Source organism: Schistocerca gregaria, chromosome 1 (assembly GCF_023897955.1).
Source record: "Schistocerca gregaria isolate iqSchGreg1 chromosome 1, iqSchGreg1.2, whole genome shotgun sequence".
Taxonomy (NCBI): Eukaryota; Metazoa; Arthropoda; class Insecta; order Orthoptera; family Acrididae; genus Schistocerca; species Schistocerca gregaria.
The window spans coordinates 829,250,845-830,138,636 of NC_064920.1; the positions used below are offsets into that span (position 1 = coordinate 829,250,845).

The 887,792-nt window shown below is 38.9% G+C and overlaps 2 protein-coding genes across 2 annotated transcripts; one reads left to right on the plus strand and one right to left on the minus strand.

The window, feature by feature from the left end:
* Window positions 1-12,726: 12,726 nt before the first annotated feature.
* Window positions 12,727-693,795, plus strand: LOC126271938 (cilia- and flagella-associated protein 251-like). Its single transcript, XM_049974362.1, has 22 exons — window positions 12,727-12,892; window positions 29,746-30,037; window positions 49,725-49,871; window positions 49,954-50,057; window positions 120,254-120,408; window positions 174,476-174,588; window positions 191,654-191,771; window positions 218,505-218,640; window positions 285,865-286,028; window positions 286,133-286,249; window positions 295,895-296,003; window positions 329,094-329,236; window positions 329,566-329,717; window positions 353,416-353,612; window positions 353,695-353,815; window positions 392,221-392,310; window positions 400,259-400,393; window positions 493,984-494,075; window positions 524,801-525,035; window positions 588,760-588,991; window positions 635,140-635,291; window positions 693,308-693,795. The coding sequence occupies exons 2-22, from the start codon at window positions 29,837-29,839 to the stop codon at window positions 693,359-693,361; spliced, it is 2,967 nt and encodes a 988-aa protein (XP_049830319.1). The 5' UTR covers window positions 12,727-12,892; window positions 29,746-29,836; the 3' UTR covers window positions 693,362-693,795.
* Window positions 693,120-778,720, minus strand: LOC126271930 (uncharacterized). Its single transcript, XM_049974349.1, has 6 exons — window positions 777,496-778,720; window positions 777,271-777,415; window positions 738,961-747,239; window positions 721,329-722,475; window positions 716,236-717,137; window positions 693,120-694,748 (listed from the first exon to the last, which is right to left on the minus strand). The coding sequence occupies exons 2-6, from the start codon at window positions 777,302-777,304 to the stop codon at window positions 694,263-694,265; spliced, it is 10,848 nt and encodes a 3,615-aa protein (XP_049830306.1). The 5' UTR covers window positions 777,305-777,415; window positions 777,496-778,720; the 3' UTR covers window positions 693,120-694,262.
* Window positions 778,721-887,792: the final 109,072 nt, after the last annotated feature.

An 887,792-nucleotide genomic window follows, 5' to 3' on the forward strand; every position in this document is an offset into this window, starting at 1 on the left:
TGCTGGACATGCAGACCGCGTGAGACGACGCTTCATCCAGTCCCAAACATGCTCAGTGGGGAACAGATCCGGAGATCTTGCTGGCCAGGGTAGTTGACTTACACCTTCTAGAGTACGTTGGGTGGATCGGGATACATGCGGACGTGCATTGTCCTGTTGGAACAGCAAGTTCCCTTGCCGGTCTAGGAATGGTAGAACGATGGGTTCTATGACGGTCTGGATGTACCGTGCACTATTCAGTGTCCCCTCGACGATCACCAGAGGTGTACGGCCAGTGTAGGATATCACTCCCCACACCATGATGCCAGGTGTTGGCCCTGTGTGCCTCGGTCGTATGCAGTCCTGATTGTGGCGCTCACCTGCACGGCGCCAAACACGTATACGACCATCATTGGCACCAAGGCAGAAGCGACTCTCATCGCTGAAGACGACACGTCTCCATTCGTCCCTCCATTCACGCCTGTCGCGACACCACTGGAGGCGGGCTGCACGATGTTGGGGCGTGAGCGGAAGACGGCCTAACGGTGTGCGGGACCGTAGCCCAGCTTCATGGAGACGGTTGCGAATGGTCCTCGCCGATACCCCAGGAGCAACAGTGTCCCTAATTTGCTGGGAAGTGGCGGTGCAGTCCCCTACGGCACTGCGTAGGATCCTACGGTCTTGGCGTGCATCTGTGCGTCGCTGCGGTCCGGTCCCAGGCCGACGGGCACGTGCACCTTCCGCCGACCACTGGCGACAACATCGATGTACTGTGGAGACCTCACGCCCCACGTGTTGAGCAATTCGGCGGTACGTCCACCCGGCCTCCCGCATGCCCACTATACGCCCTCGCTCAAAGTCCGTCAACTGCACATACAGTTCACGTCCACGCTGTCGCGGCATGCTACCAGTGTTAAAGACTGCGAGGGAGCTCCGTATGCCACGGTAAACTGGCTGACACTGACGGCGGCGGTGCACAAATGCTGCGCAGCTAGCGCCATTCGACGGCCAACACCGCGGTTCCTGGTGTGTCCGCTGTGCCGTGCGTGTGATCATTGCTTGTACAGCCCTCTCGCAGTGTCCGGAGCAAGTATGGTGGGTCTGACACACCGGTGTCAATGTGTTCTTTTTTCCATTTCCAGGAGTGTATGTAATTCTTGTATTACTTGTGTCAACTAAACTTGTACTTCCCGGATTTCTCTATTGTGTTACGTATTAATTTGATTTTGATTAAATTTCCTAATTTGTTCATACTTTTCTGTGCCAGTGAAGGCTGCAGGTATATCAGAAGATTCCAGTGTGGTATCCTCGGCTAAGGGTCAACATATGCAACGTTCCCTTGGAAAAAAACTTTATGACAGCGCTGGAAAACCTATACCGGTACATTATTTGAGTTTTAAACAGCTGAGCAAAACTGAACGTACTCAGACATTTCTCTATTTACTTATTCTGATCAACACTAAACTGACACACATTATTTTTAGTGCAACGCAGTCTGACTTTCAATAATCCCTACAAAAGAATGGCCCTGATTAAAAATAGCATATACCTTTCCTGAATCACTTACCTCACAAAAATCTTCGTTACTCGAAGTACTGCAATACAGCGAGCGCCATTACTGCCAGGTAAATAAAAGATTCTAACTACTGAAGGCACTAACTACTGATAGGCATAGTTAGGAAATGAAAGATTCTGGTAGAGAACAAACAATGTATTTACCTTAACAATGTTCAAAAGTCAATATATACACAGGGTGTTTCAAAAATGACCGGTGTATATGAAACGGCAATAAAAACTAAACGAGCAGCGATAGAAATACACCGTTTGTTGCAATATGCTTGGGACAACAGTACATTTTCAGGCGGACAAACTTTCGAAATTACAGTAGTTTCAATTTTCAACAACAGATGGCGCTGCAAGTGATGTGAAAGATATAGAAGACAACGCAGTCTGTGGGTGCGCCATTCTGCACGTCGTCTTTCTGTTGTAAGCGTATGCTGTTCACGACGTGCAAGTGTGCTGTGAACAACATGGTTTATTCCTTAGAACAGAGGATTTTTCTGGTGTTGGAATTCCACCGCCTAGAACACAGTGTTGTTGCAACAAGACTAAGTTTTCAACGGAGGTTTAATGTAACCAAAGGACCGAAAAGCGATACAATAAAGGTTCTGTTTGAAAAATTTCAACGGACTGGGAACGTGACGGATGAACGTGCTGGAAAGGTAGGGCGACCGCGTACGGCAACCACAGCGGGCAACGCGTAGCTAGTGCAGCAGGTGATCCAACAACGGCCTCGGGTTTCCGTTCGCCGTGTTGCAGCTGCGGTCCAAATGACGCCAACGTCAGCGTATCGTCTCATGCGCCAGAGTTTACACCTCTATCCATACAAAATTCAAACGCGGTAACCCCTCAGTGCCGCTACCATTGCTGCACGAGAGACATTCGCTAACGATATAGTGCACAGGATTTATGACGGCGATATGCATGTGGTTTACTGACGAAGCTTATTTTTATCTGGACGACTTCGTCAATAAACAGAACTGGCGCATATGGGGAACCGAAAAGCCCCATGTTGCAGTCCCATCGTCCCTGCATCCTCAAAAAGTACTGGTCTGGGCCGCCATTTCTTCCAAAGGAATCATTGGTCCATTTTTCAGATCTGAAACGATTACTGCATCACGCTACCTGGACATTCTTCGTGAATTTGTGGCGGTACAAACTGCCTTAGACGACACTGCGAACACCTCGTGGTTTATGCAAGATGGTGCCCGGCCACATCGCACGGCCGACGTCTTTAATTTCCTGAATGAATATTTCGATGATCGTGTGATTGCTTTGGGCTATCCGAAACATACAGGAGGCGGCGTGGATTGGCCTCCCTATTCGCCAGACATGAACCCCTGTGACTTCTTTCTGTGGGGACACTTGAAAGACCACGTGTACCGCCAGAATCCAGAAACAATTGCACAGCTGAAGCAGTACATCTAATCTGCATGTGAAGTCATTCCGCCAGACACGTTGTCAAAGGTTTCGGGTAATTTCATTCAGAGACTACGCCATATTATTGCTGCGCATGGTGGATATGTGGAAAATATCGTATTATAGAGTTTCCCAGGCCGCAGCGCCATCTGTTGTTGACAATTGTAACTACTGTAATTTCGAAAGTTTGTCTGCCTGAAAATGTACTGTTGTCCCAAGCATATTGCAAGAAACGGTGTATTTCTATCGCTGCTCGTTTAGTTTGTATTGCCGTTTCAAATATACCGGTCATTTTCGGGCATAACGCTACTCGCTGTTCGCATCCAACTGCCCAACCCTACAATAGCGAATATTCCAACAATGCCAACCAGCCACAGATAGCACACAGCACAGTCAGTGATTTTCATACAGAGCGGTACGTGGCGTTACCAACATAAAAAACCCAAGTAGTCTACGTACACTTAGAGCTAGGCTAATGGGTGGGAAGGAAATCCGAACTCTTCTGGAAAGATCAGCCCAGATGCCGCCAGAGGCGGGGGAATTACAGATTCTAGGATCTTTCCCATGGTATTCACAAGGCTAGTGGGCCTGTTGTTAGTAGGAGCCATAGGGCTTAGGGATGGCAATCAGTTTGGCCGGCTTCCACTGTGAGGAACAGGGGATAGTGGGAAGGGGGGCGGGGGAGGTCAGTTGTGAGACAGTAGTTCAGGATGCTGGTAAATGAGACGAGTGGTTTGCATGGGAGCTGACAGAGTTGCTCATTCAAGATGCCAGCCAAACATGGGGCCAACTGCCCATGCTTTTGCCAGAGGATCTACTGGACTTTCACCGGAGACGTAAGGTAAGGGGCAGTAAGAGGTGGCCTTTTGGCCTTTGTCTGAAAGTGGTAACAGCTGCCAGTATATCATGTTCATCCTTGAGGTCATCAGGCATAAGGTCCTGGACGAGCAACTGGTTCTGAGCCTCAAATGCATCGCCAGAGTTTCAACCATATGGAGGGCGTCATAAGTTAAGCTATTGACAGTGCGGATAGGATAGTTGGTCTTCACTGCGGAGCGCTGTAGAGCTCAGACAATAGCATATTCTGATTTGTATTGGAGGAGAAAGGCAGACATCTTGTCCTTTAATTGTTCTGTTTTCCAATTGGTGAGGGCTAAGTCCTGGGATGTTGGGGGTGGCCGGTTCATGGTTGGCTTCCTCCTTGGAGGGCAGTAGGACTTAGGACCGTTTGGTATAGAGGCCAACCCTTACAGGAAGCCAGATGGTGGGGGTCGCAGGTGATGCCGAGACAGTGGGAGCATGTGGGTTTTTCCGAGGCTGGGAGTTTTCAGTCTACTGATGCAACAAAGCTGGCACATTTGACACATTAAAAAGGCAGTGAACAGAAATTGCTGTTGTGGCAGATGGAGGGGCTGTTGTGGCCTTCATATGACTCAGTATGCACCTTGGTACACAGTAGACACCTGATTTGGTAAATGCATTCGACATATCATCCTCTCCTTATAAGGAAGGCAACATAGGTGGGCATAGGCATAACTTCAGGTATCAGGGTCCCTCTTGTTGTATTGTTGGACCAACGGGGCCAGGACCGTCAGATGGAGTAATTCATCCCTGACCTCTGTTTCTGTAATTTCGCAGGAACAGTATTTGATGATGATTTTTGCTCTTCTGTCAACAGAATCCTGATTAGTTTAGTAATCCATAGCTGTCGACTTCTCAAAGTTGAGGGCTGGAGACAGTCGTTCTTTGTGTCAAGCAGGTACTTGAAACAGTCTTTCTGGCTAACTGCTCGCAGTTGGCCTGCAATAAGGCGTTGCAGTTCAGTGTTCAGTTTAATATAATATGTGGGATTGTAAACGACGATAGGAGGGATCTTCTCCTTTTTTGGTGGTTGTGGATTCTGAGACTGGTGGTTAACGGTGTTGACTTTGTAGCAAAAACTGGCGCGGAAACGCATACGCATGGCGGCCCTCACAGGAGCGTCCTCTATCGAAATCCTGCCCTCTACATATACGGTGCCATCTGTGACTCGCAGGCGCATGCGTAAAGATGAAACTATATGTTCACCCTCTGCTGGAAACCACTCTCTCGTCGCTAAAAACAAACGTCAGATGTCGCCAGACGTGTCATTATGAAGAAATTAAAGAACTCAACGGGTCTCAAAGTATGCTTTCGTTCCACATTCTTCTATGGACTATTTCAGCTTAACAATGCCCGATCCAAAGAACACACGACGTAAATAAAAGGACTCCGAAGCGCCCCGTATCCACACAATAATGTTGCACAATTTTTCCTGAAGGGCAATAATGTTAAATGTCTACGAATGAGATTCAAAGGTTGCGTAACATACTATTGAAATATTTTGCGCTGCCCACAAATATTGTGTCGTCTATGGGTAGTATTGGTAAGTAAGTATAAAGTCTCTCGTGTGGACTATGGATATCTTTTTTTTTTGTTGTTGTATCTTATGGGACTTAACTACTAAGGTCAATCAGTCCCTAAGCTTACACACTACTTAACCTAAATTATCCTAAGGACAAACACACACACCCATGCCCAAGGGAGGACCCTAACCTCCGCCGATACCAGCCGCACAATCCATGACTGCAGCGCCTAAGACCGCTCAGCTAATCCCGCGCAGCTATGGATATCACTGCGTTTACTGCTGACATGTTGTTGGAAACGAGTTCAGAACAAGCCCATAGAACTTCATGGTTACAGTAGTGCAGCGAACTGTATAAAAAATTGCTGGCATTGTGTGATGTTAGGGCAGATGAGTACAAAACCAGAAATGATAAGAGTGAATAGTGTGATCTGTTGCTCAGAAAATAAGGGGAAAGTCCACATAGGACGACGTTTATTAAAAAGAAATAATTAATGGAGAATTATGAATAGAAGTAAATATATAGATAGTGATCAGTGTGTATAAAAAAATGGCTCTGAGCACTATGGGACTCAGCTGCTATGGTCATCAGTCCCATAGAATTTAGAACTACTTAAATCTAACTAACCTAAGGACATCACACACATCCATGCCCGAGGCAGGATTCGAACCTGCGACCGTTGCAGTCACACGATTCCGGACTGGGCGCCTAGAACCGCGAGACCACCGCGGCCGGCGAGAGTGTATACATTACCTACTTGAATATAATAGTTTAGTGGACGTATTATTGCACGCCACGATTCCGTAACTATGTATCCAACGCTTTAAGTGAAACTGCACTTATAATTTTATATTCTTCGAAAGCACTCCCAGTTGCAATGTAATGCAGCGGAATTGATAAATTCTGACTTTGTGGAACTAGGTCTCTGCTTGTGGTGTTTTGTTTCTGTGATCATGAGTATTTGAGTTGTTGTTGTTGTGGTCTTCAGTCCTGAGACTGGTTTGATGCAGTTCTCCATGCTACTCTATCCTGTGCAAGCTTCTTCATCTCCCAGTACCTACTGCAGCCTACATCCTTCTGAATCTGCTTAGTGTGTTCATCTCTTCGTCTCCCTCTACGATTTTTACCCTCCACGCTGCCCTCCAATACTAAATTGGTGATCCCTTGATGCCTCAGAACATGTCCTACCAACCTATCCCTTCTTCTGGTCAAGTTGTGCCACAAACTCCTCTTCTCTCCAATTCTGTTCAATACCTCCTCATTAGTTATGTGATCTACCCATCTAATCTTCAGCATTCTTCTGTAGCACCACATTTCGAAAGCTTCTATTCTCTTCTTGTCTAAACTATTTATCGTCCATATTTCACTTCCATACATGGCTACACTCCATACAAATACTTTCAGAAACGACTTCCTGACACTTAAATCTATACTCGATGTTAACAAATTTCTCTTGTTCAGAAACGCTTTCCTTCCCATTGCCAGTCTACATTTGATATCCTCTCTACTTCGACCATCATCAGTTATTTTGCTCCCCAAATAGCAAAACTCATTTACTACTTTAAGTGTCTCATTTCCTAATCTAATTCCCTCAGCATCACCCGATTTAATTCAACTACATTGCATTATCCTCGTTTTGCTTTTGTTGATGTTCATCTTATACCTTCCTTTCAAGACACTGTACATTCTGTTCAACTGCTCTTCCAAGTCCTTTGCTGTCTCTGACAGAATTATAATGTCATCGGTGAACCTAAAAGTTTTTATTTGTTCTCCATGGATTTTAATACCTACTCTGACATATTCTATTGTTTCCTTTACTGCTTGCTCAATATACAGATTGAATAGCATCGGGGAGAGGCTACAACCCTCTCTAACTCCCTTCCCAACCACTGCTTCCCTTTCATGTCCCTTGACTCTTATAACTGCCATCTGATTTCAGTACAAATTGTAAATAGCCTTTCGCTCCTTGTATTTTACCCTGACACCTTCAGAATTTGAAAGAGAGTATTCCAGTCAACACTGTTAAAAGCTTTCTCTAAGTCTACAAATGCTAGAAACGTAGGTTTGCCTTTCCTTAATCTTTCTTCTAAGGTAAGTCGTAGGGTCAGTATTGCCTCACGTGTTCCAACATTTCTGCGGAATCCAAACTGATCTTCCCCGAGGTCGGCTTCTACCAGTTTTTCCATTTGTCTGTAAGAATTCGCGTTAGTATTTTGCAGCTGTGACTTATTAAACTGATAGTTCGGTAATTTTCACATCTGTGAACACCTGCTTTCCTTGGGATTGGAATTATTATATTCTTCTTGAAGTCTGAGGGTATTTCGCCTGTCTCATACATCTTGCTCACCAGATGGTAGAGTTTTGTCAAGACTGGCTCTCCCAAGGCTGTCAGTAGTTCTAATGGAATATTGCCTACTCCTGGGGCCTTGTTTCGACTCAGGTCTTTCAGTGCTCTGTCAAACTCTTCACGCTGTATCATATCTCCCATTTCATCTTCATCTACCTCCTCTTCCATTTCCATAATATTGTCCTCAAGAACATCACCCCTGTATAGACCCTCTATATACTCCTTCCACCTTTCTGCTTTCCCTTCTTTGCTTAGAACTGGGTTTCCATCTGAGCTCTTGATATTCATGCGTGTGCTTCTCTTTTCTCCAAAAGTCTCTTTAATTTTCCTGTAGGCAGTATCTATCTTAACCCTCATGAGATAAGCCTCTACATCCTTACATTTGTCCTCTAGCCATCCCTGCTTAGCCATTGTGCACTTCCTGTCGATCTCATTTTTGAGACGTTTGTATTCCTTTTTGCCTGCTTCACTTACTGCATTTTTATATTTTCTCCTTTCATCAATTAAATTCAGTATCTCTTCTGTTACCCAAAGCTTTCTACTAGCCCTCGTCTTTTTACCTACTTGATCCTCTGCTGCCTTCACTATTCCCTTCCTCAAAGCTACCCATACTTCTTCTACTGTATTTATTTCCCCCATTCCTGTCAATTGTTCCCTTATGCTCTCCCTGAAACTCTGTAAAACCTCTGGTTTAGTCAGAATATCCAGGTCCCATCTCCTTCAATTCCCAGCATTTAACATTTTCTTCAGTTTTAATCTACAGTTCATAACCAATAGATTGTGGTCAGAGTCCACATCTGTCCTTGGAAATGTCTCACAATTTAAAACCTGGTTCCTAAATCTCTGTCTTACCATTATATAATCTATCTGAAACCTTTTAGTATCTCCAGGGTTCTTCCATGTAGACAACCTTCTTTCATGATTCTTGAACCAAGTGTTAGCTATGGTTAAGTTTTGCTCTGTGCAAATTTTACCAGACAGCTTCCTTTTTCATTTCTTAGCGCCAATCCATATTCACCTACTATGTTACCTTCTCTTCCTTTTCCTACTCTCGAATTCCTATCACCCATGACTATTAAATTTTCGTCTCCCTTCACTACCTGAATAATTTCTTTTATCTCATAATATATTTCATCAATTTCTTCATCGTCTGCAGAGCTAGTTGGCATAAAAACTTCTACTTCTGTAGTAGGTTTGGGGTTCGTGTCTATCTTGGCCACAACAATGCGTTCACTATGCTGTTTGTAGTAGCTTACCCGCATTCCTATTTTCCTATTCATTATTAAACCTACTCCTGCATTACCCCTATTTGATTTTGTGTTTATTACCCTGTAGTCACCTGACCAGAAGTCTTGTTCCTCCTGCCACCGAACTTCACTAATTCCCATTATATCTAACTTTAACCTATCCATTTCCCTATTTAAATTTTTTAACCTACTTGCCCAATTAAGGGATCTGACATACCACGCTCTGACCTGTAGAACGCCAGTTTATTTTCTCCTGATAACAACATCCTCTTGAGTAGTCCCCGCCCGGAGATCCAAGTGGGGGACTATTTTACCTCCGGAATATTTTACCCAAGAGGACGCGATCATCATTTAATCATGCATTAAAGCTGCATGCCCTTGGGAAAAATTATGGCTGTAGTTTCCCCTTGCTTTCAGCCATTCACAGAACCACAACAGCAAGGCCGTTTTGGTTAGTGTTACAAGGCCAGATCAGTCAATCATCCAGACTGTTGCCCCTGCAACTACTGAAAAGGCTGCTGCCCCTCTTCAGGAACCAGACATTTGTCTGGCTTCTCAACAGATACCCCTCCGTTGTGGTTGCACTTACGGTACGGCTATCTGTATCGTTGAGGCACGCAAGCCTGCCCACCAACGGCAAGGTCCATGGTTCATGGAGGGGAGGGGGGGGGATTTGAGTATTCATAGTAATTTTACGAGTAGTGGGTGCAATACACTAAAAGTTCTCTTTTTGATAGAAATCAGTTTGTCAGTTTTGAGCCGTATCATGCCTCAAGAATGGAATTGCCAAGCGTCCCGGTATATCGCAACCGTCGCCGTTATGGACTTTTTTGTCCTGACACCCGAACATGACTCAGTTTTGTTCCGATTTCGCAAAATACTGTTATGAGCTTGGCTCAAGTACTGAAGTATAAAGTAAGAGTACAAGTAAGGAATAATGTTTCGATAATTGAAATAAGAAATATATTAATCGACACTCAAAGATGTCTGAATGAAAGAGAGACTGCCAATTTTATTGGCATGCAAACCAAGATGAATTTGAACAAATTAAAGAATGAGGATCCTAACAAAGAAAAAAATAATTTCCTTTTGAAATTTGAGGAAGAGACATGGCTTTCTATGCCATAGCGTTTCATTACTTAGAGAAATGGGCTATTTCTTTTAATAAGTATTAAGTGTTTGATTTGATGACGCTATCTGAAACGCCAGGTTGGGTGATGAATGAAAACAATATTCTATACCTGACTAAAATTGCTGTAGAGTTTTAAGATGTAATGTTAGCGACAGCCCCGCACAGTGTACAAGTCCGGCACAATCACCCCCCTCCACACCAATCCATATCCTAAGCTCCGCCCATGATCTGCCGCATGTTCCAACACCTTTGTATCACAGATATGCCAGTCATAGTTAGAAGGAAATACAGTTTTTCCGGTACCATTATGAAAAGAATTAGAAATATGTTCATTGAATATGCGACTTGAAACATCATCAATAAGAAAGAGAAATAAAAATGGTATCCACACTGCCATTTTTATTTCATGAGCTTTCATCTGTACTATATCAAAAGATCTGATATTTGTTAACTGCAGTGAGTGCAAATTTCCATCACATAGCGTAATGTAACAATTCTGTTGGGAAATATTAATTGGTAGTATCGCCAAGGATGCTATCCATTATCCTGATTGTCTAAAGTTAGTGTTGTGTACAAACAAGGCAAAGTTGGTTTGTTTCTGATTACCTCGTTAAGACTAATGGGATAATGTAGAAATGCGTAATGCAAGCAGTCAGATATGTATACAGCGACATTCTTCATTAATATTTGCCTCTGTAATGGGTGAATTTTTACTTGTCATCTCTTATGACTGCTTGCTTATAGCAGACACGAGATTACTTTGAGTTCTTCTTCAGTGTTTGAGAGCTTTAGAGCTGCCTATTGTTAAACACGTGTACATAATTTCGTCAGTGTCATTCCAACACATCTTATCGTACTTTAATATCTGTTAGGTATCAATTTTGACAGCAGTTGACCACAACAGTCAAGATTAGGTACCTTGTGTATGATAACTTTATTGAAAGTGCATATCTATGTTTCATTTTGACAGTATTACACAAACTGCTGAGAAGTACTAACAGCACAACACTGCTAGTATCAACAACCGCGGTGAAACAAAAAACGATGAACAAAAACACGTCAGTGACGAGGACTACCAAAGATCATATTGATGCGCTCTTCCTTGGTGCGGGGGGGGGGGGGGGGGGTGGAGGTGTGGAGAGAGGTTAAATGGGCGGGGCTTGTGAAAATTTCCGGGGCTGTCGCTAAAGTTTCCTGATTTCAGGCGGCAGTTGTTTTCAGCAATATGTGTACGTGAAGAACTTTTCACAAACTAAGCGTGACTCGGAAGACTGGAAGTCTAAACACTTCTTGTAAGAAAGGTGGATTTACTTTCTTAAGGGAACCGAAAATCCTGAACGCAAACGCCAATTGCTAAAATTAAATGAGTGTTTGTTTTTTATTTCCGCTCGCAGCGCCACTGAGGGAAGAGTATTTTCGCTGATGTAGACCAAGTGCACTGATGAAAGAAATCGACTGCTGCCAGGGACTGTGGAATCAATCCAACAGTGCCAGTTTAACTTCAATCTGACTTGTCTGGAGTTTTATAAAAACGTAAAAGAGAAGAAAGACTTTCTGAAAATATTAAATCTTCCGAAAAATATGATGTACCAACTACTTCTACCGCAACAAGTTCCAAACAGTTGTGTTGTAAATAAAAAGTAATTACAGTAAATAATTTTTTTTTTAATTTCATGTTTACACCCCCACACAGAGTATTCCGACGACGTCTCAGCTAGATGTGGCAATCCTACTCAAGAGCTAAATCTTACACGTGACACAAGAAACATTATATCCCTTGAGAACTGACAGTTATTCACTCAATATTTGTAAAACAACAACAGCAAAACAGCAATCATACAATTGCTAAAGCCATAATATTGTCCATGTAGTCGATTTCGGTTATTTACGTCACATTGACATAGTGTTACGTTACTATGACATAGGGTTCCCCTTACCTAGCTTGAGATGAAAGCTACCCATTGTCTCAATGTGGACAGCGAAGTGATGCTACATTTAGCTAAGCGAGGGGTTTAGCTACGCCAATGTGTCATGTAATGTATCAAGTTGGATACACAAAAAGTCAACCTCAATTCTCTCAATAAATTTTCGTGAGTGGTTTTTGAAGCTCTTTGGCCCAATCAGTTACCACAGCAGCAGCGTCTTTACCGTAAATAATCCGAACCACTAAATTATTGCACAATTTTATTGGGCAGTGCAGAGAGAACGCGGATTATATTACACAATATTAATGTGCAGTATTATTGGCCGTCCAGGAGCCGCTTACGTCTAGGGCTCATGGTTGAGTTTGAAGAGTTCATCTTTTCACTGTAATGCAGTGGTATCATATTTTAATCGTTTTCCGTTCGTTTTCTTTTTATGTCGGCACTGGTCGTGGGGAGTGAATTTTAGACCTTTCTCACAAGTCTTTTATGGTGATGCATATCCATTAGTATGTATGACTAAATATGTAGATTACCACAACAAATGATGCCGTAACAATCACCCAAGGATAAATTCTTGTGTAATCCCGCAAAAATAATTTGAGCTCCGTCCTAGTTTTTCTCTGTACGGTATAGTGCTCAAATCGTATACCGAGTGTTTTTTTTTTTTTTTTTGTTCATGATATTTAACATGAAAACCTTTTGAAGGGTAATATCCCGAAAATAAATTCAAGACTGCTTCCTTGGCTCGCGTTAGCCTGTTGTCATAGAAACCCATGGAAAATTGAAGTGTTAGTGGTCGTTCAACTAGTTGTGGTGCCAATGTTTGGTGGTGGTTTCATGTACCGTACGAAGTTAGAGTACGACAACGTGTATTGCGTTCTTTTTGTCATTAAGAAAGGGTAAGGAGTTAATGCTGCCCTAACGCAGCTGTTTTAACACAGCACCTGAAGCAGCAATACAGTGCAGCTGCGTATTTTCGTATTCGCCGAATCAGGGCAAATGACAAGGATCACTGCAATGTGTCTTTTCAACGCTAGTGTTTTTAACAACGATTCCGAACGTTTGAATGGCACTACTAAACATTACATTTAATGTGGAATTTTCACTTGGCATAAATTTTGTGCGAACTACGTAATCATCACTTGGCATAAATTTTGTGCGAACTACGAAATTGGTTCAGAGCAGAATTTTCACTTGGCATAAATTTTGTGCGAACTACGTAATCTTCACTTGGCATAAATGTTGTGCGAACTACGAAATTCGTTCATGGCAGGATGTTTCAGTGTTTTCGGGTTACGATAATAAATGTTTGTCAATGCCACGTTTAGTAATACTGTGAAGCATAATCATTGCCATAATCTTTTTACATTACTTACAGTTTTTGTTAACCCAAGGGAACAAGTCTGTACACGAGATGCAAATTATTTTAAACATGCTGTACCGTCATAGGACCTATAGCTAGTGGGCCTACAATCCTTAATACTAATATCAACAGCCACAAGTTTCTTCAGTAGCGCTACCAGACAGACTACCAGTCGTTGACATTACGTGAATTTTCCAAGGAAAAATATTTAATTTTCTTTTCATTTAAACCTATCACACCTAAATTTGCATTTGCGAGATTAGTTCCTTTTTACTGGGACATTATTTTGGTTTAACTTTCACACTTATGTGTCTCCTTCTTCATTATTTTGGTGTTGGGGGCCAGTTTAATCTACTTTTGAGTTGTCACGGTTGTCTGTATTGACAACCTTACAGACCAGAAAATATGAAATTATTCATCTTTCTTTCCGTACATCAGAGGTAGATCTTGCATAATATAGATGTAACGAAGTTTTTTTCATACAATTTTTTCTTGCTTCGTGCCAACCCTGCGAGTTTTGGCAGATCTTAATTTGTGGATAAGATTTTCGAGTAATGTACAACATGAGTAATGTACAACACGGCACATGACGAATTTTCCTCATTCCAGTATGTGTTGTTGAAGATGTTATGCATCCACTTAATGTTCCATGTAGTGAGGATGAACAATTTATTTATTTCTAGGCTTATTGGGATTCAATGGTATGTTTTGTCATATCAATTACCCTATAGCATACAAAGACACCAATATTAGTGGGTTCAATAAGTAGCTTAGAATTAGAAGTAATACTAGTACTGTTGATGCCATTCCTGTGGAAAATTTCCTAGTATGTAAAGTAATATGTGATGCATGACCATTAAAAGTGCCATCAGTGAAAATGATAATTATTTTTCTGTAAGGAAATTACATATGAAGTAAATTTGATGTGAATTCAAAGGAAATGGTTCCAGTAACTCAATCAGTTCCCTACACTCTATTGCTTTTGTATATCAACATTTAATATGCCATTCTCACTCCAGTATTTGGGTGGGATCCTGAAATAACACTTTACCAGTTAGTCAACATACACAAAAACTTAGGTGATGCCAGGTGTAGTGGTTGATACGAGCAACTGTAAATGGAACATGTCTTTATGGTCACTTTCACTTGCCACCATGCATCATAAATTATAATAATGTGGAATGAGTCATTCTACATACATATCACAATTGTTAAATATGGCTGCATTCTAAACATTTATAAAATTTTCCTTTTTTTCTCTGTAAAATATGTGAGATAGTAATTCTACCCACCATCTTTTACACACTACAGTTGGAGCCTAGTAGAAACTCTACAGAGTAAGAGGAATTGTCAGGGAGAAGCTTTTTAAGTTTGTTTTCAAATTTTACATTGTTATCTGTCAAACGTTTTATATCACAGGTAAGTATTAAAAAAATTTGTTGCAGCATTACACATTCCTTTCTTAGCTAAAGACAACTGTAATGTGGAGTGATGCATGTCATTTTTGCTTTTGTTACTGTAATTATGAACATCATTGTTCCTTTTGAACTGAAGTGGATTATTTGCAACAAGCTTCATGTGAACAAATATATGCATCTATACTCTCAAAACCACTATAAGTTGCACAGCAAATGATATATCCCATTGTACCATTTATTAGGATTTCTTCCCATTCCATTCACATATGGAGTGCGGGATGAATGATTGTGTGAATGCCTTTGCACGTGCAGTAATTATTATAATCTTATCCTCATGATCCATATATGAGTGATACATAGAAGTTTGTAGTATATTCCTAGAGTCATCATTTAAAGCTGGTTCTTGACACTTTGGTAATAGACATTTTTGGAAGAGCTAATGTCTATCTTAAAGAGTCTTCCAGTTCACTTCTTTCAGTATCTCTTTGAAACTGATTCATGGATCAAACAAACCCGTGACCTTTCATGCTGGCCTCTCTATACGTTCAATATCCCCTGTTGGTCCAAGGTATTTGTGTGAGATGGCTGGTTCCAGCAGTGACTCATTGATATTATAGTCATAGGATACTACATTTTCTCTTTTTGTGAAGTGCAAAATTGTACATTACTGAACATTTAAAGTAAATTATAAATCTCTGCACCACTCTGAAATCTTATCAAGATCTGACTGAATATTTATGCAGCTTCCTACAGACAGTACTTCATGATACGTAACTGCATCATCTGCAAAAAGCCTGAGGTTTCTGTCAGTATTATAGGGACCCAACATACTTCTCTGGTACACATCTGAAGTTATTTCTACATCCAATGATGACTCTCCATCCAAGTTAACATGCTGTGTCCTTTCTACCAAAAAGGCCTCAATCCAGTTCTCAAATTTCACTTGATACCTCATATGATTGTACTTTTGACAATAAGTATAGGTGTGGTACTGAGTCAAATGTATTTGGGAAATCAGGAAATACTATGATTCCAAGCTTCCATTATTTCATGTGAGAAAAGTGTGAGTTGGGTTTCACATATGTTGTGAAGCAGTAGTCAGAATGTCCAACACATCAAACAGAAGTCTACAAGATAATCATGGCTGTACACCACATATTACCCTTACAGCATATTTTTGAGCAATTAAGACTTTTTACTTAAAGATGTGTTATCCAAGAACATAAATCCATATGACGTTACTGAATGAAATATGCAAAATATGTCAGCTTACTGCTTTGTCTCTCCTCAAGATTTGCAGTGATTCTAAGTGCAAATTTGACTGAACTAATTCATTTTCAGACTTCCAAAATGTGCTTTAACCTGTTTAAATGGCCATCTATAAGAATAACTAAGAACTTTGAAGTTTCCACCATAGTTATTATTTCCTCACCATGTGTTGCACCTATCATTGGTGTAGTACCCCTAAATGTGCAGGAATCAATCTGTTGTCTTTTTAAAATTCTCAGAAAACCAGATATTTTTGAGCCTATTGTTTACTATTTCTTCTGTTTCTGTGTCTATGCTTTGATGGTCATAATACCTTTGTTATCTGCAAAAATAACCAATTCTGTTTGTTATATATTACACAGAAGATCATTTCAATATCTGAAGAACAGTAGTGGACCTATGATTGAACCTTGGGGACCCACATATGTGATTTCTCCTCAGTCAGGATAATGGCCATGCCTACGTTGGTTGAATTGCTAAGTACAGTTTTATGCATTCTTTTGGTTAGGTATGACATTATCAATCCCATAAAAATTTAATTCATATAGCAGAATGTTGTGATTCACACAGTCAGATGCCCTAGACAGGTCACCGGGAAATACCAGCTGGCACTATTTTAGTATTTAATGCTTGTAAAATCTGGTGGGTGAACATGTAAATGGGGTGCTCAGTAGAGCAACTCTTCTGAAACCCGAAGTGTTATTTCTGAGGGTATTATTTTGCTTAAGTGAGAGATTATTCTAAAATACATCACCTTCTCATTAATTTTGTAAAATGACGTCAGCAGTGAAACATGTCAGTGATTAATGATGTCGCTCCTATCACCTTTCTCCATGAAAAACCAGTCTCAGTATGGAATTTGTCGTGTACAGTTATTCAATGATGGATTTCACTTATTTAAGCTCTGTTTAATATATTAAAGCAATTTGGAAGATACTGTTAATTCTTCAGTTAAATAATTTTATTATGAGCAAAATTCTCTGTATTTTTAAAACTGATTATATAACATGTTGAGGGTTAAGCCATGCTTTGTCAGTCATGCACCACCTTGTACCTTGAAACTAAAGGTATTTTACCATGAAACGGGTGATATTTGCAAATGAACCAAGTTTCTTTAATGTCTAAATAATTATCTCTGTCCTGAAAATGGAAATTTGTGTTAGTTGCCAATAGCTTCTATTTCAAAATGTAGGCCCACTTAATGTGTAACTGGTTTTTGATAAAACTTCTTATTAAATAGATTCCATTTAAAATTATTTATGTCTAGCAGAATAATAATGTAACAGACAGATGATTAAATAAAATACTGACAAGATTATTTTGATTACAATAGAGTATTTGCTCCCATGTGTGTGGCCATATTGTATGTTGGAACATTTTTTCACATTTGGGAAAGACTTACTTTTCTGGGGTAATCTTTTTAATGTCAGAAAATGCGTGCCATCATATAAAAACAGAATAAGAAAAAAATGTCAAACTTGTATTATGGGACTGGCTAGAGACCAAAGTCTGAAAATTACTCCAAGGTTTAGCCCTCTTCCATTGTAATAGTCACTCCTCTTCTTTTTCAGCATTGTCTCAGGACCACTCTATGAACTTCCAGATGTCTTTCCTTTGTTTTTACAGAAGCAAGAAATAAAACTTTATTTTTTTTTCTTCGTATTACTACAAGCATTCCCTTGGTTGGCTGGTTGATTCGGGGGAAGGGACCAGACAGTGAGGTCATCAGTCCCAGTGGAGTAGGGAAGGATGGGGAAGGAAGTCAGCCATGCCCTTTCAAAGGTACCATCTTGGCACTTGCCTGAAGATATTTAGGGAAATTATGGAAAACTTTTCACTATGTTTTTTATTATCCAAAAGTTGCAACAAAAGAAAAGGCAGTTGAAGTAATGGGATTTCACTCCACTGATTCAATGAAAGCTAAATTTGTTCCAATAAAATGATATATTATTTGCCCCATTCTGTTATGTGACTGGCAAGGTGCCTTCAGCAGAGCTACAAGCTGATGGTTATAGAATTCTGTATAAATTTCCACAGAGTATTTTAGTAAAAGAAATTTAATGTTTTTTGTCAATAAATTGTAGTTTTCTTAAATAAAAGATTGATAATTATAATCATAGAAATGTGTGTTTCACTGATGTTTAGCTTATCAACATTTTAAAAATCATGGAGTTTTAAAGGGGGTCATTGAGATCCCTTTACAGGGGTCATACTCATACTGCACTACACCAACATTTATCTCAGGACCATTTTGCACTTGTGTATAATAAAATAAATTTAAGGGGTCAGTGTAACCCCACAGGATGTGGTAACATAGACTCATTTCAATTACTTTTTTTTTCTACCAATTATTGAAAAATATAAGACACACAGTGCATTAGGGGTGTTTGTATAGAAATAATGCAGAGTAATAGAAATCATCATCAATAGAAATTGATATATGCAAGAGATATTCTACAAAAACATAAAAAAGGGTCAGTCTTATCCCAGATGACACTGTCAGTATCTCACATAATATGAAAAAGTTCTTATTATAATACTGTCTTGTTGGCCATGAGCTAGTAGTTGCCATGGGTATCATTAATAATTGATATGGGGTATCAGCTTATAGATCACATTCTGTAAGTCTTCCTTTATTTCTACTACACAAATTGAGGCATATTTGCACAGAATATGTGGGTGTTTGTAGTACCCAGAACAAGAACAGTAGTAGACTGAAAAGCATATGTTTGAGCCAATGCTTGATGCCCAAATGTCAGTCCTCAGATTAACTTAACATAACAAATGTGCCACAAAGTTATTGACTGTGATTCATAATAAAACTGTCTCATATTTCATACTTTGTATGTATTAAGAAAATCACAGGAGAAGCACTCTAGAAATACGTTCTCTCAAACATTCAGTTCAAAATTACTAAGAAAGTGATATGGATATGGTTGCTGAGGCATAGCAGATAATGCTACCATATTAAAATCATCCAAAGTGACACTTAAAAAAATATTTTCTTGTTGGAAGTGGTGTTACTTGATCTCCCAAATTGGTGAACATATGAGACTGTGATGATGCAGTCCAACACAGTGACAAGTGTATGTATACCATGTGTGAGCCCAAACTGAGTTTATAGCATAACTTTATTACTTTAATGCTAGTTTAAAGAATGTTACATATTGTGGCTTTGATAGTGTCTTTGGTATTTCTAAATAGATTTCCATTCCTGCAATGTTAAATGAATATTTGTGAATTGTGCTAGTCCCACTACAGTAGTCAATAATTGCATCTTGTATGCAGAGGCTATGATTGCTTATTGAGGGCAGACAAGAAGAGTGAAATCTTAGGCACAAATCAGTTGAAGTGACATTTATAAATCTATAAACAAACTACTGATTAGCAATTACAAAATAAAAGACTGTTATGGGTTCAATAATTTTATTATAATGTGTGTTGTAGATGAAATCAGAATGTACTGCCAAATGAAATCCTAGATGAAAGAATTTTTCCAAAATGAGCTATGACTAGCATTACACTGAGGAGTATGAAAATAGTGAAAAGAACTCCTAAGAAATATTGAATGATGTCATTTTGCATATGGCTGTTAAAAGAATCTTCTCTGATAATAGTTTTGATATTTAGTCATTGCCAAGTATTGTGGGATGCTAAACCTCCCTCTACAACATTAACTTGTGACATGCTGGAACATAATTCACAGCAGTCTTACTACCAAATATGTATGTGGAAGTATTAAGTTTACCCACTCTTCCACACACCATGCGAGCATGAACAATCCATCTAGCACAATGACAGCAATCAGCTAGCATAAAACTAAACACTACATCCACAATATACACCAAGGAGAAATGACCATCTAGCCAATTTTGTGGTGGGATATGGTAATCCATCTACCACAATGGCTAGCTGACAGTTTCATTTTAGTGTGTGTTATGGATGTATTTTTTTTTCTTTTGAGCTAGATGATTGCTGTTACTTTTCTAGAGCTACATGACTTTGTGCTCATATGAAGTGTGGAACAGCAGGTGAACTTATACCTCCACACATACTTGTTTTCAGATTCTGGGAACTATGTTCCAGCATGTCACAACTTAATGTTATAGAGGGGGTTTTAATATCCTACAGTGCTTGATTAAACATCAGAATGAAAATCACAATAAGCCTTTTTAGCAGCCACATGTGGAATGACTTCACACAATGATTACACTAAATCTGTGGACTTAGTTCTCATAAAATACTAAGTAATTATGATCCTGCTGTCATTGTACTACTCATATCCAGATCAACAGGAAACTGTATACACAAATAAATACTACCAGTATATTGAATTATTTAGGATTAAAGGAGATGACTCACCTAAAAGCAGAAGTGCTGCGTTGTTGACAGCTACACACACAAAAGGTACAGCGGTTTACTTTGCTGGCTTTTGGAATGGGATTCGCTTCTCAGGCTGTACAACACACACACACACACACACACACACACACACACACACACACACACACAGATATATGCCTGTCTCCCTATATTGTGCTCATTCCACTCAAATGTGTGTGTGCATGTGGTTGTTTCTCCTACAGCTTGAGAAAGGAATTCAGTTCCAAAAGCAAGCGAAGTAAAGTTCTGTAAACTTTTGTGCATGTATCTGTCATATCTGTTGACAATGCAGTGCTTCTGCCTTTAGGTGAGTCACCTCCTTTATTCGTGAGTAATTCGTTATTCTCAACCAGAATTTTCCCTTACATTATTTTACTACCAATATGTTGCTATTTCAAAAGTAACAGAAGCTTAGATAAACAACAGTTTGGTTTTAAGTCTCAGCAATAAAATCAACTGAAATCTTGATAAATGGTATTCATGAATGGTTTTAAGTCTCATGTATCAGCAGTAAAAGCAATTTAAATCTTGATAAATAACATTTATGAAGGATATGATAGAGTTAAGCAAAGCTTTTGAGTCTGTGCCACATGGTACAACAATTAGGAAATTAGCCTTTTATGACATTCAAGATAAATCATTCAAATTATTGAGTTTTACATAGCAACTGACTGCATCTACTGCACCAAAATAGGCGGAAATCAAAATTAAGCAATATGTAAAGAAACGTTCCTCAAAGTCTGTTCTTGGACCTTTCCCATTTATTGAGCATGTTAATGACTTTTTGAATTGTATGAGGGTAAGTCAATTATTATCCACACTTTAGTTAAATTTTTTTGTATTTTGGTAATACTGTCATTTTATGTTGATGATGCATGCTTTGTTTATTTGTTATTATATCTTTGTAATTTTCAGGCGGCTAGGTTAGTTTTGTTATTGCTGCCGTACTGTTAATCATGGTTGCTCTGCTGTTTATTTGCACCAAAGAAGAGCAACTTTCAATGATCCATTTTTTGTGGTCATAAGGTGTATCAGGGGCCGAAATTCATCGAAGACTTTCGGTACAGTATGGGAACTGTGTTTTGCCACAACGGAGTGTCTTCAAATGGATTGAAAAATGCTGAAATAGTCACACAAGTGTTACGCATGATGACGGAGCCAGACGAACATTTACTGCCACAAATGAAGAAACCATTGAAGGTTCATGTGAAATGATTCTCTTAGACAGGTGATTAACTATTGACAAAATGGTACATTGTCTGCAAATTAGTCATGGTTCTGCCTAGAAAATATTCCTCAACAGACTTAGGTTTTGTAAAGTTTGTGCAAGATGGGTCCCAAAACAACTCACACAGTTGCATAAACAAACACACTTGGACATTTGGAACAAAACATTTGGATCATTATGGTAATGAAGGGGACAACTTCTTAGACAGGACCATTACTGGTGACGAAACATGGAATCATCATTATGAGCCAGATAGTAACGGCAGAGTATGGAATGTAAACATCCAAGTTCACCAAGCAAGAAAAAGATCAGAACCTAACCGTCCGCAGGAAAACTGATGCTTACGGTTTTTTGGGACGCACAAGGTCTATTACTGGAACATTATGGGGAAAGGGGCACAACAATAAACAGTGTACATTACAGGAAGCCAGGCTGAAGCCTGCAATTTGAAGCAAAAACCAAGGATTGCTGTCAAAATGTGTTGTGTTGTTGCACGACAATGAAAGTCTGCATACTGCTGCTCACACTGCTGAAACGCTCCAGAAACTCAAATTTGAAATACTGGATCATCCTCCATATCGTCCCAGTCTTGCCCCTTCTGACTATCACTTGTTTGGTCCACTCAAACAGGCATTAAGTGGCCGTCAATTTGCCTTGGACAAATCAGTGAAAGGAGCGCTGCATTCCTGGCTTGCAGTTCAGCTGAGAACCTTCTTTTATGAGGGAGGGCATCAGGAAGCCTGTACAACGATGGACCAAGTTTGTTGAAACACAAGGAGAATATGTTGAAAAATGATGTTCTTGGAAGTTTCCTATTTGATTATAATAAAATTTTATAACTACTTTGAGGAAAATAATTGATTTACCCTCGTATAACATACAGTAGTATACTTTATGCTAATGATGATGTAACACTAATAACAACAAGAAGTAATTTGTAAGATATTCCAGAGAACAAGTAAATAATGCAAGAGACTAGTCATTTGTGGCAGGCCAACCATTTCTGCTTTAGCCTATCAAAAACATAACATGTTGTCTAGGAACTGTTGATCATCAAAAGTGACTATGAAATAGTGAAATTACTGGGACTGATGACTGATCAAAACCCCTCTTTGGAAGAACAAACATATTGTCTCTGCAGCAAACTGGTATTTTTTTTAATTGTATAAATTAAGAACAATATGAGCAAACAGCTATTATTCTGTTGCATCCCTTGAAGTTTTCCCATCAGACAGATTATTCCATCATCTTTCAGTCATGCATCCAGGACGCCATTTCATTTTCCAATATTTCAGATGATAATGCTACAGGCACCAAGGTGAGTTGGCGACTGATTTAAAACCACGTGACACAAATGGAATAATTGCACATGCATCAGAGGTAAGGCAATTGCCACACAATTGATGAGTCTATGATGCCTGGCATTCCAACATATGTGTGCATTTTAATAATGAGACTCATAATTCATAAGCACTGTGGATTTGCTGACTTGGTTCTTGCTGTGTTTTGTACTTAAACGTATGAAGTTTTATCTGTGACTGATACTCTTGAGCTGATTGTCATACCTCTTATGCACATACATTTGCTCCTCAGTATATTTATGTCGGGTGGATTTAATTCAGTCACCATCAGAGATAGCTGCACAGTTATCAGTCTGAGTGTCAGAAGAAGAATTAATTATGTGTTGGATACACACCTGAAAGATGATGGAATATTATTTTAATGTATTTCACTTTTTTTTCCATTCCCATCAGCAATGTGAAAGTTTTCTATGGGAAAATTGCCCAGGAACTGAGTATATTTTCACACTGCAGGAGAAAGCAGTTACAGTACTGGTATTAACATGTAGATAAACCTTCAAAAACCATTTTAAATCCCTTAATACAATAATGTCACCTACATTATGTGTACATAATTATTTAACGTCAGTCAGAAAAAATATAGAGAAATTTAACATGAGATGTGCACGTACACAGCACCAGAAACAGACACTGTCTGGAAATCCCTCTAGACTTTTACTAATCCGTGTTAACAATAAGTACCTAAGTGTAAAATTTTTCAAGTTGTACACATTAAAGAAATGAGAAAGGTGTTAGAAAGTTGGCTACAATGTAAAGAATTTTATTCAGCTGTATATTTTGGAAAATCAATAATTTTAAAATCAAATAATGGAAAGTCCAGGACAGAATAACAATATGTAAAGGAAAGGATTGCTACTCACCACATAAAAGAGGCACTGAGCCACAGAAAGACACAATGGAAAAGAGTGATAAACATTTAAGCTCTCAGACAAAAAGGTACTTCTCCTGATATAGAAAACACACATGTTAATACAAGTGAAACTCTCACACACATGGGCACTGTCTCTGGATGCTGGGGCTCAACTGCTGACTGCCACTTCATCTGTCATTGTCAGCATTATGCTATGAGTGGATGATGGGGCTAGCGAAGAGGTGTGGTGTGGAGAGGGGAAGGGATGGTAGGGTAGGGGTAGGGGAAGGTGCTAAGCTGCCTGTGGGAGCGTGCAGGGACAGGTGCAGAGTCAGAAGGCTGTGCCTGAGGGATGGAGAAAGCCAGAATGGAAAAGAGAGAGTATAGAAGGGCAATAGACTAGTAGGTGCATTGGTGGGACAGGAGGTGTGCATAGTGCTGGAGCGGATCAGGAAAGGGTATAGGTGAATGGATGACTGAGCCTAGCATAGGTCGACAGGAGGAAAAGTGGGGGAGTGGGTCGTATTTATGAGAAAGAAATAATGTAAGGATATATTGCAGGGAGAGTTATCACCTGCACAATTCCGAGATGCTGGCATTAATAGGAAGAATCCAGGAGACACAAGTCATTCAAGTGAAGCATATTGTGTTGGACAGCATTTTCTGCAACTGGGAGAGCCAGCCATCTCTTACCTACAGTTTGGTGGTTGCTACTTACGCAGATAGATAGCTTATTAGCTGTCATGGCCATGTAGGTAGCAGCACAGTGGTTGCAGCTTAATTTGTAGATTACATAGATTCTTTCACAAACATCCCTCTCTTTGATTGAGTAGGAGATGTCTGTGACAAGAACGGAGTAGGTACAAGCGAGAGCATGTATGAGACAGGCGTTGCATCTAGGTCAATTGCAGAGATGTGAACCATGAGGCAAGTGGGTTTGGAGCAGGGATGGAGCAGGAATGAACAAGGATATTGCTTAGGCCTGATGGGAAACAGAATACATGTGTCAAGAGGTAGTCAAAATCCTACTGCAGAAGGTGATTCACTTTCTTCAGTTCTAGGTGGTACTGAGTCAATGAGATGAGTGCTTCTTTGTGGCCAGACAGTGGGCATTGGGAAGGTAGTAGGTGACTGGAGAGGCAAGGTACAAGAGATTTGTTTTTGGACAGGATTGGAAGGGTATTTTCGCCTGTGAAGACCCGTGAGACCCTTGGCATATTTGGAGACCAACTGCTTATCACCAAAGATGTGATGAGCTTGGTTGGCAAGATTGTACAGAACAGACTTTGGAATGGGTGGTAGCTGTTGAAGTGGAAGTATTGTTGGTGGTTGATTGGCTTGTGTGGATGGAGTTTATGACATATCCATCATTGAGATGGAGGTCAACATCAAGGAAGCTGGCTTGTTGAGGAGGAGGATAAGGTGAAATGAATGGGGGAGAAGGTATTGAGGTTCTGGAGGAATTTGGATAGGGTACCCTTACTCTAGGTCCAGGTATGAAGATGTCTTCAGTGAATCTGAACCTGGTGTGGGTTTGAGATTCTGTGTGGTTAGGAGCAATTCCTCTAAATGGCCCATGAATAAGTTGGTAAAAGATGGTGTTCTACAGGTGCCCATTTGTTTGTAGGTGACGCCTTTGAAGGAGAGATAATTATGAATGAGGATTTTGTAAGTCACCATGAGCAGGAAGCAGGTTGTAGGTTAGGAGTCAGTTGGGCTTTGGGAAAGGTAAGATCAATAACAGCAAGGCCATGAGCATTGGGAATGTTAGTGGAGAGGGAGGTGACATCAGCTGTGATGAGTGGCATGGTGGGTGGTAAAGGATCTGGGACTGTAAGGAGACTGTGGGGAAATTGATGGTGTCTTTAATATAGGAGTGTGGGTTACAGGTGATAGGCTGAATGTATTGATCTGTGAGAGCAGAGATTCTCCCTTTGGGGGCACAGTAACTGTCCACAATAGGGTATCCTGGGTGGTTGGATTTATGGACTTTAGGAAGCATGTAGAAGGTAGGAGTACTGGGAGTGATGCAGATGAAGAGAGAATAGACTTGGGGGAGAGGTTCAGGTATGGACTTAAGGATTTGAAGAGGGGCTAGAGATCCTGCTGGATTTCTGCAATGGGGTCACTGTGGCAGGGCTTGTAGGTGGATGTATCTGACAGCCACTGTAGTCCATGCACCAGGTGGAGCCTTTGTTGGCAGGTATGATTATAGTGTTGAGATCAGCTTTTAGACAATGAATTGTGTTTTTTTTTTTTCGAATGATGGTGAGGCCAGGTTGAAGGTTAGGAACCCCTCTGCTGCCCTCCTTTCTTTACATATCTTCATCCACTGGCTTGCATGCCATTATCATCTTTTTATTTATTTTTCTCTTTGATCTGAATGTGTTTTCATGTTGATTTTAGTTCATTTTCATCTTTCACCATAGACCCTACTGCCTAATATTTTAACTTTTCCCCCCATATTCCTGTGTTTCATTCATTTTGTGTTTTTTCCCAATGTATATTTACGTGTTTCTTGTGCTCCAATATGGTCCTTACTCCTACCATCTGCACCAGTACAGAAAAGTTGCTTTATCCCTAGCTCGAACCCAGTCCTATATACTGTTCCTACATTTTTGTGTAGCTCATGGAAACCCCACAAGCTGCCTGACCATCAAATGACCCACCTCTGTCCACTACCCTTCCTTCCACAATGGCCTCTATCTGTTCTAACTCCATCAGTCTGTAGCCCTCACCAACCTAATCTGGTAAAACTGTATAAATCAGACACAAACCTCCTTGCAATACCCATACCCCATCCATAAAACTGTCTTGCTCTGTAATCTCAAATTCCTGCATTCCGTCAGCCAGAATGAAATGTTTGCTCTCTAGAGCAGCTTGCACAACACTACCCTGAAAAACTCTCCAACCTGGTCACCTTATACTACCACCTTGGACTATCACTATCCACCATGTCCACAAGAGCCTCTATCACACCTTCCCTGCACCCTCTATTAACCAACAAACCTTTCCTTGTAAACCTACATTTACCATACTCTCATAAGCTTTCTCCCAGTGCCACAGAATCCAGAACCTCTGACTCACTGAAACATCAGTCCTTATCATCTGCTGCACTTCAATGTTCAGTAATGCTGTGCTGGTTAAAGACCTGCTCGCATTCTCTTGGTTGCTACAGGACAAATTTTTCTCACCTACCCTACAAAATCAGACTCAATCTGAAACCAGTAATGAAGACTGCGGGACTCATTTCACACATCCATCTATCTGTGATTAGTACCACTGCCTACTAATCACAACCTGTTAACTTTCAGGAATCTCCTAACTTTGAGTCTTTCCTCACTATCAGTCCTTAAATCCCTCAACTTGGATACCAACATTACATCTGGAGTAAGAATTACAACCCACCACCTAAAAACTGATTCTGTCCTTAGAATCCTACCTGCTGGCTAAGTCTTAGTCAGACTCCACCACTGTAGTTAAGAACCACAGGGATTACCTGGTGGAGAGACACTCCCATTTGTCTGATACGTCCTTACCACAGTGATTGCATTCCTGAAATCCAACAGGATTTACAGTCTCTTTTCAAATCCTTAAGTTCATCCCAGAACCTCTCCCTTGAGTCTCTCTCTCTCTCTGTCTCTGTCCTCGTCTCCACCACACACAGAACTCCCACCTTCTACATACTTCTTCCTAAAGTTCATAACCCCCTCCCCCAGGATACCTCATTGTTGCCAGTTTCTGTGCACCAACAGGGAGAGGTCTCTTCTCTCATGGACCAACACTATTAGCCTATTACCCACAACCTACACTTCTATATCCTCCTCCACAGACTCTCCACAGTTCCTGTTCCTGCACCACTTAGTGGCCTGCTCATCACTGTCAATATCACCTCCCTCTACACTAACATCCCCAATGCTCATGGCACCCTCCTATGCCAACCTATTCATGGGCCATCTAAAGGAAATGTCCCTAATCACCCAGAATCCCAGATGCTGCAGCTGGTTCAGATTAATTGACGACATCTTTGTGATCAGGACAGAGGGTGAGGATACACTGCTGACATTTCTTTGGAATCATCTCCCTCATTTGCTTCACATTGTCTTCCTGAAGCCAACAAGACACATTCTTTGATGCTGACCTCCATCTCAAGGATGGCTACATCGGTACCTCTGTCCACACAAGCCAAACAACCACAAACAATATCTATACTTCAACAGCTGGCACCCATTCCACCCCAGGACGTCCTTTACATGCAACCTTACCACCCAAAGTCATCACATCTGCAGTGATTAGCAGTCGGTCTCCGTGTGTGCCAAGGCTCTCAAGGTATTCACAGATTGAAAATATCCTCCCAATCTTGTCCAGAAAAAGATTTCCTATGCCTTATCTCTCCAGTCCCTTACTGCCTCCCTCGTACCCACTGTCCAGCCACAAAGAAGCACTCATCTTGTGACTCAGTATCACCCAGGACTGGTGAGACTGAATCTCCTTTTCCAGTAGGATTTTGACTACCTCTCCATATAGCCTGAAATGAGGAATATCCTCTCCACTATCCTCCCCACCCATTCTACTGTGATGCTCCACTGCCCACCGAACCTAAGTAATATACTTGTCCATTTCTGATCCACCCCTGCTCCCAGCCCCCTTGCCTCATGGCTCATATCTCTGCGACAGACCTAAATGCAAGACCTGTCTCATACATGTTCTCACTTGTACCTACTCCATTCTTGTCACGGACATCTCCTACCCAAACAAAGAGATGTCTGTTTGTGAAGGAATCGATGTAATCTGCAAATTAACCTGCAACCACTGTGCTGCTACCTACATGGCTGTGATAGCTAATAAGTTGTCTGTCTGCATAAGTAGCAACCACCAAACTGTAGCTAAGAGATGGCAGGCTCTCCCAGTTGCTGAATATAATGTCCAACACAATATTCTTCACTAGAATGACAGATTCATATTTTGTGCCTCCTGGATTCTTCCTATTAACACCAGCATCTCTGAATTGTGCAAGTGGTGACTCTCCCTGCAATATATCCTTATATTCTTTGTTTATGGTAAAAGTGCCCCAACCCCCTTTCTCCTCTCAACCTTTTCTAGGCCCTGTTGTCCATTTGCCAATCCTCTTTCCTTATCCACTCCAGCACTATGCACATCTGCTATTCCACCAATGCACCAACTGTCTATATCCCTTCTGCACTTCTCTCCTTTCTGCTCTGGCTTTCCCCATCCCTCCGGCACTGCCTCCTGACTCATCACTTAGCTGCCCTTCCTGTCCCCACATGCCCCCACTGGCAACACAGCATTTCCCCCACCTTTATCCTGCTATCCCTCTCCCTCCCCATCCCAGAGCTGCTCCTGAAAGCTTAAAAGTGTATCTGCTTATCCAAGCTTAAATTTTTATCAGTCATTTTCCAGTGTGTCTTTCTGGGAATGGGAATGAATGCCTCCTCTACATAATAATTTTAAAATATTTTACTTAAGTAATAAAACATTTGTTTGTAATAAAACATTTGTTTTATTGTTATTTAAGTACTTTCTGTGCTGATGTATATGATAATTCTAATGAAGCATGAGATTACTGAACAAAACAGATACTTTGTATGATTGTATTAAAAGTCATGAAAGCTCGTAATTATGATATTCTACAGTAGAAACATATTTTAGTAGCTGCTTTGGGGAGTAAAAGTAGAATAAATTAACCAGCATGTGAAGCAAAGTTTTTAACTGTTTGTGTCAATAGTTATTTCAGCTGCTTTGATCTTTTTGCCATTACTTGCAAGTATTCATACATAGTGTTACAATCTTGCCATACAGTAGATTCTTATAATTTCCTAACTACTTAACCACTCTACATTTGCTCTTCTTTTTTTGCAGATGTAAAACAAATTGTTATTCTGGAGTATAATATTCCCATATGACAAACTGATTTACATTCTTCCAAGTGGAACTCACCTATATTGCAAACATGGAGAATGCTGAATGGGACCTTTCAGAAGACAAACAAGAACATTCTGCTGAAGATCTCAAACTTCATAAATCATCATTGCAGATTATTGCAACAGCCTCATCCATTAGAGAATCTTATGAGAGAAGAAGCCCTTTTCGCAGTCAACATACCACACTAACATCACTACCTCCTGAACCAAAAAAGATGTGTTTACCTTTTGTAAGTTTTATTCTCATACAAAAATATGAATTAAAAACTACTGTAATTAAGGAGGAATATGCTCCAGTATATTGTCTTCTATTCATATTGGTCATATTACATGGTAGTGTATGTTATTTTTTAAAATATTGGTGTAACCTTTAGTCATTTTCAATCTGTGGGAGTCATTTGCTGATCTTTACATCCATTGTTAAATATCTGAAGTGACATTAATTCAGCTTTAAACTTCCACAGATATCAACAACTTTGGAGCCTTGTTAATTGTTTTGGATTTTATTTCTGATTTTTAGCACCTGTGGTTTATATCTGCTACATTTGTATATAAGAGGGTGGTACTTGTTTCTACTTTGTGAAGAAACATGTAGAAGTGAATTTCAGAAACTTTACTTATTGGGTTTGGTTTCCATGTGAACGTGAATGCCTGGATGCTAATGCTTTTGCCAGTGGTAATGTGAGCGCATTGCCAAAATTTCTTAATGCTTTAGAAGAGGTCCTATAAAATATGAGTACTGTGATAGTTATTGAAGATTTGATGAATTTCCTTTTGGCTGGCAAAGCAGGCTTAAGTGATACCTCTTTCTCCCTGTGCTTTGTGCTGTACATAAACTATATAATGTAGCACTTCATATTTCTTTAAAAATGCATTAATATTGATTGTGTTTGATGCTAATTTTCAACTGTTGCAGTGGGTGCATGTTTGTTTTGTGCTTGATCAACTATTGGCCTTGATTTAAGTTACATTTTCTAACAGGAACTAAACATGTTGTGATCATTATTTCCTATTCCAAAAGTCCTCTATGCTGATGAAGTAATTTACAGGGTCCTACTCATAGAGTTTAAAGAGCTTGTCAATTTTTCACTTTGATTTTGCAGATCTTTATGTGTACATTGTTGTTATTTTTTCAACAACTACTGTACATTAGAACCTCTGTTTCCAATTTCATTCATATCATTCTCAAGGAAATAAAGTTGGTTCATTACCTACAGACTAATATGTTCTTTCAACAGTCTGTTCCATCTAGTTTTCAGAGAAAGCATTTATAATAATTGTGCCAGTGTGGCACCGGTGGCCACAGACAATGGTCATATACTGTGTGATCAAAAGTATCCAGACACCTGGCTGAAACTTACAAGTTTGTGGTGCACACTATTGGTAATGCTAGAATTCAATATGGTGTTGGCCCACCCTTAGTCTTGAGGACAGCTTCAACTCTCGATCAGGTGCTGGAAGGTTTGTTGGGGAATGGCAGCGAATTCTTCACATAGTGCTGCACTGAGGAGAGGTATCATTGTCGACTGGTCAGGCCTGACATGAAGTTGGCATTCCAAAACATCCCAAAGGTGTTCTATAGGATTCATGTCAGGCCTTTGTCAGGCCTCTGCTGCAGGCCGTGCATTATGAACAGGTGCTTGACCGTGTTGAAAGATGCAATCGCCATCCTAAAATTGCTCTTCAACAGTGGGAAGCAAGAAGGTGCTTAAAACATCAATGTAGGCCTGTGCCCGTGATAGTGCCATGCAAAACAACAAGGGGTGCAAGCCCCCTCCATGAATAACAAGACCACAGCATAACACCACCACCTCCCAATTTTCCATGAGTTGTCATTCCACACAAGGTTTTTCCACTGTTCAATCGTCCAATGTTTATGATCCTTACACCAAGTGAGGCATCGTTTGGCATTTACCGGTGTGATGTGTGGCTTATGAGCAGCCGCTCAACTGTAAAATCCAAGTATTCTCACCTCCCGCCTAACTTTCATAGTACTTGCAGTGGATCCTGATGCAGTTTGGAATTCCTGTGTGATTGTCTGGATAGATGAATGCCTATTACATATTACAACCCTCTTCAACTGTCAGCAGTCTCTGTCAGTCAACTGATGAGGGCAGCCTGTACGCTTTTGTGCTGTACATGTCCCTTCAGATTTCCACTTCATTATAATATTGGAAGCAGTGGACCTAATGATGTTTAGGAGCGTGGAGATCTTGTCTACAGACGTATGACACAAATGACACTCAATTACCTGACCACATTTGAACTCTGTGAGCTACACAGAGTGCCCCACTCTGCCCCCTCACAATGTCTAATGACTACTGAGGTTGCTGATATGGAGTACCTATCAGCACAATGCACCTTATATCGTATGTTTTGGGGGGGGGGGGGGGGGGTGTCTGGATACTATTGACCACAAAGTGTATGTGTTTGTCTGCATGCACACATTTGTGTGTGTGTATGTGTTTTGTCAATTTCAGAAGAAGGCTTTTTGGCCAAAAACTTATTTGTTTAGTGGTCTTTTTGTTGTGCCTGTCAGTGACTCAATATTCTTCTGTCAGTAATTTGCACCATACAAAAGGTAAACCACTAAAAAAACATGTTCTTTAAATATCACCAATGTTAAAGGATGAATGTGAAGTACAAGTTAGAACTGTACTGATTCAAGCCATATGATGTAAGCATAAGTCTAGTACACAACATCATTCCCAATAGAGAGAAGGTCCAAGCCTGGGCTTCCTTCACTCATTGACATTTAATTTGCTGGAAAGTTGATTACAATATACACTCTACTGCAGAGTCAATGATTCAGTCTGGAAGCCACCTGTATGTTGTAAGTCACCTTCAACCACTCTCTCTTAGTGCTGTTAGTCCATCAAATTATGCAAGAGAGCCTCTATTGAAAGTAGGAGACAGGTGCTACCACATTGGCACTTCAAGGGAGGCCATGAGGTTTATTGAATTGCTCAGTTGCTGCATTCTGATGTGTGCTGGGGTCGATTCTTATTCTTCATGATGGCATCAGACCTTGGAATATTTCGCTACCTGGTTTGTCCTTCTGGCTCTCTCTGGCAGCCTCAAAGATCTTTGTAATATTGATACAACTGAAAATTGTTGTCAGTGGTTGCTTGCTTGATGTATACTATAGAGCTTATGCTTTTAAGTGGTCTCTTCTACATTTATTACCACTTTGAATGTTGCAATGACAAGTCTGGTTGTACATTACTCTGATTGCACAGGTTGTACATTACTCTGGTTGCACAGGATGTGAAACTCAAATCTCTCCTCAGTTCACTCATAGGACAATATAGCTTCCATGATGGAGTAGCATAATAAACAGTGGTATTTAAATCCACAGATCAGTGGCCTTCGATAAACTTTCCACACAGTCAGGTTAATGGAGCAACACTTAATAAACACTACACAGCATCAATTCTTAATTTAAGAAGCAACTGGTTATTTCTGTCCAGTGATTTGACATGAGGCATTGCACATATGATAAGAAACCAGTTAGCTTATGTCATGCCAGCCAGAGAAAGATTCCAAAATCAGATACTGGATCATAAGGCATAGCCAGTAGCAGAAATAGATCACAATTTAGTAGTGATGAAGAGTAGGCTGAATTTTAAGAGACTAATTGGGAAGAATCAATACACAAAGAAGTGGTATACAGAAGAACTAAAGAACGAAGAAATACACTTGAAGTTATCTGAGGCTTTAGATACTGTGATAAGGAGTAACTTGTATGCAGTTCAGTTAAAGAGGAATGGACATCTCTAAAAAAGGCAGTCACAGAAACTGAAAGAAAAATATAGGTACCAAGGGTAACACAAGAAATACTTCAGTTGATCGACGAAAGAAGCAAGTACAAACATATTCAGGGAAATTCAGGAATACAGAAATACAAGTTGCTTGGAAATGAAATAAATGAGAAGTGCAAGGTAGGTAAGATGAAATGTCTACATAAAAATGTGAAGAAATTGACAATGAAATGACTGTCAGAAGCCAAATCAGTCTTTGGTGAAATTAAAAGAAAGAATTGTAACATTAAGATTGCACTGCAAATTCCACTGTTAAGTGCAGAGGAGAGAGCGGTGGGTGGAAAAATGCCTCTATGAGAACAGTTAAACATAGTGAAACAAACCAAGATAGGAAGTGCGTAATGAAATAATACTGTGAATATATTCAAATTTACAAAAATAAACAAGAGAAGATTCAAGTCTGCAGGTGTAATTTTTGCTGTTACAAGAAAGTTTGTTACGTTATCAAGATAGTGAAATTTTTATAAACTGTGGACACAGTGTCAATATAAATCAGTGCATGTACTAGTGAAAACCTTTCAAATAAATGTGTAGTACAATTTTGAACTATATGTTTAAAGTGCACAAATGAAATGGAAATGAAGACACAACAGTACCATGATGCACAGTATGTAAATTGGTCAGTGCATAAAATGGTACAAGGAAATAAAGAGGACAAAATAACCCAGTAATGTGAAAGACGAAATTTTACGATTGGATGCTCCAATTGCACATCTTACTGATAGTTTGAAGGCTCTAAAAGAACAATTAAACTGTATGATTGTGACAAACAGTACATTGATTCGTTCAGATGGCTGCAAATGTGGACAGAATTTGTAGAAAGAAAAACAAAACAGTGACATTGCTGAATGTTCCAATAATTGTGTTACATCACATGTCCCAGTAAAAGTAAATACTGCACAAACAGAAATGCAATTAGCAGGGAAAGGAACCAGGAATCAATGTAATATAGCTATGCCAGAAACTAAGGTTCTTATGTTGACTGACGAAAATTGCAGAAACTGTGCAAGCCTGTTAAATGAATTGTCACAAGAAATGCTCTCTCTAAAATCCTTTGTTAAACCAGGTGCATTATTTAACGAAGTTACTAGAGAATCAAACACCTTGGAAAAGAAGACACTCTAATAGTTTGTGCTGAATCAAATGACACCAGAAACTGGAAGATGACCTGTAATTTCAGAAATGCTGTAGAAGAGTTAATCAGGAATACACACAGGGACTGTGTACAATTCCATACCAGCAAGACAGGGTACAGACAAATTATGTCATATATCAGTTGAACAAGTACAGTTTAAAAACCTGTGAACAATACAATCATGTCACAGTACTTTATGTAAACAGGTTCCTAAGAAGACAAGATTTCACAAGGCAAGGATTGCATGTAAACAAAAGAGGAAAAAAGAAACTGCAGTTACCACCATGCCAGAAGTAGAAAAACCCTCTATAGAATCAAAAAATCAGAAAGATGGACAAAATGGACCATCACATTCCAAAAGCGAGATTGTCCATACTGAACTAAGAAAAATCGAAGCAGGTGCAGCATTAACAGCAGTACTGGAACAAGCAACATCATCACCATCCCAGTCAACAGCAGAACTACAACCACTGTTGGCAACAACAGCAGAGACACAGTCACCAGTGGCAGCAGCATCCCCAGAATCATTATCATCAGAAACACAGGCGACAAGAAAAGAATCAACACCAATAACGGAAAATGCAACATCAACATTGAGCCACTCATCCCCTTAACAAGAAAAGAACTTCACCACCATGCCATCTGAAGGAACAGTCAACATTGGAAAACCCATCAAATAGTTGTATACTGAGGAAAAGGAAAGCAGCAGTTCCACCCTATCTCAATGATTTTTTGCTAAAGGGCTACAGGAAAACCACAGTAAGATAAGTACAAGTATAATGTTCTTCAATATTAATGTGCAGTCTCTTAAGAAAGGTTGATCACTTGCTAAATACATAAAGATCCCTTAACTTCAGTTGTGTAAATGACAAATCCACAAGACAGAAAGCATGTCTAGATAACATAATTTGTAATTTTCATCTACACAAAATGGAATTCAACACAATAAAGCTAGTTATCTCAGATGATGAGGGACTATGGCTCAGACAACTCTTAACAGTAACGCAACTGAAACTTCCACATACTGTAGAAAAATTATAAGACCAATTAACGAATCAAAGCTAAAGATGATAAGTAAATTGAATTTACTAAAATTGGATAAAATAATGACCACTGCAGGTGCAAATGAATCTACCAAAAAATTTCTAGAACTGTTAACTGAAAATTTTGAATCATGTTATCCTAAACGCTGCAAGAAAATATCAAAGCAAAATCATTACACCAACCACAAAATCAAAAAGGCTGGAAAACCCCACATGTAAGTAGAATAAGAATCATAATGCTACTCTATCATGATAGGTTCAAGCACAATAATGCTGACAAGGAAATGTACATGAAAGTGAAAAAAAATTACAGGTCTGAAATGAAGGCAGCCAAGTGCAAAGCAAATGATACATATATACTGAACTCAGCAAATAAATGCAAAGCTGCATTAGAAATTATTAAAACAGAAACTAAGTGTGATGATAAAGTATACCAGACACCAATTCCACCTGATATTCTAAAAGCACATTTTGTCAGCCCTGAATCAGATAACAGCATAATGGAAAATGTGAGTAAGGCAGAGGCACTGCTGCCAGAAAGGAACAGTAAGCAGACAGACAGCTTTCACTGGACTTGTGTATCTGAGAAGATGGTCAATGAATGAGCTAAGCTCAGTAATTCTAGACCAGAGGATTACTATGGTCTCTCAAATTATGTTATTAAATATATCAGAAATCAAATTGTAACACCACTGACTAAAGTAATCAACAAAATTTTAAATGAAGATAATTATCCAGAATGTTTCTAAATGTTTGCAGTTAAACCAGTACATAATAAAGGAGATACAGCATCACCAGATAACTATTGACCAATATCACTTATACCCATAATATCAAAAATATAGAATACTGCATGTCTAAACAGATGAGTCAATATTTTGAACGTAATGATATACTCACCTCCTCACAGTATGGTTTCAGATTCAGCCTTTCTACAGTCAAAGCAGTTGAGAGTATGGTAGCAAACATATATACAATTGTTTTGAAAATAAAGATATTATCTGGGCAACACTGTTGGACCTCAGGAAAGCTTTTGATATGGTCTCCCACAATATTCTCATAAAAAAAACTCTACAAGTGCAGAGTGGGAGAGAATGCTCTATGTCTCATGCAGTCATACTTGGACAATAGAAAACAGATAGTTAAGGTAAATAATCATATGTCAAGAATGTCTTCCAGTTGTAAAGGGTGTACCTCAAGAATCTGTTCTTGGACCTTTCCTTTTCATTATTTATATAAATGATTTACCTGCAGTTGTATCCTGTGATGCAGTGCTATATGCTGATGACAAAACACTCATCACATGTGATAGTAATCTCGAAAATGTGCTACACAGCATGGGAGTGGCAATGGAGAAGTGCACTAGTTGGTTTGAGGCAAATGTACTGCAGAAGAATGATAGTAAAACTGAAGCTATTGTATTTAGTCTGAATGCTCCCAGTCATGATAACAAAACAGTAAAATTACTAGGATTTCATATAGATGAAAAGCTCAGCTGGGATAACCACACAGGGAAGATATGTGGCAAATTGGTATGTGCCATATATCTGCTGTACAAGATGAGGAGCAGTGTCAGTAAAGAGATTTTGGATTCTTCCATTCGCACCCGAGTTATGGAATACTATTATGGGGCAATTCCGTAGGCTCAAAATTAGTGTTTATATGGCAAAAGAAAGCCATAAGGTGCATTGCGGAACTTAACCCTTATGAATCACGTCGAGATTATTTTAAAAAACTGAATATAATGACAGTGCCTGACTTGTATATTTACAACTGCCTTGTCTTCGTTAAAGAGAATCTGAGTTGACTTTAGGAGAACAGTTCATGATCATAACATAAGAAGTGGATATACAATTAATATGCCATGTGCTAGGCTTGCAAGGACACATAACAGCTGCAGATATCTTGGTCCTGTCTACTTCAACAAAGTACCGGAAAATGCCTACATAGAGCCAGTAAATTTAAAGGTGGATCAAAAGTAGAGTAATTTACTATGCCCAAGATTTCCTTGAGTATGTGACAAATGACCCATTTTCCTTATGAGAATGAACTATAAATTAACTGCAAACTATACATATGCCACACTGTGCAACTATTTTATTTCTGTTTCATGTACTTATTGTTAATTATTTGTTTGATTTTTTATTTGTCATTCACTGAACTATGTAGTTCATTTATCTTGTAATTGATCTATTAGGGAACTTCTTGTTGTTATTGGCATTTTCACAAATATGTATTGTATCAATCTTGGATTATTATATTGTAGGTAATAACATTTGTCTTGTCAAAGTTTATATTATTATTATTGTTATTATTATTATGTTAACTCTGACGACACCAATTGCATATAAATATACTCAATGGTTGAATAAAACATATGTATTTGTATATATGTGCAGTAAATTTCATCTGATGTGATGGAACAAGAAACAGAAGTCAATATAGAAGAGCCAGGACATCTAGCATCAGAATCAGAATTTAAAAGAGCTTTGGATGACTTCATATCAAGTGAGGCAGAAGGTATAATAACATACAATCAGAATTTCTAAAATCGTTGGGGTTAGTGTGTAGAATGTATAGACTGGCAGTATATCAACAGACTTTTGGAAAAACATCATCCACACAAGTTTGAAGACTGCAAGAGCTGACAAGTGTGAGACTTATCACACTATCAGCTTAACATCTAATGTGTTCAAGTTGCTGACAAGAATAATATACAGAAGAATAGACGACAATCAGTTTGGCTTTAGGAAAAGCAAAGACTCTAGAGAGCCAGCTATGATGTAGCAGTTGATAATGGAAGCAAGGTTAAAGAAAAATCAAGACACATTCATAGGATTAGTTACCCTGAAAAAGCATTCAGTACTGCCAAATGGTGCAAGATGTTCAGAATTCTCAGGAAAACAGGGTTAAGCTATAGGGAGAGACAGGTAATATACAAGAGCCAAGAGGGAATAATAAGAGTGGAAGAGCAAGAAGTGCGTGAAGTAAAAATGGTGTAAAAAGGGATGTAGTCTTTCAGCCTAAATTTCAATCTATACATTGGAGAAGCAATGATGGAAATAAAATAAAGATTCAAGAGTGGCATTAAAATTCAGAGTGAAATGGTATCAATGATGGGATTTACTGATGACATTGCCATGCTCAGTGAATGTGAAGAACTCCAGGATCTGCTGAATGAAATAAATGGGTACAGAATATGGGTTAAGAGTATATTGAAGAATGGTGAATGTGATGACAGGCACTAGAAATGAGAAAATTGAGAAACTTAACAACAGGATTGGTGGTCAAGCAGTAGATGAAGTTAAGGAATTCTGCTACTTATGCAGTAAAATAAACCACAACAGACAGGGCAAGGAGGACATAAAAAGCAGACTAGAACTGAGAGGAAGTGCATTCCTCACCAAGAGAAGTCTACTAGTATCAAACATAGGCCTTAATTTGAGAAAGAAATTTCTGAGAATGTATGTTTGGAGTTCAGCACTGTACGGTAGGGAAACATGGACTGTGGGAAACCAGAAATGAAGAGAATCAAAGCATTTGAGACGTGGTGCTTCAGTAGAATGTTGAAAATTAGGTGGACTGATAAGGTATGGAATGAGGCGGTTCTGTGCAGAATTGGAGAGGAAACGAATGTGTGGAAATTACTGACAATGAAAAGGGACAGGATGATAGGACACCTGTTAAGATATCAGGGAAGAACTTCCATGTTACCAGAGAGAGCTGTAGAGGGTAAAAACTGCAGAGGAAGGCAGCGACTGGAATACATCTAGCAAGTACTTGAGAATTTAAGTTGCAAGTTCTACTCAGAGATGAAGAGGTCACCACAGGAGAGCAGTTCGTGGTGGGCAATATCAAATCAGTCCAAAGACTGATGGGGAAAAAGGAAGAAAAAAGCATGATCTTTATGAACACAATGCATTGTTTTATGTAAATGATTACCTAGAACAGATTCAGAACAAATCTCTACTTGTGGAATCATCATATGTAGTCGTTACACATGTAAATAACCAATGTCAGGCTATGTTATAAGAACTTGCTATTTAGTGTGACTCAAATGATTACTGAGTGCAGATTTTCATGCAGAATTTTTACAAAGAGCTTTTAGTAATGTGATTTCTAAGTGTAGATTTTCTTCACACAGGTGTTGCTAATGAGTTTTCAGACTGTGGACTGGCTATTTCAGGGTGGTGCTGGTTTGTAAAGATTGGCATTTGAGCAAAGTGCTGTCCTCAAAACTACATAATCATTTGACAAATGGCTGGGTTAGATTTTACTCTTTTGAATCTATTGTGTACTAAGGCAGTAATATGGTTTGTGAAATGTGTTATGGGTACAGTGCTGTTCCTTACAAAGCAAAGCATTGTGTCTAATACATCACTTCCTGCCAATGGTTCTACAAAACACAATGTTTTAATGGGCCGTTCTGTTCGCAAATTTATTCAGACCAACTTCCTGGGGCCTTCCAGCCCAATAACCTGTGAATTAATACTTAGAGTAGTTAACTGCGGTTCAGTTAGTTCACTACTTAAGATAGATGCACCTTGCTTCTCTACTTCCCAGGTGACTGTCTTCACTAGCAGGAATGTTGCCACTCTAATTTCAGCTAGACCCCACCTAAGGTCAGGTTTGGCTTGCTGCATTGTCAAAAGTCTAATCCCAAGATCACATAGTAACCATCACTAACCCAGGACAAGACTTCTACACATTGCTTAAAAAGCAACATCCCAGCATGAAAATCTACCATTAATGAACCCAGAGACTCCACCTCACTATACCTAACTCATGTAAATTACAATATGAAGCATTTGATCACTTCTGATCCATAAGGTCCATACTTGCTACCGATGCGACCACCCCTGTGTCTAGTAACAACTTGTGCTTTCTAACCTTCGCTATTCCTACTGTACTGTATTGTACTGTAATTATGGATCTGCATCCATGTTAGTTTCATTGAAATTTATCAGGAATTCCATGCAGTGGACCTGGGGTTCCCTTTTGTGTTTAACAAGTGCTTATTCATTTCCTGTTTCCCCTTGCCATTTCCGTAATCACATTAGTGGTGTCCAACCACACCACATCCACCACACTGAGGTTGGGGTCATTGCCTCTGCATATGTTCCATCATTCCCCATCTGGGTGCATTTGTAAGGGGCTTGCCATCTGATATGTCAAGAAAAGTGAGAACTAGTACCCCGAAAGATTTATACTCTGTGGTCAGATTAGCCATGGAGTTCGAAGAAACTGATGCTGGATAAGAGAGGAGTATTCTCCACTGATATGACATCATGTTAGTGGAGAATACTCCTCCATGATTCAACATTATTGTTACCACATCAGTTTCTTCAAACTCTGTGACTAATCTGACCACAGAGTATAAATCCTTTTGGGTGCAAGTTCTCACCTTTCTTGACACATCAGGTGGCAAACCCCTTAAAAATGCATCCAGTGCCCAGTGTTCAATTCATGGAGTATGGCTCTATTTGCCTTATCACTCACCCCTAATTCATGTGTCAGCACATTCACTTTCTGTACTTTGTCCACAAAATTCTCTCCCATCTCATCATGCTTCTTTGACAGAGTACCAACAGCTCATAAAAAGAACTCACACTGTTTTATTTCTTGTACCATTGTAGCAGGCCTTTTTCAATTCTCCAAATGTCTGTACACCTCTTGGAACCTCTGCACATCTGAGATATGTTTTGGCTTCTCTAACCAACTGTAACTCTGTCACCTGTAATAAAAGATGCTGTGACAACTCCATAGTAGCTGTTCCCTGCATGTTATCCAAGAAAGACACTACGTCATCAGTTGACTTTCCAGAGAAGGAGATGATCCAACTGGCTGTTGTTGATTCTAATAGAGATTTCTCAGTTGAAGCCTGTTCATGAGTCTGTATTACATGCTCTCAATTGCACCATTTCATTAACCAATGCCTGAAGTGCCCCTGACTAGTGACACCATGCATTTGAGACTCTGCCATAGTGGGACCTTAATTTCCAATACCCACCAAGGAACACAAAATACACTCCCAGCAAGCCTTGTGACAGAACACAAACTCACATCTTATGCCTTATTGTCATCTGTTTTGGCTGTATGAACTGACTAGCCATATGGCCATATCAGTGATGATTAACACAAACTGTTGGTACTGACTACAAACAAGGTGCCAGTTGTCTGGAAAATTACAATGACCACATCTTATGACCTGTAAAGAATGTTCCTTTGCCCCATGGAATTGCTAAAGATCAGTTGGTTCCCCTGGCTGTGCAAACATAACCCTCAAATCCTTGTGCATCCCTTGCTGAGACTCCATACCCTCTACACATAAAGCAGGGAAACAACCACAGAAACCGTTTACTCACTCACTGCTTGACAAAACTGCATCCTGTGGTTGCGAGACCATGCTGTGTCGAGGTTGACTGCACCCACTAGTGTTCATAGAAATAACAAAGCAAAGTTTACTGTGTTGAATTGACTATTCAAGTGTTATTAAAATTTAAATAATCCCTTAATGGAATAAACATTATATTTGAAGATAAATATTACTTACTTGCCAAGTCAGTTTCAGTGTCTAGGATGGCTCCTACATAAACTTTAAAAATACTTGGTCCACATTTTTTCAAATAACAAGTCACTGGAATATTGTATAGCTTTTTACCACAATCTCCATTTATTTCTACTGTCTTGATATACTCTTTTAGAACAGCATTTCTTAAGAATATACACTGTGCAACATTTTTAAGAAAAAATGGACCTGGTAGCAGTGGATGCTTACGAGAATTCAGTGGACATTCACTTCTCTGGCACCATTCACTCATGGCCACATTTTGCCAACTCAGGTACACACTGCCAAGTGGGGTAAACAGTGTCAGGAAAGCAGGTCACAGATGTCAAATGACCATCCCGTCAATGCAACCGTCCAATATCAACAGCATTGTCAGTAGACTGTTTGAAGGAACATAGACTTAACACTAGACTTAAATAATTTGGTAGGCATGTAGGACCATCGTCATACTGATTTTCGATTAACTGCTTTGCTATATTAGTAAAGTACATGTAAAACTTTTCAGCTACCTCTTTTGGATATGAGTGTCTGTTATATTCAATTTGAAGACAGATATTTTGTGAAGTTGACTTTTCTGTACCAGTTTCTGCTCTAATAACCTTCCATACAGCTTTCATTTTATTGTTTGCATTTGAGATGTACTCATCATTTTTTTCATTTTTTGGCTTCTTTTATTACCTTGCTGAATATTTGGGTGTATTTTTTCACATAATTTCTGAATTCTGGAGTAGTATTTCTGTGCTTAATAAGTCAGTGAAGAATTTTTTTCTTTCTACTGGAAATTATGCCTTTCGTTACCCAACATTTATTTTTTACTATCTTAATCCTCCTTTTTTTTCATTGGAAACGCTATATGAAAGTAGTGAAGGTATACATTGTGGAAACTGTCGAACATGCTATTTACTTCAGTTTTACTAAAGACATTGCCCCATGTTTACCTTGACAGCATAAAATTAAACACTCTAATGTTGTCATCACTGAAGTCTCTTTGTTCAACTATTTTAGCTTTTGGTCCACACTTAGTCTCTGATTTCAGTTCAATAGACAGGAGCTGAGCTTCATGGTCACTGTAACCCATATTTATAACATTAGTGCTATAATTTAGGTCACATAGTCTTATAAAAACTTGGTCAACTGCAGTTTTTCTATCGGAAGTAATTCAAGTTGGGGACCTTACTGTGTGTTTAAAACCAAAACTATTGACTATATTTAACATTTCATTTCTATGATTTCAATCTTGTAAAAAGTCTACATTTACATCTCCACAAATAACCACTTTCTTTCTCTCACACTTTATATAATTTATCAGCCTTTCAAAATTTTAAATGATAATTTCCCAGTCCCCAGACCTATATAGTGTTACAACCAAAATATTAACATCTGTCAAATCAACAACACACAGCTCAAAGGCTTTGTCTCTTGCCAAGCTTTGATAATTTTCTACTGCAGTAAATTTTAAATAATCTTTTACAAAAATAGCTCCTCCATCACATGTATTATTGTTTCTACAATTATAACTGGCAAGGTTGTAACCCGGAATCACAGTTGACATAATCTGGTCTTTGACTAACCAGTGTTCAGTTACACATAGAATATCAATTTTTAGTTCAAGATTTACTAATTCAAACTGAAATAACTTATTTTCTAGAGATTGAACATTAGTATAGTTATTAGCAGATGTATTTACCCATGATTGACTGTTTATCTTGCAATTTCCCTTGTTCACTGTTTTTGTGCGATATTTGAGTCCTTGTCATTTGATGTGAGTGCAGGTAACTCGGACACTGATGCAGTGGCCTTCAGCTTATATGTTGCTTGCTTCCTCTTGTTAATAAAAAATCCTTCTGGTGATATGGCTGCTTTGTGTTCCTAGTAGGTGATGTTTTTGCAGTTTGCTTTTGGGAAGGCACTCTTCTTGTTCTGTGATAACACCATATGAAGTCCTTTTCCTGCATTGTTGCTATTCTTGGCCTTTAACATGTTTTTTGGCTGCCTGATGCTACTGCTTTTTCAGGTGGTGATCTTGTTTCTGCTGAAGCTGCTGAAGTTTTTGTTTCTAATATTTTATCTGTGATTGTAAAACTGCCATTTGCTTTTGCATCTGTGTTCACTTCACTATTAATTGTAACAGCATCTCTCAAAGATCCTGTTGGGAAAGATAGGCCCACAGTGATTTCTACTGACTGCAGTGGTTTAGCAGTGTCCTGTTTTGTACTGATTCAGTTTTTGCAGGAAGTGGGATTGTGGTTTTCTTCACAGCAGTTTCACCTTTTATCTTCCTCAGTATCTCCGAACACATTTCCCTCTTTCCGCTAATATTTCTATGGAGACCATATCTTGTGAAACACTCCCTCACATCACTATTTATGTCTATAAAGATAGCATTTGGGAAGCTTTTACAGATCTTCTCAAGCTCAGTGTGGGTGGTAACTCAGTGTTTACAGATGACTTTGGTATTAAGTCATGTCTCAATGGGAGGCTGACCACATAAAAGTTTACAAGAGATAGTTTTTGTATTTCTTCCTTCAGAGCTCTCATTGCATGCTCACTTTCATTATGATACACGTCATTTGAGCCACCAATTACAACATAATTACTGCCAGGTGTCACTGTTTTTTTCACAGGCTTAATGATACCAGTTATTTCTGTATCTGGTTGTTCGCTTCTTAGTATGTATACGACACCCCTGCCATGACTATCTGCCAAAACAAACATTTTAGGTTCCTTGTGTGACCTACTTTTGATTTCGATATAACAGAGGGAAACATTCCACGTGGGAAAAATATATCTAAAAACAAAGATGATGGGACTAACCAAACAAAAGTGCTGGCAGGTCGGTAGACACACAAACAAACACAAACATACACACAAAATTCTAGCTTTCGCGACCAACGGTTGCTTCTTCAGGAAAGAGGGGGTAGGAGAGGGAAAGATGAAAGGATGTGGGTTTTTAGGGAGAGGGTAAGGAGTCATTCCAACCCCGGGAGCGGAAAGACTTACCTTAGGGGGAAAAAAGGACAGGTGTACACTCGCACACACACACACACACACACACACACACATATACATCCGCACATACACAGACACAAGCAGACATTTGTAAAGGCAAAGAGTTTGGGCAGAGATGTCAGTCGAGGCGGAAGTACAGAGGCAAAGAAGTTGTTGAAAGACAGATAAGGTATGAGCGGCGGCAACTTGAAATTAGCGGAGGTTGAGGCCTGGCGGATATCGAGAAGAGAGGATATACTGAAGGGCAAGTTCCCATCTCCGGAGTTCTGACAGGTTGGTGTTAGTGGGAAGTATCCAGATAACTCGGACGGTGTAACACTGTGCCAAGATGTGCTAACCGTGCACCAAGGATGTTTAGCCACAGAATGATCCTCATTACCAACAAACACTGTCTGCCTGTGTCCATTCATGTGAATGGACAGTTTGTTGCTGGTCATTCCCACATAGAAAGCTTCACAGTGTAGGCAGGTCAGTCGGTAAATCACGTGGGTGCTTTCACACGTGGCTCTGCCTTTGATCGTGTACACCTTATATTGTGTGTGTGTACATTTTCATTTTTGAAGAAGATTTCGGCATACTGCTTTATAAATTCTATGGTTTCATGTACATGCAGGTATGGAATTGGAAGGTTTTGCAGTTTTTTGGAGAGTAGCCTGCAAGGTTTTCTGTGTGTTGTACATTCTGTGATAATTATGATTCTTTTTTGCATTTTAAATTCCTTAATACTGTTAGAGAGGCTCGCAAGAAAATGACTGCATATTTCAGAAATGACTGAACATTTGCATAATACACTCATTTTAGGCAGTATTTGCTGCAGTGGCTTTCAAGGATCATTGTCACATAGCAGGAGATGCTCAATTTTTTGATGAGGTTGCCAATATGGGTTTCTCACCTGACATTATCCAGGACACAGAGCACAAGAACCTTTGTTCAGTCAGTTATATTTACAGCTTTTTTGACAACTGGCTATTCATAGGTTGTGGGACCTTTTCCTTCACCTTATGAAAGTTTTTCCTTGATTTATGATTAACTTATTGTGTGTGTGTGCCATTCTGCTATGCTGTCTGTTATCTTTATCATGTTTTCAAGTAGTAAGTTTTCCATTATGGTATTGATGAAAAAGCTTGTGTCTTTGGCAAACTAATAAGACATTTGACAATGTACATTTGTTTGTAGATCATTAAAACATATGAGGAACAGCACTGGTGCCAATATTGATCCTTTGGGAACACCATATTTCATCCCATGGTAATCCAAGTAATGGTTTGTAATTTTTTTGCACTTAATGTGATGCATTTCCACTTTTTGTCTACATCCACAAAGGGATGATCTGACCTGGTGATTATGTTTGCTTGTGATGCCTAGTTGATATAATTTCTGTAGTAGTGCCTCATGATCTTGATACTGAGTGTCTTCAGTAAGTCAATGCATAAACTGGTAATATATGTACCACTGTCCACTTTCTGGTAAATTTCACTCAGAAATTCAGAGACAGCTCTTTCTATACTCGTGTCATGCTATGGACAGATCCCAGTATTATAAATTTTATGCCTTTTTATTATTTTATCATGTATAAAATCTACACTGTTTCATTCTTAAGGTTTTTATAAGAGTTAAAAGTTCTTTTTTACTTGTTGGGTACTGATACAATAAGTTATCGGAGCTATTGTTCTTAATTATGGTGCATTTTGGTTATTTGGGATAACCTTACTGAATAGTTGCCCACATATATATTTAAAAATTGTTGTAGAAGATATTTGCTACTAACCTTGTGTCTGTTATTGTATTTTTATCTTGACATAGCTTCATATTGGCACTTCTGGTAGTGACATATCTGCCTGTTCTTTTAACTATTTTCCACATAGATTATATCCTGTTTCCAGCAGATTGTATATATTGTATATATCTTGTATATACAATGTTGTATGTATATATTGTATTCAGTGACTTTTTAACCAGTGTCTTGTATTTTCTGTAGTAAGCATGAAATTCATCACAAATAAGGCAAAGATAGATTGCTACTTACTGTAAAGATGATATGTCAAGTTGTTGACAGAAACAGTGAAAAGACATTTACACAGTAGCTTTCTGTTACAGCCTTCAGCAAAAAAGGAAATATACTTGGAAGGAGAAACAGCATTGGTCGTATATTTTTGTTTTATTATCCACAAAATCGATTTTCGGTCACTTAGTGACCATCCTCAGTGCTGTAATATACAATTTAAATTGGTAGGCACTGGTGTCAACAAGCTTAGAGCGATCACATAAACATTATAAGTACACTCCTGGAAATGGAAAAAAGAACGCATTGACACCGGTGTGTCAGACCCACCATACTTGCTCTGGACACTGCGAGAGGGCTGTACAAGCAATGATCACACGCACGGCACAGCGGACACACCAGGAACCGCGGTGTTGGCCGTCGAATGGCGCCAGCTGCGCAGCATTTGTGCACTGCCGCCGTCAGTGTCAGCCAGTTTGCCGTGGCATACGGAGCTCCATCGCAGTCTTTAACACTGGTAGCATGCCGCGACAGCGCGCACGTGAACCGTATGTGCAGATGATGGACTTTGAGCGAGGGCGTATAGTGGGCATGCGGGAGGCCAGGTGAACGTACAGCCGAATTGCTCAACACGTTGGGTGTGAGGTCTCCACAGTACATCGATGTTGTCGCCAGTGGTCAGCGGAAGGTGCACGTGCCCGTCGACCTGGGACCGGACCGCAGCGACGCACGGATGCACGCCAAGACCGTAGGATCCTACGCAGTGCCGTAGGGGACCGCACCGCCACTTCCCAGCAAATTAGGGACACTGTTGCCTCTGGGGTATCAGCGAGGACCATTCGCAACCGTCTCCATGAAGCTGGGCTACAGTCCCGCACACCGTTAGGCCGTCTTCCGCTCACGCCCTAACATCGTGCAGCCCGCCTCCAGTGGTGTTGCGACAGGCTTGAATGGAGGGACGAATGGAGACGTGTCGTCTTCAGCGATGAGAGTCGATTCTGACTTGGTGCCAATGATGGTCGTATGCGTGTTTGGCGCCGTGCAGGTGAGTGCCACAATCAGGACTGCATACGACCAAGGCACACAGGGCCAACACCCGGCATCATGGTGTGGGGAGCGATCTCCTACACTGGCCGTACACCTCTGGTGATCGTCGAGGGGACACTGAATAGTGCACGGTACATCCAAACTGTCATCGAACCCATCGTTCTACCATTCCTAGACCGGCAAGGGAACTTGCTGTTCCAACAGGACAATGCACGTCCGCATGTATCCCGTGCCACCCAACGTGCTCTAGAAGGTGTAAGTCAACTACCCTGGCCAGCAAGATCTCCAGATCTGTCCCCCATTGAGCATGTTTGGGACTGGATGAAGCGTCGTCTCACGCGGTCTGCACGTCTAGCACGAACGCTGGTCCAACTGAGGTGCCAGGACTACATCCAGAATCTCTACGATCGTCTCCATGGGAGAATAGCAGCCTGCATTGCTGCGAAATGTGGATATACACTGTACTAGTGCCGACATTGTGCATGCTCTGTTGCCTGCGTCTATGTGCCTGTGGGTCTGTCAGTGTGATCATGTGATGTATCTAACCCCAGGAATGTGTCAATAAAGTTTCCCCTTCCTGGGACAATGAATTCACGGTGTTCTTATTTCAATTTCCAGGAGTGTATTTGGTCAGTGGTCATACATGTGTTCAGTCAAAATCACTACTGTAATTTATCTTACTGCTAGTTTATGTGATCACTCTAAGCTTGTTGACACCAGTGCCTACCAATTTAAATAGTATATTACAGCACTGAGGATGGTCACTAAGTGACCGAAAATCGATTTTGCGGATAATAAAACAAAAAAATACAACCAATGCTGTTTCTCCTTCCAAGTATATCCATTATCTGGTCGTGGTGCGCAGTATACTCCATGGAGTCACGAATCAATAAAAGGAAATACACACACACACTCATTCATACAGGCAAGCACACCTGACACCCATATGACCACCATATCTGGCAGCTTGGACTGGAATGGCATTGCGCATATACTCCATTCCTTGTTTCCTTAGCTAGGTGCCTGTATTTTGTTCACTTAGCATTGATTCTTCTTTAACTAATTCTGTTTGCATTGTGGGTTTTTATTATTGTATGTAAAATGGTATACTGCCCACTATGGTCAATAAATCCCATATTTATGGTTCTAATGTGGAAGACATTATTTTCTGCATTATAAGTATTTGGTCAATGGTGATACATGTGGTCAGTCAAAATCACTACTGTAATTTATGTTACTGCTCTTGGACAAGAAAAGATTTAAGTTTGAGCTTGCTTGCTTTCTTGTTCCAGAATCTGCATTGGTGTTTTGGATACAGTGTGAACAAACCAGTATTGAACCTTACTACAAATGTGCAGTCATACATCTTCTATGTTAGTTCCAATGTTGGTATATTATATGATTATATTAACAAAGAAATGAGATTTCTCCAAGGACATGTAAGTAATGATTACTTATAACATGGCTACAAGCTTTAACTTGCACTATATCTCTAATGAGCAATATGTATGTTTACTTCAGATAAACCATATCAGTTCATTTGCTATTGATGCAAAAGGCAGGTGGATTGCAACAGCTGATGCAGGAAAGGACAGTGCAGTTATAATATGGGAAACTGAGAAATGGTAACATCATTTAAAATGAGTTGTAATGAACATGTTAACATTTTAGAGGTTCTAGAAAAAAACTTAAAATTTCTGATTTCCCTATGTGTAAATATCATTTTCCTCCTCAATATTTGTATTTAGTTTTTATTGCTGTAATTTAGTATCTGTAGACTTAAATTAACTCACACTCATTGTTATGGCACAATGCAACAATATCACTAAGGTGTAACTAGTTGGGAACACCATTACCCTGGGAATTCAGATACATTTGAGAATTTTAGAAAACTAAGTGCATGGAAAATCTTCTGTTTTATAGTATGTAGGTTTAAATATTTCATTTGAGTACTGTCTATATATTTAGGTAAATGTAATGTAATGGCAAACAAACAGCATCCAGGTGCCAAACAACCATTTTTCTTTTTGTTGAGTTAGCCTTCACTTGCCTCCACTTATGCACATGTGCAGAAGGTATAAAGTTTTTTTTATTTGAAACATTACTACACTATTGTTAATGACAGTTTGCTCTTATTGTAGCTGGTGATAATTCCAAAATATTTATTAAAACTAGGACAGTTCTTATAGAGGACACTTAATATTCTGATGTCCACATCTGGTTAGATCCACACAGAAACATTCCCAACAATGGTAGAAGGACATACTGGCACAGAATTTGTCCATCCACCATATTCTAAATGCAACTGTCTTCCATTAAATAAATCTGAGTTCCTTAGTGAAGAATTTGTGGCAGCATAACATCTCTAACACAGTAAAAGGGGGAGTGCTAGCCTTTGAGACAGTGGGAGTTAGTATGCTCTGTATGCTCATAACAGTTACATGAGTTATGTCTATTGTGCTTACCAATAAATAGTGTTGAAATTATATTTCTATGCTGTGTCACTATTCTGATGTCACACTGCTGCTACCCCATTTCCCACAAGTTTTTATGATCATGGTGGGCAAATGGCTGTTCTAAAGTGTCTTCATCAATCATGTTTAACTGAGAAGAAAACACAGTATATATGATACCCTGTTCAGGGAGTATTTATAGAATGGAAAATGGGAAGAAGGTTACCAAGGACACACAATAGACAAGAAAGTTTATTTTTTCCTAAAAGTGAACACAGTTTTCATTTATAAAACGTCAAGAACATGGGCGCATTGATGGTTCAAGTGCCTGAAAACGAAAATTTGAGTTATTGATAAAATTCAGCAGTAAGTACCAAGGCCAGTAACATATATTCTGTCACAAGCACCAGAACAGTGGGAAACAATACTTACAGCTGTTACAAAATGGTGCTTGTGTCCAACACTCAATCAATCAATCAATCTCTTTATTCATCCGTTAACAATATACATTGTATGGATGTAGTCAATTACAATATAGTTTCTGATATTTTATGTGTTGCAAAAACTTGCATAATAAATCCAAATATTTTACATCACTTTATATAAATAATCTTACTTTCCCCTATTAGACAATTACAATATAATTTCTGTTATTTAATGTGTTACAAAAATTTGCATAATAAGTACAAGTATTTTACTTCACTTTATATAAATAATGTTACTTTCCCATATTTAGATATTCTTCAATGTTGTAAAAACTGTTTCTTATTAAAAATTGTTTAAGATCTACTTTGAATTTATGACATTCTTTAATTTTCTTTATTGCAGCAGGCAATGCATTAAAAAGTATTTTGGGCTGGTAGTTGACACTTTTTTGGTATAGTGCTCCTTTGTGGGCCTCTCTGTGAAAATCATCTCTATTTCTTGTTTCGTGTTTATGAATCTGATTATTTACTGTTGAAAATTCCAGGTGAGTTTTCAGAAAGCAGACACATTCATATATGTATAAGCTAGGAAGAGTCATTATTTGAAATTCTTTAAATATTTCCCTGCATGACATTCTACGGGGAACCCCTTTCATTATTCTAATAGCCCTTTTTTGAAGTTTGAAAGCTTGTTTTGCCATACCTGTATTTCCCCAGAAGATCACACCATATCTAAGCAAACTGTTCATATAAGCATAATAGGCACACAGCAATGATTCAGTGTTGCAACAGTCCCGAAGCATTCTAAGCACATAGCAGCATTTACTTAGTTTTTTACACAAAGCTTCTAGATGCTTTTCCCATCTCAAGTGCTCATCCACCCATATACCTAGGAATTTTGTATGTGGAGCTTGTGCAATAACATAGCTCCCTAGCTCAGCTTTTACTGTTCTTCTAGTTTTACTTTTAATATTACTGAAATTCATCAATGCTGTTTTATCCTTATTTATGATCAACGCATTATCACTAAACCATTTTCCTGTCTCATTTATTGTCCTTGAGACACTCTGTTGTAGATTATCCTCGGTGGATCCTTTTATGAAAATGCTAGTGTCATCAGCGAACATCACCGTTTCTGCCACTGTCAGATGCTTTGGCAAATCATTTATAAACACCAAGAACAAAAGAGGGCCTAACACGGAACCTTGGGGCACTCCATAGCTAGTTTTTTTTAAGTCAGAAAGATACTCTTTGCCTTCATGGTATATTTGTACTTTCTGTTGTCTATCCGAGAGATAAGACTGGAACCATTCGAAGGCAAGTCCCCGGACCCCATAAAATTCTAGTTTCATAAGCAATAAATCATGGCTGATTAGATCAAACGCTTTAGATAAATCTAAGAATATCCCGCAGCTTAACTCATTCTTGTCCAAGGCATTTAGGACCATTTTCATGAATTGGAAGACTGCCGTTTCTGTGGACCTGTTCTTTCTAAACCCATTTTGAGCATTAGTCAGTATTTTATTTTTATTCAGAAAGTCAGCTAGCCTTTCATACATTACTCTTTCTATTACTTTAGAGAAACCTGACAATAATGACACTGGCCTATAATTATTTATGTCAGCTGTACTATCCTTTTTGTGTAGTGGCTTTACTATGGAGAGTTTTAGTTTTGATGGGAACACCCCTGTCCTGAAAGAAGTATTAATAATGTCAGCTAGGTTAGTATCTATACTGGTAGAACTGTGTTTGATTACCTTGTCTGGAATTCCGTCAATACCACAAGACATTTTATTTTTTAGTTTATTAATAGCATTTCTAACTTCACATTCTGTTACTGGGTACAGAAACATCGTCTTTTCACAAGTTGGTACTTTTATGTTTTTGTTGTTTGAATTGCGTAGACCTTTAATTAGGTTCGGTGCTATGTTCACATAATGTTCATTGAATATATTGGCTATCTGTTGAGCATCTTCTATCACTTTCCCCTCACTTTTAATTTTGAAGTTATGGGTCTTGGTTTTACGTTTTCCTATGCTATTGTTTATAACCTTCCAAATAGATTTTGATTTATTGCTTCCCTTGTTAATGTATGAATCATTGCTTAGCCTTTTTGCTGCCTGTAAAACTTTCCTATAGACCCTTCTATATTTCCTATAGTATGGTTTAATTGTTGTATTTATTCTAGCATGTTTGCTTAGGTTTCTAAGGGTGATTGCTGACTTTTTAATCCCTTGTGTTACCCATGTTTTTGTCTTCTCACTAACTTTAATTCTTTTTAACTGGAATGCCACATCGTAGCAATATTTATAATCAGTAAAAAAACTGTCATACTTTTTGTCTACATCATCAGTTTGTTCTACGCCCCACTGCACCCTTTTTAGCATACTATTAAAAACCCTTATGTTGTTTGCATTAATAAGTCTTCTTTGTACATATTTTTCAGTGATCATGCATTTCTTAGTGTTCTCATTCCTTATCATCATTTTTAAAGCCATATGGTCAGAAAAGCCTGTATCTATTACTTCAATATTGTACTCACAGCTTTGTTTGTTGGTAAATATCTGATCAAGTGTTGTTCCAGACCCCTCCCCATATCTGGTAACATTGATGTTCCAATGAAGAGCCATGTGCCAATTCTCTGTTTATATCTTGGCATGCTATTGTGTGAACTGCTGACAATGGAAGTAGCTCTGTAGTTTGTTTGCAATGATAGGGCATTGCTGAAGTAATTATTACAGATAAATAAAAACCAAAATTCCAGCCTGTCCAGTGGTATCTGCAATACAAGTTCCAGTACACAAGGTAGCCAGGAGGGTTAACACAATCTTGTAGAAGAAACTGAACTTCAAAGGGAAATATAGCATTAAGAACAATTTGGATTTATTTAACAAGTTAACGGATGTTAAGGTTCCAAAAAATGCAAAATAAGTTATTTTTGATGTGCACAGCTTATTCATAAGTATTCCAGTGAAAGATTGTCTAGATATGGTGTCACAATCATTGTATTCATACAACATTAATCCAGAAGAACAGCTAAGCATTGTTACTACAGTCGAATGTTGTTTGAATCAAAATTATTTCTGTTTTCAAGGGGGCTGTTATCAGCAAGCAGATGGTCTGACAATGGGCTCACCTTTATCCCCCCTACTATTAGAAATGTTCATGGACAAGTGGGAGACTGATTTTCTTAAGAGGGAACCACTGGCAAAACATGTTGTGTATTGGTATAGATCTGTTGATGATATTATTTGTGTATGGAAAGGTTCCAACAGACAACTCCACAAATTTGTGAAATTATAAACCAGTGGCGCACTAATGTAAAGATCAGCATGGAGTTGGGAGGGGGGGGGGGCAGCATAAATTTCTTGGATATTAGCTTCAAGACATGAGACAAAAGCCACAAATTTAAAATTTATTGAAAAGACTCCTTCACTGACACATTCATCCCAGCTTCCTCCCATCATCTGACAGTCTATAAATATGCAGCATTTTACCACATGATCCATCATCTCCTTTCTATCCCTATGTCTCAAGAAGACTTTGACCAGGAAATTAATACAATAAAAACAATAGCCACAAATAATTAATTTGACCTCAACTTCATTGACAAAATTCTAGGCAAAAAGATGAAGAAGCCAGCCAGGTCCCTACTGTCCCCAATGAAAAACAAAGACAAATTGGTAAAGAAATGGTGCAGATCACCTTTTAATGGGAAAACATCAAACAGACTAAGTAACATTTTGAAGGCAAAGGGTTTCTCTGTGGTTTTCTGTGTCCCTCAGGCAGTTGCCTTGTTCAGTGCAAAAGAAAAATGACCAGCCATCACAAAAAGTGGGATTTATAAAATATTACATGTGTCAGCCTTGGTGCATTGGACAGACAGGGAAGTCAATCTGCACAGGCTTAAAGAACATCATAAAAGCTGTGGATTGAAGAACTCTCATTCAGCCTTTGTGGAAAGTTGCCTTAACATTAACTACAATACATAATAGATGTTCAATTTTACACACAGAGGAAAAGGATGCTAAACTCAGCCCTTTAGAAATTTTTGAAGTAAAGAAACAGATGTGTACATTACCCACACCTATTATTCAAGAAGCAAACCCAATTCAATTATTCACCTCCTTTAGATGAAATCACAACTTCAGGATAGAAGTAAAACTTTGGGCCTCATTCATTAGTAGATAAAAATTTCTTGGTTGATGCCTACCTGTATTCCTAGGTCTGTTTAGTCATGATAGTATAACTGCTGAATTGTATGATTCCATATGCAATTTGTCAAAAATTGTCGTTGAAGTAATTTTACATTAAGCCAAGTATAGATACAAGAGGAAACTGAGATGACTATCTTTGCTTATCATCATTTTTATCTATGTATTATCGTCTTTGGTATCAGTAATGTACTTGAAAATGGTCTTATGGACCAAAACCTAGGTTGTGCAGCAACAGTAATAAAATTTGTGAAACAAGGCTAAAAATAGTGTTTGTTTAGTTCATTTATAACTAATACACAATATTACAAAATAAAAAGGACAACTGGGACAAAAAGGAGGAAGAGAGGTGAAGGAATTGCTCAAAGTGAAAGGAAGAAACTACTCAGTGGAGAAAAGGAACTCACAAAGGCAATATTATGTTTTTCAGCTAAATTTATCATAAAGCTTGGAACCAACATAAGTGATATTAATGTATTTTAATGCATTTAATTTATTATTGAAACAAATTTCTATGAAGAAAAGTCATCATTCTGAGTATGAGGTTATTCATCTCTTGCTCTCTCTCATGATTTTTACTCCTCACACTTCCCTCTGTTCTAAATTGGCAATTCCTGGATGTCTCAAAATGTGTCCTATCAATCCATCCCTTCTTCTGATAAAGTTGTGCCACAAATTTCTTCTCTCCCCACTTCTATTTGGTCCTTATTATTTATGTGATTTGCCCATCTGATATCAGGGTGTGTACCACCCGGCACTATGAGGATGTCTGGGAAAAACCCGGGAATTTTTTAATGTGAGAGAAAACAGGGAAAAACCCGGGAAGTTTTTAGAATTCAGGGAATTTTTCTTTGTTTTAGTTTTCTGTTAAATTTTTGTAATTTTGACTGGTAAGAACTAACGTTCTAACAAAGGATATTACTGTATCCCACTACTGCAGAATAATACATCAGCAATAAAACGAGAGAAAAAAATGAAAATAACTTAAATTGCAAAGGAAATGTGCTATAAACAACAATGACACACAGTGCTCATGCAAGCATCTGCCAACAGCAAAGTGTGTCAAAGGCTTCAGGAATACTATGCAATGCTTCATAACAACAAATTGCCTCCGATGAGCATGAAATCACAACTGTTTACATTAGATTCGTTTTAGCAGTTATGAGCGGGCTCGTGCACACGCGCAGTTGAGTCGCGTTTGAGTAGTACATTCTCCCACATTTGGCTACAGGAATGTGGCTGTTGGCTGTGCAAGCAGTGGCAGCAAGCAGCTAGATGCCACCAGGAGAAGGGGCACCAGATTCATTTGCTTGATTCATATTCTTCATAACTTGTTTCACAAAATGCCTAGCATCCAAGCACATTGATCTATCAATTATTCATATGATTTGACAGGTCCCCAGCCACTTAAGTTTTATTCTGGAAGTAACGTGGAAAACATGTTGTACGAACATGTAACAACGCCTAACCACGGAATAATTGTGGGGTAACTAAACCTGTAATTTTGGCAGGTGAACAAATTTTGACAATGGCAGGAATAGCTACAGAATTGGTGATGATTGTTTGTTTGAACGAGGAAGGAGAAGAAACGGGGACATCACACAAATTATGGAAGAATAAGATGATTCCAAATGTATATAAAATTTTTGAAATAGTACATTTTGATCTCTTGCTTGAGAAACTTGTGTGTATGAATTAAATGTGAAACTATGAGTATTTCCTAAGATAAAGCTTTTGGCTTGCAGTAGGCCTAATAGGCATTCAATATTGGTACTTTGTGAATTATATTCTGTAGTGTTATAACAATGACCATTTGCGCCAAAACAGTCTCATTTATTTGGTGTGTGTTACAAAATTGCTGCAATGTTAGAAAGGCCTATTTTGTTTTGTCTAGCAGACAGTGACAAAATAGATATAATCAGATCAAGAAACCACACCAGTCTTCGCTATTATTTGTATTAACAGCTTTTTCAGTATTAAATAACGACATTTCGATTTTTCATGTAGCAGAATGTTTGACGAACTTTGACGAAGTAATAGATCCTTCGCAGAAAGGAAAGCACGCCATGTAAAGCTGTAGCAAGATTAGAGAGAAAAAAATGTTAGGAGCTAAGGATTGAAGAAATGTATACTTTCTTGCTTGTCTCTTGTCTTAGTTGGTTTTATGTATCCTATAATTAATTTTGTCACACAAAACAGCAAGTTATCAGCTAATAGGCCATAAAGAGTGCAAATTTTCTGAAGAGTTCTTGTTCTCCCAATTGCAAATAACCCCATCCACTTCAAAAAGGTGCAGGCTGTCAAACCAGCCGACTGGGAGCAGGCAGGGCACCACAGGACATTTCAGTTTCCACTGTCCTGAATATAGTTTGATGGCATCCATTACAAAATGTACACGTTTCAGTTTCACACAGTGAAATACAGTGACGTGTGATAGAAGAATGCTGTATGAAGAGGCGTAGCACTGCACTTTGGCATGCTTAAGACCTAATAACATGTCTTGCATTTCCTCGAACACACGTGTTTTATGTTTCAGACTTTTCAGAAAGATGTGCACTTCAAGATAAACATACTTTTGAAAATTCGATGTTTTTTAGTATTGATCTGGGGCTGGTGCGTAGAGCAGTCTGAGTTATAGTGGGCAGTCTCCACATGACCCGTGTTTACATTTAATGATTTTTCTGTTTCCTCTTTGTTTACCCTCATGTCAACTGAAAACAAAACAGGTATCTGTAGCCTGGAGCTATCAAGTGAATTAAAGTACATTCACATAATTACGGAAGGCCAAAATATGTTATTAGTTTCAGATTTTATTTTATTTTCACCTTTCTGACAGTCAAACATTAATTGCCTTGCAGAACAATGAAGTTACTTTTGTCTGTTCGCTAAAGAAATGTGACTTTCTTTAACCTTTCTGCAGAGGCAGTTGCCGCTCGGAGTGGCCGTGCGGTTTGAGGCACCATGTCACGGATTGCACGGCCCCTCTGACTGAAGGTTCGAGTCCTCCCTCGGGCATGGGTGTGTGTGTTGTTCTTCGATTATGTTGGTTTAAGTAGTGTGTAAGTCTAGGGATCGCTGACCTCAGCAGTTTGGTCCCTTAGGAATTCACGCACATTTGAATGTTTGCAGAGGCAGTCAATGTATTTGAAATGAAATGTTTAATTCCACAGTACTGGCTTGTTTCAACTGTTTTTCTGCATTTCAGATGCACGTTTTCATCTTCTAGCATGTATGGCATTATGCCATAATAAAAAACCAAACATGATATAATACAGTACTGGTGCTCCAAGAAAATTTATATCCCGAAAACTACATTGAAAAGCTTAACATCAGGTCGAGGTCTACTTCAGTGGGAATATGGACAAACAAATGTGCACTTTAGATGTGCACATTTTAGTATGGTTTACGAAATTCCAATTCTGTTGGAGTATCCTCTGATGTCTTGTTTCTTTAATGACATAATGTATGATCTTTCAATGTTTTACATGTACGTACATACAGGCTTCCTAAGTCATGGTAGCTCCGAAAGCACGGTGTCGCTTGTTATCTGTGCTCTCTGGCAACTGCTGAAATGAACCTATTTATAACAGGTCATGGGAGAATATTGTGAATGGTGATTTGAAAAGCATTACTTTCAAAGTAAATATCCTTTTGTGTAAGTTGAACTATGTGCGAGAATGTACGATGAATTTCTTAAATCACGGAGCATTTGACTCTCATTTAAAAATCAACTCTTCAATGATGAGCCACTGCGAAGAATTTCGAAACCTGAAGATTAGACATTTATGTCATTATTAAAAATTTTACTGGCACATTTGTGTGATATGTCTTAAAGTGTAACATGCGCAAAAAAGATCAACATTATATGCGAAAGCTAAGCTTCTCTTGCAGCTTATTAACCTTTGAGACCAATATCATATGTGAAAGCTTTACTTTTCTTGTAGCAATGCTATGTATATTAATTTAAACTATTACTTTCGCTGTTTGTGTATTCGTGCATCTTAGCAGTGATGTTGCTGGTGGATGAGTGCATCACGTGACCTATGCTCTGAATATCAGCTGTCATCAGCTGGCGAGATCACGTGACATGAGCTATGACTGGCTTACAAAAGCGCATTGCAATCTCGATTTCAATGATTCGGAAAGTAACATGCAGTGTTTGGTGGAATTCCAATGTATACTTGTGTAATACGAAAATACTCAGCTTACATGCTGCTGCATATCACAGATATTTGCAAAACGTGTCTTTTTCCCTGAGTTTTATTTTCTAAAGTGCCGGGAAATTCTACGCCTGTGTATAAAACCATAACCATTCAAAGCATTGATAAGTTTTGCAGTTGCAATGGAAAATATATTGCCACTTAATGCAGAAAAAGTGAGTTTTTACCTGGGAGAAAGTGTATTTTTAACCGGCAAATCCAGGAAAAATCTGGGAATTTTTTTCTCTTGTCCATGTATACACCCTGTAATATTCAGCATTCTCCTGTAGCACACATTTCAAAAGCTTCTATTCTCTGTTTGCCTAAACTGTTTTATCATCCATGTTTCACTCCTGTGCATGGTTACAGTCGATACAGATACTTTCAGAAAAAACTTCCAGATACTTAAATAAATCTATATTTGATGTTAACAGATTTTTCTTCTTCAGAAAATTTTTTCTTGCCAGTCTTCATTTTATGTCCACTCTACTTCAGCCATCATTAGTTATTTGGCTGCCCACATAACAAAACTCATCCGCTACTTCAAGAATCTCATTTTCTAATGCAGTTCCCCACAGCACCACCTTATTTAATTTGACTACATTCCATTATCCTTGTTTTGGTTTTGTTGATGTTCATCTTACATGCTCCTTTCAAGACACTGACCATTCCTTTCAAATGCTGTTCCAAGTCATTTGCTGCCTTTGACAGAATTACAATGTCATCAGGAAACTTCAATTTTTTTATTTATTCCATGGAATTTAATTCCTATTCTAAATTTTTCTTTGGTTTCCTTTCCTCAATTTTCAGACTGAATAACATTGGGGACGGGCTACAACCGTGTTTCACTCCCTTCTCAACCTTCCACTAAGTCTATAAATGTAGGTTTGCCTTTCCTTAACCTATCTTCCAAGAGAAGTCATAGGTTCAGTATTGCCTTGCATGTTTATACATTTCTCTAGAATTCAAATTAATCTTCCTCGAGGTTGGTGTCTACCAGCTTTTCCATTCTTTTGTAAAGAATTTGTGCTATATGCACAACAGGTATTACCTACTTTCCTTGGGACTGGAATTATTCTTCTTAAAGTCTGAGGGTATTTTGCTTTTCTCATAAGTCTTGCACACCAGATGGAAGAGTTTTGATATGGTTGGCTCTCCCAAGGCTATCAGTAGTTCTGATGGAATGTCATCTACTCCCGGGACCTTGTTTCAATAGATAACTACCTGCATGGAATCATTTACTAACCTGCAAAGACCCAAGTATGGTGATTTAAAAATATTATTATATATATTTGTAAATAAAATAGAAAGAAACTTCCACATGGGAAAAATATATTAAAACAAAGATTCCAAGACTTACCAAGCGGGAAAGTGCCGGTAGATAGGCACAATAAATAAAACACACAAACACACACACAGAATTTCTAGCTTTTGCAACCAACGGTTGCTTCTTCAGGAAAGAGGGAAGGAGAGGGAAAGACGAAAGGATGTGGGTTTAAGGGAGAGGGTAAGGAGTCATTCCAATCCCGGGAGCGGAAAGACTTCCCTTAGGGGGGAAAAAGGACAGGTGTACACTCGCACACACACACACACACACACACATATCCATCCGCACATACACAGATGTGCTCTCATTGAGAAATGGAAGAGGCTAGCCGTGTGTGAAATTCCAAAAGATTTAGTTCACCTCATCACTGAAGCGATGCACACAACACCATTTACAGTGACTGTTAAGCAACATTTTTTACAGCTTTAAATTAGCTGCTGTACACAGCTTTGAGTGCTGCAAGTTTGGTCAGCTCTCAGTGCAATTGAAGAGTTCAAGGAACATTACATCTTGAAGAGTAACATGAGGGCTTCTACTCTTCAAGGGGTGCAGCTGGAGATACTACACTGCCAACCTAGGTTGTCTGAAGAAAAAAGAAAGGATTTAGCTAAAATGATTCCATTTGTAAAAGAGGAGAATAAGTGGTTTTACAATAACCTTGAGAAATGGATGAAAGTGGGCATAATGACACTTGTGTCATTATTTATGTTAAAGCCATTGCGTAGAGAATGTCTTATTTTCTTCAGATGTTGTATAATTTTATTCTTAAACGAACTAACATAGAATAAAGACATATATATGACAAGAAACTGGTATAGTTTCAGTGTTAAAACTAATCAAGAGCACAGGAAAATAATGTGCTTTGTCCGCATTACAAAATTGTTCCGTAGAGCAATTTTAAAGTTTGAAACCAAATTTCATGGCACTAATGAAAAGAATTACTGAATACTAAAGTCATTTGGAAGGATATGTTACATATATTAAATATAATATTAATTGATACCTTAAATACTTAAACTGCAGTTTTATTTATGTAATATTTAAAGTAATGACATGTACTACAGGGGAAAAATGTGCTACCTATACAGGGTAAACCATCAAAAACTTGCACCGCAGATAATGTGGAAATGGAAAGAGCTATTGATGTGTGATTTTCACAGAATGGATTGGTAGCCAGAGGCTTCTATTGTTAGTCGATCAATAGGTTGTAAAAATACTTAGAAAGCATATTTTTTGTGCAAACTTACTTTTTTTTAAAAATGGAACAATGCATAGTGACAAAAATAAATTAAAAGTAGGGTAATTTAGAATGTCAGTGGTGTTTGTTGCAGGTTTCTAGTGTGAATCATTTACGAGATATTGTATTTTGGAAAGTTCTCACACTGACACTTGTACAGTACCTGTGGAAGTACACACTAACGAACAGCACAAGTGCACACACTAGTTACGTGGATTCTGACCAGTAACAAGGCAGTTGACCATCACAGGTTATGTTCAAAATGAACACTGGAAGTGGCAATACATTCTTCCAGTCTGGTATGAGACACCTGCTGCACACTTGCTACCATTTCAGTGGATGTGTCCAAGTGGGCTCCAGTAATACATCACTGCATATCATTAGGTGTAGTTGGTACATCCTTACAGACAGCATTTTTCAGCTTTCCCCTCAGAAAAATCAAATCTTGGGAATGGATCAGCCAAAGTCCAGGTCTTCTGTGCCCAGTCCAGAGATCTGGAAACTATTTGTGAAGATATGCTGTAGTACTTCATCCATTATAGGTTGGGCAGCCATCATGTTGGTACCACATGTTCCTTTTAGTTTGCAGAGGAATGCCTTCTAGAAGCTGTAGAAGATGGTCTGTTAGGAGTCTGTGATACTAGTCCACGTTCAGTGTTCTGTCTATGAAAAATGGGTATATGACACCACACATTTACGCCATGGATGCTGATGTTCTATGTGATGAAGTCGATGGGGATTGTCAACAGACCAATAGAGCTTGTTTCGGCAGTTTACTTGGCCATGATTGGTAAATGTGGCTTCATCACTATATAGTATACATGAAACATCTGGAGTACCCTGTCGTATGGCTCATGTAAAGAAGTTAACAGGACTCTCATAATCATTTACATGAAGCTCTTGATGGAGAGAGATGTGATAGGAATTGAACCTATATCAGTGAAGAATATGTATGACACGTGCATGATACATGCCACTTCCTTATGCAGCTGCACGGGAGTTAATGCGCAGATCAACTACAACAGCAGCAAGAGTATTAATTTCCCTCTCTTCTGTCATCCAGTATTTCCCTTTGTTATGTCGTGTAGGTATTACTATCATTTTCACCTAAATGGTTGATAAAATAATTTGTGAGATGTATGATATCTATTGGGATATCTTTCTGCATGCACTGCACAAAAATAAACTGCATTCTTCCTACATTATCCATTCATAATGAGCATGTCATCTTTTCCTGCATTGGTAATCTCCATCATCCGCTCATGACCTACCACTTGAACTGTCACACACTAACTGACTAGCAAGTCATGATATACTCAAGCAACACACAAGCACACTTTAAGCAAAAATAACAACATCATGCCTAGCAAGTACACAGGCTGAATGGCACAAACAGGTCTCAGGGTGGAAACCTTTAAAAATACGATATGTTATAAATGACCCACACTAGAATCCTGCAACAAACATCACTGACATATAATCTACTTTTAGATTGTTTTTGTCGATGGGGATTGTTACATTTAGAAAAGTGTAAGCTTGCACAAAAAAGTGCTTTCTAAGTATTATTACAACCTGTTGATTGGCTAACAATATGAGCCGCTGACTGCTAATCCATTCTGTGAAAACCGTACATCAGTAGCACTCTCCATTTCCGGGACATTTGTGGTGCGAGTTTTATCTGATTAATCCTGTATAGAGCAGAATCCATTGTAACATCTGTTGGTGTTGGGTTAATTAGGTTAGAGAATTCCCTCCCTAGGCCCGACAAGACGCCTCCTGAGATGCGGCAAGGCAGGAGTAGGCAAAATGCAACAGGGAATAACAATATAAATGTGCTAATAGTAAACTGCATGAGCGTGTATAGAAAGGTCCCAGAACTGCTCTCATTAACAAACGGTCACAACGCCCATATAGTACTAGGGACAGAAAGTTGGCTGAAACCACATGTAAACAGTAATGAAATCCTAAACTTAGATTTGAATGAATACCGCAGAGACAGGCTGGACAGTGAAGGGGGAGGCGTGTTTATAGCGATAAGAAGTGCAATAGTATCAAAGGAAATTGACGGAGATTCGAATTGTGAAATGATTTGGGTGAAGGTCACGGTTAAAGCAGGCTCAGACATGGTAATTGGATGTCTCTATAGGCCCCCGGGCTCAGCAGCTGTTGTGGCTCAGCACCTGAAGAATAATTTGGAAAATATTTTGAGTAGATTTCCCCACCATGTTATAGTTCTGGGTGGAGATTTTAATTTGCCGGATATAGACTGAGAGACTCAAACGTTCATAACTGGTGGCAGGGACAAAGAATCCAGTGAAATATTTTTAAGTGCTTTATCTGAAAACTACCTTGAGCAGTTAAACAGAGAACCGACTCGTGGCGATAACATATTAGACCTTCTGGTGACAAACAGACCCGAACTATTTGAATGAGTTAATACAGAACAGGGAATCAGCGATCATAAAGCGGTTACTGCATCGATGATTTCAGCCATAAATAGAAATATTAAAAAAGGTAGGAAGATTTTTCTGTTTAGCAAAAGTGACAAAAAGCAGATTACAGAGTACCTAACGGCTCAACACAAAAGTTTTGTCTCAAGTACAGATAGTGTTGAGGATCAGTGGAAAAGTTCAAAACCATCGTACAATATGCGTTAGATGAGTATGTGCCAAGCAAGATCGTAAGAGATGGGAAAGAGCCACCGTGGTACAACAACCGAGTTAGAAAACTGCTGCGGAAGCAAAGGGAACTTCACAGCAAACATAAACATAGCCAAAGTCTTGCAGACAAACAAAAATTACGTGAAGCGAAATGTAGTGTAGGGAGGGCTATGCGAGAGGCTTTCAATGAATTCGAAAGTAAACTTCTATGTACTGACTTGGCAGAAAATCCTAAGAAATTTTGGTCCTAGGTCAAAGCGGTAGGTGGATCAAAACAAAATGTCCAGACACTCTGTGACCAAAATGGTACTGAAACAGAGGATGACAGACTAAAGGCCGAAGTACTAAATGTCTTCTTCCAAAGCTGTTTCACATAGGAAGACTGCACTGTGCTTCCTTCTCTAGATTGTCGCACAGTTGACAAAATGGTAGATATCAAAATAGACGACAGAGGGATACAGAAACAATTAAAATCGCTCAAAAGAGGAAAGGCCGCTGGTCCTGATGGGATACCAGTTCGATTTTACACAGAGTACGCGAAGGAACTTGCCCCCCTTCTTGCAGCGGTGTACCATAGGTCTCTAGAAGAGCAAAGCATTCCAAAGGATTGGAAAAGGGCACAGGTCATCCCCGTTTTCAAGAAGGGACGTCGAACAGATGTGCAGAACTATAGACCTATATCTCTAATGTCGATCAGTTGTAGAATTTTGGAACACGTATTATGTTCGAGTATAATGACTTTTCTGGAGACTAGAAATCTACTCTTTAGGAATCAGCATGGGTTTCGAAAAAGACTGTCGTGTGAAACCCAGCTCGCGCTATTCGTCCACGAGACTCAGAGGGCCTTAGACACGGGTTCACAGGTAGATGCCGTGTTTCTTGACTTCCGCAAGGTGTTTGGCACAGTTCCCCACAGTCATTTAATGAACAAAGTAAGAGCATATGGACTATCAGATCAATTGTGTGATTGGATTGAGGAGTTCCTAGATAACAGAACGCAGCATGTCATTTTCAGTGGAGTGAAGTCTTCCGAAGTAAGAGTGATTTCAGGTGTGCCGCAGGGGAGTGTCATAGGACCGTTGCTATTCACAATATACATAAATGACCTGGTGGATGACATCAGAAGTTCACTGAGGCTTTTTGCAGATGATGCTGTGGTGTATCGAGAGGTTGCAACAATGGAAAATTGTACTGAAATGCAGGAGGATCTGCAGCGAATTGACGCATGGTGCACGGAATGGCAATTGAATCTCAATGTAGGCAAGTGTAATGTGATGCGAATACATAGAAAGATAGCTCCCTTATCATTTAGCTACAAAACAGCAGGTCAGCAACTGGAAGCAGTTAATTCCATAAATTATCTGGGAGTACGCATTAGGAGTGATTTAAAAAGGAATGATCATATAAATTTGATCTTGGTAACGCAGATGCCAGACTGAGATTCATTGGAAGAATCCTAAGGAAATGCAATCCGACAACAAAGGAAGTAGGTTACAGTACGCTTGTTCGCCCACTGCTTGAATACTGCTCAGCAGTGTGGGATCCGCACCAGATAGGGTTGATAGAAGAGATAGAGAAGATCCAACGGAGAGCAGCGCGCTTCGTTACAGGATCATTTAGTAATCACAAAAGCGTTACGGAGATGATAGATAAACTCCAGTGGAAGACTCTGCAGGAGAGACGCTCAGTAGCTCGGTACGGGCTTTTGTTAAAGTTTCGACAACATACCTTCACCGAAGAGTCAAGCAGTATATTGCTCCCTCCTACGTATATCTCGCGAAGAAACAATGAGGATAAAATCAGAGAGATTAGAGCCCACACAGAAGCATACCGACAATCCTTCTTCCCACGTACAATACGAGACTGGAATAGAAGGGAGAACCGATAGAGGTACTCAGGGTACCCTCCGCCACACACCGTCAGGTGGCTTGTGGAGTATGGATGTAGATGTAGATGTCGATATCCTTATCATACTCCATAAAAGATTGCCCTCTAATAGGCAAAATTACTTTCACTGTCTTAGAACTTAGTAATTCTTGTTCTGGGCTGAACAGAATTCACAAAACATTCAAGATTCTTGAATTTCTTGTCCAATAATGCCACCACAAAATGATTGGGCCCCTTTTCTTTTAATATCTTCAGTAGATTAGATTAATACTTGTTCCATAGATCATGAATACGACACTTCGTAATGATGTGGAACGTGTCAGGTTAATAAAAGATGTCTGTACAAGAAATTACATTACACAAAATATTGCATGACACTAATGATTAAGTTTTTTTTTTTTTTTTACTTAGTTTATATCTAAAAATTCAGCCAATGAGTAGAAGGAGTTGTCATCTAGAAATTCTTTTAATTTATTTTTAAATGTTAGTTGGCTATCTGTCAGGCTTTGATGCTGTTTGGTAGGTGCCCAAAGACTTTTGTGGCAGAATAATTTACCCCTTTCTGTGCCAAAGTCAGATTTAACCCTGCATAGTGAAGATCATCCTTTCTCCTGGTGTTATAGGTATGCACACTGCTATTACTTTTGAATTGGGTTGAATTATTATCAACAAATTTCATAAGGGAATATATATACTGTGAGGTTACTGTGAGGATCCCTAGATCCTTAAATAGATGTCTGCAGGATGACCGTGGGTGGGCTCCAGCAATTATTCTGATTACACGTTTTTGTGCAATGAATACTTTTCTACTCAACGATGAATTACCCCAGAATATGATGCCATACGAAAGCAGTGAATGAAAGTAGGCATAGTAAGCTAATTTACTGAGATTCTTATCACCAAAATTTGCAATAACCCTAATAGCATACGTAGCTGAACTCAGACGTTTCAGCAGACCATCAATGTGTTGCTTCCAGTTTAACCTCTCATCAATGGACACACCTAAAAATTTTGAAAATTCTACCTTAGCTACAGACTTCTGTTCAAATTCTATATTTATTACTGGAGTTGTGCCATTTACTGTACGGAACTGTATATACTGTGTTTTATCAAAATTTAAAGAGAGTCCGTTTGCTGAGAACCACTTAATAATTTTGTGAAAAACATCATTTACAATTACATCACTTAGTTCTTGGTTTTTGGATGTTATTACTATACTTGTATCATCAGCAAAAAGAACTAACTTAGCATCTTCATCAATGTGGAATGGTAAGTCATTAATCTATATCAAGAACAGTAAAGGACCTAAGACCGAACCCTGTGGGACCCCGTGCTTGATAGCACCCCAGTTTGAGGAATCAGCTGTTGTTTTAACATTACATGAACCACTTATTTCAACTTTCTGCATTCTTCCAGTTAAGTATGAATTAAACCATTTGTGCACTGCCCCACTCAAACCATAATGATTTAGCTTATCTAAAAGAATTCCATGATTTACACAATCAAAGGCATTTGAGAGATCACAAAAAATACCAATGGGTGATGTCCGGTTATTCAGAGCATTTAATATTTGATCAGTGAAAGCATATATAGCATTTTCTGTTGAAAAGCCTTTCTGAAAACCAAACTGACATTTTGTTATTACTTTATTTTTACAAATATGGGAGGCTACTCTTGAATACATTACTTTCTCAAAAATTTTTGATAGAGCTGTCAGAAGAGAGATTGGGCGGTAGTTGTTGACATCCGACATATCCCCCTTTTTATGCAATGGTTTTACAATGGCATATTTCAGTCTATCAGGGAAAACACCCTGCTCCAAAGAGCTATTACATACGTGGCTGAGAATCCTACTTATCTGTGGGGAACAAGCTTTAAGTACTTTGCTGGAAATGCCATCAATTCCGTAAGAGCTTTTACTTTTCAGTGAGTTTATTATTTTACTGATTTCAGAGGGAGAGGTTGGTGGAATTACAGTTGTTTCAAACTGCGCAGGTATGGCCTCTTCTATTAATAGCCTTGCCTCTTCTAGTGAAGATCTAGATCCTATTTTCTCCACAACATTTAAAAAATGATTATTCAAAATATTTTCAATTTCTGATTGTTTGTTAGTGCACTTGTCATTCAGTTTTATTGCACTAAAGTCTTCCTGTGCTCTTGGTTGCCCTGTTTCCCTTTCAATAATATTCCAAATTGCTTTAATTTTATTATCAGAGTTACTGATCTCAGACATGATACACATGCTTCTGGACTTTTTAATAACTTTTCTTAGTACCGCACAATAGTTTTTATAATATTGAACAATTTCAGGGTCAGTACTCCCTCTTGCTGTTAGATACAGTTCTCTTTTGCGGTTGCAAGATATTCTTATTCCTTTAGTTAGCCAAGGTTTTTTATATGTTTTCTTGGAATTATGTTTAACTATTTTCTTGGGAAAACAATTTTCAAATACCCTTAAAAATGTATTGTGAAATAAGTTATATTTCAGGTTTGCATCGGGTTCCTTATACACTTCATCCCAGTCTAGCTGCTGTAGGCTTTCCCTAAAGTTTGCAATATTTATATTGTTAATTGAATGCACTGCTTTGAAAGTCTGATTTATTATACTGCATGGAGCTATGTCATGTACTGTAACAAGCTGTGCACTATGATCTGAAAGACCATTCTCAACAGGATAAGCATTTATGTCCTTAAACTTATCTTGGTCTATAAAAAAGTTATTTATCAATGTACTGCTGTTCTTTGTTATCCGAGTAGGAAAATCAATGACGGAGCTCAAATTGAAACAACTGAGTAATACTAAAAGGTCATTCTTCCTATTACACTCTTTCAGGGAATCAACATTGAAATCCCCACAAATGATAATTTGCTTCCCCCTGTCTGACAGATAGCACAACAAAGCATCCAAGTTTTCTAGAAATAGCTGGAAATTCCCTGAGGGGGACCTATACACTGTTACAATTATGAAAGTGCCATCATTTAGTTTAAGTTCAGTGGCACATGCTTCCATATGTTGCTCTACACAAAATTTTTTAGTTTCTGAATTTTTTGCACTGTGGAAGCTTTTGACATATATGGCAACTCCTCCTCTCATCATATTATCTCTACTTACATGTGCAGCTAATTTGTACCCATTGATGCTAACCTTTTGCATATCAGTGACAATGTGATGCTCAGACAGGCATAGTATATCTATTACATTCTTGGTTTCTATATCTCCTAAACAAAGCAGAAGCTCATCAATTTTATTCTTCAATCCCCCAATATTTTGATGAAATATACTAACAGTATTTTTCACTTTACTTTTGTGAGTATCTTGAACTTTTTTAATATCTTTTGTACTTTTATTCTTCAATCCCCCAATATTTTGATGAAATATACTAACATTATTTTTCACTTTACTTTTGTGAGTATCTTGAACTTTTTTTAACATCTTTAGTACTTGCCTGGCTGAGTTTCCCACTGGACACTGATCTTACACTAAAAAGAGTTTCCACCATGAGATGTAGTTCCTCCCCCCTTTAAATTTCCTGCTAGTAGCCCAGCCAGTTTACCCTTCCCTTTCCTGTTGAGGTGTAGGCCATGTCTAGTATAGTCCCACCTACAGAGTGAATCAACAGGAACCACACCAATGTGTGACCCTGCACCAGATCCAAGTAGCCGTTCCAACTCCAAATTAACTCTCCTGGCAGAAGAGGTCAAATGAGGTCGGTCGTGGCGCTCCAGAACCGACACAAACCCGACACTGGTATGATTTGATGCCGATGCAATCTTTGCCAGGTCACACTTTATGCTGTACCCAGGATCTCTGTCAATACTGTTGCCCGGCCCACCCACAATAACCACGGTGTCTTCCTTAGTAAAATCTTTACATAGTGAACCTAAATCCTCTGTAACCTGCCCAAGTTCAGCACTAGGTTTGAAAAAACTTGTGACCTGGTAATCCAACCCTAATTCATCCTGCAGAAGTTGGCCCACACCCCTAGCATGCGAACTACCTAGCAACAAGACTTTCTTTCTCTTTGCAGACTTCCCTACATTCTTAATCAATTTGCTGCTGAAAGCTTGTTGAGCCCTGTCTACATCTACTTCTGTGAGAGGCTCATCAGTTTCTGACTGAGGCAACAGGTCAAACCTATTTTGTACATTAATAACAAAGCTGTCAGAAGAATTTCTTGGCCTGTTCCTCATGCCTGTTGCCACTTCCCACCCCTGTTTACCCTTCTCCCCCTTTAACCTGCCCAGTTCTCGCCTAGCCTCATCTAACTCACCCTGAAGGGCAGCAATTTTCCCCTCCTGTTCCACAATCTTCCTATCTCTACTGCATAGCCTACAGAACCACTGATGAGTCTCGCTCATTTTCCCAATTCCCACGCCACTACAGTCGCCCCAATGAAAAAAGTTACTACATCCATCACACCAGACCCCGGAGCTAACGATCCTACGGCACGTCAGGCACTTTACACTCATGGTACAAATCTATTTTAGTGACAGAAAGACAATTAAGTTACCGGAAAACAATGAAAATACGTGTACGAAAAATTAGGCCTACTCGCGACTATGTAAACAGTAGTTCAGAAATTTTTTACTGGAAATTACTTAAGAGATGACGATACTCTACAGATATAAAGGGGCAGCAAACGTATTTAGCACACTAAACTATCAGTAAATGCACTTAAGATTGCGGTATGAAGTTTAATCTGAAAACTCAAAAGTTCGGCCTGGCCGCGATATGTAAACAAAACGAATCCTTAAGTGGCATTTGAAATCTGATGAATGTTGAAAGGGTAACTGCCTTTTGTAATAGAGATCATTAGAACTTATGTTTGGTAAGCACAAATTTCTTTGTAGTCCATGCGGATTGCTCCTGCCTCAGTAGACTTTCCACTTCTTAAATGAGCATTTCTATTTCTGAAATAAAATGTTTCAGGTTTCGCTTTGTGTCCCATGCAAGCAATGGTGATCTTATTAATTTCTTTCAAGGCTTGTTCCTTCATGTCATCATCTAAATTTTCAGATACCCATGCACTCAGCACTTTCATCTCAGCAGTTTATTTATCTCTGGTTGAGATAAAAGTATATTGAATTTGGTGTTCAATACTATTCTATATATTTCATATGACATATCAATATTTGGGTTTATTTCCTGGAATATTTTATGCATTTTGTTACTGAATGTTCCTTTGGTAGACACAACTACTTGATTTTATCATTGCTGTGATCTACCATTAAATGAATCATTGTGATCATAAGCTGACTTTTCCATTTCTGCCTTAATTTTCCAAGACCTATTTCCATGTTCACCCCTTCCATCATGAGGAGACTTGCTTAACTTAGTAAATTTGTGAACTGTCATTAATTATTGCTTTGTTATTTCTTGTACTGCCATGAAGGCTTTTCTACATAAGGAACTTCATACACAATCTTGTCATATTTCAATATCACTCTGTAGTTCAAATTACACTCTTGAAGCTGTGCTTCATCTTCATTCAAATGTGATCACCTTTTGTTAACTGGAAATATTGTAATGAGGCCTGTCATATGCAGTTCTCCATATCATTAAATTTTCTTGTATTTGACCTTTTTTCAGCACTTACTTCTCAAGACTCTTTAACTTACAGTTGCAGTCTTCTCCTGGTTCGTGCAACTGGATCCTTAATTTCTTCATGACTGTAGGCATTCAAGCTTTTACTCACCAATAGAATCTGAACTCTTTTGCTTTTCATGCTGAGATGAAAGTTCTTGTCATTCAGTATAAATAATCAACTATAAGATCTGAAATGAATCACTTACAATACATGCATTACTAAATTGAATGCCTCAAACTAAAGAAAATATTTTTACTAGTACCAACAATGCGCAATATTAGAAAATTCTCTGTTTCTTGCTTTAACATTGTTTTCTAGCCCACAAAGAATCTAAAACCTAATACACGACATTGAACAAAGCACATTTATTCCCAATATTGAGAATCATTAGCATATTCTTTCCCTGCATGCCTAATCTGAAATGAGTTATAGAACATGGATTTTTAGTATTATCACACCAGTCAATTAACAATATTAAACAATATGAAATCCTACAATTCATTGCATACATAATTCACTTTTGAAGAAAAAAATGGGCAAAGTACATTTTTTCATGTATTCTTCATTTGTGTTGTGATTCCAATATGCCCTTAATAGTTGCAAACACTTGTTCATCTTTGCAGCTGTGAAACACATCTCTTCTACTGCAACAAGTATTCATGCATTCATAGCTCTCAAGCTATGCATTTTAGAGCCCATGTTTATTAGACAGTTTTTTCTTGCTTTAGTCCATACCAGTTACTTCCAAAATACTGAAAATAAAGTGCTAGCATCAGAAGTGATTTGTTTTACAGTATAAAAGATGGAGAAGTGCTCAGCTGTTAAGGTATGTATTTTAGAGCCCATGTTTACTGGACTTTTTTGTGATGAATGAACATTCCTGTCATCCCTGAATATTGAAAATCCTTCCTGGGACACCCTGTATAACCATGTGCTTGGGAAATGTAATGCTTGTGATTTTACATTTTGCAGGTCACCATTGAGTAATTGGGAAATTTCATGAAAAAATTTGATGGTTTATTGTACTGTCAGTTAGACAGAAATAGAAGTTCACTAATTTGTGGTGATTTTAATGTAAATATCTTTAAGGAACCTGTCAGCAAAAGTTACCCACAGGTGGTGTTAGCCATTTACAACTTAGTAAGTAAAGTAAAGCAGTCATTAGTCTGAAGATTGTTTTGACCATAACAATGCTCTATGACCTTTGGACTGACTTACCCAGCCATTAATAGGTGGGCACATAGCTTAACACTGATTCCAAGCCATGGTGCAACTTGGAATTATTCACATCCACAAACATTGTCTGATGGGAAAGAAATGATAAGTGACAGATAAAAATCATATGCTTGACTGAGGATTGAACTCAACACCTTTGGATGGTGGGCTATGGCACTTTACCTCAGAGCCACCAGGTCCACCTGCAGTTTTGTATCACTCACAGATTTCCCTGTACCACTTGATCAAGATAGTAATATGCTTATAGATAATCCATCAAGACAAAAAACAGAAGTTAAGAAATGCATGCCTGCCCTGTGCTAAATCAATTGTCAGATTATGATTTATTTATAAATAAATTTTCATTTTTTAATTATTTATGTCTATGTAATGGTACTAGACAAGTTTACGTGAAGTTTGAAAAATTACAAGTTTCAGAAATGCATAATTACATGCACACATCAGTAAAATAACTGCTTTCTTCAGAAATAGACTCTAAATTACAAGCATCTAAAAAAAATGTTGACGTATGACATAATGACCAAAGATTAAAATCAATTTATGTTTTCTGATCATTTTTTACATATTTGCACAGTTACATACGAAACATTACATTGATTTTTTGCTTCAAAGTTTTCTTTTACACAGTATGGATAAGTTAGCCCCATGAACTGTTGCAAAATGCTCAAAGGAAACAATGAGGCTGATGGATGATAAATGACAAAACAATTGAGGATTTTTATAAGAACTTAAAAAATGTTGACTGGGACAAAATTTGCAATGATTGTAATACTGACTCTAAATTCAATAAGTTTTTAGCAAGCTTTTATCAATTTTTAAAAGTAGTTTTCCCAAGAGCATAATTAAATGCAATACTGTGAATTCATTAAATAAACCTTGATACTACAGGTAGCAGAGTATCTTCATGATGAAGAAGGACCACATACAGAATTTCCAGAGCAAGTAATGTTCCACAAATGCTTTCATATTATACACAGTACTGTAACATATTAAGAAGTGTTATAAGAAACCTAGATTGTGCCCATTTTGGAAAGTGACAGGATAAAATCGGTATGGAGTATTGTTAAAAGAGAGACAGGGAAAAGACCATAAAAGATGACATTATTTCTGTTAAAAAGAATAAGAGCATTGTAAAATATGTGTAACGGATATCTGTAATGATTCTTTCTTAAAAGTAGATCAGAAAGGTGATGAAAATAGTACTGCAGATAGAGCAAAACATTACACCAATGAAACAATATAAAGGATATGTAGCTTAGTGAAACAAAAATTAATCTGATCACCAATGAAACAATATAAAGGATATGTAGCTTAGTGAAACAAAAATTAATCTGATACCCCCATCTGAAATAAAGAAGATCCTAATGATTCTAAAAAGTAAAATTTCTTATGATGAGGATACTATCTCCAATGAGACACCAAAAAGTTGTAGCCCCATAATATGCAATATTCTTAGTCTCTTCTGTAATGTATCATTTATTCTCATCATTTTCCCATACAGAGTAAAATATGTCATTGTTAGGCCTCCCCATGAGAAGGTTGATTTCACAGATGTCGATAACTATTACCTGTTGTCACTCCTTAATTAGGTAGTTAGTTAGTTAGTTAGCTAGCTACATTTTTCATAGATAATTTGAACAATTTTTTAATGAATTGATGTGGAATGAGGCAGTTTACAAGATATGTATGTATAAATGATTAGTTTGAAGACTGAATGTACACATTTTTCAGCATTACTCATGCAACTACACTTAAAAACTAGAATTTTTTACATAAAAATTCATCTGTGGAATAGAAGGGGTTGTCAAGAAGAGATGATTTTAGATTATATTTAAAACTTGCTTTACTACCTGTCACATATTATGTATTATTGGGGAAATTATAAAAAAAAATATTGATGCATGTTGAACTCCTTTCTGAGCAACTGATCACTTAAGTAGTAGGTAATAAGGATCAGTTTTTCTTGCAGTGCTGTAGGTTTGAACTTTACTAGGTTTTTCACATTGTGATGGGTTATGTATGTTGAATTTTGGTAGTAGATATGTAAATATATCTATTAGGAGGTTGATTCATTATTTTCTAAAATTATTTTTCTATGGTTTTTGAGGATGTAATGTTTGTCACCCACCTATGTGGTGATGAGATATTTAGCCAGCCACAGTTTGGATGTAAAAAGAGCCACTCTCTTTTTATGCATCCAGGAATCACCTCACAATAATACAAGATTTGTCACCATGATACAAAGAAAATATATTGCTCAAAATATACATATACAAAGAATGTATTGGGATGCTCTGCCGTTCTGGCCTCAGATGGGTCAGTTAGGACTGACTGCCATGTCATCTTAAATCAGTGATGTCATTTGGTATGGAGCACACTGCCTTTTCAGCCATTGTTGCCTTTGCAGACCTTGGAGTCACTGTGTCTAATTCAAATAATTCCTGTCAGCTGTCATCACAAAACTGAGTGGACCCTGTTCCAGTTGCCCTATCAAGAAAAAATCTTTGGTTTTACCATGAATAGAACCTGAGTACTCCACATGGCAGTCAAACACACTGACCATGTTTTTTTCTTTCTTTTCCATTTTGTTTGTTGTTGGTTGTTGTGTTTGGTTGTTGCGTATGTCACATGACATCCGTTCAAGTTTGTTGTTGATCCTTTCTCTCAGTTTTTTTTATTACAGAGGCCAACCAGCTCTCCATCCGAAACCATTTAGCTATGGAGACAGTTATAGAACATCTAAATATAGTTGTGCAAGGGTAGGTGAGGCACTGAGCCATGGCCTTGCTGAAGGAATCATTCCAGCATTTTCCTGAAATGATTTAGGAAAATCATGCAAATCTAAATCCTATGTCCAAACAGTGTCAACTCCATCCACCTGAATATGAGATCAGTGTCTTATCAACTGCACTGGCCTCTATTTTATGATGTTCTGTTTAGACAACTATATATATATACACTCCTGGAAATGGAAAAAAGAGCACATTGACATCGGTGTGTCAGTTCCACCATACTTGCTCCGGACACTGCGAGAGGGCTGTACAAGCAATGATCACATGCACGGCACAGCGGACACACCATGAACCGCGGTGTTGGCTGTCGAATGGCGCTAGCTGCGCAGCATTTGTGCACCGCTGCCGTCAGTGTCAGCCAGTTTGCCATGGCATACGGAGCTCCATCGCACTCTTTAACACTGGTAGCATGCCGCGACAGCGTGGATGTGAACCGTATGTGCAGTTGACGGACTTAGAGCGAGGGCATATAGTGGGCATGCGGGAGGCCGGGTGGACGTACCGCCGAATTGCTCAACACGTGGGGCGTGAGGTCTCCACAGTACATCGATGTTGTCGCCAGTGGTCGGCGGAAGGTGCACGTGCCCGTCGACCTGGGACCGGACCGCAGCGACGCACGGATGCACGCCAAGACCGTAGGATCCTACGCAGTGCTGTAGGGGACCGCACCGCCACTTCCCAGCAAATTAGGGACACTGTTGCTCCTGGGGTATCGGCGAGGACCATTCGCAACCGTCTCCATGAAGCTGGGCTACGGTCCCGCACACCGTTAGGCCGTCTTCCGCTCACACCCCAACATCGTGCAGAACGCCTCCAGTGGTGTCGCGACAGGCGTGAATGGAGGGACGAATGGAGACGTGTCGTCTTCAGCGATGAGAGTCGCTTCTGCCTTGGTGCCAATGATGGTCGTATGCGTGTTTGGCGCTGTGCAGGTGAGCGCCACAATCAGGACTGCATATGACCGAGGCACACAGGGCCAACACCCGGCATCATGGTGTGTGGAGCGATCTCCTACACTGGCCGTACACCTCTGGTGATCGTCGAGGGGACACTGAATAGTGCACGGTACATCCAAACCGTCATCGAACCCATTGTTCTACCATTCCTAGACTGGCAAGGGAACTTGCTGTTCCAACAGGACAATGCACATCCGCATGTATCCCGTGCCACCTAACGTGCTCTAGAAGGTGTAAGTCAACTACCCTGGCCAGCAAGATCTCCGGATCTGTCCCCCATTGAGCATGTTTGGGACTGGATGAAGCGTCGTCTCATGCGGTCTGCACGTCCAGCATGAACGCTGGTCCAACTGAGGCGCCAGGTGGAAATGGCATGGCAAGCCGTTCCGCAGGACTACATCCAGCATCTCTACGATCGTCTCCATGGGAGAATAGCAGCCTGCATTGCTGCGAAAGGTGGATATACACTGTACTAGTGCCGACATTGTGCATGCTCTGTTGCCTGTGTCTATGTGCCTGTGGTTCTGTCAGTGTGATCATGTGATGTATCTGACCCCAGGAATGTGTCAATAAAGTTTCCCCTTCCTGGGACAATGAATTCACGGTGTTCTTATTTCAATTTCCAGGAGTGTATTTACTGAGCATATAATAAAAACTTTAAATTACAGAATAGACTAGTTTAGATCTTCTGAAGTCATTTAATGAAGCCAATCATAGAATTTCATTAGAGAAATTAAGTTTTTATAGATTACACAGCTCAGTACATGGCTGGGTTATTTTATTTTTATTTTTATTTTTTTATTTTTTTATACAGAGTGGGTTGCTCCTTCGTGTGATGGGAAAAAATTACAATAATAGTCCAACAAGGTTTGTTAATTAGTCTACAACTGTTCTTCCTTTATGTGAAAGATTTGCCATTTTGTTTGAATCAGGAGGCAGAGTTAGTCATGTTTACAGATTATACAAGCATTAATAGTGTACTTCAGATGTTCTGAGAAGTTGTGGTTTCCACCTCACACACAATAATTCAATGACTGATGCAGCCATCTACTTAGATTTTTGTGAATTTTGCTGTCATGTGCACTTGCTGCCTGGGATCTAACCAGACTGCGATCTATTTTTGGTCTCTTTCCATAAATTATTACTGATTTCAATAGCTGATGTCCATTATGCCTGATGCTGCTTTGTTGCCTGAGCCCGCAATGATGTTCTGTGACACACAAATTGTCTCAGTGTTTCCCAGCTTTGGAGGATGCAATGACAAACGAGATCATAATAAACTGAGTCCACAATCACAAGCCTTGTTTAAACGGAAACCTATATCCTTGTTGAATAGGTGCTGCAGTAAAATCAAGAACACCTCAGAAAGATGTTTAGATTGAGGCAAGGAAATAGAAGCCAAGTATCACTTATCTACCTTATACTGGCCCAGTACCCAGAAAGATTGGTTTTGTGGCATTGTCTATTTTAATAAACTAAGCTGTCCCATAAAACTTGGCATTTGCACTGTGATGCTGGCCTCATTGTATTTCTTGTCATTATTATATCCAAGGCAGTGCTCAACAACAGCAGGTTTATTTGGTAATTTTAGTTGGGTTTGTTGCTGATGTTCCTGGCATGTCTTCTTGACTGCTCTGTTAGCCAGACCCTTGCAAGAAATGCCGCATTTCTGTAGAATGAGATACACGTATCTTTTCAATCCTCAGTTTATCTTTATAACATTATAAAGAAGACTTTTTATCTTAGTTACATTGAAATACGCTGGTTGCCACATTTTCATATGAATTTACTGAATGAGGTAGATGAGTGATACTTGTCTCCTCTTCTCTTCCTCTGTCTCACTTCCAACTACCTTCTTAGTTGAAATTAGAATTATATTAATACCTTCTGCTGCTAAAGGGCATTGACATATATCAACAAGGACAGGTGAAAAATGTGCGCCCCAACCATGACTCGAACCCAGGATCTCTTGCTTACAGGGCAAACGCTCTATCCATCTGCGCCACCGAGGTCACAGAAGATAGCGCGACTGCAGGGTCTATCTCGCGCATACCTCCCGCAAGACCCACATTCTCACCTTGTTTGTCCACACACTACATTTGTAGTGTCTCACCCAAACACACTCATTACTTGTGGAAGACATTCTTACCAAGTCCCACAAGAGTTCGGGGAATATGTGTGCATCCGAACAGAAGAAGAAGGTCAGGGGCGGCATTGCCAGAATTATATATGTCTTCCATGAGTAATGAGTATGTTGGGGTGGGACACTACAAATGTAGTGTATGGACATGCAAGTTGAGAATGTGGGTCTCGTGGGAGGCATGCATGAGATAGTCCCTGCAGTCATGCTATCCTTTGTGCCCTCGGTGGCTCTGATGCATAGAGTGTCTGCCATGTAAGCAGGAGATCTAGGGTTTGAGTCCCAGTCAGAGCAAACGTTTTCACCTGTCCCCTTTAATATATATCAACGGCCCTTAGCAGCTGAAGGTATTAATATAATTCTAATTTTGTTCTATACAGCTGCAGGTCACCAATGGTGTCTGTTTTTTCGGACATGTCTGGAAGAACAGACACCATATCCATATACGTATACCTTCTTAGATGCTCTTGATTTTGACTACAAGGTCCTTTCCACTTAATGATCTGAATATCAATTTCTTTGGAACACTATTTGTAGGCATTGTATTTTATCTATGAGCTGCTCCATGAATGAAAGTGTTTGGGCTCTATTAAACAGAGTCTTTAGCACCAATTTTTTTTGTGACAGATAGTAATAACTTAAGGCATGGAGATAAAAAGTCAGTGAGCATCAGTTTTAAATATTCTCTGACCAAGGGGTCCTTCCTTTTTTCTCTTAACTAACATCTGGCATGTTGAAGAAAGGTAGCGGGTGCACTTTTTCATGTTTGATCATGAATTTTATATTATAAAGTATAGAGTTTAAATATTCGAGGGACTCTTCAAGTTTTCATTCTCCATGTGATCACATCACAAATTTGCTGCACACTTACCAGTATCACTCACTACCTTATGATAATCCAGTATATGGAAAGATCAGTAAATTCCTATGAAAATGTGGCATCCAGCATATTTGATTCTAACTAAGATAAAAAATCCTCTTCATAATGTTATAAAGATAACCTAAGGCTTCAAAAGACAGGTGTATCTCATTCTATGCAAATGTGACATTTCTTGCATGGGGCTGACTAGCAGAGCAGTCAAGAAAACATGCTAGGAACATCAGCAACAAACCCATTGATTTCAACTTGGCAGAATCTATTAGCTTTGCTGCAATGTATTCTGTATATGGGTTCATCATGACAGGCAATAATGGACCGCCCATCGCTAAGCCATCAATTTGTTGCTAATATTTTCCATTGAGCAGGAAATAAGTTGACACCAGAATGTGCTTAAATATTCTGTGTAAAAATTGTTGAACTTTTCTTTGATTAGTTCCAAGGCATCAGAAAATGGGACTCACTATAGTGAAACTGACTATAGTATTCATATTGCAGAGTTGAAACTGAGTGGAGTGGTGTACAACCTCAGTCCACTCAGTCCAGTTGTGAATGTGGAGTTTGTACTTGTCCACATATTTTCCCAGAAAGCATTTCAGATATTTTTCCAACAGATAAGTGGGTTTGGAAATAGTATTGCCTATAGTTCTTAGAGGAATCCCTTTATTGTGTACCTTAGGAAGGCCATATGGTCATGGTGGCACCATTGGTCACATTCTAACATACTTAATGATGTTACGTGGTAAGCCTGACTCACTGAGAAGAGTCATCATATTCCTCTCAATTTTATTCATAGAATCAACATGTAACTGTGTGAAAGCAGTGCCATTCAGTAGATCAAAACTGTTGGTATGGTAGTCAGCATTTGACATTATGACTGTAGCATTGCCCTTCTTAGCTGGCAGATTTATGGTTTCCTTGCCAAACAACAGATGCCTCAATGCTTTACATTCTTCCTAGGAGATGTTGGATCTTAGCATTGCTGGCTTGGTAAGTTCTTCACAGGTTTTACTGTGAACCTCTTCCGCTGCTTCCAGAGGGAGGTAAGCTGCAACATGCCCCACAGAACTGATGTAACCGGGCACTGGTAGAATCTTTGGAATGGGCATGAAATGTAGGTTTTTAGCAGGGATCTTTACTGTATCCTCATCTAGATGATTGTCACTGAGATTAATGATAATACATCAGCCTGCAGCTTGTCTTGGCTTTTTGTGCAAGCAAAAGAATTTTGCTTTCTGGTTTGCAGACATCTTCAATTACATTGATTCTGCTTATGGTTATATTGTATTAACAACCTGTATCTAAAAATGTACAGGGAATATGGCTAACATGTAAAACTGAATTTGGAGAAACTGTATTAAAGTGAATTCTAGCATTCATCTGGTGCCATGAATTCTCTCTTGTACTAGTGCCAGTATTGTGTGGCACATCATTGCACTTGCCACTGATGTGTTATTATAATACTTGATTTTAGTGAATGTAGGTACAGTTTGTTCATCTTGACACCTGTTACAAAGTTCAACCTTCTGAGAAGTCAATCCCTCTTCTGGCACAGGTTATCCAACATCTGTGTGCTGTGGAACATTTCCGCTCTCTGGAGTTATGTGATCATGAAAGTTTTCTCGGTTTTAATGATTAATGGTGTGCTTACAGGTGTTCTGCTGAGTTGTTGTTTCCATTTCGTGCACAATTTTTTGACAAGCGACTTAGTCATCTTCTTCAGGGGCGCACGAGTTTTGTTGCTATGTGTACTCACTACCTGGACTCCAAATAGACTGTGAACTATAGTTGGCCTTGTACCACTACTTATAGCTGAGTTCAGCTGCTGACACGCAATATGCCCCTTGATGCTGTTCTGTTTTTTCAGAGCCCTCATTGGTATTCTGTGAAACACTAAGACTCTCAGCATTTTCCAGCTCTGGTGGATGTGATGGCAGGCAATATCTTTGAAATTGAATGCCAGACTCCAAGCAGTCTTAAATTGAAACCTCCATCTATGTTTATTATGTTTCCTGGTTCCTTAATTATGCTGTCCCAGAAATTTTGTGTTTGCACAATGAAGCTGATCTCTTTGTATTTCATTTCATGATTATATTAAAAACAAAGATTCCAAGACTTACCAAGCGGGAAAGCGCCGGTAGATAGGCACAATAAGTAAAACACACACACAGAATTTCTAGCTTTTGCAACCGACAGTTGCTTCTTCAGGAAAGAGGGAAGGAGAGGGAAAGACGAAAGGATGTGGGTTTTAAGGGGGAGGGTAAGGAGTCATTCCAATCCCGGGAGCAGAAAGACTTACCTTAGGGGGAAAAAAGGACAGGTGTACACTGGCACACACACACATATCCATCCACACATACACAGACACAAGCAGACATTTGTAAAGGTAAAGAGTTCGGGCCCGAACTCTTTGCCTGTCAGTAACTTGACAAGTCTTCTTTATGGTAAGTGGCAGTCTGTCTTGTCCTATTTTCAAATACTCTCAGTTTCAGCAATATTCTGCATTCCACCATGCGACATTGATCATTTTAAACTGAAACTTTAAAAGCATTCAGAATCCAAAGCAAATAATTATACCAAAAGCAAACTAGCAAATATATCAATGCAATGCTGGCACACACATCACCTGAACTCCACTGACCATCTACTACTGACCTGACAACCTTGTTAGGCGCTTGGGGCCAAGAAACAACAATCACTACTGTTGAAAGCAGTGAGCAGCAATTACTCTAGAATGCTGGACTTGGCTAAACCAGCAATAATGTAATAGACACTCTGTGATGAAGGGGATCGGCCGGTTTATGACCAAATTTCACAAAGAATGACATTATTTTGATGTGGGAGGATATAGCATCCTCGCACATCCTTTGACCTATACAAACACATTTTTCCCAGAAATTTATGGCGATGTAAAGTTACCATCAGAAATTAATCAATACATAAGGGCCCCAGTAAATAGGAAAGACAAAACATATATATAATACATAAAGTTGAATTAACAGGCACTTGAACTATTTACTTAATGGATGTCACAAGATGATAATAAACATTAAAACATAATTATGTATGACATTCCTGAAAGATTTCTCATACAAAGTTCAAGGAAGTGTTGGTGCAAAAGGATGAAAAATACAATTATTTTGAGTAACAGGTATCTGTGATTAAGAACAGTAGTAATGAATGTGAATGCCAGTATTAATTAACAGGTATATTTTATTTTAGTGTGCAATCTCGTTACTGATCCAGCACAAAAAAACAACTGCAGGTTTCAATTTTTTTTTAGAATGGTAGCTAGCAAAATAATGAAATGTGTATATTCACTAATCAACTATTCACTAATTGCAATTAAGTCATTATTATTAGTATTCCTGCTATTATTATTTTTTGATAAGTGAAAGGAAATCAGCACATCTTGCTCTATTTTGACCATCATTCATTAAGCAAGTTGGGTTATGATTAAAAAAATGTACACCAAGCTGTGTGACTTTTCTCATTTGTGTTATTATGGTAGACACATAACAGCTTCTTGCATACTAGCAGAATATAAGTTATAACAGTATTAAATAAATGTATACAGAGTAGTAGTTGTTGTTGTGGTCTTCAGTCCTTAGACTGGTTTGATGCAGCTCTCCATGCTACTCTATCCTGTGCGAGCTTCTTTATCTCCCAGTACCTACTGCAACCCACACCCTTCTGAATCTGCTTAGTGTAGTCATCTCTTGGTCTCCCTCCACAATTTTTACCCTCTACGCTGCCCTCCAATACTAAATTGGTGATCCGTTGATTCCTCAGAACATGTCCTACCAATCGATCCCTTCTTTATGACAAGTTGTGCCACAACCTCCTCTTCTCCCCAATCTATTCAATACCTCCTCATTAGTTATGTGATCTACCCATCTAATCTTCAGCATTCTTCTGTAGCACCACATTTCGAAAGCTTCTATTCTCTTGTCTAAACTATTTATCGTCCATGTTTCACTTCCATACATGGCTACACTCCATACAAATACTTTCAGAAATGACTTCCTGATACTTAAATCTATACTCGATGTTAACAAATTTCTCTTCTTCAGAAACGCTTTCCTTGCCATTGCCAGTCTACATTTCATATCCTCTCTACTTCGACCATCATCAGTTATTTTGCTCCCCAAATAGCAAAACTCCTTTACTACTTTAAGTGTCTCATTTCCTAATCTAATTCCCTCAGCACCACCCAACTTAATTCGACTACATTCCATTATCCTCGTTTTGCTTTTGTTGATGTTCATCTTATATCCTCCTTTCAAGACACTATCCATTCCGTTCAACTGCTCTTCCAAGTCCTTTGCTGTCTCTGACAGAATTACGATGTCATCGGCGAACCTCAACATTTTGATTTCTTCTCCATGGATTTTAATACCTACTCCAAATTTTTCTTTTGTTTCCTTCACTGCTTGCTATTTATACAGATTGAATAACATCAGGGAGAGACTACAACCCTGTCTCACTCCCCTCCCAACCACTGCTTCCCTTTCATGTCCCTCGATTCTTATAACTGCCATCTGGTTTCTGTACAAATTGTAAATAGCCTTTCGCTCCCTGTATTTTACCCCTGCTACCTTCAGAATTTGAAAGAGAGTATTCCAATCAACATTGTCAAAAGCTTTCTCTAAGTCTACCAATGCTAGAAATGTAGGTTTGCCCTTCCTTAATCTAGCTTCTAAGATAAGTCGTAGGGTCAGTATTGCCTCACGTGTTCCAACATTTCTACAAAATCCAAACTGATCTTCCCCGAGGTCGGCTTCTACTAGTTTTTCCATTCGTCTGTAAAGAATTCGCATTAGTATTTTGCAGCTGTTACTAATTAAACTGATAGTTCGGTAATTTTCATATCTGTCAACACCTGCTTTCTTTGCGATTGGAATTATTATATTCTTCTTGAAGTCTGAGGGTATTTCGCCTGTTTCATACATCTTGCTTACCAGATGGTAGAGTTTTGTAAGGACTGGCTCTCCCAAGACCGTCAGTAGTTCCAATGGAATGTTGTCTACTCCGGGGGCCTTGTTTCGACTCAGGTCTTTCAGTGCTCTGTCAAACTCTTCACGCAGTATCATATTTCCCATTTCATCTTCATCTACATCCTCTTTCATTTCCATAATATTGTCCTCAAGTACATTGCCCTTGTATAGGCCCTCTGTATACTCCTTCCACCTTTCTGCTTTCCCTTCTTTGCTTAGAACTGGATTTCCATCTGAGCCCTTGATGTTCATACAAGTGGTTCTCTTATCTCCTAAGGTCTCTTTAATTTTCCTGTGGGCAGTATCTACCTTACCCCTAGTGATATAAGCCTCTACATCCTTACATTTGTCCTCTAGCCATCCCTGCTTAGCCATTTTGCACTTCCTGTCGATCTCATTTTTGAGATGTCTGTATTCCTTTTTGCCTGCTTCATTTACTGCATTTTTATATTTTACTCCTTTCATCAATTAAATTCAATATTTCTTCTGTTACCCAAGGATTTCTACTAGCCCTCGTCTTTTTACCTACTTGATCCTCTGCTGCCTTCACTACTTCATCCCTCAAAGCTACCCATTCTTCTTCCACCGTATTTCTTTCCCCCATTCCTGTCAATTGCTCGCTTATGCTCTCCCTGAAACTCTCTACAACCTCTGGTTCTTTTAGTTTATCCAGGTCCCATCTCCTTAAATTCCCACCTTTTTGCAGTTTCTTTAGTTTTAATCTACAGTTCATAACCAATAGATTGTGGTCCAAGTCCAGATCTGTCCCTGGAAATGTCTTACAATTTAAAACCTGGTTCCTAAATCTCTGTCTTACCATTATATAATCTATCTGAAACCTGTCAGTATCTCCAGGCTTCTTCCATGCATACAGCCTTCTTTTATGATTCTTGAACCAAGTGTTACCTATGATTAAGTTGTGCTCTGTGCAAAATTCTACCAGGTGGCTTCCTCTTTCATTTCTTAGCCCTAGTCCATATTCACCTACTATATTTCCTTCTCTCCCTTTTCCTACTACCGAATTCCAGTCACACATGACTATTAAATTTTCGTCTCCCTTCACTATCTGAATAATTTCTTTTATTTGATCATACATTTCATCAATTTGTTCATCATCTGCAGAGCTAGTTGGCATATAAACTTGTACTACTGTAGTAGGTGTGGGCTTTGTATCTATCTTGGCCACAATAATGCGTTCACTATGCTGTTTGTAGTAGCTTATCCGCATTCCTATTTTCCTATTCATTATTAAACCTACTCCTGCATTACACCTATTTGATCTTGTGTTTATAACCCTGTAGTCACCTGACCAAAAGTCTTGTTCCTCCTGCCACCGAACTTCACTAATTCCCACTATATCTAACTTTAACCTATCCATTTCCCTTTTTAAATTTTCTAACCTACCTGCCCGATTAACGGATCTGACATTCCACGCTCCGATTCGTAGAACGCAGTTTTCTTTCTTCTGATAACGACATCCTCTTGAGTAGTACCCTCCCAGAGATCCGAATGGGGGACTATTTTACCTCCGGAATATTTTACCCAAGAGGACGCCATCATCATTTAATCATACAGTAAAGCTGCATGCCCTCGGGAAAAATTACGGCTGTAGTTTCCCCTTGCTTTCAGCTGTTCGCAGTACCAGCACAGCAAGGCCGTTTTGGTTATTGTTACAAGGCCAGATCAGTCAATCATCCAGACTTGCCTCTGCAACTACTGAAAAGGCTGCTGCCCCTCTTCAGGAACCACACGTTTGTCTGGCCTCTCAACAGATACCCCTCCGTTGTGGTTGCACCTACGGTACGGCTATCTGTATCGCTGAGGCACGCAAGCCTCCCCACCAGCGGCAAGGTCCATGGTTCCGGGGGGGGGGGGGGGGGGGGGGGGGGGGGGGGTATACAGAGTATACAGGGTGATTGTAATTAAATTAGCAGTTTCAAAACTGAAAAAAAAAAAAACTGCTGGTCAGAATGACAGCAGATTTGAATGAAATATTGTCAGAGAAGGGGGACATATTATGGAAACAAAATTAATAAAAAAATTAATACATTTTCTCGCTAGATGGTGCAGTAAGTTTCGTAATGTAAATGGGTTCTGCTGCAAATGGCAGATGAATCACAATATGGCTGCTATGTTTCCCATTAAATAAACTGTACTGTGGAATGTGTACAACTGCTTAAGTTTGGCATTTAGCAGTCATGACAGTGTTAGTTAAGTAAGCCCATCCACCATGAAAGGCCATGTTACATCAGATGGGGAAAAAAATCAGTTTTTACGTGTTCCATGGTCATAAACTGCATAAAAAGCAACAATGAAATCAGTTTTTAGTTGTCATAAAAGTGGCTCAAGACATGTTCAGCATACTGTCTACTGTTGAGATCAAGAAGCAGGATGTTCTACAACAAATTGAAGTGTCTCAGGGATCATGTTCAGAATGCATTGCACAATGCATGCCTTCAATTCACGATCATTTGTAATCAGAGCACTGAACACTGCATCTTCCAGATAACCCCCTAGACCAGGCTGTAGGTATTCAATGGCTGATAATACTAGCATTACCGAAATGCTGTTGCAGTAGCTGCTTCACTGGGTGTGCAATTTGCAGAGGAGTGTAGTCTTGCATAAAAATGATCCTCACCACGCATATGACCCTACAGTAAATGATGCCATTGATCCACTGCCCACAGTTACCTTTGTAGAATAGAGCATTACTGGTTGATGTGGGAGTAGATTCTCCATTGCCCATATTCTTCAGTTCTGTGTATTGATATATTCTAGACAATGGAAATGAGCTACATGTGTTTACAGAATGTTCCATAGCTATTCATTGTCCATTACCATGTGAGCAAGAAATTCTAGAGTGAATGATTGTGTGACTGGCATGTCATCATGAAGCAACTCCTGAACATGGGTAATTTTGTGCGGATAGCAATGCAGGATGTTTTGTAAGATTTTATGCATCCTACTCACAGGCAAGTCTGAAGTCCTACCAATTCTATGTGCACTGATCCTTGCACGCCACAGCTCGACCCCTCCTGCAATGATGTGTCCACATTTTGTACTGATGTCAGATCAATTGTTTTCCCACCTCTGCCACATTGTAACTTCAAAAGAATCAGTCTTTTCGAATTTTGTAACTGTGTTCTCCAGACCCTTGGCTGACATCAGACCAGTGCCTTTTTTCATAGCCTTGAGTGTCCAGAACTTCTGCAGAGCTTCTGGCACACAGTAACCATTCTTGTAAAAGAACATTACCAGTACACACACACACACACACACCTTTTTTTCATAATATTCCATTAGAATTTGGTGATATTGTGAGCAGTGGTTCACTCTTTTTTTATTTTTTATTTTTTACAGAGTTTTGATACTGGAACTGTAATTATAATCACCCTGTATATAAAAATCCCAAGTTAAATACATAAATGCTAATAATTATTAGATGATCCAGAGATAGAAATAAAAAGTATAAGTGAGCAGAACTATGTCTGTGGGAAACAGCTTACAGATCCAAGTGCATAAACATGGTAGTATTAGAGATATCCTGGTGTCCACATTCTGTATTGTGCTGTTCATTCCTAGTCAATCACTGTGTTGGTGGTTGCTCTGCTTTATAAAAAATCCTGACTGGCAGTACGTCGCATGAATTTGAAGATATGCCGTGTTGACCCTCTCCATGTAACTATGTTGACAGACAGATGGCCCCCATGTTGCCTGTTGTGAGGACACAACTGTGCAGCTAAATAGGTGCAAAGTAGTCAGGTATCCCACCTGGTTCATGACTTGAACACTGCTCAGCAGAAGGTACATCAACTGTTGTGTAGCGGCTTAGTACTGATCCCATGATCAGTTGTCTGAAATCATGATGCCTAGGCGATGTACCACTGCATGCTGGCATCTCACAAACACAAGGAGAGAAAACATATTTCAGTATCATGCCAAAATGAAACTCACACCACCACAACATAAAACACGCAAATAAAAGCAACATGCAATCTGGTTTTAAAACTGTACCAAGACAGATCTTTAAATATACCATTGCCAAGTCTACTATGCATCGCCAGTCCTAAAAGACTTCCTTTGTACACACAAAATATGTTTATACACTACTTCATTGTTACTGACAATACATCAAAGTAGTGACAGGCAGCAAACTCAACCATTTCTTTGTACTATGTCACTGGGAAATATGCTTCAACAGTCTGTCACCAACTAATATGAGCATACTCTTAGATATTCTTTAAAAGTACTATTCCTTTTCATTCTCTTCCATATGCTGATGATGCAATTTAATGTTCACAACATGGTGAAGTCCAAAACATATTTTGACATTACATTTTTCCAACTCAGAAGAATTTGGATGCATTATTTTCAAATTCTAAATGGTCTCATGTATCCCATGTAATAATCCAGAAATTTCGTAATTTTGTCCTTTGCTGCTGAAGACTAGAAACGTGATTGTATCAGAACATCATATCCAAATTCATACACAGTGAGTTGGACTAAATGGTGGTGTTTTAGTTTCCTTGCCTGTGCCATCTTTTCCATTGGCTCCAAGCCCGCTATTAGTGTTTCTTCAGTTGTCAGTTCATTTTATGATGGGAAAAATTAATAATCTCATCAGAAATGTTGTCAGGGTTTTTGGCATCTGAAATCATACAGGTTGCCAGACCAGTACTATCATGAGCCAAACTATTCATAATATCTTCAAACTCAGGCAACTTATTAATCCAATTCTTATGTTTCTTTCCACAGTATGCTCAGAAGAATCTCCCTAGCTTTCGCATTATATATTCAAAATAATTAATGGAAAATCTCATATAAAGATGTGAAACAAATACTAACAAAGAGATAGAGGGGCTGGCCAGTACTTACCTCAGCTCAGTACAGCCGATAGATACACAAAAATCAACCGAAAATTTATGTTCCTAGCTTTCGGAATAAATGTTCCTTCATCAGGGAGAAGAGAGGGGAAAGAAAGGGAAGAAGGGAAAGTGGATTTAGTTACTCACAACCCAGGTTATGAAGCAACAGGGAAAGGAAAACTGGGAGGGTAGCAAGGATGGAGGCATGGTTGTCAGAGGGAAGCCAAAGATATTATACTGTAAGTACTGTGCCAGCTTCAAACCAAAAAGGATGCATACAGAAGTAAAGAGGTATATAGAATAAAGATGTAAGATGAAAAGATGCACGAATGGCTAAAGAGGAAAGAGAAAGAGGAGAAGACTGAAGAGTAAATGGGAGTGAGGTTGTTTAACGTAGGTTCAGTCCAGGGGGATGGCGGGATGAAAGGATGTGTTAGAGTGCAAGTAACCTGGGTTGTGAGTAACTAAATCCACTTCCCCTTCTTCCCTTTCTTTCCCCTCTCTTCTCCCTGATGAAGGAACATTTATTCTGAAAGCTAGGAACGTAAATTTTCGGTTGTTTTTTGTGCATTATATATTCAGCCAGTTTAGACGCTGGGCAAAACATAGATGTAGCCATATGCCGGATCTTCTCCTCTTTAGTGAATGATTTCTCTACTTTAGAGTGAAATTGTGGTCATTATCTGACATGATATATTGTAGCCGAATGGTATCTGAAAGGTATTTGGAAAAAAATCTTCCTTCAATTTTTTAAATACAATTTAGCAGCCAGCTTTTCTCATCAGAAAGAAGTAAACAAATACTGAAAAAAAAATTCCACCACTATCAATATTCATGAGTAAATTCCATGAGACTTTGAAAGGGGTCCATTGAGGTGTAAACCAATAATTTCATATATTGTTTGTAGAAGTTTATTGTGCATTAAGCCTTTATATTTCATTGTAGACACCTTGGTACATTGACATCAATCACATTCTTTTATAATGTTTAACACTCTACGAGACATGTTATCAAAGATCACATATTTACACGGTTTTAATAAGCATTTCTATGGATCAAAATGTGTGAAACTAGTATGGATATTTTTAATCAAATCATGAATATTATGTTCTGGTATGCAAAGCTTCCATTATTTTGAGTTTAAGTCCATTCTTTGGTCTAAGACATTATGAGGAATGAAGTAGCAGTGCAAAATTTTAGTCTCTGCTTCAGGTTGATACATTGTTTTGATTGTTTATGATATCTCCTCTGCTTTAATGTTGTATATAAACCTACAGATTTTTGACACTCTATCCACTCCTCACATAAAACTAGTCTTCATCATTTTGACACATGGGGTCTCGGTGCAAACATTTTTTAAATGTTACAAAATTCGTGACTAAGCATGAGGTACCACATTTTTCTTGCAAGCAATGTACGGTATTTCAAAATTGAATTACTGGAGAGTGAGGGCCCATCTGCCTAGAAGACTATGTATGTTGGACAAGGAAGGATAATGCCTTATGATCTGTTTGTTCAATAGTACGTCATCTGAGCAGAAAATAGTGGAACTGGTCAAAGCCTAAAACAAATTCGAGAGTTTTGTGATCCATCATCATGTATTTTATATCCCATGCTGACAAAACATGTCTTGCAAACATGGTCCTGCAATGTTGTTCATGACCATTTTCATCGACAGTTTGATACAAATGAGATACAAGGCCAAATTCACTGGCATAAGTCCCAAGCAAAATGATTTATTAAGCTCTGGATGACGCAGCAGTGAAGCTTCTGTGAGTTGCTTCTTGATATTCTAAGAGTCACTTCTTGATCTCCTCAAATTCTTCCTGTTGGTTGTTTCCCTGTGTCTAAATTGAATTGTTCATAGATTTTGAACTGGTTCTAATTTCTTTATATCTGAAACAATTCTTGCTGACGAGGTGACGTGGCCCAAGAATTGTGTCTTCTTCCTCACAAATTCCAGTTTTGTTGATTGAGTGTGATTCGAACCAATGTAAATGTATTCAAAACTTTATCTAGTGTGTCTGCTCTCTTCCCACAGTTTAGACATAATAAAAACATCATCAACATACGTTATTATGTTGTGCAAATATTTCTCCCCAGGAATTTCAGCCAAAGCTCAAAAACATACTGCTGATTACATGTTTAAAGTGAATGGCATATCATGTTTGATTTCCTTCCACACAGCTTAATTTCTAGCTAGTGGTACTGAATATGATTCCATTTTGAATGATTTAAGTGAAAGCACCTTAATTTTACACTGACATCCCTTCGTCAGTCCAGGTTTACTTGCAAATACTGCTAGAAATTTTCTCCTGTAGGACGTGGGAAAATCGGTCAGGTCATCGATTTTTTCCTGAATTGTTGACTTGATTTCACAGATTTTTTTCCTTTTTAACTGTGGTCACATTATCCATCATATATACTGGTGCTTCTATTCCATCATGATCATCTTCTTGATACCCTTTCTCCAACTAGTTTGAGAAAAGTAGCCTCCAATTCCTCATTCTTGTCACAAATACTTAAATGTCCTTTTACAAAGCCAATACAGCATTTTCTCTCTGTCAGCCAATCATCACCAAAAATTTAAGCCACAGTCAACACTGTGATATCAAAGCATCTTTTTAAAATCTTGCACCTAAAGAGTGTTTGTGCAGCAACATCATGACTTCTATGATTTGTTGTGGTGACTTTCTGAGGTGTGATTAAAAAGTAAGAGTAATTTTTTAATTTTGTGTGATTCATACATTCAATTTTCATCTCTTGATCTTGTAGTTACATATGTTCTTAATGTATATTTGCATTTTCAGCTGTTTTCAGTATTATTTTATTGTTCACAGTTGAGTGCTCAGTGAATTTTTACTTTGGAAAAAGTCAGATCTAAGAATTTGCATTAAATTTTGCTTAAAAAATGGAATAAAGTGCAGCACTTCATTTGAACTGTTGGCTGTGGCTTTTGCCAAACCTACTATGAGTAAGACAATAGTTTAAGAATGGGATAAGTGTGTGGTGTCGATAGGTCATGTCGACCATAGACAACATTAATCTTTGGGCCTCAGGTCACTCTTCGAAGTCCCCATGTTAATTCAGTGTGTTCTTATACCTTGTACTGTGTGTATGTGTGTGATAATTGTCAAAATATACATATGTGCAAATATTAGTGGGGAAAGTTTATTCTGTATACCACTGTTTGTATCCTGTTCCCATACTGTTGACCCCAAAGTTTCTATGTTTTCTGCAACTTCCATGCTGGGTGTTGTAAATCAACAGGTTATGCGCATGCTGCCATGTCCACCTCTCCCAACTCTTTGTTTGAAGATTTGGAAGGCCAGCTATGACTGCCGGGCTCCTTCAATCCTTTGCCAATGGCTGGCTCTCCATTACTCCATAGTGATTCATTATCTCAAACCACAGTAACCTCAAACTTTAATGTTCTACAACGGCTGAGTGCTACACCGTTAACTCAAACAATGGACTTGGATTTTGTTTTGCCAGACTGTGCTCACCAACATGTGAATTGTTAAATGCATAACATTCAGAACTGTGTACCTACCAATCGATCATATAATGTTGAAAGCAATCTACATTCGCACATGTACTTTGACTCTCAACGGGCTGCAACAACAGTTACTGTCGTGCCTTGTGCATTGCCTCCATTCGTGCAAAATGCACCCAGCCACAATCAATCACGACTTGTTCCTGTTTTGCCCATTTGCAGACTAATGATAGACATTTTCATTTGCAAAATTCTCCTTGCTTATCCCCAGACCTGTTGCCCAAATTTTCGACCATGTGGCTTTGAGTAAATCTTTCAGCATTTCGCCTTCCAGGGATATCTTACCACACCGCTGTGATCTTCCGCAAGTTCCGCCAGTAATTTATAGTCCGACCCCATTTTGGCGTGTTTTCAATGTGCACCGAGAACTCACACTTCTATCACACGAGTTACCGAACCCCCCACCCCCTTCCTCCCCCTCCCACTGGCAAGGGGCTTGAGTGGCAACCACTCAGCTGCTCGTCTCTCCTACAGCTCCGCATGTGTCTGCCATCCAGCCTTCCATGTTATTTTTGAGGTGGGCAAATTAAAATCAGTACCTCTAACCTACGGTCCAGTTTACGGGACCCCTACACATTTGCCACAACCACTCATTCCTAGGGTACCGATGGTGCCAGCTGTGTCATGTTTTCGCCACATATCAAGGACAATGCAACCCACCATTGCTGTGGACGTTCTTGCCAGTAACACACTCACGCATACTGTGCCGGCCTGTTGTACAGCCTGTCCTGCCATGGACCAGCTCGTTTTCCAAGGGACACCAAAGCTGCCTTCATCCTCTCCTCCAGGTGTTCTGCCAAAGCTGCCACCTTTATACAGAGACAACCCTGTATCTTGGTTTGTGCTTGTTGAGCATCTTTTCGAGTTGCATCACATGTCTGATGACACCTCTAAATTCCTGTGTCTCATCACACACCTCCATGATCAGTCGGACGCGATCTACTCCTCTCACCACCGCCTGTACTGAAGCATGAGTTTGTAAAGAAAACGATCATGGAATGACTCGCCTGATCACCACAAGAATTAATATTCAAGATCTTGTATGATGAACACCTGGGGGACCGAACTCCATCACAACTCTGGTGCCGCCTTCATTTACTTGTGAGTGAGCATACCATGCCAGACATCACTATGGGTGGTGTGGTCTGCCAAATTGCCTACTGACCTACAGATCCACCTGTTACCATACTCCTTCGAGTCAATTGGCTCTCATCTCCACATTGCAGACCAACTGTATTCATTGCTACGACAGCACCAACCAGCTCACCACTCACCGCTGGTTGCTTCAACTGCTCCTGCTTACCGGCTGTCTGCTGGCAGAGGCAGGGTTCACTCCACCTCCATGCCTTCTACATCGCCTGGCAGTATCTGCTCACTCTCTCCATTATCCGAGCACTCCAGGTTCTCCCACACAGTATACATGCCAGTATATATGCCGGAACAAATCAACGAGGACAAGCCTCCTCCACTGCTGCAGTCACCACCACCGCCACGTCCGGCTCATCTGTATCCTACTGCTGGTACAACAAGATTTTCGATGATAATACCAAGAAGAGCCGATTACCTTGCCAGCACCTAAACACTGACTGCAGGACCTAAAAGACGCCGAGTCCTATGGGGAACCTCACAGGCATCCTCATACATTGCACTCCGTCCACTCGCCTGTCCGACCGAGGGTCGTTTGTTCATGACTGAGATTTCGTCACAGGTCATTTTCTTAGTCGACATTGGTGCTGACGTGTGTATAATACCTACATCATCAATGGCTCCACCTCCCCCCCCCCCCCCCCCCCAGTCTTTTCACTGATGAAGTCACTTCTATGAGCTGTCAATTCATCAATGTTACAAACCTCAGGCTCTGTCAAAATTACGGTGCACCTGTCTCCTTCACTGTGTTTCCCGTGGACTTTCTACAATGCCGACATCAATGAACCAAATCTTGGTATGGATCTTTTATGCCATTACATACTCTCTCCAAATGTAGTTCAGGGCTCAATGCTACACCATCCCACTAACACTCAGATACTGTGCTCCTGCACTTATGTTCCACATTCTATTTCTCTTGCAACATGTGAGTTAGTATGCAAGTGCTCCACCCATGCTGGTGACATTGTGACCTGCGTCACTAATCTACTGTCAGAATATGACTCAGCGGCACAACTCCGATTCGCATCCGGTTGGCTCCGCATCCCCGACACATTCGCCGTGTTCACTGCCATATGTGTTAAGACAGTGCTTCTAATAACAGTCGCGTGCATGATACGCATGGGCAGCCGCCCCATGGGTTGATAAACATTCCCCCTCTCTCGCACACCAGTCATGTGACTCGGTGGCCATCGCTGTTTGACACACATCACCAACGCCGCTCTCATCTGCACTAGGTACAAAGTGCAAGGTTTATAGCAGACAGTTGCCATGCATTCCGATCCACTCCGTGCTGCGCATGCAGCTGCCCTCTCCAAACAAGTGCACGCCATGCTCACATACGAGACATGTGACTTTCGTGCTGCCTTTTCCCATGCCTCGTTGCATCCTACCTGTCCAAAAACTTCATGTCAGGACATTGATCAGTCTCATATGCAGTTCTCAGTTTCTTCCATCACTGATGGAATGGCATACAAGATAGTTACCACTGCCGGCCCTCCTATTAGGCACAAGGTGAGACACCTCAATCCTATTAAGTTGCACACAGCCCAGTAGCAAATTAATGAAGGTATCCTGCAACCGTCAGACATCAGCTGTTCTTCACCGATCCACCTCATCCACAAACATGATGGTTCTTTCCAAATGTGTGGCAACTACAGACATTTAAATGCTAGTAGTGTCATGGACAGTTACCCCGTGCCTAACATAAATGACTTCACTCATATATTACCTTGCAGTACAATCTTCAGTGTTATTGACTGTAAACGTGCCTACCACCAGATTCCTGTAGCGCCAGATGACATCCCTAAAACCACTATTATCACGCCGCTTGGTTTGTTCCAATACAACTTCATGGCATTCAGCCTAAAAAACGTGGCGTACATGTGGCAGCACTTCACTGACTCCATCTTATGACTGTTCGAGTATTGCTTCGCATATCTGGACGACATACTCATTTTCAGTAAGTCAGCTGAGGGACATGAAAACCATTTATTGATGGTCCTTCAGAACTTGAACTCAAATGACGTCAAGGTCAACAAAGAAAAATTCCAGTTGTATGAGCCTTCAGTCACTTTCTTGGGTTACACCATTTCCACTGACGGAATACAGCCTCCCAAATCTCGCATGCACACCATCACTTCACTGCAGACCCTGGCTACTTACAAAGAACTCCCAACATTTCCTGGGCACAATAATTTACTATCATCATCACCTGCCTTCTGCCGCCATCGTGCAGGCCCCCTTGACAGACTCACTGTCGGGTAAATAGATTTCAGGACTTAAACCCATTCACTGGACTGCACCTATGCTGGAGGCTTTCAATGCATTAAACACTTCTTTAGCTCACGCCATGACACTCACCCACCCCGACCCCTCAGCCAAGTTGTTCATCACTACTGATGCCAGTGACATCACAGTGGGAGCAGTACTACAGCAATGCAAAGCAGACACGATTTTCCATCTTCATGTCTTCTCTAAAAAGCTATCAACAGCTCAGAAAAAATACTCTACTTTCAATAGAGAGAACACCTTGCAGTCTACGAGGCCGTCAAACACTTCCACCCCAACATGGAGGGTCGCTCATTCTTCATCCTCATGGACCACAAACCACCCACAGACCCCCCTCCCCCCACCCACTCTGAGGACCCTCCCCTTGGCGTTTCCGTCACTTTGATCTAGTCTCCCAATTCACAACTGACATTCACTACATCAAAGGCATGGACAACATCACCACAGATTTTTTTTTGCGGATGAATACTATTTCATGCATCATTGACTTATCCAACCTGGTCCGCCCTAAAAGCCTCCGACGAGGAATCTCAAGCTCTCTCGTCATGGACCCTCAAACATCCCTTGTGTTTACTAAAGCTAAATTCCCCGGCATTGTGGATTAAGTGTGGTGCAACTCTTCTACCGGTACCTTACGCCTGTTACTCCCCCCCCCCCCCCCCCTCCTGCTCTGACAGGCCTTTGATTCTCCACATAACCTCAGTCACCCTGGCATCCACGTCACTACATGGCTCGACTCCGAGCTTTTCGTTTGGAAAAATATAAAAAGTGATTGTCAGACCTGGGCACGCAGCTGTGTCCCCTGCCAATGCAACAAAATCTGCCATCACCGCACCCCACCACAGGGCAAGTTTGACGTCCCTCCAGGATGATTTCGTCATGTATATATTGATCTTATCAGTCTTCTTCCACTGTTGAAGGGCCACAGATACATTCTATCCACAGTTGACCACATGTCCCATGGGGTAGAGGCTGTCCCCATACCTAACATCACTGCCAAGACTGTGGTCAAGGGTTTTATCTCCTCACATATTGCTAGGTTCGGTTGTCCGACCACCACCATCGCCGACCAGGGTTGGCAGTTTGAATCTTCCCTGTTCACCATTTTATGTAATGTCTGCGGCATAAAGAAAATTCACACCCCAAGGTTCCCACCCACAAAACAACGGGTTAGTGGAATAGTGGCAGTGCACTCTAAAATCGGTGTTCAGGTGCCACGACTGCCTCTGGTCCAAAGCACATCCATGGGTACTGTTGTACTGCTCAGCCTCCATTCAACTTTCAAGCCCAACTTACAGGAAACTATCTCAGAATTTGTTTTTGGAGAGAACCTCATCCTAGCAGGGGAACTCACTCAGCCTCAAGTCCCTGAAGACTTCCCCCCTCTCCGGATTTCATAAGTCGCATGCGCACCCACCTATCAGCCATTCCCCACTGGACACTGAGGTGCCAGCCACTCTCAACACTTGCTCCGATGTAATGCTGAGAGACAATTCAGTCTGGCAACCTCTGCAGCCACCTTATCTCAACCCATTTAATGTCCTCCGTCGGGGCGATACATTTTCCGATATCATCATCAAAGACAGTCCGCAAATTGTTTCGTTACACTGACTCAAACCAGCATTCATGGACCCCGACAACCCTCTGCTGGCTAAGTCTGATTCTCCTAATGACTCTCCCACCAGTCTCCCTCCCTCCGTGGAGTCCGACAATGTTTCTCCTAGGGCCATCACGCTGCTTTGTTCACCCAACACCTCCCCGTCACCTTTCGCGGGTTTCTCAGGCACGTGAACCTCCACCCCATTTGTGGGTTTTGCTGCTACCTCATCGACTACACAGACACCCTCTCCCATAGTCACCCTGCTCTGCAACATACCCCCACACTGCATGGATAACATTTCAGTCATGAGCCTTGATGACAGTTAAACGTCAGTGTTGTGCATAGCCTTACTACCCTCCCTCGTGAGTGTGACCCGATGACAATTCATGCCTTCATCTCGCCAGATGGCTCACTTAGGATCCAAGCTTGCCCCACCTACACCCCGTCATCTGCCATTCAGCCCGTCTGCTCTCGGGCTGGGTGCTGCATCGTCCATCCTCGCTGGCTCAGTGACTTCAAGGTGGACCTGCTTCCTCCCGCTCCACCTCTACACCCTGCCCCGGTCAGGGTGGAGGTCCTGGTTGCGCGTCTACCACCCTCTTGTACAGCCACCAACAGCATCTCAATGTCCACATCGTCTTCCCTCAAGACTCACATGTAGTACTCCGTACTGCGGAAAGGGGAGGGTGGGGGGAAAGGGGGGGGGGGGGTTGCTGAGTGGCGTTGAATAGGTCATATCAACCATACATGACATTAATCTTTGGGACTTAGGTCACTCATCTGAGCCGCCATGTTAATTCAGTCTGTTCTTATTCGTTGTACTGTGTGCACGTATGATAATTGTCAAAATATATGTGTGTGCAGATATTAGTGGGCACAGTTTATTCCGTATACTGCTATTCATACCCTGTTCCAGTGTTTCAAAGAGGGCTGAGAAGATGTTGAAGATGATATCCATCCTAGATACCCTAGCGCATCAATTAATAAATTATTGCTGACAATGTGGTAGAACTAAAGAGAATGCATTTTCAAATTGCTGAATTACCATCATATAGCAGCAAAGTTTGTTCAAAAATTATTGAATTTTGACCAAAAATGCAAAAACATCACTCAGAATTTACACTGACCCAGCAGGTCTAAATAAGGCTGTAATAGGTGAGAAACATGGATATACAGGTGTGATGTTGAAACCCGGGCTCAGTAATCCCAGTGGAAACTGCCCGAAATTCAAGTTATATCATATGTATAGGTTATTCTCACTGCTTTCTTCAATTGTAATGGGATAGTGGATCATGAGTTCCTGCCTTATGGTTGTATGGTCAATAAGGAATACCACGTGGAAGTTATGTGCTACTTGCTTGAAGCAATCCTAAGAAAACAAAAAACAACCAGAATTGTGGCAAAACCACTCATGGAAATTACATCACAGTAATGTTCCTGCTCACACCTCAATGCTTCTATTCCTGAGGCTGAAGAGAACCACAAAAGATGTTGTTTTGCCACTATTGATAAGATAAAATCAGAATCACTGAAGGAGCTGCATACTAAAACAAAAAGTGAATTCCAGAACTGCTTTTAGCATTGGGAAAAGTGCTGGCATAACTGTGTTATATCGGAGGGAAATTACTTTGACAGGAACAAAGTTGATGAATAAATAAATATTCTTTAAGAAAAACAAAATTTCTTGTTACTGTTTGATCACACCTTGTATGTACACTTTTTATGCAGACTACTGGTACTTTTTTTTTTTTGCTTCAAGAAGCTGTTCATATGGATGAAACGTCATTTTCAGAATCTAAAACTGCTGCAGTTACATGAACAGTTACACTGAGCTCAGTTACTAGAACTGAAACATGATCTATAGTTTGACAATCTTTCAGTAGTTAAGCCTTAATATCTTCAGTATGACATGTAGCCACTTGAATTATCAGAGCTAACCCAATAAATTGTTTGCATGTTCTGGAGCTGGTCTTGTCCAAAACTACCTATAGTTTAGTGGCTTTCGCTCATTTTGTCCATGTCTCTCATCCATACCTCAGAGAAGTAAATGAACCTGAAATCTTCTATCTTGTACCACCTGCTGCTCCTGTCTATAAAAATTATTTGCCTCCTCTCATAATTCAAGAAACAATCATCATTGCATGCATAATTCTGCTGGTTATCATCATTTCATGCATCATTATATCTCAGTCATGTGTCATTCTGATTATTCTATGGTAGTGTGGAAAATTATTGTAATGTTGTGTTTCACATCACAGGAAGTGTGAATTTCCACTTCACCATGTGTTCTTTCATGGTCATAAGGGATCAGTGACTCACAATAGCTCATCAACACCATCAGATATTCATGAGGCTACTGTTTTCTTACTTTCCATGGTAAATGTTTATCAAAATTGTCATCAAATAATTGTTGCTAATGAGGTCACCCAAGTCACTATTCTGTTTCCCGTGCATCTGAATGAAGTTATGCATTGATCGTTTATGGCGATCATAATTGTGCTTTAAAAATAATTTTTCGTTGCTGCTTCATTGTTTCTCCCATGGCAAATACTAGTGAAGAAACATATATTGAGTGTGCAAATATAGTATATTGACCATCCACATGGTTTTCCCATGTAATAGCACCTGGACTCATATTTTGAACACAAATATCAATATTTTATGACTCATGCGCAAAAGCAACTCTTAGGTTGTTTCATAAAACCAACTGGATGTACATCCTTGGTGGATAAAACTTTCACTGACTTTACAGGTTATCAACAATAACATTTGAGCATCAGCCTGAACCATGATTTTCTTGCATGAGCATTTCTTTTTCTTGTTGGATTATTAAAGCTTTAAACATGGCTACGTTGTCAGCGACTGTTACAAGGTAAAATTAAAACAACTGCAGCCCTCGGTCATGAAAATGAAGTCTTTTTGACCTAGGTTTCAGCCACTTCTAAGAGTGCCTTCGTCAGAAATAAAACATTTAAAACTGGCATGTCAAGTATAAAATAAATATGAAGCGATAACACTTTAGTCACAAAATATTAAAATAGAAAACATACAGACAGGCCTCTAAGGGCTGCACCACATGACGAGCTGTGGTAGCATCAGACTGAGGCACTCGTGTTAGCAATTGTGGGCAGGTGAACATTATACCAAAAGTTCCATCTACTAGCTGCAAATACAAACTGACTACTTAACATTCCAAAAATAGACAGTTGAAATGTGTAATACATGATGTAAGAGGTAATATTTTATCTGACAGCAGCAGAAATGGTAACAATTTGTCTACATAAAAGCTTAGAAGTACAGTTTAAAGGCTGAAAAATGCCATTTCAGAATTACAAAGGGAGCTGCATAACTCAGCCAATAGCAAAATGGTATAACATGAAATGTAGTTAATATAAACCATTTAATGAAAAAACAGTTATGAATCGACTTAGATAGAAAAAATATTTTGGTAAATTTATGAGGAAACACAAAATCAAATATCAAGTAACAGCCTTGTACTGTTGAGGAAGCTTTTATTATGCAATTGCAGCTGCTCATTAAGAATGAGGCCATAATTTCGAGAAAGGTGTTTAAAAATTTCTAGTTCTTTGAGAACATAGTCTATGCCCTTTCTTCTCAGTGTGCAAAAAAGGCATGTCCTGTTTGTCGTATGTAGTAAGAAGAGCAGGTGTCGCAAAGAATCTTGGATAGACACCAGAGTTTTTCAAATGGAAATGGGCCAATTTTAAATTATGAAGAAAATTTGTTTTCAAACTATTATTGGTTGAAAAGGCAACATGACAGTTGTACTTACTATGAAGAAGACATTGGATCTGATAGGAGATGGGGCCCAACAAAGGAATAAAGAAAAACTTCTTCTTTAGGCTGGATTCAATGATAGAGGTTCTGAGTGTAGTAACTCTTTTTACAGTTTTCTTTTTAAGGATGTTATCAACTATGGCATGTTCATATTTGTTATTAGCTGCTATTGTTTTGATTATATTTGTTTCTTCCTTGAATATTTCTTTCAAGAGTATAGAAATATCTCTGTGAATAGCAGAGTGGAAGAAAGCTTTCTTATGAGATTGTGGGTGCATAGAAGACGCAGGTACGATCTGATCAAAATACGTTTCTTTACGAAAAACATGAAATAGGATTTTATTTTCTTTTGCTGCATCAAATCAAGAAAATTCAATTGATGGGCCTCGTTTTCGAGTTTGATGGTGAAGGATATTTTCTTGTGAATTTCATTGAATATATTGAAAATACGGTCAATGCCATCAACAGGTCCTTTGTAGATGACTATAATATCATTGACATATTTGAAATAGGAGAGAATGCCTAGTTCTGTAGCTGAGAAACAGTTGAAGAACTTTTCTTCCAGAGATCAGCAACGATAGCAGCTAACGGATTTCCCATAGCGAGACTGTCGGGTTGCTGATACAATTTTTCATTAGACGCAAAATAGTTGTATTTGACTATGATTGTAATTAGATTCATAAAGTCAATGATTTGTTCGTCTGAAAGTTCTTTTTAGAAATGCCTTGAATTTTTTCCAATGACTGTGAGCATTTCTTGTACGGGGACATTTGTATGAAGATTTTTTATGTATAGTGAAAACAACTTGGTATCTGGGCTGCATTCTAAATCTTTTATTTTATGGATTAAGGCATGACTATTGGGGATTGAATAACTGTTCTTGAAAAAGAACAATTTTTTCAGAGTTTCATGAAGAAATTTGGATAAATCATGGTATGTGCTATTCATACTATTAGAAATCAGACGTATTGGATGGTTAGGTTTGTGAATTTTGAATTGAGAATGAAGTTTTTGGGGCTGAGGGTTCATGTTGATAATCATTTTCTTATGGAAAGGTTTGATTAAAATTTTTGTGTCACTTATAGCTGACCTGACTTCTTTTTGTAATTCTAGAGTCGGATCCTCATGTAGCTATGAGATATCATTTTTGTTAAAAAATCTAATGTTTTATAAATATATTCAGAATTGTAGGCAATAACGAAAGAGCTCTTTGGTCAGGGGGGGAAATTCCACACTTTCTAAAGCAATTGATTGCTGTCACTGGAACAGCTGCTTGAAGAAATGCTTCATTCAAGAGTGCACTTATTCGAAAATGTTTAATAGTTCTTCCTGGATTATAGTAAAGAAATTTTTCACAAGCATGTGTGTAGAAGGTTTTTAAAGGTGACATGAATGCTGTATCCAAAGGCTAGAGCTTGTGGCTACAGTGTGGGGCCAAGCATACAACAGTTGTGTGACTTCCTCTGGCCTTATCAATGGTACCTATGTTCTTAGTATAGATAGAGTGACCATCTAAGATTAGTAGAACTGGATCTTGAGCAGTTGGCTTTGAATGTTTTTAAAATGTTCAAACCAATCCAAAAACCTTTCACTCAGCATTTAACACCAGGGTGACACACAAATTTGGTTCCTGGCAGAGCTCCATTTTTAAGCTCTACTTTGAAGAAACTGCAAAAATGTGAGAAATTAAGGAGATGGGACCTGGATAAACTGAAAGAACCAGAGGTTGTACAGAGTTTCAGAGAGAGCATAAGGGAACAATTGACAGGAATAGGGGAAAGAAATACAGTAGAAGAAGAATGGGTAGCTCTGAGGGATGTAGTAGTGAAGGCAGCAGAGGATAAAGTAGGTACAAAGACGAGGGCTGCTAGAAATCCTTGGGTAACAGAAGAAATATTGGATTTAATTGATGAAAGGAGAAAATATAAAAATGCAGTAAATGAAGCAGGCAAAAAGGAATACAAACGTCTCAAAAATGAGATCGACAGGAAGTGCAAAATGGCTAAACAGGGATGGCTAGAGGACAAATGTAAGGATGTAGAAGCTTATCTCACTAGGGGTAAGATAGATACTGCCTACAGGAAAATTAGAGAGACCTTTGGAGAGAAGAGAACCACGTGTATGAATATCAAGAGCTCAGATGGCAGCCCAGTTCTAAGCAAAGAAGGGAAGGCAGAAAGGTGGAAGGAGTATATAGAAGGCTTATACAAGGGTGATGTACTTGAGGACAGTATTATGGAAATAGAAGAGGATGTAGATGAAGACGAAATGGGAGATACGATACTGCGTGAAGAGTTTGACAGAGCACTGAAAGACCTGAGTCGAAACAAGGCCCCCGGAGTAGACAACATTCCATTAGAACTACTGACGGCCTTGGGAGAGCCAGTCATGACAAAACTCTACCAGCTGGTGAGCAAGATGTATGAGACAGGCGAAATACCCTCAGACTTCAAGAAGAATATAATAATTACAATCCCAAAGAAAGCAGGTGCTGACAGATGGGAAAATTACTGAACTATCAGTTTAATAAGCCACGGCTGCAAAATACTAACGCGAATTCTTTACAGACGAATGGAAAAACTGGTAGATGCAGACCTCGGGGAGGATCAGTTTGGATTCCGTCGAAATGTTGGAACACGTGAGGCAATACTGACCTTACGACTTATCTTAGAAGAAAGAATAAGAAAAGGCAAACCTACGTTTCTAGCATTTGTAGACTTAGAGAAAGCTTTTGACAATGTTGACTGGAATACTCTTTTTCAAATTCTAAAGGTGGCAGGGGTAAAATACAGGGAGCGAAAGGCTATTTATAATTTGTACAGAAACCAGATGGCAGTAATAAGAGTCGAGGGGCATGAAAGGGAAGCAGTGGTTGGGAAAGGAGTGAGACAGGGTTGTAGCCTCTCCCCGATGTTATTCAATCTGTATATTGAGCAAGCAGTAAAGGAAACAAAAGAAAAATTTGGAGTAGGTATTAAGATTCATGGAGACGAAGTAAAAACTTTGAGGTTCACCGATGACATTGTAATTCTGTCAGAGACGGCAAAGGACTTGGAAGAGCAGTTGAACGGAATGGACAGTGTCTTGAAAGGAGGATATAAGATGAACATTAACAAAAGCAAAACGAGGATAATGGAATGTAGTCAAATTAAATCGGGTGATGCTGAGGGAATTAGATTAGGAAATGAGACACTTAAAGTAGTAAAGGAGTTTTGCTATTTAGGAAGTAAAATAACTGATGATGGTCGAAGTAGAGAGGATATAAAATGTAGACTGGAAATGGCAAGGAAAGCATTTCTGAAGAAGAGAAATTTGTTAACATCGAATATAGATTTATGTATCAGGAAGTCGTTTCTGAAAGTATTTGTTTGGAGTGTAGCCATGTATGGAAGTGAAACATGGACGATAACTAGTTTGGACAAGAAGAGAATAGAAGCTTTCGAAATGTGGTGCTACAGAAGAATACTGAAGATAAGGTGGATAGATCACGTAACTAATGAGGAGGTATTGAATAGGATTGGGGAGAAGAGAAGTTTGTGGCACAACTTGACTAGAAGAAGGGATCGGTTGGTAGGACATGTTTTGAGGCATCAAGGGATCACAAATTTAGCATTGGAGGGCAGCGTGGAGGGTAAAAATCGTAGAGGGAGACCCAGAGATGAGTACACTAAGCAGATTCAGAAGGATGTAGGTTGCAGTAGGTACTGGGAGATGAAGCAGCTTGCACAGGATAGAGTAGCATGGAGAGCTGCATCAAACCAGTCTCAGGACTGAAGACAACAACAACAACAACTTTGATTCTTCACCTAGGGAAGATTACAAATGGGGGAATGGAAGTTCTCCATGCAGACATGCACTCTACAATAGTCGACAGCATATCTCTATCTGCTGAAGTAGTGGCTCTAACTTGTCATCTTCCTTTGAGTGCAAATACTGTTCTGGGACTGAACTGTCAGAATACTTTTTTCGTCTGCGTTATAAATATGATGAACAGGATGAAATCATTTATCTTGTAATGTTTTCAGGATATCAAAAAACTTGTCTATGTTCACCTTGCTAAACACTTGTGCTCTAGCCATAGAGATAGATTTTGGCTTCCTAAATGTAATATTAGGATGCCATTCTGTAAAGCATACCTCCCAGTATTTTCCTGCCAATTTAATGCTATTTAGTTACACTCTGCCAACTGGAATGCTAATCACCGCATGTCATTCATGGTAATTCCATAAAATTAACTTGCATTTCAAAAATTTAGTAAAGGATTTCATGCTCTTGTTCTTCACTGACCACTGCCCTTAAGCTGCCCACAACTTATTACTGACAACTGTGTCTCTGTTTTTCTGTAGAACTCTTCATTTTAGCTTATTATGTGGAATATTGAATTGTTTTTCTGCTGCTGAAAAAGGCATGTTACTATTTTTATTATCAAATTGCCTTTTGCATTGCAATAGGTTCCCATATTTGTTGCTCTGTTTACCGGATGGATTTTCTTGGCATCTTGAAGCTTTTGCAAACCCTTGCAGAAGAGCAGAGTAGCGGATGTTAGTTTTGTGGAACGTTTAATTTCAGTTGATTATACTAAGCATAAAGTATGAAATTAGCTAATTCTTTTTGGGATAAACAGACAGAAAATGAACTGTTACGAGTAGTGGTATCTGTATGGAAAAGTGGCCACTTTTCCCGATGTGTTGTATGCCCAGTTTTCCCAATCGGATGCCATGTTTGTGTCAGTGGTTCATACACAAAACAATACAATTGAAGGAAACAACAATGACTTGTATATGTAAACCAAAAGTCATTGTGTGAACTGTAATACCACAAAAACCTAATGCTCTACATAAAAGTGAAGCATCTAAAGTAATATGAGTGACTTACCTTACATCAAATGATTGAAAGACATATCCATTTTCACAAAAAGATAATGGAGCAAGCTTCCTTTGTCAGCATTACTAACAACATTAATTGTGTTGATTACACCTAGTTTGGCTGTGTCTAGCTAGGAAGCAGCACTTTTGAAGACATCAAATAAGCAATGTCCACTTTTCCCAACTTGGCCACTTCACCCTTCTTTCCCTTAGATCTGATTCTATCTGTTGATAATATGTATCATCTAGTTTTTCGTTCAAATTTTTGCCCAATTTTTTTTATTACTATCTACACTTATTTTTGATTATCAACCTTCAGTTCTCACAACAATTTCAGTATCGCATTATCCTTTGTACATTTGCAACACAGTTGTTGTCTACTTCTGTTTCCCATGATTCACTGTCTATAGGGGAATTTAAATTTTCATTTTCTGATAGTTAATTCCGATCCATTAATGAGATTCATTGCAAGACCATCCTGATTAGTGCTGTCCTCCCATTAATTACATCATCATTCTCAGTTTGGGTAGCTGTTGTTATTCAAATATGGATACTGCAAAATGAAAAATTGAGGAACTGCTAAAAATTGCAAATTCATTCGCCATACGTCGACACTGTAAATCAGGCTTTGGATCTGAAGATTTTTGCAGGATGTGACATCTTTGTCACCAGTCTTCATATATAAAGTGTCTGCTAGGTGCACTATTGTATGACGATTCTGCCTCTCCACCCCAAGAAGTTAACAATACATGTATTTCACATACAGATACTTTCAGGAAGTGGATAATGAGAGATTTGGTTGAGAACAGTGATTGTTAGTGGATCATACACTATACAGTATGTTACCATGCTCATTCATTCAAACACTTTTCAGTACACACAGTTTTAGCAATATTCAGCATGCTGCTATACAACTTTGATTATTTCATACTGAAACCGTAAAAGCAATCAGAATACATCATAAGTAGTTAACAGCTAAAGCAAACTAGCAAATATGTCCAAGCAATGCTGGCATACCGATCATCTGAACTCCATTGTCTGTCTAGTGCTGACTTGACCACCATGCTGTCTGCTCATGCCAAGCAACAATGATCACTACTACTCTAACCATTGTCATTGGACAGTGCTGAACTCTAAACCAGCAATAGTTCCATTAATGTAATATCTACACTGTTGTGAAGTAGATTAATATGTGTAGAACCACATGCCCAAAGAATCATAAATATATCGATGTGAGAATATATACAATCCTCAAAAGGTATTGTTATGTGTATGCACTGCTTGGACTCCAACCAGACTTGGTCTCATGCCAGTATTTATAGCTGAGTTTTATTGCCAACACACATTTTGTATTTTGACGCAGTTTTGTTTTCCAGAGTCTGCTCTGATATATTATGAAATGCAAATTATTTCAGTATCTCCCATCTCTGATGGGTGTAATGACCAGTGACATCTTAGACTCCAAGCCTTGTTAGGAAGTTCACCATACAGAGTAGTTGACCTTTTTCTGACGGAACTTATCTAGCTTGTGTACATTGCAGAACATCTCCTTCCCGTAGGGAGAACTGACATCATCTCTCAAGTTTTCTCAGTATGACTGATTAATTGTGGTCCTCTGGGTATTTGCCAAGCTGTTTCCATTTTGTGCACAATATTTTGGTTACTGACAAAGCTGTCTTCTTTAGATACTTTGAGTTTTGCTGTTATGTATTCTTGCTTCCGGACACCAACCAGACTGTGTACTATTTGTGTTGTTTTTATTGACATGTAGACTGACAGAAAACTGAGTTGTTAGTTACACATGGTTAACTTATCTAAGAAGCTCAGTTCTGTCTATTTTGTATTCACAAAGCTGCTTCATTGTTTGGACTTGGAGGCATGATTGCTTACATGACTTACATACTTCCTCTCATATTCTTTTGGGGAAAGAAGCTAAGACCAAAAGGATATACATTCTAAAGAAGTGAGCAATAAGAACATTATATAAAGTTAAAACAGAACATTTTACAGAGGCTACTTCAGGTTCCTTGGTGCTGGAAACTGAAGGAAACTGGAGGAAAGTAGCACCTATTAGCCTTTCCATGTATATTTTTTCATAATATTCAGACTCAAAGATATAAGTTCTGATTTACTTCTAACTTCTAATGTCCATATTAAAAAGGTTTTCCACTTTTTCTCTAGATAGCTAATAGTGTTCCATGAAATTGATAAAGTTACATAACAACCTAGTGTGATCCAGTTGATAAAAACACTACTGAGTTGTGTTACAGAAAGAATGGTAGATTTTATCAAAATGGTGGATTTCACCAATGTAACTTTATTCCTTCCAAGATATTAATCTATAATTCAATGCCGAATGTTGCCAGCTCTTTAAAATGCAACACCATGAAGGATAGCGAATAATGGAATTTTGCTTATTATGTGTATAGAATGTAATAGGAAGAATACATGATAACATTTGTAGGTGAGCTGGGGAGTAAACAGTATAAGAAATTTAGTACACAAAGCTGCCACCTGGCCAAGGAGTCAAATTTTTTTTGGATGACAAATTCCACATTCCATATTTACAGTACAGTCTCAGGGTCCTCTCCAGTGTAAGAAGCAAAATTGTACGGGGGTATACCATTGCCAGAGTTTACCAATAAAAGTGCCTGTCAAAGTCTCTTTGTGACCCATGATCAGATGTTTTCAGTGGATGAGAAACCTGGAGAATTTTCTGACCAGGGCAACAGTAAAACATGCTCTGCATCAAGGTTGCTCAGGGCAGCACAAGCAGCATGCTGTCTTGCTTTATCTTATTTAAAGATGTCACAGGCACCTCAAAGATGGGGCACAGCCCCTAGTCTTTACATATCAAATGCAGTGCCTGCTGCCCTAATTACTGGTTATGTCTACTGGAGTTCATCATGCTATGAACCCAACAGCATCCAGTAACTTCATGCCAGGTGCTGGACCTTTATGAAGATGACAAATGTGATCTCTCTTTGGAAATTCCACACATAGATACATATATTGTCATGCTGTATGCAGAACCAGAACTCACCTGGAAAGATGATGTGGTGCAAACCCATATCCAAAATTGCCATTGGCACATCACTGTCAGTGTTTCTCTTTCCAGTGTGCCTCCCATTGCTGCCATGTCAGGGGAAACCACATCAACGGTCGCTGTGCTGACAGCCCATAGTGTCCCAAATGTCACTGCACTGTCTTCGTATGTGCCCATTTCCTGACTAAGCGTATGTACTTTATGATCTTGCGTGGTAGATTTAAACTGCTCATCAAGCACTTATACACTTCTGGAAATTGAAATAAGAACACCGCGAATTCATTGTCCCAGGAAGGGGAAACTTTATTGACACATTCCTGGGGTCAGATACATCACATGATCACACTGACAGAACCACAGGCACATAGACACAGGCAACAGAGCATGCACAATGTCGGCACTAGTACAGTGTATATCCACCTTTCACAGCAATGCAGGCTGCTATTCTCCCATGGAGACGATCGTAGAGATGCTGGATGTAGTCCTGTGGAACGGCTTGCCATGCCATTTCCACCTGGCACCTCAGTTGGACCAGCGTTCGTGCTGGACGTGCAGACTGCGTGAGACGACGCTTCATCCAGTCCCAAACATGCTCAATGGGGGACAGATCCGGAGATCTTGCTGGCCAGGGTAGTTGACTTACACCTTCTAGAGCACGTTAGGTGGCACGGGATACATGCGGACGTGCATTGTCCTGTTGGAACAGCAAGTTCCCTTGCCGGTCTAGCAATGGTAGAACGATGGGTTCGATGACGGTTTGGATGTACCGTGCACTATTCAGTGTCCCCTCGATGATCAACAGAGGTGTACGGCTAGTGCAGGAGAACGCTCCCCACACCATGATGCTGGGTGTTGGCCCTGTGTGCCTCGGTTGTATGCAGTCCTGATTGTGGCGCTCACCTGCACGGCGCCAAACAAGCATACGACCATCATTGGCACCAAGGCAGAAGCGACTCTCATCGCTGAAGACAACACGTCTCCATTCGTCCCTCCATTCACACCTGTTGCGACACCACTGGAGGTGGGCTGCACGATGTTGGGGCGTGAGTGGAAGACGGCCTAACGGTGTGCGGGACCGTAGCCCAGCTTCATGGAGACGGTTGCGAATGGTCCTCGCCGATACCCCAGGAGCAACAGTGTCCCTAATTTGCTGGGAAGTGGCGGTGCGGTCCCCTACGGCACTGCGTAGGATCCTGCGGTCTTGGCGTGCATCCATGCATCGCTGCGGTCCGGTCCCAGGTTGATGGGCACGTGCACCTTCCACCGACCACTGGCGACAACATTGATGTACTGTGGAGACCTCACGCCCCACGTGTTGAGCAATTCGGCGGTACGTCCACCCGGCCTCCCGCATGCCCACTATACGCCCTCGCTCAAAGTCCATCAACTGCACATACGGTTCACATCCATGATGTCGGGGCATGCTACCAGTGTTAAAGACTGTGATGGAGCTCCGTATGCCACGGCAAACTGGCTGACACTGACGGCGGCGGTGCACAAATGCTGCGCAGCTAGCGCATTCGACGGCCAACACCGCGGTTCCTGGTGTGTCCGCTGTGCCGTGCGTGTGATCATTGCTTGTACAGCCCTCTCGCAGTGTCCGGAGCAAGTATGGTGGGTCTGCCACACCGGTGTCAATGTGTTCTTTTTTTCATTTCCAGGAGTGTATCTGGCTGGAAACTTAGAAAATGTATTGAAAATATAGGCACTGCAAGAGAAAAACCAATTGTATGTGATAAGTGCTACAGTGAATACGAATTTTCTTCATAGTACTTAATGATTTTCCCAGTTTCTCAATTATTTTAGGTATAGGACCACATCTTAATTGTTGCTTTCATGTTGACCATACACACTGTTTGATTTTTCAGATTGATTTTGCTCATTTTGTAGGCTGTGGATTCACCATTTTCACATTCAGTTTATAACTGCAGATGGCTTGACCTATTCCTGTGCAATAATACAAAAGAGGAAATCAAAAGATTAAATTCAGTTTCAGAATTTTTGGATGTGTGTACTGTAAGAATTTGAAATTGCTTTAGAGTTATGAGTCTGACTGAATCATTAGTCATGGTCTATGATCCTTTACATTCTTCTCAGGTTTTTCTACCAGTATTTGGTGACAGCAATAGTTGCACTGTTTTGCAGCCGTAGATCCTCAAGGACAAAGATAAGAAGAGAATTTGAGCTGAATGTCACATATGTATCTTCAGAAATACATAAATCCAGATAATATTGTATTGTAGCTAATAGCAGTTCCTGAAGATGGAAATGGTAGTGAGGTACCTCACTTAGTCAATTTTTATTCATTGATGTTCATATAATCTTCATCATAATAATGTAACCTCAAATACTAATAACTGCTAATAAGGAGATCATCTTACATATTCTATACATTGGGATCGTTTGCTATGTGCATCCATGATTTTAAGGCTATCTTCAAATCTTGCATTAGGTTGCATTGTTGAACTTTTTCATATCTCTTTGGAGTTACCTACTTATTTTACTAAAAACAGTCCATGCATTTTTTACTCTTCTGTTTATTTCTTTCCCCGCCCATCTTCTCAGTGTCTGCAGTCACCCAAAAAACAAATACTTATCAATTATTTCTATAACTCTGTTGTTTATTTATACAGTTTTCTTTCCTGTGTGTTGAGTTTTACTATATTTGTTGTATTGTAACTGTTTTTCAGCAGTACATTTATCCTATTCTACTACGTTACGTTTTTCATTTATTTATGGTTGGATTTGTCTAATGTTTGCAACCAGTACAATGTCACAGACAAAAACCAGGTAATGCAGATATGTTTTGTTAAGCCTCAATGTTACATATGATGCATCAGAAGTATCTGTACTTGGGCATATTTTATTTATACGCAAATGACTTGATGTCTATACAGACTGTCAAAATATTATTCCATTTACAGATGACGCAAGTGTCTTAATCATTGTTAAAAAATATTGAAACACTACAGAGTATGTTAACAGGAGCTTTGCATCTGAAATTGGTTTAATGAAAGTAAACTGATTGGGAATAAAAGCAAAACTGAGACATTAAAGCTCCACAACCCAAGAAGTAAGATTAAGCAGAACGTAAATATACAGTGGAATGAAAAGAAGTGCATTCAGTATCAGCACATAATTATTAAATAGAAGTGCTACTGTGAGATGAACCTAAACTGGAAGTCACATGTTATAGAACTTATTAAACATCCAAGCTCTGCAAATTTGTGTTACGTGTTTGCCAGATTTTGCAGATCAAATGTCAAAAAGTGGATTTGGTTTTCTAGGAAAAAGGCGTGTGCAGCTCATGTTGTTGTTGTTGTTGTTGTCTTCAGTCCTGAGACTGGTTTGATGCAGCTCTCCATGCTACTCTATCCTGTGCAAGCTGCTTCATCTCCCAGTACCTACTGCAACCTACATCCTTCTGAATCTGCTTAGTGTACTCCTCTCTCGGTCTCCCTCTACGATTTTTACCCTCCACGCTGCCCTCCAACGCTAAATTTGTGATCCCTTGATGCCTCAAAACATGTCCTACCAACCGATCCCTTCACGTAGTCAAGTTGTGCCACAAACTTCTCTTCTCCCCAATCCTATTCAATACCTCCTCATTAGTTACGTGATCTATCCACCTTATCTTCAGTATTCTTCTGTAGCACCACATTTCGAAAGCTTCTATTCTCTTCTTGTCCAAACTAGTTATCGTCCGTGTTTCACTTCCATGCATGGCTACACTCCAAACAAATACTTTCAGAAATGACTTCCTGATACATAAATCTATACTCGATGTTAACAAATTTCTCTTCTTCAGAAACGCTTTCCTTGCCATTGCCAGTCTACATTTTATATCCTCTCTACCTCGACCATCATCAGTTATTTTACTTCCTAAATAGCAAAACTCCTTTACTACTTTAAGTGTCTCATTTCCTAATCTAATTCCCTCAGCATCACCCGATTTAATTTGACTACATTCCATTATCCTCATTTTGCTTTTGTTGATGTTCATCTTATATCCTCCTTTCAAGACACTGTCCGTTCCGTTCAACTGCTCTTCCAAGTCCTTTGCCGTCTCTGACAGAATTACAATGTCATCGGCGAACCTCAAAGTTTTTACTTCGTCTCCATGAATTTTAATACCTACTCCAAATTTTTCTTTTGTTTCCTTTACTGCTTGCTCAATATACAGATTGAATAACATTGGGGAGAGGCTACAACCCTGTCTCACTCCTTTCCCAACCACTGCTTCCCTTTCATGCCCCTCGACTCTTATGACTGCCATCTGGTTTCTATACAAATTGTAAATAGACTTTCGCTCCCTGTATTTTACCCCTGCCACCTTAAGAATTTGAAAAAGAGTATTCTAGTCAACATTGTCAAAAGCTTTCTCTAAGTCTACAAATGCTAGAAACGTAGGTTTGCCTTTTCTTAATCTTTCTTCTAAGATAAGTCGTAAGGTCAGTATTGCCTCATGTGTTCCAACATTTCGACGGAATCCAAACTGATCCTCACCGAGGTCCGCATCTACCAGTTTTTCCATTCGTCTGCAGCTCATAAGTATGGCATAATTATCATATGTGGTGTCCACTCAGCATCCTGTCATAGTACACTCTTTAATCTCTTAACATACTGATTTTTTTTTTTACAAATTATATTCCAAAAAAATAGTCATAAGGTTACCTTCCATTCAGAAAGTGGGTGCACTCAGCAACTGTTATGTGGCTTATAAATTATAGAGTGCAGCAAAAAGTCGTCCTTTTTTAGATTTAATTACGCAAATCCAGATTTCGTCTAGTGGCTAGCCATTATCAATGCACTATTTTCTATTCTCGATACATGTAAGTCCATGTTGTTTGGACATCAGTCACATTTCTTTGAGTAAATATCTCTCTCTCTCTCTCTCTCTCTCTCTCTCTCTCTCTCTCTCTGTGTGTGTGTGTGTGTGTGTGTGTGTGTGTGTGTGTGTGAGTAGTATTTAAAGAAATGTGACTGACACCCGAATAACAGGGACTTACATGCATTGAGAATAGAAAATAGAGCATTGAGAGTGGCTAGCCACTAGCTGAAATCGGGATGTGCATAATAAAATCTAACAAAGGACGACTAATTGCTCCACTCTATAATTTATAAGCAAAAAAATTGTATTTTTTTATTGATGAAAAGCATAGCCAGCTGGGGTGGCCAAGCGGTTCTAGGCGCTTCAGTCTGGAACCGTGCGACCGCTATGGTCACAGGTTTGAATCCTGCTTCGGGCATGGATGTGTGTGATGTCCTTAGGTTAGTGAGGTTTAAGTAGTTCTAAGTTCTAGGGGACTGGTGACATCAGACGTTAAGTCCCATAGTGCTCAGAGCCATTTTGAACCAAAAACATACTGTGATGAATGACATTAATACAGACTTGTTAATATAGTTTTAAAAGCTGCAAATGTTGAGTTAAAAATTTTCAAAGCTCATAATTAATTCCTCGATTATAATTGGGTACTCCTCTTTGTCTAAAATATCGTGAAACATACAATCATTTTTTGGTTTCTGTCTCTATATGCAGTTGCACCATGTATTTGACAGTGGTTTCCTGTGAATGTGAATCTTGGAGGAGCTGGTTTGGGCATAGTGGACACATTTATCTCACACCACTGATGAGCACCTGTCAGTCATCTGATAAACTGTTGTCACTTTTAGTCTCTAATGAGGTAACATCACATTTTTCTTCTCTTTCATGGCTACTATATTCAGTGTCAAACTCGGCAGCACTATAGCCATCCATTTCTGGAAGCACTGCCTTAAACGTAATACAGGATAGTGGCCTAAAGTGCATATTTTGTTTTTGAGTATCCAGGCACATCTGGTAGCAACCACTTCAACCAAAACGTAATAGCCAGGCTATGGGTGCTTTCTATCAACCAAACATTTCACTGTTAGAGCTGAAACGAATGTAACCAAAGTTTTGTTTTTTCAAAGGTCTATTCTTAAGTTGCCTGAGTATACACAGGATTAAGCTTCTGTCAAAATAATAAGAACAAGATAAATCATGAATTTATTAATGGGTTATACAGCTGTGTATAGTGACAAAGCCCAGGCAGTATGTTTGTTCTCTTTATTAAGTCTGTTGTCAACAGTTCATCATGTTGGATATCAAATATAGGTTTCATAATCCCCTACCTGTGACTCACACTTTTGTGGTACAGAAAGGAATAAGGTAGTCAGCCACAAAACTCTTTGATGACCTACCCAGAGATGTACAGAAGGTAGTATGTAGTATTAACTTCAGATACAAACTCATATCATATCTGCTGACAAAAATGTATGTGTTTAAGAAAGAGGGAGAGAAAAAGACTTTACCTACATAAGTATAAAACTCTCTCTCTCTCTCTCTCTCTCTCTCTCTCTCTCTCTCTCTCTCTCTCTGTTTGTTTCTGTGTGTGTAAATAACATCATCCACAAAAAAAAAGAATGAAATCTTTGCTGGCTTTCAGAAGAATCTTTTAATGAATTATATGCATGCATGTACACACACACACACACACACACACACACACACACACATTGTGCCAGCTGAGTGCACTATGCTAGGACTGCAGGTCAGCAGATACACTGGGACACAACTCAATGCTTCTACTATTAACTAAGTTGTCTCCTTTACTCCTAAATCATTTATGTTGTACCAGAACTTCCTTAGCATCTCTCTTTCATTGTGTGTGCATGTGTGGGTGGGTGTCTGTGTGTGTGTTTTCTGTACACCAGACAAGAATGCACAGTCTATATGGAAACTGTTTATGACAGTGAAAAATTAAACCGTGTGTACCCAATGAAAATTTGGGAAAAGCAATCATCACCGAAGTTTATCTGTCGGTAAAGAGGGAGGAAAGGATTACATGTAAATGAAAGGAAAAATGCAAATGAAATTGGTGGAAATTAATTTTGAGAAAAGGGTAAAATTAATAAAGAAAGTAAATGTGCGATCGTCACGTAAACAATTAATTGGCATTAATTAGAAATTTGAGATTTGGGGAAAATTACGGTCGCCAGTACTATGGACAACTACTATAATAACTGCACAAAAAGGTTATTGCACATATAATTAGCACTAAAAGCATGGCAACTGAAGGTTGACACGTGTTGTGTGAAAACTGAAAGTTTGTCAGAAGTAATAAATTTCACTACACTCTGACTTAATTTAGCAAAAGAATTAATAAAACCGGAAAATTGAAAGTTAATTTAGTGACTGAAATTAATAGTGAGATTTGTTTCTGAAGCACTACCTCAACAATCATTTCAAAAGCTACTTGAATCTACGCAATTTAGAAATAAGAGGTTTAACTTTGAACTTGAATTAAATGATTCTGAACAATTAACAATAGTAAAATTTAGTACATACCAAGTTGAGCTGCAGTCACAGGTAAGCTAAAAGATGGTAAGAAAACTTGCGCTCTTAATTTCTGCTTGTGTAATCTAAATATTGTAGCCAGCTATGAATGCTTTAACTGAACTTTGAAATTAAAGCAGTGAAATGGAATGATATTACTTTAATGCTGGCATATGAATTTCAACGACACTCGGGTTCATTCCAGAAAAGGAAGGGACCCTGCTTGGTAATGCAATTGGGACAATGAGCAACAAAGGTTCATGCGAAGTTGCTGTATTTTTGTGATGCAACAGTTTTAAAAGCTGAGGTCTGCCATACAGTTCTAAAACTTTACGTGCTTCAAGTCTTTCTTGTTGGTTGATTGAAGGTTTGAAGCCGTCGATCGAGGAGGTGGGGACAGTCACTCATTGTCGGCCGTCGCTGTTGCAGAAGCTGGATGTTGGCACGCCTCCTTCTTGACACGTTCACCAGGCGAAATGGGCTCTTGATGTGCACCAGCTAATGCTTCCCGTCCGCGACACCATGTCAGAAACTATCATAGCAAGTTGAGCGCAATTACATGCTGCCAAACCCCGAAAGCGTGGCAACTCGCAGGAGCGTCACACGACACACCTGCTCAACCGCACTACTCCAGCCAGACTCTGTCTGCTCTGCCCGCTCTCCACGCGGCCGAGTTCACATTCCCAAAGATCCTAAACACTTTGGTTCTCCACACGACCTATCGATGTAATCGTTCGATAGTATAGTTTTCCCTAGCCAAGACCCAGTGTAAATATACAAATAATATTTACAAAACAAATCAATTATGCATCGATATATATATATATATATATATATATATATATATATATATATATATATATATATATATATATATAGTAAAACATTTACACAACTACACGACAGACAAAGGCTTTGAATTCGAGGAAGTAAAAGGACAGAAGATAAGCATAATAATTCTACAACTAAAAGGCAAGTGGTTGGGATGTTCACTCCATATCACTAATTAAAAAGGCATCAATGTTGTGGTTAAACCAATTACATATCTCAATAATTGTTGTACCAGAGAGGGTATGTTTCTCAATGCATTGAAGAGGAGGGTTGTCAGACCAGTGCATAAAAAATGATTGATCCTTTTCTATTGAGTCATCTGACGATGCTCCTCAAAGGAACCACCTAATTACCATTTAGTGACTTATGCCAATTGATATGGTGACGGGAGGATATAACATATTTTTCAACACATGAAACAACCGGATTGTCCAATACATAACCTGCAAACCAATACGACTGATTCCTACATCTAGTACATTTTTGAGTAAGCAAGACTTGCACGTGGTTAGTGCTTTTTCCACAGAATAAAGTCTGCTGACAGAAACCCAACATGTATTTTGAGAAAAACGCTACATCACAACAGCTGTCTCAGTATTTTTGCACCTAATCTGTAGCTATCTAGAGGAAGGAAAGAATACTGTGGTCATATTTTTACATCTCACAAAAGCTTTTGATCTGATCAACCATGCTCTTGCATTGCAGAAACTGAGAGCATGCAGTATCATACACTCATCTCTTGAACTCCTGACTGTGTACTGGTACCTAAAAACTGCAAACATTAAAAAAATACATTATCAAAATGGGTTGAGAAAAATCAACATTCATCTATGACTGAAACAGTAATCCAGGGTGTGCCCCAGGAGTCAATGCTGAGACCATTTTTTTTCTTATGTGTGTAAATCATCTTATATAGGTGCTAATTCCCATGTGATGACTTGTGCTGATTGGACCTGTCTTCTTATTGTGTATGACAATGGGGAGGGTATAACAGACCACAGTCCATATAATAGTGGTTCAATCTGGTTCAACAGATTGCCAAAATCCATAAGAGCACATGCTGGGATCCATTTCAAACAAATTAAAATTTTTTTATTGTAAATAAATACTGGTTTTCACTGAAAGAATTCAAAGCCGTACATGTTGTCTATCAACCTTTTTAGATAAATATTGCATGTATTGTGACATCTTACACAAATCGATATACTACTACACCTTTGTAAACTATGACATTTGCAAAAGTCATGTGATCAATATGTGCAAGAAGAAATGTAAATAATTAAATAAATGCTCAAGTTTGTGATCTTAATTTGTTGTTCTTAATTTGTTGTTAATATTTTGGACAAGAAATATAGAAGCATAGTTTTTTGGTATTCATATTTTGCTGTAATACCGAATTCTTTTGTGATTTTTGTGTACAAAGCCAATCACATTTCAGTTGCTATAATGTTATGCTTAGTTCTCTTATTTGCTTTTACAGTGTTCCTATTCTTACACTCTTTGACCCTCATGGTGAATATGGAAGTAGAGTTGTAGCACTCAGCCACAATGCAAAATATCTAGTAAGTGTTGGTGGTGACCCAGAGCAAACACTTGCATTTTGGGTATGGACATATGGCAGTGAGTATCCTGAAGGTATGTTGGAAAATACTTACTAAAACAATTGTTCTTGACATACTAATTAGACTTGGTAGCCACTTCTTGCAGAAGATCTGCTTTGTTGTGCCCTATGGTTTTCACTGTCTTCAGAGGGAGACACTAACATGGCAATATTCATCTGTGGCACAATAATGTGGAAGGTGTCATGAAACCTACTAAGAGAAAACTCCTTATATTCTGTATGTTTATGTACAAATGAAAGCTGACTTCTTGTATTTCCATCATGTTTGAGTAGAATCACTTGTATCAGAAACATTTGCTTAAGAAACAAATCTAAAAACTTCATATAAAATTCAAAGAAAATTGTTATTTTGATTACATCAAAATTTATGTGTGTAATGACATATTGTGTATTTTTGAATACTGAGTGCTATGAAAAATGTGTTTCATGCTATAGCAGAAGTAGTAATCCATATCAGTAATGTTTGAGAACATGTCTCTCTGAAGTGCAGCAGCTCATTTATTATTTAAAACTGAATATGAAAATTCATGACCACAATAAACCTTTTTTATATAATGTTAGCATTTTTGATCTGTTTTAGACCATTTTCAGACCCACACTGTCATGGTAGATGGTGGCTGTGAATTGAGCAGGCACTACATCTCAACGAATGATGTAAGCAGTTGAGGTGTAGCGTCTGCTTTGTTCATAACCACCACATACCATCGTGGTGTGTGTCTGGAAATGGTCTGAAACAGACTGAAACCAATAATTTTATATAAAAACAAAAAAACAAAAAAAAATATTGCTGTTGTGACTGATCATATTCATTTGTAAGCAATCTATTTTGCTTCATTCAAATTTGGCCATTGTATTTTTTTTTCCATTTCCCCAATTTTCAGTGTATACCTACATGAATAATGGTATAGTTTTGATAAATTTTAGAAGTAACATATGCTGTGGATAAGGTAGTCTATAGTAAATCAGAATTTGCGGGCTACAGTTCCTGCGGCATGTGTTATATTATTTTAAATTTACCTTCCTCTCCAGCAGCAATGTATATTGTCTCCATTTTTGTACATTTCAACTATTTTTGATTTTGTTATGTAATTTTGTTAGTGAATGTAACTTGGTACAAAACAAAGCTCCAAGCTTCAGGTAATCAACAAATTTTATCGAAGGTTTTTCTCTTGTCACAACAGCAATATTGGTGTTGAAATTTAGCTGCTGCAGAAAGTAAAGGTAGTTGTAAAACTGAAATTAAATGAGAAGCAGCAACATCAGTTTAAAAATATTTGTTTACTGACATGTAAAACATTGCACCAGGCACAATGCAAATACTGTCCTTGGGCACATGATGATTTAGTAGCTGAATGTTGCTCTGACTGCTGTAGCTAAGTTGGTCAGAGCACTGTCACTAAATTGGATGTTGATGGGACTATGTGTGTTGGGTGGGCTGTCAAAGGATACGTATCCAACATACCAGAGGAATCTCAGTTTCTATTATATCTTGAGGATATGGCCCATCGATGAGATATATAATGCATTTAGCCACATGTTCACTTGACTGTGAGTGACATGTCTGTGGTAAAGTGCATTCTGCATTCATTATAAAGTTCCACAATTTTTAAACTGTTAATGAGCATAACCCAAATTTTAAAAAATCATGACTCAAAATCCCAAGTACCTTCAAGGGAACAGTAAATTTCACGTACAGTTTTTCTCTTGTCATAACAGTGGTACCAAAGGTACCTCATGTAATTACTCCCCGGTGGATACCATCTCCTCCACAAGAAGTGCAAGATATATCTATCTGAGGACATGCCAGTGGTAGGAATATATGCACAAGTGAGAATTCAGCTTATTACAGCCAACCACTAACCAAAAAGTCTGAGGTGTTGTTTTCTTCTGAAACAGGAATCGAATCAGCAAGATACACCTCACCTGTTGGCTAATCTGTTGTTTCCTGTGTTGAGGGGAGGCAAATGTAAATGGATAGCAGCTTGTTAATTGTTGGCTGTTCAGGTGTATGGCAAATAATGGTAACTCTTAAGATAATGGCAGTAAGGGATGGGAAGGATCACCTCATGCAATCAATGTATATCCCTGCCATAAGGGTGGCCATAGCCAACAACAAACCCGACCTCCCTCTGCAACTCTCAGGGAAAGGAAAGAAATGTAGTGCAGTCAGATTTTTCCTTTCAAGAAAATGACGGATTTCTAGAACTGTTGGAACTGGCTCCTTTGTGAGGCTAGTTACAAGAAGCCACCATTTGTCTTCCAGAATATTAAAAATATTTCATACCTCCAGATCTGCCTGTTGCCTTCCTACCTCACAAACTGTCCTGTGGATGACCTTGCTGTGGAGTCCTCTTTCAACATGTTGAACAGGCTGTTCTGGCAACCATTGAGGGAACTATGTGCAAAAAACTGCAGATTGTGTTAAAACAAGTGACATTTGTTTGTAAGGTCTCTACATTCACACTTTGTTCATTCCAGTTTTTGGCAGAGAAAGTTGAGAAGAGCATCCTTCTTATGGGGTATTAAAGAAGCTCACAACCTACAATATTGGTCATTGCCCCCCTAACTGATGAAGACCCCCCCTGTCCCAGAGGTGAGTGAAAGGCTTGAACCAGAGGCTTTAAGGATTACGTGGTATGTGAGACTGTGAATTCCTGGACGCGCACCACAGGTTTGGGAACTGTAGGACGCCCTAAATGGGTCAGGTCTGTACTACAACTTAGAGACTCACACCCAGGTAACTGAAAGTATGTTTTCCACGCAAGGAATTTCTAGATAAGGTGACTCTCCTAATAGTCCCAGTAACGTTTGCTACAGCAGACCCCAAAGTACTAGTGTGGGATCCAAAGAAATCCTCCCATTCCAACCCTTTTTAAAATCATAGGGATCAACTGCAAAAGTATTCACAACAAAGTAGCAGAGACTGAAGCACTCATAAAAAACAGTGGATTTCACGTAATACTACACACAGAAATCTGATTAAGATCCAAAATTGATAGCAGCAAGGTTTTTGGGGTAAATCTAAGTGTATATGAAAAAGATAGAATAATGAAAAATGGAGATGGTGTGTTTATTGCATACTATAAAAAACTCTAATCTAACCAGACAAAATTGAAGGTGCATACAAGATTATTGGATGGGACACAATTCAAGGGTGAACATAACCACATAACTGAATATTTCTGTTGACCATCAGACTGACCCTCAAATGTAACCAAAAACTGTAGAGGAAACCTCAGCTTGTAAGTGTATGTTCACCAGTCAAACTGTCATCACTGGTGGAGTCATCCTTCATTCAACAATGAACTGGTGTAATTACAGTTTTACAAGTGGTCAGTACAAAAACATCGCGTGAACCTATGTTAAGTCCCATATCTGAAAACTAGCTAGAGCAGATAGTGCAGAAGTGCAGCATGATGAAAATGTATTGGATCTGACCTCTTTCAGAGGGCCACATTTAAACTGGTGTCAGTTACCATGAGGTTTTAGGAGCAGCAGTGGTCACTAAATTATAAAGTGAAACTAGAAGAAGTAGAAACATTTATACATTCACCAAAGTAGGTAACAAGACCTAGCAACATACTGCAACAAGGAACTTGAAACATTCAGTTCTGAGCAGGAGATTGTTAGAGGAATTATCACTGGACATACATGGTGTCTCGAAAAAGGCATGTTATAACCTCAATGTGTTACAGCACCCAAACTAATTAAGATATTCACACCACATTTGGCTTACATGACAACCAAAAAAATTTTTGTTTGGGTATGTTACAGATTGTTGTGAGTCAAGCAAAATCACAATGATTCAAAAAAGGGTTAGTGTTGGACTGGCATATTCAGATCAAACTAGACAACACTGACACTGCAATGCCACAGCCTCCTATGTCTTGATTTATTCAATGATGTAAAAATTTTGTGTAGTAGTGTGAAGCCGATCACAGTGTGAATATCTTAATAGTTTGGATGTCATATGTGGTGACAGTGGATCAGTGCATATCACAAAATGTAATTGTATGATCCAAAAAGCACCTCCTTGAACCTGGACTGACACTGCTCCAATCCTTCTCCCCTAAAGTTACCTTGGCCGAAATTTTAAGTTAACTGGAAACTGGAACACTCTACTTTTCTTCAATTTGGCTGAACATTACATACACACATGCCAGTAATTACCCAAAACTGTAACATTACAAATGATCACCAAATGGCCCCAAATTGAACAGATTACCACTGACAAAATATTCTTGAAAACAACCTGAACAACTCATGATGTGTTTCTACCTGCTAATGCGAAGGCTATTGATGAGATAGAGTACAAAATTCATTGGTTGAGCACAATAATTCATATGAGATTAAATGTTTAACAACAAAATATGCAAATATAGATAAACACATACAAACTACATGAAAAGAAATTGAAAGTCTTTAACTCTTATCTCATTAGTAATCGTAACTATTGTTTGCAAAAATGACTCTGTCAGAAATTTACTGGTTTGTAAAGTTATTACAGTTATGAAAAGAAATAATTACATGAATGAAACCAACCTTTAACTGCTCTTCTGAATGTTATTGAATGTAAAGGCGATTAATATTACAATGGAAAATCGATGATGGAAAGTAACAGTATTGTGAAGAGGAAAGTTGCCACACACCATATAGTGGAGATGTCAAGTTGTAGCAAAAAGACTGTCACAAATATAGCTCTCGACCAGTAAGGCCTTTATCAAAATTAGGCGTGAATACACACATACACACACACACATACACGCAAATGCAACTCACACACACACACACACACACATGACTGCAGTTTCAGGCACCCAAGTATGAGTGTGGCCTCAGCTGCCTGAGACTGCAGTCATGTGTGTGTGTGTTGTGTTTGTGTGAGTGTGTATGTATGTGGTCATGTCTAATTTTGACAAAGGTCTTTCTGGCCCAAAGCTACATTTATGTGAGTATTTGTGTTGTGCCTGTTTGCAACTTGGCATCTCCGCTATATGGTGAGAGGCAATTTTCCTTTACACAACACTGTTGAATAATACTGCAATATCCAATTTACGATTATACAAAATGAAGAGTTTTTACATCATCGATTAGAATGATGTACATTAAGGTTTCTCTTAGCCAATATTCCTTCAAACAGTTTCCACTTACTTGATGTTGCCAGTGAGTTGTCGATGTCCATGTCGTTAGTCCATGATCCTTGAGGATGTGATTCAGTAGTTGATGTTGTCTTGCTGATATCCTTGATCATAAGTGCCAGTTGTGAATGTAACAGGTATGCTCAGTGCTTGCAGAATTAGCTCCAATCTGTGTATCTGCATAAAACAACAAGAATAAAACATGCTTCTTTCAATTAAAGTGTGTCATATCCTGACATCATAATAGTCAGCTGCAATTTTCAAATTTATGGAATGCAATTGTGGTGTGGCACTTTTCACAGTATATCCATCCATGCTATGACAGTGAATCAAGTCAATTGTATTGTAAATCATTAATCTTTGGTTTAAACAGAGAATTAAGTGTCTGTGCCATTGTTGACACAAACGCTTCAATCTTGCCATGGTCAGCACACCATTCATTAGTAGTTAAAAGTTCTTTGCATCAATACACAACAGTAAAATGTGTTACCATGTTTTCTTAGGTAGGATCTTATCCATCACCAGCATTAGAGTTGACCCTGAAAAGATAAGAGGAATTAAGGAATATAGATCTCTGAGAAATCATAGACAGTTAAAGTCTTCTGGGTTTGTCTAATTTTTTGTTTTACAAATTTTCTCTCTGGACAAGTGTTCAATAACCCATGTTTGAACAGGTTGTTAAGTCCTAATGTAGCTATTTTGTTTGGAAAGCTGAGTGTCAAAAACCTTTTAGTCATTTTAAGGAAGATTTGAATGAGGTCAGAATGTTATACCATCCTCACCTTAGTTGACCTTTCTGTCTAGGAACTGACTCTAGTGTATACAGTAATGGAGTACAATTGTTTCAAAATTTTGGGAATGATGAAAAGGAAGATCATACGAAAACAGTCTTTGCAAACAGCTCACTGACTAACTACAGTAGAAATTACAGTGATTGATCATTAAGCTTTAGTGATAATTTGGAGATACAAAAAGTTCAGAGATAGTCCATGATGAATCAAAACTAACATTTACACTGCTCATCAAGCACTTATACACTTCTGGAAATTGAAATAAGAACACCGTGAATTCATTGTCCCAGGAAGGGGAAACTTTATTGACACATTCCTGGGGTCAGATACATCACATGATCACACTGACAGAACCACAGGCACATAGACACAGACAACAGAGCATGCACAATGTTGGCACTAGTACAGTGTATATCCACCTTTCGCAGCAATGCAGGCTGCTATTCTCCCATGGAGACGATCGTAGAGATGCTGGATGTAGTCCTGTGGAACGGCTTGCCTTGCCATTTCCACCTGGCGCCTCAGTTGGACCAGCGTTCGTGCTGGACGTGCAGACCGCGTGAGACGATGCTTCATCCAGTCCCAAACATGCTCAATGGGGAACAGATCCGGAGATCTTGCTGGCCAGGGTAGTTGACTTACACCTTCTAGAGCACGTTGGGTGGCACGGGATACATGCGGACATGCATTGTCCTGTTGGAACAGCAAGTTCCCTTGCCGGTCTAGGAATGAAAGAACGATGGGTTCGATGATGGTTTGGATGTACCGTGCACTATTCAGTGTCCCCTCGATGATCAACAGAGGTGTACGGCTAGTGCAGGAGATCACTCCCCACACCATGATGCCGGGTGTTGGCCCTGTGTGCCTCGGTTGTATGCAGTCCTGATTGTGGCGCTCACCTGCACGGCGCCAAACACGCATACGACAATGATTGGCACCAAGGCAGAAGCAATTCTCATCGCTGAAGACGACACGTCTCCATTCGTCCCTCCATTCATGCCTGTTGCGACACCACTGGAGGCGGGCTGCACGATGTTGGGACGTGAGTGGAAGACGGCCTAACGGTGTGCGGGACCGTAGCCCAGCTTCATGGAGACGGTTGTGAATGGTCCTCGCCGATACCCCAGGAGCAACAGTGTCCCTAATTTGCTGGGAAGTGGTGGTGCGGTCCCCTACGGCACTGCATAGGATCCTATGGTCTTGGCGTGCATCCGTGCGTCGCTGCAGTCCGGTCCCAGGTCGACGGGCACATGCACCTTCCGCCGACCACTGGCGACAACATCGATGTACTGTGGAGACCTCACGCCCCATGTGTTGAGCAATTCAGCGGTACGTCCACCCGGCCTCCCGCATGCCCACTATACGCCCTTGCTCAAAGTCCGTCAACTGCACATACGGTTCACGTCCACGCTGTCGCGGCATGCTACCAGTATTAAAGACTGCGATGGAGCTCCGTATGCCACAGCAAACTGGCTGACACTGACGGCGGCGGTGCACAAATTCTGCGCAGCTAGCGCCATTCGACGGCCAACACCGCGGTTCCTGGTGTGTCCGCTGTGCCGTGCGTGTGATCATTGCTTGTACAGCCCTCTCGCAGTGTCCGGAGCAAGTATGGTGGGTCTGACACACCGGTGTCAATGTGTTCTTTTTTCCATTTCCAGGAGTGTATTTTTTGAAGAAACTTAGACTAATGTATTCACAGTTGAGGAGGCAAACAGTGTTTATGCAAAAATTTGAATTTGAAATCAAGTATGTCAAAAGTACACAGAACAAAGTAGCAGGTGAATTATCCAGACAACCACTGGGAGAAAAAAGGTGCGACAAAATGTAGATAGGATCATGTAAAACTATTTTATATAAAAGGAGTTCAGGGAGAGAAGAAAACAGGAGGAATTTGCAAATACATGAGAAACCATCAGAATGATGGTGACATAAGGAGGACAATAAAAAGGGAAATAGATAAGCCAAATAACAACAATAAACAGTTGAAATACTACAAGGTACATGATATAGTTTTGTTCAGTTGATCTAATGAAAATTCAGAAGATTGGAAGGTGTATTAGCTGAGTGAATACATAGATGATATAATTGTTTATGTACATTTGTGTTTTGGACATGTAGTTGCTAAGAAATATATACAAAAACTAAGAGAGTGTGTAGTTCTTGACAACGTGATGAGGAGGGTAAGTACTCATTTTAAACCTGTGACAAGTGTCAGAGAACCAAGGTTACTAATCAAACTTGTAGGCTTCCCATGCAAAGTGTTAAACTACATGATTTGAGTGAATTGTTGGCAGCCAATTTTTACAGTTCTTTGCAGAACATGAAGGGAGCTTTTCCCTATTTCACTGTAGTGTTGGAGGTATTCTCTAAATTTATAAAACTCTATCCTTTGCATAAATCAACTGACAAAGTGATTCAAACTAAATTAGAAAAAGACAATTTTGTGAAATTTGGCAAACCAAAAACCATACTTTCTGATAAAGGGTCACAGTTTGCATGTAAAAGATGGGAGGTAGATCTCACCTGCCATGGAGTAACAGTAATATAGACAGCAACATCTTATCCAGCTGGAAATCGTGCAGATGGAATTAAGTGGTTGTGCCACACATACTGCATCAGCATTCACAGCTCATTGGGAGATGATGTTGAGAATATTGAAGATGTAACAAGTATGTAAACCATTATGTAACAGGATTTATTCCTTATGAGATTATGAAGGGAGAAAGATCTTTGAATTTTGTAGAGGAAAAACTGGCTTTCCCCTTTAGAGATGAAAAGTCAAAGAAGAAATTTAGACTTAAGAACATAGTGGATATGAAACTGTATAAGGTTAGAGTGACGCAAACAAGGTGAATGCATTGAGAGCAATAAATTTTCAGTGTAAAGCTTGGGATCCGCAAGGAAAAATGAATGAAGGTGTAGGGAGTGCATAATTTTATTTTTTGAAGTATAAGCGGAATCTCAATTTTTTTGAGTTTATGTGGCCAGTTAAGGCAGAGGATGTTTAATAGGTTTCATAGCATGATCAGTGTTAATTTAATAGTAGTCAATGTCTCTTAATTTGTTTACAACATGAAAATGAAAAAATAATGCTAGGAAACATAAACATAAAAGTATATAATTTTCAGTTGATTGCATAGGTTCGTAAAAGCAAATAGGTTGAAAGACTGCTTGTGTCATGAAAAAAAGTAACAACAATGATTTCTGTAACTCTTTTTGCTACAGGAATAAGTACACAGCAACAGGGACTTCATATGTGATTCATATGTGATGAGTCAAGAAATGAAAACCTACATAAAGAACTAAAAATAAAAATACTAAAAAGGTGATTATTTGGGGTTCTACACAAATTATCAATTTTATTATGTTTTGTATTATGCCAATGAGAATAGATGAAACTAGTTCTTTGCAGACTGTGTCATGTTACTTCTGTTATTGGTGGGCTAATTCAGGAGCAATGAAAAAAATATTCTTATGTGTATCTCTTATGATGACAATTTGTATATGATGTTTGTTTATGCTCAAAAGATGACAGTAGTATTTTAAGTTATTTCACTTACATGAATACATGCAGTACACAAACAACATACTTTATCTGTGTTTGATAAATCTTATTATGAGAGTGTCCGAGAGAGCAACACATTATAAAATGGGGGCCACATGGAAAGATAACACTATAGGGTGATATACAATCTTTTCCTCTTTCCTATATTTTCTTTTACTTCTTTCCTGCTTTCCTTTCATCATACATTGAAAGGATTATTTCAGAATGAGTTTTGTAAATTTAATTCTTGGTGTAATTATGTTTCTGTTTACGTAAAATAGTTGTTATGAATGTGATTGCCATTTCCAATTTTTCTTATGTTGTATACTTTATTTGTTAACATGTTATTTAAATTTATTTTCTATGGACAGAGTAGCATGAAACTGTGATTTTGTATAAAACTGTATAATGATGGAATCAGAATCTCTAAAAGTGTTATGTGATGTTAAGCCTGTGGGAGATGTAGAAATACATTGATACATCAGTAGAGAAGGCATCAACAAAGAGTCAGCAGCAAGAAGAAGTGAGTGGAGGTGATTGTCGTACCATGCATGTACTGCAGCACACTGTGTTGATGCCGGTAAAAAATATCAGTGTTTGGACAGTGCTACATTTATGATCTCAGTATATACTGCTTTAAAGAACTAGTGAGTATACTTTTCATATTGCCCATTTGCCAGAACTGTATTCCGACTCATTAAGCATAAAACTTTGATGTGCAGACCAGTCAGCTATGTTCACACCGTAAAGATACTATTTTTGGTTGTAGACAGCACACTCCATTTAGTGCATACCTTGGACTGTGGAATGATAGCTTGAAAAGCCTCTTCCAACAGGTTACAATACTCTTCCAATAGGTTATTCACATACATCATTATTTTGGAACTCGTCTCCAGTCCTAAAACTTGGTTTAGTGCTTGTATGACCAATGACACACTAATATCAACCCAAACAGAATGGCAGTACATTGGTAATACTTTCCATTCACCAAAAAGGCAGTATACTTCCTAAAATCGTCTGCAAATGGTACTTACCAGTAAACACTTGTCAAATCAAGATTTCTCATATAATGCATCTTGTAGTATTTTTTCAGTATCTGATCCATATTCTCTGGGTGATCAGTCTCTCCACTCACTGTTGTGTTCAACATAGTAGCATCTATGACCACCCTGACATTATCATCCTATTTGCACACAATGATCAGTGTACTATTGTACTCATTCTTACTCTTCTTCTGTAACACAACACTTCATCATTCTCTTAATATTTTTTTACATTGCTTCTCTGAGGGCAAATGGTAAGGAAAAGGATTTTTCCCAAAAAATTCCTGTGGTTTCACATCTAATGTACCCTTAAAGTTCTTAACATCACCCATTTCATCATAGAATAACTCTCTATTCACCCCTAAAACTTCTCTCAACTGCCCTTTCTGTTGCTCATTCAATCCTTCCACTTTCTCCAATTGGTTCTTCAATTCTTCCATTATTCCTCCCTCATCTCCACTACCACCAAAGTCTAGATTCAGTTCTAAATGCTCAACATCAACACCTATTGGCATCAATTTTATTTTTAGGTGTCAAACTAAATTGTTATTATCCATTGCTGTCCCATTGAAAGTTATTTCTGCTTATGACCCTTCACTACCAGAACTGATAAAACTGTCTCCACAATTGACCTCTGCTTTTCATTCTATTAACCAATCCATCCTAAAATAATATCTATAATCAGACCAGGTATCACAAAAAAACTGGAGACCAGACTTATGCACCCAAAGTCAAACTCCAAAATACACTATTGGCCATTAAAATTGCTACACCAAGAAGAAATGCAGATGATAAACGGGTATTCATTGCACAAACATATTATATTAGAACTGATATTTGATTACATTTTCATGCAGTTTGGGTGCATAGATCCTGAGAAATCAGTACCCAGAACAACGGACCTGGCCGTAATAGCGGCCTTGATACGCCTGGGCATTGAGTCGAACAGAGCTTGGTTGGCGTGTACAGGTACAGCTGCCCATGCAGCTTCAACACGATACCACACTTCATCAAGAGTAGTGACTGGCGTATTGTGACGAGCCAGTTGCTCGGCCACCATTGACCATACGTTTTCAATTGGTGAGAGATCTGGAGAATGTGCTGGCCAGGGCAGCAGCCGAACATTTTCTGTGTCCAGAAAGGCCCGTACAGGACCTGCAACATGCGGTCATGCATTATCCTGCTGAAATGTAGGGTTTCACAGGGACTGAATGAAGGGTAGAGCCTAAGGTCGTAACACATCTGAAATGTAACGTACACTGTTCAAAGTGCCGTCAATGCGAACAAGAGGTGACCGATACGTGTAACCAATGGCACCCCATACCATCACACCGGGTGATATGCCAGTATGGCGATGACGAATACATGCTTCCAATGTGTGGTCACCACGATGTCGCCTAACACAGATGCGACCATCATGTTGCTGTAAACAGAACCTGAATTCATCGGAAAAAATGACGTTTTGCCATTCGTGCACCCTGGTTCGTCATTTAGTACACCATCGTAGACACTCCTGTGTGTGATGCAGCGTCAAGGGTAACCGCAGCCATGGTCTCTGAGCTGATAGTCCATACTGCTGCAAACGTCGTTGAACTGTTCGTGCAGATGGTTGTTGTCTTGCAAACATCCTCATCTGTTGTCTCAGGGATCGAGACGTGGCTGCACAATCCGTTACATCCATGCGGATAAGATGCCTGTCATTTCAACTGCTAACGATACGAGGCTGTTGCGATACAGCACTGCGTTCCGTATTACTCTCCCGAACCCACCAATTCCATATTCTGCTAACAGTCGTTGGATCTCGAACAATGCAAGCAGCAGTGTGACGATACAATAAACCGCAATCGTGATAGGCTCTTCTCCTCCTTACACGACGTATCACAACAATGTTTCACCAGGCAACACTGGTCAACTGCTGTTTCATTTGCATATCACAGCATCTTCTTACTGTCATGTCATCTTCGCAGTGTAGCAATTTTAATGGCTAGTAGTGTAATTTGATGCTTAACAGCTTCATTCAGTTTACCCATAGCACCAACTATTAAAATCTCCAATACTGACACATCCATTATTCGTTATCATCCTTCATACAATTACAAAATTCTTCAGCAACTGCACTGATTTGACTACCACTGTCCAAAAGAGCTTTCTCTTCCTGACCATTCATTTTTATTCTTACAAACAGTTGTCCAGCTTTAATGTCATCAACCTCTTCTTCCTCATGTAACAAATCTCTCTTAATATTGTCACGTTCCCGATCTGTACAACCTAACTTCGAACTTACTCCTTCTCATGACACATTTTGAATTGTGCATAAACTTCTTTCCTCTTCATTAGAAGTTGACATTTCCTTATTTTTTAACAGTGATGAAAATATTAACCTTCTTCTCCAGATTTGCATTTGTATCATTGTTCACAGTTTCAGATATGCACCCTTCTCCTTCCTTATTATTTTCCTGCAAGCTACAATGAAACAGAAATTCATCTCTTGTATCCTTTCTTCTTCTTCTTCTTCTTCTTCTTCTTCTTCTGCTTCTTCTTCTCCATTACAACTACTTTCATCACTATGTTCTTCTTCATTGTCAACACTTTCAATTTGTATCACTTCGTCTTCCTCTCTCTCACCTCCCTTCACCTCTTCATACTTTTTAACTCCATTATACATTTGGGAAAACATTTACATACATGAACCCACTGGCTCTACATTACTTCTACAATTAATTTCAGGTGCAATCTCCTCAATTGCCAAATTCTCACTTCCACGTCTTTTATCACCATGATTAGTATTATCCATGTTATATATAACTAAACTTCATGTCTCATCATGGCAACTTGTAACATTGGTAGGCCCAAGTGTTTGACGTGCCCCAGCATGGGCCCTCATTGTTGTGGGGTACTGTTTCCCATCTGAAATTCTACTCTGCTATCAGGACCTCTACTCTTAGCCCTGGAACTGATTTGCCTTCGTCCTCCTCTACCTCTCACATTTACTTGGTTTGCTGTGTTAGTTTGACCTTGGTTCTCATGGTACCACTCAGAGACTCTCTTTTCATGAAACAAATAATTTGTTTGCTATCTGTCTACACCTGTCATTCTTATCAAAAAAGTCTTTATTATTTTTATTATGCTCTGTCAGTTAAGATATTTTATTGGGAGGTGACTTCTATGTTAGCATCTCTCCAGTATTCCTGTCACCCCAAGTACTGTACAAATGTTTCACAGTATTCTGGCATACTAACCCTGTTTCTCCTATCATAACACAGAGCTCTCTTAAAATCTTCTATAACATCACTTTGTTTCTCTTAGAACCAGTAATCTCCCAGAAAAGCTGACTCAAATTCCTCAAAAGTTTCACATTTGTCAGGCACATCTGGTTCCTGATCCAAACTTACTCCTTTTAACCAAGCAAAGGCCCTCTTTAACTTATCTTTCTCTATCCAGTTTACAGTAAACTGATCTCTCATATGATGTATAAAAGAGAATGGATGTACATCCCTTTAGGATAAAAAAGTATGCTATTAAAACTACTGCCATCTCTCACATGTACTACCAAAGCTGGAGCAGCACATCTTCTACCTTGTATTGTTCTCTCCAAACTCCTTTCTGTATTCTCAGTCACAGAAGTGGTCCTTTATAACGTCTTCCATGTCCATCTAAGTCTTTTGGCTATGTTCCTGTAAAACTCGATCGCAGTAATCCTGCACTTCTATTTCTCTTTGTTCACACTTTTCAACTTGGTCTCTACATTTGTATTCAAGCATTTTACTTGTTCCTTTGTAAAAATCTCAAATTTATTTTGTTTTTCATTTAACTGCAATTATGTTTCTTTATATGTCTTTTGAACATAATTTTATTTATTTATTTATTTACAGGTCAAATTCCATAGGACCAAATTGAGGAGCAAATCTCCAAGTTCATGGAATGTGTCATACATGTAATTGCTACATAAAAGTAGTAATAGATAAAAATAAAATGTTTATGAACCCAAAAAAGTCAGTCCATAAGTTTAAGTAAACACAATCAACAATAGAACAAGAATCAGCTTAATTGTTCAAGGAACTCCTCAACAGAATAGAAGGAGTGACCCACTAGGAAACTCTTCAGTTTCAATTTGAAAGCACGTAGATTACTGCTAAGATTTTTGAATTTGAGTGGTAGCTTATTTTGAAAATGGATGCAGCAGTATACTGCACACCTTTCTGCAAAAGAGTTGAGGAAGTCCTATCCAAATGCAGGTTTGATTTATATATTTTGAGAGGTCACTGTCTAAATATCCAGACTCGTGAACAGAGTTTGACAAGATTCGTGGACTTACACCACTTATTGCCTGAACTGCCCATTCCTGAGCCAAAAATATCCTTTTAGAATGGGAAGAGTTACCCCAGAATATAATATCCTATGACATAAGCGAATGAAAATAAGCAAAGTAGACTAATTTTCATGTTGAATGATCACTCATTTCAGATACTGTTCAAATAGTAAAAATGACAGCATTAAGTCTTTGAATAATATTTTGAACGCTGGCTTTCCATTACAGTTTACTATCTTTCTGAACACCTAGAAATTTTAACTGTTCAGTTTGACTAATTATACACCCATTCTATGAAATTAAAACGACATTTTTTGTTGAATTGTGTGTTAGAAACTGTAAAAACTGAGTCTTACTGTGATTTAGCATTAGTTTATTTTCTACAAGCCATGAACTTTGGTCATGAACTGCACTATTTTAAACCATCCCAATGTTGCACACAACATCCTTTACTACCAAGCTAGTGTCATCAGTAAACAGAAATGTTTTAGAATTACCCATAATATTAGAGGGCTTATCATTTATATAAATAACAAGACTGGAAGAGAAGGGAGAACCGATAGAGGTAGTCAAGGTACCCTCCGCCACACACCGTCAGGTGGCTTGCGGAGTATTGATGTAGCTATAGATGTAGAAGTGGCGCCAAAACTAATCTGTGGGGTGCCCCCCACTTGACCATATTCCACTCAGATCCTACATCACAGCCATTCTCAACATTGTGAGTAATGACCTTTTGCAGTCTGTTGCTAAAGTAAGAGGTGAACCAGTTGTGAGCTACTCCCCGTATTCCGTAATGGTCCAACTTTTGGACAAATATTTTGTGATCAACACAATCAAACACCTTAGTTAAATTTAAAAAAAATCCTAGTGTTTGAAACCTTTTGTTTAACCCATCCAGTACCTCACAGAGAAAAGAGAATATAACATTTTCAGTTGTTAAGCAACTTCTAAAGCCGAACTGTACATTTGATAGCAATTTGTGTGAAATAAAATGTTCAATTATCCTTACATACACAGCCTTTTCAATAACTTAAGCAAACACTGATGGTTTAGAAATAGGTGTAAAATTGTCTACATTATCCCTTTTTCCCTTTTTATAAAGCGGCTTTACTACTGAGTGCCTTAATCATTCAGGAAACTGACCATTCCTAAAGGAAAAATTACAAATATGGCTAAATACAGGGCTCACATGTGCAGCACAGTACTTTGATATTCTGCTAGGCCCTCCATCATAACCATGAGAGTCCTTAGTATTCAGTGATTTAATTATTGACTTAATCTCCCACTTATCTGTATCACAAAGGAGTATTTCAGACATCAAACTGAATGAGGTGGCGCAGTGGCTATCACACTGGACTCACATTCGGAAGGACGACGGTTAAATCCCACGTCCGGCAATCCTGATTTAGGTTTTCCGTGATTTCCCTAAATTGCTCCAGGCAAATGCCGGGATGGTTCCTTTGAAAGGAACCCCGTCCTTCCCTAATCCGATGAGACCGATGACCTCGCTGTCTGGTCTCCTCCCCCAAACAATCCAACCCCCTCAGACATCAATCTTGGAAAGGCATTTGCCAAGAGAGTTATATGATTCCCTGTAGAAGCTAAATTTTTATATAAATTACCAGCAATGCTCAGAAAATGATTGTTAAATACTGTACATATATCTGATTTATCAGTAACAGAAATATTTATACTGCGAACTGACTATATTGTCAACCTTGTGCTGCTGACCAGACACTTCCTTTACAACTGACCATATGGTTTTAAGTTTATCCTGTGAATCAGGATAAACTATGTACTCTTTGCCTTCCTAATAACATTTTTAAGCACCTTACGATACTGTTTGTAATGGGCAACTGTAGTTCGATTGTGACTACTTCTAACAGTTCGATATAATTCCCTCGTTGTTCTACATGATACCCTTATTCCACTAGTCAGTCACTCAGGGTGTCTATTACTGCTAGTACTCCACTTAGAACATTCTAATAGAAGGCAACTCTCAAAGAGCATGAGAAATGTGTTACGGGAAACATTATATTTATTATCAATGTTATCGCACTGTAAACATCCTGCCACTCTTTTTTTCTTTACAAGGTTTAAAAACTCTCAATTTCTGTTGGATTAACTTTCCTATGTAGTTTTTAATTACATATACATTTGTTTGAGTACAAAAGCATTTTAATGTTAAAATTTGTGCATCTTGGTCTGAAAGGTCATTCACACTTATACTAACAGAATGCCTATCTAGTAATGAAGAATGAATAAAAATATTGTCTATGGCTGTGCTACTGTTTCCCTGCACCCTAGTTGGAAAAAACACAGTCTGTATCAGATCATAGGGTTTAGGAGAACTGCCAACATCGTTTTTCTTGCACCATCATACACAAAATTTATATTGAAGTTGCCACATGTATTTAATTTCTGGTACTTCCTACAAAGTGAATCAAGAGCCCTCTCTAGCTTGAGCAGAAATGCCCTGAAGTCAGAGTTGGGGGACCTATAAACAACAACAACTGTAAGTTTAGTTTCTATAAATTCAACTGCTCCTGCACAATATTCAAATATCTATTCAGTGCAGTGCTGTGATAGTTCTATGGACTCAAATGGAATACTGTTTATTACATACATAGCCATTCCCTAACCCTGAAAGGAACTCCTTGAAAAACAGCGAGCTAATCTGTATCCTGGTAAAGGAAGCCTCTGAATTGTCAAATTATTTAAGTGATGCTCCGACGTACCAATAATTTCAGAGTCAACACCTATAAGCAGTTCACTAACTTTATCTCTAATACATCATATATTTTGATGAAATATGATAATTACTTCTCTACTTGTAAACATGACATCACCTGAAGGTGAGCCCTTAGTTAGAGGGACTTACTTTAAGCAGGTATACCTATCAGCTGACTTCAATCTAAAAAAGGCGCTGCTCTAACACCAACTACTACAGGATTTTTTCCAAGAGTGATCCTCCGACCACCCACTGCACTGTCACCTATAAGCCTTGCCAGCCTCCCCTTCCCATACCTATTGAGATGCATGCCATGCCTAGTGAAACCTGATCTGCTGATGGACCCAACAACAGGCACCACTGAAATGTGACCCATGTCCTCTGCCATCAGGGCCCTCTCCAGCCCCATGTTAACGCGCCTAACAGCCACATTAAGATGAGGCTGATCATGGTGCTGAAACAGTAGCACGAAATGCACTTTAGTGCCACCAGATTGAGTAGCTATCTTTACCAGGTCACTACCCACATCATATTCCCTGTCCCTATCAAGAATATTCCCTGCTCTACCCACTATCACTACCTGATCCTTGTTTGTAAAATTTATCAAAATCTATACTTACCTCCCACATAAACTCAGGCATCATCCATCTCCTGTTGTAGAGCCTTCAAGCTTTGTTTGTATTTTTGATCTAGCTCCTTTTTTTACTCATCTGTCATTTTGCTGAAAGTTTCTATTTGCCCACTCAGTTCTTTCATCAGTTCTTTGTGCCCATCTTCCATTTTTGCTAAATGCAATTCAAACATACTTTCTGCTCCTCCAATCTCATATACTTTCCTTTTGACACTTGGTTCCAATTTAATGGCTAATCCTGTTTCTACATATTCCATAGAAGGCTTTGTATCATTACCTACCACTTGTTCACTTCACCATGTCTGGAAACTAGCTACCCTTTCATTCTGTTTAATCATAATTTTGTAGACTCAGTGAAATGAAAAAAAAATCTGAGGTCCCACCAAATTTCACACTTCAAATCAAAGATTAATAGATTTGACAACACAGTAATAAAAAGGCACTGTCCTGTCACTACATGATCGCCATATGTAGCAATAACAGAGCAGAGGGTATCTCAAAATGTAACTGTATTATCTGAATTTATTAAAATCTTTACTAACCTCCCACTTAAACTCAAACATCATCTAACTCCCATTGAAGATCCTACAAGTTTTGTTTGTATTTTTGATCTAGCTTCTTTTTTGACTCATCTGTGTTCAACAACTTGGACTGACATTACTCCCATCCATCTCCCCTAAAGTTAATTTTAAAAAATTGGAACCAGGAATATTCCACTTTTCTTCACTATGGCTCAGCATTACATTCACAAGTACAAATAATTACCCAAAAGCTATAACATTATGAATTACGAATGGTCACCCATTAGCCCCAAATCAAACAAATTACCACTGATAAATCATTCTCCTAAACAAACTGAACAACTCATGACATGATTCTACCAACTGATGCAATGGCAGTTAATGCATAGCATGCAAAATTCAGTGCACAATTCATTGGCAGAACACAATAACTGTAAATATACCATGTATGGTTGGTTTTTGCAGAATTAAGTCCAATCTATGTATCTGCATACAACAACAAAAATAAAACATGCTTCTTTCATTAACATGTGATGTATCCTGACATCATAATGTTTGTTACACACTTTAGCTGCAATTTTAAAATTTATGGTATGCGATTGCTGCATGGCACTTTTCACAATATGTCTGTCTCCACTAAGAAAGTACATCAAGTCAGTTGTACTGTAAATCATTAATCTGTGTTTTAAACACACAAGTAAGTGCCTGCTGTACAATTGTCTACAAGATCACTTCAATCTTGCTGCGATCAGCATACCATACATTCACAGTTTTATTCTTTGTATTAATATGTTGTTGTTGTTGTTGTGGTCTTCAGTCCTGAGACTGGTTTGATGCAGCTCTCCATGCTACTCTATCCTGTGCAAGCTTCTTCATCTCCCAATACCTGCTGCAGCCTATATCCTTCTGAATCTCCTTAGTGTGTTCATCTCTTGGTCTCCCTCTACGATTTTTACCCTACATGCTGCCCTCCAATACTAAATTGGTGATCCCTTGATGCCTCAGAACATGTCCTACCAACTGATCCCTTCTTCTGGTCAAGTTCTGCCACAAACTCCTCTTCTCCCCAATTTTGTTCAATACCTCCTCATGTGATCTACCCATCTAATCTTCAGCATTCTTCTGTAGCACCACATTTCGAAAGCTTCTATTCTCTCCTTGTCTAAACTATTTATCTTCCATGTTTCACTTCCATACATGGCTACACTCCACACAAATACTTTCAGAAACGACTTCCTCACACTTAAATCTGTACTCGATGTTAACAAATTTCTCTTGTTCAGAAACGCTTTCCTTCCCATTGCCAGTCTACATTTTATATCCTCTCTACTTTGACCAACATCAGTTATTTTGCTCCCCAAAGAGCAGAACTCCTTTACTACTTGAAGTGTCTCATTTCCTAATTTAATACCCTCAACGCCACCCGACTTTTGTCGATATTCATCTTATATCCTCCTTTCAAGACACTATCCATTCTGTTCAACTGTTCTTCCAAGTCCTTTGCTGTCTCTGACAGAATTACATTGTCATCGGCGAACCTCAAGGTTTTTATTTCTTCTCCATGGATTTTAATACCTACTCCGAACCTTTCTTTTGTTTCCTTTACTGCTTGCTCAATATACAGATTGAATAACATCGGGGATAGGCTACACCCCTGTCTCACTCCCTTCCCAACCACTGCTTCCCTTTCATGGCCCCCAACTCTTATAACTGCCATCTGCTTTCTGTACAAATTGTAAATAGCCTTTCGCTCCCTGTATTTTACCCCTGTCACCTTCAGAATTTGAAAGAGGGTATTCCAGTCAACATTGTCAAATGCTTTCTCTAACTCTACAAATGCTAGAAATGTAGGTTTGCCTTTCCTTAATCTTTCTTCTAAGATAAGTCGTAGTGTCAGTATTGCCTCATGTGTTCCAAACATTTCTACGGAATCCAAACTGATCTTCCCCGAGGTCGGCTTCTACCAGTTTTTCCATTCGTCTGTAAAGAATTCGCATTAGTATTTTGCAGCTGTGACTTATTAAACTGATAGTTCAGCAATTTTCACATCTGTCAACACCTGCTTTCTTTGGGATTGGAATAATTATATTCTTCTTGAAGTCTGAGGGAATTTCACCTGTCTCATCTTGCTCACCAGATGGTAGTTTTTTGTCACGACTGGCTCTCCCAATGCTGTCAGTTGTTCTAATGGAATGTTGTCTACTCCCGGGGCCTTGTTTTGACTTAGGTCTTTCAGTGCTCTGACAAACACCTCACGTCGTATCATATCTCCCATTTGATCTTTATCTACCTCCTCTTCCATTTCCATAATATTGTCCTCAAGAACATCGCCCTTGTATAGACCCTCTATATACTCCTTCCACCTTTCTGCTTTTCCTTCTTTGCTCAGAACTGGGTTTCCATCTGAGCTCTTGATATTCATGCAAGTGGTTCTCTTTTCTCCAAAGGTCTCTTTAATTTTCCTGTAAGCAGTATCTATCTTACCCCTCATGATATAAGTCTCTACATTCTTACATTTGTCCTCTATCCATCCCCGCTTAACCATTTTGCACTTCCTGTTGGTTTCATTTTTGAGACGTTTGTATTCCTTTTTGCCTGCTTCAATTACTTAATTTTTGTATTTTCTCCTTTCATCCATTAAATTCAATATTTCTTCTGTTACCCAAGGATTTCTACTAGCCCTCGTCTTTTTACCTACTTGATCCTCTGCTGCCTTCAGTATTTCATTCCTCAAAGCTACCCATTCTTCTTCTACTGTATTTCTTTCTCCCATTCCTGTCAGTTGTTTCCTTTTGCTCTCCCTGAAAGTCTGTACAACCTCTGGTTCTTTCAGTTTATCCAGGTCCCATCTCCTTAAATTCCCACCTTTATCGATTTACAACACGAAAATGTGTTACCATGTTTTCTGTTTCATTCCACAATCCATGGTATGCACTAAATAGTTTGTGCTGTCTATAATCGAAAACAGTATCTTTACGGTGTGCACATAGCTTACTGGTCTGCACATCAAAGTTTTGTGCTTAATGAGTCAAAACACAGTTCTGGCAAATGAGCAACATGACAAGTATATTCACTAGTTCTTTAATCGTGGTGTATACCAAAATGATAAATGTAGCACTGTTCAAACAATGATATTTTTCACCAGGATGAACACAATGTGTAACAGCACGTGCACAGCATGATGATCACCTCTATTTGCTTCTTCTTGCTCCTGACTCTTTGCTGATGCTGTTTTTTAATGGGCTTGAACACAATGTGTAGCAGTACACATGCAGCAAAGTAATCACTTCCATTTGCTCCTTCTCACTCCCAAATCTTTGTTGATGCCTTCTCTATTGACCCACCAATATGATTCTACATTTCTCATTCACCTTGTGATGAAGCAAGCTGGGATCTTTTTACTTCCTCTCTTGTTTTACCATCTGCCTCCTTAAATCCATTTTATCATTTTTGACTAATTACCATTATCATACATGAGTATAATCTGCATTTTCATAAAAGAGAAAGATTGGCCTCCAGGCGTAAAGAATATAGCACCAGATCTAATTTTGGGCTTAGTTTTGTGTATGTAACGAATTTCCCAATTTATTTTCATTATTCATAGTTAACGTCTTTTGTTTTAGGGTGAAATCAGTAACTGTTCATGATTTAATAGCTATTATTGACTTATAAACAAACATAAATTCTGTACTAATTATAAACATTTGGAAGAAGAACTACTAAGATTATTAAAGTATTTATTTGGCTCTATTTGAAAATATATTAGCAAAGGAAGTCCTTAATTGATTCCAATGTAATTACCAGTTTTGTTAAAAGTATTGTTTGTATAACTATATGTGTTAATTTCATCATTTAAACAAGAAATGCAGCCTAACCTTTGTAATAGAAGAAACTGTTAAAAAGAAGGACGATTTCGAGGTATTCAGTTAATTGAATGAGCTATGTTTTAATTGTAATTTCTGTAATGTAAACATTCAACAGTGTGTAGTTTCAGTGTCTATTATTGTGAGAATTTACAAAGGCCCAATTTGTGGTCCCAAGACAGTCAATCGATAGCCAGTTTTCAGACGAGGAACCTGTATTGGTTAGGTCAATAATAATGCATCAGCTAAACCATGAAATAAGTGTAACACAAATAAGCCATGTGTTAAATAATGACTGTGTCTGTTCAAAAGTGCCACACATACCATAGTATTCTGCAACAACTGTGTGGTTAGATTTTTATTGCTCATAGATATTCAGCAGTGAACTATTGCTGAAATATGCTGACATTTACCTTAAATCTGTTAATGAGGCTTATCAAAAGTTAACCAATAGTGAACTGGCCATATTAACTGTGTAATATTTGTGAGTAGTGAACAGTGAAAGTAAAGAACTGTGAAACGCAACTGTGCAATTGTTGTGCTACATCATTTACAGTAGTCAGTGTTGAACTTCCACGCCTCTTTTTCAGTCAGTATAACAACACAGAACATTGACACCTAGGACTATCAATGAAAAAATAAAGCAGGCGAACGTAACAACCTCTCATACACCTCACTTGTGTTGGATTATTACTGCTGTTCATCGAGTCAGGTCTGTGCTTCATACTGCTCAACAACTACCATTTGCTGGTGGAGAAATTGACTGTCTTCTGGCAACACCACATTGCAGAGTGCTGCCAGCATGGACATCAATGTGGAAGACAGCAACAGGACCTCATGGGATTCACATTCCTGTTCAACATTCAGGTACCTTTGGTGTTGAAATCTACAAAGGGTTAGGTGGGGAAAGTTGTCAGCAACCCTGGCACCTGGCAGGTTACCATCCCCAGGCAAGGCCATTGCCCAAAACAAAGTATGCACACTTGCTGCTGAAATATTCTCAGTCCCACTCAATAGTTTACCCTTGATGGTCCCTCTGCAATGTATCTGGTGTTGGGAGTTGTGTGGTTGGCTAATCTCCTCCCTAACCCTTCATAGATTTCAACACCAAAGGTACCTGAATGTTGAACAGGAATGTGAATCCCATGAGGTCCTGTTGCTGTCTTCCACATTGATGTCCATGCTGGCAGCACTCTGCAATGTGGTTTTGCCAGAAGACAGTCAATTTCTCCACCAGCAAATGGTAGTTGTTGAGCAGTATGAAGTTCATCAGATGAAGGCCATCATCTTGAGTGCATCTTTTGCTAGATCATAATGTGTGCTGGAGCATCTAAGACGTAGATTCACTACAGTATCGTAATCATAGAATTGAATGCTATTATTGTGAAGCCATCAGTCCCAATGAAAGGTTCATCATGAGAGCTGGAGAACTGGGGTATTTAAAGAGAGCTAGAATGAGGCTATTTTGCAAGATCATTTCATAATGACTGCATATGTTCCCCTTGTTCAGGTATATTCACTTCGTTGGCGTTGGACATTCCTCACTATGAGGTGTTATGAAAGAGATTTTCTTGCAGTGTGTCTTATGAGCTAATGAATATAAAGAATAATCTTGAACAGAATTACCTCCTGAATACCGGCAAGCATGGATTCCAAAAACATCAGCCATGTGAAACCCAGTCCACACTTATCTCAGATGAAATACTGTAAGATTTGGATCAGGGCAGTCTGGTAGATGCAGTATTCCTTGTTTTCCAAAAAACAATTGACTCTGTACCACACCTACCCTCATGTGGCATATCAAGTGAAATTTGTGGCTGGATTGAGGACTTTTTGGTAGGGAGAATGCAGCGTGTTATCTTGGATGGAGAACCATTGTCACATGTAGGAGTAATTTCAGCTGTGCCCCAGGGAAGTGTATTGGGACCTTCACTGTTCATGTTGTATATCAATGACCCTGCAGACAAAATTAATAGTAACCTCAGACCTTTTGCAGATGATGCAGTTGTCTATAATGAAGTACTGTCTGAAAGGAGCTGCATAAATATTCAGTCAGATGTTGATAAGATTTGAAACTGGTGCAAATATTGGTAACTTGATTTAAATGTTCGGAAATGTAAAATTGTGTACTTCACAAAACAGGGGACATAGTATCCTATGACTATAATATCATACAAATTCTTGGGTGTAACACTTTGTAGTGAATGAAATTGAATGATCGCATAGGTTCAGGTGTGAGCAAAACAGTCGGTAGACTGCGGGGAAGTGCAATCAGTCTACAAAGGAGATTGCTTACTAATCATTCATGCAATGGGTTCTAGAATATTGCTCAAGTGTATGGGACCCATACAAAATAGGACTAACAGGGATATTGAATGTATACAGAGATGGGCAGCATGGATGGTTGCAGGTTTGTTTGACTGATGGGCAGTATCACAGTGATACTGAAAGAAATGAACTGGAAGACTCCTGAAGACAGATGAAAACTATCCCAAGAAAGTCTATTAATGAAGTTTCCTTACTGTGGGGCCTGCAGCATATGTTTTGACATAGTAGGTCATTATGTAGAGAACTGGAAGACAGTATGCTACTTGATATTTTATTGTAGTGCATAAGCTTATTTTGGCTTTATTGCCTTCATCGTACATATCCTGAAGGAGATGGACGTATGCCAACTTTGAGTAATCTATTGTTGCTGTCTACAGCTCTTTGCTGTAATATTATTTTTGGCAATGTTTTAAAGTTGTTCTATAATTTGTTGTTGCATGTGTATTATAATAAATTTTTTACTATCTGACAGTTGTAGAAATTCACATTTGACAGCTAGTTGTTTACCCAAAGATTTGAAGAATAAACTGCAGCCCCTACGTATCACTCACATGGAGATTGTGAGGATAAGATTATAATAAGTAGTGCAAGTACCGAGGCACTGAAACAATCATTCTTCCTGTGCTCCTGCTGTTAATGGAATGGGGTATAACCCTAATGACTGGTAGAATGGGATATACCCTCTGCCACGATCTTACGGCAGTTTGCGAGTATAACCGTAGATGTAGATACGTTTGTCTTGCTTCCTTTGTTTTCTGTTACAATCTCCTATCAGCTGAATGCGTATGCTCACTCAGCAGACAGTGTTCTAATGTATCAATGACTTAATCCACTTGTGACATGCTAGTTCGCTTCCTCCTTCTGTCTCTGTCTCTGACAAGGCTTGAGTTTGCCTCTGGCAATGTGAATGAGTTTTAATAATTTTGACTATTGTGTGTCATAACATATCTTTTCTCCTTTTTTTTTTTTTTAAAAAAAACTCATCCCAAATTTTCACTTTCTTTCGTGTATTACTAATTAGTCTATACTTCGTCTTTTTGTTCTGGTTGCATACACTATTTACACTTGCCACCCACTTAATTTGCTTATTAATAGTTCGTAATCTTTCCACAGGTATGTGATAGATAGTTGCCTCATTTGAATGACGTATCTTATGCTTTACTCACAAGTAAGTTGTGCAAATGAAGATTGGAACTGAGATTATGTTTGTCATTAATGCACTGAAAATTATTGTATTTTGTCTACATTTCTCATGATACTGTATCACATGTTGCATTAATTGAGAGACGTAGATTTGTCCTTTTTCTGACTAATCAGTCTACAGATTCTAACAAAGTGGAATCTAAGGTTCCATTAATAAAAGTTAGGTTCTGTTTAGGTAATATGTATGGAGGGGTCCTCTGGCCAATACAGCATTGATTGGACACATTTATCATTGTTGTGCCCATGATGGTACCTGGAAGCTGAAATTATCTTCATTTTATTTCTCATATAGTTCCATTGCTTAACAGTTCATTAGCCTGTAATTCTTGTTTCACTATCCTGGTTGGTTTACCATTTTTATAACAAGTGATAATTACTGTTTAAGAGGTAAATATGGAGTAAATCCAGTGACCTCCAATTTTCTGGAATATTGGTGAGGAGCTAAAACTTCTTCTTGCATTTTACTGCTTCCATATTCCCTAAGAACACCTACATTTCACATGACAGGTTATTCATTTGTATCACCCTTGTTGGACAAATAACATTTTCTCTAATACAATATTTTAAATCTGCTACAGACATAATAACATGAGCATTTCTCCATCTAGAAACTAATATCATTCATGAGTTTATATTTGTATTCATTTCTCAATTGTACTGTTTAAATTTTTGGTTTCTTCTTTACCTGCTGTTCCAAAAACAGTTTTCAACAGTTTCCCTCCTGCAACTAACCAACTCATTTTCCATGTATTAGTGTTTGTGGTACTACTGCTGTTAATTTTTTGAACTGAGGGCTAATTTCTCATACAAGAGTTTTAATACCTGAGAGAAAAAGAATCCTCTCCCTTTTTATATCAGCACATAAATTCAAAACGTGACAAGTAAAGAAAATTAAGACTAACCTAACTAGCAAATAACCTATTTGTATTTGACATGAAATAATTGCAATTTCCTAGAACATCATGCAAAAGGTACATTTCTGTGACATTTCTTTTTCCTTGCTAACTCTTCTTTTTCTGCAGCAGTTGAAGGAATCTGTAACACTGCATCAATCTCACATCTAAGCAGTTTGACTTTACTTATGTGGACTTGAGATCCTCTAGTTGGCAACTGTAATTTTACATCGACTGGCAAAATAATTTTGATAAGATGGTAAAGTTCACAGAATTTCATTAAAGACTTTTGTTTTGCTCTTCAAGACATGTGGTTAAATAGTAATCCCCACTGTCCTATTTTATATTGTGGCAGTTTTCTTGTATGTTGCCCAATACATTCTTGCTCCTTTAAAGCTTTTTTATTAGGACATCTTACACTTTGCCAAATTTCTTTCAAATTCTGCACAAAATTTTTGCCTGGTTGACCCTTGAATGCAGTTTAGGTTAAACTACATGAATAGGTGATGCCATTTTTCACCAGTATATTATCTTGTACAATGAATAAATCAGTACCAGTATGAACTTTTGAATTATTTGCACTGACGATAAAGCTTAAATATACATCCCAATCTGCACACTGTGTATTTGCATAATGGCTTAACATTTTGGATAAATCACAGTGAACTCATTCCATTCATCCAGTCATTTGAGAATGGAATGGGCTGGTAGGTAACTTCTCAATTTTCAGCAAGCAACATAACTGTTTTAGTAGTTCAGATACTAAATATGTTTGCTGGTCTGCAATAATGGTTTCTGGCATGTCAGATTTCAGTAGCCAATTGTTTACCATGACCTCTGCTATCCCACTTACCTTCTAATCTGGGATGGTTACCACATCTAAATATTTTTAACACTGATTTAACTTCATATAAGCTAAAACACCCAGTCATAACAAATAAAATTGTTTGTAACCTTTGGTAGTGCAGATGGGATGCAGTTTCTTACATATTGTTCTACATCACTGAGATATGTTTTCCACAGAAATCTGTCAACTACATGCTCTTTAGTCGTTTCTTTCCCTCCATGACCTGATAAGGTGTGGTCACATACTTGACCTAATACTTCCATTCTCAGTGCTGCACGAACTACACTTTGTAGATCTGCATATCAAGCCTTCCTGTGGTTTAAACTGAGGTCGTGTTTGGAACAATTAATACTTACTGTCAGCTGATTGTGCTTTTATCTAATCTGCCTGGCTTCCTGCTACTACTTCTAAAACTGCTATCTTCATGCTTAGGATATCACCATTTGTATTTTCAATTCCTGGCGTAAGAATTACTTCATAGTCAACCTCACTTAATTTTAATGCTCATGGATCCTAGTAATGATTTTAAAGACATGTGTTCTATTATCACTTTGAATTTCTGACCACATAGCTAAGAAACCAGTGAATGTTGCAAGGGGGAAAATGGAGACACAAAGCCGCCAGATGGGGAAGCTGTCGGAGATATCGCTAACAATGAACAGACAGTACAGATGAACAAGTAGTGGACGATAGACCCTATGACCGAACAAGACACAATTCGAGGCAAGCAAGCAAGCACTGGGTACAGACATGGCAAGACAACAACAATGGAGGAACACTTCAAACAATGACAGTATGTATATGGAACTGGGACACAGTATGACCGAGATGCTCACGTGAACTACAGTGAGAACCAGACTGCCAGGGTAGCACCATGCGGCTGCCTAAACACATGACCATGGGAAACGTGATTATCCGCAGACTTCATGTGGTACAGAGACTGGCGCACTCACGTGGTGAGGCTCGCGATACAGGTGCACTAGAGTGCAAAGACCTCTAGTGGGTATCCAGGTCCATAATTTTTTGTGTGCATTCAGCTTCTGTGCCTTCTGACACTAAATCCCTTCCCCCTACCCCTTCCCCAAAAACCTGTGTGTAGGGGCGGAAATGCCCCAGACAGTGCCATACTGGGTGGAAGTAGAGAACAGAAGCAGACCCTATGTCATCGATAGCCAGTGGTGGGGTGGGAAAGTAGGCCATGGAATCCATCAAAATGTCACCAGAGGGCAGGGCATTTCACAGCGCTCTGATCCTTGTGGATGCGGGAAGGAGTGCTGGCATGGCTGCAGGGAGCTGGCACCTGTCGGCACGGGGGCTGACTTGAGGGCCTCGTGCACACCAGCAGGAGGCAGGGGTTGGAAGTCCAAAACCCACCCTAAGTCAAACTGAAACAGAGAGGGACGGACCGAGCATAGATGGTCAAGGTGCTGGAACGTTATGGCAGTGGAAACATCCTTAACTTCATCAGAAATCAAAAAGTCAAACATAGTTAAAGCACAGAGTTCGAAAATGTTTGAGGCCAAGAGATGGTCAACCACCAGTAGGGTCAAGAGCCGGGGAACATGTTTGTAGGTAGCCTGGATTGAAAACTGCTTCCGGAGGGGATATAACTGTGACCGTATGTGACTAATCACTGAGAGGTGAGAGACAGCTCCGAGGAAACCAGGCATGTATATGTCACCAGACTAATCAAGGAGATGGTGGACCACATATCGACCTGGAAAGGAACATCCATGTCAAAAATGTGGAGCGTGAGGAATCAATGAGATGATTGATTGCAGCATGTGCATGGCATCCTGATGCCCCATAGATGAGGGGCAGGAGCAGGTTGAGAGGCTGTGATAGACAGATCTTTCTGACAAAGCATGCACATCTTCCAGTGATGGGGCAGTCTGCACAAGAGTGCCCTGGAATGCGCTGTGGGCAAGATGGAAGTGACCCATGTGACTGCCGATGAGGGGAAACTAGTGACTTCCAGGCCATAGAGACGTCAGACGCGGAGAAGTCTTGATATACATTGGTCTCTGTGGGCTGTACCATGCTGACGGCTTGAGGGAGATGCCTGTGGGGAAGAATCTACTGCTGCCACCTCTAGCCTTGCCGTAAGATGCTCATTCACCGTTTGTGTGATTTCAAAGGAATGGGCTATGCACAGAATGTCTCCCAGTGTGGGTTTATCGAGTTTCAATGCAGCCATGTGGGCTTTGGAATCAGGTGCTAGTTGATGACAACATCATGAATCAAGCAGTCCGCATATGATGCCTTGCATTGGTGCAAGTGATATCACATTTTGGCTGAGACCCTGCAAGTCTGTGAGCCAAGAGTGGTATGAGTGACCAGGCTGTTTATGTTACTGGTGGAAGTTAAGCCAAGATGCCATGACATGGTACCACTGGGTATAGTAGTCAGTCAGCAGCACACATGTCTTATCAAAGGAGAGAGCCACAGGGTCTGACAACGGTGCCAACATACGGAGCAGAAAGAACATGTCTCATGATGTCGAGGACAAGAATAATGACCGGTGTTGGGAGTCATCCATGACCTGAAATGCTGTGAAATGTTGTTTCAGGGAATGGAAGTATGTTTCCCAGTCTTCCTTGGTGTCGTTAATGGGCAGAAACGATGGCACATGTGGGGAAGCGAGAAACCAGGACGCCCGGGAGCTGATGCAGTAGGTTGCCCCGCGCCCTGACTTTGTACATCAGCAACTGCAAGGATTGCTGTAAGACATCTAACAGGCATTGCTGTTGCTGCATGGACTGCTGCTGTTCCTCGAGGAGACAGACCAACTTAAACAACTTAGCCTCCATACTACCAAACCTTTTACCTCATTGCCAAAATTATAGCCGAGCGACTGGTGAGTGGTTCACCATGGAGAATCGAGACCCAAAGTCACCAGGTGGGGGAGCCACCAGAGGTATCGCTTACAATGAACAGACAGGGCAGATGAACAAGCAGCAGATGACAGGCTCTATGACAAACCAGGACTCAATATGAGGCAAGCAAGCAAGAACTGGGGGTAGGCACGGGGAGACAACAACAATGAAGAAAAACTCCAAACATCGACAATATGTACATGGAACTGGAAACGGTATGGTCAAGATGCACAAGCAAACTATGTTGAGTACCAGACTGCTAGGGTAGTGCCATGTAGCTGTATAAATACATGACCATGGGAAATGCAATTGGCCACATACTTCACATGGTACTTGCATGGGGAGACTCGTGATCCAAGTTCACCAGAGCACAGACACCCCTAGTGGGTATCCTGGTCCATACCCTCAGGTGCGTATTCAACTTCTGTGCCTTTCGATACCAGATAAATGGCAGTGAAAATAGGAGATTCCAAAATAAAGGCAAACATTTCTTTTTCAGTTGTTGAATTATTAGTTTCAGCCTTATTCAACATTCTGACTTAAAATACAACCCAAAGCATTGTTGGAGGAATTACACAAAAGTATGAATTCCTGTTCAAAGTCAGGGAATATTAATACAGGATCTGATATTTATATCTGCATAAGTTTTTTGAATGCTTCTTGATACCATGTTGTCCCTTTGCAACTAACACATTTTTGTAGCAGCTTTGTTAAAGACCATGCAATTCCAGTGAATCCCTTCACGAACTTACAATGATAACAGCATAAATGGCTATTAGTTAGTTATGTGTTCCATTGATCGATAGCACGGAAAACCATTAAGATGTGGAACGTGTCAATAGCACAAGAAATACAAGGCAGGTTTCACCGAGCAAGTCTGGCCCATCTTTCAGTAATCCCACCATGCAGTTGCTAAAACCAAAATTTTAACAGCCTTTGCCTGACAGCTATCTCAACTGCTGCAACACTCTTCCACATATTCTCATTGATTTTAGTCTGAAATGGTAGTGGAACTACACTACCACCCTGCACGAGAAGACCCAGCTGCTTGGGCTTCACATAAGACTGAGCTATAACAGCATATCACATCAAGTTCCTGTTGTATGGGTGTCTAGCAGTTGAACCCACAATGTTCAAAGTGTGCACTTAACTTACAAACTTTACTTGTTAGATTTCTTCTTATGCTATGAGATGGCCTTATTAGTAACCTTTTAACAGTCTGTTAGTTCCTTTGGAACACACATCACATCATGCCTTTATACTTCTACATTGTGCCAGTCATGTGCCTGTGGCTTCAAATCCTCTTAAACTCAAGAAAGAGATTTATGATCATTGCCCACACTACAGTATTCCACATTCACACATTTTTATACTCTAGGGATCCAGTCTACTGGAATCTATGCTGTTGCTGGATTATATAGATAGATGGAGGCTATGCACAACAGAATTAGAGCCACTGCTGCATTAGGTATCATGATGCTCAAGTTTATGCTCATTTGCCATTGCACTTCCCTAAAGCTGTGTCAACTGCTTTCCTGAAATCTGTCCTTCTTTAGTGCCCATTAATTGGTGCAGGGAATGCATCAGGTCTGATTTAAATGTGATAATCAGAGAGGTTAGATTCTGCTTAAGGAGTACTTCTAGCAGTTTGTCAACCTAGTACAACTGTGGCTGTGTCACAATCAGTAGGGTAATTTCCATAACAGTGGCTGGTAAATGGGAGGTTGGCACTGTTATGTCACACTTTGTTCTCGTAATCAATAATCTACTCCCCTCTCAGCTCCATTCATTGTGCTCCCCAAGCATTCCATGCTTGTAGCAGCTCATGGCTACCACCATGTTATCACTTAATGGAGAAAATCCATTGTAACCCTGCTTGCTGAAATTAAGGTTTAGGTCCCACAATATTCCTTGGGCCGTCATGTCCAATTGCTTAAAAATAACTGCACCATGCATGTGCTCACACCACTTCTAATCACCTGGGCTCAAAATACTGTAATCTTCTCCCTCCAACAACACTGCCATTCCTCTTCCATCACCACCACATGCTTAAGACCTCTTGCTGCCATTGATTCACTGACGTCGTTTTTCCAGCATCTAGCAGGTGTACTGCACTTTCTTCTTTGATGTGTAGTCCATTGTCTTGTCGTACACCTTTTGGCCATCTTGTATCTGGCATACTCTGTAAGTGACCATACCAGAATAGACACTTCCTTTCTATGTAGTCTAGGATTGTGCTTCTGACATGCATAACCTGTCTGATCCTATCATTTCTAGTATGATCGAGCCTGAAATATCCACAACTCCATCTCCAGAACTCCATCTCGACAGCCAGCATGCAATCTTTTGCCTCTGAGTTTATTTCCCGCAACTCTTCACCATATGTTGTGATACTTTCAGTAATTGTGTGGTAGATGGTATGTTTTGTTCTGTGCATTATATTTTTGCTCCAGAGAATACCATTTAGTTGTTTTATGGCTTGCTTGCCCTGACCAGTTTTATTGTTTATATCATCTATACTTCTACCATTGGACATTAGTGTCACTTCCAGCTACTTAAAAATTATGACATCCTTTAACAGTATCAGCACTGAGCTGAAAGTCATTAACAGCATTTTCTCCCACTTTCAGATATTCTGTTTTAGATACGTTTATGACAAGACTCCATTTTTCATGTTCTTCTTTTAATTTGGAGAACATGTAATTTGCATCCTACTCATCTCCAGCTACAAACACTTGGTCGTCAGCAAAAAATAAAGTGAACAAAATCTCATAGTCTATATGTGATACCCATTCCTCCGTATTTCCTTTTCCAGGATTTCAGTGCTTCCTCTAGGTAGATCTTAAAGAGTGTAGGGGTGAGTGTGCATCCCTGGCATAGTCTCTTTATCACCTCAAACTCTTGAGATAGTTGATTTCTCATTTTTATCATTGCCGTGCAACCTTGGTAGAGGAGTCTGAGAGCTCAGTGACACGCCATTATCAATTAGACTTGTCCATAGTCTGTTCTGTGGTACTGTATCATAAGCTTTCTTTTTGGAAGTCTGCAAAGACAAGGTGGGTTGTAAGGCCCATTGCTGACCTTTTCTCCACTAGGTTTTTGAGTGTAAATACTCCATCAGTACAGGAGTGACCAGAACTGAACCCTTTTCCTCTTCAGATTCAGTTATTTCTTCTTCTATCCTCTTTTTTAGGGTACAGCCATAGACTCTCACCATGGATGGCATCACACTAATACCACGATAGTTTGCACAATTTCTCCTTTTGCCCTTCTCAAATATTGATGCAATTGTTGCCTTTTTCCACTCCTTTGGGGATTCATCACCTCTAAGGCATTTGTCAAAAATTACTGCTAATATCTCAGAGTTTTGACAGTGCTGCTTTAACCAGTACTATATAAATTAATCCTAGACTTGGTGACTTTCTGTTTTTCATGCCATTAACTGCATTTTGGGCTTCCTTCAGTGTTATTGGTGGTATGTTATCATTACTGATTTCAAAGTCTAGTGGGTTCTCAGTGAATGCCGCTCATTTCTCAGTTAGTGATCCTTGGTAGTGTTGTACCCATTCCTGCATGCTAATTGGGTTTATATATGCTTTATCTTTATTCTGTGTTCTCATTGTTTTTAATACCTTCCAGGCTTTATTTTCTGTAACATTTGAATTGTGCATGATTCCTCACTTCTGTGAAAAATAACCAGTACGTACAATCACAACCAATCACTCCTCAGCTCTGCAAATGCAATAGGGCAGTAAAATGTTAAACTACGTCTACTATGCTCTGCTATCAAACTCAGCTCTGACAGGATTTCCTCTGAACTTTGTGCAACCGTGGCAAGTATGGCCATGGAGATAATAGGATGGGACTCAGGTGCTCATGCAGTATGTGATGATTAGCTTCCTGTAAACTTGCCGTTACCACTCATACATCCGATATGTGGTCTGCTATTGATTGTAACAATATTGTCATAGCACACAACAGATCCACCCATGCTTGCATGATTCTGAGGTCTTAATTTACAGTGATGTCTTATGCCTTTCATACTCCATTATCTCACTCATCAGCTACCGTACCATAGTATCATACTGTACTTGTATTGTTCAACACTCCACTACTCAACCTTTGATCTAACTTGTTGTTCTGTCTTTTCCTTGTGGTGAGATGAAATATGTCTGTGTGTTAATTTTGTTTAGGTAGGTAGCATGTAGAGAATTTCCTACTGAGTGTGCACTGGTTTTATCTGTGTACAGAGCTGGAGCAATACACTCAAGCATAGAACATCCCCAATGCACAACAGCAATTGAGCATCTCCATCTACTGTGAAGGGGTTGCTTATAATTTGGGATTATGGCTTGGTGGTGTTTTAGAATGCAGAGAAGAAGAGGCACAGACTTTAATGACAACCTCCAGAAGCAGCTGAATGAAGCTGAGAAGAAATGTCATTTACTTCTTTTATGTTCTGAGATTCGTACTGGAGATGATGTTATGATTAAAAAGAGATCTGTTGATCTGATGGAATTGCATTTTCATTGAGACATATGAGTCTCAACTTTATCTGCAATAATGACAGAAGCTGAAGAAATGAATTAAATTTTGCGTGCTGGCTTGGAATTGAACACTCGTCTCGTGCTTATTAGGCAGATGTGCTAGCCATTAAACCACCATAGCAGCATAGCTAATACAATTGCTGAAACTACCTTGGCCCAATGTCTTCCCTAAAACAAACTTCAGTTCCCACCTTCAGCCTATGATCCCCTTCTTAATTTGTGGGTATTGAAGTTTGTGTTAGGGAGGGCACTGGACAAGGGTAGGCTATGAAGCTGTGTTAGTTGTGTGGCTATGGTAGTGTAATGCCTAGGATATATGCCCACATAAGCAGGAGACCTGGGTTCAAGGGCCAGCTGTGTGACAAATTGTAATTCATTTCTTCAGCTTCTGATATCAAAAATAAGATATCTGTTCTCCAAATGTTGTAATAGGTACATAAGAGCAATAAACTATAAAACATTTCTTTAAATAGCAGTTATCTCATTTTGTAGAATGTTGGCATAGATGTGAGCTCTCTTATAGTCCTTGACCCTCTGCAGATGCATAAGATGTGCAAGGAATGGCACTGCATAGCAGGTTCACAGCTTCAAGAAACTATGAGAAGGCAACCATAAGAAAATAATCAAGTTAAAAGCTCATGAAGAGCATCAGGGTGACAGATCATTAGTGAAGTTGTTGACTCACTTACTACCCTTAACTTGAGTCCTAACACAACATTTTGGTTCAATTCCATGACTCGTTGGAGATGTAACACTTCATTTTGGCGCTCAAGAGGAAGGATGTGGATAAGAGGCACTGAAATAGAAGATCTTCTGCGTTAATAAAAAGAATTTTCAAGAAGTCACAGAGAACATACAATGTTGCCTAGAACCAAGATAAACAGCAAAGAAGACATAGGTGAGCACACATAGTGTTGCCCAATGTAATTACAACGTTTAAGAGGAAGTAATTCCATGATTTGGTAAAAACCAAATAAATGTGAATTATCACAGTGGAAAAGTTAAACAAGGTTAGTTGACTGTAGCAACCAAGTCAACAAAAAGAAGTTGACATTACTGTCGACATGTTAGTCAAGAAACATTACACTGTTGAAATGGAAGATTACATGTGCTGCTTCACAGGCTATGAGTGCATCAGCAATCTCCAAGAAGGACTGTGGAGAAGCTGATCAATGCAACAGCAGTGCAGCTTTTTTCACAGGCTGCAGCCGGTCAGGTAACTATTGAATAATTACATAGCAGCTAATTGCAACATTGATTCACCCAGCAGAAGCATGAAATGTACCCATTTAATTGAGCTGTTAATAGACGTAAGCAAAATTTGCTTTGCTGGTGATGTATTTGTAAAGTGTTGTCTGTATATTTTCAGATATTTTGTGCTGGCCTAGAGACAGATTTCAGTGTTCTTGAGTATTTACATATTTGTTTTTACTGTGTGCCATCACCACATGCAAAATGGATAACAGTCTGTCAGAAATCTTAAAGAACTAGAAGATTTGTCAAATAGTTGTAAAACTCAAGTGGATCTGTTACAGAAACTACACACATCAAAAAATGTTTTGCACCACCTTGGTTCCGAGAGTTCCCAAACCTTTATAGAAAATTGGAATGGAGATCAACATAAACATCATTTCCACCCTTTTTATAGCTCATGAAAACATTGCATGTTGTACAACCATACAGTGAGACCTTCACAGGTTGTGGTCCAGATTGCTGTACACACCGGTAGCTCTAATACATAGTAGCATATCCTCCTGCACTGATGCATGCCGGTATCCATCATGGCATACTATCCACAAGTTCATCAAGGCACTGTTAGTCCAGACTACCCCAATCCTCAATGGTGATTTGGCGTAGATCCCTCAGAGTGTTTGGCAGGTCTTGTCATCCATAAACAGCCCTTTTCAATTCATCCCAGGCATATTCGATAGGGTTCATGTATGGAGAACATGCTGGCCACTCTAGTCAAGTGATGTTGTTATCTTGAAGGAAGTCATTCACAAGATGTGCACTATGGGGGCATGAATTGTTGTCCATTGAGACAAATGCCTCACCAATATGCTGCCAATATGGTCACATTATTGGTCGGAGAATGGCATTTGTGTATCGTACAGCCATTAGGTGCCTTTCATGACCACCAGTGGCATACATTGACCCCAAATAATACCACCACAAAACATCAGGGAACCTCCACCTTGCTGCACTCACTGGACAGTGTGTCTAAGGCATTCAGCCTGACCAGTTTGCCTCCAAACACATCTCCAATGCTTGTCTGGTTGAAGGCATATGTGACACTCATCAGTGACGAGAATGTGATGCCAATCCTGAGCAGTCCATCTGTACCATGATGCATGGTGTCATGGTTGAAAAGATGGATTTTGCCATGGATGTCAGGAGTGAAGTTCATCATGCAACCTATTGCACACAGTTTGAGTCATAATACTAGGTCCTGTGTGTGAATGAAAAGCATTATTCAACATGGTGGCATTGCTGTCAGGGTTGCTCTTAGCCATAATCCATAGGTAGCAGTCATCCACTGCAGTAGTACCCCTTGGGTGGCCTCAGCAAGGCATGTCATCGACAGTTCTGTCTCTCTGTATTTCCTCCATATCTGAACAACATCGTTTTGGTTCACTCCAAGACACCTGGACACTTCCCTTGTTGAGAGCCCTTCCTGGCACAAAGTAACAATTTGGACACAATTGAAGTGTGGTATTGACTGTCTAGGCATGGTTGAACTACAGACAACACGAGCCTTGTGCCTCTTCCCTGGTGGAATGATTGGAGCTGATCGGCTGTCAGATCCAACCGTCTAATAGGTGCTGCTCATGCATGTTTGTTTACATCTTTTGGTGGGTTTAGTGACATCTCTGAAGAGTCAAAGAGACTGTGTCTGTGGTACAATATCCACAGTCAGTGTCTATCTCCAGGAATTCTGGGAACTGGGGTGATGTAAAACTTATTTTGATGTGTGTATAACAACTATCAAATACTAGTGAAGCCCAAGCAGGGCAGTTAAAGAAATTAGAAGCTCTAGATGATTTTTAAAAAAGGGAAAGAGCTAAAAACTAATATCACAAACCATGGCCAGGCATTAGATTAAATAAAATTTCTTGTGTAGGCATGCTAATAGTAAATTTGCCCAATAATTTACATTTTTAATTAAATAAATGATGTAACCTGATAAGAAAAAAATTAATGAATGGTTTAAAGAGATACATGATGAACCTAAGATGTTAAACAGTCAAATATGAGACACGCAAAATTGAGTAGATGCATTGGAATTTAGTAGGGAATTGATTAAGGTAATGAGTGACACAAATGCCTTGACTAGTCTGGAGGAGCAACTACATGAATGAATCAAAAGTAGACAGAAATTTTTGGTATACTAGCACTATCACCAGTTCTTTGGGCAATATTGTAGTACACCAGAAAGAATTTTTGAAGTTTCTATACTTCCAGTTTTTTTGGAGCAGTTTAAAGAAGTGTCACACAAAGGATGACTGATACCATTAATTTCATTCTTAAAAGTTTGGTATAGGAAGCTGTAAACTAGACTTCTGAATGCAGAAATAGGTTTATGACTTTGAGAGAATTTGAAGTAGCACCCAAATGTTAATATGCATGCGCTAGTGAGGATACTGAAATCCACACTGTTTTTAAGTCTTATTTTAAAGATATAATGAATACGATTGTGACTATTTGAGCTGTGAGAGGAGATTTGGAGTCAGTACATGTCATAATACTAAGGTGTTTTTGTGTTTGCCACTCCCTGCACCAAGTGCCTATCCGCTGCAGATCTTCCTGCATTTTGCTACAATTTTCTAATGATGCAACTTCTCTGGATACTACAACATCATCCGCAAAAAGCCGCATGGAACTTCCAACACTATCTACTAGGTCATATAAATATTTTGTGAAAAGCAATGGTCCCATAACACTCCCCTGTGGCACGCCAGAGGGTACTTTAACATCTGTAGATGTCTCTCCATTGATAACAACATGCTGTGTTCTGTTTGCTAAAAACTCTTCAATCCAGCCACACAGCTGGTCTGATATACCGGAGGCTCTTACTTTGTTTATCAGGCAACAGTGCAGAACTGTATCGAACGCCTTCCGGAAGTCAAGAAAAATAGCACCTACCTGGGAGCCTGTATCTAATATTTTCTGGGTCTCATGAACAAATAAAGCGAGTTGGGTTTCACTCAATCGCTGTTTCTGGAATCCATGTTGACTCCAACAGAGTAGATTCTGGGTTTCCAAAAACGACATGATAGTCAAGCAAATAACATGTTCTAAAATTCTACAACAGATCGATGTCAGAGATATAGGTCTATAGTTTTGCGAATCTGCTCAACAACCCTTCTTGAAGACTGGGACTACCTTTGCTCTTTCTCAATCATTTGGAACCTTCTGTTCCTCTAGAGACTTGCGGTACACAGCTGTTAGAAGGGGGGGCAAGTTCTTTCATGTACTCTGTGTAGAATCGAATTGGTATCCCGTCAGGTCCAGTGGACTTTCCTCTGTTGAGTGATTCCAGTTGCTTTTCTATTCCTTGGACACTTATTTCGATGTGAGCCATTTTTTCATTTGTGTGAGGATTTAAAGAATATAATGCTTGCTTCTTGTATGTTTCTTGTGGTCTGGAATGTGATTTTCATCTTTTTTGCTTGTGTTTCTTTTCTTTTTTTCTCATTATTGTTTGTCGTTAGCCATTCACCTAAATCTTTGAATGAATTGACTTTCTTTACTCTGTTTTGATTTATGGGTAGTGTCTCCGGGCAATTTTTTTTAATATTTGTTATATAGTCTCTCTTTGTGAAGGAAATTTGTAAAGTGACTTTTCTTGCTTGCACAATTAGGTTTTCTATTTAGACTTTTGCATTTTCTGGTGTATGTGTGATCATGGCAATGTAATCTGCAAATGCCAAGCATCTTCATGGATGTTACCCTTCCAGTTTCCTAATTTGATCCGTTTGACATTGGATTTTCTCCACTCGCTAATGACTTTCTCCAGGGCACAGTTAAAAAGTATAGGCAACAATCTATCTCCCTGCCTGGCTTCTGTTTTTATTTCAAAGCAGTTGGAGAATTCTCCACAGAACCTGACTTTAGGTCACTGTGTCTCTGATAATGTTTGTAATTTTTGGATCTAAATCAAATTCTTTTATAACACTGATAAGGGAATTTCTATTAATGGAATCATATGCCTTCATGAAATCTACAAAGGTAGCAGTTGTGTCTTTGTTTCTCAGATTTCTCATTTCAAGGACAGTTTTTAAATTCCAGATCTTTTCAGCACTTGATCTATTTTTTGGAAATCCCCTGTTTGTAGGTCTAGTGTCTGTTCTGCCTGACTGAGTAGTGCTTTAGATAGAATTTTACTCACATCAAGAAAAAATTTGCATCACCTTGGTTGCAAGAGTTCCAAAATCTGTGCAGAAAATTTGAATAGACATAAACATCATTTCCACCCTTTTTATTGCTCATGAAAACCATAAATTTCATGTTGTAGCATCATACAGCAAGACCTTCAGAGGTGGTGGTCAAGATTGATGTACTCACCCGTACCTCTAATACCCAGTAGCACATCCTCTTGCATTTATGCATGCCTGTATTTATCATGGCATACTACTCACAAGTTCATCAAGGCACTCTTGGTCCTGAAGGAAGTCATTCACAAATGTGCATGATGGGGGTGCAAATAATCATCCATGAAGACAAATGCCTTGCCAATCTGCTACCGATATGGTTGCACTATTGGTCGGTGGACGGCATTCACATATCGGATAGCCACTGTGGCACCTTCCGTGACCACCAGCGGTGTAAGTTGGCCCCACATAATGACCCCCCTAAACATCAGGGAACCTCCACCTTGCTGCACTCGCTGGACTGTGTGTCTAAGCCTGACCAGGTTGCCTCCAAACACGTCTCCGACCATTGTCTGGTTGAAGGCATATGTGACACTCTTCAGTGAGGAGAACATGATCTTAATCCTGAGAGGTCCATTTGGCATGTTGTTGGGCCCACCTGTACCATGCTGCATGCTGACATGGATACAATATCCTGTGGCTGCACAAAAAGCATTATTTAACATGGTGGCATTGCTGTCAGGGTTCCTCTGAGCCATAATCTGTAGGCAGCAGTCATCCACTGCAGTAGTAGCCCTAGGGTGGCCTGAGTGAGGCATGTCATTGACAGTTCCTGTCCCTCTGTATCTCCTCCACGTCTGAACAACATCGCTTTGGTTCAATCCAAGACACCTGGACACTTCCCTTGTTGAGAGCCCTTCCTGGAACAAAGTAACAATGTGGATGTGATTGATCTGTGGTATTGATGGTATAAGCATGCTTGAACTACAGACGACACCAGCAGTCTACCTCCTTCCTGGTGGAATGACTGGAACTGATTGGCTGTCGGACCTCCTCCATGTAATAGACGCTGCTTGTGCCTGGTTGTTTACATCTTTGAGCAGGTTTAGTAACATCTTTGGACAGTCAAAGGGACTGTGTATGTGATACAATATCCACAGTCAATATCTATCTTCAGGAGTTCTGGGAACTGAGATGATGCAAAACTTTTTTTGATGTGTTTATATGTTTCTGGCAGAAGTGATAACACCCCTATAGTTATTGGGGTCTGATTCAGGGCCGTTCTTGTGTAGATGGTTTATGAAAGCAATTTTCCAGTCTTCCAGCATTTTTTTCTCCCTGATTTTATTATTATATTTTTCAGTTTAAGAATGATGTCGTTATCTAGAACCTTGCATAGCTTTGCCTTAACCCCATTGTCACCAGCTGCCTTTTTGTTTTTTTAAGTTCTTTTAAATCCAGAGCCATTGAATTTAATTTGAACACATTTGAAGTGTCTGTTAAACAGACAGCAATTTTTTTACAAATGTCTGCTTGTGTCTGTGTATGTGCGGATGGATATGTGTGTGTGTGCGAGTGTACACCTGTCCTTTTTTCCCCCTAAGGTAAGTCTTTCTGCTCCCGGGATTGGAATGACTCCTTACCCTCTCCCTTAAAACCCACATCCTTTCGTCTTTCCCTCTCCTTCCCTCTTTCCTGAAGAAGCAACCGTCGGTTGCGAAAGCTAGAAATTCTGTGTGTGTGTTTGTGTGTTTTATTTATTGTGCCTGTCTTCCGGCACTTTAGTGGTAGTGTGCTTGACAAAATACAATCTTATTAAGCAGATGTCACTCATATCATACACTGTTTATAATTTTTTTTAAAATGATATAAATTTTGACAATTTTATTTCTGATGAGGCTCAGAGAAATCATTGTCTGTGATATTAGACAGAGGAAAGCTGAAAAGCCTTGGCACATTATTTTGTTTTTCATCATGCAGCCAGTGGTCTTATACCTCATGACATTTTTCAGCTTAGTCATTTCTTGCAAATGAGCTACAGCATGTGAGTGTGATTGTGAGGACAATAATGTTCACCATTTAGGAGTTGAATTCTTATCTTCTTCTTCAGAATGCTATTTCTCTTGGCCACTTAACAAATACTCTGCAGTTCTTGGTTTGAAATAAAGATTCTGCAGGATACTGTGCTTTGGCTCGTCTTTCCCAGGTCTGTGAAGCGCAAAATAACTTTTACATTCAACTTTCCTGTCAATCAAGTCCACGCATCCCTTGTTATTGTAGCAGCTGATTACTTCTGGACCAGGGACCTGATTGTATCTCAGATCTTTCTTTGACCACTTTTTACATTGTTTCATAGACTTCTTCCCAATCTTGGTCAATGCAGTTATGGTTGGCTTTTGATCATATCATTTTACAACAGAAATTAGTCTTCTCTTAGTTTCTGGTCAGCAGAGCGGTGTTCTTGATTTGCAAAAATCTTGTTTGTTGTCATGACTTCATTATTGTTCCAAAAATGACCATATTAACATAGTACCTACTTTGTTTACAAAAATAATAATAATGTGTCAGATAATGCCATTGATCCACAATCACAACAAGAAATTTATTGGAAGTTACAGAAGATAGTCACCACTGATGCCTAAGAACCATGCTCAAAAATGTGACACAAACATGTGATCATTGTTTAGCTGATTGTGTCCTTAGCACAATATAAATATCTCTGAATGTGCAATCTCATACAAAAGCCACTTATAGTTATCCATGCACTTTATTAATTATGATAGTGAGGGCTACTTTTATTGGGAATTGTTCTCTTATCATTTGGAAAGACATGGTTGGATCAGAGGAGGTGAGGTTCATGCCGGGTATGAGCTGAGTTCGGTTTTATCAGAGTGGTGATGTACTTGTTTAACTGAGTTACCACTAATCTTGCACCATTAATTAATCCTCAATTAATGTTAAGATTTCTACTTAACATAATAGTAGCATTTTTCTTTTAAAAACAATTAATGATGGGGTAAACTGGATGGATTTAAAAAGTTTAAGATTTCTAAAGGGTAGAACTGAATGCTGTTTATTTCTTCAAATTAGACAAAATCAGAATTGAGTAGACCTCTGCCTCTCCAGGTAACCAGCTGCAATTGACATATTTATTAATTGTTGTACACACATCATCTTTTGCACATAGAATCACTGTTGAATAGAATTGCAAAACAGTTTGTTCATTGACTTCCATATCACTGAATATGGTGGTAATAGGACTATTGTAATTACAGTGTTTAGGAATTTTGGCCACTTCATTGAATTATTCTGTTTGATTTTCTGTATCACCATTACCAAATTTAAGTTACCATTCATTGAAAATGGGGTCACCATTTGCCCTCATATTTCAAGGCAGCTTTTGAATTTCAAGATGAGATTATGAGGGTGATCATTTAATTATAGTTTCAACAGTGACTGTTCTATTGACATGTCTGACAAGAAGTGATACTCAAAAGAAGTCTCTAGCAAACAGAATTATTTTGCTTGCACAATGGAGATTGTTTTCATCATGTCCCTTAAAAGTTAATTGACAACGTTTAGCACATCTTTGGAATCTTGTCCCATATCATGAGATGAGAGTCATGAAAAAGTTGTGCATCCTTGGTTTCAGTGTGAATTTATGAGACCAATGAGTTCAAAGTGTGTACAGGTAGTGTGAAAATTTAATGATGTGCATCCCCCTAGTAGGAGACGGGCAGTGATGCCTGGCCACACAACTATTAAAACAATCTTTTTTTTTTTCACTTCATAAAATGTGACACAAAGTTTTGTACACAAATGTTTTACCACAGGCTTCTGGTACATTAGTGAAGTAAGAAGTGGGAATCTTATTTCTTACTGGATGTAACACTTCCTCACCCATTGCCTCCCACTTTTCATTTAGCTTTTCATTCTTCATTTAGCTTTGCCATTAGTACATTCTTCTTCTATGGTGTAGGTTTCTGGTGTATGTTGTGCAGTGATTACAACAGGTGTTAGCCAGTTGCATCATTGGTAAGATTTGCCATGATATTTAAAAAATTCTTTAATCACAAATGCTTTTTGATTTTAATCATTTGCAGTACCAACGTTAGTATGGCTGGTTGGTTGGTTTGTGGGGGTTGAAGGGACCAGATTACACAAGCCATCGCTCCCTTTTTCCACAAGTATAAAACACTCATTAGGAAGAAAAGCAAGGAGCAGAGATGACAAGGGATGACACAGAACAAGAAAGACAAAGATAAAGACCAGAAAAGAGGAATTATAAACACACAGAGTGTTACAGTGGTTGGCCGACCATGGAAACAAAAAAACAAAAACCAACCACCAAGAGACACACTACAAACCCCAATCTAAAACTGTAGGCCAAAGGCCAGACTCAACACAAGAAGTACACAAAGCCTCAGATTGAGTGATAAAAGTCCCCTGCGCTAATAAAACACAAAACTAAACCTGCCATGACAGCGTCATTTGTTAAAAGTGTAGGGAGCAGATCAGGTAGTGCAAATGTCTGCTTGAGTGCAGTTGAAAGCAGACAGTCCAACAAAATGTGGACCACTGTCAATGCTGCACCACAGCGACAGAGAGGTGGGTTCTCATGGAGCAATAATTAACTGTGCGTCAGCCAGTTGTGACCAATGCGTAGCCAGCAGAGTACAATGGAGTCCTTGCAAGGGGTCCGCAAGAAGGAGCACCACACACCGGTCATCTCCTTGAGGGTGTGCCATTCAGCACTCAAGCACCAAGGACTTTTTGCCACAATATTGACTGGAGATCACATTCTGGAAGGCCAATCTCCAGGGCCAGTGTACTGATAGCCTGTTTGGCCAGCCTGTCAACATGTTCATTATCCGGGATGCAGACATGACCTGGGATCTACAAAAAAACCACGGAGCAGCCGCAACGGGCAAGAGTATGGATGAACTCCTGGATAGTCAACACCAGACGAGAATGAGGTAAACACTGGTCGATAGCTCGTAAACCGCTGAAGAAGTCATTACAGATAAGGAAGGACTCACCTGAGCTAGAGCAGATATACTCTAGGGTGCAAGAGATGGCTACAAGCTCTGCAGTGAAAACACTGCAGCCTTCCAGCAATGAGCATTGCTCAGATTCTTCCCCAAGAGTAAAAGCATAATCAACTCGACCAGCAACCATTGAACCATTGGTGTAGACTACGGCAGAGGTGGAAAACATGGCAAGGATGGAAAGAAAGTGTCGGCGGAGGGCCTCAGGAGGGACTGAGTCTTATGGTCTTTGTGACAAATCCAGCTCACACCATGGGGGTATACGTATATGAGCCCATAAAAGAGGTGGGAGAGGGAAAAACTCAAGCCCAGAGAGAAGAGACTGGAAGCAAATCACAATCGGACACTCTGACCGGGGCCGCTGTTCAGGAAGATGGACAACAGAGGTGGGGAGCAGGAGACAGTAATTTGGTTGCCTGGGGCAAGCTACAAACATGTGCAGCATAAGCAGCCAGTAGTCATTGGTGCCGGATCCGCAATGGAGGAACACCAACCTCTACAAGTATGCTGTTTACAGGGCTTGTGCAGAAAGCTCCATTTGTGAGTCAGGTCAAGCAATGAAGTATGGGGTCAAGCAACCAAAATGCAGAAGGTGATCCAGAACCATAAGCCAGACTCCCGTAATCAAGACAGGACTGAATCAACGCCTGATACAGTCAGAAAAGGGTAGACCGATCGGCACCCCAGCTGGTGTGACTCAGGCAACAAAGAGTGTTCAGATGCCGCCAGCACGATTGTTTAAGCTTTCGAATATGGGGGAGCCAAGTCAACTGGGTATCAAAAAGCAATCGCAAAAACTGATTCGTTTCCACCACAGCAAGAGGTTCACCATCAAGGTAAAGCCATGGCTCAGGGTGAACTGTGTGACACCGGCAGAAATGCATGACGCAAGTCTTGGCGGCCAAAAACTGGAAGCCGTTCATTATGGCACAAGACTGTACCTTGTGGATAGCACCCTGCAGCTGCCGTTCAGCAACTGCAATTCCAGTGGAACTGCAGTACAGGCAAAGTCATCAGTATGCAAAGAACCTGATACGGATGTTCCCACAGCTGCAGTGAGCCCATTGATAGCAAGTAAAAAGAGGCAGACACTCAGAAAGAGCCTTGGAGGACACCATTCTCCTGGACTCGGGAGGAACCAACTTGTAAGCGGAAGGGATGAAGCGACAGAAAATTTTGAATAAAAATCAAGAGCAGGCCTTTAAGACCCCACCCATGAAGTGTGGTGAGGATGTGATGTCGCCATATTGTATCGTATGCCTTCCACATGTCAAAAAAGATGGAAACCAGATGCTGATGGAGGGCAAATGCTGTATGGATGGCAGACACCAGGTAGACCAGATTATCGGTGGCAGAGCGTACCTGATGGAACCCACCCTGAGACTGAGCCAGGAGGCCCTGAGACTCAAGCAGTGAACTCAACCTCCAGCTCACCATGCCTTCGAGCAACTTGCACAGAATGTTGGTGAGGCTAAAGGGATGGTAGCTGTCCACCTCCAGTGCATTCTTGCCACGTTTCAACACTTGTATGATGACGCTTTCCCACCATTGTGAGGGGAACTCACTCTCAACCCCGATATGGTTGAAAAGGTCTAGGAGGTGTCGCTGGCTGTCCGTTGAGAGATGTTTGAGCATCTGACAGTGGATGCGATCCACCCTGGGAGCCATATAGGGGAAGCGGCTAGAGCACTTTGGAATTCCCACTCACTGAATGGAGTGTTGTATGATTTGGGGTGGTGCATATGGAAGGAAAGGCTCCAATGTTCCAACCGCTCTTTCAGGGAGCAGAACGCCAGTGGGTAATTCATACAAGTGGAACTCTGAGCATAATTCTCTGCTAAGAGTTCTGCAATTGTGTATGATTCAGTACAGTCTGCTCCATTCAGGGAATGCCCAGGTACGCTGATGGGAGTCTGATATCCACAGAGTCACCTAATCCTGGTCCAAACCTGCAATGGAGAGGTGTGGATGCCAATGGTGGAGACACACCTTTCCCAGCATTTCTGCTTCTGTTGGCAAATAAGGGTCAGGCCCGGGCATGGAGCCGCTCAAAGGCAATGAGGTGTTCCAGTGATGGGTGTCACTTATGACGTTGGAGGACGCGCCTGCAATCTCTAATTACCTCAGCGATCTCTGGTGACCACCAAAGCACAGTGCTCCCCTGAGGGGACCCGGAAGAACAGGGAATTGCATATTCCACTGCAGAAATGATGCTTCTAGTTATTGTGTGAACCACCACATTAATGACGTCATTAGAAAGAGGCTCAATAGTGGCAATGGAGGCGAATGAGTCCCAGTCAGCCTTATTCAAGGCCCATCGGGGGTGGTGCCATGGCAGTGACAAAGCAATGCAGAAGAAAGGCTGAAATCTGATAAGTAGTCAGAGCTCAGCAAGGTGGGATGTTATCCAGCTTGTCACAGGCTAGCAGTGTCCATGACTGGGCTGGGGAGACCATCTGCATCAAAATTGACCCGCTCTGCATTTTGGACAATGCCACCACTTCCCCAAACCCATCTTCAAGATGGTTGACAAAAAACTGGGGCTTCATTGCCTGAAAGGTCTCTTCATCAGTCCTGCTGCAAACGAGGTACTGAGGCAAATACGGATCTTGAGACCTGATCGCCTGATGGTCCTCCCATGGTGTAGCCAGGGAGGGGAACAATTGGGAATCATAGGTCGCAGCATCAAAATTGTTCCTGACATGTTTTCAGACAACTGGGGCCAAGTGTCCACCAGCCTGATTCGATTTAACCTGTTTCATTGCGGCTCATCGATCCTGTTGCGTTCCACTCTGACCAGGGGCTCTCCCCATGGGTGCCACCCATCCTCAGCAAGGGCCATTGCCGGGAGTCCTGGTGCCCCAGAAGGATGGACACCTACTCCTTGGCATATGAGGGGAGGTCTCAGCTCTGGCATCAGCATTGTGATGCCTGTGTTATCAGGGGTCTGCCACCAAGAGGGTATATGACAGCCCCAGCACAACAGACTGGCTACCGCACTGGATGTTGGGTGCTGAAGTGGTCCAGAATTGTCGTGGGCACAAAGGATGGTACGGCACAGGAGACAAGAAGTAGGCAACCCATAAGACATTGGGTGCAAAGCCTGCTACATGACAATGTGTACCGTGCAAGATCTTGGTGCACGATGGATAGACAAAAAAACATGACATAAGGTGTCCTTCCCCAAATGATATGCACTATCAACAGAAATTTGGAAAAGGTGGAGGTCAAACCTGAGAGGGGACCACCACAGAAAAGCTGAGAAGTTGGAAACTCTCGTTCGTCGCCTCTGACGACAGGCAGGAATACCTCGGGCCAATTCTAACCCCCGATGCCGCAGGGGTTTTTAGTATGGCCATGTTGGTTAATGTTACAATGCCAGATCAGTCAGTCATCCTGACTTTTGCATGTACAGCCACTGAAAAGGTTGCTACTTCCCTTCAGGAATGATGTAGAGATCACACCTATCCGCAGATCCCTCTCTGATAGGGTTGCACCTGTGGGATGGCTGTCCCTATCACAGACGCATGAAAGTCACCCTCCCTTGGCAAGGTTCATGGTTCATAGAGGAATGAATCACCTTTAGTATATTAAATTTTTGTGTTTAGTGATATGTAAATCTTATGTATGTCCATGTTTAGAGTAAGCTGTCAGTCTTTTTGATCACATTGAAATGTTACTATCGTAACTGTAGTTATTCATGAGACCTTGTAGTTGTAAGTTGTTCATGGATGACTGGAGGATGTAAAATGATGTGGAAATGATGTGCTTGTTTAGGCATGAAATCATCTTTGTGAATCAAAGTTGAATGTCTAAATGTGGGATTGAGTAGGTATTGCTGCCAGCAAATGGACACAGTAAACTGTAATAGAGGCACTTTGATTAGAAAGTTTAGTATTTATTTCCTAAATGGAAGAATGCAGCAAGGAACAGGGAAAGTTGATGTAGTAATTAAAGTTAGTAGTTAGAATGATGAAAAAAAGAAGAAATGTGAAATAAAGAAATGGTACATTGTTTTTAGTGAACTATATGTCTCCTTATTTAAAACATCTCTTTAATGTAAGTTGTTATGGAAAGGCCTTATAAACTATTAGGTGCATAGTAATGGGTGTGAGAGTATTGTTTAAGCCTTGACCATCAGTAGGGTATTGATTAAGTTAGAAAGTTCATAAAATGTAATGCAACAATCAATAGAATATTTTTACTAAACTTTCAAAGTGTAGATGATGTAGCATTACAAATGGTCAAAACTACTATTAGTGATTTGAATAAGCTCAGAACCTTAAAGTATCAGCAAAATTGGACATATTACACTATCTGCTTGAGATATTCCATTTTGATGTGTGTCATTTTTTTCAGTTCATGAATTTGTCTCATTTGCTTCACTGTTATTGAAATGTCGCATGCAAGTGTTTCAGTGTTGGTAGCATGTACTTGGAATTTTTGTAATTTATGTTTTTTATACTGCAAGAGTACATTTCTTGTCATTAGAATATTTTAATGTACCATGATTTACATTACTTATTTTAATTTATACAAAATTTACATGATACTAATGCACAAACAGCAATTTCCAATGTCAATGCATATATTTTTGTAAAAAGATACCTCATGCTGATTGCATATAAGCACATATATAAATCACATAATCATATTATTACACATTTAGTACAAAATATTGTCACTGTAATATGCTTAAAAGCGTTACATATGAGGCACTCCATCCCAAAAAAAAGTGCCTGACAGCATTCAACAACAACAACTGTCAGTGGGAAAAGTTTCTCTTCCATTTATTTGCAATATTACAGACCATATTGAGAATGTTCTGGCCAGGTTTCAAGTTGAAACAATCTCAAGACTCACCAAGAAGATTAGTGAGTGTTTAAGATCGGCAAAAGATGCTGGACACCCCTTAGCATCTCTTAGGGTGTATAAAATTATGTGTAGCTGTGTGAAAGTTTACATTGGAACAATGAAAACAAGTGTCAATACCCGCATAAATGAACACAAAAGGAACTGTCAACTAGGAAATACCAATAAATCAGCTGTAGCAGAACATGTTTTTAAAGATGGTGATCATCAAATAAAATTTTGTGAGATGAGCGTGCTAGCCAGGACATTTCATTACTATGCACGTATGGATAAAGAAGCTATTGAGGTTCAGAAATTCCACAATAATTTTAATCAAAAAGAGGAAGGGTTAAAGTTAGACAACATGTGGTAGTCAACTTTGTACCAATGATGTGACAATCGATTTCCTTCAATTGAGAATAATGATGATGTTAGTCAGAGAGGTACTTACAGTCGGCCCCACAAGACATATGGTGCTGCCTTCTATGTGCTCTATACAAATGGGACCTCCGTGGCCTGGCAGCCAGTCATTGACTCATCTTGGAAGATGTCAGGAAAAAGAAGTTTTAGAGGTCAACCATGGCCTCCCAGCCCAGAAATTATAAATAATGAAGATGCCGGCTGTGAAGGCATACACATTGTTCTTCATTTTTAAGAGCATCATCTGTAACACTGTTATTTAAGTTTCCTGTTGCTTTTACACGTGAAATTTGACATTTCCTCACTGTTTTGAATATATGTGTCCACTGTTACAACCCATTTCAAGTGAAACAGTTTGATATATATGCAAAACTAAAACTGAAATAAGTTTGTAGCACATACTATTAATAAAACCACATTGTAAACAAAGGAATAAGCAAAGATAATCTTCCTTACATCTTGCCAGACTCATTGCAATTTGTTTCAATTTTTCGCATACAGAAGGTGTGGATCACAGCATAGAAACACAGGGTGTGGCAGGTGCAGACACCCAAACATATTTTCTTAAAACATATTTATAGCCAGAATTTGATTATAAAACTTTGCAATGATATTCTTAAAGAAATAATCTGATAAATTATGTAGTAAAAAAAATCGAAATTATCCTCAATTTTGCCCTGTGCCTGCCCTTAAGTCAAACATGTAGTTATAAATCTATGCTGCTATACAAAGACAAGAGGCTTCCATAACTCTCAAAAAACTCTTCACTGATTTACTTCAAATTTTTACAGTATGCACCAATAAACATTTGGACAAACATATATAAAGATCATAAGGTGTTAGCAAAAATCTTGAAACATTCCTTACCAGTTTACTTCAAATTTTTAAACAATATTCCAAGAAACATTTTGAATATATATTCCTTTTACTGATTTACTTCAAATTTTTACACAACTAATGAACATTCCGACATTCTAATAAAAATTGAACAGATATAAACTATAATTTTTATTAAAATATTATTATTAAAAATTTTGAAAGTTGTTGAGTGACTTACTTCGAAGTTTAGCATGACACTTCCAATAAACATACACAGAGTATACAGGGATGTAGATGTAAATATTGTGATATTATTGGTACCATCATATACACCCAGTTCTTTGTGTTAGTTCTTCCTTCTCTGTGTCTAACAGTCTTCACACATATGCAATATGTAACTTAGTACTTGATACCTTCTGCACAATGAAGTGGACCCACCTGCAGGTATAGTCCCTTTGTTTTGTGTCTGCTTCCTGGGGGACAATAAACATAAATGGTCTCCTTGTGCCATATGTTCTTAAAGGTATTAATCAACATAAAAATATACTATGTCTAATTAATTATTGGTCCGCAAATTAAGTAAAGAAACATCTTCATTTACATCCCTAACTCCCTGCATTTTTTAAAACAACTATGCATAGGTTTTCTGTTAAAACAGACTGTGAGAAAGGCAATGCTTTGCTATGCTGTCAGTTTTAAGTGTGATTGTAGATCATTTAAAGACGAATTGTTTCTCCCATATGTATTTTTGCTCCTTGTATATGATTTTAAACAAAAATTGTACACACAACAATGTGCTGTTTTGTTTTATTCCTCAGTCACTTTTAACAGAAAACTGGAAAGTTGTATTTATGGCTTTTTCTCCCGTGATTAGAGTACTACTGTGGTGTCTGAATTTTCTGAGTGCTTTTAATACTACCTGTCTGAAAAATATAAACTGTGAAAAATAATGTCATTGACTACTCTCCCCGCAGATCCAGCACCTGGAAATGTCTCTCTCATACACCATGTAATAACAATGACAAGCAATTCACCCATTAATTTTAAAGTGACTTCAGTTACAAATAACTTTTTCTTTGCAGTAGCAATACACAAAGCTACAGGACAAATACAGAGAGGAAGAGGTGATGGTTTTATGTTACCATGTTTCCTCCCATGTTTGTGCAGTGCCTTGGCTGTAACACCATGAGTAGGGAATGCTTTGTGGTGGATCAGTCAGTGTGATGAGGTGTAAGTTACTTTTGATTGTCCTTCTCCCAGTATGGTTGTCTTTTTTCTTGTGTAATGGTTCAACTATTCCATACCATGGCTGTGCATGAACTTATTCTTCTTGACTTTGTATCCAGGCAGGGTGAGGCTGAAAGAGAGTGTCTTACTACTTCCAGACATTGAATGACAAACATATTGTCAGCCATAATCTTCTATATTGTTTCATTCATTTACATCAATTATGAAGACAGATCCAAAGATCGAACACACTGATCTCTAAACCTGATTGCATGAGACCTCAACTTCAGATCTAAGATTTACAATTTTCATTTGTCTTGAGAATTTACATTGTCCTATGAACATTTTCTCTGAGCTGTTCATGACACTTTCAAGGAGAGTTACCAAGGCATAAATCTACATCCAGCAAGTGCTATCACACTCACCATGCTGTGCCTTGCTGCTGCTGTGTTATGTCACTGCATATATACCAAATTCACAGATCAGATGCGCACAGAGGATTTTTTTCCACAACATAAAATGATTATAAGGGACACGATAACATTTCATTAGCATGAGCGTTCTCAGTGGAACATAGTCCATTCTCACTAATCCCCCATGTTGCACTGCAATGGACAAAGGAGGGGGGCGGCAGAAATGGACAGAGAGAAGGAGAAGGAGGAGATAGACAGAGAGAGGGGGAAGAAGAGATGGAGAAAGACAGGGGGTGACAAAGATATGGACAGAGAGAAGTGGGAGGAAGTGATGAGAGAGGAGGGAGAAGTAGGGCATGGACAATGAGAGTGTGAGATTGGGGAGGAGGAGATGGTCACAAAGAGGGTGGGGAGGGGGGGGGGGGAGAATATTAGAACATATGTCCAATTCTCATGTATATTTAGCAGTTACAAAGCACTGCCTGGCTCACTAGTATGACATATTTACATATGGTGTTCAATTCTGAATTTTAGTTTCCTGAAATGTTGTGCAGATACTTTTTAATTTTTGTATAGTGATATTTAAATTTTGTAAATAAAATACCATTACACAAAGTCCTATCATTATGATTAATTGTTAAATGAATTTATTCCCTTTTACAGGCAGCTGTCAACTGGGAAATGATCTGGGTGTTGTCAAGAATGTTACATTTCGACCTAAGAGAAATGAACATTTCCTTATCACAGGTGAAAATGGTGTCACATTTATGACATGGGTAAGACCAATATTATGAAAATCCTTCAAGTTGTCATTTGTGAATTAAAAACAGATAAATATCTATCATTTTACTTTTAATTTTTCAATATATACAACACTGTGGAAAATTCCTTATAGACTACCTAATACAGAGAGAAAAATAACAACTCACAAAATGATAATGGTTCAGTGTATGTTTATGGAACAAATATTGTAGTAAAGCTCTGCAGAATTTGGCCATAACAAGAATCTCATTTGGCCATAACAAGAATCTCTGTAATCCTGAACCTTTATGAACATCAGCAAGTATGACTTCATCCTGCAGTACAAAACCTACAAGAGATATACAAATTTTTAGGATTTTCTCTTCAGAGAACTCTCTTCCTGAACTACTTGTTTTATCCCTAGCTATTATGGACAAGAATCATAATTAACTTAATCTAAGAAGTGGTGCAACCCAATGATAATTTTCCGTTATATGATACAAATTTACATCAAAAATTAATTTTATTCTCTGAACTACAGGGAAGGAATTTAAGTAATTAAATAGTCAGTGGGACACATTTTAGTGTATTACATTTATGTCCAATAGAACAAGATCTAGACTGAATAGTCACCACAATGGGACCATAAAATGGCTCCATTTAAAAGTAATCACCACACACATTAAGACATTTGTCCCACTGGGAGTCAAGATGAACAGCTCCTGTTTATTATAACATGGTTGGTCACTGACAGATCCATGCAGAACCACTCTTGCACTTTTTGGTCCAAGTCCAACTGACTTACATGTATGTCTTTGTTCAGGTCGCCAAAGATGTGAAAACCACATGGTGAAAAATCTCGGCTGTATGGAGAATGTTGCAGTACTTCTCACTGAAATCGTTGAAGTGTAGATCATGCAACAGGATTATTCTCTCTGGCAGCATTCCAATACTCTGAGGGCAAAAAGCAGGGCCAACAGTGGAAATTTCCGACATCTTGTCCTGCCAAAGGGATCAAGAGGTCTTCATACAGGTTCTGGTAAGGTCATGATGACCTCCTTCAACTGCAGGAGTCCTCTGCTCATTGGGTTCCTCAAGTGCGGAAGCACAATTAGTGCACAGCCCTATGAAGACACTTTGCTGAAACTCTAGTGGACCACAAAATCAGAACACTCTGGAAGGCTGTTGGACAGGATCATTCTACTGCACAGTAACACGTGCCATCACATTACCAATTGGATGAAGGTTACATTTTAGTGATCTGATCTGGAACCACTGCAACATCCTCTGTACAGCTCAGATCTTCCACCATACAATTTTCACATCTCTGGCAACCCGAAGAAAGACATGCATGGACTTTGGTTTCAGTTGCCTGAGGAAGTGCTAGAGATGAAACAGAAATTGATAATGTTATCTCCCGGTGAGATAAATGTCTTAACATGTGTGGTGATTGATTACCTTTGAAAGTAACCATTCCATGTTCTGTTGTGTAGTGTGTGCTGTTTTCATTTTACTGCCCCTCATATTTACCAGGAAAGGACAAACGTAAAACTTAAACAGAATTTTATAGCAAGGAATAAAATTGTAATATAAATTGCCTAAAATATTAAGAGATTACTAAAACTTACAAGTGGACCCTCCATGCTGTAAATCGCAGATTTGGTTGTGCTTCAAAAATGTTGTAGAGGCACTTACTCTGAGTGCCTGGCTATCTGGTTTTAGCGATGGGCCTTGGTTTTTGAGAAAATCATTGCGCACTATCTACACCCGTACATCCCATATATTCTGAGCAAGTGAGCATAGTACAGCATTAGAGGTTCACGGCTACCATGCTGGTGTACATTTTTTTTCCAAAATTGACCAAATTTTTCAATTTTATTTCAAAGAATATCAACAAACAGTGTAAGGTGTGCAGAAGTATAAACATATATTTAGACATTAACTTTTTATGTCATACAATATTACAAAATCTTATTTTTTATCGTCCAAATTGCTTGATATGCCAGAACAATATTGTGGGTGATATTCATCATACAAACAACTGAAGCACAAATTTTCGCAGCACCATGCCCATTTTATGAAAGCAACTGTCTTGCAGGCGCATGGTTTCTTCATGAACGATACTAGGAAACACAATTCTTTTGCATTCAGGAAGATTTCTCTTACATCTGCTAATTTCAATGCGAACCATGCATATCTAATCATGCTTTCAAAATTAGGTGTGCTGAATTTATGTAGGATTAGCGAATGTAATTTTATCAAATCTTCCCTAGAAGCCACCTCTCTATTGTCTTTCATCAACTTGGGAGCATTCTGAATAATTTTCATGAAGATTTTCACCTGTCGGTAAAAATAAACTTCGCAGGGCTGGCAATAAGCAGTGCACTTTGGTGGGACCACTTTTAGGGTACAGGTGCTCGCTGTACTTTCATCAGTGAATAGATGATTCTATAAAATTGAATCGGTTTGCCCTCCCAGTGAATCGATAATGTACAAAAATTTCTTCTGTCCCACGTACGGAAGAATGACATAACACAAAAATTTTTCTTACACCAGTTTCATGTACTTCTCAGATTTCGGGCAGGACATGACTACATTTCTGTATTTCCCAGTTAATTCATGTACTCGTTTTTGAACATTAGGACGAAATTTTCTGGACAGTTCTTGCATACATAAATGGGCAGAGATCGAATTCAGGTAATACAAGAAGCGACTATTGTACGAACATTTGGAACTCCAACTGCGAACCACAACCAGAATGATTATGTAAAAAATTAGTAATTGAATATATCTTTATAATTTTGCACACCTTACACTGTTGATATTCTTTGAAATAAAATTGAAAAATTCAGTCGATTTTGGAAAAAAAAAGTGTGTGCCAGCAGCATTTGAACACGGTACCTTCAGCGCAGTAGCCATGAACCTTTTCCACTGCACCACACTGATTTGCTCAGAATATATCTTAATGTTACAGGTATACAAAGCAATGCCATGAACTTCAGAAGCGATTTTCTCAAAAACCAAGCCCCATCGCTAAAAAACCGGATAGCCAGGTACTCAGGGTAAGTGCCTCTACAACATATTTGAAGCACATCAAAATTTACGGTTTACAGTATGGAGGGTCCCCTTGTAAGTTATTTAAAAAGGCTGTAAAAAGTGCTAGGTAAACTATACATTCTATACAGTTAAGGACTACTTAGATGACACAGAATAGGTAATAGGTGAGATATTTCCTGGAAAATCTGATACAGGAGCTCTGCAGTTTTTTATTACTACACCTTATCTTCTTTCTGAGTTCCACACTGAACTTGTTATGGAGGGCTGTTGACTCAAATTTTGTGGCAAGCAAATAGAAAGTTGTGGTACACAAAATGGAAACCAAACATCATCATCATGATCCTGTTGCCAATAGATAGTGTGTGTGTGGTATGTGCAGAATTACTGTTGTGAAATGAGCAGTCAAGCATCAGCTTTTTATGATATAAAATAATATGAATATGGTGTGTGCAGCAATTGGTCCCGAGAAGAGAATGAACAGTGTAGTGGTAGCTTTTTACACTATGAAATAACTACTTTGCACAAATGTATGAACAAGACTGTATTGTACACTAGGCTTAAATAGAATGAAGTTACAGTGGCCTTATATTTGTGAAGGTAGAGGTTATATTTTTCATGATTTCTTTAAATAACGATGTAAAGGCCATGATGTTTCGTACTATAAGGCCCAATGCGATAGCCAACTATTTGCCCATCCATGTCCAAACAAGACCTGTAAATCTATGAATACATACTTTTCTGCTGTGATACTAAGACAGGTCCAATATTTTTGTGAAATTTATCTGTGCTGCTGTTCTTACGTAAATATGTTAGCTTCCTCTTTCTAATGTAAAAAAATTCACTAACATTGTCATCAGTAACACATAAAAATATTTGATTTTATTCAGGATAAGCAGCTTGTTGTCTTTAGACATGGATGTAACAAAATGGAAAATTTTCAAGTAATAACATAGTAACAGAATAATTTGCACAAGTTGCCACTTTCCTGGAACTCATAGGTTTTGAGGAAGTTTTCAATTCAGTTTTGATAGAATCTGTACTGACAGTCCATGAGAAATTATCCATTGATTATTCCTATTTTAGTATGCTAAAGAATATATATCAGTTCTTCAGCTTCCATTAGATTCAAGAAGAATAATGAGGAATTCAAAATTGAAAGAGAAGTTAGCAAAAAAGTTTCCATATAACCTAAACTATTGTTGGTTGTTCTGCAGGAACTGAAGGAGCAAAATCTGTTATTGAAAAACATCTAAACCCTGTAAGCTTGACAATGGCTTTTTGCCTTTTCAGTAATAAATAATAAATGTAAGAACTTAACTTATGGGACTGCAGCCAGGTGACATCTCTGACATCCACTGATATTTCAATAGAAGCACACCCTGTCATTTTCTAGACACAAGTGCGATGAGAGAGCACTGTGCAAGCAAATTTAAAACCTCAGTATCCTTGGCTACACTGACCAAGAACCTAACATGGTATATGCAGAAGGACAACAGACGACACACACACACACACACACACACACACACACACACACACACACACACAAACTCTGTAAACAAGCCGTGGCACTTCACAGCCACAGATTACCAGAGTCCGAAGTTATTGGTAGTGAACAATAATTAACAACAGTTGAGCACAGAGCATTATCTTTGTCAGTGTGTTATTTGTCCAGAGAAAGAGCAAGACTTCAGACATAAATTAAGAGAAAACTGCCTTCTGTTTATAAGGTCACTTGCTAATTTAATCTCAATTTTTTCATTCATAAACCATCCCAGTAGCTGAAATTGTACAGCACAATATATGTATATTACATTTCACGGGGCAGTGGTACCAAAGCATTGTTTTGCAGTAGCAAATTTGCTCAGCTGTTATATGCATGTGTAACATTTATGCTCAATACACCAATCCTCCATGGTCTTCATGGTTTAGCTGATGTATGACATGCCAAAACTACAAGGGAAATGGTAGACACCCCACATATGTGAACATTCATCCATTAAGGACACTAAAACAATACTAATCTTAGATGGTAGTCAAAAATACACTTCACACCATGTTCCCACAAAATATGAGGAATCCAGTTGGAAATGCTACCTGTGTAAGGCAAAAAGACCATAGACTTAGTGCTACCTAATTATTTCCATCACCCATCTGATTCACAGTTGGTTGGTGGTGCAACACATGTGTGTTTACTAGAACAGATCTGGCAAAAGATGAGTTTGAAGTGTATTAGCTCACAACCTTCCAGGGTCTATGATGACATGCGAACTATGAAGCAAGGTATGAAGCATCCCTTCACAATGAGCCTAACTATTAGCCTGAAGATACAAATCATTTTCAATTGGCTTTCAATAACTGATGAGTCCCAACATACCATCAACCTACTTCCTGACCAACACATCAAGAAATGAAAGGCAGACACCCTTTTCCACCTCCATTGTGAAGTAAATATCCAGGCCAACTGAATTAATATGTTCTAAAAAGTTCTTTAAATTCTCAAACAATGGAAAGTCCAGGATGGAATAACAACACTATTATAAAAAGGATGGTTTGCTACTCACCAAATACAGGAGATGTTGAGTCACAGACAGGCACACTGAAAAATCTGCTATACATTTTAACTTTTGGCCAAAATGCATTCTTCTTATGTAGAAAACACACATTCACATAAGCACAACCCACACGCATGACCACTTTCTGCTCCCAATCGTAACTTGATCTGTTCAAAATGGTTGAAATGGCTCTGAGCACTATGGTACTTAACATCTGAGGTCATCAGTCACCTAGAACTTAGAACTACTTAAACCTAACTAACCAAAGGACATCACACACATCCATGCCCCAGGCAGGATTCGAACCTGCGACTGTAGCATTGATTAAAAAGTAAGTGTATGTCAATAGATATCAAAATAGATTCATTAATCCAAAATAGGCTTAACTACAATTAACTGAATGAGAGTAAAAGAGAGATGGGGTGTGCACATGTCAAAATATTAGCAGTTGTTGAAGATCTCAGCTGGCTACATTCCTGTACGTTGGCTGAACATTTTATATGCTGAGAGAATCTCAAGTTTCACTTTCTTTACCTATGTGGGGGGAGGCGAAGTATCAGTGTTTTCAGAAGTTAGACAAATTACACAGTAGAAGAGAGAGATTGCAATGTGCACTTTCACTTTTGTTATGATGTCAAGACCATCATTTTGTTTGAATGTTTCCCAGAGTTATACACACAGTAATTCTCCTGCTGATAATCACATCAAGGAGTGTGGTGGTTTAGCTCTTAATTCCAAAATGATCGATTATAGTTACTCACAATAGGATTTTGTCTGCAGGGACTTGATTTAGCTTCCTTTGATGAGTGTTTTGAAAATCCCATCATTTTCGTAAGACTGATTGTATGGTACATCTTTGTCATTGTCAATGGGAATTTTGTTCTGTAACTGCACAGCATTCAGCTGAGTTTGAACTTTTCCAAGACTTGGAAAAGTAGATGTTCTGTGATGAATATAAAGGAAAGAGATTAAGATCACAGAGTTTTATTCGATCTGGAGAAAGGTTTATACTATGGTCTAATGCCTAAATTGTTTATTTAATAAGTTCTGTTGAACAGGCTATTTTTAAACTATCTGCAGATACTGTCAAGGTTGTTAGGAAAGAAACATGACATGTTGACTGAGCATGTTCCCCAAGTGTAATATTACAGTAGCTGAGAGGACTGTTTTGTGTTCCCTCATGCTGGATATTGATATTGTTATCTTGCCTGCTTCAATATTACTATTGTATAAGCAGAATTACATTCAAAAGCTGCAGTGTTCATTATCTGAGCCAGTGTATCACAGCTTCAGTACTGATCCAATTAAAAGGATTGAGAGGAAGACTAACAACACACTGGAAAAAGTTCCTTGTCATAGGAGACTATTCAAAGTCTTAATTCTTATTGTGATGTCCTCTCCTAGATTTCCGGTACTTCTGAAGATCCACAAAGAAGTGGCTCCTCTTAGGCATATTGTCCGTAAGACTGGTGCAGCAGCATACCATGTAGCAAAACTCATTCCTGTGCTGTTGAGACAACTAATACGTCAAAGTGTACATCACATTAAGAACCTTGTGGATTTCTTATATCAGTTAGGGGATTGTGTTTGAATGAATCTGATATTTTAGTATGATTTCCTATGATCTCCCTCTTCACTCACATTCCCGTGCTTCATTGAGTTAGGTTTTATGTTGAAATAATAAACCTGATTCTTGACTTTCATTTACTATTTATTCAGTATGTTCTGTGAACAGCCAGATGGAGTTGTAATGGGGAACTCTTTTACATCTATTATTCCGTCTATTTATGGAAGATTTCAAGGAATGTGCATGGTGTTGGCAGCATTTCTTAGGTTGTCTGACCTCAAGGAACTGGGAATTTAAGCAGCTGTTTATAATATCTAAATTCAGTCCATCCTTATATTCACTTCACAATAGTGATGAAAAAGAATGGTTTCCTTCCCTTCTTTGATGTATGGTTCAGAAGGAGTGTTGATAGTACATTTGTTGAAAACCAACTCACACAGATTTGTGTCTTCAGGCTGATAGTTGTCACCACCCTGCTCTGTTTGAAGTGGTACTTCATAACTTGGTTCATAGGGCCCATGTCATTCCAGACTCTGAAAATTTATTATCTGAGTTAGTGCACTTTAATGTCATCTTATGCCAGATTCATTGTAATGAAAGACATATCAGATGATTGTTGCACTATAGACCAACTGTGAATAAGATGAGTGGTGAAATTAATGAGGTCATGCCTAAGCCATTTTGTGTTATGCATGTAATATTTCCAACAGAATTGGTTGTATTGTGCAGAAACATGGTGTGAAGTGTGTTTTTTGACAACCGCCTAAGATTACAGTCCTTTTAGTATTTGTAAAGGATCATTTTTGTTGTGGCATGCCGTATCTTGGTTGAACCATGAGGTTATCGAGTATATTGAGCATAAGTGTGCAAGGGTACAGACATTTATATAGTTCTTACATATCAAATCTTGCCCATACTCATCTGTAACAGACCAGAGACCACAGGTGGCTCAAGGATGCCTCCTCTTAGTCTGCATCTAAATCTGTACGTTGTAAACCAATGTGAAGTGTACGACAGAGAGTGCATCCCATTTTACCAGTTATTGGGGTTTCTTCCCACTCCATTCACATATGGAGCATGGGAAGAATGATTGTTTGAATACCTATGAGCATCAGTAATTATTCTAATCTTATCCTCGTTATCTCTATGTGAGCAATACATAGGGGGTTGTAGTATATTCTTGAAACTTTCTTAACAGACTTTTGTGAGGTAGTTTACGTCTGTCTTCAAGAGTTTTCTGGTTCAGTTCCTTTAGTATCTCTGTGGCATTCTCCCATGGATCAAACAAACCTGTGACCATTTTTGCTGCCCTCTGACTGACTATGGTTTTGTGTGCTTCACCTATATAAAGACCTGTGTATAAGATAAATTATAAAATGGTAAAATATTGGACTACTACATTTTAAACATTAGAAGATAGAAAAATGAAAGATAAAAAGTACTGTAGCCATTGAAGTAAATTTGTTTCACCAAAATATGTATGGTTAGTAAATGACAAAATAACAAGTACTACTTTCTAAGAGGGAAGTAGTAATGTGCACAAGGATTCCCAAAGTCTGCCAAGAATTTTCATGGAAGTGACTTTGCCAATAGGAATAATTAACAAAGTAACAGAATATGTACGTGAAACAATACCTGCTTGGAAACTGAAAAACCAGGGCTATGAAAGTATGGCACTGAATTTTGGAAATAATATCATTTTTATATCAGAACATGCTGAAAAACAACAAAAATTTGGTAGGAATGACGTTTGAAATACTAAATTTACAGAAAAACTTTAATGTTTGCTCCAAAACAGAGAATAAAGGCTTTCACATAAATCACGCCAATCTAGTAACAAACAATTTTTAGTAGGGTAGAGTTCTCATGTCTTGTGACCTCAGCTGGAATCCACAAGCAAAACAAAGTTTCCAGGTTTATTACAAAACAATATCAGCTTTATTTCAACAGACATGTAAGTCTTGTATAAAGATTATGAAAACCTTCTCAAATTGTGTGAATTGTCTCTTGTATTTATAGAAAACTGAAAAATCTAGAAGTTGTTCATGTTGTGCTGACTACTATCACTGTTGAGTGAAATAAGAACAAGTACAGACATACAGCAAGGGAACGGCAGTCTGTTAATCATAAGCACTAAGGTCCATAAACTGGCAGATACCAAGTCTTGCACCTGAGGCCATGAAGGCCAAGTCATTGAGACAGAGTATTGCTGACTGATAGATTCTCTTTGTTATGTCAGAGGTATATATATTAAAAACAAAGATTCCAAGACTTACCAAGCGGGAAAGCGCCGGCAGACAGGCACATGAACAAAACACACAAACACACACACAGAATTACGAGCTTTCGCAACTGGCAGTTGCTTCGTCAGGAAAGAGGGAAGGAGAGGGAAAAATGAAAGGATGTGGGTTTTAAGGGAGAGGGTAAGGAGTCATTCCAATCCCGGGAGCGGAAAGACTTCCCTTAGGGGAAAAAAAGGACAGGTGTACACTCGCACACACACACACATATCCATCCGCACATACACCATGTACTGGCAGGTTATGATAATGAGGCTAACAATTGTTTGATGAAGAAATAATAACGTGTAAACCTGTGGGAAGCTGCTAAAAAATGATCGGTTTTGTGGGAAAAACGGGAATGGAAATAAAACGAAAGTTGTTGGAAAAAAAAAAACTGAGATGGTTGTGTAATGGGTGAAAGGAACTGAAGCTGTGAAATAGTATTCACGAGTTTACACGAAATGTTTGTAAACTTGGAACAATGGATTTTGTAGCAGCGGTTATGTTGAAAGCGTTGAAAATTTTAGGTTATGGTTTGGAAGTAAATTACGTATTATTGAGTATAATTAGGCAGGATAAAATGTATGGTAGATTACGGAAAAATGGAAGATGAATACAAAGTGGAACTTCTTGTACAAACGAAAAGAGAAAGTAAGACGATAGAGAAGATTTCGAAATGCAACAGAGACAATAACAAACGTAATTGTTGGGTTCAAATTAATGACGATGTAAATAAAACAGAAAGAAACTTCCACATGGGAAAAATATATTAAAAACAAAGATTCCAAGACTTACCAAGCGGGAAAGCGCCGGCAGACAGGCACATGAACAAAACACACAAACACACACACAGAATTACGAGCTTTCGCAACTGGCAGTTGCTTCGTCAGGAAAGAGGGAAGGAGAGGGAAAAATGAAAGGATGTGGGTTTTAAGGGAGAGGGTAAGGAGTCATTCCAATCCCGGGAGCGGAAAGACTTCCCTTAGGGGAAAAAAAGGACAGGTGTACACTCGCGCACACACACACACATATCCATCCGCACATACACCATGTACTGGCAGGTTATGATAATGAGGCTAACAATTGTTTGATGAAGAAATAATAACGTGTAAACCTGTGGGAAGCTGCTAAAAAATGATCGGTTTTGTGGGAAAAACGGGAATGGAAATAAAACGAAAGTTGTTGGAAAAAAAAAACTGAGATGGTTGTGTAATGGGTGAAAGGAACTGAAGCTGTGAAATAGTATTCACGAGTTTACACGAAATGTTTGTAAACTTGGAACAATGGATTTTGTAGCAGCGGTTATGTTGAAAGCGTTGAAAATTTTAGGTTATGGTTTGGAAGTAAATTACGTATTATTGAGTATAATTAGGCAGGATAAAATGTATGGTAGATTACGGAAAAATGGAAGATGAATACAAAGTGGAACTTCTTGTACAAACGAAAAGAGAAAGTAAGACGATAGAGAAGATTTCGAAATGCAACAGAGACAATAACAAACGTAATTGTTGGGTTCAAATTAATGACGATGTAAATAAAACAGAAAGAAACTTCCACATGGGAAAAATATATTAAAAACAAAGATTCCAAGACTTACCAAGCGGGAAAGCGCCGGCAGACAGGCACATGAACAAAACACACAAACACACACACAGAATTACGAGCTTTCGCAACTGGCAGTTGCTTCGTCAGGAAAGAGGGAAGGAGAGGGAAAAATGAAAGGATGTGGGTTTTAAGGGAGAGGGTAAGGAGTCATTCCAATCCCGGGAGCGGAAAGACTTCCCTTAGGGGAAAAAAAGGACAGGTGTACACTCGCACACACACACACACACACACACACACACACACACACACACACACACACACACACATATCCATCCGCACATACACAGACACAAGCAGAAAATGTCTCTTTCCTGACGAAGCAACTGTTGATTGCAAAAGCTTGAATTTTGTGTGTATGTTTTTGTTGGTTTGTGTGTCTATCGACCTGACAGTGTTTTCGTTTTGCAAGTCACATCTTCTTTGTTTTTAGATATATTTTTCCCACGTGGAATGCCAAAATTCTTGAAACAGTTTCTGCACTTTTCAGAGGTATTTCTTCTTAAAATGGTCCTAATTGTTTTTTTTAATGTGAACACTCGTTTTATGTCTTGTTTTTTGAGTTTCCCAACACAGTCACTCCATACTGTAAGTATGGTCCAAAAAAGCCCATGATACACTGTACACAGAAGGTTCTTGCTTGAATACTGTGATAGCTGCATCATTAAGAATATGACAGAGCTCAGTTTCTTACAGACATTATTAATATGTTTTTTCCATTTCAGTTCATTATCCACAAGAATACCTAAGAATCTAGCAGATTCTACTTCTTCTAGCCTTGTTTCATCAACATCTAAATCCATGTCTATAGCCTTTTCCTTGTTTTTAAACACTGCATACATAGTCTTTTTTTAGATTTATAACCAGTTCATTTTCCAGCAGCCATTGAGCTGTGACATTTGCAGATATGTATGCTCTTCTCTCAAGCTGTACCATATTTTGGTCACTATGTAGTATTGTCATGTCATCAGCATACAATATTTTCTTTTCTTCCTCCTCAACACCTATATCATTAACAAACACATTAAATAACAATGGCCCCATTACCGAACCCTGCAGCACTCCATATTTGATGGATTTGGTTTCTGATTGGTACGAGTTTCCTAATGCTACATACTGCTTGCGGTTGCACAAGTATGATTTTATCCATTCACCTGGTTGCTCCCAAATACCGTAGTTGCTTAATTTTTGTATCAGCATTTCATGGTCAGTGGTGTCAAATGCCTTTGAAAGATCCATAAACATTGCAGAGACAACCTTTCTCTCATCTAAGGACTGTAAAATGTATTCTGTTAGACTGGCAATTGCTGATTCTCTAGATTTACCCTTTCTGAAACCATGTTGTGAGGGTATGAGAATGTTATGTTTGTCCAAATAGTTAACTAATCTATTATGCATAAGCATTTCTAGGATTTTTGAGAAACCTGACATCAGTGAAACTGGTCTGTAGTTGTTGGAATCATCCTTATACCCTTTCTTGTACATTGGCACTACCTTCATTATCTTCAGTTTTTCTGGAAAAATTGCATCTCTGAAAGAACAGTTTGCTATGTTTAGCAGTGGTGTTATTAGCTGGTACAGTCAAGAGAGTTTTATGGTGTGGTAGCTGTCTATATCCCATCCATGAAAAAGGTTCCCATTTTTACCTGCTTTTGACAATACAAGGGCTGGGAAGCTTCACCCTCTAGAAATTTCTAGAACATTCCAGAACATTTTAGTATGTTCCACAATGTTCAAGAGTATTCCAGAGCATTCCATAATATTCCAGAATATTCCACAATGATAAGGAATGTTCAGAAATAGTCTGGAACATTTGGGAAAATTCCAGATTCAGGAAAATAGCAGATCATTGTGGAACATTCCAGAACACTCTTGAAATTTGTGGAATGTTCTGGAACATTGTGGTATATCCTGGAATTCACTGCTGATGGATCTATTCATTGGTAGGGGTATATGAAGCAAGACCCATTGTGGTTCAAACACCAGTTGCTTATAAGTGATGAAGGGAGTAACTGAAAAAGTAGTGCATTGAAGCTAAACTTATAATTGGAAAGTACAAAGGACCCACAGTATTTATCCTATCCCCAGAATGCCACTGATCTCCACTGAACTGCCATTCTAATTTAAAAGGCTGCAATTTCCAATAAAAGTAGTGTACAAATTCTGGAAAGTAGTGTACAGTTTTACAATTAACAAAGCTCAAGGACAAACATTAAAATATTGCAGCCTGAAAGACTCCTACATCTCTCAAAGTCAACTATACACAGCTTGCTGTTGAGTAGGAAATTTAAAAAAATTGTACATGTATACCCCAGACAACAAAATGAAAAATGTTGTTTACAGACAAGTATTTTAAATAGCTAGAAAATATTTTAAATAAAAATTTTTTACTGCTTATATTTTAACATGTATTGTAAATAGTTGGAAATGTTTTCAATATTTTTTTTACTCTTATACTTTAAAGTTTACCCTTTAATTCCAACTACCACACAATCACATATCAACTCCCTGAGTGAATCCAGGTACCCAAGTTAGTTCCCATGTAATGCATATGATGTTTCATATTTTTGTTGATTGTTCTTCCAATTAAGTGCTTGCCTTAAAAATTGTCATTGTTATCTATATGTTACTTCTAAGTTTAGTTAACTACAAATTTTAAACTGGCTTTAGAGGACTGTTCTAATATGATATCTTCATTACTTAAACCATTTCATAGTTTTACAGTATTTTTATGTAGTTTTACAGTGTTTTTAACTTTTGTCCTTGATGGATAACTGAGTCTCTGTCCCTCTTTCCAGCATAAATCATGTAGTTAAACTTCAGTTCAAGTAGCAAACAAACATCGCAATGAATTTTAGAAATACTTTACAATTTGTTGGGGTAGTTTCATAGAACCAATACAAGAAAATAAATTCTTATAAACATATTTAACAAATCTTTCACTTCTGAGATACAAGTGGAAGAACATTTTATAAAGTTCTTGTGTCAGAAAGAGGTATGTTAACTTGTATACACTCAACACTTTCTTCAAAATTCTCAGATACCTCAAAGTTGTTTTGTATACTACAAGATACATCTTCTATATTTACAATAACATATGTAGTATGCAATCCACAGTAAAATGAGTTGTATGGAGACTAGGTATTATTTCCACACCTCTCCCATCATTCTTAGTCCAAATAGCAGTTGATGTATAGTAAAAAAGACTGTTGGCATTGCTCTGTGTGAGCCTGGATTTCTTTAACTTTTTGTCATAGACTTTAGAAAACCTTCCTTTTTGACTAAGTGGTATGTATCCTGAATCATTTTAGGCTTTTGTGACTAATGCTCATCATTTCATAACTTCTTACATCTCCCACTGCAGTGTATTTCTGAGACCCTCTCATTCTAATTAAACAAAAACTTAATAACTTGTGTAGCTTCTCTTTGAATCTTTCTCATCTAAACTCAGTATGAATTGCAGGACAATTAACAGTACTTAAGACCTGGTTGAGTGAAGTTATTGAAGGTGACCTATTTTGTGTGTAATTTACACTGCCTCAGGATTCTTCCAATAAATTTGAATTCCCACACTAGATTTGAGAGGTTGCTCCACCTTCAATTGCTCTGGCCAAGTACTTATAACTGCTTTAAGAATGCAATTGACTCTTGTGAGTGACCATAATTCTGTAATCAAATGAGATTAATTTTTTCACATATTGCTCTATATTCACTATGCCCTTGAATGTGATTTTCTAGGTGATTTGGAAGTTAATGTGATTTTTTAAATGGGAACCTGAATATTTGATGCAAGGTTTGAAAAGATTGGCAAATTTTACATATAAAATGATACATTATTCAGGGTCATGTCAAGGTTTAATCGATGTCAAATAAGGAAATATGTTTTTAGTTCTAGTAAGGATTAACTCAGAACACAGGAGAGATACAGCAAAATATAATGGCGTTTGGAAAGGACATAAGGAGTCATGTATCATTACCAATACCATGACCATAATTTTAAAGGTAGTTTTTGAAGGTCATTGAAAGTTGAGTTTTGTTTCATAGAAATCCATATTTGTGCCATCAGATTTGGAAAGAACAAACACAGATTTTAACTTTAAGTTTTAATTAACATTTTATTTGCAAAAATAAATACATCACAGTGTAAAAATGTTATTGTGGCATTTGTAAGATGGATCTTCAAGTCATTGCATGAGTACCCTAGCTCTCATTCCTTGCGGTGCTCCTTCCAGTTTGTATCTAACATTGTATTTTGCTGTATCACTCCTCTTCTAAGTTAATTGCTACTAGAACTAAAACCATATTTCCTCCCATTTAAAAGAAAATCACTTTACTCTCCAAATCACCTTGAAAATCACATCAAAGGTCTTGGCCATTAGTAACAATATGTGACCCTCTTTGCCACTTACAATTTTTATCTAAAACATTTTTCTGTATCTCATCTCCACACTGAGTTGTTCCCCATTATGAATTAAAGTGGTCCACCCTATATGTTTCATACATAAGACATATCTGAATATGAGTTTCTCATTCAGAAATCACATGAGAATGTTGGTCATTTGTGTACAAATTATGTTGTACCTCATGTAAGAAGGAGCAATGTCTACCAGCATGTGCAAAAATTGTTGTTTATTTTTTCAAAAAAATTGTGTCAAGTTTGGATGGGATCCCATGAAACATGAAAATATTAAGCTGATGGTTTCAGGAGGACCACCTGCTCAGTGCCTGCAGGATCTCAACAGTTTTAAAAAACTGGCAGTAGGTAGGATATGTTTTAGTCAGCCTTGCAGGACTGTGGAGCCACAACATGTTCCTTGAGTTAGGAAATGCACTTGTTTGGAGCAAGACAAAATATCTACCGGGACAAAGCAATGATGACTGGAGCACTGTGGACTGTTGACAAAGACAATTGTCTTGGATTCCTTTGAGAGTAGAAAATCCACGTGCAACATAGACACAGTCGTGTCATCACATTGTCTTTTCAGACAAGCCTCAATTCTTGTGGAGGCTCTGAGGAGAAAGAATATCACCAGATTGTGTTTGTCAATATCAAATAGGCCCACCATCAGGTGTGATGGTAGGGGGTGCCATTAGATGCACAGCATGATCACCCCTGATTCTCATAGCCAGTAATCTGGATGGGAGGTATTAAATTCCTGAAATGTTAAGGCTGGTGGCTGGCTGCGTGTTCATGGTATTCAACATTATCCTTCGATAAGATAACTCGAGACAGCTTGTTGCCTTTGCTATCTTGACCTAGTTTGATATGGAATGTGTTTGGCTATTTCCCTGGTCAACATGTTCTCAGAGCCATTGAGAATATCTGGTCATGGAGTTCTAAGAGACTGGCATATTACCTCTTGTGTCATTACAGTTAATCAACTATGCCACAGAGCTAAAGCAACTTGGAAATATTTTTTACCATTAGCTTCAAACAACATGAAAGTATTATGGAGATGCTTTGGTAATTCAAATGGGAATCACTGGTGAGAAGACGATGTTCTTCTGAAGGAGCACTAGTTAGAAAATTTGGAGAAGCAGCACTTGAGACTGACTGCAAAATGATTCTACTGCCACCAGTGTACATTTTGTGTAATAACCATGAAGATAACATTAGAGAGGTTAGGACTCATACAAAGATACACTTTTTTCACTCTGTCTATTTGTGAGTGGAATGGGAAAAAATGACTAGGAGTGGTCCACCACAGACCACATGGTGCATTATGCAGAATGTATGTAGCTATAGACATGTCTGCATACATCATCCAAGCTGAGCATGACTTGATACCCAGCCAGCTTAGTGCTGTTGTTGCCATCAGTTGTGGAAGATCTGTGGATTATGTTTCCCACCATGTATAGCGAAAAATTACCTACAAATTTTGTCATTTATTCTTCTGACTGTCCTGTCTTTATGTGATGAACAAAATTTTGATATTTTCTATCCTTCCTGGCGTTACAATTTTAGTGGTCACCAATGTATTAATTTTGTAACTGATGTACAACATGTTTGAAATGCTTATGGTCTTCAATGCTGCAGGATGGCAACATATTGAAACAACATACACCCACAATGCCACCATTCAAGCAAAGAGGGCATCTTGTGGAGTCTGTGTACTTACCTAAAACAAGACTGGCTATCACTGCTACCACCAAAGGTAATTTTTCCAACTATAAACACTACAAGAAGTGAATGAAATTTAGAACAAAAATAGGATATATGGACATTCTAGTGGTTACATGCATTATAAAAGTTTCTAATCTTGCATATCAAAGTGTCGAACTGAGATATTGTTTCAGGATAGCAGTTACTGTAAGGAAACATCAAAACACTTCATTTTAGGTGCTGCAGAAAATACTTTGTTGCACTGAAAACAATATTATGCAAGAGGTGTATTCTTAACATGCTCACCTGTAACTTAATGTCAGTGATAGGATTTGACATCAGCTACTGTAGAATTATTTCCTAATCAGTTTGAATGACTTAAGGCAAACACTAGAGTTCTACTTTTATAAGGAGTTTGCTGTGCCATTATTGCCACACTCCCATACTGAGAGCCCTTCTTTGAAACTGAATATATCTTTCAGTGACACAATTATATCTCAATGAAACTGTCATTGAATCTCTAGAATGAGAATGAGATAAAGAAAATATTCCATCGCTGTAAGAAACAAAATAGAAGGGAATTGCTAGAAAGGAGAGTCATTAACTTTATGTGTCACAGCAGCATAAAAATTGATACATTTGTACTGGATTTTGTTAGTCAACATGTGTTTTCCTTCCATCGCAACAGTTCGAAAACAAAAAAGGAATACACACTTTTTTCAGGTTTTGTTTGTAAAAATAATATTGAACATGGTATTATAAATTTGAGATTTGTTGTTTATAAAAAACTTAAATGTAGCACTATATTGTTTAAAATTCAACCTAGGATTTAAACACATGAACACAAAGAATGAAAAAATATTTTTCTGAATAAATATGTAATGGTTGCAACAACTGAACTTGTCACAAAAAATTATGTGTGTTGTAGTTTCATTGGATGGGTATTAAAGTTGCTTGAATGTCAATGCCAGAATACCAGTACAAACTGTAATATTTATTATAAAATTCAAATATTTCATCATGACCTGCTGTTGTTGTTCTCATTTTTTTCTATTACTTTAATTATATGAGAAATTCTTTTACTTAAGAGAATGCTAATGTTTTCACTGACTATTATAAGGAATAAGAGTTCTTCCAATTAGTTAGTTATTGAGAAACACCTTTAAAGTGCAATTCAAAAAATTGTTTTACTGTCTACTAAACATTTAATTTACAAAGTGTTTGTTGTTGTTGTGGTCTTCAATCCTGAGACTGGCTTGATGCAGCTCTCCATGATACTCTATCCTGTGCAAGCCTCTTCATCTTCCAGTACATACTGCAGCCTACATCCTTCTGAACCTGCTTAGTGTATTCATCTCTTAGTCTCTCTCTACGATTTTTACCCTCCACTATGCCCTCCAGTACCAAATTGGTGATCCCTTGATGCCTCAGAACATGCCCTACCAACCGATCCCTTCTTCTTGTCAAGTTGGGCCACAGACTCCTCTTCTCCCCAATTCTGTTCAATACCCCCTCATTAGTTATGTGATCTACCCATCTAATCTTCAGCATTCTTCTGTAGCACCACATTTCGAAAGCTTCTATTCTCTTCGTGTCTGAACTTTTTATCGTCCATGTATCACTTCCATACATGGTTACATTCCATACAAATACTTTCAGAAACGACTTCTTGACACTTAAATCAATACTTGATGTTAACAAATTTATCTTCTTCAGAAACGCTTTCCTTACCATTGCCAGTCTACATTTTATATCCTCTCTATTTCGACCACCATCAGTTATTTTGCTCCCCAAATAGCAAAACTCCTTTACTACTTTAAGTGTCTCATTGCCTAATCTAATTCCCTCAGCATCACCCGATTTAATCCGACTACATTCCATTATCCTCGTTTTGCTTTTGTTGGTGTTCATCTTATACCCTCCTTTCAAGACACTGTCCATTCCGTTCAACTGCTCTTCCAAGTCCTTTGCTGTCTCTGACAGAATTACTATGTCATCGGCAAACCTCAAAGTTTTTATTTCTTCTCAATGGATTTTAATACCAAAGTGTTTATAGATTCAAATTTCCACCCTTTTATGTGCTCAAGCTATGTTCACTGAGTTGAAGTGCAGATGGTTTTTTCTTCTAGTACTGTATTTGTGAGTCTCTGTTACTCCAAACTCAAATGAATAGTTAGTAACAAATTTCAGCTCACTAAATATTGTGTGAAATCATTAATATGTCCATGTGCTTAGTTCTATAGATGACTGTTGTTATTGCATATAAAAGTTTGTCAGGAAATATTCTCTGACTGATTGGCAGGGTGACACAACGAACATCTCTTTAGCTTGCAAGCAGCATTAAATTTTGGTATTTTGCTGACTAGGAAGCAGGTGTATGTTAATTAGAGAAGTTGCTACTCACCATATACCAGAGAGGCTGAGTTGCAGATAGGCACAACAGAAGACTGTCAGCAAGTAAGCTTTAGGGAAGAAGACCTTCATCAGAAATAGACGATGTACACACACACACGCGCAAAAGCAACTCACACACATAACGACAGTCTGTGGCTGCTGAGGTCAGACTGCAAGCAACATCTGTTAGGGGGAGAAGCAACCATTTCGAGGGGTAAAGAGGAGTCTGGGGCAGTGAGAGGGAGGGTTGAAGGCATGAGGGGTGGGGCACAGTAAAGTGTTGTTTGTGGGAGTGTTCAGGGATGACGTGGGGAGAGAGTAGAGCAGCTAAGTGCGGTGCAGTCAGGAGGTTAGAGAGAGGGCTGGGGGTGACAGTAGAAAAGGAAAGAATTAAAAAGACTGTGGGTGTGTTGGTGGAATAGAGGACTGTCTAGTGGTGGAATGGAAACAGGAAAGGGACTAGGTGGGTAAGGACAGTGCCTAACAAAGGCTGAGGCCAGGAGGGTTATGGGAATGAGGAATGTATTGTAGGGAGAGTTCTCTCCTGAGCATTTCTGAAAATCTGGTTTTGATAGGAAGGATCCATGTGGCACAGGCTGTAAAGCAGTCATTGAAATGAAAAATGTTATGAGGTAGGTCTATTACAGGGATATGAGCCCTCAGGCAAGGGGTTGGGAGCATGGTTGTGTAGGGATGGGCCTTCAGTTGGCAGTGGAATACCACTGTGGGAGGGGTGAGAAGAATAGTGGGTAGGACAATCCTGGTTTCATGGCACGATGAGAGGTAGTCAAAGCCCATTCAGAGAATGAGCTTCAGTTGCTCTGGTCTTGGGTGTTACAGGTTCATGAGGGGGATGCTCCTCTGGGGCCGGATGGTGGGACTTTCAGAGGTGGTGGATGTCTGGAGACATAAGGCATTGGTGATTTGTTTTTGTTCAAGGCTGGGAGGGTAATTAGGGTCTGTGAAGGCTTCAGTGAAACCTTTGGTATATGTCAATAGTGACAGCTCATCACTACATGTTCAATGCCCACAGGTGGCTCAGCTGTGTAGTAGGGATTTCTTGGTATGAAATGCATGGCAGCTGTTGAAGTGGAGGTATTGCTGGTGGCTGTAGTTCTGATATTGATGGAGGTACTGATGTAACCATCTTTTAGGCAGAGGTCGACAAGAGGAAACGAGCTTGATAGGTTGAAGTGGACCAGGTAAAGCAAATAAATGAGATGGTGTTGAGGCCAGGCGAAGCAAATGGAGGAGATGCTTTTGAGGTCCTGGAGGAATGTGGATAGGGTGTCCTCACCATCCACCCAGATCATAAGGTCTCATCAATATATCTGAACTAGGTAAAGAGTTTGGATTCTGGCCCATGAATAGGTTGGCATATGATGGTGCCATGAAGGTGCCCATAGCCATACCCTGGATTTGTCTGTAGGTGATGCCTTCAAAGGAAAAGTAATTTGGGTGAGGATATAATTAGTTGTGGTGACTGGGTCAGAGGTTGTACACTTGGTATCTGTCAGACATCGGGAAAGGTAGTGTTCAATAACAATAAGGCTATGGGCACTAGGGATGTTAGTGTAAAGGTAGGAGGCAGCAATAGTGATGAGCAGTTCACCATGTGATAAATGAACAGGATCTGTGGAGAGTTGTTGGAGGAAATGGTGGTGTCTTTTATATTGGAGAGTAGGTTGCAGGTAATAGGCTGAAGGTGGTCTGAGAGAGCAGAGATTCTCTCGGTGGGAGCACAGTAACCAGCTACAATAAGGCATCATTGGTGGTTGGGTTTATGGACTTTAGGAAGCTTGTAGAAGGTAGGGGTGGACTGAGTGGTAGGGGTGAGGAGAGAGATGGACTCCAGGGAGAGATTCTGGGATGGGCCTAAGAATTTGAGCTGAGACTGGAGCTCCTGGTGGATTTCTGAAATTGGGCAAAGTTTGTAGGTGATGAACCTGATAGCTGGCTGTAGTAAAACATTTTATTCCTTTGACCTCATCTTGCGAAGTGGAATCCATTGGTTTTTTTATGACTATCAGTCCTTCTTGTGTCTAAAGTTTACAAGTGTGCCAAACAGTTGGAAAATAATTTGAGATCTCAGTATTTAAAGACTATTGCATCAGGCTATTTATTGCTGCTTTGTCCACTGTCTCTGCAGTGTGAAGGTGCTGTCCCACCATTCCCAGCACAGCAGTTACCAGAAGCATCCAGCTCTCCTACCAATACATTTTACAACTGAAAACCTAATCAAATATGCTTCCAGCTAAAGTGCTTGGCACATTGAATTAATCAACATCAAATGAACAAATACAAAGTTAATAATGGATTTAAGGTGAGCTGCGATCTAACATAAATCCAACGTCAGACAAGCCCTGATGCTTTCAACTCTACACAATGGTCCATTACTCCTGCTTATTACTTTGAGACTTCTGAGAAGTCAAACAAGTAACTCTACTGTGCTGCAGATTAATCTGCAGCACCTGAAGCCTCCATATTGCTGCCATTATTGCTTTTGAGATCTTTGATTAACCTGATGGTGACCTGCCAGACCCCTAAAAACAATTTCAGGTCTTGCTCTCGCATCACCTTCAGGGACTTCTCTCCAACCTCCAACACCAGGGTTCTTTCTTCCAGTACAACCTTCTGGTTGATTACCCTCCAATCCTCTGTCGAGACGTTTGGGTTTGGACCCCTATTTTCTTGAACAAGGTCTTTGGAGAGACATCCTTATGGATCTTTGGTACCCATATTGATACCTTTGTGATCTTAAGAAGGTCAGCTGTCATCTTGACCAGCAGCTTAATGTCCTCCCACAGGGGTATCATGGGCACCTTGTCCTTGAGCCACTTCACCATATGCACCCCCTCACAGACAAAAATGAAGGACAGAAATTGGGTCCTGTCCCAGTGTCCCCCCACCTGAATCTTTTCAGAGAGGGCCATCTGCACGAGCTCCTCCTGCTGCAAGGTGATGCTTACCAGTGGGTAGCTTTCTTGGATAACTGCCATCCTAAAAACTGAGACTGCAGAACTACAAGTCTGTTTCCCCATCTCTTGCCTCAGCTTTTTCTGGACTCGCTTATCCTGAGAGGAGGGAGTAATACAATCCTCCCTTATCCTCTTGTTACCTGTCTTCAACGTTGTGGGGGTCTGTGCATCCCCATCTTGTGGGTCTTGGGCTCAAGTCCTCTTAATTCCCTCCACTTTTGTTTGAGAAGCCATTCTTTTTCTTCCTTTTGTTTCTGTTGACAAGGCTTTAACCTTGATCTGGTCCAACTTCTCAGTTACAGTTCCCACTTCTTGCTCAGGTCTAGACCCTGATTCAGTAGTGGGAGCGCATTTCATTGGTCATTACCCCAATGTTCATGCTACTATAGAATGGCCAAATTCTGTGAACTAGTTCTTTCTTTCTTGTTTATGATTTTCAGTTTGCTCATTAATTCTTGCAAACTGGTCCTCATTATCTTTAAACTGTTGATTACCCATTTTTATTAACAAGTAACCTGGTACTTATGTCATTATTATGGTATTATTTTAATAATGCATATGAATCACCAGTCTCTTTTTTCTGTTCTTTTGGTTCATCACTAAGGCTTTCTTGTTCTTGTTTCACAGCACTGCTTAACTCCTCCATGTCTGAATTACCCCACTATTTCAGATTCCTGTTCAATGACTGTCATTGCACTGATTATCAATGAACACTTCATTATTAGAAGAAAAGAAGAGAAAAATGAAGAAAATGTTTCTAGTACTTAACTTTGTTGTCAGACATCAATGCTGTTAATCGTACACCTCACTCTTTATTTTTCATCCTTTTTTACTTCATGAGTGTGAGCTCCTTTTGCTGTTATTGTTGCTGTTTTGTAATTGTTGCTCATACTTGGCTGCTTGTCCATATAAAATTTTCACAGTATATACATATTTAATCTGGAACAAGAGAAATAACCCAGTACATTACTCGCATTTCACTTTCAGAAAATCCTGGATGATGCCACCATATTAGTAAGTTACTAATTTGGGCAGCTGGTTCACATTTTTACAGCACTTGGCATGCTGAGGTAGTGACACACTGCAGAGAGAGATAGCAACAGTAGAATCTGAATAAATGGTTTTCATAATACTCATCTTTTATTCTTCTTCTTTGTTGTAAGTTGAACGCTTTTAGTCCATTCTAATGTATATCTTTTTATACTGGTCTAGAGAATGTTTGGGTTTATTCTATTTATTTATTTATTTAACCTGATCAGATTAGAGCCATCAGGCCCTCTCTTACATTGGACCAGTGTTCCACACATGCAGCATTTCACACATCAGAGTTACATCATGACCATAGTTTAAATGAGAATATTAGCTTACTCTAGTGACAATATGAATAAAGAGTAGTGACTAAGACCTAATAAAGTAAATGTGGCAGTATTTTTACAACAGGTGCTATACATACAGATTATGATAAAAGCAATAATAAGCAATAATAATAACAGTAAAAAAAATCAAATAATAATAACAAACATGAGAAGGATTGGCAATAGTAATGAAGGTTTGTGCAGATGTACATAATATCTTGGTGTGTAAAGTAGATGTTTACTAGTTTAGCGTGTTTTGGGGACTGGAGATTTAAGGAGGGGGAAAGAGGGAAGTAATGAGGTGAAGTGCATTCATGTACAGAGGAAGCCATTACTGTTGCTTAAGTAGATACATCATTAACTGTTTTTTGAAGCTGGACATGTTTTTAATTTCTCTAACATAACGAGGGAGGTTATTCCAGAGTCGGGTTCCTGCTACTGTAAAGGACTTGGAGAAGGTGACTGAGCGATGCAGTGGAATGGAGAGGATTTTATTATAATGGGAACGTGTGTTTCTGTCATGTTGTTCCGACATGAGCGTTAGGGACGAGGAGAGATATGAGGGACAGTTTACATTTATAAGGCAGTAGATGAGACAGAGTGTATGGAAATCTCTGTGTTTGTCTGCACGCAGCCAGGACAATTTTGCATTTGCTGGTGAAATGTGATCAAAAAGTCGAACGTCACAGATATATCGGACGCAGTCATTCATGACCAGTTCTAGACGTCGGGAATTTTCCTGAGAGAGGCCTTGTAGGATAATATCGCTGTAGCCAATGATTGGGAGTATAAGCGTTTGTACTAATTTCTTTTTCAGATCGAAAGGGAAGAGTTTTTTATATTTTTGTAGCACATGAAGGGATGCTGATGCTTTTTTGCACACTGCAGTTACGTGCTCTGTCCAATTTAGATTTTCATCTATTATTACTCCCAAACTCTTTGCTTAGGGAGGGAAGTTAATATTTGTTCCATTTAGGATAAGAGGTGCTAAGGATTCCCGATGTTTTGGGCTAATGAGCTTAGAGTAACCAACAAGTACCGCTTGGGTTTTAGATGGGTTTAGTTTTAGATCTATGTCCTGTGCCCATTTTGACAGTGCATCGAGGTCAGTATTGAAATTTTCAATAGCTTTCTTGAGATTGCTTGGTTTCGCACTTAGATACAACTGAAGGTCATCAGCATACATATGGTATTTGCAATAGGTCATAACCGATGACACATCGTTGACATACAGAGAGAAGAGTATAGGACCTAATACTGAGCCTTGGGGAATGCCTGACACTACCTGCCGCCATTGTTATTTTATATTCCCAGATAGGATGTGTTGCTGACGAGACGTCATGTATGAGTAAAACCATTGCACTCCACTTGGTGAGAAATTTAGACCGCTAAGTTTGGCCAGTAAGATGTCGAAGTCGACAGTATCAAATGCTTTGCTGAAATCTAAGAAGCAAATGATAGTCGCTTCATGTCTGTCCATGGCAAGTTTCAGGTCATCTGTCAACTTTATCAGAGCAGATGTTGTGCTTTGATGTTTACGGAAACATGATTGGTATTCGTCTAGTAGGTTGTTAGTAGTGAGGTAGATGGTGAGCTGGTCATGAACTATATATTCTAAGGCCTTTGATAGTGCAAGAAGAAGGCAGATGGGGCGGTAGTCAGAGGGTGCTGTGGCTATGTCCTTTTTAGGCAGTGGCTTAATTTGTCCCAGTTTCCAGGCCTCAGGGAAAACACTTGTGATTAATGAATCGTTGAAAATGTCTGTTATAGAAGGCAGTAGTTGGTCTATAATAAGTTTTACCATCTGGATAGTGATACCATCATGTCCAGTAGATGCTGATCTAATCCGCATTATGGCTTTCTTGACAGTACTGCAAGTGACGTGCTGTAGATAGAATTTTTCTTTGCTACAGTCGTTCAGCCCCATGAAGTAATCAATGATTCTTCTTTCTTTCTTTCTTTCTTTCTTTCTTTCTTTCTTTCTTTCTTTCCTTTCCCCCCCCCCCCCCCCCCCCGGTACAATTTTGGTTGTAGGTGACGTGAAGAATTGGTTTAGTTCTTCAGCTGGGACCATGTGATTTTCTGCAACTTTTATTTTGCCTAAACCGAGACTACGAAGATTTTTCCACAGGATAGCTGGTCTACATCTATTGTCAGCTAATGTACGGGCATGTCTGAGCTTAGCGTTTCTCACTGCTTGACTGACTTTGTTTTGTTTCTGCTTGTATACAGCATGATTTTCAGGTGTAGGGTGTATCTTGTATGCTCGATGTGCAGCATCTCTGAGATTCATGAGCTGTTTTAGTTCATCAGTCAGCCAGGGTGCAGGTTGCCTCTTTACTTTTCTGGTCTTTATTGGAGCATATTTGTCATACAGTTGAGTAATTTTGTTAGTGAAATCCTGGAGTTTGTCGTTTATGTCCATGAGGGGAGTAGAGGTCAGCCCCCAAACTATTTCTTGTGCCTCAGTTTCGAGTTCAGGCAAATTTATGCATTTGAGGTCTCGGTGTGTAGACAGTTTTTGTTTCTTTCTAGGACATTCTAGTGAATATGTCATGGGCAGACATGCCAGGCGCAGATATTTGAGAGGTGCGGATTATTCTGTTCGGAGATTTCGTTGCGAATATATCAATGAAAGTGTGACTGGTAGTTGTGTGATGAGTAGGTGCCAGCTGAAGAAGCGTCATATTTGAGGAAGAAAGCATCCTCTTAAATTTCCCAGTGGAAGGACTATTGCACAGAAAATTAATGTTAGTGTCACCTGCTATAATTACATAATATGAACACTGGTGGACTTCCTTGTGTTTAATACTTATATTTTCAGTCATTTCAGTTCACCACAAAAATCAATATCATCCAAGATCCTGACGTAACACACATAACTTGTAGTCCATCCTTGTACTTACAATTTGTATTAATAATTACCTCCAACAGCATGTATCAAAGAAAGTACTATCATGTATTGACCTATTTGTGCAAAATCATCTTTTGAACATACATTTATAAATAAAATACAAATAATTGCTTATCTTTTTAAAAAGTCAATAATTATCATTGTAATTACATTAAGTGTTTATATATATTGATATTTATAGATTTTCATATAGCTGTGCTGTAGTGGATTTCAGGGTTTTGATTCCTCAGTTTGGAATCGGACATTTCATATGATCCAAGATCAGTTAGTTAATTTATCTCACCACAAGCAGTTTTATTACACTAGACAACTTGAATTATCATAACTGAAGTGATACTTGTTAGCCTCATTGTGAGATGTGATTCAGGAATGATTAATCTATATACTTTCATAAGTAAAACTGAATAGACAATCTCTGACCAAATAATCCATATGGATATGTTAACCAGAACACTACTTTTAATTAAAATTCTCTTTAATCGTGAGAACTGAGAATAATAAGACCTAAGTATGGCAGTTTTGTTACCACTTACCATTAGAGCAGGCATTGCATATTGCCGGCTTGGTACTCTTCAATGACTAATTGCCAGAAATGAATCACGAAGTGAATAGTTTCTTACCTGAAATTACATACATGCACTTCTCATAGGAATTTTGCTTTTCAGTGCTCTTTACACCTTCAAGTTTAAACCTGATCTTGCTTCTGGTATCTGTATCTCATCATTGTTGCTACTTTGTGGGAAAAACAGGTGAAAATGCCATCGGTGTCATTTTGTTTAAGGTGGATCTTGGATGTGAGGTGCACACATGCAAATGCACATTCTAGATCCATACATTGCAAAATGAGACATGTATTACCAAGCAGTAAGAACTGAAATGGACAGCTGTTGCCTCAAGCAGGTCCAAGTTGAGCCTCTTAAGTAGCCTATCTGTTCACATCTCTTCTGCACAGCACCTTTTTGTAGATGTAACCCAGTTTTGTTGGTCTGAAGCAATAACTAATTAAATTTCTGCAATATAACAGGTATATCATGTGGAAATTCTAACGAAGTCTATAGCACATGACTCCACTGCTTACCTTTGTTACCTGTTTCTTTGCCACTTCTGCCCAAGCTCTCTTTCTTTCTCTTCCTCTTTTATTCAGTAGTCTCTTATCACAATCATAGTTCTAATCTGTGTGTATCATTCATTTCTTTTCTGCATAGGAATTGGGGTGGATGTTCACTGGTAGAGGATTGTGGGTTGTTGCCAATAGTATAGCCATTACTCATATACCAGTAGTGTTTATTGGAGGCTGTGCCCATGTCAGGCAGGTGCTGGAGCAGCAGGCATCTTTCTCTTGGTCTTCGGTGCATGAAGCATTGTGGTGATGCAGCCTGGCTGTCACTATGCCTAGCTCACCACAGGAATGCAGTGATCTCGCAAAATCTGTATATTCAGGCTGTTGATGGTGCTGAATCAGCTGCAGTGCAAGGAGGCATGGCTTGTCTTGGCCATAGGTGAAGTTGGCTAGCTGGTAGCATTTGGTTCTGGTGGGCACCCAGTGGCTTAGTGGCTGGGAGAGCCTCAGTTCGACACACAACCCCTCAATGCTGCAGCTGTTCACTGTCATGTGGTCTTGTCAGGATGATGGGGATGTGGTATGGGCTTCTAGGTGGAAGTCAACACAACAGTGGATGCTGACTGGACAACTCGGTAGTTCAGTGATTAGCATGGTTGGGTGGCCAGTGCTAATACAAGCCAAAGAGGAAGTAGCTGCTGTAAATCTCACATATGGCATGTGCCAAAATGGTAACAGGCTGGTCACTGAGCAAAAGGGTGGGTTGCAGTACTTAAGCAGGCACCATGGCACACTGTCATACCATCACTATACAGTAAGTAGCCACCTGCAGGAACGTCTCTTGTGTTGGGCTCAAATCCTTACATTCTTCCTCTCTTGGAAGAATTCAGGCCTCTCAGTTCTCTCTGCTGCTATACCAAGTTAAATTTTCACAGTTCATTCAGACCCATGTTGGCCTACATTATACAAGGGAGTGCTATGCTTCGTCCTAACTGGTGCCAACACTTCTTTTACATTGGTGTGCAAACCTAAGGATGAAAGTAACTTTCATGTGATGTGTCACTGCCAAGTTATGTAGCTTAATGAAACTTGGACTCTACATAGAAAGAACTGCTACAGTATAGTACAGAAAGCAGTTGAAATATATACACAAAGAGGCCAATAGAAATGATACTTTTATTCAACTATAATTACCAGAAGTCACAGTGATACATAATGGTCCCCTGGGCATTAAAAAGTTGTTCTTAATATGGTTTGTGATCACTGCAGATGGAAATGCATGCTCTGCACCATGCCCCTGTGCTGGTCATGAGATTGGTAAGGAGTCTTAGGTAGGACATTCCTATTCCCCATCAGTGACATTGAAAACTGCTGGATTGTCATTGGCGTATACGTCTTCAGTATATCTTCCCAATGCATCCCACCCATGCTCACTGGGATTTAAGATAAATGAGTGGTACAGGCCAGTTTATTTCCTGAATATCCTCTCGTTCCAAGAGCTCCTTCACCTGTGTTATTCGGTGATGTCGCACATTTTCATCCATAAAAATGAAGTTAAGGCATAATGTACCCATGAAATGACGCATATGGGGAAGGAGTAAAGTGTCAGAATAGCCTTGATTAATGCATATATGGAGTTCAAAGATTTGGGGGTCAGTGCACCTATGCAACATTATGCCTCCGTACACTGTAACACCTTGACCACCAAAATCATAATGTTTGATAGTGTTCCTGGGTCATTCATTACATGTGTCCACCTCTCGCATATGAGGTTATGTCAAGCATTGTTGAACATGGTCATTTTCGTGGTCCAGTTGTTATGGTTTGGGGAGGCATAATTTTGTATAGTGACCTTCAGATCTTTGAACATGGTACATTCAGCAGTCAATGTTACTGTGACACTGGCACTGTTTCCTCATGCAAGTCTTTTCAGCTGTATTCAGCCCTGACTCCATTTTTATTGATAACAATGCATGACTGCATTGAACAGCACAGGTAGAGGAGCCCTTTGAATGACTTGATATTTGGCAAATGGACAGGCTTGTCCATTCTCCTGACTTAAATCCCATTGAGCACGTGTGGAATGCATTGAAGAGGTGTACAGCAGGACTTACACACGCATCAGTGACCATCCAACAGTTGTCAACCGCACTAGTAAGGAAAGGAAAGCCATAGCTTGAGGACCCCTTACCAACCTTGTGGCCAGAATGAGGGCACATTCCAGAGCATGCATTGCCATCTGTGGTGACCAGATACCCTATTAAGAACCATGTCCTGCCTTTTGTAATGTTCAGGAGAACATCATGAATTGTGGTGACTTCAGTGTAATTACAGTCTTTGAATACTCATTTCTGGATATCTCATTGTGTATATCTTTTAATTACCTGCAGTACTATCCTGAAGCAGTTCTTGCTATGTACGGTTCAAGTTTCATCAAGCTTTGTTACTTGACAGTGGCCCATCATGTGAAAGTTACTTTCCTTCTTGAGTTTAGCACACCAGGTATGTGCCAGTAGGTGGAAATTAGGTAGGGCTAGGGTCTATGCAACTCTATGCTTGAGACAGCAGTTGATGGTGCCTATCATTAACAAAATTATGACTGTAACTGGCATGAAGTTTCCACAAGTGATAAGTCTTCGCTGATTTTTGCTTCATCAAACTCTGACCATTCTGTGTGGCTGGGGTCTAAGTGGGTGAGAAATGTTGAGACCAGGGTGGTATTCAGATAGGCCAGGTTCATTGTAGGGAGAACTGCAAAGGGAATATTGGATAGGTAGAGCAAGTAATAGGTAGTGTTTAAGGGTATGGTTCCGGTAATGGTGTGAGGTAGTTGAAAATAGGGACCAAAGTTAGTTAGTTAGTTGTTTATGTGTTCCGTTGATCTATCGCACTGTATGGTAGCCATTGTTATGTGGAATGTGTCAAGTGCACAAGAAATACACATCTGAAACAAGATTTAAAATACAAAGTTAAAGATTAATATTTCTATTATTTACCTCATTCCCTTAAATGGCGCATCATGCATATACTAAATTTATAGATTTATTTATTCCTATTCAAGAATTCATCTATGGTATAGAAGGAGTTGTCAAAGAGATATGATTCCAGTTTATTTTTGAAGATATTACTGATGTCTGTCAGACATTTTATTTCATCTGGTAATTTGTCGAAAATTTTTATAGCAGCATATTTTATCCCTTTCTATGCCAAAGATAGGTTGAGTAAAGGATAGTGTAAGTCTTTCTTTTTTCTGCTATTATAACCATAAATGTCACTGTTGTTGTTGAGAACAAATTTCGTTAGTGGGTAAATGTACTGTGAGGCTATTGTAAGAATTCCCAGTCTTTTAAAAATTCATTCTAACCACTTTCTTTTGAGCAGTGAATACTTTTTGTCTGAATGTTGAGTTATCTCAAAATATTATTCCGTATGACATCAGAGAGTGAAAGTGTGTAAAGTATGATAGCTTACTAGTTTCTGTATCCTCAAAATTGGCAATTATTCTGTTTGCAAAAGTTGCTGAATTCATTTGCTTTAGAAGATCTAAAATATGAATTTTTCAATTAAGATTCTCATATATATGTACACCCAAAAATTTAGTGTGCTCCACCTGCTGACTTCTGTTGATGTGTTATATTTATTGAAGGAACAGTACTTTCTGAAGAAGAAAATTAGATGTATTGGAGTTTAGAGCAAGCCCATTTGCAGAAAACCAGTAATGACTTTTCCAAAGGCCTTATTTGTATCATTTTCAATTGGAGTTTCTTTTACCGGATTAATAATGATGCTTGTATCATCAGCAAACAGTGTCAGTTCAGCTTCCTGTTTCAGATAGGAAGAGAGGTCGTTCACATATGTCAAGAACAGAAGGGGACCCATGATTCAACCCTGTGGAACACCTAATGTAATTTCACTCCAGTTAGATGAAGTGGCAAACTTATTTACATCACTTGACCCATATAAGGAAACTTTTTGCTTTCTGTTCTGTAGATATTACTTAAACCACTCATATGCTATTCCATTTATACCATAGAATTGTAATTTCTGTATCATAACGTCATGGCTCGCACAATCAAATGCTTTGGACAGAAAATTCCTATTGGTGACATTTTACTATTTAAAGACTCTACTATGTGGACAGTGAAATTGTGTATTGCTGTCTCAGTGGAACAGCATTTTTGAAATCCGAACTGTGATCTATTAAGTATCCCATTACTGTTGAGACAGCTAAACACTCTTCAGTGCATTACTTTCTGGAAGATTTTTGAAAATTCTGTAAGTAAGGATATGGCCAATAATTATTGACATCTGTGGTGTCTCCCTTTTTGTAGAGAGGCCTGGCAGTGACATATTTTAACCTGTCTGGGAAAATACCTTGAGTTAGAGATGCATTACATATGTGACTCATAACATCAGCTGTAATTGCTCCACATTGTTTTAATATCTTATTAGAGATGTCGTCTACTCCAACAGAACATTTATTTTTTGAAGATTTAATAATTTTATTTATTTCACAAGAGGTTGTTAGGTGAAATTTAATCTGACAAATTTTTTTCAAAACAGACTCTTCCATGTACTACCTGGCATTTTCTTTTGAACTATTCTCACCAATTTTTTCTTCTACACTTAAGAAATGCTTGTTAAATACATTAGCTACTTGTGTGCTGTTGGTTAGGATGGTGTCATTCTCTTTAATAGTAATGCTACCTTCCCCAGTGGTTACTTTTCCTCTCTCCCTTCTAACAACATGCCATATTGATTTTACTTTATTGCACAAGTAGTTTTTTCTTCCCTAACGTACATATTTCTTGATTTCCTTACAAATTTTCTCAGTATGATACATAATTTTTATAGTGTAAAACAACTTCTGGATTTTTTCTATTTCTTGCTGTCTCATACACTTTAATACCTGTAGTAATCCAAGGTGTCTTTGAAAAGTGTATGGTTTTACATTTAGTAATTTCCTTTGGGAAACAATGTTCAAAAAGGGATATAAATTTATCAAGAAATATGTTGTACTTATTATTAGCATTTGGTTCATTATTTACATCTCCCCAATGAACATTTCTTAAGCTTTCTCTGAAGTGCTCTAAAGATACCAGGTTCAGCACCCTCACACTTTTACTTAATAGTTTCTGAACTGTACACCCTGTTAGGTTTTGTAAGTTAATCAGTTGTGTATCATGGTCTGACAATCAATTTACCACAGGGAAAGCATGTGTTTGTTTTACATCCTCTTTCTGTACAAATACATTATCTATTAGCATTCTACTGTCTTGAGCTATACGTGTAGGGAAATTGAACACTGATTGTAAGTTATATGTTGTAAATAACACTTCTAGTCACTTTTCCTATCATAATTACTTAAAAAGTTTACATTGAAATCACCACAGATTACTAACTTCTTCTTTTTGTCTGACAGACAGCGTAAAAGGGAGTCAAACTTTTTTATGAACGGCACCCAGTCTCCTAATGGGGACCTGTACACTGTTGCTAATATCAATACTACATTATCTAGCTGAAGTTCACATGCACATACCTCAAAGTACTGATCAATATGAAATTTGCTTACCTCTACAGTTTTGCATTAATACCCTCATTTTATGAAAATGGTGACTCCTTCTTTATCTATCTAGATCGACAAGTGTAATATGCTAAATTATACCACTTACACTGACACTAACCATGCCCACAGTTACATGGTGTTCAGACAGACAGAGTATATCAATCTCATTCTTATTTTTGAGATCATCTAAACACACTAAGAGCTCATCTACTTTGTTTTTTATTCCCCTGATATTTTGATGAAGCAAGTTGATACTGCCCTTAGCTTTGCCCATATATACTGTACAAGAAGTTTCTTTTATTCTATTTATCTTGATTGTCATCTGTCTGGACTTTGGCTTTAACCTAAAAAACCTGTCTACCTGGACCCATTAACCACAATGATCACCCCTTGTGTGACTGTGGACCCCCTTACAGTTTCTGCTAATAGAGAAGCTAATTTATTTTTCCCCATCCTATTCAGGTGCAGGCCATGTGTAGTGTGTCTTCACTTACCAATAGCATTTACTGTCATAGCACTTATGTGAGATTTTGCCGGTGTCTGGGGGATCCTGTTCAGCTCAGTGTTAACATGCCTTACAACAGTGTTTACCCAGGGCTGATCATGGCACTGAAAGACCTCCACAAACCCTACATTTGTGTGCTAAGTTTCTGCTCCTATTTTTTCCATGTCACTCCTAATACTGTATCTTGGATTCATAGCCAGGCTGTTTCCTGCTCCCCCAACTATAATTACCTGATCTTCCTTCTCAAAGTCCCTGCATAGCTGACCTAAGTTTTCTGTCACCCAGCTAAGGCTAGCACTTGGTTTCACAAAACTCGTGACCTTGTACGCTGCACCTAATTTCTCCTGAAGCTGCCGGCCCACATCCCTCCCATGACTGATGCTTATAAGCAAAATTCTTCTTTTCCTGTTCTGGTTTGATCCCAACCTGTTATTTTTCTTTCAGCTAATATTCTGCTTCAACATATTTTCAACTACATCTGAATGAGGCCCTCCCTCCACTTCAGATAGCAAGCCAAACTGATTTACTAATTGAATTTCTGGAGTTTTTTCTACTGTTTCCTTTTTTCGCTTTTTGCTTGCTACCTTTTTCCAGTCTCCAGTCTCTTTTTCCTCCCTTAACCTACATAATTCCAAGTTCGTGTTTTCTACTTCAGCCTTAAGGGCACAATTTTTTCCTCCTGTTCAGCAAGTTTTCTATTCTTTCTACATAACCTAAACTGTCATGGAAGTGCCTCATTTTCTGCCCTCGTTTCCTCGCTTCTACATTTGCTCCAATGAAACCATAACTTACAGTCTACACAGAACACCCCCTCTTTCAAATTTCTACAGCAACCACCATATTTGTCACACATGGTTTGATAGACAAACTTAACACAAAAGCAGAGAATAAATTGGGACAAGACCATAGAAGTTTCGTAACCTGTAGCCTACTAATCCATAAATAAACACTAACGTAAACAAACTTTTAAACTTACTTCTGAAGGTTTTAACTACCTAAACTCTGTATGGCTGACATGAGTTAATTTGACTTTGAAGCGAGAACTCTAGTCAAAAATGAAAATCTACACTCACACGAAATTTACACCTAAAAAACTTAAACAAAACTAGTGATTACCGGCCGTTTAAGAAATACTTAATTTTCAATCTAAATACAGTCAGAAAAGTGAAACCTTCAATAGATAGCCTAGAGAAGAAGTATATACACTAGTAAATGTAATATTAACTAAATTAGCTCTTATTTCAATATTAACCACTTAACCTAGCGAGAGCTTCATATATGCGCGTGTGCCTAGCTGCACAGATGAAACACAAATCCATTCCAGGGAGCTTTTAGTTCACGGAATAACCACTGAGGCTGGTGTATACATTCAAATGGTACTGTTTTGAAGGTGATGGTGATGAATAAGATCCAGGTAAAGTTAAGTTTATTCATAGGTGTCTTCCAAGACCTTTTGGGTGGCAGCTCATACTACCTAAATCCGCACTTTACTGCAGGAAAACGCCACCTTTATGCTCATTTACAAGACTCTTGCCTAAGTCCCATTCCTTCTGTGATCTGAATATCAGTAGTTCTTAACCCTTTAGCTGCTGCAGCTGCTCATCCTGCTGGCCGTGTCATGAGCGCCCATGAGGTCGCCTAATCCATTCACCTGTGCTAGTAGCCATCTCTGCAGGCTTCTATCTGTGCCTGAGCTCTTTCCTTGGTCAACCTCACCCTGTGCTGAGTATTTCTGGAGCCAGGGCAGTCACAACCATCTGTATGTCTGAGTGTGATCACCGACGTCACAAATAAACCCAGTGTATCTGGGTACTTATTGCATAGCTTTTAATCTGGAGATGAATTGCTTGACAGACATAATGTACACTGAAACTGCTTGTGCTGCTAACATGTGGCTTCTCATCAAAGGCTTTTTTCATTCGCAGTTAGTTGTAGTGAATCATCATAAGGTGTCTGTATACATCTGAGTTTTATTTGACATACTGATACTTGATAAATCAGCTTTTAGTACATAACTTGGGATGTAAAGGCTGGAGAATCCGTAACAATGATACATTGACGTTTATCTGTACTACCACAATAATTCATCTACAAACAACTTTTGTGGGAAGTGCCTAGATGACGAGACACACTTTCGAAGCTAATCACAATATTTTGAGCTCATTAACCCAACAAATTATCCCCAGGAAAACTTCAAAACCAAAAAGCCAATGTTTCCGAATTCTTTTTGTACGGGATGCAGTTGTTATATTATACAGTAGAAATAAATGATGGTATATAAGTTCTGTTGAAGAGTTCTATAAGGAAATTCTAAAGTTTCTACATCACCTGATTAAATGTCACATTTAGTTCCTAATAACCTTTTGTGCTACAAAAATGGGTGAGTGTGTGCAACTGACCATTGTCTAATGAAGTTAACCTTCATTTATATATATACAAGGTATGTCCACAAAGTAAGTTCCATTTGGTTATATAAAACAAACGTGTACAGATACAGAAATAATATATATTGTACAAAAATCTACAACTGTTAAACTACTTTTCTATGTAGCTTCTGAAATTTTGTAGGTACTTGTCATAGTATGGCACGAGTTTTTGTATGCATTCTTCATAGAACATGTTCTTTCAGCTCATCAGCATCATTGAAGTATTGACCACCAAGGACAGATTTTAGGTGTAAGAAGAAATGAAAGTCACTAGGAGTGAGGCCCGGGCTTTACGGAGGATGTGTGAACCAGTTCATCAGTAACCACAGATGGGTGTCCACTTCGTTCTTCATTGTGCATTTGATCACAACCTTAATTGAACAATTTGACCCACCTTCTTACCATTGAATCAGTCATATCAATTTGTCTGTAAACCTCACAGATTTGCCAATGAATTTAAATTGGTTTAACTTTCTTTGCATTTAGAAAACGAATCACAGATCTGATTTCACACATGGTGGCATTTTAAATTACGTCTGACATTGTGAAGAAGCACTACAAATCACATGTCGACAGCAGCGATCTGAAAATGGAGTACACGTCTTCTTCTTGAGTCAGAGTAACTGCATGCTCAGAACTATGATTATAGTGCTGCCGCAGATAGAAATAGAAACGGAACTTAACTTTGTGGATGACCCTCGTATCACACAACACACATAACATCTCTCTATATAAAAATGTACTCTTGTATGTTAGTCTCACTAAAACTCAAAAATCTTTTATCCAATGTGGACAATTATTTTTTTGTTGCATTTGTGTAATTGTTAAAGCAAGATTTGTTTGGAAGAAAAATTTGGAAAAACTGCCTAGAAAATTGATTGTAAAATTCTGGAAATACTGAAAGAGCTTTTTTCTATGGGATTTTCATGAATTTTGTTATGCACGATTGAAACGATTGATATGAGTAATTCTCTGTTTATTTTGTTCATTATGGTCTTGGGCTTGAAGCATCCAGTCTGTGTTTGTCAGCACAGACTGGATGTTTCAAGTGTTCATACATAAGGTGTTTGTCACCAAAGTATTTCATCTGGAGAGGCTCTTCAAACTCAGTAATTCTCAATTTTTATTTATTTATTTTTACTTTTATTTATTATAATTTTTTGCACTGGTATATTTCCCATCTTTCATTTCATACAGGCTTTCTATCGGCAAAGTCGAAATTAAATTTTTTTAAAAATAATTTTTATATAATTTTGTCGGAAGCAAGGGCTTAATTTCATCTTCCAGATGTAGAAACTTGGCTAAAAGTTGTTCTTTGTTTGGTATGTTTCAAAACAAGGTACAATCATGGGGTATGTTGCATGTTTTGCATTCATATTTTGTTACTTGGTGCACATTCTGTTTCGAGCAGACTGTACATCTATGCCATAGTGTGTGTTACGTGGACTGGTCACTTGGAATGTCATTTGAGAGGTGCCTTCCAGTAAAGCACATAGAATTCTCATCATAAGATTGTCTTCCTTTCCTATCTCTTCTCCATTCTGTAGCAAATTTTTCCACAAGTTCTCATGCCAGGCATAAATAAAAATCTGCAAAGGGTATTTTTCTCCCTGTCACCGATCTGTGAAGAGTGTGAGCACTCAAAACACAAAGGTCCACAACATGTACCATTTAGCAGATTTATGCACAGTTCCACCTGAGCTTAATAGCATGTCAGAGTGGTCTACTGGAACCATACTTGCACTTCAGCTTCATTAATTTCTTGCCATTCTTCCTGTTTTTCTTTCCTGTGTCAAACATTTATGTAGTGTTACAGGTAGTCAACACCAGCACTTCTCTCTTGTCCCACCACTTCATGGCAGGCATTCTGTCACCTGACATAAATTCAACTTCTCCTCATTTCAATTCCTTCTGTAGCTTCATCAAATTGTGCCTGTTGCCACTTACAGTACTGCATGCTGCTGTTGTGTGGTTGTGAGCCAGAGGAATAAGTCTCGACTTGTATACCAATTTTCAAGTTACAGGGTATGTTGACGTTCACAGTATGGCTTCATTAGTGTTACCGCTATATCGCCGGATTTCCTCAAATTACTGACTAAAGTTTCTATTCTTGTGCCTGAATATACAATAAAATTCAAGACTTATCCAGTTTTACAGTCGCACAACACAAATGTCTAGGTTCTAAATCTACTTTGTTTCAGAGGAATGAATTGTTTAAGAGATAAGTGACCTTTGAACAATAATAAGCATTTATTGACACAAAGATTTTTGTATGAATTAGATGCACTGTGGAACACCATACAAACTGTATCAATTATTTTCCTAATTTCAAAGAAACTGTCATATCCATGATTGGCAGAATTGTCACTAAAATGCAACATTCTTAGAAGTAACATAAAATGGTCATAGGATAAGCTTCACTGAAAATTGGTTTGCTCAGAAGTAAATCTCTGAACAAACATTCCCTTATTATCAACTTTCAAACATGGGCTCCAAGAAGCCAAATACCAATGAAGCAATACAGTTCCTCAAAACCAATATCTTTCCAGGTAGACAGTCTAGAATGAACTGGTTCCAACATATCTGCCATGGTGAAAGTAATAAAATTTATAGCACTTCAAACAAACTGATTTTACAGATTTTCTGATTGAAATAGCATTAAAAAGGATAGAAAGCTTGAATCAGATGCTAGTTGGCAATTATGTCCTGAAGATGAGTCATCAAATTCATGCAGTGCTGAACTGAAATCACGCTTTTACCAGTCAAATTTATTGTTAAGGCATGGTCTTTTATGGACTGATTCATCTTCACTTTCAGAATCTGAAGAAGACCTATCCTGGTGAGCTCTACTATGTGAATGCGTATTACTACCAGATTCTTCTGAAGGGTCATTATCATCACTACAGTCATTGAAGATGCCACATGCTCTGTCACTGTCACTCCTCGTGAGTATCTCCAACATCTGTTCATCAGTGCAACCACGCTGATGTGCCATTTGTTTCTGGTACTCAAATGTGATAGCACTGTAAAAATCATGGTGAATAAGTGGAGAGCTAAACGACACCACAGAAGCAGAATGGTTGATGATCACATGAATGAGCTAGCATGAATGCCAAACAGCAACTCTAAAATCCGACTCAAATATCGCTGAGTGGCTATAGACGTTTATGGGACCACAGGTAGCAGAAATGGCTGACAGTAAAAGCCATCATTAGGACTCAGGTACCAGCCAGCCCATGATGGTCAATGCCATCTGCTGTGCCCATGGGAAATACCATTCCAGCAGCTAATGATGTCCACAGTGCCTCCAGAAAGGTGAAACATGATGAGATTTCATGTCTGCAGTTCTCCAAGGATTAATGTAAACAAGCATAAATGTAATCATAACATATACACATGCATATCCCCAATAACTATTAAAATATGCAGACAAATTTTGCATAAGTATTGCACCATGTGGGAAGAGGAAATACCCAGTTAGTTGCCAGAGCACCTCATGACTTTAGGGCATAAGTATAAGCAGGAGAAACTCAGGTAACTCATTAATTTCACTGGGTCTTATCTCTCTTCTCTCACACTTCCTTTCACTCTTTAGAGGAACCTGCTGGTAACTGAGTGAGGGTTTCTGGAGCACCCTTAAATCTGTAGGCTCATACCACATGTTCCAAGGTGGTATGTTAACTTTATATTAACCAGTGAGGTCATTGTCTGATAAGGCCACTGGTATCACATAAGAGATTTCCTCATTTTGTGTTCCTTCTTGTTATTCCTGGGGCTGTTGTATTTGCTTTCTTAACATAGTACTGTATGTCACTCAGTTTCTTAGCAAAATTGCCTGCAGTTAATATATCTACGTAAAGGGGTGGTTTACACAATTTGGAAGGGGAAGGCATCGTATTATCTTAAATATCCTCATACAGTGAAAACCCCATACTTTTATGCTTCTGTGAGTTATAGCCTGCTACAACATATGGTAATATAGTGTCCCAGTCATTATGTGCCTATTTACTTAATAATTTTGCATTTTCCCTATCATTTTGTGCACACATTATGAATTCCTCTTGCCTGTGGATGTAATGCACTCGTTCACAATTTCTGAATCTGCAAAGTCTATATCACTGTTCTATTATCTCTGGTGTGAAACAGATACTCTGGTCAGTTATTGGGAATATTCATTGCGAACAATAAGCAAAAATTAGACAATGCATAAGGCAAGGATATGCTTTCTCCTCATATATTCAGTGCTTACATCCAGGAAACTAAAAGCCAAGTTCATGGAACTACTGGGCTCAAGATCAAAATTAATAGACAAATGGGCAGAAGATAGATGTTCTGCATTATTCAGATGATATTACTGTGGTCATGGAGAAGAAAGAAGATCTAGAGAAGATCCTCAGCACAGTGGAAAGGATTTTATGCAATCAGCATGGGATGAGAATAAACAAGTGGAAGACTGAAGTGGTGATATGCAGTGCTGAAGAAGAATATGAGTGTCTAAGAATAAGAATTAGAAAAAAGGAGTCAAGAGTGATAGGGGAATTTAGCTTTGTGGGTAAAAGGATCACAGTGGATGATAGAAGTTGGAAATAAATTGTCAACAGAATAGAGAATGCCAAAATTGCATTTAATTTGACAAAGGACTTACTTACCTGATAGAATATCAGACTGTAAATACGGAAATGGATCATGAAACCATTTGTTGATAGTGTAGCCCTCTATGAGTGTGATACTTAGTCAGTAGAATTACAAGAAAGAAGATGACTACGAGCCCTGGAGATTTGGTGCTACATAAAGATGATGAAGATCAGCTGGAGAGATTGAACTACTAATGAAGAGGCACTGAGCAAAGGACAGGAAACCAGATCCCTCTGGAGGCACATCCAAACAAGAACAGATAAACATATAGGACCCATTTTTAAGACACAGTAACATAACTGGAACAACTGCAGAAGGAGCTATTGTAGGAAAGAATTGCTAGAGATGACCAAAGATTTCATTCATGTAGCAGATTATGCATTATATGAGATATGCTTCATTGGCAGGAATGAATAGCACACACATCACAGACCCTCATAGATTCCAATGAAGTGGAGGTAAATAACACTGACCTTGGTTTATCTGATCACAATGCTATTGTGCTTACCATTCCCCCAATGCATGTGAAAAAAACATCTTGCCACACTTATAAAAGAATTTTTTCTAAAGAAAACTGCACACATTTTGTTAACTGTCTAACCAATGAAAGCTGGACAGGTGTGAGCTCAGAATTAAGTGCAAATAATGCATATTTATACTTTTTCTTCTATATTTATGAACACAATTTGAAATGTGTTTCCCTAAGAAGTTAGTGAGGTCCAAGTCCTCTTAACAAAAAGCACACAAACTTTGGATAACTACAGGCATTAGGATTTCCAGTGTAACCATGAAAAGACTGAACCAAGAAATTAAAACTTGCTCAGATCCACAATTAGTAGAATATGTAAAAACATACAGAATAATATACCAAAAGGCAAAGTTGCTATATAATGACAATTAAATCAGTAACTCAAGGCAACAAACCACAAACTATATGGGACATTGTAAGGAATGAAACTACTACCTTATATATAGAAAAGAAGGAAATGGCAAACTATATGAATAACTATTTTTTAAATATACCACATTCACTAAACTTAAACTTAGGAAAACAAAAATAATACATGCTCCAAGGATTGCCTGCAGCATGAATATTCCTTCAACAAATGAACAGGAAGTAATTAGAGTGATTAGAAGCTTTAAACCAAATATGGCAGCAATTGTTGCTGAAGTTCCAGTTTCAATCATAATAAGGACTGCAGTGCAGATTGCAAAACCTTTATCACATATTGTAAATTTATCCTTTACTGAAGGTGTGTTTAAAAATGGAGACAGACATAAAATAGAAAACTATCGTCCCATATCACTTCTTCCTGCTTCCTCCAAAATGTTAGAGAAACTTATGAAATTGAGAGTCACTAGTTACCTAGACAATAATACACTTTGGAATAGTAATCAATATGGTTTTTGAGCAAAACGAAGAACAGAAACTACAGTCATAGACTACACCCAAGAAATAATTAAAAATTTGGAGAAAAACAAAAGTGTAGTAGGAATCAATTTAGATCTACCTAAAGCTTTTGATATGGTCTGCCATGAAATCCTCCTTGATAAGCTGGAAACAGTAGGTATTAGAGGAAGAGTTAAAATGTGGTTTGAATCATATCTCAAAAACAGATCTCAGATTGTAGAGCTCACCCATGTAAATTCAAATAAAAAAATAAGGTTCGTTTCAGAATACAAAAGAAGTTTCTTTAGGAGTACCCCAGGGCAGCATCTTAGGGCCACTACTCTTTCTCATATATGACAATGATTTACAGTTACAATATGATACAGCCAAAATTGCACTATATCCAAACGACACAAGTCTGATAGTGAGCAACTGTAAAAACTCATTACAGTCAACTACTGACAAAATCCTAAAAAGTATTGAGACTTGGTTCAGTGCAAATAAACTTACACTCAACGCAAAGAAAACAAATTACATACAGTTTGGTAAAATGATTTCTGATGAAGACATTAATCTAGAACTGGATGACAGACTAACAGAGAGAGTGCATTTTACAAAAGTGTTAGGAATGCATATACATGAAGCTATGAATTGGAAACACCATGTAAAATTTCTTATATACAGACTTAACTGAGCCTACTTCGTACTGAGAGTTATTGCAAATGTTTGCACTCTAGAAAGCATTAGAATGGCATACGTTGGATACTTTCATTCTGTTGCCTCATTTGGAATAGTGTTCTGAGCCAGCTCGAAGTCTAATTTGGAAGACATTTTTATTTTACAAAAACGGGCTGTTTGAATGATTACCCACAGTCTGACACAAGCTCACTGCAGACCTCTTTTCAAAAAGTTAGGAATACTTACTCTGCCATCAGACTCTATACTTAAATGTGTACTCTTAATCAAAGCTAATCTAAGCAATCTCCACACAAATGCAGACTGTCACAACTATAACACAAGGAACAAGAATGACATAGAACGAGTAAGAAGAACATGAACTCAGAAGCGTGTAAGCCACATGGGAATTAAGCTCTGTAATGCACTGCCTCAGTACATTAAAGATTTAAAGGACAATACAAATTTTAAATTGGAACTTAGAAAATTTTTAATTGGTAAATGTTGCTACTCAATAAATGAATGTCTTGAAGATCAAGAAAATGACTTCACAAACTAACCTCTAAATTTTTCTATCTTCATTTGTCTCAGCTTTTATTATACTTTACCATCTATAGTACTAGTAATATATTGTTACTGAGAAACAAATTACTATAAACCATTTATGCGGAGAGAAACTGTAAGTTTGCTGTCATTTATTATAGACAATTTCATTTAGTACATTCTATATTTTAATTTCTGTGTATGACAAATCCAATTGTAGACAATTTCATTTTGTATTCTATATTGTTAATTTATATGTATGACAAGTCCAATATCATTTATACGATGACACGGATGCTAAATAAATAAATAAATAAAAATAAGAAACATTATTTTTTTCACAGGAGTTGTCATTATATGGACTGATGCAGAATGTTCAGAGTCTTCTTATTCAGAGGAACGAACCACAAATGCTATGGAATTAAAGAAAATCCTTCAGTTGGAGAAACATCCTATTACAGTTTTAAGAGCTGTTGACAAGTATGTAATGAGATTAATGCCGTGAGAAAAATTTTTACATTCCTAATCTTCTTGACCATTGTATTTTAACAACATTACAACAATAGAAATTTCAGAGTAAAATCAACAAAATAAAATGAGTAAAAGTACCCACTAATGTGCAATTAAGACTGTGCAACAATGTAAATGTCAGTTGCATGAAACTAAGTAATTCTTATTGGTTGCATTCTACTGATAACAAATATCACAAATAAAATTGAAACTAGCTCAGGTTTTCATCCATTAAGAAGAATAGAACATGTTTCAGAGTAAAATCAACAAAATAAAATGAGTAAAAGCACCCACTAATGTGCAATTAAGACTGTGCAACAATGTAAATGTCAGTTGCATGAAACTAAGTAATTCGTATTGGTTGCATTCTACTGATAACAAATATCACAAATAAAATTGAAACTAGCTCAGGTTTTCATCCATTAAGAAGAATAGAAGACCATTTTTGCCTGAGTACCTTATTTCAGTTAGTATTGCAAGTGATAGTGTCCATAGTTTACCCTTATGTTTTGTTAATATTTTTTACATAACATGAAATATTTTGTAAAAAAAATGAATCATGGTCAAGGCTCTAAACACTTGAGGTAAAAGTTCCCATGATGATGAACATAAGACAAATAGAGTGTCATTGTTGGTCCACATAACTGAGAGCTTTTCAGACACAAGAAATTTGATGAAATATTGCATGGTTATGAGAGGCTGTCTGGAAAAAACTAAAAAAAAGTGTTTGCTTCAATTTCTTATGGAATAAGAGAACACAAAATGATAACAAACTTTTGAAAGAACTGTTATTTATGTGAAGATTAGCCGTGCCATGTTTCTGAATTATAATGCCTTCACGTGAATTTTGACTTCTTCCCTGGAAACTTTGGAGGAGTTTCTGATGAACATGGTGAGTTATTTCATCAGGCTATTGCAGTCATGGACAAGAAGTATGCGGGGAAGTCACCTCCTGCTAGTTTGGCAGACTGCTGTAGGACTACTGCTAGGATGGTTCAGTAGAGGCAGCTTATAAGTGATAAGCCAAAAGAAAACATCCAGCCAATTTATAGTCTTGACAATTTCTGTAAAAAAAATAAAAAAATAAAAACTTTGTAAGTTTCTTTAGACTTACTTTATTAATTTTATAAGCTAGTGTTTACTGCATTTTGTCAGAGTAAGTTTCAATTTATTTGAGTATTTTTTCACTTTTGACATTCACCATTATTAACAAATTTCCTATACCAAACATTTCTGAGGTGTATTGCTATGTAAATAGTAGATAAATATGTATATTGGTGATATAAAACAGGACACATATTTCTGAAGGTTGGGATGTTTGTCTGCTGTATTTGACAAAAGTTCAGAGGGGAAGGAACATCAGGTAATTACTGTGATTCTGTGGTTTACAGATTTGCAATTACCAATTTTTTAGTTGGAGTACAATTCCTCTCTATGATCTTCTTTTTTCTTTTCATTTACCTCAACTCCTATGCAGTCTGGCCTCTGTTGGAGATAAGATTTGTGCATATATAGGTTCAACAATCTACCAAGTAACTGAAGTCTGTTCTGAAGACATGCATCTATTCTTCCAACTCATACAGCATTGGAAACCCTCATATACAATTATCTGCAATTTTTCTTTGTTAACTGCTTTGAGTGTTATCAAAATTATTGATAGCTCAACATTCATTCCCCAACAGGCTTTAGTGCAGACTCTCCAGTGGAATTCACTATTCTTTTTTCTCATGACACTGTCCACTGTCAAGGTGCATGCTATTCTGTGGAGTGCAGTGCAACTGCATGAAATAAGCATCAAATCAGCACATTCCAGAAAGCTTGACTAGACTGCAGAGTTGCACCCTTCTTGTAGAAACACTGCATCCATCACACTCATTAACACACTCAAAAATTACAAATTTTCTGCACAATGTGCATACCCAAAACCCTCTAAAACCACTAATAAAAATTAACTGTATGTTTGGCAAACATGATTCACAGGTACTTTTAACATTATGCAATGTTTCACTTCATGCAAGTGATATATTACACTTCAAGGGGAATTTAAGAATTTGGTTTAATGGCCATATTTTGTCACATTATGTCTAAGTAAAAGTATAATGAATATAATAGAAGGAAACATTCCACGTGGGAAAAATATATCTAAAAACAAAGAAGATGTGACTTGCAGAACGAAAACACTGTCAGGTCGACACAAACCAACAAAAACATACACACAAAATTCAAGCTTTTGCAATCAACAGTTGCTTCGTCAGGAAAGAGACATTTTCTGCTTGTGTCTGTGTATGTGCAGATGGATATGTGTGTGTGTGTGTGTGTGTGTGTGTGTGCGAGTGTATACCTATCCTTTTTTCCTCCTAAAGTAAGTCTTTCCACTCCCGGGATTGGAATGACTCCTTACCCTCTCCCTTAAAACTCACATCCTTTCGTCTTTCCCTCTCCTTCCCTCCTTCCTGACGATGCAACTGTTGGTTGTGAAAGCTTGAATTATGTGTGTATGTTTGTATTTGTTTGTGTGTCTATCGACCTGCCAGTGCTTTCATTTGGTAAGTCACATCTTCTTTGTTTTTAGATATAAAAGTATAATGAAAAGGATAGTTGCTACTCACCATATAGTGGAGGTGCTGATTCACAGAAAGGTACAATGGTCGAAAAGGTAGCTTTTGGACAACAAGGCCTTTTCAAAAATAGACACTGTACACACACACACACACACACACACACACACACACACACACACACACACACGACCACAGTCTCTGGCAGCTAGAGTCAGATTGTGAGCAGCAGGGCATTATGGGATAGGCAAATGGGTGGAATGTAGAAATCAAACAATTGAAAATTCAGGTTGACATATCAACAATGTAAGGAAAAGATAGGCTGCTACTTACCATAAAGGTGACATCCTAAGTTTCCGACAGTCACAGTGAAAAGACACTTACAAATTAGCTTTCAGTCACAGCTTGCATCAGAAAAGGAAACACATACACACAGGCAGGCACACCTTACACAAATGTGATTGCCATCACCGACGGCTCAGACTGAAATGCAATTGTCATGTAGAATGTAAGCAGCAGTCTGGAGGGGGCGTGGAAGTGGAAGGGGTAACAGTGTATGGGTGGGAGTAGAGAAGAGTGCTGTCTGATGACGTGTAGATGGATGAGACTACCAACAGTTGCCTACATGCTGACAGTCTAGTCCCTGCCCCCCAGATTGCTGCTTCCATTCAACATGACAGCTGCTGTAGATGATGTTCAGGTGTGTGTGAGGAGTGGTTGCTTGTGTAAGTGAATGTGTGTGCTTTTCCTTTTTGAAAAAGGCTGTGGCCAAGAGCCTTATAATCATGCCTGTCTTCAACTTAATTTGTCATCTTCACAGTAAGTAGCAGTCTATCTCTTCCTTACATTGTAAATCTAGAAATGCTACACACACACAAGTAGGTGCAAATATGTTTGGGACAAAAGAATTGAAGACACTGAGTGCGAAGGTAATGTTGCTCTAGACTCATGTAATAGTTTGAGAAGTAGTTGGAGACAGTGCTAAACTTCATGTATAGAACCATAGTGCTAAAGTTTTATCACCATAGGTGTTGCCAAAGTGGCAGAGTTCCACAGTTATATGGACACTGGAAGAAAACTGGCTGGTTGGAAGACAAACACTTACTGAGGCTGGTTGTGGTCAGTAGTGCATGTGACAAAGAAAGTCTTTCACTAAAGAAAATAATTAAAGGAGATCGAGTCCTTGACAAGCACACCATTTTTAAATTAATATTTATGAGGCAATTTGACAAGTTTTGAAAGCACTGACACTTTTTTAAGTGTCATATTTGTAGAACATGCATTGATAATAGTTTTGGCTATTAGTACATGATGTTTATTAGTGGTATGTCAAAAGAAGTAATTTGGAATAGATAACTTTTATCAGATTTATTGACATCCTTGGGAGAACCATCCAAGACAAAACTATCCCATGTAGCATATAAGGAATATGAGACAGAAAAAATACCCTTATACTTGAAGAAGAAAATAATAATCTGAGTTACAAAGGAAATTGTTGTTAATAAGTGAGAAAATCATTTACAGAAGAATGGGAAGATGAAGTGGATCAGCTTTTATTCAGAAGAAATATAGGACATGCAAGGAATTATTGACTTAACAAAGTGTCTTAGTAGATGTATTGAAAAATGGCAAATCCACATTTGTAACTTTTCTGTGTTTAAAGTCAGCTTTTGGCAATATTAGCTGGGCAACATTCTTCAAAATTCAGAAGGTAGCAGGGAGCAAAACATTATTAGAATTTTTAAAGAAACAAGACTGATGTTATAATAGACAAAGGACATGAAAGGAAAACAATAGTTGAGAATGGAGTGAGACTCATTTGCTGCCTATTCCTATTTGATTCAGTCTATACAGTAAGCAGGCTGTAATGGAAACCAATGAGAAATCTGGGAGGACAATTAAAGTTTGGAGGGAAGAAATAAAAACTTCAAAGTTTGCTAATTCTGTCAGAAATGCAGTTAATTGTAATATGTATTCTGTAAGATGAACATCAACAAAAGTAAAAGATGGGTAATGGAGTATAGTTGAATAAAATCAGATGACTTGGAGGACATTAGATTAGGAAATGGTACACAAAATGTAGTAAATGATTTTTGATATTTGGTCATAAAAATAATTAATGATGGCAGAAGTAGAGAGAATATAAAATTCAGACTGAAACAGCAAGAAAAGCATGTCTGAAAAAGAGGAATTTATTAATGCTGGATATAAGTTTAAGTGTTTAAAACTATTTTCTGAAGATACTTGGGGTTTAGCCTTGTGCAGAAGTTGTAACAGAGCAAGTTTGGCCTATCTTATACCACTCCTGACACCAATAATTTCTTCTGCCTTTTCTGATCCTGCTTTGTTAATAATACATTTTCAATAGCTACTTGAAATATCCAATTGCATATTCAAGGTGGAATTCATAAAAACAACTTTATTATTCACCGTGTAATTTCCTGATTACTGATGACAGTGGTAGACCTGTAGCTTGTTCACTTAGAAATGTTTTGTCTAATGAAATATTAGTGATTTAGTACACATGCAAACATGGGAAGGTGAAATATTTGGTTATCTAAAAGTTTTACATTTCTTGATTGAGTACTGTTTTGAAAGCCCTCAGTCTAGTCTTTTCAACAAATGTTTTACTATTTCCAAAAACTAAATAGTGCAAAACTTATTTATATTTAGAATTTTAGGGCCTTAGAATGTTCCAGTTTTAAAATGTAATTATTTCCAAATTTTAGTACCTGATTCTTGGACAGCTGAAGTTTATATTTACAATGCCAGTTACTCATAGCAGTGTGGAGTTATATAATACTCTGCCACCTGTGAACTTGGTAAATGAACATTATAAAATTTGGTTAATTGATATAACTTACTGATCTGTATCACATATTCAGGCACCTGAAATTTTAAAAGCTTATCATAAAAAAGACAACTTCCTATGTCAATAAGCATGACTAGATTGTAATTTAATTGTTGCTGTGTTGTGTACTTTATTTAACAAATGTTCATCTGGTTTATTAGTAGCACGAGTACAATCAAAGAAAACTATTATGAGACTTAAGAGGGACAAAATCAGGTCAATAAAGTTACAAAGTGATGCATGAATTGTAAACAGTTCAAACAATAAGTAAATGGAAGCTTCTTAGACATGATTCTATAGAAGAATGTTACATATTAGGTAGGTAGATCAAATAATTAATAGGTAGACTTTTTGTTGTTGAATCACTGTGATAATTGAGGGAAGTGTGAATGTAAAAAATGTAAAAGGAGATGGGCTTGAGTACAGTAATCAGCTGTCAGTAGATGTAGCTTGCAAGAGTTATGTAGAGATGAAGAGGCTTTCACATGATAGACTTTTTTTCATCATCAGTTACCTGAGTGACTTGATGCAGTCCACCATTACTTGCTCTCCTGTGGTGGCGTCTCCATCTTAGAGTAGTGTTAACACCCAACAGCCTCATTTATTTTTTGGATTTATTCCAGTCTTGGTCATACCCCACACTTTTTCCCTCCACAGCTCCCTCTAGTACCATGAAAGTTATTCCCACATGTGTCAACAAATGTCTTATGATCCTGTCCTCTTCTCTTATCAGTGTTCTCTGCATATTTCTATCCTTGCCTAATTTTCTTCACCGTTCTGTAGCACCACATTTCAAAAACTTCAACATTCTTCTTCTCAACTTCTCTCACAGTCCATGATTCAATTACATAAAATGTGGTCATAAATTCCTTCTTCATATTAAGACCAGTGTTTGATAGTAATGCACTGCTTTTGGCCAGGAATACCTTCTTTGTTTATGTTAGTCTGCTGTTTATGTCCTTGCTTTATCTATCCCACATTACTTTGCTTCTAAGGCATATCAGAATTCCTACACCTTGGCTGTTTTATGGCCCCCAATTTTGACGTTAATTTTATCACTAATCCCACTGCTGCTACTTCTCATAACGTTCTTCTTTCCTCAATTTACTCTCAGTCCATATTCTGCACTTGGTAGACTGCTTACTTTGTTCAGTATATGTTGTATTTCTTTCTCATTTCCACTGAGGATAGCAATGTCCCAGGAAATATCATTGCTATTCTTTTCTCCTGAATTTTAATCCCACTCCTGAATCTATCTTTTATTTCTGTCATAGCTTCTTTGATTTAGGAAGTGAACAGTAGGGGAAGAAGCAAACATCCTAGTCTTGTGCTATTTTTAACCCAAACACTTCATTCTTGGTATTCCATTCTCATTGTTCCTTCTTGGTTCTTATACATCTACATAACTACTCTGCAGGTGCCTGGCAGAGATTTCACCGAACCCTCTTCAAGCTATTTATGCACCATTCCACTTTTGAACAGCATGTGGGAAAAAATGAACTCTTAAATCTTTCCATACGAGCTCTGATTTCTATTATTTTATTAGAATGATCATTTAGAGGAGAAAGTTTGTGCTTGTAAATCCATGTGAAGATCCCACTGCAACAAGAAATACCTCTTTTTAATGATTACTATCCCAGTTGCCTTATCTTATCTGTGGCACTGTCTCCCTTATATCAGGACAATACAAAATGATCTGACCTTTGAACTTTTTCAATGTCCTCTGGCAATTGTATCTGATGCTGATCCCAAACTATGCAGCAATATTCCAGAGGAGGACAGAAGCACAGTGTAGGTAGTCTGCTTTAGTAAACTTGTTGCCTCTTCTAAGGGTCCTGCTAATAAATCACAGTCATTTGTTCACTTTTCTCAAAACATTATCCGTGTGATCATTCCAATTTAAGTTATTCATAATTGCAATCCCTAAGTACTTACTTGAATTCACAACCTTTAGTTGTCGAAGGGAGTTTCTTGGATTCTCTCCTAAATCATTTTTATAGATCAGGAACAGCAGAGGATGAATGGGGGACACCAGATATCACTTCTGATTTACTCAGTAACTTGTCAGTTACTACTAACTATGACCGTTTTGACTTGTAATTATGAATTTAGTCACACAACTGAGCTGATAGTCCATAGGCCCACAATTTGATTAGAAGTAGTTTTTGAGAAATGGTATCAAAAGCCTTCTGAAGATCTAATTTGAAGTCCCCTGTAAATAGCATTCATTACTATGAGTGAATAAAGAGCTAGTTGTGTTACACAAGAACAAAATTTTCTGAATATGTGTAGGCTGTTTGTATATTATTGTCTTTTCCTACAGCTTAAACTTATTTTCCTGAGAATTTCATGTACCTCGCACCATTTTACATTGCCAAATGCTCTTTCTAGGTCAACAAACTCTATGAAATTGTGTTGATTTTTCTTAAGTCTTGTTCCCATTATCAAAGTTCAACATCAGAACTGCCTCTCTAGTGCATTCATCTTCCCTAAAGCCAAAATGATCATCATCTAACAGGTCCTCAGTTATTTTTTCCATTCTTCTGTTTAGTATTCTTGTCAGCAACATTGATGTATGAGCTGTTAAGCTGATATTATGATATTTTTTGCACTTGTCTGCAATTGCTATCTTCTGGATTTTGTGGGTGATACTTTTTTGAAAGGCAGGTGGTATGCCTCTAGTCTCAGATATTCTATCAGCAACTAGATAGTACTTTGGTTGATGCTTCCCCCAGTGATTTCAGAAATTCTGAAGAACTACACTCCTGGAAATGGAAAAAAGAACACATTGACACCGGTGTGTCAGACCCACCATACTTGCTCCGGACACTGTGAGAGGACTGTACAAGCAATGATCACACGCACGGCACAGCGGACACACCAGGAACTGCGGTGTGGGCCGTCGAATGGCGCTAGCTGCGCAGCATTTGTGCACCGCCGCCGTCAGTGTCAGCCAGTTTGCCGTGGCATACGGAGCTCCATCGCAGTCTTTAACACTGGTAGCATGCCGTGACAGTGTGGACGTGAACCGTATGTGCAGTTGACGGACTTTGAGCGAGGGCGTATAGTGGGCATGCGGGAGGCCGGGTGGACGTACCGCCGTCTCCATGAAGCTGGGCTACGGTCACGCACACCGTTAGGCCGTCTTCCGCTCACACCCCAACATCGTGCACCCCGCCTCCAGTGGTGTCGCGACAGGCGTGAGTGGAGGGACGAATGGAGATGTGTTGTCTTCAGCGATGAGACTCGCTTCTGCCTTGGTGCCAATGATGGTCGTATGTGTGTTTGGCGCCGTGCAGGTGAGCACCACAATCAGGACTGCATACGACCGAGGCACACAGGGCCAACACCCGGCATCATGGTGTGGGGAGTGATCTCCTACACTGGCCGTACACCTCTGGTGATCGTCGAGGGGACACTGAATAGTGCACGGTACATCCAAACCGTCATTGAACCCATCGTTCTACCATTCCTAGACCGGCAAGGGAACTTGCTGTTCCAACAGGACAATGCACATCCACATGTATCCTGTGCCACCCAACGTGCTCTAGAAGGTGTAAGTCAACTACCCTGGCCAGCAAGATCTCCGGATCTGTCCCCCATTGAGCATGTTTGGGACTGGATGAAGCGTCGTCTCACGCGGTCTGCACGTCCAGCACGAACACTGGTCCAACTGAGGCGCCAGGTGGAAATGGCATGGCAAGCCGTTCCACAGGACTACATCCAGCATCTCTACGATCGTCTCCATGGGAGAATAGCAGCCGGCATTGCTGTGAAAGGTGGATATACACTGTACTAGTGCCGACATTGTGCATGCTCTGTTGCCTGTGTCTATGTGCCTGTGGTTCTGTCAGTGTGATCATGTGATGTATCTGACCCCAGGAATGTGTCAATAAAGTTTCCCCTTCCTGGGACAATGAATTCACGTTGTTCTTATTTCAATTTCCAGGAGTGTATTTTCTATGGCTTCCATCTTATTTGACTACAATTCTTGTAAAGCTGTGTTGAGCTCTGGCTGTAATACTAGGTCTTCTATGTTATCCATATTGACTCCCAATTTATCTTCTGTCGTGTCATCAGATAGTTCCTCCCGCTCATAGAGGCCTTCAGTATACTCCTTTGAAGATCTCTCTTGAACATAGAAGTAAAGGATACTGTGATAAGTTGCAAAGCTTTTCCAGCCTCTTGATGGGAACAAGTACTGCAGTTAATTGATACACCCATAGATGCATCAAATTGTATCCCTGCATGTTTTTTCCCATGTCATTGCCTTCTGTGTTGGTTGCATCTAACTTCAACATAGCTCTACTCAAAATTTTATCCAGGTAAATAAACTTTGTCTTATCCCTGGATTTGTCAGACAGTGCAGATTTTCCACATTGTTTAAAATTGGCAGGATGGGGGAAGTCAGATTGTTGGTTCTCCTTCACATCGTGCCCTGTCTCCCTTCAAATGAACCAGATTCTTCTTAGTATCTTCCAGCGATCTTCTCTTGTTGGTAAACATAGATTGTAAAATTTGGTATCCTTCATCTAATTTCATATGTTATGCTTTCACTTCTTCATAATTCTTGTTCATATGAGCCAGGTTCAGCTACAAGGAACTGTAACTATTTAGCAACTATTTGGTTTTTCTAGTATTGGCAGTCTACTCAGTATACTTCTTACTGCCACTGTGCTGTTAGCATGGTAAAGTTCACCATCTGCAAAGCCAGGGGGGAGGGGGAACTTCACCCAATAATGGTTCATTGACCTCTGGAATTGTGAATATCCATGTGAAAGGCACACATACACCAAGATCTATTGTGCATATGGTCATGCCATATCATTTGACAGGTGTGCTATTTGGAGCTTGCAGCTGCAGAAGAGACTCTGTAATTTTTGACTGAGCTATTGTTTTCAGAATGGTGCTCACCTGTGTGCCTGTGTTGATGAGGAAGTACTTGTTTATCTTCTTCTTTAGGATGTGTAACCTGCAGTTGTCCTGAGAAGGTTAAGCTAAACTTGATTAACACACTCGTTTGGAAAGCAGGTGCTCTTGAAATGTGCTGTGATCTGAAGCAGGTATTGAAAGTTATGCCTGGAGCTGTAATGACAATCTATGTCCAGGGATGGTCCGGTTGAAATGGAGGCAGTTTAGATTGAGAATGCCATCTTACAGAAATGTCATGGAGAATGTGTCCGTTTGGCACTAAGTCTTATGATCCGAGGGCTTTGGCATATGCAACTCCATTTATCATTCATGGTGCAGAAGAAAATCCAGAAATCTTCTTGTGTAACCCAGATGACTGTGCTCTATGTGGTATGAGAAATGGATTGAACTGCTTTGCTCCCAGCAAAGAAGCACAAAGGAATTGATGTGAGGCATTGTCATGATGCTGTGAAACTGTAGGAAGAACAGAATTTTCCTCATGAAAACTGTCTTCTATGCAGTAACAAGACTGGTATCATTTGTAAATTCAATCCAAGAAATAGGTTGCGATACATGATGTTGGTACAGTTGGTTTACCAGGTCATTGTCACATGTGGAAAGTGAAAGATAGTCACTTTCTGGTTTCACTGTGTACACTGTATGCTCACCATTGTTGGCAGGATGTTGAGGGCCACTATAAATATCTTTTGGTCGGTAGAAAGGTCCAAGTAACAATTGCTCATTATATTAAACCATTGTTATTGTGATGTACTCCATTGCACATTTCTGTGTGCTTATCACAGATCAGCAGTGTATGAAATCCTTATAAGAGGGTATCCAAATAATAAGTGCATGTAGAAGATCAAAATTAGGATGATTTATTGCATAATTCACCAGTTCACATACAGAGAAAGTTCACATAACAAGGACACAAAGAACCACCTGACTCTAAGTCACACTCCAAAGATAAAACAAAATGCAAAGGAATTAATCACTCTGAAATAGTTCTGCACTGTCAATACTGTTAAGCACCAATGTTCCCATGAATCTATATGCTCTCTCCTGTCCATTTAATGGTGGAATTCTTCTTGTGCTCTTAGAGTGGATTCCTCTCCTTTAGTTTCACTAAAGACTGTTTTGACTTTTCTATACACTATATATCTCCTTCCGATGACCGTTTCTGTCTCTGTTTCTTCACATTTTTTGTGCAGCTATTTCATTTCAGCTTCCCTTCACTTCCTATTTATTTCATTCCTAAGTGACTTATACTGCTGTCTTTTCCTTAGCGTATTTGTTCTTCTTTTGTTGATCAGCTGAAATATTTCTTCTGTTTCCTGAGGTTTTTTTGCAGTTACTTTCTTTGCAGCTCTATCTGTCTGTTGTAATGTCTCTTCCTGCTATAAGTTATATGAGGATTCTATTAAGTTTACGAAGTTAAATTTCATAAAGCTATCTTTCATAAAACCTTGTAAGAAACAAGTACAAATAAGCAATATTATATTTGCAGGTTGCCAAATTAAACTATAAATTCTGATTGAAAACGAGCGCCAGGCTCCATACAAATAATATCAGATGTGTTAGCGCAATAAAATTTATGCAGAGAGGCACCTGACCTATAATAAATTGTATCACTCAAAATAGTCACTTTGTGATCAAACAAATCTTGTGATTTGATGCTAATTAATTTTGATAGTATTTTTAAATAAGTTCTTCTGCTCCGGCTTTGTCGTATTTCCTGTGGATATAAAAAGTTTAAATGTGCAGTGTAATGGTGGCCAGCTTCCTCAGTTAAAGATAATCACAGCTAGCTGCCCAGCAGCTGCAAAAAATGGTACACAAACTCTTGTGTTATAACAAATGTGGCATGGGTTCCTTAAATGATTACCCTGCACTCCAGATTAGCTTATTATATTTTCATAACTCTTTTACACATCAATTATGTTCTAATAATTAAACAAGAGGAAGACAAAAGCTATCACAATACAACCGTACCTTCTGCACTCAAACAATAGCTAAGACCCAAGGAAACATCAGAAGATGACTAAGTTCATTGTCTTCCAGTCCTTTCATAATATAACAAAGATTATAGTGTTCAGTTCTTTAGTTTACACATATGATCTTATATCATGGAGAATAATATCTTTCTTCTATTATCAGAATCGATAAATTGTCTTTAAAGTTATTTCGTCACTTTGTCCATATCACAATTAGGCATTAAAGTTCACACGACATTACGCATGTGTAGTTCTTTTGTTGTTATTTATATTGTTCATGTCAAATGTGTGGAAAGGGACACTATATCACTCCCTGGGCTACAAGGAGTATACTTATAAATATTTGTTCCTTTTGGACCACAAGTCTCACTTTTAATTTGTTCATTTGTCACATTCACTTCACATTACAGTTCCTTTTATATATTATGGCGGGGATAGGTATATTACAGCAGCTCTTCCATTTGGACAAAGGCCGCAGGGAAACCCCAGAAAAACCTCAGCAGAGCTATTGATCTTTACCCACTACACAAATTTCAAAAGGTGATCATACATATTACATCATTATAAATATGTACATTAAAAAAAGAAATAGTTTTCCTGCAAAAGATCACATACACAGGGTTATATATGAGTGTACTTTGAATTTTATTCTGTTGTTTCTGAAAATCATTCAAAAGATTAATCGGCGAATTTCTTGTTGCATGTAGGTGGTGTCACTGGCATTTTATTGTGCCGTTGCGATGTCTCCTGCCCATTGTCAAGTAGTATCAGCTGGAAACTTTGTTCTTTTTCTAGCCTCTTGAGCTTGATGTGTCGGCATTGTTGCATGGTTATATATCGATCGCTCGCGTAGTCAGAACAGGAGAAGATGTTGTCTAGTACTGGGCATGCAACAGTTGTACATATGTTATAGTCATGGATTTTATTTAGTGCTGTTGCTGTGGGTAGAAATTGGTTAATAGACAATATTGTGTCATCAAGGCACAGGCTGTATCACTTGTTAGTATCAGTGTATTTGCACTTACGTGTGCTGCATTGTGTAGGAGACATGATGCCTATAAAGCACTACATATCCCTGTCATCACCACTTCGCATGAAATTTCAATGCTTCTCATCTTTTTATTTGATGCTGGTCCACTGTAGTGGTTGTCATATAAACGTTCTACTATGCTGTTGACAGCATCGTATATTTATTGGCGCACTGAAGGTAGCGTCCAAATTTACAATATTAATGGCACGGTTCAAACACACACTGTACACAGTTTTGTGTTTTATACCATTGTACATATAGATCTTTGGCCAATGTCTGTACCTCGTATGGCTAACGTAGCACAGCACATAAGTGTTCACTGTCCAAGGTTATCACCAATACATTCTTGAAAGCTCACACTGCATTAGCAAATACCAACACACTATTTCAGTTCCTGTTAGTATTGCTTAACATATGACTTTGACAAATGGCACTACATGATTCTTGGTTTTGACACAACATAGTGACACAAATGTCTGTTCATACATGAAACATATTACAAGAAATTTTATGAATCACACTGTACTGCACAGTATATCTTTGCATACAGTTGATGATTACATCATACATGTAATGGATCTGGCCTGACTTAGCAATATGTGAATCCTCAATATGAGCAAAATTGGTCATTTGACATATTTAATTTGTAACTAGGACTGCTATGCATGTTCTTGCTTCATAAACTTTGAGCATAAATGCGTATCCTCAGAAGATGTTTGAAGCTATTTTATGACAAACTCTAATGTTGAGCTATTATCTACTCTCAAATACTTTTGTCTTATGCCTATACTTTCTCTTTTATTTTTCAAAGTACAGCACCACAAACGTCACATGGTGTGCACATAATAAAATGCATATACCCTGTGTAAACATTTTCACATGACTTTAATAATATTTAGTGCATGAATTGAACAAATATTTAACATGAAACATATTAACACTTATCTTTTTTAAGTCTACTACTGTCTGAAAGAATCAAAACAAGATATAATCATAAATTATATTTTGAATAAAATTTATTCTTGAACTGAGGATCCCTTATCTTCCTTCTACTCATTGAAATGATGCAGATGTAGTTACTCATTGTCACATGGACAAAATATCTTACTTGTTCTCTCTCCAGGCATAATAAATTTCTTCAAGTCTTTATAAGGATATAGTCCTTTGATTTTCCCACTAGTCAAATCAGCTAAAAGGTAACTACAATTGTGCAGAATTTGCACAATTCTGAAAGGTCTGGCACTTTTTATTCTTCTTTATTCTTCTTTGTGATGAGCAATGGCTTAGGGTGATTCCTTATCAAGACTAAGTCATTTACTTGATATGTGACTGTTTTTCTGACTGTTTTTCTTATCATCTTGTCATATTGAACCTTTCGGCGATGAGCAACTCTGGCCATATTGTTGATTGCGTCTTTTATCCTCTCCTCTTGAGTGGTATCCTTGTGTGGTAGTTTCCACAACGGAGTGATCCAATCGTTTGGCTCCGAAGCACTGAATTCATTCGGTGTATATCCTGTTGCTGGGTGTGGCAAATTGTTGTGGATATTTTCTAATAAAGGTATTAACTCTGGCCAATATAGTATGCTGCTGGTGAGCATAGGTTCGGACAAATGTGTTCATTTCACAAAATATTCTTTCCACGGGGCTGGCTTCCAGGTGGAAATGTGCAACTAATCTGTGCTTTATTTCCTGGTCATGTAGAAATTTCCTCCACAACTGACCAGTGAATTACTTAGCACTGTCTGTGATAATATTTTGCAGTTTTCCTGTGTGTGGTAAGTAATCTTTTAGCACACATTGCAGCATCTGTCTGGAAGTAGTTGCTTTCATTAGCAACAATTTAATGTATTTTGTGAAGGTGCCATAAAATGCTAATATATACTTCATTCCACCGTGCCGGTCCTGCGATGTCTACTGACACGATTTTCAGTGACTATACAGGAATAATTGGATGTAATTCTGTTTTATTACTCTGATTGTTGGCTTTAGCTTTCTGACACAGGTCACATGTTCTTAGTATATTTTGAACTGTATGTTTAAGATTAGGAATGTAGCAATGTCATTGAATTATATTTACACATTTTAATATTCCAACATGCCCCCAGGTGTAGTACGTGTACCAGACAAAAGTTTGTATGTACTTGTACAGAATATACACACACCAGATTTCTGAGGTGATGTCATTTTGCTGATATAAGATGTTATTTTCTACTTTATACCGTAAGGTTTCGTTGCTGGTTTGCCCTGTTTTCACTGAATGTTTTATTTTTATCCTGATAGGGTCTTCGTCTTGTAGCTGCACATGTGTAAATATTCGCGACGGTGTGGTTGTGACATCATTAGTAGGATCTTATATTCTGATGCTCACTCTATCATTTCCACTACTTGTGACATGCCTACAGGTGGACAGGATGAAGCATCAGCAATCACATTATCCTGTCCTTTTATATACATTATTTTCAAATTGTAATCCTGTAATACTAATGACCATCTGGCTAGTCTGGCATGTAAGAGCTTGCGAGTTAGTAAAAAACTTAAAGCTTGATAGTCACAGAATACTTTAATTTGTTTACCATAAACATAATAATGAAATTTTTGTAAGGCCCAAACTACACTTAGTGCTTCCAATTCTGTAACTGAGTATGCTCTTTCACAACTGTTGAGCACTCTGCTGGCAAAAGCTATGACTATGATTTCACTTTCTCCATTTACCTCTTCAGGTTGAAATAAACATGCTCCTAAACCATTGGATGAGGAATCAGTAGCTATGCCATAGTCTATGGTCATATCCCGATGATATAACAATTTAGCATTTACTAATGTCACTTTAATCTCTTTGTATGCTTGTTGGCATTTCTGGGACCAGTTCCAGATGGTGTTTTTATGTAGTAAGTTAAGCAGTGCTTCATTGTTGAGCAGCTGGTTTGGTACAAACCGGCGGAAAAAAGAAACTAATCCAATAAATGATTTTAACTGCTTCTTATTGGTGGATTGTAGGAATTCTTTGATTGCTTGTAACTTCAGTCCTTTGGGCATTATTTCTAGAGGTGATATTACATGCCCAAAAAATTTAAGATGATTTCTCTGTAATTTTGACTTGTCCAAATTTGCTGTTATCCCTGCTTCTGATAACTTATTTGATACTCTTTTCAAGATTTCGACATGCTCTTCTCATGTGGGTGTGGCCACTAGAAGATTGTCCACATAAAGAGTCACCTTTTCGAGTAAATCCGCGCCTAGTGCTTGATTCAGTGCGGTAATAAACACACCTGTTCTTACATTAAGTCCAGAAGGCAATACTCTAAACTGATAACTTCTTCCATTAAAAATAAAGACTGTATATTTTCTAGACTCTTCAGTTAATGGGATTTGCTAATAACTGCTTCGAAAATCAATCAAGGTTAGATACTTTACACCGCAGAATTTCTGCAGTTGTTCTTCTGAACTTTCTGGTCTTGTTATAACAGATATAACAATCTTATTTATGTTTCTGGCATCTAGGGCAAGTCTTATTTTCCCTCGGGGCTTGGACTACCTTATGGTGATAATGATGGTTCTATTATCCTCCATTGTAACATTTTCTGGATTTCTTTGCTTACTGCTTCCTTTTTCGTCAATGGGGAAACGTCTCTATGTCATACACATACACTTTGATGGTTCCAGGTTTTTCAGAAAATACGTTATTGTAGTTATTTAATAGCTGTGTAAGCTGTTGACGTTGAGATCCGGTTAGGTATTCTGATTCTTGCACCTTACAGTCGAGCGTGTCTGTCCAGCAAAGTGTTACAGGTTCAACTATATCTGAATAATATTCCTCTTGCCCTCTTAAGTCACTGCTTACTTGGAATATGGGCAGTGCTCTGCTTTTCACCTGTATGCTCTGGCAATTTTAACCAAGAACATTTTCAGTTCACATAAAATCCAATACAATCTGTCTATTGCCATTCAGTATGCAAATCTTCCCACTTGAAATGTATATCTTTGCTTTTGTCACACTGAGGAAGTCGCTCCCCAAGATGCAGGCTACTCTTAATCCCTTGACCACAAGAAAGTTACATTTAATAGTATCCTTCCCCAGGAATAAATCCACTAGCACTTGGTACTGAATGTGTTGCGCCTGTGCACTAATCGCTCCATTGACATGACAATTTTGTACAGGATATGTGGGTAATTTGTGGTCCTGACTCAAGGTTCTGAATAGATCGTAGCTCATTAAGTTGGTAGTGGCACGGGTATCTACATAGACTTCTATCAGAATCTCATTTATCTTTGCTTTCATGATAGTTTGCAGTCCATTTGTTTCTGTTTCATTACATTTATGATGTTCCATTAACAAACTATACTGTCCAACTTCTATGAGTGCCCGGTTTATCAGTTAATGATAAAGTTATGAAAAGGTCATCAGTCTGCTCCTCTGAAAATCTGTAGACACTCTGTGTCTGTCTGACCACGATGTAATCCAGCTGGTGCCTTTCCATATCTCCAGGCCTTTTACAAGTATACCTCCTGATCTCATTGTTTTTTAACAGTGTATTGGCTGTTACCAGTTGAAGTTTGCAGCAGAATTCTGTTAGTCTTTCTCCTCTCTCATTTCTACTACTAAGCTCTTCTTCCCCCATTGTCCTGTTTTCTATTTCTCCCCCTACTACGGTGTTTCACTCACCCATGATTATTAGAGTTTCATCTCCCTTTACATACTGATTTACACATTCAGTATCCTCATAAACTTTATCTCATCATCTGCTGCTTGTGATGTCAACATGTAAACTTGAACTATTGGTGTTGGTACTGGTTTCTTAGTGTTTGTCCTGCTGAGAGTAATTCTATCACTGAATTTTTTCAAAGTAATTCTCTGTTCTCTCTTTCATTTCATAATGATGACCATTTCCAGTTACACCATTTTCTGCTGCTCTGGATAATACCTATCCAGAAATATTTATCTCCTTTTCATTCCATTTCACTAATACCCATTACAATTAGAGTGAGCCTTTGCATTCCGCTTTTTAGATTTTCTAGCTTCCTTTGCATGTTCAAAATACTGCAATTACACACTTTGACATGTAGAATGGTACTCTTCTGTTAGCTATTCAGATCTTTTTCTTGGTCACAACCTTCTTGGTAGACCCTTACTTCTTGGGGATATTCTTCTCTATTACTAAGCAGTAAAATGTTCACCCAACCCTAGTTGCAGGTTGCATATCCAAAAACTTCCAGAAATAACAAAAATTTTATTTTTATGTTTCATAAACTTATTGATCAAATTTAAATTGGTATGATAAACTACTCATTAAAGTTTTAACAGAATAATTCATGCATTAAAGTTATAAACTGTACATATTTCCTGATACAGTGTAATTTACAGCTCACACATTACCCAGACTACATTCATCCAGTATTTGAGACCAAGAACATATAGTGTCTTTCAAAAAGATTTACACATAGTTTCAAACTGACTGCAAAGAAAATTTGTTGCTGATGTCTCCCACAAACTAATGAAAGGAAAGAACTTACCACTTCTTACATTTACATAAGCAAGTGCATCTCACTCACACATGGCCACCATTTCCAGCACCTTGAACTGGCATTCATGTGTGCATGAAATGTGCTTGCTTATGTGAATGACAATGTATGTGTGTGTGTGTGTGTGTTTCCTTTTTTGAAGAAGGTTTTGAGCAAAAGCTAAGTGTGTAACAGAGTGTCTCATCTTTCCTTTTATTTTTGATATTCCAACCTGAAGTTTCCATTGTTATACACACATATTATAAAAGCACTCCATAGGTCCATAAAAGCATGCATGTATTCAAATGCAATGTTGTATCAAAATTTCAATGCAATTGGTGAGGAACTTTCAGAGATTTAAGATTTTGAACAAATGGACATTTATGTTTTTATTTATGTAGATATATTAAAGAAATATGTAGCTTATGTCTGTCTGAATGCTCATTAGAGCATTGTGTAAAGATTTAAAATAAACTGAGAAAGAACATTTCATATTTTTGGAAAAAATGTTAAACAACCTTTCATCATTATATATTAGGGTAGACATGTATACACTACATATTTACATATTTTATTTGTCTAAAAAATATGCAGCCTATGTCCATCTGATGTTTATTATTATAACATTTAGAAATTTGAAGCAAATTGCTCAAGTAATTTTTTGAGATTTTTGAATACAATGTTTCCCTTTTATATCTTACATATATTTAAAAAATATATACAGCTTACACCTGCCCCAATGTCTATTAGAGTATTGTTCAAAAATTTGAATTGAATCAATCAAGAACTTTTTGAGATTTTTGCTAGCTCTCTTAAACAGTGTCTTGTCTTTGTACAGTAGTATGGATGTTGGATATTTCTGGGGACGTTGAAGACCAAGCAGGTTACTAAGCTGAAGCCTGGGAAATTTTTAGGGTTGATTATGGGGCTGCATGAGACTGATGGATGGGATAGTGACTGGTGGTACCCTCAAATGGGAGCAAGATGCAAGTAGCATAGATGGTCATATCATATGGTGCTGATGATGTTATTCCAAATGTTGGACAATAAAGATTTTGGTCAAAGAGATTAGATTAGGGAAATTACTGTAACAGGGTAAAAAAATCTTGCCAAACTCCAAACCAGCAGTTGCATATAAAAAATATCCACATATGAACAGTATTATTACACGTGGCCATCCTGGTAATACTTAAGAAATAGTGAAAGCAGAAAATATGAAAATGTTTATGAAAGATATGGTGAACTATGATTTTCATTTCCTCCATTGAGATGGGTATGAAACACTAGGCAGGATTTCAGGATTTTCTCTAATTTCATTTTCCACTAAATTCCTCCCTTGTAGTAACATTATTCTCCCCTTTCCCCACATTTTCTGTTAGAAGTGAAAATAAAAAATGTACAATGTTTGTAGTTTCATTTCCATGTATTCATCAAAATACCTCTGAAATTATGAAACAGTTTCTGTATGCTGCTTTGCATGTGTACAATGCAGTTTTGTAAACCTCGTTATTGCAGTGCTTCTTCATAGCTCTATAGATGGCTATTATTTTCAGATATAGGTATTTGTGCTTTGCTGTTGAAAGCTATCATAAGTGCTGCCAGGCATCCCTTAAGTAACAGTAAAGAATAAAAGTATTAAAACTTCATTTAAATAATGTTGCATTTTTTTCACACATATCAGAGTTTATGAAATCATATCTCCTGAACTATGTGTGGTACCATGATATAATTTATTGGTGCAATTAGAGGCATATTTATTACTGTCTACAAAATTTATTGTGGGGTAGCACACAATGTGGCAGGTTTTCACACATCTCGTTGTTTATGACTCACCAAGTTTGGTTGAAATTAGTCCAGTGGTTCTGGGGGAGACATGGCACATACACACATAGCCATTTTTATAATATTTGTGGATTAGACAAGATATTAAAACCAGTGAATTGCAACAGCATATTAACAGGTGTGAAATTACCTACCAAAATCAAAACAGAGTATCTCGTCATTTATTACACTGTACTGCTATTGGTGCCCTACAAGTATAAGCAGTTCAACACTGTACAAGGGAAACAATCCCACCAGCAGATGGTGTGTCAGTGAAAGTATTGCCTATGTAGTGAAATTGGGTTTGATGACTACATGCTCACCCAAGCATAGCAGAATCGCTTCCTAGCTGTCAGAATGTTGATATGGGTGACATTAGGGATAAGGTAATGCCAGGTTCATGGTGATGTTGAGGCCAGAGATTCATATCATATGTTGAACAGTTCATTCTGTACAGTAAAGCTGCCCAGTGTCCTTAGTCAGAAACTGTAGAAGTGGTGGTATACAACATTAGCAGTGCTTGTAGCCACTGGCTGAGGCAGTCTTGCACAAGCAGGACATGTTTGCACAACCCACAGGAGAGTAACTGCTAGCACTGCTTTCAGCTGGGCAGGTGGTGACTAGTCATACTCAGCATGACCTAGGATGAAACCAGGATCTCTGGAGATGATGGAATGCCAGGTGCTAGATGTGCTGAAGAGCTCCATTGGGGTGGGGCCAGCTTGATGCATGAGAGCATCAGGTTAACTGGGGTGGGCAGACCTGTGACTGCACCTAAAAGCTGGTGTAGACAGAGGAGGCTGCCAGCTGTTGTTGAAACTGCATCAGTGTTGAAGCAGGAGTTAATGTCAGGATAGAAGTTGAAGTGCATCATCGCACTGGTGATGGTCACAGAACTCCAGTCTGATGTCAGGATGGAAGAAGTCCAATGTCAGGTATCAAGAGACATGTTCACAATGCTAGTCCCAGTGCAAGAAATCTTCCACTAGGCTGTGCTGTTGTGGCAAAAAAGCGCTGCTTGTTGTCACGCATACCTGAAAAGTGCTGCTACAAGTGTGGCATGTAGAGGGGGCAGACCTTTTATAAGGCAGCATTCTGTTTGCAGACCCTGAGGTAACAGAACTCCAGTGCCTGTTGCTAAATTTTCATAACTGATAGTCCACCATGGACCGCTCAAACCAATGGTACAATCTCCTTGGGATAATTCACTCCTCCAAATTAATAGTCTACTGCTGAATCTATGAAATTACTATAATTAAAAGATTATTTGCATTGCTACTTTCGCATACCTGTTACATACAGTAGGTTGGTTTTTTTTTGTTTTTTTGTTTTTTTTTAATTTGTGTTTTCAAATGCTGCTCTGGCAGAATGTCTTTTGGTGCACAATACTCACTTCCCACATTGTGGGCAAGCCATTGTGTTCATAGCTAATGGACTGGGAGCCAGACAGGCCACTAGTTCCCGCTGATAGTGTATAAAGTTGATGCAATTTGCGACAAAGATTAAGAAAGTTCATGAGGACAAAATACCCATCTCTATGACCCATTGACGTTACCTTTTTCAGTACTGTTGAATATGATGAAATAATTGTTCAGTGCTAATATACAAGCATGTGCAGCAGACAATGTGCTAGGTCCAAGACTGTAGTCTCTATTATAGTCACATAAAGCCAAAATGTTGCTCCTGAAATGTGGCACTGGGCTCTGTTTAACAGTAACCCACTGTCAAATAGTTCTATACACTGTGCTCCAATTGGATGTTCTTGCTCTCTGAAAGTAGCTATAACTGCAGTCACACTGTGCACTGAGTATACCCTGTTTTGCAAGAATGAGCTATGGACATTGCTCTCTTTTGTATGGGCCAGTGGCAGTCTGACCCACCATGACAGGATACATTATAACCAGATGCCTCTGACATCAGTGTGGCTCTTCTGCTGTCATCAATACATGATTCTTCCAGTTAGAAATAATCAGTAAAATATCTGTTGCTCAACTAGACATAAATTTCCCTAAAGTACCCCATTTTACCAGATGTAGATGTATCATATAACACTCATATCTTATGTTAGTATCTATCACCTGGGTAACCTTATCAGTACATGGAGTATATGGAATGGTCTGTGTTTACTTCTTTTGTTAAGAGGTGATAGAACAGTGCCAACAAGCCTTCTTCTCAAGTTATAATTCAGGCATAATGGCTAACAGCATGTGCCTGGTGCAGCAGGGCTAGCAATTGTGGCAGTGGGAGTTGCATTGAAGTGAGCTGCCGTTGCTTTTCATGGTGTAACACTCCCTATTGCTCCACTACCTCTACTCAGACATCTCCCAGACCATCAGTGAATGTATGCAAAAGTCTTGTGAAGGCTAACTGTGTATCCAGTAGTTCCACTCATTCTTGTATGATGCTCAAATTGTGGTTTACTATACTAGTTATTTTCTTAATGTAAGTTGTTAGTTATACAGCCAGTCCTCGCAATAGCCTTGTATTATTTAACACTCCTTGCTTTAGAATCATCAGCTGGTTAGTGTGCCACACAGCCAGAACTCTGTTACTGCTTGCACAAAAATTAATGTCTCACTAACCTGCCTCACTTTGCTGCCACTAGTGGTCTTGCAAACCATGTTTAGTAATCTGCTTCCTGCATCTGTCTATTCCCATTTTTGCCTTCACATGTTGTGCAGCATGCGTGCATGGCCTGCTACAATGGTCTCACAACTGATAATAAGAGGCACAAAATACATGGTATTCATCATGTACTTCACTCATTTCCAGCTATCTGCTGGATTACTTCCAGCTTCATCCAGCCTCTGAACCACATTTCTTAACACCTAGGTATAATATGTTAGTGTCAATGTGCATTGATGAGTGAGTTAGCTGCATGTTCCATGGATCATTTTGCATGATAAATCATAATGTTGTGGTGCAACTCATTTTACATTAACATCACAAATTAATTGATAAATATGGCTACATGCTGAATGTTTATAAGTTTTTATATTTTTTATTTTTAAATATACAGATATGAAATTTATATTCCCCACCCACCAACCCTTACATATTACCGTAACTGAAATTCTTCCATGGAATAAAAAGAGTTGTCAAGGAGAAACTTTTCTGCCTGTCAGACATTTATATCATTGGGTAGATTATATTACGGCACTGTTTACCCCTTTTTAAGACAACCTTAATGTGGAGTAATTATTGTCATTTTTTTCTTCCGGTATTCCCCCCCCCCCCCCCCCCCCCCCCCCCCCCGCACCAATGAACCATGGACCTTTCCGTTGGTGGGGAGGCTTGCGTGCCTCACGATACAGATAGCTGTGCCGTAAGTGCAACCACAACCTTAAACACTAATCAAACTGGCCTTACTGTTCTGGTACTGCAAACGGCTGAAAGCAAGGGGAAACTACAGCTGTAATTTTTATTGAGGGCATGCAGCTTTACTGTATGATTAAATAATGATGGCATCCTCTTGGGTAAAATATTCCAGAGGTAAAATAGTCCCCCATTTGGATCTCCCATGCCTACTACAGTACTACAAGTTTATATGTCAACTAGCTCTACAGATGACGAAGAAATTGAAGAAATGTATGATGAGATAAAAGAAATTATGCAGGTAGTGAAGGGAGACAAAAATTTAATAGTCATGGGTGACTGGAATTCGAGAGTAGGAAAAGGGAGAAGGAAACATAGTAGGTGAATATAGATTGGGGCTAAGAAATGAAAGAGGAAGCCACCTGAAAGAATTTTGAGCAGAGCATAACTTAATCATAGCTAACACTTGGTTCAAGAATCATGAAAGAAGGTTGTATACATGGAAGAACCCTGAAGATACTAAAAGATATCACATAGATTATATAATGGTAAGACAGAGATTTAGGAACCAGGTTTTAATTTGTAGGACAGTTCCAGGGGCAGATGTGGACTCTGACCACAATCTATTGGTTATGAACTGTAGATTAAAACTGAAGAAACTGCAAAAAGGTGGAATGCAAGGAGATGGGACCTGGATAAACTGACTAAACCAGAGGTTGTACAGGGTTTCAGGGAGAGTATAAGGGAACAGTTGGCAGGAATGGGGGAAAGAAATACAGTAAAAGAAGAATGGTTAGCTTTGAGGGATGAAATAGTGAAGGCAGCAAAGGATTAAGTAGGTAAAAAGACAAGGGCTAGTAGAAATCCATGGGTAACAAAAGAAATATTGAAATTAATTGATGAAAGGAGAAAATATAAAAATGCAGTAAATGAAGCAAGCAAAAAAGAATACAAACATCATAAAAATGAGATCGACAGGAAGTGCAAAATGGCTAAGCAGGGATGGCTAGAGGACAAATGTAAGGATGTAGAGGCTTATCTCACTAGGGGTAAGTTAGATACTGCCTACAGGAAAATTAAGGAGACCTTTGGAGAAAGGAGAACCACTTGCATGAATATGAAGAACTTTGATGGAAACCCAGTTCTAAGCAAAGAAGGGAAAGCATCAAGGTGGAAGGAGTATATAGAGGGTCTATACAGGGGAGATGTACTTGGGGGCAATATTATGGAAATGGAAGAGGATGTAGATGAAGATGAAATGGGAGATATGATACTGTGTGCAGAGTTTGACAGAGCACTGAAAGACCTGAGTCAAAAGAAGGCCCTGGGAGTAGACAACATTCCATTAGAACTACTGATAGCCTTGGGAGAGCCATGCCTGACAAAACTCTACCATCTGGTGAGCAAGATGTATGAGACAGGCACAATACCCTCAGATTTCAAGAAGAATATAATAATTTCAATCCCAAAGAAAGCAGGCGTTGACAGATGTGAAAATTACCAAACTATCAGTTTAATAAGTCACAGCTGCAAAATACTAACGTGAGTTCTTCACAGGCAAATGGAAAAACTGATATAAGCTGACCTCGGGGAAGATCAGTTTGGATTCCATAGAAATGTTGGAACATGTAAGGCAATACTGACCCTATGACTTACCTTAGAGGGAAGATTAAGGAAAGGCAAACCTACATTTCTAGCATTTGTAGACTTGGAGAAAGCTTTTGACAATGTTGATTGGAATACAGTCTTTCAAATTCTGAAGGTGGCAGGCGTAAATTACAGCGAGCGAAAGGCTGTTTACAATTTGTACAGAAAGCAGATGGCAGTTATAAGAGTCGAGGGGTATGAAAGGGAAGCAATGGTTGGGAAGGGAGTGAGACAGGGTTCAATCTGTATATTGAGAAAGCAATTGTTGCTCCTATTGAATGCATTTTTTTTTTTTTTTTTTTTTTTTTTTTTTTTTTTTTTTTTTTTTTTTTTGCAGTCTGTCTAGAGGTAGTGGTCATGTGTGTATGAGGTGTGATTTCTTTTGTGAATGTGTGTGCATTTCTCTTTTCTGAAAAAGGCTTTCACCATATGCTTGTATGCAACATTTTTTGTTGTAGTTGTGCCTGTCTGCAACTGAAAGTGTCATCTTTACTTGAGTAAATGGTTTAATGAAAAATATTGCATGCCAAATTAAATGTATCATTGTAGTAGACAAATTGAAAAATGTGCCAAACAGTCGAATGTAAAACAAAATCTATGTCTTATTGTTTATGGGAACTATTGTACATTGCTTTTAGCATGATATGTATAAAGAACAGATTTTACTTTCTCCTCATTAATTATTAATCTCTATATATAAAAGGTGTTTCCTGACTGACAGACATACTCACTCACTCACTCATTTAATCACTTATTATCACCCAGCCCAGACTGCTAAGGATAGAAATTGGAAATTTGGAGAGCGTGTTGATCTTATATTGTGGGCATCATTTAAGAAGGAATTTTTGAAAATTCCACCCTTGAGGGGGTGAAATAGTGTCTGATATGTTTAATGAAAATATTTCATTACAAAAGCATTTTAAAGCTAAATCTATGAACATTTGAATTTGGCTTCTTGGTTATAAACGAAAAAAAAAAAAGTACACTACTGGCCATTAAAATTGCTACACCACGAGGATGATGTGTTACAGATGCAAAATTTAACCAACAGGAAGAAGCTGCTGTCATATGCAAATGATTAGCTTTTCAGAGCATTCACACAAGGTTGGCACCGGTGGCGACACCTACAACGTGCTGACATGAGGAAAGTTTCCAACCAATTTCTCATACATGAGCAGCAGTTGACCAACGTTGCCTGGTGAAACGTTGTTGTGATGTAAGGAGCAGAAATGCGTACCATCACATTTCCGACTTTGATAAAGGTCGGATTGTAGCCTATCGCGATTGTGGTTTATCGTATCATGACATTGCTTCTCGCGTTGGTCGCGATCCAATGACGGTTAGCAGAATATTGAATTGGTGGGTTCAGGAGGGTAATATGGAATGCCATGCTGGATCCCAATGGCCTTGTATCATTAGCAGTCAAGATGACAGGCATATTATCTGCATGGTTGTAACGGATCCTGCAGCCACGCCTCGATCCCTGAGTCAACAGATGCCGATGTTTGCAACACAACAACCATCTGCATGAACAGTTTGACAATCTTTACAGCAGCATGGACTATCAGCTCGGAAACCATGGCTGCAGTTACTTCTGATGCTGCATCGCAGACAGGAGTGCCTGCGATGGTGTACTCAACGATGAACCTGGGTGCACGAATGGAAAAATGTCATTGTTTTGGATGAATACAGGTTCTGTTTACAGCATCATGATGGTTGCATCCGTGTTTGGCATCACTGCGGTGAACACACATTGGAAGGGCGTACTCATCATCGCCATACTGGCGTATCACCCGGCGTGATGGTATGGGGTGCCATTGGTTACACATTTCAGTCACCTCTTATTCACTTTGACAGCACTTTGAACAGTGCATGTTACATTTCAGATGTATTATGACCTGTGGCTCTACCCTTCATTCGATCCCTGCGAAACCCTACATTCCAGCAGGATAATGCATGACCGCATGTTGCAGGTCCTGTACAGGCCTTTCTGGATACAGAAAATGTTCGACTGCTGCCCTGGCCAGCACATTCTCCAGATTTCTGACCAATTGAAAAGGTCTGGTCAATGGTGGCTGAGCAACTGGCTCGTCACAATACGCCAGTCACTACTCTTGATGAACTGTGGTATTGTGTTGAAGCTGCATGAGCAGCTGTACGTGTACACGCCATCCAAGCTCTGTTTGACTCAGGGCCCAGGCATATCAAGGCCGTTATTACGGCCAGAGGTGGTTGTTCTGTGTACTGATTTCTCAGGATCTTTGCACCCAAATTGCATGAAAATGTAATCACATGGCAGTTCTAGTGTAATATATTTGTCCAATGAATACCCATTTATCATCTGCATTTGTTCTTGGTGTAGCAATTTTAATGGCCAGTAGCATACCTATGTCTCTGTTTTTGAAAACTCAGCAGCTAAGACGGTGAAATAGGGCCATACTCATTCACTGGATCATCATTTCCCAGTCCAAACTGTTGTAGATAGAAACTTGAAGTTTGGAGAGAGTGTGGAGCTTATACTGCATGCATTGTTTGAGAAGGGACAGCTCAGAAATTGACTCCCAAGGGGCTGAAAAAGGAGATGAAAAACTTTTTGAAAATATTTCAATATTAAGGCAATTCTGAAGCTTGAAGTATGAAAATTGGAAGTATTTCGTTGTTGTTATTGTGGTCTTCAGTTCAAACACTGGTTTGATGCAGCTTTCTATGCTACTCTGTCGTGTGTGAGCCTCTTCATCTCTGAGTAACTACTGCAATCTAAATCCTTCTGTATCTGCATACTGTATTCATCTCTTGGTCTCCCTCTATGATATTTACCTCCCGTGCTTCCCTCCAGTACTAAATTGGTGATCCCTTGATACCCCAGAATGTGTCCTATGAACTGATCCCTTCTTCTAGTCAGGTTGTACCACAAATTCTTCTTCTCCCCAATTCTATTCATCACCTCCTCATTAGTTACATGATCTATCCATCTAATCTTCAGCATTCTTCTGTAGCACTACATTTCAAAAGCATCTAATCTCCTCCTGTCTTAACTGTTTATTGCTCATGTTTCACTTCCATAAATGGCTACATTCCATACAAATAAATATGTGATCAAAAGCATCCAGACACCCCCAAAAACATCCATTATTAATATTAGGAGAATTGTGCTGCCATCCACTGTCAGGTACTCCATATCAGTGACCTCAGTATTCATTACACATCATGAGAGAGTAGAATGGGGAGCACCGGGGATCTCACGGACTTCGAACATGGTCAGGTGATTGGGTGTCACTTGTGTCGTACGTCTGTACGTGAGATTTCCACACTCCTAATCGTACCTAGGTCCACTGTTTCTAATGTGATAGTGAAGTGGAAACGTGATGGGACACACACAACACAAAAGCGTACAGGCTGACCTTGTCTGTTGACTGACAGAGACCGCCAACACTTGAAGAGGAATTCCAAACTGCTTCAGGATCCACTGTAAGTACGATGACAGTTAGGCGGAAGGTAAGAAAACTTGGATTTCATGGTTGAGCTGCTCGTAAGCCACACGTCACACCAGTAAATGCCAAACAATGCCTTGCTTCGTGTAAGGAGCAAAAACATTGGTCAATTAAACAGTGGAAAAAACATTGTGTGGAGTGATGAATCACAGTACACAATGTTATGATCTGATGGCACGGTGTGGGTATGGCGAATACCTGGTGAACATCATCTGCCAGCGTGTGTAATGCCAACAGTAAAATTTGGAGGTGGTGGTGTTATGGTGTGGTCATCTTTTCCATGGGGGGGGGGGGGGGGGGGGGGCGCTTGCACCCCTTCTTGTTTTGCATGGCAATATCACAGAACAAGCCTACATTGATGTTTTAATCACCTTCTTGCTTCCCACTATTGAAGAGATATTTGGGGATGGCGATTGTGTCTTTCAACATAATTGAGCGCCTTTTTTCATAATGCATGGCCTGTGGCAGAGTGGTTATATGACAATAGCATCCCTTAATTGACTGATCTGCACAGAGTCCTGACCTGAATCCTGTAGAACAACTTTGGAATGTTTTGAAATGCTGACTCCATGCTAGGCCTCGCCGACCACCATCGATACCGCTCCTCAGTGCAGCACTCCATGAAGAATGGGCTACCATTCCCCAAGAAACCTTACAGCACCTGATCGAATGTGTGCCTGCAAGAGTGAAAGCTGTCATCAAGGCTAAAGGTGGGGGAACACTATATTGAATTCCAGCATTACTGATGGAGGACACCATGAACTTGTAAGACATTTTTAGCCAGGTGTCTGGATACTTTTGATCATATGGTGTACTTTCAGAAATAACATGCTCAAACAAGTCTGTACTCAATGTTAACAAATTTCTCTTCTTCAGAAACGCTTTTCTTGCCATTGCTGGTCTACATTTTATATCTTCCCCACTTCAACCATCATCACTTACTTTGCTTTCCAAATAGCAAAATTCATCTGCTACTTTAAGTGCCTCATTTCCTAATCTATTTCCCTCTGTATCACCTGATTTAATTTGACAAATTCCAATATCCTTATTTTGCTTTTGTTGATGTTCGTTTTGTGTCTTCTTTCAAGATGCTCTTCAAGTCCTTTGCTGTCTCTGAAGGAATTACAATGCCGTTGGCAAATCTCAAAGTTTTTATTTCTTCTCTCTGGACTTCAGTTCCTACTCCTGATTTTTCTTTTGTTTCCTTTACTGCTTGCTCATTATACAGATTGAATAACATTGGGGATAGGCTACAACCCTGTCTCATTCCCTTTTCAACCAGTGCTTCCCTTTTGTGTCCCTCAACTCTTATAACTGCCATCATTTTTCTGTTCAAATTGTAAATAGCCTTTTGCTTCCTGTATTATACCCCTGCCACCTCTAAAATTTGAAAGAGAGTTTTGCAGTCAATATTGTCAAAAGCTTTCTCTAATTCTACAAATGCTGTAAACATAGGTTTGCCTTTCCATCTGAGCTCTTGATATTCATACAGGTGGTTCTCTTTTCTCCACAGGTCTCATCAATTTTTCCATAGGCAGCATCTACTTACCCCTAGTGTATATGCTTCTACATCCTTACATTTGTTCTCTAGCCATTCCTGCTCAGCCAATTAGCACTTCCAGTCGATCCCATTTTTCAGATGTTTGCATTGACTTTCACCTGCTTCTTCTTCTTCTTCTTCCTTGTGCATGGATCACTTAGGACCACACGTAATCAACATTCATTAGCCTTCCTTTTCACCCAGTATTCCTTTATACGCAACAAATGGGCTAGTTTTCATTGTGCAGACCACATATGTCAGTTAGTTTTTCTCCCTTCTTCCTCAAAACCCAGTGTGTTTGTGATTTTTCTGATTTCATTTCTGTCATGTAGAGTTGGAGACCCTAATTCTATCAGGTCTTTTTCTGTCTGTTTGTACCAGTTTGGTCTTCTAGTTCTGTTCTTTAAAAATGTATGGATTTTGTGCGTTAACCTGTCTGAGTCCATTCTTTCTAAATGCCCCATGAATTGGATTCTTCTCATGCACATTGTTTCTGTTATTTTGGAGACATTTTTATATACTTCTGCATTGGGTTTTGGATAATGCACACCATCTTTAGTTTTTGGTCCTAGGATTTTCCTCATTATTTTATGTTCTTTCATTCCTAATTCCCCTTTTAGTGTTCTGCTTCATTTATTGCATTTTTATACTTTCTCCATTCATTTATTAAAGTCAGTATCTCTTGTGTTACCCAAGGATTTCTACTAGCCCTTATCTTTTTACCTACTTGATGCTCTGCTGCCTTCACTATTTCACATCTCAAAACTACTCATTCTTCTTCTAGTTTATTCCTTTCCTCTGTTCTTGTTAACTGTTTCCTATTGCTCCCTCTGAAACTCTCTGCAACCTCTGGCTCTTTCAGTTTATCCAGGTCACATCTCTTTAAACTCCTACCTTTTGCAGCTTCTTCAGTTTTAATCTGCAGTTCGTAACTGACAAATTGTGATCAGAGTCCACATCTGCCTCTGGAAATGTCTTAATGATTTAAAACCTGGTTCCAAAATCTCTGTTTATTTCGCCTACAATAATGTGTTTACTGTGCTGTTCATAGTAGTGTATCCACTTTCTTCTTTTTTTTATTCATTATGAAGTCTAAACCTGCATTACCCCTATTTCATTTTGTATTTAAAAGCCTGTATTCACCTGTTCCTCTGGCCACCGAACTTCATTAATTCCCTCTATATCTAACTTTAGCCTATCCATTTCCCTTAGTTTCTAGCATTTGTAGACTTAGAGAAAGCTTTTGACAATGTTGATTGGAATACTCTCTTTCAAATTCTGAAGGTGGCAGGTGTAAAATACAGGGAGCGAAAGGCTATTTACAATTTGTACAGAAAGCAGATGGCAGTTATTAGAGTCGAGGGGTATGAAAGGGAAGCAGTGGTTGGGAAGGGAGTGAGACAGGGTTGTAGCCTCTCCCTGACGTTATTCAATCTGTATATTGAGCAAGCAGTAAAGGAAACAAAAGAAAAGTTCAGAGTAGGTATTAAAATCCATGGAGAAGAAATAAAATCTTTGAGGTGCGCCGATGACATTGTAATTCTGTCAGAGACAGCAAAGGACTTGGAAGAGCAGTTGAACGGAATGGACAGTGTCTTGAATGGAGGGTATAAGATGAATATCAACAAAAGCAAAACGAGGATAATGGAATGTAGTCGAATTAAGTTGGGTGATGCTGAGGGAATTAGATTAGGAAATGAGACCCTTAAAGTAGTAAAGGAGTTTTCCTATTTGGGGAGCAAAATAACTGATGATGGTCGAAGTAGAGAGGATATAAAATGTAGACTGGCAATGGCAAGGAAAGCATTTCTCAAGAAGAGTAATTTGTTAACATCGAGTATTGATTTAAGTGTCTGGAAGTCGTTTCTCAAAGTGTTTGTATGGAAGTGAAAAGTGGACGATAAATAGCTTAGACAAGAAGAGAATAGAAGCTTTCGAAATGTGGTGCTACAGAAGAATGCTGAAGATTAGATGGGTTGATCACATAACTAATGAGGAGGTATTGAATAGAATTGGGGAGAAGAGGATCTTGTGGCACAACTTGACTAGAAGAAGGGATTGGTTGGTAGGACATGTTCTGAGACATCGAGGGATCACCAGTTTAGTATTGGAGGGCAGCGTGAAGGGGAAAAATCGTAGAGGGAGACCAAGAGATGAATACACTAATCAGATTCAGAAGGATGTACGTTGCAGTAGGTACTGGGAGATGAAGAAGCTTGCACAGCATAGAGTAGCATGGAGAGCTGCATCAAACCAGTCTCAGGACTGAAGACCACAACAACAACAACAACCTACCTACATGATTAAAGGATCTAACATTCCATGCTCCAATCCGTAGAACACCAGTTTGGTTTCTCCTGATAGTGATGTCCTCCTGAGATCTGAACGGTGGACTATTTTACCCTAGAGGATGACATCATTATTTAACTATACAGAAGAGCTGCATGCCCTCTGGAAAAATTACAGTTGTAGTTTCTCCTTGCTTTTAGCCATTCGCAGTACCAGCACAGCAAGGCCATTTTGGTTGAGGTGACATAGCCAGATCATCTGTCATCCAGACAATATTTCATTGCACAAGCATTTTTGAAGATAAACCTATGAAGACTGATATTTGACTTAAAAAAAGAGTATTTCACTGCTTTTGGAAATTCAGCTTGTAAGGGGGTGAAATACAGGGTGAAATGTTTCATGAAAATATGTCATTGTGAAAGCATTTTTAAAACTAAGTCTTTGAAAAATAGTGTCTGACTTGTCAATTGAAAATGAAAAAAATCATGTTTCACTGTTTAGGGAAATTGAATCCCTAAGGGGGTGAATTAAGGTCACACTGATTCACTGCTTCATCATGGCCCATCCCAAGCTGCTAAGGATGGGAACTTGAACTCTGAAGAGGGTGTGGATTTTATGCTGTAGGCATCATTTAAAAATACCAATCCTAAGGAGGGCATCAAAGGCTTTATGAAAATATTTCACTATTAAGGCAATTTTGAAGCTACAACTATGAAAACTGGTGTTTGGTTTCTCAGTCAGAAATAATATGTGTTTCAGCATTTTTAAAAATTCAGCCATTAAGGGAGTCAAATAATGGGTGAAAGTTTTTTTTTAAATAAATCATTATTTAAAAAACTACTAAAGCATTTAAGGCAGCATCTATAAAAACTGGTATTTGACTTCACAGTTGGAAACATAATATGTGTTTCATTGTATTTGGAAATTCAACCCCCTAAGGATGTGAAATATGGTATGAAACGTTTTACAAAATAATTTCATTATAAAGCACTTTCAAGATAAATCTATGAAAATTTTTATTTAACTTATCTGTTAGAAATAAAAAGGCGTGTATTTCACTGCTTTTGGAAGTTTAGCCCCTACAAGGATGAAATTGTGTATACAAATTTTTAAGGAAATATTTATTTACATTAAAAACAATTGAAAGGTAGGTCTATGAAAATAGGTATTTCATTACTCAGTTAGAGGTAAAGAAATACATGTTAAGGGATGAAAGTTTCTATGGATATATCTTCATATGAGCTCAAAAGCCATGATGAATAAAAACTTTATACTTCAGCTACTACAATCCTGTTTCGGTCAGAAGTACATTCGAAAAAGACCATGCTTCTATGCACTTAATTAGCATGGAGAGTTTAGAAGGTATTGCAATTTGTGAACAACATAAAAATTTGATTTGAGCAAGCCATACAGTCGACACACACAATGCAGTGGGCACTAAGCCAGTCTCTGTATATATAAGGCAATGTAGTGACTTACTGACTCATCATTGCCCAGCCCAAACCACTAAGGATAGACCCTTGAAATTTGGAGAGGGTGTTGATCTTATATTGCAGGCGTTGTTTAAGAAGGGATTTTTTGAAATTCCTCTCGTAACTCTTCTAAGGGGATTAAAACTGGGATGAAAGGTTTTTGAAAACATGTCACTATTAGGACAATTTTTATGCTAAACCTATGAACTCCAGTATTTGTTTTTTAGGTCAGAAATAAAAAAAATACGTGTTTCAGCATTTAAATTTAACAGCTGTGGATGTAAAATATTGGATGAAAGTTTTTTTTTTTTTAAAATAAATAATTATTAAAGGTCTGCTAAAGTATTTTTAAAGCTAAATAAATGAAATTGGTATTTGACTTCTCAGTTAGAATTAAAAAATGAATTTTTCAGTGCTTTTGGAAATATAACTGCGAAGGCGAGTGTTTTTATGAAATATTTCATTATGAAAGCATTTTTGAAGCTAAATGTATGAAATTTCAGTTTGGCTAACGGGTTAGAATTAAAAAAAAAAAAGTCTTTCACTGTTCTTGGAAATTGAACACTTATGGCTGTGAAACATGGGACGAAAGATTTTATGGAAATATTTCGTTATTCAAGAATTTTTGAAGATAAATCAAACTTGTATTTGGCTTCTCTGTTAGAAGTAAAAAATTAAAAATTAAAATAACAAAAAATGCATATTACTGTTTTTGGATACTCAACTCCCAAGGGATGAAATAGAGGAGTGAAATGTTTTATGAAAATATTTCACTGTGAAAGCACTTTTAAAGCTATATCTATGACAGTTGGTATTTGGCTTCTCAATTAGAAATGAAAAAAAAAATACATGTTCCACTGTGTTTGGAAATTCAACCCCTAAAGAGGTGGAAAAGGCCTGTACTGATTCACTGACTCGTCATTGCCCGGATAAGGATAGAAATTGAAATCTAAGGAGGGTCAAATGGTGAATGAAAGACTTTTCAAAAATATTTTGCTGTTAATCCAATTTTGAAGCTAGAACTGTGGAAACTGGTATTTGGTTTCTCACACAGAAATAAGAAAATATGTGTGTTACCACTTTTGTAAATTCAACCACAAAGTGGTTAAAATAGAGGATGAAAATTCTTAAGAAATTATTTTGTTGTATTTAATAATTGTTGAAGGTAAATCTATGGAAACAGGTAGTTCACTTCTCTATTAAATATCAAGAAACGTGTGTAAGGGGATTAAGTTTCTATGGAAATACCACAACAGGAACACAAAAGGCACGATTAACAAAAACCTTGGACTACAGCTACCAGAGTTGATTTTTGGTTGAAGTACCAGGTGATCAAAAAGTCAGTATAAATTTGAAAACTGAATAAATCATGGAATAATGTAGATAGAGAGGTACAAATTGAAACACATGCTTGGAATGGCATGGGGTTTTATTAGAACCCAAAAAATACGAAAGTTCAAAAAATGTCTGACAGATGGCGCTTCATCTTATTAAAATAGCAATAATTAGCATAACAAAGTAAGAGAATGCAAAGATGATGTTCTTTACAGGAAATGCTCAATATGTTCACCATCACTCCTCAACAATAGCTGTAGTCGAGGAACAATGTTGTGAACAGCACTGTAAAGCATCTCCGGAGTTATAGTGAGACATTGGCGCCGGATATTGTCTTTCAGCATCCCTACAGATGTCGGTTGATCATGATACACTTGCGACTTCAGGTAACCCCAAAGCCAATAATCGCATGGACTGAGGTCTGGGAACCTGGGAGGCCAAGCATGACGGAAGTGGCGGCTGAGCACACAATCATCACCAAACGACCCACACAAGAGATCTTTCACTCATCCAGCAATATGGGGTGGAGCACCATCCTCCAAAAACATCATACATTCCAGCAGGTGTTTATCAGCCTGGTTAGGGATGATGTGATTCTGTAACATATCGGCGTACCTCTCACCTGTCATGGTAGCAGTTACAAAACCAGAGTCACACATTTCCTCGAAGAAAAAAGGCTCGATAACGGTAGATGTGGTAAATCCATCCCATACCGTGACTTTCTCATTGTGCAATGGAGTTTCCACGACAGTTCTAGGATTTTCAATAGCCCAAATTCTGCAGTTGTGGTCATTGACAGACCCTCGGAGCATGAAATGTGCTTCGCCGATCCACAACACTTACTCAACCAATCATCATCTTCCACCATCTTTTGAAATCCCCACACCGCAAATGCCCTCCGCTTCACTAAATTGCTAGGTTCATGATGCAGATGGATTTTGTATGGATAGCATCAGAGGGTACACCTCAGTGCCAACCAAACAGTAGTATATGGAATGCCAGTGTGACATGCGACTGCATGAGCACTGACTTCCCCATCCATTGATGAACCCACTACAGTCTACATTTTTTCCTGAACTGTCTCAGCAGCATTACGCCTTGTGCTCGGTCGGCCACTACGGGGTCTATTGTCTGATCAACCCGTGGCTTCGAACTTCGAAATCATTCTCGCCACAGCTGCATTTGTGAACGGAGCTTTACCTGTTCAAATCCCCTTACTATGGTGATAGGATCGTAACACTGAACTAGCACATTCCCCTTTCTGATAATACAGCTTCACTAAAAGTGCCTTTTCAGGTAATGTCAACATGATGCAACTGCTGGCGCATCTGATTCTCTCTCTAATTACAGCTCCTTTTATACACAATTGTCATGCGCAGTCACTGATGTTTTGCTATCCAGCGCCATCTGTCTGATGTTTTGTAAACTTTTTTTTTTTTTTTGTTCTAATAAAGCCCCATGTCATTCCAAGCATGTGTGTCAATTTTTACCTCTCTATCTACATTATTCTGTGGTTTATTAAGTTTTCAAATTTATACTGACTTTTTGATCACCCAGTACAAGCAACAAAGACCATGCTTATATGATGTTAATTAGCATGAAAAGTTTAGGAGGTGTGGCAATTTGTGAACAACATAAAAATTCGATTAAAAAAATAAATGAATAAAATCAAATCTGTGCAGAGCATACAGTCTACCTGAATGAAGAAACAGGCAATAAGGTAGTTGAAAACAAAAGAAAAAGTACTGTAATAAAGTGCTGAGAAAACATTTCTTTCAAAGCACTGTGTTTTTTTTTTCTTTTTTTTAAACTTTAATCTCCATTTCCTTGCTTTGACCAAGGTACACTCATTGATTATATCATGACCAAGGCAAATTTATTGATTTTATCAATGAAAGTAGATTTAGAAGCTGTTTTGTAGTCCATTGACAAGATAGCTTTATTTGACAGTCATCTTCACCTACATTATACACTCCTGGAAATTGAAATAAGAACACCGTGAATTCATTGTCCCAGGAAGGGGAAACTTTATTGACACATTCCTGGGGTCAGATACATCACATGATCACACTGACAGAACCACAGGCACATAGACACAGGCAACAGAGCATGCACAATGTTGGCACTAGTACAGTGTATATCCACCTTTCGCAGCAATGCAGGCTGCTATTCTCCCATGGAGACGATCGTAGAGATGCTGGATGTAGTCCTGTGGAACGGCTTGCCATGCCATTTCGACTTGGCGCCTCAGTTGGACCAGCGTTCATGCTGGACGTGTAGACCGCATGAGACGACGCTTCATCCAGTCCCAAACATGCTCAATGGGGGACAGATCCGGAGATCTTGCTGGCCAGGGTAGTTGACTTACACCTTCTAGAGCACGTTGGGTGGCACGGGATACATGCGGACGTGCATTGTCCTGTTGGAACAGCAAGTTCCCTTGCCGGTCTAGGAATGGTAGAACGATGGGTTCGATGACGATTTGGATGTACCGTGTACTATTCAGTGTCCCCTCGACGATCACCAGAGGTGTACGGCCAGTGTAGGAGATCACTCCCCACACCATGATGCCAGGTGTTGGCCCTGTGTGCCTCGGTCGTATGCAGTCCTGATTGTGGCGCTCGCTTGCACGGCGCCAAACACGCATACGACCATCATTGGCACCAAGGCAGAAGCGACTCTCATCGCTGAAGACGACACGTCTCCATTCGTCCCTCCATTCACGCCTGTCGCGACACCACTGGAGGCGGGCTGCACGATGTTGGGGCGTGAGCGGAAGATGGCCTAACGGTGTACGGGACCGTAGTCCAGCTTCATGGAGACGGTAGCGAATGGTCCTCGCCGATACCCCAGGAGCAACAGTGTCCCTAATTTGCTGGGAAGTGGCGCTGCGGTCCCCTATGGCACTGCGTAGGATCCTACGGTCTTGGCGTGCATTCGTGCGTCGCTGCTGTCCGGTCCCAGGTCGACGGGCACGTGCACCTTCCGCCGACCACTGGCGACAACATCGATGTAATGTGGAGACCTCACGCCCCACGTATTGAGCAATTCGGCGGTACGTCCACCCGGCCTCCCGCATGCCCACTATACGCCCTCGCTCAAAGTCCATCAACTGCTCATACGGTCCACGTCCTTGCTGTCGCAGCATGCTACCAGTGTTAAAGACTGCGATGGAGCTCCGTATGCCACGGCAAACTGGCTGACACTGACGGCGGCGGTGCACAAATGCTGCGCAGCTAGCGCCATTCGACGGCCAACACCGCGGTTCCTGGTGTGTCCGCTGTGCCGTGCGTGTGATCATTGCTTGTACAGCCCTCTTGCAGTGTCCGGAGCAAGTATGGTGGGTCTGACACACCGGTGTCAATGTGTTCTTTTTTCCATTTCCAGGAGTGTACATTAACTAAATTTCCTGTCATCTTTGCTTTGCTAAAACTGCATTGAAAAGATGTTTCATTCACTGGGATTGTCACAGATATTTTCAAAGCTATTTCAATATTTGGAGAAACTTTTTGTAACACATACTTTGAATAAAAACTTCAAAACATCCCAAATAGAAGCTTTGGCAGTGTTCTTCATCATCTGTTTGTACTGGAATTTGAGAGCCACTATTTGGTTAACAAGCTCACTTGACTTGACTTAATTCCTTTGGCCCCTATGGGTTCATAGGGCATCCAGGATAACTCGCCATCCGTCTCTGTCTTTGGCCATTTGCCTCAATTCTGTCCAGGTTTTGCCAACTCTTTTTGCTTCCCCTCCACTGTCTTCTTCCATGTGCCCCTTGGTCTTCCTCTCTTCCATGTTCCCTGAGGATTCCATTCCAATGCTTTTTTCTTGATGGCTCCATCTAGTTTTCTCAAGGTGTGCCCCAACCAACACCACTTTCTCACACGTATCTGGTCTTCTATAGGTATCTGGTTTGTTATTCACCAGAGCTCCTTATTACATATTTTTTCTGGCCATCAGATATTCATGATTCGTCGAAGTCATCTATTTATGAATCTTTGTAACTGGGATGTTATCTTTTTATCCATTTTCCAACTTTCACTGGCATACAGGATAGCCTTCACAATTGTATTAAAAATATGGATTTTTGTTTCGTACGTGATATTTCTATTTTGCCATATTGGATACAATTGTATGAAGGCAGCATTTGCCTTTTTAATGTGGTTTTTCACATCATCAGAATGGACAGGGACTGTGATTGCTGTGTTCTGATGAGGGCTGACTTGGCATCCCTTCGCTCACAGCTGCAATCGGCGCTGACTTCGGTCACGCAGCTTGAGGCTGTTGCCAATGGGCACTACTGTGGGGAGCCAGACTTGGGTATCATGGGGATGTCAACCTCGTCCCGTCTGTCCCCAGATTGGTCTGCCGCTGTGGTTGCCCCGGTTGCTGCCCGCAGTGGGGCTGAGCCCTCGCCTGTGGTTGATTGGGAGGTCGTTCCAAGGCGTGGCAGGCAGCGAAAGGCATCCCCGGAGGCTGATCAGAAAGCCTCCCCGGTGCGTCTGACAAACCAGTTTCAGGCACTGTCTCTGGCTGAGCCAGATGCAGCTGCCTGCCCTGTTTCAGAGGATCATTCTCAGCCTTCAAGGTCCGGGCAATCGCAGAGGGTGGGCTTACTGGTAGTTGGGAGCTCCAATGTTAGGCGCGTAATGGGGCCCCTTAGGGATACGGCGGCTAAGGAGGGGAAGAAATCCAGTGTGCACTCCGTGTGCATTCTGGGAGGAGTCATTCCTGATGTGGAAAGGGTCCTTCCGGATGCCATGAAGAGCACAGGGTGCAGCCAGCTGCAGGTGGTGGCACATGTCGGCACTAATGACGTGTGTCACTTTGGATCTGAGGAAATTCTCTCTGGATTCCAGCGGCTATCTGATTTGGTGAAGGCTGCCGGTCTTGCTTACGAGATGAAGGCAGAGCTCACCATCTGCAGCATCGTTGACAGAACCGACTGCGGACCTTCGGTGCAGAGCCGGGTGGAGGGTCTGAATCAGAGCCTCAGACGGTTTTGCGACCTTATTGGCTGCAGATTCCTTGACTTGCGCCATAGGGTGGTGGGGTTACGGGTTCCGCTGAATAGGTCAGGAGTTCACTACACTCAGCTGGCGGCTACACGGGTAGCGGAGGCTGTGTGGCGTGGACTGGGCGGTTTTTTAGGTTAGAAGGCCTTGGGAAAGTGCGGGATGGGCTGCAATGTCAAAGGGTGCTTGGCAATTACAGGACGTGCTTGGATCAAGGAACAGTCAGAATTATAGTTGTAAATTGTTGTAGTTGCGCTGGTAAAGTCCCTGAGCTTCAAGCGCTAATAGACAGCACAGAAGCTGATATCGTTATAGGTACAGAAAGCTGGCTAAAGCCTGAAATAAGTTCTGCAGAAATTTTTACGAAGTCTCAGACGGTGTTCAGGAAAGATAGATTAGGCAGAATTGGTGGTGGAGTGTTTGTGTCTGTCAGTAGTGGTTTATCTTGTAGTGAAGTCGAAGTAGATACTCCGTGCGAATTGGTATTGGTGGAGGTTATACTTAACAGCCGAATTAAGTTAATAATTGGCTCCTTCTACCGACCCCCACACTCCGATGATACAGTTGCGGAACAGTTCAGAGAAAGTTTGAGTCTCGTAACAAATAAATACCCCACTCATACGGTTATAGTTGGTGGGGACTTCAACCTACCCTCGGTATGTTGGCAAAAATACTTGTTCAAAACAGGTGGTAGGCAGAAAACGTCTTCCGAGATTGTCCTAAATGCTTTCTCTGAAAATTATTTCGAGCAGTTAGTCCACGAACCCACGCGAATTGTAAATGGTTGCGAAAACACACTTGACCTCTTAGCCACAAACAATCCAGAGCTGATAGAGAGCATCATGACTGATACAGGGATTAGTGATCACAAGGTCATTGTACCTAGGCTCAATACCATTTCTTCCAAATCCATCAGAAACAAACGCAAAATAATTTTATTTAAAAAAGCGGATAAAGTGCCACTAGAAGCCTTCCTAAAAGACAATTTCCATTCCTTCCAAACTGACTATGCGAATGTAGACGAGATGTGGCTCAAATTCAAAGATATAGTAGCAACAGCAATTGAGATATTCATACCTCATAAATTGGTAAGAGATCCCCTGTGGTACACAAAAAAGGTCCGAACGCTATTGCAGAGGCAACGGAAAAAGCATGCGAAGTTCAGAAGAACGCGAAATCCCGAAGAGGGGCTAAAATTAACAGACGCGCGAAATTTGGCACGTACTTCGATGCGAGATGCCTTTAATAGGTTGCACAACGAAACATTGTCTCGAAATTTGGTAGAAAGTCTGAAGAAATTCTGGTCGTACATAAAGTACACAAGCGGCAAGACGCAGTCAATACCTTCGCTGCGCAGTGCCGATGGTACTGTTATCGACGACTGTGCCGCTAAAGCGGAGTTATTGAACGCAGTTTTCTGAAATTCCTTCTCCAGGGAAGACGAATGGAATATTCCAGAATTTGAAACACGAACATCTGCTAGCATGAGTTTCTTAGAAGTAGATATCTTGGGGGTTGCAAAGCAACTCAAATCGCTTGATACGGGCAAGTCTACAGGTCCAGATTGTATACCGATTAGGTTCCTTTCAGATTACACTGATACTTAGCACTCATATACAACCGCTCGCTCACCGATAGATCTGTACCTACAGATTGGAAAATTGCGCAGGTCGCACCAGCGTTTAAGAAGGGTAGTAGGAGTAATCCATTTAACTACAGACCTATATCATTGACGTCGGTTTGCAGTAGGGTTTTGGAGCATATTCTGTATTCAAACATTATGAATCACCTCGAAGGGAACGATCTATTGACACGTAATCAGCATGGCTTCAGAAAACATCGCTCTTCTGCAACGCAGCTAGCTCTTTATTCGCACGAAGTAATGGCCGCTATCGACAGGGGATCTCAAGTTGATTCCGTATTTCTAGATTTCCGGAAAGCTTTTTACACCGTTCCTCACAAGCGACTTCTAATCAAGCTGCGGAGCTATGGGGTATCATCTCAGTTGTGCGACTGGATTCGTGATTTCCTGTCAGGAAGGTCGCAGTTCGTAGTAATAGACGGCAAATCATCGAGTAAAACTGAAGTGATATCAGGTGTTCCCCAGGGAAGTGTCCTGGGACCTCTACTGTTCCTGATCTATATAAATGACCTGGGTGACAATCTGAGCAGTTCTCTTAGACTGTTCGCAGATGATGCTGTAATTTACCGTCTAGTAAGGTCATCCGAAGACCAGTATCAGTTGCAAAGTGATTTAGAAAAGATTGCTGTATGGTGTGTCAGGTGGCAGTTGACGCTAAATAACGAAAAGTGTGAGATGATCCACATGAGTTCCAAAAGAAATCCGTTGGAATTCGATAACTCGATAAATAGTACAATTCTCAAGGCTGTCAATTCAACTAAATACCTGGGTGTTAAAATTACGAACAACTTCAGTTGTAAGGACAACATAGATAATATTGTTGGGAAGGTGAGCCAAAGGTTGCATTTCATTGGCAGGACACTTAGAAGATGCAACAAGTCCACTAAAGAGACAGCTTACACTACACTCGTTCGTCCTCTGTTAGAATATTGCTGCGCGGTGTGGGATCCTTACCAGGTGGGATTGACGGAGGACATCGAAAGGGTGCAAAAAAAGGGCAGCTCGTTTTGTATTATCACGTTATAGGGGAGAGAGTGTGGCAGATATGATACACGAGTTGGGATGGAAGTCATTACAGCATAGACGTTTTTCGTCGCGGCGAGACCTTTTTACGAAATTTCAGTCACCAACTTTCTCTTCCGAATGCGAAAATATTTTGTTGAGCCCAACCTACATATGTAGGAATGATCATCAAAATAAAATAAGAGAAATCAGAGCTCGAACAGAGAGGTTTAGGTGTTTGTTTTTCCCGCTCGCTGTTCGGGAGTGGAATAGTAGAGAGATAGTATGATTGTGGTTCGATGAACCCTCTGCCAAGCACTTAAATGTGAATTGCAGAGTAGTGAAGTAGATGTAGATGTAGATGTAGATCTCCGGCTCCACCATCTTCGATCACTATACTACCCAGATAAAGGAATGAGTTGACAGTCTCCACCCACGGCTCACCTATTAACAGTGGCACCCCATGTTCCCTGAATTTACTCTCATTTCCTTTGTTTTGCCTGTATTTATATTGAGGCCAGCAGTCTCTGCTTCTACTTTCAGTGAGTTTAATTTAGCTTGCATATCAGTCAGCCTTTGAGCTAATAAAACTATGTCATCTGCAAAATCCAAATCCTCCAGACGTTCATGGGTCCCCCACTGGATTTCTCGTCTCCTGCCTGCTGTGACTCTTCTCATAACAGAGTCTAGAACAAATAAAAAAAGTGTTGGTGATAAAATGCAACCCTGCCAAACTCCAGTTGTTGCTTTACTGGCTCTGTCATATTTCCCTTGTGGAGTACACAATATTTGTAGCCATCATATAAATCTTTTATGATGTTTAAGATCTACTGTAGTATGCCATGCTTCCGCAACACCTGACAGAACACTTTATGTTTCATGGCATCGAAGGCCTTTTGAAAATAAATGAATTCCAGGCACATGGTTGCTTGGAATTCTTTGCTTTGCTCTAAAATGATCCTAAGAGTGTTAATAAGATCAAGACAACTGTGTTGTGCCCTAAAACTGGCATGTTCATTATGCAGTCACTTCTCAAGGGATTCTTTAATTCTGTTAAAAATAATTCTAGTAAGGACCTTACTGGGCACTGACAACAATGTAATACCACGCTAGTTGTTACAGTCTGACAAATTTCCCTTTTTTGGGAGCTTTACCACCAAACCATTTTTCCACTCCTGCGGAGATTTCTCTTCAAGCCAAATATACTTCAGCAAAAGATGGAGCATTTTAACAGTACTTTCAATATCGGCTTTTAAGAACTCCAGTGCTATTTTGTCTGGGGCTGGAGCCTTTGTATTTTTTAGTGTTTTCAAGGCAATCCTAAGTTTGTCCATTGTTGGGCACTGCAAATTTATATCTTGATCTTCTTCAACTTCCTCTGGAACATCTCTTACCTGTTCCTCTTGGTTGTCTTCACAATTTAACAATTCCTTGAAGTGCTCCTCCCATCTCTGTAGCTGTGACTGTTGAATTGTAAGCATCACCCCATCCTTGTTCTGAACTGGTTCTTCGTGTCTGAAGTTCTTCATTGACAACCGTTTGGTAATATTGTAGAGCTCTTTCAAATTTCCTTGTCTTGCTGCCTCTTCTGCTAATTTTGCTTGCTCATCTATCCACCTCCTTTTATCTCGACGTAGCCATATTTTCACTTTTTTGTTCACCTCCGTGTATTCTTTATGTGCTTCTCTCTTCTGCACACTTATCGTACAAAAATTTAACTTAAGTTTTATTTCTTTCCTGTGACTGATTTCATCCCATGTATGATCAGAGATCCATTCCTTTCTTTGATGTGCCTTAAATCCTAAGGCTTTTCCTCCCACATCTAAATAACTGTCTTTGATTTTTTGCCAACAAGTTTCAATCTTCTCTTCCATAAAGTTTTCTTCAGAGAGGACCTGGAATCTGTTTTTTAGTTCAAGGGCAAATATTTCTTTGATATGTTGGTCTTTTAACCTTGCCACATCTATTTTCTTGCACCTGTCATTGAGGTTGGTTCTGTTTGCCACTATCTTCAGTCTGAATTCCACCAAAACTATGTTGTGGTCACTTCCTGCATCTTCTCCTCTTCTATTTCTTCAGCTGTATCAATATTTCTGCTTTATTTGGCACCAAAATTAGTGTTATATTAAAAAAAGAAAAAAAGTGATACAATGCTCTCGGATATTAAACGTTTCTCATTTCACTTACTACTCTCCCAAATAATTCGAAGCAGTATAACTTAAACATTTCCCTCTACTCCTCAGTTGGGAGAAATCAGTAAAAATCAAAACCCTTCAATGAAGTAGCATATTTGCTTCAGCACCTGGTCACCAACCTTTGAGAGCCCACTGTACGAAGCAAAGTAGTGCCAAAAACTTTGTTACTGAACATGAGCTAGCTGTGTGAACCACACACAATTTTGACACATATCGCATATGGCATTCCAGTAGTGTAATATCTGTTCAGGGAAATGAAGATTTTAAGTTCTGTGCCACATTTTTAAAAAAAATAACATAAAACCATTACCACTTAGCAGCTGTTTTTAGGCTTAAATTTTATGTGTGAAAGTTAAGTGATTCAAAGTGTAATTAAGTAAGTACATTAATATTATATTTATATTAGAGAACTATAGAGCATAGTAAATAGGGAATTATCTTTATTTAGTGAAAGCTTAAATAGTAGGTCTATATTGTAAACAATATGAGTGTGAAGTGTTTTAGCTGCTGTGTTAGTACTGGGGTGCTATGCAGCTGCTGTGACAGATCGTTTCACTGGTGGGGAATGCAGTGGCATGGAAATTAGGGAACAAAATGAGAATCTTCCTAGGTACTGTAGAGTGTGTTCACGTGATATGAAAATATCAGAACAGGAGGGGAAGATTAGATCCCATCAAACTGAATTAGATAAAGCTAGGGAGGAACTAATTAGGTTAATGGGGGAGAAGGATGAAGGGAAGTGGTAGCAGGAAACGCAGGCTACAGAAAGGGGACAGTATCTTATAGTTTCATTGTCGCACAAAAAATAGTTTTGCCCTGCTGCCACAGTTAAGTAATGAAGAGACTCATGTGGATGTAGTGTAGCTGATCCACAGCAGAATTCAGTTACGAAACCTGTTGCTTCAGAAATAGTAGGAAGTAGTAAGAAAATTCTGCTGTTAGGTAGCAGTCATGGAAGAGGTGTGGTCCAACTTCTGCAGGGAAACTTAGGTGCCAGCTACCACGTCACAAACTTTTTCAAGCCTAGTGTATCTCTCAGCCAAGTGATAGTGGGCATAGGATCTTTGTGTAAAGGTTTCACCAGGGAAAATCATGTTGTAATGCTGGGTGCAGCAGGGAACAGTATCAATATGGACCAGAGCTACAGTATTGAGAGTGACCTGGTAAAAATAGGATCAGTAAAGAACAATATTAACGTTGAGTTTGTGCCTGTTTTCAAGCGGTACGATCGACCCCAGTTGAACAGCCCTGTGAAGAGTGTCAATAAGGCAATAAGGAGTTGGATTGACTGCTTCAGGCTGGTGCTGCTGTCAGGGATTGGTTTGATTCCTGTTGACACTGATAGTAGGTGGGGTTTTATTCCTCATGGCCTGCATGTCATTAGGATATGGAAGGATATACTGGCTAGGCTGACAGCAAATTCTTCAAGGGGGGGGGGGGGGGGGGGGGCACTGCAGCTCATGGAATAGTTCTTTTTTAGTTTAAGCTCATTATCTACACATTCAATATTGAAACAAAATGTATCTGAAAATGTTGTGAAGACAAAAAAAGTAAAGTAAATTTACTACATCAAAATATCAGAGGTTTAAAAAACAAAATTAATGAATTTCACATCTGTTTAGATGAGCTACAATCTACAAATCCTGTTGATATTACTTGTATTTCTGAACACCATTTAGATAGTGAAATTTAAATGCTTAATATTGAAGGGTATACCTTAGCTTCAAAGTATTGTAGGGAAGAGATGGAGAAAGGAGGAGTTGCTACTTGCATTAGAAAGGGTCACAATTATAAAAACATTGACATTCTTAAATACTATAGTGATCAGCATTTTGAAGCATGTCCCACACAAGTAGAAACACACAAAAGAAAAATAATTATAGCCACAATATACATGGCTCCAACTGGTAATTTCCAGCTATTCACTAAACAGCTTAATGCAGTATTAAATTTCTTAACTTTTTAAAATAATGAACTCATACTAAGCGGAGATTTTAATTAAAATTTTCTGTAGGATACTTACTCAAGATCCATACTAGAGTCTCTTACCATTTCTTATAACCTCATTCCCTTAGTACAGTTCCCAACCAGGGTTATGGGTACCAGAAGCACTGCTATTGATAATATTTTCATAGTTACTGCCACACTAACTAACAGCAATTAAAAGTATAAAAAACTGTTTGACGAATGCAGACAGGAAAGATGTATAGAATTCACCCGGAATAAATGAAAAATATAACTGTTTCTCTAATATGGTCATAGATCACATTGAAAACTACTGCTCTAAGAAAGTAATCAATGCATAATACGTTAAATGTTTCAAAACCTTGGATTACAAATGGAATAAAAGTTTCTTGCGAAACAAAAAGAAGACTCTACTTATATCAAGGAAAAACGATGACAACAAAGCTAAATCACATTACAAATTATATTGTAAAATTCTAAACAAAATAATCAGAACCTCAAAATGTATTTATTTTCAAGAAAAGATCATGTCTCTAATAAAAAGATAAAAAGTATATGGAACATAGTAATAAGTGCAACAGGAAAAACTGATCAGGCAAATGAGGAAATATATTAAATGTGAATAATGAGTTGATTAGAGATACCTCCAAAATTGCAGACTCTGCCAACAACTTGTTGCTTTCAGTAACAGACAACTTAGTTTTGCATAGTTCCTCAGAAGATAGCTTAAAATATTTAAAAAATGAATTTCCACAGAAGTTTCACAAAATTCAACTATATCCTACCTCACTGAAAGAGATTTCTAATATTATTAGCTCTCTCAAAAACAAATTTTCCAGTGGTTAAGATGAAATCAGCACTACCATCATTAAATATTGCTCCTCAGATCTTTGTGAGATACTGAGTTACTTATGAATGAATCCCTCCACAGTGGTACTTTTCCAGATAGGCTTAAATATGCTATTGTCAAACCATTACACAAAAAGGAGACAATTCATAAGTGGAAAACTCGCTTCTCATTTCACTACATTTTCAAAAGAGTTTGAAAGTTTTATGTACCATTGATCAAGCTATATTCACTTTTACAGATGATATATTAGAATCAATAAATCAAAAGTTATTACGACAGAATATTCTGTGATCTGGCTAAAGCATGATATCCTTATACAAAAGTTATGAGATGACTGGAGTAGCAGGCTAATGGTTCTCATCTTATCTTATCTTTTAAATAGAAAACAGTGTGTTTCTGTATCAGGCTTTGCACATAACAATAGTCATTCAAAATATGAAACCATCAGACAAGGGGTGCCCCAGGGCTCTATTTTAGGTCCCTTGTTGTTCCAATTATATACACTCCTGGAAACGGAAAAAAGAACACATTGACACCGGTGTGTCAGACCCACCATACTTGCTCCGGACACTGCGAGAGAGCTGTACAAGCAATGATCACACGCACGGCACAGCGGACACACCAGGAACCGCGGTGTTGGCCGTCGAATGGCGCTAGCTGCGCAGCATTTGTGCACCGCCGCCGACAGTGTCAGCCAGTTTGCCGTGGCATACGGAGCTCCATCGCAGTCTTTAACACTGGTAGCATGCCGCGACAGCGTGGACGTGAACCGTATGTGCAGTTGACGGACTTTGAGCGAGGGCGTATATTGGGCATGCGGGAAGCCGGGTGGACATACCGCCGAATTGCTCAACACGTGGGGCGTGAGGTCTCCACAGTACATTGATGTTGTCGCCAGTGGTCGGCGGAAGGTGCACGTGCCCGTCCACCTGGGACCAGACCGCAGCGACGCACGGATGCACGCCAAGACCGTAGGATCCTACGCAGTGCCGTAGGGGACTGCACTGCCACTTCCCAGCAAATTAGGGACACTGTTGTTCCTGGGGTATCGGCGAGGACCATTCGCAACCGTCTCCATGAAGCTGGGCTACGGTCCCGCACACCGTTAGGCCGTCTTCCGCTCATGCCCCAACATCGTGCAGCTCGCCTCCAGTGGTGTCGCGACAGGCGTGATTGGAGGGACGAATGGAGACGTGTCGTCTTCAGCGATGAGAGTCGCTTCTGCCTTGGTGCCAATGATGGTCGTATGTGTGTTTGGCGCCGTGCAGGTGAGCGCCACAATCAGGACTGCATACGACCGAGGCACACAGGGCCAACACCCGGCATCATGGTGTGCAGAGCGATCTCCTACACTGGCCGTACACCTCTGGTGATCGTCGACTGAATAGTGCATGGTACATCCAAACCGTCATCGAACCCATCGTTCTACCATTCCTAGACCAGCAAGGGAACTTGCTGTTCCAACAGGACAATGCATGTCCGCATGTGTCCCGTGCCACCCAACGTGCTCTAGAAGGTGTAAGTCAACTACCCTGGCCAGCAAGATCTCCGGATCTGTCCCCCATTGAGCATGTTTGGGACTGGATGAAGCGTCGTCTCACGCGTTCTGCACGTCCAGCACGAACGCTGGTCCAACTGATGCGCCAGGTGGAAATGGCATGGCAAGCCGTTCCACAGGACTACATCCAGCATCTCTACGATCGTCTCCATGGGAGAATAGCAGCCTGCATTGCTGCGAAAGGTGGATATACACTGTACTAGTGCCAACATTGTGCATGCTCTGTTGCCTGTGTCTATGTGCCTGTGGTTCTGTCAGTGTGATCATCTGATGTATCTGACCCCAGGAATGTGTCAATAAAGTTTCCCCTTCCTGGGACAATGAATTCACGGTGTTCTTATTTCAATTTCCAGGAGTGTATTAATGAGCTTCCATATGCAGTGTCACAAAAAGCAAATTTTGTCTTATTTGCAGATGGTAAAACTATTGGTGTAAAAAACAGTTACCGTGATCTCACTGAGCAATCAGCTAATCAAATATTTGTAAGTATAAATGGGTGGTTCACAGCAAATGGATTGTCACTGAATTTTGACAAGAACCAGTACATACAGTTTAGTACCTCACAAAGAATATCTGACCCTATAAGTATAATGTATTCAAACAATGAAATTAAAGCTGTTGACAGTGTCAAATTTTTAGGGCTACAAATTGACCCCAACCTAAATTGGAAAACTGACACTCTAGACTTAATGAAACAAATGCCTTACTTCAGCTACATCTGCAGCACTCATGATAGCAGAAATAGGTGATTTAAAAATGAAGAAGTTAGTTTATTCAGCCTACGTCCATTCACTAATGAGTTATGGAATCATCTTTTGGGGAAACTCCTCTTGCAAAGAGAACATTTTCAAAATTCAGAAAAGAGTCATAAGATTTATATCTGGTGTCAGTCCTAGATCATCATGAAGAGATCATTTTAAGAAACTTGGTATTCTAACTACTACTTCTCAGTACATATACTCATTGATGTCCTTTGTCATTTCGAGCATGTATCTTTTATGCAAAATAGTGCAAAACATGATTATAATACCAGAACCAAAAACAATCTGTATAAGGACTGTAAAAGCTTAACATTAATACAAAAAGGAGTCACATACATAGTACTCATATATTCAATAACTTACCAGAGCATATCAAATATCTTGTAAGTGATAAAGATCAGTTTCAGAGTGAATTAAAGAACTTCCTGTTGGCCAACTCCTTCTACTCCATTGATGAATATCTTCACAAGTATTATAGCTCATAACTCTGTCTGCATTAGAATTTTACAGTATCCATGTGTCTGAGTAAAACAAAACCTTTGACTCTTTCCACATCCCAGAGACTCCTATCCAAGGGATCCTTGGCAAACAATAAATGTAATGTAATGTAAAAAACCTCAAGTGATGTAAGTCCAGTACAGTCATTTTTTATGATGCTTCTTGGGTGAAATGACACTGTACCATTAGCATTAATTTACAGTGTCAGCCTGAGGGAAAGGCTACTTCTCAGAGGCTGAAAGTAGGGACATGTAGGGCAGGAGAATTTACATAATATGCCAGAAAATTTACAACCTATCTTTCTTATATTTACCTACTTAATTTTTGTGCCTCCTCTGTTCTTATACCCATGACAGGTGCATGTTTTGCCATGGCCTTGGTATGGCCCTGCTGTTAGTATCATCGTTTTCCACCATCTTATATGTATTGGCATTAAGCTTGCCAGTCCTGTACATAAAAGTCTCTGTGCACTCACCCTGTTTTTCCTTTATGTGGCACACTGAGTAATTGCTCCTGGTAATATCTTTAACTATTTTTCATTCTTATATCACTTTAAAAACTTGTCCTCAGAATCCCTAACATCTGATCCCCAAACCCTCATCATACTTCACATGTCTTCTCACCTTCCACCAAATGTAACTTAAACAGTTGCAACAATTGTCCCCTTGACCAACATCCCAAGTTCATGGTTGTTCATACATTGTCTGTAAACATTAACACATCCTCTCCTACTTTAGCGAAGATAGGAAGAAAATAGGGTAGCAGTAGGAGTATCTAGGATGGGTAGTAACATATTGGGTGAGGATCTATACTTCCTTAGGGTACCTGACTGCTAAGGCAAGTCCATGTAGTCCACCCGCTTTTGTGCCATCTGATTTAGAAAGGTCTAGGACTCCCTAGACCAATCTTCTCCATCCCTGATTGGGATATAGCTAAGTATTTGCCTACAATCAAGGAAAGGAACTAAAACCAAAACCACCAATGTGGAAAATAGTGCATTGCACTCACCATGCTGAAGTCACTTGCTAGTTTCTGACAGCACTTCTGATGCCATAATAAAGCAGCATGACTTGTTAACCATTGCATAGTCAGCTAAAGATATCAAGATGGACACCTCGGCAAGCACAGAGACTTATATGTCAAATTTGGGTGTCTTCAGGGAATGGGTAATGTCAGTCTGTGGCGATGGTGAGGCCAGAGATCGCTCTCATATGTTAAACATTGTCATTGACAACTCATTCTGTACAGTCAACTCAGCAAGTACCCATAGTAGAGAAATTCTTAGCTGGCATTGTGTGATATCAACACTACCAGTGGCATCTGGCTGGAATAACCCACCAGACATAGGCTTCGTCAGCACAGCTCACCGTGGGGTAACAATTGCCAGTGCCATTATCAGGCTGAGAAGTGACGAGTCACACTTGGTACAACATGGGGCAAACCCTGGATCTCTGAAGATAAGAGTGTTAGTTTAAATTTGGGTGGCTGGTCACATTTTTACAGTACATGGCATGCTGAGATAGTGATACAGTGCAAAGAGAGGTTGCAACAGTAGAATCTAAATGAGCAGTTTTCATGATACTCGTCTTTTATTCTTCTTCTTTGTTGAAAGTAGTAGGCTTGAGGTCCATTCTGAAATGCAATTTTGTTTACTGATCTAGAGGATGCCCAGCTTAATTTTCTTTAAATAAAATGAACACGGTGGAGTATCTGTTGTTGGATAGATATATTTTCAGTCCTTTCACTTCCCAATACAAATCAATTTCAATCAACATGCTAACACAACCCACATAACTTGTACTCCATCCTTGCTCTTCAAACTTGTATTACAAACTATCCCAAGATAAAGATTTAGCTCTAACAACATCTAGCAGAGAAAATACTGTCACGTATCGATCTATTTTACAAAACCATCTTTGAAACATACGTTTTTGAAAATAAAGTATAAAGAATTGTTTATCGTTGCTTATCTTTTTAAGAACTCCATAATCATCATCATAATTACAGTAAGTGTTTATATATGTTGACGTTTATACATTTTCATATAGCTATATGGTAGGGGACTTCTTGGTTTTGAGTCTTCAACTTGGGAATTGGTCATTTCAGATGATCAAACATTGGTTAGTACATTTATTTCATCATAACCAGTTTTATTACAATACCCAGTGAATCTCATCTTTGGCTTAGCTGGAGATCCAGGTATAATTGTTCAGGCCATGTCATTGTGGCAGAGAAGCCTAATTATTTCTTCATTATCAGATACTTCAAATGCTCTTGCATACTTTGGTTTCTGGCTGATATGACTGAATTTTGCCAGCAGTGATGTGTTGATATCTATGTATGGTACTTAGTGATAGTACTAGTCCAAAACTGATCTTGCAAAATTTATACATCTCTGCACTGGGACTAAGGTTCCACAGAGTTGTGGTCTGCTTGTAAGTTTAATGTGGGAAAGAGTAGATTTTATTTTACTTTTAATGTTGTAAGGCTAATGTTTAATTTCAAACTCTTACTTTATTAAATAATGTGGGAAAATATATAAATTGCTTATTAGGCCAGTGAAATGACAGAGTAAGGTGCCAACAATGGACATTTCTGACTTTTTCCAGTGTGCAGAAGCCTCTCTCTCTCTCTCTCTCTCTCTCTCTCTCTCTCTCTCTCTCTCTCTCTCTCTCTCTCTTTTAAAAAGGTCAGTATAAGCTTTTTGGTTTGAGTGGGAATTTTTCTTGCGCCAGTTACTGTCACCTGTCTTCTTGATTTATGTTAATGGTATAAAATAATGTTCTCCAAAATTTAAAAGATATTGTGTGTACATGATAATGTTCATTGAGAGCAAACACAAAACCTGTGACAGTCTAGAGGTACCAAAAAATGAATGGAGTTTAGCATGAAATTATCCACAGAAAGTGTCATTGAAAAAAAGGAAAAACTGGATAAAATTCTAAGGAATCACAATCTAGGACAAACTCAAGTGTGAATTGCATATTGATTCCTTATTCTGTAAACTATCTAAAAACACATTATCCTTAAACATGACTAGCTATAATTGGAAAGATATGTACCTGCCAAAACTGTAAATTACTCACTGTTCTCAACAAATTTGAGCTATTTAGTAGAAATATGGGGTGTAACAACATAAGTAAACCTAAAATGTTACTAACACTGCAGAAAAAATGAGCTGTCAGAATTGTTTGTGGTGAGAAATCGAGAGAATTATATCATAATCTGTTTCATACATAAGGTGTATTTACCATTATAAGAGCATTTATTTCAAAAGCAATATTACTTGTAAAAACACTAAAACCAAACTTTGCTGTAATCTGTGCCAGCTACATACATACTATCAAATTAAAAGAATTTATGGCGTCGATAACTCACCATCAACCACGTAAAGCATGATCTTTGAACTCTAATTACTCTGACAAGCTACCTTGTTAATGTTCCAGTCAGCCTTTGTTCCTTGTACAGTGTACATGTGTATCTTCCTTCATGCTGAAATATATGTATGTATAGACATTTATGGGAACATTTTGTTGCGTGTACAGTTATCCGTATTCCTGTTTCCCATATTGGTGACCCTGAGGTTCCTACGTCTTCTGTGACTTCCCCACTGGCTGTGTTGAATCAACATTCCTGTTTCCCATATTGGTGACCCTGAAGTTCCTACGTCTTCCGTGACTTCCCCGCTGGCTGTGTTGAATCAACAGGTTTTACGTTCGTTGCCATGGCTGCCTCACCCAATGTTTTATATGAGGTTTTGGAGGCTCAGCTACTACTACCAGGCCAATCCAATCTCCTGCCAACAGTTGTTTTGCAGCTAACATACAGATTCGCGATCTCAAATGAAGTTAACCTCAAATTTTGCAGCTCTACAATGGCCGAGTGTTACGCCGTTACCTCAAAAAATGGACTCAGGTTTCGTGTCACCAGACTGTGCATGCCAACATGTGAAAGGCAAAATGGACAATTTACAGAATCTTGTAACAATCGATCACTCATGTAGTGTTCAAAGGGACCCAAATTCGCACACATGCTTTGATCCTCTATGCGCCGCAACATCGGTTACAATAGTGCCATGTGCATGGCCCACCGTTTGTGCAAAATGCATATGTGGTCAACTGCTGTCAAGCTATGCCAGTTTTGCCATCCTCACAATTTAATAACGGACATTTTTATACATCAAGTTCGCCAGGCTCAACCACCAAATCGATTGCCCAGTTTCTTGACCACATGGGATCAAGCACACGCAATGGTGCTTCACCATTCAGGAACATTGTACTACAACAATGTGATTGCCAGCAGGTTTCACCAGTGATTTATGGTTCTACCACACGGAGGGGGCCCTGATTCCAACCACACAGTCGCTCGCTTCTTCCACAGTACTGTCTGCACCTGCTGTGCCAGCCTTCCTCGTCATTTCCGAGGTGGACAGTTTAAGTACTGTGTCATTAACCTCCGGTCCAGTTTATGGGCGTACTTCACACGCTGCTCCTCCATTCGTTCTCACAGTACCAACTGTGCCTGCCGCATCATGCTTCTGTGACTCATCAGGGACATTGCAACCAGTGGTTGTTCAGGACATGTTTGCTAGTAACACACTCACACCAGTAGTGCAGGGTTGCAGGACAGCCTATCGTGCCATGGGACTTCCAAGATACACCGAAGCCACCCTTCCTCCTTCTCAGCCCCCTCTGGCCATCTGTCGAAGCTACCTCCTTTATATGAGGACAACCCCGTTTCATTGTTCACACTTGTGGAGTATCTTTTCGTGTTACATCAGGTGACTGATGACAACTCTAAATTTCTATGTCTCGTCACACACCTCCATGACCATTTAATTTGTGACCTCCTCCTTTCGCCATCGCTGCCGCCAAAATATGAGTTTGCGAAGAAGAAAATATTGGACCGACTTGCCTGATCCCCACAGGAGTTAATAATCAAGATACTATATGAGAAACATCTGGGGGACCGCGATCCATCACAGTTCTGCTGCCACTGTGCAGGCCCCGCTGACAGTCTCACTGTCTGGCAAACAGACTTTGGGCCTTAAGCCAGTCCGTTGGACTGAACCTATGCTAGAGACTTTCAGGGCTCTAAAGACAGCATTAGCTCACGCCATCATACTCACCCACCCTGATCCACATGCCGAGGTGTTTATCACTACGGACGCCAGCGACATCGCGGTCGGGGCAGCATTATAGCAATGCAAAGGTGACGCTGTTTCACCCCTTCATTTCTTATTAAAAAAAAAAACTGCGTAGAGCACAGAAGAAATATTCTGCTTTTGATATAGAATGTCTGCGGTCTTGACCCACCCCCTTGGTGTTTCTGCCACTTCAACCTGGTCTCTCAATTTACTACAGACATACAGTACATCAAAGGCATGGAAAACATCCCCACCGATTTATTTTCACGGATCAATACTGTCTCACGCATTGTCAATTTATCTGACCTCGCCCCTCTCCAGGCCTCTGCTGAGGAATCTCCAGCTCTCCTCACAGTTCCTCAGACATCGCTTGTGTTTACCAAAGCCAAGTTCCCTGGCGTTTTAGCGTCACCAAGTGTTTTGTTTTCAAAAATGTTAAGCAGGATTGTCAAACCTGGGCACGCAGGTGCATTTCCTACCAACATAATAAAATTGGACACCACATCTTTGCCCTCCTTGGCAAGTTTGACATTCCACAAGGACGTTTTCGTCATGTACATATCGACCTCATCAGCCCTCTGCCACTGGCAGAGGGCCACAGATATTTCCTCTCTACAGTTGACTGCATGTCTTGTTGGGTGGTAGCTGTTCCTTTACCCAATATCACAGCAGAAACTGTGGCCAAGGGATTCGTCTCATCATGGATCACTAGGTTTGGTTGCCCATCCACCATCACCACCAACCAGGGTTGACAGTTCAAGTCTGCACTTTTCACAATTCTATGTAACCTCTGCAGTATCAAAAACATTCATACAACAGCCTACCATCCGGAAAGCAATGGTTTAGTGGAACAATGGCATCACACTCTTAAAGCAGCTCTCAGGTGCCATGACTGCCTATGGTCTGAGGTGCTTCCTTGGGTGTTACTTAGTCTCTGTTCTACCTTTAAACCTGACTTACAGGGAACCACCTCTGAATTAGTTTTTGGCGAGAACCTGGTTCTACCTGGGGAACTTATCCTGCCCCAAGCACCCAAGGATTTCCCCACCTCCCCAGACTTCATTAGTAGAATGTGCACCCACTTTAGACACGCACAGCTACGCCTGCCTGTCAGTCATTCCCCTTCAGACACTTACGTGCCAACCGCACTCAACACATGCTCCCACATTATGCTTAGGGATGATTCCATTAGACAACCCCTGCAACCCTGTACCTCAGCCCATTTGAAATACTCCTGAGGGGTGAGACGATGTTTGACATTTTGGTTAACAATCGCCCACAGACCGTTTCGCTACACAGGCTCAAGCCTGCTTTCATGGACTCCGATGCCCCTCTGCCATCCCAGTTAGACCATCCGGATGAATTTTCCATTGCTGAGCCCAATAATGTGTTAGCTCATTCCATCATAGGGTCTTCTCCTTCTGATGATTCGTCACTGCAGTTCGCGGGTTTCATAAGCATCTCGTCATCAACTCCATGCACAAGTTTGGATGGCATTTAATCTACTAGAGAGACTTGCTTCCTGACTTTCAACCGTATCGACCACATGTTGATTGTCACTTTCGATGAATGTGTGCTCGTGCTCCTTACAGACACTGCAGACTCAACACTCAACAAGGAACTAGATGTCAAAATACTGCATAACCTGTCCCTCCCCTGTGAGTGTGATCCATCAAGAGTTCGTGCATTCATCTCCTTGGATGGCTCAATCTGCATTAGGGGCAGGTATGCTCACATGCTGCACCCCTCCCCACACCTCTACTCTCGGGCCTGCCAATGCATCGTCCACCCCAACTGGCTGTCTGATTATGATGTGGACCTGCAGCCCATCACTGCACCTTCACACGCCGCCCTGACTTAGATGGAGCTTCCAACGCCTGCTGCCTCACATTATTGACTCCAACGCCAATGCCCACGTGACCTCATGACCTCCCCTCCGGCCTCACAGGCCATACTCCATGCTTCGGGGAGATTGCGGCGGGGGGGAGGGGGGGGGGGGTACCTATATGGGGTCAAATAGGTCACATCAACCACATAAAGCATGATCTTTGAACTCTAACTGCTCTGATGAGGTCCCATGTTAATATTCCAGTCAGTCTTTGTACCTTGTATGGTGTAGGCTTGTATCCTTCTTGTGCTGAAATATATGTATATATAGACATTTATGCAAACAGTTTGTTTTATGAGCAATTATCCGTATTACTGTTGTAGACTTGCATCTTTCTTGTGCTGAAATATATGTATATATAGACATTTATGTGAACAGTTTGTTTTATGTGCAATTATCCGTATTCCCAGTTCCCATAAATTATATCAGAAAATCCATTGTTCTCTCAAAAAGAGTTCTGTCTTCCTCTAAAATAAACAGAAAGGCACTCTTTTGAAAATATTTCATTACCATAGTATTTGCTAATTCACAAGTATTCTAATGATGATGACAAAAATCAAACATTGTAACACTGTTCTTTCACATTTACCAATGTACAATGTATTTTTAAACTCAAAACTGTAGTTTTATTAAATCTAAATGCCAATATCCTTACATGATGTATTCAGAAGAATAATCCGTATGTGTTCCTGAAATTGTATTTCTGTATTGATTGTATTAATTGCTCAGTATGAAATAAATTTCATTATGATTTATAGATTTAGAGTGTAGTAGTTGTAGGTTTTAGCTAAGCATACATGATGCTGAAATGAATGACTTGATTTCACCCACTAATACAATCTTTGCATGGGAATAATTTTTTGTGTGTCCCTGTCTAATTCATTTTTTGGGGACTCTAAATCTACATGTTAAGATAAAAACCAGAGAAAATATGTAAGGAAGAGGAATTGAAGGAAAAAGACTGATGGGGTTTATGAAAAGGGGAAAGTTCAGAAAAGTCACCCAGAGCCCTAGGTCAGGAGAGACTTACCAGACAGGACGAGAAGGAAAGACTGATTGTTGGGACTGCATTAGACAAGATTTGAAAATCTGGGAGCTTCAAGTTGTTAGAACAGTGTAATACACAAGATAGATTTTTCCCACTCCATTGGCCAAGTTCATTCCAATAAAGCACCGAATGTTTGCTGTAAGTTGCTAACAAAGAGATTGCACTGCATACTTACATAAAATTAAATTTTTAAATATTGTTCCTAAACTTTGTCAGATTATGTAAGACTATGAAAAAGTTAAATATTGTACATCTCAAGATGGGGTACTAATTAGTTATTTTTTAAAAAAAATACACATTTTAGAAAATTCTAAGAGACATACAGCATTAACAATAGAAAGTTTTAATTCTGGAATTAGAACAGTTTATCATAAAAATCCCATGATAGAGATTTTCAGGAATCTAACTCTTGTACTTTTTGAATTATTCCACTTTTTTGAAATATTAGAAGCACATAATATTTAAATTACAAAGTTCTGCTTCTGGAATTAGATTGAATTTATCATAAAAACATATGATAGAAGTTTCCATGAAGATATGTCATCTACTTTTTGAATTATTAGAGAAAACCAATTTTAGTGCCTAAATTTTGTAAGACAAATTAGATTAATTCATCTTTGTTATTAATCTACAACCCAAGATGAGTGCACCATGTTCTTAATATGTAATGACAAAACTGCACCAATTTCAAGATCATATCATAAATCTTCAAGACACAGAAGCTAAAACTGAAACAGCTGAGGGGCCACAATTTACCTTTGGTTCCATGTGGTAAACTCTAGATTTCAAAGGATCTCATAGAACATAAATAAAGTACAGAGATACTTATAGAAAAATTTGGATTAGTCTTTGTTACGGCATAAAGTCAAGTATCAGTGTGTCAGTCGGGAATGAGAGAGGAGAGAGGGCTGTGAAGAATACGTCAGCCAATTGCACGCTGACTGACCCCTCTCCAGGATGAAAATGTGGCAGTGGCCTCTATGTGAAGAGAACATAAGCGCCATGCCTGACTGGCTGCAGCCCAGTTCTACAAGAAGCTTGATGACCAGCGACCTTATAGAAGTGTCAAAGCTCATTACTTTGTTCATACATTCTATGTAGCTCAAACTTGAAATTGTTATACTGAGGGACATTGATTATTTTGCTTGTTGCCCTTTGCTTGCAATACATCTGTTTAACACAAAGTTAAGTATTGTATTTTTTCCTTTAGTAATCAAACTTATTGATATGATTTGCTTCAATTATTGTCTAGCGATCCAAGAAAGCAGGTTTCCTAGACACTCCATATTTGATGACTAGGCAGAATTCAACATTTGGCAATGAGTATTAAGAAGAACGCAGTGCCTAGCTACCATGGATTTTCTTTTCTGTATTGCTGGCACCTTAATTCTACTTTGACCTTTCTTTGCAGGGGTGTGTTCACTTGCTTTAACAGCATCTCTTTTAGTGTTTTTGCTACTCAGTGTTTTCAGGTGGGCATTGCAGAAATTTTATTTGCTGGTGTGCTTATTTTTAGTGCTTGCCTTATTTGTTTATTGTTGTACCTGACTTCTTTACATTATTCATAGAGTGTCAGAACAGTTTATTTTAGTTTAGGCAAGCTGTGAAGTGGACCTGTGAAATGAAGATTATGGACAGTATTTTCTCATCACTTTCTGGCTGTCCTCACAAATATTTTTCTGGCCCTTGTAAAAGGCTGTAATATCTAAATACTGCACAAGACTACCAAAAATTTCAAATTATAGATGAGAGAACAAATGACTTATGTTTAGGCACCACCACACAAGATATTACTAACAAAACATTGTGCCTGAGTTAGAAAGAGTGGAGAACTAAGTGCATTACATGCCTTGGGTGGGTAGGGGAATACACGGGCCAGTAGATAAAAGATACTTAAAACTAAAAGAAAGTGCAGAAAGGAATATTTATTGAGAAGGAATACTGAGTCCAAAGAAATTAATTTAAATTAAAATCAGGTGGCTGGTGCAAATCCAGGACATGTTGTAAAGCTAGTTCACACCTGTGGAGCTCTGAGAAATTGGTATCTGGGGGAAGAATCCAGATGGCTTGTGCAGTGAAACAGACACACTGCCTCCCAGAGCAATGATATCTCATGATCTCAAGAGCCAGTCACAATAATACATTATTTTCAACCTCTCATCTACATCTACACCATGAAAAGAATAGTTGCTACTCATCATATAGTGGAGATGCTGAGTCACAGACAGACACAACAAAAAGCCTGCCAAACAAAGCTTTCAGCTGCACAGACTATCATCAGAATTAGACAACACACACAAACACACACACACACACACACACACACACACACACACACACACACACACACACACAGCTCACACACATATGACCATAGTTTCTGACTGCGAAGGCCACTTTTGTTGGTCGAAAACTTTGACAGTCTTTTTGTTGTATCTATCTGTGACTCAGCATCTCTGCTATTGGTGAGTACCAACTGTTATTTTCATGATATTGTCAGTATTCCATTCTGGATTTTCCATTGTCTGATTCTACATCTATATATAGAGCTTGCAAACCATTGTGAGGTGCATGGCAGAGGGTATATCTCATTATAGCAGTTATTATGGTTTCTTCCCAGTCCATTCACACATGGAACGTAGGAAGAACGATTATTTGAATGCCTCTGTGCATGCAGTAATTATTCCAATAATATCCTCATGACCCCTATGTGAGCAATACATAGAGGTTGTAGTATATTCCTAGAGTCATGATTTAAAACCAGTTTTTACAGATTTGTTTACAGATATTCTAGTGATAGTTTATGTCTATCTTCAAGAGTCTTCCAGTTCAGTTTCTTCAGTATCTCTGTGATATTCTCCCATGGATTAAACAAACCTGTGACCGTTCATGCTGCCATTTTCTGTGTATGTTCAATATACCCTGTTAGTCCTATTTGGTATAACTCCCACACACTTGAGCAATATTCTAGAACCAGATGCACAAAGATTTTTAAGCAATTTGTAAGCAATCTCATCTGTAAATTGACTGCATTTCCCCAATATTCTAATAACAAACCAAAGTTTACCACTTGTATTACCCATGACTAAACTTACGTGAGCATTCCATTTCATATCCCACAAAGTGTTACACCCAGGTATTTGTATGAGTTGGCTGACTCCAGCAGTGACTTACTGATGTTACAGTTAAAGGATACTTTTTTTTCATTCTGTGAAGTGCACAAGTTTGCGTTTCTGAACATTGAAAGTAAGTTGCCAGTCTTCCACCACTTTGAGATCTTGACAAGATCTGACTGAATATTTATGCAGCTTCTTTCAATTGTACCTCATTATAGGTAACTGAATCATCTGCAAAAAGCCTAATGTTATTATCCATATTGTCTACAAGATCATTAATATACAACATGAACAACAAGGTTTGCAGCACAATTTCTTGGGGCACATCTAAGTTATTTCTACATTTGATAATGACTCTCAATCTAAGATAAAGATAATGTGTTGCTTCCTTCCTACCAACAAATCATCAATCCATTCACAAATTTCACTTGAAACCCCATACGATCATACTTTTGACAATAAACATAGGTGTGGTGCTGAGCCAAATGCTTTTCAGAAATCAAGAAATACTGCATCTACCTGACTGTCTTCAACCAAAGCTTTCAGTATGTAACGTGAGTAAAATGCAAGTTGGGTTTCACAAGATCAATTTTTTTGGAATCCATACTGGCTAGCATTGAGGAGGTCATTCTGTTCGAGGTGCCTCATTATGTTTTAGCTCAGAATGTGTTATAAATTTCTACAACAAATCATTGTCAGGGATATTGGACGGTAATTTTGGAGACCACTTCTACTATCCTTCTTGTAGATGGGTGTGACCTGTGCTTTTTTCCAAGAACTGGACACAGTTTTAACTTAAAGACCTTTATAATACATTATAGTTAGAAGAGTTGCTTACTTAACTGCAAATTCTGTATAAAAACTTTAAGGGATTTCATCAGGTTCTGGAGCTTTGTTCAGTTTTAATGATTTCAGGTTATTTCTCAACTCCACTGATGCCAATACTGATTTTACTCATCTTTTCAGTAGTACAGGGACTGAATTGGGGCAATTCTCCTGGCTTTTCCTTCGTAAAGGAATGTTTGAAAATGGAGTTAAGCATTTCAACTGTTGCCATGCTACCTTCAATTTCAGTTGCTATCTTATTCATTAGGGACTGGGCACTGAATTTGGTGGTACTAACAGCCATTATATATGACCAGAATTACTTTGGGTTTTGTAAATGATCGTTTAGCAATATTCTGATGCAGTAATCATTGAAGGCATCATGCATTGCAGTCTTGACAGCCAAATGTGTTTCATTCAGTATCTCTCTATCTCTAGCCCTATGCTTTGTTTAACACTGTCTACGTATATAAACAACCGTATCATGCTCACTGATACCAGTTTCAATGTGGACATCTTCAAAGAGGTCAGATCTATTTGTTGCCATTAGATCCATAATATTTACTATGTGAGTAGGGTGCATAACTCTCTGTTCTAAGTAGTTTTCAGAGAAGGCATTTCGTAACGTTTCACAGGATATATTATCAAGCCCACGATGAAGAAAACTGTAATTTTGCCAATTAACTGTCACATGATTAAAGTCTCCACTGTGTGGGTGGGAAACTTATATGCAAGTGAAGTAAGGGTTTTCTCTAAAAGTTTTTGCTTACATCAGGAGATGAGTCTGCTGGGTAATAGAAGGATCCAATTATCATTTTATGCCTACCCCTGATACTGAATCTTGCCCAAACAATCTAACATCCATCTTCAATTACTTTCTTTGTAGATTTGAGTTTCTTGTCAGCTGCAACAAATATGTAACCTCCCTTTCCCATTTGCCTATCCTTTTGATGTACACTTAAGTTTTCATCAAAAATTGTTTGTTGTCAATTTCATGTTCCAACCAAATTTCTGTACCTAGTATTAGTGGGCTTCCCTGCTTTTTGTGAGCACTTCAAACTCTGGTACTTTGTTGTGCATTCTTCAGCAGTTTACCATTAGGATTTTTATACTCTCACCTATGGAAGGCATTTCTTTTGCTATTACACTGATACTTCTGGGTCCCTGCAGCTATCATTATCTGATTTGGATGGAGAGTTGCCTAATCTAGAAAACACTGGAGTGCACCCTACACACAGTCAGCCACCTGAGTAGCAGCCTCTGATGTGTAGTGCACATGAACTGAAGTTTTCTCTAAAGTTTTCACATACATCAGGAGATGATTCCGGTGGGTGGTAGAAGGATCCAATTATCATTTTATGCCTACCCGTGATACTGAATCTCGCCCAAACCCATCTTGCAAACCCGTTTAGGGAGACCCTACAGCTCTCAATCTGGTGGCAGAAGTCCAGGAAGTCGCAGCCTAGCTTGCCACAGGAACTTTCAAGTCCCTAGTTCAGACTTCAGAATCAAATGGGCCTGATCAGTTCTGGGGAAAATTCTGCAGAATTTGAGCTTCATTGAAACCTCTTACACAAGGCTGGTCTTCTCAACCTTCTCTGCCAGTAGCTGGAATAACCAAACTACGACATCAGAGTCAGAACACAGACATCATTTGTTCCAATTGTGCCAGAATCTGAAGCTGGTTTCACCCTGTTCCCTCAAGTGCTTCTGGAATAGCCTCTTCAACATGTTGATGAGTCTCCTGCATGCACCTGATGTCCTTTCCTGTTCCTTGCTGTCATTCCCCTAGGGGTACCATCATTCATTGTATATTTCAACTATCAACAATTAATAGACACTTTGACTATATCCCCCTCCTGAATTTTCAGTATTACCATAGGTCTCACTATAAGCCCTAAACCTAGATTTAATCATGCTGCTTTGGTGAAGGGTCTACTTTCCTTCACACATAATGTCAGCTGGAAATATTACTTTTGCAACCCAACCCCAAAACCATTCCAACAGAAAACATGACATTGGATCCTGCTGTGAATAGCTCCAACCATGATCCCAACTTGATACACAACCACTTCCTCAAAATCATTTCTTCCAAGCCTTCCAAGAATTACAAACATCCAGCATTGCTTCACAACCATTCCACAGATCTCTACAACATGACCCTGTCCTCTGGTAAACTTCAGGCTCATTGTTCCCTAAAAACTGATGACCCCATCATTATCCTCCCAGCAGACAAAGGACAACTGTGGTACTTGGCTGAGGGAAATACATAACAGAGGGTCTCCACCAGCTGTCTGATGCCTCTACATACAGATCTGCCATCAAGAACCCATGTCTGTGATACAAACTGACCTACAGTCCATCCTTAAAATGTCAAGTCCTCACAAGGACTAGCACCTCAATCCACAGAACTTCTTACCTCACCCAAACAACCCCCCATCCCTCCCCCACCTTTCACCTTCTTTCTAAAATCCACAAACCCAATTGCTGTGGCCATCTCATATTTGTTCGTTTCAAAGCATACACCATGTGTGTATTTGCCTTTGTTGATTAACACCTCCAATTTATAGTACAGAGACATCTCTCCTATATTAAAGACACTAACCATTTCTTAGATCATGTGAAATCTGTGTCCGTCTCATTCCCACCACATACCTTGCTTGTGGCCATTGATGAAATCTCCCTGTGTATCAACATCCTCCATGTACATGGTCTGTCTGCTACTGAATATTTCCTCAGTCCGCACCCACCAGATTCCAAATCTATGATTTCCTCCCTGCTCACACTAATCAACTTTGTACTTACTAATAGGGAACAGGATGGCTCCTTACTATGCCAGCCTTTTCATGGATCATTTGGAGGGGGGCTTTCGTGGGATCCATAAGCCGTCAGCACATGGTATGGTTTGATACATTGATGATGTCTTCACCTATGGACTCGTTGTGAGGGTGGCCTGTTAGAATTCTAGAAATCTCTAAATATATTCATCCAATTAAATTTCATTTGCTCCTATTCTGAATCCCAGGTCACTTTGGTTTATGTTCATGTCACCCTCACTGAAGGTCAACTACACATTTCTGTTCACATTAAACATATTAACAAACAACAGTATTTACATCATTTCCATGCCATAAATTTCCTCCCATACAGCTTTGATATTCAAAGCAAGCGTATTTCTTCACATGCAGACCCTTTACCAGAAAAAAACTTAGGAATACTCTTAGCACACAATATTATCCACATCTTGAATGTACTAATCAACTGCTTAATTTCTGTTAATTTCGTTGGTCTCAGCATTTCTTTTCAGTGACTATGTCTTTCTTCAATCTCTTTTCATTTTTTATATTTTTTTACTGATATGTTTATTTTTCTACCACCCCACCCCTTCACCCACACCCACCTATACCACATAAAATGCACTTAGCTTTCCACTCTTATTAATTTGTGTGCAATCTCTGTCTTGTGTTTTACCCTGTCTTCCATCTTTAAGCTCTGAAGTTTTAAAAAAATTTGTGCACTTCTCCATTTTGTCCCATCTGGTAAGTCTGCACTGACAGAGGTTTCTGGGTGAGCTTAACCAAATTCTCGCCATTTCCTAAACCTCACCAGTACTTTTTCTTCATCCCTATTCCTCCCCCTTCAACCCTTCTGCCAAAAGAAGGAGCCACTGGCTCTGGAAGCTTGCAAATTTCAGTACCTCTATATGTGTATTCTCCTGCTGCTGCTTGGTGAGTAGAACTTTTATTTATCCAATTACATTTTAACAAATAGAAAACACCTAAGTTGTTGAAAAAAGAAAATATCTACTAATTTGCAAATCATTCAGTGAAAATTATGACCTGGATAATCAACTCAAATACTTTCATGTTATTTATGGATACATGTGTCAATGTTGCCTTTTTATTGTGCTATTAATATTTGTTTCAGAGTGGTTGTGACAGGAAATACAAAGGGTCGTATCTCTTTTTATGACCAGCAACTGAAAATCCTTTACTGGTGCCACAAGTTCAATCTTGAATCCATAACAGGCATAAACTTTCATCTCCGCTCACGCTATCGCCATCTCAAAGACCAGTCTGTGTTTGATGTAGGTTAGTAATGAAATTATTTAATGATGATTACAGTTTTTGCTCATTAAATTTTTTTCACAATTACATGTGGAATCTAGAACTTACTATTTCATTTTTTCCCGTAGGGACATCGGAGCACTCACATGCCAGAATTTCAAAAGGAGATGATCTTGATGAACAAGTACTTTCTCGTGATGCAACCCTTCAAAAAAACCCATTCATTATTCGTGAATTTGTTGTTTGTATGTGTCTTCTATTTATAATGGTTTTTTCTTTCTTTTTTTTCCAAAAGTGCAGCTATCAGCTTAAATGAGTCATAAAATAAAAGTATTAATAATATCTGGAACAGGAAAGAAGTGTTTTCTTCAGATTCATATGTGTGCTTAAATCTGAAACTGTAGGTATTTTCTAATGCTCCTCCATTGCTGTAGATGTGGATAACAGGAAAAGGAACAATGCGAAGTTCCAAACAATAGTAAATGTGGAGAGAAAACAAGGAATAGTGTAAAAACGATAGGAACACAACGAGAAATAACATAAAGGACAGTTCATACTTAATGAAAGAAAATGAAGTAATGAGGCAAACATAGATCATTACAGAGCAAAAAATATGATGCAGTTAGTAAATAGAAAATTGAAAACTATAGAAAAGAAACCAAAAATGAAAAGATTAGCATGAACAGTACTTAGTTTCATTTGGAGATCCAAATGTATCTTAGTAACCCAGTTTCCACTTCTAGAATTTAGAATCATTGATATTAAGAGGGAAAAACCAAATATTAATTTTCTTTTTTTCCCCTTATTTTGTTATCTGTTCTTCCCTGCCTTATTTTTCTCATTAGTGTTAACACTTTTCCTGAAGCTTTCCCATATCCTTTTTGGAGACACTTTTATTTTGTTTGTATTTTCAACTTGGTATTTTGTTTGCATTTGTTTCCTGTCAATTTAGCTACTATCTTGAAGTGTATGTGAAGTGATACTAAGCTTTTAATTTTTTAATACTTTTATTCATTTATTACTCCATGTGATCCATTTGCAGTCTGAAGTTTGATGTGAATTGTTTCTCTTGCAATAACCATAATAGCACTGAATAAAAGGATGGCAGAGAGAAAACCAAAATACAAAATTCTTTTGTCCAAAGTTTTAGCTGAGGAAGTTGGTAACTTGCTTTCTCCTTACAGTCATAATACAAACAGTAAAATAGCAGACATCAAAACAAGTGACAATGGGACAGAAAACCTAATAAATTCATGGAACAGAGGAAAGCTGACTAGAACTGATGGGGTACTTACTCCTCTTCTAATGGCAGTCTACCTAGGTTGTTGGAAGAACAAAATATTTTGAGGTATTGGATTTTGAAAACAATGATGATGTGAAACTGAGCTGACTCTGTCCCCAGAAGACAACAGATACTATTTCCCAGCTACTAGCTTCTGTAAGGCTTTAATACGATTCCACATTGTCATTTAATGAGTAATAAATGAACGTGCAGAATATCAAATTAGCTTTGTGATTGGACTGAGGAGTTCCTGGTAGAAACGCTCTTTAAAAAAGGCTCCATAAAGGAATTAATCAAATAGTGTGGAAATCAGCAGATGTTATGTACATGTTCAGACAAACAAATGATTACAATTTTAAAAAAAACTGGATGATTTACTTGAGAGAAAGAGCTTCACTAATTGAGCAACACAGTAATGCATGAGATTACTTCTGGGCCTGATGCAAGCAGTTTTTTGGCTTGGCATTGATTGATAGAGTTGTTGGATGGCCTCCTGAGGAATATCATGCCAAATTCTGTCTAATTGGTATGTTAAATCATCAAACTCCCAATATGGGTGGAGGGTCCTGCACATAATACTCCAGATGCTCTCAGTTGGTGAGAGATGCGGTGACCTTGCTGGCGAAGGTAGGATTTGACAAGCAAGAAGATAAGCAGTAGAAATTCTCACAATGTATGAGCATGCATTATCTTAGTGAAATGTAAGCCCAGGATGGCTTGCCATAAGGGGCAACAAAACAGAACATAGAATATCATTGATATACCATTGTGCTGTAATGGTGCCGTGCACGAAAATCAAAGAAGTCTTGCTATGAAAAGAAATTATGCCCCATACCATCATTCCTGGTTGTCAATATGTATGTTGGTCAACAGTCAGGTTGGTATCCCACTGATGTTCAGTGTGTCCCCAGATACATCTTTGTTGACCATAGGGGCTAAGTTCAAAGTCAGACTCATCATTGAAGACAATTCTACTCCATCAATGAGATTCCTGGCTGAAGATGTGTCTGTAGACACCCTAGACAGATGGGGGTTATCAACTTGAATGTCACCTGCCATACAGTGTAATTTTTATTTGTCTTCTGATGTAGATCCTTGTATTTCATTCTTCACATGAAGGAACTTCAACTGTAAAAATAACTCTGGCCATGCAGCAGGGGAGTTTTATAAGACCATTACTGTTAACTGTATAGTTAGGTAGTTAGTTGCACAGAGTGATTTTTCCTGATTTTTTTCCACCATGAACAAACTCAAGGGATTGATTGATTAGAGGATATGGAACAAACAAAGTCTAATGAACGTATTTCCAAAAATGTGTGGTTTCCATGTAGTAGCCATTTATTCAATAGTACTTTGTAACAGAGGCTGTGATTTGATACGTGCTGTGCCATGCAGCCCCATTATGCATGGTTTCTTCCTACAGTGTGGTAGGAGCAAAGATTACAATAAACTTTCACATTTACTTAGCTTATCATGTTGAGATGGCTCCAGTTCTTCTTGTCTAGGAGTCATATCTTGAAGCTGAAAATCTAACATCAGGTCCTCATGGTTGGTTAGAACAAAATACATGTTGCAGAATTTTTTACATAAATATCTTTTCCACTGATTTTCTCACATTTTAGTATATCATACAGTATTTTGATTTTTCACATTAACAAAGCTGACATTACATTGCTGACACCTATTATACAGAAATATGTCCACCACATCAGAGGCAACCTTATGACCCTCTTACTCTGTGAAAATAACAATATTCCAAAAGATTAACAATTTTTCTTGACAAATTCCTACTAGTTTTCATTACATTACTAATTTCAATTATTATTTCATAAATGAATCCAGAAATAAACATAGTAAACAGTACAGGAATGTGTAATTAATAATAGAAATTTTAAATGTGCAAATAATTAATAATTTCAAATGCTTCTAAAAGAAAATAATTTTAAATTATATTTAAAACTAGTACTTATGGATTACAACATTGAAACTAAAATACTTTACAAAGTAATTCCTTTACATAAATTTTAGCTTGAAATATAACATACTGTATATGAATCATCCTCTCCGTTGTCAGGCACTTCATACAAAAGATCACTTTCAATTTCATCAAATGCTACATCCACACTGTCTTCTCAAGGTTTTATGAACTTTACAGGTATCTTAATATTACTCTGGTTACTCATGTTGTCAGATAAAGATTGAACACACTGAACAGATTCCATGTCACAACTAAAAGCACTGTTACAGGAGGAACAAAAAAACACATTAGTGTCAAAATTACACTTCCTGCTTAGAGCCTCTATCACTTCATTCCACCAATTGGTATTCAAATTCTGACTAATCACAGATAACTTATTCCAGAACACACCTTTACCTAAGTTATCATCAATCTCATCCCAAACAAGCTTCAAAGTGTGTGTTCACCTTTGTTCTGCAGGCTCACAGATACTTCATATTCACTGTTTGCATCATTACTTAGCTTGACATTAATGAAAAACTGTTCTGACTAGACTGGTATTCCATGACCCTCACTTAGAACATCACATATATATCTTACCTTACTTGTATTGTCAACATCATTTACAAATAACCTGATACTCAAAATCATATTCATCTAGAATTACCTCATCAATAACATTATTAACAACACAAGTCTCATCTCCATCAGAGTCACTTACCTCACCAGCATTCATTTGCTATAAGCCACCAGTCTCAGACATAACAACCTCAGTTACTTCACAACTCTCATTCACATCTACATAAAAAATTTCACCTAGTTCAGATCCAATAAGGTCATCACCTGATTCACATATATTAACAACACTGTTTTCCACCCAAGAGAAGAAATCATTAGTACATACTACTACAAAATTCTCACTACTCTCACATTCTGGTTAGTGGTTAGCACTTGCATCACCATAATTATCATAGTATCCCAGAACTTTTGATCAAAACATAAATGAGAAGTCTGATGATAATTCTGTTCAATTTCAGATACATGTGCCATATCATTAACACTGTTATTAATGTCTAATTGCAAGTGCAACTTTTGCTTCTATCCCTAATCATTTTCTTAACAAGCAAACAAATGAACTTCAAAAATAATTTGTACTTATCTTTCATTTATGACGTCCCTGGTTGTAGTTGTAATTTCCTCCTCATTTTCAGATCCAGTCCATCATTATTTGTAGTGAGTCGTCACTGTTGGTATACAAATCCTTTGATCTTCAGTTTTACTCCAAATTATCGAAAATTTATTCATACAAAAATTCCAAAAGACAATGAAATAAAACAATTTCTACAACAGACAAAACTTCATTATTAGTCAGTTAATCCTGGATAAGCATCTGCTTGTGAACCCCCCCCCCCCCCCCATATATTCTTCCATCTGTTGTCCACATTAAACAATGCCCAGTCCAAGTAATTAATAAGTAAAGTTTTTTATGAAGACTTGAGAGGAGCGAAGATTACAATAAACATTCACGTTTACTTAGCTTGTCATGTTGAGATGGCTCCAGTTCTTCTTGTCTAGGGTTCTGATTCTTGAAGCTGAAAATCTAACATCAGGTCTTCATGGTTGGTTTGAAATAAATAAATTGGAAGATTGTAAATACGTTATATAAAATTGCAACCAGTGACTGGTTGCAGTTTTATATAACTTATTTACATTCAATAAACAGTCACAGTTCTAAAATATCCATAATGGATGTGCAGAATTTAAATATTGTTGCAGAATTTTTTATGTAAATATATTTTACACTGATTTTCTCACCTTTTAATATGTCATATAGTATTTTGATTTTTCACATTTGTTGTTGTTGTTGTGATCTTCAGTCCTGAGACTGGTTTGATGCAGCTTTTCACGCTACTCTATCCTGTGCAAGCTTCTTCATCTCCCTGTACCTACTGCAACCTACATCCTTCTGAATCTGCTTAGTGTATTCATCTCTTGGTCTCTCTCTATGATTTTTACCCTCCACGCTGCCCTCCAATACTAAATTTGAGATCCCTTGATGCCTCAGAACATTTCCTACCAGCCGATCCCGTCTTCTAGTCAAGTTGTGCCACAAACTTCTCTTCTCCCCAATCCTATTCAGTACCTCCTCATTAGTTATGTGATCTACCCATCTAACCTTCAGCATTCTTTTGTAGCACCACATTTTGAAAGCTTCTATTCTCTTCTTGTCCAAACTAGTTGTCGTCCATGTTTCACTTCCATACATGGCTACACTCCATACATATACTTTCAGAAATGACTTCCTGACACTTAAATCTATACTCGATGTTAACAAATTTCTCTTCTTGAGAAATGCTTTCCTTGCCATTGCCAGTCTACATTTTATATCCTCTCTACTTTGACCATCATCAGTTATTTTGCTCCCCAAATAGCAAAACTCCTTTACTACTTTAAGTGTCTCATTTCCTAATCTAATTCCCTGAGCATCACCCGACTTAATTCGACTACATTCCATTATCCTCGTTTTGCTTTTGTTGATGTTTATCTTATACGCTCCTTTTAAGACACTGTCCATTCCGTTCAACTGCTCTTCCAAGTCCTTTGCCGTCTCTGACAGAATTACAATGTCATCGGCGAACCTCAAAGTTTTTACTTCGTCTCCATGAATTTTAATACCTACTCCAAATTTTTCTTTTGTTTCCTTTACTGCTTGCTCAATATACAGATTGGATAACATTGGGGAGAGGCTACAACCCTGTCTCACTCCTTTCCCAACCACTGCTTCCCTTTCATGCCCCTCAACTCTTATTACTGCCATCTGGTTTCTGTACAAATTATAAATAGCCTTTCGCTCCCTGTATTTTACCCCTGCCACCTTTAGAATTTGAAAGAGAGTATTCCAGTCAACATTGTCAAAAGCTTTCTCTAAGTCTACAAATGCTAGAAATGTAGGTTTTCCTTTTCTTAATCTAGCTTCTAAAATAAGTCGTAGGGTCAGTATTGCCTCACGTGGCCCCAGATTTCTATGGAATCCAAACTGATCTTCCCCAAGGTTGGCTTCTATCAGTTTTTCCATTTGTCTGTAAAGAATTCGCGTTAGTATTTTGCAGCTGTGACTTATTAAACTGATATTTCGGTAATTTTCACATCTGTCAACACCTGCTTTCTTTGGGATTGGAATTATTATATTCTTGTTGAAGTCTGAGGGAACTTTGCCTGTCTCATACATTTTGCTCACCAGATGGTACAGTTTTGTCAGGACTGGCTCCCCCAAGACTGCCACTAGTTCTAATGGAATGTTGTCTACTCCCGGGGTCTTGTTCCAACTCAGGTCTTTCAGTGCTCTGTCAAACTCTTCACGCAGTATCATATCTCCTATTTCATCTTCATCTACATCCTCTTCCATTTCCACAATATTGTCCGCAAGTACATTGCCCTTGTATAGACCCTCTATATACTCTTTCCACCTTTCTGCTTTCCCTTCTTTGCTTAGAACTGGGTTTCCATCTGAGCTCTTGATGTTCATACAAGTGGTTCTCTTTTCACCGAAGATCTCTCTAATTTTCCTGTAGGCAGTATCTATCTTACCCCTAGTGAGATAAGCCTCTACATTCTTACAATTGTCCTCTAGCCATCCCTGCTTAGCCATTTTGCACTTCCTGTTGATCTCATTTTTGAGACGTTTGTATTCCTTTTTGCCTGCTTCATTTACTGTGTTTTTATATTTTCTCCTTTCATTAATTAAATTCAATATTTCTTCTGTCAGCCAAGGATTTCTATTAGCCCTCGTCTTTTTACCTACTTGATACTCTGCTGCCTTCACTACTTCATCCCTCAAAGCTACCCATTCTTCTTCTACTGTATTTCCCCCCCCCCCCCCCCCCCCATTCCGAATTCCAGTCGCTCATAACTATCAAATTTTTGTCTCCCTTCACTGTCTGGATAATTTCTTTTATTTCATCATACATTTCTTCAATTTCTTCATCATCTGCATAGCTAGTTGGCATACAGGCATGTAGTACTGTCGTAGGCGTGGGCTTTGTGTCTATCTTGGCCACAACAATGCATTCTCTGTGCTGTTTGTAGTAGCTTACCCGCATTCCTATTGTTTTATTCATTATTAAACTTACTCCTGCAATACCCCTATTTGATTTTGTATTTATGACCCTGTATTCCCCTGACCAAAAGTCTTGTTCCTCCTGCCACAGAACTTCACAAATTCTCACCGTATCCAACTTTAACCTATCCATTTCCCTTTTTAAATTTTCTGACCTACCTGCCCGATTAAGGGATCTGACATTCCATGCTCCGATCCATAGAACGCCAGTTTTCTTTCTCCTGATAATGACATCCTCTTGAGTAGTCCCTGCTGGGAGATCCGAATGAGGGACTATTTTACCTCCGGAATATTTTACCCAAGAGGACGCCATCGTCATTTAATCATACAGTAAAGCTGCTTGCCCTCAGGAAAAATGACGGCTGTAGTTTCCCCTTGCTTTCAGCTGTTTACAGTACCACAACAGCAAGGCCATTTTGGTTAGTGTTACAAGGCCAGATCAGTCAATCATCCAGACTTGCCCCTGCAACTACTGAAAAGGCTGTTGCCCCTCTTCAGGAACCACACATTTGTCTGGCCTCTCAACAGATTCCCCTCCATTGTGGATGCACCTACAGTACAGCTATCTGTATCGCTGAGGCACGCAAGCCTCCCAACCAACGGCAAGGTCTATGGTTCATGGGGGGGGAGGGGGGTTTTCACATTTACAAAGCCAAAATTGCATTGTTCGCACCTATTATACAAAAATACTTCCGATCATGTCAGAAGCAAGCTTTCAACCCTCACACTCTGTGGAAATAGCTATATTCTAAAGGGTGTACAACTTTTCTTAACAAATAAATTCCTGCTTGTTTTTGTTATATTATTAATTTCTATTATTATTTCATAAATGAATCTAGAAATAAAGATAGTAAGCAGTACAGAATCGCATAATTAATAATAGAAATTTTAAGTGAATTTAAAATGATTGAAAATTTTAAAAAAAGAAAAAAAATTAATGTACGTTCCGAACTAGTACTTATCAAATATAATATCAAAACTAAAATATTTTATAAATTAATTCCTTTTCGTGAATTTTAGCTTGAAATATAACGTACTGTATATAAAATTGTATGAAAGTTTTCAGAATAGCAACTGCGATAAAATTGACATGTCCGAAATTTGAAAAATAATACTGGTATCAACAATTACTGTTGAGGAATAGTAATGCTCAAGGAGGCTTCCTGTTACACTCTCCACATTGCCATGTAATACAGGGTACAGAAAAAAAATAATTTTTTAAATTAATAATACCATGGTCAGTACACACCTTTTTAATATATTTATTATGTTATATATTACATTTTTAGAGCCGTATGAATGAAGCCTATAGTACAAATTCCTTTTACGAGCAATATGAACAAAGCCTATAATACAAATTCTTAGAATTTTGAGACTGATGTTATTTATTGCAGTGCACTTTGCAAGTCTTCTTTTGAAACTGTCAAAAACACAGTGCTCATTGTATGTGGTTTATTTACATATACCCTTGATTTACAGTATCCCCACCCCGAAAAATAAAAAAAAATAAAATAAAAAAAAACCTTGTATATCCCGAGAACATTGTAATTTTTGGCTCATATGAGTCACAAGTGTGAGAAATTAAGCACTCTTGGAATCTAGCCCTCAAAATGTCCATCAGAGTACTATCCGTGTAAGTAGTTACCTCATATTTCTGAAGCCACACCATGTTGTTATTCTTTTTTATTTTCTTCTTAGATCAGGTATGAGGAGATTTTCAAGTATTGACATGTAATGCACTGCAAGCACCATCACTGCTTGTTAACCATTCCTCCTTAAAACATCAAGGCTGTCTCAACGAGTATGGCCTTATTACACACTCCTTCATGATTCAGACCCACATTTGTCAATTTGTAATTATGGAAAGGACATTCATGAATGTCCGTATACTTTTTATCTGACCAACAGTGGAAGCTCTGATTGGCAACATAACCAGATAAATGGAGAAGTGGTGTGTTGGTCACCATGAGAACTAAGTTGTCAGTCATTGCATCAAGCATTTTTCCAGTATACATAACATATTTAGTGTAATCTTAATCATTTAGTTGCATTTTGTAAAGTTGAAAACAGCAGTTACAATGAAGTAATTGTCTTAAACTGTGATCAGAGAGAGGCATAACTGAAATATGTTTATAGGAGCTGAACAGCACTGGCAGGTCCATACAGTGTCTTTTATTTGGTGTTCTGACATAGTGGATGACCTACATGTGTTCACGTATGACATTAACATGCAATGAAAGAAGATATACAGTAGCCTGACACTGACTGGTTGCTTTATTTCTTCAGTTTCTTTCTGCCATTTATTTCTGCCATGCTGGCTAAACTATACAATATGAATAATAGGTAAAATAGTATAAAACGGCTTATATGTTTTAGATATTGAAGCATTACTTTAATGTTTCTTAATAACGTACATATTTTGTTTATATGACATTTTTGAATTTTCATTGAAATCAGTTTTTACTTTATTTCCTTAATTGTGCTCCATACTGTAACCAGATAATCATTTTTCCTTTCTTTCTTTTCCATGAAAGGCACAGAATCTGGCCAAGTTGGACTTGTAAATGTTATGAGGAATGCTTGTGAGTTTCTCCTTGATAGATCAGTAGGAGTCATATCATCCATGGCAGTGCATCCTGAGAAGTAAGTTACTGTATTTTGTTATGTTAATAGTGTATCGATTTCCCATCACCTGTATACCGCATCATCTCCTCCTCCTCTTTCTCAACTGCTCTATATTTCTCTCTCTCTCTCTCTCTCTCTCTTGCTTCCAAAGTTTAGAAGAGAATCAATGTCTCAGCTGACATTATTTTCATTTTTAGCATGTATATTACTTGGAATCATCATCTTCAAGGTGGAGATTATATTTTATTTAGTTTCTCCATAGCTCTAAATGATCAGTAACTTGCTTGATAGGTTCCTGGGAATTATGCTGGATAATATTGTAAAAACCGCTCAATATTTCAGCGAGACAAGTGCCCGCCATCTTCAGGTTCTACTGTCACGTTGCTGAGAAGCTCGCGAATTTATATGTCGGGTATCTAGAACAGCGCAGGTGTAATTTCTGAGAACCTATCAAGCAGATGCAGCACTGGGAAAGCCTCAAACAGCACATTCAGAAACTTGTTTTTTTTTTTTTTTTGCTTTTTCTGGAATATTTTTGAATATATGTTAAGCAAAGGTCAAATCTAATTAAAACCTCTTATGTAGTGGGCAACATCTGTATTTTTGTATTTTTATTTATGTTTTACATTGAATCATCACATTCCATGTCATAGTAATATGAAATTACCACAAAAAATTTTATTCACCACTCATAAGAGAGTACACTTTAGAGAGCTGAATTGGGTGAAAAACTGGTACTAGGCAGTCATGTAAACCTCCACCACTGACATAAGCCATGTCAGTGAAGTAATGTGTTGATGCCACTCAGTTGTATGGATCCAGTGCAGTAAAAGGGGTTGGTGTGAATTCATGGAAGAACAGTGGAAAGGGAGCTGTTGTGTTTGGATGTGCCCATTTTCATGCTATGAATGGGGTTGCCTGATTTGTTGGTGTGCCAGTGCCGACTGTCTAATGTGTCTACAAGGAACAGTGTACCATTCACAGCCAAATAACACAGCAAAAGAGCATGGTTGTAGAAGGAATCCAATTGGTAGGGACAATAGATAAGTGACATGCCTTTCCAATGTCAATTGTTGTCAGTGAACTCATGTTCATCTCAGCCAGTTTCTGAGTGAACATTGTGAAGGGATCTGTTCAGTGGGCATTTGAGTTCATATTTCCTACAAAATGCCATTGCTCTCACTGATACATCAACTGCATATTTTCAGTTTCCCAAATAACACAGAAACTGAACAGCAGCTGATAAGAGAAGCTTATAATATTCCAATAAGCCATATTTTGACTCTTTTTCAAATTATGCAAGGCCCAGATGACACTGACAGCTCAATGGGGCATCTAACACACAGCGTACAGAGAACATAGTTCAGGTTAGAGGTTGTTCTGCTATGTTTCATGGGTACTTTTTGTACCATGACTTGAGTCCATTCATACAGATTACTGTGATCATAAATCAAAATGTGTATTTCAATATTTTTGGTAACTTAGAGTTCTTCAACACTTTTGTGTTAATGTGATGTGGATAGCCCCATATTCAAAGGTGACAACAGCCACTTTCACAGGGCAAGAAGTTCCCATTCCTGGACTGATAAATGTTCAGTCTCCCTATTGCACCTCAGATGGTCCGCTAAATCACTCAATCTTAATCTCATAGATAATGTCTGAGATCAGCATCTCTGCAGTTTGACAGCTGTACAAGAATGTAATCAACAGTGACTGGCTTAAGCTGGGTATGGTATACCTGAAGGACATTGTTGACAATGTTCCTTGCAAACCTGAGGCCATTATCAAGGATAGATGTGGTATGACACAGTTTTGACTGTGAGTAACTAATTTTTTGTCTGAAGTGCTTATCATAGACATGATTCACTGAAAATGAAAATAAGGTATTCATTTTGTGAGATTAAACATGTCTCTTTTAGAGGAAGAAGGCTTTACAGGCAGAAAACATACAAGTTGGCAACAAGTTATAGCCAAAAATGTGTGCTAATATTGTGTTATAAGATGCATTCTAACACAATCTGAGTAATTGGGGGTTGGGGGGCAGGGGCACAGAGATGCTTACTACTTACCTACGTATTTCCATCTTCTATAAGTAGGCATTAATATTGTAAGTTTCAGCTCTTCACATATTTCTTGACATTATCAGACTGAAAAAAATGGGAAATAAATATGGTCTCTATAAAGCCTCCTTAGGCATGTCCATAACTATAAGAATGGCTGTTTCTCAGTCATTTAATAATAATGAACTCTGTTTTTATAGGGCAGATACTTCTGGATAGGTGTGAGGTTACATTATAATATTGTACACTCAGTACATGGAAAAGATCTATGACTGTGCAAAAAAATTAGGGTTAATTTTAATATATGTTGTGCTGTATTGCTGCTATGTCACAGTAGTGAGTGTGGAGACACTCATGTAGGAGTATTCACTGGATCTGGGCCACTGTTAAGAAAATATGTTGGATTTCATAAAACCATTCAAGATAGTTTAAAAAGATTATGTAGAACTAACTGGAGAATTGTTGCTTTTGGCAGTCATATGTTGATTTTCTGTCATGTGTTAGTGATCAATGCCACAAAGAGTTTCTGATCCCCAGCTTTTTATTGTTACTTGTACAAAATATGTCAACATAATTTAAATTTCATAGTAATGGAGCCATTGAGACATTGTTTTTATGCCCACAACATACATTCAGTGATACAGATACAAAGTCACAATAAAATGGCCATAACTGTTGACTCATTTAATATACATATAATTGAGTGTTCATTGTTTCTGACTGAAATTCAGTGGGTCTGGGTTTGATTCCTAGTACTGCCAAAGATTTTGCCTTAGGTGGGAGGACTGGAACTGGGTGCACACTACCTTGTGAGGCCAACTGGAGGGCTATTAGACTGATTAGTAGTGGTTCCAAGGTCAGGAAACCCAACAACAGCCTGGAGAATGGTATACTGATCACATGCTCCTCGACACTGCAATTGATGATGCCATTGGCAGAGGATCACATGGCAGTCGGTTGGGCCCAATTGACCTGCCTAGGGCCAGAATGTAGAACTTTATCTTTTTACCTACTATCTTGCAGAAGTAGGAAAAACACACACATTCACACTAGCACAGCGCATGTAAAAATGGCCACAATTCTCTCTGGATGTGTTCCCTTGATGTTGTTGTGTGTTAGAATGATAGGTGTGTAAAGCTGGAAAACATAAAAATGAAATTATCGAGTTGCTGCACAGACTTATTGCAGCTTTTAAAGATGAACTAAATTCCTTAAGAGGAAAGTTGTAGACTCAACGGTGAAAAAAGCTAATATGATGATGAAAATGTGGATATAGTAAAGAAATATATTTATTCTTAAATCTTTAAGTGACACTGGTAAGTTTATACCACTGGTCTTAAATGATACATATGACTTTATTCAGTGTGGACAATCAATTGTATAGGTATTAATACATTCACAATAGTTTCTGTGATAAGGATGAGTACTATTTTTATATTTGTAAGTCAGGAGGCTTGAGATATCAGCAAACAAGTTCATAATGGTTTGAATATTTTCCAGTAATCTCTTAGTCACATGATGCTAAAGCTGGTTTGCATTTGTCACCTATAGATTTAATCTCCTGATGTTTTCCAATGTAAACAGTGGTAACTTCAATTCACAGTATTATTTTCTACAGGATAAAGTATAAAATCAATAAGAGAAATTTTCTTCTGCACTGCCAATCAAGTAAATAGATTATTGTGAATCCAGTTCCTTGTTACTTCCAATTTTACTGATTATGTGATGTGAAATGCTTCTTTTAATGAAGAATGAACATTTCAGATGTTATTTTTTCACAGATTATCTGGAAAATGTTGGCTGCTTAGATAATATAAATTATTTCTGCTAACAGTGCAAATGTAGAATGATTACAGAAATTTGGGACAAGATGAAGATAACTTATGCACACATTTGAATGTAATAGGCATATTAATTAAACAATGGAATGTTCAGTTAGGGATGTCAGCATTATTCCCTTTGAAGGGAAGATACACAAACAAATCATTGGCGCAGCCATGGGGAGCTGCATGGCATCCCCATGCCAAAATTTTTGTGGGCTGTCTACAGGAAACCTTCCTAACCTCCTGAAACCACAAACCACAGTCTGGTTCAAATTCATTGATGATATTTTCACGATATGGACTCAGGTCTAGGACACTCTATCTCATTCTTGCACAACCTGTACATCATCTATTTCATCAACCTCTCTTGAACCTTCTCAATGCAGCTCAGTACCTTCTGGGTGGACATTGACCTCATCCTCTATGATGGCTCCATCCACACCTTTGTCCACATTAAAAACCATCAACACCAACAGTACCTGCATTTCAACAACTACCATCCCTTCCACACTTAAAAATCTCTCCTATATGGCCTGGCCACCCAGAGATGGGGCATCTGCACTGACAAAACATCCTTTGCCCAGTATGCTGAAAGTTTCACAAATGCCTTCATAGAGAGGCACTATTCCCCAGATCTAGTCTGCATACAGATTCATGTGTCAGATCATTCCACATCAAAACACCCACCAATTCAAAGATTTGTAACACTCTATTTCATATTTTCAAAAAACTTTGCATATTTGCATATACTTATAACATACACACTTCTGCAAAATCTTTTTGGTCTCAGACTACAACTTTGTTTTACATTGAATTTTTTAATGTAATTGTATTCTGATAACCAAGCTCTGCAAGAATGTCAATGCAAAATGGTACTTATCTACATAAATGCTCATAACTCAGGTGTTTATAAGGTTTTGATTTGGATTTTTTTTCAGAAGTTAAGTAGGGCATATAGTTAACAAATGTCCAGTTATTGAAGCAGTGAAGTTACAAAGAAAATTTAAAAAAAGGATTAATGTATGTCAATATTCAATTTCAGAAAAATTGTGAGGATGTGAAAAAATGCTTACATCACATTTATCCTACCTGCTTGGAACCTGATTTTGGTCTTAAATAATCACCTAGATTGCAAGCTTGCAAATAAAATAAAAAACTTAATGGGTCTTCTGCTAATTGACACGCATTGCTGAAATCAAAGTACTTTTTGCTGTGAAGAAAAAATGTCATTTTAAGTAAGTCCATCCACTCACTGTCTCACTGCCTCAGACACAAGGGTATCATCAAATTAGCATATTTAAGTATAGTTCATTCTAAGCAAACAAGTTAACTTTCAGTGTGCAAATCTATTTCCTTCCATTTGACTATTACAGTAATTTTTTAAACGCTATAACATATATGATTTATGTGTTCAACCAATCACCTACTCACAGTCAAAAAAAGTGTTCTTAGACAGGAGTAGCCTGTTTGAAACCTTTATGGGCATGAAAAGGATGCAACAATTGATGAAATTCATTGTTGAGAATAACTGACATGCAAAAAGCAGTCTATTTGGACTAAGTTGTTCTTTGTCTTTCTGTGAGACTGGTCATATCTGTTTGTGGTGTGACTCTATCATTCTATTTACATGAAGTCTCTTTTAAGTGATCTAGTGATCAGTTAACTGCAGTGGAATATGTGAGTTTATGCACTGTTGGAAAATTACCAAAAACACCATGTCATTTGACAACCTATGCCTTAGTAAAAACTCTACAAAAAAATAGAAGAGCTGAGGGAAGACCGGCAAGATTTGATATTCCTGCAATCCAATATAAGCCTTCCACAAGATCAAGAAAGTGTTACTATATGTGGACATCAAAGATACTATTATTTAAAAGTTTTTGAAAGTCATCAAAGAACTTGTTGTGGTCCTTTCATAAAACACAAACAAACAGTTAAAAAAATCTTGTCTTTCTCTAAAACATTAAGTGCTAAAAGAATCTACATGAAACCAGACAAAAACTGTGCACAACATGTTGTAAGATTTGTGAACAGAAAACTGACATCAGCGATAGAAATGAAAGTGATGTAGATGACGCAGAGATGACATTTCACAAATCAGAACTAAAAGGTAAATATATTGAGGATGCAAATAAAACTTTACATGATCTGAAGTGCTCTCCCTTAAAACTTCACTCCATTCAAAATCACAGCAGGCTGTATATGGAAAAAAGAAGCTAAAAAAAGTGAAGCATGTTTTGGAAAGAAAAGTGTGTCGGGCACTATATTGCAGTCTTGAAAATTCTGATCATAGAGAAGCAAAATATGGTGACGGAATGGTTAAGAAAGCCAAAGATTTTTATGCCATGATATAATTAATGAAGCAGGAAGTGGCTAGTGTAAGAGTACCTGAAAAAATTCAAATTTTAATTGTAGCTCCACCCTCTTAATCAAAAGAAAACATAATGTCAGAATTCAATGGTAGTGAGTATGTGATTTGACAAGTGAGGAAACTGAAAACAGAACTGGGTATTTTATCAGTTCCTAAACCATAAAGGGGGAAAGTAATGCTGATGAAGTGCTAAAGATTGTCACTGATTTCTACCACAATGAAGAATATACTCAAATGTTACCAGGAGCAAAAGACAAAGTTAGCATTCAGAAGAATGTGTATATGTAAGAAAAGACTCATTCTTTGCAACTTAAGAGAACCATACTCTGGTTCTAAATGGAAGAATCCAAACATTAACATTGGTCTTTCTAAATTTAGTTAGCTGTGACTGAAGTGGTGTATTTTAGCTGGTACTGCCATCACTCATTCAGAGTGTGTTTATGCTTTTGGATGTGGAACATAATGAAGAAACAGAGAAAGAGCTTATGAAATTTCTTTTATGTGACTCTGAAAACTATGACTGCATATTTAATCACTGTAGTAATCACCTGAGTGGTGACAAACTGTCTGAATTATTAAAAAAGAAATTCAAAGATGCTGATGATGAAATTGAGTTCAGCCAGTGGATAAACATAGATCATCGGGCAGAACTGGTAAAGCAGTTTTCAGCTGTTAGTGAATACATAGACTTGTTGTTAACAACATTACAGACACTTAAACCACACTCATTTACATCTAAGTGTCAGTCAAAATCATTGAAAAAATTGAAAGGAAATCTAATCCTGGAAAAGCAGTTCTGTTAATGGACTTTTCAGAAAAGTAGAGTTCTATAATTCGGAATGAAATTCAGTTACCACTGGACAAAAAACAGCTGTACAATATATGCTGTGTGCGTTTATATGGTAAATGAATAAAGTAAATTGGTAATAGTGAACCACTGCTTTATAAGTGATGATATGGAACATGATGTAGGATTTGTAAATGCTGTCCGGAAAGAATTGGTTAAATGGCTGTCAGGGCATTACCCACAAGTGAAGAAAGTGCATTATTTCACTGATGGATGTACTGCTCACTATAAGAATAGAGAAGGCTATAAAAATTTGTGTGAGAACAAAAGCTACTGCTGACTATAAGAATAGAGAAGGCTATAAAAATTTGTGTGAGAACAAAAGCTATTTTTCTATGGATGCTGAGCATCCCCTTTTTGCTACTAGCCATGGTAAATCTGTGTGCAATGATTTGGGAGGAATTATAAAGTCTATATTGAAAGAGCTAATCTTCAGATAGTGGATGATGTACAAATAACAACAGCACATGGTGTTACAATCATTTCTGCAAAGCTAATGTTGACCATTTTTTTCCACTTCTTAGAGAAAGTCAGTGTAGATTTCCTACACAGGAACCTCCAGAAGAGATATTCAGCAACCCGTACAATACCTACTACCAGGAGTTTTCATCATTACAAACCACTTTCTTGTGATTCTTTAAAGATTAGATGAGTAACTTCACCTGAAAAGCCTTCCTTGATTTTTTCATTCAGTGAAAATGCCCACAATGGACATATACTTGTACTCAACAAAATTCTTTTATAGCAGCTGCATATGCCTTCATCAGAAATGTAAGTGATGAAGAAGGAGATGTTGAACTAATTTTTCTCCGACCACCTGGACCAGCAGTGTCATTCCTTTCATCTGAGAGGCAAGACTTGTTTTGTGCCTCTGGAAAACATTTTATGTGCTCTTGGTGTAATTAAATCAACATCTTTAAGTAGAATGTCTTACTGTAGTGAAAAAGATAGAAGTTGACAGGATATAATCAGTCACAGTGGATTGAAAACAGAGATGCTCTTAAGATTTTCATTGATAGTTTCAGGGATCATCAATGCTGACATGTACATTTTAACCCTTTCGCAGCTACAGGGGCCAAGTGTCCTGGTTGCCTGGTCTGCTGACGGGAGGAAATGCAGCATGCGTTTGGCCAGGCAGGCGACAGACTCAGCCCTGGGGTTGCTGTAGACTACGGCCACTGCAGGCTTCTCGCACATTCCGGCATGCACAGAACCATTGTTCAGTAATGATCTTCCTAAAAACAGTATACCCCGTATGGCCACATTGGTTTCAGTTTGTGATAACCATGAAAGTGAGTTTTGAAACTAACCAACACTATCAGTTATATGTTTATTATGGGTTGAAAAACAGTTGGTTTAAAAAATGATGGAAATTTTTTAGTAGTAATTCCTGTAACCTGAGACTTACACCATGGATGTACGTGTCTACAACATATTACAATTTCATTAACATGGAACAAATGCGTTTCAAGATATATAGTTTTAAAGTGAGTAGTGCGCAGCAAAAACACTCAAATCTCACAAAATTCTTGCTACTATCTTAAATAAAAATAATTACAGAAATTTAAAACCAAATTGTGTCATGTATCCGGACTCAGAGTTAAACAAAGAATATATCTGGATAACTCATTTTGTGATAGGCCCATGGCTTCGTTTGTAATTAAAGCCTAAAGTCTATTCTCCACAGTATGAAACCATGTAATAATCATCTACCTTCTTCTTCCTCACCCTGGAAGTGACCATCTTTAATCTGCAGTTGGAAACAGCTTTCTTCATTGGTTTTCCATTGGATCACACTTTTACACATTTGACTATGAAATTTATCAATCAACTGATGCAGTACTTCCAAATGGTGTATTGCTAGTGGTACTTTCTGTTGCTTTTGTATTTCAAAAATAGTTTTTGCATTAAGCACAAACAAGTCAGTCAAATGAAAGAATACTTTGTTGTACCATTTCACTGTCTTTCAGACAGCACTGTATAGAAGATAACACCATGTCTGCCTTATAAGCTGCACCCATTGACTTATTATATCTGACAACACGGGTAGATTTCAGTTTGTTTTGGCATGTTCTTTGTTCTTATTTCTCTGTCTCCACAAACTCTGATTCATTTATGGTAGAAAGCATCATGACTTCATTCTTGTCCATCCATTTTAGTGCAATTAATGTTCCACAGGACTTGAACTGTATTTCCCCATTATTCAGCTTGGTAGATGTTTCTTATTTTTGCATACTGTTCCGATGGCATTTGTATGTTTATCATGGAGCCACATGAGTAATTCAGGTCTTGAATACCAACTGTCTAAATAAATGATATGACCTTTGTTGAGGTATTCCAATAGCAAACTGATGACAACATCGCCTGATTTCCCCCAATCAGCATTTCAAGATTCTATTTCTGTGGTGGCACCAGTGTAGACAATATAATCCAAAATATCATTGGTTTGTATGTCACAAAGGACACAAATTTTAATGTCAAAATGGCTATGTTTATTTGGTATGTACTCCTTAAATCTGAGCCTTCCTTTGAAAAGTAGCAGACTTTTATCAGTCACTAGGTTTTCAAAGGGTACTACAGCCACGTGGAATTTATTTTTTGTGTGATCTACAATGAAAAAAATTTTTACAATAATATCTTGAGATGCGGTAGGATTGTCACCTTAGTGCAATAAACGCAGGGTAAACTTGTACTACAAGTCCCTGGCCATTATGTCAGAAAATATTAGTGTTTGCAGCAAAGTCTCTTTTCAACCAATATTCATTCACGTACTAGGACGCAATAAAATTCTGCTGGCTGTATGTGCTTCCAGCGTGCTAATCTCCTGGATACTGTTGTCATTGTTTCAGTAATAAATTTGTAATAATTATTGATCTGTGTACAGATGACAGAAATGAATTCCATGGACATGAAGTACTAGGGGGAAAAAAATATCTAAATGACTTGCTGACTCTTTAAAGTCTGCTTTTAACCTGCTAAATGTATTGACAAATGGTGTCGTTTCATCACTGGATGATTCTCCATCCAGTCATACTTTCTTTTTCCTGACAAAGTTTTACTTACATCAACTTCTTTTCCATATTCAGAGAAAGAATCTTCTGTTCATGATGTCGAGGATTCAGAAATTCATCCAGACACGTCCAACTCTTCGTCAGAAGAAAGATCTGAAATAACACTACAATTTTCATCTTTACTATTCATAAGAATATTCGTAATTTCCTTGTGCTATAAATTGCATTCAGAGGTGACAAAGGCTGCACATATGAACTCTGTTGTCTCATCAAAGCGAAAAGAGGACTGGCCAAATGTTAGACTCGTAAGCAAAAAGGGCCCAGAGGAGGTTAAAACTAAAGTGCTTTCCTACATTACAAAGAAGACCAGATAATGACACTGTAGTCAGAAATGCAGAAAACATTGATTAGCTGTTCTATTGTGTACATTTAGCTGCTCCCAAGCTTGGGCTTATATGATAGCCATTATCCATCTGGATGTTCTGCCTGCTGGGTGTATATGAATGCCCATAGCTACCTGGACTTCCCGCCCACTGGGCATACATCTATGGCTGTAGCCATCTTGCCTTTCTACCTGCCGAGCATACATGTACGCCCGTAGCTGCGAAAGGGTTAAATTAACACTAGTGTGCCTACAATAATTGTTGTTTGAATATGCTAATTTGACACACTAAATAAAGTTAACCCATGTAATGAAAATATTTCAATTGCATTTATAACTTTTCGCTCTGTTATTTCATGAGGAAACCTTACTACATGTTGTCAGTTTACATAATTTGATTTGGATGATCTTCTGAACAATGATGTGATATACGTTAAATGAACATCCAATATCTATCAAAACTCAGGGTGCTTCTTCTTCTTCTTCTTCTTCTTCTTCTTCTTCTTCTTCTTTTTTTTTAACAGGATCAGAGTTTTGATAAAAATAAATCTTGTATCAGCTGTCAGAAGATGTTTTACTCATTTAAAAATTATTGCTTGGACCGCAAGAGTTTATGTTGATTTTCTACACACATCAAAAAAACTTTTGCATCAACCTGGTTCACAGAACTCCTAAAGATTGACGTTATCTGTGCATGTTGTATCACAGACACAGCCCCTTTGACTGGGCAGAGATGTCACTAAACCTGCCCAAAGATGTAAACAACCATGTATGAGCAGTGCGTATTAGATTGAGGGGATCCGACAGCTGATCAGTTCCAGTCATTCCACCAAGAAGGAGGTACTCAGCTTATGCAGCTTATGCTGTCTGTAGTTCAACCAAGCCTAGATGGTCAATACCGCAGTTCAATTGTGTGCACATTGTTACTTTGTGCCAGTTTGGGCTCTCAACAAGGGAAGTGCCCAAGCATCTCGGAGTGAACCAAAGCAATGTTCTTTGGACATGGAGGAGGTAAAGAGAGACAGAAACTGTCAAGGACATGCTTCACTCGGGCTGCCCAAGGGCTACTATTAAAGTGGATGACAACTACCCCTGAATTATAGCTCGGAGAAACCCCGACAACAATGCCACCATGTTGAATAATGTTTTGGATACAGCCACGGGACGTCATGTTATGACTCAAACTATGCGCAATAGGCTGCATCATGTGCAACTTCACTCCCAACATCCATGACGAGGTCCATCTTTGCCACCACGACACTATGCAGAATGGCACAGATGAGCCCAACAACTTGCCGAATGGACCTTTCAGGATTGGCATCATGTTCTCTTCACTGATAAGTGTCGCATATGCCTTCAAGCAGACAATCATTGGAGATGTGTTTGGAGGCAGTCCAGTCAGGCTGAAGACCTTAGACAACCTGTCCTGCGAGTGCAGCAAGGTGGAGGTTCCCTGCTGTTTTGGGATGGCATTATGTGGGGCCGACATATACTGCTGGTGGCCATGGAAGGCACCATAATGGCTGTACAATACGTGAATGCCATCCTCTGACCGATAGTGCAACCGTATTGGAAGCATATTGGCAAGGGATTCATCTTCATGGATGACAGTTCGCACCTTCATCATGCACATCTTATGAAGGACTTCCTTCAGGATAATGACATCACTCAAGTAGACTGGCCAGAATGTTCTCCAGACATGAACCCAATCAAACATGCCTGGGATAGACTGAAAAGGGCTGTTTATGGATGATGTGACTCACTAACCACTCTGAGTGATCTACGCTGAATCGCTGTTGAGGAGTGGGACAATCTGCCTTGATGAACTTGTGGAGACTATGCCATGACGAATGCAGTGATGTGTCACTGCAAGAGGATGTGCTACTGGGTATTAGAGATACTGGTGTGTTCAGCAATCTGGATCACCAACTCTGAAGGTCTCTCTGTATGGTGGTACAACATGCAATGTGTGATTTTCATGAGCAATAGAAAGGATGGAAATCATGTTTATGTTGATCTCTATTCCAATTTTCTGCACGGGTTCTGGAACTCCCGGAACCGAGGTGATGCAAAAGGTTTTTTTTATGTGTGTATATCCCCATAAGACAATAAAAGTTACTAATTTTTTTTTTCGGATAAAGATAGGTCTCTTCCCTGACATCTGGGGAAATATGACAGTGGTGTGTTGAAAATAAGATACTTTCTGTTATTGTTATTAATATTTCTGTCTAAAGTAATGCAAACCAAATGACAAACTTCATTTGTGGCATTTACATTTGTAAAAAAGATCCCTTTTTTTCCCTTCAAACTACATAAAGTACATGGAGAAATTTTGCATTGACTATTGCCATGCAGAAAGTAACAAGCAGAAAAAGTTTCACGTAAAATTGAAGCAGTGGGTTTCAGGTATGGATTATCTTACTTAGAATTATTTTTCCATCACAACACAAAGTATTGTGATTTCAGATTTATTTCTGTGTCTGTCTGCAGAAAACCCATTAATAATTTTATTTTATTACAATGTGTGCTGTCTTGAAAATTATTTAACACCAATTATAAGTTTCCACCAAGTCGAAGAAATGTGATATCACCATTTTTCAATGTGTCTGTACTTTTTCCAGAAATTGGAAAGTGACACATATTAATTTTTTGTATTGTTCTTTGTAACTTTACTCCTTGAATAATTAAATTTCTGTTAAGTATGTGCTTCTTGTAATTTATGAAAAAATCCAAATCAAAAGCTTCATAAACACCTAAGTTATGGGCATTTATGTAGATAAGTGCCATTTTGCACTGGCATTCTTGCAGAGCCCAGTTAACACAATATCACTACATTTCAAATTTGCTGTAAAATAAGTTTTAGTCTGAGAGCAAAAAATTTTGCCCAAGTTCTTATGTTCTAAGTACAAGCAAATCTGTAAAGTTTCATGAAAATATGAGATGATGTGTAACATGACCTGCACGATTTGATGTGGAATGACCCTGCCATATCCCTCCTTCCCCCAAGACTGTTACACATCTTTACATGTTTTCCCTATAGCATCAGAGGCCAAGCTACCTGTGAAAGCAGACATGGCATATACTACCCCTGTTGCAATCATTGCACAGCTTTTTATATTGGTATGACTACCAACCATCTGTCCATCAGGATAAATGGCCACTGCCAAAGTGAGCCAAGAGCAGGCAGAACTTGTGGCACTACATGCAAGTGAATGTAACATGCTTAATTATAGTGGCTGCGTCACAACCAGGATTCTCTGGATCCTCTTGTGCCACCTCTCGCTTTTCAAAACTGCACAGGTGGGAGTTATCCTTACGGCACCTTCTCTGCCCCAGAAACCATCCCAGCCTTAACCTAAAGTAACCTACTGTCCTCACACCCTCCACCAACCTGTCCTGTCACCTTCTCACCCACGTTTTGCACTGCTCTCTGCCAGTGCACCCATTGAGCTTTTCCCTTTGCTCCTCTCCTTTCTGATCCCCCCCCCCCTCCCCCCTGCCTCTACCTTCTTCCCCAGCCTCATGACTCTGCACCTGGCAGCAGCTTTGCAGCTTTTATACTGCCATCTCAAGTGTCAGCATGCTCTGCCAGGCAGAGCTGATTCTTTTTACCCCATCCATACCCTACTATCCCTTCCCCTTTCCCTTCCCAGCCCCTATCCAGATTTTTCCTCCCACATGATGTGTTTTGGTTGCTTTCTAGATTGAGTGGGTGGAGATAGCACTCATGTATGTGTGGCATATGCTTGCTTGTGTGAATGTATGTGTTTTTTTTTCTTTTCTGAAGAATGCATTGGCTGAATATATGTATGTAACAGCTGTTGTGTAGTGCCTGTCAGCAACACAACATGTCATCATTACAGAGAGTAGCAGACTATCCTTTTCATAATATTTTTGTTATTATTAAAGGGATAGATTGCTACTCATTGTATAGATGAGTTGTAGACAGGTACAACATAAAGACTGTTAAACATATAGATTTCAGTCAGAGCCTTCTTCAGAAAAGCAAACAAACACACTTTCTCACAGGTAAGCATGTATCATGCATACAAGCCCACTATCTCCAGTCACTCTGATCAGAATGCAGTGGTGTCACTTCAAACATGAGCAGCAGTACAGGGAGGATGGGAAAGTGGCAGAGATAGCAGAGTATGATTGGGGGAAGAGGAGTCTGTGATACCTGGTGTAGCATGCAGGGACTTGATGGTAGCAGGACAAAGCTGCCAGAAGCAGAGTTACAAGGGTCGGTGGTGGGCTGGGGAGGGAAATGAGGAGTGAAAAAGGAGAAGGGCAGAGAAGGGGAAAAAGGGCAGTTAGTAAATTGGCAGAGAGCTATGCACAGTGGGGATGAGGGAATGTGAATTTGTAGGAGGTGTAAGACAGATCGGGTGGAAACTGTTGCGTGGGAGGTGTGGGAACTGTAGGTTACTGAAGGTTGAGCTTGGAATAATTTCAGGAGCCAAGAATGTACAATCAGAATATCTTCCATCTATACAGATCTGATAGCTGGTGATGTAGGGGAGAATACAGATGGTCTGGGTTGTGAAACTGCAATTGTAATCAAGCATCTTATGTTCAGGTGCCTGTTGTGCTATAGGGTTCACTGACAGCCGGTTGGTAGTCATACCAATATAAAAAGTTCTGCAATGATTGCAGCAGAGCAGAATATAACAAGGTTCCTTTCACAAGTCGCCTGGCCTCTGATGGCGCATGACAAGCCTTTGACATGACTGGAATAGGAAGTGCTGGGTGGGTGGATTTGGCAGGTCTTACATCTGTGTCTTCCACAGGGATCATATCCCTGTGGAAATGCCTTGGGATTGGAAGTGGCATAAGGATGGAATAGGATGTTGTGCAGCTTGTGTGGATGATGGAACACCACTTTAGGAGGGGTAGGAAGGTTCTTAGGTTGCATGTCGCTTGTTTCAGGTCGTGATGATAGACAATCAAAACTCTGGTGAAGGATTTGGTCAATTGTTCCTGTCTGAGCCGGTTATGAGTCACAAAGGGGACTCTCCTTTGTACATGGATGATTGTGGGGGGGGGGGGGGGGGGGGGGGAAGGATTAGGATGTGGGGATATGGCATGGGAAATCTGTTTGCAGACTATGTCTAGGGGAATAGGGCCTCTCTGAGAAGGCCTTTGCGATACCTACAGTATAGTGGGCAAGGGAGTTTCTGTCAATGTAGATATGTCATCCATGGGTGGCCAGGCTCTGGGGGAGAAAGTTTAAGGTGTGGAAGGGATGGGAACTGTCAAAATCCAGGTATTGTTGATGGTTGCTAGGTTTAATGTGGACAGATAGATACATAGATGGAGCCTTCGGAGAGGAGGAGGTCAACATCCAGGAAGGTAATATGCTGGGTTGAGGATGCAGGAAGTTGTTTGGAGAGGTATTGAGGTTGTGAAGGAATGAGGACTGTGTGTCTTGGTCATACCATATGCCAGCCTCTCATATACTAGCTCTCCTGCAATTATTGCACATACTAACTTGAACAGTTTTATTGATTAATACATCCAAAGAGTACAAGCTGGCATGTATTTCATTGTTGGATTTAATAAGACATTTTGTCACTTACAGGTTTAGGCAAATAATTTGGCAGTCCTCTGTGTGTTACTTACACTAGCTTGTATAAACTTCTGTATCCATCTAAGAAGATAAAATACTTATTCCATATCCTTGTGAAAATAGTCCAAACCTAGCTAATGCAACAAATACATGACTTTAATTTATGTGCTATAATGTGCGGGGAGTTCATGAATTTGCAAACAGGACATGTAATTACTGAAAATCTTTATTATACGTGTTTACTGTCCACAAGGATAAACAGAAATAACCCAAAGCTCGTTCTGTAACAAACATAACAAAAGACAAAACTAATCAAATATAGAAACATCTGTGAATACCAAAGAAAGCACATTGAGGTAACAATATAATTCTTAACATGCCCCCTCACTTTTAACAACCATGATATTACTGGAGAGTGAAGTGAATACGCTGAAAGTTCTTGACATATAAAAGGAAACTTTATGTGAATTTGCTTTGTCTTTTACTGGGTTGAGTGCTAAAATTCCAGCAGACTGATTTTCGTGGGTTCTTTGCTACTTCAGTGAAGTACATGCATTCAGTTTCTGTTGATGAAAGAGCACTGGCTAACTGCTTACATGGCCTGCCCGGTTGGCCATGTGGTCTAACGCACGGATTTCCGGGTGGGAAGGAGTGCCTGGTCCCCGGCACGAATCTGCCCAGTGGATTTGTGTCGAGGTCCAGTGAACCGGCCAGTCTGTGAATGGTTTTTAGGCGGTTTTCCATCTGCCTCAGCGAATGTGGGCTGGTTCTCCTTATTCCGACTCAGTTACACTATGTTGGTGATTGCTGCGTAAACAAGTTCTCCATGTACACGTACACCACACCACCATTACTATACGACGCAAACATAGGGGTTATGCTCGTCTGGTGTGAGACATTCTGGGAGCCGAACCACACAATAACCCTGGGTTCAGTGTGTGACGGTTGAAGGGTGTAGTAGACTGTAGTAGTCATCGTGGGGTTGTGGACCACTGCGGCTACGACAGGGATGGAGACTCTCTGTTGTTCCTAGGTCTCCAGTTAACATACAATACATATAATGCAACTGCTTTCATGAACACCATGAGACTGCTGCTCCAGAAAAGGTGAAGTTATAATCTGTTACTTTCGGAAACTAGAAATTTCCTCCATATACCTGTTATAGATAAATTCTTGTTAATGTACTAAAAACAGGAAGCGGTCTCTGTTGCAAATGTTTTGTTAACAATTACATTATTATTATCTCTAATAAGTAACAATAGTCTTGTTGCATAACAGTTTTAATGGCCTCCTTTGTTACACACAATTAGAATTCCATTAATTGTAATAAATGTTCATGGAGTAAAATTATTGTTGGCTGAGTCTAGTAATAGTTTTAAAGTAAAAATACTCATCTTGTTTTTTAAGGATTTCCTTCAATCGGCTGGTTAAATTACTTCCGTCTGGAACCAAGATCTTCTTGTAGGTTTGCATACCCTATAGGTTGATGTGTTTCTTGTGATAACATAGATGACAAACTGATTTGTATGTAATTTTCATTTTTAATATTCCTAAATGCCTTGCTGCCATCTATTAGAATGTTCACTCAGTGAAATACATCACATTTGCTTCCAACTCCAAAAACCCTTTTACAAAAATTATTTACAGAAAATGAAATGTGCTCAACATGTAATGATCCATGTTGAATGTTACTTAACTTGAGTTTCTTCTGCCTGGTCCACTGAATGAATGCAAAATTTTCATGCTTAACAAAATTTATTCACATTAATTGACATCAGAACTGCATACTTGTCATGTAAACAAAACATGGACAGACTTCACTGATATGTTTGACTTCCGAACGTAACTTCAAAACTGACTTGTCACAGCATCGCTGCATTTCTTTATATAGAATTTTAACAGTAACTTCCAAAACAGTCCATTATTAAATTTGTACAATTTCAATGTTACAGTTAAAATTTACAAAATCTAAAGAAACTGATGTTACATCCGAATAAAGTGTAAAATACAATATTTGAATAACAATCTTTTCTAGTAATATCTTTAGTTTTTCATTAGAAAATCATTCTGAACTTTAATTACAGTAATGTCTCTTATATTATTTTAGTTACATAATTCATTACAGTTTGGATTTGGTTCCTAACATTCAACACCATTACAAATCTTGTGCTTTATCCAACTACATATGAGAAAGTTACAAATAAGGCCTCAAATTCTGAAATTGGTAAACTGCAAGATGTAAACAATTGGAGAGTTAATTATAAATGTAATTATAAGGGCTATTAATTGCAGGGGAAGACATAAAAATAAATGACAAATGAAAATACGTTGCTTGGTAAAAACCTTAAAGCTGATTCTCAAGATAGAGATGTTTTCTATTACTGGATCTTTAGATTACCATTTTGTTAATTAGAAGCATAGATTTTTCATGCTAACATCTCTGCAGTCTCTAGTTATTTATTGGTAAGGACTTATTACTTCAATTTCTCTTTTACTTACTTAATTTAGTATTGTTGTTGTTGTCTTCAGTCCTGAGACTGGTTTGATGCAGCTCTCCATGCTACTCTATCCTGTGCAAGCTTCTTCATCTTCCAGTACCTACTGCAACCTACATCTTATTGTATTCATCTCTTGGTCTCTCTCTACGATTTTTACCCTCCACACTGCCCTCCAATACTAAATTTGTGATCCCTTGATGCATCAGAACATGTCCTACCAACCGATCCCTTCTTCTAGTCAAGTTGGACCACAAACTCCTCTTCTCCCCAATCCTATTCAGTACCTCCTCATTAGTTATGTGATCTACCCATCTAACCTTCAGCATTCTTCTGTAGCACCACATTTTGAAAGCTTCTATTCTCTTCTTGTCTAAACTATTTATCGTCCATGTTTCACTTCCATACATGGTTACACTCCATACAAATTTAGTATATGTACATAATTTTATCAATGACAACAATCCACCAATAATTATGACAATGCACATCTTTCTAGAACATTCCACATGCCTTCCCAATGAGTGCCAAGGTTTTTATCAAATAGGACAGAATGATATACATATAGACCCACATCAGGGTGTATATGAGCCGAGACAACCGGGAGATCCGGGATAAACCTGGGAATTTTTTCGTCCGGGAGAAAACCAGGAAAAACATGGGAATTTCTTAGAATTCCTGGAAGTTTTCACTGTTTTAGTTTTCAGTTATATTTAGTAAATTTGACTGGTAAGAACCAATACTCTAACGAAGAATTTTACTGTATATCACTACTGCAGAATAATACTACAGCAATAAAACACAAACAAGAGAAAAAAGTGAATATAAAACTTAAATTGCAATAGAAATGCACAAAAGACAACTACAAAACACAGCCATACAAGAGTCTGCCAACAGTAACATGTGTCAAAGGCTTTAAGAAGACTATGTAATGTTTATAACAACAAATTGCCTCCGTTGAGCGAGACTTCACAACTGTTTACCTTAGATTCGTTTGAGTGGTTATGAGAGAGCTTATGTACATGTGCAGTTGAGTTGCATATGAGAAGTACCTTCTCCCACTTCTGGCTACAGAAGTGTGACAGTTAGCTGTATAAGCAATAGCAGCAAGCAGCCAGATACTATCCAGAAAAATTTTACTGGTGTGCCTTAGCTGCCTGATTCACGTATGCGCAACAGGCCCAGAACTAGGGGTAGGGGGAAGGCAAACGGGGTATCTACCCCGGGTGGTAGTCTCAAGGGAGGCGGGAAGGGGGGGGGGGGCAAATTCATATTATTGAGGAAAAAGACCTTGTTTCACAAAGCACCTAGCATACAGTGCACATTTACTCATATGATTTTTAACACATCCCTTTTGGTTTTTTAACATTTTTGATCAATTTCTAAGTTGATTTTTGAATGCATGCATAGTGTACATGATGTCTCTGACGGGGAATCCCCGTCGCATCTAGAAATAAACTTTCCTGCAGACAAAAGAGGACGGGGCTATACGAACTGAGTGAATAGAGCCGAATGGGTGAATGGCAATCACTGTTTACGTGGTTGAGTGGGTTTGCAAATGATCAGCATTATTATAATTACTAGCAAATTCCATAGATTCAGACTACCAGAGTGGAAATAAATGACTAACAGGAATAACAGGCAACAAAGAAATTTTGACAGAAAATTTTTGGCTAGACCGCTACACTACTAAGGGCCAGTTATACAGTCCCCAGCTAGCAGCCACTAAAATTCTATTATGGGAGTCGCAGGGTAAACATGTTGTATGAACACGTAATAACGCCTAACCAAAAAATAAATGCGGGGTAACTAAACCGGTGATTGTGGCAGGGTTAGTGAAGTTAACCAGAGAAAAAGTTTTGACAATGGCAGGAATAGTTACACAGTTAGTGATGACAAGGTTGTCTGTTAGAACGAGGAAGGAGAAGAAAAGGGGACTCATACAAAATATGGAAGAATATGACGATTCAAAATGTATATAAAAATTTCGTACTACCACTTTTTGATCTCATGCTTCAGAAGCTAGAGAGTATGAATGAAATGTGAAACTGTTTCCTAACATAAACGTTTTTGCTTGTAGTAGGCCTAATAGGCATTTGATATTGGTACTCCGTGAATTATATTCTGTCGTGTTATAAAAATATCCGTTTATGCCAAAATAGTCTCGTTTTTTTGGTGTGTGTAACAATTGATGCAATATTAGCCAGGCCTATTTTGTTTTATCTAGCAGACAGTGACAAAATACACATAATAAGATCGAGAAACCACACCAGTCTTGGGTACTATTTGTATTAATGAAGTTTCTAGTATTAGACAACGACATTTTGTTTTTTCATGTAGCAAAATGTTGCCGAACTTTGATGAGGTAATAGATTCTTTCCCAGAAAGGAAAGTATGCCATATAAAGCTGTGGCAAGATTAGAGTAAAAAAAAAAGCTAGGACTTAAGTATTGAAGAAATGTGTACTGTCTTGCTTGTCTCTTGTTTTTATTCATTTTATGTATCCTATATTTAATTTTATGTCACACAAAACAGTTATTAGCTAACAAGCAGTAAAGACTGTAAAATTTTCTGAAGAGCTCTTTTTCTGCTGGTTACAAATAATCCCATCCAGTATTAATTGCAAGATTTTTTACAAGAGGGGCAGGATGTCAAACTGGCTAACTGGGTGCAGGAGAGGCACCACAGGACATTTTAATTTTCACTTGCCTGAATATAGTTTGATGGTTCCTTTACAAAATATTGCATTTTTGAATTCCACAGAGTGAAATGCAGAGATGTTCAATGGAAAAATGCTGTGTGAAGAGGCGTGGCACTGGACTTTGGCACACTTAAGACCAAATAACATGTGTTACATTCCCTCAAACATATACGTTTTATGTATCAGACTCGTCAGAAAGATGAGTGCTTAACATGAAGATATCTTTGAAAAGTTGATTTTTTAAATTTTTGGCGTGCTGCCTCAAACACTCGAGGGAGGGGAGTGCCACTATCTAATATTGCCCTGGTCTGGAAATATTGTAGATCTGGGGCTGATGCACAGAGCAATCTGAGTTGTAGTGGGGAGGTGGTAGTCTCCACATGACCCATGTTTACATTAAGTTATTTTGCTGTGTCCCCTTCATTTATTGCTCTCACATCAAATGAAAACAAAACAAATTTCTGTGACCAGGAGCTATCAAGTGCATTAAAATACATTCACATAATTACAGAAGGGTAAAATATGTTATTAGTTTCAGATTGTATTTTGTTTCCACCTTTTTGACAGTCAAGCATTAATTGCCTTGCAGAACAGTGAAGCTATTTTTGTCGGTTTGTTGCAGCCAATTTATTTGAAATGAAATGTTTAATTCAGCACTATTGGCTAGTTTCAACTGTTTGCAGCATTTAAAGTTCATGTTTCCATCTTCTAGCATGTATGGCATAATGCCATAATAAAGAACCAAACATGAGATAGTACAGTACTGGTACTCCAAGAAAATTTGTGCCTGAATCTGGACATATGAATGTGCGCTTTAAGCCAAATTAGGCATTTTAGTATAGTTCACAAAATTCCCATGTCTTGTTTCTTTTATGACATAATGCAAGATCTTTTAATGTTTTATACATACCAATGTACAGACTTCCAGCATCATTGTAGCTGCGCAAGCTTGGCAACGCCTGTTATCTGGCGCTCTCTGGCAACTGCTGAAATGAATCTATTTCTAACAGGTTGCGGGAGAATTATTCTGAATAGTTGTTTGAAAAGTGTTACTTTCAAAGTAAATTTCCTACTTTGCAAGATGAACTCTGTGCTCGAATGTCCGATGCATTTCTAAAATCGCAGAACATTTGACTCTCATTCAAAAATCAGATCTTTGAGGATGACCATTTACAATATTTTTGAGCCCAAAACATCAGACATTTATGTCATTGTTAAAAATTTTACTGACATGTTTGTGTAATCTAAAAGTTTAACTCGCCCAAAAAAGATCAACTTTGTGTGATAGCATAGCTTCTCTTGCAGGTTATTAATCTTAGAGACCAATATTATATGTGAAAGCTTTGCTTTTCTTGTAGCAATACTATGTATATTAATTTAAACCATTACCTTTTCCTATTTGTGTTCATGCTTCTTAACAGTGATGTTGCTATTGGCTGTCTACATCACATATCCTATGCTCTGAATATCCACTGTCATCGACTGGCGAGATCGCTTGACATAAGCTACGAGTGACTTACAAAAGCGCATCGCAGTCTTGACTCAATCTTTTGGAAAGTAACATGTGGTGTTTGGCGGAATTCGAATTTATAATTTCGTAATACAAAAATATTCATTGTGCATGTTATTGCATATCAGACATCTTTCCAAAACGTGTTTTTTCCCCTGAGATTCGTTTTTTAAAGTGCTGGAAATTCTACGCCAGTGTATAAAACCACTACCATTGAAAGGACTGAAAGTCCTGGAGAAAGTGTACACTCCTGGAAATGGAAAAAAGAACACATTGACACCGGTGTGTCAGACCCAGGGCTGTACAAGCAATTATCACACGCATGGCACAGCGGACACACCAGGAACCGCGGTGTTGGCCGTCGAATGGAGCTAGCTGCGCAGCATTTGTGCACCGCCGACGTCAGTGTCACCCAGTTTTCCGTGGCATATGGAGCTCCATCGCAGTCTTTAACACTGGTAGCATGCCGCGACAGCATGGACGTGAACCGTATGTGCAGTTGACGGACTTTGAGCGAGGGCGTATAGTGGGCATGCGGGAGGCCGGGTGGACGTACCGCCGAATTGCTCAACACGTGGGGCGTGAGGTCTCCACAGTACATCGATGTTGTCGCCAGTGGTCGGCGGAAGGTGCACGTGCCCGTCGACCTGGGACCGGACCGCAGCGACGCACGGATGCATGCCAAGACCGTAGGATCCTACCCAGTGCCGTAGGGGACCGCACCGCCACTTCCTAGCAAATTAGGGACACTGTTGCTCCTGGGGTATCGGCGAGGACCATTCGCAACCGTCTCCATGAAGCTGGGCTACGGTCCCGCACACCGTTAGGCCGTCTTCCGCTCACGCCCCAACATCGTGCAGCCCGCCTCCAGTGGTGTCGCGACAGGCGTGAATGGAGGGACGAATGGAGACGTGTCGTCTTCAGCGATGAGAGTCGCTTCTGCCTTGGTGCCAATGATGGCCTTGCAGGTGAGCGCCACAATCAGGACTGCATACGACCGAGGCACACAGGGCTAACACCCGGCATCATGGTGTGCAGAGCGATCTCCTACACTGGCCTTACACCTCTGGTGATCGTCGAGGGGACACTGAATGGTGCACGGTACATCCAAACCGTCATCGAAACCATCGTTCTACCATTCCTAGACCGGCAAGGGAACTTGCTGTTCCAACAGGACAATGGACATCCGCATGTATCCTGTGCCACCCAACGTGCTCTAGAAGGTGTAAGTCAACTACCCTGGCCAGCAAGATCTCCGGATCTGTCCCCCATTGAGCATGTTTGGCACTGGATGAAGCGTCGTCTGATGTGGTCTGCACGTCCAGCACGAACGCTGTAAGTATGCTGTTGAATTTTGTACAGATACTAGTTAGTACTATTAAAGAAGAAATACTTATACTAAGTCAAAATTGTAAAGCAAATATTAATGTATTAGGGGTAACAAGACTAAAACTAACACCCAACACTCAGTAAATTTGGACTTGGATGAAGAAAACAATAAGATAAGTGATTTGTTCTCTTGTGCACTTAACTTCCTAAAGTCATTCAATTTTTGAAAAGTTAACACTATTTTGAAAACAATCTTTTCTGTTACTTTCATCATAACTATAAAATATGATACCACTTGCAATATTGTAGATTAAGATACCAATTTCTCTACTGAAAAATGCGATACCATACCTCAGAAGCAAGTCCTCTGTGACTTTTTGACACTACCATGGCTTAGAGTACCATTTTATATTGTGAATACCGTATTTACTCGAATCTGAGCCGCACTCGAATCTAAGCCACACCTGAAATTTGATACTTGAAATTCAAGGGAAGAGAAAAGTTTTAGACCGCACCTCCAAATAGAAACGAAGTTGGTCCATTGTAACATGAGACACAATGTACTTCAAATGGATGAAGATAAAGCTACAGTAGTTTGGTTTGAGTCATAAGCTTAACATTTAAGCTTTACCAAGTAGCCATTGCTATGTGTCAGGTGCTCCGTCCGTATTTCTATGGGTACCCTTCCTTTTTCACGTGCTTCGTCTTGTTTGAATCAATTGCTTATTTTGCTTTGATCTGATGAGTGCTGTTCTCTTTGTTATAAGTGTTTACGTCACTCTAAGCTAAAAATGCATTATTGTATTGTGTCATGGATTCTTTGTCGCATTATGATAATGAGTGTTTACGACCTGCCGCCACTTCCGGCATGGCTTTCTTTTGTGCGCGCCACCACCACTTACAATAAAAAAAAGAGAGGAATTGTGTCATAAGCAAAACAATGGCAATAGACTGCTGTTTGTTGTTACTTACACTGCTGCTTTCTTTGATAATGATCAACAAGAACCAAATAATAGACTGTATATTAAAGATGTTCTGAATGAGAGTTAATCGAAAATTTTTCTCTGTTTGAAAATCTTTGCAGATGCCTCTTTAGTACATTACAGTCTGCTCAGAAATTAGAGTCATCTTAGATTTAAAAATCTAGTCAGTCGCCGTGCTTCATTTCTGACTATATCACTATATAGCATAAGAATAATACAAATATAAACATGACTTGATACATACATTCTTCCGCGTTTGCTGTTGTCTCACTCTTCTTTCGTAGTTTATTATGCAGACACGATTTAAATGAGATAGCAGCAAACACGAAAGAATGCATGGCATAATGTTTACATTCTTCTACCTTTTAATTTATTTATTGACGCAGAGGTTTTGGTGCCAGTATTTATCTTTGCGCCTGCAAAGCATGCCTGTGTAGCGCTACATATATTCGACGGCAGAAGTTAGTTGTGGGGGCGGCACCTACCAACATTTTTCAGAACTTCCGTTTACTCTGCACTCGATTCTAAGCCACAGGCAGTTTTTTGGACTGCGGAAACTGGAAAAAAAGTGTGGCTTAAATTCGAGTAAATATTGTTCATGAAATACTGTGTACAGCATAGACACTAGTAAAATGTCAAGGCATTTGATAAAGTTCTGTGTGCTACGTAAGCACTACTTAGTTCCAGGATGCTAGATTATGTGTATAGTAGTTCAGATATAAGTCTGGTGTGCTTACATGGCACAACTTCAATTGAGGATACCATACGGTAAAATCTATCACATCACTAAAAGTTCTTTATGAGAATTTAAGTTCAAGTCTATTTAAGGATACCATGTATTGTGTTAAACAAACACACAGCCAAGTTCACTATCAATTTCGTTCTATTCATTTTTAAGATACTATACAACATCAATGAAATAACATATTTATATGCACTACCTGTGATGCAACTAACACTTTAAGCACAAAAATGAAAATGTCCTCCCTAGATCATGGGGTTGTCTGCAGTTTACGTACCATTACTGGTTGAAAATTAACGAAAAACTAGATAGAACTGGAAAAGGTCTACTTAGGTAATACACAAAATTATATACTATACAGATATGGTATTATGTATGAAAGTTTGGGAAACAAGTGCCCACAGATTCCAATAACTCTCCTGATATATTTTACGCACTTTGAAGAAGATAAGATTTGTTTGTTTCAGAGTTCTGTGTCATAGACATCTACATGAAATTGCATGGTGCCTTCTGCACTGTGTACAGGTAGTTCAAAGACAAAGATTAGTTTACATATTTTACTAGTTATCAGAGAGTATCTTCAAGGTCTTTACAAAAATGATAAAATTTTATACAGTATTTATGGGCGAGAATCACCCCCATACTCATAGTTGGTTACATAAATAACAAAACATCAAAGAAAATATGTAATAACACTAAGATATTTACAAGTCATTGTAGGGAAATGATTGTGTTGAAACACTTAAAAACTAGAACTTCTGTACAGATAAATGTTGATGATTGCATGTTTCAGTAAGTCACTGTATGGTTATAACACTTGGTGCACATCAAGCACAAAACAAATTCAGTATAAAGTCTCCCATCTGGGGTACAATGTTTCAGATCTCAACATATTTTCAGAAAAGTAACAAAATAACTCCCACCTCTCATTAGATTTTCAGAAACAGTAAACAAACAGGTCTATGTTTCAAGTATATAGTCTGATACAATAAGTGGTTAAATTTATAAAACCTTTTGAGTACTGAATACATCAACCATCAAGTGTTCAGCTGTGTCGTCCTGACTTACATAATGTAGATCAGTGCAAGTATAAAAAATTTCATAAGTCCAGAAATAAACAGTTTTAACTTCTCATTACCTTTCAACAGTATACAAGTATGTAATGGTGCATAGGTATAGTTGTTAATTCAGTAAAAAGGTTCTCCAGTTTACTTCCTATTTTCAAGTGTCACCTTCTTCACATTAATTACCAACAAGATGCTTAATCACTTTTCCGTGCGCATATTACTGACATGTTGCCTAATTACAAAATATGCCATACTTCGCAAGGAATCAACCTTTCTGCATAAATATAATTGAGTATTTACTTGCATATGTTACTTCAAATCGAAAACAACTTGCGTTACTAAACTTTCTGACTATGTGTGTTTTCATAAACTTTCTCCACAGTAAGAAAAGACAGTTTCCCTACCTAGTTACAGTCTAAGCATTACATCAATACTTCATTAAATACATCAAATATCTCCTAGTGCATCAACATTATAACTTCACCTCATGTCCTCATAATATCACCTCATTACTCCACTACATACTCCATAATAATAATCTCCTAAGAAAAATCACCTGCTTCATATTACACAATAAATCTACCTAACAAAATATATCATATAGCAGCTGGCCTCACAACTGGTATAGCTTTTCTCTAATGATAGAAACAGAAATTACACTATTTTCATATTTTATTACTTTACTGTATGTAATCATTGCACTGCGTGCATAGCTCATTACTCAAATTACTTTAACTTAAATATCAGAAAGGTAGCACTCCTACAATCACTTCATTACTTTCAAATACTTTTCACTGGGCAACTGTACTTTCACTTGTCACATTATACAAATACTTTGAAAACTAGTGCAAGACACAAGACACAGTTGTGCTATTCCACTAATAGCTATATATACCATATAATAACTCAAATAATTATCAAAAATCATGTATACACTGTGTACTTATCTCATTACTCCTGCAATTTTACAACCTTTTACAATTACATGTTTACTCGTTACTCAGGGTGTTCAATATAATTTGATATATTTGTACATTTTGTAAAATTCCATTACCTTACCATTTTGGTATAATTGAAAAACTTTGACTACAGACAGAAAAGCATCCTCCTGCATTACTTTTGTGCTCAGAAAATAGTGAAATAGGTGGTGACTCTCTGGATTTTACATAATCCGTGTTGCATAAGTTTTATGTTTGTGTTTACTGCCAAAAATGACTGTTCACCAATGTTTCCGCCAATGGAGAGGGTTTCAGTCTAGCCTATCACCTCTACTACCATTACCTCTCTCATGTGTGTGTTTGTGTGTGTGTGGGGGGGGGGGGGGGGGGGGGGAGGGTGGGGGGGAGGGGGGTGGGTTGAGGAGACTGGTTATTATTTGTCCACTGTTCACCTCTATTTTCAAAATCCCTATCACCACTTCTCTTCCCAGAATTTCTATTCTCATGAAACTGTTGGTTCTCATGGTTTGGTCGCACATCCTGATAATTTCTAAACTTATTTGGATTCCTTCCCAGGGTGTTGTTATGCCCTTGGTTAAAATTTTCACAATTATTGTTATATTTATCATGATTGTGGTTATTCCAGTTTGTCCTCCTGAAATCAGTACTATGTTGGCCAAACCCATTATAGGCCATGTACAAGTTTTCCACATATTTTAGAAACTAGTCTACAGAATCATCTGGCTCATAAACTAACTCCATTCGAATTCTTTCTGGTAGCCTTCTCTTAAGTGCATCTATTTGAGTTAATTCATCAAATTGTTGGTCTAAGTGTGCAAGTTTAATGATCTGGTCTTTGTAAAACCGTTTCATACCCCCTCTCTGCTCCCTGTACATTGGAACCATTCAAAAACTCACTCTTTATCCTTGCCTGTTCAGTGTCAGACCAAAATGTTTTCAAGAAACACTTTTCAAATTCATCTATGGATAAATTGCTACAGTCAAGTTGTTTTGCCAATGACAAGGCTTCTCCTTCTAACGATCTTTTAATAAACTTAATTTTTAATTCATCATTCATACCAGGGAGAAAACTCTCATGGCAGTGTTGTATAAAATCAACTGGATGGAGATTCTTGTCACCGGGGAAACACTTTAGTGGAATAATAGAAGAGCTTGGGTTTCCTAATTACAGAATGATTTTAGATAAGTCCCATTTTATTACTGTTGTGCTTGTTTTTTGATAATAGTGACATCACTACATAAGTCTGACACATTTGAGTCTGTTATCTCAGCTTTCATCTGAATTTTTTCATCTACATTTTAGGCAACACTGTCTATTTTTTTCATTTAACTTATTTATAAAGGTTACAGTTTGTTTACTAGTGTCTCCAATAGCACCTTTACATCTAACTTGAACAGCACCTATCTCAGATCTGAGATCCTTGTCTGCTTCCCCTATTTTTGTCTCTAAAGATTGTGTTTTAGACTCTGAAGCCTCTACCCTCCCCTCTGCTTTTTTCACATGTTCATCTATAGATTTCACTCGAGAAAATGCACCAACTAAGTCTTTTTTAACATTGGAAATTTGCGCATTAAGCTCTTCTCTAGTGAGATTTGGCTCTGAAGCTATCGACTTTTCAAGTTTTCCACTATTTTTTTCCATTGATGACAAAGATAAGAAACACAAAGGCTTAAGAAAATTTAAAGGTAATGGGAGAACAAAACAGGAAGCTACAGTGGTAGAAGACTAAGGTCAATGAAAGTACGGAGCAGACCCAGCAGTCTCCCAAAAATAAAAACGAAAAAGCTGACAACATGGTATCATAGAAAATTTGGTGTGCCTGTTAACCAGCTAAGAGTGATGTTTTCAGTTGTGCCAAAGAGGGATCAGTTGATTTACTTTTAATGATCAGCACAATGTCCTTCTGAATAAGGACTTAAAAGATAACATCAAAGCAGCAATGAATCACAAATGTGCCACTGTTCTAACTGTAGATTTTAAGCTGGCACTAGATCAGGCATTTGATGATAATATGAGTATGCTCAAATTAGTTTGTAAATGCAGTGGTTTGATTGAGAATATTTCTTAATTCGAACAATGCCAATAGTGAAAATTTAGTTCTGAAATCAATCAATAAGGAGCTTAAGGAGCAGAATGACACAGTGGGGGCATGTAAAGGCAACACAGCAGTTGTTATTTATAAATCCCAAATTGAGCAATTGTTTAATGATAATGATATAAAACCTGTGGAATGTGATCCAACTCAAATTTTCAACAGAGAATTGCAAAATTGTATCCTTGCTTGCAGTAACATTTTACTGCTGTAAATCAGCAGATGCTTAAAATAATGAATCCCAAAACTCCATTACTCACAACTAAGATAAAGACACATAAACTGAATTTCTCTTTATTCCCAATTGTTAATTGCATTGGTAATCCAGCAACACTCTTTGCTAAATTTATTTTACAAGTGTTACCACAATTCTTTGGTCATGATAGCAGTTTGTCAGTGTGACACAGGAAAATTTTCATTAATAGGATTTGAGGCTAAACAGTCCCACTGTCTTGTACTTTACGTTCACCTGATGAGAAGAATTTATATACAAATATATCCGTTGTTGAAACTGTTAGCAGCATTGCTGATAATCTGATTAACAGTAGGTCACTTATTCAAGGCAGAATTCATGAGCTTGTAGTAATCATCAGAATTATTCCTTCATAAAACTATTTTTCTTTAACAACCGTTTATACAAACAAAATGTGGAATTGCTTATCTGGTTGTTTTGTGGAAATTTCTGTTAATAGCCTAGATAATAAATACTTTATGCAACAATCTCTCTCAAAGAGGAAATGTTTTTTTTATTGTAGATACAACAATGATTTTTTTCATTATTTATGACTGCCCAGTTGCAAACATGAGCCCACTTGCAGAAGAGTTTTGTCATCTGCATCCCAAATTGACTTTTACACATGAAGTTGTGGCATCTAATCAACTACTCAATTACCTTGATTTAAAATCTCAGGTTGGGAGAGGGCCACATTGTGCTAAACATTTTCTGTAAACTTGGTGCCACCATACACACATTGTCCTATTATGCTAGTACACATAAACATAGCTGTCTCTCATCAATGATTGATCAGGAGCTCTACATAACTTTAAGCCCTAATTCTTCAGAGTGCAAATTAGTCAACTTACAATACATCACTCAATCCAATGGTTACAGTCAGAATTTAACAGATAACATATTTTACTTGAAGTCAACTAATATGGATAACAGAACTAATACTCAGAGAACTACTCCTGATTGCATCTACATCACCCCACCTTTTATCAGTGACATAATTTACACACTTGCCAACCTCCTTAAAGGCCATGGTGTTAAAGCCTCTATTTCTATCCATGATTGAATCCAGTACCAACTCGTTCACATTAAACTGCCAGTCAAGTATTTGTTTTCCAACTCAGGAGCCTATTGACTTAACTTGCAACAACGCACTCATACATATATGGGCAAACTGGTCACAAAGTGAAGATATGATTTCAGGAGCACATTCTCACTAAAGATGGTGCTTTAAAAACTAACTATTCTTTCACCGAACATCTTAGTGCTAGTGGCCATTGTGAACCAACACTTGATTCTCTCCAGATCATACATGTAGTAGCTAGGAGAGAAACATTAACCCTTTTAAAAGGGTTGGGTGTAATCAAATTTCTCAAGCAATCAGGAAACTTAAGTCTTAATAATCAACTGGTCACTTAAAACCGAATTTTCTGTGATACCATGATGTCAGCCTTGTCAAAATGTAGGTAGTTTCCTTACTTCCTCTTTCATGATAGTTGCGTCAGATTCTCACTTTTGCTGCACTTGCCTCCTACTAATGTGACCTCATGTTTGGTTTTCCATTGTCCCAATTTTTTTTTAAACTTTGTGTTTTTTACATTTTTCCTCCCCACCTCCTTCCCTCCATATGTTTACCATCTCCCATCCTTTTCCTTCTCACACCTCCCATACCTCCTTTCCTCCTTCTTCCTGTTCATGTACACTGACATTTTGGTCCATCTTAATATTGCCACTTCACTGAAATAGTTATTTTCAATGTTATCATTAGTTCATTTATATTTACTTTATTTATGTTCCTGTTTTCTATCAGTGCCTATCAGGTCATCAATTTTTGTTTTCACTTGAATCTTCTTGCTGCTCACTTGCTTCAGCATATACATTGGCTAGACCAATTATTGGCTACCGCTGTAATACATGGCTGTGATCGCTAACATATATTTGCACTGCATATTGCCACAGTTTGGTGACTTCCTTTCTTGATGCCTAATTCTGTGCTTGTATGGATTTAATTTGTTAGCAGTGTTGTAATTTTATGTCCTCAACTCAGAGGTTTTTCACTTGTCATTTCAGGCTTCCCTATGTCATATTTGATGAATGTGGTTTGTGATATAATGACATTGCATCAATGAATATGGTCTTCACTCTTTAAGGCAAGTCAATCATTTTGCTTCACACATTTAGTTGAGCTATCCTATCAATCAGTGCTACATAGGAGTGTGAATAAACTGTTATGTAACAAGATGTTGTTACCCATTAGAGATAATCTGAAGATGTGCTAACTGCATGAAATACATCATTATTATGAAAACATTTGCATCAGAGGTTTGTTTTCTATTGGATCGTTGTTGCTGCATCAGGCCAAAACAGAGAAGAGTAATGTGTTCGTGTTAATCAGTCTCTTGAGATATTGCAGTGTTTGATTAGCAGCATTCCAGTGAACAATATTATGACTGTTATTTCATTGGCTTAACTCTTCAAATGTATAAGGTATGTCAGGTCATGTGGACACAGCCTTTTACATCAGAGCTCCAAACAATGCCCTGTGTGGATGATAAGTGTGGTCTTCTATGGTGATGGCTGTTAAGCCAAACTTGCGTCCAGTTGTCATCTGAATCCTTATTGACTTGTAATCAGTCATTAAAAGTTCTCTGATGTATCCATCTTGGCATAATGTAATTTTGTCATCTGATGAGTGTGGGTCAATGAGGGAAACATCTTAAGTTGATGTGAGATTATTTGTGACTTTCACAGATGACAATAGCAGATCATGTGAAGTGTATTTCCTTCACCACAAAGAAGAGATTGCTGACAAATTTATGAATTCCCCATGGTTCCATTTTGACTTCATGTACTGAAACTGATTTAAATATTTTGAAATTATTGTGTGTTTCATTTTTTTTGTATCTTATAGTTACCAAAATATCAGTACTTTTTCAGAACACATTTGTGCATTGGAAATTCCCGTGGGCAGCTTTTCCTTTGGAATCACAGAACCAAAGAATGTTTAAAAAGTAAAAGATTTACAACTGATAATATGAGCATCATCTCTGCTATCACAGCTTTACAATATGCACCATCAGGTGAGTCAGACTTTAAGCATTAAAAGCCTTTTTTCCAATGTTACAGTGTGACTAATGTTTGAAAAAAAATTATATTAATATTTTGTGGCATATATAAGAATGTCTTTGAAGCCATATCTTGAAACAAAAAGTGTCAGATAAAAACAGGACATCTGCCCAAATGTGTGATATTACGCACAAAAGGAAAATGAGTTTCAAATTATAATCTTCCTAAATGTCCAAGCTAAAACAGTACAAACTTATTCTAATTATGAAGAGGCTTTATACTGATTATTATTTAATTACATCTTTGAAAATATCAATAATTATTTTATCTCTGTTCATGCCAGGCCTCTTTCTTGCATGTGGTCTTGACAATGGCTCACTCTGGTTTCTTGACACTTCAGTTTTGGCACCTCTCCAAGAGTCTTGCCAGCAACATTCCACATCAAAAATCACTCAGATTATTTTTTCTGAGGATTCAAGGTATCTCGCACATAAAGTAAGTGGAATGACTTCCATTTTATACATTCATTTACTCTTTAGTAAATCATTTTAGAGATGCTAAGATTAGTTAAATCTTCTGATAAAGTTTCATCTGTGACTATTAAATGTAGAAAAATCATAGTATTTACAGGGAATGTGAGACAATAATTATATTTGAAATAATTTTTCTTCATATTTTATTGAAAAGAGTGCCAAAATGTTCGTTGTTTGCAGTGGGTTGACTTATTGTACTAAATGACCTACAAAAGATATGATTTTTTTCAGTGTATGTTTAGAGAGAATAAAATGTTCAGGAAACATACATTATGTTTAATGGGAAGTTCTGTATTAGCTAATATATAGATATCTTTTGAAAGTTATGTGACTTCAGTAGCCACTGCAACAACAAAAACGTACATTCTGTAGTACACTGTACAGAGAAGGTATGAAACAGTATCAGACTGTGAGCTGTGCCTACATTTAATATGTGACCTAGCATTTTGAGACCCAATTTCAAAATTCCTCAAATACATGACTTTCATCAACAAAAATAATTGTCTTTTAGTCATTGTTTAGTCCAAGTTGTAGGTCCAAGCTTCATTTGGTTTTTAAGATAATGATGAGGATTGAAAGAACAAGGAAAAACTGAATAATGTTGCCTATTATTAGTTCTTTCCCACAAAAAATAAAACATGTATTTTCTCTGCTTCAGTATTCCTGCCCTCTGCGTTCCCATTATACTCCTTGAGACTCAAATGTACACAGTGCCACGTCTCATCTGAAGCTGTAAGACCAAACCACCTCCTGACACCCCCATCACTTTGCTAGAACTTTTGTAACTCACTGAAAAACTGCCAAATGTCAGCTGCAGAAGGTTCTTTTATCATTCTTATGGCATCAGATATTGGCTACAGTGTCTTTTGAATCAAATTATCATTTTTACAATTTCAAATGATACTGAAGACAAATTTTCGGTATTATTCAGTGGATCAAAATAAATTTCAGTGACCCTCACACACTGCCAGTCCTATCTGCATGCAAATCATTTTTATAATGTATGTTTTGAAACAGGGTGACATTTAGATGGAATGAGTAAAACATACAAACATGCCAAAATAAAATTATAAATAATAAATAAAAAAATATAAAAGGAAAATATAAAAACATCATCATTTAGCTGAAATAAGTTACCTATGTCATAATATTTTCACCTTGTACATCAACTGTTATACCTCACATGATTCAGAATGCTTTTTGAAGAAAGTACCAAAAAAATAAGTTGAAAGGTGCTCTCATACCATGATTAACTGGTAGAAGCTGCCTCCCTCAGCCTCCCCCCCCCCCCCCTCCTCCTCTGTGCATAAGAGGAATTCTAAAAAACGTTTGTGAAGTTGAGAATAATTCCTAAACAGCAGACCAAAGATGGTATCTTATCTCACCTCATGAGAGCTGATAAATTGAAAATACTTTAAACGCTTGATATGAAAAGATGAACCAGTAGAGGTTTCTGGCCCAGAAGTGGGCGACCTCTACAAATTGTATGTCAGAAGTGCTCAAGCCCAGCACCAATTGGAATTGGCGAGCAAGCAATACTGACCAACTATACGGAGCATAATGATTCTGGAAGTGGCTCTGATCTGTAATGCTCCTTAGGATGAGTCAGAAAGACACATTGCAGTTGTTCGAAGTGGAAAATTTTAGTTTTTACCATATCCAGAATAGGACTTAAAGACTGTAAAGTTACTCCTAGTAGGCCAGGTGAGCCAGTGATTTATCTTAATTTAAGTGTAATCATTGGAAGGGCACTTTGCTCTGAGAAACTGAAAAATTTAACAATGGAAATAATCAGTTTTTGACAGTATAATGTAATTGGATGGATAAAAAATGTAAGCTTTGAGAGCCAATGGCTCCCTCTTCCGACAAAAGGGTTGAAGGGGAAGGAAGAGGGGTGAAGGGGAAGTACTGGAGAGGTTTAGAAAAAGGAATAGAGTTCAAAAAAGTCACTTAGAACCCCAGTTCAGGCGAAGCTCGTGCTCATCCTGTCCTGTGAGTCACCCCTGACCTGGGGTTCTGGCTTTTCCAAAATCTCCCCCTTTTTCTAAACCTCTCCAGTCTTTTCCTTCACTCCTCTTCCTTCCCTTCGAGCTTATCTGCTGGAAGAAGAAGCCACTGGCTCTGAAAGCTTGTACACATAAAATCTTTTTTATATGTGTGTTCTCCTGCCACTGCTTCATGTGTAGATTTTTTATCTATGTTGTAAAATTTGTAATTGAAAGGGTTGCAGTGCACATTGTGATAAATTTCTTCCTTCAGTAGGTGCTACATGTAAAAGATACTGGCATGCATCAGATGATTGCTCAGAGTGTCATTGTACAATTGTTAGGCATAAGAATTATATGTACTTGCCTTGGTCGCAATTTTAGTTATTGAGGTAGTGTTTGGAATTGCTACTAGTTTGTTCATGAACAAGGGAAAGTAAATTGTATATACATGGTGTAGATGTGAGCAGCTAGTACTAGTAATATATTAACCACTCTTACGGATCAAGTTTCTAAATTGTTTGAAGACAGTGAGCAGTAGACAGCACATAATGAACAGCTAAATCAGCAGTTACAAGCTTTACTGGCCTGACAGCAAGCACTGTTGGGTTTGAGTGAAGTTAAAACTGAAGTAAATGTTTTTTCTTCATTCTTGCAGCCTTGACTCTCTTGATTTGCAGCCTTGAATCTCATAACCCCCTTCTCCAAATTAACATCAGAGGATGTGACTGTGTTTATAAATGATGTATTAGCCATGGCCAAGTTATGGATCATGGGCAATGCTACGACCTGTCATGTGTCATGCAGTTCTTAATAAGGTGTCCTGTTTTATAGAATCAGCAGAAGGTTTCTGGCAAAGTTATAGAAAGCAAAACCGTGCACAGTTTCTCTCTCTCTCTTTTTTTAAATTTTATTTTATTTATTTACCTTTTTTTTTTTTTTTTTTTTTTTTTTTTTTTTTTTTTTTTTTTTTTTTTTTTTTTAAGTAAGGGAAAACTCAATAGCTTGATGCAGAAAGTGAATTAAATGGTTGAGTCATTTTGTGACAGAATATGCAAACTGAATGCACACACTTATGAGCTGACACAAAAGCCACATGCAGATAGTGTCATACTTAAAGAAACAGAAAATAGGCCATTGGACATTTTTCTCAGAGGGATTTCCCTGGATTTTTCATGGCAGATGCAAATGAGAAACCTTGAGGACTTAGCTGCAGTACTTCTTGTTGTGGCACAGTTGCAAGAAATAGATAGTGCAACAAAAATGTACAATGAGAAAAAAAAATAATGATGTCCATTAGCGACTGTTACCACTGTGGTCAGTACAGGCATTTGAAGGCACAATACTACCAACCATAGTGCTACAATTGCTAATGCTTTGGGTATAATGCTTGGGGTTGTGGATCCAAAAAACAGAGCAATTAAAATGGGAAAAGGAAACTGTTAAATGCCAACAGGAATGTTCCTTACATCAGGAAGCATTACCAGTGAACTGCAGTACAGTAAAAATGTACACAGATACAGATTGTTGAATGGTAGCATGGATGAATAGTAAAAAGTATAAATTTCTAGTGGATACGGGGCACATGAATTGGTTGTCAGTCTTGATCTCATAGACAAGAGGAGACTGAAAACTCTTTGCTACAGATTGCATGCAATACGGTATATATATATATTGGCCAGAACATCTTGGTAGATGATTGTTGTAATGTCTATGTGTTTATGGGTTGCATTTTTTATATGACTTGTCAAGTTAATGGCAGCATGGCATCTCTTGCTGCAATTATCACAAATGTATCTGGCTGCTGAGGTGGGAGCAGTGGTAGCATTGTGAAGCTTTTTCTGCCTTAATCTGTCTAACAAGCCTTCATCATGCTTCGACATTCCAGATGATATATCATCACACCACTCTGGTCTCATGCTAGCCCGTGCCTCCCATCTGTTTGTGTCGATTCCAAAGCTCTCCATATCTCGTTTACAGGAGTCCTTGAACCTCAATAAAGGACGTCCTACAGGTCTTTTGGCTATAGAGATCTCTCCAAGCTTCACCTCACATGGTAATCTGTCAGGATCCATACGGTGGACATGTCCCAGCCAGCGTAATCGTCTCTGCTTCAAGATAGCTGAAATACTGTTGCAGTTAGTTTTAGATAGCACTGCTTCATTGGTCACTCAGTCCTTCCACGTTACTCCAAGAATGGATCTCAGGCACCGCATGTGGAAAGCATTAAGGTGACTTTCTTGTTTGGCATAGGTAGTCCACGTTTCCAATGCATACAAAGGATGCTGAGGATGCAAGTTTGATTTACAATAACTTTGGTGGCCAAAGAGAGTTTGTTGTTTTTCCAAAACTATGTAGAGAGTTTGCCAAAAGTTTTTGCAGCTCTTCCAATGCGAGCATCAATTTCCTTGTCAACAAACATGTTTGATTTTTATAGTAGATCCAAGATAGCAAAAGTTTTCTACGACTTGCAGAGTAGTGCCATCTAGTGTGGTATTCAGCTTTGTGTTAGTACCCTGAACCATAATTACGGTCTTACTGCTGTTTACACTCATCGAGAATAGGTGGCATGCGTGACTAAATCTTGATACTAGCTCTTGCAGCTCTTCTGCAGAGTTCGCAACAATTGCAGCAGCATCAGCATACAGGAGTTCACAAGCAACTATCTTGTAGTGCTTTGTCTTACTCTTCAGAAGACTGACATTGAAAAGTCTTCCATCTTTCCTAGTATGCAGATGTACTCCAACATTGCAATTCTCGAAAGCCACTTGGAGCAAACCCGAGAGGAAAATTCCAAAAAGTGTAGGTGCCAACACACAGCCTTGTCTTACGCCACAGGTCATACTCAATGGTTTAGATGTACTGCCATCGAAGATCACAAAGCCACGCATATTTTCATGAAAAGATCTTATTAAAGAGAGCAAAGTTGGGGGACACCCAGTTTTTTTTTCCAATATGCTGTAGAGTCCCTCCCTACTGACGGTGTCAAAGGCCTTGTTGAGGTCAACAAAAGCCACATATAATGGCACTCTGTGTTTGCGGCACTTCTCTTGTAGTTGGCGCAAGGTGAATATCATGTCATTTGTGGATCTGACAGTTTGAAATCCACACTATGGCTCAGGGTAGATCCGAGCAGCCAAGGTTTCCAGTCTCTTCAGGATTATCCTTGCATACGCCTTTCCAGCAATGCTCAAGATAGATATTCCTCTATAGTTGTTACAATTACCTCTGTCGCCTTTTCCCTTATAGATTGTTACTATATTTGCGTCTCGCATGTCTTGAGGTACTGTGCCTTCTTCCCAGCACTGCAGTAGGATTTGATACAATATCAGCAAAACACAGTCAAGTTTGATGATTTCTGCTGGTAAGTTATCACGGCCTGTAGTCTTGCCTAGCTAAGTGGGAGTTGTAATTCGTCAACAGTGGGAAGATCATCAAGCGCAGACATAACTGGGTAAGTTGGTAAAGTACCCAGAGCTTCTGAATAAATGTTGACCTCTTCTGAGTATAGTTTAGTATAGTGCTACACCCATCTATCTAGCTGCTGGTTTTTATTGTTGATTGGGTCTCCATTTATATCTTTTATTGCAGTGAACTTCTGCTTGTTGGTCCAATGGCCTTTTTGATGCCTTGATGCATGTCACTATAATCTCCCTTGTCTCTGCAGATCTGAATAGTTTTACAAAATTTGGTCCAATATCTATTTGCGCAATGGTGAGAAACTCATTGTAGATCTGCTTTGCAGGCCTTGTATTCAGCTATTGCTTGTTGGTCTTTAGGATTATTCATAACCTGTATATGAGCATTACATTTCTTGTCTATATATGGATGCAACTCACTTTCACATTCAGTAAACCAGTCACTTTCAGTCCTACCCTGCATCCCAAATGTTCCTATAGCTGTCTGCATAATATTTTCTTTAGCTACATGCCACATATTTTCAGCACTCTGTGCAGTTATAAATTGCTCAGGATTCAGTTTCATCTCAATTTCTTCACTGAACTTTTTGTATAGCGCATCATCTTGAATGGCTTTGGTGTTGATCTTCACACTTCTACAAACGCTCTCAGCTGAGTAAATCTTCTTTGGTGTGAACCATGATTTGGTCATAACTAAAGAGTGATCAGTATCACAGTCAGCACTGTGATATCTGCGGGAATTAAGGACATGACATAGATCGCTTCTTCTGTTTATGATGAAGTTGAGCTGATGCCAATGGCCTGAATGTGGGTGTTTCCATGTTACTTTATGCACGTCTCTCTTCTGGAAGTAAGTGTTGGTGATGCAGAGAGAAAGAGAGGTACAAAGCTCCAGCAGTCGCTGACCGTTCTCATTCATATTTCCAATGCCATATGGGGCGATGCAGTCAGTCCAGTTTTTCCGTTTATTCCCAACCCTGGCATTAAAGTCTCCCAGTAACATGACTTTATCTGATCCACGAACATTCTCCAGGCATTTTCGCAGGTCTTCATAGAACATGTCTTTGACTTCAGGTGGCACTTTCATAGTGGGAGCATATGCAGAGATTAAAGTGACGGGGCCTGATGTTGTCTTTAATCTCAAAGTTGTTAATCATTCAAACATAGATTTTGGTTGTTTGCAGCAGCTGAGAAGACTGTTTTGCACTGCAAAGCCAACTCCGTGTTCATGTCTTTCTCCAATTTATTTCCCTTTCCAGAAAAAGTTGTAATTATCTTCATGCAGACTGCCTTCCCCAGAAAGATGAGTTTCCTGTAATGCAGCCACATCAACATGAAGATGCAGGAATTCTCTGTCAATTATGGCTGTTTTCTGACTATAGGGGCAGCATCTGTAGGAATGTCATATCCGGGTAACATAGCTCTGACATTCCAGGCGGCAAATTGGGTTATTGAATAGTTGGTTTTGTTCGTATGAGCTACTTTATTGCTCTTTTTTCCAGGTACCTTGTATCAAGCACTGTGAGATGCTTGTTGCTCAATACACCCACAGAAGTGCACGGTGGGAATAGGGGATAATAGGATGGATAATAGGATGGATAGGGGTTAGCTCAAGCTTAAGGCAGGGAACACATATTTTCATGTGTAAATGGAAGTGTTGCCAACTGTGGGACAGGAATTTTCTGCAGTACTTGGATTAGACTTAGGTAAAGGCCTTGCTGCAGAGTATACACCGGTGCCCACGAGATCACCAAAGTTAAGCGCTGTCGGGCATGGTCGGCAGATGAATGGGTGACCATCCAGGCCACCATGTGCTGTTGCCTTTTTCCGGGGTGCACTCAGCCTCATGATGCCAATTGAGGAGCTACTCGACCGAATAGTAGCGGGTTTGCTCAAGAATACCATCTTACGACCGGGAGAGCGGTGTGCTGACCCCACGCCCCTCCTATCCGCATCCTTCACTGAGGATGATATGACGGTCGGATGGTCCTGGTAGGCCACTCAGGGTCTAAGATGGAGTACTTGGTTTAGACTTCCTGAGAGGTATCTAAAATCAAGCTTAGGCAACAAAAAGTTGAACTCAGTGGATTCTTGTTTCCAATGGCTATGGCAGTTATAAGTGTTTCTGTGTCATAAGTACACCCATTGCTAAGGTAGTACCGAATAAATTGTGTACAAGTGTACTAAAAGTTGTTTGGCATGACAAAGTACCAGTAAATACTGGGAAATTATTTGAAACTAATTTGTGTTAGGGAAGATCTTGAAGTATTCCAGCAAGCTTTGTGTTAAATTAGATTAGATTAGATTAAGTTAATTATTCATTCCATAGACCGCCAAAAGAGGGGATCCTCCAAGGTGTGGAACATGTCAGATAAACATATTACAAACTGTAATTAGAAAAACTTGAGTTTCATTAATTTTAATGATCCTCAGTCAATGAACTGTAATATTATATACATGAATTAAAATTAAACTTCTAATATTTACAGGTTTAATACTTACATCTGCTTTCATTGAAGCCATCATTCACACAGCAGGTAGTTACTTGGCTATTACGACCTAGTATTGTCAAAAATTAAAGCAAATTATTCATTTCAATGATCCTCGGTCAATAGAACCACTGTCAAGTAATGACATTTTAGCTGAATGGGATAATTTCATATGGAGAAGTATAACTATGCAAGGAACATAGGTGACCATGTTATGGTGCCAGTAAGCCTGAAAAATTCTGGAATGAACCAAGTGAGCCTTCTGAATGGGTTTGTAATAGCTACACTGGAAGTATTCAATGGAAAAGACAGTGATGGGTCAATAATAGAGCATAATGTCAAGCAAACTGTCAGCACTTTTGTGTCACATAGCATAATTATTCATTTAAAGGGTAATGGTCAGTCAGCCATGGAGTTATTGTTAGTGCAATACAAAGATTTACTTAATTTTGAAAGTCCACTGCCAGTCATAGCCACAACGCAGCATCATATTCCAATGGGCAATCATACACCAGGGTGCCATAAACACAATAGGTTACTGAAGGGCCTCCAGCCATTGAAAGAATAGATTGTTCATCAACAGCTTGAAGGATGCATAATAGAATACAGCAACATGGTCAGCAATTATAGTAACTCGATTGAAAAAGTCACTTGATGGAACAAAAAAATGTCAGTCACATTGTAATTACAAATGTTTAAATGGATGTACAGTGACTGATGCATATCCAGTTCCTAAAAGAACTGAAACTTTTGATAACATGGAACCATGTAAATTCTGTTCCACAATAGATTTAAGGAGTGATTATCATCAAACTAAAGACCCTTCAGGTCAAATAAAAACATGGTGATTCAGGTTAAGTGAGTTTCTGTATGATCCAGCTCACAAGTGTCGTGTGAACCACTCACAAGTGGACACACTTAATAGGAAAACTGCAGTGTTACAAGTATCTGGATTAAGACCAACAGACTGAAAGAAGGCAGAAGCAATGCACAAAGAATGCCAATTATAGACCAACCAGTTTCTTATGCGTGAAGGTTCAATGCTTATGTCAACAAGCAGACCGCATGTTGTCTTTCTTGCAGCACTCCAAAGCAAAGTGTTACAATAATCACATGACCAAGCAGTATCTGGACATGGAGGTAAAAGAGCTGGTGACAGACAAATTGCAGAGAGATTTTGGAGGAGAACTTGAAATGGTGATGTGGAGCAATAAATTAGAAATTGTGTCCCATGTGCTGAATGAAAGGACTTGAGTTGCCAGAGAATACAGTTACAAAGGTTATCAGGATTAGAGTAATCATTTCAAAAGGTAAGAATTAAGATTCAAGGACCATTTAATAAGAGTTTAGCAGGAAATAAGTATGTTCTAACTATGATTGACCATTTTCCAAGATACCTAGTAATGATAGTGAAAACAGAGCATAAAGTGAGCATTGTAGCTCAAGTCATGGTTAACAATTAGGTACTTAAACTTGGAGTAAAAGAAACTATAATCACTGATTAAGGAACTAATTTTATGTCTGATCTAATGAAGCAGTTATGTTGCCTGTTAAAAGTGAAGAAATTTGCTGGTCCATTTCTTCCATAAGCAAATGGCTGTACAGAGTGAGTCCACCATACCATAGCAAAAATGTTAAGTTATTACATGAATAGCCAACATTTAGACTGGGATATGTATCTAAAATATGTAGTAATCTGTACAACTCTAAAATCCACTCAGGAGTAGGTCTTTCACAATGCAAAGTAGTAGATGGGCATAAGATGCTTTCAATATTCTGATGTAATCCAGCCAAAGTTACAGCCACATTATCAACAAGTGAAGCAATTCGCAAAAATGTTGAAAGAAATATAGCAACATGTAAAATGTACTAATACAAAAGCATTGGAGCTTCAGCAATTCATTGTACAAGGTACAAGTAAGTTACTTCAATACAGTGCAGGGTAATTAGTCATACCGATGAACCCTTGTACCCCAAAGGGTAAAACTAAGACCATATTAGTTAGAGGAGATGACTTCTGCAGTCAATGTTGCTGATAAAAATGTCAATAGTGCATGTTAATTGAATCCATTACTGCAAATACCATCACCGTTACCACAGGAGTATAAGTTACCATGCAGAATGATGCTAGTACAGAATGTACTCAGTGGAATTAGGTCTAGGGATATATAATAAGTATTGGGTTATATGTGTTTAACTTTCTATTTGGTTACCTAGGTTAATGTTATTTTATTTGGTTTGCTACAGCATATGTAGTTTTTGTTGACATTAGCTGATAAAAATGTTGATAGTGCATGTTAGTTGAATAAAGCCATTTAAGGGTACCATCGATCCATTACTGCAAGTACCATCACCGTTACCACAGGAGAATAAGTTACGATGCAGAATGATGCTAGTACAGAATGTACTCTGTGGACTTAGGCCTAGGGATAAGTAATAAGTATTGGGTTATATGTGTTTAACTTCATATTTGGGTACCTAGTTTAATGTTATTTTATTTGGTTTGCTACAATATATGTAGTTTTCATTGAGATACACCTTCATTGTAAGGAGGGAGAGGATTCAAGATATCTCCTTTCTCCTAGGTAGTATCAAAGGTATTGTTAAAAGATGTTATCATGAGTGTAGTGGGCATACATGTCTATGAGGCAGAACTAATTGAGAATCGTCTCTTGGAAAATGGAATTTTATGCTCATGGCAAACAGATATTCTTTTCATGGACCACAGGTGGCCTCTAAAACTCACATTTAACATCTGGAAAGGAAGAAATGAAGTATGATAATTACAGAATAGATTCAGAGAATTATGTACTGAAACAATCAAAGGGAAAATGATATCTGATAAATGGACTGAACAACAGGAATTGAAGTTTTGGCACTAAAGCTGAGGGTTCAATTGCAACAACTGATAGGGGTGATTCATGAGTCACTAGCACAAAAGAAGAGAGGCTGGCTAAACACTGATAGAAAGCTGTTGAAAACAATATTTGGGATGGCAGATACAGAGGATATTGTGAATATAAATAATATTCTAAAGATGGTACAGGAAATAGCCAGGATTACAGAGACAACTGTAAGTTTCCATATAACACAGCTTATGAATATGGAACAGGGACTGTTGAACATTACAGAAACCATGCACAAAATAACAACTGAGTTGGAGCAATATATGAAAGGAATAATGGAAGCACTAAACAAAGTTTTGAGAGAGATACAAAATCGTTTAAGGACACTAAATGAGAAACTAGTAACAGCGACACTACTACATGAACTAGCGTCAGTAGTGGCTTGGGAGACACCAGAATGGAAATTGAAAGGTTACAGGAATCCTATTGAAGGTTTGACCTCTTCATGCCAGTTTTTCATTATTCATCCATATCCAGTCAAATGGAAGCTTATTAACAAGTGGGTACAGGTTCAAACCACTTATGTATTACTTGTTTCAGAACAATGGGACATAAATGTCAATAAGACATCTTAGCAATTGTATAGTCAGCCACCATTTGTCCAGCTCAGGTGATGTGGACTGACAAATGATCATGTGAAATTCAATTAGCCCTAGGAAAAATAAAAGTGCCAGAATGCCTCAACCACACTTTCTGTGGGTTGGCAGTCATTGAATTTATTCAATGTTCTCACCAGAGACAGTAGTAACTAACTGATATAACAATCGAACATTTACAAATATGATAATATTAGAAATGTGACAGAGTGGGTTATTGATGAATGGAATCAAATGTGACATAGGTGGAACACAGTTTGAACTTCCTGCTACAATTACAAATGCCATGATAATTACAAGAGCTCAACATATGTTGTACTGCCTGGAGAAACATCTATGTGTGTTAGCACAAAATATAATGTTCTTGAGAAGTACATTGGACCCTACTTTGCTACTAATGATAGATTAATTAAACATTTCAGTCAAAAGACAAATTTTGGTAGATCAAATGACAGTATCAAGGGAAATGTTGATGGAACATCATTATGATGAGTGTATCAGCCACTAGTGTTATCAGGATACTAGCATTTATTTGTGGAGTTTACTTTTGTCTCAGACAGAAAATCACTCATACAAAAGGAGAAACCATTCATGACATTCCCATGGAATGAATTTTTACTTTCAAGGAAGATATTCCAGGGGACTAATGTATAAAGATAAAACTAGGAAGATAATATTAAACTAGGATAAGATTTCTGTGGTGCTTAAAGGAACTAGGATAAGATTTCTGTTGTGAGTAAAGAAACCAAAGTTTCAGAGTAAACATAAATATGTAAGATAGAAAAAGGAAAGTGTAAAACTTGTGATGAATTTTATTAAAGTGGAGGAGAGCATTACACATTAAGATAGAAAGGAATGGGAGAGAGAAGTCGCTATAGCCTGACATTGCTTAAACACATGGAAGTATCAACACAAGTCAGCCACTAGGTGTGAACATTTTGAAATTGTTTATCATTCAGCAAGAGTGTGACATCAATGCTTCTGTGTATGAGTGTGAACAAGCAAGCTCAGTGGGAAACTGTAAGACAAGTGCAGATCAACCTGCCTCTGTTACTCTCATAACATTATGTAAGAAGTACTAGGTAGGACACAACAAAGCACTTATAATACTGAAACAAATTGATTAAGGCCATACAGCTAAACTGGAGATTGCTTATGACTCATAATGAGCAAGACTGATTTGATCATTACAAATGATGTCATACAGTAAAACCATTCCTTGATGGTATGCAGACTCCACCTCACTAGCCTAGAGTCACTTGATCAGTAGGACCCATGACATTCATGTCATTTGCATTTGATTCTCTCATTATTATATTGTAACATCTTGTGTTAGATTATTCCATTATTGGTCATACTCTTGCTGCTTGATGTGGTGACCTCCAATCTGTAGCCACAGGTGGCTGAGAAACAGCATCCAGTGCTGAAGCCACCACTGACAAGTAGCTTATGAGTCTGCCAACACCATTCCAGGTGTGGGCAACAACTGCTCTGAAACTGCAGCATTTTTTGGATCAGATGGCCTACTGAACCAGCGGGACAGCATCAGCATTCAACACATCACAGTGTAACATTACAAACAGTTGGTTTGACTGCTGCAGAACAGACTGAATTGTACAGGTTGGCTGTGGACTGGTGTGAATGTTCGTTGGGATGGTCAACTGACAGATGGACTGTGGCAGATGAACTGAGCAGATGTAAAGATGGCTAACAAGTCACAAGGCCCAGTCAGAAAGAGGGTGTGTTCCACCAATGTGGTCATGGGATTAGACGATATGGAGGTGTCTTGAAATGTCATCACTAATATGATTTTAATGAAAATACATTAAAACTTTTTACAAGCATACTAGAGAAAAACCAATGACAGTTTTGCATCTTTGGTAGTGGGCCACACTCATTGAACATAAATCCATGTCTGAAGCTTTAATAGTGAAAATGTTGTTAACCTTATTATCATTGTTCTTTATAGTAAACTGTAACAACCAAATCCATCATGAAAACCACACTCATGGTACACCAACTGAAAGAGGGTAATGCCTGCAATGTAATGAACAGATTATTTTTCTAATCAAACAACCATAAAAATTCTATAAACAATTTACATTATTTACATAAGTAATGCCATAACTTTAACTCATCCACAGAGACACAAATAATCTTATCAGCATGAGTTTCTTTCTTAATATGCCCATAACTTTGGATATGTATTGAATTTTAGTTGTGCTTTATGAAATAAGTCAAGTTAGTGTTTCGACTGGAGCGCCAAATGTGGCAATTTGTTAAGAGACTGTAAAATGACAGCAAAGGTTTTTGTATGTTTTATCATAAGTAAATGTATGAAACTGTTACAAGAATTACAAATGGTGTCAGGATGAAAGTATCTGCATTTAATAAAGGAGTGGTCATGTGATGGAAGCTTTAAATAAGCGTGCGTGCTGCAGCTTGTGGCCTTTCTCTTGTCATCTTGCATCTGGAGTGTTAGTGAGGTATTTCATTTGGAACCAGTAATGCTGTGAGCTGTGTGTATGCCATGAATGTTATTTTCATGCACCTGGACTTGTATGTTGTGATATAGCACATGCTGCTGAGTATAATTCTATGTCTGCGCAAAGTAATATCAAAATTTGCACTGATGATAGCCACACTTCAGGTATTCAATGAGTTATTTGTTTGTGGCGACCATTCACGTACATTGTGCTTCTCTAAAAAAAATAATTAAAAGCAGTTTGTATAAAACTTAAAATCAATCTGTTTCAAGCAATTTTTTTATCCTTTGGGGTTGCAACCAGTTTTGTGGTCCATCTGATGGGACAGGGGCAATGACCTAGGAAAGACAGAGTACTCTGAGGATAACATGTGAGCCAAAAACATATGCACCACACTCAAGGCCTCATCTGTTGCAGACCAGCCAATGGGAAGCAGTTACTAAAACCATCGGCAGGCATCCCACCACAATCTGTGACGTATTCTGGGGAATAAAATGGTTCAAATGGCTCTGAGCACTATGGGACTTAACATCTGTGGTTATCAGTCCCCTAGAACTTAGAACTACTTAAACCTAACTAACCTAAGGACATCACACACATCCATGCCCAAGGCAGGATTCGAACCTGCAACCGTAGCAGTCACGCAATTCCGGACTGAGCACCTAGAACCGCTAGACCACCGCGGCCGGCATTCTGAGAAATAATAAAAGTAATATTTAATCTCACTCTATTGTAGCCCACGATGCCACACAGGTTCGTCAGCCTCCAACATGACAAAATAGTATGGGTTTCCAGCACGAAAGTCAGCAATCCCTACATTTATATTACAGTTGGTTCAGTTGTGCATGTCATATTGAAGGGCCTTCCACACAAATGTGTTTCACATTTTCTGCAAGCATAGCTTCGTGTCGCTGGAGCCTGATTTTGTGAACATGGTGATACATGACGCAGACGTCACCAGTGTGTGCCATGTCATATGATCAACATATGATAGCTACTTCAAGTAGTACACAGAGAGACATTATTAAATGGAAATAAAACATTTTCCCCCTAATTCCAATAATCTAGACATACTGTACTAAAATGCGTAAAATTACAGTATGTTTGTAAATAAACTTGCACATATTTTAATTACATTGCATACAACTCACAGAATACCATGCATTCTCAATAATTTGTGATATCAGATCATGTCCTTCAACCCCATTGTGGAAGGAAGAGGATTTGATCCCATGTTGCCTCACCAATATTAGTACTGGTGCCAAACATAATTCTTTTAAACTTTTCCACTTAAATGCACTGAATCTGTATTATCGACACACTAATATCCTAGTCCAGCCATTTAGAGTGCTGTGAGTATGGTACATCATCACTACCTGAGGTGGGACGCTTGAAGTATAATTATTTATTAAAATCTGCATACATTTCTCAATATTCATATAACCAAGATGTGTTGTATATGACATTTATAAATAAAACCATGAATAATAAAAACCAACTCGAAAATGCATATCTAAATATTCCACAATGCTAGCCCATATGTCTATCAGTTATACAAGAGAATGTGGGGCAAACTGTTGGAGATGTCACATGGTAAAACAGCTTTATGGGGATGAATCCATATTCACTTTGTCTAGACCAGTATTGACTCTCTGTACACTGATGCTTGTATTTCATCTCTGCATTGCCATACCATTGCTGAGACCAAAAGAAGTCATGACACCAACAACACAATTCCTGCAGAGCACATCTGTATATCATTCCTACAAAGTTTGGTACCAATACAGTAAATAGTTTTCTGCCTATACTTGCTTCAGTTTAATTATAACCATCCAATAGGACAACTATGAAACACCATCAGCAGAAGAAGACTGAAAGTTAGATTTGTATTATTGGACTATTCTGCAAGTTCCTACTATCACCAGTTCCTCAGACTGAAGGTTCAATGTAGTGGTGATGGTCAAAGATGTAATGTTTTCACACAATTGATGGTGAGTATTATCTGCCATGTGCTACTAATGTAATGGAAGACAGTTAAGACATATGTCAGCTGGAATACTGTGGAGCATACTCACATTCATCAATCAAACCCACTTTGTGTTGTGAGTATGTGTATGGTACATCATATCTGCCTTATGTAGAACCCATAGAGGATGTGTCAACAGACTGTTGAAGTAATATAATTATATTTCCATAAAAGGGCAGTTGTCAAGTCACCTGTGTCATAACCATCAATTAGTATATATTTTTTACAAGAATTATAGAACTTACAAATTTGTGCAGATAGAGAGCACTCCAATCAGTATTGTTGTAAAACACCACAGTGCGTGTTTGTGGTATAACAAGACAATATGGAAGGTGTATTATTGAGTGGTATATGAAATTTAAAGAGATAGGTTATGTGTTGGATCTTCCATGAACAAAGTGTCAGACCTGTGTGACAGGAATCTGCTTGACACAAATCTCATGAATTAGGGATTCCCAGGACCACAGTGTGAAAAATTCCACATGTAAGGTCCAGAATATGGAATTTATTGAGTAATAGCATTAGCAGTTGAGATATTAGTATCAGAAATGAATATCTTCCACCATGCTCATGATAACCTTGGTTAGGACTTACACACACCACAAACATCTGAGCCACACAGTCAGCAACTGCTGCACCTTCTCACACAGTGATGCAGTGAGCCATAAGTAAAAATCATTCGAAATAAACTCTCAAAGTTTCTGAATTATTTGCTTTAAATAAAGCCCTGCAGTTGGATAATAATAATAATAATAATAATAATAATCACACTGTCACAATTGTTCAACACACATTCTGCATGATGCGTGTGTTTTTGTGAAGTGAAACACACAATGTGCATAGCAGAGTAATGTGGTACCTGACTTGCATGCTGGAGTGATAAGGCCACAATACTGTTCTTGCTCTATTGCACTCTACAAGGGAAAAATTGTACTAGCGGACATTAATGAAAAATGGTGATTATCCTCTTGCTAATTAAACATATTACCTCCAGCTTCAGGGGAAAAAAAGTCATTGTTTGTAAACAAATGCAGTCCCTACATTTCCTATATCATAGTGTTAATTTAGCCAAAGCACACTACAGTATTGAAAACAATTACTATAAATATCAGTTGTTCAAAATTTGTACTCCACACAGCATACAGCGAAATTACCAAATGGAAGGAAACGTAGTCAATAGATTTACCCTTTGCCCCTCAATTTTAATACACAGCAGTGTGAATAGGTTTCCAAATGCAAGTTGCTGGGGCATTCAAACACTCAATCTAGTGCACAAGGGCTACACATTCATAAATAACAAACACCTGTTCTTAACCATCCATGATGCTCCCAGCAATGAGGCATTGTTTTTTTAACGATGTAGATGTAACCCAACCACATATGATAAGAAAGTTCATTCATATTTGGTAGACTTTTCCGTCATTTCAATTTCATAGTGCTAACACTATCATAGAAATCAGAGGTTTATAATCACTCTAGAACATTACAACAACCAACTCATATGGGTGCTTTGATACTCCATGGAAAAAAAAACCCAAAGCAACTCTCCCAGTAATTCCACAATCAGCATTGTCTGTCTTTCACAAACAGCAGTCCATTGCCACACTTAATGTGCAATACACTATTCACAATAAGGTCTGCAGTACTTGTGCAAAATTATGACAACAGTTCTATGGAAGAAGGTCCTAGATCTGAGCAAAACCTTCACAAGTGACTGTACAGTGCACGTGAAGGGTACATCATACCCACATCTTACAGACAACTGAGGAGGACCTGTGAAGCCAATGTCAGAGGTTGATATTATGTATAGGCACACATCAAGGAGCATATTCACCCAGGCACACTGTACTAGTGTGGAGTTAATGACTCATATTACAGTATTAATTCAAGCAGCTACTGTTCACAGCATGTCAATGTTGCCATCTGCTTTGACATTGAGTTATGGCAGATTATGGTTGAAATAGTGAATTTGGTATATTGTAGGAAGGCTCAGTTCACGTAAATATAAGACTATCACCTGTGAAATACACTTTTTTAACTTGTGTTGACTCTGAGTTGAATGATTTCGTAGCAACCCACAAGCAGCATTACATACAAAGTGAATTTAATGTGCTAAAAAGGAAATAATTTGCTAAATATTGGCATACGGTGTGGTTTTTCATGGAGGAGAAAAATGAGCAATATTGAAAAAAGTTTACTGATATGAAAAAAATGTAATGAATTGTTATTGCGTTTTAAAGAGTTACACAACACATATAATTTCCTTTGCTAAAAAAAGAATATGGCTTTAAAAAGCTGTGATTTATAACCAAGGAATGGATTTTCTGAGTTTGACTTTGAGGAGAGCGGTCTAAATGTATGTATATATGATATGAAGTTGTAATAATCCTTTTTTTTCTACAAGTTGTAATATATTCTATTATACATATAATTATGTTTCCCAGGAGAAAGACGTGTTTCATGTTCCACAACATGTTGTTTTTGTTGTGGTCTTCAGTCCTAAGAGTGGTTTGATGCAGCTCTCCATGATACTCTATCACGTGCAAGCTTCTTCATCTCCCAGTACCTACTGCAGCCTACATCCTTCTGAACCTGCTTAGTATATTCATCTCTTGGTCTCCCTCTACGATTTTTACCATCCACCCTGCCCTCCAGTACTAAATTGGTGACCCCTTGATACCTCAGAACATGTCCTACCAACTGATCTCTTCTTCTGGTCAAGTTGTGCCACAAACTCCTCCACAATTCTGTTCAATACCTCCTCATTAGTTATGTGATCTACCCATCTAATCTTCAGCATTCTTCTGTAGCACCACATTTCAAAAGCTTCTATTCTCTTCTTGTCTAAGCTATTTATTGTCCATGTTTCACTTTCATACATGGCTACACTCCATACAAATACTTTCAGAAATGACTTCTTGACACTTAAAACAATACTCGATGTTGACAAATTTCTCTTCTTCAGAAACGCTTTCCTTGCCATTGCCAGCATACATTTTATATCCTCTCTACTTCGACCATCATCAGTTATTTTGCTCCCCAAATAGGAAAACTCCTTTACTACTTTAAGGGTCTCATTTCCTAATCTAATTCCCTCAGCATCACCTGACTTAATTTGACTACATTTAATTATCCTCATTTTGCTTTTGTTGATGTTCTTCTTACACCCTCCTTTTAAGACACTGTCCATTCCATTCAACTGCTCTTTGCTGTCTCTGACAGAATTACAATGTCATCGGCAAACCTCAGCGTTTTTATTTCTTCTCCATGGATTTTAATACCTACTCTGAACTTTTCTTTTGTTTCCTTTACTGCTTGCTCAATATGCAGATTGAATAGCATCGGTGAGGGTTGCCACCCTGTCTCACTCCCTTCCCAACCACTGCTTCCCTTTCATGTCCCACAACTATTATAACTGCCATCTGCTTTCTGTACAAATTGTAAATAGCCTTTCGCTCCCTGTATTTTAGCCCTGCCACCTTCAGAATTTGAAAGAGAGTATTCCAGTCAACACTGTCAAAAGCTTTTCTCTAAGTCTACAAATACTAGAAATGTAGGTTTGTCTTTCCTTAATCTTTCTTCTAAGGTAAGTCGTAAGGTCAGCATTGCCTCACAGGTTCCAACATTTCTACAGAATCCAATCTTCCCCAAGGTCAGCTTCTACCATTTTGCACTTCCTGTCGATCTCAATTTTGAGACGTTTGTATTCCTTTTTGCCTGCTGCATTTACTGAACTTTTATATTTTCTCCTTTCATCAATTAAATTCAGTATCTCATCTGGTACCCATGGATTTCTACTAGCCCTCGTCTTTTAACCTACTTGATCCTTTGCTGCCTTCACTATTTCATGCCTCAAAGCTACCCATTCTTCTCCTACTGTATTTCTTTCCCCCATTCTTGCCAATTGTTCCCTTATGCTCTCCCTGAAACTCTGTACAATCTCTGGTTTAATCAGTTTATCCACGTCCCATCTCCTTAAATTCCCACCTTTTTGCAGTTTCTTCAGTTTTAATCTATAGTTAATAACCAATAGATTGTGGTCAGAGTCCACATCTGCCCCTGGAAATGTCTTACAATGTAAAACCTGGTTCATAAATCTCTGTCTTACCATTATATAATCTATCTGAAACCTTCTAGTATCTCCAGGGTTCTTACATGTATACAACCTTCTTTCATGATTCTTGAACCAAGTGTTAGCTATGATTAAGTTATGCTCTGTGCAAAATTCTACCAGGTGGCTTCCTCTTTCATTTCTTAGCCCCAATCCATATTCACCTACTACGTTTCCTTCTCTTCCTTTTCCTACTGTCGAATTCCAGTCACCCGTGCCTTTTAAATTTTCATCTCTCTTCACTACCTGAATAATTTAATTTATCTCATCATACATTTCATCAATTTCTTCATATGCAGAGCTAGTTGGCATATAAACTTGTACTACTGGAGCAGGTGTGGGCTACATGTGTATCTTGGCCACAACAATGTGTTCACTATGCTGTTTGTAGTAGCTTACCAGCACTCCTATTTTTCTATACATGATTAAAGCTACTCCTGCATTACCCCTATTTGATTTTGTATTTATAACCCTGTATTCACCTGACTAAAAGTCTTGTTCCTCCTGCCACAGAACTTCACTATTTCCCACTATATCTAACTTTAACCTATCCATTTCCCTTTTTAAGTTTTCTAACCTACCTGCCCGATTAAGGGATCTGACGTTCCATGCTCCAGTCCGTAGAATGCCAGTTTTCTTTCTCCTGATAACGACGTCCACTTGAGTAGTCCCTGCCTGGAGATCCGATTGAGGGACTATTTTACATCCGGAATATTTTACCCAAGAGGATGCCATCATCATCTAATCATACAGTAAAGCTGCTTGTCCTCGGGAAAAATGATGGCTGTAGTTTCCCCTTGCTTTCAGCTGTTTGCAGTACCACAACAGCAAAGCCCTTTTGGTTAGTGTTACAAGACCGGATCAGTCAATCATCCAGACTGTTGCCCCTGCAACTACTGAAAAGGCTGCTGCCCCTCTTTAGGAACCTCACATTTGTCTGGCCTCTCAACAGATACCCCTCCATCGTGGTTGCACCTACGGTACGGCTATCTGTACCGTTGAGGCATGCAAGCCTCCCCACCAACAGCAAAGTCCATGGTTTATGGGGGGCCACAACATGTATGATCAACTAATGGAAAGTTCTACAAAAAATACTATTACTCTAGGTGAAACAGATCTCTGCCACACATCACATGTTGAACTAAACTGCATTGTTATATACTCTAAAGATCCAAGATGACAGCACATTCAATCATTTGGCCATGATGTCACAGAGTCCTTTAGATGTAATCCAACTGCACTGCACTATATTCTCACCATTATTGTACTTCACCTTATCTCTATCTGATTTTCCACTGCTTGTAATTGTGTGAGCATACCAGGGCTCAGTTTGCCGGAACATCCACATCAAAAGCACCTGTTGTATGAACATATCCCATCACATTTCTCACATTATTCCAACCATAAATTAATGATTTTATGACATGCCCCCATAAGCACACCATTGTATGACCAACTTTCATTCCTATAAATAACAAACAAATACCCCAATAGTATCTCTGACACCATTCAATTGTTCGATGCATCACAGAACTTTGATTGTTTAGTAGACATGAATAAATATGATGTTTTTATTGACAACCAACCTTTCTTGATCCAATATAATTTAAGTGATAGGGTTTTAGCTATTCCATTAATGGCTGTTCTTCCTGTTGAACATGCCTATGTTGTAATCTCTTAACATGGGAAGTCCGATGGCTGCAGCTTCTGCTGTTTAACATGAGAATATGTGTTTTCTCATAGGCATCTATGTGTCAATACGACAGTAATTTAATGTAGTATAATCCATCTCTGATATTGCGTACATGGTGGTCGAGCACCAGTGTCTCCTCTTCTCCTTGACACAGTGCAGGTGTGTGACTGTGGAAAAAAAAAGAAATAAACAGTAACCTGACAACTGTCTAAATTCTTCTTGATAGTAGAAACCAATTAAGATCAAAAGTATCCTGGCATTAATATCAGAATTATCTACTGATAAAAAGAGAAAGTTGTTTTATGAATAAAAACCCCAGCCTATGGTCCTTTCCCTGTATGTACAAACACACACACACACACACACACACTCTCTCTCTCTCTCTCTCTCTCTCTCTCTCTCTCTCTCTCTGTTCTCACCACAGACAGTGACTTGCAACACATTAACTATTTGTGATGCAAGTCAACAACACAACATCCAAACCTAAAAATAGTATGGGGATTGCACCAGACAAAGCGTTTACAGTTATCATTGACCTTGAAAAATATGCAACATGGTAGAGAATCCAGTAGAGTCCAGTGGAGTGTCAATGCTTATGTAGCAGTCAAGCATTCATTGAATGCCAACACAGAATATGATCCACATCTGTTTTGCAGCATCTATCTAGAACCTTGCTGCTAACTGACTAAAACTTTGATGAAGTTCTGTAACTTGCTACATCAATGAAGGGACTTTGCAAATCTGCTGCAATTTATTTTTGGTGAGTGGGAGCATCTCAAACATTAACAGTAGACAACCCATGCACAATTTGATAGAGTAGTGATGGATAAATATCGAGTAAGAACACTTAGTCCACCCTCTATAACCACATCTTAGATTCACAAAGAAATAACATTATAAATTCCTTGAAAATTTGGAAATAATGCTACATGTAAGTCATATTAGTTTTTGGATGCTTAAGCTGGAGATGGATTCAGTCAGTGCACATTCTGAATCAAACAGAATATGAAGAAGTACACAAGAGTGTCTGCTTGCGAGACTTGCACACGAGGGCCAATGAAAAATGTTATGACTTCCAGAATGAGATTTTCACTCTGCAGCGGAGTGTGCGCTGATATGAAACTTCCTGGCAGATTAAAACTGAAGGTAGGAGACGAGATACTGGCAGAAGTAAAGCTGTGAGACAGGGTGTGAGCCGTGCTTCGGTAGCTCAGATGGTAGAGCACATGCCCGCGAAAGGCAAAGGTCCCGAGTTTGAGTCTCGGTCGGGCACACAGTTTTAATCTGCCAGGAAGTTTCAATGTTATGACTTAGTTGGAAATATAGTTTTGATCAAGAATCTATGGCTTTTTCTTAATATTGCAGCTTGCAGCAAGTCTTTTACATTTGTCATTTAATTGGGTACTGTGTCATTTCATTGTTCTTGAGGTTGCATGTGCAAATCTCACATGCAGAATCTCTTGTGTTTTTCTTCACATTTATTTGATCCTGAATTGATCTGAATCAATCTCTAGTTTAGCCATTTGTAAATTCATATGACATATGAGTAACGTTTTTCATACTCATTTCCTAATTTTCAGGGAATTTATAATGTAGCCTAATATATGGTTACAGAAGATACATTTAATGTATGAAATTGGAAAGTTTATATATATGTATAGCACCTGACGTGTAACAGTTGCCACTCATGGGTACAGCACTGAAAGGCTTAACAGTCACAAATGTGACTGCAAAATATCCTTAGTTTGTGTCATATATGTTATAAAACTATGACCAACAGAATGTTGAAATCAACTTTATATGTAATTTTTTTAACAACATGTATATAAAAGTTATGGAACTAATTGCATTTCCATTCATAATATTTTCTCAATATATCTTCACACACATAGTATATGCACTCAATGTTTACAATTTTAATAAAACAGATATATTCTCATTCTTTACAGGACAGCCAAATGCATGTCTTTGTATATTATTGTTATGAGGAAAATGGAAGTGCAGTTACATTGTTAGGAAAAAGTAGTTCACACTACAAGCCCATTCGTGATATTTTATTTGTTTCTGACTCCTCATGTTCTAAAGGAACAAGATTGTTTTCTCTAGGAGAAGATCGTAATCTTGTCGAGTATGATATTCCCAACAGGTATAATTTATTTACTTTGGCACATAAATATTTGAGAACATTCAGATATTCAATAAAATGATTGTGAACATTATTGTTGCAGTAAATCTGGCACATTACAAGTACTCTCAGTCAATCGAATAGAGCAAACTGCTATTCCACTGTCTCTGATGATGTATCCAGATTCTGCAGAAGATACTTTAATAATGATTGCCAATGATGAGGTAATAGACGTTTACTGTACAAATTTATATCAGGTGATGTTGACTTTTGAATGTTAATATATCTATATAAAACTTAACCATGTTGTTGCAGCATAATTAAGTTAGATACAAAGGTAACTGTAAGAAAGATTTTTTTTCATAATATCTTTTACATTTTGTAAATTTCACTGGAACTAGAACCTGCATTCTTTATTGTGCATGCCATAAGAGAGAACAGCATGGAATTCTCATTATAAATAACATAACCAATAGAAAAATGACAAGAGCACCATTAAGTCTGAAATCCTAGTCCCAAACAAAAAAGTAATGGAACATCAGAAGTAGACTAAAGCATGAAAATACCATGACATTGATAGGATGAATATTGGAACTACCATAAAATTTAAATTGCCTGAAAGATTCAGATGAAATAGATGATTTTGAAATAGTATGTAACACTTGAAACTTAAGTTCTATTGTTAATATTCTCTCCAGAATTACACAGGAAAGCAGTAGGGCTTATTCCAACAGGAGAAACCTTAATTCCAACAATTGATAACTTAATCAATTATATGAATATACACACATCAAATAAAGTTTGGCATCACCCTGGTTCGTGGAACTTCTGAAGATAGATCTTGACTGTGGATGTTGTATCAAAGACACAGTCTCTTTGACTGTTCGGAGATGTCAATAAACGTGTCCAAAGATGTAAACAACCATGCATGAGCAGTGCCTATTAGATGGTGGAGATCCGACAGCCCATCATCTCCATTCATTCCACCAAGAAGGAGATACACGGCTTGTGTTGTCTGAAGTTCAACCATTCCTAGACGGTCAGTACCTTGGTTCATGTGCCTGCATTGTTACTTTATGCCAGGAAGGGCTCTCAAGAAGGGAAGTGTCCAGGCATCTCAGAGTGAACCAGAGCAGCTTGTGTTCTTGCTGCTAATAAGGCGAGGATATCATTCATTTGTTACATATTTTTTATGAGCTTCCAACATGGGTGACTTATTTACAGATACCTGTGTACTTGTTGTTGTTTTTGTGGTCTTCAGTCCTGAGACTGGTTTGATGCAGCTCTCCATGCTACTCTATCCTGTGCAAGCTTCTTTATCTTCCAGTACCTTCTGCAACCTACATCCTTCTGAATCTGCTTAGTGTATTCATCGCTTGGTCTCCCTCTGCGATTTTTACCCTCCACACTGCTCTCCAATACTAAATTGGTGATCCCTTGATGCCTCAGAACATGTCCTACCAACTGATCCCTTCTTCTTGTCAAGTTGTGATGCAAACTTCTCTTCTCCCCAATCCTATTAAACACTTCCTCATTAGGTATGTGATCTACCCATCTAATCCTCAGCATTCTTCTGTAGCACCACATTTCAGAAGCTTTTATTCTCTTCTTGTCCAAGCTATTTATTGTCCATGTTTCACTTTCATACATGGCTACACTCCATACAAATACTTTCAGAAAAGACTTCCTGACACTGAAATCTATACTCGATGTTAACAAATGTCTCTTCTTCAGAAATGCTTTCCTTGCCATTGGCAGTCTACATTTTATATCCTCTCTACTTCGACCATCATCAGTTATTTTGCTCCCCAAATACGAAAACTCCTTTACTACCTTAAGGGTCTCATTTCCTAATCTAATTCCCTCAGCATCACCCAACTTAATTCGACTACATTCCATTATCCTCGTTTTGCTTTTGTTGATGTTCATCTTATATCCTCCTTCAAGACACTGTCCATTTCATTCAACTGCTCTTCCAATTCCTTTGCTGTCTCTGACAGGATTACAATTTCATTGGTGAACCTCAGCGTTTTTATTTCTTCTCCATGGATTTTAATACCTACTCTGAACTTTTCTTTTGTTTCTTTTACTGCTTGCTCAATATGCAGATTGAATAGCATTGGTGAGGGTTGCCACCCTATCTCACTCCCTTCCCAACCACTGCTTCCCTTTCATGTCCCTCGACTCTTATAACTGCCATGTGGTTTCAGTAAAAATTGTAAATAGCCTGTCGCTCCCTGTATTTTACCCCTGCCACCTTTAGAATTTGAAAGAGAGTATTCCAGTCAACATTGTCAAAAGCTTTCTCTAAGTCTACAAATGCTAGAAATGTAGGTTTGCCTTTCCTTAATCTTTCTTCCAAGATAAGTCGTAAAGTCAGTATTGCCTCACGTGTTCCAGTATTTCTACAGAATTCAAACTGATCTTCCCCGAGGTCAGCTTCTACTAGTTTTTCCATTCGTCTGTAAAGAATTCATGTTAGTATTTTGCAGCTGTGGCTTATTAAACTGATAGTTCGGTAATTTTCACATCTGTCAACAACTGCTTTCTTTGGGATTGGAATTATTATATTCTTCTTGAAGTCTGAGGGTATTTCACCTGTTTCATACATCTTGCTCACCAGATGGTAGAATTTTGTCAAGGCTGGCTCTCCCAAGGCCGTTAGTAGTTCCAATGGAATGTTGTCTACCCCGGGGTCCTTGTTTTGACTCAGGTCTTTCAGTGCTCTGTCAAACTCTTCACGCAGTATCGTATCTCCCATCTTCATCTACATCCTCTTCCATTTCCATAATATTCTCCTCAAGTACATTGCTCTTGCATAGTCCCTCTATATACTCCTTCCACCTTTCTGCTTTCCCTTCTTTGCTTAGAGCTGGGTTTCCATGAGAGCTCTTGATGTTCATACAAGTGGTTCTCTTATCTCCAAAGGTCTCTTTAATTTTTCTGTAGGTAGTATCTACCTTACCCCTAGTGAGATAAGCCTCTACATCCTTACATTTGTCCTCTAGCCATCCCTGCTTAGCCATTTTGCACTTCCTGTCGATCTCATTTTTGAGACTTTTGTATTCCTTTTTGCCTGCTTCATTTACTGCATTTTAATATTTTCTCCTTTCATCAATTAAATTCAATATTTCTTCTGTTACCCAAGGATTTCTACTAGCCCTCGTCTTTTTACCTACTTGATCCTCTGCTGCCTTCACTACTTCACCCCTCAATGCTACCCATTCTTCTTCTACTGTATTTCTTTCCACCATTACTGTCAATTGTTCCCTTGTGCTCTCCCTGAAACTCTGTACAATCTCTGGTTTAATCAGATTATCCACGTCCCATCTCCTTAAATTCCCACCTTTTTGCAGTTTCTTCAGTTTTAATCTACAGCTCATAACCAATAGATTGTGGTCAGAGTCCACATCTGCCCCTGTAAATGTCTTACAATTTAAAACCTGGTTCCTAAATCTCTGTTTTACCATTATATAATATATCTGATACCTTTTAGTATCTTCAGGGTTCTTCCATGTATACAACCTTCTTTCATGATTCTTAAACCAAGTGTTAGCTATGATTAAGTTGTGCTCTGTGAAAAATTCTACCAGGTGGCTTCCTCTTTCATTTCTTAGCCCCAATCCATATCCACATCCATATCCACCTACTACGTTTCCTTCTCTCCCTTTTCCTACACTCGAATTCCAGTCACCCATGACTATTAAATTTTCGTCTCCCTGCACTATCTGAATAATTTCTGTTATTTCATCATACATTTCTTCAATTTCTTCGTCATCTGCATAGCTAATTGGGATATAAACTTGTACTACTGTAGTAGGTGTGGGCTTCGTATCTATCTTGGACACAATAATGCGTTCACTATACTGTTTGTAGTAGCTTACCCGCATTCCTATTTTCCTGTTCATTATCAAACCTAGTCCTGCAGTACCCCTATTTGATTTTGTGTTTATAACCCTGTAGTCACCTGACCAGAAGTCTTGTTCCTCCTGCCACCGAAATTCACTAATTCCCACTATATCTAACTTTAACCTGTCCATTTCCCTTTTTAAATTTTCTAACCTACCTGCCTGATTAAGGGACCTGACATTCCACGCTCCGATCCGTAGAACGCCAGTTTTCTTTCTCCTGATAACGACATCCTCTTGAGTAGTCCCCGCCCAGAGATTCGAATGGGGGACTATTTTACCTCCGGAATATTTTACCCAAGACGACGCCATCATCATGTAATCATACAGTAAAGCTGCATGCCCTCGGGAAAAATTACAGCCATAGTTTCCCCTTGCTTTCATCCATTCGCAGTACCAGCACAGCAAGACCGTTTTGGTTATTGTTACAAGGCCAGATTAGTCAACCATCCAGACTGTTGCCCTTGCAACTATTGAAAAGTCTGCTGCCCCTCTTCAGGAACCACACGTTTGTCTGGCCCCTCAACAGGTACCCCTCCATTGTGGTTGTACCTACGATACGGCTATCTGTATCGCTGAGGCACACAAGCCTCCCCACCAATGGCAAGGTCCATGGTTCACGGGGGGAGGGGGGGGGGGGACCTGTGTAGTTACCAGATTATTTTTGTAATTTCTTGCTTGTTCAAGTGCTTACTAGGCACAACCTTTTACTTTAATTTTAATAACACTGTAGCATACACTTCCAATGTTGTTATCGAGCCTCATATTGTATAGGCTTTTGCTTCTTTTGGTTAGTGTAGCTCAGTGTCAGACAGACTGTCAGTATGAGAACACTTCAAATTGCTGCTGCTAATAAGCCGAGGACACTGTTTGTTTGTTACATAGTTTTACAAGCTTCAAACAGGAGTGACTGCAGTGATGGATAGGACCTGTGATTGCTGTGTACAGATGCGAGCTAAGTTGGTGACGCTTTGCTCACAGCTCCAGGTTGCATTGGCTTCTGTCACACAGCTTGAGGCTGCTGCCAAGAGGCATCACTGTCGGGAGTCGGACGCAAGGATGTGAGGGACATCATGCACGTCCCACGTGTCCCCCAATCAGTCCACTGCTGTGGCTGCCACAGGTACTGCCTGCTCTGAGATTGGCCCCTCACCTGTGGTCTAGTAGGAGATCATTGCAAAGTCTGGTTGGCAACGAAAAACTTTCCAAGGGGCCAATCAAAGGGCCTCCCCAGGGTTTGGGCTTTATCTGTGGCTTATGATTTCTCTAAGCCAGATGCAGTTGTCCACCCTGTTCCAGAGGAAACTTCTTGGCCCGCAAAGTCTGGGCGTTCAAAGAGGGTGGGTTTACTGGTAGTTGGGAGCTCCAGTGATAGGAGCATAATGGGGCCCCTTAGGATCATGGCTGCCAAGCAGGGGATGGAAGCCAGTGTGCATTACATGTGCATACTGGGGGGGACTCATTCCAGATGTGGAAAGGGTTCTTCCAGATGCCATGAAGAGTACAAGGCGCAGCCAACTGCAGGTGATGACTCATGTAGGTACCAATGATGTGTGTCACTTTGGATAGGCGATCTAGCAGAAATGGTAAAGACAGCCAGTCCTGGTTCCAAGATTAAGGTGGAGCTCACCATCTGCAGCATTGTCAATCGAACTGATGTGGTCCTTTGGTGCAGAGCCAAGTGGAGGGTCTGAATCAGAGGCTCAGGCAGTTCTGTGACTGTGTAGGCTGCAGATTCCTTGACTCGCGCCATTGAGTGGTGGGTTTCTGGGTTCTGCTTAGTAGGTCACGAGTCCACCACACACAGGAGGTGGCTATACTGGTAGTGGGGGCTATGTGGAAGGGACTGGGTGGTTTTTAGGTTAGAGGATTTCAGGGACCACAGAAAGGGTGTCCATCTAAAAGCGGACAGATAAAATGGTCTAAGGTTGTCGTAGAAACAATCGTTATTGTAGTTGTAAATTGTCATAGCTGTGTTCGGAAAGAACCAGAGCTCCAAGCCCTAATAGAAAGCACTGTAGCTCAAATAGTTATAGGTGCAGGAAGCTGGCTAAAGCTGGAAGTAAGTTTAGCCATTTTTTTTCAAATGATCTAACAGTGTCCAGAAAGGATAGATTGAACACAGTTGGTGGTGGATTATTTATTTATGTCAGAAGTATTTTGCCCTGTAGTGAAATTGATGTAGATAGTTCCTGCGAAATAGTAGATTAAACCTGACAATTGGACTAAACTATTAATTGGATCATTTTACTGACCCTCCAACTCAGAAGATGTAGCTGCTGAACAGCTCAAAGAAAACTTGAGTCTCATTTCAAATAGGTACCCCACTCATACAAGTATAGTCGTTGGTGACTTCAATTTTCCCTCAATATGCTGGAAAATTTATACATTTAAAGCTGGTGGCAGGTGTAAAACATCATCAGAAATTGTGCTGAATGCTTTCTCAGAAAATTATTTTGAACAATTATTTCATGTGCCCACTCAAAGCATAAATGGTTGTGAAAGAATACTTGACCTCTTAGCAACAAATAATCCTGGACAAATAGTGAGTATCATGATGAATATAGGGATTAGTGACCACAAGGCAGTTGTTGCAAGGCTGAATACAACAACACCTACAACCATCAAAAAGAAACGCAAAGTATATCTATTTAAAAAACTGATAAAAATGTTCTTAACCCCTTTTTAAGAGAGAGTCTTCATACCTTCCAATATGATCAAGTTTGCATAGAAAAGTTCTGGAATGATTTCAAAGAGATAGTATCAACAGCAATTGAGAGATATATACCACATAAATTAATAAGTGATGGTACTGATCCCCCCATGTTACACACATTGGGTCAGATCGCTGTTGCAGAAGCAGCGAAAAAAGCTTGCCAAATTTAAAAAAAGTACAAAATCCCCAACGCTGGCAACGTTTTGCAGAAGTTCGAAATATAGCACATACCTCAATGCAAGATGCTTTTAATAATTTCCACTACGAAATTCTGTCTCTAAACCTGGCAGACAACCCAAAGAGATTCTCATCATATACAAAGCACTCCAGTGGCAAAACGCAGTCAATACCTTCACTGCACAATAACAACAGCGAAGTCACTGATGACAGAGCCACTAAAGCAGAGTTATTAAATGCATTTTTCCAAAACTACTTCACCGAAGAAGATGAAGTAAATATTCCTGAATTCCAGTCAAGAATGACTGCCAACATGAGAGACATAGAAGTAGACATCCTCGGAGTAACAAAGCAGATTAAATCACTTAATAAAGCTAAGGTCTCCAGTCCAGATTGTATACTGGTCAGGTTCCTCTCAGATTATGCTGATACAATATTTAACAATTATATACAACTGCTCACTCACCGAAAGATTCTTACCTGAAGACTGGAAAACTTTTGAAGTCACACGGATACCCAGAAAGGGAAGTAGGAGTAATCCGCTGAATTTGAGGCCCATATCATTAACGTCAATTTGCAGTAGGATTTTGGAACATATACTGTATTTGAACATTATGATGTACCTCGAAGAAAATTATTTATTGACACATAGTCAGCACGATTCAGAAAATATCGTTCTTGCAAAACACAACTAGCCCTTTATACTCATGAAGTAATGAATGCTATCAACACGGGATGTCAAATTGATTCCATATTTTTAGATTTCCAGAAGGCTTTCGACACCGTTCCTCCCAAGCCTCCTCTAACCAAACTGCATGCCTATGGAATATCACCTCAGTTGTGCAACTGGTTTCATGATTTCCTGTCAGAAAGCTCACAGTTCATAGTAATAGACGAAAAGTCATAGAGTAAAACAGAAGTAATATCCGGTATTCTCCAAGGAAGTGTTATAGGCCCTCTATTGTTCATGATCTATATTAATGACATAGGAGATATCTGAGTAGCCCTCTTAGATTGTTTAAAGATGACACTGTCATTTACCATCTTGTATAATCATCAGATGACCATAAGGGATCTGCATGATGTGAAAAGTGGCATTTGACCCTGAATAAAGGAAATTGTGAAGTTATTCACATGGGTACTGAAAGAAATCCATGAAATTTCGATTAAATGATAAGTCACAGAAATCTGAAGGCTGTACATTTAACTAAATATTTAGGAATTACAATGACAAATAACGTAAATTGGAACAATCACATAAATAATGTTGTGGGTAGGGCAAACCAAAGTCTGTGATTCATTGGCAGAATGCTTAGAAGGTGCAACATGTCTACTAAAGAGACTGCTAAAGAGACTGCTTACACCACATTTGTCCATCTATGCTGGAATATTGGGATCCACATCAGGTGGATGACATCAATAAAGTACAAAGAAGGGCAGCTTGTTTGTATTATCACAAAATAAGGGAGATAGTGCCACAGACATGGTACGTGAATTGGAATTTCAATCAAAAATTTTCTCCTCCAATTGAGAAAACATCCCGTTCGCACCCACCTACATAGGCAGAAATGATCATCATGATAAAACAAGAGGAATCAGGGCTCGCATAGAAAAATTTAAGTGCTCATTTTTCCCACACACTGTTCGAGAGTGGAATGGTAGAGAGACAGCTGGAAGGTGGTTCATCGAACCCTCTGCCAGGCACTTTATTGTGAATTGCAGAGTAGTCATGTAGATGTAGATGTAGATGAAAGTGACATTGTTCAGACATGGAGGAGATGCAGAGAGACAGGAACTGTCAATGATATGCTTCGCTCAGGCCGCCCAAGGTCTACTACGGCAGTGGATGACCCATACCTATCGATTATGGCTCAGAGGAAGCTTGATAGAAATGCCACCCTGTTGAATAATGCATTTTGTGCAGCCACAGGACGTTGTGTTATGACTCAAGCTGTGTGCAATAGGCTGCATGATGCACAATTTCACTACTGACATTGATGGCAAGGTCCATCTTTGCAACCACAACACCATGCAGAGCAGTACAGATGGGCCCAACAACATGCCGAATGGACTGCTCAGGATTGGCATCATGTTATCTTCACTGATGAGTGTCGCATATGCCTTCAAGTAGACAATCATCGGAGACGTGTTTGGAGGCAACCCGGTCAGGCTGGATGCCTTAGACACATTGTCCAGCATGTGCAGGAAGGTGGAGGTTCCCTGCTGTTTTGGGGTGGCATTATGTGGGGCCGATCTACGCCATTGGTCATCATGGAAGGCGCCGTAATGGCTGTACGATTCATGAATGCCATCCTCTGACCAATAGTGCAACCATATCGGCAGCATACTGACAAGGCATCAATCTTTTTTTGAGGATGACAGTTGGTGCCACCGTCATGCACATCTTGTGAATAACTCCCTTCAGGATAATGACATTGGTTGACTAGAATGGCCAGCATGTTCTCCAGACAAGAACCCTATCAAATATGCCTGGGATAGATTGAAAATGGCTGTTTATGGATGTATCAATGCCACTGGAATAGTACTGTTCCAATGCCTTTGGTACATATTTCATGGACTCATAGGGACAATTCAGGACTTGAATACCAAGTATCTATATAAACATGTTAAGGTATGGCTGTAACAAAGTCACAGCAGCAATGCCTGATTTTCCCCACTCAGCATTTCTGGATTCAGTTTCCATGGTAAAATCAGTGTTGATAGTATAATCTAGAATATATTTACTATATATGTCACAAAGAGTGAAAATTTTAACACCAAAATAGTTATGTTTCTTACGCATATACTGCTTATATCAGAGCCTTCCTTTGAAAAGAAGTAGACCTTCATCCACACTGAGGTTACAAGTCATGACATAGTGATATGCACATATACTGATGGTGCTAGTACCATGTACACGAGATATAAAAGGGTGGTGCATTGGCAGAGCTGTCATTTGTACTCAGATTATTCATGTGCAAAGCTTTCTAATGTTATGACCATCCATTGGGAATTAACAGGCTTGGGATGTAGAATGGTAGAACATTTTGGCCTCAGAAGCCAGAGTCAGTGGTCATTTGTGTGTGAGTTGCAGTCACGTGAATGTTTGTGAGTGTGTATGCTGTCTAATTCAAAAGAAGATCTTTTAGTTAAAAGTTGACTTGTTTAGCAGTTTTATTGTTGTGTATGTCTGTGACTCAACACCTAAAGTAGATGGTGAGTAGCAATCTATCCTTTCCATAATATTGTTCATAGCAATCTGTCCTTGTCATAATATTATCATTATTGCATCCTGGATTTTCCATTGTTTTACATATAAACGTAGGAGTGGTACACTTCCTAGTCTTCAGAACTAATACTACCTTCCTCAGAGAGGAGAGTTGGACAGTCAAGGGAAATTTAAAAGAAAATGCAGGTCACTTTCATTCCAGGCTGAGAGGGACCCACATGAAGTGAGGCTCAGGGTAGTTGAAGGTGAAAGGGAGGTCAATTTTGGAGAAAAATTATATGGGATTATTGTTTTACCATGGTGAAGGCCTGTTTCTGGAGCAAATTTAGGCCTATGTATATACATACAGGCTGAATAAATGAGAAAAAATTAGGACTGGGACACCCAAATGAGAAAAATGTGGGGTTTGTAGAATGTAGATTGTATTTTATTGGTCGTTTTGTCTACATAGCAGCTTATGCATAAGACATTGGACAAGTCAACTTATAAATATACGGGCTGAAAGTAATTTCAAGGCATACATATTTAAGCTTACAATAATACACTTTACACATAAGTATTTATATAACAAGTTTCATAAATTTAAATATTCTTCAATGAAGTAAAAGCAGTGATGCTGTAAATATGACTTTAGAGATTTTCCAAATGTATTAGCCTCAGTGATAGCTTTTATGTTTTCAGGAACTTTGTTATAAAGCTTTACTCCCATGTGAAAAGTACCTTTTTGGCACAGTGCTGTGCTGATTTGAGTCATATGTAAGTTTCTCTTTTGTCTGGTAAAGTGCTCATGTATATCACAGTTTTTTTGTAGTCTCCGGTCCTTGGCTGTTACATTTAATTTAAAGAACAAAAGGGTTCCCATAATGTATACACATGGTAATGGGGGAATACCAGATTTCTTAAACAGGGGTTTACAAGAGTCTCTAGGCTTGCACCCAAACAAGATTCTAATGGCCCTTTTTTGTAGTTTAAAAGTGCTATTAGCTGTTTTAGAGTTTCCCCAGAAGGTGACCCCATATCTAAAATGAGAATGAAAGTACGCATGATATGCATTCAATACTGTTTTCTCACTACAGCATGATTTTAATGAACAAAGAAGATAACATGTTTTGCTCAGCTCTGCGTTGAGATATTCAATATGCTTATTCCATCTGATGTTACTCTGGAGCCAAAGTCCTAAGAATTTGGTTTCAGTACTGTTACTAACTGGTTTGTCATTGATAGAGACTGATGGGATAAACATGTCCTTGTTAGGAACATTGTGGAATTTTAGAGCAACGATTTTCTTACTGCTTATTACAAGCTGATTACTGTGTGCCCAGCTGCTAAGTTGTTTCATGACCGTGTTTACTGTCTGCTGTAACTGTTCATCGTCGTCTCCTTTTAGTAGAATTGTGGTGTCATCTGCAAATATGATTGTTTTGTGTGCATCAATATTTAAGCTCAGATCATTTATGTACAGAAGAAACAGAAGGGGCCCCAATACAGATCCTTGGGGTACACCACATTTTATTTGTTTATAGTCAGAAAAGTGATTAGATACAGTTTTTAGTTCAATATTTGTGTGCTTGACACACACTGCCTGCATATTATTTGTCAGGAAGGAACTCATCCACTTGTTGGACAGACCTCGAATACCATATCTTTCTAGCTTTGATAGCAGAATTTTATGGTCCACCATGTCAAAAGCTTTTGACAAGTCAATTAAGACTCCTATTGTTTCCTGTTTTTTGTCCATCAGGTTTAGAATGGAATTGATGCACTCATAGACAGCAGTTGTCGTTGGCCTCTTACTTCTGAATCCATGTTGTTCATTACATAGGATGCTGTTTTTATTTATAAATTTCATAAGTTTCTCATACATAACTTTTTCCAGTACTTTAGAGATGCAGGAGGAAATTGTGATGGGTCTGTAGTTATTTACATTGTCTTTATCCCCTTTTTTATATACAGGAATAACTTTTGATGTTTTCAACACATCAGGGAAAGTGCCTGCCTGAAGTGAGCAGTCGCATAAATGTGTGAGTACTGAAAGAATGCTAAGAAAATAACGGAAAATAGATGGTCATTAATTGTACTATAATTGCTGAAACTCAGATAACACTGAGAGTAAATTTAAGGGATAGATAAATAAAGAAAAGCTTTAGCTAAATAAGAGAAATTAGAGGTCTTGATTAACAGAGAAAAATGTGCTCCAAATATAGAGAAAAGGTATCTATAGAAAGAAGTGAAATTCTGAACAAAGTGCATAGATAATTAAACTATAAAAAAATAAACAGACAACGAAAAAAGTTGCCCAAATAAAGGAAAATCATTGATAAATGAAGAAAAACTTTTGCAAACCAAGGAAACATGTAACTGTACAAAGAAAGAAATTACCAAGAAAAGACAGGTGATAACTAAACAAGCACAAAAGAAAAATAAGTGCAGATAAAAGGTTAGTGAAGTTAAAAATTAGTGCAGATGCAATAAAGGTAACAAAAGTTGAAACATGTTAAAGGATTCATTGGCCACAGAATGAATGTGCATAAAATGAGCACTAAAACTAAAAGAAGATATAGGGTAATTATTAATTCCACAGATAATATTGCTGAAAAATAGATAAAACTTCAAGGAAATTGAAGAATATAAATAAATTGCTGAATAGAGAAGTAAGACCATTCAACAATGGAACAATTGAAGTAGGTAGCCACTCAGTGAAAGTGTACTTTGAAACAATGAAAAGATGTAAAGAAAAAGCTGATCACTAAATACTCAAAATAGTATGTTAAATAAAGAAAATCAATCACATAAAGAAAAACTGGACACACAAAAATGCTGGCTAGAGAAAGAGAAAAATTTGCTAAGCCTTGAGAAAGGGCCACTAATCATGGGGAAAGAGATCCTCAAACAAGGAGAAATGTCACTGAACATGGAAATGCTATTGTTAAGTATGGAGAAATGGCCCATTACTACAAAATAAATAGCTTCTGGTATAACTGAAGAAGCAAAAACATTACCAAATTACAAAATAATAATAATAATAATAATAATAATAATAATAATAATAATAATAATAATAAACTGCAGAGAACACACAGACAAAACAAAAAGAGGGTACCAGAAAAGTGGTTAATTACTATATAAGTATATCAAATGAAAATTCAGTTGAGAAAACAATAAATTATGAGAGAGAATTGCTCATTAGTATTCATCTTCAGGAGGAATACTGCATATTGACACATAAATTAAAAGTAATACACATTCTAGCTTTCAGATGTTATTCTGGTAGTTCATCTCGGAGGAGAGAGAGAGAGATGGGCTGTGGAAGGTTAAAAAGAACAGCAGGTCACTCAGAACTCGGGATTAGAGAGACACACCTGCAGTGAGAATGGGGGTAGGAAAGTGAGAGCTCCTTATGTTTGTCTACCCACCTCAAAATGGTTGGGACTTTCCCATCCTGGAAACTTTCCATGATTATTCATTCTTAATCTGTGAAGGAAGAACTATTACTTCTAAAAGCCAGGAAGTGTATCACTTTTACTGTTAGATGTATCTGTCAGCAATACTACACATTTTGCATCAGTGAGTCAACTGATCAGCAATTCTGTCTTGTTAGTTAGCTGATGTAGCACAGGAAGTGGAGGAAGAAGAAGAAGAATGTCACTGCAGGTAGAATCTATAAGAGGAGGAACATTTTTTTACTTCTCTTACAGTGGTGACAACTCAGGTTTGTGTTCATCTCATATCAAGTAGCAACTGTGGTATAAATTACACACAGAAGAAACAAATATCCATGAACAAAGGTCTTCACATTTTTTGAGACACTCAGTTTGTAACATACGTATGTGGAAACTGTTGTCTAAGTACGGAAAACTTTGGGCATCATAGCAAGCAAATTTACAATTAAACTCAAATTTCTTAGCACTTTGATCTCTGTCTTGTAATCCTTTTAGTGAAACTTCATTGCAAGCAAATTAATTCAGAAATGTTCATTCCTTGGCAGGTGCACCCATTTATTTTCATGCCATTGGGACAGAACTCTTTACCCATACTTGTGTTTAGGAATTTCAAGGACATTATTATCATCTCATAAATTTTTGTTAGTTTCTAAAGAGCATTTCAGGTTGGAAATTGATAATATTATGAGCTAGATCGATTGCTACTCACTGTAAAGATGACATGCTGAGTTGCAAACAGGCACAAAAAAAAAGTTGCTTTCACATTGAGCTTTTGGCCAAAACCTTCTTCAGGAAGGAAAAAATACACACATTCACACATGCAAGCACACCTCATGCACACATGACAACTATCTCTGGCTCCTCAGCTGGAATGCAGTGGTGTCATGTCAAACAGGGGCAACAATCCAGAATGGGGTGGGGAAGGGGAGGGATAACAGCTACACCGGAGTGCCCCCTTCATCACCTAGCACCACCTCAGACTGGAACAATTGAACCACGTCCTTCATCAGAGCTTTGATTACCTATCATCGTGCCCTGGAATGAGCCATCCAACCCAAGACCTTCCCACCCCTTATAAGGTGTTGTTCTATTGCCCACATAACCTCTACAACATCCTGGTGCATCCCTGTGCCACCCCCAACTGCAGCCTCTTACCACAGGGATCATATCAATGTAAAAGACTTGGCTGCAGAACCTGATCAATTCACCCATGAAGCACTTCCTATTTCTGTTCTGTCACAGGCTTATCATACCCTGTCAGAGGTTGGGCCACCTGTGAAAACAACAATTTCATATACTAGCTGTGCTGCAGTCATTGCTCAGCTTTTTATGTTAGTATGGTTACCAACCAGTTGTTCTGTTCACCAGTGCAAATGGACACTAGCTAACTGTGACCAAGAGCAAAGTGGACCACCCTGTGGCACAACATGCAATTGAACAGAACATGTTTGATTTCAGTGGCTGCTTCACAAGCCTGGCCACCTGGATCCTCCCCTCCATCACCAGCTTTTCTGAACTGTGCAGGTGGAAGTATCCTCGAAACACATTTTCGGCTGCTGAAATCATACTGGTCTCAACCTACAGTAAACTACTGTCCATACACCCTCTACCCAATAGTTTCTACCCCTCTGTCTTATAGCCTGCTCCCAATTCATGTCCTCTGACCCTCATTGTGCACTGCTTTCTGCCAGAGCACTCACCAGTCTTTTCCCCTTCTCTACTCCTCTCCTTTTCTGCTCGCAGATCACCTCTCCCATTCCTTCCCCTATAGCCTGCCAATGCACATGGAAATCTTGTCTTGTGAACATCTAGTTCCTGCATGCTCCTCCATGTAGTGCTGTCTCCTGTTGCCCCTGCCCACACCTGTGCCCTGGTATCCTTCATCCCTTCCCCATGCCACTCTGGATTGCTGCTTCTGTTTGACATGATACCATAGCATTGTGGCTGGATCAGCTGGAGATAACAGTCATGTGTGCAGGAGGTGTGCTTGCTTGTACGAATGTATGTGTTTTCCTTTCTGAAAAAGGTTTTGGCCAAACTCTCAGTGTGTAATTGTATTTTTGTTGCGCTTGTCTGTAACTCAATATGTCACATTTACAGTGAATGGCAGTCTATCCTTTTCACAAAATAGCTAACAGTGTACCTGATGGCAGAAGATAGTGCTAATGCACAAGAGCATAGTTCTGAGTTATTATGTGTTACACATTTGGTTAAATCTGTCAATTTTAAATCAAAATTGACTTCTTTGTAAATTTTCTATGAATTATTGTACTTTTTTTGTTCTGTAATGTCTCATATTGGTAAAAGATTCTCAATACACTTTAAGAAACTGTTTAATTGTCATGCCATTCTTACTGTTGTGCCTAGTTCTGTCTTCATCAAAAAATATCTTGAAAAGTTTTGAGAGCAAATACGTGACTTTTACTACCTCGCATTATTGAGTAGCACGCTAGAGATGATAAATGTAAGATAGAATGAAAGAAAGAAAAAAATTAGATGTTAAATGAAAGAAAAACCCTATTACAATAGAATTCAATTGCTCTGTAGTGACTGAGTTAGTACACCAAGAGTTTCAGAACTTTTAAATTCATTTTCTTTTATGTTAGAAAACAAGATACTAGATTATCAAAACTTGTCACATAAATAGCGTAGAATTCAAAATGTGCAAAACACTCAGAAAGAAATTATTATGTTTCATTTAATGTAATCATGACATTAATAGAGCTGTTCTGCATACTCAGTTTTTCATAATTCACACAAAGGTTTTAAAAATAGTAATTATTTAACAGCAGGTTGTTGGAAGTAATTAATAGGGTGTGTGCAATTGTATTTTCTTGCTAACTCAAAGGTGTCTACTCGTTTTTTGTAATGCAACATTTACAATATTGGCATTCATTTCATATTTGACCTTCATTTGTATTGTCACTTGCTCCCTATTTCTCCTTCAGTAGATGTAAATTGTGCTCATTCATAAAAATAAATATACATAAATGTTTATAGTGAAATAAAGCAGAATAAAACTAGTGCTAACCCACAGTGTTTAATGTCAGAGTCAAAATTTTACTGATCCTTAACTACAATTTTATTTGGATTTTATGTAGTTACTTGGTAAAAAGAACCAGTGGCTGTAATAACATGACAAGAGTTCATAGACAGATATTACATTACATTTATATATTGCTACAATTTAAAAAAAAAAGCCTCAAAATTTCAATGAATGCAGAACCTTTTGAGGTTAAACTGATAACAATATAATAAATGATATTTTTAACATCACATTAATTTTCTGACTTGTATTCAGGATCTGAGTCACTGCCATCGGAAAATTGATCACAGTTGTCATTAACATCCTCACCAATCATTCATCTGATTCTAAAGTTTTGACTTCAGTGCTATGTTAAATCTATGGCATGGCATTGTTTCCATTCAAAGACAAGTAAAGAAATTTATATAAACAATAAATGTTTTTTAGCCATTCAAATGCTACTACTTTTTGTCTGCACATAGTGTCTTGAGACCGTACCATATATGTGATCAGACTGATTCTCCTTAAATTGAGGGTTAGCAATTTCTGCTGCTGACCCCTTCAGTTATAATGAGACCTATTTTTACATTCAAGACATTTAAGATTTTCCCACCATTTATATTACTTTCTGTTGGCTCCATCATAAACCCTATGCTCTCCACTAATTGTTTTCCTGCTATTAAAAGTTTTTTATGAATGATATTTCATTCATTTTGTGGCTTTGAACAAGTTTCAACACCAATTCTCAAATCAATTTATATGGAACCAACATAGCATTCCTGACCATGCACACCCTGTAGGATAATGCATAACATAACAACTTATTTATGTGTGCATGTGCATGTTTCTTATCATTCAAACAATGGAAAATACAGGCTGGACTGTAACACTATAATGAAAGGAACAGTTTCTAGTCACCATATAGAAAAGATGCTGACTCACAGAAAGTCACAATAAAAAGACTGTCAGAAAGTTAGCTTTTGACTAACAAGACCTTTGTCAAAAATAGATAACACACACACATAAACCCCCTAAAATGCAATTCGCACACACATGATCACAGTCTCTGGCAGCTGGTGGCAGCTGGAGCCAGAGTGCAAGCAGCAGCTTATTATGGGAGAGGCACTTGGTGGTGGTAAGGAGGAGACAGGGATTGGGAGGAGGAAGGGTAGTAGGGTAAAGGTAGAGGACAGTAAAGTGCTGCTTGGAGCATGCAGGAACGAGGTGGACTGTAGGGCAGCTAGATGCAGTTGAGAGGTTAGACAGAGGGTGGGGGAGAGAGGTGGGAGGTAGCGGAACAAGAGAGAAGTAAAACGACTGAGTGCATTGATAGAATAGCTGTGTAGTGCTGGAATGGGAACAGGGAAGGGGCTAGATGGGTAAGGACAATAGCTAATGAAGGTTGAAGCCAGGAGGGCTACAGGAATGTCAGATACATTGCAGGGAGAGTTCCCACCTGCACAATTCAAAAATGATGGTGTTGGTGGAAAAGATCAAGATGCAGGTAGTGAAGAAGTTATTGAAATGAAGGATGTCATGTTAGGCAGCATGCTCAGCAGCAGGGTAGTCCAAATGTTTCTTAGGCACAGTTTGTCTGTGGCCATTCATGCGGGCATACAGCTTGTTGGTTGTCATGCCCACATAGAATGCAGCACAGTGGCTGCAGTTTAGCTAGTACATCACATGACTAGTTTCACAGGTAGCCTTGCCTTTTATGAGATAGGTGACATTTGTGACTGGACTGAAGTAGGTGGTGGTGGGAGGATGCATGGGACAAGTCTTGCATCTAGGCCTATTACAGGGATATGAGCCATGAGGCACCGGGTTGGGAGCAGGGGTGGTGCAGGGATAGGTGACAATATTGTGTAGGTTCAGTTGGTGATGGAATACCACAGAGGGAGGGATGGGAAAGATAGTGGTTAGGACATTTCACATTTTGGAGCACAATGAGAGGTAGTCAAACCCTGGCAGAGAATGTAATTCAGTTGCTATAGTACTGGGTGGCACTGAGTCATGTGGATAATGCCCCTCTGTGGCTGGACAGTGGGTCTTTGGGAGATGTTAGGTGACTAGAAAGATAAGGCACAGCAGATCTGTTTTTGTACAAGATTGGGAGGGTAATTATGATCTGTAAGGGCGTCATTGAGATCTTCAGTACATTTCAAGAGGAACTGCTCATCACTAGAGATGCGACAGCCATGGGTGGCTAGGCTGTATGGAAGGGACTTCTTGGTGTGAAATGGGTGGCAACTATCAAAGTGGAGGTATTGCTCATGGTTGGAAGGATTGATATGGACAGAGGTACTGATATAGCCATCTTTGAGGTGGAAACCGACATTGAGGAAGGTAGCTTGATGGGTTGCATAGGACCAGGTGAAGAAAATGGAGGAGGTGGTGCGGTTCTAGATGAATGTAGATAGGGTGTTGTCATCCTCGATCCAGAGCATGAAGATGTTACCAATGAATCTGAACCAGGGTAGGGGCTTGGAATTCTGGGTGTTTAGAAAGGATTGCCCAAGATAGTCCATGAATAGGTTGGCATAGGATGGTGCCATGCGGGTGCCCATGGTCATACCCTAGATTTGTTTGTAGTTAGTGCCTTCAAAGGAGAAGAACTGTGGGTGAGGATATAGTTGATCGTGGCAACTGGGTAGGAGGTGGTTGGTTTTGAATTGTCAGTTATTGGGAAAGATAGTGTTCAATATGAGTAAGGCCAATGCCATTGGGGAGATTAGTGGTAAGAAGTAGGGCACTATGTGATAATGGAACAGGAACTGTAGAGAGTCAGTGGAGGAAATGTTTGATATCTTTTATTTAGGACGGTATGTTTTGGTAAATAGGTTGAAGATGCTGGTCTATCAGAGCAGAGATTCAGTGAGGGCACACTAACCAGCCACAATGGTTGGGTTTGTGGACTTAAGGAAGCATGTAGAAGGTGGGAGTGGGGGAATGGCAGGGGTGAGCAGAGAGGTGGACTCTGGGGAGAAGTTTTGGGGTGGGCCTAAGGATTTGATTAGAGACTGGAAACCCTGCTGTATTTCTGGAGTGAGGTCACTGTGGCAGAGTTTGTAGATGGATGAAAATGACAGCTGGTGGAGTACTTCTGTCAGGTTATCCATGCAGCTCAAAACAACAGTGGTTGTAGCTTTTGTTAGCAGGTAGGATTATAAGGTAGGGATCAGTTTTTAATTGGTGGATTGTGGATCTTTCTGCACATATAGGTTAATTTACATTTTAAGGGATTTGGGGAATGATGATGAGGCAAGGATCAAGGTTAAGAAATTCTAGAAAGTTAACAGAGGGTGATTTGGGGGCAGTGGAGATGGATCACGGTTGGATGGAGCAGTTTACTGAATCAGGCAGGGTTCAAGATAGGTCTTTTGTCAAATCTGATTGGTAGAGTTGGTGGCAAAAATGTGTTTCAACTGTAGGGGTTGGGAGAGGGAAAGAAGGTCTTTAACAGGACCTGCATGATTTAATTTGGGGGTGGATCAAAAGGTGAGCCCTTGGAAAGTACTGATATTTCCACAGAGCTAAGGATTTTGGAAGAAAGATTCATGATTGTACTTTGTGTCTGCTTAGGTTCTGGATTCTGTGTGGTGGTGGGAGGGAGCTTTGGAGGGTGGGGTAAATATAATAGGTCTGTGAGACAGAGTTTGTCAGCTATGAGGGATGTGGGGGAGGTTTGGAGGACCCTAGCTGGAACCCCATACCACATACTATTCCTACATTGTTGCTTGACTCATGGAATCCCCGCAAATGGCCTTACCATCAAATAACCTGTCTCCGGCTGCCACCCTTCCTTCCACAAACACCTCCATCTGTTCATATTGTACCAATTCCTAGCCCTCACCAGTATAATCCTGCAAAACCATATCATTCAGGCCCAATCCTTCTTGAAATACATCATCTTCCCCCATAAAATTCTCTTGCCCTACACTCCCAAATTCCTGGATCGCATACCACACATTGAAACTCTTTCTCTCCAGGAACTAGAGCACCTCAAAACACATCCCAACATGCTCACTTCCTACTCTTGCCATGGACTAACACTATCCACCAGCTCCACAACGACCTCCAAACCTCTCCCACATCCCTTCATAGCTGACAAACTGTCTCGCAAACCAACACATTTCCCCCAAACTCCAAAATTTCCTCCCACCAGCACATAGATCCAGAACCTAAACAGATCTGTAACACCTTTCATCCAAAAGCCTTTGCCCCAAAGAAGTACCTATCCTTTCCAAAGGCCTCAAATTTTGCCCCACTCCCAAGTTCAGTCATTCAGGGCTTGTCTCCCAGTCCCTACAGTGGAAACACTTTTTCGCCACCAACTCTATCAATCAGACTCAACCAAAGACCAATCTTGAAACCTGCCTGACTCAGTTCACTCCTCCATCCAACAGCAATCCAACCCCATGCTCCTAAATCACCCCCTGTTAACTTTCCAGAATTACTTAGCCTCAAATCTTGCCTCACTATCATTCCACAAATCACTCAACATGCAAACTAATTATAAATCCACAGAAAGAACCGTAATCCACCAACTGAAAATTGATCCCAACCTTATAATCCTACCTGCTGACAAAGACTCCATCATTGTTGTTTATTTGTTCTCAGACAGCAGGCATAGATGTTCAAGGCTAACAATGTCCCTGGTGCACTGTATGGTGATCCTCACTTGTGATGATCAGACATGGTTAACGATACCCTTGACAATGAGTGTGCCTGCCCTCACATTCTGATGCTGTCCTACCAAATGTCACATCTAAATGCCTGACAGATTTGGATACTACATGAGTCAATCAGCAAGTCGCATATTTCATGGCTTATTTTCTTCCTGGGAGAGATAGGAGTGTGCCTTTGAAACAGTCCAGCAGTTGATATGCAGCTCTCATATATTAATTGATTTCCAGTTCTCTTACATTATCTGTCAGTCACCTTACAGTATCAATACTGCAAGGGTATTACTATGCAGTAACATTGAACAGTGAACCAGCTTCTCCCCTGTGGACTTCAATCCGCAATGTCGATTATGTTGAAAGAGACTTTTTCTTCTATCCAATGGAGTAACACATCCAAATAAGTTGCACTCAACGTATTTCCTGTGATATACAGTCCTAACTTCTTTTAATTGATCAATGATATAGGCATAAAATTCTGCCTAAATGTTTGCATAGGGGGGGGTCTCACTCTCAACAATTTTTTTACAATAAAATCTGAACATCATGGGGATCACATGTGCTCCACGCCCCCTTCACTCATGACCCCATGGAGCAAATGACTCTCCTGAGCAAGTAGAAGTACCAGCCTGTGGCCCTTGTAACCAATAACACAGCGTCGGTAAAACTCTGATCTACAAAAACCATCAAGAACCTTCCGAAAGTTGGGTGCTGCCTACTTACTAAGTACCTTAACTTAGAAACATCTTTTGTTGTAGTTTCCTTCATAATGGTATTTGTTTATCATGGGTATAATTGTAGCTCCACTCTACAATTCAGACATTTTAATTTTGAGATTATACATGTTCTTCTTTTGTGCTTATTATCAGGGTTCCATGATCTCTTCTTCATTTAGCTATGAGTATTCCAATATGCACAAATGTATTATAGGTTTCTTAAGACAATACACTTAACCAATTGTCTTTCTGCACATGGATGACACTGGCTAATATAATCTCTTTACTTCAGATCTTGACAGATTTATCAACGTTATGCTTATTTGCAATTTAAATAATTTTATTTAATTCACTTATCTGAGTTATTTCTGACACTAGAAACAAAAATCTGTTTACCTATTCCCAATCTCAGATATTTGTGTCCTTAAACCACAGTAGAAATATACTCAGGTTTATGAAGTAGAATCAGTTAGGTCCATACCGCATTACTCTAGTCAGGAGAACACTTCATTAATACGAACATACTTCTTTTGCACATTTACACCTCATCCTATGGACAGATGCATCTCAATTACATTTCCATCTGAGACACCAGTGTTCCCTTACAACTGGCCCTTCATGAAAGCAGTGTGGATCCTTCCTTTTGCAGATCCACCTAACCTAAGACAATAGTCATCCTGAGACCTTAACTTTTCCCGGCGAATCGAATGTTCAAATAACTTACGGGTTTGCTGCCAGGTGACGTCATCGGACACCGCCGATATTTCGACAGGAGCACACCCTGCCATTCTCAAGGCAGAAATTGCATTTGTGCCTTGAAAATGGCGGGGTGTGCTCCTGTCGAAATAGCGGCGGTGCCCGATAACGTCACCTGGCAGCAAACCCGTAAGTTATTTGAACAGTAGTCATCCTTTCCATAGGTCCACTTATTCTTTATCCTTCAGTTACACTGCACCACCATTTTTCAGTTCCTATCTGAAGTGTCTTATGGTGCTTATTTTCTCATCAGTAGAAGATATTACACCTTCTTTGTTTTACTCTGGTGGTCGTTACCTTCCTCAGGTCTTGTCTTACATTAATATTTGCACCTCCTAACAGTTATGTGCTGATATTGTAGGTAAACTGTGAACTACTAATCTTCATCATATGCTCCATCTTGTGTGATACCTTCTGCCAATAACTATGTTCCACCTGCCCCATTTCATTGTAAGTATGTTTTTCTTATTCTGTGATCAAAATATTTGAACTTCTTCTTCACCCTTTTCCTATTCTTAATCTATTCAAGATGAATTCTTAGTGGTACATGTAAACATCTCCTAATCGTTAGAATTCTTATATTGCAAAGTATATTTACTAGATTACTGATCAGTTCACCTGTGTCTTAATTCTTAACCTCATTCTAATCCTTATAAGACCTGTTACAAAGTATATTTACTTGATTACTCAAAAGTTCTGAAGTGTCTTAACTCTTATTAACATCATCTTTTGATAAATATAGCTCAGTTTTTCATATTTGTGATTTTATTTCAACATCAGAACACTCTCTTTATGACAAGAGGGTTCTGTTTTATTGATTCTGTTTGTCAGTTATCAAAATAGTGATGTTCATCCATCACCTTTTCAGCTGACATGATATGCACTAGGAGGTTCTCTTCCCCTCACAAGACATGATGTGATCAACATACAGCACAGCCCCTAACTCTATGTGTAGTGGTTATGAAATTTTGTCTAAGTGTTGTTGACATGTTGCCGCATATGTGTCATTTTTCCCCATCTTCCATAGAAAATCTTCATAAATCCAACCATTTTCTATAAGACTGTAGTAGCAAAGATAAAAAAAAACCATATGAAATCTTAGATAAAATTCATGATTGGAGTTATGCATGTGTCAACATTGGACACTAGTGTTTTATCAGTTTGCCCTGTGTTATTTGTTGCTCGATAAGAAATTGAAGGCTTGCAACATCAAAGACTCATCTGTGCAATTACTGACAACATACTTGACAAAACACAGGCAGTGTACTAAACGTTCATGTGAAACAGATAGTAAGATAAGATTTCCAGTATTATAGAGATACAGTAATCAAGAGGGTACCACAGGGATCGATTCTTGGTTTCTGTCAATGACATGACCAACCCTTCAATTCACATCTAGTGACCTATGCTGATGACTCTTTCCTCTTATTTTATGAAAAAGACTTTAAGACATTTTAACCACATATTTTCTACATCAGGATCTGAACACCAACATCAGTAAATCACAGCTTCTAACATTTAAAACAATTGGTTCTCATGAGGCTGCAATAAGCAATATTTGTGGTATTACATCAACAGAAACAGGTAACATTAAATTTTTTGATGTCAACTTGGACAAAAATCTCCGATGGGTAAACCATATTACTTTTGTATGTGAGAAAATCAGCAGTAACTTATATCTGATAACTCAACTGACAAAAAAAAGTCTCAAGTCAAACACTAAAAATTGTTTACTATGGAACAGTTTATCTATTTCTTAATTATGGTATTGAACTGTGGGATTGCACTGGAATAGAATATTATAATGTATCTGGTTAGAAAAAACAATCAACTCACCAACAGGAGAACACATATGGAAAAAGGTTTAGCTTACACAAGCTTTCAGAGCCAATGGCTCCTTCTTCCATCAAAAGAGTTGAAGGGGAAGGAAGATAGATGAAGAAAAGGACTGCAGAGATTAAGGAAAAGGGGTACAGTTCAGAAAAGTCACCCAAAACATTGGGTCAGGGCAGATTTACGACGGTGAAAGAAGGAAAAAGTGATTGTTGGGAATTGCACCAGATAGATTTGTAAACCTGAGAGTTTAAAGGTGGAAGACAGGGCAATATTCAATACAGAGACTACTATTAAAACATTATGAATGAGTTAATAAGAGTGAAAAGCTAAATGAATTGCATGGGACAGAGGTGAGAGGGGAGACAGTGAAAAATAGGTCAGAAAATGAAAGATGTATTAAACTAATATGGAGTGAAGAAAGGAGTAGTTACTTTGAAGAAATCCTGAGATGAAAGGAATTAATGTAGATTAAGGCCAGGTTGGTAATGAGAACTGAGTTCTCACCTGTGGAGTTCTGAGAAACATGTGTCTGGGTGAAGAATCCATATGGTGCATGTGGTGAAACAGGCACCAAGATCATGACTGTCATGTTGTAGAGTATGCTATGCAGCAGGATATTGTGTGTTGCCTGTGTACACCCTTTGCCTGTGCCCATTCATCCTAACCGATAACTGGGTGGTAATCATGCCAATGTAAAAGACAAACAGTGTTTACATAACAGCTACTAAATAACATGTGTCATCTCACAGATGGCACTCCATTTGATGTATAAGTTTTGCCAGTTACAAGGCTGGAATAGATGGTGGTAGGAGGGTGCATAGGAGAAGTCTTGCAGCAGAGATGGTCACATGGGTAGGAGCCATAGGGTAGGGTAATGGACAAGGATATTTCAGAGATTGGGAGGGAGACATGAAGCTCAGACAGAATGGATTTCATTTCAGGGCATGATTTTAGGAAGTCATAGCCTTCTCAAAGTAGCTGATTAATACATTCGAGACAAGGATAATACAGAATGTGCAAGTGGTGTGCTTCAAAGCTGCTTTTTGGAGAAATCAGCAATACCAGGATTGGATGTGATCGCATGATCGCACAGGAAATCTGCTTTTGAACTAGGCTGTCCAGTAATTATGTCCAGTGAAGGCTGATGCTGGTATTGTATTGTTGTAAGGAGTCTGCATCCAAGCAAATATGTTTGACTTGAATGACATGGCTGTATGGAATGGAATGTTTGGCATGGAGAGGATGACAACTGTCAAAATGTGAGGACTGTTGATTGTTAGTGGATTTCATGTGGACGGAAGTGTGTAGCTGGCCTTCTGTGAGGATAGAATTTGTAAGGAATCCATGATCCCATGAACATAGATGCGCCCAGGTCGATAGTAGACAGGAGTCGATTGTCGTGCACTGCAGGAGGCAGTGAGATGAGTGTCGAGTGCGGAGTAGTATGGGAGAGTGACGATTGACAAGTAGTGTTGGAGATACGGGCAAGAATGGTAGTCGAGTGAGTAGTAAACAGTAAAATTCACCGGAGTATCACGAGTGAGCACGTCCCCCTGATCGTCGTGGGGTTGACGCTCACTAATACTGATTCGCGAATGATATGAAACAGAAAGTGACAAGTGCCGAATTACGTGTTTTGCGTCGGCTAGCAACAACCATGGATTGCAGTGAGGATTGTTATGAATGTTAACCATCATCATTGCTTGTGACGAAATACCTAAAATCAGCAACCAATAACAGACATAATCGTAATTAGATGTGTAAGGCGAAGGTAGCAACTTCCTCAGTATTTGTGTGTTAGTAGAAAATATATATTAGTTTGTACATCGCAACCTTTGTGGTCCTTAATAATAGACAAACTTTCAATCATTCCGCTATTCAGTTGCAAAACAGTCGCACTCGGTTGAAATATCCCTGAAACCACAGCAGAAAAACCGATAGCCTTTCATCCATTAATCACACAGTAATATAATCATAATAATTAACTGTTTGGCGGCTTCGATAAATTACGCAAAATCCAATAAGGAATTTAATCGGGGGTGTTTCAAATTGATGTCAAGGGAAGTGGCATGGGATTCAGAATAGGTCCGTGTGAAATCTAATTGGGGGAACGTATTAGAGATTCCAGGAGTTTTAATAGGTCAGCCTCACCATGAGTCCATGCAACAAAGATGTTATCAACATACATAACCAAAAGCCTCCTCCAAGTGACCCATGAAAAGGTTGGCATAAGAAGGAGCCATCCTGGGTCACTTGCTGTACTCCTGATCTGCTTGTATGTCTGCCTCTCAAAAGTGAAGTAATTATTGATAAGTATAAAGTTGATTAAGTTGAGAAAGAATAATGTCATTCACGAAATGTTCATCAGCAGAGAGACCATACACATATAGGATGTTGGTATAGAGGGAGATGACATCAGTGGTGACAAGCAAGGTGTGTGGTGGGAGTGGAACAGGCATGGATTTCGGATGATCTAGGAAATGGTTTGTATCTTTAAGATAGGAGAGGAGTTTTTGTACTATGGTTTGCAGGTGTTGATCAAGTAAGGCAGATATACATTCAGTGGGTGCGTTGAAGACAGCAACTATAAGATGGCCGGGATGATTGGGTTTGTGGATCTTACAAAGAAGGTAAAAGGTGGGGGGGGGGGGGGGTTGCATGATTTGGGTGGGATATGAAGTTCTGTGGATTGAGGTGTAAGTCCATGTGAGGGGCCTGAGGTTTTTAGGAGGGACTGCAAGTTAGTTTGTATCATGGAGATGGGATCTTGATGGCAGATGCTCTATGTAGAGGTGTCAGCTAATGTAGACCTTGATTAACATACTCCTGTCAGTCAAGTACCATAGTGATAGATCCTTTGTCCACTGGGAGGATAATGACGGAGTCATCAGGTTTTAGAGAATGCAGTGCCCAGAATTCTGCAGAGGCAGGTTAACTTTATATTGTACTGATCTGAGGAAGGGTTGTGAAGCAATGCTGGATGTGAGGAATTATAGGAAGGCTTGTAAGTGATGTTTTAGAAGCAGTGGTTATGGATCAAGTTGGGGTTGTGGTCAGAACTGTTCAAGGCAGGGTTCAATGTCAGGTTTGCAGTTGGAAAGGTTTTAGGATTGTGTTGAAAAGTGGTATTTCCAGTTGACATTACTTGTAAAGGAAAGTGTGTCCTTCACTAAAGCTGCCATGATTAAGTGCAGGTTTAGAGATGAAAGTGAGACCCTTGGACAGTATAGATAATTCAAGATGGAAGAGTGCTTTAGACAATAATTTGAGGACACTGTACTGCTGTTTCTGGTTCTTGTGATTATGAGTTTTTACTGGTTTGGAAGGTAATGTTGAAGGTTATTGGATGTTAAGGAGGTTGGCCAAGATCAGTTAATAAGAGAGGCATGGTCGTTGATGTTATTGCTATTCAGGGAACTGCAAAGGGACAGGAAAGGAAACACCACTGTTGAGGTAGTTTAGGAGAAGGTGGGATAGCATTTTGAGGTGAAGTCTGGCATATTGTTGCAGTCTCAAGTTGGCTTGATTGATGATACCAGCCAAGGAAACATGAGGAGCAGATAACTGCAGGATTTTGTAGAAGGAAGAAGGAGAGATGTCAGGTGGAGTGGAAATTGGCAGGTGAGACATATAGGTCACAGATTAGCATGGTTAGTGCAAGAAATTGGCTGTATTTGAAACGCTTAAAGAGCTTGGTGTAGAATAGGATTACATACAAAAACAGAGACTTTCATTGTTAGGCCTTTGATATCCTCCTTGCTCACCTTAGTCAACTTTCCGATAAGGAGACAGACATACAAACAGATCAGGGATACAGCCATGGGAACGAGGATGGCTCCTTCCTATGCCAACTTTTTCATGGGTCACTTGCAGGGGGCTTTCCTGAAATCCATGAGACCTCAGCTTCTTGTTTGGTTTAGATACATTGATGACATTTTTTCCATATAGACTCAGGGTAAGGCTGAACTGTTAAAATTCTTGTAATCTCTAAATACCTTCTCCCAGTTATATTTTACATGGTCCTGTTCTGAATCCCAAGCCACTTTCCATGATGGTGATCTCATCCTCACTAGAGGTCAGCTACACACTTCTGGCCACATCAAATGTGCTAACAAACAACAGACCTTACATTTTGACAGCTGACATCCTTTCCATGTCAAACATTCCCTCCCCCTCAGCCATGGCATTCAAGTCAAACGTATTTGCTTGGATGCAGAGTCTTTACTGTAACACAACTCCACCACCTGCCTTCACTGGATGTAATTACCCCACCAGCCTAGTTCAAAAGCAGATTTCTTGTGCCATCATATCCAGTCCTGGCGCTGCTGATCCCTCCAAAAAACAACTCTGAAGCACACCGTTTGTCACTCAGTATCATCCTGGTCTTGAATATATTAATCAGCTACTTTGACAAGGCTATGACTTTCTAACATCATGCCCTGAAATGAGATCCAATCTGTCTCAGATTTTGCCCACCACACCTACAACAGCTTTGTGTTGCCCTCCCAATCTGTGCAATACCCTTTCATCATACCCTATGCTCCTTCTGCACCAGTCTCCCTACCCTGTGGCTTCTAATGCTGTGATCATCCCCACTGCAAAACTTCCCCTATGCAGACTTTGACCACCACCTATTTCAGCCCTGTAACTGGCAAAACATATACTACAAAAGGGAATGCCACCTGTGAGATGACACATGTCATATCGCAGCTGTTATGTAAAGACTGTTTGGACTTTTACATCAGCATGCTTACCATCCAGTTATCAGTTAGGATGAGTGGTCATAGGCAGAGGGTGTATACCAGCAACACATAATATCCTGCTGGACAGCATACTCTGCAACATGAGAGTCATGACCTCAGTACCTGTTTCACTATATGCGACATCTGAATTCTCCCCCCAACACCAGTTTCTCAGAATTCCACAGGTGGGAATTAGTGTTACTACATATCCATGGTTCTCACCACACACCTGGCCTTAATCTACATTAATTCCTTCTGTTTCAGCATTTCTTCACAGTATCTACTCCTTCCTTCACACCGTTTTAGTTTTCTAGTTTCTAACCTGTCTATTTTTTGCTGTCTGCCCTCCTACCTCTGTTACATACAATGCACCTAGCTTTTCACTCTTATTAACTCATTCACAATGTTTTAATAGTAATCTCTATCTTGCATATAACTGAATTTTCCACCTTTAAGTTCTCAGGTTTTGAAATCTCACCTGGTGCAGTCCCCGACAATCAATCTTTCCTTCTCATCCTGGTACGTCTCCCCTGGCCCAAGGCTCTGGATGCGTTTTTGAACTGTACGTCTTTTCCTAAACTTCTCCAGTCTTTCTCCTTCAGCCCTCTTCCTTCCCCTTCAACTCTGTAGCCAGAAGAAGGATCCAGGAGCTCTGAAAACTTGTGTACATTAAACCTTTTTGTGTGTGTGTTCTCCTGCTGCCATCTGGTGAGTCAACTTTTTTTAATCTATTCAGTTACATTATACTGTCAAAAATTAAATAGAATATTAGTATTACAGAAAATAGCCATTAGGTAAATCTGTGAACTTAAGTCCAGAGACACCTGTCATGAAACCTTGTTCAACATAAATACGAGTATTTAACAGTATATTCCTTGGATTTGTATAAACTTGTTATTTTTTTCTAAATAGTAAAAACAAAGTAAATAAGTGCTGTGATACACATAAGATACTAGACATAAGGGTAACTACTTCAGGCAGAGAACAAAATTAAAAATAACTTGATGTTTATGGGCAGATACTGTTCAACAAGCTGCTCCATGGTTTGATAACTTGTGAGCCAAGGTTTTTCCACAGGTAGTTAAAAGTCTTCTTGGTAAATAAATATTTATATTCACTCTGTGAATTTTAAACTACTTGCCCTCTGTTTTAAATTGTAATATCATTAAAATATCAAAATGAAGTACATACCACTACTCTATGTAAGTGTTATGTGCAGTAATGTACTGAATCTATGTATGATGTTTGCAAAATTCTTCAGCTTGATGGCCTACATGCAAAAATATAAATAAATAAATAATAAAAAATTCCTACAATCACTCATATTTGACAGATGTGTTAATGATTCAGTGTCAGTAACATTCCATAATGTTTGTAAACTGAACAGCTGATGGGGTACAATTGAAAGGGGTTAGCACTCTTCTTCTCATGCATTAAATGTTAACCAATACATTATACCTATAAATTAAAATGTTGCATGTAAGTACCTAAATAATACAAAACTCATACAAAATATTTAAAAGATAGATTCAAAATGAATCGTAGGTTTTATTCAGTATAAATGCTAATTGGTAGTATATGAGGTGTCAGTACATCAGTAACAATGTGTACTCTCATACACTACACGTATATTCATTCCATACTTTCGTTTTCTGTACACCTAATTTCCTAATTCTGATATAGGACAGTGAGAGATAATATTTTTGAAAAGATTATAGATTAGGAAAATAGTGAAGAAACTGTTTCACAGAAAATGAAAACATAAATAATAGAATAGTTAAATCGGGGTCTGACAGACATCACCTTGCTGAATTTGCAGGTTTCCCTGAGAACTTGTATCAGTTTATCATATCTATATTACATAAAACTTTAACTTAGCCCATTGCAGATCTACAAGGTGTACAGTCTTTGGGTGTTGTATACTCACTGTATGGTCCACAATACTGTGGAAACAATTTACTGGTTTCTTTCTTGTTACTGAAACTGTGGCAATGATTTTGAACAAGAACTAACTGATCAGTATTAACCACTGGAATATATGATTCACTATTAAACTTACGTGCCATCATATCTGCATACCGATGTAAATTCAATTCTACTGTTTTACGTATGTTTTCCAAATTTTCTTTGTGTGTAGATGGCCACATAAATAATTTTAATAACAGTTGCCCAACAAAGGTTCTATTCATGATTTTTTCTGGACATAATCTGGTAGACTTGTGTGGTAATTCATTTTTTATCACGTCCAATTCAAGAATCAGGTGTGCCCATGTAGCAGGTTTTTCTGAACAATATGTTACACATAGTCTTCCCAGTTGTTTCTTACATGTTCACACAGGTTGGATTGCAGATCATATTTGATATAGCTTCATGTCTCAGTCCCTCCCATGTGAGAAACTCTTTCTGATTATAATTAGACTTGCTAGTAGAATCAGGTGTAAAGTCCCTCCCATGTGAGAAACTCTTTCTGATTATAATTAGACTTGCTAGTAGAATCAGGTGTAAAACTATAGGAATCATTTCTTTCCTGTACTTTTTGCTATACGAACTCTTGCAATGGTCCCTCCACAACAGGTGAGGTGGTATGAGAACTCAGAATTTCATTGTATACCCTACTTTTTCGAGTTGCCTACGATTTCTTTAGTATCTGATATTTCCTTATTGACTCTTTTTAGTTTTTATGAATGTCTTTAAAATGTTCATCAGATTCTTTGTGAACTAAATCACATTGATCATTTATTTCTTTTCGTAACTCCTGTGGTAAATTTGTGATTACATTTGCTCAGGTAGAAACTTTGTTTATGAATACCTAAAGTCAGTTATGCTTTAAGAGCTTCCTCTAACTTTTTAGACATTTCATCTTGAAATTCAGCAAATAATGGTGTAATATCTATTATATCAAGAGAGTGCTAGTAGTTCCAGGCAGAATCCACATTACATCTACAGATTTTTTGTCAATGTACAGAACATGAATCCAACAATAGCAGTACATTAGTTTCTGCAGCTGGTAGGAATATGTTTCGAATGAAATGTTGAAAATTATTATTTCCCATTATTTCCAGATTTTGATATGTTGATTACAAGGTTTTTGCAACTAAACAGTCCATTTTCTATTTTTGGTCCTAATTTGCCTTGTTGTTCTTGAAGACAGATCTACATCCGTGAAAACAGTAAATCACTCATACTTATAACTGGCATGAATGTGTCACTGCATTCATTGATTGGGCAAATGACTTTGCCTTTTTTCACCCCAAAATGATAAAGTGTGGTGTGCATGGAGTTCTTTCACGAAACCTTACTAATCAGCATTATAAGCAACATTTACTGGGATAACAGCAAGTTTCATCTTTACATGAGCTATGAATTTCTTCATAGCACTGTCTATTTCTGACAGCTGCTCTACACGTCTAAGTGACATAAACTTGATAATTTTGCAACTTCCTATTCTGCTCAATTTCTTGAACCTGTGTAGCCTGGAAATTAGCAATGTTCATGCCAGATGCAATTCAGAGGGCCCAGTCTCATAGATCTCCATCGGTAATGGTGCATAGCCTCTCACAAGCAGTTCAAAATATTTTGAACTGTTTTTCATTCAGATGGTTTCAGGTCTCCGTACGGCACATATTTCTTACTTCCTGTGATTCAGTCTTCCATTTGTACAGTTCAAACTCCGATTTTATGAAACAAAAATCACCTTTGCACACTGCATAACTTCAAACGTTTTTGCCCTCCTTCATTTAACCAATATTTGACTGCCTTTTCTTTGTCATTGACAGCTGTTGAAGTATGAGTTTGTTTTTAGGCTTGGAAGGTATTCTTTTTCAGAACTGATACTGGCACAATTGACGTCATTCAAACCACAATTTCATGGAATCATCACATTTATTTCATATTTCTTCTAACGTATCCACAATTTCAAATGAAATGTTGATACCATTCAAATGAATGTCAAGGAAATCAACTAACAAATGACATATGTGTATGTCCTCAGGAGAAGTAGCTGATTTTGGCTGGAAACCACTTTCTTCACATTTCATCATTGCTAAATTGAGAACGTTAATTGGATTCCACATTACTGTGAAGCTGGAAGAAAAATAGATGGTACTATTAGCAAGTATGCCTTATGAAAGCTCAATAAATATTAATCGAGCTTTATCTCTATTGTCAAATCTTACCAACACCACAAAAAGCAGCTGATGATTTGTAATAGATGTTACTTGAGTGTCAAATTTGAGAGAATAGTAACTTTGTACTGTAGTGCCAGTGAAACTTATCAATGAACCGTATATGGCAATTTTCAGCCACTTGCAGTGTCTCTTAGCGGCTAAAATTTTGACAGTGCAGTTCTTCCATTGTCTTCTTCCTGTGCAAAAATTTCAGGGTTGCTTTCAACATGTCTTATTGGACCATTCCCTTGTAAGTCCACCCTGGGGGATTTGGTGCCACATTGCAGCAGATTTGCCATCTGTGCCAGCTACTACCAGACTCTTACCATGAGGCAACAGATCATGTCCCACACAGTGCTTATCTCTCAACACTGCAGAAGATGCAAGCCCTGCCTGGGGCACCTAGGCACAGGCGTTCTTCATCAATAAGCAGATGCACCTAGAAGGAGGAGCATGCCGCTGATGTCAGGGCCTTGGCCTACTGATGGGCCACCAGCTTGCTGACCAGTCTGATGACAGAATCTCAGAGTGCCAAATCAAGTTCCATCATATTGTAGTGGAAGACAGCTGCCCGCTGACCATTACTGGCCTGCTGTGCTATTATGGAGCATTTACACCTCTCTTTGATGATGGAGAAGATGTAATACTAAAAATAATGAAGTGTTTTCTCAACCACCAGTCTTTCACTGGCTCCATGAACCTACCCCTCGGCTACACCCTCAACCAGCTCGGCTAGTACAGAGTAATGAGCCCCCAACACTTCTGCAGCAGAATTTCAAATGACACAGACTGTCTCAAATCAGGTACCATGCAGCTGATAACATGTTAAACTGTTTGAGATAAAGATTCATATCCTTGACTACCTCCATAGTCATCAATAAAATCTTAGCAATTACCTTGAAGTCAGATGAAATTCGTCTTAGATTCAGTCTCATGAATCTTACTTCTTTTCTTTGTCCATGCTCTTCCATTCACAGAGTTCACTTCTAGTTCATTATCTACTAACACGTGAACTCCCAGCCAACAATCTGATCTTAATAATTTCATTATCAAGGCCATATCCAGATATTGTTTATTCTTCGCCTCCTACCATTTATTTTACATTGTACAGCCTGATTCAGCTGCTAATTGATCCTGGAATACTCTTCATCCTCTTTATACCAAAGTTTTTACTTGTAATTACTTGCGGTTCCAGTAATCCTGACTTCTTTGTTCTAGATATAGCCCCATCTTAGTGTCAATCAGATTATCTAACTGAGTTGCTTCTCTTCTTTCCAATATCATGGTTCATCTTCATTTTGGTAGCTCCCACAAAGTTTTCTGACTTTGATATTTAAAGCCATTCCCATAGCATGGTGTGTCTCCTTGTCTTAGCATACTCTATGGACCATGTCCTATTCCACTGTTAGTGAAATACTCCACTCCTTCCTTTGAAAGAAAACCTTAGTTTCCCATTGCAGTCTTGATAATCATGTCCGCAAACTAGTCTCAATTTTGATCTGATTTATTTGTTATCAGTACTTTTGTATCATTACCTTTTGAAACTAATATCAAAGTTGAAAAAACAGTATTTCCTTGGTGTGCCTATGCCCTTACTTCTTTGTCATTGTAGTTCAACAATCACATTATTTTTTGCAGCTCCATCTGATGTGTTGGAAAATATTTGCTGAGATTATTACAAGATATGTAACTTGAAGATCAAATTGAAATCATATCTCCTGATGTGGACTGAGTTGATGAAACTTGTATGTTCAGTTGTCTGTAGCTAATCTCCTGTAACATTGTTTACACAGCTCAGGATTTCTTGCATCTGACATATTTTTGTTACTAGCATCTCCATTTTGGCATCCTTTACCTTGATATTGCCTTCAAAAATACTTATTGTCCCTGCAGTTTTCATTATTTCTCCTTGGATTTTTCTTCTACCTTCTCTGTTAGTGAAAACAAAGATGATGTAACTTACCAACCAAAAGCATTGGCATGTTGATAGACACACAAACAAACACACAAAATTCAAGCTTTCACAACCAACGGTTGCTTCATCAGGAAAGAGGGAAGGAGAGGGAAAGACGAAAGGATGTGGGTTTTAAGGGAGAGGGTGAGGAGTCTTTCCAATCCCGGGAGCGGAAAGACGTACCTTAGGGAGAAAAAAGGACAGGTATACACTCGCACACACACACACACACACACATCTCCATCCGTCTGTATATGTGCGGATGGATGTGTGTGTGTGTGTGTGTGTGTGTGTGTGTGTGTGTGTGTGTGTGTGTGTGTGTGTCTGTGTGTGTGTGTGTGTGCAAGTGTATACCTGTCCTTTTTTTCCCCTAAGGTAAGTTACATCATCTTTGTTTTTAGATATATTTTTCCCATGTGGAATGTTTCCCTCTATTATATTCTTCTCTGTTAGTGAGCTACATTCACTGCCTGTAGAAGTTTTTTGTATAGTTCTGTACATTCTGATTCATCTCTTTCCTTAGATTTGTTATGGTCTCTTTTCTTGGATTTGTGATCTCCTCTTCATATTTATTTCCTTGGTCACTGTTCTTGAAGATGTATCATTTTCTACACAGTCTTTTCCTTATTGTTAGGGTTCTTCCTCACTTTTTACTACACCCTTTTTATAATTGTTTATTAGTATTAGTAAGGATTGATAGTCCAATTCCCTTTCCTTCGATGCAATTAACACTTGTCCTCTTTCGTCCTCTGGCTTTCTTGTTTACATATTTCTCTTTCTTTAAGTAAATCTTCCTCCATTTTTTGATGACTTTTAAGCAATTATTTTATTGTTGCTGGCTGCCATTTATCCCCAATCTGTAATCATTCTAAAGAATCTGGCTTTGCTTCCAAATATCTATTAGAGTTTGAAATGGGCATCAGCACAATACTGTGAATATTTCATGAAGGTCTGGTCCTGGATGCTGTGACTCCTCATTTATGGTAATATACCATTTTTCTCTTTCTATTTTGATTCACATTTCAAGCCATGATGAAATATTACATATCTTTTCACATGCAGTACTGTCAGCAATGTTCTATTAAGGTACAGTACTTTATAATTCTCACCATACACTTTCTATGCTACTATACTATAGCCTTCACAGTAGCCTCAAATGAGCAGATACAAGTTGAAATCAATGCTCACTGCATTGTTATACACTATTGATGTTGCTCATAGCAGGTGATTTTCCTATTTTTGATCACTAATGTGTTATGGCACCATATTTTGAAACAACTCTTCAGTGAGGAAGAAAGTGTTTATTGCAGAGAAGCACATAGTATAGCTATTATAGACAGCACTTTGAACAGTGGGAAATTCTGACAAAACCTTGTAGAATGTTTATTTCCTTGTGAAGGTTGTAGTAAATAATCAATCACAGACCAAAAATAACCATAACATTGGTAGATATTTTCACAAAGCCCAAATAAATTATGGTCATGTGTAAAGGCTGTCAGTGGTACAAGGTTAGTGTCCATACATTAATGGATGACACAGAAAGTGAAACTGTGAATAGAAAATCATAAGTGAAAATACGCAACTCACTTTCAAATGTTTTCACACTAAGAAAGGCACAGAAGTACTGCCTCAGATTACTTCTCCTACCCTTGCCAAGATGAGTGATGTAGATTATATAGCTACTAGTGTCAGTGGCATTGAGAAACAGCTGAAATCACTAAAATTAAACAAGGCTCAAAGTCTTGATGGAGTCCTTGTTAGATACTGTACAGTATTTGCAACTGACTTTACTCCCATTTCAAGCACTATATATTGTAGCTGTCTTGAACAAAAATAATGTGCCCGGTGATGGGAAGAAAGCACAGATCACACCTGTCTATAAGAAGCATAGCAGAAGTAATCCACAAAAGAATTGTCCAATGTCACTAATGTCCAATTATTGTAGAATCTTCGTAGCTATCTATTCCTATCTCAAATTTACAGATATAACTCGAACAGAATTACCTTTTCCATACTAACCTGCATGGATTCCAAAAACATCAATCAACAGAAAACCAACTTGTGCTTTATCACATGAAAACCTGAAAGCCATGACTCAAGCAGTTGGGTGGATGAAGTATTTCCTGACTTACGAAAAGCATTTGATTTGGTATGAAACCAAAGTAATATTATATGTGGAACTAACCAAAATATTTTACTGGATTTTGGATTTCATGGTGGGGGATATGCAGCATGTTTGCCTGGATGGAGAGTTATTGACAGAAATAGAAGTGACTTCAAGATCACCACAGGGCAGTGTGTTGGAAACCTTGTCATTCATGCTGTATATTAATGATGTGGCATACTTTGTGCAAAGGATGTGGTTATCTATATATATATGAGAAAAGCTGCATTAACATCCATTCAGATATTTATATGACTGCACCATAATGTGTGAGATGATTACAGAATGAAAAATGGGAATTGCCATACACTTGAAGATAGACTCTAATTATTCCATAATAGCCTATCTGCAAAGATTCAAGAACCAGTATTAAAAGAAGAGTCTATAAACATTCTCCAGTTCCCTACACATTGCCCCAATGATGACCTTGAAAATACGAGTTTACTTATTAGAACATGCACAGAGATATTTTAGCAGTCATTCTACCCTATCTCCACATGCAATAGTATTGGGCAGGGGACAGGGACCATAATGTGTGGAATCATGCTAAGTACGCTCTGCCAAACACATACTGGTTTGCAAAGTATGTAAGCATATGTATGTGTAGATGTGAAACATGCAGGAAACATTACTACCACTATCCCTTACTAAGGTATAGTGTGGCATAGAAAGTAGTGAGGTACTCAAATGTGAATTTTTTTGGTGTCTTACCTAGAGATGTCAACAATCTAAAAGATTATAAAATCAATGTACTTCAGTGTGTGCGTGTGTGTGTGTTTGTGTGTGTGTGTGTGTGTGTGTGTGTGTGTGTGTGTGTGTGTTGTGTGTGTGTCTGAGCATAGTTGTGAATAAACAGTGTATGTAAAAATGGTAAGAAAGGTAGCTTTAAATTAACATGAAAGACAACCATGTAAATCGATAGAAACATACCACATTTTTCACTCAGAAATTGTGGTACAATTCATTGTAATAGTGGGAGGCTGCAATTATGATTCATGGAAGATTCAAATAACCATTTAACTAACTTTAGTGTACCTTGTCTTGTGTGGGACTGCAGACCTCATAATGGATTAATGCATCAAAATTCATAATTAAGCGCATATTTTTTCATTTTTCAGTACAAATACAAGTTGCTCAGTTATAAAACAAAGATGTGTCGCAAAACAGTTCTTGGACCTACATGTGGATCACCAGTTTGTTCGATTCAGGTATGGTGCTTCATATAATTATTTAAAATTAGTATTTGTGTCATATACACTTACCACCATAGAAATTTTATGTATTTTCCACTTTTTATTTCACACCAATGCACCATATAACATATAATGTAAAGATATAATCTTGTAACATTACTTTCTATGCTATGCTGAGATGATATGGGAATTTCCTGAAAGTAATGAAAATAAAGGAACAACCATTGGGATGCTCCCACATATCCCAGGAAGTAGCATTGTCTTTCCAGGGGCAGATACACTACAGCTTACACAATCTGAAAAAATAGAAGCCAAATTCCAATAAACAATATCAAACATTTTTGCCATAGAACAGTTTAGAAAAAGTGAAATTTGCTGTAAAAGGTTTGAAATTACTTCGGATTTTAGAAGCGTTTCATAAAAGCAAGAAGGAAATATTTAACAAACAAGTACCTTAAGCTAATACTTTTCTAGATATGTGACTACATCATCATGTTGTTATATAGAACAACATTTCAAATACCACTGCATGATTTATCATTGGATTGGCATATTACTGTTGACCCAGTGCAATAATCAGGTCTTACAAACTGATCTTTCACCCTACCCCTGATATGTCAAGGGACTGATGTACTTTATTGAGGACAGTTTTATTTAAATACCAGCCAACTGAAATTTTAATAAAATTTCTTATCAAAAAATATGGAGAGTCCCACAATGATTTCAGTGATGTTCTTGACAAATGATCTGGTGGATAGGATGTAATATCTGTTTACAAGGTCTGAATGTTTTTCTGAAAAATCTTGAAAGTGTGTTTCGTATGCGCAATTTATGCATTGAGTTCTGGTTCAAGAGTACCAGCTTTGGTTTCCATAGATCCAGCTTGAGCATCAACTAATTTCTAATCTGCTTCCACCTCATTTTTTGCCTCTTTTCATTTTTCATTATTCTTGTATTAGTGTTTTTCAGCTGCACTTTAAGGTCCTTCAGAGTACTGTTTGTTTCAGCAATTGAGGTACTAATTACAGCAAATAATGTTGACAGTAATCCTACAATTCCACTGTTCAAGCCTGCAGCTTCAGTTTTGTCAAAACCAAGAAATGGTAAAAATTACCCACATTAACACTTCCTACTGCTTCATTATCACAGATTTGTGTCCTGTACTACCTCACTGTTTACGTTGGTTTCACTTTATCAGTAATGCTGCTGTTTCAGCTCACAACATTGTCTACTACCTGTTCCTGATTTTCTACTGGTACACTGTCTTGGTTGCTATTGCTCACCACATTGATAAACAAACATAATTCTAAACACTTTCCAGCTTCACAATAAAATTTAGTCTGCACACAAAATTTGTGTATCTCAGTTGTGTGCAATGTTGTAGTTCCATCCTGCAAACGTCAATTTCTTTTTAATTTTTAGGTTAATTAATTAATTTATTTATTTATCTATATTTTTGCATACACTTTCTAGTTATCATCTCTTTAGTCTCCTTTTTAAATCAATATAAAATCCCTTTCAGATTCTGTGCCAGTGTTTACTTTTCAATTTTACATTGCATCGATATCACATAAATCAACTTGAAACTCAGTATTCTGTTAGCAAAATAACATTAACAGGGTAACTGTAATCCCCACTCTTCCACCACAATTGAAATTCAACAAGCTGTAACAGTGAACAGCAGATACTCATTTTCATTTCTCTGTGATTTCTGATGCTATAATGTCTAAACGAATTTGCGAGTAGCTGCTCAACAAAAATTTGCTGCAACTTGCTGAGTTCTTGACAATGTGGCTAATGATTTGATAGTGCCCAGAGCAATATCAAGAAATTAAGGTGGATATGATGTTGCTCTGTCAGAATTACATATTTATTGTTTAATACGGTTTCAAACCTCTAGCAAAACTAGCCCACAAAAACTGTTAGAAAACTGAGACCCTGATGGCTGATTCATCACTGCTTTTTCCAACAACCACTGTTTATGTCATCTATTATTACAAATAGAAAATTGCTGGAGTACAATAAAAAACTTGCAGTGTATATAGACTGACATCAAAGAATTACATTTTAATTTGTTCCTCTTACTTTGCAACATGAAGTACAATAAAAAACTTGCAGTGTATATAGACTGACATCAAAGAATTACATTTTAATTTGTTCCTCTTACTTTGCAACATGAAGTTTCATGTGGCTTTTAGCTTCTGGTATTGCAATTCAAAAAATCAGTTTATCAACAATATATTCTATGAAGCAGCTTATATGATGAAAATTATTAGTTGAAAAAAGTTCCAAACTAGTACATGTGTTCATTACATGAACACTAACAAAAATCTAGTTTCACTTCTTGTGAAAGGTGTTCTGGAATTACAACATGAGAATTGTTTGTGTTTTAGGTTCAAGTATTGATTAGAAACAGGTAAACCAGAGCATAGATGTAATGAAATTAATGCCATCAATTTCTTCCCAACTGCTAAAATTTTGTAAATAAATAAACAGTTTCTTTATTTTTGACCCCCATAATAATCAGATCAAGCAACCTGATTTCACCTTTCCCTCTGTTATTAAAAGATGAACTGGGAGTCTGCCATTTTCTTTTCTTTTAATAGTGCCTGTCCAAACTTTGAATTTGACTTAAAGTCACTGTCTCACCTGATGCCCATAACCAGTAATCACAGGGATTTGTCTCTGGGTGCTGGTGAACCCTATTACTTTTTCTCCTAATAGGTTTGACAACTTCCCTCTCCCCTCTTTTTCACATGTAGGCCATGGGAAGTACTTCCTCATCTTCCAATAGCAAATGGTGATACAGCTCCAATATGAGATTTTATATCCACCTGAATAAATTCATTCAGCTCCTTTTTTACTCACTTAAGAGCAAAATTAATTGAGGGCTGGTCATGCTCTGCAAACTTATTCCTTTGTGCTCAGTAGGTGCTATTGTTTTGTCCAGGTATTACAAGAAGACCAAAACCTAAATTGAAAAACTTGCACCCTGGCTTTATTGCCTTATCCCAGCTACATTGTAATACATAGGATTACACAGAATTATAACTAAGGGAAATGAAATTACTATTTTGCTTCTTGCTTCTATTCACTAAAGAGCTACAAAACTTTTTTTTTCATTTGTGGTGGAGGGGTAGGGGGGGGGGGGGGGGGGGGGGGGGAGGCAGCACAACTACATGGGTTATTTCTGTTATATTTCTGTTTACTCAGAAAATTCTGCAAAACAAAGTCTTCATTAATTTAACATCACTACATAGAGGTGTCCGATAAATGAATACATGAGTATTCAAAATCTTCCAGAGCATATTAAATGTTTTCCATCTCATATAGAGGAAATTACATGCAAATTAAGGAACTCCATTTTGCTCACCTCCATTTACTCAGTTAAACTTTTTCACGGGGACTCTTAAAATCAATCTATTAGCTTAGACATGTATGTAATTAGTAATACCAATGTAATACTATAACATTTTGATAACTGAGACAGTCTGTTGTGTTGTGAAGCAATTGAATAAAATGTTAATCTATTACATTTCATATAATTACGATATTACGTCTTATTGCAATTAAATAAAGTGTTCATCTCTGACAGTGTATATATTTCCACAATGTGGAAACTTCACTCTGTAATGTAAATGGGATATGAGTTGTATAAGACATTCTAAAAAAATGCTTAACTCTTTCAAGAATCTCATAATCCAGTACACCTTTGCATGTTAAATATTACCATACTCAAAATATCTCCTGCAGATAATTATCTTCTTCAAAGTGCATATCTTCCTTCAATAAATATTTACTTAAGTGCCTCTCTTTTTGTATTCGGGCACAATGGAGCCATCCTACATTTCAAATACTGCCCCAGTGACCATACTGTAGTATAACTGTTACAGTTAAAGTTACATGTCCGACATCTAGGTAAACGCTGTCTCCACAACTCAATACTGTCAAAATATCTCAGCAGATTTCCACCCTAATTTCCTACTTGTGAGCAATGAATAAAGTTTCTTTTTGCTGAGGCTATTGTAATATCAAAAGTTTTCACTACTTCTGCATTTTTTAGGGCTGTTAAAGGCTGTTATTATGGTTCTCTAATTCACACAAAGGCTATTGTAATATCAAAAGTTTTCACTACCTCCACATTTTTTTAGGGCTGTTAATGACTGTTATTATGGTTCACACAAAATCTCTACATTATGATATTACAAAAATACCTTTGATCTCCGAGTTGCCTTGTTCTTCTTCTCAAAAATTCTCTTTCTCATCAGACATTGCACTGATTGCCACATACCTGGCTGTCTTCTAGTGCACTCTTTCTTCATAATTTCTGGATTCGGTGTTGTCAACAGAAGTTTTCTTGGGGACTCATTAACGTGATGAACTTTCAACTCTTTACATGTTAAATTTTCATTTTTTCAAATGTGCATAGAATATGTTCTTGTATATTAGAAAGCCTTACTCGTTACTGTCCCTACTGAGCCCACAAACATATCAAATTTCTTGCTTCTTTTTCAAGCAGGTAAATGACTCTTCAGATGTGTGGGGCAGCCAGGAAGTTCCTTTATACCTGAACTAAGTGTGTGTAGGAATGTAAGATGATAAGATATTTAAAATTTGAACCTCACAACCCAATATGGCAATGGGACTCATCATCTGAGTTGCAACATTAATGCCATATAACTGCCACATGGCTGCCCAGAGAGGAGAATAAAGTCTGTATGTTGACAGTTCATCGTTCACCTTTCTGTGTTTGATGTAAAACAGTGGCCAATACTAGTGACTCCAAGTCACTATTATGGCAAGAGTGTGAATCCATGAACAGAGGAGCAACAAAAATATGTAATGCATCTTATGGATAGATTTTGTGAGTGGTCCAGTAAGAAACCATCAAGTCATCAGACTTTTATCACATCATAGAATAAAGCTATTCACCTGGGAATTGTTTCAGGTGCACCCCCCCCCCCTCTCCCCATCACCATCAACACCCTCAATCTGGTTGTCTATCAAACCTAAAGTGAAATGTGTGCTGCAAAAAGTGCATGAATGATCCATTCACTCTGCAAGTTGACCAGAAGCTTTACTGCAGAACTTGGAATTAAAAGGTACTCATTGCAGCCCCACATGAAAATAGACTTAGGGCTGCAAACACTCCAGACACTGGCCATCAGTGAACTAATGACTTAAACCACTGGATACTTATGGCAATGTGCAACGATAATGATGTTGTACATATAAACATTTTGGACAAATAACTGTACGTGTTATTAAAGTTGCAATGAAATAACTGTGCATGTAAAGGGACTTTCTGGCCACCATATATATGTAAGCTCTATGGTATTGTGTTTATAGCTTCCAATTTCCCTAAGGAATCTGAATACAGTTTCACATTAGAGAAGCCTTATGAAGTCTACACTGACATTTGGTATTAACAGAGTTTCCATGGATAGTACTTATGTGGGAAAAATTTATTTCATTATCATGTTTTGAGACAGATCTTCACCCTTCATCTTACGTAGATGACACACTTTTGATTTAGCCTCTTGATAATCAGGCATTGCAGCAGTTTATTAATCACATGAACAATATTGAGGCCAACAAAGTTTTAAGTAATAGTGACAAAAAGACAGAATGCTGTTGTTGTTGTAAGTACTAGTTCTATAATGGTTAGTGTATCATTGTCTGGCCCACATAAAGTGTTTCCTGGATGAGCTCAGTTTCCATCATGGTTGTTTCCAAATATTAATTGCCCTGACTGCTGGTATAGAAAGAAATGTGTAGTAGATAAGTGCTATCTTGGTGCTGAAATGAATAATTTGGCTTATCTGTTGAGATAACATAATTCACTGCTGAATGTCTCCAAGGGCAATGTTCTACAGAAAATTAATTTGTACAGCAGCTCCATCAACACAAGAAGGTCAACACATGGCATGCTTCCATTATATGATGTAACATCCTGTAAGACTGGATGAAACTTGAACAGAAAATGATTTATAGCCATTTAAACACCACCTACGTGAATCAAAGAGATCTTTTTCAGTTTGAAGATTAGTAATAGTGTTGGAGTTGTAGATAGTTGTTCTATCCTATGCTAATTCAGTTAAGTATTTAGTGTTACACAGGATGGTCTCCGTAAAATGGTAAAGTGATTAAGTTATTTTATGGTTGAGTTAAATGCTTTAGAAAAGAAACGCTCATTTCATTTCACATACTTGTTGAATCTGCTCCTGTCCTCCAAGTTTAGTGACATCATTGATGGGACATTAAAGCATAGTTTTTCCCTCTTTCCCTATTTGAACAGAAAGTGACTCAGGTCCGTGCAACAAATTATGATACAAAATCAAATAATAGAATATCCAGGATGGAATAATGACAATATTATGAAAAGTCACTGAAAGGATACATAAATTATAATGTGTGTTAACAACTTTAATGGAAATGCCAGGTATGCACTCAGTGATGCATAGAAGTTGGTGTTGGTACAGAGAGATTATAAAGTAAATTGCTTTATATTTTGCACTATGATGGGGAAAATTATACTGCAGACATTATGCAGGGCAGGATGGAATAATGACAATACTGTGAAAAGTCAACTGAAAGGATACATAAATTATAATGTGTGTTAACAACTTTAATGGAAATTCCAGCTATGCACTCAGTGATGCATAGAAGTTGGTGTTGGTACAGAGAGATTATAAAGTAATTTGCATCATATTTTGCACTATGATGAGGAAAATTATACTGCAGGCATTATGCAGTCACTGTTAGCAATGTAACATCTACTTGCAGAGGACACTATGTGGCTTTTATTTTAGTGGATACCATTTTCTAAGTGGCAGTTAGTTGCTTCCCTGTGGAGACAGTAGCGGGAGGTTTCAACTTTACTTAGAACTTTTTATATTTGTTTATGAGGAGAAATGCTGGTATTAGTCCTGAAAGAACTGAAGCAATAATGCCTTCATATGACATTTTATGAACCTTAATGGTTCATCATCAGGTATATATCTTCTGGTTTGATGTTCATGTGAGTAATGTTATTGTGTGATTTTGGCTACAAGTTCTAACATTACAAATAAGTGAAACACTATAGTGGGGATAAAAATATTCAAACACCTATTAAAGAACACTCCACTTATAATTGTAACAGCACATCTATGAATATGTTTGATGTCCTTTGTCATTCTTACTTCACAGGAACTTCAAACACTAGAACAAGACTCTAGAATTAGTCCTGCTAGTCTCATGTAGGTGGTTTTCTTGTATTGCATAGCATTTTCACAAAGCTAAATCTTCAATTCATCTTCTCTAACATAAATTTTGTGTGATCATCCTATTTCAAATTGCTCCTAAATACTTATATGATGTGACATCATCAAGATGTTCACCACCATTCATATGATCATATAATGTATGGTTATTTATTTATGTTATAGGCATTATCTTACATGTACTAACATTTAATAAGAGCTGCCATTTATTACACTATGTAGAAATTTTGTATAACTATTTCTACAACTTCTTAACCAACATCCAGGACCAATACTTTAATGTATCAGAATGAGGGGTGAACGACTATGAGTTAGAGCTATGAGTTTGACACAACAAGTGTACATAAAATGAAAGTTATGATTGTTGAGATGACTACTGACTAATGATACACTATCAGTGGACAAATTTGAATCCTGGAGAGCAAATAATTCTTCATTGCATGACTGTTACATACTACTTTGAGCATCAGACAATTTTTTTATGATCATAGGACATAGTTTTCTTTAATTATTATTATGTTTGCAATACTTCGTGCATTCCTTGTGTTGCCAATTAACTTATTCCAGAACCCCACCTACCTCTCATGTGTGATGAGGTGACCTGGACCAAACATAAAATGTTTTAAATTTTGATGAAGCATTCATTTTTCATTGAAACATATATAGTTATAATATGGTTAAACTGGTAATTTTTCCAGATTCTGCCATCAAGCAAGCCACAAAAAAACCAAATTTATGCTTTAATATCAACTGAAAAACATATTGGTATACAAATATTGCCAGTTGATGGAAATCCATATAAGTCACTTATGATGCTTGCACATCCAGATGAGGTATGCCATATTACTTATAATTTTTAATTCACTATTTATAGCAAAGCAAACTTGAACTACTCCACCTGCTATGATTGCACACTTGATAATCAATACATATTATAAAAGTGCATGCTGCTAAAATTTGGAAATGAGTCCCAGTATATGGTGTGCTAGCCCTCTATCCCCCATCCAGGAAGAAGGTAGACATTTTTACCTGAAAGGCATACTTTTGAAGATATAAGGTCTGGAAAGTTTTGTCCTCTAGGAATTTCAACAACATTCCAGAACATTTGAGAGTATCCAAGAACATTCCAGAATATTTGAATGTATCAAGAGCACTCCAAAACATATCAGAATGTTCCGAAATGTTCCAAAATGATCCGGGATGTTCTGGAATGTTCAGGAGTAGTCTGGAACATTTGGGAGATTCCAGAATGTTTGGGAACACAAACAGTGTGAAGTGTGACTAGTCAAAATGATACAGTCACTGATATAAATCAAAAATAAACTGTGAAAAGTGTGTAAAGTGTACTTCATGTATTTGACAGTAAAAAGTTGATCTGATTTATATTTTAGACAAAGCCCAAACATAAAAGAGGAGGAGATCTAGCCATTTCTGAAGCAAAATGGTGAAAACAAAAATAACAGTGAAAAATAAAACATTCAAAGACCACAAAGCATGAACAAGAATGAACACCATGAAGAATGAACTTCATGATCGGAAAAATGAATAACATCTGACAATTTTGCAAAGTGAAAAAATTCAGTAAGGAAATATGAGGATTCTGTTGCATGAATGGAAACATTTCATTAACACCACTGTGAGCACTTCAGCAGGAATTTTTACGTTACATGACCTGGAAAACTCCAGAATCAAAACACTTTCTTCAAAATATAAAAGTTCACAATGCCTGCTTGCAAATGACTTCTTTTGGTGTCACTTCAATCAATAGTAACTGAGATGAAATTTATTACATTTTTCCATCCAGGGACAAATGTACCACAATATGGGATCATTGCTATCCAATGATGAGCATAAATTTTTGCAAGTATATTTCATCAGAAACGGAGAAACAAAAATTGATCAATAATGCACAAGTATCAGTGGATTGAGATGAGAAGTAGCTTGAGATATACAGAGGGTCTTACACAAAAACAATCAGCTGATTCACATATTCAGAACATCACTACACCAAATGATTTATGGTGACTATAAACTTATAATTCAAGACAACAAAATAGCACATGGGGAACACGAATATGCCTCACACACACAATTTCATTTGGCTGCATGACAGGATTCATCCCACGGATATCAAAAAAATCATGCAAGCTGAATTTCCCAATCCACAAGAAGATACTGAACTGTATGACATAGTAATGAAAAACATCATTTGCAGACCATGCAGGCCATTAACCCCAATTTGCCATCTATGAGTGGTGGAAAATGTACAAGAAAGTACCCAAAACAATACTTGGATGACGCAAAAACAGGAGTTGGTGACTATACCAAGGACAGAAGACAATCACCCTACAACAGTGGCTTCACAGAAAAAAATATGAATACAAGGCAGCAATGAACTGGAAATAGATAATCAATGGGTAGTACAACATGGCACACTTCTTTCTAAAATGTTACAAGCACACATAAATTTGGAATACTGCAATTCCCTGAAATCCATAAAATATTTCTGTAAGTATGTGAATAAAGGCAGTGACATGGCAGCATTTCAAATAGCCAAAAACAGTGAACAACAAAACAGAAACAACAAGATCGTCATGTACCAAATGGTAAGATACATCAAAAGTAACAAAGCAGTGTAACAGTTTTTTCGTTTTCCCATACATGAGTGTGAACCATCTGCGCATCTGGAAGTACATTTGGAGAATGGATGGAGAGTTTATTTCACAAAAGACACCTACAGAAAATTGCAAGTAAACCACCTCAGAATAACAATAACAGCTTTTTACCAACTGTGTCAAATGGATCCATTTGAAAAATCATTGCGATACTCGTATGTTGACATCCCCACCTATTATATGTGGAACACAACAAGAAACTTATTTCAGTGATGAAAACAAGGATTTCCAGTAGAAGATCATCCAAGTTCATCAAAACTGGCACACTAGGATGTGTGTTCACCATACATCTGAACAATGCCAAATGTTTCTGTACTGAAGCACTAAAGAAATTGGTATAGGCATGTGTATTCAAATATAGAGATATGCAAACAGGCAGAATATGGAGCTGTGGTCAGCAATGCCTATATAAGACAACAAGTGTCTGGCGAAGTTGTTAGATCAGTTACTGCTGCTACAATGGTAAGTTATCAAGATTTAAGTGCATTTGAATGAAGTGTTATACTCTGCACACAAGTGATGAGAACCAGTATCTCTGAGGTAGCAATGAAGTGACGATTTTCCCATATGACCATTTCAGGAGTATACCGTGAATATCAGGAATGTGGTAAAACATCATATCACTGACACTGCTGTGGCCAAAAAAAAGATCCTGTAAGAAAGGGACCAATGGAGACTCAACAGAATAGTTCAAAGTGAAAGAAGAGCAATCCATTTGCAAATTCCTGTAGATTTCAACAATCGGCCATTAGCAAGTGTCAGCACATGAACCATTCAATGAAACATCATCGATATGGGTCTTTGGACCTGAAGACTGATTCATGTACCCTTGATACCTGCACCACACAAAGCCTTACACCTTGCCTGGGCCTGTCAACACTGACACTAGACTGTTGATGACTAGAAACATGCTGCATGGCTGGATGAGTCTCATTTCAAATTGTATTGAGGAGATTAACATATACAGGTATAGAGGTAACCTCATGAATAATGGACCCTGCATGTCAGCAAGGGACTTTACAAGCTGGTGGAGGCTCTGTAATGGTATTGAGCATGTGCAGTTGGATTGATACGGGACTCCTGATATGTCTAGATATGTATCTGACAGGTGACATGTACATAAGCATCCTGTCTGATTACCTGCATCCATTCATGTCCATTGTGTATTCTGACGGACTTGGGCAATTCTAGCAGGACAATGTGACACTCCACACATCCAGAATTGCTACAGAGTGGCTCCAGGAACACTCTTCTGAGTTTAAACGCTTTCGCTGGCCACCAATCTCCCCAGACATGAACATTATTGAGAATATCTTTGATGCCTTGCAATCTGCTGTTCAGAAAAGATCTCCACCCCCTTGTACTTTTACAAATTTATGGGCAGCACTGCATGATTCATCATGTCAGTTCTCTCCAGCACTACTTCAGACATTAATTGAGTCCACGTCATCTCATGCAGCGCTTCTGCATACTCGTGGGGGCCGTACTTGATATTAGGCCAGTGTAGCAGTTTCTTTGGCTCTTCAGTGTGCAACTGGATGTTGCTATATGAAATACAGGGACCAACAAGTTTAACAGATCTCAAGACTGTTGACAGTTACTTATGCTGGACACACAGAGAAGTATGCCAACCCTTAGAATTACTAGAAAATGACAACCACTGTAAACAAACACTACAAGAGGCCTCACTCAAAGCCTCAGCTGAACAAAAGGAACTTAACTCACTGTAATTCTAACAACATGTAATCCATCGAATCCAAAACAGCTAGACTACGCCTTCAAAGAGGTTATGGCTGATGACGACCAGATCTTAGTAGAACTTGGGATGCAAGGACCATGAAAAGATGGTATCAGTGTGCTAAACTTCAAAATTATGAAGGAAACAAGCTACAACATCAACGAACTTTTTTAATACATTGCTCACAACAAACCACTCCTCAGTGATAATCAAAAGGAAATTTACAACATTATCAGGAACCAGATGGACAACAACACTGGCAGAATTATTTACTTGGATGCACCAGGTGGCACTGGGAAAATGTTAAAACGCTATTGCTGGAGGAAATAAATGCTAAACAGCAGACCGTACTTGGACTGGCATCATGTGGCATTGCTGTCACACTAACAGAAGGGAGATGAACTGCCCATCCTGTCCTACAACTACTGTTGAATATAGCCGAAGAACAATTCCCTGTATGTAAAATCTCAAGAGAATCTGGGATGAACTTCTAAAGCAAGCTAAAATTATCTACTGGGGTGAATACACAATGGCACATAAAAAAATCACTTGAAGCCATGGACAGAACATTACAAGACTTACGAGGAAACTCTGAAGTGATGGGAGGAGCTCTACTCATACTCTCAGGAGGTTTCTGACTAACACTTCCAGTTATCCCTATGTCAACGCCGGCAGACAGAATCAATGCATTATTGAAAGAATCACATATGTGGCCACACATACAAATACTGCAACTAACAAAAAATATGAGAGTTGAACTATTGAAAGATGAAACAACAGCACATTATGCTTAACAACTTTTACAAACAAGGAAAATGTCCTGTTGACCAGAACACTGGCCCTGTTAAACACAACAGTGATTGTTCCAACATAGCCACTACGTTGTTTACAACTGTACTTATCCAGAGTCGCTGTTTGAAAGGGCAGTTTTGGCAACTAAAAATAATATTGTTGACAATATCAAATTTAATATTCAAAAGAAAATTCCTGTTCTGTTACAAATCGATCAACATGATGATAAACATTGAAGAAACTATTAACTTTCCTTCAGAATTTCTAAACAGTGAGTATGAGGTATGCCATCATGCTGCCTTCAACATAAAATTGGATCTCCTATCTTACTACTCAGAAATCTGAACCCACTAAAACTATGTAATGCAACAAATTTGATCATCACACAGCTATTGGATAACATAATCAAAGCTGAACTTATGACTGGAAAGTACAAAAGACACATGATATTTATCCCCAGAATACCACTGATCTCTACTGAACTGCCATTCCAATTTAAAAGACTGCAGTTTCTGATCAAATTAAACTACAGTTTTACAATTAACAAAGCTCAAGGACAATTTATAAAAAATTGCGGCATCAACCTCCAAGACTCCTACTTTTCTCATGGACAACAACACATTGGTACAAAGTCTGAAAAATTTGTACATAAATGCCGTGGATAACAAAATGAACAATGTTGTTTATAATAAGTATCGTTTGTAGTTAGAATATGTTATTGATAAGTTATGATACACTAACATCTCTATTAAAGAGTTTGTAACCAGCAAGCAATCATGTAAAATCATGTAGGAAGTTTGTACAGTGAAGTACATGGCAAAAAAGTAATAGTGTGTGAAATATTGGTGGTACAGTGACTATTCTATATTACGTAAAAATCAGTTTTGAGTCTGCTCCCAGTTGGTACAAATGTAGTAGTGTGTAGAGAAGTCTGTTCCCATTTCTCATAATTTCAGTGTATTCATGTGACTCAGCCAGTGTGTGAATTTCCACCAGTGACTTCTGTTACATTTAATGCATTTCTCTTTTGAATCAGTTTGTGAATTACTGCAACTTTGGGCATTTGCTGTGTCTGTACATTGATTGTCAATCATTTGCACTGGTAAATCAAGGACCGCAATGTGTACACATTTTTTTCGATAACTGTTGTGATATTGTAAGGTTAGAGCAGTGTAGTCATAATGCTCTATAGTTTTGTTTTATACAACATTCTGCATGAGGAGTTGATGGAAGAAGCTACTTGCAAAGGAAAACCCGGGATGGAACAATAACGATATTATTAAAAGGATAGATTTGTACTCTTCATATAGCAGAGATGTTGAGTTGTTGTTGAGTAAGAGACATGATAAAATGACTGCCAAACAAATAAGCTTTTGACCAAAAGGTCTTCTTCTAAGTTAGACAACATACACACAACTATTCATGGAAATGCAACTCTCACACACGTGGTCATTGTCTCTGGCTGCTGAGGCCAGACTGCAAGTAACAGTAGATGATGGAAGAAGCAATATGGGCATTGGTGTAAGTTGGTGGCTGAGGCAAGGAGGGGGAGGGATAACTGGGTATGAGTGGGGGAAGGTAAAGTGCTATTTGTGGGAGCATACAGGGATGCCCATTGCTGTACTCCAGATTCGTTTGTTGAAGGCATCACCTCAAACAAATCTGGGGTACAGCAATTTGCATCTGCATTTCACCATCTTATACCAATCTACTCATGGACCATCTAGAGAAATCTTTCCTAACCACCTGAATCTCAAACCCCTCACATGGTTCAGATTCATCAATGACATCTCTATGATCTGCATCGAGGGTGAGAACACCCGGTCCACATTCCTCCAGAACCTCAACACCTTCTGCCTCATTTGCTTCACCTTTTCCTCCTCAACTCAACATGCTACCTCAGAGATGGCTACATTAGTTCCTCTGTTGATATAAAACCCATCCACCATCAGCAATACCTCCTCTTTAATAGCTGCCACCAATTCCATACCAAGAAACCCCTTACATATAATCTAGCTACCCATTGCTGTCATATTGGTAATAACATAGACTGTAATTAGCCTTTGTTGTTGTTGTGGTCTTCAGTCCTGAGACTGGTTTGATGCAGCTCTCCATGCTACTCTATCCTGTGCAAGCCTCTTCATCTCCCAGTACCCACTGCAACCTACATCCTTCTGAATCTGTGTAGTGTAGTCATCTCTTGGTCTCCCTCTATGATTTTTACCCTCCACACTGCCCTCCAATACTAAATTGGTGATCCCTTGATGCCTCAGAACATGTCCTACCAACCGATCCCTTCTTCTGGTCAAGTTGTGCCACAAACTTCTCTTCTCCCCAATCCTATTCAGAACCTCCTCATTAGTTATGTGATCTACCCATCTAACCTTCAGCATTCTTCTGTAGCACCACATTTTGAAAGCTTCTACTCTCTTCTTGTCCAAACTAGTTATCGTCCATGTTTCACTTCCATACATGGCTACACTCCATACAAATACTTTCAGAAATGACTTCCTGACACTTAAATCTATACTCGATGTTAACAAATTTCTCTTCTTCCGAAACGCTTTCCTTGCCATTGCCAGTCTACATTCTATATCCTCTCTATTTCGACCATCATCAGTCATTTTGCTCCCCAAATAGCAATACTCCTTTACTACTTTAAGTGTCTCATTTCCTAATCTAATTCCCTCAACATCACCCAACTTAATTCGACTACATTCCATTATCCTCGTTTTGCTTTTGTTGATGTTCGTCTTATATCCTCCTTTCAAGACACTATCCATTCCGTTCAACTGCTCTTCCAAGTCCTTTGCTGTCTCTGACAGAGTTACAATGTCATCGGCATACCTCAAAGTTTTTATTTCTTCTCCATGGACTTTAATACCTACTCCGAATTTTTCTTTTGTTTCCTTCACTGCTTGCTCAATATACAGATTGAATAGCATCGGGGAGAGGCTACAATCCTGTCTCACTCCCTTCCCAACCACTGCTTCCCTTTCATGTCCCTCAACTCTTATAACTGCCATCTGGTTTCTGTACAAATTGTAAATAGCCTTTCGCTCCCTGTATTTTACCCCTGCTACCTTCAGAATTTGACAGAGAGTATTCCAATCAACATTGTCAAAAGCTTTCTCTAAGTCTACAAATGCTAGAAATGTAGGTTTTCCTTTTCTTGGTCTAGCTTCTAAGATAAGTCATAGGGTCAGTATTGCCTCACGTGTTCCAACATTTCTACGGAATCCAAACTGATCTTCCCCGAGGTTGGATTCTACTAGTTTTTCCATTCGTCGGTAAAGAATTTGCGTTGGTATTTTGCAGCTGTGACTTATTAACCTGATAGTTTGGTAATTTTCACATTTGTCAACACCTGCTTTCTTTGGGATTGGAATTATTATATTCTTCTTGAAGTCTGAGGGTATTTCACCTGTCTCATACATCTTGCTCACCAGATGGTAGAGTTTTGTCAGGACTGGCTCTCCCAAGGCCGTCCCTCTCTCAAATCACTCACCACCTATCAAAGTCCCTCCATCCAGCCACACAGGAGCATTTCCTTTGTGACTCACACCACCAAGGCCTGGAGCAACTGAATCACATTCTCTGCCAGGGTTTTGACTACTTATAATCATGCCTTGAAATGAATGTTCTACTTACTATTCTTCCCAACCCTCCTACAGTGGTATTCCACTGCCAACTGAACGTACACAATTTCTTTGTCCATTCTTGAACAACCTCTGCTCCCAACCCCTTGCTGTAATAGATCTAGATGCAAGACCTGTCCCATGCATCATCCCAACACCATCTACTCCAGTCCGGTCACAGGCTTCAGCTATCCCATCAAAGTCAGAACTACCTGTGACACTGGCCATGTGTTGTACAAGCTGAGCTGCAACCACTTTGCTGCTTTCTAGATGGGTATGACAACTAAGAAGTTGAATGGCCACTGACAAACTGTTGCCAACAAACAGGTAGACCACCTAGTTGCTGAACACACTGGCCAACACAATGTTCTTCATTTCAATGACTGATTCACAATCTGTGCCATCTGAATCCTTCCTACCAGTGCCACCCTTTCTGAACTGCACAGGTGGGCACTCCCCTGCAATATATTCTAAGTTCCCACAACCCTCTGGTCTCAACATTCATTAGTCACTGACCTTTTCCCACCCATACTCTTCCCTGTTCCCACTCCAGCACTCTACAGCCTTCTGTTCCACGAACAAGCCCACAGTCTTTTCACTTCTCTCCTTTTCCACTCCCCCCCTTCCATCTAACACCATAACTACACCTAGCTGCCCTACTCTCTCCCCACCTTTCCACCATATTTACAATAAGGCCATGTGGCTGGAATCTCACTCGCCTAGCAGTCTTTTTGTTGTGTCCTGATGTGACCCAACATCTCTACCATATGGTTGGTAGCAATCTATCCCTTATATAATATTCTCATTATTCCTATCTGTAAAGGATATGTTTTATGAAAACTGGAATTGTTCATCGGGTGTTTGCTACAGACAATATATGTGGGAAAGGGAAATGCAAATTCAATTAAAAAGTTTCTTTCCACTTTCTGCATTATTGATGACATGAGTTGATCTGCTTGTGCTGTTATGTAAAAGATATCTGAGATTTCCTGGTGATACGATAACTGGCCAAGCAGTCAGTTATATGCCATTAATTTGTGCCACATTTATTGTTTTTAAAGTTTCCAAAATGTTTTATTGATATCTTAAGACTATCACACCAATGTACAGCCATTAAACCTCCATATCGAACCTAGCACAAAATCTTCTCTGCCACCTCCTAAGATGTCTGTCCAAAATAGAATGTTCTCTAATTTCTCCTAAACTCATTGACATGGTGGCTACTTGGAAGTTGCTTGAAAACTGGTGTAATCAGTAACCTTGCAGGGTGTATAAATTCTTATTTTGCAATAACGTCATTTATTTTTCTTTTTAATACAGCAAATTAATGAAATACATTTCATTTTGACTGTGTCAATCACAAAATATTGTGCTGCCAGGTGACAGGTCAACTTACACTTGAAATAGCCTTCTTCAGAGTATATTTACAAAATATACATGTACAATATTACACAGATACAATTTATTAATTATATTCCTTAGTATGGAATTATCTTAATAAGACTCAACATATACTTTTAATTTAATGTAGGTGAGAATCAGCTAGCTGTTATGTTTCACCTCCAAAAGACTTGTACAGCTAAAGACTGGACAAGACCTCTGTAGCCTGTTTGAGTAACAATGGGTACAAGTCTACATTATCGCAGTGAATATGGCAATATAAATTTTCTGTTGTGTGTGCATTCCAACGTTACACAATCAGTGTACCAATGACACAAACAGTTTCTGTAAAACTTGAATGTGAGACAAAGATGGACTGAAAGTTCCTTAATTTTTCACAGAACTCCAAGGTGAACAGATGTACGTAACAGTAAATATTACATTACTTGTATTATCCAGTCTTAACTAATTCTTGTCAACAAGTGAAAATCTTGGATTTGAAAACAAAGCTAAGTAAACTTTTTGAATTTGAGTAAACAAATATGAAATGAGGCTGAAACAAATAAAGACAATATTTGGGACAAACAAGTAACCAAATGTGATTACTTGTATTGTTTGTGCATACATATATTCAAATTAGAGGATACAGTTGTTTTTACACACGCAGTCTCTCTATAGCTGAGTGGAACAGAAGTAGCATCTGTTACTGTCATTCAGGTACAAAAAATTTCAATATTCTAACAATATTCAAACAATTGTTCTTACCAATGCAGTGAATAAGTTGTTATATACATAATAAACCTTTACATTATATAATGACATATGCAAAATAAATTTCAAAGTTATGCTGTTCACACACTGGTATTTAGTTGATCTACAATTACAATGGCAGTTATACTGCTGAGGGCTACATTACATACATTACATATAAGTGATGACTGCAGCTCAGTGTTTCTTCGCATACAGTGCAAAAATCAAATGATGGAAAATCCATGATGGAATGTAACAATATTATGAAAAGAAAAAGTTGCTACTCACCATATAGCGGAGATGTTGAGTCGCAGATAGGCACAACAAAAAGGCTGTCACAAATAAAGCTTTCGGCCTTTATGGCCTTTGTCAACAATAGATGTAGACACACACACACACACACACACACACACACACACACACACACATGCACACACACACGCAAGCACAATTCACACACGACTGCAGTCTCAGGCAACTAAAACCACATTGTTAGCAGCAGCACCAGTGCATGGTTGGAGTGGTGACTGGGTGAGGGTAAGGAACCTTCATTAGTAACTGTCGTCACCCATCCAGCCCCTTTCCTGTTCCCTTTCCAGCACTACACAGCAGTCATTCTGCCATCACAAGTCTTTCTCCTTTTCCACTACTCCCCCCCCCCCTCCCCACCAGTCCCCCCCTCTGTCTAACTTGCAGCACTTCACTGTCCGCCACACCCACCATATTAACCCTCCTCCTCTACTTCCCATACAGCACAGTTAACATACTGCTGATTGAGACGTGACTCTTAATAATACTAATTTTTCGTCTCTTATTTCCAAATGTCTGAGGAGGCAAACTCCTGTTAATAATATAACTGAACTATAAAATTCCAATTAAGGTAATATAAAGCTAATATGAAAGCTGCTAACTTTTTATATTATTGCTTAAATTCTGTTAACATTTCTAAAATTTCAATAGTTTAAATAAAACATTGCACATTCAATGTAAAAATAATACAATCTGTATTTGTAAATACCTAAAAATAAAAATATATCCTTAACATCTTCAGTGTCATGCTCTAATTATAAGCTATTTAGGTATAAGAAAAATAACACTACTAAAATAAAGTTAAAAGATAAACCTTAAAATTTGAGTCATATCAACCCTGAATATAACTAATTAAATAAATAAATGAGCTATATAAACCTTGACCACGTAATGATTCACCCTAACCATTATCAAAAGGCTTTAATGAATAATAATTTAACTTTAAAAGTAAATATCTAAGAAATTTAGTTGAAAAGAAAGGTATAAATCATATAGTACTAGCAAATCTAACAAAAGACAGTATATGTGAAGAAAATAAATTATGGGAAAAATCAAATTTAGAAATAAGAAAACCCAAATAAGCACCTGAACTACAAACAGTAACTGTTAAAAATTGCAAATAATAAGCTAAAGTAATTACATAAGTAATAGGAAAATTAATCAAGATAAAAGACTACCACTAAAAACAGCGATAAATTTTAAACCAATTATACAAAAATATATAATAACCCCTGTCATCAAAAGTGAATCTCGAATAAGTGATCACCCGACACTGAATAATATAACAAATGAAAAGAATAAGAAACAGTTAAACATGTAGAAAAAAATTAAAGAAAAAACAATTAGTTAATTTTTTATACAATTTTAAATTCTAAGACATTTCCAGGGGCAGATGTGGACTCTGACCACAATTTATTGGTTATGACCTGTAGATTAAAACTAAAGAAACTGCAAAAAGGTGGGAATTTAAGGAGATGGGACCTGGATAAACTAAAAGAACCAGAGGTTGTACAGTATTTCAGGGAGAGCATAAGGGAGCAATTGACAGGAATGGGGGAAAGAAAATACGGTAGAAGATGAATTGGTAGCTTTGAGGGATGAAGTAGTGAAAGCAGCAGAGGATCAAGTAGGTAAAAAGATGAAGACTAGTAGAAATCCTTGGGTAACAGAAGATATATTGAATTTAATTGATGAAAGGAGAAAATATAAAAATTCAGTAAATGAAGCAGGCAAAAAGGAATACAGACGTCTCAAAAATGAGATCGACAGGAAGTGCACAATGGCTAAGCAGGGATGGTTAGAGGACAAATGTAAGGATGTAGAGGCGGCTTATCTCTCTAGGGGTAAGATAGATACTGCCTACAGGAAAATTAAAGAGACTTTTGGAGATAAGAGAACCACTTGTATGAACATCAAAGGAGTATATAGAGTGTCTATACAAGGCGATGTACTTGAGGACAATATTATGAAAATGGAAGAGTATGTAGATGAAGATGAAATGGGAGATACGATACTGCGTGAAGAGTTTGACAGAGCACTGAAAGACCTGAGTCAAAACAAGGCCCCCGGAGTAGACAACATTCCATTGGAACTACTGATGGCCTTGGGAGAGCGAGTCCTGACAAAACTCCACCATCTGGTGAGCAAGATGTATGAGACAGGTGAAATACCCTCAGACTTAAAGAAGAATATAATAATTCCAATCCCAAAGAAAGCAGGTGTTGACATATGTGAAAATTACCGAACTATCAGTTTAATAAGTCACAGCTGCAAAATTCTAATGCGAATTCTTTACAGATGAATGGAAAAACTAGTAGAAGCTGACCTCGGGGAAGATCAGTTTGGATTTCGTAGAAATATTGGAACACGTAAGGCAATACTGACCCTATGACTTATCTTAGAAGCTAGACTAAGAAAAGGAAAACCTACATTTCTAGCATTTGTAGACTTAGAGAAAGCTTTTGACAATGTTGATTGGAATACTCTCTGTCAAATTCTGAAGGTAGCAGGGGTAAAATACAGGGAGCGAAAGGCTATTTACAATTTGTACAGAAACCAGATGGCAGTCATAAGAGTCGAGGGGCATCAAAGGGAACCAGTGGTTGGGAAAGGAGTGAGACAGGGTTGTAGCCTCTCCCTGATGTTATTGAGCAAGCAGTAAAGGAAACAAAAGAAAAATTCGGAGTAGGTATTAAAATTCATGGAGAAGAAGTAAAAACTTTGAGGTTCACCGATGACATTGTAATTCTGTCAGAGACAGCAAAGGACTTGGAAGAGTAGTTGAATGGAATGGACAGTGTCTCGTAAGGAGGATATAAGATGGACATCAACAAAAGCAAAACAAGGATAATGGAATGTAGTCAAATTAAATCGGGTGATGCTGAGGGAATTAGATTAGGAAATGAGACAATTAAAGTAGTAAAGGAGTTTTGCTATTTGGGGAGCAAAATAACTGATGATGGTCGAAGTAGAGAGGATATAAAATGTAGACTGGCAATGGCAAGGAAAGCGTTCCGGAAGAAGAGAAATTTGTTAACATCGAGTATAGATTTAAGAGTCAGGAAGTCATTTCTGAAAGTATTTGTATGGAGTGTAGCCATGTATGGAAGTGAAACATGGACGATAACTAGTTTGGACAAGAAGAGAATAGAAGCTTTCAAAATGTGGTGCTACAGAACAATGCTGAAGGTTAGATGGGTAGATCACATAACTAATGAGGAAGTATTGAATAGGATTGGAGAGAAGAGAAGTTTGTGGCAGAACTTGACCAGAAGAAGGGATCACTTGGTAGGACATGTTCTGAGGCCTCAAGGGATCACCAATTTAGTATTAGAGGGCAGTGTGGAGGGTAAAAATCGTAGAGGGAGACCAAGAGATGAATACACTAAGCAGATTCAGAAGGATGTAGGTTGCAGTAGGTACTGGGAGATGAAGAAGCTTGCACAAGATAGAGTAGCATGGAGAGCTGCATCAAACCAGTCTCAGGACTGAAGACCACAACAAACAACAAACAAACCATCTCAAGAATTAAATCCTTTGAATAAAATCCAGCTAAAATAGGTATTCCACACAAAGACAGACTAGAAACTTTAAAACAAACAGTAGTTTAAAGTACAAAATTCACAATAGAACCTATAAAACGAATATCCTGAGAATCCTTTAAATTATGAGTTATTGAACCTGCACACATAAATAACAATGCCTTAAATAAAACATGAACTAATAAATGGAAAAAAGGCAAGTTTTGGATAACCCATTGCCAAAATTCTCATTATTAAAGCAAGTTGTCTTAAAGCAGAAAGACAAATAATCTTTTTTAACTTAAACTCTAAATTAGCTTCTAAGCCAGCTATAAAAATACTTATACAACCAATCAATAATAAAAACTAACCACAATTATAAGTTTCTAATATTGGACTAAAATGAATTAATAAATAAATCCAGCATTATCAAGAGTAAAAGAATGGACTAAAGCAGGTACAGGAGTAGGAGCAGCCATGGCAGCAGGAAGTCAAGAAGAGGAAGATATCTGAGCTCTCTTAGCTATAGCAGTTAAAACAATTAATATAGTAGTAAGTTTTATCTCCAAAGAACTCATGATAAAATCATAATAATAATTAAAATTCCAGCCACCAAAATTTAACATTCAAGCAATTGAAATTAAAATAGCAGCATGACCAATTCGATTAGACAAAGCATTTAATCTACATGCACTATAAGTCTTTACATCCAGATAATAAATAAATAAACAATAAGAAACCAATCGCAAACCATCTCAACTAAATAAAATTCTAATCAAATTAGGAACAATAATAAAAATCCCTATTGAAATAATAAGTATTAAAGCAATAATAAAATTATTTATATTTTTATGTGATATGTAATCCTTCTATAACAAATTACCAAGGGAGAAATATACATAACAAAAGACATAAAAATGAGAGACATTCAATCTAAAATCAAAGTCATTACAACCATAGAACCATTTAAATTAAAAAACACTATAATCCAATGCTTCGTTGGATAACCTACCATCGCCAGGACAATGATATGCCATGCTGCAATCCATGCAATACCACGCGGATTCCTGCCACGTGGCCGGAACTGCTTTGTTTGAAAGTCAACCTCCTGAGCATCCGACCATCCCCGCACCTGCCTCGGTTCAGCATCAGCACATGCCTTCCTGCTTCAATACCTCAAACTGCAACAGGAACAATGGCTTGTTTTCTGTGCCTGACCTCCATCTATGTCCTACTGCTATGCCTCAGTGTTTTGTGGCACGCCATTCACCTTATCCGCACACCGTTTTGAGTGAAGTGTCTATGAACAGTGAACATTCACACATTCTGTCTAACGTTTGACATCATTTTCCTCACTGTGCTTCTGGACAGCCCACCTCTCCGCAGCCTCCCTGCAACACAGGTGGCTCTGACTCTGATTGATTGTCGTCTTTTGCATGGACTGGCACGTGGTATCGAACTTTGAACTTTTTCTCACCTGTCATCGCCGTGCCGGCTCCAGTCGAGCTTCCGCTCCCCTTCTCAGCACATTGCAGTGCCTCATCCATGTCAGTCTTCTGTGACACATCAATCTGAACACACTCACAACATGTGGAACTTCCGCAACCACAATTGACACATTACAGTGTCTCACCCGCGTTGGCCTTCCGCGTCACAACGGATCGCACTAACCACAATGCGTCACCTTCATGCTGCCACCTGACCAGCCATCATTGCCACATACCCTGGAGACACTCTCTCCTGGAATACTGTACCAACAACAGCTTGTTGCAGGCAGTGCCCTGACGAATTCAACTCACCCTGTTCTTCCGAACGTTCTACACCACTTACTGATACTGCTGTCGTTCAAGCCTGACTGGGCAACAACCTGGTTTAATATTGTGGACGAAGTGTTCAACCATTTCAAACTCGACGAATCAACCAGATTTCTGTGCCTTATCACCCATCTGCACGACCAGGAGGACTTGATTGCCAACATGGTGAACACCCCGGACTTCGCTAACTGGTACACTCTAGCCAAAAAGACAATTCTACGTCGGCTGGAATGCTCACCTGAGACAGCAATACGGCAAGTGCTCCACATTGAGCAACTAGGCAACGACAAACATTCACAACTCTGGAGGCGACTACGCGCACAAGTCAGCAACGATCTTCTCTCTGACACAGCTCTCCTTGCCATTTTATCAGATAAACTAACTCCAACGAATGACAATTGCTGACAAACTACATGATGCTTCACTGCTCTATTTCGCCAGCCACTGCCTACCTGGCAAGTCTCAGTTTCAGGCTCCTTGTCCCACGGCTGGAAGAGGCTGAGGCCACACTGTAGCGACTGTTCCGCTTGCTCCGGGACGCAGTAAACAAACAACTGGGACGTCACTGGCTCTGTCCTTGGTTACGCCTCCTCCTACAACCGAACTGGCTGCAGCCACCGAACCTCAACCACTGCCTCTGGCAATGAACTTTCCACAGGAAATGCAACCGCACTACCCATACTGTTACTTCCACACACGGTTTGGTGAGGCAACACGGAACTGCAGACCATCCTGCTGCTTCTCAAACACCAATCGCAGGTAGTTCCGGGTGCCACCTGCTGCGCACAATATGACAGGCATCTCCCAGTGCTCCATTCTGGCTGGGAACAATTGGATAATAATGGTCGACTTTATATTAAAGACATTTCGTCGGGTCACATTTTCCTAGTGGATGCAGGCACCGATGTTTTGCTGCTGCCTACGTCCTTAGTGTCGTCGAACATCCGCCCTCATCATACCTCACTGCAAGCTGTGAATGCTACTAAACTACAATGCTTGGGTTCAACCACCCACGTCGTCTCACTCTCTACAAACTGCAAATGCGAGTGGACTTTTGTAGTGTGCAATATTGAGGACCCTATACTTGGCATTGATTTCTTGCGACACCACAAACTTTCACTGGACCTAGTGCGAAACACTGCATTTCATCACCCGTCCAATACACACTTCCCCTCTGCTCCGTCAAGTAAACCCCCCCGTAACACGTCGGTCCTGGCTGATCTCATCTGTACATGCTCGGCTCTGGTGATGATGTTACAAGAAACAACGCACAACTGCCTTGTCGAGTTCAAAAACTTTGCTCACCTACGCAAGGAAAACTTCAGGCTCTCCCTCCGGCTCCACGAAACTAGGCTCCAGCTATCCAATGCAGCAAAGGAATTACAGACACTGCAGCAAGGACAAACCAAGGTCAGTATGTGTGCCAAATCTGCTTGTAGTCGCAGCAATCGAGCCTCTGTGTGCTTACCTCCCACTACCCCTCGCAACTGGGCTGTCAAGTCTACCTTAATGTGTTAATGTGTACTGACAGTTCCACAGTACCACACCCACCTAACACGGCAGCATTTGACACTCAGCCAGACACGAAGTCCATGCATGAAAAGCGTCATGTGTTTCCGAACTGACAGCTCCTATCCCTCCCCTCGCGGGCAGCACCTGAAACTATACAACTTCGGCTCCTGCGTGCTGCCGTGTGACCGCCACTGACAACACAGACAGTGCACTTGCACCTAGCGCTTCCCCCACGACCATGCTACCACAGGCCGCACCCTCAGACAACGGACTCACTAACGCTTCACGAGCTCTACCGAGCTCATCCGACCATGGTGCCACTGCTTTGGGCTGGCGGCCATCTTGTCACATTGAGTCCTGGGACACTTCGCCGTCTCAGATCCCGTCAGATCCGTCGAGTGGCTCTGAACTCCTTGACCTCACCTCGGATGCCCCCCCCCCCCCCCCCCTTCGCCACACATTGTAAACAATCCGCCTCCCGTGCCGCCGGCAACATTTCCGTCATCACTAACTGGACGGTTCACAAGCTTCACCTCACGTCAGGCCTCCTGATCTCCAGTAAACCATGTCGACTTTGTCCCAAGTGCCTCTCCAACCTTAAAAAGCAGATTCCTTGAACTCCCAAGCTCTGGCGCCATCTAACCCTCTGCCAGCAGCTGGTCTACACCCATTCATACGACACCCAAGAAAGACGGGCCCTGACACATGTGCAGAGACTACCATTGACTAAACGCACGAACAATCATGGACAACTGCCCCATACCCAACATTGCCGACTTTACCAGTTCCCTCGCTGGTGCGACCACATTTTCTGTCATTGATTGCAAACAGGCCAGCCACCAGATCCCCATGGCTCCTGAAGACATCGAGAAGACAGCAATCACCACCCCTATCGGGTTGTTTCAGTTTCGATTCATGACCTTTGGTCTGAAAAACGCAACCAAGACCTGGCAACGCTTCATCAACGAAGTGCTATTCAGACTAAAATTATGCTTTCATATCTTGATGACATTCTTGTGTTCAGCTCCTCCATTGAGGACAACATTCAACATGTGCAAACTTTTATGGACACTCTCGCAGCAGCAGGCACCAAGACCAAACAAGACAAATTGCAGCTACATCGACCCGCTGTCACTTTTCTTGGTTTCTGGGTCTCTGCTGATGGCATTTCGCCGCCCCCTGACAAAGTACAAAATATACTAAACCTACCCAGACCTCCGCCATTCAAAGAGCTCCAACAGTTTCTGGGGATGGTTAATTATTATCGTCATCATCTACCTCAGGCTGTGGAGATTCAGGCTCCACTGACGGATGCCTTGGAAGGCACCAAGACTTCTGGCTCTCAGCCCATTCCATGGACCCCTGTTATGTCTGACTCTTTCACTGCCCCCAAACAACTTCTTGCCGACGCCTGCACCATCGCGCATCCTCATCCAAATGCGCAGCTTTTCATCACCACAGATGTGAGCGATACTGCCATTGGCGCTGTCCTTAGCCAGACTGTCGATGACCAACTTCGCCTCTGCAGTTCTTCTTGTGCAAGCTCACCAATGAACAACGGAAGTATTCCATGTTCGACAGGGAGTTGCTCGTGGTCTACGAAGTGATCAGGCATTTTAAGACTGAAGTTGAGGGACACCCTTTCTATGAATGAGATTTTCACTCTGCAGCGGAGTGTGCACTGATGTGAAACTTCCTGGCAGATTAAAACTGTAGGCTGGACCGAGACTTTATTTCGGAGTGCTAGTTCTGCAAGGTTTGCAGGAGAGCTTCTGTAAAGTTTGGAAGGTAGGAGACGTGGTACTGGCAGAAGTAAAGCTGTGAGGACGGGGCGTGATTCGGGCTTGGGTAGCTCAGTTGGTATAGCACTTGCCCACAAGAGGCATCGGTTCCGAGTTCAAGTCTCAGTCTGGCACACAGTTTTAATCTGCCAGGAAGTTTCACCCTTTCCATGTTTTAACAGACCACAAGCCCCTGGATGCAGCCATTTCAGATCCACCAGTTGACCCGCTTCCTCACCGTTTCAGGTACATGGACTTCATATCTCAGTTCACCACTGATGTCAGACACATAAAAGGTGTCGACAATATAGTTGCTGATTTCCTTTCATGAGTCGACGATGTTCATTCACTGATAGACCTCTCTGAGCTGCCTAACCTCCAACCCGCTGACGAGGACACATAAAACCGGGTTTCAGACTCTACCTCTTCAATATACTTCCTCCGCGCCACCTTTCCTGGCATTTCTGGTGAGATCTGGTGCGACATCCCCCTCATGCCAACCATGCTCCGTCAAGCTGTCTTCAACGCACTGCATAATTTAGCCCACCTCGGTGTTTGTGCGTCCACCCACCTCTTAGCAGAGTGCTTTGTGTAGAAAAACGTCAACAGAGAATGTCAGCAGTGGGCACGCTCCTGCGTCACTTGCCATTGTTGCAAAGTACACAAGCACACTTCAGCCCCCCCCCCCCCCACTCCCTTGTCACGTTTTCGATGTCTCCATGGCATTTCACATTGACATGTTGGCCCTCTCCCCCCCTCTAACGGCTTTCATTATATGTTCTCTCGTTTATCGATCGAACAACTCGCTGGGTTAAGGCTGTCCCCCTCCTCAATATCACAGCAGCTCGAGAATTCATCAAGTCCTGGGTATCGAGTTTCAGATGTCCAGCTATCATCATGACTGACCAGGGCAGACAATTTGAGTCGGCCCCGTTCAACGAGATTTGTAACATTTGCAGCATCCGGCGCGTCCATAAAACAGCATATCACCCACAAAGTAATGGGCTAGTTGAGCACTGGCACCGCACTTTCAAGGCGGCTCTTTGATGCCACGACTCTCTTTGCGCTACTTGGTATTCGTGTGATCTATAAGGAATACCTCAAAGGTACAATAGCCGAGCGGCCAGAACATTGTTCTCCCTGATGAACTTGTGAGCCCTTCCTCTTCTCTCCCTCAGTCTGACTTACTTTCCTTCATGGACCTTATCAGGCACCACTTCATCAGCCGCCACATCCATCTGCCTGCCAGCCATTCCCGCCCTAAGGTTCACGTCCCGAAATCTATGAACAGTTGCGAGTACGTCATGCTCCGAGGTAACACTCTCCATGCTCCACTCCAACCCCCATATATCAGCCCGTACCGAGTTCTCCAGCCAACACCTATGACATCCAGATAAAAGATGCAATTGTTACAGTCTCTCTCAACAGACTTAAGCCTACTCATGTCGAGCCCGCTTCTACCCCCAACAGGCCTAGACCACGTCACTCACTGTCGTGGCTCACGACGCTGCGGCCATTCCCTCCACTTCAGACTTACTCACTCAGTCAAGTGACTTCCAACTACAATCGTCCAGCTCTTCTCTAACCTCACCCTCGACTCCGTTGTTAGGCACTCCATCGAGTGATCACATGCTCCCCACATCGAGCTTCCCTACGATCCCTTTGATCTCTCCCCTGTCGCCTGCCTTGCCCTGTCGAGGTATCTCACGCCCTCCCATCTTGAATGTGCCTCTCTCGAAGTGTTTGTGCCTGTCCCCCCAGACATAATCCATGACATCTCTATAATACTACATGATGACACACTGCTTGTCATGTGTTTCCCTTCATCTGGTGCTCATGACACAACCTGCGCCATTCCCTGCCACCTGGTGAAAGGTGTTCCCCTCTCACCCTACATCGGCCTGGACATGCTTCGTGTGTTCACCACGCCCACACAAGACATCATCATCGGCGTACCATTCCTCCCACAAACCGCCTACCTGCCGCCGAACAACCAGCACGGCCAGTACGACACTCAGCGCACTTCAATAACTTCCAGGTTCGGTGGCCGAACCTTCCTTCACGACATATACCCACACAGCTTCCTGAAGATGCTGTCGAGCTGTCCGTAGTCTGGCTCCCGCGGACCACCCCTGCCGACGCCATAGTCAACCCCCCCTCCCAGCTTCTCAGAAGTACTTCATACTGGGGGGGGGGGGGGGGGGGGGGGGGGGCTATGTAGCACCGATGAGATTGACACCAGTATCGATCTTAGTTTCATCTTTGGACTAAGCAAAACATTATCTATGTGTAGTTCCGCCATCCAGTTCTGTGTAAGCATTACTTGTGTGAAGAAATGAGTAAATGGACTCCTGATTATAAGGTGTTATTTGGTGTATCTCACCCGAGCATCCACCTTACATATATAAAGTATAAACAGCTCAAAAAAAGATTTAAAAAATCGTGATCAGATATCCAAAAGAAGATCAAGACGTAATTCTATTTGATAATCTGAACTCACCTAACAAATTAAATTATAGAGGAGCAGCCATATTTGACGATCTCAAAAGGACTCACCATAGAGCCTTTCTAGACATCAAATTAATTCTACCTTTCTGAATTAATAACCTTTTTCTACTTAAAAGATCATAAATAGTTTTATATAAAGAAAATAATCCAGAAGAATATACACCATGCCCAACTGTTAAAGAAAGTGAACCCATACAACCCCATCAACTTATAGTCATAAACCACCAATAACCATTCCAAATAATAATCAACATAAATAAAGAAAAAACAATGTACTGTAATCTCAACAAAACTATCAACAAATGTTTATGTTTTGAAGAAAAAATGTAAACGCCAGCAAAATAGACCAATAAAGTAGTAAAAGCAGAGAATATAAACATTAGTTTTAATAGTTTCAAAAAGCTTCCCATCATTGATCCCCAAAATCGATATTTTAATAAACTATCCCCAGAAATGATTAAAATAATAATTGTATCACTATCAAATCTAATAAATATTAATTTAAGATACCCAGTATCAATAATACTTTTCATTATTTTTCAAACATCCCTTGTTGGTTTCATAACAGATTCACATTTTTATTTTTATCTTTTATTTATTGCAAGTGCAGACATGCTGTGCAAAGGATTACATTCACATTACATTACATTCACATTACTTGTCTTTGTTATAAGCTATGATGGATTTCTGCATTTGATAATATGGTATTGGTCACAAAATTCCAAGCGCAACTCACACACACAGTCATCCATTGGTTCACGAAATAATTTGTTGCAACACACCTTGTGATGAAAACCGTGGGTTGCCAGTCTTGTCATCATGTGTCACATTTCTTGCTTAGCTTTCTGGCATATTGCTTATTATGTATAAGAATAAGAACAAAATTACTTCATTGAGAAATATTAATATATTTTGAACAAATTGGCCTTAAAATTCTAGACATTGACAAATACACAATAAATGCATGACTTACATCTGATATTTATTTTGTGCATGGTGAAGTCCGACAGTCGCTGCTTTGTCAGTCCGTTCCTTCTTAAAAATTAAATGTCCTTGCCTGTCCGTAAGTACATTGTATCCTCATCCAGGTTACCGAAATATTTGTTTGTCGTTTCATATAGTTTTTACACAAAATAAAAATACAACTTGTAGCAATGCTATGTAGTACGTCTTAACATGTCAGCAACCAAAAGTACAAGGGTTAATGAAGTCTCTAGACTCTTTCTTACCAAAACATAGATTTTTCTTTCTTCTGTTTTGCAGCTTCTTGCTATGAAGCATTGCTGGAATGATTTTAAATATCTGCACCCAGCAGGTCATAGTGTTTATTTAGAGTATTTAAATGCTGGATGCGCATTTTGGTATGGGTGCACATTAAAAAAAATATTTTGCCTCTTTACTCTAGTGCTGTGATGCTTAGCATTTTTACGAACTACAGCTCGTTGGCTGTCCTTTTCTTATATGACGAATATCTCATATGCAAAGTATCTGAAATGCAATAATATTATGGCTTCTACATCTACATCTACATCTACATACATACTCCGCAAGCCACCTGACGGTGTGTGGCGGAGCATACTTTGAGTACCTCTATCAATTCTCCCTTCTATTCCAGTCTCATATTGTTTGTGGAATGAAAGATTGTCGGTATGCCTCTGCGTGGGCCCTAATCTCTCTGATTTTATCCTCATGGTCTCTTCGCGAGATATACGTAGGAGGGAGCAATATACCATTTGACTCCTCGGTGAAGGTATGTTCTCGAAACTTCAACAAAAGCCCGTACCGAGCTACTGAGCACCTCTCCTGCAGAGTCTTCCACTGGAGTTTATCTATCATCTCCATAATGCTTTTGAGATTACTAAATGATCCTGTAATGAAGTGCGCTGCTCTCTGTTGGATCTTTTCTATCTCTTCTATCAACCCTATCTGGTATGTATCCCACACTGGTGAGCAATATTCAAGCAGTGGGTGAACAAGTGTACTGTAACCTACTTCCTATGGCTTTGTATTGCATTTCCTTAGGATTCTTCCAATGAATCTCAGTCTGGCATCTGCTTTACTGACGATCAACTTTATATGATCATTACATTTTAAATCACTCCTAATGGCTACTCCCAGATATTTTATGGAATTAACTGCTTCCAGTTGCTGACCTGCTATATTGTAGCTAAATAATAAAGGATCTTTCTTTCTATGTATTCACAGCACATTACACTTGTCTACATTGAGACTCAGTTGCCATTCCCTGCACCATGCGTCAATTCGTTGCGGATCCTCCTCCATTTCAGTACAATTTTCCATTGTTACAACCTCTCAATATACTACAGCATCATCCACAAAATGCCTCAGTGAACTTCCAATGTTATTCACAAGGTCATTTATGTATGTTGTGAACAGCAACGGTCCTATGACATTCCCCTGCAGCACAGCTGAAATCACTCTTACTTTGGAAGACTTCCCTCCATTGAGAATGACATGGTGTGTTCTGTTATCTAGGAACTCTTCAATCATATCACACAAGTGTATATTAAAAACAAAGATTCCAAGACTTACCAAGCGGGAAAGCTCCAGTAGATAGGCACAATGAATAAAACACACAAACACACACACAGAATTTCGATCTTTCGCAACCGGCGGCTGCTTCGTCAGGAAAGAGGGAAGGAAAAGGAAAGATGAAAGGATGTGGGTTGTAAGGGAGAGGGTAAGGAGTCATTCCAATCCCGGGAGCGGAAAGACTTACCTTAGGGGGGGGGAAAGGATAGGTATATACTCGCGCACACACACACACACACACACACACACTCACACACACGCATATCCATCCATACATATACAGACACAAGCAGACATATTCATCTTACTTTCTCTTTTTGTTTGTACAAGTAGTTTCACTTTGTATTCATCTTCCCTTTTTCCGTAATCTACCATACATTTTATCCTGCCTAATTATACTCAATAATACGTAATTTACTTCCAAATCATAACCTAAAAATTTTTAACGCTTTCAACATAACCGCTGCTATAAAATCCACTGTTCCAAGTTTACAAACATTTCATGTAAACTCGTGAATACTGTTTCACAGCTTCAGTTCCTTTCACCCATTAAACACCCATCTCAGGTATTTCCAACAACTTTCGTTTTATTTCCATTCCCATTTTTTCCCACATAACCAATCAATTTTTAGCAGCTTCCCACAGGTTTAAACGTTATTATTTCTTCATCAAACAATTGTTAGCCTCATTCTCAGAACTTGCCAGTACAAAACCAGTCCTTTGAATACATTTACACGCATATTTTTCGAGATTTTATTCCAAAATTTTTTTTCGAAATTTTATTTTTTCGGGAAATCTTTTTCGAAACTTTTTTCGAAAGTTTTTTTTCTTTTTTTTCTTTCGAGAAATTTTTTCGAAATTTTCCTGAATTTCCCCACGCTTTAACGCGTTTTGGAGACAACACAACTACCTAACCTTTGCACCCATTGTTGTTCACCAACCTAAGTTCAGCACAGGATCAACATAGCTCATCTCAAACCAACACTTTTTCGACTTTTTTCACAACTTTATCTCTCCCTATATAAATTTCTATTTATTTTCACGTTAACCTCATATTACCCTTTCCACCTTCTAATACCATGTAAACCTCACAACATCCCTACAACGACCCCATTAAATTTTATTTACATTCCCTCCGCAAAGATGCCTTCACCCTAGCCAGATTATGCTCCCATATTTTATTTATTTACTCAGGCTTGTCTGACATTTGGCATTACCCCCAAAGGCCTCACACTTAAAGTTCCCATCTCTGGCTGCAATCCTTCTTTCCATCAGTCTTTATACCAGTTCCAAACTGCACAAGAAATAGCCCTCACCAGCCTAATCCTTCACCTATACATCGACTCAGCCAATTAACACACCCGTCAACTCCTATCCCCAATCAAACTCCTCAATCTTTCCTCTCCCACATCCACACCGGCTGTTCATAGCATCCTCCTAAAGGCCAACCGCAAATTAGAACAGCATGCCACCCTCCACCTCAAAAAACTATCCAATCTCCTGGTTTCCCACCTCTGGAAAGGCAACTCACTCACCCTCCACAACCTTTCCAACAAACCTCAACCTCTTCTCATTGCACACAGACCCAGTCTCTCCCATCTACTCAATCTCCCACTTCCAGCTCCACTCCCCCCAACACCTCAAAATTCTAGTCAACACAATCTGGAACCACAACACCCCAATTCAGTAGTTAACCTTTCCTCCAAACCTCTCTCCCAATCCGAAACCTCTGTCCTATCCAAAGGCCTCACCTTCAGCCCCACTCCCAGGTTCAACCAAACTGCCCTTGTCAAAGATTTACTGTCCTACACTTGTAGTCTCTGCTGGAAATATCACTTTGCCATGAAGAAAAATAATCCTGATCCCACTCCTAATGATCCAACTACCCAAGACACTATCCAAATTGAACCCTGCCTGGAACAGTTCTGTCCTCCATCACAGCGGGACCCACCTCCTCTTCCTCAAAATCACCCTCTCCAAACCTTCCAGGAATTTCTCACTTCCAGCCTTGCCTCTCAATCTTTCTTGAAAAACCTTAATCCTACTCCCAACATCACCACAGCCGAAGCCCAGGCTATCCGTGATCTGAAAGCTGACCGATCCATCATCATTCTTCCGGCTGACAAGGGTTCCACGACCATGGTACTTGATCGTCGGGAGTATGTGGCTGCGGGACTGCGCCAGTTTTCAGACAACTCTACATACAAAGTTTGCCAAGGTAATCCCATTCCTGATGTCCAGGTGGAGCTTCAAGGAATCCTCAGAACCTTAGGCCCTCTACAAAACCTTTCACCTGACTCCATGAAACTCCTGACCCCACCGACACCTCGCACTCCTACCTTCTACCTACTTCCTAAAATTCACAAACCCAAACATCCTCGCCGCACCATTGTAGCTGGTTACCAAGCCCCCACAGAACGTATCTCTGCCTACGTAGATCAACACCTTCAACCCATTACATGCAGTCTCCCATCCTTCATCAAAGACACCCACCACTTTCTGGAACGCCTGGAATCCGTACCCAGTCTGTTACCCCCAAAAACCATCCCTGTAACCATTGATGCCACTTCCCTATACACAAATATCCCACACGTCCAGGGCCTCGCTGCAATGGAGCACTTCCTTTCACGCTGATCACCTGCCACCCTACCTAAAACCTCTTTACTCATCACCTTAGCCAGCTTCATCCTGACCCACAATTTCTTCACTTTTGAAGGCCAGACATACCAACAATTAAAGGGAACAGCCATGGGTACCAGGATGGCCCCCTCGTATGCCAACTTATTTATGGGTCGCTTAGAGGAAGCCTTCTTGGTTACCCAAGCCTGCCAACCCAAAGTTTGGTACAGATTTATTGATGACATCTTCATGATCTGGATTCACAGTGAAGAACAACTCCAGAATTTCCTCTCCAACCTCAACTTCTTTGGTTCCATAAGATTCACCTGGTTCTACTCTAAATCCCATGCCACTTTCCTTGACGTTGACCTCCATCTGTCCAATGGCCAGCTTCACACATCCGTCCACATCAAACCCACCAACAAGCAACAGTACCTCCATTATGACAGCTGCGACCCATTCCATATCAAACGATCCCTTCCCTACAGCCTAGGACTTTGTGGCAAACGAATCTGCTCCAGTCCTGAATCCCTGGACCATTACACCAACAACTTGAAAACTGCTTTTGCATCCCGCAACTGCCCTCCCGACCTGGTACAGAAGCAGATAACCAGAGCCACTTCCTCATCCCCTCAAACCCAGAACCTCTCACAGAAGAACCCCAAAAGTGCCCCACTTGTGACAGGATACTTCCCGGGACTTGATCAGACTCTGAATGTGGCTCTCCAGCAGGGATACGACTTCCTAAAATCCTGCCCTGAAATGAGATCCATCCTTCATGAAATCCCCCCACTCCACCAAGAGTGTCTTTCCGCCGTCCACCTAACCTTCGTAACCTCTTGGTTCATCCCTATGAAGTCCCCAAACCACTTTCCCTACCCTTTGGCTCCTACCCTTGCAACTGCTCCCGGTGTAAAACCTGTCCTATGCAGCCTCCCACCACCACCTACTCCAGTCCTGTAACCCAGAAGGTGTACACGATCAAAGGCAGAGCCACGTGTGAAAGCACCAATGAGATTTACCAACTGACCTGCCTACACTGTGACGCTTTCTATATGGGAATGACCAGCAACAAACTGTCCATTCACATGAATGAACACAGGCAGACAGTGTTTGGTGGTAATGAGGATCACCATGTGGCTAAACATGCCTTGGTGCACAGCCAGCACATCTTGACACAGTGTTACACCGTCCGAGTTATCTGGATACTTCCCACCAACACCAACCTATCCGAACTCCGGAGATGGGAACTTGCCCTTCAGTATATCCTCTCTTCTCGTTATCCACCAGGCCTCAATCTCCGCTAATTTCAAGTTGCCGCCACTCATACCGCACCTGTCATTCAACATCATCTTTGCCTCCACACTTCCACTTTGTCTTACATCTCTGCCCATACTCTTTGCTTTAAATATGCCTGCTTGTGTCTGTGTATGTATGGATGGATATGCGTGTGTGTGTGTGTGTGTGTGTGTGTGTGTGTGTGTGAGTGTGTGTGTGTGTGTGTGTGTGTGTGTGTGTGTGTGTGTGTGCGCACGAGTATATACCTATCCTTTTTTCCCCCTAAGGTAAGTCTTTCCACTCCCGGGATTGGAATGACTCCTTACCCTCTCCCTTAAAACCCACATCCTTTCATCTTTCCTTTTCCTTCCCTCTTTCCTGACGAAGCAGCCGCCGGTTGCGAAAGCTCGAAATTCTGTGTGTGTGTGTTTGTGTGTTTTATTCATTGTGCCTATCTACCGGCGCTTTCCCGCTTGGTAAGTCTTGGAATCTTTGTTTTTAATATATTTTTCCCATGTGGAAGTTTCTTTCTATTTTATTTACATAATCACACAATTGGTTTCATAGTCCATATGCTCTTACTCTGTTCATTAAATGACTGTGGGGAACTGTATCAAATGCCTTGCGGAAGTCAAGAAACATGGCATCTATCTGGGAACCCATGTCTATGGTCCTCTGAGTCTCATGGACGAATAGCACGAGCTGGGTTTCACATGACTGTCTTTTTCGAAACCCATGCTGATTCCTACAGAGTAGATTTCTAGTCTCCAGAAAAGTCATTATACTCGAACATAATATGTATTCCAAAATTATACAACTGATTGACATTAGAGATATAGGTCTGTAGTTCTACACATCTGTTTGGCGTCCTTTCTTGAAAATGGGAATGACCTGTGCCCTTTTCCAAGCCTTTGGAACACTATGCTCTTCTAGAGACCTATGCTACACCGTTGCAAGAAGGCGGCCAAGTTCCTTTGCGTACTCTGTGTAAAATCGAACTGGTATCCCATCAGGTCCAGCGGCCTTTTCCCTTTTGAGTGATTTTAATTGTTTTTCTATCCCTCTGTCATCTGTTTTGATATCTACCATTTGGTCACATGTGCGACAGTCTAGAGAAGGAACTGCAGTGCAGTCTTCTTCTGTGAAATATCTTTGGAAAAAGACATTTAGTATTTCGTCCTTTAGTCTGTCATCCTCTGTTTCAATACCATTTTGGTCACAGGGTGTCTGGACATTTTGTTTTGACCCACATACCTCTTTGACATAAGACCAAAATTTCTTAGGATTTTGTGCCAAATCAGTACATAGAAATTTACTTTTGAATTTATTGAACGCCTCTCGCATAGCCCTCCTCACACTATATTTCGCTTCGCATAATTTTTGTTTGTCTGCAAGGCTTTGACGATGTTTATGTTTGCTGTGAAGTTCCCTTTGCTCCCGCAGCAGTTTTCTAACTGGTTGTTGTACCATGGTGGCTCTTTTCCATCTCTTACAATCTTGCTTGGCACATACTCATCTAATGCATATTGTGCGATGGTTTTGAACTTTGTCCACTGATCCTCAACACTATCTGTACTTGAGATAAAGCTTTTGTGTTGAGCCATCAAGTACTCTGAAATCCGCATTTTGTCACTTTTGCTAAACAGAAAAATCTTCCTACCTTTTTTAATATTTCTATTTACTGTTGAAATCATCGATCCAGTAACAGCTATGTGATCGATGATTCCCTGTTCTGCGTTAACTGTTTCAAATAGCTTCCATATAGGTCCTGTCTTGTGTAGCAGACATTGCATAGCAGTCTTCCAGTATGTTATTTTTCTTCTCCTGCAGATCTTGGAGAAGCTGTTTGAAGTCGGCACTAGTTGGGTGTATGTGCTTGTATGTTAGATCCTCTATCAGGAAGGTCTCCCTGGTACACTAGTTCTGCAGGACTCCTAAAATTCTTTTCAGGTATCAAGCCTTTACCAGATCCAATTCTTCCAGCTCTTTGTATGTGAGGTATTCTCCCACTGATTCTTGGCCATACATCAGAACAGATAGTATCTTTAGCTTAAACAGGTCCATAGCTGTGCTGATCGATTGCTCTGTGATGTTTCTGATTTCATACATAGCTCTACTGGCCGCCACTGCTCTAGATCTTCACTGTAGTCTGAAATTTTTTCCTGTTGTTTGCAATTTGATGACAAGATACTTGAAATTGTTGACCCTCCTGAGTAGTTTTTCATTACAGTTGACATTCTCTGCTTCAGTGAGTCTTCCTCCTTTCCTGAACACTACCAGCTCTGTTTTCTCTTTGTCTATCTTGATGTCATTTCAGTTCTCCCATTCACTTAATGTGTTGGCACTTGTAATTTGCAAAGAAGTAATGGAATATTTAGTAAATGAGGGCTTCACAGTATGCAACAGACAGGATGACTAGACATACATAGGGCATAATGGAGCCAGCACAATAGATATAATAATCACAAAGGGCATCAGAACAAGCCACACTGCCACTACAGTGAAAAAGGAAGAAGCAGTCATTCATAAGCACATTCCAGTACGAATAAAAATAGAAAATGATAGAACCATCAGTTTAGAAGCAAGGCAAAATGTAACATGTGGCAAGATCCTGGACACGGAAATAATCAAAGGGAAAATGACAGAAAAAGATAAGGTTGAAAGAGCAATACGAACAGGAAATATTGATAAGGCTATCACATGGCTTGAATCAAATATAACAAATGGGACCACCACACAAGATGTAAATAGGAGAGTGAGGCCATGGTTCGACAGAGAACGGTTTGAGCAAAGAAAACTGACACTGAAAACACTACATAAAACTAGAGGACAAATGGCAAGCGCAACCACTGCTAAATACCAATGAGAATAGAGGAAATACTAGGACCTAATAAGAATGAAGAAAAAGCTATACCTGGAGGAAGAACAAAAGAAAATGGTAGAGGAGGCAGAAGAAGACCCGTACTAAGCTCTGAGATCGAAAAGGCAGAAAATACAGCCCACCATCCGCATGGAAACATGGAAGGACCACATAAGAAAAGTAATCTGTTCGAAAGAAACTAGACTCACGATCAAAACATCTAGAACCTTGTAGGCTGATGAGATCCTCACCACAAATGAAACTGTGGGAGTGATACAGAAAATGAGGTACAACAGAGCACCAGGAGTAGATGGAATAAGAAATGAACACTTAAAACAGACAGCACAAGAATGTCAGCCGATATAGACTTCCCTTCTAAATAAATGTGTAGGAAGTCAACAATCAAACTACTATATAATGGGAAAGGGGAGACAGAGAACCCAAATGCTTACAGAGGAATAGTGTTGGACTCCACACTGCTGAAACTCATAACGGGAATCCTCACCAAAATGCAAAGAAGTTCAAACCCCTTCTAACAGAGGAGCAGTTTAGTTTTAGGAAGGGACAATCCATGACCCTGGCAGTAGAAAACCTTCTGGAACAAATAAAGCACACGATAGGAAGACCCAAAGGAAAACTATATGTGGTTTTTGTTGACTATTCCAAAGCCTTAGACCTCGTTGACATGGAGATTTTAATAGGCAATCTGGAGAAACTAATCGGAAGAATGATTACAACCCTGATATCGAATATACTGGCAGAAAACCACATACAGATAGATGATGAAATAGGCATATTCGACTGGCTGCCACAGATGAATCGCATCCTTGAAGGCAATCCACTCACACCTGTCCTGTTTAACATCCTCATGCACAATTTCCTGAAGGAATGGCAGGAACAAGCATGTACATATACAATGATGACATGGCCATTGCAGCGAAAGATATAGATAACAGGAACAATAATAGAAAGTTATTGGTTGTCATACATTCTATTCTTAACATTTCTTGGTGGTATATTAGTCTTAAGTCATCGACATTACAATAATTGCATCAAATGAAATATTTCAACCTAAATCAGTCACTGTGATTTTTATTTTAACAATATGAATCTTCGTTATATCAATATTAATTATTATAGACATAATAATATTAACAGTCTTCTTTAAAAAATACTGAAACTATAAACATTAATAATTCAATTAATTGTCAAGGAATTAGAATATCTTTAGGAAAATTATATAATAGCCCCATATTTATTATTAGAATAATAATAAAAATTTATCTATTTTTAGCTTTATTAGCAATAGTTAAAATCTGCAGTATTAACCAAATACCTGTTCATAAAATAAGATAATTTTACTAATGACTAAACCCTTACAGTTAAGATACCCTTTAATTAAAATTATTAATAAATTACTAATTGACCTGCCTGTACCAACAAAGATTTCATTCTGGTGAAATTTTGGGTCTCTATTAGGATTGTGTTTGGTAGTTGAAATCGTGACTGGACTATTTTTGTCTATAAATTATACCTCAAATATTGAAATAGCATTTATTAGTGTAGGCCCTATCTGTCAGGACATAAACAATGTTGGTATTATTTGAACATTACATTGAAATGGAACATTATTTTAATCTGGATTTATCTGCATGTAGGATGAGGAATCTATTATACACACCTGAGTAATTTGGACAGTGATTCTATTTTTATTTATAGCAACAGTATTTATAGGATATGTTTTACCTTGAGGTCAAATATCATTCTGAGGTGCAACAGTAATTACTAACCTATTATTATCTATAACATATTTAGGAACAGATTTGATTTGATTTGATTTTGACAGGGAAGCTAAATCAGCTTAGGTCTAACCCACCACGCCCCCGCCAAAACCAACTTTATTGTGCAGTATCACTCCCTGTACATCTAATAAAGCCAACTAGTGCCTTAAATAGTGCAAGGAGTCCCTTTACCAGTTTTTTGTTAGACAGAATTTCTTCAGGTCTAGTTGTTCCGAAGATTCTGTATCTTTTGCTCTTCAGTGCCATGCATTCAAAGATTAGGTGTGATGCAGTTTCTTCACCCTCATCTCTGATCCTACATTTAGGGTCTTCTTCCATTATACCTATCGTGTGTAGGTGTTTTTTGAAATTCTCATGGCCGGTCATCAGTCCAGTCATGAGTTTGATCTCTTTCCTGTCCAATCCCAGGATTACAGAGCTTCTTTTTAAACATGGCTTTGGCACTATTGCCTTACTATGTTTTTGTTTATGGACCTTGGTCCAATATTCTAGATGCTATTTCCTTAGCCAGTTCCATAGTTCCACTTTGATCATAGCCTTGGTGATAGTCAGGACAGGTTTCGTTCCAATGAATGGAGTTGTTGTCCCCATCCTGGTCAATCTGTTGGCTTCTTCATTGCCACAGATCCATGAGTGACCAGGGATCCACACTGGGTTTACCCTATTGCTTCCTCCTAGCTCCACCAGAGCCCTGTGGCATTCTGCAACAATCTTAGATCTTGCTGCAGGAGCTGCCAGTGATTTCAGGGCTGCCTGGCTGTCTGTATAGATGTAGATGCTACGGTCATTGTAGTGCCTAAGGATATTCTCCTCCACAAAGGGCCTGATTGCAGTAATTTCAGCTTGGAACACAGCCGCCAGTTTTCCTAGAGAGGTGATGGCCTCCAGTCTTGGCTGAACCCCGTACACCCCTGCCCCTACGCCTTGGTCTGATTTCGACCCATCGGTGAACCAGGCTAAGTCCCCCGTACTGTTTTTTCCCACTGCTCCCTGCTTGCGATTATTATTTTGTAAGGCTTGTTGAAGCAGTTGGGAGTTCTTATATAGTCGTCAGGTATTTCTCCAGCCGTCCCTATGTTTATCTCACTCACTATTTTAGTGTGTGATTCTGGATATCCTGATGATGAGATCCAGTTTTTGCCAGTTTTAAGTCTGTATGGCCCAGCTGCTGCCTCCATCTTGACCCAAAGGTGTAGTGGAGGCATGTCCAGCATGTCTTCCATCCCAGCAGTTGGTGTGCTACTAATTCCATCTGTTATGGCTAAGCAGGTCAGCAAGCTCCTTAGCTGCAGCCTGCGGTTCTACCTTCTTCCACCACACTACAGCCCTGTAGGAAATCCTAGGTCTAACCACTGTGGTGTATATCCAGTGCATACCTCTGGGGCTTAGGCACCAGTTTTTACCACAAGTCCTTCTGGTATTCACTAGAGTAATTTTTACCATGGAGCAGATACTCTTAATGTGAGGGCTCCATGTTAGTTTCTCATCTAAGGTAACCTCTAGATATTTCACTATCCCCTTCACAGGTGGAGTTTCATCGAAGAGCTTTAGATTCCAACTTGAGTGCTGGATGTGCCTTTTCATAAGTGGCGCCACAACAGTCTTCTTAGGATTAACCCTCAGTTCCTGTTTAATGCACCAATTTTGCGCACTGTCCAGTCCTCCTTCTGCCATACTTCTAACTGTGTCAGTAAATTTGCCAAGCATTACTGTGACAAGATCATCTGTGTATCCTTGGCAGAAGCATTGTCTGGAATTTAGTTCCTCAATGAGTTCATTCGCCACTAGATTCCGCAATAAAGGGGACAGAACTCCTCCTTCTGGGCAGCCTCCAGTGGTGTAAATTACTATCTTTTCATTCAACATGGTATCCTCTACCTTCCTTCCACTAAGCATAGCCCTTGTCCATTTACATATAGTGGTCCCTAGGTCATGCACCTCTGCTGCCCTTACCATGGAATAGAAGGTCATGTTATTGAAAGCCCTCTCAATATCCAGGAATATGCAGAGGGCTATTTCTTGGAAGTGAAGTGCTTTCTTCACCCTCCCAATGTGTTGGTGGAGAGCTGTCTCACATGATTTATCTGGTCGATGTGTGTGTTGGTTTGAATGTAGGTGAGCCCTGATTAGACTCCTCTTCCCAAAATATACATTTACCAGTTTTTCCGATGTATTGAGAATGAAGGAGGACAGACTGATTGATCCTTGGCCTTGGTATGATCTGTTCTCCCTTACTTTGGAATGTAGACAACCTTCACTGCCCTCCAAGCATTTAAAATTTTCCTACTGGTAGGCTAACCCTGAATAACCTGCATAGGATTCTTATGAGATTCTCTCCTGCCTGTTGCAGGAGAGCTGGAAAAATTCCATCTGGGCCAGGTGACTTGAACAGTTGGAATGTTCCCATCGCCCATTGGATTTTATTAAAGCCCACACACTCCTTGGCCAGTTCCCAGTCCTCTCTTTGAGTGCCTGAGAATCATTGTCTCTCTGGGATCACATTCTGGTCTGTGTTGTCCAGCAGAGCATATTGAGGAAAGTGAGCTTTGAGGAGCAGTTCCAGAATCTCATGTGCTGTCTTTGTATATTCCCCATCCTCCTTCCTCAATGTACCTCCTGGATTGATTGGTACTCTAGTGAGGATTCTCTGAAGTCTGGCTTGATCAGCCATGCTCTCTACTTCCTCAGAGAATGTCTTCCATTATGTCTTCTTTGCTTGTCTAATTGCAAGGCTGTAGCTGACAAGGGCCTCACAATATTTAGCCCATTGTCCTGTACATCTCGAACTGTTAAACAGTCTTTGTATCTGTTTTCCTTGAATTTCCAAGTTGTTGTTCCACCAAGGCGCACTCAACTTTGTCCAGTTTTTGGTGAGTGTGCAGTTGTCCTGGCATGAGGTCACTATGGCCGAGGTAACAGCCTCTGCTGCTTACTCAAACTGTATTGGATTCCTTATCGAGGTTTTAATTTCTGATAAGCCTAAGACAAGGTCCCTCCTATATGTCTCCCAGTCTGTTTTCCTGAGATTCCTATAAGTCATGGTCCGTTTGATTCCCATTTCAACATTGAATTTAATGTACATGTTATCTTATGAGGATGGCTCTAACACCGCATGCAATTGTTTGAAATAGCTGCCCATCATCATGAAATCCAAAGTTATGTCAGTTGCATCTTCCCTTTTGCTATTCCTGAATGTAGGTTCATTGCCCCTATTCAGGACCTCCAAGTTGTTAGCTAAAAGAAATTCAAGAAAGTAATCACCTCTAATGTTGGTGTTCTTGCCGCCCCACACTAGGTTGTGGGCATTGGCATCACATCCTACCAGTAGTTGGTCACCTTGCTGATGGCAAGCCTCTTTCAGTCTCCTCAACTCCAAAGGAGGAGGAGAGCTGAGGCCAAAATAATTTCTCTCATGATACCGTCCTCACATTGCTGCATTTTAATGGTCACTAGGTCCCTGGAGCAGAAATCCATCATTGTCATGAAAGAAATTGCATTTCTTACATAGATGCATGTTCTGGAGTTCCTTAGATTTCTAGCATAAATCAGCTTACCCCCAGTGCCACCGAGGCCCAATACACCCCATTATATAAGTAGGTTTCTCGTATCAGGGCCACATCTAGTTCCTGCCTCCCCAGGCAGTGGCTCAGGGCAAGAGAGGCCCCTTTACTGTGCTGGAGATTAATCTGCAGCACCTCCACTCTCCGTCTTGCTGCCATCATTGCCTTTGAGGTAATCAAGAACCGTGATGGTGGCCTGCGAGAACCCTAAAAGGAATTTCAGGTCCTGCTCTCGCATCTCCTTCAGGGACTTCTCTCCAACCTCCACCACCACGGTTCATCCTTCCGGTTCAACCTTCTGGTCAATCACTCTCCAGTCTTCAATTGAGACTTTTGGGTTCTGAGCCCCTATTTTCTCAAACAGAGTCTTAGGAGAGATAGCCTTAAGGATCTTCGGTAGCCATATTGGTACCTTTGCGGTCATAAGAAGTTCCACTGCTGTCTTCACCAGCAGCTTCGCATCCTTCCACACAGATATCATGGGCACTTTGTCCTTAAGCCATTCCACCATGTGCACCCCTTCATAGACAAAAGTGAGGGCACCATGATCTTGTTAGACTCTCCTGAAGTTGGGTCCTGGACCAATGTCCCCCCAATCTTTTCAAAGAAGGCCATCTGTACAGATTCCTCCTGCTGCGAGGTGATGGCCACTAGTCGATTGGCTTCCTGTATAACTGCCATCTTAAAAACCGAGACTGCAGTACTATAGGTCTGTTTCCCTATTTCTTGCCTTGGTTTTTTCGGGGCTCGCTTATCCAGGGAGGAGGGGGTCTTAGAGTCCTCTCTTAGCCTCTTTCTACCTGTCTTTGACATTGTGGGAGTCTGTGTATCCCCTTCAACCTGTGAATGTTTTTTCTTGGGGCTATTAGGTTCATGCCCCTTTAATTCCCTTTACTTGTCTTTAGGAAGCCATTTTTTCCCTTTCGTTTTCCTTTGTTCCCTGAGTAATTTCCCCCTCTGGGCTCCAGACATGTCTTTAATCTTGATCCGGTCCAACTTCTCGGTTACAGTTCCCACTTGTGGTTCAGGTCTAGACCCTGATTCAGCATTGGGAATGGCTTCCATCAGTCCCGACTCTGATGTGTGGGTGTCTGAGCTCTCAGTTTGCCCCTCAGTTCATTTTTCTTTATTCTCTTTAATCGTGTCCATATTGGTCCAACGAAATTTGGGGCTCTACACAGTCCGCACCACGAATACCCCGTGCGGTGTAAGGCTACTTATTCAGGGAGGTCGCCTGGTATCCCTGGTCTCCATTCGTGAAACATCTTCACATGTACCATGCACCCCTCAGCACGGATCTCATCACACCTTGGGTTGGAAAAGGGAACTGGGTAAGACTAGGAGTGGATAGGGAAGATGGGATGTTTTACCTTGAGGTCAAATATAATTCTGAGGTGCAACAGTAATTACTAACCTATTATCAGCAATTACATATTTAGGAATAGATTTAGTTCAGTAGGTATGAGGAGGGTTTACCATTGAATGTTGCCGTAATTGGTTCTTCACATTCCATTTTGTAGTACCATTTATTATTGCAGCAATGGCCACAATCCACTCATTTTTTTTACATGAAACATTATCTAATAAACCTTTAGGATGAAATGGAGATATCAAAAAAATCACATTCAACTCATATTTCACATTCAAGGATTCAACCACATTTGTATTAATAACGTCATTATTAATTATGCTATGTCTAATTAATCCTTACCTCCTAGGAGACCCAGATAACAGTGTACCAGCTAAATCACTAGTAATGCCAGTCCACATTCAACCAGAATGACATTTCCTGTTCACTTATCCAATTCTATGATCAATTTCTAGCAATTAGAACCTTAATAATCCTACCATTTTATAATAAAACACTATTTTGAGGTATTCTGTTCTAACCTATTAATCAAATCTTATTTGGAATCATAGTAGCTGTTGTGTGTTTACTAACATTAATTGGTAAACAAGCAGTTGGAGAACCATACATCATAACAGGACAAATCCTAAGAATTATCTACTTTACATACTTCTTAATTAATGTACATGTTGCAAATGCATGTGATAAGCTAATTAAGGAATAAAACTGAAATAAGTTAATTAGCTTAGGATAAGTGTATGTTTTGAAAACATAAAACTAGAAGTTTGATTCTTCTGTTAACTTTACTTTAAAAAAAAATCACTAAATAAATGGAATAAATAAACTCTTCAAACCAATAAGGAAAATTACAAAAATTTAAAGACAAAGGTAAAAAGCCCTATGCAGCTAAATACATTAGCTTATCATAACACAATCTTGATAAAGTACCGCAAACTCAGATAAATGCTAAAGATATAAGCAAACTTAATAAAAAATGTAACAGAATAAAAATCACATCCTAAAAAATTAAAGCCAATAACATACTTATAAAAACAATTCTAGTATTTCCAGCAAAAAAATTAAAGTACAACCACCTTTGCCATATTCAGTATTAAATTGTGAAATTCATTCAGACTCCCCCTCAGCAAAATCAAAGTGAGTTCAGTTAGTTTCAGCTAAACAAGAAGCAAATCAAGTATTTTAAAACTACCAATTAAAATAATAAAGATAATAAAATCAAGGCTAATCTAACCTAATATGAAATTGTTTGAGCAACAGAATGCGAAGAACCTAACAAAGAAAAATTTGAATTCAAAGGTCAACCAGCAATCATTACAGTATAAACACCTAATCTAGTAGAACATAAAAAAATTAAAAACTCATAATAAAAAGAACACATGTAAGTCAAATAAGGAAAAATTATCCAAACAGTGGAAGAAATTATTAAATTGAAAACTGGGGAAAAATAATAAAGTAACTAATTGGATGTAATAGGACTAGCCTGCTCCTTGCAAAATACCTTAATCACATCACTAATAGGTTGAGGGATACTAACAAATCCTACCTCACTTTAGACCCTTACGAATTTGGATATAACCTTAAACCCAACACTCCAATAAGATTGAAAAACACCACACTAATTAAAACACAAAGAACCAACAGAAAAAAATTTAAAACAAATATAAATAAATTATAAATTATCAATACTATTTGTGAAAAAAGTCTACATAAATGAATTTTAAATTCAACACATTAATCTGTCAATATAATACACAGTTAATATCAATCAACAATATAAAAAATATTTTACCCATATAGTCCCTTTGTAATGTTCTCCTCAAATCATTAACACTTAACTTAAATTTTGTTTTCCTGAGTTTCATTGATGATTGAACACAAAAATTTCAAGCTTCACAAATTTTGTTTAAATTAGTTGACAACCGAGCAGCACACACCGCACGTAAACATAACACTCACTCACTGACCGACCTCTCGCAGCATCGCTGCATTGCTTTATATAGAATTTTAACAATAAATTTCGAGAAACACATTATTAATTTTGTACAAATTTGATGTGCAGTTAAAATTTGCAAAACATAAGGAAACAATGTTACAGCCGAATAAGGTAAAAAAATACAATATTGAATTATATAATTTTTGTAGTGTTATCTGTATTTTTTCATAAGAAAATCAAACTGAACTTTAATTACAATAATGTATCTTGTGTTATTTTAGTTATGTAATTAATTACAGTTTGGATTTGGTTACTAACATTCAATGACAGTACAGAAGTCATGCTTTATCTGATTACATACGTAAAATTCACAAATAAGGCCTCAACTTCTGGAAATAAAAAAATTGAGTGATGTAAACAACTGGAGAGTTAATTAGAAATGTAATTACAAAGAATTACAGAGGAGGACATAAAAATCTATAAAAAATGAAAATACATTGCTTGGTAATAACTTTTAAGCTCTTTCTCAAGATAGTGAGGTTTCCTGTTACTGGATTTTTAGATTACCATTTTGTTAATTAGAAGCATTGATTTTTCATGCTAACATCTCTGCAGTCTCTAGTTATTTATTGCTAAATACTTATTACTTCAATTTCTCAATTAGATATTTGATTTATCATTTGTATATAATTTTGTTAACGACAACAATCCATTGACAATCATGATAGTGTATGCCCTTCCAGAATATTCTATATGTTTTTACAAAGAATATTTGGTGTTTTGTCAAATTGGATTAATTTGTCCCTATAAAGGTACACATACAAGGCCTTGGGAAGCACTTAATTGTCCGATAACAAGCCAGCTGCATATAAAAAAAAAAAAAGGTGGTATCAGACACTTCATAATAAACTTGGGGGATGCTGTATCTTATTCACTCCCCTCCCTCCCCCCTCCCCCCCCCCCCCCCACCTCCCTACCAATCACTCTTACAAGTATTACTTGTATTAAATACATACACACAATCTGGTACTTTCAAATTACATATTTAATTACATATTATGTAAATGCATTTGTCTGCCTGAGACTGTATATGTGTGGATGAATATGTGTGTGTGTGCAAGTGTATATCTGTCCTTTTCCCCCTAAGGTAAGTCTTTCCACTCCCGGGATTGGAATGACTCCTTACCTGAGACTGTATATGTGTGGATGGATATGTGTGTGCGTGTGTGCAAGTGTATATCTGTCCTTTTTTCCCCCTAAGGTAAGTCTTTCCGCTCCTGGGATTGGAATGACTCCTTACCCTCTCCCTTAAAACCCACATCCTTTCATCTTTTCTCTTTCCCTCTTTCCTGATGAAGCAACCATTGGTTGCGAAAGCTTGAATTTTGTGTGTGTCTATCAACATGCCAACGCTTTCGATATATCTGTGTGTGTGTGTGTGTGTGTGTGTGTGTGTGTGTGTGTGTGTTGTGTGGTGTCAGACACTTCATAATAATCTTGGGGAATTCAGTATCATTATACTTTCATACTAATTTGAGTAAATAATCTTAGCATAGAAACCGGCTTGACTTATGCCATTCTGAACTCTGATCATGTAGGAATTTCCAACTTCCATTTCCATGTGCTCTTACATTTCATTTCATTGTATAAGTTCTTCCTTTTTACCACCATTTTACTGATTGAGTCAGTCTTTCTCTCATAAGTCCATGACGCAAGTGAGGCAACTGCATGTCTGTAAACAACTCTAATTATTACACATATCCAAATATGAACCCCTAATTTACATTTGCATCTTTCTAAGTTTCACTGAACATGTCAATATTACATTGTACTTTCTCATTGCTGTCAGAAAAATTTAATCTTTAAAATCACTTCTTTTTCCTATCTCATAGTAAATCAGTCACTGGCTAATCGAAGTTTTTAAACTACATATTTACATGATGTTGCCATCAGTAATACATTTCTTGTTCATGAATATTTTGTGATTACATTACTCTTATTTGTGTTCACTTAATTTACATATCTATACAATTATGGTCTAAGTCCTCTTGACTTCACATCTCTTTGTCTTTCTTGTCAGAAGTGATGCAGTTGCATAGTTTGTTTCATTTTAGGCAAATTTATCTTATCATGGACAAAAGGAAACTTTAAAACCTATATGCCTATTTTTATTTTGGTTATGAGTAATATTTTGGTCAATAATCTCAGAGCATTAATCATCATAATTCCTATTTAGGTAAATATGCACACATAAATCAAACTAAACATTCCTATCGATATAAAGTGTTAAACATTCTGGGGGCAGTGAGACCTATTTAAGTACAATGACATATTTTAGTCAAATATGTATCAGAGATAAATAGTATTATCAGCATAAGGCATCAGACAATATACATAGTAGAGACAACAAGTAACACTTTTCTAGCAAACTGCCAAATGTGTGTGAAATATTTCATCAGAATTACTCTTCAAATAACCTAAAGGTCAGTACAATTTTCAAATTATGCTGTTCACAGAGTTTTTATACTGAAATTTTGGCATATCAGCACATGAAAAATGTTCTGTCACTAATCATAATAACTTGGTATGTATAAAACCCCTGTACTGGTACTGTGTATTTTCATGAAATTACTAAATAGAATCTCACAATTTTCAATGGAAAAGTATAGGGCCAGTTTTCAGTTTGCATTTTTCAAGCATTTCATTTCATGACAGTAGGGTAACATGCACATGACATGTGAATATGACCATAAATATAAGCTTGAAATAATCAGAGACCATTCACAGTTAAACAAACACTAAGTAATGGTTATCAACTTAAATCAGAACTTTTGTATAGTTTCAGTTCTGTAACATTTGTGAATCCAAATGGCTTTTTTGACTTTGAAAATATAAGCCTATGGGCATTAGAGTGCAGATTTTCAAATAGTTTGAATGGTCCTACATAGATGTTAAAGAACTTCTTGATTTTGCTACTCACAGATTGGGTTTTGAAAAGCTTTTTGTTAATACATAATGTCCTATGTTACAATGTGTATTCTTTACATCTCTATCATGTCCCTGTTTTCTCTTATCATACCACTGTTTTCATTGTTTTTCTGAGAATTTCATCTCTTTCAAAAGCTGAAATATCTTTACAAGCAGGAAATTCAATAAATTTTTTAACCAAATAAGCTGCTTCTTGTCAAACAAAATCTCATAATGTGCCACCCTGTGGTGGAATGTTGCAGGCTGTTAATTGTGTCTTCAAAACTATTAATGAATCCTATCCAATTCTCATGATCTTTGTTGCAATATGTCCTACATGGTCTTCCAATTTCTCTCATATAGCTTTCTGTGGGGCTACACTTTGGTGAATATGCTGAAATCAGTATGTGTTTTATGTTATAGTCATTTGTGAACTCTTTACATGTTTTTGAAGTAAACTGACTTCCATTGTCCGACGAGATTGCTTTAGGTATGCCTACTGTGAGAAAGAAAACTGGCGTTCTACGGATCGGAGCGTGGAATGTCAGATCCCTTAATCGGGCAGGTAGGTTAGAAAATTTAAAAAGGGAAATGGATAGGTTAAAGTTAGATATTGTGGGAATTAGTGAAGTTCGGTGGCAGGAGGAACAAGACTTCTGGTCAGGTGACTACAGGGTTATAAACACAAAATCAAATAGAGGTAATGCAGGAGTAGGTTTAATAATGAATAGGAAAATAGGAATGCGGGTAAGCTACTACAAACAGCATAGTGAACGCATTATTGTGGCCAAGATAGATATGAAGCCCACTCCTACTACAGTAGTACAAGTTTATATGCCAACTAGCTCTGCAGATGGTGAAGAAATTGAAGAAATGTATGATGAAATAAAAGAAATTATTCAGATAGTGAAGGGAGATGAAAATTTAATAGTAATGGGTGACTGGAATTCGAGTGTAGGAAAAGGGAGAGAAGGAAACATAGTAGGTGAATATGGATTGGGGCTAAGAAAAGAAAGAGGAAGCCGCCTAGTAGAATTTTGCACAGAGCACAACTTAATCATAGCTAATACTTGGTTTAAGAATCATGAAAGAAGGTTGTATACATGGAAGAACCCTGGAGATGCTAAAAGGTATCTGATAGATTATATAATGGTAAGACAGAGATTTAGGAACCAGGTTTTAAGTTGTAAGACATTTCCAGTGGCAGATGTGGACTCTGACCACAATCTATTGGTTATGAACTGTAGATTAACACTGAAGAAACTGCAAAAATGTGGAAAATTAAGGATATGGGACCTGGATAAACTAAAAGAACCAGAGGTTGTACAGAGTTTCAGGGAGAGCATAAGGGAACAAGTGACAGGAATAGGGGAAAGAAATACAGTAGAAGAAGACTGGGTAGCTCTGAGGGATGAAATAGTGAAGGCAGCAGAGGATAAAGTAGGTAAAAAAACGAGGGCTGCTAGAAATCCTTGGGTAACAGAAGAAATATTGAATTTAATTGATGAAAGGAGAAAATATAAAAATGCAGTAAATGAAGCAGGGAAAAAGGAATACAAACGTCTCAAAAATGAGATCGACAGGAAGTGCAAAATGGCTAAGCAGGGATGGCTAGAGGACAAATGTAAGGATGTAGAAGCTTATCTCACTAGGGGTACGATAGATACTGCCTACAGGAAAATTAGAGAGACCTTTGGAGAGAAGAGAACCACGTGTATGAATATCAAGAGCTCAGATGGCAACTCAGTTCTAAGCAAAGAAGGGAAGGCAGAACAGTGGAAGGAGTATATAGAAGGTTTATACAAGGGCGATGTACTTGAGGACAATATTATGCAAATGGAAGAGGATGTAGATGAAGACAAAATGGGAGATACAATACTGCGTTTGTCAGAGCACTGAAAGACTAGAGTCGAAACAAGGCCCCCAAAGTAGACAACATTCCATTAGAACTACTGATAGCCTTGGGAGAGCCAGTCATGACAAAACTCTACCAGCTGGTGAGCAAGATGTATGAGACAGGCAAAATACCCTCAGACTTCAAGAAGAATATAATAATTCCAATCCCAAAGAAAGCAGGTGTTGACAGATGTGAAAATTACCGAACTATCAGTTTAATAAGTCACAGCTGCCAAATACTAATGTGAATTCTTTACAGACGAATGGAAAAACTGGTAGATGCGGACCTCGGGGAGGATCAGTTTGGATTCTGTAGAAATGTTGGAACACGTGAGGCAATACTGACCTTACAACTTATCGTAGAAGAAAGATTAAGAAAAGGCAAACCTACGTTTCCAGCATTTGTAGACTTAGAGAAATCTTTTGACAATGTTGACTGGAATACTCTTTTGCAAATTCTAAAGGTGGCAGGGGTAAAATACAGGGAGCGAAAGGCTATTTACAATTTGTACAGAGACCAGATGGCAGTCATAAGAGTCGAGGGGCATGAAAGGGAAGCAGTGGTTGGGAAGGGAGTGAGACAGGGTTGTAGCCTCTCCCCGATGTTATTCAATCTGTATATTGAGCAAGCAGTAAAGGAAACAAAAGAAAAATTCGGAGTAGGTATTAAAATTCATGGAGAAGAAGTAAAAACTTTGAGGTTCACCGATGACATTGTAATTCTGTCAGAGACGGCAAAGGACTTGTAAGAGCAGTTGAACGGAATGGACAGTGTCTTGAAATGAGGTTATAAAATGAACATCAACAAAAGCAAAATGAGGATAATAGAATGTAGTCAAATTAAATCGGGTGATGCTGAGGGAATTAGATTAGGAAATGAGACACTTAAAGTAGTAAAGGAGTTTTGCTATTTAGGAAGTAAAATAACTGATGATGGTCGAAGTAGAGAGGATATAAAATTTAGACTGGCAATGGCAAGGAAAGCGTTTCTGAAGAAGGGAAATTTGTTAACATCGAATATATATTTATGTATCAGGAAGTTGTTTATGAAAGTATTTGTTTGGAGTGTAGCCATGTATGGAAGTGAAACATGGAGGATAACTAGTTTAGACAAGAAGAGAATAGAAGCTTTCGAAATGTGGTGCTACAGAAGAATACTGAACATAAGGTGGATAGATCACGTAACTAATGAGGAGGTATTGAATAGGATTGGGGAGAAGAGAAGTGTGTGGCACAACTTGACTAGAAGAAGGGATTGGTTGGTAGGACATGTTTTGAGACAACAAGGGATCACAAATTTAGCGTTGGAGGGCAGCATGGAGGGAAAAAATCGTAGAGGGAGACCGAGAGATGAGTACACTAATCAGATTCAGAAGGATGTAGATTGCAGTAGGTACTGGGAGATGAAGAAGCTTGCATAGGATAGAGTAGCATGGAGAGCTGCATCAAACCAGTCTCAGAACTGAAGACAACAACAACAACAACAACAACAACAACATGCCTACTGTAGTGAAGTAATCTTTCCTGATCCTTTTGGTGATTCTTTGGGTTGATGCCGTCTTCAGAGGGTACAGTTTCACATACTTATACGTAAATCTACCATCACAATTATGTATCAAAGTTCATTTTGGCTTTTGGTAACTAGCCAAACAAGTCGATGCCTACTAAATCGATATAACCTCTGTTGATTTTGTTACTCACCTTGACTTTTGGCGTTTGTCACAGCTAGCAAGGGAATTCCTGACCTTTCTAGAAATGTTGTGAATTTCCTGAATTTTTTTAATACGCATTCATGGGTATATCTTATTAATGTGTCTATATACAGATCTGACCAACAAACTTTCCACCTTTCAATGTCAGGGCTACATCTATAAAATAGTATGTCTTTAAAGATATTGTAATATTGTTTTACTTTCTCAAATCCCTTTTTCCCCAAATAGCTTTTGACTAGTTTCCAACGGTCATTGTGATTTTGTTTGTGTCTGAACTGATTGCAAATTCTTTTAATTTCTTTTTCATCCTTTATATCTCTTAAAATACATATTTTGGAATTTGTGCCTAAACTTTCATTCTTATGTCCTTCCCCCCCCCCCCCCCCCCCCACACACACACACACCCTCCCCCCCTCCCCCCCGCCCCTTCTGCCATCCCCTAAATGTACTGAACTGTATAGTCGAATTGTTGGTAAACTGTCCACCTGTTAATTCTTCCATGATGCAGCTTACACTCATGAATATATGACAAAGCTTTGTGGTCTGAGTATACTATTATCTTGCCTAAGAAAGTAATTTCTGAACTTTTGAAACCCCCATACAGTTGCCAATAACTCTTTTTCTATAATCATGTAGTTTCTTCTGTACTTCAGTGATGTCCTGCTTGTGAAAGGTATTGAGTGGTGGTCTATTCTTCCATTAATTTCCTTTTCCTGAAATTGGTGCACTCCCAGTCCTGTATCACAGTTATCCATCATGAGGCAGACGGATAGAGGCAAATCAGGTCTATGTAGAATCTTGCAATCACATAACTGCTTTTTAATTTCATCAAAGACTATCTGGCATTCACTAGCTCATTACCATACTGTGCTTATCTTTGATAAATTATTCAAACTGGTTGTGTTCAGTGCTTGTGTTCTTACATACTTTCTGTAGAATCGCTCTAGTCCATAGAAAGACTTAAGTTCTTTTTTATTTCTTGGTTGTGGAAGCTTTGCCATGGCTTCAGTTTTTTCAGGATCCAGCAAAATTACATCTTCACTAATGCTGTGGCCCAAAAATTTCAGTTGTCTTGCTGCAAACTTGTGCTTTTCAAGTTTTAATGTCATACCCCCTAATCTCATTTTTCTCCCAATTTCACTTAAGGTGTTCATGTGTTCTTCTCAACATTTACTTGGTAGTAAGACGTCATCTACATACATGGTTAATTTCCCCGAAAGTTTCCTTCTCAATGCATAATTGAAACCCCTGATGAACGCTGATACAGAAACATTTAAACCAAATGGTACTACACAAAATTGAAAGCTTTTCTCCTTATATAAAAATGCTGTGTAATTTCTCGACTCCTTTTCTAGCTCTGTTTGGTGAAACCCACATGTCAGATCTAAACTAGTCATAAACTTCACATTTTCAAACTTATTGAGTAACTCATCAGTGTACAAAAAGATGGTCAGTCTCCCTCTGAAGATATTTATTTGAATGCTTAGAGTCAGGTACAATTCTTATACCACCATCTCATTTGACACTATGGCCAGTGGACTATTTTACTGGCTGCTGCCTCTTTCTACTATTTTCTATATTTGCATTTGTTCCAGTTCCCTTTCTACTTCTTTACTTTCACAAATTGGAATGTCATAAGGCTTAACAAAATATGGCTCATGAGATTTTAATTTCAGTCTACAGTGATAACTGTTCCTGGTTTAACATTAAAAATATTGTTATATTCCTATAGAAATTCTCCTATTTCTTCTCTGTTTTCTAGGCTTATAGTTTCTGTTTCAGACAATTTTTGAGCTACAAATTCACTGTAAGAATTACTACTTATGTAATCACCACTATACTCCCTCATAGTCCTCAAAATAAAGTTTATCTCCAGATTATTCTACCCGTCTGATCTAATTACTGTGGCCATCGTTTAACATTACAATACACAATCCAGTTCATCCTGAGTATCATATTTTCATTTAACTCTTCAGTTACCAAGCATCATCTAACAAAACTAATATTATTGATCTTGGACTCTAGTAAAATCTGCCTGGTGATTAATTTGCTCCTCTTATCAGTGGCTCATTTTATTCTGACATCTGTCAAGGAAATTCAGTAAAGTTATTACTATTCTTTAATCTATCTCTCAATTTTTTTTTGACATGGCAGTTATGGGACTTTATTTGAATGATGAAAACTAACTTCACTTAACGAAGGTGAGAGAGCACGGAGAGAATTGAGTCCGGCCAGAACACATACAGCATATATACAGCTACAGAACAGTCCAGTACAATGATTCTTGACATTCGTGGATAAATCTAGAATGTATTTGAACCGAATATAGAAATTATAACTGTACATTCCAGGTGAGCTTTGAACTCACAACCCTCCATACAACAGTTTAGTATCATAACTACTACACTATAGTGCTACACAGCTTCTCCTGCAACATGGCTCCTCCTTAAGAGATCAGCGTCTTGGTGTTATGTCCTCCTAGTCCAGGAATGAGTCATCGGTCCTGCATACTCCAACTGGCAGTTATCTTCCTAGAACTTCTCTTGCCACTATGTGTTTCATCACATTTCCAATTTTTGCCTGTTGCTGAAGCTTAAATTTACCCTGGGTTGCAGGATCCTTATAGGGCTTCATTCAAAGGATGTGGACCATATCTCTGATCTTTTGTCATATTGCGTCGGGGTCAAAATCTTCAACTTCAAGCGTAACATCAGACAACTGTCTTACAACCTTATAAGGTCCAAAGTAGTGCCTGATGAGCTTCTCAGAGAGACCAACCTTCCAAACAGGAGTGAAGATCCAGACGAGGTCACCAGGATGGTAGGCAGCAGGGAGGTGGCTTGCGTTGCACCTTTGGTGACTGTTTTCTTGAGCGTGCAGCATTGAACTAAACGCCGAGCTTCCTAAGCTCTGGTTAACACCTGGCTGATGCAGTCATCATCCATGTCATCAGGATGTAATGGAAACATAATGTCCATTGTTGTCATCACCTCACACCTATGCACCAGGAAAAATGGCATAAATCCTGTGGTGTCTTGTTTGGCAGTGTTGTAGCAAACATCACGAAAGGTAGCACCCCATCCCAGTTGCTCTGCTCAACATTGATGAACATTGATAGTATGTCGGCCAAGGTCTTATTAAGGCATTCAGTAAGCCCGTTAGTTTGCAGATGGTAGGTAGTCGTCATGTGATGAGTAATGTTGCACAGACAGTTTATCTCTGTCACAAGATTCAATTGAAAAACTTTCCTGCAATGCATAATTAATGACCTTGGGGCACCGTGTTATAATACAATGTCTTCCATGATGAATTTGGCTACCTCGGATGCTTTGGCTGTTTTCATGGCTTTTGTAACGGAATATCATGTCAGATAATCAGTGCAAACAACAATCCATCTATTGCCACTAGCAGACATTGGAAATTGTCCAAGGAGGTCAATCCCAGCACACTGGAAAGGCGTTTCGACTGGTGGAATTGGTATGAGTTGGCCAGGTGGTTTCTGAGGAACTGCCTTTCTCTTCTGGCACTCTCTGAAACATGACACATAGTGACACACACTCCTAAATGAACCTGGCCAGAAAAATCTCTTGTGGAATCTATCATATGTTTTAATAAATCCTAAATGTCTGGCTTCAGGTGTGTCATGGAATATATGTAGAACATCTAAGCGCATGTGTTTAGGAATCACTGGTAGCCACCTCTTTCCAAGCGGATCAAAATTTTTCTTCCAAAGTATTCCCCTGACTACCTTAGAGTCTCCTTTCACATCCTCTGACCGATTTAAGGCAAGTGTACTTTGAAATATCTTGGCGTCCTTCTTCTGCTCAGCAGAGTGATCCTGGAGTGCAGCAAGAGTCACTATCTTTATCAAAGTATTGATAGTATTGCACAGGGTTTCTTGAGAGACAGTCGGCATCTTCGTGCTTTCTTCCACTTTTGTACACTATGGTAATGTCATCTCTTGAAGATGTGGTGCCCATCTGGTGAGTCATCCTGTTGGGTCCTTAAGGCCTGTCAGCCAACAAAGTGAGTGATGGTCTGTAACAGCTGTGAATGGCCTTCCATAGAGATACTGTCAAAATCTGCACATGGCCAAGATCACAGCAAGACACTCTCTTTCTATAGTTTAGTTTCTCTTGGTTTTTGTAAGTGTCCTAGAAGCATAGTCTATAACCATTTCTTTTCCATCCATAATTTGCACCAGAACAGCACTGATCCCATACCTACTGCCATCTGTGTGTAGTTTTGTAGGTGCTCTCTCATCATACAGACCAAGTACAGGGTCAGTCGTCAGAGCTTTTCGCAGCACATCGAAAGAATCTTGTTGAGTACCATCCCAGATAAATTTAGCACCAGCTTTTAACAACTCTTGGAGTGGCCTGGCTTTGATACAAAAGTCTTTTATAAAATGACAGTAATAAGAACATAATCCGAGGAAGCTTCTCACATCTCTAATACTTTTAGGAATAGGAAATTCCATTATAGATTTCACCCTTTCTGGGTCTGGACACACACCTTCATTTGACACAATAAATTTCAGTCCACCTTGTTGGAGACACTTAAGAACAGCCCTCTGTCTTTTTGTATGTTAATCAAATGTCTCTGAGAACACTATAATGTTATCTAAATGACAAAGACACATCATCCTCTTAAGGTGACATAGACGATTATCCATCATCTGTTCAAAAGTTGCTGGTGCATTACACAAACCAAACGGCATTACCTTAAACTCACAGAGGCCATCAAGGGTGATGATTGCAGTTTTCTCATGATCAGCCTCATCTACTTCGATATGCAAGTAACTCGAATACATGTCCGTGGTTGAGAAAAACTTAGCCTCCTTCAGACAATCTAGTGTATCGTCAATTCGTGGAAGAGGGTAAACTTCCTGTTTAGTTATCTTATTAAGCTTCCTGTAATCTACACAATTACAGGAAGCTTCCTGTAATCTACACAAGAATGCTGAAGATTAGATGTGTAGATCACATAACTAATGAGGAAGTATTGAATAGGATTGGAGAGAAGAGAAGTTTGTGGCACAACTTGACCAGAAGAAGGGATCGGTTGGTAGGACACGTTCTGAGGCATCAAGGGATCACCAATTTAGTATTGGAGGGCAGCATAGAGGGGAAAAAATCGTAGAAGGGTAATGTTTCACAATATTCAAAATTGTATGTCTTCACGTATTCCCCCCTCCCAGATGCTTGATGTCACCACAACTTTGCTACCTCAATAAACAAAGGACACTTGTAATTGTGAATGAATCCTGAGATTCACTAAAAGAAGCTGTGACAATTTGTCCCTAACATCATTAATTGCTGTAAGTATTCATCTCTTATTTGTACTAACTAAATGTCAAATTAGTGTCATTTTCTGTTATCTATTTAAGGCTGTTTGAATGTGTGTGGAATCTACTTGTGTATGAGCTGCATCTCTGGCCATATTGTGAAATCAGGTTTATGTATCTGGAAAAAAGAAGAGTATAGTCAATGGAAACTACAGCATGTGGCAAGATGGAGGATTGAGATGGTACTCCTGATGCAGGAGAAAGAAAGGAAAAGAAATACTAGGAATGTTAAATGTGTAGAAGGAACAAGACAGACACAAGGATAGATCCCCATCTCAACCCCTCAATGATCCCTTCCTGGGATGACGGGGACCAGAAGACAAAAATGATCACCAACTCTACAGAACAGACACCAATGGCTTCACCTCCACACACCCTGAAATTTGGTTCTAACACCCTACTACTTACAGCCTGTGGAACATGTAGCAGCACAAATAGTAACCTCCATCTGGTCAACTGACTAGTATATCTGACATACTCTGTCTTGTTCGCCACACGTCTTAATTGTTCAGCTCAACACTTAAGTAAGACAAGGTAAGCAGGTAATAATACTACTTACTCTATATTAAGCCAACCTCCCCTTGAAAATCTGTCTAAAACCCACCACAAAGTTGGGGAGACTTCAAAAATATGCAAAATCCCCATGTACAAAAATCATAGCAAACAATGTTACTATCATCCATTCGAAAAGTATACCAAATACTGTACAATGGTTATTATTCATGTTTTATTGTCCTATTAACACATACTGCTAAAATGAATATTCCACTAAACTGTTTGGAGACAACTCTAACAAATAGGCATATAAAATTCTGCTTTATAAAGCATTTTGTTTGTAGTACAAAACAAATCAGTGGTCTATGTTGACACAGAGTGTCGCATGGGAGATATGGTACTATTAGTTTTGGGTGACTCCAGCTCCACACTGTAAAAACAGAATTGCAAATGTGAGCTGAAACACCAGACAAAATGACCCTGATGACTTTCAGGAGGAACACCCAATATACAGGGTGTCCCTTCTAAACTTATCACCACATGTATCTCTGGAATCACTATAGATATTGACAAACGGCTTTTATGACTTTGAATGTACAGAAGGGGTTCACAAAGGTAAGTACTATGAGACATTCTAAACCATGTGCAAGTATTGGTTTCAACAAAAACTTTTTCTTAAAATAACGTGAGAAAGTATTCTAATAATGGCATTGGTTTCATTGCTGTACATCAACTACATCCCAAGAAACTGGAACACAAAGTTGATGCATGAAATGAATGAATTATGCCCCTATTGGACTTCCCGTGATGCAGTCATTACCCACACATTAGTCATAATCATGATGTGTTTCAGATGCATATACTTACTTTCACTGTTATCATGAGTGCCAAAAGTAACAATAGGCATTCCTGCTATAAACATTGATATGTACATAATGATGTTCCTCGTGCATGTTGTTTTTATCTACAATCAGAGTAAGGAACAGTACCAGCCGGTGTACACCAGCCCATTACACTGCCCCAGCCAACCCTTTGCCTAAGCAGCTGTGTACAGGAATGGGCCACAATTGGCACTAAGTAGGTTTTTCTATGTGGAAGTACATACAGCTATGTGGCACTGGTGTACTGTACACTGTAAATGGTGTCACTGTTGTAATCATGATATCAGTTTACCTCTCCATCTGTTCTAGGCATTAGACATGGTATTTGGAAATGATGAAACTGTGACATGATATTACTGTATGGAAATTGTCACTAAAATGACACACATGCAGCACAGATGTATGCCCGTCAGTACCCTAATTGATGTCATCTGACCTGCCCTAACTTCATAAATATTGTTGGAAGGCTTCACGCAGCAGGGCAGTTGTCTCCAGAAATGCAGATCTGGTGCAGAGGCATAACACATAAAGCAGCAGAGATACCTGTTCTGGCAGTCACTGCAATAAACGCTCATGCAAGTATTCATGAAATGGAGAGGCAGATGGAAAATCCTCGACCAAGAGTGATGTGTGTTCCGCACAGGCATAGATACAATCCATACCACATAGTGCTACATCAAGACCTACATGACAATGATGTTCACAATTGCCTGGAATACTGTCACTGGGTTCTGCAGCAAGGCCATGACTGTATGCGTATGGTACTGTTTACTGAAGAGGCCATGTGCATGAGTCATAGGAACATCATTTTACACAATTTGTGTTATTGATCACCAGAAAACCAACTCTGGATTCACTGGGTTGGACATCAACATCAATGGAGTTCCAGCGTATCGTGTGATATAGAAGGACATCACATCATTGGCCTGCATTTAACTGATGGCACTCTTCATGGGCAACAGTACGTGCAATTCCTGAAATGCACCTTACCTGGACTGATGGAAAACCTACATATTTATTTGCATCAAATATTGTGGTATCAACACAATGGATGCCCTGAGCATAATGCTACAGTGGCACAACAGGCACTAAATCAACAACTCCAGTGAATTGGATGGGGCTGTGCCATACAGGGATTTCCAGCATGATTGCCAGACCTCATCCTCATGGTCTTTCATTCTCCAGGGACATGTTAAAGGTGTGGTGTATCAGTAGGTCCCAACTATAATGCCAACATGAAAGCCTGTAGTACTGCTGCATGCATTGCAATAACACCACACATGCTGACAAGCATGAATGGGTTCATGATGAAGCATGCACAGCGGTGTTGCCAAGCAAATGGTGATCTCTTTAAACAAATGTAGTAGTGTTTCAGTTAGGTGCAGTGTTTGTATGCCAGTGTACATTTTATGTATTATGGAGAAGATGTATGTTTGTTTTGTTAGTACTACTGCATGTGTGTGTTGCACCATCTGCAATGGTTCAACTGTATTGCAGTCACTAAAGATGTTCAATGACATGTCCTGTACGTGGCATGTACCATTGTGCAATTGATGTGCAACTATGCACAAATAACAAGTTTGTTTGTGTGGCCATCCTCTGCAGTAAGCATATAAATATTTGTTTCGTAAATAAGTAGCAGGAAAAGGCAGTTTTATTTACAAAACACATACAAATAGCATGTATCCCTCTGTGTTCACCTTTGACAGCCATTAATTTTGTTTTCTCTGGCCTGTGGTTATCAGTACTTCATTACTGTTATGTCCATTAGTGAATAAAACATGTGTCTGCCTCCATAGTGCAGCAGTAGTGTTACTGCTTAGTACGCAAGTTGGGCTGGTTTTGATTCCTGGCAGGGGACTGAGTGTTGTGTATCTTTCATCATCATTGATATGCAAGTTACCAAAGTGGTGTCAAGTAAAAAGACTTTGCAATACAGCGGCCGAACCCCAAAGGGGATATCCCAGCCATTAAATGCCATATGATCACTTTATTTCAATAAAGCACGTACCACTAAATGGGGTCCTTATTTCCTTTGTGAGTAAGTGGACATCAACATGTTTCCCAGGCCATTTATTAACCGTGCACATAGCAATACATAACTAGAGAATTTGTCACAGAATAGTACATTAATCATGTCATGATTACAAGCAACATGTTGGTCACACTTGCATAATGGCAAGTACAATAGCAGCATGTTTCATGTATTTCATGCATCAACTTCGGGTTTCAATTTCTCGGGATGCAACTGACGTATTGCAATGCAACCAACACCATTGTTATTGTGATTTCTCATGTCATTGATTGCATGTGGAACAATGTTTTTGTTGAACCCAATATTTCCACAATGTTTAGAATGTCTCATAATATTTATTTTAATGATCTCCATCAAGAACAAATGGTCTGGGCGCCTCACAAAGAGAGTGATTCTGCTCCACTATAATCCATGTCCACACGTCTCCAAGGTCACACAAACATAATGACCAAGTTCACGTGGGAGTGCCTTGAGCATCCACCCTGCAGCTCAGATATGTCACCCTGAAACTTCCATGACTTCCGTCCACTAAAAATTCATACCCATGAAATCCATTCATCAATATCTATTGTGGTTCCAGGGATTTTGGTAGTAAAAAGTTTAGGTGGGACACCCTGTATAGAAGATGAATTAGCATAGAAAAATTAATAATTTATTGCAACCTAAATTCAGATATAAGGTAGGAATTACTTATGACTGTTTGCTGTATGTCAGCTATGTTTCAGGTGTACTAGGTCAAAGATGCATTGATAACTTCAAGTTCATATTAAATGATTAAGCTAGTAATTGTTTAGAGTACCATAAGTGTTTGTTATATTAGCTGAACACTACTGGGATTTCTCTACCTGATCTCTAATAGTTACATAATAAGAGTTGAGTAATAGTGTGATAGCAACACATGAGTGGTGTAAAACACAGGCTGGTAATTTATGTACCTGGGTTTGATTCCATATTTTATTTCATTTATTTTTTATTCCTCACAGTGTTAAACCATTAACAATAAAATTTTAAAATAACTGTTCAGTTTACATACTAGAGACGTTCAAAAGAAAAGGTACAAAACAGCACTGTTTGTATAACTGAAGTCCTTTCTTCAAAAGTATTCACCAGAGGCCTGAGCACAACTGTCCTCAGTTTCACAAACAGAAGGATTCCATCTTTCTGGAATTCCTATAGCTGTGACAGTAACCAGTCCTCCACTGTGTACGTCCCTTTGAGATGCTTTTTAGTGAACGAAAGTCATGGAAGTTTCAGGGTGACATATCTGAGCTGCAGGGTGGATGCTCAAGGCACTCCCAAGTGAACTTGGTCATTATGTTTGTGTGACCTTGGAGATGTGTGGACATGGATTATAGTGGAGCAGAATCACTCCCTTTGTGAGTCGCCCAGACCATTTGTTTTTGTTGGACCTGCATAGGCTACGGAGTGTCTCATAGTACACGTCACTGTTAATGGTTTGTCCCTGATTGAAAAATTCAATGAGTGTCAAATCTTGGATGTCAAAAATGGTGGTGAGCATCACCCTGCCTACTGAGGCAGAACTTTGAATTTTTAGGAGGAAATGACATGCTACTAGATTTCTCACTACATTGTTCAAAAATGGCACATGCAAATTCCAACCAATTTGGTTGTTAGAATGTTTCATATCTTTTTCTTTTGAACACTCTATTCAATTCAGTTATGATTACTACACTTGTAAGTCAAAAGGCTACAGGCCAGATGGCGGTAAAACAAGTAAGTATGTGAGGAAATTTAGTATGATAGTGTTCCCTTTAGATGAGCTACTAAAGAGGCCTTTTCCCAGTAGACTTTCAGAGGGGAAAGTGAGATTTAAACAGTTAGGTAGATGTATTTCAAATATAAATCTCACAACAGATGGACCTGAGATGAGGATTATTGATTTGGCTTGTGTAGCACTGAAAATTTCGAGAAGCTTGCAAAATATTTTGATCAGCATTGTAATTGTCCAAAACCATTCCATTCTCTTGAATACTCAAACACTCATGAAAAGAAGATTTACCTCCAACTATCAAAGAAAGTGAAGAAATTATTTAAATTATCAAGCTAAGTGGAGATGACACTATTACAGCAGAATATTTAAAATTGCCTCTACCAAAATTTTAAAAAAAGCTAAAATTATCTTTGAGAAAACTTGGAAGACATAATAATTCCCAGGAGAGTGGAAGGTGATGTTGATACATTCACTACATAAGAAAAGCAATAAACAGGATGTTAACAATGACAGAGGAATTTCTTTGCAACCAGTTGCATACGAGGCGTGTTTTTTAAGTAAGTACCATTTTGAAGTTAAAAAAAGACGTGCTAAAATATCTCAATAATTTTATTTTTACATGAAAGCCTGTACCTTAATCTACTTTTCTACATAATTTACGTCAACACTGAGGCACTTGTCATAATGTTGTACTAGTTTTTGACTACCCCCCTCATAGAATTCTGCCGCCTGACTTGTTAACCACTACATCACCACTGTTTTGAATTCATCATCGTCTTGAAGATGCTGACCGCCCAGGTGTTTTTTCAAGTGCAGGAACAGATGGTAGTCACTGGGAGCAAGATTGGGGCTGTGTGGAGGATGATCTAGAGTTTCTCATCGAAAATTTGGTCTGATTCGCCACATGTGGATGGGCATTGTCTTGCAGCAAAATGATACTCTTGCTCAACTTCCATGGACTGTTGCATTGATTCTGGTGTGACGTAAGCCACCTGTGTTTCATTGCCCGTTACAATTTGGCTTAAGAAATCATCACCATTGTTGTGGTACTGCTCAAGGAAAGTCAATGCACTGTCTAAACATTTGGTTTTGTGCACATCCGCCAACATTTTCGGTACCCAATGTGCACACAATATTTGCTAATTCAAGTGCTCGGTATCAATGCCATACAAAACACTATGAGAAACATTAGGAAAGTCATCCCGCAAGAAGGAAATCATAAAGTGTCTGTTTTCTCTCACCTATTGTCCACTTCCTGCAGAAAACTTTCATTAACGAGCGAAGGACGCCCATTCCATTGTGCATCATGCACATTTGTGCATGCAGCCATCTTTAAATGTTCTCACCCACTTTTTTACCATTCTGTCACTCATAATGTTTTCTATGTAAACTGCACAGATCTCACGATGAATATTGATCACTTTTAGGCCTTTAGCACTAAGAAATCTTATAACATCCTGTACTTCACAGTCGGCGGGACTCTATCGGAGGCATCTTAAACACTCAGTACACAACGTAAACAAGGAAGAATCAGACTGTAAAGGTATCAGTGTGTAGATTAAGGTACAGTCTTTCACGTAAAAATAAAATTATTGAGATATGTTACCATGTCTTTTTTTAATTTCAAAACAGTACTTACTTAAAAAACAAGCCTCGTATAAAATAGTTTCCAAGAATCTACTAAACAAAGCAGAAACAACACTGCAGACTAATTAAGACGAATATCAAGGTGTTTTTGGAAGTGAAGATTATGTTCTGAACAATTATTTAATCTGAAGTCAATCATTTGCCACAGATTACTGAATTCAAAAGGTCCGAATCTTTCCTTGAAATTCCATGTGGTGTATTGTGCAAGCATAGAGTATGGCAAGTTTTAAAGTACCGTTGCTATGACTCCACCATGAGCAAATGGTATAAACTAGAGAATGGTAATTTGCTGACCCGTTATTGATTCCCAGTATACCAACAGTCTTTTCCTTTCGTATTTTTTTCCTAATAAAATTTAAATATATTTAAATAGCTCAGTTTACAGATGTAAAATTAATAAATTTGATCTAGGTATAATTACTACCACTGTAAATCAAAAGGCTAAAAGCCACCACATTGGAACACATTGGTGTAATGTTGCATGAGATGTGACTGATAATATATTTGCTAAAAATAAAAATATGTTTTGGTCATGTAGAAAGAGCAACAACATATGAGGAAGCCCAGTAATAAGGTAAGAATTCTAAATGCAATGGGAGTGAGTTAAATTATAAGAGGGAAGAGGAGAAAAGAGTGATATTGCAACTGTATTCGGGCTCGTTCACTACCTATTTTTCACGTGGCTCATCTGCAAAGGGGGTTGGTAGTAAACGATTGCATTTGTGCCCATACTATAGAGTCATATATTGGCTAGCTTTTGAACAGCAGTGAATTGAACTATACACGTTCAGATTGAAACTTATTTATTCAAAAGAAACACTTTATCTTTGTGGCCACGCATTTTTAAGTTCACAAATAAATCCAATATGTACAAATAATAATCACTGCAATTCGTACACTGTTTGTCTCACACCTACACACTTTCACGTTGTTCCTTTACATACACTGGCATCCATGCTTACACTCGCAGCACTTTGCCGCTCCGAACTTACCACCACAAGAGAAGATTAGTTTAGTTTTAAATGTGATGACAGTGTGCTTAATTTGGATAGTAAGGTATTGAGTGTAATAATAACAATAATTTAAAAACAAAATTTTTGTAAATGTCTTCAAGAATTATTGTATGGAATGTGCACAACACCAGGAACCTCTATAATTAACTCAGGGTTACCCAACTTAACTTTATTATTCATTACATTCATTTGGTTAGTTATAAGCCATTGCTGTAATTACTTTGCCTAAGAAATGAGCTAATTACAAGTACCAGCAATATAAAATTTCATTATCATTGTTCCTATGTGCAACATACAAACAACAGAAATAAATGGTTGTAGCCCTATCATAAGTTGCATTGAGATTTTTTTTTTTATTTCTTGATTGTGACTAGCTTCAGACACCTGCGCCCATTTTCAAACCAACTGTATCCTAGGTGATAGTGTATCTGCAAAAACTGTCCCTGCAGTGATGATCAAACAGCATGATGGCCAACTCATCAACCATTTATAATACTGTTGTTAAGTTGGTCACTGTGCCACTTTGGTCATGACTCCAGAGGCAGTTTTTATATATAGGCTATCATCTGCCTTGGCTATTACCTGCCTTGTCACATTTATGATACAGATGGTTTTGAAATGGTCACAAGTGTGCAAAACTAATTACCAACCAGAAATTAAAAAAAAATACTTGTCAGTGCAGCTTATGATGGGGCTAGAACCATGTATTTCAATTATAAAGCAAATTGTGGACATACTTTTCACATGAAGCATGCTGCAAGTTTGTATATATCCAACTGATATCTGTCAGATGAAATAGATCAAAAATATACATGAATAATTACATCATTCATACAGTACAATGTTGTAGACATGACAGTAACATCCTGCTTTCATTTAATTTCTGAATAATCAGCATTTATAGTTAAATCATTGTTACTGAAATAGAATATGATATTTTGGCAAACTAGACAACACATATCAATAGCAGCTTTGTTGTATTTAAAAGTTCACATTCATAAATAGCTTTTCCCACTATTCTGTTAACCAGAAATGTAAATCTTTGATTGTAAATTGTAAATAACAGTGCACGACAATAGCTGAATGTATTGCAAATTGTTACAATACTATAAAAAAGAGGTAGCTCTGAAATATTTCAGTTAGTCTGGTGCAGGTTGTGAAATGAGTAACATCTGTGTCTTAAAAATGTAGCACAGTTGAGTCAGCACAAATTACAATTCATACAATGTGGCAAGTTTTATCTACATTTCACATCTGAAAGATCTTTCTGAAAGTCAGTTACTGTTTTCAATGAGCGTCTATAAACTTGCAGTTAAAGTCAAGAACTGTATTAATCTTAAGTAATGCATTCAGAGTAATATGACAATAGTACTGAACTCTGAATTGTGTTATTTACAAATTATGCGTATTGCACATATTGTTTCCATTTTGATATGATTATGTATTTGGAAGAACAGTGTAATTAGTGAATGTATTAGTGATTTACTTGCCACACTTTAATTATTGTGAATCTGCGTTTATGTTAGTTACTGCTCTCAAACAATCATCATCGTTATAGGGCATCAGCCAAGTGTAGTATGTGGCTTGCCCTTTACCTGTGCATAAACTGTAATGAATGTGACTCGAGCTGGCCATAAACAGTAGATTATTTAATATCAGAGTGCAATTAAAGTGTTTTGGACTCTAAAGTTGGTGCAGCCAGCATCATTTGAAATAGTTTATTTTCACCAGTTGCTTTTCAGCCAGGTCTGAAGGAAGTGTAGCTATTGGAGGCATACTAACACACAATTTAGTGTCAGTGTACAGACTGGAGGCAAATTGTTTAAAAGCTACAACTGGGGATGGAAGAGCAGCACTTCAAGTCTGAAAGGATGTTGTTGCCACTGGAAAGAATGCTGTTGATAAAATATTACTTTGAAATTTACAGAAATTTCTGCATGGTATTTTGTACTGACACACTACAGATCTGGCACCAAAGGATAGAACATTTGAATTATGCCAATCTAAAAGTGCACCAGAGATATCTGGAAAGAAGAAGATTAAAGACATGAAGACACCAGCATCATCCATCATCCATGTGCAAAAGAAGCAGACAAGACCACCATATAATGAGAGGAGGACAAGGCCAAAACATCCACTGCAGGTAGTACACAGTGACATCATGTGTCTTATTACTCCCATGTTTTATGACACAAAGAGGTAGAACATTACTTTTGCATATGACTATGCTTATTTTATAGCTGTATATCAGATGAAAAATAAAGCCAAAATACTGAAGATGTTAAACAGGATGCAGCTATGGTCAAAGCTGATTTCAGTTTGAGCATTTCTAGATTCCATGATGATAATGGAGTGAATATTTGTCAAATGAGATGAAAAGCTTCTTTAAAAAGAAGGGAATAACTCGGAACATTACAAACAAGACTCATTGCATGTTTTTGAACAGTAAGCCGAAATAATATTTTTGGTCAAAAGCGATTGTATGGAACATCCTGCTCTAGCATTACTTTTCTTTAACAGCTGGTGTCAATGCCAGTATAATTTTTTTAATTAATTGGACAGGCCAATATTATCTCGGTTGTTTTTATGACAACCTTAATATAATTTTATTTGGAGTATGTTATATTTCAACCTAAAATTTATGAAAAGGAATTGCTTTTTAAAATATTTTAGTTTTGATGTTGTAATCGATTAAATACTAGTTCTGAAAGTATAGTTCAAATTATTTTTTTTAGAAACATTTTAAATCATGAATTTTTTTGCACACTTAAAGTTTCTATTATTAATTACACAATCCTGTAATGTTTACTATGTTTATTTCTGGCTCCATTTATGAAATAATAATCAAAATTAATAATGTAAAAAAAATTGTAGGAATTTGTTTGTCAAGAAAAATTGAAATGTTGTTATTTCCTCAGAGTTTGAGAGTCATAAACCTGCCTCTTCTGTATTTTTGTACAATAGGTGCAATCAATCTAACTTTGCCTTTGTCAATGTGAAAAATCAAAATACTTTATGACATAATAAAATGTGGGAAAATCATTGGAAAATATATTTATGTAAAGAATTCTGCAACAACAATCTTCCAATTTATGTAGTTCAAAACAACTGTGAGGACCTGATGTTAGATTTTCAGCTTCAAGAATCGGATCACTAGACAAGAAGAACTGGAGCCATCTGAATATGACAAGTTAAGTAAACTTGAAAGTTTATTTGTAATTTTGCTCCTCCCAAATCCTCATAAAATACTTTGCTTATCAATTAGTTGGATTGGGCATTGTTTAATGTGGACAATTGATGGAAGGAAGAGGGGGGGGGGGGAGATTACACAGTACAGATTGCTGCTTATTTGATAAACAGAACACCAATGTGTACATTAAAAATGACAGCCTCTGCTACTTTGTGGTATTGTCAGACACCAAAGTTGCAGGTACTGAATATGTTTGGCCGTGGTGATTCACCTCACTATGGATCTATTGAAATGAATAGTACTTCCAATCTTATATCTGACTCAAACAACAAAACCTGATTTAACCTATGCTCTTAATTTTTTCAGTTATTATCCAAGTGAGCCAAATAAATCACATCAGATAGATTTAAAGAGAATATTGCTTTACATAAAAGGCACTGTTATGGGATGCATTGTAAAAGGGAGGAAAACAATGGAATTGTAGTAGCTTATCCTGATACTGGTACTGATTGGACCAATATCTCAGATAAGAAATTAACTTCAGGTCTTGCTATCAAGTTATTTGGTAATGCTGTAAGCCTGGGTGCTAAAACACAAAGTACTGTAGCATCGTCTTTTACATAATTTGTATTGCTTGCAACTTATGCCATAGAATATTTGTGGTTTGAGAAGCCGCAGGTTTACACACCCAATAATTACATCAACTGCTCATGCCTTCATTTCATCAAGTATGACAACATTCCTTGTCTTATCCAGCCCCAGAGTATAAGTACATTATGAAATTATGTGCATGCAGTCAGCAAAAACGTCCTCCTGTCCACTGTCAAAAAGTGGATAGTTTGATTACATGAAAATTCAATCAAATGAAGTCAATGTTGCTTATTAGTCCTTTATGTCACCTGTTCTATCTATCTGTGTCAGCGGTACCAGTAATACTTTGGAGAAGCATGAAGTTTAAGCAAAGCAAGCTGGACGTTGTAAAATTGTCCTTAAAGAAGAAGAGTAGGTAAATAACTTCAAGGCTGAAACAACTATGAACTAATAATATATGTTATAAATTTTTTGTGTGCACAAAACATCATCAGCCTGGCTGTTTAGAGTGTGTGTCGCTGTCATAAAGAAACATGCTCCCAACTGAACAGACTATTGTTCTACCTCTTGTGCAGAACCAGCAAATTTTCATCATAATTATAACTCTGAATATTACTAATTAAAGATTAAACATGTGCAATAATTAAATGATGTAAAACATATTGTGTGATATACTATTATACTAATTTTTTATTTACTTTGTTTCATGATTGGTGTGACATTGCCAAGGCAAAACCAAGGGCAAACACTACATGGTATGCATAAATTACAAATGGTTAACTGAAGGAATTGTACAAACAAATTTTAAGAAGATCATCTATTACGTAGGAAAGAACTCCACCTTATACCTCACATGACTGTGCTTGGTAAGCCTCAATAAGTAGTAGTGACAGTACCTTGCCCTATCCAGTCATAAATCTGAAACATTTTTAAGGCAATAGAGATTTGAGTTTACATTATTTAGATTTTTTGGAATGTAGGTACAAAAATTGTAGAGGGCGACAATCAGCTGCAACACTGATATATAATGCATCATGTACTGATCGGGAAAATTCTTGCAATGAGTTTTAAGATTGAAATTCAACTTCATTTCATATTTATAACTTTAAAAAGATTTACAAATGATAACCAGTTAAAAAGTTCGCCCCACCTAATGAAAATAGTGTAGAGATATAAAATGTTGCTGCAGTGGGTGCAACGACAAATGATAGTGACACCGAAAATGTCGATCATATTGATGGCGGCTGGGAGTATTACACATATTCAGTTTTTGCTGATGACAATAATGTCTTACATCCTGATGCTACCATGCTCATAGAAGAAGAAAATAGTTCCCTAATCTCTCCAAGACGCATTTTATCACATGAAGCCAGTGAAAGATGCACTAGTGTGGAACCAGTAAATTTCAGTTTGTCTGTTTCATGAGAACTTGTTTCAGATGTGACAGAAAAGATGCTAATGCTTTATTAATGCAGAACATGTATAAAGGCCTCACTGACCTAATGAAGAATTTATTTAATAACTTTTCTCCAGAACAAACCGAAAAATGTAACACAAACTTTTGTGATTTTAAAAATTAACAAAAGCAGAGATCTGATAGTTTATGAATGACCTGTTACAGAGGTTTGATGATTTAAGTCATAATCTATTCAATGATCTTTCTAATGATTTAACATGCAAACTTGCAGATATGGGGAAGAAATTGAAGGTGTAACTATTCATTGATTTGTCTCAGGAGATGGGAACCCTAGAAAAAAAAATGTCATCTATAGATGAGGCGCAAAAAGTAATAGCAGGTAAACTAAAGATCGTGAGTAATGTGTAGGCTCAGATGCAAGAGGCTCAGTCAGAATCTGCAGAAATTTAGAATTTATGACAGGTACTGTTATTGAGTTGCAATCTTTATGTAAAGTTTGTCAGAAGAAGTACAGGACCTGTCTGTAAAAGTGAGTAATTTAGATCTACACATTAAGTACATAAAGAAAGCACAAGAAAAAATTGAAAAAGACATAAAGAATTTAAAGGACAAAACTAAAGCAGAAATGCTAAATAAGAGTACAACCCTCATATAGAATGTCATATGTCAAGCAGTTGAAGAGGTAGTGAAGTAAAAGGGAACATGAATTAAATGATAGGACTGAGCTCGGCTTAAAGGCAGTGGAAGAAAAATTTCAGAGCAATCCAATAATGTTGTGGCTGTCTCTAGAGAGACGACAATAGCAAGCAATCAGGTGCAGTTGGGCAGGATAGATAGTGGTAATACTTATCAACAATTTGCTACCACCCCTTCAGATGGAGAAGAAAGGAATTAGAAATGCAACAGGCACTGCCAATGTCAACACCAGCTGCACAAACATATCCAGATATAATCAGATGCATCTGATCAATGCCACAATGGCAACAGTCAATACTACACATTTGTCTACTTTATTAGTGGATGAGGGCCTGCTCTGTTAAAGGCAATGTCTGATTTTTTTCAACAGAGCGTAAGAGAACAAGCACCATAGTGCTTATCAGAGCTTTTTGCAACATGTTACACCACAGCTGGACAGAAAGACAGGAGATCCAGTTTGCTGTTGGGTACTCAAAGGGTGATGTTTTACTGTGGGCAACAGATATGGCTGAGAGGTACTGTACCTATGAGCAATTTGTATGGACTTTCTTGGACAAATATTCATCCAAAGCCATCCAAGAAAGGCTATGTCAAGAGGTTGTCAAACCATCACTATTCAGCAGTAAACATGGGGAACTGTGTAAGTATTTAAAAAAATACTTAAACAAAACCAGGTATTGGACACACCCAATATCCCATGTGGATGTATTGAAAATATTGAAATGCTGCCTACCTGCCCATAGGAGGGAAAGCTGATCAGTGCACCTCAAAATGATATAGAGTATTTCTTATCTGTATTCAACTCAATTGACCTAATACATAAAGAGGGGCCATTGAAACCACAGAACATTAATACCCAGTGTGCGCCTCCACAAGATAGTCAACAGCAGAATGGCAGCAGTGATAATAACCATCATGGTTGGCACCCATATACTCCATGCAACAGCAATAGTGCAAGAAATAATTATGGCGATGGGGGAAACCAGACGTACAAATAAGGTTTCAAAGGAAATAAGTACACTATTGCAATAGTCTGGTTATACTGGACACAGGGGCTGTGGCCAACAAGATCAAAGTGCACACCCCGCTGGTGGCAATAACAGTACCGTAACTGGTAGGAACTGACCACAAATAGACCATCTAGCAGTCCTCTACATGGCAATTACAATCAATGGAATAACACTCATGGCAAACCAGTTGAAGTGTTCATTCATACAGGTTCTCTGGCTTCACTTTCTCATCAGCAGATTGTGTCAGAGACAATTAATCTTTTGGGCACCTGCAAAATTTATTTAGAGATTGATGGAAGAAAATATGATTCTGAGATTAAGATATCAAAAAAAAAAAAAGTGGAATTAAGATACTAAGAAAAACGAAATAGGACTTCGATGTCACTCTGAGGAATGATTTCCTGTGCCACTTTCAGGGTGTTGCCAACTTTACATCATGAACTGTCGAATTTGGTGGATCAATGCACCAATTGAGTACTGATAATGCTGAACACGTGCAAGGAAGCCAGGGAATAGTCCTGTTCTCCAAGTTTCCACTGAACCGCATATCTTTGTGTTTAAAGCCAGCTCACTTGAAACCACATGTGGCCAGACAAACAGAGTTCTCTGGATGGCAAGTGAAATCTGAGAACCTACCAAATTGTCTTTGTGGTTGACTTGCTCAGACATAATGAAGTTTTAGATTATCTTCAAGTTAACACAAAATATGGCCTTTGTATGGTGAGAGTGAAAACAGTAAATATATGTGTCCCAGTTAATTTACATAATTTTTGAATGAAAGATGCTGTAGTTCCATGTGGAATAGATTAGCCAGTTTGCAATAAGAAACAGGAAATGAACCTCTGCAATGGGAGAAATTCAGTTCCTGGCTGGTTCTAAGTGAAAGTCATTGCTATTTAAAGAAGAGAATACAATACATCATCTCTTAGAAACCAACTAAAGGAAAAATTCTCTCATTTGACAGAATCAGATATAAGTCTGCTGTATCCAGTGTTAGGGGTTTCACATGGCTGTTTGATGAATGGCAGTATTTGCCACACGTTGATATGACCCAACACAAAATTCCAACAGGAAAATAACAGCCAGTAGCTCAAAAGCTTTACTGCATTTTCTACCATTTACAATCACTTGTAGATGAAAGCATCTGGAAACAATTGTACATTGGAATTATTCAGCCTTCCTATAACCACTGTACATCACTTATTTCTACTGTACCAAAGAAAAGTATTAACAGAGAGAAAGACCATTACCTTTGTGTTGACATGTGCGCAGTCAACTCCTAATACCTATCCACTGCCTTGCATTGATAAGACAATTCATCAGTTACATAAGAAATCCAGCTAAGACAGTATTCCGCTGGTGCCAATGACAGACCTAAGAAAGCATTTATCATGCATTTTGGTTTATACAAGTTTGTTAGAATGACTCTTGACTTGTGAAATGCACATACTACTTTCTAATGGTTCGCAGATCTATTGCGGCTCAGAGTAAAGCCAACCACATGTAGAATGACTCTTGACTTGTGAAATGCACATACTACTTTCTAATGGTTCGCAGATCTATTGCGGCTCAGAGTAAAGCCAACCACATGTAGAATGACTCTTGACTTGTGAAATGCACATACTACTATCTAATGGTTCGCAGATCTATTGCGGCTCAGAGTAAAGCCAACCACATGTTTGATATATCTTGACAGTATCATTGTCTTTCCACAGATGATAGAGGAATGTGCTGATTGCTGGCTATGAGGGGTAAAGTTAAGTTTAAAGTTGGAAAAGTGTTCTATGTAGAGTTTTTGGTGCAATACATGGGCCACATTATAAGTTCTGCCAAAGTAAAACAAGATACAGATGCCAAAGAGGTGGTTGAAATTTGCTTGCATGTAAGAACGTGAAGGAGCTATAGTCATTAATTGGGCTCACTGATTGCTATTGTTCATTCATCTAAGGTTAAGCCACTATCACAGTGCTTTTTCTGGTGTCACTTTCTGTAGTGATGCAGCACTTTGTTTTGTTCTGTAACATTTTCTTTAGTTATAATTGAAATTTTGGTCTCCACTCTTAGAGGAAAAATGCTTATCATGCACTCACAGATGGATGGTGGGGTGGAGGCTAGTAATGTTGATCCTCTCGAAGTCTTGGAGGATCACATAATGGCCATTTCTCCAAAGAATTTCAGCTGCAGGAACCTTTGGAGGCAATACAACCACTGGCATTTATCTACATCTACATCTACATGGCTACATCTACATAGTTTAAGTGCTGGCAGAGGATTATTTGAATGACCTTCACAATAATTCTCTGTTATTTCACTCTTGAGCAGAGCACAGAAAAAATGAAAACCTAAATCTTTCTGTGCAAGCTCTGATTTACCTTATTTTTTTCTCACTGTGTAGGTTGGTACCAAGAAAATATTTTTGCATTCGGAAAGAAAAGTTACTGATGGAAATTTTGTGAGAAGATCACACCTCTGCTGTTTAATTAGTAATTTTAAGACTAATAATTATGATGAAATTCGCTAGTGTGGCACAAGAAGTGCAACAATAGTGAGTTCACACAGGGGCACGTGTTTCAGCTAATTTACACACAGAAACAGACATTCCAGAGAGTCAGGCTTATGATTTTTTGTATACACAAAAAATATCTAACATAGAAGATTGTATTATTAGCTGATATTAGCTTGAGCCTTGAAGTTATTTGCCTCCTCTTCTTCTTTAAAGACCAAATTACAGCGTCCAACTTGCTGTGCTTAAATTTCTTGCTTCTCCAAAGTGTTGCAGGAACCAGTGACACAAATAGATAGATCAAGTGAAATAAAGAACTAATCAGTAACATTTATGTCATACAATAAGAATTACTGTGTTTCTCATTATTACTGAATTAAACAGCAGTTCACATATTTCTCTATCATGGGGAGGAAAACACAATCAGTATAAGATCAATGAACCATCTGATAGGAGAAAAAAAAACACATCAATTTGCAGACAGACATGATCTAAAGATACTCACTTGTACCTTTTGAATACCTATACAGACACACACACACACACACACACACACACACAAATGTAAGCACACGTCAGACACACATGACCCGCCTACTCCAGCATCTCAGGCCAGCCGCTGGCCCGAGATGCTGGAGTTGACACTCGTGTATGCATGCAGTGTACTTACTTTTGTGTGTGTGCGTGTGTGTGTGTGTGTGTGTGTGTGTGTGTGTGTGTGTGTGTGTCTTTACTGACAAAGGCTGTGGCCATAAGCTATATGTGGGTGTCTTTTAATCGTTTCTGTCTGCAACTTGATGTCTCTTCTTTATGGTAAGTAGGATGTATCTTATCCTACATTGTTGATATTCCTGCCTGGAGTTTCCATGAATGTTCATTTTTTTGCATTATCTCCATAGGCTTGATTGTCATGGGCATACAAAATTTTAATCTTTGTCGTAAGTTATTTAGGCAAAATAATGGATAAAAAATAAAAATGAAACATATACCCATATAGGTAAACTAGCATAAGCTCCAAGACGACTGCCCTCCTACTGTATACTACGGTGGTGCATGATTACTGGATGACAGCATACAGTAGCGGTGCCCTTTCTGCATACAATCATAACATATTAAAATTTATTTTCAGTTATAATTTATATTGTATCTTTGGCCTGACTAGGGTTTAAAATAACTTCATTGATGGCCAAGCTTATTTTAATGTATACCATAGGTGTGCCAGCTCCCTCTTATTTTACAGTTTTATTTACATATTCTGAAAGTTTAATTTTCCTAGTTCATGCCACCACCTCAAAGGACACCTTCAAACTTGGAGTCCACAGTTCCATTACTGTGGAATAATAGCTACATGAAGATAAATTCTTCTCGGGTTGACAGCCGAGTCAATGTGTTGTTCACCAGCAACGTTTCAGCAAGTTTCTTACTTGCCATCTTCAGGCGAAGTGTCGGGTTCATGTCTCGTCCGGGTCTTTATAGCCGCTGGACCACGGGCATCTCTGCATCCTTGGCGCGGGTCGGGCCAATCAGGCGCGAGCGGAATCAGCGCGAGCGGAATCGGCGCAGCGGCGCGTGGTGGGGGGGAGCCGCGGGCGCCGGGTCCTGGCGTCTTGTCTCGGTGCGGCCTGTTTATTCCATATGCCGCCACCGACCTACCTCCATCGGAGTGCTCTCGTCTCATTCTTGATAATGTTGTATTCCACACGCTGCTAAGTTGGAAGCCACTGTCCCGATTGACCAGATTGTCACTAAACCGTATCACCACTGCCTCTTTAATAACTGAGTCCCAGAAACCTTTCGCTCTACACAGTCTCTTGGTTTCTTCAAACTGAAACGTGTGTTCTTCACTGAGGCTGTGCTCCGCGATCACGGATTTTTCTTTTTGTCCGTGGCGGACGCTTCTCACATGTTCAGAGATGCGTTGCTTTATGCAACGCTGCGTCTGCCCAATATATTGTTTCCCACATTCACAGGAAATACTGTAGACACCCGGAGTTCTTAGACCCAAGTTGTCTACAGTATTTCCTTCGCATCCAGTGAACTATGCAAGCGGAAGGCCACCACGAAACAACAAAACAAGTTCCAGCGACTCCCAGATGCACAACGGCAGGAGGCTGACACTGAGGATTCGAGGACCATCGTCAACTTGGCCAGCAAGGAACTGGATGAGGCGACAATTTCCATGCTATCCAAAGGATTGAACTTTGCACTGGTTCCGAGCACATTACCCAAACTAGAGATCATCAGCAGCGTCGAACAGGCCATACGTGGGCTGCTGTCTGAAGCCACTGAAGAGGTGAGAAAGGAGACCTGCAGAATCCTGGACAAAGCGAGAATGCCGAAAACCAACATCTCAGCGGCAGAACGCAGGGCGATACGCAGCCTCAGAGAAGATGAGGATACTGTCGTCCATCAATGAAATCTTGGTGATTAAGATGTTTTGCCAGATGGGAGAAATTACTGTCTCATTGCAGGCCAAAGTCATGATATATTTTTTATTATTATTATTATCACACATAGCATTCACAACACTCATTATCAACACGTGAAAATTACGCTTCCTTCTTGTATGAGATCTAAAACATAAGTACTCTCAAGCAAGATTGAAACAAAAGTTGTTAAAAAATTTAATATTCTCCTGACATTTCTCATTTGTTACAAAGATAATTTTAGAATCATATCTCTGCCATCTTCTGCGGTCATGTACCAATTTCTTATTACTAATGAGGAAAAGAAAACATTCATATGGCAAGAAAAAGTGAAAAGGTATTACACAAAGGCCAGCCCAGACATTCAACATCACATTGGGATCTCACCAAATATCAGATAAGTCCATAAATATTTTCACTTTATATGGTCCCTTGCAGCAAAATCTGGCGACCCTCACTACTACATGTGAACCAAAAATGTTTGGCTCATTGTAAACACCCACACCTTCACTCACTATAGCACAAATAAGTGTAGCCTTTATATTGAATAGATCCTCTTGATGTCTATTTTGTCAATCCATATGTTGTTTCACATGAAACATAAAAAATAAGCATTACAGTTCATCTAGTCATACACTACGTGATCAAAAGCATTCAGACACCTGGCAGAAAATAACTTACAAGTTTGTGGCAGCCTCCATTGGTAATGCTGGCATTCAATATGGTGTTGGCCCGCACTTATCCTTGATGACGGCTTCCACTCTTGCAGGCATATGTTCAGTCAGGTGTTGTAAGGTTTCTTGGAGAATAGCAGCCCATTCTTCATGGAGTCCTACACTGAGGAGAGGTATCGATGTTAGTCAGTGAGGCCTGGCACAAAGTTGGTGTTCCAAAACATCCCAAAGGTCATCTATAGCATTGAGGTCAGGATTCTGTGCAGGCCAGTCCATTACAGGAATGTTATTGTCGTGTAACCACTCCACCACAGGCCATGCATTATGAACAGGTGCTTGATCATGTTGAAAGGTGTAATCGCCATCCCTGAATTGCTCTTCAACAGTGGGAAGCAAGAAGGTGCTTAAAACATCAATGTAGGCCTGTGCTGTTAAAGTGCCATGCAAAATGACAAGGGGTGCAAGTTCCCTCCATGACAAACACGACCACACCATAAAACCACCACCTCTGAATTTTACTGTTGGCACAACACAAGCTCGACCATGAAATCCAAGTTTTCTCACCTCCTGCCTAACTGTCATAGTACTTGCAGTGGATCCTGATGCAGTTCGGAATTCCTGTGTGATGGTCTGGGTAGTTTTAATTAAACTTGCAGATAACTTCTGTTCAATGATTTGTGAAGAAACATTTTCCTTGCTCTATGTCAAACTGTACTTGTTATTGTGTAAAGCTATCCATTTCAATAAGACAGTTAACTAAAAGTTTTTCCATGACCATAAAAACTGCTTGTGGCAATGGAGGTCAATGCTTGAAGTTTAAATCCTTTTGACTTGCTCCCCACTGTGGTCAGAATAAGACAATTCTACACTGGAAAAGTTGGTATATGACATCATCTTTTCAATTTGTTCAACAGACCTTTCAATACCACACATACCCCTAGATCACATGCTTGGCATTAAATACAGGTTGTACTGATTCCTCATCATCCTTTTATAAGTTTTTACATCTTACTGACACAGTTCTTCTTTCATATCCACTCACTGGTCATACCTGACAAAGTAATTTGGAATAAATTTCATGCCCCCACCTTTTTTATCAGTCTGCCAATGGGGACTTATCGTGACCTGTTCAAGTCTTCCTGATTGGTTGGAGGTTTAGCCTCTTCATTGTGAGTAATGTCAACTACCTGCACATTGTGGCTTTGACTTCACCAGTTCTTCACCTTAAACTTGTACATGTACAATCATATTTAAAGTCTCTTGTCAACGCTGAAGTGTCCACAGCTCATAGTCTAGTGGCTAGCGTTGCTGCCCTGGGTTCAATTCCCAGCTGGGTTGGGGATTTTATCTGCCCAGGGACTGGATGTTTGTGTTGTCCTCATCATTTCATCATCATCATCATCACCCTTCATGACAGTGGCTATATTGAGCTGTATAAAAATTGGACTGTGTAAAAATTGCATCTTTTTACAGGCGCTGATGACCGCTCAGTTGAGCACCCACAAACCAAACATCATCAACCCTGAAGTTAATAGGGTTGACTGATTCTACTGGGAATTCTACACAGTGAGAACACAAACCTTTATACCATTTCCCTGAACAAACCTTGTGTTGCTAACACAACCTAGAAATCCTTTCCAGACTTAGTTTGGTCTATGCCATGACCGGCAGCACCTAGCAATAGGTGCCTACGTGGCCTATCTCCATAGAGTTGGGATGACGAGGATCTCCAGATCTCCTAGGAGTGTGACCTGGACATATGCATTGCCTAAAATTTTTTTGACTTGCAAACACATGGTGGGAATCATTAACACAGGTGGATGATGACACAAAATGATCAACTTCATGTCGCGGCAGTGCAAGGTGAACTACCACATGTAGAGGCAAGGGTAGTGCCACCTTGATCTGGTGGCACACTGATCCTCTAAAGCTTTGACAAAGTCAACTCTACTAGCCTCCTTTCTGTTCTCCATCTGTGATTGCACTTTAGGCATTTTCCACTAATGGTGGAGATCAAAGTTTTACATCTAAATATAACAAAGATCTGGACCACTCCAGAATTCAACAACAGAAAAACTAAATAGTTCTCTTCTTTGATGGGCATGGAGTTCTTGACTCCATCCACCCCACCCCCTCCCCCCTCACCCTGACAGCCTCTCATCCCGGTAATGGTCCGCAGTACTTATTTTGACAACAGGCTGAGTGGGCCTCAGACTTCCTGGATGAACTGGAGTGAACAAAAATCCCCACCATTATCCTACTGAACTCAGGACCAAAGCCTAGTGCTCTACTCACTGGACCACAACAGCCAAATGCAAATTAAGATCATAATTAGATGAGACTAAATGTATGTTACTAACATCATCAATTTTATCAGGACCAGACATGCTATGTCAAGTCTGAGTCCATAATTGGAAAGCGGGGGCTACTTATTGTGTCAGCATAAAATTAAGAGGTATCTGGACTGTTCAAAGATTTCTACTTGATGCAGATGTCGTAAATCACAATAACTCATAGGATATTTAAGTTAGACATATACAATGTTTAAAGTCAATTTGTTCAGAAATTAAGAGTGTATGTAATGGCACAATTGTTTTCTAAATATCATTTCTTATTTAAAAGGATGGACTTTTTTAATCTGTTGTCAGTTGGAAAACCATAGTAGGGATAAAGGGCATGAATTCTGAAACAAAAGTATGGCAAGATGTCTTTGTGCAAGGTACCTGTCTCAGTTTGTGTGGCAATTATAAATTATTTTTTGTTAGAAGCACTAAATTCATGACTTGAACTGTGAGAAGGACTAGGCATTAGACATATGATGAACAGCTCCCAGTATTTTAACTTGTGGAAGGTCTTAGTGCTGGGAACAATGCTGAGCGTCATGCTCTAAAAGTTGTTGTTACTTATAATAATTAGTTGGTGCTCCAGTGCCTTCAATGGGGCTTGGCAGAGTTTAAATTTAGTGAGTCTGTTAAGCTTGACTGGTCATACAATTCATCACACTCTGCACGTATGTTTGAGGATAAGAAACTGTTAACTAAACATCATTTCTCACATTGGTCAAACTACTATAATATGAAATCAGTCTTCTATCATAATTGTTTAGGAACATTTTCAGGTGTTTTCAATTGGGAATATTTTCAGGGGCAGAATGTGTTGGTGCATGGAAACACCTTTGACAAAGATTTGTCATTAAAATTAAGTACTTATCAAGTCATGATGTTCCTCTGATGTGTTATACCATCATCATTAATAAAATAAATTTATTTATATTAAAACCTCATTAGGAGCACAAAACATGTCAACTGAAATGCTCAGGTTTGAGATTTGTTTACAGTTAACAGACATGTAGCAATAAGTGTAGAGTTACCAGTACAACAGAGTGAAAGCAGAGTGTGTAATCTCACCTTCCCACAATTTGTTGTTGTTGTCACTACTACTTTCGACGATAAACTCTCTTTTTTTAAAAAAAAAAATATGAGAGGGGTAAGATTAACAATAAACTTTTTATTTATATTCTTTTCTTGTAGTTGGCTCCTGTTCTTCATGTCTAGTGGTGACTCTTGAAGTTGATATTTTTGACATTTTAGGTTCTCATGGTTTCAACTGTCTTACATAATTTTGAAGTAAGCCTGTGCAGATATTTTGTTTTCACAATGATTTACTCTCTCACAGTTTGTGATCTCACACTGTCTTTTGAATTTTCACATTAATAAAGCTGAGATTACATTTTTCTTCCAAAATACAATAACACATCCAGTCACATCAGAGGCACACCCACCACTTCTTCACTCTGCAGTAATAACAATATTCCAAAGGGTTTATAAATTTTCTTGATAAATGAATTTCTATTAATTTACATTATTATTATAAATGAATCCAGAAATAAACATAATAAATAGCTCCAAATTGTTTAATTAATAACAGAAGTTTTGAGTGTACCAAATATTTCGTAATTTCAAATGTTTCTTAAAAAGTAATTTTAACTGTACATTCAGAGCTAGTACATATCAATTTTAACAAACAAAATTAAGTAATTTCTTTTTATACATTTTAGCTTGTAATATAACACATTGTGTACAAAATCATATGAAACTTTTAGAAAAACAGCTGAGATAATATTGACCTGTTCAGAATTCAAAAATGAGTTCTGGTATTGACTTCTTGTATTGAGGAAAAGTAATGCTTGAGGATGGTATCCCTTTACAAGTGGCAGTGTGTAACAGTCAACATTGTGCATGATGATGAGCATGACAATGAAAGCAGCAGCAGAGGATACATTGAGAGCAGGCAGCAAGAGACAGTGAGACAACACAGTGGTAGTATTTCATATGGGAGCAGTCAATCTGAATAGCAACAGGTAACTCATGTGAATACAGGATTGCAGGTGCAGCAACAGATAAGATAAGTTTGAGAATTGGGGAAAATAAAAATACCTTAAGCAGCAAAATTTTGAATGTAGAGAATAAGAATGGGAATGTAGGGGATAAGATTGGGTAACTAGAAAATGATATGAGTAGAATGAAAACAGAATTTCAAATGACATTCAAGGAACACAAATCATTATCATAGAGAATTGATGTTAGAGTTTCAGAAGTAGAAATAAAGGTTGACGCCAAGGCAAAAGCAGTAATGCTGGACACGGGAGGACAAATTGATGCACTGGAGATTAACTACAAGAAGCAAAAAAGAAAAATGGCATTGGTGTGTGAAATAGCGAATATTAGGGTAGTCAATTGTGAGTGAAGTGATACTTCATGTTTGTTGAGTACAAACACACATGAGGTTAACATTGAGAAAATAACAGAAGGGGATGAATCAGGGCACATAATATGGGTGTGACAACAGAAATAATGTGATTATGGGGAACCTGGCAACATCTTAAGGGGCCCTATGGGAGTAGGAGAGAATACCAAACCATTTTATTATTTTGGAAGTTACCGCATTGGTAATTTTCATGATGTATACAAATATGATTTTCTTATGGGAATGAGTGACAGTGTTAAAATTAAATAGGTTTGGAAGCCTCCAATCACACGTGGGCAAATCACAAATCCTGATTTGTTTGTAGACTTTCCACATTTGAATGTTGTTATCCAAATATTGTGGACAGGTTAAAGAAACTGCAAAATTAGTTTATAAATGGGCTACATTATAATAAAAGAAAGGGGAGCATGAAGGATTTCTGTCAGTACAAATTAAACAGATTGAGTCAACTAGATGCACTATTAAGTGCACTGACAGTAATCATCATAGAAAAGACGAACTTGCCCTTGGGGGGAGCTTATTCATAGCGCCAAAAACTTGGTGGATGTATTTATTGAATTTATAGAGTTGATGGGCAAGGCAATGTGGTTTTAACAAAAGGCATGAATTACAGAAATTTTGATCATTATCAATGACAAAGTCACAATAATGGCAATAATATATGGAAGGAGTACTGGCTAATGAATGACAACCATCGCAAGGATGATTATAAAAATAACTTTGGTTAGCACAATGGCAATAACAATAAATTAATTGGCAGTGGCAGCATCCAAATAAATCTCAAATTTTGGGGACCAGGGAGAGGCAAATGACTGTGCAAGAAAAAGGAGCAGAAATAATTTTATAACAGTCAATCTAATTATTACAGTAATAAGCCCCAAAAGGGTTTGGTGTTTTTATGATGGAGTATATACTGGGAAACAATGAGGTTGTGTGACAGCCTTAACAAGGGGGATAAGGGAAGTAAAAGAAGTTGTGAAAATGATGGGGCATGATAATAAAGTGTATAGCGACAGAGAAATTTTTAATAGTAGTCTTCAGGGTAAGAATCTGAAGGAGAATAACATGTGGTTAACAGGAATAGTTATCTGTAATACACCAAGGTCAGAGACTGTGATTCAGCTTGAACTGGAAGTCATGAATTGAGCAATTCAGAGTCAGGAAGTTCACGTAATAAGCAACAGAGAGATTGAGTGTAATTTGATCTCTTAGATTTTCTCAGCCTGATTGAATAATGGTGTGCTTTTGGATATACAGCCATGTTGTTTCCATTTTTATGCAATATTTCAGTGAACAACCCAGTCATTTTCCTCAACTGTTGCAAGTTTTGCTGTTAGGTTTATTCACTGCCTGGTCTCCAAGCAGACTGTGGACTAATGTTGATCCTGCACCACTATTTATAGAGGAGTATGGCTCCCAACACCCATTATGCCTTTTGACGCTCATTTTGTTTGACAGTCCATACTGATATTCCCTGAAATTCACATTCTCCCAGAATATTCCAGCTCTAGTATATACAGGGTGTTACAAAAAGGTACCGCCAAACTTTCAGGAAACATTCCTCACACACAAATAAAGAAAATATGTTATGTGGACATGTGTCTGGAAACGCTTACTTTCCATGTTAGAGCTCATTTCAATACTTCTCTTCAAATCACATTAATCATCGAATGGAAACACACAGCAACAGAACGTACCAGCATGACTTCAAACACTTTGTTACAGGAAATGTTCAAAATGTCCTCCGTTAGCGAGGATACATGCATCCACCCTCCATCGCATGGAATCCCTGATGCGCTGATGCAGCCCTGGAGAATGGCATATTGTATTACAGCCACCCACAATACGAGCACGAAGAGCACATTTGGTACCAGGGTTGCGTATACAAGAGCTTTCAAAAGTCCCCATAAATGAAAGTCAAGAGGGTTGAGGTCAGGAGAGTGTGGAGGCCATAGAATTGGTCCGCCTTTACCAATCCATTGGTCACCGAATCCATTGTTGAGAAGCGTACAAACACTTTGACTGAAATGTGCAGGAGCTCCATCGTGCATGAACCACATGTTGTGTTGTACTTGTAAAGGCACATGTGCTAGCAGCACAGGTAGAGTATCCCCCATGAAATCATGATAACGTGCTTCATTGAGCGTAGGTGGAAGAACATGGGGCCCAATCAAGACATCACCAACCATGCCTGCACAAATGTTCACAGAAAATCTGTGTTGATGACGTGATTGCACAATTGCCTGTGGATTCTCGTCAGCCCACACATGTTGATTGTGAAAATTTACAATTTGATCATGTTGGAATGAAGCCTCATCTGTAAAGAGAACATTTGCACTGAAATGAGGATTGACACATTGTTGGATGAACCATTTGCAGAAGTGTACCCGTGGAGACCATTCATCTGCTGATAGTGCCTGCACACGTTGTACATGGTACAGAAACAACTGGTTCTCCCATAGCACTCTCCATACAGAGACGTGGTCAACACTACCTTGTTCAGCAGCAACTTCTCTGATGCTGGCGTTAGGGTTATCGTCAACTGCATGAAGAATTGCCTCGTCCATTGCAGGTGTCCTCGTCGTTCTAGGTCTTGTCCAGTCGCAAGTCATAGGCTGGAATGTTCCGTGCTCCCTAAGACGCTGACCAATTGCTTCGAACATCTTCCTGTCGGGACACCTTCGTTCTGGAAATCGGTCTCGATACAAACGTACCGCGCCACGGCCATTGCCCCGTGCTAATCCATACATCAAATGGGCATCTGCCAACTCTGCATTTGTAAACATTGCACTGACTGCAAAACCACATTCGTGATGAACACTAACCTGTTGATGTTAAGTACTGATGTGCTTGATGCTAGTACTGTAGAGCAATGAGTCGCATGTCAACACAAGCACCAAACTCAACATTACCTTCCTTCAATTGGGCCAACTGGCGGTGAATCGAGGAAGTATAGTACATACTGACGAAACTAAAATGAGCTCTAACATGGAAAGTAAGCGTTTCCGGACACATGTCCACATAACATATTTTCTTTATTTGTGTGTGAGGAATGTTTCCTGAATGTTTGGGCTTACCTTTTTGTAACACCCTGTATAATGACTGGTAGTACTTAATAAATTGAGCACCAAACCCAAAGCTTCTTTTAATCCTCTGCTGGGCGTACCTCCTGATTTCACGTGAGTACACACCTCATGGCATTTACAGGGCAATTTCATCTTTACATGATTATCATTTTTAAGAAAACCAGGGGATAAAAACTGAAAGAAAACAGATTTCCTTGTGTTAATTATATATTTGAGGTAAAAATAACTAAAAAAGCAGTCACATTATTGAGATAGTTTTCATCAATAATCATCTTCAGTCAGAACACATTTCCGTCTGCTGGGCATTAGCATCACAGGAGAAACACATAACATTCTGATGAGAACGCTTCTTGCCAACATTGTTTCCACAACTGTCGCACAATGCCTTTCTCCTGGCATTTCTGTGTCATACACATATGTTATGTATTCCTGTTTTAGGATCATCATGAACTGGCACCCCATTTCTTAATCTTTCTAGAAATATTTATATGTAGTCTGGAAGGATCATTTGTTTCAGTAATTGTTTTATATGAGCATTCATAACATTATATGATACATTTTTTAATAAAAGCCAATGCCAAACATTATTACCTGGATTATTGTAGTTAAAGATGATGTTAAAATTAAGCCATGTGATATCAAGATGTCAGTATAATAATGAGAGTGGCCATCTTCTGGTTATTATTCTGGCTGTTGTATATGATACACACATCTGACCCACTGTATGTACCCCTCCCTCGTTTCTGTTGTAGTCTAAATTTACTGCTGATTATCCACTTTTAATGTCAAGTTTCATTTGTGTCATGCTTTGTATGTTATGGTCAGAGATTAGCAGAAATGATACTTGAAGCCACTCAGTATGATTTTGATTTCCCTTGTATTACTAGTCTGAAATTTAGGTAGGATTTCAATTTTTTTCTTTCAAAGTGTCAATGATAATTAACTTTTTCTTCAGGTTTATTTGATTTTGGGTATGGTCCAGCCAACTGCTCACCACAGTACACTAAAAATTTAGGGTATAAAATGAGTTTGCACCACTGAGGGTGTCGCAGGCCTATTTGGAATATTCTGTACAAATCCAGAGTGGCCTCTAAAAGCTTGGAGAATTTCATTAATTTTAACAAATTGTCTGACATGATAGTGAGCAATAAAGTTATTTACAATTTTTTTGTGAAACTCAAGAAGAAGTGCAATTTATCTGTAGACTTTTGTTCAATTCCTGTTTCTATATTGTAAAATCTCATTGCTCTAAGAAGCAAATGGAAATGTTTGTAACTGAAATGATCAAAAGATAGTCATATTACTATCATTGGATGCCCACAATTCAATGCAGTTTTCATTATTTCCTTTCTTTATACCAATTATGAAAAATGCCCCTAAAAGAGCATAAATTTCTTCTACTGTAGTGTCTTTATAATCTTGAACTTGAGAACAGTTGTCAATCATTATTTTTTCCTGTCCATCTCTTTGTATTAGATACAATGCCTTTTGTCATGTTTTCTGTGAATAAACAGGAAAGTGCATTTTAATGTTTAAGTGCATTTTTGGCAGTTCCTTTTGAACCTGGTAAAATTCTGATAATGTTTTTCCACAGTTGTTTTTCCTGCAGTTTGGGACTGACCAATCCAAATGTTTTCATTGTCTTTTCCAATGTAAAATATATAGTCACGTGCTGTAATATCATGTGGAGCAGCTTCCTGACTGTCATATCCCACCTGTGACATCATATTCATTAGTGTGGTTTCAGCTTCAATAATTTCCTTTGCCATATGTAAATCATCATCAGACTCATCACATGTCAACAAATCTTCTGAATTTTCACTACTATTCATAGGATCTCTTCAGGATCCCTTAAAATGTCACTTTCCCTGGATATAAATATACCTGTAAAACAACCAATTTAAACAGTAAGTAAGAATAAATACTGAAAATGTGTGTAACAAACCATAAGCATATGGAGATACTTACAAGAGTAGGAGCTTTTTGGCAGGAACATTGCAGAGGCTGACTGAAATTAACAATGGTGTTGGAACTAAACATAGTCCAAATCTTATTTCAAATGAGGTCACACACACTCCATCTACAATGAAGATTGAATACTAGAGTCCATGGAAGCTGACTACTTGCACCAGCCAGTGGACACTCAGAAAACTAAAATTTGCAATGTGTATGCCTTGGTGCACACACAGGAGGGTTATACTAAAACCTTCATTTCTGTCTATTAGATTTTTCCATATCTTTATTTCAAAAGAGACGGTGATGTTTTCATTGATAACATATTGGAGAATAATATTGATGGTGATGCAGTGCTGTAAATAGTATGAAGTTATTTATAATGTTTTGTCTAATGATTTTAGTGATGCTGTTAATGTGTGTTGTCAAGCAAGTGAAGTGCAAAATTAGGTTCCCATGGATGGTATTGAACATCTGGTTTTGAATGATGAGAGTAGTAACTGGATGGAGAAAGATGAGAGCGAATATGATGTTAATGACTGGGTATTGTATAGAAAGATGGACAAAATGTAGGTTCCTGAGAATTAGGATATTAGTAAGTTTAAAGTGGTACGATGTAATTATTCAGTATAGATAATGATACATCAGTGTGACTGGTTTCAGAAAGTGAGACATGCATTACAAAAATCATTACAGTTGGTTCTGGAGTCAGTTTGGAACCTCTGTACTTCATTAAAGGTGCATCAAGTCTCTTCTATTCTCTTACCAAGATCTTGCACGGTGATTTTACTTTCACACACGAGAGAAGTTCTTCTGATGTCTTTTTATAGCCATGATTCTGTATCTCTTTTTTCTTGACTGTGTCATCTAGAATGTGAAATAACAAACTTTTATTCCCAGCATTGTTGAATGAGATGGAGCAGCAAAATTATTTTTCTTTCATTTGCAACTGTATTCTTGCTATAAGTACAGCTGTGATATATTGCAGTCATCTTAATCATTTCCATGATACAATAACTTTTGTTTATCATTCAGAAATTACTTTTGGCATAGCAACTTCACTAATTACTTACAAAAATATCTCATATGCTGTAATACAGAATTCATGAAAGTTCATCTAGGAACACATATTTAATGAATAAGCAAAAACAATATGATATAAAGTAATGTATTGTCTCCATAATTATTCTTAGACATGGAACATTTATGTTCAAAGCACAACAAATTAGATATTCTATAAAAGTTGAATTATTCTCATTTGGGAATTTTTATCTTTTTTTATGATGAATTCCATAATTTTAAACATCAGCCTACAGTAGGTGTTGTATATTTACATGATACATTATAGTGGCCAGAGTGTCAGAGATCTTTGGTTGTGGTAATGTTAATGCTGCATGTGAGGAAATTTTCAGAGGAGATGGTGATATAAGAGATACTGTGTCAGCATGTATTTTCAATTGAAAACATACTGATTAGAGAAATAAGGGAGGATTTGCTGGAGGAGGTAACATTATAGATGCCAAATATAGAAAAGCACAGCCAATTATTTCTGTGAAGATTGATGATATTGTTAGTAACCTCTTTTGCTGGCAGATGCATTTCCCCAAAAGATTATGCCATATTGTGATTACAATTCTGCCTGAGTGAAGTATACATTTTTACAATGTCTCTTTCGATGTGCATTCAGAAAGAATTTGGATAGTGTAACAAACTTATTTGTAATGTATTTTGCATGTTGGATCCATCTTAGATCTTCTTGGCTCCATGTTCCAAGAAATTTTGTAGAGCTTACATTTTCAAGGGTTTTGGTAAACAACTGTAGGTCTGGTGTTAGTGGGAATTTATTTTGCACTGTGTGCAACTGCATTGTAACTGTATTTTTCTGTATTTATTACTAAATTGTTTCCAGAAAACCAGTCTGTAATGTGGGTGGTACACATTTTAATCTCATGCAGTAATTCTTCTCTGGGCCTGCCTTTTATCATCACATTTGTGTCATCTGCAAATTTTGTGTAGTTGTGGCATGGACTGGTCGGTTCCAAGTGATTTACAAAGAGGAGAATCACAATTGATCCTAGACTGAATCCTTGTAGTACACCGTACTTAATGCTCTGCTTTTCTGTGCAGTAGGACTTTTCTTGTTCCCTTCTTTCATAGCAAGCTCAGCTAATTGCTCTCTATTTTGGAGATATGATTTGATCCATTCATAGGTTGGGCCCCCAATACCTACAGAATCAAGTTTCCTAAGCAAGATGTTGTGATTGATGACATCAAATGATTTATACAGGTCTAGAAATGTGGCTGAGATATGCTCCTTGCTGTCTATTGTATTTAAGGCTTCATTTAGAAATGCAAAAATAGCAATCTCAGTAGGTTTAGATTTGCAGAATCTGTGTTGTGTATTTGAGATGTAATTATTTTTTTCTGTGAAATTAATTAGTCTTTTATGATAGAGTTTATGAATTACTTTGGAAAAACCAAATAGTAGCAAAATAGGCCTGTAGTTTAATACTTCTGTTTTTGTCCCTTTCTTGAACAGAGGTTTTACTTTTGCCATCGTGAATTTTCTGGGAGCGCTGCTTCTGATAGAGAACAGTTACAGATGGCAACAAGTGGCCTGGCTATTAGGGCAGCACATATCTTCAAGATGGATTCAGGGATATTATCAGTACCAACAGAGAATTTGGGCCTCAGTTCTTTGATTATAGCAAGTATTTGCTTTTCATTGGTGGGATATAGAAAAATAGATTTATTATTTATAGCATATCTGCATTGATTCTGGAAGTATACTGTAAATTTTGATTTATGAGATGTTCAGCTATCTGTGTAAAGTAGAAATTAAATTTATTTGCAATTTTTGTAGGTTAATTATCACAGCTGACTTCTCCATTAGGCAATTAATATTATGGAAATCTGTCTGTTCTGCTGCAGTTTCCTTCCTTACAATATTCCATATGGCTTTCATCTTATCGGTGGAATTTTTTATGTATGGGTCATTTGCCATTATTTTTGCTTTTATGACAACATCTTTGAAGACCTTTTTATAGGTTTAGTAATGAGTATCAAATTCAGGTGATGTGAGTTGTTTTGACAATAATGTAATAATCTTTTTTTGTTTGAGGATACTATAATCCCAGAAGTGATCCATTTATTTTTTGTTTTCAATGTGTATATTTTCCTCTGCGTTGGAGGGAAGCACAGTTCCAAATAGTAGGAAAAATTACTGATAAAGTTGTTATATTTTCCATTTGTGTGTTTGTAGTTATAAATCTCTTTCCAGTTTTTGTTGCTTTTCTTTGCTCAAGTAATGAAGAAAATGATTTATATTTTCACTACCGTATTTTCTACTGGTGGTAGTTAGGCAGTGTTCAAATTGCAGCTCTGTTTCTGTACTCAGAGAAGTTCTTGAGATGCGTGGTTCCCAAAGCCCGTGTTAAGTGTTTCTATTTTATAGTTCATTTCTACATTTACAAATATATGATCAATGATAGTAGATTAAGTCTTTGTGATTTGAGTTGCTGTTTCTACAGTAGATATCATGTTAAGTGTTTCAAGAGATTCAGTGATTCATTCTTTTCTTTGGCATCCATTGCAAATTCAGTATTAAAATCACCACATAGAATAACTCTTGTTTCTTTGTGTTAGCTTGTTAAGTGATTATTCTAAACTTTTTAGGAAAGTATTTATGTTCCGAGTTGGAGCTCTGTATAAACAAATAATGGCTAGTTTAGTGTCCACTGCTTCAACTCCTGATATCAGTACATCTTTTTTATTCATTATTTCCAGAAGAAATTTTATATTTACAAACTGTACAGAAAAAGGTTATATTTACTGCCACCATGCTTAAGAATTTTTCTAGAGAAATGGCCACCTAGCACAAAATTAGGTAGTGACACAATATGTAACTTGCCCTCATCAGGCCAATGTTATGTGAAACACAATAATAATAATCATGCAGACCCATATTCAAAAAACATCAGTTCTTCCTCTTCCTTGCAGTTTATCTACAAAACATCAGTTTTCATCCAACAATATATCGATAGACACAGCGCCGGCTTTAGGGTGGGGCGACCCGGGCGGTCGCCCAGGGTGCCGGGGCCCAAGGGGCGCCACGTACTAAACGCATGTAAAAAAAAAAAAAAAAAATTACAATTTACAATCACCCATTTCGCGAAACTAAAATATTATTCAGTCTCATTCAACATACGTCGCTAATCTCACGAATGCGCGCTGAATTCGGGGTAGCAGAAGAGAAATCATGCTGAATGCAATCTTCGTATTGCCTGCAACCATCCATGTTTGACGTGGGCTAGCATGGGCTCTACCAAAGCGCCTCTCTTATTTGTTTCAAGAACTGCAACAAGGAAGAGCCCATGCAGCCGCACCATCTTTCGTTCACAACAGAGACTACCGGTCGCTCCAAATAAAAGAAAATACAGACTGTGAAATATACATTACATTATGATTTAATTAATACGAATGTATTTATATCGAATATTTGTGACTTAATGACTCATGTACATTAATTAATAGATCATGCAATGCGTGCATTGCATTCATAGAGAATTCTCCCCTAACGTACTGAAATAATACAGCGCCACACAATGTTTGTTAGACTGCATATGTTGGCAGCACTATGATTTGCACCCCCATGTCAGTAATTGTCAGTAAGAGTCGGAGGCAGCAGTCATGTTTTTGTGGCTGAATAATTGTGAGTGAAACGAGTGTCGTGACTATGTCAACATTTTAATTTTCTGGTAAGTTCGAAAAACATTTTTATCTTTCAGTTCAGGTTTTTTTCTAGTTACGTCTACTGATAGGTGAATTTCTTTATTTGTCATAGATCGAATATTGTGGTCGTGAAATAGAGCAGTGTCCAAGCAATAATTTGTCAAATTATTAAATCATGCCAGAAGAGAAGGAAATGATTAAAAAAAAGCTTTCTGGTTCAGAAAATTGAAAAGAAAAGCTGAAAAAGAAAAAGTTCTTGAAGAAACTAGAAAGCACATGAATATTTATAAGTACCTTAAAGGAAGTTCTAAGGCAAATACTTCAGATATTGAATCAAAAGTCCATGTATCAGCAAATATTTCTTCAGACTGTGAACAATTATACACAAAAAATATACAATCACCTATTGAAGGTGATCCAATTTACCAGCGCAGTACGTCTTTGCATGAATCCTCTGATATTTCTCCAAGTCAAAATCAACACATGACATCTGTGGTCGATGAAAGTATCAACGTTCTTGCAATAAAAGAATACAATGTTTCTGATGTAGGTACGGGTGGCCAAAAGTACTTAATGCTAGAGATATAGATCGCATTATAACATGTGGACCCTCACAAGTATGTCTAAATAACTTTCCAAAAGTTGAAAATGGGCGTCATTTCTCTTCAGCTCATTATACAAGAAAACTATCAAACGAAGAAACTATCAGACGACGGTGGCTAGTTTATTCTGTATCAAATGACAGTGTCTATTGCTTTCGTTGTCGACTGTTTGATTTAAAGTCAATTACTAATTTGACTACCACTGTGGGTTTCAGAAATTGTAAACATTTAAGTGAAGCTCTGAAACTGCATGAAAGTAGTCCTAACCACAAAAAAGCATTTACTCAATGGACTGAAGCTGAAATTAGGTTTAAAGCTGGATTAACTATTGACAAGGAAGAAAAAAAGCTAATTTCTAAAGAAAGTTTACGATGGAGCAATGTGCTTCAAAGATTGATGCACATTACTTTGTATTTGGCTGAAAATAATATGGCATTCAGAGGGTTATCAGATAAATTATTTACCCCAAATAATGGAAAATTCTTAGGTCTTGTACAGTTGTTGGCAAAGTTTGATCCAATCATGGAAGAGCACGTCAGACTGGCATTGAATGGTGATTTGGCTGACCATTATTGCGGCAAAAATATACAAAATGAATTAATAGAACTCAAGGCATCACACGTTATGTCTTCAATCGTATCCCGCATAAAGGGTTCAAAGTATTATGCAATCATAGCTGACTGTACTCCAGATATAAGCCACAAAGAACAACTTTCGATAACTTTAAGATGCGCCAACATAACAGAGGATGGTGTAAGTGTAAAAGAACATTTCATCTCATTTCTGCAAATAGATGATACAACCGGTGAAGGTCTCACAGAAAGCATTTTAAAAACAATGAGTGATCTTGACCTTAACATTAATGACTGCAGAGGACAGGGCTACGATAACAGCGCGAACATGAAGGGGAAAAATAAAGGCGTCCAGAACAGAATTAAGAAGTTAAATCCACTAGCTTCTTTTGTGCCATGTGGATGCCATAGTTATAATTTGGTATTGTGTGATGCGGCAAAATCATCAGTAAAATCCGTGACACTGTTCGAAATGTTACAAAAAATGTTTAATCTATTTGCTGGATCGGTAAATAGATGGAAAATTTTGACCAACCATTTGAAGATATACACCCTGAAAAATGTAAGTGACACACGCTGGGAAGCTCGAATTGATAGCATCAAAGCGGTTCGTTATCAATTATGCGAAATGCATGACACTTTGGTTTCCTTGGCCGATGCTACTGAACAAAGCGATGCTGCAGTGTCACACGAAGTGACACTAGGAGGACAATTAAAAGACTTCAGTTTCATTGTTTCTCTCGTGACATGGTATGATGTTCTGTTTCAAATTAACATTGTGAGTAAAGCAAGTCAGTCACCCACAATCAACTTTGTCGAGGTTATGGGAATCCTTGACAAATGTTGCTCTTATTTGGAAACATATAGACAAACAGGTTTCGAACAAGCTATTGTAACAGCAACTGAACTGGCTTCGGATCTTGATACGCAGCCATTATTTAAACCACAAATGCGATTAAGACGTATTAAATGCAGGCCGGGTGAAGAGGCTGTTGATGATCAAATAACTGACCCAAAAAAGAAGTTTCAAGTAGAGTTTTTCAGTGCACTGTTGGACACTGTGCACATATCCATGAAAGAAAGATTTGAACAGTTGCAAGAATTTTCTGCGACGTGGAGTTTCTTGTTTGACATTTAAAAAAATCAAAATAAAGAAGAACTAATACAATGCTGTTCTAAATTACAAGAAAAGTTAACTGTCAACATGAAGTCAGATATTGATGGAAATTTGCCGTATGACGAAATTTTAGGCCTCCAACACTATCTCGAAGACAGCCAGGCAACGCCTATTGAAGCCTTAAACTTCATAAAAAAGCATAATCTTCAAGAGTCATATCCCAACATCTGGATAACATTACGTATTTTGCTAACTATACCAGTGACTGTCGCAAGTGCCGAACGCAGTTTTTCCAAACTGAAGTTGATAAAAACGTACTTGCGGTCTACAATGTCTCAAACAAGGCTAACCAGTTTGGCCTCACTGTCCATTGAAAATGAAGTTGCAGAAAACCTGGACTTTGCTAATCTGATCAGAGACTTTGCCGACAGAAAAGCGAGAAAAATAAAATTTTAGTTGTTTATAATTGTTTTTCATTAGGCGTAATATGTTTTGTGTTCAGATGACTGGCAGAAAATATAGGTTTATGGCTTACAGTTATATTAAATTCAATAAAAATATGGTACCCAATTCAAAATTAGTGTTTTTTCGTTATACATATTACCTCCTATATATAAAAATCAATTGTTGTGTGTTAGTCTCACCAAAACAAAGAAATGGCTTGGTCAATTTGAATAATTTTTGTTTTGTTTTGTTCGCTTTAGTACAGGGGTGCTTCAGAAAAGAAAAGAAATATTTGGGATATACGAGCCTGTTTCAACCACATTTTATGCATCTTTTCTTTGTTTGGAACACGCAAAAACAATTTTCTGGAGTTTTTGTAGATGTACAGTGCAGTACTACGCAATATTTTTAGACAATTTCCCAAAACGTGAATGCCCAAACAATATATCACTGCTATACTGACTGTTACGGCAGCGACAGCAGCATGCTGGACTGACGTCACAGGCTACACAAGACTCACATGGAGCGTCTTAGCGGGCTTTCAGATTATTTGGATTTCGTTTCCATTTATAAAAATAAAATACTCAAATTTACTATGGAAAAAACCATGTTATGATCATGAGATGACGCCATTAACCACTTAAGACAATTTCTAGAAAACAGTCAAACACCGTGTTGCAAAGCACTGCGCCAACTGGACGACTCGCCCGGGGCACCTGGATGGATAAGGCCAGCCCTGGATAGACACCCAGATATTGTATTAAAAAATGAATATATACATGCACACAATACAAGGCAAAAATCTGACCTTCATGTGAAACAGGTGAGAACATCATTGTGCCAAAAAGGCACACTACATACTGGGATAAAGATTTTCAATAATCTACCTAAACATATTAAATCAATAGGTAAACTCTGTAGTTTTAAGGCTGAAGTAAAGGCATATTTAATTGATCATTGCTTTTACAGTCTGACAGAATATATAAAAGTCAAACAACAAAAATAAAGATGCATTATTAATATTCTACTTTGTATGTTGCCTGTGATGTTTGTTGTATTTAAGAATCTGTGCTAAATTACCTGCATATCTAGTCCTTAGCATTGCAATACAAACTGTATTTTATCTTGTAAATACTTGACCATGTCCAATATCCTTGTATATATTCTATACATATAGGATTTGAAGGACTAAATAAATAAAATAAATAAATAAATAAATAAATACTTATTGCAAAAGTGTTGTTACAGTATAGATGAATATCTTGAAACATAAAAATTTGTTCTGTCCTTCTCCTGTACTTTGAATGTAAACCTGAACACCTCAATACAGAGGTGTATCACCTTTACTGTTTCACTTTAGTAATTGATTTTTAAATGTATATTGTACTTTTGAATTTCCATGTTACTTGCTTATATGTTTCTTTCCCTTAATAATGTGAACTTATGTTTCACAAAATATCCACCTATGCACTTTTCTATTTCTTGGCATTACACATGTGTGATATGAACACTTGTATCATTATAAGATCACTTCCATAATCATTTTTACTATGTATCATCTCATCTCCATTTTTGACTTGTCCTATATCATCATGTGATTTTCAGCACACAATGTATGATCTACAGCATTAATAAAATTATAATTAAAACTAAAATTACATTAATTGACAGTAGGCATGGTAAATCTGGATTATTGGTGTCATTTGAAGAAATAACAAGAATTAAGCAATTGGTAAAAATTACATTGAGTGGGTGAGAGTAAAACAGCAGTGAGGGATCAGAGAAGCCAAATTGAAAATGATTTTACTTTGATCCAGAGCCACAGTCACATACAACTTTTTGAAAGACATAACTGCTATTTGGCTGTGCAACAGTTTTCATTCTGCAATCTATATTTTGGCCTTAGGCCTTTCACAAGTGTTACAAGTATCAATAATCATTAGACTTGGGTAGAACATAAGCCATCGTCAAAACACATATCTTATATAAACCAATTTTGTCAAAAGTAAATGTGAGAACATTTGTGTAATAGGCTAACTTACTGGCAATTAAAATGACTTATTCACTTGTTGCAGTTGCGGAATAAAATAAGTGACCAAATCACAGGTTGAAACTTCTCTACACTATGTGACACAGTGCAGCGAAGCTTCAACCTGTGAAAAGTCATCTATTTTATTCCATAATCATATCAGATGAATAAATCATGCTAATTGCCAGTAAATTAGCCTACTACACAAATGTTCCCACATTTACTTTCGACATTTTGACCATAATTGATTACATCATATTTGGTTACTTCTTGGAAGCTACATAACTAACAGAATGTTTCACACTGCAGCAGTGTGCAGTAGTATTAAGACCTAGCTATTAGAACAAATATAAATATGTATACTATTATTTTAATTAAACTCAAATACATATTATGCTAAATGGTATCATTGATGCTAATTAGTATTATTATCATTGGTTGTATGAGGACCAGAAGTGAGTCAATAATTGGAAAGAGGAGCACTTTTCTCTTAGGGAAGATGCCCTTATAGCTATGTCACTGTGTCAGTATAAAATTATATACATATTTTTACAGTGTCTAATTTGAAGTGAATACAACATGTGTGGGACTTGATAGAATTTAACTCAAATGAGTCAGTTAAGTCGATGTAGTCCTGCAATTCACAACACTGCTACTGTAATTTCAAATCAGCCCCACATCATAATTATTTAGGAATGTTTACAGGTGTTTCCAATGAATAATATTATCTGCAACAGAATGCAGTGGTGCACAGAAATCCCTTTGACACAGATGAACTATTAACATTAAATAGTTATCTGTTCAACAGGTTCACTGCCAGGGTAGAGTCATCAACATTAATAGAGTTTATTTTATTTTCAAACACCAGTCAGGAGCAGAAGCTTTGCAACATTATCATTCATTTTGATTCCTAGGAGCTTAAAATAGGTTCTTTTGTTTGTCAACAAAGTGGAAACAACTGAAGGGAACTGTATTTCTCAAGGAATGCATAGGAAACATCAGCCTGAACACGAGGTTGAGGTAAATGTCATAGGACAGTATGAGAGGAGTAATGATAAATATACAAATGTTACATAAATTCCAATCTGATATAAAAACATAATTCTGAAGACTTAGTAAGTATTTATTTTCAAATATTATGAGTCTTGCTTGATCTACATCTACATCTACATCTACATCCATACTCCACAAGCCACCTGACGGTGTGTGGCAGAGGTTACTTTGAGTACCTCTATCGGTTCTCCCTGCTATTCCAGTCTAGTATTGTTTGTGGAAAGAAAGATTGTCAGTATGCCTCTGTGAGGGCTCTAAATTCTCTGGTTTTATCCTCATGGCCTATTCCTGAGATATATGTAGGAGGGAGCAATATACTGCTTGACTACTCGGTGAAGGTATGTTCTCGAAACTTCAACAAAAGCCCGTACCAAGCTTCTGAGCATCTCTCTTGCAGAGTCTTCCACTGGAGTTTATCTATCATCTCCATAATGCTTTCACAATTACTAAATTATCCTGTAACGAAGCACGCTGCTCTCTGTTGGATCTTCTGTATATCTTCTATGAACCCAATCTGGTACAGATCCCACACCGGTGAGCAGTATTCAAGCAGTGGGGAAACAAGTGTACTGTAACCTACTTCCTTTGTTTTCGGATTGCATTTCCATAGGATTCTTCCAATGAATCTCAGTCTGGCATCTGCTTTACCGATGATTAATTTTATATGGTCATTCCATTTTAAATGACTGGTGATGCTTATTCCCAGATGTGTTTTTTTACTTGTTAGCAGGTAGTAGATGTGCACCCCACATCATGAGACTCAGAAGTGGTTTCAGTTGGCTGAGACTGCAGTCATGTGTGTGAGTAGCATTTGCATGAATGTGTTCGTGTGTGTATATTTGTCTATTGTTGACGAGAGCCTTAATGGCCAAAAGATTTAATTGTGAGAGTCTTTTTGTTGTGCCTATCTGTGACTCAGCATCTCTGCTATACGGTGAGTAGCAACTTTCCTTCTCATAATATTGTTACATTACATCTTGGATTTTACATTGTTTGATTTGAAATTATAAATTTCCATATTTATAAATAGATGTAATGGCAAATCAATAACTTATAGTTCAAAGAGAAAAACAGCTGCTTTTAAACATCTGTTACGTACCTAACTGCACTTTTTCTGTTGATGTTTGTCACCTAGTGTAGGATGCATCACATTAGCACAATAAGAAAGCCATTAGTAAAGCAATCAAAAACTTATTTAAGACTAATAAGATGTGTTCTGCAGTGTACATTTTAGTACAGTGTACAAACAAATGAATGTTAAAAAAATTCCAAAAAAGTTATAATCATGATCTGTTTTGAAATGAGTATTAGTTCTCAACATTTTTTCAACATTATAGAACTTGAATACAGAGTTTTTGATGTATTATTATTTGAGCTGGCAACTTTTTCCTTTGTACTGTAGCACAGAATGAACTAAAAAGTAATTTTTCTTCTTTCTTTTGCAGGTGGTGCAGAAGTATATAACAGTAGATGGAAAGTACTTATTCACAGTTGGAAAGAATGACAGCAGTATCTATATGTGGCAAGTAAACAAAAGGTGTGTAGATCATTTTTGATGCACCCTGTATATGTTCTCAGATCCGAGTGTGACAACTTCTTATAAATTTATATTTCTGCATGTGAAATGCCTTTATGTTTTTGAGTGTGCCAATGTAGCTCTGCTGGAAGTCATCATGGTGGCAGTCTTAAGTAACACTGGAACTAAAATGCTTCTGTAACAATCCCTTTATATTTTTCTAATTCAATGACTTTTTCTAGAACTTCATAACATGAGAAACATCATGTAAGAGGGTATATGTCAGTTTGACAGTTTGTTTACATCCATACATCAGTTTTGAATAATCTTCTTCTGTTTTCCACTTGGATCTCTTGCAATTCTGTTACACTGTGGGCATTTGCTCTGGGGTTAGTGTGCTAGTCCAACCTGGGAAGACAATACATGGAGTGTGCACAAAGAACCACACAGGTACTTCATCTTGTGGTGTTAATGCCAACTGCCACATACAAAATACATAATAAAACCTCCAAACAGTTTCTTGTTCATAATTGCTAAATCATTAAATTGCTCAAAACTCATTAACATCATATGTACATCAGGTACGTAGACATAGAGTTTGTGTATATACATGGTGAAAGACCGTCGGATATGGGAAAGTTAAAATTTCTTAAAAAATGATACAGTGACAATGAAAGAATCAAAGACTGACTATAAGCATCAGCAAAGACATTAGATATGAATGCACAGTAAAACATAGGCAGATGGCAATAAAACATCACTCACTTTTTTGTACATGATTTTGTTTCACTCTCTCGTGTGTAGAAGTTTGGTTAAGATGTATTGCTCAGAGTGTGACTGGCTAAAAGTGTTTTGTATCATATGTACTTCTGAATAAGAGAAGACTTAATAACAGTATTAAGCATTTTTATTAAAGTAAAATAGAACCAAGTTAAGAAGAATTCATTCATATTTTATATCATCTTGAGAGGCACTGGTGTTCCCTGGAGTTGGCTGCCTGCATCTATAATTGAAATGGAGGAAAAGAAGTCCATGGTCATATTTTTGTAAAATTAACAGAAGCAGAAGCTTTCAGAAGATGACAAATATACTTAGTGATGGGCACAAAAAAAAAAGAAATGATGCAAGGTAAAGTGCATGAAAAGTAGCACAATTTCATACTCACAGAACATTGCATAATAATACGGTGTACTAATTTCTCTTTTCATTACAAGTGAAAGGATAACTACCATCCATTCCTCTAATTATTCCTTTTAATTATATTTCTTTATCATTATACAAGGGTTGACTGAAAAGAAATGCCTCCACCTTCTTAACTCTTCAGCAGTTGGCAGCATTGGTATGCAGCAGGTACTGGCTTGTTCCACCCATGAACCATGGACCTTGCCGTTGGTGGGGAGGCTTGCGTGCCTCAGCGATACAGATGGCTGTACCGTAGGTGCAACCACAACGGAGGGGTATCTGTTGAGAGGCCAGACAAACGTGTGGTTCCTGAAGAGGCGCAGCAGCCTTTTCAGTAGTTGCAGGGGCAACAGTCTGGATGATTGACTGATCTTGCCTTGCAACATTAACCAAAATGGCCTTGCTGTGCTGGTACTGCGAACAGCTGAAAGCAAGGGGAAACTACAGCCGTAATTGTTCCCGAGGCCATGCAGCTTTACTGTATGATTAAATGATGATGGCGTCCTCTTAGGTAAAATATTCCGGAGGTAAAATGGTCCCCCATTCGGATCTGCGGGCGGGGACTACTCAAGAGGATGTCGTTATCAGTAGAAAGAAAACTGGCGTTCTACAGATCGGAGCGTGGAATGTCAGATCCCTTAATCGGGCAGGTAGGTTATAAAATTTAAAACGGGAAATGGATAAGTTAAAGTTAGATATAGTGGGAATTAGTGAAGTTCAGTGGCAGGAGGAACAAGACTTCTGGTCAGGTGACTACAGGGTTATAAACACAAAATCAAATAGGGGTAATGCAGGAGTAGGTTTAATAATGAATAGGAAAATAGGAATGTGAGTAAGCTACTACAAACAGCATAGTGAACGCATTATTGTGGCCAAGATAGATACGAAGCCCACGCCTACTACAGTAGTACAAGTTTATATGCCAACTAGCTCTGCAGATGACGAAGAAATTGAAGAAATGTACGATAAAATAAAAGAAATTATTCAGATAGTGAAGGGAGCAGAAAATTTAATAGTAATGGGTGACTGGAATTCGAGTGTAGGAAAAGGGAGAGAAGGAAACATAGTAGGTGAATATGGATTCGGGGTAAGAAATGAAAGAGGAAGCTGCCTAGTAGAATTTTGCACAGAGCACAACTTAATCATAGCTAACACTTGGTTTAAGAATCATGAAAGAAGGTTGTATACATGGAAGAACCCTGGAGATACTAAAAGGTATCAGATAGATTATATAATGGTAAGAGATTTAGGAACCAGGTTTTAAGTTGTAAGACATTTCCAGGGGCAGATGTGGACTGACCACAATCTATTGTAGATTAAAACTGAAGAAACTGCAAAAATGTGGGAAATTAAGGAGATCGGACCTGGATAAACTAAAAGAACCAGAGGTTGTACAGAGTTTCAGGGAGAGCATAAGAGAACAATTGACAGGAATAGGGGAAAGAAATACAGTAGAAGAAGAATGGGTAGCTCTGAGGGATGAAATAGTGAAGGCAGCAGAGGATACAGTAGGTAAAAAGACGAGGGTTGCTAGAAATCCTTGGGTAACAGAAGAAATATTGAATTTAATTGATGAAAGCAGAAAATATAAAAATGCAGTAAATGAAGCAGGCAAAAAGGTATACAAACGTCTCAAAAATGAGATCGACAGGAAGTGCAAAATGGCTAAGCAGGGATGGCTAGAGGACAAATGTAAGGATGTAGAAGCTTATCTCACTAGAGGTAAGATAGATACTGCCTACAGGAAAATTAGAGAGACCTTTGGAGAGAAGAGAACCACGTGTATGAATATCAAGAGCTCAGACGGCAACCCAGTTCTAAGCAAAGAACGGAAGGCAGAACAGTGGAAGGAGTATATAGAAGGTTTATACAAGGGTGATGTACTTGAGGACAATATTATGGAAATAGAAGAGGATGTAGATGAAGACAAAATGGGAGATACAATACTGCGTGAAGAGTTTGACAGAGCACTAAAAGACCTGAGTCGAAACGAGGCCCCCGGAGTAGACAACATTCCATTAGAACTACTGACAGCCTTGGGAGAGCCAGTCATGACAAAACTCTACCAGCTGGTGAGCAAGATGTATGAGACAGGCGAAATATCCTCAGACCTCAAGAAGAATATAATAATTCCAATCCCAAAGAAAGCAGGTGCTGACAGATGTGAAAATTACCGAACTATCAGTTTAATAAGTCACAGCTGCAAAATACTAATGCGAATTCTTTACAGACGAATGGAAAAACTGGTAGATGCGGACCTCTGGGAGGATCAGTTTGGATTCCGTAGAAATGTTGGAACACGTGAGGCAATACTGACCTTACGACTTACCTTAGAAGAAAGATTAAGAAAAGGCAAACCTACGTTTCTAGCTTTTGTAGACTTAGAGAAAGCTTTTGACAATGTTGACTGGAATACTCTCTTTCAAATTCTAAAGGTGGCAGGGGTAAAATACAGGGAGTGAAAGGCTATTTACAATTTGTACAGAAACCAGATGGCAGTCATAAGAGTCGAGGGGCATGAAAGGGAAGCAGTGGTTGGGAAAGGAGTGAGACAGGGTTGTAGCCTCTCCCCGATGTTATTCAGTCTGTATATTGAGCAAGCAGTAAAGGAAACAAAAGAAAAAATCAGAGTAGGTATTAAAATTCATGGAGAAGAAGTAAAAACTTTGAGGTTCTCCGATGACATTGTAATTCTGTCAGAGACAGCAAAGGACCTGGAAGAGCAGTTGAACGGAATGGACAGCGTCTTGAAAGGAGGATATAAGATGACCATCAACAAAAGCAAAACTAGGATAATGGAATGTAGTCAAATTAAATCGGGTGATGCTGAGAGAATTAGATTAGGAAATGAGACACTTAAAGTAGTAAAGGAGTTTTGCTATTTAGGAAGTAAAATATCTGATGATGGTTGAAGTAGAGAGGATATAAAATGTGGACTGGCAATGGCAAGGAAAGCGTTTCTGAAGAAGAGAAATTTGTTAACATTCGAGTATAGATTTAAGTGTCAGGAAGTCGTTTCTGAAAGTATTTATATGGAGTGTAGCCATGTATGGAAGTGAAACATGGACAATAAATAGTTTGGACAAGAAGAGAATAGAAGCTTTCGAAATGTGGTGCTACAGAAGAATGCTGAAGATTAGATGGGTAGATCACATAACTAATGAGGAGGTATTGATTAGAAATGGGGAGAAGAGGAGACTGTGGCACAACTTGACAAAAAGAAGGGACTGGTTGGTAGAACATGTTTGAGGCATCAAGGGATCACAAATTTAGCATTGGAGGGCAGCATGGAGGGTAAAAATGGTAGAGGGAGATCAAGAGATGACTACACTAAGCAGATTCAGAAGGATGTAGGTTCCAGTAAGTACTGGGAGATGAAGAAGCTTGCACAGGATAGAGTAGCATGGAGAGCTGCATCAAACCAGTCTCAGGACTGAAGAAAACAACAACAACTGGCTTGTTCTGTAGCCTCTTCTCTACAGCTCCAATTGGGGGAAGCCTTAGCATTCAAAATTGTGTTGTTACAGTGTAAAATATGGAACCCTGTACAGACAGTTGGTCAATGTTATTTAAGCAACATGCAGTCATTGAATTCTTCACAGCAGAAGTTGTCACCCCAAAGGAGATTCATCAGAGAATGAAAGCAGTTTATGGTGATTGTGCTGATGTGGGTACTGTACGTCATTGGGTGAGTAAGTTTAAAGATGTTGAGGTGGCTACATCTGACCTGTGTGGCAAGCAAAGAGCTGGATGTCCTGTGGCTGCAACCACCAAGTTTCACAAGCAAAATGTTGACAAATTGAGTCAGGATGATCATCATATCACTGAGAAAGAAGCTGCAAGCACAATCGGTATTTCACAAGAACATGTGGGTCACATTATTTCCTTGCTTGGCTATCAGAAGATCTGTGCATGATGGATACCCCAGATGCTGACTCCTCAAATGAAAGTGCACAGACTTGAAATTTACCAGGTACCTCTTTCACTTTACGAGAATGAAGGTGACGCCTTTCTCCATTCAATTGTGCCAGGAGACAAAACGTGGGTAAGCCATTATGACGCAGAGACGAAACATCAGTCTACGGAATATCGACACAAAGACTCGCCCTAGAAAAGAAATTCAAGACACAGCCCTCAGTTGTAAAAATCTTCGCCACAGTGTCCTGGGACACAGATGGTGTTATCCACGTTGATTTTCTTGATCGTGGAACAACAATAAATTCAGAGAGCATCACATCAAAATGCTGCAAACTCTGAAACGTTGGCAAACAAGGGTCTGAAAGGAAAAGGGAAATGTTTCCCTGCAGCATGACAATGCCAAACCACACACTTCACTTGCCACCACAGCAGAACTTCAGAGACTGAATAGCACACGGTATGGCATCCTCCATATAGCCCTGATTTAGCACCATCTGATTTTCATCTGTTCCTGATAATGAAAGACGATCTGTGGGGACGTAATTTTGCTTTTGATGAAGATGCTGAGAGAACTGTGAGACTGTGGTTGCAGAAACAGTGTGTCAACTTCTTCTGTGATGGCTTCAGAAAACTTATTCATCATTGGAAGAAATGTATCAAATTGGCTGGTGATTATGTGGAAAAGTGAATATTGGTAATTGAAGATCACATTCTAAGGATTATCTCTGCATTTGATTTATTAATATATTCCCATCTAAACCCAATTACCAAGGATGGAGGCATTACTTTTCATTCAACCCTCATAATACAAGTTACATTGTCACTCTACTGGAGTGATATGTAAGGCCGTAAGTTTCATGACCCTGACATGATTTATTTTTAAATTAAATAAAGATGCTAATGAACAATTAATTCAGACTGCTTCTCTAAACATTAAAAGTGGAAAATATATAGTGATATAGTATCACTGCTACACTGTTAAGGAGGAGAACTGCTCAATCAGGTTTCACACTGACCTAATAGACAACTGTAAATGAACAATAGGTTATTACACAAGAGTCTTTTCAATATGAAATACAGAGCCATAGAACACAGAATTCAGTATATACTTAGGCAACATCATCTGACAATAAAGATAAAGGACTTGTGAGGCACAGACTCCAAATATTTTCATGATGCACATTGTCATCATTTCTTCTGCAGTTACAAGTGTGGATTATTCAGCCCCCACATCAATAATAATGGGGTGGAGGGGGGGAGGAATGGAACTGCTATTGTCCTACCATATCCAAAATCTGTCACTTGGTAACAAATCTATGAGACCTTATAAGGTAAGGACTATTTCCTAAATTTTGTAAAACCTCTAAGATGTGATATCCCATTTCAATATATACCCTCTCTGCTTATGTAATCTAAGCCTGGGGAGATAGGTCCACCATCCCTTGGACTGGAAGTTCCCCAGACTTGTCATGAACTGAATATTGTTCTTCATGATGGGAGATTAGCATTTATTTCGGTTTCTGCATTTGGACCAGATGGTGGATGTCATGGATGAGTAATTAAAGGGAGAATAGTGGAATAAATCTCACAACTTTTTTGAAAACTTGACATTTTTCCAAAAGAAAGTATGTGACCTTTCAAGTGATTGAACTGTTCACAGTTGTACTGTGAGATCATAGTGCCCAATGATGTTTTGGTAATAAGACGCTAACCATTGTCTGGTGTGCTGGTGAACTGACCTCCTTGGGTGAACACAACCAACGTATATCCCCTCCCCTCAAGCAACTCTGTAAGTGGTCAATGCTGGAGGGAGCATATTGTTGGATGAGGAACTACTTGCATCAGTGTCTGTGACTGGTGATACCTGCAGGGCACCCTGTTTGTGGTAGCACAGGTGTAGTTACTCCATCCACCCCAGTCACCAGAAAACATTGTGTTTACTGAGTGTGTCCTCAATTACATCCAGTGCTCATTCCCAAGCTTTGTTCAGATAATAGCCACAGTCCTTGTTGATGATATTGTACCTGGTGTGTACTTTGATGGCCTCTCTGATAACATTTTCACAGTATTTGGAAGTATGTGCTGAAATCTTCATATGTTCATATTCATTCACATGAGTCTCAGACAAACAGTGATCTGAGACTGCTGAGTTGTTAGGATTCATTGTTGAGTTGAAACATAGTCAGTAGCTCCTCCATCTGTTATACTTTCTATGCCCATGAGTAACTAACATTTTTTTTGTTTTTTTTTTTTTTTCATTATGTATCTAATGCAGTTGCACAAATAATATGTAAAATGAATAAAAACATGTCAGATTGTTATTTATGAAAATTCTATTTAAATTTATAGATCAGTTGGTTATATTTATCTTCTTCATTCCAGCGAAACAATTAATTTTACTATAATCTCAGTTAATTAACAGATATGGCTAACTGAAATTTCTCCTATAGTAAGTAATAGCATATCATTTTCAGCTAATACACAGTATACAAACTGCTGGTATCATTCAGTCAAAAGAAGATGTCTCACTCCTATTCAAAACATACTTTAAATTACTTGAAATAATTAACTTCTGAGATAACTGGTTCTGAGCATTCATAATTTTGACTGCCTATTTTGTCTTAATACTTACAAGATTCTGAGTTTAATACTGTAATTTTGTTAATATATTTTTTTCTGATTTATATTATACCCCTCACTAATTAATTGAGACTCTAATTAAGATTCTGAATAACTTATAATTATAAGAGATTATTTTCAGGATGGATACAAACTTGTAAGTAGGGGATTTCTCACTTGGAAGTGTAATAACATTCCGCATACTATTACAGGTTACCAACTTTCAATGTTTTCATGAACCGGGGAACAGTCCATATAAAATAGGAAAATCTAACCGGGCCAATTTGCAAAACATTAAGTAATTTCAGAAATCACATCATATTCTTACTCCTTTCTTTAAACAACCAACCCTCCTCCAAAATGCATTATCGTATGTTAGTTCATGTTAGAATCTGTCTTCAGACATGAAACGAAGAGACTGTGACCAGAAATTACAGATGCAATAATTAATTCAACCTGTACAGGAATGTTTGCCAAAGCTGGTCCAGTGCCAACATTTTTTCATTATACAATAATATTTTATTATTATGTTTTTTGTCCAGTCTAAAAATTTATGGGTTATACTTGATGAAATTATCATGCCAATCAATATTGTGACTGTGTTTGTGATATTTAACTTGATTTCCATTTGCACGCTGACATATTGTTAACTATCTCATCCAGAGTGTGCTTACAGCACAAAAATGTGATAACAAGAACTTTAACAAAGTGCAATGTGTAGTTCTCCCTTACATGAATACAAAAGAGAATTTTGAAGCATTAACTGGCCATTGTTTGTGACTGTCGCAAGTGGAAGTAAAAGTAAATGGTTACCAACATAAAATACTATGTGGCCTCATCACTGGAATTATCCTTTCTGTTACCAACAGTTGTCAGCCTGTTATAGTGACCAAGGGAAGAAGTAACTTGGTAACTGATTACCAAGTGTACCAAAGCAGGTTGGTGGATTATCTATAGAGTGTGACTTGGCAGCAATCTCCGATGGTGGGCACTGTTTATCCAATATATATGCCTAGCCACACTGGCATCAAATCTGGTATACACTAGCCTTCTGTGAACCAAGGTCATCATTGATGCTCACCACAATAGTGCTTGTGTTTTATTGGGTGGGTGGAAGTTTTTTTCTTGGTGCTCTTTTAGTATGTACCCAATTTTTCCAAATAGCTCACTGGTGTACAGTGCCTTTGTGTGCCCGGCAGGTTGAACTGTAGTGGAGGAGCACAGAGACTCCCTAAACTGCCAATCTGTCTAAACATTTTTTTCAGAACATATTTCTGAGGTGTCCTTGTTCCCGGAGGAGACTCTTTGTTTGTGCGATGATGCATGCCCTGTGTGTTAGTGCTTTTAGTACCCCAATACTCTGCATAGGTTGGAAGCAGCTCTCATTCACCACAGTCTATATGACTAGGGCTTGGAAACCCTTTTTGTTCATGATGTGTGTGCTGCCTAGCAAAGCAGGCTGACACTACTCCAACACAAAATGCCTGTTGTGCTGAGCAACCTTCACATCAGGGGCTATTATTTTGCTGTGTACAGGTGGACCCAAAGTATTTTTAATAAAATGTTTAGGGCAGAAGACGAAAAACAGTCAAATTTAGCTTTGCAAGCTCCTCACAGGTGCACAGATTTTCGTGAGGCCTTGTTTTGTCACAGATAAGGAGAAATTCATTTTAATTTTTTTTGATGATGTACACACTAATGTCATTTCCTCAGTTTGCTGAGGGTAGCACTGTATATTTCTGAGTTGATCATTGCACCATGAAGGAGACAAAAAAAATGATCATCCCAATGACTTTACCAGCTAAGGGGGTGGCTTTGAACTTTTTCTTCAGAGGAGAGATAGTGTTGTGCCACTCAGTTGATTGCCATTTAGTTTCAACTTTGAAGTAATGAAGCCTCGTTTCATCAACTGTGACGATGATCAACAAAAAATTGTCACAACCGCAAAAATGGTCCTTCATTGCTCTTTGTTGCCTAATAGAAGACCGTTAGGCAACAAGGAACCCAGCAAGAACACACACTAATGGGTAGACTAGTGTGTCAGCACTACCAACAGACACATCCAGTCGTGCAGCAAGGTGACTGATTGTGATCCATTGTTCACCTTAAATGAGAATGTTTGTATGTTCCAACATTGCAAGAGATACAGTTGAGAGTAGTCGGCCAGCACGTGGGAGATCAGACAGGTTTTCGTGATCTTCTTGCAGTGATGACAGATGCCTTGCCAAATGACTCACTGTGCTCTTGCTCACTGCCAGATCTCCATAGACATTCTGCAAGCACCTATGAATATCTGCAATTTTCTGGTTTTCTGCCAAAAGAAAATCAATGATAGCTCTCTGCTTGGAACACATCTACATTGTAGGCACCATTCTGAATGCTATGTATAGCACCTCCACCTATCAGAACTTCATGAAAGTATAGGGACTGAAGCAAGAATATTCCACAATGTTCCACACTACAGTCTGCATTTTTTTTTTAACTGACATTGGCCGAGAAAAAAATGTTGCATTACTTATTGAACGTCCCTCAATTATACATATACACTAAACATTTATCTGTGGTTTCACTTGAGTATGCATTTTCACATACAGAGCAAATATCTCCTACTGCCCCCTCACTGTACCAACCACTTTTTACCCTGACTGTCTGTGCAGTTCATCCTCCAACCTCTATCTGTCCTTCTCCTCCTCCACACTCTGTCTGTGTCTCCACCTCCTCCTCCCTATTCTCTTTGTCCATGTCCTCAGCCAGCTCTCTCCTAACATATCTTACTCCTTTCTCCCTCTGTCCATATCATACTCTCCTTATGTCTGTCCACCTAATTCTCCCCATTTCCTATTACACCTGCACAGGACCCATCTCCAGCCATCCACCTGTCACCTGCATCACCCCTCCTGCCCCTTTCTCTGTCTATCTTCTCCATCCCCTATTTCTTGCCCCCCCCCTTCCTCTCTCTCTCTCTCTCTCTCTCTCTCTCTCTCTCTCTCTCTCTCTCTCTGCCTCTCTCTCTGCTCACCTCATCCTCACTCGCCTCTCTGCCAAGCTCTTCTTCCCCACTATCTCTGTACATCCCCTTTCCCTGTCTCTGTCCATCACCTCCTTCCCTCTTTGTCAGTAAATTCCTTCTTATCCTTCTTCCCCTGTCTTTCCATCACCTCCTCCCCACGGTATCTGTGAATTTCTTGTCCTCCTCCTTTATTATTCTGCCCAGAACATCCTCCCCCCATTCTCAATGTCTGTCTCCACTCTCACCCCTTTCTCCACAGGTGTAGCCATTGCAAGACATGCTATTACTACCCGCACAACACGCCACCTCTTCTATCTCTCTGTCTGTCTTCTTCACACTTTCCATCCATCTCATCCTCCCCCTCTTACTCTGCCTATCCCTTCCACCCCCTCTCTCCATCCATCACCTCTGTTTCACCATCTTCGCCTGCCTTTTTGTCCACTTCATCCTCTGCCTACTCTCACTAGCCATCTTCTTTGCCCATCTCACTGTTCAGACAAGCCCATCTGCACATGTGGCCCCTGCAAAACAAATCAATAAAGCAGGGTGATACTACTCCTACACAACTCACCTGGCCATACAGGGCAGCATACATGTCAAGAGCTAGTAAACTGTTTTTTGCTCGTATATAGCCTACCATCTAAAGCAGGTAGATAAAAGCAGGCGGATGTTACACCATCTCCACATGCCTGTCATGCATGGCACCCTACACATTGGGGACTGGAAAATCATTTCTTGCTCTTAACATGTAGGCTACCCCTCAAAGCAGATCGATAAGGCAGGCTAATATTATTCCCAACAAGAAACCTGTTCCACATGGCATCCTATACAGAAAGAGCTGAAAAAACATATTTTTGCTCATATATCTGTTTGTATTAGAGCTAGGAGGTTATAAAAACCGAAGTCCTAATACTTGTGAAGTTTGTTCTTTTGCGACAAATTTGGTTGAAATTGATCCAGGGAAGTGATCCCAGACATACATACATGCATAACCTGCATTGCCTGGTTATTCATGTTGCCAGTTTCTGTTAGAAGCAAATAGAAAAAATGAACTGCGTTTGTATTGTAATATTGAAAAAAATTTCATTTCCATGTATTCATGAAAACACATTTGAAGTTATGAAACAGCTGGTCAAAGAAATTTGTATAATGTACAAATGTATAAGTACAACAGCTGTGCTTGTCTATAATGTGATTTTGTGAATGTCTCTATGTCTTCATAGCTCAATAAATGGCTATTGTTATCCCCTACAGCAATTTGCACTACACAGTTCAAAGCTGGCACACCATTGCCAGATGCTAGGTATTTTCTTAATCTGACACTACTATAGAAGCACATGAGATGAATTTGCAATTGTGAATAATGACTACCATCAGCTGCAGAATGGCATGACGACATTGAAAATTTGTGCCGGGCTGTGACTCGAACCCGGATTTCTCGCTTACCATTGGGTTATCCATGCATGACTCATGGTCAGACCCAAACTTCCAAATGTTGTCAACTATATGTCTACTATCTGTGCTCGCACATCCATTATGTGTATTCCCACACACATCAGACATTGGGCTTAAAAATCAGATACCTGGTATCAGCAGATAAATACGATATTCCAGTGCCAGTGTTATTCTGAAGATGATGCACTGTGGCAACCACAGCTGTTACTAAACAAACGAGGTGAATTCGCAGTTGTGAATAATGACTACCATAAGGTTTAGAATGGAATATCATATTTAGTTGCCGATACCGGGCATGCAACTTTCAACCCCAATGTCTGATCTGTACAAGAATACACATAATAGACGTGCGAGTACAGATCATAGATGTATGGTTGCTGATATATGGCAGTTTGGATCTGGCCGTTAGTCATGCATGGATAGCCAAATGGTAAGGCAAATGCTCGCAAGCAGGAAATCTGGGTTCAAGTCCTGGTCCAGCCCAAACTTTCATTGTCATCTTTCCAGTCTACAGCTGATGGTAATCATTATTCACAATTGCGATTTAATCTCATGTGTTTAGTAATGACTGTGGTTGCCTCAGTGCATTGTCATCAGAATAACACCGGAATATTGTATCCTACTGTAGAAATGTGTTATTAGTACAGAATAAGTGTATTAAAACTTAATGTGTGATATGGCATTCTTTCACACCTCTCAGTGTTTATGATATCATATCATTTTAACTCTGTGACATACAGAGATATATTTGTGTAGGTACCTTCAGCAGCATGTGTGGATTCTGTCTATGAAAAATGTTGTGAACAGAGTTAATAGCAAAGAAGTAATAAATTTAAATGTCATGCATGATGCAGCAGTTTTTCGTACATCTCAGTGTTTATAATGTCATTTCTTCTGTTCTATGAGTCACAGAACTATGTAATTTTGTAGGTACATTCAGTGGCATGTGTGGATAGTGCTGCAAAATCTGTTATGATTGTATTTAGTAGCAAATAAGTAATATACTTAAACATCATACACGATGTGGCAGTTTTCATACATCTCACTGTTTTTGACATCATATCACCTGAACTATGACAGTTAGGTTTCTTACCCTCACAGCAATTGTTGTCTCACAGTCAGGCATATTTTTACCAAGTTTGGTCGTCTACATACATTTTTTTAAAATGTTTTAAAATGTGTATGCATATACACTTAATTTTTCCCTACAGTTTCACCCACACACATTTTTGATACATATATTGCACACATCTCCTCCTCCCCCTCTCTTGATACATCTTCTCCTCCCCACATCTGACCATCTCCTTCCACTCACTCTGATCACCTCTTCCTTCCACCATCTCTCTGCCTTTTTCTTCCTCTCCACATCTCTGGCTATTTACTCCTTCCCCATTCTATTCATCTCCTGCTTCATCCACTTTGTCCATCCCCTCCTGCCCCATCACCCTCTCAATCTCCACCTCCCCACTCACCCTCCATCCATTTCCTATTCACCCTTGTCTCTTACGCATCTTCCTCTCCCATTCTCCCTGCCCATCTCTTCCCCACCCCTCTCTTGCTTTCTGTCTCCACCTGCCCCAGCCTCTCAGTCCATCTTTTCCTGCCTCTTCTCTCTGTGTCTATCCCATCCACCCCCTCATTGTTTATCTCCTCCACACCTCTATCTGTCTGTCCATCTCCTCTTTCCCCAGGCTCCCTATCCATCTCCAGCTGTTCACCTCACCCTCTGTACCTCCACCTGCCCCCCTCTCCCTACCTATCTCCTGCAGCCCTTCTACCTGTCCATACCCTTCTTCATGCTCTCCCTCTCTCTCGCTCTCTCACACTTCCTGCATCCTGCTCCCCCTCTCTCTGTCCACACCCTCCTAGACCCCTCTCTCTGTCCATCCCCTCCTGCCCCTTCTCCCTCTGTCCATCAGCTCCTGACCCTGTCTCTCCCTATCCATCCCATCCTGTCTCCTCTCTCTGTCCACCTCTCCTCTGTCCATTTCAACCTCCTCCCAGCCATTACCATCTGTACATTTAGCCCTGCACAACAGGTCACCGAAGCAGGCAGATAGTACTAGCACAACATATCTGCTATGCAAGGTATGCTAGATGTCAGTACCTTGAAAGTCACTTTTTTTCACTGGCCTATAGGCTGCCATGCAACTCAGTTCTTTAAAGGAGGCCTGCAGTTACCAAACACAAAACTCATCCCATGCAGGGCAGTCTTCACATAAGTTATTTGCAAATTATTGTGTATTCCTGACATATAAACTGCCCCGCAAGCACTTGGATAAGCAAGCCAATACTGTTCCTGGCATAATGCACCAGCTGTGTTGAAATAACACATATTTGCACCTGTCTTTGCAACTGTTGGAGCTAGGAGCTTATAAACCCCTCAGTGGTGATACTCTTGAATTTTGCTGTTTGTGTCAAGGTATAAAGAAAAAGGAGGTGGACCATTCCACTCCCTGGTGGACAAGAAATTCTCACATGCTCTTACAGGCCTTGGCTTCAATTTGAGAACTCTTGTATCTGTGCATCTGGCAGAAAACAGAAATTGTGGTGTGCATCCAAAGAAAGTAACTCGTTTCATGTCAGTCATCAGCAAGGGTCACTATAATTATGCTGTGGACAATGCATTAAAGTTGCTCGAAATATGGTAAACATAACTTATCATGACTTTCTTAAGGATGAGCACTTGCAATGTAAATGGATAGTTTGATGCAAATACATGGACAAAGTGTTTGTGAAAACTGCATGTGTGTGCAGTTTATTTTTGATCTGAAGATTATTAATGAGATTTGAGAAATGAACTTTTAGGGTTACCTTCAAGAAAGAAGCTACACTGGATTACTCTATGACAGTGAATAACTCACTACATTGTGTAGGAAATAAATAAATAATGTTCTTGATGTTTCTTAGCTTTCACTCTTGGATACCATAGCTTCATTTCTCATGGAAATAGCGGTTTTTCTTTCCTTTTTTCTTTTTTTTTTTCTTTTTTTTTTAAATATAATAAAACTTGCTATTGAGCTCTTTATATCTGCACATTTCACTTGCTACTTTGAGGCCATAATAATAAGAGTTTTGGGTTAGATAGAGCAGCAATCAGTCATAGAATTAAGTTGCTTTAATATGACATTTATAGTCGCAACGCAGATCAGGTTTCGACCTGTGTCAGATCATTATCAATGCAGTGCGGAATTGCTAATGGTTGAACTGTGTAAGCATTCACTTGAGCATGAACAACTGCTACAATTTCGCACTCCATTGATAATGACCTGACACAGGTCGAAATCTGATCTGCGTTGTGACTATAAATGTCATATTAAAGCAACTTAATTCTATGACTGATTGCTGCTCTATCTAACCCAATATAACCACAGTTGTTGCGTGCACCCACCTCATGGAGGGTAACCTGAATAAAAGTTTTATTCAGAGTGACTGTATAGCCCGGTTAATAAGATTTTATGTACGGTATGCCAGGCTGAGTGTGCTGATTTCAAAACCTCTTAAAGCTTGAATTTTTATTTTCAAATTTTATCAAAATAAGCTATTTGCCCCACCTATTTATGTAGCTGATATTTTATTGCATATTTTTATTATTTATTTGATTAGTAATGAGAAATTAATATAGTTATATAGTATTTAGTAAATAATTCCATGAATAACAAAAGTAAATTCATTCCTTAGAGATCTAGAACTCAAGCACAATGCTGCGAAGCAAGAAGTTTGTAAGAATGAGCTTTGACGACTTCAGAAACTGTATCACAAAAAAGAAAAAGAAAAAAGGTTGACCAGACCATAGCTGATAATCTCATTCATAAGATCAATGAAATACTGAGTAACGGTTTAGAAATTAAGGAACTGAAGGCCAAGAGAGAATGTCTAACAAAATTAAGTGCACACAAAGAAGCAGCACTAAATAGATGTAATGTAGCCTTAGGAAGGAAAACAAATGATCTTTGCCATGTTGTTTCATTAACCAGACATAAAAATAATTTGATTGCAAAATAAAAAACCAAATTACACAGAAGTGTGAGTATTGCATTATCAAAATGACACTGATGCAAATATGATGTCTGTTGATCGAAAGCAAGAGAATAAACAAGAATTCAGAGGACATCATCCAAGCACTGATTTTAAGAGCTCTAGTGCCAGAAGGATGTGCTTATTTGTAAAAGCAAAAAATACCTTTCCTGTACAGGGAGACACTTCAGAAATGGACAAAGGAATTTAAATACAGACCAAGTATTCGCAAAAATGAACCATGTTTATTGAAGCTTAAGTCACATGGTTTTACTACCCAAGGGAGACTAGCAATGTTGACATTTGTCGAAATGAACATTCATGTTCACATATTTTACGATTTTCTGGAAGACATAGTAGTTAGACTACATTCCAATGCTCAATTTTTCTTAGTCTTTGGGAAGTGTAAACAGTGGAAGAAACCAGTTATTTTGGCTTTGACACAATTATGACTAGTATTTTGTTACAGAGTATCATTAAGGCAGTTGAGGAATAGGAAATAAACCATGTACCTCTGGCAAGTGATATGGATAGAAAAAATATAAAAGTTTGAAGGAATTGTGTGTGAATACAGGCAAAACATATTTTGTAAATCCAGCACATGCTCCCAGAAATACATGCGTTTTCTTTGCTTTACCATATCTGTCAAAGTTATTGAGGAACCATTTCATTATGCTACCTAATGAATCCAAAATAACTAAGGCAGCTATATGAGAATTTTTTAAACATAAAGTGACCTAATGGTAACACATTGCATTCTGAAGCGTATTTAACTGCACCTCAATGATCAGCTTAGACTTTTAAGTATGTTCTTTACGAATATATTGAAAGTAATTTTATTGAACTCATTAGATGTCTTGAATTCTAGAGTTTGAATTGATAAATTTGGAATGAACCTCACAATTCAGGAGAATATACTAAAGAAATTCCTAGAAAATGTGAGTTGGTGAAAGAGACAGTTCCTTGGCATTCCAAAAAGTTTTCATTACTTCAACAAAATCTCTCTTTGAGCCTCTTGAAAGCTTAAAAAGCATGCAAATTAACTACATACTAACTTCCAGACTAAATCAGTATTGCATGATTTTTTTCCTTGGGTACAGGGATTGGGAGCTGTTCCAAGACACTGATTCACATCAATCATTTGACAGTTGTCTGGGAAATTTCCAGCTTTGCTTACAAATATCAGCCAACTCATTCCGTGTTTGAGAGTAGTAGTTACAGTGAGCTGCATTTTGGTTGGTGCAATGTATTACAAGGCAGTGAACAAACAACTTTAAATTAAGGCCACTCATTATCTTTTTATCTGTTGAGCTAAAAAGTTGCTAATTTCCTATACGAACTGTAGCAGATACACAAACACAAGAATTCTATTACAGCAACACAAAAAACTGTGGTAAAAGTTTCCTAAAATGTTTTGATGTTAATTACAAATGTTAGCAAACTCAAAAACAGAATTTATTTACAATAAATGCAAATAATATATGGGGTACACTTATTTAAGGGAAAACCAGATGTAACACAATATATAAGTCAGAAAATTTGCTACAGTAACTAAATCATGAACGCCAATTTGCTGCAAATTGCTTGTAGATTATGCCAAGGATAGTGGTATCTTCCAGAAATCCTCAAAAATGCACATTTATTTGTGCTGATATACAATGAAATTCATGGGTAATATATTATTTGGCTGACCTGCAAATCACAAACTATGATTTGTAACGAAATAAATTATGTATCCAAAAAATTCATACTGGTAACTTATCGGTATGAAAATATAGTTTTGTATGTGTCCAAAAATTCTGAAATTAACCTTTTTATTATGTAATTGCGCAATAAAACTGTAGAACAATTGTTTTGAAAAAGGATAGGCCTACTGTTCTGAAATTTTTTTAACAGAGCATAGTTTAGTGCAAGCCTACAATGGACAGTGGAAGTAGTAGTTTATTGTGACACTCACGAATGTTCAAAATTTCACAATATATCACAACACAAATGAGTATCAATAAAAGGTTATGGAGAAGTGATGTGAATAGTAGAATATGCCAGTCCAGTTCTTTAAATTGGTTGGCAAACCATCTTGTACAAGCGGTCTCGCACAAGGGAAAATTCCTAAGTTGGCTGTTGTAAATAAATAAATATACAAATTGCACGGATTTTTCACTTAGCTGATTCTGCATACACTTCTACACTGCTGTGCAGCATAAGTTTATCTCGATAAAAATTGCTAAAATGTGCAGCACCAACAGAGCATATCTTCTACCTGTTGCAGTTAGCAATGCAATGGTGTTTTTCAGTTTGCACAATCATTTCCATGAAAAGCAGCAATTTTTCTTCAAATTTCAATATTTTGTTTGGCCATGATGGCATTGCAGCATAAATACCACCAATTTTCTGGATGCATTCCAATCTCTTCCTCTACAGCTCACTCTAGCATCATGGAAGTTATTCCATGATGTCTTAACTGATGTCCTGGCACCCTATCTCTTCTTCTTGTCAGTGTTTTCCAAATATTCCTTTCCTTGGCAATTCTCCAGATAACCTCCTCATTCTTTTATAACAACACAGCTCAAATCTTTCAGTTCTTTTCTGGTTTTCACTACCACACAATGATGTGTTCCAACATACATCCTCATAAATTTCTTCCTCAAATGAAGGCCTATGTTTCATATTAATAGACTTGTCTTGGCCAGGAATGCCCTTTTTGCCAGTGCTAAGCCTGCTTTTTATGTCATCCTTGCTCCAACTGGTATGGGTTATTTTTGCTGCCTAGGTAACAGAATTCCTTAATTTCATCTACTTTGTGATCCCCAAATCTTCATGTTAAGTTTCTTGCTGTTCTCATTTCTTCTACTTCTCATTACTTTTGCCTTTCTTTGATTTGCTCTCAATTCATATTCTGTACCCATTAGACTATTCATTCCATTCAGCAGATCCTGTCACTCTTCTTCACTTTCACTGAGAAAGGCAATGTCATCAGCAAATTTTACCATTGTTTTCTTTTCACCTTGAATTTTAATTCCATCATCACTTCTTCAGTGTGTAGACTGAACAGTAGGGGTGTCTTGCTCCCTTTTTAATCTGAGCATTTCATTCTTCATCTAACACTCTTATTGTTCCCACTTGGTTATTGTACATATTGTATATTACCCTGTAGCTTATCCCTATTTTTCTCAGGATTTCAAATAACGTGTACCATTTTGAATTGTTGAATGCATTATTCAGGTCAACAAATCTCATGAACCTATCTTGATTTTTCTTTAGTCTTGATTCCATCATTAGATGCACCGTAACAATTGCGTCTCTGGTTCCTTTACTTTCCTAAAGCCAAACTGATTGTCATCCAACAGGTCTTCAATTTTCTTTCCCATTCTTCTGAATACAAGGATTAGGTACATTTTACAATAACTCCACATCATTTCAAGTTGATAACGGGCACAACTCTTTATACTGATGGGCAATGAAAGAAATATTTCTTTCTCTGGAAACAGGTAAGTTTCATTACCAGTGATCTGTATATTGTTGATGAACTGCCAGCGTGAGAAATCTCATATCTGTGAATATTGAGGAAAATTTATTAACAGATGTGGTAACAGTATGTGATGACTCTGTAATCTCAGATGTCCTCCCAGATGCCATGAAATACATTGGAAGCAATATGGCATTTAAGTGCCAAAACATTGATTAATCATTAAGTTTTCCAGCAGCAAAAAGTGTAGTAGAAGAGCCAAATCAGACTATATTTCAATTATATCTCCTGGTAGTATTTACTGAGCAATGCCAGAGCATGGCCTAACAAAGTATTGCAGTTTGAAGAAGAATTTGCTGCTTTTCATGGCAAAGATTTTGCAGATAAAAAAATGCAAATTCTCTGTGCTTTATATTGAAACAAATGTTTCCTAAGGTTCACAATACAGTTATTGTTCTTTAAATAAGAACAAGATCATTTATAATGTTTAGGTATCTGAATCAAGGAGTAAGTGTGGAAGCTATAAGGATGAAGCGGCTATGGACTGCATCTTCGTCTCATAAACAATAACAGCAGAAATACGGACGAGCTACTGTAACATCTGCTTCTTCATCAGACTAATGAATTATCTTTTATATTAATTATCATTCCTTTGGCCCTAACATATAAAACATCTGTCATGCCACTTCCCCCCCAGCTGAGTATGGAACCAAACTGCAAGTAAAATGAATGAGAATGAGCACTTCTCTGGCTACCCTTCTCATCCTCCCAGCTCTCTCTGTCCATCCCCTTCACTCTTTCTGCCCCTGTTGTCCACAACCCCATCTTTCAGTCATTCTCATCCTCCCTCCCCTCTCTGACCTTACATCTCCTCCTGCCCCCTCTCTCCTTGCCCCATCCCCTCCTGCCCTCTCTCTCCCTTTCTATCCACTCCTGCCCATCCTCTCGCCACATATCCTTGTCTATCAATCTCAATCTTCCCAAGGCATGCTCATCTAAAGGAGGTCAAGAAAACAGTTGGTACTGCTCACACATGTCTCTTATGCAGCACAGCTTATATTCCAAGGGCTTGGAAACCCTTTCTTTCCCATTTCACATTGTCTGCCATGCAGAGAAGGTTGACAAAGGAGGTTGATATTACTCCAACAAAACAGGCCTATTGTGCTGGGCAGCCTAGATCTTGGGGTCTGGATAATCATGTCTTGGTGCTGATGTATAGGCTGCCCTGTAAAGCAGATGGATACTATTCCCACACAACACTCTATCATGTAGGGCAGGGCAGCTTAAGCTTATACAGCAGAGACTTGAAAAGCATACATGTGTGTACCTCCATAAATATTACAGCTAGTGCATTATAAACCTCCCTATGCTGATCCTCTCGGGGCAAGGAGTTTGTGTACCCAGTTTGGCCCACTTCAGCTCGGCCAGAAAGAATGGTCACATGTGTGTGCAAGTTGTGCTTGTGTGAATGTATGGGATATTTCTAATGTAGGCCTCTTGGCCAAAAGCTCCAGAGTATATCAATCTTTTCATTGTGCCTATCTGTGACTCACCATGTCCACTATATGTTGAGTAGAAATCTATCCTTTTCATGATATTGTCGTTATTCCATCCTGGATTTTCCATTGTTTGATTTTTCCTAGCAGCTCTTCTTCCGTCCTGTACCCCAATGCTGTTTTCCTTTGTTACTGTTCTCAAAAGCATTACTTTATTCAGTGTCCATACTGTTCTTTCTCTTCTTTCCTGTGTCACAGCTGTTGCCTTCCAAACCTGTCTGGCCTCAGTGGTCGAAGACAACTATCACGTGTGTGTGAGTTGTGCTTGTGTAAATATGTGTATGTTTTCTGCTTTAGAAGAAGGCTTTTTGGCCAAAAGCTCAAATGTATACCAGTCTTTTTGTTGTGCTTGTCTATGACTCAGCATCTCTTTTACATAATGAGAAGCAGTCTGTCCTTTTCATCTCATCATGAAATGTACAAATAGCTGTAAATAGTGTATGTACATTTAGATTACAAACATATTCTCTTTCTAATTGAATAGTCTAGGGTTTGATATGCACAGTGTTATTAAATATTTTCTCTTACAACACTACAGGAAGCTCAGGTAACATACTCACACACAGACAGACACACATACACACACTAATTTAATCACAGAGACACAAGGGGTACAATTTTTTAACTATTCCGTGGTTATTAGTCAGCTGCCAAATAGTGGATATGCCTGATGATAACTGAGTTGGCTACCCTGCCCTTACAGAAAAACAGTTGAAACTGAGATAAGAGTGTTTCCCATCTGCATCTACCTTTATAAGTGTTCAATGTTCATTTTAATGCATAGGTTTGGAGCTGTACGAACTCGATTATAAAAACCAGATCATATGACATTGATTAGAGGGTTATAATCTCTGTTTCTCCCTGAAGTCCAATTAGTTAACTAGACACAGTCCAAGGTTCACTCACTTCTATGTTTACAGGGACCTATGTTTATCAGAGGTACATAATTAAACCTACAACAAATATTATATATTCATATGCAAATAAAATTGTTTGTTCATACTGAGTGGCATTAATTGCCATATGCTTAATAAAATAAAAATAGTCTTTTTCTTGTTCATAAGACCCTGACATTAATATCATATTTTGTGTAGTGAAGGTTTCAGTGCAGTTTCTTAAGTGCATAACTGTCCATCCATGAGAATAGTATTGCTGATAACATAATGCAGAGAAGCTTGCCACAACTCAACTTGTCAGCAGAAGCTCTAACTGCTTACAGTCTGTTTATGAGCACACACCTAACTTCTTCTGCTGTGCACGAACAGAGACTCATTAATACTTTGTCGTGCTGATAGTGCAGAAACTTCTCACTCCAGCCAGGTGGAGCTGATATCTCATGCACACAGTTATTCAAATTCACATTATGGTGTTCATCCAGTGAAGTGGTATACAATACATTTGTTTTTGGTCATTAAGTGTATGACATCCAGTGCATGTTCAAAGGATTCAGTGGCACCTCAACAAGGATAGTGTTCCACTAGAACTCATCAATTCATTCTTGGATTATACATCACACACACTTAACACTAATTATTGCAGTTACAGAATTGTAAGTACTTTTTATTGCTGCACTGAATATCATGCCTTGTACAATCTGAGGTCAGAGTTTAGGTTATTGAATATTGATCACTGTTAGCACACAAACAATCTATAACACTCCTTGTAGAGAACTGAAGTCTTTCTTCATAGTATTAAAATTTGTGTGCAGACATGGTTTCAATTAAAACAGTGTTATTGAACATGAGGTAATTCTCAACAGTTTTACACAAATTTCAGTAGTGAATGCAATTGTTTTTACAAGTTAATGTAACCTAAACAACTCTGTATTAACCTGCAGAATAATTACATGGCTAGTAACTTCAATTTAAATGAATTTAGATTTGTTTTTACCTATACCAAAGCCAACTGATTAGTGCATTCAGCACACATATAGCATTGTTTTTATCACATGCCAAATTTCTACACAGAGACCATAGCACTGTAAGAAGCAAAGTGTACAACATCTCAGAATAGTCTGTGGTATTTGCAAACAGGAACATTTGTCGTATTTACACTCCTCATCAGATCAGTTACCTGGTTTCTCAAATTACTGCGTGCAAACTCTGACATGACACACCAATTTGTTATATTTAAAATGCTTGTCAACTGCACAACTGACATATGAAGAACTTTAAAAAATGTGTCATGTAAGTGTTGCTGCTTTAGTGTTCCTGTGTTTATCTAATGACAAAGAAAAAAGATAACTATGCTCATATATGTAGGATGAAATAATTTGAACATATAATCAACTTAGGCTCAGAAAAATAGAAACACACATGTATTAGTACACAAATATGATATATCATGTGCTGTATATGTATGCCTAATAAAATTAGTTTAGATCCTGATATGCATACAATCCTTTGTTCCTCCCAGATTCAGGGTAGATCAGAAAAAAGCTACTCGCATGCAGTATTCTGGCTGCTATAAAAGGACCAGAGTAGTGTAGCTGCCATTTTTAGTTTCATTTCGTATGGGGAGATGATTTATGGTGATAATGGATTAACACCTTGTCATCAGGTATATATGTTCATTGTTGACTGATTTTCCTGTCAAAATACTGCATGCATTGTTTAGCTTTTTCTGTTAATGGTACAACAACTTGTTGTATACTTTCTTCCCTTGCTAGTCTGCTTTTAGGAATAGTACACTCCATATTTCCTCAAATTGACCAAGGTGTCAGAGCAATATACTATGTTTTTGTGATCGCTGTAGGTCCCAATAAACTTGTTAAAGTCACAAGGAATGTATTTTCCTCTGGGTGGAAACTTGAGATTAATAGTGCCTAATACCGTGTTGTTGCATGAAATCTTTCCACTTGTGGCTAGTAAATGTGGTACCACTGTCTGACAGAACAGTTTCTGGGTTGCAAAATCTTGGTATGTAATCATCTTGTATTTTCTTCAGCACTGGTTTGCTTTTTAGAGTCCCTGTGAAGTAAATATATACATATTGGAAAAGACATCATATAGTAATACTACATATTTGACAATTATCCTGACATCAATTGCAATAGCTTGCAGTGGTTAAGTCAGTGCAATAGGATGGAGTTCATCTTTCTTATACAGGCTTCAAGGTTTTAGCTTTTGGCAAAGCAAACTAGCCTGCAACACTTGCTGTACCTTCTGCTTCATGTGTTAAAATAACAACAACTGAATAATTTTCATGCCCACTTCAGCACAAAATGGCCCTGTGCATGGTGTGTGTCCCAAATGAGCTTATCTATGGCCTCACTGGATTTACAAACACAAATTTGAATCAGGATGCCTCTGGTAGAAAAAACACCATTGTGCAGTCTATAAGAGGTGTTAAAAAAGAAACGAGCCTGAGGCATTATTACAGAAACCGGTACCAGTATGGTAGCGGTCTATAAGCGTTCAAAAAGAAATGAGCCGGAGGAATAATTACAGAAACCAGTACTTATATGTCAGAAGTATTGACCCTGGCTGTTGAGATACTTGTCCCACTGTGACATAGGGTGGTGAATAGCTGTCTCACAAAATTCCCAGAGATGCGATGTTAACCAGTTCCGCATGTACAGCTAAACACCACCGTCCGAGGTGAATCGTTTGCCCCTCAGAGCCTTTGTAAGAGTGACTAAAAATGGTGTAACCACAGGGAGAGAGGTCCAGACTGTATGGAGGGTGTCTGAGAACCTCCCATTTGAATTTCTGTAGAAGTGCCATAACTGTGTTGTCCATATGAGGCTTTGCATTGTCATGGAGCAAAATGACCCCACAGGTGAGACTGCATGGTCGTTCTGCTTTGATCAGTTGGCAAATGGTGGTCAAGGTTTTGCGAGTAATACTGGGCTTTCACTGTTGTCCTGTGCAGCAGGAAGTGAATCAGAAGGGGGCCATCTTGGTCAAATAAGAACATCAGCACTTCCTGCACTCATGTGGACGGCAACGTCCAGCTGTGCGTTTGGAACTGGTTAACATTGCAGCCCGGGGAATTTTATGAGACAGCCATTCACTGCCTTGTGTCACAGTGGGGCAAGTATCTCAACAGCCAGAGTCTATACTTCTAACATACAGGTACTGGTTTCTGTAATTGTGCCTCCAGCTCATTTCTTTTTGAACACTCCTTACATAATAATAACATAGCTTATCAGGTCGATCATTCTGCAGAAGCTGTTTAACATATGACTGGCTACAGTAGTCGTCACATGAGCATGAACATGAGGAGAAAGAGAGCAGTGCATTTTCAGAGGTCTTTTGTCTGTTTCTGAAATCAGAATTGCCCAAGAAGGGAAACAAATAAACTAAAGTGGATTACCACTGGCAAAAAATATCTAGCAATAGAAAGAGAGAGCTACATGCTGAGCTGAAATCAAATAAGAGCCCTAAGTTCATGAACTATGTTGAAGCATATAAAAACTATTTAAGAAGGTTGTAAAAACAGCAAAGGAATGGAAAACACTAAATTCATTAAAAAACACACTAATAAATCAGGCAGTATGGACAGTAGTCAAATCTGAACTTGGAATCAATCCCAGTAACCAAGAAAACTCTAAAATATAGGTACAAGACAAAATAATTGTACATCCAGCTCAGATATCAGAAAATCTTAATAAATCCTTCCTAAATGTAGCAAAATCTGATGTTGATGTACACTCTTATCAAGATAATGTACATTTGTTTGGCTCAAGTCAGATCAGGAAAGAGAGCCTAATTAAATGTAACAAAGTAACAGCAAAAGATGTAGAAAAAACTATACTAAACCTAAAAAATAAAATTCTGTGGGATGGGATGAAATACCTGCCAAAGCGACAAATATAATAGCACTCCCACTACGCAAAATAATTACTCTATCACTTGGAGAAGGGTACTTTCCAGAATTTCTAAACTATGCAGTAGTCAAACCAGTATTTAAGAAAGGCTCCAAAGATCATATGGGAAATTACCATCCAATTTCCCTTCTTCCTGTGTTTACTATGATATTTGAAATGATTGTTGCAATTCAGATTAAAAATTTCTGCTAAAAATGGAATATAATCTCAAAAAATCAATTTGTATTCCAGAAAGGCAAAAGTACAATTCATGCAATCAATGAATTTGTGAGTAAAGTTAGTACCAATTTGGACAAGTCACAAAAAGCTGCAGGAATCTTCTGTGACTTGTCCAAAGCTTTCGACTATGTGAATCACTCCTTACTATTATATAAAATGAAATAATAGGAATTATGGGTAAGTCATATCTAATGGAGAGAAAGCAAAGGGTTGTCATAACATCAAACAAAAAGAAATACTCCTTGGAGTGGGGTACCACAAGGCTCAATTCTTTGCCCAATCCTCTTTATTTTTTGTGAAATGACTTACCCATAAATATAAAATATCATTAATTTTTATTTGCAGATGACACATCAGTACTGGTAGAAAATAAAAACACAGAAGAAATTCCTGAAAATGTCATAGAAACTCTAGAAAACCTAGATGTTTGGTTCCATCTAAATGGCCTAAAGCTGAATATTTAAAAAAACACAGCTGATGAAATTTAAGACAAAACAGTCTCAAATAAATGATATTCACATTATGCACAGATACCAGGAGCTAAATAAAGCAGAACATGTTAAATTCTCGGGAATGCAATTGGACAGAAACCTATTATAGTCCTCACACATAGATTATCTAAAAAATTAACTAAACAGCCTGGTGTTTGCTATGACAATCTTAGCCAATGTCACTTGTACAGACACAAAAAAGTAGTATACCACAGTTCCTTTTGAGTAGTGAGATACAGTATTGTCTTCTAGGGGAATGCTAGCAACATGACAAAAATATTAACTTTGCAGAAAAAAATTATCAGATACATATGCAGTGCAAAGCCAAGAGAATCTTCACAGACAGTATTAAGAGATCTTAAGATACTAAACATTCCCTCATACTATCTGTATGAAATAGTTCTTTTCACAAGTAATTACCCTAAACACTTTTTGTCAAATAATTTCCAGCATAGTTATGAAACTAGAAACATGGAAAGCTTCATGCTACCTACACACAAACTTAATCTTTTTGCACAGACTCCACAATATATTGAAATGAAAGTATACAATAAACCAAGAGAAACAAATTTTAGAAAGGTCCAAATTGAGGCAGTAAAAACAGAATAGTATAGCACCCTGGTGCAGAAATGTTATCACTCTGTGGCATTTTTTAATGATCTGACCATCTGAGCAGGATAAAAACAATAATAATAAATAATATTCAGATTTTATTGCGATTATATAAAAATATTGTATTCCATGTATAATTTATCATAGTTATAAGCTGACAAGTCCCGTGTACATAAAATCAGTTATTTAACTTGTATGTTAAGAGACGATAAAATTCTGATTCTGATTGAGTCACTAATGTCAGCTTGTAATAACATGGTGGGCAAATAGTTTTAACATAATCACTTCAGTGCAACAGTTTGCATTTCTGGAAATGTCTTTTTTTTAAGTTGTGTATTAAAATGAAAATTTGTATCTTTGTTTTTATGAGTCAGTTATTTAGTGGACAGAGTGAAATGTTTAAATGTGGAGAAATAATTTACATCCATGAATTAGTGTTCTGAACAATGTCACTGGTACAAATAAAATGTGACCTGTATAGGGCCCAGTTCCTTTGAATGCATTGCCAGATTAAATCATGTATAACTTTTGAGAATATTAGCCTCAGTAGGGCCACCATTCCATGAAATATAGTTTATTTCTTCTTCTTCTTCTTTTTGTTTCTTCCTTTCTTTTTCTTTTTTTTTCCCAGTAGAGCTAAATATAGATCTAAATCAGTATCAAGCCACATCCTTGTCCTAATTAACTGGAAGTCAAGCCACTAAATCTATCAAATGGTTGTTTGCTTGCCCACCAGTTGTTAGGTAGCTGCAAATTAGAATGTCTGATAATTAACCTTAATATAATTTTGTTGCTACAGGACAACTGGTTAGCTTTCATAACAATAACAACATAACAATTAAAACACTGTAGTGGTTTGTAGACATATTCTGAGCAAACCCATCTTCTGTCATTTTCTCATTCCTCACTGCCTTTCTGCTTCCATGCCTCCTGCACTCCTCCCACCCCTTTCTCTCTACACATCAAAGTTGTGTGATTGTTATCAGCACTAATCTACATATTCTATTATTGCCAAGAGCCACAAGACCTTTCCTCTATTGTCTTCCAATATTTGCTGCCCTTCCACTGCCCCATGTATTTTACACATTCCTAGCTGCTCCAATTCATTCCTCAACTCATAACCTATTATATCCCAGCAACTGTTCAAAAACAATCCATAAGCAGCAGCTGTTGAGATTTGTGTTTGGTATATGTGAGACTATGACAGAATGTTTCAAATTATATGGAGAACTCAACTGTGATAACTCAACCTACAGAAATTGCAAATAAATTTAATTCCTACTTTACACAGATAGCTGAACATCTTATAAATCAAAATTTACAGTGTGCTCCTATAAATCAATCCAGATGTACTATAAATAACAAATCTATTTTTCTATACCCCACCAATGAAAAGGAAATACTTAATATAATCAAAGAACTGAAGCCCAAGTTCTCTTTTGGTACTGACAATATCCCTGACTTTATCTTGAAGAAATGTCCTCCCTTCATAGCCAGGCCACTTGTCAACATCTGTAACTGGTCTCTATCAGAAGGGGTGTTCCTGGAAAAATTGAAGATAGCAAAAGTAAAACCCCTGTTCAAGAAAGGGATAAAAACAGAAGTATCAAACTACAGGCCAATCTCACTATTATCTGCTTTTTTCAAGATAATTAAAGAAATCTATTATAAAAGACTAATCAGTTCCACAGAAAAAATTATTATTTCTCAAATAGTCAACATGGATTCCGCGCATCATCTTGCTTCAGAAACTTGAATCTGTAGGTATTAGGGGCCCGGCCCATGAATGGGTAAAGTTATATCTGCAAAACAGAGAGCAAATAGTTGAGCTTACATCCAAGAAGGGAACAAGATGAAGTCCCACTGCTCAGAAAAGTAGAGCATCAAGTATGGTGTACCACAAGGCTCCATTCTAGGACCAGTTCTGTTCCTACTCTTTGTGAATGACTTGGAACCGTCTAGCCCATGCCATAATTACATAAAATTTGTGGATGACACAAATGTGATGATAAAAGGAAGGACCAAAGAAGAATTACTACATGAGATTAAAAATTGTACCACCCACATTACAGACTGTTTTTCTGGTAACAACATAGTAATAAACACAGAAAAAACAGTTACAGTGCAAAATAAATGTCCACCAGCACCAGACATGGAGTTGTTCACTAGAACCCTAGAAAATGTAAGTTCTACAAAAATTCTTGGGACATGGATCCAAGAAGATCTAAGATGGGTCCAACATAAAAAAATACATTACAAATAAATTAAATACCATTTGCTATACTATCAAAATTCTTTCTGATTGCACATCGAAAGAGACACTAAAAGCTGTATACTTCACCCAGGCAGAATCCTTACTGTGATATGGCATAATCTTTTGGGGAAACACATCTGCTACCAAGAGTTGTTTTATATACCAAAAGAGAATTGTAAGAGCAATAGAAAACACTGCATCAAGAAGCCCTTATTCAAGAAACTACATATCATTCCACTCCCATGTCTGTACATTTTACAAGTAATCATATTTGTAAGGAAACTCTTAGAAAATAGCAACAATCTTGTGTCAACCAACCAGAGTATCCACCTTTATAACACAAGGAGAAAGCAGGATGTACATGTTCAACATGCACACACAACACTAAAACAGAATGGATCACTGCAAACAGGAAACAGACTATAAAATAAGCTACCTACAAACATTAAAATAATAAAAGACACGTCAAAATTTAAAACTGATGTCCATAAATATTTATTGCAAAAATGTTAGATGAATATCTCAAAACATAAAAATTTATTACCAAGGATAAATATATTGTATGGAAGCTGAACCTTCAGTTGTGATAATATTAAGCCTAAATCAATGTAAGTATTCTTGTATGATTTAAAAACGTGTACCGTAAATCACAATGACTTGTCCAATATCATATTGTATACCTTGTACAACAAATGATCAAAACGACCAATAAAAATGTAATGTAATGTAATATTAGAAAAATAGCAAAAGCTCTGGAGATAGAACAAGTTCCAGATCTGTCTCCTCTTTTTCATTTCTTATTTACCTGGATTTTCCATAGTCATAACAATTTTAATTTTTAATCTATAGGAGAATTATAATTCATTTTCTGTTACCAGTAGGATGTTTGCCTTTCAATAATTCTGTGCAGGAGTAAAGAGAATTAATTTCAATTATGACATAAATCAAAAACAATGTATCACGCTTCAGCATTTAAAACAATAAATACTGATTAGACATTTAAGGATAGTCACAAGAAACTAATCACGAAGCTGCCTAAAAATGGCATTTTTAATATGACACTGTTATTTGAATTGTTTATCCTCAGAAGATTAAGAATGTTTATGATTCCTCCAGAGCTGCTGATGCTATGGTTCATATCGGTGGAGAAGATATGATGCCATACTATTCACTGATGGAAGGTGGCAAAGGAGGCTGGCTAATGAGGCAAATGGAAGACTTTTTCTACTATGCACAACTATTGCATCAGGGTGATAAATTGCCCATATTGCACAAGATCTCTGATCATATACCACTGTGTGAGCTGCCCAACTTCATGAGAGCCATAGGATATTATCCTACAGAATATGAGGTAAATTACTGCAATATTTTAGTGGTTGGTAAGAAAAAGTTTTTATTTCCAAAGCAGTTTAGATTTTTGGTGATAGTATTCCAAGTACACATATTCAACTTGTAAGTTAGTAGCACAGCTGTACATGAACCAAAGGATGATTTGAATTCTGCAGTGCTTTGCTTATAATTGTTCTGTTGCAGACAGTGTGTCATTGCCTTACCACCTTCTTGTATCAGAGGGATATATAGATTCCTGTAGACTGCAATTTCTGTAGCAACTTGTCTTTTTACCATTAACAAGCCATTGATAGGGTGAAAGAAGCAATAAGTGACAAAAAATTTAAGATCAACTACAGATTGAGCTGTACCTTCTAATATTCTCTGCTGTATAAGCGCAAAAGTAAGCAGATTTAATAATGTTCAGCAAACCTCACTGAAATACTGGTGTGATTTGCTGAAATAATTCTCAATATCTTGAGAACATAAAGGAGAAACAGTTATGTGCTTATTGGTAAAACTATCTCAAAAAATTTTAATAGTTGTTTCTCTGCTCATCTTTTTCTGCTCTTCATGAATAATTGATCTTTCTAATTAGCATAGCACTCCTTGAGGTATGATATTTCTGCATTGAAAAGAAATATCTAGGACTGTGATAGGAGTGAGATATTTGGGGAAAATTTAATTGTATGTTAAAAGGATAAGCTAATGGGGAATAGAAGTGGTGATTTGTCACTGTAGACAAGAAACTAAAACCAGGGTTTATACGACCCTGGACAACTGGGAAATCCAGGGAAAATCCAGGAATTTTTTCATCTGGGAAAATACCTAGGAATTTTTTGGAATTCTGAGAATTTTTCATTGTTTTAGCTTTCAGTTAAATTTTTGTAATTTTGACTGGTAAGAATTGATTCTGTAGTGAAGAATGTTACTATATCCTGCTACTGGAGAATGATACTCCAGGATAAAATATAAATGAGAGGGAAAAAAATAAAACTTTAGTGGCAGAGGAAATGCGCAGTTTACAACAACAAAACATTAAGCATGCCCAAGCGTGTACAAATAGCAGAAATATGTCAAAGGCCACAGGGCGAAGACTATGTAATTCTTCATAACAATAAACTGCTTTCTATGAGCGTGACGTCACAACTGTTTGACCAGTTGCCAGCGGGATCATGCGCATGCGCAGTTGACTCGCATATGATCAGTATCTTCTCTCGCTTCCCGCTACTTAAAGTGTGGCTGTTAGCTGTATCGGCAGTAGCAGCAAACAGCCAGATGCTAAAGAAAAACATTTTTCTAGCACGTCCTAGCTGCCAGATTCGCGCATGCGCAGAGTTGTAGTGGGGAGGGCGTTAGTTTCCACGTGACCCGTGTCTGCATTGAGTGATTTCGCTGCCTCTCTTTGTTTACAGATTCAAATGAAAACAAAACGGATTTCTGTTTTCGGGAGCTGTCAAATGAATTAAAATACATTCACATAGTTATGGAAGGCAAAACTATATTATTAGTTTCAGTTTTCTGATTTTATTTTATTTCCAAGTTATTAGCAGCCTTGCATAACAATGAACTTATTTTTGCAAGTTTGCTAAAGAAATTTGGCTTCGTTAATCTTTCCGCTGAGGCAATCAGTTTATTTGAAATGAAGTTTTCCATTCCACAGTACTGGCCAGTTCCAACTGTTTGCTGAATTTCAAGTGCACATTATCATCTTCTGCCATGTGTGGCATTATGCCACAATAAAGAACCAAAAATGAGATTGTACAGTACTGATACTCCAAGAAAATTTACATCCCAAAAACCACACTGAAAAACTTAATATCAGATGGTACCTACTTCATTGTGAATCTGGAAAAGACCAGTGTGCACTTCAAGCCAAATTATGCATTTTAGTATGGTTTATGAAATCCCGATGTTCTTGGGAGTATCCTCTGATGCCCTGTTTCTTTTATGGTTTTATGTAAGCTCTCTTAGTGCTTTATACATACGAACATGCGGGCTCCCTACACCACTTCAGCTACATATGTGAAGTAATGCCTGTTTACTGGTGCTCTCTGGCAACTGGTAAATCGAACCAATTTCTAGCAGCCACCAGATAGTATTGCAAAAGATGGTTCGAAAAGCGTTACTTTCAAAGTAAATTTCTTTTTATGCAAGTTGAATTATGTTACATGTGAGAAAGTGGGATGAATTTCTAAATCACAGAGTGTTTAAAACTGAACACTTTGAGGACCAGCTACTTACAAGAATTTCGAGACCAGAATTTAAGTCATAATTTTAAATTTACTGGCACATATATTTGAAGTTTCTTAAATTATAACACATGCAAAAAAGATCAATATTACATGTGAAAGCTTAGCTTCTGTTGCAGCTCGTTAATCTTAGAAACCAATATTATATGTGAAAGCCTAGCTTTTCTTTTAGTTATACTGTGTATATTAATGTAAACTGTTAACTTTTCCTCTTTGTCTGTTTGCACTATGTACCAGTGATCTTGCTATTGGCTGATGATAACACGTGTACTATGCTCTGAATATCTCCTGTCATCGGCTGGCCAGATCACGTGGCATGAGATATGATTGGCTTACAAAAGGACATCGCAAGCTCGGTTTCAATGCTCTGGAAACTGTGTTTGGTTCAGTTCAAATTTATACTTTCGTAATACAAAAAGGTATAAGATAGATTATATAATGGTAAGACAGAGATTTAGGAATCAGGTTTTAAATTGTAAGACATTTCCAGGGGCAGATGTGGACTCTGACCACAATCTATTGGTTATGAACTGTAGATTAAAACTGAAGAAACAACAAAAAGGTGCTAATTTAAGGAGATGGGACCTGTATAAACTGAAAGAACCAGAGGTTGTAGAGAGTTTCAGGGAGAGCATAAGGGAACAATTGACAGGAATGGAGGAAAGAAATACAGTAGAAGAAGAATTGGTAGCTCTGACGGATGAAGTAGTGAAGGCAGCAGAAGATAAAGTAGGTAAAAAGACGAGGGCTAATAGAAATCCGTGGGTAACAGAAGAAATATTGAATTTAATTGATGAAAGGAGAAAATATAAAAATGCAGTACATGAAGCAGGCAAAAAGGAATACAAACGTCTCAAAAATGAGATCGACAGGAAGTGCAAAATGGCTAAGCAGGGATGGCTAGAGGACAAATGTAAGGATGTAGAGGCTTATCTCACTAGGGGTAAGATATATACTGCCTACAGGAAAATTAAAGAGACCTTTGGAGAAAAGAGAGCCACTTGTATGAATATCAAGAGCTCAGATGGAAACCCAGTTCTAAGCAAAGAAGGGAAGCCAGAAAGGTGGAAGGAGTATATAGAAGGTTTATACAAGGGTGATGTACTGGAAATGGAAGAGGATGCAGATGAAGATGAAATGGGAGATACAATACTGCGGGAAGAGTTTGACAGAGCACTGAAAGACCTGAGTCGAAACAAGGCCCCGGGAGTAGACAACATTCCATTAGAACTACTGACGGCCTTGGGAGAGCCAGTCATGACAAAACTCTACCATCTGGTGAGCAAGATTTATGAGACAGGCAAAATACCCTCAGACTTCAAGAAGAATATAATAATTCCAATCCCAAAGAAAGAGGTGTTGACAGAAGTGAAAATTACCGAACTATCAGTTTAATAAGTCACAGCTGCAAAATACTAACACAAATTCTTTACAGACGAATGGAAAAACTGGTAGAAGCGGACCTTGCGGAAGATCAGTTTGGATTCCGCAGAAATGTTGGAACACGTGAGGCAATACTAACCTTACGACTTATCTTAGAAGAAAGATTAAGAAAAGGCAAACCTACGTTTATAGCATTTGAAGACTTAGAGAAAGCTTTTGACAGTGTTGACTGGAATACTCTCTTCCAAATTCTAAAGGTGGCAGGGGTAAAATACAGGGAGCGTAAGGCTATTTACAATTTGTACAGAGACCAGATGTCAGTTATAAGAGTCGAGGGACATGAAAGGGAAGCAGTGGTTGGGAAGGGAGTGAGACAGGGTTGTAGCCTCTCCCCGATGTTATTCAATCTGTATATTGAGCAAGCAGTAAAGGAAACAAAAGAAAAATTTGGAGTAGGTATTAAAATTCACGAAGAAGAAATAAAAACTTTGAGGTTCGCCGATGACATTGTAATTCTGTCAGAGACAGCAAAGGACTTGGAAGAGCAGTTGAACGAAATGGACAGTGTCTTAAAAGGAGGATATGAGATGAATATCAACAAAAGCAAAACGAAGATAATGGAATGTAGTCAAATTAAATCGGGTGATGCTGGGGGAATTAGATTAGGAAATGAGACACTTAAAGTAGTAAAGGAGTTTTGCTATTTAGGGAGTAAAATAACTGATCATGGTCGAAGTAGAGAGGATATAAAATGTAGACTGGCAATGGCAAGGAAAGCATTTCTGAAGAAGAGAAATTTGTTAACATCGAGTATAGATTTAAGTGTCAGGTAGTCGTTTCTGAAAGTATTTGTATGGAGTGTAGCCATGTATGGAAGTGAAACATGGACAATAACTAGTTTGGACAAGAAGAGAATAGAAGCTTTCGAAATGTGGTGCTACAGAAGAATGCTGAAGATTAGATGGGTAGATCACATAACTAATGAGGAGGTATTGAATAGAATTGGGGAGGAGTTTGTGGCACAACTTGACAAAAAGAAGGGACCAGTTGCTAGGACATGTTTTGAGGCATCAAGGGATCACAAATTTAGCATTGGAGGGCAGCGTGGAGGGTAAAAATTGTAGAGGGAGACCAAGAGATGAATACACTAAGCAGATTCAGAAGGATGTAGGTTGCAGCAAGTACTGGGAGATGAAGAAGCTTGCACAGGATAGAGTAGCATGGAGAGCTGCATCAAACCAGTCTTAGGACTAAAGACCACAACAACAACAAATACAAAAATATGCTGCAAATCAAATGTCTTTCCAAAACTTCTCGCCCCCGTCATTACTTTTTTTCTGGCAAGTTCTATGCGAGTGTATAAAACGTTGACCATTCAAAGGATTGATAAGTTTTACAGTTCCGAGGGAAAATCTATAGAAAACCTACTGGCACTTAGCACAGAAGAAGTGTATTTTTGCATGGGAAAAAGCATATTTTTTAAACGGGATATCCGGGAATAATCCATAAATATTTTTTTTCATTGTCCCCAAATACACCCTGTAAAACCCACCAAGATAAAAACTGAAACTGTATTTGAGACTGTTTGGGCAAGACTCAGTATCAGGGGTGGGCATAAAATGGTAACTGGATCCTTCTATTGACTTCCAGCCTCGCCCCCTCATGTAAATGAAAACTTTAGACAAAACTTCTGTTCACCTGTATGTAAGTTCCCCAATCTTATTGTAATCATAAGTACAGATTTTAATCACCCAACAGTCAATCAGAAAATTTATAGCTTTGTTAGTGGCAAGCATGATAAGACATTCTATGAAACATTACTAAATGCCTTCTCCGAAAACTTTCTGGAACAGATAGTTAGGAACCCCACTCATTATGCATATATATTGGATCTAATGGCAACAAATGACTTGATCTATTTGAGGATGTCCACACCAAAACTTGTATCAATATCCATAATGCATAATTATCGAAGTATGAAGGACAACTAAACCAAGGAAAAAGGTATATATAAAAAAATCGGTAATATTTTATCTCATTGAGGAACTTGAAACTTTCAGTACAGGGCAGGAGCACATACGGGCACTATGCCTTAAGTTTAAAACAAGAGTTGACCATGTACTGGACAGATATGCACCCAGTAGAATAGTTCATGGTATATAGTCATTGTAAACAAACTTCTGAATAGACAGAGACTACTGGATAACAGGTGTAAAAGAAAACATAGGGTTGTAGATAGAGAGTTGCTGAATGAAACACAAAGGGAGCAAGTTCCAATGATAAGGTGTGCAGATGACATAGCTCTCCTAAGCCTAATAAGGGAGACTTAAAACTGTTGGATGGAATGCGCAATCTAGTTATCACAAGTACAAGAATAAAGCAAAACTGAACTTGGTAAAGTAATACAAGTTAATGATGTGCTAAACATCATAACTGGGAAAGGAACATTACTAGTAGTAGTTGTGGTGGTGGTGGTGGTGGCAGTGGTGGTGGTGTGGTGTGGTGGTTGAAGGAGAAGAAGAAATATTACGAAGCTGGGTAGTAGAAATTACAAAAGTCAGGAAGATAGCTTAATCAGTATGGTGCAGGAGAAGAAAGCACGCTTCTACAAAGGAATTTATTCTGACAGATTGATTCTGAGGTCCCAGAAACTGTGAGCCTAAAACTTAGTACTGTATGCAAAAGAAACGTGGTGGTCTATGGAAAAATGGAAAAAGACGAAGCTAGAAGCATTTGACATGCTGTGCTTGAGAAGAGCATTCAGAATTAATCGATGTTTAAAAAAAAAAAAAAAAAAAAAAAGGAGAGCTGCTAGGAAAAACATATGAAGTGTTTCCAGAGTTACGAGTATTCCATAAGGTTTCAGGATTGCAGCCAGATCATGTCGACATCTTGTCATGATATTTTGGGTAATAAACTTTCAGCCATCATCAGATCAGTATTGAAACAGACACCTGAAGATGGCTGGTTGGTTCTCATGCGAAATATCATGGGAAGATGTCAACATCATCTGGTCGCAATCCTGTGACCACATGGAATAATGAATGAAGTCTTTGGGCAATGTCCTAAAGCATCCAGAGCAGTTCAGAAGAAATTTTGTATGGACTGTCAAATATTAAAGTATTAAAAAGAGATAATTGAGGAGTCACAGGAATGAAGGTTATTATTTAACATTGTGTGAACATCAATTAAAGTGTGTGTTCGGGCCTATCAAGATATATACTAACAAAAAAAAAAAAAAAAAAAAAAAAAAAAAAAAAAAAAAAAAAAAAAAAAAAAAATCAACACCAAAAAATAATTAATCTCAAGCAATAAAATTTTAGGAATACATTTGTCTTGGTAATATATGTAAGTGATTAACATTGTAAGATCACAGGCTAATGTAAGCATGAGATAAGTCATTGCACATGTGAAATGCTAGTATGTTAGTAACAGAAGTAACCATGCAAATGTATGTGCATTGTGCTGTAGAAGTGTTGGATGTCAGTTTGTGGGATGAAGTTCCATGTCTGTTGCACTTGATTGGTCAATAAATGTTCAGTTAATAATGGTTGTGCATGAACCTGGATTTGTTGGCCGATTATGTCCCATATGTGCTTGACTGGAGATAGATCTAGTGATCGAACGGCCCAATGCAGTATGTCAACACTATGTAAAGAGAACTGAGTTACAATAGCTGTATATAGGTTACCATTATCCTTTTGGAAATTGGAATGCTCTTCATGACTGGCAGCACAATGGGTCAACTTACCAAATTGACTTACAAATTTGCAGTCAGGTCACACCTGTCTACAAGAAGGGTAGTAGTAGCGATCCACAAAATACTGTAAAATATCTTTGACATTGCTTTGTTGAAAAAGTCAGAACATATTATGAGCTCAAACTTAATGAGGTATCATCATCATACTGAACTCCTCCATGCTAGTTTGGATTCCAAAAATGTCAATCATCTTAAACACAGCTCGTACTTTTCTCACATGACAGTCAGGTACATTCTGTATTTCTTGATTTTTGAAGATCATTTGAGTCAGTTCCACACCTCTGTTTATAGACAAAAGTTTAATCATATGGAGTATAAAGTGAAATTTACGAGTGGATAGAGGAGTTTTGGCAGAAAGGACACAGCATGTTGTCTTGTATGGAGAGTCATCATGAGATCTAGAAGTAACTTCATGTTGTACATTAATGACATTGCAGACAATATTAACAGTAACCTCAGTCTTTTTGCAGATGATGCAGTCATCTATAATGAAGTACTTTCTGAAAGAAGTGCATAAACATTCAGTCAGATCTTGATAAGATTTCAAAGTGGTGCAAAGTTTCATTATAAATGAAATGCTGAGCATCCTTTTTCAGTGAATTACATCAGTTTTAATTAATTACTATGAATACAAGCTCACAATGTACTTTGGATATAAGTATCATAACTATTCAACAAATGTTTCAGTCCCAAGCACACAACAGCTAAAGGTTCATTCAAGTAATTGAGTGGGACCAGCCATGATCATGCAAATGCTTTCAGTTGAGGCATTTTCCAGTGCCAGTCAGTCATGTCTAGGCATATTCTGTTCGAGAGGTGACCAGTAGATGGTCATTACTAGTCTCCACTGGTCGCAGGACTCACTCATGGTGCTTCCAAAGCATTTACACAAGCATTGACCCAAAGAGATAAGCTCTTACATGCACATAGCTTATTGTGTTCAGTCTCGTAGAATTCTTACTGAAGAAAATGACTTCTTAGCCCCTGCTAGCCTTTTACGGTACTTCTTAATATTTTGAAAATTTAATACTTCCTAGTATATTTTTATTCTCTTACAGGACTTTTTCAGTAGAAATGTATTGTGTATGTAAATCCTGTGGTATGGAAAGAGAAAATATCTCACTATCTTCTGTTAACTTCTCTTTCAAAATTAATAATTTTATGCCTTCCATTCAAGATGAGATCACAAGATTTGACAGTAGCGGATCACATACCATACTCATTGCCGTAAATTAAAAACAGACATCAGCTTGGCTCATTTTAGAGGGCGTGTAGCAATATGTGTGTAATACTGTAAAGATACGTAGGTGAAATTAAGCAGTATACCAGATTCACAACTGCTATTGCCAGTGACTACACAAAGCACTATCTGCTCAAAATGTTTGCATGTGTAAATGTGCACACTTAATACCCAATTGTAAACTAACTGAAGGGCACAAAAAATAAAATGTTTGCTAAATGTTATATTTATAATTATAATTACAGTACCACTGATTTACCTGCTATCAATGGCATGCCCAGTTCAATGACAAAATTTTGAGCGATGGGGAGGTGACTTTATTAGTAACCGAGCGAGGTGGCGCAGTGGTTAGCACACTGGACTCGCATTCGGGAGGACGACGGCTCAATCCCGTCTCCGGCCATCCTGATTTAGGTTTTCCGTGATTTCCCTAAATCGTTTCAGGCAAATGCCGAGATGGTTCCTTTGAAAGGGCACGGCCGATTTCCTTCCCAATCCTTCCCTAACCCGAGCTTGCGCTCCGTCCCTAATGACCTCGTTGTCGACGGGACGTTAAACACTAACCACCACCACCTTTATTAGTATACTGAGGTATGGTCCTGAACACTTAAACTGATAATACACTAGCCTATTTTTGTTAATGTACACAGTGCTGATAACATAAGCCATATGTTTGTGCACTGGACATATTGTAGCCACTCCATTCCAACTTTACTACTGACAGTTTAGCTAGAAATTAGATAGATCCCATAATCTGCAATGTTTCGGCCTTGTAGTTTATCAACGATGGCATGTTACCAAAATCAATAACATGATCTTATCAAATTTGTCAGTATATATATATAAAGCAGACTAAGTTGTATGACTTGTACAAAGAGATTACTCTAAAATAATATTGATGGATATGGTAAACTTATCTTTGTATGTTTTTCATTTATAGTTTAGTAATTTGATTTAATTTTTTTAAAGTCATTATTAATGACAAATTAATTATGAATAATAATAATAATAATAATAACAATAATACTAGTAAATGGAAATTACAAAGTAATGCTGAAATAAACCAAAATATTTCAGACATAGTGAGAAAAAGAAGACTCATGTTCTTTGGACATTTATTTTGAATGCAAGACAGTTGATTAACTAATAAGATTTTCACAACAGGCTGGGTCAATGAAGTAGAATAGCATTTAGAAAGAAACAATATAAAAATAGAAGATACACACAACAGAGAAGCCTTTTAGGAAAAAGTATTGAAAGTGGAAGGATTCCAAGGCAGGGTAACTATAGAGATTGGTTCAAAAGGGTCTCAAGACAGAAAGAAGAAACGTAGTGGGCAGATGGAAGAAAAGGAAAGAACAAAGAACTGAAATTGGAACTTGGTTCTCAGATGGCCTATCCACAGTAATATAATGATAAACATAATAGGTTTTTCAAAAAAGTTCAAAGTGTGTCTGATAACTATGTTTGCCTAGAAAATAGCTCTTTCAGATTAGTACATAAGCAGATATGCCAATATCTGTATAAACACAAATAAAAGCGAAACATTATATTATTCAAGAACTGTGATGTCAATTTAATGTATGTATCATGCAGTATACTAGCAAATAAAAGTGTGCCACTAATCAGTTGCATTATAATAAGTCCCTCAAATTTGATGTTTAAGAAGATATAAATGAAAAAAATTTATTCAAAATCAATTTTTCTGGTTATTGAAATATTTAATTCTGGCACACTGGTGTTAATCTAAATCATTTAAATTTTTAAAAAATTGTTGATTTATGATGCAGTTTGGATCTGATCAGTTATTTTTGACAAACACAATGAATTTCTATCAGACATGTAAGACAGTCAACTGTCCAGTAAGCCTTCTTGTTCTATGATCCATTCCCTCTCACATTTCAAATGTTAATGTTACAGTTTTCACTACTTCAGTTCAGTCTTTCTATCATTTGTAGTTAAGTCCATCATCTCTTGAATTATAGTCCATCATTTTGTATACTCTCATTTATACTAGCTGCTTGTCTGTTTGACCCTTGCTACAAGAAACATCATAAAATTAGTATTAAGACTAATGGTTAAAATTCAGGATGTAGATATTTACATCTGAAATTAAGTCATATTTTGGTTGAAGTAGATTTTTGACAGATTTCTGGACCTATATAGGTCATTTAAAGAGTTCAAAAGTATTTTATATGCACACACACACACACACACACACACACACACACACACACACACACACACACACACACACACACACGTCATTTGAAATTGAAAGAAATTGATATAACTACAAAGACACAGGAAACAATGTAAATACGGCAAAGGTAAAACATAACTATTTCAATAATAAAGTTACATAATGAATACTGTATTAACCTCCCAGTATAGCAGCAAAGACATTACATTACCTGGATTGGATTACATTAGATTAGATTAGATTAATACTTGTTCCATAGATCATGAATACGACACTTCGTAATGATGTGGAACGTGTCAGGTTAATAAAAGATGTCTGTACAAGAAATTACATTACACAAAATATTGCATGACACTAACGATTAAGGGTTTTTTTTTTTTTTTTTTTTTTTTTTTTGCTTAGTTTATAACTAAAAATTCAGCCAATGAGTAGGAGGAGTTGTCATCAAGAAATTCTTTTAATTTATTTTTAAATGTTAGTTAGCTATCTGTCAGGCTTTTGATGCTGTTTGGTAGGTGCCCAAAGACTTTTGTGGCAGCATAATTTACCCCTTTCTGTGCCAAAGTCAGATTTAACCCTGCATTGTGAAGATCATAACTTCATTACAAGCTCTGTTTTTTTTACTATGTTTAGATTAGATTAATACTTGTTCCATAGATCATGAATACGACACTTCATAATGATGTGGAACGTGTCAGGTTAATGAAAGATGTCTGTACAAGATATTACATTACACAAAATATTGCATGACACTAATGCTTAAGTTAGTTTTTTTCTCTCCCTTAATTTATATCTAAAAATTCAGCCAATGAGTAGAAGGAGTTGTCATCTAGAAATTCTTTTAATTTATTTTTAAATGTTGGTTGACTATCTGTCAGGCTTTTGATGCTGTTTGGTAGGTGACCAAAGACTTTTGTGGCAGCATAATTTACCCCCTTCTGTGCCAAAGTCAGATTTAACCCTGCATAGTGAAGATCATCCTTTCTCCTGGTGTTATAGCTATGCACACTGCTATTACTTTTGAACTGGGCTGGATTATTAACAACAAATTTCATAAGTGAATATATATACTGTGAGGTTACTGTGAGGATCCCTAGATCCTTAAATAGATGTCTGCAAGATGACCGTGGGTGGGCTCCAGCAATTACTCTGATTACACGTTTTTGAGCAATGAATACTTTTCTACTCAACGATGAATTACCCCAGAATATGATACCATACGAAAGCAGTGAATGAAAGTAGGCATAGTAAGCTAATTTACTGAGATTCTTATCACCAAAATTTGCAATAACCCTAATAGCATACGTAGCCAAACTCAGACGTTTCAGCATACCATCAATGTGTTGCTTCCAGTTTAACCTCTCATCAATGGACACACCTAAAAATTTTGAAAATTCTACCTAAGCTACAGACTTCTGTTCAAAGTCTATATTTATTACTGGAGTTGTGCCATTTACTGTACGAAACTGTACATACTGTGTTTTATCAAAATTTAAAGAGAGTCCGTTTGTTGAGAACCACTTAATAATTTTGTGAAAAACATCATTTACAATTACATCACTTAGTTCTTGGTTTTTGGATGTTATTACTATACTTGTATCATCAGCAAAAAGAACTAACTTTGCATCCTCATCAATATGGAATGGTAAGTCATTAATGTATATCAAGAACAGTAAAGGACCTAAGACCGAACCCTGTGGGACCCTGTGCTTGATAGCCCCCCATTCTGAGGAATCAGCTGTTGTATTAACATTACATGAACCACTTATTTCAACTTTCTGCATTCTTCCAGTTAAGTATGAATTAAACCATTTGTGCACTGCCCCCCTCAGACCATAATGATTTAGCTTATCTAAAAGAATTCCATGATTTACACAGTCAAAGGCCTTTGAGAGATCACAAAAAATACCAATGGGTGATGTCCGGTTATTCAGAGCATTTAACATTTGATCAGTGAAAGCGTATATAGCATTTTCTGTTGAAAAGCCTTTCTGAAAATCAAACTGACATTTTGTTAGTACTTTATTTTTACATATATGGGAGGCTACTCTTGAATACATTACTTTCTCAAAAATTTTTGATAGAGCTGTCAGAAGAGAGATTGGGCGATAGTTGTTGACATCCGACGTATCCCCCTTTTTATGCAATGGTTTTACAATGGCTTATTTCAGTCTATCGGGGAAAACACCCTGCTCCAAAGAGGGATTACATACGTGGCTGAGAATCCTACTTATCTGTGGGGAACAAGCTTTAAGTATCTTGCTGGAAATGCCATCAATTCCGTAAGAGCTTTTACTTTTCAGTGAGTTTATTATTTTACTGATTTCAGAGGGAAAGGTTCGTGGAAATACAGTTGTTTCAAACTGCACAGGTATGGCCTCTTCTATTAGAAGCCTTGCCTCTTATAGTGAAGATGTTCAGGGTGGATTCACTGTATATAGTAATTATGACATCTCAATGTACACAGATTAATTATTTGTTCAATTTAGAATCACTATGACATCTACTTGTACTCAAAATACTCATCTATCTAAATTAAGCATTTCTTATTCATTGTCTTTCACAACAACAACAGATAATAAATATAGCATTTCATTTCATCTTTTTGTCAGGTATAATTTTAATTAATCTTCAAAATTACTCATGCTTCATTACAAATGGGTTACCATATGATTCCATTAATATAATTCCACTTTGTTTCATGACAGTTAATCTCTAACCATAACATCATCATATTCTTCACAGAAATCTTCATAATCTCCTTTAACAATGAATAATCATCATTTTTATCATTATCATCAACATAATCGTAATATTCCATAGAGAAAGCTAGCATATCATAATTACATTATCTCATAATAACTCATGATTACATCCATTCCGCAGTCATCTATCCTCTTCCTACAATATATGAAAATATTGTATCATTATTCATGTAATGAAAACTTCACTGTAAGCATTAAACCTTCCAACATTATCAACGGTGCATGTGAGAAGATCTGTAATGCTGCAAGATCTTATTATAAACAAAACTTCTCATTTTTTTCATTACTTAATAAATAATACCTCAAAGTATGAATGGGATATTTTACACCAAGGCCAGTTATTTCCAATACATTTGACAGTGGATCTGCTGCATTACAGAATAGGAGGAGGAGGAGATTAGTGTTTAACGTCCCGTCGACAACGAGGTCATTAGAGACGGAGCACAAGCTCGGATTAGGGAAGGATGGGGAAGGAAATCGGCCGTGCCCTTTCGAAGGAACCATCCCGGCATTTGCCTGAAGTGATTTAGGGAAATCACGGAAAACCTAAATCAGGATGGCCAGACGCGGGATTGAACCATCGTCCTCCCGAATGTGAGTCCAGTGTGCATTACAGAATAATCACCAATATTTTGTTCCCACCCCCCATGTCTATTCATATGGTTTTCACAATAAATTTAATAGGCCAAAACGCATTCACACACAAGAAACTTCAAGAGCCATTTTTATTGATTTATTTATTTATCCATCCATACACAATAAATATTGTAATGATGTCATCCAAAAGTACATGTAAATTTGTGGGAAACGATTTGTGCAAAAGGAACATACAAAATTTTACATTAAGTAGTAGAAAGAATAATACATAAAAAATTATACAAAAAACTACAAAGAATAATACTTGGTCATACAAGACACAATAATATAACTTTTTATACATGTATACTAACAGTATTGCAACTGCATAGTCTGTTTTCACTAAGGCTTTACTTTTTTCTTCCCTAAACAGGAAGCCCTTATATTCACTTCAATAATTCAGTTAAGATTTTACCACACTCAGCAGCTGTCCATCAGATATACACAATTAACAGAAACTTTTGGGGATGAAAGGCAGTGTTTTCAGTTTTGCCTTAATATAAACATTATCAGAACTATTTATTGGCCTAAATGGTCATTTACTGAGTAAAAACATTGTTCGAGTACAAATTCTTTAAATTTTACTTTAAATCTGTTTTTATCTTATGATGTTGGCTGACAGTATGTTGTAGAGTTTTGTACCAATATGCCTCACATGCCTTTGTGTGTGTGTTCATTTTGTTCACCTGTCTGTTATTATTTCGATAGACCTCTTCTGTAACAGAAAGATTTGTTTTAGACGGTAAGTGGTGGAACCCCAAAATATTATTCCATATATTGCAAGAGACAGAAAATAGCCAAAATATGCCATCCTGGCACCCTCTGCACTACGGAGATTTGCAGTAATTCTAAGAGTAAAACATAATGAGTTAAGATTCATTACATGGTCATTAAAATTAAGACTTCCATCTACATGAATCCCCAACAATTTTGTTGATGCCACTCTGTCTGTGGCCTTGTCACCCAACAACAGATAAAGATTTACATTCTGACGTATTTTCCCAAACTGCATATAATTTGTTTTATTTTCATTCAATGTCAACCAGCTTGCATTGAAACAAGTGTGGACATTTTCATTACTTGATCAGCAGTTGTTTGCAGCATTTGCTTTGGTGCACCTATTATCACACTAGTGTCATCTGCAAATAGTATGGCTTTGGCTGCTCCATCTGAGGTGAGTAAGTCATTTATGTATAAAGGGCATTTAAAAAGAAATGAGCCAGAGACATAATTATAGAAACCAGTAACTGTATGCTAGAAGTATTGACGCTCTGAGGGGCAAACAATTCACCTCAGACAACAACGTCCAGCTGTATGTGTAGAACTGGTTAACAACGCAGCCCCAGGAATGTTATGAGACAGCCATTCACCACCTTGTGTCACAGTGGGACAAGTCTCTCAACAGCCAGGATCAATACTTCTAGCACACAGGGACTGGTTACTGTAATTATGCCTTCAGCTCATTTCTTTTTGAATGTCCCTTATAGACAAGGAACAATAAGGGGCCTAGAATACTGCCTTGCTGCACTCCTATTTCCACTTTTTTTGCATCTGAAACTAAATTAATTTGTGATTGGAGTAATCTGACATCATTTCTACAATCTGTGTTCTGTTTTGTAGGTATGATTCAAATCACTTTTTCCCTGTCCCATGAATACCTAATGATTCTAGTTTTTCTAAAAGAATGTCATGACTGACAGTGTCAAATGCTTTGGAGATATCTAAATTTATTCCTACTATGCTGTTGTCTTTTTCTAGATTTTTGATTATTTGTTCAGTGTAGCGCATACCTGGAAGCCATACTGAGTTCTATTTAGTAACTTATGGTCATTTATATATTGTTTGATTCTGTGTTTCATTAATTTTCGATTTTTTTGGAAATTGCTGGAAGGAGGGATATTGGCCGACAGTTTTCTACCTTATTCTTGTCGCCGTCTTTGAATAATGGCTTCACTTTTGAAATTTTCATCCTTTCTGGAAACACTCCTTCACTAAATGATAAGTTGGCCATGTATGACAAGGGCCTTGTGATTTGTGCATCTGTCAGTGTTATGATATAAACAGGCACCTTATCAATTCCTGCTGATATTTTAGGTTTCAATCTTTTTATTACTTTCAACACTTCATGTTCATATGTTGGATCTATCCTCATGCTACAAGCAGTTTTTGGAAATTCAGGTTTTTCTTAGTTTGTAAATTTTGAGATTAATGAGGTTGTTGCATTTATGAAATAATTGTTGATGTAATTTGGGAAATCTTGTTTTTTTATATTGACTTTTTCTGAGTTTTTGAGAATGATATCCTGGTCTTCGCATCTCATTCCTGTTTCAGTCTTCACTGTACCCCAAATGGCTTTTGATTTGTTATCAGACTGTCTTATTAAGTTGTCAATACTCATAAATTTTGCTTTGGCAATTACTTTTTGATATAACCTCTTGTGATTCTTAACATATTCTATGAACTGTGGATCTGTATGTGTCTTCAGTTTTGAATTTAGTCTCTTTAGAGTTCCACAAGAAGTTTTGCTGCCAGCTGAGATTCAAGAACTTGGCTTTGCATAGTGATGTGGTGTGATTCTTGACAGCTTCTTTGGAAAGCGCACTTCGAAATATCCCATGAAAATTGAAGGAAAAGTGTTATATGCATCGTTTTTATTTGTTAGGTACAGCACTTCTGCCCAGGACTCACAAGTTTGGATACTTGTAAATTCTACACACTTTTCAGTGGAAAATTTTCTTTTATAGGTGAAGTGTACTTTTTTCTTGCAGTGGCATTGAAGGAATTTTGAGGACAAGAGTATTATGGACTGATAATCCCAAATCAGTATTTGTTACTTCTAATTCTGTGGATTGTACAATTGAAAATATATTAACTATAAGACTGACTGTATTATATGTTATTCTTGTGGGTTTGTCTAAGTGTTAAAACAGATTGAAACTACATAATATATTTAGGAATTGATTTTTTAGCCCAGTTTCATTCATAAGATTTATGTTGAAACCCCCATAGACAACTATAGTGGCTCTTTCAGTAAGAAGAATCAAGATTTTAAACATGGCTGAAACAGCAACTGTTGAAATTCTTCACGATAAATGATGACAGCCAAAACAGTTGCAGGATAAAGATTTATTAAAATTCTTGACCAAGGTTTCAGTATATATAAATAAACCTTTATCAGAAGTGAAATACCTAAAATTGCATCCTGCAATGGAGATTAATAAAACAATTGTGCCAAAGCCATCATCAGTAGTTAAGGCATCATCTCCAGTTATACAACATTATTGTAGACACAGGGTCGATGTGAACACATTTAGCATCAGTACTTCGCCGATGAAGCCTTGGTCAAGAATTTTAATAAATCTTTATCCTGCAACTGTTTTGGCTGTCATCATTTATCATGAAGTAAAAAGAATATTAAGCAATGTTTCTAACTGATTAATGAATATGTCTATTTCCCCAGTAGTTGGACTGTATATTGTTATGACTATGACTTTTCCCTATATTTCATACAACTATATAGCTCACTGCTTCGAAATGATTTTCCACACCCAATGATTCAGCCTCATACCTTCTTTTGTACTTGATACTTGATTTAGTAAAGATACATACAACTCTGTTTTTGGCCTGTTTTCTACAATACTGACTTGCCAACTTATATGAATGAATAGTGATGATATTTAGTTCAAAACTTCTCCACCAATGAAGTCAGTGTTTGCGCCATTCATTGCTACCAAAAGTCCTAGTGATTTATTTTTAAGGCACTGAATATTTAGGCTTAAAATCTGCAGGTAACTAGGATGAGAACTGGTTACAGTTTTATTTACGTTTTGTGCTGTCATATTTATTCCCATGTCCTGGTGAGATACCAAAAACCCTTGAGAAGGACAGGTTTCCTGCACCTCTCGTGATGACCTTGTACATTGGGCTGTGGTGAGTTGCTTGTTGCCGCAATTGGTGCTGCTGCTAATGTTCTTAATATTGACATTTCTGTTGTTGTTGTTGTTGTTGTTGATTATGAAGATGGTGATGCTGTTTCTGACACTTCCAATGTTGGTTCTGTCACTACTGCTGTGCCTTCTTGTGGACTTGGGTTCTTCTCATTTTTCTTGTTTTCATCTAAAATAATATCTGGATGATGAAGAACTGTAGTTATCTTTTCGTTCAAATCACTGTCCACTGTTCTTTCTGTTGACACTTCATCTTTTACATGCCTTGCTGGTGCCCATGATGGTTCTAATGCTTTTACCTCTTTTCAGAGAGCTTTTGTTTTGGAGTCTGGTGATGGCAATGCAATTACCATTTTGGTTTTGAATTTATTTTATTGTTTGTTTTTTTTTTTATTTCCTTGGTTAACAGGCTTGGCAGATATACTTTCCCCAAGCCATTCAGGTAAAGTTTGTGTTGTGTGTGGAATCTATGTCCAATATTGCTTGTATCAACACATTCCACATTTTTAAAATGTCTGCATATTTTTGCAAACTGATTTCAGGCACTTTTTATTTCCATATTAACACATGACCACCTTACAAGATCATAGTGATGTGGAATATTGACCATTACTATGTTTGTGTAAGTGAAGTTTCTCAGACACTGTTTAAGATCATGCAAAGCACTCGTTGTTTCTTTTTTGTAGAGGTCTTTTGCGCCTCCTGGGAGTAGGCTACAACAAAGTCTTTATTGTGCAGATTTTACCTCTACAGATGCAGTCATTTTTTTAATTTCACCAAGTAGGGCTCCCAGTTTCACTGTACCACATGAATATATTTATTTGTTTCTTTTAGCTAACTCATAAGTCCATGACCACGGCTGTATGAAAGCACAAACAGTTTGCTGCTATTGGAGCTCACAATGTCGGAATCATTTTGTATTGTTTTAATAAACAATTATGTACAATATTTACGTTTTTCTGGGCAGACAATTGCTTAACTTTTACTCTAGCCACCATGTTGTTGTTCAGTATGTGGTTCAGTATGTCAATTGCAACTATAGTCTGATTAAAATTATTAGATAGTTGACATCTGTCAGTGGCTGATACAGGTGTTGTCATGTTAGCTGCCAGCTGCTCCTCAGTTATAGCTTACATACAAAATGGCAGTTCACTTCACAAACAATGTCAGTGTGCAAGGCAGAGCAATGTTGGAAGTGGCCACTGTGAGGGATGTTGGAAATGCAAGATGATCTTTTGATGCCCTGTTGTATCTTCTCTAAAACTTAGAGGCGTGCTCCTTGGACTATCGGTGTGAACTTACTTGAATGCCGGATACAGGCTCAGCTTCCCCACAGCTCTGGCATCTTCTGCTTCCTTTACTATTTCAAAATCCTATTATCCAGTACAAATAAAGACTCTCTCAAAATTCAGTTGCTGTTAACATATTCTATATTCAAAATTCAATACACCATTTCACTGTCACATTAAACAGTAAGCCCACATTTTCCTAGGGCATTCGCACACGACTGAATTCAACCAAATTAAATAACATTTTTTTCTCAATGATACAATACTAATATACATGTCCGGCTGCTCGAGACCAAGTCACTACTAATAATACTCTTTTTTTTTCTTCTGTTGTCTCTTTACAACAAATAACAATCACCAATGTTTTTCGTGTATGAAATTCGTCCATGGAATTCTGGGCCGGAAGTTTTCCTTTTCTCTTTGCTGCAACCAAGCGCATCACTTGTTGGCCCGGTTTTGCTCTTCTTTCTTGGTTAGCCTGCACAAATAATGTTCTGTGGCAGTGTGTATCTGTTCATGCTACAACCCACTACAAAATAACATGTGTTCAAAGCGGCTGAAACACAAGAGACTCCAGACTTTTGTAAAATTCTGGGGGCGCTATATATCCTTCCCCTTAGCTCGAACACTCATTATTTTAGATACAACATAGAATATCTTTCACACTTATTATTCACACAAAACCTTTAGCACAGAAATAAAAAATACATTTGTCTCATTGCTATCGTTCCCTCAGGTGGTCAGTCATTTTCCCAATAGACTTGGTAGTACAAGCAATTTAAGATACAACAAATCTTGACCAGTTAATCAAATATAAGCCTTCCTTCAAGGCTATTTTAGGATTGTGCAAAATAAATCCCTCCCCTTAGCCAGTCACAAATTGTAGGTGTTGTTCTCATCAAATAACTCTTTCCTTCTTTACTCTACGGTTGCAACAGTAACCACCTGTTCTTTCAGAATGCATTGTCTCTAGATAAGGAAAAAAGAATTCAAAGTTACCAGGGGAAACTTTTCTACAATAAATTAGAATTACGATACCTCCCATTTCCTGCGGGTACAGTATCTCTCAATGACATAAGGTATGATCCTATGAACATAATTTTCTTCCTCACATACAGGTAGGTACACCCCTTCCACTTACTTAAAACTATGGTACAGGTCAATCCCCTTCTGGTGCCCCTGCCCGCACAGTATAGGTCAGCCTCCTCCGGGTCTGCCTACCTGTCACTTTCTCTCATTTCAACAATATCGGGTGTGCCCTCCTTCTCCTCTCTCAACAGTGTTCATAGTCACTCCTCTGGCATATACCTCTTCATGCAATAACTTTTATCTTCCCTTAGCTCTATTTATTCTACAAGGTACTACCACATCTAGGAACACTTTATTTTAATTTACTCTAAACGCATCATAGGAAAAGTTTATTTTAACTTACTCTAAATGCATCATTCCCTCTGAGAAGTGCAACCGTCATCCTCATAAGCAAGTGCTCTAGTCCTTGACTAGCACTACTTCCCCCTCTTACATGTGATGGTTGTCACTTCTTATCTGGTGTTTCTTGTCTGCGTGTTTGTCTTCAAGTCTAGAAGTCCCTGAAGAAAAGATCTTAGCAACTCCTATGGCATGGCAAATGATGAAGAACCAGTCACACTTGTTTGCAAGGGCTGTATGAAGGGTGTGGTGTTTGTGTAGTGTTGGTCATGTCTATGCCTACACTAACCATCCCTTATACAAAATTGAGTACAAACCCTCCCCCGTCACATGATGCTTTACAAAAGGTACAAAACATTTTATAAAGATTTAAACATCATGTAACACTGAATTATGCCATTTCCCTCAACACTGGCGTTTATAATGTTCTATCTAGAAGTACAGAGACTACCAGATAACACTCTCGGGAACACACTCCCCGGGTTTTACCCTTGCGGAACTCACATATGAGATTACCCTTCTGTTTTCGGCATGCTTCCTCAGCGGAATATCTCCAGATCCAAATGCAGTTTCAAAGTTGACAAATTTATGCCAAGTCTGTGGGGGCCCTAGCCTTTGTAGATTACATCTACGGGTTTTACCTTTTCAGAACTCGAAAATGAGATAACCCTGAACCCAGTTGTCAGTACAGTCATTTCGGGCTGACGTGAAAACAACTGGTTATAGATTTATAGTATGATAATAGGTGATAGAATAGTTGAAGAAGTGAAGGGAATCCGGTGGATGAAAACTAAAGTAGAAGCAACACTGAATCCAACTCAGGAACTGGCGAACGTCACTCCGCCAGTTAACACAGAATGTCAACGTCCCTGGGGGTTTTGTACATATCTCTTTATATCTTTAACATTATACATTCCTTTCTCCTCTATTGGTTTGTCTAAATACTTGGCCCTTGTCAAGTGCCAGTCAAAATACTTACACATTGAACTCCAGGCATTGCTGTATTATTTTGGGTTCCATAAATCTGAAATTAACTTCTCTTGTGCAATGGAAGACCAATATATATTTTTTTTTTTTTTTTTAATTTTCTCTGAAAGTCTTCCCAGGACATGAAATTCTCTATAATTACTATGCCCCATTCTGAAGCTTCACCCTCCAAATAACCTATCACAAATTCTATTTTCTTAGCCTCTTCCCAACTTTTAGGCATGGCCTGATTAAATCGTTTTAGGAAACGGGTGGGGTGTACCTCCCCATCTGGTTTAAACGTCAGGAACTGTTGGGAAAAGCCTGAATTCGATCTCCATTGCCAATCATTAATTATTTATTTATTTAGAACAAGATTTTGAGACACTGTACTCTTTTCGAGTTTCTCCTGAATAATTTTGAATTCCCTTCTTAGGTTATCTAAGTCTTTTTTAGTATGATCTAATTTACAGTTGACATCATACTCTAATTTCTGGGCTATTTCCTGTACATTTTTCTCCTGTCTCTCCTCTAAGCCTTTAAACAAAATATTTACTCTTTCACTGAGAGAGTCACACAATTCTTTCTTCAAGTCTAACTTGAGGTGTTGCATTTGAGTGTTCTGTAAATCTTATTTAGACTTTAATTCTGAGTTCTGTAAATCTAGTTTAGAATTTAATTCTGCCTCCAGTTCGTCTTGTCTTGTGTTCTGTGACTCAAACTGAGTTTTGATAAACTTCATTAATTCATCCAAATCAGGTCCTGAGTTTCCTATCCCCATAGCCCCAACATGCTCTTCTGATTGTTGATTATCCCCTTCCATCTTTTTCTTCTTAGCCTTAAGTCGAGTCAACATTCACAGTACACCCTACTCACAAGTCTTACACTAAACAATTGAGCAAAAGTCGAAGTTCGCTCACCCAGTGTGACTTGATGATCTGCTACTGGCGGCGTCAGTGTTGGTGTAGGCGGCGGTATCGGTGTTGTAAACATTGGTGTTGTAGATGGCAGCATAAGCATTGTAAACGGCGATGGCGGCATTCGTGAGTGGTGGCATCGGCGTTTGTGAACGGTGGTGTCAGCGTTTGTGAATTAATGGATTGACTGTGGCGTTTGTTACACTCGGATTTCCTTGCTTCTATCACCATTAACCAACAGGGCAATTTTCGATAAATATCATTGAATCTTGTTCGCTGTTACTCGTTGCTATGGCAACACTTGATTTTGTTAATCTTCCACCTTCTTCACAGGTCCTTTCTTTACTGGTTGCCACATTATGCAGTGCCCCATTGTATCTTCTCTAAAACTTAGAGCCATGCTCCTTGGACTATCAGTGTGAACTTACTTGAATGCCGGATACAGGCTCAGCTTCCCCGCTGCTCCAGCATCTTCTGCTTGCATCAAACTCTCCTCCAAAGATTCTATATTTTGAAGAAAGAGAAAATTCATCTACTATTCCAAAATCCTATTATTTAGTCCAAATAAAGACTCTCTCAAAATTCAGTTGCTGTTAACATATTCTATATTCAAAATTCAATACACAATTTCACTGTCACATTAAACAGTAAGCCCACACTTTCTTAGGGCATTCACACATGATTGAATTCAACCAAATTAAATAACATTTTTTCCCAATGATACAATACTAATATACATGTCTGTTTGCTCGAGACCAAGTCACTATTAATAAAAATCTTTCTCTTTCTTCCGTTGTCTCTCCACAACACACAACAATCACCAATGTTTTTCATGCATGAAATTCGTAAACGGAATTCTGGGCCGGAAGTTTTTCTTTTCTCTTTGCTGCAACCGAGTGCATCACTTGTTGGTCCAGTTTTGCTCTTATTTCTCAGTTAGCCTGCACAAATAACATTCTGCAGCAGTGTGTATCTGTTTGTGCTACAAACCACTACAAAATAACATTTGTTAGAAGTGGCTGGAACACAAGTGATTACGTGGCAGTGATTACGTATTTGTTTATATGTTCAGATGTGCTAACAAAAGTAACAGGGCTCCATTTAAAAAAACATAGTTTGTTTTAAAAAACATACTTCTGTGCATTTTTTTATGGTTTGTATTAACCAATTACACTAGCCCCTCTCCTCACGTTCAGTCTGTGGAATTGATTTGCCAGTATTTGATGTGGTTTACGAAATATATCCAGCAGTAATGATAGGTGACTCACCCTGTATGTGTGTGATATTAAAAACAAAGATTCCAAGACTTACCAAGCGGGAAAGCGCCGGCAGACAGGCACATGAACAAAACACACAAACACACACACAGAATTACGAGCTTTCGCAACTGGCAGTTGCTTCGTCAGGAAAGAGGGAAGGAGAGGGAAAAATGAAAGGATGTGGGTTTTAAGGGAGAGGGTAAGGAGTCATTCCAATCCCGGGAGCGGAAAGACTTCCCTTAGGGGAAAAAAAGGGACAGGTGTACACTCGCGCACACACACACACACACACACACATATCCATCCGCACATACACAGACACAAGCAGACATATTTAGAGGCAAAGAGTTAAGGGCAGAGATCTATATAAACGTAATTGTTGGGTTCAAATTAATGACGATGTAAATAAAACAGAAAGAAACTTCCACATGGGAAAAATATATTAAAAACAAAGATTCCAAGACTTACCAAGCGGGAAAGCGCCGGCAGACAGGCACATGAACAAAACACACAAACACACACACAGAATTACGAGCTTTCGCAACTGGCAGTTGCTTCGTCAGGAAAGAGGGAAGGAGAGGGAAAAATGAAAGGATGTGGGTTTTAAGGGAGAGGGTAAGGAGTCATTCCAATCACGGGAGCGGAAAGACTTCCCTTAGGGGAAAAAAAGGACAGGTGTACACTCGCAAACACACACACACACATATATCCATCCGCACATACACAGACACAAGCAGACATCAATGATGACATGATGTCTGCTTGTGTCTGTGTATGTGCGGATGGATGTGTGTGTGTGTGTGTTTGCGAGTGTACACCTGTCCTTTTTTTCCCCTAAGGGAAGTCTTTCCGCTCCCGGGATTGGAATGACTCCTTACCCTCTCCCTTAAAACCCACATCCTTTCATTTTTCCCTCTCCTTCCCTCTTTCCTGACGAAGCAACTGCCAGTTGCGAAAGCTCGTAATTCTGTGTGTGTGTTTGTGTGTTTTGTTCATGTGCCTGTCTGCCGGCGCTTTCCCGCATGGTAAGTCTTGGAATCTTTGTTTTTAATATATATAAACAAAGATTCCAAGACTTACCAAGCGGGAAAGCGCCGGCAGACAGGCACATGAACAAAACACACAAACACACACACAATATGTCTGCTTGTGTCTGTGTATGTGCGGATGGATGTGTGTGTGTGTGTGTGTGTGTGTGTGTGTGTGTGTGTGTGTGTGTGTGTGTGTGTGCGCGAGTGTACACCTGTCCTTTTTTTCCCCCAAGGGAAGTCTTTCCGCTCCCGGGATTGGAATGACTCCTTACCCTCTCCCGTAAAACCCACATCCTTTCATTTTTCCCTCTCCTTCCCTCTTTCCTGACGAAGCAACTGCCAGTTGCGAAAGCTCGTAATTCTGTGTGTGTGTTTGTGTGTTTTGTTCATGTGCCTGTCTGCCGGCACTTTCCCGCTTGGTAAGTCTTGGAATCTTTGTTTTAATATATTTTTCCCATGTGGAAGTTTCTGACTTACTAAACAAAAGCACTGGCAGGTCGATAGACACATAAACAAACACAAACATACACACAAAATTCAAGCTCTCGCAACAAACGGTTGCTTCTTCAGGAAAGAGGGAAGGAGAGGGAAAGACGAAAGGATGTGGGTTTTAAGGGGGAGAGTAAGGAGTCATTCCAATCCCAGGAGCAGAAAGACTTACCTTAGGGGGAAAAAAGGACAGGTATACACTTGCACACACACACATATCCATCCGCACATACACAGACACAAGCAGACATTTTCCAAACGAAATAGTTGGCATGTTGATAGACACACAAACAAACACAAACACACACACAAAATTCAAGCTTTCGCAACCAACAGTTGCTTCATCAGGAAAGAGGGAAGGAGAGGGAAAGACGAAAGGGTGTGGGTTTTAAGGGAGAGGGTAAGGAGTCATTCCAATCCCGGGAGCGGAAAGACTTACCTTAGGGGGAAAAAAGGACTGGTATACACTTGCACACACACACGTATCCATCCGCACATATACAGACACAAGCAGACGTTTGTAAAGGCAAAGAGTTTGGGCAGAGATGTCAGTCGAGGCAGAAGTACAGAGGCAAAGATGATGTTGAATGACAGGTGAGGTATGAGCAGCGGCAACTTGAAATTAGTGAAGGTTGAGGCCTGGTGGGTAACGGGAAGAGAGGATATACTGAAGGCCAAGTTCCTATCTCCGGAGTTCTGACAGGTTGGTGTTAGTGGGAAGTATCCAGATAACCCGGACAGTGTAACACTGTGCCAATATGTGCTGGCTGTGCACCAAGGCATGTTTAGCCACAGGGTGATCCTCATTACCAACAAACAATATTTGCCTGTGTCCATTCATGCGAATGGACAGTTTATTGCTGGTCATTCCCACATAGAAAGCTTCACAGTGTAGGCAGGTCAGTTGGTAAATCACATGGGTGCTTTCACATGTGGCTCTGCCTTTGATCATGTACACCTTCTGGGCTACAGGACTGGAGTAGGTGATGGTGGGTGGGTGCATGGGACGGTTTTACACTGGGGGCAGTTGCAAGGGTTGGAGACAGAGGGTAGGGAAGGTGGTTTGGGGATTTCATAGGAATTAACCAAGAGGTTACGAAGTTTAGGTGGACGGCAGAAAGACACTCTTGGTGGAATGGGGAGGATTTCGTGAAGGATGGATCTCATTTCAGGGCAGGATTTGAGGAAGTCGTATCCCTGCTGGAGAACCACATTCAGAGTCTGATCCAGTCCCAGAAAGTATCCTGTCACAAGTGGGGCACTTTTGGGGTTCTTCTGTGGGAGGTTCTGGGTTTGAAGGGATGAGGAAGTGGGTCTGGTAATTTGCTTCTATACAAGGGCAGGAGGGTAGCTGCGGTATGTGAAAGCTGTTTTCTGGTTGTTAATGTAATGGTTCAAGGATTCCGGACTGGAGCAGATTCGTTTGCCATGAAGACCTAGGCTGTGGAAGGGAATGTTTGATGTGGAATGGGTGGCAGCTGTCATAATGGAGGTACTGTTGCTTGTTGGTGGGTTTGATGTGGACGGATGTGTGAAGCTGGCCATTGAACAGATGGAGGTCAATGTCAAGGAAAGTGGCGTGGGATTCGGAGGGGGACCAGGTGAATCTGACGGAACCAAAGGAGTTGAGATTGGAGAGGAAATTCTAGAGTTCTTCTTCTCTGTGAGCCCAGATCATGAAGATGTCATCAATAAATCTGTATCAAACTTTGGGTTGGCAGGCCTGGGTAACCAAGAAGGCTTCCTCTAAGTGACCCATAATTAGGTTGGCATATGAGGGGGCCATCCTGGTACCCATGGCTGTTCTCTTTAATTGTTGGTATGTCTGGCCTTTGAAAGTGAAGAAGTTGTGAGTCAGGATGAAGTTGGTTAAGGTAATGAGGAAAGACGTTTTAGGTAGGGTGGCAGGTGATGGCATGAAAGGAAGTGCTCCATCACAGCAAGGCCCTGGATGTGCGGAATATTTGTGTATAAGGAAGTGGCATCAATGGCTACAAGAATGGTTTCCGGGGGTAACAGATTGGGTAAGGATTCCAGGCGTTCGAGAAAGTGGTTGGTGTCTTTGATGAAGGATGGGAGACTGCATGTAATGGGTTGAAGGTGTTGATCTACGTAGGCAGAGATACGTTCTGTGGGGGCTTGGTAACCAGCTACAATGGGATGGCCGGGATGATTGGGTTTGTGAATTTTAGGAAGTAGGTAGAAAGTAGGGGAAAGTAGGGGTGTGAGGTGTTGGTGGGGTCTCTTCTGAGGATTCCTTGAAGCTCTGCCTGGACATCAGGCTTGGGATTACCTTGGAAAACTTTGTATGTAGTGTTGTCTGAAAGCTGATGCAGTCCCTCAGCCACATACTCCTGACGATCAAGTACCACGGTCGAGGAACCCTTGTCCGCCGGAAGAATGACGATGGATCGATCAGCCTTCAGATCACAGATACCCTGGGCTTCAGCAGTGGTGACGTTGGGAGTAGGATTAAGATTTTTTAAGAAGGATTGAGAGGCAAGCCTGGAAGTGAGAAATTTCTGGAAGGTTTGGAGAGGGTGATTTTGAGGAAGAGGAGGTGTGTCCTGCTGTGATGGAGGACAGAACTGTTCCAGGCAGGGTTCTATTTGAATAGTGTCTTGGGGAGTTGGATCATTAGGAGTGGGATCAGGATTATTTTTCTTCATGGCAAAGTGATATTTCCAGCAGAGACTACAGGTGTGTCATGTGAGAAAAGTATGAGCTATATTTAATATGATCAATTTTTTCCAGAATTCATGTTGGTTAGCATTGCGGAAGACATTCTGTCCCAGGTATCTCATTCTGTTTGAGCTCAACATATGTTCTAAGATTCTACAACAAATTGATGTCAAGGATATTGGATGGTAGGTTTGTGGGTCACTTCTACTACCCCTCTTGTAGACAGGTGTGACTTGTGCTTTTTTCCAAGAACTGGCCATGGTATTGGGTTCAAGGGATCTACAGTCAATCATAGTTAGAAGAGAGGCTAACATGGCCACAAATTCAGTGTAGAATTTGATAGGGATTCCATCAGGCAGTGGAGCTTTGCTCCATTTTAATGATTTCAGCTGTTTCTCAACACCACTGACATTAATACATGTTTCATTCATCTTTTCAGTCGCATGTGAATTAAACTGGGACAATTCTCCTGGGTTTTCAATTGTAAAGGGACATTTTAATATGAAGTTAAGCATTTCAGCTTTTGTTTTGCTACCCTCAGTTTCAGTTCCTGCCTCATTTGCGAGTGACTTCTTCACTAACTTTGGTATCACTAACAGCCTTTACATACAACCAAATTTTCTTTGGGTTCTGTGAAACTTCAGTTGACAATATTCTGCTACAGTTGTCATTGAAAGCACCACACCTTGGTCTCTTGACAGCCAAATGCACTTCATTTAGCATCTCTCTATCTATGCTTTGTTTAACACCTACTATGCAGTAGTACCTGTTTCTTTGGAAATTTCTTTACAGTGACTGTATATCATTATGAACTGTTGTACTGGGTACTTATCTATCCAGTGCTTGATCAACTATCTATCCAGTGCTTGATCAACTATTCTTTTAAACTTAAGCCATAGTTCCTCTACTTGCTTCTGCCCTGTGCTGAGTGTTTTGAGCTCCTCATTGAGATGTGACATTACTGATTCTAACTTTTTTATCTAGTTTACTGAACATACATGTCTTTCTGCTTGTTTTAGTTGTCTTTGTGCTTTGGTAATGATTGTTGCCAGTTGATACCAGTTTCAATGTGGACATCCTCAAAGAGGTCACATCATTTGTTGCCATTAGATCCACCATATTTCCATCATGAATGGGGTTCTGAACTATCTGTTCTAGAGACTTTCCAGAGAAGGCATTTAATAATGTTTCACAGGTTGTCTTATGAAGCCCACCACTAACAAAACTGTAATTTGCCCAATTAATTGTTGGTTGATCAAAGTCTCCACCAATGATTACAGTGTAACTGGGGAACATACGTACAAGAGAACTGAGGTTTTCTCTAGAATTTTCAGTTACACTAGGAGACAAGTCTGGTAGTCAACAGAAGGATCCAGTTACCTTTTTAAGCCCACCCTGATACTAAGTCTTGGTAAACAATCTCACATGCAGCTTCAATTTTTATCCCAGCAGATTTCAGTTCCTTGTATACTCTCACAAATACATCACCTCCATTTCCCATGAGCCTATTTTCCCCAATAATCTGACTGCTGTGAATTCAGTTTCAAACAGCTCTCATATTGGTCTGTCCATAGAAAATGAATTCAATTAAAATGTTCACAAATAAGAAAGTGTACAACACCAGACTAATTGAAATTGGCATTCAGATTCATAACAACAATATTATGTAAAGAGAAACAAAATTATGCCTTGAGTTTAATGCACAAAACTCATTCTGAAATAATGTGTTTGATGTATGATGAAAATGATTCAGGGAAAAAATAAAAGAAAATATGGTAAAAGAGAAGAAAGTAATGTTATTTTCAATTTTCATATGTATCCCACATTTTATCATCTCATGTTCTCCTGAATCTCTCATTAAAAAAATGTCTCAAATACAGAAAAAATGTCTCAAATACAGATGAAATTCGAAGTTTGTGTACCATTTGTATTCATTTAAGCCAACATATCTTTAAATACTACTGTCATTTTTTGAGCTTAGACCAAAATCATGCCCAAATTTTCATTATGAGAAATTCACATAATAATAACTTTTTCATTGTTCCAACAATATTATGAAAAGGATAGTTGCTACATGCCATACAATGGAGATGCTGACTTGCAGACTGGCACAACAAAAAGACTGTTGGAAAATTAGCTTTTGGCCAGTCAGGCCTTTGTCAAAAATAGACAACATACAAACACACACTCATGACCACAGTCTCTGGAAATTGAAACCAAACTGTGACCAGTTATGCATGATGGGAGAGGCAACTGTGTGGGGGTAAGGAGTAGACAGCAATGGGGAGTGGGAGGGATAGCAGGATAGGGGTGAGGCACAGTAAAATGCTGCTAGTGGGAGTGAGCAGGATTGAGGTGGAATGAGTGTAGAGCAAGTAGGTGCAGTCAGGAGGTTAGACAGAGGGTGGGGGAGAGAGGGAGGAGGGTAGAAGGAAAGGAGAGAAGTAAAAAGACTGGGTGTGTTGGTGGAATAGAGGGCTGTCTAGAGCTGGAATGGGAACAGGGAAGGTGCTGGAAGGGCAAGGGCGATAACTAAAGAAAGTTGAGGCCAGGAGGATTAGGGGGACCTAGGATAAATTGCAGGGAGAGATTCCACCTGTGCAATTCAGAAAAGCTGGTGTTGGTGGAAAGTGCACTAGCTACACTTCATCCCCCCACCTTGGACTACGACTGTCCACCACCTCTACAACAACCTCCAAACCACCCCCACATGTCCTCACAGCTGACAAACCCTTTCTTGCAAACTGACTACATTTACATCACCCTCCAAAATTCCCTGCCATCACCACACAGAATCCACAATCAAAACAGACCTATAATACTGTCATAAAACTTTCCTCCAAAAGCCTTAGCCCCACAGAAGTATCTGTTCTTTCCAAAGGCCCACATTTTGCCCCACTGCCAAATTCAATCTCACAGAACTTGTTAAAGACCATCTTCCTTTTGCCTGGTCCCTAAAGTGGAAACACTTTTTTGCCACCAACCCTACCAATCAGACTCAACCAATGACCATTGTTGAACCCTGTCTGACTCAGTTGACTCCTCCATCCAACTGTGACCCACCCCCATGTACTCAAATCATTTCAGAATTTCTTAGGCTTGAATCTTGCCTGATCATCATCCGCCAAATGACTCATCGTGCAAATTAGACTTATATCCACAGAAAGAAATGTATCCACCAACTAAATATTGATCCCAACCGTACAATCTTAAATGCTGACAAAGGCTCTACCACTGTTGTTTTGAACAACAAGGATTACCTCGGTGAAGGACACCACCAGCTGCCAAATTCAACCACCTACAAACTGTGCCATAGTGACCCCATTCCAGAAATCCAGCAAGACCTCGAGTCTCTCCTCAAATCCTTAGGCCCATCCCAGAACCTCTCCCCAGCGTCCATCTCTTTCCTCACCCCTACCACTCCCCACACTCATACCTTCCGCATACTTTCTAAAGTCCATAAACCTAACCACCCATGATGCCCCATTTTGACCAGTTACTGTGCCCCACAGAGAGGATCTCTGCTCTCGTAGAACACCACCTTCAACCTATTACCCAGAACCTATCCTCCTATATTAAAAATAGCAACCATTTCCTCCACCGACTCTCCATAGTTCCTGTCCCTTTACCACACAGTGCCCTGCTCATCCCTTTACACTAACATCCCTAATGCCCATGGCCTTACCATTATTGAACACTACCTTTCCCAGTGTCCAATGGATTACAAACCGACAACCTCCTTCCAAGTCACCACAACCAACTATATCCCAAACCACAATTAATTCTCCTTTGACAGCATTACTTACTACCAATCCAGATTACGGCTATGGGCATAGCACAATCCTATGTCAGCTTATTCATGGGCCATTAGAGGAATCCGTGCTAAACACCCAAAATCCCAAACACCTCACCTCGTTCAGATTCATTGATGACATCTTTGTGATCTGGATTGAAAATGAGGACACCCTATCCATATTCCTCCAGAACCTCAACAACTTCTCCCCCATTTGCTTCACCTAGTCCTACTCAACCCGACAAGCCACCTTACTCAATGTTGACCTCCACCTCAAAGATGTCTACATCAGTACCTCTGTCCATATCAGACCTACCTACCACCAGCAATACCTTCACTTCGACAGCTGCCACCCATTCCATGCCAAGAGGTTCCTTTCACACAGCATACACAACTGTGGCCACTGCATCCTCCAGAACCTCAACAGCTTCTCCCCCATTTGCTTCACCTGGTCCTACTCAACCCAACAAATCACCTTGCTGTGGTCATAAGTCCCCTAGAACTTAGAACTACTTAAACCTAACTAACCTAAGGACAACACACACATCCATGCCCGAAGCAGGATTCGAACCTGCGACCGTAGTGGTCCCACGGCTCCAGACTGTAGCTCCTAGAACCGCACGGCCACTCCAGCCGGCCTCTCCTTGCAAAATATCCTACAGTCCTGTAATCCTCCAGGCCCCAACCTTCATTAGTCTTTGTTCTTACCCATCTATCCCCTTCCCTCTTCCCATTCCAGCACTACGCAGCCCTCTATTCCATCAACAAACCAGTTTCTTTTTACTTTCTCCTTTTCCACTACACACCCTCCCCCCCCCCCCCCCCCCAACACTGCCACCACCACCACCACAACCATCATCACCACCACCAACCTCAATTTGACCTCTTGACTGCCTACAGGAAAATTAAAGACCTTTGGAGAAAAGAGATCCACTTGTATGCTTATCAAGAGCTTAGATGGAAAATCAGTTCTAAACAAAGAAGGAAAAGCTGAAAGGGCGATGCACTTGTGGGCAGTGTTATTGAATTGGAAGAGGACGTAATCGAAAATGAGATGGGAGGTATGATACCGTGAAGAACTTGACAGAGCACTGAAAGACCTAAGTCATAACAAGGAACCAGGAGTAGACAACATTCCATCAGAACTACTGATAGCCTTGGGAGAGCCAGCCCTGACAGAACTCTATCATCTGGTGAGCAAGATATATGAGATAGGTGAAAACCCTCAGACTTCAAGAATAATATATGAATTCCAATCCCAAAGAAAGCAAGTGTTGGCAGGTGCGAGAATTACCAAAATATCAGTTTAATAAGTCACAACTGCAAAATACTAACATGAATTCTCTACAGATGAATGGAAAAACTGGTAGAAGCTGACCTCAGGGAAGATCAGTTTGGATTCTGTAGAAATTTTGGAACACGCGATGCAATGCTGAACCTATGACTTATCTTAGAAGACAGATCAAGGAAAGGTCAACATACATTTCTACCATTTGTGGACTTGGAGAAGGCTTTTGGCAATGTTGACAGAAACACTCTCTTTCAAATTCTGAAGGTGGCAGAGGTCAAATACAGGGAGTGAAAGGCTATTTACAATTTGCGCAGAAACCAGATGGCAGTTATAAGAGTCGAGGGGGCAAGAAAGGGATGCAGTGGTTGAGAAGGGAGTGAGACAGGGTTGTAGCCTATTTCTGATGTTATTCAATCTGTATATTGAGAAAGCAGTGAAAGAAACAAAAGAAAAATTTGGAGTAGGAATTAAAATCCATGGAGGAGAAATAAAAACTTTGAGGTTCACCAGTGACATTGTAATTGTGTCAGAGACAGCAAAGGACATGGAAGACAAGCTGAATGTGGAATGGAGCGTGAGTTGAAAGAAGGATATAACATGAACATCAAGAAAATCAAAACGAGGATAATGGAATATAGTCAAATTAAATCAGATGATGCTGAGGGAATTAGATTAGGAAACAAGACACTTAAAGTAGTAGGTGAGTTTTGCTATTTGGGGAGCAAAATAATTAATGATGGTTGAAGTAAATAGGATATAAAATGTAGATGTAATGGCAAGGAAAGCGTTTCTGGAGAAGAGAAATTTGTTAACATCGAGTATAGATTTAAGTGCAGAAAGTTATAACACTATACTGCATCCAATGTTATATTAACATATAGTGTATTACCAATTATGGCATTAAGACACAGTTAATGTTACCCTCTGGGTGGATTTTTGTAAATTGACCATGAATTACCTAATGGGTTTAGCTTATTGAACCTGAATTTAGTGTTGCAGAAGAAACCAGAAAGCAAAGATTGAAATTTGGAAAATGTTTTAAGTAACCAAGTTGACTTAAATAAAAATGGTCTCCAGCTTAATTACCTATAGTAATGTGAAACATTACTTTTATATAATCTGTGTAGAGCTATAATAAAGGATAGCTACCATTACTTCTTTCTCAAAGAAGTGCAATTAACTCTACCATAATCAGACAAGTGGTACAGTGATGCTAGCAGTTATAAATGGTATATGCAAGCTCTCACAGAAACAGTTAAGAGCTTTATCTCTTCTCAACAGTAACACTTAGTCATATATAAATTATCTTATCATCAAATGTTGTGAAAGACACTGCTAAACCAAAACTGAACATGGGCAAAATCCTGTTTCAATAGTTACTTTTCACATAATACAAATATAGTTAAATGCCACTTGCAATAGGATTTTTATACACATTAAGAAGTAATATTTTTGTTTTGTTTTTATGGATAAGAGGAATTGCAGTAGCTTTATCTTCAATGAGCAAAATTGTTGGTGGGAGCACTCAAACTGACTTTCCAATTTTCATCACACAAAGTACAGAAAACTCAAATTTTACTTCAACTGCAATTTATATATTCATTATTCAAGGAGGTTTATTTATTTTAAGCAACTCAAAATTGGGGACCCTTAAACTGTCCATTACTATAAAGCAAACTAAACACACTTTTCTGAGACAATTTGTAAGATGCAAATTTTGGTATTATTCTTTCACTAATTTCACTCTGCAAGGTTTTTGAAACAGTGAATGCTGGCAATTTTCTCTATAAAATTTTAAGTAAGCTTTCAAGTGTATTTACACTCCAACTAACTTCAAGACAATGTGCTGTCTTATTGCTATTAATACAACCAGTAATTTTAACTAACAGAATTTAATGCAGTTGATCTTTAAAGCACAAACACTTTGAAATAAAGCAAATCAGTCACTATGGAGGTTTTCATAAATGCAACACTAACTTCCTCCCTTAACTTCAACTGAAACCACAGTATCTCTAGATAGTTCGTATTTAGAATTATGTGAATAAGCAAATGTTCATTTTTGTCAGTTTTTAACACAAGATTCTTGGATGTCAGTATTTACGTGGAGTGGATCCTAAAAAGTATCACGAGAGGAACCAAATCAAGGATTGCACACAAGTTTCACAAAATTTGCCTTATTATTGCAAATTAAACAACATTTAAATGTTCTGGTTCATACTTTGACATAACTCTGACCTCTCAGATTTGCTGAAGTGATGGCGCATTATTGGTGGCAAGTACATGGTGGCTACATGGTCTTTCCTCTGGATGTAATTTGCTCTATTATCTTCTTCTTGGCAATGATACTCCCAACATTAGGGCCTTTTTCATTAATAGAGCACCATTTTTATAGCTGTACACACATCTGAGGCCTTTCCATATTAATCCAGCTGCTGGATGCTATCCTCGGCACTTGCACTGTTCACTCACTTGCTGCTCAGACCAGACTATCAGATAGGTAGCTGCCGACTGACTAGTGCCTCCTATTCCACCTTTTAGCCCACGCCAACCACATTTTAGTGTGTGCCAACTCACTTCCATTGCAAATGGGAAGTACTGTTGCTTTTCATTTTATGCAGTGCAAGTCCATAAGTATGAAACAACTTATACATAGTTGTTAGCAAACATCATTACTCTTATTGTATCAGAACGATTTCTTTACCTTGGACCTAAAATCACTATCTGCTTGAATCTGGCCCTTAACACACAAGGTTTTTAGTTTTCCGTTTCATCTCTGTCTTGAAAATTTTGCATCATGAATCCTCTATCGCGAGATGTGACATTACCTCTTCCCCTACCGCAACCTCTCTGCACCATATTAACTCAAAACCTTTCATTTTCTGTTAGCTCATTATGATTGTGGTTTCCTCTTAATCAGTTAATATTGTTTGGACAGAATTCATGACTTCCCTTCCAATGGCCCTCATCCTCAACCCTTTCTAAAAATGGTGAAAAACTTCTGTGATTACTTCCTACGTATCTTTTTGAATCCTCAAGGAATCTTCCCAAAGTTCCTATACAATTTTCGATTCAGTTTGTCTCGATTTTAAATGAATTAGCTTTCGATACCATGCTTCACAAAGCTCTTCATTGAATTTCTTGCCCTGACATCATACATCCTAGGCATAATAAATTCCCTCCATAGGTAATCCTGTTTCTGCTCTGACCAATATTCTTCAATAAAATTACGTTTGAATTCTTCAAATGACATATGATTTGTGTCCAAGTTTGACCCCCATCTTTTAGCATCGCCAGCTAGAGCACTAATTATTATATTAATTTTTTCCTGGTCTGTCAGATAGTTTGGAAATTTTCTTTCACAGTTTTTCACAAAGTCAAGGTGATGCCACCCATTATGCTTTTTAGCAGGTTCAAACCTTTCTTTGCCCTCTGATAATTTGCTGTAAACTACTTTCTCAGTACCATGATTAGGATTTTCTCTTGTTTTTCTTTCCAAGTCATGCACTTTACCTTGGATTTGAGAAGTGTTGTGCTCACACTTCTTTTTGCAAGTAGCAATTTGTTTGCACAATTCCCTGCCAGTTTCTGTCACTGATTGTTTAATTTGAGCAAACTCACTCTGTTAGTATTTCAGATTTAAGGCCGAACATTTTTTCGTCAACCTTCATTAAAACTAGGGCTTCTATTTGATCTCAAATTTTTACTATTTCTGAATCAAATCGTTCATTCATGTCATTAATCTGTCATTGTATATTAGCAACATTACTGTCGATAGCATCAACTTCAAATTTAAAGTCTCTAACTGCGTTGCTCGCAATGCCTACTTTTGTGTCCACCTTTTCGATTTGCTTACTAATGTTTGTTCCTTGCATTTCGATCTGCTTACTCTGAGTTTGATCGAGTGTCCTGATCCATTTATTAATGTCACTGCTCTGTGCTGCAATCTGTGCAGACAATATTTTGAACAAATTTGTTGTATCTAGTATCTTTTCGCTTTTCGTTTCTGCTATGTATTTGTATTCAAACGCTGCTTCTCGCAACTCAGTTACTTCCCTTTTGACCTTTGGTGAGTCAAACATGTCCCCTGACTCATTTTCATAACCACTATCTTCAATTAGATCGTCTTTCTTATCTTACCTTATCTTGCCTATGTGGTTTGAATTTGGTCATTTACATGTACGTGGTATTCCACATCATCTTCTTGTCGTCGCATGGCAGCATCTATGAGTGCACTTGTCAGACTACTACTAGCCAGCGATTTTGCACACTCCCATCCTGATGTTTTTGGTTCATTTGCAGTTTTTTGTCCATCTTAGTTACTGTTATATTTTTATATCTTTAACTTTCAAACTTAGGTAACGTTCTGTTATTTATTTTTTCTAATGTGTTACGGGTTCATGCCACTGGACGTTTCATGCTTCATTTACTTTTGTTTTACTCTTATATAACATTTTCCTCCAATTAATAAAAAGAATTTAAATAGTAAAGAGAAAACATTTTACACAACTTACCACTTCGTTACAATAGGCCAAAAAAACATACTTGACATTGAACAGAATTAATCAGTGCAAATATTTACGGTATTATTTATGGAGTTACAAAGTATTTTCTAGAAGTATTTGTATGGAGTGCAGCCATGTATGGAAGGGAAACATGAACGATAAATAGTTCAGACAGTAAGAGAACAGAAGCTTTTGAAATGTGGTGCTACAGAAGAATGCTGAAGATTAGGTGGGTAGATCACGTAACTAATAAGGAGGTACTGAATAGAATTGTGGAGAAGAGGAATTTGTGGCACAGCTTGACTAGAAGGAGGGATCGGTTTGTAGGACACATTCTTAGGCATCAAGGGGTCACCAATTTAGTATTGGAGGGAAGCATGGGGAGACCACGGCATGTATACATTAAACAGATTCAGAAGGATGTAGGTTGGAGAGCTGCATTAGACCAGTCTCTGGACTGAAGACCACCACCACAACAACAACAACAACAACAACAACAACATGAACAGGAAGGGTCCCAACAAACTTCCCTGGGACACACCCAAAGTTACTTCTACATGTGACAATGACTCTCCATCTATAACATACTGTGTCCTTCGTATCAAAAAGTCCTCAATGCAATACACCATATGACTGCACTTTTGACAATAAGCGTAGGGGCAGTACTGAGTTAAATGCTTTTTGGAAATCAAGAAATACTGCATCTACCTGTTTGTCTTGATCCAAAGCTTTCAGTATGCCATGTAATAAAAGTGCGAGTTGTTCACAGGATCAATGTTTTCGAAATCCACACTTATTAGCATTGAGATCATTCCGTTCAAAATACCTCATGATGTTTGAGCTCCAAACATGTTCCAAGATTCTACGAGGATATTGGATAGTAGTGGATCACTTCTACTACAGTTCTTGTAGACAGATGTGACCTGTACATTATTCCAAGAACTGGGCTCAGTTCTGTGTTCAAGTGATCTATGATAGATTATAGTTAGAAAAGGGCTAACTCAGCCACAAATTCAGTATAGAATCTGACCGAGACTCATCAGGGTCTAGAGCATTTTCCAGTTTTAATGATTTCAACTGTTTCTCAATGCCACTGACGTTAATATTTATTTCGTTCATCAAAGGAACATTTTGAAATGGAGTTAAGCATTTCGGCTTTTGCTTTGCTACCCTCAATTTCAGCTCCTGTCTCATTTGCTAGGGACTGGACACTAACTTTGGTGCCACTAACAGCCTTTACATATGACCAGAATTTCTTTGGGTTCTATGAAAGGCCACTTGATAATATTTTGCTACAGCAGTCACTGAAGGCTTCATGCATTGCTCTCTTGACAGCTAAACGGGTTTCATTCAGTATCTCTCCATCTATAGCCCTATACTTTCTTTTATACCTATTACACAGTAATCTTGTTTCTTTAGAAGTTTCTCTACAGTGGCTGTGTGCTGTGGAGATTCCGTCCTATAATGAACTGTTCTTCTGAATACATACCTGTCCAGTGTATGGTCAACTAATCTTTTAAACCTGAGCCAGAGTTCCTCTACATGCTCCTGCCCTATACTGAAAGTTTCAAGTTCCTCACTGATATATGATATTGATTAATATTGATTTTTTATGCAGTTTACTGAACATATATATCTTTCTGTTTGTTTTATTTGTCCTTTATACTTTGGTAATCATTGTTGACATAACCATGTCATGGTCACTGATACCAGTTTCAAGCAAGGTGGCGCAGTGGTTAGTGCACTGGACATTTGTTTGGGAGGACGATGGCTCAAACCCGTGTGTAGCCATCCTGATATAGGTTTTCTGTGATTGCCCTAAAATGCTACCAGCAAATGTCATGATGGTTTCTTTGAAAGGGCTCAGCCAGTTTCCTTCCCCAACCTTCCGCAATCCAATGGGAGAGATGACCTCGTTGTTTGGTCCCCTCCCCTGAATCAATCAACAAACCAACCAGTTTCAATGTGGACACCCTCAAAGAAGTCAGGTCTATTTGTTGCTATTAGATCCAATATAATTCCATCATGAATGGGTTCCTATCTGTTCTAGGTAATTTTCAGAGGAGGCATTTAATAAAGTTTCACATGATGCCTTATCATACCCACCAGCATCAGAACTGTAATTATCTCAATTAATTGTTGGATGATTAAAGTCTCCACTGATGATTACAGTACAACTGGGGACATAGTGAGCTGAGGTTTTTGTCTAAAGTTTTCAGTCACATCAGGAGCTGAGTCAGATGGGAGACAGTGGGATCCAATTATCATTTTATGTCCTCTCCTGATAATGAGTCTTGCCCAAAAAAATCTCACATGCAGCTTCAACTTCTGCCTCAGTCGATTTTAGTTTCTTGTCTACTGCAAAAAATATACCACCTCCCTTTCCCACTTGCCTATCTTTTTGATATACACTTCAGTTTTCCCCAAAAATCCCACTGCTATCACATTCAGGATTTGGCCAGCTTTCTGTACCTAGTATTATGTGAGCTTCATTGTTTTCATGAGCACATCAAACTCTGGCACTTTGTTGCAAATCCTTCAGCACTTTGCTGTTAGGATTTTAATACTCTCACCTGTGGGAGACATTTCTTTCAATCTTACACTGATACTTCTGGGTTTCCTACAGCTGCCATTAACTGGATTGGGTGGAGAGGCAACTAATCTAAAAAACCAATGTGTCTACTCCACACGTAGTCAGCTACCTGAGTAGCAGTCTCTGATGTATGGTGCACACCTGATCTATTTATGGCAGCCCTACAGTTCGCATCCCTATGGCGCAAGTCACAGCCTAGCTTGTCACAGAACCTTTGAAGTGTCTCGTTCAGTCCTTCCACTTGACTCAGAACCAAAGGGCCACGATCAGTTCTGCGAACAATGCTGCAAATTTTGAGCTTCATTGAAACTCCATATGAAAGACTGGTCTTCTCAACCTTCTCTGCTGGTCGCTGAAATGATCCAAGAATGACCTAGGAGCCAAATTGACAAGTATCATTTCTTCCAATGTGCCCCACAATATGCAACCAAGCATCCTGTTCCCTTAGTGGCTGCTAGAATACCCTCTTCAACATGCTAAATGAGGCCTCCTGGCATACATACTGAGTGCACGCGGTGCCCTTTCCTGACACGCGGTGCCCTTTCCTGACCTTTGGTGCCATTTCCCAGGAGGAAAGTGTATATGCAGACAAGGAAAAAAAAAACGCGGATATTCTGGTTAAAAATGTGCTATTCCCTGGGCTAAGCGACAGTAGGTTTCTTGTTGATTTTACCTCGGAACAGTAAAACTTATCAATCCTTTGAATGGTTAACGTCTCATACTCTGGTGTAGAACTTCCCGTCACTTTATGGGGGAAAAAATGGAGAGAAGCTTTGGAAAGACCATTCATGGAAAAAAAGGGGATAAGTTTTGGAAAGACCTTTGATGTGCAGCAACATATACGCCGCATATTTTCGTACTATGAAAGTATAAATTCGAATCCCACCAAACGCAGCACCTTACTTTCTGGAACGTTGGAACTGAGATTGTGATACCCTTTTGTAAGCCAATCATATCTCATGCCACATGATCTTGCCAGCCAATGACAGCAAACATTCAAAGCATAGGACACGTGTTGTAGTCAGCCAACAGCAAGATCACTGGTAATGTAAACGCACAAAGAGGAAAAGTTAATGGTTTACATTAATATACATTGTGTAGCTACAAGAAAAGCTAAGCTTTCGCATTATTGGTCTCTAAGATTGATTAGCTAAAAGAGATGCTAAGCTTTTTCACATGTAATATTGTTCTTTTCTTGCGTTTGTGTATTTTAAGAAACATCACACAAATGTGCCGGTAAATTTAAAATAATGACATTTATGTTTGGTCTTCTGGGCTCGAAATTCTTGTAAGCGGCTGGTCCTCAAAGTGTTAAGTTTTAAACTAAAGTCAGACTCTCTGTTTACTTTGAAAGTAATGCTTTTCAAACCATCATTTGAAATACTTTCCCCGAGACTGTTAGAAATGGGTTCGTTTTAGCAGTTGCCAGAAAACAGGCATTATTGCGTGTGCGTAGCTGCGATGAGGTAGGAAGCCGCATGTTAGTATGTCTACAGCAATATGAGATCTTACATTGCACCATAAAAGAGATAGGGTGTCAGAGTATACTCCGAGAGCATCGGAATTTCGTAAACCATACTAAAATGCATAATTCGACTTGAAGTGCACATTGGTTTGTCCAGATTCACAATGAAGTAGGCCCCACATGATATTAAGCTTTTCAATGTAGTTTTCGGGATGTAAATTTTCTTGGAGTACCAGTACTGTACTATCTCTCGTTTCTTTTTTATGATGGCGTAATGCCGTACATGGCAGAAAATGAAACCGTGCACTTGAAATCCAGCGAACAAATCAAACTAGCCAATACTGTGGAATAAAACACTTCATTTCCAATAAACTGATCGCCCCAGCAGAAACAATTAAATAAGCCAAATTTCTTTAGCAAACCAACAAAAATAACTTCACTGCGCTGCAAGGCGTTAATGCTTGAAATGCCTACAACATATAAACAAAATTAAAAAACTGAAAGTAATAATATATTTTAGACTTCTATAATTATGTTAATTATTTTAATTCACTTGTTAGCTCCTGGCCACATAAATCCGTTTTGTTTACATTTGACATGGGAAATCATGTAACATAATCACGAGTCACGTGGAGACTAACCCTCTCTCCACTACAACTCTGCACATACGCGAATTTGGCAGCTTGGGCGCATCAGAAAAATTTTTCTCGTTCGATCTGGCTGCTTGCTGCTACCACCGATGCAGATAACAGCCACACATCAAGTAGCCGGAAGCAGGAGATGGTACTGCTCATACACGAGTCAATTGCGCATGTGCATGAGCCCGCTGACAAACGCTCAAACGAACCTAATGCAAACAGTTGTGACGTCACACTCATAGAAAGCAATTTATTGTTACGAAGTATTGCACAGTCTTCGTCCTAAGGTCTTCGACAGATTTTTGTTGTTTGCAGACGCTTGTGCGTGTTTTGTTGTTGTAAATGATGCATTTCCTTTGCAATTAAGTTTTACTTTGATTTTTTTTCTCTTGTTTATGTTTATTGCTGCAGTATTATCCTACAGTAGCAGGAGACTGTAACATTCCTTGTTAGAGTATCAGTTCTTACAAGTCAAAATAACGAAAATTTAACTTAACTAAAGCAATGAAAAATAAGTGGAATTTCGAAAAATTCCCGGCTTTCTCCCAGATTAAAAAAATTACGGCTTTTTCCCTGATTTCCCAGTTGTCTCGGGGCATAGGCTACCGTCATTTGCCTTACGTTTTAAAACAGGTTTCCGCAGAACAGGTGAAGTCAGTCACACTGTCTCAGTTTCAATTTCAGTAGCTGTGGTATGGGTGTCACGGGTACACAGCTCTTGGGAGCTCTTCAAACACGCTGATTGACAGCAGCTGCCAATCATTTGACAATATTTGGACAATTTTCAGCTGCTTACAAATAGCATCCCATCTTTGAGAACAGTATTTACACTGGGTGCATTTTGTCTGGTGCAATATATTACAAGACAGTGAAAAAATGACTTTAAATAAAGTCCACTGATTATCTTTCAATCTGTTGGGCTAAAAAGCTGCTAATTCCATAGAAGAACTGAAGCAGATACACAAAAACGTGATTTCTATTAAAACAACACATAAACCTGTTGTAAAAATTACTAGTTTCCTAAAACGTTTGATGTTAATAATAGTCATTTGCAAAGTCAAAAACAGAGTTAATTTACGATCGATTCAAATAATGTATAGGGCTGTTCCTCTTTACCGAGCGAGGTGACACAGTGGTTAGCACACTGGACTCGTATTCGGGAGGACGACGGTTCAATCTCGCGTCTGGCCATCCTGATTTAGCTCTTCCCTTATTTCCCTAAATCGCTCCAGGGATGGTCCCTTTGACAGGGCACGGCTGACATCCTTCCCTAATCTGATGAGACCGATGACCTCGCTGTCTGGTCTCCTCCCCCAAAACATCCCAACCCTCTTCAAGAGAAAACTAGATGTAACACAATACATCAGTTAGAAAATCTGCTACAGTAGTAACTAAATCACAAATGCCGATTTGCTACAAACTGCTCACACATTATGCAAAGGACAATGGTAGCTTCCTACAGTTCTTAAAAATGTACGTTTATTTGCTACGAAATAAATTACCTATCCAAAACACTTGAACCGGAAACTTACGAAAATATAGTTTTGGAAGCATTCGAAAATTGTCAGTCTAAACCATTTCTCACAGAACTGTACAATGAAATAAGAGAACGACTGTTTTAAATGGAGATAGGCCTACCGTTCTAAAAAAAAAAATTTAAAACAATGGAGTTAAATTAGGGTCTACAATTGACGATAACAGTACTAGTTTGGCAGGGCGGCGACACTCGCGAATATTGGAAATTACACAATATATTACAATACAAATGGGTATTGATACAGCAATGAAAGATTATGCAGAACCGACGCAGAGAGTAAGATATGCGATCTCATACAGGGGAAATTTCCAAAGTCGGCTGTTATAAATAAATAAACATGCATATTGTATGGACTTTTCACTCAGACGGTTCTGTGCACACTTCTACACTGTCGTTCTGAAGAAAAATACTGCAGCATAAGTCTGTCTCAATCAAAACCGCTAAATGTGCAGCACCAACAAAGCACGTCTTCTGCCTGTTGCAGCAAACAATGCAAGATGTACTTGAATCCAAATTCAAATTTTTGCATAAACACTTTCCACCTCATCAGTTGTGAATGAATTAGTCAAAATTTCTTGAAAAATATAAGGGCTCGGTGATCAGTGTAAATGATAGTTATGTTTCCCCACAGATAATCCATGAACTTTCTGAATCTTGAAATTATTGTCAAAGCTGCTCGCTCTGTCACACTGTAATTTCTCTTGTAGTTAATTAATGATGTGCTTGTAAATGCAGTTGTCGTATGCTCTTTCTTCTCATCACCCTTAAATTTTGAAACAATTGTACTCTAACACCATATTCGCTAGAGTTAGTTCATAGACAAATAGGTCAACTAAGGTCAAGATTGTATGAAATTCTGTCCTCTTTCAAAGCCTTCTTAAAATGATTAAAAGCTGCCTGAGACTCACTTGTTTAAGCAAAAGCTGCCTTTGGACTTAAAAATCTATTCAAACATGGGTTGCTGAATACTTATCCAGACACAAAATTTCTGTAAAAATTACACCAATTCATAAAAGAATTTAACTGTCTCCGATTGTTTGGAGGTGGACATTTCTTAATTGCTTTTATCCTTTTGGGTTCAACTCTACTGTCAAAGGTGGATAAGATCCTGCCTAAGGATTTTATTTCCATTCTCATAAATTCACATTTTTTTTAAAAACTTAAGGGTCATGCCCACTTTCTGAAAGCTTGAAATAACTCATTTGATGGGTATCAAGAATTTTATTCACCATAGATCAGCTTTGTCATAAGGATGTAGTAGTACATACATAATAATAAAATAGTGTCAGTACATTATAGTATACATTTTAAGCATGGTAGTGTACCAAATTACACCAGGATAGTTTCTAAAAATTTAATGCAATAAACTATGCTATAATATAATATAGTATTGTATAGTATACAGTGCCCTGTACGTAGTGTATTGTGTATTGTATACACAATGTAATTACACAGGACTAACCATGGCACACAATAATATGTTTAGTTACGGAAAACTGTTAAATGCTAATAGTGTATTGTATTGTATTTTTATTGATCCAGGCAGTATTGTACATCTGTACATATGATATTGGACAGCTCAGGAGAGCTATTTGCAAGTAATTTTTACAAATTGATTTTTACATTATTTTTAGCAAAGAAATTATCTATCTTAAACAAAAAAGTTAATACAAATCATAGAATTGTACAGTTGTACATATGATACTGGGCAGGTCAAGAGAACATATTTGCAAGAAATTTTTAATAAATTGATTTTACATTATTTTGTAATGAGGAAGTTAGCTATCTTTAACAAAACAGTAAATACAAATGTTGTATAGTAGAATACAAACAGCCAATACTAATGTAATAATAAAATATCTTCCTCAGGCATCTCAGAGAATTCTTTAATGTCATAAAATATATGATCTGACAGCCATCTGTATCACTTAATTTTTAAAAAATATATCCACAGACTGAACATGGATTTGCACACAAATATATAAAATTTCTGGAAAAAGAGAGGACGACAGTGTTCCCTATGAACTATTTTAAATATTATGTGTAATACTTTTTTTTCTAGTTTCAAGATGTTCTTTATGTGAGGAGAGTGCCCCCATATAATCATACCATATGAAATATGTGAATGGAATAGTCCAATGTATGTCACCCTAAGGTGCTCCAAACACGCTTACTGCCCTTAGGTTCTAGACAAGGTATGCCAGCCAGGATATTTTTTCACATATGTGATTGACATGTTCCTCCCAATAAAGTTTTGAGTCAGTGTGAATATCTAAGAGTTTTACTAACTTATTGCCTACTTCATTTGATATTCCCTTTTAAAGTTGTTGGGTTGTGTCGGGATTGCACAGGAGCTTATTGGCTGCAAACCAGTCCAGGGCCTTATCAAGTGTTTCTTTTCTCACACTATTCAAATCTGAAATGTTGTGATGTGTGGTAAGTAGTTTTGTATCGTCAGCGTAACATACGACAGGGTGGACTGTGTTATTAGGTAATTCATTGATAGCTACAATGAAGAAGAAGGGTCCAATGATATATCCTTGTGGTACACATGTGCTGATTTCCATTATAGAAGAATTTCCATTTCTGACTGAGACAAATTGTTTTCAGTTATTCAAATAAGAACTCATCATAGCTAAAGTGCTCCTTCTCACCCCATAAAACTCTAGTTTTCTCAGTAGTACATCAACAGGAATGCAATCAAAAGCATTGCTTAGGCCACGTAACACCATTTCCCCTTGTGAAAACCAAACTGATTGCTACATGGGATATTTTGTTTTTCAGAGAAGCTGCTTATTTGTGTATGTATCAGTGCCTCACATATCTTTGAGGTCTGTAGCTTTGGGGAAGACGTTTGTCTTCTTTTTAAAAAAACTGGGCCAACTTTTGATACCTACTGTGCATCGGAAAAACTCCAAAAACAAACACAAATTTATTAAAAATATGAGGATGGTTTGAAAAATTCTCAGAACGGAATTGAAAAAATGTACTTACATCATTGACACTTTCTTTATTTTTCAATGTAGTCTCCTTGTAGATCAATTCACTTGGTCCAACAATGTTCCTGTGCCTTGATCCCATCTCAAAAATGGTTTTCCTCCATGACTGCAAAATAGTTGTCAATTCCAGCTACAATTCTTCTTTTGAAATGAATCTTCATCCACCAAGAAAAATTTTAAGTTTTGGTAAGAGATGGAAGTCTGATGGAGCCAAATCAGGTGAATAAGGTGGGTGTGGCAACAATTCATTCCTTAGTTCATGTAATTTTATCAGGGCGATGGCACATCTGTGTGTGTGCCCATTGTGTTGATTGAAGAGGACTTTCTTCCATGCTAAACCTCACCTTTTTTCATGTACCTTTTATTGCAATTTGTCTACGAAGTTAGCATGGTATTCTCTAGTAATTGTTTGCACAGTGGGGAGATAATCTACAAACAGAATCCCCTTTGCATCCCAGAACATTGATGCCATGACCTTTCCTGCCAAATGAATTGCCTCTGCTTTCTTCGGTGGCAGAGAATCAGCACATTCTTTGACTGTTGTCTTGTCTCGGGAGTTTAGCAGTGCACCCACGTTTCATCTGTGGTCACAAACCGGTGCAAAAAATCTTGTTCATTACTCCTAAAATGGACCAAACATTTTCCAATATGTCCATTCTTATGCAGCATTTTGGTGCAGCATTAAGGGTCATGTCACCAAGCTTGCAGGTATTTTTTTCATTTCTAATACTTCAGTTAAAATGTGGTATACCCTTTCAGATGACATCTGGCAAGCATGAGCAATTCCACACACTTTCAATCGGCGATCCTCCATGACCATTTTGTGCACTTTTGCAATGATTTCTGGCGTAATGACACCTCTTGGCTGACCACTGCATCGATCATCATCTAAGCTCTTCCAACCAAATTTAAATTCATTTGCCCACTTGGCAACAGCTGAATATAAAGGACCAGAGTCCTTCAGTGTATTCTGGAAATCAGCATGAATGTCCTTTGCTTTCATACCTTTCTTTACAAAGTACTTAATCACTGATCGAATCTTGATTTTTTTCTATCTTTGCAAATCACTGTGCGGGAACAACAACAGTGCCACATCACTGCCCCAGCTCGCTGCCAAGAGCACTTATGTGGCACGTGTTTACAGGCAACAGTCCAATGAATATCACATGAACAACTCTTTGTGCTAGCACTGACCTCTCGTGGTGATTTCTGGAACTTTGCAAACTGCCCTCATAAGAACTAATGGTTTGGTGATTGAGTTTATTGTTTTTTTAATGATGTTATTCAATAACCAATAACAGTCCATACTTTTAGAACTTGAAAATTTGGATACAGCTTTTATAACACAAGCAGTTGTGACAGCCCTACATCAAAATACCAGGTTAACAGGCAGTGGTGTTCCAACAAGGCCCGTTGCAGATGAATTTGTTCCTTTAATACTGTTACCTATTCCTTTAACTGAGTTTAAAAAATACTGATTTAATTCCTCAGGTTCAAGCAGAGCTGTTTCTGTGCATTTTGGTGTATTCCCTTGTTTTATTATTTCCCATGCTGCCTTGTGTTTATTGCAAGCCCTTTCTATATAGTTTTCCACTGCTCGCTTTTTTGCCAGAAGAAGTTTAGCTTTGTAGAATTTTTTGGATTTCAAATATGACCTATGAGTGTTCATGCTCCATTCTGCCCACTGGGTAGTGGATGCTTATGTATCTGGTACAGCATATGCGTGTTTCCTCTAATTTATGCTAGCTCTTCTGTAAACCAGTTCAGTCTTTTCTTTTTCATTTCACTTGGATATCTAATTTTTTTTACTGGTGAGCAAGAATACCATAAATCTGTGTACTTTTTGAAAAAGTTATCTAAGGTAATTTCAGCTTCCCTATTCCCAGATTGACAATTATATATAAAGTTCCAATCTGCACTTCCTAATCTATCAACAAACATATTTATGTACTATTCCTTTTGCCCTCATAACATTAATACTTTAGGTTCTTTAATTTTAACTGGTTGCTTCTTACAGAGTGTAAGGAGTAGTGTCTCATGATCTGCAAGACCATTTTCTGCAAGACTGATTGTAAAATCTTCACTATGGAAATTCACAACAATATTGTCTATGCAAGCATTCTTACAAGGAGCACCATTATTTGTACAATAGAGACCTAATGATCTTAGCACATTCAAGAATGTTCTAGTGACTTGCCTCTGTGTGTTTGCCATTTCTATGTTCAAATTACCACAGATAGCAATTCTTGTCTTACTCTTCAATATTATTTTAACTATTAATTCACATTTTTCAATAACCAAATTTACATCACCGTCTGGCAACCTATATAGACTAACTACCACTATATCTTTATTCATTAGTTTTATGCAACTAAACTTCCCATGTAGTTCTAAGGAGTACATAGATCCATCAATTCTGGAAAATTTTATTCCTTCTTTGACAAAAATTCCAGCCCCACCATTCTTTCTCTGTTTCTACATATCATGTCTCCTACAGCATTTCCTTGGGGAAAAAATATATTCACTTGTTCTTGGGTTAACCTGTGCTCAGATACATGTATAACATATACATGCTCAGTGTTACATAAATGTTCTAATTCTAAAATCGTATTTCTAATACAACTTCTAGAGAAGTAAGTAGTCTGTCTCCGTCTGTATTGCTGTGAGAGCAATTTGACTCTATATTTTAAGTTGTAGGTTCAGTTAATGTCCTCTTGGTGCACTGTGATCATTTGTGTTATTATAGTCACATACCTGTTCATCCACTTGTTGACTCACATTGTTAACTGCTTCCTTCTGTGAAACCACTGCTGATCCCACCAAAAATCCTGGTCCCTTGGTTGTGGTTTCTTTCTTTGGGTTGAGTGCTGTATTCCACCTGTTGGTATTCTCACTCCTTGAGCTTGAGTTGCCATTCTTCTTTCTGCAAGTATGTCTGTCTTCTTATATGGTGTCTTCTTTCCTGCCACCTCATTTGCTGCTTGTTCTAACTTTTGCACTGATCTCTTGGGTATGTTTATTTCTTGAGCAATTGTGCATTCCACAGATACAGCATTCACATGTAAGGGTTCTGTTGTTATTTGTACAGGATTTGTGTCAGTAATCATTCTCACTGATTCTTCATGTGAGACTGCAGTATCCTTCCATTTAAGTTCTATTGCTGTTTTGCTCACTTTCCTGTTTGTTTCCACTGATTCATGAATCTTTGTGGCCATTAGTTCTTTACCAGTTGCATTTAGGTGCTGTCTGTGTGCTCTATATAGCACATTGTTACTTGGAGTATTAATAAAACAAGTGTTGTGGAAGCCTTTCAATTATTATTATTATTATTATTATTATTATTATTATTATTTTTAATTTCTTGGTTTACACAAGACCATTCAGACAGGTCATGCCTGAGTGGTACTCCAGCTACAATCTCATTTGTATTTTGTATTGCTGACAGTGCTTTATGTACTGAGTGAACTGCCAAGTTGGCTTCATTCTGTGCTACATAATTAGCACCCTGCCCAAATAGCTGCAAAATTTTCATTTGTCACCTTATGCAGGTCATTGCATTTTTGTAATATTACACTAATGGGGGCACCTGGTATCACCATCCCTTCAGTGTCATATTTATTTGAGGCTAAATTTAAAATGTTTCTTGCACAGTCTCTGCAATGGCTATCAGAGGCAACAAATATTTTGGTTTCCCTGCTGACTGACTCTCAGGATCAAAGGTTTCCATTTTCACTGTTGCACCCTTAGATCGCTTTCCTTTTAAAACTGTGTTCTGTGTTGTAGTATGCATGCTGTGCTGTGGACCATGCTTTATGCTGGATGCCTCAAATCTGTAGTTTTTACACATTTCTTTCTTGGCTGATTCTCGCTTCTGCAGTTTTTTTGTTAGCGTACATATAATTGTTTTTTAATACTTAAGTTCCTTTCTTACTATTCTGAGTTCATTTTTTAACATTCCGTGCACACATGTTTTTAATGAGTCTGCTTTGATTTCATCATTAACGTCACTTTCAGTATGAAAACAATCACTACATTTCCAGATTTTCACTGTATTTGTTGTATTTACACATGAGTACTGGAATTTCCACTTACGCTTTGCACGACTCATGCCTTGCACAATTCTCTTCCCAAAATTCAGTGGCAACCAGTAGTTCATCCACATATACCATTATTTAGGAACTCAACTCCGGTCCTCGGACTTGGTCTGGTGTTTGTATGAACACTGACACACTAATTTTCAACCCAAATGGAACCACTCTACTCACTATTGTATTCAACATCCTAACATCTATGACCACAATGACACTACCATTCTTTTTACCCACAAAGGTCAGTGGACTACTGTATTCAGTCTTACTCCTCTCTATAATACCACACTCCATATTGTCAGTTTCTCAGTACATTGCTTGTCTTGGGGCTCCACTACCACCATAGTTTAGGTTCAGATCTAAATCCACAGCATCATCTACTATTGGCATCACTTTTATTTTTAGTTCTCCCACGAAATTGTTATTATCCACTACCATCTCATTGAAACTTTCTTTTATTTCTAACCCTTCACAACCAAAATTTATAAAACTGTCTTCACAATTAATCTCTACTCTGAATTCCATTAATCAGATTATCCCTAAATCATATATACACTCAATAAGATAGATACAGCAAAAAAAAAAAAAAAAAAAAAAAAAAAAAAAAAAAAAAAAAAAAAAATGGCGTCAATGTTGTGGGGCACATTTTCCAAATGAAATTCTCCTCTTCTATCATGACACCTACTGTTATCTCCAGAACTCATTCAACTTCTTCCTCCTCTACCTCTCACATGTACTTGGTTCACTCTGTTAATCTGTTCTCAGTTCTTCTGGTACCACTCAGAGTCTCTTGTTTTCATGAAACAAACAATTCGTTTTTCATTTGCCTACATCCCTCATCCTATTCAAAAAGTCTTTATTATGATTATTATTATTATTATTATTATTACTATGCCCTATCAATCCACATCTTTCGTTAGGAGGTAAATTATCCATTAGTATCTCTGTAGCATCCCTAACATTCCACATGTTATCCAAATGTTTCATTTTATTGATTCACTTCTCATGCGTATTCTCACATCCTCTCCCTATTTCTCCTATTGTACCATGAAGCTTTTTTAAAAGTTTCTATAACATAACTTCATTTCTGTTTTGGACCAGTAATCTCCAAGAAAATATGACTCAAATTCCTCAAAAGTTTCCCCTCAAGCTTTTTATAAAAGACATAAGATATACATCCCCTTTAGGGTCAAACACTATATTATTAAAACTACTACTGTCTCTCACTTGTACTACCACATCTGAAGCAGCACCACTTCTGTCTTGTACGGTTCTCTCTGAACTCCCTACCATATTCCCAGTCACAGAAATGGTCCTTTTAACTTCTTCCACCTCCATTTTAGTCTTTTGATATGTTCCTGGAAAACTCAACTGTAATATTCCTTCACTTGAGTTGTTCTTTGTTCACTCTTTGCAGCTTGAGCTTCAACATTTTTATCCGAGCATTTTACCTTTTCCTTTATGTTGCTCTCAGATTTTGTTTGCTTTTCATTTAATTCCAATTCAGTTTCCTTAAAGGTTTCTCATCATCTTTGAATTAATCAGAATCTGCATTTCCCTTCAACTTGAACTTTGTCATCATTTTCTCTAACCCATTTTCCAATTCCCATTTAAAGTCCTTCAAGCCATGTTCCAGTTTTTGATCTAGTACCTTTCTTGACTCATCTGCCTTTTTGCTAACAGTTTCTATTCGCCCACTCAGTTCTTTATGCAGTTCTTTATGCCCGTCTTCCATTTTATGCTATGATCTTCTTATCTGCCCACTCACTTTTTTCTGCCCATCTTCCATTTTCTGCTGCTGTTCTTTCATTTTTGCAAACAGTAATTCAAACATAGTGTCTACTCCTCTCTTCTCATCTACTTCTCTTTCACACTTGGCTCCAGCTTAATGACAGATCCTTTTTTTTAATATTTTCCATAACAAGTTCTCTGCCTTTATTTACCACTTGTTCATCTTCTTTAGCCATCATTTTGTAGGCCCAAAGAATACAGGCATATAAAAACAAATTACCCATTCCACTAAATTTTGAACTTTGATACAAAAATTAACAGATTCCATCACGACAGCACTAAAATGACATTGCCCTGTCACAATACGATTGACATATGTGATGATAACAGATCAGAGGGTTTCACAAAATGTAATTGTATTGTCTAAAACAGCACCTCCTCAAACATTGACTGATCTAGAACTGACCATGTTTAACTACTCAGACTGACAATACCCTGACCTGTCTCCCCTAAATGTACCATGCCAAGAAATTTTAAGTTAACTATAACCAAGAGAACTCTACTTTTTTCAACATGGCTGAACATTGCATTTACACATGCAAATGATTTCCCAAAGCCCATAGTATCATGAATGATAACCCATTAGCCCAAATTAGATAATTACCACTGATAAGATATTCTCCTAAAACAAATGAACAATGCATGATGTATGCCTAGCTACTAATGCAATGGTGTTTAATGCATAGCATGCAAAAGGCATTGGCAGAGCACAATAATCCTTCGGTAAAATGTGGAACAACAAAACATGCAGATGTAGATAAACACTTCCAGAATACAAACATAAAGAAGTATTTACAATTAAAGAATACAAAAAGAAACCAAAACCGTTTACCTCTTATCTCAATAGTATTAGTAATTATTGTTTGCAAAAATTATTTTGTTGGAAACTAATGGGTTTGTGAAATTATTATGGTTGTGAAAAGAAATAATTAAATAAATGAATGCAATTTTAACTACTGCTCTAAATAAACCAGAATAGTATTAAAATATGCAAATTTTCAATTTCATACAGTGAATGGCCAGGGAAAGTTACTGTTGTATCTGCACAAAGAGTTTTTACATCACTGATTAGAATGATGTAGTTCATAGCGTCTCTTAACCAACATTCCTTCAAAACAATTTTCACTTAGCTGACACTGCTGGCATGTCATCAACATCCACATTGTTAGTCCATGATCCTTAAGCATGTAATCCAATAATTGATGTCATCTTGCTGATCTCCTTGATCATGAGTGCCCATTGTGAATGTAACAGGTATGCTTGGTGTTTGCAGAATTAACTCCAATCTACATATCTGTATGCAATGATGAGAATAAAACACACTTCCTTCCCTTAATGTGTGACATGCTCTGACATCATAATGTTTGTTGTACACTTAAGCCACAGTTTTCAGATTTGTGGTTTACAATCACAGCGCGGCACTTCGCGCAGTACAGCTGTTTGCACTACCAAAATAAATCAAGTTGATTGTAATCTAAATCATTACTCCATGATTTAAGTAGCATAATAAGTGCTGTGCACAATTGTCTACACAATCACAAGGTGATCAGCACACTGTACATTTACAGTTAAAGTTCTTTGTATCAACATATGGCACAAAAAAATGTTACCATACTTTCTGTTTCATTCCACAGTCCATGGTATGCACTAAATATTAGGTGATGCATACAATCGTGCACACAGCTTACTGGTCTGCATATCAAAGTTTTATGCTCAATGAGCAAAACGCAGTGCAGCAAATGAGCAACATGACATTAGTCACAGTATATACCAAGACCATAAACACTGTCTAAACACTGGTATTTCTTACTGGCCGCCAGCACAATGTGTAGCAGTGTATGCACGACATGACAATCATCTCCACTCTCTTCTTCTTGCACCTATCTATCAATCTCTCAATATGATTCTACATTGCTCACACATCTTACTTCATATAACAGTTTCAAAAATTATGATTATATCAATTTACCGTTTTGTACAAGATCACAACTGTATTGCAGATAAAAGCAAGACTAACTTATAGTTTTGTGAGCTTTAGTCTGATAATGACTTGCTCCAGGATTATTACTGAACTTCATTAATTTTTATTGGTTTACAAGTCCTGTAGGTCAGAAAGTTAATTTTTAATTGGCTATCGATTTTGTCACCACATATTGTTGGTACATTATTTATCATAAGCAGCAGTCATTAAAATATGCAGTATTAATTTATGCCTATGGGAACCATCTTGGATGTTAAAATTTAGTTATTGAAATTTTCATAAAATTTATTTATGGTCTTGTGCTAATTAGTGTGTCTCACAATAGATTCAGAAAAATCAGACGATCAAAGGTAAATCGATAGAACCCAAAAATTTACAGTACTTTACTTATAACTACACTGAAGGTTTGGACAATGTGAAATCTATAATTAAGAATATCTTTTAAACTAATTAAGTTTGGGTTAATGTAAATACTTCACTAAGCAGAGGAAAAATAGTCTTTTAATTAGGAAATGGTATTTCCTTCTGAATTTACCTATTAGCTCATGAGATTTTTTTTATAGAAGTATGAAATTTTATACTTGCAATAACAGTTTTTTATTTTTTTTTAGAAGTATGAAATTTTATATTTGCAATAACTGATAATTGCTGTTATTTCTGATGAAACTAATTACTTCATTGCAACCAGGTCGACAAGTCGAATGATCTTAATAATCCAGTTTATGGTGGAATTTGTTTCTCAAACTGCCTATTGGCTTCTGTCTCGGGTTCTTTGGACAACGTTCTTCTGATGATTTTATTGACATTTCACCAATACAGGTGGCAGGCATTGTCAGAACTTCATCCTTCATTGCTTGTGGTGACTGTGTGTTACTGGGGTGCCTATGTCCAAGGGCTTCTCTGCAGTCACTTCCAGTGTGGTTCTCCTCTTGCTACCTGCAACGGTCGTTCAATGCAGCATGGGAAGCCAGGATCCATTTACCTTAAGGATTTTTCTTTCTTGTTGAAGTTATTTCTGTGTTTTTGTATTTTTATAGCTTTCTGAACAAGCAGGTGTGGTGGTGATTCTCTACCACCAGAACTTCCATGTCGGTGAATTTTACTATGTGGTCGGTCTCACACAGTGCATGCTCTACCACAGCTGGTTTCTCCACCTGCCCCAACTTGCAATGTTGCTTATGTTCCTTGATACTGGTGTTGACTGATCATCCAGTCATTCTGACATACGCTTTTCCACATGTGCACAGTATGCAGTGTATTCCTGACATTGCAAGTGGGTCCCTTTTTTCTTTGCCAATCTAAGACACTCTTTGATCTTCTTTATCAGTTTGAAAATCATCTTTATGCCAAGTTTATGCAATTTATGGTCAATTCTGTCCGTCACTCTGGGAATGTATGGGAGAAAGGCCGTACATGGCATTTCTTTTTCTGATTTGTCACTTTGCCGAGTGTTTGGCTCTGTTACACATCTAATATAATTTGTGGAGTACCCATTGCTCTTCAGAAACTTTACAGGTGTTGCATTTCATGTCTGAGGTTGCATTTCACGTCTGAGGTACTGCGGCTCACATATTTGTCCTACTCGCATTACGAGAGTATTAATCATGTCTCTTTTCTGGCTTGGGTGGTGGTTTTTGCCAGTATCAGTCCGTGTGTGACAGTTTTTGATAGATGCTGTGTCCCAGGTTTTCAACATCCCTTGTGACCAGCACATATAGAAATGGTAGTTTTTGTCCTTTTCTTCTTCCATGGTAAATTTTATGTTGGCATGGAGGCTGTTGAAGTGTCTTAGGAAGTAACCGACTTGTTCTTCACCATGGCTCCACTCAACAAAAATATCATCAACCTATCTGTAACACACCTTACATTCACATCTACATTTATACTCCACAATCCATCCAACAGTGTGTGGTGGAGGGCACTTTACGTGCCACTGTCATTACATCCCTTTCCTGTCCCACTCTCGTATGGTTCGCGGGAAGAACAACTGCCAGAAAGCCTCTGCACACGCTCGAATCTCTCTAATTTTACATTTGTAATCTCCTCGGGAGGTATAAGTACGGGAAAGCAATATATTCAATACCTCATCCAGAAACGCACCGTCCGCAGCTCGTGGTCGTGTGGTAGTGTTCTCGCTTCCCACGCCCAGGTTCCCGGGTTCGATTCCCGGCGGGGTCAGGGATTTTCTCTGCCTCGTGATGACTGAGTGTTGTGTGATGTCCTTAGGTTAGTTAGGTTTAAGTAGTTCTAAGTTCTAGTGGACTGATGACTATAGATGTTAAGTCTCATAGTGCTCAGAGCCATTTGAACTATTTTTTTAAAAAAGCACCCTCTTGAAAACTGGACAGTAAGCTACACCATGATGCAGCGTGCCTAGCTTGAAGAGTCTGCCACTTGAGTTTGCTAAACACCTCCGTAATGCTATCACGCTTACCAAATAACCCTGTGATGAAACACGCTGCTCTTCTTTGGATCTTCTCTATCTCCACTGTCAACCCGACCTGGTATGGATCCTACACTGATGAACAATACTCAAGTATAGGTCAAACGAGTGTTTTGTAAGCCACCTCCTTTGTTGATGGACTACATTTCCTAAGGACTCTCCCAATGAATCTCAACATGGCACCCACCTTACCAACAATTAATTTTATATGATCCTTCCACTTTAAATCGTTCCATACGCATACTCACAGATATTTTACAGAAGTAACTGCTACCAGTGTTTGCTCCGCTATCATATAATCAAGGATCCTTCTTTCTATGTATTTGCAATACTTTACATTTGTCTATGTTAAGGGTCAGTTGCCACTCCCTGCACCAAGTGCCTACCCGCTGCAGATCGTCCTGCATTTCACTGAAATTTTCTAATGCTGCAACTTCTCTCTATACTAGCGCATCATTCGCGAAAAGCTGCATGGAACTTCCGACACTATCTACTAGGTCATTGATATATATTTTGAAAAGCAATGGTCCCATAACCCTTCCCTGTGGTACGCCAGAGGTTACTTTAACGTCTGTAGACGTCTCTCCATTGAGAACAACATGCTGTGTTCTGTTTGCTAAAAACTCTTCAATCAAGCTGCACAGCTGGTCTGATATTCTGTAGGCTCTTACTTTGTTTATCAGGCGACAATGTGGAACTGTATCAAACACCTTCTGGACGTTAAGGAAAATGGCATCTACCTGGGAGCCTGTATCTAATATTTCCTGGGTCTCATGAACAAATAAAGTGAGTTGGGTCTCACACGATCACTGTTTCTGGAATCCATGTTGATTCCTACAGAGTAGATTCTGGGTTTCCAGAAATGACATGATACGTGAGCAAAAAACATGTTCTATAATTCTACAACAGATCAATGTCATAGATATAGGCCTATAGTTTTGTGCATCTGCTCAACGACCCTTCTTGATAACTGGGACTACCTGTGCTCTTTTCTAATCATTTGGAACCTTCTGTTCCTCCAGAGACTTGCGGTACACAGCTGTTAGAAGGGGACAAGTTCTTACACATACTCTGTGTAGAATCGAATTGGTATCCCGTCAGGTCCAGTGGACTTTCCTCTGTTGAGCGATTTCAGTTGCTTTTCTATTCCTGGAACACTTGTTTTGAAGTCACCCATTTTTTGTACATGCAAGGATTTAGAGAAGGAACTGCAGTGCAGTCTTCCTCTGTGAAACAGCTTTGGAAAAAGGTGTTTAGTATTTCAGCTTTACGTGTGTCATCCTCTGTTTCAATGCCATCATCATCCAAGAATGTCTGGATATGCTGTTTTGATCCACTTTCTGATTTAACGTAAGACCAGAACTTCCTAGGATTTTCTGTCAAGTTGGTACATAGAATTTTACTTTTCGAATTCACTGAACGCTTCACGCATAGCCCTCCTTACGCTAACTTTGACATCGTTTAGCTTCTGTTTGTCTGAGAGGTTTTGGCTACATTTAAACTTGCAGTGAAGCTCTCTTTGCTTTCGCAGTAGTTTCCTAACTTTGTTGTTGAACCATGATGGGTTTTTCCTGTCCCTCACAGTTTTACTCGGCGTGTACCTGTCTAAAACACATTTTAGGATTGCCTTGAACTTTTTCCATAAACACTCCACATTGTCAGTGTCGGAACAGAAATTTTTGTTTTGATCTGTTAGGTAGTCTGAAATCTGCCTTCTATTACTCTTGCTAAACAGATAAACCTTCCTCCCTTTTTTATATTCCTATTAACTTCCATATTCAGGGATGCTGCAACGGCCTTATGATCACTGATTCCCTGTTCTGCACATACAGAGTCGAAAAGTTTGTGTCTGTTTGTTATCAGTAGGTCCAAGATTTTATCTCCATGAGTCGGTTCTCTTTTAATTGCTCGAGGTAATTTTCGGATAGTGCACTCAGTATGATGTCACCGAATGCTCTGTCCCTACCACCCGTCCTAAACATCTGAGTGTCCCAGTCTATATCTGGTAAATTGAAATCTCCACCTAAGACTATAACATGCCGAGGAAATTTATGTGAAATAAATTCCAGATTTTTCTCTCAGTTGTTCTGCCACTAATGCTGCTGAAGCGGGAGGTTGGTAAAAGGAGCCAATTATTAACCAAGCTCAGTTGTTGAGTATAACCTCCACCCATAATAATTCACAGGAAGTATCCACTTCTATTTCACTACAGGATAAACTACTACTAACAGTGACAAACACGCCACCACTGGTTGCATGCAATCTATCCTTTCTAAACATCGTCTGTGCCTTTGTAAAAATTTCAGCTGAATTTATCTCTGGCTTCAGCCAGCTTTTCGTACCTATAACGATTTTAGCTTTGGTGCTTTTTATCTGCACTTGAAGTCCCGGTACTTTACCAGCGCAGCTTCGACAGTTTACAATTACAATACCGATTGTTGCTTGGTCCCCACATCTCCTGACTTTGCCCTGCACCCTTTGAGGCTGTTGCCCATTCTGTACTTGCCCGAGGCCATCTAACCTAAAAAACCACCCAGTCCACACCACACAGCCCCTGCTACCCATGTAGCTGACTGTTGTGTGTAGTGGACTCCTGACCCATCCAGGGGAGCCCAAAACCCCACCACCCTGTGGTGCAAGTCGAGGTATCTGCAGCCCACACAGTCGCAGAACTGTCTCAGCCTCTGATTCAGACCCTCCACTCGGCTCTGTACCAAAGGTCCGCAGTCAGTCCTGTCGACAATGCTGCAGATGGTGAGCTCTGTGTTCATCCCGCTAGTGAGACTGGCAGTCTTCACCAAATCAGATAGCCGCCAGAAGCCAGAGAGGATTTCCTCCGATCCATAGCGACACACATCATTGGTGCCGACCTTCTGCAGATGGGTGCACCCTGTACCCTTCATGACATCTGGATTTCCTTTCCACATCTGGAATGACTCCCCCCCCCCCAGTATGCACACGGAGTGCACATTGGTTTTCTTCCCCTGCCTTGCAGCCATATCCTTAAGGGCCCCATTGTCTGCCTGATGTTGGAGCTCCCAACTACCAGGAACCCCACACTCTGTGACCGCCTGGATCTTGCAGACTGAGGGGAAACCTCTGCAACAGGACAAGCAGCCATATCCGGCCAAAGATCAGTATCAGCCGGAGACAGAGCCTGAAACCAGTTCATCAGAAAAACTGGAGAGGCCTTCCGTTCAGCCCTCCAGAATGTCTTTCGGCCCCTACCACACCTTGAGATGACCTCCAACTCTACCACGGGTGAGGGGTCAGCCTCAATGTGGGCAGTACCCCGGACAACCACAGCCGTAGTCCGAACACGGGATGCATGGGACGAGCTGGCCATCCGCGACAAACCCCCTTCTGGACCCCCACAGTGATGCCCATTGGCAAGAGCCTCAAGCTGTGTGACTGAAGCCAACACTGCCTGAAGCTGGGAGCGAAGGGATGCCAACTCAGCCTGCATCCGAACACAGCAGTCCAGTCCCTATCCATGCTAACATCTGAACTAATCTACAGAGAGCACAAACAATTTGACACAAAATTTAAATGGTTATTAAAATACAAGACTGCCTAGTAAATGCAGTAATGCTGCTACTTGTGCACTGCTGACAAACTGCTCAGCGGCAGAAGGAGACTATGCTATTTTACATTATTCAGGTACTAAAACGCGATGCTACAACTCTCAAATACTATAATACTCCCGAAATTTAGTAATTAAACAGTGAAAGTACCCAAAAATGCAAAGGTATATAAGCGCCAAGTACAGTACCTGTCCTTTGAAAGTCCCTATTTCTGGATGTAATCCTACTCTACACCAGCCTCTTTTATAGTTTCAAATACAGCAGTCTTTTGCACTTACCTGACTTATCTGTGATCTATATGCCTCATCTGCCAATTTCCACTCCACAAGACTTCTCTCCTTCTACAAGATTCTGCAGTTACTTGCCCCTCACATTTCCCTGGATGGTATCATCTGCCAAGCCAACTTCAGACTGCAACAACATGCCAGACTTCACCTCACAAGGCTATTCCACCTTCTCATAAACTGCCTTAACATTGTTGTTTCCCTTCCTGTTGCTCTGCAACTCCCCAAACAGCCACACCATCAGCCACCACTCCTCTTCTACGAACTGAGCTTGGTCAACCTCCTTAACATCCCACAGCCTTTACCACTGCCTCCCAGAACTGTAATAACTCATAATCACAAGAACCAGTCACAACAGTACAGTGTTCTCAGCCTCATACAAAGTACTTTCTCCCCCCCCCCCCACCCCGAATTATCTCTATTATCAAGTGCCTCACATTCAGCCCTAAAACTGCATTTAACCATGCTGCTTTGGTGAAGGACTTACTTCCCTTTATGTGTAATGTCAACTGGAAATATCACTTTGTAACCCAATCCCCAAACCTTTCCAACAGCAAACCTGACATTGAACCCTGCCTTGAACAGCTCTGACCACAATCCCAACTTGATCCACCACCACTACCTCAGATTCATCCCTTACAAGCCTTCCAAGAATTCCTCACATCCAGCACTGCGTCACAACCTTTCCTTAGGTCCCTACAACACGACTCTGACCTATCCTCTGCAGAACTCCAGGCTCTACATTCCCTAAAAGCTGGCGACTCCCTCATTCTCATCGCAGCAGACAAAAGATCTACCACTGTGGTACTTGACTGACAGGCGTATGTTAGTGAAGGTGTATGCCAGCCGTCTGACACCTCTACATACAGTATCTGTCACCAAGGTCCCATTCCTGTAATTCAAACTGACCTGCAGTCCCCCCTAAAAACCTCAGGCCCCTCACAAAGACCTGCACCACAATCCAAAGGACTTCTTACCCCACCCAAACCATGCACCTCCGCCTTTTACCTTCTTCCTAAGACCCAGAAATCCAATCATCCTGGTTGTCCTATAGATGCTGGCTTCAAAGCACCCACTGAACATATCTCTACCTCAGTTGATCAACACCTGCAACCTATAGTACAAAGACTTCCCTCCAATATTATAGATATCAACAATTTCCTAGATAATCTGAAATCTGTGCCCGTCCCACTCCCACCACACACCTTGCTTGTCACCACCAATGCCATTCCGCTCTATACCAACATCCCACAAATATATGGTCTGTCTGCTGCTGGACATTTCCTAAATAAATGCCCACCTGATTCCAAGGCTATGACATCATTCTTGCTCACCTTAATCAACTTTATACTTACCAACAAAGACATCACCTTTGAGTGGCAGAAACAGATCAGGGGTACGACCATAGGAACCAGGATGGCTCCTTCCTATGCCAGCCTTTTCATGGGTCACTTGTAGGGGGGTTTCCTGGGATCCATAAGTCTTCAACCCATGGTTTGATTTAGATACACTGATGACATCTTTGCCATGTGGGCTCACGGTGAGGCTGCCCTAATAAAATTCCTGGAATCTCTTAAATACCTTCTCCCAATTAAATTTCACTTGATTGTATTCCAAGTCCCACACCACTTTCCTTGATGTTGATGTCATCTTCACTGAAGGCCAGCTACACACTTCTGTCCAATACATTTGATATCCTTTTGATGTCAGATGTTCCCTCCCATAATGTCTTGACATTCGAGGCAAATGTATTTGTTTGGATGCAGACTCTTTACAGCAATACATCATCACTCTCACTTCAGCCTTCACTGGACGTAATTATCCCAACAACATGGCTCAGCCCAATTTAAGAACTGATAGTTGATGTATCATTACAAATGCTGAACAAAACCTATTCTTAAGTGAAGTATACCTTGAAGACACAACTGTAAGATTACATATTTCATCACTTCCAGTTTGAAGCAGAATATAAAGCAGTAGGCAAAGACGTAATCCAAAGTCTCTGTGGAAATCTGTATCTAAAATCTTTGATGATACCCTCAACCCAACACCATAGAGTTTTGACATATTCTTGGTGTATGTGACACAAATTCTTCTGTACATGCAAACATTTTTAATATACGTTATGCATATCCAACAATTTATTTTTCTCCTGCTGTCCCTACAGCCTTTTCACTGGTCTGTCTCTCTCTCTCTCTCTCTCTCTCTCTCTCTCTCTCTCTCTCTCTCTCTCTCTCTCTCTCTGTCTGTCTGTCTGTCTCTCTCCATCTCTGTGTTAACAGGAGGATGGAGGTGTATTTGATTCTAGAAGTGCAGAAATCATGTTTATCTATTTTGTGCCTCCTTCAGTAGGAGACTAAATCTTCCAGTTTTTGTTGTTGATGAGTATTGACTTTTTATCTTAATGTGGTTCAGCACTTTCAATTTTAATTCTTGTGTAATTTGTTCATATTTAAGAGTTTAGTTTTTCCCCTTACCTGTATACTTTTAACACTAGATAACTTTTACAGATAGAAAACATGTTGCATGAGGTAAAGTACATGGAATCTGGTGCTGTGGGGAAGAACATAGACAAAATCAGGTTTTGTGATCTTTTAAAGCTGTATCTCAATCACCGGCCAGCCAAAGGAGTTCCTGCTGAAAAACTCAAGAGTGCCTTCGCTACCTTTGCTAGAAAATCAGATGCTCACCACCAACCAGTAGTCAGAACCACTGACTTAGTAAAGATTCTAGAGGAAAAAGGTAATTTTTTAATTGTATTGTTTACATTTATTTGCAATTGAAAGTAAATTTTAATAGATTTGTGACAACTATCGACTCTACAAGTGATATATCTTTGCCATAGCAGGCTCTCTGACCCATGTGGGACCTATTGTGTGCCGCCATATTGCTTGCCATTCTGTTTTATGCTGCTGACTGTGTATGACTTTCTACGTATTCATGGATAATAAAGTTGTTTTCATGTATTTTGGTGTGTTATTTAATGATCGCCGCCACTCTGCGTATCAGGGATAGCCACATTGGTGACCTCGATCAGTTTTCATTCTATTCGCGAGTGTTATTAACAGTGATTTGTATTGTGCTACAAACAATGTTTCAACAACCGTTCAGTCCCTGTGATCCAAATTTACAGCCTCAATTTTTCAAAATGGAAAATGAACCCATACCGGAAATCACGATGCAATTTTAGTGCCAAAGTGAACTCTGCTGTCAACCGGATTCTAACCTACGTGGCCTCAAGATAACCTCAATGGTTCCCGCTTGGCTGCCGCAGCACGTTCCTGCACCTGCGGCTGCCTCATGACCATCAGACTGCATTCTGCTTATCGACACCCTGCACTGCCAGCGCCTGCCGTTCCTGGTCATCCGCTGCACCCACACAGGATGCCTGCTCTAGAGCCACAGACTACGCAACTCTCCGTGGACATCTTACAACAACGATCCTCAGTACCTCGCACCTAGCAGATTCCCAAATCTGCCAGCCCTACAAATGAAGAACCCTAAGACATAGTTTGCATTAGTGAATAAAATGTTGGACATTCATGACATCCTAGATGACAGAGCCCGATTCGTATGCCTTGTTAGTCACCTGCACAATCACACGGATCTTATTAGTGACCTACTGCTTTCGCCTCCCGTTCAGAATAAGTACGAATTTGCTAAAGCTTGTATCGTTGAACGCCTACCCCATCCTCCTACTGAGTCGATCCAACGCATTATCCATGAGAAACGCATCGATGACCGTACCCGTCACAGCTGTGGCGCCAGTTACGGGCTCTTGTGGACACAGAATTTCTACCAGAAGTTGCACTTAGGACAGTTTGGCTACTTAAACTTCCTTCTGAGCTACAACTGCAGCTACTGTCCCATGTCTCTGATCCCCTCAAAGCACGCCTGCACATCGCCGATCGTGCCTATAGCATCATCCAACACCGGTACCTCCAGCATTCGAGTCCGGCATCCGCCGCCCCCACGCATTATGCAGTAACAGAAACCACGCCTACTCACGGCAAGATACGTGCCTCGCTGTCAGTACAAGCAATAGCCCCGCCACCCCATGGTCGCCCGACTGCACTACCTACTTCTACGTTGCCCCCCAAAGGTCACCGGAGACGGCTGAGCAAGCACCTGAGTATAACTCCGGCCGCGCAGCTGGCCGCCTCACCGCCCAGCCATGCTCCTGCCCCGCAAGCTGGCTTTCCTTATTGCTGGTTCCCTGCTAACTTTGGTGATGCAGCTCGCAACTGCAAACCCCCATGCACTTTCCTAAACACTTATGGCAGGCGCCACAACACGCCGCGCTGCCTCACAGTGCCTACCGGCATCTCGTCCGACGCCTGCTGCACTGTCATCTGCTTCGTGCCTCTTCATCGAGGACACCAACACTGAACTTTGTTTTCTAGTGGACACTGGAGCCAACATTAGTGCTATCCTGCCCTCCCTTGCCCTTAACATAGATCTCTTATCTGTACCGCCACTGATAGTGCTAACAAGTCCCTGATACTGGTGCTAGGTTCCTCACATCTCCTGCTCAAATTTGCCCCAGATCAGGTTTTCCCCAGGTCATTTTACATCTCGGAAGTTGATGCACCAGTGCTGGGCCTTGATTTCTTTCATCACTATGCCCTCTCCCCTAATCTGCAAGCCAGCTGTCTGACTCACGTCTCCGGTTCGAGTGTTCCTGGTGCGTCACACCATTCCCTCCCTCAGCTCAAAGTTTCTGCTGACTGTTCACTCTCTGCCCTTTCAGAGTGTATGTCACATGCTGCAAACCTTTCCTCTGCTCTCTCAGCTTTCTTGCACGAGCGTTCAGATGTCGATGCGTTGCTCACTCAGAATGTCGACCTGCGTGTTCGCATCGATGAAGTCTGTGCACAGCTGTTGCAGACACAACAGCAGCTTCTGCAACTCCGCACACCCACTCTTGCAATCATGGACATGCCTCCTCAGCCTGGACATTGTTCTGTAGCTGCGACCCCATTAACGGTTCGGCCGGCCTCTGCCCCTCCCCCCTGTGCCCCTCCTACCTCTGTCCCTACCCCCCCTGCCCCTACCCCTGCCCCTACCCCCCCCCCCCCCTGCCCCTAACCCCCCTGCCCCTACCCCCTCTGCTTCTCCCACATCCTTGCGTGCAATTGCGAATGGCACCTGCCACAGAATAAACATGACTGAAGGACCACTGTGCGGCATAAGGCATGCCACCTAAATGCGCGTAAACTTCGCTGTGCTAAAGACATTGTTAAAGATCTTTTGGATTCCAACATTCTCTGTCTATCTGATAGTAACTGGTCGTTGCCAATCCATCTCGTGCCGAAGGACGGTACTTTCCACCTCTGTGGTGACTACCATGCTCTTAATACATGCACTACAATTGATATTTACCCTATCCCCCATATTCAAGATTTCACTCAGTTGTTGCACGGTGCCCTGATCTTCTCTGTTCTCGATTGTAGCAAAGCATATCATCAGATTCCCATGTTCCCCGGTGATATCCGTAAGACAGCCACTCCATTTGGTCTCTTCGAGTACTGTTCCATGCCATATGGTCTCAAAATGCTGCACAGACATGGCAACGCTTTATTGACTCTCTGTTGTTTGACCTCCCTTTCGCCTATGCCTACTTAGACGATATACTGATTTTCTCTCCCTCACTTGAGGAACACACTCTCCATCTTTCCAGAGTGCTTGCACTGCCTGCTGCTAATGGAGTGGAGATCAACCACGAGAAGTCCCAGCTTAGCAGTCCTGAGGTCACCTTCTTAGGTCACACAGTCACGGCCGAGGGCGTCTGCCCTACTTCCTCTCAGGTTGAACTCATACTTAGCCTCTCTCCCCCAGAGGACTTTGCTGAACTTCGCCATTTTCTAGGCATGGTGAACTTCTACAGGTGCCTCCTGCCCTATGTTGCATCTATCCAAATCCCTCTGACTGACGCTCTGGTGGCTAAAGATACTAAAGGCAAACGCAAACTAGTTTGGACACTGCAGATGGCTGATTCATTCAAAAATCTCAAAACCGCCCTCCTTAAAGCTGTCACACTTGCTCACCCTGCTCCTAACGTACCCATTTCTATTACAGTTGATGCAAGCGACACTGCAATTGGCGCGGTCCTCCAGCAACATGTATTGGATACCCACCAACCCCTCCGTTTCTTCTCCAAGAAATTAACCAAATCTCAGTCCAAATGGTTTGCCTGCGACCATGAACTCCTCGCCCTGTATGAGGCGGTCAAATATTTCAAAGCCGATGTCGAGGGTCGCCCATTCACAATTTATAGAGATCACAAACCCTTGGCAGACACAATCCATAACCCCTCACGTGATCTCCCCCATGATGCTTCCACCATATGGATTTCATATCCCAATATTCTACTGATGCACAATATATCCAAGGCACTGACAATTTAGTCGCTGACTACCTGTCTCGTGTCAACTTCATCACTACCCCACTTAACCTTACCGACTTGGCCTGTCGGCTAACCAAAGACCCCGATATTCATGCCTTGCAACAAGACACAACCTCTTCCTACCAACTGGAACAACAGCTCCACAGAACCAGTCTGGTGCGATGTTTCCACAGGTAACCCCCACCCTCTTATACCCGCAGCTCTCTGCCGCTCTGTTTTTTATGCACTCCACAACCTAGCTCACCCAGGCATCAAAACCTCCACCAGATTGGTCACAGAAAGGTACGTCTAGCCCAATGTTAAACATAATTGTGGGATATGGGCTCGAACCTGCATACCGTGTCAGAGAGCTAAAGTGGGCTGCCATGCACTTCCTCCACCAGGCACCTTCGACATACCTAAAGGACGTCTACGACATGCCCATATTGATATTGTAGGTCCCCTCCCTCCCTCGAAGGGCTTTCGATATATACTGTCCGTTATTGATAGTGTCACTAGATGGGTTGAGGCAGTCCCTTTGGAAGATATATCAGCTGAGTCTGCGCCTCGGGCCTTCGTTGCCACTTGGATTTTCCAATTCGGAAGCCCTACCTCACTGACCACCGACCAAGGTAGGCAGTTTGAATCACAGCTGCTGCCTCCCTCTGTTCGTACTGCAGCGTCACGAAGTTTCACACAACTGCTTATCACCCCCAGGCCAATGGACTTGTGGAGCGCTGGCACCGCACACTTAAAGCCGCACTTATGTGCCACAGTGGCCAGTGGTCTGACGCTCTCCCCTGGGTTTTGCTAGGCCTCCGCACTGCATACAAAGAGGACTTCCCAGCCTCCCTCACCGAGATCCTTTATGGGGAGCCCCTGTTTTTACCAGACGAATTTGTCGAGGATACGCCGCTACCAAGGTCTTCCGAGCTCTCAGCACTCATCGAGAGCATCCGAGGACACGTCATGCTCATCAATCTCCCTTGCCCTCTGACCACTGTAGGTTTCATGTGTTCATGCATAAGGAACTGGCCACATGATAATTTATCATGTTATGTGACAACACAGTACGGACAACCCTGCAGCCTCCCTACACTGGTCCGTTTAAAGTCCTGTCCCAAGGGCCTTCTACATTGTCAATACTTAACAATGGCAAACCAGTAACTGTTTCGCTCCACCGGGTGAAACCTGCGTGGACCTTGCAGGAGCACTCTGCAAGTGACCCCGACGTACGCAGCACCTGCCCTCCTTCCCAGGAATCCTATCATAATTTGAAGGGGCCCACCACCCCTCCCCCCCCCCTTCCTTCCCCCTTGCATTCTACATCACGAGCCAGACGACTGGTGGTTTCACCCCATTGGCACAGTAATTATATCCTAGCTCCAGTTCAGTTTGCTACACCTACTCCCAAGTGTTGTGCATAAGATTTCACCATGGACAAGTCCTTTTGTGATCATCAAGTGTTCCACCCCCACCAGGCTGGCACAGGACTTGATGCACCACTGTGCTCTACATTGCAAAGGGAAGGGGGGGAAGGGGGGGTGGCGGTCGGTGGCGACTATCGACTCTATGAGTGATATATCTTTGCCATAGCAGGCTCTCTGACCCATGCGGGACCTATTGTGCCGCTGACTGTGTATGGTCTTGTACATATTCACGGGTAATAAAATTGTCTTATTGTATTTTGGTGTGTTATTTAATGATTGCCGCCACTCCACGTATCAGGAATAGCCACAGATTCATCATATTTTGTGTGCAATGAAACAGAAAAAAACATGAGGGAATGATACACAGGCTATGAAACTCAGCGATGTATGGACAGTGGCTCTACAAAATTGCAACAATTTTTATCTTTGACAAGGTGGTAATCGATAGTCAACCTTATCTTTGCTATGGATTATCACTCCTCATCACGTGTCACCTGAACCACGCCCCCCCCCCCCTTTCTCACAATATATAAGTCGCTCTCAGACACCCGACCAGACAGTCGGCAAGACTCAGCGGAGCAGCGCCTCTGAGGGAGTCCAGCGCAGTCCTGGACAAAACATAAGGAGCAGAAAAGTTCTTGGACCACGATCTCACATCCCAGAAAGTATATCAACAGCCAAGTCACCCGGTTGTGAAAGCCGTCATTCTACAATCAGAAGACTCTATGGGGAGGATTTCTCAAAATCAGTTAGACGCCTGGAATTTTTACATAAGAAGAGAGCACATTTAATTTGTACTTTAACTTTTTTGTTACGTTGTAGAGACTCGTCTTCTATACCGAACTTTTTAAAGCTGAAGAGGATGTTCCAGACAGCTCGTGTACATTGGATTTATGATTATACAGAAAGAGCATTACTTCGAGAAAGGATACATTACACAAGACGAGAAATGGATTCTGTTGACTTGTGAGTTACTGAAGCTTCATTTATTCTTAGCTTGTAAGATACAGATAGACCTGTGGAATAAAATTGATTATCTTACGTTTACAACTATGGAAGCCACAATAGAAATGACTACTAGTAGACATAAGAAAAAGTTCGGAAAGTTACAAGCTAATGTAACAACTACAAGTAATACGATGATGACTGATACTGTTATAAACAAGTCCATGAAAGTGTTATCTCAAGACGAGATTTCCGTCCTTGCAAAAGGGGGAAATTACGCTATAACACCTGTGAAAGTACCACTTGAAGATATTATCGCAAATATAGAAGCAGGTATACGAAATATCCCTAAGGCAACTGCGAATGCAATTCGAATTGAAACTACTAGAGTTTTAAGCCACAGCAGACCTCTAGAATGTAATTTAATAAAAGGTGAGAGGAAGGCTCTTATGGATTTGAATGCAGATGAAGAAATAGTGGTTCTTCCTGCAGATAAAGGGAACGCTACTGTTGTTATGAATACAGAAGATTACCGAAGGAAAATTTTGAACCTTTTAACATCAGGACAGTATAAAAAACTTGCGAGGGATCCTTCAGCCAGTGTACTTAGGAAAACAAATAATTTGATTAAGTCATCTACCTCTATCCAAAAAGAAGATAAAAAAACTTTGTTGAAAAGTGAAGCTATGTGTCCTCGATTGTATGGTGTACCTAAAATTCATAAAATAGATTTTCCTTTAAGACCCATAGTCAGTGACATCAATTCTCCCACTTATGAAATAGCAAGATATTTAACAACTTGTTTAGAACCATTTATTGGAAAAACTGACTCATATATAAAAGACTCGCATCATTTTATTGAAAAACTAGAGGGACTAACTCTGGCCCCTGAAGATATTCTTGTAAGTTTTGACATTGTGTCCTTATTCACAATGATTCCTGTTAACGAAGTTATGATTTTCATAGCGGATATTTTTCCAGAAGATTTGACTCTTCTTTTCAGACATTGTCTTACATCAAGCCAGTTCCAGTGGGATAATGAATTTTATGAACAACTTGATGGAGTAGCAATGGGTAATCCATTAGGCTCTGCAATTGCCATTTTTTACATGGAGAGATTTGAACAATCAGCCCTAGACAAAGCTAATAACAAACCATCTTGTTGGTATCGATATGTAGATGACACATTTGTGGTTTGGTCCCATGGCAGAAAGGCCTTGGACGATTTATTTGATTATCTAAATAAAATTCACCCAAAAATACATTTTACCATGGAATTAGAAAAGGATAACGGAATATCTTTCTTGGATGTCTTAGTTATGAGACGGTCTGATAGAAGCTTGGAATATAAAGTTTTTCGGAAGGCAACACATACGGACAGATATTTACATAAAAATTCTAATCAACATCCACAACAAAAAAGGGGTGTCATAAAAAGTCTTGTCGATCGAGCGGAACGGATATGTACACCTGAATATTTGGATGCTGAAGTGAAACATCTGAAGCAGGCTTTTGAAAAATATGGATACTCAAAAAAAGAGATAAATAGAATTTTGCATCCAAGGAACAGAAGACAAAAAGATAAGAATGAACCACAACGACAGAAAAATACAGTAGCTCTCCCTTTTATTAAAAAAAGTAACAGATTGGATCGGTAAGATTTTATAAAAAACATGACATAAAACTGGTCTTTAAACCAACAAAGAAAATAAGTCAAGTACTATGATCTGTGAAGGATAAACGCCTTCCTCTGTGGACATGTGGTGTGTATAAAATTCCATGTACCTGTGGTAAAGTTTATATTGGTACTACCAAAAGGAGCATAAATACGCGACTGAAAGAGCATAAGAGTCTTTGTCAACTTGGAAAAATAGAAAAATCAGCTGTAGCGGAACGTGCTCTTCAACCAGGCAACCACCAAGTGAAGTTTTCGGATACCGAAGTTTTATCTACAACGTTAAATTACTATCCACGGCTATACAGAGAAGCTATTGAAGATTTTTAAACATCATGATAATTTTAATAGGAAAGAGGAGGCTATGAAATTCAGCAATATGTGGACAGTGGCTCTACAAAATTGCTAACAATTTTTATCTTTGACAAGGTGGTAATCAATAGTCAACCTTATCTTTGCTATGGATTATCACTGCTCATCACGTGTCACCTAAACCACGCCCCCCCTCCCCCCTTTCTCTCAGATACCCGACCAGTCAGTCGGCAAGACTCAGCGGAGCAGCGCCTCTGAGGAAGTCCAGCGCAGTCCTGGACAAAATGTAAGGAGCAGTTCTTAGACCACGACCTCACATCCCAGAAAGTATATCAACAGCCATGTCACCCGGTCATGATAGCCTTCATTCTACGATACACATTTAATTTTTATGACCTTTAAATATGCTGATAGTGGGTCTTCTACCCATGTTCTTTTTTTAAATGTTTCTCTGAAATTGTACTGGCTCAGGCTGCTGGCATTTTCAAGAAGCAGTCAATATCTTGCTCTACCACAATAAAATCTGGAAATAGTAGCAACTTTTAGTAGTAAAAGGCAAATAATACACTTAACTAACCCAAAAAGAAAAAACAGAGATGTATCACACGTGTTACATAAGTACATATGATAAAAAATTAATGTCAGCACTAGACTTGGCAGTGGCCTCAGGTTGATGAGGAATAGAATCCATAAGTTTCTTCAGGTATTATTTTGAGCAATTAATTCATGAGCCCACATGGTGTAAATGACTGTGATGACATACTAGACCTTTTGGCAATAAACAGTATTGGATAAATAGAGACCATCATGGCAGATACAAGGAATAATGGGTACAAGGTTGTCATAGCAAGACTGAATACCTTAACATCCAAATCCATCAAAAGTAAACACAAAATATATCTTTTTCAAAAATCAGATGAAAAATCACATGACAACTTCCCAAGAGACAACCTCCTTCCAAACCAACTAGATAATCATAAACCTGATGTGGCTTAAATTCAAAGAAATGTTATCTATGGTAATTCTGAGATTGGTTCCAAGTAAATTAATAAGAGACACTGTTGCAGAAGCAATGAAAAAGCATGCCTGATTTAAAAGAATGTGAAATCTCCAACACTGGTGATGTTTTACAGAGGCTCAGAATTTAGTGTAGACTTCAAAGCAAAATGAGTTAACAGTCTCAAAATCTGGCAGAAAATTCAAAGAGATTCTAGTCATTTGTAAAGTACACTGGCAGCAACACTCAGTCAATACCTTCACTGTGTAATCACAGTGTTAATGCTACTGATGGACTGTAACAATGTAAAGTGGGACATTGACAGCACAACTGAGTATCTCTCTCCAGCTTCCAGTTTATTTACATTAGATAACCCTGGCAGTTTTTATATTGGATAAACATTTCATTTCTGTGGACCTAACTTTTGATGACAGACCAGGCTTACATATAGCACCTGAAGTGCTGGTTCTCACTCCATGTTTTAGATGTTATCTGTGCCATTCAGCATATTCCAAAGAAACAGAGCATTCTATGATTTGCTCACAGTAGTGTTTGAAGTGTAACAGACTAGAATGGAAAGCAAGTTGGACAGGTCATTACCACAACTTGTGACATTCACCTGCTTTATTTCTTTGTGTACCCCCCCCCCCCCCCCCTTCCCACCTCTCATGAACGATGGACCTTGCCATTGGTGGGGAGGCTTGTTGCATGCCTCAGCGATACAGATAGCCATACTGTAGGTGCAACCACAGCGGCACAACGCAGTGGTATCTGTTGAGAGGCCAGACAAACATGTGTTTCCTGAAGAGGGGCAACAGCCTTTTCAGTAGGGCAACAGTCTGGATGATTGACCGATCTGGCCTTGTAAGACTAACCAAAACGGCCTTGCTGTGCTGGTACTGCGAACGGCTGAAAGCAAGGGAAAACTACGGCCGTAATTTTTCCTGAGGGCATGCAGCTTTACTGTATGGTTAAATGATGATGGCGTCCTCTTGGGTAAAATATTCCGGAGGTAAAATAGTCCCCCATTCAGATCTCTGGGCAGGAACTACTCAAGAGGATGTTGTTATCAGGAGAAAGAAAACTGGCGTTCTACGGATCGGAGCATGGAATGTCAGATCCCTTAACCGGGCAGGTAGGTTAGAAAATTTAAAAAGGGAAATGGATAGGTTAAAGTTATATATAGTGGGAGTTAGTGAAGTTCAGTGGCAGGAGGAACAAGACTTCTGGTCAGGTGACTACAGGGTTATAAACACAAAATCAAATATGGGTAATGCAGGAGTAGGTTTAATAATGAATAGGAAAATAGGAATGCGGGTAAGCTACTACAAACAGCATAGTGGACGCATTATTGTGGCCAAGATAGATACGAAGCCCACACCTACAACAGTAGTGCAAGTTTATATGCCAACTAGCAGATGATGAAGAAATTGAAGAAATGTATGACGAAATAAAAGAAATTATTCAGATAGTGAAGGGTGACGAAAATTTAATAGACGTGGGTGACTGGAATTCGGTAGTAGGAAAAGGGAGAGAAGGAAACGTAATAGGTAAATATGGATTGGGGCTAAGAAATGAAAGAGGAAGCCGCCTGGCAGAATTTTGCACAGAGCACAACTTAATCATAGCTAACACTTGGTTCAAGAATCATAAAAGAAGGCTGTATACATGGAAGAAGCCTGGAGATACTGACAGGTTCCAGATAGATTATCTAATGGTGAGATAGGGATTTAGGAACCAGGTTTTAAATTGTAAGACATTTCCAGGGACAGATGTGGACTCTGACCACAGTCTATTGGTTATGACCTGTAGACTAAAACTGAAGAAACTGCAAAAAGGTGGGGATTTAAGGAGATGGGACCTGGATAAACTGAAAGAACTGGAGGTTGTACAGAGTTTCCGGGAGAGCATAAGGGAACAATTGACAGGAATGGGGGAAAGAAATACAGTAGAAGAAGAATGGGTAACTTTGAGGGATGAAGTAGTGAAGGCAGCAGAGGATCAAGCAGGTAAAAAGACGAGGGCTAGTAGAGATCCTTGGGTAACAAAGAGATACTGAATTTAACTGATGAAAGGAGAAAATACAAAAATGCAGTAGGTGAAGCAGGCAAAAAGGGATACAAATGTCTCAAAAATGAGATCGGCAGTAAGTGCAAAATGGCTAAGCAGGGATGGCTAGAGGACAAATGTAAGGATGTAGAGGCTTGTCTGACAAGGGGTAAGATAGGTACTGCCTACAGGAAAATTAAAGAGACCTTTGGAGAAAAGAGAACCACTTGCATGAATATCAAGAGCTCACCTGAAACCCAGTTCTAAGCAAAGAAGGGAAAGCAGAAAGGTGGAAGGAATATATAGATGGTCTATGCAAGGGCGATGTTCTTGTGGACAATATTATGGAAATGGAAAAGAATGTAGATGAAGATGAAATGGGAGATATGATACTGCGTGAAGAGTTTGACAGAGCACTGAAAGACCTAAGTCGAAACAAGGCACCGGGAGTAGACAACATTCCATTAGAACTACTGACAGCCTTGGGAGAGCCACTCCTGACAAAACTCTACCATCTGGTGAGCAAGATGTATGAGACAGGGGAAATTCCCTCCAACTTCAAGAAGAATATAATAATTCCAATCCCAAAGAAAGCAGGTGTTGATAGATCTGAAAATTACCGAACTATCAGTTTAATAAGTCACAGCTGCAAAATACTAATGCTAATTCTTTACAAACGAATGGAAAAACTGGTAGAAGCTGACCTCGGGGAAGATCAGTTTGGATTCTGTAGAAATGTTGGAACACGTGAGGCAATACTGACCCTACGACTTATCTAAGAAGAAAGGTTAAGGAAAGGCAAACCTATGTTTCTAGCATTTGTAGACTTAGAGAAAGCTTTTGACAATGTTGACTGGAATATTCTCTTTCAAATTCTGAAGGTGGCAGGGGTAAAATAAAGGGAGCGAAAGGCTATTTACAATTTATACAGAAAGCAGATGACAGTTGTAAGAGTCGAGCGACATGAAAGGGAAACAGTGGTTGGGAAGGGAGTGAGACTGGGCTGTAGCCTATCCCTGATGTTATTCAATCTGTATATTGATCAAGCAGTGAAGGAAACAAAAGAAAAATTCAGAGTAGGTATTAAAATCCATGGAGAAGAAATAAAAACTTTGAGGTTCACCGATGACATTGTAATTCTGTCAGAGATGGCAAAGGACTTGGAAGATCAGTTGAACGGAATGGATAGTGTCATGAAAGGAGGATATAAGATGAACATCAACAAAAGCAAAACGAGGATAATGGAATGTAGTCAAATGAAGTTTGGTGATGCTAAGGGTATTAGATTAGGAAATCAGACTCTTAAAGTAGTAAAAGAGTTTTGCTATTTGGGAAGCAAAATAACTGATGAGGGTCGAAGTGGAGAGGATATAAAATGTAGACTGGCAATGGCAAGGAAAGTGTTTCTGAAGAAGAGAAATTTTTTAACATCGAGAATAGATTTAAGTGTCAGGAAGTCATTTCTGAAAGTATTTGTATGGAGTGTAGCCATGTATGGAAGTGAAACATGGACGATAAATAGTTTGGACAAGAAGAGAATAGAAGCTTTTGAAATGTGGTGCTACAGAAGAATGCTGAAGATTAGATGGGTAGGTCACATAACTAATGAGGAAGTATTGAATAGGATTGGGGAGAAGAGAAGATTGTGGCACAACTTGACTAGAAGAAGGGATCGGTTGGTAGGACATGTTCTGAGGCATCAAGGGATCACCAATTTAGTATTGGAGGGCAGTGTGGAGGGTAAAAATCGTAGAGGGAGACCAAGAGATGAATACACTAAGCAGATTGAGAAAGATGTAGGTTGCGGTAGGTACTGGGAGATGAAGAGGCTTGCACAGGATAGAGTAACATGGAGAGCTGCATCAAACCAGTCTCAGGACTGAAGACAACAACAACAACAGCATTTCTTTGTTGATGGACTTTGGTGCCAACATACTGCGTTGTGATACTGGCTGAATAATTAGGAGTGGAAGTTCAGCACTGAAGACTTTAAATGATGTAGCACACAGGTGCCCATATGTGTTTCACTGTTCTTTACTTTCACTGATCACAACCCCCCGATAATACACAGTTATAAGGCCAGTGCACTATTGTTTAACTTTTGATAAGCTTCATTAATAGTTTTCAGGTAAACATCAACATACTGCTACAATAGTTTACTAATGAACATCTATGAGCAGTAAAACCTAACCATACAGTTCACAGTCTTTCAAATAAATTTAACAGATACTGTCATTGTTTTAACACTCAGCCTGTTTTTGTTACACTTATTTCACGGTTAATTTGATACACTGTTGTTGTTCTAGCCAACACAGGTTTTGTGTCTGAAACTCGACCGTGGACTGACTGTCTCAGGACCAAAAATTGGGCCCTTATATATCATCACAATAATAGGCCCTGAAACTACCTATTGTTTCATGACTAATTTACAGAAATTATAATTAAAACTTAACTCTTTCAGTCTACTGCATACATTTAAAAAATTGTGTCTTTTTAACAGTTTTTTCTACTACAAGGTTTAAGCCATATTATTTGTTTAAATGATGAAATTAACAACTATAGTTATGCAAATAATACTTTTAATGAAACTGGAAATTATTTTGGAATTAATTAAGAGTTGGCTTTGCTAACATGTTTTTGAATAGAGCGAAATTGATCCTTTAGGAATACTATTAGTTGTTCATCCAAATTTTTACAATTAGTACAGAATTTATATTTTTTTTATAAGTCAACAATAGAATTTAAGTTACAAAACAATTACTGATTTCACCCTATAACAAAAGATATTAACTAGGAAGAGTCAAAATAAATTAGAAAATCAATTACAGACATAAAACCAAGCACAAAATTAGATCTGGTGTTATATTCTTTAAAACTGAGGGCCAACCTTTTTCTTTTTTGAAAATACAAATTATACTCATGTATGTTAATGGTAATTAGTCAGGCATGAAAAAATGAATTTTAAGGAGGCAGATGGCAAAACAAGAGAGGAAATTAAAGTATCCCAGCTTGCTTTGTCACAAACTCTTAGTTCATTGAGGACTAGCCACTGTCCAGATTCCAATTCTCATAGGAAAATAATGGATCTATTTTGTATATTACCTCAGTATGATAATTACATTATATGCAGCCATTTGAAATTAGTTATCAAACAAGATAATCATAATGTCAGAAACATCAAAGAAAGAAATAATTTCCATGTAGTGAACAACGTAAAATGTAAATGATTATGGATTAGTAACATATTGAACACATGAAACTCAGTCAATTGGTAGGAACATCTAAAATTTTTATGTTCTGTTTTAATTAATATATAATGAAAACAGCTTATACCCAGTTGTTCATTTCTGTTTATCAGCCAAAATACATAAATCAATGTTTAGAACATAATAACAACTATTACCCATCTTTATAAGCAACATTTATATTAAAGTTTACTGATATTCAAAATAATAAAATCCATCTCACATAAACAAATTATCAACAAATACTTTCTGTGTAAAATACAAAATTACTCTAGATGTTATCTGAAAGTATGATTAAAATGTACGTTGAAAACATGATACGAATGTTACACTTAATTTTGTTAGTGTAATTAATGAAATTGTCAAAGTTGTTGTTTATTCCACATATGTGACGAAAATCAAAACATTATCATTGTTTCCTGGCTAATTTATAGTAATATTTATACTGTTTCTGAATGTACATCAAACTGATTTGATGCAATACTTATCAATTGTAATTGCTGAACAATGGCTTAATTGTCTGAAAGTACACTCCTGGAAATGGAAAAAAGAACACATTGAAACCGGTGTGTCAGACCCACCATACTTGCTCCGGACACTGCGAGAGGGCTGTACAAGCAATGATCACACGCACGGCACAGCGGACACACCAGGAACCGCGGTGTTGGCCGTCGAATGGCGCTAGCTGCGCATCATTTGTGCACCACCGCCGTCAGTGTCAGCCAGTTTGCCGTGGCATACGGAGCTCCATCGCAGTCTTTAACACTGGTAGCATGCCGCGACAGCGTGGACATGAACCGCATGTGCAGTTGACGGACTTAGAGCGAGGGCGTATAGTGGACATGCGGGAGGCCGGGTGGACGTACCGCCTAATTGCTCAACACGTGGGGCGTGAGGTCTCCACAGTACATCGATGTTGTTGCCAGTGGTCGGCGGAAGGTGCATGTGCCCGTCGACCTGGGACCGGACCGCAGCGACGCACGGATGCACGCCAAGACCGTAGGATCCTACGCAGTGCCGTAGGGGATCGCACCGCCACTTCCCAGCAAATTAGGGACACTGTTGCTCCTGGGGTATCGGCGAGGACCATTCGCAACCGTCTCCATGAAGCTGGGCTACGGTCCCGCACACGGTTAGGCCATCTTCCGCTCACGCCCCAACATCGTGCAGCCCGCCTCCAGTGGTGTCGCGACAGGCGTGAATGGAGGGACGAATGGAGACGTGTCGTCTTCAGCGATGAGAGTCGCTTCTGCCGTGGTGCCAATGATGGTCGTATGCGTGTTTGGCGCCGTGCAGGTGAGCGCCACAATCAGGACTGCATATGACCGAGGCACACAGGGCCAACACCCGGCATCATGGTGTGGGGAGCGATCTCCTACACTGGCCGTACACCTCTAGTGATCGTCGAGGGGACACTGAATAGTGCACGGTACATCCAAACCGTCATCGAACCCATCATTCTACCATTCCTAGACCGGCAAGGGAACTTGCTGTTCCAACAGGACAATGCACGTCCGCATGTATCCCGTGCCACCCAACGTGCTTTAGAAGGTGTAAGTCAACTACCCTGGCCAGCAAGATCTCCGGATCTGTCCCCCATTGAGCATGTTTGGGACTGGATGAAGCGTCGTGTCACGCGGTCTGCACGTCCAGCACGAACGCTGGTCCAACTGAGGCGCCAGGTGGAAATGGCATGGCAAGCCGTTCCACAGGACTACATCCAGCATCTCTACGATCGTGTCCATGGGAGAATAGCAGCCTGCATTGCTGTGAAAGGTGGATATACACTGTACTAGTGCCGACATTGTGCAGGCTCTGTTGCCTGTGTCTGTGTGCCTGTGGTTCTGTCAGTGTGATCATGTGATGTATGTGACCCCAGGAATGTGTCAATAAAGTTTCCCCTTCCTGGGACAATGAATTCACGGTGTTCTTATTTCAATTTCCAGGAGTGTATATATAAGAATGTGAGTTGTAGAGTGTGAGGTTCACTGATGAGCTATTATTTGCAATGGACCATCTATGTCATTCTGAGTAAAAAAATGTCTTTAAAAATGTATAAATGTGTACTAGTTATTTCAACTCACATTGCACAATGATGGTAATTCTACCAATCCTGTTCTTGTCAAGACCACAAGAAGAAATTAAGTATCTGTTTTGTATTACTCATATGAACTGTATAATTTTGATGAGACTTGCAGTAATGTATATAATCTCATTCCTAATAATTTTCAAGAAGATGTTATGTCTCAAAATGGTGGAGACAGCTGGGATATTAGGTAATACAGAATAAAGTGCTAATGCTGCTTCAAATTTCAGTTATGCTGACTAAACAGAAATGAGAAAACAATGAAATTAATATGGGAACCTGAAAGTATTATTTTCTGTACTCTGTGTCAATATCATGTCAAGAACTTTTCATTTGGTTTGTTGGTTTGTAACTTATTAAAAATGAGTGACCTAGATGAAGTTATTGATCAGGAACAGGAGATAGATGAGAATATGGACTTAGAACTGGACAGTCACAATGTGCAGTCTTTTGTGAACAGTGTCAATTTACGTGGTGAAAGATGTAAAGAGGGAGCTGGGAGACTTAATTAGTGACTGCTCTCCATTTCACGGATTTGACCGCTAGGAACTGTTAGGTGGCAACATCAATTTCTTTGAACACCTTGGTGGAATACAAGGACCTAAGGGATAAGATAGAGTGTCAGCAAAGAAGTAAAAAAACTGAAAGACCACGTAACCATAACAAATGCAAAGGTTGACAACTCAAAGCAGGAACTAAGCAGATTCAAAATTTCTGTCACTACTGAGCAATAGGTGACTGACACACATATTATTGCAGTAGAGACCATTTCATCGATGAAACGGGAATAAATGACAAAAGTTTTAAATTAAAGTATTGCATTAATGAAAATGAAAGGAAAATGTTTGAGGAAGAATTAATTAAAAGTAATGAGCCTGTTGATAGGAAGTTGGCAGATGTTGTTAGTAAAACAAGAGGGGAATTAATAAAATTTGCCAGGAAGTCACAGATTTAAGCACTAATGTTGATGCATGACAAAGTAGTATATCAGATGTTAGTAATAACCTAATAATAGAGTTGCAAAAGAGCTTAGTTACTGTGTAGGTTCTTTAAATGGTCTACACCTATAAATAAAATATTTGTAATAATTCTCATTCGGGCTATCCCTGTGTGGCAAAGATACTGTAGGGAGGTATAAGAATATCTGAGTATGATAACAGAAAATGGAAAGCTAAACCATCAATTATTTCATGTGCCTCATTTGTTTTACTCACTGATCTTGGTGTCTGTAGGTCTTTTGAGCTGGTGCAATAAAGATGTATGCAATTGTGCTCTCCCAGTATTTTTTTAATTAAAAGTTATAATATGTGAAAGTCATGAGTTTTCATTCTCCCACTGAGCTACATCGTAATATCCATCTCCCGAAGGAACGAGGACTTGCATTTTAAAATGGACCTTTTTGAAGGGGAAGTCAACACCAAGAGAGGATTGCCACTGTAGCCACTCTCTCATAGTTGTAATGGTTGGGGGACAAGGTAAATATCAAGCTGTGCACCACATTTCAAAGGAATTAATCTTCAAGTAATGTTTCAGAACTACCATAACATTTCTTAACCTGCATGCATCCATACCTGTGTGCATTTCCAGGATGTGCTTTAGCATAATCGCGTCAGCTCTGGATATTTCACATTATCTCTATCCCCAAAAACTATATCACTATGAGTTTTGGTGTAGTTGTGGCATTGTATGGGGAAATAAAAATTTTTTAAAAATTTATCCAGGAGACAAGAAGTTGCACTCTTTTGATTTTATTTACCAAGCTTTAAAATAAAATCTGTAAAAAACCTTTTGATAGTGAAGCATTCTCTAGGGCCCACCAAAATATTAGCCCAAATATGACTTTTAATAAGGCTGAAAAATATTTTTTCAACAAGTTTTAGTCAGAGACAAAGCAAGCCAAAATAAAAAGTGACTTCCTAAATAGGCATGATTTCAGAGAAGGTAGTGGTCACATGAAATACTTCTGTGACAAACAGTTAAAAACACTTGTGCATTTGGATTATCCACTTGATGACTGACACAGATTAAAAAGGAGGTTATCAAACAAAGGCAAATGGGGATTATTATATGGACCTGATGATTCTATTGAACAGTTTCTGAAATATGTAGACAAATTGTACAGGGAATGGGAGAGAAATGAATGACAAAGAGATAGACAAAAGGTATATGGTCATCACCAGGTCTCAAGATTATCATGGTGAAAGATATAGGAGGAAAGAGACAAGAAATTATAAAAATTATTATCAGGGGATTAATAATAGGAGGGAAAACTATTGAAATGACAGAATTAGAAATGAAAATAGTGAACATGAACAAAGAGGTAGCCAATGGAAAGGAAATAACAGTTTGATAACAGGGGGACAGAAAATAGGTGGAATGGTCAGGAAAACTAAGGTACATACCAGTGAAAGCCTGTGAGTTTAGGGGGAGAAAACTGCATAAAATTCAGACCAATTATACCAGAAGAGGAGGAAGGAATGTTTCACAAATGAGATTACATCATGAGAATAGTAGGAGAACATGCCTGGTTAACAGATCGGAAATGAAAGATGAAGAAGGCAGGAATCAGGGTAATGAAATAGAACTGGGTGATAAAAACCTTTATGATGAAACCAATGGGCAATCTGTATCAACAGAAGAGATAGTTAATAATAATGAAGATGAATGTGGAATTGTAAATTAAATGGGAAATGAAAATGTAGAGGAGTGTTGTGAACCTATACTGAAGATAATGAAGTCAGATAATTATGTTACAGATGGCAACGTCGACAGTGATGTTGAAGAAAGGAAAGATTTTTTATTTTTTGAAGCATTAGAGGGGATGATTTAAGTTGAAATGAAGGATAAAGATATAGTGATAGATGGTACTAGGGACACAGTTATATGTCATAGGGAAAAAGGATAATATTAGGGAAGTACATGATAATCAGGTCATATCTGTAGACATCCGTGAAATTATGTCCGTTTGTAACAATGTAAAAAGACTTATTGGAGATAAAATATTAAAGGTAACATGAGAGCATTGTAACAATATTGGAAATAGCAGTCAAATACATGGGATTATTAAAAAAAATGATGAGTTAACAGAATGCACTGTACCCTTGGAGGCTATGCAATCATTAGCAGATGAAGACAGTAGAAGAGGAGTTAATAGCAGGAGAAATGTTAACAGCATAAAGGAATTTCCAGGAATAGAAAGTGATTTGCTAAATGAATTTGAGAATAAAGGTGAAAGTTTTGTGCTATGTAGTCCGTGCATTTGTGTAAAAACATATAATTGCTTGATTGACCCTGGAAATCCTATATCTAGAAAACTAAGAGATAAGATAAAAATCAAAAGTACTACATGGAGATAGAGTAAGATGGTAAAAAGGTATTTTTATTATTATTTAAAATAAATAATATTTCCTTTGCACAAGGTTGCTTGGTGAAAAAGGACCTGAAAAAATTTGATTTTTGGGTGTGGATTGGATTGTAAAATCAAAATGTCGTTACATTTAGAGTGACTTGCAGTTATTATTCACACATCACCAATTGGCTGTTTTATTGTTTACTTAAGTACAACCCAGATTCAGCCTTTTATGCCATTTTCAAGTATTTGATTTTATGTATTCAACATATATTGCAGCACACTTAACATCTTGTCAAGCTCAAAGCTGGCCATAAATTAAGAGAAATATTGGCTCCCCATGTAAATCACCATATTGCAACAGATCAGTAAATAAACATGGGAGCACATTATATTTACTAAAAACAGGCTTCTGTTGGTAAATAAAAGATGGGCACATGTCCTTAAAATGTCATCATAGTCATTATGTTTCTAGGATATGTTCTCATCTTTTATTTACCAATGTAACTTGACTCAAGCTCGGTCACTACCTGTTTTTCACGTGGCTCATCTGAAAAGGGGGTTGGTAGTAAACGGTTGCATTTGAACACCTATTATTGAGTCAGCTATTGGCTAGCTTTTGAACAGCAGTGAAATGAACTATACACGTTCAGACTTAAACTTATTTATTCAAAAGAAACACTTTAACTTTGTGGACATCCATTTTTTAGTTCACAAATAAATTTGATCTGTACAAATAATAATCGGTGTGATTTGTACACTGTTTGTCTCACACCCACTCACTTTCCCGTTATTCCTTCACATACACTGGCGTCCATACTTGCACTCGCGGCACTTTGCCACTCCCAACTTGCCACCACAATGGAAAACGACCAAAGACCCGATTTTCCCACTCATATCCACAGTCCTGAGTCGGGTCACATGACACTACATTAGTCAAAATAATCCCTAAACATGGCCACAATTCATTTACAATTTTTATAAGATTTAAATACTTAAATCTAAGTACATTATATAATTTTACACATTTATCGCCACACTTTTATAATTCATTGCAATTAAAAGAAAACCAAAACACCATGCAACGGAACTACAATGCCCATCAAAACACAAAACAAGTATTTTCTGGTCTGTTTTGCCCAGCATATTATCTCTGCCGCTGTGCTTTAAATTTAAATTATGAACTACTTGAAAGAGCTCCATATTATCCCCTGTTACCTTACACCAACATAAGCCTGTTTTTACTAAATATGATGTGTTCTGATGATTATTTACTGACCTGTTACAAGATAGTGATTTCACATCTGGCATTTTGTGATGAGCCAATATTTTTCTTAATTTATGGCCAACTTCGAGTTTGACAACATGTTAAGTGCATGCAATATATGTTAAATACATAAAATCAAATACTTGAAAATGGCAAAACCTGGATTGTACTTAAATAAACAGTAAAACAGTCAAATTGTGATGTGTTCCTTTAAAAAACATTTTATGGCTCTTGCTCAGCAACATCAAAAACTGTTTATTATTCACGATAACAAAAAGTGAAATTTGCTCTGAAGGAGATATAGTAATGATAGATAACAGTAACTGTAGTAAGCAAATAAGGGGGTGAAACAGTTGGACGAAAGGTGTAATTCTCAGGAAGATGAAGGATTTTGTGATAAATACATGATAAATGAAACTTATACTGAATTGATACCATTAAAGTTAGGGGAAGCTGAGAAGTTGGGAGGTTAAGGAGAAAGAGGAAGTAAGGAATTTTCTATATGATTATTGTGAAATCTTTGATGTAAAATCAGGGAGAGTAAGAAATTACTAATGTAAATTGAGACCACATGATCCATTTTTTACCAAGCCCTATGGTGTACCTATCTGCAAAAGGAAGATGATTAAAAGGAACTACAGAAGATGCAAAAGTGGAAAATAATAGAAAAGATTTGTATTCAGTATAGTAACCCATTGGTATTTGTCTCAAAGAAGTGGATGGAGAAGAAAGACTTGTTTGGACTTAGATATTTAAATATATATTTAGAGATGGAGACAGATCACTCAGAAAATGTAGATGAATTATTAAATAAATCTGAAGATATTAAATATGTGAATAGCTTAAATCTGACTTCTGGATTCCATGAAATTACATTAGATAATGATTCAAGAAGAATACACTGCATTCTTATATAATGGGAGATGTTTTCAATACTGTTTAGTACAATTTGGCTGAAATATTTCTGTGGGAGAATTTATTCCAGTATTAGACTCTATTTTAGGGGTATCTGTTGAGAGGCCACACAAACATGCAGCTCCTGAGGAGGGCAACAGCATTTCAGTAGTTGCAGGGGCAATAGTCTCTACGATAGACTGATCTGGCCTTACAATATCAACCAAAATGGCCTTGCTATCCTGATGGTGCAAATGGCTGAAAGCAAGGGGAAACTACAGCCATATCTTTTCCTGAGGGCATGCATCTCTACTGTGTGGTTAAAAGGTAATGGCATCCTCTTGGGTAAAATATTCCAGAGGTAAAATAGTCCCCCATTCAGATCTTTGGACAGGGACTACTCAGGAGAATGTCATCATCAAGAGAAATAAAACTGGTGTTCTCTAGAGAGGAGTGTGGAATGTTAGATACCATAATTGTGCAGGTAGGTTAGAAAATTTAGAAAGAAATGGATAAGTTGAAGTTAGGTGTAGTGATAATTGAATAATTTTGTGGCAGGAGGAACAGGACTTCTGGTCTGACTGCAGAGTTATGAATAGGGGTACCGCAGATATAGTCTTAATAATGAATAAGAAGATACGAATGCAGGTAAGCTACTATGAACAGCATAGTGAATGCATTATTGTAGCCAAGACCCATGATAGCAGTACAAGTTTAAATGCCAACTAGCTCTACAGGTGAGAAAGAGATTGAAGAACTGTATGAGGAAATAAAAGAAATTATTCAGGTAGGCAAGGGAGATGAAAATTTAATTGTGCTGGGGGACTTGAATTCAAAGTGTGGAAAGCAGGAGAAGGAAAAATAGTAGGTGAATATGGCCTGGGGGAAGGAAATGAAAGAGAAAGCTGCCTGGTAGAATTTTGCACAGAATATAATTTAATTATCAAAGACTTGGTTTAAAAATAATGAAAGATTGTTGAATATGTGAAAGAGGCCAGGAGACACCAGAAGGTTTCAGACTGATTATATAATGGTAAGACAGAGATTTTGGAATCAGATTTTAAATAGTAATGTGTTCCCACAATGTGTTGCGTATGAACTGTAGATTAAAGCTGAATAAATTGTGGGGAGGTAAAAAAGTAAGGAAATGGAACCTGGATAAGTTGAAAGAACCAGAGGTTGTTGAAAGTTTCAGAGGGACTATTAGGCTATGGATGACTAGAATAAGGAAAAGGAACACAGTAGAAGATGAATGGGTAGTTTTTAAGAGATGAAATAGTGAGTGCAGCTGAGGATCAAACAGGTAAAAAGATCAAGCCTAGTAGCAATCCTGGATAATAGAGGAGATATTAATTTAATTAATGAAAGGAGAAAATTTTAAAATGCAGCAAATGAAGGAAGTTAAAGGAAATACAAACATCTAAAAATGAGATTGACTGGAAGTGCAAAATGGCTAAACAGGAATGGCTAGAGGACAAATCTAAGCATTTAGAAGCATATTTCACCAGTGGAAAGATAGATACCACCTACAGGAAAATTAAAGAGACCTTTGAAATAAAAGGGAAGTGGCTGTAGAATATCAAGAGCTCACATCGAGAACCAGTCCTAACCAACCAAGAGAAAGCTGAAAGGTAAAAGGAATATATATAGGGTCTATACAAAGTAGAAGAACTGAAAAGCAATATGATAGAAATGGAAGAGGATGTAGATGAGGATGAGATGGAAGATACGATACTGTGAGAAGAATTTGACAGAACACTGAAAGGCATAAGCCGAAACAAGGCTCTGGGAACAGATGACATTCCATCAGAACTACTGATAGTCTTAGGAGAGGGGGGGATGGGAGGGGGGGGGGGGGGAAGGCCATGATAAAATCATTCTATCTGGTGTGCAAGATGTATGAAACAGGCAAAATACCCTCAGACTTCAAGAATGTAATAACCACAATTCTAAAGAAAGCAGGTTTTGACACATCTCAAGATTATTGAACTATCAGTTAAATAAGTTGTGGTTGTAAAATACTAACATGAAATGATTATCGAAGAATGGAAAGACTAGTAGAAGCCAACCTCAGGGAAGAACAATAAGGATTTTGGAGAAATAGAGGCACAAGCAAAGTGATACTGTCCCTATGACTTATTTCAGGTGTAGAAAAAGCTTTTAACAATGTCGACTAGAATATCTCTTTGAAATTCTGAAGGTAGCAGTGGTAAAATACAGGGAGCAAAAGGCTATTTACAACTTTTACAGAAACCAGACGCACTTATAGAGTCGAGGGGCATGAAAGGGAAGCAGTGGTTAAGAATGGGGTAAAACAGAGTTGTAGCCTATCCCCTATGTTATTCAGTGTGCACATTGAGCAAGCAGTAAAGAAAACAGAAGAAAAATGTGAAGTAGGACTTGAAGTTCAAGCAGAAGAAATAAAAACTTTGAGGTTTGCTGATGACATTGCAATTCTATCAGAGACAGCAAAGAATTTGGAAAAGCAGTTAAATGGAATAGACTGTGTCTTGAGAGGATGATGTAAGACAAAGATAATGAAATACTGTCAAATCAACTGATACTGAAGGGAATCGTTTAGGAAAGGGAAAAAGAACAGACCCGCAAAGTTACAGACCAATATCCCTAAAATTGGTTTGCTGCAGAATCCTTGAACATATTTTCATTTCGAATATAATACATTTTCTTGAGACTGAGAAGCTTATATCCATGAATCAGTATGGTTTTAGAAAGCATCACTCATGTGAAACTCAACTTGCCCATTTCTCATATGATATACTGCAAACTATGGATGAAAAGCAACAGCCGGATTCCATATTTCTAGATTTCCAGAAAGTGTTTGACACAGTGCCCCATTGCAGGCTGTTAAATAAGTTATGAGCATAGGGCACAGGTTCACAGATATGAGAGTGGCTCGAAGACATCTTAATTTATAGAACCTAGTATGTGGTCCTCAATGGTGAATGTTCATCAGAGTCCAGAATGTCTGAAGCTCACAGTTACACTACCTATGCATAAAAAGATGATAAATACCTCCCAAACAACTATAGACCCATATCAATAGTACCAATCATATCCAAAATAATAGAAAATTGCATGCATATACAGCTATACAGCTATTATGAAAGCAACAAACTTATAAATGAACCACAATTCGGATTCAGGTCTCACCTATCAACTGTAAAAGCAATTGAAGCTTTGGGGAACATTGTATATGAAGCATATGAAAAGAGGCTCGATATATCTGGAGCACGTATTGATTTAAGCAAAGCATTTGATTCAGTGTCTCATGACATGATCATTTAAAAGTTAGAATACTATGTCATTGAAGATATGCCACTCACCTTATTCAAATATTATATAAGCAATAGGCTACAGCTTGTATATGCAAATAAACAGAGATCATCAATACTCCCTATAAAAAGAGGAATACCCCAAGGCTTGGTTCTGGGGCCTTTCCTGTTCACTGTCTATATTAACAATGTCTCGAATTATATACCATGTAAGAATATACTGTACACTGATGACATAACACTAATAACCGCAGGTAACAATTTACCAACTGAGCTGGATAACAACAGAGAAATAATGCAAGTGACTAGTCACTGGTGTCAGGCCAATCAACTGTGCATAAACAATTCAAAAACAGAAGAAATAATTTTTAATCTAAAATCTACAAAAAGTAAAAATAAAGCAGTGAAACTACATGGATTGCACATAGATCAAAAACTCTCCTGGGCAGAACACACCAATCATCTGTGCCGCAAACTAGCCTGTGTACTTATTTTTACTGTACAAATTGAGAAACAGTGTGAGGAAATAGCTGTTACTTGGGTCATATTTTACTTCCTTTCATTCCCATCTGGAGTACGGAATTTTGCTCTGGGGTAATTCCTCAGGGGCTAAATGTATTTTCAGATGGCAAAGGAAGGCCATCAGATGTATACTAGGATTAGCACCCAGATATTCCTGCAGAAACCATTTTAAATATCTCAATGTTATCACAGTACCTATCATGTACATATATAACTGTTTAATGTATGCTAAAGAAAATCTGGACAAATTCAGCACGAGATGTGATGTACACACACAATATCAGAAATAGTCACTTATTCGATTTTCCTTTCTCGAGGCTAGCTGTTGTCCATAATAACTATAACCATTTCGGCATAAGTTTTTTCAATAAGTTACCCTACTCAGCTCATACAGCCCCATTTAATAAATTCAAGAGTGTATTGCAAAATTGGTTAAAATGCAGTGAATTCTATGCAATTGAAGAATTTCTAGGAAATACTCATTATAATATAAGCCTTTAATAAGTAATAAAGAAATGTTTTCAATTCTCAAATAAGCTAAATAATTCTGTGCATGTAAGTGTTTATTGTGCTTAACTGTACTCCATTGTAAACTTTGATAAAGCCAATTACATGAAAAATACTGAAAGACAAATAAAAATATTCTATTCTATTCTAATCATATTGAGGATACCTACAGAGTGTTACTCCAGAAAAGCAGATGGATCTAGTAGGAACTGACCTGTTTGGGCACCTACCCAGAGCAAAGGGAGATATAGCTGTATATTTGTTATGGTGGATTTATTCTCTAAGTTTAAAAATTTTATCCACTTTTGAAAGTGATAAATAAGAAAATCATATTAAAAACATCAAGGTTATTTTCGAAATTTAGGTGTTACCAAAGCTGTTTCTTCTCATAACTGGAGTCAGTTCACTTCAAAAATATGGAAAATTTTTGTCAATGAGAAAAACAAAACATTTGCTAATATCAGTTTATTCTCAGTCATGTAGCCAAACTCAGATATAAATGAGAGAGATAGGTCAGTGGTGTGGAACATGATTACAGTAAAGATCACTGAAACTGAACAGAATACATTATTTGCTTTAAAGCTGTGCTAAACAGTTTACAGCACTCTACCACTGGCTTTTCACCATATGAAATGTTCTGTGATAAGAAATCTGGTTAACTGATCAACTAATAAATTGAATACCCAGTATATGAAAGCATTACTGAAATTAAGCAATTTTTCGTCATTTACATTGGGCCATTTGAGATACAGGAAAACCATTATCCAAATGCCTTCAGATAGTATATACAAAATCAAAGAAAATGTATGAACCTAGAAATGCTTTATTGTTAAAAACCATACCAGTATACAAGCAATACTAATAACTGAAACATCTTTTTAATTGAAGAAACACCATAACTGTAGAAAACAATAAGCCTGTTGGATTTTACATGACTGTACAACTGTGTTTAGTGAACTCTCTCATGGGAATGCACTGTCAGTTGTGTACCAAACAGGTGGCAAATGCAAGGGCCTCAGCCATGTGACCTTTACTTCTGCTATTCATGTCTCTGATGTCACATACTGATCTTTTTGTCAGTCTCATGCAACTCTTTTACTGATGATTATGTATCGACCTGTCTCACATGTTCAGCTGTGCATAAACTACTAAGATTACAAAGTGGGATAAAGCAGTACCAGAGCATGTTTAAAGAAAATGAGAGAAAATATTTACTCAGTTCATAATGTTACATAGAGAAATTCTGCATATGGATGTTTGTATCTTTTGATGTTACTTGTTATAGTTATGAAATCTTATACATGTCATGCCATGATTAACCAGGTGTTGAACATAATTTATAAATACTGAGAATCTTAAACGTATGAAGGGTTCCATCCACAAAAAAAACCTATTATATACACAAGATGTTTTTAATGTCCAGTTGCTGGCGTCATTTACAATTGTGAAGTAGTTATAATTAGTATAATGGAAATCAGACATGTTGAGTTGCTGAAAAACAACAAAAATAAATAAATTAATACATAGATAAATGTCCAGGGTAAGTCTCATTTTACTGGAAGTGATGTAGAGACCAACTCTGTGCAAGAGTCTGGCTAACTATCTGGCATGTCGATGTGCTATCAAGTTCAGCTATAATATACTATACCTTATGAATCTATAACTATTAGCTGTGTGCTAAACAATATCACATCTTAAAAATTTCATGTTTGTCAACAATACGTTATGTCAAGATACACTATGTAGCCTTCTTACTGGCAATTAAATGACTGTACCATGTTGTGATTAACTCAGTACTTGCTAACAACTACCTATTTTGATCAAAAAACAAAACTTATTGTCACAAATAAAAGATTATCAGACACTTTATATAGTCAAAAATGGGAAGATAAAAAATCTACTCACCAAGTGGTAGCAGGTGAACACACACACAAAAGGATTTAAATTTTTACAAGCTTTTGGAGACAGTAGCTCCTCCTTCTGGTAGAAGAGTTGAAGGGGAAGGAGGAGGGGTGAAGGAAGAGGACTAGAGAGTCAATAAAATTCTTCTGGGTTAGAGACCGCATTGTCATTTATAAATGACAATGCGGTCTCTAACCCAGAAGAATTTTATTGACATTGACAACGGCCGCGGAAGCCTACGGTTACATAGGACTAGAGAGGTTTAGGGAAAGGGACAGAGTTCAGGAAAGTCACCCGGAACTCTGGGTCAGGGGTGATTTCACAGATGGATTGGGAAGGAAAGACTGGTTGTTGGGGACTGCATCAGATGACATTTGAAAACCTGAGAGCTTAAAGGGAGAAGGCAGGGTAATATACAAGACAGAGATTACTACTAAGACATTATTCATGAGTTATGAGTTCCTAATCAGGGGCAAATTTTATAATAGCATCTGTGTGCTTTAATAGTTTAGTTTCTGCATGTTTATTTAATATAGAATAGCCACAGTTCTTCCGCTTTCATTTGCGTCAGAAAGTTAATCGACTTTGTGACATATTGCAAGTTCCTAATCAGAGGCAAATTATTTAATTTCACCTGAATGCTTTGGTAGCTGAGTTTTTGTCAGGGTCTACAGTAGAGTTGCGCAGTATGTGCCAATAGTCCATTTATCTGCATAGTTTAGTTTTCCATGGCCTTTAGTATGGACAGGGACTACAATTGTTGTGTGCGGATGCAAGCCGAGTTGGCGACATTTCACTCTCAGCTTCAGGCTCTGATGGCTTCGGTTACACTGACTGAGACTGCAGTGGATGGGCACCACTGTTGTGAGCCAGCTGTGGGGATCCAACAGATGTCCAGCTCATCTGAGTCCTCCTACTGGTCCTCACCAGTGGACAGCCCAGTTGCTGCTTGCACTGAGGTTGAACGCTCACCTGTGGTCGAGTGGGAGGTTGCCCCAGGGCGTAGCAGGTGGCGAAAGACTTCGCAGGTGGCCACACATGTGACCTCCCTGATTTGTCTGACAAAAAAAAAGTTCTAGGCACTGTCTGTGGCTGACACTGTTGCTGAGCCAGATGCTATCGCCTGTCCTGTTTCAGAGGAAGCCTCTCAGCCTGCAAGATCTGCACAATCTCAGAGGGTGGCATTACTGATAGTTGGGAGCTCTAACTTTAGGCCCCTTAGGTACATGGCTGCCAAGAAGGGAAAGAAACCCAATGTGCACTCCATGTGCATACCGGGTGGAGTCATTCCAAATGTGGAACAGGTCCTCCCAGATGTCATGAAGAGCACATGGTGCAGCCAACTGCTGGTGGTTGCTCACATCAGTACCAATGATGTGTGTCACTTTGGATCAAAAGCGATTCTCTCTGGATTCGAGCGGCTAACAGAAGTGGTGAAGGCGGCCAGTCTTGCTTGCAAGTTGAAAACAGAGGTGACCATTTGCAGCATCGTTGATAGGACTGATACTGAGCGAAGTGGAGGGTCTGAATCAGAGGCTCAGACAGTTCTGCACTTGTGTAGGCTGCAGATTCCTCAACTTGTTCCAAAGCATGGTTGGGTTTCAGGTTCCGCTGAATAGATCAGGTGTCCACTACATGCAGAAGGCAGCTAAACTGGTATCAGGGGCTGTGTGGTGTGGACTGGGAGATTTTTTAGGGTAGAGGGTCTTGGGAAAACACAAGAAGGGCTTCAGTTACAAAGAGTGCAGGCCGAACACAGGAAGAACATAGATCAGGCACCATCAGTATAACAGTTGTAAATTGTCATAGCTGTGTTGGGGAAGTACCAGAGCTCCAAGCACTAATAGAAAGCACTGATGCGCAAAGCCAGAGGTAAACTCAGACAAAATTTTTGCAAAGAACGTAATGGTGTTCCAAAAGAACAGGCTAAACATGGTTGGCAGTGGGATGTTTGTTGCTGTTAGAAGTAGTTTATCCTGTCATGAAATTGAAGTAGATTGTTTCTGTGAGTTAGTATGGGTGAGGTCATTGTTGGCAACCGGAATAAAATAATAATTGGATCCTTTTACCGACCTCAGAATTCAGATGATACAGTTGCTGAAAGGTTCAAAGAAAACTTAAGTTTGACTTCAAACACGTACCTGACACATACGATTATAGTTGGTGGTGACTTTAATTTACCCTCAATATGTTAGTGAAAATACATGTTTAATTCTAGAGGTACACATAAAACATCATCTGAAATTGTGCTAAATGCATTCTCTGAAAATTATTTCAATCAGTTAGTTAATGAGCCCACACGAATAGTAAACAGTTGTGAAATCACACTTGACCTGTTAGCAAGAAATAATCCTGAGTTAATAATGAGCAATGGATACAGGGATTAGTGAACAAATGTTGTCATAGCAAGACTGAATATTGTAACCCCCAGATCCTCCAAAAATAAACTAAAAATATACCTATTCAAAAAAAGCAAATAAAAATTCACTTGACACCTTCCTGAGAGACAATCTCAACTCTTTCCAAATTAATGATAAAAGTGTAAACCAGATGTGGCTTGAATTCAGTGAAATACTATCAGCAACAATTGAGAGAGTTACACCACAGAAAATAACAAACGACAGAGTTCATCCTCCTTGGTACGCGAAACGGGTCAGAACGCTGTTGCAGAAACAAGGAAACAAACATCCCACATTTAAGCAGACACAAAATCCCCAAGATTGGCAGTCTTTTACAGATTCTTGTAACTGAGCACAGACTTCAATGTGAGATGCTTATAACAGTTTCAACAATGAAACTTTGTCTCGAAACCTGGCAGAAAATCCAAAGAGATTCTGGTTGTATGTGAAGTATGTTAGTGGCAAGAAACAATCAATGCCTTCTCTGCACAATAGCAATGGAGATACTATCAAAGACAGTACAGCAAAAGGAGAGATGCTAAACAAAGCCTTCCAAAATGCCTTCACAAAAGAAGATGAAGTAAATAGTCCATAGCTCAAATCAAGAACAGTCTCCAACATGAGTAGCATAGGTGTAAATATCCTTGGAGTAACTTAAATCACTTAATAAAAGCAAGTCTTCTGGTCCACACTGTATACTGACTGGGCATCACTGAGCTCAAAAATCTTCTAAGACAGTACAATCTTCACTTTAACAATTATAGACCCATGAGAGATGAAGCATGTCTTGACAACATCATTGTCAGTTTCAATACTACAGAAGAATCATGTGATGTGACAGTAATCCCATTCTCAGATCATGATTCTGTATCATTAAATCACATAAGTGGGTTCTGTGCTGATAAGGGTAACATTAATAAGTCTGTCCCAAAAATGGTAATCACTAGATTGGTCACAAATGATAAAACTGACAGGTTTTGTAAGTGCCTTACTAACAGAGAAGCGTCCTGGGACCTCTACTGTTCCTGATCTATATAAATGACCTGGGTGAAAATCTGAGCAGTTCTCTTAGACTGTTCGCAGATGATGCTGTAATTTACCGTCTAGTAAGGTCATCCGAAGACCAGTATCAGTTGCAAAGCGATTTAGAAAAGATTGCTGTATGGTGTGTCAGGTGGCAGTTGACGCTAAATAACGAAAAGTGTGAGATGATCCACATGAGTTCCAAAAGAACTCCGTTGGAATTCGATTACTCGATAAATAGTACAATTCTCAAGGCTGTCAATTCAACTAAGTACCTGGGTGTTAAAATTATGAACAACTTCAGTTGGAAGGACCACATAGATAATATTGAGGGGAAGGTGAGCCAAAGGTTGCGTTTCATTGGCAGGACACTTAGAAGATGCAACAAGTCCACTAAAGAGACAGCTTACACTACACTCGTTCGTCCTCTGTTAGAATATTGCTGCGCGGTGTGGGATCCTTACCAGGTGGGATTGACGGAGGACATCGAAAGGGTGCAAAAAAGGGCAGCTCGTTTTGTATTATCACGTTATAGGGGAGAGAGTGTGGCAGATATGATACACGAGTTGGGATGGAAGTCATTACAGCATAGACGTTTTTCGTCGCGGCGAGACCTTTTTACGAAATTTCAGTCACCAACTTTCTCTTCCGAATGCGAAAATATTTTGTTGAGCCCAACCTACATAGATAGGAATGATCATCAAAATAAAATAAGAAAAATCAGAGCCCGAACAGAAAGGTTTAGGTGTTTGTTTTTCCCGCTCGCTGTTCGGGAGTGGAATAGTAGAGAGATAGTATGATTGTGGTTCGGTGAAACCCTCTGCCAAGCACTTAAATGTGAATTGCAGAGTAGTCATGTAGATGTAGAGACTGGTATGGCCAATGGTCTGGTAACACAAATTATAGTCTGTGTAAAGATCTGTCAGCAAAACTACTATTTGAAAAACTTTCCAAGGCATTTATGACACAATCCAAAATAATCGACAAAGGCTCCAAAGGCAAGGGTATAAACAAACAAAACCCATGGTATACTGCACTACTAACAAATCTGAAAAACCAAGTTATGTTGTTGCACAGTATACAAAACAATCTGAAGACTGACCATGTCATGTATTGGAAAATTTGACTTGTTCCACATCATTACGAAATATCATATTCATGATCCATGGAACTAGTATTAATCTAATCTAATCTAATCTAATTAGTTCAAAGCAAATGGCTTCTTACTGAATTATAACAAAATGCAACAGATGGTTTTTAGTCTAAAAGATAAGCCTCCATCAGGTTATCCTAGTTGTTTTAAGTTTTTAGGGGTACATATAGATGAAAAATTATCCTGGGGTCAACAAGTACAATATATTAGTGGTAAATTGTCTAGAGTGATGTATTTGCTAAGGCAACTTATTGACTGTGTACCTCAAAATTATGTTCGAATGTCGTATTTTTCATTTTTCCAAAGCATCCTAATTTATGATATTATTTTATGGGGGAACTTAAGTTCAGTGCATGACATCCTAATACTACAAAAGAAAACCATTAGGATAATTATTGGTTCTCCATATACAACACACTGCAAGCCATTGTTCTATGAACAAAAAATCACGGCTGTAATAAACCTATATATTTACTATGTTTTACTCCACACAAAAAAGAAGTCACTGGAAGCAAAACGTAGAGAAAATATACATTTCTACAACACAAGAAGGAACAGATGCATTATACTCCTTACTACAGACTGTCAGTCACTTAACGGCTATGAACTGACAGGGCACAAATTATTTAATAAGCTTCCACAATATGTACAAGAACTACCTGAAAAGCATTCAAACAAAAACTGTATGCATGGCTAGTTGCTCACCCATTCTGTGACATAAATGATTATTTCAAATGTAATATAATTTTGTAGTATTAATGACATGCCTCTTGTTTTCTTTGAATTAACAGTTATATTTTATTATATGCCTGATGTTGTCTATAGCTGTAATGGCCAAATAACAATAAAATTACTATTACTATTATTATTATTATTATTATTATCATGGAAGGGAGAGAGTGTCACTGAAATGATACAGGATTTGGGCTGGACAACATTAAAAGAAAGATGTTTTTCATTGTGATGGAATATTCTCATGAAATTCTAATCACCAACATTCTCTTCCAAATGCAAAAATATTTTGTTGACACTGACTTACATAGGGAGAAACAATCACCATGGTAAAATAAGGGAAATCAGAGCTCATACAGAAAGATATAGGTGTTTGTTATTTACGCGCACTATACGAGATTGGAATAATAGAGAATTGTGAAGGTGGTTTGATGAACGCTCTGCCAGGCACTTAAATGTGATTTGCAGAGTATCCATGTAGATGTAGATCTGAACAAATATGTTTGCCTTGAATGACAAGGAAGTATGGGAGGGAATGTTTGACATGTAAAGGATGGCAACTGTCAAAATGTAAGTAGTGTTGTTTGTTAGTAGGTTTGATGTGGACAGAAGTGTGTTGATCAACACCTGCAACCCATATTACAAAGTTTTGCCTCCTATATTAAAGATACCAACTATTTCATAGATCATCTAAAATCCGAGTCTGTTCCACTCCTACCACACACCATGCTTGTCCCCATTGATACCATCTCCCTCTATACGATCATTCCCCACATACAAGGTCTCAGTCAATGCACTCCTGATACCAAGCTTATGGCATCCTTCTTGCTCACCTTAATCAACTTTATACTTAGCAACAATTACTTCTCCTTTGAGGGGCAGACATACAAACAGATCAGGAGTACAGTCACCGGAACCAGGATAGATCCTTCCTAGGTCAACCTTTTCCTGGATCTCTTGGAGTGGGCTTACCTGGAATCCATAAGCCTTCTGCCCCTGGTTTGGTTAACATAGATCGATGACATCTTTGCTAAAGGGACTCATGGTGAGGCTGACCTGTTAAAATTCCTCTAATCTCTTAAATACCTTCTCCCAGTCAAACTTCACATGGTCCTATTCTGAATCCCAAGCCACTTTCTTTGATGTTAATCTCATTCTCACCAAAGGCCATGTCAAACATTCTCTCCCATACTGCCTTGGCATTCGAAGCAAACAAATATGTTCAGATGTAGGCTCTTACACAACAATCCACCACCACTCTCACTTCAGGCTTCACTGGAAATAGTTCTCACACCAGTCTAGTTCAAAAGCAGATTTCTTGGGCCATCACATCTAGTCCTGGTACTGCTAATCCCACCAAAAAACAAATTCGGAGAACACCACTTGTCACCCTGTATTATCCTCGTCTTGAGTGTATCAGTCAGCTACTTCAACAAGGCCATGACTTTCTAAAATCATACCCTGAAATGAGATCCATTGTGTCTGAGATTTTGCCCACCGCACCTAGAATACCTTTTTGTCACCTCCCAATCTCCGCAACATCCTTTTCAGAGAATATGCTCCTTCTGCACCCTTCTCCCTACCCTATGGCTCCTACCTCTGTGACTGTCTCCGCTGCAAGACTTGCTCTATGCACCCTCCTGCCACCACTTATTCCAGCCCTTTAACTGGCAAAACATCTTCTATCAAAGGGAGAGCCACATGTGAAATGACACGTCATATACTAGCTGTTATGTAAACACTGTTTGGCCTTTTACATCAGCATGACTACCATCCAGTTATCAGTGAGGATGAATGGGCATAGGCATAGGGTGTATACAGGCAATGCACAATATCCTGTTTCAGAGTATGCTGCACAACATGACAGTCATGACTTCGTTGCTTTTTCACCACACGCACCATCTGGATTCTCCCCTTCAGATACCATTTTCTCAGAACGAAGTTCCCACCATGTACTTGACCTTAATTTACATTAATTCCTTCCATCTCATCCATTTTAGTTTCCTACATCTTTCATTTCCTGACTTGTCCATTTTTCGCTGGCTCCCCTCCCTCCTCTGTTACATACAATGCACTTGACTTTTCATTCTTATTAACTCATGCAAGATGTTTTAGTTGTAATCTCTGTGTTGTATTTTACCCTGATTTCCATCTTTAAGCTCTCAAGTTTTCAAATCTCATCTGGTGCAGTCCCCAACAATCAGTATTTCTTTCTCACTCCATCCGGTAAGTCTCCCCTGACCTGGGGTTCTGGGTGACTTTTCTGAACTGTACCCCTTTCCTTAAACACCTCCAGTCCTTTTCCTTCACCCCTCTTACTTCCCTTTTAACTATCCTGCCAGAAGAAAGAGACACTGTCTCTGAAAGCTTTTAAAAATTTAAATCCTTTTGTGAGTGTATTACCTGCGACTGCTTGGTGGGTAGATATTTTGTATATCCATTTTTATTATATTTTCAGTAATTGATTATCTTTGTTGTTATTTTATATAGTCAGGATCATTACACAACTACCAATCAGTGGAGTCGCTATGGGTGGCGAAAGAATAGTAGGTGATCTGAGTTTTGAAGGTTCAGTGCATTTTCATTACTTCTGTGGCATCATGGGTTTTACTCACTTATCATATTAAACAGTACATGTATTACTATCTGAAATTCATATGCCTGGTCACTTGGGAGATTTTCTGGTGTAATTATTTGTCTGTTTGAAATATGACTCACATATTTTGGTCTTTATATGCTTAGACAGCTATGTTTGTTTATCACCCAACATCAGCATTTCACAAATTCTATACATGAATGTTACTATCATATTGTCCACCCCAGTAGCTGAGTGGTCAGTGTAACAGACTGTCAATCCTAAGGGCGTGGGTTTGATTCCCGGCTGAGTTGAAGATTTTCTTTGCTCAGGGACTGGGTATTGTGTTGTCCTTATCATCATAATTTCATCCCCATCGACACGCAAGTTGCCGAAATGGCATCAAATCGGAAGACTTGCGCCAGGTGAATGGTCTACCTGACGGGAGGCCCTTGTCACATGACATTATTATTATAACTTTATATTATTTGTCAATTGAAAATACCTTTTTGTGTACACTTATGAGAAGATTATACAAGAAGACTGATTGGCAATCTAAACTGTACCTGAGGGTTGTAGTCCAAACTGTCATGAAATGCTGGTGTTTGTAGTTTCTGCTCCATACATTATTATTCATTTTTACTATGTACTACTTATTTTATGTAACTACTGATCTACAATGAGTTGTCACTAATTTGTTGATCCAGAGGTGCGTAAAGAGATGGATGAGAGGAGGTGGTTGAGACTTTTCTGGATAACCTAAATTGTACCTGATTACTATCGTGCAAGTCACTGACTGCACTCATTGTCAGAAAATATGGCTTCACATGACTGATAAATTCACTTTTAATGAATTAACATGTACTGATGTATAAACACACCAATTTTGTCTATAATTCAAAACTATGTTACCTATAAATGTACATACACTTTGATGTCTGTAGAGTAAACAAGACTGAAACAAAACAATGCTTTGATGTAAGATGGCATCAAGGAAACAGTGTAGTGACACAGTGCTTGTTTCAAAAAGTCAAAAGTTTAACAGTTCATTGTGTAAGAAGTGCAAAAACCATTTTATCAAAAGCATATCATGTGTAAACTGCAATTTCTGGCTACATGAAAAATGTGCAGAAGTGACATTACAATTCATAAAGGACAACTGTCCTTGGACATGCCGTGACTATTTACACAGAGAAACGGCAGAATTACGAAGTGCAGTGAATTCAAAAGATGAAATTATAAAACTACTGCAGAGCGACATAGAAACAATAAAGAAGTGTCAGCTCTAAAGGAAATAAATGCCAATCTAGTAACCGAATCAAAGTCATGTGCCTGCAAAAAAAGAGAACCAACCCATGTGATTGTGACAATAAACAAATAGTAGGCTGTGTATCTGACAAGAAGATGACAAATGAAGCACCAGTCAGGAAATCTCGAAATACAAATGGAAGACAGTAAATTATAGTGAAAGAAAAACAAGGTTGATACAGAAGGAAAAAAAAAAAAGTGATGAAAGCATACGACCTAAAAAATATCTGATAACAGGTGACTCGCTGTTAAAATATATAGTACTACCAGACTGCAAAATCGATGTTTGTCCTGGAATTAGAACTTACCAACTCAGTAAACATATTACAAGCATTTCAACAGCAAAACAGGATGTGGGAACCAATGCTGTGGTAAGCAGACATCACAAAGGCGTTTTCATTCATGTTGGGACGAATTATATTTGAAATAGTAGTGAAGAAGAACTTATCAACAAAGCCAGAAACCTGATTTGTAAGGCGAAAAGTGCTTATCCATCCTCAAAAATAATAATTAGTGGCATTGTAAATAGGAGGTCGGTAAGTGAAAAGTACATTTTCAAAATAAACAGTGGTGTGAGAGAGCGGTGCAACAGACTTGGAGCAATATTCATTGATCCTAATACTTTTTAAATGATAAATGTCTAGGGAGGGATGGTTTTCATTCGAACAGACTAAGCTCTGCAGCTTTAAGTAAAATTTATATGGATGTCTACAAAATCATAAACTAGGGAAAGTAATATACCCTGAGGGAGGTAGTAAACAATTTAAACAGAAAAATGTCCACATTTCTGCACCTAAGACATCACAAAGTTGTGAAAATGCAGTTTTTCGGAAGGAACGTCCTGAAGAAACAAAAAACAAAACAGGTGACAAAGTGTTACATCAAAATATTCAGTACCTAAGCAAAAAGTGCATACAATTACAGCAAGCACTAAGTGAAGAAAATGCAGATGTAGTCATTCTTACAGAACATGGATTGTCTAATACTTTAATTACAATGACTAAATTCGACAATTATACTCTGAGTAGTAATTTCTGTCAAACAGAACATAAATGGGGGAGAGTGGAAATGACATTTGAAATTTCAGCAATAACACTGTTGTTAAACAAAGTTCCCCTGATTGTTATAGGTCTGTACAGATCTTGTAGTAGTATTTGGACAATTTCTTACAAAACATGGAAAAAATGATAGAAACTGTATGTAATAAATATAAGAACATAGGTATTGTTATAGCTGGTGATTTTAATATAGATTCCTTAAAGTATACTAAATATTATGAAAAAGTAAATGATATTCTGTGCAGCATAATTTGTCAGACAGAGTTTATGGGCCAACCAGACTAACTAAAGACTCCTCTAGCTTCATAGATCAGCTTTACACCAACTTAGATAACTGCAGAGTTGACATAATAAACCTTCACCTCTCTAATCATATTTGCCAGGCAATGGAAATACTGAATATGTATGATTCACAAAGTACATATGAGACAATGGAAATAAGATGTACAAATGAAAAACGTTTAGAGAAGTTGGAGTGCGCACTGCAGTGTGAGACACGGAATGACATATATTGTGCAGAAAATGTTGCAGACAAATGGAATAACTTTTATAACACTTTCTTTGCCCATTTCAGTGTAACATGTCCAGTTACTTTTAGAAAGAAATATACTCAAAACCATATATGACTTCCTTCAGAAGTAAAACAACTGAAGAAGAAAATGTTTATTACCTGTAAAACATATCAAGAGTTCCCAGACACATGAACTAGAGACAACTACCAAACATCTCAAAAAGTCTATAAACAAGCACTGAATGTTTACACAAAGGAAATAATACAGCAAAAAATTACTACCTGAAATAACATAAGCAGGTCAGTATGGAACTGTGTAAATGAGAGAATCAGCCGAAAACCAAAGCCTAGTGTCAACAATATCCAATTAGTGACTGATAATGTAAATATTTCAGATCCATATATGATCAGCAATGTTTTTAATACCCACTTTATAAATTCAGATAACATGTGTGTGACCTCTGACACTGATGACTACAGAAATCCTCACCAGGTACAAAAACCAGTGTTTATGTATGAAACTGATACAGCTGAAGTAGAGGAAATATAAATAAAATGCAAATCAAATGCACTATGGGATGGGATGAAATCTCCTCCATTATATTAAAATGATGTAAACACTCACTCATACCTGTTCTGGTCCACCTCTTCAATGAAAGTTGGAATGAAGGTGTGTTTCCATCTGAATTAAAATATACAATAGTCAAGCCATTGCACAAAAAAGGTAGTGTCGACAAAGTCAGAAACTACCGACCAATCCTAAGTAAAGTATTAGAAAAGGTTATTTCACTATAGTTAGAAAACTTTCTTGTCAAAGAAAAAGTGCTATGAGAAACCCAAAATGGTTTTAGAAAAGGTTATTCAACATCATCTGCCATATTCGATGTAGTACATGCGATACTTATGAAATTAGATGAAAAAGAAAGGGTGGCATGTTTGTTCCTAGATTTATCACATGCATTCGACACAGTATCTCATGAGCTGCTACTTGAGAAACTGGAAACTTATGGTATCAGAGGAATAGCCAAAAGTCTCATACAGTCATACCTACAAGACAGATATCAGGTCACACAAGTGGGGAACGTTATTAAGAAGTACAACTCCAGTCCAGCTATAGTAAAGTATGGTGTGCCCCAAGGGTCAGTTCTGGGCCCTTTATTGTTCATACTCTACGTTAATGATCTGTCCACAGAACACAACAGCAAGATACTTAACTATGTGTATGACACAACCGTTGTTAACCACACACAAGATGAAATGCAATGGAGTGTTGTGTCTGATGATGGCACAGAAATAAAACTGAAAGATAAAACTTTCTTCCTTGGTGTAATGTTAGATCAGCATCTCTCTTGGGAGGATCATATCGATTTCTTATGCCAAAAACTAAGCAAATCAATTCATACAATGTGGACACTGTCACAATTTCTTAAATATGAGCAAATGAGTATAATCTACTATGCTTTAGTGTATCTATACCTCACATATGGAATTGCAGTATAGGGATGTGCTGCTGCCAAGCATGTAAATAGGGTATTCATTGTTAAAAAAAAAAAGGCAGTTAGGATCATGTGTAAGTTTAGATATAATGAGTCCTGCAAAGCAATTTTCAAAATTAAGAAACCACTAACACACCCATCACTATATACCAGTATTTATAAAACTGTTTAGCTGATGCTAAAATACAAGCAGTACAATCATCTAAATAGAGAAGTGCACATGTACAATACTAGGAGGAACGATGATTATCACCTGGAAAGAAATAATACAAAAAGTGCAGACATGAGCCCCTATTACATGAGGATCAAATCTTACAACAAACTTCCAAAAAATTAAAAATCTTAAGTGGATGCTACTTTGAAATTGCCTTGAAGGAGTTCCTCAACAATAAGTGTTTTTATAGTATTAAGGAATTCCTCTCAGAGGAGTAGAATACTTTCATTTTTATAAATAGTATTTACATGTACCAAAAAAGCAACATAAGCTTTTATCTGTAGGCCTATTGTATATAATCGTTTCCCACAATGTTATAAGGGGAAATGATCAATGTGTAAACCATCCAAAACAAATCCTTTTATTTGTCCATCGAGAATAAATAAATAAATTTATACCCATTTTATGTTCAACTAATAAGATACAAAATCCTCACATGCAATGTAAATAATGTATTATTACCAAAAAGTCAATTTCTTTTAAAGTTTTACTTCAGTGTTGTATAGTACTTGTCATTTGATATGATCATGGAATAGATATAGGAGTAATCTGGACTATGTTTGTTAACTTATCATCTCAACTATAATTATCATTTGAGGTCCTTGATTTGCAGGCTTATTCAGAAGGTTCTCATTGTGGGTTTTTTTTATGATTGCTGATGAAAATATGTATATTCCTGCTTTGGAAAAGAAGGCATGATGGATTATCGTCGATTTGTTGACACTGCATATTGTACATGTGGTTGTACCCAGTATGACACAATATTTTGTACCTGTCGTTGCACCCAATATAACACCAGAAATCATTAGGAAGAAGTGACAAGGATGGAAAGATAACTACCACAAAGATATGTACTTTTTCATCTTTGATGGTCAGAATTGCTATATACAAGGTCTTGAACTTTTACCGAACTTTCATCAGGATAAAAGGAAGAAATTGGTTCTATATTGCAAAACTAAACACTGTACATTATAAAAAGCATTATGTATATAGCTGTAAATATTCTCGTTAAACTAACTAACTGTCTGAAGGGAAATGCATCAATAGTACTGGGTCAGGAAGTATGTGATTTTACCTTTAATATACAATGTAGTTTGAACAGATGTTTATCATTTTATCTTTATGCAATTCATTATATGTTCTCTACTTGAAGTTTCTCATTGTGATTTTTTGAGGAATAAATGATATGTTAGAGGAGACAGATACCTGGTGCTATGAAAGAATAGAAACTGTATTGAAGAGGAGTCTACTCTGAATGATAGACTGTCGAAAAACGTTAAAGCCATGTGTGTATAAAATACGTTATTCTTTGCAGATTTAATGTAAAACTAAGATGTTCATTACTAAGTAACTGTGTAATACTTTTCACATCATTTCTTTGGACAGTGTCCCATTTATCTTGACCTCCCTAAATAACTGTTTGTCTAGGTGCAAACTACAAAATATTTCAAGCAAATGTTCTTTAGCCATCAGGGGACATCAATCAGCATGATTGCCTTCACTGTAGCTTTGTTTTTAACAAAGATATGAACAGTGGTATGACTTTTTTTAAATGGCATTCTGTATTTTTTGTTTGGTGATTCATTTCCTCTCCTAAAGACCTATTCAAAAATTGTATCACAGTGTACCATTCACTGAAACAAAATGTCATTACTTACATAACAAAACATTGACTATGTGCCTGGGATCACAAACTCATCCAAATGCTGGAGTTGTCAGAAAACAAATGAAAACCAAGTAAAAACATAACACAAAATTGACTTTGACTTTCCTGTACCATTGCCCACGAGTAGAACATTCAAAGGTGCTCAAAGTGGCGACCCTGGACACCGATACACTGGTTGTCTCTTTGAATGAAAGAATTACAAGTAAGCATGATCCCTTCCTGCATGTCCTCTGGAGTTGTTGGAATATCATGAATATTGTGATAGACAATGTCTTTAATGCATCCCCAAAGAAAAAAGTCCAGAGAATTTAAATCAGGAGACCTAGCAGGCCAAGTAACTGTTCCTCCTTGAGCAATCCATCTGGCAAGATACTTTTGGTTCAGAACACGATGTACACGCAAGGCATAACATGCTGGACATCCATATAGGCATTCTTGTTCTTAGCGGCACTTCATCCAGAAGAGAAGGAAATTTTCGTCTGAGGAAGCTGGCATACACTGTACCATTTAGACTAACATTGATGAAATAAGTGCCAATAATTGTAGTACCAAGCATCCCATACCAGACATCAACTATTAATTGACGCTGATGTTCCACCTGCCTAAGCCATCATGGGTTGCCGCTGGACCAATAATGCATGTATCTTGTGTTTACCTGTCCTTTGTTTGGGAAGGAAAATTCATCAGTAAACAGAACATTGGAGAAGAAGTTTGGGTTGGCAAGGATTTGCTGCAGTACCCACTGACAGAACTGTACACAATTCTGGAAATCATTCCCATGCAGTTCTTGATGTAGGTGTACATGGTAAGGATGGAACAGGTGATGTGTAAGAATATGATGTACACTGGTTTAAGGAATGCCAATCTCATGGTCAAGCTGTCAGGTGCTAACATGTGGATTCATACCAACAGAAGCGAGAACAGTAACTTCAGCAGCTTCATCTGTGCGAGTACTACGATGATTGCACTGTCATAGGTTGAAACTTCCTGTTTCCTAAAGCATCATAACAAGACAATAAAGCATCCGTCAGTAAGGTGGGTTCTTGTCAGCATATCACTCTCTGTACAGTTGCGCTGCCTGCGTAACATTTCGTCTACCTTCAACAACAATAAAAGAAATGTTATGTTGATGGGGTTTCTAGATAGGACAGCCTTATTGTATGCCTACTCTACACAACAGTATGTAAAAGGACTAAAGTACTGTACTAAATGTCCTCATACATAAGAAAACAGTATTTCAGTTATTGTTCTGCTAACTTACATTTCCCGTAGATGAGTAGCATTTCTATCTTGTCTTTGTTGATGTACATTCTACTAACACAACTCTTCAGTTGACAATGGTTGACAGAATGATGGGTGTGCATTCTACTTATGTTTACATTTGTCCTCTGTCAACATCAGCATGTGGATGTGTTCCATTACCTTGAATACCTGCACTAAGTGTTGGGAGCATCAAGATCTATATTGTGTTATGTAATTAATAACACTGTGTTTTAGTGAATGGCACACTGTGATACATGTTTTAATATGTCTTTAGGAGAGGAAATGAATAACCAAATAAAAAATGCAGGGTGCCATTTAAAAACGTCATACCGCTGTTCATATCTTTGTAAAAAAACAAAGCTACAGTGAAGGCAAACATGCTGTCCCCCTGATGGCAAAAGAACTTTTGCTTGAAACATTTTGTATTTTGCATCTGGGCAAACAGTTATTTAGGATAGTCAAGATAAATGGGATACCCTGTATACACAAATGTTCACAATTTTTTTTGTGTCTCAAAATTATTATTCCTTATTAGCTCTCTGTTACACAAATTGCCTGGAAGACTCTTACACATTCTGGTAATGTGCAATACTCTTCAGGGGGGGTTTTGAAGCATAACAGACCAGAATGGAAAGCATATTCAATAGATCATTACCACAACTCTTAGTTCACTGAGGGCCAGTCACTACCCAAATTCAAATACTGTTTTAAGAATGTAATGTATCTATTTTGTTAATTACTTAAGTATGCCATTTACATCAGATGGAAACATTCTAAATTAGACAAATAACAAAATAATCAATGTCAGAAACATCAAACAAAGTAGTAATCTCCACCCAGTGGATAATGTAATGTGTAAATGATTGTAAATTACTAACATATCACAAACCCATCAAACTCAGTCAACTGTTAGCAACAACTAAAACTTTTATATTTTGTTTTAATCAACATATAATGAAAACTTATTGTATCCAATTGCTCATTTTTGTTTATTGAACAAAATTCATAAAGCAGTGTTTACTATAGTATAATAACTAATATTACCCATCTTTATAATCTACATATATATCAAATTTTACTGATATTCAAAACATTATGTGGGTTTAATGAAATAACAAAACCTAGCATATGTAAACAAATCGTCAAAAGTTACTTTCTGTCTAAAATACAAAGTTACTCTAAATGTTATCTCAAAGGTCTGTTAAAATGCATGTCAAAAATGAGGTAGGAACACTGAATTTAGTTTTGTTATTGTGTAATTAATGAAATTGTCAGATCATTGTTAATTCTGCTTATCAGATGTAAAAACAAAATTTATCATTGTTTCTTGGCTAACTTGTTTCTGTGAAACACATAGTAATGTTTATACTGTTGCTTCCCATGTCAGATTGACTTGATGAAATACTTTTCTGTTGTAATTACTGAAAATTGTAAAATCAACAATTGGGTAATTGTTTAAAAGTGTATATAAGGATGTGTGTTGGGAAGTTTGAAGTTCACTATTGGGCTGTTATTTACAGTGGACAATCTGTGTTGCTCTGAGTTATAAAATATCTTTAAAAATGTTTAAATGTGGTCAAGCCACATTGCACATGGAGGGTAATTCTGCAAATCCTACTCTTGTCAAGGTCACCAGGTACTGAATAAGAAGTTAAGTATTTTTTAATGATGCTCATACAAACCGTATAATTTTGACAAGACATTTTCACCAAGTTTGTATCAACTAATTCCTAATAATTTTTAAAAAAAGTTACGTCTCAGTTTCCTTGAGAAGCCCAGTGCCCAGTTTTTGCATCTCAAAAGGAAAGCCTGGTCAAGCGATTGACGTTAACCCATGGCCCATCTGGTGTACCCTTCTGAGAGTTCACTTGGGGATTCTCCCTCTATCTGGCTAAGGTCCTTGCTGTTCACCCAAGGGCTAGCCACTCATTTCAGAGTACTTCCAGATGGCTTCATACTTATACACACCATTCAAATCTAAATGAAAATGTGCATTAAGATAATTACCTATTCACCATCACTTCTCGGTGTTGATTAATTAATCCAGTCTAATGGGTCTTTATATTTTGATTTTATACTAGGTATGGAACAACTTTGAAAAAATTATCACATAACACAGGATTGTCCAGTCCCATATAAATTTTGTATTTTATTGCATTTTTGAAGAACACCAGTTCTCATCTATATATGTCATAATATAATAATACCAGAGCAGGAAAGTTGCTACTCACCATATAGCAGAGATGCTATATACACACTCACGTGCACACTCATGCGCATGCAACATGCACACATGTCTGCAGTCTCAGAGAACTGAAACTTCATGGCTGTGTCAGAGAGCTCTGCAGTCTCAGAGAGCTGAAACTACACTGCAGTGTCTGTGTGTCTACTGCTGACAAAGGCCTTAATGGCCAAAAGCTATGATTGTGTGAATCTTTTTATTGTGCCTATCTTAACTCAGCATCTCCGCTGTATGGTGAGTAGCAACTTTCCTTCTCTGGTATTGTTACATTCCATCCTGGATTTTCCATTATTTGATTTATGTCATAACATAAATTTTTATAACTATCTGATGTCACTTTTATGAAATTAACTCAGGTTGCTACTCAGGTTGTTACTTATTTTGCTTTCCAGGTGAAGGTCTGTCTGTTAATGAGATACATGAATATCTCAGAGTGTTGTGGCATCAGAAGTGTCCCCCAATGACAGAACTCTCACATTCAGACATTTCAATCACAGAAACAACCCACCAGGCGACAGACACAGCTGTTGTAGAAATTCCAGAGGTAAACTACGTACAAAACTCTTGTGACAGATTTATATGTAATTATCTTTTATTTTTGTCTAACTCTGATAATTTTATTTCAACACTGTTCTTTCAGGTTCATTAGTGCATGTCATAACAAAGAGAAAAAAATTAGTAGCAACTGTGGTAGTGTCAAGTTGTAATTTCCACCTCTCTCTCTCTCTCTCTCTCTCTATCTCTATCTCTCTGTCTATCTCTCTGATAGAGTGAAGTGTGGTCCACATTTTTACCCTTAGCAGTTCTGTACAAAGTCTGACTAAAATCTCAGTATGTTCTCTTCATAGTTTGTAATAACAGTAGCTTTTTCTGAAGTTGGCCATGATGGACTCCTTATTTACCTGAACATAGTTTTTATACAGGGTGTCCCAGATATCTTGTCCACCCAAAATATCTCTGGAACAATAACAGCTATTGGAAAACGACTTTCACTGGTATCAATTTAGGGCTGGGGCCCATGAATGTACATATTTGGAAACATTCTAAAATGAATGCATCTGTGTTTTTTTAACACAAACTTATGTTTTTTAAATGGACCTCCTATTTTTTTTCAGCAGTCCATAGCATGACAAAGCACATACACAATGCCGTTGATTGCATCACAATATTCCCATTACATCCCGAGATATTAAGACATGAAGTTGATGCTTGAAACACCTGACATGCACTGCTAGCGCACGTCCTGAGGCTCAGGCGTGAACCCCATGCTGCCCATAATCGCAGAAGACCGTATTATTCGTTTTGGACCTCTTGATATGTATGGAGGTGTGATTACACATGTCAATCACATCGCGATTACGGGCAGCATGTCATATACACTGACCTCAATGTGACAAATTATCAAAAACAACTGTATTCATTGCCTGACTTACTTTAAATCTTACAAAATGATATCCTTCTAACTCACAGACAGTATCCTTAAATTTACTCCATATTCCTTCACATATATAGGTGAACTCATTATCATACAATTTTGTAACATTCTCCTTTCTGAAAAACTCATCTTTATTCTGTCCTTCATAAGAAAGAACTAAACAGTCATTGGACTGTAGAGAGAATACAGAAAAGCCCTTTTTAATGAAGCTCTGAGGCCCAAATACTTTTTTCTTAAACAAGGATTTTCCTGAAATGGGGGTTTTGCCTGTGTGTGTGGAAGGAGGACCCAGAATCATAATTCAAGCGTGTTTTGGTGATGTAGGTGATATTTAATTACAACATTAGCAATATTCTGTGCTATAAACTAAAATTCAGTAAGTATATAATTATTACACTGTTCTGAGAACAAATCTTTTTTTAATATAGATGACTTGTTTGTTTTGTCCTTTCAGTGTTTGTAATGAAAGAAGTTGTCATTCCACATGGCTGATAAAAGAAATGATTTATCTACATTGAAAGAGGACAGTAAATTGCTGACGGTATCAATTTCTTGCAACAGTAGCACTGAAACTTGATGCAATAGCCTCCTTCTTATCTCCTTCTTCATTCATTGTCATCACTGTTAACACCAGCTCCTACCTCACTGTTCCTTCACAAGCATTTCACACATTTCACTTGCAAAAGTCTTAGATGTGGAACTCAGGAAGCCATAACCACAGCAAACAAAGTTCTGGAATGTTACATTTCGAAAAATAACAGTTATACTTCATTCTTCTTCGGAAACATTATCATCCTGAACAGCTGTTCCACAGCTATCCTTTGTGAAACAATTTAACACAATCTGTCATGTTAATAAACTTATGCATAGTCTGTAAAACACAATGTATCATCACTTTCAAGAAATGAAATTAACAAACATGTGCATAGTTTGTAAAATGCAATGTACCATCACTTATTTCCCATTAAGAAATGAAATTGACTACTGCACATTTGTTATTCTGAAAGAGTGTATTAAGCTCAGGTCCAGAGGCTACAGTTGACCTCTGCAGTTTAGAGAAAGGAACACAATATTTACATTGCTTACAAATTATGTTTCCTCATAATGTACTTGGCATTGGTCAGCACTCTCATTTTTTACACAAAAGCACTGTCATCTTGTCTTTATTTACCTTCATGGCATTTTATACCCTTAATGAATTATGATTTTGCAGGAAGTAATTTATAAATGACACCAGTTTCATCAGTGCTGAAAATGTATCTGGGCTCATAATCCTGTATCAGTTATTGCAATGTAACAGTCTTCAAATAGTTTATGCTTTCTGTGACCACAGCCCCAACTTTTCAGCTTATACTTTTAAATGACAGAGTGTGACATTCGTTTAGAACTATCCCTCATCACCCACAGATGTCCATAAACAGATTGTTTTATAGTCAACAACACCAAATATAGTAGCATCAGCAAGTCTGTGTGTAAAATCTTGTCACTTTGGTAAAGTGTAGCTGCCTATTTTAGTCCAGACATTGAGGTCACAGTCCAGGCATTGAGGTACCAATAATCACCACATAGTCACCAGGTATTCTCCTTTTTGAGGACGAGCTAGATAGGAGAAGCCCAGCGACTCTAAGATGGCCGTACAATACCAGCATGCAAGAGTTCATCCACAGTGGCCTTTGCCTTTTTGAGTTTGTGGGGAGGTAGACGGCATGACCGATAGTGGACCGGCAGACTAGTGATGATGCTGATGTGATGAACAGTACCATCATGGATGGTACAACTAGTCTGTTGCCGGATGGGGTGGCATGGAGTGGGGGCTGAGGGCAAAGTGACAGGAGTTAATGTAACACCATCATTAACAGACAACCTAGTCATGGAGACACTGTCAATAACACTGGGTATGGTCAGGCAAACACAATTAGGTAATGGCTCTCAACTGACCAGTTTTGAGGCCAACATAATGTCTTTGTCATCAGGCAGTGGGTATAGATATTTCAGAATGGTGAGTTGCTCTTGAATCGTGTGAAGCTTGCTAGATGTCTTGGTGATGCATGAGAGAAGGATGTCATTGGTTACTCGCATATTGGAACACCAGAATTCGGAATGTGTGGCAGAAGCTGTGCGGAACTCATCCAGAAGCATTCGATGTTCCAGGATAAGATTGAGAGGCATCTTTGACTGCAAAGTAGGAGACGGCAACATATCATTGGCAGGAAGGGAGTTCCTGCTCTTGCTGCTGATCAGCCATTGGCCATCATGGTGCTGAAGCAGAATGCGGTTCAAGTCTGGCAGTAAATGGTAGTACCTCAGGAAGTCGGCTCCTAAGACCGGTTCGAGCATTTCAGCCACCAAGAATGTCCAGGGTATAGGTGCTTGGTCGCCAAGATTGAGAGTGAGAGAGGCAGTGACTACCAATGATATTACAGAGTCATTAGATGCATCCAATTGTGTGGATGAAGGTAAAAATGTAGCAGGAATGAGAGATGGTGGAATCATGCTGATGTCTCTGGTGTTGACTAGATAGTAAGAATCCACAGATTGCCTGTTGGCTTCTGTCTCGGGTTCTTCAACCAGTTTTCATCTGATGATTTTTCTGACATTTTGCCAGCATGAGTGCCTGGAAAAACATCAGAAAAATCTTCAGATGAACGTCAGCCAAAGAGCCCAAGACAGAAGCCAACAGATAATTTGTCAAAAAGTGGCCATGAAAGCCTTAACAATTTTAATAAGAATTCAGTTGTGCATCATAAACAAAGATGTGTCAGCCATCTGATCATAGATGAAACCTGTGGACACTATCACAAGGTGATGATTTGTAGTGGCTTGAAGAGGAGGAGTAGCCTGGTGCACTGGTATCAGGCCACGAGATCATTTTGGGTATGAGCGAGCCTGTCTGCAACATAGCATATAATCTATGTCAGGTAGTTAGCTTTTATGTCCAGGAAGCTCACTCAAACCCATTTTATTTTGTCTGGGAGGTGGTAAATAGTTGGAAACAGTTTGAGGATAATTTAGGGACAGTCATTATTTATCAACCATCATGGCTCTCTGGTGTGTGTCTATATAGTTTTGCAAAACATGGGAATGTTAGTGAACATAGATTCACTGGCACTGAAGGAGTGTGCACTGGAATAAGTGTCATTATTTCCCACATGGAAGCTCGGATCCCTTTTTTATACTGACAAATGGGGCAGCAGGTAATCATTGTTTGCCCAGAATCATGTTCATTGTTGTAGCAGACCTTCTAGGCAAATAATCACGTGGCATCATTACAGTGCTGTCACTGGTAAGGTCACACTGGTAATTCAACACATATCATTGGCCTGTTTGGTGTGAAGTGGCATGAGTCTGGAATGGCAGATGGGAAACAATGGAAGCATTGCTATTGGTTCACTACCCACTGCCAAACTGGACATTTCACCCAGGTTTTGACAAAATCGTACAAAACTGAGGCATAGAAAGTTTGTGGAACAGAGAGGGGAGATTGGCATTCCTTGAAGCAAGAAATTGTTGAGCTGGAGGTAACTGTGACATTGTAGGACAATGGACTGGTGCAGGAGATTTTACATTTTAAATGTGGCATGGTTGAAATTTCGAGGTTACCACTGTAGGAAGTTTGGCACTCGGGGTGGTGGTTATGTATAATAACAACTAACAGGTTGTACAATTCCATAGAAACAAAATTTTATTGTCTTACCAGGTACAAAGCTTGTTGTCACAAACATCTGCCAGAGCAAACCAGCAGTGGATACAGAGAAACTACAAGGAGGGGATGCTAAGGATATCATGCAAAATTTAAGGAAATTTTATTTAAACTGATTATACACACATACAAGACAATGCCATCTTATGATATAAAAAAGCTACACTTGTGGTTCTCTTCATTAAATGATGGATTCTTTGTGCCTATTCTTCCTGGCAAATTGGTTAATTACATTGTCAAAGGGACAATCAATGTCAGAATGAGTGTTCAACAGAGCTAAGCCAGTTAGTCGATCCTCCTTCATTGTCGACCTCAGCCAATGTCTTTGTATGCTGCAATGGTGAAAACTTCTTTCTACTGTAGCAAGAGATGCAGGTAGACAAGCAAATATTTTGTACATCGTGTGCAAAGTAGGATAGTCAGATCTAGGACAAAGAGACAAAGCTTACATAAAAGAATCATGATCATTAAGGGCATTTATGTCCATTTGCTTGTATTGGAGAATCTCTGTGATTAGTCTCTATGTGCTGAAGGTTCTTTATACAAGAAAACAGTAGAATATATGTGACTTTTCTCAAACAAATGCCAGACAGAATACTGTACCAAGATCACTAGAATGGTCATGACTTTTCTTGCAGATATGTGTTAGCTATCTATGTGCCAGACAGAAATGTATAAAATATGATGATATGGACACGCGTGTTACACAGAAAAGTACAACTACTTGATAACTCGATTCAGTCAAGTTGACTGATGAAAGAAATGAATGAATAGCTTGCGGGCTGACTGGTGGGGGCAGTGCAGGTGACAATTCGGGTGGCCCCGTAAAGGGGTGGGGGGAGGGGAGGAGGGTGCCCCCATATGTATCTGCCACTGGAGTCAACTAACTGCAAGTCCAGAGAGGTTAGCTGAGCTACCTCAAGGCAGTGATATTATTCCAGGCAACTCCACAGAGTTACATTCCTACAATATAAACAAGTGTATTACCTAGTTTAAACAAGCTTGAATGGGGACTCAAAGTACAATCAGTTTGCTGTCTTGTTATGGCCATAGGTGTGGTTGTGTGTGAGAATGTGTGTACTACTGTTAAAAAAAGAGCTAACACTTGAAGGCTAGTTTGAATGCTGTAATCCTGTTTTCTGTTACGTTTTTCTGTATTTCATTCATTGATCCAACATAAGGGAGTGGTTCCCATTTCCTTATTTTATATATTGCTGTTATTGTTTTTATATGTTCAACACAAGAACCATTTCCTTCAAATGCCAGACAACCATGGGCAGAAATTTATCTAAGAGGGGGAGAGTGTTGCTAAAGCCATAGTATTGTTTCACTGCAATTAAGCCAAGTAATGCTTTAATTGGTTAAATAAGAGGCTTAGCAGAATCATAGGAAGTCACTTCTAGAAGTGTATTAAGAATTACGTAATGAATGAAAATTCTGCACTCCAGATTCCACAGATTGGGTGTGGGGGAGGGGTAGACACAAATGACTCCTCTTTCCCCCCTCCTTGGGTGTTACCTATGTCGAATGGTAAGGTCCACTATTTTTAATTATGGTAAACAGAATAAAATAATAAAATGATCCTTTTACAGACCTCTCAATTCAGATGATACAGTTGCTGAAAGGTTCAAAGAAAACTTGAGTTTGATTTCAGTCACATACCCGACTCATACGATAATAGTCGGTGGTGACTTTAATTTACCCTCGATATGTTGGCGAAAAATACATGTTTAATTCCAGAGGTATGCATAAAATATCATCCATAACTGTGCTAAATGCATTCTCTGAAAATTATTTTGAGCAGTTAGTTCATGAACTCACACGAATAGTAAACGGTTGTGAAAATACACTTGACCTCTTAGCGACAAATAATCCTGAGTTAATAACAAGCATCAAAACGGATACAGGGATTAGTGAACACAGGGTTGTCTTAGCAAGATTGAATATTGTAATCCTCCAAAAATAAGCAAAATATATACCTATTCAAAAAAGCAGATAAAAATTCACTTGACACCTTCCTGAGAGACAATCTCCACTCATTCCAAATTAATAATATAAGTGTAGACCAGATGCGACTTGAATTCAAACAAATAGTATCAGCAGCAATTGAGAGATTTATACCAAATAAATTAACAAACGACGGAGCTGATCCTCCTTGGTATACAAAACGGGTTAGAACACCGTTGCAGAAACAACGAAACAAACATCCCAAATTCAAACAAGATGCAAAACCCCAAAGATTGGCAGTCTTTTACAGATGCTTGTAATTGAGCATGGACTTCAATGAGAGATGCTTACAACAGTTTCCACAATGAAACTTTGTCTCAAAACATGGCAGAAAACCCAAAGAGATTCTGGTCGTGTGTGAAGAATGTTACCAGCAAGAAACAATCAATGCCTTTTCTGCATGATAGTAATGGAGATACTATCAAAGACAGTACTGCCAAAGCAGAGTTACTAAAGACAGTCTTCCCAAATGCCTTTACAAAAGAAGATGTAGTAAATATTCCGGAATTCGAATCGAGAGCAGCTGCCAACATGAGTAACGTAGAACTAAATATCCTCAGAGTAGTGAAGCAACTTAAATCACTTAATAAAGTCAAGTCTTCTGGCCCATGCTGTATACCAGTTATGTTCCTTTCACAGTACACTGATGCATTAGCACCACACTTAACAATCATATATAACTGTTCACTCGATGAAAGATCGGTACCCAAAGACTGGAAAGTTGCACAGGTCACACCAATATTCAAGAAGGGTAGTAGGAGTAATCCACTAAATTACAGGCCCATATCATTAACATCAATATACAGCAGAATTCTGGAACATATATTGTATTCGAACATTATGAATTACCTCGAAGAAAGTGGTCTATTGACACACAGTCAACATGGGTTCAGAAAACATCATTCCTGTGAAGGACAACTAGCTCTTTATCACATGAAGTGTTGAGTGCTATTGACAAGGGATTTCAGATCAATTCTGTGTTTCTGGATTTCTGGAAGACTTTTGACACTGTACCACACAAACGGCTTGTAGTGAAATTGCGTGTTTATGGAATATCATCTCAGTTATGTGACTGGATTTGTGATTTCCTGTCAGGAAGGTCACAGTTCGTAAAATTTATGAAAAGTCATTGAGTAAAACAGAATTGATTTCTGGTGTTCCCCAAGGTAGTATTATAAGCCCTTTGCTGTTCCTTATCTATATAAATGATGTAGGAGACAATCTGAGCAGCCGTCTTTGGTTTTTGCAGATGACACTGTCGTTTATCAACTAATAAAGTCATCAGAAGATCAAGATGCAATGCAAAATGATTTAGAAAAGATATCTGAATGGTGTGAAAATTGGTAGTTGACCCTAAATAATGAAAAATGTGAGGTCTCCTGCATGAGTGCTAAAAGAAATTTGTTAAACTTCGGTAATGCGATAAATCGGTCTAATCTAAAAGCCATAAATGCAACTAAATACCTAGGTATTACAATTATGAACAACTTAAATTGGAAGGAACACATAGAAAACGTTTTGGGGAAGGCTAACCAAAGACTACGTTGGCAGGACACTTTGAAAACGTAACAGACCTACTAAGGAGAGTGCCTGCACTACCCTTGTCCATCCTCTTTTGAAATACTACTGCACGGTGTGGGATCCTTACCAGATAGGACTGAAGGAGTACATCAAAAAAATTCAAAGAAGGGCAGCACATTGTGTATTATAATGAAATATGGGAGAGAGTGTCATAGAAATTATACAGGATTTGGGCTGGACATCATTGAAAGAAAGGCATTTTTCATTGCGACTGAATCTTCTCATGAAATTCCAATCACCAACTTTCTGTCCTATTGCAATGAGGAGGAGTAATAAAGATTTAATTGTCACCTAAAAAAAATAAAATTGAATTTTGTCATCTCCCCTTTATCACTGGCCTGTACCATTTTGGCTCTTCTAGTGATAAGCTAGAGTATTCATGGTGTATCTCCAAACCTTCCAAAAATTTCTGACTTCCAGCCTTGCCTCACAATCCTTCTTAAAAAACCTTAATTCTACTCCCAACATCACCACTGCTGAAGCCCAGGCTATCTGTGATCTGAAGGCTGACCGATCCATCATCATTCTTCCGGCGGACAAGGGTTCCACGACCATGGTACTTGATTGTCGGGAGTATGTGGCTGAGGGACTGCGTCAGCTTTCAGACAACACTACATACAAAGTTTGCCAAGGTAATCCCATTCCTGATGTCCAGGCAGAGCTTCAAGGAAGCCTCAGAACCTTAGGCCCCCTACAAAACCTTTCACCTGATTCCATCAACCTCCTGACCCCACCGACACCCCGCACCCCTACCTTCTACCTTCTTCCTAAAATTCACAAACCCTATGATCCCAGCCGCCCATTGTAGCTGGTTACCAAGCCCCCACAGAACATATCTCTGACTTCGTAGATCAACACCTTCAACCCATTACATGCAGTTTTCCATCCTTCATCAAAGACACCAACCACTTTCTCGAATGCCTGGAATCCTTACCCAATCTTTTACCCCCCGGAAACCATCCTTGTAACCATTGATGCCACTTCCTTATACACAAATATCCCGCACATCCAGGGCATCGCTGCAATGGAGCACTTCCTTTCATGCCAATCACCTGTCACCCTACCTAAAACCTCTTTCCTCATTACCTTAGCCAGCTTCATCCTGACCCACAACTTCTTCACGTTCGAAGGCCAGACATACCAACAATTAAAGGGAACAGCCAAGGGTACCAGGATGGCCCCCTTGTATGCCAACCTATTCATGGATTGCTTAGAGGAAGCCTTCTTGGTTACCCAAGCCTGCCAACCCAAAGTTTGGTACAGATTTATTGATGACGTCTTCGTGATCTGGACTCACAGTGAAGAAGAACTCCAGAATTTCCTCTCCAACCTCAACTCCTTTGGTTCCATCATATTCACCTGTCCTACTCCAAATCCCATGCCACTTTCCTTGACATTGACCTCCATCTGTCCAGTGGACAGCTTCACATGTCCGTCCACATCAAACCCACCAACAAGCAACAGTACCTCCATTATGACAGCTGCCACCCATTCCACATCAAACAGTCCCTTCCTTACAGCCTACGTCTTCATGGCAAATGAATCGGATCCAGTCCAGAATCCCTGAACCATTACACCAACAACCTGAAAACAGCTTTCGCATCGCGCAACTTCCCTCCCGACCTGGTACAGAAGCAAATAACCAGAGCCACTTCCTCATCCCCGCAAACCCAGAACCTCCCACAGAAGAACCCCAAAAGTGCCCCACTTGTGACAGGATACTTTCCGGGACTGGATCAGACTCTGAATGTGGCTCTTCAGCAGGGATACAACTTCCTCAAATCCTGCCCTGAAAAGAGATCCATCCTTCATGAAATCTTCCCCACTCCACCAAGAGTGTCTTTCCACCATCCACCTAACCTTTGTAACCTGTTAGTTCGTCCCTATGAAATCCCCTACCCTTGTAACCACCCCCAGTGTAAAACCTGTCCCATGCACCCTCCCACCACCACCTACTCCAGTCCTGTAACCCGGAAGGTGTACACGATCAAAGGCAGAGCCACGTGTGAAAGCACCCACGTGATTTACCAACTGACCTGCCTACACTGTGAAGCTTTCTATGTGGGAATGACCAGCAACAAACTGTCCATTCGCATGAATGGACACAGGCAGACAGTGTTTGTTGGTAATGAGGATCAACCTACATATGCCTTGGTGCACGGCCAGCACATCTTGGCACAGTGTCACACCGTCCGGGTTATCTGGATACTTCCCACTAACACCAACCTGTCAGAACTCTGGAGATGGGAACTTGCCCTTCAGTATATCCTCTCTTCCCGTTACCCACCAGGCCTCAACCTTCCCTAATTTCAAGTTGCCGCCGCTCATACCTTACCTGTCATTCAACAACTTCTTTGGCTCTGTACTTCCGCCTCGACTGGCATCTTTGCCCAAACTCTTTGCCTTTACAAATGTCTGCTTGTGACTGTGCATGTGCGGATGGATATGTGTGTGTGTGCCAGTGTATACCTGTCCTTTTTTCCCCCTAAGGTAAGTCTTTCCGCTCCCAGGATTTTAATGACTCCTTACCCTCTCCCTTAAAACCCACATCCTTTCCTCTTTCCCTCTCCTTCCCTCTTTCCTGATGAAGCAACCATTGGTTGCGAAAGCTTAAATTTTGTGTGTGTGTTTGTGTTTGTGTACCTATCAACCTGCCAGTGCTTTCATTTGGTAAGTCACATCATCTTTGTTTTTTGATTTACTTTTTTTTTTTTTAGAAATATTTGAAATAACAAAATATCTGGTACACTTAAAATTCATATTATTAATTGCACAATCTGATATATTTATTTCTGGATTCATTTATAAAAGAATGGTCTGGATTAATAGAAAGTCATTTGTCAAGAAAATTTGTAAATTCTTTGGGAAATAGTTAGTATTGCAGAATGAGTTAGTCATGGGCATGCCTCTGATGTAATTTTTTGGTTTAAAGTGGAAATTGTAAAGACAGTGTGATACAGAAACATAAATTATGGAGCAGGCTTACTTCAGCATAATCATATAAAGTCAGAAATTTCAGTCTCAAGATTCAACCCCTAAATGTGAAGAACTGGAGCCAACTAAGAGAAAAGAAGATAAGTAAAAAGTTTATTGTAAATCTTACTCCTCTCAAAGCTTATTAAAAGGATTAATTAGTGAGTGACAATCAACACACGATGTGAGGGAGGGCTAGATTACAAGTGTGAGCATCGACAGGACCAATTGACTGATAACGTAGTTTTGCCTGTTGCAAAAGAAGGGAGAGTGATTTGTGCTATTGGCAGTTTATGTATAAATGAATTTTCTATCATGCAAAGAAAGTAGACCGAGGACTGCCCTACAAAGTCGTATTAACAGTGATGAGGTACTACCAACAATGGCAGATCGGATGAAATGAAAGTGGACTTTACAACTACGATGACAGACATAAAAAAGGAAAGATAAGTACAAACTATTTGCTGTCTGTGAAATTAATTTGTTTGTTAACTTATGTGCTTATGAACAAAATGAATGAAACAAGGGTAGTAATGATGTAGAAGTGAAGACATGTTCGAGCTGAGTGAAAGTGTAGTAAGCAAATAAACAGTAAAAACATATTTTGCAGTTAATTTTGGCAAAACTAGAGGAAATGAAGACAGATAACAATAGCAAATTTATGCAGTTAATTATCAATTAACTGAGATAATGACAGACAATGATAGCAAATTTACTTCTCTACAAGGACAATTAGATGACCTAAAAACTGAAAACAATAGTAAAATGGATAGGGTACAACACCAAATGGACCAACTTAGTAATCAGGTTTCAGAGCTAAAAAATGGATTGTTGGAGGGGTTAAAAAGTGTGAACAAAAAAGTTGATGTCTCAGGAAATAAATTTATTGTTTTGGGAAATGAGTTAATAGTCGAATCTCCAAGACAGTTGAAGAATGTTAATTACACCAGGGTTGAACAGAAAGTCGTAGTGGAAAAAATGGAACAAAACTTTATTAGTGTGAATCAAAACATTTTAACTGCTGAAAACAATATGCAAACTAATGTAAGTGTTTTAGATCAAAAAATTTCAGCAGACCAGTAAAATTGCATTCAGAAAAATCTGTATTCATACAATGGTCCAACATTCTTATCAAAAGTTTTCCATCAGACAGTTTACATCCAGTCGATTTTCTGCACCACTATAGAGACAGTTTTGTGTCAGACATGAGTGATAATCAAAAAATTAAATTTGTTAAATTATGCCTTGAAGGTGAATCTCTGACTTGGGTAAATTTAAAGTTAAGTCAGTGGGAAACATATCAAAAATCTGAAAAAAGTTTTTTAAGTAAATTTTGGTCAGAAGCTGAACAGGGGAGAATTAAAAGTGAATTTTTGAATGGTCCTAATTATAGGAACAGCCACAGTACTCTGAAAGAGTTTTGTAAGAATCAGCATAAGAAATCAACACACCTTGACAAACAATTTGGCAAAATGACATTGATTGATGCACGTAAAAGGAGATTACCAGAAAGGTTGCAGTGGGATTTAGGGCACTGAACTGACGATTGTCTTGAACAATTTTTATGATATGTTGACAGGCTGGATAGGCAGTAGAAAGACATATGTAATATAGCAATCGGAATGATAGAGATCTCAATGGTAATAACTACAGAAACAAAGATAGTGATAACTTCTCTCAGGATCAAAATGTTAATACAGACAGAAATTTTGAACATCAGCATAATAGAAATAACAAGGATAACTATGGGCAATTTAATAGGAGAAACAATCATAGAAGTAACTACTCAGGAAATGGCAGTCCACCTCAATGAAAGTCCACAGTTTTGGGGCAAGGAAACACAACAAGCACAGGACCCACAATTTACACTTGCAACTAGACAATAATAACTGTATTAATGATATGGCACACATATCTGAAGTTGAACACAAAATCAGATTTCTCATCTATGTTTTGATAAAAAGTTTTGGGATACTATGTTTAATTATAATGATGTTGATGCTAATCACAAACTGGAATGTGTGAGTAATGAGAATTTTGGTGTGCTACATAGTAACAATTTTTTTCTCTTGGTCATAAAACAGTGTTATTGATGTCTGTAAATCAGGTGATGACTGTATTGGATTTGAATTAGGTGGTATTTTTTACATTGATGTGAATGAGAGCTGTGGTTGATAAATCTGAGCTGGGTAGTGTTGTGGCTGGCAGGAGAGCCAACCACTTGGTGCTAAAGGAGGCCGAAATGCACACGTCTCAGCTCACGCAGGCTGGCGTGAGGTCTGGAACATGACAAGGGAATTAGAATTGAGAAAAACGGACGTAGCTGGTGGAATACTTAACTTTAATCCATTAATGACGAATGTCGCTCTTTATGGTACATGATTCACAACCTCAATAGAATGGATACTGGCGCCTTGCTAGGTCGTAGCAAATAACATAGCTGAAGGCTATGCTAACTATCGTCTCGGCAAATGAGAGCTTAATTTGTCAGTGAACCATCACTAGCAAAGTCGGCTGTACAACTGGGTCGAGTGCTAGGAAGTCTCTCTAGACCAGCCGTGTGGTGGCGCTCGGTCTGCAATCAATTGATAGTAGCGACACGCGGGTCCGATGTATACTACCGGACTGCAGCCGATTTAAAGGCTACCACCTAGCAAGTGTGGTGTCTGGCGGTGACACCACATTCCTTCCCCACAAATCGGCGTACGGTTGTGGTATAAGGCTTCCGCCCACCGTGGCGAGGACCGCATGTTGACGTATGCGACGAGGTGGGGAGCCTAACAACAGGCAAGGCTGTGCCACCCGCACCCTGCCATTTGGACCACGGGGAGCTAGGAAACGCCAGAAAACCGGCTCCAGGGTGCACGCCAACATGCGGTGTATGCGCCCGTAGAGAGACAGGAGGGGTGAAGGGTTGACCTCCATCGGGCCGGGGCACCCGACGGGCGAAGACGACATATGGTCCGGAGGGGGCAAAAGTTCCATGTTGGAGGACAACTGGTCCCGGGAAGCGATATGCGGCAGGTGACCCAGGGAGGCGCCTGGCAGTTGCAGCGACACTTCCACTGCGGGCGTCGCCGGTGGGAGAACAGGCAGCGGTGACGACGGTGACGGCGGTGACGGCGGTGGCGGCGGCCCGTCGCCATAGGGCAAAACTGAAGGCAGCGTTGGTAACACCTGGGGCTGAGGCAAGCCAGTAGATGGGTCCCTGGGGTGCTGACCGGACGGCACCGTCACTGAAAGCAGACGGCGAGCAGCAGATCCCGTGCGACGACAGAGGCGCAGCTGGTTGAGATGCCGGCGCACCTCACCAGAGGCCCCCAAAACCAGATACATAGCACGTCCGAGGCAGCGAAGAATGCGCCCTTCGAGCCAACGCCGTGAACCTCGATAGTGGCAATAGTAGACAACGTTGCCTGGAGCAAAAGCTGGTGTCTGCTGCTGCACAGGAACCTGATGCGGCAGATGGATCAAAGATATCAAGGTTCGATGAGGGCGACCGTGGAGCAACTCAGCCGGCGAGCAACCATCTCGGGGCTGAGAGCGATACGAGGACAAAAAGAGCAATAATGCGTCCTCCCGAGAATGCGACTCTTTTAACTTCAACATCTGTGACTTGAAAGTCCTGACCAATCGTTCAGCGGCACCGTTTGACTGTGGCGAAAACGGCGCGGACGTCAGATGTTAAATACCATTGGCCTTGCAGAATGACTGAAATTCTGCAGACATGAATTGTGGGACATTGTTGGAAACAATAGTCTGTGGAAGACCTTCAATGCAAAAGATAGCAGATAACCCTTGGATGGTGGCAGATGACATCGTGGAAGACATCTGGACAACAAAAGGAAAATTAGTAAATGAATCTACCACAACCAACCATCGAGCATTCCAGAATGGACCAGCAAAATCAATGTGTAAGCGTTGCCAATGGGAAGTGGCTTTTGGCCATGCAAAGAATTTCCATGGTGGTGCTGATTGTTGTTCGGCACACACCATGCAAGAAGAGCACATATTCGTAATCGCGGCATCGATTCCGAACCAAGTACAGTGCTGACGAGCAAGTTGTATCGTTCTCAATATACCCCAATGCCCTTGGTGGAGAAGCTGTAAGACAGAGGACTGTAACGAATGTGGTACCACGACCCTGGACTGATCATTATCAGAACGCAACAGCAAAACACCACGTCTTACAAAAAGTCTCTCCTTGTGAGCAAAAAAGCGGCGAACCAACGGGTCCCCGATCCGTGACTTTGACAAGGGCCATTGCGTAGCAACAAAACGCAGAACAGGAGCAAGGGCAGGGTCGGCAGCTGTGGCTGTAGCTACACGACGAAAATCAATCGGAAATGATTCGACCACGTCATCAGTTTCCGCAACAATGAACATGCAAGCTAGTTCGGAGGAATCGAATGCCCTATCCTCATCAACAGGCAAGCGGGACAAAGCATCGGCGTTTCCGTGCTTAGCAGTGGACCGATACAAGATATCGTAGCGGTACTGCGAGAGGAAAATTGACCAGCGAATGAATTTCTGCACTGTACGTGGAGGTACAGGCTTGGTCGGATGAAAAAGCGATGTCAAAGGTTTGTAGTCTGTGATTATGGTAAAGTGATGAGCATACAAGAAATCATGAAACTTTGCAACACCAAATACGAGAGCCAATGCTTCTTTCTCGATCTGTGAATAATTTATTTGCGCAGAAGAGAGTAATTTAGACGCAAAGGCAATAGGGCGATCATGCGATCCATCTTTGTGTGCAAGCACAGCACAGATCCCGAAATCCGATGCATCCGTCATATACTACCAGACCGTGGCCGATTTAAACGCTACCACCTAGCAAGTGTGGTGTCTGGCGATGACACCACAGGTAGCTTATTACAAATAACTGTAGGTGAGGTAAGTGACTTTATGGAGACGAGACATGTTGTTAATGATGTTGTTGATTAAGTAATTTTGGAAGAATGTGATGATGATGATGATGATGATTATGGTAATGATGAGTATCAGGTATTTGTGGAATTTAAGAATAATGAAGTTTCAAACTTATTTGCAAATGATATTGACAATACTGATAAGGTAAGTGATGTATGTGATGATGTAAGTGAGAATCATGGAATACCAGACCAGTTAAAGCAATTTTTCATTGATGTGTAATGAAACAGGCAGTAAAAGTGAGTTATCTGTAAGCCTAGAGAATAAAGGTGAAAATTCTTGTAGTTTGTTTAGGATGACGATAACATACATATTTTTCCATTCTGGAATAAGGTAGCTGTTGCCAGTCAAGATTTGTATTTAAATTGGTGAAATGAAGTGAAAGAAGATCGAAGTAGGAAGTGTAATTTTGACAGTAATATATTTTGTGTCCCTCCTGTAATAAGTGATGTAACTTGTGCTATGAAATCCATTCATTGTGTTCAATCTTTACCTGACAACATGAGTAGCCAAAGTAATGCTATGATACCAGAAAACTTGATAAAACACTGTAAATACAGTGTAGAGGTAGCATTTGATGAAACTGAAAGTGACCTTTTACATAAGTGTCTAATAACGGAGATGATGATTCAGATTTTGGGTGTCCTTTCATTAAGATTAAAATTGAACAGTGCGAAGAGAACTGTTTGATCGATACAGGTTGCTCAATGTGTAGTACATCTGAACAATTTAAAGACAAGATCCAGTACAGTAAGAATTTTTTTGGAAATTTCCATTGTAGTGTGAAGATAAGAGGGGCTACTGGTAAGCAAAGAAAGTATGTCAAATATCAAGTACTTTTAACGTTTAATTTAGAGGACAAGACCTTTGAACATGAATCTATAATGACCCCCTAGTCTAGAAGAAAATGAACACTATGTTTGCAGATTCATAAGATTATATAGTTGTGTTTTGTTTATCATAAATTTAGTATGTAAGATGATGTGATTTCTAAAGTTTTGTCATATCTATTGACAGAGATAATATATCTAAAAACAAAGATGATGTAACTTACCAAACGAAAGTGTTGGTATGTTGATAGAGACACAAACAAACACAAACACACACACAAAATTCAAGCTTTCACAACCCATGGTTGCTTCATCAGGAAAGAGGGAAGGAGAGGGAAAGACGAAAGGATGTGGGTTTTAAGGGAGAGGGTAAGGAGTCATTCCAATCCCGGGAGCGGAAAGACTTACCTTAGGGGGGAAAAAGGACAGGTATACACTCACACACACACACACATATCCATCCACACATATACAGACACAAGCAGACATATGTAAAGCCTTTACATATCCGACCACATCCATGTCCCACTGTACCCAGCAACCACATTGTCACTGACCCTGGGCAGACAACAAAGCACATATGTTAGTACACAGTGCCCCACCTCGCCAACCAGCTACCCAGCCACTGGCATCATCAGGCGTGCTCCTCCTGCTGAATGACAGACTGTCACCACATCTCTTCTGCATGACTCAAGAAAAAGCAGTTTGTCATCTGCTGCCAACCTTCACATGACAACACCAATCCCCCTGCCTACATTCACCTGGTTCCATGTTCGACTAGCACACATGTACCATGGGTGGATGGTGCTTCAACTACAATCCAAAACACATTGTTACCCTGTGTTTCTGCCTTCCCACAGCCCCTAATCTCCCGCAGACAGAACCAAAATTTTTATTGTGTAAATATTCATGCAATAAAGCATTACTATAATTCCATATCATCATTCATACCCACACCCTACAGTCACTACAAGTAGTTCAAAGTATATGGCTACCCCTCATCAGCTCAAGTTAACACTCACTAGACATGTTTATAGTGTAAGTTTGAATTAATATCAAACAACAGAAAATTCAGGATGGAATAATTACAACATACAGTTGTGGCAAAGAAGAGAAATGAAAAGACTGCAGGTACAGTTGTGAAACAGGACTATGTAGCACTGAAATGGGAACAGGGAAGGGGATAGTTGGGTAAAGGACAATGATTAACAAAGGTTAAATCCAGGTGGGTTATGGGGACATATGTGTTGTAGGAAGAGTTCCCACCTACATAGTTCAGAACAGCTGGTGTTGGTGGGAAGGATCCAGATGGCTCAGGCTGTGAAGCATCCACTGAAATGAAGAATTTCATTTGGGTTGTGTGCTCAGCAACTGGTGGTCCAGCTGTTTCTGGGCCACAGTTTTTTGGTGACCATTCATGCTTGTTCATGACAATGAACAAGCTGTATAGCTTGTTCATTGTCATGCCAACATAGAATGCAGCACAATGGTTGCAGCTTATCTTGTAGATTACATGACTGGTTTCACAGGTAGCCCTGCCTTAGTGGGATACAAGATACTTATAATCAGACTGGTGTAGGTGGTGGTGGGAGGATGTATGGAACAGGCCTTGCATTTAGGTCTTTTACATCTAGATCATACCCACTATCCTTCTCACTCCTTCCACAGTAGTATTCTACTGCCCACTTAATCTACACAATATCCTTTTCCAATCCTACACAACTCCTGTTGCCAACCCATCACCTTATGGCTCTGTAATAGATGTAAAAGGCCATACATCCTCCCACCACCACCTACTCCAGTCTGGTCACAAGCATCCTGTGTCCCATCAAAGCCAGGGCTACCTGTGATACGAATCATGTGATGTACAAGCTAAGTTGCAACCATTGTGCTGCATTCTACATGGGCATGACAATCAACAAGCTATCTATCCGTGTGAACGGCCGCCAACTACTGTGACCATGAAAGATCTGGACCACACAGTTCCTGAGCATGTTGGCCAACACAGCGCTCTTCATTTCACTGCTGCTTCACAGCCTGTGCCATCTGGATCCTTCCCACCAGCATCAGCTTTTCTGAATTATGCAGATGGGAACTCTCCCTACAATATGTCCTACGTTCCCGTAACCCTAGTGTCCTCAACCTTCAATAGTCATTGTCTTATACCCCATTCCCATTCCAGCACTATACAGTACTCTATTCCACCAAAGCATCCACAGAGTCCTGATGAAGGTATGTTTGGCCAAAAGCTTTGTTTAACAATCTGTATGTAATGCCTCTCTGCAAATCAGTATCTCTGCCATATGGCAAGTAGCAACTATCCTTTTCATAATGCTGTTATTATTCCATCCTGAATTTTCCGTTGTTTGATTTTGCCTGATGGGTTTTCTTCCATCCAGTAACCCAGTGCTGTCTTCTTTTGTTACTATTTTGAACTGCATTACTGTACTTTGTGTCTGTCCTCCTTTCTTTTCTTTCCAGTGTTTTACCTGTCACCTTCCAAACCACACTGCACATTCTACTTACAAGCCACATTGCATCATCCATACTGGCCATGCACAACGGATAGCTACATGGCGCTGCTAATTGTTGGTGCAGCATCTCATGCCCCACATTACTCATGATTACACCTTCAAATTGATCACTCTTGTGTATTTTCACTTTTTATTTTCCTTACCTTCCTGTGCCACACAAACTTGTATGTCACCCTGCCAACCCATCCTGACCCCCACCCCTTCTCTCTATTCCAGTTTGCACATACTAAGTTCACCTAATTTAGTCACATCTGCCATCCCCTTTCTTCACACTTATCCACTGACAAACCTGCAATCATGTTCCCATTCCAGCACTATGCAGTCCTCTATTCCACCAATGCACCCAGAGTCTTTCCCCCCATGCCCTTCATCCAAACCTCCCGATTGCGCCTAGCTGCTTTACTGTCTCCCCACCTCATCCCTGTATATTCCCACTAGCAGCACTTTACCATTCACTACCCCTACCCTGATATCCCTCCCTCTCCCCACCCCAGCCTCCTTACCCCTACTACCCTGTTTGGTTCTTCCATGATGGGCTGCTGCTCACAGTCTGGCTTACAGCCAGAGACTGTGACAATATGTGTGTGAGTTGCATATGGTGATAAGCAACTACCCTCTCATAATTTTGAATTAATTTCAACATACCTGTTAAATGAATTTCTAATAATGAACAGAAGTTCTTCATATCGTAAACACAAGTTGCTCCACAGTTGGGTAACCACCCATCTAAACAAAAACAAGAGGATAAATAGAAATTTAAAGTCAAGGAGCATGAGATGGAAGAGGGAAGAATACCATTGATGCAATGTTACCAACATGGTGGCCATTTTGGAAGTTGCCATCTTTGATGTAACTCCTAATTTTCACATGGAGATATGTATCATGTGAAATACCAAACAGATAGACAACTACACACAAAAAAAAAAACAGTGTCTATCATTTAGAAACTGCTTGAGAAATTCATTCTCAAGTTATGTTACATTTCACAGAGAACAAGCCAAATGATGGTGATACCACATAAATGTTACAGTTTGTACTCAGTGTGTTGCTTATCATGTTGTAAGATTGTCATTATCCATTTCACACTTTCCTCGTGGACTTTAACCAGCAAACATAACATAGAGCATAGACAAGCATCAACAAACTGCTGTCTGAGATGTGCAATGTTTCTTACCTTTACCATATACACAACTGTCTTCACATGTCCCCAAAGTTAGAAATCTAATGGCTAAATTGATATCCAGATATACCAATACAGCTAGTCTGTAGTGAGATGGAACACCATCGTCCTGCAAGAAAGTTAAATTTCCCCATCTTCAGACAGCAGTGATGGCTGCACAAATTCACCTAACAACTGCTGTTACTATACCCTGGATGAAGAAGGACTTAACAATAAAAGAAACTCACATTCACTTTAGACTGGTCAGCTGCCTTTGTCAGATCAGTCCAGAGAGGACTGAAATCTGATTAGGATCTGTAAGTCAGTTTATTTACCTCTCCATTCCCACAGAAATTAGCTTCATCCATAAAAAGTAAATTATAGGTAAAATGATGGTATTAATCCAACTTGCATGTAACCCATTATGGAAACTAAACCCAACAATCTGGATCATCCTTGGTGAGTTGTTGCACACATGGATTTGCTAAAGATCCCATTTTCTCATTATTGATGTACAGCTCACCACAGTTTCCTGTGAGATATAGCAATTAGGTACACTCTGAGCTTCTGCTGAATGCTGCCAGAACAGTGGTTGATAGTGCCTCACTGATAGCCATTTTTGATAATGTATCTTAACATTTGTCTCTGTCACAGCTGATGGTATGGACTTTTTTTAAGAAGGTTCACCACTACACTGTGGATAATGGGTGGTCTGTCTGAGTGGTGCTGATTGTAACCCTTTGTGATAACATGCATGTTCTTCTCTCCTGATATCAAGATGTTCTCAATGTGTTCATCTTGCATTAATGCCACCTGCTTTCATATAACATCTTTCATAACTCGAAAAAGAATAACACTAGCTAGGCACCATTGTTTTTCTTATGGAAATGCTGTTGTTGTTATGGCTTCAGCCAAAAGACTTGTTTGTTGCAGCTCTCCACATTACTATGCCCTGTGCAAGCCTCTTCATCTCCTATTAACTACTGCAACTACTTTCTTTTGAAGCTGCTTACTATATTCATGTCTTGGTCTCTGTCTACAATTTCTCCTCTCCCCTCCTTCCTCACACATCTTCCAGTACTAAATTAGTGATCATCTGATGTCTTAGAATGTATCCTATCAACTGACGCCTTCTTTTAGTCAAGTTTTGTCACAAATTTCTTTGTGCCCCCATTCGGTTCAGTGCCTTCTCATTGGTTACATGATCTACCCACCCAATCTTCATCATTCTTCTGTAGCACCAGATTTCAAAATCTCCTAGTCTCTTCTTGTCAGAGCTGTTTATCATCCATGTCTCACTTCCATACAACACGAAATGCTGGACAAATACCTCCATAAAAGATTTCCTAGCACTTAAATCTATATTTGACATTAACAAATTTCTCTTCTTCTTACTGCTTTTCTTGCTATTGCCAGTCTACACTTTATACCCTCTCATCAGTTATTTTACTGCCCAAATAGCAAAATTCATCTGATACTTTTAGTGTCCCATTTCCTAATGTAATTCGTTCATCATCACATGATATAATTCTATTACATTCTATTACTCTCTCTCTCTCTCTCTCTAATCTTCATCCTTTCCTTTTCTCCTTTCAAGTTATTGTCCATTATGTACAATGGCTCTTCAAAGTACTTTGCTATCTCTGACAGAACTATGATGTCATCAGCAAACTTCGAAGATTTTATTATCCAAATTTTTCTTTGGTTTCCTTCACTGCTTGCTCTATGCACAGATCAAATAACATTGAGGATAGGCTACAACCTTGTCTCATTCCCTTCTCAACCATGCTTCCTTTTAGGCAGCTTGACTCTTATAACTGCCATCTGGTTTATTACAAATTGTTTTTAATCTTCTATTCCTTGTGTTTTATGCTTGCTACCTTCAGAATTTCAAAGTGTGGATTCCTGTCAACATTGTCAAAAGCTTTCTGCAAATCTACAAAATGTGTAAACGTATGTTTGCCTTTTCTTAACTTATCTTCTAAGATAAGTCACAAGTTCAGAATTGCCTCACATGTTTCTACATTTATCTGGAATCCAAAGTGTTCTTCGCAAAGGTCAGCTCCTAGTATTTTTCCATTCTTCAATAAATAATTCTTATCAGTATTTTGAAATCTCTATCTGTTTGATATGTGACAACACCCTCTTTTAAAAATTGCAAATTTTATCCAAGATGGGTCGTTTCAAAATAGTCAGCAAATTTGTTTATTTGTTATAGAATTTCAACAATTATGAAAAGGATAGATTGCTACTCACTGCAAAGATGACGCATTTAGGAATCAACATGTGTAGGGCAAACATTGCACACATTTTTCTCTTCTCTAAGACATTCACATTAGTGTAAGCCACTATTGTAATTACTGTACTGACATTGCTTATACATCAGGAATAAAATCAGTCTCAGACCTCTTTGGATGGGTAGTGTATATAAGTAACTTCTATATCATCCACTGTGAAAATGGCTACTCCTCCATAGTGTCAATCAGGTCAACAATAATAATTAAACAAAGATAAATTTCATTAAGTGTTGTACTCACCAAATAAGTTTGGTGCACAACATAAAGGTAACAGGAAGCGAACCCCGTAACATAGAAATATATTTGCTTTGTTTAGGTTGCATGCTTGCACACTTGCAGCTAGATTCATCACAAGGCGATCAGTAGTAGAACATAAATAATATGGACAACACCATAAGTAAAAACTGACAATCCTTTATTAAAAACAGATACAAGATAAATTACCCACTTTTACCTTTATGATAAACTGGTCTAGCCTAACTCTGTGTCCAGTGGCAAACTAATCTAATAGCTGTTCAGTTAGGTCTGCTGTAAGACAGTTTATACGTCACACTCAAATAAAGATAAACGCTTTGTACTCAGTGTTCACTGTCTAATGATCACATGTTGATAGCTGCTGTGCTGTAGCAGCAGCTGTAGATAGCTGTTCAGCAACGGCAACTGGTTGGCAACTCCTGATCTAAGGCAACTAAGACAACTAACTGAGCAAAGCTGTACAGCCACCTTTTATCTGTGAATGGCAGCAGAATGTTACATTTGCAAACTGTTAAGTGGATGCAGCAAGCAATCCCCAGTGCCAGTGTGAGATATTACAACTAGGTACTCCCCATCTGTTATGTCATCAGCTGCCAATAATCAAAGATTTTTTTTCGAGTTTGTTGTATGTCTAATACAGTTGTTTATGTAGCATATGATAGGTTTATAAAACCTGCAAGTCAGTTATCAGGCAAAGCTCAATTTAAATTTATAATCCAGTTTGTTTCCCTCATTGTACTGATTCCATTGATACCATTACTTTGCCCATAGATTACATTAATCAAAAGGTATAGTTAACTGGAGCTGATACTACAGTTGGATAAGTCAAAGAATCCTTTGAGCTACTTCACAGAATCAATGTAATGACCAATGCCATTTTAAACTAAACATGCTGAGTTTCCAGTAATGTATTTTAAATTAAAATTATTAAGACTTTCTTGGCCACTTGTTGACAAATTGCCTGTTGGTCTCTGTCTTGGGTTCTTCAGCCAACATTTGTTTGGATGATTTTTTTTGACATTTCGCCAGAATGAGTGGCTGGCATTGTCAAAGCTTCAGCTTCCATTGCTGATGGTGGACTGCAATCAGACTCATGGCTGAAGATGATATGTACCTGGCATGCCAATGTCCAAGGGCTTTTCTGTGGTCAGTTCTGGTACAATTCTTCTCTTGCTACCTGCAGTGATCATTCACTGCAGCACAGGAATCCAGGATCTGTTCACGTTGAGGCTTTCTTCTTTCTTGTTGAACCTATTGTCATGTTTGTGTATTTCTACAGCTTCTCTGAACAAGCAGGTGTGATAGCTCTCCTCTACAGCCAGAACTTCTGTGTCGGCAAATTTTACTATGTGGTTAGCTGCAGCCAGTTTCTCCATCTGCCCCAACCTGCAATGCCACTTACACTCTGTAATCCAGTCATTCTGATATAAATTTTTCCATGTGTGCATGGTATGCAGCATATTCCCAACATTGCAAGCGGGTCCCTTTTCTCCTGTGCTGATCTGAGACACTCTTTGCTCTTCTTTGTCTGTTTGTAAATAGTTTTTACGCCATGTTTGGGTAATACATGGCTGATTCTGTCTATCACATTTCTTTTGCTGATGTATCATTTTGTTGAGTGGTTGACTTTGTTACACTTCTAATATAACTGTTGGGGTGCCCATAACTCTTCAGAATGGTTTCCAGGTGTTGCATCTTACAACTGAAGTGTTGTGGCTCACATATTCATCTTGCTTGCATCACAGACATATTAATCATGCCTCTTTTCTGGCTCAGGTGGTGATTAGACAGCTTGTGCAGGTATCGCTCCATGTGTGCCAGGTTCTGATACGCACTTTGTCCCAGGCTTTCACCATCCCTTGTGACCAGCACATCCCAGACGACTAGCTGTTTGTTCTTTTCTACTTCCACAGTAAATTTTATGTTGGCATGGAGGCTGTTCAAGTGTTTTAGGAAGTCAACTGAGCTGTTCCCCACCATGTCTCCACACAATGAACACATCATCAATGTATCTGTACCAAACCATGGGTTTACAAGGTGCCAAGTCCAGTGCCTATGTCTCAAAATGTTCCATGAAGAAGTTGGCCACCACTGGACTAAGAGGACTACACATGGTGATGCCTTCCAGCTGTTTGTAGAAGCTGCCAGTCCACGTGAAACAGCCTTTGATGAGACATGCATGAAAGAGCTTGGTGATGTCTTGTTGCAAAATGGAATCAATGTGCTCCAGAGAGTCACCTAGTGGCATTTTGATAAACAAATAAGAAATAACATCAAAGGTGACCAGGATGTTGTTTGTTTCTTCAGCTTCTCAGTGAAATGTCCTGAGCGATTTCAGTATGTGCCAGTCTTCTCCACATATGGCTGGAGCAGAGAGGCCAAGTGTTTTGCCAGTTTATGTGTTGTTAGGCCAGGAGCTCTAACAATCATTCTTAATAGAACATTATTCTTATGGATCTTTGGTAATCCACACAGCAAAGTTGGTAGGGTTTCTGTGTTGCACAGGTTCCTCTGCACATCTTCCAAGAGAGAAGATGCCTTGATTAACTGATTCATATTCCATTCAATCCACTGCATAAGATCTGTGCTTATTTTTCAGTATGTCATTGTATCTAATAGGACACGGATATTTTTTGCATAATCTTCAGTCTTCATTATGATGGCATTATTTCCCTTATTAGCAGGCAGTACCAGTATACTCTTGTCAGCATTAAGACTCTTGATAGCTTGTACCTCTTCTTTCTTCAGGTTGCAAGCTGGTGGTTTTGCTCAGTGCAGTATGCTGGTTGTTTCAGTGCATATTTCCTCAGCTCTTTCATGAGGAAGTGTCCAAATGGCCGTTTTGCAATTAGCAGGGATGTGCTCCACAGGTTAGTTCTTGAGATGACAGTGAAATTTCCTCCTTTTTGAAAGACAGACTGTTCCTCTTTGGTCAATTGTCATTCAGTGAGGTTGACCATTGTGTGTGACATGTCTGGAATCACCTTACTGGTCTACATCCAGCATCTTGCAAACTCTTTCTTCTGTTACTCAGTGCAGCATTTGAGTTTGTTCTGGATGCTCGTGTGAGTGATGCTGTTGATCTTGTTCCTGTTATCTCGATGCATTCTACTGTTTAGTAAATAGAAAATGTGCAAAAGTTCCTCATCTGTTCTTGCCAAGTACCTCCGTGTTGCATGGGGCTGCTCATGAAGAAAAGCTCGTTCCATTCTGTCATAGATACAATGAGTTTTGGCAGTGGTAAATTGGTGGTTACATTTCAAAAACTTAGATGTAGCTCCTTCATCCCAGCACCATGACAGAAAGGCAAGAGAGGACATCAGTTGCACTTTTTTCTGCCATTTTTGGTCAAGGCATCAATACAATCTGCAAAATTTACCTTGGAAGTAGAAAACAAGAAACAGCTGCCCCTTCAAGAAGTGATGGTCACAAGGGATGTTGGAAACCTGGGACACAGCATGTATCAGAAACCAACACACATGGACTGATATCTGCACAAACTGTCTGATCACCACCCGAACCAGAAAAGAGGCCTGATTAATATGCTCATAATGCAAGCAGCTTTACTGTATGGTAAAATGATGATGGTGTCCTCTTGGGTAAAATATTCCGGAGGTAAAATAGTCCCCCATTCGGATCTCCGGGCAGGGACTACTCAAGAGGACGTCATTATCAGGAGAAAGAAAACTGGCGTTCTGCAAATCGGAGCGTGGAATGTCAGATCCCTTAATCAGGCAGGCAGGTTAGAAAATTTAAAAAGGGAAATGGATAGCTTAAAGTTAGATATAGTGGGAATTAGTGAAGTTCAGTGGCAGGAGGAACAAGACTTTTGGTCAGGTGAATACAGGGTTATAAATACAAAATCAAATAGAGGTAATGCAGGAGTAGGTTTAATAATGAATAAATAAAATAGGAGTGCGGGTAAGCTACTACAAACAGCATAGTGAATGCATTATTGTGGCCAAGATAGACACGAAGCCCACACCTACTACAATAGTACAAGTTTATATGCCAACTAGGTCTGCAGATCATGAAGAAATTGATGAAATGTATGATGAGATAAAAGAAATTATTCAGGTAGTGAAATGAGACGAAAATTTAATAGTCATGGGTGACTGGAATTCGAGAGTAGGAAAAGGGAGAGAAAGAAACATAGTAGGAGAATATGGATTGGAGGAAAGAAATGAAAGAGGAAGCCGTCTGGTAGAATTTTGCACAGAGCATAACTTAATCATAGCTAACACTTGGTTCAAGAATAATAAAAGAAGGATGTACACATGAAAGAATCCTGGAAATACTAGAAGGTATCAGAGAGATTATATAACGGTAAGACAGAGATTTAGGAACCTGGTAGTAAATTGTAAGACATTTCCAGGGGCAGATGTGGACTCTGACCACAATCTATTGGTTATGACCTGTAGATTAAAACTGAAGAAACTGCAAAAAGGTGGGAATTTAAGGAGATGGGATCTGGACAAACTGATTAAACCAGAGGTTGTAGAAAGTTTCAGGGAGAGCATAAGGGAACAATTGTCACAAATGGGGGAAAGAAATACAGTAGAAGAAGAATGGGTAGCTCTGAGGGATGAAGTAGTGAAGGCAGCAGAGGATCAAATAGGTAAAAAGACGAGGGCTAGTTGAAATCCTTGGGTAACAGAAGAAGTATTGAATTCAATTGACGAAAGGAGAAAATATAAAAATGTGGTAAATGAAGCAGGCAAAAAGGAATACAAACGTCTCAAAAATGAGATCGATAGGAAGTGCAAAATAGCTAAACAGGCATTGCTAGTGGACAAATGTAAGGATGTAGAGGCTTATCTCACTAGGGGTAAGATAGATACTGGCTAAAAGAAAATTAAAGAGACAATGCCAGCCACTTATGCCAGAAAAGAGAACCACTCATATGAATATCAGGAGCTCAGATGGAAACCCAGTTCTAAGCAAAGAAGGGAAAGCAGAAAGGTGGAAGGAGTATATAGAGGGTCTATACAAGGGTGACGTACTTGAGGACAATATTCTGGAAATGGAAGAGAATGTAAATGAAGACGAAATGGGAGATAAAATACTGTGTGAAGAGTTTGACACAGAACTGAAAGACCTGAGTCGAAACAAGGCCCCGGGAGTAGGCAATATTCCATTAGAACTACTGACGGGCTTGGAAGTGCCAATCCTGACAAAACTCTACCATCTGGTGAGCAAGATGTATGAGACAGGCAAAATACCCTCAGACTTCAAGAAGAATATAATAATTCCAATCCCAAAGAAAGCAGGTGCTGACAGATGTGAAAATTACCGAACAATCAGTTTAATAAGGTACAGCTGCAAAATACTAACGCGAATTCTTTACAGACAAATGGAAAAACTAGTATAAGCCAACCTTGGGGAAGATCAGTATGGATTCCGTAGAAATATTGGAACACGTGAGGCAATACTGACCTTACGACTTATCTTAGAAGAAATATTAAGGAAAGGCAAACCTACATCTCTACCATTTGTAGACTTAGAGAAAGCTTTTGACAATGTTGACTGGAATATTCTCTTTCTAATTCTAAAGGTTGCAGGGGTAAAATACAGGGAGCGAAAGGTTATTTACAATTTGTACAGAAACCAGGTGGCAGTTATAAGAGTCGAGGGACATGAAAGGGAAGCAGCAGTTGGGAATGGAGTGAGACATGGTTGTAGCCTCTCCCCGATGTTATTCAATCTGTATATTGAGCAAGCAGTAAAGGAAACAACAGAAAAATTCGGAGTAGGTATTAAAATCCATGGAGGAGAAATAAAAACTTTGAGGTTCGCCGATGACATTGTGATTCTGTCAGAGACAGCAAAGGACTTGGAAGAGCAGTTGAATGGAATGGACAGTGTCTTGAAAGGACGACATAAGATGAACATCAACAAAAGCAAAAAGAGGATAATGGAATGTAGTCGAATTAAGTCAGGTGATGCTGAGGAAATTAGATTAGGAAATGTAGTAGTAGTAGTAGTAGTTTTATTCATCCGTAGATCTCTTTTTACAAGGATATAGGACATGTCAAAGTATTTACAAGCTTAGATCAATTTAGAATAAGCTAATCCGTATACACATATATTTACAGACTTCTAGTTAGAGACAATCATTAGATTTTACTCCTGGTATACAATAATTTATTTACAAATAACTCATTAAATAATGTAATGCCACACTATTCACTCATATTTCACTATCAGTCACTGCACACACTATACACACATTGTTTCATAACACTTCACTCACTACACACACACACACACACACACACACACACACACACAGGTGATCCTTGGGCCATTTTCTGTACTGCAAGTTCCCATTTGCTATCCTGAAAAACTGAGTCAGCATCCCTTCATAATGAGTGAGATGTTGAGCTCAGAAAGAGGAAGAGGTGTTAGTATTGTGCTATGCATGGCTTGAGGGGAGAGTGTCTCTAGAAAGGAAAAAAGAAGAAAAATAATAAAGTGAAGGTGTTATGTGGAATATTGGATGTTTTATAATCATCATTATTATTATTATTTGTTTGTATAACATTTTTTTATCAAACCCCTACTCTGCTTTATCTAAGTAATCCTTCAATGTATAAAATGTATTGCATAACAGGTACTTTTTAGCTGCCTTCTTAAATAAGTGTATTTTTGAAATTTCTTTAATCTCTTTTGGTAATTTATTGTACAGTTTTATTCCTTGGTAGAAAATGCTGTTTTGAGTTTTATGTTTATTTTTTCTTGGTAAATGTAAGTTGAGTCTATCTCTTGTTGCATGGTCATGGACAGAGCTGTTTGTGCAGTAATTGCCAATGTTACTTTTGATGTGTACAACTGACTGGTAAATGTGTTCACATGGAGCAGTTAAAATTCCCAGTGTTTTGAACAGATCTTTACAATGAGCTCGACTACTATTTCTGGTTATTATTCTTATGGCTCTTTTCTGGAGTTTGAAAATTGTGTTCATATTTTGTGGATTTGTTCCCCAAAAAAGAATGCCATAGCTAAGAATTGAGTGTACATATGAATAATATGTAACTAAAAGACACTGCATGTTACACACAGATGATAGAATTCTAAGGGCATAACATGCTGATGACATTCTGTTTGCAAGTACCTTTGTGTGTTCGCACCACTTCAGCTGAGAGTCAATATTCATTCCTAGAAATTTTGCATTTGTTACACAGTCTATAGAGGTGCCATCTACATTTCATTTAACATTGTCATTTTTCCTCTTCAAACTGAAGTTCATGGCATTAGTTTTCTTTATGTTTAATGTCAATTTGTTGCTTATTGACCAATCATAAACTTCCTTGAGAGTTTCATTTGCTTTCTCGGTAAGGAGTTCTCTTGTTCTCTCAGTGACTATAATATTGCTGTCATCAGCGAAGAGAATTTTCTCACCATGAGTAACACTACTGGGAAAGTCATTGATGTATATCAGTAATAGTATTGGTCCTAATATGCTACCTTGTGGAACCCCTATATTAATATGTTTTGGTTCTGATAAGTATTTTACTAAATGTTTAGATCTATTTGAAGTATGTGTTATCTCTACTCTTTGTACCCTATCTGTTAGGTATGATTGAAACCAGTCATTAGCTACCCCTCTTATTCCTAATGCTTCTAATTTATTTAATAGAATCTTGTGGTCGACTGTATCAAAAGCCTTAGAAAGATCCAAAAATATGCCTGTGACACACTCATCTTTATCAAGAGCATTAAGTACAACTTTTGTGAATTCTACTATGGCTGACTCCGTATTTTTGCCACTTCGAAAACCAAACTGTGATTTGCTTAAAAGATTGTATTTATTCAGATAATTCATTAATCTGTCTTTCATAATTGCTTCTATTATTTTTGAGAATGCTGACAGCAGGGAAATGGGCCGGTAATTTTCTATGTCTTCTGCATTACCTTTCTTAAGCAAAGGTACAACTCTTGCCTGTTTTAGCTGCTCTGGAAATGTCCCTGATGTGAAGGATTCATTTATTATATTTGTTAATGGGCCTTGTATAATCCCTATGCATTGTTTCAGTACACACATTGGTACATCATCTAAGCCTTCTGACTTTTTATTTTTTAGCTTTTGAACAGTTTTATTGACTTCATTCTCTGTGGTTGGAAGTAACATCATTGTATCTAGTGCAACAATTTTTGCAAGTGTTATATTTGTTTTGGGGAATTTTTGCTGTAACTTCTCTGCAATACTTGAAAAATGCTCGTTTACATAGTTTGCTAAGTGTTGTGGATCATTTATTACCTTATCCCTCTCCCTTAGCAGTATGTTATTCTGCGTTTGTTTGCCTCTCCCCGTTTCCTTTTTTATAACATCCCAGACTGCTTTGCTTTTATTCTCTGCATTATATATTATTTTGTCATTAAATGACTTTTTTGCAGCAATCAGCACCTTCCTATAAATCTTTTTGTATCTATGATAGAAATTTAAGAATTCTGGATCATTGTGAATCTTTTTCATGGAACTGAGGTGTTTAAGTGTTTGGGAGGACTTCTTAATACCTGCTGTTATCCATCTGTTTTTGTGAGATGTTGATACAGTCATGCATACTTTTGGAAATGCTGTTTCAAAGTTCAATTTAAACAATGTGGAGAATTTGGACAATTTCATATTCACATTGGTTTCCTTATACACTTCATCCCAGCTTTGTTTTTCTAGTTCTTTTGAAAAATCTTTTATTTTGATTTCTGATAGATGTCGTTTATAGGCTTGTAGTTTAGGGAATGATTCGATGCCTGATTTTACTGTTGTTATTTGACAGAGATGGTCTGATAGTCCGAGATCTTTTACAGCTACATCACATTTTTCCCTGTCTATATTTGTGGCCACATGGTCAATTACTGATGCAGTCATTGTAGTAACCCTTGTTGCACTATTGACCAATAGGGACATGCCAAAACTTTGAAGGATATTTATGAAGGTGCTGCTGGATTCATTTATGATATTAGTGTTGATGTTTATGTCCCCACACAGAATTATGTTGACACTTAAAGTAGTAAAGGAGTTTTGCTATTTGGGGAGGAAAATAACTGATGATGGTCGAAGTAGAGAGGATATAAAATGTAGACTGGCAATGGCAAGAAAAGTGTTTCTCAAGAAGAAAAATTTGTTAACATCGAGTACAGATTTAAGTGTCAGGAAGTCGTTTCTGAAAGTATTTGTATGGAGTGTAGCCATGTATGGAAGTGAAACATGGATGATAAATAGTTTGGACAAGAAGAGAATAGAAGCTTTCGAAATGTGGTGCTACAGAAGAATGCTAAAGATTAGATGGGTAGATCACATAACTAATGAGGAGGTATTGAATAGAATTGGGGAGAAGAGTAGTTTGTGGCAGAGCTTGACAAGAAGAAGGGACCGGTTGGTAGGACATGTTCTGAGGCATCAAGGGATCACAAATTTAGCATTGGAGGGCAGTGTGGAAGGTAAAAATCATAGAGGGAGACCAAGAGATGAATACACTAAGCAGATTCAGAAGGACGTAGGTTGCAGTAAGTACTGGGAGATGAAGAAGCTTGCACAGGATAGAGTAGCATGGAGAGCTGCATCAAACCAGTCTCAGGACTGAAGACCACAACAAAAACAACAATGCAAGCAAGATGAATATGGGATCTGCAGCACCCCAGATGCAAGATGCAACATCTGGAAAGCATTCTGAGGAGCAATGGGTTTCCATCAGTTACGTAAGAAGTGTAACAGAGTCAAACACTCGACAAAGCGATACATCATAAAAAGAAATTTCAGGTACGGTCTTTCTACCATACATTCCCAGAGCAATGGACAGAATCAGCCAGATACTGTGCATACAGGGCATAAAGACTATTTATAAACAGACCAAGAAGATCAAAGAGCATCTCAGATCAGCAATGGAGAGAAGGGACCTACTTGCAATGTCGGGAATATATTGGATACCTTGCGCATGCAGAAAAGGTTATGCTCGAATCCTTGATGATCAATCAACAACAGGATCACAGAACATAAGTGGCACTGCAGGTTTGAGCAGTTGCAGAAATCGGCTGTGGCAGAGCGCACACTGTGTGTGGCCAACCTCATAGTAAAATTCACTGATACAGAAGTTATAACTGTAGAGAAGAGCTATCACATCCACTAGTTCAGAGAAGCTACAGAAATACATAAACATGAGAATAGGTTCAACAAGAAAGAAGAAGGCCTCAAGGTGAATGGATCTTGGATTCCCATGTGGCAGTGAATGACTGTTGCAGGTAGAAAGAGGAGAACTGCACTGGAAATGGCCACAGAGAAGTCCTTGGACATTGGCATGACAGGTACATATACTATGCGGCTGTGAGCTCAACTCCAGTCCATCACCAGCATTGGAGGTTGAAACTTTGACAATGCCAGCCACATCTGCAGGTGAACTGCCAGAAAAATGATCAAACAAGCATCGGCCTAAGAATCCACGACAGAAGCCAACAGGCAGTTTGTATTATAAATTACCTTAAACTAATTATATTCTGAAACAATTAATCTTGAAGTTCTGAGCTACTACCAGTGTTCATTCCAGATTCTGCATTACCCAATATTAAATGCTTTCCTTTGACTACTTTTGTTACCTTAATTTTTCTGGACAATATAACATAAAGCACATATTAATTAACTGACTAAATAATAATTTCATGTTATTTACTATCATATTCAGTATGGTGTTCATACTTGTAAACAATGGGAATCACATGGCAAAAGCAAAATAGTATCATAGCCATATATTTTTCTAAATTTGTAACCAGTAACTTTTTTTGGAATCCAAATTTTAACTGCAAGCAGTTCATTCAAAACAGCCAATTCAACTTAGCTGAATTCCAGGGTATGATGTAGTTTAAAAAATAATGGTTTGTTCTTATGCCATTTGAGCCACAGAGTCTGCAGTCAGAAATCATAGAAGAAACAACTATGTCAGTCGGTATAGAAAGTTCAATGCAGTTGATCCAGTAGAGGTAACAGTTCAAAAAGTGTACCATGTTCGAGTCAGATCTCATGTGCTGTTATGTGTCATTTATTAACTCAGTGACAATATCTCACAATTAATTTGCTTTGTGAATCTTCCTTCAACTTTACTGACCGTGATTAACTTCAAGAATGGTGTACTCCTACGATAACAGTCCTATGCAGCAGACAATGTTAACTAGTGTGAATATAGTTTCACCATGCAAACTCATTTCTTTATGGTATTTTTTGCTCTACCTGTAAAATAGTGTGTTATCCTGGTGAAGTTATTCTGCCACCCAACAAAGTGTTGTTGTGTTGATTGTCCTTTTGCCACACTAAACAACTGCTAAATTTTTCATTGAGGATACCTCTGCTACACTATCACTGAACAAACTCCTTAAGTAAGTGCTGTATGTAATGTTCCTTTACCTGCATTTGGAGGAGAACTGTGAAACCTGACTGGTCATCAACTACTAATATTTCAACACATGGTAGGAAAAGTGTCTAATGTCTGATATGAGTAGTAATGTTATGGAGGCTCCAGGCCACTTTTGACACACATTTCACCTGCGAGATAATCACATATTCATGAGGGTCATGCATGACATCATCAAGGATCTTGAACTCATGTCATTGCTCTTTCCTGTGACATCATCATCCTTATCAGTGGGAAACCATGTCACTTTTTCCTCCTCCCCAACTTATCTTTAACCAACTGGTGAAAAATTCCAAAATGGTGGAAATGGGTCAGTTGTGTTAATATAAAATTAAAAACCCTCTCCCCTCTATACCTCCAGCCAGTCATAGTGCAGTACTGAAAATCAAAGATGTAGAAATAGACCAGTTGTGTTACTGATAAAAAAATAAAATTAAGTAAAAAAGAACACCTCCTCCCTTGTCTTTCCCCCATGCCCTCACCTCCTTATCTCCAGCCAATCATAGCACAGTATTGTGGGACATCCAAAACTGTTCTGCAACTGTTCATGGTAAACATATCTGCCAAAATTGTGAAGTACTTTTTGACCAAAGTCTTGCATGATAGAAGTTTCTATACATTAACACAGTTTCAGGGTCTTAGCCCCATCATTAGGTGTATCCGAAATCTGAAGTAAAACAACAGTTGTAACCTACTCATTAAGCAATTAAAAAATTTTTGAAAAATTAAAGATTGACATTTAGAAACTGAAAAACAGATAGAATGATTGAACAGTAGCATACCTAACAGTAGTATGGCCTTATGTCCATGTCCTAACAACTAATAAGCAAACATTTGCCACAGGTGGACCATCAAATAACATCTCAAATTGTGGCTGCAGGGAACTCCAACTTTCAGTCGCAGATTGGGAAAATTCCTCTTGTCCCAAAACATTAGGTGGAAATCGTGTGCTAAACTAAAGTTAAACTTAATAACTACACTACAAACTAAGCAAAGCAACTGCATTCGAGGCCAACACTTGCCAAACACTGATACAGTGCACCTGTGCGACCATGTGGCTACAGCAAGTGGACTGAGCAGTAACGTTACAGGCCATTTTCATGGTAAACACTATAAAGGGGTGCATAACATGTCATGTAGAGGAATTAAGATACAACCAAGTATAAATGCTGAAAAAATGCAGAAGCAAAATAACTAATAGTTGAAAGTGAAGGTGGTCCAGTACAAGAGATGTTCACCTTAACAAACAAATAAGGAAAAGAGAATTACTAATAACAGAATAGGTGCAACAAAGCAACACACACATGACGTGGAAAGCTAGCATACATAATAACACAAGTGAAATGCCGAAACACATGCAGTTGCTAAAATCTGCATCTAATATCAGAAATGTCCAAACATATTAAATAATGTGTAGTAAACCAGTGAAATTAAAAAGTAATGCCAATAACCGCAAACATACCAAATGACAGGTTGTGAACCAGCAAAATGAAAAGGAAACACATATAAAACTATCAAATTTGCACCAGTAGCAGAAGAATTATAGCATAACAATGACTCGCTGTGAAACAGTGAAATTAAAAGGTAATATATTTGAAAGATTAAAAAAATTTTAAAACATTTCAAGGAATTAAAAAGTTTAAAAGATAAATTTAAGTTTTATCAGTAGTTGGCCACATGATGTTATTGGAATAAAAGAGACACAGACCACAGATTAATGGGGCATGGTGTGGTTATGAAATAGGAGCAGAGAAGACAGTAAGCTACTTCCAAAACTTTACAAGATGTATGAGACAGGCGAAATATCCTCAGACTTCAAGAAGAATGTAATAATTCCAATCCCAAAGAAAACAGCTGTTGACAGATGTGAAAATTACCGAACTATCAGTTTAATAAGTCACAGCTGCAAAATACTAACGTGAATTCTTTACAGACGAATGGAAAAACTGATAGAAGCCGACCTTGGGGAAGATCAGTGTGGATTCCGTAGAAATGTTGCAACACGTGAGGCAATGCTGACCCTATGACTTATCTTAGAAGAAAGATTAAGGAAAGGCAAACCTACGTTTCTAGCATTTGTAGACTTAGAGAAAGCTTTTGACAATGTTGATTGGAATAGTCTCTTTCAAATTCTGAAGGTGGCAGGGAGCGAAAGGCTATTTACAATTTGTACAGAAAGCAGATGGCAGTTATAAGAGTCGAGGGGTATGTAAGGGAAGCGGTGGTTGGGAAGGGAGTGAGATAGGGTTGTAGCCTATCCCCAATGTTATTTAATCTGTATATTGAGCAAGCAATAAAGGAAACAAAAGAAAAATTCAGAGTAGGTATTAAAATCCATGGAGAAGAAATAAAAACTTAGAGGTTCGCTGATGACATTGTGATTCTGTCAGAGACAGCAAAGGACTTGGAAGAGCAGTTGAACGGAATGGACAGTGTCTTGAAAGGAGGGTATAAGATGAACATAAACAAAAGCAAAAAGAGTATAATAGAATGTAGTCGAATTAAGTTGGGTGATGCTGAGGGAATTAGATTAGGAAATGAGATACTTAAAGTAGTGAAGGAGTTTTGCTATTTGGGGAGCAAAATAACTGATTATGGTCGAAGTAGGGAGGATATAAAATGTAGACTAGCAATGGCAAGGAAAACATTTCTGAAGAAGGAAAATTTGTTAACATCGAGTATAGATTTAAATGTCATGAATTTGTTTCTGAAAGTATTTGTATGGAGTGTAGCCATGTATGGAAGTGAAACGTGGATGATAAATAGTTTAGACAAGAGGATGTATTGACAAGAGGAGGTATTGAATAGAATTGGGGAGAAGAGGAGCTTGTGGCATAATTTGACTAGAAGAAGGAATCGGTTGGTAGGACATGTTCTGAGAAATCGAGGGATCACCAATTTAGTATTGGAGGGCAGCGTGGAGGGTAAAAATCATAGAGGGAGACCAAGAGATGAATAAAATAAGCAGATTCAGAAGGCTGCAGTAGGTACTGGGAGATGAAGAAGCTTGCACAGGATAGAGTAGCATGGAGAGCTGCATCAAACCAGTCTCAGGACTGAAGACCGCAAAAACAACAACATGCTATATAGCAAGAACAATACAATTTACGGAACTTAGTACTTTGTAGATTCACTTGTGTTAACGTGCCACAGCATTGCCTCTACGAAGTGGTTACCATCGTCACTGGCGGCGCAGTGTATCTGTGTATCGCAGTTTGAAGACAATTGATACTGACTTGGCTGGTCAGTTTAATAAACAGCAATTGATTGGAGGTCCAAATATTTTTTGTGGACTCCATCTGAACTTTACTTGTGATGTACAAGCAGTGTTTGGAGGTAGTACCTGGCTGACACTTGCTGTTGTATGGGGCAACCAAGCAGATTATGGTGGCCTTGAAGCATTTCCAGATGCTAACATTTTGGCTTGGAAGACATGGAGTATTGCTGAGACTACAGGACTGTTGGCTAAACAGCCTCATGGTACTCTTGTTCCAAGCATGAGAACATTGACTGGAAAACAGTAATACAGGTTACAAAATACACTGAGCACTCATTTGTGACCACTTAAATAATAGTATTTCTTTGGCAGCTGACCATAGTGCACCAGGGGGCTGACCCAGGTGATCTCTATAAGCAGGCCTATGAACTGTAGAGACATGCTACCTGTGAAATTGCATGCGTCATGAATGAAAGTACATCATCTTACATACAGTTGAATAAATGTTTTATTGAATTAATAAATATATAAATGTGTTCCATACTGTATACAATAAAAAAAATATGCTGCACTACGAGATTTTGAAATAGGCAAAAGAAAATTCTCTCAGATCATTATGATCCAATGCAAGTACTTATCTGTTTGCATCACATAATTAAAAAACATAAAACAGTTCTGGAAAGAGTGCTCCATCCAAGAATGCAGTTACAGGATTTAAGAAACATAACAGCTGTGTCTGTGTTGTAATCACATATCATCTAGAAAATCTGACCTTGAAAGAAACTATAATGTAATATATGTAGATCACTACATATACTCAGCTACACATTTTGCAGAAAAACATTTTTTTTAGTCCAGTTGATCCTAAACCGGATGCATCCTTCATCCACAACCCAATTTTTTTTTTTTGTGATTGCAGTGCCTTCACTCATAGAATCAGTTTTCTCTATTTTATTTTGCACTCTCAAATCTCTATGTAGCCTCAAATAATAATAACGGCATGAAAACCTGCATGGCACACCCAAATCACAAAAACAGTTTAGCGATGCAATTTTTTAGTGATGAAATGCATGTACACATGGAAAAGGGTCAAGACCTGTCCAAAACCTCTGTACTTGCCCACGTGCTCTTATAATATGATACTGCAGTGCCTGTGTAATTCTGAATTACAATGCAATTTTTCTTCTGACATGCAGGACTCATATCTGGATTTCCCACTTATCATGAGTGGTCACCTTATCATTTTGGCTGTCCGAGTGCAATTCACAGCTAGACCTAAACTTCCATATTTTTTCAATCATTTGTCTACAACCTGTACTCATACAAGCATTATCTATATTCCTGAATGCAAGAGGCATTTTAGTTGAAAGTTGCTTGCCTGTCATCAGCAGATAAATACAATATTGCAGTGCTTGTGTTATTCAAAAATACAATGCAATGTTCTTTCGGACAGCCATTACAATATACATTAAACATATTTGCAATTGCGAATATGGAAAACCATCAACTATAACAGAATGGTGACAGTGAAAATTTGTACCAGGCTGGGACTTGAACCTGGATATCCCACTTATTAGGAGTGGTCACTTTATCATTTGGCTATCTGAAGGTGACTCACTGCCAGACCCAAATTTCCACATGTCATCAACCACATGTCTGCAACCTGTACTTGTACATCCAATATGTATATTCCCATACAGGGGAGACATTTTGCTTGAAAGTTGCTTGTCCAGTGTCGGTGAATAAATATGACACTCCAGTGCCTGTGTTAATCAAAATTATGATGCAATGTTCCTGCAGACATGCATGCACATTGCCCAGATCCTTGACTTTTCCAAATTCTATCACTTTTCCTGAACTTTACCAGTGATTTTCCTTTGCCCCTCTTACTTCTCCTTCAACCCTTCTGCCAGAAGGAGGAGCCACTGACTTTGAAAGCTTGCAAACTTTAATACCTTTTATACGTGTGCTCCCCTGCTGCCACTTGGTGTGTAGATATTTTGTCTATCCAATTACATTATATTTTCAATTATTTAAAGAGCTGTCTACAAGAAATTCTAGAATTAAAACCACATATTATCCTCAGTACACACTTTTATGCAACAAACAGTTTCCCCCTCCCCAGTGACAAGTTATAAGAGTATCATGTCATAAGACATTAGTTCATTAAAATAGAGTAATTAAGTCAAAGTTTTGACATTTCCGTCTCTAAAAATCTGATATTGTCCATAATACAAAGTTGCAGAGCTTAGGCATTTAAGATGATCTGTATCATGTGACTTCCAGTCAAGTTCTTATCAGTACAAACACCTAAGAACTTAGAATATTTTGTTTCATTTACTGGATTACCCTCATGCATTATACATAATTATGTGGTCAGGCTTTGTGCAGTAGTGAACTGTATGTATTGTATGTTGTCTTAATTCAGTGACAGTCCATTTGCATAGAACAAGTTATTAATTTTCAATAAAATGCTATTTGCATTTTCAAGCTATTAAGTTACTCTATTAGGCTTGATAATAATGAGGACACATTTCCCTGTTATTGTCCACAAATACAGCACACAGTGAACATCCAATAGTGTTGGTACTATAAAACATACCCACAGTTCTGGGTAAGTGCAATGCATTCATTAGTTCTAAAGAAAACCACCTTGTGTTATGACAAGTTTGTGAAATGATTTTACATTGCAGTCCACCTCTCCACTAATGAGTGTAATGGAAGCCTATTAGTCCAAAGGATAAATAGCAGTGATGGTGTGTTATGTTCTGGCAAACGGAAACAACCATGCTGAAAATATCCAGAATGCAGTACACCATCTCCACAACTATTCGTCCATGTTTCCCCTGTGAGTGAAAAGCTCCAACAATGACAGAGTGTGGAAGACCTCACACCATTCATACTCCTGTTGTGGAGGACCAAGTGTGTGTGAATGAACCCAACATGCAGTTGAAGAAGCAAGGCATCAGCACCAGTTTTCAGCTAATGTATGGGTGGGAATGACTGGCGATAGACTAACAGGACATTACACACTATTAAACAGGTTGACTGTTGCAAGCTATCATATGTTCCAATAAAATGACTTGCCTAGCTTGCTTGAGTAGGTACCATTCCAGCAGCTGGAGCTGTGGTTCATGCATTATGGAGTCAGCTCACTTTCTCTGAAATGTTCAAGAACACCTCACTCTGACATTTAATGGGCAATGGATTGGACAGGGTGTTCCATTTTGTTGACCAGTATATTCCCAGTTTTAACTCCTTGGATTTTTGTTTGTGGGGGCACTTGGAATGCATCATCAATGTGTGCAAGCACATTGATGCTCAACTTGGAGTTTTTCAAGTGAATGTGATTCCCTAAGGCATTGGACAAAAGCATGCCTCATTATGAATGGACACCTCACAGAGCCCTCCTTTAGCATGGCTCACAATTGCAGGTTATATGTAATCGCAAGCAGATAACATTAGAAGCTCTGCTGTTTCATAGTAACAAAATAAAGTGCTTATTTGTTTAATGCATTCTGTAGGTCATTCATATCACCAGGAAAAAAACCTTGCAATATAGGGGATGTGTTTCACAGTAGCAAAGACGAACAAGGATCATTGTTGCTCTTAAGATGAGCATTTTACAGGCCATACTTGCTGGACTTTTTTTCTTGCTTTGGTCCATACTATCACCTCATAGAATATGGAATATTTTATTTCAACACCCAGTATATAACAAGAACAAGAGCAGACCCAATATCAGTCCCTGTGGTACACATGTATTGCTTATCCTGCATTCTGTAAAAGCCATTTCATTGAGTGCACTCACTGAGTTTCTTAATGCAATACTCTGCATCCTTTCTCTTACATAGCATGAAGAACTGCTATAAAGATCTCTGATAATGTGTTATTTGAGCTTCTATGGGAGAATACTGTGAAGTCTGACAACAGGGCAGCAATGTGTCTGGTTAATTATCTGGCTTTTGTTTTACATAACAGTGAAACTAACATATGCTGCTGATACTATAACACAAATTAATGGATAAGAAATATTACTGGGTGTCAGAGTGGCTGGTTCACCCATATTTAGTCCAAGTTCAGCCAACGATGTTTAACTTAATTATACACCCCTGGAAATTGAAATAAGAACACCGTGAATTCATTGTCCCAGGAAGGGGAAACTTTATTGACACATTGCTGGGGTCAGATACATCACATGAACACACTGACAGAACCACAGGCACATAGACACAGGCAACAGAGCATGCACAATGTCGGCACTAGTACAGTGTATATCCACCTTTCGCAGCAATGCAGGCTGCTATTCTCCCATGGAGACGATCGTAGAGATGCTGGATGTAGTCTTGTGGAACGGCTTGCCATGCCATTTCCACCTGGCACCTCAGTTGGACCAGCGTTCGTGCTGGACGTGCAGACCGCGTGAGACGACGCTTCATCCAGTCCCAAACATGCTCAATGGGGGACAGATCCGGAGATCTTGCTGGCCAGGGTAGTTGACTTACACCTTCTAGAGCACGTTGGGTGGCACGGGATACATGTGGACGTGCATTGTCCTGTTGGAACAGCAAGTTCCCTTGCCGGTCTAGGAATGGTAGAACGATGGGTTCGATGACGGTTTGGATGTACCGTGCACTATTCAGTGTCCCCTCGACGATCACCAGAGGTGAACGGCCAGTGTAGGAGATCGCTCCCCATACTATGATGCCGGGTGTTGGCCCTGTGTGCCTCGGTCGTATGCAGTCCTGATTGTGGCGCTCACCTGCACGGCGCCAAACACGCATACGACCAAGGCAGAAGCGACTCTCATCACTCAAGACGACATGTCTCCATTCGTCCCTCCATTCACGCCTGTCGCGACACCACTGGAGGCGGGCTGCACGATGTTGGAGCGTGAGCGGAAGACGGCCTAACGGTGTGTGGGACCGTAGCCCAGCTTCATGGAGACGGTTGCGAATGGTCCTCGCCGATACCCCAGGAGCAACAGTGTCCCTAATTTGCTGGGAAGTGGCGTTGCGGTCCCCTACGGCACTGCGTAGGATCCTACGGTCTTGGCGTGCATCCGTGCGTCGCTGCGGTCCGGTCCCAGGTCGACGGGCACGAGCACCTTCCGCCAAACCACTGGCGACAACATCGATGTACTGTGGAGACCTCGCGCCCCACGTGTTGAGCAATTCGGCGGTACGTCCACCCGGCCGCCTGCATGCCCACTATACGCCCTCGCTCAAAGTCCGTCAACTGCACATACGGTTCACGTCCACACTGTCGCGGCATGCTACTAGTGTTAAAGACTGTGATGGAGCTCCGTATGCCACGGCAAACTGGCTGACACTGACGGCGGCGGTGCACAAATGCTGTGCAGCTAGCGCCATTCGACGGCCAACACCGCGGTTCCTGGTGTGTCCGCTGTGCCGTGCGTGTGATCATTGCTTGTACAGCCCTCTCGCAGTGTCCGGAGCAAGTATGGTGGGTCTGACACACCGGTGTCAATGTGTTCTTTTTTCCATTTCCAGGAGTGTAGTTTTACAATTTTACTGCTTGAGCATTCATCTTTTATGTTTTAATAAAGATACAGGTTTTTCTTAAACATCAGACATCATCATCATTTCATCATCATCTACATATTTACAGCTAGCTTTCAAACTAAGAAAGGTAATGCTGTGAAATGAGTGCTAACTTCTTGACAGCAGTAGATCAAGCAGAATTGGCATTAATGAGGACGGGGAGTCTCAGCATTTCTTGCACATTTAGCCTCGAGTGGCAGCTGTCTTCACCTTCCTAATCATCAATGTTGCTATGTAGTCTCTAAAATTTGCTGCTATATGAAATTGTTAATGTGAATAATTTGAATTGTTCTTAAACATTTTGATTATCCAGTCCTCACTGCAGTTTTGATATTGATGACACAGAGTTACGAAACTACAGTGCTACTACTGATACCACTACCACTACCACCACCACCACTACTCTACCTCTGTTACAGGCAGTGTTAGCATTGGTAGGATTTGAGATGGTCAACTCCCTATGTTGTTGTCGAACGGGGGTGCATGGATTATAAACCAACATGTGACACGGTCATAGCAATGTTGCTTGTGAGAAAAGTCTTCTTTGTTAAATTCACTAAACTTGCATGCACATCATAGGGAAAACTGGTCAATTCCAGCACAGTGTCTTAAGTACCATCTACCTTTTGCACACTGCATTAGCTCCTATGCTTCATCTTAAGTATTTTCTCTCTAGCTGCTTCCAAATCAGACAGGTTGTATATGGCATTAAGTAACTTCATGGAATATAAAGAACTTCTGTCATCAGAGGAGTATCATTCTGTTAATCCCAACTTATTCATGGATTTTCATGGTGTTCTCTGTGATCTGCACCTTTCAGGGGTATCAGAAGGTAGGGTGTTAAAATTTTTATACAATTCTACATCTACGTCCATACTCACAAGCCACCACATGGTGCGTGTTGGAGAGTATGTTGTACCACTTTTAGTCACTTCTTTTCCTGTTCCACACACAAACAGAGTGTTGGAAAAATGACTACCTATAAGCCCCTGTACATGTCCTAATTTATGTGGTTCTTAAACGAAATGTATGTTGGCGGCAGTAGGATTGTTGTGCAGACAGCTTCAAATGTCAGTTCTCTAAATTTTCTTAACAGTGTTCCTCAAAAAAATGTCTCCTTACGTCCCGGGATTCCCATTTGAGTTCCCAAAGCATCTTTGTAATATTTGCATGCTGATCGAATGTATCGGTAACAAATCTAGCAGCCCGCCTCTGAGTCACTTTGATGTCTTTCTTTAAGTACTTGAGCAGTACTTAAGAATGTGTGCACTAGTGTTTTATGTGCTATCTCCTTTGCAGATTACACACTTTCCTAAAACTCTCCCAATAAAATGAAGTCACCCATTCACCTTCTCCACTAAAATCCTTACATGCTCATTCCATTTCACATTGCTTTGCAAATTTCACCTACATATTTAATTGACATGACTGTGTCAAGTAGCACACTACTAATGCTGTATTCAAACATTATGTGATCATTTTCCCTACTCATCTGGTTTAAATACATTTTTCTACATTTAGAGCACAGCATCATTCATCACCCCTATGAGAAATTCTGTCTCAGTTATCTTGTCTCCTACAGTCACTCAATGATGACACATTCCTGTATGCCACAACGTCAGCAGCAAGCAGTTGCAGATTGCTGCTCATCCTATCCATCTGATTATTTATTTATGTAGAGAACAACTGGGGTCCTATCACACTTCCCTGGGGTACTACAACTGTCTCTCATGGACACTCACCATCGAGGACGACATACTGGTCCTATTACTTAAGAAGTCCTTGAGCTACTCATGTACCTGGAAACCTATTCTGTATACTCGTACCTTTGTTAAGTCTGCAGGAAATCTAGGAACATGGCATCTGCCTGTTGCCCTTCATCCATAGTTTGCAGGATATCACGTAAAAAAAAAGGGCACGCTGAGTTTCACATGAGCAGTGCTTTACAAATCCATTCTGAGTTGTGGACAGAAGCTTTTACATCTCAAGGAACTGCTCACCTTAATTGACTTAACACTTAGCAGACATACAAACAGTTCAGGGTTACAACCCCATGGGAACCAGGATAAGTACTTCCTAGGCCAACCTTTTCATGGGTCACTTGTGGGGGATGGGGGAGTGGGCTCTTTCCTGAGTTCCATAAGCCACCAGTGAATGGTTTGGTTTAGATACATTGATGACATTTGGGGTGAGACTGACCTGTTAAAATTCCAGAAATCTCTGAATACTTTCTCCTGGTCCTATTCCAAATCCCATGCCATTTTCATTGATGTTGAACTCACTGTCACCAAACGCCAGCTACACAATTCGGTCTACAGTAAACCTACTAACAATCAACAGTAGTTAATTTCAACAGTGCCCATCCTTTCCATGTCAAATGTTCCCTACCATACAGCCTTGGCACTCAAGGCAAACGAATATGTTCAGATGCAGACTCTTTACAGCATTACACCACCATTCTCACTTCAGCCTTCACTGGATATAGATTTCCCGGGCCATCACATCCAATCCTGATACCGCTAATCCCTTCAAAAAACAACTTTGGAGAACACCGCTTGTCACCCACTGTTATCCTGGTCTTGAACGTATCAATCGGCTACTTCGACACGACTAGGACTTCCTAAAATCTTACCCTGAAATGAGATACATTCTGTCTGAGATTTTGCCCACCACTTCTAGAATAGCTTTTTGTCAACCTCCGAATCTCTGCAATATCCTGGTGAGACCCTATGCTACTTCTGCAACCATCTCCCTACCCTTAGGCTCCTACCAGTGTGACCTCTCCACTACAAGACTTGCCCTTGCCTACCACCATCTATTCCAGCCCTGAAACTGGCAAAATATACACTATCGAAGGGATAGCCACCTGTGAAACAACATGTCATATACCAGGTGTTATGTAATCAACATTTGGCCTTTTGCATTAGCATGACTATGACCAAGTTATCATTTAGGATGAGTGGGCATAGGCAGACAGTGTATACAGGTAACACACAACATCTTGTTGCAGAACATGCTCTACAACATGACAGCCTTGATCTTGGTGCCTGTTTCACCAAACACACCATATGGATTCTTCCCCAGGCACCAATTTCTCAGAACTCCACGGGTTGGAACTAGTGCTACAACATGTCCTTGGTTCTTGCCACCAATCTGGCCTTACGTTAATTTTGTCCGTTGCAGCATTTCTTTACAGTAGCTACTCCTTTCTTCACTACATTTTGGTTTTCTACATCTTTCATGTTCTATTTTAGTTTTCTACATCTTTCATGTTCTGACCGTTCTGTCTGCTCCCCTCCCACCTCTGTTAGATACAATGCACTCAGCTTTTCACTCTTATTAACTCATGCACTATGTTTTAGTGGTAATCTCTGTCTTGCATACTACCCTGCTTTCCATCTTTAACCTCTCAGGTATTCAAAGCTTGTCCAGTGCTGTTCCCAACAATCAGTGTTTCCTTCTCATCCCATCTGGTAAGTCTCCACAGACCTGGGGTTCTGGGTGACTTTTCCGAGCTCTACCTCGTTTTCTAAACCTCTCCAGTCCTTTTCCTTCACCCCTCTTCCGTCCCCTTCAACCCTTCTGCTTGAACAAGAAGTCATTGGCTCCAAAAGCTTGCATAGGTAAAACCTTTCTTTATGAGTATGTTTTCCTGCTGCTGCTTGGTGAGTAGATTTTTTTGTGTGTCCAATTACAAAAAATAGTTCTAGGATTATTTAACAAAATCCCTTAAGTATAGGAGAAATAATTCTCTTCTTTGTAATTTTATTACATACTAGTAACGTAAAATTTACTCTATTACAAGACTACTGGAGCGAATATGCATTGTTCAAAACTAGAAGAAAAGTGATCAGTTCTAACAGAAAGACATGTACAAATTATGCTCTTTTTACTAAAAGGCTGTATCTAAGATTCCCAAAACCATACTGCATTATTCCAATAAAAGAATATGTCTGGTTCATTACATGAGGAGCAACCTATTGTTAGATAGACCGATTCATTACAAAGGGCATTTATCATTTGGGCAAGCGTGTCGTATAGAATATGGAACTGAGTACCAGTAATGAGGTCAAGGTCTTAGAGAAGGATTAACACTTCCCTTGGAATGTTCATTGAGTGCAGTCGGAAGTACAGATGGAGTTGTTCTGCCTGCCTCAGTAGGGTGTGCTGCTAATTATGTATACATAAAATGTTTTAGGATAGCAGGCTCTCCCCAAAGTCATTTAATCTGTATACTGAGAAAGCAGCATAGGAAATCAAGGACAAATTTTGAAAGAGGATTAAACTTTTGGGAGAATATATAAAAACTTTGAGGATTGTTGATGACACTGTAATTCTATCAGAGATGGCAAAGGACATGCAAACTTGCAAGATTAGTTGAACAGAATGGATAATTCCAGAATGAGATTTTCATTCTGCAGCCAAGTGTGTGCTGCTATGACACTTCCTGGCAGATTAAAACTGTTTGCTGTACTGAGACTTGAATTTGGGACCTTTGCCTTTCGTGAGCTAGTGCTCTACCATCTGAGCAACCCAAGCACAACTCACACCTCATCCTCACAGCTCTACTTTTGCCAGTACCTCATCTCCTACCTTCCAAACTTCACAGAAGCTCTTGCCTGGAAAGGCAAAGGTCTCGAGTTCAAGTCTTGGTCTTGCAGACAGTTTTAATCTGCCAGGAAGTTTCAGAATGGATAACGTCTTTAATATCTCAAAAAGTGATTATAAGATGGATAGCAACAATAGTACAACGAAGGTAATGGGATACAGTCAAATTATATCAGGTGATGATAGAATTAGACACTAAACATAGTGGATGAGTTTTGTTGTTTGGGTACTAAATTGAATTGGTGGAGGGTGCAGGGGGGGTGGGGGGGGGGGGGGGGGGGGGGTATTTGTGGCAAAACCTGGCTGAAAGAAGAAGAGGCATCACGGGATCATCAATATGGTAGTGGAATGAAGTGTAAGTGTTAGAAACTGTAGTGTACTTCCTGAACAATCTGAATAGTTTTAGTAATCCTCTGTTTTCATTGTTCCATTTATTTGCACAAGATCACCAGTCCTATCATCTCCAAAACCTCCCAGACCATGAGGGAATCCCTTCCTTGCTTTAAGGGGAGTTGGAATGCTCTCTCCCAACAATGTTAAATTTAGTGGCTTGGCTTCCCTGTATTTCAGGAAGGATATTATACTGTATGTTCTGAGTCTACTGAAGAACAATAATTGCATTTCAGCCACTGCTTTCAGAAATACAATTTTTTAACTACATGGTTAAAACTTTGTGTACTTTTTTTGTACATTGTCCCAAATAATTTTAATTATACATAACATTATGTTCTTCTTTTAGTTCAGTGGACTCAGGATATGTATGTTATTACTCCCTGAAAATTTGAATACTCTACTCGAAGTGGTTTCTTAGATTTAGGGAGAATGCAACAGAAAATGTAAATTTTCGGGAATGGTGTCTAAAGTTTCAAAAGACTGTAACTCACTTAACATATGCTTAATTTTTTATTTTTAGTCATTCAGAATCACCCTGCACCATACTTTATATCATCCTCTTGATCTTTTTCCAAGTTTTTTCTTCTTTTCTTCTCTCTGGACTTCTTAGTGGCCAACTGTGCTGCATACTCTGCTTTATCAGTGCGAACCTTGTCCATCCGTTTGAGTTCTCTGATGCAGTTTGCTCCAGGATTAATTCCCATATGCTGCAGACTTTCACCCTACCAATGTTGCCACCATTATAACAGCATCACTGACCCCCCCACTTCAGTGTCTTCATTCCAACAAAAACATTTTTTGGTAAGCGAGTCCATATAATATGATTGAAGGACTCATTGAGGTTTTGAGTCTGACCATGCACACACTTCTTCAGTAATTCAGGATTTGCCAGGTGTCTGTAAATAGGTTTTATGATATCCATGACTGCTGCTGGGATGGAATGTTTATGGCTGTATGAACTGTTTGAGTACTGGGCATTGCCATAATTGCACCATGGATCAGGTCCAGGAGAACACAGGTGGTCTACTGGTTTTTCATCAGTTGACAGTCTGTGGAAGAAGGTAGCCCATACTGCCTGCTTCATTTTCAACAAATTCTCAGTATTATTTCTAATGGCCATCCCATAATACTGCTGTAGTTCATTTTTTCTGTCAGCCTGCCTCTTATGGTTTTACCATCAAAGTTTCTTGTCTCTCAAACTTTGTTTAAACTTCCTCAACCTGGTGCCCATCCTCTTCTGGACATGACCTTTATAACACAGCAATCCACAGCCTTCTATATAAAAAATTACCGATTTTATTAGATCTTGAAATAGTGCACGTAAAAATTTTAACGTTTTCAACTGGTGTAGATTAAATTTTAAAAAATAAAATAAAATACTTCTCATGTGAGTGCCTTACTCTCCGAATAGCCCTCATACTATGCTTACTCTAACAAAGAAGACGTTGCTTGAGAAACAGTCATAAATTTTTAATGATTTATTTTCGTAGAGAGAAACAATTTAAAACACTGCATAAGATATCAGGTTAACTTAAAGTTATCGTTACCTGCATTTACGTGCTGATACTGTATCGCAAATTTTATAATGAGATAAAAATTCGAAAATGTAAAAAATTTTTTTCTTTTTTTGGTCCTAACTCTCCTTAATGTTGGTGATACACACTGGTGTAACATTCATTCACCTGGCAACCGGCGAACAAACTTGAGTCACTTTGTGCAAAAGACCTCAGATTTGGATCACAAGCTCGGATTACTAAAGAATGTAGAAGGTAATCGGCTATGTCCTTTACAGAAGAACCATTCAGATATTTGTCAGGAGCAATTTAAAGAACTCATGGAAAATTTAAATCTGGATGGCCAGCACTGACTTCAGTGTCATCCTCCAAATGTGAGTCCAGCATGCAAACCATTGTGCCACTTTGCTCGATTATATTGAAAGTGGTACTTAACAGTTTCCACACACTGGTTGTTCATCAGGCTCCATCATAGTGGTTACTCACCAATAAAATGAACCACGTTGTTGTATGTAACACCACGTATGATGCTTCCACTACATGGTTCCATGGCGTTAGCATCATTTCCCCGTATCTCAACATGTCCTGGTATTCGGCAGATTGGCATCCCTTTACCTTGATTTTGTCTCTGCTGTATACTACCATGGATACCCTGTATCATTATCTTTGACAAGAATGTTTGCTGTGCTGTTTTCACAGCGCCAAGTTAAAGGAGGTAATACATTTTGTGTTGTTATAGGTTCTCAGGGAGTTCATTGTGCAATTGTGGCGAGAAATTGCTTATACATCAATGTCATAAATTGTTTAAGTGTTGACAAAGATGAAATGTGAAGACATTACCAGGGAAAACAGTGTAGCAGTGAAAAGTTTTTTCTGCTCTGATCTAGTTCCATGAGATGTTCTTCAGCATGATTTTTACTTGATTGCACATGACCGATTTCTGAACATACACTCAAAAACATTTGGATAGTCAACCACTCTAAGCATCACTTACTCTGGCAATGCTAATACTTTGAGGTTTGTCTCATAAAGAGAAAGAATGGCTGCGTTCAGTTGTTCTCAGTCTCTGTGAACCACTAACTAGACTAATAGCTTTTTGACACTATGAAGCTTTTGCAGTGTATAGCACATAGTATCCTGAGACAGAAAGTATGTGCTGATACGCCTTTCCATGTACTTTTATTAAATATGTGAAAAAAAAACTCTGTGGTTAAAGTTTGTCTGCAGACAACTTTTACAGTATTCAACTGCTAAACTCACTTGATCCTCAGGTTTTTCAAGTGTGGTAAGCAGGTCAAGTTGATCCAGAAATCTCAGAGATTCATAGCATTTGTCACCCCCCCCCCCCCCCCAAATTCAGATCCCAGATGATTAAAATTGCTGTACGAGTAAATAAAATCATTTCCTCGAATGAAAATCTGAAGCCAGTTTTTTCTGCCTAAACCCTTTGATGGTTATCTGGCAGGATTTCTAATTGCAGGTTAAATGATGTTGACCATTCCAAATTATTTTCCACTTAAAATGCACCTTGGAGGGTACCCTCCTCCAGAATAAAATGGTCTAATAGGTCCTCACCAGTTATGTAGTGGAAGTAATACTCTTCATAGGTCCAGTTATGAGATTGGCAGAGGTGATACAGCCTCTCAGTGCTATCACATACCTTTTCCAGGCAAAAAAACCACACCACCAAAGTGATTTAAACATAGTACGTTCTTGTTGCCTCCCTCAAATAGCATTAGGTAATCTCCAAATAAAGTGACAGTTGAGTATTAGCTCGAGAGCTTGCACATGAGAGCATCAATCCAGTAACTTTGGAATGTTATAGCCTTGTTTTTATGAAGGAAATTATTACTACCTCACTCCAAGTGTTGAGATATTAACTGCAAAACCAGTTTTAGGTAAAATAGTCAACAATATGTCTTTTGAGTCCAACCATAGACGACACAACATACTGCAATGAATTTAATCTGGTGCTAGTGCCATTTCTCATACTATAAGTAAAGCAGATTTTCTTGTTTTTGGAGGAGCTGCTAACATTTTCGCCTTTACGGTTCTGGAAATGGTCTCTAGAATAGAAGTTTGTTTGCCAAGACAATGATGTTATAAAAGTGCTCCACCATTGTCTGGGTCATCTCTCTAGGTGTATCACTGAGAAACTGTTTGTCAATGTGGTCATAAGAGAAGATGGACTTTGGCCAAGACCGGCCTCATCAACTTTCATATCTGCGTAGTTGGTGAACAATTAACACTAGAGACACACAATGTAGTTTTAATGTCACATGGATTAAACTCCAAAAAGACAAGTGACATGCCCAGAAGCTGCAAAAAATGAACTTCTGTTTGCAGATGACACCATGTGCTGTTTGTAAAACAGAAACACACTATGCATATATCTTTTGACAATAAAACAAAACGACTGCATCTAACATCAATGCCTGAACAAAATTAGGAATGGTAGAGAAGACAGAATTCAACTATATTTTGGATTATAATAAAAACAAAGCTGGTGCAGACCACAGTGGTCAGGTAATGGGCTACTATACTTTTGAGTGAATCAACTTCCACTCAAAATAGTTCCATCAGACTCCATGGAAAACATTTTCCTAGTTGATGCAATTTACATAGATGTCAAAATGGTCTCTGAGGAGGTATAAGACTAGTGCAGAACAAAGCAGGGCAAGATATGAGAAATTGGTAAGAAAAGATACAGGTCCTGGCGTGAAAAATGTGATGTAGGCTTGTTTCCCAAAATGCTTCAAAATTTTTCATACTAAGCCAAATGTACATAATAATTACCAATAAAAGAAACATATTTTCAAACAGTTTTATTTTTCATACTAACAACTGGTAATCCTATCTACATTTAGGAAATGAAGGACAAAAAATAAATTTCCTTTGTCATGAAAAGAACACATTTTCATTTCAATATAAAATAACTGTCACTAATGTAATTCTATGTTTCTCTGCAGTATTTCATAGAAAAAGATCCCTCTCTGAACTACAACAGGTTGGTTTTACAATGTGTGCTGTAGAACCTGCAATACAAAATTCAGAAAAAACTGTGAAAAATCTTGGTATCGTCAGTTGAAGAACACCCTATTTGCCCAGTCCTTAAAAGTGTTAATGAAATTTAGGAATTCTTTCCAAGATTGCTTCTTGCTCTCCATTTTGACAGGTTTGGCCTTTGCTCTTGCAATACGAAAGGTTATGAAATTTCCTGCTGGTGAGCTACATTTAAATTTCAGTACAACTATATGCCTGCCCCAATAGCTAAGTAGCATTTCCTGGTTTGTTCAGGAATCTTCTCAAGGCAATTATAATTTGTTTTTCCACATTGTCTCCTGCTTTGGAAATGCATTTGTCCCAGCGTATGTGCAGCTTTTTCAGGCCCTCATCATAACAAGAACCGTGTCATTTCACCAGCCACTTGTGCACAAAATCTTCCACACTCTCGTCATCTTCAAGTCATTGCCCTCCTAGAGCTTCTTTAAATAGTCTGAATAAATGGAAATCGCAGGGCAATAAGTCCAGGCTGTAAGGAGGATGAACAAGTGTAGTCCAGTGCGTTCCCTGTAGCCTGGAGACAGTTAGAGCTGCACTATGGGGTCAGGCATTGTCGTGTAGGAGGGTAACCTGTTGAATCAATTTGTCTTGTCTTTTGCATCGATATGCAACTCTCACTTTGTTCAACAGTTCGCAGTAGTAAGCAGCATTGATTGTGTGTCACTCGTGCAAAAAATCAATCAGAAAAATGCCTTGCTAATTAAAAAAAAGCAGTTGAAAGAACCTTGCCAGCTGACAGTCGAGTCTTGGCTTTCACTGGTGCTGCCTCCTCTTTCCTGCGCCACTCCTCATTGGTTTGTTTGGATTCTGGAGTATAGTGCTGAACCCATGTTTCATCGCAGGTGACGATCCGACTCAAAAATGTATCATCTTCTTCTGCAAACCTTGCTGTAAGCCTCTGACATACCTCCAAATGTCTCAACTTCAGATTTTCGGTCAAAAGTTTAGGGACCCATCAGGAACACACTTTACGGAACTGTAGGAAGGAAGTTTGTGATGATTGCTTGACAGCTCCCATAACTGGTTCAGACTTTTTGTGAATTTTCTGATACTCTCGCCTGGGTATTGTCATCAATAATGTCTTTAACTGCATGAATGTTTTAGTCCGTAATGCTGGTCCAAGGACGGCAATCATGTGGCTGATTTTCCACACGGCAATCATGTGGCTGATTTTCCACACGTTCTTGTCCTTCCTTGAAATTTTTATGTCCAGCAAATACATGCGTCCTTGATAATGTTTTATCACCAAACCGCACATTCAATCTATGACAAATTTCCGCTACTAGAACTCCTGCACGAGCAAGAAATTTGATAATTATGCATTGTGCAATTTTTTTTTTTTTTTGGGGGGGAGGGGGGCGGGGGGGGGAGGCGCACCTATTGCTCAGACATCTTGAGCGTTACTGACAAAATGTCAGTAAATATCTAACAGCATGCTCTCCTCACTTCTAACAGTCCCATGTAAGCATAGAGAAGTGCAGGGCCAATCCTACCAACTGTTGATGTTCAGGAACAAAAGTCTCATTTATGTTTGATCCCCCCTCGTATATGAAATACATGCAAATTCAGGAAGAGCCCCATGTACTTGACCAAGTCTGGTACAACTGGGGCTGGGGAGTGGTAGGCACCCTCTAGATTATCTAATAATGACTTAATTTGCCTGAAATGTCAGCCACAACACTGAAGAGAAACTCGCCCTTATAGAAGCAAAATTCACCCTGATGTTGGGGGACTTTTCTTGACAGAGGTTTGCAAATTCTTGGCAATCCAGGCAATTAAACCCAAATTTGCCACCAGCTAAGATACTGATAGAACCTTGTAAGGCATCATATCAGAGTTATAAGCACACACAGCAGTGGCAATCAGGCAAACTAGAATTGATAACCACTCATACTGACAGTCTTTGAGATAAGAAAGAAAAGGATTGAAAGTAAATTGATAAATAGCTTCATCCATGAAGAAAAGAGGAGAAAAAAAGGAGAAGAAAAAGAAGAAACTCCCATCTTGCAAAAACTCTGAACTTCCTCCCCTCCCCCTGAAATTTTATGTCACGTTTTATTTATCACCATTGTTGGTTTGATCTGATGACTATGAGGAACATGCATTCTATAACTGTCATTTCCTGTCGATATCACATGTATAAAGTAGAGACAGTTTGGCAAGAGCTGTTTACAGATGTTTGGCCACAGCTTGAGATCACATCTGTATTATTAAATAACTAACCCGGTGCACATTCATATGGTTTTACTTGCAACATGCCTATCTAGTAGCTTTCCAGGGTAACAAATTTTGACTTTCAATATTTCATATGCCATTGATATCTTTTACAGCAACATCATTTTTAATGTTATTGAGACTTATCATATAAAACCACATATCTTTCTCTGCATTTTCAGAGTTATTATTGGTTATAACGTCCAACGTTTATTTTAAATACATTTTTGGGATTACTAACAACAATGTAATGCTTGTTTTCAAACTCTTAGTTTTCTGCAGGCTATTGGTTTCAAATCAGATGTTAAAATGAATGCATCAACAAATTCAAAATGCATATGCACATCTGAAATGCAAAAAGCAAACAAAGATAACTGATTACCTTAAGTAGGATAGTAGTATGCATTATTGTACTACATTTTAAAATTAAAGTAACTGATTAAAAAACTGAAAACTTCTTTGCTGTGATTGTAGAAAACTATAAAATTAAATTCCAATATTTTTTCAAAGTACAGAAGCAGAAAAAAAGCGTATTCATTATTGATGTTTGGGATTGTGTGTTTGAGCTATTTTCAATGTGTTAGGTATAGTTCATCACATTTGTCTAACATCTTGAAGAGAAAGTTTAGACCTTCATGTAACTTATGTATAGAATACTGTCTTTTCATTTCACTACTTTGGATTAATTTTTGTAATACAGTAACTGGCACAAAGTTGTGACATTCATTACTGTTATACTATATAACACTTACAGTAAATCTTATACATGTTCAACGCTATCTCTTTCATTATCCAAGACAGTGTTCAACATTACTAAACAGTTTACATTGCTGCTATTTCTTTCTGCACTTACTGCATTTTGCTGGTAAGTAATTGCAGTATGTACTGCATAAACATAAGAAAAATTCCTCATCAGTCCCTCTCCACACATCTTAAAAACAAAATTTTTATAAAATAAAAAAAGAAAGAAAAACCCTTGGTTAGTGAGACTATCACTTGCAACAACCATATACCATCAGTCCTTTCGACATTTTTATAATCAGTTTTGATTGTACTTATTGCCCAAATTTAGCAATTTAAAAAGTTGTCATAATCTACCAATGAAGAAGTATTCCTCATGCTAATGGTTTAAAACATTAAGACAGGTATCACAATTAGAAACTGCATGGATGTCTCGAGCCAGCATAGTGCACAATATGTAGATCACCCAGGCTTGAGAATGACAGCACTTTCCTAAACTATCCCCACCACTACCACTACCACATCCACCACCACCACCACCACCACCACCACCACCACCACCACCACCAATTGATGAAATGAAAAAAGTTTGTCGCTTGTATTTTCACAGTGCAATAAATCTTCGGCATCATTAATATCTTGTAATATGGGTCCACATCTACAATATTTTTTTAATAGTGTCAGGTTGCTTTTAGCGGTTATTGTTTTTAGTTTACTATTGCATTTCAGCATTTGTGCCATTTTCAAGCATAAGATTTTTTTTACATACATACCATAATTATGAGTAGAATTTTGTGATCAATAATTGGTTGACACCGCTGACTGGTTGCTCTTTGGTTTATGGGCATATTACATTGTAATCTCTGCTTAACATTAACCTTCATATAAAAAACTTAAGTTTCAAAATGGCACAAATGCCAAAATTGTGACAGTAAAATAAAAACTATAAACAGCTAAAAGCATATCATCATTTTAAATACTTCAGCATCAGGCACGACATTTTAATGTATTACGTCTTTAGTACTAATCATATCTGTAATACATTTTGCAGACGGTATCCAGATACACCACTGAATGTACCGGCAAAATTATACCACTGCAGGACTCTCAATACAGGGGATATAATAAACATTGAGATGCACATTTGTTTATAACAGAGTGTGAATTACATTGACTGTATTCATAATGAGAGCACTTTGTGACTTCCAACAAGATTTTATACATACCTTCAAACCTTTTCTTAATTTTTCTCGCTTACATGGGTAACGTGAAATATTTGACACACTAAACAGAAGTTTGAAGTTATCTTCTTATAATTTCTTCATATTCTTTAAAGAATAGGGGATTTACTGGTAGGTTCCTAAGGTGACACTTAAACCTAACCTAAGGTTTAGGTGGAACCTCCAGTCATCTTCCACTGACATGTTTGCTTTGCATGAGAGTACAACACTGAAAATTACTATTTACATTGGACTATTTCTTTGATTCTCCTTATAGATCCATTTCTGCTGATCTCGCCTGATGTCACAACAGTAAGAGTATTACTATTTTCTTCTGAATGTCACTCCAACATCTTGTGTCTATAAGTAGCCACTGTTGCTAACAATTATGAACTGGCAGCATGCATAAAATAAAATTATTTGGTTTAATCTGTTTCTGGTGAGACAAGCATGTGGTTATAATTTTGTAATAAGTTGTTTCTAACTGTCTTTTAAAGCGAAAAATACTCCTGCAATTGAGTGAAGTGAAACTTAGGTCTACATGTTTGTTTGTGGGAGTACCATGTAAATTGAACTGCCAAGTTCTGCAACACTGTTTGGTGCGATACTGAGAATAGTTAAAGTGGTTATTAACTACATACTGGACACAGAATACCCCTGCATTTCTTACAGAATGTTTGTAGCATAATAAATGAACAAAATGCATAGGTTTTGAAAGATGTAACGACAGAATTAATTTAGCAATTAGACTGCCCCAACTTCTTATTTAGTTTCACTAACAGTCTCTTCCAGAAGCTCAAAAAATAAAAATTCCAACTGCAGCCAGTTTCAGAATAAAGTACATGGACTTGGCAAGTATGTTAGCTGCTTTGAAACAGGTGTACAATTATGAGAAAATAATTACAATCTCTTTTTGTCTGACAGGTCTTATCATACAATCAGCTTGCTGAAGATATTCTGGGAGTTCCAGGAATATAAACAGGAAACTCTATACACTGACCTAATGAATTATAAACAAACATTTATATCCATGTAATAAGAAATATGCAGTTACAGGTAATTATGTAGAAATACATGGATTATCAGTAAATTTACAAGATAGTATATATTAAAACTTTTTACTCTGTGATTTAAACAGTTTAATTAAAATGTTTACAATATACCATTTTTATTACCTACATCAACATTAATGGTATTTAAGTATTCAATATGTACAGTGTTTTCTACATATCATATTTTCTGGCATAGTTTCTTGCTTAACTAATAAAAGTTTTCTGACTAATATTTAAAATAAAAATACTTGTATACACACAGTTAACAGTAAAGCATGTTTTATATTATTTAAATAGTGTTCACATGAACATACATAATATCACAATGAATTCATCCTTTCTCTTAACACAGTGGAAAAACGCTGATCTCAATATACGAGGAAATTTGTCAGATCCTTAATTATCATTTCAATAAAATATACACATTCCTGTAAATTTCATTTTAACTCACTGAATACTGCAACATTTGATGAAGACAGGACAAAAAAGAAAGAAACAAAATTTGATCCGACATAGAAACACTAAAATTATTTACAAGATGGCAGATAGCTGAGACACTACTGTATATAACAAAACTTATTGGACTTCCATCCACTTTCTGGAAAATGCATCATCAAATTCCAGCTGAAAACACCCACTCATGACTACATACATTCAATTCAATTCAATACAATACAATACAATACAACACACACACACACACAAACACACACACACACACACACACAGTCTATATAAATCAGATGCACAACAATATTAGCTTGCCCGAATTGGTCCACTTCTGGCAAATCTAAGACAAGCAATCTTTATCAGTTGTCACACAAAACCTACGCATGCAGCAAGTATTCACCACTTCTTGAGGCAGATGATTTCTTACGACAGTCAGGGCAAAACCATTTTCCTTTAGGTGGTACCATAATTCCCACACACTCAAAGTGAAACCATTCAATTTGACAGTCTTTGCCATCACAAGCAATCATTTCAGAAACCTCATCATACGGACACTGACAATAACAGTATAAGTTCTCACTCTTATTTCCTGAGTTTTCCACCTCTGCTCCTGCAGTGCCACCTGTTCTTGCAACTGTCACACTACCTACACCAGCACCAACCGCACTGCCACTGCCACCCCCTCCACCACCACCTCCACCTCCACCGTCTGAAGCACTCTCATAATTGGAGTCTGCATCGTCACTTCCTGAAGATGAAGAGGAGCTTGATGAGGTACTGTGACCCATTGTCTCGACAGGTCGTCTTCCTGCAGCAACACTTCGAGCAGAAGACAAAAGGGCAGCTGCTGATGGTAATGTTACCTGCAGAGCACACAGTCAATAAGGAACTGATAAAACATCAAGCACTTTGAAAATGTACGCACACAAGCACACACAATAAATAAATACATGAGTTGATAGTCACTTTTCAATACTGGAAGAAAACTGGAGAGTGAAGAGGGACCAAAAGTGTAACATCTTTGATATTCTTCTTTGTGTTTGGTTCCACAGCCACCATGAATTTATAAAAAGAAACTGTTTTCTCACAAATCTGTATTTTCCTGAACATTTTTTTTTTACAGTTAACTGTCAGCAAGTAGCAGTGTCATTGTCATTTTGAAGTGCACTGTAACTCACACAAGGGTACAACCAAGCATCTTGTTTTGACACATTGTATATTGTGCTTGCTAGAGGCTCATATGGAACATTCCACACATACCTAAGTTCCTACACAACACATGGTAAAACCACATTACGTACAGGAACAAGATGAGAAAACTGACTGTCAAAGGCATTAAATCTTACCCAATGATCACTTTGACTTTGAACACTTAAAGAAAACGTCCTGCTTGTGAAAGGTAGGACAGATCCTCTAATAATTTGAAGCCTGAATTTTCTGACACGTCAACTATTACACAGCCTGTGACACGATGCACTGTATTCACATAATCAGAACTGAGTTACCAGGTCCTGTGCCCCAGGCATGAGGTAGTTCTACTCTATGCAAACTGGCTTAGTGCTTCCACAAGTGATCACAAGGGAAGCACTTCTGCTACTGCAATGCTGGCATTCCCCAAAACACTGTATGGACTATTTGAAAAGGTTGCAATCAAGTGTCTTCTTGACCATCTGATAGCAAATAATGTATTATCCACATCACAGTTTGAGTTCCTTAAGGGTTCCAATATAGAGAAGGCTATTTACACTTAAGAGTGAGAATGTATTTAATTCATTACATAACAAATTAGAGGCAACTGGTATTTTCTGTGGCCTGTCAAAAGCCTTTGACTGTGTGAATCACAGAATTCTCTTAAGTGAATTAGAATATTATGCTGTCACTGGCAGTGCTGCGAAATAATTAGTCTTACCTAACTAACAGGAAATAAAGGGTGTTGTTGCGAGAAAATAATTACGAGAGGTGTTCCTCAAGGTTCCATCTTGGGTTGGTTGCTTTTTCTTGTGTACATTAATGACCCCTCATCTGTTACATTTCCAGATGCTAAGTTTGTTTTGTTTCCAGACGATACAAACATTCAATAAACAGCAAACCAATTACAGACTTAGAAAGGGCTGCTAATCAAATTTTCACTGACATTAATAAATGGTTTAAACCTGATTCACTGTCATTAACATCGAAAATTTCCACTATGTAGTTCAGTACATGTAAAGAGATTTCCTTCCAGCTGGTATATAAAATATGAAGACATGCAGATTGAAGAGGCTAACAGTGTTAAATTTCTGGGATTACAACTCGATAATAAATTCAGTTGCGAAGCTCCTAAACAAGTCGGTATTCGCAATGCGAATAATGTCAGATGCAGGAGATAGAAGTATTAAAAAATCTTTATACTTTGCTTGCTTTCATTCTATTATGATCCTATTATGTCATATGGAATATGCACTATCACAGACCTAAAATCACTTACCTTGGTCCAAAAAGGGGCCAATATTTAGGAACACACATTTTCAGAACACACATTTTCAATAAACTGCCAGCAACCATTAAAAACTTGGTTTCAGATAAAGCACAGTTTAAACAGAGTTTGAAAGACTTTTTGGTAGGTAACTCCTTTTATTCTATAGATGAATATCTGCTGGACCAACTTAAGTAAAAGTATCTGTTGGATTTCAGTTTTCATAGCACTTTGTATGTAAAAAAATATTAAAACTCCATAAAATGTATTAATTTTGCAAATATTAGCAGTTCCAGTTTACTGTAATGTATTAACATATTTTGACAATATCCTAACAAATGATCAGGAAAGTGGTTACTATAATCAAATGTTCTATGTTTTTTATGTTATACTTTCTGACGTGTTCCATGCCCACAAGAATCATCGCATTTTTGGGTCTATGGAATGAAAACTGAATCTTATCTCATCCTGACTCATTCCTGCAAACTGACTGCTACCAAGACCACCAGAGGTCACACCTACAAATTTCTGTCAGCCCCTTAATGTTTCTGAATGTGGCAATTCCTTAATATTTGTATTCTAGTACAGAACTGCATTTTAAAATACAATGATTGTGCCCAAGATGACAATTAATACAAAAACTAGGCCTTCACCTTGAAAAAGATAAAAGCTGTAGCTAATTCAGCAAGAAAACACTCAAGGAATGAGTGAGTGAAACTTGACATACTGAACTGAGAAATAAATGACTTTCTTCTTGGATAACTGTAGTTTTAATATCCTCTCTGCAAGTTAAAGCTTACTTGAAGTCCATCAAATGACAAATATACAAAGGTTTAATTACCTCAGAGGCATGAGTCAATGCAAAATAGGTTTAACACATGATAAAAGTTTGCCCCTACAGTTGTACAGAACATTAAACTATGTAAAATTACAACTGAAATGTTCCATGTATCATTAGCACTGAAACACATACAATGGAAAACATGAAAATAGAATTAAGCTTATACTACAAACCAGATTTTATATCTGGATTGGTGTACAGCAATTACCACATATAAATAAGTTAGTAACACTAACTGACTGCAACTATTTATTACTTATCCTTCGAAATTTTGTGCTCAGCATAATGGCATGAAGTGCTGTACATCATGTATTGTTCATTGACTTATGGGGTACTTATGGAGATGTATACTATGAAAGAATACTAGGGGAGAGAATCAAAAAATCAATAATTTTTGTGTGTGTATGTGGTTCTAATAGAGAACAAGTTTTCCTTTGGAACACATTCTTGCAACCGTTTTACTAAGGAAAAGAAAAGAAAGGGTGTGAATGGCTTTAACCAATCAGTCATTCACTTAAATTATACAACAAAGACAGCTAGTTCTCCATTTCATTTCTTAGTCCACAGTCTCTAACCGGCTATCATCTACTCAGTTTCAAGGAACAATTTATGCTGGTAAAATCCATTTCATCACAGCAGTACCAATGGGTACGAGCAGAAATGTCCCAAAGTATTTTAAAGATTGCAGCATCTTGCCTATCAAATGGGTGTAAAGCCATGTACCTACTCTATGAGTAGAAATGATGTTTGCAATGGTGTTTACTACATAATTCTGTAATGTCTGGGAAGCAGCAACTAAATCTACAGCAGCCAGGCCTAACTGAGCACCAGAAGTTGAAAAATGATATGCAAGGTGATGCTGTACTATATTTACCACTATTATCTGAAGATACAGATTCTTTTTTTTTTTTTCTTTCTTGGTAGTACAGGGTGTTTGTTTGTGTGTGTGTGTGGGGGGGGGGGGGGGGGGGGGGGTTGAATAGTGATGGCACTTAGCCAACATACCAACATTCATCTTCCATCCTGTTGCCTCACAACTGACTGCACCAAGAGAAAAACTGTAACATTAGATCTACATACAAATTATTTAATCTAACACTATGTACAACTAACCTATCTGAATTACATAATAATTTATAATACATTACTTAAATTTCACTATCACATTATTTTTTATTTCACTGGTCTTCTTGTGCTGTAGATATTATCTTTGGCATGTGTAGTAATTATCATCTGAATGTTTGTGTGTACTAATTTTATTAATAGTTGGAAACATTGTATTACTGTATGCCTGATTAGTTGTGTCTGTGAGAATAATTTTGTAACAACACACACTAAAGAAGCGGTATTTCCCATTCTACATCTACATTTACATTTATACTTTGCAAACCACTGTGAGGTGCATGGCAGAGGGTAAGTCCCTTTGTACCAGTTATTAGGGTTTCTTCTTCCTGTTTCATTCACATATGGAGTGCAGCAAGAATGACTGTTTCAATGCCTCTGTGCATGCAGTAATTATTCTTATCTCATCGCAAGGTCCCTATACGAGAGATACATAGGGGTTGTAGTATATCCCTAGAATAATCATTTAAACCTGGTTCTTGAAACTTTGTTAACAGACTTTCTCATGGTAGTTTATGTCTGTGTTCAAGAGTCATCCAGTAGAGTTCCTTCAGGATCTCTGCGACACTCTCCCATGGATTAAACAAACCTGTGACCAGTCATGCAGTCCTCCTCTGTAAACATTCAATATCCCCAGTGAGTCCTGCCTGGTATGGGTCCCACACACTTGAGCAGTATTCTAGAAACATTTGCACGAATGATTTGTAAGAAACATCTTTTGTAGACTGACTGAATTTCTCCTGTATTCTACTAGTAAACCAAACTCTACCACTTGGTTTATCCATGACTCAGCCTGTAACCTATGTGATTATTCCGTTTTCTACCCCTAAACAGTATTACACGAAGATATTTCTACGAGTTGGTCAGTTCCAACAGGGACTCACTGATTTTACAGTCGTAGGATACTAATTTTTTTCATTTTGTTAAGTGCAAAAATGTTACATTTCTGAACATTTAGAGCATCACGCTGAAATCTTATCAAGATCAGACTGAATTTTTATGCACCTTCATTCAGATAGTACTGCATCACTGATAACTGATCATCCGCAAAAATCCTGATTTTTACTAAAATTTTGTCTCCCAGGTCATTAATACAAAACATGAACAGCAAGGGTCACAAAACACATCCCTGGGGCACACCTGAAGTTACTTCTACATCTGACAACGACTCTCCATACAAGGTTACATGTTGTGTCCTCCCTAGTACAATCCCAAATTTCACTTCATACCCCATATGATCATACTTTTGACAATAAGTGTGTGTGCAGTACTGAATCGAAATCAAGAAACACTGCATCTACCCAGTTACCTTAATCCAAAACTTTCAATATGTCATGTGAGAAAGTCTGAGCTGGTTTCACATGATCAATGTTTTCTAAACGAATGCTGGTAGGCGCTGAGGAGGTCATTCCATTCAAGATTAATATCACTGTGTTGATAACTTTTAATTAGTTAGAATTTGTTGTTATTCAAGTGTCTGGTTATTCACAACAGAAAATAAAATGTAAACTGCTTACTGGTATGAAATTGAGAACAATTATTTTCTTTATGTTGTGTCTGTGCTCTCGAGTTAAATTTTCTAACTTGTTTAACACTAATACCTGGCATAGTCCGTATCAATTTGGGTAGGCTAGGGAAAAATCTTACCTTCATAGTCTCCAATGTTATTGAATTTAGCGTATGTTAATTTGAAGGACTAACAATGGGAAGGCCTCGGACACAGCCAACCGATTCGGCTCAAGTTTGGCAGGCCGCTTGTTTACAACCTTAAACGAAGGAATCTAAGATATTTTGGGTCAACGCCCCCGAGTTTTTGAGAAAATCACCCCTAAAAGTTATGAAGAGCAATCAACTCAAAATTGGCGGAATTGATAGATAATTGTAAATAGAGCATTTTTCATCATCGGGTATGGGATCCTAAAACGCATACTATTCCAGAAATCGAGGATAGAAACTTTTACAAATGTCACTTCCGTACCTACAACGTAAACAGTTTTTGCCGACAGCACTGACAGCGCAGCGGCTAAGGTAACTGGCTGGGCATTGGAGAACCCGGGTTCAAATCTCAAGGAAACCTAATGGATGTTATTCTTTTCGTTTGTATTTTTCCATATCTCAATTGATAGGGATAGGAGGGTTAATAAGGTAAGTAAATCAATAAAGCATGATAATAATAAGGTAGGCAAATAAATTTCTCAACCCTCTTGGGTTATTAAACAACTAAAATGTTACTCCAGGTCACTTTACAATGGCTCTTCCAGTCACTGTTACGTGTCCTCACTTTTCGTCGAACATATAAAAATGTGAAACAAATATACTCACTGCACCAAGAACATTTAATGAATGCAATATTTCAAAAGCTACACTGTTCCTTCCGAAAAGTCGGTTGAAAACAAACTTGATTTCATTTAAAAATATATCTTTTTCGGGAATTAATTTTGATGCGTACCACACATACGATATCATTGCCTGAAAAACCGGTGCTGAAAGCTGGTTATGAACTATGCTGTAAATAGTTATTGGATCCATGTGGTTGTGCAATTCCCGCTGGGTTTTCAGAAGCCCACTGGAAATAAAGTTTTTAGCTGGCGACAGAAATAAACATCACATGGCTGACACACAGGTGTGCAGTTTGGAAGTATTACTTGTACTGTGCACGTCGGCTGACCCTCGCCATCTATAAACATTGTGTCATGTATTGCAGTATTACTTTGTCCACTCCAGGAATCCAATACTAGGCAAAACTTGTTATCAGAAACGTATGGTTTTAAAACATTCTCAAGAAATGTTCTGTAAATCGCATTCGTCAGTTTGGAGCAGGTAATGTAAACATTTTTCAACGCGTTGGTTAAAAGATTGACCTCTTCTATAACCCGAGGACCAAATGTAACATTCGTTTCTTGTAAACACAGGAAAACCTGAGGCAACACTTTTCCAGAGGCTGTAATGGCATATTGCGCCATGTACGAATGTGTTAGTATGTTTTTACTACCAACTACGACAAGGGTTCATTTTCTCCCTTATGCGATAATGTGCGTCAAATGTTCACCCGTTACTTGCATCAAGTTTTATCGGTGTTGATCACATAATCACGATTAAAACTGGTCATCAATGACGCCGTTTGCGTGTTGAAAAGAGCCGCCACTTTCTGTATATCTTCCATATTTTGTAACTCCTTATGAGAAACGTATTTAGTGATGTGCCACTGACAAATTTTATACTCCGATTTGAAATTTCTTGCCCAAGATAATGATGCAGCAAACGTAAAATCCTTGTCGGCCGTATAATGAAGAGCTGCACCTGCAGCACACTCCTGAAGTATTCTCATTGTTACATTCTCGTAACGTCAACGAGACTCGACAAATTGGTCGTATGTCCACTTATTTATCGCCTGGTATTTGTCGTATCTTGTCCCTTCTTTAACGATATCACTTTCCCACAATTTCAAGTCCTCCTTCCATTTCAGGGCTGTTGTTGCTCCGTTATTTTGCAGTGTTTGTAAGTTCCAATTTGGATGATTCCTGGCTAGCGCTACCGCCTTAACTTTTGCTTCAAGGGCTATAGCACTGTAGTTAAATCGTTTAGTAACCGGTTTGTAATACTCATCGGCACAGATGAAGCACATACTCCCAAGGATGTGGATATTTACGAAGTGTTATGACCATTTTGCGACTCACTAGTCGGGATATCTTCCATTGAATCATCTTCTGCTTCATCTTCGTGGTATAGTACTTCAGTATCAAGAAAAGTCATTTCGTTCGTTAGCTCCAAAAATCTCTTGACGATAGCAATTCCTATCAATCTGCAACGCCGAGAAACAGACCTGGCTGGTTCTGGTAGTGCATTGATAATGCATCTGTATTGCAACACTTTTACAAACTAAAACACAGCGACGGTACTTCCCGTTTGCCATCGTCTGTGACAGGCTCCCAACTATATATTACAGCACTAGTAGAAGGGTGTACATCCTCAATTACTCAGATTATGCACCTGAAAGTTATGACAACAAATAATAACTAGTTACTGTGGCATAAACAGACGAGCTAATTACTACAAACTACATACAGTACTCATCATATGATACTTACCGAGTAACACTGTATTCATTCACAAAACTTACTTCATTTGGCACATTAATGATGGAAAAATCACTACACGTATCGGCGAGGTTCGCGGCAGCCTAATGACTGAAAACAACTCTTTCCGATTGAACTCTATAAAGCTCTTGCTGGACACCTTCTCTCTTCCAGATTCACAACTATGATATGACGAAGAGGCAACTGGGACAACATAACTCTCCCCGGGAGCATTCTGTCCCGTGCCTCGCTGTAAACAAGTGTCGCGCCGTTGGCTATCTGTGATCCCTCGAGAGGAATTCGAAGCACTCTTATTCGTAGTTGTTGTCATGTGACAAGGCTTAAAAGTTTAATACTTTACTAACTCATGGCGTTTGGGTAATTAGTTTGCCTACCTTATTATTATCATTCCTTATTTATTTACTTACCTTATTAACCCTTCTATCCCTATCAATTGAGATATGGAAAAATACAAACGATAATTCCCAGCCAGTTACCTTAGCCGTTGCGTTATCGCCGCTGTCGGCGAAAACAGTTTACCATGTGGGTACAGAAGTGACAGTTGTAAAAGTTTCTTTCGTCGATTTCTGGAATAGTATGCGTTTTAGGATCCCATACCTGATGATGAAAAATGCTCTATTTACAATTATCTATCAATCCCTCCAATTTTGAGTCCATTGCTCATCATAACCTTTAGGGGTGATTTTCTCAAAATTGCGGGGGTGTTGACCCAAAATATCTTAAAGAGTCCTTCGTTTAGGCGCCAAATATGAGCTGAATTGGTTGGCCGTGTCTGAGGCCTTCCCCTTGTAAGTAAGGAACACCTATTTTTCGTTTTCTCCGGGGCGGGGAGGGGGGGGGGGGGGGGGAGGCACCTGCTCCAAGATATAGCCCTCCAAAGATGACAGTGTGCATACCATTTAGAAGATGCGAATTTTGGAAAAAATTCGCAAATGTTTTATCTCTAGAACAGTTATAGATATTTTGTTGGTTTTTTTTTATTTGAAAGATAATTGTTTTATTACAAAGAAATCATCCATTTGGACTTATCTGTCAAAGTTCTTTTGCTATAGCATTCTGAACTTTTTTTATATATAATTTATGGAATTTTTTTTTTCCAAAAATGCCAATCCATAAAGTATTGATTTTTTTCTGTTGATTAGTACCAAATAGATTTACATTCCCTGAAAAGGAGAGCTTCCACTTTTAGGTCATGATTTTAGTTTTGAAAGATAATTAAGAGACTCATTTTCCTAGCATTGTAAATGGTTACAAAATGTATGTGATATTTCCAAACACCTAATGGTTTTAATTTCTACAACTTCTGTGCACTTTGCTTTGTACTGAAATTAGCCAATCAATGGACTAAAAATGTATTCCACTGCTTCAGAATCTTCGTTTGATATAGTGAGATGCCTGCCTGTTGAACCAATACGAATTTGAGCACTTACAATCTTCAAAACAATGTGAACAGGAGGTGAGTCCTGACGATGTTTTTGCTGTCCTTCAGCTGGAAACCTATATCCAGCAGCTGGTCCATGTGGTAGCATAAAGTTCACTACAATTTCATTTAACTCATAACTGGTGTCTATAATCTCTCTGCAATACAGGACACACACACACACACACACACACACACACACACACACACACACACACCACAAATGTCCCCCTTCTCAGGTTGTGAATCTGTATATCATCCTGCTATTTCTGATGTGTCGGTCGAATGAACAATATTTCTTCTTTCTTGCTCTTTAAAGTGCGTGAAATATGAGTTCGCACATCACTTTGTATTCAAAAATGTGTCTTCTGAATTCCTTCCATAGTAGTATGTTTGGACCATTCTTCATTTTTCTTCTCACGGAGTTCTTCGATTTCCTCTTTGGAGAAAAGAATGAGGGCTGTGGATGTGTAAGATTTCACGACTCTCGTAAAATCCTTAGCATTCTGAATCTCAGCTGTATTTGGTCTGGAAAGATTGTTTTGTAAAATGGTGCTTCAGCAGGCCGCCTACAGCATCCCAAGGCCCCTTCCCGTGACAAAAGTAGCACTGTATACCCAGTCATTTGGCACAAGCGACTTACTCCATTCAAACAGCTGATAGCAATTTTTAAAATGACTAGGAGCACCATCAGAAATAATGATGATGATCTCCTCTGCCCCTGTTTGCAGTTGAAGAATTTTGCACATCACTAGCCCCACCATGTGCTGACTCATGTCCTGTGTCATCACTTACAACTGCAACACTTGCGGTCTTGTTTTGAAAATACGTCACGCCTGTAAAAATTGAAACATGGTCACTTCTCCAATGATATCCTTGTACTTCTTGTGGGAGAGTTACAGACCAGTTCTCAGCAAAATCACAGTGAAGCAGTTAACATAGTTCTTTGGCCTGTACACACTCTTTAACTTTTGCAATGTGGTGGTGTTGCAATTTCTTCAGATGCTGCTGTGCTACTGCTTCCACTGACCATTTACCAAGTTCATCAATGAAACTGTCAAAGGCAACAGTTGTCTTTATTAGTTTATTTTCCTCCCATGTCGCGTATGTAATTTTGGCAGAGTTATCTGTCACGTCTTCCACGTCAAACGTCTGTTAAGACAATCCTCCCTTTCCAGGGCAGCAACACATTCTTGACAAATACAAGTCTTTCACTTTACATCAGAGACTACTAATGATTTCACACTCCCAACAAGGTGTCATATGCTCCAGTAAGTTCTTCAAAGTTACCACATAAAGTTCAAAATTCACACAGTACACACATAAACAGACACCTCTGGGTACGTGTGGAACTACCCATTTAGGGTCATAGTGCGCAAAATTTTGATCTTCCAATATGAGAAGTTGTATAGATGCTCTTATAAATTGCAAAAGTTTCTTTAATACTGTGAGTCTTGTACCTCTTCACTTTCACAACTTTTTGACCTTCAACTATTACAGTTATAGTCTTCCTTGTTGGCACACTGGCGAGAACAGTTCCATTTATCGTCCAGATAAAATAACTGCACTATTTGAACTTGAGCTGCTTCTACAGAATGACCATAATAGGGCTCTGGTCTTCCAAAGACTCCTTTTACAGACCTCACATTTCTTGATTTGTCTACAATGTACTTTGATACTGACGGGACGTGGTTCAAAATTGTTTTGTTTGAAAATTTCTCTGGAATAATAGTTGAAACTTGCACCTTTTCACTGTAGGATGCACAATATTCAACAGCTGAATTGACATTTGTGAAAAATTTCTGGCAAGAGGTGCCCCAAGAGTATTTTGATAAATTTTCTTCTGAAGATGGAATTTCTACTTTGAAGAGTGTGGTGAACAAAGTCTGTTTTTTTTGTCTGTCTTATATACCACTCTTTTATACATATGCAAATAGTCAGCACACTTGACTCTCCTGTGGCCCCAGTCAGAAGACATTTCAGTCCGTATCACAAAACACAATGCAACTGTGTCAACTGGCAAATTCCTCACGAAAAGACAGAACTCACTGAATGGTCTCAGGTTTCTAAGAAACCTCTTCAGTAAACAACTAGCATTAACAACTACAATACAGTAATCTGCAATGAACAACCATGACAAAGAAACTGACACGAAACTACCACGAAGTGTAAGAAATATCCGCAACAATGAAATTGAAAAATAACTGCAACAAAGACAATGGAAACAAACACTGTAACAAATAAATTAGTAAGAATCAACTTTCTTACCTTTGAAAGTTAAAAAATGTGTCTTTTTAAAATAAAACCTGTCCAACTTATCTTCAAAATTGTGTTCACAATGTCATCTTTGGAGGCCTGTATCTCAGGGCAGGATTATTTTAATTTTTTTTTTTTTGAGAAATCAAAAAAAAATTACATATTTCTTACTTACTCCTAAATTTTAACAAATGCTAAATTCAATGACATCTAAGACCATGAAGGTAACCCCCCTGCCTGAAGTGATACGGATTTTGCCATCTATTAATACCTCCACTGCTTTTGGTGATAAATGTGGACACCATTGTAGATAAGTGGGTGAGTGGGTGTTCTGTAGTGATAAATTCTGGTGTGATATGGGTGAATGCAGTGATAAATTCTGGTGTGATATGGGTGAATGCAGTGGAGTAGAAAAAGGAGTGCCTGATTAGGAACGTAAATTCTCTGGAAAGGAAGCTAGAAATTGTGACCTTCATGCAGACCTTGTGGCCACAAATTTTGAATTAGGGCAGTTAGAGGAAACAGAAATTGGTACATGGGAAAATATTACAGGTCATGGCAAAGAGGGATTAGTCTGCAGAGCTCATTCACTATCAAACTGAATAACAAACATGAGTTGTTTCACAGAATGAATATTCACTGTGCTATGGACTGTACATCAATTTGAAACTTACTGGCAGAGTAAAACTGCCTGCTGCACCAGGCCTCAAACTGAAACAATTATATTTTATGGGCACATGTTCACTGATTGAACTATCCAGGCACGATACATTTTAAAAAGTCACAGAGTTGTATATGTGCTGTAGTCCTGACCTGGAACTTGGCTAAAAGGTATAAAACAAATTAACTGGTAACTTAGAGAGTTGCTGCAGGCTTTAAAGAAATCCAAATGAGAGATGACCAGATGGTGCTATTGAGGGGTTAGAATACACAAAATGAAGACTACATCTCAACAGGAAGGAAAAGAACAGCTTAACTTTTAAAAAAATGCTGGGAACAAGGTGGGATGTATCACACATGACAAATTTCTGTAATTGACAGTGTGTGGGGGACTCCCGTTTCCTCCTAGTGAAAGAGATTAAAGTACATAATGTTCCAAATACTGTAGAATAGATAAATTGGAGAGTACATTTAGTTTCAGTCACCATTATAGTTCAGCTTTGATAAACAAGGTTTATAATATTACAATACACCTAAGTGAAATATGAAGTGAAAAATTTAGCAGATGTACTTTATCTAACTGAGTGTCATGTAAATGGGGGAATGGAAATTTTGCATGTTGAAGACTGTAAATTAGCTGCTTTCTATTGTAGAAGGAATGTGGAAAATGCAGCAGTTGTCCATGTTATGTGAAAAATTGCAAATTCCAAACTATAGCCACATGTAGTTTTTATGCTAATCACCACATGCAAGCATTTACTTATGAAGTCATAATGCCTAACATCACAGCATATGCCACATCCCGTCTCTCTCTCTCTCTCTCTCTCTCTCTCTCTCTCTCTCTCTCTCTCTCTCTCTCTCCCCTCAACAAATCACCACTGGGAAATGTTCAGAAGTAGTTCGAAAATTTTGGATCCGTGTTTTGTCTGCTGAAAGAGAGCAAATAATGATTTGTGGTGATTCCAAAATTAACTTTAAGGAGTCTGAGCAAAACAATGATACAGAAATATTACTGAACATTTACAGTGCAATCTTTGTTATAAAGTTTCCCATCAAAACTGTGCAGGACAGTTCACCTTTGTAGACAACATTATTGACTATAATCTCTTCTCTGCTGAGCCCGCAGCTTGCAAAAGGTCACAATATGACATCTTCATATTTTTAAAATATTAGCTGATAGTTTAATATTTGTTGTTTTCATATAGGTTCATGACAAGTTTGGTTTTGGTATTTGTGTCATTTTCAAGTATTTCTGACAACATTGCATTGATATATCATTTTATTCTGCATCTATGTAACAACACTATTATATTTTTATCTTATTCTTAAATCTAGATGGAGTCATGTCCCGTAAAACATCTTGGAACATTATTTCTTTTATTTACTATGTTGTTAATATAGGTCACATATTTATCTCCTATAGAAATTTCATGTTTTGTTTGACACTTGTCAAATGACAGATTGTTCCATTGGTGCACTATGTTTACAAGTAAATTATATCTTTGGTGGTCAGAAATATTTTTTATCGGTGATATTTTGCATTATGTAGATGTGCGATCTTAATATTGTCTATTGTTTTCTGTTTTATATGTTTTGCTCATCCCTGTTTTTCTGTTACATTACTACAGTTCTCAAGATAGTTGTTTTGTTTGTGATCAATTTGTTCGTTTAGGATCTCACTTGGATAACTACTTGTGTGTGTATAAATTTCTAGTTCTTCCAAATTGTTCATAGTTTGACTTTTTGGTACCATATGTAGAATTTTTAAAGCGTTTCCGATTGTGCTCACTTGGTGGTTTTTATTTTGTTAGTGTAACCAATTACATTTTTACCTATACTTCAGAAATAAAAACCATAGAGTGAACACAATCAAAAATGCTTTGACAATTCTACACAGGATACCAAAAGGTCAAAACATGAACATTTTGGATGAACCTAAAATTTATACACACACAAATAGATATCCGAATCACACCCTAAATGAACAAATGGACCTCAAACATAAAAACTATCTGTAAAACTGAGTTAATATAATAGAAAAGAAGAGGGTTGAACAATACACGATAAACAGAAAACAATAGACAACATTAAGATCACACATCTACAAAATGTAAAGTATCTGTGGCAAAAAATATTTCTGAGTACCAAATATATAAATTACATGTAAACATAATGCATCAATTGAACAATCTGTCATTTGACAATAAATTTCTATAGGAAGTAAATACGTGATCTAGATTAACAACTTAGTAAGTAAAAGAAATAGCATTCCAAAAGTTTTATGGGTGTCACTCCATCTAGATTTGAATATAAAATAAAAATATCATAGTATCGTTACATAGAGCTAGATTAAAATGATATATAAATGTGAAGTCATCAGGAACACTTGAAAATGGCACAAATACAAAAACAAGCTAGTTGTAAACCTATGTAAAAACAACAAGGAGCAGCTAATTTTGTAAAAGTATAAAGAAAATGTCATATTATTGACTATGTCCTCCTATACAAAACTACAAATACACAATATACAAAAAATGTTCATCACCATCTAATTTTACATGAGTACCAGATCTTGATGGCCAGTTAGCCATAGCAGAATACATGACAACTACGACTCTTATTAATTAGATAAACAATTAACTTAATTACAGTAATGAGCTCACTACAGGTACCTTTAGAAAGAACCTGCAAATCATCAGCACAATGGATGTGAATGCTAATTTAATCTATTTCTAAATACATTTCTATGAAAGAAATCTTGGGCAACAAAAGGTAATCTCTAGCAGAAAGACAGAATTACATAAATTGTTCAGGATAAGCACAGATGTACACCTAGTTTCATATCAATATGTAAAGCCATCACCAATCTGAACATTGGCTTGACACCACACTATTTTACTGGGCATAGTCTTATTAGCATTGTTAGCTGTAACAGGAACATGCTTTGTTGGTGCTGCACATTTTAGCACTTTTGGTTGAAATAAACTTATGCTGCAGTGTTGTTCTTCAGCTTGCCAGGGTAGAAGTGTGCACAGAATCACCTAAGTGAAAAATCCAGAAATACACATATTTGTTTACATATAAAAGGTGACAGGAATTTTCCCTTGTTTGAGGTGTGGGTGGAGGTTATACTTAACAGCCGAATTAAGTTAATAATTGGCTCCTTCTACCGACCCCCAGACTCCGATGATACAGTTGCGGAACAGTTCAGAGAAAGTTTGAGTGTCGTAACAAATAAATACCCCACTCATACGGTTATAGTTGGTGGGGACTTCAACCTACCCTCGGTATGTTGGCAAAAATACTTGTTCAAAACCGGTGGTAGGCAGAAAACGTCTTCCGAGATTGTCCTAAATGCATTCTCCGAAAATTATTTCGAGCAGTTAGTCCACGAATCCACGCGAATTGTAAATGGTTGCGAAAACACACTTGACCTCTTGGCCACAAACAATCCAGAGCTGATAGAGAGCATCATGACTGATACAGGGATTAGTGATCACAAGGTCATTGTAGCTAGGCTCAATACCATTTCTTCCAAATCCATCAGAAACAAACGCAAAATAATTTTATTTAAAAAAGCGGATAAAGTGCCACTAGAAGCCTTCCTAAAAGACAATTTCCATTCCTTCCGAACTGACTATGCGAATGTAGACGAGATGTGGCTCAAATTCAAAGATATAGTAGCAACAGCAATTGAGATATTCATACCTCATAAATTGGTAAGAGATGGAACGGATCCCCTGTGGTACACAAAAAAGGTCCGAACGCTGTTGCAGAGGCAACGGAAAAAGCATGCGAAGTTCAGAAGTACGCAAAATCCAGAAGATGGGCTAAAATTTACAGACGCGCGAAATTTGGCACGTACTTCGATGCGAGATGCCTTTAATATGTTCCACAACTAAACATTGTCTCAAAATTTGGTAGAAAATCCGAAGAAATTCTGGTCGTATGTAAAGTACACAAGCGGCAAGACGCAGTCAATACCTTCGCTGCGCAGTGCCGATGGTACTGTTATCGACGACTGTGCCGCTAAAGCGGATTTATTGAACGCAGTTTTCCGAAATTCCTTCACCAGGGAAGACGAATGAAATATTCCAGAATTTGAAACACGAACATCTGCTAGCATGAGTTTCTTAGAAGTAGATACCTTAGGGGTTGCGAAGCAACTCAAATCGCTTGATACAGGCAAGTCTTCAGGTCCAGATTGTACACCGATTAGGTTCCTTTCAGATTACGCTGATACTATAGCTCCCTACTTAGCACTCATATACAACCGCTCGCTCACCGATAGATCTGTACCTACAGATTGGAAAATTGCGCAGGTCGCACCAGTGTTCAAGAAGGGTAGTAGGAGTAATCCATTTAACTACAGACCTATATCATTGACGTCGGTTTGCAGTAGGGTTTTGGAGCATATACTGTATTCAAACATTATGAATCACCTCGAAGGGAACGATCTATTGACACGTAATCAGAATGGCTTCAGAAAACATCGCTCTTGTGCAACGCAGCTAGCTCTTTATTCGCACGAAGTAATGGCCGCTATCGACAGGGGATCTCAAGTTGATTCCGTATTTCTAGATTTCCAGAAAGCTTTTGACACCGTTCCTCACAAGCGACTTCTAATCAAGCTGCGGAGCTATGGGGTATCATCTCAGTTGTGCGACTGGATTCGTGATTTCCTGTCAGGAAGATCGCAGTTCGTAGTAATAGACGGCAAATCATCGAGTAAAACTGAAGTGATATCAGGTGTTCCCCAGAGAAGCGTCCTGGGGCCTCTACTGTTCCTGATCTATATAAATGACCTGGGTGACAATCTGAGCAGTTCTCTTAGACTCTTCGCAGATGATGCTGTAATTTACCGTCTAGTAAGGTCATCCGAAGACCAGTATCAGCTGCAAAGCGATTTAGAAAAGATTGCTGTATGGTGTGTCAGGTGGCAGTTGACGCTAAATAACGAAAAGTGTGAGATGATCCACATGAGTTCCAAAAGAAATCCGTTGGAATTCGATTACTCGATAAATAGTACAATTCTCAAGGCTGTCAATTCAACTAAGTACCTGGGTGTTAAAATTACGAACAACTTCAGTTGGAAAGACCACATAGATAATATTGTCGGGAAGGCGAGCCAAAGGTTGCGTTTCTTTGGCAGGACACTTAGAAGATGCAACAAGTCCACTAAAGAGACATCTTACACTACACTCGTTCGTCCTCTGTTAGAATATTGCTGCGCGGTGTGAGATCCTTACCAGGTGGGATTGACGGAGGACATCGAAAGGGTGCAAAAAAGGGCAGCTCGTTTTGTATTATCGCGTTATAGGGGAGAGAGTGTGGCAGATATGATACACGAGTTGGGATGGAAGTCATTACAACATAGACGTTTTTCGTCGCGGCGAGACCTTTTTACGAAATTTCAGTCACCAACTTTCTCTTCCGAATGCGAAAATATTTTGTTGAGCCCAACCTACATAGGTAGGAATGATCATCAAAATAAAATAAGAGAAATCAGAGCTCGAACAGAAAGGTTTAGGTGTTCGTTTTTCCCGCTCGCTGTTCGGGAGTGGAATAGTAGAGAGATAGTATGATTGTGGTTCGATGAACCCTCTGCCAAGCACTTAAATGTGAATTGCAGAGTAGTCATGTAGATGTAGATGTAGATGTATAAGATTGTGTGTCAATTTAAAGTTCTAGATTCACATATTTTACTGTTTGCATTGCTTCTGCATAATCTTTCATTGATTGAATCAATACCCGTTTGTATTGTGATATATTGTGAAATTTCGTGAGTGCCTCTATGACCTACTGTCAACTGTTACTCTTAAACTGCATTGTGCTCTTTTAAAATTTTTGAGAATGGTAGGCCTATCCTCAAACATGGGATGTGTTGTTTGACTTCAAAAGCAACTGGAAATCGCTCCGATTACTGTCAAAACTGGCAGCTGCTGCATATTGGTGTATTGGGAGAGCTCCCAAGGGTCATGTACCTGTGATACCTGTACCAGAGATACATGTACTAATCTCTCCTGTGGATCCTGTCTCCTCTGCAGAATGCACAGGATCTGTCTTTACCCACCCACTTGATTGTAAGTGGTGTGCCAACAATAGATCTAGGCATTCAGGGTGGACAGGGACCAAGAAGGACTCAAGAGTGTTGTACTGAACTGATACCCCTAACCAACAAATTTGAGGTGCGGTCTTTCACTGAAACTGAGCCAGTGGAACTCACCTCACCTGTCTTGGGGAAAACCTCTTTTGTCCGGTGTCAGGAGGAGGCAACGCAAAAGGGTAGTGATCTATTAATAATCAGCAGCTCAAATGTATGGCGAATGATGTACCTCTTAGGGAAATGGCAGCAAGGGACAGGACAGGATACCAGGCACACTAAATGTTGAAAAGGCTATTTTGGCCTTACCACTTAGTTAACAAGGTGCAACCAACTGCAGATTGTGGGGCACATTGGAACAAACAATACCTGTCATCTGGGCTCTGGGGTCATCCTTTGGTAATTCCAGAAACTGGCAGAGAAGGTTGAGAAGACCAGCCTTGCATGTTGAGTTCCAACGAAGCTCTCACAATTTGCAGGACTGTCCACAGAACTGATTGTTGCCATTTGGCTCTGAGTCAAATTGAAGGACTGAACCTGATACTTCAAAAGTTATGTGACAAGCTAGGCTGCAACTTCCTGGACTTGGCCCATAGAGTTGCGAACTGTAGGGTCCCCCAAGATAGGTCAGGTGCACACTTCACATCAGAGGCTGCTACTCATGTAACCGACTGTGTGGGGTGCACAAAAGAGTTCTTTTAGATCAGGCAACTCCCCATCCAATCCAGATAATTATAGCTGTAGGAAACCTAGAAGTACCAGGGTAAGATTGAAAGAAATGCTTAACACAGATGAGAGTATTCATATCCTAATGGTAAACTTACAAAGCATTTTCAGCAGAGTGCCAGACGTTGAACCACTCTTAAAAAGCAGTGAGGCTCACATAATACTACATACAGAAAGCTGGTTGAAACCCAAAATTGACAGCAGTGAGATTTTTAGGGAAAGTTTAAGGGTACATCGAAAGGATAGGCAAATGGGAAATGGAGGTGGTGTATCTGTCGCAGCAGACAAACTCAAATCCACTGAGACAGAAATTCAGGCAGCATGTACGACTGCTTGGGCAAGACTCAGTATCATGGGTGGGCATACAATGATAACTGGATCCTTCTATTGCCCACCAGACTCATCTCCTGATGTAACTGAATACTTTAGAGAAAACCTCAGTTCACTTGTACAGATTTCCCCCAGTCATACTGTAATCATCAGCATAGACTTTTAATCATCCAACAATTATCTGAGAAAAATACAGTTTTGTTAGTGGTGGGCATGATAAGACATCCTGTGAAACTTTGCTACATGCCTTCTCTGAAAACTACCTAGAACAGATAGATAGGAACCCCACTCATGATGAAAATATATTGGATCTAATGGCAAAAAATAGACCTGATCTCTTTGGGGATGTCCACATCAATACTGGTATCAGTGACCACACCACAGTTGTGGCAACAATGATTACCAAAGTACAAAAGACATATAAACACAAGCAGAAAGGCATTCTTTCATTAAATCACTATTTGTGAAAGAGTGCAAGGACTTTGCTAAAAGTAGTGCAGTTCTGTAGTTCATCCAAATTACACATTAACTTTTTCTTACTCTTCAAAGAGCTCCTTTTAAGATTTAAAACTCCTTATACATGCTCAGGCCCTTCACATTTTGCATCTGTGTATACTTTGATGTGGTAAGATGTGTAATGCCTTAGTAAACTGAACTTCCTGAGAGTATTCAGCATTTTACGATACACTATACATTTTGTTAACCCATATTTTCTGTACAATGCACTGCAGACTGGAGTGCAAAGATGGTGTCAGTGCTACACAATGCCAACTTCCCACTGCTGCTATTAGAGGGCACCAATGTCAAAAGTGATCCTCCCTGTTAGCATGTCTCCTGAGTTGTTGAGACCACATGATGTGTGCACATTTCTCTCACTCCTCACCACACCGTAACTGTTCTGCTCAACTCATAATCAAGTTGTTAAGCCCTGATTTAGAACAACCTCAGAAGGGACAGGTCTCTGCCACTGACTATATCTGGAATGTGCAAGCTCCACTGCCTTGACTGTCTATAACAATGGACAATAATTTTTTGATACTGGCTGAAACAATCGTAATAGCCAGTTACTTTGGCTCCCTTTTAGTGCCTCAGTAACTGATAAAAGGCCTGATTTACTGGCAACAGAAAAAATGTTAAATCACCTGAATAAACACTAACTTACCCAGTAATTAATCTGAAGTGTTACGAAGTTTCTTCATCTGTACATTAAAATGGAAGATTAAAGAGGAAAAAACCTCAAAACTAATTTGTCACTTAATCTTTTTAAACAAGTACAATATATCTAAGTATCAGACAACATAATATTTTTGTTGCACAGCTACTAAATTGCTCAGCAGTGCAGTCTAGAATTACAAAAGATTCTCAGAAGGACAAGGAATCTTCAAACACACACACAAATCCAAACCCATAAGCAATACTTCCTAGAATCAATCGAGATGTTATAGGAGCTGATTGAAAGACATAACCATCTGCAGTTCTCTGAAACTAATTGCAGAAAATGTTGTTTCTATGACAAATTAAAAAAAAAGTGGATAATGGGTTAGTGAACGGACATTCCAACCACTTTTACTAAGTGAATAAAGATCAAATGTCAGAGTGGAAATAAAGAACTTGGTGAAGCAAAGAAAAGTAAACTCTTAATTAGGTCTACTGTGCTTGAAAAATTCACATAGCTAGTGTGTTTTTATTGAACTCAAAAAAAAACTCAATGGTGCTAATGTTGTAATAAACACTATGTGAGTCAATGGAGTATGACCATATCACTGGCTCAATGGTCTGGAATAGTTTCTCTCTGCCTTTGATGGCAAGTAAATAACTGTTTGATTTAATAAACAGAAAAACTGATGCACAAACTGCCAAAGTTGGACAAATTGAAAGACATTCACCGGGCAGGGAACCAAATGACATACACTGACTTAAAAAATGATAGATGAGGCATAAAAAATCTATAACCAGGCATTTATGCAGCAGAGTTTACAGTGATACAAAATTAACAGGTCTGAAGCATGAAGATTCCAGATTCTAGAAAACAGTGAATGTAGCCTTAGATCAAATATCGAAACTCACAATCTGAACTTAGGCTGCTGTGAGAGGCTGGGTGGCTGGGGCAAAGGGAAATGGAGGAGGGTGGGGGAGGGTGGGGGAAGGAGGGAGAAGGAGGGGGAGGGGGAGGGAGGGAGGGGGAGAGAGAGAGAAAGAGAGAGAGAGAGAGAGAGAGAGAGAGAGAGAGAGAGAGAGAGAGAGAGAGAGAGAGAGAGAGAGAAATGACACATGGAATTCAAAGAATTTAAGAGATATATTTCCTTACTTATTGAGTAGTTAGAATGAAAAATGGAATACCTGTTGTCTGATTGGAAGATGCGGTGGTTCAGGTACATGAGATGGCGTATGTGGCGCACCAACGGAAACAACAGATGCACTGCTACCACCAACACCACCACCACCACTACTACCAGTCTTGCGCCATTTCGGTTGTGGTGTCACAGGTGTCTCCCCGTCCTCATCACTAGAATCTCCATAGAAGCGCTTTGGTACACGTCGCCTCTTTGACAGTCTTTTATTTTCACCCTCTGAACCACTGCCTCCAGTTGTCCGAACTGCAGAAGTTGTAGACGTTACAGAAGTGCTTTCAGATATAGGAGTCTGAGTGACAACACCAGATGAGTCCCGATATGTGGTCAATGGCAATGTACCCAAAGGTCGCACAGCCATCTCTGAACTGGCAGCTAAAGACGTTGACCCTGTTCTCGCATCTGTAAGCACAGCACGCTTCCTTTTTCTGGTCCTGATTTTCCTTGACTCTCCTGAAAGAGTACCAGACCCTATTCTTACATGATGTTGTGGCTGCATCTGTTGCAATGTCTGCTGTGGTGGCACTTGCTGTATCTGCTGTTGGTCGTCTTGTTGTTGTTGTTGTTGTTGTTGTTGGTGATGGTGATGGTGGTGGTGGTGGTGGTGTTGCTGCTGCTGCTGTTGCTGTACCTCTTCTTGCCTCTGGTACTGATGCTGTTCTTGATGCTGATGATGCTGCTGCTGTTGCTGATTCAGTTCTTGTAGTTGTTGTGCCAACTGAGCTGTTCCATTGCTGGCTGGAGCAACAGCTGCCAGTAACATCAAGCGGTTTCTTTTCTCAGCAAGTAGTCTATTGGCTTGTCGCTGAGGATGCTGGTCGTAGAAATCCTCATCTGTCTCGGTCTCGTCCGTGTCGAGATCAGACTCATGAATTACGCCATCTGCATGTTCTGTGTGATAAAGATCAATATAAAAACATAGTTAGGGAATGTTGCAGGAAAATGTAGTTGCAGCTGTATCTGCACAATATAGCTATAATCAACTTACGACATGCAAAACATGGCACGGTTGTTTTTGTCTAAAAGTTATTAATGAAATGCATATACTGACTAAATTAATGGCCAACATTAGTCATTTCTTATTTTTTGTTGCTGATGGATTTCCAGTGACTATGACAGTACAATAATGTTTTTATGGATAGTGAGGAGAATGTATAAGTATTTCATGTTTGCTTTGTAACATCTGGTTTTGAGACATATCTTTTTGCCTCAGGCTTGATCTTATACACTTTAAGAAACTGTTAGAAACTTCAGGTGTAGGTGTTTACATTACAAACTCTTACGCATTGTTCAAAATGTTTACTACAAAACAGGTCTAATTTCAAAACTGAATGCATAATTTCTGATCAAATTATTAGGGTTCTCTCACTGTCAACTGTTTAACCAAGTATCTTCATGACCTCTTAACTATGTTTCAAGGAAAATTAAATGTTATGGAGAAAATTATATCAAACACTACAGCTTAGGTCCTAAAAAACTTGATACCAACAAGAAAGTAAACGAGTGCTGTGAAACCCTACTTAACGTTGAGATTGATTACCAAATAGGGTTAATAGTATAGGAATGTTTCCTGTGTATCAAGCAAAAAATACCAGCATTTCTTTAGATACTATCTCATTAGTTTATTAGTCTTTAAATGAGCAAATGGGAGAGTTATTCTACAGTCGCTATTTTGACAGTGAGCAAGTCCAATGAGAAATGGAAAATCAATTATTTTTATTAAATTTAGGCTGCTTAAGACCAGGCATTCATGACACATTAGTGAAGACAATTTCTGAAGACTACAAAATTAATAAAAATGTAAGGGGCACAAAACAAAAAGACTTCACACAAGGAATGTGTGCCAATCTGTTGGTGTTTGAATAATTCCTTAGATTATATAGAAAAGTAAAGGTAGAATGTTAACACTTCAGGAGCAAAGGACACCAGTCACTGAATAGCAGAAGCACTGGCTCATGCACTGGCACACACAAAAGAGAAAGAAAACACGCTAGCTTTTTAAATACATTCTTTGCTGAGCTGGAGTGTGTACACACACACACACACACACACACACACACACACACACACACACACACACACACACTCGAGCCCCTACATCATGCAAGCTGAACACACGATGGCCGGTCTGCATTTTGCAGTGGACTGGGTGGGGTGCCATGGGGTGGGTAGAGGGAGGGAGATACAGGAGACAGGCAAAAGGGTTGGGGGGCATTTGGCTAGTGGCTCAGAGGAAGGCAGCAGGTCTGCTGTCTAAAGAATGCAGGAAGGAAGGGCAGCAGGTGCATAGGCTAGGCAAATGATAAACAGGTAATGGAGCCAGTGGGGTGCGGCGCTCTTAAGCGGCCAGGAGATGTGGGCTGGGGTGAGGTGGGGTGGGGAATGGGAAACTGTTAGGTGGAAGGTGTGTGGATGGTTGGTTAAAGGAGATTGATACCAGGAGGGTTCCGGAACATAACAATGTGTGGCAATGATAAATTTCCATGACACTTTACCGCATGCCATATCCCACCAGCTACAGTACCCATGCATCACGTCTGGACCATGCATCTGCCATACTTCCCTCCTGAATTTCTAGCCAGAAAACAGCTGCCTCCCTGCGAGAAGCTAGTTAACCAACAACTCAATGATTCTGCTATTGAGTGAGTGGTTCCCTTTAGTCCTATACTATTTATGCACAGATTACTATAGTATGAACTCTTCCAGATTATTCGTATTGTGTAATATGAAATACAGCCAAATGGAGAGAGTGGGGGAAAATGTCAAATCTTTTGAAAAATAAGTATGCTTCTTCCATCACAGAATCACAAAAATATTACGTGCATTTGAAGTATATACAAGGTGCAGAGCAGGAACTTCCTTATTTGAAAACACATCACACACACAGAAGCCATTACGTATTATTGTGTGAGATTGAGTGCATTCAAAAGGGCAGCAACCCCCCCCCCCCCTTCTTTTTTTAAGTGAGTTTAATAGCAATAATGCAATGGGTGAGAGAAGAAAAGGCTTCCACCATAGCAATTTACTTTTTCAATGGCCCTTCAGTCATTGCAGCCTAACATGCATTCAGGAACAATTCAATATTGCGCCTGCAAGGCCTTGTTCCTGATCAAAAATCTATTGCTGTGAGTGGACACATTCATGAATACTGGTAACCTGCAGAAAAAGAAACCAGGACCTTCGGAAACCACCAGGGCACCAGAAAACATCAAGAAAGTAAGGCTGATGCTCTTGAATTCCCCACCAAGTGATCTGCGAGCAAACCCACAACAGCTTTTGCTATTTCTGATCAATAGTGAGACAAATTCTTCATGAAGGCTTGAAATTTCAGCGATACAAACTGGCAGTTGTGCACACATTTAATCCATGTAATTCTGTTCCGTGAAAAAATAGATGTGAAGCCTTGGTTGAAAACCTGCTTCATGAAGCCCTCGTGTTCTTCAGCAATGAGGCACACACATACCTAGATAAAATGTAAACAAAATTTAAGTTTGGCGCCGAACTCACTGGTGAACAAATGAACACTGACTGGGCTGGGACACACAACAACCACAATTACGCTGTGTTTTGGTGAAGTGCAAAGTGCTTTTACGGTCTTATTTGTAAAATATGTGTTACATTTATGTTTGTATCACAACACCTCACCATGATGCTGAAAATAAGAGAGCTTGCCACACGAAAACATAAGTAAAAACGAATATAGGTGCGAAAAATCACGAAAAACTAAATTACGTTTAGATGATAGATTAACTCCTAACAAAATATCTCAACAACATCATTTGGTTGCAGGTGACAAGCTACGTGTAATAAATGATACACAATTGGTCCTCAAAAATCATGCACACCAAGTGTAAAGGTATTAACAAAACGAAACAAATTATTGTTTGAACTATATATCCACATAATTTTAGTAATCATTTAGGGATAATGTTTACATTACAGATTAAATAAAACGGAAACCCACTCATGATGGCACAGTGGTACTGAAACATGTTTGGGAACTTGGAAAAAATGGTGTTCTGCATAATTGGTAGACCTTACATCCTATATTAACTCAACCTCCTGCACAGCCACAGGGTCTAAACTTAAAAACAAACATTTTTCAATGTGAAAACTGTAACAAAGGCAATTTTCTATTGAGAAAATTTTAAAAATTACAAGGAGGAAATGTCTGATCAATATTTAGTTTAAAGGAGGCAGAATCCCTCATATCGTTAAGAAAAACTATGTATAAAATTATGTGATCATTCTCGAGATGAGACAGAGGCATTGGTTGGAAAAGATTAGAAAGGGCGCCAGATCATTCGGATCTTGAGCTGAGAGGAACCTATTTGTGTGTAAAATGAGAAGCAAAGATGTAGGAGAAACTGAAGATCACTCTTCAGTTTCAGTTTCGAAACAATACATCACACAGAGTGAGAAGTAAAGATGGATTACAACAGAAGAGAAAAGAAAGTGGAAATAATAGTGCTATTAAAAAACAGAAAGCAAGGAAAGGAGGAAGCAGAAAGATGATGTTCTCTTCTCTTTCCTTCTTTCTCTTTCCTTATTTATTTGTTCACTCCATCTTTCACTTTTCTTGTTTCAATCCACATTCTCTGATGCTTTTACAACAGGTGTTTCCTTCATCTAGTAGCTGAGTGACCTGCTCCTTCTCTACGTTCCTTTCAAACCCCCCCCCCCCCCCCCCAACTAACGCTTCTTTCCTCCCTGAAGAGATATTGTTGAATTCTGGTAAATAGGATCAACACTTTCTGCTTGAAGTGTTTCTATTGGCGGGAACAGCAATTCTATGACCCAAATATAAAATATTGGCTAGTTGTTCATCCACTTGAAATGTGAAAAGAAGATAAAGTCATTAATGAAAAACAAGTCAAGTATGTACTATCCAGACAAAGCACCAAATCACTGTCTTTTACTCCCAAACTAAAACTTTCCAGTACTGGCAAAATGAAGAAAAAGTAAATATACTGGAAAAATTGTGGACTACAATGACTATATTCAAATTAGAATAACACAAGCAACTGAATATACAATAGTAACTACATATATCTTAAACGTACACATTTCAATAACACTTACCTCGTTCTGTGTCACATGGGGCAACTGGTACAGAATTTGCAGTTGGGGTTCTGCTCACTTCTGCTGTTGCCTCACCAGAAGTAGCAGCCACAGTGGCTGCAGCTGTTGCAGCTGTAGCTGCAGCAGATGCAGCAGCAGCAGCAGAAGCAGAAGCAGCAGCAGCTTTCTTCCGTGCCCTCTCACGCCGCCTCTCTCGTCTCGCAGCCTGTCGTCTGCGTCCTTCTGATGTCGAACTATCCGAGTCTGAACTGCTTGAAGAAGAACCTGAGCTGCTTGAACTGCTGCTGCTACAACTACAGTTTGTTCCACAACTACAGCTAGATGAATCACTATCACTACTGGAGGAACTAGACGACGAGCTAGCCCCTTCACGTTTCTGCCGCTTACGTGCCTGTTTTGTCCGCTTCTTAGAGGATGCAGTGGTAGATGGGTTGCTGGGTTGTGGTGGGGTTCCGGATGCAACTGACGAGGTGGTCTCTGTTGTCCCTCCAGGTAACCTTCCTGTGTCTGATAATGGTGTTAATATTTTCTCAGCGCCTGCTAATACTCTTAATCTTCCAACATTAGTGGGCACTGCAGATCCACTGTCAGCCGCTACAACCTTTGATCTATTTCCATTGTCTGTGGCTTCCATAGTTTCAGGTGAACTGTCTGTATTTGATCCTGAATCTTTATCTCCCTCCATTGTCTTATCACTCACATTGGGTCCTTCTGCACTTGTTAAACCACCAATAGATGCATCATCAACAGACCCAGTATCATCTACACTTCCTAAGTTACTGGGCTTGCTAACCACACAGTAGTCATGATCTGACATAATTACTTCAATGGCATGCGAAGTGCTGTATGACCCCGTTGCAACAGCTGCTGCTTCTTGTTCTTTGCGCTCGAGACTTGCTTTGTAGTTTTTAAAATTATCCCAGATACCATCAATTATTTGCACAGGGGCTGGTTCCTCCTCTTCACCCACAACATTGTCAGAAACTGGTGGCTCAGGTTTTACTTCTGTTTCAGAATCTTTCACCTCTGGAGTAGAAACAGCAGCAGGAGGAGACGTCACAGTTTTACTATCTTTGGTATTTGGTTCATCCGAATCATCACTGTCCGAAGAGAGATTCAATGGCGGAAGATCATATACATCCATAACCTGCAAAGAAATTTCAGTGCTCTTCAATCGCCACTACAAGACAGTATACTAACTTTCAAGAGAAGGAAATGCAAATTTCAGAAGGAAAGTAATACTGCAAAGTGATACAAGAACAAGGAAATAGACAACCTTTTGTTCCTCTAGATTCTCAACCACACAAAAAATCTGATATTCTTATGTGATGTGCATTCCTGTAGCAATGAAAAATAAATAAATGTACACAATTATCACTTACGACAGTAAATTAGATCATACACAGTAAGGAGAAAATGTATACTTTGCATTCACAATATTTAAGGGTCAGATTATATTGTTTCCCGAAGGAACAAATATTACAGTTTAACATCTACTCAAAATGAACTGCTACCCACAGGAAATGTAAAAAAAATCCCATTTCAAATGATTTTTCAGGATGAAGAAGAGAAATAGCTAAGATGGAAAACTGCCATGAATTAATCAAATTCATGTATGCTTCTGAAAGTGTTTTTGGATAAATGGGAGGCATTAGAATACTTTAAACTCCTATGAGAAATGAATCTGGTACCTCCTCAATCACAGCTGGCTTCAAGATCTATATTCTGAATCTATCTAAACCAGATGTTACAGAATGTCAGACAGTAAGGCAATGTATCTGTACATCAGAAGAATACCTCTTTCGTGATTTATGAAGAATAATGATAGAAATAGTTGGTTTCAAATGCTGCTACTGAAGACACAAAGCTATTATACTATAAAGAAAAGGCAAAAAGAAATTCATACACTGATTAATGATAAACTGATTTTCTAATGTATATGCCCTTCAGGTATAATAAAACTGCAAACATAGCAATCTCCTTCTTCTTCTTCTTCTTCTTCTTTTCTTCTCATATTCTCTCTCTCTCTCTCTCTCTCTCTCTCTCTCTCTCTCTAAGAAATGTGACAGAGGACTTAAGAAATAGAGGTGAAATAAATAAATTGAAATACAAGTGTAGCTAATAACAAGAGTCAAATCCATGTTGAAAACCACACCCTGCATATCCTCTCTCAGCATACTGACCATTGCCAGTAAACACCAATATGTTCACAGGATTTAATGCTGTAATCATCGTAGTATCATACCAGGATACACTGCTAGAGAAACTTTGTGTATCAGATTATGACAGCATGGCTACACGTGACATCTCACTTTGAAGTTTCAATCCTAATCCTGATCCTGGTCACATGGAGTTCATGACAGAGGGTAGCTTTTTGAGAGTATTCACCTTTTAGCAGAGATGCTGAGTCACAGATAGGCACAACAAAGAGATTCCTTTTGTTGTGCCTATCTGTGACTCAGCATCTCCGCTATATGGTGACTAGCAACTTTCCTTCTCCAATATTGTTACATTCCATCCTGGATTTTCCATTGTTTGATTTTTGAGAGTATTTATATACAAGGACAACAATGATATGAGAAAAAGTACATAATAAGACATTCTTTTTATTCTTCTACTGCTGCCACTACTACTTCTAAAATTGTTTTTCTCTCTCTTTTTTGTACATTGTCTATGTGAAGTTTTATCCTTACGTTCTTATTTCTGTAGCTTTCTGTCCTTTAATAGCTCTCCAAAAGTTTCATTTTATGCTCTGTAAACTTTTTCTTGTTTCTTATTAAAACCCATGATTCAATTTGATATGACAAAGTTGGGAAAACACAGAAAAACTTAGAAAATTGTTTATGTTGCGGAGACTGTGTAAATAACTGAGGGGTACACTGATATCGATTTAAGACATGAGCTAAAGATGCCTGTAAGAACTGTTCAGTTGACTCCAGGTTAGAACGCTGTCCCTAGAATCTATTAACAAGCTTTCCCTGTTTTCAGGCATGGATGGTGCCAGGAAACTGATAGCCTAGTAGTTATTAACCAGCATGGATGTGAGTAAATGAAAGAGGGATTATTGTAAGGGAGCTGTAACACTTAACATTCAGTTATCTTTTAAACTGCAGTAGTTAACAAGAGGAATGTTTTTGCATGTTGCACATTAATAAATTATTTTATTTATGCAACCAAATGCATTTTGCCTTCTTAACCTGGTATCTTCAGCGGATGTCCTGCCTCAGAACTGCATAGTTTTCAAATAATAAATTAAAAGCTGATGTGTAAGCACCTTTTCATTTTATTATAAAAAACTTTCATGAGCTATTTCAAATCTAGAACCACTACACAACAGAAAAATCATGTAATACTCTAGAACATCCACTGATGCATTGTTATGAACGTGGAACACCATCTGAGTGCATGTGCAGCATGCAAAAGGTATTTCTCTTGTAAATTGAAATTTATTCACAACTACTTGAAAATGACCACCACAAATAATCTGTTTACTTTTATTGGCAGGTTTTACATTTAGTGAAGTGAGGATGTGCCACTCTAGGCATTATTAAGAGCAGTCTGATTTTTTTCTCAGCTATAATAATAAAGAAACATGTACAACTGTAACTTTCACTTTCTTATACTCCTCTTGGTTGTCAAAACTTCCAGAATTATGGAATTTGTGTATTTTACAATACAAACAGAAGTTCTTGTATAACACTAATTTCCCATTTGTTCCTTGTGCAGCACTATCATGAATCTGGACACAGGAAATCATGGCAATGCAAGTAAAACTGACCACCCTTATAGTGCAGTTATTTCAGCAAAACATTGTGTGTCATTGATATTTTGCATAGTGACTGTAAAGTAAATACAATACCAATTACTGAAACGCAATACCAATTACTGAAAATTTTGTGTGCGTTCAGTGCCAACAGTTTTGACCAGTCACTACAGTCTTGAAGGAACAATATCTACTAACTTTTATCATTAAAAGATGATATGAATCCTGAAAGATTTTGAAATTGACAGTGTATAGGATGCCATCAATCTCATTTGTGTAAAAGGAAAAACCCAAATGCATGTGATCCACACCACAGATTGCTGGGTGCATCTTCAGAACATAAAATTAATAATTATTGTAAAAATACAATTGTAACCTAGTTGTTTATTTAACAATAAATGTCTTATTTAATTAATAACTGCATTATGGTAACATCTGACACTTACACAACAAATTTTAGTGTGTGCATAGCAACAACTACCTCAAAAATGAGCACAATTCATTTCTCTTTGGTTTATGATTGTTCTGGTGATGTAATTTGAATTTCTTTCAGCTACCATAAGCAGAGCTAGGTTCCAGCCACTTAACAATATAGTAAGACTTCATGACAGAGGGACTCGAAACGAGCACAGGTGATATGATAAGTTTATTGCAATATGAGAAGTATTGGATAAAATTAATTATTTATTGTGGAAATAATATTTTGGCTGGGATGTTCACTGTTACTGATGAAATGTCATCGTCGTCATACTATGGTAGGTGTCCTTTCAAGGCCTTCACGAAGGAAAAACTTAGGAAGTATGACATATGAGGTGGGAGCATAAAACAGTAGGACTGATGCTGCCACAGTTTAAGTAAGCATGCGCTAAAGGTGGATGATGAATAGTTGTGAAGCATGAAACCAACTCAGTCGAATGTGGCACCTCTGGTGTCTGTAAACAAATGAATGTGACCCTGGCCTCCGTTTGTGTAAGAAATGTTATTTAGTTTTGCCAGAAAAATGATAAGCATAATAACAGCACAACAAACTGTCATGAAGTTTCACATGAAACTGGAAAAACTATCACTGAAACCTATCTTCTATCGAAAGAAGGTATGGCAATGACTGTTTGTCATGTACGCAAGTTTTTGAGTGGACCAAGCATTTCCAAGAAGGCCAAGATGACACTGAAGATTACTCATGCTCAGGACACCCTTCAATATCAATAATACCTGATTTATGTTGAAACTATAGGAATTGACAAATAATGTGAAAGGCAAATTTTATATGACCAAGTTAACATCACAAAAGTGTAAAGGAACAAACAGAAACTTGTAAAAATGTCTGTACTGACACTCACTGAAAAAGATCCTAAGTTCTTGTACAGAGTGATAGTGTGCCAAATCTTGGTTTTTCACTTATGATCCAGAAACCAAGCACCAATCTGTGCTTTGGAAGAGCACAACTTCACTGGATACACACACACACACACACACACACACACACACACACACACACACACACCTCAAATGAGCAAACCAAGATTCAAAGTGACGATGTTGCCACCCCCAAATATTGATGTCTATCTTCAGTGGGTTCCTGAAGATCAAACTATTGATCAACATTATTACCTTGAGGTTTTTGCACAACTCCAGGAGAAAATAAGAAAAAAGTACCCAAACTGTGGAAGAACAATTCATGGGTTTTGCATCAAGACAATGCACCAGCTCATACGGCGTTGTCTGTTAAGAGGTTTCTAGCGAAATACAGCATCACAGTGTCAAGTCTGCATTAAAAGGATACAAGATTTCAGTCTGTTGAAGCAGTGAAAGAAAAAGTGGCATGAGTCATCACGAGCACACAAAGGAAGATTTTCAATACTGTTTCCATCAATGGAAAATTCAAATGGAGCATTGTACGGATGGAGGAGGAGAGAGTACTGAGGGTGACAATAACTAAACATGTTTTTGAAACAAATTTTTTTACAGCAATGGCTCAATTATTTTATAGCCACAGCTCATGTGCGTGCTCACAGACTCTGAAACACGATAAGTTATCAATATGGAGCCAAGTGCAGTCAAGAAAAATGATGGCACAATCCAATTCAGCTGCAACTGTGATGAAATGGCTGGTAGTTCATAAAGATAATTCAAGGCACAGTGTCACCACAGACAGATATTACACTTCAGTTCATTTGGTCGAAGATCTACAGTGCACTCACAAGCTAATTCTTGTGAAAACATTAAAAGCTAGATATACTTAATGAAGTAAAAACTGTGTCAAGAAGAGAATTATATTCTAGTAAACTTGTTTTCAGTGAGTCTAGTATTGGAAATATTCCAATCACAATTGCTTCTTATATCCCCCATGGAAAACACAAAAGAAACCTTCTATTGCTATTGTCTCAACATTAAGATCCTGTAATGGGTTACCTGCCAACATGCAGAAGAAATGCGTCATAAATTTATGTTATGAAAACAGCAAGTGGTATTGACACAATCAATCAAATGACGAAGAAATATTCCACTAAGAGGACAACAAGAAGATAACCACTGTATTTTCTGTACTTTTGTGAATATACCAACAGTGAATGGTTATACATTATTTCTACTTAACTTATTAGTAAAAACCATGTTAGTGACAACTTTTTTGTCAAGAACTGGGACCACAGCTCACAAAACCACACACTGAATAAACAGCTACAAATACTGCAGATCTTCAGAAGTCTGTGGTTTGGTCTCTGAGTGTATTCTCGAAGGGAGAGTAAAGCAGAAATTAGATGCAAATGACGCTCATGGAGGTTTAGATAGGTGTCACTTGTATACTAGCAAAAGCTGGGCAACAGCAGAAAAGTGCAACAAATAAAACAACACAAGAATAGTCTGTCACAACTGTAAGAGACACAAACGCGGTAAACACAGCAAGAAATGTGTTTATATATAAACGTAAGCTTCCGCAGCCTGTGTCAATAAAAATTTTCTGGGTTTGTGACCACATTGTCAATATGTGAAGCTGACGTTTCAGTCATTATTGCGAGTGACCTCCGTCAGCATACTTTTGTTACTGTGTTATACTTTCCAAGTGTGAAGTAGTTCCTGAATGAACATTTTTCTCGGAAACTATGTTAACCATTTCAATTTTATCTTGAATATCTACAATATTTAGGAACTGCTCTCAATTTTTCTTCTATCTCTAAATAGATGTTGCACAACATATAGTACGAGTAAATAAACTATAAATGATTCAGTAAGTTAAAAATATAAAATGTGTTTTTGAAGATAGTGCTAAGAGAATATTAAGATTCAGGGACATTTCTTTAAGGCATTGAAATTAATCAAAGATGCAAGTTCAAAAGTTATATATTTATGCTGGGCCAGGACTCGAATCCAGAAGCTCCGCTTCTGCAGAACAGTTTCTTTAACTGCCTTGGCCATCCATACAGGCTCTCTGGCTAAACCATATTTCCAACTCCTCATACGCCAATGCAGCATCCCTGTCCATGTACTCCTCACCGTAGTGCAAACGGTATCCCCGCAAGAGGAAATGGAACCTTATGTGCATTCGCACTGAAGGAATCATGCTTGGCTTGTGTGTGTGTGTGTGTGTGTGTGTGTGTGTGTGTGTGTGTGTGTGTGTGTGTGTGTTGAGAGAGAGAGAGAGAGAGAGAGAGAGAGAGAGAGAGAGAGAGAGAAATTGTCAGATTCTGGATCCTACTTACACAGTACTTCTTCAAAAACAATGATGTTAATCAAAGTTAGTGACAATTAAAGAAATCCATATTTTTTCCTTGGCGGTCGTAGTAAAGTGTCCACAGGCTAGTAGTATAATTTATTGAAAATGCACTGGTATTGCTGTAGTTAATGACTGAGGAACCAAAACAAGAACTTTTACTGCAAGGGAATGGTGCATAAAAATTGTAAGGAATGACAGTGATTACTTTAGATTATAGAAGCAGTAAAGACAATTATCAGTTATCACCATTTTGTACAACTGTCTGCTTTTCTTGCAAAACAAAGGGGGTAGAGTGAGGGGATGGCTTTATTTTCTGTCTGGTCCTTTCATAAATGTGTAAAAACAGTCACAATAATCTGAAAAGAAAAACTTTTAAGGTATTCATAAATTAAATCATATTTGTACATTGTATGCCAAAGCTCTGTATAAGAATTAAAGTAGTAACTAATAATTCTGGACTAGGATAAGTGGGATGTAATTTTTTTGTAAATGGTTGGTTGCTTTGATATTTCTGGAGATAGATCTGAATTCCAACACAAAAAGGACATCAGACGTCAAAGGCTTCATTTTTTCCTCAGCTGGAAACAATGCTATGAAAGCAAAACTTTATGTATGTATTTGACATCTCCTGAGTGAGCGTACCAAGTTTCTGTCACTTCTGACAGATAGCATAGCTGCTGGACACTTTCAAAATGGCATCAGTATGTGATGTACGTTACAAGCAACGTACCATCATTGAATTTCTCACTGCAGAGAAAGAAACTGTGGGGAATATTCACAAATGCTTGTGCAAGGTCTATGGAGCATCTGCTGTCAACAAAAGTACAGTTAGTCACTGGGCATGGAGGGCGAGGTCATTAGAAGACAGTTCAGCTGAGCTCCACAATTTTAAGCAGTCAGGAAGACTATCCAAGGCTGTTGCACCTGACATGTTGCAGTGAGCTGATGTTGTCACTCGTGAGGACAGACACATCATGGCTCGGAAGTAGGCGCTGCATCTGTCAATCAGCAAATGAAGTGTGGATGCAGTTATCCACACTCTTGGATATTCAAAAGTGTGTGCAAGATGGGTCCAGTGTAATCTAACAGTGGATCATAAATCACATAGAAAAAAAATTGTCTTGATTTGTCCAATGTTTTGAAGCTGAGGGGGACGCCTTCTTGTCCTAGATTGAGACAGGTAATGAAACTTGGGTTCACCATTTTCAACTCGAAACAAAATGACAGTCGATAGAATGGTGCCATTCCCACTTCTCACAGAAGAAAAAATTCAAAGCAGCTGCTTCCACCAGTAAGGTCATAATCAGTGTGTTCTGGGACTGTGAATGTGTGATTCTCATTGATTTGATGGCAAGAGCCGTACCATTAATTCAGAAGCGTATATCAACACATTAACAAAACTCAAGATTTGCTTCCGGTGACCTCGGTGCCACAGCCACTCAGGAGATGTTTCGCTGCAACTCCTAATGTTGTGAAAGAGGGGATGTCATGTTTTATGAAATATATCATTCCGAAAGATTTTTTAAAGCTAAATCTATGAAAATTTGAATTTGGCTTCTTGAGTGCAAATAAAAAAATACAAGTTTCACTGTTTTAAGTTCAACCCCTAAGGAGGTGAAATGTCTTGTGAAAAAATTTCATTTCATTGTGTAAGCATTTTTAAAACTAAATTTATGATAGCTGGTATTTGACTTCTCATTCAGAAATTAAAAAATACGTGTCACTGTTTTTAGAAATTCAGCCCCTAAGGAAGCGAAATATGGCCAGACTGATTCAATGACTCATCACTGCCCAGCTCAAACTGCTAAGGATAGAAATTTGAAATTTGGAGATGGTGTGGATCTTATATTGCAGGCATTGCTTAAGAAGGAATTGTTCAAAATTCCAGTCCTAAGAGAATGAAAGGCTTTTTAAAAACAAATCACTATTAAGGCAATTTTGAAGCTACAACGATGAAAATAGTATTTGGTTTCTCAGTCAAAAATTAAAAAAAATACAGGTTTTGGCATTTTTGGAAATTCAACCACTAAAGAGGTAAAGTAGGGCGAAGTTATATATATATATACAAATGTCTGCGAGTGTACACCTGTCCTTTTTTCCCCCCCTAAGGGAAGTCTTTCCGCTCCTGGGATTGGAATGACTTCTTACCCTCTCCCTTAAAACCCACATCCTTTCGTCTTTCCCTCTCCTTCCCTCTTTCCTGAAGAAGCAACCGTCGGTTGCGAAAGCTAGAAATTCTGTGTGTGTGTTTTATTTATTGTGCCTGTCTACCGGCACTTTCCTGCTTGGTAAGTCTTGGAATCTTTGTTTTTAATATATTTTTCCCATGTGGAAGTTACCATCCGCCAGGCCTCAACCTCTGCTAATTTCAAGTTGCCGCCGCTCATACCTCACCTGTCTTTCAACAACTTCCTTGCCTCTGTACTTCCGCCTCGACTGACATCTCTGCCCTTACTCTTTGCCTTTAAATATGTCTGCTTGTGTCTGTGTATGTGCGGATGGATATATGTGTGTGTGTGTGTGTGTGTGTGTGTGTGTGTGTGTGTGTGTGTGTGTGTGTGTGTGTGTGCGCGCGCGAGTGTACACCTGTCCTTTTTTTCCCCTAAGGGAAGTCTTTCCGCTCCCGGGATTGGAATGACTCCTTACCCTCTCCCTTAAAACCCACATCCTTTCATTTTTCCCTCTCCTTCCCTCTTTCCTGACGAAGCAACTGCCAGTTGCGAAAGCTCGTAATTCTGTGTGTGTGTTTGTGTGTTTTGTTCATGTGCCTGTCTGGCGGCGCTTTCCCGCTTGGTAAGTCTTGGAATCTTTGTTTTTAATATATTTTTCCCATGTGGAAGTTTCTTTATATATATATATATATATATATATATATATATATATATATATATATACCAAGACTTACCAAGCAAGAAAGCGCCGGTAGATAGGCACAATAAATAAAACACACAAACACACACACAGAATTTCTAGCTTTCGCAACCGACGGTTGCTTCTTCAGGAAAGAGGGAAGGAGAGGGAAAGACGAAAGGATGTGGGTTTTAAGGGAGAGGGTAAGAAGTCATTCCAATCCCAGGAGCAGAAAGACTTCCCTTGGGGGGGGGGGGGAAGGACAGGTGTACACTCGCAGACATTTGTGTATATATATATATATATATATATATATATATATATATATATATATATATATATTTTCCCCCTACTTTACCCCTTTAGTGGTTGAATTTCCAAAAATGACAAAACAATTACAGTCACCCATCGCAATTTCATTTTCATCTCCATAACTATCTGAATAATTTCCTTTAAGGAAGATAGAAGACATGTGTGTTTAGAAAACTGAACAAGAAAATTATGATAAACTACTTGGGCAACCCACAGAAGACATTCAGGTCTGGGGAAGAGACTGCAGGGTCCATGGATTCAACCATCAGTGCATATTATAATATTGCAATGGCAGTGACATGAAAGACTCTAAAATTCAGGTGAAACACTAAACTCTGTCAGGCAAAATTGTTTCACTGAAGAAAATGACAATAAAGTTTCTACTTTTGATCATCAAACAGTTGTCAAAGTAACAGAAATAGAAATACTTAACCATGGAATTGAAAAATAACTGAAGAAAAATAGTAGAGGAAAAACATTAGACGCAGTGACATATGCAACAGATTCTACAATGAGTATGCTCTAGCACTGGCACGTCTCTTGTAGCAACAACAAACCACCATAAATGAATTTAAAAAATTCAAGTTGCTATGTCATACATGGGGGCCATCAGACCTGTTAACCTTGAATTTTTATGAGTCTTAGCTATGTTGTAAATGGACCTATCCTGAATAACTGGCTTGTGGCTTTTCATGCGACAGCCCCTAGTTTCCAAGAAAACTTGCTAAAGTTTTATGCATACTCCCTATATCCATAACATTAGTCAAGGTTCAACCAAGTGAGCACAGTGAAGAAGCTGAGACTCACGGTTACCACATTCACAGTATGGGTTGAATCGTGCCTGTGCAATTCTCTCCCCCCCCCCCCCCCCCCCCCAATTGTACAGAATATCATGTATGTCGCACAAAATTATTCAAAAATGGCCATTTTCACTGTAATAATTTCATTAATAAATCCATTATTACAGCACGTTTTCTTCAAATGTATATTCCATTTGTGGTTCATAGTCAAAATTACAAATATTTGGACAATATTCACATCCTTTGTCTCCTATACATGACCTCAACTCTTGTTGTTCCCCCTTTCTCAAGGACATGACATATGCTATTCATTTATATTGTGTACAATGAAATTAAAACAGCTGTAGTAAGTATGCATTAAGCGTCGTCATAGATTTTCTTGGAAACTAGGAGCCGTCACATGAAATTAGCCACCAGGCACGTCCCTCTACAACATAGCTAACACTCATCAAAATCCATAATTAACATGTCTAATGGTCCCCTTTTTACAGTTGCTGGATAGAAGTTCTCGTATTGTGCTCAAGTGTGATGATATTTTTGAAGAGAAAACAACTGATTTGTAAAAATCAACATGAATTCCACAAGCATCATTCACTTGAAACTTGGCTACCTCTCTTATGAAACTCAGCTATATCTCTTCACTTGTAAAATCCAGAATATAGATGGGTGAGTCCAAGTGGGTACTACATTTCTCAACTTCCAGAATGCATTCAACTCCGTACCACAAAGAAAGTACAATATTTATTATTGCACACTGGAAGAGTATGTGATTTGGATTTGCTCAATGGACTGAAGACTTCCAAGCAAACAGAACTCATTACCTTGTTTTTAATGAAAACACAATGTCAAAATCAAAGTAACATCAGGCATACCTTAAGGAAGTGGAGTAAGACCATTATTAATCACGAGATATATAAACATGATTGCCTTCCAGCAAACATCTGTACCTCTCTGAGGCTTTTTCATAAAAGCCCAGTTAAACCATCATAAATTCTAACAAAATGAAGGAATGCTTGCAGATGATCTGCATTTGGTGCAAAGACTGGTAGCTGTTGAATATCTAAGTAGATTGAGGTGGGGTCTCTCTCATCGTGGTGTTTTAATAACCTCTTCTTTCTTTTAAACCTTCTCCAACATATACCTCTCTCATCCCTTCAGGAAGGAACTGTTAGTTCCAAAAGCTAGGACAGTGTCATGTATTTTTATACATCCTATTGGCAGTGTTGACATTTCAGCTCCTGAAGGTAAGTTATGACCACCAACATTCTTCCTTGGAAGAATTTTTGATACAGGAACTGAAGTACATTCAAGAAATAATTGAGGATGTTGGCTGTAATGCTACTCTGGGGTGAAGAAGTTGGCACAGGAGAGGTAGTCATAGCAGGCCACATCCAACCAGTTGGGGAGGGGGGTGGGGGCGGCAGCGAAGTATTTTCTGATGAATTCAAATAGTTAAGAATAGACCAAAACGACAACTTAATGGAGGAATGATGGATGACATTAGGAAACATCTAGGAGCAACGTAGACACACTTCACTGAAGGTCATAATCCATGAGGAAATGTCTTTGAGGCCTTCAGGCTACTGCTGATGCTGTTGTTGTTGTTGGTGGTGGTGGTGGTGGTGGTGGTGGCGGCGCTTGAATATGTACTCTTCTAACGTCCAATTATTGCATGCCTTTAAGATACAAGTCATGTTTTGATTTTTTTACATATTCGGGTATCTTATGTAAATAAATTCCTTATTTACCCAGTTGTAAGATGAGGCTTCTTCCTCAATTTATCATTTGCACAATACAAATTCATAGGTTCCATTATTGCTGCTGAAGTCAACATTTTAGATTACTCTTACATTTACAGATGAAACTCTGGCAATAGCATTCACATGCAGATTAATTTGACAAATTTAGAAAGGTTGGAGGGGGAGCAGTGACAACAGTTTGGCTGAGAATTAGGGCAAATGAGCAACTAAAATATGTATGAGACAACTAGCGTTCAGCTTAAATCAGACAGATTTCATCATGCTGTAAACCATGAGAATGTATGCAGCATGTCTTGGCTTTTTATGAACATCTAACAAAAAAATACAATCTGCCTCAATAAATCTGTAGTCTGAACTGAATTGAGTTAAAAATTGGACAAATACTCAACAATAGTATACATTTCTGCAGGAGACAGTACAAGTCTAGCTAGGGGACAGTGGCACAATTACGTGTTTTGTGCAGAAACGCTGTCTAACGCTCGCTACGAGGTATGACGAGGACGTAAGGGGTTACGTTAGTTCTGATGCTGCACAGCCTACAAGAGAGTAGCGGAGCAGATAACATGTTCGGAAGCAAGAGATGACAAAATACCATCAAATTCTCACAGCAATATAGATGCTAAATACATTAGGTGCTCGGAAAAGAAAAAAAAATTAGCTGCTCTCAGGTATCAACATAACCACGTCATATATCGCAACATATTTAGAAGAAACAGGTAAATACTTGTGACAATTAAGATTATAAATTTCACTGCTGCTCCTATGGATACATACAGTGTGTCTTATGAAGCAGCCGCAAAAGCACGTCTTCTTTGTCTGTGTTTACCGCAGCATTAGTGAGTGATCTTTTGCAATGGTGAAAAGAAGTCGTTTATCAGATTCTGAGACTGAGAAGCTTCTTTTAGAAAGTGACGGTAAATTCAGTGACAGTTCTGAGTGTTTTCAAGATACAGATGTTGAGTCTAGTGAAAGTGACTTCGATTCAGAAACATCTGACGGCGAGACACTACTGCAGCAGACGGTACCTAGTCAATTTATGCGTGCTAGTTCCGTTTGTATTCAATATTTGTTCAGTGGTAATAGTAGTACAGTTGTGCCTCTAAAACAAAGCAATGTGATGAGTTGTTTTATGTGTTTTGCGGATGATGCTTTGTGCACAATGATAGCTGAACAGATGAACTTATATGCAGAACAGTTCTTAGCTTCTCATCCCAATTTAGCAGCACACTCCAGGGTTCACAGTTGGCAGAAGACTACACGCGGCGAGGTAAAAACACTTACTGGAATGCTTGTACTTCAAGGAATTCCTCACAAACCAGACCACATAATGTACTTTTCAAAGAGGGAATCTGTTGACACATCTTTCTTCAGGAAAGTGATGAGTGAAAAGCGGTTTCATCTTCTATTGAAATTCCTCCACTTTGCTGACAATACCTCATATGATCCACTAGGCACTATCAGCAGAAAACTATTCAAAATTCACCCCATTATGGATTATCTGTGGCGTAAATTCAGATCAGTGTACATGCCAGAAAGGAACATCACCGTTGACAAATCGTTGTTGCTCTGGAAAGGACGGCTTGGATGGAAGCAATATATTCCATCAAAGCGTAGCAGATTTGGCATCAAATTGTATGAACTCTGTGAAAGCAGTTCCGGGTATGTATGGGACTTACTTGTTTACACTGGAAAGGACACTAATTATGGTAGCCACTATCCAGATGAAAAAATAACCTCTCGAATTGTTTTGGAGCTTGCACAGGATCTACTCGGGAAAGGCCACTGTATTTACCTTGACAACTGGTACACCAGTACAGATTTGGTGGACAAACTAACCAGCAATAACACGATGTTGTCGGCACAATGTGGCAAGACAGGAAGGGGTTCCCCTGACTTTGTAAAAAAGGAAAAACTGAAGAAAGGGGAGTACATAACAGGGTACAAAGGTAAGCAGATGATAATTAAATGGAAAGACAAAAGAGACATTGTTATGGTCAGCACCTTCCATGATGATACATTTGTAAATGTAAACTCAAAGAAGGGAATCGATCAAAAGCCACAAGTTGTCATCGACTACAACAAGAATATGGGGGTGTGTGGATAGGTGTGATTCTCAGTTACAAAGCTACCAGATGGCCAGAAGCAGGCTGAAAAAATACTATCAGAAGCTTTTCTGCCACTTGTTGGAAATTGCATGCTACAATGCATACATTCTGTACAAGAAGCATGAAGGTGAACAAAGTAGAATGAGCTTCCTGATTAGTTTTGGTGAACTGTTGACCATATCTTCACAACATCAACGGACATCAGTAGGACGCCCACCTCGAACACCAAAAGCAACACGCCTTACAGCCAGGCATTTTCCAGACCTTCTGCCACCCACAACAAAGAAAATACCAACAAGGAGGTGTGTGGTGTGTACGAGAAAAGGCCTTCACAAAAAGACTTCATACTGGTGTGCAGGATTTGAAGTTTCCTTGTGTGCAGCATCTCGTTTTAAAATGTTTCACACTGAAAACTATATGTAATATAGTGAAAATACAGTTTTGTTAACTTCTGCAATATATTTTATTCATTTCTGCCCAATATCAATTTAAATTCAACAATGAAAATGCGAAGGAAAACATGATAACAGTGCGCAGCACCACCGCGAACGGGTGCGATGGCGTATATTACCTACTGTGGTAGAGGCGCGTGCGCAAACTACCCACCTAACAGGTTCATGATACCAATGATGATGTGGATTAAAAATAGTGATACCACAGATGACCTGCTTAGATAATTAGCAAAAAAGGAAGTGAAGATAAAAAATAATGTAAATCATTTCTTTCTGTTTATTTTATCAAAATGTAAGGAATCAAGAATTGACAAAAGCTTAGAATAAGTACAATGTTAACATTTTTAGGCTGATATTTTACAGTTTGTAATTTTGGTAAGTCAGATCACATCAAAAATAAAATTTCTCAAGAACCCTTTTAAAAAATGGGGAGGAGGAGGGGAAGTCTTCTATTCAGGGTCATCTTATACTCGAGTAAATACGGAAAATATTTCTCTCAGTAATTCTGCAAGTCATATTAGACTGTATTAATAAATTAAGTGGGCAGTGGGCAACCAGCTCGGCATATACTTCCATAGAGCACATGAAAGTAATCTTCTTCTGTCTCAGTACTTTGTATGCTACAACAGGTAGATCTGATGGATATCACGCTACATTTACTTTCAAAAATTTCACCAAGCTAAGCAGGCAAAATTAAATAAATCTGCAGCACTGCTCGTGCAAGAACACAGCCCGCATCTAATTTCAGCTGTTTCATTTACAATTATACAGTTGGTAAATATAATTTTCTAATCTTCTGTTAGAATACACACTATAAATTCTAGCAGCGAGCCACATTATGGAAAGTCCAAAATGATGGAGAAGCAAAAATTAATTTCATCCTTTCTCCTGGAGCCCTACTTTAACAGAATTCTTTGATGACGTTCGGTTAGTGGGGCGCTAAACTGCGCTATCATCTACGCCATACAAAGTCCTAATTTCTTTCCTACATGCCCAATTTTTATATAATCCAATCAACTGTCACAAATAATGACGACGACAATGATGATGATGATGATGATGAAATGCTGAGGACAACACGAAGACCAGGGCCCAGGTCAGAGAAAATCCCCAACTCAGCCAGGAATCGGAACTGGGACGCCGTGATCCAGAGGCACTAGACCGTGAACTGTGGACTATAATCATTGTGCAAGACTTTTTGTGGAGTGTAGTAGCTAGAAGCAAGGTGAACTGTTTCAATCAGTGCAAGAGTGCCCAGATGTCTCAATTAGAACTGCACTGCCTGTAAATGTAAGTGCATGGGTTCAAGTCCCAGTTCATCACACAGCTTTAGCTTATCACAAATCCTGAATATGGTATATACTCTTCTTAACAAACAAATCTTGATTACAAAGTATGCTAAACCTCATAGAAGATTTGCACATAAATGAACAAACATTGCTCAAAAAATCACTTTACTTTCAAGCTCTGGTATGAATCTTTTCCTACTATAAGCGCGCGCGCCCACACACACACACACACACACACACACACACACACACACACACACGCACACACACACACATAAGCACTGTGGTACAACAACATATGCGATTTTCTGATCTTTAATATGGGTCCATAGACCAAATGTCACTCCCCTTTTTTGCCTTTTTTAAAGTTTCATTTGTTGTTCCTATCCTGAAATTTCTGTAATCTTATTAGAAAAGTTGGTTCATTAGACATTTGGTCTATTTTGTAAAACTTTGTTATCCGAGATTTTAAAAGACAAAAAAATTACAGTAATTGCTATACTACAATTGTAAACAATTGTGAACTGGGGCAAGTACCACTGTAAAAATTGGAAGGAAGAAATGAAATGAAGTGCACCATCAGTCTTACCTTGTTTTTCTTTACTGCAACATCACTTTCTTTTTCTCCGGGGCCAGACATTTGGTTATCAGTTCTTTTATCTAAATTAACTGACGTCTCGTTTTCCAATGATGACTGATTTTTATCTGTTTCAGCATCTCTAATGGAGCTGTCCTCTGCATCTAACGTAGCTGGAAATTCTCGCTCACTGTGTGTAATAGCATTCTTCTCCAGTGATGATGGCAGTGGAGGTAACGGTTCAGGTGGTGCATGTTTTAGACGCCGGTGTCGAGCCAGTAATTTGCGTGAAATAAAAGAATCCGAACAGTCTTCACAAGTATAAGGGCGATCACCAGAATGCAGACGACGATGTACCTTCAGTGCAACGGCTCGCGCAAAGCTAGTACCACATTCTTCACAGTTAAATGCTGTTGGAGGAATGCAGAAATGGTATACATGAGGCCATTTCTTTTGCAAGCACTTCTTGCAAAGCACACTCTCAGTACCATGCTTCCAAAATAGATGCTTGGTGATATCAGGTTTATTTCTATATGCAATTCCACACCTATAGCACAAGTGGTGAAGCTTGTGTTTCCAAACGTGGTTTGAGAGACGTTGTTGGTCACCTGTCGCCTCCAGACAGACATCACACGCATGATGGCGCTTCCGAAGATGCACCATCAATCGAAAAGCTGAAGGTAACTTGTCTACTGAGCAAAGACAGCAGCGGAATGAGATATCAGCATCAGGTGCATATAAACCGGGGCATATGTGGCACAATAGTTCACTGTAGCTATAGAAGTTTGATTTGCACATAACACAAAGCAATATTGTTTTTTGATGCATTTTACGATTATGGACATATAACTCTTTGTGTAATGTTGTAACAAAATGACAGTGGAAACACTCATAGCTACGGTCATAAACATGAGAACTATCACCCTGCTCAGCAGTTGATGCTTCTGACGGTTCAGCTGTACTATCATATGAATCAGTATTGAAGAATGCTTCGTGGAGATTATGCACAGCCTCTTTAAGCCTTGCTGTGAATCCATCAGCAGGTACTGGTTTCAGGTCAGCTGTATCTGTACAAACAACTGGCTCAAAACGGTGCTCAGCAAGTAAATGGAGAGCGAGTTGTGAACCATTTACTGCAATTTTCTTTGCATGATTGCAAAACACACAAGAGTTGCATGACACTCTCACACATTCTTTCACAAGTGCTTGTAAGGTCATAGCTTCAGGTTGTTCTTCCAAAGTTAGCTCAAGAGCAGGAACATCATCTCCAGCAACCTGAATTTCACCACCTTCAGCTATTGTGGTGGGCTGAGTAGTTCCACTCCCACTATCCTTCTTACCATCAGCAGCTTCTTCATCTACAACAAGTGCAGGTGAATCCTTACTACTTTCCTCACCACCTGACTCAGGTTCTTCGGCTGTTCCTCCCCCATCATCTGACATATCTTCAGATTTCTGCTTGGTTTCAGCTTCTGGAGGTATGTCTTGTTTTCTTTCTTCACTCGAAGACACCCCTTCTGCTTCTGAACTGGAGCTTGAGTCTTCACTCTTGTGGCTCGGAATGTCATTTGGTGATCCTGAAGATTCAGAGTCAGATTCAGAAATTCTATGCCTTGGATGTTCAGTTTTTGTAGTGGCAGGTGTCGGCTGTTTCTCAGAAGATGAATTTTCTTCTGTTCTATCTGCATCAGTGGCTTCAGGGTCCTTTGCTGCATCTTTCATTGCTGCATCATCTTCATCTGCACAACTTTGCCCGTCAACACTTTCTGATTCCTGTGTATTTATGTGCAAACGATCAGAGTCTTGGCTGTGGCTGCTTGAGCTATCTGACTCTGGGACTGGACTCGAAGTTTGGACTCGAGGTTCCTCAGTGCCTTCACCAGATTCCTTTATTTGATCTTTTAACTGATCGAATTTCGGTTTCTTCCCTTCAGATGTGGGCACAGGTGAACAGGACGCACCACGCTTTCCTGACTTTATGTTTGCCACTGTTGTAGATTCCATAGTCTTTTTTGGTCTTTGGGACTCTGGTACAGCAGGAGTCTCTTCTAATTTACTGTGAATTCCAGATGTATCAGATTCTTGCTTCACCACTGACACAAAATTTTTCTTTGTGACACTGTTATTTGAAAGAACAGCAGTGGTTATATTTTTTGTCTTAAGTGTCATCTTTGGCACTGGTGTCAATGATGAGGTTTGGTCAGAAGCTTTAGGTTTATCAGCTGGTGTTTCATGAATGTTGATCTGACAGAAACTTGCTGCATGACTAATATCATAATCTTCATCTCCATCTGCTTCTGCTTCAACGTCTCCACTTGGAAGTGTCTTTGAAGTAACTTTCCCCTTCCCAGAGCGTTTCCTTATTGTGTCTGTCTTTGTAACTGGTTGTCTCTCTGACTGATGCTCACCATCTAGAGGTGATAGTTCCGTAACAGCCCCAGAACCATCCACAAGAGTAGTAAGGGCATTGCTGTTGGACGAAGCCCGACGGCATGTTGGAAAGTGAGCTCCACGCAATCCACAGAGAGAACACATTCCCTGTATATGCTGGTTACTTTGTTCAAGTTGCTTCTGTTTTTGTTGTTGTCGCCGATGCTTCTGCAGCTGTTTTGGGTCTTGTGGTTGCTGGTGCTGCAGGTGTTTTTCAACAGATGGTGGTGTCGGGCAAATATGCTCATAGAAATTATCAGTATGAGCAAAAATTCTTTCACAATCACAACAGACAAGAAAACATGCTTCATCTGCGATTTCTGCACGAAAACCTTCCTGTGTGTCATACAAGCGATCAGTCACTGAATGCTCTCCAGAGAGATGGGTAGCCAACATTCCAGCATCAGTAAACATTGCCAAGCAGAAAAGGCAGATGAATCGCCGGTGCATCTCCTTCATATGAAGAAAAAGATTCCAGTTTTCGTAGTATGTACCACAGACAGAGCAGAGATACACTTTGCGTGAGATTCTAAAGTTTGTTGAAGGTGTTCCAGAAACATCAGCTGGGTCTGCAGCTGTAGCTGCTGCCATTCCAACAGTAGGACACTCCCCTTCTGCTGTTACCATGTCTGGTACTGCAGGCTGCTGGAGGACTGGTCTTGTTCCTGAGGTCTTTAGACAGCTACACTGGTGCTCCTGTAACGACAAGATCGATGGAAAGCCAGTTTCTCCACAGAGATAACATTTGAACTTTACAATTGGCTGCAATCCAAGATATTGTGCGTACTCTGTGAGTGGAGTGCTAAACGAATCTACCAAGTCTGGCTGCAGCTCTTCAGGCTTTGGTAGTGTCTGTTGCTGGTGGTGCATCTGTTCATCAGCTACTTCCAAGGAAGCTTGTGCTAGTATACGTTTCTTAAAGCCTTTGAACTGAAGACTGCAACCCTCTTTCAAAATGGGCTCATCTTCTGGTGATGAAGACAGTTTCCGCTTTCTCGAATCATTATTTACTTGGTCTCCATGAGACACATAATCACTTGCAGTTTCATTTTCCAATATGCTGGCCTTCTTCACTATTTGTTCTGACTGTATATCATTTACTATATTTCCCTGGTGTGATTTTCTCTGTTCTGTGTGGGTATCTGTTAAATCACATGTCTCCATAACACCACCTTCTACCATTTGCTGGAAATCGGTGCCATTAGTCAATGGCAATTCTATTTTAGTTGTCTTTTCAGCACATTCTGATTGAATGCCCGCATCAGCTGATATATCATGGACTCCAGTTAAGTACTCACTAGCTACATTTTCATCTGCTATTTCTAGCCCATTTCCATTTTTTACTGATACAGTTTCCTCACTTTCTCTTACTTTCACATCCTCAATGTGATCTATTGTTTCATCTTTGGAACGCTTTTGACAAATGTCAACATTTTCTGATTTTTCAGCAGCAGAGTGAGAAGCCGTATCCTTTGAAATTTGTCCAATAATTATTTTTTTATTTACATTTGTAGTCTCTTCTTGGATTAATTCTCCTTCACATTCAACACGAAGACCAGAAGTTTCATGTGCAGGATCAGTTGAAATCTCTGTGCAAGGTGACATTTCCTCATGAGATAAATTGTCTTTAGAAGCGTGAGGGATAAAATCCTTCTGTACAGATTCTTCCACAGGATTCTGAGGACATGAATTTGATGCATTGTCACATTTGTGATAGGTAGTGCCAGCTGGCTCATCTCCAACCTTTGTTTCTTCATTTCTTACCTCCTCCTCCTCCTCCTCCTCCTCCTCCTCCATCACCACCTTCTGCTCCTCCTTCACATCCTCCACCTGCACCTTACACAACTGCTCCTCCTCCGCCTGCTCCTCCTCCTCCTCCGCCTGCTCCTCCTCCGCCTGCTCCTCCTCCGCCTGCTCCTCCTCCGCCTGCTCCTCCTCCGCCTGCTCCTCCTCCGCCTGCTCCTCCTCCGCCTGCTGCTTCTCCGCCTGCTCTTCCCCCAGCTGCTCCTCAGCTGCCTGCTCCTCATCCACCTGCTGCTTCTCCGCCTGCTCTTCCTCCAGCTGCTCCTCCTCTGCCTGCTCCTCCTCTGCCTGCTCCTCATCCACCTGCTGCTTCTCCGCCTGCTCTTCCTCCAGCTGCTGCTCCTCCTCCTCCAGCCGTTGTTCCTCCACTTGCTCCTCCCCTGCAATCTGCTCCTCCCCTGCTATCTGCTCCTCCCCTGCTATCTGCTCCTCCCCTGCTATCTGCTGCTGCTCCTCAACCTGCTCCTCCTCCGCCTCAACCTGCTCCTCCTCCGCCTCAACCTGCTCCTCCTCCGCCTCAACCTGCTCCTCCTCCGCCTCAACCTGCTCCTCCTCCGCCTCAACCTGCTCCTCCTCCGCCTCAACCTGCTCCTCCTCCTCCTCAACCTGCTCCTCCTCCTCAACCTCAACCTGCTCCTCCTTGTCCACCCGCTCCTCCTCCTCCGCCACCTCCTCTTCCTCTTCCTCCACCTCCACTTCCTCCTCCTGCACATGCTGCTCCTCTTTCTCTTCTTCCTGTCCTGCATCCTCTAATTTAGTGTCGTCTGAACAAAACTTCCTGTCATTAACTGTGTCATCATTTTTCATGTGATCTGGAGTATTTGATTTAATAGGGACGAAGAGTTCCACTCGCCTTTCAATTCTGTTTGGAGGCACAACTTCAGACACATTTTCTGGGTTATCACTTCCTAATAAACTTTTCTTTGATTCATCTGCATCAGATTCATCTGTCTCACAAGATATATTGCCAGTGCTATTGGCAGAATAATTTTCTGGCTTATCATTTACTAATAAGTTTCTCTGTGAATTATCAGCTTCAGATTCACACGTCTCAGAAGATATAAGGCCAGAATCCATTTCCCCCACATCAGCTTTATCTTTCAAATCAGAAACTGCTAAATGAGATGCAGATGGCATTTGATGACGATCTAATGCCACAGCAACACTATCTTCAACAAATATCGTCTCCTTGTCAATTACCAAACTATCATGCTGACTGCAGGACAGAACACCTGCTGCTTTTTCTTCAAGTGAAATGGTTCTGCTGCTTTCAGTACACAGTGATTCCATTTGCAAGTCAGACAGAGCATTACTATTACTTCCTTTAAAATTAACTTCCCTATTCTGAGTTTCTCTACTTCCTGTATCACTTTCCTTGCTTTCAACATGAACTAAACTTTGAGTCGTTTCGCATTCCTCTCCATGCTCTTGAACTGCATCTCTTTTAGTCTCTTTTTGTTGTTTGAACAGTTTGTCATTATCATCAATAATTTCACCTTTTTCTTTTCTTTCGTGTTCACCTGCATTCATATCTTCTGAGGTCTCAGTCTCACGTATCTCATCAAGGGATGCTAAATTTCTGACACTGTTGTCTGACTCATTATTTGCCACGGACTCAACACCAGAGCTAAACAGATCACCACCATCATCATTCCATGCAACATTTTTAATATTTTCCACTTGAACCTGTGAACTACATCCATCATCTGAATGATTATCGTGTGGTACAATTGACAGATTAAGACCTTCCAAACCTGCATCCTTCTGTTCATTATCGTCCAAAATTTGACAAGGGCTGTCTGTGTTTCTGTCATCATCTGAAATATTAAATACAGAAGACAATGTATCTCCAGTTCCATCAGTATCCTTCCCTTGTACATTATTTTCTTCACTATCACTACTAGTTCTGTTGTCTTGATGTTTCATTTGTTCATGTTCTGAAGATTTATCTTTGGAAAGACAGTTAAAATCTTCTAATTTTACTGATTCATCTTCAGGCTTTAATGACTTTTCTTCATAACTGATCTGACAATTATCATTTTCATTTTCTGGTTTTCTGGTGAAGGAATTTTCACACATATTTTCCTTTAAAACATTTTCATAAGTCTGATTTCCCATGCTTCTTTCTTCATTTAAACCTGGTGCTTCTTCCTTATCTTCACATTCAAGTACACTCTCACCATGGAGCTCTGTCTCAGATAAAGTCTTTGCTTCTTCGCCAAGATTAGCTGCAACTTCAGAGCCTTCCTCTTCTGAAATATCACATTTTTTATCTTTATTAGAAGGAGACATATCAACATAATTCTCATCCCCTTTGTTACTTACACTGGAGGAACAATCCATCATTCTTGTGTCTGTCTGAAATGTGCCCCTTTCATTTCGTCTTATTTGTTCTCTCATGTTAACAGTGGTTACCAGGTTTGAACTCTCATCTTCAGCAGCAACTGTTGCCTGAATGCCTCTCCTACATTCATCATTATTTGTTTCAGTCTCCCCATAATTTGCCTCACAACTCACATCCTGTGAAAGATGCATGTGGGATTTTACATCTTCTGAACCACTGTTCACAGCTTTATCATCATATGAATCTTCACTAAAAGTTTCAGTTTTCCCTTTCCTGACAGCCACATATTTATGTCTGTTTGGAGACAAACTGCACTCTGTTGTTTGATGTTTGAAGTCATGACTACGAGAAGACTTCTCTTCAGAATCTATCATAGAAGCTTTATCAAATGATTCACTGTCGGATGAAGAAATATGTTCGTCTCCTGAGGGTTTGACATGCTCGTCGAAGCCATAGGAATCATTCTCGTGGGGGCTGGAATAATCTGATGAATCACCATCACTCTCATTACCTGAAGCATCACTCTTTTCATACTCTTCTGCAGAGCTGCGCTGCAAGTCACCATAAGACAAAGTTTTCCTCTCCAAGGAATCTTCTCGTACTCCGAGATTGCTTTTTATGCTCTCATCTTCTGAAATTTCGTCGTTATTGTGTTCAGAAGATGCATTACATTTTTCGGTGCCATAATCATCATCTAATGTGTCTCCAACAGCAGATCCACCTTCAGAAGAATTGTCTTCTGAGATTTCTTTTAGCTGTTTACCTTCTCGTATAGCCTCTTTAGGATCATCATCTTCAGAAGTATACCTCTCAATTTCGTGTAATTTTCCATCTGCAGATGTACCTCCCTTGGCAGTCTCATCTTCAGAAGAAGTCTCACTGGATATTCCTTTAAACTGTCCGTCTTCTAATTTGCCTCCACAACTTTCATCATCAGAGACAACTTTAGAAGTTTCTTTGTCTGATGAATTTTCATCTGAGAGATAGTCTTCTACAATTGAAGGTCTTGTGGTTTTTTCTGTCTTATTCCTCCTTTGACAGTCATTATTTTCATCACCACAATCAGCGTAATAATCATCACACAATCCACTTTTTGATGCCTCACTGGAACACAATTTCTTTTCCATCTTGTCCTGCTCATTTGTCACTGCATTTTCTTGAATTACATTTACTTTTGCATTACTACTATCTTCATCCAGACAATCACCTGTTGCTTCATCTGAAACAGTGCACTTTAAAGCAGCAATAGGACCATCATCACCATCGCCATCACCACCATCCTCACTTTCTGATATTTCATCTTTCAATCCTAGAGATTTTGGAACAAAATCTTGCGAAGAGAACTCTGCACCAACATCACAAAAATCATCAATAGAATCCTCATCTTTGTTCATTCCATTTCTTGACTCTACATTAAAATGGGCATCTTTAGATTCTTCTTCTGATATTCCATCTTTTGATAGTTCCGAAACTCCATTTACAACTTCATTGTGTGGAGAGAAATTACTAGTAGATATTTCACTGTCACTGTTATTGTCATCTGTATGCATAATTACATTAATACCACACTTCTGTTCAAAGGCATTTTTCCTCAGAGAGATATCCCTGTTAGAATCCTCAACAGTAAGAGATTCATCATCTGAGATAGCCCTCAGACCACCTGCGTCACTATTGCCATCATCCATGCTACCTCTGTGCAGAAATTCTGGCATTTCTGTAAACAGAAAATTGAAACAACTTTAAAATATACAAAGAAATAAATATTTATCGAAATACAGAACTATCAACAGAAAAAGATAAAATCAACTTTATCTAATGAACTAATACTTTCTTGGTAATTACATATAACAACATATTTCAGTTCTTTAAGGCATCTTTATTGTTAATGACTTTTTAAACAACTGAAAGCATTTAATGGTTTTACCAATGTCTAAGACATGGTGACTAACCCACAACAACAAGAAATAATGCGTGACTGAGTACCTCATCATTGAAGTGATAGCGTGTTAAAGGATGCCACAATGAACTACCTGACAATCACAACACTTCTTGTTGGCTGCTACATCTGTCACTTTGTTTCATTTACTACCCATGTTTCCTAGCACCCAGTAGAAAGACCTTTTGTAGGTGTAGGAGGGCTTCCTGGATATTCTGGTCTTCATTAGCTGCTAGGTAAAACTGTTATAGAGTATTAAGAACACTCAGGGACCCGGCACGTACGAGAAATTTTGCAGTTGCAGCACATCTAATCTGCTCCAGTGCATTCAATACTGTGTACAATATAGCATCAAATACAGTGTAAACTCTTGAGGTAAGTAGATCTTGAGGACAAGGTCAGAGGAATCAACATAGCAAACAAAGGAGACTCTTCCATGAATACAGTGAAATACATTTAAAACATTGTAAAATTATACACCATTCATTTTCTCTCTCCATGTGCAGGTGACTTGAGGATCACAACTACTCTGTTGCAACTACATTGCCACACAAATCATTGCTACATTGGAAAACAGATTACTGCTGGCAGATAAATGTTCAATGGAAGAGAGAAATAGAGAGAACTTCCATATAGTGATGGAGTCTTCTGACATTTTCTTGAATTGAAAAAGAGAGAAGAAACTGAAAGAGAAGGAATGCAAAATGGTATACCCCTAAAAAGACAGAAAGAACACAATTTTCAAGTCTCTACAATAATACAGGTGACACACTGCTATAGTCCATGATGTAAATTTACAATGGTTTTCAAGGTAACTGTGGATGTTTCATCTATTAACTCGAAAATCATTGAGCTTGATGTGGCGCAACAGATACTCCCCATTCTCTATACTGCTTATTCACACTAGATAAATCCTGGAAATTACACAGTTCCAGTACATAGGAAAATATAGCAACATCTTAATGATATGTCACACATCACCTACAAACACTGTACACTGCTGTCCAAAGTTGCCATTATACTGGACTACAGCTGCGGTTTTATGCAAATAGTACCATGTAATATTTGTTCTCCTGCACATGAAATATTGTCGCAGCATGCAGAAAGTGGAGTTTCCCCATGTCTTGATTGATTTATTGCAGTCTGAAAGCCTGCCCCCTCGTATATTTAAAGCCTGTCGTATAATATAGTGAATATTCACTATATAATCAACAACCAAACACTGTGAAAACAGAACTTCAGACTCAGGCACCATGTCATCCTTGGCCCATAGGAGTCACTGGATCCATATATGAAGCAGCATGCGATCAACACACTGCTCTCCCGGCCATTGGCAGTTTTCATGACCAAAGCCGCTACTTCTAAATTATGAGGGTGTTTGAAAAGTTCTCGGAACCACCATGAGAGGTCAGTGCTAGCACAACAAGTTGTTCATGTAATTTTCATCGGACTGTTCCCTCTAAACAAGTGCCTTGTCAGTGCTATTGGAAGAAAGCTGTGGCAGTGATGTTGCTCTGTTGGTGTTCCCACATCGTGATTCACAAAGATGGGGAGGGGGGGGGACGAGATTTGAGCAGTGATTAAATACTTTGCGAAAAAAGGTATGAAACCAAAGGACATTCATGCCAATTTCCAGAATACACTGGGGATTCTGCTCGTTCATATTCAACTGTTGCCAAGTGGACAAATGAATTTAAATTTGATCGGGAGAGTTTAGATGATGGTCCAAGCAGTGTCACTAGTCCAGAAATCATTGGGAAAGTGTGCAAAATGGTCATGGAGCACGCCGATTAAAAGTGCGTGAAATTGCTCCCACTTGACAAATGTCATCTAAAAGGCATATCACATTTTAACTGAAGAATTACAAATGAAAAAATTATCTGCAAGATGGGTGCCGTGACTGTTGATGCACGCCCACACGTGCTGTCGCCATGGCAAAATTACATGAACTAAGGTATGAACTGTTGCCACACCCACCTTATTCACCTGATATGGCTCTGTCCAACTTCCTTGCATTTCCAAAACTGAAAATTTTTCTTGGTGGACGAATATTCACTTCAAACCAAGAATTGATAGCCGAAGTTGACTACTATTTTCCTGACCTGGAGGGAACTCATTTTTGATATGGGATCAAGGCACTGGAACAGCATTGGACCAAGTGAATTAATCTACAAGGAGACTACATTGAAAAATAAAAAGAGTTTCAGTGATGTAAGCACTTTTTTTCTATTACATTCTGAGAACTTTGCGATCCACACTCGTAATCAAGTAGTTCCTCAATTGGTCACATTAAGTGCTGACTGCAGCTTGCTAGCCAACAGTGCATGCCAGATTCAGACAGTCACCCATCCAAGTGTTAGGAAGTCTAACTGTGATCAACTTCATTGATCTGAAGTGGACAAGGGTTACACTGTGCAAGGTCACCAGAATTTTTTTAAAACAGACTTTTTTATTTCTAGTTAATAAGGTAGAAGTGGGGGAAAATCACTAAAAAGAGAGAAACAAAAATGTATTCATTAAGTTGTTTTTAAAGTTTTCAACCATATGGGATTCTTTCATGTCCTTCAGGTTGCAGCTACCTCCATCTCAAGCTTTGCTCGCACACAGTGGGAAAATCTCCAACACTTGGAGTCATTCACATTTGCTTTTTCTACACACCGTATCCCTAAATAACACTATTAGTACTTTTGTAGTGTGGACAGCCCTCTGTCCAAACCAGCTCAACTCCACATAGGTTTTACACATGAATATATTTGATACTAACTGCCCAAGTAGCAATCAATATTGTAATTATAATTAGATGTATAGTTATTGTGAGACTCAGAACAATCTCAAGACATCACACTTTTGTGCAGATAAGTAACAATCTCCTATTTCTTGTTGGGTCTTTCCTTGAGAAGTGACACAATGTGGATGATGTTTCCAGATGTATATCTTCAAGGTTAATAAAACTTATACAGAATACACCTAAGAGATCTGCATGCACATCTGCAAAGATTTGGCTTGATCTGTAACTTCATGTAGGCACTAGCGCCAGTTTCACAATGACCCCTCTCTTTTGGACCCTCGGATTTGGAGGGCCATTGTGCCTAGCCTAACAGAGCTAGGATCCTGCAAATTGAAATCCTGACAACTTTTTATGCACTATTCAGAAACAACAAAAATGAAAATCTGAAAGCAACAGCCAATGCCTGACCTCTTTCCAACCATTCTGAAACATTTTGTTGAGAGACATTTTCCCAGTTTTCAAGTGGAAATAATTAGTGAGAAAATGGCTCTGAAGTAATGATTACTTGACAGTGTAACTGCAGCTTATGCTATCAGAAAATCAATCTATTATAAACTTTCTGACAAATTTATTTGCTATCTTATCAGCAATTAAATTTACAAACAATTCCAAATTTTGTGACATTTGACACACATCCTAAAATCAACATATGATTTTAAAATCGTTTACACCACTGAAGGGAGCACATTTGAGCCTATCAGAAACAAAGATTTCAAATGAGTCTACCAGAAACAAATATTTCAAATAAAGAAAACTCCAGGGGGCCTATCAACAATATAAGGAATTATATTCTAAAAACAAATATTTTCATTTTGGTGTCACATCACTAAACATGCAAAATTTCTGTTTATATTTGTAAATAAATTACTCAAACAGCATACTGACCAGGTCGGAGTACAGTAATGTCAAAATTATTCTATGTTGCTTTAACAGACTGATCAACATTAATTCATGATGGATAACTTACAATTGAACATTCCGTTAATACAAAGTTTATTTCATAAACTGATATCAAACAATGATGATACCTGATATGCCTATCTGTACATTTATTTTCAAGTCTGTTCTCCTAATGACTTGCTTTTTCAAAGATTTCTTTTCTGAAAAAATAAATCCCACACTACAAACATCTTATTTGCAATATTCAAATAAATATTCAAATAAACGTATCGTCCCTTAAATGATGACTTTTTTGCTTTTGACTGTAACTGCTTTTATTTTGCTATTGCAGCTTCAGCTCCTGTACCACAGTCAGGCATCTACAAACTTTTAGTACATTGCACAAAGAAAAAACATAATAGGAGAATAACAGTCGGGAACAAATTTATAGTCTGTAACATTTCCACACTTAAAAAATTTGATGTATATTAAGGGCATTGAAACAGGTTAAAAATAATGTTCGTGCAGGGCTAAATCACTCTTTATGGTCTGTAAATAAGTCATAGGTACATATGAAAATATTATGAAAAGGATAGATCGTTACTCATCACATAGTGAAGATGTTGAGCTGCATACAGGCACACCAAAAAGACTGATAAACGCGCCAGCTTTTGGCCATAAGGCCTTCTTCTGAGTTAGACAAGCTTTTTGTCTGAAAGCTTACTTGTTTAGCAGTCTTTTTGGTGTCCCTGTCTGTGACTCAACATCTTCACTATATTGTGAGCAATAATCTTACCCTTTTCACTATATTGTCGTTATTGCATTCTGGATTTTTCATAGGTACAAATGTCAAATATAGTGCCACAGATACAAACTGTATGTGAGCCCTGAAAAGTCACTACCGCAAGAATAGAGTCAGCAGTACATCAAAGAGTAACAAGTCAGGAGCACATTATGATACTCTCAACTTAGTTGACTAAAACTCTATTCTCAAAAGAGTAAAAATAAGATTAAAATAGAAGTGCTCAATCAATTTGATGGGGCAAATAGTCAGGCAAACCACTCACCCACTAAAGAAAACCATTTATGAGATCAGGAATGTACTGAATACAATGGGGCACATGTGGCAGTTTGTGCATGAGGTAAACAGGGGAGGTGTTTCTCTGCTAGATTCAGAGGGCACACAAACACAAGCAAGACAACGTAACCTCATTTAGAACAGATGTGGGTGATTACAATCTCAACACAGCAGCATTGAGGACTCTTTGAAGGTACCGCATAGGAGGGAGAAAGGTAGACTGATGGGCAATCTGGAGGAAACTGACATTTATAGTGCCTCAGAGAAATCAAAATATATACTCAGAGAGCAAACAGAACTCAGAAATTTAGTTTTACTTTAATGTTCTATAACTATACACTGCTAATACACACTGACCAATACAGCTTTAGACCACGAAGTTTAATAACCATGATTGACAATGGGCTGTTGACTAATTATTCTTTCATGTATACTCTGCCATGAAACCTGGCTGCCACAGAGACTAACTCCAAGTTGTGGCCAAGTGACCAATAAAACTGGCCATTCCATAAAATTCTAAGTCCAGCCACCTGCATGACCTGGCAACATTTTTTGATGCGGAAGAGCATGGAGGAGGTGCTCTCTTCTGTTTGAGCCATTACAGTACTGTATCTTCTCATGATCTAGCAGTAAACATCATGCAATGTAGGTTGTGCTTCATATAGTGGTAAATATCATTCAAGGTAGATGTAGAATCACAAGTTCGAGTCCAGTCCTCCTTTTATTTTATTTATTTTTTAACTGCATTTCAGCTGTCTGCTAAAGATATAAGTCTGATGAAACCTCAATTGTCATTTACTTCACTTTCTAACCACCAGAACCAGCAAAACCTTCGGCAAAAGAGCTCATGTCTGCTTCAAAATCAGAACAGTTTATGCTCAAGAGATTCCAAAGAGCCACTTGGCACTAGTTGCCCTCTGACCAGTTGAAAATAGCACATCTTGGGCACATTTCTGTTGACAATGGTAAGCTTATTGCAGATTTTTTTGCCTGTGAAATAACCTTTTAAAAAATCAAGTGAGCACCATGCAGTTATATAACTTTTAGGTTGCTATGAGTTTATTGAACAACTGCCATTTTCTTATCTGAAGTTCTAGTATATGTCTTGCTGTTATTTATTGGACTTTGCATACCTGAACATTATGAGCTTTTTTTAATGTGTTATAAAATAGAGTTACAAGCATCTAACATAAGTGACACATCATTGCTTTGGGTTTGTGCCTTGTTTGGGGCATGTGCTATTGGACAAATCACACCATAAAAGGATTTTCTTGTTTCAAGAGAGATCATTCTAGTGCAAATTATTTTCCACATTCAGGAAGTCTCAATAATTGACATACGTGGTGAACTGCAACCATTTAACCTTCATGCGATGTGACACCTGCATTAAACTGGCAACGATCAGAAGTTGGGTGTAGGATTATTACATGCTCTTAATTTAAAGCAACAAAAACCAAAAGGGTGATCACTATTGCAGTTTTGTTTGAATGTCACACCACCACTCATTGAGCACTCCTTTGCAATATTGTTATGTAGAATATTGTAATGTAGAAGAACAACCAGCAAAACTGCATTAAATGTTGCTACTACGTGATAATTCTCTCTGCTGATTTCACAAACAAAACTAACCTGTAGTTTTTTTTTAGAAAGTCATACATCAATTACTTATTCTTTTGGTCTTATTCTGTCAAATATTTACCTTTCCCACTCATTACTGAACAACTGTTGATAAAATTCCTTTCGGGATGAAATTTCACTTCAAATTTGGCTTAATGGCTGACATCAATTCCAAAAGAATAGGTTTCTACATGTGTGGAATCATTAAACTAGCTGAGCATTGTCAGACTGGTTTAGATTATGTCAAAAAATATAGTGTTGATGATTAATTTCTCTCTTATGTTTACTGTTGTGTTCAATAAACTAACAGAAAAACACTATTATGATACGCGCTGTACTAATACAAATGATTACAATTTACCACAATAACCTTATGATGAAAACCTATTTTAATAAAACATATAGTATCCGTAGCACGAACATACCTAAACTGGCAAGAATTAACAAGATATTATGCACTCTGGACTTACACGAAACATCTTTGGTACAGGGAAAAGTTATGACTGTTGAATAAAGATGCAAATTAATTTTTGTCTAATGTGAATTGTATTGTGAATTGAATATGAGCCACAGACTGCCACGACACATTCCTTTTCAATAGATATTGTCGTTTTTATTGTTACACAGAGTGTTCAATGCAATGTCAAATGACAGATATATTCTCTACCACCACCACCACTACTGCCGCCACAATCACAATCACCACCAATGTTAATGATTTTTCCTCATCGCCATATAGAGATTATTTTGAGACTGTTAATGCAATGTATTCTACAAATATTTACATGTAACCTTTTATCCACAAAAACAAAGGCCCTGAGCTCTGCATCGCTTCTGGCAAACTTACTAAACCCACTATTGCTATTGCCAGACTTCCTAGAAGGTATACATTTGACTGTAACAGGCAGCTCTAGGGCTTTGAAAGGCTGACAAATGAATAATTACAAACCTACATATCACCTCTGTAATAATGCAAGCAGTTGCTAATTTCTAACATATTGCAAGTAAAACTTCCGTGACACCTTTACAATGGACTACTAATATAAAATAAAGTTAAATTTGTCATGCATCGTGGCAATATAAATTTATACTGTAGCTAATGTAAACACATTCTTAGAGATTGTAGCTGCAATTTTTCATGAGTTAAGTACTTACTGTAAATATTACTGAACACAGCTTGCTTCACACTTCGTTTCACCTGTTTTAGTGCCATATTTGCAAGTGTGATGATCCTTTATGCATCTTTTTTTTGTAAATAATATTTTTAGATATTACATGAAGCATTGAACATTGCTCACATTGCAGTTAAATCGTTCATCACTTTTTGCAAAGTATGCCCAAGATCAGTTTGACCCTGTAAATATTACTGTCCACTATGTGAAATTAGTCACTACACATGCAGGTTCCATATGTTTCATATTTAGTTAAGTAATCAGCATGCTGCAATCCCACTTCCACTGTAATAAAGTTAATGACCACTAGTTATTTTAATTAATAAGCATTGCACTCTGATTTACGTATATGCAATAATATAGCTAAAAATGAACACTGTTCAAAAAAGTAGTGGTAGTCTGATGTCACGAATCAACTGTCTCTGCACATTCTAGAACCACTTGCCCACCTGCGGTGTCACATTGCACCACAATAATTCTCAGAGGAATAATATGGTGGCATAGAAGCACCACTTGTATGAAACCATCATGGACTGAATTAACAACAAACTGCACTGACTGTAAGGTACTGCACAGAATATCAATACCACACATAGTTTGGTGAACCTATTATTGTTTGGGGTTCTCTCTGCCTCAGGTGTATCGTAGGTTGAAAAGTCCTTCACCATAGGTACTTTTCACTTGTACTGCCAAACCATCTGCAGTGGTTATATTGCAATCATTACAAGTCCATTGCATTCTTGCAGCATTTATAGATTGAATGACAGTTTTGCTGATGGATGACTTATTCTAGAATTTGCCGTCGGCATTTTGTACTCCTTATTCTTCATTCTAATGACAACTGCATCCCCTTCCATGTTTGTAGAAGCTGGAATCAAACTTGCCCTGGACCCAATCATTGGTCTCATTTTCTTCACAGTTTTTGGAGCCGGCTTTTTCAATCATTGTGTATGATTTCCTTGGACAGTAGACTCTTGATTTGGAATTTTGTTACTTGTAGCATACAGTCGCTCTGTGGATGTTCATATTTTGCAGCTAATGCCGTGTTGTTTTTTCATTTGTGTCCCTCTGTTTTGGCGATAGCATCAATGACAGAATTCTTAAGAAAAACTTCTCTATGTCCATAATTATCAAAATATGTGTTGCACAATCATAAGGTTTACAGTGTGACTAGAAGAACTGCTCCAAACATTTGAAAGAGCTTTCCAGTTTCCAAAACACTTCGAACTAAAAGCAAAAATAACTGTGTTATGTATTTATGATATTTGACAGTCAGTGCATCCGAATATTATTAATAATGATGCTATACATCCTAAACCTAACTACATATATTGAAATATAATTCCTCAGCTTGTACTTTTGGTGTTCTGGCTCTCAGCGGCCCTATCGAGTCCTCCTGGGGAATATATTGGTTATGGAAACAAATTTTTCCTGCTGGTAGTATAACTGAAACTAGCCAATCATGCACAATGTGTTTGGCAACTCTGTGACTGCCAAGTTACTTCCTGGTTGGCACAGAACTCTCCTGCTAAATTCACTTGTTATTCTTTTGTCATTTCCACTGAACAATCTGAGTGATTTTTAATTAAGGTGTGACAATCAGTTTATGGTTCTGAACTCAGGATGATCCTTCCAAGTGGAAATCCCAGTTACTCTTGTCTTTTATGTTGTGATTTATCTGTCCTAGTCACCACCAGGGCAACAAGGGAGGGAGGAATGCTGCAGCTCTTTACCTCTGATGCAACATGACCAGACAGTAAAGTGAAGGCTGCACTGGCTCTTGGTTCTAATCACGCTGGCGGTCTGTTTCTTTACTCACTCTGTAACGAAGCTATAAGCAGCTAGTCGAATATCAATACGGTGCTCTTAATAAAAAGACTCCATTGTAAGCCTTCTCGCCGCTGCCACTATCCCATGGTGTCAGGGCGGAAAACTTATGGTATAGTACACTTCATCATGTCTTTTTCTGTTTCCACTGGCTTTTTTGGTTTTTGTGAATACACAATTTTAGTGGCACAGAATATCTTATCAACTCCAGCTGTCTCTTTTCCACACTACTTGAGTATGACACAGAACAGCATGTAACCAGACTGTTCTGAAGTCAAAATGCGTAATATCTCACTAATGTATGCCAATTTAGTCACACGTGTATTACAGATACTTTATGTTTTGTGAAATAACACTTTTGTCATAGGGTTATAGTGGTAAGCTGTAAATTATTTGGATTAGTTCAGTGCACATTTTAATAGTGTTTTTTTTTTTTCATTTGTCAACTGAACACAATAGTAAACATTAGACAGAAATTAATCATTGACAGTATATTCTTTCACATTATCTACAACAGTATGACGATGCTCAGGTAGTGTGCCAATTCCAAACATCTAAAAACCTACTGTTTCTGAGTGAAATATGTTGTCAAGCCAGGTTAGAAGTGCATTTTTATCCAGAAAAGGAGTATTCTTGACAACTGTTCACTAAAGAGAAAGGTAAACATTTGAGGGTACAGGATCAGAAGAATAAGTGTGTGACAGATGACTTCCTTAACAAACTCCTGGATAGCTTTTTGTATTGTCATTTAGTAGCAAGACTTAATGCAGGTTTCTTGTTAGTTTTTCTTTCACTCTGATCAGAATCCGCCTCTCAAAATTTTGAAAACAAGGAGCCTGCAATAGAAGACATTTGTTTCACAGTATCAAAAATGAAGTGCTCATGAATTGTAGTCTCGTGTTTAGAGGACTTTTTTGGCTTTAATTAATGTTCTTGTCACATCCCTAAGTACTGACACTTCCCCCTGGGGCATCCCCTCTAAAGGGACTGATAACATCACAAAGTATCAACAATTTTTTTGCACCTCCCTGGCAGATTAAAACTGTGTGCCGGACCGAGACTCGAACTCGGGACCTTTTGCGGACAAGTGCTCTACCGACTGAGCTACCCAAGCACAACTCACGCCCCGTCTTCACAGCCTTACTTCCGCCAGTACCTCACCTCCTACCTTCCAAACTTTACAGAAGCTCTCCTGCGAACCTTGCAGAACTAGCACTCCTGAAAGAAAGGATACTGCGGAGACATGGCTTAGCCACAGCCTGGGGGATGTTTCCAGAATGAGATTTTTACTCTGCAGCGGAGTGTGCACTGATATGAAACTTCCTGGCAGATTAAAACTCTGTGCCGGACCGAGACTTGAACTCGGGACCTTTGCCTTTCGCGAGCAAGTGCTCTACCAACTGAGCTACCCAAGCACGACTCACGCCCCATCCTCACAGCCACAGGAGAGCTTCTGTAAAGTCTGGAAGGTAGGAGGCGAGGTACTGGCGGAAGTAAGGCTGTGAGGACGGGGCGTGAGTCGTGCTTGGGTAGCTCAGTCGGTAGAGCACCTGCCCGCGAAAGGCAAAGGTCCAGAGTTCGAGTCTCGGTCCGGCACACAGTTTTAATCTGCCAGGAAGTTTCATATCAGCGCACACTCCGCTGCAGAGTAAAAATCTCATTCTGAAATTTTTTGCACCTTCACTGAAATGGCAGCAAAATTATAACATGCCTTTCTAATCAGTACATAATTATTAAATTAAAGCTCCCCCTCCCTCTATGCTGCATTTTTCTGTTTGTATGTGACTGTTGATCTCAGGAACTATGGTAAGGATTTTGAAATGGTTTTGATTAACAGAGTGATTTACAAAGAAGGTTTATGTTTATACATTACTACTGCTACACCAGACAAATCATCTGACCATAGATACTTAGTGCTGCCTGTATGGATCTGGGTTAGGTTGTTAGTAAGACTCACACACATCCTTCAGTGTCGTGAATGATTATAAAATCAGAAGAGTAAAGTCTTAAGATATGTGACATCAAATATACGCAAAATTTCATTGTTGAAGTAACTTTGGGGCCTGGTAACATAGTGAATACATTGTAGGAATGTTCATAATACAAACATTTTCTCACAGACAGCAGATATTTCACTGACAAATGACTAAGTCCCACTGAAATTTACTCACTAACCTCTCCATATCAAATAAGGGGAAAATGTGTCACAACAAAAATTTTAAGTACATTTCGAAAGAGACTGAATTCGCTATTGGTTTCTGATACTGATTTATGTTATTTCTGTTTTTTGTGGAAAATGTTGGGTCAAGATATCAAGTTGCACGACCCTAGCTAGCTCTATTAAGTTTACTGAATTACAGATAGAGCTTGGCAGAAGTTCATGCATATCAATTAGGTGTGTTCCATACAAAATTCAACAAAATCAAAGTTGGTTGAGCTAATAGCCCAAGGTCACTTGATATGGAATGGCCCAGTTAGCAATGTATTTGTATCAAACTAAATCACACCTGTAGCCATGATCAGTCCCTCTTGAAATATACCAATGGTCTCACTGAGGTCTTCACACACTGTAAGTACCCTCCCAACCTTGTACAAAAACGTATCCATCTTATCTTTCCAGTAATGCACCACCTCCCGAAGTCCCACCGTCTGGCCACAGAGGAACATTACGCTCATGACACAATGCTATCCAGGAATGGAGCAACTAAATTAGATTCTCCGCCAGTGTTTTGACTACCTCTCATTGTGGTCTGAAATGAGAAATGTCCTACCCACTATTTTCCCACCACTCCCACAGAGGCGTTCCGCTGCCCACCGAACCTACACAATATCCTCCTCCATCCCTACAAAACCCCTGCCCCCAACCCCTTGCCTCACTGCTCACATCCCTGTAATAGAACTACACACATCCTCCCATTACCACCTACTCTACTCTGGTTACAGACATCACCTATCCCATCAAAAGCAGGACTGCCTGTCAAACCAACAAACCAGTCACATGATCTAAAAGCATGTTACAACCTGTGCCAGATGGATCCTTCCCACAAAAACCAGCTTTTCTGAACTGCACAAGTGAGAACTCTCCCTGCAATATATCCTGCATTTTGTAACCCTCCTGAACTTAACGTTAATTAGTCATTGTCCTTATCCACCTAGCCCCTTCGCTGTTCCCATTGCAGCCCTCTATTACACCAATGCACACACTCTTTTTTCTTCTCTCTTTTTCCACTATCCTCACCCCTCCTCAATCTAACCTCCTGACTGCATCTAGCTGCCCTGCCCTCTCTGCACCTCATTCCTGCATGCTCCCACAGGCAGCACTTTACTGTCCCCATCCCTACCCTGCATCCCTCTCCCTTCCCGCCTCAGCCTCCTACCTACCTCCACTACCCGGTTGCCTATCCCATCAGGCGCTGCTGCTTGCATCTGGCTTCAGCTGCCTGAGACTGTGGTGTGGTGTGGTGTGGCGTGTGTGGCGTGTGTGTGTGTGTGTGTGTGTAGTCTATAATAGACAAGGGCCTCGTTGGCCGAAAAGCTCACTTTCTAACAGTCTTTTTGTTGTGCCTATCCACAACTCAGCACCTCCGCTTTATGCCGAATAGCAACTATTCTTTTTAATACCATTAAATTACAGTCACAGTTGCTCTTCCAGTGTTTATAAGTTACTTGTGATAAATACATATATATACACCAACATTAGCAACTTCAGTGTCACTTATGCCATCTCTTCTGGTAATTTCTCTAAGACCTTTCTGTCTGCCTGTGTTGTAAATTGTTAACATGTACTCTGAGCTTTTTTGTTTCATTCCTATATACACTGCTTGTTACTACGTGCAGTAAGATAAAGGTGTTGGTATTTCTAATTGAGATACATTTTTTTGCTCTGGGGGTTTCGTGTCACCTACACTGAAGCACCAAATAAACTGGTATTGGCATGGGTATTCAAATACAGAGGTAAGTAAATAGGCAGAATATGGCGCTACAGTCGGCAATGCCTATATAAGACAGCAAGTGTCTGGTGCAGTTGTTAGATCAGTTACTGCTGCTACAACAGCAGGTTATCAAGATGTAAGGAGTTTGAACGCGGTGTTATAATCAGCGCACGAGCGATGGGACACAGCATCTCCGAGGTGGTGATGAAGTGGGGATTTTCCCATGCGACCATTTCACGAATGTACCGTGAATATCATGAATCCAGTAAAACACCAAATCTCTGACATTGCTGCAGCTGGAAACATATCCTGCAAGAATGGGACCAATGATGACTGGAGAGAATCGTTGAACGTGACTGAAGTTCAACCCTTCTTCAAATTGCTGCAGATTTCAATGCTGGGCCACCAACAAGTGTCAGTGTGCAAACCATTCAATGAACCACTCGTGTCCCCTTGATGACTGCATGACACAAAGCTTTACGTCTTCCCTGGGCCCGTCAACACTGACATTACACTGATAATGATTAGAAACATGTCTGTTTGAAGGAGCCTCGTTTCAAACTGTGTCGAGCGGATGGACATGTAAGGGTATGGAGACAACCTCATGAATGCATGGATCCTGCATGTCAGCAAGAGACTGGTCAAGCTGGTGGAGGTTCTGTAATGGCATGGGGTGTGTGCAGTTGGAGTGATACGGAACCCCTGATATGTCTAGATACAACTCTGATAGGTGACACATACATAACCATCCTGTCTGATCACCTGCATCCATTTGAGCCCACTGTGCATTTCGATAAGACTTGTGCAATTCGAGCAGGACAATGCTGCACCCTACACATCCAGAATTGCTACATAGTGGCTCCAGGAACATTCTTCCGAGTTTAAACATTTCTGTTGGCCACTAAACTCCCTGTGCATGAACATTATTGAGCATATCTGGGATGCCTTGCAACATGCTGTTCAGAAGAGACCTCCACACCCTCGTTCTGTTACGGATTTATGGGTAGCTCTGCAAGATTCATGGTGTCAATCCCCTCCTTGGGGAAGATCAGTTTGGATTCTGGAGAAACTAATAAACACACAAGACTATTTTTGCCCTATCTTTTACCTTAGAAGATATATTAAAATAAAGGTAAACTTACATTTATAACATTTGTAGCTTTTGGCAATGATGACTGGACTATTCTCTTTGAAATGTTGAAGGTAGCAGGGATAAAATACAGATATAGAAAGATTAATTACAACTTGCACAGAAAACAGACTGTGGCTATAAGAGACCAAGGGCATGACAGGGAAACAGTGGTGAGGTAGAGAGTGTGACAGGTTATATATTATCCCCAATGTTACTCAATCTGAACAATGAGCAAGCAATACAGTAAACAGAGGAGATTTTGGAAAAGATATTAAAGTTTAGTCATAAGAAACAATGTAGTTCTGTCAGAGACAACTGAAGACTTGGAATAGCAGTTGAATGGATGGGTTATTGTCTTGAAATGAGATCATCATATTAACATCAACAAAAGTATAATAAGGGTAATAGGTTGTAATCACATTACATCAAGAAATGCTGTAGGAATTAGGTTATGAAATGAGACACTAAAAGTAGTAGTACATGAGTTCATTATTTAGGCAGAAAAACAACTGACAGTGGCCAAAGCAGAAAGGATATAAAATACACTGATAACTGCAACAAAATAACTTCATAAAAGATGAATTTGTTACTACTTTAAATTTAGGTGTTAAGAAGTATTTGCTGACAGAATTTGCCTTGACTAGCCTTGTATAAGTAAAATATGGATGACGAGCAAGGTCAAATAACTAATGAGCAGGTACTAAACTGAATAGGGGCAGAAAAATGAAATTTATGGCACAACTTCAGTTGTAACCATTCACTAGAGATAGACTCTGACACATCAAAAGCCACACTCTCACTACATGTCATAAACAAAATGAAACAATTGGAAGAAGTAACATTAGGCATTTCGCAGACCTAACAATCCATTGAAATATACAACCAGCGAAAAATAAAAATATAGTAATCTGATGAGCTCCCATCTTTGAACTGCTCCAGAAGCCAAAATGAAAAATTTGTCAAGAGAACTAGAAAATCAAAGTTGTAATGATGTGCACATGAGAACCCACAAATAAAGGAATACTAATATAGAGATAAGTCTCTAGGCTTTCCAAAACAAGACTTACACACAAAATTCTTAAATACATAGAAGGACTTAAAACTATACGCTGGATACAAGAGGTCAAAAAGAACCTGCAAAACAGTCAGATAAATTATATATTTTAGTCAGGAAGGTGTTTAAGCACAAAGTTGACAGATGGTAAGTTAAGTCAGAGAACGAAGCTCTGAGGAAAGTAGGAACAAAATGTACAGAGGAAAGGAAGTGAGCGCATGCAGAAAAAATGATAGCAATGTGGCAAAAAAAAAGGAAAAAGAATCAAAAAGCTTTGCATGATCCAACAGGGTCTAATTGCACATAAAAATAATAATATAGAGATAAGGCAGAGTGGATAAAGTAACACAAGAATGATACACACCAGGAAGTTAATTTTATGAATGAGCATTTTTTAAGTATTGGAGACAAACCACAGCAAAAAGTCCCTACAACAAATGTAATACCTGTGTTTAATTATCCACTAACAAGTACAATGAAATTACCAATCAGATCATAAAGTTAATAACACTGCACAAAACCTGTTTAAGACAGCAACCTTAGATTAACTAATACTCTGCAGGCTGAAACAATGTACAGGGTGGTTATAACTAAACTTTCACACCTGAGGCTGTGTAGATGGAAAACTATTTACCGTATGGGTGCATAACTTTACAGCAATGATGTTCAGACTGTGCACTGCAGGAGTTGCATTATTAGTATGTTAAGCCAGGTTTACACATGCAACTAGAGTGACATCACCAATGGCACCACAGCTGCATGTGTGAACACACAGTTTTTAGTGGTGGCACTCCTTTTGCCATGTCATAAAGAGCTCAACTCAGTTGTACTTTGTGACGCCATTAGCCTGCTGCAACCAATAAACAGCATCATTCAACTGCTCCCTGGTGGCTGTATATTGAAAAAAGCATTCTGTTCTAGATGTCATAGAATAATTGCTGTTGTACTCCATTTGATTTCGGAGTGCTTTCATATTCTCTCTGTAAGAAAACTTGAAAGTGGTCTGCAGGTACACTTTTGCAGCTTCTGGAACTACACAACAACAATCCAACTACTGTTAAATTTTCTCAGCAACTCTCTCTCTCTCTCTCTCTCTCTCTCTCTCTCTCTCTCTCTCCCCCCCCCCCCCCCCCCCCCTCCATGTCCTTCATATTTTAGAATCGAAGTACTACATAAATTGTTGATTGTATGCAGGAAATTGTCCCCTAGTGTGATGTGGCTGTTGTGAAACTAAAAATTAGAGGCACTGTATTTGAAATGCCTGTATTAATGAACAAAATAAAATTCTGAAAGTTTATTTAAATGTCATCTGTTGGCTGATTTACCATAACAGACAGCATTTCGTCTTCTAGTGTTACTTCTTTTACATATGTTTTTGCTCCTCCTATTTCACACCTACGTGGAGTCTATTTTTAGACACAATATATGGTTTTTCTTTCCCATGTATTTAACTCTTTTACAGCTCTAATGCCATAATCTGCACTATAACATTAATATTGGCCCTTATGACTTCAGTTGATGTCATATTGAACATATTGAATACTGTAAGTACGCAGGATTTGTTCCGTCCTCTGTGAACGATAGCTCACAATGCCACTACTGAATGCTACAAGCTGTGACATCTCTTTAGCTGCAAGTGTCTTCTTTCCACACTGGACTTTTAAGTACATGATTCATAAGTCCATATTAAATGGCAATTTGGGAATTGCTCCTAGGAGAGGCTGACAGCCAACTGCATCACAAATTTTCAGAGAGGCTACTACTACCATGGCTGAGAATGCTGGACGCAATGTGTGATCTTTAAGTAGTGCATGGGCTCGCACGGTACCTGAACACTCCATGGTCAACCGTTAGAAAAGTACAGCGAACAACTGTGAAATGGTGTCTGTACAAACTTCCAGGCTATCATGGATGCAGATGGTTGTCACAATGAGCAATGTCTGTAGCTTGGGACGTAAATAACAAATGTTGCCCTCTCACGTGGACACTAAAATGTGATTCTTTCAACAATTTATTCATTATTTCTCTCCTGCATGTCCTTAAAAATGTTTCCATAAAGTTTCATCATCCTACTTTCACTTGTTTTTCATTAGGGTCCTCTCAAGTCAAGTAGCAAAAGTTTTACCATAAACATCCTGTATACAGAGCGCACACGCTTTCTCTTCCCCCCCCCCCCCCCCCCCCCACGCAATTAAGAAACGTAATAAATGAGCCATTCACTGCAGGGAACTTCCCAGAGAAATGAAAACGATAATGCCCAAAACATAGAAAACTACACGGCCATTTTTTTCTGTCATAAAATCAATTAGATAAGAAATTGATTAATTAGATGAGTAAATACCCTTCAATGTGAATCACAGATCGAGTTGCTAAGTGGCAGAATTACAGCATCAGCTATAGTAAAATTTACAAAAGCAGTAGGCCTACTTAATAATCTTTACAAAGGTTAAGTGTGCCACAGGCATATTGTCCGATCTTTCTAAAACTTACGGTAATGCTGACTGTCACATTCTACTAAATAAGTGAGAACTCTAAGTCCATCTTACATGGTGTAAGGTCCTATTTAAGTTTGCACGTGGGTGTGCTTGACTGTTGCCTAGCAAGCGGAGATCGCTATATCACAAGTCAAACTTATCACACAACATAATATTTGGCGCACCAGGTAGCACGCTTGCTTAGACTGTGTGGACAGCTGTCCAAGCAAGTCGGTTGTTCTAAGATCTTTCTCAGATGATTTTAAAGATACTATTCAGTGAAAGAATTTGATTATCTCTCACTTCATACCCCCATTCGTCAGCTTCATGATGTAGTCATTTCATTAACTGTCATTGTTGTGAGATACTTCAAAATTAAGCAAATGCACAACATTTGCAAACAAAAATAGAAGGCACTATGAGATTGTGTTTGGTGCGTGTTAGGTCATACTCATACATTGTTGTGTATGAAATATAGCTAACATACTGAATTATTCTTTTAACTTGAGAGGAGATCTAAAGCTATCTCCAATCTCAAGAAAACAGATTGTTTGTAGCACACTTATTTCCACTCATACACACAGATGATAAAGCCAGGGAAAAAAAAGAAACAGTTTGAGATATCAATACAAGATTCTGGTAAACGATAGCACGTGAAAAGGAGAGCATTTTGCAATATGATTAATATGTGAAACTTCCTTATCTACCATTAGATGCAAGTAATTACAGACTTTTTCAATGGAATAATGTAATTTTTAAGGAACATTAATAGTTGATGAAACAAGAATTGTTTTAGGTATTGGATCATCATAAACAAAGAAATTACAAATATACTTTTGTGTTGAGAATAGTCTTTTTCTTGAACTACTGAACTGTTCTGCCCTCACCTGCTAGCTTAGTACTATATTGTTTCAGGATTCTGCTGCCATATAAACTGCATTAGTGTGTTAGTGGGATGAATCTTTGTAAACACTACTGTATTTTGGCAAAATAAGCAAATTTTAATGTGGCAACAAGAGAAGTAAGTAAGGTATCACTCAAAAATTGACAGTGATGGTACTTCTCAGAGGAAAAAGAAAAAGGAGTAAAAACCGTAGTGAAAATAAACTGTGGCTTCTGTTTAATGTTGATGAAGTCCCATTCACCAGTGTATTTTTAATAATGAGTGGCTGGGATTGAAACATGACAAATTTTTTGAGAAACACAAAAATAACTCAATTCGCAGAATTTTGTAAATTGTGTGCCCGGGTAAGACCACATTATCAATATCTCTGAGGAACTGAAAGATATTTCAGATGAAAAAGTATTGTCCTTCACTCTGTATAGAGTTTGGAATTAAAAGATTATACACTGAGTGCTGTGAATTGTTTCCACATTTCTAAGATCATTGAGATACTGACATTAAATCATTGGGCAAGTTTCAATCCCAGCCAATAATTATTAGCAATATGCTGGGGTACAGGAGACGGCTGAAATTTCAATAGCAATGGCAGTTTGTTGTCTCCAGACTACTTATTCATTTTTCTTTGGGGAAGTGTCATCACTGACAAGTTTTTAATAATACCTATATTCTTTTGGTGGTATGTAAAAGTTGATTCCTTTGCCAAAACGCAGCAGAGTTAACAAAAATTTATCTTACTAACATTCTTCAAGCAAATGCTGGACTTGTCACAGGTGACTGACTACCAATCCCGTGTCTGTCAAACTAGACTTTCAAGTCTATAAAACCCGCACAAGTGAATTATGTTTTAATTTGTTTGCTCTTAAACTGTAATACTCCAATATTTTTGTAACCATTATTCACAGATGAAGGAAACTACTATAAACCATCCCCCTCCCCAACCCATCCACTTACGCATGCATAAGTGCACGATTACACACACACCCACACCCTTGGTGCAGATTGAGCATCCTTTAAGCTTTCAAAGCGATATTGTTTAATTTCTAGATCTTGCATATTGATGAATGAGAATACCTACCAAAAGTAGGAAAAATGGATTACTGATAAATACACAAATTAATACAACTTGAAGTTGTAAATCAAAAAATGTGTAATTGTAGTTTCTTTTAACAGTATAAGATTTTCCTGTGGTTTAGGGAAAGTAACTATGGTTATAAGAAGTGATTTTTACATTATTTTGCAGTGTAGAATATAATAAAACCTCAGAAAGTGCCCGAAAGATTATAAAATCTAGAAGATCATAATGGAATGTTATGTTGCTTTCGAAGGTTTTAACCCTACAATGCATTGTCACTCAGTTTCCATTGGTATTTTAAAGCAGCAATAGTTCTTTAAGGCTCTATCCTCACAGCAGTGAGATACATTGCTGTATCACCACTTTCAATGGCTGCTTTCATTATTGGCAAGTTTCACAGTGTCAGTCTTTTATGTGGTGTAATCTTTGATGTTGACACTGTACAATCTTAGTGTTGAGTACTGAGTGTTTGAATAATCGGTCATCATTGTTGTGGCTGAAGGTAAGCACTAAAACAGTATGATTTGATAGCCTAATTTGTGTATTTTATATAAAAACAACACTGAACATTGTCTGAAGTCACCACCATTTTATCATGGCAAAAGGGAACTACAATCAGTTAAGGAAATGTCACCAATTGAGAAGGAGCTCCTTCAATGTGGGTCTGGGGTTGGTTTTACTGAAAACACCCAAATTTGTTCAGACCAGAATGCTTTGTCGACGACAAAATTTCAGTTCCTGCAGAATTTCTGCAACCCATTTGATAAAGAAAAACATATAACCAAGAAGGATTGAACACCAGTAAACACTGCAATGTCTAATAGGTTGAAGTTACTGACTAATGAAGTTTTTAAACCTGGTCAGAAAATTTGTACCAAATGTAGACATGAAATGCCCAAAAAGAATCATCCTGCTAAGATAAGCAAGAATCACCATCCACTGAAGATATGGATGTTGTTGATGCTTGCTTTACTTTTCATTATCATCACTTTGAGAATCACTACTAAAGCTTCAACAGATCAGCGAAAGGGATTCAATGGCATACATAAAGTGCAAAGGTCTGAAAGTCAAAGGCAGCATTACTAAGGTAATTGACATAGCTGCTGGGATGAGCCAAGTAGTTATTGCTCAGATACAAATGGAAGAGTGCCATAAATGTAAAAGTATGGACATCTTAATTGAACAACTTAAGATTAAATTTCAGACTTCAAGCGATAGCAGTAAAGTTCAAATTTTGACCTTGGCCCCAAATAGCTGCACTACTGAAAAAATGGCTAACGAATTTGCTGTTTAACTAAAATGGTAAAGAAGGCTAGGAATCTAAAGATAGAAGATGGGATTTTGGCAACATCTGCAAACCGAAAAGAGGAAAAAGTTCACTGATGGAATAAAACAAAATGTTGTCACTCTCTTTGAAGATGATGAGTTTTCTTGTTTATGCCCAGGCAAAAAGGATTGTGTTGCAGTAAGAATTAATGGGGAAAGATTCACAAGGAGAAATGCCTGCTCCATTGAACCTTAAAGAAATGGTCTTTGCTTATTGTAAGCAATATGGAAATGAACTAAGCTTCTTAAAATTTTGTGAGCTCAGGCCAAAATGGTGTAGTACCGCTGGTGCTTTTGGATCACATTCAGTATGTGTATGTGCAATTCATCAAAATGTCAAATTAATGTTGGCTTCAGCAACATCCATTCAAGATGACTACAAGGATTTGATGAAAAAAACTGTATGCAATTTGGAATCAAAAAATTGGATGCTACAACACTGTGAGGAACGTCCAGGAAAAATGTGACTAGAGGCTTGAAGACTGTTTTAAAGACTATGACCCTGAATAAACAATGGAACATGAGCAATGGGTCCATCCTTGCATATGCACATTGGGGACTTGCCAGTCAACTGTTGAAGATTCCATGGAGGCACTGATTTTGTAAATTACCGGTTAAAAAAGCCATTACTTTGTGTCAGAACACCGAAGTTTATATCTTAAGCAGCTAAAAAGAAATCTTGCAGAAAATGAATTAATTATATTGATAGAGTTTGCTGAGAATTATTAATTTGTTGTTCCAGTGGGAGAATAGTCAGGCCACATTCATCCATCTGATGTCTATTTCAATGGCAAAGAATGTTAAAGAGTATTGGCATTCGTATGGTCAGCGACTGTTCTGTCATACTATCACTGCTGTGCATGCCTTTCAAATAAAGTTAACAGCATATTTAAAGACAAAGACTGAAAACATTATGAACATTTATTACTTTAGTGATGATTCAGCTGCTCAATATAAGAATTTCAAAAATTTCATCAATTTATGCCTGCACGAAGAGTATTTTGGCATCACTGCCAAATGGAATTTTTTTGGAACAAGTCACAGCAAATTGCCTCGTGATGGCATTGGCAGAACAGCGAAAGGACTTGCAGCCTGTGCTAGTCTACAGAGAGCTTTAGATAACCAAACATTGAGATTTATTCAAATTCTGTGATGATAGTATTCCAGGCATAAAGCTTTTCTGTGCACCAAAATAAGAAATTGAAAAAAATCCACCCAGATGAAGAAACATGGTTTACTATGGGGTATATAGTATCTGGAACAAGAGAAAATCAATTAATTGCAATCAGCTCAGACTAAGCAGAGATTCCAATGACGATACAGCATTCACAGTTAACTCCTTCTAAGCAGATGAAGAAATTCCAGCAGTCTCAATTCCTAGCTTACAACCAGGACAGTATGTTACTTGTATGTATGGCAATTTTTCGTGGAATGGAAACTTCTGAAGTTTCACATGAACAATAAGATGTCCTCATCAGCTTTATTCACCCACACGCCCATGCTCGTTCCTTCCACTGGCCGACTGCTAAAGATAGCTGCTGGATTCCTGAACAACAGATTTTCATGACTGTAGAAACCCCATCAACATCGTCACCAGGAGACAATACAGTTATCCACAATATATCAGTGATGAAATTGGAAATGACTCTTTAATATTTTTGTTCTGAAAATTTGCCCAGTTTTGTACCATAACTGTTTTTATGTCATGTGTTACAGCAATGTCTGAAACTGACTTACACATTCAAATAAAAATAATTAATTATGGGACTTAATGAGCAAAATATTTGACTTTACAATCTTCTCGAAGTGCTAAACTAATAACTTTTGAAATGTATTCTTACTTGTCAAACTGAAAGATCCAGAAATTAAACAATATAGCTTTGAAAGCTTGAAGAATGCTCTATCCAGCTGTGACAAGGAAAAAAAAAGGGATTGAAGAAGAGACAGTTGCAATATTGCCCCCAAAAAATACCCTAAAATTTGCAAGTAGAAAATTTTGGCCAACTTTGTAAATGCATATCTTTTCATCTGGGCATCCAATGTTAATAAAATGTGTTTCATATATAGGCATCATGTGTAGGGATAGCCATCTGAAGTTTTGGCACGATTGGCTCATATGAAAAGTAGCATTGGTCGGTCAAACCATGGCTCTCAGAATAGCACGATGAATTTTTTAGCCGTTTTAGAGGCTTGGATCTATATTTAGGTAAGGCTAAATCCCTAATTTTTGGCACGGTGTCATTCAGCATAAAAGGTTGCCTGTGTGTATTAAAGCAAATGACCAAATGTTTGCTAGAACTTTTAAAAAAGCCTAGCAAACCTGGCCTTCGTACACGATGTGGAGGTGAATAGCATCTCTTTAAAATCCCCTAAGAATTCAGCCACTGAAGATACTGAACTGAAATTTGGTGTGTAGCCACCAAAGACCATACAGAAGCTCCACACCAAATTTCATTAGATTTGGAGATGGTCGAGTGGGGACCTCTCGTCCCCTTGACATAGAATGATCCGATAGAAAAAGGGAAGAAGAAAATGTTTTGTAAGATTTTGGAGACAGCAAGACTGCAGAGACTAGCTTAATTTAAGTCCTAACATGTAGAATGCAAGAGCCAGTTACCCACTAGGCAGGCAATTAGCACCTCTGCAGTCTGAGAATGCAAACATTAGATGCTAGATTCGAGATTATACAAGTAATGAAATAATATTTAAATTCTTGGTGTTACATGCAACAGCATGCTACACCTAAACAACAGTATTCTGGACTGTATGCAGTTAGCATTTTCTAATGAGTAGACTGTAAGTATTCAAGTAAAAACAGAAAATTAAACCCAAATGACAGACCACTCGTATAAAATGGATGATTTGTCAGTGATGGGGTTGGAAATGCAATTTTTGAAAAGAAAAACTGCAAATACAGCTTCTGTTATTATACATTAGCTTAAAAAAGTTCAATACTTCGTAGAATTCTGCTTGCTTACTAAATACTTGAATAATTTTAAAATTAATGGGGTAAATCCAACAGCCCCTTTCCTTCTTCTTCTTTTAACTGAATGATGAAAATGCCCAATGAATCTAGTTATGCACCTGTATCACCGAGTGAAGTGGCACTGTGGTTAGCACACTGAACTCGAATTCGGAAGATCAACAGTTCAAATCTGTGTCCCGCCATCCTGATTCAGGTTTCCCATGATTTCCCTACACTGCTTCAGGCAAATGCTGGTACGGTTCCTTCGAAAGGGCATGGTCGACTTCCTTCTACATCCTTCCCTAATCTGAGGAACCGATGACCTCGCTGTTTGATACCCTCCGCTTAATCGACCAACCAAACCTACATCTGTATTGCTTTCATTTCATGCATCTACAATAGTTGCACATTTTACTATATGGACCGATTATTCAAAAAAATCTGTGTAGCTGAACAATTTCACGGCCATACTCATCTCACATTCCACATGAATATAAAATCACTCGCACTGAATGTATCACAATTGACGCAATTGTTACTTTGTAATTCAGTACTAGTTTTCATGTACTCCAGCTCAAAAAAAGGATTTCCAAAAGCTAGCCAATTTTAATTTTCTTTTGTGTGTGCCTGCTGGCGATTCAATGAGAGGTCTCCTTTATGTGTAAATATTTCTATTCTGCCAGAACTTTCCTAACTACATTGATACAATATGCACAAATGTAGGTTTACGAGTGACCTCCTAGGTTATGATATAGCCTCTGAAGAGTTGTTTCTATTGTCAACAGGAGAGGTACAAACTTCTCATTTCATGGATTCAGTAATCTGTACTAGGCAGTTTAAACATCTAACATAGAATAAAATAAATTTTATCAATCACTCATCAGCTCCCCGAGACTCAAAAATATCGCAGATACTTGGATCTTACTTCAATGATATGTAAAATGTGTATCACATGTTAAATATTGGAAAAAGAACAAAAAAGTAAATTTTTTTGCAACAGTGTAACAGTGGAATTTTTGCTTTTATGCCAATTCCATGTACATCCTCCACTAATTCTCTGTGGTCTACTAACATAATTTAACTGTGTGATCCAACTGAACAGAATTATACCCACTGAACTAAACCAAATTCTTGCATAACTGGCTATCTGGGAAAGATATAAGTAGATTAGAATAAAAAACTGATGGACAATTGTCTATAGGACAGCTGTCATAATAACAATCAACCACAGGGAATGAATTTAATTGAATCATCTGTTTCGTTCAACACTGTCATCTTGTTCTGCAACTTATGCTGGTTATAGTCAACAACAGAGTACAACTGCAACTACAAATGCAGCTGACAATTCATATTTTTTTTTAATATATTTTTTTTTATTTTTTTTTTTTTTTTTCCCCTCTGCAGCATGTCTACTTCACACAATGTCTAAAGGTAGGGGTCAAATTGTGATGAATGCAATGTGGACACAGTGTTGCACATTAACAGGGAGACCATGAACATTTCCGGAATGGCTGAAGCTGTTGCTGATGCAGGCTTACTGCACACTGGTAACAGAGAACATTGCTTGCTTTCTTCCTTCACTGTTATTTTGACCCATGTATACATAATGTTTTAGAAAGGATCAGCTGAAAGGGTTTGATCAGTGGAAATGGAGGAAGAAAAGTGTTTGCAGTCCTCTTTCTGATGAAGTCATTAAAGAAAGGGTACAACCTGGATTTGAAAGTATTAGATAGCAAGTCTGCCATATCTTTTTTCAAAGGCACCATCACATTTGCTTTAACCAATTTAGGTTAACTGCAGCAAACCTACATTTCAATGGACAGCTACAGATTTAAACTACCAAGATCACTTGAGAATTAGCACAAGTGAGAAGAGGGCCTTGCGGGGGGAGGGGGAAGTTTACTATGACACTTGAACCAAATAAGCTACATAAAAGTAAACCCCTAAACAAAATTCATATCAACATTTACAATAATATATATACAACTAAAAGAAAAAAATGTCCTCCAAACTGCTTGAATAAAAACTAATGATAGTGAGTGTCAATCTATAACACAGACAAAAATAATTTTTACAATCACAATGTATATTTCTTTCACATTAACAAAGTTACACATTAAAGTAGTCCTACAATTATATCCCAGCAGCCAACAACTCACTGGAGCATTACATTATGCAGATCCTATATTAAACAGACATGTCATGTATGCAGAACTAATGAAACACGTCACAAATTATTCTTACAAAAAGAAAGGTTGGTTGGTTGGTTGGGGAAGGAGACCAGACAGCGTGGTCATCAGTCTCATCGGATTAGGGAAGGATGGGGAAGGAAGTCAGCCGTGCCCTTTCAGAGGAACCATCCCGGCATTTGCCTGGAATGATTTAGGGAAATCACAGAAAACCTAAATCAGGATGGCAGGACGCGGGATTGAACCGTCGTCCTCCCGAATGCGAGTCCAGTGTCTAACCACTGCGCCACCTCGCTCGGTTACAAAAAGAAAGACACCTAACCACAGATGGTTTCACAGGAAACTAAAAATATGAGAACTCATATACAAAGTAACAGGTACAGAAAAAAGGAAGATTAGTGTTTAAAATCCCATTGATATCAAGATCATCACAGATGGAGCATAAGTTCATAATATTTCAAGAGTGAGATAGGAAATTAGTTGTGACCTTTCAAAGCAAACAGGAAATTGGTTGTGACCTTTCAAAGCAACCCTTCCAATATTTGCCTGCAGCAATTTAGGGAACACACAGGGATTTGAACCACCTCCTAAATGTGAGGCCAGTGTGTTAACTACTGCACCACCTAGCTCAGTTCTGATATTGATACCACACAGTTCATCTCCAACCTAGAGTGAGTATTTTACCATGCATTCTGATTGCTTTTAAAGCTTCCACACTCATTTCTAACGATGAAAAATTTTAACGCACATCCTCATTCAAAATGACATGATTTTGAGAACTTTACAAGAAACCATCACTAATCTTATAGCCCAACCAGCCAATGGACATAAGTACTGTTAAGTTCCTTTAATTACTGTGCACTTTCCATCACAGAAATTCCATCATCATTCATCTCCCCCCCCCCCCCAAGTGCCAATGCTTCACACCTACTAACAACATCCAGAGTACCAAATAGCACATACAATCAAGATGAAATGAGAATTCAAACCCCCATAAGCTGAAGCTACAGAAACCGGATAATTCTGTCCCTTCACTTGTGAAGAAATCTTAACGGTGTTTTAACATGCCTAGCCAGGAAAAGTTCCAGGGTTTGATAACACCTGCCCTAAATTCCTAATAAACTGTGGGGCAAATATACAATACTATAGGCAGCCCATTTCTTCACAGACATTGTACAAATCCACAATATACCACAAGAATTTAAACATTTTAAGATAATTGCTAGATTAAAAGCTGGGAACCAGCTGACAGCCAATAGCCTTGATATCTGATCTACAAGCTACTAGAACAACTTAACCATAATAGAATCAGTAAAATGTTACTTGCAATCCCTGTGAAACAAGCAGGCTTCCAGCCAAAATAAAGCTGCTTAGGTCAAGTTCTGTACCACACCATTTATATCGGGCCAGGATTTCAAAGAAAACTTAAAACAGCAGCTGTGTTCATTCACTTATCAGTGGGCTTATGATACAGTGTGGAGAGAAATCATTATGTATAAGCACTTTCACATAATTCCAAGCAAATCAATCACCCACCCAGTCAATAATATCCTAAACGACTGACGGTCCCAAGCATTTATATGATCCAACACTAGCTCTCCAAGCAAATTCACCACAGGGATAAGTACAAGCTCCAATTCTCATCAGCATGCAAATTGCAGATGTGCCACAAAACAGAATCAATAAAGTTCATGCCAAAGGCTAGGTACTTGCAACAATGTGCACTTCAATTTAACAGTCAGAAGAAATCCTAAAGTGGGACTAGATGTACTGGGATAGTGCTTTCACAAACAGTGGCTCCAACCAAATACCACCGAAATGGAGTTTTCCTGCATCCATCTAAATAATAAACTCGCTGGATGATCACTCAACATACAGTTTGAAAACACCACACTTACTCTTAATGAAACACAAAAGTACTTGGAAGTAACACTTGACTATACTTAATATTACAGAGAGCATCTAACAAGACAAACCAAAAAATTGAAAATATGAGACACCATCATTCCAAAGCTACGTGGTAGGACCTGGGACGCATTGGCATCCATACTATGTCGTTCTACTCTGGGTTTTGTCTTCTCAACAGCTGAATAATGAAACCCCAGTTTGGCTAACAGCCCATATGCACAAAATATAAAAGTCCATCTAGATAATACCACAAGAACGATTGCTTGGGCTATCAAATAAACACCTATGAAATGCTTACCAGTAAAGGCTACATTCCACCCCCTCAAATATAAACCATAAATGCTGTCATAAGAGAGTACAAAAAGATCATGGATGGTAAAAACCTACTAATCTATCAAGATGTCAGTTATACAAACCATTATTGACACCACTCTAGACAACCACCAACAATGACAGCAAAGCTTGTGGTGGAAGACAAGTTAAACTTTACAAATGAACTGACTCAAGAATGGGCTGCATTTACAAAATAACAATATGGCTTGTCACCCAAAAACCACAGGGATTGACTTGCCATGCAAAACAGGGTCAATGCTAACCAGAATTAGAAGATAACAAGGTACATGCAGTGGTCCCCCTCCCCCAATCCACATTATCTGACTGCAGAGAACCACCGGTGACCAGACACATCGCAGAAGAAAGCTCCACAAGATCATATGACTGTAGACCATACGACATTCCGCCGGCTACTCTAGTCAATAGATTCTGTAAATACTCTAGATGTTTGTTTATAATATTTTATATAATAAATATTATGCTCTACATTTCTTTAATGTATCCAAAAGCCATACAATAAATAAATACATCACCCCTCTTCCTTTCCTCTCCGATTGCAGTAAGAAATTTTATGGCATGCACTTCCTGTGTTCGTATGTGAACAGACAAACTGACAAAACTTTGGTTATCAATCAAGAAAATAAAATTGTCTGTAGTTTATTAACTTAAAGAATGTCCGAGTTAAGAGCTTATAGAAGATGAAATGTATAGCTCTACAATATCTAGCATCTTGACTAACATATCAATAACAAAAAAGGACGTGATACACTGTGTGTCCTCGCAGCAGCAGCAACCACAAGAAAGAAAAGTTTCAGGGGTGTTTACATGGCACCATAAACTAATTCTTAGGTAAATAACAACAAAAAGAATAGGCCTATCACAATCGGGTCTCCTGGTAATAATGACAACCTATTTCAAGCGTATCCTCATCGCCCCATAAAATAATTCTCAGGCGCATAATATGTGCATTGCATTAAGACCAGAAAACAAACAAACAAAAACACACACACACACACACACACACACACACACACACACAGTTGCAGATCACAAATAATAATTCCACACACACCCCTAAAGACTGTGATACAATAAGAGTATGGTTATTACAAAGCGGCAATGAAATGATAATTATGTATTAAGCTGCATAAAACAATACCAGTGCTCTCCATAATCGCCAAGATAAGTTTCATAGGCCGCAATCAAATATTCCAGTAGTATTCATCTTACAGTCATTCTCTTTAATACGAATTACTTTCTCACTCCATGAAACAACTTCTTCTATCCAACAAAAAAGCATATCCCTGCAAAGTAAAGAACAAACTCTTAAATCATGTTGATTGACATGTTGACAAAGAATTAATTAATTATAAGAACTTCTTACTTTTGAGTCCGCTATGGTAGCAACAATCCTACTGCATTATCGAGCACAAAGGAAAATTTGCTATTTGATGTTAGGTATGTATGACTACACAACTTTCACTCGCACGTCCATCTACACTCGGACGAAATTATTTGCGACCTCAGGAACACAACTTGGGTAGTATGCAGTGTACTGCGAGTCACACTGCGAGAGTCAACAACAGGAAGAACCAAATTTAAACACGCTTTCCACGGTTCCCTTCTTACTTCACTGGCACATTACGTTCAGTATTTCGTTACAAACACACGCACTCTTCCAGTTCTCAGAGAAAATTTACTCGCCACTCATCATCAATTATGATCTGCAGATTACGTTTACTGCATTTACACCGCAATATTCGGCAGCGTATTGTTATAATTCTATTTTCTAAAACACTTCCCCGCCTAAAAGGTTAGTAAAATGGCGTCACAAACAGCAACAACACATCTCCGACCGATGGTGGTGGCATCTTTTATCCAGACCAAACATCGCTTACTAGCACGAAAACCGAGAGGAGAGAGGTGTTTGCAAACAATTCACTTGAGCTTGTTCGACAGTTTTTGGGTTCAGGATGAATTTCATACCCTATCTTTTGTGACAGACAAAATAAAACAGGGAATTGGGTTAAAAGTTTTAAGAAAATACCCCAATATATTTTTTATCAATGAGCTAATGGCCAAGTTCCATTGCTATACCGTGATGCTTTGCGACAGTGGAATAGCGATAAACATCATATTAAACAGGTCATAGTTCCAGTATAAATATTAGATGCCACTTGCTATCGACATCTTTGAACACACATGCTAATGACAGACTAAGGTTTATAAAAATATTCATTGCCCTGCGCCAGTATACATGTACATATTATATGTTAAAAGACTCCACAATAGATATTCTTTATTGCACAAAGTGTGACACAATGTACAATAAACGCCACGAAGATAAATTTAGATACAGCACGGCCAAAAAGTCGCTCAAATAATACGATAAATATTTACATCAGTAAATTTCTCGATATAACGGTAGTTAGTCAAATAAATACATCATAGATTATGGTTGTAGATTTTGCTCAGGGGTGTTATTGTAGAGGCAATCAATATTTATACATGATTATGCGAGGCTTTGTTTCTGTTTCCTTTTTAAACCTTTGTGTATATAACTATGTAAATGCTGCAACGATATAGTGGCTGTACGAATAAAAAAAGAGAATAACTCTGGAGAATATTCTCAGAGCAAAAGAACATTGTCTGAGAGAGTGAATAAATAATTCGATTGGACGAGGGAGTTCCTTCTCGATAGATCGAATGAATAAAAAGCGGAACATTTTCTCATAGCAAACGAATATTTTCTGAGAAAGTTCTCAGTTTCATATGAACAAAAAATTCGAAGCATATTCTCTGAAAAGGGAGTTCCTTCTCTCTTTCCCGCTCCCTCTTCAGAAGGTTCTTCGTATTTTCGTCGGCTGCCGTTCCAGCAAAGAACACACGAGCAGTGTTAGATTTCACCCGCTCACCCAGGCAAACTATTCAGCGTGAAAATAAGAATCTGGCATCCGTGTGTTGTTGAAGAGTTGCGCCAAGTTTCGACTTTACTTTTATGTACGGAAACACATCATTCATACTATTACCTAGAGCTTATGAAAAAGCATTTTCTAACGATGTTACCGAATTATCAACATGCCGGGAACTTTTTGGCTACTGAAGTCATATGAACACATTATGGGAACAAAATCTTCAGAATACAACACATTTCCGTCTACTTCAAGTTGGATCTCTGTTAGAGTTTTCAAACACGAGATAATTTTGGTTAAACATGACATATAGTGGTCTGTCCATGTAGTCCATCAGAGACCACCCATGCAGTTTTGCTTCTAGAAACAGGTAGCTAGTTTTGTAATAAATAATTTATTAATTTTTCTGATCCGTGAATTTATTTATAACAATATATAAGATTTATGCTGTGAAAAAACATTATGATGAACATCTGAAAATGTCAGTGACACAGTTGTCTGGTGTATACCTAAGTCTTCTCATATGTCAGTCTGAAAATTTCGATCCGCTGTATAGAATAAAATTGTTTTGATTTTCAGTTCATTTGGAAAATTGCCCCCCCCCCCCCTCTTTCATGATTTATAGGATGATAGTTCATGAGCCATATCATGTTTTATTTGTTAAACCCAAATAAATTTCTACAATTTCTCTTTTGTATTTCTTCATGTTACATAGACTTTATTTTACCTTCCAAGCAATGTCAAATCTGCTGTTTTTTTACTAAAAGGCATGGTAAAACTTGACTTTAACACAACTTAGTTAGATCAAAGTACTCTGCAATGCCCATTTCACAAATTGGAGAAAGTTCTTTACTTGTGAGAAGTTACGCTAGTTTTCTTCCTTTGAAATCTAAGAATGTCCTTTGTGTTGAGCAACTTCCCCATACCCCCAGAGAAGACTCTCAGAGCCCAAGATAATTCTCTGAGCAAGTTCTCAGCTTTGCATGGAAAAAAGATTTGAAGCATGTACTCTGACAAGGAAGTCACTTCTCACTAGCTCCCTTCCATCTTGAGGAGATCCTCGGTTTGTACCGTCTGCTGTGTCTCGCACAGAAGGAGCACGTAATGTTACATTTCATTCAACTTGCTCAAATTGGCAAACTATTCAATGTACAAATAAGGAACTGGCATCAGTGTGTTATGGAAGAGTTGCACTAAGTTTCGATTAGTAGCAACAAATTATTGAGACGATTATGGACAGATTACAAAAATGTACTTTCCTTGCGGTGTTACCGGATTTTCAACAAGCGGAAAACGGTTTTGTTTTTGAAGTTAGATGAACACATTATGTGAACGAAATCGTTGGCTGGTTTATGCCTAATAAGTAATCTCACACACCAGTCTGGAAACATTGGTGTGCTAAATAGCACAACTTTTTTTTTCATTTTCGCTTCCTTTTTTAACGTAACACCCTATTCTTGCATCATTTTCAGAAAGGTAGTTTGGAAGGCAAAGAACGGTTAAAACTATATAAACTTCTACATTTTCTTTATTGAGTATTTCTTAACGATAGGTATAACTTTTTCGTCTTAAAAGCTACATAAATTCTGACATTTTTATTAAAACAACTTGATAAAACGTAACCTCAACAGAACTTACTCAGCTCGAAGTTTGCTGCAGAGCTTCTCTTGTTTTATTCATATAACACTGGAGAATATTCTTTGCATTCAGCAACTTCTCACACACTTTTTGTACTGTTGGGAACATTGTCAGGTGAAGTATATCCTCCAACCGGCTTTATTCATGCAAACCTGAGATTCGTCTCCGAAATTTCGAGTATAAAGTGTATTCTACAGTTTACTCATATGACACGTTCTCAGATGAAGTACATTCTCTGACGCGTTTTATTCATGTGAACCTTTGATTGTTGTCCGAAATTTCGAATGTGAAGGATATCCTCCATTTTATTCATTCGACCCATTACTTGTCCCTCTTCTTGAGTAAGTTCGCGGCATGTGTCGTCTACCATTTCAGCACAGAACACACAGGTAATCTTACATTTCATTCAGTTCGCTCAAACAGGCAAACTATTCGATGCACAAATATGGAACTAGCATCAGTGCGTTCTGGAAGAATTGCACTAGGTTTCAACTTTACCTTTATGTGCCGAAACATGTTATTACGAGAATTACCCAAAGTTCATGAAATCGCTTTGTTTGAGGATGTTACCAAATTTTCAACATGCCAGGAACTTTTCTGTTATTGAAGTAATGTTAATACATTATGCGATCAAAATCTTGAGAATACATCATATTTCCATGTACTCCAATCTGGAACTCTGTCAGAGTTTTCTGACAAAACATAATTTTGGCTAAACATCACATATTATGGTCTGCCCATGCGTAAGTACTTAAGCTGTCGCCCATGCAGCTTTGTTACTGGAAACAGATCGCTAGGTTTGTAGTAGCCTGGTTATTAATTTGTCTGATCTGCCTGCTTACAGTATTTCTTACATAACAATGTACAAATTTATGCTGTGAGAAACCCTGATGATGAACATCTGGAGATGTCAGTGACACAGTTGTCTGGTCTATACCTAAAGTTTGTAGCTAACAAGCATACACACACACAAGTCTGGAAACCTTGGTCTGCTAAATAGCACAAAAATGTTTTCATTTTCGTTTCATCACTTTCAGAAAGGCAGTTTTCCAGCAAAATAACGTATTTATTAAACTTCTACAGTTTCTCAATGGAATATTTCTTCGGCTATGTATATCTTTTTTGCCTTAAAAGCAACATAAATTCTGCCATTTTAACTAAAACAACTTGGTAAAACTTAACCCCAACAGAGCTTACTCAACTTGAAGTATGCTGCAGAGGTCATTTTTTTAAAAAAAATGGAGAATGTTGTCCCATTATGAGAAGCTTCTCTAGTTTTCTCATTACATAGCCTGAGGTACACTGAGCAAGGGAAAAATCGTTTGAGATGAGTGTCAATAATATTTATCTTCAATAATTTCATGTAATATATGTATGTACATATACAGAGTGTACTTAAAGTCTGAGAACACTTTCCATTATTTATTGCACAAGAACCAAACATTTTACAGATATCATACAAATGTCATTTGAAGAGAAATGCTGAAATTTTTTTATGTATACTGCCACAGCATAGCTTGATAATCTGCTGATAGTCAGTGCTAGTCGCACACATGGGCAGTTCAGGTGCAGAGCGAGCTTCCTGTCTGATGGAGTTCATAAAATGGCTTCCCTGATCACCAGATCTCAAAACTTCCAGCTTCTCTTCAAAATGGAATGTGTATGACATCTCCAATGTTTAGATCTTGTGCAATAAATAATTGAAAGTGTTCTCAGACTTTATGTACACAATACAAACACACATACACACACACACACACACACACACACACACACACACACACATATATATATATATATATATATATATATATATATATATATATTGATTTTGTTTGTGCTTTAAAAATTAAACCCAACAATCCATTCTACATTAGACACTACACTATACCAGTATCTACAAACCAATGGTACAAAAAGAAATTATTATATAATTGATATAGCTGTTAATTGTTGCAACCATCCTTTATTAGTCATTAAAAAAGCAGATGGTACTATGCAATTGGTATCAGATGCATGTACTGTCAATAAAATAATTGAACTAAAAGGGGCAGGCCGCCCATATTAGAGGAAATGTTAGCAAAATTTACAGGGGCAGGGCACATAAACACAATGGATTTCATGACAGGATACTGGCAAATTGCACTACACCTAGGCTTAAGAAAATGTACAGTGTTTTTATTCGAAGGACAATCATAGCAATTCTAATATCCTTTGGTCTAAATATTTCTAAATCAGTATTTATAAGAGCACTGGATAAAGTGACAGGTAAGAAATTAAGGGTTAAAGTATTGTTAGATGTGGGTGATGTAGTAGTTGTATCCACAACTCGGAAGAGGTGCCTCAAAATTCTGAACTCATTTTTCCTTAGAATACATTCCCAAGGTATTACGATTTAACTGTTGTAATCATAGTTCAAAAGAAATTAAGTTAAGTTTTTGGGACACATTTTATTACGATTAAGCTGTTGTAATCATAATCCAGAAAAAATGAAGTTAAGTTTTTGGTAAACATTTATAACTATAGCATGAATTAAGCTTGATTCACACAGGTTAGGTGCAATTAAACTCTGTCTAGCCCTTCTAGTATAAAATGACTTAAATCTTTTCTAGGGTTGGTAGAATTTTATAGAAAATTCCTCTCAAATCAGTGCTTAATGCACCTAATTCGATGAAATTATTAAAACAGAACATAACATGGAACATGGAAATTCAACAATATAAAATAAACTTTGGCAAGATCATCATTACTAGTTCACACAAACTGCATTCCACGTTCTCACCTGACCGTGGATACACTGAACTAATCTTTTGTATGTAATACATTTCAGGAATATAATACACGCTATACAGTAGAACATATACCAATATCTTTTTATAGTAGAATGTTTATGCTATGTGAATGGAATTACTCCGTAACAGGAATAGAAACTTAAACACAAATTTAAATATCTATTATCAGGAAATGAAACAATGTACACACTGATCATAATGCATTTAAATTTCTATTGCAAAGTAAACTACAATGCAGTTGACTCACAAGATGGCCTCTTTTCCTTCATCTGCTTAAATTTCTGTTAAATACATAAGAGAAAAAGATAGAATAAACCAGAAACACTGTCTAGATACCTGTAGTCTTCAGGCAAATGAGGATCTAAAGGAAAGAAGAACTTTTGTAATTTATATTTTAAAGGGTGATAAAAATGAAAAAGATTGAGAACTTTCTGTTACAATTTAAAAAAAGAAGGGAATTTCATTCAACAGGAAGAAAAATGTTCCAAGATGGTTACTATGTATGCCATAAGATAGGATAAAATTACTAACTTTGTACGTACATATAGGTTATGCTCATTTTGGTCCAAAAATCTATTAAGCGTGCAAATAGCTATTATTTCTTTAGAAATATGAGTCTTCAAGAAAAGGAAATATTAAATTCTTGAGAGACATTGTAGCCTCCCCCTGCTATTCTCTTAATGTGATAATATGACAGCGTCAACATATGTCTAATGAATTTGATTTTCGACAAGTCTATCGCCAGCACAGAATATTTGACTGGTTAGTGGTGTTAGGGTACAATAGCTTATTCTAATGAGCAACCTCTTCTACTCCTTCACTTTATACTTATTTAGGTGTGCTTTAATTCTGAAACAGTGTCATGGTTCATGTAAAATAAGTAAAAAAGGGGTACCAATTTACGCAAAGAGTCCTCAATAAATCAAATTGAAGTAATAGAGATAAAAATTAATTGAGTCACAAGCTCAACTGGGCACTGTCTGTCCAATATCTGATCATTAACATAAACAGAGAATTATATGTAACGGTTTTGCTGAACGTGGGGCAACCGAACTTGAGACATGTTTCTGACAACACAATACATTACAAAATAACAAAGAATGAAGAATGCAATTGTCTTATACTGTTAATACTCATATTTGTTAATTAGAAAATTATGTTTAAACATGTTACTGAAAAGTAAATTGTTGACTGGAGGTTGCTCTTTTGCTAATCATATTTTGTGTCAGCATTACAGAAGCAAACATGTGTAGCACATCGTATCACATACAGCATAACAACAACAAGAAGAATACCATGATTTAAACCAATTTTTAAATATATTTATCATAAGTGCATCATCTTAATATTAATATAATAAATACAGTTTCTCTTACTTTTCAAGTTGAGTTTTAAGAAGCCACATTTTCAGTATGTGATTCCTTGCAAGTGAAACAATATGTGTTTATAGGCATTGAAAATTACATAAGTAAGCATCATCTACATTCCTGAAATAAATTTTTCACACCGTTGGAGCGATTTCAGTAATTCCATAGCATCACAAGAGCTGGCAACAGCTCAGTCTAGCCCTAGCACTGTTGTGTACCCTATCTTGCCATGCTATGTCTTATAGTTTGTTTGCATAGGAATTGTAAAACTGAGCATCCGCATGCCATTCTCATTCGTTAGCCTCTGAATAGTCTCGAAGGAGTCCATCATCAATTCTCACACTGGAATATTCGACACTGTCCATATTACTATGAAAATCTGGTATCTGTAACTTACACAACTTCTCTGAGTTCATCAGCAAAATTAATTAGATATGCCTAGTCTACCAGAATAATTTCTTACATCTAAATATCCATAAAAATAGTATACATTCTTCGTCAGAATGATAAATACAAACTCATTTGTTCTTGACTTTGGTTCATACCTGGTTTAAGGCATTGCTTACATATGAAGAAAAAATTCTGTTAACAAATCTTACAAAATTGGTAATTAGCTCTTGGTTGCTAAAATTTTAGATCCACTATATTATGCACAGAGTGATAATAATTTAAGTTAAAATTTCAAAACGCTGTAGAAATAATACCGCTGGTCAGAATGACATCAAATTGCAACAGAATATTATCGAAGATGTAGGAAAACGTATGGCAAAAGAAAAGAAATAGTGTGAAAATTTATCAATAGATGGGACAGTATGTGTCAGGATATGTAAATGAAAACACCTGTCATGTGCACAACCCATTGAAGTTGGTATAAACATGCCAGGTACACAGCTTTTCCTTCTGTTGTATCTGCGACGTTCGCCATGACTGTCTCAATGCAGGTTTGTGCACTGCTTGTAAAGCTGTATTATAAGAATGATGACTGCACATGTCGCTCTGGAGAAGTTCCCGGCACTGAAGGGTTTGAAAAAAGGCATTGGTCTGATGACTGCCTTGGGTCTGGAGAAAATTATTTGGAAATTCGAAAAGATGGGTTATTTTGATGTGAAACCTGGTAGAGGGAGCTCATTTGATATCAGTTTAAGCAGTGGCCACAACAAAGCAGGAAGAGACGATTGATGGTGTGCAAGTGTGTGGTGCACAGAGAATTGTCCGATCATTGGACATACTCATGAGCATGGTACATAAAATCCTATGAAACATTCTTTTTTGCCTGTCCATTCAAAATAACCCAAGTGCACTAAATGATTCCTGTTGACGTGCCAGCAAAAGACACCTTTGCTTTAGAATTTCTCACTCGCATGGAAGTGGACGACGATTGGCTGTGGAAGATTTTGTGGACAGATGAAGGCCACTTCCATCTGACAGGATATGTCAATACACAGAATCGTAGAATATGGGCAGCCGAAAATCCACATGCAAGTCAACCAGTACCACTTCATCCTGAAAAGGTTACTGTGTGGTGCTGGTTTACATAATTTATCATAGGGCTATATTTTTTCAAAGAGACAGGTGCTTCCAGTCCTCTTACCTGTGCAGTCAATGGTAAGCACTGTGAGTGTGTTTTGAGTAACCAGTCTGCAATAGCGTGGATGTGTAGATGGAATCATTTTTATGCAAGATGACCCACCTCTGCACATTACAAATTCAGTTAAGCACCTGCTGAAGCGCCATTTCGAAAACTCTAGAATTATCAGCCGCCATTTCCCTACGGCCTGGCTGTCCCGATCACCTGATCTTAATCCGTGTAACTTCTGGCTGTGGGGCTATCTGAAGGATGTTGTGTTCAACGTTCACATTCCAAACTTAGCTGCGTTGAAGGCATGCATTGTGCAAAACAGTCTGAATGTGACCCTAGAAAAACTTCAATCAGTTGTGGAACAATCTGTTTCTCCATTTCAACTTGTTGCAGAAAACGGTGGATAGCATATTGAACATGTTTTGCCCCAGTCACACAGAAATTAATAATCCGATCTAATTTTGGTTGATGCTTTTATTGCGGTTTTTGACCATAGGACAATTAAAAACCGATGTCTTTGATGCTTTTTGTGCAGTTTTTGGCCTCAGGACAGTTAAGGGTACAGGGTACTTTTCTGGCTCCATATTATGTAAAAATCAACACCTATTTCTTTCAGGCATTGTTGATAATGTATATGTTTCACAGATTTTTTGTTGATATCAGGTAATGCAGCCCACTTTCTAAACAAATTAGAAGTATTTTGAATATTTTTGATCCTGATTGGGTTATTAAAAAATTACAAAGAAATTTATGCACTTTTGTCCCATAATGCTTCCTCAAATTGAGGTACCATTTACTCAAATGTTATAGTTGTGAAGGGTTCCAAATTTTTACCAGATATGCAGGACATGATGGTTGATGTACTAGACCTATTTAATTCCTCCTATTACGTATATAAAGATAAAAAATTATCACACCTTACATTTTTATTTTTATAATCTTTTTCCTTATAAAATGTTATTTTTTCTATAATTTAGTTGATTCTGCAATAAAGCTTAGATCTATAAAGTATGGACTATTGCAAGTTACATAAAAAAATTAGAGCAATAACTTTAGAAAATATTTGTACCAGAATTTTGGAAAATACATCTTGCAGGGAATTGCAAATGAAGATATGAGTCCAATTAAACTGTGCCGCAGAACATATCTGAAACACAACCTTCATCCTGAAGCATTTCTTCATCTTCAAGCTTCCTCAAAGCATTCCTTCTAGCACTTCTTGCTTCTTTGGAAACTTGAAGAGCGAAACTTTCAGCTTCATGCACCCATTGTCTGTCACAAGCAAGCAGTTGATCATCCATATTGGACCCAGATTTAATGCCTAAATTTCGCATGACTTCCAACCTTCCTATCACTCCATCATTAAATATATCACTGCATCTAGTACACCTACTTTTAATGTATTTAGTCCTGCAAAAACATTCTTGAGTAATCTTTCCCATATGCAATGGTTGAAACTTAGATTTGTATTCTGAGTGCCCCATGAAGACATTAACGAAGCAAAACAGGGTCACTCAGGTCTCTAAAAATTGGTTTTATTTCATTCATAACAGGCTCAGGAAGAGAATGCTTATGATGGTATATTTGACCACTTTCTTTTGCTTTTTGGTAACCACACCAAGAATCTGCTCCTTTAGGGCAAAGTCCATGAACAGTCAATGAACAAAGTCATCTATGGACAATTTATGAAAGTATGTGCCCCATACACCTTTTCTCATTGCTGCAACAACAGCAGGAATGCAGAACGTTTAATGGCCAGTCCACAATAACATTGAAAAAGGTTTATTTAAGTTTCTGTCAATCTGCCTCGGCCGGACAGAGATTTTCCATCAGATAGGAACTTTCCTTTCATTTCTCTTTGTAGTTTCCTCAGTCTAGCACCCATCCTCTTTTGCGCTCGTCCTCAAAACTCCAGTTTTGTTACCAAGGTTTCAACATAAACATTGAACTCATTAATTTTTTGGAAAGCTTTAGAGTCCCCATCGCCTAGGTGCATCGTATATCTAACGTTATAAATGGGCACCAATCTCTGATATATTTTTAGAGCTCCATCACACTCCATACCTCCACTGTAACCATCATAATTCTTAGTACACTGATGTTGAATATGTCCTTCAGTGCTACCGTGGCAGTACTTAGATAGATCAACAACTTTTCCATTCTCCAGATAAGAAGCACTTGCAACAACATTCAAAGAACGATGTCCTCGACGTTGCCGTGTCCCATCAAGAGCAACAGCAATGTCCCTGGTTCCACTAATATTTACATTTTCTTCTACTGCACATTTCATAGATGCTTTAGACACAACCGTCAAGGCACATAAAAGTATTTTTATGTACATGCTGAACCTACTGGGAGAAGGAGGAAGGTCCATCAAATCACAAAACGTTTGAGCAGCCATATTTTCCTTTTCCTGTTGCATCCATTGCATACACCAACTTCAAATTCACATCATATGAATTATGCACAATGTTCGAAGTCATTTTAGATTTCGATTTATTGCAGGATCTACACAGAACAACTAATTTTGACGCTAAACATTTCCTGCAACTTTGTTGTTCAGTTGCTTCCAGACAGCCTACACCATCACATTGTTTACATTTCGCCATTTCCTTTATCAAAGAAGATAAGGTGCCCACACCAACAACAATAAATCCACTACAAACAGCATCATTGTTAACACAACAATTTGAATCACTAGGAGGCATGCCATGTGGGAGTTTCTTCCCTGAAGAACCGATACATAGGTTACTTTCAACAGTGTGGCTTGCTTAGTTTGTAAACTGGTTACCGAGGAAGTTCCTTTTATTGAATTTCTTGATGCGTGACATAGTTCTTATTTATTGCACACTAAAGGATATGTACTTCCACAAATATATATAGCACTTGGGCAACAAACATTCAGTAACACGTGAACAAACTGCTTCAGTGAAACAAAAGTAAATACCAGAAAAGGTAATCATTTACAGACACTAGAAATCTGCAATTTTACCAACACAAACAATATATCATATGTATAATTGCTGGAAACAGAAAGTTCATAGTTCTTTTCGAAATAATATTGGTTTCTGTAACAGAAATAAAGAAAGTGTGGTGGCATACATGACCGTAACTTTAAAGTTTGGTATATATAGTAATTTCTTATTTGAAATCCTATAATGTATATATCAATGTAATCAGGACAGACTATAGAATTTAATAAAATTACGAAAAAAATTTCGATTTTTCCACCATTTATAAGACCCTGTATCGTTCAAAAACCAATCTCTCCCATCCAATGTGATATGACGTTGGCATGGTGGATAGGCTTACGAAACTAACAGTATCACACCTGTACACCCATGCATACCGAGTAGTACAATTTGTTTAACATCAAACATACGCCTTAGGCATTGTTCTATGATTCATTTGTCATTTGTAAACGACCACTATTAAATTATGATGCTTACAGCCCCATCTATTGCTATATTTTCTCACTATTTTTTTTCTGCCATACGTTTTTCTCCTTCTCCAATAATATTCCGTTGCAATTTGACATCACTCTGACCAGTGGTGTTATTTCTACAGCAGATTGAAAGTTTAACTTTAATTATAATTACCCTGTATATCACATTGTTTGCCAGAATTTGGATAGGCCCAACAGTGTTAGTATGAGTCAACAGGTACTACAATGATGGGATCGAAGATATGTTCCAGGATGAGGAAGTTGGCGAAGGTGCAGCAGTGGGATCCTCAAGATAGGATGATGGACCGGGACCTGTCGCAGACTCCCCAATGACCTCTGTGGAATTTAAATCTGATAAAATGTGAATCTCTGATATTTAAATCGTATTTTTTTAAATTGTCATACCCTTTTACTTGTTAATTTGTACACATTTCTAAATTGCTCATAAGTGAATGGATATTGGCCATTACTGTACACTTGGTTTTCATTTTAGCAGCTACCTCTTACCAATTAAGTCATGGATAAAAATGAATAACAATACACATGATCGAAAAAAATTTAAAAGATATATATAGAACACACGTATGTGCTCATTGGAGAGCTGTCTTCTCACTGGAAATTTCATTTCATTGAATAACAGTTTTACTGGGGAAAAAATGCAATTACTTCGACTTTCAAGTGTAAGAACGCTTAATAGTGGCTAAAACTGAAAAACTGGGTGCTTTTGTAACATGACATTTCATGCTCTATCTTTTTAATCAAGTTCGTAAAAATGGCCGACGTTTGACAACTGATTGCGACTATACGGCTGCACCGATTTTGACGTTTAAGTAGGTCATTCGATACAAGATTTATTGCTCATTCATTCTGGTAATGATAACATTTTCAGGAGGATGCATAGTTTCCGAGTAACACGCGAAAATCGGAAAAAAGCGTTAAAATTTCGTGTTTTATTTTGCCACAGAAGAACGTCACTAGGGTTTTGAAGGTCGAAAACTTGGATTCAACATACTCTCAGCTAAATGCACAAAGGAAACAACTAAAAATTTTTACCTCTTTTTTAGCAAGCAACAAGTACCCCATTGAATGAGCTATCAGACTCCATCACAATGGTCTCTTCAGTGAAATAAGTAGGAGGTTGAGTAGAGGATAACAAATTCTGAAATGGGTTGAATGGCCAGAAGGGATTGCTGATATTCACCCAGTATCAGGGGCGCTGACTTATAAAAGATATTGGTGTGGGGGGGGGGGCATACTAGGGGTCTTGACCCAGGAAATTTTAATAGTGAGTTAAGTTCTTTTAAGCATTTTAGAGTCATGTGATCAACATCAGAACCTCGAAAACTGGACTCTCGATAACTCAAAAACTGGTTCAAATGGCTCTGAGCACTATGGGACTTAACTTCTTAGGTCATCAGTCCCCTAGAACTTAGAACAACTTAAACCTAACCAACCTAAGGACATCACACACATCCATGCCCAAGGCAGGATTCGAACCTGCGACCATAGCAGTCGCTCAGTTCCAGATGTAGTGCCTAGAACCGCTCAGCCACTCCACCTGGCTCGATAACTCAACGCTCCGGGAAACTCAACAGCCTGACACATTTTTTTGGCTTTGATTAAAGAAACAAAACATAAACACGCATAGTATTTTCATAAAAAGCTAGTTTTATTGACAGTAATAATCATGCTTAAAGACCATTACAGAGCTGGGAATTTATAGCTTTGAAAAGACAGAAATTATATTTAAACAAATTCTAAACTGTCATTAAAAGCATAAAACATAAAATATTGCTGTCACATAGTAATACCACTTTGATTAATAAGTCAAATAGCTAATTTAAGCTTACTTTGAATAAAGCTCAGGGTTCATTAAATAAAAACTGTCTCAGAGTTAATGCCCTAAAACAGTTAATAAAGTTAATACAGTATGCCTAACAATTTCAGTCAAAAAGTATACAAATAGCGGGTTTTCAATGGGTCTTACACCCTAAAAATATTTAATAATACAGTACTATAAAAATAAGTACTATAGAGATATAGTAATACAGTACTAAACTAGTACTAATATTTCGAAACTGAAACTTAACATTATGTATGTATTGAATTCTCTATTTTAAAAAGATTTTTAATATTGCTCTAAATGTCATTATTAGGGCCAGAGTATCTTTAGAAAGGTGCAGTCGTCGACCATCTGACTGTATTACTGAATATGATGTCGTTGATGAATAGTCAGACATCTGATTAACCCAAAACATCTCGGTGGTCTTGAAGAAGTTGTCCAATCGCTTCTGTCCCATTGTTGATCGGAGGTATGACTTCAGATGGCTAAGGGCACTAAATGAGTTCTGCTATTGCTGTCATGATTGGAACTGCTTGGAGAAGATTAATGTACTTTACTACTTCACATAATATTTCTCCAACTGCAGTCTCTTGTGTAATGTACTACTTTATTACACCACGCAAGTTTTTTAAGACCAGTTGTTTTTTATTGGCGATGTCGGTTAACATATTCAATTGTAAGTGCAGTCTCTCAAATTCTATGTCATTTTTGAAACAGTCAGTTGATTTTTCCAAATTTGTTTCACCTCTGTTTACTAAAAAGAAGCACAATTGTTCAATTGCAATTACCTCTGTGAGTCCAGTTGAAGCAAACTGGTCAATAATGCAAGAGTGCGCCATTTCACAAACTTCAATGTAAATAGCTTTGTAATATTTCTTTCGGGTTTTGAAAGTGTGTGGTGAGCTGGCTACATAGTTTTCACACCTCTTTTGTATACTTCGATTCTGAATAAGCAAAGGATCATCAGTTTGTGAAGGTTTTTCTTTTAAACACAATTCCCAAAAGTTTTTAGTACTATCACGCCTTCCAATATACAAATCAAGCACTCATGTATTTTTTTCCAGATCAGCAACACTTAGATGAGGGCATTGAATTTTTTCATTGACATCTGTTACTGGGCTCATTGCATGGCAAAAAGACGTAAAAAGCAATAAGTCTCTAATTGTAACATTGACTCAAAGTATCTACTCAAGGTAGCCTGTATATGTTTTGTTCTCTGCAGAAAATGTTTCAAAAAACTCTAGAAGTTCTTCAAAGTTCTTTAATATTCTCAAGATACTAGAAGCTTGCATAGTCCATCGAGTCGGGCAAAGGGGTTGTAGACCAGCTTGAGTTGTTGGTGCTCTCACAGCATATGCTTCTGAAAAGTCCCAGCCTTTTGTTGGATTCCCTTACAGTGTTTATTAAGTCTTTATCTAAAGCCATAGTGTCCCTCATAGATATAAGATGGCGGAAACTGTCTACAACAGCCAAGTCTATACTGTGAGCAGAGAAGTGCTCATAACATGCTTTCTTGTTGTCTATCCAAAACTAAATTTTTTAATCGTTTTAACGTACCTTTCATATTCAAGGCACCATCATAGCACTGTCCTCTTAAGCTATGCACTGACAAATCAAGATGAGCAAAAACGACATTTAAAATACTAAACAGAGTTTGTGATTAGTGTTGGGGGTCTCATATAAGCCAATAAAGTCTTCATTGATGATTAAGGAATCATCGACAGTATACAAAATGACACTTGTTCATGAACTGTAGAATCACTTGTTTCATCAACCATACTTTGCTAGTAGATCAATGATCTCGTTTTGAATATCATGGGAGGTCCACACATACCCTGAATGCCCTAACCAATCTTTAAACTCAAGTATGTCATTCTTCCGGAGTTCCAACAATTGAAAAAAAATTGAGTTTACATCTTTATGCCCTCTAATTGCTAGTCCCTGAAGGCATAGAAATTGCATGGTAATAAAAATTGTCTCAAGAGCTAAACGGCCTTTCTTCACATCACTATCTACCTGTTCATTGAATTGGGAGGCCACACTTTGGTTAGTGATAGAATTTAGTTTCAGAACACCTTCTTTATGCGTAAACATATTTTCATGAAGACAGAAATTTCCCAAAGCATTTTTCCAGTTAGAAAACCCTATAGAAGTAAATGCATCTTCTTTTTTTAAAAGAAATTTGTAATAGATTTTTAGCATCTGCCTTTTTCGGTAGGTGCTTTATATTCTAACCACATATATTTGATCAACCAAGACTTATGAAATGATCTTCCCTTACTGGATTGTCCAGCTTTCAGCTGTGAACGGTTCTCGCCTGAAGACGATGAAGCAATTGATGATGCAATAATTCTTGGATGTTGACTTACTGTATGATCAACTTCCAACCGCGCCTTTTTGGTAATAAATTTATCCATTGCAAACTTAATTCACAATACATTAACAGACTAAAGTAAATGAATAAAATATAGTCATGTAAAATAGTCCACTATACACTAAATTTGGATTACTAAACACATCTTCAGCATGCACTGAATGAAACTATCCACACTGAAGGACTGTGAAAACAGGATGGGCTTTATATAGCCGTGGTGTCCTAATGTCTCGAAGCATCAAGGCGACGCAAGGCAGAGGGTTCGAAGCGCTTCTGCTCCACTCCTTTTGATGTCGCCACAGCCATAGAGCTGTCCCGCCGGCTCCTGACTTTACTTGAAGTTTCGCGCACCGGGATAAATTCTAAGTGTGATCGCAGCACTGTAACACTATCATGAGTCACACCACTCTTTTTCAGCTAACCTGCTTAAAACTGTAATACTTATTTGTTTTAATTCATTACTGAACGTATTTTAAAAGGTAACTACCGTCAAACAAGGAAAATAGATAAATCCAACATATCTTTGTGATTTTACAAAGCATAATATAACTAATAATTTTCTTAATTTATTGGGGGGCTCCTCCCTCCCCAGACGAATTTTTGAGGGGGCTCAGGCCTCCTCAGCCCACATGGAGTCGGTACCTGTGCCCAGTATAATAATAATAATAACACCAATAATGAATTGCTATATAGGAAACAGAGAAATATAAAAAAAGTGGTCGAGAGATACGCCAGTACAATACAACATAGGAGATTTAGTTTTACTTATAAAAGTGAGCAAATTCTATACCTTTTATGAGGGATCTTTTGTGGTAAGCTAAAATGCCACACTCTCAAGCTGAAGTATTAAAAGACCCAGGGATGGGGAAAGATAAAGGTATGTATAATATTCAAGATTTGAGACCATTCGTGTCTGAATGGGGGAATAATAAGTGGTAAAAATCACATTCTTTAGAATTTGTGGTATAAGAAGTATATTCCAGAGCTACTGACAACTTAATGGGCTCTTGGACAAAAGGGTTATAGTTTAATTTAAAAAAAGGGGCTATAATTATTTAAATATGATTCTGTATCAAAATACCAGGGCTCAGTTCATAATTCATCATCGTGGATGGACAGTCTAAAGTTGCTACCACTACGGTACGATTGTAAGAAAATATTTCGTTAGTGGGTGCCCCGACAAAGGGTGGTATGTAATACACAGTTCATGTTGTGGTTCACAAGAAATCTTAATATGGTTGGGCAGTAAATCAGTCGATAAAATTCCAAATTCTCTGAAAAGGCTTTTACCCAAATACTGACCAGTAGGTTGTGTTTTAATGGTGGATTGGAGTAAGAGCTTCAGTACAAGGACATTGTTCATAGTGTTGAAGGTTTTAGTACCTGTTACCCTTGCATGAGCGATTTCCATAAAGCAGGCATTACCAGAGCTGTAACACTGATTGGAACATAAATTTTTCCTTGGTCTTACTTTATAGATACCTTGTCCAGTAGCCACAATATCTGGTCCAATGGTACTGAAATGATAAATGCTATACATAACTTACTAATTGTTTAAAACATGTATATTTTACTTTAGATGATGGGATAAGAAAGTAAATTTTTGTAATTTTTTTTTGTTTTATACATCACAATGTTATGTTCTATAGGGTAGTTTTTCCTTCCCTTTCCTAACACACCTGGGGATGGTTTCTATCTTTTCTACAGGTATGTAGCTGTATTTGAATAAGTTTTACAGGGAATGGATTGTACTTTTTTGTTGCTATGTTTAAAGGGATTGGCATGGGCTGTATGAATGTTTTTAGGGAAGGGTATTTCAACATAATTATTAAGTAGAAACCATTCCCATTCTACAGAAAAGATCAACAACTCTGAACCCTATGAACAATCGAGTGTATAACCTCAGTACTGTCGTCTTACTTCTGTTCCTCTATGGAAAACAAGCTAGCTAACTTCTGTACACTTTTCATCGTCATTCCATAGTAGGGGGTAGGGACAACTTTTCGGGGCCTCATGGGGTGAAGCTGATAGTGTCCATTCTGTAGAATCGCCAAATACTGCTATTCTCTGACTTACCAGTGAAGAACCTACCCCAAGATGGTACTCCAGAGGGGGGGGGGCGGGTGCAAAGGGTACCATTCTTTTGGGTATATCTTCTGTCTTTCCTAGGGCATTATGCTCCTAGTTCTTCCTCTCTTTATTCCTTTATTGAAATAATTGAAATACAGGTTCTTTCCTCCCTCTGTCCCTGTGCAGGTTTTCTATTGCTCAAACCCTTCTTTATATCTGTTCTATAAAACTTCTTACAACAAGATTAGCCCAAGGTAGTGCAGCCCTAGTAGGTTTTCAACACTATTAGTATAACTTTTAATTGGTAACTACGTAAGGTATGACTCAATAACATAATACGATTGGAAAGATATATTTTGATTTATTGTGCTAGGCTTAAATGCAAACATTTTAAGATTGGTACACGCATTTTAACAACCATGTTAAATCTCTCAAAAACAAAAATAGACCAGCCCATTTCCAAATATTATATGAAAATGCCACATTTCGTGGAAAAGTGAGCTATCTATTTCATTTGTTTTCTTAATTACCAATCTGGTTCCTTTTTAAACATGCTACAACAATAAAATGCATTATATATCATATATTTTTATATGTAGGATGGGCAGACTTATGTTGACCTGAGAAAGAAGAATTATACACTAGTGTAATGAATAGTCAAAAAGAAAAGATATAATGGTGGACAGTCAAACATTTGTAATGATAGTAACTTTAGTTGTTTTCATATTAATTAATCAATATATATATTATAAAAGTAAGTGTGTAATGTGTGAGCCGCTAAAATTCAGAAACCATTCCTGTTACAATCGAGTAAATTATGTAGTGTGGCCCTCTACATCCCATCAGTGAAGAAGGTTCCCATTTTTACGTGAAAGGTGTGTTTTTGAAAAAATAAGGGCTGGGAAGACTCGCCCTCTAGAAATTTCTGGAACATTCTAGAACATTCGGAAGTATTTGAAAGCATTTCACAACATTCCAAAACGTTCCAGAATGTTACACAACGATCCTGACTGTTCTGAAATTTTTCGGTATAGTCTGGAACGTTTGGGGAGATTCCAGAATGTTCAGGAACATTTCAGAACACTCTCGAATGTTGTGGAATGTTCTGGTACACTGTGGACCATTCGAAGCCTTTTTGGTATATTCTAGAATTCGTCACTGGAAAGTGGTTGGGGAGAGAGAGTGTGTGAATAGTTCACAGCTGAAGTAATAGTGCTAACGCACGTTTAGACGCAACAGAAATTGTATGCCCAGAAATACATGCAGGAAGTGTGCGGGTTAAGAAACATTGTGACAGTTCAGAAACATTACTTAAAGATTAATTCCATTGAGATGCGGTGTACATCAAGCATATGTTTACTTTGACTCCCCAACGACGTACAACACTGCCGGCGTCGCTGTGGCGGCTATTCTCTCTTCGTGTTGACTTCTTCCCCGAAAAGATCTATTTAAAAATGCAAGTCCTCGTCGCGTCGGGAGGTGGAAATTGCGATATAGCTCGGTATGAGAGTGAAAACTTGGACTTCCGCAGTTATAACTTCTAATTGACACCACACTGGGAGAGCGCAATTACATACTTCTTTATCGCACCAGCTCAAAAGAGCGACACACATCGAAGTAAAAAAACTATGTAATAAAATAATCGATAGCTTAGCCTTCAATTTTCTGTTAGCTTACTCAGGTAAACATACCTCCCTACGATATCTTTGGCTCACAGCGAAGTCACGGACATTTATTTATATGTGTAAGCCACTTAAGGAACCTACACAGCTCCCCCCTGACCACTGTACACTGGCGTGATCCATATTACTGGACTTGGTATACAGTGGTGGTGCATTACACTATTTACACCTTTTTGTACATTATACTCTAGGTCTGTCTGGGGACTGAGAGCTTTCTGCGAGGCAAAGTTTTCTTCGTTTATTCCTAGAATGTGTCGTTACATAACATATATATAGAAATTTTATTTGGTGTACACTTTACAAATTATTACTACTACTATTTACAAATATTTAAGGGTTGCGTCAACAGCCACATTTGAATTCAGAGTCTGTAGTCTGATTATCGGAATCCAACCCCTGCTATTGTGACACTGTCTAGCGCATGCTCCTCATGTAACGTATGCTGCATTCGCGCTTGACTTTGTTAATGGCATAGTTAAGTTGAGTTGTCAATGAGTGTGCTACAATTTCACTTATTTACCCAAAGTCAATACAACTGTTCATTCCACTGCTGCATCCTAGTGTGCTGAGGCTTGTGCATAGTCGAACCATCGATGCTATTCCGAGGAATTTCATTATTGACGTTCCTGTCGTAATCCACATGTTTCACTCAATGAACCAGGCTCACGCTATGAGCATCCCGAAGACACTTGAATGGGTTCAAGGTAAGTCTCTAGTGCCTTTATTCGTTTCCATACCCTCTCTGTGATAGATAGTGTTACTTAAACATCGATAGACTATTGATTAATTGATAGAATCTGCACTGTAGTCGCTATTGGTAATATGGTTCAACTATCAATAGTCCTGTCGTTTATAATATAATTCTTTTCTAATTGGTGACTGAAAAATTGTCTGTTCAAATTACCTCCATAGCGGTTAGAGTGCAGAGGGAAAGTAGATTGTATGGCTGTATTTAATAAACTCAAATATGGTGGAGCGTTAGCCAGTCTACGTTGTTCCTAAACTACGTTGTTAATTGATTGATCGCTGTGGGGTGATGGGGCGTGAGAGTGGGAATTTTCTTGTTTGTCTTTTAGTGATGACAACTCACAGGCATGCACAACTCGTATCGAGCAAATGCTTATGATAAAAACTACACATGTAAATAACATGGTTTCGTGAATGCACAATAATATAGATTGTCATCTTCAAATATATGAGCTCACTTACTTGTAGCAAGGAATACAAATGTAAATAAGGCTGTTGTAATACAACACAGTTAACGGGGAAATAATTATATTTTAAAATTTGTTAAGAGTTTGTGATTGTACTGTATAATGCATTTTAAAATAAATAGAATTATTTATCGTTATTAATTAAACGAAGCTGCTACTGTTCAATTCTACTTCTGAGTCTTCATTGTACTTACAAATTTATTCAGTTGTACATGTTATGTGCAAGGTGATTCGAAAGTGCACGCAGTTCTAATGCTCCTACGTCACTTCTGCTTTTGTAGAAGCACAAATATCATTCATATGTTGGTTGCCTATGTTGTGTTCCATTAGCAGAGCTTGTTCCTTCAAGGACACCCCAGCTCCTGCAAAACTGAATACAGTAAAAGCACAACCGATCGAGTGTCAGGTTTTTTATTTGTATAGTGTCTGGGCATAATCATCGAAATATACAGCTGTGTTTACACGCTATCTGTTCTAACAGCATTGAAGTGCATATTCATTTCGCATGAAATGTGAATGTTTGAGTGGATGTGAGACAAAAGTAATCCCTTACTGCCACGAGTTGACAGTTAATGTCTGGGAATATTTCTTAAGCTCTTGCCTTTTAATGCTGAAACCCCTTGTTTGAAATTTGTGCAACAGGTGAATTACCTCACTATTACTTTATTTTTTATTTTATTTTTATGAGTTTACAACAATCTGTAACTTGACTAATAATTTTTCGAGTGTCACGAGGAAGAAAGCTCCTAACTCTTCGGAGTATCGTAGGAGGTGATCTCAATGTGCCAATAGTGGCTTCTTCGTCACTCATTTCGTCATTTAAAAGCCGCACAACAACAGGATTATTCTTCGTCAAGCAACCATATTGCCACACCTGTTGAATCACTGTCATTGGCAGCAGTGAGACAAAGAGCACAGTCAGCATGAAAGTGTTCCGAATGGTGTTGACATGAAACGATCAGTAGTTTTCACACGCCACCAATAGTCTCTGTCGGCCGAGGAAATTCGGCGCTTCCTAGATTATTTTGTTTTGTAAGAGGTGAGTAAATAGAGTTTTTGTTATTGTTTTGAAAATGAACCATAACAATCAATCTTCTGTATGGAATATTTTCAAGAAATTGGGGAATAATAGTCAATTTGGAAAGTCTTCACACAACTTATGGGAATTCAGCCAGGTAATATTAACAGCGACCGCCGATATTTCAGCGGGAGTGCACCCCGTCATTTTCAAGGTAAACTGCAACGTCCAGGCGATGTACAAGCAAATTTAAAAGGTTGGTTCTCGGACTAATGCAGGAAAGATAACACACACACTGAAAACTATTCCCACCAAAGATGACCTAAATTAGAGATATCGATAGTGAGACTACGAAGTAGGGTGTGAGGTAACATTGACTCTGTCCCTCTGTTTTTTGACAAGGGAGAGATCAGGATTCCAAACAGAGTTTAAACAAAAACCTCCATCTCCGTTTACAAGATTGCTCGCTATTTTAATCTCAATTGCCTCCTTAATAATAACACTGTCCCAAAAGCTGGACGTGCATGCCAATATCTCAGTATTGTTGTATAGCATAGGGTGACCAGTATCCAAGCAATGTTCGGCAATAGCTAATCTACTTGGCTGCTGCTATCGTATGTGCCGTTTATGCTCAGTACATCAGTCCTCCTCGGTCCTGATAGTTTGACCAATATACGCCACGCCACAACTACAAGGAATGCGATGTACACCCGCCTTACACAAACCAAGATCGTCCTTTACGGAACCCAAAAGAACTTTAATTTTAGATGAAGGTCGGAAAATACATTTCACAACGTTTTTCAGTAAAATACCACCGGTCTTGTTGGAAGTGCTTCATATGTAAATCAAAAAGGCGGTAGACTTAGTTGTCGACTCAGTGTTATCATCAATCACCCGATGCACAGTTGGTCGATAGCGCAACGCACGTTCAATCTGTCTTTCACTCTAACCATTTTCACGAAACGTAGCTTCAAGATGGGACAGTTGAGCTCGCAAAGTCTCAGTGTCGGAAATGACATGTGCCCTGTGTACCAAGGTACGAAGTTCCCCTTCACGCTGAGCCGGATGGTGACAACTATTAGCCTGTAAATACAAGTCTGTGTGAGTATGTTTCCTGTAAAAGGCATGTCCCAATGATCCATCATCCTTCCTCCCAACCAAAACGTCGAGAAAGGGAAGGCAACCATCCTCTTCCATCGTAAAACGAATATTTCAGTGGACCGAGTTCAAATGTTCTAGAAAGTCATTCAAATTCTCCCTACCATGAGGCTGAACAACAAAGTTGTTTGAAAATTGTATACACCAGGAGAAACCCAGGTCTCAGTTTTTAAAGTGTACCATCTGCATTAAAGATTATAAACATGATCAGACAGTAGGACTAATTTATGAGACTACTAAAAAGATAGCATGATGAAAAACTAGAGAGCCATGGATTGTTAATAGAATTGAAAGGTGAGGGATCAACATGTGAGCTAGATCAAGTGCAAGAAGTGCACCCAAAAGAAGGGTGAAGCTCCATGAAAAAATATTATATCAGAATGTTGTTGCACAGTGACAGTTGAAATCCTAAAAAAGAAATTGATTTTCTTTATTTACAAATGATTGCTATCGATATGCTGCCATACCTAAGTTTCGACAATCAATGTTTGAAAAAACTTGTTTATGCCTTAGACAGCAGATAGGATTTGCCATATAAAACAATATGTAAATGTTTACTGATCTCATGATTATAGGAAGAGAGAAAAAAATTAGATAAAGCCCTTACAAAATATAGTTTATTTAGTGTTACAATGGACATGTGGAAAAGCAACGCTAATGGAGGCCTACTGCCATTGACTTGCCACTTTATAATGGATGGAGAAATAAGTTTCATCCATGTTAAAAGCGATATGACTGCAGGTCATCATAACATGGAATCTATGCACATGTAACTAGGATTTTTTAAACGTTTCCTTCTTTAACTTGTCAATGGCATGCTGCATTTTGGTCGGTTCATTCTTGTGATCAGTACATAATGGTGTAAGTCAAATTGGTGTAACTTGTTAAGTTATTCTTGGCAGTTTCATCCCTCTCCTCCCCACCCCCACTTTCCCTAATCGCTTTGGCCGATAGAAATCTGAAGCCTTCGTATCATTTGTGTTCTATTACGGACACTGCCAACTGGAACAAATCATTGAATAATTGCGTTACAACAGGCTTAATATATTATCTTATTCATTACTACAAATAAGCAACACATTTGAACATGAATGTCTCTATAATGAGCTTTCTCAAAACATTGTGACTTCCACTCCCAAAACTTTCACTTGGGAGTTTATGCGGTAGCAAACTAACAAGTGAGAAACGAATGCAAATCCCAACACCATCTGAACCAAAAAGTGTAGCAAAATCAACTGGCAGTTGCAATACAGTTACTATGCTGCTGACTGCCATATCTAAAAAGAATGTGCTTTGGTGTGCAATTTATGCAGAAGTACTTCCAGTTTGTTAGCAAAGTGGAACAGAATTAAAACTTTCGGTGCTTATTAAATGGTGTGATATTAATGCATGTATTTGCCAAAAAGACTAACCATAGAAAATTGTAAATATAGTCCATAGTAACCAAAATAGGACTTTCCAGTGGTAATGGAAAACTCTCAGCTATAGTGTAATTGAAGCTGTTGTATCACCACTACAGTGAAGCTGACGAAACGCTTTATATCAGGTTCTATTAAGTTCAAACTTTTAATGGCGCACATACATTATATGAATACATCAGTATGATGGGTGAAGGTGCTAACACTACCTTCTCTAGCCACACCTTTCCTTATCCTTCATTAATACTATATTGTGCTCTTTATACCACCATGCCCAACAAAACTTCTACAAGCTACACATTTTATGTCAACTGCACTAAGATCTCAAGAGTTGCTGCTCTCAGTGATGTAGCAGATGCAGCTCTGCAGTAGAGTGATGGCACTTTTGTTCTGTACTGAGTATCAACACAGATGTGAAAAAACGTAATGAGCGATGAATCCACCCTTGGTCTCTTCAATGCAGTTTCAATCTTGTAAATTCCCATCTGCAGTTTATACCATATCTGCTGCAGTTTATCAGCAAGCATGCACCTGAGGTAGCAGCATTGCATGGCAGAACAGTAAACATTTCCTCTCCACATCCCTAATCCTTATGGTGACCTTCTTCTTCTTCTTCTTCTTCCTCTTCCTGCTTTCCCCGTGTTTCTAAGATGCTGAAGCTCAACACAACATTGATAAGTAATATATTGGCCCATTTTTATGAAAATGATTTTTTTATATATGACAGTAATTTTTCAGATACAAAGAAATTTTTGACAATATTATGCAAAATTTCTGAGATACTGGCAGGTTACTTTAACATAACTTTTTCAGGTCACCAATCAAATCTTCGAATCGTGATAAGACAATAGTAGCGGTTACAGACAACGCTGAAGTTATGAAAAAGCTGCCTAAATCTTAAGGGTTCGATATTCAATGCCCAGTGCATCAACTTAACAGTACAAGATTGTTTTAAGCAGAAACATCTTCTAAAAATTTATGAAAACAAAAGCTGTAGTGACTTTCTTTCACAATTCTGCACTAGCCAGTGATAAACTGCGCAATATTCAAAAAAGAACAAACAAACAAGAACTGAGACTGAAGCAAGAAGTGCCGACTCGATGGAACAGCTCATGCTACACACTCAAAAGAATTTTGGAGGTATGAAGTGAGCTTGAGTCCCAGATCAGTGAAAGTTGAAAAACACAGTTTACCCTCACAGTAGAAAATTATTTAGCTGTACAAGAGATAATAGATCTTCTTGAACCATTTGAAGTAGCAACAACAACAGTCTCAGGGGAGTCACACATCTCTGCTTCCTCTTACACAAGGTATTGCTGCAAAGTTTTCAGGTTTGGAAGGCATCTTAACAGCTAATAAGGACAAAGTGTTCTAGACTCCTTGATTATATCAGTCAATGAAAGAGTGAAACCATTTAACACATTGACTGTTAATATGCTTGTGACATTATTAAATCCTAGGTATAAAAAATTTGTTTTGCGACATTTCAGGAGGCAGAGAATGCTGCACAAGTACTTCAGAAAGAGTATGATGTTATGATTGCATCAACTATAAGAATAATACCTGAAACATAAGCATCCAAGAGCAGTGCAAATACTTCTACTGATACGAGTAACAATTTGAAATCGGATGATCTATTTTTTTTGCAAACAATGTAATATCGATGTCGTTACACCAGTCATTGATTCCATAATTGATAGACATAAATTTGTTAAAAACGTATAATCGGTAAGCATGCTTGTATATGGATTATTGTGCAAAATAGCCATTAAACTTTTGCAATATCAAGCAACTTCAATTCCTGCAGAGAGCATTTTCTGTAAGGCAGAATAAATAACTACTGAAAAAGCAACATACTAAAGGAGAAGAAACACCTTACTTGCATCTTTTAATGTTGTATCTTAAACAACATATTAAAGGACAAGAATTTAAATACCTTACTTTTTATAAAACAAAATTTGCATGTCTTGTACTGTTGTATTTTAAGCAATAAAAATTGTTAGAAAGCAATTTTTCACTTGCTGTAACTGCACAAAATAATTGATAGTTCATCGAAACATAGATAGTTTTTAAAAATGCTATCGACATTATCGGCTTTCTCAACTATCGATACTTAAGTAATGCTAGTGATAGAATGTCCTGTCGATACAGAAAATATAACATTTCATTACAGCCCAGCAGAGTCACACGTTTTTCACGGGAACACAAGGAATTACGCGTTTTAAACCTTCACAAAATGTTCGTAGCACATTTACAGTTATTAGTTCACATATGCAGTCCTGGGAATCATATTAAGTTTTACATTGTGTAATATACCGAGTGGTCAAAAATTCAGTATAAATTTGAAAACTGAATAAATCACAGAATAATGTAGACAGAGAGGTAGAAATTGACACACATGCTTGGAATCACATGGGGTTTTATTAGAACTAAAAAAACACAAAAGTTCAAAATTGTCCAACAGATGGGGCTTCATCTGATCAGAATAGCAATAATTAGCATAACAAAGTAAGACAAAGCAAGGATGAAATTCTTTACAGGCAATGCTCAATATGTCCACCATTATTCCTCAAAAATAGCTGTAGTCGAGGAATAATGTTGTGAACAGCACTGTAAAGCATGCCCGGAGTTATGGTGAGGCATTGGCATCGGATGTTGTCTTTCAGCATCCCTAGAGATGTTGGTCGATCACGATACACTTGTGACTTAAGGTAACCCCAAAGCCAATAATCGCATGGTCTGAGGTCTGGGGACCTGGGAGGCCAAGCATGACGAAATTAGCGGCTGAGCACAGGATCATCACCAAACGACGGGCGCAAGAGATCTTTCATGTGTGTAGCAATATGGGGTGGAGCGCCATCCAGCATAAACATCGTACATTCCAGCAGGTGTTTATCAGCCAGTCTGGGAATGACGCGATTCTGTAACATATAGGAGTACCTCTCACCCGTCACAGTAGCAGTTACTGACGTTTTGCTGTCCAGCGCCATCTGTCGGACATTTTGTGAACTTTTTTATTGTTCTAACAAAACCCCATGTCATTCCAAGCATCTGTGTTAATTTTTACCTCTCTATCTACATTATTCCATGGTTTATTAAGTTTTCAAATTTATACTGACTTTTTGACCACCCAGTAGATATTTTCTACCTTTCATCATTGTTACGATTACCCAAGTACTTACATTTTAAAATATATTGACACGCCAGGTTTGCATATTTATTACTTTGTACGTAAACATTTTCACATTGCTTTACATAAATATCGTGCAAAAATCTACATAAACACTGTACAGAAATTATACATACAAGACAGCTAATATTACAAATATTTCTTGTGATTTTATGTCCCATAACATTTTTCATTTCCTATATTACCATTTTTATCACATTTTGTTCTCAATCATTATCCTTTTGAATGTTCATTTGTGAACAATTCGTACTCATAGCCTCGTGTTATTTTAACATGACACAGACTGTCATGTTTTAAATCTCATTTTACAGTACTGACAAAACATTTGCATACAACATTATCATATTATGTGCATAAGTTTTGTGTTCATCCATCGCACCTGACACGAGTATCCATTGTTGCAGCTTCATAACATGAAATCGCTTGATAAAATGAAATCTTGATAAGCCTATATACTGTACGGGAACTATAACTTGGCATCGGGCCCCCTAGTTGCGGATCGGAAACTATCGGCAGCAGTCGGGAGATTTCGTGGCGTGGCGTGGCCGATATGCCAACTCTGCGGTGTAGACTGCATTTGTCGTCTGCTTTGTAGCCTGCTATGTCGGTCGGTTAGCTGTGCTGTTGCTGTCAGTGTGTAGTAGCTGAGTTTTCACTGTTTCGAAAATGAGTGATGATCCGGTTGCTGGGCCATCGCGGGAGTTACCGTTCGGAAAATGAATCCGGTTATAAGGAGCGCTTGTCGTAAGAAGATGATAAATGTAATGAAGTGCTGTGATGATGAAAACTAAAATAAAGATTGTACCCTTCAGAGCTGCGACGTACACTGGAAAGAGCCTGCAAAGTATGGCGAGAGTTAGAGACTACTGACACTACCATCTGATTTGCTAACGGCCAAAATTGGGTTACAATATGGAGATAATGATGTATTATTTCCCAGTTTAGCTTACATTGATATCTTTCCTCGCAGCCTCCTTCTTCGCCCTTGGAGTGGGGTAAGATGAAAAGCAGAAAGAGGGCGTCATTCAAAAACATGAGCATAAAATATTAAAAGCTTCTGCAGTTCTTCCTTTTGTTCTTCTGTCAGACAGGCTGACTCACTTCACTTACCTTGGCATACACGATCTCAGTGCCTATTTCCTCTTCCTGTGATTGTCAGTTCTGTGGGTGTTTGCAAGCATGATAGTAGGGCAGAAGAATTGTATTCGAACGTCAGCAATGTACTGTATTTTGATTTGCTTTCTCTGGCATTTGACTTGACAAGGTCTACTGAGTATTGTTGGTCGTTCACAACGAAATGACACTTCCCCTTACAAATGTCAATTTCTGCTTGATATTTCCTAATGGTGTCTATGCTGATAAGGCAGTTAACTATTAGTCTTTCAACCACAATAAAAATGCATTGCAAAGAGAAGTTATCAGTTTGAATAGGAAGCCTTGTCTGCAATTTTACGCCTTTAGACTTATCTCCTACAGCTATTAGGATTTTACAATTTTGGATTGCGAGCGTCGATATGTCACCTCGTTTTTGGTAATTGATCAAGCCGATCCTGTGAAATTATATTCTTGGTAACTCCAGTGTCTAGTGCTATGGGTACCCTTAGACCAAATATTTGTGCTTTGATTACTGCCTGTACTGTGTCTTCATTTTCATCTATACTGTTGGTAAAATCTTCCTGACACAGGTCATCTTTGGTATCACCACAGTTGTCGTATCTAAGAAAAGAGCTTTTAACTAGTTACATGCGCCCACTCCTATAGTGCTCATCGAACAGCGACCTATCGAGACCAGTTCGAGTTCTCCGAGTTACCCTGAGCGCTGACCTCCTTGTTAGGGGTAATCTTAACTATGAGCATATTATGCGTCTGATTTCGGCAGTTACTATCTTTCGCGGCTGTCAGTTGTAAATTTCGTTGTTCCTGGCCGCTATTCGAAATGTTTATTGTAATGATTATGGTCAGGCGGTGGCAGATTATTTTGTAGCCTGGTTGCATTCTGCCCTTGTCAGGTGCCGTTCGGATCATTGTCCCCGGTCGGTGGCGCATTGAACGTTTGCTGACTATAACCTCTCTGGCCATTAAATCCTGCCGCGCGGAGTGGCCGCGTTGTTTGAGGCACCATGTCACGGATTGCGCGGATCCTCCCGCCGGAGGTTCGAGTCCTCCCTCGAGCATGTGTGTGTGTGTTGTTCGTAGCATAAGTTAGTTTAAGTAGTGTGTAATTCTAGGGGCCGATGACCTCAGCAGTTTGGTTCCTTAAGGTACTATTTCGCTGCAACCGCCGGCCGTAGCGGCCGTCAGTGATTGCGTGCAGTTGAGCACGGGACCATAATTATCTCGTTGTAACTGCTCGGCAGTCAGTGGTCGTGACGTCATAGCGACTGCTGCGTCTCGGCCGCAGCAGAAGCAGTCAAGCAGTTGGGCCGTGACTGCCAGGTGTGTGACGACTGCAGAAATCAACGACGCGCTATGTCGAAGAAAGGTTACGGCTCTATCAAATGGTTGGTTGGTTGTTTGGGGAAGGAGACCAGACAGCGTGGTCATCGGTCTCATCGGATTAGGGAAGGGTGGGGAAGGAAGTCGGCCGTGCCCTTTCAGAGGAACCATCCCGGCATTTGCCTGGAGTGATTTAGGGAAATCACGGAAAACCTAAATCAGGATGGCCGGACGCGGGATTGAACCGTCGTCCTCCCGAAAGCGAGTCCAGTGTCTAACCACTGCGCAACCTCGCTCGATATCAAATGGTTCAAATGGCTCTAAGCACTATGGGACTTAACATCTGATGTCATCAGTCCCCTAAGCTTAGAACTACTTAAACCTAAGTAACCTAAGGACATTACACACATCCATGCCCGAGGCAGGATTCAAACCTGCGACCGGAGCAGCAGCGCGGATCCGGACTGAAGCGCCAGAACCGCTCGGCGACGCAGGCCGGCTCTATCCTTTATTTCCTTAATGTCTTTATCTATCCGTTCTTGCTCCTTTCTCATGAACTGAGTATTTAAAGTTATGCTACTTAGTGTCAATGACAGGTCTTGCATCTGTTCAGGTAGGCCTCTGTACGCTGTTTGCAACCCGTCAAAGTACCAGCGAGTGTATTTATATTTTGGCACAACTGTGACTGCTCCTGTTGCATTTTTGTCTGAGGCTCAGATACCTCCTTCACCTGCTCCGCGAACTGTTCTTGTGTCTCGCCTACTGATGACAGTTTTTTTTTTTTTTTTTTGCCTGAATTACTTATACCTCGTGACAAGTCAGTGAGCAATTGTGTTTTTAGATCTTTCCCCATATTTATTTATCCGATATTCCTTTGAAAGACCAGCACGCAATTCTTTTGCCAAGCCATTGAACTGTTGCGCTAAGTCGATTTCGAAAGCATCAAGAGTTTTCTGTTGCTATTCAATTGATCCATATTGTGTTTTATTTGTTGCGATGTCCACGCCGGTGACGTCTTTTGTCTGGCTATCCGGCAGGGGACTGCCAACAATGTGCCTTTCTTGTGCACTCATTTTTTGAGAATTTTACAATACGAGCAGATAAATGAATATTTTTGAAAATGAAATATTCTGTGCGTAAGAGTGAATATACCACTACGAAATCTATTCAAATCTGCATCGCTAACATGTATCAAAATACATTGTCGGCGTAGCTCAACTGTATGCTCTCATTTCTCTACCTGGAATTAATTTTCTGTCCAGATGTTTACGTATTTCACGAGAATGTTACAATTCGCGGATTGGGTTAGAAAAGGTACTGCGATCACTCTCGGCAGAGACACTACTGAGCGCAATCAAGTACGTAATGGATTGTAAATTTTCCTACCTTATCGTTGCCTTCTTTCGCTCCTTCCGGAATTAATTCTCCAATAGATTACATTCAATCCTTTACACATCGTGTGATATCCATCGTCGTTGCATAGGTCGCATGATATCGTGTTGCGAAGAGAGATAACGTGAATTGTTCAGAGCGTAAGTACTTACAGTGGAACACTGAATAGCGAGCATAATTCGATCCAGAGTCTTACTCGTAGTGCGAAACGCTCGTTAAGCGAAACAATTCATCCCATATAAATTAATGTAAAATGCGGTAATGCTTCCCAAGAACACTAGGCGAAAACGTGACACAGCATTATCGTCAAATAAATTTATAGTGAGCGTAGTCACTGGTTTATTGGGATGATAATTTTTAATGTACGTTGCAACCGATTCCCATGCTTTAAGCATTTCTCTTACCGCGCCAGAAGATTGCTGCTTTGCTGTTACCGCCTCCTCCTCCTCCTCCTCCTCCTCTGAGGAACCCCTTCCCACAACTTCCTGCTGTGAAACACACTGAAACTCCGTAAGCTCTTCGGTGGTCATTTCTGGGCTGTGATCTTCCACAAGCTCATCGGTATCATTGTTATCCGCTGCTAATTCCACGCCCTTAGCCAAAGACGCAATCTGTTTGACTACAGGCTTCTCAGGTACAGACTCAAATGCCTCAGAGTTACATTCAACAACACACTTCATCCAAAGTTTCTTCCAAGCAGAAGTGAGAGGTCTCTTGGTAGCCCCCTTCCCATGCCTTTTCGATCATCTTGATGCAGGTAACGATGTCGAAGTGATATTTCCATAACTCTCTGAGAGTGAGATTGGTAGCTTCGGTCAACTCAAAACAATGCCGAAGAGTGCTTTAGAGTACAGCTTCTTAAATTTAGGAATAATCTGCTGGTACACACGCTGGAGTAACGGAGTGGTTTCGGGAGGCATAAACTGGATCTAGATTAACTGAAATTTTCAAGGCAATGGTCTTGTAGCCTGTAGAATGGGCAGGAGGGTTGTCTGTGACAAGTAAGACATGGAGTGGCAGATTCATCTCAAGCAAATATTCTCACACTGAAGGACCTGACACTTCATTGATACAATCACGGAAAAGATCATGTCTTGTTGTTGAACCTCTACATCATACTTAACCTGCTCTTCTGGAATTTACACTTCTTGAAGACTCATGAAGTTTCTGAATGGTAAACAAGCAGCGGTTTAATTTTCAAATCGCCGCTTACATTGGCACAGAATAGCAGTGTGAGATGAACTTTCATTGACTTGAGACCGGGCAATGCATTCCCCTGTGCTGTTATCAAGGTACGCTTCGGCATCTTTTTCCAGAGTAGTCCCGCCTCGTCACAATTAAAAACCTATGGTGGCAGACAACCCTCAGAACCCACGAGCATCTTGAGGTTGCTGATGAAGTTCTCTAGTGCCTTTGTGTCTTAGCTGGCTGCTTTGCTGTCCTCTCTTAAACTTCTCGAACCACCCACGGCTTCCCTTAAACACTTCTTCGGGCACTGATGATCCTGGCATCTTCTTTATGAGGTCGGCGAAAACCATTCTCGCCCTCACAAATGATGTTCTCGTGAATAGTGCAGCCTTTGAATTGCCTTTCATTTATCCATATAAGGATGCTACCATACGACATCGTCCAGAATACAAAACCGCTGTTTACTCTTGTCGCTACCTTTGAAGCCACTGTCTCCTTAATCCCGTCCTTATTCTTGAAGGTAATGCAAATGGTTGATGTAGACCGATTGTATGTGCGTGCTAAATCAGCAACGCTCACACCACGTTTGCGTTCTTCGGTGATTTTATGTTTCATTTCTAAGGTCATTTTCTTTCTCTTATGGTGGTCTTCTTGCGGCTTTATCTTCGGGGAAATTTCTACGAAGATTCTTAAAATTTGCACACACAAAAAATACAAGTTTAGAAAAATGCGTGATCATAATCTGCACTTAGATGGCAGCAGAAAAATCGCTAAACCCAGGCTGCAGTACGTACTAAAGACATTGTTCATATGCCGCTGCCGATAGCGAAAGATGTTCACATTGTTAAACGTTTCCCCCCCGCCGCTCGTGAACGGTTGGTGACGTCACACTAAATCGTTGTCACTCGTTATGCGGAACATCGCTCGTTAAGCGAATCGTACGTTATGGTAGGTGCTCGTTTAGCGGGGTTCCACTATATGCTACTGCACGTTTAGCTACATCAGAAATTGTATGCCTAAAAACGCACGCAGGTATGGATGCGTGCTGGTTAAGTAACATTGTGACAGTTCTGAAACAGTTGCAGACGATTCCTTTGAGATGTGGTGTACGGCTTGATGTTTACTTTGTCTCCCCAACCATGTGTAACACTGTCGGCGTGGCTGCGGCGGCTATTCTCTCTTCGTGTCAACTTCTCCGAAAAGGTCCATTTAAAAATGCAAGTCCACGTCGCATCGGTAGGTGGAGATTGGGATATAGCTCGGTACGAGAGTAAAAACTTACCACTTCCGCAGTCATAATTTTTAATTGATACCATACTGGAAGAGCTCTATTACATACGTCTTTATCGCACGAGCTCGAAAGACCGACAGACACAGACGTCGGTGGGAAAAAAAGAGGTATATAAAATAATCAGTAGTTTAGCCTTCAATTTCCAGTTAGCTTACGTAGTCATACATACCTACGATATTTTCGCAGTACGGGGTCGGCGCGAATATTCATTTATATGTATAGATCTTTTAAAGAACTTACACAACTGGTGGGGCTCCTGGGGGTATAAAAGCAAGACCCGCAGTGGATTCTTATCAGTGACAGAATGGGCAACCGAAAAAGTAGTGCAGTGAGCGAATAAAACCAAACAGAGGAGTGTGAGTAGTCAAAGTGCTGCAGTGACTGAATGTAAATTGAAAATAAAGTATGAAAAGTGTACTTAATGTATTTGTTGATAAAAAGTCGGTTTTATTTATATTTTAGACAATGCCCAGACATTAAAGAGGGGGACATATTGCCAGTTCTGAATCAAAACGGCGAGAAAAGGAAAACATGAAAAACAGCTAAAAACGATACAGACGAAGAGCGCGAAGCACGTATAAGTTCCCAATGAACGAGAATGAGCATCGAGAGAAGCAGAGAAACCGAAGAACAACGAAATGAACGGACTAAAGAATCAATAATTCCGGCACGATCTCATAAGGGAAAAAAAATGCGAACTCAAGCCAGCCATGACAATACCACAATACGAGAAGCACCAAATCCGACAAGCTCATTCTGAACTGACCATCGAATTCAACGACGACATCTTCAATGAAACAGTCATTCACCTAGAAGATGAATATTTAGCAATAAACGACTAGACCTTAGTACTACTAAGGACGGAAGCACCACGAAAAGATGCTGCCAGTGTGCTAAACTTCGAAATTACAAAGGAAAGTAGCTACAATATAAACGAACTACTTCAATACATTGCTCACAACAAACCACTCCTCAGTGACAATCAAAAGGAAATTTACGCCGTTAATACGGACCGGATCGACAACAACACTGACAAAGTCATTTACTTGGACGCACCAGGCGGCACCAGAAAACGTTAATAAATCTAGTGCTGGCGGAAATACGTACTAAACAACACATCGCATTTGCATAGGCATCATCCGGCTTTGCCACACTTATGGAAAGAGGACGAAGTGCCCATTCCGTCCACAACTACCGTTGAATATAGCCAAAGAACAATTCCTGATATACAAAATCTCAAGAGCATCTGCCGGGGGTGAACTTCTAAAGCAAGCTAAAATTATTTTCTAGGGCAATTGCACAATGGCACAAAAAAAACCCGAAGTCATGGACAGAACATTACAAGACTTGCGAGGAAACTCTGAAGTGACGGGAGGAGCTCTGCTCATATTCTCAGGAGATTTTCGACAAACACTTACAGTTATCCCCAAGTCAACACCAGCAGACGAGATTAATGTATGCTTTAAAAAATTCACATCTCTGGCCACGCATAAAAACTGACTAACAAAAAATTTGAGAGTAGAACTGTCGAAAGACGAAACAACAGCACATTTTTATCAGTAACTTTTCCAAATAGGCGAAGTTACGTATCCTACTGACCGGCCTCCTTAGTCCTTATACTCAACAGTGACATCTGCAACATCAGCACTGCTGAAAATGAACTCACCGACCAAATTAATCCAAACATTGTTCACGACTATACCAAAGCGCAATGGCTATTTGAAAGGGCAATTTTGGCAAATAAAAATAATATTGTCGACGACAGCAACTTTAATATTAAAAAGAAAATTCCTGGTGAAGAGAGAATATACAAATCGGTCGACACAATGGTAAACGTAGAAGAGAGTGTGAACTTCTTCATATAGCTTGATTTATGTAAATAGCAGGCACAGTTGTGCGTTTTGGCAAAGTTGAGTAGAGAGGTCATTTCGAAGGTAAAGAACTATGTTTTGTATGATAGTTTAATGTGGACCATGTACTGACTGTTGGCCTGAGGTATGCCTTATGCTTTTGTGCAGTTATGAAGGCTGTAGTGGTGTGCTTAATGGCATTGCAAATCTAACAAAGAGACTGTCGTGCCATAGGCAGCTCCAAGATGTATCAGTGACTCCGACATGACTTATAGCAATAATGTCAATATACTTATTGAATCTTTTTACAACAGCATTTTTTAACTGACTGAATGTCATAGTCTAAAGTGGTTGTCAGTTTAACATAAAGACGTATGGTATCGACTAATGTCTTGTCTGATCTATACTTAACATGTAATACACTTTGATTGTAACTCCAAGTTGACAGGACACTGGTTCAGGAATTGTTGGCAATGAATCAGTTTTTAAGAGAATTTCATCTAGTTGGTGGTTCGACAACTACTACAGCACAGATGTATAGTTTATTAGTAATAAACATATAGACCGAACTCACACGCGACAGAACGAATGATTTGCGATCTAGTGTATGTTGAAGGTGACTGCAAGGATGGCAGTTGAGCGTTGATGATTATTGTCAGCGAACATCCACTGTTGTAAGATAGAAGAGTTCTACATCTACATCTACATCCATACTACGCGAGCCATCTGACGGTGTGTGGCGGAGGGTACCCTGAGTACCCTATCAGTTCTCCCTTCTATTCCAGTCTCGTATTGTTCGTGGAAAGAAGGATTGTTGGTATGCCTCTGCGTCTAAACTCTCTGATTTTATCCTCATGGTCTCTTCGCGAGATATACGTAGGAGGGAGCACTATACTGCTTGACTCCTCTGTGAAGGTATGTTCTCGAAACTTCAACAAAAGCCCGCACCGAGCTACTGAGCGTCTCTCCTGCAGAGTCTTCCACTGGTGTTTGTCTATCATCTCCGTAACGCTTTCGCGATTACTAAATGATCCTGTAACGAAGCGCGCTGCTCTCCGTTGGGTCTTCTCTATCTCTTGTATCAACCCTATCGGGTACGGATCCCATACTGCTGAGCAGTATTCAAGCAGTGGGCGAACAAGCGTACTGTAACGTACTTCCTTTGTTTTCGGATTGCATTTCCTTAGGGTTCTTCCAATGAATCTCAGTCTGGCATCTGCTTTACCGACGATCAACTTTATTAAATCACTCCTAATGCGTACTCCCACATAATTTATGGAATTATGCGTCAATTCGCTGCAGATCCTCCTGCATTTCAGTATAATTTTCCATTGTTACAACCTCTCGATATACCACACCATCATCCGCAAAAAGCCTCAGTGAACTTCCAATTTCATCCACAAGGTCATTTATGTATATTGTGAATAGCAACGGTCCTACGACACTCCCCTGCGGCACACCTGAAATCACTCTTACTTCGGAAGACTTCTCTCCATTGAGAATGACATGCTGCTTTCTGTTATCTAGGAACTCTTCAATCCAATCACACAATTGATCTGATAGTCCATACGCTCTTACTTTGTTCACTAAACGACTGTGGGGAACTGTATCGAACGCCTTGCGGAAGTCAAGAAACACGGCATCTACCTGAGAATCGGCGTCTATGGCCCTCTGAGTCTCGTGGACGAATAGCGCGACCTGGGTTTCACGTGATCGTCTTTTTCGAAACACATGCTGATTCCTACAGAGTAGATTACTAGTCTCCAGAAAAGACATTATACTCGAACATAATACGTGTTCCAAAATTCTACAACTGATAGACTTTAGAGATATAGGCCGATAGTTCTGCACATCTGTTCGAAGTCCCTTCTTGAAAACGGGGATGACGTGTGCCCTTTTCCAATCCTTTGGAACGTTACGCTCTTCTAGAGACCTACGGTACACCGCTGCAAGAAGGGGGGCAAGTTCCTTCGCGTACTCTGTGTAAAATCGAACTGGTATCCCATCAGGTCCAGCGGCCTTTCCTCTTTTGAGCGATTTTGATTGTTTCTCTGTCCCTCTGTAGTCTATTTCGATGTCTACCAGTTTGTCATCTGTGCCACAATCTAGAGAAGGAACTACAGTGCAGTCTTCCTCTGTGAAACAGCTTTGGAAAAAGACATTTAGTATTTCGGCCTTTTGCTGTCAACCTCTGTTTCAGTACCATTTTGGTCACAGAGTGTCTGGACAGTTTGTTTTGATCCACCTACCGCTTTGACATAAGACCAAAATTTCTTAGGATTTTCTGCCAAGTCAGTTCATAGAACTTTACTTTCGAATTCATTGAACGCCTCTCGCATAGCCCTCCGCACATTACATTCCGCTTCGCGTAATTTTTGTTTGTCTGCAAGGCTTTGGCTATGTTTATGTTTGCTGTGAAGTTCCCTTTGCTTCCGCAGCAGTTTTCTAACTCGGTTGTTTTACCACGGTGGCTCTTTTCCATCTCTTACGATCTTGCTTGACATCTACTCATCTAACACATATTGTACGATGGTTTTGAACTTTGTCCACTGATCCCAACACTATCTGTACTTGAGACAAAACTTTTGTGTTGAGCCATCAGGTACTCCGAAATCTGCGTTTTGTCACTTTTGCTAAACAGAAAAATCTTCCTACCTTTGTAATATTTCTATTTATGGCTGAAATCATCGCTGCAGTAACCGCTTTATGATCAATGATTCCCTGTTCTGCGTTAACTGATTCAAATAGTTCGGGCCTGTTTGTCACCAGAAGGTCTAATATGTTATCGCCACGAGTCGGTTCTCTGTTTAACTGCTCAACGTAGTTTTCAGATAAAGCACTTAAAAAAATTTCACTGGATTCTTTGTCCCTCCCACCCGTTATGAACGTTTGAGTCTCCCAGTCTATATCCGGCAAATTAAAATCTCCACCCAGAACTATAAAATATTTTCCAAATTATCCTTCAGGTGCTCAGCAACAACAGCTGCCGAGCTAGGGGGCGTATAGAGACATCCAATTACCATGTCTGAGCCTGCTTTAACCGTGCCCTTCACCCAAATTATTCCACATTTCGGATCTCCGTCAATTTCCTTAAATACTATTGCACTTCTTATCGCTATAAACACGCCTCCTCCTTCACTGTCCAGCTTGTCTCTGCGGTATACATTCCAATTTGAGTTTAGAATTCCATTCCTGTTTACATCTGGTTTCAGCCAGCTTTCTGTCCCTAGTACAATGTGGGCATTGTGACCGTTTATTAATGAGAGCAGTTCTGGCACCTTTCTATAGACGCTCCTGCAGTTTACTATTAGCAGATTAATATTGTTATTCCCTGTTGCAGTTTGCCTACTCCTACCTTGCCACGTCTCAGGAGGCGTCTTGTCGGGCCTAGGGACGGAATTCTCTAACCTAAAAAACCCACATGAGCACTCCACACTTACTCCGCTACCCTTGTAGCCGCTTCCTGCGTGTTCTGTGTGCCAAACTAGGGGAAAGATGATAATGTCTGAGGTAATCCGCTTCCAATATGGGGTCCTTGACGTCAGCAATGAAAAACTGCCATGGAACATGGTTCCATATACTGCAATACATAAATAAGTCAGCCGGCCACGGTGGCCGAGCTGTTCTAGGCGCTTCAGTCCGGAACCGCGCGTCTGCTACGGTCGCAAGTTCGATTCCTGCCTCGGCCATGGATGTGTGTGATATCCTTAGGTTAGTTAGGTTTAAGTAGTTCTAAGTTCTAGGGGACTGATGACCTCAGATGTTAAGTCCCATAGTGCTGAGAGCCATTTGAACCATTTGAACATAAACCAGTTAACACATGGAGTTGGAAGGCTGATAAAATTCTTGCTCTAGGTGGTTGCTCACAGGGCATAGTACACATTTTGAACCTTATGTCAATGAGCAAATACAGGTTGCGGGTATGATCCAGAACTTAGTGTCTACTACCATCACAAGGGGATGATATGCAACTGGATTGGCTCATGGGTTGAGGTAGTAGACCACGTGTAATGGCGCGAAGACCAGGGCAATTATTTCAGACTTTCTTTCTGTTTCAGTGAGTGCAAGGTGCCACAATGTTAAGGGCTTCTTTGAAAAGCACATCAAACTAGCAGCGATGTGGGACCATCTTACTGTCTGATCTCGTGAGTGGAGAGTGTTCTTGACAGCTAGCTGCATTTTCATTTTGGCTGATTGGAGGGCACTGCACCAGCAGGTGTGAGTGACATCATACTCATCAGGGTCTTTTACGCTCATCTCGGCTTGGCTGCCTGCTGGCACATGTCGTGACGTGGCTCTGACTGATGTAGTGCCGGTAATTGTTGTCAAAGGGATTAATGCATTGTCGATGTTGTAACACGTCTAGAAGTCTGTTGGCCACAATTAGGTTCTTTTCTAATGACCCATTCTCACGCAAGATCGTTGCTAGTTGTGACTGAGGCCATAACTTCACAATACAGTGTCCATAGAGCTGGTCAGGCATAAGAGTAGTAGTAGAGCAAATGCGTATGCCCCAATCTGTATTCTTGCCAAATTTATTCAAGATGGTGGATCCAAGATGACGGCGATAGATGCGGCAATGTTGCAATGACGTCGTCGTACGGTGTTCTAATTTTGGCGGGAAAATAGCTCAACTGAGCTAACTCCATACACCTAACCCCCTCCCCTTCCCTCTCCCCAAAGAAAATGTCGAAAGTTTAAATTTTGGTGGGAAAAAGGGCACTTGGGCTACCTCCACCAACCTCTGAAAATGGCGGGAAAATATGTCACTTAGGCTACCTCCACCTACCCAAGTTATCCGACCACCACTTCTTCCTTGGAATTAGCGGGAAAGGCACAGCCTGTGCTGGGCTCCTGGTGAGGAAGGACTGTACTATATTTGTTCTGGAGCAGTTTATTTAGGGATGCATTGTCGCGTCCCAAGCGTGGGTTTTGTGAAGGATTGAGCGACACGGTTCGTAAACGGGAAGTAGCCGGTTGACCTAATTGAGAGGGAGACTTTTGATCTGGCTAAGATGTTAAATTCCCTGGTGTGAAGGTACAAGGCTAGGATGTTGGTAGAAGTAAACTCGTATGGACGTTATAAAAGTTCTAATTTATTCATAAAGAATACAGATCACCCTAACTGCGTAGTGATTGTACCTACAGAATAGCCAAGCCCATTACAGAGACGGTGACTGACTTCCACCGTTCTGGCTGCCTGATAGAACTTTCCAGCACTTTGCTGCCCACACTAGCACCCTACGTCAGAGTCCCGCGGTCGCTGCCTAAACGCTCATCGGCGACTATCTCCAACTGTCTGCCTGCAGCCCGCCCTCAGCCCAAGTCGGCTGCTACTCACGCTGACTACCGTCGCTGCCTAAACCCGAGAGAGAGAGATCGATCCCCGGAGCGGCGTGCCTCCGAGTTTTGTTAGCTCTTCCCCTTCGACCCCGCCAGCGCTTGGCATGACGTAGCGTCGAGTGCAACTTTTCCTTATTAGGGATTGTTTTAGTATTAACTTCAGTACTTTTCTTCAGAAGCTGGGTGGAGGGGTAGAGGGGCCTCGGCCTCTCCCTATATGGTCACGCACTGCGTCCTGAGCCCTTCATTGGCTCCTCATGACGTAGTGCGGTCCCCACCTAGGGCCCTCTTTCTTTCTCTCTCCGCTCCCAGACTTCTCCCTCTAGCCAAGAGTGTTGATACTGCAAGTTATTGCTTATTGAGGGACCTGCCCAGAGCGCCCTGTTTATCTTAATAGCTGAGTCTGCTTCCTTGCTTATCACGCGCAGCTGCCTGGCCGCTTGGACCGCCGCCTCGGCTATCTGGCTGCGTCGTTATCTTTTGTGACCCCTCTGACACGCCTGGCGTCCCCTGTTAACTCTATCTCCCCGTATGATTTCTGGTGTATCGTCTGAGAACAACTGCATTTAGACTTGGCTTTTCTGCGGTTACAACAGCATTTCGCGTAGTTCATTTATTACACTGATACAAAATACTCGCACTGACGTGCTTGAGATCACAATACACAGCAAACTATTCGTAAATCACCGAAATAATGCAGTATATTGATCTACCGACACGCAAACATCTCGTTAATTGTCAAATAATGCATTTATAATGCTTTTAGAACATGCTCACTAATTGTAAAGTTTCGTAATAAGGCATTGTACAGCCTACAGACCTACACGCCACTCGTAAATCACCGAAATAATGAATGTAAAACGCTCTGTAGACACGCTCACTAATTGTAAACTGTCGAAATAATGCATTGCACAGCCTACAGAACTGTTTAGAAAATAATGCAGCACATTGATGTACAGACGCGAAAACATTTCGTAAACTGAAAAAATAACGCTTGTGAAACACTATGAAAACACGCTCACTAGTTGTAACTGTCGAAGTAATGCACTGCACAGCCCACAGACATGTTCACAAAATAATGCAACAGACACGTTTACTAAACGTAAAATTGGCGAAATAATGCTTGTATAACTCTCTGCAAACACTCTGACATAACTTAACTTAAACAACTGAAATAATACAGCGCTCAAACACTAATTGCATGTAAAAATACTTAGTGTTCTTCACTTAACATACAGTTCTGCTACATGTCACATGCCCACCCACCCCTCCCCTTAACTACTGTACCACTAACACCACGCTGATGTAAAAAAATCATGCAAATTGATTATTTAAATTAATTAAATCGATTTCCTTCACAAGTGTGGAGTAGTTATACTATTGGTGGGGGGAAATCGATAAAATATAGTTTAAACAAAAGATCGCTGATAAAAAAAACACATCCTGCTACCCGACGCCCGTCGCCGACGCCGCCGACTCTGCACACGCATTTTGCAGGAGGAACCGGACATGAGCCACCGCCAGAGAGACGAACGCCAAGGCGCGAGATACCACTCTCACGCCGCTGCAGCCTGCAGCCAGCAGGTGAAAGTCGCTTCTATTTTCGAATATACAGTTATAATTCTTCGAGTGTTATACTGACGTCACATGTTTATGAAAATAAGAGCAAAGTCTGCCTCTCGGAAATCGTAAAGAGTCGCAAAAATAGTTAACGGTCATTTTTGTTGTTGTCGGAGCTTTCGCGATGTCTCAGCTTGTCTGCATGGAAATGCTCACTCTGTCTGGGCCTGTTTACGAACACAGACCGGGATGACATCAAATGCATTCTTTGTGATGGTCCTAATGAGGCGTCCCGTGCTACCCTTCCTGGAAATCGTGACGTCCTGCTTTCGACACACATCTCATGAACGATAAACGTTCTCACCACTAAAAGCCTTCATCATGTATGTGCACGCCTGGCAAAACACCGATAATCATAAAAGTATTCTTGTTGTTTGGATAGAGAGCACTGTCTTAGCACAGATGGTAAAATCAGAGTAATTACACAAACAGAATTCGAAGCACTCTTCTGCAGAAGAGAAAAATGGCTGAAAATTTCGGTATCTTACAGCTGCTGGAGATGTTCCAATGCCACAATGACAGATGATGGATAGCATTCCACCAGAGTTACCTTGCCCCCATCTTGCTAGAACCAGTCCGTAGAGACTCCTGTGTCGTAGCACAAAGTATGTTTTGTGAATGAATCCAGCATTGTTATTGGCTCTTATGAATTTACCCACCAATTTACTGATGCTGCTGGTGTAGGAGCATTGCACGCCTTTTTTTCTGCAGGCGACTCTTTCAGCAGCAAAACTATTTTGTACAGATCACAATATTGCACTGACAGTTAAAGATTGCAAAAGTGGTCTACAGATCTTCAAATATAGGAAGACACTTCCTCAATTACACTACTCTGCCATTGATGACAGAACCTTGAATATTTCAGCATGAAACCGACCTCCAACCCGTGTATATATTACCACATACCAGATCAACCCCCCCCCCCCCCCCCTCCCCCCATGAACCATGGATCTTGCCCTTGGTGGGAAGGCTCGCGTGTCTCAACGATACAGATAGCCGTACAGTAGATGCAACCACAATGGAGGGGTATCTGTTGAGAGGCAAGACAAACGTGTGGTTCCTGAAGAGGGGCAGCGGTCTTTTCAGTAGTTGCAGGGGAAACAGTCTGGATGATTGACTGATCTGGCCTTGTAACACTAACCAAAACGGCCTTGCTGTGCTGGTACTGCAAGCGGCTGAAAGCAAGGGGAAACTACAGCCGTAATTTTTTCCGAGGGCATACAGCTTTACTGTATCGTTAAATGATGATGGCATCCTCTTGAGTAAAATATTCCGGAGGTAAAATAGTCTCCCATTCGGATCTCCGGGCAGGGATTACTCAAGAGGACGTCGTTATAAGAAGAAAGAAAACTTGCGTTCTACGGATCGGAGCGTGGAATGCCAGATCCTTTAATCGGGCAGGTAGGTTAGAAAATTTAAAAAGGGAAATGGATGGGTTAAAGTTAAATATAGTGGGAATTAGTGAAGTTTGGTGGCAGGAGGAACAAGACATTTGGTCAGGAGAATACAGGGTTATAAATACAAAATCAAATAGAGGTAATGCAGGAGTAGGTTTAATAATGAATAAAAAAATAGGAGTGCGGTTAAGCTACTACAAACAGCATAGTGAACGCATTATTGTGACCAAGATAGACATGAAGCCCACGCCTACTACAGTTTATATGTAGACTAGCTCTGCAGATGATGAAGAAATTGATGAACCGTGTGATGAGATAAAAGAAATTATTCAGGTAGCGAAGGAAGACGAAAAACTAATAGTCATGGGTGAATGGAATTCAACAGTAGGAAAAGGAAGAGAAAGAAACGTAGTAGGAGAATATGGATTAGGGCTAAGAAATGAAAGAGGAAGCCGCCTGGTAGAATTTTGCACAGATCATAACTTAATCATAGCTAACACTTGGTTCGAGAATCGTGAAAGAAGGCTGTATACATGGAAGAACCCTGGAGATACTAGAAGGTTTCAGATAGATTATATAATGGCAAGACAGAGATTTAGGAACCAGGTTTTAAACTGTAAGTCATTTCCAGGGGCAGATGTGGACTTTGACCATAATCTATTGGTTATGAACTGTAGATTAAAACTGAAGAAACTGCAAAAAGGTGGGAATTTAAGTAGATGGAACCTAGATAAACTGGCGGAACCAGAGGTTGTACAGAGTTTCAGGGAGAGCGTAAAGGAACAATTGACCGGAATGGGGGAAAGAAATACAGTAGAAGAAGAATGGGTAGCTTTGAGGGATGGAATAGTGAAGGCAGCAGAGGATCAAGTAGGTAAAAAGACGAGGGCTAGTAGAAATCATTGGGTAACAGAAGAAATACTGAATTTAACTGATGAAAGGTGAAAATACAAAAATGAAGCAGGCAAAAAGGAATACAAACGTCTCAAAAATGAGATCGATAGGAAATGCAAAATGGTTAAGCAGGGATGGCTAGAGGACAAATGTAAGGATGTAGAGGCTTATCTCACTAGGGGTAAGATAGATACTGCCTACAGGAAAATTAAAGAGACCTTTGGAGAGAAGAGAACCACTTGCATGAATATCAAGACCTCAGATGGAAACCCAGTTCTAAGCAAAGAAGGGAAAGCAGAAAGGTGGAAGGAGTATATAGAGGGTATATACAGGGGCGATGTTATTGAGGACAATATTATGGAAATGGAAGAGGATGCAGATGAAGATGAAATAGGAGATATGATACTGCGGCAAGAGTTTGACAAAGCACTGAAAGACCTAAGTCGAAACAAGGCCCGGGGAATAGACAACATTTCATTAGAACTACTGACAGCCTTGGGAGAGCCAGTCCTGACAAAACTCTACCGTATGGTGAGCAAGATGTATGAGACAGTCGAAATACCCTCAGACTTCAAGGAGAATATAATAATTCCAATCCCAAAGAAAGCAGGTGTTGACAGATGTGAAAATTTGCCGAACTATCAGTTTAATAAGTCACAACTGCATAATATTAAAGCGAATTCTTTACAGACGAATGGAAAAACTGGTGGAAGCCGACGTCGGGGAAGATCAGTTTGGATTCCGTAGAAATGTTGGAACATGCGAGGCAATGCTGACCGTACGACGTATCTTAGAAGAAAGATTAAGGACAGGCAAACCTATGTTTCTAGCATTTGTACACTTAGAGAAAGTTTTTGACAATTGTGACTGGAATACTCTCTTTCAAATTCTAAAGATGGCAGGGGTAAAATACAGAGGGCTAAAGGGTATTTACAATTTGTACAGAAACAGATGGCAGTTATAAGAGTCGAGGGACATGAAAGGGAAGCAGTGGTTGGGAAGGGAGTAAGACAGGTTTTCAGCCTGTCCCCGATGTTATTCAATCTGTATATTGAGCAAGCAGTAAAGGAAACAAAAGAAAAATTCGGAGTAGGTTGTAAAATCCAGGGAGAAGAAATAAAAACTTTGAGGTTCGCCAATGACATTGTAATTCTGTCAGAGACAGCAAAGGACTTGGAAGAGCAGCTGAACAGAATGGACAGTGTCTTGAAAGGAACATATAAGATGAACATCAACAAAAGCAAAACGAGGATAACGGAATGTAGTCGAATTAAGTTGGGTTATGGTGAGGGAATTAGATTAGGAAATGAGACACCTAAAGTAGTAAAAGTGTTTTGCTATTTGGGGAGCAAAATAACTGATGATGGTCGAAGCAGAGAGGGTATAAAATGTAGGCTGGCAATGGCAAGGAAAGCATTTCTGAAAAAGAGAAATTTATTAACATCGAGTATGGATTTAAGTGTCAGGAAGCCGTTTCTGAAAGTTTTGTATGGAGTGTAGCCATGTATGGAAGTGAAACATGGACGATAATTAGTTTAGGCAAGAAGAGAACAGAAGCTTTCGAAATGTGGTGCTACAGAAGAATGCTGAAGATTAGATGGGTAGATCACATAACTAATGAGGAGGTATTGAATAGCATTGGGCAGAAGAGGAGTTTGTGGCACAACTTGACTAGAAGAAGGGACCAGTTGGTAGGACATGTTCTGAGGCATCAAGGGATCACCAATTTTGTGCTGGAGGGCAGCGTGTAGGGTAAAAATCGTAGAGGGAGACCACGAGTTGAATACACTAAGCAGATTCAGAAGGATATAGGCTGCAGTAGATGAAGAAGCTTGCACAGGATAGAGTAGAATGGAGAGCTGCATCAAACCAGTCTCGGGTCTGAAGACCACAACAACAACAACAACAACCATACCAATATAGTAAACACACAATTCGTATCCTTTGCCATACAAAATCACACTTCTGCATCCTCCATATACCTAACGACCACCAGGCACTTGTACGTATACCACGAAGACTGTTGTGCAAAGTCTGGGTCGGTTCCAGTTAGCACGAAGGCATCACGGTTTCTGGTCCCTCACCTGCTTGCTTGCTTGCTTTCGACACCAGTCTCCAGACTCTGGAATGACAGGAACATATGCATTTTCACATGGTTTGCCATAGACTGGAAATTATTTCTCTAGAAACCCAAAACTTTAGCGAGGTGCAGCGTGCTGCAAATCACTGAGTAACTAGAAACTTACCCTGTCTGCAAAGATCTTTAAGTGAAAATTGTAAAACAAAAAAAGAAAACTGATATTTGCACTTGCAAATATAGATGGCCGTGATATACCAAATTCCAAATCGTCTTTATAATTTGAAAATCAACTAAGGTGTTTCTCATGTCTTGAGAACCGGCAAAAGTGTGTTCCACCCGTCTTTCACCTGCTAGAAGCGCACACCACAATCGATGTTCTCTCAACTAAACAAAGGCGGGAAATGTAGAGAAGCAATCAATTGGACCATTTACATGTGAGGGAATAATGGTCCGTCAGCAACATTCCTGTACCCCACCCGGTCTTTCCATTCGGACAGCTCCTGCAGTTAGCAGGAATTGTGAATCATTCCCGACACAGGCCACCGGTATCGCGCGCAATGCACCCCTAGACAGAATCGTTGTAGGAAACCGACTACATACAGGGTGTTTCACTAAATGTGTTTCCGTCTGTAAGTTACGAAGTAATAGGTGACGGAAATATTTATTGTGGTAGATCACCATAAGAAACGTTAGACTGTCTGCGGATGTATGAACATAGTTTATTGTGTTATTATCCAAAGAGTTACTGCGAAAGATAGAACTTTTTAAATGGAACAATAGTTGTTTCTATCATGCACTGGAATCAGTAACACCAGCTGTGTTTACATCAATTTAAATTACATTCCTATCACGTTTAGTTTGGGAGCTACAAAGTTTCAGGGACAAATACCACACGCTGTACATAATACATGGCTGTGTGATGGTTTATGGATGTTCTGGCGGTGGGAAGTTGATTTAAATGAAATTTTCAAATGTGTGTCCATGTTCCTGAATGCACAATGCTGTGCACCTTCTAAAGTATCAGCGGACGAGATGTAACATCGCCGGTGTCATGGAACAACATGAATTCTCGATGCGCCGTTTTAGATCATCTGGGGATGTGGGCTCAGTGACATAAACACGATCTTTCAGATGTCCCCACAAAACGAACTCTAATGGTGTCAAATCGGGCGACCTTGCGGGTCATGAATGAGGACCATGGCGCCCCAACCACCTTCCTGCAAACTTGTTGTTTAGTTCTTCCACAACAGCACGCGCAGAATGGGTTGGGTGATCATCATGCTGCATCTACATATGGACTATCGTATGTAGACACACATGTTCAGGGGGACCACCCAAACTATCGACTTTAAACACGCGACATAACTCACTTGTCAGTGTACCTAAGAAGTGGTGTGGACCGATGATTGCATCCCCAAGGATTCCACACCATACGTTAATCGACCACCTACGTTGACGGTCGACAGGTCGTACCCACAGAGGATTGTCTGTGGCCCAGTAGTGCACGTTACGGCGATTCACTGCATCATAATTTGTGGATGTGGACTCATCAGAGAACAAAACACCTTGTAAAGACATCAGGGTGAAATTACGCATCGCCCATTCACAGAATGTAACTCTCGCACGTAAATCGTTCCCATGCAGCTCCTGGGTCTATATACGCCACATAGATGTGAGACTGACACTAGCGACTGCACCAACGGCTCGTAAGCTGACTTTAAATCAAGCGATTTCAGTCAGTCTTTATGTGGTAATCAACAGAGTACCAGTGGACAGATCGTGGTGTACTGCAGCTAAAACAGACACCTCCGTCTCCTCACTTCTTACGGTTCTTCGTCTGTTACTGCGGCGCATTACCAAGCTGCCTGTTTCCTGAAGTCGTTGTTCGGCATGTAAGAACGTAATGGCTATCAGAGCTCTTCGCCTAAGATACCTCAAGGTGTACACCATGGCTGCTTCAGTGGCATTGTGTCGGCACTCGTCGAGCATCAGCACCATGTCAACATACTCGTTGTTCGTGTATGCCACCTTCATCCGATGTCAGTAACTGTGGTATATTGAGTCCCGTTTGTTTGTGTGGCGCGAACTGTCGGGTATATGGCCGTGTGCGGCGACAGTCAGCAGTCTAACAGCGCATCGAGGAAGCTTCTCGCTCTGTGACACCGGCGACGTTACAACTCGGCCGCACCACATTTAGAAGGTGAATTGCGTTATGCGCAGCTGGTGTGGTATCTGCCCCTGAAACTTTGAATTGTTGTGCTCCCAAACTAAAAGTGATAGGAATGTAATTTAAATTTATGTGTACACAGCTGGCGTTATTGATTCCTGTGCATGATAAAAACAACTATTATCCATTTAAAAAAATATATCTTTTTGCTGTAACTTTTTGGATAATAACACAACAAACTATGTTCATAGCTACGCAGACAGTGTAATGTTTCTTATGGTGGCCTACCGCAATAAATTTTTCCGTCGCCTATTACTTTGTAATTTACAGAGGCACACACACACACACACACACATACACACACACACATACACACCCTCACATACTGGATGATTAAAAAAAAAGGACAGTTGCAACGTAAAGAAACTGGAAAAGTTTGGCAGCGTTGTGAAGCATTTCCAAACTGCTCTCCAAAGGTGGCCGGCCGCGGTGGTCTCGCGGTTCTAGGCGAGCAGTACGGAGCCGTGTGACTGCTACGGTCGCAGGTTCGAATCCTGCCTCGGGCATGGATGTGTGTGATGTCCTTAGGTTAGTTAGGTTTAAGTAGTTCTAAGTTCTAGGGAACTAATGACCACAGCAGTTGAGTCCCATAGTGCTCAGAGCCATTTGAACCATTTTTTTCTCCGCAGGTGATTGACAACCTCTACATTTAAACTTATCTGTCACAGTGACGGAATAGCTGATGAGTCTGTGTTCCATTTCGATTGATTCCTCACATTGCAGTCATGTATGCGATCACTGTTTTGTTGCTAGCCATTCCCAGCAGGTGTTGCCCCTCCACCATAACTCTTTCTGCATCTCAATCAAGCGATTTCAGTCAGTCTTTATGTGGTAATCAACAGAGTACCAGTGGACAGATGGGAAGGAAAAGACACCTTCGATGTAGTGTAATAATAAGCATCACAGTTGACAGTGCGAACAATTTTAGCAATTTTACAGTAATGTCAATGCTGACAAATGATGCGACAGCGCGCTTCTCAATTTCAGTATCATCGCTATTTGTGAGTACCATAGCGAGTGTAGATGGATAACTGTGCAGTACATCCATTCATTGTTAATTCTCGAATATATGCATCATCAAAGTATATGAGACAGCGATCTAAATAATTCTAATACCTCGAGCATAGTGAGTAATTTACGATATAAGCGAGAAAGCAGCCGAAAATCACTGTAAATACAATCCAACCTATTCTTAACGAGCTGTTTTTCGATCTAAAAAGCAAACAAAATGTAAATAAACTTAATTTCAGACCGCTGATGATACTTTACCTCAATAATGCGAAACACATCTGGTGAAAAAATCACTCATTTTTGTAGTTGCAACGACGGATCAAAAATACCCTCATGAATTATAGAGCAACTATGGACACTATGGTCACACAAATGAAGAATTTACTATCTGTCACAGGATATTCTCGCATTCTTAGGACAATGTTAGAGACTGAAAGACCCACCCTACAGCACCGTTACTGGTTTAACCTGCAGCTGACCAGGAGCAGACAGCTACATTCTGCGTGTCGTGAATGAGTGGAGCTCGCAGAGTCCGCACCCACTCAAGTGCACAAGATTTCTCTGGATGCGCTCATGTCGAGGAGGTTAACACCCCTTATCGGTGTATAGTAGTAGATTTGAAAGTGTGATGTAATCGCAAACGGTTAAGAAGAACAAGAAATTGGTGGTTTTTATGCATGATGGAGCTCCAGACGGATGGAGTTCAAAGCATTTTATGCAAAGCAACTACGTTATCAATTCTAAAGTATTGTTCTAGTGCCTGGGATCAGTACCAGGAGGGTATTGGTAAGAGAGAACATAAACACACGTACTTCTAAGGCTACATGGTTCTGCACTTAAAACAGGCTATTATGTTAGATGGCTGCAGTTTCCGACCTATTAGGGATGTGGAATGCAGCGCTGTTAGTATGTCAGTGTAAGAAATATGTTCCCAGCACACGACATACATCCTTGTTTCAAATTTCTCTATGATAATCTATGTTAACAAACTGTAAATGGAAAAACTACTTCCTTAAACCATCAGCTCTGTGTAATACATGAACAATATAGCTTTCCAGAGATGTACAGCGTCCACTGTTCACACCCAATCACGGTTGTGTATGTGCATGTGTCGTGGACGGCACCCAGGACCTGGTCCTCCCACTGGTGGACCCAACTTCGAAGACAGAACACATCTTCAGACGTAAAGTGTGGTTGATCCACCTGCAAGCCCTATCCCAGATGTGATGTGTGGTGGATCCGCCTCTGAACATCACTCTGGCTATATAATGCGTCACTGTGACGTTGCAAGAGACACTCCCTGTGACCCTGTGTCATTCATTGAAACATTGTTTTTTTCTGCTATAACACACTTTTTGCACTGCCATACATATAGTTTTTTCAGGTTCTAAACTGACATTAACATGTTCTGACCCATTGCCTCTCACAGAAAACTAGAGTCACACGGTGTAAATCATATTGTTGCTGCTGCTACCATAACACACACACTCACTGCCATACATATAGTTTTTTCAGGTTCTAAACTGACATTAACATGTTCTGACCCATTGCCTCTCACAGAAAACTAGAGTCACACGGTGTAAATCATATTGTTGCTGCTGCTACCATAACACACACACACACACTCACAGATTCAGATTCAGATTCAGATTCTTTATTGGTCATTCAGCATTATTACATGCAATAGACTTCGTCAGTTCACTTAACCTAATGTTTTTATTAAATATATTTAACACATTTAACTTAAGTTGCTATTGGGTATTTCTAAAAATTCTTCTATTGAATAGAATGGGTTCATTAACAAGAAGCTGTGTAGCTTTTCCTTAAATAATTTGATTGGCATGCTTGTGGCATATTTGTACAATTTGTTATATATTTTAATTGACATGTACTTATGGCTATTGTTTGTTTTTGCTAATCTATTCTGTGGCAAGATCAGAGAAGTGCAGTTTCTTGTATTGTAGTCATGTCTTTGATTCATTACACTTAAATTAGGTAGTTCCGCAAGTATGAAGTTAACACTATCAAGAATATATAGATTAATAACTGTTAAAATTCTATATTTGTGTCCTATTATCTACCTTTGCTATTACTCTGATTGCTTTCTTCTGGATCACCAAAATTTCATTTATTTTTTTGCTATTTCCCCAGAGCGTTAGCCCACACAGACTGGATGATTCTAAATAAAGGACAGTTACAGCAGAATGGAACTGGAAGTGTTGCACAGGGTAGCCGTGCGGTCTAGGGTGCCTTGTCATGGTCTGCATGACTCCCCCCCCCCCCCCCCCCCTCCAGATGTTCGAGTCCCTCCTCGTGCATGGGGTGTGTGTTGTCCTTAGCGTTAAGTTAGTTTAAGTTAGATGAAGTAGCGCATAAGCTTAGGGACCGATGATCTTCCCTCATATTTCCAAAACAGGAAGAGTCTTGTGGCATTGTGGAGCATTTCCAAACTGCTCTCCGAAGGAGATTGACGGTCTCTACATTTTAACTCATCTGTCACAGTGAAACGTCCCCTTTGAAAAATTATACAGGACTGTGCTTAAACTGACACACAATATTTTTAGCGCATCGCAATCTGACTTTCAAAAATCCCTACAAAAGAATGGCCCTGACTAACATTAACCTATACTTTCACAAATCACTTACCTCACCAAAAATCTTCGTTACTCGAACTACTGCAATACAGCGAGCGCCACTACTGCCAGCTAAATAAAAGATTCAAACTACAGAAGGCACTAACTACTGATAGGCATAGTTAGCGAATGAATGATTTTAATAGAGAACAAACAATGTATTTACCTTAATAGTCATAATGTATATATCAGTTCATGACATCCATTCTTACAAATTTCAAAACTCCGCCATCTCTCTCCCCACATCCACCACTGCTGGCGGCTCACCTCCAACTGCGCAATCCTACGCGCTGTTAACATCCAGCTGCCGCTGCCCAACACTACAGTGGCGAGTATTACAACAATGCCAACCAGCCACTGACTGCACACAGCACAGCCAGTGATTTTTCATACAGAGCGCTATGTGGCGTTGCCAATATAAAAAACCTAAACAGCCTACTTACAACAGGGATGGGGTAGCTGATGACTCTTGTGTTCCGTTGCGATTTGTTCCTCATATTACAGTGATGTACGCAACCACTGTTTAGGTGCTAGCCATTCCCAGCAGGTGCTGCCCCTCCCATCACTGTGACTGATGAGTTTAAATGTAGAGATCGTCAGTCACCTTCAGAGAGCAGTAAGGTCTTTTGGGACCAAACTGCTGAGGTCACCGGTCCCTAAGCTAACGCACTACTTAATCTAACTTAAACTAACTTACGATAAAGACTCAACACACACACCCTTGCACGAGAAAGGACTCGAACCTCCGACGGGGGGAGTCACGCAGACCATGACATAGCATCCCTGACCACTCAGATATACCGTGTGGAATTTCCTGTTCTTGTCTGTTGTAACTGTCCTTTATTTAAAATCATCCAGTGTGTGTGTGTGGGTGTGTTTTATTGTAGCAGCAGCAACAATATGATTTACACCATGCAACGTCTAGTTTTCTGTGAGAGGCAATGGATCAGAACGTGTTAATGTTAGTTTAGAACCTGAAAAAACAAAATGTATGGCAATGCAAAAATGTGTTACAGCAGAAAAAAAACAATGTTTCAAAGAATGACACAGGGTCACAGGGAGTGTCTCTTGCAACATATACACTCCTGGAAATTGAAATAAGAACACCGTGAATTCATTCTCCCAGGAAGGGGAAACTTTATTGACACATTCCTGGGGTCAGATACAGCACATGATTACACTGACAGAACCAGAGGCACATAGACACAGATAACAGAGCATGCACAATGTCGGCACTAGTACAGTGTATATCCACCTTTCGCAGCAATGCAGCCTGCTATTCTCCCATGGAGACGATCGTAGAGATGCTGGATGTAGTCCTGTGGAAAGGCTTGCCATGCCATTTCCACCTGGCGCCTCAGTTGGACCAGCGTTCGTGCTGGACGTGCAGACCGCATGAGACGACGCTTCATCCAGTCCTAAACATGCTCAATGGGGGACAGATCCGGAGATCCTGCTGGCCAGGGTAGTTGACTTACACCTTCTAGAACACGTTGGGTGGTACGGGATACATGCGGACGTGCATTGTCCTGTTGGAACAGCAAGTTCCCTTGCCGGTCTAGGAATGGTAGAACGGTGCGTTCGATGATGGTTTGGATGTACCGTGCACTATTCAGTGTCCCCTCGACGATCACCAGAGGTGTACGGCCAGTGTAGGAATCGCTCCCCACACCATGATGCCGGGTGTTGGCCCTGTGTGCCTCGGTCGTATGTAGTCCTGATTGTGGCGCTCACATGCACGGCGCCAAACACGCATACGACCATCATTGGCACCAAGACAGAAGCGACTCTCATCGCTGAAGACGACACGTCTCCATTCGTCCCTCCATTCACGCCAGTCGCGACACCACTGGAGGCGGGCTGCACGATGTTGGGGCGTGAGCGGAAGACGGCCTAACGGTGTGCGGGACCGTAGCCCAGCATCATGGAGACGGTTGCGAATGGTCCTCGCCGATACCCCAGGAGCAACAGTGTCCCTAATTTGCTGGGAAGTGGCGGTGCGGTCCCCTATGGCACTGCGTAGGATCCTACAGTCTTTGCGTGCATCCGTGCGTCGATGCGGTCCGGTCCCAGGTCGACGGGCACGTGCACCTTCCGCCGACCACTGGCGACAACATCGATGTACTGTGGAGACCTCACGCCCCACGTGTTGAGCAATTCGGCGGTACGTCCACCCGGCCTCCCGCATGCCCACTATACGCCCTCGCTCAAAGTCCGTCAACTGCACATACGGTTCACGTCCACGCTGTCGCGGCATGCTAGCAGTGTTAAAGACTGCGATGGAGCTCCGTATGCCACGGCAAACTGGCTGACACTGACGGCGGCGGTGCACAAATGCTGCGCAGCTAGCGCCATTCGACGGCCAACACCGCGGTTCCTGGTGTGTCCGCTGTGCCGTGCGTGTGATCATTGCTTGTACAGCCCTCTCGCAGTGTCCGGAGCAAGTATGGTGGGTCTGACACACCGGTGTCAATGTGTTCTTTTTTCCATTTCCAGGAGTGTAGTTTAGTTTGGGGATACGGTTATCCTCCTACAGTAGAGTCGATGAAACTTTACACTGGCCTGTGCAATGGATCAATACATGTATATTTAATAGGATTGCCAAATGTGCTTGATGCCGGCCTGCAGGTGGTATTTTCTTTTTTATGGGAGGAGAGAGATGCGGTAAAAATCTTATTCAGTTCTCTATTGGATGAAGTTTGTGGAGCTTTTAAAGTTAATAACTTTACTCTGCTGGATGACAGAGAATAACGATGATAGCATGTTGGGGTAATAGACACCACTTTAACTGTTCGTACTGTCTGCATACTACCTCATGTTGCAGCAGCAGGTTCCCCTTGGGGCTGACCTTGGACATTGTACACTGTTGGCAAAGCTATGACAGCATGTTCCCGTTTCCACACTAACTCGGCTTAGCCTGTTTCTTCACTGCCTACAGAATATGGTAGATGTAGCTCCTTGCGACTTCTGCTCAATTCCGACTTAAATCCGAGCGATCACGTGCACAAAGCTGCATGGTGGCAGGGCAGTGTCTGAGGAGCAGTTGCAAGATGCATAGAGACTATCTAAAATTTTACTGTAGCGGATAGTTTCGTGAAAGGTGACTCGTTTCGAGATATGAGAGTGCCAGAGATGTGATTCACTACTGGCTGTAAACATTAAAAGACTCCATAGGATCCAACACAGGTATCTGGTTGAATGGAAAGACTTGCTTGCAAATCGCGGACAGTATTTCTATCAGAGAGCGTAACACTACAGATCTGAAAACCTGTGTACACTTCTTACGACCACAATCAGCACAGCATCTACTGTATGTAATACTTCTCAAGCGACCATCGCCTATTACCTAGTGGATAAATCACAGAATCTCTGAGATGCCATCGAGACAGAATGTGTTACAAATACTGGAGAAATACCTAGCAGCAGCGTGAGGGTGTTGCAAATACTGGCTTCATACCACGTTCCTTAGCCGAATCGCTTTATAAATTCGGTGATTTTATTACGAGGTTGCACCGTCGGCGACGTGTAACTGCACTGTTGGTCTGATAATGTACACTACGGCGATCACCATCCATGTTCCAGTATTTGTCTGGAAAAACCACTTCGTTTGGAGGTAATACAATACCTCGATTTATAAAGCCAGTATAGCTTGTAATATGGCTATTTGTGTGCGTCAGTTGAACCAAGACCGATTGTGACAGTAACATGGTCGTTGCAATTGTGTGTTTAACAACTGACGGCTTGTAAGACACTTATGCCTCTCTTTCTAAGACACAGTGGTACCACTACTAAGAAAAACTTACGAGACAAGTCCATCCATCGCTGATTTTTAATCAGTATTGTTTTGTATCATCAGCAATCAGTTACTGGCGAAGTATTATACTTGGTAGTCGGGGATGCATGATAATGATAGGTTCGCCTTGAGCATCAGGCTTATAAAGCATCTGTGTGTGTGTGTGTGTGTGCGCGCGCGCGCTTCTGTGTGTGTGTGTGTGTGTTCAGACATTTGCAAAGAAAATAACCGTGTCCAGTCGTACGGAAGGTATGGAATTGACATGGAATACTGCGATAGCAATGGGAAAGAAAGATTTTATTTTTTTACTTGAAAAAGCATGTCAAGTCATAAGAATGGTACAGATATCTCTGTTTCCAGAGCCACTGCCATCATCAGGCGGTATTTCAGATACTTTCCTCGTTGGAAAATGTTGTCCAATTGCGACCGGGACTGTCTGTAAGTACAGTGATCAAATATATACGTAGCCAGTTTCCTAGGACGATTCCGTCTAGGGGTTCGTGGGGCGCAGCGGCAGTGGCCTGTGGGGGGCATGATTCACGTTTCCTGCTAATGGCAGGAGCCGTCCGAATGGAAAGACCGGTTGGGGTACAGGAATGTTGCTGACCTAACCATGTCGCCCTCAAGACTGCTAAAGAGCGAACTAATACTCAGATGTGTTGAACAGCCTTTCTGAGTGTGTGGAAATTTGAGAAGATTCAATATGGACTAGTGTTTACGCTGGACCATTATTCCCTCCCATGTAAATTGTCCAATTGATTGCTTCTGTACATTTCCCGCCTTTATTTAGTTGAGAGAACATCGATTGTGGTGTGCGCATCTAGCAGGTGAAAGACGAGTGGAACACACTTTTGCCGGCTCTCAAGACATGAGAAACACCTTAGTTGATTCTCAAATTATAAAGACGATTTGGAATCTGGTATATCACCGACATCTATATTTGCGAGTGGAAATATCAATTTTCTCTTTTTTTTAGAGTTTTCACTTAAAGATCTTTGCAGACGGGATAAGTTTCCAGTTACTCAGTGATTTACAGCATGCTGCACCGCGCTAACGTTTTGGGTTTCTAGAGACATAATTTCCAGTCTATGGCAAACCACGTGAAAATGCATATGTTCTTGTCATTCCAGAGTCTGGAGACTGGTGTCGAAAGGAAGCATGCAAGCAGGTCAGAGGCCAGAAACCGTGATGCCTTCGTGCCAAGGGGAACCGACCCAGACTTTGCACAACAGTCTTCGTGGTATATGTACGAGTGCCTGGTGGTCGCTAGCTACATGGAGGATGCAGAAGTGTGCAATATGGTGATCTGCACAAAACAGTTTTGCTGCTGAATGTGTAGCCTGCAGAAAAAAAGAGACAGACAGTGCTCCTACACCAGCAGCATCAGTAATTTGGCGGGTGCATTTATAAGAGCCAATAAGAATGCTCCATTCATTCACAAGACATCCTTTGTGCTGGGAGATAGGAGTGTTTATGCATTGGTTCTAGCAAGAAAGGACAAGGTATCTACGGTGGGAGGCTGTCCCTCATCATCCATTGTGTCGTTGTGACATCTCCAGCGGTTATAGGACACCGAATTTCAGCAATTTTTCTCTTCTTCAGGACAGTGCTTCGATTTCTGTCTGTGTAATTGTTCTGATTTTACCATCTGTGCTTAGACAGTGCTCTCTGTCCAAACAACAAGAATACTTTTATGATCATCGGTGTTTTCCCAAGTGCCATGATGAAGTCCTTTAGTGGTGACAACGTTTACCGTTCCTGAGATGTGTGTCGAAAGCAGGACGTCACGATTTCCAGGAAGTGTAGCACGGGACACCTCATTAGGACCATCATGAAGAATGCATTCAGTGTTATCCTGGTCTACTTTTGTAAACAGATTCTGGTAGGCAGGGAATTTCCATGCAGACAAGTTGAGACATCACGAAAGCTCCTACAACAACAAAAGTGACTGTTAACTCTTTCTGCGACACTTTCCGAGAGGTAGACTTGGCTCTTATTTACATAGACATGTGAAGAATTATAACTGTATATCCGAAAATAAATGCGACTCTCACCTGCTGGCTGCAGGTGGCAGCGGTGTGAGAGGTGTGGCTCGCACCTTGGCGTTTGTCTCTCTGGCTGTGGCACGAGTACGGCTGGCCCTACAAAGTGCGTGTGCGGAATCGGCGTTGTTGGCGACGGGCGTTGGGTGGCGGGATGTGTTTTTTATTAGCGCTCTATTGTTTCAACTATATTCCATCGATTTCCCCCACCAATAGGTTGCTGGGATATAAAGAAAATACATCTTATATGTGAAGGAAATCGATTTCATTAATTCACATAATTAATTTGCACAAATTCTTTATATCAATGTGGTGTTAGTGGTACAATAGTTAAGGGGAGGGTTGGGTGGGTATGTGGCATGAAGCAGAACAGCTGGTTAAGTGAAGAACACTAAGCGTTTTTACATGCAGTGAGTGAGCACTGTATTATTTCGGTTGTTTAAGTGGATTGAGCGTGTTTGCTGAAAATATACGTGCATTATCTCACCAATTTCACGCGTAGTGGACGTGTCTCTTGCATTATTTTGTGAACTTGTCTGTGGGCTGTGCAATGCATTATTTCAACAGTTTACAACTAGTGTGCGTGTTTGCATATCGTTTTACAAGCATTATTTTGACAATTTACGAGATTTTTCGTGTCTGTACATCAGTGTACTGCATTGTTTTGTGAACAGCTCTGTAGGCTGTGCAGTGCATTATTTCGAAAGTTTACAATTAGTAAGCATGTTTGCAGAGCGTTATAAATGAATTATTTTGACAATTTGCGAGTTGTTTGCGTGTCTACACATCAGTGTACTGCATTATTTCGGTGATTTAAGAACAGTTTGCAGGTCTGTAGGCTGTGTACTGTGACCCTAAGCACATCAGAGCGAGCTTTTTGTATCAGTTTAATAAAAGAACTACTTGAAATCCATCTGTAAATAAATTGCTTCAAAATAAATAAAATACTGTCCTTCCTCTTACGCAGTCCAGCCCAGATTGATTCCTTTTCCCACCAATTCCAAGGAAGAGGTGGTGGTCGGAAGATTTAGGTTAGTGGAGGTAGCCCAAGACACCTATTGTGCCGCTACTTTCTTCGATTAGTGGAGGTAGCCCAACTGCCCTTTTTTCCCGTCAAAATTTGAACTTCTCTTTCATTTTCTTGGGGGGTGGGTGAGAGGAGGGGATTGGGTAGGGGAAGGTGGAGGGGAGGGGGTTAGGTTAGTGGAGGAATCCCAATTGAGCTATTTTCCCCACCAAAATTTGAACTTCGCACCATGACTTTGCTGTTCCTTATCTGTATAAATTATTTGGGAGACTATCTGAGCAGCCGCCTTAGGTTGTTTGCAGATGATGCTCTCGTTTATCGACTAATAAAGTCATCAGAAGATCAAAACAAATTGCAAAACGATTCAGAAAAGATATCTGAATGGTTCATGGTGTGGGTTCCTGTAGTCATGTCCTAGTTCATGAACCACAGGCAACATATGAGTGGCCAAGTAAGTGGACCCGACAGTCGGGATACCAGTTACTTTGGAATAAGGCTAGGCATCTCGGACATATTCTGAGTCATGGTCACCTTTGTTCTCATACGGCAAAGACTACCAAATCCACCGGTCAGTCTCTCAGCCGTTAGGGGTAAAACCCAATGGGACTCGGGGCAAGTAAGGCTAGCAACCTGCTTCCCTGGTACTTTAAATATGATGCTGGCAATAATCAGAGCAAAATGCCACGGACCTTTGGAGGTGATGGAGTGCCACCTCTAACTGACAAACCAGGGACTCCTAAGATACGACTTCGCAAACAAATGGTAATGAGATGGGGAGCTATTAATATCAAAGCTGGCTACTCTGGGAAAAAGGTAGAGCTGGCAGAGGCTGCAAGTAAGATGGGGCTGGACGTTTTAGCTGTTAGTGACATTCGGGTAAGGGGTGAGAAAGAAGAGGAAGTGGGAGAATACAAGGTCTACCTGTCAGGAGTCAAAGCAGGAATAGCACAATGGGGTGTAGGGCTTTACATCAGGAAAGAAATGGAACCCAGCGTAGTTGCAATAAGGTATGTAAACGAATGACTGATGTGGATAGATTTGACAGTGTCTAGCAAGAAAATTAGGATTGTGTCAGTATATTCGCATTGCGAAGGGACAAATCAAGATAAGATGGATAGTTTTTATGAGGCACTCAGTGATGTAGTTGTTAGAGTAAAGGACAAGGACAGTGTTCTGTTCATTGGTGATTTTAACGCCAGGATTGGAAATCGAACAGAAGGGTATGAAAAGGTTATGGGTAAATTTGGAGAGGATATGGAGGCCAACAGGAATGGGAAACAACTCTTGGATTTCTGTGCCAGTATGGGCTTAGTAATCACAAACTCCTTTTTTAAACATAAGAACATTCACCAGTATACTTGGGAAAGCAGGGGAACCAGATCTGTCATTGACTATATAATAACAGATCAGGAATTCAGGAAGGCTGTGAGGGACACATGTGTATTCAGGGGATTCTTTGATGACAATGATCATTATTTAATCTGCAGTGAAATTGGGATTGTGAGGGCGAAAGTGCAGGAGGTCAGGTCCATATGTAGGAGAATAAGAGTGGAGAAACTTCAGGATAAGGAAATCAGGCGCAAGTACATAACAGCGATCTGAGAAAGGTACCAGTTAGTTGAATGTAGTCAATTACAGTCATTGGAAAAGGAATGGACAAGGTACAGGGACACAGTACTAGAAGTGGCTAAAGAATGTCTTGGAACAGTAATATGTAAAAGTAGGATGAAGCAAACAGCTTGGTGGAATGACACAGTCAAGGCAGCCTGTAAAAGGAAAAAGAAGGCATATCAAAAATGGCTACAAACTTGAACTCAGGTAGACAGAGAAAGTTATGTTGAAGAGAGAAACAAAGCCAAACAGATAATTGCAGCATCCAAGAAGAAATCTTGGGAAGACTTTGGAAACAGGTTGGAGATATTGGGTCAAGCTGCTGGTAAACCATCGTGGAGCGTAATTAGCAGTCTTCGAATGGGAGGTAAGAAGGAAATGACAAGTATTTTGGACAGGTCAGGAAAACTGCTGGTGAATCCTGTAGATGCTTTGGGTAGATGGAGGGAATATTTTGAAGAGTTGCTCAATGTAGGTTAAAATACGATCAGTAATGTTTCAGGTTTCGAGGTAGAATGAGATAGGAATGATGATGGAAATAGGATCACATTTGAGGAAGTGGCGAAAATGGTCAATAGATTGCAGTGCAATAAAGCAGCTGGGGTGGATGAAATTAAGTCGGAACTCATCAAATACAGTGGAATGTCATGTCTTAAATGGCTACACAGGATAATTGAAATGGCGTGGGAGTCGGGACAGGTTGCATCAGACTGGACAAAAGCAGTAATCACACCAATCTTTAATCATAGAAACAGAAAAGATTGTAACTACAGAGGTATCTCTTTAATCAGTGTTGTGGGTAAAATCTTCTCAGGTATCGTTGAAAGGAAAGTGCGAGTATTAGTTGAGGACCAATTGGATGAAAATCAGTGTGGGTTTAGGCCTCTTAGAGGTTGTCAGGACCAGATCTTTAGCTTACGGCAAATAATGGAGAAGTGTTATGAGTGGAACAGGGAATTGTATCTATGCTTTATAGATCTAGAAAAGGCATATTACTGGGTTCCTAGGAGGAAGTTATTGTCTGTTCTACGAGATTATGGAATAGGAGGCAAACGTTTTCAAGCAATTAATGGTCTTTACATGGATAGTCAGGCAGCATTTACAGTTGACAGTAAACTGAGTTCATGGTTCAGAGTAGTTTCGGGGGTAGGACAAGGCTGCAACCTGTCTCCACTGTTGTTCATATTATTTATGGATCATATGTTGAGAACAATAGACTGGCTGGGTGAGATCAAGATATGTCAAAACAAAATAAGCAGTCTTGCATATGCGTATGACTTAGTTGTGATGGCAGATTCGATTGAAAGTTTGCAAAGTAATATTTCAGAGATAGATCAGAAATGTAAGGACTGTGGTATGAAGATTAGCATCTCCAAAACGAAAGTAATGTCAGTGGGAAAGAAATATAAACGGATTGAGTGCCAAATAGGAGGAACAAAGTTAGAACAGGTGGACGGTTTCAAGTACTTAGGATGCATATTCTCACAAGATGGCAACATAGTGAAAGAACTGGAAGCGAGGTGTAGCAAAGCTAATGCAGTGAGCGCTCAGCTACGATATACTCTCTTCTGCAAGAAGGAAGTCAGTACCAAGACTAAGTTATCTGTGCACCATTCAATCTTTCGACCAACTTTGTTGTATGGAAGCGAAAGCTGGGTGGATTCAGGTTACCTTGTCAACAAGATTGAGGTTACGGATGTGAAAGTAGCTAGGATGATTGCAGGTACTAGTAGATGGGAACAATGGCAGGAGGGTGTCCACAATGAGGAAATCAAAGAAAAACTGGGAATGAACTCTATAGATGTAGCAGTCAGGGCGAATAGCCTTATACGGTGGGGTCATGTTGTAAGTAGGCTGTTTAGGTTTTTTTATTGGTAACGCCGCCGCCACGTAGAGCTCTGTATGAAAAATTACTGGCTGTGCTGTGCGCAGTCTGTGGCTGGATTGCATTGTTGTCTGCCATTGTAGTGTCGGGCAGCGGCAGCTGGATGCTAACAGCGCGTAGAGTTGCGCAGTTGGAGGTGAGCCGCCAGCAGTGGTGGACGTGGGGAGAGAGATGGCGGAGTTTTGAAATTTGTAAGAATTGGTGTCATGAACTGATATATATATATATTATGACTATAAAGGTAAATACATTGTTTGTTCTCTATTAAAATCTTTCATTTGCTAACTGTACCTATCAGTAGTTAGTGAATTCCGTAGTTTGAATCTTTTAGTTAGCTGGCAGCAGTGGCGCTTGCTGTATTGCAGTAGTTCGAGTAACGAAGATTTTTGTGAGGTAAGTGATTTGTGAAACATATAGGTTAATGTTAGTCAGGGCCATTCTCTTGTAGGGATTATTGAAAGTCAGATTGCATTGCGCTAAGAATATTGTGTGTCAGCTTAAGCACAGTCGTGTATAAATTGTTCTAAGGGGACGTTTCATAGGTCGCCCCTTAGCCGAGGATACCTCACTGGAATCTTCTGATTTTTTTCTTGTAGTTTGTGTAATTAGTGTAGATTTTGTTTATTGCTAGCGCGTAATTGTAGAGAGAATCTCCTTTGTAGTTGCAGTCTTTCATTGTTGTACAGTAAAACAGGTGTGGCACGCATGTAAATTTGCACCAAGTATTTCGCAGCTGCGCTTGCAATTAACTAGTTATTATTTTCAGTGCTATGTTAATGTGTTTTCTTATTTTGCTCTTCAAATTGTGCTTTTCTGTGTTGTCGTGTGAAATATTGTGACTATAATGGCGTGTGAAAAACGTTCTACTAGGCTCCAAAGTAAACTGAGAAATGACAGTGAAGACGAAAGCAGTGTGTTAGCGCCACCATGTAATGAATTAACTAATGTTCAAAGTAGTAATTTGGTAATTGTACATAGGGAAATGGAGCGGGCTGCAAACAATGTTTTAGACAGTGAAACAACTAGTGAACAGGGAAGCATTATCGATCGATCGGTTGGCAACAGCTCGCCTCAGGATTCCGAAATGACAGGACACATTCTTGCAAATACTGTAGATTCAGGTTTTGCGTCCTCACCGTTTTCTCAAATAAGTCAAGACACATTTTCTGGTTTTCAAACTGCGAATATTGCCGGTTCAAATGCATTGCCGAATAGCACTAAGGAACATGTTTCAGACACCAGTGCACTGTTATTACAATTAATGCAACAAATGGGACAAAAGCTTCAAAAGTTAGACACAGTGGAACAAAATCAGAGACAAACACAGCAACAGTTGGACACAATGGAACATAATCTTCGGAAGTTAGACACCACACTTGAACAAACACGTGAAGATTTAACTACTGAGTTACATAACATTGAATCGAAATGTCAAAAATTCTGCAATGACGTAAAAACACAAATTTGTGAGCATTTTCAACCTATTTTTTCGCGGCATGAAAACGCATTACAGAATCATGAAGCAGCCATAAAAGAATTGCAAACTGTTGTTCGTGAAAATCACGACACCTTGCAAGCTAAAATGGACTCAGTTGCATCCACCGATTCGTTTACGCATCTTTCAAGAACTCAGGAAAACTTAAAGGACACAGTAGATTCGATTTCAACACAAATGGACGCTCTGAAACTTGGTTCAGAAAAATACACTGAGGAAATGTGTTCACTATCGGAGAAAGTAGCCGAACTTTCGGATCAGTTCACTAATTTATCTACGAAGGTAGATGATAATCTGAATGACACAAAACCGGTAGTCTTTAATGACACAGAAGAGTGCGAACAAATTAGGAAATTCAAACAAAGTCTGAATCAAATTAGCACGCAACACCAAAGAGAAATCCGGGAAGTACAGGATCAGCTGACACAGGTAATACAACAAATACGTATTTCAGAGGACACTCGCGCTCCAATACGGGAAGAGGGACATAGAAATACGGAACAGCCACAAAATAATAACACAGGGCACTTCGGAAATTATGAAAGAAATTGGCAAGGTACACCGAATTTTGAGATGGAACCGCCGAAACGACGTAACAATGACCGACATGCGACTCGCCGACATGATGATTTTGACTATAAGCTGTTCATTACTACACGTAAATTCAAAACATTTAAGAATTCTGGCAACGACATTCATCCACAAGCGTGGCTTCATCAATTCTCTCATTGTTTTCCTCCCAACTGGTCATTAGAACACAGATTAGAATTTATGTGTGGCTACTTGCAGAATGAACCAGCTGTAAGAATGCGATCGGTCATTCACGATTGTCACAGTCAAGGAGAATTTTATCATGCTTTCCTCTCAGCATATTGGTCTCAAGCTACACAAGACCGAGTAAAACATAGCATAATGATGATGAAACACTTTGAACAATCTGAATTTTCCAGTCTTGTCAAATATTTTGAAGACATGTTGCATAAGAACCAATATCTTTCAAACCAATATAGCCCTTCAGAACTCATCCGCATTTGCATAATGAAATTGCCTGAACATTTAAGGAATATTATTTTGGCAGGGCGTTGCAAAGACGACATTGAAGCTTTTCAGGGACTCTTACAAGAATTAGAAATTGACACAGACAGTCGCGGGATGCGAAAACAGGAGAACAATCACTACAGTTCACATCCGTCACAATTCCGTGACGACAGAAACAATAACTGGACACAAGTCTATTCTTACAACGCAAATCGTGACCAAAACAGACACCACCCATATGACAACCACTGGCGGAGTAATAATAGTTACAGAGAAAGATCGCATTTCCGTAGTAATGACTATCACAGAGACAATCAGAGAAACAGACAATATGGAAACCAAAATAATTATTATCAAGGAAGACAGAATAACTTAAGACGCAACGGTCCAGCGCGCAGTTACGATTCAGGAAGAAATTCTCCACCACGTGACCGACAAGAAAGAAACTATGGAATCTACCGACATGACGACAGACGATATGATCGTAACGACAGACCTGAATTGCAGCAGAACTGGCGGGATTCGAACAGAGCAGGGCCCTCTCGACAAGGTGAATTTGTAGAAGTTACGTCTCCAAATCCCAATAACGACGCGCGCCAACAAAGACACAATAGGCAATGACTCATACCGCTGGCAGCCACAAAACGTACGCATGAAACTGACGACTCAGCTGCCGTAGCTAGTAATTACGTAAAAATGGAAGACATAGGGACATCTTACTCCAGGAACACGACGTAAAACATAACAACATTGTATATCCTGTGATTCACATTACTGTAAATGACGTAAAATTGACTCAGGCAGTCCCATTTCAGTAATTAGTGAAACAGCTTTTAGCAAATGCAACAAATCGAACGATTGCCCCACGCTTCCGTTACGCAAGATTAAATTACGAGGTGCAGTCATTGGAAAAAGTGTAGATGTATGTCAACAAACCAACTTAGAATTCTTTTGTCAAAGCCACAGCTTCCCTATGAACTTTCTTATTGTTCCATTATTGTCGACGGAAATTATACTGGGAGTAGACTTTTTGAATGAATACAAAGCAATCTTAAACTTTCACGATACTGAAATAAGTTTAGAGAAAGAAGGTAAATCAATAGCTTTGAAATTTGAAGATTGGCTTTCAAACCATGACAAGGAAATTAATCGGCTTTACCTTCTGTTAGACAACAGTTCGGAATTTTCTACGGAACTAGACACTAACAATCACTCTGCAAGTACTGACAGAGATGATATCGACGGCATATTTGAAACTAATGAGTTAATTCAGAATAAAATTCAGACAATTGAGAATTGTAATGACACTGATAGGCAGGACCTTTTTGAGATTTTACAAGCACATTCCACAGTTTTTACACACAATACAGGAACAATCAAGGGATTTCAGTACCAATTTCGTGTTCGTGAGCATACTAAATTTTGTGTTAGACCTTACGTATTTCCAGCACATTATAGGGACCGTGTTAGAACAGAAATACTATCTATGCTTGACGAGGGCATTATTGAGCCTGCAGTAAGCTCATACAACAATCAATTACATGTTGTTGAGAAGAAAAATGGATTGATCAGGCTTGTCTTAGATTCGAGACAAATCAATACTATCATTATTCCTGAAACAGACAGGCCACAAACGTTGGAAGAACTACTTCAAAATTTTAATGGTGTAAAAGTGCTGTCTTCCATTGATCTCAGATCCAGCTTTTATCAGATCGAACTTCACCCAGAATGTAGAAAATACACAGCTTTCCTTTGTTTCGGTGTTTGTTATCAGTTTCGGAAACTTCCTTTTGGTTTGAACATTTCTTCAGCAGCATTCATTCGCGGGCTAAATTCCATATTACCTGAGTTCTTAAAACGTCACATCACCTTATATGTGGACGGTATTCTGATAGTAGAAGCCTCATGGGAACAACATAATCGCATCCTCAACAGCGTGTTACATATTTTTGCAAACTCTGGAATTACAGTTAACTTGGAAAAGTCTGAATTCGGTAGGACAAAGGTGAAGTTTTTGGGACATATTATTTTTTCTGAAGGTATTCAGCCGGATCCTGAAAAGTTAGAAGCAATCAGAGCCATTCCAGTTCCATCCACAAAAAAACAAGTCCGCAGTTTTCTAGGCCTCGTAAATTTTTACCGTCGTTTTCTGAATATGCAAATTCTAGTTACACCAAAACTTTGTTCTCTCACTGGAAAAAATACTATTTGGAACTGGGACGAACAAGCACAGTTGGAATTCAATTCTTTGAAAGAATCGCTACTTAACGCGCCAATACTAGCTCATTCAGATCTCTCACAAGATTTTTGCCTTAGCACGGATTCTTCTAAAGTCGGTCTTGGTGCCCATTTATTTCAAGAAGCCACAGAAAATGACATTACTGTTCAGAAAACCATTGCTTTTGCTAGCCGAGTGCTAACAAAATCTGAAAAATATTATTCCGTTACTGAATTAGAAGCTTTAGTTATCGTTTGGGCATTTAACAAATTCCGTTTCTTTCTTTATGGTAAGCACGTAAAAGTATACAGTGACCATCGTTCATTACAATTTCTTATGTCTTCAAAATTAAATCATGACAGGTTAAAACGTTGGGCATTGTTTCTGCAAGAATTCCACTTCACAATAGTCTACATTCCCGGCAAGGAGAACATTGTTGCAGACACACTGTCACGCGCACCGGCTCGAGAAAAGTAACACAGAAAGCAACCTCGATAAAAATTTCATTATTCTTTACATTCAGAAAGTCGCCTTTGAAAACTTCATCACCACATCTTTAAAGGACATTGCTCATGAACAAGATAAAGATCCGATTTGCAAAGACATCAAAAGTAAATGGCATGAAAAGACACACACACAGATTCGGCATTATTATCTGGTTAGGAACAACATACTGTTCAAACGCTGCACTGTTGATGACAGGCTATGGGTACTTTGCATTCCAGACGATTTTGTTAATAAGCTCATTTGGTACATTCATTTCAGCTATGCACATTTTGGTCCACGAAAATGTTATCATATTCTTCGAACGACTTGTTATTTTAACAATATGGAAAAGAGAATTCGAAGAGTCTTGTCTATTTGTAAACTTTGTCAAAAGGCGAAACCATCTACTGTCTCGCATCGTGTTCCGTTGTTTCCTATCATTCCTTCTAAATTAAAAGAATTTGCTGCTGTTGATCTCTTGGGACCGCTTGTCAGAACATCGAATGGATTTTCGTACGTTCTAGTCGCTGTTGAACTTACTTCAAAATTTGTTTCTTTCACTCCGTTACGTAAAGCCACTGGACGGTCTATATCCAACGCCTTTGTTAAAAATTTCTTACGTGAAGTTGGACACGTTAGTAAAGTAATTTCAGATAACAGACCGCAATTCAGATCTGTTGTTTGGTCACGCATGCTTCGTAACCATAAAATCAAATCTGTTTTTATTTCATTGTACTCACCACATTGTAACCCGTCTGAACGGATTATGAAAGAAATCAATAAGCTTTGCAGACTTTATTGTCACAGAAAGCATCAGCATTGGGACAGATATTTACACTTATTTCAAAACGTGCTGAATGAAATGCCTCATGACTCCACTGCTTTACCACATGTTCTTGTACTGAAGAATAAAGAACCACGGAACAGAATCAGAATGTAAACCTCGACACAAAGACATAATTGATTTGGCTATTAAAAATATAAATTCTGCTGCAGACAAAAGGAGAAAACTACACGGTAAAGCAAATGCAAAGAAATTATATGTTGGTCAGATAGTACTCATTAAAGCTCATTCATTGTCACATAAGAAGAAACACTTGAGTCACAAATTCTTTCTAGTTTACAATGGACCTTACAGAATTCGACGTATACCACATGATAATTGCGTTGAAGTTGAAACTCTGCGTACTAGGAAGAGTAAAGGTTTACACCACATTTCACATGTAAAACCGTTTATTGAAAGATAATCTGCTTTTTAACTTTGTCTTTGCCATAAAATTTTTCACTTCACACTACTAGTACAATTTGTCAGACTTAGAATCTGTTAACATGCAACCATGTTTGAAGTTAAATATCCAGTCAAGAACCAAGAGCACTTATTTAAACAGAAATTACGAATGCATTGTTATAGTGAACAGACGTCACAGTGTTATTGTGCATGTACATTCTTGCTTGTTAGTTGCACGATTACGTAACGACTATAAGGCTGACATAGTTAGAACAGTTACCAGTACTGCTAATGAGATTTTAATGCAACATTTTGGTTTACTTGAAAATAAATTCTGGATTTAAAGTACTTTCTATGAGATACCAGATGACTCAGTGGTTAGTTTATGTGACAGCTACACGATTTTATCACGACGCTACTAATGAGTGACAATTTACAATGTTGCTTTTGCACTGTATCTGTTTTATATCTGCACAGTTTTTCTGTATTATTTTGGAAAGTAAAACATGTTTTAGTAGTAACTTTGTGGTATAGCTACAATGAGACAGCCTTTTCTGTAGCACAACAATACGTTACAGTACAGTACTTACTTCATCACGGCAATAAGCGTAGTAACTACGATATCTATACGCAAAGCATTTCACTTTTGTTTATCATGAGGTAAGTACATTGACTTCTGTAGAACTTAGCTTTCGGAGGACGATAACTACGACACTTCCACAGAGATTATCTTACAACACGACGCACAGTTTAGCGCTACAGTACGCATATTTGAGTAATTTTGTACTTAAAACATTTATTTTTAAAGATATTTGAAATACAATGATACAAAGGTTTTCCATGATACATTTCATTCCATTGCTGTAATCTGTAACATCTGAGGATATAATTACATTAATCCTCAGGGGGGCACACGCCTACTTTGTGTACCATGTGTTTGGCAAGCACAAGGAGCCCTAGCTAATATGGTATTTGCTTATACAACTTTACACATCGGTACCATATTTCTCTAACACATAAATTACACAGCTATCTGGTTATTTAACTGAGAGAGACAAACATTTATTTTACTACATCAGTGACCGATGTTTACGTAATTGCACCGTTGGATAATTTCACACTTATGAAATTGTATTTTGTCTGTACTTTGTGAACAGTTCATATTTTTTCGGAACCATTGTGATATTATGAGAACTTTGAATGATGTAGTTGGTATGGGATCATGATTTTTAAAGTACGTTTGAGGTAGATGACACTTTTGACATGAGCAGAGAATTTTTTTAGGTTTTGAAATTAGGGGAGGAAGCTACGACGATTTTGAGAATTTGACTAAGGTGTTATGATGTTGTTATTACGATGACTATGTGTATTATGCTGTTGCGGTATGTTTATGATCAATAAGCTGATGCTATATGAGTTATTTGATTATGCTACGTATCTGTTATGATGGAATATTGAAGAAGTGTCGACGAATAAGGTAAGAAATAATGAGTAGAGATTAGGGACTCTGGTTTGTGAAAAAGGTTGTTGGCAACCAACAATCGTACTTTAAGAGTTATGAAATGTATGTAAATGCGTGAATGTATTACAATGCCGACGAAATTTTTTTGGACACTGTTATATCAATAGGATTTTATTTCTACCGATGTGTAACGCAAATTCTTGACCTGTGAATTTTTTTTATATGAGACTGACACTGTAGTGGAAACTGGTGTCGTAAAAATTTCGATAAGACAGTTAAGTGACCACCTGCATGTAATGCGTCGTGGGCACCCAGCTGCACGACAACCACCTGACAAAAAGAAACCCATTAGTGTGTGCCTTTCAGAGGCACAGGTTTAAAAAAAAAGGGAAGCCTTTATCCTCGCTATTGACAGTCCTTTGTAGAAACTTGAAAACATGATTGCACTGTAGAGTTCTTAATTTATGACATTTACTGAAATCAAATGATGAGAAACATTTTATATCTATTGTCTTTCTAGCTGAGAGATTGTTCATTTTGTTTAATATCCAGTTTCTATCTGCACTGCAGCATTGGTTAAAATTAAATTTAATAGATGTACTAATATCACTATTTTCTGTCTACAGACCGAGTAAAGAATCATTTTATGAAGTACTTGCTTGGAAAAGAGAGCACAAATAGACATTTTCCTTCACAGGAATTGCAAAAATATTTCTTTTACGATTTGGTAACTTATCTGCTAGCGTATGTTCTCGTGATGCATCACTCTAGTGTTAAGATGTGACATAGGTATTAAACATTTTTACTGTAATATTTTCTCTGCTTCAACTTTGTCATGTTTAGGTAAAGGTTATTGCATTTGCTGCTGCTGTTTACCAGGCATAATGTTACTGAATTTGACTTTGTATTACTCTGTTAAGCCAATTTTACTACTGATTTATTTTTTCTTGTTTGCTGCGCATTGCCTTATATTAGTTGTAATATTGCTGCCTTGTTTTTGCCAATTTCCATTTTTTTTATCATTGCTGTTTGTGTTAATTGTTTTGTGTTGCTGCATTGCCTCGTCCCTTAGTTTAGCATCTGAGCTCAGTAGATTTAAGTTAGCTTAAGAGGGGGTAGCCTATATAAGAGAATGAGTTGCTATGGATTTGAAGAAATGCACTGAGAGGCTATATGAGAAAAGTACAGAAAGCAGGTATAGATAGGACTTTTTGGAAATAATGAAGAACGAAGGGAGATCTCCGAGAAGTAAAGAAAGTTTTGTTTGAAAAATACTGCAGTAAAACAAACCCTGCCCTTTCCTTGTGTTATCCCACTATGTGTTTGTGTACCCTTGTGTATTTATGTTCTTCCTGTCTTTATATGTTTATCTGATAAGACTTATGTTGCAAAATTTTTCTAATACTAAGCTACATTCACTATGATGAGGAATACTGTTATCCTCAAATATAATTTGCATTAATAACATGTTATTTACTTTGTAAAGATGTTTACACATTATTTATTCTGTTTTGTTCTAATGCTCATGTGTGAAGTTGATGTTTCAAAAGTTATTCTGATCTTTTATGTGTGTACTTATGTCGTAATTTTTGTAACACTGATGTATTTGCTATTTCGATTCTTTTGTAAAGCCTGTACTACTACAAATGTTATCTGTATTGTTATGTTCTTTAAAGATGTATTTTGTACCTTTGTTATTGTATTCTTATGTTATAAAATTGTAATTGACACCAGTTCATCAAATTAAGTAATTTGTAAATTACATTTCACTGCACACATTTCTGTTGGTCATAGTATATGGACAATATGTGAGGAATAGGGACTGATAGTGTTTGCAAGTGTGTTGATAATTCAGCAAGGGACTGGATAACAGCATTGCTGGTTCTAAGGACATTTCAAAAACAATTTTTGTGAGTGCACAAGTGGTGGTTATGGACTTGCTATATTATCCGCAAGACTCTTCAATGGTGATTTTGCGCCTTCACAGTCAAACAGATGGCTGCTGGCCATCTCTACAAGGACTACAGTGGGTCTGCACCTTCGATGGCCCACCAATACCATTATTTCTACAAGGACTGCAGTGGGTCTGCACCTCTGGTGGCCCACCAATAGTAATCTCTGCCAGGACTACAGTGGGTCTGCTTTTTGATGACCTACCTACCGATAGTCTTCAATGTTGACTGACTCTGCTGTGGCCCATTACCTGTCTGCATGTCAAGAGTCAGCACTGTCTGTCCATTGGAAGGACAACACTACTTCTTCAAGACTGCTTAGAAATCCACTACTTCCAAGGGCAATTTCTTTTATTACTCAGACTTTGAGAAAAACATTGGAATTTTACTGTGATGAACGATCAGGACTGTCTTTATGGACTGTGAGAAAATTTTAGCTTTTGACGAACATTGTATTAATGAGTGTGTGCATTTGATATCTTTGTTATTGTAATTATGAAAAATTTTATCAAATTATTATTGGCCACTGCCCAAAACAATTTGTAAAATTTTTTATGGGGAGCATGGGGGCTATGTAAGTAGGCTGTTTAGGTTTCTTTATTGGTAACGCCACCGCCACGTAGCGCTCTGTATAAAAAATCACTGGCTGTGCTGTGTGCAGTCTGTGGCTGGTTTGCATTGTTGTCTGCCATGGTAGTGTCAGGCAGCGGCAGCTGGATGCTAACAGTGCATAGCGTTGCGCAGTTGGAGGTGAGCCGCCAGCAGTGGTGGACGTGGGGAGAGAGATGGCGGAGTTTTGAAATTTGTAAGAATTGGTGTCATGAACTGATATATATATTATGACTATAAAGGTAAATACATTGTTTGTTCTCTATTAAAATCTTTCATTTGCTAACTGTGCCTATCAGTAGTTAGTGACTTTCGTAGTTTGAATCTTTTATTTAGCTGGCAGTAGTGGCGCTCGCTGTATTGCAGTAGTTCGAGTAACAAAGATTTTTGTGAGGTAAGTGATTTGTGAAACATATAGGTTAATGTTAGTCAGGGCCATTCTCTTGTAGGGATTATTGAAAGTCAGATTGCGTTGCACTAAAAATATTGTGTGTCAGTTTAAGCACAGTCTTGTATAAGCAAGGTTACCCAAGAGACTCATGGGTTCAGCAGTAGAGGGTAGGAGGAGTCCGGGCACACCAAGGAGAAGGTACTTGGATTCGGTTAAGAATGATTTTGAAGTAATAGGTTTAACATCAGAAGAGGCACCAATGTTAGCACTGAATAGGGGATCAGGGAGGAATTTTATAATGGGGGCTATGCTCCAGACTGAACGCTGAAAGGCATAATCAGTCTTACATGATGATGATGATGATGATCTGAATGGTGCGAAAATCGGCAGTTGACCTTAAATAACGAAAACTGCGAGGTCATCCACATGACTGCTAAAAGGAATTCGTTAAACTTCGGCTACACGATAAGTCAGTCTTAATCTAAAGGTCATAAATTCAACTAAATACCTAGGAATTGCAATTATAAACAACTTACATTGGAAGGAACACATAGAAAATCTTGTGGGGAAGGCTAACCAAAGACTGCATTTTACTCGCAAGACACTTAGAAATATAACAGGTTTACTAAGGAGACTGCCTACACTATGCTTGTCTGTCCTCTTTTTAGAATACTGCTGCACGGTGTGGGATCCTTACCAGATAGGACTGATGAAGTACATCGAAAAAGTACAAAGAAGGGCAGCACGTTTTCTATTATCGCAAAATGTGGGAGAGAGTGTCACTGAAATGATACTGGATTGGGGCTGGACAGCATTAAAAGAAAGGCGTTTTTCGTTGGGATGGAATCTTCACATGTATTTCCATTCACCAACTTTCTCTTCCAAATGCGAAAATATTTTGTTGACACCGACCTACATAGGGAGAAAAGATCACCACGATAAAATAAGGAACATCAGAGCTCATACAGAAAGATATAAGTGTTTGTTCTTTCCACGCACTATGCAAGATTGGTATTACAGAGAATTGTGAAGGTAGTTCGATGAACCCTCTTCCAGGCATTGAAACGTGATTTGCAGAGTATGCATTTAGATGTAGATGTAGATGACGCCATTGAGACATTGCCACATCATCACCGCCATCTTGAATAAATTTGGCAACCACGGAGAGTGAGGCCATACTCAGCTTGCCCTAGTACTAAGGGTGGCATCGTTTAATATTTGAAGATGTCTGCAGAGTTGAGAAGGCGTCTTGGTGCTTAGAAGTTCATCATGAATAATGTGCCGCGATTGTTGTTTCATGGTCCTTGCTATGTCCTGGAGTAACACTGTTTTGGCAGTCCTCCTTGTGCTGTGTCGTGTTGTGTCATGGTTAGGTGTTTGTTTCCATTTCGGCTGTCTAAATGGTTCAAATGGCTCTGAGCACTATGGGACTTAACATCTGAGGTCATCAGTCCCCTAGACCTTAAAAAAATGTTCAAATGTGTGTGAAATCTTATGGGACTTAACTGCTAAGGTCCTCAGTCCTTAAGCTTACACACTACTTAACCTAAATTATGCTAAGGACAAACACACACACCCATGTCCGATGGAGGACTCGAACCTCCGTCGTGACAAGCCGCACAGTCCATGACTGCAACGCCATAGACCGCTCGGCTAATCCCGCGCGGCCCGTAGACTTAAAACTACTTAAGCCTGACTAACCTAAAGCATCACACACATCCATGCCCGAGGCAGGGTTCGAACCTGCGACTGTAGCAGCCGCGTGGTTCCAGACTCGAGTGCCTGGAACCTCTCGACCACAGCGGCCGGCTTTCAGCTGCCAAAACATTTTTCGTGCCAGGCGCCAGAGGTGCTGTCTTATTTCTATTAAGAATATACTTCGTCTCAGACTTGTTATCTATTGTTTTTCAGAGATGTAGTCGTGAGTTATTTAGTTGCAATGCTATGTACTAAATTAGAGTTTTCTTGTATCTCGAAAGAAGATTCTATATCTTTGTGAAACTTCTCTGAAGTTTCGGTTTTCTGTGCCATGCAATAAAGCTTGTTTGTTCTCTGTACGAGTATTTATATTTCGTATGCTAACCAGGCTAGACCTTGTCATACGTTAAGTAGATGGTCAGGCATCGATAAGGAATCCAGTCTGACAACTGGTGACCCCACGTGATACAGCCCGCACTGCAGCACAGGATTAACTCAAGCTTTCTCCCTTGCCAGATGCAACAGTACCGTCAGTATCCAGACCTGCCGTACGATTATTGCCTGTCTGGCCATGCAACCGTGCATTGTGATTTGCGTAGATGAAGGCCACTTTTCATTATGCGCGAATCACAATAGGTTCTACGAAGTTTGCGATAATGGTGAGCTCAACTAGAACTTCAGTAGACAGAGATTGAAGATGTGATAACCGCGCAACCTACAACAATCCCCTGTGAGAAACTGAAAACAAAATTGATTTTTAGAGTCTCGGTATCTCAAGAACAGCTCACCAGGCACGTTTTGACTCTATAAGTAGATGCCGGCGACCGAAAGAATGGTAGTATCTAAGGTGTCTGAGGAGTAAGGTCAACACCGTCACTATACCCAACGGTTTGCTACGTGCATTATGGAATAGTCACCTACCATCACAGGTAAAGGCGGTTATAGTGTCACAAACTGAGATGCCCTTGGATGCGGTAGCCAACTTGGCCGACAATATATTGGATGTGATGACGTTCGCTCCAATAAGCACAGTATCTGTGTCGTGTAGCAGCATTTCGCCAAGAATGGTAACACGTGCGGACTAAGACAATCTTGCAGCCAAGGTTGATGTGCTTACCAAACTGATAGAAACCGCTACCACCAGAGGTCAAGAAGCTTCTCTTCCGCAACCTCTTCGACTTCTGGGACAGGTCAATGCCTACGTTTGTTTGTATCATAATAGATTTGACGTTCACGCGCGAAGATGTATTATGTCTTCCTCCTATCCAAATGCCAGTGGCAATCGGACATAGGCACATCATTTGACCGCCCTGCACAATTGTAATGACTATTTATAAGTGATCAGAAGTCAGACCAGAAAAAACTTGGTGGATGCTGGCTCGGATTTCAGTATATTTCCTTGAACGCTATTATATGTCAGCAGACCACTAACCCTGTTCTGCTTATATCTGGTGAACAACTCTTCTATCTGACGTATGATACACTGTGGATAGAATTAGATCTGCAGTTGTGACGTGTCTTCACATGGGATTTCACAACTGCGGGTGTGACAAAGCCCATAATTGCAGCTGGTTTCCTAGTGTACTACTATCTGCTACCAGACGCGGCGAACGCGTGGATTGTCGGCAGCATGACTAGCCTGACAGATTTGGGTTTCCGACATAGTGCAGCAGTGCACATGGCCAAGACTGTGCAACCCGCCAGTGGCGAGTGTGCAAGATTACAGCAATTTCCAGAGTTGGTGCGAACACCTAGGACGCGTAAATAGGTAGATCACAGAACAGTACATCGTATTAGAACTATTGATGGACCGCCTGTTTTATGTAGCTCCTGACCGCTAAACCGTTGCGAAGGCAGAATTTGAAGCCATGCTGGAGGAAGGTGTTATTTGTCTGTCCAGTAGCCTATGATCATCTCCTTTGCACCTTGTGTCATGGAAGTGTGACACGTGATGTCTGTATGGAGACTATTGTGTAGTCAACACCTGAACAGTGTCAGACGGGTGCCCAGTTCTTTTGTTACGCAATTATAATTATGCTTCATGTGGTGCAATCTCACTCAATGTTCTCGATTACGCGTTTACTCAGACCCCAGTGGTAGAAGAAGATATACCAAACACTGCAGTTGGGTTACTTAAGAGTCTTTTCATGGCATTTGGCTTACAGAAACCTGCACAATCATGGCAAAGATTCATAGATTTGGTACTTCAAGGGCTTCCTTTCTGTTTCACATACTTGCAATGCATTCTTGTCTTTTCATGAATAGCAGAGAGGCACAAACAGCACTTAGTTCAAGTCTTAAATGAATTACAATAGTATGGTGTGATTCAGAACGCCACTACATGCATATCTGATCAAACACAAGTTAACTTCCTAGGCCACTGGATTTCATCTATTGGCTCACTACTATTACTTGAAAAAGTGGAACTCATATTAGAAATTTCTCAAACAAATACTGCTAGAGAATTACTTCACTTCCTTGGTATGCTCACATTCTTTCATTGACATCTGCCATGCTCACTTGAGCTACTAATTCCATTCACAGCAGCACTCGCTGCTTCTAAAACCAAGGACAACTCACCAATCCAGTGGACAGATGCCATGACGTCTGCCTTTGAAGTGTCAAAACAGAGCTTCTCGCTCACCCGGAACTGGATGTACCCCTCGCACTAGTTATAGACACGAGTGAAATAGCTACTGGTGCAGTGTTACAACTGTGTCACCTTGGTGAATGGCAGCCACTGGCTTTTTATTCATGTGAGCTGTCTCCATCACAGCAAAAGTGGAGTACATACAGTCCAGAACTTCTCGCTGTTTACGAGGCTATCAAATAGTTTCGACCACAACTGGAAGCGAGAGAGCTTACTATTTTCACACACCTTAAAGTTCTCACTTACGCATTCCAGCAAAACAATAACAATAGCTAGCCTCGCCAACATAACCAACTGGTATTCATCATTCAGTTCCAGCATCGATTTCACTCAGCCTACCGAGGCACAAAAGAATGACCACGAATTCCAAAACCTCCTCAGGAATGTATCGTCGAGCAGATGTTAAATAGAACGGTGACCTCTCATTTAGAAAAACTTGTCAAGTCCTACCTACTGCATTCCAAATACGCGCCTTTGGCAGTCTGGATAACTTGTATCATCCTGGCATCACTCCAACATTCCGCCTAGTCTTACAGCGATTTGTTTGGCCTCAAATTCAAAGAGATTGCCGAGGATGGACTTGAACGTGTTTCAAGTGTCAATGAAGCAAAGTTTCCCATCACATGCATGCACTAGTTTGAGACTTCCCTGACACAAGTACACATTTTATGCAGACACATATCGACGTCATAGGCCCTCTACGTCAACTGAATGGACAACGTTATATTTTAACTTTGACTGATCGTTTTACTCGCTGGGTGGAAGCAGTAACAGTTGGTATAATCTTCGCAGAAACCATAGCCTCCGCTTTCATTTCGACCTGGGGTTCTCGAATTGGTAGCCCGTTACATGTCAAAATGGACTGTGACCGCCGATTTCTGTGAGACCTTTTCCTCATCTCAGCAAACTCTGCAGTACTGTTCGTCACAAGACCACAAGCTACCATCCGGCGAGTACCGGTATGATAGAAGTCAACACTCATATCTCATGAAACAAGCTAGATCACAGCTCTAGCAATGGTTTTACTTGGTCTAAGGAGCACTTACAAGCCAGACTCCGATTCCTCATCAGCCGGACTAATTTATGGTGAATTGCTGCAGCTTCCAGGAGAGCTGTGAATATGGAGTCCTTCCAGCTTTCTGACAAAAAAACTGCGTTGAAGGAACAGTCTTCATGGATCTGCCCTCGCCAAACTTCGCAACATGGCATACCTCCCAGCTACGTATACTGTGACCTGGAAACACATACACACATAATGCTCCATATGGACGGCAGCAAACCCTCACTTCAATCACCATACACCGGTTCACATAGAGTCCTAAACTGAAGAGCACGCACTCTGGACATACTAGTAAACAGCTAGCTGTCTACTGTCTCTATTGACTGTGTCAAATATGCAAAAGTTTCCCAGGAAGTCCTACCAAATGATGTACCACGACTACAGCCTGCTTTGCCAGAATCAGCAACACCACATGCTCCAGTACCTATACCACCCGTGACACAACCTGTTCCAGATCACATGACACGATCAGGACGATGCATGCATTTCCCAGCATGCTTTCTAAATGGCGCTCAGCTTCCTCAAGGGTGCTGATTTAGCGACCGAAATTATGGCTCTCCATCTGCAGCTTTGTGTTGTGTTGCGTGTGTGTGTGTGTGTGTGTGTGTGTGTTTGTGTGAGAGAGAGAGAGAGAGAGAGAGAGAGAGAGAGAGAGAGAGAGAGAGTTTACATGGCTGCTGTCGAAACATTTTTCGCACCAGCCGCCATAGGTGCTGTTTTATTGCTACTGTGTTTGTAAAACTTCTCTGAAGATACTGACTCTTAATAATTTTCGGTTTTCTGTGTCATGCAATAAAACTTGTTCATTCTCTGTATGAGTGTCCATACACTAATCAGCCAGAACATTATAGCCACCTACATAATAACTGGCATGTCCACCTGGGGCCTGGATAATAGCAGCGATGCGTCATGACATGGAAGCAGCGAGGCTTAGGTAGATCACTTGAGGGAGTTGGCACTATATCTATACACATAAGTCACCTAACTCCAACAAATTCTGAGGAGGGGAGCGATGAGTTCTGACACCACGTCCAATCACATCCCAGATCTATTCGATCGAGTTCTGATTTGGGAGCTGGGGGGTCAGCACATCAATTGGAACTCACCACTGTTTTCCTTGAACTACTCCATGGCACTAATGGCCTTGTGACATGGCGCATTATCTTGCTGAAAAACGCCACTGCCGTTGAGAAATATGATCATCATGACGAGGTGTATCTACATCTACATCTACATCCATACTCCGCAAGCCACTTGACGGTGTGTGGCGGAGGGTACCTTCAGTACCTCTATCGGTCTTCCCTTCAATTCACTCTCGTATTGTTCGTGGAAAGAAGGATTATCGGTATACCTCTGTGTGGGCTCTGATTTTATCCTCATGGTCCCTTTGCAAGATATACATAGGAGGGAGCAATATACTGCTTGGCTCCTCGGTGAAGGTATGTTCTCGAAACTTCAACAAGGCCTGCAAGCAGTGTACGATACTCGTTGGCCGTTATGGTGCCTTGAACGAGCTCCACTGGACGCATGGAATCCCAACTAAATGTTCGTCAGAGCATAATCGAGCCATCGCCAGCTTGTCTCCGTCCGCAGTACATGTGTCAAGGAGCTGTTCCCCTAGAAGACGCCGGATTCGCGCACTCCCATCAGCATGATGAAGAAGATATCGCGATTCAACAGTCTGCGCCAATGTCCAATGCAGATGGTCACGTGCCAATTTCAGTGATAGTTGCCAATGTAGTGGTGTTAACATTGGCACATGCATGGGTTGCGGGCTGCAGAGGCTCGTCATTATGAGTTTTCAGTGCACTATGTGTTCAGACACACTTCTGCTCTGCCCAGCATTACAGTTTGACGTTAGTTCCACCACAGTTCGCCACCTGTACTGTTTGACCAATCTGCCGACCCTACGATGTCTGACATCTGTACCCCACGATGTATGGACACGGTTTCTTCGTGGATTCACCACTAGTTGAAAACACTCACCACAGCACTCCTCGAACACCCAAGAAGTAGTGTAGTTTTTGAAATGCTCGTGCCGAGCCTCTAGGCCATCACGATCTGCCCTCGGTCAAACACAGACAGATCGCATGACTTGCCAACACTACATACGGTCAGCACATTCACTGATACTACGTACACCAAGCATGTTTCTAACTATATCGGTAGTAGGTCGGTGGGTAAAATGTTCTGGCTGATGTATTTCGCGTGCCATCCAGGAGTAACTTAGACAATTGGATGGCAGACAAAGAAGCAAGCCCAACACTGCCTTTACCATGTCATGGCCAGGAGTGACAGAACAATATTACAGACAATGTTGACATGCTCGCCAAGACACCACAGTAATGTGACGAACTTGGAGCTATCGTTGGAAATACCATGGTTATAGAGAATACATAGCTGATTGTTCCAGGCCGAAGGATGGTAGCTTGGATTGTGTACTGTGGCAAAAGAACTATATTTGACTTATCGCTATGTCTGTGAGAACACAGATTTTCGGAGAGCAACGAACAACTAGCTCTATGCACCAGTCTCGACACGAAAGGAAATACCACGAAAGCGTTAGTTCGTGGCCCGACTCGCTGGGCACCACATGACGACCTGAAGGGTTCAGCAGAACTGTACTCAATAAGGAAGGCGTGACAAAATCGAATAACATTCCACTGCATCTGTCTGTGATAATCTGTTGAATGTTGCTTTGCTGTTATGTGAACGGGTTGCATTCGTTACTAAAGTCATCCAGAAGATCAATAGTCAGTGCACATTGTTTGGTTATATGGAAGTTGTATGGAGATCACTTTCTCAATTTACAAAAATCGAAGGGTGTTCCTGTTGATGTGAATGCCTAAAATGAGCACAATATAATACATTTTCTTGTACTCCTAATTCTTTAGCACTATAGTTGTGAGATGGTTCCATTGTCATCTCATATGAGGTGAGATGCAGGAGATACGATAATCTGCAGTAGGTGCTGACATTCGCTGTAGGGTCCCCAGTGTGGAGAGCACCCAGATGAGTATGCTCACTGTCGAATGATTGAGACAGTGAAATGAAATATATACACTTTATTGCCTGGTAACAATATATGGAAAGACATGTGTGCGTACAACGAAAGCTAAGACCACTCCAAAAATAGTCCTGCAGCATAAGAGGTATGATACTGACCAAAGAGTTTTGGTACATTAGCTAACGCAATGGCCGTTGGGTCGTCACATGTTTGAGCTCTGAATATGTTCTAAGACTGGACAGTTGTTTTGTGAATCATTTCTACTGCTCTTCTTGTAGACGGAAGTGATCTGTGCTTTCTTGTAACTACTGGGCAAGATTTTTTTTATTCGAGGGATTTGCGATACGTTATAGTTAGAAGAGGGGCTAAATCAGCTGCAAATTCAGTGTATTATCTGATAGGTATTCCATTGGCCCCTGGAGCTTGTAATGGCACTTGCTAGATGTTTCCAAAGAGGTACACATAAAGAAGGAACAAAGCACTGCAGCAGAGATTCTCTTAAATTAGAAAGATGTGACTGTCACTTTTTTTTAAGTTGGCAAAAAGAGAGAATTTGTGATGTGCCTTGATGAAGAAAGGACACAAAAATTTTTATTGCTCTTCCTATTGTAACAGATTTGTTAACAATATTGGATTTTAGGTTAATATTGTAAGTAAGCTGTTTAGGTTTTTTTATTGGTAACGCCGCCGCCACGTAGCGCTCTGTATAAAAATCACTGGCTGTGCCGCGCGCAGTCTGTGTTTCATTTGCATTGTTGTCTGCCATTGTAGTGTTGAGCAGCGGCAGCTGGATGCTAACAGCGCGTAGCGTTGGGCAGTTGGAGGTGAGCCGCCAGCAGTGGTGGACGTGGGGAGAGAGATGGCGGAGTTTTGTAATTTGTAAGAATTGGTGTCATGAACTGCTATATATATTATGACTAGTGAGGTAAATACATTGTTTGTTCTCTATTAAAATCTTTCATTTGCTAACTATGCCTATCAGTAGTTAGTGCCTTCAGTAGTTTGAATCTTTTATTTAGCTGGCAGTAGTGGGGCTCGCTGTATTGCAGTAGCTTGAGTAACGAAGATTTTTGTGAGGTAAGTGATTTGTGAAACGTATAGGTTAATGTTAGTCACGGCCATTCTTTCGTAGGGATTTTTGAAAGTCTGATTGCGTTGCGCTAAAACTATTGTGTTTCAGTTTAAGCACAGTCTTGTAAAAATTTTTCTAAGGGGACGTTTCATATGTCGACCCTTAGCCAAGGATACCTCACTGGAATCTTCTGATTTTTTTCCTTGTAGTTTGTGTAATTAGTGTAGCTTTTGTTTATTGCTAGCGCCTAATCATAGAGAGAATTTCCTTTGTAGTTGCAGTCTTTCATGGTTGTACAGCAAAATAGTTGTGGCATGCATGTAGTTTTGCACAAAGTATTTCGCAGCTGCGCTTGCAATTAACTAGATATTATTTTCAGTGCTATGTTAATGTGTTCTCTTATTTTTGCTCTTCAAATTGTGCTTTTTTGAGTTGTCGTGTGAAATATTGTGACAATAATGGCGTGTGAAAAACGTAATACTAGGTTCCAAAGTAAACTGAGAAATGACAGTGAAGACGAAAGCAGTGTGTTAGCGCCACCATGTAATGAATTAACTAATGTTCAAAGTAGTAATTTGGTAATTGTGCATAGGGAAATGGAGCGGGTTGCAAATAATGGTGTAGGCAGTGAAACAATTAGTGAACAGGGAAGTATTATCGATGGATTGGTCGGCAACAGCTTGCGTCAGGAATCCGATATGACAGGACACAATCTTGCAAATACTGTACATTCAGGTTTTGCGTCCTCACCGTTTTCTCAAATAAGCCGAGACACATTTTCTGCTTGTCAAACTGTGAATGTTGCCGGTGCAAATGCACTGCCGAAAAGCATAGATGATCAGTTTCCAGACACTAATACATTATTATTGCAATTAATGCAACAAATGAAACAAAACCAGAGACAAACACAGCAACAGTTAGACACAATGGAACAAAATCTTCAAAAGTTAGACACAATGAAACAAAATCAAAGACAAACACAACAAAAGCTTCAAAAATTAGACACAGTGGAACAAAATCAGAGACAAACACAGCAAAAGTTGGACACAATGGAACAAAATCAGAGACAAACACAGCAAAAGCTTCAAAAGTTAGACACAGTGGAACATATGCTTGAACAAACACGTGAAGATTTAACTACTGAATTACATAAAATCGAATCGAAATGTCAAAAAGTCTGTAATGACGTAAAAACACAAATTTGTGAGCATTTCCAACCTATTTTTTCGCGGCATGAAAATGCATTACAGAATCACGAAGCAGCCATAAAAGAACTGCAAACAATTGTTCATGAAAATCATGAGACCTTGCAAGCTTAAATGGACTCAGTTGCATCCACCGATTCGGTTACGCAACTTGCAAGAACTCAGGAAAACTTAAAAGTCACAGTAAATTCGATTTCAACACAAATGGACACTCTGAAACTTGGTTCAGAAAAACACACTGAGGAAATGTGTTCACTATCGGAGAAAGTAGCCGAACTTTCAGATCAGTTCACTAACTTATCTACGAAGGTAGATGATGATCTGAATGACACAAAACCTGTAGCCTTCACTGACACTGAAGAGTATGAACAAATTAGGAAATTCAAACAGAATCAAAATCAAATCAACACACAGTACAAAAGAGAAATGCGGGAAGTACAAGATCAGTTGGCTCAAGTAATACAAGAATTACATATTTCAGAGGACACTCGCGCCCCAGTATGGGAAGAGGGACATAGCAATACAGAACAACCACAAAATAATAACACAGGGCATTACGGAAATCATGAAAGTAATTGGCAAAATACACCGAATTTTGAGATGGAACCGCCGAAACGACGTAACAATGACCGATATGCGACCCGCCGACACGATTATTTTGACTATAAGCTGTTCATTACTACACGTAAATTCAAAACATTTAAGAATTCTGGCAACGACATTCATCCACAAGCGTGGCTCCATCAATTCTCTCATTGTTTTCCTCCCAACTGGTCACTAGAGCACAGGTTAGAATTTATGTGTGGCTATTTAGAGAATGAACCTGCTGTAAGAATGCGATCGGTCATTCACGATTGCCACAGTGAAGGAGAATTTTACCATGCCTTCCTCTCAGTATATTGGTCTCAAGCCACACAAGACCGAGTAAAACATGGCATCATAATGATGAAAAATTTCGAACCCATACAGCCCGTCAGAACTCATCCGCATTTGCTTAATCAAATTGCCTGAAGATTTACGGCATATTATTTTAGCAGGACGATGCAAAGACGACATTGAAGCTTTTCAGGGACTGTTACAAGAACTGGAAATTGACACTGACAATCGAACGCGAAAACAGGAACACAACAATTACAGGTCACACCTGTCACAATTCCGCGATGACAGAAATAATACACAACAAGGCTATTCGTACAACGTAAATCGTGACCAAAACGGACACCACCCGTATGACAACCGTTGGCAGAGTAGTAATTATTACAGGGAAAGATCACCTCTCCGCGGTAATGACTATCACAGAGACAATCATAGAAACAGACAATATGGCAACCAGAACTATTATTATTATCACGGGAGACAGAATAACTTCAGACGCAATGGTCCAGCGCGCAGTTACGATTCAGGGAGAAATTCTCCACCACGTGACCGACAAGAAAGAAACTATGGAATCTACCGACATGACGACACACGATATGATCGTAACGACAGACCTGAATTGCAGCAGAACTGGCGGGAATCAAACAGAGCAGGGCCCTCTCGACAAGGTGAATTTGTAGAAGTTAGGTCTCCTAATCCCAGTAACGACGCGCGCCAACAAAGAGGTAACAGACAATGACTCGCACCGCAGGCAGCCGCGTGCGCCGGCTGGCTCAGAGAAAAATAACGTAAGTTAACCTTGAGCAAAATTCCAGTGTTCTTTACTTCCGTATACCACATGATGATTGACTTCAAGTTGATTTGCTGCATACTGAGGAAGAGTAAAGGTTTACACCACAATTCACATGTAAAACCGTTTATTGAAAGATAATCTGCTTTTTAACTTTGTCTTTGCCATAAAACATTTCACTTCACATTTCTAGTATGCTTTGTCACACTGAGAAACTGTTAACATGCAACAATGTTTTGAAGTTAACTATTTAGTCTAGAACCAAGAGAACTTATCTAAACAGAAATTACGAATGCATTGTTACAGTGAACAGATGACACAGTGTCATTGTGTGTGTGTACATTCTTGCTTGTTAGTGGCACGATTATGTAACGACCATAAGGCTGACATACTTAGAACATTTACCAGTACTACTAATGAGATTTTAATGCAACATTTTGGTTTACTTGCAAATACATTCTGGATTTAAAGTACTTTCTGTGAGATACCAGATGACTCAGTGGTTAGTTTATGTGACAGCTACACGATTTTATCACGACGCTACTAATGTGTGACACAATTTACATTGTGCTTTTGCGGTGTATCTGTTTTATATCTGCACAGTTTTTCTGAATTATTCTGGAAAGTAAAACATGTTTTAGTGGTAACTTTTGTGGTATAGCTACAATTAGACAGCCTTTTCCATAGACAATTAGACAGCCTTTTCCATAGCACAGCAATACGTTACAGCATAGTACTGTCTTCATCACGGCAATAAGCGTAATAACTAAGATATTTATACGCAAAGCATTTCAATTTCGTTTATCATGAGGTAAGTACATTGACTTCTACAGAACTTAGCTTTCGGAGGACAATAACTACGACACTTCCACAGAGAATGTCTTACAGCAAGACGCACATTTAGCGCTACAGGACACGCATTAAACTATTTATTTTTCAACATATTTGAATTACAAAGAAAGTTTTCCGTGATACATTTCATTCCATTGCTGTAATCTGTAACACCTGAGGATATAATTATATTAATCCTCGGGGGGGTACACGCTTACTTTGTGTATCATGTGTTTGGCAAACACAAGGAGCCCTAGCTAATATGGTATTTGCTTATACAACTTTACACATTGGTACCATATTTCTCTAACACATAAATTACACAGCTATCTGATCATTTAATTGAGAGATAAACATTTTTTTTTACTACATCATCAGTGACACATGTTTACGCAATTACACAGTTGGATGATTTAACACCTATGAAATTGTATTTTGTCTGTACTTTGTGAACTGTTCATATTTTTTTTAGAACCATTGTGATACTATGAGAGCTTTGAATGACATATTTGGTATGGGATCATGATTTTTAAAGTACGTTTGAGGTAGATGACACTTTTGACATGAGCAGAGAATTTTTTTTAGGTTTTGAAATTATTGGAGGAAGCTACGACGATTTTGAGAATTTAATTGAGGTGTTATGATGTTATTATTACGATGACTAAGTGAATTATGCTGCTGAGGTATGTTTAAGCTGATGCTATATGAGTTATTTGATTATGCTACGTATCTGTTATGATGAAATATTGAAGAAGTGTCGACGAATAAGGTAAGGAATAATGAGCAGTGGTTAGGGACTCTGGTTTGTGAAAAAGGTTGTTGGAAACCAAGAATCGTACTTTAAGAGTTATGAAATGTATGTAAATGCGTGAATGTATCACTATGCTGGCGAAAATTATTTGGACACTATTCTATTTAAAGGATTTTGTTTCTACATATTTGTAACGCAAATTCTTGACCTGTGAATTTTTTTATATGAGACTGTCACTGTAGCGAAAACTGGTGTCGTAAATATTTCGGTAAGACAGTTAAGTGACCACCTGCAAGTAATGCGTCGTGGGCACCCAGCTGGGCGACAGCCACCGGGAAACAAGCCATTAGTGTATGCCTTTCAGAGGCACAGGTGAAAAAAAAAAAGGGAGGCCATTATCCTCGCTATTGACAGTCCTTTGTAGAAAGCACCACAAATACGATACGCTTATTTCTTGGAAACATTCTTACATCTGTACACCTGATTACGACAAGTGCCTTTCTACAAGAGTTGAGAGAATTTGTACTAACTTACGAAATGTCGCATGACTATTGAATGATATTTTTATGCTTTGTACATAGTTGCTTATTTCATTTGATATCTGTTTTCCAGCTGTGTTGCAGCATTGGTTTTAAAAAATAAAATTAAATGCATTTGCTAATGTGAACACTTTCTGTCGACAGATCTATTAAATAATTATTTTATGATCCACATTCTGCGAAAAAGGAGCTCTTGGAATGGAAAGAGCAATAAGAAGCGACTAATAACAGTAACTGTATATATAATTTTCTTTTCAAGTACTTGGTAATTTATTTCATTGAATAAGTAGTGGTGCACCATTTTAATTATATAGACATTAAGATGTGAATATACATTTCCGTTATCTGCATTGTTGTCTTTAGCGTAATATTTTTTCTGCTTGAGCTTTGTCATGTTTAGGTATAATTTATAGCATTTGCTGCTGCTGCTATGTGCCAGGCATAGTGCTACTGAATGTCACTTTGTATTACTAGGTTAAGCCAATTTTATTACTGATTCATTTTTCTTGTTTGCTGCGCATTGCCTTATATTAGTTGTAATATTGCTGCCTTTTTTTGCCAATTTCCATTTTTTAACATTGCTGTTTGTGTAAATTGTTTTGTGCTGCTGCATTGCCTCATCCCTTAGTTAAGCATCTGAGCTCAGTAGATTTAAGTTAGCTTAAGAGGGGGTAGACTATATAAGAAACTAACTATGATGAATTGGAAGAAATGCATTGAGAAGCGATAAGAAAATGATTTGGCCAAAAAAGTTGTGTACAGTGGAGAAAAACTATTTTTGAAAGAGGATGTGAACAGAATACAGAAAGCATGCTTGGACAGTATTTTTTTTTTTTTTTTTTTTTTGGCTGGAGCAAATGTTGAAATAAGAGGGACAATCTATGTAATGAAGTTTTGGGTTGGACTGCAGTACCAAATGTTACCCTGAAAACAAACCCTGTCCTTTCCTTTTGTGTTATCCTACTATGTGTTTGTGTACCCTTGTGTATTTATTTTCTTCCTGTCTCTGTGTACTGTTTCATAGAATTTTTTCTTTTCTACTACTCAGCTACATGAAATATGATGAGGAGTACTGTTATCCTCAAATATAATTTGCATTAATAATATGTTATTTACTTTGTAAAGATGTTAGACATTATTAATTCTTTTCTGTTTTAATGCTCATGTGTGAAGTTGATGTTTCAAAAGTTATTCTGATCTTTTATGTATGTAGTTATGTCGTAATTTTTGTAACACTGATGTATTTGCTATTTCGATTCTTTTGTAAAGCCTGTACTACTGCAAATGTTCTCTGTATTGTTATGTTCTTTAAAGATGTATTTTGTACCTTTGTTATTGTATTCTTATGTTATAAAATTGTAATTGACACCAGTTCATCAAATTAAGTAACTTGTAAATTACATTTCACTGCACACGTTTCTGTTGGTCATAGTATACGGACAATATGTGAGAAGTAGGGACTGATAGTGTTTGCACATGTGTTAATAATTCAGTAAGGGACTGGATAACAGCTTTGCTGGTTGTAAGAACATTTCAAAAACATTTTTTGTGAGTGCACAAGTGATGGTTATGGACTTGCTATATTATCCGCAAAACACTTCAATGGTGATTGTGCACCTGCACAGTCAAACAGATGGCTGCTGGCCATCTCTACAAGGACTACAGTGGGTCTACACCTTTGATGACCCACCAATACCATTATTTCTACAAGGACTACAGTGGGTCTACACCTTTGATGACCCACCAATACCATTATTTCTACAAGGACTGCAGTGGGTCTGCACCTCTGGTGGCCCACCAATAGTAATCTCTGCCAGGACTACAGTGGGTTTGCTCTGTTGTGGCCCATTAACTGTCTGCATGTCAAGAGTCAGCACTGTCTGTCCATTGGAAGGACAACACTACTTCTTCAAGACTGCTTAGAAATCCACTACTTCCAAGTGCATTTTCTTTTACTACTCAGACTTTGAGAAAAACACTGCAATTTTACTTTGATGAATGATCAGGACTGTCTTTATGGACTGTGAGAGAATTTTAGCTTTTGACCAACATTGTATCGATAAGTGTGTGCATTTCATTTCTTTGTCATTGTAATTATGAAAAAATTTTTCAAATCTGTATTGGCCACTGCCCAAAACAATTTGTAAATTTTTTTGTGGGGAGTATGGGGGCTATGTAAATAAGCTGTTTAGGTTTTTTTATTGGTAACGCCGCCGCCACGTAGCGCTCTGTATAAAAATCACTGGCTGTGCCGTGCGCAGTCTGTGTTTCATTTGCATTGTTGTCTGCCATTGTAGTGTTGAGCAGCGGCAGCTGGATGCTAACAGCGCGTAGCGTTGGGCAGTTGGAGGTGAGCCGCCAGCAGTGGTGGACGTGGGTAGAGAGATGGTGGAGTTTTGTAATTTGTAAGAATTGGTGTCATGAACTGCTATATATATTATGACTAGTGAGGTAAATACATTGTTTGTTCTCTATTAAAATCTTTCATTTGCTAACTATGCCTATCAGTAGTTAGTACCTTCAGTAGTTTGAATCTTTTATTTAGCTGGCAGTAGTGGCGCTCGCTGTATTGCAGTAGCTTGAGTAACGAAGATTTTTGTGAGGTAAGTGATTTGTGAAATGTATAGGTTAATGTTAGTCAGGGCCATTCCTTCGTAGGGATTTTTAAAAGTCATATTGCATGGCGCTAAAACTATTGTGTTTCAGTTTAAGCACAGTCTTGTAAAAAAATTTCTAAGGGGACGTTTCATAATATAACAAGAACGTAGTTACAGTGCCTAATGGCTGTCTAGATATTTGAGAAACAGTTTGTCTCACCACATTGAAATATGAGTTTCTTTCATTAGGCTATACGAAAAAAAGTTAACAACTTCTACAGCGGCTGTATTCGAGATGACCATCCCATTAGGATGAAAATACAACTAAGAACATTTACTATTAAATTCACTAGAAAAGTTATATTTCAGATATGTTTAATGGTATCTGGTTAGCAGCCGGCTGTAAAAGCATTTCATTAACTTCTATTTATGACTTCACAGTTGAAAGCCAGAAAACATTTCCAATTCAAAAACACTAATTTATTAACCAGCCCGAAGTAAAAAATAGAGTATAATACAAGCTTTGTTCAATTTTAATGATATCAGCTGTTTCTCAACACCGCTATTTCACGTTTTCAATGATATAACTGCTTATAAGGGCAACATGCCTGGATTTTATTTTGTAAACAGACATTTGAAATTAGAGTTAAGAATTTCAGCTTTTGGTTTGCTGCCCTCATTTCAGTTCCAATCTCATTCACCGCTAACTCTGGTGCCACTAACAGCGTTTAAATACGACCAGAATTTATTTGGGTTTTGGGAAATATCATTTGACAATATTATACTACCTTCGTTACTGCAGGCTTCACGTACTGCTCTATTGACAGCCAAATGTGTTTCATTCATTATATCTTTATCAATTGTCCTATGCTTTGTCATACACCTATCAAGCGGCTGTCCTTGTCTTAGAAGCTTCTTTACTGAGTGTATACCAGAGAATCATGAACTGTTCTACTGGTTACATGCCCATCAAGAGCATGAATAACTGTTCTCTTAAACTTGAATCATAGTTCCTCTACATGCTCTTGCCCTGCGCTAGATGTTTATATTTCATCACTGAGAAACAAAACTATGGTTTTTCATCTGATTTACTGAACATATAAATTTTTCTACTTGTTTTAGCTACCATTTGTACTTTCATAATTGTTGTTGCCTCAACCATCTCATGGTCGATTTAACATACAAAGTGTACATAAAATCAGGGAATATTTTCAATTATTTATTACACAAGAATTAAAAACTGTACAGATGTAATAAATATTGCATTTTGAAGAGTAACTCTGATTTTCTTTTTTACAAACATTCAATATGCGACCATAAGTGACCCGGCAGATGTCAATACAGTAACGAATTCTTGCCCTACCTGTCCCAGCATGGCATCGTCCACTGTGGCAGTCGCTTCCTGTATTCTCTCCTGGAGCTCTGCTACATCACGTGGTAGAGGCGTTACATAAACCAGATCTTTAATGTGCCCCCACAGAAAAAAGTCACACGGAGTGAGATCTGGCGATTGGGGAGACCATTTCATGAAAGAGCTGTTTTCATCGATGCGGCAGCTCTGTGTTCAGGTACCCACGAACATAATGAAAATGGGATGTGGCCCCATCGTGCTCCAATTTGAATGGTTTCATAGACAGCTTCTGTCGCAGGACTTTCCACCCTATCATTGGAGCCATTTCGAGTTCGCGGGATACACGACACACCGATTTCTTTGGACTCCTATGAATGTCTCTTGTACGCGCTTCACATTCACTTCACTCATACTGGGACGTCCGCTTCTCTTTTCTAGGCACAAGCAACTGGTCGTAACGAATTTACAAGTGGTAAATGGCCTTCCTTGTTGGTGGCTTCTTACCGTACTTGGTTCTAAACATCCGTTGAACAGCTGTAGCACTTGTTTTTCTCGAACTCCAACACACAGAAAACTCGCTCCGCACCTGAACTCGCCATATTTGCAACTAGCGCTGAATATCGGCAAATTACCGAACTACGCTGTGGCGGTAGACACGAAAAAACAAAATTTCAGGGTTTCTCATCAAAATGATATATGTATGACATCTGTACAATGTTTGGTTCTTGTGCAGTAAATAATTGAAAGTGTCCTCAGACTTTATGTAGACCCTGTATATCCATCGTGAGTGCTATCTGTTCTAAGTAGTTTTCAGAGAAGGCACTTAGTAGTGTTTCACGGAATGTCTCGTCATACCAACCACTAACAAATCTGTAAATTATTCGAATGATTGCTGGATGATAACAGTATGACTGGGGAACTTACATACTTGTGAAATGAGGTTTTATATTAAGTTTTCGGTTACAACTGGAGGTGAACCTGGTGGTCGATAACAGAACATAGAATAAGTTATATAACCAGTGTTTAAATTATCACTTGACACTAACAGATCGTAATGGTAGAAATTTTGCTACAGAACTTGTGCCGAAAATGAAGATTAACAAATAGTAATAATGGCGTAATCAAACTTCGTGTGAGGCAGATACCAAAAAGTCTGACTATAAAAGGAAAGAAGATAGAAAATGTTTATCATGTGGCAGTGTAAATCACTTGTCAAAACAGTGTGAAACTGATTTGGTTTATTTGAGATGTAAGAAAGAGGGCCATTCATCAAATTAATGTAGCAGTCTAGGCAAAAGAAAAGACTGTGCTATGTTGTCAGCTAATGTAACATCAGTGGGAAGTTCAAGAAGTTGCAGCTACACAGATACTTCAAAAATTGAGAAGAAGGTTTTGTTGGTGAGATCCAACAATTTTTCTGTAGACATTAACAAACTGGACTGTGGTAAATGATACATTGACAGTGCTGTGACACATCATATAACAAATCAGCATAATTGGTACATTATGTATAACCCATCTGAAACTCCAAGAAAGATAAACAGTGCCAGAAGTAGAGTAATAAAAAATAATTGAAACATTTGGTTCAGGTCGAACTGATACACAAATATTCAAGGGAAAGAAATGGACAGAACGATATTTTATAAACGTTTGGTTTTACCCAGATAAGCCCTTTAACTTATTTTTTGCTATGAAAGCCGTACAAAAAGGAATAAATCAAATAACTGTAAACGATGGAAAATCATGGTTTCTTTCCAAAAACAATATTGCAATAGTTGTCTCTACATCCAGTGGCGAAAATGAGCTTTATTGTTTGGCTTGTGAAGATTGTTGGTCAAGAAAAGTCCTGTGTCGTTGCTGAAACTGATGAGGATGACACTTTACAGAGATGGCACGAAAAATGGGTCATCAAAATAAGCGCTGTGAACCACCAGTTTTTGAAGGGTGGTGGTACAGAGATAACATTGGGTAGTAGCTTTTGCGAATGGTGCATCAATGGTAAACATCACCAGCTGGCGTTTGGTAAAAGAGTGCAGAGACCCACTAAACCTGGAGAATTCGTATATGTAGATGTTCGTGGACCATGGAAGAAAATTATTTGCAGGATCATTGATACTACACTGTTTCCAAGCATAATTTTTCCAGTTTCAGAGCAACGTACGTTTTGTGACATGAAGATGAAGTTAAAGAAAAATTACCATTCTTCATTAAAATTATAAAGAATGAAGTTGATGTTACTGTGAAGAGTCACACATAAAAGGTGGGAATGTGTTCCACAATGAAGAAGTCCATACATTTGCTGCTTCAGTTGGACTGAAACTCTCAATTACTGCACTATATACTTGTTGAGTGGGAAAATATAAATCTTTGTGAGGGGCAGGTCTTGGCTCCGTTCTGCCGAAACGCAACTTAAAGTATTGTGAAGTGAGGTAGTTTTGGCTGTAAAATGAATTTGGAATTAAACTGGTCCTACGAAAACTGAAGGTAAAACTCCAATCGAATTTTTTTTTCTTAGAATGAAGGTCGTTTTCAGAATTTGGTAATATTTGGAACGGAATGCTGTGCTTTGACTCCTATGTAAAACAGAAGAAATTTCATGCTAAAGCTTCAAAAGATATATGGATGAATTTGATCATTGCTGGTACAGTGTAACTTCTTTGAAAATATAGTGTGTGTGTGTGTGTTTGTGTGTGTGTGTGTGTGTGTGTGTGTGTGTGTGTGTGTGTGTGCAGAGACGTAAAATTCAACTGCAGACTATTTCAGAAACGACTTACTCAAGATACTAAAAGAGTTGTTAACATGCCAGATGTAGATGAAGATATTACGGAAACTGAATGTAAAAATATTTATTTTTAAGAGACTAGCTACTCGTCGTAAAACTGACACATTTAGTTGCAGACACTAACAACGAAAAGCAAGATGCACATTTAGCTTTCGACCAATGCCTTCTTCAGAACAGAAGCAAGCACACCTCACACAGTGTTATGACTGCAAGGCCTCGCAGGTCAAAATTTACCATGATTACTGAGAAATATGGTTTGGTAGAGAGGGATGAATCACACCACAGCGTGCAGAGATACCCACACAAGATTGGCACAGACTTTTATTGCGACAAAGACGACGGAGGCCTGGCGTGTGTGCGTTTGTCAGCGCAAACGTCAGGACCACAATCTGTCGCATAACGGCTGACAGCATTTGTTGGTCGAGTCCGAAGCCCCGCGCTTGCCCTCCAGAACATGGCTGGCTATTACCTCAAGTACTTCTCATGGTGGTCATGAAGAGCGCCAGAGGGTAACAGCCTACAATCGCCTCAGCAACTCCAGTCTCCCACTCAAGGTAGCTTGGTCGGTGACTGAGGACAACCTCACACCCAGAAGCCTGCGAGATCACGCCCCGACTCCGCCCTTACAGACGCCAGCGTGCAGTCCATCAGACGATGGCACACATAGAGTAGAGGCTGGTCGTCCCCCTGCTCCCAGCATCCATGCAGCGTTGAGTTTTGGACCCAGCCCACTACAGCTGTGGTACATCTGTACAGCAGAGCTTGACAGTTGGTTTAGTGGGCCGCTAGTCACCAATGGTCATCGTGGTTGGCCTGCAACTTAAATAATTGTCATTCTCTCCAGTTCCTGTGGCAGATGGAATGCCTGACATCATATGACTGCTTGCCTTGAGCCTTTGGGATCCGTTATTTGTAACCATTTACTTCCGCCTCAGAAGTAGTCTCTCTAGAGATGATCATTGGCGTGTTCCTTAATAATTATAATGTCAGCTTTTTCTAACCTACTTTTGCTCAAACATACAGCTTGCTAGACGCTGTTGTAACTGCAACATACACGATTTTCGTAGCATGTCAGTGCCTTGTGTTGTGCCTGATTACTCCACACCTCTCTCCACATTTGTTTATAGTGCCTTCCTGGCTGTGCTTCTTTGGATGCAATCAGTGTCGTAAGCCTGCCTTGCAGAACTGCTTGCTTAATAACGACGTTTACAGTGCCCACTACTCGATGTGTCCATCGATCCTTAACTTCTATTTTTCAGGATAGCTACGCAACATTTTCAAGAATTCCCCCAACCCAGCACATATATTCCATTCCGAGAATATTCGTCCCAAATCTTTAATATTGGGTTCCAACTAAACTACCTAAACTCGAATAATTTATATATTAAGGGCAGTCCCCCTAATTCACAATGTAGTGTCCCCTCATGGAACTTCTCTTCAGACTTGTATTGCCTCTTTAACTATTTACCAAGTAGCTCCATTGCACTCTTATATACTAATCAAGTCCTTCAAATTAATTGCTTCCCTGACCAATACCGGTTAACCATTCTACTGTAATTGGTGTGTTGGAACAGCTACGCAAAAGCCTGGTGAAAACATGCTACAACCGGTAGCAACTATGCTTACTATTAACACTTTGGGCTGCTGTTGTTCCCAGAAATGCTGTATATGCTGCCACATTTGTTCCATAGAAATTCTCCCTTGTTGGGTCTTTATTACTACACTCCTGGAAATGGAAAAAAGAACACATTGACACCGGTGTGTTAGACCCACCATACTTGCTCCGGACACTGCGAGAGGGCTGTACAAGCAATGATCACACGCATGGCACAGCGGACACACCAGGAACCGCGGTGTTGGCCGTCTAATGGCGCTAGCTGCGCACCATTTGTGCACCACCACCGTCAGTGTCAGCCAGTTTGCTGTGGCATACGGAGCTCCATCGCAGTCTTTAACACTGGTAGCATGCCGCGACAGCGTGGACGTGAACCGTATGTGCAGTTGACGGACTTTGAGCGAGGGCGTATAGTGGGCATGCGGGAGGCCGGGTGGACGTACCGCCGAATTGCTCAACACGTGGGGCGTGAGGTCTCCACAGTACATCGATGTTGTCGCCAGTGGTCGGCGGAAGGTGCACGTGCCCGTCGACCTGGGACCGGACCGCAGCGACGCACGGATGCACGCCAAGACCGTAGGATCCTACGCAGTGCCATAGGGGACCGCACCGCCACTTCCCAGCAAATTAGGGACACTGTTGCTCCTGGGGTATCGGCGAGGACCATTCGCAACCGTCTCCATGAAGCTGGGCTACGGTCCCGCACACCGTTGGGCCGTCTTCCGCTCACGCCCCAACATCGTGCAGCCCGCCTCCAGTGGTGTCGCGACAGGCGTGAATGGAGGGACGAATGGAGACGTGTCGTCTTCAGCGATGAGAGTCGCTTGTGCCTTGTTGCCAATGATGGTCGTATGCGTGTTTGGCGCCGTGCAGGTGAGCGCCACAATCAGGACTGCATACGACCGAGGCACACAGGGCCAACACCCGGCATCATGGTATGGGGAGCGATCTCCTACACTGGTCGTACACCTCTGGTGATCGTTGAGGGGACACTGAATAGTTCACGGTACATCCAAACCGTCATCGAACCCACCGTTCTACCATTCCTAGACCGGCAAGGGAACTTGCTGTTCCAACAGGACAATGCACGTCCGCATGTATCCCGTGCCACCCAACGTGTTCTAGAAGGTGTAAGTCAACTACCCTGGCCAGCAAGATCTCCGGATCTGTCCCCCATTGAGCATGTTTGGGACTGGATGAAGCGTCGTCTCATGCGGTCTGCACGTCCAGCACGAACGCTGGTCCAACTGAGGCGCCAGGTGGAAATGGCATGGCAAGCCGTTCCACAGGACTACATCCAGCATCTCTACGATCGTCTCCATGGGAGAATAGCAGGCTGCATTGCTGCGAAAGGTGGATATACACTGTACTAGTGCCGACATTGTGCATGCTCTGTTGCATGTGTCTATGTGCCTGTGGTTCTGTCAGTGTGATCATGTGATGTATGTGACCCCAGGAATGTGTCAATAAAGTTTCCCCTTCCTGGGACAATGAATTCACGGTGTTCTTACTTCAGTTTCCAGGAGTGTATGTACAAGGACTGCATAAGTTCAGGAGTCAGCGTATAGTTTAAATAGATTAAATTTTGAATGGGTAATACCGTCAGAGATTTTTCTGGTCAATATTCCAGGACAACATCATAACAGTTGAGTTCATGAGTGTAGCTGAAAGACGAAAATCTGTTCCAGTTATCTAACCAGTTGTGCTGTTAATAATCATTCTGCTTTCCCAAAGCTCAAGTTATCTCAAACCTACCAATTTCCTCCTTCGTCGCAATTCAACCATACATACTGAGTGTAACCAGTGTGTATCCCTTTTCTTAAAATAAGTTCAAGCTGACAGAAACTCCTTCTCACAACTCATCCCATTTACTTCTCCCAGAAACAAACTCGCGTCAGATGCTGCATATCAATCTGTACCTGGTCACCCAGACAGATCACAGCCTCCTCTGTTCGCACATTTCCAACTCTAGTCGTGGCATTGCCACATGAATCTGTCAGCCATTTGAGACTAGTAATACCTTTTGTGTTTTCAACTGCACCCACTTCCGCAATATATTCACTGGATCTGGGTGAATGGTGTGGCATTAGAGCTCCGAGTTTCTCGCCACAACAGCTACATGCACCCTGGTTTCATCCATTTCTATCTCTACCCTAGCCATATGAAAGAACAGAGCCAATTTTTTCTGAAACGTTGTAAACTGTGCAGGAAAATGTTTTTATGATCGACACAGTGCCATCATGAAGTGTAACCAATGCAGCACTAATTTCCCACTTATTGCGTGAAACATAGCCACCTGTAACATCGCTGCTTCACTCCTAGCATCCCCAAATTGGCCCGATAATCCACGTACTAAAATTACTATATTTAATTCATTGTCCAGTGCATTCAGTTGCTTCTGTATTACCTCCAAATTGCTATTCAGCAGTTCCCTCTTTTCACTAGCACAGTGTATTAGCTCTTTTGCCAATCCCCATACTAACCTTGTGTTATTCAAGAGCCCTTGTTCCAAGTTTGATAACTGCATTGTGTGCCACACCACAGCATCCTTTATAGAATTTGCCATCCGCTGATCCTGAACAACATTGCTACTTAACCCCTGCACTTCCTCTTCATGTGCTCTTCCAAAGGTTTTCTTTAACAATTTTCCTCCAGCGTTTTCCCAGCCTCTCTTCAGCCGACTCCTGGGTTGTAGAACCGGATCCACCAACTGAGACAACTGCGTCCTTAGTTTGCTGTAAGTGAACTACAACTCCTGATACTCTCCCTCTGTCTGCGTAAACAAATTATTTATCTGTGCCTACATACACAATTCTGAAGAGTGATCTTCTAACCTAAGTACCCCATTCCTAATCTCCCAGTTTCCAATGTTACTTTCATTCTCTGTTTATGACTTGTGAATCACACATTCGGATGTCTCGACAACACCACACCCAATTTTAGAGGCTGAACCACCACTGTATGCTCTGTTCATCCCTGATGAAACACAACAACAGCAGGACCATCTTCATCACCTTTTATGTATTCGCGATCTGTAGGACAACATTATTCTAACCCCCTCCTTTCCTTCCTAGAATGCATAACACACTAAAAAACAAAATCAATAATAACAACATGAATAGAAACTAACAACTCCACAAAAAAGCAAAAATACACATTGTCTGACATACTAACCCAAGAAAATCTCAACAAACTGCAATCACACAGCTTACTTACACGACCTCAAGCACGTTACATTGCTCACCAATGTCATTTACATTCTATTTACCTCTTGTAATTTTCTCCTCATGATTGGTTGCTGACAACTGCAGTATCCCATCCACCATTCCTTGAAATGGCTTTATGTGACTGTCATGGAGAACAAACTTTTTGGGGGTAACTGTATCTTCACCTTGACCTGTGCAGTCATTTAGATGACCTGGTAAAGCCCCTGGTACTTAGTTAAAAAATTCTTGGTTTTCCCCTTTGGCATATAGCGAATCATGATCATTACCTATTGTCCCACACAGTACTGAAGCAGCTTGCCTATGTGTCTGTTTGGCTGTTCCTGCTGTTCTAGAACCTCCGTGTTTGCATTTTGTACATTTCTCCAAATTTCCCTTATTCTTCCGGCAAATTTCCTTACCAACTCACCTTCCAGCCCTAATTTAGGAGTCAAAACGTCACACAGAGACGGTATTTCCCTGCTGTAAGCACCTCAACTGTCGAGAAGCGTGTTGCAGCATAGACCTTCGATTTATCGGCACACAGGACGTGGGCAAGATAGGTTTCCCAATCATCGTACCTGTAATTAACTTAATAACTCAATATTTTTGCAGTTGTCTTTTGCACAGTTCAGTTCTCCCACTGGTCCGCGATTGAAACAGGCTTGTCCATAACTTCCATATATACTGGACACGACGTAGTTGTTTCATTAAACTAGACGAAGTTTGCACCCTAATCTGTAACTGTGATATCAGGTACCCCAAAGTTCAATATCCAATTGTTTAGTAACGCCTGCACCACAGTACTAACCTGTTGGTTCGGCATTGCTACAATTGCCAAAAACTAAGAAAAATTACCAATGATCGTGAGAGGTGATTTGTTAAATGGCCGGAGGACATCCAGCCCCAACACAACAAACAGATTGGACGCCTCTGGTACTCTTTACAATGGCATTTCTGATGCGCAATATCACCCCTTCACACACATGGTACACAGTCCCGAACATGTCGCTCTTCATGCTCCTCCACCAAAACTGCTCTTCTACGCATCTATCCATCGCACGTCGCTCTCTGTGACCTAATAACACATAATCACAAGCTACTGCAATATTCTCTTCTGAAATACCGCTGGGACCACCACAAGCTGTTCACACCTTGTTGTTCTACGCAGCAAAGCCTCATGAAAAACAAAATATGGCTGTGACATAAATGCCTGGCACTCCTTATCGTTTGCCTGTGCCGTCTGCTACTCTTCGACGCTCTTTCCTACCTTTCTCAGCATAGCTACCTTATGATTTAAAACATGTGCACTTGCAGGCGATTTCTCCAGCTTATGGACTAACTCGTACATAAATTCACTAAGCTTAAGTGAATTGCCAATCGAGTTAATCTATTAGATGTATCATTTAAACCAAGCAACTATTTAAGTGAGGCATGATCTGCCACCACCTTCAACTTCCTACCATACAGGTAACATCAGGAATATGTAATACCATATACAACCACCAACATCTCTTTCTCAGTCATTAAGTAGTTATGGTGTGCCTTGTTTAATTGCTTCAAAGTGTTGGTTACTGCATGTTTTTGACCATCTACCATCTGTCCCAAAACACAACTGACTGCTTCATTTGAAGCATCACATGAAAGGATAAACTCTTTCTCTAAATCCAGGAAAACCAATACTGAATCTGAAACTAATCTTTCTTTTAATTTTACGAATGCCACTTGACAGTCCTGTGACCAATAGAATTTCGCCCTTTTTAACAGTAGCTTTTGCAATGGTTTGGTTATTTTTGCAAAGTCCTTCACGAACTGTCTATGATAATTGTAAAACCTGATGAATGACAGTACATGCTTTGTTGTTCATGGTGTCAGAAAATTTTGAACTGCATCTGTATGGCAAGGATCAGTCTGTATGCCACGTTCACTAATCACAAGCCCAATGTAATTTACCTGTGTACGTGCAAATGACACTTGTCTATACTTAACATCAAATGTGTCAAATGCAGTCTTCTGAAGGCAACCTCCAGACGTCTCACATGCTCTGTTAAATCCTTTGGAAAGACAATTATGATACACCAAGCGAGATTTTGGTTTTAATCTTCTTAATACCTCTTGTAACAATTGCTGAAAAATTCTTTAGTCCAAATGGAATGCACTTGTAATGATAGTGGTCACACAATACCATAAATGTTGTTTCCAGCTTATCCTCAGGTGCCATTTCCAATTGATGGTACCCACTCCTAAGATCCATAGGTGTAAAGATCTAACACTAACCCAGTTTATTAAACATTTCTGTGATGTTTGGAAACAGATAAACCTCCAAATTAGTTCATGCATATAGATATCTGTAGTCACAGAAAAATCTTTATTTACTTGTTCCACCCACTGATCTCTTTGGTATGATCATTATATTTGCGCTCCAGGGCTGACCCCATAGCTGTCACTCAATAAACTCTTTTATTAATGGTTACAGTTGGCTTACTACACAGTAAGGCTTCCTACAAATTGGTGTGCCATCTCCTGTCAGTATATGATGGTGTGTTGTCAGGGTTGCTAGTAATTCTCTGTGTGCACAAAATAAATCATTAAACCTCAACAACAAGTTTTCATAGCCATTCAGCCACTGCCCTTCAAGTGACCCACTTTCTCTCATAACACTTTTATGTCAACAATTTGCTTGTGGGTTTCCTCTAGACTTGATCTATGCAAGTCCTTATCTTCCAATACTTCTAGAGTGGCTATTACTGCACCCTATAACATTGTCATCTCCTCTCTGCCAAAGTTATCCACATTAACTGGTATCATCCATTCCCCATTAATGCTCGAAACTACTGCAGAAGAAAAACAGTGTGAACTCTCCAATGTCGCTTAAGTGTGGTTCAACCACATTTAATGTTTCTCCTAGCATATCAGTATCCATTGAAACTCTCACTATCTTCCCCATACCTGCTGGTATTTATCCCACTGATTGATCTGTACTGTAAATGTACACAGTCCTCTGGTATCACACCCATGATAGGCGAAGCTTGTGTAATTGGCTTAGTAGCAACTGTTTCCCCTGACTGAAATAAAGTTCTACTGTGCATTGCCAAAGTTCAACTTTAGCTTGTTGTTTGTTGAGAAAGTGTAGCCTGAGAATCACTGAATAACCTTTGGCTACATTTCGGAATACCTCCATGTGTTCCATGAACTTGGTTTTACCGATCAAAAATCCAGCACTGTCATACCCAATGATTCCACAGTATTATCACCAACTGCACGTAACCTATACTGTAGAGGCCCTAGTCTCCTCTTTCCTAAGAGGTCCAAACTGATAACAGACACATGTGCCCCTGTGTGTACCAAAAATCTCTGTTTCCAACCACTCACCAAACCCACTAAGGAGCATTCCATCTATGCACTATCTTGTGCAGTGTTATAGGCTATCAGAACTGCCTTTGAACAATTTGTAGCACTCCCATTTGCATTTAATGGCTACTTCTTTTGCCAGTTCTTGCCAGGTTTCCAACTCCTACAATCAGATACCTAAGGCAATCTCCACCACATGGGTAGCACTCTGGCTATCTGGCTAGCTTCCTGATATGTTCCTCATGGCAACATCTATAACACCTGATTTCAGAAGCGAACACCCAGTGGTGCACACTTTGCTTTCTTGTAATATCCATCTAGTCCATATACGTTGCGATTCTCCGGACTTCCCATTTGTATCCTCTGTGACGTCTCTGTGGGTGTACCACACAGAAAACGTCCACTGTTCTATTTTCTCCCTCTTGCAATAACACCATATTAGATTCAGCATTCTGGGTCTCGACACGTGTCTTTGCATTCAGTTTATGGATTCTGTCTGAGAATGCGCTGGTGTACGCCTTCGCTGGCACACTGGTCGGCACTAGGAAACATTGTATAACAGGTACTGAACTAAGTGCGCCTATGACAACAGAAGACCAAGACATGCTCCCAGGCTACGCGCCAATAGCGCGCCCTGGGCAACGTGCATACAGGCTGCCGCCGCCAACCGAGCTATTTCAATTCCATATCTCAGTACTTCGCATTGGGACTCAGTTCACATTGCATGTCAATACGTTGCACTGTGCTCCAGTATTCCAAAGTGATAGTCGTCGCCTCGCTCCTTAGCTAGCTGTAAGGGAACGTTAGCCAATGTATATAGTTCTGATATGGACATAGACAAGATTCAAGAATTAGTGTGTGGTATTTATTGGACATAATTGAAATTAAGTACTCAATTGGTTCCTTTAAGTTTGGTCTCTTAGGAATTCACACACATTTGAAGATTTGGTTCCTGTAATAAAGTGCATTTTAACCAGATGTGAATCTGTATTGTTGTGAGAGGAAATGGGCCACCCACCCATCATACAACCCTCTCATCATCATATAGCCACGAACCACAAAATATTGCAAGAGGGCACAGCATACAACAAGTGACAATGAGTCTTATCAACAAGTTTTTTTTGTTTATCATATGTTCTAGGCTGCTGCAGCGGGTCTGTCATTACAGTGATTCTATCTGCTTATTTGTTCTTGTTGTTGCATGTATTACAGGAGGGGAGCTACAAAACTAATCTATTTCTCTTTTCAGAGGATTTGCATATTGCTTTTCTATTTGTCTTTTCCTATTTTGCTGTAATCTGTTAGCGTTGGAATGGCTATCCCCCCCCCCCCCCCTGCTCCCCCTGTCTCTGCGCCTCAGGCGTAGATTGTCCTGGACTGGAACTTAATCAGATTTTTCAGTTTTAGAACTAGCAAATAGCCACATTATTGTTCACTGTACAGCAATTGCTTGCCACACAAGCTGCGCCATATGCCCAGCTGGCCAACCAACCGATCCAACAAGTGCCACCAATCAACATTCCACCGTTTCGACACTTCGTTGAAAAAGAAGCTCTCACAATTGTGTGTGATGTGACAAAATTCCATCACTATCTGTTTGGTCGCAAGTTCTATTTAGTGATAGATCAAAAGTCTTAGCAGTCCTTGTTTCATCTGTCAGAGCCGGTTCCTACACATATTGCTAAAAAATTGCAATGTTGGACTTTGCTTCTATCCCACTATCAGTATGAAATTGTGTACCGACCTATGGCAAAGCATGGCAATGCTGATGCCATTTCTTAGCTACCAATCGGCTCCAACTCTGATTTTAATTCCTCTGATACATCTTGTTGCCAGATCAATGAGCAGCACTCTGACTTGCTGCAATTTTCTCCAATAAATTACAGAAAAATTGCACAGGCCACGGAAGCTGACCCTGATCTGAAGATTTTGTTGCATTACATTTGCATGTCTTGGCGTCACTCATTGACTGGTATTCAGAACTCAGTAGTGCGCTATACTTTGCTCATTGGCACAGCCTTTCAGTACAACAAGGTATGATCTTAATACAATCTGGAAGTGCACAATCGGGTGTGCTCATTCCCACAGTGTAGCAATGGCAAGTGTTACAACTGCTTCACCAAGGACATTGGGGAATTGTTCACACTAAATAGTTAGTATGCCGGCACTGTACTTGGCAGGGCATGGACGCACACATTGAACAGATAACGTCAAAATGTCGCGCATGTGCGATCAACCAATCATTCCCGCCACGTTTGCAGCTTGGCGTAGAAATCGATCCCCATGGCAATGACTGCACATAGACTTTGCAGGAACATTTTGGAACTCTCATTCACTCTTAGTGGTAGACTCTTTTGGTAAGTTGCCATTCGCTGTGCCTATGAACTCTACGACGTCACACAGCACCATTCAAGTGTTGTACTAAATGTTTGCGTTGAAAGACTTCCTTAAGTCATTGTTACAGACAACGGACCTCAATTCATGTCACATGGGTTTGGACAGTTTTGTGAACGAAATGGCATTCATCATCTAACAAGTATACCGTTTCACTTCCAGTCCAATGGAGAAGCAGAACCCTTCGTACACATTTTTAAACAACAGGTGGCCAAGCTTTGCACCTCCCACATGGGGGAAGAGGCGCTGCAACTCTTTCTCGCCTCCTATAGCTCCCACCCACGCGATGGACCACCACTAGTGGGACTTCTGGATGGCCACTGCTATTGGACACTGCTTAGCTTGCTCCTCTCACCGCAGCATCCGGCGCCGCCAATGGTCCACAAGTATGTCTTTGCACCTTGTGGTCTTGTTCTTTACAGGGTTTTTGGCGACATCAGCACTGAGACCTAGGTGAGATCTAGAAACGCGGTGGCACATGTACCTAATTGCAGGTCTTGATATTTTGCAGCGCCGTCACCAGAATCAAATTCGCTTTTGTCATTAGCCGCGTGATTCTGCTCCTTTTCTTCCCCCAGATTCACGGCCTCTCAGGAACACGAAGCCTTAACAGCCGCCCACTTGTGCCACCATGGCACCCCAGGATAGGCCAATGGACAGACCTGTACCCATCATTGGAATCACCGTCATCGCCCCAGGAGATGCCCTCAGGACTGGATGTATATCCAGAGCAGTGTTTTCGGGAGGTTGTACCTCTGCTTTCGCAAGCCAGATGGCGGGGTACAGCTGGGAGTATGCCACTCTCTGCAGCTATGGCTCCCAGTTCATCTCTACATCCAGCTTCCTGCCGCCCTCCCATCTTCTCGTTCACATCTCCAGTATACGACCATGGCGCTGCGTTTCGGGGGGGGGGGGGGGGGGGAAATGTATTGGCATATGCCTTGACACACCCCTAGGCTCCACACCAATAACGCCCCCTGGGCCGCGGCCGCCTACCAAGCTATTTCAATTTGTGTACCTCAGTACCTCACAAAGGGGCTTAGGTCGCATTGTGCTCTAGTCTTCCACAGTGATAGTCGTTGCCGCACAATGACTATGTGAGGGGATGATAGTCGTTGTATATTGATCTGATATGGACTTGGGATTCAAGAATTAGAACATGTCGTTTGATTGGACATCATTGAAGTACTCAATTGGTTCTTGCAATGAAGTGTTTTTTTTAAACATGTGTGTAATTCGTGTTTTAGTGAGAGGAAACTGACCATGCATAGTCATGCCGGAGCCGCTGGCTGCGTGCATGCGCAGTTGGAGTTGTGAGGCACTACACTTCTTGGGAGGGTTACTAAGTTCATCGCTCACCGATCCTGGACACTAAAGTTGAGTGCTCACTTAACCTACTATCAAGCCTCAACTGTTGTCACATCTCTTCTTTTGATCCTGGTTGTCGCTTTCCTCGTCTTGTTGATGCTGTCCAGCATGGCGTGTAGTTCGACAGCTGAGGTGTTGTTGGTAGTTTTGGGTGTTTATTCTGATTTCGCTGGGTGGGAACCAGTATCCAGAACGTTGTGCTATTGATATATTGTTGTCGTTTTGCTGGTCGGTTTGAGCAGAACTGATCTTGTTGGCTGGCTTTCGGTTTGGTTGCCTTCCGATTAAGATGTTGTCGTCTGGCTGCCTGTCTCACCTAAATGTGCATTAGTGTTACCTTCCCGGGCTGACCCTTGGAACCTTCTGAGCGTCGCTCGTTGCATTTTTCATAGCGATTTTCTTTTTAGTCTTAGTACTCTGTGTGGCCTTCAGGCGAGTTTTAGCTTATTAAAATTGGAAGTTTTTTTTATTAAGCCATAAAAAAATTTGTTTCTTGTTTAGTATGTGGCCTTCAGCTGAGTTTCAGCCTTTCAAAATTAAAATTGAAAATTCCTTGTGTCTAGGCCTTACGCCATAAATTTCTTTCAAGTTGGTATGTGGCCTTCAGCCTTTTCAAATCAATAGTTTAAAAAAAAATTGTCTAGGCCTTAAGCCATAAGAAATTGTTTCTAGTTTGTGTGTGGCCTTCAGCTGAGTTTTTTAGCTTAAATTAAAAATTGGAAAACTCTTTGTCTTGGCTTTAAGCCGTGGGATTGTTTGGGTTTTGTATATGGCCTTCTGCCGAGTTGTATGTGAAGCATTTTAGGATAAAGCCTTTAGCCTATTTTAGTTGAAATTTAGAAGGTCTTCCCTTTAGGCCTTTAGCTGTAAAACTGTTTTCTGCATGGTGTGTAGCCGTCAGCCGAATTTTAACTCTCTTAAATTAAAAATTCAGAATCCTTGTCTTGTCCTTAAGTCATAAGATTGTTATTCTTTAGTGTCAGGACTTCAGCCGAGTTTTACACGAAATATTTTAAGATAAGGCCTTCAGCCTTTTCAAATTGAAAGCTCTTCTTCCTAGGCTTTAAGCCATTAAGTTGTTTTGTTGATATATGACCTTCAGCGGAGTTTCAGCCTATTTAGACTAAACACGGAAAATCCTTGTCTTTGCCTTAAGCCATAACACTGTTCTTGATTAATGTGTGGCCTTGAGGCGAGTTCTATGGAAAAAGTTTAAGCTAAGGCTTTCACCCTATTTATAGTGAAGATTCTTTCTAAAGAAGTGAAACTTCCTGAAGAACTCCTGTTCTTCAATTCCTGGCTAAGGCCTTGTGCCTTGGATTTTCGATGTGGCCTTCAGCCTATATAAATTAAATCGAAAGAGGTCTTTCGTTAAAACCTTAAGACTTTTTGATTCTTGCTTGTGTCATTGTGTGTTTCAACAAATAAAGTTTATATATTGAGTGCAACTGACAGTCACTTATTTTGGTCCCCTTCCACAAATATAACCGCATACGCTCTGTCCAGCTAGCACAGGGATTTCAACCATTACTCCTAAAAATGATAAGACCATGGATTACTGTGGCTTCATAAAAGTAACTCAACAATTAATTCTGACACCGAGGGCAAACGCCAAAAATAACGTAAATAAAACTAGACTTATCACATCATATTGCGCAGGACTAATACGACTAAACCAAACTAAAATACAAGTATCACAGGGTTCATGGAACATGTGCATTGTGCCACGAAAATAAAACAGTAAAATGAAGATTAAGAAAACACAAAAGCCGAAATTCCACTATTATAACAGGGGGGATACGGAAAGAAGGGGTTAACATTTGATGTTAGTTGGCGCCGCCGCCGTACTCCGCAGAAACGTCAATAGCTACATAGCTACAACACTAGAAGGTAGGATGAGCTTCACTATTATGGGTTAAATCTGACTTTGGCATAGAAAGGGATGAATTATGCTGACACAAAAATCCTTGATCATTTGCCAAATAGCATTAAAAGTATGACAGATGGCTTATCAACATAAATAGCCAACCAATATACTGCGTAACGAAAACTTATATTAAACTGACACGTTCCACGTCATTACGAAATGTCATATTCATGGTCTATGGAACAAGTATTAATAAAATGTAATGTATCAAAATTTTCTTTTCGTGAAGCCTTTACGTTGACGCACTTTTGCGTCCTATTCCATTTCGTTGACAACCTATGTGAATGCCACCAATTGATATGAACTGTAGACTGT

Coding starts and splice junctions, on each gene's coding strand:
- LOC126271930 (XM_049974349.1), bottom strand. CDS start 777,304: ATGAAACTTATCTTGGCGATTATGGAGAGCACTG. Junction 722,476..738,960: donor TTGCAGTAAAGAAAAACAAG/GTAAGACTGATG, acceptor ATTTCTTTGCAG/GTTATGGATGTATATGATCT. Junction 717,138..721,328: donor CCCATGTGACACAGAACGAG/GTAAGTGTTATT, acceptor TTTATCACACAG/AACATGCAGATGGCGTAATT.
- LOC126271938 (XM_049974362.1), top strand. CDS start 29,837: ATGGAGAATGCTGAATGGGACCTTTCAGAAGACAAACAAGAACATTCT. Junction 30,038..49,724: donor AAAAGATGTGTTTACCTTTT/GTAAGTTTTATT, acceptor TTCTTGTTCCAG/AATCTGCATTGGTGTTTTGG. Junction 353,816..392,220: donor TAATGATTGCCAATGATGAG/GTAATAGACGTT, acceptor TTCATTTTTCAG/TACAAATACAAGTTGCTCAG.